The sequence below is a fragment of the Moschus berezovskii genome, chromosome 8, assembly GCF_049115385.1.
Source record: "Moschus berezovskii isolate FMDL1 chromosome 8, NW_MosBer_1.0, whole genome shotgun sequence".
Taxonomy (NCBI): domain Eukaryota; kingdom Metazoa; phylum Chordata; class Mammalia; order Artiodactyla; family Moschidae; genus Moschus; species Moschus berezovskii.
Genome location: NC_142467.1, coordinates 62912789 through 64066221, shown reverse-complemented (window position 1 = coordinate 64066221; position 1153433 = coordinate 62912789). Strand labels below are relative to the sequence as shown.

The following is a 1153433-nucleotide window of genomic DNA, read 5'->3' as shown; positions in this document are numbered from 1 at the left end:
CTAAGGATACATCAACTCCACATGTATCACATGGCTGAAAATAGGAAAGAGTGTGACTTCCACAGGAAAATGGGAATGCTGCTACCAAAATGAAAAGCTAGAGAGAATAAAGGACCTACATTCTGTAGCTGTCAAGCCCTATTGCATAGGTCTTAAATGATGTAATTGTGGTAAATCACTGAGTACGTGACTTGGCACACAGTAAGTGTTCAATACATGAAAACAGTTCAGAAAATAAACCATTTATTACCGTGAACTACATCCTCTCTTTATCATAAGTTATTACTTGTTAGGAGCATCATATCCTAAAGAAGAAAAAAATGATCTGAAATGAATCTTTTCCCCTAAATGGAAACAAAGGTCTTAGACATTCAGGTCTTCCAAGGCTGAATCCCTATAGAGGAAGGACAAGGGAACACAGAGGAAAAGTGGGGAAAAGAAAGAGGCACAGCCTCACTGCTGACGCACAGTGAAAGCTGGCTGGCTGTGAACCCTTGTGACTCTCTGAGTCGTAGGTTCTTCCTCTGTATATGAGAAACGAGGACCATCACCCACCTGCTGCTGTAGTGATAACCAAACAATATAATGACTGTGAAAAAATTAAACAGTCCAGTTAGTATGAAGAGAATAAATAGATATATTGAAATGCTGCTGCTGCTGCTGCTAAGTCGCTTCAGTCGTGTCCGACTCAGTGCGACTCCATAGACGGCAGCCCACCAGGCTCCCCCATCCCTGGGATTCTCCAGGCAAGAACACTGGAGTGGGTTGCCATTTCCTTCTCCAGTGCATGAAAGTGAAAAGTGAAAGTGAAGTCGCTCAGTCGTGCCCAACCCTCAGTGACCCCATGGACTGCAGCCTTCCAGGCTCCTCTGTCCATGGGATTTTCCAGGCAAGAGTACTGGAGTCGGGTGCCATTGCCTTCTCCGATTGAAATGCTAGGGACAATTGAATACTGACTGTCTGGGGGTCAGGCACTGTTTGAGTTCTTTAACAAATGTCATCTCATTTAATCCTTACAGTCGTTCTAGGAGGTAGATACTATTATTGTATCTTCACTTTACAAATGAGGCTCAGAGAGATTGCATAGCAAGGTCAAGGTCACATAGATTATAAGCTGACATTCAGTTTAGGTCTCTGATGACTTCTTTTTATTCAGCCTTACAGCCTGCTGTTTCATTTTAGCCTGATGAAAAACATACCTGGAGCTTACTGTGGCTCAGATCATCAGCTTCTCATAGCAAAATTCAGGCTTAGACTAAGAAAGCAGGGAAAATCACTAGGTCAGCCATGTATGACTTAAATCAGATCCCCTATGAATGTGTAATGGAGGTAACAAACAGATTCAAGGGATTAGATCTGGTAGACAGTGTGGCCAAAGAACAATGGAAGGAGGTCCATAATATTGTACAGGAGGCAGTGGACAAAACCATCCCAAAGAAAAAGAAAAGCAAGAATGCGCAGTGGTTATCTGAGGAGGACTTACAAATAGCTAAAGAAAGAAGAGAAGTGAAAAGCAAGGGAGAAAGGGAAAGGTACATCCAACTAAATGCAGATCTCCAAAGAAAGGCACGGAGAGACAAGAAGGCCTTCTTCAATGAACAGTGTGTTAAACTAGAAGAAAACAACAGAAGGAGAAAGACTAGAGATCTCTTCAGGAAAATTGGAGATATCAAGGGAACATTTTGCCCAAAGATGGAAACAGTAAAGGACGTAAACGGTAGAGGCCTAGTAGATGCTGATGAGATCAAGAAAAGATGCAAAGAATACACAGAAGATCTGTATGAAAAGATCCACATAAATCAGATTGTTATGATGGTGTGGTCAGCCACCCAGAGCCGGATATTCTGGAGAGTGAAGTCATGTGGGCCTTAAGAAGCATTGCTGTTTTAAAGCTAGTGGATGCGATGGAATTCCAGTAGAACTGTTCAGAACACTAAAGGATGATGCCATCAAGGTGTTGCATTCATTATGTCAGCAAATCTGGAAGACCCAGCAGTGGTCACAGGACTGGAAAATGTCAATCCTCATCCCAATCCCCAAGAAGGGCAGTACTAAAGAATGTTCAAGCCACCAGACAATTACACTCATCTCCCATGCTAGTAAGGTCATGCTTACAATCTTGCATTCTAAGCTTCAGCATTATGCGAACTAAGAACTTCCAGATGTCCAAGCTGGGTTTAGAAAAGGAAGAGGAACCAGAGATGAAATTACCAACATTCACTATATCACAGAGAAAGCTAGGAAATTCCAGAGAGACATCTATCTCTGTTTCATCTACTACACCAAAGCCTTTGACTGTGTGGATTTTAATAAACTGTGGAAAGTTCTTAAAGAGATGGGAATACCAGACCCATCTTACTTGTCTCCTGAGAAACCTATATGCAGGTCAACAAGCACAGTTAGAACCCTCTGTGAAACAACTGATTGGTTTAAGATTGAGAAAGGAGTATGACAGGGCTGTCTGCTGTAACACTGTTTGTTTAATCTGTATGCTGAGTGCATCATGAGAAATGCTGGGCTGGATGGGTTACAAGCTGGAATCAAGATTTGCAGGAGAAACATCAACAACCTCAGCTATGCAGATGATAACACCCTAATGGCAGAAAGTGAAGAGGAACTAAAGAGCCTCTTGATGAGGGTGAAGGAGGAGAGTGAAAGAGTCAGCTTAAAACTAAATATTAAGAAACCTAAGATCATGGCATACAGCCCCATTGCTTCATGGCAAATAGAGGGGAAAAGGTGGGAGTAGTGTCAGATTTTCTCTTCTTGGGCTCTGAAATCACTACGGATGGTGACTGCAGCCATGAAATCAGAAGACAATTCTTCTTGGCAGGAAAGCTATGACTAACCTAGACAGTGTGTTGAAAAACAGATACATTACTCTGCTGATGAAGGCATGTACGGTCAAGGCTATGGTCTTCCCAGTGGTCTTGTACAGTTGTGAGAGCTGGACTGTAAAGAAGGCAGAGTACCAAAGAATTGATGCCTTTGAACTTTGGTGCTGGAGAAGACCCTTGAGAGTCCCTTGGACAGCAAGAAGATCAAACCAATCAGTCTTAAGGAAATCAACCCCGAATACTCTTGGAAGGACTGGTGCTAAAGCTGAAGCTCCAGTGTTTTGGTCATCTGATTCAAACAACTGACTCATTGTAAAAGTCCCTGATGCTGGGAAAGATTGAGGGAAGAAGGAGAAGAGGGCATCAGAGGATGAGATGGCTGGATGGCATCACTGATGCAATGGCCCTGAACTTGGGCAAACTTTGGGAGATTGTGAGAGACAGAGAGGCCTGGCGTGTTGCAGTCCAGGGGGTCACAAAGAGTCAGACACGACTGGGCCACTGAACAGCTACAACGACCTGTGAATGTGCTGGGACAGTTGTGGGCGGCACTCAGCTCTCTGATCCTGGGTCGTCTCCAGTTTGCATGCACATGCACACGAGTCACATTAGCAAATGTTCCTTCCTCTTCCCTCTTTGCACTGGAGTCACTTTCTCCTCTACTTCATGTTCACTAGCTAGTAATTTCTCCCGGAGACTGGGACAGCTCTTGAAATCAGAATCTAAACAGACCATCTTTCCACAGCAGTCAGGATCTCAGTAGCCTCCCAGGAACAGGGATGTAGGGGAGCACCTTCCTTGCTAGTCTGTGGACCATACCCATGGGTTCAGATCTGCATGCTGCTCTTGAAGAGCTGCTCTGTGTTTACCTCCACTAAAGTGTACTGGTTGCCAGGGGACCAACTTAATAGAAACCCAGTGGCCATTAGGAGAGATTTACAATGACACAAGCCATAGAGTTTGAACTTACCATATTTATAGTATAAAGAACTATTTAGAGTTTGAGAGGGACAGGTGGGAACCTTCTATGTGCCAAACTAATGTGTATGGATTGTACAGTCGCAAATCTGGTGCTTTTCTTGATGAAACCCTATTTTATGGCCTCACACAATTTCTTTGCCTCTGTACCGCCATGCATTTCAGGCATTCAGCACAGGCAATCATTCTAATTCAATCAAACCTTTATTCAGGTACAAGACCTCATGTCTCTGACTTCCAAGGTATTCCCATGAGAGTGCTTGAACTTCTCAGCCATGTGTCCTGATTTTTGTTCTCATGCCTTTGGGCCCATTAGGGCTCATGACACTTTTGAACAGACCTCTTACCAGCTTCTCCTGAATTTCTTCAATGCTTGACGTGGGACAGATATGGGAATACTTGGGGACTGTGCAGAGAAATACCGCACAGAGAATTTAAGCAAGTTGCCAAATGTCACATAGTTGGTGAGTAGTAAAACCATGTTTTGATGCTAAAAAGTTTGGTTTTGGAGGCCGTGCTCTCAGCTACTACTCTGTCACTGCCTCTCATAGAAAGTATTCAACCAATGTCACTTCCTCTTTTTATATAGTAAACTGTCTCTATTGGCAGTAAGGCCTTGCTTTCTGTTTGGAGTCATGAAATCCCAAATCAGACCACTCCTTTGAATCTCAAAACCCTTTCTCAGAGAGTCTCAAACTTGGTTTTTTGTTATAATCACCTGGGGAGCTTCAAAGAAAGGAGTAATATCTGGGTCTCCTCCTGAAGATTCTGAGGGAATGGATCTGGGCTGTGTCCTGAGCACAAAGGTTATTGAAGGCTTCTTGGGGGATTCTAATGCTCAGTACAGCCGAGAGGCCGATCTCTACCAGCCCTGAGCAGCAGCATGTCCACCTGGCCAAGACCATCTCACTCCATGTGATCAGATTGTATTTCCAGGTGTTGGTGACACAGGCACACACACACAGTGTGTCAGTTTAGACACACAGCCAAAAGGGACATTCACCTCCATCACAATTTCCATAACTTGGCTTCATACACGGACCTCTATCTGCTGGATCCCTGTTTTTGCATGTCCTTCACCCCTGGGCCCTGGAAGGGTATGTGTGTAGGTGTAATAGCGTGGTGCTATGTCTCAGACAGCTATACTAACCCTTATAGCTGGTGAAGCTATCACTTCATACACAACTATTGTAATATGAAGGGCTCTTCTAAAAATAGAGTTTTTTATCTTCCAAAGGCTATGCTACCTTGAACTGTGGAATACACCCAGCTCCAGTGCAGCTCCAGTAAAGATAAAAACCTGCCTGCTTATCTCTGGTTTACACCTGCCGGTGCTTCGGAAAAGCCTTCCCACCTTGTAGGGCCAGGAAAATACTCAGCAATTTGAGTTTTTACGTTCCCGGGTGGTCACGGCAGAGTAGCGTGCACTGGGACTGGTGAGAGAAAGCTCGGCCATTCCCAGGAAAATGACCGGACCCTCCCCCTGGGGAGCTAGCCTCTTTTCTTCAGAAAAAGAGTCTGGAGTGCAGACTGGCTCCAGTGAGCTGTGTTTGATAGGCTGCTGAGGGAAGTGAGGTGTCCATGAAAAGCCACCTGAGCATTCAAATCACCTACGGAGCCTTCAAAAACCCTCATGCTCAGGATGCAGCCCAGATCCGTTTCCTCAGAGTCTTTGGGAGAAGATGCACCTGTGAATATGCTGGGACAGAGCTCAGGATTCATTCACCCATCCATCCACCAACACGTTCGTGCCACGAGCACCTGCCCCAGCCTCTGGTAGGCCACTGGAACTAGCAATAAACATGGCAACAACGGCCCCTGCCTTATGGAGCTCACCAGCTTATGAGGAGGATAAATGTTAAGTGATTAGTGAAAGTGAAAGTCTCTCAGTCGTGTCCGACTCTTTGTGACCCCATGGACTATACAGTCCATGGAATTCTCTATGCCAGAATACTGGAGTAGGTAGCCTTTCCCTTCTCCAGGGAATCTTCCTGACCCAGGAATCGAACTGGGGTCTCCTGCATTGCAGGTGGGTTCTTTACCAGTTGAGCCACAAGGGAAGCCCAAGAATACTGGAGTGGGTAACCTATCCCTCCTCCAGAGGATCTTCCTGACCTAGGAATCAAACTGGGGTCTCCTGCATTGCAGGTGGATTCTTTACCAACTGAGCTATGAGGGAAGCCCTGTTAAGTGATTAAGGACAAATGAATACATAACTAGAAATTGTGCTGGGAAAGAAAAAGAAGCTGTTATGAGAGATAATAATAGAGGAAATCCCCTTGAGATTGGATGATGGGGGCAGCCACCCCAAGCCTAAGGGATGAGTTAGATGTGGCTTGGGGAGAGAAGTGTTCCAGGAAATGGGGCTTTGTGGGGGACACTCACATGTTCCTCCAGGAGTTAGCAGGACTGGAGGCAGTGAGCCAGGGCAGGAAGGATGTGAGGAAAGTGGGAAAGGAAAGATCACTCAGAGCCTTGGAATTGAGGAAGGGGACATGGGATTTTATTCTGACTTCCTGTGGGAAATCTTAGGGTGGTTTAGGTGCAGGCCTGCTATGGGGAGTAGGTAGGGAGGTTACATGGCCATGGTTGGCCTTCCAGGCAGAGAAAGGGTTGGAGAAGGAGTACTGATGGACGTGAGGACATGGGAGGGAAGGTGAGAGGTGATGCGTCACAGCATCCTCACCTTTCTGATCACCTCGCCTTTCTCTTGCCTGGATCCTTGAGGAGAGGGACCAGCAGGTATGTCCCCTGCAAATCAGCACTTGCGTTTTCTGTATTTGGAGGGACAAGGCAGCCAGGGTGGAGGCTGGCCATGCCACTGTGTCCTCACTCTCATCCACACTGGATTTTGGGACCAGCGGAGTTGCAAGTCTGTTTCCCATCTGACCAGCAGGGTTCTTGCCCTTGGGAAGACACTGTACATCTCTACCTTTGGTGATAAACAAATACCTAGTGTTTTTATCCACTCTGTCTTTCTCTCATCTGACTCCTTTCTTATAGTCTCTCTGCCATATCTCATTCCAGACCCTGACCTCCTCTCACCTGCCTGGCTATAGTAGGTTTCTAACTCCCCTCCCAACTGGGTTTACAAGCACTAGTGTCTTCTGCTAACCCTGCCCATCTTGAAATCTGACTCATCCTTCCTAATCACAAGCTTCAGAACACCAACCCTCCCCTGCACCACCACCCCTGATTTTTCCTTGGCTCATCACTGCAGATAAATTAAAACTGAAGTTCTTTCATTTGCATCCAAGTCTCTTGCTCCCTGGATTATCAACCAGACAGAACTAGTCTTTATTTCGGGGCTGTGGCCTTTGGTCTCCTCTCTTCCGTCTCTGGCATCTGCTCTGCCTGACAGATTCGAGTGATCCCTTCTGTGAGATACAAGAGCGTATTCTCACGCAGTGTATCCCCCAGCCTCCATCCTGACCTCAGCCACTCACCCTGTCCTACATGCTCTGGGAGGATAGATACCTTGGTTTATTCCTCAGTGTTGCTGTCTATCTTAGTTAGGGGGTCTAGAGAGCCTAAGCACGCTTGGACACGTGCCCCTGTAATTTTCCTCCCTTTTCACCCATCCTCTGGAAATGCTCTCAACTTAGCAATGGCTCAGAGCTAAGAGGCACCTCTGTTCTTTTTATCTAGAAGCTGGCTTGCTTGCTCATCTTGCTTTGTCTCTGTCAGCATCAATCATGCCAGCCAGTGTTTTCTTTTAACAGAGGGCTCCAGAAAAGTCTTTCCCAGCCAGTGTAACAATATTGGCAACATCCCCTCCACAGTGTCAGCTCCTCAACTTGCTAAGTCCCTTCCTCAGTGATGGGAAGGTAGAAGAGAACCAGTTCCATTTTCACCTGCTCTGCTTGCAAATGGCCACAAATTGACAGTGTGACCCGGCTATCGCTTGATGCAGCCCCACTGAAGGGAGGGAAAGCTGTGTAAGTAAGTGTGTTACCTTCTCTGGGTCCCTGGAGGGTTCTCAGGCTCCCATGTCTGCAGAGTGGTATTAAGTGGACACGTCACAAGGCATCAGCTGATGGTTAGCTGATGCAGAGAGTACCCTTAATGAAGTATCAGGAAGCCTGACTGTGGCCCCTGAATGGCATAGCTTCCAGCACTGCAGCCTTGATGGCTGATTGCTCAAGGACTTATCAGGCTTCGGGGACATCGCAACTCTTAAATGTCAAAGAAACTGGGGACAGTGCCACCCTGGACTTAACCAGGAAAATGTCTAACAACAACTTGACCAGCGTGGGACAATATTCTACTAAAGTTCTATACTGTCCCCAGTGTCCTGCCTTCCTCTGCACACGCCTTTTTTCACTTCCTTTGCAGATGGAGTGGATGCTGCTGCTACTGCTGCTGCTAAGTCGCTTCAGTCGTGTCTGACTCTGTGCGACCCCATAGACAGCAGCCGACCAGGCTCTGCCGTCCCTGGGATTCTCCAGGCAAGAACACTGGAGTGGGTTGCCATTTCCTTCTCCACTGTGTGAAAGTGAAAAGTGAAAGTGAAGTCGCTCAGTCATGTCCGACTAGTAGCGACCCCATGGACTGCAGCCTACCAGGCTCCTCTGTCCATGCGATTTTCTAGGCAAGAGTACTGGAGTGGCTTGCCATTGCCTTCTCCAGATGGAGTGGATAGGAGACAATTAAAACATTCTACGTGTTTTTGTAACATTCCTGATAAAAAGTTAGGGAAAAAATGGTACCCAGCAGTGCATGATATTCCAAGAGAGAAAACGCTGCTTCTAACTTTACTGAGTTTATGGTGTATTTAGGGAAATTCTAGCTAATATTAAACCACATGCTGGGCACTTAAATGTGGCACACACTGTACCTGCCCTGTCATTTAATCCTGACTTACCCAGAACCTCTCAGTGAGTAGGCCAGTAGGAGAGCCAGTGCCTGAGAATGCAGTGGCCTGAGGGTAGAAAGTCCTCCCCCTGTGGTAGCTCCGGAACTTTTAGTCTAATGACTTCCCTCTTTGGCAAATGACTCGCCTCTCTGGGCCTCTATGCTCTATCTATAAAAAAGAGAAGTTGCTTTCTAGCTCTAACAGTCTAAAGATGTATAATTTTTAAATCAGTGTAAGTTACTACACTTATAAACAAGAAAAAGGAAAGGGACATCTTATTTCTGGGTCCCTGATCACCGCATTGTCACTCAAGTGCGAAACAGTTTATTCCAGTGCAAAGACCATCCCCTGGTTTCCACCTAAAAGTGGACCCCCAAAGAGCAGGAATGCATCCGCCTGACAGATTTAATCATGTGATTTTGAGAGTTCACACATCAGCCAGGGAAAACAGCTTTTTTTGTTGCTGTAGTTACACTAATACTTGCCATTGTGAATCAAATAGTCAAATAATTCAACCCAGCTTCCTTCTGGACAGTCATTTAGAAGCCGAGTGTGTGACCAAGCAATCTGGATGTGTGGATGAAATTGTCACACATGGTCAGGACAAATTCACTGCAGGTCTGCGGAGGTAATGGCTGTTTCCTTTTATTCTTCTCAGGCTTCAGCTCTCTAAAGATTGGTGAAAGGTGGTGGTCGATCTGGGGCATAATCACCGAGGACAAAAAGAGACAGATTATGCTTTGGACACATCTTTCCAAGGCACATTAAAATCTGGCTGAAATCTTGTAGGCAAAAGGACAGAGATTCCCAGTTATCTATAGATACCCACGTACCTGCGGGTGTGGGTACATACTTGTGACAAGAGTCAATTACCCTGCAGCTGGGGAATGTTTTCCCTATAGGAGGGATGGGCTTGCTCCAAACCAAGATGTCTCAGCCTCAGCACTAGTGATGTTTCGGAGATCACTTTTCATCCTGGGAGACTGTCTGAGCATTGAAGGACGTTTAGCATCATTACTGGCATCTCCCTAGTTGTGATGACCAAAATGTTTCCAGATATTGTCCATTTCCCCAAGCTGGGAAGCACTGCTCTAAGCCATCCACACTCCCTTAACTAGACTTCTGGAGACCAAGCTGGGAATTTATGAAAAAGTAGGGTAGGGTTGGGGAAGGAGCAGATGTCTCACCCCTCATGTGGCTGTGAAGAAGCTTAGTTTCTAAAGAATGCCCTCAACTTGGCACATAACTTTTTTTTTTAATTGTGATAAAATACACGTAACATATAATGGATCATCTTAATCATTTTTAAGGGTATAATTCAGGATTGTTAAGTCTATTTATACTGTTGTGCAACAAATTTCCAGACCTTTTTCATCTTTCCAAACTGAAACTCTATGCCCACTGGGCAACTTCCCACTTCTGTCTACACCCAGCACCTGGAAATTACCATTCTACTTTCTCTCTCTTTGAATCTGACCACTCTAGATATATCATGTAATTGGAATCAAAAAGTATTTTGTCCTTTTGCGACTGGTTGTCACTTAGCATCATGTAGTCAGGGTTCATCCATGTTGCCAGAATTTCCTTCCATTTCAAGGCTGAGTAATATCCCATCATACGTACATACACACACTATTCTTTCTTTCATCTATGGACCCCTTGCCTTGGTTGCTTTGGGCTATTGTAAGTAATGGACATGGGTGTTCAGAGAGCTCTTCAATACCTTGCTTTCAGTTCTTTGGAGGTACATACCCAGAACTGGAATTTCGGGATCAGATGGTAATTCCATTTTTACTTTTCTGAGGAACCACTGTACTGTTTTTCATAATAACGGCACCATTTTACTTTCACAACAGCATACAAGTATTCCAGTTTCTTCATATCCTAGCCAACACTACTTTCCTTTTCTGTTTTAATATAGTAGCCATCCAAATGAATGAAAGGTGATATCTCATTTGGTTTTCCTAATGATTAATGATGCTGAGCATCTTCATATGTGCTGATTGGTCTGTATAATTTTGGAAAAAATGTCTATGCATATCTTTTGCCCACTTTTTATTTGAGATATTTGGGGTTTTTGTTGTTGTTGTTGTTGTTACTGAGTTATATGAGTTTTTTTTATATGTTCTGGATATTAACCCCTTATTAATTGTATGATTTGCAGATATTTTCTCCTATTTCTCAGTTGCCTTTTAATTCTGTTAATTTTGTCGTCTGATGGACAGAAGTTGGTTCTTTTTTTAATGGTTATTTATTTTTGGCTCTGCAGGGTCTTCGTTGTTGTGTGGGCTTTCTTTAGTTGTGGTGAATGGTGATTACTCTTCGTTGCAGTCCATGGGCTTCTCACTGTGGTGGCTTCTCTTGCTGCAGAGCACCGGCTCTAGGGCATGCGGGCTCAGTATTTGCGGCTCCCAGGCTCTAGAACACAAGCTCGGTAGTTGTGGCACATGGGCTTAGTTGCTCCGCGGCATATGGGATCTCCCCAGACCAGGGATTGAACCCATTTCTCCTGCATGGGCAGATGGATTCTTTACCACTGAGCCATCAGGGAAGCCCTGCACAGAAGTTTTTAATTTTGATGTAGTCCAATTTATTTATTTTTGTTGTTCATGCCTTTGGTGTCATATCTAAGAAATCCTTGCCAAATACCATATCATGAAGCTTTCCCCCTGTATTTTTTTCTAACAGTTTTACAGTTTCAAGGCTTTGATTCATTTTGTGGGGTGACACACACTTATATGTAATACTATCATGTAGGGTAGCTCCCTGAGGCCTGAGGCAGTCAAGCCTCACTTGTCCACTTACCCATGGAATCATGGTTACCGTGATAACCTGCATTTCCTAGGATCTTTTTTCCCTAGCTGCAGCCTCCTGTAAAGTCCCTGAGACCCTTCTTGGGAGTAACAACAGGTTCCACACATGTGCTCACAGGCAAGCTCCATTAGCCACTGCAGTTAAGTTCCCTTTCAACTGGGCATCCCCAAGTCCAATGAATGCTACTGCCTTGTTCAGACCTAAATCATCTCTAAATCATCGACACTCCTGCCAGGCATGCTTCTACTTCCCATAATCCACTGCTTCCAACTTGCATGGGGACTGCCAGCACCATCCTGGAGCTGGGTGCCAGAGCTGTACAGGAGACTGGATGGATGTATGGGGGCACACCTACAGCTCAGCAGTGGTACATTGTTCTAAAGGGGCCACATGGCGTGGATTTTGTGTTTTGTTTCACTTTAGCAATCTAGCACTTTCAGCATTTGTTAGCAGTGTCCTCTCTCCCTAAAACCAGACATGAACGCATAGGGGTAAAGCTAAGCTTGAGACATCCAGGGGCAGGACAGCCACCATGCTGTGCTCGGACCCAGCTCTAGTAACAGAGCCTTGTAACACGATGAAGCTGGTAGAACTGAGCTCCTCTTTGCCTTGGGATTTGTACTTTCCCACAAGGATCCCCAGTCCCTCCTGCAAATGGACTTTTGTCTCCTTGCATTTAAATACCCCAGCTTAGCATTGCCCTAAGACCCCCACCTGCATTCTGTTAGGATAATCATGAGCTCAGAAGAGCAGCCTCCTGCCTCGCTGAGGCTTTGATGTGAGTTGGTCATGGCATTGAATAAAGCTCCACTATAGTGTGTTCCTAAGCAGGTATGTAAATCTCGTCTATGGAGAATTTCTGTGCTTTATCTAAAAGGAATATATATATTGTATACCATTCAATATTTATGAGTTAATTTGAATCCCACAATGTAATTTGAATCCCACAAAGTACAATAACTACCAGAAAACACCAATAATCCTTCCATTATGTATCACTGTTGACACACTGTTAATTTCATTTTAATTGCACAGTCTTATCACTGAAACACTGGCATCTGTGTGACAGTAATTCAGTGTTCCAACTTGAGGGGGATGGGAAACAAAGCAAAATAAACTGGCAGAGAAGCTGTGAAATAAAATGGAATTAGGAATTACAGTGTCTGGTTGCCAGCACCTGTTAGCATGCAGAAGAGTCAAGCACCAAAAGTCATAGAACTTTCCCCTGGTTGAAGAGACAAGTGATTTTGCCTTGAGCCTAAACCTCTTGTTCGAGTCATGAATGGGTTCTCTAAAGTTATATGCATAACTTGTACTTGTGTTAATAGAGAGGTGTCTAATGAGGCTTTAATGAGATGATGCAAAGAAAGCAGGCAACATAACTTGGTATTTATCTCAGTGAATACTAATTTTACAGTGTTCCTATTTCCTTTTAAATATGCACTGAGGGAACAGTGTGGTATGGAAGAAAGGAAATGTGCTTCAGAGTCCTACAATTGTGATCAAGTGACTCTGCCTAACAAAATAACCTCTCTGCGTTTACCCTGGGCACCTCATCTTCCCCATCTATAAAACGGAGACACCATTACCTTCAGAGAATTGTTGTGAAGATTAAGCGAGATAACACAGTTCCTAGCAGAGTGCCTACTCCATCATCCTCATCATGAGGCAGCAAAACCATTTAGTGTTTGTTGATTGCCAACTGTATGCTCAACACTTGGCTTTACATACTAAGTAGGTGCTTTAATTGTATCTATTTGATGGATGAGGAAACTGAAATTCTTACAGATTAAGTGACTTCCCAAAGTCCCATAACTAATAAGCATTCATTTTTTAAAAAACTGAAGCCATTATCAGTTTGATTCTTAAGCTCATGAACTTTATCACTCAGCCTAATTGACTTGTCCCTTTGTTGCCAGGACTTTCAGTGATGCTCAATGGCTTGGGATCTGAGAATCCAGACAGGAAGGCTGCCTGAGAGTAGGGATGGATGAGGCAGGATGGGACAGAGAAGAGTTAATGGTCCCAGAGAGTGCTCTGTTGAAATGGCTGTGAAATGACTCGGACAAGAGGGCGTGTGCATGTGTAGGTGGAGGGAGGCGGACATAGAGACAGATGTTAGGAAATTGACATTTAACCAGAACAGTAATGAACTGAGGAAACTGAGCAAGTCAAATGATTGGAAGGCAAGATAAAGTCCCCAACTATTCACCCAAGAGGTCTCTCCTGCAAGCGGCTGTGGATCCAATGGCTTCTATAGGCTCCATAGTGAAAAGTGGAAACACACCCTTGGGTCATGGTAAATGGATTCTAACTGTGTGATACTTGTAGAAATGAAACCACCTCAGGAGGAAGAAAACCATGGTAACCTCAGCATCACTCTCACAATATGGATACCTTTTTCCAAAAAATTTTATGAAGGATAAAAAACTTCATGGTTGAGAATCTTAACACCATAGGAAGAATAGATTTGAGAGACCAACCTCACATAAACCCTTAAACACTTTTGCATTCATCAGTACAAAATAAATCCAACTCAACCCAATTAAAAGAATATCAGCTGTATTTAATAAATTTCAAATTAACAGTAACTGATACTATACAATTAATTTATGTGTCATGGAAAAATTAATATTACCCTTCCTTGGGTCATCAAAGAATACCTGGAAATTCATTTTGCTTCATCACAGACATATTATTTTTTTCAATTTGATATTCAGTCTAACGGTTTAATTTGTCTTTGATGAGATGACTCAGACTTCTTGACTCTCACCCTCTTGGTCTCCTTGTGGTCCTAAGAACTGAGCCTTAAGCACAAGCGCATCCATCAGTATCCTCTTAGAGATCTGTACAACTCAGCTCTCTCTCCCAAACTCACGTCAGAGTATAGCTCTGAGCCCCGGTTGACCTCCTTTAGCTTTTTTTACTCTCCCAAGTCTTCATCATAAAAACCTCCTTCCTGCCTCATTCTTTTCTATTCTCAAGCCCTGATTTCACCTTTTTATGATAACAGGTAATAGAAGTGAAGTGACTCATATGCTGCCACTGAAGTTCTTACGGATGTATAAAAGCTGACGCAAGGGAAGTTCAGTACTCTAATATTTTCAGCTCAGGATATACATGTGGTTTGGGAAGGATTACAACCGAGAGCTTCAGAATCAGAACCAAAAGTATTTTCGTATTGTTCCCTGCAAAGAGTTTCTTTCCAAGTTCAGCTTTAGAGATGCCCAGTGAACTCCCCCTCAGATAAAGCTCTGAAGGTCATTTCTATCCAGTTGCCTTACGATGGAGCCTCACAATGACTTAAACATCCTCTTCATTAAAACTGTGTATGACACGGATTGACATGGTACTGTGAACACACCTAAAAGATGGAAAGAACATTTCAGGATGTCATTCAGTGACAACTGAGACAACGAGAACGGATGCTAGCCTGCAAATTAACTAAAGCTGTTTCAGTGATGACCAGTGTTGGCAAGAGAGTATTAAAATGGGCACTGGTACACACCAGTGAGATCACAAGTTGGTACGTACCATCCTCCTGGAAAGAGACTTGGCAACATGTTATAAGAGGTTTTAATATTGATTTCATATCCACAAGCAACTTTAACCTAAATTTGGATTCTTACGTTTGTCTCTTTTGGAGAGAGACGCCAATGGAAATGTCATAGCATAGGGGGAGTGTTTTTTGGTTTTCTTTTTAAACCATAAAATTGGCCCTCTGTGTCTACTTTGGGCTCTACAAGAGCTGGAATAATATGAGTTTGTCCCAAGAGGCAGTTCTCCTTTGGAGAGTTCAGTAAAATCAGGCACCTGAACCTATGAAACAAGCCCAGCCCCTGGACTGTGGTTAACTGAACAGACTGAGTTCCCTGGGGAAGTCTCTTGACAGTGATGCAGTTGACATTTCTTTGTAACACCTTGACCAACTATTCCCTGGTCATGCAAACTGTGACTGAGAACATACATATAATTTACTCTGAGAAGAAAATCAGAGGATGATGTGTTTCAGTGCTGAAATAGGAAGAAATGGAACAAGAAATGGAGCTCCAACAGAAGTAGGAGCAAAAGTGAAGGGCAGACATCAGATGCATTTTGATGTCATTAATAGTTTTGAGCATCGGATGAGTAACTTAGGGTACAGGTGTCAACAGAAGTGACTCAATAGTCCTAAGGCAGTCAAGCTGTTGAAACAAGAATGACTTTAGAAAAACAAATCATGGAGGGTTTTGGAATCATTTTTCTTGTCCCTTACTGAGGCTGGGGTTGGGTGAAACAAAAGAAGACAACAATACATGTTAGTGAAGAAGGAGGAAACTTCAAGGACATGTGAGGTGGGAGATCCTCTTGTCAGGGGATATAACCCTAGAATAGGATGCTGTTGAGGCAGGGATTCCTACTGCTGGCAATTCTCAGGGAGGAAACTGATACACCAGCTTTCCTGTCAAGTTTAGCCAGACACGGGCCTGGATTCCATAATTCCTGGGCAATCTGAACCAGGTCTTAAAAATTCATTTGTGATTATAGGAAAAGCCATTTACTTTCCTGCTTCCTTCAGACTGGGCTTCCCAGGTGGCTCAGTGATAAAGAATCTGCCTGCAATGCAGGAGACACATTAGATGCAGGTTCGATCCCTAGGTCAGGAAGATCCCCTGAAGGAGGAATTGGCAACGCACTCCAGCATTCTTGCCTGGAGAATCCCACGGACAGAGGAGCCTGGTGGGCTACATCCATAGGATCACAGTGTTGGATATGACTGAGTGACTGAGCACACACATTCTTCTTCGGGTCACCTCTAGTCTTCAGCTCCCTATTTCTGTCTCAGATTATCTGGAAGCACAAAACCTTTGCTGAATCTGGCTGCTTGCATTTCACAGAAACTTGTTAAAAGAAGGTGATCATTAGAGTCATAGCATATTGCTTAAATCTCTCACAATATTTACACTGAGTATATTTACAGAAACAATGATGAAGCCTACTTTCTTTCTCTAGATTACTTTTTTAAGTTGGAAAAAGAGATGCTTTTTTTTTTCAAAAAGCAAAGAATGTTTTTTCAATGAGTATTAAAGTATGTAGTAGTTTGATTTACTAATAAAAATGACAATTGGTATATTACTTATTCAAAGTCCAAAAGGATGGTGTGTGAAATAAACTATGAACACTATACCAAACATTATCAAGATGCAGAGAAATGCATATGCTTTAAAATCTGCAAGTTATAAAGCAATCTTAACATCATAAATGTTAAAGCAATGAAATAATGACTCTAATTTAGCTAAACCTACTGAGTGACTATTGTAAAATTCCTTAATGGTATAGCTTGAAGGAACAAGCTGACAAGAAGCTTGATATATCAAATTTAAACTACATAATTTATCAGTTAAGATGATTGTAAATGTAGGAAATATTAACTCAACTCCAGTTGGCTTTAAAAATAAGAGAAATATTACTCTTGCATAGAAACAGGTCAAGGCAGGATTTGGGGTTGGTGGACTTCGGGGTTCAACTATATCATGGTGGAGCCATGGGATTTTTGTCTGTCTGGACTGCCATGTGTAGCATGAACTATATCCTAAAGCCCAGAAATTTTTTTGTCAAGTTTATAGCTTGCTTTCTTATTTGTTAATACCACAGTTATAACACTGTCTGCATTTTCTTACTCAGACAGGTCTTTCTGCTTTGAGATGAACTTCAAGAGAATTCCAGGCCTTCGATCTTTCAGGACGTGTGTCCAAATTGTGGTTCCCACAGAAGCCAATTCAACCTGGTCCTTGGCACTTCCCATGCCTGCCAGCCCCAGCACTCTTGCCCTGGGGTGATGGTGAATCCTTGGTTGTCTTGGCTTCCAAGAGCAGACTCTCAGCCTTTGGCTAAAGGCAGGCTCTTGTATTATAAATAGAACCAATAGGGATGTGTGTGTGTGTGTGTGTGTGTGTGTGTCTGTGTGTGTGTCTGTGCGTGTGTCTGTGTGTATGGAGGGAGAGAGATGAATTTTAATGGATTTTCTCATGCAACTGTAGAGGCTAACAAGTATAAAATCTGTAGGGTAAGCTGGCACACTGGAGACTCAGGAAGGAGTTGATATTGGAGATTGGAGCCTGAAGCAGTCTAGAGGCAGACCTGGGGGGATCACTGTCTTTTCTCCTAAAGCCTTCAACTATAATTGTATCAGACCCACCCACATTATCTTAGGTAAGCTGCTTTACTCAAAGTCTACTGATTTCAATGTTCAGTTCAGTTCAGTTCAGTCACTCAGTCGTGTCCGACTCTCCGCGACCCCATGAATCACAGCACGCCAGGCCTCCCTGTCCACCACCAACCCCCGGAGTTCACTCAAACTCATGTCCACAGAGTCGGTGATGCCATCCAGCAATCTCATTCTCGGTCATCCCCTTCTCCTCCTGCCCCCAACCTTTCCCAGCATCAGAGTCTTTTCCAGTGAGTCAACTTGTCACATGAGGTGGCCAAAGTATTGGAGTTTCAGCTTTAGCATCAGTCCTTCCAATGAACACCCAGGATTGATCTCCTTTAGAATGGACTGGTTGGATCTCCTTGTGGTACAAGGGACTCTCAAGAGTCTTCTCCAACACCACAGTTCAAAAGCATCAATTCTTCGGCGATCAGCTTTCTTCACAGTCCAACTCTCACATCCATACATGACCACGGGAAAAACCATAGCCTTGACTAGACGGACCTTGGTTGGCAAAGTAATGTCTCTGCTTTTTAATATACTATCAAGGTTGGTCATAACTTTCCTTCCAAGGAGTAAGCGTCTTTTAATTTCATGGCTGCAATCAGCATCTGCAGTGATTTTGGAGCCCAAAAAATAAAGTCTGACACTGTTTCCACTGTTTTTCCATCTATTTCCCATGAAGTGATGGGACCAGATGCCATGATCTTTGTTTTCTGAATGTTGAGCTTCAAGCCAACCTTTTCACTTTCCTCTTTCACTTTCATCAAGAGGCTTTTGAGTTCCTCTTCACTTTCTGCCATAAGGGTAGTGTCATCTGCATATCTGAGATTATTGATATTTCTCCCAGCAATCTTGATTCCAGCTTGTGCCTCTTCCAGCCCAGCGTTCCTCATGATGTACTCTGCATAAAAGTTAAATAAGCAAGGTGACAATATACAGCCTTGACACACTCCTTTTCCTATTTGGAACCAGTCTGTTGTTCCATGTACAGTGTTAACCTTATCTAAAAATACCTTCAAGACATTTAGCCTAATGTTTGATCAAAGTCTAGGTATCATGGCCTAGGCAAGTTGACACATACAACTAACCATCATAGTTCTGGTGCTGAAAAGTGGTCCAGAAGAGGCAAAGTGTTGCTAGGGGCCAGGCAGATACAGAGGTAGAGCTGATCGTCCATTGACCCTGCCTGAAGCATCACGGCCACACCTGTCTATAGAGAGTAAAATTCAAGACGGTGCTCCATGCCGCCATCTGCTATGTTGTTTCAGTCCCATGAAACCAAGAACACACAGCCTTGGAAGGAGCCCGTGCAAATGAGGATCCCTGGCACAGAAAAATTTCATTAACTGCCTTTGGCTAAGAGACGGTTATTTTTTTTAAATTCCCAAAACAGACCATTACTCAATAGTGAAGAAGGATCAGGTTAGTAATCATAACATTTTCATTTAGAAAGAAGAGAAAGGACATGAGCGAAAAAGGCCCATTTTAGTAAAGCTACAATATCTTTTCTCTCTACTTTTAGAATCTACTTAAGCCTAAACTTAGCTATTGTAAGACCTTGCTGGAGGCTAAAGGAAGTGGCCAGAAACATAAGGAATAGTGTGCCCTGGCAACATTTCAGCAAAGTGTTTCCCAGCTGCATCACCAGCATGAGCAGTCTGCTAAATAAGAATAATAGCTCTTCCAGACAGAGGAACGTAGAGGACTAGGCCAAGCTGAAAGTGACTGTGGTCTGGTATAAACTCTGTGCTGTGTACTTATATCAGTTAGGATGACTTCTGGCTGCAAGTAACAACAGCAAACAGTAAAGGTAGCTTAAATCTGCAAGGATATTTCTTGTCTACAAAAAATACAAGAAGTCTGAAGATCAGTGGTTTTAGGGTTAACTCAGGGGATTAGCAGTGTCAGGGCTGTGTGCCTACACCTTGCAGTCCTCTTGGCCTTTCACGAAGAGTGACGAGATGACGACTGAAGTTTTAAGCAACATATTCCTAAATAATGTCCCAGGCAGGCAGTAGGGCAGGGGTAGCCAAGGGGACCTTGCTCATGCAGTATTCCTTCTTTTGTTATGAAAGAGAAGGCCCTCCAGTAGATGTCTCCTTATTCTTGCTGGTCACATTGGGTCACATGCCCACATCTATCAGAGACGACTGGGGACCTGATCAGCTTAACCCACTCACCCCAGGGAGGTGAAAATGCCAGTCTTCCCCGAGCCTGCTGCCGCCTATAGAATAAGGTTCTCTTTGCAAGGAAGGAGAGGCTGAGGAAAGGGTGTCTGCCACAGACCTAAAGAAAGAGAAACACCTGAAGACTGAATAAGCTGGTGCCCAGGAAATGTTGAGTATTTGTGGAATCCTTTTGGAGACCTGCATGAAGTTTCTGCTCCTCTCTGGTTGAGAGGCTGTAGCGTGAGAGAAGGCAGAGAAGAAAAGCAAGCCAGCGTCACAGGGGAGGGCTAGAGCAAAGGGATGGAGAATCAAGGAATGAACTGGAAAGGGGAGGGGAAACTGGAGACCACAGAGAGGCAGAAGGGAGCCTTGTGGGGGTTTTGTTTGTTTTTTGTTTTTTTAAGATCTTCATAGTGAAAAGGCTATGAAGATTTTGAACAGCTTCATCTGGGGAAGGGAGTGCTTGCAGAAAGACTCATCCTGTGGACAGGAGCCAGTCTAGGTCTTAGGGCATCTGAACCTTACACAATTGAACAGTCTTCTTTAAGAAAAAGAAAAGCTTATAAGTATAAAATTAGATACAAAAGTGAGTATTTATTTAGAATGAGGAAAGAGATCTAATCTACAAATTTTTAAAATATGACACATTAAAGTGACATTATTTTTATTAACTGACTGCCATACCTCTTGAATAAATTTCCTTCAGTTTATGCCTGTCTATTCAATACCTCTTCATATTGATGACAATTTTATAATATTTTTGTAGCTATCTTAGGAAGATAATTCAGTCTTCTAGCACAGTTGGTTGAAAACGATATTTTTTATTATAGTTAGAATACATAAAATATATGACTTCACACAGATGTCCTCACTGCTTGTTGCACTGCTTCAGGCTTGTGTCCTATAACCAAGGCATTCAGTTAAATTCTATTTCACACCATTTCATTCAGAAAAGGGAAGAACGTGTATGGTATAACTGTAATTGCATTCCTGACCATCGTGACAAGGCGGTGTTGAAAACCATACTCTCCACTTAGAATTTTACACATCTGATGAAGAAATTTTCCTGAATTGGCTTCTGGCTCTGTATTTGAAACCTTATTCCTCCTCCCCTGTTCGCATACTCCCAGTGCCAGGCCCCTGAAGCTCCTGTCTGTGCAAGTAGCCTCGCCTTCACTGTCATGGGTCTAGGTGAGCGGGCAGAGCAGCAGCAGTGTACCTGGATTGCATTCTCCCACCAGATGGCTAGCAGTGACTATGCAGGGAGACAACGGCGCCTTCCCTAAACATATCCCACTAGACCTAAACTAAATGTGCTCAGTAGTCACCATCTGAGCTGGATCCAAAAGAAATTGTCACAGTTACTCCAGTACCACCCAAACAAGAGGCAAGTGACAGAGGGAAATTGGAATGGGAAGATAGTAGTCTCAACCATTTGTGGTTCAAATATCTGATTTTTTAAATTTCACAGAAGCATATGACAGTGTGCAGAGGTTGCTAGACCCCTCCCAGGACCTAAATCATAAGCTTTCTTTGCTTTGGGTAAAACTACCTCTGTTTGGAGGGAACAGAGGGTATGGATGGACTGAAATAATTTCATCTTCCTTGAGTTTATTCCATGGCCCACCATGAAAGTCATGCCACCAGATTCCTGACTTAAGTGCCCCCTCAGAGACCAAAGCAAGTCCAGGCTGCAGACCTTTGTTGTCACCTCTGACTAAAACATGTTTATTCTTTACATATATGGTGAACTCGCCCTTCAGAGCTGCAGTTCCAACTGCATGACGTGTTCCCTGATCTCCACAGCAAAGCTGAATTCTCTTCCCTTCCTTTGATTTATCACTGTACTCCTTCCAGCTTCTCCTAAAGCACTTTTGAAAATTGTTCACTTAGACTTTGGGCTCCTTCGCTTTCACAAGGCATTTGAAATCTTCACTGCATCCTAGTGCTTAGCCTTGTACCCAGCATGGTATATCAAGCCCTGAAGATATGTTTTGAAAAGAAGTTTGGAGAGAGTGTACTGGTGTTAATAGAAGTAATCATATCCATCATTAATAGCATTTACAATATGGTAAGCCACTTTAGGGCTTCCCAGGAAGCTTAGTGGTAATGAGTGCCAATGCAGGAGGGGCAGGATATCTGGGTTCTGTCTCTGGGTGGGCAAGATCCCCTGGAGAAGGAAATGACAATCCACCTTGTTATTCGTGCCTGGGAAATCCCATGGACAGAGGAGCCTGGTGGCTATAGTCCACGGGGTCACGTGAGTCAGGCACGACTGAGCGACTGAGCATGCAGGGGCTCCTTTATATAGTTGTTGTCTCATTACACAGTGGCCCTAGGGAGTCTGTATAATTATCATTCCCACTTTATAGAGCTCAGAAGATTGAGTTAGTCACACAGCTTGTAAGAAGGCAGAATTTCAGCCTAGATTTGTATGGCTCACCAAGCCTATAAATAACAAATTCACCTTCTGTGTGGAGATCACAGGCTGACCCCTTGAAAATGATATAGTCCAGAACAATCAGATCTGTTCTCTTCTAGTCTTAGCTGATAGAGATGATCAGGACACTCTTGTCACCGGCTTTGGAAGTGATGGCTGCATCCACCTGCGGGAGATACTATCAAATCACTGAAACCTACTTTTCCCCTGCGTCTCCTCCATCCCCTCAGTTGTGTGAAGAGGCAGGCAGTGCAGAGAGAGGAGGGCACTTGCTCAGGTTTACAAAAGGAATTTGCTGTCTGTCTGGGTCAGCGATCTCCACTTTCTGTTCAGTGGTCTTTGATCTACACTGTGACCACTCACCTCACATCTAGTAATCAACTCTTTGTCTTAGGATATAAGACTCCTTATAAGAAATTCACAATGAGTTAGTATGATTTGGACAAGCTATCATAGCTGATTGAGAAGTTAGGTCTTTCTTAGAGGGCTACAGACGGCATTTCTTCAAAGGACCTTTATATCCCACAATTCATCTGAACACATTATACATGTCCCTAGTAGATATAACTGTATAAACATATCAACTCAGTGAACTATAAAATGGCTTCTTGCTCTTTCCTTTTTCAGGGAAAATAGTCTATTTTATCAGTTTTATGATGATGCATGCTCAACCAGTCATGTAAGATCTACCAGTGACAGAAACTAATATGAGAATTGAAAACTGAACTTGGAAGACAGAATTGGCTTCCCAGAGTACTCCAACCTAATTTACATCAGATAAATATCAAATCAGTTTTGGCCAGAATGGAATGAAAAGCACCTAACCTTCATTACTGATGTGTGATAAACCCCTCATGGAAGCCTCAAGTTGTCCGTCACTAGGAATGAAGATGTGCCTGAGCAAAGTAGAAAGTCAAGTCATTGTGGCAGGCTAGCTGCTCCTGTGCTTTTAAGGCTCATTTCCCTCCTGCCTGTTCCATGAGTGACTCCCTAAGACCTCTTTGGGCACTACTTGCTAACCTCCCCAGTGAACCTGCTGCTTCCCCAAATATTCTAGTCTTCCCTTCCTCAGACTCAGGCATGTCATCTTTTCTCTATCACTGAGTTCATGTATCACAGTTCTCTTACTCTTCTCATCTCAAGGCATTTTCCACTCCTCTGTCACATCCTAAGAGGCCAGTTGAGAGGTGTTTTACACCTCAGGAAGCAAGGTTAGAGGTCGTCACACAGTCTAAATGAAAGCCCACTGGGTAGGGAGGAGACACTTGAGTCCTTAATCTAGACCTACAATGAATTTCTTTGGTAATATTAAGCAAGTTCCCTTGCTAGTCCCTCAAAATTAGCAAGATAAATATTCTCAGAATTTCCTGAGTGGAAATGACATGTTAGCAAACAGAGATTCAGCGAAGTTTCAGAAATCCACATTCTAGCTGAAGCCCACCTGTTGCCTCTAGATCGAAGGACCCTCCAGCCTTAACTTTACACACCTCACCTTTGAGCTCTAGACTTTGCTCTTGCCAAATCCTAATGCCTCCATCCCATCTTCCCTGAAACCTGAGTCCTCCTGGCTCTTGACGGTAGGTACTAATGTCACATTGTTGTTATTCAGTCACTAAGTCATGTCCGACTCTTTGCAGCCCCTTGGACTGTAGCGTGCCAGGCTCTTCTTTCTATAGGGTTCTCCAGACAAGAATACTGGAGTGGATTGCCATTTCCTTCTCCAACTAATGTCTTAATTCTCCCTGATAGGAAAGTTGCATTCAGTGAGGGCCTTTAGTTCACTTCAATGCAGCCTACATTTGAGTCCTTAAAAATCCACAATATGACCTTGGACAGGGAGAAATATAGTCTTAAGACTAGTTTGGAAACACAGAAGGTATCAATAAGTGTTGGGTGAGCTGAACTGAACTATGTGGTGTGTCTTTTTGTACCTTCCAAGTCAGACTTTGGCTAGTCCACCAACCTGCTGCAGATGGAAAGATAAGATAGAGAACATGAACCCAACAACTCCTAGACATAACCTGAGGAGGGCAACAAGCCCCTCCCTCTGATTTATGGGATCTGTGGAAAGGGAAAGTGTTCTAACATGTAATCTGCCCCTGCTACTTTCCAGGAAGTGCCAAGTGCATTCCAGATAGAGGCTGATTGTGCTCAGCTTTCTAATAGGACAGATATCCTGTGGATTCCAGTAAAACCCCTGATTTGCAAAAGGTGTGGCTTTGACCTCTTATGTAGTAGTGGGGATCTCACAGACTCACCCACTTCTCTCCCTCCTCCAAGTACTGCTTTCATTCTTTATCCATCCATCTATTGAAGTGCATCCTGGTTGTTTCCAGCTTTGTGCCTGTGAATGAAAGCACTATAAACATTCACTTGCAGATTTTTGTGTGGACTTATATTTTGAACACAATTGAGTAAATACCTAGGAGCACAATTTCTGAGTCTTATGTTTAGTTTTGAAAGAAATTGCTGAACTATCTTCCCAAGTGATTTTACCGTTTGTATTCCCATAAATACTTAATGCATTCCTGTTGCGCCTGACTAGCATTTGGGGCTGCCAGTTTTTTGGTTTTAGCCATTCTAATAGGTGCTGAGAGTCCCTTGAAGAGCAAGGAGATCAAACCAATCCTAAAGGAAATCAACTCAAATATTCATTGGAAGTACTTAGGCTGAAGCTCCAATAGTTTGGCCACTTGATGCGAAGAGCTGACTTATTGGAAAAGACCCTGATGCTGGGAAAGATTGAGGTCAGGAGGAGAAAGGGGTGACAGAGGATGAGATGGTTGGTTAGCATCATTGACTCAATGGATGTGAATTTGGGCAACTCTGGGAGGTAATGAAGGACAGGGATGCCTGGCGTGCTACAGTCCATGGGGTCTCAAAGAGTCGGACAAGACTAAGAAGCAAACAACACAAAAGGTTTGTAATGGTACTTTTTTTTTCATTTCATTGGAATTCCCTGCGACAAGTGTTGTCCTTTCTCATGACTATTTTTTAAGTGAAGTAGAATTGATTTACAGTGTTGTGTTAGTTTCAGGTGTATAGGAAAGTAATTCAGTTTTACATATATGTGTATGTATTTTTTCAGACTTTTCTCCATTATAGGCTATTGCAAGATATTGAATATAGTTCCCTGGCTATATAGTAGGTTCTTATTGTTTATCTACTTTATGCGCGGTAGTGTGTATCTGTTAAACCCATACTCCTAATTTATCCCTCCCCCCACTTTTATTTGATAAGTTTGTTTTCTAGGTCTGTGAGTTTGTTTCTGTTTTGTAAATAAGTTCATTTATATCTTTTTTTAGAGTCCACGTGTAAGTGATATCATGTGATATTTTTTCTCTGACTTATTTTACTTAGTATGATAATCTCTAGGTCCATCTACATTGTTGTCTTTTTGTTCAGTTGCTAAGTTGTGTCTGACTCTTTGTGACCCCATGGACTGCAGCACGCCAGGCCTCCCTGTCCCTTACCATCTTCTGAAGCTCACCCAAGTTCATGTCCACTGAATTGGTGATGACATCCAAACTTCTCATCCTCTACCACCCTCTTCTTTTGTTTTCAATCTTTGCCAGCATCAGGGTCTTTTCCAATGAGTCAGTTGTTCGCACCAGGTGCCCAAAATATTGGAGCTTCAGCTTCAGCATCAGTCCTCCCAATGAGTATTCATGGTTGATTTCCCTCAGGGTGTACTGGTTTGATTTCCTTGTTGTCCAAGGGACTTTCAAAAGTCTTCTCCAGCACCACAATTGGAAAGCATCGGTTCTTTGGTATTCAGCCTTCTTTATAGTCCAGCTCTCACATCTGTACACGACGTCTGGAAATCCCACAGCTTTGCCTCTATGGACCATTGTCAGCAAAGTGATGTCTTTGCTTTGTTATATGTTGTCTAGGTTTGGCATAGCCTTCCTTCCAAGATGTAAGCATCTTCAAATTTCATGGCTGTGGTAACCATCTGCAGTGATTTTGGAGCCCAAGAAGAGAAAAATCTGTCATTGCTTCCACTTTTTCCCTTTCTATTTGCTATGAAGTGATGGGATACTTCATCCACATTGCCAAAGATTAATTGACCGTAGGGGTGTGAGTTTATTTCCGGACTCTCTACCGTGTCCCATTTATGTGTTCTGTTCTGATTTATTTGTCTGTTTTTGTGCCAATATGTGCTGTTTCAATTACTGTAGCTTTGTAATATTATTTGAAGTCTGGAGGGTTTTGCTTCCAGTTTTGTTTGTTCAGAATTGCTTTAGCAATCCTGGGTCTTTGGTGATTTCATATAAATTTTAGGATTATTTATTCTAGGTCTGTGAAAAATATCATGGGTTTCCTATGCCTATTAGCATCTTCTTGGTAAGATGTCTATTCAGATATTTTGTTTTTTTTAATTGGATTATTTGTGTTTATAATGTTGGCTTTTGAATTCTTTATATATTTTGGGTTCAAGTCCATTATCAGAAGTGTTTTGTAAATATTTTCTCTCAGTCTTTAGGCTCTCTATATGATTATTATATGATCCTAACTAAATGATATTCTAAAAAATTCCAAACCACAGAGATGGAAAACAAATCACTGTTTACCAGAGGTTGGAGGAGGGGAGATGGATGAACAGTTTATGCACAGTGGATTTTTAGGGTGGTAAAACTGTTCTGTAGGGTACTTGTGGTGGTTAATTTTATGTATCAACTTGACTAGGCTGTGGAGTACCCAGATATTTTGCCAAATATTATTCCCAGCAAGTCTGTGACTGTGTTTTGGATAGGATGAACAAATTAACTGGGTAGACTGAATAAAGCAGATGCCCTCCCTTATGTGGGTGGGGCTCTTCCGACCAGTTGAAGGTCTGAGTTAAACAAAAAGAGCAGTCTAGCCTTGAGCAAGGGGGAATTTTTTCCTGCCTAACTACCTTGAACTAAGACATAAGTCTTTTCCTGCCTTTAGTCTCAAACTGAAATATCACCTCTTGAGTCTTAAACCTGGAGGCCTTTGAACTCAGACTGGAATTATACCATCAGCTTTCCAGAGTGTCACACCTGCTGACTGAAGGTCTGGGGACTTGTCAGACTCCATAATTGTGTGAGTCAATTTCTTTTCTTAATATTTGTTTATTTATTACTTATTTGGCTGTGTTGGGTCTTAGTTGCAGTGCATGGGCTTCTCTCTAGTTGTGGCATGTGGGCTTAATTGCCCTGTGGCATATGGGATCCTAGTCCCCTGACAGGGATCAAACCTGTATCCCCTGCATTGGAAAGCAAATTCTTAACCACTGGACCACCAGGGAAGTCCCATGTGCCAACTTCTTATTTTAAATATCTATGTATGTGTAAAATAATGTTTTAACTGAGTAACACTTAATGTTAATAACATAAATAAAAATATATTTTATTGGGTCTGTTGAACCTATGTCTATATATATCATATTGGTTTGCTGAGTCATACAGTACTACAGTGATGGATACATGATATCCTGCATACAGAACTGTGTAACACAAAGACTGAATCAAGCTGTAAAGTAGTTCACAGTATAAATATAAATCATTTCGCAATAATGTACCAGTATGTGTTAATTACTTATAACAAGTGTACCACATTCATCTAAGATGTTAATAGGGAAACCGTGTGTAAGGGAGAGGTGGCATATGAAAACACTGTACTCTCTGCTCAGTTGTTTTTTTAATGTTTACTTGTTTATTTGGCTGTGCCAGGTCTTCATTGCTGCATGTGGGATATTTAGTGGCAGCATACAAATTCTTAAGATGGGGCATGTAGGATCTAGTTCTCCGACCAGGGATCAAACCTGGGCTGCCTGCATTTGGGAGCACAGAGTCTTAGCCACTGGACCTCTGGGGTAGTCCCTCTGCTCAGTGTTTTATGAATCTAAAACTGTTCTAAAATATAAAGTGTGTTAATTTAAAAAATGTCAAGTATGCAGATCTTGGTGGTGTTTGAAGAAAGTAAGACTAATGTGGAATGGATTGATGGTTGCGGCTGTGAGTTGCCAGAAGTAAACTGATAATTAATTCAGAGGGTTAGAGTGTTTAAGTAGAGATGGCCAGGTGCAGTGCAGCTGCTTCCCAGGAATTTCCAGATGAATTGGTTGGTGACGGTGGGGGTGTGGGTCGAAGTTGTGAGTTTACTCTTGTGTGTGGGTTTGGTATCTGAACCAATTTAGGGTAAAAGTTAAAGGATTAGGTAACTTAACTGTCATTGTGTAACCCCTCAGTCTGTCTGCAAGGTCGGACGTGTCAGGCAGGTACCCCATCACCAAAAAAAGAAGTAGATTAAGCACCCTGAATTCAGATGGTGATGTAAAATATTTCTTGACTTTTCCCCTGATTCACTTGCAGTATAAATAAAGCCTGCCAGCAGGCTGTCTCCAAAAGACTCCTTTCTTCCTGTGTTCTCTAGTATCCCTACCGTTGAGTCTTTCTCTCTTTTCATCCTGTCAAGCCAAGCCTGGATCCTCTCCTCGGGACACTCATCTTCGTCCAGGAGAAGACCTGCAAATGCTCCTGGTCACTTTGAGTCTGGTGGGTCTTTAGATACGGCAGTGGATGCCCCTTGGGATTTGGGATACTTTCAGCAAAGCCTCAGTCTCTCTACATTGTCTTATCACAGACACCTTCTTCACCAGAAAAGAGAAGGGGAGGGAAGGAAGATATGAGGATAAAAGGAAACTCTGTCTTGCTGCATTAGCTATTATTATTGTTGCAATTATCACTGTTATTGCTGGAGCCTAGAACTGCCTGCTGCTTGACTGCTTTTCTGTCCCTGCTCCAGACCCTCAATATTCCAACAATAATATCCCTTTCCTCCTTTGAAGTAATATGAGTGAGCCCTTGGCAGGACCCCAACTGTTCTCTAACTGCCTCCCCCTCCGCCCGCCAATGTTCTTAAAAGGAATTGGGGCTGCTTATGCTGCAGGAAGTGAGAAGGAAGCACCATCCAGGTGCAGTTGTGTCCACAGGAGGCAGAAAAGTGTAGCATTTGACACTCATCATCTCTGATGTCATCTTTTAATGAGAAATACATCAGGAAGAAGGCAGCTTTGATGGGCGAGAATGTGACTGAATGGCATATGGTCTAATTGTCAGGAGCATGCGCAGAACTGAGGCAGTCAAAGCTGCTGCATCTCTGAGGCCAACTCCCTCTGCTCCTGCCCTTTCTGTGCTATTCCCAAGCTGAAGGTTAGTCCCTTGAATGAGCTGAGATCTGGCAAGGAGACTGGGGCCAGCCTGCCCTTCCAGCATCTCTTTCAGATAAACCAAAAGGAGGAAGCACATCAAAGGAGGATGATCAATTTTGCTTTCTGCCCTGAAGGCCAATATAAACAGAAATCATCATGCTAGCCCTTAGGGAGAGAGGGCGGAATCAGGGGCTTTTTATCCAATTCGTCCGTATCAACATTTCAAATCCAGAGGATCGGATGCCTTTGTTCATAAAAGGTCAAAAGAAGAGCACGTTGACTCCAGTAAGCATTCTTAAGCCATCTCCTGGGTCAAGCCATTCCGGAAGGGTCTGCCTTGGGAGACACACCACACGATGATAAGAAATACAGAAGGGGTACAGAGTTCTTGCAGCTCAGAATTCCTTGTCTAATTGCTCAGAGGCCACTGTGCTCTGCAGAATGGGTTCTGAGTTCTGGTCCCGTTTCTGTCTCATAGCTGGCAGGTGACTCCTCTCCCTGGGGCATCAGTTTCCTCATTCCGCAGTATCAGGATGGACTGCACGAGTACAACCACCTGTGACTCTGAGTCCACTTTGAAAGAACCTGGCAAACTCTTTCTTTGAGAATAGTTGATTTACAATGTTATATTAGGTTCAGATGTCTAGCAAAGTGAATCTCTTATACATATGCATATGTCCACTCTTTTTTAGATTATTCTCTAAAAATAGGCCATTAGAGTATTGAGTATAGGGCCCTGTGCTATACAGTAGGTTCTTATTAGTTATCTATTGTACATATACCAGTGTGTATATGTCAATCCCAATCTTCCAATCCCCCCATTTACCCCCTGGTAACCATAAATTTATTTTCAATATCTGTAATTCTATTTCTCCTTTATAGATAAGTTCATTTGTACCTTTTTTGTTAGATTCCATATATAAGAGATGCCATATGATGAGATGGTTAGATAGCCTCACTGATTCAATGGACATGAGTTTGCACCAGGAGATAGTGGAGAACAGAAGAGGCTGGCATGCTGCAGTCCATGGGGTGGCAGAGAGTCAAACACAACTTAGTGACTGAATAGCAATGATATTTGTCTTTCTCTGTCTGTCTTACTTACTTCACTCACGATGATAATCTCCAGGTCCATCCATGTTGCTGCAAATGTCATTATTTCATTCTTTTCTGTGGCTGAGTAATATTCCATTGTATATACGTACCACTACTTCTTTATCCATTCATCTGTCGATGGACATTTAGGTTGCTTCCATATCCTGGCTATATAAATAGTGCTGCAGTGAACACTGGGGTGACTGTATCCTTTCAAATTGTGGTTTTCTCTGACTAAATGCCCAGGAGTGGGCTTTTTATTTTTGGCTAAATGAACACAGATTCCTGGGTCCAATGCCAGGTTTTGTATGTCAAGTTTTCTAGGGCTGTGGCCTAGATCTTTGCATATTTAATAAGTTTCCCTGGAGATGCTGAGGCAGCCAGCCGGGCACTCAGAAAAAACATGCTTGGCAGCCACTGAACTAAATGATCTTTAAGGGCCCTTTCTCAGATGATTATTTTTAAAATAATTAATTATATTTTAACAACATAAACTTGCCTTGAGAACCCCATGAACAGTATGAAAAGGCGAAATGATAGGATACTGAATGAGGAACTCCCCAGGTTGGTAGGTGCCCAGTATGCTACTGGAGATCAGTGGAGAAATAACTCTAGAAAGAATGAAGGGATGGAACCAAAGCAAAAACAATACCCAGTTGTGGATGTGACTGGTGATAGAAGCAAGGTCCGGTGCTGTAAAGAGAAATATTGCATAGGAACCTGGAATATTAGGTCCATGAATTAAGGCAAATTGGAATTGAGCAAACAGGAGATGGCAAGAGTGAACGTAGACATTCTAGGAATCAGTGAACTAAAATGGACTGGAATGGGTGAATTTAACTCAGATGACCATTATATCTGTGGGCAGGAATCCCTTAGAAGAAATGGAATAGCCATCATGGTCAACAAAAGAGTCCAAAATGCAGTACTTGGATGCAATCTCAAAAATGACAGAACGATCTCTGTTCATTTCCAAGGCAAACCATTCAATATTACAGTAATCCAAGCCTATGCCCCAACCAGTAATGCTGAAGAAGCCGAAGCTGAACGGTTCTAGAAGACCTACAAGACCATTTAGAACTAATACCCAAAAAAGATGTCCTTTTCATTCTAGGGGACTGGAATGCAAAAGTAGGAAGTCAAGAAACACCTGGAGTAACAGGCAAATTTGGCCTTGGAGTGCCAAATGAAGCAGGGCAAAGGCTAAAGGAGTTTTGCCAAGAGAACGCACTGGTCATAGCAAACACCCTCTTCCAACAACACAAGAGAAGACTCTACACATGGACATCACCAGATGGTCAACACCAAAATCAGATTGATTATAGTCTTGGCAACCAAAGATGGAGAAGCTGTATACAGTTAGCAAAAACAAGACCAGGAGCTGACTGTGGCTCAGATCATGAATTCCTTATTGCCAAATTCAGACTTAAATTGAAGAAAGTAGGGAAAACCACTAGACCATTCAGATATGACCTAAATCAAATCCCTTATGATTATACAGTGGAAGTGAGAAATAGATTTAAGGGACTAGATCTGATAGATAGAGTGCCTGATGAACTCTGGACGGAGGTTCGTGACATTGTACAGGAGACAGGGACCAAGACCATCCCCATGGAAAAGAAATGCAAAAAAACAAAATGGCTGTCTGAGGAGGCCTTACAAATAGCTGTGAAAAGAAGAGAAGTGAAAAACAAAGGAGAAAAGGAAAGATATAAGCATCTGAATGCAGAGTTCCAAAGAATAGCAAGGAGAGATAAGACAGCCTTCCTCAGTGATCAATGCAAAGAAATAGAGGAAAACAACAGAATAGGAAAAACAAGAGATCTCTTCAAGAAAATTAGAGATATCAAGGGAACATTTCATGCAAAGAAGGGCTCGATAAAGGACAGAAATGTTATGGACCTAAAAGAAACAGAAGATGTTAAGAAGCGGTGGCAAGAATACCCAGAAGAACTGTACAAAAAAGATCTTCATGACCAAGATAATCATGATGGTGTGATCACTGACCTAGAGCCAGACATCTTGGAATGTGAAGTGAAGTGGGCCTTAGAAAGCATCACTACTAACAAAGCTAGTGGAGGTAATGGAATTCCAGTTGAGCTATTTCAAATCCTGAAAGATGATGCTGTGAAAGTGCTGCACTCAATATGCCAGCAAATTTGGAAAACTCAGCAGTGGCCACATGATTGGAAAATATCAGTCTTCATTCCAATCCCAAAGAAAGGCAATGCCAAAGAATGCTCAAACTACCACACAATTGCACTCATCTCACACGCTAGTAAAGTCATGCTCAAAATTCTCCAAGCCAGACTTCAGCAACACGTGAACCGTGAAATTCCAGATGTTCAAGCAGGTTTTAGAAAAGGCAGAGGCACCAGAGATCAAATTGCCAACATCCACTGGATCATGGAAAAAGCAAGAGAGTTCCAGAAAAGCATCTATTTCTGCTTCTTTGAGTATGCCAAAGCCTTTGACTCTGTGGATCACCACAAACTGTGGAAAATTCTGAAAAAGATGGGAATACCAGCCCACCTGACCTGCCTCTTGAGAAACCTGTATGCAGGTCAGGAAGCAACAGTTAGAACTGGACATGGAACAACAGACTGGTTCCAAATAGGAAAAGGAGAACATCAAGGTTGTATATTGTCACCCTGCTTATTCAACTTATATGCAGAGCACATCATGAGGAATGCTGGGCTGGAAGAAGCACAAGCTGGAATCAAGATTGCTGGGAGAAATATCAATAACCTCAGATATGCAGATGACACCACCCTTATGGCAGAAAGTGAAGACGAACTCAAAAGCCTCTTGAGGAAAGTGAAAGAGGAGAGTGAAAAGGTTGGCTTGAAGCTCAACATTCAGAAAACAAAGATCATGGCATCTGGTCCCATCACTTTATGGGAAATAGATGGGGAAACAGTGGAAACAGTGTCAGACTTTATTTTTTGGGCTCTAAAATCACTGAAGATGCTGATTGCAGCCATGAAATTTAAAGACACTTACTCCTTAGAAGGAAAGTTATGACCAACCTAGATAGCATATTAAAAAGCAGAGACATTACTTTGCCAACCAAGGTCCGTCTAGTCAAGGCTATGGTTTTCCCACGGTCATGTATGGATGTGAGAGTTGGACTGTGAAGGAAGCTGAACCCCGAAGAATTGATGCTTTTGAACTGTGGTGTTGGAGAAGACTCTTGAGAGTCTCTTGGACTGCAAGGAGATCCAACCAGTCCATTCTAAAGGAGATCAATCTTGGGTGTTCATTTGAAGGACTGATGCTAAAGCTGAAACTCCAATACTCTGGCCACCTCATGCGACGAGTTGACTCACTGGAAAAGACTCTGATGCTGGGAGGGATTGGGGGCGGGAGGAGAAGGGGACGACAGAGAATGAGATGGCTGGATGGCATCACCAGCTCAATGGAGATGAGTTTGAGTGAACTCCAGGAGTTGGTGATGGACAGGGAGGCCTGGCGTGCTGTGATTCATGGGGTCGCAAAGAGTTGGCACGACTGAGCGACTGAACTGAACTGAACTGAACTGCACAACATAAAATATAGGCAATTTTCATAAAAATCAAAAAAGTGGAGATGATTGAATTTTTCAACGATAATCATTCTACCAGTCAGAGGTTTCTACACTGTCATTTGTTCTAATACAGAGTTTCCTGGATTTTTCGTTTTGTTGGTTTGCACAGTTATAACTACGCTGCAGCTACAAATCTGCATCTTGGTTTTCATCTAACATTCTTTTACAAACCTTTTCCCATATTTTGCCTATGTTTTATAATTAGCATTTTAAAAAGCAAATGAGAATCTCAGAGCACTGTCCTTGGCCTGCCGTCTCCTCCCTTTTCCTGGGCATTTTCAGCTACGTGAATTGAACCACTTCCTTTGTTGCAGAGTTCAGCCTCTGAGAGATGTGAGAGCAAAGAATGGGCTGTCTGCCCTCCTTCCGTGGCTAGGCAGGACCCTGACAGCCCATGTTCTACCTACAAAATGCTCTACTTTGGCATTTGTGCCGGGTGAAGACCAATTCATGAGTCAAATGCTGCTAATTGAAGCCAGCATGGACAACTCTCCATGCTCTCTGACCCCTCTCCTGAGAATCCTGTATCATTGCTGGTGATGGAACAGATTAATGGAGAAACTGATGAGTCTGACCCAGAAAATATCTCCTGATCACTCCCAGTCAGTTTTCATTTGCTATGGTTTGTTTGGCCACTTAAGGGCTGCAGTGAACTTCAGTCTTAATTGGCAAAATCTCAGGTTTGGGAAGCTCATTCGTAGACCCAATCACAAGCCCTTTCAGACTCAGTAACAAGCAGAAAACTCAGGGCTAGGCTTTGGGCAGAGAGGATGCTTACCATCTGGTGGCTCAGGGCATCACTACCCTCAGTAAGCTTCTCTTCATAGACAGCAGAAGTCAAGAAGCCTGCTACAACACATGATATTGAAGCAGGAAGCTGAGACTTTTCCTGGGGAAAGGACTATTTAGGGCCTCATAGTGGGCACGAGGCAGAACTTGTTGGCCAGAACTGGCTGCCTGTCCTTGACATCAGGCTGAAGTGCTAATACAAGGTGTCTGTGCCTGCTCCTCCTTCAGGGAGTCTCCAGAACTCAGATTGACCTTGTCACTGCTCCATGTTCCCCAGCCAACTGCTCTGCCTCAAGCCCATGCTAATCTAATGTCCTTATGGTCATCCCTTCTCTTCTCTTCCTTCCCTCCCTCTCTCCCAACCTCCCTCTCTCTCTCCCAACCTCCCTCCCTCCCATTTTCCCTTCCTTCCACAAAGTATTTTGAATGTTAAGCATATGTCAAGTACTGTACTGGAGATTCTATAGGTTCAGCCGCTGTTGGGAGTGACAGATCAGTCCACCTGTGTGGCCATTTTACCCCCAGTGTGATGAATACTGTGATCGGGCTGTGGAAACATAGGGAAGGGCACTGATCCCAGACTGTAGAGGAGAGGGCCTTCCTGGAGCAGGTAACCTCTGAATCACATCCTTGAGACTGCGTAGGAATGAGCAGGGAGAGTGCAAGGAGGACCATTCACTCCTGAGCCTGTGGGTAAGAAAGCACGTGACCCACATGAGGAACTGCACATTGTTCTGCGTCCAGGGCCCACAGGGTTCCGAGTGATGGAACATGACCTTCTATGTAAGTGGTGTGCAGTGTGCCACTGGTGGAGCCTTGTAAGCAGTAGCTTTCCACTCTAACAGGAGGGAGCTGTGGCTTTGTGCACTTGGGGAAACAGAGGGACTACCCAAGCCCTGAGAGGGAAGGAAGTCTCCTTTGGTTAAATAACACTAAAAGCTTCTGTAAAGTGCAGAGATGTCCTGAAAGAAACTATCATATTCAGCTGTTCTCACTGGCTGACCTCATCACTCTTCCTATTGTTCAGTCACTTAAGTTGTGTCCAACCCTTTGTCACCTCATGAACTGCAGTACGCCAGGCTTCCCCTTCCTTCATTCTCCCAGAGTTTGCTCACACTCACGTCCATTGAGTGTAGTGATGCCATGCAAACATCTCATGCTCTGTCACCCCTTCTTCTCCTGCCCTCAAGTCTTTCCCAGCATCAGGGTCTTTTCTAGTGAGTCAGCTCTTCGCATCAGGTGGCCAAAGTATTGGAGCTTCAGCTTTGGCATCAATCCTTCCAGTGAATATTCAGGGTTGATTTCCCTTAGGATTGACTGGTTTGATCTCCTTGTTGTCCAAGGGACTCTCATGGGTCTTCTCCAGCACCATAGTTTATGCTTTTCCCGTGCAGGCACCCAACTAGGCACTGAAGTGATAGAACCCAGGAGTGGTGGGCATTGTAGGGAAGAATCAGAACTTTCTGGAGGAGAACTTGTCCAGATGGGACACTACTGTGAAGGTCCCTGGGCCGCTCGGCAGGGAGTCAGCACAAGCAGAAGACTGACTGAGCATGGGAGCTGAGAGCACCAGCGTGGCCTTGTCCTCTTATCAACTCTGTCCTGAAAGCTGACAGCATCCTTAGCTCTGGGATCAGAGCATCTAGCTTGTTAAAATCTAGTGCTATGGGTTTTCTTCCTCATAGCATCTAGTTTATTAAAACGCAAGCATCATGAACCAGTCTTTTTCATTTATCAAGACAAATGATGAGCAAAGCCTTTTATAGGAGTAATCTTCTGCTGGGGAATTTGGACTTCAGTCTTTATAAAATTATCTCACTTGAAGCATGGGCTAATTCTGTATGATCTCAGTTCTTTCTGCCCTCCCAAAATTGGATAACTGGCCATTATAAATTAGTTTTTTTTTTTTAATCTGCATTTGTTACTAAGCATCTCATAGAGTCATTTCATAGGCATACAGTCCAGCTGGTGTCTGTTCTCATAATAACTTAGCAACAGTTAAGAGATAGGCCGTCCAGAAAAAAAAAAAAAAAAATTAGGAAGAAAGGATGAGACCTGCAGTTACTAAGTGGCTCTTTCATTTAATCTTCCCAACGATCTGGAAGGTAGATTTATTTATCCATTTATCAACTGAGGAAACTGACATTCAAAAGTGGATAATGTAGCCTGAGGAGGTGGGGTGAGCAGAAAGCTAAGATGAACCCATTGAACCTCGCCCTTGCATAATTCCTTCTTCTTAAGCGTAGGCTGAACCTATATGTATATGATCGGTCAGAACTCTCCTAATTAGTCTCTGTGGTAGGGCAGGAGGACTGTGCATTTGTAATTGAGATTGCTTAAGGTGAGAGAGGAAGTCAGAGACCAGAAGAACGAGAGAGGTTAGATGTGAATAGCACTCTCCCCTGCTGCCTGTGAAGTTGGAGAAGCCATGTGAGAAGGAACACAGGTGGCCTTTGGAGTTGATGCATTCCTGCTGACAGCTAGCAGTAGAATGGGGCTTCCCTCCTGCAACTTCAAGGAACTGAATTCTACCAACAACCCCATGAGCTTGAAAGCCCTGAGCCCCAGAAAGGAACTCAACCCAACTGATGCCGTGACTGCAACCCTGTGAAGCTCTGAGCAGGGGACCCAGCTCAGCTGTGCCTGGACCTCTGGCCTATGGAAACCAGGAAATAATAAACAGATATTATTTAAAACTGCTTCGCTTGTGTTAATTGGTGACACAGCCATAGAAAACAAATAGAGAAGGTGATGAACCGGAACTTAAAGCCAAAGCTGTCAGGCCTGAGGCCTGGCTCATCCCACTGCAGCCACACCTCCTCTGCCCTCTACTCCATAGGGGGAGAAGGTGAGAAAGGCTTATTGGGCAATTAAACTCTACAAGTATTTACAGAGAGCCTTTACTACATAGCCGTGGATTAGGCTGTGAGTTACAAGATGATGAAGACTCAGCAGCCTCCCGCAAGGGGCCCACTGTGTAGCCTGAAAGACAAATGAGGCAGATGGTGGAAATGATGTGGGAGAGCCTGTGGCAGACAAGCAGCAACGTGCTGTGTGAGCTGGGCTGGGAGAAGGCGCCACAGGAAAGGACACTTTGAGCTTGAACTTGAAGATTGTATTGGAGGCCACAGTGGACAAAATGGGAAGTGTGTATGTGAAACATGTCAAAACCTCTCTGCACACCGAGTGAAACAAAGCAGAAAGATAAGTTTATCGCAAGGGTCTCGATCCACAAGCCAGGAAACTCAAGGCTAGGGAGCCAACGAGTTCTGAATTGTTCCCTCCCTAAGGGTTTTCCTGGGGTAAATGTCAGTGCTTTTCAGCTGATTGGTAACCTGGTGGACTTCTTCCTTATTTGGAGCAGGTAGCTGAGTCAGGGGAACAAGAAGTCTGGAGATAGTGTGAATGAACTTGGCATTTGGGGAATGGCTGGCATCCTCGGCTGATCTCTGAGAAGAGCTGTAAATTCCTACAACTTATGTTAAGTAAGGTTAAGTTTCATTTTCTTTAATGTGCTTGCGTTGGCCAACTGCCTTTTGTCCCTGACACAGTGAGTCCATTTCACTTTGGTTCTACAAAGGGCAACAACATGGAAAAAAGCAGAGACAAGACATTTAAGGTTCTAATAAGTGGTCCGTGGTATCTGGACCATCAGGTGGGGACGGGGCAGGTGGGAGATGGAGCTGGAAGTGTGGATTAGACCAGAGAGAGGTCTTTCAGCTGGTGATACAGCACTCAGACTGTTTCCTCTGGGAGGTTAGAATAAGTTCTCTGTTCTGCCAGCCCTGTCTGCCTAGAGATCTCATAAAAATCATAATGCAATTTACTAGATGACATTCTAGGCTGCCTTAATATGCATTAAATATCAAGATCTACGACCTCAAATGGCTGTCATTTCTTTGGTCAACTCTTTCACTTAACTTAATCTGGGATTCATTCCACAAACATTTCTGGGCAGCAGCTCTTGCTGGACATGGTATGGGCTCCAGGGGTCCCAGGTGAGCTGCAGGAGGCCCTCCCTTCAGGGAGCTGCCCTGATCCAGCCTGGAGTGGATGTGAGAGAGGAGTGACAAAGATTAAGGAAGCATGTCCAGAAGGAGAAGGGAATCTGATTCCTGGGAAGTGAGTGAAGGAAAAGGCCAGAAAGCATCAAAGTCTTCCTTTGCCAGAACACTCTGGAATTCTCTATGCTCCGAGAACCTGTGGCTTCTGATAAGTAGCTGCTGAGCTTCAGCTGGAAAGTTTATACTGGTTACCAGAACTCGTTCAGAGCTGGTGACTATTCTCAGTCTCACTGAAAGCTCAGGACTGAATTACCATGAATGCTCTGCCTTAATTGCATAATGTCTTCTTTCTTAGTTAAAATTTGGCATGAGGACATCATCAGTCCAGTTCAGTTCAGTCGCTCAGTCATGTCCAACTCTTTGCAACCCCGTGAATCACAGCACACCAGGTTTCCCTGTCCATCACCCACTCCCGGAGTTCAATCAAACTCACGTCCATCGAGTTGGTGATGCCATGCAGCCATCTCATTCTCTGTCGTCCCCTTCTCCTCCTGCCCCCAATCACTCCCAGCATCAGAGTCTTTTCCAGTGAGTCAACTCGTCGCATGAGGTAGCCAAAGTATTGCAGTTTCAGCTTTAGCATCAGTCCTTCCAATGAACACCCAAGATTGATCTCCTTTAGAATGGACTGGTTGGATCTCCTTGCAGTCCAAGAGACTCTCAAGAGTCTTCTCCAACACCACAGTTCAAAAGCATCAATTCTTCGGTGTTTAGCTTTCTTCACCATCCAACTCTCACATCCATACATGACCACAGGAAAAACCATAGCCTTGACTAGACGGACTTTTGTTGGCAAAATAATTTATCTGCTTTTTAATGTGCTATCTATGTTGGTCATAACTTTCCTTCCAAGGAGTAAGCGTCTTTTAATTTCATGGGTACAGTCAGCATCTGCTGTGATTTTGGAGCCCCCAAAAATAAAGTCTGACACTGTTTCCACTGTTTCCCCATCTATTTGCCATGAAGTGATGGGACCAGGCCATGATCTCAGTTTTCTGAATGTTCATAGGCAACAAAATATGTTAAGTGTTTTGTGTTTTTTTCTGTTTTTCCTACAGCAGATTTCTCTTTCCTAGTCTCAAGTTCAAAGTTTTTCAGTCTATTATAAAAGGAATAAAAGAAAAATAGGGGTAGGTGGGTGTAATTGTTCCGCTGACTGTAGTGGTTGTTTCCTGCGCATCTTAGCTCATGCTGCCACAACAGAATACCATAGATCGGGCAGCTTAGATGACAGAGATCTACTTTCTCACACTTCTGGAGGCTGAGAGTCTAGATCGGGGCGCCAGTATGGTCCAGCTGTGGTGCGCGCTCTCTTCCTGGCTGGTAGACAGTCACCTTCCCACTGTGTGTGCGCATGTCAGAGGGGTGAGAGGCAGACAGAGAGACACAGAGAGACAAAGATAAAAAGGCAACTAGAGAGAGAGACGGACACAGAGGCAGAGAGAGTGCTCTGCTGTCTCTTCCTCTTCTTTGAAGGAAAGTACTCTTATTACTTCATTTAATCTTCATTATCTCCTTGTAGGCCTCGTCTCCACATACAGCCACATTGAGGGCTTAGGGCTTCAACATGTAAAGTTTGTGTGGACACAATTCAGTCCATAGCAATAGTGCTATAAATCTGTCAAAACTCATCAATCTCTATGCTTAACTAAACACAGTCTATTGCAGATGAACTACACTTCCATAAAGTTGTTTTAAAATATATACATCAAAGAATAAGCTTGAAACAACCAGAACCTGGCCTTTTAGATATAATACAGACTGTGAATGTCAAATTGGTCCTTAACTCCAAGATTGAATGACTCAGTCACTTGTTGTTCAGGAGCAGAATTGGAGCAGAGATCACACCCTTCCTCACATCCAGTCCCCCTGGGCTGACACCTGTCCCTCTGAGACCTGGCTCTGGAGATGGCCCAATGAGTCCAGGCTGGCTCCTCCTCCTTGTCAGGCAGCACTGGGCACTGGTAAGTCCTTGCACCTCACTTGGCTTGGGGGCTCTCAGAACCCAGATGAAAGAATGGCCTGTTCCTGCCTTTGAGGAGCAGGTCCATTTTCCACCTGCCCTTGAGCATAGAGCATCTCCAGAGGCCCTGGAAGAGCTGGGCAGTGGATGAAGGGTCTCAACCAGTGCTGTCCCCATCACACCAGGACCCCACCAAGGCTTATTCCTTCTAGAAGGTGTCATGCTCCAAGCATGCTCCAAGCATTTCTTGTCCCATTCTAGAGCCCCTCATGACACAGGATCTGCAGACTCAGTGTGCAGATAATTTACTGATGGACGGTAATGATTTGTATAACCCGAGGTTGCCTCTGAAGGTAACTGAAGCATTCTGGAGACAGTGTCTGAACCCAGAGTCCTACTGCTTTTTTCCTAACCCCGTCTGAAATCTAACCCATGTCCTCTCCATGTCAGGGGGATTTTTCTAAAACCCTAAATGGATCACATCACTTGGCTGATTATAGTCCTTCATTATTCATTCTTGTACCCTTCCAGATATTATATATCAAGTTTCTGCTGTTCTCAGCGTTAGGTATTCAGGAATGAATAAGACACAGTTTCTACCCTCTAGAAAATCACTGTCTCACAGAGGTAGATAGACTTGTGAAAAGATAAATGTCACAAAGGACTGTAGGTGCTTTGATAGAATTGATAATGGGATTTAGCAGAGCCCGAAGGAGGGAGATGTCATTTCTTCCTGGGAAACAAGAGGGTGTCAAGCAAGGAAAGCTTCAAAGAAAAAGTGACCCCAAGCAAGGTTTTGAAATGATAGAGTCAAGACATTCCTAAAGAGGAAGCTACATGGAGCAAAGGCATGATAGCAGTGTAGACATACTTATCCCCATTTTACTCATAAAAGTTGAGGATCAGACAGGTTAAAGGTTTTCTTATAACCATAGTGCTCATGTTGCTAGTAAGAGTTTCTACTATCTATTATTCTAGGGGCTAGCAATATGGTGGAAAACAAATTCAAATAGTTCTCAGGATGTAAGTGTTATTTAGAAAAGGGGATTATATCAGGCACAAATAATTATGTGGTCCTCTCAACTTTGTAGTTTTATCTTAAGAAAACATCATTGGTTTGTTTTGCTTATTTTATTTTCCTGATGACAAAGGACAAATATTACAACAAAACAAAAGTTTTATTGACCTGGTACTTAGCACTTGACCAAGGTTTTGATTTATATGTTCTTATGAACAAAATAAAACAAACTCTGACCCACAGGCAACTGGGAGCTGTTCTATTTGTATTCACGCTTGGTCCATGTAACACGAACTGTCATTCTGACAAAGGTCAGTCTTTTAAGCTGTTGGTTCTGCCAAGTAGACTCCTTGTCCTATCTCCTGGAGGGGGACCTCCGAATCCATAAATTAGAATCAATACTCAATCTGCTTTAATGCTAAGAAGGTTTTCACATGGATGCCTGAACATCTATTTCTGGCTGTCAGAGGGAAAAACAGTGATTAGATCCATAGATAACATCACCATTCCCCACATAACACTTGCGTATTAAGTGAAGGTGAATCAACTCAAGTCTTTTCATTCCTCTAGGCCCTCCTGGCCTGGGCCAGTGGTATCCAGGATTAATTATGTCCTGTATCATAGGACAAGAAACTTGGATGGGATGGGAGACAGGGCAGGAGCCTGGGAATGATTTTTGCTCACTGAAGCCCACCCACAGTCCCATCCTCATCCCAATCCCCAAGTAACCAACAAGACTTCTGGAAGCCTTACCTGACTGTCCCAAATTCCAAAAATATGCACAGGTAAAACATAGAGGATCAAGCGTAGATTCTCCAGGAATTTCCTAGAGTTAGATTATCCTGGAGTAGAGCTCCAGAACACTACCTACCCATAATGTATTACTCTTCATATAAATTCCCAAGAGAAAGAATGGACAGGACGAAAATAAAAACCAGGCTTCGTTCCATGTTAGCTGGGCCTTTGACCCTAAACCCCAACATAGAGGATGCCAGTAAATTAGCCTGGGCCACAAGTGACACTCTTCTGTCCCACGTTAGTTGTGCTGTCTAACCCTGAGCCTGTGTTAGACATCACTAGTTAATTATGGTAGGTTCGTCTAGTCAAGGCAATGGTTTTTCCCGTGGTCATGTATGGATGTGAGAGTTGGACTGTGAAGAAGGCTGATCGCTGAAGAATCGATGCTTTTGAACTGTGGTGTTGGAGAAGACTCTTGAGAGTCCCTTATACTGCAAGGAGATCCAACCAGTCCATTCTAAAGGAGATCAGTCCTGGATGTTCATTGGAGGAACTGATGCTAAAGCTGAAACTGCAATACTTTGGCCACCTCATGAGACGAGTTGACTCACTGGAAAAGACTCTGATGCTGGGAAAGGTTGGGGGTGGGAGGAGAAGAGGACGACAGAGAATGAGATGGCTGGATGGCATCACCGACTCTGTGGACATGAGTTTGAGTGTACTCCGGGAGTTGGTGATGGACAGGGAGGCCTGGCGTGCTGTGATTCATGGGGTCGCGGAGAGTCGGACACGACTGAGCGACTGATCTGATCTGATCTGATCTGATGGTTTTTCCCGTGTTCATGTATGGATGTGAGAGTTGGACTGTGAAGAAAGCTTATCGCCGAAGAATCGATGCTTTTGAACTGTGGTGCTGGTGAAGACTCTTGAGAGTCCCTTGGACTGCAAGGAGATCCAACCAGTCCATTCTAAAGGAGATCAATCCTAGGTGTTCATTGGAAGGACTGATGCTAAAGCTGAAATTCCAATACTTTGGCCACGTCATGCAACGAGTTGACTCACTGGAAAAGACTCTGATGCTGGGAGAGATTAGGGGCAGGAGGAGAAGGGGACGACAGAGAATGAGATGGCTGGATGGCATCACCGACTCTGTGGACATGAGTTTGAGTGAACTCCGGGAGTTGGTGATGGACAGGGAGGCCTGGCGTGCTGTGATTCATGGGGTCGCGGAGAGTTGGACACGACTGAGCGAACGAACTGAACTGAACTGAACTGATGACAGATCCCACACTTAGCCTCACATTTCTTTTCAATACAAAGTTTCAACAAATTATTCTTAATTCATTAATGTAGTGCCACGTTTAAGCCTGTTTGCCTTATTTTTTGGACCAGAAGATGAGTGAGATTTGCTTTGTACTGTCCCTGTCTTAATACTTCCTGCTAGGTTCTCCTGCTGCTCTAAGCTTGGCTGCCTACCCATTGATTTCACACCATTAAGAAAGATGTCACATACTTGGATTTGGGTCACTAAAGCTGTGCCTTGTATCTCCTCTCCTTCCTTCCTTGTTGCTTAACTCCTACCAGCCAATGATGAGAGGGCATTGTTTTCTCTTCATCTTCCTCCATTTTTGCTTTTCCCTTTATTCTGAGTTGAGTCATGACCTTCTGCTTGGGTTATTGTTTGTTTGTCCTCTCCCCACCATCTCATATTCTCAAATGGTTTTCGTGAAAATCACATCTTGGAAAGTTTAAACAAAGATTCATTTAACTTTTCTCTTTCATTGTTAATAACATGAAGAGTCTTATGTGCCAAATGAGCTGGTACCTCTGACTCCAACATCTCTTAATTTATAACTGAAAGTGCTGTCACCCACTGTCTCAAGGATATTTGAGACCTAACCATTTTTGTACAATAGGAAAACTCTCGTAAGATGCCACTACCTCATGATGTCTCTGAGGCTTTTGTTAAATAGTAGTACTCTCAGTGGAGACTAACACCTCCTTGCCTCTAGAAAACTTCCTTTTAAAACTTACTTTTTCTCTTGACCTTATTTCCTCTTGGCTTCCCAGGCTGGCCCTAAATCTCCCTTTAGTGCCCTTGCACAAGGTCAGTGGAAGATGCTGGTGAAGGGGCATCAATGGCCTTAGCTACTCATAAGCTCAAAGGCTCCTGGGAATTGAATAATAATTTCTGCTTCCTACAGAGGTTGGAATCAAATCAGTGTTTCTCTCTAACTCCATTGATTTCACTCTCAGGGAGGTATTAATCTGATTGGTCAGATTCCAATAAGTGACAAGCCTTAACAGCATAAACAAACCCTAATGGACAGACACATTCTTTTTGACTTCATCACCTCTGTAGCTGATGAAAGTGTATGTTGCATGATAATAATAAGATTCAAGACTTGGGTATGGGAGGAGTGGTATATGGGGGACAGACAGAATATTATCATGGCTTCTTTTATCTAAAAATATTTCAGTTCAACTCAGTCCTCACAAATGTTCAGGGACAAGAAGTGTTCTCACTGTCCCTTATTAGGACTTTTAAAATGACTCTTCAGAAGTCTGGTTCTCCAACTTTCCCTTCTTCCGATGCATCCTGCATTCTGAAGCCATCATGATTTTATGAAATGTGAATCTGATCATATCTCTGCTCTGGGAAAGAGAAAACATGTGGAGAGCTCTGGAACAAGGAGCAGAATATGATCTTGCTTAGAGAAGAGTGACCTTTGCATGTCTACAAGTCATAGCTTACTAGAGAATTCAGATTTCGGTAAAGGGCCACATATACCTCAGTCTCTCCAAGGAAGGCTATCATGGTGAGCAGAAAAATGAAAAGGACCTGGAAAGCAATTTTTAAAAATTTTAAAACCTAACCATTTTTGTACAATAGGAAAACTCTTGTAAGATGCCACATTTTCTGACTTGTTTAGTAAGAGTGTATGGGGTCTTCTCTCAAATAGATAATTCTGAATCTAGTTTTCAAAAGGGTTATGGGGCTGGAGGCCCGCAGGCTGGTCTGTTCCCATTTCTGTATGAAGCCCAAAGCACAGCTTGGCTGCCCTATTTCTCCTTCCAGAACTCTGGGCCTGATTAAGAAACAACTCAGATGTACCCAGGTGGGAAGGAGCCTCTGTTCCTTAGCAGTTCAGTTGGAAGCAGTCACTGCCAGCTGTCAGGACTGAGGCAGGAGAAGCCAAAGAGGGAAGCTGAGGTCAGGTGTGGGGGAGTGGGGCCAGTGTCAGACTCGGGGATGTGAAATGAGGCTGAGCAGGGCAGGGAGGATGGAGGGGTCTAGAGTCTGACGCTAGGTCAGCTCTACAGGAGATGTCTAATCTAAGCAGTGTGTGAAAATTGGATTTGGGGTCAGATTTAAGGGCAAAAAAAGCTTGTTAGAATGGTAGGGCCAGTTTTCAGGACAGATCCTTGGCCAGCTGGAAAAAAAATCACTTCTGGGTATAGAAAACCAGAGAGGCAATGAGTTTCCACTGCCTCTGTTCTCAAAAGCACCATGGACTTCCCTGGTGGCTCAGTTGATAAAGAATCCACCTGCAATGCAGGAGACCTGGGTTTGACCCCTGGGTTGGAAGGATACCCTGGAAGAGGGCATGGCAACCCACTCCAGTATTCTTGCCTGGAGAATCTTCATGGACGGAGAGACTGACAGACTACAGTCCATGGGGTCACAAAGAGTCAGACGCGACTGAGCGACTAAGCATAGCACCCAAAACTAGTGTCTGTTATAGGCTGAGGTTGGCTTTCCAGGTGGCACTGGTGGTAAAAAACAAGCCTGCCAGTGCAGGAGATGTAAGAAATATGGGTTCAATCTCTGGGTTGGAAACATCCCCAGGAGAAAGGCATGGAAACACTCCAGTATTCTTGCCTGGAGAATTCCCATGGACACGGGAGCCTGGTGGTTTATGGCCCATAGGGTCACAAAGAGTTGGACATGACTCTCTCTAAGTTAAGAATGAAGTGAAGTGAAGTGAAGTCGCTCAGTCGTGTCCGACTCTTTGCGACCCCATAGACTGTAGCCTACCAGGCTTCTCCGTCCATGGGATTCTCCAGGCAAGAATACTAAAGTGGGTTACCATTTCCTTCTCCAGGAGATCTTCCCGACCCTGGGATCAAACCCGGGTCTCCTGCAATGGAGGCAGACGCTTTAACCTCTGAGCCACTGGGGAAGCCCGTTAAGAATAAAAACCATAAAAATGGGCTTATTTTTTAAAAATCAAAAGAAGTGGCCTGAGTGTGTGCTCAGTTGTATCCAATTCTTTGCGACCCCATGGACTGTAGCCCACCAGGCTCCTTTGTCCTTGGGATTCTCCAGGCAAGAATACTGGAGTGAGTTGCCATTTCCTCCTCCAGGGGATCTTCCTGAACCAGGGATTGAACTTGTGTTTTCTGCAAGTCTCCTACATTGCAGGCAGATTCTTCACTGCTAATCCACCAGGGAAGCCCCCTTCTAAGTCAAAACAGTGGAAAAAAAGAAGATAAACCATTTGTATAAACCAGGAATGCTGGATAAACATAATGTTTATATTTGATTTTTTTTTTTTCTTTCTGTGATGTCTCTCTGCCTGGAGGAGAACTTTCATACAGCTCTCCCATTTCACGATATGTGATTCAACAGGAAAAAGTGGTGGGCAGTCTAGCCTCCCACTGAGTGCCCTGACTCATGCTCATGATTTTAATGGCTTTGATTTGCAATGCCCTGTACTTGACCTTGAACATCGGTAGAAGGGCTGCTCTGATCAGGCAGTGTTTGCAGCCTAACCTTGGAACCATCACATGATCATACAGGAAACCCCTCTGTATCTCTCTGATGCTGAGACTGGCAAAGGTACTGGCTAAAGAAATGACTGTCTTCATTGTTGCAAGCATTTCTCTTCCGTGAAATACCCATTCCTAGCCCTGTGCCATCATCGCCGACTGGGAGCACCAGGAGGGCGAAGCCTGGTACCACTCAACCCTGCTTGCCTCCTGGATCTTCTCACTGGGTCCTCCCATTCTTGCTGAGTGCAGCCTCATTCAGGCCAGCCTCCACCATCCCTGAGAGTTCCCAGCAGCCACTCACCAGCGGTTTCTTGCTGGGAGGCAGCTGGTACCCTGGGAAGAGTATTTTTGGGCAAGAGAATCACTCAGAATAGAATCCTACTGCTGATACTTGCTAGTTGTGTGGCTTTAGACCCCAGACCCTCATCACTGAACCTCCTTTGTTATAAAGAAACCTGCTTTGTTATAAAGAAGAAATGACATGCAAAAAGAATGCCCCTAAGGTAAAACTGAATTTGGAAACCATGGATGAGCATAACAGTAGCTTTGAGGGTAAAAGAATGGGGCCCTGTCCTGCACAGCCTTCTTCTGTTCTCCACCAGCACTTCCCCAGCGTTTCTCTGTGCCAAGAGCTGAGCTAAATACTGAGTGTCTCCATCACCAAGAAAAACGTGATCTTTACCCCAGCCCTGTCACCTGGAGGCAAACATCTTACAAATCAAATCACTCTGCTCCAGCACACAATAGGCCCTCAGAAATGCCTGGTCTTGTCAGTTTCATTATTCTATGCCCTGAAGACATACTATGCTCTTCTAGCTTTGTGTAAGCTCACTTTTCCCCCCAAGCATTTCACCTGCCCTGTTTTTATCTTCTGCAGCCAAGGAGAGAGCAAGAATCATTGTTCTTTTCTCTGTAATTAGTACAGTGTTCCCAGTAAGAGTTCAATAAAACCTTTGTTATTTAACTAACTAGTAAAACTCAACTTCCAGGCGGTATTTTTCAGAACGGCCTACAGAAGGAAGAGTGGCATATTGAAAATGACCTCTTACACTTTGAGCTCTGGTTTGAGACTGGAAAGGGAAAATGAAGAAAGGTCTTTGCTGTTCTTTGCCATTCTTCAGTCGGCTGGTGAGTCAGGGGGGGTCTCAGACTAATCCAAGCAAACGCATGTAATACAGGTCCCCACCAGTCTGGAGTGGACAGAGAGGCACACAAATGCAAATGCATCTTTGTTGGGGCTTGCTGTAATCTTATGTTTACTTTGCCTGTTTTACTACTTTGAGAAGCAACCAGATGAGGGTGTTTGAGGAAAAAAAGGGAAATGAGCCCACAAAATATATTTGTTACTCAGCATGGCATAATGTAGGTGATTTTAACAGCAGGCAGAAATAAGCTCCTTCAGTAAATTAATTCGATCATGGTGACAGAGCATCCTGAAGTCAGAGAGGCTGCCCCTGGCAAACCCTTAGTTCCTTGGCAGCAGGGCTGAAACCCAACTTTATGTGATTAAAACAGGGAAGCTCCTTTCCAGGAGAACAAGTGAGGAAACCCAAATAAAGAGCAACTTTTCAAAGTGTATATTCTTTTCCTCACTCTTCACGAAAACACTGATCAAATGAGCAGAATAAATTAACTGTGTTTCTAAAATAAAAAGGTTGATGTTTCTGACAGTGGAAGTTATGCCTCAGGCCCTTTTCTGTTGAAAAGCAGCTCAGCTCTTCTGTCTCACTTCACTGGCCGCCCAGCCAAGCCCCTCCTTACCATAAAAGCCCCTCCTTACCATGCAGCAAAAACCATGCCAGATTCATTACGGTTTTGATGGTCAGAAATGTGATGCTGGGGAAAATCTGGAAAACCAATTAGGAGGAACCTCAGTTTCTAGCTACATTTGCTTTTGTTATTTATAAGTCTCATCCATGTGGACATGCACATTCCACAATTTATTTCAGTTTTGTCACAAATGTTAGACAAGGATTGGGCAAATGAAATGTAAATAAGCTATGTGCCTGGTCTACCCATTTGGCCCAGGGCTGGGGGGAGATTCTGGCAGAGCCCTGCTTGTGTTCCTCAGTGATTTCTCCCCAGGGGAAGTAGGCCTCTGATATGTGGCCCTTGCTAGCCTCTCCAGCATTACTGTGCCCGCTTTGAACTGATCTTGCTCAGCTGTTTCTGAGCCTCATGCTTTGTACCAACCCTCATTTCTGCTGCAGGGTCTCTTCCCCTCTCCATCTCCTGCTCTGTGGTGCAATCGAGAAGTCCCCTCGGACCTGGCTGCAGATTTCCTCTTCTAGGAACCCTCCTACGACTGTCCAACCTTCCTGACAGCCAGCTTGGCACAATTCTCTCCTCAGGGTCTTGCCCACACCTGGCGTGGCTCTCTTTACGGGCATGTATCTTCCTTTCAGATCCCTCCCAGGGGCACAGATCCCAGTCTTACCCAGTTATGTGAGAATCTTTCTTGCAGCTTTGGTTGCAGTCGTTATTCCAAATGGAAAGACAGACCCTGAACTGATCTGAACAGTCAGGAGAACTGGGCTATCACTGATTCAGGTTCCCCACGGCTAGAAAGAAGCATGCCTAATGTCTCTTATAGCAATAAGGTAATATAATTTTAAGACTAGGGCAATGTAAAATAGCTAGAAATAATAACTGTAAGAAAAAGTTTTTATCATGATTATTCTATATACACAGTCATTGAATGTCATCTTGAACAGTGGATACGGGAAACATAATTAGCATGGTTCTTATTTGATGATTATCATTTAAAAACAAGCACAGAGTGAACTCTATTATTTTTTCTAAGTACTCAGAGACCTATGTAGGCCTTTTCCCTAAGTGTGGGTGATAAAGTAGCAGAGGCCCAGGTGTATTAATTTCCCAGGTTCCCTGAGCTAATAGCAAGAACATTCTGTCTAGTACATTTAGTAAACAGTTTGTACTCTGATTTGAATTCTGAAATTTAAAGGTTGTTGAGGGGAGAAAGTACCTGAAAACAACTTCTCACAATTTATTCAGGTCACCATGATTGAGCTTCAGGTTATTGAAAATGGTTATTTTCTTCCCTGTTTTGGAATTATAATTGTCCATGTGAACAACCATTGTTTGCTTATTTTGAAGCATTGCTTATTAAGGCAGGACAGTCAGCTGGTATGCCTTAGGAAGATTTTCACCCCACAGGTTGAAATTATAAGCCACTATGGCTGTAATAGAATTAACCAGAAAATTCAGTTCAGAAAATTCTATATTCACTGATATTCCTGGTGACTCAACATTTTGTTATATTTTGCATTAATAAGGAAGATCAATCATGCCCTGTGTGATGAAATGCTGCCTGGCATAATAGTGTGGGCAGAAACAAAGCAACTCAGCTTTGTTTTTGCTGTGCTATGAAATTAGTCTCATGGTTTAGGGAAACTGTGTAACCTCTCTGAGGCTCACAGTGCCAACCTGGAAAATTAAGGATCAAATTAGAGATAGTCTAAAATCCTGTAGTTCTTGGTTCATACCTTGTACCAAATCACCTATCAGGTATCACAGGTGAAGCCAGAGGCATCAGCCAAGAGTTATCTTCAAGAAGTTCAAGTGTGATCATCTTAATCCACTCCCACAAACTGTGAACCATTTCCCAATTTCTACTGAGCAAAGTTCTGAGAATAACACTGAAATATTTTTAATCTCTGAGGATAAAGGAAAGAAAGGAAAGGGGCTGTTTCTGCCCCCTGGATCTGTAGGTGAGAAAGTCACTTTTACCATTGTACTTTCTAATGTAGTAATTTCTGCTGAGACAGGAGTTACACAGAGTGATGGGAAATTTTAAATGGATATGAGCTCTCCAGAGTCCGTGTCAGTGAGGACTGAATGGACTCTGGGATCTGGGGCCTGGCAGCTGTGGCAGAGACTCAGTCACTGATCCCCAAGTTCATCTCCCTCTCCTGGGCACAGAGCTGGATGAAGTATCCCAGCCTCCCTTGCAGGTAGGTGTGACTTTGCCTCTGAATTCTGTCCTATGGAATATGGAAGGAAGGTACCTTTTCCAGCCTGACCCATGAAAGCTTCTCTACCTGGTCCTCTAATCTCTCTCTTCACCCATCTGTCATCTGAGTACTCATGTCCAGAGCAACTTTGAAAGAGGTCACGCATCAAAAGACGGAAACCTGTGATCTGGGTTCCTGAATGAATGTCTCCACCATAGACTGGACTTTGAAAGAGTAAGAAATAAACTTCTGCATTCACCTGCAGACAATTTGGAGTTCCTTTGTTACAGCAGCTAGCTGCATATAAAAATGCCTCAGTTCAGTTCAGTTCAGTCGCTCAGTCGTGTCTGACTCTTTGCAACCCCATGAATCACAGCACGCCAGGCCTCCCTGTCCACCACCAACCCCTGGAGTTCACTCAAACTCATGTCCATCGAGTCGGTGATGCCGCCCAGCCATCTCATTCTCTGTCGTCCCCGTCTCCTCCCACCCCCAATCCCTCCTAGCATCAGACTCTTTTCCAGTGAGTCAACTCGTCACATGAGGTGGCCAAAATATTGGAGTTTCAGCTTTAGCATCAGTCCTTCCAATGAACACCCAGGACTGATCTCCTTTAGAATGGACTGGTTGGATCTCCTTGCAGTCCAAGGGACTCTCAAGAGTCTTCTCCAACACCACAGTTCAAAAGCATCAATTCTTCGGCGATCAGCTTTCTTCACAGTCCAACTCTCACATCCATACACGACCACGGGAAAAACCATAGCCTTGACTAGACGGACCTTAGTTGGCAAAGTAATGTCTCTGCTTTTTAATATGCTATCTAGGTTGGTCATAACTTTCCTTCCAAGGAGTAAGCGTCTTTTAATTTCATGGCTGCAATCAGCATCCGCAGTGATTTTGGAGCCCCAAAAAACAAAGTCTGACACTGTTTCCACTGTTTCCCCATCTATTTCCCATGAAGTGATGGGACCAGATGCCATGATCTTTGTTTTCTGAATGTTGAGCTTCATGCCTACCTCCATACAAAAATGTTATTTGCATTACTGATTATTTCATGGCATACAGCCAGTAAAATGGCAGCTTTTAGGGCTTTACCTAATTAAGTCAATAAACCATCCACTCACTGTGTTTCTCAGGTCTTAATGAGTGAATATTGAATAAATCATCAGATGAACAATGAATAGATAAGTCATTGGGTAAATAAACAGCTCTATCAAGAGCGGGTAAGATGGCAAAAATGCCTTCTTCCTCTTGCCTTCCTATCTATGTCTGGGACAGCTTGGAGCCACCACTGATTTACTCTTGGAGAAATAAGATATAAATTGTGATGCAGCCACAGGACTCTCTGAGGCAGCTGACGAAAGACCCAGAAGGAGAGTGACTGACCCACAGCTGCTGCCCATCTCCTGGGTAGGGAGGAAGGACATAGATGGAGATTCAGAAGTGCCATTAAACCAGAAGCCAGGGCAGATGTGCCTCCTGGAACTGGGAAGGAAAGAGAGACTGTTTCCCCATTCTCCATACTGCAAGGGAAGTTGGGTGTAACTATTATTTTCAAACCATTAAAAGCTATAAGTCTCTTGTAATATGGAATGAATGTGTCAAAGATTTTGAACTAAAGTAATGAGGGAGCTGAACTAAAGTAATGGTAAAGCTGGTTCAAAGAGCATTTTGAAGAACAAGGGTTATATGGTCTACCAGAATAAATTTGATGAGTTAGACACAAAGCTGGAATATCCTACAGTCAGAAAATAACCTCTAGGGTTATCTTTCTCACCTAAGAGAAATCTGCATGTTACATGTAACTTTTTTGGGTCTAATCCCTTAATGAAAGTGAAAATGTTAGTCACTCAGTCGTGTCCAACTCTTTGAGACCCCATGGACTGCAGCCTGCCAGGCTCCTCTGTCCATGGAATTCTCCAGGCAAGAATACTGGAGTGAGTAACCATGCCCTTCTCCAGGGGATCTTCCCAACCCAGGGATCAAACCCTCATTTCCTGATTTACAGGCAGATTCTTTAGCACCTGAGCTACCAAGGAAGCCCCAAGAACACTGGAGCCGTGTTCAATTTTTAGAGATCCCATGGACTTCAGCCCACCAGGCTCCTCTGTCCTTCACTATCTCTTGGAGTCTGCTCAGATTCATGTACATTGAATAAGTGATGCTATTTAACCATCTCATCTTCTCCACCCCTCTCCTTTTCCCTTATGTCTTTCCCAGCATCAGGGTCTTTTCCAATGGGTTGGCTCTTTGCATCAGATGGCCAAAGTATTGGAGCTTTAGCATCAGTCCTTCCAATGAACATTCAGGGTTAATTTCCTTTAGAATTGACTGGCTTGATCTCCTTGTAGTCCAAGGGACTTTCAAGAGTCTTCTCCAGCGCTGTAATTTGAAAGCATCCATTCTTCAATGCTCAGTCTTCTTTATGGTCCACTTCTCACATCTGTGCATGACTACTGGAAAAACCACAGCTTTGACTATACAGACCTTTGTCAGAAAAGTGCTGTCTCTGTTGTCTAGGTTTGTCATAGCTTTTTTCCAAGGAGCAAGTGTCTTTTAGTTTCATGGCTGCAGTCACCGTCCACAGTGATTTTGGAGCCCAAGAAAAGAAAATCTGTCACTGCTTCTACTTTTTCCCCTTCTATTTGTCATGAGATGATGAGAGTGGATGCCATGATCTTAGTTTTTTGAATGTTGAGTTTCAAGCCAGCTTTTTCTCTGTCCTCTTTAACCCTCATCAAGAGACTCTTTAGTTCCTCTTCACTTTCTGCCATTAGAGTGGTACCATCTGCATATCTGACATTGTATATTTCTCCCAGAAATCTTGATTCCAGCTTAGGATTCATCAGCCTGGCATGTTGCATAATGTAATCTACATATAAGTTAAATAAGCAAGGTGACAATATATAGCCTTGTCATACTCCTTCCCTAATTTTGAACCAGTCAGTTGTCCCATGCCTGGTTCTAACTGATGCTTCTTGACCCGCATACCGGTTTCCCAAGATACATGTAAGGTGGTCTGGTTCTCCCATCTCTTTAAGAATTTTCCATAGTTTGTGTGATCCGCACAGTCAAAGGCCTTAGTGTAGTCAGTGAAGCAGAAGTAGATGTTTTTCTGAAATTCCCTTGCTTTCTCTATGATACAACAAATGTTGGCAATTTGATCTCTGGTTCCTCTGCCTTTTCTAACCTCAGTTTGTACGTCTGGAAGTTCTCAGTTCACATGCTGCTGAAGACTAGCTTGGAGGATTTTGAGCATAATCTGCTTTGTGTTGTTTAGTTGCTAAGTCATGTCTACTCTTTTGCAACCCCAAGAAATGTAGCCTGCCAGGCTCCTCTGTCCATGGGTTTTCCCAGACAAGAATATTGGAGTGAGTTGCTATTTCTTTCTTCTTCAGTGGATCTTCCTGACCATGGGATCAAACCCACATCTCTTGCATTGGCAGGCAGATTCATTACCACTGGGCTACCAGAGAAGCCCTCCTTGAGCATATAGTATTGAGCATATAGCAAATACTAAGGCCAGAGAATTAACTTCTCTCTGGTAATTTCATTAAGAAATCTCATTAAGGGTGGGCTATTCAAAAGGCTTAATTATTTGACCTTCTGTTTTGATACTAGAAACTAGGCCCAAGAAATCTCACCAGACTTCATATGCCATGTCAATCAATACCGGTGAATTCTTCTCTCTTCTAGATTCTCCAGATTTTATTAAGGTCACTGGCAGGGCAGAAAGTGCCCTTCCACACCTCCTATGAGTCTGGGATCCTATAAGTCACAAATACATCTTGGGACAGGTGTCCTTGGAGGGTATTGGAAACATGGGCACTACATGTTAAGTGTATCTTTTAATTTATTTATTATTTATTTTTGGCTGCACTGAGTCTTCATTGCTTTGTGAGGGCTTCCTGTAGTTGCAGCTTGTAGTAGCTACTCTTTGTTGCGATGCGTGGATTCTCAATGGAGTGGCTTCTCTTGTTGTGGAGCACAGTCTCTAGGCATGTTGGCTTCAGTAGTTGCAGCATGTAGTCTCAGTATTTGTGGTGCTTGGGCTTAGTTGTGCCATGGCATGGGGAATCTTTCCTAACCAGAGATTGAACCCATGTCCCATGCATTGGCAGGTGGATTCCCATCCACTGAGCTTCCAGGGAAGTTCAAGTGTACCTTTTAAAATGTGAGCTTGTCACGCTTATTTAAATGAAATCAATTTTCAACATGCAACTCCAAATATGACCTTGGTTGCAAAGCTGATTTGTCATAGTATATCTTGGTAAAAAAGAAATAAATAAAATAAAATAAGCAAATAAATAGGACTTCCCTGGTGGCTCAGCTGGTAAAAAATCTGCCTGCAAATGCTGGAAACACAAGAGTCAAGGGCTTGATTCCTGGGTCAGGAAGATCCCTTGGAAGAGGAAATGGCAACCCACTCTAGTATTCTTTCCTGGAGAATTCCACGGACAGAAAAGCCTGGCAGACTACAGTCCGTGGGGTGGCAAAAAGTTAGACACAACTGAGCAACTGACACACACACACATATCTTAGTAAAAAAAAAAAGGAGACTAAATTCTCACTGAGAATATTCAAATGATATTGTTGTGTAAAATGAAGAAACTCAGTATTAGTTTTTGAGTTCTGAGGTATCAGTGAGAATCAGATACCATTAAAAATGTCATATTTCAGTTTGCCAAAGCCTAGTCTACCAAATTAGAAATAGATTAAAAGGAAAGAAAAAATATTTTCTCATATACCTTTCAAAAACAGATTAGAAAATGATAACAATATTACAAAGTAAATAATTATAATTATATTTCTCTCATCAGTTGACTCAGTCCTGTGTAACTAAGCTTATTTCACTGGATCTCGAGTCAGCAACTGCTTTCCTGAAGTTGTCTGCTTCTGAATGAAAAGAATTCTGAACATTCTGACCAGCCCCCTAATACAACCTGACAGTTGTCTAAATAATGGCACATTTGCATTGTGGAGCTTGTACCCAGGAGTCTAGTTCGTGAAACATAAGTAGTTATAGGTAACATGGTACAGTCCTTTCCTCAAGATTCTGAGTCTCTTCTTCTTTGTTGAAGATACAGGTTCTAGCCTGTGGCCCTTCAGGAAAAATATCAGAGGAAAGTGGAAGCCACCTGTAGACAAGACAATATGTCTGTGGTCTCACCTAATGTCAAAATAGAGGAGGATTAAATTCTTTGTCAGAATATAATGTATAACTTTTTCCTGAGAAGTCAGTCAATGTTTCCTCTTTAGCAAATCATGTTATAGACAGTGAGAACACTGGAAAATCTCTAGCACCTGCCAATTCTCTCTGTAAAGTATACATTTTCTGGAACATTATTGTTAATCACATTTTACCAATATATACAAAAGTATTCTTTGGTTTGACAGATCAGTTTTCATCATTCAGCTCTTACAACTTTGCTGAATAATCTAAGAAATACGTGAAAAAAAACTAATTATTTGAAGCATCCCTATTCTTATAAGACTAAAACAAATCTTTTTGAGTTTCCAGGAGAACTTTGGTACATCATGACTATTTTTAGGTGTAAAACAAATGTGAATTTTTTTATATTAATAAGTTATAGTTAGATTTGGGGATGGCAAAATCAAGAATCATTAGAGGAAATGTTGGTGCCTGATCAAGAGAGAAATAATAGCTTGGCTACTCGTTAATCAGAGTGGAAATATAATGTTTTAAATAAACAGAAAGGAGGATGACACAGATTCATGGAACATAAGTGCCTTGAGAATCAAGGGTATAACAAAATTAGCACAAAGTGCAGAAAATTATTCTGATGAGAACTGGAATCCTTGCTAACAAGACAATAATAGAATATAAATAATCAGCTTTTACTCCCCCTTTAAGGGGGCTTCTCTGATAGCTCAGTTGGTAAAGAATCTGCCTGCAAGGCAGGAGTCCCCAGTTCAATTCCTGGGTTGGGAAGATCCATTGGAGAAGGGATAAGCTACCTACTTCAGTATTCCTGGGCTTCCCCTGTGGCTCTGATGGTAAAGAATCTGACTGCAATGTGGGAGACCTGGGTTTGATCCCTTGGTTGGGAAGATCTCCTGGAGAAGTAAAAGGCTACCCACTCCAGTATTATGGCCTGGAGAATTCCACAGACTGTATAGTCCATGGGGTCACAAAGAGTCTTTTACTCACTCCCTCACTCCCCATTTAAGAGCAGATTAAAAGTTCTAAGAATAGTTTATACTTTTAACAGTTTACAGCTGTATGTTAATATCAGATTTGACAGTAAGAATTCTCTAGTTCCTCCCACCCCATTTATTAAACTTGTGAATAAGCCCATCAACACTGAACACAGTTTTCCAAAATTTTAGCACTCTTCTTTCATTCTTGCAGAATCATTATTTGCAAGGTAAATAAGATTTCATTTCAACAAACCGTCTACAACTTCCAGTATCCAAGTTTTGTCTTTGATTATTCTTTTCCATATTCAAAAATAGCCAGATATTACTGTTGTTATTGTTCACTAAGTTGTGTCCAACTCTTTGCAACCCCATATACTGCAGCATGCCTGGCTGCCTTGTCCCTCAACATCTCCCAGAATTCACAAAAGTTCTTGTCCATTTGCTATCCAACCTTTTCATCCTCTGCCGCCCTCTTCTCCTTTTGCCTTCAATCCTTCCCAGCATCAGAGTATTTTCCAATGAGTCAGCTATTCACATCAGGTGGCCAAAGTACTGGAGCTTCAGCTTCAGCATCAGTCCTTCCAATGAGTATTCAGGGTTGATTTCCCTTAGGATTGATTGGTTTGATCGCCTTGTGGTCCAAGAGACTCTCAGGAGTCTTCTTCAGCACCACAATTTGAAAGCATCAATTCTTTGGCACTCAGCATTCTTTATGGTCCAACTGTAACTTCAATTCCTGCTTTACTGACTATGCCAAAGCTTTTAACTGTGTGGATCACAATAAACTGTGGAAAATTCTGAAAGAGATAGGAATACCAGACCACCTGACCTGCCTCTTGAGAAACCTGTATGCAGGTCAGAAAGCAACAGTTAGAACTGGACATGGAACAACAGACTGGTTCCAAATAGGAAAAGGAGTATGTCAAGGCTGTATATTGCCACACTGCTTATTTAACTCATATGCAGAGTACATCATGAGAAACGCTGGGCTGGAAGAAGCATAAGCTGGAATCAAGATTGCTGGGAGAAATATCAATAACCTCAGATATGCAGATGACACCCTATGGCAGAAAGTGAAGAGGAACTAAAAAACCTCTTGTTGAAAGCGAAAGAGGAGAGTGAAAAGTTGGTTTAAAGCTCAGCATTCAGACAATTAAGATCACGGCATCCGGTCCCATCACTTCATGGGAAATAGATCGGGAAACAGTGGCTGACTTTATTTTTCTGGGCTCCAAAATCACTGCAGATGGTGATTGCAGCCATGAAATTAAAAGATGCTTACTCCTTGAAAGGAAAGTTATGACCAACCTAGATAGCATATCAAAAAGCAGAGACATTACTTTGTCAACAAAGGTTCATCTAGTCAAGGCTATGGTTTTTCCAGTGGTCATGTATGGATGTGACAGTTGGACTATAAAGAAAACTGAGCGCTGAAGAATTGATGCTTTTGAACTGTGGTGTTGGAGAAGACTCTTGAGAGTCCCTTGGACTGCAAGGAGATCCAACCAGTCCATTCTAAAGGAGCTCAGTTCTGGGTGTTCATTGGAAGGACTGATGTTGAAGCTGAAACTGCAATAATTTGGTCACCTGATGCGAAGAGCTGACTCATTTGAGAAGACCCTGATGCTGGGAAAGATTGAGCGCAGGAGGAGAAGGGGATGACAGAGGATGAGTTGGTTGGCTGGCATCACTGACTCGATGGACATGGGTTTGGGTGGGCTCCAGGAGTTGGTGATAGACAGGGAGGCCTGGCATCCTGCGGTTCATAGGGTCGCAAAGAGTCAGACACAATTGAGCGACTGAACTGAACTGAACTGTAACTTCAATACATGACTACTGGAAAGACCATAGCTTTGACTATACAGACCTTTGTTGGCAAAGTGATGTCTCTGCTTTTTAATACACTGTCTAGGTTTTTTAAAACCTTCCTTCCAAGAAGCAAGTGTCTTCTAATTTCATGGCTGCAATCACCATCCACAGTGATTTTGGAGCCAAGAAGAGAAAATCTGTCACTGCTACCATTTTTTCCCCCTCTGTTCACCATGAAGTGATGGGACTGGGTCCCATGATCTTAGCCAGAACTGTACTTTAGGTCAAATCTAACCTTTTTTTTTTTCCACTCGAGACACATCACCTTATCTTGCAAGGAGTTGAATTTTCTTTTCATGATTCCTACTATAGTTTTAACCATTCATATTGATTAAAACTCAAGTTGCCTTGAGAACCCCATGAACAGTATGAAAAGGCAAAATGATAGGATACTGAATGAGGAACTCCCCAGGTCGGTAGGTGCCCAATATGCTACTGGAGATATGAGATGGCTGGATGGCATCACTGACTCGATGGACATGAGTTTGAGTGAACTCCAGGAGTTGGCGATAGACAGGGAGGCCTGGCGTGCTGTGATTCATGGGGTCGCAAAGAGTCGGACATGACTGAGCGACTGAACTGAACTGAACTGATACAGGGTTATCATTACCATCTTTCTAAATTCCATATATATGCGTTAGTATATTGTATTGGTGGTTTTCTTTCTGGCTTACTTCACTCTGTATAATAGGCTCCAATTTCATCCACCTCAATTAGAACTGAGTCAAATGTATTCTTTTTAATGGCTGAGTAATACTCCACTGGGTATATGTACCACAGCTTTCTTATCCATTCGTCTGCTGATGGACATCTAGGTTGCTTCCATGTCCTGGCTATTATACACAGTGCTATGATGAACATTGGGGTACACATGTCTCTTTCAATTCTGGTTTCCTCGGTGTATATGCCCAGGAGTGCGATTGCTGGGTCTTATGGCAGTTCTATTTCCAGTTTTTTAAGGCATCTCCACACTGTTCTCCATAGTGGCTGTACTAGTTTGCATTCCCACCAACATTGTAAGAGGGTTCCCTTTTCTCCACACCCTCTCCAGAATTTATTGCTTGTAGACTTTTGGATAGCAGCCATTCTCATTGGTGTGAAATGGTACCTCACTGTGATTTTGATTTGCATTTCCCTGATTATGACTGATCTTGAGCATCTTTTCATGTGTTCGTTAGCCATCTGTATGTCTTCTTTGGAGAAATGTCTGTTTAGATCTTTGGCCCATTTTTTGATTGGGTCATTTATTTTTCTGGAATTGAGCTGCAGGAGCTGCTTGTATATTTTTGAGATTAATTCTTTGTCAGCTGCTTCATTTGCTATTATTTTCTTCCATTCTGAAGGCTGCCTTTTCACCTTGTTTATAGTTTCCTTTGTTGTTCAGAAGCTTTTAATTTTAATTAGGTCCCATTTGTTTATTTTTGCTTTTATTTCCAATATTCTGGGAGGTGGGTCATGGAGGATCCTGCTGTGATTTATGTCAGAGAGTGTTTTGCCTATGTTCTCCTCTAGGAGTTTTATAGCTTCTGGTCTTACATTTAGATCTTTAATCCATTTTGAGTTTATTTTTGTGTATGGTGTTAGAAAGTGTTCTAATTTCATTCTTTCACAAGTGATTGACCAGTTTTCTGAGAACCACTTGTTAAAGAGATTTTCTTTTCTCCATTGAATATTCTTGCCTCTTTTGTCAAAGATAAGGTGTTCATAGGTGCGTGGATTTATATCTGGGCTTTCTATTTTGTTCCATTGATCTATTTTTCTGTCTTTGTGCCAGTACCATACTGTCTTGATGTCTGTGGCTTTATAGTAGAGCCTGAAGTCTAGCATGTTAATTCCTCCAGTTCCATTCTTCTTTCTCAAGATTGCTTTGGCTATTCTAGGTTTTTTGTATTTCCATACAAATTGTGAAATTACTTGTTCTAGCTTTGTGAAAAATACCATTGGTAGTTTGATAGGGATTGCATTGAATCTATAGATTGCTTTGGGTTTTATACTCTTTTTCACTATATTGATTCTTCCAATCCATGAACATGGTATATTTTTCCATCCATTAGTGTCCTCTTTGATTTCTTTCACTAGTGTTTTAAAGTTTTCTATAAATAGGTCTTTTGTTTCTTTAGGTAGATATATTCCTAAGTATTTTATTCTTTTTGTTGCAATGGTGAATGGAATTGTTTCCTTAATTTCTGTTTCTATTCTCATTATTAGTGTATAGGAATGCAAGGGATTTCTGTGTGTTGATTTTATATCTTGCAACTTTACTATATTCATTGGTCAGCTCTAGTAATTTTCTGGTGGAGTCTTTAGGGTTTTCTATGCAGAGGATCATGTCTTCTGCAAACTGTGAGAGTTTTACTTCTTCTTTTCCAATTTGGATTCCTTTTATGTCTTTTTCTGCTCTAATTGCTGTGGCCAAAACTTCCAGAACTATGTTGAATAGTAGTGGTGAGAGTGGGACCCTTGTCTTGTTCCTGACTTTAGGGGAAATGCTTTCAATTTTTCACCATTGAGGATAATGTTTTCTGTGGGTTTGTCACATATAGCTTTTATTATATTGAGGTATGTTCCTTCTATTTCTGCTTTATGGAGGGTTTTTATCATAAATGGATGTTGAATTTTGTCAAAGGCTTTCTCTGCATCTATTGAGATAATCATATGGCTTTTATCCGGCGGCGCAGATGCAAGAGATGCCTCCCTGGCGCAACCGACCACGCAAAGAGGTGCAGCCGTGAGGAGTTACCCCGTGCCAGAGGCCAGGGCCAGAGGCCGAGAGGAGCTATCCCATGTCCAATAGGCGGTGGCAGCGTGGGCGCAGAAGGGCCGAGAGGAACTACTCCACGTTCAAGGTCAGGAGGGGTGGCCTTGAGGAGATACCCCTCATCCAAGGTAAGGTGCAGCGGCTGCGCTTTCTTGGAGCAGCTGTGAAGAGATAGCCCACGCCCAAGGTAAGAGAAAACCAACTAGGATGGTAGGTATTGCGAGGGGGCATCAGAGGGCAGACACAGTGAAATCATAATCACAGGAAACTAGTCGATCTAATCACATGGATCACAGCCAAATGTGGTCCACTGGAGAAGGGAATGGCAAACCACTTCAGTATACTTGCCTTGAGAACCCCATGAACAGTATCAAAGGGCAAAATGATAGGCTACTGAATGAGGAATTCCCCAGGTTGGTAGGTGCCCAGTATGCTACTGGAGCTCAGTGGAGAAATAACTCTAGAAGGAATAAAGGGATGGAGCAAAAGCAAAACCAATACCCAGGTGTGGATGTGACCGGTGATAGAAGCAAGGTCCGGTGCTGTAAAGAGCAGTATTGCATAGGAACCTGGAATGTTAGGTCCATGAATCAAGGCAAATTGGAAGTGGTCAAACAGGAGATAACAAGAGTGAACATAGACATTCTAGGAATCAGTGAATTAAAATGGACTGGAATGGGTGAATTTAACTCAGATGACCATTATATCTACTACTGTGGGCAGGAATCCTTTAGAAGAAATGGAGTAGCCATCATGGTCAACAAGAGTCCGAAATGCAGTACTTGGATGCAGTCTTAAAAACGACAGAATGATTTCTGTTCGTTTCCAAGGCAAACCATTCAATATTACAGTAATCCAGGCCAATGCCCCAACCAGTAACGCTGAAGAAGCCAAAGTTGAACGGTTCTATTAAGACCTACAAGACCTTTTAGAACTAACACCCAAAAAAGATGTCCTTTTCATTATTGGGGACTAGAATGCAAAAGTAGGAAGTCAAGAAACACCTGGAGTAACTGGCAAATTTGACCTTGGAGGACGAAATGAAGCAGGGCAAAGGCTAAAGGAGTTTTGCCAGGAGAACGCACTGGTCATAGCAAACACCCTCTTCCAACAACACAAGAGAAAACTCTACACATGGACATCACCAGATGGTCACAACCGAAATCAGATTGATTATATTCTTTGCAACCACAGATGGAGAAACTCAATACAGTTAGCAAAAACAAGACCAGGAGCTGACTGTGGCTCAGATCATGAACTCCTTATTGCGAAGTTCAGACTTAAATTGAAGAAAGTAGGGAAAACCACTAGACCATTCAGATATGACCTAAATCAAATCCCTTATGATTATACAGTGGAAGTGAGAAATAGATTTAACGGATTAGATCTGATAGATAGAGTGCCTGATGAACTCTGGACGGAGGTTCGTGACATTGTACAGGAGACAGGGACCAAGACCATCCCCATGGAAAAGAAATGCAAAAAAGCAAAATGGCTGTCTGAGGAGGCCTTACAAATAGCTGAAAAGAAGAGAAGCGAAAAAACAAAGGAGAAAAGGAAAGATATAAGCATCTGAATGCAGAGTTCCAAAGAATAGCAAGGAGAGATAAGAAAGACTTCCTCAGTGATCAATGCAAAGAAATAGAGGAAAACAACAGAATTGGAAAAACAAGAGACCTCTTCAAGAAAATTAGAGATTCCAAGGGAACATTTCACGCAAATATGGGCTCGATAAAGCAAAAAATGTTATGGTCCTAACAGAAGCAGAAGATATTAAGAAGAGGTGGCAAGAATACACAGAACTGTACAAAAAAGATCTTCACGACCAAGATAGTCACGATAATGTGTTCACTGACCTAGAGCCAGACATCTTGGAATGTGAAGTCAAGTGGGCCTTAGAAAGCATCACTACGAACAAAGCTAGTGGAGGTGATGGAATTCCAGTTGAGCTATTTCAAGTCTTGAAAGATGATGCTGTGAAAGTGCTTCACTCAATATGCCAGCAAATTTGGAAAACTCAGCAGTGGCCACAGGATTGGAAAATATCAGTCTTCATTCCAATCCCAAAGAAAGGCAATGCCAAAGAATGCTCAAACTACCGCACAATTGCACTCATCTCACATGCTAGTAAAGTCATGCTCAAAATTCTCCAAGCCAGGCTTCAGCAATATGTGAACCGTGAACTTCCAGATGTTCAAGCAGGTTTTAGAAAAGGCAGAGGAACCAGAGATCAAATTGCAAACATCCGCTGGATCATGGAGAAAGCAAGAGAGTTCCAGAAAACCATCTATTTCTGCTTCATTGACTATGCCAAAGCCTTTGACTGTGTCGATCACAATAAACTGTGGAAAATTCTGAAAGAGATGGGAATCCCAGACCACCTGACCTGCCTCTTGAGAAACCTGTATGCAGGTCAGGAAGCAACAGTCAGAACTATACATGGAACAACAGACTGGTTCCAAATAGGAAAAGGAATACGTCAAGGCTGTATATTGTCACCTTGCTTATTTAACTTATATGCAGAGTACATCATGAGGAACGCTGGGCTGGAAGAAGCACAAGCTGGAATCAAGATTGCTTGGAGAAATATCAATAACCTCAGATAAGCAGATGACACTACCCTTATGGCAGAAAGTGAAGAGGAACTCAAAAGCCTCTTGATGAAAGTGAAAGAGGAAAGTGAAATGCTCAACATTCAGAAAACAAAGATCATGGCATCTGGTCCCATCACTTCATGGGAAATAGATGGAAAAATAGTGGAAACAGTGTCAGACTTTATGCAGATGCTGATTGCAGCCATGAAATTAAAAGACGCTTGCTCCTTGGAAGGAAAGTGATGACCAACCTTGATAGTATATTAAAAAGCAGAGACATTACTTTGCCAACCGAGGTCCGTCTAGTCAAGGCTATGGTTTTTCCTGTGATCATGTATGGATGTGAGAGTTGGACTGTGAAGAATGGTGAACCCCGAAGAACTGATGCTTTTGAACTGTGGTGTTGGAGAAGACTCTTGAGAGTCCCTTGGACTGCAAGGAGATCCAACCAGTCCATTCTAAAGGACATCAGTCCTGGGTGTTCATTGGAAGGACTAATGCTAAAGCTGAAACTGCAATACTTTGGCCACCTCATGCGACGAGTTGACTCACTGGAAAGGACTGTGATGCTAGGAGGGGTTGGGGGCTGGTGGAGAAGGGGACGACAGAGAATGAGATGGCTGGATGGCATCACCGACTCTGTGGACATGAGTTTGAGTGAACTCCGGGAGTTGGTGATGAACAGGGAGGCCTGGCGTGCTGTGATTCATGGGGTCGCGGAGAGTTGGACATGACTGAGCGACTGAACTGAACTAATGTGGTGTATTACATTGATTGATTTGCAGATATTGAAGAATCCTTGCATCCCTGGGATAAAGCCCACTTGGTCATGATGTGTGATATTTTCGCTACGTTGTTGGATTCTTATTGCTAGAATTTTGTTAAGGATTTTTGCATGTATGTTCATCAGTGATATTGGCCTATAGCTCTCTTTTTTGGTGGCATCTTTATCAGGTTTTGGTATTAAGGTGATGGTGGCCTCATAGAATGAGTTTGAAAGTTTACCTTCCTCTAATTTTATGGAAGAGTTTGAGTAGGATAGGTGTTATCTCGTCTCTAAATTTTTGGTAGAATTCAGCTGTGAAGCCATCTGGACCTGGGCTTTTGTTTGCTGGAAGATTTCTGATTACAGTTTCAATTTTCATGCTTGTGATGGGTCTGTTAAGATTTTCTTTTTCTTCCTGGTTCAGTTTTGGAAAGTTATACTTTTCTAAGAATTTGTCCATTTCTTCCAAATTGTCCATTTTATTGGCATATAATTGCTGATAGTAGTCTCTTATGATCCTTTGTATTTCTGTGTTGTCTGTGGTGATTTCTCCATTTTCATTTCTAATTTTATTGATTTGGTTTTTCTACCTTTGTTTCTTGGTGAGTCTGGCTAGTGGTTTGTCAATTTTATTTATCCTCTCAAAGAGCCATCTTTTGGCTTTGTTGATTTTTTGCTATGGTGTCTTCTGTTTCTTCTGCATTTATTTCTGCCATAATTTTGAAGATCTCTTTCCTTCTACTAACCCTGGGGTTCTTAATTTCTTATTTTTCTAGTTGCTTTAGGTGTAGAGTTAGGTTATTTAGTTGACGTTTTTCTTGTTTCTTGAGGTATGCCTGTATTGCTATGAACCTTCCCCTTAGCACTGCTTTCACAATGTCCCAGAGGTTTTGGGTTGTTGTGTTTTCATTGTCATTCGTTTCTATGTATATTTTGGTTTCTTTTTTGATTTTTTCTATGATTTGTTGGTTATTCACAGCATATTGTTCAGCCTCCATATGTTGGAATTTTTAATTGTTTTTCTCCTGTAATTGAGGTCTAATCTTAGTGCATTGTGGTCAGAAAAGATGCTTGGAATGATTTCAATTTTTTTGAATTTACCAAGGCTAGATTTATGGCCCAGGATGTGATCTATCCTGGAGAAGGTTCCATGTGCGCTTGAGAAAAAGGTGAAATTCTTTGTTTTGGGGTGAAATGTCCTATAGATATCAATTAGGTCTACCTGGACTATTGTATCATTTAAAGTTTGTGTTTCCTTGTTAGTTTTCTGTTTAGCTGATCTATCCATAGGTGTGAGTGGGGTATTAAAAAGTCTCCCACTATTATTGTGTTATTGTTAATTTCCCCTTTCATGCTTGTTAGCATTTTCCTTACATATTGGGGTGCTCCTATTTTGGGTACATATATATTTATAATTGTTATATCTTCTTCTTGGATTGATCCTTTGATCATTATGTAGTGTACTTCTTTGTCTCTTTTCACAGCCTTTGTTTTAAAGTCTATTTTATCTGATATGAGTATTGCTACCCCTGCTTTCTTTTGGTCTCTATTTGGGTGGAATATCTTTTTCCAGCCCTTCACTTTCAGTCTGTATATGTCCCTTGTTTCGAGGTGGGTCTCTTGTAGACATCATATATAGGGGTCTGGTTTTTTTATCCATTCAGCCAACCTCTGTCTTTTGGTTGGGGCATTCAACCCATTTACATTTAAGATAATTAGTGATAAGTATGATCCCATTGCCATTTTCTTTATTGTTTTGGGTTCGAGTTCATACACCCTTTCTGTGTTTTCTGTCTAGAGAAGGTCCTTTAGCATTTGTTGGAGAGCTGAATTTGTTTGGTGATGCTGAATTCTCTCAGCTTTTGCTTGTCTGTAAAGCTTTTGATTTCTCCTTCATATTTGAATGAGATCCTTGCTGGGTACAGTAATCTGGGCTGTAGGTTATTTTCTTTCATCAAATTAAGTATGTCCTGCCATTCCTCTTGGCCTGAAGAGTTTCTATTGAAAGATCAGCTGTTATCCTTATGGGAATCCCTTTGTGTGTTATTTGTTGTTTTTCCCTTGCTGCTTTTAATATTTGTTCTTTGTGTTTGATCTTTGTTAATTTAATATGTCTTGAAGTATTTCACCTTGGGTTTATCCTGTTTGGGACTCTCTGGGTTTCTTGGTCTTGGGTGATTATTTCTTCCCCATTTTAGGGAAGTTTTCAACTATTATCTCCTCAAGTATTTTCTCATGGTCTTTCTTTTTGTCTTCTTCTTCTGGAACTCCTATGATTCGAATGTTGGGGTGTTTAACATTGTCCCAGAGATCTCTGAGATTGTCCTCATTTCTTTTAATTCATTTTTCTTTTTTCCTCTCAGTTTCACTTATTTCTACCATTCTATCTTCTATCTCACTTATCCTATCTTCTGCCTCCATTATTCTACTGTTGGTTCCCTCCAGAGTGTTTTTTATCTCATTTATTGCATTATTCATTATATATTGACTCTTTTCTATTTCTTCTAGGTCCTTGTTAAACCTTTCTTGCATCTTCTCGATCCTTGTCTCCAGGCTATTTATCTGTAACCCTATTTTGTTTTCAAGATATTGGATCATTTTCACTATCATTATTCGGAATTCTTTATCAGGTAGATTCCCTATCTCTTCCTCTTTTTTTTTGGGTTGGTGGGCATATATCCTGTTCCTTTACCTGCTGGGTAATTCTCTGCCTCTTCATCTTGCTTATATTGCTGTGTTTGGGGTGGTCTTTCCGTATTCTGGCAGTTTGTGGAGTTCTCTTTATTGTGGAGTTTCCTTGCTGTGGGTGGGATTGGACAGGTGGCTTGTCAAGGTTTCCTGGCTAGGGAAGCTTGTGTTGGTGTTCTGGTGGGTGGAGCTGGATTTCTTCTCTCTGGAGAGCAATGAAGTGTCCAGTAATGAGTTATGATATGTCAGTGGGTTTGGAGTGACTTTGGGCAGCCTGTATATTGAAACTCAGGGCTATGTTCCTGCGTTGCTGGAGAATTTGTGTGTTATGTCTTGCTCTGGAACTTGTTGGTCCTTGGGTGGTGCTTGGTTTCACTGTAGGTATGGAGGCGTTTGATGAGCTCTTATCGATTAATGTTCCCTGGAGTCAGGGGTTCTCTGGTGTTCACAGGATTTGGACTTAATCCTCCTGCCTCTGGTTTTCAGTCTTATTCTTGCAGTAGCCTCAAGAATTCTCCATCTGTCACTTCCAAGGCGATTCCCTCTGTTTTAGCTTCTTCTGTTTGCTGGTCTCTTCAGTGTCTAATTTCCACCCTGACACAAGGGGGCGGTGGTGGACACTTTTTAAGGCTCACTTGTTCAGCCGTGCTGTAGGGAGGGAGGAACGCCACAAACAAATATCACTGGTGTCTGTGGGGAGTGCTTGCAGTTTTTCAGCCACACTGGGTTTTCCCCTGCTTGTGGTATGTGTGCTTTCCCTGTCTATACTGCTTAGGCTCTAGGTTACTCTGCCAGGAACTGTCTGAGGTGGGCCCTGGGTTGCATGCACTTCCCAGGTCAAAGCCGCTCAGGTTCAGGTACTCAGGTGCTTCACAAAGGCCTGCGTTTTGTGCCCTTCCCCGGTCCGAGCAGCTCAGGTGACCAGGTGTTTGGTGAGCACAGCCGCTGCAACTTATCGCCTCCCCTGTCCCTGCTGCTCGGTTTTCTGGGTGTACAACTGGCGCACCTTCTCAGGCTTATGTCGACTGTCCAGAATCCCAAGAAGTCTTGGTTAGCAACGAAGCCTGCTTACAGTTTGGTATTGGATGTCTCCCTGGGGCCGTGATTTCCCCCTTCCAGCTCTGGCAGCCCTCCCCTGCCTGTCTCGGTGGGGGATGGGCCATCCACAGTTGGCTAGCTCTAGTCAGTCCTTTGTTCTGTGAGCGGGTCTGGCAGTGTCTTAGATTAGGGCTTTTCACCTTTTTGTGGGGTAGCTATCCAACAGTCTGCTTTGCTATCTCAAGTTAGCTCCCTCAGAATGCCCTTGAGGGATTCAGGCCCGGTCCTTACTCTAAGCAATGCAGCCCGCACCTCCCTGCCCAGCCACCGCTTGCTAGTGGCAGATGTGGGTGTCTGCGCTGCTTCTCCACTGGGAGTTACCGTTGGGCATGTAATCTGTGGGTTTTAATTATTTATTTATTTTTCTTCCCAGTTATGTTGCCCTCTGAGGTTCCAGTGCTCACCACAGACTCGTCAGTGAGTGTTTCCTGGTATTTGGAAACTTCTCTCTTTTTTAAGACTGCCTTCCCAGGACGGATCCCATCACTACCTCTTTTGTCTTTCTTTTCATCTTTTATATTTTTTCCTACCTCCTTTTGAAAACAATGGGATGCTTTTCTGGGTGCCTGATGTCCTCTGCCGGCACTCAGAAGTTGTTTTGTGGAATTTACTCAGCGTTCAAATGTTCTTTTGATGAATTTGTTGGGGAGAAAGTGGTCTTCCTGTCCTATTCCTCTGCCATCTTAAGACCGCCCCTCTATTCTTTTTTTATGAGGTAGTAACTTGGATTGTTCCTTTAATTTTTCTTTTTGATCTTTTATTGTTAATGTATCAAAATGGAACAGATTTCTAAGTATTAATTTTGTATCTTGCAACATTACCAAATTCAGTGATGAGCTCTACCAGTTTTCTAATAACATCTTTAGGATTTTCTTTATATAGTATGTCATCTGCAAACAGTGACAGTTTTACTTCTTTTCAGTTTGGGTTCCTTTTATTTCTTTTTCTTCCCCGATTGCCATAGCTAGGACTTCCAAAACTGTGTCAAATAAAAAGAGCAAGAGTAGACATCCTTATCTTCCTCCTGATCTTAGAGGAAATGCTTTTAGCTTTTCTCTGGTGAGTGCAATGTTAGATGTAGGTTTGTCATGTATGGCCTTTATTATGTTGAGGTTTGTTTCCTCTATGCCCACTGTTTGGAGAGTTTTCATCATAAATGCGTGTTGTATTTTTGTCGACAGCTTTTTTTCTAGGTCTACTGAAATAATCATATGGTTATTATTCGTCAATGTGTTGATGTGGTATGTCACACTGATTGATTTGTGCATATTGAAGAATTTTTGCATCCCTGGGATAAATTTCTTTGGTCATAGTGTATAAACCTTTTAATGTATTGCTGGATTCATTTTGCTAGTATTTTGTTGAGGATTTTTGCATGTATGTTAATCAGTGAAATCAGTCTGAAATTTTCTCCTTTTTTATGGTATTTTTGCCTGGTTTTGGTGTCAAGGTGAAGTGGCCTCATAGAATGAATTTGGAAGTGTTCCTTTCTCTGTAATTTTTTGTAAGTAGTTGCAGAAGGATTGATGTTAACTCTTACCTCTAAATGTTTGATAGAATTTGTCTGTGAAGCCATTTGGTCCTGGACTTTTGTTTTGGGGAGTTTTTTTTTTATCACTTTCAATTTCAGTACTTGTGATTGGTCTGTTCATATTTTCTATTTCTTTCTAGTTTATTTTTGGGAGATTGTACCTTTTTAAGAATTTGTGCATTTTTCTGGGTTGTCCATTTTATTGGCATATAGTTTCTAGTAATCTCTTATGATTCTTTATATTTCTGTGGTGTCTGTTGTAACTTCTCCTTTTTCGTTTCTAAGTTTACTAATTTGAGCATTCACTTTTTTTTCTGATGAATCTGGCTAAAGGTTTATTAATTTTATTTATCTTTTCAAAGAACCAGATTTTAGTTTCATTGATTTTGTCTATTATTTTTTAATCTCTATTTCATTTATTTCTTCTCTAATCTTTATAACCACTTTCCTTCTACTAGCTTTGGGTTTTCTTTTTTCTTCTTTCTCTAATTTCTTTTTTTTTTTAAATTAATTAATTTTTTATTGGAGGCAAATTATTTTACAATATTATATTGGTTGGTTCTGCCATATATTGACATGAATTCGCCCCGGGTTTACATAAGTTCCCCCTCCTGAAACCCCCTCCCACCTCCCTCCTCCCTTTATCCTTCCTCTGGGTCATCCCCGCATGCCAGCCCTGAGCATCCTATAACATGCATTGACCCTGAACTAGTGATTCATTTCACATATGACAACATACGTGTTTCAGTGCCATTCTCCCAAATCATCCCACCCTCACCCTCTCCCACAGAGTCCCAAAGACTGATCTATACACCTGTGTCTCTTTTGCTGTCTCGTATACAGGGTTATCATTTGCATCTTTCTAAATTCCATATATATGCGTTAGTATGCTGTATTGGTGTTTTTCTTTCTGGCTTACTTCACTCTGTATAATAGGCTCTAGTTTCATCCACCTCATTAGAACTGATTCAACTGTATTCTTTTTAATGGCTGAATAATACTCCATTGTGTATATGTACCAAAGCTTTCTTATCCATTCATCTGCAGATGGACATCTAGGTTGCTTCCATGTCCTGGCTATTATAAACAGTGCTGCAGTGAACATTGGAGTACATGTGTCTCTTTCAATTCTGGTTTCCTCGGTGTGTATGCCCAGGAGTGCGATTGCTGGATCATATGGCAGTTCTATTTCCAGTTTTTTGAGGAATCTCCACACTGTTCTCCATAGTGGCTCGACTAGTTTGCATTCCCACCAACAGTGTAAGAGGGTTCCTTTCTCTCCACATCCTCTCCAGCATTTATTGCATGTAGACTTTTGGATAGCAGCCATTCTGACTGGTGTGAAATGGTGTCTCATTGTGGTTTTGATTTGCATCTCTCTGATTATGAGGGATGTTGAGCATTTTTTCATGTGTTTGTTAGCCATCTTTATGTCTTCTTTGGAGAAATGTCTGTTTAGTTCTTTGGCCCATTTTTTGATTGGGTCATTTATTTTTCTGGAATTGAGCTGCAGGAGCTGCTTGTATATTTTGGAGATTAATCCTTTATCCGTTGCTTCATTTGCTATTATTTTCTCCCATTCTGAAGGCTGTCTTTTCACCTTGCTTATAGTTTCCTTTGCTGTGCAGAAGCTTTTGATTTTAATTAGGTCCCAATTGTTTAATTTTGCTTTTATTTCCAATATTCTGGGAGGTGGGTCATGGAGGATCCTGCTGTGATTTATGTCAGAGAGTGTTTTGCCTACGTTCTCCTCTAGGAGTTTTATAGTTTCTGGTCTTACATTTAGCTCTCTAATCCATTTTGAGTTTATTTTTGTGTATGGTGTTAGGAAGTGTTCTAGTTTCATTCTTTTACAAGTGGCTGACCAGTTTTCCCAGCACCATTTGTTAAAGAGACTGTCTTTTCTCCATTTTATAGTCTTGCCTCCTTTGTCAAAGATGAGGTGTCCATAGGTGCGTGGATTTATCTCTGGGCTTTCTATTTTGTTCCATTGATCTATATTTCTGTCTTTATGCCAGTACCATACTGTCTTGATGACTGTGGCTTTGCAGTAGAGCCTGAAGTCCGGCAGGTTGATTCCCCCAGTTCCATTTTTCTTCCTCAAGATTGCTTTGGCTATTCGAGGTTTTTTGTATTTCCATACAAATTGTGAGATTATTTGTTCTAGTTCTGTGAAAAATATCCTTGGTAGCTTGATAGGGATTGCATTGAATGTATAAATTACTTTGGGTAGTATACTCATTTTTACAATATTTATTCTTCCAATCCATGAACATGGTATATTTCTCCATCTATTAGTGTCCTCATTGATTGCTTTCAGTAGTGTTTTATAGTTTTCTATGTACAAGTCTTTTGTTTCTTTAGGTAGATATATTCCTAAGTATTTAATTCTTTTCGTTGCAACAGTGAATGGAATAGTTTCCTTAATTTCTCTTTCTATTTTCTCATTATTAGTGTATAGGAATGCAAGGGATTTCTGTGTGTTGATTTTATATCCTGCAACGTTACTGTAATCATTGATTAGCTCTAGCAGTTTTCTGGTAGAGTCTCTAGGGTTTTCTGTGTAGAGGATCATGTCATCAGCGAACAGTGAAAGTTTTATTTCTTCTTTTCCAATTTGTATTCCTTTTATGTCTTTTTCTGCTCTGATTGCTGTAGCCAAAACTTCCAGAACTATGTTGAAGAGTAGTGGTGAGAGTGGGCACCCTTGTCTTGTTCCTGACTTTAGGGGAAATGCTTTCAGTTTTTCACCATTGAGGATAATGTTTGCTGTGGGTTTGTCATATATAGCTTTTATTATGTTGAGGTATGTCCCTTCTGTTCCCACTTTCTGGAGGGTTTTTATCATAAATGGATGTTGAATTTTGTCAAAGGCTTTCTCTGCATCTATTGAGATAATCATATGATTTTTATTTTTCAGTTTGTTAATGTGGTGTATTACGTTGATTGATTTGCGGATATTGAAGAATCCTTGCATTCCTGGGATAAAGCCCACTTGGTCATGATGTATGATCTTCTTAATATGTTGTTGGATTCTGATTGCTAAAATTTTGTTAAGGATTTTTGCATCTATGTTCATCAGTGATATTGGCCTGTAGTTTTCTTTTTTTGTGGGGTCTTTACCAGGTTTTGGGATTAGGGTGATGGTGGCCTCATAGAATGAGTTTGGAAGTTTCCCTTCCTCAGCAATTTTCTGGAAGAGTTTGAGTAGAATAGGTGTTAGCTCTTCTCTAAATTTTTGGTAGAATTCGGCTGTGAATCCGTCTGGACCTGGGCTTTTGTTTGCTGGAAGATTCCTGATTACAGCCTCTAGTTCCATGCTTGTGATGGGTCTATTCAGATTTTCTATTTCTTCCTGGTTCAGTTTTGGCAAGGTGTACTTTTCCAGGAATTTGTCCATTTCTTCCAGGTTATTCATTTTATTGCCATATAATTGCTGATAGTATTCTCTAATAATCCTTTGTATTTCTGTGTTGTCAGTTGTGATCTCTCCATTTTCATTCTAATTTTATTGATTTGGTTCTTCTCCCTTTGTTTCTTAATAAGTCTGGCTAGCGGTTTGTCAATTTTATTTACCTTCTCAAAGAACCAGCTTTTGGCTTTGTTGATTTTTGCTATGGTCTCTTTTGTTTCTTTTGCATTTATCTCTGCCCTAATTTTTACAATTTCTTTCCTTCTACTGACCCTGGGGTTCTTCATTTCTTCCTTTTCTAGTTGCTTTAGATGTAGAGTTAGGTTATTTAGTTGACTTTTTTCTTGTTTCTTGAGGTGTGCCTGTATTGCTATGAACTTCCCCCTTAGCACTGCTTTTACAGTGTCCCAGAGGTTTTGGGTTGTTGTGTTTTCATTTTCACTCATTTCTATGCATATTTTGATTTCTCCTATGATTTGTTCGTTATTCAGCAGCGTGTTGTTCAGCCTCCATATGTTGGCATTTTTAATAGTTTCTCTCTTGTAATTGAGATCTAATCTTACTGCATTGTGGTCAGAAAAGATGCATGGAATGATTTCAACTTTTTTGAATTTACCAAGGCTAGATTTATGGCCCAGGATGCCATCTATCCTGGAAAAGGTTCCATGTGCACTTGAGAAAAAGGTGAAATTCATTGTTTGGGGGTGAAATGTCCTATAGATATCTATTAGGTCTAACTGGTCTATTGTATCATTTAAAGTTTGTGTTTCCTTGTTAATTTTCTGTTTAGTTGATCTATCCATAGATGTAAGTGGGGTATTAAAATCTCCCACTATTATTGCATTATTGTTAATTTCCCCTTTCATACTTGTTAGTAATTGTCTTACATATTGCGGTGCTCCTATGTTGGGTGCATAAATATTTATAATTGTTATATCTTCATCTTGGATTGATCCTTTGATCATTATGTAGTTTCCTTCTTTGTCTCTTTTCACAGCCTTTGTTTTAAAGTCTATTTTATCTGATATGAGTATTGCTACTCCTGCTTTCTTTTGGTCTCTATTTGCATGGAATATCTATTTCCAGCCCTTCACTTTCAGTCTGTGTGTGTCCCTCGTTTTGAGGTGGGTCGCTTGCAGACAACATATATGGGGGTCTTGTTTTTGTATCCATTCAGCCAGCCTTTGTCTTTTGGTTAGGGCATTCAACCCATTTATGTTTAAGGTAATTATTGATAAGTACGATCCTGTAGCCATTTTCTTTATTGCTTTGGGTTCGAGTTTATACACCCTTTCTGTGTTTCCTGTCTAGAAAAGATTCTTTAGCATTTGTTGGAGAGCTGGTTTGGTAATGCTGAATTCTCTCAGCTTTTGCTTGTCTGTAAAGCTTTTGATTTCTCCTTCATATTTGAATGAGATCCTTGCTGGGTATAGTAGTCTGGGCTGTAAGTTATTTTCTTTCATCACTTTAAGTATGTCTTGCCATTCCCTCCTGGCTTGAAGAGTTTCTGTTGAAAGATCAGCTGTTATCCTTATGGGAATCCCCTTGTGTGTTATTTGCTGCTTTTCCCTTGCTGCTTTTAATATTTGTTCTTTGTGTTTGATCTTTGTTAATTTGATTAATATGTGTCTTGGAGTATTTCGCCTTGGGTTTATCCTGTTGGGGACTCTCTGGGTTTCTTGGACTTGGGTGATTATTTCTTTCCCCATTTTAGGGAAGTTTTCAACTATTATCTCCTCAAGTATTCTTTCATGGTCTTTCTTTTTGTCTTCTTCTTCTGGGATTCCTATGATTCGAATGTTGGAGCGTTTAACATTGTCCCAGAGGTCTCTAATATTGTTCTCATTTCTTTTAATTTGTTTTTCTTTTTTCCTCTCTGTTTCATTTATTTCTACAATTCTATCTTCTAACTCGCTTATCCTGTCTTCTGCCTCTGTTATTCTACTGTTTGTTCCTTCCAGAGTGTTTCTGATCTCATCTATTGCATTATTCATTGTATATTGACTCTTTTTTATTTCCTCTAAGTCCTTATTAAACCTTTCTTCCATCTTCTCAATCTTTTTCTCCAGGTTATTTATCTGTAACTCCATTTTGCTTTCAAGATTTTGAATCATTTTCACCATCAAAATTCGAAATTCTTTATTAGGTAGATTCCCTATATCTTCCTCTTTTGTTTGTGTTGGTGGGCATTTATCTTGTTCCTTTACTTGCTGGGTATTTCTCTGCCTCTTCATCTTGCTTATAATGCTTTGCTTGGGGTGGCCTTTCCCTCTTCTGGCCGTTTGTGGAGTTCTCTTTATTATATAGTTTCCTCGTTTTGTGTGGGGTTGGACAGGTGACTTGTCAAGGTTCCCTGGTTATGGAAGCTTGTGTCGGTGTTCTGGTGGGTGGAGCTGGATTTGTTCTCTCTGGAGTGCAATGAAGTGTCCAGTAATGAGTTATGAGATGTCAGTGGGTTTGGAGTGACTTTGGGCAGCCTGTATATTGAAGCTCAGGGCTAGTTTCCTGTGTTACTGGAGAATTTGCGTGGTATGTCTTGCTCTGGAACTTGTTGACCCTTGGGTGGTGCTTGGTTTTAGTGTAGGTACGGAGACGTATGATGAGCTCCTATCGATTAATGTTCCCTGGAGTCAGGAGTTCTCTGGTGTTCTCAGGATTCGGGCTTAAGCCTCTTGCCTCTGGTTTTCGGTCTTATTCTTGGAGTAGCCTCTAGACGTCTCTATCGGTCATTTCCAAGGTGGTTCCCTCTGTTTTAGCTTCTATTTGCTGGTCTCTTCAGTGTCTAATTTCCGCCCTGATATTAGGGGGTGGGTGGACACTTTTTAAGGCTCAGTTGTTCAGTCCTGTTCTGGGAAGGGAGGAACGCTGCAGACAAATATCTCTGGCGTCTGTGGGGAGTGCTCACAGCGACTCGGCCACACTGGGTTTGCCCCTGCTCGCAGCGCATGTGCTGTCCCAGTCTACACTGCACAGGCTCTAGGTTGCTCTGCCGGGAACTGTCCGAGGCCAGCACCGGGTTGTATGTACTTCCCAGGTCTGAGCGGCTCAAGTTCAGGTTCTCAGGTACTCGACAAAGGCGCAGACTTGGTTGGGCCTACGTTTTGTGCCTTCCCTGGTCCGAGCAGTTCAGGGGACCAGGTGTTTGGCGAGCGCTGTCTCTGTGACTTATCGCCTCCCCAGTCCCCGCCACTCAGTTTTCTGGGTGTACAACCGGCGCACCTTCTCAGGGGGATATCGACTGGCCCGAGCCCAAGAAGTCCTGATTAGCAACAAGCCTGCCTGCAGTTTGTGTCAGATGCCTTTCTGGGGCCGCGGTTGCCCGCTCCGGCTCTGGCTGTGCTCCCTGCCTGTCTCGGCGGGGGATGGGGGATGGGCCGACCGCAGCTGGCTCGCTCTGCTCAGTCCTTTATTCTGTGAGCGGGGCTGGCCGAATCTTAGGTTAGAGCTTTCCACCTTTTCGTGGGGAACCTATCCCAAGTCTGCTTTGCTCTCCCCAGTTCTCTCAAATTGTTCTCGCGGCATTCAAGCCCAGTCCTCTCTCTAAGCAGTTCAGCCGGCTCCTCCCTGCCCAGCCCCCACTTGCTAATGGCGTATGCAGGCGTCTGTGCTGCTTCTCCACTGGGAGTTACCGTTTGGCGGGTAGTCTGTGGGTTTTAAAAAAATCTTTAAAAAAAAAGAGGGTTATGTGGCCCTCTGATCTTCCAAGGCTCGCCACAGATTCACCAGTGAGAGTGTTTCCTGGTGTTTGGAAACTTCTCTCTTTTTAAAGCCTCCCTTCCCGGGACGGAGCTCCATCCTTACTTCTTTTGTCTCGCTTTTTATCTTTTATGTTTTTTCCTACCTCCTTTCGAAGACAATGGGCTGCTTTTCTGGGTGCCTGACGTCCTCTGCCAGCATTCAGAAGTTGTTTTATGGACTTCATTCCGCATTCAAATGTTCTTTTGATGAATTTGTGGAGGAGAGAGTCGTCTCGCCATCCTATTCCTCCGCCATCTTGTTCCGTCCTCCTCTAATTTCTTTAGGTATATGGTTAAGTTGTTTATCTGAGATTTTTCTTATTTCTTGAGGTAATACTGCATTGCAATAAAATTTCCTCTTAGAACTGCTTTTGCTGCATCCCATAGGTTTTGGATCATCATGCTTCCATTTTCATTTTTCAGGTATTTTTTATTTCCTTTTTGATTCCTTAAGTGATCCATTGATTATTTCATAGCATATTGTTTAGCCTCTACATGTTTGTGTTTTTCATAGTGCTTTTCTTATACTTGATTTCTATTCTTATAATGTTGTGGATGGAAAAGATGTTTGATATGGTTTCAATTTTCTTAAATTTACTGAGGCTCTCTTCATGGCCCAGCTTTGTGATCGATTCTGGAGATTGATTTTATTATGATTGCACCCCTCCTACTGTCTCACTGTGGCTTCTTTGTCTTTGGATGTAGGGTATGGATTTTTGGTAGGTTTCCAACATATATCTACTTATTGGAAATTGGTTATATATTGGAAATATGGTTATTCAGCAGTTAATTGTGATTTTGGTGTTTTTGTAAGAAGAGGCTTGGTCACATCCTTCTACTCAGCCATCTTCAGATTTTTTATTCTTTATAAAAATGCCTTTTCAGTCACAAAAACAACAGAATAATCTCTGTTCATTTCCAAGGCAAACCATTCAATATCACGGTAATCCAAGTCTATGCCCCGACCATTAAAGCTGAAGAAGCTGAAGCAGAACAGTTCTATAAAGACCTGTAAGACTTTCTAGAATGAACACACAAAAAAATGTCCTTTTCATGATAGGGGACTGGAATTCAAGAATAGGAAGTCAAGAAATAACTGGAGTAACAGTTATTACAGGCAAATTTGGCCTTGAAGTAAAACTGAAGCAGAGCAAAGGTTAATAGAGCTTTCCCAACAGAATGCACTGGTCATAGAAAACACCCTCTTCCAACAACACAAGAAAAGACTCTATACATGGACATCACCAGATGGTCACTACTGAAATCAGATTGATTATATTCTTTGTAGCTAAAAATGGAGAATCTCTATACAATCAGCAAAAACAAGACCAGGAACTGACTGTGGCTCAGATCATGAACTCCTTATTGGCAAATTCAGACTTAAATTTAAGAAAATAGGGAAAACCACTAGGCTATTCAGGTATGACCTAACTCAAATCCCTTACGATTACACAATGGAAGTGACAAATAGATTGAAGGGATTAGATCTGATAGAGTGCCTGATGAACTATGGACGAACGTTCATGACATTGTACAAGAAACAGGGATCAAGACCATCCCCAATAAAAAGGAATGCAAAAAAATCAAAATGGCTGTTTGAGGAAGCCTTACAAATAGCTGAGAAAAGAAGAGAAGCTAAAGGCAAAGGAGAAAAGGAAAGATATACCCATTTGAATGCAGAGTTCCAAAGAATATCAAGGAGAGATAAGAAAGCCTTCTTCAGTTTTCAGTGCAATGAAATAGAGGAAAACAATACAATGGGAAAGACTAGAAATCTCTTCAAGAAAATTAGAGATACTAAAGGAACAGTTCTTGCAAAGACGGGCTGAATAAAGGACAGAAATGGTATGGACCTAACAGAAACAGAAGATATTAAGAAGAGGCGGCAAGAATACACAAAAGAACTATACAAAAAAGATCTTCACAACACAGAAAATTACAATGGTATGATCACTCATCTAGAGCCAGACATCCTAGAATGCCAAGTTAAGTGGGCCTTAGGAAGCATCCCTATGAACAAAGCTAGTGGAGGTGATGGAATTCCAGTTGAGCTATCAAATCGTAAAAGATATGATGTGAAAGTTCTGCACTCAATATGCCAGAAAATTTGGAAAACTCAGCAGTGGCCACAGGACTGGAAAAGGTCAGTCTTCATTCCAATCCCAAAGAAAGGCAATGCCAAAGAATGCTCAAACTACCGCGCAATTGCACTCATCTCACACGCTAGTAAAGTCATGCTCAAAATTTTCCAAGCCAGGCTTCAGCAATATGTGAACTGTGAACTTCCAGATGTTCAAGCTGGTTTTAGAAAAGGCAGAGGAACCAGAGATCAAATTGCCAACATCCACTGGATTATTGAAAAAGCATGAGAGTTCCAGAAAAACATTTGTTTCTGCTTTATTGACTATGCCAAAGCCTTTGACTGTGGAAAATTCCGAAAGAGATGGGAATACCAGACCACCTGACCTGCCTCTTGAGAAATCTGTGTGCAGGTCAGGAAGCAACAGTTAGAATTGGATATGGAACAACAGACTGCTTTCAAATAGGGAAAGGATTACGTCAAGGCTGTTAATTGTCATCCTGCTTATGTAACTTATATGCAGAGTACATCATGCGAAATGCTGGGCTGGATGAAACACAAGCTGAAATCAAGATTGCTGGGAGAAATACCACTAACCTCAAATATGAAGATGATACTACCCTTATGACAGAAAGCAAAGAAGAGCTATAGAGACTCTTGATGAAAGTGAAAGAGGAGAATGAAAAAGTTGGCTTAAAACTCAACATTCAGAAAACTAAGATCATGACATCTGGTCCCATCACTTCATGGCAAATAGATGGGGAAACAATGGAAACAGTGACAGACTATTTTGGGGGGCTACAAAATCACTGCAGGTGGTGACTACAGCCATGAAATTAAAGACACTTGCTCCTTGGAAGAAAAGTTATGACCAACCTAGACATCATATTAAAAAGCAGAGACATTACTTTCCTGGCAAAGGTCCATCTAGTCCAGACTATGATTTTTCCAGTAGTCATGGATGGATGTGAGAATTTCACTATAAAGAAAGCTGAGCAAAGAAGAATTGATGCTTTTGAAGTGTAGTGTTGGAGAAGACTCTTGAGATCCATCCAGTCCATCCTAAAGGAAATCAATCCTGAATATTCATTGGAGAGGACTGATGCTGAAACTCCAATACTTTGGCTACCTGATGCAATGAACTGACTCATTTGACAAGACCCTGATGCTGGAAAAAATTGAAGGCTGGAGGAGAAGGAGATGACAGAGGATGAGATGGTTGGAGGGCATCACAGACTCAATGGACGTGAGTTTGAGTAAACTCCAGGAGTTGGTGATGGACAGGGAGGCATGGCATGCTGCAGTCCATGGGGTCACAAAGAGTCAGACATGTGAGCAACTGAACTGAACTGAACTGAATAGTGCCTTTTAGCTAGCATTTTCTAAAAGAAAGGATTTTTGTAAGCCCACTCATTTAAAATACTAAAAGTTCAGATTTTTTATTTTGTGGGAACTCTGGCAATATTATTTATATAAGTGTTTAAAATTTCTATGATCCAAGTAATTCATTGAATTAAACTAGACATTGTATTCTAGTTAATGCCCTTTGGGAGAAGGAGAACATTTCACTCATAATAAAAAAAAATTAAAGGCTTTGCTTAATTTCAGACACACAAACCTACAGTGAACATGCAGCTTCAGTTCTACAAACTCAGTCACAGATCAAGAAAACACATAGAAACACCGAAATTTGTTGGTCCAGACTTCAAAGGGCTATTCCTGGAAGCACATTTTTTTTTAGTTGTTTTGAACTCATAATTAGCCAAACAGACAAACAGAAAAGACTATAAAACTGCACTGTCTATTTCTCACTCAACAGAGAATAGATCCCATTATCCCAGTAGAAATGATCAGACCATAAAATGGGAGTCCCAATCACTGGAGTCACCAATGTTGAATATGAATGGGTGATGCATAAGTCAGAATGAGGACTAAAGTTGGTCAAAGACCAGAAATAAAAACACAGGTTAAAGACAGAAAGAATGTGTCAGGGAAGATGAAGTTTTATTACCCTTTGTGATTCATCCCAGTAGCCAAAATAGCATGCAAGGCTGAACACCCAATGAGGTGGACTTGCTATACTGCAGTTGAATTGCCCAGTTGGCAATTTCACTGAAGTTTCCCAAACTGATGATTATAACTTTTACAAATTTCAAAAAGTTAAAAACATGTAATTATAGAAGGAACATGTGTCAAAGATTTACTGTCTCATCAGTAAGAGAACCAGTAAGATAGTAAAGCTAGTTAAAGTTGCATTTTGAGGAACAGAAGTTGTATAGTTTACCCACAAAACATTCTTAAATAATGGTGGTTCTTACAATGTGGTAAGCTGGAAAATGATTCCTCAGAGATGTAAACTCTCTAATCCCCTGAATCTGTGAATATGTTACCTTAATGGCAAAAAGGATTTTGAAGTTGCTATTTAGGTTAAGGATCTTGAGATGAGGAGATCATCCTGTATTATCTGAATGGGCTCAGTTTAATCATATGAGTCTTTAAAAGTGGAAGAAGAAAGCAGAAGGGTGGGTCAAGATGATGCTATGTGAGATGGATCTGCTGCCAGAGGCTTTGAAGGTGGAAGAAGGGGGCCATGAGCCAAAAATCATGGCAGCCTCTACACATGGGGCATGGCCCTCAACTTCCAGCTGGCAATATCACAGGGACCTCTGCCCTACACCTGAGAGGGACTGAGTTCTTCCAACAACTGAAATGAGCAGGAAAAGCATTCTCCTCCAAAGTCTCCAGGAAGGAACACAATCTGCCCACCACTTGATTTAGTCATGCAAGACCTGTGCTGAACTCCTGACCTCCAAATGTGTAAAATAATGTTTGTGTTGTCTTAAGCCACTAAATCTGTAATAATTTGCTATGGCAACAGTATAAAACTAACACAGTAGGACAGAGATAAAATTGTTAATATCCTATAGGCCAATGAAACGATAACCTTTGAGGTTGTCTTTCTACCAGATAGATCCCTATATAGCACATTTAACTTTGTAAGAGTCTGAATTCATAACCATAAATACCAGTAAACAGCCAAGTGAGACATAGGTACATTGCTCTAGATAATTAAATAATCTTTGAGTAAATATGTTAAACAATACCCCAGTCAACATAGAAAGACGCTGCTACTGATCTTTTTGCTATATTTCCAATTTTAATTAATTTTTCCTTAACAGGTAAGACAGGAAATATAATTTCATTTTGCCAACAATAAGTTCCTTGAGGGCATCACCTTATTTGTATCAAATAATGTTGTCTTATCTCCATACTTGACACATAGCAGCTACTAGATAAATGCTTGTTAAATAGATTAAAAAAAAAAACAAACCCTGCAACCTCATCTCTAGATATTTCATCCTATGAAATCTATGATTCAGCCACACTGAATTCCTTCATTTCTTTAGACAAGGTATATTCTGTCTCAACTTGAGACTTGCATTTGCTTTTCCTTCTGTCTGGAACCCACATCCCCATTCAGCTTGGCTATTGAGGAATCATACATTAGGTCTCAAACATAACCTTCTCTCAGAAGTAGTGTCTACTCACATGTGACTCTCTGCTCTTATAGCTTCTTAATTTAATGCCATAGAACTTAATATATTATATTCACCTTATGCAGACCACCATTGATGGTCTAATGCTGGAAATTGTGATAATTTAAGCATCAACTCTAGAGTCAGATTGCCTGGATTCAAATCCTGGGTCTGCAGCTAACTAGCTCTGTTATTTTAGGTAAGTTAACTGATCTTTTTGTGATTCAGCGTTCTCATCTTTAAAATGGGGATAATAACAATATATCCACTACATACAGCTATGATAAGAATTAGAAGTTAAGGGCTTAGGAAAGAGGTTGGTATATGGCTATCACGTGGGAAGTTATTACTGTTTCGTAGGTTCCTTGAAATCAGAACCACTGTCTTGTTCACCACTGTCCTCAGTTTCTGTTGCAGAATGCCTGACATTGAGTAAGTGCTCAGTATCCTTTGTTGACTTGAGTAGAACTGTGACCCGTTGAGAACCATCCTTTTTTTTTTTCAGAGCAAAGCTGGAGATAAAGGAACAACATCTTGGTAGTGAGATAAGCTATCCAGAAAGACTTAACACTACAGCCAAGAGAGACCTTCTCTCTGAAATGTCTGAAAGTGAAGTACTGGCCCTGGTGCACTCTGAAGGAGGCTGTTGTCTTGAGCCCTCTGAGACATAGGACTTATTATATCACAGGCACAGTTAGCCTAGTCCCAAAAGGATCATGGGATCTTAGTAATGGCAGACCCTTCCATCCCCACCTCCCAAACACACACACACACACACACACAATATACACACACATATATTTGATCTTATGGTTTGATCATTTTCTCCATCCCATCCTCTCTCTTCCTGGATAAGGAAATTCTTCAGCAGCCTTGAGAATTTCTCCACTGAACTCAGGTATCAGCCTTTGAGATTCCTAACAAGGTGAATCTCCAAACTTTTGCTCTGGTCCAGGGTATCCCTTGGAGGAATATAAAGAACATGCTCTGGCTGAAAGAATGTGATACTCCTCTTTTCTTTGTTTGTTATTGGTGTTGCTAGCTGAGCCATCACACTCTTTTTGATGTACAAACTGAGAACTGTCCTCCTTTAGCCCTTCTTCCCAGTGGGATCTAGAAGCACCAGCCCAGCCAGGAACAGCACAGAGCCTCCCATGCAGTCTACAGCCTGCAATAACTTAATCAAACTCACACTCCTGCAGGCACTGGCGTTCAGCCCCCACGGAGTGAAAAGAGAACATAAATTATGGGAAAGGCACAGTCGCTTTGCAGAAATTACCACAAGCCAGCATGGAATTTGTACATGGACAGAAACTATGAAATTTAGTATGAATTTTTAAAGGCTTGGTCTTATTACACGCTGAAATGGCTATGTGGGCTGCATCTAAATGAGCTATGAAGAAAGCTCACCGATGATTGTCTTCATCTGCCTTGTTTCCATCTGTTATTGAATAAGGTTTTATAATCATTACCTTTGCAATTCTCATTTTAATGCTTTTATTTCCCCTAACACTAAGGAGCTTGAAAATACTACACAAATATAAGCATTATAACAATGATATAAAACTAAATGTCATCCCTCTGAATAATAATAATTATTATTTTGCATTTGAGAAAAGTGAGTCAGAAGAAGACTACACACAATTTGAAAGGTGATATCACATGGTAACTACAGAGACCAGACTCCTGGGTTCCAGATTTCTAGAAACATTACCCCATCTACTTCTCATTCTACAAGTGGGGTGCTATTATTCCACCATTTGCAGTGAAGGAAGCAGTCTCTTGAATGAGATGAGGCTGGTTTCAGAGAGTAGATATTTAATGAAAAGACATAGTTAGAATTTTGCATACTTGGGTGACTGAGGAAATTTAAACAGTAAATAAAGGCATTCAGAAAACTTAGCAGTATTGGCAAGGGGAATTCCAAATGCCATGCCCAGGCTGACTTTCTTCCTTTCATCTCTGCAATAATGGTTTGTTGACATTTGAAGGTTTATTTTCCCAGAAGGCGGCTTGCCTGGACCCATGGCACTGCCAGAAATCATAAGACCACATTGAAAAGACACAAAGAACTTCTCCCTTTGGCTCTAAACACCTCCTGGTTTGAGTAAATGTTAGTGTTTCAGCAACACTAGACTACAATTTCAGAGACTAGCTTGGCATCAACCCATTAAAAATACCATCTTGGGTCCATCTTAGGAGAGAATGGGAAATAGAGTTTTTTCAAACCTAATCCCCTTCTAGCACTTCCATCCTCTGCAGCTCTCTCAGGTATGTGGTTTGAAGAGGAGACTGTGATGCTGGAAAAGGGTCAGGGCCATCACTTGGTAAGCCAGGAGGAGAATCTGATTTTCCAGAAGGCTCCTTCCCTAAGCTCTAACCTGTAGCTGCACATTGTTCCCTCTTTGCCCACAGGGATGTCTTGCTGGGCACAACCCTGTCTGCTCCTCCTTTGTCCCCTTTGCTGCCTCCCTCCCAACCTTCCCCACTTGGCACTAGTGGTAAAGAACCTGCCTGCCAATGCAGGAGATGCCGGTTTGGCCTCTGGGTGGGGAAGGTCCCCTGGAGGAGGGCATGGCTCCCACTCCAATATTCTTGCCTGGAGAATCCCATGGACGGAGGAACATGGAAGGCTACAGTTCAAGGGATCGCAAAAAATTGGACGTGACTGAGCATGCACGCACTGATTGTCTATGCAGGATCTCTCACCTCACCTCTCCTCCCAACCTTCACTCCTGGAAAAGACACACCACAGCTTCTGTCTCCAGAGAATATTGGAGCAGCTTCCTGGTGTTTGAGTTACTTTCCCCTAGCTAGTATTGGTTAATGTTTTCTACCTCCCAGGTGATATATTTCTGTTTTAACAAGGGCTCCTTGAGACAGCTGAGACATGTTTTTTTAAAAAAATTATTTGCCTTTTAAAACTAAGTACATGTCTTACTTTGGTTAACAGTGAAGTTATGTAAAAGAAGAAAATCATTGCAGTTTCATACATTAGTTTTCCCCTCTGTAAATCAAGTAATTACAGTTCTAACCCAATTCCTTTTGAATAAGTAATTTTCCAATTTTTATTCTTTGATGTGATTGATTCTTCTCTGTGTATTCCTCAAAAAGTCTCAATCTAACTAAAACACTTCCCGAAGGACCCCAAATGCATATCATCTGATATCTACTTTTCTTACTATTTATCTTTGTCACATTTTCTTGGCATTTATCACTAGTCGATTAATTTATTTTTAATAATTATAAAATTGCTACTAATCAATTTTTATTTTTAAAAATTATGTAATTGCTACTGTCTGATTTTTTATTCATTTTTATTGAGATATAATTAACATACAACATTAGTTTCAGTTGTACAACATTCAATACTTGTATATGTTGTGGAATGATCACCATAATATAGCTAACATCCATCACTATATATACAGATGTTTTTCTTGTGATGAGAACTTTAAGATTTATTCTCCTAGCAACTTTCAAATATGCAATATAGTATTGGTAACTGTACTTGCCATGATATACCTTACATTCCAATGACTTGTTTCTTTTATAACTGTCTGTTCTTCACCCATTTGAGCCACCTCCAGCACCCACTTCTGACAGCCTCCAGTCTGTTCTCTATCTATGAAGGTTTTTTTTTTCTTTTTTAAATTCTGAGATTCTGTGTATAAGTGAGATCATACAGTATTTGTCTTTTTCTCTGACTTATTTCACTTGGCATAATGCCTTTAAGGTCCATTCTTGTTGTCAAAAATAGCAAAATTTCATTGTTATAATGGCTAAGTAATTTTCCATTGAATGTAAATACAGTCAACCCTCTGTTTCTGCAGGCTTTTCATCCTTGGACTGAGTAAAACACAGATTGTCAATATTTGGGAAAAAACTCCAGAGAGTTCCTAAAAGCAAAACTTGAGTTTTCTGCATGCTGATAACTATTTACATAGCATTTACATTGTGTTGTGTATTATAAATAATCTAGAGTTTATTTAAAGTATAAGGAAGATGTGCATAGGTTATATGCAAATACTATTCCATTTATGTAAAGAACTTGAACATCTAAGGATTTTAGTATTGGGCAGGTGGTCCTGGAAACAATCCCTCATGGATACTGAAGGCTGACTGTTCAACATTTTTTTATCCATTCTCCTCTCCACAGACACTTAGGTTGTTTCCTTATCTTGGCTACTGTAGATAATGCCTCAGTGAACATGGGTGTGCGTGCATCTTTTTGAATTAGTGTTTTCGTTTTCATCAGTAAGTACCAAGAAGTGGAATCACTGGATCACACGGTAGTTCTATTTTTTAATTTTTTGAGGAATCTCTATATTGTTTTCCATAGGGGTTGCACCAATTTACATGCCCCCCCTAGCAGAGCACAAGGGTTCTTTTTACGCCACATCCTCATGTTGCTTTTTGATTACAGCCATCCTTACAGATGTGAGGATGTGAAGTGATATCTCACTGTCAGTTAGATATTTTCCTGATAATTAACAATATTGAGCATTGTTTCCTGTACCTGTTGGCCATCTGTATGTCTTCTTTGGAAAAAAGTCGATTCAGTTCCTCTGCTCATTTCATAGTTGGATTGTTTGGGGGTTTTTTTGTTTTTTTTTTTTGATGCTCAGTTGTATGAGTTCCTTATATATTTTTTATATTAATGTATTATTGATGGGAGACATATTATGGCTGTGGGCATTCATTTCTGCAAAAATCCGCCAGGCAATAGTATGGTAACACAATCAAATATATGATTTGCAAATATATTTTCATATTTGGTGGGTTGCCTTATCATTTTATGGATAGTTTCCTTTTTCTTACAGAAGTTTTCTAGTTTGATGTAGTCTCACTTGGCTATTTTTGCTTTTGTTGCCTTTGCTTTTGGTTTCCAATTTTAAAAAATCATCACCAAACCCAATGTCAAGGAATTTACTGATTGTATTTTCTTCTAAGAATTTTATGGTTTCAGGTTTTTCATTCAACTTTTTTTTTCATTTTGAGTTAATTTTGTATGTGGTATAATATGGTGGTCCAATATCATTCTTCTGCAAGTGACTGTTCAGTTTTCCCAAAACCATTTCTTGAAGAAACTGTCCTTTTCCCATTGTATTTTCTTGGCTCCTTCATTGTCAATTGACCAGATGTGCATAGGTTTATTTCTAGACTCTATTTTGTGTGATAGTGTTTTTATTACTGCTGCTGCTGCTGCTGCTAAGTTGCTTCAGTCGTGTTTAGTACAGATTTGTAATACAGCTTTTAATCAGGGAGTGTGATACTTCCATTTTGTTCTTTTTACTCAAGATTGCTTTTGCTATTGGGGTCGTTTGTGGTTCCATGAAAAATTTAGAGTAACTGTTTCTAGTTCTGTGAAAAAATATCATTGGTATTTTAATACAGATTGCATGGAATCTGAAGGTCACTTTGAGTAGTATGGACATTTTAACAAAATCAATACTTCCAATCCATGAGTGCAGAATATCTTTACCTTTATTTGTGTCTGAAATTTCTTTCATCATTGTCTTATTAAACTTATTCCTAGGTATTTTATTCCTTTCGATGGAGTCATAAATGGGAATGTTTTCTTATTTTTTTCTTTCTGATAGTTCATTATTCAGTTCAGTCGTGTCCAATTCTTTGTGACCCCATGGACTACATCATGTCAGGCTTCCCTGTCCATCACCAACTCCCAGAGTTTACTCAAACTTATGTCTATCAATTCAGTGATGCCATCCAACCATCTCATACTCTGTCGTCCCCTTCTCCTCCCACCTTCAATTTTTCCCAGGTTCAGGGTCTTTTCTGAGGAGTCAGTTCTTCACATGAGGTGGCCAAAGAATTGGAATTTCAGCTTCAGCATCAGTCCTTCCAATGAATATTTAGGACTGATTTCCTTTAGGAATGACTTGTTTATATCCTTATAGTCCAAGGATCTCTCAAGAGTCTTTTCCAATACCACAGTTCAAAAGCATCAGTTCATCGGCACTCAGCTTTCTGTATAGTCCAACTTTCACATCTGACATCAAAGGTTCGTCTAATCAAAGCTATGGTTTTTCCAGTAGTCATGTATGGATGTGAGAGTTGGACTATAAAGAAAGCTGAGTGCCAAAGAATTGATGCTTTTGAACTGTGGTGTGGAGAAGACTCTTGAGAGTTCTTAGACTGCAAGGAGATCCTACCAGTCATTTCTAAAGGAAATCAGTCCTGAATATTCACTAGAAGGACTGATGCTGAAGCTGAAACTCCAGTACTTTGGCCACCTGATGCGAAGAACTGACTCATATGAAAAGACCCTGATGCTGGGAAAGATTGAAGGCGGGAGGAGAAGGGGATGACAGAGGATGAGGTGGTTGGATGGCATCACCAACTCAATGGACATGAGTTTGAGTAAACTCCGGGAATTGGTGATGGACATGGAGGCCTGGTGTGCTGCAGTTCATAGGGTTGCAAAGAGTTGGACACAAATGAGCTATATAACTGAACTGAACTGGAAAAACCATAGCTTTGACTAGACGGACCTTTGTTGGCAAAGTAATGTCTCTGCTTTTAAATATCCTGTCTATGTTGATCATAGCTTTTCTTCCTAGGAGCAAGTGTCTTTTAATTTCATGACTGCAGGTTCATCTGCAGTGATTTTGGAGCCCAGCAAAATAAAGTCTCTCACTGTTTCCACACTTTACCCATCTATTTTTCATGAAGTGATGGAACCGGAACCGGTTGCCATGATCTTAGTTTTCTGAATGTTGAGTTTTAAGCCAACTTTTTCATTCTCCTCTTTCACTTTCATCAAGAGGGTCTTTAGTTCTTCTTCGCTTTCTGCCATAAGGGTGGTGTCATCTTCATATCTGAGGTTAGTGACATTTCTTCCTGCAATTTTGATTTCAGCTTGTGCTTCTTCCAGCCCAGCGTTTCTCATGGTGTACTCTGCATATAAGCTAAATGAGCAGGGTGACAATATACAGCCTTGACATACTCCTTTCCCAATTTGAAACCAGTCTGTTGTTCCATGTCCAGTTGCTTCCTGAGCTGCATGCAGATTTCTTAAGAGGCAGGTCAGGTGGTCTGGTGTTCCCATCTCTTTAAGAATTTTCCACTGTTGGTTGTGATCCACACAATCAAAGGCTTTGGCATAGTCAATAAAGCAGAAGTAGATATTTTTCTGGAACTCTCTTGCTTTTTCGATGATCCAATGGATGTTAGCAATTTTATCTCTGGTTCCTCTGCCTTTTCTAAATCCAGCTTGAATATCTGGAAGTTCACAGTTCATATACTGTTGAAGCCTGGCTTAGAGAATTTTGAGCATTACTTTGCTAGCGTGTGAGATGGGTGCAATTGTGAAGTAGTTTGAACATTCTTTGGCATTGCCTTTCTTTGGGACTGGAATGAAAACTGACCTTTTCCAGTCCTGTGGCCACTGCTGAGTTTTCCAAATTTGCTGGCATATTCAGTGCATCATCTTTTAGAATTTGAAATAGCTCAATTGGAATTCCATTACTTCCACTAGTTCTGTTCGTGTGATCCTTCAAAGGCCCACTTGACTTTGCATTCCAGGCTGTCTGGCTCTAGGTGAGTGATCACACCGTTTTGGTTATCTGGATCATGAAGATCTTTTCTGTATAGTTCTTCTGTGTATTGTTGCCACTTTTTCTTAATATCTTCTGCTTCTGTTAGGTCCATACCATTTCTGTCCTTTATTGTGTCCATCTTTGCATGAAATGTTCCCTTGGTATCTCTAATTTTCTTGAAGAGAACTCTAGTCTTTCCCATTCTATGGTTTTCATCTATTTCTTTGCACTGATCACTGAGGAAGGCTTTCTTATCTCTCCTTGATATTCTTTGCAACTCTGCATTCAAATGGGTATATCTTTCCTTTTCTCCTTTGCCTTTAGTTTCTCTTCTTTTCTCAGCTATTTGTAAGGCCTCCTCAGACAACCATTTTGCCTTTTCCTTGAGGATAGTCTTAATCACTGCCTCTTGTACAATGTCACAAACCTCCGCCCATAGTTCTTCAGGCACTCTATCAGATCTAATCTCTTGAATCTATTTGTCATTTCCACTGTATAATCAAATCCCTTATGGATTTGATTTAGGTCATAGCTGAATGACCTGGTTGTTTTCCCTACTTTCTTCAATTTAAGTCTAAATTTTGTCATGAGGAGTTCATGATCTGAGCCACAGTCAACTCCCGGTCTTGTTTTTGCTGACTGTATAGAGCTTCTCCATCTTTGGCTGCAAAGAATATAATCAATCTGATCTCGGTATTGACCATCTGGTGATGTCCATGTGTAGAGTCTTCTCTTTTGTTGTTGAAAGAAGGTGTTTGCTATGACCAGTGGGTTCTCTTGGCGCAACTCTGTTAGCCTTTGCCCTGCTTCATTTTGTACTCCAAGGCCAAATTTGCCTGTTACTCCTGACTTCCTTCAAGATATCTCTTCAAGGTATCTCTTGACTTCCTACTCTTGTGTTCCAGTCCCCTATAATGAAAAGGACATCTTTTTTTGGTGTTAGTTCTAGAAGGTCTTGAAGGTCTTCATAGAACTGTTCAACTTCAGTTTCTTCAGTATTACTTATCAGGGCATAGACTTGGATTACTTGGATATTGAATGGTTTGCCTTGGAAATGAACAAATACCATTCTGTCATTTTTGAGATTGCATTCAAGTACTACATTTCAGACCCTTTTGTTGACTATGATGGCTACTCCATTTCTTCTAAGGGATTCTTTCCCACTGTAGTAGATATAATGGTCATCTGAGTTAAATTCACCCATTCCAGTCCATTTTAGTTCACTGATTCCTAAAATGTTGCTGTTGACTCTTGCCATCTCCTGTTAGACCAGTTCTAATTTACCTTGATTCATGGACCTAACATTCCAGGTTCCTGTGCAATATTGCTCTTTATGGCATTGGACTTTACTTCCACCACCAGTCATATCCACAACTAACAGATTTCTGTATATTGATTTTATATCCTGAAAACTTACTAAATTCATTTACTAGTTCTAAGGGTTTTTTTTTAGTCTACTCTTTTCTATTTATAATATCATGTCATTTGAAATAGTGCCAGTTTTACTTCTTATTTTCCAATGTGGATACCTTTTTTTCTTGTCTAGTTTCTCTGGGTAAGATTTCCAGTCTTATGTTGAATAAATGTGGCGAGAGTGAACATCTTTTTCTTGCTCCTGATTTTGAAAAAAAGCTTTCAACTTCTCACTGATGAGTATGTTAGCTGTGGTCTTGTTCTGTGTGGCCTTTATTATGTTGAGGTGCATTCCCTCTGTACCCACTTTATTGAGAATTTTTATCATAAATGGATGTTCACTTTTGTCACATGCTTTTTATGCATCTGTTGAAATGATTGTGTGATTTTTATCCTTCATTTTATTAATATGTTGTATCACATGAATTGTTTTGTGGATATTGAATGTTTGCATCCCTGGAATAAATCCCATTTGATCATGAAGTCTGATTCTGTCAGTATATTATTGAATTTGGTTTGTTAATACTTTGTTGAGAAATTTTGCAACTATCTACATCAGGGATACTGGGCTGTAATTTTTCTTTCATGTGGTATCATTTTCTGGCTTTGCTATCAGAGTAATGCTGACCTCATAGACTGAGTTTGGAAGTGTTTGTTTCTCTCTCATTTTTAGAAGACTATGAGAAGCATTGATATTCTTTTTTGAATATTTGGTAGAATTCACCAGTGAAATTATCTGGTCCTAGACATTTGTTTATTAGGAGGTTTTTGATTACTGATTAACTCTCCCTACTGGTAATTAGTCTGCTTAGATTTTCTACTTCTTTGTAATTCAGTCTTAGAAGATTGTATATTTATAGGATTATATCTGTTTCTTTTAGATTGTGCATTAAGACGATATTTCAGTCTAAAAGTGTCATGGAAACCAGAGGGAAAATTGCCTGGGGATTCTCAAACACTAGCTTCAAATAGGCAACAGCTAACAACAACATTCTCTGGCTTTTTTTTTTTTTTTTTGAAGTACAGTTTATTTACAGTGTTGTGTTAATTACTGCTGTACAGTAAAGTGACTAAGTTATACGTATATATACACATTCTTTTTCATGTTCTTTTCCATTATGATTTAAAAGAGGATATTGAATATAGTTCCCCAGACTATGCAGTAGGACCTTGTTGTTTACCCATTTTCTCTATACAAGTTTGCATCTGCAAATCCCAAACTGCCAATCCATCCATCTTCCACCCCCTCCCCCTTGGCAACCTCCATTCTATTCTTTATGTCCCTGACTCTGCTTCTGTTTCATAGATCACTTCGTTTGTTCTCTGGCATTTGTTATCTGTGATGGCTCCTCCCCTTACCCCAGTACTCGATTGGCTCCTCTGAATGGGGCCAGGAGGAGGCAACAGGTCTCAAATGGCAATGTATATCAAAGCCTGGTTTACTAGCAATGCCTGCTTCTCCCCAGGCAGGTAGGAAAGGTTCCCAGGGGCCTCTTAGAATCTCCCAGCTTATTATTCCAGATGATGACTGGCAGGTATAGAAAAAGTACATCCATTCCATACGTGAGTCTTGACTGCAGAGGAAGGGGCATAATTAAGAATGTTTATAACTCAGGGAAATGAAGAAGAAAAGTCAAACTATGAACCATGAACTCTCAGGACTTTTATGACACAAAGCAGCCGAAAATGAAGACTTGAAAACACAGTGGCTGTTTATGGTGAAAACAGTCTGGGAACTTAACGAACAATGAAAAATCACACGATCAAGTGAGTGTTGTTTTTCAGAGTAGTCTCTTGGCAGACTTGATACTTATTCTAAAAATGCTTCTTTGCTCAAAATGTTTGGCCAACTCCAGCTTCAAAATTACTCTCAAGCTTGTGACACATTCTTTTGATATCTCATAAAGATGCCAAGTCTCTGTCTTTTGAAGATAAATTGAAACTTTGTAAAACAGATGAAGGTCATTAAGGGTCTCATATGTTGGGTAAGTTGAATTATACCATCCCACCACTTCCCCCAATCCTCTGCAAAGTGATTGTGAGGTGATGAAGGTAAATTTCAGTTCTGTCCAACTCTTTGTGACACCCATGGACTGTATAGCCCACCAGCTTCTTTTGTCCATGGAATTCTCTAGGCAAGAATACTGGAACAGGTTGTCATTCCCTTCTCCAGGGGATCTTCCTGACCCAGGGATCAAACCCGGGTCGCCCACATTTCAGGCAGATTCTTTACTGTCTGAGTCACCAGGGCAGTCCAAATTTCTTATACAGTTTGTAAAATGACCCTAAGAACTATCTTAAAATAAGAATAGAAGAATTACTGAAAGGTCTTCTTGGAGCAACCAAAGCATCTTTGGAATAAGTGTACAGCCTTTCAGAGTGGTTACATATAAATGGGTACTACTACTAGGGTACATAGGTCTGGGGAAGATTCCTTAAAAAATATGTGCTTCTATCAGAGCCACAGTGAAATCTAGACACAATCAAAAACACACAATATTTTGCCATATTTCCACTTCTGAAAACTTGAATAAGGAAAACAAACTCCTTTAGCTTCCAGAACCTTCCAGGACACCGTCCTCTCTTTACCTCCTGCCATATACACAAGAGACAGCAAGAGATTGAGAATGAGCGTGCGATCACATGAGCATGAGCGCACAAAGCGTAGTGAATTGTGCCTGCAGCATGTGCCAGTTTCCTTTTCCTCCACGTAAAACTGCTTCTTCACTTGACAGTTCACTAAACAGAGGCTGAGAAGTCTGTCTCTTGTCTCTAAGTTCTTTAGCCCAAACATGTAAATTCTAGCAGTATTCATTTAAATCATAGGTCAATATAAACACAAAGTATAACTTGTATAACACAGACACACAGGGAATTTTATTCAATATCTTGTATTAACCTATAATGGAGAAGAATCTGAAAAAAAGGAACTTGCTTTCTTTACCTCTTTAAGTTCAACTCAGCCCAACACTGACACAGGAGGTACTCATCAAATGGTTGTCAGATACATGGGGAGAATGAATAAAAATCTGCACAGAAAGTTTATAGAATAGATACTGAATACTTTTTATGTGCCAGGCATTTTGTTAGTGCAAAGAATTCAACAGTCACCAGACAGTCAGGGTTCCTGCCTTTTAGGAGCTTCCAGTTGGGTTTATAAGTTTATGAGCCCTAGCTTCATTCCTTGCACCTGCCTGGAGAAACCCACCGAAGTCTCTTTCTTGGTGTTTGGGACCTGCAGCCAGCCTTGCACTGTACAGAGGACAGAGCAGAGTCTGGGCCATATCTCAGCCTTCCCTGGAAAGAGGACTATGGAAATGTGGGTGGCAGTGGTGGGAGAGAAGCATATGTTTCTGTCTTTTGCTTCAGAGGCTCCTACTGCCTATGACAGGTGCTCCAGGGCTACACTGCAGTTACTCACATTCCCAGGTGCTTCCTTGGTCTTGATCTAGTGCAGCAGATGCTACAACCTTCCAGAACCTTCCACCCTTCCTCACTGAGCACACATCACATGGCATCATGTAAGGCAGACCCCAGCACGCTCGCCCTTTGTTCCCTTCCCTTGGTGAAGGGCAGTGATAACTGCCTGCTTTTGAGCACATGCTGTGTCTCAGTTACTTTTCTAAACTCTCAACCCACCTGCGAGATAAACGTCACAGACAAAGGAATGGAAGGACTCAGAAGTTGCACATACTTGCTCAGGACCACATAGGATTTGAACTCAGGTCTTGCTAGATCCACGTGCCTATCTTCCCTGGTGGCTCAGACGGTAAAAGTGTCTGCCTACAATGCGGGAGACCTGGGTTCAATCCCTGGGTCGGGAAGATCCCCTGGAGAAGGAAATGGCACCCCACTCCAGTATTCTTGCCTAGAGAATCCCATGGACAGAGGAGCCTGATGGGCTACAGTCCATGGGGTTGCAAAGGGTCGGACACGACTGAGTGACTTCACTTGCCAGATCCATAGTAGGTGCTTATCCCACTACATCAGCTGTTATAGAGCAAAATGAAGGGCTCCAGTTGGAAATACTCAGGTGCATCTGCTGAAATGAACAAACATTGATTCTCTGCAGTTTTATGAAGGCTGTGGTGTTGCTCTATGGAACTGCAGTCTTTTCTCTTACAACCTAAAGAAAAAATTAGTATCTGCCCATGGAAGAGAATGTTCAGAAAGGAGCCCAGGAGGGTTTACCAGGGTACTATTAAATCTCCAGTGAGCTATGGCAAATGTTTCACTCATGAGCAGCTTTATAATCTAGCTAGGGGCTGCATGCTGTCTGCCAGGCAGATGGGATTCCAGAGATCCGGGTAAATTGGGACTTATTCCCAGAGGACATCATAAGCAGACTGTTGGGGTGCTGTTGAGACCCCACTGTGTGATGGCAAGTTTCCATAATGGCAGCTAACACATGGGGGCACCAGCTCTGTGCCAGCCTGTGAGCTGGGCTAAGTTCTCAGCTACAAAACCAGCCATGCCCAGGGGTTGATGAAGTGGCAGTCAAGCGAGTAAAGGTTGTGCAGTGTGAGAAGTGCTAAAGCAGGGGTAACTCCTTTTGGCATCTCTGCCCAGTGTAAATAACAGCTCCTCACTGTCCTCTGGAGTTCACAGCTATGGTGACCCACAAGAGACAAGGGCACAGAGAGCTGATGGCACATGGTGTTCTTCCACTCACAGCACCTGTGGGCCAGTGAGGAGACCAGGCAAGTTAGACACAGCCCTCGATCGCAAGTGGCCTGTCTTTTCGTCAACATTCCACAATTTTACGAAAGCAGGAAAATGCTTCCAGAAGGTTTGTTAATTTGCCTGGGGTCATGGAGCTGGTGTGTGACAGGTGAGGGGTTGGGACATTGGACTATTTGACTACAAAGCCTAGATCTATCTTTCTATGACACAATAGACACATAAGGATTCTGAAATGGGCCCTCTAAGTGAATTTTGCATCACCTACTGCCATCTGTAAGCATTCTCAGGAGTTTGAAGAAAGGCACTAACAGAAGGCCAGAGGCTTGCTCATGAGCCCAATCAAATCTGAATGAGCTCAGAGCCTGGAGAGAGCCAAGCTGTTGCAGGAACTCTTCCTAGGAGTCAGTTTGTATCACAGGAGTGGGGTTGGTGGTGGGGTGGGACCATAGACCTCACCCAAGCAGCCCACCACAGTTAGATACCTGCTGTGGAAGACACATAGATACACTGTCCAGTCCCTTCAGGGAAGGACTTGCCATCCAGTTGGCGGAACACAGACAGCTAGCAGATGTCCCGTACTGTCAGCCTCCAGGGCAGGGGGCCATTCACACCTGGGCCACACCCTTTGAGGCAGCCCTTCTTGAGTGGTACCAGGCCAGGCTATTTCTGCCCAACATGGAATGAGCAATCCTGGCTCCCAGGCTCCCCACCCAGGTGTTCAAAGCTTTGTGGGGCCTCCATCATAATTCGACTTCTCCCTGTGCCCAAGGCTGCTTCCTCCCTTTACTTTCATGGATTCATCCCTCACAGATATCTTGTACTCCACCATCTGTCTGAGCATCTGCTCAGGGAGACTCCAGTCTACAACCACACTGAAGCCTTTAGGGTTATGCTTGTGTGAGGGGCGGGTGGGAGACAGTGACACAGGGAAGAACACAGTCTTTGCCCATAAGATGCTCACCCATCAGGCACAAGGGACGTGTGGATAGCTCAGCTCCAAACTCCCTCTGCTGGTGAGCTCAGAGTAGAGTCCTCCTGCCTCTGTCTAAGAAGCAGCACAGCAAGGCCATCCTCAGTGCCCAGTCAGCATAGGGCTGGGGCCACACAAGAAGTCCTCTGGCCCCAGATACCAGCTTCTTCCTGGCTGATCCACCAATCACTTCTCACAGCCTTCACTTCATATCCACCGATGCCTGTCTGAGCCAGCATCTTTTCTGGACTATTCTGCCAGCTCTGCCTCTAGATCCTGCTTCTAGCCATTGTCCAGTGGCTTCTCACTGTTCTTGCTTATTTGGCTGTCCTGAGTCTTAGTTGTGGCATGTGGGATCTTCAGTTGCGGTATGGGAACTCTTCTTACAGCATATGGGATCTAGTTCTGACTAGGGATCTAATCCAGGCCCCCTGCATTGGGAGTGTGGAGTCTTAGCCAGGGACCATCAGGGAAGTCCTGGCTTCTTACTGCTTTTAGAATAAAATTTATACACTTAGATGATCCGTGATAGTCTCCGTGGTTGGGCCCTGCCTCTATTTCTGACCTCAACTAATATATTTTTAAGGGTAAGCCACATGCCAAGTACTGTGCTAGATGCTGAGGATACAGCAGCGAACAAAGCAAAGTTCTATCATTGTGGGGAGAGAGGAGAGAGGCAACAAACAATCAAACAACAGATGTGTCAGGTAGTGCCGAGTGTCATGGAAGAGAAAATGGAAAGTGTCTGGGGTGAGTGAGGGTGGCAGCAAAAAGGGGGAGGAGACAGTGTTCATAACGTATCAACGTTTTAGTAGATTCGTAATAGATTTCTCAGTGGCTCAGTGGTAAAGAAACTCCCTGCCATTGCAGGAGATGAGGGTTCAATCCCTGGGTTAGGATGATCTTCTGGAGGAGGAAATGGCAAATTCTTGCCTGGAAAATCCAATGGACAGAGGAGCCTGGTGGACTACAGTCCATGGGGGTCACAGAGAGACAGACATGACTGAGCAACCCCCACCCCCCCACCCCCAATACACAAAGGGTTTCAAGAGACGGAGCCATATGGATATCCAGTGTGTGTGGGGGGGGTTCTGTGGGGTGTGGTGGGGGGATGGAGTGGTGGGGCGGGGCATGTGCCAGCAGAGGAAGGAGCAGGTGCAAAGGCCCTGAGGTGGGTGCCTGCTTGGTGTATCTTAGGGAAGCAAGGTTACTGCTGAAGTAGAGTGAGGAGGAATGGCAGCAAAAGAGTTCAGGAACATGTAGGGTCTCATGAGTCACTACAAGAGCTTTAGATTAGACTCTGAGTGATGTGGGAGCTTTGAGAGGGTTTGAGCAGAGCAGTCCCTTATCTGACTTACAGTTTAAAAAGGGGCCTCTGGCTGCTGGGGGGTGGGGAGTAGGAGGGGGAGTGGGACACCGCATAGACATGCTGTAGGTCGGGGTGGACTAGGAGAGTGGGAGAAGAGGCGGGCAGGGTCTAAACAGACAGTGGAGTTGACTGGACTTGGCAGCAGTTGGCTGTTGGTTGGAGAGAAGGTCAAGGAAAGCTTGGGACGAGTACAGCGGAAGGATAGCTTTTCTTTCTAATGAGATGGGGAGGACAACGGGAGAGGCAGGTTTTGTATGGAAATCAGGAGTTCCCCTCCAGCATGACAAACTCAACGTTTCATCGCTTACCACTCCCCATGAATTCACTGCACTCTCACACTGGCCGTCTGTCGGTTTCTAGAAAATCAAGCTTGTTTTACCTCAAGGCCTTTGCACTTGCCACTTCCTTGTCCAGCTGCTCCCTAACACTGTGCAGTCTGTGGGGAGCGGCTGTCTGCTGGAAAGGGCTGTGACCTTTAGTCGCCTTTTTCCAGGTCTCAACACGGCTGTCACTTCTTGCCCGTGTGTTGAAAGTAGCTTCCATGCCCTCCCAATCACATAAGTGGGTTTTTTGAGGGGCGGGGTGGGGAGAAAAAGAGTTTCTCTCTGTGCATAACTTTTCTGTTCCTTTGTTTATCTGCTGTTCTGTTAATTCCAGGAGGGTTGGGACCATAGCTCTCTTGCTCCCTAGCCCTTAGCTCAGTGCCTGGCCTTGTGGTTGCTCAATAAACGTGTGTTAAATTAATTGAACAGAGAACAGGAAACATCACCCTGTCTTCCAGGGGCTCACAGCCCAAGGGAGGAGGAGATATCACTGAATATTAGTCCCAGGTAAGAAAGAATCAGTGCCGATGGGGCTAAAGAACAGGAGTGGCAAAGGAGCAGATAAGGGGTCTGGCTGGAGCGCCTGGGCAAGGCCGCCTTGAGAAGAGAGCTGGAGCAGGTGGAGAGCTGGGAGGTGCAGACAGGAGGGGGTGATGTGGATATTCAGACCCAGGGCAGGTGGGCCAGGCCCAGGGGGAGGGAGGCAGCGGCTGACAGGGTGGGCCAGGCAGACCTTTTCTCCTCTGCAGCCAGCAGGGAGCATGAGCAGTGCTCTACTAGGGCCAGGGCAGGGAGCACCAAGAATGGATCAGTATCACCTGCCACAGAGCTACTCCGAAAGTTCCTTCTCCGGGTGGCAGAGGGACATGCAGGGACCATAAATCAGAATTAATCGCAGCTGTCATGCAGTTGGTAGTTCCCTAGCACGCCCTGGTAGACACCAGAGGAAAGAAACCCCACTGAGTTCAGCCATCAGTTGCCCACCCGTTGTGTATTCTAGCCCTACACACGCCTGCTTGACCCCTGCAACTGCAACCAAACTCTGTTGACACGCCCTGTCCTCAAAAACCCTTGCCTTGAACACAGTTGGAGAATAGCCCTGCTGCCAAAGTCAAGGCCTCAAGGAGTCAGAGGAGCTAAAAAAACGGAAACACTCTGTGCTTTCATCCCCACCCACTCCTGGGGCCTTCCTGTCCCCTCCTCTCCAGTCCCCAGCCCAGAAGGGAGGCTGCGTGGGTGGGCTGGGGGGAGCAGCGTTCCCACATCACCAGCAGAGGGAGGCCGGCTGTGCTGGCTCAGAGCGGAGCAGGGCCAGTGCCAGGACACGACCGCTGTGCAGGGCACCCCAGTAGGGACAGAGCCACTCTGGCAGGTCTCCTGGCAACTGTTGGTTCTGGCTGTGATCAGCAGCAGCGTTCAGAACTAAGCTTGGTTGAGCCCATGGATTCCTCTATTCTGGGGCAGTTTTCTTGGCTTCCTGGGGCCTTAGTGGGGTTTCTCCTCCCCATGACTCTCTAGGGTCTGTGCCAGGGTTAAGCTGTCTTCCCTGAAGGACAGGCCCGCGCTACATCAACACTGTGTCTGGTACAAAGGGAACATGTCAAATGGAAGAAAAAATGCCGCCCTACCATATTTTTGGACATCCCAGTGACCGCCTCAGGCACTTCCAGGGTTACAGGGGGCATGCCTACAAGTGTGAGAAAATTGGAAGGACCTGGCTCTGGGTCATTCCTCCCCTGGGTTTTTAGCCCTCCTCTGAATCTCGCTGGAAAGCTTCTCCCTGGGTTAGCCTGCTGACTGTGCTGGGAGGGAAACCTGAATACCCACATGGCTTCTCATCCAGAGGCCTCAGCATGACAGTCACAGTCTTGTCCTCCACTGCCCCCCAGTGTCTATCTAGGCTCACTGCACCCTGACTGCAACATCTTACTGTAACTCCCTTAAACGTTAAGACACTGCATTCCTACTATATGCCTAACCCTTTCCCTAGTGCTTGCCCTGAAAAGAATAAAATCTCCCAGGAGGTGAAGGTATAACCACAAAGGGACACTGAAGCCAAATAAGGCAGAAAAGTGTGAAAGGGTTATTTACAGTGAGAGGTACGCATTTGTCTATGTCCTGTTTCTGGTTCTGAGCTCCTAAAAATCCAAGCTTCTTAATTGATGAGAGTGGTAACCTTTTGTTAGGTGAATGAGGTTGGGGATGGTTTCCTGGAGAACCAATCACAAGGGCTGAAACTTTTCAGTTTCCTTCCCCCTCCCCAGTCTTCATGCCTCTGACTTCCAGGATGAGAAGAGGAGCTGGAGGTTGAATTAATCACCAATGGTCAGTGATTTAATCAATCATGGCTAAGTAATGAAACCTCCTTCCAGGTTGGGGAACACGTGAAGATTCAGGGGGAGAGGTGACTCAGAGAGGGTGTAGAAGCTCCTCACCCTTGCACCATATGTTCCTCTCTGCATAGCTTTCATGTGGCTCTTCCTGAGTGTGTCTTTTTATTAACATAATAAACTGCAGATCTAATGCTCTAGCAAATTATTTGAACCCAAGAAGGGGGGTCCCTGGAACTTCCCATCTACAGCCGGTCAGTCAGAAGCACAGGCTACAACATGGGCTTGTGACTGACATCTGAATTTGGAGGGGCAGCAGTCCTATAGGATTGAGCCCTTAATATCTGTGATTTGATGTTCTCCATGGACAGTGTCAGAGTTGAGTTGAATTGTGGGACACCCGGCTGGTAGAGGAAAACACTCCTGTCCCCTAACACACACGTTGGAATTGGGTTCCTGAACCCTTCTAGTTGGAACTGGGAGTGAGATTTGTTAGATCATCCTCAGCTCACAGAAACATGTTTTGAGAAGAAAGGATGAGACAAGGGGGAACGAAAACCCTTGGTTCCCGGCCACGTGGTCGCCTGTGGCATGGAGCAGCAGCTATGCTGCAGTCAGTTGCTGAAGGGAGAAGTTCCCAGCGGAATTCAGAGGTGGATTCAGATCCTGGGGCATGCAATCCCTGAATGTATGCTGTTGCTGCTGCTGCTAAGTCGCTCCAGTCGTGTCCGACTCTGTGCGACCCCATAGATGGCAGCCCACCAGTCTCTCCCGTCTCTAGGATTCTCCAGGCAAGAGTACTGGAGTGGGGTGCCATTGCCTTCTCCACTGAATGTATAGGGAAATGCAAAATGATAAGCATGCTAAAGATACAGTCATTTGATTATTATTATCTGTAATAGTTAAAATAAAAGTAGAAGAAAGTGTTGGGTTGGGTTTTGATGGTAAACCAAGCTGAGTCTTGGCCACTAGCTTCTATGCTGCCTGAAGTGAAGTGAAGTGAAGTCGCTAAGTTGTGTCCAGCTCTTTGCAACCCCATGGACTGTAGCCCACTAACCTCCTCCATCCATGGGATTCTCTAGGCAAGAATACTGGAGTGGGTTGCCATTTCCTTCTCCAGGGGATCTTCCCAACCCAGGGATCAAACCCAGGTCTCCTGCATTGCAGGCAGACGCTTTACCACCTGAGCCATCAGGGAAGCCCTATGCTGCCTAGACAGGGAAAAAATTATGCAGGGGCAACACAAAGTACCTCCAAGACCTCTGGTTTCCAAGAAAATAGTCAGTGCAGGGGAGGGCAACTCTTGCCTGGAAAATCCCATGGATGGAGGAGCCTGGTAGGCTGCAAGTCCATGGGGTCGCTAGGAGTCGGACACGACTGAGTGACTTCACTTTCACTTTTCACTTTCATGCATTGGAGAAGGAAATGGGAACCCACTCCAGTGTACTTGCCTAGAGAATCCCAGGGATGTCGGAGCCTGACGGGCTGCCATCTATGGGGTCACACAGAGTCGGACATGACTGATGCGACTTAGCAGCAGCAGCAGCAGGGGAGGGCAAAACCAAGAAACTCCTGAAACCAAGGAATGTACTGTGAAGGAACAGTTTCGTTTTGTGGATCTATAGCATCTTATTCCCGAGGAACCTTTGCTGAAATAGCTTGTGACAGTAGCTAATTTAGGAGCATTATCTTTGGTTTTGAGTGTTGCTGAGTGAAAGAGCGTGTTTGGACTGATATAGAACCCATACACAACAATGATACAGAACTCACTATACAGCAATCACAGATATCTGTGCAGGAGCTGGACTCACAGGAGGTTGCTCCCAAATGGAACTCTGTAAGGTCCATTTACCCTGAGAAGGAAGGCTACCCATGTGCCCCAATGAATGCAAGTGGAAACCCCAGAGGAAGCAGCTGATAAGCTTTGCTCACAAGCCATGTGGGACTGGCTTCAAGATGACTAGGATATTCACCTGCTGAATATGCTTCTTACCCAGGTCATGGTAGGTGTAGTGGTTAAGAGGGCCCCTTTCATGTGGGCACTCCCTATAACTGTATTGTTGCAAAACCAAAAGATAGGTTGGGGAGTTTTATCTGACATTGGAAAGATGAACAGAGTCCTGGCTGAGTCTTCCTAGTACAGGGAACATTTTGAAGGCCAGAGGAGAGTAGTCTTTCCCCTTCAAATTTCAGGAATCTCAAAAGAGACGTAAGGTGAAACTAACAGATGAGCAGGGGGCTGGGTAAACTCAACAGGCTCCAAGAATAATAAGCATAAAGAGAGCCCCTCAGAGGTCCAGCCTGGCCCACCCCTTGGTTTAGGAGGAGGTACTACCCATGGAGGAGCAGAGGTGTTCACATGCAAGAAGGCCTGCATGTGCCTGATCTGTGCGAGGTGTCTTATCATCTGCTGGCTTAGCTAAGCCCCACAATGGTCTTGTGTGGAAGGCATGGAATATTGCCCCCACTTCACAGATGGGCAAACCAAGGCTCAGAGAAGTCAAGTAGAAGGTCACACGGCTGATAAGGGGCCAAGCAGGACTTAAGCCCTTCTGAGATTCCACAACTGGCTGCTCTTTGATAACAACCACACCTGACACAGCGTGTGAGTTCACAGTCTGCACAGTGCTCTCATGTATTTGATTTAATTTAATCCTCATGTCAACCTCATGAAGCTGGAGGTGTTGTTTCTATTTTATAGGTGAGAAAATAAAATCCCAAAGAAATAATATATCCATCACTCATTGTGTAATAGGTGGCTGAATTGTGATGTAAAATTTAAGCAGAGGGGTATCTGGTAACCCAGACCCCTCTATGACACCACAAAGTTCTGCTATGTATCCCTCTTGCCATTAAAATCGGGGGGCTGAGAGTTTTCCTGGAAAAGCTGTTCTGTTGTGTCCAAGCAGAAGCTGGGGTTCACCTAAGCCCTTCCCGGTCACTAAACATCTGCCTTGTCACAGGCAGTTAAGGGTGCACACCCTCCAAGGAGGTCAGGGGCCACATACAGTCTGCGTCCCTGTCAGCAGGTCTGACTGATACCATTGCTGGTTTTGTTCCTGCTCCCCTGAGCATCTCCAGGTCCTGTGATGGGGCACAGTTAGGAACGAAGTCTCTACGATCAGAGTCCCTATGAACAAAGTTCTGTGATCACTGTGAGGACCCACAGTATGTCCTGTTGAACATCACCCCCCTTTTCCCCTGAGAACCCTTTCTCCCTGGAGCTGAACATTTATGCGCATTCTCTCCATTTATAGGGCTTGCTTGTGGGGAAGAAGGGACTGATAGCAGCAGGTGAGACACACGCAGAGGTGAGGTGGCAGTGACCTCCACTCCCTGAGTGTGGCTCCCAGGATGACCGAGTGACAGAGGCAGGGCAAAGCCAGTGTTTAAGCAACTCAGGGTCAAAACAAGGGCTTTTGCTTACTGGAATTTTACATGCTAAGTACTGGTGATGCTCCACTCCATGTAAACATCTTCTCAACCCAATGAGGGCAGAATTGTCCTATTCCTGTATTACAGATGAGAAAAGGGAGGCTCAATCAGCTTAAGACTTCATAAGCAGGTCAATTTGATTCCTTCCTCTCTGTTCAAAATCACTTTGCTACAGTACCCAAGGGCTTCCCAGGTGGAGCTAGTGGTAAAAGAACCTGCCTGCCAATGCATGAGACATAAGAGATGTAGTTCTGATCCCTGGGTTGAGAAGAATCCCTGGAGGAGGGCATGGCAACCCACTCCAGTATTCTTCCCTGGAGAATCCCACAGACCGAAGAGCCTGGTGGGCTACAGTCCATAGGGTCACAAAGAGTTGGACCTGATTGAAGCAACTTGGCATGCATGCACGCACGCACAGTACTCAAAACAGTGGCTCTCAAAATCACCCAGAAGGCCCTGTCCGTAGAATTTCTTATTTAATAGGCCTGGGGTGGGCCAGAGAGTTTGCATTTTTAATAAGTTCCCTGTTGACCCAGGAACATTAAGAAGCACTGCTCTAGAGGCTGAAAGGCTAATGAAGACTCTGCTCAAAACCAACCCAAGTGCATGGGAAAGGGGAGTTGTTTCTTGCAATATGTATCATCTGGTGATGCCAGAGGGCTCCTTGAACTGTAGCAGAGGCTGACATTGGACCTGACCCTCACCCTCGAGGCAGCTCTCGTGGAGCAGGCAGGGAGGTGGGCTGTCGAGTCCTAAAGGGGAACCCCTGTGGGCTAACCCATCAGGCATGGTGGGCTTCAGGGTCTCTGTCTGGCCAGTAAGGGCTGAACCGAGGGATACCCCACCATCTATGAGCATGACCAGGGAGAGCCAAACTATACTCCTCATTTTGTCCAAACCATAGAAGTCTGAGTCCCTGGGAATTCGGTTTCACCGTCTCAGAATCCAGAAGCAAGCACACTTGCTCTGCCCGCATCTCTGAGAGCATGCAACCTCCTCCCCACCCCTGCTCCGTGCGCCACCTGCCAGGAGACAATGACAGCTGGCAGAAGGAAGAAGAGGGAGGAGGAAGAGGCAGCTGGATTGGGGGAGGTGTTGAACCTGGGAGCTCAGAAGACTTCACCCCTTTTTATCTTAAGCACTGTCTGCTGAGTTCTGGCCAAGGTCAAGTGGCAGGTGATGGCAAGAGATTTAAATTCTCAGTAAAAAAAATAGTAACGCTCCTTTCCTGTGTGACCCTGTGCTCTGCTCAGGTCGGGCTGACCCCATGCTCTTCAGGTGGACAGACAGTCCAAATGCAGATCTACTGCACAGGCAAGGAGCCATCCACCTATCAGACACGTTTCTCATGACATCACCCTTTGGCTCTCCCTTAATGGACCCATGAACAACCAAGGAAGCCAGTAATTTGTATGGGCTCTGCCTAAAAGCCTGTGTTGAAAATTCATTGCTCTGCAGCAGCCATATGGTATTCTTCTCAGATGCCTGGTATCACAGGTCAGCACAGGGATGGGGGACATCAGTGAGGCACATGGCAATATCCAACAGGAAGTTCAAAACTGTTTTCCAAAACAGTCTTAGTATATGAGTTGTGACCTTGCAGGGAGCCAGTCACTGTAGCCTGGGAAGTAGAACACAGTTCTGTTTGTTTTGTGCCGGTTTGGTGATTCATGGGGTCGCGGAGAGTCGGACACGACTGAGCGACTGAACTGAAGATTCGTGAAATTTCAAAAAAGGTAAGTACAAAGCAAACAAAAATGAAAAGCAAAATGAAAGAAGAAAACCACCAAATAAAAAATTTTGAAATTTAAAAAAATAAATGAAACTCAGCATCAAAAATTAAAAAAAAAAAAAAAACGAAAACCACCAGCTTCCCAGAACACATGCAGCATGTGATTGCCCAGATGAAGGGAAACACTTGCGAACGAGGACGAAGACACAGTTTTCTATCTTCGGGAAAACACAAGAGGGGTCAGGCCCTATGAGAAGAGATGTCACCACCCACACTGAGTTTTCCCTTTCCGGGGGCCCAGGAGGAAAGGGCTGAAGTCTCAGTTTCTTAGGCTAACAAGAGACTGTGAAGGAGCAAAAGACACTGCCAGTTCACTGCCCTGATCGGCCTCTGAGATTAACAGAACAGTTTTCAATCTTAACTGAATATCAGAATTATCTGAGAAGCATTTAAAAATCTTAATGTCAGGGCACACCCCAGACCAATTAAGTTAATGTTAAGAACCTCCCAACAGAGGCTTAAAAACACCCTGAGTGATTCCATGGGCTGGCAAGGCTGACAGTCCCTGATCTTGACTGCTCTTGTTGACTTTGAATGTCCTAGATTATTGGCAGATTTTGATAATCTGCTTAATGGTTGTCATCCTTCCTTGGTTGCTCAGTCAATAAAGAATCTACCTGCAATGCAGGAGGACCACCCGCAATTAAGGAGGCCTGGATTTGATCCCTGGGTCGGGAAGATCCCCTGGAGGAGGAACTGGCAGCCCTGTCCGGTATTCTTGCCTGGGAAATCCCATGGACAGAGGAGCCTGGGGGCTACAGCCCATGGGGTTGCAGAGAGTCAGACACCACTCAGCAACTAAACCACTAACCCTTCTCATTTTCTGTCTTTGATACTCTATATCCTTATTTACATACAGTGATTTTAAAATAAGCATGAACTGGAGGCAATTCATTAGCTTATACTTTAAAATAAAGAATAAATAAAATTGTGAAAGTATTTCCCGGGCCTCCCATATTGTAACTTAAGTCATAAATGCATTTGCAAAATAAAACTTTAGTCCTAAAAAGCTCAGCAAGCCAAATGTTTCTTCTCCCATTCTCCCATTTTCAATCAGTTCCTTGATTTTATCTCTAGCCTTAAAAAAAAGAAAAAAAGAGAGAGAGAAACATTTTTGCAACAGCTGCCATTTCTTCAAAAAAATTTTTTTGGTACATGTGATAATGTGGTAATTCTGATTTTTTTTTTTAAGAAAAAATTACACCAAACAGGTCTTAGATAATTTTTCCCACTTCATCACCATTCTCTTGTTCTATTTTTTTAAAGTTTTTTTAGAAGTGCCTCTTCCAATCAAAGGAGGGCCATTTATTTCAAGATCTATAAATAGCTGTGGGTCTTTAAGATTCTTCTAGCACACTGTATTCCTCTGCTCTCTGCAATGTTCATTTTCTTCCCAGTTTTTTCTACCTCCACAGCCTGAAAAATATTTTCCTGTGGGGAAAGTTATGACAAATACTCTAAAACAAAAGCAACCGTGTCATGTGCCCAGAGGGTACTTAATAATTAATGAATGCACGGAAGAATGGCAAAGTGTCTCTCTAGTCCAGGTGTGGATTTCAGTGCTAGGAGCTGCCTCACATTCCTTGGTAAATATATATGTCACAATTCTGGAGAAATACCTGGAAAGACTGTGCTATTAGACACTTTGCCAGTGGCTACTATGATAAACCAATAGACTGACTATCCAATCTCTGCTTTTATCTCTGCTCTGCATTTCTAATGAATCTTGAGGAGAAACTGCTTGGATTCAGAACCAAAGGAAAAGAACTGAGATTATTTGGTGACTTAGGGACTTTGTTTATTGCCACTTGAGATAATTATTTAAAAATTTTTTATCTCAGTGCATTCATCTTATTTCTACATTCATGGTTTTGTCTTGTTCCTATCTTTCACACCATGAATCCTTCAGTAGGATATACTTTATCCATGTTTCCAAGTTGTCAATCACCTCATCTTTTGTGTGTGTGTATTGAAAATTTCACAGAATATTTTCATTAATTTGTGAAGGATTGGCAAATTTTATGATAATTTTCCTTTCTATCCATCCATAAATATTGTATAACTCTATTTATTTTGGTACTCTATACTGTCAACAAAGTCTTTTATCAGAAAATTTTACACAAAAATCATATTTTAGACATTATGTATTTTTAGACTTTAAATAGCAATTTCTAAAATTATAGTTTTGAATTATTTATTGCTGGCCAATAAAAATATAATTTATTATGTATCTGATATATCTTGCAACTTTTCTAACTCTTCCTATTATTTTAATTTCCTGTACTGGTTATTATTATGCATTCGAGACATTCTTAGAAGTTCAATGGCTGTATAAAAGAGTATGCTCTTTTTAAAGTTTAATTTGTATATACAACAGTAATATTTGGGGTCAACCACCTAATCTTTAGGAGTAGCTAATGAATGAGCAAAATATTTTGTTTCAGGATTTAAATTGTGTGTCTAAAAGAAAATGAACTTGCAGGAATCACCCTCAAATCTTTAGCTAACCTAGCTTGTCTCTCCTCCTAAGTCCATGGTTTGATGGTCCATGGAAAAGACCCTAGATTTTGGAAAGTCTTGTGTTTCTGTCTCTTCTCTGCTGTTTCCAAAGGTGTATTACTTTCTCAAAGAGGAGTGAGAGTGCATTGTTTGGAAATTTAATTCTGATTTTGGATAACATGGTGAGGTTGGTTATGTATCTGATTGTATTCATTGTTGACCTGCCCCATGATGAGCATTCTTAAGGACACTAATTAGTTTGGAGAGAACACAGATAAGAACAGATGCAAGATTCATCAGCCACCTCTCAGCCAGAAGGTCCCAATATGCTGGTCTGTCACAAACCCTGTGTTTCCATATCAGAATTCCTTAATGGCATTTCTCCTCCAGTTTTCTGAGTTCCCAATTCTGAGGAAAATGGATCAAGAAGTCAGGACAAAGGGAAATAAGTATTATAAATCTCCTTTGAGAGTTAAAGCTTAACAAGTGATAGAGACTTTGCTGGTTGGAAGGAATCCACTGACATTGAGTTTAAAGCTAGAGTAGGAGAAGTTGGCACAGGGAGTTAAAAGTTGAGGAGAACATTTCTGGGAACCTAGTCATTGACAGTCTACTCTTTTCCCCTTGTAGCTCTTGCCATGCTTGTAAGTGAGTGACCCTGCACCTGTCTGCTACTACTGGTGAGTCGTTTTTGCAAATAAATATTAATCAACTTATAGTATGCTTTCTACAAATCCTATGAGTGATGTTCCAAGAAGTAATAAGTTTTGCAAACAAATGAAGTCCTTAAATTGGCAGTTTTGACATGTGATTCTTTGTTGTGTCATTAATTTTGTTGGGAGATCTTAATGCTACACTATTGGAACTGTCTTATAATGTTTGCTGGTGTTTATAAACCTGTATGGTCAGAAAGCAACAGTTAGAACTGGACACGGAACAACATATTGGTTCCAAATAGGAAAAGTACGTCAAGGTTGTATATTGTCACCCTGCTTCTTTAACTTATATGCAGAATGCATCATGAGGAACGCTGGGCTGGAAGAAGCACAAGCTGGAATCAAGATTGTCAGGAGAAATATCAATAACCTCAGATATACAGATAACACCACCCTTATGGCAGAAAGTGAAGAGGAACTAAAAAGCCTCTTGATGAAAGTGAAAGAGGAGAGTGAAAAGGTTGGCTTGAAGCTCAACATTCAGAAAACAAAGATCATGGCATCTGGTCCTATCACTTCATGGCAAATAGATGGGGAAACAGTGTCAGACTTTATTTTTTGGGGCTCCAAAATCACTGCGGATGCTGATTGCAGCCATGAAATTAAAAGACGCTTACTCCTTGGTAGGAAAGTTATGACCAACCTAGATAGCATATTAAAAAGCAGAGACATTACTTTGCCAACAAAGGTCCGTCTAGTCAAGGCTATGGTTTTTCCTGTGGTCATGTATGGATGTGAGAGTTGGACTGTGAAGACAGCTGATTGCTGAAGAATTGATGCTTTTGAACTGTGGTGCTGGAGAAGACTCTTGAGAGTCCCTTGGACTGCAAGGAGATCCACCCAGTTCATTCTAAAGGAGATCAGTCCTGGGTGTTCATTGGAAGGACTAATGCTAAAGCTGAAACTCCAATACTTTGGCCACGTCATGCAACGAGTTGACTCACTGGAAAAGACTCTGATGCTGAGAATGATTGGGGGTGGGAGGAGACGGGGACGACAGAGAATGAGATGGCTGGATGGCATCACCGACTCTGTGGACATGAGTTTGAGTGAACTCCGGGAGTTGGTGATGGACAGGGAGGCCTGGCGTGCTGTGATTCATGGGTTGCGGAGAGTCGGACACGACTGAGCGACTGAACTGGACTGAACTGAACTGATATGGAATGTGAATATTGCTATAAGCCACAGTTCTTCAGAATGACATTAAACTTGAAATTTCTTATTTTTCTTGTTTATTCTTATAAATCAAACTTTCAGATTACCATAATAATGATTAAGGAGTATAAAGAGGATTAGAAGCATTATATTTTAAGGAAAATATAATGCAGGAGACCTGGGTTCGATCCCTGGGTTGGGAAGATCCCCTAGAGAAGGAAAAGTATACTCACTCCAGTATTCTGACCTGGAGAGTTCCATGGACTCTATAGTCCATGGGGTCGCAAAGAGTAGGACATGACTGAGATACTTTCACTTATGATTTCAGAAATTCCAGAGAATTCCCTGAATTCTAATTTCTAGGTGCCTTCAACTTTATCTTCTAAATTTCTCTAAGATTCTGGTGCCCTATCTATGCCCTGACATCCTCTTTGGATTGGACTGATGTACCAGCCTTGTGATGGCTTCTCTTCAGTCCAGTCTCTATACTGAAGCCAGAGAGACCTCGTCGAAACACCAATGTGTTCATCCCCTCACATAGGATGTTATAATGGCCGCCCACATTAAAAAGGTACTTATTAGTGACCTGAGAAATGAAAGTTGAAACCGTAATTAGAGATCAGTACAATACCTCTCATCATGGCACAAAATGATAAGTCCTGGCCCCATGAGGCAGGGACAGTATTCATCTGAGCTCAACATCTTATTTATGAGTCTAGCTCAGTGCCACTCTGTAGATGGATGAATGGGTAGATAGATGAATGAAAATGAGACATGCCAGAGCTTCATGCTGTGTATTACACAGTGTCACCCTGACACTTGGCCAAACAGAAGGTCCTTTGAGTATTACCCAAGGTGGCTTTTTTTCTCCGAGGATGACAGTCAAGTTCCCTTAATTTATCCACAATGCCTTCTCCTGTCAGAGCAGAGAAATGGATTCTTCTGAGCCCAAGTTTTCCCATCTTGACCACAGGGAGGATATACAATAGGCCTAGTATTTCTTAACTTCTGAAAATTTATCAAACTGTATCACATTATATAAAAATATCCATTCAAATATAGACTAGCAATACCCTTCCTCCTGTTTTGCAGAATTACAGTGAGAAACAGAGATAGTACACATAAAAGTGCTTCATGAAGCACAAGGCATCATGCAGAACTGGTATTCAACATGATTAAGTGAATGTGCCTCCACTTTCCAGCCATAGGAATGTCCACCTGTGGAATTTACATACCACGGGGCCTGGGCTCAGCCTTGAGCCAAGCTGGAGAGATCCTCTCTCCACCTGGAAACTCCTTCTTTTCTGATTCTCTCTAACCTTTGTTGCATACCTAATAGTCCAGAACTTAACACCCTTAATCAACATCCTCATTTCCTCTGGACAAAAATGGCTTGTAGAATGAAACTCACCATGTTTTAAATTTTGGCTTTGGAGCTTAGAATTTCCTTAACCCTTGATCAGTTTCTTAACATTTCTGAACCTCAGTTTCTGCATCTGTAAAACAGGAATAATAATCTTTCCTAACAAGGATGTTGTTGAGAATTGAATAAAGCTGTAGCTCAAAATAACATTCTTACTCTTTGGTTCATAATGAGTGTAAGATGTATATTAGTTCCACTCCATTTCCCTTTGAGTGATCCCAACTAATTGAAAAGCTTATCTTCACTAGTAGGCTTCCCAGGTTGCTCAAGGGTAAAGAATCCGCCTGCCATGTAGGAGACATGGGTTCAATCCCTGGATTGGGAAGATCCCTTGTAGAAGGAAATGGCAACCCACTACAGTATTCTTGCCTGGGCAATCCCATAGACAGAGGAGCCTGGTGGGCTACCATCCATGGGGTCACAAAAGAATTGAAAACAACTTAGAGACTGAACAACAATAACAATCTTCGCTAATGAAAGAGGGCAAAAATACAGGGTTTGATAAAACAAAAGGTGGAAATATCAGGTTGGGTAAGATAGTTTTCAACCCCTTAATAAAGTAAAGGGTGAGCGATTTGGTCATACAGAAGCCCTCCAGCCTGTCTCAGGGTCACGGAACCTTTGGGATAACAGAAGGATTGGAATATACAAGAGCCGAACTTCTGAGCAAAGACCTTTGTCTGAAAGTATGTTCTGGAAGCAAGATGGGTTTCTAGATCATGAAATCATGGCCAGCTGAAACTTCCCCATCCTGAGTTTGAGTGGACCACTTTAACACATTCTGGGAGCCATGCCAGCAATAACTGAATTCCAGTTGGCCACACACAAAGCGCTTTTTCCCTAAACCTGGACTTTAAGGAATTATTATTTTGGACCTAGACTTGCAATATGATGGCCTTATCATTGGCTTGTTGTTATTCAGTCACTCAGTCTTGTTTGACTCTTTGTGACCACATAAACTGCATTTCTGTCCTTCACTGTCTCCCAGAGTTTGCTCAGACTCATGTCCATTGAGTCAGTGATGCCATCCAGCCATCTCAGCCTCTGTTGCTCCCTTGTCCTCCTTCCCTCAATCTCTCCCAGCATCTCCGTCTTTTCTAGTGAGTCAGCTCTTCACATCAGGTAGCTCAAGTAATGAGCTTCAGCTTCAGCATCAGTTCTTCCAATGAATATTCAGGGTTGATTTCCTTTCAGATTGACTTGTTTGATCTCCTTGCTGTCCAAGGGATTCTCAAGAGTCTTGTCCAGCCCCACAGTTTGAAAATATAATTTCTTTGGTGCTCAGCCTTCTTTATGGGCCAGCTCTCACATCCATAGATGACTATTAGAAAAACCATAGCTTTGACTATGTGCACCTTTGTTGACAAAGTGATGTCTCCGATTCTTAATACTCTGTCTAGGTTTGTCATAGTTTTTCTTCCAAGGAGCAAGTGTCTTTTAATTCCGTGGCTGCAGTCACCATCGAAGTGGTTTTGGAGCCCAAGAAGACAGTCTGTTACTCTTTCCATTGTTTCCCTACATATTTGCCATGAAGTGATGGGACCAGATGCCATGATCTTAATTTCTTGAATGTTCAGTTTTCAGCCAGGTTTTTTCATGCAACATTGGCTTGTAGTGAGAGTCCATTTCAGACCAGCCCTGGGTGGGCCTCCTCTGTCCACCTACATGTGAGGCACCAGGTGGGTTGGGTATGCACAGAGGACCCTCCCCAGTCTTATACTCTGTTGATCAGTAGTGTAAACCGTTGCCCCTGGCAGCCTATACCTCAGGATCAGGGAATGTTTCCTTTGGTTTTGAATTGAAATAATTCCTGCTGTATTTCAAATATGTTTTCTGAGGTTTTTGTTTGGTTTCTGTTGTTTGGTTTTTTTTAACAGAGAAGGAACAGCTTTTCACTGGTACAGCTCCCAGAACCACCCTCCCTGTTTCTGATTTCTTGCTGACCACTCACACTGAGGTTCCCGGCCTCAGTTCTGTGACCACCAGAGTGCTGGCTATCAGCACAGTGGATGTCATGTCATTCCTGAAACAATTTTATTCTGTGTTCTTGCTCTGCTACTTTCACACAAACCAAAGTTTGCACAATATATGAATTTGCTTATTTCCACTCTGACTCAATACCTAAGTTGAACCTGAAGGGACTGTAATCAGACACAGAAGGCTCTTAGATAGAACAACCTCGTGTCAGGGATTCCCTAGCATAGTACCAACTTCAGATATTAAGTTCTACTTCCAAATCAGGAGTTTTAAATTTCTATTGTGGAAACAGTCACTTCAGGACAGATTAAGAGCAGGAAAATGATTGTGAAATTGACCTGTCAGATATAGAAGTGAAGGCGAGTCCATGTGTAGTAGTCAGGGCAAAATTAATCTACATAGGAAGGAAGCATGCATTTTAGCAAGTCTTTTTTCACTGTGGGAAGCCACAACAGGATGTGCATTTTAAAATGAGTGTGGTTTTACTGCCCTCCAGTGTCTCAGTGTTAAGAACCTAACTGAACCTACTTAAAAATGCTTTCTCACCACTGGCTATAGATTTTATAGTCAGAGAAAACAAAAAAATATTAGGACTCAGTGGAAGAACCATTAGAGGTAATCCAGTGAACATCAGCAGCCTTTATATAGGTGGGAAATGAGGCGGAGAGGAAGGGCAGGCTCAACCTGACAAAATTAAAGACCAGATATCAAAGATTAATCATCTCATTCATTCACTCACTTGTAGCATGTGTTCACTTTCTCATAACACTGGAAAAAATACATTACATCTTTGTTCCCGACATTTTATCATTTTCTCTGAGGTCCCTGAGGGCAGAACATTCCTTCTTTCTGACTCCAGAGCCAGAGTCCTTAATTCAAACTTTGTCCCTCAACTCCTTTATATCCTTTAGGAGAGAAGAAAGACTGGGTCCATGTCACTCACAATTCCAAGAATTTTACAGACTTTGGCGCATGTAAGGTATTAAACTGGTGTTCTATGAAGCAATCAGCCAATTAGTGAATGGAAAGATAATCTGTTGCAATATTAATTGTGGTCTTTTTATTGTTGTTCTCATTGCTATAGGTATGCAGACATTTTGTTGAAAGAGCAAAATTTAGCAGGGATACAATCACAAAACAATTCTCTCCTAATCACTACTGCCCTTGTATACTTGGTTGGCGGACTAGTTTTTTTTCTCTCTCATACATTACTTAAATATAGGGTGGGTCTTAGGACTTTTGTGGTGAGTTTCAAATATAAAAACAACCTCTAGTCACTTAAAATTAAAAAAAAATTTTATTGTGGTAAAAGTCACATAATATAAAACATACTATTTTAACCATATTTAACTGTACAGTTCAGTGGCACCAAGTACATTCACATTGTTGTGCAATTCTCACCATCATCCATCTTCCTAATCTTTCACTTTCTGAAGCTGAAACTCTGTCCCCATTAAACACTAAGTCCCCATTCTCCCTCCCCACTCCTCCACCCCAGTCCTTAGCATCTGTCAGTGTACTTTCTGACTGTATGAACTGAATATTCTAGCTACCTCATATAAGTGGAATCAAACAGTATCTGTCTGCACCTACTGTGTATTGGAATGCATCTTTATGGTTAACTTAATATACATCCTACCCCATAGACAGAGGAGCCGGGTGGGTGCAACCTACAGCCCATGAGGTTGCAAAGAGTCGGACACGACTGAGTGACTAAGCACACACACAAAAAAACAGATTGTACCTTTTCCCCTTTGTGCTATAGAGTAAGGTCTCACTAGTTATCTGTTTCATACATAGCAGTGTGTATATGTCCATCCCAACCTCCCAAATTATCCCTCCCCTTTTTTCTCATTGGCGTCCATACCTTTGTTCTCTGTATCTGTGTCTGTTTCTGTTTTGCAAGTAGGTTCACCTGTACTATTTTTGTTCTAGATTTCACATGTATGTGTTAATATATAGTTTTCGTTTTTCTCTTCTGACTTACTTCACTCTGGATGACAGTCTCTAAGTGCATACACATCTCTGCAAATGGCAATTTCATTCTTTCTTATGACTGAGGAGCATTCCGTTCTATCTGTGTACCACGTCTTCTTTATCTACTCCTCTGTTGATGCACATCTGGGTTGCTTCCACGCCCTGGCTATTGTAAACAGTGTTGCAGTGAACACTGGAGTACATGTATCTTTTGGAATTATGGTTGTCTCTGGATATTTGCCCAGGAGTGGGATTGCTGGGTCAGACGGTAGTTCTCCTCTTAGTGCTTTTTTTAAAGGAACGTCTATACTGTTTTCCGTAATGGCTGTATTAATTTACATTTCTACCAATAATGTTAAAGGGTTCCCTTTTTTCTACAGTCTCTTCAGTGGTTATTGTTTGCAGATTTTTTGATGATGGCCATCCTGACCAGTACGAGGCGGTATCTCATTGTAGTTTTGATATACATTTCTCTAATAATTAGTGATGTTGAGCATCTTTTCATGTGTTTCTCAGCCATCTGTATGTCTTCTTTGGAGAGATGTTTATTTAGGTCTTTTGCCCATTTTTTGAATCAGTTTTTTTTTCCCCCTTCTGAGGGTTATCTTTTCGTTTTGTTAATGGTTTAATTTGCTGTTCAAAAGCTTTTAAGTTTATTTAGGTATCATTTGTTTATTTATTTATTTTTTATTTTAAGAGACACCTCAAAACAAAAAAGATCTTTCTTTCACTTTAAAACACAGTGATTTAATTTTCCAATCACTTGAATGTGGACTTCTGCACTGTGTTAGTCCTCACCTTAGACATGGGGAGAGAATAATGATGAGATGTCACTTATGCTATCCAACTGACAAAGATAAAGCAGATAGTAGTGAATTTCTGCTTCTTAAAATATCAGGCTAACATATTTCAGGCCGAACATCTCTGGGAGATAGTGAAGGAGAGAGAAGCCTGGCGTGCTGCAGTCCACGGGGTCGCAAAGAGTCAGACATGGCTGAGTGACTGAACAAAGAGTTTTCCCACATTTAAAAAGGCTAAAAAAATTATTTGAACAAAAACCTGCTGATGATATTAGAAGAGAGTTACAAAATCAAGTAAAAACTTGAGAGATTGAAGATTTCTAAGAGATAGGAAGCCCAGAGCAATGAAGCTAACATTTGCAAAGGCTCCTTCCCTGAAGCAATTAGAAATTGAGAAGCTGTAACAAAGACTGAAAATGCAGTAGTTGAGAATCTGAGCAGAGATTTTTATCTGTGTCATAGGATTAGGGAAAATTGGAATTCAGGATTTGCAGAAGAGAGTATTATCCCAGAAATTCAGCCTTTCCTCCTTTCCCCTAAGGACCTCATAATGGGTTAGGTTAACCTCCACAAAGAATAAAGCTCAATCTATACCTGCATTAAGATGATTTGCCCCAGGCTAGCTGTATGCCAGAAATAAGGGTAAATCCTCTCTGGAGAAGAGGACATTATCCACAGCCTCAAAAGGTCTCTACAGTTGTTTAAACACAAGCCTCATACTCGGTCAGAATTAACCAGACATAACAGAGTATATCACCCCATATAAAATCAGTTAGACAATACAAAAAGACTCTTGGGAGATTCAGATATTAGAGTTACCAGACAGACTTAAATAGGACCATGACTCATGTGTTCAAAGAGTTAAAAACAAACAAACATATAACAACAACAACAACAAAAACAAATGGAGTCTTACAGTAGAAAAATATAAAACAAAAAGATTAAAATAAAAATTCAAGAACAAAAATATAATAACTGAAATAAAGCTTTGATGTAGTTAAGGAGAGTTAATAAACAAGAACATAGATCAGAAGAACATACCAAGACTGAAGCACAGAGAGACAAAATAATACCAAATACAGAAAAGAACACAGGAAACATACATATACTGCAAGTCCCAGAAACTGGGATGGTAAATAGTGGACCAGAAACAATATTTGAAGAGCAAATGGCTGAGAATTTTTGAAACTGATGAAAGAAATCAAGCCAAACATTCCAGAAACTTTGCAAACCCAAATCAATATAGATTTATAGTGAATGAAATCGGAACAGAGATTAACTTTGGAGGGATAATAGTGATTGAAGAATGAGAGGTAAAATGTGGTTAACTATAAACAAAGTTTTCATTAAGCAGTCATCATAATAGTGTCTTGTGAGATTTAAATATGTACATATATAGATGCTTTCCTATATGTATATATATGTATTAAAATATTTTAATATACAAAATATTATATAATTATAATACATGCATATTAAATAAAATAACAACAATATTCAATACACGTCCATGCATGCTAAATTGCTCAGTCATGTCTGACTCTCTGGCCCCATAGACAGTAGCTCTCCAGGCTCCTCTGTCCATGGAATTCTCCTGGCAAGAATACTGGAGTGGCCATTTCCTGCTCCAGTTCAACAGTCAGGACAGAGTTAAAGTATTGCAGTTAAACTGGAGGTTAAATATTCTAAGGTCTTTATATTGTCAAAGAAGTATAAAAGAACAAGTGTATATAAGAAAATACTAAGCTATGTTTCAATATTTAGGATGATATATGAAAGAATAGTAAAAGAATGGCTAACAAGAAAATGTAGAAGAAAAATAAAATAGTAAAAAGAATTATCTGAAAGAGAAACTAAGACAAAAGAGGAAAAAAGAGTGTATAATTGATGGAATAAATACAAAACACATAGTAAATTTAAATCCAGATATGTCAGCAATCACATTAAATGTGAATGAAACTAATTATGTCAATTAAGGACAAAGATTGTCAGGCTAGGTAAAATTTTTTTCAAAAACTATTTGTCACTTACATAAGACACACTTTAAGGATAAAGAAGAATTAAAAATAAAAAGATGAAAAAAGACTATATAAAGAGTATTGCTATGGTCTGAGTGTTTAATTGGTAGGTTGAAATCCTAACTCCCTAAGGTGATGGTAAAAGGAGGAAGGAGCCTTTGGGAGGTGACCAGGTCTGGAGAGTGGAGCATTCATGAATGAGATGGTTAGTTGCTCAGTTGCTCAATCATGTCGGACTCTTTGTGACTCCATAGTCTGTCCATGGAATTCTCCAGGTAAGAATACTGGAGTGTGTCGCCATTCTCATCTCCAAGGTATCTTCCCAGCCCAGGGATTGAACCTGGGTCTCCTGCATTGCAGGTGGATTCTTTACCATCTGAGCCACCAGGGAAGCCCATAGGACAAAAAGCACTACTAAGGAAAGATTTATCATGGTGGTAAAAGTTTCAATGAATGAGATTAATGTCCTCATAAATGAGGCTCCAGAGAAATCCCTCACCCCTTCAACCATGTGAGGACACAGTGAGAAGTCAGTGACCTAGAAGAGGGCTCTTGTTCAATCCTGCTGGCATCCCAATCTCAAACTTCAACCTCCAGAACTGTGAGCAGTGAATTTCTGCTGCTTTTAAGCCATCCATTCTATGATATTTTATTATAGCAGCCTGAAGGGACTAAGGCAAATGCACAAAAGAAAGATTTGTATACTAATATCAGACAAATTAGATTTTAGGGCAAAAAGCACTACTAAAGATCAAGAGATTTATCATAGTGATAAAAGTTTCAATTAACTAGGAAGATTGTGATGGTTAATGTTATGTATCACCTTGACTAGGTACAGTACCCAAATATTCACACATTATAGATGTTTCTGTGAAAGTGTTTTTTAGATGAGATAACTGTTAAATCAGTAGATTCTGAGTGAAGCACATTACCCCTCATCATATGAGTGGGTGTCCTGTCAGTTGAGGACCTTAATAGAAGACTGACTTCAGAAAATCAGAGGATGCCAGCAGATAGCGTTTGATCTCTTCCTAGGTCTCCAACTGCCAGCCTACCCTGCAGATTTTGGAACCGCCAGCCTCTACAGTCATTTATCTATCTGTATCTATAGATAAATGGATATAATAGATAGATGAGCAAATATAGACATGCATATAAAACTGCTTATTAAGTTTGTACCTTAATTAAGACATAAGATATCCCTTTACAACCTTGTAAGACTGGCAGTTAGAATATTCCCATTCATAGGCCCCCAAACAGGACTAAATGGTTGCATAACTTGCTGAAGGACACACATCTACTCATTATTAGAATCAGATCAGAACCCATATCTTTCTGACACCAAGCACATTTTCTCTTCCCATTGGTTTGTCCCCTCTTTTCAATAATCTTAGTAATTTAGCCTGGCATGTTCCTTCGTTTTGTAGATGGAGATGATGTACTTAGTTTTCCAGCCTGATAGACTCATGGCACAGCATGTGTGGCAGGGCCAGAGCGGGGTTGTCTCTCCACACAGGCTATCCTGCCGACTCCATGCCCTTGCTCGCAGATCTCTTTGCCAAGCGCACATCTAATGCTTTCAGGGCACTATTGCTCTTCAAGTGACAGATCTTAATGCTCCTAATTGTCACCCATTATATCATCATTACTTTTTCTGTGGAATTAAAATTCTTTTCATAAAAGGGCAAAAAAGTTCATCTGCCTTATAGCATATCCCAGACTTCTCTGCTGGAATAGTTGGTTCTTTAAAATTTCCACCTCTGGCTCCAGAGTGACTTTCATTATCCTTCCCTGTGGCAGTTTGTGGGAAGGATGATACAGTCACACAGTAACCCCTGCTGTCAGTGTCTTCCTTTTAAAATGAAAATTCAGACTTCCCTGGAGATCCATTCGTTGACTCTGTGCTTCCAGTGCCGGGGGTGAGGGTTTGATCCCCAGTCGGGGAACTAAGATTCCATATGCCACTCAGGGAGGTAAAAAAAAAAATAAATGAGTAAAAATTTTAAAAATAAAATGAAAACTGCTAAACAGTGAGTCATAGAGGGCAGGGGCAATATCTTATTACCCTGCCTGACACATCACAGGTGATCATTACATGCTTATCAAATAAGTTAGTGGGCCTTCGCCATTCCTTTTTTTGAAGCACATTTGAATTCTCTGCCTTCAGATCTATGGGATGGCCATTAAGCTTAAGAAACTTATAGCACAATAGATTTTAAAAGACATATGTAGGAATTTTATGTCCCACCTTACAGGTGAAGAAATTGAGGCATGAGGCCCTGAGATGCTGAAGCCAAGAGCTACACAGCAGAACCACAACAAAGGCAAAGCCCATCAGAGGTAATCCAGTACCTTTCTGTCTCCTTCCACCTGGACAGCTCGCTGGTTCCATTTCTTTTCTTTTCTTCTGATGTTACAATTGCAGAAGTTCCTCCTCTCTTAAACCAGTGTAGAAGTTACTGTCTGCAAAGGTCAGTGAGGTATAAGCCCTCTTCATCAACATCAGAGCCGGGACCCAAGACAAGCCCTGTGAAATTCCTTCCCGTCTAAGCTTCCAAGGCAGCATCTTTGACCCATGGGCCAAAAAGAAGTGACTTGCGTCACATTCTGTGGCTGGTGTTTGCTGGCCTGTGAGTTTCTCCATCAGGTGGCGGAGGCTCCTGGAGAGGCAGTGAGCAGTCACCGGGGGACAGTTCAGACTCTGGAGCCACAGCCCAGGGGGCCTCGGCTATGTGCTCACTTCAGTAAGCACGGACTGCCAGGCACTGTGCTGCCACTGGGAGCTGTTACGGGAACAAGACAAGCATGATCCCTGCTTCATGGAACTTTCAGGGTTACATCTAGAAGAAGACAGGCATTCAATGAATGAATAAAAACCTGGCTAATATTTATGAGTGCTTATTACATGCCAGACACTGTACAGTTTCACACATTATTTGATGATGAGTCGGTAGGTGGTAGAACTAAAGATTCAAGCCACACCCATTTATGTCTGACTCTAAAGCCCAGACTGATGAAGGTAGAATATATACCAAGTAAAATGTCTAGCACTTAGTCAGCGTCATGGAAGAATGGAAGAAATCTGGACTTGAGTCAGGAGGCTCAAGTCCTGGATGTGACCCCTCTGTGACAATGGGGCGCAAAGGTGAGGCCACAGCAAGGGAGAGGAAGCTCCCAGAGGGCGGCCAGGCAGGTTCACTACCTTATCTTTAGCATCTGGCACAAAGAAGGTGCTGGAATTCAATTACACTGGCCTGATTGAAAACATCCTGGGATGCTGCCACATGGCTGACCCTTGAAAACATTCTGCTAACTAAAATAAAGCGGACAATAAGGACAGATATCATATGATTCCACCTAGATGAGGTCCTTAGAACAGTCACATTCATAAAGAAAGTATGGGGTTCTGTAAGATGTTATGGAAAGACCACAACCAACTTTTCAGCCAACCCAATAAAATAGTGATTACTGGGGAATGAAGAGAGGGGAGCATAAGGAGTTATTCTCTAATGGTTGTGAATTTCTGTTGAGGTGGTTAAAAAACTCTGGACATAGTGGTGATGGTAGCACATTGTGGATGTCCTTAATGCCAGTGAGTTATTCCCTTTAAAAATGGTTTAACCTGGTAAGTTTTATGTTTTGTATGTTTGAGCGAGCTTCAGGAGTTGGTGATGGACAGGGAAGCCTGGCGTGATGCCGTCCATGGGGTCACAAAGAGTCGGACATGACTGAGTGACTGAAATGACTGAAACTGATATTTACCACAATAAAATGTAATTTTTTTAAATTAAAAAAGTAGATATCCTTGGAAACCAAGTACTGTCGCAAGACCTTAGAAACTGAAGAGGACAGACCTGAAGAATATAAATGGAGAAATCATTTGATGATATGCTTTGACTGATTACTTATTGATACTGAATATCAGCACTAAAATAATAGTTTCCCATGTACTCTGTGTACTTTACTACCACCAGAATGAAAGCTATTGTTTATCTTTTGCACACAAGAGGAGAGCTTAAGTGCTATCCTGTCAGCTCCACATTGGGAGAGCCTGGCCTTGAACTCAGGTCCCACATGTAAACATCACAGCAGGCTCCTCCTCTCCAGGAAAGCAGCCTCCATCCAAGTAGACTTGATTGGGGTGGACTAATAGCTGTCATTTAAAAGGAAAATATGTTTATATATATTTTTTGAAATATAATTGCTTTACAATTTTATGTTAGTTTCTGCTGTACGATGAAGTAAAGTGAGTCAGCTGTGCATGCTAAGTTGCTTCAGTCATGTCTGACTCAGTGCGACCCTATGGTCTGTAGGCCACCAGGCTCCTCTGTCCATGGGATTCTCCAGGCAAGAATGCTGGAGTGGGTGTCCATGCCCTCCTCCAGGGGATCTTCCTGACCCAGGGATCGAATCACCTATATCTATACGTACATGTATCCCCTCCCCCTTGAACCTCCCTGCAACCCTCGCGTCCCAGCCATCTAGATCATCACACAGAGCACCAAGTTGAGCCTCCTGTCTTTTTATCAGGTTCTCAATCACTATCTGTTTCTTACATGGTACTGTATATATGTCAATCCCAATCTCCCGTTCGTCCTACCCTCCCCTTACCACCCTGTAACCACGTTTCTTCTTTACATCTGCATTTCTGCCCTGGAAATTTGTTCATCTGTACCATTTTTTCTAGATTCCACATGTATATTAATATGTTAACTTATGATACTTTTTTCTCTTTTTGACCTGTTTTGCTGTGTGACAGACTCTGAGTCCATCTGCATCTCTATAAATGACCCAATTTCCTTCCTTTTAGTGGTTGAGAAATATTCCACTGGATATTTAGGTTCTTTCCATATCTTGGCTATTGTAAATAGTGTTGCAGTGAACATTGGGCTACATGTGTCCCTTTGAATTATGCTTAGTAATGGGTATATGCTTAGTAATGGGATTGCTAGGTCATATGGCAGTTCTATTTTTAGTTTTTCTGGCAACTTCCATACTGTTCTCCACAGTGGCTGTAACAGTTTACGTTCATTCCCACCAGTGGTGCAAGAGAGTTCCCTTTTCTCCACACCCTCTCCAGTATTTATTGTTTGTAGATTTTTTGATGATGGCTCATTCTGACCAGTGCAAGGCAATACCTCATTATAGTTTTGATTTTCATTTCTCTAATAATTAGTGATGTTGAGCATCTTTTCATGTACCCCTTGGCCATCTGTATATCTTTTTTGGAGAAATGTCTATTTAGATCTTCTGCCCATTTGAAGATGAACTTTGATGAGATTCTAAGTTCTCCTGGACCCAAAGAGTGAAAAGGACAGGAAAGCTCTAACCAAATCCATATGATCTTCAGGCTAATCAGATCTTCAGATACAAATAGTGGTGCACACAAAATGGGAATTCTTTTGTGCTAAGGAGGAGGACTAGCTTTTCTCTGATGTTCTCCAGTGGTCTAGTCCTAAGCTGCATCTTCTCCATCCCAGGAGAATGGGTGAGTGTGTGAGGCTAGGCCCTGTCTTGGACAGCTGTCATTCCTTATAATGCTCCTGGAGCTCTGACGAGACTGAACAAGATCATCTGTTCACTGCCCCAAGACAGCACTTCTCCAGATACTGCCATGTACCCCCATGGGGAAAATTTCCCCCTGCTTGCGAACCACCACCCTAAGGAAGGACCTCTATGGGGAGAGATTAGTTCACTAATCCTTAGCCCTCCTTGCTGTGCCGGTCTCTTCTCCTGCCTCTGCCAGCCCAGTGTGCTGCTGATCCTGTAATTCAGGATTGGTTCATGCTGAATTAAAGAGGGGAACAATGCTGATCTCAGACTCGCCCCACCTATCCCTTTACCCCGTGGGATCTGCGAGACTTTTGCAGTGTGTTATTCAGGGATATAAAATGAATGAAGAAATTAAATATTACAAGTGTTTGGTGAGGGCCCTGACCCCAGATCAGCCAATAAAGGGGATCCTGTGGTCCCTGCCCTTAGATAATCTACCAGTGGTGTCCCCCTGAGAAATGTCTCAGGGAAGGGACTTGGCAGGTATCTTTTGGTGCAGCTGGCCACACACTGGAATGCCTCAGCTGCTGTAAATGGCCTTTGCAAACTCCTACACCGGGGATACTCCAGTCTGTCCTTGGGGGTAGTGTGTATGAGAGTCACCTTAAGGTGTCAAAAAGCCACCCTGCCTCCCTCCTTGAGGCCAGAACAGTGGAGCTATTAGCAGGGGGTCACAACAAAGTCACAAGTGGGAACAAGGCCATGCACAGCCCATCGTGAGCTTTCAGTAAATGCTGGTTGAGACTTTTCTTCTGGCTGTTTCAAAGGAGGTAGCATGTTCTCTACCAGGTAAGAGAGGATCTACTCCATGTTAGTCACAGTCTCATAAAATAAAGGTCAGCAATTTCTGAACAAATTCAATTTTAGAGTAACCTTTCCTCTTTACTAGTTTTGTTCATGTAAGAACATTTAGACTCTTACTTTTTAAATGAATGATAAATGTAATATTTATTATAAAAAAAGTAACTGCAAAGAAGTGCAATGGCACAGAAAATAATTCACAGTAGTCCTACTGCCAAAGAGAGTGCAGCAAACGATTTTGACATTTTTATCATACATTCTGTCAAGGTTTTTTTTCTTTGCATGATTTTTATTTTTAGAAGTAATGTGTTGTATTACAGCCCCATCAAAGAATAAGTGATACATTTCCACTGAGAAAATTGAAGAGAGAGTTTAGTAAAGTTACTGTTAATAAGAGAGTAGACAGGGTAAAAAAAGGAAAGGAAGGAACAAGGTAAGGAAACTTCAAGAGATGGTACAGCAACTTCCCCGGGACTAACAACAGGGAAGCACCATTCCCACCCCCAGCCTTTAAATGGGAGGAGGAGAATCGGCAATCACTCCAAGACAGAGAGTGAGTTGGAAGGTTGCATGGGGGAGAACCCCTTGAGAAGAAGAGAGATGATGAGGCATCAGAGGAAGGGAGTAAATACCTTGTCCTCTAGCCTTTGCGTCCCTGCCAGTGGCCCCAGACACCTGCCAGCATGGCTGCCCACTGGTGCAGTCAGCCTTCCCAAGTACAGGGCAGGGTGGGCCAGGGTCCTGGGCAGACAGCCATCCAGTCCAAACAGGAGCATGTTCCTGGGACTAATATTCGCTCCACCAAGACATGACCATTGGTTTAAGTGTGGTCAGGATCCTTCAGACATTTTTCTAGGTAGTTGCCTATATAACTTGTGTGTTCTCAGTCACTTCAGTCATGTCGGACTCTTTGCAGCCTCATGGTCTGTAGCCCGCCAGGCTCCTCTGTCCATAGGATTCTTCAGGGAAGAATACTGGAGTGGGTTGCCATGCCCTCCCATTGTGGTCTATAAGAAGCCTGTTTCCTAATATCCAGCTTCTTGTTCTCAACTTCTGGGGCCACAGAAAGACTGTGGTTCCCTTTTCTATTAAACTCAGGTGTTCCAGTGCAGTTTCCTTATACAAACTGAAATCCCATGTATTACTTGCAGGGAAAAGCTTTAAGAACCAACAAAAGCTTCCCCATTTCTCTCTTATCTTCTGCCACTGGGACTAGGAATGTTTTAGATGAGTGATGTCCAATAAAAATGTAATACAAACTGCTCTGAAATTTGTTCTAAAATGTTCTAGAAGCCACATTTTAAAAAACTAATAGATAAAATTAATTTTGATAATATGTTATTTGTCAAATATATTCAAACCATTATCCTATGCAATTGAGATTAAATATTGTTGAGATACTTTACATTTTTTATACGAAACCTTTGAAACCCAGTGTGTATTTTACATCCTAGTGTGTAACAGTGCTGATCAGGTACATCCCAAAGGCTCAATAGCCACTCTTAATAGCTTTAATAGATAGCAGCTACCATATGGGATGGGCTCTCTTGGTGGCTCGCCAAGAGATGGGTGGTAGAGAACCCATCTGCCAATGCAGGAGATGAGGGTTCCATCCCTGGGTCAGGAAGATCCCCTGGAGAAGGGAATGGCTACCTACTCCAGTATTCTTGCCTGGGGTATCCCCATAGACAGAGGAGCCTGGTGGGCCACAGTCCACGGGCTTGAAAGAGTCAGACATGACTGAGCAACTGAAAACAACAACAATCATATGGGACAGCGCAGTCCTACCTGAATCTCAGGATGACACATAGCTGAGTCTGTATCCAAAGTGTGATAAGCATATAGTGTGACTGAGAAGTAAACCTTTTTTGTTTACTTAAGGCATCAATGTTTGTATGTTGTTTGCCCCGGCGGCATCACCTGGTCTATCCAGACAGACACACATATCCTATCAATAATTCAAGTGATCAGTTTCCTATGGACAGGCATACAAGTGGTTTCCAGTTTTTCACTCCCATAAAAATGTGTTGATAAACATTCACATGTGTATTTCTTGTGCTCATATGCAGGTTTTTCTCTGGAGTAATTACTTAAGAATAAAATCATATGTACACTTTTTATTTTAACAAGTATGTCTAAAAAGTTGTCTGGATGGACCATACAAATTTTCACTTCAGTCAGTGGTATCTGAAAGTAACTGCTTTTCCGTATTCTTACCGATATTTAATATCATCAAATTTTTCATTTAAAAGTTTTTTTTTGTATTTATATTTTGATATTATACTCGACAAAATAGCTAGCCTGTTTTTTTAACATCATAGATATTTTAATCTAATTAAAGTTTTTATTAACCTTGATTTTAAATGACTGCCTAAAAACATGATATGGCTATGCCAAATTTATCCAACCATCTCCTGAGTGGTTTTGACATTTGGATTATTTATAACTCAGCTTATATACACCATAATGAATATTTTTGCATATTCAACTTTTTCCACAGTTCAATTATTTTTCCTTAGGATAAATTCTAAAAGTGTAAGTATTGGACCAAAGGCCCATAAGTTTTGTTTTTTTCAGGTCCCCTCTTAACTTTTTATAATTTTCTTAAAAAAATTATTGGAGTGTGATTACTTTACCATATTGTGTTAGTTTCTGCTTTACAACACAGTGAATCAGCGATATGTATTCATATACGCCCTCCTTCTTGAATCTCCTTCCGAACCCCACATCCCAGCTCTTCACAGCACCTTTCTGAACACCCTGTGCCGTACAGCAGCTTCCCACTAGCTACTTTACACACAGCAGTGTATAAGCGTCAACCCTACGCTCCCGATTCATCTCACTCTCCCCATCCCGTGTTCACATGTCCGTTCTCTGTGTCTGCATTTCTGTTCTTGCAGATAGGCTCATCTGCACCATTTTTCTAGATTTCATGCATATGTGTTAGTATACGATATTTGTTTTTCTCATTTCACTCGGTATGACAAACTCTCAGTCCTTCCACATCACTATAAATGACCCAATTTCATTCCTTTTAATTGTTTTAGCAGATTTTTTTCCCCAGAAGATTTGTATCAGTTATACTCCTTTGGGAAATTTCAGATTTTTATGAAAGATATACTACGTATGTATTTATATCTGCAGATGCCTGCGAGCGCAGTATTGGACTTAGTGCTCAGGAGGGTGAGCAAAGCGGAAATGACTTGTCCCAGGTCATGTGGTGCATAAGGGGCAATGCTGACCCTTGAACCCAGATTTAGACCACAAGTTTATGGTTTTGTTAAAATATAATTTTATTTATTTACTTATTTATTTTGGTTGTGCTGGGTCTTCATTGCTGCACAGGCTTTTCTCTAGTTGCAGTGAGCAGGGGCTACTCGCTACTTGCAGTACAAGGGATTCTCATTGTGGTGGCTTCCCTTGTTTGGGCTTCCCTGCTGGCTCAGATGGTAAAGAATCTGCCTGCAAAATCTGCCTGCAACGAGGGAGACCAGGTGCAAGCCTGGGTTGGGAAGATCCCCTGGAAAAAGGAATGGCTACCCACTCCGTAATTCTTATCTGGAGAATTCCATGGACAGAGGAGCCTGACGAGCTACAGTCAGTCCTTGGGATCACAAAGAGTTGGACATGACTGAGCAACTTTCAATTTTACTTCCTCTTGTTGCAAACCATGGGCTCTGGTGTGCATGAGCTTCAGTAGTTGGGGCACGTGGGCTCAGTAGTTACGGCTTCCAGGCTCAGTAGTTGTAGCCCATGATCTTAGTTGCTCCACAAGATGTGGAATCTTCCCAGACCAGGGATCAATCCCAAGTCTCTTGCATTGGCAGGTGAATTCTTAACCACTGAGTCACCAGGGAAGCCCAAGTTTAGGCTTTTTGTTTGTTTTGTTTAATGCTTCATCTGTCTCCTTTATCCTGGTGTTGAAAAATAGCCTTTCTTTGATCACTACAGCCACAACTCTTGACCCCAATTAATTAATTAAGATCTTCAAGTAGAGATGTGTAGTATTAACAGTGGCTTCTTTCTGTAGGAAAAAACCTCTCGCGTGTTTAAAAAAGGGCATGTCAGTGCCTGTTATGCTGTTTGGATACTAAAATGTTGCAGAAGTAGCTCTCTGCTGTCCGTCACTCTGCCCTTAGTAGAAATTCCGACTTGCCAAGTAAGGCTTTATGCCCAGTGTCTTCATGGGTGTGTTCGTGTCAGCTGGCCTTATATGGACAACTCTGTCTTCAGTTCCTCGTTTTGGTTTTTTGTCACCCAGGCTTAACTGAACTCTTACTTTTAAAATAACAGTGGCGAACTTCACCCTTTAGTACAGTTAACAGTGACTCGGGATAACTGTTCAAGTTGATCTTTTTTTTAGATGGTATACAGGATAGTGGTCTGTGGCTTCAGGAAGCTTATTCTATCGTCTGCTTCCATGGTCTGCTTAAAAAACTGGCTTCATGAATATAGAGACCAAGTTTACCACTTCTGATGAAGAGACCAATTAAGATTCATTCCTTATTCTGTTGTGATCATGTGGGAGAAGCCTCGTGGAATAAAATGAAACTAATTCCATGTCTTAGCATGCGTTTTCTCCCTTGTGCAGAATTTAGCAGTTTGTAGGAAACATTGATCCTTCCTCCCAAATGGTGAATCTGACAGGAACCTTTAGAACTCTTGTTCCCTTGCACTTAAACTTGAAGTTAGTATGTCGTTAAAGGCTTTTTTAGTGGCAGGCTTACACAAGTTGGTATTTAGGACTCTTAAATTTCAGATTTTCAGTTAATTGGAACTAAAGTCCATAATAGGTTAAGAGTCATGTCTATGATCTTCACTCCAAGACCAGCCAATAAAGGACAGAAGTCTTCCTGTGTTGAGTCAAGATTCATTTCAGTAGAAAATAGCCTTATCCTACTAATTTTTCAAGACCAGAATAAGCTTTTAAAGTCTCAAGAGTCTCCTTTTATGGTAATGCTAGCTGCTTTTGGTCCCCAAAGATGGAGTAGTTGAAATCTAGGAATGGACCTCTGAGGGCTGGAAATGTGACATATTTGGGAACAATTCTTAAACTGATTAACTAGCTGTAATATAGTTTTGTGAATTTATTGCACTGATGCTGTGAAACCTGGACCTTGTGGTATATCAGTCCCTAAGTTAGTGTTATTTTCTCCCCTTCAATATTGCTGTAAACAGTGGCACCATGTAGCATGTTTGACTTTTTTTTTAAATGTTTCGTATACAACCTACAAACTACCATAATTTACATGTGTTTCCTCATTGTATATAAGCTTGTCTTCCTATCCAGATTTTTTGTGTGTATGTGTGTTCTACCAATTAACTACTTTTGCAGTTTTAATCCTGTATTATTTCTTCTACTTTGTTAAAAGGGGAATAAATAAAAAAGCTGGGAAAAAAAAAAAGGGCATGTCAAGTTATCACTTCAAGATGCCAGGAGAGGGCACTGCTGGCCCATGATCTGCTTCAGAAATAAACAGACCAGCTATCCAAAGGAGACTGTTTTTGAGAAGGTTTCCCTAGGAGAGAGAGAGAGACCTTCTGCTGAAGGAATATTAAGCTGTTGTTTGGCATACAGGGCTGTTTTCCAAGGAGACTCATCAGGGTTCTTTATTCAGGTGATTTAGCCACACAAACAAACCACCTTGTTTCAAAATGAAAGGGGAGTCATGAGAAGGCATTGAACTCTTTTAAAGTGGAAACCATCACAGATATTTCTTAGTATAGTTCTCACCACTGAAGACAACAATGAAATGCACATGGGGACATTCTCAGTCACTCAGTCATGTCTGACTCTGTGCAGTCCCATGGACTATATAGCCCACCAGGTTCCTCTGTCCATGGGATTATACAGGAATACTGGAACAGGTTGCCATTTGTTTCTCCAGGGGATCTTCCTGACCTAGGGATGGAACCCTAGCAGGCAGATTCTTTACCTGCTGAGCCATCCAGGAAGTACATGCACATGGGGAAATAGGGCCAAATGCAAGTGTGTCAGAAAAGATCAGAAACCATCTGTGGACATTTTCCCATTTTCTTCCTTGGACAACTGTTGATGTTCTGTAAATGTTAGCTGAAAGCAGAAGGTTCGTGCTCTCTGAGGATACACAGAGATGTCCCTTCCCTGCTATGATCGGAGCTCCTTTCTTGCCTGGGTTGTGGCCACAATATTCTTGATTGGTTTTCTTTCCCCCATTGGCACATCCCCAGTTCCACTCTGGCCCCACAGTGCAGCCTGAACAGACTCTGTAACAAAGAGTTGGATGCCATTACTCCTCTCTTGAAAACCCCCTTGACATTCCCCACCATCTCTCAAATCAGAGTCTTTGCATATCTTACCCTACTTTCAAAATCAAGCCTCTGCCCACTTTCCCAGCCCCATTTCATGCCACGCTTCCCGTTCCCCTCCTACTACTGTGTTCCACACACACAGAATTTCTTGCCTTCTCCCCAACGTGCTTTGCTTTTTAACTCTCCTTTCATTGAAATTACATCTCTGTTGAGAAGTTCATGCTGGTCTTGGTCCAAATTCTAACCTCCATGCTTTGCACCTTCTATTCCCTCTGACCTGGGAATTCTTCACCATTGTTTTATCAGCCTATCAAATTCCTGCACATTCTTCAAAATCCAGGTAACAAGTCACCTCTTCCTGATGTCGTCTCCAAACCTCCAGAAACAGTCTCTTTTCTGTTGGTGCTCCCATGGGTCATTGTGTGGCCACCTTGTGCTGTTGCTTCTCATTTTGTTTGTCTGTTGGTACCTCTGTGCAGAGAGCTCTTATCAGAAAGGGACCGTATCTCATTCTTCATTTTATCTAAGCTTAGCTAAGCGTATGCCTGGCATGTAATAGACTCTCAATCAACTATTACTATTTTCGTTTCCATTTGGATAGATAGGCTTTTCAGAAACTTGGGTAATCTGGCAACATACCGCATGTATCATTCTAAAATTTTTTGGAGGTTCTAAGCTCTCATTATTCATAATTTTACAGTTCACAGTTGAGAATATTTGTTTACGCTTACTTTTATTTCTTTCTTCTGAATGATTTTATTTGGAAAGAGGATATCTGAGGTTAGAATTTGGACCAAGACCAGCATAAATTTGTCAACAGAGATGGAATTTCAATGAAAGGAGAGTTTCTAGTGGGTAAGAAGGGGAACTTGCTCCAAGTATTTGACAGAAGGAAACAGAAGAATTAAAGTGGAGAGGGAAGAAAGGATCCTTGAGAGCTGGTTTATCACACTGCAGGGAAGGAGAGACGGGTGATAACAAGAGTGAGAAAGGAAGGAGAGAGACGGATGAGTGTGAGCACTGATTTCTCCTCCTGCAAGTTCATTTCTGCCACCAATGGCAGGAATTAACACTGTGAAAGACAATTGCCAAGTTTCTAGCAACTCCCCGTATTCTTTCAGATGGTAATGAGTTCTGAATGATCATTACATCTTGAAATGTATAAAGTCACTAAAAGGAACATTATTCACTCAGAAATCTATGGAGCTTGTCACTTCACAATGTACAGTATTTTAATGAGTCTGGAAACTCTTCTTACTGGCCCTGTACGCACACAGAAAGTTTTAACAGCCTATATAAACACATGTCTGCACGTGCATGCACACACAGACATGGGGCTTCAAACACCCACTGTCCCACGTGGGGCATGACTCCGTATTCCTATTGATGGATAGAACTTTAGGTTGAGATGAACCATCTGTCTACCAAATGGCATTTCTAGTGCTTCAATCACATCTCCAATAATCACTTCTCCTAAACACATTAGTGGGAAATGATGTAAAAAATAATTAAGTGTAACTATCCATTCCATTAGAAATTGATGATATCTATGTTTTATAAATTAGAGACATGTAGGAGAAAATGATTATTCTCACAACTCATTGCAACAGGAAGATCTCTTCATTGTTGCATAAAATTTATCCTAGTAGGAGGAATGAATATTTGAATACTTTGTGGTTCAAAGGAGAGAAGACGCTAAATGAAAGAGCTACTTGGAAAAATGGAGTGATAAGGGCAAATAGGAAAAAAGGGTTTATGCCAGTAAAACTTGCTTCTCACCTTAGGAAAATTAAATACAGTGTAGAATTGATTAGCATGGTTTCTGTGACCCACGAAGATCAGGTAGATTTTTGGTTGTCAAAATGTAGCTTCTGGCTTAGCCAGACACAACACTACTCAAGTTTCCATTAACTCACCCATGAAAAGTCCCTCTCATCCTAAAGTAGATAGAATCTTTGTTCATCACTGTCCACATGGTTTAAAACACAACAAAGAAAAGGGCGTAATCTCTTTCAGTTGCCTGGATATCTTTTTGAGAAGACAAAATATTGCTCCTTCATTTATTTAGTGCACTATTCATACAAACGCACACATTGTTTTCAGCACCTTTTATGCTATTCATGGACATAAACTCTGAGAAAACAACTAAAGAAAATGTGTGGGGCGAGGGAGAGTGTGTATGGTGTGTACATTTTTGTATGGACAAGCATGTTTTCCTCAAGAGGTTTCTTATTTTGGCTTTTGTTTCTGTTTTCTTGATCGTAAGTGAAATAATTCAGATACACATGAAAGAGATGTTCTGGTATTAAGGCATATTCAGAGAAGTAGCTTGTCACATTCTCCACTCATTCAGAATGTAAGAATGTTCTGAATTGAGTCAAGTCCATGACTCATAGGAAGGCTAGTAGATGCCTTCTTGGGCTAAGAAAAGACACTGACGGAGTGCCCCATGGAAACAAGCAATTGGGCTGGTAGCTCTGCATATCATTTTGCCCTTTGGCTATAAAATAAAGTTGACTAGTGTTTAAAGGGACCAAATTTGGATAACACATATAGCAACATTTAGCTCTGGAAGGAAAGTTATGACACACCTACACAGCATATGAAAAAGCAGAGATATCACTTTGCTGACAAAGGTCCATCTAGTCAAAGCTATGGTTTTCCCAGGAGTCATGTACAGATGTGAGAGCTGGATCATAAAGAAGGCTGAGCACTGAAGAATTGTGGTGCTGGAGAAAACTCTTGAGAGTCCCTTGGACTGCCAGAAGATCAAGCCAGTCAGTCCAAAAGGAAATCAACCCCAATTATTCATTGGAAGGATGATGCTGAAGCTCCAATAGTTTGGCCATCTGATGGGAAGAGCTGACTTGCTGGAAAAGACACTGATTCTGGGAAAGACTGAAGGCAAAAGGAGAAGGAGGAAACTGAGGATGAGATGGTTAGATGGCATCACTGACTCAATGTATGTGAGTTCGAGCAAACTCCAGGAGACAGTGAAGGATGCGGAAGCCTGACGTGCTACAGTCCAGGTGTGGCAAATAATTGGATACAACTTAGTGGCTGAACAATAACAAAAGCTCACTATTCAAGCCCATGAAAGAAAAAAGAATACTATGGGGTTTATGAAAATAGTCTCTAGGATTGGTAAGAGGTATATTTTTCTGAAGGGCTTCTCTGGTAGCTCAGCTGGTAAAGAATCCACCTGTGATGCAGGAGACCCCAGTTCAATTCTTGGGTCAGGAAGATCCACTGGAGAAGGGATAGGCTACCCATTCCAGTATTCTTGGGCTTCCCTGGTGGTTCAGCTGGTTAAGAATCTGCCTGCAGTGTGGGAGACCTGGGTTCAATCTCTGGGTTGGAAAGATACCCTGGAGAAGGGAAAGGCTACCCACTCCAGTATTCTGGCCTGGAGAATTCCATGGACTATATAGTCCATGGAGTTGCAAAGAGTCAGACACAACTGAGTTTTTGGGCTTCTCTGGTGGCTGAGCTGGTAAAGAATCTGCCTGTAATGCAGGAGACCTAGGGTCAATCCCTGGGTCATGAAGATCCTCTGGAGAAGGGAAGGGCTATCCACTCCAGTATTCTGGCCTGGAGAATTCCATGGACTGTATAGTCCAAGGGGTCACAAAGAGTCGAACATGACTGAGCAACTTTCACTAGATATTATTCTGAAGATACAGAAGAACAGCAAATCTTTGAAGGTAAGTTACTACAGGAATCAGAAAAAAATGTTTAGAAAAAACGTATTTGGCTACCTAATAAGATGCCAGGAGATATGGCCTCTGGGAACCAGAAGCAGAAATCCTCAAGGATGGGAAAAGCTAAAATGAAAATATAGCATAAACAAAATAAGGATTTCAGGGAAGAGAGAGAAAATAAAATAGGCGAAGATTTCAAGTACACTAAAGATGCAGAATTAAATCTACACTGGAGACAATAATAATCAGAAACTGCAAAAAATTCAATTTAGTGATGGAGAGAACAAACTTTAAAATATGTTTGATAATTAGAGGAATGGAAGATGGAAGAGATAATATACAGAGAAAAAAGAAACTAGATACTCTACTTAACAATTATAAGAATTTTTGAGGAAAAACCCAGAATAATTGGTATTGAATTGATCAAGAACATAACTGAAGAAAAAATGAATCAAAAAAATTAAAAAATCAAGAGCATAATTGAAGAAATTCTGCAGAGATGTTTTTAGGGAGGTATTTTTAATAGCAAGATATTGTTGGGGTTCAGGGGTCATATCTTACTACAGTCCCACATAGAATCAATGCAAATGACTTATACCTAAATATTATATAAATCTGAAATTAAGCATTCATTGTATTTATAAATAAAATGAAAATAATTCTACAAGCATCCTTTCAGATAATCCACATATGAGCTACAAAGAAACATATATCTGGCTGGCCCCAGACTTTTCTTCTGTTTTTGTGATACTAAATAAAAAAGGATAAGATAACAAATACTTTGAGAGGAAAACAGTGAACTCCAGTAATTCATATGAGAAAGCAATAGGAAAATACTTTCAGATACACCAATGCTAAGTGGCGGCAGTGGGTAAAAAATCTGGTTGCTCAGTGGGTAAAGAATCCACCTGCAATGCAGGAGACACAGAACACACAGATTCAATCCCTGGGTCAGGAAGATCTCCTGGAAATGGCAACCCATTCCAGTATCCTTGCCTGAAAAATCCCATGGACAAGGGAGCCTGGCAGGCTACAGTCCAAAGTGTGAGCTATCACGTTTAAAAAAAAACAAACTTGAAGACAGAGCTTCAGTTGGTAAAAAAGAGTTTTATAAATCAAAAAATTAGGATGATATGCATAAAAGTACTGGAATTTCTGTTGCCATTTGAAGTTTCTGTTCTAAGGAAATAATTTTATATATACATATTTTTGTCCAAAGATATCAACCGAAGCATTATTTCTTTAAGCAAAAGTGGTAAACAAGCTAAATGTTTAATATCATTGAAATACCCAAATGATGGGTCATTATTCATTCATTAAAAGTGATATTTAGGAAGAATTTTAAGGATGTGAGAAAATATTTATGACATAAAGTTTAATGAAGAAAACGTGGTAGAAGTTTATATAGGATAACTTTTACGATCTAAAAAACACCAAAGAAAATAGATTAGATAAAAATGTAATGAATGGCAGCTGTGGATTCCCCTCAGGAGGGGGATTAGGATTGAACATTATACTCATGAGCGGTCTCTAAATTTTCTCAGAAAACCTCGAAGGTCAGGATGGGAAAGACAGAATGACAACATTTTAGAACTTGAAATGCCTTTAGTGATTGTCTACTGTTGTAATTCCTAACCATGAAACCAATTTAGAACTCCTCAAGCAGTTTTTAGTGCTTCAAATAATAACAAACTACATTTATTATACATTAGTTGGTGCCAGTCACAATTTCTTTACATAGAATCTCTCCAGGTTTAAAAAGTGTTATATATTTATTTACTCATCAGAAGGTCAAGAAACTTTATCTCAGGTCTTCTAACAGCTGGTCTAATAGCCTTTCTAATTCCCTACACTATGCATGAATTGGAATGTTCTCATAGGCTCATAAGTGAGACACCTAGTTTTGCTGGAATAGATCATAACTGTACCAGGGAGGAGGGTATGTGGAATATTTTTGCAGGAGACTTGTCATGTAAAGCATTTGGAGTCTGACAGCATTGGCTTTTACATATGACTCAACAACTTAAAAGCTGGATGCTTTTAGGTAAGTCAATTAACCTTTTAGATCTCTGTATCCTCATAGACATGTTTTAAGAATTTAATTAGAGGACACATATGGAGCACCAGGCACATTTCCTGGCATATAGACCTCGCTTGTATCTATTGATTCTCTCCACCCCTTCACAGAATCTTCTCAACATCCATTCTGATGATCCATTTGACACGCTGACCTCTTCCTCTGAAATAGGAAGCACTGTATGCCCCATTTTCAAACATAATGGAACCATTTTCCTTTGCCCTGTAACTTGCTCCCAGTGCCCTCTTTTATCCCACTTTCTAATTGAACAGTGAGTACTGCAGTTCCTCTCGGCAAGAGCTTTAAGTGGCTTCCTGCCCCTTGCAAATCTGCCTCTGATTTGACCTGTTTTCTTTGCCTCTCCCAGTGGCAGTGCTAGCCCCCATAGAGACCTCCAGGAAGGCTGGCTAAACCATGGGGAGCAGGCAGCAGGCAGCTACCTAACTGCAGGACTGGCATCTTTATTCAGACCCCAGGGCACTGGCAAAGGAGGATGGTTGAGTTTGAGTCATACCTGGCCCCAGACTATTCCTTCACCCCATCCTCTCATCTCCGTGACTGGCATAGACCACCCTGGCCTCCCTTCTGGAACATTCTTACATCCCTTTGTAGCTCTCCAGATGGTAGCCATCCATTAGCCTTCCATTTCAATCCCACTCCCCCAGGAATTGCATGCTCACTAGTCCAGCCTGCTTCATTCCCTACCTCCTGCCAACAGCTGGGGCTCTGGGTTACTCCTCCTACTCAGTTGTGTTTGAGAATGAAGACTCAAACCCAGAATGGATCTGAATGGATTTTACAGAATGGATCTGAATCTTAGCTCTTCATCTTATTAGCTGCGTGATCTTGAGAAAGTGACCAACCTTTTCTAAGGAAGAGTTTCCTCATCTGTTACATGCATTCATGCGTGTTAAGTCACTTCAGTCATGTCCTACTCTTTGCAACCCTTTGGACAATAGCCTAGCGGGCTCCTCTGCCCATGAGATTCTCCAGGCAAGAATACTGGAGTGGCTTGTCATGCCTTCTTCCAGGGGATCTTCCTGATTCAGGGATGGAATCTGTGTCTCTTACCTCTCCTGCATTAGTAGGCAGGTTCTTTGCCACTAGCGCCACCTGGCAAGCCCCTGTAACACAGGGATACTAATCATACAAGCCTCCTAGAAGTGCTATGTAGACTGCATTAAAAAACACCTAGAAAAGTGCCTTGTACATAAATAAGGATTTAATAAACATTTTTTAAGTAACATACATTTTTTTAAAGTAAGCTTCTATATAACAAGATTGATCATCTATCCATCCATTCACCCATCTATCCTATACTTGGGACCCGGAGGAAAACCAGGCCCAATCTGTGTCCTCAAGGAGCTGGCAGTCTTACCAGGGAGAAAGAAATGTGAGCACATTTATTTTGATAATTATATATCTGAAAGCTTACGACCTGGCAGCTCGGAGCCTGTTGTCTTCCTCATTGATGTGACAGCTGAGACAGAGCATCCTCATTTGGCTGCAGTGTGCTGTCTGCTCATTGCTGCTGGCTGCTCACTGAAGCCTCTTGGTCCCAGAGAAAAAGCTGGAGGGACCTGTGCTCTACTCTGATTTCAGCGCCACAGTAGCCTCTTCTTTTGCTGTATGGGAAATGGAGGAACTTTCGAACACAGCCTGCTGGAGCTTCTAGGACCTTGGCCAGGATTTTAATCCTTCCAAACCAATTACTCCAAGCTGAGGGTCAGTGGGCCAACTCTGGATTTGATTCTAGAGTCAGACAGCAAAGGTTGCCAGTCACCTGATACCCTCTCAACACCTTCCACCCAGTAGATCAGTCAAAACCATCCCCAACAAGGAATAAGTCCTATCTTTAGAAGATTTTCAGGGGAGTCATTTCACAGATGCCCCTGCCAATATGAGATTATTCAGAAAACCTCTGAATCATCATACAAAGATGTGAGAGGACACAAATATAGAAATAGTGCCCAATTAGCTCAGAGGATTACAAGAGCCTGTGATCCAGGCCTTAGTCAGGGCTGTGATTTCCACATAAGCCAGCTGGCCTTGTGTCTGATGCCTGCAGACCTAACGTCGAATGGACAACATGTGGTCTTCAGGGAGCAGGGGAGAGCGTGGGCTGCTCTGCAGAGTCCCCAGGACCCAGAATCAAAAGTTATATCCAGACTTACCTCTGTGCCTTTGCCCAGAATGTTCTTTCCAGTTGGCACCCCAGCTGGCAAGATCCCTGCTGTTCTGGAAAAACATAGCTTATGTGTCCTCTCTTCTGTAAGGTTTTCCCTAATTCACCATCCATCACCTGATGCTTCCCGTTCTTGTTCAGCAGACATTTATGACATTCTCTTTTTATTACAATGTGCATGTGTTGCTGCATTTTATGAGGAACTTCCCCAAAGCAGTGTCATGTCATCCCTATCCCAGTGCTCATCAGGGAGCTGGAATTAGATGTAGACAGACAGGAGCAGATGAGTAAATAAGAGACTCGATTTCCAACCACACTAGCCGGGAAGTCAGAGTTACCATCAGCAAAGAGCTCAGAAGAATGGAGCCTCTGATAGTCTCCAGGTGAGAGGAGCTGAAATGGGTGATTTCTGAGCCAAGATGGTAGATAGCAATTGAACCCCTTATTGACTGTTTTCCCACAATGCTTAGCAACTCTTACCTCCTGGCCACCTGGTTTTGATTTTTTTCCTAATTATTTTACTTTTCTCTACCATTAATCTCTCAGGCTTACATACACCTACTGGATCTGTAGGTGAAAATACTATAGTGTTCCACCACAGAGATCCAATAGATGTAAATAACCCTTGAAGCAAGGTTAACAGTAAAATGGAGCAAACCAACCGGTTTGGAAAATTCCTAAAAATATAACTATCAGCACCTGTGAGCTGGCCTGGGCCGGCTCCAGCCCCATTGTCAGGACCAATAACCCTGATCCCTGACAGGGCTCCGCGCACCAAGGGGAAGGCATGGCAGGAGACTCCACTCTCCCAGGCCTAGAGACTTCAATCAAAACAGAGAAAAAGCAAAGAAAGCCTGGCCATCCGGAGAGGCTGGAGACCACAAAGGCTACAGACAGGTCCATCCTTTTCTTCATTTGCTAGAGGTTGCATTGCTGGGGGTCGGAATGGTTCTGAAATGGAGATTGGTGTTTACTGGGGATCGCCGTGGGGAACAACACCCGGGAGGAAGCTGCGGGACCAGCGAAAACTTGAACTGTGATCTAGATGCAGTGAGGCTTGGACTGGTCCCCTGGGGAGCCCCCGCCCTGGGAGGGCCCTTCCCAGCTGTTTTGCTCAGAGGCACAGAGCCAGGCCTTTGTGGGCGCATCGCTCTGGTCTTGGGATGAGGGCTGTCTCAGAGCGTAAGTGTAGTGCCAGACTGGCAGGTCCCTCCTCCAGGGGCAGTGCCTGTGGAGGGACTAGGCTCTAAGCGTCCAGCAGGCAGCACTCGTGGCAGCTGGGGTGGGAAGGGAATGCCTTGGTCCCACGGGGGTCTGGTCTGCACTCCAGCCATTCCTTACACCGGAGTGGGCCCCACAGCAGTATCCACTGGGAACCTGTTAGAAACGCCCAGGTTTTGAGGTCCCACCACAGACTTCCTGAGTCAGAAATTCAGGGGATGGGGCCTAGCAGTTTGTTTTAACAAGCTCCTCAGGTGATTCTGATGCAACTTGAAATCTGAGAGTTTAACTACCTCACACCAGCAGTTCTCAAACTCTGGCCTCAGAACCCCCTCATCCTCTTAAAATTTATCCAGAGAGCTGTTGTTGACATGGGGAATATCACCGTACATTTACCACACTAGAAGCTAAAACTGGGAGATATTTTTAAAGTCTTTTGGCTTGTTAAAACAAAAATAAAAGCCTAGAATTTTATGAAGAAAAAAATGGTAGATTTTCAACACTAGAAAAATAATTAGTAAGAAAAGCAGCATTGTTCCATGTTTTTGTGAAATTTTTTGATGACCGGCTTAGTAGAAGGAAGCTGGGTTCTCATATGTACTTTTATGTTCAATCTTTCTTAACATCACATGTCATGTAGCTTCGAGAAAATTATACCATACACCTGTACACTAGAAAGAGAATGAGAAGTAAAAAAAGGCACATAACTGCATATTATAAAAATAGTTTTGACACTGTAGGCTTTAAAAGAATTTCAGGGACCCACACTTTGAGAACTACTTCCCCTCACCATCTCTCCTGCAGCAGGTCAGGCCTCTAGGTCAAATACTGCTAGGTTTTCATGTGTGGGGTAGTTTAGGATTGAGTCTTGGACCTTATGAATATCATGTTGAGGAGACTCTGGGTTACGTTACATCCTAGGAAGAGTGGTCTTCAAATTCACTTGGTTGGGCTCAACAGGCCAGCTCTGTCTCTGGGACAGCAGCATAATGCATTCCTATAGCCTGTTCACTGTGTGTGTGTGTGGATCAGGGCTTAACCAGAGAGTTAGACAGCACTGAAACAGTATTTGAGTCTCTCTCCTTTCTGGGTACCCCCCTCACTTTTCAGCAGCTGTGTTTGTCTTGTGCTCAGTTCTCTGCTTTCCACTGAAGTTTTCACCACTGCTGTGCCCCCAAACCCTAACACAGAGTGCAGATTCCTGCTGACCCTAAAGGCCAAAAATCCCTTTAAAGATCTCAGCCCCACGATGCCATTCCTTTATTCTGAATGTTATCTCCCCTCCAGAATCTGCCTGATTTTGTTCACTCACTAGTGCCTTTGGATCATTGTTGTTTGGTATTTCGTTAGGACAAGTCTTTCCCTTGTGGCTCAGCTGGTAAAGAATCTGCCTGCAGTGTGGGAGACCTGGGTTCAATCCTGGGTTGGAGAGATCCCCTGGAGAAGGGAAAGGCTACCCACTCCATTATTCTGGTCTGGAGAATTCCATGGACTGTACAGTCCATGGGGTTGCAAAGAGTCAGACCTGACAGAGCAACTTTCACTTTCAGTTGTTATTAGCAGGAAGGTAGCATCATCAGGAGCTATCCCGTTACAGAGGAAAGGGAGGGCCATGGGACAGTGGAGGGGGCATTCTCAAACCTCCTCTTTCCCATGTCTTTATTCTCCTCTGGGGTCCTACCAAGAAGGTAGAAATCTGGTTGTGTTGAATTTTCTATCAACATGAAAGACAAATCTGAAAAAGACTGCCTGTTTTGGGGTGTGATTAGTTATGAAATGTGGCTGTTTATGGTTCATTGGCCTTTTCTAGTTGTGTCCTGAGCATAAACAGTCTTCAGATTCTAAAATCCAGGAGAAGTCCCTTCTTGGTGATGTGATAAAGTCATAGCTCTTCAGTAAATATCTAATTACCATTGGAGTTAGCAACAAGTAAATGATATAAACTGTCAATACCCAAATGCTGTCTGCATTAGCTTCCTAGGGCTGCCATCACAGAGCACTATAGATGAGGTAGCTTAAACAACAGAAATGTGTTGTCTCACAGTTGTTCTTGAGCTCAAGGTCCAAAATCAGTGTTTTGGCAGAGTTGGTTCCTCCTGAGCCCTGTGAGGGAAGGATCTAATCCAGGCCTCTCCCCTTGGTATGGAGACGACCATCTTCTCTCTGTATCTCTTTACATCATCTTCCCTCTATGTGTGTCTGTGTCCAAATTTCCCCTTTTTTATGAGGACACTGGTTGTGACTAGAGTTCTCTGTAATGACCTTATTTAACTTGATCACTTCTGTCAAGACCCTTTCTCCAAATAAAGCTGCCTTCTCAGGTCCTAGGGTCTTTGGCTTTCAACACAGGAATTTTTGGGGGGACACAATTTGCCCTATAACACCCTCTGATTTCTCTTGAGTCAATAAAAGTCATAAAAATAAATATATTTAGAAGATTCTCAAGTTGGTTACGTCTCCATAGTTAATTTTCTTAACAACTGTTTTCCTGCGAAGGGCAAACTCCTTTCTCATCCTCCTTTGTAACTTTTGGGGGCGTAGTGCCAGTGTATGCCAAATGGATTAAAGAATTCACACACTCTTCAGGGATCTGACTACCTTGGCCTCTTCCTTTTGCACAGATCAGGTCAGGTCCCTGGGTATCCCAAAATGAACTAACTGACAGAGAAGTCGACTTTCAGCCTGAACCTGTCTGTTTACCCGAGTCTGCCTCTGTCGCATCCTTGGGTAATACTGTCTGAGAGCCGTTATTTGTCTTGTCAACACAGACCAGGAAAAGAACATTAAAACTGAGCTCTATCAACCTTGTCTTTCCCACGTCTCATCCTCTATATTATGTCTAGAATCCCAGGGTGTGCCTGGCACCTAACCCTCAGGGCAAAATGAAGAAAAGGCTTTCTCTCTCTAGGGTTTTAAGTGTTCAGGTCGATCCTTCTGGCTCCAGGCTGCTGTAGAAAGCTAATGTTTGTCCAGGGCTCAGAGTCAGTGAAGAGGCAGTGGGCTTTTGGTTCCCACAACCAGTGTCTGCAGAGAACTGTGTGCTGGGAGCTAGGCAAAGCACATGAGATAGGGGAGCTCTGCCCTCAAGGGTCTTAGAAAGACTCTGAGAGACTTCGGTGGGCAGTGAGGACATTCAAGCTGAGGGGAGTTGGCTGGAAATATGCTGACCTGGGTTTAGGGTCCTGCCTGGATTGGACTGTTTGTGTCTCCCCTGAGAGTTGCATCTCACAGGTCTGTCTTGAGACTGAATGAACCAAACTTTGGGGTATATTGATGTTGGTCTCTTGTATGGCTTCCAGCTTAGGTCCTTAGGGTCAGACGGGTGATGGAGGGAATCCCAGAGAGGTGGAAAACATGCACTACTCATCCTCCAGGGTAGGGGGTGATTGGGAAGGCAGGATGCTGACTGACTGGGGCAGGTCTTTCCCTGCTTCCAGGGTCCATGTGACCCAACTCTGAGGCATAGAGGGTTCCTGATTTAGGGATGGGTAAAGGGGAGATGAAAAGGACATCTTTTAGAACTAACACCCAAAAAAGATGTCCTTTTCATTATAGGGGACTGGAATGAAAAGTAGGAAGTCAAGAAACACCTGGAGTAACAGGCAAATTTGGCCTTGGAGCGCGAAATGAAGCAGGGCAAAGGCTAACAGAATTTTGCCAAGAGAACACACTGGTCATAGCAAACACCCTCTTCCAACAACACAAGAGAAGACTCTACACATGGACATCACCAGATGGTCAGCACCAAAATCAGATTGATTATATTCTTTGCAGCCAAAGATGGAGAAGCTCTATACAGTTAGCAAAAATAAGACCAGGAGCTGACTGTGGCTCAGATCATGAATTCCTTATTGCCAAATTCAGACTTAAATTGAAGAAAGTAGGGAAAACCACTAGACCATTCAGATATGACCTAAATCAAATCCCTTATGATTATACAGTAGAAGTGAGAAATGGATTTAAGGGGCTAGATCTGATATAGAGTGCCTGATGAACTATGGATGGAGGTTCGTGACATTGTACAGGAGACAGGGACCAAGACCATCGCCAAGGAAAAGAAATGCTAAAAGCTAAATGGCTGTCTGGGGGTGCCTTACAAACATCTGTGAAAAGAAGAGAGGTGAAAAGCAAAGGAGGAAAGGAAAGATATAAGCATTGGAATGCAGAGTTCCAAAGAAAAGCAAGGAGAGATAAGAAAGACTTCCTCAGCAATCAATGCAAAGAAATAGAGGAAAACAACAGAATAGGAAAAACAAGAGATCTCTTCAATAAACTTAGAGATATCAAGGGAACATTTCATGCAAAGATGGGCTCGATAAAGGACAGAAATGGTATGGACCTAACAGAAGCAGAAGATATTAAGAAGAGATGGCAAGAATACACAGAAGAACTGTACAAAAAAGAGCTTCACGACAAAGATAATCACGATGGTGTGATCACTCACCTGGAGCCAGATATCTTGGAATGTGAAGTCAAGTGGGCCTTAGAGAGCATCACTACAAACAAAGCTAGTGGAGGTGTTGGAGTTCCGGTTGAGTTATTTCAAATCCTGAAAGATGATGCTGTGAAAGTGCTGCACTCATTATGCCAACAAATTTGGAAAACTCAGCAGTGGCCACAGGACTGGAAAAGGTCAGTCTTCATCCCAATCCCAAAGAAAGGCAATGCCAAAGAATGCTCCAACTACTGCACAATTGCACTCATCTCACATGCTAGTAAAGTAACACTCAAAATTCTCCAAGCCAGGCTTCAACAATACGTGAACTGTGAACTTCCAGATGTTCAAGCAGGTTTTAGAAAAGGCAGAGGAACCAGAGATCAAATTGCCAACATATATTGGATCATCAAAAAGCAAGAGAGTTCCAGAAAAACATCTATTTCTGCTTCATTGACTATGCCAAAGCCTTTGACTGAGTGGATCACAATAAACTGTGGAACATTCTGAAAGAGATGGGAATACCAGACCACCTGACCTGCCTCTTGAGAAACCTGTATGCAGGTCAGGAAGCAACAGTTAGAACTGGACATGGAACAACAGACTGGTTCTAAATAGGAAAAGGAGTGCGTCAAGTTTTTATATTGTACCCTGCTTATTTAACTTCTATGCAGAGTACATCATGAGGAACGCTGGGCTGGAAGAAGCACAAGCTGGAATCAAGATTGCCGGGAGAAATATCAATAACCTCAGATATGCAGATGACACCACCCTTATGGCAGAAAGTGAAGAGGAACTCGAAAGCCTCTTGATGAAAGTGGAGAGTGAAAAGGTTGGCTTGAAGCTCAACATTCAGAAAACGAAGATCATGGCATCTGGTCCCATCACTTCATGGGAAATAGATGGGGAAACAGTGGAAACAGTGTTAGACTTTATTTTTTGGGGCTCCAAAATCACTGTGGATGTTAATTGCAGCCATGAAATTAAAAGACACTTACTCCTTGGAAGGAAAGTTATGACCAACCTAGATAGCATATTACAAAGCAGAGACATTACTTTTCCAACCAAGGTCTATCTAGTCAAGGCTATGGTTTTTCCAGTGGTCATGTATGGATGTGAGAGTTGGACTGTGAAGAAAGCTGATCGCCGAAGAATTGATGCTTTTGAACTGTGGTGTTGGAGAAGACTCTTGAGAGTCCCGTGGACTGCAAGGGGATACAACCAGTCCATTCTAAAGGAGATCAATCCAGGGTGTTCATTGGAAGGACTGATGCTAAAGCTGAAACTCCAATACTTTGGCCACCTCATGAGACGAGTTGACTCATTGGAAAAGACTCTGATGCTGGGAGGGATTGGGGGCGGGAGGAGAAGGGGACGACAGAGAATGAGATGGCTGGATGGTATCACCGACTCAATGGACATGAGTTTGAGTGAACTCCGGGAGTTGGTGATAGATAGGGAGGCCTGGCGTGCTGTGATTCATGGGGTCTCTAAGAGTCGGACACGACTGAGCCACTGAACTGAACTGAATTGAAAGGGGAGATGAACTTAACATGCCAAAAGGAAGTTGCTCACTTGAGTAAGAGGCTGCAGGATGAGAAACCCCAAGGCTGGAGCTTTCTGCCCTGCAGTTGAATGATTTTCCTCTGTATTAGTGGCTTCCAAGGTGGCTCAGAGAGTAAAGAATCTGCCTGCAGTGCAGGAGTGAAAGTGAAAGTGTTAGTCACTCAGTTGTGTCTGACTATTTTGTGACCCCATGGACTATAGCCCACTAGGTTCCTCTGACCATGGGATTCTGCAGGCAAGAATCCTGGAGTGGGTTGCCATTTCCTTATCCAGAGGATCTTCCTGACCCAGGGATCAAACCCACATCTCCTGCAGGAGATCCTGCATTGGTAGGAAGGTTCTTTACTACTGAACCACTTGAAGGAAGCCCTTCAGTGCAGGAAGCCTAGGTTCAATCCCTGGGTCCAGAAGAGCCCATGAAGAAGGGAATGGCAACCCACTCCAGTATTCTTGCCTGGAGAATTCTATGGATAGAGGAGCTACAGTCCATGGGGTCCTAAACAATTGGATGCAACTGAGCAACTAACACTTTCACTTTCTTTCCTCTGTGTTGAGCCTCTCTGTCATCATTCTGGAAGCTTGGGTAAAATTTCAAAGTTCCACCTGGCCCATGCCCTGTTGCAGGTAGTGAAGGGTAGGGCAGGTCCCCTCTCAGGGTGAAACAGACAAGACTGGGGCAGAGAGTTCACTGAGGCCAAGTGGTGACAGAAGCATGGATACAAGGCATAAAAGCTCCATGTGCTCAGAGATGAGCTCCTCTGAGGGGGTTCCTGAGGACATCAGCCAGCTGACAGGTGGAAGGGGCATTTCCTGATAGAAGAGCTGGTGGAATACATGTCCCTGTGATTCAAGTTACACAAGCAATCAAGTGAAATTCACCCTGATAAATCCTGGGTGACAGGTCAGCACAGATGTGAGGAGAAACCCAAAGCAGTGTGGACAGTGGCTCAGAGCCTAGGAGTTTGACCGCATAGTTAGAGGGCCTCAGAGGGTGAGTTCTCAATCAGACATGAATGAATGAAATCAAGCTCATAGACACAGAGAACAGATTGGTAGTTGCCAGAGGCAGGACTGGCAGAAATGGATGAACTTTTAAAAGTTTAAACAAATGGAATAATAAGAAAAAATATAAACCAAGACAATAAACTACCAAATAAAATGTCTTTCTACCTTACAAATATATTTGGGAAGGAAAAAAAAAAGTCAATAAATGTCTCTATACCTTCGATCTAAGTGTTAGTCATTCAGTTGTGTCTGACTCTCTTTCTGACCCCATGGACTGTAGCTTGTTACGCTCCCCTGCTCATGGGATTCCCCAGGCAAAATACTGGAGTGGGTTACCATTTCCTTCTCCAGGGGATCTTCCCAACTCAGGGATCAAACCTGGTTCTCCTGCCTTTCAGTCAGATTCTTTACCTCTGAGCCACCAGGGAAGGTATAATTCCAGGGAAGGTATTACTACCTTAAGTTAGTTAAATAATAACACTGAAATATTGCTATAATATTAAAAATTCAGTTCAATATTCAGCAATTCTTTTTTTTAAATTCTTATCAATAAACAATACAAAATGTAAGATGAAAGTAAATTGGAAAACTAAAAAGGAAATCAAGGTAGGGGCACTTGTGATTCTTCTTAAATGTTATTGGCTAGTTCATGAACAGATATAGAGTGATGAAATGAAATGGTTATAAGTTCTAGAAAATGGGCACTTCTGTGAAAAATAAACAAAAGAAAAAGTCTGTTATCAGGGAAGCTAATTAGCTATGAATAAAATGGTAAAAGAGAAAGAATTTTTATATCTTGGGCAAATAGTCAAGATTAAAATCTCCAATTTTTGTAGTCATAAAGAAATAATCCAATTATTCAACAGTCTAAAGGTATCACTTGTGATTAAACTACTAAAAAGTATGATTCCCTTACAGTTTTGAATATGTACCAAGGTGGAAAGATGGGGATACTTTAAGGTGTTTCAATAGTCTCTTCCAGCTGTGAACCATCATTAGACTCGAAAGATGTCAATTAGAATCAACTTTTCAGAATTAATCTACTTCCATGTCCTTTTTTTCAATATTTATCTTTTCTTTTTCATTGTTAGCAAAAAGGAGAGACAAATGGCCTTGGACGTAAAGTTAGTTGATTTTGTGTAAAATGCTAACCTGAATTTTAGGCATGTTCTATGTTATGCTTAGTCTCTGTCAGTGTCCAGCTCTTTGTGACCTTATGGACTGTAACCCGCCAGGCTCCTCTGTCCACAGGGATTCTACAGGCAAGAATCTGGAGTGGGTTTCCATGCCTTCTTCCAGGGGATCTTCCCAACCCAGAAATCGAACCGGGTCTCCCGCATCACGGGCAGATTCTTTACCAGCTGAGCTACCAAGGAAGCCCACATTTTAGGTATAGTTGGGGATTAAGAAAACTTTTAGTTTAAGCTTGGGTATTCCTTTAAGGTTTTACTTATTCATGCATTTTACTCCTGAACAAAGTACTCTAAATCCGTTTGTGTATTAATACCTTGTAGTAAGATGCTGTCAAATAGTGCCAGAACTGCACTGAAAAAATACATTTTCTTTTCAATAAATATGTGAGTATGTAATGATGGAAAAATGTGTTTATGACATTTTACACATTAAATTCTTGATTATTTCTACTGTTAAATGGTAAAGTCTTTCCAATTTAAATCAACAAACTGTTATCTAATAATACACTTTGGGTTTGTTTTTTTCTCTCAGAGATATTTATTTTGTATAATCCACACCATAGACACCTCACTTTCTTGCTCTTATCTGACTATGGATAGGTTAACACTATTTGAACAGGGATTAAAATGTTCTCCCTGATTTGCTCCCTAATTTTCCAATTTACAGTGTAGGTAGAATTTCACTGGGCTTCCCAGGTGTCTAGCGGTTAAGAGTCCGCCTGCCAATGAAGGAGATATGGGTTCAATCCCTGAGTCAGAAAGATCCCCTAAATTAGGAATGGCAACACACTCCAGTATTCTTGCCTGGAAAATTACATGTACAGAAGAACCTGGTGGGATGCAGTCCATGGAGTCACAAAGAGTCAGACATGACTGAGTGACTGAGCATGCATCACAAAATTTCATTATATTTTATAGTATTTTTATGTTGATAAGAGTTTGATAGTATTCCTATCAATAAAAGATACCTTTGAAAATAATGGAAAAAATTAAAATAATTATTCCTCAGGTAGCATCTGAGAAAGAAATAAAAGGGTGAGTGAGAAAATGAGAAAGCAGAAGGGAGGTAAGGTAAAGACATTCCAGTTACACCATCAGCACAAGCAAACATGGAGATGACAGAAGGTTCACAGAAATTGGGATTTCAGTGGCCACTGGCCACTTTAACCCTTTATACTCTTCCCTGTGACCAGCCGTGTCAAGGCAGCCCTCTGAGTTGGAAAGCATTTTACCAACTTTGTAGCTGAGAAACCCATGTTTGAACCCAGGAATTGTTATAACTCAACTGAGTGCACTTTCAAATGGCCCCCACCACACAGCCTGGCTGAACTGAATTCCATAATGTAAGAATCTTGCCTCACTTTTCAAATTCCCTAGCACCATGGCAACCTTCCAATTATTTTACAGGGTCGAATGAAAAGAGCAATTAGAGAATGAGAAAATTATATAGGACTTGAGCCTGAGAGAGCTTAGAAATTAGCAATTCATTATTGGAATGGAAAATGTGACAAAGGAATTTTGAGAGTGATGATAACCTAGCTGAATCAGCCAGTCGGCAGAAGATTCTGGGAATGCTGTAATAAACCATCTCCTAGTTCAACTGAACTAAAGGCTCCCACTGCTTAGAAAATTGTGCGGCATTCTTTCCCTCTCCTCACAGCCCCTGCCCGCCCCGCCATTCTGAGCAAGCAAGTGTGCATGTGATATGTTTTCAGGATTCATTCGCAGAGAATCTCCATTTGTTTCTGGTTTAATCAGTTCTCCAAGTGCCATAAACCAATTACCACCTGTGATCTGTGTGAGCCCTTCACAGTGTGTGCTATACAGGAACGTTTAACAGGATCCTAACTCTTGTCTGGTTCACAGTGCAGCCTTGACAAAAGAGCGAGGCGTAGGATGTGAGCATTGGCATCTTTACATTCTGGGAGCCCAACCTGAGGCTTGTGACCTGTCCAGAAGTGATAATTATGAAAGAAGAATAGCTGATGTTAGTTATAGAATAATAACCACTAACCTGAGTACTTACTATGAATAAGGTAGTTCTTAGCATTCTACATGTGTTATGTTAATCTTCACAAAATCTCTTTAACTTTGATTATTTTAAAATTTATTTTATTGAAGTATAGTTGATTTATAGTATTGTGATAGTTTTTGGTGCACAGCAAAGTGATTCAATTATGCATATATATAATAGCTTGCATTTGCTAATCTCAAATTCCCAACCCATCCCTCCCTCTGTGCCCCCAACCTTGGTGACCACAAGTCCGTTCTCTATGTCTGTGATTCTGTTTTATACATGAGTTCATTTGTGTCATATTTTAGACTCCATATGATGTGGTACCATATGGTATTTTTCTCTGACTTCATTTAGTATGATACTCTCTGTCTATCCACGTGGCTGCAGATGGTGTTGTTTCATTCTTTGTGTCTGAATGATAGTCCATTCTGATTGCATGTGTATATATGTATATGTGTGCGTATATATATACATACAAACATCACATCTTTCTTATCCCTTCATCTGTTAATGGACATTTAGGTTGTTTCTATGTCTTGGCTACTGTAAATAGTGCTTCAGTGAATATTGGGTTGCATGTATCTTTTTGAATTGTGGTTTTGTCTGGATACATGCCCCAGGAGTGGTATTGCTGGATCATATGGTAGCTCTATTTTTAGCTTTTAAGGAATCTCCATTCTATTTTTCATAGTGGCTGCACTGGTTTATATTTCCACCAACAGTGTCAGAAGGTTCTCTTTTCTCATGCACCTTCTCCAGCATTTGTTATCTGTAGACTTTTTAACGACAGCCACTCTGACCAGTGTGAGGTGGCACTTCATTGGCGTTTTGGATTTCATTTCTCTAATACTTAGCAACATTGAGCATCTTTTGCTCATGTGCTTTATGGCCATCTGTATATCTTCTGCCCATGGGTTTTCTGCTCATTTTTTTTTTTTGAGTTATATGAAGCATTTGTATATTTTGGAAATTAAGTCCTTGTCAGTTGCATCATTTACAAATACATTCTCCCAGTTCATAGGTTGTCTTTTTATTTTGTTTATGGTTTCCTTTGCTGTGCAAAAGCTTATGAGTTTGATTAGTTCCCATGGAATTAATGGAAGGACTGATGTTGAAGCTGAAACTCCAGTTCTCTGGCCATCTGATGCAAAGGATTGACTCATCGGAGAAGACCTTGATGCTGGGAAAGATTGAAGGCAGGAGGAGAAGGGGACAACAGAGGATGAGATGGTTGGATGGCATCACCAACTCATTGAACATGAATTTGAGCAAACTCCAGGAACTGGTAATGGACAGGGAAGCCTGGCATGCTTCAGTCCATGGGGTTACAAAGAGTCAGACACGACTGAGCGACTGAACTGAACTGAGTTCCCATTTGTTTACTTTTGGTTTTATTTCTATTGCCTTGGGAGAGTGAAAGATATAATTACTAACTCCATTTTGCAGATGGGGGAACTGAGACCACAGGAGTTTAATTATTAATAACTTGCCCATAGGCACCCAGCTAGTAAAGGGTAGAGTCAGGGTTTGAACTCAGGCAGTCCAGCTCAGGGTCCTTATTCCTAACTATAGTGAACATCATCTAGTTTCTCTTGTAGAGGATAGGTAATGGTTGACTGGTCTGATTACTTGTCCTAGCTTATGTGATTTTATTACCCACTTCTTGAAATACATTTGGAATGGTATGGAGCGCACTCAAACTTACTGTTCAACTGTTTAAACTGAATTGACCTTTTATCTGTTATCTTTGCATTGACTCTTACATGAGTCAATCCAATGACCTGGGGAAATCTGAGTGAGAATAATGCTCAATAAATCAGGATCCCTTTCCCTCTGGCTATAGTGATTTTATCTCCTTTATTTTACTTGTAGATGAGTTGTTATGCTTTGTGTTGTTGAGGTTCAACTAGGTAACACTGACTTATTATAGAAAAATTGTAAACCTCTGTTCTTGGTTGTATTATTCTCTATACTCTTCTGAAATTTAGACAGTTAAAAATTATATATGTATAACACAGGCATTTGTTTTGTTGCAGCATTAGGTTGCTGTAGACAGAGTTAGGGTATTATATACATATATATATATTTATATTGTTGTTGTTGTTATATTTAAATATTTATATTGTTGTTTTGCAGAGGCTAAGTTGGAAGTGGCAGTCCATTCCAGTATTCTTGTCTGGAAAATCCCATGGACAGAGGAGCCTGGCTACAGTCCATGGGGTCGCAAAGAGTTGGGCACAACTAAGTGATTAAACAGCAACAACAACTATGTAGTTGTTGTTATTTAGTCGTGTGTGTGTGTGTGTGTGTATGTGTGTGTATCTGAAGGATATAGATATATATATACCTGAGAAGAGAATAGGATAATGAAAGAAAGGATATAAGCACTTCAGAAAGTACCAGAGAACAGATTATGGGAGATTATTATTATTATAATAACAGATTATTACAAATTCTTATAAATTCCTTCATACACCTTTCTCATAAACAAACACATTAGAAAGAAACTAGTCCAAGAGCAAGTTGGCAGGTAGGGAGGGAAGTGGCAAGAATTTTCTTACAAATTGAGCTAAGCATCAACATGGTAACACTCTCCCTTGTGAATCTGCAAAGTAGAGATCACCCTTTCAAGTTATTGGGCATGGAGAGGCCAAAGGGCAGTGTCTCCAGCAGCCCCCGTTGTCTTGGACAAGCTCCAGAGACCTGCACAGGGGTTTTCATGGCATCTTGGCTTCTGTCTAATGGGGTAGTGCTTTCCTGTCTCTTCCCCAGGGGGATGGGATACTTTCTATCAGATTGGGAGATGTTTCCTTTCCTGTAAGCCAGAGAGCAGAAGGCTGCTGGGCCCCTGGGGACAAGGTAGTTATCCAAAGTGCAGACCCAGCATGTTCCCCTTAGAGAACCAGAGCTGCCTCCTTCTCAAGGATAGAGAGACAAAACTAAGACGCACCGTGTCCCTGGAAACAGAGATTCAGTATTGTTAGGATGTCAGCACTCCTTAAAAAAATGTCAGCACTCCTTGACTTCAGCTAAAAAACTGGTGAATTCCAAATCAAAATCCCAACAAGATATTTCATAAAAACTGCCAAACTGATTATAAAGTTTGTATGGAAGAGAATCTGTTTTTAAAAAGAACAATTGAAAAAGAATGGTGAAGGATGTACTTGACTTAACATGTATCAAAGTATATAAGAAAGACTAACTAAGATAGGAGAAATGAATGAGCAGGTCATTCAGTCGCTCAGCCGTGTCCAACTCTTTGCGACCCCATGAATCACAGCACGCCAGGCCTCCCTGTCCATCACCAACTCCCGGAGCTCACTCAAACACATGTCCATCGAGTCGGTGATGCCATCCAGCCATCTCATTCTCTGTTGTCCCTATCTCCTCCCACCCCCAATCCCTCCCAGCATCAGACTCTTTTCCAGTGAGTCAACTTGTCACATGAGGTGGCCAAAGTATTGGAGTTTCAGCTTTAGCATCAGTCCTTCCAATGAACATCCAGGATTGATCTCCTTTAGAATGGACTGATTGGATCTCCTTGCAGTCCAAGGGACTCTCAAGAGTCTTCTCCAGCACCACAGTAGGTCATTAGAATAAAACAAAATACAGAAATGGTTCTGTGTATGTACAGGGATTTGGAGTGTGAGAAAGATGGAGTTTCACATGGGTAAAAAGAGAATGAAGTATTTCCCCTGAAATTGAGAGCTGGTTATCCCAATATCATTGCTTCAGTGAAGCTAGATATGCCCCAAGTCACCACCCCTAGTGCCAGAATATAGCTGAGGTGGACTAAAGAGATCTTTACTAAAAGCAATATTTAGGTGAAAATGAAGACTATTTTGATAACCTTAGAGTAAGTTAGATCTTTTGGTAGGATGCAAGATGCCAGAAGTTAGAAACAAAACACTGTTAACAGACTGTGAAATAAATATAAACTCTGTACACAGCAACATCGTAAGGGAAGTTTAAAAAAAATTCAGCAACATTGTTTCAATTTGCTAAATATTTGAAAATTTTCATAATAAAATTTTGGGGAAAATATAAGCAGCAGATGAGAAAATGTTTGTGACATAAATTACAAGCAGGATTAATATTCACAATATATAAAAGTACCAATAGATAGCAAAACTGAAAAACTGATGAAGAATAGAGATGGGTAATTAAGAAATACCAACAGATTATAAACATAGAAAAAGTAATTCAAATTACTAGTAATCAGGGAAATGAAAATTAAATCAACAGTTAGCTACCATTTATTATGCATTAGATTGGAAATAATTAAACGTATTGATCATATCCTGTGTTGTTAAGGAAATAAGACACTCTCATCCTCTATTGTTTGGAGTGTTCATATCAAAGCCTTTGGGAGAGCATACTGGCAGTATTATTAACACTTTAAATTTGCACACTCCTTAATCCAGAAATTCTGTATCTCAATTTATGCTAAAGAAAGACATTTTTTTTTAAGATTCATGTAAAAACATTGGGAAAAGTGCCCATTATTAGAGGGATAAACTGTTGATACACATAAACTATAGTTATTAGAAAGAATATGGTAAATATATATACTATATAGCAGTTCAGTTGCTCAGTCATGTCCGACTCTTTGCGACCCCATGAATTGCAGCATGCCAGGCCTCTCTGTCCATCACCAACTCCCAGAGTTCACCTAAACTTATATGCATCAAGTTGGTGATGCCATCCAGCCATCTCATCCTCTGTCATCCCCTTCTCCTCCTGCCCCCAGTCCCTCCCAGCATCAGAGTCTTTTCCAATGAGTCAACTCTTCACATGAGGTGGCCAAAGTATTGGAGTTTCAGCTTTAGTTTCAGTCCATCCAATGAACACCCAGGACTGATCTCCTCTAGGATGGACTGGTTGGATCTCCTTGCAGTCCAAGGGACTCTCAAGAGTCTTCTCCAACACCACAGTTGAAAAACATCAATTCTTCGGCGATCAGCTTTCTTCATAGTCCAACTCTCACATCCATACATGACCACTGGAAAACCATATCCTTGACTAGACGGACCTTGGTTGGCAAAGTAATGTCTCTGCTTTTTAATATGCTGTCTGGGTTGGTCATAACTTTCCTTCCAAGGAGTAAGCGTCTTTGAATTTCATGGCTGCAATCAGCATCTGCAGTGATTTTGGAGCCCCCCAAAAACAAAGTCTGAGACTGTTTCCACTGTTTTTCCATATATTTCCCATGAATTGATGGGACCAGATGCCATGATCTTTGTTTTCTGAATGTCGAGCTTTAAGCCAACTTTTTCACTCTCCTCTTTCACTTTCATCAAGAGGCTTTTGAGTTCCTCTTCACTTTCTGCCATAAGGGTGGTGTCATCTGCATATCTGAGGTTACTGATATATATATACAAAATTTTTTCCAGTGTATTTTTTTTTGTCAGTGACAAAAGCCAGCCAGGAAACAATTCATAGAACATGATTTGCATTATATAAAGGGAAAACAGAAAGACTTGTTTTTCACAGAACCATGCCTGGAAGGATGGCCACCACAATGTCCCTTTCTTTCTCTCTCAGTTCAGTTCAGTCACTCAGTCGTGTCTGACTCTTTATGACCCCATGGACTGCAGCATGACAGGCCTCCCTGTCCATTATCAACTCCCAAAGTTTACTCAAACTTAGGTCCATTGAGTCGGTGATGCCATCCAACCATCTCATCCTCTGTCATCCCCTTCTCCTCCTGCCTGCAATCTTTCCCAGCATCAGGGTCTTTTCAGATGAGTCAGTTATTTGCATCAGATGGCCAAAGTACTGGAGTTTCAGCTTCAGCATCAGTCTTTCTAGTGAATATTCAGGACTGATTTCCTTTAGGATTGACTGGTTGGATCTCCTTGCAGTCAAGGGACTCTCAAGAGTCTTCTCCAACACCACAGTTCAAAAGCATCAATTCTTTGGAGCTCAGCTTTCTTTATAGTCCAACTCTCACATCCATACGTGACTACTGGAAAAACCATAGCTTTGACTAGATGGACCTTTGTTGGCTGTCTCAAAGCTTGCAATTCCCTCATCTCTCCCTAAACTCTTCACACAAATGAAAGCACATTTGTATGCACATACACACACACATATACATGCATGTGCACACACCACCTACAGCGTTACATCCTATGTAGGTTCTAAGCTTTTTTCCCTATTCTGTGTTCTCATAGCACTCTGAACTTCCACTTCCCTCATCTAGATCATAACTGTTGATTCAAACTCTTTTTTTTATTCTAACTTCCAGAAGAGAGGGACAGTGTGTCATATGCTGTTGTATTATATTTGGAGCTAATTATATGTTAGCCCCAAGGCCCAGCACTGTGTTTGGCACACAGCAGAAACTCATTTGTTGAGTGATAAATACCTCCTTTGTAATAGTCAGCATTGAAATATATCAGTACATTGCTAGTTAATAAATAAAATGACCTATAAATTTACATCTCCTCTATCAAATCACTGATTTAGAGGAGAATAAGAAATTTGCAAGTGACAGAGTAGGGAACTGTTCATAAGCACTGCTTCCTCCAAGGATACCTGTAGCACCATTTTCTCTAGTTTTCAATGAGAAGAGGTCAGCTGCTTGTCCTCACTTTGTATGGACATGAGCCTAGACTTCACCTGGCATCCTCTCTATTCACGTAAAATCTCAAAGGAGAAATGACAGAACAGTGGATAGGAGGTGTTTTTTTTTTTTTTTTTTTACAATTAATCAAGGGTAATACTGGCACTTCAATTTTTATTAAAGGAAAAAAAAGCAAGCTAAGATAACATGGAATTTGGGTTCCAAAAGATAAAGATGGAAGAAATGCAGTTCTCCTGTAAACACAGATAATGTTTTAGGACCAGAGAAACCCTATATCTCAGGGGTGGAATGGATCTGTGAGGTTATCCAGTCCAGTGAAATTATATTTGTTATAAGTCTTCAGTAGATACGTTATCACTACTGGTAAGTTTTCAGACAAGGATAAAGCTAAGCGTGGGTGTTTGGAGGAAGTGTGCCATGTGGTAAGAACAGATGGAATTTGTAAAGAAAACTGGGTAAGATAAACCCTCTTGTCTTTGTCTTAATCTTCAAGCCTGCCTCACGTTTGAATGTATTTCTATCCACGGGCTTTGTGAAAGCCCTGCGAGAGAAATGAGGCAAATGTATAATATCATGATCACTGCTTGAGCTGGAATTCCCTGTTCACCTGTCTGTCTCACCAATCCCTGGAAATCTGTTAATTGTCTAGTTCCGCTGTCCAGGCATTGCCAGGAAGTAGTAGGCAATCAAAAGAAGTTTATTTAATTGATAGTATTAGATGCTTTTTTAATCACATGGAAAGAATGAGGTGGTTCTTTGAAAATGATACATGGCTTTGGAAGATGGGAAAAAAGATAAAATATTTTTTATCTCTGAAATATTCTTTTGGATTTGGTATGTGATTTTTGCCCTTACTGATAATATTGGAGTCCTAAAGACTCAATAGAAAATAAGTCTTAGGCTCATGATTGGGCTTCCCTAGTGTCTCAGTGGTAAAGGATCTGCCTGCCAATGCAGGAGACACAAGAGAAGTGAGTTTGATCCATGGGTCAGAAATATACCCTGGAGAAGGAAATGGCAACCCACTCCAGGATTCTTACCTGGGGAATTCCATGGTGAGAGGAGCCTTGTGGACTCCAGTCCATGGGATCACAAACAGTCTGACACAACTGAGTGCACACAAGCACACACAGGCTCATGATTACTTCACTCTTATAGGATTATTGTCTATCAGTAGTTTCTCTTTGATTGAGGATGGGTAGACCAGAAAGCAAGAGAGAAAAAAAGTGATTCCAAGCTTTTCTGTTGTGCACAATGCATTTTTCTCAATAAACTTTCTTGAATTTTGTGGTTCTACTTGTAGTCCTATTCTCTGGGAAGTCCCTGCATCCATAGATACCCTGTGGAAAGGACAGGCCTGGACAGGGAACAGAGGCAACTAGGTTGGGCAAGAGTCCATGGTGGGTTAGGAAGGAAGGAAAAAATCTAGATATTCAAACACAGACTCCAAAGCCATGAATAGTGACCTGCCAGTGGACAAGTGGGAGATTGCCTCCTGGGATGAATGTCCTTAAAGGGGTCCTAATTCAGGTGAATGTCTATCCTTACTATCAGTAATCTCTAAGAAATTTTTGATTGATGAAAGTAAGCCACATTTTGAATAATACTTGCTGGTGTGGGTTGTCTGTGTATATGTGTATGTGTGTGTGTGCATCCTCTTGCCTCCATCTCCTGCCTTTAAGAGTTCTGCCCATAGTCTAACCAGGCTTCTGTGTATTTTCCACCAGAAAAGACACACACCCATTACCAGATGGTAGCAATTTAAAATCAAAGAATTGGTCTCTAGAAACAGCTCCCTAAGTATATTTAATATATTTAATAGTGTTTATTAATGCCCAAAGGGCTTCCCAGGTGGTGCTAGTGGTAAAAAAAAAAAAAAACCCACCTGCCAATGCAAGAGACATGGGTTCAATCCCTGGGTTGGGAAGATCCCCTGGAGGAGGGCATGGCAACCCACTCCAGTATTCTTGCCCTGAGAATCCCTTGGACAGAGAAGCCTAGAGGGCTAAAGTCCATAGGGTCGGAAAGAGTTGGACACGATTGAATCGACTTAGCACACATGCATTAATACAGAAAACTTTACGGATGTTCTGTCTAAAACAAAGTCATGTTGAATACAAGTTCCATTCTCACCTGTCTTTGGCCAAGTGGATTGTTGACTGCCTTGCAGTCTGTTTGTACTGTCAGGGACCTAGGCTGGTATGTACAGCTCTCTCCTTTACAGATGAGGAAACCGAGGCCCAAAGAGATCAAGTGACCTCCTTATGCAGGGTCACAAAGTGATGCAGGACAAGCCAGACTGGACCGCAGGTGTTGAGGAATGTCAAGCCCCGTGACACTTTTCTTTCCTCGAGCCATTTCCTTATCTTGCCAGTGCTTACTCCACCCCTGGCTGCAACAGGTCCCTCTTGGCTGGCTGGATCTACATTTAGGCATTTTCTTTCTTTTCCAGTGAAGTTTTCCCATATGGTTCATTACATAATTGGTCCTCAGCTAGAAAAGAAAATGTATGCTGGTGTCAGGAGGTAAACTCTCTAACTGTTCCACAGTTAGCTTTCTGCCCGCTACACTTTTCAGCTACAGAGCCAAGTAAATCTAGGACAAATGCTCTCATGAATCACTGATGGGGTCTGTAAAAAGGATGTTTCCAGGCCCTCAGAGACCCGGCTTAAGAAATGCAAGTAGTTTCAGAAAAAGAGAAAGGCTGCCACTTTTCAAACCACTACTTTGTCCACCCTCTGAGTCTCTGACCTGCCAGCACAATATTAGCGCAAGCAGACATGATCCCCTCAGCTTTCCCGGGCTTGTCATCTCAAATCCCCAACTGCATTTGAGAAGCAGCACTGTTTGGAGGCAGAAGACTGCAAAAGAACCAGAATAATAAGCCCAGGAGAAGCCAGAGAGTCAAGAGGGAGAGACACTTGGCAATGGCCAGAAGTCCTGGAGCTACTGGGCAAGAAGTTCAAGAGCATCAAAAAATCTCATTTCCCTGCCATGTTACTGCTCTGGGCACAGCATTTGCTGCTGCCAGCTTGTGTAGATGGAACGGGCCAAGAGGAAGGAACTAAAGACTGCACACAGCTTGTAAATCCCTGGGATGAAGGAAGCAAGGCTACAGAAAGAGAAACTAATCAGCCATGAGGGGAACACAGGAGAAGCCTTTAAGCCTGTGCTGGTCCTTCTAGGGGAGGCAGTTACTTCTAGGGTGGTGGGGGAGGGCGTCCAAAACCTTCCTGCTCTGCCACACGCTGCTTGGTACAAATAGTAACAAACACTTGGCATTTCCCCTAGTGCTATCCTGGGCACTCTTTCCAAGTATTAGGCATTCATTTAACCTTCTCCCAAAGGCTGTTATTATCCCTATTTTCCAAATGAAGAAGTCAGACTCTGCAAAGTGAAAAACCGTCCCCAGTTTGCACATTTGTAATGGAGAAAAGCCATGATTGAAACCAAAGTCTCTGTGACCCCCAGAATCCACAGTCTAAATCATTAGGCTCGTTATTTCTGACAGTGCAGTTGCTATACAAGAGCTTGCTGACCCTCTTGGTAACCATGCTGAGATGCTGCCTGGGTCATTTGGAGGGCCCAGGATTTTTGATCAGCTTCAAAGGAGTTTATAATGCTCTGGGATGCCCTGCTTCCTCCCTCTTTTTCTCTTTCTCTTCTCATCCTTTTTTCCTTTCCTTCTACATCTATTGAAGCTCTCCTCATCTCAAACAGAATAATATTGAAGCCAAAATTTGGTTCCATGTATCGAAAGGTTTTTTATTTGGGGCCAAAGGTCACACCTTTTCTTTTCCTTTTGTAATTTCCAACTCTTTGCTTATCAGAACTTACTTTCAAGGATCTAACATTTACAGTAAAGTATAAGTGATCGATGAGTCTCATAAAGGAGATGCCAATACCTCCTATAAAGAAATATCATCCAACGGCCAAGAACCACAGAAAAAATTATATTAAAATGGAGATTGTCACCAAAGGAAAGGAATCAGTCACCAGAAAAACAGAAGGTGTCATCAAGGCCAGGAGGAGGGTGTGGGGAGAAGAGGTGGCCAATAGATTGAGTGTATGAGCCTTCTCAGTTGACTTCTGTACCAACTGCTGGCGATGCTCCCCCTTCTCCCAGGGCTACCTCCCTGCAGCCCACCCACTCAGGAAGTGGCCAAGTTGTCTTTTTTCCAACCCACTCTTGCCATCCTTCTTTGGCTAACCCAGAATTCTAATGTAAGTCCTGTCTGCATGCCTCTCAAGGCAGCCCAGTTCTTCCTGTCCTGTAGCATGGCTGATTTATCCATGTCCTAGATAAGAGTTTTTAGGGACACACTCCCTCCCTCCACCTTCCTTCCCACAAGAAAGTGCATGCACATGGGGATCACACCTAGAAAAGAACATTCCCAGAGATGTATTCTCAGAATTTGCAACTTCTTACTGCTGGGTGAATGGAGAGTCTAAGGGAACTGCTGTTCCAAGCTAGGGAATTTACAAAAACAGCCAACATCACTAAGGACCAGCTCTCCTCATTCCTGTGTTTCATTAGCTCAGCATCAACTGACTTAACTAGAACAGACAAACGCTCATTAAAATATCATGTTGGATGAGATGTAATTCTCAGAATAATGTTAACATCAAACAAGCAATTGGGAGGCAGCATCACTCTGGCCCTGCAAGGGAGGGGGGTATTCTGCAAGGTAAGCACTCTTCTTGCCAATGGGGTTGGGATGCTGGGTGGAGGGAAAATGATTATGGATGAAGAGGCTGTTGCTGTGAGGGTGGAAGTTGCACATTGACAAAACCAAGCCCTATTCTCTGAGTATTTGGCTTCTCAAAACATAATTCATTTTCAAACCTAAACTCAGTAATTACATCTTCTCCAAATCGACTATTCAGCATTTCCTCTTTATACCCATCCACTTGTAAGAGAAGCTGCCAAATTAACTTTCGAGTTTGCCAGAGTCATCTTCCTCATAGAGAGGATCAGTCAGGTGTGAGGCATTGTGGGAAGTATCGCTAAGACAAAGGAATCTTAGTGGTAGCTAGTTTGGTGTAGTATGAAGAACACTGCCTAAAGTTAGGTCTCACTTTAACTACTAGCTGTCACTGTAGTGGATTGAAAGTGTGCCTCTCCCAAATTTATGTCTACCCAGAACCTCTAAATGTGACCTTACTTGGAACTAGGGTCACACTGGACTAGGGTGGGCCACAGTAATGACGCGTACCCTTATAAGAAGGGGAAAGGCACACAGACAGAGGGAAGAAGGCCATGTGAAGACTGGGACAGAGATTGGAGTGGTGAAGATATTAATACAAACCAGGGAATGCCACAGACTGCCAGAGCCACCGAAAGGAAGAAATGAGAAGGATCCAGAGTGAACGTGGCCCTACCAACACCCTGTTTGAGGACTTGCAGTGTCCGGAGCTGAGAGAGAATAAACTTCTGTTGTTTTAAGCCACACAGTTTGTGGTAATGTGTTGTGGCAGTTTTAGGAAGTGAATACAGTCACTGAAAGGCTGAGCAAACTTGACCTAGTTATTTTCTCTGAGCCTCGGTTTCTTTGTCTAGACCAGAGATTAGATCTATGACTTTGGGTAAGTTTTATAATCAGTTTTCTCATCTTAAAATGGGGGTACCATAACTTTTTTGATAAAATTACAGTTAACATGTGTTGAGCATTTACTACATCATGAGCATTAATAGACGTCTCACTAAATATTTGTCACTGCTTCCTAAATTCCTCTTTGATCTGAAAAGAAGCTGAGATACTAGCTTGAATTCTTGTCATAAAGCATGAATCACACAGAATTTAATGTCAAACTTTCCAAAATCCAGTGTAAAAGAAAAGAAAAATGACATTTTAGATAACTCATACAACCACAGAGCAATTATTTTTAAAGGTTTTATTTTTTTTTAATTTTTTAAAATTTAATTGGAGGCTAATTACTTTACAACATTGTGGTGGTTTTTGCCATACATTCACATGAATTGGCCATGGGTGTACATGTGTTCCCCATCCTGAACCCCACTCCCACCTCCCTCCCCATCCCATCCCTCAGGGTCATCCCAGTGCACCAGCCCTGAGCACCCTGTCTCATGCATTGAACCTGGACTGGTGATCTATTTTACTTGTGATACTATACATGTTTCAATGCTATTCTCTCAAATCATCCCTCACATTCTCCCACAGAGTCCAAAAGTCTGTTCTTTACATCTGTGTCTCTTTTGCTGTCTCGCATATAGGGTCATCGTTACCATCTTTCTAAATTCCATATATATGCATTAATATACTGTATTGGTGTTTTTCTTTATGACTTACTTCACTCTCTATAATTGGCTCCAGTTTCATCCACCTCATTAGAACTAATTCAAATGCATTCTTTTTAATAGCTGAGCAATATCCCATTGTGTATATGTATCACAGCTTTCTTATCCATTCATCTGCCTATGGACATATAGGTTGCTTCCATGTCCTGGCTATTGTAAACAGTGCTGCAATGAACATTGTTGTACATGTGTCTCTTTTAATTCTGGTTTCCTTGGTGTGTATACCCAGCAGTGGGATTGCTGAGTTGTATGGCAGTTCTACTTCCAGTTTTTTAAGGAATCTCCACACTGTTTTCCATAGTAGCTATACTAGTTTGCAATCCCACCAACAGTGTAAGAGGGTTTCTTTTTCTCCACACCCTCTCCAGCATTTATTGTTTGTAGACTTTTTGATAGCAGCCATTCTGACTGGCATGAGATGGTACCTCACTGTGGTTTTGATTTGCATTTCTCTGATAATGAGTGATGTTGAGCATCTTTTCATGTGTTTGTTAGCCATCTGTATGTCTTCTTTGGAGAAATGTCTGGTTTTTGATTGGGTCACTTATTTTTCTGGAATTGAGCTGCAGGAGTTGCTTGTATATTTTTGAGATTAATTCTTTGTCAGTTGCTTCATTTGCTATTATTGTCTCCCATTCTGAAGGCTGTCTTTTCACCTTGCTTATAGTTTCCTTCATTGTGCAAAAGCTTTTAAGTTTAATTAGGTCCCATTTGTTTATTTTTGCCTTTATTTCCATTATTCTGGGAGGTGGGTCATAGAGGATCCTGCTATGATTTACATCAGAGTATTTTGTCTATGTTTTCCTCTAGGAGTTTTATAGTTTCTGTCTTCCATTTAGATCTTTAATCCATTTTGAGTTTATTTTTGTGTATGATGTTAGAAAGTGTTTTAGTTTCATTCTTTTACAAGTGGTTGACCAGTTTTCCCAGCACCACTTGTAAAAGAGATCGTCTTCTCCATTGTATATTCTTGCCTTGTTTGTCAAAGACAAGGTGTCCATAGGTGCGTGGATTTATCTCTGGGCTTTCTATTTTGTTCCATTGATCTCTATTTCTGTCTTTGTGCCTGTACCATGCTGTCTTGATGACTGTGGCTTTGTAGTATAGCCTGAAGTCGGGCATGTTAATTCCTCCAGTTCCATTCTTCTTTCTCATGATTGCTTTGGCTACTCGAGGTTAATTGTAAAATTATTTGTTCTAGTTCTCTGAAAAATACCATAGGTAGCTTGTTAGGGATTGAATTGAATCTATAGATTGCTTTGTGTAGTATACTCATTTTCACTATATTGATTCTTTGAATCCATGAACATGGTATATTTCTGCATCTATTTGTGTCACCTTTGATTTCTTTCATCAGTGTTTTATAGTTTTCTGTATATAGGTCTTTTGTTTCTTTAGGTAGATTTATTCCTAAGTATTTTATTCTTTTCGTTGCAATGGTGGATGGAATTGTTTCCTTATTTTGTCTTTCTGTTTTCTCATTGTTAGTGTATAGGAATGCAAGGGATTACTGTCTTAATTTTATATCCTGCAACTTTACTATATTCATTGATTAGCTCTAGTAATATTTTGGTGGAGTCTTTAGGGTTTCTATGTAGAGAATCATGTCATCTGCAAACAGTGAGAGTTTTACTTCTTTTTCAATCTGTATTCCTGTTATTTCTTTTTCTTCTCTGACTGCTGAACCACAGGGCAATTAAAGGTTTTTTTTTTTATATATATTGGGTTACAGTTGATTTACAATGTTGTGTTAGTTTCAGGTGTACAGCACAGTGGTTCAGTTAACCTTATGCAAATCTCCACTCTTTTTCAGATTCTTTTCCCATGTAGGTTATCAAAGAGTATTGAATAGAGTTCCCTGTGCTACTCAGTAGGTCCTTGTTGATCATGATTTCTCTTTATAGTTGTGTGTATATGTTAATCCCAAACTCATTTATCCTTCCCCAAACTTTACCCTTTGGTAACCACAAGTTTGTTTTTGAAGTCTGTGAGTCTCTTTCTGTTTTGTAAATAAGTTCATTTGTATCATGTTTTTAGATCCCATGTATGTGATAACATATGATATTTCTGTGTCTGACTTAGTATGATAATCTCTAGGTCCATCCATGTTGCTGAAAATGGCATTATTTCATTCTTTTTATGAATGAGTAATATTCTATTGTATGTGTGTATACATCATCTTTATCCATTCATCTTTCCATAGACACAGGTTGCTTGCATGTCTTGGCTATTGTAAACAGTGCAGCAATGAAAACTGGGGTATATGGATCCTTTTAGGTTTATTTTCTTTGGATATGTGCCCAGGAGTGGGATTTCTGGATCATATGGTAGCTCTATTTTTAGTTTTTTTAAGGAACCTCTGTACTGTTTTCCATGGGCTTCCCTGGTGGCTCAGACGGTAAAGAATTCACCTGCCATGCAGGAGACATGGCTTTGGTCCCTGGGTTGGGAAGATCCACTGGAGAAAGGAATGGCTAACCCACTCCAGTATTCTTGCCTGGAGAATTCCATGGACAGGAGAGAGTCCATGGGGTTGCAAAGAGTTGGACACAACTGAGCGACTAACACTGTTACTACTACTTTCATACTGTTCTCCATAGTGGCTGTGCCAGCTTACAGTGTAGGAAGGTCCTCTTTTTTCCACACCCTCTCTAGCACTTACTGTTTGTAGACTTTTTGATGATGGCCATCCCTTGTGTGGGGTGATACCTCGTTGTAGTTTTGATTTGCCTTTCTCTAAAAATCAGTGATGTTGAGCAACTTTCATGTGCTTTTTGGCCATCTGTGCATCAGATGATCACAATTTTATCCTGGCAATCTTAGGGGAGATACTGGTGGGCCACACTATATACTCCATTGGACCCAGAGTTTTCCTGTAAATGTTTCCAGACTTGATTTAGCCTCATGTGTTACTAAATTTCTTCTGTGTACAGGACTCACAGTAGCAGAAATAAAGAAAGACCCAATTTCTGTCCATAAAGAACTTCTAGGCCAGTAGTAGGGTAGTGATTGGAGGGCAGTTAAATAAGGCTACCAGAAACTGAGGTGAGGAGCCATAGGATCCTGTTCTTATTCTTTGAGGGTTGAACAGATAGATAAATCAGTAACATTCTGAAACAGCACAGACCATCTTTTAACTTGCGGCCAGGGAACACATTTCTTACTAAGCAGTGGTAACATCATTTTACCGCCTGTTCCCAGCCTAGTGCCCACACAGGGCAGTTTGGAGGATAAAAGACTTCATTTTCCTGAAAAAAAAAACTACTCTAAGGATTTCTACTTCCAAGAAAATGAATGTCTAGAAATTGAAGCAAAAAATGTGTGCTGAGTCCTGGGAATATACAAGTGAGAAAAACCAACAGATCCTTGATCTAATGGAGGTTTTAGTCCAAGAGGGGAAGACAGATGTCAACTGATGATCACCAAATTGAAGGTGAAATGTTTTGTGAGAGTAGATAATAGAATTATTCTCATTAGGGAGGTCAGGCAGGTTGTCCTGAAGTGATGGCTGAGTGGAGATCTGCGTTTATCCAGGTGAATGGGGAGAAAAGAGCATCCCAGACAGAAGGGGCAGCACGTGCAAAGGCCCTGAGGTGAGCAGGGCTTGACTAATAGAAAGGATGGAGTGGAGCCTAATGCTGGTGCTCTTGGGAGGGCAAGGCAAGGCATGGTGGGAAGAGGGCACTGCTGAGTGACACACAGAAAGACCATGCAGGGCCTTGTCAGCCATGATAGCTTTCATCCTCATCCTTAGGGAAGTGTGAAGCTATTTGTGAGTTGAGAAGTGTGCAGCACAGTGTGGTTCTTGGATCAGCTACATGGATGTCACTGGGGAGCCTATTAGAAACACAGAACTCAGTCCCAATTCACACCTGCTACTGAAACAGAATCTCTTCCCCATGTGGTTGGCATGCATATTAAATTTTGAGAAACACTGGATTAGAACCTTTTCAGGTAGTTTAGGAACTGCACATATGGACCATCTACTTGAAACATTTGTGTTATTTAATATGCATGTGCACACATGCGTGTGTGTGTGTGTGTGTGTGTGTGTGTGAATTAAAAGAGGGACCATAATAAATCCCATCAAAGACACCTGTTGAATGGTAGAACATGTCCTGTTGTTCTGTGAGCACTCTGCTTGAGAGCATTTCCTCCTGTGTTAGAGTTCCTCTGTGACTTGGAACAGGGCTGAGTATGTTTACTATGTTCCTCAGTCATTGCATAGCCCAAGGAAACCTCTTTCTGTGGTGGCACATCACTCAGGCACTTTGGTGGAGCCAGTTCTTGCCCCTGGCATCCATCTCTAATTGATCAGGCTCCTGAGTTTAGACTTGGCCTGAGACTATCTCCACATAGTTTACCAGGGCATACCAATTGATCTGAATCACAAGGTTAGATCAATTTCCCACCCTGCATTTCTTTGAGCAAGGCATGAAAACAAATTTCAGCAACGATCAACATTTCTGAAGCATCATCTGTATCTGCCCAGGATCTTTTAGGCTTGCAAGTCTAATCGCTGAAAGTACATTTCCAGGAGGGGAGCAGAGTTACAGCCCCTTGGAGCTTAGCCACAAGGGACAGGGAGGGTTACACAGCAGGCCTCCCAGCCAGAAGAGCAGGAAGAGACAGTAGCTTAGGGAGCCTGCTTCTAACAAAGGCACTGACAGTTCAGGAAGGAATGGTGGAGACTTCTTCAAGAAAGCATTTGTCTTTTTGAACTATCAGAGCTGCCTCTGGGTCTGCAAAGAAGAATGACTGGAGGTTGTTCAGAAAGACAGCTTAGCAGCTAGGCTAAGCTTAGCTCCCACAAGCTTAGACAGAGATGGATAGACTGTCAAACACCACAAAAATTCATCCTGTGTCTTGTAACTAACTAAGGTTTGAACAGCTTAAGCATACAGCTTCATTTTTCCCTCAAATTATTTATAAAAGAAGAAACTAATCTTTCTCTCTCCCAAACACATGCTTAGAGGTGAATGATAAAAGTGGATATGCCACCAACTGTCCCAAATCCAATATTTGGTCAGTTGTTTCAAGAACAAGCATTTTTCTGCACACTCAGATACATGACTGTGATCAAATGAGATTGATTATATGTCTGAATGCATCAATTTTATTATTCTGGAGTTTTGTAGACTTGGCCTAGGTCAGCATTTAGTTGGTATCCACTTGGTAGCTTCAGAAAGACTGCTGGACACTCTATTTGAGTCTCCTTTGAGTCCTAGTGGTAAGAGGAACAAGCAAGAGATTCAGGACACAGCTCCAAAGGGCAACAATATTGCTGTCTTTAAGTGATATTTTATTTATCCCTATGACATCAGCAGAGGCAAATGCATGGTTGACTCATAAGCAGTTAAAACTACCAGCCAAACAGAAGGATGTGAGTAGGTAAGGAAGAAACAGAAAGACATAGGTATTAACAACAATGCAGTGGTTCGGATGGTAAAGAATCCGCCTGCAAGGCAGGAGACCCGGGTTCAATCCCTGGGTTGGAAAGACCCCCAGGAGAAGGGAATCGCAACCCACTCCATATTCTTGCCTGGAGAACTCCATGGACAGAGGACCCTGGTGGGCCATAGTCCATGGGGTCGCAAAGAGTCAGATACAACTGAGTGACTAACACTTTCACTTTTCACATAACACTGCACTACAGTGGAACATAGAGTAACAGTATCATGGCATTGTTAACCAAGGCTGCAGACTTAGAGGAAGAGGGGGAGATGTAAGCTGAATGCTAGGAGTTAGAAATGAAAAAAAAAAAAGTCGAACCATTGAGTAGGTCATTCAGTGGCTTCCTTGAGCATGTGCAGAGGTTCTAAGTTGACCCTGTACACCATACACCTAGAATAGTCTTCCCAAGGAGACAGTCAAGGATGCTTCAGATTGGCAGATCTTGAAAGAATGATCAAACAGGTAAAAGACATCTTTTCAAACACCAGTTATTTCTCTGCAGTGTTCAGGAAGGTTTAATCTGAAACACAAAATGCAAGCAACTAATTTCAGTTTTTGTATCTGAGTACTATAATTTCTATATTCCCCTGGGAGTTATTCCATTATGTTTTATTTTATTACTGTGTTCAGTTCTATGCACGGCATGAAAAGATAACTTTGAGCCACCAGATTCCATAATGCTGATTCAATATTATTTTATACTTCAGATAACTCTTCCAGGGAAAGTAATATTGAGATGTATTTCTATTTGAGAGAGCCGTGATTGTGCTCATGTACACAAAGCTGAGCCAAAGACGTGGGTCCAAGTGTGTTCATGGTTCATCCCTGGCACTAGTGTAAGACTCTTTGTACAATGAGAAAAGTGTCCATTTACTCATTTTATTTATTAAAATAGCTTCTGATCTACTCTTTCCAGCTTTACTGAGACATAATTGACATATAACATTGTCTACGTTTAAGGTACTCCAAAAGTGTGTTGATTTGCTATACTTATATGTTTCAAAATGGTTATTACAGTAGGGTTAGTTAAAACCTACATCCCCTCACATAATTGCCACTTCTTTTTTGGATTAAATGAGAGAGAAACCGGTATCTTTGGCATGTCCTGCATAACTGAAAAGGCTGGGTGCTCTCTCGCATTATTTTACTTTGTCTTAAGAAGTCATACTCTGAGAAAACCTCTCTTGGCCCTAAGCTGTAATGCCTTTGGGGAGGGATAATGCATAAAAAGTTTCCAATATGTCCAAACTTCTCTTTTTTTTTTTCTTTTGTTGCTCTATCGGTGTGTTAGCACTTCTCTGTTGGAACCTTGACTTCCGCAAATGCTTTCTTGTCTGTGGGTGATTGACTAAGCCAGTGTGTTGCAGGGTCTCCTGGACCATACCTGAAAGGAGCTAGGACTGATTCATGAACCACTGTAGGGTCCACTGCTGGGGTCAGAGGTCTGTATGCCTAACACCTGGTGTATGTATGGGTGGACGAGACTGCTCTCTGTTTCTTTAGCATATCGTGCCAGATCCCCAAGTTCTCACAATGACACTTTCATCTGAGGACGGATGACAAATGGTTGGAGATGGACATGACAGGGGATGTCTTATTCAGTCATGTGGCTAATGTAAGCTGTCAGTTCATTTAGAAAGTTGGCCAAAGCAGTTGTTGATTTCAAACAGGAGAACATCTGGATGAGGTATGTAATTTAAAAGAATTGCTTGAGAGTCATCAGTGCAGTGGTATTGATGAGGAGTGGGAGGATGTATAGAGGAGCCTTAATATTATTTAACTCATGTGCTTGAAATGGAGATCTAAAACCAGAGTGACATAGTGTATATTTTAAGCAGTAGATAAAAACAAATCCAATCTAAGAAATAATATTCTGCTCAATTATGAATAGACTACAATAGAAAAAATGCATTTAGATCTGGGCTCCTCTTGCTAACAAACATAAATGTTCATGGAAAAGGGCCTAGTTCAGTTCAGTCGCTCAGTCGTGTCTGACTCTTTGCGACCCCATGGACGGTGGCACACCAGGCTTCCCTGTTTATCACCAGTTCCCAGAGTATTCTCACACTCACGTCCATTGAGTCAGTGATGTCATCCAACCATCTCATCCTCTGTCGTCCCCTTCTCCTCCCGCCTTCAATCTTTCCCAGCATCAGGGTCTTTTCAGATGAGTCAGCTCTTTGCATCAGGTGGCCAAAGTATTGGAGTTTCAGCTTCAACATCAGTCCTTCCAATGAATATTCAGGACTGATTTCCTTTAGGATGGACTGGTTGGATATCCTTGCAGTCCAAGGGACTCTCAAGAGTCTTCTCCAACACCACAGTTCAAAAGCATCCATTCTTCGGTGCTCAGCCTTCTTTATAGTCAAACTCTCACATCCATACATGACTGCTGGAAAAACCATTAGCCTTGACTAGACAGACCTTTGTTGGCAAAGTAATGTCTGCTTTTTAATACGCTGTTGGTTTAATATGCAAGTTGGTCATAACTTTCCTTCCAAGAAGTAAGCGTCTTTTAATTTCATGGATGCAATCACCATCTACAGTGATTTTGGAGCCCAAGAAAATAAAGCCTGTCACCATTTCCAGTATTTCCCTATCTGTTCGCCAGAAAGTGATGGGACTGGATGCCATGATTTTAGTTTTATGAAAGTTGAGCTTTAAGCCAACTTTTTCACTCTCCTCTTTCACTTTCATCAAGAGGCTCTTTAGTTCTTCTTCACTATCTGCCATAAGGGTGGTGTTATCTGCATATCTGAGGTTATTGATGTTTCTCCTGGCAATCTTGATTCCAGCTTGTGCATCTTCCAACCCAGTGTTCCTCGTGATATACCCTGCATATAAGTTAAATAAGCAGGGTGACAATATACAGCCTTGACCTACTCCTTTTCCTATTTGGAACCAGTCTGTTGTTCCGTGTCCAGTACTAACTGTTGCTTCCTGACCTGCATACAGATTTCTCCAGAGACATGTCAGGTGGTCTGGTATTCCCATCTCTTTATGAATTTCCCACAGTTTATTGTGATCCACACAGTCAAAGACTTTGGCATAGTCAATAAACAGAAATAGATGTTTTTCTGGAACTCTCTTGCTTTTTGATGATCCAATATATGTTGGCAATTTGATCTCTGGTTCCTCTGCCTTTTCTAAAACCTGCTTGAACATCTGGGAGTTCACCATTCACATATTGTTGAAGCCTGGCTTGGAGAATTTTGAGCGTTACTTTACTAGCATGTGAGATGAGTGCAATTGTGCAGTAGTTGGAGCATTCTTTGGCATTGCCTTGCATTGGGATTGGAATGAAAACTGACCCCAGTCCTATGGCCACTTTTGAGTGTTCCAAATTTTCTGGCATATTGAGTGCAGCACTTTCACAGCATCATCCTTTAGGATTTGAAATAGCTCAACTGGATTTCTGTCACCTCCACTAGCTTTGTTCATAGTGATGCTTCCTAAGGCCCACTTGACTTCGCATTTGAGAATGTCTGGCTCTAGGTGAGTGATCATATCATCGTGATTATCTGGGTCATGAAGATCTTTTTTGTATAGTTTTCTGTGTATTGTGGCCACCTCTTCTTAATATCTTCCTCTTCTGTTAGGTCCATACTGTCTCTGTCCTTTATTGTGCCCATCTTTGCATGAAATGTTCCCTTGGTATCTCTCATTTTCTTGAAGAGATCTCTAGTCTTTCCCATTCTATTGTTTTCCTCTGTTTCTTTGCACTGATCACTGAGGAAGGCTTTCTTATCTCTCCTTGCTATTCTTTGGAACTCTGCATTCAAATGGGTATATCTTTCCTTTTCTCCTTTGCTTTTCACTTCTCTCCTTTTCTCAGCTATTTGTAAGGCCTCCTCAGACAGCCATTTTGCCTTCTTGCATTTCTTTTTTGGGGGATGGTCTTGATCCCTGCCTCCTGTACAGTGTCATGAACCTCCCTCCGTAGTTCATCAGGCACTCTTTCTATCAGATCTAGTTCCTTGAATCTATGTGTCACTTCCACTGTATAATCGTAAGGGATTTGCTTTAGGTCATACCTGAATGGTCTGGTGGTTTTTCCTACTTTCTTCAATTTCAGTCTGAATTTGGCAAAAAGGAGTTCATGATCTGAGCTGCAATCTCCTCCCAATCTTGTTTTTACTGACTATATAGAGCTTCTCCAACTTAGGCTGCAAGGAATATAATAAATCTGTTTTTGGTGTTGACCATCTGGTGATGTCCATGTATAGTCTTCTCTTGTGTTGTTGGAAGAGGGAGTTTGCTGTGACCAGTGAATTCTCTTAGCAAAACTCTGTTAGCCTTTGCCCTGCTTCACTCTGTACTTAAAGGCCAAATTTGCCTGTTACTCCAGGTGTTTCTTGACTTCCTACTTTTGCATTCCAGGCCCCTATAATGAAAAAGGCATCTTTTTTGGGTGTTAATTCTAGAAGGTCTTGTAGGTCTTCATAGAACCATTCAGCTTCTTCAGCGTTACTGGTCGGGGCATAGACTTGGATTACCTTGCTATTGAATGGTTTGCCTTGGAAACAAACAGAGATCATTCTGATCATTTTGCCTTACAAATGAACAGAGATGTTGTAAAGAGCAATATTGCATAGGAATCTGGATTGTTAGGTCCATGAATCAAGGCAAATAGGAAGTGGTCCAACAGGAGATGGCAAGACTGAATGTTGACGTTTTAGGAATTAGCGAACTAAAATGGACTGGAATGGGTGAATTTAATTCAAATGACCTTTATATTTACTACTGTGGACAAGAATCCCTTAGAAGAAATGGAGTAGCCATCATAGTAAACAAAAGAGTCCAAAATGCAGTACTTGAATGCAGTCTCAAAAACGACAGAATGATCTCTGTTCATTTCCAAGACAAACTATTCAATATCACGGTAATCCAAGTCTATGCCCTGGCCAGTAAAGTGCCCAGGGGGGTGAAGTATTTAGAAATTGTATAACGTGAGGGATAGCAGAGGCTGTTGAGTCTAATTTTTATCCTGGGAGGAAGCCTTCAGAAAAACTGCCTTTGAATGACTGAAAAACTACTTTAGGGAAGCAAATACCTTCTGTGCTGTTCTAGGAGAGCAGAAGCCATAAAGAAGTAAGCACAATGATAGAATTTCCGAGCTATTAGAACTTCCCCAGAGAAGGAAATGGCACCCCACTCCAGTACTCTTGCCTGGAAAATCCCATGGGTGGAGGAGCCTGGTGGGCTGCAGTCCATGGGGTTGCTACGAGTCAGACACGACTAAGCGACTTCACTTTCACTTTTCACTTTCATGCATTGGAGAAGGAAATGGCAACCCACTCCAGTGTTCTTGCCTGGAGAATCCCAGGGACGGGGGAGTCTGGTGGACTGCCATCCATAGGGTCTCACAGAGTTGGACACGTCTGAAGTGACTTAGCAGCAGAACTGCCCAGTGATTGAATCAAGGATGGCAGCAGCAGGACACAATGTGACATAGCATTTGCAGGACCCATTTGGGACAGAAAAGAAAAAAGGGAACTAGGTCAAAGGGTGAGGAACTGAGTTCTTTTTCCCAATTCAAAATCTCTTCAAAAAAAGAATCAGAACAAGGAAAGGATTTTTTTTTTAAAAATAGACTTTAAATACAGTTTTAGAGGTACCAAAGAACTGAGAAGACAATTCAGAGTTTCCATATACCCTATACCCAATGTCCCCTTTTATTGTAATAGCTTATATTAGTATGGTACATTTGTTACAATTAATGAACTGATATTGACATAATATTCTTAGCTTACTTGCTGCTGCTGCTGCTGCTGCTGCTGCTGCTGCTAAGTCGCTTCAGTCGTGTCCGACTCTGTGCGACCCCATAGACGGCAGCCCATCAGGCTCCCCCGTCCCTGGGATTCTCCAGGCAAGAACACTGAAGTGGGTTGCCATTTCCTTCTCTAATGCATGAAAGTGAAAAGTGAAAGTGAAGCCACTCAGTCGTGTCCGACTCTTAGCGACCCCATGGACTGTAGCCCACCAGGCTCCTCCATCCATGGGATTTTCCAGGCAAGAGTACTGGAGTGGGGATCCCAATCAGGACATCACATTCCACTTAGGTGTCATGGCTCCTTAGGCTCCTCTAGGCTGCAAAAGTTTCTCATGGGTTCCTTGTTTTGAATGAGGTTAACAGTTCTGAGGAGTACTAGGCAAATATTTTCTAGAATACCCCTCAAAGAGATTTGTCTGATATTTTATGGCAGATTAAATGTAGATTATTTTACTAATATTACTTTACTCTTAAATGGTTGATAGAATTTACCAAGGAGACTTTATGGACCTGGTGCTTAATTTTGTTAATTATTGATTGAATTTCTTTGACAGATATAGACCTTTTCAGATTATCTATTTCTCCATGCTGCTGCTAAGTCACTTCAGTCATGTCTGACTCTGTGCAACCCCATTGACGGCAGTCCACCAGGCTCCCCTGACCCTGGGATTCTCCAGGCAAGAATACTGCAATGGGTTGCCATTTCCTTCTCCATTGCATGAAAGTGAAAAGTGAAAGTGAAGTCGCTTAGTCGTGTCCGACTCTTAGCCACCCCATGGACTGCAGCCTACCAGGCTCTTCCATCCATGGGATTTTCCAGGCAAGAATACTGAAGTGTGTTGCCATTGCCTTCTCCGATTTCTCCATGAGTGAGTCTTAATAGTTGGTGTCTGTCAAAGAATTGGTCCATTTCATCTAGGGATTCATATTTGTGGGCATAGAGTTGTACAGAGTATTCTTTTATTATTCTTTTAATGTCCAAGAGATCTATAGTGATGACCCATCTTTCATATCTGATACAGTAATTTATATTTCTCTTTTTTTCCCCTTGTTTAGCTAAATAATCATTCTCTCCCTCATTCTTCTTGTTTTCGACTTGATTTATTACACTTTCTATGTTTTTTATTTGGAATTTTAAATAAGTTATTGATTATACATCTTTCATCTTTCATTTGCTTCCCTGGTGGCTCAAAGGTTAAAGCCTCTGCCTGCAATGCGGGAGACCCGGGTTCAATCCCTGGGTCGGGAAGATCCCCTGGAGAAGGAAATGGCAACCCACTCCAGTATTCTTGCCTGGAGAATCCCATGGACTGAGGAACCTGGTAGACTACAGTCCACAGGGTCGCACAGAGTCGGACACGACTGAGCGACTTCACTTTCACTTTATACATATAGTCATTTTAGTACTATGAATTTCCCTCTAAGTACTAATTTGCTGCATTTCACAAATTTTTATGTAACATTTTCATTAAGTTCAAAATATTTTGAAATTTCTTTGAGATACTTTCTTTGATATGTTTGTTACTTAGAAATCTGTTATTTAGTCTCCAGATATTTGGGGATTATCCCCAGCTGTCATTTTATTATTGATTTCTGGTTTAATCTCATTTTGGTCTGAAAACATACTTTGTATGGTTTTAGTTCTTTAAAAAATTTTTATACTATAGTTTATAACCCAGAATGTGGTATGTCTTGGTGAATAATTTACATGAACTTGATGAGAATATATATTCTGCTGATATTGGATAAAGTATTAAGGCCAGTTCAGTTCAGTTCAGTCACTCAGTCGTCTCCGACTCTCCGCGACCCCATGAATCACAGCACGCCAGGCCTCCCTGTCCATCACCAACTCCCAGAGTTCACTCAAACTCATGTCCACAGAGTCGGTGATGCCATCCAGCCATCTCATTCTCTGTCTTCCCCTTCTCCTCCTACCCCCAACCTTTCCAGCATCAGAGTCTTTTCCAGTGAGTCAACTCGTCACATGAGGTGGCCAAAGTATTGCAGTTTTAGCTTTAGCATCATTCCTTCCAATGAACACCCAGAATTGATCTCCTTTAGAATGGACTGGTTGGATCTCCTTGCAGTATAAGGGACTCTGAAGAGTCTTCTCCAACACCACAGTTCAAAAGCATCCATTCTTTGGCGATCAGCTTTCTTCACAGTCCAACTCTCACATCCATACATGACCACGGGAAAAACCATAGCCTTGACTAGACGGACCTTGGTTGGCAAAGTAATGTCTCTGCTTTGTAATATGCTATCTAGGTTGGTCATAACTTTCCTACCAAGGAGTAAGCATCTTTTAATTTCATGGCTGCAATCAGCATTTGCAGTGATTTTGGAGACCAAAAATTTAAAGTCTGACCCTGTTTCCACTGTTTTTCCATCTATTTCCCATGAAGTGATGGGACCAGATGTCATGATCTTCGTTTTCTGAATGTTGAGCTTCAAGCCAATCTTTTCACTCTCCTCTTTCATTTTCATCAATAGGCTTTTGAGTTCCTCTTCACTTTCTTCCATAAGGGTGGTGTCATCTGCATATCTGAGGTTATTGATATTTCTCCCAACAATCTTGATTCCAGCTTGTACTTCTTCCAGCCCAGCGTTCCTCATGATGTACTCTGCATATAAGTTAAATAAGCAAGGTGACAATATACAGCCTTGACGCACTCCTTTTCCTATTTGGAACCAGTCTGTTGTTCCATGTACAGTTCTGACTATTGCTTCTGACCTGCATACAGGTTTCTCAAGAGGCAGGTCAGGTGGTCTGGTATTCCCATCTCTTTCAGAATGTTCCACAGTTTATTGTGATCCACACAGTCAAAGGCTTTGGCATAGTCAATGAAGCAGAAATAGATCCTCTTCTGGAACTCTGTTGCTTTCTCCATGATCCAGTGGATGTTGGCAATTTGATCTCTGGTGCCCCTGCCTTTTCTAAAACCTGCTTGAACATCTGGGAGTTCACGGTTCACATATTGCTGAAGCCTGGCTTGGAGAATTTTGAGCATGACTTTACTAGCATGTGAGATGAGTGCCAGTTAAGTCCAGTCAATTGATGATACTATTTAGTTCAACTATACAACAGAATAGGAAAAACAAGAGATCTCTTCAAGAAAATTAGAGATATCAAGGGAACATTTCATGCAAAGATAGGCTCGATAAAGGACAGAAATGGTATGGACCTAACAGAAGCAGAAGATATTAAGAAGAGGTGGCAAGAATACACAGAAGAACTGTACAAAAAAGATCTTTGCGACCAAGATAATCACGATGGTGTGATCACTCACCTGGAGCCAGACATCTTGGAATATGAAGTCAAGTGGGCCTTAGAGAGCATCACTAGAACAAAGCTAGTGGAGGTGATGGAATTCCAATCGAGCTATTTCAAATCCTGAAAGATGATGCTGTGAAAGTGCTGCACTCAATATGCCAGAAAATTTGGAAAACTCAGCAGTAGACACAGGACTGGAAGAGGTCAGTCTTCATTCCAATCCCAAAGAAAGGCAATGCCAAAGAATGCTCAAACTACCGCACAATTGCACTCATCTCACATGCTAGTAAAGTCATGTTCAAAATTCTCCAAGCCAGGCTTCAGCAATATGTGAACCATGAACTTCCAGATGTTCGAGCAGGTTTTAGAAAAGGCAGGGGCACCAGAGATCAAATTGCCAACATCCGCTAGATCATGGAAAATCAAGAGAGTTCCAGAAAAACATCTATTTCTGCTTCATTGACTATGCCAAATCTTTTGACTGTGTGGATCACAATAAACTGTGGAAAATTCTGAAAGAGATGGGAATACCAGACCACCCGACCTGCCTCTTGAGAAACCTGTATGCAGGTCAGGAAGCAACAGTTAGAACTGGACATAGAACAACAGACTGGTTCCAAATAGAAAAAGGAGTGCGTCAAGGTTGTATATTGTCACCCTGCTTATTTAACTTATATGCAATGTACATCGTGAGGAACACTGGGCTGGAAGAAGCATAAGCTGGAATCAAGATTGCTGGGAGAAATATCAATAACCTCAGATATGCAGATGACACCACCCTTATGGCAGAAAGTGAAGAGGAACTGAAAAGCCTCTTGATGAAAGTGAAAGAGGAGAATGAAAAGGTTGGCTTGAAGCTCAACATTCAGAAAACGAAGATCATGGCATCTGGTCCCATCACTTCATGGGAAATAGATGGGGAAACAGTGGAAGCAGTTTCAGACTATTTTTTTGGGCTCCAAAATCACTTCAGATGGTGACTGCAGCCATGAAATTAAAAGATGCTTACTCCTTGGTAGGAAAGTTATGACCAACCTAGATAACATATTAAAAAGCAGAGATATTACTTTGCCAACCAAGGTCCATCTATTCAAGGCTATGGTTTTTCCCGTGGTCATGTATGGATGTGAGAGTTGGACTGTGAAGAAAGCTGATTGCTGAAGAATTGATGTTTTTGAACTGTGGTGCTGGAGAAGACTCTTGAGAGTCCCTTGGACTGCAAGGAGATCCAACCAGTCCATTCTAGAGGATGTTCCTGGGTGTACATTGGAAGGACTGATGCTAAAGCTGAAACTCCAATACTTTGGCCACCTCATGTGACAAGTTGACTCACTGGAAAAGACTCTGATGCTGGGAGGGATTGGGGGTGGGAGGAGACGGGGACGACAGAGAATGAGATGGCTGGATGGCATCACCAACTCGATGGACATGAGTTTGAGTGTAGTCCGGGAGTTGGTGATGGCCAGGGAGGCCTTGCGTGCTGTGATTCAAGGGGTTGCGAAGAGTCGGACATGACTGAGCTACTGAAATGACTGATAATCCTACTGTTTTTTGCTTGGTGGATCTGTCAACAACTGATAAAAGATTATTGACTTTCTGACTATTTTAGTACATATGCCTTTTTTCCCTTGCAGTTATGTCAGTTTTTGCCTCATGTATTTTGATGCTCTGTTCTCAGATGCATATGCATTAAGGATTATGTCTTTTTGAAGAATTGCTGCTGCTGCTAAGTCACTTCAGACATGTCCAACTCTGTACGACCCCATAAACGGCAGCCCACCAGGCTCCCCCACCCCTGGGATTCTCCAGGCAAGAACACTGGTGTGGGCTTCCATTTCCTTCCAATGCATGCAAGTGAAAAGTGAAAGTGAAGTCGCTCAGCCGTGTCCGACTCTTCACGGCCCCATGGACTGCAGCCTACCAGTCTCCTCCACCCATGGGATTTTCCAGGCAAGATTACTGGAGTGGTGTGCCATTGCCTTCTCCGTTTGAAGAATTGAGCCCTTTATTATTATGTAATGACCCTCTTTAGCCCTGATAATGTTTCTTGCTCTGAAATATGCCTTGTCTGAAATTAATATAGCTACTCCAGATTCTTTTAAAAATTAGTATGTTATGTCTTTATCCAATCCTTTACCTTTAACCTGTCTGTGTTTTTATGTTTGAAGTGGATACCTTATAGACTATATATGTTGGGTGCTGGATTTTTATCTGATATGACAGTTTCTGTCTTTTAACTGATATACTTAAACCATTTACACTTAAAGTGCTTGTTGGTCTTTGGATAATATTTACTGTGGTTGTAAATTTTTATTGTACTTCTTTCTTCCTTTTTCCTGCCTTTTCTGGTTTTAGTTGAACACTTTATATGCTTCCATTTTTTCTCATTTCGTATCATATCAATTATATTTCTTTTGAAAAAAATTTAGTAGTTTTCCTATAGTTTGCAGTATGCATTTACAGCTAGCCTAAATCTACTTTTAAATAAAACTATACTGCTTCCCAGATGGTGCAGAACTTTATGACAGATTAATCCTAATTCTTCCCTTCCATCCTTACAAAAATGTTGTCATTCATATGTATAATCACACAGTACATAGTTATTATTATCTTGAACAGTAATCTATGAGATCAATTTAGAATAAGGAAAACAAAAGGTTTTTTGGCATACACTTACTCCTTTTCTGATGCTTTTTCTTTTTGTAGGTCCTGTTATCTAAGCTATACCATTTTTCTTATCCTTAACTTCTTTTAACATTTCTTACAAGGTTGATTTGCTGGCAGTAAATTAATTCTGTTTTTATTTGTTTGAGAAAGCTTCATTTCCTCACTTTTGAAGGTTTATTTCACTGAATATAGAATTCTCAAGTGGTGAGTCCCCCCCCCAACACTTTAAATATTTTACTCCACACTCTTCTTAAATCATTTTTTTAAAATAAGAAGTCTATTATAATTTTTATTTTTTTTCCCCTCTAATGAGAAGTGTTTTCCCTCTGGATTCTTTCAACATTGTCTTTGGTTTTCTGAAATTTAAGTATGATATGTCTTGGTGTAGAATTTTTATATTTATTTTCCTTGATGTTCTCTCAGCTTGCTGAATCTTTGGTCTGGTATTATTGAGAGAAGTTCTCAGTCATTCTTACTTCTATATTTATTCTTCTTCATTTGTTCTTTCTACTTCTAGTATTCCAATTAAACACAGGTTATATACCTTTTGGATTTCTCTGGTGGCTCAGCAGTAAAGAATCAGCCTGCAATGCAGGAGGCCTGGGTTCGATCCCTGTTTCAGGAAGATCCCCTGGAGAAGGGCATGGCAACCCACTCCAATACTCTTGCCTGGGGAATCCCATGGACAAAGGAGCCTGGCAGGCTACAGTCCATGGAGTCAAACAGACTCAGACACAACTGTTGTGACTAAGCAGGAGCAGCATATACCTTTTTAAGTGATCTTGTAGTTCTTGGGTATTATTTTCTGACTTATTTGGATTCCCTTTTTTCTCTTTGGGTTTGTGGCCTAAAGCTGGGAAGTGCTAACATATTCTTTAGACTCGCTGATTTTTTTTCTTCTGCTTTGTCTAAAACCATTTACTAAAGACATTCTATATCTGTTATAGTGTTTTGTTTTGTTTGCCAGCATTTCCTTTTAATTCTTCCTTGAAGTTTCCACCTCTCCACTTACATTACCCATCTTTTCTTGCATGATGTCTACTTTTTCCATTAGAAGATTTAACAGAGTAATCATAAGTGTTTTAAGTTCCCAGTCTAATAATTCCAAAATCTGTTTCATATTTGAGTATCATTCTGATGCTTGCTTTATCTCTGTAGACTCTTTTTCTTGCCTTTTAGCATAACTTGTAATTTTTGTTGAAAGCTGGACATGGTATACTAGTCAATAAAAGCTGAGGGAAATTAACCTTTATTGTGAGATTTTATATTAATCTGGAGATGTATTTAATGTTTGATGTAGCTGTGGGTGCAGGGCCTTCAAATTCCTCTGTAGTGTCTTGGATCCTCCCCTCCCCCACCCTGTTGTCTTTAGGTTTTCCCAAGTACTGTTTCTTAAAGAGAGTCTGTGCCTTGCAACTGTTCCAGTTGAATTCCACTATTATAGTGGAGCACTGTTGATGGTGGTGGTAAAGAGTAGGGGAGAAAAAATGTTCTATAATGTGACAATTAGGTCTCAGTCTTTCAGCAGGCCTGTCTCTCTGAGCTAAACCCCTCACAAGTGTTTCTTAGTTTTACCTCCTATTTCTTTAGGTGAGACAGAAAGGTTACAAGGGGCTGAGATTGAGTGACTGCCCTTCTTCCTTCTTCTTTGGTGAGATAAGGTTCTGATAAATTCTTTTTCATTGGAGAGTAGGTCTTTGCTATAGAAAATGCTCAGAGTGCATTTCAAAGTGTTTACTTTTCCCCTCTTTTTGCCTGAACCAAGAGGTGATTTTTCTTTTTTTTTTTTTTTTTGGCCCTCCATCATGAAAATCTGTTGGGGACCTGAAGTTAAACCCATAAAAGTCTAACCCACCCAGGAATGCAACCCTCTGGGGTTTCTCACTCTCAAGTTACCCACATTCCACCTTCAGCAATTCATCAACAAAATTGCCATTTAAACATTTCTACCAGTTTATGACCCCAAGGGCTTCCACACTAGATAAGCAGAATCCCCTGGATTCCTAAAGAATTTTCTGACTATGATTCTCTGTATTTTGGGGTCGTGACTTGTCCTGCAACCTCAATTATCTGATAAGTTCAAGAAACGTTGATTTTCCGTTTGTTCAGCCTTTTTTGGTCATTGTTATAAGTATTGGAGCGATGAGTCCCAAGGTTTTTACATGATGTAACTGAAACCAAAAAACTTTGGGAGAATGAGGCAAGAAAATGAATTACAAGAGAGATGCAGATTTATAATTTTCATTTTTAGTCTCAAAAAGGATTTTCAGCTGTCTTCTATTTTTCCTTTCATCAAATAAGAAGTCTGTGAGCATACAGCATAAGATGTTGATGTTCAACTATAGAGATGGTGAGACAGGCATTCACCCAATTTGAGGTAACTAAAACTCAGAGAAGGCAGATTTTTCAGGTTTTCCTCTTGTGTGGAATGGAGGTGTTGCAGGAAAGGGGACCCCTTCCAGGGCCCGAAATTGGGCTCTTGTCTAACACTCGGACATGAATTGTCCGAGGAGACACGTGCTGACAAAGCAAGAGATTTTATTGGGAAAGGGCACCCGGGTGGAGAGCAGTAGGGTAAGGGAACCCAGGAGAACTGCTCTGCCACGTGGCTTGCAGTCTCAGGTTTTATGGTGATGGGATTAGTTTCCCGGTGGTCTTCGGCCAGTCATTCTAATTCAGAGTCTTTCCTGGTGGCACATGCATCGCTCAGCCAAGATGGATGCTAGCAAGAGGGATTCTGGGAAGTGGACGGACAACCGGTGTCTCCTTTTGACCTTTCCCGAACTCTTGGTGGTTTAGTAGTTCCCTGTTCCTTATCAGGATCTCCTGTCATAAAACAACTCATGCAAATGGTTACTATGGTGCCTGGCCAGGGTGGGCAATTTCAATCAGTGTGCTTCCCCTAACAGAGGGAGGTCATGAGTTGCTAATGATATCTATGTCTGGGTGCTCCAGCAGATGACTGGAAAACATACTGTTCTCATTTGTTAGCATTTTCCTTTTTTCCCCCCTTTTATTAAGACAGAAACTTATTAACTCATTGCTTAATCATCCACTATATACAGGTTGACCCTTTTTTGTCTGAACTCTGAGAGTTAATCATAGACTTCTTGAAGCTTCTATATTTGTTGTTGTTCAGTCACTCAGTCATGTCCAACTCTTTGTGACCCCATGGACTGCAGCACGCCAAACTTCTCTGTCCTTCACCATCTCCCCGAATTTGCTCAAATTCATATATATTGAGTCAGTGATGCCATCCAACCATCTCATCCTCTGTCACCCCTTCTCTTCCTGCCTTCTATCTTTCCCAGCATAAGGGTCTTTTCAAATGAGTCAGTTCTTCGCATCAGGTGGCCAAAGTATTGGAGCTTCGGCTTCAGCATCAGTCCTTCCAATGAATATTCAGAGTTGATTTCCCTTAGGATTGACTGGTTTGCTCTCCTTGCTGTCCAGGGATTCTCAAGAGTCTTCTCCAGCATCACAGTTCAAAGGTATCAATTCTTCGGCCTTCAAGCCTTTTTCATTGTCCAGTTCTCACATCTGTACATGACTACTGAAAAAAACCATAGCTTTGACTATATGGACGTTTGTAGGCAAAGTAATGTCTCATTTTAATACTCCTTTTAAGTTTTTCATTGCTTTTCTTCCAAGGAGCAAGTGCCTTAATTTCATGGCTGCAGTCACCCTCCACAGTGATTTTGGACCCCAAGAAAATAAAGTATGTTACTGTTTCCATTGTTTCCCCATCTGTTTGCCATGAAGTGATGGGACTGGATGACATGATCTTTGTTTTCTGAATGTTGAGTTTTAAGCCAGGTTATTCACACTACTGTTTCACCTTTATCCAGAGGTTCTTTAGTTTACCTTCTCTTTCAGCCATAAAGGTGGTATTATCTGCATATCTGAGGTTATTGATATTTCTCCCAGCAGACCTGATTCCAGCGTGTGATTCATCCAGTCCATCATTTTGCATGATGTGTTCTGCCTATAAGTTAAATAAGCAGAGTGACAATATACAGATTTGACATACTTCTTTCCCAATTTTGAATGAATCTGTTATTGCATTCCCACCAACAATGCAAGAGTGTTCCCTTTTCTCCATACCCTCTCCAGCATTTATTGTTTGTAGACTTTTTGATGATGGCCATTCTGAATGATGTGAGGTGATATCTCATTGTGGTTTTGATTTGCATTGCTCTAATAATGAGCAATGTTAAGCATCTCTTCATGTGTTTGTTAGCCATCTGTATGTCTTCCTTGGAGAAATGTCTATTTAGATATTTTTTCCCACTTTTTGATTTGGTTGTTTATTTTTCTGGCATTGAGTTGTATGAGCTGCTTGTTTATTTTGGAAAATAATCCTCTGTCAGTTGTTTCATTTGCTATTATTTTCTCCCATTCTGAGGGTTGTCTTTTCACCTTGCTTATATGTTCCTTTGCTGTGCAAAAGATTTTAAGTTTAATCAGGTCCCATTTGCTTATTTTGTTTTTATTTCCATTACTCTGGGAGGTGGGTCATAGAAGATCTTACTTTGATATATCCCATTGAGTGTTCTGCCTATATTTTCCTCTAAGAGTTTTATAGTTTCTGGTCTTACATATAGGTCTTTAATCCATCTTGAGTTTATCTTTGTGTAGGTGTTAGGAAGTGTTCTAATTTTATTCTTTTACATGTAACTGTCCATTTTCCCAGTACCATTTATTGAAGGGGCTGTCTTTGCCCCGTTGTATATTCTTGCCTCCTTTCTCAAAATTAACGTACCCATAGGTGCATGGGTTTATTTCTGGGCTTTCTATGATATTCCATTGGTCTATATTTCTGTTTTTGTGCCAGTACCATACTGTCTTGATGACTGTAGCTTTGTAGTATAACCTGAAGTCAGGAAGGTTGATTCCTCCAGCTCCATTCTTCTTTCTCAAGACTGCTTGGCTACTTGGGGTCTTTTGTATTTCCATATTAATTGTGATTTTTTTGTTCTAATTCTGTGAAAATGTCATTAGTAATTTGATAGCGATCACATTGAATTTGTACGTTGTGTTTGGTAGTATAATCATTCTCACAATTTGATTCTTCCTACCCAGGAACATGGAATATCTCTCCATCTGTTTATGTTGTCTTTGATTTCTTTCATTCATTCAGTTCAGTGCAGTTCAGTCGCTCAGTCGTGTCCGACTCTTTGCGACCCCATGAATTACAGCACGCCAGGCCTCCCTGTCCATCACCAACTCCCGGACTTCACTCAAACTCATGTCCATTGAGTCGGTGATGCCATCCAGCCATCTCATTCTCTGTTGTCCCCTTCTCCTCCCGCCCCCAACCATTCCCAGCATCAGAGTCTTTTCCAGTGAGTCAACTTGTCGCATGAGGTAGTCAAAGTACAGGAGTTTCAGCTTTAGCATCAGTCCTTCCAATGAATACCCAGGACTGATCTCCTTTAGAATGGACTGCTTGGATCCCCTTGCAGTCCAAGGGACTCTCAAGAGTCTTCTCCAACACCACAGTTCAAAAGCATCAATTCTTCGGCGATCAGCTTTCTTCACAGTCCAACTCTCTCATCCATACATGACCACTGGAAAAACCATAGCCTTGACTAGACAGACCTTGGTTGGCAAAGTAATGTCTCTGCTTTTTAATATGCTATCTAGGTTGGTCATAACCTACCAAGGAGTAAGCATCTTTTAATTTCGTGACTGCAATCAGCATCCGCAGTGATTTTGGAGCCCCCAAAAATCGTCTGACCCTGTTTCCACTGTTTTTCCATCTATTTCCCATGAAGTGATGGGACCAGATGCCATGATCTTAGTTTTCTGAATGTTGAGTTTCAAGCCAACTTTTTCACTCTCCTCTTTCATTTTCAACCAGAGGCTTTTTAGTTCCTCTTCAATTTCTGCCATAAGGGTGGTGTCATCTGCATATCTGAGGTTATTGATATTTCTCCAGCAATCTTGATTCCAGCTTATGCTTCTTCCAGCCCAGTGTTCCTCATGATGTACTCTGCATATAAGTTAAATAAGCAGGGTGACAATATACAACCTTGACGTACTCCTTTTCCTATCTGGAACCAGTCTGTTGTTCCATGTCCAGTTCTAATTGTTGCTTCCTGACCTGCATACAGGTTTCTCAAGAGGCAGGTCAGGTGGTCTGGGATTCCCATCTCTTTCAGAATTTTCCACAGTTTATTGTGATCCACACAGTCAGAGGCTTTGGCATAGTCAATGAAGCAGAAATAGATGTTTTTCTGGAACTCTCTTGCTTTCTTCATGATCCAGCGGATGTTGGCAGTTTGATCTCTGGTGCCTCTGACTTTTCTAAGACCAGCTTGAACATCTGGAATTTCATGGTTCATGTATTGCTGAAGCCTGGCTTGGAGAATTTTGAGCATTACTTTACCAGCATGTGAGATGAGTGCAATTGTGCAGTAGTTTGAGCATATTTTGGCATTGCCTTTCTTTGGGATTGGAATGAAGACTGACCTTTTCCAGTCCTGTGTCCACTGCTGAGTTTTCCATATTTGCTGGCATATTGAATGCAGCACTTTCACAGCATCATCTTTCAGGATTTGGAGTAGCTCAACTGGACAAAGCTAGTGGAGGTGATGGAATTCCAGTTGAGCTATTTCTTTCATTAGTGTCTTATAATTTTCTGTGTACAGTTCTTTTGTCTCCTTAAGTAAGTTTATTCCTAGATATTTAATTCTTTTTGTTGAAATGGTGAATAGGATTGATTCCCTAATTTCTCTTTCTGACTTTTCATTGTTAGTATATAGAAATGCAAGTGATTTCTGTGCATTGATTTTGTATCCTGCAACTTTGCTAAATCCATTGATTAGCTCTAGTGATTTTCTGATACTGTCTTTAGGGTTTTCTGTGTACAGTATGTCATCTGCAAACAGTGAGAGCTTTACTACTACTTCTTTTTTGATCTGGAGTCCTTTTATTTCTTTTTCTTCTCTGACTGCTGTATCTTAATACTTCCAGAACTATGTTGAATAATTGTGGTGAAAGTGGACACCCTTGTCTTATTCCTGATCTTAGGGGGAATTCTTTCAGTTTTTCACCATTGAGAATAACGTTTGCTATAGACTTATATATGGCCTTTAGTATGTTGAGGTAGGTTCCTTCTATTCCCATTTTTTGAAGAGTTTTAATCATAAATGGGTGCAGAATTTTGTCAAAGGCTTTTTCTGCATCTGTTGAGATCATATGGTTGTTATCTTTAAATTTGTTAATATGGTGTATCACATTGATTGATTTGCATACGTTGAAGAATCCTTGCATTCCTGGAATCAGTTCAGTTCAGTCTCTCAGTCATGTCTGACTCTTTGTGACCCCATGGACTGTGGCACACCAGGCCTCCCTGTTTATTACCAACTCCTGGAGTTTTCTCAGACTCATATCCATTGAGTCAGTGATGCCATCCAACCATCTCAGCCTCTGTTGTCCCCTTCTCCTCCCGCCTTCAGTCTTTCCCAGAATCAGGGTCTTATCAAATGAATCAGCTCTTCGTATCAGGTGGCCAAAGTATTAAACCCAACTTGATCATGGTGTTGAGCTTTTTGATGTGTTGCTGAATTCTGTTTGCTAAATTGTGTTGAGGCTTTTTGCTCAGTGATATTGGCCTGTAGTTTTCTTTTTTGTGTTGTCTTTTCTGGTTTTGGTATCAGGGTGATGGTGGCCTCGTAGAATGAGTTTGGAAGTGTTCCTTCCTCTGCAGTTTTTTGAGTTTTAGAAGGATAGGTATTAGCTCTTCTCTAAATGTTTGATAGAATTCCCCTGTGAAGCTGTCTGGTTCTGGGCTTTTGTTTTTTGGGAGATTTTTGATCACAGCTTCAGTTTCAGTGCTTGTAATTGGGTTGCTCATAATTTCCATTTCTTCCTGGTTCAGTCTTGGAAGATTGATCTTTTCTAAGAATCTGTCCATTTCTTCTAGGTGATCTTAGCTTTCTTAATGCTGACTTTCAAGCCAACTTTTTCACTCTCCTCTTTTACCCTCATCAAGAGACTCTCTAATTCCTCTTCACTTTCTGCTTTTAGAGTGATACCATCTGCATATCTGAAGTTGTTGATATTTCTCCTGGCAATTTTAATTCTGCCTTGTGCCCAGCACAAGCACAAATGATATATTTACTCATTTGCTCAAATCTACAATACATAAAAATAAATAGTCTCAGAGGTGTTAAATCAATACCACTACCAACAACAAGCCTCCTAAATAAAATCTAGATTTCTTTACTGTTCTTTTTGTCTTTAGAATAAATCTCAGTGAAGGTATTGGAGCAATGTGTTCAAATTTTACTTGAACAAATCCCATTTATCCTTTGAGTAATTTTGATATTTATTTGATATAGAGAAAGGATAACTTATCTTTTTATATTAAATTTTATCCTTCTTCCCATCCTGGTTAATATATTTTGATTGTTTGAACCTGTAAACATAGAATCTAAGAAAAACTATATAAAAATATATACTCAAAGATGTCCCAGTTCTTCTCTTACTCTGGCACCCTATTCCCACACATTCCCTCTAGGTTAATTAGGGAACTAATTTCATTAGTTTTTGGCTTATTTATTCTTCTAGTATTTCTTTTTGCAAAAATAGCAGACTCACATTTTCTTATTCTGATTTTTTTTTACTAAAGAGTAAAATAATATATATAATCTTATGCACATAGCTTCTTTCCACTTAAAGATATGTATTCTGAAGATCACTCCATATGAGTTCATAAATAGCCTCCTTGTTCATTTTTGCAGATGCATAGTACTTCATTATGTGAGTGTATAATAGTTTATTTAACCAAAAGCCCAAAAATGAGCATTTAATTCATTTCCAAGTATTTTGGTATAATAGATAATGCCTCATTGAATATTCTTGCTCACATGCTGTTTGTTTCTTTTTTATATTGTTGTTGTTCAGTCGCTCAGTCATGTCTGACTCTTTGAAACCCCGTGAACTGTAGCATGCCAGGCTTCACTGTCCTTGACCATTTCTCGGAGCTTGCTCAAACTCATGTCCATTGAGTTGGTGATACCGTCCAATCATCTCATCCTCTGTTATCCCCTTCTCCTCCTGCCTTCAGTCTTTACCAGCATCAGGGTCTTTTCCAATGAGTCAGTCCTTCACATCAAGTGGCTAAAGAATTGGAGATTCAGCTTCATCATCAGTCCTTCCAATGAATCATTCAGGGTTGATTTCCTTGAGGATTGACTGGTTTGATCTCCTTGCTGTTCAAGGGACTGTCAAGAGTCTTTTCCAACATCACAGTTTGAAAGCATCGGTTCTTCAGCACTCAGCCTTCCTTATGGTTCAACTCTGACATCCATACATGACTACTGGAAAAACCATAACTTTGACTGTGTGGACCTTTGTCAGCAAAGTAAAGTCTTTGCTTTTTAATATGCTGTCTATGTTTGTCATAGCTTTCCTTCCAAGTGTCTTTTAATTTCATGGCTATAGTCACCATCTGCAGTGATTTTGGAGCCCAAAAAAGTATATTATTGGGTATGAATATTTTTTACATTATTGGGTATACATCTTTAGGGTAAGTTCCTAGAAGCTGGGTTTTTCAGGTTTTGTTTTTTTTCATTTGGCATGAACAATTAGACTATATAGAAAGCAGATTTTATTATTATTTTTTGTATTCTGGAGGTATGGGGAAGAATACAAGAATATTTTGGTTATGTAAAATTAGTAAAATTGAGGCAATGAGGAGCCAAGCTCTTAAGTGTAATAATGAAAGTTTAACTTAGCTATTGTAGATCTCCATCAGGAGGCAGGTCTAAAATTGGAAGTAATGAGGAAACTAGATTTACTCTCATTCTGGACCTCAAAATAAACAGAAAGCTGGGGACCAACATGGCTGTGATACTCTCAATGCTGTGAATGCTATGTTTATGGAATAGAAATTGAATAGTATGCCCCAGGAATTATGGCATGTTACAGCCTGGGCACTTGGACTGTCAGTTCAGTTCAGTTGAGTCACTCAGTCGTGTCCAAGTCTTGGAGACCTCATGGACTACAGCACACCAGGCCTCCCTGTCCATCACCAGTTCCCAGAGTTTACTTAAACTCATGTCCATGGAGTCAGAGATGCCATCCATACTGTCTTCTTTGACTTTTATCTTGAGGCTCTTCAGTTCTTCTTTGCTTTCTGCCGTAAGGGTGGTGTCATCTGCATATCTGAGGCTATTGATATTTCTCCCAGCAATCGTGATTCCAGCTTATGTGTCATCCAGCCCAGCGTTTCTCATCACGTACTCTGCATATAAATTAAATAAGCAGGGCGACAATATACAGCCTTGACGTGCTCCTTTCCTTATTTGGAACCAGTCTGTTGTTCTGTGTCTAGTTCTAACTGCTGCTTCCTGACCTGCATAGAGATTTTTCAAGAGGCAGGTCAGGTATTCTGTATTTCCATCTCTTGAAGAATTTTCCACAGTTTGTTGCAATCCACACAGTCAAAGGCTTTGACATAGTCAATCAAACACAAATAGATGTTTTTCTGGAACTCTCTTGCTTTTTTACTGATCTAACGGATGTTGGCAATTTGATCTCTGCTTGCTCTGCCTTTTCTAAAACCAGCTTGAACATCTGGAAGTTCATGGTTCACATACTGTTGGAGCCTGGCTTGGAGAATTTTGAGCATTACTTTACTAGCATGTGAGATGAGTGCAATTGTGCAGTAGTTCAAGCATTCTTTGGCATTGCCTTTCGTTGGGATTGGAATGAAAACTGACCTTTTCTAGTCCTGTGGCCACTGCTGTTTATTTCAAATTTGCTGGCATATTGAGTGCAGCACTTTCACAGCATCATCTTTTAGGATTTGAAATACCTCAACTGGAATTCTATCACCTCCACTAGCTTTGTTCATAGTGATGCTTCCTAAGGCCCATTTGACTTCGCTTTCCAGGATGTCTGGCTCTAGGTGAGTGATCTTACCATTGTGATTATCTGGGTCATGAAGATCTTTTTTGTATAATTCTACTGTGTATTGTTGCCACCTCTTCTTAATATCTTCTGTTTCTATCAGGTCCATACCATTTCTGTCCTTTATTGTGCCAATCTTTGCATGAAATGTTCCCTTTGTATCTCTAATTTTCTTGAAAGATCTCCATTCTATTGTTTTCCTCTATTTCTTTGCACTGAAAACTGAAGAAGGCTTTCTTATCTCTCCATGCTATTCTTTGGAACTTTGCATTCAGATGCTTATATCTTTCCTTTTCTCCTTTGCCTTTCGCTTCTCTTCTTTGTAAGGCCTCCTCAGTCAACCATTTTGCCTTTTGGCATTTCTTCTTCTTGGGGATGGTCTTGATCCCTGCCTCCTGTACAATGTCAAGAACCTCCGAACATAGTTCTTCAGATACTCTGTCTATCAGATCTAATCCCTTGAATCTATTTGTCAGTTACACTGTATAATCCTAAGTGATTTGATTTAGGTCATATCTGAATGGTCTAGTGGTTTTCCCTACTTTCTTCAATTTAAGTCTGAATTTGGCAATAAGGAGTTCATGATCTGAGCCACAGTCAGCTCCCAGTCTTGTTTTTGCTGACTGTATTGAGCTTCTCCATCTTTGGCTGCAAAGAGCATAATCAGTCTGATTTCAGTGTTGACCATCTGGTGATGTCCACATGTAGAGTCTTCTCTTGTGTTGTTGGAAGAGGGTGTTTGGTATGACCAGTACGTTCTCTTGGCAAAACTATTAACCTTTGCCCTGCTTCATTCTATACTCCAAGGCCAAATTTGCCTGTTACTCCAGTATCTCTTGACTTCCTACTTTTGCATTCCAGTCCCCTATAATGAAAAGAACATCTTTTTTGGGAGTGAGTTCTAGAAGGTCTTATAGGTCTTCATAGAACCTTTCAAGTTCAGCTTCTTCAGCATTGCTGGTTGGGGCATAGACTTGGATTACTGTGATATTGAACTTTGACTGTGGGACAGAGCTATTCAAATGATTGAAGGGCCTCACCAAGGACTGGAGAAATCAGGAGCATCTGGATGACATCAACAATAGAAATCTATTTTAGAGTGATTGTATGGATTTCACTCCATTCAACCCACATTATGTGGCACACACTGTACACAAAGTTCTGAAGGATACTTGGAAAACAAGCTCTCAATGTGTTACCAACTATTTGCCACGGACTGTACTATTCACTGGGCTTCCCCAGTGGCTCAGTGGTGAAGAATTCACCTACAATGCAGGTATCACAGGAGATGCAGCTTCGATTCCTGGGTTGGGAAGATCCCAGGGAATGGCCACCCACTCTAGTATTCTTGCCTGGAGAATCCCATGGCCAGAGGAAACTAGAGGGCTACAGTTTATAGTGTTGCAAAAGTCAGACTCAACTGAAGTGATTTTGCACGCACACACGTACTATTCATTATTTAAGTTCATGTTGACAGGTTTGTAGCGAGGTTGTATCAGTATCCCTCTTTCATAGATGAGGAATCTGAAATTCTAAGTGGTCCATTATGTCAGATGAACCTATTTCAAATTTCTGTACCGCTTCTTACCAGCTTTGTGATCTTCGGTAAATCAGATAATCTGAGATTCAGTCTTTTCATCTATAAAAAGGGAAGAATAACGGGAAAATTGGCAACATAATCTAGAGAAGCCTGGTGCCATCAGCATCTGTATCACCTGGCAACTTTTTAGAAATGCCTGTTCCTGGATTCCATCTCAGATCCACAATCTCAGAGAGTGGGTTTAGCAGTCTGCCAGAAGAGCTTCAAGAAACTGCGAAGCTCTGTGTTGACCTCTGAGGGAGGAGGACATCAGTATTGGGGAAGTGATGGAGGGAAGAAGTTGATGACCTGCTGGGTGAGAATTGAAAGGGACACATCATTTCAGCTGGAAACATTCAAAACATCATTATTTTGAAATTGCTGAGCAAATTCAATGACTGCTATTGCTGTGCTAATGTGTTAATAATAATTCTGCAGTTAGAAACAAGACCAGGCTGTTAGCATTCAAGGCCACTTAAATTTTAAAGAGTCATTTTATGGAAAGTTTTAATTAGCTCTGGATTGTAACTAACATTCTCTTTAAAACTGTGGTGGGCGTTTGATTAGGTCTGGTTTCCAGTGGATGGAAATTAGAGCTGAATTTTACTCATTGCTCTGCCTTTGGGCCAAGGCAGTTCATCTTCTCTGCCTCAGTTTGAGCTCCATGTAGCCAGGCATTGTGCCCATCAGAGGATTCAGACCTGCGTGTCCCCTTGTTCTCTGTGCAAAAGGAGAAGGGTACCAAAGCCACTCAAGGGTGAAGGTTGTTCTGACCTGCCTGTTTCCTCTCTCAGTTTATATTCTTTCTCCTAAAGCCCGATTTTAAGGACAATCTTCTAGGTACAGATGCACATTCCAGTTTCATACTATGCCTTCACCTGCCTTCTAAAACCCTGCTGAGATGTGCAAGCCCAGCTCTGTTCACCCTGTTTTTGCAGCATGGCGAGGTGGGACCAACATGAACAGGGACTGGCTTGTGGACCTATGTTTGTAAACTGACTTTGACACATATGTATATTTGAGGAGTTTTTCTCTCTCATGCTCAGTTTCCTCATCAGTAAAATGGAGATAAAATACCTTTACTGTGAGGATTAGAGATGATCCAGAAGTTGACAGATTGTAAAGGAGCAATCGTTACTATCATCATCCCATCACTGCCAGTCATTCTCCCATTTAGTTGTGTTCTGCCTGTGTCCTTCTCAAGTTACTTTTTGGAGTCTTCCCTTCAAACCCTGAGGGCAAGGACATGGCTTGCTTCTTTGAAGTCCCTTTTACTGCTCCCCTACCCTAAGCTCTCCTATAGTAATCACATGTTTGCATTGATTGGAAGCCCCACAGCAAATGAGTACCCTTGTTACGGGTGGAAATGGGGTTATTGCAAGTAGCTGGGTTCATGATCAAGTGTAAACTGGCTCCTATAGTATAGCACTTAAACAGAGAGAAAAATAATCAAGTTTAAGATCTGGAACTTTAAGAACCTCGCTGACTAGCAGTACAGGAAGTTCAGCTCTGAGGGCAGATTGGTGCAGTTCTGGAACCTGCCTGTTATTTGAGGGTCTGGGAAGCTCACAGAAAGTCCAGAGACTGAGAGGGGTGGAGTGACTCTCACCCACATCTATGACTGGGCAGCAGGAAGCAGAGTCAAGCAGGGGGAGTCAGCCAGCAGGAAATAGTGTGTCTTCAGACTGTGGTCCCAAAGGGGATCTCAGGGCTTTGCCTGGCAGAATAGAAGGGGGGAAACCAGAAAGGAACTGGAGAGTGTGCAATGGCCATCCTTTAGTTTCTTCCAGGTGGTGAACCACTTCATACCTTACAACTGTCTTTCTATCTCTTTCTGGCCACATGCCTGTTTCAAATGTGGCTATGAGTTCCTTGCGACCTAGAGCTCTGATTTCTTATATTCTAAAATTTGGGTCCCTGTCCTGTGCCTCACCACAGTAGAGAAGCTAAGCCAAAATATGCAGAAAATGTCTTTGGAATTAACCAGACCCAATCTGAATTCAGGCTGTAGCATCTACCAACCTTGTTATGTTGGCAGAGTCTCCTCATGTCTTGGCCTCAGTTTCTTATCCAAAAAGCGGACAAAATAAAGCTGTCTTCCAGCTGTGAGGTTTCTTTACTAAGGCACAGTTAATGTATTGCCTGCTCAATAAATGGTAGTTATTTGGTGCTCAATCCCACTGGTGGCTTTGATTAAATCTTGGCCTAGAAGGTTCAGTGATTTGTGCAGAAGATGACAAACTAACTCCAAGTGTCTAAGGCTCTTCTTTTTTTTTTTTTTTCCAGCTAATTTAGTCCAGCCATCTTCAGCTAATTCAATCATTTCTCATTCACCAATGAATAAATTGTCCTCATCATAGACTTAACCATGCAGCTAATATAGTTTGGAGAGAGATTGATTAACAAAGCCATAACTGAAGCTCAATAAGTGAGATAAATCCAAAAGTCTGTAAGATCAACCAGAGTCCAGAGCTGACCATTGGCAATATTCAGTTACCCAATTCATTTAACCGTATTTCAGCAAATACTTATTGTGTGTTTATTTCATGCATGTCAAGCTTAGGACTATCTCCTTTGTCAAAGTTGGATATTAAGGGAATGCTATCTCAGACATGGTGGAAAAGATCTTGATGCTGGGAAAGTCTGAGGGCAGGAGGAAAGGGGACAACAAAGGATGAGGTGGTTGGATGGCATCACCAACTCAATGGACATGAGTTTGAGCAAACTTTGGGAAAGAGTGAAGGAGAGGGAAGCCTGGCATGCTAGTTCATTGAGTCACAAAGAGTCAGATGTGACTTAGTGAACAACAGCTCAGCCATAGTCAGTCTGAGGAGACTATAATTAGGAAAAATGACCACTGTGGCGGTCAGAGGTACAGCAGGAAGTTTAAGGCAAGTCAGAAAATGGAGACCAGCTGAAAAAGGGACCAGAAGGTAGGCTCAAGAGGCCATAAAGAGTCAGCCAAAAGGTCTGAGGTGAGGAACAGAGCAGAAATTGGAGACATGGGGATCTGAGAGTGATCAGGCTGAGACCAAGGTCTCTGCATTTGGTGGGTAGGTGAAGGTTGGGATTACAAGGTGAAAGAGTTGAACACAGAGACTTCTCTTATACTCTGATGGGGAAAATGTGTATTGGTGCATGCTTGAATAATTCCATGTGACTTATAGGGACCAAACAAACCACAGATATAAAATGCTACATTCTCAAGTCAAATATGAGCTTTTGGCTTTATAGTTGTAAGCCTATTTGTCCTTCCCCCTAAGAGTAGGGAACTGCACAGATAAACAAGTATGTGCCTGATTTCTTGAACTTTAATTGTGGTCTCAGCACTGAGTCCATGTCATTTAAATTTACCACACATCATGTCTTCTGAGCTGTGCCATCTCACACACTTGCTCAGCTTGCTGAGGTCAGATTCCCAGGCATTGGGAGTATGACTTTTCCAGTAGGCACAAAAGCACTGTGTAGGCTAGTAGAAGTCTTTACTCAGTGTCCACTTTATTGTCTGATTCAAATTGGGCTTATCACCCTTTTCTTAATAAAAGTGTTTGCCAGTCTTCATCCTTACCCTGGCACCTCTGTGCCCTCTGGCTGCTATGGCTGAAAACAGAGATGGAGTGAGAGACTCTATATCTTCCTGGATGCTTTTAGACAGATCCTTTATCACCTCTCTCCACCTCCATGCAAACAGCTCAGGCAAGGACTATTTGAATTTCCATTCATTTTCTTCCCTCTTTTGTAATAGGTTGATGTTCTCATGTTTCAGCCTTTGAGTGAATTTGCTCCAAATGTTAGCTAACAGAGCCTATATCACCCACCTATGATCTGTATTTCTTGGGTTCTTTGTCCTTCCTCAGAAGGATGTGTGTTGTGTAAAGAAAATAGTGTATTGCGTGATACCAAATTTCTCTCTATTTGCAGTTCTGGAAACTAAGGTTCCAGAAAACATAACAGTTTAGGGAAGTGTCAACAAATATTCCATGGGCAAATACCCAATTGAATGCAGAATCCTGGAGAAGAGCAAGGAGAGAAAAGAAAGCCTTAATTAAGTGAACAATGCAAAGAAATAGAGGAAAACAATAGAATGGGAAAGACTAGAAATCTCTTCAAGAAAATTAGAGATACCAGGGGAATATTTCATGCAAAGATGGGCAGAATAATGGACAGAAACAACAAAAATCTAACAGGAGCAGAAGAGATTAAGAAGAGGTAAGAAAAGGTGGCAAGATACACAGACTATACAAGAAAGGTCTTAATGACCCAGCTAAACATGATGGTGTAGTCACTCACCTAGAGCTATACATCCTAGAGTGTGAAGTCAAGTGGGCCTTTCATTACTGTGAACAAAGTTAGTGGAGGTAATGGAATTCCAGCTGAGCTATTTCAAATCCTAAAAGATGATGCTGTTAAAGTGCTGCACTCAGTATGCCAGCATTTTTGGACAACTCATCAGTGGCCACAGGACTGGAAAGGTCCATTTTCATTCCAATCCCAAAGAAGAGCAATGCCAAAGAATGTTCAAACTACTGTACAATTGTTCTCATTTCACATGCTGGAAAGGTGGCAAGGTACTGCCCAAAATTCTTAAAGCTAGGCTTCAACAGTACATGAACCAAGAAGTTGCAGATGTACGAGCTGGATTTAGAAAAGACAGAAGAACTAGGGATCAAATTGCCAACATCCATTGGATCATAGAAAAGCAATGGCAGTCCAAAAATACATTGATTCATTGATTATGTTGAAGCCTTTGACTCTGTGGATCATAGCAAACTATAGAAAATTCTTAAAGAGATAAGAATATCATACCAACTTACCTGTTTCCTGAGGAACCTGTAGGCAGGTCCAGAAGCAACTGTTAGAACCAACATGGAGCAATCAGTTCAGTTCAGTCGCTCAGTCGTGTCCGACTCTTTGCGACCCCATGAAACACAGCACGCCAGGCCTCCCTGTCCATCACCAACTCCCGGAGTTTACTCAGACTCATGTCCATCGAGTCAGTGATGCCATCCAGCCATCTCATTCTCTGTCGTCCCCATCTCCTCCCACACCCAATCCTTCCTAGCATCAGACTCTTTTCCAGTGAGTCAACTCGTTGCATGAGGTGGCCAAAGTATTGGAGTTTCAGCTTTAGCATCAGTCCTTCCAATGAACACCCAGGATTGATCTTTAAGATGGACTGGTTGGATCTGGGGCAATGGACTTGTTCAAAATTGGGAAAGGTGTAAGTACATCAAGGCTGTATATTGTCACTCTGCTTATTTTACTTATATGTAGAGTACAGCATGAGAAATGCCAGACTGGATGATTCACAAGCTGGAAACAAGATTGCTGGGAGAAATATCAACAACCTCAGATATGCAAATGATACCATTCTAATGGCAGAAAGAGGAACTAAAGAGCCTCTTGATGAAAGTCAAAGAGGAGAGTGGTAAAGCTGGCTTACAACTCAAATTCAAGAAATCAAGATGATGGCATCTGGTCCCATCACTTCTTGGCAAATAGATGGGGAAATGTGGAAATAGTGACAGATTTTATTTTCTTGGGCTCCAAAATCACTGTGTACAGTGACTGTAAAGATGAAATCTTGCTGTTTGTTCCTTGGAAGAAAAGCTATGACAAATCTAGACAGTGTACTGAAAAGCAGAGACATCACTTTTTTCTTTTTTTGTCTAGTGTTTTTCCCTAATTTCTTCAATATATGCCTGAATTTTGCAATAAAGAGCTCATGATCTGAGCCACAGTCAGATTTAGGTCTCGTTTTTGCTGACTGTATAGAGCTTCTCTTTCTTCAGCTGCAAAGAACGTAGTCAGTCTGATTTCTGTGTTGGCCATCTGGTGATGTCCATTTATAAAGTCATCTCTTGTGTTGTTGGAAGAGGGTGTTTACTGTGACCAGTGCATTCTCTTGACAAAATTCTGTTAGCCTTTGTCCTGCTTTGTTTTGTACTCCAAGGCCAATCTTACCTATTACACCAAGTATCTCTTGACTTCCTACTTTTGCATTCCAATCCCCTATGATGAAAAGGACATCAGTTTTTTTGGTGTTAGTTCTAGCAGGTCTTGCCAGTCTTCATAGAACTGTTCAACTTCATCTCCTTTGGCATTAATAGGTGGGGCATAGACTTGGATTACTGTGGTGTTGAATGGTTTGCCTTGGAAATGAACCAAGATAATTCTGTCATTTTTGAGATTGCCCCCAAGTATTGCATTTTGGACTCTCTTGTTAACTATGAGGGCTACTCCATTTAATCTAACAGATTCTTGCCTACAGTAATAGGTATAATGGGCATCTGAATTAAATTCTCCCATTCCCATCCATTTTAGTTCACTGATTCCTAAAATGTTGATATTCACTTTTGCCATCTCCTGCGTCACCACGTCCAATTTACCTTGATTCAAGGATCCTAACATTCCAGGTTCCTATGCAATATTGTTCTTTACAGCATCGGACTTTACTTTCACCACCAGACACATCCACAGCTGAGCATCATTTCCACTTTGGTCCAGCCTCTTCACTCTTCCTGAAGTTATCTGTCCAGCATATTGGACACCTACCGTCCTGGGGGAAATCACTGCCATCTTCATCTGGCTCTAACTATGAAAGCTACGCAGCTTAGAAGAAGCTTCTCTACAGGAACACTATGTGCTCCCATGAGATGTGTGATACCAGCCACGGTACCAGTGACACCTATCTAATATTTTGAAGTGAGAATGGACTTTCTCTTCCAAGTCATCTGTCGTGGAGAGTTTGAGGAGTAGAAAAAGAGCAGAATGCTTTCCTTGTGGTTCTAACCAGTAGGTGGGCATATGAACTCCTTTGGTGTGCACTTTAACCCCTTTGCTTTGAGTTGGAGGACCTTTCCTTGCACAGCGCACATATTGACTCTCTCATTATTTAATTTAAGTTGGCCCCATAACCCTTCTGTCTCAAAGTCTGAAAGCCACTCCTACGTTCTTGTTTCTCAGCTCATGTACTTCTAATCTAAAGTTTTTAGAATGTATTTTTAGAACAAATATACTTAGAAGTAGGTTTTTGACATTTTCAAATATTAGAATTGGAGCATATTTTTTTCTGTATCAAATGCACAATGGCAGAATGTACCCTTAATTTCAAGAAGACTCGTTGAAAACTTCCATCTTGATGCATAATTACCAGGAGTCAAAGTGGTCATGATTAGTCAGTCAAGCCTTACAATTAAAATCCTCTGTTTGATGAACTTTTGAAATAAAATGCCATTATCATCTAAAACCTCAATAATCTATGATAATGAGGCTCTCAATTAATTCTTTTGTTCTTCACAAAAAGATTAATAATGTTCATATTTTTTTAAGTATCAACATCTGCAAGAGGCAAACTATGTAAACCATATGTAACTAATCTCTTCCAAAGGGAGCAAGAAACAGATTTAGGCATATGTTTTATGGACAGCTAGTATTGCCCTACAATAATTGTTCATGCTAATTATCTTTCTTGAATTGATTACGTTTGCAATAAATTATTATCTTTATGATTATTGCTACTTTCAGGAAAATGTTCAAGAAATAAATGGTGGTTAGTATAAATGACCTTGCACTAAGCTAGTATTTCAGATAAATGCCATATTAAGTGGATAATTGCTGTGATCTGATTTTTGCCCTTCACAGCTACTTCTGGTCTAGCTGCTGCTTTAGAAATCCTGAGCACCCAGGTGGAATTCTACAAGTATTAAGAATACATTTGAACAGCTTAGATAAGTCATTAAGTTTATGTGGAATATTGTCCTGGGCATTATCATGACTTTAACTTAGGTGGCCACTATTGACTATAGTGATGACCTTTATTTGTTCCAAGGTAGTGATCCATCATGAAAGCCAAGGACAGATTATATCTTCATTTATCTATACGGCCCATGGCTAAAAATACAGTGTGTGTTTTTGTGCTCAGTCATGTCTTACTCTTTATAACCCCATGGATTGTAGCCCACCACATTCCTCTGTCTTTGGGATTTTCCAGGTAAGAATACTGGAGTGGATTGCCATGTCCTTTTCCAGGGGATCTTTCTGACCCAGGGATTGAATCCAGCTCTGCTGTATTACAGGCAGATTCTTTACCACTGAGCCATGAGGGAAGCCAAAAATGCAATAGATTGGGGCTTTCCTGATGGCTCAGATGGTAAAGAATCCACCTGCAATGCGGGAGACCTGGGTTGGGAAGATCCCCTGGAGGAGGGCATGGCAACCCACTCCAGTATTCTTGTCTGGAGAATCCCTCATGGGAAGAGGAGCCTGGTGGACTACAGTCCATGGGATCGCAGAGTCAGACAGGACTAAGCAACTAAGCACACACAGGGCAATGTTTGGTCATCTCCCTATATAAACTCTCCCAGTGTTCGTAGTCTTCATGATCAATAAGATCTTCTTTTATAGTAATCGAAATTTATTTTTCATCATGTTTCATCCTTGGTTGCAAAAATAACTAGGAGCTAGGTGCTCAACGGAGAAGGCAATGGCAAGCCACTCCAGTACTCTTGCCTAGAAAATCCCATGGACGGAGGAGCCTGGTAGGCTGCAGTCCATGGGGTCGCTACGAGTCAGACATGACCGAGTGACTTCACTTTCACTTTTCACTTTCACACATTGGAGAAGGAAATGGCAACCCACTCCAGTGTTCTTGCCTTGAGAATCCCAGGGACAGGGGAGCCTGGTGGGCTGCCATCTATGGGGTCACACAGAGTCGGACACGAGTGAAGTGACTTAGCAGCAGCAGCAGGTGCTCAAACTCTTATCAATCATTGATAGGCCATTGAGAGAGAGAGTACTTATAGACGAATATGATCCACATGAGTACATGCTCAGTCACCTCAGTCATGTCTGACTCTTTGCAGCCCCATGGACTGTAGCCCACCAGGCTTCTCTGTCAATGGGATTATTGTGGTAAGAATACTGGAGTTGATTGCCGTTTCTTCCTCCAGAGGATCTTCTGAACCCAGGGACTGAACCCTTGGCTCCTGTGACTCCTGCATTGGCATACAAATTCTTTACCACTGAGCCTCCTGGGAAGCCCCATGATCCACATAGCTAACAGCATGTATTGATTCCCCTTGCAGGCCCTTGCATGCTTTTGTTACAGAAAGAATTCATGAAGTAATCAAGTACAAACTGGGTATAGGCTAAATATCTAGATTTACTTTCAGCAAAATGAGCCAATGATCCTAATATTTCTTAGTATTACTTGGTATTATATATAGCATAATATATAATAGATATATCAGACTTTCCAGGTGGCACTGTTGATAAAGAACCTGCTTGCCAATGCAGGAGAAAGACGAGACTTGATCCCTGGGGAAGATCCCCTGGAGGAGGGCGTGGCAACGCACTCCAGTATTCTTTCCTGAAGAATCCAATGGATAGAGTGGAGCCCCATGGGCGGGGTATAGTCCTTGGGGTCATAAAGAGTCGGACATGACTTAAGCAACTTAACACACACACACATAATATATGTTAGTTGGTAATATTCTCAGTATTAATCCCTAATATACCACTAGCACAGCAGTTTCCAACAAATCAGTCAGCCATTCTTTTGCTGGTTCCTGCAGAGCACAGTTGTGAATAAGACATCCATGTCACCTGAGCGGTCTTCTGAGGGATATGAAGCACATAATAGCAAAAAAAACAAAGGTCAGTACATTACAGGGTTATTGTGTGGTTAAACTATGGGAAGTCCATGGAACTGGAGGATCATAGAGAGATGCACCTAGCCTAGCAGGAGTGACAGAAGATGTGTGGGAGAAATGACATCACAGTCAAGTTCTGAGTGGTGAACAGGATTTAAGAGAATTCAAGGTGAGCTGGGTGAGGACTGGGAAGGCACATAGAGAGTGGGTTCTGGGTTCTTGACAATGAGAGCGTGTATATAAGTTCTGAAGGCCAGTAAGAGTATGGTATGCTTTGAGAACAATACTGGATGTTAGTTCAGTGTGGCTGGACCATCAAGTGCAGATAGTAGCTGAGCCTGCAGAGCTAGAAGTTTGGCTTTAGCCCTGAAGGTAAGGAGAGCCATTACAGTGTTGGGAAGGGAGGGATGTGCTCAGACATGCATGTTAGAAAACGTGTTGTGATAGCAGCGTGAACTGCCATCGGGGGAGTTGCTGGAAATATAACCTAGGACAAAGAATGGCCCACTCCAGACACTCTTGCTTTTCCATGTTCCCTGCAAGTAAAAGCCCATTCGAGAACCAAGCTAACAGTTGAACAGCATTTTCAATTATTCTGGAGCAATGCTATAATCTACTTCCTATGAGAAGAATGCTGTTTGCCATGGCTGAAAATGCTCAGTTGGTAGTTCTCTGGGAGAAACTACTCAATTTGCAAAAATTTAAATACTCGCAGAGTGAAAACAAAAGCAGCTAATAAGAAATATGTCACTGAAATTGAACAGAATCTAGAAAAGTCCTATTTCTTGTTTTATTTTATCTTTTCAAAAGCTTGGTTCCACAGCCATTTACCCATGTTATCATTCATCCTTTGTATCATTAGCACTTGGGAAAATGCCTGAAACTGTCACCATGAGACAGGCAACATGTAGAAACTAGAAGTGCAGTTTAGGGAAATTAGAAAATAAAACTCTTAAGGAGAGAGTTGAACGTTTCATTAAACATAAAGATGATGCTAAAAAAAAAATCCGTCCTGACTTCAAGACTTGCTGGCTACTGAAATGTCATCGCCAATTAGGTCTCTTTTGCATGCTCTGTGATGCAAAACCAATTATTCTGACAGTGTCTTCAGAACACAGAGATCACTGATTCAGGCAGACAAAGCAAGGGCCAGTTTTGAACCAAACATATATTAAAGCAGGTACCCGTTTTAAAAAGAAAGGCATTGCTAATCATTCATTCATGCCAGTACAGATCGTACACAATGCAGGGGACCCAGTGGAGGCTGGCAGTTCCAGAACTGGATGTGGGCCATGCATGTAGTAAGCTTAGTTATAGTTGATTAGAAGTGTTATGTCATGGCCTTAAATGGCAGAAACAAAGTGGAAAGCAGTCAGTGTCGATAGAGAGGGTGCTTTCATTAAAAAGTGGGTGAGAAAAACGGCATGGGGCAGGTGCAGTGACTAGAAGGAAGAGGGAAAACATACTTAATACTTTCCTGAACCAGACTCTGTATTTAGTGTGTATATATCTTATCTTGGGGCTTCCCTGGTAGCTCAGATGGTAAAGAATATGCCTGCAATGCAGGAGATCTGGGTTCAATCACTGAGTCGGGAAGATCCCCTGGAGAAGGAAATGGCAACCCTCTCCAGTATTCTTGCCTGGAAAATCCCATGGACAGAAGAGCCTGGTGGGCTACAGTCCATGGGGTCGCAGAGAGTCAGACATGACTGAAGTGACTAACACAACAAAACAACAATATCCCACCTTAGAAATGGATATCACATGATAGGGACTGCCATTACTTATCTTTTAACATGAGGGAAGTAAGACTCAGAGAGAGTCAATGGTTTACTGGCCCTGGGACTTTGGTTTCTGTTAGCACTGGGGATCACCCTGCCCTTCATGGTACATCATTTTATTTCTCCTTTACTCTGAAACTGGAGGTCTCAGGGTAAAGAAGAGATACAATTTTGGTTTAAGAAGTTTGTAAATTTCATTAGGTCAAGGGACCATGAGAATTCCATGTATATTCTTCAAAGAGTAAGACAGAGGGCAAGAAGCATGGAGCTAACTCCAAGAAGCATGGAGTTATAGGGTCTCTTCTGGTATTGTACCAGTGTGGGCAGTTCAAATAATGAGACTCTCAATATGCCAAGGAAGGCTTCTTAGAAGAGGTAAAAGCATAGCTGAACTTTTGAAAGTAGGACCTGGACAAAAGAGTACAAAGGAATCTTTGGAAAGGAAGTGAGCCGAGGAAATAAAACCAATCCTGGGCCTGCTGGATGGGCAACACGGATTCCAGTTCAGATAACTGAGGAACGACTTCACTGTACCAGTGTCTGACTTGAGGTGAGGAAACCAAGAAATAACACCATGAAGGTGGTACACTAGAGATGATCTGTGCTTTGGGAGTTGAGAAGAGACATGATTTTTGGTTAAGTTTTATTTGTTTGTTTGTTTTTATGTGAACCACTTTTAAAGTTTTTATTGAATTTGTTACAATATTGTTTCTGTGTTATGTTTTGATTTTGTGGCCATGAAGCTTGTGGAATCTTAGCTCCCCAACCAGGGATCAAACCCACATCCCATTCATTGGAAGGCAAAGTCTTAACTATTGGACTGCCAGAGAAGCCCCAAGAGACAGGATTTTGAGAGGCGGTTGATGGTAGACAAGGAAAGGCTGAGATGCTTCCTTTTTTTTCACTTGCCCCTCTCCAGTTTTGGATCTGTATAACAGACATTTTCCTAATTTTGACAAATGTGGTTTTAAACCTTCCTCTTGTCCCACTTGACTTCCAAATAGACTGTATTTCTGTGCCCTTCTTACAGCCAACACTTGAGAGAAGGATGAGTTAGAAGGAAGAATGTTGTGGATATTAGAGTATACCTCTGATTCTCTGGCTGGCATTGCCTCCTTCTACATTTTAGATTTATTTACCTGGTTTATAGTTTTCCTCCCTCCCTGTTTGAACATACCAATCAATAAATGCAGGTTTGGAGAGTTCCTTTTGTCTGAACATGGCATGATCCAGTGAGGGTTAGGGCAGTGGAAGAGAGGGCCAGTTGTTAAAGACAGGGCATAGGATTTCGAGACTTTGAATACAATCTGGACACTGAACTCAATCATAGCTGAGACAGAGGAACAAGTTTGTTTTTATGAGAACTGGGATATGTCCTGCACAGATCAGAGAAGCATGGGCTAAAAGGGACAAGGGAAGAGTTGCATTTTCTAAATAATTCTCTGCTCCTTCACCTGAAGTTTGGCTCTGTGATACATGACTTGGATGTCATAGGCAGATGACCAAAAACTGTACTGAATTCTGCAGAGCTCAGTTTTGTCTATATTGGTGGTAACTCCATTGAGTTACTCTTTGAGTTCACAGGTGGAGTGACCACTTTGACCACTGAAATAATTTAGAGAAATAGAGTAAGTTCAACAGGAGCATATGTATAGCCTCAAATGTGCTTTTTAAAAGAGTTCGGGGCAGCAGACAATTTCTTTAGTCCTTCAGTTCTGGGATGGTGATGAGAATAATCTGACTTTGGTAGATTTCTATTGGGCAGATGGGAATCCATGCTTTTCTCCTCTTACTACCTTTTGATGTCTTAGATGTCTTATTAGTCAATAAAGTTCCTTTTTTTAGACATTCTTGGTGTTTCTAACAACTTTCCTCCAGTCTCGCTGTCATTCAGTCAACCATGGCCAGTTTTATCCTCCCACCCAAGTCATCTGACTCCATTTGTGACGAGAGAAGCTATCATCTGGACCAATATTCAAGAATTATCTCAGTTGATTGGTAGCCAACACATAGCAAGCATGCAAAACATCTAGAATACGCCTTAGCTGGTAGGACCAAAACAAGAAAATAAAATCTCATCTTAAACTCTTAGGTGAATTCACCCTTTCCTTATTCAAAAGTAACAAAATATTTACTTATACTGAATACATCTTACACAATAATTTCAGGGGCACAATTCTGTTCCTAAAGAGCCAATCATCTTTCCAAAGTTGATGTCTGCACTGTTGTTGTTGTTGTTTAGTTGCTCAGTCATGTCTGACTCTTTGTGACTCCATGAATTATAACCCACTAAGGCTCCTCTGTCCATTGGATTTCCTATGGACAAGAATACTGGAGTGAGCTGCCATTCCCTTCTCCAGGGGATCTTCCCAACCCAGGGATTGAACCCAAGTCTCTTGTGTCTCCTGTATTGGCAGGCAGATTCTTTACCACTGTGCCACCTGGGTATATTTACTGTATTAGGAAAAAAATCAACACTATTAGCAAAAGTGGCCATGTGAGCTTTGCTATTTTACGTGTTATCCTATTTGTCCAGTCTTATTGAACAAGTCAGTGAGGCTTAGGACAAAGCTGGAGATGTAGAGATGATTAGGAAAAAAGAGAAAAGAATGATGAAATATGTTTAAGGATTTGCTAGAAATTGCCAACTAGGATGTGGGAAAGATTAATTAATATTGTTTTGTCTAATGTAATCACTCCTTCTTACCATTTTGAACTAAGAAAGCAAATATAGTATAAGTGAATAAAGCATAATCAAATCTATTTCTTTGAAATGTACTTTACACCGGGTTAGTGCAGATTCTTGAACCATCTCTTTGTTGAAAAGAATCCACATATTCAGTAATTGCTTTGGTACAATTGGATAGCTATGAAAATGTTTTAAGTTAATTTTCTTCTTCATATTGTACATTAAAATAATTTCCAGATGAGCTAAAAGTACTTAAAATATAACAAATGTATTATAAACTGGAGATAGAGCTGGTCTTTCCAAATGTGGCTCCAAAGAATGGACCTCTAAGAAAAAGGAAGGGCTTCCCTGGTGGCCCACATGGTAAAGAATCCGCCTGCAATGCAGGAGACCCAGGTTCGATCCTGAAGAAAGGAATGGCTAGCCACTCTTGTATTTTTAGCTAGGAAATCTCATGGACAGAGGAGCCTGGCAGGCTACAGTCCATGGGCACCCAAACTAATGGAACACAGCTGGACAACTAATACTTTCACTTTCAAGAGGTAGGGAGGGAGGAGACAGAACTGACTACATAAAGTTATTAGCAACCCACTCCAGTACTCTTGCCTGGAGAATCCCATGGAAGGAGGAGCCTGGTGGGCTACAGTCCGTGGGGTTGCAAAGAGTTGGACACGACTGAGCGACTTCACTCACTCACTCACTTCAAAGTGTCTCCATACAAAAGGCACTATAAATAAAACTACAAATGAAATTATAAAAACTTGAAAATTACTTGCAACATATGACAAAATTTGAGGAAAAAAATTCTTAAATTTGAATAGCCAATAAGTGTATACAAAGTGGAGCTTCCAAGGTGACTCAGCAGTAAAGAATCTGCCTGCCAATATAGGAGATGCAGGAGATGTGGGTTCGACCCCTTGGTTGGAAAGATCCCCGGAAGAGGACATGGTAACCCACTCCAGTATTCTTGCCTGGAGAATCCCATGGATAGAGGAGCCTGGCGGACTACAGTCACAGGATTGCAAAGAGTCAGACATGGCTTAAGCAACTGAGCATGCAGGCACATATACAAAATAGTCAGCCCCAATAGTGCTATGATAACGTCAAGATACAGCAAAACAGACAAGATTTTAAAAGTAACAATGCTAAGGGAAATAGTCTCTCATAGTCATTAGTGCTAGGAAACAATCTTCCTAGGTCACCGGTTAGTTAGCACATTTCAAATTTGGGCCTATCTTTTGACCCAGAAATTTTACACTGAAGAATTTATCCTATAGAATAATTTTAAAATTATATTATTATTATGCCTACTGTACATTTACTATGTTCAAGGCCCTCTGCCAAGCAGTTTACCTACTTTATCCCATTTAAACTTCCCTACCATGTTATGAGAAGGAGCTGTTATGTCCTATTCTATATTTATTTGAGGTAAGAAAAGGTCACCTGACTAGTAGGTAAGTAGAAATAAAATATTTCTTCCTATTAAGTATCGTTTTAATTATGAAAATGACTAAAACAGCTTAAAATTCTAATACAGGGATTTATTAAATTATGTCACGGTTATTCAATGAAATTCAGCCACCTTGACTTTGAAAAAGAATGGGGTAGAATATTTTTTAAGATGCACAGATGTCTCTGAAGTGTTAAGTGTGAGAAATAGATTACCAAAGAATGTACACAAAATGATCTCAGTTTTGTTTAAAAAATGGTATTTTCCTATGTATATACAGACATCTTTATAAGTTTTGAAATGTATATGTTAGTCACTCAGTCGTGTCCAACTCTTTGTGATCTCATGGATTGTAGCCTCCCAGACTCCTCTGTCTGTGGGATTTTCCAGGCAAGAATACTGGAGTGGGTAGTCATTCCCTTCTCCAGGGGATCTTCCTGACCCAGGGATTGAACTGGGGTCTGTTGCATTGCAGGCAGATTCTTGACCATCTGAGCCACGAGGGAAGCCCTATTAAAATTTATATATCAAACTATTAATATAATTTATGTCTGGAGGATGGTATTGTGCCTGGCATTTACTTTCTTATTTTTGCTGATTGCTTCTTATTTTTTCTACATTAAACACATTTTTGCTTGTTTATTTTAAAAGTTTGCTCTCTACCCTGAAGTCTTTAAAAAACAGAGAAAAGTCAGTTAATAGTTGTTCACTTCTCTCTCAAGTGGAAAATAGAAGATCCAATGACAGTGTGCTCAGTGGACAATAAAACAAAACAGGCTGAAGAGAAATAGGTTTCAGCTGGACTCTCTAAAGATTTTCTTGACAAGTAGTGAGTAAACATTGAATTACTCAGCAGAGGTAGATGCAGAGTTACATGGCCTTATAAAGAACAAGAAGGAGACTCTCTAAATCTCAACTGCTCCGTCAGTTACCGAAGTCTCCAACCTAAAACAGAGATTCTAAACTTGGGGTTCAACAGGTCCCTGGATAGAATCAGGGATACCTATGAACTTGGATAGAAGGAAGCTGCATTTTTTTTTATTGGAAGCTAATTCTTTTGCAATATTATATTGGTTGGTTTTGCCATACATTGACATGAATCCACCCCGGGTGTACATGAGTTCCCACTCCCGAACTGTCCAGCTAAACATTAGAATTTCCTTCCATTGAAAATACAGGCAACAAACCACTGTTAGTGGCTCCTATGACTTTGTCACCAGTAGAAAGCCCATGTATTTTCATGTCATACTATAGATGTTTATATTGTTACATTTATTATTTGAAATTATCATAGATAATACTTCATATATCTGCTCCTTAGTCTTATTATTTAATGCAATTATAAATAACCATACATACTGCCATATTTTTTTTTAGTAGTATTTTGCTAACCTTGTTTCAATATCATGGTTTCCTTTTAGAATCCTGTGTATCTTAGTCTTATGTGTTTGAAGACATGCTCCTGAACAGAGGTCAGTAGACTTCACTGGAGTGCCAAGAAAGTCCATGGCACATGATAGGTTAAATGCCTCTGATGCAAAATCTATAGATCAGACAGGTCTAGGCAGTTGGAAGGTGCCTCTACTCTTCTGCGACCCTCCATGAGGCATCCTGCCTTGAGGTTCAAAGTTGGGTTACAGAGCTTCCAGTTACAGGAATGTGAGTGCGGTGGCTGGCACACAATAGGCATTTTAGGTATGTAATTTCGCTTTCCATTCCTTAACTGCCTCTTTGAGCGGCCAACAGCTATCCCTGTCCACAAGCCAGGTGAAAAATTAGAAGTTAGTATTTACTATTTTTTTAAACGCTCTTCTGTTTAACTGTATTGAATTGGGCTTTAGCCAGCTAACCTCTGTATAACCAGATATCTCCTGAGCAGACATCTGGTACAAAGGCCTATAAGAGTAGTTCTGGAGACATAAACTGTTGGCCCTTTGTTCTCCAGGAGAACATCATCTGACAGGGGAGAAATGAGGCACATGCAAACCATTGTCACAGAAGGTGTGCAACTGAAGGAGCAGCTGAGATTGATTTTGGAGTGTGGTGGTACACTTATTTCCGGAACTCTGTGCTTACCTACATTTTTCTTTATGGAAGTTTGGTTTATTTCTGTTGTTCTTATGGGAAAGGGACACCAAAAAAATATATAAATACTAACCACCCTTCCTCATCTCCTAGTTGAGTTTATTTTTCTGGCCCTTTCACTGTTACATCACTACACTTGCCCCTGAGTGGTAGGTATCCAATTGCTATTTGCTGATGGATGAAGGTAGCGTGCATCCTGATTTATGAAACACCTTCGCATCCATTGACTTAAACCAGTTCCTTAAAGTGTGATCTGAGAGACAGAGGAATTGTTAAAAGTAGACTCCTGGGCCTGATTCCAACCTTCTAACTCAGACTCTCTAAGCTTAAGCTACAGAAACCTGAATTGTAAACAGGTTTCCCTTTCTGGTCCTCTTCTTTGGTGATTTTTTTCTGCACACAAAAATTTGAGAACCACTATCTTACATGTTCCTCAAAAAAAAAAAAGATCCTATAAATTAGGTAGGGCAAGCACCGTCAGCCCATCCAGAGATTAGGAGCATGAATGAGGAGAGGAGAGGTTAAGTGGTTTTGTTGAAGTTGACACATTATAACATAGCAGCTGGTTAGGGTATTATTCAGAGAGAAGGAGCTCAGCAAATAGACAAAAGAGAATTTTATAGCCAGAACCTGTAAATCCGGGCCCAGAGAATGGAAAGTGTAAGGTGGAAAGTCTGAGGTTCAGGCGGAAAGATTGCCCAGGGGATTTCATCCAGGTGACGGGTAGTAAAGGTTTCAATGAGGACAAAATTGCTGGGTATGAGAAGGAGAAAGTATAGTCAGTTCTCATCATTTGCGCATTCCATATTTGCAGATTCACCTGCTCTCTGAGATGGATCTGTGACCCACAGTCAATGCTCAAGGTGTTTTCACTGATATTCACAGACTTGCAGAGTTGTGAAAAGTTCTGGGTGCCCAGCGTTCATGTTCCCAGCTGAGGTGGAGCAAACCAAGTGCTGTCTCAGCTTTCAGACTATAAATACGTGTCCTTTTGGTGGCCTACTTAATAGTGACATATTTTTTGCATTTCTGTGCTTTTCATTGGTGGTTTCTATGTTTAAAATAACCCCCAAGTGTAGTACTGAAATGCTATCTAGGTCCCTAAGCACAAGAAGGCTGTAACGTGCTTTAGGGTTGAATAGGTGTCAGATAAACTTCATTCAAGCAGCAGCAACAATGTGGGTGGGCATGAGTTAAATACTAAAGAATCAACAATGTTTAGTAAGTAAGGTGGTTTAAGACAGAAACAAGCTTAAAACAGGGTTATGTATGGATTGGTTGATGAGATTGTTGTGATCAGAGTCTGGTAAGAACCTAACTCTAGATTTCTCTAGGGGCCAAGGCTCAGTGTTCACTAATTCAGTGTTTCCTGTGATTTCACAGAACACATGTATCAAGAAGAAGAAGAGTCCACTGTAATTACTTAGCAGTAATACCTGGAAGTGTCTACCCTGCCCCTGTTCTGTGCTTTAGTGTCAGGGCTAGGCACCCTTACAGCAATGCAGTTGTTTACCTTGATCTACATGGCAAAGGTGGGGAAACTGAGGCTCAGAATTTTGGAATTAATCTGACATCACTTAGCAAAGAAATGCCAAATGCTAGTTTGCCATAGACATTGCGATCAGAACAAACAGGGCTTTACTTACTGTTGGAAGGGTAGGTGGGCAAGAGAGAAGGGAGATTGTAAAGGTAATCTCAAGATGTCAAGCCCAGGGGCAGGAAGGTGGTGGAAGGAAGAAGAGCAAGCTAAGATTTTAGTAGCAAAGCAAGACTTGCTGTTAGCTCCATGGGGTCGCAGAGAGTCAGATATGATTGAACGGCTTTCACTTCACTTCACTTTACTAGATCTGAAAGTCACCCACAAAGACTCATTTAAGATCATGGGAGAGAATGAGACACTCTCCCCAGTCCCTAAAAGAGAATTTGAAGAAGTGTTTATATTTTATAGAGTAGAGGGAGGAAAGGGAAGCCGAAAGAGAACAGAAATCCCATCCAGAGGGAGGGAAGGAATAGAAGGCTACAGAGTAATGGAAGCAAAAATGGGTTTTCCAGAGCAGTGAAGATGAGCTGGCCCACAGTGTGAGACACTCAGAAAGGCTGAGCAGGACGAAGACAGAAAAGGTTACTGCACTTGCCGACGGGCTGTCACTGGTAACCTTTGGAAGAATGGCTTCTGTGGTGGGGGGGATGGAAGAGAGAAGGAAGGAGTGAAGAGGTCTAGCAGTGGAGGCTGCAGATGTGGATGTCTCCTCTCCTGGGTCTCCAGAGGGCTGAGATGGGCAGCTTTCAGAGGAGACTGGAGCAGCCCTGAGAACAAGGAAATGAGTCCAGGGAAAATAGAAAGGCCAGAGAAAATGTCATTTTGAAAACCCAGAATTAACTAAGAGGGAAGGAACATACAGACTGGTCTTTGAGAAGAGAAGAAGGCATTTTATGCTCCTTGAGGCAGAGTGTGGCTTGCATCTGCTCAGACCTGGAGAGACAGAGGAATCCGGAGTTTTAAAGCCAAGATCCAAATTCATCCTAAAAGACTGAGATGAATAAACTGAAGGAAGGATGGGGACACTTACTATGCTCAGATTTTCAGTCTCAGAGAGGTGATGTTGACATCATCAATTTTGATGAAAGAATATCTAGTCATTTGAAGAAACAGCATTGTTGGAGAAATAGACTGTTATTTTAAAGCAGATAGAGTTACTTGGCTACTTCTAAAAAGTTATGACCTAGAAATCTTGCTGAATCTGCTTTTGCCATTAATAACAACTATTTAGGACCTGGCATTTTCAGGCAGGCACCTTGCTTAACTTCTTCACAAACAAAACAAAACAAAATCACTTTACTCTCTCAAGTAGGTTTAACATTTCCCGTTCTCACTTGTCTGTTTTCCTTATTCATCAAGAAACCTGGCAAGCCTTTTATCTACAGATGTTGCAGAGGCAAACTTCAGCCAGGGTTATGTGAAATTGTCACAAAACCCCAAATTAATAAGACCTGACTGCTTAACGCTGCATGCCGGCTAGACCTGAGTGCCCCTAATTGCCCTGCCCATGGGAATAGGAAAGTGAGCTCGGCGGTTTTACTGTGTCTTGGTTAAGCCTCTTCAATGATAAAATGCTTCCAGATATAGAATGTTCCCAATAGTCTGTTCCCTGAGAAATGCTGTGTAAAAGCTGATGGGTAATAGCAGCTCACTCAGCCAAGCCCAGCCATGAGAATTGAGATATTAAAGTTTGATATGCGAAGGAAGCAATTCTAACCCTGAGTCCAGCTCTTGGCTGTTACTATTGCTGCCCCACCGCTGGGCTCAGAAGGAAATTGCACCATCTCACCTGAGACCCTTGTTCTGTAGCCTCCAGCATGACCTTCCCCAGGGCTTCTGCAATAAACAGACCTGGATTCAAGTCACCTATGTCCCGAGTCAGTGGTGTAATTTTAGGAAACTTACTAAGCATTTCTGAATCTGTAAAATAGAAGCATAGGGTTGCTGTCAGAGGCAAACAGGTCATAAAACTCTCAGCACTGGGCAAGGTCTAGAACAGGCTGTAAGGTAATGCTTACTGTTATTATTCAGTACTGTTTGTTATCTTAGATGCTAAGTGACTTACTATTTCTAGCCTTTTTATTAGTCCTTTTAATCTCAGATTCCAATGATGTGTGCTCCTCATGACAAGTCAGGCAGTAAGAAAACCTTATTTAAAATTTCTCCTTCCCTTCCACCATCTCACACATCCTTCCAGAAGTATCCATGGCTAAGTTCTGTGAGCATCCCTCACACCTTTCTCTACTCACACTAACACATTCATAAACATCAGTGACTTTCCTGCTAAGTGCATATATGTGCTTGTTTTTTATTTTTATTTTTTTTGCAAAAATGAGATCATACTGTTCTCAAACTTACTCTTTCTGCCAGCACAGAAGTCTATGTTAATATTCCAAATAAACATATCCTTGGAAGAGTCACATATTACCCTAAACAGTCTATTAATAATATAATTTGTGGATAATATATGCTCCTATGATTGTCTCAACCAGCCTCCTATTGATGGAGAGTCAGACTATTTATGGTTTTGTTTCTCTAGCATAAATATTATCATTATTATTTCATCATGGGCATAGAACTGGACCTCCTGTAATATCATAGTTTAGATTGGAAAACCAAATCCGTAATTAAGTTTCGTGTTCTGCAGTATTCGTTCTCCCATTCTTCCCTATCTGCCCTCAATTCTCCTGTGTCTTGCTTTCCCCTTCCATCTCTCTCTACCTCTCTCCTCCCTTTCTCAAGCCCAGTCATCTTTCTTCTTCACATGCAATTGCTTCTCATGGCCCCGATAATCTCAGAAGCAAGGGGACAGTGAAGGTTTGTTTTATCTCTGCATTTTATTGAATCTAGCCTTAAGGGAGCCTGTAGTCATTTTTTATGACACAGCATTACTTGTAAAAGGACTTTGCAGTCTCTAAGCAAAGGTCTTATGTAAATGAATTACTAGGCTGTGTGCCTAGATGCCCAGTGGGCACCCTGATGGGTTCATTTTGTTCCATTAGTCTCCCCAGGGAAATCAGAATTATGAGATTCTCTTAAGCAAGGGAGAGCTCTTCTTTCAATCTGGAGAAGCCACGTTGGACATTTTTGACTCTTTCTGCTGCAAGCTGCGTTTTTAGATCTGTAGGCTTAGATGTACAAACTGTTCTGGAAGTTTAGTGTGTTCATTTCTCCCCATATCCACAGCCTCTGGCACATGTACAGACTGAGCTCATCTTGAAGCCGGAGACCCAAAGTCTTGGCCCATCTTGAGACAGTGGTGGTACCCACAGGTGCCACTGGACACACAGAGGCTATGCCAGTGCTGGCAGAGAGGGATGGGAGGGTTTCTGGTAAGGGACAAATTCTGGCCTCTAGGGCAGAGAAAGAGCAGCACAGGCAAGCCCTCATGCCTCTGCCTGGCAAAGAGAAAATTCCATTTAGCCTAATTTGCTATGTTCAGTGCCACCTATAGAGTTTTAGTCATTTGCAGTTTAAATATCTTGACCAGAATTTGCATTCTGTTAGAGAGCTCTCCCTCTAGATTTACACACACACACACACACACACACACACACACGCACACACACACACACGCAATTGATTCCAAGCTTCTTGGGGCCTCATGTCATTAGAAAGACCCATAAGGAGTAAGAGGAGAGGTCTGTGTCTACCTATGGGTTTCTCGCTGGGTCCTCCGTCCCCACCCTCCTGAAACTAGAGGCATGGAAATTTTCACCAGCCTTTGTTATGCTCTCTAGCTTGGTCTTGCCATGCTGAGTGACCTTGTTGCTGCCTACTATGCTGGCTGCTGTCCCTATTATTTTCTTGCCCACTCCAGGCCTACAGGAATATGCTGTGCCAGCTGGGGCTTGCAGGAGGTTGAGGACCAAGCCTAGCCTCCTCCTTTCTGCCACCCTGCCATCTCTGCTGCTTTGTTCATTTCCCCACAGGGCAGGTGCTCAGGAAATATCAAGTGAGAAGCAAGTATCAGACCCTGTATTCATAGTCGCCCTTGAGGTGTCAAGAACATTCTCTTGAGGTCACCCAGAGAGGGGAAACCAGCTGAGAGATGTGATTTGCCCTCTTCATCAATTTTCCCCAAAGCTCCTCTCCTCTCTCCCCAGTCTTTTGGCACTGTTTGGTGGCTGAAAACTGCCACCAAACTGCCACTTTCTGTTTTGGTGGCAAAAACCTTCAAACCATTTGTGTTTTCTTTTCTATTTGGTACAGATTGGGAGAATTTGGCCCCAAAAAGTGTGTCTCTTTTCATTTATGAGATGAAGGATTTAACCTCTCCAGTCATCAGCTATGAGCTTGCTCCACTATAATTGGATATTGGTTGGAGGGAGGGACTAGTGAATGACAAGGTAGAGAAGGGAAGGCATTTTTGGGTGACACTTCATGTCATCTTGTCCCAGAATTCTATAGTCAACTGTGTGACCAGTTGCTTTGTGTCAGCTTCCCGTCTGCCAGAGGAGGCAGCATTTCCGTGGTGGCAGAAATTGTACTGTTCATTATTACATCCCCTGCACTCTCCACAAGACCTGCCAAGTCGCAGGACTCAGCTAACATTTGCTGAGTGAGTGAAGGAGACATCACACCAGTGCCCAGGGTCATAACCTGCCTGCTCACAAAGGTGACCTCTGTCAACCCAGGAGGGCTGCCTGGTGCTCCTCAGGGGCCAGAATTGGTAAAAAGAAGTCAGGGAAACCTGGATGAGCAGTTGGGAGAAGAGAGCAAAGGATGTGGGGAAGGAGGTATGGCCTCTGAAAAGTAGGAGACAGAACACCTACTATCTAGCAGTCTCCTGATCTGAGATGTCAAGGGCTCCTGTCTGAATGTTAAGGACAAGATGCTTGGTCTGTCAGTGCAAGATTCCAGCTGTCATCAATGGCCATTTTCTATGCTTTAACTTGGGTTGAATCCATAAAGAAAAGGGAGAAAGAAATCTAAATCCCATCCACTTTGCTCTTTCATTTGAAAGGGCTTTGTCTGCGTCTGGACGCACGTGACTAAAATCCACAAGTGTGGAGCTCTCCCTTCATTCTTAAACCAGAATTTGTGATCCCTGATATATGTGGGAGTCTGTGTAATATAGTGTTTCAAAGGATTTGAAATCGAAATTCTGCTGCTTGTTAGCTGTGTGACCTGTTATTAAACTCTCTAAGCCTCAGTTTCTTTATCAGCAAAACAAGGGGACATGCTCCTAATAAACGTACAATAAATGTTAGCATAGGTAACAGGTAAAGAAAAAAACACCCGTCTCAGACTTAACCTCTGTTGGCCAGTTAGTCTCACAAACATTATGCAAATTTAAATTCATTCATTTGTTTATAAACTCATTCATCTGACACATCTTTTTCAGTCACTGCAGTGTAGTTGCTGAGACCACAGACTTTGAAGGTCAACTATCTGGGTTTAAATTCTTGCTCAGATATTTGCTGGCTGGGTCACCTTGAGCAAGTTACTTAACCTCTCTACTCCTCAAACTCTCATCTGAAAAGAGGGTGCACTAATGATATTTATTTCATTGGTAATTGTGAGGATTTAAATTAATGCATTAAGAAAATGGAAAGCCTCCCACAAATACTAACCATTGTCCTGATTCTGAGTAAGGTACTGTGCTAGGGGGTGGAATATGGTGGTGAATAAAAATACATCCCTGACCTAACAATGCTTACAACCCATCAGAGAGTATGGTTTACAAATAATGATACAAATATTCTTTTTTTTTTTAATTGCGGTAATTTGCGGTACTTTCAAATTCCTTTTTAAATTTTATTTTATTTTTTTTTTATTGGAGGCGAATTACTTTACAATATTATATTGGTTGGTTTTGCCATACATTGACATGAATCCGCCCCGGGTGTACATGTGTTCCCCTTCTTGAACCCCTCTCCCACCTCCCTCCTCCCCATATTCTCCCTCTGCGTCATCCCCGTGCACCAGCCCCAAGCATCCTGTATCATGCGTTGAACCTGGACTGGTGATTCGTTTCATTATTGCAGTAAGTGCTAAGAAGGCAGTGTCAAGGGAGCAGGGGCTTGATCTGGAATGGGTAAAGAAAGGCTTGAGGGAAGATCCCCCAGTGCAGTGACAGTCAAACCAGGTTGTGAGGATTAGGGCGATTTGGCCAGAATCTGAGGCAGAGGTACAAAGGCCCTGGCGTGCACAAGACCCGAGCAGGTTAGAAAAATGAGATGAGGCTGGTGTTGTGGGAAAGACAGGGGTGACAAGGCTGGAGATGTGTGCAGACTTCAGAGGCAAGGTCAGGATTTTCAGCTGGATCCAAAGAGCATAGGAAGACACCAAGGGTTTTAAGTCGGGAGGTGGAGGGAGTGGGTGGTGGTATGGCCACTTTCTCACTGCCTTGTTCTATCTTTGGATTTACAGGGTGTGGTTAGGACATGGCCCTCTGGCCACTGGTCATCCTCATGCTTTCCTCCAGCCTATCTTCATTCAATAATCCATTTCAGCAGTCTCAAAGCCAGGAACAAATGTGGGAAATCTCTAAGGGCAGGACATTCAGAGCCTCAACCATTCTGTCTTGAATTCCCCCATATGAGGACACACTCTGGAGGAAAATGATGACACATCCTTGTCCTTCTGTAATCCCACCCCCAGTGCCTCACACCATCTAAAGATGTGATATGAAGTTATCCATCTGTAAAGGGTAGATGGGGAACAGTGACCACACTGATGTCTTCACAAGTTCATCATGTCACACCCAGCTCACCTTTCACTCTGGTCTTTGTGGCTTTTGCAGGTGGGACTGGGCAGAGGGCCTGCCCATTGGTTTTTGCCCTGAAGCCCTGGCACAATCAGTGAGAGTCGTTCAACTGTGTCCCAGCTCTTTGCAACCCCAAGGACTATACGCTCCATGGAATTCTCCAGGCCAGAATACTGGAATGGATAGCCTTTCCCTTCTCCAGGGGATCTTCCCAACCCAGGGATCGAACCCAGTTCTCCCACAATGCAGGTGGATTCTTTACCAGCTGAGCTACAAGGGAAACCCAAGAATACTGAAGTGGGTAGCCTATCCCGTCTCCAGGTTATCTTTCTGACCCAGGAATTGAGCTGGGGTCTCCTACATTGCAGAGGGATTCTTTACCAACTGAGCTATTAGGGAGGCCCTGGCACAGCTTGCATCAAAATTATTTCTGATTTCAGGAAACTGTATAGTTCACAGGGATGAGATGCTGTAACATAGCTTCTGTATTTTGCATCTAGCAGCCATTTGTTCCCCGTCTTAGACCTCTTTGCAAAGCTTCAGATTCCCTAAGAAGGACTGGAGCTATTTGCATTACAATACGTTGTGTTCCTAGCCAAGGTATCTGTGCTGGGGAAAGCCTCCCTTGATCAAAAGCTACAACTACTGTTGAGTTTTGGAACAGCAAGGAACTTTACTACCCCTCAGGAGTGTTATTTCAAGAAGGAAACATTGCACTCTCAGCGTAACAAATCATAACTGTCAGGTAAGCTGCCCATCTCTGGATGCATTAGGCACAAGACCAAACTCTCTGCTATCTTTCCCGGACCGCAGCTGATTTCTCGAGCACTGATTAAATGGCAAATGTAAAGTCTGTACCGACAAATATAGGTCATCTTCCCCTTTGATGGCTGAATTGCTCGCGTGCGGGCCTGATGTCAGATCTCTGACAAGGTTTTGTTTTACATTCCAAACCAAGCAGGCTAGTAGAGTCTTCTGCCACCCACGTAGGCACTCTTAAGCTCCCGCTGCACAAACTCAGCCCTCCCCTCCTTCCACAATCCGAGGACTAGAACCAAATGAAATACCGGTACAATTCAATTCAGATTCTGTTTAGGGAATATTTTGATTTTCTGGTTGAATAATTCCAGAAAAGATACAGGTTTAGTCCCGAGTCCAACTGGCTTATTGGATTTATATGTTTAAAAACAACTTTGATTTGCTTCATAGCTCACTTTAAAATAACCTGGACTTCTTCCGATTCTGGAAATGGGTGTGACTTCGCCTCACTTTCTGCTCAGTGCTCAGTTCAAGACCCTGATGCCCCATACATGAAGTGACGTGAAGCTCAGTTCTGAAAAATAAATCTTTTAGGGTCCTTGTCTGACTGTGTTTGAGATCCAGGGAGAGCTGAAAAGGCCCAAGAAGCCCATTTTAAGCAGAGTTGGCCTACAGCCAGGTTTAATAAAAGCAGCTTCACTTTGGGGCAGTGAACTTAAAACCAGCCATGTATAGCATGAGAGAAGCTTATCAGGTAGCAACCAGACACTTAGCAACTGATGTAAACTCTTGCAGGAAATAGAGAATTGACTGTAGTGCAATTCAAGTCATAAAGGTTAAAGTTTAGGGCTAAAGGTTAGCCTACAGATTAGAACTTCCCTGGTGGTCCAGTTGTTCAGACTTCACCTTCCAATGCACAGGGTTAGAATTCAATCCCTAGTTGGGGAGCTGAGATCCCACATTCCTCACGGCGAAAACACCAAAACATAAACCAGAAAGAATATTGCAACAAATTTAACAAAACTTTAAAAATGGTACATATCCAAAACACATACACACACAAAAAAAAAACAATAAAAATGGGCTAAAGGCTGCTCTGTGACTTTGTATTGTGTGTCTCACCTTTTCTTGATCCCCTATAGTCTATAAGTTCATTATTCTTCTGTCTCCAGAACTAAGCACTGGGCCTAAGGTCTACTAGGTATTTGCCATGTGTAAGTTAAACTGAAACCAAGTCTTATTTTGTAGAAACTAGGATTAGGTTCTCTGATAGCTCAGTTGGTAAAGAATCCATCTGCAACGCAGGAGACCCCGGTTTGATTCCTGGGTCAGGAAGATCCACTGAAGAAGGGATAGGCTACCCACTCCAGTATTCTTGGGCTTCCATTATGGCTCAGCTGGTAAAGAATCCGCCTACAATGTGGGAGACCTGGGTTGGGAAGATCCCCTTGAGAGAAGGGAAAAGCTACCCACTCCAGTATTCTGGCCTGGAGAATTCCATGGACTATATAGTCTATGGGGTCGCAAAGAGTTGGACACGACTGAGTGACTTGCCATTTCACTTTCACTTTTAGGATTAGGTTTGGATGCAAGGAACAGAGATCCCCTAAAGGGTGACTTAAGATTGGGGTACTTAAGAAAGTAGCTCGGAGGTAAGCAGTCCAGGCTGACATGGTGTCCCCACAATGACCGGGAGCCCCGTTTTCCTTGTGCCATGTGTAGAGTGTAGCCCTCCTTCTCCGGGAAGGAGAAGGAAGGAAGGAAGGAAGAAGCCCACCTGCTCACTACTATTTTTAAAATTTTACTTATTCATTATGAAATATACCACACATGCAGAAAAATGTCAATAAAATATATACAACTTGATACATTATTGTAAAGCAGGCAGATATATAATCAATATCTAAGTTAAGAAATAGAACTTTACCGGCACCTCCAAAGTTCCCATTTCAGGTTTCTGCCTAATCTCTCTCCTTACTACCCCACCCCCCCCCCAAAAAAAAGAAAATAAACTACAAGCGTGACTTTTTTAGTTGTCAGTTCATTACTTCTCTTTACAGTTTTATCAATTTAGTTTATCCCAATTCACTACAGTTTTTTATTGTCTGTTTTAAAGTTTTTTATGAATGAAATCATCTAGCATATTTTGTTGTACATCTGATCCCTTTTGCTCAACATTATGTTTGTGAGATTCAGTCATATTGCTGTGTGGAGAATATGTTTGTTTTTATTGTTGTGTAACATTCTGGTGAGTAAACAGTGGTATCTCCTTGAGTTACTAATTAGCATTTCCTTGATTACTAATGTAGTTAAGTACTTTTTCATGTGGATTTTAGCTATTGGAATAACTTCTTTTATGAATCACCTGCTCAGACTTTTCTTTGTTTAAAAAGATTTGCATTATCTTTTATTTATTTGTAAGAATTCTTTGTGTATTCTGGAGATAGTTTGTTAGTTACTGTGTTACACATATCTTCTCTTATTTCAAAGCTTGCCATTGCAAAGGACAAAGTATTTTGTCTTTCATATTTATATCTATAGTCCTATTGAGATTGCATTTTATGTATGTGTAAGACTGTGATGGACAGGGAGGCCTGGCGTGCTGTGATTCATGGGGTCGCAGAGAGTCGGACACGACTGAGCAACTAAACTGAACTGAACTGAAAGTAAGGTCTAGGGTGCCACCACTGATTATCCAGTGGTTCTAGTCACCATATATTAAAAAGTCCAGGCTCATCTCGCAAGGACTGGATGAGGAGGTTTCTCCCCACTACCTACAGCACCAGGTTGGCATTTTTGGGGAGCTATGGCTTTGGCACCTGGAACACAAGGCCTCTTGCCACTGTGTTGTGTGCTCGCTGCACCCTCTGCCCCTGGGGCAGCAAGCATTCCTGCTGTTGCCACACTTCCAAGGGCAAGTTCCATGGAAGGAAGGCCGCCAGCTTCCTTGCCTTCATGTCCCCTGCCCTGGGGCCCCAGAGCCCAGGCCTCCATGTCCAGCTCGGGCAGAGCACCAGCCACCTCGCCAGGGTCCCAAGGGTGTTGCTTCATCTACCTGGGTCGCAGAATGAAGACGATGCAGAGGAGAGCCACAGCTGACTCTGACAATCATATTGCAGGAGTGAGAAAACATCCTTTGTAAGATCAAGCCCTGAGCCTTTGGAGTGGGATCACTGACTCCAAGACCCTAGTATACCAGAGAACTAACTCTAGGGAGTATCAAATAGTGAGGACTCACACAAAGGAAACTCTTGAATACAAGACTGGGCATCACCCAACCACCAATAGCACCCTGTTCAGGAGGCCTCATCTAAACAACAAACAAAACAGAAATACAAATCCAATCACCAGCAGACAGGATTACCACCTCACTCAACCTTCATCAGAGGAAAAACAAACAAACAAAAACTCAGCACAAATCTCACAAATCTTGCACAAACCACTGGATCAGCCTTAGAAGGGAAGAAACCAAAGGGAAGAAAGAATTCAACCTTGAAGCCTGGGAAAAGGAACCCTCAAACACAATAAGTTAAAAAAGTAATGAAAAGGCAGAGAAATACTACACAAATGAAGGAACAAACTAGAAACACAGACGTCCAAATAAATGAAAAGAAAATAGGCCGAAAAGGAATTTAGAATAATGATAGTAAAGATGGTCAAAAACCTTGAAAACAAAGTGGAGATAATGCAAGAATTTTAACAAAGACCTAGAAGAATTAAAGAATAAACATACAGAGACAAACAACACAATTTACTGAAATTAAAAATACTCTAGAAGGAATCAATAGCAGAATATCTGAAGCAGAAGAATAAATCAGTGAGCTGGAAGATAAAATGGTGGAAATAATGAAAAGAATTGAGGATAGTCTCAGAGACCTCTGGGACAATATCAAATGTACCAACATTCAAGTTATAGGGGACCCAGAAGGAGAAGAGAAAAAGAAAATTTTTGAAAAGATTATAGTTGAATATTTCCCCAACATGGAAATGGAAATAAGTCAATCAAGTCCAAGAGGCGTAAAGAGTCACATACAGGATAAACCCAAGGAGAAACAGGCCAAGACACATACTAATCAAACTAACAAAGACTAAGCACAAGGAAAGAATTTTAAAAGCTGCAAGGGAGAAGCAACAAGTAACATACAAGGGAAACCCCATGTGCTTAACAGCTGATCTTTCAGCAGAAACTCTGCAGGCCAGAAGGGAATGGCAGGATATATTTAAAGTACTGAAAGGGAAAAATCTATAACCAAGATTACAGATCCAACAAGGATCTCATTCAAAATTGATGGGGAAATAAAAAGCTTTTCAGATAAGCAAAAGTTTAGAGAATTCAGTACCACCAAATCAGCTTTACAACAAATGTTAAAGGGACTCATATAGTCAAGAAATACAAGAGAAGAAAAGAGGTCTACAAAATCAACCCCAAACAATTAAGAAAATGGCAATAGGAACATATATATCAATAATTACTTTTAATGTAAATGAATTAAATGTTCCAACCAAAAGACAGATTGGCTAAATGGATAAAAAAACAAGACCCATATATATGCTGTCTACAAGAAACCCACTTCAGACCTAAAGACACATATAGACTGAAAGTGAGAGGATGGAAAAATATATTCCATCAGTCCAGTTCAGTTCAGTTGCTCAGTCGTGTCCGACTCTCCGCAACCCCATGAATCACAGCACGCCAGGCCTCCCTGTCCATCATGGGAAGCAAAAGAAAGCTGGAGTAGAAATCCTCATATCAGACAAAATAGATCTTAAAAGAAAGAATATTATAAGAGATAAGGAAGGACACTACATAATGATTAAGGGATCAATCCAAGAGGAAGACATAACAATTATAAATATCGATGCACCCAACATAGGAGCACCTCCATGCATAAGACAAACACTAACAGACATAAAAGGAGAAATTGACAGTAACACAATAATAGTAGGAGACTTTAACTCCCCACTTACATCAATGGACAGATCACCAAAACAGAAAATTAAAAAAGAAACACAAATCTTAAATGATTCATTAGATGAGATGGATATCATTGATAAACTCAGGACATTCCATCCAAATGCAGAAGAATACACCTTCTTCTCAAGTGCACATGGAACGTTCTCCAACACAGACCATATCTTGGGTCACAAATCAAACCTCAGTAAAGTTAAGAAAATTGAAATTGTATCAAGCACCTTCTCTGACCATAATGCTATGAAACTAGATATCAATTACAAGAAAAAAACTGTAAGAAACACAAACACATGGAGATTAAACCACGCGTTTCTAAAAAACCAACAGAATACTGAAGAATTCTAAAGGGAAATAAAAAAAATTTCTAGAAGCAAATGACAATGAAAACATGACAATTCAAAACCTATGGGACGCAGCAAAGGCAGTTCTAAGAGGGAAGTTGATAGCAATACAATATTACCTTAAGAAATAGAAAGACATTGAATAAACAACCTAACTTTACCCCTAAAACAACTGGAAAAAGAGCAAAACACCACAAAATTAGTAGAAGGAAAGAAATCATGAAGATCTGACCAGAAGTAAATGAAAAAGAAGTGAAAGAAGCAATAGTAAAGATTAATAAGACTAAAAGCTGGTTCTTTGAGAAGATAAATGAAATTGACAAACCTTTAGCCTGACTCATCAAGAAAAAAAGAGAGAAGAATCAAAGCAACAAAAGTAGAAATGAAAAAGGAGAGGTTACAAGAGACAATGCAGAAATACAAAGGATTATAAGAGACTATTATGAACAAATATATGGCAATAAAATGGATAATATGGAAGAAATGGACAGATTCTTTAAAAAGTTCAATCTTCCAAGACTAAACCAGGAAGAAGTAGAAATTATGAACAACCCAATTACAAGCACTGAAATTGAAGCTGTGATAAAAAATCTCCCAAAAAACAAAAGCCCAGGACCAGATGGCTTCACAGGAGAATTCTTTCAAACTTTTAGAGAAGAGCTAATGCCTATCCTTCTAAAACTCTTTCAAAAAATTGCAGAGGAAGAAACACTCCAAACTCATTCTATGAGGCTACCATCACCCTGATACCAAAACCAGACAAAGAAAACACAAAGAAAACTACAGGCCAATACCACTGATGAACATAAATGCAAAAATCCTCAACAAAATTTTAGCAAACAGAATTCAGCAACACATCAAAAAGCTCACATACCATGATCAAGTTGGATTTATTCCAGGAATGCAAGAATTCTTCAATATACACAAATCAATCAATGTGATACACCATATTAAAAATTTGAAAGATAAAAAACATATGATCATATTAATAGATGCAGAAAAAGCCTTTGACAAAATTCAGCACCCATTTATGATTAAAACTCTTCAAAAATGGGCATAGAAGGAACCTGCCTCAACATACTAAAGGCCATATATGATAAACCTACAGCAAACATTATTCTCAATGGTGAAAACCTGAAAGCATTCCCCCTAAGATCAGGAACAACACAAGGGTGTCCACTTTCACCACTATTATTCAACATAGTTCTGGAAGTCCTAGCTTCAGAAATCAGAGAAGAAAAAGAAATAAAAGGAATCCAGATTGGAAAAGAAGAAGTAAAGCTCTCACTGTTTGCAGATGACATGATACTGTACACAGAAAACCCTAAAGATAATATCAGAAAATTACTAGAGCTAATCAGTGAATTTAGCAAATTGCAGGATACAAAATCAATATACAGAAATCACTTGCATTTCTACATACTAACAATGAAAAATCAGAAAGTGAAATTAAGGAATCAATCCCATTCATCACTGCAACAAAAAGAATTAAATACCTAGCAGTAAACTTACCTAAGGAGACAAAAGAACTAAGAACTATACACAGCAAATTATAAGACACTAATGAAAGAAATCAAAGACAACATAAACAGATGGAGAGATATTCCATGTTCCTGGGTAGGAAGAATCAATATTGTGAAAATGACTATACTACCAAACACAATCTACAGATTCAATGCAATCCCTATCAAATTACCAATGACATTTTTCACAGAACTAGAACAAAAAAGTTCAAAATTCATATGGAAACACAAAAGACCCCGAATAGCCAAAGCCGTCTTGAGAAAGAAGAATGGAGCTGGAGGAATCAACCTTCCTGACTTCAGGTTATACTACAAAGCTACAGTCATCAAGACAGTATGGTACTGGCACAAAAACAGAAATATAGACCAATGGAACAAGATAGAAAGCCCAGAAATAAACCCATGCACCTATGGGTACCTTAATTTTGAGAAAGGAGGCAAGAATATACAACGGGACAAAGACAGCCCCTTCAATAAATGGTGCTGGGAAAACTGGACAGCTCCATGCAAAAGAATGAAATTAGAACACTTCCTAACACCATACACAAAGATAAACTCAAAATGGATTAAAGATCTACATGTAAGACCAGAAACTATAAAACTCTTAGAGGAAAACATAGGCAGAATACTCAATGACATAAATCAAAGCAAGATCCTCTATGACCCACCTTCTAGAGTAACATAAAGAAAAACAAAAGTAAACAAATGGGACCTGGTTAAGCTTAAAAGCTTTTGCACAACAAAGGAAACTATAAGCAAGGTGAAAAGACAACCCTCAGAATGGGAGAAAATAATAGCAAATGAAACAACTGATAGAGGATTAACTTCCAAAATAAAGAAGCATCTCATATAACTCAATGCCAGAAAAACAAGCATAATCAAAAAGTGGAAAAAGACCTAAACAGACATTTCTCCAAAGAAAACATACAGATGGCTAACAAACACATGAAAATATGCTTAACATTGTTCATTATTAGAGAAATGCAAATTAAAACCACAATGAGATATCACCTCACACTGGTCAGAATGGCCATCATCAAAAAGTCTACAAACAATAAATGCTGGAGAGGATATGAAGAAAAGGGAATGCTCTTGTACTATTGGTGGGAATGTAAATTGATATAGCCACTATGGAAAACAATATGGAGATTGCTTTAAAAAATAGGAATAAATAAAACCACCATATGACCCAGCAATCCCACTCCTAGGCGTATACCCTGAGGAAACGAAAATTGTAAAAGACACATGTATCCCATTGCTCACTGCTGCACTATTTACAATAGCTGGAACATGGAAGCAACCTGAGTGTCCAACGACAGATGAATGGATAAAGAATTTGTGGTACATATACACAATGGAACATTCAGTTCAGTTCAGTTCAGTCGCTCAGTCGTGTCCGACTCTCCGCGACCACATGAATCACAGCACGCCAGGCCTCCCTGTCCATCACCAACTCCCGGAGTACACTCAAACTCATGTCCATCGAGTCGGTGATGCCATCCAGCCATCTCATTCTCTGTCGTCCCCTTTTCCTCCTGCCCCCAACCTTTCTCAGCATCAGAGTCTTTTCCAGTGAGTCAACTCGTCGCATGAGGTGGCCAAAGTATTGGAATTTCAGCTTTAGCATCAGTCCTTCCAATGAACACCCAAGATTGATCTCCTTTAGAATGGACTGGTTGGATCTCCTTGCAGTCCAAGGGACTCTCAAGAGTCTTCTCCAACACCACAGTTCAAAAGCATTGATTCTTCGGCGATCAGCTTTCTTCACAGTCCAACTCTCACATCCATACATGACCACGGGAAAAACCATAGCCTTGACTAGATGGACCTTTGTTGGCAAAGTAATGTCTCTGCTTTTTAATATGCTATCTAGGTTGGTCATAACTTTCCTTCCAAGGAGTAAGCATCTTCTAATTTCATGGCTGCAATCAGCATCTGCAGTGATTTTGGAGCCCAAAAAAATAAAGTCTGACACTGTTTCCACTGTTTTTCCATCTATTTCCCATGAACTGATGGGAACAGATGCCATGATCTTTGTTTTCTGAATGTTGAGCTTCAAGCCAACCTTTTCACTCTCCTCTTTCACTTTCATCATAAGGGTAGTGTCATCTGCATATCTGAGGTTATTGATATTTCTCCTGGCAATCTTGATTCCAGCTTGTGCTTCTTCCAGCCCAGCATTCCTCATGATGTACTCTGCATATAAGTTAAATAAGCAAGGTGACAATATACAGCCTTGACGTACTCCTTTTCCTATTTGGAACCAGTCTGTTGTTCCATGTACAGTTCTGACTGTTGCTTCCTGACCTGCATACAGGTTTCTCAAGAGGCAGGTCAGGTCGTCTGGTATTCACATCTCTTTCAGAATGTTCCACAGTTTATTGTGATCCACACAGTCAAAGGCTTTGGCATAGTCAATGAAGCAGAAATAGATGCTCTTCTGGAACTCTCTTGCTTTCTCCGTGATCCAGCGGATGTTGGCAATTTGATCTCTGGTGCCTCTGCCTTTTCTAAAACCTGCTTGAACATCTGGAAGTTCACGGTTCACATATTGCTGAAGCCTGGCTTGGAGAATTTTGAGCATGACTTTACTAGCGTGTGAGATGAGTGCAATTGTGCGGTAGTTTGAGCATTCTTTGGCATTGCCTTTCTTTGGGATTGGAATGAAGACTGACCTCTTCCAGTCCTGTGGCCACTACTGAGTTTTCCAAATCTGCTGGCATATTGAGTGCAGCACTTTTACAGCATCATCTTTCAAGACTTGAAATAGCTCAACTGGAATTCCATCACCTCCACTAGCTTTGTTCGTAGTGATGCTTTCTAAGGCCCACTTGACTTCACATTCCAAGATGTCTGGCTCTTGGTCAGTGATCACGTTATCGTGACTATCTTGGTCGTGAAGATCTTTTTTGTACAGTTCTTCTGTGTTCTTGCCACCTCTTCTTAATATCTTCTGCTTCTGTTAGGTCCATACCATTTCTGTCCTTTATCGAGCCCTTCTTTGCATGAAATGTTCCCTTGATTACTCTAATTTTCTTGAAGAGGTTTCTTGTTTTTCCTATTCTGTTGTTTTCCTCTATATCTTTGCATTAATCGCTGAGGAAGGCTTTCTTATCTCTCCTTGCTATTCTTTGGAACTCTGCATTCAGATGCTTATATCTTTCCTTTTCTCCTTTGCTTTTCGCTTCTCTTCTTTTCACAGCTATTTGGAAGGCCTCCTCAGACAGTCATTTCGCTTTTTTGCATTTCTTTTCCATGGGGATGGTCTTGGTCCCTGTCTCCTGTACAATGTCATGAACCTCCGTCCAGAGTTCATCAGGCACTCTATCAGATCTAGTCCCTTAAATCTATTTGTCACTTCCACTGTATAATCGTAAGGGATTTGATTTAGGTCATATCTGAATGGTCTAGTCCTTTTCCCTACTTTCTTCAATTTAAGTCTGACTTTGGCAATAAGGGGTTCATGATCTGAGCCACAGTCAGCTCCTGGTCTTGTTTTTGCTAACTGTATAGAGCTTCTCCATCTTTGGCTGCAAAGAATAGAATCAATCTGATTTCAGTGTTGACCATCTGGTGATGTCCACGTGTAGAGTCTTCATTACTCAGCCATAAAAGGGAACACATCTGAGTCAGTTCTGATGAGGTGGATGAACCTAGAACCTATTATACAGATTGAAATGAGTCAGAGAAAGATAAATATCATATTTTAATTCGTATTTATGGAATCTAAAGGAATGGTACTGAAGAACTTATTTACAGGGCAGCCGTGGAGAAACAGACATAGAGAATAGACTTATGGACACGGGGAGAGGAGAGGAGAGGAGAGGGTGAGATGCATCGAAGGAGTAACATGGAAACTTACATTGCCATATGTAAAATAGATAGCCAACGGGAATTTGCTGTATGGCTCAGGAAACTCATACAGGGGCTCTGTATCAACCTAGAAGGGTGGGTGGGGAGGGAGATGGAGAGAGGTTCAAAAGAGAGGGGATATGTGTATACCCATGGCTGATTCATGTTGAGGTTTGACAGTAAACAACAAAATTCTGTAAAGCAATTATCCTTCAATAAAAAAATAAATTAAAGAAGTCCATCATCTCCCTTACTGCTCTGTGATGTCACTGTTTACCTTAATCAAGTGTCTATATATGCATGGATCTCTTTTTCAGCTCTCTGTTCTACTTCATTGAGTTATTTGTCTCTCCTTGATTCAGTGTTGTTGTTGTTTAGTTGCTAAGTTATGTCTATTTTGTGACCCCATGGACTGTAGTCCACCAGGTTCTTCTGTCCATGGCATTTCCCACAAAGAATACTGGAAGGTGTTGCCATTTTCTTCTCCAGGGCATCTCCCTGACACAGGAATAGAGCCTGCATCTCCTGCATTGGCATATACATTGTAAAAATTACTGTAGTAATTTTATAGTAGTAACTTTACAGTGATCTTGACCTCAAGTAGACTCTTTCCTTTTTTATTTCCTTTGAGTCTTAGCTTTTCTTTTTTTAAATTTCTATATAAATTTCAGTCAGTTTGTCAATTTACACACACACACATATACACCTCATATACTTGTTGGGGTTTTGGTTGGAATTTTATTAAACTTATAGATGAAATTTGGAGAGAAGTGATTTCTGACAATACTGAGTTTTCAAATCCAAGAATCTCTTTTTTTAGTTAGGTCTTTAATTTCTCTGAATAATGTTACAGTTTTCTATATGAAGCTCTTACACATAGGTTACTCCTAGATATTCGATAGTTTTAACTTTATTGTATATAAATTCTTCTTAAAATTTCACCTTTTAGCTGATATATAGAAATGCAATTAATATTTATATTCTGATCTTATAACCAACAATTTTTCTAAACACAATTATTATTCTAATTATTTCTCTGTGGATTACTTTGGGTCTTTACATATATAATTATATCTATAAATTATCTTAAGTGTAAGTCTGTTGAAGTTTTCTATTTTTCTTTGGTCTATTTTATTAACTTCTGTTTGACTCTCATTATTTCTGCTTTTTGCTGTTCTTTTTGAGGTTTAAGATAGAAATTGAGATCATCAATTTGAGTCCTTTCTTTACTAATACAATCTTTTAAATTTATTCTTCTAAATATTGCTTGAGCTGCATCCCAGTATTTTTGATGTTTGTATTCTTATTATTATCCAGTTCAAATATTATCTAATTTCACATGTGATTTCTTTTTTAAACCAAAAAAGAACCAATTATGTTGTTTAGCTTCTAAATACTCAGGATTTTTTGGTTACTTTATTGTTTACTTCAAATATGTTTAGTGCACCTTTACACCCTCTTCTCCTGTAGGATTTTAAATATATGTAGGTTTACTCTTTAGCATCATCTGATAGATTCATAGGACTCTGTTAATTTCTTTTTCAGTCTTCTTTATATTTTATAATTTCAATTAATCTATCTTAAATTCACTTATTCTTTCCTCTGTCATATCCATTTGACTATTAAGTCCATCCCATGACTTTTTTAATTTCAGAAATTGCATATTTCATTTCTAGAGTTCCATTTCTTTCTTACTTATTATTTCAATTCTCTACTGTGGTGCTCCTTTATTGAAACAAGCCTTGTTTTGCTTCATTGAGAATAGTTATTATACTGGTTTAAAATTTTTTATATTGGTTTCAACATTTAGTTCTTCTTAGATATGAATGAAGTCAGTTGACTCTTTCCTCTTAAGAATATGTTTCATTTTCTTGGTTCTTTGAAAGTTGGATAATTTCAGATTATATCCTGAAAGTTGTAAATGTTAAGCTATGAGAATTTTGGAATCTGTTATTTTTACCCCATTTTTGTTGCTTCTTTTGTTTTAGTGAATAATTTTCTTGGATGGGCTTGAATTGCAAATTCTATTTTGAGGTCAGCAGCTTTGATCTTAATGCAGATTCCTTGTTTTTAGCTTAGCTGCTCTGAATCTGTTCTGTGCCTGAGTCACTCAGGGGTTATACAGAGCTAAGGGGAAGCAGAGTTTATAGATCCCTGATCTGGCCCTTTCCCTTTGAGGATCCTTCCTCTCTTTAGCAACTGTGAATGCCCAGGCTCACTCTCCTGATTCCCCAGGGTTTTGTTTGTTTCCTGCAGCCCCACCTGTCTCTGTGCATGCTGTTCAGCTCCACACTAATAGCCTTAGAGATGGGGATTTGTGTAACTCTCTGGCTCCTCCTCCAAGCTAGCATGCGCTCCTCACCAGTCAGTCTGCTAACGTTCACTTTCTGGCACCTTCAGGCAGTTGACTTTTCTATTACGTCCAGTATTAGCAGGTTTTCCTCTTCAGGAGGAAGGGAGCTGTCTTAGTCAGTGATATCAGAAGCGGAAGTCTTCTTTCAGAATTCCATCAGGACACTGAGGAGTGGAGGGATCCAGTGTTAGTGTCTCAGGCTCCAGACTGGCATATTCCTCTACTTGATATAAACTCACCAATAAATTTCCTTGTTTCTAACACTACTAAGGGCAATAGGATCAGATCACTTCTTTTTCTACAAATTGTCCAGACTCACTGGCCTTCTGAATAAGCAGCCTCAAAATAACATACCTACACTATGTGGAAAGTTTCAGTAGTAGGGTATGAGTTAAGTTTGACAATTAAATATTCTTGTTCCATGAGTAAGATACTTCCTTGACTCTTGTTACCAGTATTCTCCAGGAAGGATAATATATATGGTCTTATAGAACTCAAACACAGGAGAATTAATCTGGAAGGACTGGGAGTTGGAGGAAGACAGGAAGGACCCATTATGAAATTCAAATAGGGAAACAGAAATGTAAAAGAATATTGGTAAGTGAAAGTGAAAGTCACTCAGTCGTATTCAACTCTTTGCGACCCCATGGACTGTCCATGGCCAGAATACTGGAGTGGGTAGCCTTTCTCTTCTCCAGGGGATCTTCCCAATCCAGGGATCAAACCCAGGTCTCCTGCATTGCAGGCAGATTCTTTACCAGCTGAGCCACAATGGAGTTTTATTAATATTGACTTAGACATTTGGGAAATAAAGTCAGGAGCAAGTTCTGGGCAGACGAATGCTCAGTAGATCCATTTGGGCCATGTCTGGGGGAAAGGACAGCTAGGAGTTGAGTACCCACAATGTTCTTGACCTACCACAGCTACCACAAACCTCTTTGGCAGAATGAAGTTGAACCTCACACAGGTTTTATCACCTGCCCAGTGTTTCATGGCTAGGGAGTGACAGATTCAGTCTGAATCATTGTCTGCTTGGCCTCAGAACAGGCAGGAAATCAGGTCAGGGGAGAGAACTTTGACCCATTCTCTGAATCAGAGATTCTCAATCCTAACTGTAGTATAAGCAAGACAGATAGTGGATCTTTATCACCCATTAAAGCAAATTGAAAGGCAAATGAGCAAGACCGCCATTGTTAAAAAATTAACCATGAATCTCAGTTTATTTAAGAAAAGGAAAAAGTCATTTGCACATTGCACTGTCTTGATCATTATTTATAACAAATGACTAGAGCCACCACTTCATAACATTCCCACGCATTGCATCAGGGTGAAAGCACTTATGGGCTAGAGAACATTAACCTGGAGAAAGGTAAATGGCCCGTATTTGGATTCAGGGACTCAGCGAGAAAGAAACTGAATCCGTTTCCTCCAGGCTCTCACAGCGGAGCAGCATGAGGTAACCAACCTGAAGCTTGGTTTCTCCCATCCACTCCCAGCCCCCTCTCCACCTCCTCAGCTGCAATCAATCTGGTCTCTTAGAGCTATTGACCGGCTGCCTCAAAGTCATTGCCCAAATTCCATCTCCTCTCAAATCCATTTTCCCCACCTCAGAGAGAGCCAATTGGATTTCTCAATTATCAAATTGTACAGTCATGAGCTTATATACTTCTGAGAGGTAATACGGTGTAAGTTTCTTTGCCGTGGAAATGTCATATTGGCTCCTCTGGGGAGTGAATGGAATATTTAAAATACTCTTTCAGTCTCAATAGCCCATTAAGAGGGATGCAAAGGTGAGATGTGACTTTGCTTAGGCTGGAACAGAAATGTGTCTTCTTTGAGAAACTGTGATAGCTCCACTGCCTAATCTTTTATTATCTGTCTCACTTTCTCCTTCTCTACCTGGATTAAAAAGTATATAAACGGGCAAGTGAAACACATGCATTTGATAAACATAAACTAATTTTTGACATATATTTATATACACATTTACAGTTAATTAAATCAGCATTCCTAATGTTTTTAAATAATAAATGCAATTGCCATTTGTTGGGTGTGTACTTTGTGCCAAGCAATACTTGGGCACTGTACCATTGCTATATAATTTTATAAACTAATTTTTGGCTACAAATAGTATATAATTACATTCTCCTTATAGAAATTCAAATAATTTAAATAACATCAAATTCTAATTTGATTTCAATCCCAAGATTCTGCTGTACTACCAAAAAGTAACAGTTTTTTCAGCTTTTTGTGTCCATCCAGAATATTCTGTGCATTGACATACATATGTTCCTGTAAAATAGATGTAGTAATGTGATTTTGAGTGTATATTTGTTTCGTAAATAGAATCATCATTGCTGTGTTTCATTCTGTAGTTTGCTTTTCACACTCAAGAGTATGTCTTGGGTATTTCACTATGTTACTGAGAGAGTTCTGGCTCCCTTTCTTTTAAACTCCTATTTCATTGTGCATAACAGGGTAGCACCATATTTTACTTGGTTATTCTCTATTAAAGCAGAATTAGGTTATTTTCTTTTTCCTCTTGCTATTATACACAATGGTATATTTTTATCACTTTGGGGTCTTTGACGTTTATTAGCTTTTTTGTTAGCGATAAGAGGATGCCAGTGCTCAGCCAAGTGTAGTGTGTAGGTCACCCAGATTCCAAAACCTTAGTTCCAGTACTCAAATATAGACAGGATTATCTGCATTTTATTTTGAACATGCTAGGGGTTAAGGGGGCTTCCCAGGTGGTGCAGTGGTAAAGAATCCACCTGCCAATGCAGGAGACATGGGTTCAGTCCCTGGGTTGGGAAGATCCCCTGGAATAGGAAATGGTTACCCTCTCCAGTATTCTTGTCTGGAAAATTGTGTGGACAAAGGAGCCTGGCAGTTCATGGTATCACAAAGAGTTGGACAGGGTTGAGCAACTCAGCACATACACTGGGATGGGGAAGGTAAGAGGAAGGGAGGGGGGGAAAAAGCTAAAAATCAAAGTGATCACCATCGAGCTATCATATCTGTGATCAGTTACATATTTTTCAGACAATGAAAAGGATAGCCGAACCATAGGAAACACATAGTTAGTGTTTTCGTTTTGGCATCTTTGTGTTTTAAATTGGAAATCAGATCTCCTGGAGAGAAAAGGAAAACAAACTCCTAATTAAGAAGCAAGTACAAGGTTTGTGGAGACCCTATTTCTTTCTAGACACTCCATGTACATGTTACTACCTTTATGCCCCATTAGCTCTTGAAGGGAAGCAGAGTATGTCATCCCAAAATATGCCACTTTGTCATGCAGATTGTTTTCATCTGAAGACCGCACTCCAAAGACTCAGGAAAAACTTTTACCTCTTCCTTAACTACCTAAAAGAATTGAGACATGGGGCCTGTACCAGGAAGAGAGCTATTGCCTGGGAGAACTCTTCTAATCTGAAGAACTCTTTGCACGGCAGAGCAAACTCCTAAATTACCAAGCATCTGCTGTTAACATCCTGTGAGGTTACACTCCTACCTTGGAAGCTTTAGGCCAGTTTCCCATTCCTTAGCTCAGGATTGCATAGAAATCTCAATTGCCTGACTTGCTCTTGGGTCTCATATCTTTGGGGAGCCTGTACATAGGAAGTTAAATTTGGTTTTCTCCTTTTAATCTGTCTGTATCAATTTAATTATTAAACCAGTGAAAGAACCTGAAAGTGGAGAAGGAAACATTTTTCCAACCCTGCAGTCTGATTATGCTACTATTCTCAGGTCTCCTGACCTCAAGTAGCTGAACTTCTGTCCTGCAGACTTCGCAAGGACAAGACACAAACAATTGTGTTCGTTTATCTTTCCAAAATCAGTAGTATTGTTTAGGATGTTTTATTATAAATCTGATTTATTCTCATATGAGATAGTCAAGCATTATGGAAATGTTTCAAGAAGAAATTTTTAAAAAATCTCCTTCAATGTCTTGATCCCGATATTAATTACCATTTTGGTAAGCATCTTCCAGAATATGCATTTTCTCTCTTTTCTGAGAAATCAAATTTTCCTTAAATATGGTTCTAACACTCATGCATTTTTATAGCTAATTTTTTTTTCCCACTCAACAACATATTCTGTAAATTTTTAACAATGCTAATAGATGTGATGGCTCCTTGACCAAATCATAATCAATCATAGGGTGGTGTGGCACATTCAGCCCTTTGTTCATTTCCTTAGTTCCTCATCCATTTATCCCCCATCTTTGCCTCCTGGCTTGTTATAGGTCAGCCATCATGCTCAGCACTGGGCACACAATGGTGGGCAATACAGGTATAGTATGAGGGCCTTAGGAATTTAGATCTAGTAGGGAAAACAAAGAAGCCACTGTTTATCATGTGATAAACCCTATGGGACTTGGTTTAGAAAGTGTGATTAAGCAAGGCTTCTTAGAGGAAGTAATAACCATGCTACAAAATCACTGAGAAACAGTAAGAATTTGTACTACCAAAGGGACAGCATTTGCAAAGACTTGGAAATGAGAGATATCCTGGTCCTTCTGTAGAAACCAGGATGCTTCTTCTTTATAATGGGTTGTTGACATGGCCTAGCTGAGATCAGTGATCTCTAGGGCTGGTGGTAGTTGATAGTGGTGGTGGCACCCACCCTGATGTTTTTCATGGCTTTGGTATTCAGCTACAAATAAAGGTGTAAGTAGAAAGCCAGAGCCCTCCTCTGTCCGAGGACAGGGCTCCTCTCCCATCAAGCTAGTTTCAGTAGGGAGAGGATGAGAAACCACAGGAAAAGGGTTTTCCCCAGGCCCCCAGAGCTCTGCCCAGGCAGATCTCCAATAGGCTCCCAGCAGCCTGGGTCCTTGCAGGGTCAGAGTGAACCTTCTCAGGGAATGAAGGGTCCGATGAACATGGATCAATGTCAGAATTGCTGGCTTTAAAAGACCAAGGGAAAATTAGCAAGATTCTGACCTCAAAGATGAGGATAAATGGGCTAAAACAGACAGTCTTAAATTCAACAGTAAGTCATAATTTTGACATTTGAAGGAAATGTCATTTTTTCAAATGTGGTTTTGAATTGGTATTTTATACCCCTCTACCAAGGGAAATTCTGATAAATGTAAATAGAGCCATGGTTCTCCTTGCTTTCCAAATTATAATTCTCTGAGCTTTCTGCTTAAAGTACCCATTTTTCCTCTGCGTTGAGTAAGAGTGTTGAGTGCCTTACAGGACACTAAGCTAAGTTAGGCTCTGCCCAAGTATCAAAGGAAAAATTACCTTTGATCACTTGGACCCCAGTAGTCATGTTGGAAGCTCATTGTCCCCAGGCAGTGGGAAAGGATTTGCAAATGAATTAAATTCTGATAAGTGATACTGCAGGTAAAGCTGCACATCCCAGGGAAATGTTTATTGACTACATATTACACTGAGAAATAGAAAAGATAAATATTTGCACTTCCATTGAGACACATTTAAAATTCCCAAACTGCCGTTGTATAATCTGCTAAGCAATTTGCCCAATTGTTTTCCTTTTTTTTTTTTACCTAACAGGTGATTATAATGATATTTATTCTAGTCTTTGTAGATTTGTTATTGGTGATTATTTGTAGTTGTTATTCATCTGCTATTGATGTTTTTTTTTTTCCTTTTTGAGGGGGTAGTAGCATCTTAATGGAAATTACATATAAGGTACAATGATAAATCTCTTCTGAGTTTTAAAATCAGAATCAATTTGGTGTCTCCGTTGACAAAAATGTACAAATTCACAATCTTGAAAATTGCTTGTGAAGCAAAATTTTTAATTAGGTAGTGTAAACTCTGCTTTAAGATTTATAGAACTGGGGTTCCTGGTTCATCAAATACACTGGTTAATAAAGAGTTACCACACCTACAATCCAATTAGAATACAATAAAATGCCTGTCACTAAATTAGGTTCAAATCGGTATTTTTCTTTGATGTTCTATAGACACCCAGGATCTTAGAATGCCTTCAGGGTCACCATTCATTATTCCTTACTATATAGAAGATCTGTGGAAATAAAGTGCAGTAGCGAGCTCTCATTATCCACATCCTGAATAGCAAGGGTTCACCATTCATTTTGCTCATTTCCCGTTTTCATTTTCAGAGATTGATTCTTCAGAAGACTAAATGGGATGAAATATTTTAGGAATACTTGCCTGGCAAGTATATATATGACAGACAGGATGAAGAGGAAATGGGAGTGATAAAGACCAGTAATGAAAGAAGCAAAGAAGGTCTTGATGAACATGGGGGCGATAGAAACAAAAGGAAGGAATAAAAGTTTGCCAGGAAAGAAACGAAAGAGTAGAGTATAGGAATCAAATATGATAAAGTTTTAAGGCGGCAGGAATACGTGGGTTTAGCAGTAAGGAAACATTTGGTTTATTACTTATGGAGACTGCCGTCATCTGAGACACTCCATGCTCCTTTGGTTCATATTGGCATTCTGTATTTGTGAGAGCTTCTTGGGTAGCACTTAATTGATGGGAGAACTTTCCCTTTGTATTATAATTGCTATTTACCTTTCTCTATCCACAAACCTTGATCTATCTAACCTATCTAACCTTGATCCTTATCTATCCCCACTGTCTTCCTAAAGCACCTAGTATCATACAGGGCACATAATAGGTACTTAGTAAATGTTTGAGAAAGTAAGTATGTGGTGAAGAAATCAAAGGAAGTGAGGGACTAAGTGGGAAAAGAGCAATGGTCATTTGATATTTGTCTTAAAACTTAATATTCAAAAAGAACAAATTCTAGAGCAACATCCTTAGTTTACCAAATGGTAAACTGGGGCCAGGCAAAGAAGGCAAGCTGTCCAACCAAGGTCAAGGTCAGGTCAAGCAGTTAGAGTCAGAGGGAGGGTAAGAAACTAGGTTTGTGCTGCGCACTGTTCTGTCCTCACCTGGTGAGTTCTCCTGCCCCTTTCAGATAGAGGGGTGCCTATTTTGTTTTATTTTTTCTTTATTGAAGTATAGTTGCTTTACAATGTTGTGTTAATTTTTCCTGTACAGCACAATGATTCAGCTATACACATATGTGCATTATTTTTTATGTTCTTTTGTATTATTTTTTATCCTAGGAGTTTGGACATAGATTCCTGTGCTATGCATTCTAAATGTAATAGTTTGCATCTACCTACCCCAAACTCCCAGTCCATCCATCTCCCACCCCACCTCCCCCTTGGCAACCAGTAGTCTGTTCTCTATGTCTGTTTAAGTCTGTTTCTATTTTGTAGATTTATCTGTGCCATTATATTTTAGATTCCACATATAAGTGGTCTCTATGGTATTTGTCTTTGACTTTCTGACTATTTTCACTTAATATGATTATCTCTAGGTTCATCATGCTGCTGCAAATGGAATTATTTTGTTCTTTTTGTGGCTGAGTAGTATTCCATTGTATATATACCCATCTTCTTTATCTGTTTCTCTGTCAGTAGACATTTAGGTTGTTTCTGGCTCTTGAAAGTGAAATGAAAGTGTTAGTCACTTCGTCATCCGACTCTCCGTGACCCCATGGACTATAGGCTGCCAGACTCTTCTGCAATTCTTCAGGCAAGAATACTGGAGTAGGTTGCTATGCATTTTTCCAGGGGATCTTCTTGACCCAGGGATTAAACTCAGGTCTCCTTCATTGCAGGCCAATGCTTTACTGTCTGAGCCACCAAGGTCTTGGCTATTGTAAATAGTGCTGCAATAAACAGTGGGGTGCATAGTATCTTTACAATCCAGGAGCAGGATTGGTGGGTCATATGGCAATTCTGTTTTTAGTTTTTTGAGGAACCTCTACCCTGTTTTCCATAGTGGCTGTACCAATTTACATTGTAGGAGTGTAGGAGAGTTTTTTTTCTCCGCATCCTCTCCAGCATTTATTATTTGTAGACTTTTTGATGAGGGTGTGAGGTGATATCTCATTGTGATTTTTCTTTGCATTTCTCTAATAATTAGTGGTATTGAGCATCTTTTCAAGTGTCTAACTGGCCATCTTTGCGTCTTCTTTGGAGAAATGTCTATTTAGGTCTTCTGCCCATGTTTCTATTTGGTTATTTGCTTTTTTTTAATACCGAAGCTATTTGCATATTTTTGAAATTAAACCCTGATTGTTTGTGTTGTTTGCAAACATTTTTCTTTCATTCTGTAGGTTGTTTTTTCAGTTTTGTGTGTGTGTGTGTGTGTGTGTGTGTGTGTGATTTCCTTTGCTATGCAAAAGCTTATAAGTTTGATCAGGTCCTATTTGTTAATTTTCATTTTTCTTTCTATTGCCTTGGGAGAACGGCGTAAGAAAACATGGGTGCAATTTGTGGGTCAGAGAATATTTTGCCTATGTTCTCTTCTGGGAGTTTTATGGTGTCATGTGTTATATTTCAGGCTTTAAGAAGTTTTGAGTTTATTTTTGTGTATGGTGTGAGGGTGTGTTCCAACTTCATTGATTTATATACAACTGTCCAACTTTCCCAACACCACTTGCTGAAGAGACAAGCAGGGCCAATTTTAGCTCTCTCCAGGTGACCAAGGGCTGGGACACAAAGACGCAACTCCTTGAAAAGATATGTTGTTCAATAGACAGAGATGACCTTGATGACTCTGCCAGAGATAGCTTCAAGCCCAGTAAGACTGGCTACAAAATACAGATGTCTTCTCCAGAAAATGGAATTTTAAAAATCATTACCTGATTAATTTTTGGTGGGTAATGCTATCATGTGATCTGAAATCGTAAAAGAATGAAGAGGTATAAATAGTGAGAAGTCTCTTTCCCTTGCCTGTCCCCCACCAGGCCAGTTACCACTCATTATGTAGGTATGTATTTTTTAAAGTTTTGTATATATCTTCCAGGGTTTCTGCACAGATATATAAGCCAAATGTGACTAAATATTTTTAGCTCCTTTTTGGTACATACAATGTAGCATGTTACAGACACTCCTCTGCACCTTGCTTTTTCTTTAAAATTGAGGTTGGAGAACTGTCATACCAAAACAAAAGAACTACCTTTACTAAGCTACAGAGTAGTCTACGGAAAAGATATAACGTAATTTAATTAAATGCCCCCTATTGATATATATTTAGTTTATTTCTAATCTTTTGATGTTAGAAAAATCCTTTAATAGCTAACATTATATATACATCAAGGATTTGTGTGTTTGTAATTTTGGAACGTTGACAGTTACTCTCCTAATGGTTATACCAAATTACTTTGGAGTTGGCAGTTTGAGAATACCTGATTCTTCAGAGTGTGTTATCACACTTTAGAATGGTAACCAACCTGATGGGTGAAAAATGCCATTTCAGGGTAGTTTAATTTGCATTTCTCTTAGGTTCGATGTTGCACATCTTTCAAATGCTAGAAAACGGAGATAGAAAAATCAAAACAGTATTTCCTCCACTTACCAAGATCAATAACCAGCAGACACTTGACTCTAGAGAAGGAAACCTCTGCCATCTCTGGGAGGCGTTGGAAGCCAATCACCCTTCTGTGCCAGCACTTTGTGTGGATTTGTGATTCAGTTTCCCAAGCCCTTGAATAGTAGACACTGCATTCCCATTGTACAGAAGAGGAAAGTAGATTAACAGAGGGTAACCTTCCCAAGATTTGGTAAAGAACAGAGCAGAGGCTTGAACCCCAGTCTAGAAAACTCCAGGACCTTGGACAGCCACTCCCCTGCACTGTTCAGGATGCTCTTTTTATGGGGAGTTTGAATTAGATCATTTTTATGCAGTTCTATTCCCATTGGATTTATGCTCCTCTCTGTGGCCTAGCCATCTCCCTTCCCTGTGCCTAGTTTGGAAAACTAGATTTCTTCTCTAAGGTAATGATGGTTCATTTCTTTCCCCTATAGGATTTTGAGATGCAGCAAGTTTCCTCTCAGGCAGTCTCTCTCTGCACTTTGCCCTTTTCTGTTAGTATCTTTATAGAAGCCACTGTGTTTGTAGCAAATTATAAATATTGATCTGTTTTCTCTCTCACCTTTTATATAAACATGGGAGTTGGGGCATTGAGCTGCGTAACAATAGTAAAAAAAAAAAAGAAAAGGCAGTTGGGAAAACTTACTATTTTCTTGGTTATATATGAGGGATTGACTCAGCACAATCATGTGAGAGCAAAATAATGGAAGACTAATTCACTTCTAAGCTAACGAAAACTGGACTTTTCCAAAATTACCTGAGAAAGGCTACTTATCCCCAAGTAGAACTATTACTTTGAAAGTGGTGGAGAATTTACAGTGGCACCCAACCTCTGCAGCTGTCCATCTAGGAAGGTAAGAAATAATCAAAGTGTGCTTGCCACTCTTCTCTCCAGATCTGTTTGCAAAACTTTCCAGGTCCGTTTGATCTAATTATTGCCTGTAGGTGCCCACCTCCTGTCCCCGTAGTGACATTAAGAATCCCTTCTATAGGTACAATGAGCAGCACTTCTAGAAACCACTTCTTCCTTCTCAGTCTGGCCCTCTCAGTTTCTCCTCCTGTTCTGAAGCCTCAGTATGCCTGCTGGAGGAGGTCAATTTTATGGGAACCCAGTGCCATCCCCATGAAACTTGTACCACCCCCAACTGAGTATCACAGTCTTGGATCATAAGTGTCCTGGAAACCAAGGACACGATTAAAGTAGTTTCTAATCAAAATCTTCTATGCAATTCAAGCCACTTGAAAATGGCTGTGAAAAAGGACCTGACAGGCACTTCAGTTGAGCAACAAAGAGATCTAAAGAAATGCCAGGCCATGCATTGCCAGGTACCTCATTCAGGGCTTTCCTAAGGATCTTGTTTTCTGTTCTGGGGAATCAGGAAGAAGGGCTTGGCAGGAAGAGAGGGAAGAGGAAACAAGACACCAATACTACTGATTTTCTTCTTTCTGCTTCTGCTGTGAACAACCTCCTTTTACTTTAAATGGTGGTTCTCAACCTTGGATGCACATTGGAATTACCTGGAGGGTTTCTAAAAAGACTGCTGTCTGGATTCTATCCCCAGAGATCCCTAGACTATTTGGATAGTCTAGGTGCAGCCTAGACACTGGATTGTTTTAAAACTCTCCGGAGGTTACACCCATGTTTGTAACAGCACTATTCACAATAGCCCAAAGGTAGAAGTGCCCCCGAGTGTTCATTGGTGGATGAATGCATAAACCAAACGTAATATATCCATGTAATAGAGTATTAGCCAGCCTACATGCTACCACATGGATGAATCTTGAGGACGTTTTGTTAAGTGAATTAAGTCAGACACAAAAAGACATATGCTGTATGATTCCACTTATATGAAATATTAATATCTACTAGAGCTTCTCTGGTGGCTTAAATAGTAAAGAATCTGCTTGCAATGCAAGAGACCCAATTTCGATCCCTGGATCAGGAAGATCCCCTGGAAAAGGGAATGGCAACCCACTCCAGTATTCTTGCCTGGAGTATTCTATGGACAGAGGAGCAAGCATGGACGTTTGTCTCCCATCATGGATATAGGTGGCACTTCCATGACAGTATCCAGATTAGCTCTATGAGAACCTCCAAGGGTCTCCAGTTTCCTTCCTAAGATTATAGAGTCAGAAGTTCAGTGGTTGTTGCTTGGATATATGCATTTTTATAACCTCACTAAGGATGTGCTACAAGGATTGGAATTCACTAGATATCATAAGATCGAAACTCCTTGATTTCACTTGAAGGTCTTGGGCAGTCTGGTTCTTGCATACTTTTCCAACCTTACGTCCTATCTTCCCTGTGTCTCTAGGTACTTTTATCCTCACCGTAACACCCTGCACTTACCTGATAACCTGGTTTGGGATTTTCTTTCTTCCTGAAGTGATTTCTGCTCCTTCTTTGCCTCTTACAATCCTCCTCAACCTTTGAGATTTGGACCGACTCTTACCCCTTCCACATAGCTTTCCTGGATTCCTTTCCTATCTTCATTTTTCCGTCTTCCCTCTCCCCCTACCACTGGTTACCATAGTTTTGAGCTTTAGGGTCCTTTCCATTGTACGTGTATTTCACTCTTAGCATTTCAACATACAGTCTTATGCTTGAGTCTGATTCACTGCATAGACAAGGTCCTAGAATGATGCTTGGCTCAGAGTAAGTGTTCAGTATTTATCACATGAAATTGAATTTCACTTTCCAGACTTGATCTTACTCCTAAGCTCCAGATAAATATATCTAATGGTGCATGAGATGTCTCAAGCTTTTCAGCCAAATGCTGTCAAACCAAGGTTTTCATTTAGCTCTGCACATTTTTCCTACCCATAGTGTCCTCATTTTCAACAGTAGCATCTCCAGCAACCTGATGAGTTGCTGCACTCAAAATGTTGAACATCACCTTTTATACCTCTCTATTTCTCATCTCCTATATCCAGTTAACCATCAGGATGGGACAATTCTATCTCCAAGATAAAACGTAACCCTTCTTTTTTTAAAATTTATTTATTTTAATTGGAGGCTAAGTACTTTACAGTCTTGTACTGGCTTTTCCATACACTGACATGAATCCACCCCGGGTGTACATGTTTTCCCCATCTTGAACCCCCCTCCCACCTCCCTCCCCACCTCCCTCTCCATATCCTCCCTCTGAGCCTTTCTCTCCTGCTTTACTGTCACCACCAAAGACCAGATCTCTCTCTACAGTGAAAACTAATTGGTCTCCAACAATACCCATCACTCCCTACCTCTTCCAAGTGGTTCTCCTGGATGCAGTCAGACTGGAGTGAGTAACATTTCTGGCTGTGTCCCTCCATCATTTAAGCCCTTCTGTTAGCTGTCCGCTGCTCCTAATGGTCATAGTATTTAATAGAGTCTATGAGGCTCTTTCTGTGCCTCCTGCCACTCATCCTGTTCTAACAACATCAGTTCCATATCTGTCTCTTATTTTGATCTTATGTCTTTCCTTCATCAGAAAATGTTTTCAAAGGATTATTTCTGCATCAGATGCTATTATTGTATCCCAAACCCTATGACTATCCACCTACTACCATTCTTTCAGACTTTACTCCAAATGTCACTGTCCCAGGAACACCTGTCCTCAGTCTGAATGCAGTAGCTTCTCAGAATACCCTATTTTTTCTTCTTAGTATGTAATACAGTGTGCTTATAAAAATTTTGGGGTGCCTACTCCATTGGATTTTATCCCTGATTGTATGCCTGGATACACACCTCTACAAGTTGTTCAAAATAAACATTTATTGCACGAATCAACTCCATACAATCTGTCTGCCTCTATAGATTATACTAATATTCTGTGCTCCACTCCCAAAGGAGTGAAAATCATTATTATTATTATTATTTTTTTTTTTTTACCACAGAATTGCTTCTTTCTTGAGCTGACCAAAGCTAATCATTGAAATGCAAAATGTTGCAAGGGGGCGGGGGTAAGGCTGTATCAGAGGGAAAAAATGCATGAGTGGGTCTGTAATCACCATCATGTCCTCTAGTGGGTCCCTATCACCACTCAAGTCCTCCAGCCCATCTCCTCTGAGCTCCTGTCACAGCTGGGAGCACAGTTCTGTAGTCTTGGATCCCCTACCTGCCAGACTCCTTACTTAGAGTTGGGGGGTAGGGAGGAGGAAGATCCCGCCCCTTTCTCTCTCCCACTCTGGGCACATTATCATGAACAAAGACGAGAGAGGAAGATTATTTTCTTGTGATGATTGGTGCATTTTAAACAACGTTCCTTAGGCATTTCAACAATCACATTTATTCTACATGCAACAATAGTTTCATTATATATAGTGAAAATCCTTCTAAATGTTAATGTAACATTGGCCCAAGAACCTCACATTTGGAATAAATAAAGCAAGATATGGCCTCATATTAGTGAAAACGTATTGAACCCAGTATTCTCTTGGCTGCAACGCATTTTAGGGAGAAAATAGTTTCTCATAGTTGTAAAGAATACAGCTTTGAAGCCACAGTGATGTGGGTTCAAATCCTAGCTTACTAACCAGGTGACTTTAAGAACATTTTTTACTGTTACCGGGCCTGTTTTAAAAGGTTTTTCAAAGATCACATGAGAGAACATGGATCAACCGATGAGTGCATTTAATATTCTTTTAGTATGTGGTGTATTGTATATAGTTCTACAGCATGAATAGTGTATATAGCCAGCACTCAGTAAATGGTAATTAATAGTAGTTACTACTATTACAGATTATCTGTTTTCTAGCTCAGCAGAAAAAGTTACCATAGGTCAAGTTGAAACTTGCCTAATACCAATAATTTATCCAATAAATATTTCTTAAACCCCTCCTATGCTCAGGCACTGTGCTAGGTACTGAATAATATTTAAGTGAATAAAATGGGAATTTTAAAAAAATGAAGTATAGTTGATTCATAATGTGTTAGTTTCAGGTGTACAGCAAAGCGATACATTTACATATATATACATATCTGATTTTTCAGATTATTTTCCCTTATAGGTTATTACAAAATATTGAGTGTAGTTCCCTGTGTTATACAGTTCAGTTCAGTTCAGTTCAGTCGCTCAGTCGCGTCCGACTCTCCGCGACCCCATGAATCACAGCACGCCAGGCCTCCCTGTCCATCACCAACTCCCGGAGTACACTCAAACTCATGTCCACAGAGTCGGTGATGCCATCCAGCCATCTCATTCTCCGTCGTCCCCTTCTCCTCCCGCCCCCAACCTTTCCCAGCATCAGAGTCTTTTCCAGTGAGTCAACTCGTTGCATGAGGTGGCCAAAGTATTGCAGTTTCAGCTTTAGCATCAGTCCCTCCAATGAACATCCAGGGTTGATCTCCTTTAGAATGGACTGGTTGGATCTCCTTGCAGTCCAAGGGACTCTCAAGAGTCTTCTCCAACACCACAGTTCAAAAGCATCGATTCTTCGGCAATCAGCCTTCTTCACAGTCCAACTCTCACATCCATACATGACCACGGGAAAAACCATTGCCTTGACTAGACGGACCTTGGTTGGCAAAGTAATGTCTCTGCTTTTTAATATACTATCAAGGTGTTATTCAGTAGGTCCTTGTTATTTGTATGTTTTATATATAGTAGTGTGTATGTGTTAATCCCAAACTCCTAATTTATCCTCCCTCCACCATTTCCCCTTGGTAACCATAAATTTGTTTTCTATGTCTATGGGTCTGTTTATTTCATTTGTTCATTTGTGTCTGTTTTTCAGATTCCACATATAAGCACTATCATTTGGTATTTGTCTTGACTTACTTCACTTAGTATGATAACCTCTATGCCCATCTATGTTGCTGCAAATAGCATTGTTTCATTCTTTTTCACGGCCGAGTAATATTCTGTTGTATAAATATATCACATCTTCAAGATCAGTATGAAGGTTCCTTAAAAAACTAAAAATTGAGCTACCATATGATCCTGCAATCCCATTTCTGGGCATATATCTAAAGAAAACCATAATTCAACAGGACACTTGCACCCCAGTGTTCATTGCAGTGCTGTTTACAATAGCGAGGACACTGCAACAACCTAAATGTCCATCATCAAAAATGGGCATGGTTTTGCCCTCACAGAGCTTAAAGTTCAGTGATAGACAGTATAACATTAAGCAAACCATTTAATGTATAGTTGTAAAATGTGCTGAGCTGTACAGAGGGATGAGCTATATGACCTAAGAGAACATAAAAGGGCCACATAGATGGAGGAGTGATAGAAGCGCCAGGGGAGCAGCTACAGCTGACTGGCTAAATCTAAGGGCTCTTTCCTTTCCCCAGCACAGTACAGTATCGAAAGAGACTTGGTCAAACACCAGGTGCTTATCACAATGGATAAACAATAGATCATATTTTCTGATGCCTTGTACAAAACTAGCCTAACTGATGCTCTAATCTGATCAAAAATGATGAGTGTGGAACATTCCTAACCTACAGATCAGCAGATGAAAAAACAGAATCCTTAAATAAAATGCTAGCAGGTTAAATCTAGCAGCATTAGAAAAGGAACAAACTCCAAATGTAGACTGACACAGAGAGATCTGCTAATATCATTTATCCTGTCAGTTGGTCAGAGGAGAAAGACTGTGTGCTTTTCTCCTATAAGTAGAAAAATCCTTTCATTGTATTCAACATTCAGATTAAGGGTTTCCAGATGGCTGTGGTTGGTTTGTCTGAAACTCTAATGAAAACAAATATGATGATTAAAATCAGAAAACCTTAAAAGCTAGCAAAAGAAAAAAAAGTGTGTATATGTAGAGAGGGTATATACTGGCCAACGCTACCAGGTTAATTCAAGATGCATCAGTATTTATCAAACCAATGTAAGCCCCATTTCTGCCCAATATGAGCAGTCTGTTCGGTCCAACAGCTTTGAAGAAGCAACAGAAATAAACCCCCAAAGGCTGTGGTTGCTCACTAGCAGCATGGTTTATGCCAGTGTATAACTGACTGACAGCCTCCATTTCTGAAATTAATTACTTTTCTTCTGGAGTTAAATTTGCTGATGATGCTTCTCACGAAAATATGAGGTCTTTACATAGCAAATGCTCTAATTAAATAAGAATAAAGGCAAAAAACTTCCAGACCTAAATGAGATACATTTATTCTGTGCATGTGGTTGAATCTTTAATGATTTGAAATGCAACAGTCTCTTCCCTCCTGGGATAGTGATGATATCTTGCTCTTTCCTAAATTTGCATCTATCTCCTTTCTAATGTTTATTTATGATTGTGGCGAACAGGAGAGGTGCATTCACTTCGTTCTTTCCCTGCCACCCCCTGCCCAGTCTCCCAACCCCCAGTGCTGCAGACTGAATTGTGTCCTGAAAAAATTCATGTGTCGAAGCCCTCACCCTCCAATATGGCAATATGGCTTTTACAAGATACTTAAGGTTAAATGAGGTCATAAGGGTGGGGTCCTAATCCAATATGATTGGTAACCTTATAGGAAGAGGAAGAGCTTTCTCTTTCCCTCTCTCTCATATCCCATATCTTCCTTATTCCATCTACACACTCTTTCCTGCTTTCAATACTTGGCCCATTCTGGGAAGAGTGCTTGTTTCTTGTGTCCTTTGAACTGGCTTCTAGGAGCTCAAGGGCTTGTCTATATTTCCTTCTATTAGTGACCACAGACATTATTGTTGTCTGAGGATCAGTATCTCTTTTCTGCATTCCTCCTCCTCTCCTTTGCTCTCCCCACATGACAATGCATGGGATAGACAGTGAGCACACCATGTATCAGTTACTGGGCCAGGCACTGCAGCCCAAGATCAGCCCCTTTAATCCTCATGTCTGCTGCATCAGGAGAAACACAACAATGGGCCCCCCTTCCACACCTCCTATAAATAATAGATTATACATGTGTCTGGCCTTGAAGTCACTGCTCTTGTCACAGTTCTCTACCCATTTTGTGATGCTCTCAAGAGCCAGTGACCAGAGGAGTCACTGCTGGCCGAGAAGGGGTGGAATGCAGAGAAAAGTTGATTTTCAAATGGCCAGGCTACTATCAACATCTGCTTTCCCACCCGTCCCCGCACTCCCTCACATTGGACCTGGCTCCAGACCTGGTCCTGGTTCCCTCACATCAGACCTGGCTCTAGAAACTGGACAGAAAGCCCTTCATCTCTTGTTCTCTGCCCTTTGCTGCTTAGTTGCTTTGTCCTCTTCTCTTTCCATATGACTATTGCTTCTCCAGTCTGAAGAGGGGAATATGGGTGCCCCACAGAATCAAGGTTATGTATTCTTATTTCAGCTGTCCAGAAACTTCTGGAATGTCTTGTAGTTTCACTTAACCCTAAGAGACAGGGCCTGATTGACCCAGGTTGGGTGGGGGTGTCACCCTTGTTCCATGTTGCTGTGGCCCAGATAGGCAAGCTCACAGGGTGAGCAAGGCAATGGGCTGTGCTTAGTCACTCAGTCATGTTTGACTCTTTGTGACCCCATGGACTGTAGCCCACCAGGCTCACCACAGGAAAAGGAGAGGAAGGAGCACAGATGGGGGTGCCAGCTGGCCAGCTTTGTTGAGTTCCTGCAGGATGTCTTAGTATGTTCTGGATGCCATGATGAACACGAGTGAAATAAAGCATGATCATCCAAGGGCCTAGCTGGGGAGACCAGGCAGACCTAGAAGAGACAACTCCTGAGCAACATGCAACAGTGTTTACTCAAGAGCTAAGTTATGTGGCCCAGGTGCAGTCCTCAGGAGTTCAGAAGCTGATTAGGGTCTGTGCTGGTGAGAAGGAAACTCACATTCACCGTGACAAGTATCCATTAGATGTGGTTCCATGTTTTGCCTGATGCCAGCCTCTTAACTCTACAAGTTAAAGGCTATCTAAGAAAATTTCCTGGATGTTGGAAGGAAAGGGTATTCTACTAGACTTCATGGTATGAGCAAAGTCACGGTAGTAGGAAAGACCGTGGTTTGTGCAGGGAAGATGTAGGTGACCAGTCAGACTGAAGCAGAATATGCTTTGGAAACAGTGGGATTTGTAGAAAAGAAGCTTAATAAGGGCACAAATTAAATGGCACCACCACCATTCATTTGTTCAGTTTACTTCTTGACCCCTGCGATGGTGTGGCAGGCCTGGGAACTTAGCACTGGGGATAAAGAGATGAATGAGATGCCACTCAAACTGGGAATTCCACAGTCTCATGGATAGAGGGATGAGTGATGGAAACAACAGGGACACTCTTCACACATTTCAAAGATGGAAAAAATACCTGGGGATTCTGGTTTTTCAGTACATGAGCTGTGTTTTGCCATGGCAAATAGGGAAGGCTGAGGATTCAACCTGGATAACACCATTGCAGGTCCCCTGTGTCTGTCATCTTAAAGGGCACCAAAGGAGATTTTATAAAAGCAGCTACTAATCAAACAGCTGAAACTTTGGGGATTTTTAGGGTGAACTGGTATCCAAAACAACAGGCTAAAGACACTAATCTGCAGTACCAACTAGGCATAATTCTCCAAAAAGGCTGATGCCATACCATTGGGCAGCAACTTTGCAGTGCTGTCCATATAGAATAAATCCCATTTTTAATAAAAATGTATCTTTAAGATATACACAACGATTACCCTAGAAATAGATTGGACTGTCTATTATATTGATATATATACAATCTCAGAAATTTGTCTCTAGTGCCTGGTTTACTATACACCCACAGAATTTAGAGCTCAATAAAAATACTTTATAGCATTCAGGCAGCAGTGTTCCTATTTCTTATGTGGATACATTGGAAACGTGGTCAGAGCTGTCATTCATCCCCGGCACTTAAATGTTTTCCACAAATAGTTGCTGCCTTAAGAAAGCATCACCAGATAACATGTTTTTATTTGGTTCTTCGATTATATGTCAATAGATATATTGACAAACTATATGTCAATAGTTTTTATTGAAATAAAAACTTTCTTGTACTGAGGTGCTGTGGCTCCCTTCAGAATGTTTTCAAGGGGAGCTGGAGGGTCTCTAAGGACCCATTAAGGGGATGGGGAGGCAGAGCAGAGAGGTTATTACCTCTCAAAAGGATGGTTCTGCTGTTGCCCACTTCACCTTTATGGGGAAAGAGGGAGCATGATAGAATTTTATTAAGATGTGCTTTCATCTGTCCAGAGGGGGAGTGCCATATCACTGTGCCTCTGCGGCATGGGAGGGAAGACCTGCAGAGCACACCTGTGTCTCCTTCCCAGACACCACAGTATGAAGGTGTTCCTTTCTTCAAGCAAACTCAGTCCATGAGGGTATCTTTACCCACTGGATGTGGTTGAAAAGGAGGATGATATGTAGACTTTACCAAGTGATTCATTTATAATCTGTCTTGATAAGGAGGTTTGGCAGGACATTGAAAAATAGACTTTTGTATTCAGAAGTTACATTTGCCTGCCCAGTTGTGTTACAGTCAGCCCTCTATATCCATGGGTTCCCCTTCTACAAATTCAACCAAATGCAGATCAAAAAATATTTGGAAAAAAAACAGTCCATAAATCTCCAAAAAACAAAACTTGCATTTGCTGTATACTGGCAACTAATTAATACCATTTACATTATATTTACAACTGGAAGGACTGATGCTAAAACTCCAGTACTTTGGCCACCTCATGCAACGAGTTGACTCACTGAAAAAGACTTCGATGCTGGGAAGGATTGGGGGTAGGAGGAGAAGGGGACGACAGAGAATGAGATGGCTGGATGGCATCACCGACTCGATGGACATGAGTTTGAGTGAACTCCGGGAGTTGGTGATGGACAGGGAGGCCTGGCGTGCTGTGATTCACGGGGTCGCAAAGAGTCGGACACGACTGAGCGACTGAACTGAACTGAACATAGCATTTACATTGTATTAGGTAACTTAAGTAATCTAGAGATGATTTAAAGTATACAAGAGTATATGTACAGGTTAATATGCACATACTATACCATTTTATATAAACAACTTGAGCATCCACAGACTTTGGTATCCAAGGTAGTTCTGAAATCAATCCCAACTTGAGCATCCACAGATTTTGGTATCCAAGGTGGTTCTGAAATCAATCCCCTGAGGATACCACTGGATAACTGTACTTGGAGTGGGCTACGTATATATAATAATAATAGTATTACTACAAATAACAGTAGCACTCCCATAAAGCCCCGTTCCTTGCCTTCGCTTCCTCCATGATACTTATCATATTTATCATTTCTTTTCTATTTTATTATTTACATTTATTCATTAGAATATATTGATATATCCTATACAGGCAAGTGATGTTTCTTTTTTATTCCACTACCCCATCTTGAGTGCATGGAACTGGCTTAAAGTATGTTCTCATTAAATATTTTTTGAACAAGTGATCTTTATTAATCTTTATTTAAGATCTTTATAATGTTTAGACTATATTTTTATCTCATTTAATTAGTATGATATGATAAGTAATATAATTTATTATTCTCATATCTTTATTTCAAAGGAATAAATGAATGTATTTTTCATGAAAAGGGTTAAAGTACCACTACAGTCCAGATGATGGTCTTAAAAATACCATTTCCTGGGAAAAACAGCAAGGTTTCCTAGAGAAATGGCTGATTTCAGAACTGAGGAGGGAAGTGCACAGGACGAGGCTGGAACATCTTGCCAAACAGAAAGCAAGGGAGCTGTCAAACACTACTTGAGTCCTACCCAAAGGTCTAAGAGGGCAACTTGAATGGGCTCACAGTGGTCAAAGGTTGGGAAATTTAAGAGTGAAAAGAATAATTGCAATAGCATGAAAACTTGAAAGTAGTAAATAAAAGAATCTGTTCTGCCTCAGAGATTTAGAGAGCTGGCGGCAGCACTGCTCCTCACACTTGCAGCAGGAAAAACCTGGATAAATGCAAATGAGTGTCTTTCCTTGAGCTTCTGGAGAGCTGAGGCCACAGGGCAGATAACTAACCCAAAAGCTGGTGTCAGAGACATAAAGCACCAGACCATTAAGGAGGCTGCTGTAATAGGGCCGTACCCAGATTCAAGGATTGGGGCTCTCAGTGGAGGCTTTGCCTTACACCTTTATAGGGAGCAGAAAACAGGTTACAGGTTGAACTGTTTTGCAGTCAGGGACAGTCTCAGCTGACGTGGAAATGGGTATTTTTGTGTCCAGCCAATTTCAGGGGAACAAACATTTCTAACTTTAGCTATTCAAGCATGAGACAAAGAACAAGAAATTGGCCTTCTTGTGAAAGGGACTGACTGGGGCTGGTTTTTTCAGTGGGTTCAGGCAGAAGGGGAAAAGTCTGAGTTTGGGCCCCTCTCAGGTAAACTTCAAAGTCATCTTAAGCCAGTCATAGAGAAACAGTAAACAGCAAGTCTCAACCTGAGTCACAGGCTTCCCTGGTGGCTCAGATGGTAAAGAATGTGCCTACATAGCAGGAGACTCAGGTTCGATCCCTGGATCAGGAAGATCCCCTGGAGAAGCAAAGGGCTACCCGCTCCAGCATTCTTTCCTGGAGAATCCCATGGACAGAGGAGCCTGGTGGGCTACAGTCTATGGGGTTGCAAAGAATAGGACACAACTGATCAACTAAGAACTGCAGCTGAGTCATATGGGGAAAGCTGGTTCTTTGTGGTAAGCCATTTTCTGGAACAAAGACTAGTAGGGGGGCCTCTTACTGTCATTGATGGGAGCACAGGGTGAGGTAAAGTTCCATTTTGTCAGTGGAGAAACAGGTGGCACCAGATGTCTAACTGCAGTTACTTCCCAAGGGCAGACTGCCAGCTACAGAATTTCACAGGAGGTTCAGGCAGAACTTTAAAAAAATTCCTAAAGACCATTGGTGGGCTGTGTTGCAGAGTGTGAGTCTCAAACAGGAAGTTTGCAGACTTTTACAGGTATGCTTCTCTCAAGAGCCACACCAGACATTCAGCTCAGTCCTGGCTGGGCAAGGCAGATGGCAGCACTGCTGAACTCTACTGAGACTTGTCTCCCCTATGAAACAAATGCCTTCATCTTGCTGAGGAAGAAGAGGCTGGAGGCAGTTTTCTGCAGCTGCCAACAAAGGTCTGTCTAGTCAAAGATATGGTTTTTTCAGTAGTCATGTATGGATGTGAGAGCAGGACTACAAAGAAAGCTGAGCGCCAAAGAATTGATGCTTTTGAACTGTGGTGTTGGAGTATACTCTTGAGAGTCCCTTGGACTGCAAGGAGATCCAACTAGTCCCTCCTAAAGGAAATCAATCCTGAATGTTCATTTGAAGAACTGATACTGAAGCTGAAACTCCAATACTTTGGCCACCTGATATGAAGAACAGACTCATTGGAAAAGACCCTGATGCTGGGAAAGATTGAAGGCAGGAGGAGAAGGGGACAACAGAGGATGAGATGGTTGGATGGCATCACTGATGTGATGGACATGAGTTTGAGTAGGCTCTGGGAGTTGGTGATGGACAGGGAAGCCTGCAGTCTATGGGGTCACAAAGAGTCGGACACGACTAAGCAGCTGAATTGATGGGGAAAGGAAGAGAAAAAGCTCTAGTCCTGGGAGAAGGGCAGGCAATGTGTAAAGCCCAGCACTAGTTCTGGAGGAGGGGCAAGATCATTCGTGAGGCCACGCCCCCAGCCCCAGTTGTACAGTGATCGCCATGACTGAGCCTCAGTCCAAGGTCGGAGAATGTGTCTGTCTCTACATCTCTCACCACCACGCTAATGAGTATCAAGGAGAAATAGCAGTGGAAGGGCTCAGCAGTAAAGAATCCCCCTGCAGTGCAGGAGATGTGGGTTCAATCCCCTGGTCAGGAAGACCCGCTGGAGAAAGAAATGGCTACCCACTCTAGTATTCTTGCCAAGACAATCACATGGATAGAGGTGCCTGACAGGCTATAGTCTGTGGGGTCGCAAAGTCAGACAGGACTGAGCATGTAATGCATACATACATGTCTGCATGTGAGAAGCAAAGGAAAGAGATTTTTCTCTGGGAAGCAGGACAAAGGAAAGACCAAATATTAAGCAGGGAGAAGACTCTGAGAAATACACCCCCACACAAGGTAGGACTGCCTATGACTATAATAGGTTTTTAGTTGGTTTTTCTTTAATTAGTATTAAGTATTTCTATTTCATCACTGTTTTGCTCTCTGTTCTACTTCATCATGTATAAACAACTGACTTTCTTGTTATTAGGTGCATGCTTTTTCATTACTTCATTTTCAATCTTCCTATGCCATTTTGTTTCAGATGTTGTCCTTATAATAGCACATCTCTGCTTTTGTCGATCCTTGTTGGTATCTGTTGCCTTGATATTTTATACTGGCTTTTTTTATTCCCTCCAGAGATGTATCTTTTGAGGGTTTAGATGGGATCCTAACCTTGGTTAAATAACTTGTTTAGCATGATGATTGTAGAGCGTTTGCTTTATCTTTTATCTCTCTTTACATGGGCTCAGCCTTTATCATAGCCACCTCTCTAGAAGGTAGAAAAGTTTCTACACTTGCTGTTCAGGTTTGATGGGGATTCCAGCAGAGATGAGAAGCCCCCTTTGTTTCCAAAGCACCCCAACGCCATGTACTGCTCTGAAGGCATGCCTACTCATTGTGCATATATTTATATACAAATATGGACACGACTGGACGCCTTTCACTTTCACTTCACTCTCTGGTCTTTGGCTAGTTAACAAGCTCTAGTGAGCACAGTAAGTTCTGTCCTCTGGGTTGTTTTTGCCTCAGATAGAGGTCTGTACAGTATTCTAAGAAAGCTTGAATTGGTGGTAGCATGTCCTGCTCGATATCCTCCAGTTTCACTTTTGAGGTCTGGTCCAGGGTCTTCCCAGGTGATGCTGTGGTAAAGAATCCACCTGCCAATGCTGTAGACATAAGAGATGCAGGTTCAAGCCCTGTGTCAGGAAGATTTCCTGGAAAAGGAAACTGCAATCCACTGCTGTATTCTTACCTGGGAAATCCCATGGACAGAGGTACCTGGTGGACTACAACCCATGGGATCACAAAGAGACGGGACATGGCTGAACACACACACACACACACATCACCACCACCATCCCCATCAATGAATAGCATTAGGCTGAGATTCTCAGTAGCAGTTTTTACTAACTGTAAGCAAGGTGCAGAGATATTCCTAACTGACCTATGGCAATGATGAGATGCCCCTTCTTGCAAGAGTCAGGGTGCTGCAGTGGCAAATGAAGTGGGAGGGAGAGAGTCATAGAGTTTCCTAAGAGGTTAATCAGTTGGCTGAAAAAGTATTGTGGGCTTTCGGTCAGTAGTAATGTCTGTATCCTGCATGTGTACTCATGAGGTCAGCTGGGGAGCCTAGAACTGGTTCAGTAAAAACATCAACAAGTTTTGAAGTGGCAGCTATTTCCCTAAGACAAAGGGTTAACCTTTACAGCTTGGTCAAGGATAAAGCTATGCTAAGTGATGGGTTTTTGATGGTTCCCATGGAGCTGAGTTAAAACCCCAAGAGCTTGTTCAGATCGCTCACACACAAATGGATGAAACAGCTTTTTGTGGCTAGGTAAACCTGAAGAAAGAGGTTATTGAAGAGTCTCCTCTGGGTTATATATGGCTGGTTCTTGTTTGGGCTCTCAGAGCAAAGAACCCCTTACTAGGGACTTAGTCAATTCATAAAGAGGTTTTGCAATTTCAGAAAAATCTGGCACCCCTTGTCTGCAATATCCACCAAAACTGTTCAATTGTTGTTTGTGAGGAGTCTGAGATATATTTGAACAGCCTTCAGTCCATTACGAGAGAGTGACTTTCCCTCTTAGATAGGTCATGCCCTAACTATTGATAATAAACTGTTTAGCAAAATTTAAAGTTTTCATTTGAAACTTTATGTCTCTTTTCTGCTAAAACTGAGAACATGTGGCTTCCTTTTCACAGGCTTCTTTGTTCTCTGAATAAAGTAGATCATTTACATATTGTATTGGAAGTGAGTTGCAAGGGGGAATTTAGATCTTTTAAGTCTTGAATAAGGGCCTGGGAAATGTAGCAGCAGGGCTTCAGTGAACCCCTGGGTAATGACTGTTCAGGTGAAGGCAAAGAGAGGAATTGATGGGCCCGGTCTAGAGGCCTCCTGAAAACAGAGCAAAGATCCACTGTGGTGAAGCCAGAGGCTTCAGGAGGAATTGATGACAGGATTTTGTTGGGGTTAGGTATTATAGGGAAGCAAGGAATAATCATTTTGCTGATGGCCTGAGATATTGCCATCCACTTGGTATCTTTGTAGGACAGAAATGTTAAAGGACTAGAGTAAAGTTATGAGAAGAACTATGGATATAAGGCTTCCAAATAGTTTTGAACCTTCTTTGCTTCTGGCTTCAAGGAATATTGGGGAAGTTTACATAATGGCGTGGTTGAATCTATCTGAACTTTTAGAGATTAGATTCCAATCATTTTGCCTATGTATATGGTTTGTCAACAAAGGTCCATTTAGTCAAGTCTATGGCTTTTCTTATTTAACATATGCAGAGTACATCATGAGGAATGCTGGGCTGGAAGAAGCACAAGCTGGAATCAAGATTGCCGGGAGAAATATCAATAACCTCAGATATGCAGGGGACACCACCCTTATGGCAGAAAGTGAAGAGGAACTCAAAGGCCTCTTGATGAAAGTGAAAGAGGAGAGTGAAAAGGATGGCTTGAAGCTCAACATTCAGAAAACAAAGATCATGGCATCTGGTCCCATCACTTCATGGGAAATAGATGGAAAAACAGTGGAAACAGTGTCAGACTTTATTTTGGGGGGCTCCAAAATCACTGCAGATGCTGATTGCAGCCATGAAATTAAAAGACGCTTACCTCCTTGGAAGGAAAGTTATGACCAACCTAGATAGTATATTAAAAAGCAGAGACATTACTTTGCCAACCAAGGTCCGTCTAGTCAAGGCTATGGTTTTTCCCGTGGTCATGTATGGATGAGAGTTGGACTGTGAAGAAAGCTGATCGCCGAAGAATTGATGCTTTTGAACTGTGGTGCTGGAGAAGACTCTTGAGAGTCCCTTGGACTGCAAGGACATCCAACCAGTCCATTCTAAAGGAGATCAATCCTGAGTGTTCATTGGAAGGACTGATGCTAAAGCTGAAACTGCAATACTTTGGCCACCTCATGCGACAAGTTGACTCACTGGAAAAGACTGATGCTGGGAAAGATTGGGGTGGGAGGAGAAGGGGACGACAGAGAATGAGATGGCTGGATGGCATCACCAACTCGATGGACATGAGTTTGAGTGAACTCCGGGAGTTGGTGATGGACAGGGAGGCCTGGCGTGCTATGATTCATGGGGTCGCGGAGAGTCGGACACGACTGAGCGACTGAACTGAACTGAACTGAACTGATGGCTTTTCTAGTAGTCATGTATGGATGTGAGAGTTGGACTATAAAGAAAGCTAAGTGCTGAAGAATTGATGCTTTTGAACTGTGGTGTTGGAGAAGACTCTTGAGAGCCCTTTGGACTGCAAGGAGATCCAATCAGTCCATCCTAAAGGAGATCAGTCCTGGGTGTTCATTGGAAGGACTGATGTTGAAGCTCAAACTCCAATACTTCGGGCACCTGATGCGAAGAGCTGACTCATTTGAAAAGACCCTGATGCTGGGAAAGATTGAGAGCAGGAGGAGAAGGGGACGACAGAGGATGAGATGGTTGGATGGCATCGCCAACTCGATGGACATGAGTTTGGGTGAACTCCAGGAGTTGGCTATGAACAGGGAGGCCTGGCGTGCTGTGGTTCATGGGGTTGCAAAGAATAGGACACGACTGAGTGACTGAACTGAACTGAACGGATGGTATTTTTAGTCCATTTGGTGTCAAATGCAACATCAAGATCTTTGTGGTAATGCAGTCAATATAATGAAGGAAACAAAGTATGTTCACAGTAGGCACAGCTTAATTATGAACAGAGAAATCCTCTAGAACCTAGTGGGCATTTGATTTTATAGTCCCCTTGTTGAAGTATGTCTCTCCTTATTAAATTTGAAGAGCTGATATCACAGAGCAGGAGGTAATTTTTATCTGTTAAGAGCTTGGAGATATGGAAAATCTGTGACTTCTTTGAAATATGTCCCCCTGGTGAGACATATTACTCTGAGGAAGAGATTGAGCAAAAGTGGCAGAGTTTAGTGCAGAAAGAGTGGCACACATATCTCCTTGAACATGAGTGGCACCAGGAACTCATGAGGAAGACTTTGTATTTATAAGCAATTCACCTTGAGCATTTAAGAATATTGACTCTGTTGAGCCTCTCAATTTATCTTTAATTTTATTGCATTAATACCTGGTATGTATTAGTTGCTTTCTTCTCTTAATGATTATTCTGTTTATTTTGCTAACTTCTTAAACTGGCTGTATACTTGTATACTCATTGCTTTTCCTTTTTATGTAAAGTCTACTACATTTAAGGCCTCAGTGGATAATGTTTTCCATGTCCTGTAGGTTTTAAGACTTTGTATTTTTGTTATCTTTCTGTAATGATGTTGTTTTTTTAAATGCCATGTACTCAGTGAGTGATATAAACACATTGTAAATTTCAGTTTTCTAATAAAAAAATTTTTTAAAAGAATATGTGTCCAGTGTACAGCAAATATACTGCACAATGTTGCCACCTTTACATTCATTTTGTGTGGCCAAGTGGCCTGCAGGGGCCTTGAACTGACAGTAGCCCCTCCCTACAGAGCATGCCACCAATGATAGCCAGAGGGTCACAAGTCAAGATCAGTTCCTAATATGACTCCCCCACCTCCCAGGGCCTTCACCTTATGAACTCCATGATGAGAAGGGATCAAAGATCACTGAGGGGTCTCAGTGATCCTAAATGAGGGATTTCCCTTTTTCTTGCTTCTTTTATAAGCCAGGGCCATCTTTCCTCCATGTTCTTCTGTAAACCATGTCTACAGTCATCACTGTCAGTAGGTTATTGATTGGTTTGTGGGCCACCTCAGTGTTTGATCTGCAGACTAAGTTTACTTTGAGTCTTGTTTCATTTTTTCCTTAAGCCCTATCAAAATATTCTGCTAGGTATTATAGCTTAGCTCAAGTGCCTTTCCCATTCTGATTTCCATTTTTGAATTAGATCTCCAATTTCATGTGTAAGTCCATCATCAAAATGAGGTGGAAGGGCTGCTGTGCATTAGCATCTTCTTTAACCTACAAGTATTGTCAGGAGTTATTTTCTAGTCAGCCCTGAAAATCTCCTACAGTTTCGTCTTGTTTGTTTGCATACTTGAATTACCATTCAATCAACTTTGGAGTGGGAAATGTTTCAGGTAGGGCTTTTATGATATGAATTTCTTTTCCAGCCCCATTTTTTCTTTTTTAACCTCTCAGATTTGTTGTGGAAAAAAGGGACCTATAGGTCCCTTTCCAGATCAATCCAATCAACTTTTGCCACCCAGGATTTAGCATCTGAAGTTCCAATCAACATGTACAGAAGTTGATATAGGTTAGGTAATCCCAGGTCATATGTACCCAAAGAATTTTGAATTCTTTTGTGAATTCAAAAGTGGTAAAGAGTCTTTGGTAAAAGTGGTAAGAGTGGTAAAATGCAGGAGACACGGGTTCAATCCCTGAATCAGGAAGATCCTCTGAGGTGGAAAATAGCAACCCACTCCAGTATTCTTGTCTGGAAAATTCCATGGACAAAGAATTCTGAGCACATGTTTGGATTTAAGGAAATTTTAATTATAACTCTTATTTCAGCTCATATCCAAAGCTTAAATTCTTTAGTTGCCTATAGAGTTCTATAAGCTAATGGGAGGGATGGAGTTTTACAGGCAATTGGTATTTCGAGGTTTTAGGTAAGTGGTTGGGAAAAGGTAGGGTGTCTGGACAAGGGGAGGAGGGAGTAGATGGATGGAGAGAAAGCCGAAGGACGAGGAGGAAGAGGCAGGGCTGGATAAGGGGAGGAGGCAGAAGACAGAGGGGAGGGTTTATTAGGGGGGGCGGGGATTCTCCTTTGTTCTTGCAAGCTTGTCAAAGTTTCCTTAGCTTTGGCCAGAGAATCTTTTAGTGAAGTGATTGCTTATTCAGAATTTCATTTGGAGGCCTCTGCATGCCAATCAAAAGTGTTGTTCATTGGGATTGTGAAATCTTACTCCATTTCTTTTCTAAGGCACCTCTCAAATGAATAATTTTGTATAAATGTTCCCAAGAGATGCCACTGAAGGTCCAAACCATCCTTTATGAAGTTATGCCAGTTAGAAAGTTAGACGTAAGAATTAGGATATTAATCAGAGCACATAAAAGAAGCAGGACTTTTTGACATAGAAGATCCCAGGAGAGTTGGAGATGGTGGGCAGGAATGTAATGTTTATATTCCTGTGTCGTGGGCACCAACCTGGGAGCTATCCACCTCCTAATGCAGACCCAATAATCTGTGCTGCTGGCAGATGGAAACCCAAAAAGAATACTCTCCTTAGATCAAAGCCAGCCTTTTAGGACACAAAACAGAAGGGAAACCATATCCAGTTCTATTGGTGACCCACAGCAAAGTTTATTCACGGGATGCCAATCTGGTGAGAACTGAAAACTCAAAGGTCTGTGATGCCAGATCAAGTAACAGGCTTATATAGGCCTTTGCCTGCATTCTGCCCTTTAAGTCTCCTTTTTAGGACAAATAACACTTTTAGACACCACAGCACAAAAGAGTAACATGAAAGAAAGCAAAAAAGAGATGAAAAGGAATGGTCTGATTCTACCAACAAAGTCAATAAGTGTAAAGCAATAACAAAGCCTGTGTACCATGCAGAGAATAAATAGCCAAGGAACTCAACACAAGAGCAGAGTTCGGACTTGGTGTTGGGTCATAGACTAGACAGGCAGCAAGGCACAAGGGAGCCAGCCCTGTGGGTACCACATGTGGTTGAAGGTTAGGGTCCATGCAGTTCACAGTGCAGACGGGATTGTAGGGACAGGGTGGGGGGTGGAGTCCACCATAACTATGGAAATACAACCAAATGGAAATATGCAAATGTTATTTATTTAGAGCTTGCTATGGAGGCAGATGGAGGAGTGAGAAAGCTATTTAGTGGTAAAAAGGAGAAGACTTCTGTGCCCTGATTGGAGGTTGCTGGTGTGAGGAAGTTGTGGGCAGGCTAACTGGAAGTGGGACATCTAATGTGGTTGGTTAGAGATACATAATTTGCTTTCTCTGGTTGGTTCTAAATTGGAAACAGGGACAAAATTAGGGAAACTTGTTAATAAAGTCTTGGTCATTTGAGGACGATTTTGACAAGATTTCCCACAAACCTAACTTACAGAAAGCAATCTGCCTTCCTGGGGTACATACTGTACATCACAGATTGGCCTCCTGGGCTGGTTGTTGCAAATCAGGAGAGTTCCAGTTATGTATAGTCTGTCCATTATTGTCTGCATATTCAGTCTCCCATGTCAATCTGCTTATTCATGTATAGGTACTTATTCTCAGTTTCCTAGTAGATTTTAGAGTTTTACATGCATCCTTGATACTATCTTGCTTGACACTCAGTGGTTTTTCTCAACCAAAGGATTCATCAGTGTCCATCTTCCGTCTTTGACTCTTCTTCCTTTTCTTACAGCAATCTCTCCATTATCAGTTCTCATTTTCTCCAGAATTTCCCTTAGAAACTTTGGTTTCTGGAACTTTCACATTTTTTAGCTTACCTGTCCTCATTTTCATCTTATCCCTTTGGCTGCATTCTGAGAGAATTCTTATCTCAATCTTCCTGCTCATTAATTCTTTCCCTGTTTATTTGGCTTTTCAATCCATCTATTACTAATTTTCCAAGCTGTATCGATTATATTTGTCACTTGAAAAAGTCAATCAACAGTATGTTTTGTTTTAAAGTTTCTCTCTGAGGATAGTAATTATCTTTTTTTTTTTTTTTTAGAAAGTCCTCTTCTGAATGCTGAATTAATTCTGTGTCCTCTTCAGGTATAAATTCTTCCATGGGTTGGACCAAAGAGGCCTTTGTTGCATCTTTCAATATTGACTGATTTTTCCTGAATTTCCCCCAGTATTGGATGATTTGGGGTTGTGTTTATCTCAGTGATTGAAATTTCCTGTTAAGGTATCTGTTTTCTCTATGCTGTGGGGCCTTAGCAAGTGGTACTGTTTTGAATGCACTGTGGATGGTGAGAATGGACAAGTGTAATTGATGGCTGGGTGGAGTATTTGTCATTCTGTGCTTGAACACTTGGTTTCTCCTGGTTCTAGAAGTAATTTCTAGCCTCTTTGGTCCTGGTTCCCACTTATACACAGATACACATCATTGCTACTGCCTCGACTCCGAGGAAGACAGGAATAATGCACAAGATTTTGTCTGCCTGGAGTGCCACAACTTAACTAGCACCCAGTTAATTGTTTCTAGGAAATGGCAACCCACTCCAATGTTCTTGCCTGGAGAAACCCAGGGACGGCGGAGCCTGGTGGGCTGCCATCTATGGGGTCGCACAGAGTCGGACATGACTGAAGCGACTTAGAAGCAGCAGCAGGTCACCTTCAGGATTTTACTTAATGCATGGACTTTTTTAATGTTTGAATGCTCTTTCAATGAACCCCCACCTCATTCTGTCTTTTCTTTTTAAATTTTATTGGGGTATAGTTGATTCACAACATTGTTAGTTTCAGTAGTACAGCAAAGTGAATCTGTTATACATATGCACAATCCACTCTTTTTCAGATTCTTTTCCCATATGGGCCATCATAGTCTCGAATAGAATTCCCTGTGCCATACAGTAAGTCCTTATGAGTTATCTATTTTATATATAGGTATGTAGTGTATATATGTCCATACCAATCTGCCAGTTTATTCCTCCCCTCTCCCCCTGCTCTGTTCTGTCATGCACACATACCTAGATGTCTAAGCACAGCCATACAGTTTTATTTAATATAGTTTCTATAATTCAGTTTTGTATAGGAATCAGATGATTGCTGCATATGTTCAATTTGCAGTCTTGAAACTAGAAGCTTTTTAGTCTAGTGCTTGTTTCAAAGATCCCTGGGTAGTGGTGGGGGGTGGTCCCTGAGACCTTTTCTGGGTTCCACAAAGCCCATCCTTTTTCAACTTTATAGTTGTGTGAAGCTGGATTCCCTTCACATGCTTCAACCAAAACAATATATTGCAATAGATTAAATACTGTTGCAGCTGTGAGAATTCAGCTGTAATCAAAGTCACGCATTAAAGTGATTTGCATAAATGTGGAACACTGTTACTCTTCTCATTAATTATTTTTTGTTTTAGAATATATATTTTTCATAAAATATATTATTGATATTAACATGAACTAGGTTTCTTACGGAGAAGGCAATGGCAAGCCACTCCAGTACTCTTGCCTAGAAAATCCCAAAAACGGAGGAGCCTGGTAGGCTGCAGTCCATGGGGTCGCTACAAGTCAGACATGACTGAGCGATTTCACTTTCACTTTTCACTTTTACACGTTGGAGAAGGAAATGGCAACCCACTCCAGTGTTCTTGCCTGGAGAATCCCAGGGACGGGGGAGCCTGGTGGGCTGCCGTCTATGCGGTCACACAGAGTCAGACACGACTGAAGTGACTTAGCAGCAGTAGCAGCAGCAGCAGCAGGTTTCTTATTGTTATTTGATTAAGAAACAAAGTATTGATAGATATAATGATCCACATGAACATTATATCTTTAAAGTCCTTGTCCCATCACTTCATGGGAAATAGATGTGTCAGACTTTATTTTTATGGGCTCCAAAATCACTGCAGATGGTGATTGCAGCCTTGAAATTAAAAGACTCTTACTCTTTGGAAGGAAAGTTATGACCAACCTAGATAGCATATTAAAAAGCAGAGACATTACTTTGCCAACAAAGGTTCCTCTAGTCTAGGCTATGGTTTTTCCAGTGGTCATGTATAGATGTAAGAGTTGGACTGTGAAGAAAGCTAAGCGCTGAAGAATGGATGCTTTTGAACCATGGTGTTGGAGAAGACTCTTGAGAGTCCCTTGGACTGCAAGGAGATCCAACCAGTCCATCCTAAAAGAGATCAGTCCTGGATATTCGTTGGAAGGACTGATGCTGAAGTTGAAACTCTAATACTTTGGCCACCTCATGCGAAGAGTTGACTCATTGGAAAAGACTCTGATGCTGGGAGGGATTGGGGGCAGGAGGAGAAGGGGACGACAGAGGATGAGATGGCTAAATGGCATCACTGGCGTGATAGACATGAGTTTGGGTAAATTCCGGGAGTTGGTGATGGACAGGGAGGCCTGGCGTGCTGCGATTCATGGGGTCGCAAAGAGTCGGACACGACTGAGCGACTGAACTGAACTGAAGTGAATAATAAAGGGGTCTTGAGACCAAAGCATTTGAGAACTGCTATATTTGTCCCACTTCACATATGAGACTTCTTGCCTAGTGGGTTGTGGCAGTAGGAACCACCTGTGGAGTCTAACTGCAGAGCCCATGTACAGAACCACCACAGATCCTGTTTTTCTGTGTTGCAGCCATTTCTCTATTATCTGCAAGCATATATTTTTATTTAACTGATTGTATTACAGAGAATTTAAAACTGATCTCTTGCCAAAGTGAAAGTGAAAGTCACTCAGTAGTGTCCGACTCTTTGCCACCCCATGAACTATACTGCTGCTGCTGCTAAGTCACTTCAGTCATGTCCGACTCTGTGTGACCCCATAGATGGAAGCCCACCAGGCTCCCCCATCCCTGGGATTCTCCAGGCAAGGACACTGGGGTGGGTTGCCATTTCCTTCTCCAATGTGTGAAAGTGGAAAGTGAAAGTGAAGTCGTGTCCGACCCTTAGCGACCCCACGGACTGCAGCCTACCAGGCTCCTCCATCCATGGGATTTTCTAGGCAAGAGTAGTCTCCAGGCCAGAATACTGAAGTGGGTAGCCTTTCCCTTCTCCAAGGGATGTTCCCAACCCAGGGAGCAGGTCTCTTGCATTGCAGGCAGATTCTTTACCAAAGTAGTTCAAGTATATATGGTGTGTATGTTCACAAAGTCTGTCCCCATTGTAAAGCAAATAGAAATTGTATATTACTCTGTTATTAATGTCTTCCTGTAGGGGACTTTGGAGTTGGAACTTAATTGCACTAACATCATGTTTTCATAGATTCCATAGTTTTTCACATGCCTTTCTTCCCCAGAAGCTTTCTATCCCAAAAATCTGTTTATTTTGTTTTAATTAGATAGCAAATACATACAAAAAACTGCATCACAAGCATAAATCTAAAACAGTTACTCTGGACGTAGGTACACAAACATCAAGCAGTATCAGTTCCCTAAGTCTGTTTTCTGATTGGTAACTACCCTGTGGTAATTCACCACCTTCTACCACCCTGAAGTAAGTACTTTCCTGAAAATAGCATCTCATTTTCTTGTTTCTGTCCATAATTTTACCACATGTGGACTTATCCTTAACCAAAGTTTGACATACATGAACCAAACATAGAATCACAGTATACTAATTTTTCTTCAAATTTTTTCCACAATTAGAATATTTTTGGAGATTGACCCATATTAACATAGCCATCTAGTCAAGGCTATGGTTTTTCCAGTAGTCATGTATGGATGTGAGAGTTGGACTATAAAGAAGGCTGAGCGCCAAAAAATTGATGCTTTTGAACTGTGGTGTTGGAGAAGACTCTTGAGAGTCCCTTGGACTGCAAGAATATCCAACCCGTCCATTCTAAAGGAGATCAATCCTGGGTATTCATTGGAAGGACTGATGTTGAAGCTGAAACTCCAATACTTTGGCCACCTGATGAGAAGAGCTGACTCATTTGAAAAGACCCTGATGCTGGGAAAGATTGAGAGCAGGAGGAGAAGGGGACGACAGAGGATGAGATGGTTGGATGGCATCACCAACTCAATGGACATGGGTGTGGGTGGACTCCGGGAGTTGGTGATGGACAGGGGGACCTGGCGTACAGTGGTTCATGGGGTCACAACGAGTCGGACACGAATGAGCAACTGAACTGAACTGAACTGAATATGTGAAACTGTAAATTTTTCATTTTCCTGCTGTACAGTTTTCTGGTGCCTAAATATATCATGGTTTATTAATTTTTTATCCTACCAAAATGACATCAAGATTTTATACAAGATTTTTTTTAACTAGTAAAAAATTTTTTCTAAGACTTCTGTGGTGGTCTGGTGGTTAAGACTCTATGCTTCCACTGCAAGACACACAGGTTTGATCCTTGGTTAAGGAACTAAAATCCTGCATGCTATGCAGTGTGGCAAAAAGAAAAAAAAATTTAAAACAGTTTAAAAACTTTCTGAGATTACATTCACATGCAGTTTGTAACAAATCACATGAAGAGATCTCTATGCCCTTCTTCCAGCTTCTACCAATAGTAACATCTTACATAATGATAGTACAATATCATAGCCATAAAACTGACATTAATGCAATTCATTTACCATATTCAGATTTGTCTAGTTCTCATGAACTCACTTGTGTTTATGTGTGTGTGTGTTTAGTTCTATGAAATTTCATACACAGTCAGGATACAGAAAAGTTCCATTATAATACTCTTCTATGCTACTCTTTGATGACTACAGCCACCTCCCTTCCTTTCTCCCTCCCTCACCCCTGGTGACCAGTTTGTTCTCCATCCCCATAATTTTGTCATTTCAAATCTGCTATATAAATGGAAACTCACAGTATACAGCCTTTTGAGGTGGCTTTTTTTTTTTTTTTTCAGGCATCCTATTTCCTTGAGATCCATCCAAGTTGTTGCATGTACCAACACTTTGTTCTTTTGGAAATGGCAACCCACTCCAGTCTTCTTGCCTGCAGAATCCCAGGGATGGGGGAGCCTGGTGGGCTTCCGTCTATGGGGTCGCACAGAGTTGGACACGACTGAAGTGACTTAGCAGCGGCAGCAGCAGCACTGTCCCATGGTATGGGGGTACTGCAGTTTAACTATTCACCTGTGAAGGACACTGGGTTGTTTCTAGGATGAGTCTAGTTCATAAAAATGCTATGGACATTTGTGTGAGTGCAGTTTTATTTTTCTGCGATAAATGCCTAAGGGTGTGATTCAGTTCAGTTCAGTTCAGTTCAGTCGCTCAGTCGTGTCCGACTCTCCGCGACCCCATGAATCACAGCACGCCAGGCCTACCTGTCCATCACCACGTCCCGGAGTACACTCAAACTCATGTCCACAGAGTCGGTGATGCCATCCAGCCATCTCATTCTCTGTTGTCCCCTTCTCCTCCCGCCCCCAACCTTTCCCAGCATCAGAGTCTTTTCCAGTGAGTCAACTCGTCGCATGAGGTGGCCAAAGTATTGCAGCTTCAGCTTTAGCATCAGTCCTTCCAATGAACATCCAGGATTGATCTCCTCTAGAATGGACTGGTTGGATCTCCTTGCAGTATAAGGAACTCTCAAGAGTCTTCTCCAACACCACAGTTCAAAAGCATCGATTCTTCGGCGCTCAGCTTTCTTCACAGTCCAACTCTCACATCCATACATGACCACGGGAAAAACCATTGCCTTGACTAGACGGACCTTGGTTGGCAAAGTAATGTCTCTGCTTTTTAATATACTATCAAGGTTGGTCATAACTTTCCTTCCAAGGAGTAAGCGTCTTTTAATTTCCTGGCTGCAATCAGCATCTGCAGTGATTTTGGAGCCCAAAAAAATAAAGTCTGACACGGTTTCCACTGTTTTTCCATCTATTTCCCATGAAGTGATGGGACCAGATGCCATGATCTTTGTTTTCTGAATGTTGAGCTTCAAGCCAACCTTTTCACTCTCCTCTTTCACTTTCATCAAGAGGCTTTTGAGTTTCTTCACTTTCTGCCATAAGGGTGGTGTCATCTGCATATCTGAGGTTATTGATATTTCTCCCAGCAATCTTGATTCCAGCTTGTGCTTCTTCCAGCCCAGCGTTCCTCATGATGTACTCTGCATATAAGTTAAATAAGCAAGGTGACAATATACAACCTTGACGTACACCTTTTCCTATTTGGAACCAGTCTGTTGTTCCATGTCCATTACTAACTGTAGCTTCCTGACCTGCATACAGGTTTCTCAAGATGCAGGTCAGGTCGTCTGGGATTCCCATCTCCTTCAGAATGTTCCACAGTTTATTGTGATCCACACAGTCAAAGGCTTTGGTATAGTCAATGAAGCAGAAATAGATGTTTTTCTGGAACTCTCTTGCTTTCTCCATGATCCAGCGGATGTTGGCAATTTGATCTCTGGTGCCTCTGCCTTTTCTAAAACCTGCTTGAACATCTGGGAGTTCACGGTTTACATACTGCTGAAGCCTGGCTTGGAGAATTTTGAGCATGACTTTACTAGCGTGTGAGATGAGTGCAATTGTGTGGTAGTTTGAGCATTCTTTGGCATTGCCTTTCTTTGGGATTGGAAGGAAGACTGACCTCTTCCAGTCCTGTGGCCACTGCTGAGTTTTCCAAATCTGCTGGCATATTGAGTGCAGCACTTTCACAGCATCATCTTTCAAGACTTGAATAGCTCAACTGGAATTCCATCACCTCCACTAGCTTTGTTCGTAGTGATGCTTTCTAAGGCCCACTTGATTTCACATTCCAAGATGTCTGGCTCTAGGTCAGTGATCACGTTATCGTGACTATCTTGGTCGTGAAGATCTTTTTTGTACAGTTCTTCTGTGTATTCCTGCCACCTCTTCTTAATATCTTCTGCTTCCGTTAGGTCCATACCATTTCTGTCCTTTATCGAGCCCATCTTTGCATGAAATGTTTCCTTGGAATCTCTAATTTTCTTGAAAGGTCTTTTGTTTTTCCTGTTCTGTTGTTTTCCTCTATTTCTTTGCATTGGTCACTAAGGAAGTCTTTCTTATCTCTCCTTGCTATTCTTTGGAACTCTGCATTCAGATGCTTATAACTTTCCTTTTCTCCTTTGCTTTTCGCCTCTCTTCTTTTCACAGCTATTTGTAAGGCCTCCTCAGACAGCCATTTTGCTCTTTTGCATTTCTTTTCCATGGGGATGGTCTTGGTCCCTGTCTCCTGTACAATGTCACGAACCTCTGCCCAGAGTTCGTCAGGCACTCTATCAATCAGATCTAGTCCCTTAAATCTATTTCTCACTTCCACTGTATAATCATAAGGGATTTGATTGAGGTCATATCTGAATGGTCTAGTGGTTTTCCCTACTTTCTTCAATTTAAGTCTGAATTTGGCAATAAGGAGTTCATGATCTGAGCCACAGTCAGCTCCTGGTCTTGTTTTCGCTAACTGTATACAGCTTCTCAATCTTTGGTTGCAAAGAATATAATCAATCTGATTTCGGTGTTGACCATCTGGTGATGTCCATGTGTAGAGTCTTCTCTTGTGTTGTTGGAAGAGGGTGTTTGCTATGACCAGTGCGTTCTCTTGACAAAACTCTTTTAGCCTTTGCCCTGCTTCATTCCGTGCTCCAAGGCCAAATTTGCCTGTTACTCCAGGTGTTTCTTGACTTCCTACTTTTGCATTCCAGTCCCCTAGAATGAAAAGGACATCTTTTTTGGGTGTTAATTCTAAAAGGTCTTGTAGGTCTTCATAGAACCAGTTAACTTCGGCTTCTTCAGCATTACTGGTTGGGTCATAGGCCTGGATTACTGTAATATTGAATGGTTTGCCTTGGAAACGAACAGAAATCATTCTGTCGTTTTTAAGATTGCATCCAAGTACTGCATTTCGGACTCTTTTGTTGACCATGATGGCTACTCCATTTCTTCTAAGGGATTCCTGCCCACAGTAGTAGATATAATGGTCATCCGAGTTAAATTCACCCATTCCAGTCCATTTTAATTCACTGATTCCTAGAATGTCTATGTTCACTCTTGCCATCTCCTGTTTGACCACTTCCAATTTGCCTTGATTCATGGACCTAACATTCCAGGTTCCTATGCAATATTGCTCTTTACAGCACCGGACCTTGCTTCTATCACCGGTCACATCCACACCTGGGTATTGGTTTTGCTTTTGCTCCATCCCTTTATTCCTTCTATAGTTATTTCTCCACTGAGCTCCAGTAGCATACTGGGTACCTACCGACCTGGGGAATTCCTCATTCAGTATCCCATTATTTTGCCCTTTGTTACTGTTCATGGGGTTCTCAAGGCAAGTATACTGAAGTGGTTTGCCATTCCCTTCTCCAGTGGACCACATTTGGCTGTGGTCCATGTGATCAGATCGGCTAGTTTCCTGTGACTACGCCACGTCCAACAGGCGGTGGTTGCGCGGGCGCAGGAGGGCCGAGAGGAGCTACTCTGCGTTCAAGGTCAGGAGGGGTGGCCTTGAGGAGATACCCCTCGTCCAAGGTAAGGTACAGCGGCTGCACTTTGCTGGAGCGGCTGTGAAGAGATTTTCCATGACCAAGGTAAGAGAAACCCAAATAAGACGGTAGGTATTGTGAGGGGGCATCAGAGGGCAGACACACTGAAATCAGAAGGGTGTGATTACCTGGGTTATTTGGTAAGCACATGCTGTTTTGTAGGAAGCTGCCAAACTGTTTTCCAAGAGTGGCTGTACCATTCTACATTCCTATCTACTAATATTTTTATATGTCCTTTTTGTGACACACAAATACATCCTAGGTATGCACCCAAGGGTTTACTGGACTGTGCCATCTATTCATCTCTCCCTTTTCCCGGGACTTCCCTGGTGTCTCAGACAGTAAAGAATCCACCTGCAGTGCGGGAGACCTAGGTTCAATCCCTGGGTTGTGAAGATCCCCTGGAGAAGGGAACGGCTATCCACTCTAGTATTCTTGCCTGGAGAATTCCACGGACAGAGGAGCCTGGCAGGCTACAGTCCACTCGCAAAGAATCGGACACAGCTGGGGCAACTTTCACTTCACTCACCTTTTCCTGACCCAGGGATTGAACCCACGTCCCCCACATTGCAGGTAGAGTCTTTGTCATCCGAACCACCTGGGAAGCCCTACCTTTGCTAGATAACACCGAATCGTTTTTGAAAATGCATGCATTAATGTGTTCTTCAGTATATACAAATTCTGTTTACTCCTTGTCCTCGATGTCACTGGATAATGTCTAACATTTCAATTTCCTCTATGTGGGGGAAGCATAGAAAATCTTGTGGGATTAATTCATAGTTCCCTAAACATTTTTCATATATTTATTACCATTTACTTCTCCTTTTCAATGATATCCTGTCCTACTCCCTTATTCTTGTTTCTCTTGGGTTGCTTGTCCTATGCCTAGTGATTCTTATAGCCAGGATACTAAAATTTTGTCAGATACAAACATTACAAGCATTTCATGTTTATGGTTTGATTTTTCATGGCTTTCTGAAACCTTTTCAGGAATGAGATTGTTAATTTTCATACAGTCAAATGTATCAATATTTTCTTTCATAGTTAATGCTCTCATGCATGTTTTCCTGTATTCTAAAAGTTTTATAGGCTTATCTCCTCTATTTAATCTACATGGAATTTAGTTTAAAGCATAGTGTGAGCTGAGAATCCAAACTCAATTTTGTCCTGAAAGATACCCAGCTGTTCCCGTATACTTCCTTGCATACTGTACTCCCCTGCCAATCACTTGAGGTGAAGTGTCCATTTAAGTGTGGCTCTGCTTTAGGGTTCTCTGTTCTGTTACCAACCACTGCGCTAATTTACACAGTGCCTTTGCACGTGGTATTACTGTAGCTATATTCAAAAGGCTGATATCTGGGTGAGTAAGTCTAGCCTTCTGCCCCCTGCCTGCTTCTTGATTCCCGGGAGTGTTTGTTCATTTTCCCCTGCTTCACTCTTCTGTGTAAACATTTTGAAATGCCTTGTCAAATTTCATTGAAGTTTGGAATACTCGGAGTTAAGTTGAAGCCATAGAACAATCTAAGGAGAAACACAACTCTGTGATTACGGTTTTTCAACCTGTGTATGTGGAGTCACTTCACGCATTATATTCTCTGTGAGTGTCTCTCCATAGAGTCTTCTGGTGTACTCCAAACAAGTTTTGCATGTCTTTTATTTACTTCTGTATAGGAAGCATATATTTCGTTGCTACTATAAATGATGTATTTCTTTTTTGCATCTTTTAAGAATTTGCTGGTGTATAGAAATGCAGCTAAGTTGCTAAATCGTTATCATTTCACATTGCCCCCAGTGCTTATCCTTGTGTGAGTTTAATATTTTTGTGTGTATGGAGGCTATTTTTGGTTTGGATGCTTGCTGTCTTTTCTTAGTCTGTGCTGGCTGTTACTCCGTTGAAAGGGGGGACATGGCCCACACATGCTCCCAGGAAGGTGGGGGCAGCAGTTGGCTCCCGGTTGCTGGACTGTCAGCCACAGTGATTGGGTTGTGCTCATGCTGGACTGTCAGCCACAGTGTTTGGGTTGTGCTCACTTGTGAGGAGGTGGGTGCAGCTGCTTGAAATTTACTGAGCTGTCCTTAATGGCCTGGCATGTGTATGTATTTTCTCATGTAGGACTTAGTTCTATACTTGTCCATTAAGCCAGCTGTTAATTATGGCATACACTTTTTTTATAGCCTTACTCTTTTCCCACATGTTTGATTTGTCAGACAGGTGTTTTTTGTTTTTTAAATCTCCTTTTATTGTGGTGAATTTTTCAATTTTATCCTCTGGGCATTGATTTATTTTTTTGCTTTTTTAGGGTTTGAAGTATGTTATTAGGTATATACAAGCCTAGAATTGTAAATCCACTTTTTGTGAGTTATTTTCGTTTACTGCTGTATCCCTAGTGTCTAAAATAGTGGTTAGGACATAGTAGACTCTTAAAAAATGTTTATTGTGTGGATGAATTTATATTTTTATCTATCTATCTACCTATCTACAATCCTATGAATCTCAGTGATTTCTTTTTTGTAAAGTGTATTTGGTCTGAAAGTAATGAAGTTATAATAAAATTTTGGTTTGTATTTGCTTGATACAGCTATTTCTGTCATTTTACTTCTAATTTTTCTATATCTTGTGTTTTATCTGTATCTTATAAGCAGCAGGTGCCTGGATCTTAATTTTATCCATTCAGACAGTCTATAATTTAACTGGAGAGTTAAGTACATACATACTGACTATGATTATTCGTATGTTTGCATTCTTTTCTACTAACATTTTCTTTTTGTAAATTCCCTTGGATCATATTTTTTTCTTTTTATTTAATTCCATACTCTCTCTCCTAATGATTCTGTTAGTATATATTCTGTTGCTGTTCTTATAGTGAATACCCTGGACATTTTAAATTTGTATTTAACTTTATAAAATGTAATCCTCAAATAAAATAATAATATTAGAATGTTTTAAATCTGATCATTCCAATCTTGCTTTGTTTGCTTTTATGTTCTAGGATATTAATTTTAAATTTTGTAGCCCTACAAATTAGAGAGTAATGTTTTTGATTTGTACAATTAATATTGGTTTAAATTTACCAACATGTTTACCATTTTCTATACTTTCATACTTCCATATCAGACCTTCCTTCTGAGATAATTTTTCTTCTAAAAGTACATATTTTAGAAGTTATTTCAGCCAAAGTCTACTGATACTAAGCTATCAGTTTTTGTTTGTCTAACAATGTCTTTATTTTGTACTAGCTCTTGAAAGATAATTTTCCTGGACATCAATTCTAGATTTTCAATGATGTTTCTTTGGTGCCTTACAGATACCATTCTGTTTTCTTTTGTCTGACACTTTTGCTCTTTATAATGCAACTATCAGTCTTATTCAGTGGTTTTCAAAAAGTGGCCCCTAGACCAGCAGCATTTGTATCACCTTGGAGCTTATTAGGAATTCATTAAAAAAAACTATTCCACACCTACTGAATCCACACTTTGTGGCTGGAGTGACAGAATTGTGTTTAAAGAAAAGTTCAATGGGTGATTTTGATGTATGCTGATGGTTGAGAGCCATTGATACAATGTTATTTCTTTGAAGGGAGAAGATAATTTTTTATTTCTGCTTGCTTTTAAGATTTTGTCTTTTTCTTTCATGTTCTGTAGATTATGATGAGTATTAGAATTTCTAAAAATTTATCTTGGTTAACATTTCCTGGGCTTCCTGAATCTAAGGATTTGTGACCTCCATTAATCCCAGAAAACTGTAACAAATTACCTCTTCAAATATTTCTTTTACCCATTTTCCTCTATTGTATTTTTCAGTAACTTCATTAGACTTACATTGCATTCCCTCACTTTATAGTCCTTATTTTTAATTATTTCTCCATACTTTATCGGAGAAGGCAATGGCAAGCCACTCCAGTACTCTTGCCTAGAAAATCCCATGGACAGAGGAGCCTGGTGGGCTACAGTCCATGGGGTCGCTACTAGTCAGACAAGACTGAGCAACTTCACTTTCACTTTTCACTTTCACACGTTGGAGAAGGAAATGGCAACCCACTCCAGTGTTCTTGCCTGGAGAATCCCAGGGATGGCAGAGCCTAGTGGGCTGCCGTCCATGGGGTCGCACAGAGTCGGACACGACTGAAGTGACTTAGCAGTAGCAGCAGCCATACTTTATTTGTTATCTTTATTATATCTGAGGTTTTTTCTCCAGTTATCCCCCAAAGGTGATTTGTGTTTGCTTCTGCATGGGAAACAATAAATTTGATTTACATCTTGGGATATTGTACTAGATAAGAAATATGAATCTCATCCTCAAACCCATGTGAATTCAGATTGTGTTGGATAGTCTCATGGGAATGTTTTCTTTCTTTGTCATTCTGCTGTAAAGTGAGCCAAGGTTAATACTTTCATGTATAGCTTCCTTCCCTAATTTCTTATTTTTTTAAACAAACTAATCTACTGAGGTCATTGCATTTCAAAGGTTTTGGCTTCCCTGGTATTTCTGAGCTTAACCCTATGTTACTGAGGCTCAGTCTTTTCCTCCTATTTCCTGAATCCATGAAGTATTAAAACACAGCTGCTGCTGCTGCTGCTGCTAAGTCACTTCAGTCGTGTCCGATTCTGTGTGACCCCATAGACGGAAGCCCACCAGGCTCCCCCGTCCCTGGGATTCTCCAGGCAAGAACACTGCTAGAGATCACCAAAAGATAAGCAAAAGTCAGCTCTACTATTAGCTTAACCCTGTGGATTTTTGCTTTTTTGTTTTTCCCTTGCCAATTAAAGAGTTAATATATTGATTAATAAATGATCAAGGATGGATTGATGATGACTATCAGAGCGGTAAATGAATTTTATTCATTATTTTGGGAAATACTATACCAGGAGTGTTTTCTCTGAGCACCTTGTCAACCCTGTTGCCAAATGTGGAGGTCGCAAACATTGAATTGTTTATTCTAACCTCTCCTGTCTCTATTCATACTGCTCATTGAGCATCCTGGACCTAGTGACCATCCTGGCCCCGGCACTCAGTGGACAGTTTGAAGAATTCGCTTGCTCATAGGCTTGCGAGGTGAGATGGTAGGGGTAGGCAAGTCCACATGCCTTGGGTAGCCTGTAGTTCAGTTCAGTTCAGTCGCTCAGTCGTGTCCGACTCTCCGCGACCCCATGAATCACAGCATGCCAGGCCTCCCTGTCCATCACCAACTCCCGGAGTTCACTCAAACTCATGTCCACAGAGTCGGTGATGCCATCCAGCCATCTCATTCTCAGTCATCCCCTTCTCCTCCCGCCCCCAACCCTTCCCAGCATCATGAAATTAAAAGACACTTACTCCTTGGAAGGAAAGTTATGATCAACCTTGATAATATATTAAAAAGCAGAGACATTACTTTGCCAACCAAGGTCCGTCTAGTCAAGGCTATGGTTTTTCCCGTGGTCATGTATGGATGTGAGAGTTGGACTGTGAAGAAAGCTGATCGCCGAAGAATTGATGCTTTTGAACTGTGGTGTTGGAGAAGACTCTTGAAAGTCCCTTGTACCGCAAGGAGATCCAACCAGTCCATTCTAAGGGAGATCGATCCTGGGTGTTCATTGGAAGGACTGATGCTAAAGCTGAAACTGCAATACTTTGGCCACCTCATGTGACGAGTTGACTCACTGGAAAAGCCTGTAGTAGTTTTGTCCAAAAGAGCCCAAGCCTCACCCTGGCTTCGCCAAAGTGTCATGACCTAAGATAACCGGGAAGCCAACTTGAAGGGAGTGGACTTTTGAGGTCATACCCTGCCTTGTTCCTTCTATCTTAGCTCAGCAGGGGCAGGCCCAAACGTGTCAGGGAAGCACAAATAAGAAGACTGCAGGTCAGAAGCCATGATGTGCAGACAACAGTACATTTGTCTTAGATCTAGTAACTCAGTTCCACGGACGTGACCCAGAGTGTGGACATGCCCTCTGCTCTGAGTGTCACAGATCCTAGAGTGAAAAAAATAGCCCATCAACTAATAGAAGATGAAATAGGAGCACAATGAAGGTTTGTCAAATGGATGAGTTCACAGAGATTTCTCTGAGCCTTGGAATCTTACCAGATGTTCTAGTCCATGATGGACCCTGACTTATTATCATTTCTTTGTTCTTTCAAGATGAGTGTATATTGAGCAACATGTTCTGTACCTTGTTCTCTGTGAATTACCTAAAAATAGACTTGATATTTTCTGTTAGGGACTTGCAATGCATTCAGTTCAGAAATGGTACCTGAATTGCAGCAGCCAAAAGGCTCAGGGCTGTTTTTGTGGAGCAATAGAGAAGCGGCCCCTTCTGATGGCTAAGGGGAACCATAACAGGTAGATAGACCTGAGAGATGTCTATCTTTCAGGATGAAGCACACGCTTCAGTCAAGCACAAAGATGGGAAAAAGTGAGAATATCCCAGAAACAGGGAAAGCTACTGTTTTTTGTTGCTCATCTGAGTAGTTGTGTCTGACTCTTTGTAACCCCATGAACTATGCACTCCAGGCTTCCCTGTCCTTCACCATCTCCTGGAGTTTGCTCAAACTCATGTCCATTGAGACAGTGATGCCATCCAACCATTTTATCCTCTGTAGTCCCCTTCTCCTCTTGCACTCAATCTTTCCCAGCATCAGAGTCTTTTCCAGTGAGTCAGCTCTTTGCATTCAGTGGCCAGAATTTTGGAGCTTCACCTTCAGCATCAGTCCTTCCAATGGATATTCAGGGTTGATTTCCTTTAGGATTGACTGATTTGTTCTCCTTGCTGTCCAAGGGACTCTCAAGAGTCATCTCCAACACCACAGTTTGAAAGCATCAATTCTTTAGTGCTCAGCCTTCTTTATGGTCTAACTCTCACATCTGTACATGACTACTAGAAAAACCATGTATATGCTTAGTCACTCAGTTGTGTCCAACTCCTTGCAATCTAGTGGACTATAGCCCACCAAGTTCCTCTGTCCATGGGGATTCTCCAGGAAAGAATACTGGAGTGAGTTGCCATGCCCTCCTTCAGGGGATCTTCCCAACCCAGGGTTCAAATCCAGGTCTCCCACAATGAAGGCAGATCTTTACCAGCTGAGCCACCAGGGAAGCCCAGAAAAACCATAGCTTTGACTATAGGGACCTTTGTCAGCAAAGTGAGGTCTCTGCTTTTTAATACACTGTCTAGGTTTGTCATAGCTTTACTTCCAAGGAGCAAATATCATTTAATTTCCTGGTTGCCATCCACAGTGATCTTGGAACCCAAGAAAATAAAATATTCCAGAAATAGAGAAGCTGAAGCTGATGCTGAAGCTCCAGTAATTTGGTCACCTGATATGAAAAGCCAGTTTATTGGAAGAGACCCTGATCCTGGGAAAGATTGAGCATAGAAGGAGAAATGGGTGACAGAGGATGAGATGGTTGGATGGCATCACCAACTCAATGGACATACAAGTATAGGATATACTTGCATAGGATACAAGTAAAGCAGGTTGAAGAAAAGGATTAAAATGGAAAAAGAAATCGGGGGCCAAGGTGTTAATATACGTGAAGAGACATTGTAGGATTTGTATATTATTCAGATAGCAAACAGGTGATCAAAAATGGTCCAGGATATTTTCATCTTAACAGAAGTATTTGAACCTGTACACAGGCTAGACATTTTACATTGAGGTAGGAGGGTTTCCGGGTGTCTATATAGAGTTCCCCTCCAAATGACCAGTGCAGTTGGTTTCAGGTGAGGAGAGACTGTCTGGTGTTAGGAATGGATGACTAGCTGGCTGTCATATTAAGTAGTATCATTATATTCAGTGTGATTCTGGAATGTGACTTTGTAGCTCTCAGTTAATTTTAGGCAGTTCCTAAATCCTGGCTTGGTGCTCATCCAAAGTGCTAAGATCTTTTGTTGGTGAACTATTTGTTAAAGTATAAAATGACTCAGAAATTATTCTGCACAAAACGTCAAGCTGCAGAATAAATAACCATTCCCCTCATTAATCCCTATGGGCAGCGTCTGTTGGAGAGCCTGGCTTTTCCATAATGAAAATATGTCAGCCCTGAATATATGTTTGCACTGTTGAGACTGAACAGTGAATTGGAATGAATTCTCCACTCAGCCGCAAGTGAAATATGGCCATTTGTGGTGAACGAGGCGCCCAGTGCGGTGAAGTTGAGATCAGATTTGGATTTGGAGAAACCATGGGGAGGCCGAGATCAAGCGAGAGAGGGGAGGGCAGTGTGTGATGGAAGTGAAAAGCAATACCAAGCAAAATTCATCTTAATCTACGCCCATTTATAAGAGAAAGCTGTGCCACATAATATAGCTAGGTGTTTAAGAAATATGTGAGGCTTTGTTGTCCTGGAAGCTGTGGAAATCAGCAGGAGGTCCACAGTCAGTTTGATGTGCCGAAATGGTGTTAACCCAGGAAGCAAAGACCACAGGCTACAGTGAGTGCAGAATCATAGGGGCTCAGAGATGAGAGCACCCAGAGCATTCACTCACACGTGAGAAAGTTGATGCCCAGAAAGGCAAGGGATTAGTCTAAAGAATCACAGGGAGCCAGTGAAATTCTTGATTCACGATGACCTCTACTCAGCTTAGCCTCTTCAGTCGACACTGAGCCCAGGCTGGTCCTGTCTGTCCTCTGCTCTAGCACAGACATCTGGAAGTCTTTGAGGACAAGGTCTGATTGCCTCAGCAGACAGTGCAAGGAACATGGTAGGTGAAAAAATGTTGTAAATTGAAGTATTGCCAGACCTTTGCCCAAGGTCCAGGGTATCATTTTTGTGTGTATATGTGTGTGGTTATCTTTTATTTCACTTTTTGTTGTTGTTCAGTCGCTAAGTCCTGTCTGACTCCTTGTGATCCCATGGACTGCAACCCACCAGGCTTTCCTGTCCTTCACTATTTCCTGGAGCTTGCACAAATTCATGTCCATTGAGTTGGTGATGCCATCCAACCATCTCATCCTCTATTGTCCCCTTCTCCTCCTGGCCTCAATCTTTCCCAGCATCAGGGTATTTTCCAATGAGTCAGCTTTTTGCATCAGGTGGCCAAAGTATTGGAGCTTCAGCTTCAGCAACAGTCCTTCCAATGAATATTCAGGGTTGATTTCTTTTAGGCTTGACTGGTTTGATCTCCTTGCAGTCCAAGGGACTCTCAAGAGTCTTCTGCAGTACCACAATTCAAAAGCATCATCTCTGGTGCTTAGCCTTCTTTATGATTTATTATTTCACTTAACTTACCTATATTTTATATTTTTTAAGTCAGAGCAGTCAGCTCCACAGTATAATTTAATAGTGAAGAACACGGCTTTGGAGACATCCCATCCTCAGTTCAAGCCCTCTCTCTGCCATTTACTAGTTGAGTGGCTTCAGACAAGTTGTCTAACCTCTCTGTTAAATAGAAAGAGCAATCATGCCTACTATAAAACTGTTGTGACACAGTTCAGTTCAGTTCAGTTCAGTCGCTCAGTCGTGTCCGACTCTCCGCGACCCCATGAATCACAGCATGCCAGGACTCCCTGTCCATCACCAACTCCCGGAGTACACTCAAACTCATGTCCACAGAGTCGGTAATGCCATCCAGCCATCTCATTCTCTGTCGTCCCCTTCTCCTCCCACCCCCAACCTTTCCCAGCATCAGAGTCTTTTCCAGTGAGTCAACTCGTCACATGAGGTGGCCAAAGTATTGCAGTTTTAGCTTCAGCATCAGTCCTTCCAATGAACATCCAGGATTGATCTCCTTTAGAATGGACTGGTTGGATCTCCTTGCAGTCCAAGGGACTCTCAAGAGTCTTCTCCAACACCACAGTTCAAAAGCATTGATTCTTCGGCGATCAGCTTTCTTCACAGTCCAACTCTCACATCCATACATGACCACGGGAAAAACCATTGCCTTGACTAGACGGACCTTGGTTGGCAAAGTAATGTCTCTGCTTTTTAATATACTATCAAGGTTGGTCATAACTTTCCTTCCAAGGAGCAAGCGTCTTTTAATTTCATGGCTGCAATCAGCATCTGCAGTGATTTTGGAGCCCAAAAAAATAAAGTCTGACACTGTTTCCACTGTTTTTCCATCTATTTCCCATGAAGTAATGGGACCAGATGCCATGATCTTTGTTAGGAAAAAGTAAGCAGCCTACAGTCATCCTGGCCATCTAGTGATGGTTTTTATATTATTTCTGCCTCATCTTGACTCACTCCTGTACCACTTCTGCCATGACAAGTAAGAGGTGCAGAGGTTGAACTGCATCCATTTGAGACACAACATTCTCTGGCTGCCTGTCACAGCATTGTTGCTTTTCCTAGTTTGCAAAGACAGCTCAGGCAATGTTCTCCTCAGTCGGGAGATGAGTGGAGCCACTGAGTAGACTCAAAATTTTCATTGGTTTTTCAAGATGAGCACAGATGACCAGGAGGTAATAATGCTGCCTGGAGTCCCAGATCCGTAAGACATAAGAAGAGCATCATCTGGTCCCTATTTTAAGAACTGGCCATGATTTCCATAAGAGCTAAGTCTTAGATTTTAATGAGTTTCATTTTTTCTTTTGCCAGAATGTGATTAGTACTACCGCTTTTAAAAATTAAACTTAGATTTATATGAAAAGAGTTCAAATTTGTGAAAAATTAGTGGGGAAACAAATTCTTCTGTATAATCACATAATTTTGAAGTCCTTAGAAAAACAAAAGGATTAATAGTAAAACTAGCAACAGTAGGGCAAATAGTAAAAACATCAGGAATATCAGGAAAAGAAAATGGCAGACTTTGGAGAACATGTGTTATCAGCTTTGTTAACAACGTGTATTAACAGACCCCTTGTTAAAAAGACTTGCAAATCATTATTTGACACCAAGTCCTTCCAGTTTGTGAGTGATAGCATTCATTGGCATGGTGCATTTTTCGTCAATAGCCCTACACAAAGCTCACATGTTATAGGATTGCCCCTATATGAAAAGTTCAGAAAAGGCAAGTCTGCAGAGGCAGAAATTAGTCTGGTGATTGCCTGGGGTTCAGCATGGTAAAGAGGTAGAACTCTAGCTGGGCATGAAGTTTCTTTTTAATGTCATAAAATTAGATGTGATGTGGTTGACAACTCTATATATTTAATAAATGTCACAGTTAAACTGGGTAGATTTTATACTAAGTAAGTTATACCTCAATTAAGCTGTTAAAAAAAAATCCAGCCTAAATGAATTGATGGAAAAATTCAATCTGTGTGAAGATATTGATTAAATGTCATCCTTCCTATGAGGCCTATTTAAAAAAAATCTTTCCAGGCAGAATGAACCGGTCATTCTCTCTTTTGTTCCCATTAATCTTTGTATGCAATACTCATCCAATGAACAGTTAAATGATAATGAGGTTTTGGGCACCGAGGATTGAGAAAGAGCATAAGAGAAGGACATCTCTTGCTTCCCTCCCCTTTTCTTTTTACTGTGGTAACATATCCGTAAGTTATGATTTTAACATGTTAAGGTATGCAGCTCATTGGGACTAAGTACATTCACTTTGTTGTGTAGTTGTCACTACTGTCTGCCTCAGAACTTTTTCATCATCCCACGCTGAAACTCTGGACCCATTAAACACTAACTTCCCTTTACCCGTCCCCAGCCCCTGGCAACCTGTAGTCTCCTCTGTCTCTAGGAATTGGACTGTCCCAGGTACCTCACATAAATGGAATCACACAATATGTGTCCCTTTGTGTTTGACTTATTTCATTTAGTATAATACTTTCAAGGTCCATCTAAGCCATAGCACGTATCAGAATTTGCACATGTTCTTTACCCATTCATTCATGCACTGATGGACACTGAGATTGTTATTTCTCGGCTATTGTGAATAATGCTGCCATGAACATTGCTGTACAAGTAGCTGTTTTAATTCTTGTTTTCAGTTCCTTGGGGGTATATACCTAGGAGGGAAATAGCTGGATCACATGGTAATTGTGAGTTTAACTTTCTAAGAAGTTGCCATAGTATCTTCCAAAGTGGTTGCAGCATTTTACATTCCCACCAGCATTGAAGGAGACTTTCCATCTCTCTACATCTTTCCCAACACTTATTATTACTTTTTGATAATAGCCATCCTAAACAGTATAAAATGGTATCTCATTGTGGTTTTGAACTGCATTGCCCTCATTATTACCAGTGTTTGAGCCACTTTTCATGGGCTTAATGGTCATGTGTATCTATTCTTTGGAAAATGTCTAATCGATCCTTTTGCTCAGTTTTAAACTGGGTTCTTTTGTTCTTGACTTGTAGGCATTCTTTATAAATTCTGGGTATTATTCTCTCATCAGACATATGATTGCATATATTTTCTCTGATTCATTATCTTGATAGTGTTCTTTGGTGCATAAATCTTTAAGTTTTGATGAAGTCCAATTTATCTTTTTTCTCTCGTGGCGTGTGCTTTTCGGTGTTGTGTCTAAGAAATCATTGCCAAATTCAGTGTCATTGAGCTATCTTCCTGTGTTCTATTCTGAGAGTTTTATAGTTTTAGCTCTTACAGTTAGGCCTTTGGTCAACTTTGAGTCAGTTTTTGTACGTGGTATAAATAAAGGGTTTCGCTTAATTGTTTTGTATGTGGATGCCCAGTTTTCCCAGAATCATTTGCTGAAAATACCGTCCTGTACTCATTCAGTGATTTTGGCATCCTCATTAAAAATCACCTCCCCATATTTGCAAGGGTTTATTTCTGGGAGCCCTACTCCATTTCCATTAGTCTAAATGTCTGTCTTTATGCTTCAGTTCAGTTCAGTCGCTCAGTCGTGTCCGACTCTTTGCGACCCCATGGATCTTTATGCTAGGACCTCATAATTTTGATTACCATAGCTTTGTAATAAGATTTGAAATCAAGAAAATAGAAACCTTGCAACTTTGTTCTTTTTAAAGATTGCTTTGACTATCTAGGGTTTCTCGAGGTTTCATATAAATTTATGGATCGATTTTTCTGTTCCTTCAATAAACATCATTGGGGTAGTGATAGGAACTGTGTTGAATCTATAGATCACTGACTAGTAGTGATAACAATGTTTTGATATATGGACAGTATTTATATTTTGTAAGCGTAGTTTTCGTTGCATGCTGCTGCTGCTGCTAAGTCATTTCAGTTGTATCCTACTCTTTGTGACCCCATGGACTGTAGCCCACCAGGCTCCTCTGTCCATGGAATTCTCCAGGCAAGAATACTGGAGTGGGTTGCCATTTCCTTCTCCTTTTGTTGCATATGTGTCTTTAATTGTTTTATCTTTTTGGTGAATTGACCCTTTTATCATACATAATACTATTCTTTGTCTCTTGTAAGAGTTTTTGACTTAAAGTCAATTTTGTCTGATATTTGTATAGCCACTCTTTCTCTCTTTTAAATACTGCTTTCATGAAATACCATTTCCCATCCTTTCAATTTCAAACTATTTTTGCCCTTTATCTAAAGTGAGTCTCTTATAGACAACATACAGATGGATCGTGTGTTTTTTTTTTTTAATCCATTCTGCTAGTCTGTGCCTTTTGACTGAGGAATTTAATCCATTTACACTTAAACTATTGATAAAGACTTACTTTTGACATTTTGCTGTTTCTTTTCTGCATGTTTTATAGCTTTTTTGTCCCTTATTTCTTCCACTGTCACTTTCTTTGGGTTTAGTTCATTGTTTTGTTATTTCCTTTTTTGAATATTCTATGAATATTTTATTTGTGATTACTATGTGCCTTACATATAACATCCTGAAATTATAAAATTATTTTAAATTGATAACAACTGAAATTCACTTGCATACAAAACTCTACCCTTTTGTAGCTTCTTCCCTTCCCCTTTTCTCATTCATATTGCAAATTACATCCTTTTATATTGTGTACCCATTTACATAGATTTATAATGATTTTTATATATTTATCTTTTAAACTGCTAAAAACCAAAATTACAACAATACGTTAAAAAACTATTTGACCACGCCTTTACCTTTTACCAGAGAATTTTGTTTTTGAGTTACCATCTAGCTTCCTTTCATTTCGATTTGAAGGACTCCATTTAACTTTTCTTATAGGACAGGTTTAGTGGTAATAAATTCCTTCAGCTTTGGTTTATCTGAGAGTGTCTTAATATTTTTGAAAGATATTTTTACTCGTTGTAGAGTTCTTTGTTACTATGTTTGCTTTTTTTTTTTCTTTCATCAGTTAAAATAATTTCATTACACGTCTTCTGGCCTCCAAGGTTTCTTGCTGGGAAATTGGATGGTAATCTTACAGAGGTTAATATGTATATGATGAGTCACTGTTCTCTTACTGCTTTTGAGATTCTCTTTCCATAGTTTATAATGTGTCTTGGTGTTTCTCTTGGTGTGTGGATTTACCCTACTTCCAGTCCCTTGAGCTACTTGGATGTGTAAATTCATGTCTTTCCTCAAATTTAGGACATTTTCATCTATTATTTTTTCAAATAATCTCTCCAGTCCTTTTTCTCTTATCTTTTTGGGATTTATATAATGTATATTCTGGTCTACTTTATAGGATTTCATAAATCTCTTAAGCTCTGTTCACTTTGTTTTTTCCTACTCCTCAGACTTGATGACATCAAATGTCCTGATTAGATATTTTTCACTAATGTTTTTTTCTTATGCCTGCTCAAATCTGCTGTCAAACCTTTCCATTGAAATGTTGTATTCAGTGCTATTTTTCAGCACCAGAAATTCTATTTTTTAATAGAATTTTCATATTTAAAAAAATATTTTAATAGAATTTTTGTCTTTGTTCATATTCTTATTCTCTTATCATTCTCCTGGGTTTCATTAGTTTTTTGTTCATGTTTTCTTTTAGTATTTTGAATATTTTTGTAACAGTTGTTTTAAAGTCCATTACCTGTGCTTCTTCTGGGATAATTTCTGCTACTTTATTGTGTTCCTTTGAATGGGGTGTGTTTTCCTGGTAGTCTATGCACCTTATGTAAAATAGGGCATTTGAAAAAACATCCGCCTTTCTCAGACTCTGCGTACCAGTCCTATACGAGAGAAGTCTTTCAATAATTAACTGGTCTGATCTGAAGCTTGAAATCAGTCCAGGGAGAAAATGTAAGCTTTTCTCATGTGTCTTGGCTGAGCATGCATTTTGCCTGGGCCTGTGGACAGCCTTTTATGACTCTCCTATGTACACTGTGTGCTAAGTTGCTTCAGTCTTGTCCAACTCTGTTTGACCCCATGGACTGTAGCCTGCCAGGCTTCTCTGTTGACGGGATTCTCCAGGCAAGAATACTGGAGTTGGTTGGCACGCACTTTTCCAGGGGATCTTCCCCATCCAAGGATCGAAGTCACGTCTCTCACTCAGTTACTTTAAAAGTCTTAATTTCCCAAAGAGTCCACTTCAGCTTCTGTTCACAGCCTTAGGTGGCCTCTTGTACTCCTTTACCCATCCTCTTCTGTCCCAGGCATCTGCAGGTCTGTAGTACCCTGCAGCTTTCATGAGCAGTGCTAGCTGCCTCTCCCTACCTGAGCTTTGTGTTAGGCACAACAGAGCCCTGTCCTTTAGAAAGTCCCCAGATATTAACTGGTTAGGATATTGCAAAAAAGGTCTTCTTTGTTCCCTCTGGTCCATGGGATAGAATTACGAACTTTGCTGCCACCTCCTCCAGATTAAGACCATTTGCAGTGTGTTCAGGACAAGTAAAACACTATGGAATTTACTACCATTTTGAATGTGTGTTTTTATTGATTAGGTGTTCACTTGGTTGTTGTAGACTTTAGTCACTTAATAGAGTTCTATATAAGGTTATCTGAGCCAGTTTTGGTTTGGTTTTGATGCCTCTGTGGAGGAATGATGGCTTAGAGCTTCTTAGTCCACAGTTTCGTTTTATCTCTGGCTTTTGAAGGGAGAATTATACATTGCAGTTACAAGGCACTGGTTTGGAGATACACACAGGGTTCTAGAGAAAAGGGGAGGAGTGCTTGGTAATTGTTAGAGTAGTTAGGAAGGGTTGCTAGAGGAGTAATAGTTGATCTGAGACTCCTAGGATGTTCTGGTAAAGAAATTATTAGGAACACAAGCAGAAGCTTGAGAAGGGTGCAGGTGCTGGGGAAGAAATTAGAATTCAAAAAGTGAGGAATCCAAGGAGACCAAGAGGTACAAAGGGATCAATTACAAACGAGTGTGTTTGCCAAGCCAGGTAATTTAGATTTGGTCCTGACAGTGATGAGAAAGCTTGAAAATTAAGTAGAGCCGTGACATGATCAGATTAGCCTTTGAGAATAAATCACTCCGGCAGAAGCAGCATATAGAATGTATTGGAGCTGGTAAAGAGTAAAGCATGGTCACTGATTTAAAAATGTCTAAGATAGTTGAGAAAGACAATGATGGTATGAACCATGATGGTGGTGAGATAGAGAGGAAGAGATATTTAGAAGGAAGAACTGACAGAATTTGTTGATTTAGCACAGATTGGGAGCTGGGGAGAGAGGTGGAGATCGTGGTGCCATTCTTGAAGTCAAGGAGGGTAAGAGGAGAGATCTGAAGAGGAAGAAGCTAGTGAATTATTTTAAAATCATGCAAGACATAGTATATTGTTTTCATGATAAAAAGCAAAAATGAAACATAGATGAGGCTGATTAGACCAAATCCCAGTCTTTTCCTCAGAGGTCACCACTGTTACCAGCTTGGTGTGTGTCCTTTCAGACTCTGTGTATTTTTATATTTACTTGGAAAAAGTGTGGATAGTGTCACCTTATAGATATCTAACTTATGTATTTCATACTCTCTTATCACTTGATTTTTTCTTCATACAGCAGATGTTTTAGAAGTTCTGCTAAGTCAGTGTGTATGAATTACTTCGTTATTTTTGACTGCTGTATAATATTCCAGAGCATAAAGTTGCCTAATATGTCCACTGGTATTTAATTTTGTATCAAATTTCCTGTCCTAACAAATGATGTAATAATGGATACACATACATTCTGTGTATATCTTTGTAAATTAGTGTGATTTTTTTCCTCTAGGAGTAATTTCTGAGAAGTGGAATTATTCAGTCTTAGGATATTTACTCTTACTTATATGGCTATTTCCAAACTGCTCTCCAGTGGCTGATCTGACTGTATAGTGTTGGAGAGTGTTCCTTATACTACGACATTCTCAACAACATGTGACATGATCATGATTTTTCTCTGAGTGAAACTGGGAGATCACTGCTTTAATTTGTATTTCTCTGATCATGAGTGAGCTTAGGCATGGTTTCTTTGCCATCTGTGTGTCTTCTGTGGCTCACTTGCTTTTATCTTTCCCCATTAGTCTGTTGAATTATATTTTTCTTATGGATTTGCAGAAGTTAAAACATTTTATAACCTAATCCTTCATCTGTTTTATGTCCTCAGTATCTTCTTTAGTCTTCTGTTTATCTTTTAAATTTGTTCATGACATGCTATTAATTTTGATGGAGGAAAATCTATTCCTTTATGGCTCATGTTTGCTAGGAATTGTTTTTTTTTTAAACCTTGCTGACTCCCATTGTCAATGCATATTCACTCTATATTTCACTCTATCATTCTGATGTTGTAAGGTTTGAAATTGAGGTGTCAATGGGAAATTTGAGGTGAATGATCTAAATGCCAGGTTATTTTGTTTTTCCAAAATGGAACAGAGTCAAAAGCTGCACTTGAAACATAGATTGGGGCTTTTCCAAGTGGAGGAGTTGGTTGAAAACACTGATATAGATTAAGACTGCCGAGAGAAAGCATGCAGAGTTGAAGAGAAATGGGTTGAGAACACAGATGAAAGGAACACCTGTATGAGCAGAACTGGCTGAACAAAAGGATATACAGGAGACCTAAGACGAATAGCCAGAGAGGCAGGATGAAATTCAGGGATTGATGGATATGGGAAACCAAGAAAGGCACGTTTTGACAAGGCTGGAGTAGACCTTGGTGTCAACTGTGATATCTATCAACCCATACTGTAGCAGTTATTTGTCTTTTTCAAGGAGGCAACTTTACGGAGAAGGACCCTTGAGGTCTTATTCACTTCTCTATGCCTAGCACTGAATGTGGTGCCTGCCCATAATGGCATTCATCCATTAAACACATATTAATCTATAGATCTGTAAATCTCCTAATTAATCCATATAAGTCAGGTTGAATGAATACATTTTGAAATCTTCCCCTTTTCCTTGAATCAATTTATCAAAGTAAATCGCACAACCAACCCAGAATTTTGAGAGGTCCTGGGACCTTTTCACTCACACTATATAATTAGTATTCCTTTGGTCCTGGCCTTTTTAACAGACTGAGGTGGATTCCATGAAGGCACAACTTGAGGAGACAGGTGGGGCTCGACTATAAATCTGTTAAGAGGAATTTTAGGAGTGTCCACCAATGCCAGCTACTCTTTAATGTACCTTGTACCTACCCCAGAGGCTTCATATTGGCCACTGTTCTCCTGACATTAGTTATTTTGTGGATTTATGAAGCACCTTTCCGTGAACTGTCAATCTCTAAATTGTCTGTAAAATATGGTCCATTGGGTAAAGGATTAGAATTATTCATAAGATAGTTTCTACCTCAGTTGGTGCTGAAATTACTCACTCAGGGTATAATTAAGTCATAGATACATTGGCCTTCATGTGGATAAGGTGGAAAGGAAATAATTTCTGTTCCGATTGGGTGTTTTCTGATGTTTGACAAGCATATGGTGTGTTAATCCATGAACTGAGGAAAACTCAGAGTCCCTGTCAAGTTTTTTGGTTTTTGTTTCTTTTCTCCCAAGAGAATTGGAGAACTGACTAGGGAGGGAAGGAATAAGAACTGAAAAAGCTTGAGGTTGTAAACAGGATGATAGCAATGAAATCTGATGGATATGGACAAAGTAACAAAGTTGCAGCTTGAGAAAGAAAGCAGCAAAAAGAGGGACTGGATGCTAAGATTCTAGGCTGAGCAGGCACAGGGCTTGGGTGTGCCAGGGTCTTGGCCTCCCTCCCATGTACCGAAGCCTTAACAGAGAGCGTTGCATTTAGTTACCCCCTTGACTTGCCCAACCCTTCTGCAGAGATGATGTACGAACATGGCCTGGTGAGTGCACGTGAAAGCTAACAAAATACAAATGCTCAGACATTGCAGACAAATTAAAATTTATTGAGACAAACAAATGCACCTACTCAGGACTACAGTTAAGCATTTACTATTAACCAAAAGAGTTGTGTTCACATTCCAGATAAGTCTACATGGGAAAGCATTCAGAATTTACTAGATTTTTCTACTTCACTATTTCATCTACAATAGGGACAACAAACTTGACACTCAGAAGTTGGTGGGCTCTCGTTACATTGCTACACATGGAACAGAGACAGACAACAGTGACTTTGAGAAAAAGGTATAAAAAGACCAAAACCACCCACTGTAGAAAGGGCTCTTGGATGTTACTGTACAGTGTGGTCAAGGTTAAAAACAAAACTGTAGATGGCATCCTGGGAGAGGAGAGGGGCAGACCTGGACAGACACGTTGTCATTCACTGCTGGGTGTGGGAAGATGGGCATAAAGGAGGAAGAACTGGTTCAGTAGGAAGGTGTTCCCTTATCTTGCCTACATCATGCCTAGAATGTTGGTGGAAACAAAAAGACTCTAATATGGTAGACAACTAACCATTGTGGAAGAAAATTCTGGTGCTTAACTTAGATGCTAAGGAAATGGTATCAAATAAAAGAACCATTTATAGAATAAGCATAAAACTATTGACTAAGGAAGTTCCAAAAATGAGTCATTGAAGTTTCAACTGCATACCTGTCTCCAATAAGGGAATGATTATCACAGTACTATATTTTTTAAATCAAGATTTTGATGGATACTTTGTCACTATCTAAAGGACTCCTGCCAAAATAAAGAAAAGCAAAAATTCCTCTAAGGACGAAGTAACTAAAAAAATCACATCTTTAGTACTTACGCAAAGTATCTTTGCAAAAAACTAATGCTGTCTTACCAAAGTGAGGCATGAAAAGTGGCATTAATGTTGTTCCACTGATTTTGGGTTCCAGTCTTAGGAGGGCTTTTTATTTAATATTTTAATGAATCAAAATATCTTCTTGGAATATCTCTGAAAATGAGCATCTCATTACCTTCCTGGGAATTGACTAGTGAGCACTCTTCTCCATCATTAAGTTAATGCTAAGGATCTTTAAGTGTCATCTTAATTTGACACTTGTCATAAGATAATTAGGCAAATTAAAATCAGTGGTTCACTCTGTTCCTAGAAGTTTCTCTAAGTGAAACCAATTTGTCGATTTTAATTTGTTCTCTTGTGCATTTTTCTAAGCTCAGAGGAGACAATAACAATGGTTTTCTCCGATGGCCTAGACTGAGATTTTTTAATATGTCTCGATTCTTTTATATACGTGATTATAATTTAGCTGCAATTAAGCACCTGTTTTTATAAATTATCATCTCAGAGTTTTGTTCAAGTGAAAAAAATTGAAACAGAAGTGATGGAGTTGACATCCCAATACAGAGTTTGCCTATGGTTACCTGATACCTAGGGTCCTGGCTGTACTCATGTCTTTCAGACCGAACAAATTCAGTGTATCAAGTAAGTTCATGTCCCATCTGAGCCAACTCCAGGGATAAGGCAAGTGGACCTGGCCAAATCCCTGGCCAACAGGGATTTGAAAATACTAGTTTGAGGTGGGCTGGTAAACTAGAGTCAAATGGTCAGTTTGGAGTAGGGGTTGGTCAGCTGCCACTGTAATCATAGTTTGGCTGAATATATTTTTTGCCTGAGTTTGTGTGGTCTCCTTGTGTACTGGCTGGAGCACAGGAAGGGAAGAAAAACAAATGTGGGCCACAGAGCCTTGCTGGGTGGCTGGTGAGGAAGGTGGAAACCAGGTGGGGCAGGAGCTTAAGGCCCATACTGAACTAAATGGGGCCGCTTGGAAGACTACTCTTTGGTACTTGTATCGTAAGAAATCGTAAAGATTGTAGAGATGATGACCCTACCAAATTTGGAGATGGATTCTAATCAGGAGTTGACTTAGAGCAAATAATTGCAATGGTGAAGGGCTTTCTTCATGAGTCCCGTGACACGTGTATGGGGGAGGGAATGAGGGCAGGATTAGCTCTTAAAAAAATCCCACCCTGGCTTCCCATGTGCTGTCATAAAGTTATTTCTGGGCCTCCATCTGAGATGCTTTACAAATGTTAGGTGATCAAAGAAAATCTGTAGAGCTTTTGAGGCCTCATCATGACGTGTAGATAGATAAGGGCAAAACTGAAAGATTGAGTTCAGGATGCAAAATTTTCTTCTGCTAAGGAACAGCAAGGAGACTGTCTTCTTAGAGAGCAGGGGATATGTGTACATGCTTTACAAAAAGCCCTTGAGTAGGTAGGGGAGAGAGGGGCCTGCCATAGACAGGACTGCCACAGCCCGAAATGGGGTTGGAGCTGAAATGAGAGCAATGGCTTGTGAAGCTGCCCACGTGGGAGTCTCATGGCTTCTGCAAGGAAAGCGATTTAGGCAGACAGAGGCTTATCCAAATCAAAGAGGCTTCCAGTAACTCCGCCGCTGCAGATGGAAGCAGCCTCCTCAGCCTTTAGGCTACAAGTGCCAACTGGTAGTGCAAAAAAAAGAACTTTGATACAGATTTGCTATTCCAGAAATGACGATCCAGGTCTGGACAAGCTGACAAATGTGTAATTGTTTTTCAAATAAGTTTTTTAATAGATACCCAACCCCCTCTTTTTTTTCTGAGTGGTGTGTACAGTGTCTTCTGTATATACTTACCTATTTATGCACATACAGACAGAAGTATCCAGATACATTTTTTAATAAAGAAAATCAATTCCCCAAAGGGACTCTTGACTGAATTAAGGCTGTTATTTGTAGGAAGCCAGATCGAGTGAAGTGAAAAACTGATTTATAATAATAGACACCAGGGGTGGCAGGGGGTGGGTTGGGCAGGGGGAAAAGGTACAGTGTGGTGTGTTTTCCACAACATCTACAGGACACAAGAAAAGCACTTAGACACGGTAAGGCTGGGAACCATGCTGTAATAACCACCCGTGTGGGTGACTAGAAAGGGTCTTTGACGTTTAGAGGGTGGGGGCTCCCTGCACTGTCAGAATCCCACATACATCACATGCTTGTTGTAAAAAATCTCACAGAAGGGAAGGCAGCTCTCATTCAGCCAGCCATTCCCCTGTCTAAAAAACAAAGCACAACACCCTTCTTCCCACACGCCGTATGCAAAATCAGCATGATCCGGGAACAAGGAGTTGTCTTCCAAAACCCTAGCTTGGGTGGAGAGGGTGGCGATGGAGAAGAGGCTGTGTGCTGTGGAGTCTTAGAGACAAATGCAGGAACGGGACGTGACTTGCAATTCTGTGCAGATCTTGTGTCCTCCTCCGCATGGGGACTACCATATGTACCCGACCTCATCCTCTTTGTCGTCGTCCTCATCCTCGTCATCCTCCGTCACTGCCCGGGCACGAACCCGCGGCTTCCCCAGTCTGTCCTTGGGTCCCAGCTCCTGCTCATCCTCCAGGTCATCCAGCAGAACCACGGAGCCACCGCTGCCAAAATCCCCCGAGGTCTCCTGCTCCTCCTCTGAAAGGAGGAAGAAGAGATGGGAGGTAAATTTCTGCTTATGCTTCACGACCTCCTTAGCTGTAGGGCAAAACCATGCAGTTTACCTTCTGCACATGGGAGCATCCCCATCTACCTGGTAGGGACCACAAGCTTTAGTATGTTAAAAGCTCCAGAATTCTAAGGAGGTTTATCTTGAGAATCACTCTTGGCCTGCAGCCAGTCCCTGACTGTCAAAATCTGCTGTCCAGTTCAATGGTCATGGTGAGCTCCTGCCACTCAAAAAACTAGCTATGCATCATCTCATGTGATTCCAGGTTTACCGTGTCTCCATTGTCAACTTGCTCACTGTAGACCACAGTGACTTCTTGAGATTCTTCTGCCCAGATCCTCATATAGTCAGTACCTACGAGTCTCTAGAGGTCACTGAGGGGCAGGTGCAGAAGGCCTTACTCACCACAGTTCACAGCGCCCTGTTTCCTGGAGCCAGCTAGCTCATTGCCATATTTATCCACACACCAGCACTGCCCCGTGCTGCCATGGCACTGTGTGGCTTTGTAATAGCCCTCCTCATTACACCGAGGGATGAATGCTCCTGGGGGAACAAAAGGTACAGCTTGAATCAGAAAGTCAAAATTCTTCAGTTGTGTCTGACTCTTTGTGACCCCATGGACTATACAGTCCATGGAATTCTCTAGGCCAGAATACTGGAGTGGATAGCCTTTCCCTTCTCCAGGGGATCTTCCCAACCCAGGGACCGAACCCAGGCCTCCCGCATTGCAGGTGGATTCTTTACCAGCTGAGCCACAAGGGAAGCCCAAGAATACTGGAGTGGGTAGCCTATCCCTTCTCCAGTGAATCTCCTGACCCAGGAATCATACATACTCAGGTCTCCTGCATTACAGGCAGATTCTTTACAAACTGAGCTTGAATCAGAGAAGTGCACAGATAGAGTTAATGCCTTCTGAGACAGACTACTTCTGTAGAAAAACATCTTCTTCTGCTTTATTGATTATGCCAAAGCCTTTGACTATGTAGATCACAACGAACTATGGAAAATTCAAGAGATGGGAATACCAGACTATCGTACCTGCCTCTTGAGAAATCTGTATGCAGGTCAAGAAGCTACAGTTAGAACTAGACATGGAACAACAGACTGGTTCCAAATCAGGAAAGGAGTACATCAAGGCTGTACATTGTCACCCTGCTTATTTAACTTATATGCAGAGTACATCATGAGAAATGCCAGGCTGGATGAAGCACAAGCTGGAATCAAGATTGCTGGGAGAAATATTAATAACCTCAGAAACACAGATGACACCACCCATCTGGCAGAAAGAGGAGAGGAACTAAAGAGCCTCTTGATGAAAGTGAAAGAGGACAGTTAAAAAGCTGGCTTAAAACGCAACATTCAAAAAGCGAATACCATGGCATCGGGTCCCATCACTTCATGGCAAATAGATGGGGAAACAATGGAAACAGTGAGAGATTTTATTTTCTTGGGCTCCAAAACCACTGCAGATGGTGACGGCAGCCATGAAATTAAAAGATGCTTGCTCCTTGGAAGAAAAGCTATGACCAACCTAGACAGCATATTAAAAGGCAGAGACATTACTTTGCCAACAAAGGTCCATCTAGTCAAAGCTATGGTTTTTCCAGTAGTCATGGATGGATGTGAGTTGAACTATAAAGAAAGCTGAGCACCAAAGAATTGACGCTTTCCAACTGTGGTGTTGGAGAAGACTCTTAAGAGTCCCTTGGACTGCAAGGAGATCCAACCAGTCCATCCTAAAGGAGATCAGTCCTGAATATTCACTAGAAGGACTGATGCTGAAGCTGAAACTCCAGTATTTTGGCCACTTGATGTGAGGAACTTACTCATTGGAAAAGACCCTGATGATGGGAAAGATTGAAGGTGGGAGGAGAAGGGGACAATAGAGGATGAGACGGTTGGATGGCATCACCAACTCAATGGACATGAGTTTGAGCAAGCTCCACGAGTTGGTGATGGACAGGGAAGCCTGGTGTGCTGCAGTTCATGGAGTCCCAAAGAGTCAGACATGACTGAGTGACAACTGAACTGAAGACATACAAGAAGGTTCACACAAATCGGACGGTATTTGCTGTCAAGCCAGCGAGAAAGAATGGCATGCTTCATTATAACCTAGTCAAGGTTTCACAGGCCTAGGACTTACTCAAGGTTAGACAGGATTCCTTCTTTGATCATGAGTTCTACTTTTCCCTGTGGTTCTACTCTACTTTTATTTCAGAAGTTTTCCAAATTTTATTGAAATATAATCGATATATAATTGGTATGGTCTTCCCAGGTGGTGCTAATAGTAAAGAATCCGCCTACCAATACAGAAGACACAAGAGACATTGCTTCAACCCCTGAGTCAGGAAGATCCCCTGGAGGAGGAAATGGCAATCCATTCTAGTATTGTTGCCTGGGAAATTCCATGGACAGAGGAGCCTGGCAGGCTACAGTCCATGGGGCTGCATGGATTTGGACACAGCTGAGCAACTGAGCACACACACACATAATTGACATATAGCACTGTAGAAGATTAAGGTGTACAGCATAATGGTTTGACTTATATACTGTGAAATGATAACCATAATAAATTTTGGTTACATCCAACATCTCATATAGAAAAAAAGTTTTTTTCCTTGTGAGAACTTTCAGGATTTGCTCTCTTAACACTTTCATATCTACTATACTGCAGTGTTAACTACAGATATTGTATTGTATATCTTCAATATTTATTTATCTCTTAACTAGAAATTTGTACCTTTTGACTACCTTCATTCACTTCTCCCACTGTCGATACCCTGCCTGTGTTTACCACCAGTCTCATCTATTAATATTTCTTCATGAGTTTGTTTTAAGATTAGACATACAAGTGACCATAGCACAGAGTCAGACATGACTGAAGCAACTTAGCAGCAGTAGCAGCAGCAGACCATACAGTATTTTCTTTCTCTGACTTCTTTCACTTAGGATAATGCCTCAACATCCATCCATGTTGTCACAATTGGCAGGGTTTCCTTTCTTTTTTATGGATGAATGATATACTGTTATATGTATATATATATATATATATATATATATATACACACACACACATATACTCGCACATGCACACACACACACCCGTGCATACACTTCTTTATCCTTTCATCCATCAAAGAACACTTAGGTTGTTTTCATATCTTGGCTAATGTGAACATGAGTGTGCAGATTTCTGTTTAGTATATTCATTTCCTTTGGATATATCCCCAGAAGTGAATTTCTGGATCATATGCTGCTGCTGCTGCTCTCACTTCAGTCGTGTCCGACTCTGTGTGACCCCATAGACAGCAGCCCACCAGGCTCCCCCGTCCCTGGGATTCTCCAGGGAAGAACACTGGAGTGGGTTGCCATTTCCTTCTCCAATGCATGAAAGTGAAAAGTGAAAGTGAAGTCATTCAGTCATGTCCAACTCTTAGCAACCCATGGACTGCAGCCCACCAGGCTCCTCCGTCCATGGGGTTCTCCGGGCAAGAGTACTGGAGTGGGGTGCCATTGCCTTCTCCGCTGGATCATATAGTAGTGTGTTTTTAATTTGGGGGGGAACCTCCATACTCTTTTATTCCATTGTGGCTGCACCAATTTATAATCCCAGCAACAGGGCACAACAGTTCTCCTTTTCCCACATCCTTGCCAGCATTTGTTATTCCTGTTACTCCTTTTTCACCATAGCCATTCTCACAGGCAGAAGCTGATACCTTATTGTGGTTTTGGTTTGCATTTCCCTGATGATTAGTGATGCTGAGCACCTTTTCATGTCCCTGTGGACTATTGAAAATTATATCATCTGCAAACAAAGAAAATTTTACATATTCCTCTCCACCTTGGATGGCTTATTTCTTGCCTAATTACTGTGTCTAGGACTTCCAGTATTACATTGAATAGGAGTGGTGATACCTTTGTCTTTTTCTTGATCTTAGAGGAAAAGCTTTAAACCTTTCACCATTGAATAGGATGCTAGATGTGGCTGTCATATGTGGTCTTTATTAAATCAGGGTACATTGCTTTAATACATAATTTACTGAGGTTTTTATCATGAACAGACATTCAGTTTTGTCAAATGGATTTACTGCATCTATTGAGATGATCATGTAATATTTTTCTTTCATTCTATTAATGTGATGCATCACTTGGCTGATTTGTATGTATAGAACCATCATTACATCCCAGGGATAAATCCTACTTGATCGTGGTGAATAATCCTTTTAATGTGATGCATAATTTGGTGCACTAGTATTTTATTGAGAAATTTATTTCATGGGGTCGCAGAGAGTCGGACACAACTGAGTGACTGAACTGAACTGAACTGATATTCATCTGGGATATTGGCCTGTAGTTTCCTTGTAGTGTTTTTTCTGGCTTTAGTAGCAAGGTAACTCTGGCTTCATAAAATGAGTTTGGGAGTGTTCCGCCCCTCTGAAATTTTTGGGAAGAGTTTGAGAATGATTGGTATTCTTCTTTAAATATCTGGTAAAATTCATCAGTGAAGCTATCTGCTCTTGGTCCATTCTTTCCTGAGAGACTTCGTTATTGATTCAATCTCCTCATTAGTCTGTTCAGATTTTCTATTTCTTCCTGATTAAATAAAGTTTTTTTAATACTTGAGAGACTCATAGGATTTTTTAATCCTTTATATATTTCTAATGAGTGGCACAATTTTTAAAAAAATACCTGTTTTCCTAGAATAAATACTACTTGGTCATGATATATTGGATTTAATTTGCTGATCCTTTTATATCTGTGTTACTCAGTGATACATGTATATAATTTTGTTCAATTTCTGTATCAAAGCAACTATTTTGTAAACTGATTCAGGTACTTTTCTTTTTCTATACTCCAGATGTTTTGTATAAAATGAGAATGATCTCCATAAAGTATTCAGCTGTAGAAATAAGTTGAGTCTAGTGCCTATTTTAGGAAGTGACAGTAGTATTTTTAAATTAATTTTTTTTCTTAGTTTAGTTGAGTCTTCTTTTTCTTCATGACCCAAATGTGGTAATTCATAGTATCCTTTTCAGTCAAGTTTTCATAATTGCTCTGAGTCGGTTTATAGCAATGGTTTTCAAAATGTGGGCCCAGAAGCAGCTGCAGCATCAGTGGGAAATAGCTTAGAAAATTTTTGAGCCTTTGACAGTAGGGCCCAGAAAACTGTAATAAACTCTCCAAGTGTTTCTGATGCACAGTGAAGTTTCAGAACCAAAAATTTATAGTATGCATCTATATCTGTGGTTATAAGCCTTCCCAGGTGGCTCAGTGGTAAAAGAATCTGCCTGCCAATGTAGGAGTTGCAAGAGATGTGGGTTCAATCCCAGGGTCAGGAGGATCCCCTGGAGGAGGAAATGGCAACCCACTCCAGTATTCCTGCCTAGAGAATACCATGGATACAATCCATAGGATTGCAAAGAGTTGGACACAGTTGAGCATGCACATGTGCATATCAGAGGTTACATCCCATTTTTAAATTCATGAGAACATTTGAGACTTTCATGTTGTCAAAGGTTTGTCTATCTGTTTTTGCTTCAGTTTTAACTGTATTGTCCTTACAGCCTTTTTATTTGAAATTTTAGGGTTTTTTTTTTTTTTCCAGAAATGCATTTGAAGCCATGAATGTTCCTCTCAGTTTCATTTTAGTTGCTTCTCTCTCTCTCTCTCTCTTTTTGGCACACAGTGCTTTCATCTTCATTCAGGTCTAAATATTTTGTATATTTACTCATTTTTGACTATTAAAAAATCTAGACATGTAAGATTGGACAATCACTTTTTTGACTTCCACTTGTAGAGAATGAATATGATCTATGGTAATTTTTGAGATATTTAGTTTTAGCGTTTTTTTTTTTCTTTCTGTGACTCTATTTCTGCTTTTTCTTTTCTTTTTAATGGGAGGCAAGGAGATCCAACCAGTCCATTCTAGAGGAGATCAGTCCTGGATGTTCACTGGAGGGACTGATGCTAAAGCTGAAGCTGCAATACTTTGGCCACCTCATGCAACGAGTTGACTCACTGGAAAAGACTCTGATGCTGGGAAAGGTTGGGGGCGGGAGGAGAAGGGGACGACGGAGAATGAGATGGCTGGATGGCATCACCAACTCTGTGGACATGAGTTTGAGTGAACTCCGGGAGTTGGTGATGGACAGGGAGGCCTGGCGTGCTGTGATTCATGGGGTCGCGGAGAGTCGGACACGACTGAGCGACTGAACTGAACTGAACTGAATTACTTCACAATATTGTGCTGGTTTTTGCCATACATTCACATGAATCAGCCATGGGTGTACATGTGTTCCCCATCCTGACCCTCCCTCCCACCTCCCTCCCCATCCCATCCCTCAGGGTCATCCCAGTGCACCAGCCCTGAGTACCCTGTCTCATGCATCGAACCTGGAGTGGCAAACTATTTCACATATGATAATATACATGTTTCAAAGCTATTCTCTCAAATCATCCCACCCTCACCTTCTCCCACAGAGTCCAAAAGTCTGTTTTTTACATCTGTGTCTCTTTTGCTGTCTCGAATATAGGGTCATCGTTACCACCTTTCTAAATTCCATATATATGCATTAATATACTGTATTGGTGTTTTTCTTTCTGACTTACTTCACTCTGTATAATAGGCTCCAGTTTCATCCACCACATTAGAACTGTTCTCCGTAGTGGCTATACTAGTTTGCATTCCCACCAACAGTGTAAGAAGGTTCCTTTTTCTCCACACCCTCTTCAGCATTTATTGTTTGTAGACTTTTTGATAGCAGCCATTCTAACCGGCATGAAATGGTACTTCATTCTGGTTTTGATTTGTATTTGCATTTCTCTGATTATGAGTGATACTCAAGCATCTTTTCATGTGTTTGTTAGCCATCTATATATCTTCTTTGGAGAAATGTCTCTTTAGTTCTTTGGCCCATTTTTTGATTGGGTCGTTTATTTTTCTGGAATTGAGCTGCAGGAGTTGCTTGTATATTTTTGAGATTAAGTCTTTGTCAGTTGCTTCATTTGCTATTATTTTCTCCCATTCTGAAGGCTGTCTTTTCACCTTGCTTATAGTTTCCTTCATTGTGTGAAAGCTTTTAAGTCTAATTAGGTCCCATTTATTTACTTTTGCTTTTATTTCCATTACTCTGGGAGGTGGGTCATAGAGGATCCTGCTATGATTTACATCAGAGAGTGTTTTGCCTATGTTTTCCTCTAGGAGTTTTATAGTCTCTGGTCTTCCACTTAGATCTTTAATCCATTTTGAGTTTATTTTTGTGTATGGTCTAGTATCATTCTTTTACAAGTGGTTAACCAGTTTTCCCAGCACCACTTGTTAAAGAGAATTGTCGTCTCCATTGCATATTCTTGCCTCCTTTGTCAAAGATAAGGTGTCCAGAGGAGGGTGGATTTATCTCTGGGCTTTCTATTTTGTTCCATTCGTTGATCTATGTTTCTGTCTTTGTGCCAGTACCATACTGTCGTGATGACTGTTGCTTTGTAGTATAGCCTGAAGTTAGGTTGATTCCTCCAGTTCCATTCTTCTTTCTCAAGATTGCTTTGGCTATTTGCGGTTTTTGTATTTCCATATAAATTGTGAAATTATTTGTTCTAGTTCTCTGAAAAATACCATTGGTAGCTTGATAAGGATTGCATTGAATCTATAGATTGCTTTGCGTAGTATAGTCATTTTCACTATATTGATTCTTCTGATCCATGAACATGGTATATTTCCCCAACTATTTGTGTCATCTTTGATTTCTTTCATCAGTGTTTTATAGTTTTCTATATATCCATGACAAATGTGTGTTTGAAAAGACTATCTATTCTATGCCCGTGTACAAGAAGAATACATATATTAAAATGCTAATAAATTATATTGTTCATTTCTTCTTTTGTCTCCTTGTACTATAAGTTTTCAAGAAGAGGTATATTCAAGTCTCTGAATAGGTTAGATGTGACAGTTCCTCCTTGCAGTTCTGTTATTTTTATGTGTGTTTGTTTCCTTTTAAAAAAATTTATATTGGACTACAGTGGATTAACAATGTTGTGTTAGTTTCAGGTTTATAGTAAGGTGATTCAGTTATACATATACATATGTCTGGATTCTCTGGTGGCTCAGATGATAAACAGTCTGCCTGCAATGCAGGAGAAATGGGTTCGGTCCCCATGTCAAGAAGATCCCCTGGAGAAGGAAATGGCAACCCACTCCAGTAGTCTTGCCTGGAAAATCCCATGGATGGGGAGTCTGGCAGGCTATAGTCCAGAGGGTCGTGAAGAGTCAGACATGACTTGAGTGACTTCACTTTCATTTATTCTTTATTAAATTATTTTCCTATTTACTTTATTACAGAATATTGAACAGTGTTCCCTGTGCTATACAGCAGATCTTTGTTCACTATTTTAAATGTAGTAGTGTGCCTATGTCAACACTACAATTGTCTTTCTTTGTGTGATCTTGTCTGGTTTTTGTATTAGGGTGATGGGGGCCTCATGGATAGAGTTTGGGAGTGTTCCTTCCTTTGCAATTTTTTGAAAGAGTTTCAGAAGGATAAATGCCAGCTGTTTTCAAAATATCTGAAGAATTCACCTGTGAAGCCATTTGATCCTGGACTTTTGTTTGTTGGGCGTTTTTAAATCACAGTTTCAATTTCAGTGCTTATGATTAGTCTGTTCATATTTTCTATTTCTTCCTGGTTCAGTCTTGGAAAGTTGCATCTTTCTGAGAATTCACCTATTTCTTCTTGGTTGTCCATTTTATTGGCATATATTTGCTTGTAGCTGTCTATTATGATCTTTTGTATTTCTGTGATGTCCATTGTAACTTCTCCTTTTATATTTCTAAATTCACTGATTTGAGTCCTATCCCTTTTTTTTTTTCGTGATATGTCTGGCTAAGAGTTTATCAGTTTTATCTTTTCAAAGAATCAGCTTTTAGTTTCATTGATCTTTTCTATTGTTTTCTCTTTTCCATTTATTTCACTTCTGATCTTTATGATTTCTTTCTGTCTACTAACTTTGAGTTTTGTTTGTTCTTTCTTTAGTTGCTTCAGGTATAAGGTTAGGTGGTTTATTTGGGATTTTTCTTGTTTTCTGAGGTAAGATTGCATTGCTATAAACTTTCCTCTTAAAACTTTTTTTTTTTTTTTTGCTGTGTCTCATAGGTTTTGGATGGTCATGTTTTCATTGTGATTTGTCTCCAGGTATTTTTTTATTTCTTCTTTGATTTTTTCAGTTGTCCATTGGTTGTTTAGTAGCATATTGTTTAGCTGCCACATATTTGTGTTTTCACAGTGTTTTTCTTGTAGTTGATTTCTAATCTCACAGCATTGTGGTCAGAAAAGGTGCGTGATATGATTTCAGTTTTCTTAAATTTACCAAGGCTTGCTTTCTGGCCCAGCATGTGATTAATCCTGGAGAATGCTCCATGTGCATTTGAAAAGAACGTGTATTCTGCTGCTTTTAGATGGAATGTTCCATAAATAAAGTTCATCTGGTCTAATGTATCATACAAGGTCTGTGTTTCCTTATTGATTTTGTGTCTGGATCATCTGTTAAAGTCCCTTACTTTTACTGTGTCACTATCAATTTCTCCTTTTATGGCTATTAATATTTGCCTTATATATTGCAGTGTTCCTATGTTGGGTGCCTATATAGTTAAAATAATGTTATATTTCGTTTTAAAATTATAGGTATACCTGTTGAGATGTAGTAATAGTATAGTAAAAGAAACATTTCAGCAAGATAATATTACATTGTTCTCTTAAGAACTGAAAACCAAGTAGGCAGCTTTTAATAGTCTCTGTCTCATCATAATTGAGTCTGGCCCGTTCACATTTATTGTGATTACAGATATGCTTGTTTTTATATCGACCACTGTACTTTGTGTTTCCTAGCTTCCCTCTTTCCTTCTTTTTGGTGATCAAATTTTATTTTTTCCATGGTTTTCATACATTTAAAAACTATATATTATTTTTCCAATATTTTTGTTACCTTAAAATACACAGAAGTATATTTTCCCTAATTAATTCTAATCTGTGTTTTATTTATGCATAAATAAAAAGCTTAACATATTTTTTTCACTGACCCCAACAGTCTGAAATGTTGATTCTACCTTGCTATCAAAATATTTTTATTGTTCTTGTTTATTTAGATTTAGCAGCATGCCTTATTGAGATAAAATGTGGAAAAGAAATAATTCCTTCTGGGATTATTTGTTTTCTGCATATTAAAACCTTTAGTGATATTTTAGTAAGTCTTGGGTTAGTAAACTTACTGAATCTGTGGTTTGAGAATATCTCTGTCATCACACTTGGATGATCACTGTGATAAATTTAATATTTCCAGTTCAAAGTGATTTTCTTCTCTTAAATCAGTGATACCAGTCTGATTCTCACTCAACTGTAGGTAATATTTAGTTATGACAGTTGTTTTTTCCATTTTTCTTAGGATGTGTTTGATGATTGTGTGCTCATCTACTATGGGATAATTCTCCTCAGTGTTATCTAAGTAGTAACATTATATGTCAGTCATCTGAGGCTAGAGGTCTCTGCTTACCACTCTAGATTTCTACTGCCTAATTTTGTGATTTTTTTTTTTTTTAGAATGACTGTTTTTAAATTTACCTTTTATTTCTCAGACTAGACCTGGAAATAAGGGTGATAAGGCACACAGTAACCTCAGATCCAGCTACTACTCAAACAAACTACTCAGTTCTAGCAACTACTCAAACAAACATTGATCACTATTCCAAGATGACTAGGCTCCCAAAGATCAATTAAGATCACAGAAAGGACATTTCCCCCAGTGAAAAGTAATTCTGCTGGTGCCACAAAGAAGTAGTGCTCATATTCTAACTTAGATGTTCAGTCAGTGCACAGTACTCCTGGTCTGCAGGGAACAGGAGAAAGGGGGAAAAAGAAGATGCTTTCAATAAACAAAAAGCAGGGAAGATTTTGCCAACAAATAGAAAGCTGAGGAAATGCTGATCCTTATCCTTGAGCTGCAGTTGGAAAACAAGAGCACTTAATAGAGCAAAAGAAATGCATACCAGGTTGAGCCCCCAGGATGGTTAGAAGCAGGTGCTGTTCTATATCTATAATGTAATAAAATTATCATTTTTCCTAAGTAGGCAGTAATTATACCTGATTATAATTTGTTATTGCTTGTTTTTGCTCAGAATGTGAATGCCCCTGAATACACATTTATTAGATTTCCCCATGCAAAAAAATAATTGGTAGGCAGATAAATGCTATTTTTATGAGTGAGTCAGTATTTTTATGTGGAGAGGTGTGATAAAGTGTGTTTCAAAACTAGGTGGGATTCACAGTAGGAAAGAGGTAGGCCTTTTATTTCTATGAACTGGAGAAAATAAAAGATGAGACATATTATCCCAGACCACATTACTTTACAAATATATCATTATTAATGAAGCAGTAAGAAGATATCCATGTATCTAAAATACATTTTTAAAAACAGCACTATTAGTTCCCTTAAGCACATCACTCAAACTCAAAATAACCTCCCACGTGGAAGCATCAGATCATTAAACACAAGTCCTTGCACTGGAGGAAAGCCCCATGGAAGAGAGATCCAGAAAGATGCTTTTATGTCTTTCAACATCAGGGAAGAACCTACACTCATGTCCAGATCACAAAACTCTTAAGTTCTTGGTGAGTTGAAAAGGGTTTTATCAGAAATGGAAAGTCTGAGGCAAGCCAGTGAAATAAGTAATTTTTAAAAGTAGAAGGAAGAAATAAGATCCACTTTGAGGTGACCCAAAAAACAGATGACGAGAAATGGCCCAAATTCGCAGACCATCTCCATTTGACAATCTGCAACAACCTTGCCCATTCCCTTCAAGAAAATAAAGAGATAACTGCCTGAAATGTCAGGCTGTTTAGGGGATGCACCTGCTCCTGAATGCTTAACGAGAATAATCCTGAATTATTGTGTTGTGGCCGTCAGTTCTCTTTTTAAAAAGCAAGGGAAGCAATGCAGGCTCTTTTTGGGCAAACAAATGATGTGTTTGTGATGATCTCAGCAGTACTGATCTGAGTACCACAACTGCACTTGAGTGCTGCAGAAAGGAGGGTATGGGGCAAAAGGGAACCTTCAACAGCCAGCCACAGATGTGCATGCCAGGGAAACACACACACATACCCCACTAGCTTCCACCTCAGTGTTTGGATAAAAGGTAAGAGGAGAAATGTAGAGACAGGGTCCAGGGATCATTCTGCAAATGAAACAGAAATGTGTTGAAGTGCACTCAAGTCCTTGGACCCTGTCTGGTAAATTTAGAAGGGAATCAGCTCGTCTTCCTCCTTGAATGGACAACTTGATCTGGGGAATATACGAAATTCTATAATTTATAGACTTTATCATTTTAACTTGGAACACTTGAGAGCTGCATTTAATGGCCATACTTGAAAGAAAAAAAAAAAATCCAAGATCAGGGAGGAGTTAGCAGTAAAGACAGTGCTCAATTTCAGCTCTGGTGACCTGCCCACTGGTCCTGGGCTTACCTTTGATCTCTCTTTCAACTGATGGAGCATGGAGCATTTCTCAGCCAGCTCTCTGATCCTCAAGAGTATGTCCTGTGGCCTGTGGCATATTACAAGCTTCCTAGAAGAACCTTGTCTTGGGTAAAATGAGGCATTTCTTTCACAAAACACTGGTCCCTAATTGAATAACCATTGCTGTGCTAGATATTACATGAGACACGGATGGTTTAATTAGTTGTTTAAATAGAGTAGCAAGAAATGGTACTTACCCAACAGGCTTTTCCCCTTGCTCAACTTCTGGATCCTGTTCATTTCATTCTGGCAAGGGAGACCTAAAAAATAATTTATGAAAGTCAGTTTCCAGATGGTAAGGGATATAATCTCTAATGATTGGCCTCACTCTTGACGTGAAATGTAGACAATGACACACCTGGGAGTGGAAATACTCCATCTGCTGTTACTATACAGCAAAACAAATTCAGGCCATTAGTGTTACTAATTTAAAAAAAACATCCTATACCACTAGGTACTTAAAATAGTATTTGGGGGCTATTTGCATGTATAGGAATCTTTCTTCTCACCACCAGTTTAAGCAGATATCAAATGTCTAGTAGGGTTATTTCATTATTTACTTCCTCATATTTACCACCTCAGGTGGTATGGTGGTAAAGAATCTGTGTGCCAATATAGGACACACAAGCGACCACTCAGGTTCGCTCCCTGGGTCAAGAAGATCCTCTGGAGTAGGAAATAGACATCTACTCCAGTATTCTTGCCTAGAAAATTCCATGGACAAAGGAGCCTGGCTGGCTACAGTCCATGGGGTTGCAATGACACGACTGAGTGACCGAGCATATAAGAAAAAGTCTCCTGTCAGCCAAGATTATATGAACTGAGAACCAGGATGAAAGGTTATTAGTGGGTACATGTGCTGAATCCACAGACTGGGACAAAAACTTAATCTATCCCATGTCTTGCTGCAGGATAGAAATAGGATTACAATGGCTACTTCTGACTTCATGACTCACTACCCCAGGAAAGTCAAACACAGGTCTCTAAGGACAACTCTGAAGGTACAGAAGAGATGTAGAGAAGCAGTGAGTATAGAAGAGTAAGACCTTAATTCTGGATTCTGCCACCTCCTCAGTTCAGTTCAGTTCAGTCGCTCAGTCGTGTCCGACTCTTTGCGACCCCATGAAACACAGCACGCCAGGCCTCCCTGTCCATCACCAACTCCCAGAGTTCACTCAAACTCATGCCCATTGAGTCGGTGATGCCATCAAGCCATTTCATTCTCTGTCATCCCCTTCTCCTCCCGCCCCCAATCCTTCCCAGCATCAGAGTCTTTTCCAGTGAATCAACTCGTCACATGAGGTGGCCAGAGTATTGGAGTTTCAGCTTTAGCATCAGTCCTTCCACCCACCTCCTAGCTAAGTATTAATACTTTGGACCAGTCTCTTTATCATGCTCAGCCTCCAAGTCTTCATTTAAAAAACATTACAAACAAACTCAAGTGCAGGGCTGATACAGTGGGAGCCACATGGCTAAGGAGGGCATGTGGAAGTGTGTGGTACCCTTTTGACTTCCACTCCAAGCAAAAAGAAGGGGGATCTCAGTAATCTTAAATTTTACCATGACCTGCCATTGCAGATGCTATGGCCCTGGGAGGCTCTGCTATTTGCTTACAGTCTTCCCACAAAGACCACAACATTCTGATTCTCAGGGCACTTACATACCTCTGGTTAAGGCAGTCACCTCATTCTAGGGGCCTGGCATTACACCCCCAGGTGATCATTAGACCTGAGACGTTGCTTCACTCAGCCCCCACCTGGACTCTGGGGCTAAAACCACATGATTTTCTATGAACTCAGCCCAAAGCTATCACTACGGTTAATGATGAACCACTACAAGCATTCCTATTGAAGTAAAAATCATGGCTGTTATTAACATCGATTTGGGAGGACCAGCTGATGTGATTAGAAAAGAGAAATAAATGAGGTATAAAAATTGAAAAGAGAAAAAATTATCACTCTTTCCAGCTAATATGACTGCACACCTGAAAAATTCAAGGAAGCCAACCAGAATAAGTATCATAAATAAAATGAGAAAAATGGATTTTGTTTACACTGGCAACAATAAACACAAGGGAAGTATATCTGTGAGAACAAAACTTACAGCTCCACTGGTTAACAGACAAACAGTGTTCTAGAATAAAAGGAGTCAATATTATATAGCTCTCAACTCTAATTTTGTCTAATTCTAAAGAAATACCAGTAAGATTTTTAAACAGAATAAACTGATTATAAAATTCAAAGAGTTCAAACCTACAGGACATATAACAATAAAAACAAGAATATTCAGGAAAATTCTGATAAAAAGATTAATGGTAGGAGGCTGTGGTGGTTGTTGCTGAGTCACTAAGTCCAACTCTTTGCGATCTCATGGATGACAATGCTCCAGGCTTCCCTGTCCTTCACTATCTCCCTGAATTTGTCATCTGCTACCCCCTACTCCTTTTGCCATCAATCTTTCCCAGCATCAGGATCTTTTCCAGTGAGTCAGCTCTTTGCATCAAGTGGCCAAAGTATTAGAGCTTTAGCTTCAACATCAGTCCTTCTAATGAATATTCACTGTTGATTTCCTTTAGGATTGACTGGTTTGATCTCCTTGCTTTCCAAGGGACTCTCAAGAGCCTTCTGAAGCATCAAAATTTGAAAGCATCAATTCTTTGGTGCTCAGACTTCTTTGTTAATGGCAGAAATCAAAGAGGAACTAAATAGCTTCTTGATGAGGGTGAAAGAGGAGTGTGAAAACTGGCTTGAAACTCAACATTCATAAAACTAAGATTGTGGCATCCATTCCCATAACTTCTTGGAAAATGATGGGGAAAATGTAGAAACAGTGACAGATTTTATTTTCTTGGGCTCCAAAATCCCAGCCATGAAATTAAAAGATGTTTGCTCCTAGGGAAAAAAGCTATGACAAACCTAGACCGCATATTAAAAAGCAGAGATATCACTTTGCCGACCAAGATCTGTAAGTCAAAGTTATGTTTTTTTCACTAGTCATGTATGGATGTGAGAGTTGAACCATAAAGAAGGCCAAAAAATTGATGCTTTCGAATTGTGGTACTAGAAAAGAGTCTTGAGAGTCCCTTGAACAACAAGGAGGTCAAACTAGTCAATCCCTAAGGAAATCAACCCTGAATATTCAGTGGAAGCACTGATGCTGAAGATGAAGCTGCAATATTTGGGCCACCTGATGTGAAGGACTGACTCACTGGAAAATGTCCTGAAGCTGGGAAAGATTGAGGGCAGGAGGAGAAGGGGGCAACAGAGGATGAGGGGTTGGATGGCCTCATCAACTCGGTGGACATGAGTTTGAACAAACTCTGGGAGATGGTGAAGGAAAAGGAGACCTGGCATGCTGCAGTCCATGGCATTGCGAAGAGTTGGACACAACTTAGTGACTGAAAAACAACAGCCTTCTAAATGGTCTAATTCACATCTGTATATGACCACTAGAAAAGCTATAGCTTGGACTACACAGACCTTGGTTGGAAAAGTGATGTCTTTGCTTTTTAGTATGCTATCTAGGTTTGCCATAGCTTTTCTTCCAGGAGCAAGCATCTTTAATTTCATGACTGTAGTCATTGTCCATAGCAATTTCGGAGCCCAAGAAAATAAAATCTGTTATTGCTTCCACTTTTCCGCTTCTATTTGCCATGAAGTGATGAGAGTGGATGCTATGATCTTAGTTTTTTGAATGTTGAGTTTCAAGCCAGCTTTTTCACTGTTTTCTTTCACCCTCATCAATAGTTCCTCTACATTTTCTGCCATTAGAATGGTATCTGCATATCTAAGGTGGTTGATATTTCTCCTGGCAATCTTGATTCCAGCTTGTGATTCATCCACTCAGGCATTTCTCATGATGTATCTGGTTCATTAAGACCTTTTTGTCAAGTTCTTCTGTGTATTCTTGTCATCACTTCTTAATCTCTTCTGCTTCTGTTAGGTCCTTACCATTTCTGTCCTTTTTGATTCCCATCCTTGCATGAAATGTTCCCTTGATATCTCCAGTTTTCTTAAAGAGATCTCTACTCTTTCCGATGATACTGTTTTCCTCTATTTCTTTGCATTGTTCATTTAAGAAGACCTCTTCTGTCTCCTTGCTGTTCTTTGGAACTCTGCATTCAGTTGGGTATATCTTTCCCTTTCTCCCTTGCCTTTTGCTTCCCTGCTTTCCTTAACTATCTGTAAAGTCTCATAGACAACCACCTTGCCATCTTGCATTTCTTTTTCTTGGACATGATTTTGATCACTGCCTCCTGTACAATGGTACAAACCTCTGTCCATAGTTATTCAGGCAATCTGTCTGCCAGATAAAATCTGTTGAACCCATTCATCACCTCCACTATATAATCATAAGGGATTTGATTTAGATCATACCTGTATGGACTAGTAGTTTTCCCTACCTTCTTCAATTTAAGCCTGAATTTTTCAATAAGAAGCTGATGATCTGAGCCACAGTCAGCTCCAGGTCTTGTTTTTGCTGACTGTATAGAGCTTCTCCATCTTCAGCTGCACAGAACATAATCAATATGATTTCACTATTGACCATCTGGTAATGTCCATGTGTAGAGTTATCGCCTATGTTGTTGGGAAAGGGTGTTTGCTATGGCCAGTGCATTCTCTTGACAAAACTCTGTTAGCCTTTGCCCTGCTTAATTTTGTATTCCAAGGTCCAACTTGCCTGTTCTTCTGGCTATCTGCTGACTTCCTATTTTGGCATTGCAATCCTCAATGATGAAAAGGACATCTTCTTTTGTGTTAGTTGTAGAAGATGTTGTAGGTCTTCATAGAACTGGTCAACTTCAGCTTCTTAGGTATCAGTCGGTTGGGGCATCCAGTTCCTGCTCAGTCGTGTCCAACTCTTTGCGACCCCATGAACTGCAGCACGCCAGGCTTCCCTGTCCATCACCAACTCCCGGAGTCCACCCAAACCCATGTCCATTGTGTCGGTGATGCCATCCAACCATCTCATCCTCTGTCGTCCCCTTCTCCTCCTGCCCTCAATCTTTCCCAGCATCAGGGTCTTTTCAAATGAATCAGCTTTTCGCATGAGGTGGCCAAAGTATTGGAGTCTCGGCTTCAACATCAGTCCTTTCAATGAACACCCAGGATTGATCTCCTTTAGAATGGACTGGTTGGATCTCTTTGCAGTCCAAGGGACTCTCAAGAGTCCTCTCCAACATCACAGTTCAAAAGCATCCATTCTTCGTGGCTCAGCTTTCTTTATAGTCCAACTCTCACATCCATACATGACCACTGGAAAACACATAGCCTTGACTAGATGGACCTTTGCTGACAAAGTAATGTCTCTGCTTTTCAATATGCTATCTAGGTTGGTCGTAACTTTCCTTCCAAGGAGTAAGCATCTTTTAATTTCATGTCTGCAATCACCATATGCAGTGATTTTGGAGCCCAGAAAAATAAAGTCAGCCACTGTTTCCACTGTTTCCCCATCTATTTGCCATGAAGTGATGGGACCAGAATGCCATGATCTTAGTTTTCTGAATGTTGAGCTTTCAGCCAACTTTTTCACTCTCCTCTTTCACTTTCATCAAGAAACTCTTTAGTTCTCCCTCACTTTCTGCCATAAGCGTGGTGTCATCTGCATATCTGAGTTTACTGACATTTCTCCTGACAATCTTGATTCCTGCTTGTGCTTCCTCCAGTCCAGCATTTCTCATGATGTACTCTGCATATAAGTTACATAAGCAGGGTGACAATATACAGCCTTGATGTACTCTTTTTCCTATTTGGAATCAGTCTGTTGTTCCATGTCTGGTTCTAACTGTTGCTTCCTGACCTGCATACAGGTTTCTCAAGAGGCAAGTCAGGTGGTCCGGTATTCCCATCTCTTTCAGAATTTTCCACAGTTTATTGTGATCCACACAGTCAAAGGCTTTGGCATAGTCAATAAAGCAGAAATAGATGTTTTCCTGGAACTCTCTTGCTTTTTCAGTGATCCAGTGGATGTTGGCAATTTGATCTCTGGTTCCTCTGCCTTTTCTAATTACAGCTTGAACATCTGGAAGTTCATGGTTCACATATTGCTGAAGCCTGGCTTGGAGAATTTTGAGCATAGATTTGAATTTTTGTGATGTTGAATGGTTTGCCTTGGAATGGGATCAAGATCATTCTGCCTTTGAAGTTGCATTCAAGTACTGCATTTTGAACTCTTGTTGACTATGAAGGCTGCTCCATTTCTTCTAAGGGATTCTTGCCCACAGCAGTAGATACAATGGTCATCTTAATTAAATTTGCCCATTCCTGTCCATTTTAGTTTACTGATTCCTAAAATGTCAATGTTCAGTCTCTCCTGCTTGGCCACCTCCAATTTACCTTGATTCTTGGACCTAACATTCCAGTTTCCTATGCAATATTATTTTTTACAGCATCAGACTTTACTTTTACCACAAGACACATCCACACTCAGCATTTGTTTCTGCTTTGACCCAGCTGCTTCATTCTTTCTGGAGCTGTTAGTAATTTCCCTCCAGTCTTCCACAGTAGCATATTGGATACCTTCTGACCTGGGGGGCTCATATCTTTTTGCCTTTTCATACTGTCCACAGGGTTCCCTAGGCAAGAATACTAGAATGGATTGCCATTTCCTCCTTCAATGGACCATGTTTTGTCAAAACTCTTCACTATGACCCATCCATCTTGGGTGGCCCTACATGGCATGGCTCATGGCTTCATTGAGTGATGCAAGTCCCTTTGCCATGATAAGGCTGTGACCCATGAGGGGGAGGAGAGAACGGACCACTAAATAATAAAACATGTCAATTAATAGGGCAGAGCACCCAGAAATAGGCATATATGGAACATATAGGAGTTGTATAAATGATAGAGGAAGGATTTCAAATTAGTATGGGAAAGATGGGTTAGTTAATAAATGACAAGTGGGCAAGTAGTGAGCCATCTCCAAAGATAGGGACCCTACTTGACTACACACAAAAAAACTAAAATGATAAGAGATTTCAATAAACAAAACCCCACAAAGGGACTAAAGAAAACAAAAGGAAATTGTTTTACTATCTCACAGTGGGAAATGCCTATGTAAGCTTAACATAAGCTGCATAGGTTCTAAGAATCCGTAAAATATAGACAGAAATTTTACTATCTTAAAACTTAAAATTTCTTCTTAGGAAAAACACATGAAGACATAATTGGGGGGGAAATACACTATTTGCAATACATATGACTAGAACAATTCTAATATCTTTGTATAGAGAGAGTCCCTACTAAAAACAAACACACAAGAACCTAATCTGAAGAAAATGTATAAAAAATAAAGATATTAAGAATCTTACGCTGACCTTGGAAATTATGTAACAGGTTTCTACACCCACTTTACAGATGGAAAAACTAAGGCACAAAGGTTAAAAAATTTTCCTAAAAGGAAGACTGGAATAACACATTCCTTGATTATGTTCTTGGGTTTTCTCTACCATGCTGAAAGTGGAGATCAATTAAGAGAAATGAGCCTTTTAGCATGCCATCAGATGGAGGAATGTGTTATTCTCTAGCTGTGTTTTTCTGCCTGTTGCTCCTGTCTGTCTCCCAGTGCATGACAGATGGCCCTTCCCTGCCCAGCATGGCAGCCCTGGCCACTGGGCCCCACTTCCCTCCTGCCTTACCTCCAGGCTTCTGGAAGCAGTAGCACCACTCATTGTTAGAGAGCTTGCCATCCTTGAAGGAGTCACAGGAATTGAAGAGAGGCTTGATACAGGGCTCATACTTATCCAGGTAGATGGCGTTGATCTCTGAGTGGTCAAGCAGGAGGTCATAGTTCATATCCAACTTGTTGAACATCCAGCCCAGGGAGTCCTTGCAGATGGGCAGGATGCTGGTGTCAAACCCTGTGATGGAAAGGACATGTCTCAGCCTGCTCTCTCCTGCGCTGCTGGCTTCCCAGCTTTCTGTCCCAAAGGGAGCCCCAGGGCCCACCCCCTCCCCAGGGATATTCTCAGCAGCCCTCTACCAGAATATGTGGTGGTGGTTGGTTTCTAAATGAAACAATTTAAAATGCACTACAATGGAAGTCAGCATTTGAGGAAAATGTGTTCTAACGGGAACAAATCCCCAGTGCTAATTTATCTGTGATATAAATAGGAGTTTTCATGTCTAGAGAGAGTGTGAAGTGAAGTGAAGTGGCTCAGTCGTGTCCGACTCTTTGCGACCCCATGGACTGTAGCCTACTAGGCTCCTCCGTCCATGGGATTCTCCAGGCAAGAATACTGGAGTGGATTGCCATTTCCTTCTCCAGGGGATCTTCCTGACCTAGGGATCGAACTTGGGTCCCCCGCAATGCAGGCAGACGCTTTAACCTCTGAGCCACCAGAGAAGCCCAGAGAGAGTATAGACTCTGTCTATACAAAGATATTAGAAATTCATAAATAGGAATTTATCAAACTTGCTTAAAACAAGGGATACCTGAAAGGAAGAGTACAAACATGGTTAGTAAGAGGACTAATGGATAATGCTGCAAACTATGCTTTTCTATTGAGGAAAAATATTTGAAAAACCAAAAGAACCCATTGTAAAAAGGATGGCAGTGAAATGAAACTAGGTGGCACAATCCAGAAGCAGTGATTATATCTCAGAGGACTGTTCAATCCAAAAGTCTGAACATTAATGGGAAAACAAGGCAGATACCTGCCTCTGTTCTCCATTTTTTTCTTTTCTGCAATCCCCTCAAGAGATACATGATATGGAATCCAAATTGACTCAGACAATCCTTTCTTTCATATTTCCCAGGGGTGGGGAGGAGGGGTAGTTTTCTTATAGAATTGTTTCTACAATGGAAACTATATGTACTCAAATAATGACACTTGGCTTAACACTGGGGATATTAAGTCTACTGCAGACAAGCCCCAGAGAAGATATGCCCCATATCTAAAACTCATCTTTCTTTCAGAATCAAAACCACCAGGCCATTTCAAATTATTCCATAATCTGGATTTCTAAGACTGGTTTTATTTTCCTGAGAAAATAGTTTACTTTTGTGTTACTTAAGGCACTCTTCTAAACATTTTGTATTTGATTATCTCACTGAATCCTTCTAACAGCTTATGAAATGATGCTTTATCCTCTCTAAAGACTTTTTTTTAAAGCTCAAGGTACTTATTCAAGGTCATACAGCTGTGGGGCTGAGACTCAAGCCCAGGTGGCCCAACCTTGCGTCTACATTCTCATTCCCTCCTCTTCTAGGGCTGCCTCTGCCTTGCATGACATGGGATACTCCTACCCTGAGGACATCCAGTAGGTTTGGGTGCCAAGCTGAGGGATGAGCAATGCAAGGGGTGATACAGTAACTGTCAATGAAGCTCCTGATGGGGTTGATTGTCCCTCTGGGGTTCTTACCTATAGCCTGTCATTGGATTCTATGTGTCTCACCAGGAACCCCTGCTTAGCCAGCATGATTTAAGATAGAACAAAGCATGCCCATCCTTTAAAAAAGTGTCTTTACATAAGAGTCTTCACCATCCAGAGGTCAGTAAACTGTTGCACCTCCTCCTCTAAGCTCTCATGGAAGCCTATGCTTCCCTCCCATTTTCAGTACCTGTAAATAAGACCCTTAGCTACTTGACAACAAAGACTGTCTTGTTTCCTTCATAGACTCAGCCTGTAGAGGCACACAGGAAGTGCCCAGTGGAATTTGTTGAGAGAGGTTGTCTAGTTATTGCAAAGTTTGCTGCTGCTGCTGCTGCTAAGTCACTTCAGTCGTTTCCGACTCTGTGTGACCCCATAGACAGAAGCCCACCAGGCTCCCCCATCTCTGGGATTCTCCAGGCAAGAACACTGGAGTGGGTTGCCATTTCCTTCTCCAATGTGTGAAAGTGAAAAGTGAAAGTGAAGTCGCTTAGTCGTGTCTGACCCTTAGCGACCCCACGGACTGCAGCCTACCAGGCTCCTCCATCCATGGGATTTTCTAGGCAAGAGTACTGGAGTGGCTTGCCATTGCCTTCTCCGTTGCAAAGTTTACCTCATTCCAATATAAAAATCCTTCCATTTTTAAATTTATTCTTTTTGATATCTTAAAACACATCTTGAGAAAAATACCCCTTCTCAAGAAGAGATACTATGGAACATAATCTGGCCTCTTCTTTGACTGAAGGTCATGACCGGACAGTCTCTGTGTTGATGATGTCCTCAGGGGCAACTGAATAAAGAAAGATAATTTACTCTGACACTAAATGGCTCCACACTTTTGTACAGAATAATTTATGTAATATTCATCCATGTTAGAGGATATTACCATTTTAATACAGGGGAAAGGGAAACTTTTATTTTTTAATGTTAACCACCCTATGGCAGAAAGTGAAGAGGAACTAAAAAGCCTCTTGATGAAAGTGAAAGAGGAGAGTGAAAAAGTTGGCTTGAAGCTCAACATTCAGAAAACTAAGATCATGGCATCTGGTCCCATCACTTCATGGGAAATAGATGCGGAAACAGTGGAAACAGTGTCAGACTTTATTGTTTTGGGCTCCAAAATCACTGCAGATGCTGATTGCAGCCATGAAATTAAAAGACGCTTACCCCTTGGAAGGAAAGTTATGACCAACCTAGATAGCATATTAAAAAGCAGAGACATTACTTTGCCAACCAAGGTCTATCTAGTCAAGGCTATGGTTTTTCCCGTGGTCATGTATGGATGTGAGAGTTGGACTGTGAAGAAAGCTGATCGCCAAAGAATTGATGCTTTTGAACTGTGGCGCTGGAGAAGACTCTTGAGAGTCCCCTGGACTGCAAGGAGATTCAACCAGTCCATTCTAAAGGAGATCAGTCCTGGGTGTTCATTGGAAGGACTGATGCTAAAGCTAAAACTCCAATACTTTGGCCACCTCATGCGACGAGTTGACTCACTGGAAAAGACTGATGCTGGAAGGGATTGGGGACAAGAGGAGAAGGGGATGACAGAGAATGAGATGGCTGGATGGCATCACCGACTCGATGGAGGTGAGTTTGTGTGAACTCCGGGAGTTGGTGACGGACAGGGAGGCCTGGCGTGCTGTGATTCATGGGGTCGTAAAGAGTTGGACACGACTGAGTGACTGAACTGAACTGAATGTTCCCAGAACTCTGAGAACTTCTTCACAAATGTTTATGACCACATTTTCTCCTTGGAAAAATGAATCATGGGTAAAAAAACGTACATCTATGCTAAGTTCAGTTTTGGGGGGTTTGTTTTTTGTTTTTGAGCTATATGTTATATAATTTAGAATCAATCATTCTTTGGTTGTAATAAAATGTAAGCAATTGATCTTTAAACTTTTTGGCATCTTGAAATCGAAAACTGACTAATGTTATCTAGACCTCAAGGAAAAATCAGAAGAAACTAAATCCTGACATCATTAGAGCTGGTCATTTTGCATACATATGTTCAAAGGATGTGTGTCCATGATGTACTGGAAACATCATGCTGGTACTTATTTATTGCATTAGTGTACTAATGCACAGTCTTCACAGTCCAGTGTACAGTAGTGCATAGTCCAGTGTACCTCCAATGTATGTCCAGTGTACATACAATACGTACAATCCAGTGTACTGTATACAGTGGTGTACAGTCCAGTGTACAGTAGTGTACAAAGGCACATCTAGGGCACATCTGGTGAATAGCTGGAACACAGCTGGCCACATCTGGACACAATTGGTATACAACCCAAATACACATCTGGACTACAGCTGGAACACAGCTGGACACATCTGGACTACAGCTGGAACACAGCTGCACACATCTGGAACACAGCTGGAGCACAGCTAGACACATCTAAGAGCACATCTGGACACATCTGGACACAATTGGCACACAGACCAAATGCACATCTGGAACACAGCTGGATACATCTGGACTACAGCTGGAACACAGCTGGACATATCTGGAATACAGCTGGAGCACAGCTGGACACATCTGGAACACAGCTGGATACATCTGGACTACAGCTGGACACAATCGGCACATAGCCCAAATGCACATCTGGAACACAGCTGGACACGCCTGGTGCACAGTTCAAATGCACACCTGGACACATCTGGTGTACAGTCCAAGGGCACATCCCACTGTGCAATGTACAGTCCAGTGTATGTCCAGTGTACATCAGTGTATGTCTAGTGTATAGTGTAAAATTCAATGTACATCCAGTGTAAACCTAGTGTGCAGTCCAGTCTGTCCAGTGTATAGTGTATATTAAGTGTATAGTCCAGTGTACATCAAGTGTACAATCTATACACTCCAGTGTACATCCAATGTCTTTGTGCCTATGTTCTCCATGTTCACAAAATTCTATGATTGGTTCTTATAGTCATTCTTAAAAGAAACGCAATGAACAAGTAGTCAATAGGTTCAAAGAAGGAAGAATAAAAGGAACAAAATTTAACTGAACTGAAAATTGTATTGCTTGACACTGAATTCAGGTCAGTGATGTGCAAGGGCAAGTCACCGAACTTCTCTGTATATCAGTTTCTCATTTTCTTCAGCTGTTTTGTAAAAATGTTAGCCACCCCTCTTCACACTTAAGTTTTTAGTAATACTTTCTTGATCTCTCAGGAATGTGAGTGAGTCAAGAAGAGCCAAAGGAAACATGAGAGTCCAATGTAATGCGTTATCCTTCATTTCTTTGCTGTCATCTGATTTGTTGGTGAGATCTGAGTTGTTCTTAATTTGCTAAGTCATTTTTTCCCACTGTACTAACTAGCTATCATGTCAATCTTTCCATTCCAATGGCTGCTTTAAGGTCTAAAGCTGTGGAAAAGGAAGGACTAGTAAATCCATTTGTGAGCATGATTCCTGACCGCCACTGGTCCTTCCTCTTCATAGCTTTTTGGGTCAGAGCCCATTTCCCCATTTTAGGGATAAGTCTGGAACAGCAACTGCTGGCAGTCCAAGATTGTGTCTCCATTCAAAGATTCTGGGAAATTTTAATATTGCTTACTGACCACCAAAAAGAAGTGCTAAACTGGTTGGGCAATAGGCTAATATCAAGCCCACCCACACCTATTTGGAAGGCTCTAGAAGACAGGCATCTGCATCTGCTATCCAGGGATGGAGGGGGAACAGACTAGCCCTTCTGGTTGGTTGGCCCAAAACTCATGGACTTCCAGGGTTGCATGGTTTCCCTTTCAGAACTCCTGGGCTGACAATGTCTCTCCCTCCTGTGCCTCATGGACGAACCCAGTGTCATTCCTTAATATCCCTTCACTCCAACTGTTTCAGAACATCACACTTAAAAACCTCTTCAGGGACTCAATTTGCTTGTGGCCAAGGGCAGGCATTTTGCAGACTCACTGGCTGTCAGCAGAAGGAGTCTCCTGGGACTGGAGGCTGTGAGGAGCAGCTCTTTCATATCAATCTGCTCTTCACTGAAAGGTTGTACAGAAAGCGCAGTGGCTCAGCCACCCCTGGAAGATCCCTGGGAAAAGCTTCCCACTGTCCACAACTCCCAAGAAAGCCTTTTGACATGAATGGGAAGAATCTTACATCCCTCTTCACACTCCTACAACCACCAGGACCCTCTCTTTGGACATATAGCATATGCTTCCCAGAATTGACCTTTCTCTTAATTGGTAAAAATTCCAACCTGGTGAGCGAATTGTCCTCAAGATCAATATTCTCTAGGTGGCTGTGAACAGCAAAGAATAACCCTGAAATTATGAAGAATATTCTGATTTGGTCTGAAAACCAGATGCTGGTTAGACTTTGGGTCCCAGCAGTTACCAGTGTCACTTCTTACTCACTTAGCTCAGTCCAGGAGCTGATTTACATTAAGAAATCCTGTCCACACAAGTGTGACATCAGGGATGGGGTGAAATACTCTCTGCTTTAAATAGCGTGTGTTATTTACCTTTTCTTTTTCATGAGATAATTTTCCTAGCATATTGTAGAGAAAATTTTAATAATTATTTTTATATATATATTTAATAATATATTTTAATATATATATTTAATAATATATTTTTATATATTTAATAATATTTTAATCATTACACAATAATACATGAATAATTAACCCTTTTTTCTGAATCATTATTTTTATGTATGAGATGATTTTTACAATCTTTATCTAAGAAAAGAAAATGAATATATGAATCTGTCATGTTTTGCTGAAATGATACTCTACTATTGGATTAATGTCCTGTTCAGTGTGGATTCTATTTTCATTAAATAAACTTACCTTGAACATAAAAAAATAAATAAAATTAAAAAAATAAATAAATAAATAGCGTGTGTTTTATATTCTGACAAATCAATAAAAATCACTACATAGAAAAGGCTGTGGCAAAGCTCCATGTATCTCAAAACTGTGTTATTGTGTTAGTCCTTCTGTACCAACCAGCCGCAGTGTAGAGAAGTGCCCCCCTAGTGGCCTGTGGGTTAGAAGCAGTGAGAGGCTCCAGCAAAGTGCAAACACACAGACCTAACCCCCAGTTTGCTCTCTGGCTTATGGAGAAGTTTGGAGTATGGTCTTCAGCCACTTCGGTGATGGTGGAGTGAACATTTGTTGGGTAGTCTATCTCTGGAAAACAAAATGCAGTCTCACGAATGTCCAAAAGCCCAAGTTATCAAAGATGTTTGCTACCGTGCTGCTTATAACAGCTGAACATTAGGAGCAACTTCAAAGCTTCAATTACATGAATTATGTTATATCAATATATTGAGATTCTGTGTCACATTTACAAAGCAGACTACTACTCAACAGTATAGAAAGATAGTCATAGTGTATTGCTGAATGATAAAAGGTGGGCATAAAATAGTCTGTAAAGTGTGCATGTGATACATACACACAGAAACATATATTTTTTTCTATGTGACAAGGAAGAAAAATTGAAGAATATACCATGCCACAAGAGCTTACAGCTGTGAAAATGGTGTGGTTCTATATATTTAATTGAAGTATCAGTCAGTTCAGTCACTCAGTCGTGTCCAACTCTTTGCAACCGCATGGACTGCAGCACTCCAGGCCTCCCTGTCTATCACTAACTCCTGGAGTTTGCTTAAACTCATGTCCATTGTGTCAGCAATGCCATCCAACCATCGCATCCTCTGCTGTCCCCTTCTCCTGACTTCAATATTTCCCAGGATCAGAGTCTTATCCAGAGAGTCAGTTCTTCGCATCAGACGGCCAAAATATTGGAGTTTCAGCTTCAGCATCAGTCCTTCCAATGAATATTCAGGACTGATTTCCTTTAGGATTGACTGGTTGGATCTCCGTGCAGTCCAAGGGACTCTCAAGAGTCTTCTCCAACACCAAAGTTCAAAAGCATCAGATCTTCATGGCTCAGCTTTCTTTTTATAGTCCAACTCACACATCCATATACGACTACTGGAAAAACCATAGCTTTGACGAGATGGACCTTTGTAGGCAATGTAATGTCTCTGCTTTTTAGTATGCTGTCAGGTTCGTCATAGCTTTTCTTCCAAGGAGCAAATATCTTTGAATTTCATGGCTGCAGTCACCATCTGCAGGGTTTTGGAGCCTCCCAAAATAAACTCTCTCACTGTTTCCACTGTTTCCGTATCTATTTGCCAAGAAGTGATGGGGTCAGATGCCACGATGTTAGTTTTCTGAAGGTTGAGTTTTAAGCCTACTTTTTCACTCTCCTCTTTCACTTTCATCAAGAGGCTCTTTAGATCTTCTTCACTTTCTGCCATAAGGGTGGTGTCACCTGCGTATCTGAGGTTATTGATATTTTTCCTGGCAGTCTTTATTCCAGCTTGTGCTTCATCCAGCCCAGCATTTCACATGATGTACTCTGCATATAAGTTAAATAAGCAGGGTGACAATATACAGCCTTGAAATACTACCTTCCCAATTTGGAACCGGTCTGTTGTTCCATGTCCAGTTCTAACTGCTGCTTCTTGACCTGCATACAGATTTCTCAAGAGGCAGGTCAGGTGGTCTGGTTTTACTGTCTCATTCAGAATTTTCCAGTTTCTTGTGATCCACACAGTCAAAGGATTTGGCGTAGTCAGTAAAGTAAAAGTAGATGTTTTTCTGGGACTCTCTTGCTTTTTCAGTGATCCAATGGATGTTGGCAATTTGATCTCTGGTTTCTCTGCCTTTTCTAAATCCAGCTTGAACATCTGGAAGTTCATGGTTCACATACTGTTGAAGCCTGGCTTGGAGAATTTTGAGCATTACTTTGCTAATGCGTGAGATGAGTGCAATTGTGTGGTAGTTTGAGCATTCTCTGGCATTGCCTTTGTTTGCGATTAGAATGAAAACTGACCTTTTCCAGTCCTGTGGCCACTGCTGAGTTTCCAAATTTGCTGGCATATTGAGTGCAGCACTTTCACAGCATCAACTTTTAAGATTTTAAATAGCTTAACTGGGATTCCACCACCTCCACTAGCTTTGTTCGTAGTGATGCTTCCTAAGGCCCACTTGACTTCACATTCCAGGATATCTGGCTCTAGGTAAGTGATTACACCATCGTGGTTATCTGGGTCATGAAGATCTTTTTTGTATAGTTCTTCTGTGTATTGTTGTCACCTCTTCTTAATATCTTCTGCTTCTGGTAGGTCCCTGCCATTTCTGTCCTTTATTGTGCCCATCTTTGCATAAAATGTTTCCTTGATATCTCTAATTTTCTTGAAGAGATCTCTAGTCGTTCCCATTCTATTGTTTTCCTCTATTTCTTTGCACTGGTCACTAGGAAGGCTTTCTTATCGCTCCTTGCTATTCTCTGGAACTCTGCATTCAGATGGGTATATCTTCCCTTTTCTCCTTTGCCTTTTGCTTCTCTTCTTAGCTATATGTAAGGCCTCCTCAGACAACCATTTTGTCTTTTTGCATTTCTTTTTTGGGGGGTGGTCTTTTAATTGAAGTGTAGGTGATTTACAATATTGTGTTAGTTTCAGGTGTACAGCATACTGTTTCTGTAGATTATCCTCCATTCTAGGTTATTATAAGAAAATGGCTATAAATACTGTGTTGAATATTATTGCCTATTATTTTATACATGATAGTTTGTTATTTGTGTATCTTTTTATGTACTTAAATGTATTTCCTAAAAATCAGTATTAAATACTAGATAACTGCAACCCAGTTTAAAAAAATGGTTGTATTTTCTTGATTCTAAGGCATTTCCTTGTCCTCCAGTATTTTAATATTTTTGAAATTGCAGTGTGTTTCAAGTCACTGTGTACATTTAACTTAGTGTTTCTTTTAACAACAGCATCTCAGGGTGGTCAATCAATATCAGTAACTCAGGAAATGTGGTGTTTAAAATGAAATAAACTAGCAAGAGGAAAGAGTCTTACTGCCTTGGGCTGTTTCAGAGCTGGTGGGCTTGATGACCCTGTTTGCATCCTCATGAAGGGCTCCAAACCAGTCCTTGAGCCGGGAAGCAAGGTTTCTCAACTCCTTGTCCGTGCAGGCTGGAGAAAAAGCAGATGGAAGAAATATTAAGTCTGTGGGCTCTCTCCCTTCAACAAGCAATGCTCCAAACAGAACTCTCTCTCCAACCAGGATGTAACTCCTTACCCCATTGTGAAAATGCCCCAAAGATGTTGCCTTCACAGGTAAAGAGTGTGACAAAGTGAGAGCCGAGACTCCCAGGCAAGCAGCGCTATGCAAACCTGAACGTGGACTGCCTTCACACTCTGAAAGCAAGCTGGGGTGATCTTAGCATCACATACCAGCCTCCAAAAGCCGTCATGGGTCCTTTTGCTAACGTGATCAAACTTGCTATTGCAGTTTGCCAGAGAAGATCACATTTTCCACTGAACTCATGCCAAGAGATAAACACTTAGGGATAGCTAATGCTCTTAGGGAAAGGCAGCTTGGGATATCAAAAGACCCCAGTATGAACAACTCTCAATTTTGCATCAGCTCACATGTGGGTTTCTGAGTGTGGCATATTTTCCCTGCCTTTGGACAGACTGATTTGAATTTCCCTTATGGACAGATGGATGCCTCGTCCCTAAAAGAGTCCTTTTTTCCAGCCCGTCTTTAACTAACCAGCTCATCTTTTAAGGTAGGACCGAGAAAATTTAATGAACACTCCTTCTGAGAACAAGAAACTCCAGATGCTGGATGGGTAAGTGCAGGGTATCTGACAGTCTCAGCAAGAACTAAGACTGGAGGAGAGGAATCCCCAGTGGAGGGACAGTGGCACAGAGAAGGGAGCTGACTTTCCCTTGCTGCTTGATTTTACCCTAATTCTAGGTCCTGAGAATCCTGACAAAGGGTCCAGGCAGTGGGCCACTAGCAAGAGGCAGAACACCCAGCACTGCATTTAGCAGTTTGCATCAGGAGGGACAGAAATCAGAGACCCAAGGAGATAAAGTCTCAATAAAGAAAAAGTGAAGCCCACCACTATCACTTTTCTCAAATTCTAAAAACCAGGCAAGTCACCATTGACACAGAGCTGCGTTCTGAATGTCTCACAGTGCTGGCAAGACGCAGATGAAGGCCAGAACCTGTCAGTGCAGAGGGACCCCAGCGAACACCCAGGCTCTCCGCCGGAAGGCACACGGGCAGTGATAAATGACCTGTGGGTCTCACTCAGACTCCCATCCAGCCTTCACTCGGCTGAGGCCATCAGCCCCCAGCTGCCCTGCCAATGGGTGAATCCTCTCCAGAAGACAACAATACTAGGCAGAGCCTCTCCTCCTGTTTACCTGGCTGCATTTAGGAGAGCCCCTCTTTCCTGAGCCTGGGGTTCGGTACTTGATGGAGAATACAGCCCAACTTCCTAAACCTCAGGCAGGAAAGGACTCTCTTGCCCTCCACTTGAGGTGAGGTGGTGAGCAGACCCAGGCCAGGTCTATGCAACCTGAGTGTGCTCATGTCTAGCTGCTACCTTCCTTCCAGCCAGGAGCCACAGCTGAACTCTGGAAAGCATGGAATGTGTGACCATTGCTTATACCCAGGTCGCTAATGACCTCAAGACAATACCTGGCTTCCAACAACCAGAACATGATTGTATCTGAAAACACCAGCCAGGAAGCGGCACTTAGGACTGTCTGGAGAGGCAGCAGAGTATTTGATCTCTGGGATGTCGCTGCCTGGTGTGAATCCCAGCTCGACCACTGACCTGCTGGGTGACTCAAACCAGCCACTTAACCCCTCAGCGCCTCTGTTTCATTATACCTGTAAACTCAAGGCATCATTATGTGACTATAAAATAGACAAGGTATGTAGCATGCTGGGGAAAACACCTGGTATATAGTAATTACTCAGCATGTGCCAGCTATGATTTTATTACCTCTACTATTATTTTTATTTTAAAATTGATGATATATAGGTAAGTGTAGAGCAACTGTCACAGCATTCAGAAAACCAGTAAGACAAATACACTAGCTAAGTTGCTTCAGTCATGTTCAACTCTGCAAAACTATGGACTGTAGACTGCCAGCTCCTCTGTCTATGGGATTTCCCAGGCAAGAATAATGGAGTGGGTTGCCATTTCCTTCTCCAGGGGATCTTCCCGACCCAGTTATCGAACCTGTGTGTTTATGTCTTCTGCACTGGCAGCCAGGTTCTTTACCACTAGCACCACCTGGGAAGCCCCAAAGACAAATATAGCTAAACACAATTGGCTTTGGCCAAACAACTGGCTTCGGCATAGCTCTGTGCTAAACTGGTTTTGGCACACACAGATACCTCTGCTATCTAGTAGAGCTGCCATGGGCCACATGTGACTATTTTCATTTAAATTGATGAAAATGAAATAAAAGTTAAAATTTAGTTCTTCATTTGCACCCATCCCATTCCAAGTTAGGAGAAGGCAATGGCACCCCACTCCAGTACTCTTGCCTGGAAAATCCCATAGACAGAGGAGCTGGCAGTCTACAGTCCATAGTTTTGCAGAGTTGAACATGACTGAAGGATGGAGGAGCCTGGAAGGCCGCAGTCCATGGGGTTGCTGAGGGTCGGACACGACTGAGCGACTTCACTTTCACTTTTCACTTTCATGCATTGGAGAAGGAAATGGCAACCCACTCCAGTGTTCTTGTCTGGAGAATCCCAGGGATGGGGGAGCCTGGTAGGCTGCCGTCTATGGGGTCGCACAGAGTCGGACACGACTGAAGTGACTTCACAGCAGCAGCAGCATTCCAAGTTGCTCAATAGTCATATGTGGCTAGTGAATGACTCCATCTGGGACAACACAGATACACAGTATTTCCAGTGTGGCAGAACATTGTATAACGAGCACTGGATGAAGCTAGCCACCTTTGGGATTTCCAGCTTTCACAGGTCCATCACGATACCCTGACATGCAAGTCTGTGCCTCCAGCCCTTCCCTTCATTCCTCAGCGATGAGCTGAGGAAGGAGATCACACGCTCACTCAAGCTGGGGACCAGCATCCCGTGTTGAGTCACGTGCACAGAAAGGAGGAGGAGGAGCTTGTGCTGACAGTGGTGACGCTCGTCTCTGCCAGGTACCAGTACCAACCCTTGGGAGAAGCCTCCACTAACAACAGCCCCAGTTCAGAGCCTCTAGGGAATAGAAGGCTCTCTTTTCTAACTTTTTGGACTTTGCACAGCTCTGTTTAGAGCTGTGGTCTGTTTTTCCAAGGAGAATGGGATGTAGGCTCTATAGTCAATCTCACGTTTACAAATGGAAAATTAATAGCATCTATTTCTTCCTGATTGCCATGCACACTGTCTATTCTAAATGTTCCTTGAGCAGAGAAAATTGCCAAGTCAACTTGCAAAGGAAATGAATCCCCATCTCATGCTGCAGGATGAATTAGTCAGTCATGTTTAACTAAACCCTGACAGATGTGCAGGTAATCTATATCTTGAGAAGACTGAATTTCCCACCGGTTTCTCAAAGTATGCAAGCTTTGGGTGGCTGATCAAGTCAGGGACTGGAGTCTTGAAGGATCAAAGCTGTTGCTCAGGGAGAAGTCCTCAAGTAGGATGGCACTGGCCTGGGTAGAGAGCGATCAGAAGCCGAAATGGAGATAGAAGGCATTCAATTACTGGGCCCTATTCATGCTTGGTGTCCTCAACCAAACAGTCCTTATAAGGAGCAAGTCAGGCACAGTCTGCCTGGGGCCAGATATGTCCCAGAGGAAAAAAATAATCAAAGACGATGACACACAGAGAGCTATTTGCTCAGATTAGGTATTCTAGCCACAATGGGCTGGCAATGGGAGAAAAGTGCTTGCCTTTTAAGGTGCCTGTTATAGCCCCCGATAAAGGCAGGAGAGGAGGACTAATGCTCCAGAAATAGGGGCCCTGAAGAGTACCTCCCACACACTCTGTTCCTTCCTTTGGAAAAGACACTTCTGTGTAGAGAAAACCATAAAACCACATATATCTGCCATCTCACACTCTGGCAAAGGTGGGCCAACCCCTGTGATTTCTAGAGGGCTGTCTGGTAGTCTCTCCTGGTGAGAGAAGCAAGGTTCTCAGGCCACCAGCATCCGATCATCAGAAGGGAAGGTGCTGATGTCTTGGGAGAGGATCTGGCCAAGTCACAAAGGCCAGGACCGTGTCCCCATCCACTGCCGTATTTCCTGAATGGTGGGTGCAGCCAGCACTCTGCCCTCCACGTGCCATTCTCTTCCCTTTCACTCCCAACCCTGGCTTCAGCTCACTTTTAATTGCTTTCATTCTCCCACTCATCTCTGCCCAACATCCTCTTCTGCAATCTTTCCATATCTGTCTTCTTATTTCTACAGGTTACTCTCTTTCTTCCATGATCTCAATCTGTCCAGCATGGCTAGTGTTGGTAGCATCTCTGAGATCGACTGACCCCCAATCTCTGCCTCCTCCTAGAATCAGAGCGCAGCCCTGCCCAGCACTCAAATCCACAGGGCAGACACCCAGGACTGCCTGTCCTAACTCCCACCAAAATCCCCTGCTTCTTGCTATCTCTGCTGCCAGCCCAGGCACCACTGGGACCTCCCACCAAGTCAAGGCTCCCTGTCTTGCGCCACACTTTTCCTTTGCCATCCAGCAGCCAAAGTGATCTTTCCAAAAGGGAGATTTGATTAAGTTACTTTCCCACTTAGCTACTCCAGAGGCTCTCAATTGTTCTGCACAAGCCCACCCAGACTCCTTAATGTGATCCCGGTGGCCTCTGCCTCCAACTCTTTGCTCCTCCTGGGCCTCGAGGCTCTGTTCTGTCTTTTGTACACACTATTCCGATGGAGCACGTTTCTTCTCTTTGTCTTGCTAATGCTTATCTTCTGTCAGATCTCTGCTTTAAAGCACACCTGTAATTTCCAGCTCAGTGTCCATCTCCCCTTCTAAATCATAGCAACATAAAACACGCCCGAGGCTGGCTTGCCCCAAGGTTCAGCTCTTGGAGCCCAGCACCTAATGCAGTCGGTTCCTGGCATAAAGAATGCTCCCAATGCATACTTATTAACTGGGCATAACAGTGCTCTTGCTGCCTTCTGTAAACTTCCATCGATCCATCTGCAAGATGGTCTAATAAAGCTTAGCTCGAAGCATCACCACATGGAGTAAGATGAGACAGTATCAGTAAAACCTAGCTCACAGCTACGGGCTTACAACGGGGACTTGATAAATTTATGTTCCCCGTCCCAACTCCCAGTTGTCTGCATAATATGTTAGAATTTTATTGTTATGCTTTTCATAAAAGCCCAAGGAAATGCCTGGGATATAAAGAATGACATCTCTCCTTCACTTATTTTGTATGTGGGTCAGTACAAGTCCAGGAGATTCGGGTTGTAATAGATGCCTGCTTCTTCCAGGTGGCAAAGCTACATGAGGGGAGGGAATATCTGATTCCGCCCACCACCTCCATTCTCAGCACTTACCATAAGGATAGAGACATAATCGTTGTTCAGAATATATGTACTGAAAGAAACTGTGGGAACATGGGTTACAAACTCCCCAAGTCAAATCTCCATCAGGTGGCGGGGACAGGATTTGGATCTTAGCTTTCTCCTTGCTGGGCTGCCCCTGGGTCCTGGACCAGCTTTCTGGATTAACTGGGCTTATGGATAGCCAGTACTAACTGAGGCAATTAATATACCTGGTCCATGCTGTGCGTGGAAAAAAATAAAAACCTCAGGCCCTCACAGGTAAAGGAAGCTCTGCCAGTGGTGCAGGAAGGCAGCTAGCTGAGCAGCAGAGAATGGAGGGAGCACGATCAGGCTTTACTGTGAGAACAGTTGTCCTTTGGAAGGGCTGACTCCAGCCTGCTGCCTTCCTGTTATGCTCCCAGGAGCATCTATCATCTGCGCAGCCACTGGAGCTTCATTAGAGAAAAGGAGAGGGCTGCTACATTATTGCATATGTGCAGGCAGACAGCTCCCTCCCCCAGGAAAGCGCAGCACTCAGGCAGAGAAGGGCCCAGGTAATTTGGTGTTCTCCCAGCAGACCTGCCCTGTTTGGAAAATATGAACGGAATGCAATAAGCAAGTGTAAATAAGGCGCACGCAGCCTCCATGGATGGTATACAACCCTGGGAAGAAAATGTGATGGCTTTTTCTACCTGGGTTCTTTCCCCCATCACAAGGCCTGGAGCTTTTAAGCGGGTATGAAGCCTGTGGGCTTTGAATGCAGACCGTGTTGAAACAAAGCTGGAAGTAAGTACATCATGAAGGCTCAGCGGATGGGAGGGAGAAGGGGCACTGTGGCCAACAGCATCGGGCAGAAAGTGGTGATGAGGTCATATAGCCCTGGTAGGGTCATGAGAGAGGAAGGGGTGCTCTGGTCGATGAGTATTTACCTGTGGAGAGGTTAGTCAAGCTGAGCATTGCTTGGGGAGAGAGGAGTGCTTCTTCACTGAATGAGTGTCAGTAGCCTGGCCCTGCCCACCCCCAGCACCCATTCACTCCTTCTTCCCTGGCTCCTCCATCTTCCTTCAGACAAAGTCAAAAGCTAGTGAGGAAGTTTCAAGATATGTAATGTCCAGGGAAGAGACAGGAGCTGGGAAACTGTGCTCCTTTGAAAAATGCTCCCAGGGGTGATGACTAGTATTCCAAACTGATCTCAGCTGATTGTTGACTTTGGGGACTGAATGACATGCTACTTATACCAAGCCCTCTTAGAGGATTAGAAAAGAGGAAGGTAAGGAAACAATCTGAGGTATAAACATATATAAGAGATGATATGAAAAATAAAGGTGGGGACAGACTGTGGACATTCTGTATTTAGAGCTACAGTGTTAATACCGAAAAGATAGAGTGTCTGTCTGTGTGTTACAAATCCTAACTGAAGGCCACATTGGAGCACCCAATTGGGGACGTTTGAAAATGGCAAACCTGACACACAACAATTTCAGGATATCTGTGAATCTCTGCTAGGAAACCAATTACTGGTATGCTCTCAAAACTCAGGAAATCTTGCAACCAAAGAACCAAATGAGAAAACCTCCGCCCCTGCACAAGGACCCTCCCTTTCTGACCCTAGCCTTGCCAATGCTTAGTTCAGGGCACCGAAGAAGCTAATATGAAAACAGTCAGAATGTAATTTAAACATTGGTGCCTCTGAAGGTAATTAAAGAGTTGGGCTGGACTGGAGTTGTTTCTGGAGCAGGCCAGCAGGCCTCTCAGAAATGGAGACCCAGTGCCGGCCCTTTCAAACTAATCTCCTTCAGCCCTCTTAGGTGCTGTTTGTGCATAATTACTTAATCAGAGCAGCAGTGGATCGATGCACTCAGAGTGTTTGCAATTAGCATCTTTTCTAAAAGGCCTTCTTTAGGGCAGAATCAGATGCTGAGCTGGATCGACACAGGGATGCCTTCCTGAACTGCCTTGCCTCCTCTTTCTACCCTGACATCCTCATGCTGCTGGGAGCCTTCAGTTACACATAGTCTTCTCCTCCCCAGTAGGGACTGGGTCCCTCAAGCTGTTGAATACCCAGCAAGCAGCAAGTGCACCAGTGCCGGCAGGGGGAGTGTGCAGGGAGCACTGAAGAGGGGTGCTGCACTGCACGGGAGCACGAAAGACAGGAAGGAAGACCTACAGTTGCTCCTTGGGCCACAACTGTGGGGCGCTGATCAGCTGGAACTGAAACAGGTGAGGGGTGATTCTGCTTAGTGCGGTTTTAGGAACAATAACCAGTCATTCTCCAGTGGTCATGTATGGATGTGAGGGCTGGACTGTGAAGAAAGCTGAGCACCGAAGAATTGATGCTTTTGAACTGTGGTGCTGGAGAAGACTCTTGAGAGTCCCTTGGACTGCAAGGAGATCCAACCAGTCCATTCAAAGGAGATCGGTCCTGGGTGTTCATCGGAAGGACTGATGCTAAAGCTGAAACTCCAATACTTTGGCCACCTCATGCGTCAAGTTGACTCACTGGAAAAGACTCTGATGCTGGGAGGGATTGGGGGCGGGAGGAGAAGGGGACGACAGAGAATGAGATGGCTGGATGGCATCACCGACTCGATGGACATGAGTTTGCGTGAACTCCAGGAGTTTGTGATGGACAGGGAGGCCTGGCATGCTGTGATTCATGGGGTCGCGGAGAGTCGGACATGACTGAGCAACTGAACTGAACTTAACTGAACCAGTCATTCTGCTTTAAAAGAATCCTGGGGAGGCAGGAGAGAGTAACTCAGCTCTGGAGGATGACAGCACTGGGCTCAGATGCCATCCTAGCTGAGACTGGACAAGGGCTTTCCCAATGGTCAGTTTCCTCATGTGCAGAATGGAGGTGATGACAGGACAAGTTTGCAGCATTATGGGAGGATTAGGCTAGAAGAGACTTAAGTGTTCAGCACTTTGAAACCACTGACTCTGAGATTATTTGTGTCTGTGGATCCACCAAATGTAAAAGGATGGTACTCCAGATCATGAGCATGGTGTTTTCACATGAAACGATCCCTGAAGCCAGCTAGTAAGATAAAATTCTTCTCTGCTGTTTCTCAGAGGTTAGGCAACATCTCCAAGTGTTACAAACCCAAGTCTCCTGATTCAACATTCACTTCATCTACTCACACACCACCACCCCAGATGCCTGCACCTGGGGGCACTCTGGCCCCCATATGCAAGGGAGACCCTCTTCTCCAAGTTAAATACCACACACCTGAAACAAAGGTCAGAACCATACTCCCTACCCTGAGTACAAACAGGAGTATAGCACTGCATTAAGAGTTCAAGATTCTAATACAGATGATCAACAGGCACATGAAAAGATGCTCAGCATCACTAATTATTAGAGAAATGCAAATTAAAACTACAGTGTGGAGGGACCAGTCAGAACGGCCACCATTAAAAAGTCAACAAATAACAAATGCTGGAGAGAGTGGGCAGAAAAGGGAACCCTCCTACACTACTGGTGAGACTGTAAATTGGTGCAGCCACTCTGGAGAACAGTATGGAGGTTCTTTGTTGTTGCTGCTGTTGTTGAGTTACTGTCCTATTTTGACTCTATTTGTGACCCCACGGACTGTAGCCCACCAGGCTCCTCTATCCATGGGACTTCCCAGGCAAGAATTCTGGAGTGGGTTGCCATTTCCCTGTCCAGAGGATCTTCCCAACCCAGGAATCAAATCTATGTCTCCTGCGTTGGCAGGTGGATTTTTTTTTACAACTGAGCCACCATATGGAGGTTCCTTAAAAAACTAAAAACAGAACCATCATCTGATCTAGCAATCCCAGTTCTGGGCATATATCCAGACAAAACTATAATTTGAAAAGATACATGTACCCCTATGTACATCCGTTTTGCACAATACTACTATGAAGTAGCATTGTTTACAATAGTCAAGAAAACAACCTAAATGTCTATCAACAGATGAATGCATAAAGAAGATGTGATATACTTATACACATATATATGTATATCTATGTGTGTGTGTATACATATATATATAGAAAGAGAGAGAGAGACATTAATTTGAACAAACTCTGGGAGACAGTGTAGGACAGGGAATCCTGGTGTGCTGCAGTCCATGGGGTTTCAAAGAATCAGATACGACTTAGCGACTGAACAATATATAAATATATAATGGAATATTATTCATCCATCAAAAGAATGTAATGCCATTTGCAGCAACATGGGTAGACCTAGAGAGTATCATACTAAGTGAAGTAAGTCAGAAAGAGAAAGACAAGGAAATACGTGGGAAAATATGATACAAATCAACATATCTGCAAAACAAAAACAGATGCACAGATTATAGAACAGACTTGCGATTGCCACGGAGAGAGAGGGTACAGGTGGGAAGGATTGGGAGTTTAGCAGATGCAAGTAATTATTATATATAGGATGGATAAACAACAAGGTCCTATTGTATAACACAGAGAACTATATATATATTCAATATACTGTTACAATATACTATGACAATATAATGGAAAATAATATTAAAAAACAATATAGTAATATAATTAATATATTAAGTATAATATATATAAAAGAATATGAATATATATTTATATGACTGAGTTACTCTGCTATACAGAAGAAATTAACACAACCCCTGTAAATCAAATGTACTTCAATGAACTAAAAAAATTTTTTTTTAATTCAAACTTCTAGATCTATCAGCCCTGAGTCTAAACACCGGCTCTCAGTTTACAAGTGGTTGCTTTTCACGTATCACTGCTCTTCTCCAAGCCTCAGGTTTTTCATCTGTAAAATGGTGATATTAACAGTCTCAACCTCACGGGGTTATGGTAGGGATTTGCTGTGAAGATGAAGCTTTCAGAAACCAGCAGGCAACCGCAAGTATCCTCTCTTCTGAGGAATGTCAGGGGCTGGTTGCACTGACCCTTGAGAGCTAAGAGATAAGCTGCCAGCCATAGCAGTTTTAATGACAGAAAATAAAACTGGGTAGATAGCAAAGTGAATCAGTTATACCTCATTGTAAATCAACTATATTCCAATAAAATTTTTAAAAAGAGAAAACACAATTGGGGCTTCTTGTGGGGATTTTATTTTATTTTATAAAATTAATTTGTTTTAATTGGAGGCTAATTACTTTACAATATTGTAGTGGTTTCTGCCATACAATGACATGAATTAGCCATGGGTGTACATGTGTTCCCATCCTGAACCCCACTCCCACCTCCCTCCCCATCCCTCCCTCAGGGTCATCCCAGTGCACTAGCCCTAAGCACTCAGTCTCATGCATCAAACCTGGACTGGTGATCTGTTTCACATATGGTAATATACATGTTTCAATGCTATTCTCTCAAATCATCCCACCCTCGCCCTCTCTCACAGAGTCCAAAAGTCTGTTCTTTACATCTGTGTCTCTTTTGTTCTCTCGCATATAAGGTCATCGTTACCATCTTTCTAAATTCCACATATATGCATTAATATACTGTATTGGTGTTTTTCTTTCTGACTTACTTCACTTTGTATAATAGGCTCCAGTTTCATCCACCTCATTAGAACTGATTCAAATGCATTCTTTTTAATGGCTGAGTAATATTCCATTGTGTATATGTACCACAGCTTTCTTACCCATTCATCTGCCGATGGACATCTAGGTTGCTTCCATGTCCTGGCTATTGTAAACAGTGCTGCAATGAACATTGGGGCACACATGTCTCTTTTAATTCTGGTTTCCTCAGTGTGTATGCCCAGAAGTGGGATTGCTAGGTCATATGGCAGTTCTACTTCCAGTTTTTTAAGGAATCTCCACACTGTTCTCCATAGTGGCTGTACTAGTTTGCATTCCCACCAACAGTGTAAGAGGGTTCCCTTTTCTCCACACCCTCTCCAGCATTTATTGCTTGTAGACTTTTTGATAGCAGCCATTCTGACTGGCATGAGATGATACCTCATTGTGGTTTTGATTTGCATTTCTCTGATAATGAGTGATGTTGAGCATTTTTTCATGTGTTTGTTAGCCATCTGTATGTCTTCTTTGGAGAAATGTCTGTTTAGTTCTTTGGCCCATTTTTTTATTGGATCATTTATTTTTCGGGAATTGAGCTGCAGGAGTTGGTTGGATATTTTTGAGATTAATTCTTTGTCAGTTGCTTTGTTTGCTATTATTTTCTCCCATTCTGAGGGGATTTTAAAAGCATACACAAGGTGAATTCCCATTTCTAATTGGAGATCATCTCAAAGAATTGAGCAAGGTTGTGCCTGCTCAAATTAAATTGCATTATTACATGTAATTCCAGTTTTTACTTTTCAGTGCCTAAAACATCGATATATATGCATTTTTCTCTTATCCTTAGAGGATGCATCATTTTGTGTAAAAACAAGCATGAGCAAAGGAATTAGGGCTCCATTATTCAGGAGCTTGCTAATAAAGTCCTTCTTAAAAAGCAATCTTTGAAAGAACTTAAAATACATTAAACTGGGAGTAAGATGAGTTAAACCAATTAGTGATACAACCTACAAGAAAAGACAGATAGATTTCCCTATTAAACCCATTACTGTTCTCAGTAACTAGATTTGAGGAAACTTTACTGTTTCTCTTGATTTTAATGATAATCCTTCATCTGGAAAAAGAAATACATTTGGAACTTGCACAACATTTGTAAATGTGCATTAGTGGAGTGGCACTTATAATAATACTCTGGAGCAGGGAGGTTAGCTTGATGAAATAAACTTTTAAAACTTCTGATAAAAATCCACAGATTTTCCATACTCTAGGACAAAACAAAATGTTATATATGCAAAATATTGGTTAAAAATTGCTAACTCTGGCTTTAATTGTGTTTGTCAGGCAGTAGGTAAGCATTTCCCTACATGGGAAACCTAGAATAGATGAGCAGTAATGCAGAAAATAGCAGTTTTAAGGAAGGATTTCATTGCCAACCACATTTCCCAGGTCCTCAACTAATAAAGACTAAACTGGAAAAAATCATCTTCTCACCTAAAATAAGAAATGGCAGAGCCCTGGGAACAAGGCAGGAATGTGGAGGGTCAGTTCCTGCCTGGCTCATCCCACTGCGGAGACACAGACTCAGTGCCTGCAAATCACTTTTGTGTTTTATTAATGTCTGAGCTCAAATGGCTGGTGGCAGTCAGGGAAGGCTTCCAGGAAGAGGCAGGACTAAAGCCAAGGCTTGTGTGCAGGGTTGACTTGGAAAAGGAGAAGACATTCCAGGCAAGTCTTAGAAATAATGAGGAAACCCGCTGGAATGAAGTGACTATTTAAATTTTACAGTTGATTTATATTTAAATTAGCTCAACTCAAGCACACCAACTTGAGCATAATTTGCTCTAATTCCAAATCATAAACATACAAAAATCAAACATATAAATGTGTGTATATATAAAATCTCCTGTAGATCTGTGTAGAGACAGTCCATTATTTTACACATTATATAAATGTTTACATGCATTTCAAGGACCCTTTTCTGACCAGGTGAAACACTGACTATTCAAGGACTGATACACAAACCTATATCTGCAAGAGGTTTTAGTAACAGAAAACATATTTTTTAGGGTACATATAAGAAGAGTCTCCATTCCTAACTGGATATTTGTGTCCAGTGTAATCTGTTCAAATTCAAGGTCCAAATTCGGGCATTTTTAAACAATTTAAGGTTCTGTGTTTTTCAACCCCTAAAGACCAATAAATGCATGTATGTTTTTACCTTAAATATGATATAAACTTTGTTGTTTAACAGGATAGGAAGCAATAAAAGATTGGTAGAAGACCATGACTGCCAAGCTTGGGATGGAGAGGTGATCCTGATGGCCTCGGATGTATATGGAACCTACTACCCTCTTCTCATGACAAAGGTCCAGAAGTACCTCCAGGGGTGCTGGAGTCTAGAGTGAGAGGGTAGAGGTTGGAGCAGGAACGGAAAACTCCCAGTGGTAACTGAGGTCAGGACCAAATGGTCATGGATGTGCCTGGAGCAGATGCAGCCTGGCATCTTCACTTTCATGCTTCTGGTGGACAACCTGATAGAGGATGAGGATAAATAAAGCAAGGTCTGGAGAAGAACTGCCTTCTGGAACCACACAGGGTGTCTTAAGCTATTCCAAGTCCTGCCAGGTTCAGTGAAAAACTCACTGTTCTCTTCACCCTTGAGGTTTTACAGCTCACTCTAAATTTGTCTCCACTGTACCCTGGTAAACTTAGGGCAGAAATGAGTACAGCTACTTGACATGATAAGATGGTATCCAGCCTCAAGGGACTTTCTTTGGACTCAAAGAGGACTTCTTACTGGCAAAAAGATGAAATCAGTCAGTCAGTCAGAAAGTTCAGTCACTCAGTCATGTCTGACTCTTTGAGACCCCATGAATCACAGCATGCCAGGCCTCCCTGTCTATCACCAACTCCCGGAGTTCACTCAAACTCATGTCCATCGAGTTGGTGATGCCATCCAGCCATCTCACTCTCTGTCGTCCCCGTCTCCTCCCACCCCCAATCCCTCCCAGCATCAGAGTCTTTTCCAGTGAGTCAACTCGTCCCATGAGGTGGCCAAAGTATTGGAGTTTCAGCTTTAGCATCAGTCCTTCCAATGAACACCCAGGATTGATCTCCTTAGAATGGACTGGTTGGATCTCCTTGCAGTCCAAGGGACTCTCAAGAGTCTTCTCCAGCACCACAGTTCAAAAGCATCAATTCTTCGGTGATCAGCTTTCTTCAAAGTCCAACTCTCACATACAAAAGATGAAATAGTAGCTATTATTATTTCTGTTTCTATAAATATTTCTATATTTGGTCACAATAGACTGTTTAAAGATTTGGTACCTGAAAAGGCATAGCTAGCAACTTCCTATTTCCCCTCCTAAATATCATAATAAACAAAGTAAACAGAAAAAAAGTTATAAATTCCATTTTCAGTAAAACTAGAAAAGATATCATCCATAGCTTTAAACAATATAGCAGAAACAACCCAGATGGAAGTAAAATGTCCAGGTAGGCCAGTAAAAAATATCAAAAATATGTTTCTGATATGTGAAGGACTCCTCCTGAGGTGATAGATCCACATTTCCTACTCAACAAGAACTAAGGGACCTGAAGAAAGGATGGGGCACAGATCAAGCAGGTGCTACACAGGTAGAAAAATGAGTAAGAAAGCAGGAAAAGAGTGTAGTGGCCTAGGGGCAGCAGGTCTCAGAAAATGCTCATAGCATTGTTCTTTCTGTCAGTAAGAAGCACTCCAAAGTGTAACTTTGGTACAGCAAGAACAGTGGAGATAGCTGATGAGAGAAACCCTCTTAGGGCTCATCTATTTCAGAGAAACAGAAAAGAAACACAGAGCAGCCATCTTAGCAGGAAGCCATCTATCACTGGTAACACTGAAGTGAGTGCTTTTGGAATGTGGGGGCTATAGAAGAAACAGGTTTCACCCCCTCCATCCCTAGGACTCCCTTTTGAACACGTAAGCAATTAAACTCTTAACTTATTCTAATAATATGTTTTTAAAGATGCTGACATGTAGATATTGTTCTTGTTCAGACGCTCACTGGCATCAGACTCTTTGCTACCTCATGGACTGCAGCACACCAGGATTCCCTGTCCTTCACCGTCTCCTGGAGCCTGCTCAAACTCATGTCCATTGAGTCAATGATGCTATCCAACCATCACATCCTCTTCTCCTTCTGCCTTCTATCTTTCCAAGCATCAGGGTCTTTCCCAATGAGTCAGCTATTTGCATCATGTGGCTAAAGTATTGGAGCTTCAGCTTCAGCATCAATCTTTCCAATGAATATTCAGGATTGATTTCCTTTAGGATTGACTGGTTTGATCTCCATGCAGTCCACTCCATCTCTTCTCCAACACCAAGGTTTGAAAGCATTAAATCTTCAGCTCTCACATTCATATATGACTACTGGAAAAAAATGTAGCTTTGACTGTACTGACCTTTGTTGGCAAAGTAATGTCTCAGCTTTTTAACACACTGTCTAGGTTTGTCATAGCTTTTCTTCCGAGGAGCAAGAGTCTTTTAATTACATGGCTGCAGTCACCATCTGCCATGACTTTGGAGACCAATAAAATAGTCTTTCACTGTTTCCCCATCTATATGCCATGAAGTGATGGGACTGGATGCCATGATCTTCATTTTTTGAATGTTGAATTTTAAACCAGCTTTTTCACTCTCCTCTTTCACCTTCATCAGGAGGCTCTTTCATTCATCTGTGCTTTCTGCCATAAGGGTGGTGTCACCTGCATATCTGAGGTTATTGATATTTCTCCCAGCATCTTGATTTCAGCTTGTGCTTCTTCCAGACCAACATTTCTCATGATTTACACTTCATACAAGCTAAACAAGCAGAGTGACAATATACAGCCTTGACATACTCTTTTCCCAGTTTCGAACCAGTCCATTGTTTTCTGTCTGGTTCTAACTGTTGCTTTTTGACCTGCATACAGGTTTCTCAGGAGACAGGTAAGGTGATCTGGTATTCCCGTATCTTGAAGAATTTTCCATAGTTTGTTGTGATTCTCATAGTCAAATGTTTTAGTGTAGTTAATGAAGCAGATGTTTTCTAGAATTTTCTATGATCCAGCAGATGTTGGCAATTTGACCTCTGGTTCCTCTGCCTTTTCTAAATCCAGCTTGTACATCTGGAATTTCTTGATTCATGTACTGTTGAAGCCTAGCTTGATGGATTTTGAGCATGACCTTGCTAACATGTAAAATTAGCACAATTGTATGGAAGTTTGAACATTCTTTGGCATTGCCCTTCTTTGGGACTGGAATGAAAACTGACCTTTTCCAGTTCTATGACCAGTGCTGAGTTTCCCAAATTTGCTGGCATATTGAGTGTAGCACTTTCACAGCATCATCTTTTAGGATTTGAAATAGCTCAGCTGGAATTCCATCACCTCCACTAGCTTTGTTTGTAGTACTGTTTCCTAAGGCCCACTTGACTTCACTGTCCAGAATGTCTAGCTCTAGGTGAGTGATCACACCATTATGGTTATCCAGGTCATGAAGATCTTTTTTGTATAGTTCTTCTATGTATTCTTGCCACCTCTTCTTAATATCTTCTGCTTCTGTTAGGTCCATACTATTTCTGTCCTTTATTGTGCCATCTTTGCATAAAATGTTCCGTTGGCATCTCTAATTTTCTTGAAGCAATCTCTAGTCTTTCCCATTCTATTGCTTTCTTGTATTTCTTTGCATTGTTCACCCAAAAAGGCTTTCTTATCCCTTCTTGCTATTCTTTGGAACTTTGCATTCAAATGGGTATATATTCCGTTTTCTTCTTTGCCTTTCACTTCTCTTCTTTTCTCTGCTATTTGTAAAGCCTCCTCAGACAACCATTTTGCCTTTTTGCCTTTCTTTTTCTTGGGATGGTTTTGATCACTGCCTCCTGTACAATGTTATGAACCTCCAACCATAGTTCTTCAGGCAGTCTAATAGATTTATTCCCTTGATCTATTTGTCAACTTCCCCTGTATAATCGTAAGGGATTTGATTTAGGTCATAGCTGAATGGCCTAGTGGTTTTCCCTACTTTCTTCAATTTAAGTCTGAATTTGGCAATAAGGAGTTCATCATCTGAGCCACAGTCAGCTCCCAGTCTTGTTTATGCTGACTGTATAGAGCTTCTCCATCTTTGGCTGCAAAGAATATAATCAATCTGTTTTCAGTGTTGACCATCTGGTGATGTCCATGTATAGAGTCTTCTCTTGTATTGTTGGAAGAGGGTTATTTGCTATGACCAGTGCATTCTCTTGGCAAAACTGTTGGCCTTTGCCCTGCTTCATTTTGTACTCCAAGGCCAAACTTGCCTATTACTCCAGGTTTCTTGTGACTTCCTACTTTTGCATTCCAGTCCCCTATAATGAAAAGGACGGCTTTTGGGGGTATTAGTTCTAGAAGAACTTGTAGGTCTTCATAGAACCATTCAACTTCAGCTTCTTCAGCATTAGTGGTTGGGGTATTGACTTGCATTACTGTTGTTTTTGAGGTTGCCCCAGTATTATATTTTGGACTCTCTTGTTGACTATGAGGGCTATTCTATTTCTTCTAAGGAATTCTTGCCCACAGTAGTAGATATAAAAAGTCATCTGAATTAAATTCACCCATTCCGGTACATTTTAGTTCACGGATTCCTAGAATGTCGATGTTCACTCTTGCCATTTCCTGATTGACCACTTCCAATTTACCTTGATTCATGGACCTAACATTCCAGGTTCCTATGCAATATTGTTCTCTACAGCATTGGACTTTACTTTCACCACCAGACACATCCACAACTAGGCATTGTTTCTGCTTTAGCTTAGCCTTTTCATTCCTTCTGGAGCTATTTCTCTGCTCTTCTCCAATAGTATATCAGACACCTCCTGACCTGGAGAGTTCATCTTTCAGTGTCATATCTTTTTGCCTTTTTATACTATTCATGGAGTTCTTAAGGCAAGAATGCTGAAGTAGTTTGCCATTCCCTTCTCCAGTGGACCACGTTTTGTCAGAACTCTCCACCATATCCCATCCATCTTAGGTAGCTCTACGTGGCATGGCTCATAGTTTCATTGAGTTAGACAAGGCTGTGATCCATGTGATCAGTTTGGTTAGTTTTCTGTGATTGTGGTTTTCATTCTGTCTCCCCTCTGATGGATGAGAATGAGAGGCTTGTAGAAGCTTCCTAATGGGAGGGAGTGGCTATGAGAACTGGGTCTTGCTCTGGTGGGCAAGGCAATGCTCAGTAAATCTTTAATCCAATTTTCTGCTGATGGGTGGGGCTGTGTTCCCTTCCTGTAGTTTGGCATGAGGCCAAACTGTGGTAGAGAGAATGGCAACCTCTTCCAAAAGGACTTATGCCAGCATGTTGATATTATATATATATAGAATATGTGCTTTCCATATATATATTATTTCATAAAAATTATGGAAAAGAGCAACAAAACAAAGCTTACCACAGAACATTCAGCATAAAAATGGTAACAGTGAAAATATGTATAACACCATGAATGAAGATAAAACAATTACTTTTATGAAGAAGACAATAAAACGATATTCAAGGACTCAGACAAGAGTTGAAGAGACAACAGATGAGGCAGCCTGTGAACATTCCGGTCCCAGGAAAGAAGTAGAAAGAACAATCAGAATCATCATAAAAATGAAGCTGAATTGGAAGAAGCACAAGGGAGGACACTGAGGGAAACTCACTGAGAGAGAAGGATGCTAAAATGAAGAGAGTAAACAACATGAAAAGGAAATAAGAAATTACAAAGGATTAGAGAGCAAACTACAGTTATAGCAAGGAGGCAAGGGAAACCCTACATGCGCATAATTGGAGCCTCTGGAGACACAAAAGAAAACACTGGAAGAGGATATATGTTTAAAATGTAATTCATTAAACCATTCCTAAAATAAAAGAAGAATTGAATCTACATATTGAAAAGGCACAGCATGAGCCAGGGAAAATCAGCCCAGAATAGTCGACTCAGACATTAAAATCTACCCTAATGAAATTTGCTGTTGTTTAGTCACTAAGTCATGTCTGACTCTTTTGCAACTGCATGGACTGGCCCACCAGGCTCCTCTATCCATGGGATTTTCTGGGTAAGAATACTGGAGTAGGCCATTTCCTTCTCCATGGAGTCTTCCCAACCCAGGGACAGAACCTGTGTCTCCTGCATTGCAAGCAGAATCTTTGCCTCTGAGCCACTGGGGAAGCCCATCCTAATGAAGTTACTAGATTGTGAAAAACAAATAAATGGTGACTTAGTAGCAGAAAAGATGACTAAGAAACTTAGGAAAGGTAAAAGAAATAAGGCTACCTGCAGATTTCAGAACAGCAATATTCAAAGTCAGAATCCAGTGAAGCAATATGTATAAGACAGTCAAGAAAAGAAAACTGAACCAGGCTTTATATCCACCTGAGTTACCATCCAGGAATAAATACTACAGAAAACCAGTTTTGAACCCTTAGTGACTTGGGGGATATGGTTTGCATGGGCCCTTCAGAGGAGGTATGAGAGCATGCACTGTGGCCAACCATAGAGATGACTTGGGAAATCCATTTACTTGTGAAGGAACGAAGATGGAGATGAGCGTGAAAGGTAAGAATGCAGATGCTACATGCCCTGATAACGCAGAAATGACACAACTACAAAAAAAGAAGAAAGCACAGGAGGGAGGGAGGAAAAAGATACAGGTAGACCAAATTTCCTGATTTCCTCTTTGGGTCATAAAAGCATCAAAAGATGACAAATCAAGTATTAGAAGAGTGAATATTTTTACAGAACAAAGACAAGCTCTAAGAGAATAATTATATAAACAACCATCAAGTAATAGAAGAAGGGGAGGAAATGTGAAAAGAAGGGAAGGAACAAAGAGAAAGAATATTAATTTTCCAAACTTTTAAAGGGATGACATCCCTGAGTATCAGAAGAATTATACATGCACCTGCCCCCCCACAAACAAATAAAATAGAGCATACAGTGGAAGGAAAACAAAAAAATAACAGAGTTGATAGGACCAAACAATTTTTTATATCAATAAATCTAAATGGGTTAAAATTCATCTCATAAAAGAATAATATTTTAATTTCAAACTAGGTCACAGAGAAAAACCTAACTCCATATGGACTGCAAGAGTCATAAGAACTGCCAAGCAATTCAGAAAGGTTGCTAGATACTTTGACTCCAGAATTCCCCTTTGGGACTAGAATCTCCAATTATGAACATTCCATGCATTTGAAGTAACGTGTATAAAGCTATCTGCTACAGGATTACTTGAAATAGCAAAAGGCCGAAAATAATTCACATGTGCATGGTTAAATCCACTATATACATCTGCCTGATGGAACACTATATGGCTATTTTTGTGATATGCCAGAATCTCTGACATACATTAAGTAAAAAAGCAAGGTACAGAATAGAGTATATTACGTTTACTACTATGTCTCTGTTAAAGGAGGGAATAAGAGTCTGTATTTGTGTTTACTTCTGTATGCATCAAGAACTCCTCAGAAATATGTGGAAAACTAATTATAATGGCCTCTATTTGGGGGGGAAGATGGGGAAATGGGAGGAAGGACTCCTGTCCTCCTTTTCATGCTTTCTGGCTGTGATGTGAATGCACACCTCTTCAAAAAGTGAAGCTCTGTTTTCCCAGTCTGTCTGTCTCCCCGTTCCCCACTCACTCAGAAGGGTCCTCAGTGCTGGGCTCAAGGTGAACACCGCACAGTGCTGAATGAATGAACAAATGCAGTGCAGGGCAGTAGCCCTTAGGTGGGATAAAGCTCCAGGGATAGGACCTCGAGAGGCCCATGAGCTGTGTAACTCAGGACAGTGTATGCCCCTCCTTCCATTCTAATGCCACCTACTAATGTTTGCCTTTTTAACCCAAAGGGGAAAAATAATCCCTAAACACATATTTTTTAATCAACTTGATCTGTGTGCTGTTCACTATCCTGCCTTGTGACCTTGGGCAGGTCTAAATTCAATTTCAGCACTCCCTGAGCCAGACACGCAGGGGGATGCGAGATGATTAAGACATGGCCCTTGCCTGGTGTTCAGGCTCCCCTCTCCTTATTTGTAAAAGGACAACGTTTTCCATTCACCGAGTCAGAGGAATTTTAACGACAAAGACCTTTCTCCCAGAATGTTCTCTGCTAGAGAACCAAGGCTCAGCACAAATGTGTTCCTGTGTGGGATCCTCTCTTCCACCCACCCAGGAAGGTGCGACCATCCCTTCATGGGATGTCCCCAGAGCCCTCTACTTAGAATTCTGCTTTTCTGTGCTTTGTCACAACCTATTGTCCCTTCTGGACTCTGAGTCAACACAGCAAGGATTCTGCAACAGTCACATCTATACTTACTCCCAGTTTCCAGCAGAGTGTCTGGTCAAAGGTGGACATTTACATATTTGCAGAAGGCATAACAGAAGTAATCTGAATACTCTGAGCTAAGTGAAAGCACTATTTCCATCACCATAGAAGTATCAAGAATAAACATGGTAAAGAAATCAAATAAAAGAGTGCATTTGAGGATAAGGGGGAGAATTATAACCACCACCACAATGAATAACTTCTAGCCAAAAGATGACTAGACTTGGAGGGGGTAAGGGATGGGAGAGAGACGATACATGGGTGCCTGACTCTATGATGCTGCTAAATATAAAGACACACTATCCTAGTGATGCCTCAGGAAGCCCGGGAGGGTAATCCTATGCCCGCCTCCCCCGACACTTGGTATTTGAGAAATGCCAAGGTCTAGAAGTAGGAAATGGCAACCTGCTCCAGTATTCTTGACTGGAGAATCCCATGGACAGCGTAGCCAGGCGGGCTATAGTCCATGAGGTCACAAAGAGCTGAACATGACTTAGTGATTGGGCACATAAACACACTAAAGACAGGTTGAGGCCTTGCCCATTCTTGCCTGTACACACATGTAAAGGCCAAAGCTGGCATTTGAACCCATGATCAAATGATTCTAGTTCCTGCTGTTTACTCCACCCATGCTGATTCACTTACAGGAAGGCTGGGCTGATTCTTCCACTGCAGATATCATTTTGACTTCCCCTGCTCAAGGAAAGAAATTACCAGAAAGCCTAGTAACTCTGAGTTCAGGGTTCCATAGGCTGAAGTCTGTCTCACGGGCTTACAGATTGGCACTAACCCATTCTGTAAACACCTCAAGCTGGGGGTCCCTGGGATCTCACTGTCCTATTTCTTTGAATATTGTGATGGAAGGATGCAGGAAGGACACCACACATCTGGCTTGTTTCAGCACTGGCTTCTCATTTCTGTCTGGATAGTTACCTTTAAGTAATTTAGTTTATCTGTGTCTCCGTGAGCTTATTTGGAAACCATGGAACACTGCTTACAGAAAATTAAGCTTCGTTTTCTTTAAGCATTCAGCCAATAGTACAGGCAGGAGGTGGTGATCTGGAGGTAACTGGCTTATGCATATGTAAACACGATACATTTAGCAGATTATGTAGACTTCACACTTCAGAGCATTGACAAAAACAAAAGTACCTTCCAAGGAAGCTTTAGTGCAATAGAGCCATTCTGAAAGGAATAGAGTTATTGGTTTTTAAGAATAGCTCAACTCAGATACAAATGGAAAATAATGATTTACACTGTGGAGCAGGGGGTGGGCATAAGCAGAATTTGAACAGGTCTAATTTGAAGTGGTGTTAAGGTGTCTCTAAGGACTTTGAAAGAATTATGGCCCATAACATGCTTTGAGATTGAATTCATGGTGTGATGAGGTTGTACATTTCAAACTCAATTCCACTGTGACTCCTCACGTTTCACACAATTTCCCAGCATATGTTTTTCTCCCCGAGTCTAGAGAAAGAATTCTAGATGTACCTTTAGCTCAAAAACAATTGCCATAGTTAAAGTATGCCTTAAATCCATTATCTTTTCTATTCTCCACTAAGACCTGTTGCCTAAGTCCCTTATAGTATCTCATCAGTAATTAACTGCACTGAAAATTTAATTGTAAATATCACTCCACGAAACGCAATCTTACAAGTCAACACTGGATTTCAGAACTCTTGGACAGGGCAGGTCAGAGTGCCTGAATGTGAGGGTTTCCAACCTGCAGACCAAAGTGGAGGTGCTGCGTGTGTCCGCAGGCACTTCATCCAAGGGACCCACTAACTTGCAGGGCCCGAACGGCCCATCATTGACTGAAAGAGAGGGGGCATCAGGGCAGCTCAACTGCATTACTGTCATCAATACTAACCCCACTAGTAATAACATGTTCCAAGAGCGGCCATATATTAAATATCTATTATTGTCAAGAACCATGCTAGCACTCTGCCTTCAGTTAATCCTGGTAATAACTCATCAAAATCATTACTGTTACTCATCTTTTACTGATAGAAATAGGTTAAGGAGGTTAAGTAACTTATTTTCTGGCTGCCACTAAGTGCTTATGATATGAAAGGTGCTATCCATGCAAACAGTATCTCACTGAATCATCATCCCAAATCAACAAGGTAGGGAGTTTCATTAATATCCATTTGCAAGGTTGTGAACCAGAAGGAAGTTACATTGCATTGCAGGTCAAGCTAAAAGAGGGCAGAACCAGCAGTCGCATTCAGGTCATAGCCACAGCCATGTGTGTCCCACTGTGTGCTGCATTTGTACCACTTGAAAAGAGGTCCCCATTGCTGGAAAAGGAGAAGGAACAGAGGCATGAGCACCCTAGGCAAGTAGAAGTCACGGTGGGTCTCTGGTACCCAGTTCTTCTCCTCCCACCCTGCCTTCCACCACAGCATCCTCCCAAACACACACACACTCCACCCCCATTCCAAATGATAGACTTGTAAAGGCTCACAAGAATTCTTTGAGGAAGTTACTATTATCATTATAATTTTATAGCTGTGGAGACTGAGGCTTGGAGAAGTTACACCAGTCACTCAAAAATTCAGAGACCTATTAAGCAGCAGGGGCAGGGACTGCATCAGGGCTGTCTGATTCTGGTCCTGTACTCCCAGTCAGGCTGCAAAAGAGCTAGTCTAATCATGAGAGACATGGTATTGATGACCCAAGAGTTGGTCCTAATTAGAATTCTGTCTCAGGATAAAGAATGCACAGTGAAAATTATGACCCTTTAACAAATTTAATATGAGACTTAAGTAAAGCAAGCACAGATGGCTACAAAGATTTAGTTGTATTCTTACAAATAACTATAATGGTCTACACACACACACACAAAAAAAAAACCTAGAAACAAATGTCCAATAATAAGGATTAAATTATGGTTCACAAATATGCTAGAAAACCTACAAGCTATTAAAAAGTATGACAAAAAGGATATTATGACATACAAAATGTTTATATTAAATGAAAGGATTGATCCCACTTCTGTAACACAAAATACATACTGTGGACAGGTAGCGAATGAGAGAGACAGATGGAGACACAGGCAGAGTCAGAGATGGGAAAATATAAAATAAAAGGCTACAAATAAGTCGATTATATGGGAGGATTCTCTATTGTGTTTCCATCTTTGGCTTTTTGATGTTGTCTGTTAACAACAAATACCCATTATTTTGTGATGTTTAAAATGTTTTGTAGGCATAAGATAAAAACAGTCCACTAAGGCTCAGAAAGTTATGACCAGCCTAGATAGCATATTAAAAAGCAGAGACATTACTTTGCCAACCAAGGTCCGTCCAGTCAAGGCTATGGTTTTTCCCGTGGTCATGTATGGATGTGAGAGTTGGACTGTGAAGAAAGCTGATCGCTGAAGAATTGATGCTATTGAACTGTGGTGCTGGAGAAGACTCTTGAGAGTCCCTTGGACTGCAAGGAGATCCAACCAGTCCATTCTAAAGAAGATCAATCCTGGGTGTTCATTGGAAGGACTGATGCTAAAACTGAAACTCCAATACTTTGGCCACCTCATGCGACGAGTTGACTCACTGGAAAAGAGTCTGATGCTGGGAGGGATTGGGGGTGGGAGGAGATGGGGACGACAGAGAATGAGATGGCTGGATGGCATCACCGACTCGATGGACATGAGTTTGAATGAACTCCGGGAGTTGGTGATGAATAGGGAGGCCTAGCGTGCTGTGGTTCATGGGGTCCCTAAGAGTCGGACACGACTAAGCAACTGAACTGAACTGAACTGAAGGCTCAGAAAAGACTGTTGGAAACCAGAACGGTATTTACCAGAGTTTGGAGTGCACAGATATTTCAAGAATATTTCAAGAGTTTCATAGATAAATTCATTTGGTAAACATTCTACTTATCTTTCGTGACTTGCAGTGAAGAGTCTCATGTTAAGATGCAGGAAGAATCAGGGTTCCTGACTGCATACTATACTACAAAGCTACAGTCATCAAAGCAGTATGGTACTGGCACAAAAACAGGACTATAGATCAATGGAACAGGAAAGTCCAAAGATGAGCCCATGCACTTATGGGGAGCCAATCTATAACTAAGGCAAGGATATACTATGGAGAAAAGATAGTCTCTTCAATAAGTGGTGCTGGGAAAACTAGACAGCTATATGTGAGAGAATGAATAGTATGTAAAAGAATGAGAAGTAGAATACTTCCTAATACCACACATTAAAAAAAAAAACAAAACTTAAGATGGATTAAAGACCTAAATATAAGGCTGGAAAGTATAAAAAGAAGAAACAAAGGTAGAACACTCCTTGACGTAAATCCCAGCAAGATCTTTTATAATCCACCTCCTAAACTAATGAAAATAAAACCAAAAATAAACAAATGGGACCTAGTTAAACCTAAAAGCTTTTGCATAGCAAAGGAAGGGGCTTCCCAGGTGGCACAGTGATAAAGAATCTTCCTGCCAATGCAGGAGACGAGGAGATACAGGTTTGATCCCTGGATTGATCCTACTCTAAAATCCCATGGAGAAGGAAATGGTAACCCACTCCAGTATTCTTGCCTGGGAAATCGCAGGGACAGAGGAGTCTGGTGGACTACAGTCCACGGAGTCACAAAGAGTCAGACATGACTGAGCAACTAACACCCAACAAATGAAGCCATAAACAAAATGAAAAGACAACCCGTGGAATGGGAAAAAATATTTCCAAAAGATTAACCAATCAGAGATTAATTTCCAAAATATACAAATAGCTCATGCAGCTCAATATCCAAAAAACAACCCAATCAAAAAATGGGCAGAATATTTAAATAGACGTTTATCCAAAGAAGACATAAAGGCTGCTAAAAAGCACATGAAAAGATGTTTAGTGTCACTAATTATCATTATTGTTGTTGTTCAGTCACAAAATCATGTCTGACTGTTTACAACCCCATGGACTGTAGCCATGCCAAGCTCCCCTGCCCATGGAATTTCCTAGGCAAGAATACTGGAGTGAGTTGCCATTTCCTTCTGCAGGGGATCTACCCTACCCAGGGACTGAACCTGTGTCTCCTACATTGGCAGGCATATTCTTTACCATCAAGCCACCAGGAAAGCCTGATTATTAGAGAAATGCAAATCAAAACAATAATGAGGTGTCAGCTCACACTTGTCAAAATGGCCATCATCAAAAAATCTACAAACGATAAATGCTGGAGAGGGTGTGGAGAAAAGGGAACTGTTCTACACTGTTAGTGGGACTGTAAATTGAAATAGCAACTATGGAGAACAGTCTAGAGATTTCTTAAAAACCTAAAAATAAAGTTACCATATGATTCGGCAATCCCACTCCTGGGCATATATCCTAAGAAAATCATGGTTCAAAGGGATACATGTACCCCAATGTTCATTGCAGCACTGTTTACAGGATCCAGGACATGCAAGCAACCTAAATGTCCATTCCAGAGGAATGGATAAAGAAGCTGTGGTACATATATACAATGGAGTATTACTCAGCCATTAATAAAACTGAAATCATGCCATTTGCAGCAGCATGGATGGACCTAGAGATTGTCATACTGAGTGAAGTGAGACAGAGAAAGACAAATATCATATGATATTGCTTAAATGTGGAATCTCAGAAAAAAAAAAAAAGGGTACAAATGAACTTATCTACAAAACAGACAGAGACAGAAAGCAAACTTATGGTTCCCAGGGGGAAGTGGGGGGACGGATAAATTGGGAGATTGGGATTGATATAAACACTACTACATTTAAAATAGATAACCAACAAGGACCTACTGTATAGCATATGGAGCTCTACTCAGTACTCTCCTATGGCCTATGTGGGAAAAGAATCTAAAAAGATTGGATAAATCTACATGTATTACTGATTCACTTTGCTGTACACCTGAAACTAACAGAACATTGTAAATCAACTATACTCCAATAAAACTTTTAAAAAATTAAGAGTGTTTATTTAAATTTTGCCTGGAGGTTCTTCAATTTTTATGGCCACAGAACACTTATTTTTTTGCATATAGGACATAATTAATATCTATGGGCTCTGAGAAACACAGTCTGGAAAATGTCTGCCTACAATTGCAATTTACTCATCTCTATAATCTCTTCCATAGTTCAAATACAACCTCCCTCTCCCAGGAATTTCCTTTCTCTAATAACTGCGACACTAGTGAGCTTTTACTTCTACATGTCCCCCATACTTTCAGAATCTAAGTAAAAAAAGGATATTCTTATTTCTTTTAGACATGGGACACCTGCACCTGTACACATCATCTCAAGTCAAAATATTTTGTCATGCGAGAAATTTTTTTCTTTTTCAGTGTTGCTGCTGTTACCACCAGTATTATCACCAAGTGTATACTTTTATGTAGTTTTAAGCTACAATTTGTTTTGAGCTACATCAGCAAGCCTGTTTACCCCTCAGAGATCAGTAGGCTGAGACAATGGTGGCTGGATCCAGTAGCACAGCATGCAGTGGGGCGGGAATGATGGCTCTGATTATATGGCTTCCTTATTGTACCCAGTTTTCCTTGGCCAAATGGTCCCCAGTTGTGGTGTGGCCTAAAGACATTCCTTGCAGGCCATGGGTGTGGGTCTCAGGGCATCAGTGTTTGGGGTCTTATTGGAAATGTGGCCTCTGACATAATTTACCAGCTATGGAAGCCTACAGTATCCAGATTATAAGTGCCCAAGCTAGAGAGAGAGGTAAGAGAGACTCTTAGGTCCCTGAGCTCTACTGGAAAGGGGACTTTCTATGTCAATATGTTTGAGCTTACAGCCCATAATGAAATATGTACATAGCTAAGACTCATTAATCCAATTTTCTATCTCAAAGGATATAAAAATCCTGACAGGAAGAAATTCCCAAAAGGCCCATGATACATCATCTTTTATTTAGTTTGTTTTCCTTTTTAAGTCCTGTGCATATGAAAACCCCCAAGGACTCTGACAGAAACCATCCATTTCTCTGACAGGAGTTATTCTGGAGGCAGCAAGGGTCTCCCCAAGATAGCCTGGCAGGGGGAACAGGCAAAGGCCAAATCGTTTGGAGGCGTCTTCCCCAAGACAGATGATTCTGATCCTGGGAAATAAGTCTGGGGCTGATGCAAAAAGTCTTCGGGGGTAAAAGTCAATTCTGAAAGACTCATTGTTCCACTTCCACCAAGAGGTTGCTTAAGCAGCTGTGAAGAAGGGTTTGTAATGTGGTTATCACATTCGTCTTGGGAAAGAGACATCACTGTGCTTTATGGAGAGCAGGGCAAGTCATGTCAGTAATGCTCACGTTCACATCAGGGCCCCTATCCCTCCTGAGAGCCTCCTCTCCTAACAGAAGGCTCAAGGAGCCCAAAGACCTGCAGTAAGGACCAGTCGGAGCCCTAAGAGGTCATTATGCTTCTGATACTGTCTCCTCCCTTCCGAGTCTTAGTGGGGAAGGCTAACGGGGCCTGCTTAGCTGTGTGCACACATGTGAATGTCACAGACCACAGTCACACACCCATGAGTGGCCAGATCAATTCTGGGCCATAAGTGTGGTCCATACCTCTGGACGCAGGGGGAGGGGAGAAGAAAACATATGGTGGGACTGTTCTTTTATGCCACCAGATCAGGACAGCATTTCAGAAGACCCCAGTCACTGGAGGACATGATGCTGAACCTGACACCACAAGCTCTGAAGGGAACCCACTGGGTCAGGGTGGTGTGGACAGAAGGAGTCACAGCATCCACACCCTGGATCCAAGATCTGGAATCTGAAGGATGCTCTGGGTGAAATGGCTACAGTCCAGGCAGATCTTACTGCTGCTGAAATGGAGGGAAGCTGGGGCAGGGGAGGGTGAGGACTCAGGACACACATGACCCTCTGTCACAAGGCCACTCTGCTTTGTACAAGCAGACCACTGACTAACACCTGTGCATCTATCCCTGGCCCTCGACAGACATGAGCATCGCTAAAGGAGCTGTTGTGCTTTTCCATGACCTCCGAGACAGCATCATGTGGACACCAGCAGAACAGGGTTTCCACCTCACAGTCTGCCATGAAGAGTACATGAAGGCCCCACAAGGCTTCAAGCAGGAGCACAGCACGTGGTGGGGCTTGGTATCACTAGACGGCTCACTCTTGGGCTTGTTTACTTAGGACCCTTCACAAGTGAGGAATCAAAGAACCAATAAGCAGTCTTAAGTTCAAATTCAAATGCATGTCCAAAATAACTAGACTTAGTAATCAGTGGAAAACAGATTCATATCAAAAGGCAGACCTCCGATTATAAAACCTGGGAAAAATCAGATAGGTCAACTCAATACCCACTAGCATCTACCGACAGTTAACAGGAAGAAAGTGCCTAGTTCTCACATCATTCTGACCAAAGGGGTCTGGTATGTTTTTCTAGAATTCTGGAAGGAAACCAAACTTAGGGTTAAAAGTTAGGTCAAGGAAAGCTTGTTCAAGAACCCAATGAGGCAGCCTGGGACTTAAGACATTTGAGGTACTTTAAGAGAACAAAAGACTCAGAAGTACCAGCACAACGTGGCCCCATGTAGACAGTACTGTGAGGCTGTCTCCCAAGAATAAGGGGGCTCGGTTCTGGGTCCAAGATTTGAACCAATTGTGTGCAGTCAGGCACATCAGGAATGTAGGACAGCGGGGCCTCCTCTGGCAAGTACATCAGGCCAGAAATCATCCTATGGCAGACACGGTGTCCCTCCCCTGTTCTCCTAGTCATCATTACCGACTGGAGGAACAAAGGAGTGAGAAAAGACTGTCTTTTTCACAGTGGAACCTTGACATGGGAAAAAGCTTAATACACAGCTGCTGCTGTGACCCGTGGAGGGAGGTTCAGGCTGCCATTCTTGCTTCTTTTCTGAATCAAATTCCAAGGGATTTTAAAAATCACAAGAGAAAACTAGGATCAAATTTTTACATTATGTTATTCCCAACACTTACATGTATGTGTGTGTAAACAAATACTGTGTAAGGAGCTTCTTCACTATAATAACCTTAAAAAGAGAAAAACCATGAGAATCTTTAGACAGAACCAAGAAACAGAATATACAACTTTGTGAAAACAGAATCTATTAACTCCTTCTCTTAAGGAACACCATAATGAAATTGCTCAACCCACGGCATGACCACATTTGTAGAAAAATAAAGAAAAAAGTTAAAGCCTCACCTCCTGATACACATCAATATAAGTTTCATGTGGATTGAAAGCTTAAGGTAAAAACAATTAACAGTACCAATTTTTGCACAATCAATAAAGAAGGACTGTGCATATATCAAAGCAAAAGAAGAAATTACAAAAGTGTTAATAGAATTGACTACTAAAAAAAGGTTCATTAACAGACTTGCTATAGGCAATAGCAAGTACCCTATATGGAGTGGGTAGCCATTCCCTTCTCCAGGGTATCTTCCCGACCCAAGGATCGAACCCATGTCTCCTGTGCCTCCTGCATTGGCAGGTGAATTCTTTATCTCTGGACCACCTGGGAAGCCCTAGGGTACCATATAGGGATCGTGAATAACCCTTAGAAGGGTATAATGATAGTCTGTTAAATATATAGCCATAATGTATGGATCAGTACATCCACAGAGAGGCAAGTGATGAGACAAACCGCCACCGTCTTCCTATCAGTTAAAAACTCTTAAGAGAATACTCTTCCTTCTCTCCCCACTGGTAGCCGCTCATTTTTTCTCTATCCTTGTGAGTCTGCTGCTGCTTAGTTACATTCACTAGTATGTTGTAGTTTTTAGATTTCACATGTAAGTGATATCAAATGGTATTTGTCTTCGTCTGACTTATTTCACTTAGCATAGGATCCTCAAGACCATCCATGTTATTACAGATGGCAAAGCCATTCTTTTCATGGCTGCATAGTGTTCCACTGCACATATTTAGCCATTCATCCACTGATGGACAGCACTTAGATTGCTTCTATATCTTGGCAACTGTATTTAAATGATGCTGCTATGATCATTGGGGTGCATATATCTTTTCAAATTTGTGTTTTTGGTTTTTTGGGATTTATACCAAGGAGTGGGATTGCTAGATCATATGGCAATTTTAGTTTTAGTGTCTGGAGAAATCTCAACAATGTTTTCCACAGTGGCAGCATCAATTTATATTCCCACTATCAGTGTATGATGGTTCCCTATTACTGGAATCTTTTTTGAATGCATATTTCACCTTATTTATAATTATTCCTCTTTTTTCAAAATGTATATCTGAATCATTTTAAAAATGAAATATTAAAAACAACCAAGTGATACTTAAAAGACAAGTTGGAAAATATTCTGAAAAAAGACAGGGTCAATATTCTTAATATATAAAGAGTTCTTTCAAATCAATAAGAAAACCATTAAGAATGTAATTGAAAAATCAACAAAGGGTTATGAACAAATCCTCTAGTGAGAGAAGAAATTGAAATGACCAATAAACACACAAACACAAAAGCATTCTACTTCAATACTAATAAAAAAATGTAAATGGAAATAACAATGAAAGACTAGAGTATACTTATAAAATTGGCAAACATTAAAAATATAGATGCTACTCATACACTGCTGGGGTGGAATGTGAGTGTTAATGATCCAATCTTCTTGCAAATCATTTTGATTATGGGTAATTTTTAAACTAAATAACTGGTTCCTAGTTATAAATGCTATGGAGATGGTCCCCACCTTATAATGGTTTGACTTAATGATTTTCCAACTTTATGAGGGTATGAAAGCAGTGCATGTTCAGTAGAAACCATACTTCAGCTTTTGAGTTTTGACCTTCCCCAGGGCAAGTGATCTGCAGCCTGAGACCTTCTCATGATGCTGGGAGTGGCTGGAAAGCTCTCACCCAGTCATGTGACCACAAGGCAGTGGCTGGAGGGCATGGCTCCCACACAGCCACATGATCATGGGGGTGAACAACCCACATGCTTACAACCATTCTGCACCCTTACAACCACTGTGTTTTTCACTGTAAGTCAGTATTCAATAAATTACATGAAATGTTCAACACTTTATTATAAAACAGGCTTTGTGTTAGATGACTCTGCCCCACTGTAAGCTACTGTAAGTATTCTGAGCATGTTTAGGTAAGCTTGGCTAAGCTGTGATGTTTGATAGGTTAGGTGTATTGAATGCGTTTTCAGTGCCTGATGGGTTTATGAGGACATAACCCCATTGTAAGTCAAGGAATATCTGTACTTGCTTTTGCAGGAAGTTTATACACTATATACACTATTTAAAAGTATAGCAATGATGATCAGAGCCACTAGCACTTCAATACCTGAGAAACAAAGAATTTTAACTGTTTGCCATATTTTCTTCGTCTTGTCTAAGGGTATTTATGTGAGCATGTGTACTAATTTATGTGAGCATTTGGTGTGCTGTGTTTTTTTTTTAATATTGTTTGTGAGTGTGACCTTATACCATTGCATTATCTCTAAAAACATAACAATTTATGATTGTATAATATATCATATGGATGAATTTGTACCATAAACCACTCCCCTTCTGTTGGACCTATAGGTTTTTCACTATGTGAAAACATCATTCTGACTCCATGTTTTCTGTATCTTCAATAATTGCCATTTGTATAGGTTATTCTTATAATAGCAGAGAAACAAAGACATTGTGAGACAAACAAAAAACTGGATTCTTCACCACCCACAGACCCTCATCACAAGAATTTCCAAAGGATATGCTGTACACAGGAGGACACCAACCCCAGATAGAACTTCTAAAGTTCAGAGTGATAATGGGCAAAGAAAAAGGCAAATATCTGGGTAAAATCAAATAAATATTAAGTGTATACAACAATGATAACATCTTAGATGTTCAAAGCATATAGAATTCAAGCACATACCAACAACAGCATGTAAGTTAGAGCAGAAGTACCTTAAGGCTCTTCCCAGTACCTCCCAGGAGTGAGAAAAAGATACTAATCAACTTCAGACTCTGACAAATAAAGTACAACGTCAAAATGTCTGGATTAATCACTAAAAGAATAGAAATTGCATGACTAGCTTCAAAAATAATGGACCAAATTAGAAAACAGAATTAGAAAAAAATTAATCCAGAAGAAGACAAAGGGGAAAGAAAAAGAATCCTGGAAAAGGCAAAATAAAAAGCATAAAATATTAATGAAATGGAATTATCATAAATACATGTGTGCAGAATGATTTAGTTAAGATGAAGATTGTAACACAATGTAAAAAATAAAACCTAACTATTGGTTGTTAACAGACAACTAAAAGACAAATAAAGAATCAAAAAAGGAACCCTAGGCTCATGCTAATTCAGAAAGTTGATGTAGCTATATTATCAGAATTATTGAAATTTTTGACATCAGAGTCCTTAAATTATCAAATTTTAAAGCTTAAGGACTACGGAAAATAAAGATTCAAAATACAGTGACATAAGATTCACATCCCCAGGAAAGCAGTCTTCCTAAATATGCATGCACTTAATAATAAAAAAGGCAATCCAAGTGTACTGAACACATACATATCAAAGAAATCAGAATAAAGCATACAGAAGAAACTGTAAGAGAATGTATTTCCAACCTCAAGGTAGGGAAGGATTATTAAGGTTAAGACACAAAAATGCCTATATCAGGAAAATATTTACAAATTCTAAGTATTAAATGAACAGTTTCTCTGGATTAAAAGACACCACCAAGAAAGTTGAAAGCAGCAGCCTGCAAACTGGAAAGCGAATATTTGGAGCACAGAGCTGAAAAAAGATCAGTGTCCAGAAGAGAATAATAATACACCTCTAAAGAAGAAAAAGACACTTCACAATACAAAAAGCAACAAAAGACTTGAACAGGAACGTAATGAATAAGAAAACAAGAATGAAAGATAAATATAAGAAAAGATATTCATATACACAAAAGAAAACCACAATAAGACAACACTTCATACAAATCAGGTTGACAAATACTTTAAAAAGACCACAAATAGAACAAGAACTTTCATATAGTGATGGGACAGATGTAAAGGGAACAATCACTGGACAATTTGACATTTCTGATAATTTTGAAAGTGACCATTTTTTCAGTCAGTTCAGTTCGGTCGTTCAGTTGTGTCTGACTCTTTGTGACCCCTTGGACTGCAGCACTCCAGGCTTCCCTGCCCATCACCAACTCCCAAAGCTTGCTCAAATTCAGGCCCACTGAATCAGTGATGCCATCCAACCATCTCATCCTCTGTCATCCCCTTCTCCTCCTGCCTTCATCTTTCCCAGCATCAGGGGCTTTTCCAATGAGTCGGTTCTCCCCATCAGGTGGCCAAAGTTTTGAAGTTTCAGCTTCAGCGTCAGTCTTTCCAATAAATATTCAGGATTTATTTCCTTTAAGATTGACTGGTTGGATCTCCTTGCAGTCCAAGGAGCTCTTAGGAGTTTTCTCCAACATCACAGTTTGAAATCATCAATTCTTCGGTGCTCAGTTTTTTTTTTATATAGTCCAGTTCTCACATCCATACATGACTACTGGAAAAACCAGTAGTTTTTTTGTCAAAGCTTTGACTAGATGGACCTTTGTTGGCAAAGTAATGTCTCTGCTTTTTAATATGCTGTCTAGGTTCATCATAGAAAAGCTTGGAAGCTTTTCTTCCAAGGAGCAAATATCTTTTAATTTCATGGCTGAAGTCACCATCTGCAGTGATTTTGAAGCCCCCAAAATACAGTCTCTCACCTTTTCAATTGTTTCTCTATTTGCCATGAAGTGATGGGACCAGATGCCATGATCTTAGTTTTCTGAAGGTTGAGTTTTAAGCCTACTTTTTCACTCTCATCTTTCACTTTCATCAAGAGGCTCTTTAGTTCTTCTTTGTTTTCTGCCATAAGGGTGGTGTCATCTGCCTATCTGAGGTTATTGATATTTCTCCCGGAAATCTTGATTCTGACTTGTGTTTCATCCAGCCTGGCATTTTGCATGATGTACTCTGAATATAAGTTAAATAAGCAGGGTGACAATATACAGCCTTGACATACTCCCTTCCAAATTTGGAACCAGTCTGTTGTTCCATGTCCAGTTCTAACTGTTTCTTCTTGACCTGCATACAGATTTCTCAGGAGGCAGGTAAGGTATTCCCATCTCTTTAAGAATTTTCCAGTTTGGGAGAAGGAACAAGATGGCGGAGGAATAGGACGGCGAGACCACTCTCTCCCCCACAAATTCATCAAAAGAACATTTGAACGCGAGTAAAGTCCACAAAACAACTTCTGAATGCTGGCAGAGGACGTCAGGCACCCAGAAAAGCAGCCCATTGTCTTCGAAAGGAGGTAGGAAAAAACATAAAAGATATAAAGCAAGACAAAAGAAGTAAGGACGGAGCTCCGTCCCGGGAAGGGAGGCTTTAAAAAGAGAGAAGTTTCCAAACACCAGGAAACAGACTCACTGGTGAATCTGTGGCGAGTCTTGGAAGCTCAGAGGGCCACATAACCTTCTTTTTTTTTTTTTTAAGATTTTTTAAAACCCACAGACTACCCGCCAAACGGTAACTCCCAGCTGAGAAGCAGCGCAGACGCCTGCATACGCCATTCGCAAGCGAGGGCTGGGCAGGGAGGAGCCGGCTGAACTGCTTAGAGAGAGGACTAGGCTTGAATGCCACGAGAACAATTTGAGAGAACTGGGGAGAGCAAAGCAGACTGTGGGATAGCTTCCCCACGAAAAGGCGGAAAGCTCTAACCTATGACTCGGCCAGCCCCGCTCACAGAATAAAGGACTGAGCAGAGTGAGCCGGCTGCGGCTGGCCCATCCCCCATCCCCCGCCGAGACAGGCAGGGAGCACAGCCAGAGCCGGAGCGGGCAACCGCGGCCCCAGAAAGGCATCTGATACAAACTGCAGACAGGCTTGTTGCTAATCAGGACTTCTTGGGCTCGGGCCGGTCGATATCCCCCTGAGAAGGTGCACCGGTTGTACACCCAGAAAACTGAGTGGCGGGGACTGGGGAGGCGATAAGTCGCAGAGACCGCGCTCGCCAAACACCTGGTCCCCTGAGCTGCTCGGACCGGGGAAGGCACAAAACGCAGGCCCAACCAAGTCTGCGCCTTTGTCGAGTACCTGAGAACCTGAACTTGAGCCGCTCAGACCTGGGAAGTGCATACAACTCGGCACCAGCCTCAGACAGTTCCCGGCAGAGCAACCTAGAGCCTGTGCAGTATAGACTGGGACAGCATACGTGCTGTGAGCGGGGGCAAACCCAGTGTGGCCGAGACGTTGCGAGCACTCCCCACAGACGCCAGAGATATTCGTCTGCAGCGTTCCTCCCTTCCCAGAACAGGACTGAACAACTGAGCCTTAAAAAGTGTCCACCCACCCCCTAGTATCAGGGCGGAAATTAGACACTGAAGAGACCAGCAAACAGAAGCTAAAACAGAGAGAACCACCTTGGAAATGGCAGATAGAGACGTCTAGAGACTACTCCAAGAATAAGACCAAAAACCAGAGGTAAGAGGCTTAAGCCCGAATCCTGAGAACACCAGAGAACTCCTGACTCCAGGGAACATTAATCGATAGGAGCTCATCAAACGTCTCCATACCTACACTAAACCCAAGGGTCAACAAGTTCCAGAGCAAGACATACCACGCAAATTCTCCAGTAACACAGGAAACTAGCCCTGAGCTTCAATATACAGGCTGCCCAAAGTCACTCCAAACCCACTGACATCTCATAACTCATTACTGGACACTTCATTGCACTCCAGAGAGAACAAATCCAGCTCCACCCACCAGAACACCGACACAAGCTTCCATATCCAGGGAACCTTGACAAATACCTGTCCAACCCCACACACAGCAAGGAAACTACATAATAAAGAGAACTCCACAAACGGCCAGAAGAGGGAAAGGCCACCCCAAGCAAAGCATTATAAGCAAGATGAAGAAGCAGAGAAATACCCAGCAAGTAAAGGAACAAGGTAAATGCCCACCAACACAAACAAAAGAGGAAGATATAGGGAATCTACATGAAAAAGAATTTCGAATTTTGGTGGTGAAAATGATTCAAAATCTTGAAAGCAAAATGGAGTTACAGATAAATAACCTGGAGAAAAGGATTGAGAAGATGGAAGAAAGGTTTAATAAGGACTTAGAAGAAATAAAAAAGAGTCAATATACAATGAATAATACAATAGATGAGATCAGAAACACTCTGGAGGGAACAAACAATAACAGAGGCAGAAGACAGGATAAGCGAGCTAGAAGATAGAATTGTAGAAATAAATGAAACAGAGAGGAAAAAAGAAAAACAAATTAAAAGAAATGAGAACAATATTAGAGACCTCTGGGACAATGTTAAACGCTCCAACATTCGAATCATAGGAATCCCAGAAGAAGAAGACAAAAAGAAAGACCATGAAAGAATACTTGAGGAGATAATAGTTGAAAACTTCCCTAAAATAGGGAAAGAAATAATCACCCAAGTCCAAGAAACCCAGAGAGTCCCTAACAGGATAAACCCAAGGCGAAATACTCCAAGACACATATTAATCAAATTAACAAAGATCAAACACAAAGAACAAATATTAAAAGCAGCAAGGGAAAAGCAGCAAATAACACACAAGGGGATTCCCATAAGGATAACAGCTGATCTTTCAACAGAAACTCTTCAGGCCAGGAGGGAATGGCAAGACATACTTAAAGTGATGCAAGAAAATAACCTACAGCCCAGACTACTGTACCCAGCAAGGATCTCATTCAAATATGAAGGAGAAATCAAAAGCTTTACAGACAAGCAAAAGCTGAGAGAATTCAGCATTACCAAACCAGCTCTCCAACAAATGCTAAAGGATTTTTTCTAGACAGGAAACACAGAAAGGGTGTATAAACTTGAACCCAAAGCAATAAAGAAAATGGCTACAGGATCGTACTTATCAATAATTACCTTAAACATAAATGGGTTGAATGCCCCAACCAAAAGACAAAGGCTGGCTGAATGGATACAAAAACAAGACCCCCATATATGTTGTCTGCAAGAGACCCACCTCAAAACGAGGGACACATACAGACTGAAAGTGAAGGGCTGGAAAAAGATATTCCATGCAAATAGAGACCAAAAGAAAGCAGGAGTAGCAATACTCGTATCAGATAAAATAGACTTTAAAACAAAGGCTGTGAAAAGAGACAAAGAAGGAAACTACATAATGATCAAAGGATCAATCCAAGATGAAGATATAACAATTATAAATATTTATGCACCGAACATAGGAGCACCGCAATATGTAAGACAATTACTAACAAGTATGAAAGGGGAAATTAACAATAATGCAATAATAGTGGGAGATTTTAATACCCCACTTACATATATGGATAGATCAACTAAACAGAAAATTAACAAGGAAACACAATCTTTAAATGATACAATAGACTAGTTAGACCTAATAGATATCTATAAGACATTTCACCCCAAAACAATGAATTTCACCTTTTTCTCAAGTGCACATGGAACCTTTTCCAGGATAGATCACATCCTGGGCCATAAACCTAGCCTTGGTAAATTCAAAAAAGTTGAAATCATTCCATGCATCTTTTCTGACCACAATGTAATAAGATTAGATCTCAATTATGGGAGAAAAACTATTAAACATGCCAACATATGAAGGCTGAACAACACGCTGCTGAATAACGAACAAATCATAGAAGAAATCAAAAGAGAAATAAAAATATGCATAGAAATGAATGAAAATGAAAACACAACAACCCAAAACCTCTGGGACACTGTAAAAGCAGTGCTAAGGGGGAAGTTCATAGCAATACAGGCACACCTCAAGAAACAAGAAAAAAGTCAACTAAATAACCTAACTCTACATCTAAAGCAACTAGAAAAGGAAGAAATGAAGAACCCCAGGGTCAGTAGAAGGAAAGAAATCGTAAAAATTAGGGCAGAGATAAATGCAAAAGAAACAAAACAGACCATAGCAAAAATCAACAAAGCCAAAAGCTGGTTCTTTGAGAAGGTAAATAAAACTGACAAACCACTAGCCAGACTTATCAAGAAACAAAGGGAGAAGAACCAAATCAATAAAATTAGAAATGAAAATGGAGAGATCACAACTGACAACACAGAAATACAAAGGATTATTAGAGAATACTATCAGCAATTATATGGCAATAAAATGAATAACCTGGAAGAAATGGACAAATTCCTAGAAAAGTACAACTTTCCAAAACTGAACCAGGAAGAAATAGAAAATCTGAACAGACCCATCACAAGCAGGGAACTAGAGGCTGTAATCAGGAATCTTCCAGCAAACAAAAGCCCAGGTCCAGACGGATTCACAGCCGAATTCTACCAAAAATTTAGAGAAGAGCTAACACCTATTCTACTCAAACTCTTCCAGAAAATTGCTGAGGAAGGGAAACTTCCAAACTCATTCTATGAGGTCACCATCACCCTAATCCCAAAACCTGGTAAAGACCCCACAAAAAAAGAAAACTACAGGCCAATATCACTGATGAACACAGATGCAAAAATCCTTAACAAAATTCTAGCAATCAGAATCCAACAACATATTAAGAAGATCATACATCATGACCAAGTGGGCTTTATCCCAGGAATGCAAGGATTCTTCAATATCCGCAAATCAATCACGTAATACACCACATTAACAAACTGAAAAATAAAAATCATATGATTATCTCAATAGATGCAGAGAAAGCCTTCGACAAAATTCAACATCCATTTATGAACAAAACCCTCCAGAAAGTGGGAATAGAAGGGACATACCTCAACATAATAAAAGGTATATATGACAAACCCACAGCAAACATTATCCTCAATGGTGAAAAACTGAAAGCATTTCCCCTAAAGTCAGGAACAAGACAAGGGTGCCCACTCTCACCACTACTATTCAACATAGTTCTGGAAGTTTTGGCCACAGCAATCAGAGCAGAAAAAGACATAAAAGGAATACAAATTGGAAAAGAAGAAGTAAAACTTTCACTGTTCGCTGATGACATGATCCTCTACACAGAAAACCCTAGAGACTCTACCAGAAAACTACTAGAGCTAATCAATGATTACAGTAACGTTGCAGGATATAAAATCAACACACAGAAATCCCTTGCATTCCTATACACTAATAATGAGAAAATAGAAAGAGAAATTAAGGAAACTATTCCATTCACCGTTGCAATGAAAAGAATTAAATACTTAGGAATATATCTACCTAAGGAAACAAAAGACTTGTACATAGAAAACTATAAAACACTACTGAAAGCAATCAAAGAGGACACTAATAGATGGAGAAATATACCATGTTCATGGATTGGAAGAATAAATATTGTAAAAATGAGTATACTACCCAAAGTAATTTATACATTCAATGCAATCCCTATCAAGCTACCAACGATATTTTTCACAGAACTAGAACAAATAATCTCACAATTTGTATGGAAATACAAAAAACCTCGAATAGCCAAAGCAATCTTGAGGAAGAAAAATGGAACTGGGGGAATTAACCTGCCGGACTTCAGGCTCTACTGCAAAGCCACAGTCATCAAGACAGTATGGTACTGGCATAAAGACAGAAATATAGATCAATGGAACAAAACAGAAAGCCCAGAGATAAATCCACGCACTTGTGGACACCTCATCTTTGACAAAGGAGGCAAGAATATAAAATGGAGAAAAGACAGTCTCTTTAACAAGTGGTGCTGGGAAAACTGGTCAGTCACTTGTAAAAGAATGAAACTAGAACACTTCCTAACACTATACACCAAAATAAACTCAAAATGGATTAGAGAGCTAAATGTAAGACCAGAAACTATAAAACTCCTAGAGGAGAACGTAGGCAAAACACTCTCCGACATAAATCACAGCAGGATCCTCCATGACCCACCTCCCAGAATATTGGAAATAAAAGCAAAAATAAGCAAATGGGACCTAATGAAAATCAAAAGCTTCTGCACAGCAAAGGAAACTATAAGTAAGGTGAAAAGACAGCCTTCAGAATGGGAGAAAATAATAGCAAATGAAGCAACTGATAAAGGATTAATCTCCAAATTATACAAGCAGCTCCTGCAGCTCAATTCCAGAAAAATAAATGACCCAATCAAAAAATGGGCCAAAGAACTAAACAGACATTTCTCCAAAGAAGACATAAAGATGGCTAACAAACACATGAAAAAATGCTCAACATCCCTCATAATCAGAGAAATGCAAATCAAAACCACAATGAGATACCATTTCACACCAGTCAGAATGGCTGCTATCCAAAAGTCTACATGCAATAAATGCTGGAGAGGATGTGGAGAGAAGGGAACCCTCTTACACTGTTGGTGGGAATGCAAACTAGTCGAGCCACTATGGAGAACAGTGTGGAGATTCCTCAAAAAACTGGAAATAGAACTGCCATATGATCCAGCAATCGCACTCCTGGGCATACACACCGAGGAAACCAGAATTGAAAGAGACACATGTACTCCAATGTTCATCGCAGCACTGTTTATAATAGCCAGGACATGGAAGCAACCTAGATGTCCATCTGCAGACGAATGGATAAGAAAGCTTTGGTACATATACACAATGGAGTATTATTCAGCCATTAAAAAGAATACATTTGAATCAGTTCTAATGAGGTGGATGAAACTGGAGCCTATTATACAGAGTGAAGTAAGCCAGAAAGAAAAACACCAATACAGTATACTAACACATATATATGGAATTTAGAAAGATGCAAATGATAACCCTGTATACGAGACAGCAAAAGAGACAAAGATGTATAGAACAGTCTTTGGGACTCTAAGGGAGAGGGTGTGGGTGGGATGGTTTGGGAGAATGGCATTGAAACACGTATGTTGTCATATGTGAAACAAATCACTAGTTCAGGGTCAATGCATGTTATAGGATGCTCGGGGCTGGCATGCGGGGATGACCCAGAGGGAGGATAAAGGGAGGAGGGAGGTGGGAGGGGGGTTCAGGAGGGGGAACTTATGTGAACCTGGGGCGAATTCATATCAATGTATGGCAAAACCAACCAATATAATATTGTAAAATAATTTGCCTCCAATAAAAAAATAAATTAATTACCAAAAAAAAAAAAAGAATTTTCCACAGTTTGTTGTGATCCACACAGTCAAAGGCTTTGGCAGAGTCAAATAGATGTTTTTCAGGAACTCTCTTGCTTTTTTGATTAGCCGATGGATGTTGGCAAATTGATCTCTGGTTCCTCTGCCTTTTCTAAATCCAGCTTTTATATCTGAAATTTCTTGCTTCACGTACTACTGAAGCCTGGATTGGAGAATTTTGAGCATTACTTTGCTAACATGTGAGATGACTGCAATTGTGCAGTAATTTAAATTTTCTTTGGCATTGCCCTTCTTTGGGATTGGAATGAAAACAGACCTTTTCCAGTCCTGTGACCACTGCTGAGTTTTCCAAATTTGCTGGCATCTTGAGTGCAGCACTTTCACAGCGTCATCTTTCAAGATTTGAAATAGTTCAACTGGAATTCCATCACGTCCACTAGCTTTGTTCACAGTGATGCTTCCTAAGACCCACTTGACTTTGCATTCCAGGATGTCTGGTTCTAGGTGAGTGATCACACCATCGTGGTTATCTGGGTCATGAAGATCTTTTTTGTATAGTTCTTCTGTGTACTGTTGCCACCTCTTCTTAATATCTTCTGCTTCTGTTAGGTCCATATCATTTCTTTCCTTTATTGTACCCATCTTTGCATGAAATGTCCCCTTTGTATCTCTAATTTTCTTGAAGAGATCTCTAGTCTTTCCCATTCTATTGTTTTCCTCTATTTCTTTGCATTGATCACTGAGGAGGGCTTTTTTATCGCTCCTTGCTGTTCCTTGGAACTCTGCATTCAGATGGGTATATCTTTTCTTTTCTCCTTTGCCTTTTGCTTCTCTTCTCAGCTATTTGTAAGGCCTCCTCAGACAACCATTTTGCCTTTTGCATTTCTTTTTCTCAGGGATGGTCTTGATCACTGCCTCTTGTACAGTGTCACAAACCTGTGTCCATAGTCCTTCAGGCACTCTGTCTATCAGATCTAATCCCTTGAAGCTATTTGTCACTTCCACTGTATAATCATAAGGAATTTGATTTAGGTCATACCTGAATGGCTTAGTGGTTTTCCCTACTTTCTTCAGTTTAAGTCTGAATTTTGCAATAAGGATTTCATGATCTGAGCCTCAGTCAGCTCCTGGTCTTGTTTTTACTGACTGTATAGAGCTTCTCCCTCTTTGGCTGCAAAGAATATAATCAATCTGATTTCAGTATTGACCATCTGGTGATGTCCACATGTAGTCTTCTCTTGTGTTGTTGGAAGAGGGTGTTTGCTATGACCAGTGTGTTTTCTTGGCAAAACTCTGTTAGCCTTTGCCCTCTTCATTTTGTACTCCAAGGCCAAATTTGCCTGTTACTCCAGGTATCTCTTGACTTCCTACTTTTGCATTCCAGTCCCCTATAATGAAAATGACATCTTTTTTTTGGTGTTAGTTCTAAAAGATCTTGTAGGTCTTCACAGAACCGTTCAACTTCAGCTTCTTCAGCATTACTTGTTGGGGCATAGACTTGTATTACTGTGATATTGAATGGTTTGCCTTGGAAACAAACAGAGATCTTTCTGTCATTTTTTAGCTTGCATCCAAGTACTGTGTTTGATACTCTTTTGTTGACTATGAGGGCTGCCCCATTTCTTCTAAGGGATTCTTCCCTAGAGTATAGATTTAAGGGTCATGTAAGCATTTGCTATACCCCAACAATTTCATTCCTAGGTAAATAAACTAGGAAACGTTTGCACATGTATACCTGGAGACATCTAAGGATGTTAATATTAATATCAGCATTGTTTGTGAAAGAAAAAATGGAACATGACATGTTCATTAAACATCTAAATTACTGCTTATAACACTGAATACTACATAACAATGAGTGTGATTAAAATCCAACAACATGCAACAGCATAGATAAATCTTGAGAACAAGATATTTTTGAAGGAATATTTCTAAACTATGAAAATGTTTGGAAGCAAGCAAAACTAAACTAAATATCTTTAAAGGATACCAATATGTGTCAAACTGTAAAGAAAATTAATGTGGCAGTAAACACAGAAGTCAGGGGTTACTTTCAAGTGGGGAGGGGAAGAGATGATAGGAGGTGACTTCAAAGTAAATGGCAATGATCTATTTCTTACTGTTGCTGGTAGATACACTAGTGGTTTTGTATTGTTAATGTTTCTTTAATATGTTTCATAGATTAAAAAATAACCTATTTTATAATCAATAAAAATAATTCTAAAAATGAAAAATAGTTTAAGTATGGTAGTCAAAAATATTTATTTATTAAGGAAGGTCTGGCCTAACTTTACTCACAACAATATGGTAACCATGAGGGAACATCCCTCTGTGAATTAGAAAATACCAAGATGGAACACAGTTATACTACAAATTCTGGTTATATTCACCATTCCTTGAATTAATCTGAATTAGTTATGCTTTGCTTAGGATGAAAATGTTTTCAGTTGGTTCATATTGCTTGAGATGCATACTTGATTTTTTTATTACCCAAAATGTCTCACTGAGGAAACAGCTGATATGAATGATGAGTTTAAAGAGAAATATCTATGCTGACAGAAATGCTTGCTTAGTGTAGAAGTTTCAGCTCTAGAAGGTAATACATATATACCCCCAAACAACAACAACACACTTAGAAAAAGCTATGTGGCAGATTCTATTTTCCAAACATGGCCAAAATATGTTCTTCCTTATTATGTGATCTTGATACAACTCATACCGGGAGGTCCTTCTCCTTGCACTCAGAGCTTTGTGTTGACCTATGGGAGGTATGATGATCTGCAACTTCTAAGTCAGAGAATGTGATAGAGCTTCTCATCCTCTCTTCCTCCCACTCTCCCTCCCGTCCCCTTTCCCTTCCTCATCCCCTTTCTCTCTTCCTCCCTGCTTCCCTCTATTCCTTCCTCCCTCTCTCTCTCTGCCTACATGGTCTTGGAATCCAGCTGCCAAGTTCTGAGGGAGCCCAAGAAATGCACAAGAGAAGTTCAAGAAAGCACACATGTGGATATTCTAGCTGAAGCTGACAGCCAGCATCGATGCCAAACACACAAGAATGCTTTCAGTAGGACTCCAGTCCCAGTTACCATCTGATGACAACCACACGAGGGACGCCACACAAACCACCCAGCTGAGCCCAGTCAAGCCCTGGAACCTCAGCAGTAAAAACAATAAGAGATTTGTCGTTATTTTATGCCACCAAAATTGGAGTGGTCTGTTACATAGCAATAGATAAACTGGAACAAACTATATTATTCAGTTCAGTTCAGTTCAGTCGCTCAGTCATGACCGACTCTTTGCAACCCCATGAATCACAGCACGCCAGGCCTCCCTGTCCATCACCAACTCCCGGAGTTCACTCAAACTCATGTCCATCGAGTCAGTGATGCCATCCAGCCATCTCATTCTCTGTCGTCCCCCTCTCCTCCCACCCCCAATCCTTCCCAGCATCAGAGTCTTTTCCAGTGAGTAAAGACAATATAGAATATTAAGTGGATGCCAAAAATCCAGAACATAAAATTCAGCTTTGCCACTAACTAGATGTGTACTTCGTTAACTACTGTGAGTCTTAATTACCTTAAAATGAAAAACTGGGGATTATTATCAACTTGTATCTCTCAAAGTTTTTTAAGCAAGGGATATGATATCCACTATACTGTACACTGTACAGAAGTGACATCAGAGACTAATGATACTCATATATTGTTAGGCCAGCATTGGCTCCCATTCTCCGGACCTCTTCCATCCCTCTATGAGCCATGGATACAATTTTCCATGGCCAACTGTCTGAGGATACATCTACTGTGTCTGTAGCTCTCACATGAGGGATCAATTGGTTACAATTTTATCTCCGTATTTTCTTTCATTTCCTCCCATTCTAGAAAATTGGTCATGGTTCCTGAACAGCAAAACCTAGCAAGTAAGAAAGGCAGCATAACACAGTGCTAACAGCACAGTGTCTGGAGCCCAGCTGTCTGAGTTCAAGTCCTAACTCTGCCTCTTACTGGTTTTGTGATCTTGGACAGTTCATATGCTCTCTATGCCTCTATTTCTTTATCTAAAAAATAGAATTAATAACATTATCTATTGCATTCTCCAGGTCAGAATACTGGAGTAGGTAGCCATTCCCTTCTCCAGGGCATCTTCCTGACCCAGGGATCAAACCCAGGTCTCCTGCATTGCAGGCAAATTCTTTACCAGCTGAGCCACAATGCGGGAGACCTGGGTTTGAGCCCTGGGTCAGGAAGATACCCTGAAGAAGGGAATGGCTACCCACTCCGGTATTCTAGCCTGGAGAATTCCATGGACAGAGGACAATGGCAGGCTACAGTCCATGGGGTCGCAAAGAGCAGACATAACTGAACAACTAATACACATACATACACACACACACACACACACACACACACACACTGCATAGGTGGATGATGAGGATTAAGTTAAATAAATTGACACACGGAGTGCTTTGAACCTTGCCTGACACACAGCAAGTTCCTCACAAGCATTTAGAGTGCTTGGTCACTGAGCTGGAGGGGGTGACTTATTTTGGTCGTGCCAAGAGAAGAACTCAATAAAAGCAGAAGAGCTGGCTTCATTCCCAAACAGCCACCACCAGAGAGCAGGAGGGCTCTGGTCAGAGGATACAGGCCCCCTGTAGTGCCATCCTGAAGAGAAACCTCAGTAGCCATTGTTCCAAAGGCACTAGGGACAGACCTGGGGGAAGGATATGATCAGCTAACAGCTGCTGTACTTCTAATGTCTGCAACAGACAACACGTGCCCAGAAATAATCGACACAAAAAAAATGTGACTCACATACCAGACAGCGCCTAGAAAAATAGTCTAGAAAATGAGAATCAAAGAGTGCTCCCAGTGGGGAGCAAGCACAACGAGAAAGGCATCATTTCTTCTGCAATACAACACCCAGACACGTTCAATACTCGAATTATATTAGAGGAGAAAAAAATGCCATTCTTTGTCATCCTAAGTGATGTCCCTCCCCTGTCCCTCACTCTGTCTGCTTTCACAGAAATGAAGGAGAACACAACTGATTTGGCTCTTTTAAAAGATGGCTCCTCCTCCCCAAATATACTGAGTATCATTAGCAGGAAATACTTCTATAGCACAATGCAAGTACAGGTAGTAAAATTCACATAACCATAGCAGGCTGCATGGCATTATTGGATCTAATTAGCAAATGTCAATATACTATTCCTTGCCAACTTTAACACTTGCATCCTTGGCTGTTTCAGAAAGTCTATGAAAGATTCCATTAGACAAGTGACCTAAGGGACTGTATTTCCTATCAAGTCTCTATATTAATAAAGTGGGCTTCCCTGGTGTCTCAGTTCTAAAGAATCTGCCTTCCAATGCAGGAGACTTGGGTTCAACGCCTGAGTCAGGAAGATCCCCTGGAGAAGGAAATGATTACCCACTTTAATATTCTTGCCTGGGAAATCCCATGGACAAAGGAGCCTGGTATGCTACAGTCCCTGGGAGTCAGATATAACAGCAACTAAAGAACAACAAATATTAATAAGGGAGCTTCCCTCTGAAATTCAAGGGTCAGGAAGCTCCCTAAATGACAGGAAAGCTAACTCTGGCTTTTGAGAAGCAAGATCCAGCAGCATAGCTAGCACCACTCTGATAAGACTAGCCCAGAATGAAGGAAGGCGGCCGAGGGTGACAGGTGTAATTAAAATTATGTTCAGTTGCTGATCTGCCAGACAGATAAATTCCATAAGCACTAAATTGCATCAGTTTACTGAAAAAAGTTACAATTGACTGCTCGTTTTTGTTGAATTCAACATTGATTCAAAGCTGGGATCCTGGAACTCTTCACTGTGATTAATGAAATCTCACCAGGTCTTTGGAATAAAAACAACTCCAACCTTTGACCCAAAGAAATGCTTAAGATATTAATGCAGATGATGTGAGAAAAAATTTCCTGGTTATTGCTATCCACTCCACTATTACTCTGCAATTTGGACACCTTAGTCATGAAAGCTAACGTCCTTTTAGTATAGAAAAATTCCTAGGAAGGGGGCTACCTGCCATGTGAGAAAAAGGGGAGAGCCAAAGAGTGAGGCAGGGGAAAGAAAATGACTGATTAGCCAGTGATGTCATATGTCAATCATCTCTACTGCGCAGGTGATACAAGGCTAGAGGTAGCACAGGTGAGACAGACCTGGGAGCAGGACCTAATGACAGTAGTGGGAAAGACACCTGCACTTGCAATATTTGCCACATACTAATAACCCTGCCTACATCACCCCCTTTCAACTTACTCATTCAACATTTAATCAACAGATATTTCATGAGCATCTATTATATTCTAATGACTATTTATACAACGCATAGTTGTGTCATACAAATACAAGAACAAGCAGACCAAGAGGAAATTCCAAAACTGAATAAAACGTGCTAAAAGAATACCATGAGTCAACTGTTCCCCCATTTTACAGATAAGAAAACTGAGGTATAGAGGTTAGAACTGGCCAGCAACAGAACCAAGGTTGCAATCCACATGTGTCTGACTCCAAACCTGTGATGTTCCCACTCTGTCACGAGCAAGGGTTCCTTCTAGGTACAGTGTGGAGAAGAAACTACTGAAGGCAGATGGAAAAATGGTACCCATACTTGGGACTATATGGCCAGTGAAAACTGGGCTCAAGAAATCATCTGTAAAAAACAGCTGAGGAAGTGGCTTAAATGGTGAAACAACTGATAAACAGAAGACATGCAGAGACACATCTGCAAGAAGTGTATTTCTATATGCTGAAGTCTTCTAGACTTCATGCTGGACATCAAAAAGAGCAGGACTGGCCTGAACACAGAACCACAGAAGAAAGAACATCCTTATACAGTGTGGTAGGAAACAGGACAGGACCAGGATAAGAACTGTATCCCAAGTCCACCAAATGGAGAGAAGAAAACACTACTGGAATAGGATGGTCAATTTTATGTGTCAGCTTGGCTAGTCCATGGCACCCAGATACTTGGCCAAACATTATCCTAGATGTTTCTCTAAAAGTATTTTTAAGATGAATTAACATTTAAATCAGTATACTTTGAATAAAACATTATATTTCATAATGTGGGTGGGCCTCATCCAATCAGTTGAAAGCCTGACAAGAACAAAAACAGACTTTCTCTGAAAAAGAAGAGGAATTCTGCCAGCAAAGTGTCTTTGGACTTGAACCACAGTATCAACTCTTCCTGAGTCTCCAGCCTACCCATCTACCTTGCAGATTTTGTGCTTTCCAGCCTCCACATCTGCATGAGCCAATCCCTTAAAACCCATCTATCCATCATTCTCTCTACATATATGCACATGTATACACACACATATACACACATACAAATACACACCACACACACACACATCCTATTGATTCTGTTTCTCTGAAGAACCCAAACTAATACAACCACATTAAAACATGGAACTAGAAAATCAGCTTCAAAGCCATGAGAATCGCACCTATCTAGAACAGGATGACTCTGTCTCCCAGGTGCTATTCTGGGTAACTGGGCCAATTACCCCCACTGTATACCCCAAGATATATGGGATGCAAAAAGGAAGACCAGACCAAATGGCTCACTGGACATTTTCAGAGTGAATAGTTCATTCATTTGATACATATTTATTGAATTCCTACTATGTGCCATGCCCTGTGTTAGGTGCTAGAGAATCCGGGCTCTTCTTGATACAGAGTAGGCATTCAACAAATATCTACTGAATAAGTAAGATCTTCAACTCTAAAAAATTAAACTTACTCATTTTTATGATTGTTATATTTTATAAAGAATTCTGAACCCAGGTGACTAAATTTGGAACTCAGGTCAAGACACCAGGAGGGCAAGGATCTCATACAGGCTAGGGTGACAGTGACAAGAATTCCTAATGAAAGGAGAAGGGTTCTGGGACCTTCTTTCACAATCTGGAGATTTTCTCCTCAAACCATTTTTATTTTTTGAACTTAATTCTTACTAGTGGAAACAATGTGTGTCAGAAAGACAAAGTCTTCAGAGACAAACAGGCCCCGCTTTATACAAATAATGTAGTCACCAAAAGCTCTAAGGCCAGTTTTATGTAAATCCCATGTTTATTAAAGTGTTCTATTACTAAAAGACCTCCAAGGTGAATTCTTTTGTATAGTCAATGATCACTCCCTATGGTGGTGTCAATAGAACTTTCTGAGGCAATAGAAATGTTCTATATCATGGTATCCAATATGGTACCCACTAGGCAAGTGGTCCATCTCTCACACCCATACATGGCTACTGGAAAAACGATAGCTTTGACTAAATAGCTCTTTGTCAGCAAACTGATGTCTCTGCTTTTTAATATTCTGTCTAGGTTTGTCATAGTTTTCCTCCCAAGGAGCAAGCATCTTTTAATTTCATGACTACAGTCACCATCTGCAGTGAGTTTGAAGCCCAGGAAAACAAAATCTGTTACTGCTTCTACTTTTACCCCATCCATTTGCCATGAAGTGATGGGACTGGATGCCATGATCTTAGTTTTTCTAATGTTGAGTTTCAAGTTGGAACATAAAGAAAGCTGAATGCTAAAGAATTGATGCTTCTGAATTGTGGTGCTAGAGAAGACTCTTCAGAGTCCCTTGGACAGCATATTAAACCTAGACGACATATTAAGCCTAGACAGCACACTAAAAAGCAGAGACATTACTTTACCAACAAATGTCTGTCTAGTCAAAGCTATGGTTTTTCCAGTAGTCATGTATGGATGTGAGAGCCAGACCATAACGAAGGTTGGGTGCTGAAGAATTGATGCTCTCAAACTGTGATGCTGGAGAAGACTCTTGAGAGTTCCTTGGACAGCAAGGAGATCAAACCAGTCAATCCTAAAGGAAATCAACCCTGAACATTCATTGTAAGGACTGAGGTTGAAGGTTAAGCTCCAATACTTTGGCCACCTGATCTGAAAAGCGGACTCATTGGAAAAGACGCTGTAGCTGGGAAAGACTGAGTGTAGGAGGCTACAAAGTGAGCTGGTTGGATGGTATTATTAACTCAATGGACAAGAGTCTGAGGAAACTCCAGGAGATAGTGAAGGACAGGGAAGCCTGGTGTGCTGTAGTCCATGGAGTCACAAAGAATTGGACACCACTGATGGACTGAACAATAACAACGTGGTGGGGATAAAACTTATCACCATAAATGCCTGTCTCCTTCAGATTGTAAGAAACAAACTTTCCTGTTTTCTCCATAATGTGATGGTGGGGTTGGGGGGATTTTCTGCCTGGACGCACACACACCTCCTTTGCTTTTCTTTTGAAGTCAGAATGACTCTGACACATCAGATGGGCCAGTTGTCAAAAGAGACTTGTCCCTACATTCTGTGCTGTGAGTCTCCTCTGGGAGAGGCACGCTGCCTTCCCAGGAACGGAGGTGGAGGGCTGAGTGAGTGGCAATTACAGGGATAGGACGCATGGTTTTCGCCCATGGGAAATGGAGCAGAAAAATCATTTCAGCCAGACTCTCTCACTGGGCAAAAAGCTGTGTCCCAGAGGAAATGTAACTCATACCACTACCACTTGCTGACTCTACAGGGTGAAAAATGGGACCCAGCAGAGAATGTTTGCACAGCCAGTATGGCAGCACAGGGCTTGTGGCTTGTAGTATGTTCCCAAACATAGTCGCCAGCACATTGAGCAGCAGGAGGCCACTGAGGTTTCTCCCAGCTTTCTGGGGACAACAGATAACATATGTGTCGGTGGTGATGTCATTCCTGGAGGTGGCTTTTGTATCCCTACCACTGCTTAAGGGAGCAAGTTTGCTGGGAAAGGTCATGGGATAGGGGGGCTTCCCCAGTGGCTTAGCTGTAAAGAATCTGCCTGAAATGCAGGAGACCTGGGTTTGACCCCTCCAGTGTTTCTTGCCTGGAAAATTCCATGGAGAGAGGAGCCTGGTGGGCTACATCCCACAGGGTCACAAAGAGTCAGACATGAATGAAGTGACTGAGCATGCATGGGGTAGGGAGGACAGTAAGGTATGTGCCTCTCACCTACCCACCCACTCAAGGGCTCTCTAGAAATGAAACTGACCTCTGAGAAGTCAATGACAGAAGTGATGCTCAAGGGGACACATGCAAAATCCCCTACAGAGACTCAACCCTAGAATGAAAGGTTTATTGGTAACTAACAGCTGGTCTAAAGACAATGTGGAAAAGGTAATGGTAACCCACTCCAGTATTCCCGCCTGGAGAATTCCATAAACAGAGGAGCCTGACAGGCTATAGTCCGTGGGGTCGCACAGAGTCTGACATGACTGAGTGACTAACACTTAAAGACAATGACACAGCCAGACAGGTAATGTGTTAATCAGTAAATGAAAATGGTCAATGGAGAACCAAGAAGAAAATGAGAGTTTGAGAGGCAATTATGGGCAGTGCCCATCAAAACTTTCCCTAGAGGATGCACAGTACATAGATGGTCAGGGAAGACTAATCCTATAAGAAGCACAGATCACCAAGGTATCTTAGCTGGAATGTGGGTGGGGAAGTTGGCTACTTAAGTTCAGTTCAGTTCATTTCAGTCACTCAGTCGTGTCCAACTCTTTGCGACCGCATGAATCACAGCACGCCAGGCCTCCCTGTCCATCACCAACTCCCGGACTACACTCAAACTCATGTCCATCGAGTTGGTGATGCCATCCAGCCATCTCATTCTCTGTCGTCCCCGTCTCCTCCCGCCCCCAATCCCTCCCAGCATTAGAATCTTCTCCAGAGAGTCAACTCTTCGCATGAGATGGCCAAAGTATTGGAGTTTCAGTTTTAGCATCAGTCCTTCCAATGAACACCCAGGATTGATCTCCTCTAGAATGAACTGGTTGGATGTCCTTGCAATCCCAGGGACTCTCAAGAGTCTTCTCCAGCACCACAGTTCAAAAGCATCAATTCATCGGCAATCAGCTTTCTTCACAGTCCAACTCTCACATCCATACACAACCATGGGAAAAACCATAGCCTTGACTGGACGGACCTTGGTTGGCAAAGTAATGTCTCCGCTTTTTAATATGCTATCTAGGTTGGTCATAACTTTCCTGCCAAGGAGTAAGCGTCTTTTAATTTCATGGCTGCAATCAGCATCTGCAGTGATTTTGGAGCCCCCCAAAATAAAGTCTGACACTGCTTCCACTGTTTCCCCATCTATTTCCCATGAAGTGATGGGACCAGATGCCATGATCTTAGTTTTCTGAATGTTGAGCTTCAAGCCAACCTTTTCACTCTCCTCTTTCACTTTCATCAAGAGGCTTTTGAGTTCCTCTTCACTTTCTGCCATAAGGGTGGTGTCATCTGCATATCTGAGGTTATTGATATTTCTCCCAGCAATCTTGATTCCAGCTTTTGCTTCTTCCAGCCCAGCGTTCCTCATGATGTACTCTGCATATAAGTTAATTAAGTAGGGTGACAATATACAGCCTTGACGTACTCCTTTCCCTATTTGGAACCAGTCTGTTGTTCCATGTCCAGTTCTAACTGTTGCTTCCTGACCTGCATACAGGTTTCTCAAGAGGCAGGTCAGGTGGTCTGGTATTCCCATCTCTTTCAGAATTTTCCAAAGTTTATTGTGATCCACACAGTCAAAAGCTTTGGCATAGTCAATGAAGCAGAAATAGATGTTTTTCTGGAACTCTCTTGCTTTCTCCATGATCCAGCGGATGTTGGCAATTTGATCTCTGGTGCCTCTGCCTTTCCTAAAACCTGCTTGAACATCTTACCATCAACTAAATCTCCTTGCTCTCATTCTCTACTCACCTAAGGAGCACTACTTGTAATCTCCTCTCACAGAGCTCTCCTAGAGGAGAGGAAGTCTGACCTGTGCTGTGCATATCCAGTCCCCACCTATCTGACAATGGGATGGACCTGATAAGCTATCTTGTTTGCCATTTAAACAATGGTCTTCTATTGCTGTTCAGTCCTTCAGTCTTGCCCAGTTGCGACCACATGGACTACAGCATGCCAGGTTTCCTTGTCCTTCCCATCTTTGGGAGCCTGCTCAAACACATGTCCACTGAGATGGTGATGCCATCTAACCATCTCATCCTCTGTGGTTGCCTTCTTCTGCCTACAATCTTTCCCAGCATCAGGGTCTTTTCCAATGAGTCAGCTCTTCACATCAGGTAGCCAAACTGTAAAAGGAGGGAAAGACACAGGGTACAACCTCTGAAAGAATGAGATATCCCAAGGACACACTATTTCAAATCCTAAAAGATGATGCTGTGAAAGTGCTGCACTCAAGATGCCAGCAAATTTGGTAAACACAGCAGTGGCCAAAGGACTGAAAAAGGTCTGTTTTCATTCCAATTGCAAAGAAAGGCAATGCCAAAGAATGCTCAAACTACTGCACAGTTGCACTCATCTCACATTTTAGTAAAGTAATGCTCAAAATTCTCCACGCCAGGCTTCAACAGTACATGAACTGTGAAATTCTAGATGTTCAAGCCAGATACAGAAAGGCAGAGAAACCAGAGGTCAAATTGCCAACATCCACTGGATCATTGAAAAAGCAAGAGAGTTCCAGAAAAACATCTATTTCTGCTTTATTGACTATGCCAAATCCTTTGACTGTATGAATCACAACAAACTGTGGAAACCTCTTAAAGACATGGGAATACCAGACCACCTGACCTGCCTCCCGAGAAATCTGTATGCAGGTCAAGAAGCAATAAGAAGTTAGAAGTGGACACGGAACAAGAGACTGGTTCCAAATTGGGAAAGGAGTATGTCAAAGCTGTATATTGTCACCCCACTTATTGAACTTATATGCAGAGTACGTCATGAGAAATGCTGGAATGGATGAAGCACAGCTGGAATCAAGATTGCCAGAAGAAGTATCAATAACCTCAGATATGCATATGACACCACCCTTATGGCAGAAAGTGAAGAAGAGCAAAAGAACCTCTTGATGAAAGTGAAAGAGGAGAGTGAAAAAGTTGGCTTAAAACTCAACATTCAGAAAACTAAGATCATCGCATCTGGTCCCATCTCTACATGGCAAATAGATGAGGAAACAATGGAAACAGTGACAGACTTTTTTTGGGGGAGAGGTTCCAAAATCACTGCAGATGGTGACTGCAGCCATGAAATTAAAAGACACTTTCTCTTTGGAAGAAAAGTTATGACCAACCTAGACAGCTTATTAAAAAGCAGAGACATTACTTTGCCAACAAATGTCCATCTAGTCAAAGCTATGGTTTTTCCAGTAGGCATGTATGGATGTGAGAATTGGACTATAAAGAAAGCTGAGTGCCCAAGAATTGAAGCTTTTGATCTGTGGTGTTGGAGAAGACTCTTGAGAGTCCCTTGGACTGCAAGGAGATCCAACCAGTCCATCCTAAAGGAAATCAGTCCTGAAGATTCATTGGAAGGACTGATGCTGAAGCTGAAACTCCAATACTTTGGACACCTGATGCGAAGAACTGACTCATTTGAAAAGACCCTGATGCTGGGAAATATTGAAGGCAGGAGGAAAAGGGGATGACAGAAGATAAGATTGTTGGGTGGCATAACCGACTCAATGGACATGAGTTTGAGTAAACTCTAGGAGTTGGTGATGGACAGGGAAGCCTGGCATGCTTCAGTGCTTGGGGTCACAAAGAGTCGGACATGATTGAGGGACTGAACTGAACTGAACTGAAGGACACAAGAGAAACTGATCAGAATCAAATGGGACCAAGATGGCAGACAAGACTAGACCTTGTTCCTGAATCAGCAAGTGAAATGACACACCCAGAGCTGCCATGACAGTTTCAAGGCACTGTTAAAAGACCACGGAGTGGGCGGTGGCCCAAATCCAGGAAATCTCTGCCCTTTCCCAAAATAGTTGGAATAGTCCTCCCACTCATTAGCATATGAAATTACCCAGGCTTTAAAAGCTAACCATGCCATATTTCACAGCCACATTCGCCCTCTGTGATGGCCCACACTCTGTCTGTGGAGTGTGCTTCTCTCTGTATCTGAATAAATCCACTTCTTACCTATCACTTTGTCTCTCACTGAATTCTTTCTGCGATGAGACTTCAAGAACCTGAGCTTCATTAGGTCCTGAAACCAGGTACTGTGGGTTTTGGCTGGGTTCGAATCCCAGCCATGTCGGTTCAAGTCTAAAGCAGGGTTTTGACTGGGTTTGAGTCCCAGCCATGTGGGTTTAAGTCCCAGTCTGTGGTAAATGGTTTCAAAACTATTGGAGGTTCAACCTAAGCATCAGTTCCTCCAATGAATATTCATGGTTGATTTCCTTTAGGATTTACTGGTTTGACTCCTTGCAGTCCAAGGGACTCTCAAGAGTCTTCTATATTACTGCAGTTCAAAAGCATCAGTTCTTCGGGATTCAGCCTTCTTTATGGTCCAATGCTCACTCCATACATGACTACTGGACAAACCATAGCTTTGATTATACGGACCTTTGTCAGCAAAGTATGTCTCTGCTTTTTAGTATACTGTCTAGGTTTGTCATAGTTTTTCTTCCAAGGAACAAGCGTCTTTTAATTTCATGGCTGCAGTTGCCATTTGCAGTGATTTTGGAGCCCAAGAAAACAAAATCTGTCATGTTTCCATTGTTTCTCTATCAGTTTGAAACAATGGGACTGGATGTCATGGTCTTAGTTTTTTAAATGTTGAATTTTAATCCAGATTTTTCACTCTCCTCTTTCACTTTAACAAGAGACTCTAGTTCATCTTTGATTTCTGCCATATGGGGGGGATCATCTGCATATCTGAGGTTATTGATATTTCTCCCAGCAAGCTTGATTCCAGCTTGTGCTTCATCCAGCCTGGCATTTTGCATGACTTAATCTGCATGTAGTTAAATAAGCAGGGTGACAATATACAGCCTTGACATACTCTTTTCCCAATTTGGAACCAGTCTGTTGTTCCATGTCTAGATCTAACTGTTGCTTCTTGACCTACATACAGGTTTCAAAGGAGGCCAGTAAGGTGGTCTGGTATTACCATCTCTTTAAGAATTTTTCACAGTTTGTTGTGATCCACACAGTCAAAGGCTTCATGTAGTCAATGAAGCAGAGTACACTTTTTTCTGGAATTCTCTTGTTTTTTCTGTGATCCAATGTATGTCAGCAATTTGATCTCTGGTTCCTCTGCCTTTTCTAAATCCAGCTTGTATATCTGAAATTTCTTGGTTCACATAATACTAAGCCTAGCTTGAAGGATTTTGAGCATTTATTTTGCTAGCATGTGAAATAAGTGCAATTGTGTGGTAGTTTGAACATTCTTTGGCATTGCCCTTCTTTGGGATTGGAATGAAAACTGACCTTTTCCAATCCTGTGGCCACTGCTGCATTTTCCAAATTAGCTGGCATACTGAGTGCAGCACTTTAACAGCATCATCTTTGAGGATTTGAAATACCTCAACTGGAATTCCATCACCTCCACTAGCTTTGTTTGTGGTGATGTTTCCTAAGGCCCACTTGACTTTACACACAAAGATGTCTGAATCTAGGTAAGTGATCACACCATCATGGTTATCTAGGTCATTAAGATCTTTTCTGCACAGGTCTTCTCTATATTATTACCACCTCTTCTTAGTATCTTTTGCTTCTTTTGGGTCCATACAATTTCTGTCCTGTATTGTGCCCATCTTTGCATGAAATGTTCCCTTGGTATCTCTAATTTTCTTGAAGAGATCTCTAGTCTTTTCCATATCTATTGTTTTCCTCTATTTCTTTGCATTATTCACCTAGGAAGGCTTTCTTATCTCTCCTTGCTATTCTTTGGAACTCTGCATTCAGATGGGTATATCTTTCCTTTTCTCCTTTGCCTTTTCTTTCTCTTCTTTTCTCAGCTATTTGTAAGGCCTCCTTGGACAACCATTTTGCATTTCTTTTTCTTGGGGATGGTTTTGATCACTGCCTCCTGTACAATGATTTGAAACCTGCATCCATAGTTCTTTAGGCACTAAGTCTATCAGATCTAATCCCTTGAATCTATTTGTCACTTCCACTGTATAAGCATAAGGGATTAGATTTAGGTCATAGTTGAATGACCTAGTGGTTTCCCCTAGGTTTCCTAGTGGTTTCCCCTTAAATTGTTCAATTTAAGTCTGAATTTTGCGATGAGGAATTCATGATCTGAGCCACAGTCAACTCTCCGTCTTGTTTTTGATGACTGTATAGAGCTTCTCCATCTTTGGCTGAAAAGAAGATAATCAATCTGATTTTGGTACTCACCATCTGGTGATGTCCACGTGTAGAGTCTTCTCTTCTGTTGTTAGAAGTGGGTGCTTGCTATGACCAATGTGTTCTCTTGGCAAAACTCTATTAGCCTTTGCCCTGTTTCATTTTGTACTTCAAGGCCAAACTTGCCTATTACTCCAGGTATCTCTTGACTTCCTACTTTTGCATTCCAATCCCCTATGATGAAAAGGACATCTTTTTTTGGGTGTTAGTTCTAGGAGGTCTTGTAGGTCTTCATAGAGCCATTCAACTTCAGCTTCTTTGGCATTAGCGGTTGGGGCATAGACTTGTATTACTGTGATATTGAATGGTTTGTCTTGGAAGTGAACCGAAATCTTCCTGTCATTTTTGAGGCTGCCCCCAATACTGCATTTTGGACTCTTTTTTGACTATGATGGCTACTCCATTTCTTCTTAGGGATTATTGCCCACAGTAGTACATATAAGGGTCATCTGAATTAAATTCACCCTTTCAGTTAATTTTAGTTCACTAATTCCTAAAATGTCAATGTTTACTCTTGCATCTCCTGTTTGACCACTTCCAATTTACCTTGATTCATGGACATAACATTCCAGATTCCTATGCCATATTGTTCTTTACAGCATTGGATATTACTGTCACCACCAGACACACCCACAACTGGGCACTGTTTCTGCTCTGGCTCAGCCTCTTCATTCCTTCTGGAGCTATTTCTCTACTCTTCTCCAGTAGCATATTACACACCTGCTGACCTGGAGAGTTCATCTTTCAGTGTCATATCTTTTTGCCTTTTCATATTGTTCATTATATTTTCAAGGCAAGAATGCTGAAGTGGTTTGCCATTCCCTTCTCCAGAGGATCACAATTTGTCAGAACTCTCCACCATTACCCATCTGTTTTGGGTGGACCTACGTGGCATGGCTCAAAGTTTCATTCAGTTAGACAAGGCTGTGATCTATGTGATCAGTTTGTTTTCTGTGATTGTGATTTTCTTTCTGTCTTCCCTCAATGGATGAGGATAAAAGGTCTGTGGATGCTCCTGGGACTTTGGTTAATGTGCTCTCATACCTGAGAGACTGAGCCACTCTCAATGAGAAAATAAAATCCAGTTTCAGATCTGTGAAACCAAAGTCCAAACAGAGCCAGAATTTGGCCAGTGAGTTGAAGTAAAAGCCAACTTAGATCTTTTTCATAGCCAACCATAGGTTTCCTTAATGGTAAACGTATATGACTTTACCCATGTAATGATAAGAGCTATTATTTAGTACCTATTTTACACCAAACACTTTAAATCATCATCTTGCCTGATCCGTAAAACTGCCCTGATGAGATAAGCGTTATTTCCTTGTGTTTTATCCTAGGAAATGGCGACCCAGAGAAGATGAATCATGAGCCCAAGAACTAAGATGAGGCTCTGAGTCTACCTGGATCCAAAGCCCTTACACACCTGACTCCAGCAATGATTTTCAAGCTTAGATTGGCCGAGAGGTCAGAGATCAAATGAACAGGCAATATGGAGGCCAAGAAGAAACCACACTTTTTAGCTAGTACAAAAAAGTGCTAGAGGAAGTTTGGAATTGTTTTCTACAAGTTGAATTTGACCTGTTTGATGCTGATTTGCCTCTCAGAGAAAGCACTTAAGAAGAGGAGGGGAACATACCCTCCAAAATAAGGTGAGCTAAGAAGTTTCTGCCTGTTGATGAAAACGTGCATTTTCTAGGGTCAAATGCATACTTTGGCCACCTCATGTGAAGAGTTGACTCACTGGAAAAGACTCTGATGCTGGGAGGGATTGGGGGCAGGAGGAGAAGGGGACGACAGAGAATGAGATGGCTGGATGGCATCACTGACTCGATGGACATGGGTTTGAGTGAACTCCAGGAGTTGGTGATGGACAGAGAGGCCTGGCGTGCTGTGATTCATGGGGTCGCAAAGAGTCGGCCATGATTGAGCGACTGAACTGAAGAAGAACTTGTCTTCTGAAGGGTTTCCGTTAGTGAATTAGCACACTGTATATTAAACGCCTCTCCTTCAGACTAAAGTTCTTGAGAGTAGGAACTAAAAACCTAAAACACAGCCCAGCACACTTAAAAATACATAAGGAGCAGAATGATGGGTGAACGAGGAAGAAAGGGAATAATACTCAGCCACTAGTTGGGGGAGCAGCCAGGGGCCATCCACCTACCACATTATGATCCTACAAACAGTGATTGTTGGACAAATGACCGGTTTAAAGATCTGATCCAAGCCATGTTTCAGCACGGCTTAATGAACCATCAGTGACTACGCCTCAGCAATTCAGTGCAAGAACAAAGATGTTTAACACGGCCTCTAAATACAAAGGACACAAACAGCAGTTCACACAAGAAGAGCTATAGATCGCCAAATAAAAAAGAAAAAGGGTGCAACCTCTCTCGTGATCAAAGGAACACAAACTAAACTAAGAATCGATTTTAGGGGATCTAGCAAATAGGCCACATTTAAAAAAAATGTTTGTGTCTTTTAAAGGAATACTCAGGATTGGAAAGGATGTCAGCAAATGGCCAGTATGACAGATTGAAAGTTGAGCCAGCATTTTTGGGCAGATAAGTTGGCAGTATGGATTGAAAGATCTAAAAGTATCTGTATCTTTGAATCTGTGTTTTTACTATAACTATTTATCCTATCAAAGGTGGGTACAAAAACTTATGTATAAAGATACTTATTTAGAATAACAACAAAAGAATTGGAGCTAACAGCTTAAACCAACTGCTACTGCTGCTGCTAAGTCACTTCAGTCGTGTCCGACTCTGTGTGACCCCACAGATGGAAGCCCACCAGGCTCCCCCGTCCCTGGGATTCTCCAGGAAAGAACACTGGAGTGGGTTGCCATTTCCTTCTCCAATGTGTGAAAGTGAAAAGTGAAAGTGAAGTCGCTCAGTCATGTCTGACCCTTAGCGACCCCATGGACTGCAGCCTACCAGGCTCCTCCATCCATGGGATTTTCCAGGCAAGAGTACTGGAGTGGCTTGCCATTGCCTTCTTCGGCTTAAACCAAGGAACTGATTAAATATATCATATAACAGAATGCTATGCAGTCATCAAAACCAATTTCTCAAAAGATTGATTTGGAAAATGTTTGCAACATCTCAAAGTAAAAAAAGCAGGTTTCAAAGCAATGCCTAGAAAACCATTTGAGTTTTTTCAGCAAAAATCTACATTTACTATATTTTTCTCTGTATTTTCTCCTCTATGCTCAAGTATATACAGACTTAAAAAATAAAAATTTATAGTTTTATTTTGAAAATAGTAGGTCTCACAAATCCAATCAACAGTAACCTTTGACACTCAGGTGGGACTTCATCCTATCTCCTCACTCTTTATTCCTGACAGTAGCCCTGATTTTGAAAGAGATGAAATGACTTGTCCATACTGGCTTCACACTCATCTCACTCACATCAAGAGTATAATTCTTTTCATTACACTAGAGCTAAATTTACCCTTGTGGGTACTCAGTTCTGTCCGACTCTTGGCAATCATATGGACTGCAGCCCACTAGGCTCCTCTGTCCATGGGATTATGCTAGCAAGAACACTGGAGTAGTTTGCCGTTTCCTCCTCCAGGGGACCTTCCCGACCCAAGGATGGAACCCACATCTCCTGCACTCCTTCACTGGCAGGAGGATTCTTTACCACTTGAGCCACCTGGGGAGTCCAATAGGTACACATTTCCAAAATTCATCAGATCTCACGGTGAACTTCTCAGAGTTCACATAACCCAACTGCTTTTGAAAATGGCAAATGTAATTATGTCATGTGCTGAGATGTAAATATTCCCCAATGGGAGACCCCAGTAGCTAGCATATGTTTTAAATTCAAATTATTCCAAAAGAATTTTTTTAAGTTATAATATGTACAGTAATGAAGAGTTTTGTTTTGTAAGTGTTTCCCCAGAATCATGAAAGTACATTCTTCTTTGTAAATTATACATGGCATAATTACAACAAGACGGGCCATGCTTTGGGTCTCATTTCAAAGTGATTCCATTTTAAAGCATTCCCTTTAATAAACACAAAACAGCAGCCTCCACTATGAAACTATTTGGAATTATCGAACTATATTTTTAAAGGGTAGATACTAACTGTAGGATTAATAACCAGTTTTCAAAGCCTTACTTTATTCTATAAAAATTCTTTTTATCCTAATCATAAGATCAGGAATTAAGAGAGTTGTAAAAATGGCAGTGGCAAGAACAGTCAACAACTGGAGAGTATGCAGTCCTAGCGTGTGGGTGAACCATCAAAGAATATTTTAGAATATATCAACATATACCATCATTTCTCCAGAGAAGGAATGATTTCTCTAGCTTTTTCTACAACTGTCCATCTCCTCAAATACATGAAACGTTTCTGGATGGCCTGATACATGATAAGAGCTCGATAAATGTTTGCTGGCTAGCTGTGAAGGCCAGTGAGAAAGACCCCCTCCCCTCACCCCTACTCTTATTGCAGATTAGATATCCCTGTAGGTTAGGGAGGCTTCTTGGATTGAGAAGGGAAGAGGGTATTTCGAGACTTGGGAACAAGATACGCGAGAGTGAAAAATGAGTAAATGAGCTTCATTATACCAAAGGGGAGGGACAGATGTTCCTCCAAGCAGTGATTTTAAAAGACTGATCTGGAGGTGCGGTACAGCAGAGCAGAAAGGAAAGGAGAAGATGAAGGAGCCCCTGTGAGCAGATGCCGCAGTGCAGGAGGTGGATGAGGACCAAGGTGAGGTCAGTGGGAAAGGTGCAAGAGACATCAGATAAATAGAAAACGTGAACCAGCCAATGTGAAGATAGTACAGGCGAGAAAACCAAAGAAGCAGAGATGTGCACAATTTGTGGAGAACCCTGGCAATCCACCAAGGAGAAGGAAGGAGAGTTTTCAGAAGGAAGAAGGTGGTCACCATCCCCAGAGAAGCCATGGAGTAGGAAGACAGGAAGCCAGGATTCAGCATCAGGACTGCTGCTCTGGACCCGGGGACCAAAAGGCAGGGTTCGGAAGGGGTGAGTGGTGAAACAAGGGATGCAGTAAGTATACTGTACAGAATGAACTGAGAAGCTGCAGAGTTTTCAAGACTGGGGAGACCCTGTTGGGGACATAAGATGGAAGAACAAGCAGAGAGGGAGGGGTGAAGGAAGAAGGTATAAGGGATGAAGGAAGAATGGATGGGCACCCGAGGGCTGAGAACCAAAGAGCTCCGCTCTCACAACCTCAGGAGGAAGTCCACCTGGTAAAGGGACAGGACAGGCAGCGAGGCAGGCCTAGGCTGGCAGAAAAGGAAAGGAAGTGCCTTTCCCTCACTGCTCCTCCTGCAAATTGAATCTGTTCTTCCTTCATTCTAGGAACTGCAAGAGCCCCTCAGACACAGGAAGGTGCCTCCCCACTAGCAGCTCAGTTGACACTTCTCCCTGGGCCTTGTGGCTGAGTGCTAATCCCTCCAGCCTCAGGCCGAATGCCCTTTCCTTCCTGCCTGCCTGCCTCCCTCCCTTCCTTCTTGATGGAGGCCTCCTCCCCTGAGCACACCCAGTAGAGCTGGCTCTGCCCTCCTCTTCATTAGGCACCGGGCACCTGTCCCCTGGCGCTTCCCTTACAGGCTCACCACCCCCTAACCAGTGATGTGTTCTCTGGTCATATCACAACTGTCTTCCCTCATGTTAGATGGAAACGTTAGACTGTAAGCTCCATGAGGGCAGGGACCTGTTCTTTTAACTCACTGTTATACCCTAGACCCCAGCACAGTAGCTGGCCCTGAGCAGACGCTCAGAAAGCCCCTTCAGGTAAACAAGTGGGTGGGTTAGACTCTGTGCCTCCTACTCTTGCATTCATGGGGTGGACCGTCTCGGGCACACATGGGGTGGACCGTCTCGGGCACCAGTGGCTCCCAGGATCTGGCCCCCAGGAGGTATTCCCTAAGAGCCTGCCTGCTGATGAGCTGCCTGCCTGGCTGAAGATGGTGCTAACTTCCCCCCATACCCACACAGGGCTTCAGTTCCCTGTTGGGTATCAGGACAGCTGGAGATCCCAAGCTCTCAGACCCTGTGATGATAAGGGACCTGTGAGAAGAGTTCTTCAGGCTCAGTACCTTCTCCTCAGGGCCAGGTCCCATCATGGGTGCAGGGAGATGGAGGAGAGTGAGAGAGCTCCTGTCCTCAGGGGCCTCTGGGCTTCTGGAGGGAGACAGAAACAGGCTAAAGAATAAAGCGAGGGTATGTACAGCACAAATACAGAGGGGGGACCGCTCCCGCTTATGGAGAACTTAGCAGGTGCCAACTTCACTGGAAATGCTTCACAACGATGGTTTCATGTAACTCCTCACAAAGCCCCTAAGTGAGTCCAGAGATGGGGGTCTCCGGGTGGGCTGTAACCCCCACCAGCAGCTGTTATAACAATGGTGATGGCAGATGGCATGACTGACCATTTATTAGGGTCCAGGCCCATATGAAGCCTTTTATAGGCAGCATCTCATGGCTGTCACACTCTCATGAGCTTCGTATGAGAGTACATGAGCTCTCATCACATACATTGTACATTTGAGACACCTGAAGCTGGCTCAGAGAGGTTACAAGATTTGTCCAGGCTCAAAGCTTGGATGTAACAGAACTGGGATCAAACTAGGTGTGTGGGACTCCAGAGTGAACTATGAGGCTGCAGGTAAGGAAACATGTAGCCACTGGTAGAACCACGAGGAGATGATGGATCATTGCTAGTTGAGAAAGGGCACTGCAGACCTGGCATGCTGGGCAGAGTTGGCATAGGCGATGGGCATGGGTGATGGGCAGCTTTCTCTTTCAACTTGAGGAAAGTCAGGTGGCACAAAAGAGTTAGTGCAAGTGGCCCAGACAGGTCCAGGCGCAGGTCTGTCCAGCCTCAGTGGGAGGACGCAGCTGCAGTCAGCTGGCCACCACCAGTCCTTCCATACAGGACTTCTTTCCCTATGAGTCAGACCACAGGCGGCTCCGCAGACCCTGGGCCTGGCGTGGAGAGGACTGCGCATGTTAGCACCTGAATTCAATCCAAGCCAGATTCACGCTATTCCTGCACGTATCTGTGTCACAGCTTCTTTTTTTCTCTCCCTGTGTCCAGGGCAGGAGAGGGAGATGGTGAGGAGACCAACAGCACCACTGCATCAGGACTGGAGCCAGCTACCTGCAGGCCAGCTCCCCCAGACAGGGTGCTGTAAGCTGGAATCAGAGAAGACCTGGGGAAGACACAAGATCTTCACAGCACCCAGAAAGCCACTTCCAAGCAGAGACTCCTGTCTACAAGGCACAGTGGCAGATACTTCTCTGCAAGGTGGTTATTTTTCCAGAAGAAATGGGCAGATGGAGAGAAGAACGGCCCAACTGGAACAGGGCAAGTGTAGGTAGGAAGGGACGAATGCATAGCCACAACCAGAGAGAATGCTCTCTTGGGCCTCCGCTCTCCCAAGCCTCTGGCCACAGTCCAACATGGCTGGCCTGGCCTGTTCACCGCAGCCTAGGGGTGGTGCATCCAGCACCTACGACTGGTTGGGAGGAAAGCCCAGCCCTCAGGTCACTGTGGACCCTTGCCCTCCCTTGTCATGTGAATGAATCTCAGCCAAGCCTTGCTGGTGAAAGCAGCTCTACTGCCCATTTCCTGTTTGCCCATTTATGTTTAATCCTCTCTAACACTGAAAGAAGCTATTAATAAATATAGGAATGAGACTACCAGGCAACTTAACCCGACTTCTGACTTACGCTCTCCTGAACGCACATCATGCCTGCTTGCCTAGCCTGTTGATTCTTCTCCTAGATTAAGAAGTAAATATGAAGAATTAAAGAATGACTAGCTCTCTTCTCCCATTAGCCCCCTTAGCAGTTCTTTGGGAAGATCACGTGGGCAAGACCACACTGAAGAATCAGCCAGTCTGCACGAGCGGAGGATGAGGCAGAGTCCAACCTCCTGCTTCAATGAGTCACTGTCATGCTCAGTCACTCACTCATGTCTGACTCTTTGCAGCTCCACCGACTATAGACCACCAGGCTCCTCTGTCCATGGGATTCTCCAGGCAAGAATGCTGGAGTGGGTTGCCATGCCCTCCTCCAGGGGATCTTCCAGACCCATGGATCGAACCCGTGTCTCTTGCATCTCCTGCATTGGCAGGCGAATCCTTTACTGCTACCACAACCTGGGAAGGCCCAACGACTCACTGACTTTCCCTCTTCCCTTTATGAACTATCATGGCTGGGACATGAGTCTATCAGAAGATTGCCAGCTTTTCTGATTAAAGTAACTTTCCATTCTATTGACACTTGCCTTTTGATTATTGACTTTTGAGTGGCAAGCAGCTGAACCTGGGTTTGGTAACACTGAGACCAGGCCTAACTCAAGCTGGGACATTAGGGTGGGTCATGGGTCTGAGGCACCTCACCCACAGTGCCTGGTTGACCACCCAAGTCACTCTCTCTCTTTGGCTAAGCTCTACAAGGGTGGTAAAGGAACGCTTAGAGAGGAAAGACCAACTGCGAAGGTGGGAGCAGGGCTGCATTTTCTCTCTGCTTTGATGCCCTCTGTGTGTCATGAGAAATAGAATATTTCCTGCCATATCTGTAAACAAAGGAGATCACAGTCATTAGCAACTGCATCCACCACAGAGGTGAGCTGGGGAGCCCTGAGGGAACTCAAGAAGGAAAGAATGCCTGCCATCTAGTAGCCAGACTGCAGATAATCCCTATGATGAGCCCTGAAGCAACTCAGCATGAGAAAATACAAAGTACTGGCCCCAATAGCTGAGTGTACATCAAAGGAATGATTTTAGTGAGCTCAGACTCTAGCATCTTCCCATATATAGAAAAGCATTAAATTCCTTAATTTGAGATATCTGCTGCTGCTGCTAAGTCACCTCAGTCGTGTCCGACTCTGTGTGACCCCATAGACAGAAGCCCACCAGGCTCCCCCATCCCTGGGATTCTCCAGGCAAGAACACTGGAATGGGTTGCCATTTCCTTCTCCAATGTGTGAAAGTGAAAAGTGAAAGTGAAGTCGCTCAGTCGTGTCCGACTTGTAGCGACCCCACGGACTGCAGCCTACCAAGCTCCTCCATCCATGGGATTTTCTAGGCAAGAGTACTGGAGTGACTTGCCATTGCCCGAGATATCTGGTTTTCCTTAATTAACAATAATCTTTGATGTTCAGACTAACTGCCCTTTGTTGCAAAACTTCTATATTACCTGGATCCTCTCCTCGCCTTCTTGGAGCAGTTCTCTCAGAGTCACTTGAGATGCTGTCTCCCGAGCTTGAAGTCCTAAAAATTCTTACCAAATAAAACAGAACTCTCAACTTTTCTATTGTGAATATTTTTTAAATCCACAGTTAGATGCTGCTCTGTACTGGGAATTAACTAGGGAACAAGATGGATGTGGAGTTTGCTCCATAAAGCCCTCCACTAAGGGACAGAACCCAGAGCCAGGCAAAAAGGAGGCCACCATGAGAATGAACCTGATGGTGGGAAGAGAGAAAGCTGGGCCAACATAAGAAATCCTGTGCCCTGGCAGCAGCAAAAGGACGAGCAATACTCAGGAGCAGAGGCTGAGGAATGGTCTATCCATTTTTCTGAAGGGAAGGGACCTACCTAGACCTGCTGGGCCCCACATTTTTTGTTGTTGTTCAGGCAATCAGTCGTGTCCAACTCTTTGTGATCCCACAGACTGCAACACAGCAGGCTTCCCTATCCTTCACTATATCCCAGAGATTACTCAGACTCATGACCACTGAGTCAGTGTTGCCATCTAACTGTTAGGTAGTTAGAATAGGAAAAAGGAGTCCAAAATAGTGGTGGCTAAAGGACAAAGAGAGGAAAAAGCCTGTGAATATAGAACAAAGGAAGGTCTGAGGACCAGAGTGAGAACCTCAGATAAAAGAAACAGCCCTCCTGGCTAGCCCAATTTACATAGGGCAGGCTCAGGGAGAGGAGAAAAAAAAAAACATATAAAAAGAGGAGCCAAAATTGAGCTTATCTCTTCTCCTCTCTTCTTTTGGGTCAGCCTGCCCTCACGCCTCGAGGATATACTTTCCTTTGCTTGCCAAATAAAACTGAGCTAAAACCAAGCTGTAACACTAGTCCACAGTTTAAACTGAGCTTTAATCGAGCTGTAACAATGATCCATCCATCACTTCAAATTTTTGCTGCAGCGAGACAGAAACAAGGAAATTACACACTCCCATTACACAACCATCTCAAATCTGTCACTCCCTTCTCCTCCTGCCCTCAATCTTTCCTACCATCAGGGTCTTTTCCAGTGAATCAGCTCTTCCCATCAGGTGGCCAAAGTATCAGAGCTTCAGCTTCAGCATCAGTCCTTCCAATGAATATTCAGGGTTGATTTTCTTTAGGATTGACTGGTTGGATATCCTTGCAGTCCAAGGTACTCTCAAGAGTCTTCTCCAGCACCACAGTTTCAAAGCATCAATTCTTTGTCTCAGCCTTCTTTATGGTCCAACTCTCATATCTGTACATGACTACTATAAAAACCATAGCTTTGACTATACGGACCTTTATTTTCTATCAATTCTTTTCTGCCAAGTAGCCTGAGCAGGGGCTGATCACATAATCGCAGGTTTCTGCTTTCCATGTCCTGACCAGTGTCTTTTGCCCAACTTAGGAGTTCCAGAGAAATGGAGAGAAGAGTAGTCAACAAAGACTTCCTCCTTTCCTATCCAGGAAGCCCCTTCTGACTCTCCCCTGCCCCTCCTTCCCCCAGGCTCCTTCTCTGGGCTCCCCCAGCCTCTCTTCCACCAGGACACATATGACACAACTATCATGACTGATCTGTCTCCCTCCCTCCAACAGGGAGCTCTCTGAGGGCTGGGGGAGTGTGCCCAGCTACCAGCACAGAGCTCAGAAGAGGTACTGCAGTGAGTGAATGAATACCACCATTCCTTCTCCTCTCCCAAGCAGGTGGATGCGCTCTGCAGCTCAAAGAGCCCAGGCCACTCGGAGCAGGGAAAGAATAGGGTAGGAGTGAAGCCCTTCAGCCTCAGCAGCTTTTCCTGCTCCAGGCGTTCTGGCTGCCCTGAGCACTGCCCCAGGCTAAGTCTCCAGGGAATCTGCTTCATAAACACTTACTTAGCAAGACATTTAAAACGCTATTGATTTCTCTTCTCCAAAGCAGAGGTGAGACAGTGATAGACACGGTGAGCAGTTAGCAACAATGAGTCCCCTCCACCCCCTAAGCAGAAGTTATTTCCCTTTCAGATTACCAGCCTGGCAGCCCTGGGAGAGATGCAACACACTAATGGAGGCAGCCGCTAGAACCAGCAGGTGCTCCGGCTCCGATAGCGGCAATTAGAGGCTTAAGCTCCCCTTTCTATGAGACAATGAAAAATAAAGCTGATTTCAGACAGTATATTTGCTTGCAAGGCATCTTTCTCTCCTATTAAGGAAAAAAGACAGGAGGCCACACCTCTCTGGGATCCAGGATCAATGTCAGGCCACCATGAACAACACTTTCAAACCCATCCTAGGTGTTGAACAGGTAAATCCACAGGACCCAGTAGCAGGGACATGAAGGTGCATAAAAACAGAGCCCTTGCCTTGCCGTGGCCAACCTACATTGAACAGAGCAGCTGTGCATCACCAGACAATGCCACACCAGAATAACAGCCCCATGGCAGCAAATCTTCCTCCCTATTCCCTAGTACTGGGGTCTGCTACAGACTGAATGCTTGTGTCCCCCCAAATTCATTAAAGCCCTGACCCTAAATATGATGATGGCATTAGGAGGTGGGGCTTTCGAGAGGTCATGAAGTTTAGAAAATGTCACAAGTGTGGAGCTTCCCCAATGGGATTAGCTCCCCTATAAGCAGCAGCAAGAAGAGGAAAAGGCCACAACCCCAACTCTCTCCACCATGATGTGAACAGACACAGAGCGTGTGGCAGTCTGGAAGCCAGGAAGAAGGCCCTCACCAGTAATAGAATCCACTGTTCCCTGCGTCACAGACTCCCAGCCTCCAGAACTATGAGAAATAAATGCTGTTTAAGCCACTCTGTTGATGGTATTTTGTCACAGCAGAACTGAGCTGAGATGGGGTCCCAGACTTTGCACAATGCCTGTCTCATAGCAGGTATACCATCAACATGCTCTGAATTAATTTCTACATGAGTTAGGGTAATGGTAGCTACTGCCACAGATAATCTGCAACATCTAAGTGGTTTAATGTAAAAAGTATATAACCATTCACTGTCCCCTCCAATGAAGACAAGGGAGTTGCAAGACCATCAAAAATATACTCTTGGCCTCATTCACAGATATCTCTAAGGTGGGCTCTGCCCCTTAAACTCATAGTCTCCTGATACATAAATATGCACTGCCAATAATAAACACAGAAGGCAGCCTCAGAAACCCCAGTCAACTTACAACCGGTATTGGAGGGCCAAGGCACAGTGCAGAAGCGAGAGGTAAACCAGAGGTGCCGGCCTCAGTCACGGATGGAGTACTGTCAGAGGCTGCATTTACATATTTTAATGAGCACGTGGATGGGGTTTCGTGGAAGAAGCAACATCAGATTTGTCACAGAATAGAAAGATGCCGCTGGGAATGAGGCACTAGGGACCAGCTGAGACGTGTGCTCTCGCCTGAGGGGGGAGCCATCTCTCTGGTTGGCCTGTCATTTGAGGAACGTTATGCAGAAGCCCTCAGGAGTGGTTTGAAGGGGGAAAAAGCACTGAGTTAATTCTCTCTCTGCTTCTGACATGGAGAGGGCAAGACAGTTGAAGCAGCTATTCTAAATCCATGCGTCGGGTCACCAAACTCTAGGACTCATGAATGATCTCACTGGATCCCAAATTGCTCTGTCTCGGGGGAAATGTGCACTCCATGTCCCCAGGAACCTCCCAGGATACAGGATGCTAGTATCAGGCAGGGAAGGAGCAGGTGAGTGACAACACCCAGAAGTAGGGCCGGGAAGAGAGAACAATCACAACACACAGGATCTACATCTTTCCTTTTCTTCCCAAAGAAATATTTCCAGTGCCAAGGTTTCAACTGCCTGTGTGGTTTGGAAGTGAATAAAGAGGGGGTGGAATTGGGATGATTCAGGAGGAAGATAAGGAAGAAAGCAGGAAAGAAGAAAGGGAGTATCTACTTAGTGCCAAAACAAACGAATGCTGAGAAGCTTTGCAGCGGCTTTGGTTTGCTTCTCTCCTCTCTGGGTCTGCAGATCTTTTCAGGGCAACAGTCATTTTCCAACAAAGATTGACAGTGATATAAACCAAGGTAAGACCTTGTGGGCCAGGGCTGTTTGTGAACAAATGAGCACCATTTCTTTGGCATTTTGAGCAATTAATAACCACACATGCATGTGTGCTAAGTCACTTCAGCCATGTCAGACTCCTTGTGACCCTATGGACTGTAGCCCACCAGGCTCCTCTGTCCATGGGATTCTCCAGGCAAGGATACTGGAGTGGGTTGCCATGCCCTCCTCCAGGGGATCTTCCTGACCCAGGGATCAAACCCACATCTCCTATGTCTCCTGCATTGGCAGGCAGATTCTTTACCACTAGCACCACCTGGGAAGCCCTAATAAGCACATATAACAATGCTTATTTTTATACTTGTCATTGAAATGTAATAAATGTATGAAGTTTCACCCCTGGAAGGTGTAAGTGCTCTGAGAGCAGAAACTTATGCTGTCTACATTTGTCTGGATTCCTGCATACAGCAGGGATCAGGATGGGCTTTACAATTTTGATTTAAGGCAAGGTGCTGATGACAGAGACTAGAAAGGCTGCTGTTCAATGGACCCTCCTATTACCAGCTGTAACATAGCTGACGATGGAGATGACAACAGTGACGCTAATAATGGTGTCGACTGTGAGGTGATCTTTCCAGGCCCCTTTCCAAGCACTTTACATTGATGATTCCATTTACAACTCAAAACAACTCTATGAGGCCATAGCATGATCCATATCAACATTCTTCCAATGAAGACATGAATTCAAATGGGTTAAAGTATTTTCCCAAAAGTCATCCAAAGAGTAGAGTTCTAGACTAACACAGATCTGTCTGAATCCAGAAGCAAACTTTCTCCCTACTCTGCTTTTCTGCCTGTCATGCCATGGTTTTTACAACAGGGACATTCCACTCACACCAGGAGCCCTGGGCATAAAAAAGGACACTCAAGGCATGTTCAGACAAAGCAAACTTGAGTTTCAAGATTCAAACATGAATCTTGATCCTGGGGGACTTCAGTGCCCAGGTCCCTGGTGGCCTGATGGATGCTTGAATTTCAGATAGTACTTTTCTGCAATGTCACCCCAGCCTGCATGCTATCCTGCAGAAGACCTGAGTTGGAAGATGCAGTTCAGATCATAAATTCTCTTCCACTATCCTGATTCCCCCACAAACGCAGGGCATCCCTGCATGAGGGCCCTTCAGCCCATGAGCAGGGCCCATAGATTCAGCAAGCATGTCTTTTTTAACTATGGCCCAAAGGAAGACACAGCCCAGGCGTCAGGGCCTGAGCAGGATTTAGGCCATCCACCCACTGCTGCTAGAAGCTACTACTGAGCAAGGCACAGGGCAGGCCCTGCAAGAGAAGAACAGAGCACTCTAAGGGAACTCTGGCTCCTGCCACCCCCCCGCCAGAGGGAACCCAGGCACCCAGGACAAGGCTGCACATTCACAGTGTTCAGGTGACTGGCTGGTCACTTGAACAACAGCCTCCTTCCCATGCCAGGTTTCCTCAGGTTATGGTTGGACCAAATGCCCCCAACAAGGAACCAATTCATTGCAAAAAGGTTTGAAAAGGAATAACCCAAGCTGCTGCCTTGGGTCGGCCAAGGCTGCCTTCCAGGAGGGGTTCTCTAAAGGTTAATGTGGAGCTGTCATGCACAGCTTCCACTCAAGGCGTCTGTTGTTCCCTGTGCACTTGTCTCCCTGCTGTGGCTCTGTCCGGCAGCTGTCCAGTGCCTGCTGATCACTGGTACCAGCAGAGACTGGGCTCAGAGCCTGGAGCAAAAGGCTGATTGGCTTCCTGCTGAAGTGGGCCCGCCCCACAATCCAAAGAGGCGGGAAGGAGGGTGTTAACAGCAGGCTAGCACTTCATGAAGGCTTGGACAACTGTTATAATGCATCCTGATGAGCTCCATCTGCTGCCAATCTACACTGGGCATATGTCTCCTCGCCCCAGCACTACATTTTGGCTAGAAAATTCATCACCAAGTATGTATCTGCCTTACAGAGAGGAGAGAAGCGCTGGAGTCGGTCTTCAAGCATAGCTGGGAGCAAAGGAAGGTAGGTGGGACAAAACATTCTGCAAAGACAGATCCACAAAATGCATAAAGGATTCACCTTTCTGAAACATCCACCAACACCCAAGCTTCCAGACAGCACCAGAGCAGAAAAGTGACCCCCACACGTCTTTACGGTGCCTGCAGGCTTAGCTGAAACTGTTTCATGAGCTGCTTTTCTCATTTCTGTTCGGTGTGGTCCCTGCTCTCTTTCTCACTCAGTTCGGGATGTTTATCTCAAATCTCTGTTTTCTGGTTAAGAATAATCATTTCACAAACCACTTCATGTTAATGATCTTCGCTGGGAATCAGTTTTCTTTGGGGAACGATGAGTGTTTATCACCTCATGAGAGATGCTGAGACATAAAAGTCCGCCGAGGTAAACATGCTTGACCATCTACTGAACTCATGCACTAGCCAATGGAGCTGTCCCCATACTGTGCTACCAAGCAATCAGCAACTGGTGAATGAGCACCTACTATGTGCTTGGCCAGCACTGGATTACCCAGACAAAGTACATGTTTCAGGCAAGAAGGCTGAGAACCAAATATACTTCCTTTTCAAAAAATATTTTGTATTACAAAATATAAAAAGAATACTGTAATACTGAAGAAGGAAATCAAAGCAAGAGTGCTTATACCACCAGATTTCAAGACTTACTACAAAACTGTAGCCTTATAACTAGACAGTATGGTAATGGTAAAAAAAAAGAAGAAGAAGAAAAAGTGATCAATGGTACAGATTAGAGGGCTGAGATGTAGATCCACACAAATAGTCAACTGATTTTTGAAAAAGGAGCAAAATCAATGAATTCCATTCAATGGAGAAAGAATAGTCTTTTCAATAAACAGTACTTGAACAATTAGACGTCCAAATGCAAAAGAATGAACCTAGACAGAGACCTTACACTTTACATAAAAATTAACTCAAAATGAATGATAAGCTTAAATGTAAATTGGAAAACTATAAAACTACTAGAAGAAAACACATGAGAAAATCTATGTGACCTTGGGTTTGGTGATAGTTTTAGATACGACACCAAAAGCACAATTCATGAAAAAAACAGATTAAGTTGGATTTTTTAAAATAAAAAACTTCTGCCCTGTGAATGACACTATTAAGAGAAATAATACACATGACAGAGCCCAAGAGAAAAGATCTATAAATGCGTATGTGACAAAAGACTTGTATCCAAAATGGAATCCTCTTACAACTGAACAACAAGAAAATAAACAACCCAATTAAAACTATACAAAAGATCAGAACAGATAACTCATCAAATAAGATGGAAAATAATCATATGAAAAGATTCTCAACATGAGCTGTCATTCAGTTCAGTTGCTCAGTCGTGATTATCTTGGTCGTGAAGATCTTTTTTGTATAGTTGTCATTAGGGAAATTCATATTAAAACAACAATGGCTTACCACCACCACACCTATTATGTCGGGGGAAAATATGTCAGGGGAAAAAATAAACACCAATTGCTGGCAAGGATGTGAATCAATAGAAACTCTCACTACGGCTGCAGGAATAAAATGGTTTAGCTGCTGCACTTTGGAAGACAGTTTGGCAATTTTTTAAAAACTAAACATCTTACCACATAATCTAGCATTGGCATTCCTGGGTATTTATTCAACTGATTTGAAAACTTGTGGCAACACACACATGCAAAAAAAAAAAAAAGCTGCAGACATAAAGATGGCTAACAAATACATGAAAAAATGCTCAACATCCCTCATAATCAGAGAAATGCAAATCAAAACCACAATGAGATACCCTTTCACACCAGTCAGAAAGGCTGCTATCCAAAAGTCTACATGCAAAAATTGCTGGAGAGGGTGTGGAGAGAAGGGAACCCTCTTACACTGTTGGTGGGAATGCAAACTAGTACAGCCACTATGGAGAACAGTGTGGAGATTCCTCAAAAAACTGGAAATAGAACTGCCATATGATCCAGCAATCGCACTCCTGGGCATACACACCGAGGAAACCAGAATTGAAAGAGACACATGTACTCCAATGTTCATCGCAGCACTGTTTATAATAGCCAGGACATGGAAGCAACCTAGATGTCCATCTGCAGACGAATGGATAAGAAAGCTTTGGTACATATACACAATGGAGTATTACTCAACCATTAAAAAGAATGCATTTGAACCAGTTCTAATGAGGTGGATGAAATTGGAGCCAATGGCAACCCACTCCAGTGTTCTTGCCTGGAGAATCCCAGGGACTGGGGAGCCTGGTGGGCTTCCGTCTATGGGGTCACACGGAGTCGGACACGACTGAAGTGACTTAGCAGCAGCAGCAGCAGCATACAGAGTGAAGTAAGCCAGAAAGAAGAACACCAATTCAATATACTAATGCATATATATGGAATTTAGAAAGATGTAAATGATAACCCTGTATACGAGACAGCAAAAGAGACACAGATGTATAGAATAGTCTTTGGGACTCTGTGGGAGAGGGTGAGGGTGGGATGGTTTGGGAGAATGGCATTGAAACATGTATATTATCATATGTGAAACGTATCGCCAGTTCAGGGTCGATGCATGTTACAGGATGCTCGGGGCTGGTATGCAGGGATGGCCCAGAGGGAGGATAAGGGGAGGAGGGAGGTGGGAGGGGGGTTCGGAAGGGGGAACTCATGTACACCAGGGGCGGATTCATGTCAATGTATGGCAAAACCAACCAATATAATATTGTAAAATAATTAGCCTCCAATAAAAATAAAATAAAAAGTTTGAAGGTCACAGACCAACTCAGCAAGACAGAAGGGACTAAAAAAATAAATTAATTAAATAAAAAAATAAAAACTAAACATCTTACCACATAATCTAGCATTAGCATTCCTGGGTATTTACCCAACTGATTTGAAAACCTGTGGCAACACACACATGCAAAAAAAAAAAAAAATGCAGTCAAACATTTTTATCAGCTTCATTCATAATTGCACAAACTGGAAGCAATCAAGATGTCCTTAAATAGGTAAATGTATGAACAAATTATGAAACATCCATACAATGGAATGCTATTCAATGTTAAAAAAGAAATGAAACATCAAGCTACACCAAAACACAGGTGAATCTTAAATGAATTGCTAAGTGAAAAAAGTACAAAAAGCTATCTACTGTCCAGTTCCGCTTATAGGACATTTGAGAAAAGGCAAAACTGTAGAGCTTATAAATGGATCAGTGGTTCCCAGGGATTCTAGGTGGGAGAGGAGCGGTGGTTGAAACAGAGACGCAGAAGCAAGTTTTAAACTATTCTTTATGATACTATAGCAAAAGAGTGGCTATATGACTGTGTGAATTTGTCAAAAGAACATTATAGCACAAAGAGTGAACCTTAATGTATGCAAATTAAAATAATCATTTAGGAGGTTAGGAGCTCCCTGGATAAAGAGTAGAATGTGACAAAACAATCTAAGTGCATTACAGAGGTGCTGACCTGAGTAGCTTTGGCAACGAGCAGAGCCCTTAAGACTAAAAGCCAAAGGACTATACATAAACACTGCGCTCTTGCTGATGAAGTCATTATCCAGGAGGTAGGGATCAGTAATTTGATACTATTATCTGTATACACATACCATAATTGCAGAATTAAGTAAATGGATGGTGAATGCTGGGAGTTTCTCACTGCTGGAGTGGGAGATTATAGACAAGCAAGGGAGAAAGCTATAATGATCTGTGCGGTGATGGATTAGGGCTGGAGACATCAGTATGAACTCATGTTTAGCTTAATAGAGATGCAGATGGACACATACAGAAGAACTTACACATGTGTATGTATACAAAGACTTCCTGTCAGCTGAGAGGGCAGAGAAGTGACATTGCAGTAGTAATGCTCAGATACCCAGATCTTGGTTTCGTGTGTGTGTGTGTGTCATTGCAGTAGTAATGCTCAGATACCCAGATCTTGGTTTCGTGTGTGTGTCATTGCAGTAGTAATGCTCAGATACCCAGATCTTGGTTTCGTGTGTGTGTGTGTGTGTGTGTGTGTGTGTGTCATTGTGTGTGTGTGTGTGTGTGTGTGTGTGTGTGTGTGTCATTGCAGTAGTAATGCTCAGATACCCAGATCTTGGTTTCGTGTGTGTGTGTGTGTGTGTGACATTGCAGTAGTAATGCTCAGATACCCAGATCTTGGTTTCGTGTGTGTGTGTGTGTCAGTCGCTCAGTCATGTCTGACTCTTTGCGATCCCACGGATCATAACTGCCAGGAAGAAAGAGGAGGACCACAGAGAAAAGTCCATGTTCATTTCATCATACCAAGGCTAAACTCATAAACTCATTCCTCTGTCCACGGGATTCTCCAGGCAAGAATCCTAGAGTGGGTAGTCAGCCGTTCCCTTCTCCAGGTGATCTTCCTGACCCAGGGATCAAACCCAGGTCTCCTGCACTGTAGGCAGAGTCTCTACTGTCTGAGCCACCAGGGAAGCCAAGCTGTTCTCTAATAAAACTGTCCAGGGCAGGCTGGAGAAACAGTTGATTTTATGGCTGGGATAAGGAATCTACAAGTTGAGTCTCGAGCAGTGTGTAGTTCCAGAAAGTAAAGAAGTACTCAAAAGTAAGCAAATAAAATAAACCACAATGGGAGTATATTAAAGGGACACAGGAGCCTCCAAAAAGAGCGCCCGGTGTCCAAAGCTGGAACAACGTGAACAACAAAACCTTCGCATTGGATTAATCTAATAGTTAGTATTAGATGATAACCTCAGGTATAAAATAAATGTCTATGAACCCATAAACTCACATTTGATTGATCAAATGAATGAATCCATTAAATAAATAATGAAATCAGGAAGAAGAAACAAATTTGTGGTGCAGAAGAATTCTAAATAATTTATGTAGACACTGTCCTCAAGGAAATAGAGCATTAAGTCCCCACTTCTTAAGTGCAGATTGTGCACGGTGACCTCCACTCGAAGAGCGCATTATGAAAAGAGGGAAAAAGAGTAATATTACTGTGGAGAAACCTGACAAACACCACCACAGCCAGATCAAGGTTCACATTCACAGTGATAAGTCAAGTTGATAGTATGTACCTTTGATATGATGAGGTGAACATGGACTTATCTCTGTGGTCCTTCTCCAAAAAACCCATCTCCCCAGGCTAATCATGAGAAAAGCATCTAACAAATCCCAACGGAGGGACATTCTAGAAAATAAGTGACCTGTACATCTCAAAACTGTCAAGGTCATCAAAAACAAGAAGAAAATAAGAAACTGTCACAGCAAAGAGGAGCCTTAGCAGATATAACAACTAATGCAATGTAGTGTCCAGGGTGGATTCCTGGAACAGAAACTGGAAATTAGGTTAAAACTAAGGAAATTTGAATAAAATGCAGATTTTAATTGAAAATAATGTATCAATATTGGTTCACTAATTTTGACAAATCCAATGTAGGATGTAAGGGAAAAATGGCTGTGGGGCATCTGGGAACTCTCTGTACCATGTCTGCAATATTTCTGTAAATCTAAAAGTTTCCTAAAATTGAAAGTTTATGTGGGGACTTCCCTGGCAGTCCAGTGGCTAGGACTTTGCCTTTCAATGCAGGGGGTGTGGGTTTGATCCCTGATCAAGGAGCTAAGACCCCACATGCCTTGAGGCCAAAAAACCAAAACATAAAACAGAAGCACTATTGCAATAAATTCAATAGATTCAATAAATTCGTGAAACGAATCTGACATGGTTGGGGGCTCCCCACCTCAACACTCTGTGGATTTAAGAGGCCATTCCTTCCGGAAGTATATAAATTAGCCTGGGATAGAACCTGCACACTGAATTTACTAATTAAGAAATGAGAAACCAGATATAAAGGTGGCATAGAAATACAAGAACCTATTCTTAAGTAATCTTTTAAAACTTTGAACAGAGTTACAGATTTTACCATTTGTTATAAACTGGTTTAAATTAAATTTAAATTTAAAAAATTCAATAAAAACTTTAAAAAAATGGTCCATGTCAAAAATATCTTTAAAAAAAGTTTAGGTAAAAAACATTAACACTGAATTAATGATTTGCAGAAACAGAATTTTGTTGGATACCAGTTGCTGTAAAGAAGAGGTACATTGTGCTATAAACATGACCAAGGATTGACGAAGCAAGGAAACAGAGAGGGCCATCTGCCATAGATGCCTGAGGAGACCAGCCACAGAGCCCAGGCCTTCACAAGCCCTGATTCACACTGGTGCCTCAGCAGAACTTAAAAATGCCATACCATGGACATCTTAGTAAACAAATATCTTATGTACTCCATTCTGGAATGTTTATCCAGGTCATGCTACGTGTGTGCTAAGTCACTTCAGTCGTGACCGACTCTTTGCAACCCTATGGACTGTAGCCCACAAAGCTCTTCTGTCCATGGGATTTCCCAGGCAAGAATACTGGAGTGGGTTGCCATGCCCTTCTCCAGGGGATCTTCTGACCCAGAGATCAAACACATGTCTCTTGCATTTCCTGCATTAGGCAGGTTCTTTACAACTAGCACCACCTGGGAAGCCCACTGAGTCCCAGAAGAGAAGTGTAACATACACACAGGCAATAGAGTGAAGTACTTAAAAGCTCAGGCCTAGAAGTCGGACGCATCTGGGTTCAAATCCTGGCTCTACCATTTGCTAGATGTGTGACCTTGAGCATTTGGAATTAACAAGGTCTATTTTCTCAGCTTTAAATGGAGATAACAGTATCTCCCATCACTGAGCTTTCAGGATGACTATATGAAAACATACACACGACACACAGTGTTTAGCAATAGTGAGAAATCCCCAAACGGCAGCAATTTCTTAAAATTTACACTGGAGAGGAAGATAAGATGCCCATTATCTGTAGATGACATAGTCTTCTCTAGAAAATCCAAAATGATAAAAAGCTGTGAGAATCAAGATTTCCTGTTTGAAAGAAATAATCATTTTAACAGAAATAAAAAACAAATCTCATTCACAAAAAGCAATGACAAACATCAGCTCTCTAGTCATAGGTGTAATGAGGGATGCAGGAGCCCATCTGAAAGGAAACTGTAGACACTTCCTGAGAAACTGGGAAGAACTGTGCCACATTTCCAGATGGAGCAACTTAAGTGTAAAGCTACCACTCATCTCAAATTACTTTGTAAATCCCATCTAAATCTCATCTTCTGCAAGTTTTCAAAATGATTTTTAATATCATCTGGGAGAACAGGCAAGGACAACCATGAAAAATGTGAAAAAGAGGATAGTTTCTTGTTAGATGAAAAGATGAATTAAGATTAAAAATCATTAAGAAAACTGGCTATTTAAAAAAGGAAAAATAATACCCCTATGGTTCCATTTCTCACAGTATACCTCAGAATAAGTATTAGATTGATTAAAATAGTATTTTCTCCAACTACTGGTCACAATGCATGTATGGGTGATGAATATAAATTTCTAAAATATGAAGTATAATGACAGAGAACAGAAAATGGCACATTTTATACAGAATACGAGTGGATATTGCCTGATGGAAGCTTTAAGTACTGGATCACAATAAAAACTGTTTTCCTTGTTTGAATGCCACTGGCCTAATGCATCAGATATGAAAAATTCAACCCTTAAAAGAACAAAATGGAAACACAGGTGAAATTTTTATCTGGCCCGAGTTGGGAGATTTCTAAATGTACATCAAAGGCAGAAACTCCAACAGCAAAAAAGAAAAATGATGGACCTATCTGGATAAAAACATCAAAATCTTAGTCTATGAGAAAACACCATTAAAGGCAAGCAACAAATTTTTTTAAATGTGATTTATATCCTTTATATGTAAAAGAACTGCCTTATAAATTATTTGGAAAAGTACTGTGAAATGGAAAGAATAGCATATATGAGACAATTCATAAAAAGAATTACAAATATTTTCATATATATATATGAAATATATATCAGTTCAGTCACTCAGTCATGTCCGACTCTTTGCAGCCCCCCCGGACTGCAGCATGCCAGGCTTCCCTGTCCATCACCAATTCCCAGAGCTTGCTCAAACTCATGTCCATTGAGTTGATGATGCCATCCAACCATCTCATCCTCTGTCGTCCCCTTCTCCTCCTGCCTTCAATGCTTCCTGGCATCAGGGTCTTTTCTAATGAGTCAGTACTTTGCGAAGTACACAGAAGCTCTGGTACTCTGCTTATATATATATATATATATATATGAAAAATGCTAAACCTGCAGTGTAGTCAAAGAAGTAAAAAAAAATCAGACTTGGACAGAGCCAGATAATGGTCTCCCAGGATCCATTTCTCTGATTTTCTTTAGTAACAAAAACTCTGATCTGTAGTTTTCCACCTTAAAACTCCATATTCCCCAGCATCTAGGTAGACCATGACACTTTATTCAAACTAAACTCAGACTAAGTCAGCCATTGATATGTAAGATGAATTATATCCAGCACAGGGGTCTGCTTGAAGGAAAGTCCTGTGCCCTCCTTTGCTCCTTCCTTTTTTCTGTTGACTGGACTACAGATAGCAATGGCTGGAGCTCTAGCAAGACCAGAGCTGAACCATAAAGAGCTCTAGCTGGACCATAAAGTTGTCCCAAGGTCATCAGAGCAATAAAATGAAAAGGTACTTGATAACTGAGATGTTCCATACCAGCCCTGGACTTCCTACCACTTGACTTACTTTATATAAAAAATAACCCTCTTTTGCTTAAGCCACTGTTATTTGAGCACTGGAGTGTTGATTATGCACTGCTAAGCCAAGTCCTAACTAATAAAAGTACCTTTTAAAACACTCACAAAATAGGAAAATACTTTAAAAATTACAGTATCCAAAGTTGATAAGTGTCTTCTAAATAGGCATTTTCATACATTGTTTATGGTATATGTTTTCTGGAAGAAATTCTGCTGGTATGTGACAAAAGACTTACAGTATGCATATCATTTTACCCAGAAATTCTACTGCTAGGGCTGTATCTTATGAAAATAATTAAGATATGTACAATATTAATACCTAATGATGTTCACAAAAGCAGTATTTATAATAATGAAAAATCAGAGAAAAGCTAAGTGCTCAATAGAGGACTAGAAATTAAAGAGAATTTATAAAATCAGACACATGGCGGCAACTAAAAATCAAGTTTTAAAAGAATAATTGATGATATGAGAATATTATTAAGTAGCATTAAGCTAATAATAATGATTTAAAAGTAGTATGTGATTATACTCAGACTGGGAGACTACAGGTAATTTTAAACTTTCTACCTGGATTTTTTTATAATTCTTTTAATGTTCTGTAACAAACATGTGAAACTTCTATAGGTTTTTTAAATGCTATTTCAAAATGTACATGTGTCTACTGCCTTTTCCCACATGCCTATCTTTTCCAGTTTGACAGTTCCTTCTGCTCACCCTCGTGTACACTGTGTTCCAGTCCAACACTCCTCGCTCACTGGTATCATGAAATATCCTTTCTGCTCCCTCCTCAGAAACCTATGCAAGACATTCAGAACATCCATACCACCATACTCACAGGTCAGATGCTCCCACACCAGACCAATTCAAGCTCCTGTGGCTGGTTCTGAGAACCATATGGTCTCCTGACACACTGAGTGATGGTCCTGAGATCAACTCAGACCTCCCCTTCCCTAGACACCAAGTTACCATTGACCCTGACTTCTTGGGAGCACCTGACTTCACACAGAAGCATGATCCATATCTAAGCAAATGATCTTTAAAGGGAAGGCGCTCTGTGTCAACTAGAAAAATGTGTTTAGCTACAAATAATAGAAAGCTTGATGAACAGTGACTGAAACCCTTTGGGGTTTACCTTGTAACATCAGTTAGGAGAGAGGCAGTCATGACTTTTACTCAGGGGGATGAAGTTTCTTTCAATGCCCCTGCCCAGTCATCCTAGGTGGGAACCCTCATAGTTATAAAATGGTTGCTCCACTGCAACCTGTGATTTTCATGAAAGCCATAGCTTTCTCAGAAATCTCCAGAAAGCTTGACTTGCATTTCACTGATCAGGACTGACTCACTGGGCCACACCCCCAGCTGGAAGAGAAACTGGGAAACTAAAGATGTCATCATGCACATTCTTCCTCAAAGAAAATCAGAATTGAACCGGGATGAGACCAACAACTAACAGTGTCTGCTAGTGTTGTCAAAACTGATTTTAGGATGCAGAGGTCTTTCAGAAGGCAGTGTACTAGCAAACCACACAAACAGCAGACCAGGATACTCACGTGTGTTACCAAAAGAAAGAAGGAAAATATATATTTATCAAGCATCCTTCAGAACCAGCAGCTTTCATAATTATCTTATTAAATTCATTTCATTCTTATAATAATCTTTTGAGACAGATCTGTATTCTCTGTTTTTTTTTTTTTTTCAGATGTGGAAGCTGATACTTAGAGAAACAGTTTTCCCAAAGCCACACAACTAAGGAGTTTGGGGGCTGGATTTCAATCGCACAATTAGTTGTCTGATTCCCCAGCCAATGTGTCTGCTAGAATATAATACTGGCTTCTTGGCAAGCCCCATAATATGTATTTTGAGGGTGAATAAGGGGAGTTACAGATGTATTTGCATCAAAACTGGAAGATACACACAGTTAGAGACCCACAGGAGGTAAGATGGAGAGAACCCTTCAACGCGCAAAAGGTACGCTAGTGACCTTGACTGTGATCTCTCCTTTAACTGCTGCTTATGGACAAGGAGGCAACAAACCATGGGCACAGGACCCTGAAAGAGCCAAGTATTCAGGATGGTTATCAAAGAAAAAGACTGGGTAAAACAATTCAGACATTTTGGACCCAATCAGAAGTCTGAGAGTAAATTGAGAAGGAGGTGTGTCTCTACTATACATAAAAAGAATAACAACTCATAACAGAATGAAGGAGGAAGGCACCAAACTGAACCTGGATATTTATGTATTTAAACACTGCTGTAATTATTATAACTATGTAAGAGAAATGCTACAAATTTATATTTATACTTAGTCATATCCACTCATGCAATGGACCCTATGCTAGGGATATAAAGACAAGTAAAATAGACAAAACTCTTGCTTTCAAGGTGATGATGATCTAGTGGATAGATAATACTTAGGTTAGGTTAGTTTCCTTGTCTCAACCACATGAGGTAAAGTCTAGCTCTTCTGACCACTGGGACTACAACACAGGTCAAAATTCTAACTAAGCACTCAGAAAAGAATAGAAGTGCCTTTGGAGCCCCAGACAGATAAACCCAACTTCATAAAGAGATGGAAAACAGCCCAGCCAGAGACAACTGATACTTTGGGACAGAAGTGAGCCCTCTATATAGACACTCAAATAACAAGTTATTGATATGTTGGGTGTTGCTTTCTTGTCATCCTGCTTAGGGGAGTTGCAGCATAGAACCTGGGGACAAAATCGGCATTTAATTAATGCTAGATGAATGAACAGATGGACAGACTCTGGGTGAATGGAGCCATACTGCTCACTATCTACAGACTCAATCACTGCCCTCAGTTTTAGGAAAAAAACAAAACAAAAAAGCTGTCAGAGTATTGTCTTAAGCTTTAAAATTTTAATTTTCATTAGGGCTTAGAAGACATCAGAATCAAGGTTCATGAAGTCACAGATCACTGTTATTCTAGTTCACTACATTTTCCCCGAATAGGCTAGTTTCCGATTGGGGGCAGAGATAATCAGTATTTAATCCAGCTATCTCACATGGAAGTATGCACTCATTTTGTACCAGAAGCTCTCAACCCAAATGAGAACAAACTCTACTGTCTCCTTTGCCTAGAAGTGTTCTCTGTGTTCTCATGAGAGCCCGTTCCTGAACCAAATGAAATGTTCTATTCCAGAGAATACTGTACTTCTGTCATCAGGGCAAAAATCATTATCTTCCTGAGACAACTTGAGGCCTCAGAAAGCTAAGTTAGAGGGAGGATACAAGCAGAGAGGAGAACTGGGTGAACTCAGGCTGGATGATGCCATCTGAACCAAACCAGAAACACACATGGTGTTATATTCCAGCATGAGCTCATGCCCCAGAATGACTAATGCAAGGAAGGCCAGAGATGGGTGTCTCAGAATCACTGCTCCCATATCTCCAACCTAGGAACCTAATTCACCTACAATCCTCAACAGTTTCAAGGGCTGCAACAGCCACAAGCTCAAGGATATCAACATACTCTGAAAACCTTAGGAGCCTATACCTTTCCTCCATGAACTGGTTCTACAGTGATTGAAGGCAGCCTGATATATGCTGCACACTGGCCCCTGCATGTGCTGGGCATGGTGCTCACAGCAGGGAGCTGCAGGGAAGGCTGGGGCAGAAGATCCAGGTGGCGAGGACAGACTGGCAGGTGCAGAATCACATGCAGGAGCCTGGGAGGTGACGAGACTCTACAGTAACCATCCTTATGAGGCATTGGTGGTAGAGTGGCTAGCATAGCTGCCTTCCCCAGCAGCTGCCTCTCAATTCCCAGGGAGGAGAAGTTGGACAGGGGCTCTGGGAGACGTGTAGGTACCAGGTCCTGGAGCCTGGGGAGGGCCTGAAGGAACTGGGCCCCAGACGGGGGTCCAAGTGCAGATCAGGCCACAGGAGTAAGGGGACATGCCCCCCCCACCCCGTGCTACTGTGTGAAGCTCTGAACACCCCCTGGACTGGCCTGGCTTGGGAGAGTCACCTAAGTGCTAAGATCTGGAGGGATGTAGTCAGGGGTCCAGATCTCTTCAGCCTCAGTAACAACCTCTCAGGGTAGTCAGTTCAGTTCAGTTCAGTCACCCAGTCATGTCCGACTCTCCGCGACCCCATGAATCACGGCACGCCAGACCTCCCTGTCCATCACCAACTCCCGGAGTTCACTCAAACTCATGTCCACAGAGTCAGTGATGCCATCCAGCCATCTCATTCTCTGTCGTCCCCTTCTCCTCCCGCCCCCAACCTTTCCCAGCATCAGAGTCTTTTCCAGTGAATCAACTCGTTGCATGAGGTGGCCAAAGTATTGGAGTTTCAGCTTTAGCATCAGTCCTTCCAATGAACACCCAGGATTGATCTCCTTTAGAATGGACTGGTTGGATCTCCTTGCAGTCCAAGGGACTCAAGAGTCTTCTCCAGCACCACAGTTCAAAAGCATCAATTCTCAGGGAGGTAGTTCCACAGAATTAGAAGTCCCCATAAAAGGGGCTATCTCTTTAAACTTGGCTTCAAGTAATGTTTTGAAAGTCATTGTCTTTGGAGTGTTACTTGGCCCTGTGCATTGGTACATGATCACAATTCTAATCAAACTACCTGTCAGCACTAATCTTTTGGTCGTTGACATTCACCTTCTAAATGCAGTTGCACAGCATGAGTGCCCCTTTGCTGAGTGATTTTAGACGCTAGAGCTAAGCAGAACACAGAGGACTCACTGGGGTGTTAGCCTCACCCCACCCCCAACACATTGCATGCTAGAAGGAGCCATTCAGGAGATTCAAGCTTGGACAAAGCATAGTCAGGCCAAGGATGCCAAAATAAATGGATGAAGTTGGGGGCTGGGGGAAACAGGCCCATGCAATAGGCTTCTTGAGATTCCCAGGCAGACATGGAATAGAACAGGTCAGCTGCACTGGTTCCTTACACAGAGACTTCTTCAGGGTGAAGTCAAATATCAAGGACATACACTACATGACCCATGAGTGCATGCATCACTGGGAACTCTGAAAACAGCAATGCTTAGATCCTACAGAACCATAATCGACCTCATCATCACCTCGGCCCCAGTGTCCTGGTGCTTCCACCTCCCAGAACTGCCCCTAAGCCATGCTGAAACTGTTTCTTTCCTTAGCTCATGCTAGGTCTTCAGTGATGAGAAGCACAGGCAGAACCTCTACTGTGTAAGGAGATCTACCATCTCTTACCATAAAGTTGCTTCTTTTCAAGTTGGGGAGAGGGACCCTGGGATGAGGAGAGGAACACAAGGTTTCACCCTCATGACATCACTGTGCTTGGAAAACATCTCACAGATCTCTCATCTCTCCTGATCTCCACAGACTGAGGAGAGCTGGCTTGTTGTTTTTGTTGTGGCTACACTCCTAAGCGATCTGAATATCTATTACCACATATGCAAACAACTGCTTATTCAAGCTTTATCTGGCATCCTTATATGTTCCTCAAGTTAAATAATCAAAGCCTCCTTTATGTCTAAGTGCCGTTTGAGTTTTTAAAGAGAACCAGTATCAAAATGATGATGATAACAGCTATATTTTTAAATTCCATTTATTTATGTATTTATTTTTGGCTGCATTGGGTCTTCATTGCTGCATGCAAGCTTTCTCTAGTTGCAGTGAGTGGGGGCCATGTTCCAGTTGCAGTGTGCAGGCATCTCACTGTGGGGGCTTCTCTTGTTGCAGATCACAGGCTCTAGGGTACATGGGCTTCGGTAGTTGTGGCACATGGGCTCAGTTGTTCTGTGGAATATGGGATCTTCCCAGACCAGGAATCAAACCTATGTCTGCTGCACTGGCAGTTGGATTCCAAACCACTGGACCACCAGGGAAGTCCAAAGCTATATTTTTTGAATTTCATATCTATAGTTGAAATTGAGCTCACCGAATTCTCACTATACCTGTTAGGAAGGTACTGCCCTTCCTTTGCGCAGTCCTCTCTGCAAGGCCCAGGTGCCCACTACAGCCCTTGACTCTAGCAAGGACAAGGACTACCGAGATTTTATGAAGCAGCTGGCTTGGTAGCAGGGCAGCCACTTGCTCTCTTTCGATTATAATTTCAATTTACTTTTGTATTGTAATGCTGTCTTTTCTTCTCACAGCAATAGATAGCAGGGCAACGGAAGAACAGTCGACTTGAGGACAGATTACAAATGAATTTTTATCTTTAAGAAGCTAGGTCAGAAACTTGTGGCTATCAGAAAGCGTAATGCAGTGGTGAGGAATGAGCCCACGCCAGGGTTTTGATAAACTTCAGAGAGCGAAGTGCGCTCGCAGAAAGAAAGAAGAGAAAGTGAGCGAGGACATTGATTCTCTCACCTTGGAGAAATCCCATCAGAGAGGGCCGTGGTATCAGTGACGGACTGCATTCTCTGAGCACTGAAAGCATGGGGAAATTTAGTTTAAAATGCATGAATGTACTTTTTTTTTTACTATTTTTCTTTTTCCACAGGAAGTCTGCCTTTTCAATGGACATTCAATTTAGGTTAAGAACACAGTATAATGTGAGAAGAGCACAGGTACTAGAAAAGACTTCAAGCCCCTGTTCTTTCATTTATTAGCTGGGTGGCCCTAGGCAAGGTACCAGAAAGCTCCAAACTCCAAATTTTCTCACCAGCTTTGTTTGGTTGCTGGAAAAATTAAACACACACCAAGGGTTTAATATACATATTAAGCACCTTCTACAGATGATTTCTTACCACAGTAAATCTCTCTCTTTTTGCCATTTTATACATCAGAATCTATGGTACATCTATATAATAGACAACACTTTCAGAGGAGTGGAATGGCAACCCACTCCAGTATTCTTGCCTGGAGAATTTCATGGACAGAGGAGCCTGGCAGGCCACAGTCCATGGAATCGCACAGAGTCAGACATGACTGAGCGACTAATACTTTCACTTTATCAGAAGAATGAGACGAAGTCAACATTTGACAAATAGTTGTTGAGAATCCAGAAAAAAAGCCCTCAAATTCCATTCTAGCTGGGCAAGTCACACAATAAACAGAATAAACATATTATCTAATATATTGGACGGTGATAATTGTTTTGTAGAAAAATAAAGGAGGGGGGACTTCCCTGGTCATCCAGTGGCTAAGACTCCATGCTCCCAATTCAGGGGGCCCAGGTTCAATCCCTGGTCAGGGCACTAGATCCCACATGCCTCAACTAAGAGTTCGAATGCTGCAACTAAAGATCCTGCATGCTGCAATGAAGATCGAAGATCCTACGTGCCATGACTAAGACCCAGCACAGCCAAATAATAAATAAATGCATAAAAATAAATATTCAAAAAAGAAGAAGAAAAGTAAAGGAGGAAAGAGAGATGGAAGTGCTGAGAAGGCAGTGTTTGTGCAGAGACTGAAGGGTGGCTGGTGAAGGGAGGTGTGTAGATGTCTAGGAACAATGTCCAGGCTGAGGCAGGAGTGAAATGGCACATCTGAGGGACCCACTGGGACCTGATCAGGGACTTGATCATGCTGGGTCTTGCAGGTCACTGGAAGTATTTACTCTTTTCCTCTTAACAAGATGGGGAAGTCAGTGGCGTGTCCTGAACAGGAAATCATACAATATGACTTCCATTTTACAGAATGTTTCACTCCTAGTTCAAAAGAGAATGTAGAGGCCGGGAAATCAACTCGGAAGCTACTGAAATAAAACTTGAGGATGTTTGGGACCACTAGGGCAGCAACCATGGAGGTGGTAAGAGGTACTTATATTAGGAAATCTATTTGAAAGCAGATTCAAATGATGATTATATGTGGCATGTGGGAGAAAGAAGTTTTGGTTTTTGGTTTTACTTTAGCAGATGGAACAGATTGAACTATGGAGATGACAGTAATTAAGGTGGCAAATACAATATAGGAGGAAGGGGCAGATATAGGGGAGATAGGGAGTTTCATTCTGGACATGTTAAGTCTGATATGCTTAGGAGCATCCAAACAGAAATGCAGAGCAGTCATCACATAGTTAAGTCTGGAGTTCAAGGGAGCAGAGTTGGCAGACTGGCTGGAAAGAGAGAGGTGTGGTGGTGGGAAGGGCCTGGGGCAGAGGGGGCAGAGAGAGAGATGTGACCTTCCATGAAAACATATCTACGAAACACACAAAAAGGCAGGGCACAAAACATTGTGTAGAATATGATCCTGGTTTTTGGATGAGTACTATTTTACAGGGGCTTCCCTGGTGGTTCAGTGGTAAAGGACCTGTCTGCCAATGCAGGAGACCCGGGTTCGATCCCTGGGTCCACAAGATCCCCTGTAGAAGGAACTGGCAACCCACTCCAGTATTCTTGTCTGGGAAACCCCATGGTCAGAGGAGCCTGGTGGGCTACAATCCAAGGGACTGCAAAAGAGTCGGACATGACTCAGTGACTTAATAACAACAACAAACAGTCTTAAAGGTATATTAGATGTTTACAAAACAAACATCTTTATGTTTCCAAAAAAAAAATCAGAAACCTATGAAGAGAAAGCTAATAGAACTGGGAATATGGGCCACTTTTGCCATAATATTTGGATTTTATATAAGAATGGGTATTAATTTATAAATAAAAAGTAATGGCAGAAGAGAGCTGTCTGAGTGAACTATCAAAGACATTAATTTCTAGCACAAGCCTCTATCTCCTTCTCTGGACTCTGGCTATGACTTTGGCCACCCTGCCCCAGTCTACTCTCCTGTGTCTTTTCGCCTGCAGCCTTGCCCCTGTCAGTTGCGACTGAGAAAGCTTCAGAATAGCCAGGAGAACCTGTGGTATACTTTCCCAGAGCCGAACTCACAGAAGAAGGATCTGAGTTCAAAGCCCAAGTCGGTATTTAACTCCAGAGTCCTGACAAGTGCGTTTTTCTTCTTGGATGTAGTTGCCAATTTGATTCTCAAGCTTCTTTTTTTTTTTTTTTAAAAAAAAAAAAAAAAGGTCATGGCATTTATAATAACAAGGCTCTAAAAATTAAATGTACCTTTACATGTTTAATTTCTGGTCATAATATAGTACTGAATAATAAGTGAGTGGACTTGAATAACTATGGAAAAGGTTAACAGAAACTGCTTTTAAACTGCAAGTTTGCAAGCCTGGGGCCTTCACCCTGTTACACAATAGGCATTAAAGAAAAATGTTCTTTCCTGGATGCAAAGATAAATCTTCATTTTGCTGGGAGCCTCAGCAGCAGGATGCTTTTAGGATTTTTCCATTGAGACATCACAGCGAGGAAGAACTCTTCATCCCGTCTCTTTGGCACCACCTCCTGTTCCCGTTTAAACACATTTCCCCAACTTGACTTGTGATAAGTAATAGAATTAGACAGCCGTCTGTCAACCCAGGACTTTTTTTCCCTAGAATCCAGCCCTTGGGTTGAAATCACCATTTGAGAAGAGAAAATCATTGTAGACTACTTTTCTACTGTTCCAAATAGCTCAGCTGGAGGGAAGTTGTTATTTCCTCTTTAGCATGCTGTGCTGGAAGGATCTGTGGAACCAAACATGGCCCCATGCTGCCCCCACCCCCTAGCAAGGTCAGGCCAGGAAACGCTGACAGCCTCACAGCCTTCTCCAGAACTCCTGAGGCCAAGTGGCTGGACCCACATCCCCGTTCCAAAAGCTAACCTAGTTTGGTGACACCAAATTCTCTTAACTTTAGCGTGTCTGTTAAGCTTTCACAATCTAGAAAAATGGTACTGATGAACCTATTTCCAGGGCAGGAACAGTGATGCATAAATAGAGAATGGACTTGTGGACACAGATGAGGAAAGAGAGGGTTGGATGAATTGAGAGAGTAACACTAACATATACATGCTACCATGTGTAAAATAGACAGTTAATGGGGAGTTGCTGTACAGCACAGGGAGCTCAGCTCAGGGCTCTGTGACGACCGAGAGGGGTGAAATGAGTTGGCGGGGGGTGGAAGGGAGGTTCAAGAGGAAGGGGACATATATATACTTATAGCTGATTCACATTGTTGTATAGCAACAACTAACACAACATTTTTAAGCAATTGTACTCCAGTTATAAAACAACACAGAGAAAAATTAAAAACAAAAATAGCTAACCTGTGACAACAGAAGCAAAGAAGGAGCTGGCTTCAGAGATGGTGCTATTTTCTCAACTTCCTCCTCTAAAGGTTGGGGGTGGGGTGGGAGCGAGTCTACAGAATGCCTTCCAAACCTGGCTGCTTGTGGGAACACAGTGACATTCTTTGCCTGATGGTTCACACTTCAAGACTCAGGCAAGTGACATCAGACCCTGGAGAAATAACTAGCTCCTGCCAAATACAGCTATAGACCCTCAACCGTCTTCAGGCTGCGGACTTGGCTGGCTGTTACCTAAGGGAGTACACACGGTGGGGGGAGAGGGGAGGACAAAGGCACAGCCCACGAGTGAAGAGGCCAGACTCTGACCCCAGCCACACCGATCCACCATCTGAGCTGAGGAGAGCCCCCAGTTTCCTCATGGAGTGAATGGAAACTGAACGATGGCTTGCCGGTGCCAAAACGCTCTTCCTGCAAATGTGATCTGAGGTGGTAAAGCAGAAAAACGGAGTCATTCTAGGGGAGACTGGAAGTCCCCACCCACTCGGCTTTCCCTGGTTCCTGTGTGGAAGCCTGAGGCACCTTTGAGGAACACCAGGGTCCCCTCAACATGGTGTGAAGGAAGTTAGGGGAGATCTTCCCTGACCGAATACCTAAAACTGTGAAATGTTCATCTCAGCCAGGAGGGAGCTCAGAGCCCCTCCTCCAGAGAGAACAAGGCTGTGGAGCACAGGCCAGGGGAAAGGGCTGTCTTGGTGACGAGAGGAGGGATGGAGTCAGGGCAGGGACAGGAGCAGATGTCCCCAGGAAGGGGGCTAGTTTAAAAGAAACGTATCTTCAAGACTAAGTATAAGAGTTAAGACTATTTTAGCCTTAAAATTTCAACCACTGTAAAAAAAATTCAAAAAATGAGTGTTTCAGACATTCCTCATATTCTTCATTGAAAACTGAAGAAAAAGCAGGAACAAAACTCAGAACTACAGTTTTCACATTAGATGTGAGAGGTAACTTCCTAGCTGGGCTGGCTGTTGGGTGCCAGAAAATACTGATAGCGTGTAGGGCCCTGTGGGGCTCCTGGGCACAGGTCTTCCTGTGTCTCCTATTTCTTTGATTATAGGAAGCAGCCTTCATTCAGCCTCCATAACCTTCCCTGAGTTCCAATGGGCAGATTCAAGCAGTAAAGTTAATTAGACAGGAAGGATGCAAGACTAGGGAGAAACAGTCAAGAGCAACCTTGGGGCAAGGTCCTGTTTCCTCATCAATGGATAGACAAAATCTATTGAGCTGTCGTGCAGATACTGAAACCCCCTCCAAGTGGGAGAAGTTGATGATTAATGATGGTATGCTGCCCACAACCACGCAGACCCCAAGCCAGTTGGACCTGAAGGTTGATGATGCTGACTCCTACTTACCCAACCACCAACCCATCAAAGAATGTCCATGAGCTGATCACGCCCTTTTTGAACAATTACTATAAAATGTCTCACTATCTTCTTCAAGTTGGAACACACCGTTTTGAGGGTATTAGCCAGCTGAGACCCCCTTTGCCTGGCAAAGCAATAAAGCTATTCTTTTCTACTTCACCCAAAACTGTCTCCAAGGTTCGATTTGGCACCCATGTACAGAGAAGCTGAGTTTTCGGCATCAATATCAGAAAAGATAGGGGAAGGATCTTTCCTGAGAAACTCTTAGAGATGGTACAGAAACCCAGGCTTAATGTGTGGATTTCAATCTCATATCCCTCTTTTTAATTTTTCCCTTCCTATGGACTATCATTACTTCATACTCCTGAGGTTGGTTTGGCATCATAGAGATGAGAGATAAAGCAATTAAGTAACTTGTCCAAGGTCATAAGGCAACTGAGATGTGAGAGGAAATATTTAGAGGTAGCAAAGGATGACTCCACCTTCTACCATCCCCTCAGGAGCCACATCAAAGAAAAGATGCCAGAAAAAACAAAGAGAGAGCACAAAATTCAACAATTTGTCTTTGATTTCCTAAAAATATTCTTGAAACCAAATCTGATCAGACAAGACACTTTTGACTTGCAAGAACTGGGTTTGCTGTAATTCAAACAGCCAAAGGCTAGAAGAAGCACAGCAAGATCAGAAACAGAGTAAGTTAGATCCTGGCCTCGCAAACCTTGGGTGTTCACACCCAGTACTGGTCACAAGTACTGGGGTTGCAAGAGGTCATATTTAGGGAAGGAGAAGCACGGGCAGAGACTGCTGCATTCCCGGGAAAGTTCTGCCCACCACAGCACTTTCCTGTCTCCAAAGTCACCTCTGGGTCCTAGGCAGGAAGAGGTGATCCTGAAACCCTCAGCAGCTGGAGCTCCACAACAAACAGCACCTGTGTCCCGCTACTAATGAAGCCCATTGTGAAACCAGTCTTGCAAAGATGTCCTCTGCCTGGAAGAGAAATGGTTGCCGGGCAGATTTGAGGAGGGATGGCTTGATAGAACAAACGCATCACAGGCTTTCTTGACATCAGAAGGTCATAGAAGGACATCCTCAAGCTTTGTGTGGCCCTGAAAAGGGCCATGGAGGGGTGGTGAGAGGATGAGTGAACCAAAAAGTGCAGGACTTGGAAGAAAGAGGACTCAGTGTGACCTGAATGACCATGTGTAGCAGAGGTCACAGAGGTCTTAGAACATCTCTCCTTGGCTGCACTGAGGGTGAGCATTGCTGGACAACTAATTAAAAATAGCAAAACTCCAGAGAGGCAGATGCCAAAGAAAGAGACACAGCAGGAACCACCTCACACCAATATGGTCGCTCATAAGCCCCCATCCCAATCCTACTTTCTAGAGTTTAGATACAATCCCAAATACATAGAATTTACCTGGAAATGACTACACTAATGTTTATATTACCAGAAGAAACCAAGGTTCAAAACAGAGGGTTCAGTTCAGTTCAGTCGCTCAGTCGTGTCCGACTCTCCACGACCCCATGAATCACAGCACGCCAGGCCTCCCTGTCCATCACCAACTCCCGGAGTACACTCAAACTCATGTCCACAGAGTCGGTGATGCCATCCAGCCATCTCATTCTCTGTCGTCCCCTTCTCCTCCCGCCCCCAACCTTTCCCAGCATCAGAGTCTTTTCCAGTGAGTCAACTCATCACATGAGGTGGCCAAAGTATTGCAGTTTCAGCTTTAGCATCAGTCCCTCCAATGAACATCCAGGATTGATCTCCTTTAGAATGGACTGGTTGGATCTCCTTGCAGTATAAGGAACTCTCAAGAGTCTTCTCCAACACCACAGTTCAAAAGCATCGATTCTTCGGCGACCAAGTAGGTTGAAAATAAAGTATCATTAACAACAATAATGTCACATTTTTGATACACCTGTATTTGTGAGACGATGAAATGTCATTTCTGTAACAGGCACAGACACAAGAGTGCTCCCAACACCGTTCAGAGCCACAAAGTGTCTCATGGACAGAGTGGCCTGTGAATGCCGCTCCCACCGCATGCAGCTTCAGAGAGGGGCGGCCACCAGGTTAAGGAAGGTGGATAGATGCGCATGGCCCTCCACCCTCCACCTTGACAGCCAAGTGGCCAAATGAAAGCTGCCCTTCATTTCATCTCTGATCCCTCTTGAGCACCCATTCCCTCTTCTTTATCCCAGTTGCCACAACCTCAGTTCAGTGCTCACTGCCTGCCACAAACTATTGTGAGAGCTACGTGGAAAGAATTGTCAACTCAAAGGAAAAAGTCAGCCTTCCCTTGGCTGATTCTGCTCCAGGTAGAATATTCTTCATTTAAATGTTTCATTTCACATAATGATCCTGGAGCTCTATCAGTGCCCTCACTGCCTGTAATATGCCCTTTGTCCTCCAGGGAAACACAGATCAAATCTGTATTAAATAGTTAAGCACCGTATCCTAATAGAGGATTATACTCTCCTTCACTAAAATATTGTTGGATATGTACTAAATTAACTACAGATGTTCTGCCTTATCACCAGTAGGTAGTTCTTACTTTCCTGCATGCTTATATAAAATATTTGCTTTAAGCCACAGCATAAATTGGATCTCTGACCAAGAAGGGCAATCTCAGAGCCTCATGGTAAGAACTGTGCCCAGTTAGTACAAGTAACGGATGCCTTTCTTGCTACAGGCTTCAAAGGTGATATTTCTTAAACAATAGCTAGATGATACTAGAGACTGAGAGGGCCGTTCCCAGACTCTGATGACTTCATGAAAGCAAACTGTTGACCCAAGGGTCAGTGGAACAAAAAGTAATTATATAAGACTGCAGGAACCAATGAAGGATATATAATTTTGATCATTGGTTTTAGAATATTGCTGGTATTATTTTTTAGTTCTCTTTTCTGATAATCATTTAATAAAATTCTTATGCTTTCTTCCTGACCTATTCTCACTATTAACCTAATAGTTACTTTTACAAACATTTGGAAATGAAATACTTTCAAGTGGTAATCTTGTTATCACCAGCCTCTCAGAATTCTACTTTTAATGCCAATGCAGTTATTTGCATACATTTGATAAGACTTTGTTCCAGTTTTCACTAATAAGTGACTAAACAAATAAATAGCACACCCAAGGCCATACCTGGCGAGTCATACTTGAGAACAAATCTCATTTAATCAGATGTGACAAGCCCACCATGAAGTAACAGGGGTTGTACTTTGTTTAAAGAACCACAAAACCTTCTCACAAAAAACTACAGGCAAATCACAGAAATGACTTCCTTGCATCAATTTGCTTGTCTCAGAACAGAAGAGTAAATAAAAGCAATAAAGAATATATTTGAAATAAGAGGTTATGGAGTCTTCCTAAGAAGGGTCTTAAGACATCTCCAAACAAGTTAATCTTGTAGATTTTGCTGCTTACCACACAGGGCTTTGGGTTTTCCAACCAAAGTTCAAGGAGGCTTATATAGATTAGTTAACATTTCTTCCTGGAGCTCTATAAATGATCAGGTCAAAATGCAATGAGATCAGCTTTTTGGTAACTAAGAGTAATCTACGGAGATGATTTGTGACCCCAGTGTTTCACAGTTTACAATGTCCTTCCACATCCTGGGTTAAACTTCCCAGAAAGCCTTGTAACACACTATTCCCTTGGTTACCATGAACAAATTTACACTTGACTATCTTCATCTCTGTTCCTTGGAGAAGACAAGACAGCTTAGGAAGAGGCAAGTGGATAAACACTCACATCCTATTCATCTTCCTCCATCACAAATAGCTTCGGACTTTAGAGCACACGTGTGTGCAGCCATGCACACACTCACACACAGATGTCCAACGTTGTTCATGGTACAGCCAGCTACAGCTGAGAAAGCCCAGCTCCACAGAAGGCAAGCTTCTATCTAGGTTTCATTACAGAAGGCTTTTAAGGGACTGAGCCCAGTGGGACAACATTACTTTCTCCATCATGAAAACATTCAGATAGGCCTGACTTTCCCACCCCTTTCAGCCATGGAAAGGAACCCACAGCCCCTGGGAAGTTATTCTCCTTCCATCCATCCCTTGGCTCTGTGCCACATGCCCGGTAGAATATATTCATAGAGAAATGCTTTTGCCAGTAGTGGGGGGGCCTACTGTTCACCATCATGACATCTCTGCAGTCTATGTTTTGAAATCTGGCTTTCAGAAGTTCAAAGGATTTAGAGATTAGAGTTCAAGGTAGACCAAGGCACACCCAGGGCAGGCCTGGTCTTAATGCTGAAACCCTGCCCTTCCTACACCAGAGCCAATTTGACCTCTAGAAAGAACCTAATGCATATCTTGGTCTAACAGAATTATTTTCAAAGACTCCCAGTTCTTTTTCTATCGAATGGAAGTTGAAGGCGGTTCAATTTGGAGTTCCTAAATGAAACCGGAGTACTCTCGCCAAGCACATCCATCTCCCCAGCCTTAACTAGATTGGTTCTGTTAAAGGCCAGGTTCCTGGTGTCTGGGGCAGACCTTGGCCACATCAGGCCACCCTGGCCACCCAGTCCCCCTTCAGTATGCCCACTCACCATTCTTTTCTGCCTTGTGTTTTGGCGGCTCGGGCTCTGGGAGACATGGACATGGCCCATCACAGAGGGTGGTGAGACTTCTGCCGGTAGAACAAGCATGGAACTCCAACTTACACTGCAAAAGACAGACAGGACAAGCTGTAAGAACACTGCCAAGTAGACCCCTCCTTTGCCTCCTTGGGAAACAGCCAGTGCCCTTCTAACCATGATTAGGCTCATAGAAGCAGAGACAAAGCAAAAGGAAATTCATCTCTGTTAAAGGCCTCAATTATAGAATGTTAACTAAGAAATGGCTTTTTATGTTTTCACAAATGTATAAGATAAATGTCTAAAAACACTGCATGGGGAGGCTTACTTTTAATAAGTGGTAAGCTCAACCATAACTGTCTATGCGAGTATCAGTATGAAATTTAACATCTGTGGTCCACAAACATGGAGGGCTGAAGGCTGCTTCACCATGTCCCCTTACCCCCACTACGGAGGCTCTGCCTGTGGAGCAAGCCTAGACCACTCAGCTGCTCAGGGAGCAGGGAGAAAGAGTAACAGTCTACTTCTGGATGCTGCGTGTGAGGCCTAGCCCTTTCCCCTGGGAGCAACTGAGGAGTGATGCTTTTGCTTCAACCATCCAAAACCTAAGTTTGAACAGTCTTTCCCCCAGAGGACGCCTGTGGCTGTCTAGCCTAGGACTGAGTGGAAACATCCACCATATTCCAGGATTCAAAATTTGAAGCCCCAAACACATACATTCTCTTGGCAATCCCTTCATCTGTAGCGATGGGAGTATTTTGGCCACTCTCTGCCAGCTGTTTACTCCTAAGTCTCAACTGATTCAGAGCAGGAGGAGAGAAGGATATCACTTAATAGATGTAGAAGACCACAACAATTAACAGCATTCTATTATCTTTACATTATGATTTAAGAAAAGGAGACTCAGATGCTAAATAATCTGTGACAGATCATGACATTCACAACCCAGGATTCCAAGCGCTGTCTGACTGACTCCAGGGCCAAGTTCTTAACAGTCCCCCATCACTGTGTCTGTCACGCAAAGGGCCCGAGAGAACAGTCTGCATTGCACTCCATGTGTGGTTAATTATGCAACTGTGCTAGGGGCCTGGGTCTCAATTGTCTAAGGGTTTCCTCCCTTTTTCACCCGCAAAATTCTCTAGATCAAGGCAGTATATAATCAGTCTTTGCAAAGGCCCACGGGCCCAGAACCACGTTGGTATCTGCTGCAGGTTCAAAGGAAGGGGAGGTAGGCAGAGGGGACAGAGCACCCACTGTGCAGGTAGCGCTTATCAGGTGCCACGGGGAATCTTTTAAAGGCAAGGAAAGAGGAGATACGGTCCTTGCCCTTAGAAAACACAAATGCATACCTTTGAAAAGGCCACCAGTGTTTGCAAAGCAACACACGAGTGCAGATGAACCCTGGCCCCTTGTGAGCGGATGGGCTGTTCAGTCCCCACACCGATTACACAACCAAGGGAAGGAAAGAGGGTTTCAATCTGCACATACTGGAGTCACTCTCGTGTAACTCCTACTGTCACCCACACAGTCACCTGAGACCCTGCAGAGAAAGCACAATGGACAAGCCAACAGGGGGCCGGCTTCCTCTCAATGCAAGGCTTCCTTTTGTGTACATTGCTGGGTGTTTGGTACATGCCCAGTGCGGTGGCAGGCATGTTGGGGGCCATGTGAAAGGAAGCCATGACCCAGGCCACAATTGTCAACTGACAGTGAAGAAGCAAAACACAAGCACAGGGAAGGAGCTAAAAATGAGCGACCTTATAGAGCCAGGTAGTCGTGACTATAAGGGAAGGAGGGATATGTGTGTGTGTGTAGGGATGCGGCACTAAGGAGCCTCCAGGTAAGGGATGTGCCTACAGGTGGTCCAAATGGACAGAAGGGGCACCAGGAGGAACACTGGAAGTTGGCAGGTGGCCACCCAGGGTGAGAAGCTTCTTTGTCACTAGCACAGCCGGTGTGCATATGCCCAGGGCTAGAGGTGAAGACCAGGCTTCCCCGGTGGCTCAGCGGTAAAGAATCCACCTGCAATGCAGGAGCCATAGGAGACACAGGTTCCATCCCTGGGTCAGGAAGATCCCCCAGAGGAAGGCATGGCAACCCACTCCACTATTCTTACTTGGAGAATCTCATAAATGGAGAAGCCTGGTGGGCTACCATCCATAGGGTCACAAAGAGTCAGACACGACTGAAGCGACTTAGCACAGCACAGAACAGAGGTGAAGACCACTATGGCCAGCTCTCCTTTCTCCTCCTCCCCTGGGCGAGCTCCCCGTAACAAGCCTCAGGTTCAGGCTAGGGATTCTCATACTATTTCTTAACAGAATCCCTAAAGCTAATTTAGAGGAACAAATACATCTTTTACATGTGAATTTAAAGTCAGAAGTAGTACAGTGACTCACTCTAAAGCCTTATCATACTGTGACTGCAATCGCCTGCTTGTGCCTCTGATGGATGGTACTCCTCTTCTTAAACATTCTCTGGCCTTCCCCAAAGACAAACCTATACTTTGTTCAGTACCTTGTGTCATTAAAGCTGATGGGGATAGCATCAACTGTCCATAAAAGCTCCATGGTGACAGCAGTCCTAGCCATAGGACTGTCTTTGGCCAGTGGCTTGTGAATAAGGAATGAGGTTTCCTAGCTGGCACTTACTGTAAAGAACCCCTCCCAACGTAAGAGACACAAGAGACTCAGGTTCAATCCCTCGGTTGGGAAGATCCCCTGGAGAAGGGCATGGCAACCCATTCCAGTACTCTTGCCTGGAGAATCCCATGAACAGAGAAACCTGGAGGGTTACAGTCCATAGAGTTGCAAAGAGTTGGACACAATGAAGCGACTTAGCACACATACATAAGCCAGGTTTGAGCAACATTCAAAGAACCACTGCTTGGTTTCACCTCCTGCTATTTCCCTCTATTATGGAAATAGCATGTGCCCCATAAGGCTGCTCCTTCGGTCTGGGACCCAGACAGCAGAGGACATGGAACAGAGCTGAAGCTAATCCACAGCTCATACACAACACGAACAAGGAACCAATGCTTGCTGTCAGAAGCTACCAGTATTTGGGAATAACTCATATAATGTATCAATCATATAATTTATCAACAGGTGACTTTCCACTAGACCCTAAAGTATATAATGGCAGGGGAAAGTCTTAGTCACAGTCTTATCCCTGACTTGATATGATGAAACATATATAGCCCTGGCACATAGTAAGTGTGCAGTAAATAGCTGCTGAATGACAAAGGCAGTTCGACAGGGGGGTCTGGTTCGCTCTGTAGCTCTAAAGCTCTGTTCCAGCCACCAGGAGCCACCAATCTGCCTGCACAAGGAGTGCAGGTGCTGGAGCTCAGCATCCAAGGTGCTTGTCGTGAACCATCACCGACCCTCCATGCTTCTGGTCCTCTTTCTGAGCTCCACACTTAAGACTCTGCCTCTCAGCCTCCCTGCTCATGCTAGTCCATCACTGGAGTCGGAATCCATCTGCTTCTCAGATACCGGAACAACTGCCCTGGATATGCCTCGGCTGGCCCAGGGACTCCAGCGCACTGCGATTCTCGCACCACGGCTTCCACGGCAGGCCCCGCTGTCCTCGCCCCACAGCCACTCAGTGTCTCAGTGCGTGCAGGCAGCCGGGCTCTTCCCTGGCTCCAGGAAGGGGCCACCAGAGAAAACAATATTTATCTGAAGTGGTGAAAATGCATGCTTCAAGGACACAGATCTGTCTTTTATCTTCCAGAACGATATGTGGCATTTAAATGAAGCTCAAAAGGCTATAATTTCATTTTTTTATAAAGCTCGAAATGTGCTATTTAGAGATATGCAATGTGTGTGGTAAAAGCTACTTTAAGGAAGCGGGGGTGTTGACAGATACCATCAGGACAGGGGTTCCCTCCAGGGAGAAGGCTGAGAACGGCATCAGACAGGAGCCCACAGAAGCCTTGTGAACACTGGGAATGGTTTATTTCATAAGCTGGGTGTTGGATTTTAAGGCTTTTTTAGTAGGTATGGCAACATATAAATAATACATACATGTCCATATGTCAAGTACATTATGATAAAATATAAAACACAGTTTATAGACTTCTATTAAGGTAATGACCAACTATAACCATGTCTCTGGAGGAAGCTGGTTAGGAGGAGGATGTGAGAGCACGTGTGTGGGGATGCCCCCCAGGGATTATCTCTAGGCAGGGACATTCTGTGGCCTGTAACACAGGCACCTCACCCATGCTCCCTCCCTGCAGCTCCTCTCCAAGTCACACCCCTGCCGTTACCCACCAGTCACTTACCTTGTCCCCTCTCCCCCAGATATATAAGACAAAAGGCGATCATTGTGCCAGCTTTACCCAGGGGGGATACGAAACCCTCACAGTACAGGGCTTCCCCTTAGACTGCGCTGTGCACCATCCCTGGGACCTTCACTCCTCCACTCCCTCTCCCAGCCAAGAGACCTAGGAAAGTTCTGGTCCACAAACCACCAATCACAGGCAGAGACAAAATGTAGATGGGGGTGGACCTGGCAGAAGCATCCTGGGTCTGTGCACACAGAGATTCTGGAGACACAAGGCAGGTATATACTACCCCTTGAGTACAGACCCGCCAAAAGAATGGGAGGCAGGAGGAACAAAGGCACATTACTTGGCCAATACAGGGATTCTGCTCCTGGCTGTAAAGATGAACCTGATCCAAGAGATGCCAGGCTCCAACACACCAGGAAATGCACAGTGTTCCTGGGAAAGGGGCAGTGGGAACAGAAAGCAAGGGAATGGAAGGATCTTCCTGCAGGGATGTGGGGAGGGAGAAATAAATGTCCTCCAACAGCACAGGGATATCATTAGCTCCTGCCCCACCTCAGGACCACAGAGCAAGTCTCAGCACTGCCACACCTTCCCCCTCACAGTGTTCTCCCAAGCAGGAGTTGAAAACCGGCAAAATTATGGATGATGGATGGTGCTTTCTCAGCAGTATGGACTTGCTCAGGAAGCCTGGGCCCACGTCTTCCATATGTGCCTTGAGGGTCCAGAGGATCCAGGCAGCCAGCCATGGTCCCGCCCCATCCCACCTCAGATGGGCTGTTGTCCTGCTTCAAAACGGGATCTGCAGAGCTCCAAATTAAACAGGGTGGGCTGTGAGTCTACCGCTTAGAGTCTGCAGCCTGGAGGTGGCTTCTATTAATAAAAAAAAACTGAAAAATGACATTCTTGGAAAGTGACACCCATAATTCCTCATTTTAGGGAAAATAATTTTGGAGTTGGAGGAGAGAAGAGGAACAGACAGGTATAAATAAAGTATATGGAGTGGAGAGCAACTTAGTCAATCCAAGCTCACAAAGAGCTGAAGACAGAGGGGCTCCCTGGAGCTTGTCCATCACACGGGGAGAGAACACAGCTTAGTCAATGTAGAGAGACCACCAGAAGGTCACCAGGGCCCAGCTGGGAGAACCTTTCCAGTCCTGGCCAATCCTGGGCGCTGGTCTGAGCAGAGAGGACTCACGACTCTCCCTCTGGGGAGTAAGCTTCACACCTAGAACTGTGGGTTGAATTATGTTGGTCCCTCATGTTGGACTCCTAATCCCCAGTGTCTTACAGTGTGGCTTATTCAGAAATACATGACAGACATAATCATGTTAAAATGCAGTCATTAGAGTGGACTCTCATCCAATATGACTGGCATGCTTAGAAGAAGGGGAAAATTGGACACACACAGAGGAAAGATGCTGTGAGGAGTCACGCAGGGGAAGGGGGCTATCCACAAGAAATGAATGAGGCTGCCAGAAGCTAGAAGAAGCAAGAGACAGCTTCTCCCTGGCAGCCACAGAAGGAACCAACCTTGCTCACACCTTCATTTCAGACCTACACCTCTGGGACTGGGAGATGATAAACTTCTGTTGTGTAAGCCACCCGACTTGCAGCACTTCATTACAGCAGCTCTCACAAACTAATACAGCTTCCATCCAGGTTTTTAAAAAGAGTCCCTACAGGATGGATCACTTTGTCTTAGGTTCATAAAGTGCAGAGCTTGTGCCAAGATGGCTCAATTCTCCTAAAAAGAAAGAAAGAAAAACATGGACCAGCAGCCTCAGGATATGGGGAAGTTGGACATAAAGAACTTGGCCAATGTATCAGCTGAGACTTGGGCCTAGAAAAGAGGAAATATGAAAAATTCATGGCTTTATATTGATTTCATGATAAAGCATCTAAATAAGTAATCAGCCTTTAACTATTGAAAGAAGCAGAGTCAAAGAAGTGGGAAATAAGTTAAGGACTTTAATCACAGTAGCAGAACCCATATCTACAAACACAAATAAAAAAAAATAAATACAAACCCCAGAAGCTTTGAGACCCCTTGACTTGGTAAGACACAAATGTCTTTCTCAATCATCACAGTAAGATAGAAGACGGAAGAAGAGCCACAGATTTTCACAAATGGTCAGAAATATTCAAAATGCTGACCTACTTAAAAATAAATGTGCTAGCAGATTTCCCAACCAATCTTCCTTTCCATTTTACATAACACGCCAACACGTCGGAATGAGTGAATGTTTTCCCGCAAATGGCCAGTAAATCTCTCTCCTCTGTGATGTGTAAAGCAAAACTAATAAACTCTCTCTGGTTCACTGCTCACGCAGGCCTCCGCCGGGCACATTCTCCACCACACCACACTCTTCCTGTTGCCTCGCCCGCTTTGGGTATTATTTTTAACATTTTATTTAAATTGCTTTCTCCACTGTATTTCATCAACCTCTTGTCTATTTTTAAACCAGACTGTTGACAGTTCACAGTTGACAATTTTGTTCACAGTTGATGAATTCTGATTTGTTTTTATTTCCCCAAAATCATGTCAAGGAAGTGGGGGCGGATAATCTTCCAGCTCTGCTGGCTTTTGTAACTGGGCGCCAAGAAAGAGGCGGCTGACGGCACACGTTATCCCAGGGACGAGAAACAGCCATCCTCTCTGCCCAGGATGGGAATGTCTCTGGTCATCTGGATGGAGCAGCAAGAAATGAGTGGGAGGGGCTCTGATCTCATACGGAACTTTACCAATCACGCATGCATGTGTGTGTTCCTTCTTGCAGGCCACAAATTCCCTTCATTGCCTATGGGGAGTCAGGGTCCACTCTAGGCTCTGAGCCAATGGGACAAAGGGCCTGTTCTCATGATGTTTATGGGGCAGGTATGACAAGGGCTATGGAGAATGCATGCAGAGAGTAAGAGACAGACAGTAATGGGGAGGGGATGGTATGTTATATGCGTGACCAGGAAAGCTGGCCAGATGACACCCGGGCAGAGAACAGAATAAAGTGAGCCATACTGGGGAAAAGGGGTTCCAGGCAAAGGGAAGTGCAAAGGTCCTGAGGAGGAAGAGGCTGACAGCTCTCAAGAAACAGCCAGGAAACTGGAGAGGCGTAAACAAGGCCAAAATAGCAGGAACCAGCTCCACTGGGCTGATGGTGGGCCTCCGCGAGAGCGCCTGTGTGTGCAGGACTCAGCCTCCAGACCTCATTCTCTGTCCGTCTCTCTCACAGACACACCCACCCGCATACATGTACACTCACTATAGCACACTCTCTCATATACACTTTCCTTTTCTGAACTAAGAGTTGCAAAGAAGGCAGAACCTGAAACTTTCAAACCAAGTTGCTAAAAATATGAAAGAAAAGCTCTTCTTTACAGAAGAATGCCAGCTAAATAAATTTAGAAGGAATGCTGGAATTAGCAAATTATCATTTTGCAATCCTTCCCCGCAACCAGTGTAATAATTGAGACAGGAAGGAATCATTTGATGTTTGCTAAAAATATTGCGTGAAAGTCTCTGAGGACATAACATTCACACAGTCTCCAAGTGTCACCCCACACAATACCCAATTACAAGTGTACATTTTTCAATAAACATTTGGCAGCCATCTCCTAACAAAGGGACCAAGGGGCCAATTTAGTGCCACTAGGAGTGGGACCACCTGGCATACATCTCCTGAAGCGCCTCAAAAGGAAACAATCACAGCGCCTTTGAAGTTTCAGTGCCAACAAATGCTTAACTTGAATCTATTCATTAGAAACCAAGTCTAAAATTGAGGACATTTTATAAGACAACTGCCTAAATGCTCAAAAAAATTAAACAAACAAAAAACCCCTGAAGTGAGTAGGTCCTTGTTCTAGAAGAAATTAAACAGATGAAATGAAGGCAGTAAGCGAGACTTGGTTGGTTCTTGAATAATAATAATTATACAAAGCTATAAAAGGCATCCTGGGAAAATGTTGTGATTGTAATGTGGATTATATGTTTGGTGATGCTGAACTATTGCTCTCGTAGGTGTAATAATACCTACAAATATGCTCATATAGGAGAATGCCCGTTTATTTTCTTATGGGTGAGATGTCACAGTCTCTACATAGTACTTCCAAATGGTCTAGAGGAAAACTGGGCATGTGTGAAAAGCAAGAGAGGAAACGGGGCAAAATGTTAAGAACTGTCGGACCTTGGCAATGGGCCCACGGCATTTATTGCAAAATCCTTTAAACTCTTCCATACATTTCGTAACTACTAAACGAACAGCTAGGGGAGAGGAAATATAACTTGCTTTACCCAGCAGTGTTTGAATTCTTTGAAAAAACCACTCTTCAGTTCAGTTCAGTCGCTCAGTCGTGTCCGACTCTTTGCGACCCCATGAATCACAGCACGCCAGGCCTCCCCTGTCCATCACCAACTCGCGGAGTTCACTCCAACTCATGTCCATCGAGTCGGTGATGCCATCCAGCCATCTCATTCTCTGTCGTCCCCTTCTCTTCCCGCCCCAATCCCTCCCAGCATCAGAGTCTTTTCCAGTGAGTCAACTCTTCCCATGAAGTGGCCAAAGAATTGGAGTCTCAGCTTTAGCATCAGTCCTTCCAATAAACACCCAGGACTGATCTCCTTTAGAATGGACTGGTTGGATCTCCCTGCAGTCCAAGGGACTCTCAAGAGTCTTCTCCAGCACCACAGTTCAAAAGCATCAATTATTTGGCGATCAGCTTTCTTCACAGCCCAACTCTCACATCCATACATGACCACGGGAAAAACCATAGCCTTGACTAGACGACCTTGTTGGCAAAGTAATGTCTCTGCTTTTTAATATGCTATCTAGTTTGGTCATAACCTTCCTTCCAAGGAGTAAGCGTCTTTTAATTTCATGGCTGCAATCAGCATCCGCAGTGATTTTGGAGCCCAACAAAACAAAGTCTGACACTGTTTCTACTGTTTCCCCATCTATTTCCCATGAAGTGATGGGACCAGATGCCATGATCTTTGTCTTCTGAATGTTGAGCTTCAAGCCAACTTTTTCACTCTTCTCTTTCACTTTCATCAAGAGGTTTTTTAGTTCCTCTTCACTTTCTGCCATAAGGGTGGTGTCATCTGCATATCTGAGGTTATTGATATTTCTCCTGGCAATCTTGATTCTAGCCTGTGCTTCTTCCAGCCCAGCGTTCCTCATGATGTACTCTGCATAGAAGTTAAATAAGCAGGGTGACAATATACAGCCTTGACATACTCCTTTTCCTATTTGGAACCAGTCTGTTGTTCCATGTCCAGGTCTAACTGCTGCTTCCTGACCTGCATACAGGTTTCTCAAAAGGCAAGTCAGGTGGTCTGGTATTCCCATCTCTTTCAGAATTGTCCACAGTTTATTGTGATCCACACAGTCAAAGGCTTTGGCATAGTCAATGAAGCAGAAATAGATGTTTTTCTGGAACTCTCTTGCTCTTTCCATGATCCAGCAGATGTTGGCAATTTGATCTCTGGTGCCTCTGCATTTTCTAAAACCAGCTTAAACATCTAGAAGTTCACGGTTCATGTATTGCTGAAGCCTGGCTTGGAGAATTTTGAGCATGTCTTTACTAGCATGTGAGATGAGTGCAAATGTGTGGTAGTTTGAGCATTCTTTGGCATTGCCTTTCTTTGGGATTGGAATGAAGACTGACCTTTTCCAGTCCTGTGGCCACTGCTGAGTTTTCCAAATTTGCTGGCATATTGAGTGAAGCACTTTCACAGCATCATCTTTCAGGATTTGAAATCGCTCAACTGGAATTCCATCATCTCTACTAGCTTTGTTTGTAGTGATGATTTCTAAGGCCCACTTGACTTCACATTCCAAGATGTCTGGCTCTAGGTGAGTGATCACACCATCATGATTATATTGGTTGTGAAGATCTTTTTTGTACAGTTCTTCTGTGTATTCTTGCCACGTCTTCTTAATATCTTCTGCTTCTGTTAGGTCCACACCATTTCTGTCCTTTATTGAGTGCATCTTTGCATGAAATGTTCCCTTGATATCTCTAATTTTCTTGACGAGATCTCTTGTCTTTCCTATTCTGTTGTTTTCCTCTATTTCTTTGCATTGATTGCTGAGGAACGCTTTCTTATCTCTCCTTGCTATTCTTTGCAACTCTGCATTCAGATGCTTATATCTTTCCTTTTCTCCTTTGCTTTTCACCTCTCTTCTTTTCACAGCTATTTGTAAGGCCTCCTCAGACAGCCATTTTGCTTTCTTGCATTTCTTTTCCACGCGGATGGTCTTGGTCCCTGTCTCCTGTACAATGTCATGAACCTCCATCCATAGCTCATCAGGCACTCTATCTATCAGATCTAGACCCTTAAATCTATTTCTCACTTCCTCTGTATAATCATAAGGGATTTGATTTAGGTCATATCTGAATGGTCTAGTGGTTTCCCCTACTTTCTTCATTTAAGTCTGAATTTGGCAATAAGGAGTTCATGATCTGAGCCACAGTCAGCTCCTGGTCTTGTTTTTGCTATCTGTATACAGCTTCTCCATCTTTGGCACAAAGAATATAATCAATCTGATTTTGGTGTTGACCATCTGGTGATGTCCATGTGTAGAGTCTTCTCTTGTGTTGTTGGAAGAGGGTGTTTGCTATGACCAGTGCATTCTATTGTCACAACTCTATTAGCCTTTGCCCTGCTTCATTCCATAATCCAAGGCCAAGTTTTCCTATTACTCCAGGTGTTTCTTGACTTCCTACTTTTGCATTCCAGTCCCCTATAATGAAAAGGACATCTTTTGTGGGTGTTAGTTCTAAAAGGTCTTGTAGGTCTTCATAGAACCGTTCAACTTCGGCTTCTTCAGCGTTACTGGTTGGGGCGTAGGCTTGGATTACTGTAATACTGAATGGTTTGGAAACCAATGCCTTGGAAACGAACAGAGATCATTCTGTCATTTTTGAGATTGCATCCAAGTACTGCATTTCGGACTCCTTTGTTGACCATGATGGCTACTCAATTTCTTCTAAGGGATTCCTGCCCACAGTAGTAGATATAATGGTCCCCTGAGTTAAATTCACCCATTCCAGTCCATTTTAGTTCACTAATTCCTAGAATATCTACGTTGACTCTTGTCATCTTCTGTTTGACCACTTCCAATTTGCCTTGATTCATGGACCTAACATTCCAGGTTCCTATGCAATATTGCTCTTTACATCATTGGACCTTGCTTCTATCACCAGTCACATCCACAACTGGGTATTGTTTTGCTTTGGCTCCATCCCTTCATTCTTTCTGGAGTTATTTCTCCACTGATCTCCAGTAGCATACTGGGCACTTAGCAACTTGGGGAATTCCTCATTCAGTATCCTATCATTTTGCCTTTTCAACCCCATGAACAGTATGAAACCACTCTTCAGTTCAGTTCAGTTCAGTTCTTAGCTGCTTCCATTAACTGCTCCCTCAGTATTGCACGTTTTCTCTTCGCCTGCCCACTAGGGGGCAAGCTCTGGCAGCAGAGAGGAATCTGCACTGCCGCCTACAGGACGCGCTCGGGATTGCAAAAGTTGACCTTTAACAAGGTTAGGTGAGAGACCTGACTCAGATTTTCCTGAAGCACACACTCTCCTCTTCTCTGACCTACGCAGGCACCAGTGCAGTGCAGGTTCAACACAGGCCCTGTGAGCTGCAGCCCTCTAGGTCTTACACCTTCTTGTTGCAGAGGGGGAAACTGAGGCTGGAAGAAGTCTTGCATCTCGTGGGAGGTCATTCTCTTAGTTTCCCTACCTGCTCCTGACCTTGCTGATTTTGTCAACAATTTAGCAAAGCCTTTTGAGCAAATAAAGATTCCCGGTCTGTTTTCAGGGGCCAAGCTGAATAAAGGTCCTCTAATTTGCATAACAAAACCAGTGAAAGGTCCTGGGCAGTAAACTCCAAAGGAAAGGGGCCAAGTTTCCTGAGGGAGCCTGAGAAAAAGATGTCCCTCTCCCCAGTACCTCCTTCGAGCTGGAATTAAACCAGCAATCTAAAGATAAGCTCATGCTTTGGCCACCTGATGCAAAGAGGTGACTCACTGGAAAACTCTTGACACTGGGAAAGATGGAGGGCAGAAGGGATGACAGAAGTTGAGATACTTGGATGGCACCCCCAACTCAATGGACATGAGTTTGAGCAAACTCCAGGAGATAGTGAAGGACAAGGGAAGCCTGGTGTGCGCCAGTCCACGGGGTCACAGAGTTGGACACAACTTAGAAGCTGAACGACAACGACCCCAAAGGCAGAAGTGACAAATTACAACTCTGAGCCATCTCCTACAGCCTTTGCTTTGCTTGGGGTATAGGTGGAGGTGGCGGGCGGTGGGGGGGGGGGGGTCGGTCTCCAGGGGTTGTATCCCCCCCTCCTGACCCAAACCTGGTGAGGAGAGTCAGGTGTCACCTCACCTCACATGCCCTCAGGCTCTCTCCACCCCCCACCCCTGCCCCCAGTGGTCCAGCTTTATTCTCCCTGATGACCACACCCCTGTGGCTTCCTGGCCTCTCATCAGCAGCTTCTCACCTCTGGGTCTTTCTCCTGCTGTCCGCCCTGCATGGGATCCTCTTAGGGCTAAACACTACTTAAAAATGTCAGATTTCTGTGGGATGTTTCCTCTTTCTGGGATTTGGAGGAGACAGCGCAGATGAGGAAGGCCTTTCGGAGCCCCCAGGCTCTGCTTCCTGTCAGCCTCGTAGGGAGAAGGCAGACCCAGGGGAGGAAGGACCAGCAGGAATGCACAGAAGAGGTGGGACCACGCACAGCTTGGCCAATCAGAGCCCGGGAGCAGCAGGGACCCCAGACCAAGAGGGACCCTGGGCCTCTCCCTGCATCACCTCGTCTTCCCCAGGCCTTTGCTCATTGTCACCCTCTCACTGAAGCCTCCCCTCAGTACCCTTTTAAAACCAGAACCTGGCATTCTGGTCCCTTTACATTGTTCTATGTGGCCCTTTTAAAATATGAAATCTGTGTGTGTTGGGCGGGGGTGTGTGTTAGTCTCTCAGTTGTGTCTGACTCTTTGCGACCCCATAGACTGTAGACCCCCAGGCTCCTCTGTCCGAGGGATTCTCCCAGCCATCACCTTGTAATATACTGCTCAAATTACTTTTTTTTTTTAACATTCGGTTTTTCTTGCTAGAATGTGGGTTCCGTGAGGACAGGGATCTTTGCTTTATTCACTGTCATATCCAAAGTTCTGAGAACAGTACCTGGCACATAGCAGGTGCTCAATGAAAATAAACTGCGTACAGGGAAATAAGGGAACAGAAGTAAGGGTCTTTGCGTGGAGGTGAGCGGCAGAGCAGCACCTCCCCCACCAGCCCAGGGTCCTGACTCTGAGCAAGAGTTCAGATAGTCGACAGGACCCGTGAAGGAGGCAAAACTCATAAAATGACAGGTCAGGTTTCCAGCCAGTCCTGGGGGAAATGGGCTCCAAGTAGAAATGAAACCAATTGGTTTAATAAAAATGAAGAGGCATGCTACTTCCCACACCTAAGCATGAGAAGAGAGACTCAGACCTGCATTCCTGCTTGCTGGCTTAATGCCCCCTCCAGGCAGGCCTCCCTGGGCTCCTGCCTCTGTGCCCTGTGCCCTTTTCCTCACTGCCCTGACCACAGACACCACAGCTGCCTCCTGAAAGACATGTGCCCCTGTGTCTCAGCCCCAGCACACAGCAAACACTATCTGCCTGTTTATTTATGCCATGTACTTCACATAACACAAGGTGAGACCTGGTATTGGTTTTACAGACAAAAAACCCTGCAAGCTGGAGAAAGCAAATGATGGCCTCAAGGTCACCAGGCTGTCAATGGCAGCTTCACTCAATCCAAGTCATTCCACCTCCCCCAGGCCCCTGGTGCGTGTGTGCTTCACAGACCCCCGCAGCCAGGAGTCTGGCCAAGGCATGCTGGGCATCCCAGGAGGGCTGGATGCAGAGGGAGAGGACAGCAGGACGGGGGAGGACCCACAGTGGGGGAGATGGAGGAAAAGGGCTGCCACGACGCTGAGCTCTGTGAATCACTGGCCACTTCTCCCTAAACTATGCCAAACGAAACCCTGGCTCATCAACTATTCAAAGTCACTTAAAATTATTGCAACTAGCTAAGATAACACACAGAAGACAAGCTGGTTAGCCAACAGACCTGGACAAGATGATGTGGGCACCTTTCCTTCCCATTCCAGAAGCTGAAGGCACCCAGGCTTACCTCCCCTGGAGGAATTAGGGCATGAAGCTATTCCAGGTTAACTGGGTAACCATCGAGGAACATAAAGGGCCTCTCTCCAGCAAAACACTTTCAGAGGCTGGCAGTCCAGACTGGCCCAGCCGAGGCCTTGAACAAGAGATCAGGCCTTGGAACCTGACTCCCGTCTGGCTGAGAAGCTCCTGCAGAGCAAGAATGGATGCTGCTTATACTCACATTCCCTGGGGCCAGACAGAAGCCTCACTCCTGGAAAGTAGGGAGCGAGGGGTGCTGAAATAATGAAATAACCCTCTTCCCAGGAACTCTAGGAGGTCACGATCAACTGCTCCCACCTTACAGATGAGGAGAAACACGGGTCAGGAGGGTGAGAACACAAGGAAGAATGAAACGGGAGGGGAAGAAGAGACAGCAGGAGAGGAGGCTTGACAGAAGCGGAGGCTGGAAACAAGTGAGGAGAAATAGGAGGAAGAGGATGCGGCAATGGTGCAAGCCTGGGAAGAAGCAGAAACCTTCAGGGAGGGGCATGGGGTGGGTGGGAGCAGGGCCTCCTTCAAGCGTCTCTCGTCCAGCCTGGCCGGCCTGGCTCAGACAGCTCCAGGAGCCGGGATGGGAGGGCCAGCACCTGCTTAAAATAACATGTTCCTACTGCTAGGAATGCTCGTGGTGTGCCTGTCTCCCTAGCTGGCCTGGCTTCCTGGGAGGCCCTGCTTGTGCTAAGCCACCGCTCCCACTCAAGGTCCCCTACACATCTGGGGCAGGGTCCCCACATGGGACTCACGGGAGGGGATGGGCAAGTCGAGTCAGGGTGTCAGCTGATTTCTCTGATGACTCTCACCTCTCCTGCTGTGATGACGGAGCAGCTTCTGCTCCCGGCCCTGCCTCCCTCTCCCAGTGTAAACCTAGAAGAGACTCTGCCACTCAGAACTCCAGCTGCTTCCTGGAGATGAGAGCTGGAGCAATGTGCATAAACTGTCCAAGCCTCCCCTCCTCCTTATCACTAAACAGAAAGAATCTCCCTCCCTCAAGTGTCAGGAGAGTAGAAAGGACCACTCCAGGATCCCGGGCGCCAGCAGCACTCCTGGCACCTGGCAGGACAATAAATCTCTCCTGCCTCCAAGGGCTTCTCCACGCCTGAGTGAGTTCTGTCAAATGCAAATGTGTTTGTGATGCTCCACCCAGCTTACAGCCCTTCCTTGTTCCCTGTCATCCTTTGATGAAAATAAAGACTTGAGCACAGCAGAAAAGGCCTCTGGTGATCTACACAGCCCACCACCACCCTGCCCCGCCCCACCCTGCGACCTCCCTCTACTCTCAGCCCTTGGCTTCTCTCCCCAGCACTCCTGCTGCTGCTACTGCTGCTAAGTCACTTCAGTCGTGTCCGACTCTGTGTGACCCCAGCACTCCTACTCTGCTCCAAAGTACAGACCCCAGAGTCTACAACCCACATTCCACTGGCGCCCCTCCTTCCTGACACTTTGCTCTGTCTGCAGCCCCGCTGAAGCCTGTGGCAGCTGTCCCCAGAGGCTGCCAACACCTGGGCCGCCCCAGCCCCCGTCCTGCAAATCATGACGGTCTCTCTCATGAGCTCCACAAACTGGATGCTTGCATCCACCGGTTTAGCTCCAGTGCCTAACAGAGCATCCAAGAAGCAGTGGGTATTAAATAAACAGTGGATGGATGAACAGATGCTTGGACAGATGAATGGATGGATGGTGGTCCCACTCCCACTCCCCCCCACCACTCCCGCTGCCTGCTGAGCCCTGGGGTCATCATGTCTAGGTAAGCTTCCACCTCTCACCACACAGCTCCAGGCCGTGATGCTCCCTGGCCCCATGAACAGCACCAGGCTGTCCAGGTCCACCAGATGCACAGCTCGGTAGGAAAGGACCAGGGCTTGGTCCTCTCTCCCAGCCAGTGGGCTCTCCCTGCTTACTGGGGAGTCAGACCGAAGAGCCCCAAATGCTCCACATGCTTCCCATTTTCTCCACATGCCCGGATTAAAGTCAAGCCCTTACTTCTGAGGCCCATCACCTCTGGTCCTGATTTTTGGGGGCAGATATATTTATTTATTCATTTTTAATTGAGGATAACTACTTCACAATGTTGTGCTGGTTTCTGCCATATATCAACATGAATCAACCGTAAGTGCATACATGTTCCCTCTCTCTTGAACTATCCTCCCACCTCATCCTACCCCTTTAGGCCATTAGGAAGCACCAGGCTGAGCTCTCTGTGCCATACAGCAACTTCTCATTAGCTAGCTACTTTACACATATATTTATTTCAATGCTACTCTGTCAGTTCATCTCACCCTCTCCTTCCTGCATTGTGCCCATAAGTCTGTTCTCTGGGTCTGCATCTCTGCTCCTGCCCTGAAAATAGGTTCATCAGTATCTGGTCCTGATGTTGCTTCTCCAGTGACAACGCCGCAATCCTTCAACCTCCATTCTCCACCCTGCTCCCCAGGTCTTTCATCACTCAGATGTTCCTCTCATCCAAATATTCTCCTCCTTTGCTATCCCAACCTCCCTGCTCAGGCCCAAGCTCCTTGAACATGCCCCAACCACTCTTGCTCCAGCAGAACCCCTGATCCAGGCATATTTCCAGCCTCCACACCCAACACTCCAGGTCCCAGGCCAGCTCCTCTTACTGCTCTGTCCCCCTAATGTGTTCTTCCCACTAATAATTTAGCAGCTGGACTTCAGGGCTCTTGTTTAATACACCTGAGCATCCTTCAGAGAAGAGCTACGAACACTAAGTTTATTTATATCCTCCACAATGCCGGCAGAAATGGATTATAAAGACTTAATCATTTATATAAATCATTTATATAATGTTCACTACAGTTAGTCGTGGAACTCCAGGCATTGTGCTAAAAGCTTTACTGATACTTCCTTCTTTAATTTTCACCCTGGTGGCTACGAGAGAAGAAGTACTGTAACAGCCATCCTACATAGGCTGAGAAACACTGTTTGCTCAGGGAAAGTCAGATTTAAGTTGTGGAGCCAGAATTCAAACCCAGGGCTTCTGACACTAAAGCCTGTGTTCTCAAGAGTTGAATTATATGGTCTCATGTCTAGATGTTTACCAAGAACTATGCTGACTATGGTCCACCTGATCAGCCCACCATGGTGCCTGCAGGAACCACTCTCTTACAAAGACAGCCGTCACATACCTGGGAGGCACTGTCTGTGAATTGCACCAAGGTGGTGCGCCCTTAGGGTGGCAAACCGGAAAGGCGAAGAGGCAGTGTCCCTCCCAAGTATCTCGGTGGGGCTCTAGTCACGATCCCACCAGACCCTGGCCTCTTGGATGGCAGGAATCTTTGACTTTTCCTTCTCTGCTGCTTCTCAAGCACCTAAATTCATGCCCAATACATACTAGAAACTATTTGTTCAATGAAAGAATACATGAATGGCAGAGAAAATAAGCAGCTCCTCTGTTTCCCATAAGCCCTGTCAGATCTATCACCAAAGGAAGCAAGAGTTTTTTGGAGAAATGAGGGGAAAAAACCACAGACCTTAGAAGTGGCTATAGCAGAGAGAGCAACTCACAGCTGCCAAAAGGCTGGGAGGACCACGTCCCCAGTGAGAAGGAAAGTCAGAGCAAGAAGTGTGTATCAGATCCACAACCTCTGCAAAGCAGCCCAGTGAAGCCTATCCTGTGTGGCTGCAAACTAATTTTCTCCTGTTCTGCACTCCAGAGAAGGCAGGCTTCATAGGGACTTAATCATTTGGGGCTCAGAAAACAGTGAAACCACCATTTTGTTCTGGTTCCTTCAGCAGGAGGATGTGCCGTCTCTTGTCCCTGGGAACCTGCCTCGTGTTGACTGCATTTCTTTGTCATCACAAACAGACAGTAGAGAGAGACTCCTGAGGCTTGGTTTCTGAGGGAATGACCTCTCGTAGAGCCTCTTCATAAAAACCCCTCTCTTCATGTAGATACTGAGAATCCACAGATGAGGGAGAAGAAATACAGACAAAGAGAAGCAGCAGATTTCCAGAGTGATAACACGTCCAGGTCACATCCCCAGCAGTCCCTGACATTCTGAAGAATGAGAAAACAGATGCCAGCTAAGCATATCCACCAACTCCTTTCCCAAAGCTAACACTTGCCAAGGTCAAAAAAAGCCATTAACATCTCATCATGGCCTCACGTAAGATAACCATCACCAGCCATTCAGCCTCACTTTACATCTGCTCTTCAGCCCAATTTCTTCCTCCCTCCTCCTTTGCTTGCTTTAGAAAATAAATCCCAAATGCCTTTCTGAATAAAGCCTGCATATGTTCCTAAGAACCAACAAAATAAAGCTATAGATAAAGATGACCAAAAATGTCAAAGTGGACTTTGACCAAGTGCAACAAGATTAAGGTGATATTTTTAAAATGAAACAGTAACTTAAACTTTGAATTACTGCCTGATTTTACTGCTTAGAGATGAAAGATCCTGTAGGGCTGAACGAAAAAGCCATACAACTCAGAGAGGATTTTCTTTGCTTGGCATCACCTCTGTGAGAAATACATTGAAGTAATAAAATGCCCTTGCAAGAGTTCATTCTCTGAAACTGGAAAGGGCCAGACAAAAGTCTGCCATGTTCCCTTTCTTTTGAGTACATGTGTTTCCCCCAACAAGTCTCATCTCATTTCTTCAAAACCTGAGGATGGAGAACCAGCTGGACCAGGTGCCCCATGAAGCTGACCCTGGCCCCAGTTCAACCCTGTGAGACAAGCATGAGCTGATGCGGCCCACTGTTCATCCCATGGCCAGAAATGTCTAAGTCCCATCAGTCACGGGGACCCTCCCACCTTTTGTTTATCGTGAGGCCAAAATTATAACCCCAGTGGTCCTGAGATGGCCATGATGACACAGGAAAACTTACAAGGGTAGCTGAGGTGTAGGTATCTGATACTGAAGAGTAGGTACCTGCCTAACTCCTTGGGATGAACAGAGAGATGGATCTGAAACTAGAAAATCAGCCTCAGGGACAAAGGGAGCAGACACACCCAGCGCCTGCATAAAGCACAGGCTCATGATGAGACATCAGGACCCAACCAGGTAGGTGGGATGGTCATGTAGGTAGATCCAAGGGGTAAGCAACTGACATGGCTCCAGGCAAGGGAAAGTGTTATTGCTCGGTCGTGTCCAATTCTTTTTGACCCCATGGACTGTAGCCCACCGGGCTCCTCTGTTCATGGAATTCTCCAGGCAAGAATACTGGAGTGGGTAACCACTCCCTTCTCCAGGGGATCTTCCCAACCCAGAGATCAAATCCAAGTTTCTGGCACTGCAGGTGGAAACTTTACCATCTGAGCCACCAGGGAGGCAGGGGAGGAATAGGGACACAGCTATAAGAAGGCATGCTTGGAGGCAAAAAGCCATTGAAAGTCCTGGTGAAGACTGCAAGGGATAATGGGTTTAGATGAGGATGCATGACAATTATCCAGGAGCTGTGGGAATGGGCCACGAGAGAAGCAGGTGGTACCACTTTTGATGGTCCTTCAGCCTTAGATCCCCCACTGGCCATGTGTCCTTGAGAATGGAACGGGACCATGAAGGCCCTAGAGTCTGGGGGGCCTTAGTCTACAGAGGTCTGAGCAAAGCAGTGCAGCTTCAAAGATCTAGGAGCTCATTACACATTCAGTCCTCAGCTCCAGGCTTCACACAAGCCTTTCCTTCCCCCGATTTCAAAGTTAGAGAATTTAAACTAGTCTCCTCCCACCCTGACCAAGTTTCTCCTTGCATATTTTGATGTCAATACAGAACCTGTGTTAATCAGGCCAAAATTCATTAACGAAGGCCAACTGTGATCTCCGGGAAGCTAGCTGCTCTCCATCTAGTATAATTTGTGTTTCATACAGCTGGGCGTTTTTTCCAACACTGTAACACTGAGCTCGGGAGGAGACCTCCGCAAACCAAATGGGGCAGCTCCCATCTCAGGGCAGCCCATTGCAATGGGCTCCCTCCCATTTCAAGGAATTCTCTGCTGCCTAGTAATAAGAAGCACTCCCATGGTGACACCCTCATCATGTCATTGCCACAGATAATTAAGCTCATCAATTATCTCCCTCCCTCTCCTGCCTTAGGATGGTACCCCTTGTGAGGCTCACAGGAAGCCCATCCATCAGCCACTCAAACCCTTGGGAACCACACCCGGCTGATGCCCCGGGAAGAGCTGACTGTTTAAAGCAGAAGCACTAGAATAAACCACCCTGGGTACCCATTCTCCCTGGCTCCAGACTTCTGAGCCATGGGAAAATCAATTATGCCTCCCGTGCCTTACTCTCCTAATATGTAAAACGGGGGCAATAATTCTTAACTGTCTCGGTGGCTGCTGTAATCCATTTGTTCAACTAAAGTTTGTTGAGCACCGACTGTGTGCTTGCGTGTGTGCTAAGTCCCTTCAGTTGTGTTCAACTCTTTGTGACCCTATGGACTGTAGCCCACTGGGCTCCTCTGGAGTGGTGGCCATTTCCTCCTCCAGGAGATCTTCCTGACCCAGGGATCGAACCTGTTTCTGTTTAGTCTCCTTCATTGGCAGGTGGGTTTTTTTACCTCTAGAGCCACCTGGGAAGCCCCACTGTGTACTTCACAGTGTTCAAGGAGCCACAGATATGGCAGGGAACAAAACAGGCAGAGCTGTTGTCCTCTCAAAGCTCATATGCTAGAGAAGGAAGCCAGATACTAGGAAAAAATTAACATGAAATGAAATGATGTGTATAAAGTAGAAAGTGCTCAGCATAACACCAAGCACAGCGCATGGGCTCGTGAGTGCTGGGCAACACTGGTTACATTCAGGCACACATCTCCCCCACCACATGCCTGCCCATGGAAGCTCACCGGGCTTCCATTCCTCTGGTGTGACAGGAGTGAACGACGACACAGGAAGACTCTTACTGGGGTCAGGAATGAGGCAGCGCCAGGGAGACGAAAGGATTCGGAGGCAGGCGAGCTTGGAGTCAAATCCCAGCTCTCGTCTGCTCAGTCTATGACCCTGAGTGTCACTTAACCCTCAGTGTCTGCCTCTGGAAAGTGGGGTTGATACGGCATCTGTCTCCTTGTGCTGTGAGGGTCAGTGGGGGCTACGGTCAGGGCTCAGCCCCGTGTCTGGCACCAGGTCAGAGCTCACCCTCTCTGCCACCCTCCCCCCGCAACTCATGCTGACACAAACAGCTGTGGCTGGCATGCTGCCTCCATTCCACCTCTGAGACTGTACCCAGAGTGACTGAGTCACTTCACTTGTCATCCTTAAAAAGGCCATGAATTCCAACCCCACCCGATGGCTTTGCCCCCTTGACTTGTAACAACAGTGCTGAGCACATAGGTGTGCCTTAAAGCCACAGAGGGACCCGGGGACTGTAAGGCAGGAGCAGTGCACAGCTTGTAACTCCCTGTTCAACCCGGAGTCACAGCAGAGGAGCACCCTCCTCTCCCTGTGAGGCTGTGAGTGGCCTGGGCATCCTTCCAGGTGCTCAGATGTTGTGGGGACACAGAAAATACCTGGGGCGGGGCAGAACCAGTCGAAGTAGGAGCAGTCCAGGGGGACATTGAGAAGCCACTTCTAGAGAGGGACTTGTCACTCCAGTTGCCTACAGTAAGTCTTCTAAGAAGCATCAGTGCGAACAAACGTTCTGCTGAAGACATTGTAGGGACACAGAGCAGAAAAGTTATACTACTGGCCCCTGAACCTAAAGCAATAGAACATCTCTATTATGTTCTTCAGTCCCCTCAGAAGTTCCCCTTCAGCTGCCATGGACCCGATCTCTGCTTTAGCTCTCCACGGCAGCCCCCACTTCACTGGCTCCAATATTTCTCCTCTGACTCCTCATATTCATATCCCACTAAGGAAGCTAAGAACCCTTTGAGAGACCCACCATCTGCATGAGACAGGGGATTTAAACAAAACATATAATTGTCCACAGCACACAAATATTCTGCATTTATTATAAGTATAATCAGAACAAAGCAATAAAGCTAGTATTAAGTAAAGTAAAATTTCCTGATATCTAGAAGACAGACAAATGTGTGATTCTAACAGGGACTTTTGGCATCCAGAGCAACGAACCATGAGAGGAGGTCACCCATAGGAGGGTTCCCTAAGCAGCACCGTTGAGAACTACCTCCACCTGACCCTCAGCCCCTCCCCTAAACACATGCAGGGCAGGTGACAGAGGACAGTGCTTGTAAAGTGGACCTAAGTAGCTGTCAGAAAGGACCCGTAAGATATTAAAAAGGAAAAAATCAAGATTTAAATTTAGGGCCACAACAATCCACCACTCTCAGGCATTTGGGAGGCAAGAGCAGGAAAGTGATATTTCCCCAAGCAGAAGTTCAGCTCCAGTGAGATGATCCCACTTGGCATCTGCAGCAGGTGTAAGCCACTCCCCTCCTGATTCTCCCACCCCAGAAGGAGGGAGGTGTGATCAGAGAGAGAGAGATCCATGTTCACCAGAAGCCTGATAAACACTAAGAGTTCCTTTGCTGGTGAGCATGAAGAGCACCTTTGCTCTCTACACTGGGGAGGAAGAACCTAACCTTTCACACAGGAACAAAGAAGGATAAAGCCAGGCGCACACCTGTACAGAGGGATGGCCGCCTCCTCTAGTGATGATGACAGTAGCAGAAGCACGAGGACAATGCTGGCTGAAAGGAGAGCTTTGCACTCGTGAGCTCGTTTGAACCTCACAATCAACACCCAAGGTAAGCATGCTTGGTTCTTAAAACACCTGCCAATCTGATGAGCAGAAAATTACATCTGACCATTGTTTCATCAACACAAGCCCATCCCTTCCTGTCGCTACACGGTAGGGACATTCAGGGCTGGGGGTGAGGGCCTCACAGTCTGGCAGACCTCACCCTAATCCCAGTTCATCTGCCTTCTGTTAGGTCTGCTTCTCCCATCTGCAGATTGGAGGCAACGAGACACCGACATCAAGGGCTGCTCAATTAAAGGCAAATGAAGGACAAATGTTCACAGAAGGGCGATCACAGGGGCTCCTCACCTGGTCTTCTTCCCGTTTCCTCACCAAGAAGGCCTGCATCTTACCGTCCCACTCCCTAGGTTAACCTGTTTCCGGCCAACTGATGATACCTGAACCCCGTGAAGGACCCAAAGAACTTCTTCTTTTTTTTTTTTTTTTTTATTTCTAAAAAAGAATTTTATTAAAAAAGCACAAATGCAAAGAAATGAACAGAGGAAAATTTATGCGTCGAACCTGGACTGGTCACTTATGATAATATACATGCTACAATTCCATTCTCTCCAATCATTCCACCTTCACCCTCTCCCACAGAGTCCCAAAGACTGTTCTAAATGCCTATGTCTCTTTTGCAGTCTCTTATACAGGGTTCAGATTACCATTTTTCTAAATTCCATATATATGCGTTAATATACGGTATTGATGTTCTTCTTTCTGGCTTACTTCACTCTGTATAATTGGCTCCAATTTCATCCACCTCATTAAAACTGATTCAAATGCATTCTTTCTGATGGCTGAGAAATACTCCATTGTGTATATGTACCAAAGCTTTCTTATCCATTCATCTGCAGATGGACATCTAGGTTGCTTCCATGTCCTGGCTATTATAAACAGTGCTGCAATGAACATTGGAGTACATGTGTCTCTTTCAATTCTGGTTTCCTCGGTGTATATGCCCAGGAGTGCGATCGCTGGATCATATGGCAGTTCTATTTCCAGTTTTCTGAGGAATCTCCACACTGTTCTCCATAGTGGCTGTACTAGTTTGCATTCCCACCAACAGTGTAAGAGGGTTCCCTTCTCTCCACACCCTCTCCAGCACTTATTGCATGTAGACTTTTGGATAGCAGCCATTCTGACTGGTGTGAAATGGTATCTCATTGTGGTTTTGATTTGCATTTCTCTGATGATGAGGGATGTTGAGCATTTTTTCATGTGTTTATTAGCCATCTTTATGTCTTCTTTGGAGAAATGTCTGTTTAGTTCTTTGGCCCATTTTTTGATTGGGTCACTTAGTTTTCTGGAATTAAGCTGCAGGAGCTGCTTGTATAATTTGGAGATTAATCCTTTATCAGTTGCTTCATTTGCTATTATTTTCTCCCATTCTGAAGGCTGTCTTCTCACCTTGCTTAGAGTTTCCTTTGCTGTGCAGAAGCTTTTGATTTTAATTAGGTCCCATTTGTTTATTTTTGCTTTTATTTCCAATATTCTGGGAGGTGGGTCTTGGAGGATCCTGCTGTGATTTATGTCGGAGAGTGTTTTGCCTACGTTCTCCTCTAGGAGTTTTATAGTTTCTGGTCTTACATTTAGATCTTTAATCCATTTTGAGTTTATTTTTGTGTATGGTGTTAGGAAGTGTTCTAGTTTCATTCTTTTACAAGTGGCTGACCAGTTTTCCCAGCACCACTTGTTAAAGAGACTGTCTTTTCTCCATTTTATATTCTTGCCTCCTTTGTCGAAGATAAGGTGTCCATAGGAGCGTGGGTTTATCTCTGGGCTTTCTATTTTGTTCCATTGATCTATATTTCTGTCTTTATGCCAGTACCATACTGTCTTGATGACTGTGGCTTTGTAATAGAGCCTGAAGTCCGGCAGGTTAATTCCCCCAGTTCCATTCTTCTTCCTCAAGATTGCTTTGGCTATTCGAGGTTTTTTGTATTTCCATACAAATTGTGAGATTATTTGTTCTAGTTCTGTGAAAAATATTGTTGGTAGCTTGATAGGGATTGCATTGAATGTATAAATTACTTTGGGTAGTATACTCATTTTTACAATATTTATTCTTCCAATCCACGAACACGGTATATTTCTCCATCTATTCGTGTCCTCTTTGATTACTTTCACTAGTGTTTTATAGTTTTCTATGTACAAGTCTTTTGTTTCCTTAGGTAGATATATTCCTAAGTATTTAATTGTTTTCATTGCAACAGTGAATGGAATAGTTTCCTTAATTTCTCTTTCTATTTTCTCATTATTAGTGTATAGGAATGCAAGGGATTTCTGTGTGTTGATTTTATATCCTGCAACTTTGCTGTAATCATTGATTAGCTCTAATAGCCACAGCAATCAGAGCAGAAAAAGACATAAAAGGAATACAAATTGGAAAAGAAGAAGTAAAGCTTTCACTGTTCGCTGATGACATGATCCTCTACACAGAAAACCCTAAAGAACTTCTTCTTGAACCCCTTTTCCCTCTGATCCTTTCGGCCGTCTCTCCCCACAAGCCATACCCCATCCAACCACAAGGTTTCTCGTAAGCGACAAAAGAAGCCACCCCAAAGACTCTAACATGTCAAGGGCTCACTGGCCCCCAGTCGGCCCTCATTTAAGAGCAGAAACTGAACAAAGATGTTCGCAGCACCCTTGGCATCATTAGCTTTCTTTGACAGATGAAGAAATCAAGACTCAGAGAAATCACGTGATCTGTCAGAGGTTATCAGAAAAATACAAAGTAAAGCTGAGACTTGACTAATGTTTCCTGAGTCCTAATCAGATACTCCTATTATGTAACAAGCTATCATTTCCCCAGTTGCTGAGGAAATACTTGAAGATATTTATTGAAATGAATTAAATCAATACAATAAGGATATACCAGGAAAAGCTTCCTAATGAAGAGAGCAGTTCAAAGTCTCTTTTTCTTTCCCTTTCAGCTGGTTAACTGCAGCAGGATCCAAGGCTAGTAGGGTCACTGAGTGACCTTCCTTCTTAAGGCGACAGCCACATCCTTAGGCTGCATCTTAAAGGGCCCCCACCTCTCAGACCTCTGCTCTGCCCAAGTGGCCCTGAGTAGGTTGGATGTGTCCTGCACACATGAATTCAGACAAGTCACCTCCACTCTGAGCTTTCACATCTTACTCCAGAAAATAGGGTAAGTACCACTGACCTTTTGGGGGCTATGTACTAAGGAGAGTGAAAAAGCTGGCTTAAAACTCAATATTCAAAAAACTAAGATCATGGCACTTGGTCCCATCACTTCATGGCATATAGATGGGGAAGCAATGGAAACAGTGACAGACTTTATTTTCTTGGGCTTCAAAATCACTAAAGATGGTGACTGTAGCTTCAAAATTAAAAGACACTCGCTCCTTGGAAGAAAAACTATGACAAACTTAGATAGCATATTAAAAAGCAGAGACATCACTTTGTCAACAAAGGTCCATATAGTCAAAGCTATGGTTTCTCCAGGAGTTATGTATGGATGTGAGACCTGGACAGTAAAAAAGGCTGAGTGCTCAAGAACTGATGCTTTCTAACTGTGGTGCTGGATAAGACTCTTGAGAGTCCCTTGCACAGCAAGGAGACCAAGCCAGCCAATCATAAAGGAAATCAACCCTGAACATTCATTAAAAGGACTGATGCTGAAGCTGAAGATCCAATACTTTGGCCACCTGACGCGAAGGGCTGACTCATTAGAAAAGACCCTGATGCTGGGAAAGATTGAGGGCAGGAGGAGAGGGGATGACAGAGGTTGAGATGGGTGGATGGCATCACCGACTTGATGGACATGAGTTTGAGCAGGCTCTGGGAGATGGGAGTCGGGTATGGCTCAGTGGCTGAAAAACAGCAGCACTAGTGAGAAAGTGGCGATAAAGCTGTGGGCGTGGAGCAGCGCTCGGTAAACAGCAGCTCTTTCATCCCCACCATCATCCACTGACACTGCTAGCTGTGCCATCAAGTTCCGCCAAAAGAGCTGTCTCCTCAAGACCACCCACCCTCCAAACCCTGCGTCCTCAGGCCCCAGTATGGTGGTGAGGGCTGGATATTTCGCTTCTCTCCCATTGAACGCGTCAGGGCAGGAAACCCGGGGAGCACTGTGACTGCGACAAGCAGGAGAAGCTGGTGACAGAAGTGCAGCATCAGCTGGATCTGTCAGGGGGCCCACACAGGGTTCCTCACACCATGCAAGAGGGAGAAGACTGAGGAGTCTCCAGGCAAGTCAGGAAACAGTCAGGAAAAGAGAAAAATATGAACCAGAGGAAATGCATGCGAAGCTCTCTTTAACTGGAACCTCCCACCCAGGCTTAAGCCAACTGGCATCTGGAAGCATTTATCACCCTCCCAAGAAAAGCTCTCAGGTGGAAGTCAGGTGACTCAGGTTCTAGTCTCTACTTGGACAATAACCTGACTTCTTGGGTCTCAGCTCCCGCATCTGTAAACATTCTTGGGGGGCGGAAGTAGGGATAAGGAGGGGCTTAACTAATTGGGTTCTAAGCTTCCATCCAACTCAAGTGCACTGTGCCTTCACGAGCCAACAGAACACCCTCCCTCAAGACTGATGTGGATTCCTCTCCAGGGAGGGGCTCCATCTGCTGCTCCTAAAGCCTCCCAAGGGATGTGACTGGAGTCTCTGAGCAGTGTTAGGAATCTGAAGTCACATCCCTGCCTCCTGCATATTCCTTAGGAAAATTTAACTTCCTAACCCCACTGGTTTTATCAATGTGAGTGGGTTGTATATTTTCCATTTTCTCAGCAATCTCTCAGGGATTTGCAAGACAAAGAATATCTGTCTCTCCAACTGGATTGTTCCTACTTGTGGATAAAAATCACCTGATCAAGTTGCTCCAAAGCATTTACAAATAAAGACAAAAATAACTGTACCAGAAAGAAAACCTATCAATGTCTTAGAGAAAGTTTAGTAATCCCCTGCCTCACCTCTAGCCCATCACCCCAACCCTTCTGGATATCCTCAGCTGTTCAGGCCAGTCACTTGTTTTGGTGGAGGTGACATGTTGAGAGATACACACAGAAGTGGCAAGGTCAAAGTCACTGCCCTCAAAGAGTCTCCAAGTAGCTTAACAAACACATCTACCAGCACGTCATACCAGGCTGGCCACCTATACATGGTAGACCATGGCGAGTGACCTTGAGCACTGCGGAGTTTGACAGATGGAAAACCCCAGTGGGGAGTGTCTTCAGGGTAACCTTGCATCTTGGTACAAAACTCTGTGGATCTGGAAAGAATGAGGCACATGGGAGACGAGGAGAGAAGACAGAGATTAGGAAAGGGACTTCAAATTCAAATTGGAGTCGGAGCAACTGTTGTGAGAAGCAAGCAGCAGCTACTGCATTTGCTCAAGGTAAGGAGATGCTCGGCCCATGCGCCAGGAGAAGAGGCCAGGAGGAGCAGTCTGGCTGTGGCAAAGAGAGGCGCTGGAGAACTGGGGAGGGACAGAAACAGGGAGGGAGCACAGCCATGCGGGCACAGGGAGAGGAAGAGCGGGTCTGTTCCCAAGTGAGCCAAGGCACTGCCACCCTCCCCGGCTTCCCACCCCTCCCCATCCCATCACAGTTCCTGCCACTCCCTTTGGATCCAACTGGAAGACCACAAAACCAACAACCTCCACAGCCATCCTGCCTCAACAGCATCTTCTAATTCTCTGAATAGCTGGGGAAAGCAAGTAGCAATGCCTTTCGGCTTCCAGACTCAAAACTATAGTGATGGCTCCTATCTCATACCGGGTGCAGGAACCCTAGAGGCCAAGATGTTAATTCCTCAGGTGTGGTCACCCTTCTCATTCTCCTGCACCTGCCACAGTGTGACTGAGGGCCTCGGTGCCAGTGACCAGAGGGCAGTGGGATGCCAGCAAGGTCTCCTTCACACCCAAAGCATGGAGGGCTGTGCTGTGTCTCTCAGTGCCTCCCCAAGGACCTCGCCCAGCCAGGCCTTCCTGAGTCACCAGGAAGAGCAGGGGCTGAACTCAGGAAGCCACGCAAAATGGACAAGGCTTTACTAAGGAATTACTATCCGCGGAGCCTGGATGTCCGCTTAACCTCAATGCTTCATCAGATGTATCACCTTAGGCAAGATGAAAAGAGCCAAATCTACACTAACTTTTAATAACAAGATAAGCAAGATAAGATGGAGATCATTTTCTCAATAAGAAAGTGAGAGGAAGCTTTGAAAACCTCAAGTTTTTAAACATGCTTTCTGAAGCCCTGGGTTAGAGGGCTTTGTAACTACAAGAGAACTCCACGGTGCGAGTACAAAGGAGGAAACGGATAGATACACCCTGGAGATGAGCCAGGAATGTGACTGAGGCCACCAGCTGGAGTTTTTCCTCCCCAAATAATCCACTGGGGTAGAAGCACAGGCTCTAATGGATGGATGCTAGTCATTTTTTGCTTGCTGACTTAGTTGGGAATCCATGGAGAAATGGCATCACAAAATCAATGTGGAGATGGTCTATCCTTTAGAAAAACAGAAATGGAAGCAACCCTTTCTCTAACAAGACGTGCAACCCCCATGTGAGACGAGATGCTAGTTTGAAGGTACTGTTTCAATGAGAAAGGGTTGAGCTTGCCACAAGAACAAAACCACTTTCTGAAAAACAGCAATTTGAAGTTCATCCCTTTGTCAACAAAATCGCTGTGTAATTTCCAAACTTCTCGCAGAGAAGCAATTAGCCAGTCAAGACACAAGGGAAGAAAGAGAAGAATCCCTACTCTGTTATCCACCCGACGATGCCTCGCTCATCCTGGCCTGGAAGAGAGCATTTCATTCCCTAGCTCTGCCTCTGGCCATATTCAGGCTGCCCTGCTCTATGCCTGGCAGGCGTCTGACACACAGATACAGATGGCTTGGGAACCCTCGAACTTCCACCTCAGTGCTGCTCACAGTACAGATGGCCGAAGTATCAACAAGTGGCAGCTAAAATTGACAATTCTTCAAAGGCAGGTGCCATGTCCAACCCATCTTCAACCTCCCCACAGCATCCCAGGCTTGAGGACCAGAACTCAGCAAGCCCTTCTGCCAAGTGAAGTTAATGAAAGAGCAGAGTCAGTCCCATTCAGCTGCCATGTGGTTTCATCTTGAAAGCATGAAGCACCTCTCAAATGCTCCACAGTCCCCACACTGGGAGAGAAGAAGAGTCATAGCACAAACAGAATAGGGAGATTTTGTGAAAGGAAAACCCCTTTGTTCCCCTGGGCTTTTAAGCAAGGAGCCTCAACAAGATGAGTGAATCTCCTGAGACTCAGGCACCTGTCATCATCATGAAGCACTTTTCTTTCTTCTGGTCCCTGCTAGCTCAGTTTCAGAATCCAGCCACTTTCCATCCCTCCCTCACTTCCTTAAGTGCTTATACAGCCATGGAACTGAGCCAAGATTCAGAGGGAAAAAGGCAATGCAAGAACAATGAAAATCAGGTGGCAAGTTCCCTTTTCACCTCTCTCTGTTCAGGGCCTGAGTATGACAGGGGAGCATAAAGGTAGGGCAGGGTGAAGATGGCCAATGGATTCGAAGATAGAGCTCACCAATCTGCTTCTTTATGAGCACGGGGACTGTGCTTCTAAATTTGACAGCCTGAAAGTCATCTCCTCCATCTTCCCATGGACTCTCTCTCCTCTACTCCATCCTTTCTTTCCGCCAGCATTTACTGAGCATACTAGCTGCTAGGCACCGGAGGAGATTGCCAGGGATATAAAGCAAGAGCTCTAGCAAAACAGGGCCCAGACAGGACGAGAAGAGCCTCCCAAGGGTGACACTAAACTGAGAAGATAAAACCCTCACTGCAGCTGAAACTAAGAAACAACCCCCTTCATAAAAAAGCGTCAATACCAGGCAGCTGAATGCCCTGGGCTGTACTTGGAAAAGGCCTGTGCACATTTCCACTGAGAGACGTGCCCATCGGCAGTCTCTATGTCTGGTATCTGGGTAAAGACAAATAAAAATAACAGTTTTGTGGACAGCCACATTTAATTTAACTGCTTGCTCTTGGGCTCTCTGAGCTTCAGAGAGCCTCAGCAGTCCAAGTGTGCTCACTGCTGGGGGATCAGGAGTCAGCCCTGTTCTCCCAATGGAGAGGCAGGAGCCTTGAATTGTTCATGTTTGTCATCCCTGGGGCTGGGCACGGGGCTGGTCACAAAGCTGGGCACAATGGTACGTGTACCTGGATGGGGAATTAAAGTTCATTAACTCCTTTCTCTATAACTGAAAGCTTGCCTAAGGGGAATTTGTCTTTGGTGGTTTAGTCACTAAGTCGTGCCCGACGCTTGCAACCCCATGGACTGTAGCCTGTCAGGCTGCTCCATCCATGGGTTTTCCAGGCAAGAATACGGGAGTAGTTCGCCATTTCCTTCTACAAGGGATGGTCCTTGTTGCTGTTGTGCTGTTAAGTCGCTTCAGTCGTGTCTGACTCTGTGCGACCCCATAGACAGCGGCCCACCAAGCTCCCCTGTCCCTGGGACTTTCCAGGCAAGGATACTGGAGTGGGGTGCCAGGAGATGGTCCTTAGATACTCTTTATTCTACTTGCTCACAAAGCTTTTCCTTACATTGAGACAAAAAAGACTCCCCATACCATGTCAGCCTGTATAGACATGATAAATTCATATTTCCATTATTTTCCTGAAAAGTGCCTTGGCAGGCCACACAGAGACCTTCATGACCTGCCCTCACCACCTCCCTGGCCTCATCTCTCCCCAACCCCCGCTCACCTGCCTTCTGATAACTTAAGCTCCTACTGAGTCATGTGTCCATGCCAGGCATCATGCAAGCAGCCAGCCAAAAACAAATACGGTGACTACTCCAAGCTGTTCATAGTTTACTGGGAGAGGGAGACTAATCAAATATTTCCACAAATATAAAATAAGATGATACTTCTGGTAAATGCCAAGGATAAAAGGTATGTGGTGCTTCTGAGACATTTAATGGCCCTGGCCAGCTTCAGGGCATCAGGGAAGGCATTCCTAAGGGAGTGACCTAGAGGCTGTGCCTGTGGGGGGTGTGGAGTTTGCTCCAGGTGTGTGAAGGGTGTTGGCACAACCAGGGCTTGCTCCCGCATCCGTGCTTTGGCCCACATTGCTCTCCACGCCAGGCACCCTTCTTGGATGCAGCTCAGCTGCCACCTCCTGAGGACGCCCTCTCTGATTGCCCAGGTGAGGTCAGATGACGTCCTGTGTGCACACAGGGTGCTCTGCACATGCCTACCTTTATCAGGCCACTTAATGTGACTGGTCGATCTCCCCTCCAGATTCTAAGAGGGCAGGGAGACCACCTAATACATTTTTCCTTCTCCCCTTCAGATTCTAAGAGGGCAGGGAGACCACCTAATACATTTTTCCTTCTCCAGGACCTAGAGATGAACAAGCACCAAGTTCATTCCTGATGAATGAAGAAGAGATGGATGGATGGATGGATGGATGGATGGATGGAGTGTTGGTCACTCCCATCTTCCTCTCCTGACTCTTTCAGGCAGAGTGTTGGCACACACCAGTTTCTGATCAGTGTCAATAGCATCTTTGTATTCAGTATGAAGCTTCTGTTTCCTCCCCGGTCTCCCAGAAGGATAATCGGAAGAGGCTGCTATCTTCCTCACTAGGCAGAAGAACAGGATTCTTCCTCAGCAACGCCCCCACCACCACCCCCAACCGCCAACCTTCTGGACTAAAAGAAGCCCAAAGCTCTAGCCAGTAGCTACTCTGGCACATTTGGAGAATTCTTTACTCCATCTGATCATTCACTCTTCAGTTCACAAATATTCAGTGAGCATCCATCACACGTTAGACACTATTTTAGAAACTCAGCAGGAAACACAGCAGACACAATCCCAGCCTTCAGGGAGCATAGAACCTTGAGCAGCAATAAAAATATATTCTTAAATAAATCCAGGTAATCAGTGTGAAGAACACAGAGCAATGGACTAAAAGTAACTGAGGGTGGGGCTGGCTCTGTTGTGTGGTATCAGAGGGAAGTTTTCAACCGAGACTGGAAGGATGAAGAACTAGTTATGTGAAGGAGAAAATGGCCATGTGAATTTCTCGGAGAAGAACATTCAGCAGAGGAAAGGACATACACACCAACTCCCTGATGTGGGACCAGCTTGGAATGTTGGAGAGAGAATAGTGCGTCGAGGTGTCCAGACAGAACAGTGGAGAGAGACACACAGTAAGATGAGGCCAGATCATAGAGATCCTGGGGGAGATGGGTAAGGATTTCAGACGTCATTCTTCAAGTGACGGGAAGCAAACAGGGTGTTTCAACTGCTCCCTGAGCGACCCTGTGAGCAGTGCAGATGGAAACAGAGGGAGCAGTGAAGAGGCCAGGACAACGGTGGTCTGCACCAGTGTTGGGGGAGGAGCAGTGGTGGTGAGAGGTCATATCAGGATACAGTTTGGAGGGAAAAAAGACAAGGCTTTTTACTGACTCATCTGCTGATAGGCATTTGGATGGTTTCCATATCTTGGCCATTGTGAACTGTGCTGCCACAAACATGAGGGTGCATCTCTCCCATCAAATGCCTGTTATCATCTCCTTTGGGTACATTCCCAGAAGTGGCATTGCCAAGTGGTATGACGTGCCTATGAGAAGGGAGGATATCCTGCTGTGCATGACACTGCGGATGGACCTTGAGTACACAATGGTAAGTGACATAAGCCAGACAGAGAAAGGCAAATGTGGTATTACATCACTTATATGTGGAATCTAAAAAAAATCAAATGTGAAAAAAACAGAGTAAAATAGTAGTTACTAGGGGATGGAGATCAATCCTGGGTGTTCATTGGAAGGACTGATGCTGAAGCTTAAACTCCAATACTTTGGCCACCTCATGCGTTGAGTTGACTCACTGGAAAAGAGTCTGATGCTAGGAAGAATTGGGGGTGGGAGGAGACGGGGACGACAGAGAATGAGATGGCTGGATGGCATCACTGACTCGATGGACATGAGTTTGAGTGAACTCCGGGAGTTGGTGATGGACAGGGAGGCCTGGCGTGCTGTGATTCATGGGGTCGCAAAGAGTCGGACATGACTGAGCGACTGAACTGAACTGAGGGGATGGAAGGTGAGGGTTAGACTGATGTCATTTAAGGGTATAAATTATGAGTAGTAAAATAGCCAAAGAGATTTAATGTACAGACTACTGGACGTTTTTTTTTTTTTTTTTTTTTGCCTTTTTGTAGTGTTCATGGGGTTCTCAAGGCAAGAATGCTGAAGTGATTTGCCATTCCCTTCTCCAGTGGACCACATTTTGTCAGAACTCTCCATTATGACCCATCCGTCTTGGGCGGGCCTACATGGCATGGCTCACAGTTTCATTGAGTTAGACAAGGTTGTGGTCCATGTGATCAGTTTGGTTAGTTTTCTGTGATTGTGGTTTTCATTCATCTCCCCTCTGACGGATGATGATAAAAGGTTTGTAGAAGCTTCCTGATGGGAAGGACTGGCTGTTACATAGACAGTAATATTGTACTATATGGATATAATGTGATAAATATCATTAAGACAACAATCATATTATAATATATAAATATACTAAAATTACGCAACACAATGTCACATGTCAAGTTTGTTCAGTTACAAAAGAGAGAGACAAGGTTTGCTAATGAACTGGTTGGAGGGGATGATAGAAAATGAGGAGTCACAGATGACGTCATGCTTTGGTTTGGGGCAGAGACACTGGGTAGAGGTTAGAGTGATGGCTGAAGGGGAAAGCCCTGGAGGATGAGGACAATCAGGAGTTCAACATCCTAGGTCAGTCAAAGAATAGTTCTAGCCAATCACTCAAAGACACCTTACAAATGCACCATGTTTCTGCAATCCACTGCTGTTAACCAGGAAGGCTCAGTATTTCATATACTTCAGGTACCGATCAAAGACCAAAACCATGTTCATGAGTGTGCAAGCTCAGTCGCTTCAGTTGTGTCCAACTCTTTGTAACCCCATGGACCGCAGCCCACCAGGCTCCTCTGTCCATGGAATTTCCCAGGCAAGAATACTGTGGGTTGCCATTTTCTCTTCCAAGAGATCTTTCAGATCCAGAGATCGAACCTACGTCTCTGGCTTTGCAGGTAGACTCTTTACCACTGAACCACCAGGGAAGCCCCCATACTGTGTGGATTTGGCTAAATCCCCCTTCAGATCCACCTGTCACTTGGGGCTGTGCCATCTTGGGTAAGGAACAATCTTTTTGTGAGCTTCAGTCTTCATCTGTAAAAGTGAGGACAACACCATTTCACCCCAGGGCAGGGAGGGCAGCCTCCACAGTGAGTGGCAAACAGCAAGCAGGGAGTGTGGTCACCAGGCAGGCTTATCACCGGGTCCTAAGGGCCAGGCCTTGCCTGACAGGAAGAAGCTGGGTGGAGTCGGTTGTGGTTTTCCATCCTTCTCATTATTTATGATTCTTTCTAGGTTGATGGAAACTTTATGAAAGAAAAAAAACAACTGAGCAATTCCAAAGCAATATAGTAATACTGTTTTGAGTGACTGAAAAAGCAGGTCAAGAAAAATGACAGCTACAGGGATAAAAATGTGGATCTACAAAACATGCAATCAGGAAAACCTGTGAGCTGTGAAAACCAAGTAACCTCAGGAACCCTCCCAGGCTCCCCACAGGACCAGCTCCCAACAGTACAGAGAAGTCAGGGTTGTGGGGTGGGCACCAGTGAGGGGGAAGGGAGTCACCAAGGAGATGAGACTTGGGGAGCTGTCAGTGCCGTCAGCACCCAGGGCATGCGACAGAAGCACTTTGTGCGACACAGTGATGGGGTGGTGTGGACAGGTTCCCCCCATTCTCAGACTCCAGCTGTCTGCTATGGCCCTGAAGTGGTCCAGTCACACGCCCATTGCCTCATCCTCCACGAGTGGGCTCGCCACTCTTCCCATGTGGCTGCCCAAGACAAAAACAAACAAGAAAGCAGGTTTTCATGACAACCACTTCTGAGTGAGGGACTTGGGATGACACCACACAGAGGCAGCCAGCGCCTGGGGGCAGCTCATGGCCCATGGAGATCCAGCCTCCACCACTCCCCATTAACCCCAGCGCCTGTGCAGGGCTCTGCACGATGTCATCCCTGGCTGGGCCCAGGATGGGAAAGAAAGGGTCCCCTGAAGGGGAGGAATTAGTACAGACACAACCACAAAAGGGACATCTCAAATACTCAGGAAAGGAGGCTGCTCGTGATACTTGAAAACAAACCACCATCAACCGAGGAATGGTTAAGGAAGATGTACTGTGGTGTGTATACACAATGGAATACTACTCAGCCGTGAAAGGAACCAAACTGTGTCATTTGCAGAGACATGGATGGATCAAGAGATGTCATAGAGCGAAGTAAGTCAGAAAGAGAAAAATAAGTATGGCATATTAATGCATAATATATGGAATCTAGAAGAAATGACACAGATGAATCTATTTGCAAAGCAACAATAGAGACACAGACATAGAAAAAACATGGACACCAAAGCGGGGAATGGGGGGTGGGATGAACTGGGAGACTGGGATTGACATATATACACTACTATGTATAAAACAGATAACTAATGAGAATCTACTGTATAGTACAGGGAACTCTACTTAATGCCCTGTGGTGACCTAAATGGGAGGTGTGTGTGTTAGTCATTCAGTCGTATCCTACTCTTTGTGACCCCATGGACTGTATCCCACAAGGCTTTTCTGTCCAAGGAATTCTCCAGACCATTCCCTTCTCCAGGTGATCTTCCTGACCCAGGGATTGAACCCGGGTCTTCTGCACTACAGGCAGATTCTTCACCATCTGAGTCACGAAATCAAAATCAAAAGAGAGGGAATATATGTAAACATATAGCCAATTCATTTTGCTGTACAGCAGAAACTAACACAACATTGTAAAGCAACTATACTCCAATAAAAGTTAATTTTAAAAAAAGAAAGAAAGAAAATAAACCATCAGAACAGCACAACTATAGCTAAAAAATTGACACGCCAGCCTAAGCCATTATCTGTGTGTATTTGCCAAGGCAGGATTAATAGCCCTTCAGGCTGCAGCCACAGTACTTCTTGAGAGCTAAAGAAAAAAATTCTTTAAAAATATGTATGATTAAAATCCAATTTTCTTGCCAATTCTAACTGAATTCAGTCCGTCCGAGATGAGTCTGAATTGGGCAGTTCTGTTGTACTGGCTTTGGCAGTGTGGGAATAATGTCTGTCTGGACACGGCGAGCTGTGAGGGTGATGTTGCAGGGAAGCCTGACTCCTTCTTTAGTTGCCGAAGGATCACAGGAGATTTAATACCTGAGTCCAACCTACTTCATTATCTCAACAAGAGGTTAAACATTAGGGCCTGTCTCACAGGATGCGTGTGAGAATTCAGTAGGATCCCATCATGTCACGGGGTGACACAGGGCAGACACCCAATGTGGTATGGACACCAGCAATCATATGATCAGCAGTGCACATGGGGGGCTGGGGTGTGACGTCCAGGCCAGGAGACATGAGCTGATTCCTGGAGAGGGGTGCAGGAGCACACCCTGGCCTCTGGCCTTGTGAGTAAAGGGACTGTTTTTGCTTAATTCCTTAAAGTAGAGGGCTTTCCAGGCTGGGGCAGGCCTGAGCCCACTTATCTACTCTCCTTGCATGGCTGGCAGACTTGGCTAGGGTCACATTTCTGCCCATCCCTTCCAGCACAGGAAGTCAGGCCAGCAACCAAAGCTGCTGGTGACTTAGACTTCCAATAGGGCCCTGTATCAGAGATACATAAACCCCAACTCAGATCCCAGCAAATCCCAGCAAAGCTACTCCAGCCCCAGAAAGCACAGCCAGCTCAGTCCACCCACATCAACAATCTGTACAGAGAAGAGGGGCTCAGCAAGCGCTGGATGGTTGGATGGATAAATTAGTGGGGTGAGGATGGGGTGACATCAGGGAGAGTCAGGTAGAGGAGTGAGCCTGCAAAAAAGCATTCCCACACTTGTATAGTCAAAGCTATGGTTTTTCCAGTAGTCATGGGATGTGAGAGCTTGACCATAAAGAAAGCTGAGTGCCGAAGAATTGATGCTTTCAAACCATGGTGCTGGAGAAGACTCGTGAGAATCCCTTGGACAGCAAGGAGATCCAACCAGTCCATCCTAAAGGTAATCAACCCTGAATATTCATTGGAAGGACTGATGCTGAAGCTCCAATACTTTGGCCACCTGATGGGAAAAGCCAACTCAATGGAAAAGACCCTGATGCTGGAAACATTGAGGGCAAGAGGAGAAGGGAACGACAGATGGTTCCAACAGTTGGATCTGTTGACAGATCCAACAGATGGTTGGATGGCATCACTGACTCAATGGACATGAGTTTGAGCAAACTCTGGGAGATAGTGAAGGACAGGGAAGCCTGGTGTGCTGCAGTTCATAGGGTCAAAAAGAGTCAGACATGACTTAGCAACTGAACAACCACCTACAACGCTGGGCAGGTATTCATCCACTTCTACTGCCTCCTCACCATCCCGTAAGACCACTCTGAATGCAGGGCCACCCTCATTTCACCAAGACACTCAACCACACCTGAACCTATTCAGCCACATGCTACAACAAGTGGCAGAATGAATGGAAACAGACCTTGGTACCATTTCACACCAACACCTGAAGCATCTGCCATGGTGAATGCTTCCATGGGACCAATAGTGAGAGACTCATGCCAGCCAGAGCCAGCTACAGAGCAGGCCTTCAGCAAGGGGTGCCTTCTACCATCATCCTCGTCACTGCCTTCACAGTGCACAATATGAAGCAACCTGCCTACCTGGGAGAAAGAGGCAGAAAAGACCTCAGGAAGAACATGCAAAGTATGATATAAAAGCTGGGTCATTGGGTCAACTCCTTGAGAACTGCCAACGCTATCTTCTGATATTGCTCATCCTGGAAGAGGCTACACAGTGGGATCTTTCTGTATGATGAAGGCTACCAGTGTCAAAAAAGAGAAACATGGAAACAAATGTGGGTACTTGGTAAAACGTGCTCATCTTAAGACACACTCCACAGGTCTGATCATCTTTTTAAAAACCGTTTAAACATTTGTACTTAGGTATAATTGGCATACCATAAACTATACATAATTAAAGTGTACAACTTGATCAATAAAAATTTATGCACACTCAAGAAACCATGGTCATAATCAAGGTAATTACCATATCTATTGATATCATAGTCCAGAGTTCCTTCATGCCCCTCCAATTCCCCACCACTGCACAGGAAACCAGTGATCTGCTCTCTCTCACTATAGATTAGCATGCATTTTCTGAAGTTTTATATCAATGTCATCAAGTAGTATGCACTATTATCTATCTGGCCTTCATGCAGCATAATTATTTTAATATTCCATCATGATGTTACACGCATTAGCAGGTCATTCATTTTTATTTCTGGAGAGTATTCAATTGTATGGATATACCACATTTGTTCATTCATTCACTTGATGGACATGTGAGTTGTCTGCAGTTTTTGGTTATTATAAATAAAGTCACTAAGAACATTTATGAACAATATTCCTGTGAACATATTCTTTCCTTTCTCTTCGGTAAAGATCTGGAGTTAGAATGGCTAGATCATATGACAGTACTTTTTTAAAGAAACTTCCAAACTGCTGTTTTCCAAAGCAAGTGGACCATTTTACATTCACCAGCAGCATGTGAGCGTTCCAGTTCCTTTACATGACAGCCAACACTTTCAGTTCAGTTCAGTTCAGTCGCTCAGTCGTGTCTGACTCTCCGCGACCCCATGAATCACAGCACGCCAGGCCTCCCTGTCCATCACCAACTCCTGGAGTTCACTCAAACTCATGTCCAGAGTCGGTGATGCCATCCAGCCATCTCATTCTCTGTCATCCCCTTCTCCTCCTGCCCACAACCATGACCATTAAAAAAAAAAAAAATGACATTCTCATGCAGTGATATCTCATTGTGGTTGTAATTTGCACTTCTTCAATGATAAATGTTGATCTTTTTTATGTGCTTATTTATCACCCCCATAACCTCTTTGATGGAGTGCCTGCCCAAATATTTTGCCTACTTTTATTGGGTTGTTTCTCCATTATTTAATTTTGAGAGTTATATATATATATACATAAATGTATTCTGGACACAAGTTCTGCATTGGATACATGATTTTCAAATATGTCGTCCTTAGGCCATGGCTTCATTTTTCATTCTCTTCACAGTGACCTTCAAAGGCAGAGTTTTTCTAAAAGTATCAATTTTTTATTTTATGCATCATGCTTTCGGTTTTTTAATCTAAGAAATATTTGCCTAATCCAAGGTCACAAAGATGTTTCTATTTTTTCCTCGAAGTACATAGCTTTAGGTTTTATATTTAAGTATATGAGATATGTATTTTAATACTTTTACAAGTTTACCACTTTTGCCTTTCCTAAAACCATCCTGCAAATATAGCTTCCTTTCTTCCACCCATGTTCATTTTCAGCATTCAATATTGGAGATAATAACATTAGCAGGAGATATGTTCTCCCCTCAAAGACTACTTTTTTTATTTAAGAAAAATTGTGAATATAAGTCAAAGTGGAGAAATTAGTATAATGAATCTCCACAATGCCAACTAAAATTGTTGCTCCCCATCTGGCCCTCTAAGGATGAAGTCACTAGTCACTATAATTGCTGAACTTCAGCACACCCTAAAAGGGGTTCAGGGTGGAGATCAGGAATAAAGACCTCTAGGCTCTGGGAAAAACTGTCAGAATAAGACTTCAGATAGTTAGTTCAGAAGATTTCATGAGCCCAAAAAGCACTAAAATCATTAACAGAGACATCTACTCCTTGTGACTAGCAGTAACCTTCTTTCAAAATATGTGCTTGATCACATGTATCCCCGTTCACCAAACTCGCCCATATAACACTGACTTTCACCACCACCTCTCTGAAGCAACTCGTCAGAACTGTCTGAGACACTGTCTCCCATGCTATAGTCCTCATTTGGCCCAAAATAAAGCTTAACTCACAACTCTTATGTTGTGATGATTTTTTTAAGTTGGCTATAACATTAGTTCAACAATTTTCAAGATTTTGCCACACTTGCTTGATCTTCAGTTCAGTTCAGTCGCTCAGTCGTGTCCGACTCTCCGCAACCCCATGAATCACAGCACGCCAGGCCTCCCTGTCCATCACCAACTCCCAGAGTTCACTCAAACTCATGTCCACAGAGTCGGTGATGCCATCCAGCCATCTCATTCTCCGTCGTCCCCTTCTCCTCCTGCCCCCAACCTTTCCCAGCATCAGACTCTTTTCCAGTGAGTCAACTCATCTGATGAGGTGGCCAAAATATTGCAGTTTCAGCTTTAGCATCAGTCCTTCCAATCAACACCCAGGATCGATCTCCCTTAGAATGGACTGGTTGGATCTCCTTGCAGTCCAAGGGACTCTCAAGAGTCTTCTCCAACACCACAGTTCAAAAGCATCAATTCTTTGGCGATCAGCTTTCTTCGCAGTCCAACTCTCACATCCATACAAGACCATGGGAAAAACCATAGCCTTGACTAGACAGACCTTTGTTGGCAAAGTAATGTCTCTGCTTTTTAATATACTATCAAGGTTGGTCATAACTTTCCTTCCAAGGAGTAAGCGTCTTTTAATTTCATGGCTGCAATCACCATCTGCAGTGATTTTGGAGCCCAAAAAAATAAAGTCTGACACTGTTTCCACTGTTTTTCCATCTATTTCCCATGAAGTGATGGGACCAGATGCCATGATCTTTGTTTTCTGAATGTTGAGCTTCAAGCCAACCTTTTCACTCTCCTCTTTCACTTTCAACAAGAGGCTTTTGAGTTCCTCTTCACTTTCTGCCATAAGGGTAGTGTCATCTGCATATCTGAGATTATTGATATTTCTCCCAGCAATCTTGATTCCAGCTTGTGCTTCTTCCAGCCCAGCGTTCCTCATGATGTACTCTGCATAGAAGTTAAATAAGCAAGGTGACAATATACAGCCTTGACGCACTCCTTTTCCTATTTGGAACCAGTCGGTTGTTCCATGTCCAGTTCTGACTGTTGCTTCCTGACCTGCATCCAGGTTTCTCAAGAGGCAGGTCAGGTGGTCTGGTATTCCCATCTCTTTCAGAATGTTCCAAAGTTTATTGTGATCCACACAGTCAAAGGCTTTGGCATAGTCAATGAAGCAGAAATAGATGTTTTTCTGGAACTCTCTTGCTTTCTCCATGATCCAGCGGATGTTGGCAATTTGATCTCTGGTGCCTCTGCCTTTTCTAAAACCAGCTTGAACATCTGGCAGTTCACGGTTAACATATTGCTGAAGCCTGGCTTGGAGAATTTTGAGCATGACTTTACTAGCATGTGAGATGAGTGCAATTGTGTGGTAGTTTGAGCATTCTTTGGCATTGCCTTTCTTTGGGATTGGAATGAAGACTGACCTTTTCCAGTCTTGTAGCCACTGCTGAGTTTTCCAAATTTGCTGGCATATTGAGTGAAGCACTTTCACAGCATCATCTTTCAAGATTTGAAATAGCTCAACTGGAATTCCATCACCTCCACTAGCTTTGTTCGTAGTGATGCTTTCTAAGGCCCACTTGACTTCACATTCCAAGATGTCTGGCTCTAGGTCAGTGATCACGTTATCGTGACTATCTTGGTCATGAAGATCTTTTTTTTGTACAGTTCTTCCGTGTATTCTTGCCACCTCTTCTTAATATCTTCTGCTTCTGTTAGGTCCATACCATTTCTGTCCTTTATCGAGCCCATCTTTGCATGAAATGTTCCCTTGGAATCTCTAATTTTCTTGAAGAGATCTCTTGTCTTTCCTATTCTGCTGTTTTCGTCTATTTCTTTGCATTGATCGTTTAGGAAGGCTTTCTTATCCTTGCTATTCTTTGGAACTCTGCATTCAGATGCTTATATCTTTCCTTTTCTCCTTTGCTTTTCACTTCTCTTCTTTTCACAGCTATTTGTAAGGCCTCCTCAGATAGCCATTTTTCTTTTTTCTTTTCCATGGGGATGGTCTTGGTCCCTGTCTCCTGTACAATGTCATGAACCTCCGTCCAGAGTTCATCAGGCACTCTATCAGATCTGGTCCCTTAAATCTATTTCTCACTTCCACTGTATAATCATAAGTGATTTGATTTAGGTCATATCTGAATGGTCTAGTGGTTTTCCCTACTTTCTTCAATTTAAGCAAATCCTCTATGTTCTTTACAACGTATCTCTTTTAAAAAATGTGTTTTCCTTACTCAACTACAATTCTATCAACACATCTAATTCCCAGTCCATCATCAATTTCCCTCAAAGTCCCCTTGGGTTCATCCTAGTAGGAAGGGCTCAAGGATGCTTCACTGAGGAGATGGTGCTTAGGCAGAGCCCTGGAGTTGAAAATCGCAGGAATGTGTTTATGCCACTTTGGGCAGAGGAAGATATAGGTAAGGGAGGCTCAATCCATTCTGAATATCCCATTACATGTGCTAAAATGCACACACACAAAAGGATGAATCCTTTCTGCTCCACCTCTATTTTGCTTTGTTTGGTGCCAGGAATTTGGGTCCTGTGGTAGTATGCTACAAATAAATGCTTAATAGAACTGATGGCACCCCACTCCAGTGCTCTTGCCTGGAAAATCCCATGGACGGAGGAGCCTGGTGGGCTGCAGTCCATGGGGTCATGAACAGTCCGACACGACTGAGCGACTTCACTTTCACTTTTTACTTTCCTGCATTGAAGAAGGAAATGGCAACCCACTCCAGTGTTCTTGCCTGGAGAATCCCAGGGAAGGGGGCCTGGTGGGCTGCCATCTATGGGGTTGCACAGAATCAGACACGACTGATGCGACTTAGCAGCAGCAGAACTGAGGACAGGTGACTGATCTAGAGAGCTCCCAGCAAGAAAACTGTGGAAGAGGTGAGAAATGTAACAGATCTTGCTCAGGACCACTTTCGGGGAGTCCCACACCACTTATGCCTACTATCATCTTTTGGTTTCTCGATAAGGAGAGGAAAAAGCAAATAAAACCTTATAAGGAACTTCATCTGGTCAACCCAGCCAGGGTCCCTAGGTTCTCGTGATACCTAGTCACCACTGCAGAGCCCGCCTTTGTGGAGGTTTGCATTTCAAAGCAATCACTAGTGCCTTTGGATAAGAACTTGGGGAAATTGCTTTTTTGGACACAGGATCTTCCCTGCTGCAGAAAATCTTCCATTCTGAGCACCTTGATGGACAGAATCTAACATCACAGGAAAGTGCCACCCTTGGCCAAAGGATAGAGCACTTCTATCCTATGCATGGTATATAAAGATGCAAAAACATTCCACTTGTTTCAGAAAGGGAGAAAACCACCAAAGTACTATGGTAAAAGGGAGAGCATCATTTAAGTCATATCTCTCAATCAGTAGTTACGGCATCAGTTCACAGTAAATTCTAACCCAACTAAAGATCCCCTCTGCAGCCATGAAATTAAAAGACGCTTGCTTCTTGGAAGAAAAGTTATGACCAGCCTAGATGGCATATTAAAAAGCAGAGACATTACTTTGCCAACAAAGGTCTGTCTAGTCAAAGCTATGGTTTTTCCTGTAGTCATGTATGGGTGTGAGAGTTGGACTATAAGGAAAGCTGAGCACTGAAGAACTGACGTTTTTAAACTGTGGTGTTGCAGAAGACTCTTGAGAGTCCCATGGACTGCAAGGAGATCCAGTCAGTCCATCCTAAAGGAAATCAGTCCTGAAGATTCATTGAAAGGTCTGATGCTGAAGTTGAAACTCAATCCTTTGGCCACCTGATGTGAAGAACTGACTCATTTGAAAAGACCCTGATGCTGAGAAAGATTGAAGGCAGGAAGAGAAGGGGACGATAGAGGATGAGATGGTTGGATGGCATCACAACTCAATGGACATGAGTTTGAGTAAACTCTCGGAGTTGGTGATGGATAAGGTGTGGCGTGCTGCAGTCCATGGGGTCGCAAAGAGTTGGACACGACTGAGCTACTGAACTGAACTGAACTAAAAGATCTTCTCATTCTCAGACATAACATACAGGTCCTAGCCCAAGGCACAGAAAGTGCCTTAGGAGCATTACCCATATCTAGCACTGAAATATTCTCTTGGAAAATGTCATGAATAAGTATGACTGTACTCATGTGAGCAATAAGCCAACAGGGAATATTTTGTTTGCTTGTTTTTAAAGAAAAACAAAAGCAAAATGAACCTGAACTTAATTAAAGTTGTTTGTAATTATTTAATTAGATTTATAACACTGAACATATTCATTTTGGCCAGGGACCCTTCTCTCTTCTAAACGATTGGTTGGCAGAGATCTCATGTGCTTTGCAATTTTTCCTAATCCTTAATTTCATCTCCTGTTGAGGTGAGGATGCTCATAATCGTGTTCAGGTAATTGCTTTATCAAATGGTTTAATTTTGCATTCAACAGAACTGACAACAAGAAGGTTATTCTTCCTAATGTGTTTTTAACAAAAGCACTAACTAATTATATGGCATTCTATTCAGAGCATTTGAGAAGAAGAAATGAAAACTTATTCTTCAAATCTTGGTTAAACACATGTTTGCATATACAGCATAAAAATAAGTGGTAAAATAATTAGTTGCATTGCTCCCTTCTTCTATAACTTCATAGCTAATCTGCATGTTGAAGCAGACCATGTAAATTCTGAGGATGCATTTTCACCATGGATGGCGTCTAAACATCTGTGCTTTCTGAAAATGTCACGATAACCATTTTGCCTGAAAGTTTATCCTTAGGAGACAAAAAGACTTATTTTGGCATGTTCCAAAAAGAAATAAAAGCTTAATACAACTGAGGACAGGTGAACCGCATGATTAGAAGGAAGTATTAAAACATTAGGCCAAATGGTTTAAAAGATTTCTGAATCAAAATGGTGCTGAATCTATTTTATTTTAGATGAAATTCCTCTTCAACTAGATAACTAACTTGTCTGGTATGGACCTGTATTACATGTTCTTTTTTACCTACCATTTCTAGAAACACGTGCAGGCCAAGTCATTTCAGTCGTGTCCGACTCTGCAACCCCGTGGGCTGTAGATCACCAGGCTTCTCTGTCCATTGTATGCTCCAAGCAAGAATACTAGAGTGGGTTGCCATGCCCTCCTCCAGGGGATCTTTCCAACCCAGGGATTGAATTGTGTCTCCAGTGGCTCCTGCATCTCAGGCAGATTCTTTACCAGTGAGCCACCAGAGAAGCCCCTCCTAGAAACACAGTACACCTTAACACATTCTGATATGCTCAAGCTAGTGTCATTTAGTTGAGCCTGTAATGACACAAATATTTAATAATATTCAATATTTTAAAAGGTGATTATGCGATACATTACTTTAAAATTTTTATTCAGTCCAGTAAACACTCTTTCCCTCTTTTTTTCTGGTAAAAAGAAAAAACACGCTACACTTGATCAAAGTGAAGGGTAGAGTCAAGAGGGTCACGTGACCATAGTATTTAATTAAAGGATGGACACACAGTTCAAAAACAGCTGATTGGAATCCTTTCCTGGGATTGAAACATAGATATTGGCAAATTTCTTTGCATTTTCTAGGCTAGAAGCAAATAAATCTGGGGCTGTCAAAAATCTATATTTCTTGCCAAGGGGAGAAAGCCTCTTGGCAGAATGAAGCCAAGCAGAGACGGACAAAGATGAGAAAGAAGGAAAGACAGTGTTGTCAACACTGAATTTCCGCTTCTTTCTCTGAGGTCTGCCTACCCCCATATATTTTCTAGCCTTGAATGCCAGTAAATCTTCATTTTTTTGATGAAGCTAAGTTTGAGTTATGTTTCTGTCACTTGAAATCAAAAGCGTCCTGATGATACAGCTGGTATTTTATATTACTTTTCAGATGGCGTTTAACTCGTAGAAGGAAAGACTGTCACTCAAGAATCAGACAGACCATGGTTCAAATATCTACTCTGCTGACAAGAGCTGTTTTGACCTTGGACAAAGTTTTACAAGTTCAGTTTTCTCCTCTTTGAGACTGCTAGTGGTCTCTACCACAAAAGTTTATTGTGAGAATTAGATGGAATAATGGAGAAAATAGAATACTACAGCACTCAGTACAATATCAGAGTATCTTACATATGTTCAATAATTAAGCATTGTTGTTTTGCTATTATTGCCACTGTTGTGACTATTTAAAATATTACTAGGGTAGAGGCTTCTAGATTACTCCAGTATACACTCCATTCTTCTTTTTAATAATACCACTCTCAAATTTTAGCTGGGTATAGAGCCTCCCAGAATGAAACCCTCATTTCCCAGCCTCCCCTACAGCTTGGCATAGCCTTATAATTAAGTTATGGCCAGCAGGATGTGAGCAGAAGGGACCTTAGTGACTTACAGACCTTGCTTCCTCTCTTTCCTCCTTCTAACTGGCTGGGCACAGCAGCCACTTTGAATCCAGAAGCTCAACAGTTCCAACTGCTGAGGATGACAAAACGATAAAGTAAAGGACACTGGTCATTGATGGTCTGGAGGCAGCATGTTGGCCCCAGGCTGCTTATCTTTAGAATGCTTCCAAGAGAGAAAAGTAAAACTGTATCCTATTTAAGACTCTGTTCCATTTGGAATTTTGCTATAGCAGCCAGAACATATATCCTAATATACAATAAATATTTTATATATTATTTATTCCTGTTCCTTCCCAAAACCCCATGAAAGAGAAGAGGTAATGATAGCCAAACAAGGACAAGAACTAATAGTTGAGGGTTTTCGCACTACAAACACTAACTTCTCATTATTTAGTGAGGTTCGGCACCCCCAGACTGAAGAAAGGATGATGAAAATCAACAAGACCTCAGGGTGTGGTGGGGGTAAAAGCAAAGTTGGGGTAACTGCCATGGAGGACTTGTCCCCAAACTTCAAGCTGGTTAATGTATACAACAAACTTGCTTAGAGTCGGTTAGATGCCGCTAAGTATGTCTCCAAAGACATAACACTTCTCATGTTAGCTTTTTTCTAAGCTACATAAAATAAATATATTAATAGTGAAATCTGACCCGACTCCATCAGACCTTTGATGTCCACGTGGTCTAGAGGCACATGATCCAACCCTCTCCTCCCACAACCACCTGAGAGCAGGTAGGGATGGGGTGGGGTAGCTCTTAGTTCCCCTACAGGGCTGTAACATGGCTGCATGCAATGACCTGCCTAATTGCTGCTATACCTCTTGTTCCTGGGACCGTGACCACCGCCATGATGCTCCAGTTTCCTCCTGCACAAAACTTGCAAAGGCAAGTCTTCCACCTCATTGTCCAATCATCTTCTCTTCTGCATAGTCAGAAGTGAAGTCAGAGAAAAATATTGTATATTAACATGCATATGTGGAATCTAGAAAAATGGCATAGATGATCTTATTTGCAAAGCAGAAATAGAGACACAGATGTAGAAAACAAATGTATGGATACCAAGGAGGAGGGAGGTGGGATGAACTGAGAGATTGGGATTGACATAAATATATACACTCTCAACAGTATGTGTAAAACAGATAACTAATGAGAACCTACTGTATAGTACAAGGAACTTCACTTAATGCTCTGTGGTGACCTAAATGGGAAGGAAATGCAAAAAAAAAAAAAAAGGGATATATGTATACATCTAGCTGATTGACTTTGCTGTACAGCAGAAACTAGCAAAACATTGTAAAGCAACTAAACGCCAATAAAAATTAATTTTAAAAAAAGTGAGGCCCTCACCAAGGAGCCATTTGCAAGTGAAGACAATTCTCACCCAGTAAGTTCTATGGAGACAGGGCTATCTAAAAATATCCCTGAGAACACTGACAGCGTTGACGCAGCCAAAAAGCAGCGGAACTGCATATAAAAACCACCCATGCCTGTCGTGGACGCAGGGCCACAAAAGCCTGCGGGAGTCTAAGAAGACACACCGAGCCTGATGCTATCTTGAGAAGACTCAGATTGAGGCCTGGATTCATGCTAACCCTCAGAACAGCCTGTTCGTGGGAAATGCTGGCCAACAGAGACTCCATTTGCCAAGAACTTCAAACATGACCTTTACTTGGTAGCAATTGTTGGAAACTATTAAGACGACTCTGAAAATAATATAATCCTCAGCGACAATATGTTGAAAGAAATGCCAAGCCTGTAAGGCAAGCTCTCTTTCCCCCTCCTTCACGTGTGAACCGTCTTCCTCCACAGCGCTTCCTAACGAGGCATCTCGCTCCTGCATCCAGACAGAAAGGAGCCGTTTGCTAATTGTTTCCCAGCATTAATGAATAAATGTTGTTGGGAGGGGAGGGGCAGAGCAGAAGAATGTTTGCCTCCTTGTTTCCCTAATCCCAACAGCCAGGCTGATGGCAGGGATGACTTCTCCAGGGCATTGAAGGCCAAATGAGAGGGTTGGGACTTCACCCTAAGAACCCTGGTGGTCTTAGGGATCTATATTTTGGCCTATATTTTGCCTCCACTTGCCCTGGCTGTGCGCCAGGAGTGATCAGGGTGGGGATGGACTTGTATGGTGGTTGCAGAGCGGGATAGAATGCAATCAGAAGAGGTACTCAGGAAGTCATAGCTGGACTTGGTGACTGTCTCAGTTTCAAATAGAGAGTCATTTTAGCTTTGAGCTCAGCAGAAGGATGTCTTCACCATCCAGGTCCCGGTGGGACTTGCAGTCGCTCTTACCAATGGCCTCAGCCTAAACCAGAGGGACCCTGGTATCTTTGAGTGCCTTGCCTTTCTCTGCTGTTAAATGCACAGAAAGATGAAAACTCCTGGGGTCCTGGCTGCTAACTTGTAATTTTACCTGTAAGAGGGGAAGCATCACTGCAGCTGGCCTGTAGGTAGTTAACCCACTATTCCCAGTCCACGTGTGACACCACCACAGCAATGCTTCAGGAGGGTTCTTGTTTCATCCTGTTTCATCTCTTCAACTCCCTCTTTCCTCTGATGAAATGAGCTCTCTATATCTCCACCCCGATCTGTACTCTGGGCAACTCCTTCCAGGTTTAAGATCTCAGTGAACCATTGCTTCCCTCTAATAAGACTACTCAAACCTCCAAACTGGTTGAGGTGGGCCTATTCCGTGTCCCGCAGCACCCCAAACATCCCTTATCTGAACACCTAGTTTAATGACAGGAGACTGCTCCAGAACTTACCTTCCTTGTGAATTCTGTGAAAACAGGGCTTTGTCTTTTGTATCATCCCCAGTATTTAGCATAATGTGTGACAGTAAGAAAGAATTCACTGAACATTTACTGAATTTCTGGACTGCTTCAGTTTTCCTCACCAGGACCTCAGGGCAAATTGAACGATGAGGGTCATCCTTACTGCCTAGAAGCCACATCGAGGGGCAGGGTCTCCACCATGCTCTACCATGCCAGGCCTCCGCGTGCCTATTCCCAGTGCTTTCTGTTCCTTATCTGTTGTGGGTTATGCTTTAGAGAGTCTGAATACAGAGTCATTTATTGCCATGTAACATCTTATATCCCTTAATCTCCAGACTCTATGCCTTCTTGTAGACTTTATCTTTGATCCTGGGGGAGTCACAGAGCTCTGAGTAGCATCCCTGGTGCCAGGTCACTGAAAGAGCCCTGCTACAAACAGAGGTTCTAAATGCATCTCCCTCTGTTCTAGGAGCTCCTGATCGTTCAGGGTCCAGAGCAGAAAGAAAGTTTGTTTGATGGAACCTGAAGACAAACGCCAAGAGGACAGAGCTGACATCCAGTCTCCATCCTCCCCCTGCTCTTGACGGCGCTCCTCAGACTTCAGATCCATCTGTGAAAGGGTTAGCACTTCCCCTGGAGGACTGTGACGGTTTCTTACAGATTTCCTTGGTGGTGGTGGGACTGGGTTGTAATATATTTTTGCCAAATTTTTCGTGAATTTGATTTATGACATAAAATCACTTCCAGTTATACATGCATCCTGGTCTCATCTGTCCTTTGTTTCTTGACCCCAATGACCTCAAAAAGGTCGTAACTCCAGGGGATGGGAAGTCATTTGTTCACTAATAGTCAACTCATTCACTCTATTAACTGCCTGTCTATTGGCGGTCCTGTGACAGCTTTGTCTGGGAGACTAAAATGTGCTCTTGAACCTCAGTAGAGAAGTGGCTGTGGATATAGGGGCAATAACTAAAGCATTCCAATAAGTGAACCTGACCAGTCTGAGATATCTCCCCTGAAAGGAAGTCTAATTGCACAGCACAAGGGTTTAGAATTGGTCTTGACTTCAGAGGTCTTGAGCAATCAATGCACACCTTTTAGAAAAAGAAAATTTCAACTTTCTAGAAGGTAAGATAGAAAACTAGGAACTCATGTACACCCGGGGTGGATTCATGTCAATGTATGGCAAAACCAACCAATATAATATTGTAAAATTAAATAAATAAATAAATAAAATGGTATCTTTTATTTTAAAAAAAAGAAAAAGAAAACTAGGAAACTAATGTCAAAAACTAATGCCCACACCATCTTCCTGGGCTTCCCAGGTGGTGCTAGTGGTAAAGAACCTGCCTGCCAATGCAGAAGAGTAAGAGACTCGGGTTTGAACCCTGGATTAGGACAGTCCCCTGGAGGAGGGCATGGCAACGCACTCCAGTATTCTTGCCTGGAGAATCCCATGGACAGAGGAGTCTGGCAGGCTACAGCCCATAGAGTCATAGGGAGTCAGACACGACTGAAGTGACTTAGCACGCACGCACACCATTTTTTCATTGCAATGATGGCCCTCCCCCAGCCCCTCCCCTCTGTTTTAACTTGATTAGAATTGCTTGACCACATATAACCAGGCAGGAAGCTTGAGAATCAAACTCTGCCACTGCACTTGACTCTTTGGGCCTCAGTCTACCCTACATGGAGGATGGGGAGAAGGGCACTACAACTTCTGATGAGAAGGCTTTAGATCTCTTCTTTTGCTCCAAGAAAAGACAGCTGACCAGGTCTGGGAAGCAGGACTGAGGCAGGTGCAGGAATTCAGGGGCACTCGAGGAATAACAGGCCGGGGCTGGAGCTGGGGCAGGCTTTGGGGGTCTGCCCAACAGACTCTAGAAGCTGTTTCTCTTTTGAGGAATCATTCTTGATTCAAAAGAACCTTCCAAATTCTGATCCTGCCTCTCAAACAAGCTATTTATCACTACCTGTAAGCAAGCAACCTTCTCTAACACAAAAAGCCAACCTTCCTGCCCAAACTGCAGGGGGGCCCTGACCAGCAAACATTTGCAGAGACATTCCCTGGGCAACTGATAGCATTTCAAGCCACATCTGACAGGTTACCACTGCTCCTTGCAGCTCAAGGGTCACGGGGAGCTAAAAGCACTTGAAGCTCCTCCTGCGAATGGGAGACAGAGGCGAGCAGGCAGGGTGTTGCTGGAGTCTGATGTCAATGTGCCACTTGCCCAAACAGCCCCTGATCACTCACTGATACTTCATGGCTGGTCTCCAATCTCAGACGCCAGGATCAGACAGTTCACTCCGGAGCTGGAGGGAATAACTGAACAGCACCAACTGGAGCTTCACAAAGACAGACTCGGTGCAAGGAACCCCTCTCTGCCAGGGCCCCCAGGCTGGGTGTTTAGCTAAGCAACTTGACCCAGGGTGGGGATGGCTGATTTCTCTCAGTCAACGAGCTCTCTGGAACCCAATCACTAAAATTCGGGAAGGGCTGCACAAACTGGAATCTCGCCATTCCTTCTCAGTGGGAATCTGCAAGGGCTCCTCTCTCTTGTGCATGATACTGGGCATCCACTGTGTGTCCTGTACCTGGTGAAGGCAGATGGGCATTGTTTCTGCCTCTAGGACCACACACTCTTAAGAAAGACAAGGGCAAGAAGGTACTTACAGTAACAAGTGTCCCACAAGCTTGGCACAGCCCAGCCACCTGCTCACCTCCCCAGCTTTGACTGAAGGTCTCCTCCTGGACCATTCTCACATCCTCTGCTTCCTCCTCCCCTGTGCCTCTCCCCTTTTTGTCAGCGCCACCATCAGGGCATCCTCTCAGTTCTTCGAACTCATCATCCTGTCTTAGAGCCTTGGCTCATGCTATTTTCTCTATCTAGAACATTTTTCTGGTTCCTTCAGGGTCAGGGGAGCAGGGAACAGGGGAAGGTGGGCATACTCAGCCAGGCTGGGCTGGGCTATCTGGCCAGGATGTTCTGGCCATGATCCTGGGTGGAGAGAGCTATAATTCACACAGCATGTCTCAGATTGGGGGGTGGGGGTAAGGATTACAGACTCAGGTCAGGAGGAAGAACCAACATGCTTGTTGCCACTACATCATATGTTCCCGAGCACCTGGCACAGAGCCAGGGGCATAGGAAGGGCTCTAGTGAAACCTGCTGAAAGAACAAAGGAATGACTACCAAACAGTAATGACGGTATTGAGCTCCTAAAGCAGATTACACAGGTCTGGGTCCAAGCGAGACAAACCTTCCGGCTTCCTGCTTTGTTACATATATTCCCTTTGGTGAGAAAAATGTGAAAAACAGAGAGGATAAAAGTCTACTTTCAGTGAATAAAAAGACATGACTCCCATCAAGACGAGTCAGTAGAAAAGCCTGGCACAGCCTCATCGTAATCCAAATAAGCTTCCAAGGACAGCAGAGGGGACCCCCGGCTTGTGCCATCTCAATGGTGTAAAGTTCAGATGGTGAGGGGACCACGGAGAATGGAAGCCATTCACCACACAGTGGGGGACAGACAGAGGTGGGACCAGCATAACAACCCAAGCCCAAGGACCACACAGCAACGTGGCCACAAACGCCCAAGGAGTCACCATCTGCGACTCTTGTCAGCCCCGACTCTATTCTGCAAATGAACCTTACACAGGAAACAAGGAGATAAAAGTGGAACAGCTGCGGCTAGAGGGGATGGGAGGGTCAGAGCCTCACTCCCTGCCCCCCACCCACATCTCACAGAAAGTTCCTGAGACTCCTGCACACAACTCTTCACACATAGCATCAAGGAGGGTACTGACTTATATTTGGTGAATAAGAGAACAAATAGGTAAACCCTCATCAATTCTGCAGTTTCTTTCTCTTCCATTCATTAACCCAGTGAAAAGTCCATTCCCAAACACAGATGGACAACCTTCACCCAAGGAGACTATTTGGAATCCCAAGTACAAAATCTCCCTACTTCACCCTGGTGATCTCTGCCCCTCTGCCTCTAATCCCTTTTATTAGAGCCCAGATGAAAAGCTCCTCTTCTTTTCCTTATCACTCCGATAAGAATAAACGACCCACTTTATCCCTAGTTCATTTTTCTATGAAACCATTTTCTCTTCATTGGTTTGAGTTAAAATGACCAGTCGCCATACCAGCAACCCCCCTCCCATTAGACGGCAAGGCCTGAAGTCCCCAGAGAAAGGAACGGCAGACCCTCTAGCCCCAGGTCTGGTGTCACACTGGACACGTTCTAGATACACGATAAATGCTGCTGAAACATAAGCTGACATCACTCGCCTTCCTTTCACCTCACCGTCCCTAAGACATGGTGTCCCCCTCATGGGTCCCCCTCATATCTTGGCTACCCATCAGCTAGGCTGAATGACTCACATCTTTGAAACAATTTTCTCCCTTATCTCCTTGACTTCAGGATCACATGCCACTCTTGGAATCACCCTTCTTCCCCTTAGCCCTTGATAACTCCAGTTACATAGATCATGATGATTTTATATCATCTCTTCAGTCAAAGAGCCTTTTCCTCTGGCAGCTTATCAAAGGCAAGACTCCAAGTCCACCGAGATTCACAGGGTCCCATTTCCGCCCAGAGAGCCTTGTCAGAACAAGCAGACACAGAGTACTTCTTGATGACCAAAAAAAAAAAAAAAAAACAATGAAGAAAACTGACCTTGGATGTATAGGTGTGGCCATCGGAGCCACAGACCATGGCTGACTGTGCCGCGGGGCAGGGCTTGCACTTGACCAGGTTCGAAGGTCCGACCCAGTGCTTGTGGACCACTGTCCCCTTCTTTTGCCTGAGGATAAAAAACAGAGGGCATAAGTAACTGTCACTTCAGTTTCCAGGGGTCTTTCTCCTCCAGGTTACCTGGATAAAGCCCAATAAAAGAGGGCTGGTCAAACAGTCCAGCGCATCCCCAAGTCCCTTGGCTAGCACCCGCATTGAGTCCAGCTCACTGACAGCAGGCAGGAGACAGTTCCAAAAACCTAGGTTCACCCACCAGATGGACAGAAGAAAGCAATGTGGCCACTAAAAATGTTGTAAACACATGACTTGTCTGTTTAAATTGGAATATAATTGCTTTACAAGGCTGTGCCAGTTTCTGCAGGGAATCAGCTATAGGTCTACATATACCCCCTCCCTCTTGGACCTCCCTCCCACCTCCTCACCCCCCACCCCACCCATCCAAGCCAACATGGAGCACTGAGCTCCCTGTGCTGAAGAGACACTGACCACGCACCAGAAGGACAATGAGAACTGACTCTGTCACTTCCTCCAGCCCCCTGTGGAGGCTGGCTGATCACAGGCACCCCACACAGCACCCAGGGCCTCAGAGGCCTCCGGGGCCGATGAGCACCCTCCAAGCAGGAGGACGCACAGACGACTCAGAGAGTAGTCTAGATAGAAGCGTGTCTCCAAACACAACCAAACGGCTTTATCACAGCTGTGGAAAAGCATCTCTGGATATGTTTTAAAGCAATTTCAGTCCAGCTTTCAATTTGCCATGCAACAGCGGCTCTGAGGTGATGTCACTTTCAGCTGCTAAAATCATCAGAATTCTACTCTTTCATTCCAGCTCCGGCATCTCCCTAGCCTAACCTTTGTCATAATGATAAATGGTGCTATTAGGATGGCTTATGTCCACGGAAAGAGCCCTGTCCTCATATCATAAACCACCAAAATCAAGGCCTGCAGTTACGGCTGCCCTTCCTCTCCTAGAGAAGCTGCTCTCCCAGGAAACCACTGGGGGCCACGTCCCTGGCTGAGGGGCCAGGGCCGGGTGGTGGACAGGCAAGTCAGGTGGGTACTGTGCCCTTGACACACTTTGCTTGGGCCATCCTGTGAGGGGTTTAGTTGGGCTCCAGCGTCAGAAAATACAAGTCCAAACCTCAGCTCTGCCACTTACTGTGCCATCGCAGCAGGATATTTCACCCTGTAAGTCTCAGTTTCCTTATCTGTACGGGGCGGGGCTGGGGGCGGCAAGGAATAGTATCTCCTTCAAGCGGATAGTATGAGGATTAAAATGGCTGATGTATGTAAATGACTCAGTACAATGCCTGGGAAAAAAGTAGTAATCAAAATGTCATTATTGTTGTTGTTTAGTCACTATATTGTGTCCTACTCTTTGTGACCCTATGGGCTGTAGCCTGCCAGGCTCCTCTGTCCACGGGATTTCTCAGGCAAGAATACTGGAGTGGGTTCCCATTTCCTTCTCAAGGAGATCGTCTTGATCCAAGGATTGAACCCACATCCCTTGCATTGGCAAAGTGAATTCTTGACCACTGAGTCATCAGGGAAGCCCATTATCATTATTATTTGCCCCATTAGATGGAGGTGTAGGGAATGAAAGCACCACTGCCACAGAAATGTGACTTAAGTCTAAGGCCCTAGGTTTGGAGTTGGTGCTGAACTCCCCAGAACTCACGGGCCACAAGGAGTAAATCTTTTCTGCCAAGTGTAGAAGGGATCTTCAGCACCTCAGGAATTCAGGTTTGGCATCTGATGTGACCTACCCTCTTCCTAATGAAGGAAAGTGAGACACAAGTGGCGTCCACCAACTTGGTTCTTATCCTCCCTCAGTCCTGTCCCAGCGATTTGTGGGAGGCAGTAAGAGGAAGGAGGTCTGTTTGGGGAATTATTGGGTTGGCCCAAAAGCTTGTTCACTTATGGGGAACCCGAATGAACTTTCTGGCCAACCCAATACCTTGGCGGCTGACATCAGGAGGGTGACCACACGCCCAGTGCACAACACTTAGAGAAACTGGGGACCCCAGGCCAGACGGGGTCATAGACTGAGCCCATCTGAACAATGAACCAGGAAAGGAAGTCCTATGAGGGCACTGGGGATGCCTGGTCCAGATGACTCATTTTACTCATAGGGACAACTAAAGCCAAGCTGGGGAAAGTTTGCCCACTGGAAAGGATCGGTGGCAGGCAGTGGTGACAATCACACAGCCACAGTGTCGGGGATGGCTTTCCTTCAACCCTCCTCAGACACACCTAGATGACTCACCTGAAAATTCGCTCGGGGCACCTACACGTTCACCACTAGGGCCCCTCTCTCCAACGCCGCCCTGCTTCCTCAGCAATGACTCACCTTGCCCCTGCCTCTCTGTCTGGAATAAAAACATCTACTGTTATCTGGTCCCATCACTTCATGGGAAATAGATGGAAAAACAGTGGAAACAGTGTCAGACTTTGTTTTTTTGGGCTCCAAAATCACTGCAGATGCTGATTGCAGCCATGAAATTAAAAGACGCTTGCTCCTTGGAAGGAAAGTTATGACCAACCTTGATAGTATATTAAAAAGCAGAGACATTACTTTGCCAACCAAGGTCCGTCTAGTCAAGGCAATGGTTTTTCCCGTGGTCATGTATGGATGTGAGAGTTGGACTGTGAAGAAGGCTGACCGCCGAAGAATCGATGCTTTTGAACTGTGGTGTTGGAGAAGACTCTTGAGAGTCCCTTATACTGCAAGGAGATCCAACCAGTCCATTCTAAAGGAGATCAATCCTGGATGTTCATTGGAGGGACTGATGCTAAAGCTGAAACTGCAATACTTTGGCCACCTCATGCGACGAGTTGACTCACTGGAAAAGACTCTGATGCTGGGAAAGGTTGGGGGCGGGAGGAGAAGGGGACGACGGAGAATGAGATGGCTGGATGGCATCACCGACTCTGTGGACATGAGTTTGAGTGAACTTCGGGAGTTGGTGATGGACAGGGAGGCCTGGCGTGCTGTGATTCATGGGGTCGCGGAGAGTCGGACACGACTGAGCGACTGAACTGAACTGAACTGAACTGAACTGTCCACATTTCTAAACCACATGGATATGGGTCTCCTATTATCTTTAACCAAACATACTTTCTTCTTTCAAGATGTGTTCTGGACTACGGAAAAAGGGATGGGAGGGGATGGGACTCCATGCAGCAGACAAGCAGGCTGCCGGCACAGGCTTTAATCTCGGAGTGGGTGATTCCTTCAGAAGAACACCACACATTTATCATCATTCTCACAGCAGATTGTCTGACGCTGATAATGAATCAGCAAATACAGGCAGCAGTTCTGTGTCTGGCAGCCTCTCTCCTGGGTCAGTCCCCAGCGTGTGCACCCACAGCCAAAGTAATTCTTGTTTTGAGTTCCCAGAAAGTGGTGATAAAGTCTAAAGAGTCTGCTTTGCTGGAGCAGACTACCATGTGCAATATTGCCCCAGAGGAAGGCAGATGGCAGGAGCTTAGCCAAAGGCAGGCGAGGGAGAAGTGAACGCTGAGTCATTGGCGTTGAGGAAAAGATAGAACTACCAATTAATCACCAGCCAGTAAAGATGGGTTATCCCTGTCTCTGGACCTGAACTTCACCATTAAATACATTAAGGACAGACAAAGAGATGAGGCTTTCTAGGGCTTCCTAGTGGTCTGGTACATCAAGGATGCTCAACATAGCCTTGCTGGGTGAGTGGGTGGATGCCTGAGTGCTGACCACTGCAGTGGTTACTAGCAGTTAATCACAAAATCACAGACTATCTGAGCCTGAAAATCCCTTAAAATTAATCTAGTCTAAGGACTTTACTTTATAAATGAGGAATTGGACATACAAGTGAATAGCAGAAGTGAAGTGCCCAGTGTCACAAAGAAATACAGCCAAGTTACCTCATATACATTTGTCAGGTTAAAGTTACCCTGAAATTGACTGCATTTCCCTGGGAACATTTTAATTCCCTACTTTGGCATCTATATTTTAACCATCAGGGCTCAATGTTATCAATAAAGCCCTTCTGAAACACTGTCCCCGACTCTACACTTGTGGAGGAGGAAGCTCTCTCATACCCCATGCCAGGTGGTCATGGATCATGCCCAGGAAGAACCACCTCTGACCCTGGGATGCCCTGGGGACTAAAGGTACAAAGGCCAAAGCATGCTGAGTTTTCCCAATTCTAATGAGACAAGCATACCTGTTACATTCAGACAAACCCAAGAGTTTCTTATTCCACTAGGACTCGTGAGAAAATGGCACCCAAACCAGTACTCTCTGTCCAGAGGCCAAATTACACAAAGAAATGTACAAGTAGATGTGAGCCCAAGGAAGCATAACTTCCCTGGTTATTGTGTATATATTTCAATCCCCACAATTCAGTGCAAACCATAAAAAATAACCAACCCAGGTGAGGCAAGGGACTAAGCTTTCAGACTCTCAGATATTTCACTTCTTGAGTCAATGAAGAGTGAAATCCGATGAAGGTGTCTTGATGGCACTGCTATTCCCAATGTCACAGACATTCATCAACTGGGGCAACACAAGCAATTTAGTCTGGGAGGCAGGTCCAGGCAGCCCTCCCTTTGGCCTCAAAACCCTAACTCCACCCCAGTCTGACTGGTGCTGGGGGCAGCCATGCCTCCTACCCTATTCACGGCCCCACACAGAAAACCTCAACTGACAAGGGAAGACAATCAGCAGATCACCAGCATTGCTTCCTCTTTTTCGGTCAATTGCTTATCCTTAATCTTTTTTTTTTTTTTAAGTTTACCAAAACTCCCAGCATGTATGCATGTTTTTGAAGCAGAGTGATGATTCTTAAGGACAAAGCTGATGATGCGATTCCCATGCTTAAAGCCTCCATCTCCTCACCTCCTAGGGCCTGTCTGAACTTCTAGTTTTGGTGTTAAACTGATCGAGCCTATCTTCACTGGGCCACTATCAGTCCACTTCCCTCTCTAACCCTCTACCACACACACCCATGCATACACACACATACCCATGCATGTACATACACAAATGCACCATGTACACACACCTCATGCACACACACGCACATCCCATGCACACACATTCTTGCATGTAGACATGGACACACACACACCCATGCATGCATGCACACATGTGTACATACATGCTGACCGCCGACACCAACTATTTTTGCTCCAGCCACTCTGTGCTACTTCCCAGAGCCAACCAAAGAACTCTGTGCCATCATGTGGATTTTTCCCAGATCTGAAATACGTTCATCCCCAACCACGTTTCTCCCCTTCACTCCTGCCTGCCTCATAACGCATTCTTCAAGGCCCAGTTCAAAGTTCCCCTCCCCCAGGAAGCCACCCAGGGCCCTTCCCACAGGCAGGCAGGCTGCACCCCCAGTCCAGCATGGTCCTGTGATCATTTGTGGTTCCCGACTAGTCTGAAAGCAAGCATCTTTATTAGGCTGGATCAATGTTAAGATGCTACTATGATTCAGACAGGACCTGGGGTACACCCAAGCTAAAAGCCTTGGAGCCCATCCTGGACATTCCCCTCCCCGCCCTCACCACTTCTCCCCATCACTCAAGTCCTACTGATTCTATCCCCAGCCAGTGACATCAGCCCCTTACATGTGTCACGCTAACTCGAATCTGTATGACTTGGTAAATAAATGCTTTCTACTCATATAGCAAATGTCTGCCCCTTGTCCAAGCTTCAAATCGAGTGCTTTCCATGGAGTTTATTTTCCCCCTGGGAGCCCTACCCCAAGAAGAATTAACCATGTGTGTGCATCTGAGCATGCTTAGTAGCTTCAGTTGTGTCTGACCCTTTGCAACGCTATGGACTGTGGTCCGCCAAGCAACTCTATCCACGAGATTCTCCAGGCAAGAACACTCAAGTGGGTAGCCATGCCCTTCTCCAGGGAGTCTTCCTAACCCAGGGATCGAACCCGTGTCTCCTGCATTGCAGGCAGATTCTTCACCACTGAGCCACCGGGGAAGCCCAGCATTAATCATGTTCATATCCAACTGTGACAGTCACCACAGCACAAAGCAGTTCACTGGGTGTCTATCTTTCACAATAAATTGCACATTCCTCAAGGAGAGTGACTGAGTCTTAATCATATTTGTGATCCTGGAGCTTGGAAACATGGTTGACCCTTGGGACATGGGTGTGCTCAATGAAATACATGAATTTATTCATTTGGACCTTCAGAATTTTCTCCTTTTATTTCTGGAAATTATTAGCACTAACTGGAAGACAAAAATAGCATGTGGTTTAAGCAGCAAGAATTCAACAGACTGAGAAATTCTAATTCAGACTTGAAAAACAATTAGCAAAAATGTCTAAAGACAGCAGGGAAGTGGGTAGAGGGCTCTCTTGTATATCTGAGGGCTAAGGGACTCCCCATCTTTTGGAAGTAGGTTGCCTCCAAAGCTAGGAGAGGACCTCCAAGGCACAGGTTCCAAATTCCCAACTGATAATAATTTTCCAATTTGGGAAACAAAAATGAGAATTCTCAAGAAATCTTAAGTGTTGCTGAAATAATTTCTTCTATATTCTTTTCCATACTATATTTAAGTGTTTTTTTAAAGCAATTAGTATATAGTAAGTTTAGTAGTATTTATAAAGAAATGTAGCTTAAAGTGAAAATTCAAATACTAGAAATTGCCAGCAAACTGGTGGGTGGTGTTCAAATTCTGTGATACTTGGATCTCCTAGCAAGTTAACAGCACGGCACAGAGTCATGTGTTGACATTTGTTCTAAAACTACTTTTTGGAACATCACTCAGAGGATTTCCATAACGTATATATGCAAATACATATATTAATATTCATTTTATTTACAAGAGCAACTCACCACTGGCAGCAGAGTGGATGATGACTACATTCTCATAAGGTGACAATAACTACAAGCAAGGCAGACCAGATCATGACTGCTCTTCCTTGTCCAAGTTCCTGGTAACATTGACCTTAACCTTCAAGTCCACTTTTCAGCATTTCCCATTCGTGCCTCCCACTGGACCCTGCCACTCCTCACTCTGAGATCCAACCCTCACCACTCTTGGCAGATCCCAAACCCTGCCACTTCCCCTTGTGACAAGCAAGGGAATCTTTGATGACATGGGTTGTAACTCAGTATTTGATTTGACCATGGGCAGAATAGGGTCATAATTAGGGCCCACAGTAAAGCAGTATCAGAACAAAGACTTCCACAGTAATTTTTCCAGCAATAAATAGATATGCCAGTATAAACTTCCTGATATCAATCCCAGAGGAGGAACCTCAACATTCTGTATCAAAAATACTTGCACGATGCAGCAGGGCTGGGGGCCACTAAGACTGTGTATAGAATTGCTGACTTCTTTTTCAGTTATTGAAGAAGACAAGACCACTTCTTTTTATTCAATACACTGTGCATTCTAAACATGTTTGTATAACTTTTGATAGAACTGTTTGACTCTGCATATGAACAGCTTGTAAAAGAGGAAAGCAAATTCCAGATCACAAATAGCAGCAGCAGCATTCCAGCTGTTTTACATGACTGCTACACATCCCTCTAAATGCTGAGCACACTTCCCTGATCCTCACCCACAATGACCCCCTGGTGGTAGATGCTGTCATTAACCCATTTTATAGAAGGAAAAAAGCAGAGGTCTGCTTAAGCAGTCCCAGTCCCATCTTCTCTGACCTGTCTTTGTTCTCTCATCAAATCTCTACGGCAGACTTGTCAGATCAGAGGCCTGAAGAACCCACCCAGGAGCCAACCCTTTCCAGTAATCACAGTGTCTTGCTGGCAGCCAAGATCACTGCATCTTATTTTCATGTTAATATCAAACTGCCCATTGAAAACCAAGATTGAATTTGTTTGCAAAATCAGAACTAATTGCTTCTGAAACAGGATGGAAGATACTCAGATAGTTGATATGGTGACTATGTTGAACCAGAGACAAAATAATGAATGCTAATTAAAAGGGAAAATATGTTAACCATTGAAATAATCTGTCCTGTAAAAGGAAGCTATAATTCCTCCGTTGTTAGGGTTATTTGAGTCATTATACTAAGTCATAAAATGATACAGGAGGAGTATAATGGCTTGTGTAATTTCAAAAGCTGCTTTGTGAGACAGACAGACTCCCACGTGAGACACGCTACATCCTGGTATCTGTGGGCTCAGGAGTCTCTTTCCCAAATGAAGAAGGTCCCAGATATAAGATCCTGTCCAGAGAGAGTTCAGGTTTCCTAATAAACAGATGCCTATTAGAGAACTGTGGAAAAAATGCCCAGTCTCCGTGGAGTAACTGTTGGGCACCTTGGAGTATTGTAAGCACCACCAGGCACTCACATGGTGCAAACACAAGCTGTTTACAGAAGCTTAAAACTTTAAAGGGCAAATATATAATAATGATCATGGCAGCGAAACATTTATTGAGGCCTTATTATTCTGCTGGTACTATTATTACTACCAGCAAGAGTAATACACGTTCTGAGCTCTCACAATGTCCCAGGCCCTTTACGTGAACCGTCACATTCACACCTGCCAGCAGCGCCAAGGAGAAAAGTGATGGCAGAAATGGGAAGGAGTGTGAGGAGTGAGCCAGGGAAACTGTGAGCAGAGCAGACCTACGGATGGGAAGGACCAAGACCACCAGGTAGACCCTGGTCACCAGGGAGAAGCACCCACTAATTCACTGACTCAGGCCTGCACATCTCTCTCGGTAAGCCAGCACACTGCGTGGCTTCATTCCATCTGGCGAAGCACCCACTAATTCACTGATTCAGGCCTGCACATCACTCACGGTAAGCCAGTGCCCTGCGTGGCTTCATTTCACCTGGCTTGGCCCAAGTAAGGAGGCTGAGCGTGTGATATCTCCCAGGCCAAGGCTCAAATGCATCATAAGAGACAAGCAGGTGCCAGAGCCAACAGAAAGCCCTCAGTGCCCTGGCATACTCCCAAGTCACCACCACATCAGCTTACTAAAGCACCTTCAAACCCATAGGAAAAGTATGTATTTTTAAAGTTTTTAGAGCAGACTCAGGACCACCAAAAAGACATGTGGCTGTTTTGAATCCAATTCCAAAAGCAGGGACATCTGTGTGTGTGTGTGTGTGTGTGTGTGTGTGAATGTCAACCTCTGGCCTGCAATTCATTTCAACTTGAGCCTCCGTGACCTGCCTTTCACCTGAGCTGTGTAATGGCCCAGGCAGCTGGAAAAGCACCTAACCTTCAAAGATGACAAGATTCAATAGCCAGAGAAGAGTTTCCAAAAACATTGTATGTGCATGTAGAAAAGAGCTGAAAATGCGTTAAGAGGGCACATACCAGGGAACACACCCTCAGCCAGGTAGGACTGAGGGTGTGAGAAAGGGAACTTCAGCTTTGTTACTCCATATGTCTAGTATTTGACTCTAGACCAGGTATTGCTGGTTTAATCTGTTCAAAATCTAAACATTGAAGGCATTTTCAGAAATTTTAAAGAAATGCATGTTGTCAAGCCTACACCTCATTGCCAGCCCTGCCTCTCTCCAGTAATGTTTGAAAAAGCCAAGGTGATTGAAACAGAAGAAAGATCTTTCAGGTGCAGGAATGAGGGCTGAATAAAGGAGGTTCATCTGCATAAAAGCATTGGGGAATACTCAAAGATTCTAGTGAAGACCAACAGGTCAGATCTATTTGAACTAAGTTTCTACATTACTGTATTTTCAGGGCCTATTTAAGCAAAGCTATCGAAGCTGAAGGTATAATTATTCCAAAGGTGGTTAGGATTCTGCTGCTGCTGCTGCTAAGTCACTTCAGTCATGTCTGACTCTGTGCGACCCCATAGACGGAAGCCCACCAGGCTCCCCCGTCCCTGGGATTCTCCAGGCAAGAACACTGGAGTGGGTTGCCATTTCCTTCTCCGATGGTTAGGATCATGGAGACAGTCTATTTACTGAACATTCGTAATAAATGTACTCCGCTGCATTGTGCTTAGTCACTCAGTCGTGTCCAAATCTTTGTGACCCCATGGACTGTAGCCCACCAGGTTCCTCTATCCATGGGGATTCTTCAGGCCAGAATACTGGAGTGGGTTGCCATGACCTCCTCCAGGGGATCTTCCCAACCCAGGGATCGAACCCAGGTCTACCACATTGCAGGTGGATTCTTTACCGACCAACCTACCAGGGAAACCCAATATACCTACTATGTGCCAGTAATTGGGTAAAGAATTCAAAGATAATACTAGCATTATGTTAAATGTACTTCCTAAAACACATATTGCAGCCATGAAATTAAAAGACGCTTACTCCTTGGAAGGAAAGTTATGACCAATCTAGATAGTATATTAAAAAGCAGAGACATTACTTTGCCAACAAAGGTCCGTCTAGTCAAGGCTATGGTTTTTCCCGTGGTCATGTATGGATGTGAGAGTTGGACTGTGAGGAAAGCTGATCGTCAAAGAATTGATGCTTTTGAACTGTGGTGCTGGAGAAGACTCTTGAGAGTCCCTTGGACTGCAAGGAGACCCAAACAGTCCATTCTAAAGGAGATCAATCCAGGGTGTTCATTGGAAGGACTGATGCTAAAGCTGAAACTCCAATACTTTGGCCACCTCATGCGACGAGTTGACTCACTGGAAAAGACTCTGATGCTGGGAAGGATTGGGGGCAGGAGAAGAAGGGGACGACAGAGAGTGAGATGGCTGGATGGCATCACCGACTCGATGGACATGAGTTTGAGTGAACTCCGGGAGTTGGTGATGGACAGGGAGGCCTGTCGTGCTGTGATTCATGGGGTCGCGGAGAGTCGGACACGACTGAGCGGCTGAACTGAACTGAAAACACATATTACATGTAACAATTCTTTGCAAACATAATGATATTTAATTACTCTGAATTACTGAATTTATTTGGGATACGTGTTACCTTAACTGTTTTTATTCTTACTCACATCTTGAGATAGTAAAGAATCTCTGCCCATGGAATTCTGCAGGAAAGAATACTAGAGTGGGTTGCCATTCCCTTCTCCAGGGATTGAAACTGTATCTTCTGCTTGGCAGGCTGATTCTTTACAACTGAGCCATCAGGGAAGCCCAAAGAGTCTCACAGACTGCTGACTTGCTCCAGAAAATTTCTAATGGCAAGATATTCCCTATTTATTTCAGGACCCCCATCACCACCCTCAGGCCATTCTACATTTAAGAGTGTCAGGAGCAGTTTGTGGTCCAATGGCTAAAGGCCAAAAGGAAAGGAAGTTGCCAGATTATAAACCCAGATCTCTGGTGTCCTCCCATTTCTGCACATTACTTGAATCAAGGTTTCCTTATACTTGAAACCAAACAGATATGTGCAGGGATCCTCATCAAACCTAAACTCACAATGCCCTCAAGCGTCTCCTGACCAGATCATGAGGATTAGTGGACAGATGTGATTATGTAAATTCCACCAAGTGCTCAGAGACTCTGTCTGCAGTCACCTTCCATTAAGACAACGACAGAGCATGGCTAGTGGCACCAGGAGCTGGGAGGAAGAAAAAGTGGGGTTTTAATTCAGAGCTCAGCTTGCTGAAGAGTTCGGCCACTGGGGCCTGCATACAAAACCAGTCTGTGTGGGTGGGTGCACATGTGCTCACACACACACACACACAGAGACATTTACAGGCCACAACTAAAATTCTGCTTTGTTAATGAAAAGTGCTAAGCCAGCAGTGTAATAGCAGCTATTAGGGAAATGTAAGTGAACAGTTAAGATTCCTTTATTCCCTTAGGATAATGGATAGCAGTGCACTGTTTTAAAAATCCATTTCTCCCTAAAAGAGAGCAGAAGAGAAACTGTCACTATTACCCACAGACCTTTGGCATCCCCATTTGATTTCTTGTTTGCTGATGTCTTTGTTTGCTGGTCCCAGAAAGCAAGGTCCCTTTCTAGCCCTGAGACCTTGGAGGAAATCTTTTAGCAATGGACACACTAATTGGGAAAAAAATCAAATGTTAAGCAAGCAAGCCTAGGACTGAGAATTTCCACTGCCTCCCTCCCTGAGCATTCCTGATCCTCCCTCTCTGCAGGAGGGAACAGAAGTACTGAGGGTTTTGCTACCACTGCTTCCAGCTAAGTGTGCGTGAGCTCAGGTGTGCACGCGAGGCTGAGTGCAGGTACCTGCAATTCCGTCACTGGCTCTGTGATGTCATCTTCGAAAATACATTCCTGGGAGGTGATTCGTTATTATGGCACATGTGCACAAGGGAAGAAATAACCACATTTGTTTTCTAGTCACCAGCAACAAAGCCCATTCTGGGAGGGCTACATATGACCTACTATAGGAAGAATAAGTCAGCAAAATTAAACAGAGGAGGGTAGATGGCATTAGGGACAGTGCCTCTCTAGGTGAGGCCCAGAGCTGAAGCTGAAGCTCCAATACTTTGGCCACCTGATGCGAAGAGCTGATTCACTGGAAAAGACCCTAATGCTGGGAAAGATTGAGGACAGGAGGAGAAGGGGATAACAAGAGGACAAGATGGTTGGATGGCACCACCGACTCAATGGACATGAGTCTGAGCAAATTCTGGGAGACAGTGAAGGACAGGGAAGCCTGATGTGCTCCAGTTCACGGGGTTGCAAAAAGCCAGACATGACTGAGAGACTGAACAACAGGAGACAGGTTGGAAGCTGATAGAGACATGACTCCAAGGAGATTCAGCTGAACACCAGTATCTGCAAACTATCAACACGACACCACTCACCACCACTACTGCAGAATGCAAGCACAGTCACATCCACATCGTAACTTTCACTTGATCTGAAAGCTTTCTCCAAGCCAAGGCTGGAGCCACTGACAAACTCCTCACCTCTGCAGCAGCCCTCACTGGTAGGGGATTTTCTGGGTGGGGAGGCCAAGGATGAAGCCTACTTCTCCTGGTCTTGGGCTTTCCCAACACCTTCTTCCAGGTTCCTTTCACCTCTTCCCAAGAACCAGCTCCATTGCCACCCCTCCTGGAAGATGTCTCAAACAGCCCCTTCCCTTCCCCCAAGCGTATCTCTCCCATGGCCACTGTTCCCAGCCCATTGTTCATGCCCCACAGCCCTTTATCACTGGCCACTTTGGACTATGCTCACTGAGGTCCCCAGCTCCTCCCACATACAGAAAAGATGCTCAAGGATGTATGGGCACAGACAGTAGTAACCCTGTGTCCAAATGCTATTCCAGAGTAGAACCTGGACCAATGTATAGAGGTTACTAACAGAAAACCTCTGACTCAATACAAAGAAGACATCTCACACAGTGAGAATTGTCCAAGGACAGAGGTTGCATCTCAGAAGGTTGGGGATGGAGGCTCTCAGTACTACAAGAGTTCAAGCAGAGATCATTTGGAGGAAGGGGATTCTACAAAAGGCACACTCTGATTTCTGTAAGCATTCTTATATATGATGGATAATGAGGAGGTTGTTTCTATTTCTATAATACTGTAGTCAAGTACACTGAACATCCTTGAATATATACATGTATCTGTATTTGTTTGCATGAGATAGGGTGTCCAAAACGGAACCAAGGGGCCAATGAGGCCAAAATACTCACCGGAAATGTACCAATTTGCACCCTGCAGGAAGCATTGATCCATTATCCCAACCCTCTGTTCTGAAGATAGCTACCAAGATTTGCAGAGTAAAGTGCTTAGATTTACCACCAAAGGTCCACAGGTAATCAGCAGAGCCATTAAGAGCAGCAAGCCAATTTCACCCCATAACATGAAGTTAAAAAAAAAAAAAATGGCGCATGAAAAAATTACTGAAGTTAGAGAGCAAATAGATGAGCAGGAAATCAAGTGTCACCCCAGTATGTGCCAGTCAGTTTGCAGGTACTCTGTGAGCTCACACGGGGACGGGGGGCAGACAGCAGCAGCTGAGGACCAAGCCCACTCCCTGGCACCAGGTGGACCAAGCCTCCTGGCACCAGGCTTCTCCCCAGGACAGAGGATGGACCCTTAAGACTGCTACCTGCTGTCTTCCCAAGTTTCTTACTGGCTGAGCAGGCACCTTGGGCTGGAGTAGTTCTCCCCTAGCTTACTCTCAAGGACAGGAAAGGCCAGTCACAAGGGCCAAGGAACAGAGGCAGGCCTCAGAGAGAGGAGATTCTGGAGCCTGCAAGCCTCCTGGATGAAGCAAGACAGTGAATTTAGGCCAGTCACCAAGAACCACAATGGAGTCGTGGAAAGTTACACAGGCTTGGTCTGTGATGGCTGGCAGAGTGCATCCCCAGTAGGTGCCCTTCTCCTTTTTTCTTCCTGAAGGTAGATCCAAAGGCCATTCTGTAGTCCTCAGCAAACACAGACCTCCAGCTCTGAGACACCCAAGGGGTGGATGAGATCGATGATACCTGACCATCAACAAGGCCAAGTCTGTGGCCCCAGAGGACAGTTGACCTTCAAATATATGTAGTCACACAGCACAGAGAGAGGGCAGGCTGTATGGAAGCCGCCAGCCACCAAGTCAGGGCAGGGAGCAGAGTCAGGGTACAATGCCTCCCCCAAGAATAGGGCCGTGTCCACACCACAGTGACATACAGGTTACCTCCAGGTTCCCCAGGGGGTTTCACAGGCACTTCTTAGTATTTTCTGGGTGTCTAGGAATGTGGTAGGTGCTATGCAGAAAATAAAGGGAAAGACGATACACTCCTGCCCTCATGATATGAAGAGCCCTAACCATCACCTGCAGCATCACTGTGCAAGTTGGCTGACCCATCAGAGCTCCTAAGTAAGCCCATCAGCTTGTCCCTGCACCTCCAGCTCCTTTCATGACTTAACTGATTCATTCCTCCATGAAGAATGTTGTGAATACCTGCAGGGTGTGAAGACCTGGAGTTACACTCCAGAGGGAACTAGACATTATGAGTAAATGGGATGAGCACGATCAGGGTGGAGTGGGGGTAGGGGACATACTCTGCTGGTAGGGTACTCACTAACCATGACAACTGACACAACCCCCACATGACAAACAGTAAGGCCTTGGCAGGTGTGAACTCACATGAGCCTGGCAAGGATCGTCACCCCCGCCTGCTGGTTCGTTGAGCATCTGGAGGCTCAGATAAGAAACTAACTTTCATTGAACACTTACTATGTTCCAGCATCATTTTAAAGTCATCCTCTGATAAGAAAATGCAGATTGCATGTAGGAAAGTACCTAGGAGTCTAAGAGGCCCTTATACAAAAGATGAGCTTCGAGCAGCCTTGCCCTGGTCCCCCATCTCTGCCACATAAAGGCTGTATAGGATTGAGCAAGTCACAGTGTCAGAGCCAGAGTCTCCACTCACTCTTAAACTCCTAGGAAAATGGTAAATACCACTGGTGCGTGCTGCCCCTTCCCTGCCTTCTACCTCTGGCCCAGCCCCAAATGCAGCTGTGAGTGGCTGCTCCCTTCTTGAAATTTTAACTTTAGTTTAAGGATTCTGACCTGCTAGCCTAGACTATATGCATCTGTGTTCCTACTCCCGTAGGCTACAAGCTCCAATGAGGGAAGCGCGCACACACACACACACACACACACATTCTCTCTCTCATACACACCTATAGTCTTCCAGCTCTTCTCACATAGCACACAGTCTGGCTTTAAGAATAAGAATTCAAGAAAATTCAGTCCACATTTTCTTGTCAATTATAAAAAACTCTACCAGATCTTTAACAATGGTTCTTTTAAATCTTCTTCAATTCATAAACAATTGTTCTTTTATTCTTACGCTTTCTTAAAAGCTTTTGCAATAAACTATAATTAAAAAGTAATTTAAAAACTCAGTCCATCCTAAGCTAAAATACTATGTCCCTCTCTGGTGTAAAGCCACATAAAAGTCCTTTTCACGCCTGGCCTGAGAGCCGACCATGTCTGTGGCCTTCAAAGCTCTGTTTGCTCTGGCTCTGCCTCCCTCCCCAGGTACTTGTAGCCAAACCCCACTCTGTCACCGCCTTTCTGCAGCCCAGGCCTCGCTCCTCTTACTTTCTCTAGGACACCAAGGCCCTTCCCCTTCTCCGTGCCAAGGCCTTTGCAAAGGCTGTTCCCCTCTCTAAGACCTCTTATTCCTGCTCTGTACCTTCTCCCCAGCTGGCACTTACACCTTTAATCCCCTTCAACCAACCTAAAGTGACTCACTTATGGTACCCTGCTGTTATCCTACTTAATACATGGCACACTTTACATGATACTTCCTTTATAGCTGTCTTTTCCAGTAGACTTTAATCTCCACAAGGGTAGACTGTGTCTATTCATTACAGAATTCCAAACAGAGTCTGGCAAGTGAAAAGCACCATAAATAATTGTTAAAGAAATGATCACAGACTCCAATTTCATGGAATCTGAATTAATGACCTCTAACCCACCATCGGAATCAGTGAACTAAAGTGGACTGGAATGGGTGAATTTAACTCAGATGACCATTATATCTACTACTGTGGGCAGGAATCCCTTAGAAGAAATGGAGTAGCCATCATGGTCAACAAAAGAGTCCGAAATGCAGTACTTGGATGCAATCTTAAAAACGACAGAATGATTTCTGTTCATTTCCAAGGCAAACCATTCAGTATTACAGTAATCCAGGCCTATGCCCCAACCAATAACACAGAAGAAGCCGAAGTTGAACGGTTCTATGAAGACCTACAAGACCCAACAAGACTTTTAGAACTAACACCCAAAAAAAATGTCCTTTTCATTATAGGGGACTGAAATGCAAAAGTAGGAAGTCAAGACACACCTGGAGTAACAGGCAAATTTGGCCTTGGAGCACAGAATGAAGCAGGGCAAAGGCTAATAGAGTTTTGTCAAGAGAATGCACTGGTCATAGCAAACACCCTCTTCCAACAACACAAGAGAAGACTCTACACATGGACATCACCTGATGGTCAACACCGAAATCAGACTGATTATATTCTTTGCCGCCAAAGATGGAGAAGCTATATACAATTAACAAAAACAAGACCAGGAGCTGACTGTGGCTCAGATCATGAACTCCTTATTGCGAAATTCAGACTTAAATTGAAGAAAGTAAGGAAAACCACTAGACCATTCAGATATGACCTAAATCAAATCCCTTAAGATTATACAGTGGAAGTGAGAAATAGATTTAAGGGACCAGATCTGATAGATAGAGTGCCTGATGAACTCTGGACGGAGGTTCGTGACATTATACAGGAGACAGGGACCAAGACCATCCCCATGGAAAAGAAATGCAAAAAAGCAAAATGGCTGTCTGAGGAGGCCTTACAAATAGCTGTGAAAAGAAGAGAAGCGAAAAGCAAAGGAGAAAAGGAAAGATATAAGCATCTGAATGCAGAGTTCCAAAGAATAGCAAGGAGAGATAAGAAAGCCTTCCTCAGTGATCAATGCAAAGAAATAGAGGAAAACAACAGAATAGGAAAAAAAAGAGATCTCTTCAAGAAAATCAGAGATTCCAAGGGAACATTTCATGCAAAGATGGGCTCAAAAAAGGACAGAAATGGTATGGACCTAACAGAAGCAGAATATATTAAGAAGAGGTGGCAAGAATACACAGAAGAACTGTACAAAAAAGATCTTCACGACCAAGATAGTCACGATAACGTGATCACTGACCTAGAGCCAGACATCTTGGAATGTGAAGTCAAGTGGGCCTTAGAAAGCATCACTACGAACAAAGCTAGTGGAGCTGATGGAATTCCAGTTGAGCTATTTCAAATCTTGAAAGATGATGCTGTGAAAGTGCTGCACTCAATATGCCAGCAAATTTGGAAAACTCAGCAGTGGCCACAGGACTGGAAAAGGTCAGTCTTCATTCCAATCCCAAAGAAAGGCAATGCCAAAGAATGCTCAAACTACCACACAATTGCACTCATCTCACACGCTAGTAAAGTCATGCTCAAAATTCTCCAAGCCAGGCTTCAGCAATATGTGAACCGTGAACTTCCAGATGTTCAAGCAGGTTTTAGAAAAGGCAGAGGCACCAGAGATCAAATTGCCAACATCCGCTGGATCATGGAGAAAGCAAGAGAGTTCCAGAAAAACATCTATTTCTGTTTCATTGACTAAGCCAAAGCCTTTGACTGTGTGGATCACAAGAAACTGTGGAAAATTCTGAAAGAGATGGGCATACCAGACCACCTGACCTGCCTCTTGAGAAACCTGGATGCAGGTCAGGAAGCAACAGTCAGAACTGGACATGGAACAACTGACTGATTCCAAATAGGAAAAGGAGTATGTCAAGGTTGTATACTGTCACCCTGCTTATTTAACTTATATGCAGAGTACATCATGAGGAACGCTGGGCTGGAAGAAGCACAAGCTGGAATCAAGATTGCTGGGAGATATATCAATAAACTCAGTTATGCAGATGACACCACCCTTATGGCAGAAAGTGAAGAGGAACTCAAAAGCCTCTTGATGAAAGTGAAAGAGGAGAGTGAAAAGGTTGGCTTGAAGCTCAACATTCAGAAAACAAAGATCATGGCTTCTGGTCCCATCAATTCATGGGAAATGGAAAAACAGTGGAAACAGTGTCAGACTTTATTTTTTTGGGCTCCAAAATCACTGTGGATGCTGATTGCAGCCATGAAATTAAAAGACGCTTACTCCTTGGAAGGAAAGTTATGACCAACCTTGACAGCATATTAAAAAGCAGAGACATTACTTTGCCAACCAAGGTCCGTCTAGTCAAGGCTATGGTTTTTCCCGTGGTCATGGATGGATGTGAGAGTTGAACTGTGAAGAAAGCTGATTGCAGAAGAATTGATGCTTTTGAACTGTGGTGCTGTAGAAGACTCTTGAGAGTCCCTTGGACTGCAAGGAGATCCAACCAGTCCATTCTAAAGGAGATTAATCCTGGGTGTTCATTGGAAGGACTGATGCTAAAGCTGAAACTGCAATACTCTGGCCACCTCATGCGACGAGCTGACTCACTGGAAAAGACTCTGATGCTGGGAAAGGTTGGGGGTGGGAGGAGAAGGGGACGACAGAGAATGAGATGGCTGGATGCATAACCGACTCTATGGACATGAGTTTGAGTGAACTCTGGGAGTTGATGATGGACAGGGAGGCCTGGCGTGCTGTGATTCATGGGGTCGCAGAGAGTCGGACACGACTGAGCGACTCAACTGAACTGAACTGAACCCACCATCACCGGGTCTTCACAGGTAGCTCAGTGGTAAAGAACCTGCCTGCCAAGCAGGAGTTGTGGGTTCAATCCTTGGGTTGGGAATATCCCCTGGGGAAGAAAATGGCAACCCACTCCAGTATTATTGCTTGGGAAATCCCATGGACAGAGGAGCCTGGCAGGCTACAGTCCATGGGGTCACAAGGAGTCGAACATGACTGAGGGACTAAACAGCAGCAGCAACACACCATTACCAGTGTGCAGAAGCCCCTTTCTGAGAGACAGTCCTGCCAACAGGTGGGACTCAAGCCTGGAAACCCTTCATCACTACCACCTTCACAGATACCTCCCTGGTGCGGAAAAGAGAAGGACACTAGTTCCAGGCCAGAGGGGAGCCCTGTCACTTGGCCCTCCACTTGGGAATCCTCAGAGCCACGAGGTTTGAGCCAGAGCCTCCTGCCTCGCCCTCAAGTCAGCTAAGTGGAAGCAGGGCACCCCAGCACCCAAGCTGCAGCAAGCCCATGGACAAGACAGGCTGGAAGAGGGGCCTTTCACATCTCAGGAAGACAACCACATTCATTTCAATGTGTATCCGTGAAAAACATCACTTAAGTGTGTGCCTTGGAAAGGTACCAAGGTCCCCAAACCAATTAACTTTCATCTCTCCTGACCCTCTGTGCGTGGAAAGCCTTGCTGACTGCCCATCCCCTCTGTGAGGAACATTAAAGACAGGACATTAGCTTGAGAACATTCTATTTAAAATAAAAGTACATCTAAAGATAGCCTCAGACACCCATTTATATCACCCCGAGTCCATTTGCCCTAGAACCCTCATGGTCAGTGCCCCAGATGGGCCCTAGTCTGGTGCCTGATATCCATAAAGAATGTCTTTCATGGTTCATTGGTTGAATTAATCTGATATAGAATGTCTAAACTAGAAACCTGTGAGTTGCGATCTTGATGAGTTTCGGCAGAGCAGCAAGCAGGCCACCGTAGATTTATTAATAAGAAAGGCGAAGGAAAGAAGTTTAAAAAACTTAAAACAGAAGTGGCAGTGGGAAAACCAACCTGATCAATTCTGTAAAAGAAGACAACGCTGTGTCCTAAGGCCACATTGACCTTGCTCCCCTGGACACAGGGCACTGCTCTCTCCAGACCCTGTAAAGTAGCCAAGAACGGGCAGGCGACACACACATGCCATGAGTCTCAGGTGGCTTAAGCTTGTCTGCTGCCTCTTGTTTAAGGGTGGATGGGCTAATATGACAACTCACACCTGTGTGCCACTCAGCACATCCTGAGCCCTGATGGAAATCACGCCTCACCATGACCTCTCCAAATTAAGCACACCCACCTCAACTTCCTTTTTTCTAATCCATCTCAATTTGATGCACGAAATGTGTTACTCTATGTGACTTAGTGACTAAACCACCACCATTCATTCCTTAATATGTAAAAGCAACAAGAAGCACAGCAATAGAAGCACAGAAACTGCAGCCCAGTGATCTGGGGCAGAACCACAGAGCAGGGAGGTATGCTTAATGCTTTCTAACAAAGCTGTGACAAAGCTAGACAGCATATTAAAAAGCAGAGACATTACTTTGCTGAAAAAGTCCGCATAGTTAAAGCTATGATTTTTCTAGTAGTCATGAATGGATGTGAGAGTTGGATCATAAAGAAGGCTGAGCCCCAAAGAACTGATGCTTTCGAACTGTGGTGCTGAAGAAGACCCTTGAGAGTCCCCTGGACAGCAAGGAGATCAAACCAGTCAATCCCAAAGGAAATCAACCCTGAATATTCATTGGAAGGACTGATGCTGAAGCTGAAACTCCAATACCATGGCCACCTGATGTGAAGAACTGACTCATCTGAAAAGACCCTGATGCCTGGAAAGATTGAAGGCGGGAGGAGAAGGGGATGACAGAAGATGAGATGGTTGGATGTCATCACTGACTGGATGGACATGAGTTGGAGGAAACTCCAGGAGATGGTGAAGGACAGGGAAGCCTGGCCTGCCACCATCCAGGGGGTCGCGAAGAGTCGGACACAACTTATCGATTGCAAACAATAACAGAGACAGGAGGGGATGGGAGAGCCACGCTCCATCAGTCCCTGTGGACAGCCACTCGCATCTCCACACACACTTGGCTCACTAGCTCTCCAGCAGCCTTGCATCTGGGCACGTGTGTCTTCAGAGAATTCCACCACAGAACACTCTCCATCTCCTCCAGATAGAACCAGGCTCAAAAAAAGAGAGACAGAGAGAAGAGACAAGGCTCCTTTGCTTTGGATCCATTAGAAACTGAACTGCCCTCTCTAGCAGGAGGCCCTTCTCTAGCAGTGCATCCAGCAGGTGGGGATGGCAGGCTGGCAGAGGGTGGTGGAGAGGATTCTCGCAGGGCAGAGGATCCAGTTCCTGAGAGCTACACCCAGAAACCGCCCAGTCAGGCAGGAGACTGACTGAGAGGCCTCACCAAGTAACCCTGCCCTCACCCACCCAGTCTTCAGACATAACTCTGCTTTGACACTGTCAGTATGGTTTAAAAAAAAAAAATGAAAGGAAACCAAGGCAGGGCAAGATATGGGTCTCGGACATTTTCTTGGCAGATGTGATTTTTAGGTAATTTTAATGTATTTATGAAACTTGCCTAGTGAATCTGCCTTCCAATGTAAAGGTCTGCCTCTTACTCCTCTCCTGGCTCCAAGGGACTACAGATTCCATATGATGATTCTCATCTCCATTATGAATTGTCTTTTTTTGTGTATTTTTCCTTTTTTAAAAAATTTCTCAAGCCCATCTAATCAATACCCTTTGCTTCAGAAAGGAAAACAAAGGTGGGGAGAAGCTAACTGGCTTGCAAGAGTTGTTCAGTCTTGCTTAGTGAAGCCCTCAGAAGCAGCTCAGGGGTGGAGGCATATGGTACTTCTTTCCTTTGAAAAAAATAGCTTTCATTTAAAGTAATTAAATATCTCTGTATTTAAGTGACATGTAGTTTGAATGATTGCCTTTTGAAAAACCACAGAGAGGAAAAACGAGTCCAGAATTACTGCTTTTGACATAGAAAGAAGGAAATGGGGTTAATAGCCGAGCTCCCCACCAACCCCTCTATAAGGGGAGAGAGTCAGGAGAGAAGTTCCCAGGCGTGTGTGTGGAGGGGATCTAGGATTAGGAACAGATCGACTCCTGGGCCACAGCCCTGTGGGCAAAAGCGACCTAGCTGGGGAGAGCTCACACCCATGGCTCCGCAGCAGAGGGGGCTGTATCCCTCCATCCCGGTTCCAAATCTGCCCCTTACGGCCCTGTGCAACCAAGGGAGTTATTGACGGAAACTCAGTAATCCCACCTGTAAAACGGGATCATAATACAGACCGACAGATCCCTTTGGGAAATCCATAAGGGCACTTCTGCTCAGTGAGCTGAACACAGCAGTGAGACAGGCTGGGACCTGGGACCCTTGCTGCAATGCTTGCACCTGGACATATCTCTTCTCCAGCAATGAAATACAAAGAAACTGCAGGGACTAAAAAGAACCCTGGGCATGTGAAGTTGGGGCAAATTCTGGATACATAAGATACCAAGAGACCAAAAAAACCCAACTGCCACTTTTGAAGTGCCTGGAGCAAAAACAGGGTGTTGGCAGTAAAAGCAGGGTACTGCACATGCGCCCAGCACACAACACTATCCAAGGGGTGGGCAAACCACCTAAGCCACCCCTCTGGCCTGAGTCCTGGACACACCCCCTGGACACACCCCTACCCTCACCCAATATAAGGAACAAGGAAGGGAAACTTTTTTATTCTCACTCCCTCCTGCTACAGTAGGGGCCCCAGTAAAGCCTTGCCTGAGTTTCTTGTCTGGCGTCTAGTAAATTTCTATTGATTGCGGGAAGGCCAAGAACCCTGGTCGGTTAACAGTAGGTGGCCAGCAAGTGGCAGCTCTGGAACCAACCATTCTCTCTGTTTTCTTTAGCACCCATAGGAAGATATTTGCAAAACAACAGACCACAGCGGTGGGTTTTCTGTATAGAAAGGTGACTGATGCAGAAGTAGGCCCACACTCAAAACTCCACTGCACGTATTCCACAAATAGCCTAGAAACAGCATCAAGCCCTCATTAGCACCCTACCTAGACAACATGGCAAACAAAGATCCCTCGAGGCTAGCATAGAACACAAGGCAATCCGTGGGCCCCTTGGAGAAAGTGGAAAACATACAAAATTACAGTAAGGAACCTGGGCATGATTTCACTTTGGTAACTGGAAACAATGCCTGAACTGTGAAGCACCAGAAAGCCATCCACGTACCTAGGAATCACCCGCCTTCCATGTGGCCCTGTGTCTCCCAAACTGAGACAGACACGTGTGTGTATAATCAACCCGTTCAAAGGCCCTGTAGCAGGAGGCAGTGCTTTGCTGTAAAACAAAACTGAGATGAAATAACCGTCATCCTTTCAAATATCCTCTGAGAGTTTGGTATTTGAGGCACATCCTGTGATGTACTTCTCTCTGACCTCAGACACTTTGATTCTGTTTTTCAAGTTCACATAAAAGGCAGAGAGCTCTCAGATTGGTCCACTGCACTGCCAGCCTCGACTGGATGTGAATTCTTCACTGGTGCCGAGAATTCGTTGTTATTCCAGATAATTAGGAAGTAGAGATAAAGGGCTATTACGTTAGAGGGGCTTGGTCCACTGGGAAGACCAGCTGTCGGCTCCTTATTTAAAAACAGATTAATTCCCACTGCTCCCAGAAGGCTTCCAAGGGTACACTCAGACATCGAGCGTCCCACCCTAACATCCTTCCCCGTCTTTCACGATGCACGTGCAGAATTTGAGAATGCAGCTTGTCTGGAAGACTTAAAACAAATGCTTCAATTTTCCATTCTCCAAATGAAAATCAATGGCAACAGAGAGGCAAAATCAATGTTCAACGCTCTGTAGGGAGAGGCCCTCCCCATCTCTCGCCCACCCAGAACAATAAATCAGAATGAGCCATCCCACTGGCAGTGAATTCCTGAGAGCAGATCCCTCTGCAGGTAGTATGACTTTCTGTCCATATTTTCATCAATCACACCCTAAGAGGGTATTCTTTTTAAGAAGAGTTGAGAGAATATTTTTAAAACTTAAGTTAGAAAGAATAACACACTGCTGTACTAAAAACTCGTCTTCCCTAAACTGATTTGCTAATAGGATCTTTGGCACCTAAGACCAGAATTTGACTTAACTGTTTCCCCAAGGTCCATTTTGAATTATCAAACATTAAAGAATGCTCAGGCACCCCGATGACCTACTTCCCAAAACAAACCATGATCTTCTGTCACCAGTGGTTAGCTTATATCCACCACAATGCCATATAAACAAAAAATCATGCAATTCATATTTTTTGTCCTCTGTCACTCAGCAGAATTACTATGAGATTCATCCATGCTGTAGCATGTATCAATAGCTTATTCTTTTTTTCATCGTAGAGTATTACTCCAATGAAATGAATATACCACAGCTTGTTATCTGTTCACCTGTTGATGAATGTTTGGGCTGTTTCCAGCTTTTAGCTATTACAAGTAAAGCTGCTATGAACATTTATGAGTCAGCCTTTACATGGACATATGCTTTCATTACATATTCTAGAAACAAATCTTTTGTTGGACATATGTTTTGCAAATATTTTCTCCCCGTGCGGCTTGTCCTTTTATTAGTCTAACAGTGTCTTTTGAAGATCAAAGTTTTTACTTTTGATGAAACCCAATTTGGTGATTTTCTTTTTTTTTTTTTTCTGGCATTTATAGTTCATGGTTTCTTTGTGCTCTGTTTAAGAAATCTTTATCAATCCCAAGATTACTACTCTGGCTTCCTTCTAAAAGCTTTATCATCTCAGCTCTTATATTTAGGTCTATGATCCATTTCAAGTTATTTTTAGTATTGTACATTATATAATCACTAAGATTTATATCTATAAAGTGCTGTGTTATCATAAAACACTTATTTGTAAATATCAATTGAAGATAACCCAGTACAACTTGTTATATACAGGATAAACACCACTCGATAAGCAAGTTTTGACAAAAACAAATCAATGGACAAAAGTAGAGGAAAGAATGAAAGGCGATGTGCTGGAATATTTTAATTACTGTTTTTAGATTCTATGACCATGGCTTGTTTCCTGTTTCTTTTTATTTGTCTATACTTTTCTGTGTTTTCTGTAATGAGCCTCAATTACCGTAGTATCAAAAATAAATTAGAATGTTAAGAAAAAGTCACCTAAGAGAAGCTGTGGTGACCCCAGGTTTCCTTCACACTGCTCTTATGTGCATCAGTGGCCCCCTTAGAGCACCTAAAAGATGAACATGCTTCCAAGAATTAACCCTCTCCCCACCCTACTCAATACAGCTCAACAGCAGGAAGAGATAAAATGCAGAATTTCTAAAGAGAATCTGAGTTTAGCTGAAGTCTCTCGATGAAACCAACTACAAGCCCAATACCATTCTAATACTGGGGGAGTGTTTGCACTGAAATTGCTAGTCCAGCCACCCTGACACCAGGTGGTCACAAATGTGTGTGTCAAACCACTTCTCCACTCACTCAGTCTCCAAGGGCAAAGAAAGCTAATGAATTCCTCTTGTGGATGCACTTACAGTTCTCCCGTCTAAGACAGCCCAAGTCCACAGCCTCACAAGCAGCCCCAGGCCAATAGGCCGCCTCTCCCTGTGTGTGTGGTCCTGACTGTCTGGCAGGCGGGATTTACCCCTTGAGCTGCTGCAGAGGCCAGACTGCCTGACGGGATTGCCTACAGATGTTTCACAGAGAGAAAGAGGACTTCCCTGATTGATGAATAAATAAGAGTTGTCAACACGGCCTCCCTGGTCAGAGCGGATCCCTGAAGTATAATGTGGAAGGACAGATGTTTCATCTGGGAAGATGTCCAAGCCCCAAGAAGAGGAGTGTACTGAGCTGATAAGGGCTGAGTAATTCAGCCTCCAGAGGGGACGGGAGGCAGGCACGACTGCAGAGCACACCGCCACAGAGCCCTCCGTGGACACAGGCCACCCCCCAACCCTGAGGAGGACACGGGCATGCCCCTCAGTCAGAGGCTCCTCTTTGGGCTGCTTTTCCAGTCAATGAATGATACCCATCATCAGAAATGCAGTTTTTGTCCAACTCCTCACCTGCCGTGAATCACAGAGCGGGCAGCAGGCTTCCATGGGCAGGAAATCCAAAGACCAGAACAAGACAGTGGGCAGGGCCCCTGGAGTGAGCTACTTATCCTCAGGAGCATGCAAATGAGGGATTTTCTGGCTGGCCTTCCAGAATGAATCAGACAATAGTAATATCTATTACCATAACTGTTTTAATCATTGTAAAACTAGTTGTCCTGATGTGACACTAAACTATGTACCTCCGTCTTTCTGACCTCTCACACAAAAATACACAAAATGTTCTATGCAAGGATTAGTAAAACTTACCACCCATAAACCCTCTCTGCAAGAATTACTAAAGGATGTATCCCAGCAAATGGGAAAGAGGAAGGGGGTAAATTCTTTCTTTAAACCCATGTTAGAGTGGCGGGAACCCAGATTCAGAAAGGTCGAGTAACTTGCCGAGGTTACACAGCTAGAAAGTAGCCAACCTGGGAATGGAGCCTAGAATGGTCTCATTCTCAAATCTATGCTCTTAGCCACTGAACACTGTAGCCACCAGAAGATGCCAGAGATGAGGATAACACTTTCAACACAAGCAAAATAATGGTGGTGTTTCCAAACAGAAACACGGCATGCCCAGAAAAGCGCCGTTTACACCTAGATATGCCGAATACCAGCAAGGCTGCTGCCTCTGACTCAAACAGATTTGCACTTATAACTAAAACTCTCTTGCCTGGGACTTACAGACAGGGCTATATTCCAGGAGGAAACAGGCAATGGACTGTCCATGTTACACACACACATAAAACCAGATGGTTGATCAACACAACACTATTCCAAGGAGTATTTGGTATTTGCAGCAAAAGGGACCACATTGTTTGTCCTTCAGAGAATGAAGAAGTCTTGTGTGGCAGGAGAATCTAGGAGAGCTTTTTCAGGGTATATATGCCTTAGAATGACTTTTGAAGAACAAAAAATAATTATTTTTCACATCCCACTCTGCATGCAGTGATCTAGATTTTCCTTGGAGTAGAAATAGGGTCTCTTGTTTACCTCTGCAGCCTCAAGGCCTAACACAGGCCTGGCACATAGTAGGTACCTAATACCTTTTTGTTAAATTACAAGGAATTAGTGGATAGACAAAGTAGATCAAACAATGTGGCCAATGCATGGTACTGACGAGAAACATAAGCTTTGGAGCTCGACAGTCCTCAACAGAGCTGCCACTTAAAACAAGCAAATGACCAACTCCTCTCTCTGCCTCAGTTCTCTCACTTTCAGAATGAGGACAAAAATAAGCACCAACTTGACAAAATCATTGGAGGAATTCAAGGCTATAGGTCCTGAGCACAATGCCTGGCATATGCTAGATAGGGTTCAGGGGCGAAACCTGGCTTTAATTCCAGCGAGAACACAGGGGAAGAGCAAAGCACATCATAATACCTTGAATCCCAGTCTTACGGAGACAAAACTTGACTATTGTTAGGTGATCACAGAGGCCAGGTCCGTGGCTGCAGGTGCTGGGTTTGCAGGGCCGGAGGGGTTGAGGGCTCTACTCTGTGCTATCAGGCCACTCCCACGAGCAGCTTCACTGCTGGACTGCCTGCCAGAGCATGGGAGCTCCCCACATGTTCTTAGGAACTGAGAGAACCATGTCCTCAAAGGAACAGCCACAGGGGCATGCATTGCTCAGACTTCAAGAACTAAGAGATGGGATAGGACTCATTCTGCATGGTCCCAGGGTCAAATTGGAACTAACCAAAGGGCAAAAGCTATAACAAGGCAGATTTATCAGAAAGGCTACTCTTCTTTGCCTAAGTTTATGGTGCAGTGCAGGTAAACAGCTGAGAAAGTCTCCAAATTCAAGTGATAATACCTAAGCGTGTGTAACTTCAATGCCTCTTGCTGCACCTCTCCACTCTAGAGTCAGTACAGGGACAAGGGTGGGAATGGCACTGAAATCACCTTTCTCCCACCCCCATCCCATCCAACCCCATTCTTGAAGAAAGTCTGTTGGGTGCATGTGTGCGTGCGTGCGTGTGTGTGTGTGTTTTCTTACTTCAAGTATTTCTTCAGGACTGAAGGCAGAAGTAGCCTGAATTCAAAGGCTCATTTGTAAAAACCTAAGCTCCAGTATTTTGGCCATCTGATGCAAACAGACAATTCATTGGAAAAGTCCCTGATGCTAGGAACGATTGAGCACAGAAGAAGAGGGCATCAGAGGATGAGATGGCTGGACGGCATCACCGATGCAATGAATATGAACTTGGGTAAACCCCGGGAGACGGTGAGGGAGAGGGAGGCCTGGTGTGCCACAATCCAAGGTGTCACAGAGTCAGACATGACTGGGCGACTAAATAACAACAAAGCCCAGCAGATGCTTAGAATGGGTGGAGGGTACAGGACAAAGGCTTTAACAACCCTGAAGATGAAGGGAGAGGCTTCCCCCTGCGCTGAGGAAGGGGGAACAGGAAGACACGTTCTCAGAGGGAAATCTGACGTGGCTGTCTTGAGGAGCAGGACCCCAAACCAGGACTCTCAGCCTGGTAAAGATGCCCACAGCCCACGGAGCGCTGAAGCAGATAAACCCCCAACTCTGACTTCAAGGGACCTTCAAGGATTATCATGGGGAGGATGTCTGTGGCAACCAGAAGACTAAAGAGAAACTTCCTGGATCCTGAGGTCATCCAAGGAGGAGGAATGGCCCCCCACAATGACCAAGAAAGGGTCTTCTGTTCATCTGCTTGGATGAGGGCTCAGAGTCAGATAAAGTTGATTCAAAGGAAATTAAAAGGTTAACTTTCTTTGCAAATGTGTTTGAGAACTGAGATACATACTACAGCAAGACTGCGTGTACCACGTACCACATAAGACACAGATCAAACACCTGTCCCCTCCTCCCCGCTGTCCCCCAGCCAGAGGTCAGGTACCCCAGATCTGGTGGCTGGAGGACACCTTGGAGCCCTTGGCTTACCTGGGGAGCAGGTGCTTGCGGCTGACACACAGGGCAGTCTGGTAGTCCTGGGTCACACACACCTTGTGAGGGCTGCATTTCACCTTCAGGCAGGGGTCTTTGGATGGGTCCAGGGCTGAGGCAAGAAAAGCAAGAAAAGAAGAGTTAGGACCCCCAGGTAAATTTAATTTATATTTATACTCAAATAAACACGTGGGAAACAAACAGACCATGTGTTTGCTACTCTGCACTGTTTACTTAGGCTGGAGGGAATTAGAATAAAAACCCAAACCACAGGGAATTCTGTGTCTATGCCACGTGTTTTTCTTCAGCATCAGGATAGCGATTCTTTTGTGCTTTGGGAGTTTCAGTATCTTTATCTTGGCCAGGAATTACTTTAGAACCCTGTGTGTTCCAAGGACCAAAAACTACATAGCACTCCTTGGTTCTTTGTCTGTCACTCCTTTATGTGACTTTGCGCCCAATTTTACTTATTTCCTATAATATACAATGTCCCAGAGGAGGAGAGTTTTGCCTTCAGTTCCATCAACACTCACTGTGAGGATCCATCAGCCTATTTTAATTTTTGTGAAGAACTTTGGGATGTACAAGACAGTTATGAGTCATACAAACTTGTGATATAATTGGGTGGGGGAAAAAAATCTGACACATAAATATTTATTGTGCAGGGGAGAATGAAACAAGGGCCATGAGAGGCATACAAAATGATAACAGAGCTTGAAAGAATAAGAGAGATCAATTTCTGGGGCAAGGATTAATGAAGCATTAATATGTGAGTTGGACCTTGAGGGATGGGTGGGATGGTAAAAAGCAAAATGAGAAAAGGCAAGATAGGCAGAGCAGTCAGGCCTACTCCAGGGTGGGGAGGCACATCTGGGGAATCCTCAGATATTCCATCTGACTAGAAAGTGTGGGCTTTGGGGGTGGGAATAACACAGGTGGTGTTGATTCAGCCAAGTCACTGGAGCAGGGTCTTCAGAGCCAGCACATCATATACAGCAGCACTTTCTAGAACAGGCAGAGTAGCTGGCCCCTGGCTAGGCAATACCCCACAGGTTGAGGGGCACACACTCTTCAAAGCAAAGAGGCCACAGGGAGTTCTCTGCAAAACAGTGCCACCTCCCAGGTCCTGGGCCAAAAAGCCTATCAGGTGGTCCGTCTGTCATGGCTGCTCTCCACAGCCAGGCAAGGTCACGCTCCCATGTCCTCCCCCAACACAAGTTCCATTAAACAAATCTGCATCCCGAGTAGGGAAAGCAAAACAACTCTAAGAAATATTAATACCATGCCCTCTCAACCCTGGGGCCCCTCAGAGATCATGAACGCTCTGCCCTTAGAGGAAGTAAGGATTCCTGTCAGGCCACCCAGGCCTAGAATCTCAATCGTTTTCTTTCAGTGGCCCCAGGGAACTCCACAAGGGACCTGAACACACTACATCTGAAGGTATTTCTTCTTGGGGCTTGAATTGCTCCCTCCACTGCAGCAGCTTCAGCTTCTGCAAACAGAAACTGGGTGCATTTGCAGGCCAGTCAGGTGAGCAACGAGACCCGGGTCTTGGTCCCAGGGGAGTCACCTGGTGGAGCCTACTCCCCAGTGGGTGTGCCCGGCTACCTGGCATTTAGCAGCAGGAAATGGACTGCAAGAGAGAGAGAGATGCCACAGGGACAGGGTGCTCACTCTGAGCTCTTAAGCTAAGGGTGTCCCCTCTGGGAAGTGAATGGCAGGGCCTGTGTGTCTGGCCTCAGAGTCTTCCCAGGCTGGGCTTTCCAGAAACTTGCAGCAGGAACTTCCTGGCTCCAGGGGGAATTCTCTGGCTTCCTGGGATGTCCTCATGAGGAGCCAGGAGGTCGGTGCATTTCAGGACAGCGGCCTTCTCCCAGTGCACTGCCCTCCATCCCCCACCTAGGGCTCGTCTAGCCAGCTGTGACTTGTTCTCCAAGACACACACGGCACAGAGCTAACAGTGCATGACAATTGGATGACTGCTAAGAATGACCATGCCAGTCCTTTACTGCCCTTCTCACACTCCCAGTCACCACAAGATGCAGACAGACACTTAGGGACCTGAAGAAATATGGGGATCAGACCCCTGAAGAAATGTGGGGACGAGGCCCCTGGCAGCCCTGGCCTCAGGAACCAAGTGAAGTATTTCCCTGACAGGTGCCAAGCGTCGTAGACCCTTTGGGATTGCCACTGGAGTGGATCTCAGAGATGGAGAACACCAGGCTGGCTGAGGCAATGGATGTCAAAAGACACAGGACTATATGACAAGCCTTATCACCCAACTTAAGCTTCTTTTAGCTTTTGCAGCCAATTTCACAGACATGCGCCATCCACACTGGGGTCCAGATGACCCCAGTGAATAGTGAGATCTAAAGGAAAGTGAGTCCACTGAGCAGAGCAGAAAGGAGCACAGCCTCTAGACACAGTGATCCAAGAGAATGCTGCCTCCACTGCTTCCTAACCTCCTACACCTCAGTTTCCTCTTCTGTGAAATGGGATAACAGAGGTCCCTACTATTGCTTTAGGTTGTCATCAGGAAGAAATAAGTCCATCTTTATCAGTGCTGCCAACAAACCTGGGAACATGTTAAGTGCCTCATAGATGTCTGTTATTTTGTGTGTTTGGATTTCATTCCCAGAGTGAATAATAAGCCTTCATAATAACCAGAACGATAGCTCACACGTATCCAGTGCTTTTGACATGCAGGCAGTGAACTAAGCCCTCTAATTGGATTACTGTACTTAATTCTCACACAAACACCTATGGCGGTGTCTGCCATTCCTATGCTCATTGTACAAAGCAGATGAGAGGGACGCTCAGTATATGACACCTGGTTGGCTAACTCCAGAACCCAAACTCCTCAACATGATACGCCAGTGGCATGGAAAGCACCCGGAGTCTCCTACAAAAGGTTGATGTGGGGCTTCCCTGGTGGCTCAATGGTGAAGAATCTTCTTGCCAATGCAGAAGACACAGGTTCGATCCCTGATCCAGGAAGACCCCACATCCCAGGGAGCAACTAAGCCTGTGTGCCACAACTGCTGAGCCTGCACGCCTACAGCTCCTGCTCTGCAACAAGAGAGGCCATGCACGCCTACAGCTCCTGCTCTGCAACAAGAGAGGCCACCACAGTGAGAAGCCCACACAACTGAAGAGGAGGCCCTGCTTTCCGTAACTACAGAAAAGCCCTCACGGCAATGAAGACCCAGCATGTAAAATAATAAATATAAAATTTATATCATATAAAAAGGCTGATGTGGGGCCTTATCTCAAACCAAGTACTGAGCCCAGATGCACCTGTTGAGAGGCCTCCAGGGCAGACTGAGTCTTCAGGAATAAAAGCAAGGGGTATCCAGGGGGGCTGGTGCTGTCAAGGCTGGGTCACATGGCCTCAATATCCCCCCAAGAATAGGAGGATGCCCACCATGGGCAATTGTGCCCTCCACCTCCTCCCTCTGAAGGCAACAACCCCTCAAAGGAGTCACATGGTCAGTGGCAGTCTATTTTCTTTCTGCAACCTTGCCACCTGTTACTCTACCATTAAGCTAATACTAAGATTGAGGGCAGGAGGAGAGGGGGATGACAGAGGATGAGATGGTTGGATGGCATCACTGACTCAATGGACATGGGTTTGGGTGGACTCTGGGAGTCGGTGATGGACAGGGAGGCCTGGCGTGCTGCAGTTCATGGGGTCGCAGAGTCGGACACGACTGAGCGACTGAACTGGTAGATCACCCTACTCCAATCATTTTGTTTTCCTTTTTGTAGTTTTTTTACGATAGCTCTTTATTTCTTTTGGCCACATAGTACAACATAGTGCACACAGTCCCTAGTTCCCAGACCAGGGGCTGAAACTGCACCCCCTGCTTTGGAAGCATGGAGTCTTAACCTGTGGACTATCAGGGAAATCCCCGTTCCTCCAATTCTTGAAGCTAACATTTCTTAAAAAAAAAAAAAAATGAAAATTAAAACAAAAATCTCCAACCAGAAATATTACTAAATAAAAATCATCAGCTATTTAACTCTATACGCATACTTACTTAACAATTTGCATATAGAAATCAAGACTGCTAAAAATTAATTACCAGGTTCTGAATACTTCAAACATGTATGGGAATTATTTAGAGTAAATGAACTTCACAGAACAACAAAACAGTAACAAATCAAGCTGTCGGCGTTTATTTAATCACCAGGACGCATCTTGTTTTTGAAAAACAGCAGACTCGGGATTGAAAGGGGATAAAGATGGTGCTGGAGCGTGCCACTTCCATGTAAATGCTGCCTCTCTTATATGCTCTTTCCAGCACCCCTGAGGCTGTGGTGACTGACAGGCACCCACACCTGTACTAGGCAGGGCGGTGCGGCTCTACTTTCTAGAGGAAATAATAGGAGACCAGAATAATAAGTGGTATTTGAGAGGCCCTTTAATAAGGTGCAGGGAAACCATGCAGGGGAGGAGGTAGTGACAGAGGGCTGAGAGTGAGTGATAACCCTGGCCAGGGGCAGAAGCCTCCTTGTCAAGGTGCTAATGGTTTCTACAGACTGTGCTCCAAGTTTCTTTCTCCCCAAGCGCATGCCTGGTGATAAGCCTCAGCAATCCCCACAAGATGCCAAAGCCCTGCCCCCTCCGTTTCTATTAAATACCTGCAGGACTCATGTGGATTCAAGCAAGAGAGTATGCCCAACAGGTACCCATGGAAGGTTAATTGCATCTTTCCTGCCCTTTCACGAAAACCAATCAAGTGTCAACTGGCATAGGATATGTGTCCAGTTAATTTTTTCAATAATCTTTACAAAACATTTTTCAAAGGGAAAAATGAATTAATTGAAACAAATTTATCAAGCTGGAAAACATCAAATTCAAAAGCCAATTAATTACAGGCTTCATGTAAGGTTTTTTTTAATTAATTTTATTTTTTAAGCTCACTGCTTGGTCTCAATTAAGGTAGTGATATTTTAATTATTGTAATTGTTTCAGAACTTATTTTTCAGTATGAGTTAATTTTTAATTAGCTATGTTGATTTTAAAACTCTAAATCAAGTCTTTTTGCTGTCCTCGGGCACATCCTTACAAGCTCACTGGCAAATGGTTATAATACAAGGACGAGCAGAGCAGGGTGCCACCTCAAAGACGCTGGGATGAGAGGATGTTCCATTCTGTGGGCTAAACAATGGGTCCCTGAGAGTTAATGTGACATATGCTGCTGCTGCTAAGTTGCTTCAGTCGTGTCCGACTCTGTGCGACCCCATAGATGGCAGCCCACCAGGCTACCCCGTCCCTGGGATTCTCCAGGCAAGAACACTGGAGTGGACTGCCATTTCCTTTTCCAACACATGAAAGTGGAAAGTGAAAGTGAAGTCACTTGGTCGTGTCTGACTCTCAGTGACCCCATGGACTGCAGCCTACCAGGCTCCTCTGTCCATGGGATTTTCCAGGCAAGAGTACTGGAGTGGGGTGCCATTGCCTTCTCCGTGACATATGCTAGGGTTTATTTACTCCATTAACATTTGCAGAGCAAATTTCAGGCTGGCACTTCTAGAGTGAACAGGATGTCATTCCTGCCCTCCGAAAGCTCACAACTCAACAGAGGAGACAGGTAAATGAGAGGAAGTTTTGTACACTGTGGGAGATAAGGAAGGTACCACATCCAACCTTTCAGTGGGTTAGGTGAAACTTCCCAGACAGACTGTTATCTATGGAAAAGTGGGTTTAACCCAGGTAGTAGGATAAGGAAGAACACTCCAGGGAAAAAGAAACTCCCTTTTCAGATGTAAGAGAAATGATGGCAAGTCAGGGGAATGGCAACATTTCATCAGGCTAGAAGCAGGCTAGAGCAGGCATGGGATGAGATGGCAGTGTCATCATGGGGGGCCTTGAAACCACAATGAGGACTTTGGGGGGCCATGGCTACCAAGTTCCATAGTGATGACAAACATGGCACACCCTCCTGTGCTGAAGCTGGTAGAGAGCGGGTAGGAAGAGCAAGACTTCTATATACATTTTACATGGAAAGTGGTCTTTTGATAAGTACAGACACACTGCACACTCTCACCCTGCAAATGAGAGGCAGTGTCAGAGTGGAGGGCCCAGTGGCCAACTCTTAGTGCCCCCTTTCCTCCTCTGAGGAACCTCCATGACCCTCTTCCCTGGGGCCATGAAGCTGCACAGGATTCTGGAAGGCAACCAGGCTACCTGGTAAAACGAAGAAGTCAAGATTTCATCTAAAACCACCATGTGAACTCATGGTCCTCTCCGGTGACTTGTGGAAACTTCCTCTGACAAAAGGCCACTCAATTCGCAATGAGTTGACAAATTAATGACTGTTTGCTGTCTCCCTGTTCCTTTTAAGGTTGTTCTCTGCCCAAATCATGCTCATGCGAGGATCATTCTGAAGAGCAAAGACACTCCCAGTGATTCATTAGGAGTGACTTAATGGATGATTGACAATGAAATTATTCCAAACTGCTAAAACCTTGTCAAGCAAAGGTCCCAAACATTTATTACGGCTTGTCTGTCCCCATGGTAACCCGTGCATGCATCTTGCTTCCCCTACCTCTCCAGAGGGGCTTGTTTACTAGCTGACGACATAGCCTCACTGAATACAAAACAGAAGATTCCACCCATAGGATTTTGCTGGAACCACGGAAGCATGGCAGATTGGAAAGACTCTGTCTCTGTTCTCAGCTTTCATATCAAGGGTTTGGCCATGCTCTTTGAGATTGAACAAAGGGGCTATTGGCTGTGTGTCTAAACAGGACAGGTGAGTAATATAGAAGGCTGGATGTGTGTGCCTAAAAACTGGAGGATGGAAGTAGGCAGGGACATAGGACAGATAAGGACAAAAAGGAAGAGAATAAAAAGGTGCTTACAACCAGAAAGACTCTCCTGGGAAGAGATTTTTTCTTTCCCTTTCAAACGAAGGATTTGAAGACATTATAACTAAAAGTATCCTCTCTCTTAAAGTAGTCTGTGTGTGTTTGCAGGAGATGGTATAAACTATGAAAAGCCTTTTTAGAAGGCAATTTTTCAACCATGTATTTAATTGCTAACAACCATAAAACATAGTTAAGATAGGTGTTTATCATTCCCTCAACTTTTGATACATATGAAAATTTTAATAGTAAATGGAAAGAAGGGCAAAAAGAATTATCCAATGACCTAGAAGATGAAAGTGTTAGGCCAAAACATATCTTTATGGTCTACAATAAGGGGAAAATGTAAACAAGTTGAAAGTTCATCTGTATCCATCTGCTCAGGTTGCTACAAAATACCAGAAATTTATTTTCTCATAGTTCTGGAGGCTGACAGGCTGAGATGAGAGCCCCAATCTGGTCAGTTTCTGGTCAGAGCTCTCTTCCTGGCTTACAGACAACCACCTTTTCACTGTGTCCTCACATGGGCTTCTCTAGGTGGACTCACAGAGCAAGCAAGCTCCCTGATGCCTCCTTTGATAATGACCCCTGTCCTATTGTATCAGGGTGCCACCCTTAGGACCTCATTTCACCTTAATCACTTCCTTAAAGACTCCCTCTCCAAATACAGCCACAATGAGGATTATGGCTTTGACATAAGCTTTAGTCCACAACACCATCTACAGGGAAATGGTTATCTTAATCACAAGACATCCATTTACGAAATATCGTCCAGCTACTATAAAGGCATACGTAGGTTTATATGTATTAACATAGGTAGATGTTTATGGTATATTAAGTGAAAGAGGAAGGTAAAGATGAAAAAATGGATTTGAAATGGATAAGTAGCTTTCTGATAATACATGGCTGCTGCTGCTGCTAAGTCACTTCAGTCGTGTCCGACTCTGTGTGACCCCATAGACGGAAGCCCACCAGGCTCCCCCGTCCCTGGGATTCTCCAGGCAAGAACACTGGAGTGGGTTGCCATTTCCTTCTCCAATGTGTGAAAGTGGAAAGTGAAAAGTGAAAGTTAAGTCGCTCAGTCGTGTCCGACCCTTAGCGACCCCACGGACTGCAGCTTACCAGGCTCCTCCATCCATGGGATTTTCTAGGCAATAGTACTGGAGTGGCTTGCCATTAATACATGGCTAATGAACGGCAAAGCCAGTGTCCAAAATCAGGGCTGTCTACATCCAAAGGAGACATGCTTTCCATTTCCTATCCTGCTTCCTTTGAAAAGAAGCACCAGCCCCAGCCTCTCCCACTCACACACCAGGGCCCTCAGCTTCTCCTGAATGTCCTTTGTCTTCTGGGGCTGTCCCTGAGATAAGCTGTGAATCAATGCAGACTGCCTGTGCCTGCGGGCCACCACCACTGCAGACTGTCATTCAGCAGTCTACAAAAGGCACAGTCTCCTGCTTCCTGAAGAATCTCTACATCAGGGAGACAATGAGTCATGACCATCGCCGGAGGCAAGAGCAAGTTTCCAGCCCTGGGAGATGACAGCACTCTTGCCTCTGAGATGGAAGAGTTAAGGATGCACTGTTCCGGGCTGGAACAGCAGTGGCAGGGACGGGCTTTAACACCCTCTTCTCCCTGCCCCCCCTCCACCACCGTTCATGCGCCAAATGAGACACTGCCAGCAAACCGGTAAGTGCAACATGGCCAATTGGCACATCCTGATCATTTGACTGGAATGCATTAAGGTGTGTCCACTAGGGCAGCTGTGAAAATAGGCGTCATAAAATCACAGGCCACAAAATGTTATCAGTCAGTGTCCCTTTCTTAAAACTTTTATTCAGTGCCTTCCCCCATCCCCCAGCTGCTCTGGAATGCTGAAGGCAAGGACCCTCACTCTGCATTTTCACCAAGAAATTGATTTCCCTTCAAAAGAGGGATGGAGGAGAGGAAGAAAATGGAGAGGAGAAGAGAAGAACTGAAGGGGGGAAAAGGGAAGAAAAGAGCATTTTATTACATAAAGCATCATCCCATCAGGGGGCTGACAACCAAGACAGTGACATCAACCGACCTGCAGAATAATGTACTATTATTCTAATTCACCACTGAGGTAACCAATACAGAGATCAGTTTAATATGAATTAACTCATGAGGAAACTGACGATGTTGAGTAACCTGTCCATGGTCACACAGCTGGTAAGTCTGGATTTCAACCTAGGTGAGTCTCACAACAAAGGTGATAATTGGAGCCACCACACCACTCATGAGAAGAGCTTACAATGGGGGATAAAAGTAATGATTACAGTGCCAAGCAGCAGCATACAGAACCCCTCTGTCCATCTCCCCTGAGAATCATGTCACCCACAGGATCCCCATGAGGACCGCCTTCTGTGAAGAAAACATGGTACCAACAGAAGTCAAAGCCAAATGCTTGGATAAGTGAATAAACTTATATGATTTGTATAATGAATACAAAAGTCAAAGTTTCTTTCCAAGTCAATGCTGATGTCCAGTGAACTTAACTTTCTCTCCCTGACATAAGAAACAACATGGAACAAGTGAACCTTCTGGTTCCTTCTGTGAGTGGGTTTTGTGAAGCATGTATATGGTTCATGTCACTGGGGATGTTCAGGATACCTGGTGGTGACATGGGACAAGAAAAGGCAGCATGATCAACAGACCTGAGAATAGTCATAGCTCTCAACAAAGGGACAAGACACCATGCACAGGGAAGTCTTAACCTTCTCATCCATTAAAACGGCCAGAATTTACTAAAATGTTGTAATAGTGAAAGCTCTCAGGTTCTATTTTACTGTAATTGACAGAAATTATTCATCAGACATTTATGAACAAAGAAGACAGAATCACTTGAGACCAGTTCCATAACCTTGGAGAATAAGAGGATATAAAAAGCACCATAAAAATCAAATATTTCCAGGAAAAAAGGTATACTTAAAAAAGTTCTAAGAATTCTACAGCTCATAAAGTCTAGCTTTTGTACCTGGGCCTCACTTCAATGTAATTAAAGCTCTTATAAAACGCATAGCTTTTCTCAGAGAACTAACTCCTTTGGTGCTAATGAGCATGATTCTACATTATTCTGCAGCCATAGTAGCTGACCATAGTAGAATGGGGAAATTTTAAAACTCTACTAATTTAAAAAAAAAAAAAAACCAAAATTATTGTACCTAGAATATTGCCCAAGGGTTTGGATCAGAGAGGCATGAGTTTGAGAGGAGAGGCACAGCTGGCTGCTTCCTACCAATGCATCTTGACAGGTCACTCACCTCGCTAGGATTCAGGGGCAGACGGACAGACCTGCCTCACTGGAGTATTGTGAGGACCTGATGAGATAATGCGTGAAGGTGCTGAGCACAGTGTTTGGCATATGGTCCATGTTATCATCCTCTTACCAGATCTTCAGGTAAAGGGAATGTACACCTAGGGCAAGGACCCCAGACATTTTAGAGACTCAAGATCCTGGAGCTGTGATGCTGTTTAGCCTTTCCAGTCTCAAATGTGAGGTTCATCTCCACAGGGAGAAGCATGAAAACTTCTTTTTGAACATCAAGCTCAGGGTCCAATTGACTCAGAACCCCTTTACTGATTAACCAGATCTGCAACACTGCTGAGGCCAGTGTGTGACAACTAAGGCATCCTGTATCTCCAGTGGAGCTGTGCTCTGCTTTGTCTCATGTCAGAGACTGTAAGGTCTGGAAATGAAGAATAAAACTCTTTCCTTCCCCTAAATTATGTTCACTAAAAGCACAACCTTCATGGTCATACTTTTTTTTTTTCTTTTTTGAGAGAAAGTCTTTGGGTTTTGAACAATTCTACTGGAGAATCAAGGGGTTTGAGTGATCAGGTATCCTAAAAGCCTACATTCAAGCACCACTGATAAAAAGCTAGCAGGAAAATAAAAGAGAATAATGAAAGAGAGAGAATCTGGCAAACAGTGTTGATCCTAGCGGCCAAGGGCTTGGGGATAAATGGACAGCAAGGTTCAGCCCGGCAGGTTTGGTGGACAAAGCTGGTGCATTTGGGTCATCAGCTAGTGGGCATCCATCAGGTTGCTTTCCACCCTGACCTACAGAAGCCAGCAGGAGCAGGTGTTAACTGAAACCAGAACAATAAAGACTGCAGGGAAAACCTTCCCCAGATTGGAGACCGAGATGCTCAAATGACCTCTCAGAGCCTTGTGCCATGTTGCATTCTCAGGAGCAGAAGCTCTGTACCAAAACTGAGTTAAGCAACATGGTGTTCATTCACTGGACACTCCCGACAAGCCTAAAAATCAGTGAAAAATAGGCAGTCCCACATCATATGTATCTATCACAGCCTCGTCTCCTCTTCCTGTTTTGCACAATCTAATCTACTCCTTGCTTCTCAGACTATGGGCCAAGGAGAATGTAAATTCAGTGACTACCCCTGCAACATCTATTTTACTAGATGGTGGGTAATTTTAGATAATTTCAAACTTTTTTTTTTTAAGACAATCACTGGTCTACCATAGACTAGAATGCAAAATTCACATACGCTCATATCAAAGAGGCTTCCAAAATGTATGGGTTCACAGTGAATTGTGCCTCTTGAGGCTGAAAGTAGATATTTGCTCTTACTTGCTCTTAGGGGCATTTTGGTAGAAAAGTTTGAAAAGTGTTTAGAGGATGTACTGAGTTTAAAGAGTCCTAGAAGGAAGTAGAGAGCTCTCCAGGGTACTGATATGTATGGTGGAAAATCAATAGCAAATTGTTCATTCTTGCAAAGACCAGAAAGCAGCTCCAGTTAAAACTGGTGAATCAAAACAGTATCCTGTGCCCCTCTGGAGGAGACCCCCACTCCACGCCATCTGTCCCAGGACTGTCACTGTCCCCCTAAAGAAAGATCCCAAGGTTTTCTAGAGAACTGACCTTGCAGAACCCAAAGGTTTTTTGAGTCTTCAGTGTGCCAAGCATGGGGTGAGGTTTATAAATGAGCTATGAAGCATTTGTGACTCTCCAGGTACAACTATCAAAATTAAAGCTGTTATCACTTTCATCCCTCCCACTGTTTTCAGAAACTCTTGGCTCTGGATTTCTAAATGGGTAATCGGAGACTATTCATTTCCAAGTCCTTTCTTTCTCCAATTAGGACAGATTCATTTCTGCTTTCTTGGGATGGTTCCCAAGGTTATTAAATTCCACTCCTTAACTGTTAACATTGAGGCAATCATGACAAAGTTAGTGCTGATTGGAGCCGAGGTTTCTTGGGGCATCTAAGCTATTAGAAACCACCTCAAGCTGAAAGAGGAATGCTTGCATCCCCCACTATAGGTTTTAGTAAGTGCTGGATCATTTAAATTTTGTGTATTCTTGATGTTCCTCTGGTTTTTGTGTCCCACACTGTTCAATCATTTCGAAATACAATTTTCCACATGCATCCAAATAAGCTGCGCAATTCACAATTGCAACCTTGCTCACAACCAGCCCTGTTTCCTGCCTGTCTCTTCACCAACGCGCTGCTCAAAGGCCAATTCCCTCCCTTCCGTTATTCTAAGCTAAGGCCGATAGTGCTGAAGTAAAATATAAATCAGGTCTAAACTGCGCATGGAAGACAGATGCAATGAAAAATTATGGGCAAGTACCTCTGAGGTTTCCTAAGACAAATGTGGAATAAACACAAGGAGCAAAATCTTTCATTTTCATTCTTTAGCAATAAATACTGGGTACCCAGCAGGTAAGACAGAGTAAGGAGATAATCATCTTTAGATACTATAAGGGCTGCAAAGTTTTTTTTGTTTGTTTGTTTTTCCCCTACTAAAGGAGGAGAATTGATGTTCTTGTTTTTGTTAAAGTTGTGGATTCTAAATTTAAAAAGAAAAATTAAAGAAAGACCTTCATGTACCATCTTCCACAATCTGGCCTCAAACTTCTCTTCCAAAATTTAGTTTCTATTCTCTGCCCAATTTCTCCTCTTCCTCCAATAGGTACTCTGCTCTCAGTTACAGCTGACAACTCATATCCCTCAAAAACTTGTTATGCTTTCATGCCTCTAAAGTCCAGGCTGCAATGTCTGATACAAAGACCCATTCCCTTCTTACAGTTACTTTATGAGGCTAATTTTATCTCCGGTTGATAGATGAGAATAAATATCAGAACTTGCCTAAGGTCAGGCAACTAATCAGTGACAGAACTGGAATATGACTCTAAGTCTGTTGAACCTAGTAGAAACCTCAGGAGACTACAGACAGTATCTTTCTTCCTCACTCCTGCTTGCCCCTCACCTCCACACAGTCTGGAATATCCCAGGGATAATAACAATTGTTGAATCAGTGAATGAATGGCCCCCTAGCCCACGGACTTAATCACTCCTTTGTCTCGCTCTGTGAGGCTAGGGACCAAGTCTGGCTCATCACTTCTGAACCCCAAATCCCCTGACATGTGTCGACTCCAAGGGATATGCTCAGTTAATGCTGAATAAACTGTCTGCACCAGAAGTATCTTTGTATCTTTGGAGAAATCTTTCATTTCTAGGTCACAAAGGTTCAGAGCTGGAGGAGTCCCTGGAGCATCTGCCTCTAGACAAGCGCGTTTGTATTTAACACAGGAAAGACTTTGGCCCATCAATTCTGCAAACACTTATGAAACTCATTTCACATGCCAAGTACCACGAAAGCACTGGGCATTCAGAGATGGGCAAGACAGAAAAAGTCCTTGCTCTTAAGGAACTGACACTCTCACAGAGGAATAACAAGAAAGAAAAGGAAGGAAGGAAGGAAAGGAGGGAGGGAGGGCAGGAGGAAAGAAGGAAGGACATTAGGAGTAAAGCTAAGCCACTCATTTTAAAACAGTGAGGCAAACGAGAGCTGCTAAGTAGTCCCAATGGATTAAGTAGTCAGGGAAAGCCACCTCTACTGCCAGCCTGGCCTTGCTGTCTGCAGCAGCCCCCACCAGTGACTGTCTCCCCAGCCCATCTCCCTGATCCCCACTGCACCCTCACCACTTCCCGTGTCAGAAACCTGCTCGCTCCACTCAGCATCCATCATCACCCAGGCAGCCAATGCGGGCTGGTGACTGGAAGGTTCTCCCCTTCCACTCAGTGAGTTCAAGCTGAAAATGCATACCTGGCACTCCGTAAAGATACTGAACACAAAGAAAAGAGAAGACAAAGGATGAAATGAAAGAGATTCCCTCTGTCCTGAACGCTGCTTCCCTATGCAAATGTGTCACAGAGATTTGTTGGCACCAGATCCCACTGGCTGGGGCTGCATCAGCCATCGGGCCTTTTGTGATCCTGAAAAAGCTAATGAGAAGATGTGTTTTTCTGTAATCCAAACAGTATCCATTTCATGCCCAATCGTTTTTTAAATGGGCAACAAATCTCCCTGGTGTGTTCCTTCCTCTGACAAACAAAAACGTCATCTGCCCTTTCTGTGAGCCCTGTCCAATCAAAGGGCCACGGGTCCCAATGCCAATTCAAAGCCGCTGTCACAAAGGCAGCCCCGCTGGGCCATCTCACTCCCTCCTAACAAGTCACCCTCATTGGAAGCCAAGCCCAAATCCAGGATTTTTAACTCAGGTTGATGAAGCAGCCCAGTGATTTTTAACTCATTTCAAAATTGCAAGCTGACAGTATTTCAGACTGAATTCACCGCTGTGTCAGGCAATGACATTAATAAGATGGAGTATGACAAAGTTTCATCAGGTATAGAAGAAGCTCCCAGAACCACAGAATCAGGGATCTCAGGGATACCTTCTTCATGGGGAAGCAGAAGTGCCTTTGCACTCTGAGAGGTGGGAAGGGGCTACGGCAGGACAATCCCCAAATCTTGCTGCAGAAATGAAGCAACACGCTGGACACGTTCTGTGTGCCCCACTGGCATCTGCCTCCGTGCACTTCCTGGGTCAGGAGTACCATCTCGACCCACCCCTTCCCCCACCAAGAGCTTCCATATTCACTGCTTAGGAGATTATTCCTTATGGGAACACATTCCTTAGCAACTCCTTTCCTAGGACTTCAATAAAGAAATCAGTAGAACACAGTTTACTTGAAAGGAGTCTGATACCTAATAATTCATCTGTTGACTAAGCACAGACCTTCACTGAGTCCTACTAGGTGCCGGCTATCATTCTGGGTGCTGAACAAGAGAGAGCCTCGCCCCATGCCTATGGCACTGACCAACCCCTGAGTGCCACCAGGTACCTGCCATATCTGCGTGCACAGAATCCCCACAGCAACTCCATGAAATGGGTGGTACCATCATGCTAGAGTTACAACTAAGATAACAGAGGACCTTGTAAAGAAAGGCCACAGAATACGCTTAAGTATCTAGAGCCACATGAGACAGGGCAAGCATTCAGACAGAAGTGGATCCAGAGCCACCCTGAGAGGCTCCAGAGAGCAGGTGGGGTTGGAGTATCCCACAGGTGTGCTTTGACCAGCCCAGACAGTGCTTTTGAAATCTGACTACAATGTTAGCAGTAATGAGTCAGAGGGAAATGTACAGGAATCCAGATGCATTCCCGAGTTATTTTCTGTTGGAAGTGCTGGCCACTCCCGGGCTTGCATTCCCACGTGGCTGCCTCCTCCACTGCATCGATTCCTCTGGGCCCCCTTTACACTCATTGTCACCTCAGTCCCTTCCCCTCTCCTCTCCTGAAATAATCACCTGCCTGGTCCCAAAGACACTGCTGTCTACACTACCCATAGCTTCAGAAGAACATGTTATTTCTTTACAGAATAAACAACAGCAACGTCCTTCCTTCTCTTAACAAAGACTCCCAAAACAATTGGGAGGAAATGTTCCTGAAGGGTTAGTCTTCTTTAGTCTAAAAGCACTTCAGTATTTAGCAAAACAACATATTTTTTTTTTTTTAGCTTTAACAGACTAATTTTTCTTCCTTTGAATATTTGCATCTGTGTAATTAATTTAGCAATCCTGTGCCCAAGAGACTTCTCCCCTCCTAACAGGCTTTACTTTGCCCTTTTTTTTTTCCTTCAAGTCTTGACTATACTGAACATCGGTTGTAGGGTGGTCAGACCCCAGAGGTGACTCTAAGAAAGGGGAGCAATTGAGGGGCCTCATTCCCCGTGCCCCAGTATTTTCCTTGAGGCGGGGCTTTCACCATCAGTCTGCCCCAGAGAGGCAGAGAAGGACATCTTCTACATGGTTTCCCTCTCTGCACAGGTTTCTACTATTTGCATGGCCTGCAATTAACAACCTCTCCACATCACAGCCTGTAGAAACCCCATTCCCTGGGCACTCCTGTCTGCAATGATATGAATAAACAGAAATTTCTTTAGGTGAATGGTTGTTAACCAGGGGTTTATGGACAGGCTTCAGGGGGCCTAAAACCTGCCCCCCAACTTTGTAGACATTTTCATGATGAAGGGATCCAGAGTGGATGTTCACCTGAGTCTTTCAATTCCCTCTTCCTAGCAGCAGCCTGTTTTCCATACACAGAATCACCTCTCCCCACTGTGCATGGGCGAGGTGGGACAGTGGTTCAAATTGCCTTCTTATCACTAAAACAGACAGGAGTGACAGGTGACAACTGATCCTTCCTCCCCACCCTGGTTCATTCAATCCCAGTGACCTTCCTGGAACTCAGCAAGGTGAAGGGAGGCCCCAGGGCAGAACGGACACTGGGCATCATTAGCCTGTGGTCCCCGCCGCCCAGCCCTCTGGCGCTGCCTTAGTCCTTTCCCATTTCCAAGCCAGGGTTTTCCACCCCAGCCTCTTGCAGCCTCCGTGAGTCCTGAATATTATTCCTGCAAGTCATCTTTGAGCCAGGCGATGTTGCTACCATCCAGAGAACCCTTAAGTAGTTGAGATTCATGGTCTCTGGAGAACGTCACAGGGTCGGTAGTTAGAAACCACAGTCTCAGGGTGTGGGATGCTCCTTGTTAGTAGAAACGAACACCTGGAAAGTTAATGCACTGAACCATCCCTGCTGTGAAGGCACAGAGTGATGGGGTGAGCAGACCCTTCTCAACATCATAGCTCTCAGAAGCTACTCTTTGGAGATGAAAAACACTGTGCATATCATGGGAACGTGGGCTGTACGATTTCTACAGGACACTCCCATGAAGGTCAGCAGGGGAGGAGGTACTAGCTGTGCCTTCAAAGGGCAGGAGTCCTGGGGACACTGTGACAAGGAGGGCCCTTGGGCAGAGGACAGGCTGGGCTGTTGAGAAGACTGCTAGACAAACCCTGCCCTCCACAGCTCCACAGGGTAGCCCTGGGATGATCTGGTCCTCAGAGTATCCGTGACTGGCACATCCAGGATCTTTTTCAGTTCTCAGTTCAAACCACCAGCTTCTCAGGCATCACAGGAGAGAGGCTGCAGAGATGCTCAGATTCCCAGGCACAGTTACAGTCCCATGCCTCTCAGTCCTAAGTTCAAAATCTCAGCCTAGAGTCAGATGAACTCAGGGGCCCACTGTGATCCAGTTGGCTATTGCCTTAGATGGTGAATCAAGTCCCAGAAAGCAAGCATGGCTACCAGGAGCCCACCCACACTCCCATGGGACATTTTCCTTTTTGATGGAGATATAATATTCCTAGAGGATGAGTGATTTTCCTGTGGGAAGATACCTCAAAGGGTATCAACCTCAAGAAGCATGAGGCAAGAAAAGACATGCCTTTTAAAATGGGATCACCTCTGTTTTGAATAGTCTAAGCCAGTGGAATCTATTAGAGTTGACACGATGTCAAGTTTATGTTGTCTCACAGATCTCCAAATAGGAATAACAAGGATCAAAACCAACCCCCCAATGCTTAAGTCAAAGTCCTTCAGGGTATCCTGTGTTCCTTGGGAATTTCTCAACTCTATCCCCAGGTAAGGTCAACTTCCCCTGTCAACTTGAGCTCACACACATATCTCTTTGGGCTTCAATGGCAATGATCACTTACGCCAGAAAAGAATTACTGCTTTCAGCTACACATTCAGCTATGGTTTCAATGTCCACCAACTTTTGTCCTGCATCATCCACAAAACTGTGAGCTCCCACCTTATAGACAGTTTTCACTTCCCTCAGAGCTGCCAGTATCATACTTCCATTGATGAAAGATGACCACTGAGTTTACAATAAACACATACACATTGTTTATAATATCCTGGCACCACTGAAAATGTTTTGTCCAAATTTTTTTGGTATTCAAGAATCTCTAGGATGCTCCTACATATAAGATATGAGCAAGACGGAATACTTTAAAAACCTATCTTTTTCATCAAGTATTCAGTGTCCAATTTCCATGATGTAAGAATAAGATCCAATAGCTGTCACAGTCTGTGTAAAATCTAAGAATTGTCATTCCCTATTCTCATCTCTAGTGATATATTATACACCGAATTATCTTGGCATGAATCCAGGGCCCCAGCACAATATTTGAGCTAGCTTTATATTTCTACTTTTAAGCAGATAAGAAAGTTGTTTTCTTTTTCTTTTCTTTTCCCCTGTCTCTAGGGGGGAAAGAAACCTCTGATCAATGCACTCTTCCCATTTGTTCTAGTCTCCTGAGAAAATAGTCTGTCTTCTTAGAATGCCATTTGAAATAAGATTATGAGAGAATTTGTGCTTACATCAGGGGTTATTTACAGACATCCCACCTCATCCCCCAAACAGAGACACTGGGCAAGGTCTATGTCACAACTGGTGGGGGTGGGGTGGGGAGGATGCTACTGGCATTTAGTGGGTAGAGGTCAGGGATGGCATTAAACATTCTACAACCTACAGGGCAGACCCTCACAACAAAGAATTATCTGGCCCTGAATGCCAACAGTTCTGTGATTGAGACAATTAGACAATCAAGATGTGTTGGCAGAAGCTTTGGGTCTGAATTCATGTCTGTGTAGGGGTGAGAAGTAGTGGAACCTGGCAGGAAACGGAGGCATGAAAAACAGGGAGCAGCAAAGTGGGGGTTACCCTTAAAGAACCTTCAGAGAACATCCATGTCCCATGGTCTTTCTGAAATTAATAAATCAATTTCCAGATGATACTACTGAAGAACCGAAGTCCAGAGAGAGGAGGCTAACACAGCCAAGGTTCCTAAGCCAGTTGGCTGAAGAGCTGAAATGAGAACCTGGTCTCATACTCCCAGCCCACTCACTGTTCCACCTACTCTGCATGCTGAGCCCCAGGAAGAGAGAAAAGGAAACACAACTCTGAAACTACGGCTGGCCTTTAAATTCATTAAGACAGATGGGAAGTAAGAAGAGACCTTTCTGATACAAGAAGGAACCAGATGAAGATTGAAAGGTAATGGATTTATTCAACATAAAATATGTATTTAGCACCTACTATATGCCAGGCTTTGGTTTAGGTGCTGGAAACATACCAGTGAACGGAAGAAACAGAGTCCCTGCAGTCATGTGACAGACCTTCTGGTGATAGATGCAAGAGTGGCAGGCATGGTCACCAGGGAAAGGCAGGAAAGCTCAGGCCAAAGATAAATAAAAGTTTAAGATAAGGCTGGTATCCTAATATCCCTTCCTGGGTTCAAAGCCCTATCAAAAAGCAGACTCCCTAAATACCTTTTAAAAGGATGTTACAGGCTGATGCAACATTTTGTTTCAAGCTCTAAAGCTTTCACAGGTCACTAACTATCCCATTACTTACTAACGACCTAGTAATGCACTACTAGGTAACGCAATAGTAGCAGTAGCAATAACGGCCAGCATTTCCTGGACATGGATGTATGTTCAGAGTACTGTGCTCTGCGCTTTACATACACCATCCTTCTCATTAAATCCTCCTAGCAACCCTGAGGAGGTATCAGTACCCCAACTGTTAGGTGCAAAAACTGGGGTCATTGATGTCAAATAACTAGGCCAAGGTCACACAGCTAGAGGAACTCACATGCTGGTCTGTCTGCCTCCAAGAGTAAAGATGAGGCTGGAAGACACAGCCTATCAGCCTACACTCAGCCTGCTGGTCACTCCACACCAGTGTGGGTCTCTCAGTTTTCCTGTCCTTCCTACACGGGACAGGTTTATCCCTCCTACAAACCACACACCTGCAGTTTATCCATAAGGTCTTATGCCACGCAAACAACTATTTTCATTAATATACATCGCATTTCTGTCTATTCAATGTGGTTTCTTAGGAAATGTAAGTTGCCGGCAGACCATCTATGTCAAAGTCGTGTATTTCACACAGATAATAAAAAGACACAGTGGCATGAGGACCACCTTGTTTGAAATGTAAATGTTCGCACACTGTTAAACTCTGAAAAGCAGGGAGGTTAGATGAAGTATTCATTTGCACTTTTGAGTACCATCAGGCAAGACAGATTGCTTGCTGCCCCATAAATTTTCACCACTAGATTAAATTTTGTTAATGGGACCAAGAACATTCAAAATAACCCATTTTTCTATGTGAAAATTGGATCTAAATCATTACTCCTCTACCAAATTAAGTTGTTGTTGTTTTTTTTTAATCCTTCTCAAGAATCTCATCAAAGGGCTATCTGCCCAGGCTCACCCCTCTGCTGACTAACTCTGCCAGCTCTAGGAATCTCTCATGGATAAGTGTGTGAGAATCTCATTCTATAAACATTTAGACAACACCCACAATGTATCAGAAAATACAGGTGCATTCACACAGGTTGTGTCATTTAAGCCTCCCCAGAAGTCTGGGAAATAAGAGTTTTCTCATCTCACTGATCAGGGAAAAAAAAAAAATAAACACAAGGCTCAGAGAGTTTCAGTCACTTCCCCGGGGGCACACAGCTAGGACATGGCCAGGCCAAGGTCAAATCTATTGTTCTAAATCCAAGTGCTTGGTCTCCTTTCATAGGTGTTTCCCTTATACCAATCACTTAAGAGATGTCAGAATTTAGCTGGTGATGGAAGCTCTGTAAAGGTTGGCTGAATGAGGAAAACACACTCATGGGCTGTAAGTAACCGAGAGCTATCTATATTTATGGGCTTCTCCGCTGGCACAGATGGTAAAGAATCCGCCTGAAATACGGGAGACCTGGCTTCGATCCCTGGGTTGGGAAGATCCCCTGGAGGAGGGCATGGCAACCCACCCTAGTACTCTTGCCTGGAGAATCCCCATGGACAGAGGAGCCTGGCGGGCTACAGTCCATGGGGTTGCAAAGAGTCAGATATGCCTGAGCGACTAAGCACAGCACAGCACATCTGTATTTACATCAAGACAACTCTCACTTATTCCTGGATCAAAACAACTGTCATAAAACACTACAAATGACCAAAAAAAGGAGGGGGGAAAGAGAAGAAAGCCTACGCTGGCACACATGGGCACGCAATAGCATCTCTTGGCCTGCTGGGCTCATCAGCTAATAATCCCTACAAAGAAAAACTCACACTGTAGTGTGAACTTCCATTCTTGACTGAGAGGGCAACATGACAGGGACTGTACCCTTCTAATAATCTTATGTTACCCATGTACCTCCAATTATAAGGTTCAGTTCAGTTCAGTCGCTCAGTCGTGTCCGACTCTTTGTGACCCGATGAATCACAGGACGCCAGGCCTCCCTGTCTATCACCAACTCCTGGAGTTCATTCAAACTCATGTCCATCGAGTCAGTGATGCAATCCAGCTATCTCATTCTCTGTCGTCCCCTTCTCCTCCTGCCCCCGAGACTTAAAATTCCAGTTGGATTACCAGAGCAGCTGCTCAGGTCCACCACGAATGTCTCATATATTACATCACCAGGAACAGCCTGCCTCCCTGGCCGGTGAATGGCCTGAGCATCTGGCCTGTGAACTGTACATTTTCATACTTTACCTCCCTAGAAGAGCATTCTGGAGGAGTTCCACGACGCCTGCCCTGAAACACTCAGCACCACAGAGTGCAGCCCTGGCCTATGCACCACCACCATTTCTCAGTTTTCCAGATGGATTGAAAAATGTAATAATTCTCCACCAGTCTGTAAAAAAGGTGGTCAGAATGGGCCCTCAGACCGAAGCCACAGGAAGTGGCTGATCCTGCATGCTGATTTCTATGGAAACGTCGATACTTTGCTGTGACCTTCCATTCATTTTGCTGTCTCGGTTACGCCAGGATAATGAGGATTTGGAGAACAAGACTCACTGAATCCATTCCTCCATTAATAGATAGGGTTTGATCCATTAAGGGGAATTGTAAGAGTATTTCCAAGCTATCTTGGTTGCCACATAGAAAAACCAATTATCTAGCGGCCCCTCTCCCTGGCAGGAGGACGAGCTCTCTGTGCATCAATATTTCATGCCCTGTCATCTGTGCATTATTTAATAAAGCAATTGAGGGGATGAGTTTATTTTATTTTTCAACCTCCCCACCAGAGACCCAGGCCTACAGTACATGATGCTAGAACGCAGCTGGTAATCATAGAGATGTATCTGCGGGTGTTCTGAAGCCAAGGGGCTGTTTCTAGCCTGAACTGTAGACTCCCAGTATCTGATATACACTCCTGACTCCAGGGACATCCAACCGCCATCTGTTCTCGCTGCCTGAGGTGAACTCACTTCAGAATCCGATCAACAGTGATGCAATTGATCACCAAATGATCAGACACTTACTGAGTGCCACATTAAGGGACACAAAGCTCATCACCTGGGGTCCCTGCCCTCCTGGAACCTAGAGGCTCCCTATGGAGACAGGATGAAAACACAAGGGCAGACAAATGGTGGAGATGGCAAACCAGCTGAGCACATGACTGGCTATCATGCTGGTGTGCGCAGGGCCTAGCACGTGAATAATGTGTCTGGATACCTGCCTTCTTTCCATCCAATATTTCACTCCTTCTCTTCTAGCACCCAGGCTCCCCTTTCCACGTGGCACTCATGGGAATGTGGTCTCCACTGATGTTTGCCTTTCTCCCCAGGGTGAAGGGACCAGATCCCTCTTTTTCCTGAGGCCTGGGGTAGCAGATAAGCATGTGGTCCAAGCCCAAGCCCCAGACCTTTTTCAGAATCTTCAGAAAACCCGAGGATCACATTCACCACAGCCAAGCACTTAGACTTGATGTATGTGAATGTATACGCCAGTGTATGACCTTCAGCAGGGCCCTTAGTTCTTGTCCAGTGTTCAAGCCCAACCCCGACCCCAGCTGTACCTTGAACTCCTGTCATCCTTCTCTCAAATAACCTGTTTCTGAAATTTTCTTAAGCCAAGGGAGTTGGCTTCGATTTCTTGCACCCAAGATGCTGCCTGATCAAGAACTGTTTGTTGAGCGAGAGATGGAAGCTGTAATCCAATTGCTTCTCCATCTCATCACCAGCCCGGATTAGTCAGCCAGCAGACAGAGCATGTGCTTAGTGTACCAAAAGTATTTTTATGACATTGATATTTCAAAGACAACTCAGCACATCAAGCTGTGGACTAGAATCAGGGTAAACATCAGAACCGTGTTGGCTTTCCTGCATTTATTTTGTAGTTCAGCACGGATTTCATTTTGATTTGACTATGGGATCAGAGCTTAAGGATCTGAAAAATCTTAGTCTGGCTCTGCCCACTGAACAGCTATCTCTGCCTTTATAACATCAACAAAATCAGGGTAAAGACTGGATGTTTCTTCTTGTAAATATTTAGCTACTGTATATTTAGAACTCTTACGTGTTATGTAGTTACTATATTCTTTGTTTACCTGTTACCACTTAATCCTCGCAACAGTGCCACAAAGTGTATTATTATTTCCATTTTGTAGTAAAGGGAAGAGATACTCAGAGAAGGTAAGTAACTTGTCCAAATTTACACAGCCAGGAGAAAGCAGAGCTAAGAGCTTTGGGTGTAACCTCACCACCAAATGATGCCACTTGAAGATTAGCCCCAGGCACCTATTACAGTGTCTTTCACAGTCAAACCCAATGACCATGTCCTGGAGGCCAAAAGAAGGTTGAGCTATACCCAAGTCAGTCCCCAGTTTCTGCCTAAGGTTTTCCTTAAGAAAGAGGGATGCCTCCTCCAACTTTGATGTGAGCAGTTTTGCAACAACTCGCACCAGCAGGGAACAATCCCACATTTATTGGAAACCCCTCCTCTTCAAGTTTAAACATACTTCTCTCCTCTCCATGGGGAAGAGGCAGGCTGACCTGACTCAGTGGTATAATTGGCTTTCATATGCTTGAAGACAATTACTAGGTCTCCCTGCAGGCTTCTTTTCCTGAGGCTACAATTCCTAATTATTTTCCATACATGCCCTAATTTCCGACTCCACAATCACATTTGTCGGTCTCCTTTGAACTATGTCCTAACTGTCCTTTGCAGTTAGCAGTCCTGAGATGTGGCATCACCCTTGGTACCCAGTCTTGTCCATCGTCTTACACCTGATTCGGGTTCTGTATTAGACGGGCAGAGGCAAAAAGATTCACGCCCAAGACAGGTGATGGCCTCCACTCCACAAGGGAGTATCTGCCTTGATCAGTGATCCTGTTCCAAAGCAGGTTCATCGGCAGGCCCAAGCATCCAGGAGTTGGTATTAGGGAAGAACACCATCCAGGCTTAGCATCAGGGAAGTCCTCACCCTTCACCAGCCCCGGTGTTCTCTGATGAGTAATGGACACAGCCAGCAAGAGGAGTCCAGCACATGTCCATGGAAAGGAATAAAAGGAGAAGCGGTACCATGCACCCCACGCAGAGGGCATGGACAGAGCCACCATTGCCTTCTTACACATGCTGTGTCTCACACACCAGAGCTCCCCCATACCTCAACACACACACACACACACATACACACACACACACCTATGCAGAGGGCATGGACAGAGCCACCACTGCCTTCTTACACATGCTGTGTCTCACACACCAAAGCTCCCCCATACCTCAACACATACACACACACACACACACACACACACCTATGCAGATCTAATTCCTACTCATTTTTTAAGTGTCTATAATTCAGCTGGTCCCTGACTTTGAGGAGTTTACAAAATTACATAAAGGTGCCAAGCGTCCAAGAGAAAAAAATTGACAGACTAACATGAAATGAGAGTCATGAAGAGAGAGAAATTGTGACCTATACCAGGCATGAAGAAGGCTCACAGAAAGGGGGAAAATAGAGGTAGGGGACTTGGAGGTGGGCTCTGAGAAATGGGTAATCTGAGACATGAGGAAGTTGTGGGCAGGTAAAACAAGTGATCACAGGTGACAATAAAGCATGCGTAGATTGGTTAGGCAGAGGGAAACTGAGGCCTTTGAGCAAAGTCATGATATAACTGTACATGATTTACAATTAAATGCAACATCTTTACAAAGTGCAAATGTTGGATTGCTATAGTTCCCACATAAGTTGCTTTGGGCAGAGTACAGCTGCACCAGGGACAAAGCACAGTAGGAGATTGATAGCTGTGTGTTATGCTTTGGTCTCTCCACTATCGGGAATTGCTGAATTGTTCTATTAAGTGTTACTGTCAGTCAATATAACGCAGAGATTAAGAACTTAGCCTCCAGGTTCTAATCCCAGCTTTAGCTTTTCCTTGACCTTGGACAAGTTACTTAACTTTTCTTGACCTCAATTTCTTTATCTTTGAAGTGAAAGAATAATTATAGCTATCTTATAGAGTTGTCAAGTAATAAGTCAGACAATCCATATAAGGTGCTTCAGAGTACCAGGCATACAGAAAGCTCCTAAACCAGCCCTTTCAGCCCCACCAACCCCAGTCCACGCCCCCAACAACCATCCATTTAGATCAACATGATTTAGCTCTGTGTATGCAGATAGACGATAACGTGATCACTGACCTAGAGCCAGACATCTTGGAATGTGAAGTCAAGTGGGCCTTAGAAAGCATCACGACGAACAAAGCTAGTGGAGGTGATGGAATTCCAGTTGAGCTATTTCAAATCTTGAAAGATGATGCTGTGAAAGTGCTTCACTCAATATGCCAGCAAATTTGGAAAACTCAGCAGTGGCCACAGGACTGGAAAAGATCAGTCTTCATTCCAATCCCAAAGAAAGGCAATGCCAAAGAATGCTCAAACTACCGCACAATTGCACTCATCTCACATGCTAGTAAAGTCATGCTCAAAATTCTCCAAGCCAGGCTTCAGCAATATGTGAACCATGAACTCCCAGATGTTCAAGCAGGTTTTAGAAAAGGCAGAGGCACCAGAGATCAAAGTGCCAACATCCGCTGGATCATGGAGAAAGCAAGAGAGTTCCAGAAAAACATCTATTTCTGCTTCATTGACTATGCCAAAGCCTTTGACTGTGTGGATCACAATAAACTGTGGAAAATTCTGAAAGAGATGGGAATACCAGACCACCTGACCTGCCTGTTGAGGAACCTGTATGCAGGTCAGGAAGCAACAGTCAGAACTGTACATGGAACAACAGACTGGTTCCAAATAGGAAAAGGAGTACGTCAAGGCTGTATATTGTCACCTTGCTTATTTAATTTATATGCAGAGTACATCATGAGGAATGCTGGGCTGGAAGAAGCACAAGCTGGAATCAAGATTGCTGGGAGAAATATCAATAACCTCAGATATGAAAATGTCACCAACCTTATGGCAGAAAGTGAAGAGGAACTAAAAAGCCTCTTGATGAAAGTGAAAGAGGAGAGTGCAAAGGTTGGCTTGAAGCTCAACATTCAGAAAATCAAGATCATGGCATTTGGTTCCATCACTTCATGGGAAATAGATGGAAAAACAGTGGAAACAGTGTCAGACTTTATTTTTTGGGCTCCAAAATCACTGCAGATGCTGACTGCAGCCATGAAATTAAAAGACGCTTACTCCTTGGAAGGAAAGTTATGACCAACCTAGATAGTATATTAAAAAGCAGAGACATTACTTTGCCAACAAAGGTCCGTCTAGTCAAGGCTATGGTTTTTCCCGTGGTCATGGATGGATGTGAGAGTTGAACTGTGAAGAAAGCTGATTGCAGAAGAATTGATGCTTTTGAACTGTGGTGCTGGAGAAGACTCTTGAGAGTCCCTTGGACTGCAAGGAGATCCAACCAGTCCATTCTAGAGGAGATCAATCCTGGGTGTTCATTGGAAAGACTGATGCTAAAGCTGAAACTGCAATACTTTGGCCACCTCATGCGACGAGTTGACTCACTGGAAAAGACTCTGATGCTGGGAAAGGTTGGGGGCGGGAGGAGAAGGGGACGACAGAGAATGAGATGGCTGGATGGCATCACCGACTCTGTGGACATGTGTCCGGGAGTTGGTGACGGACACGGAGGCCTGGCGTGCTGTGATTCATGGGCTCGCAAAGAGTCGGACATGACTGAGCGACTGAACTGAACTGAATGCAGATAGACGTCAAAACAAATACATATCTGTTTATGACAAGCAATAAAAAGTGACTCCTTTGGAAAAGACACATATTTGTTTAAAACTCACAATAAAATTAAAATGTATTTGCAATAGTAGTAGAGGCTTTTCTGGTGGCTCAGATGGTAAAGAATCCACTTGCAATGTAGGAGACACAGGTTCAATCCCTGCGTCAGGAAGATCCCCTGGAGAAGGGAATGGCTACCCACGCCAGTATTCTTGCCTGGGAAATTCCATGGACAGAAGAACCTGGTAGACTACAGTCTATGGAGTTGCAAAGATTTGGACACAACTGAGCGACTAACACTTTCACAATAAAATTAAAAACGTATTTGTAATAATAGTGAAGGCAGAAGGCTTGCATAGTGTTTTTTGACAACACAGATGCTAAGTCTAATGCTATAAAAAGAGGCTTCTGGAGCTGGGTCACAACGCCCGGGGACTGCCAACACCACTAAATTTTTACCCAATCTTCCTAATGATTGAATTAATCTAAGGCAACAACCATTAAAATCAGGAATCCATCTTGCTTTAGAAGCTCCTACAATGAAAAGTGCATAGCAAATCTCACAACGTGCTTTATTTGTCTTCAAGGGAGAAAGAGCCCGTCCCTTAATCACACAAATGGTCAGCTTGTCCTCGATTCTTTTAGGCATCTGCCATCAAGGTCATCTCGAACAGGCTCAGGCTGAGGGCTCCCTTCAGGTCTCCCAAAACTCTTGGAAGAAGAAGCACTGCTCCATCCTTGGCCACAGATACAAGAACAAGCAGGTCAATGCCAGGACTTAGAACAAACCCTAGAAGCCGGGAAGATCCGTGCCTGTGTCCAGGGACATTGAGACTCTGGTATAATGAACCTGAAATGACAGGCTTCCCGTGGTTACAAAAATCCCCCTCACCACAATCCATTGCATGTGTTTCTGTGGGTATATATACACATACAGACACTTTTTTCCATCAATAATTAAAATTGATGACAAGGACTCATCACCTGTTAAATCCTCAGAAAGATTTTTTCTTCATCAGAAAAGGCAATAATCCAGAAGTATATTCTCATCAATACAGATCAGCCAGAGGAGCAGGACGGGCTGAAGACTGATAAAAGAAAAATCGTGCTTAATATAACTGCATGCTTTATGTGTGTTAGTCACTCAGTCGTGTCTGACTTTTTGTGACCCCATGGACTGAAACTCACCAGGCTCCTCTGTCCATGGAATTTTCTAGGCAAAAAAACTGCAATGGGTTGCGATTCCCTTCTCCGGGGATCAAACCCAGGTCTCCCTCATTGCAGGCAGATTCTTTACCATCTGAGCCACCAGGGAAGCCCCAATAAACTGCATATGGCTAACCAAATGCAACAACAGCTGATGCAATACCAACAAAATTCTAAGGATCCCATGTCCTCTTCTTATGACGTTCTCCTAAAGTGCATTCTTGGTGGTGGAGGGAGTGGTGGTCGGGGTGGGCATAAAGCTGGTGATAGGGTCTGACAATATAAGAGCATAACCACAAGACCCTCTGATTTCCTTTTTTGCAAGTTCTGATCATGTGCCCTTCTGCCACAAATTCTTCAGCAGCACCCAATGCCTGGAACTGAAACCGACAGAAAGGAGTAAATCACCACAGACTAGAGGAATCCATTCATTAACATAAGGCTGGACATGGTGTGGTCAGGGAAAAGAGGAGAATGGACAGCCTGTAGAGCCATGTCTGCCCCCTTGATAATGGCATGTGGGTGTGCATTAATCTTAGTATCTGCAATTCCTTCCAGAGAAAATCCACCATGTGGACTCAAGGACAACATTTTCTTTCTTTGAAATCAGGCAACCTCAGCCAGTGGGCAAAGCAGGTGTGCCAGGGGCATCCCACATTATCAAAGGCATTTTCAAAGAGATCCAGGGTAGGAGTCCAGATGCCCCTTCTCTGAGAAAAACAGCCCTCGGCAGCAGCTGGCTGAAGGAGCTTGGGGCGCCTGGCTTGGACAAGACAGAAGATAAGAGAGAACCATGATTCAATGCATGAGTGAGGGAGGCTGGAATCAAGAGGGAGTGACAGAGAGAGGAGAGCAACAGATAAGAAAACACGACACAAAAACACTTAAGGAAAGCAGGTTTAAACAGGCTGGGGAGCGGGAAATGTGGGGTTTGGGAAGGAGGGGCACAAAACGGAGAGCTTGTAAGATAACAAAGTTTAAAACTCTCTTTCACAGGAATGCACACTAAAAAATTCTTCCACCAAAATGCTGTCAGACTCAAAGATAAGAGGAAGGGGAGCCCCGAGCATTTACTTTGAAGAGTCTTTTAAAGAAATGTCTTTGGTGTCAGCAGAGAGAGGAAGGAGGAGTTGGAGGGACCAAGATCTCTGATGGAGTGTGGAGGGTGTGGTGCGGGGGCAGGGAGGGGAGTATCATTCGCCAAGCCTCCCAGAGGGGTGCTTAGAGAAAAATCCCGTGACCTCCGGTCCTAAGTGGAGCCAGTCCAGTAAAAGGTGTGGCCGTCAGGCCAGGGAAATGGAGGACCTTCAGGGAGGGGAGGGGAACATGCCTGCTCTGTGGCCACCTTCCAGATATAGCCTCCATGCCTATGGAGAAGAGAAGGAATGACAGCTTTGGAGAGATGAATCCCTGGGGCCATTTCACCCCCCCAACCCTCGGAGCAGTCATCCCATCCCGCTGCCCAGTTCACAGCCACGGCCACCTTCTCTAGAGGTCTCCCAACCATCCAGCGGCTTCGCACCAAACCACCCAGGAATGGGCTCATCTATCATTTTTGCCAACATCCGCTGGATCATAGAAAATGCAAGAGAGTTTCAGGAAAACATCTACTTTTGTTTTACTGACTAAGCCAAAGCCTTTGACTGTGCGGAAAACAACAAAGTGTGGAAAATTCTTAAAGAGATGGGAATACCAGACCACCTTTCCTGCTTCCTGAGAAATCTGTATGCAGGTCAAGAAGCAACAGTTAGAACCAGACATGGAACGATGGACTGGTTCCAAATTGGGAAAGGAGTACATCAAGGCTGTATATTGTCACCCTGCTTATTTAACTTATATGTAGAGTACATCATGTGAAATGCCAGGCTGGATGAAGCACAAACTGGAATCAAGACTGCCAGGAGAAATATCAATAACCTCAGATATACAATTAATACCACCCTCATGGCAGAAAGTGGTGAGGAACTAAAGAGCCTCTTGATGAAGATGAAAAAGGAGAGTGAAAAACCTGGCTTAAAATTCAACATTCAAAAAACTAAGATCATGGCATCTGGTCCCATCACTTCATGGCAAATAGATGGGGAAACAATGAAAACAATAACAGACTTTATAATTTTGGGCTCCAAAATCACTGCTGGTAACTGCAGCCATGAAATTAAAAGATGCTTGTTCCTTGGAAGAAAAGCTATGACCAACCTAGACAGCATATTAAAAAGCAGAGACATTTCTTTTCTGACAAAGGTCCATCTAGTCAAAGCTATGGTTTTTCCAGTAGTCATGGATGGATGTGAGAGTGAGACCATAACGAAAACTGAGCACAGAAGATGATGCTTTTGAACTGTGAAGTTGGAGAAGACTCTTGAGAGTCCTTTGGACTTCAAGGAGATCAAACCAGTCAATCCTAAAGGAAATTAGTGGAAGGAATTCATTGGAAGGACTGAGGCTGACGCTGAAGCTCCAATACTTTGGCCACCTGATGCAAAGAACTGACTCACTGGAAAAGACCCTGACGCTGGGAAAGACTGAAGGCAGTAGGAGAAGGGGATGAAAGAGGATGAGATGGTAGGATGGCATCACTGACTCAATGGACATGAGTTTGAGCAAGCTCTGGGAGCTGGTGAAGGACAGGGAAGCCTGGCCTGCTGCAGTCCATGGGTTCGCAGAGTTGGACACGACTGAGCAACTGAACTGATCCGTTTGATTATTGACCATTGATTCTCTCATTAGAACACAAGCTCCACAAGAACAGAAATCTGTCTGTTTAATCTCTCAAACCCCTATGCTTATTAACACATGGTAAACACACACTTTGTAGAACCAGAAAAAGAAATTTCTCATCAGTCACTGTACACCTTACCAGGGGCTACAGAGGGGACCATCGTGCTGATCCTGCTCTGATGTCGATTATGCACCAAGCATCCATCTGCAAGCCATCCTGAAAATTTGCCAAATGAAAAAATGCTAGGCATACCTCACAATAAAGAGTCTGAAGCTCAGGGAGGCCAAGAAACTTGACCTTGGGAGTAACTGGATAGCAAAGCAAGAATCAAATTCAGAAACCCAAGGTCCTTTTCTACCAAGTTTGGGGGACGACAGAGTCTACGCCAGGCCAGCTGGCTCACTTTGCCCTGAGAGATCACAGCTGCAGCCCCTCATCTCAGCCCTGCACCTTCAGGGTGGGAAGGGGCAGAAATAAGCAGTGTAATTTTTTCAGACCCAGCCTACCACTGGCCCACCTCTGCACTGGCCCAACACTGATAATATCTCTGCCTCCAGATTCCCAGCCCGCCCTGGACACAGGATCAAATCTGAAATCACAGCAAGTGTCAGAAGAGAAGCTTGTGGGGACTCGAGAAGTACCTAGTACTTGTTGGCTCGAGAGGGAAAGACGGTGCTCTGGGCTTCTGTGAGGACACTGGGCCCCAGCTCTGTGGCTCCAGGCTTGACCTCTCCCAAGGGCCCAACTGCTCATCCAACACCTACATGGGTCTGAAGAGCCCACCCTTCATGTCCAAAGAAAACATTCTTGATTCTGCAAAACATGTTCACCCGGTCTTCTCCATCTCAGTCAACATGAGCACCACCCACTCGGCCCTGAAGCCAGACACTTAGGAAGTCACCGCGACTCCTCGGTCCACACCATCCATCAGCCTCACTGGTCCTCCTCTTAACCATACCCTGCATGTAGCCTCTTCTCCCTGTCCTCACGGTCTCTCTGGACACCTGCAGCAGGAGAGGACCACCTCTCCTCCCGTTCGGTCCTATAGTCTCCCTTTCAGGCAGCATCCAGAGTCATCATTCAGAAATATGAATTCCACTGAAGCATGAATCCTGCTTGAAATCTGCTCCCATGACTCAGAAAGCCTCTCCCATGGCCTGTAAGATCCTATATGATGTGGACCCTGCCCACTTCTCTGCCCTCATCCCTGGCTGCCTCACCCTCGGGTCCAGCCATGATGGCTCACCTTCCTTCTGACCCTTTGCCAGGAAGTTGATTCTAGCCTTAGAGTCTTCACTATGCTTGGAATGGTCCTCCCCAGATCATTGCTTCATGGCTTCTCCTGGTTACATATATGCTATGTGTCTCCAAAGAACCCTTTTCAACCTCGCTTTGTAAAGAAGTCACCTCCATCATATCCTGACTTTTCTTGGCAGCATTTAGCTGTCTTTGCTATCTCCTTGTTTATTTCTCTCAATAAAATACATGCCCACAGGAGCAGTGATCTTTCCTGTTATGTATCCCAGAGCCTAGAAAAGTGCCTAAAACATGGCAGGAGCTTGACATAACCTTAACAAAGGGCTAAAAGTCCCTCTGCATCCCCAGGGACTGCACAGTGCCTGGCACACCACCAGGCCAGAAGAAGAGGTACCCAGAAACATGAAGACATGTTCGGTATAGTGAGTTTCTTTTCCACACCAATTAATAGGTGACTGGTTATGGAGCATTTCTAAAGCCATTCAGGTTATTCAAACTCTGGCATTTTCCTCTGATATGAAAAATAGATTTTGATTACAAAAATGGGACTGTGCAGGAAAGGCCAACTCCATCCCAAATCTGCTAAGAGCCACACTTGTAACAGGTTAAAAAAAATTAAAGGGAGTAGTTTTCTATTTATACCTAGTGAAAAAGTAAGATATCTGTCCCCTTTTCCCCATTTGATCTAAAAATAAAGGCCCTGGCTCTGAGTCCCTGGGTGAGAGTCTGATCTAAGTTCCGATGGTGTCTGAGAAAATGTTCAGCCATTTGTTCAACCCTTAGAAGGGCATAATGCCACCAGTTAGTTAACTCACACATCTAAGTCAACACACGGTGAATTACAGGCTTCCGGAGCTGGAAGAACGGCAGGGGTCCTCCTGTCCCTCCTCTGCTTTGTTGGGGTGTCTTGAAGCCCCACGAACTATTTCTGTCTTTAAGGGAGGGATACTTTCCCATGACACCTATTTTTCCAACCACTTTCACAGCCTGAAATTCCTCTCAGTAACAGTCTAAGTCCTGCAGAGCACTAATAAATGGTCTGCCCTGCTCTTTGCCCAGCAGAGATGAACTAAAGTTCATGCCCAGGTTGGGTAGCAAGAGGGGGAGGAAGCAGAGCTGCTCCAAGCCCCAGGTGAGCACTTGCTAGCAGTGACATGTGTGTCAGGGCCCTGACTTTATTGAGAAGGATGGATTCAGAGCACTGACTCTCTTTCTAATGCTTAGAGCTTTTGTGACGATTCAGCCTAAGTGAAGTCACCCCCTTCTTGGACCAGGCACTCCTTGAGGCCACGCCTCACTCTGTCCAGGCCCCTCATTTATGTGGACTCTGCCCTCTCCAGAGGCTAGACAACACAGCTTGATAGGAATCATCTCCTTTCCTCTGTAGAATAAGCCCACAAAGGGACCTCAGCATCACGATTTTACCGTGAAGAAACTGAGACTCGAAAATGTTACATCACCCACCAAAGGTCACGCCATCACCAAGTGGCTGAGCTGGGGCCACTGGAGTCCTGCAGCAGTGAGAGCCCCCACACCGCTGGCCCAGAAAACCAGGCACCCGGGACACTCCAGCACTTATCGAGCTGAGTTTAACATACTTTGCCAAGCAAGAAAGATGACGCCATTCATTTATATCACCTTTTGTAACAATAATATTTGTAAGTCTCCGGGATCAGCCTAAATATTTGACCCTCCGAGCACCAGGCTCCTTTCCTGAATTATCACATCTTATTCCTCAGTGACTCTGGCTTTCACATTGTGATCCTCATTTTGTAGGAGAGAACATCAAACTCAAAGAAATCTCCAGCTTCCTAAGCCCAAAGCCAGTGGGTTTTATTTCCCAAAGACCCTGCTTGTAAGCTTCTTGGGGATTCCAGTCACTGCTCCAGGGGCTGTTGGATCCCCTGACACTATGCCTGTGACAACCCCACGACCACCTCTGTGATGACACTAAGACCCCTCCTCCTCCAGTGCTTGGCTGGAAGAAAACCAGGAGAGCCAGCGGCTCCAGAGCATCTGGGTCAGAGCTGAGAGGAGACCTGATTTCCCCTCCTCAGCATCCTTACTTCCTACACTCTGACGAGCACAGTCTCAAAATAGATACCCCAGAGTTCAGGCCACCAGGATGATGGGAAAAATACAGAAAGTCCATGAACGAGCCATGTACTACCCTCATCCTCAAAACAGAAAACGAAAGCAGCATGATCCAGTAGATGGCTTGCTTAGGTTTGACTTGGAACAGAATGCAACCTTGTCAACACGTGAGGTCTTGACCTGGGCAATGAGGTAGGACATGGGCTAAAGTTGACCTCAGGCTCATAAGCTCAAGCATCTTCAGTCTTAGAGCACCACCCTCATGAACAACCCTATGTGTGTGATAAGTAGCTTCAGTAGTGTCCAACTCTTTGCGACCCTATGGACTTTAGCCCACCACGCTCCTCTGTCCATGGGGATTCTCCAGGCAAGAATACTGGAGAGGGTTGCCATGCCTTCCTCCAGGGGATCATCCTGACCCAGGGGTTGAATCCGTGTCTCGTGTTTCTCCTACATTGGCAGGCAGGGTCTTTACCACTAGCAGCACATGGGAAGCCCCACAAACAAGCCTAACTTGGAGCAAAAACACACAGGGGAAACACAGGTGCTCCCAGCAGAAAGGGAAAGGCACAGTAGAGGAATGAGATTTAGCTGGGCACTGAGAAGCAAAGGTGTTTTCCAGCAGGACTAAGGCATCCTAGGGAGAAGCAGCAGGATGCACGAACACGGAAAGAGAGGAAATTGAAGATATGGAGAGGACTGCTCCAGTCTGCACGCATGTGGGGCTGGTCCAGGCCCGAACGAGAACAGAACTGTAAGCCCTGTGCTAGGCAGTTTAGACTTTATTCAATAGTCAGCATAAGCCCCATTGTCAGTTTCTAGGAAGGAGAGTGATACCAAAGGAGGGGCTTTAGGGTCCTTCATGTCATCAGTCATGGGGGAATGAGGATAAACTAGAAGAACCCACTGACAGGGGTTCTGCTGACAACATGGGGCCCTCTCAAAAGCCAGCCTTACAAAGGAACTTCTGAGCTGGATGGAGAGAATGACAGAAACAGTCAGACGGCAAGATGGAAAGGAGCCCCGAAGCTAGCTTTCCAACTCCCAAAGCTTCTAACTCGCCATCAGCTTTGCATCTCTCTTTTGCTGGATTTGAATAAAGCATTAAACAGAGCTGGAAGTGTGGTCTCCATGGAGGTTAGAAACTTAGGAGCATTAGCTGACAAACAGGCTCGCTGCTGTGTAAACTCCCAGGGCAAATGCAAAGTGTGAGCTAATCTTGCCATCATCACAAGTTCTCTGAGCTGAGGATAATGTATGATAATCTAAATCTGGCCAGGCAGACGCCTGCCTGGGAAATCTGATTAGGATTTGCTTTCTGATTCCCTTCCATCCTCTGGGAGACTGCAGGACATGGCAGATCAGACCTGGTCATGGAGCTGACACGTCCCCAGCGCTCCAGTCCCTCAGGCATTCATCTGCCAAACCTCCATTACTGGCTAAAAGGGGCCTGAGGACAACAATCTGAAAATAATTCTGCAGTGGTGGGTTCACTGGAAGAAACCCACAGCTTGATCAGCACATGGTCGAAGAGTTCAGAGTCCGCCTCTTTACACAGACCATATGTAAAGCTCAACTATGCCCCTTCTTTGCTTAATGTCTTCCAGAAGATTCCATCAACTCTGAAACAAAGTTTAAAATGCTCAGTCGGGGACTTCCCTGGTGGTCCAGTGGTTAAGGCTCCAAGCTTCCACCACAAGGGGCACAGGTTCAATCCCAAGTCAAGGAACTAAGATTCCACATGCCACATGGTAGCCCCCGAAAAAAGGGAAGAAATAATATACTCTGTTGGGCATACCTCTCAGCTCCCCACCCCCTAAAACTCCACACCTCTTGATAAGTAAGCAGCCTACAGCTCCCCTCATGGTACACACACTCCCCCATACCATGGTTCTGATGGTTCCCGCCGCTTGCGCTGCCCTCTCTGCTCCTGGCTAGATTTTGTTTGTTATTCAAAACAAAACTCAGACGTCTCCTTCTTTGGGAAGTTACCTCAACAGCTCTTCACTCTCAGTTACCCAGCTGATGCTTGTCAGTGTTTACTGTACGCACAGGCAGTGCTATTACAGTCCCTGCTTTACAACAGGAAGACCAGACAGGTTAACTTGCTGGAAGTCACGGACACAGATCCTGGATTCACCCCACACTCCAGCCTGGATTTTGGAGCCCTCATCTGAATGACCAACCTGTTTACACTTAGCGACTGCACCAGTATTTCTCTGTCTTGGTCTCTTTCCCACCAGATGGCCAAGTCCCTGAGGGCAGAGACAGCCCAATCCCTCCCTCTCGCCACTGCAGGGATACTGAGACTCAGTCAAGAGTCTCAGAGTCTCTGGTCCCACAGGAGCATCAGGCTAACACCTCCACTCCAGATGCCCTCCTCCCTGGAAACACACTCCCTGGACTCTGGCCAACCACCTTCTAGGCCTGTGTCATCAATTTTCAGAGAGACTTGATGAAGAAGTATGAACAGTTTAGTAGAGAGACACTCCATTTCAGAACAACTCTTAGTGTATTCGTTAGGGACAAGGTATCAGCACTTGGTACGAAGGGCATAAGAAGCCACCAGACTCGACCCAGAACGAACAGGTAACTCTCTGTGTAAATACTCTGTGAAATACATTTCATTATGTGTAAATATACCCTTTTTCAGTGGAGAAGGAAATGGCAACCCACGTCAGTATTCTTGCCTGGGAAATCTCATGGACAGAGGAGCCTGGCAGGATAAAGTCCATGGGGTCGAAGAGTCCAACACTACTGAGCACACATGCTGACATAACCCTTTCAAACCCCCCTTAAATGAATCTTCACACAGTGTTCACTACGTGGCAGAGACTGTACATAAAAAGAGGAGTAGGACCCCATACCTGCCACAGCATGCCTGGCAAAACAGTGACCTACCTGGAGATGAAAATGAAGGACCAGCCAACTCTGGGATATGAAAGTTGGGTAAAGGTCAGGAAAAGTGACATGGAAATATCCTGACCTGAAAACCACTATTCACGCTGTTAGTATCTGGGTGCATGTTCTAACGGAGAAGGCAATGGCGAGCCACTCCAGTACTCTTGCCTAGAAAATCCCATGGATGGAGGAGCCTGGTAGGCTGCAGTCCGTGGGGTCGCTAGGGGTCGGACACGACTGAGCGACTTCACTTTCTCTTTTCACTTTCACACATTGGAGAAGGAAATGGCAACCCACTCCAGTGTTCTTGCCTGGAGAATCCCGGGGACGGGGGACCCTGGTGGGCTTCTGTCTATGGGGTCACACAGAGTCGGACACGACTGAAGTGACGCAGCAGCAGCAGCAGCATGTTCTAAAGCCAACTGTGTAACCAAAATATGGATTCCTAGATCTCACGTCCTGAAAACAGAACCTGAGTGGGAGGGCCCACAATTCCACACTTTCAAGTTCTCCAGGTGACTCCCACGCAGACTGTCGGGCATGGGTCCAAGGTTGGGGTCCTGGAGCCACTGTTCAGGGATATAGGGGCCCTGAGAACATGGAGGGGGCTGCAGGAAGTCTGAAAAGCCTCAGACTCTAACCTATTTGCAGGGCAGGGATAGAGACATGTGGATGCAATGGGGGAAGGAGAGGGGGGGACGACCTGAGAGAGCAGCACTGACATGTATACACTACCAAGTGTAAAGCACACAGCTAATGGGAAGCTGCTGAACAGCACAGGGAGCTCAGCTCAGTGCTCTGTGACAACCGAGAGGGCTGGGATAGGAGGGTGGGAAGGAGGTCCAAGAGGGAGGAGATATACATACACATATAGCTAATTCAGTTTGTCATGCAGCAGAAACTAACACAACATTGTAAAGCAGTTATCCTCCAATTAAAAAAATTAAAAAGACTGGCATTTATACCCAGCCTCTGGTTCTTGCTGGCTGTGTAGGCGGGGGTAAACCACTCTGCCTCTTAGAACCCCAGTCCTCCCCAGCAGGCTGGAAGGCACAAAGGTTCAGAGTCAGAAACCCCAGCTCCACTATTTCACTGCAGGGTGACTTGGGGCAGGTCACCCATGCCCTCTCTGGGCTGGAGCTTTCCTTACTTATAACATGGAGTGACGACTATTATCTATTTAGAGATGATCCACGTAGTGCACTCAGCACAGCGGCTGACACCTGGCCTGCAGGAACTGCTTCCCCGCCATTATCATCATCATCCTCATCATGGCACGGCCTCGTGGCCTTAGGATTTAGCCCTGTGACCACCAATGAAGGAGGGTTCCCAGGGCAGGCAGAACTTTATCAGAATCTTAAAACAGAGCATTGTCTTCTTTGATTACCATGCAAGGGAGGCATCCTCTAGCGAGCATTTGCAGACGAGTTTTCTCCCGAGGGTCCACAGGTGTGCTGAAGAAGCCAGCAGAATCAGCTCCTGAGAGCATGTGACACACACCCAGAGTCAAAGGAGGCTGCTGAAGCAGGCACCTGCCTGGCATAAGAGTTTAGACACTCTCCTCAATGCACCCCAACACCCAGCCACGTACAGCCTTTCTCTTTCCCAGCCCCACGCGAGTTACTCCTGACCCGAACGTCTGTCCCTTTCCTTGCCCCAGGATGTCCATCATCTCCTGGTATCTGCCACCCACACTCCTGTCATTAGGGGAGGAGGTAAAGAACTCCCCAGGCTGGAGCGCCATAGGTTTCCAATAAAATCAACACCCATGTGCATATACACACACCCATGAAATCAAACGAGAGGTCACTTGCCCTTCACAGCCCAGAGCAGGGAACATGAAGGCGGCCACTCATCGCCCCGCCCGAACATGAGCAGGGAAGGCCAACAGTGCTACGACGGAGGCTTCTCTAAGAGAGTGGGGAGGTAAGTGGATCGGCGCCAGCCTCTTTCCAAGCTCCTCGACTGCCCCTCCGGCCTCCCTCCCTGTCTCACCCTCAGCGCTCCTCCCAGTTTCCAGAGGATTCCAAGATCTGCCCTGCTTGGAGGCCTTGGGCTTGCGGCTTCCTCTCAGAGCCCTGTCAGGAGAGTCTCATGCCTGCACCCACCCATCCCCTGAGGCCTCATCTTCTATGGTTCCATCTCAGAGAGGCCGCCCCTGACGACACTGTCCCTTTAACTCTCTCTCACCAGAACCTGCATGGTCCCTCCAGAGAACTCCTGGTGATTCTGTCTTGTGTTTATCTTCCCGACCACTGCATCTCTAGCACCCAGCAGAGAGGACAGCACAGAGTGGATGAATGAAAGGACCAACAGGGACTCCCCTGGTGGTCCAGTGGTTAAGACTGTGCTTTTCCTTACTCCTCACTGTACGGGGCGTGAAAGGTCACGCTGACCGCGGGCGAGAAACACAGGCCAGGAGAGCGTCATTATACACAGGCCGGAAGAGCATCAGTATTGCCGGAAAACATCCACCAATCGGTGGCCCGTTGCCAGGTCAACGGACGGGCATAAAGGCATCTCGGCGTTGGCCAATTAAAAACCCACACAAGGCCAAAAAGAACCAACCCCCCATCGCCGAGTTCAACCCATACCATAAATAATAAAGATCTGCCACATTCCCAGTCGCAGGGGTATAAAAGTGCCAGGCTCCTTTGTTCCCATCGCAGACTCCCGCCCTTGCCTGCTCGCGCTTAGGAGTGCTGCCCGAGAGCGATTGCCCAATAAAGCCTTTGTGATCACTCATTCCGGTGTTTCTTACTATCTTGCCGCGGCGTTTTTCTTACAGGGCGCAGGTTCAATCCCTGGCCAGGGAACTAAGATCCTTCATGCCGTGCAATATGGCCCAAAAAGTAATAAAAAAATTTTTGTTTAAAAAAAGAAAAGATCAACAAAGGGAGGGGGTGGGGCGAAATGAAGGCAGCTGGAGGACAGAATGAAAAGGCTCAGCTGAGAAAGGGAGGGACGGGAAGAAACAGTGAGGATGAAACAGAAGACAAACTGCTTCTGACCAGGGGTGTTCCTGTTTCTTGTTCTTGCCTTGGAAGCACTACACAGATTCCATTCCATCTACTTCAAATTGACTTGCTCTGGCACTAAGGCCACCCTCTCTGAAGCCCCCTACCACCAGGCGCCGGCCCCGGCTTCCCCCCGCACCCCTGACCCAGCTATTTCTTCCACAAGGAAGAAACCTGTGGGCTGTAACTCGGGGCAGGATCCTGACATTTCCTGAGCAGCTGGTGCTGGCTTCAGCGCTGAAGGAGTCCTAGCAATTATTTTAATTTGTTGAGTTTCTCTTTTGAATTCAGGAAACAGAAGCAGACAAATTAGCTGCACTTGTATGACTTCAATACCTGACAGTTTTGTAGCAATCGCCTTTTCAACCCAGGGCCCTCTGAGGCTCCTAAGTCTTCATAAAATAAAGGAATAAGTAAAATCTTCAGAGAGGAAAGAGACGGACACAGTGGGGACCAATGTGTGATGAGGTGATGGAGACCAAGGTGCCTGGATACCCAGAGGAGGCCGTCTTACTGCGGAGACAGAAAAGATGTGTGAGCCGGGCTGGCATCTAAGGAGGCTCCTGCAGGACCAGAGAGCCATACCACGGGGGTGGGGGGAGGGGGACTGCAAGCGGTGCCTACGCTAGATAAGGCCTTTCAAGGTACAGCCCGGTAATTGAAAACAAAATGAATGTGGGATTGCTACAAGACAGGCAGTAACAAAATACGGTGCTCCATCCTGATAAGTCATGAGAAATGAAGTCTTCTTCAGAGCCCCAACTGGGGATGGCAGTGTGCGGAAGCCAATTCCCCTTGAGATCAAATTTATCTGCACTGGAGAACAAAGGTGATTATTCGTCTCCATCAAGGGTCCAACCTCGCAGCCACGACGCCTCCCTAAGTCAGGATGTGCATGTGCAGCAGCTGAATGGGTGGGTCACCCCCCCCCCTTTAACAGCACAACACCCCCGGCCCCATACCCCCTTCAGCTGCTTTCCTCTCTCTTACCTCTCACAGCCAGCCTTCTCAAAGGAGTCTGCAGAGCAGTAACACTGACGACCATATAGAGACCGGTAAGCCAGGCCAAAGGCTTCCACTGCCTACACCCCCGCCCCACCTCCCCTGGGCCCCTCCTGGTAGAAACAGCTACATAATAGCTGTGGCTCTTGCTTCAGTTATCTGCTTGGATTACCTCTGTTGTCACCAACATTGTCCTGAAAGGACTGAGTTTCACTCCATGAAAACACTTTCAAAGCCCTGGGCCAAACTGGACAAGCTAGCATCAGTAACTTTCCCCCACCCCTCAAGACAACAGGAAAGGGACAGAAGGCATGGGCTTTGGAAGGTGTGACTGTTACTGTAAACTAATGAAGGCTCATTAGCCAGGTCAGGCTTAACCAAGGACACAGCTGACAAACAAGGGGACACTGAGATCCCATCTGCGAGCCAAGTGTTCCCCACACTCCTCTCATTATCTCAGAATCCTAGGGTGTCCAGCTTGAGGAGGGATGAGGCAGTGAGCGGGGCCCTCGTCTGCATGTGGTCTAGTCCTGCTGTTTCCAGTGCCCTGGACTCCAGCCAGCCTTCCTTCTGGATCATTCCACTCCTACTGGACACAACATTGTTCTTCCCAGGGGACTGATGACCTCTAGGCACCTAACTCCACACATATGCATCCTTACCTGGCTTGGCTCTCGGCTCCCATAGGTCCCGTGACCACACCTTCTTTTCTGAGTGTGACTCTCCCTGTGGGTTCCATGACGCTCTGGCTCTGTCCATCCCAGTCAACTTCCCTCCTTTCTGGTACCTCCTCAGTCTCCTGTGAGCACTCCTCCTGCTTCTTATCCCTTCTATGTTGCCGTTCCCTGGGATTCTCTCCTAATTCTCTCTGTCACCAGTCTGCTTTCTGTAAAACATGACTCCAGTTCATCCCATCTCACACCTGGCCCCAACTTGCTCCTGGTTCCAGCCATACCTGAACACCATTTTCCAACCATACTCCACTCCCAAAACTTGAGGACCTTTCTTACATTGTCATCTTCTTCCCGAAATGCTGTTTCCACTCTATCTACCATCCTTCAGGTGAGGTGTGACAGCCCAGAAAAGAATGACCAACTGCCTCCCTCCTCAGGGCCTCTGTGGTCTTCTTCCTCCATCCTCCATGAGATCCAGGTCACGGCAGGGCAGGGCTGCGGTCTGACCCTGCCCTGTCTACTCAGGACTTACTTCAACCTCTGGCAGGGACTACAGCCCTATATGTATTTCTGAGCAAACCAAGCAGGGCTCCTTGTGGGGTCCACCTGCTTCACGGCCAGGAGAAGCAAGCCTGCCCAGGACAAGAAGGGAGCTTTGAAAGGGCTTCCTGTCTGTGTTCCCACTTTGCAACTAAGGACAGGATATTCTAGGATGTTTTTGAAACTTCTTCTCTCTTAGTTCCTGTTTTATCTTCCCACTTAGAAGCTGCAGAGGGCCAGGACCTGGCAGATGCAGAAGAAAGACTCCAATCCTCCCTAGATACGTCACCTTGAGCAAGTTATTTAACCCCTCTGAGCACTTCCACTTCTGTAAACGGGAAACATTCAGCATCCCACAAATGGGTTGAAAGAAGAAGCAAGTTAGCATGTGACTTATAAAGGGCATAGTAAGCCCTCAGTTAGTGTGACATGCCTTTACCTCCATCCCTTTGTTCTCTAATCCTCAATAAGCAAAGCACAGCACCTCATACCCACCTGTGTCCAAAAAAGGTGTGCTCTGTGATGGAAACTCTGTGACAGTGAGCTCCATGACACAGCATGTACTTGGGGGCTAGACTGAGAAGTTCAAGGTACTTGGATTTTGGACATACAAGCCTTTGTTCAAAATAAGCTAGGTTTCATCTCAGGGTTCAAAACCTTTGCATGAATCATAAATTTCCTTTTCAAGGACTGCAGAACCTGACCTGTAGTATCAGCAGGTCAATCATACCCTTTCAGTCTCCACACAGTATCAATAGCCTCTAAGCTGGATGGGCTTGGATCTGCTTTTCCATGATGTAAAATTGGCTTGTGATGAGCCACTCACACCACTGACTGTCTCACTGCTTTCAGACAAGGTCTTATAGGCAATGAGGGGTGGGGGAATTTGAGGGGATCAGACCCTAAAATCTGTAAGTCTTAAAGGTCAGACGCTTGGCTCCTAAAATTCCCAGTGTCTACCATGCAATAAACTCATCATCTGTCTTTATGGAAGGCAAAGAAGAAATGAGTGATTAAAAAGAGAGTCGTATTAAAAAATAAGTTCAAAGAGACTCCTCCCCAGGGATGCATCCTGAATGGAGGGACGGAGTAGGAAATGATATTGTAGGAGGGCAGGCCATACATGAAAGCTCATAATAAACAAGCTCCCTAAACCTGAACACCAGGGCAGCAGAGTCCAGTGAGATTTGCTGTTCGCCCAGCACAAGCAGCCACTGCCAGCTAAGAAGAAAGAGAAGCCTAGAGTTAGCCTTTGACCACCTGATGCAAAGAAGTGACCCACTGGGAAAGACCCTGGTGCTGGGAAAGACTGAAGGCAGAAGGAGAAGGGGACAACAGAGGATGAGATGGTTGGATGGCATCACCAAGTCAATGGACATGAGTTTGAGGAAACTCTGGGAGTTGGTGATGGACAGGGAAGCCTGGTGTGCTGCAGTCCATGGGGTCACAAAGAGTCGGTCATGAGTGAGTGGCTGAACTGAGAGTTAGCCTGAGTTAGAGGATTTCTCCCACTCCCAAGGTTGCCTCTCCTGGGGGTACCTATCTGTGTTGGATTATGCAGTCCCTAGCATGGGTACAGACAAGTAAGTGGCCTGGGTTAGCCACCTCTCAGGGCACTGAAGAGTTTAAGCAAGGAAGAAATGCAATCTGATTTATACTTTGAAAATATGCCTCAGTATCCATCAACAGAAGGATGAACAAATAAATTGTTTACATAGTAGATTACTGCCCAGAAGCTAAAGTGAATGAGCTAGAACAATAAGGATCAACATGGATAAATCTAAACAAAATTGTTAGATGAGAAAGCACAGTATGATAATGTAACACGAGGTTTAGAACATGCAAAAACAATGGTATGCATGCTTACTTGTGGACACACATGTAGTAAAAACATACACATACAGTACAAAACATACAATGAGAAACTCAGGTTTGTAGTTACCTCTTGGGAGAAAAGAGGGAAGTAATGGCTGGGAAGGGCATCCTGGAGTCTTTACTAACAAATCAATGATTTTTTTCTTTAAATAAATGATCTGAAACTGACACAGCTGTGTTAAAGCTGGTTGGCAGATAGAGACATACATTTTTAAAGTTGTAGTTGTAAAGAAGAAAGTGTCACTCTGACGGCTATGGGGCAAAAGGACTGGAAGGGGTAAGACAGGAAGCAGATGAACCAACCAGGAGGTAACAGTCATAGTCCAGACAAGAGATGGTGGGAGTGAAGGGGGTCAGTGGAGATAAAGTGAACAGTCACAGCATATGTCTTAGAGGTGACAGAACAGGCTTTGGGTATTGATGGGATGTTTAGGGTAGGTGGAGGTTGATGGATGGAGAGGAGGCATTTTGATGTATGATTTCTTGGTAAGAGTAAGTGGGTGGTGGTAGAAAGCAGTGGAGAAAAAACATCTGGTCAACCCAGGGACAGATTCAGAACCAACCACCCCCAACACCATTCCCTAGCAAATGAAGTGAGACACAGACATCTCCCCAGACCCATAATGGGCTGTCACCATAGACTATCATGAGAATTCTTTTATAAACCATGTCTGGCGCCTGCCTTTGATGAAATAACCCAATTAAGAAAGGGATGGGAAGGACAGAACTGAAGCCCTCAGTGGTAAAGCAGCCGGTACTTAAATCTTCCTTCAAACCTTTGGGTAAAGCCAGCAGAGAAAAATGGGAGGTCTGGATGGTGTCCATGAATACTTGATAGCTCAATATAGCTTTGGGGGTGCCAAGGACTATGAAATATGGACAGCGCTTGGCTGCCCCTGAGAAGTTACATTAGCGGTAATAACATGGTAGGCTATAGGTAGGGTGTTGATAATTTATTTCCCCTTTAAGGATATGTTAGAAAAGGCACATTTAATAGTGTGGAAATGAGAATGGGTGAGAGATGATGTTGTAATCGCGTAGATAACCCATCAGGCCCCTCCAGCTCTGAGATAGCCCTGGGTTGGCTCTCCCTTCCCATAGACACTTGTGAGCCTCCCTGGCAAGTTTCTTCCCTCCACTGCCCCCTCCAAATGCACACCCCACTCTGTTAGGCCAAGTGGGAAAGGGATTAATTGCTCATTTCATTCACAAGCTGCCTGAGGTCTTGGTTTGCATGTATCCAGTATACCAACGTGCCTGTTTCTGACTGAATATTCCTAGAAGCAGGGCTAGAGCTGGGACCAGCCACTCTGCACAGTATCACCCACAGATGGAAAAAGAGCTAGCAACTTCTTTCCCCCCCATGTTTTAGAATCAATAACCCTCTCTCATCACCAAAGGGAGAGAAGCAGCATGGAAGACTTAGTCATTCACATTCATTAATAAGGCGTTAAGTATTTATTATACAGGGCACTGTGCCTTGCTCTCAGGGGGCTCTTGGTGCAGCGGATGGACAGATAAGTGAGGAGGCAACAAAGAACTGTGTGAGAAGGACGAAAGCACAGGGAGACACAGGGTGTCTAGGGGAGCCCACGTCACAGCTGGGAAGGCTGCCCAAGTGAAGCTGAGACATGCAGGACTGGAAAGCATTACAGACGAAGGGAGTGGAACAGTCTTTCAGGCAGAGGGAACAGCATGTGCAAGGGGCCAGAAGTAAGAAAACACACAATAATTCAGTCTTGTCAGAGTGGACAGTGGTGGGTGGCAGGTGCAGCAATGAAGGTGGTGGGTGAGCAAGGGCGCTGGTCTTTGCTTTCCCCGGACTCAGCCCCAGCTGCCTCGCACTGGGCAGAGAGAGACATGTGGACACCCCACCCTCCAGGATTTCACAGAGCAGAGCCAAGTCCTCCTCCCCAGCCCCTCCTGGCTTCAGTCTTTCCTCTCACAGCCTCCCCACCCCCTTGACCCCAGTTCCCTACACTGGGCCCCACATGATTTTCCCCGAGGAAGGCAGTTCTCATGATGCTGTCACAAAGTCTCTGCTGACTACTATCCACCCAGACCAGAGGGAAACCAGGACTCAGCAGAGCGCTTCCATCCAACCCCTCCACGAACACTACTTCCTGGGCCAGCAGCTACATTCCCATTTGGGTCAGAGCCTCCCGTGAAGGATGCTGACGCTGTATACAGCAGCACAAGGGGCCCCGGTCCTGTCTGGCCAGGGTTGACAGGTTTAACCATAATGAAAACAAAATGCTAAGAGCAGACTCCCCCTAACACGATCCAGACTCCCTCTACGTCCAACACGTGAATTAGGAAGACAGAAGAGCCTGGGAGCAGTCCGTGATTAAATGCACCAAGCAGCAAAGGGGTCATCCATCACTTCTTTTGTTTTCTTCTCACTCTAACAATGTAAAATGACCCTCTTAAAAAACTGAAGTGAGTAAGCTGATCTGGCCTCGCCTTCTAATCCCCCTTCACTGAAAGCACACCCGCTGCCTGTGCACAGATTTCCAATCCCCATCCTCTGAGTTTCGAACATACATCTTTCTGACTATAATAATTGTCTGCCTACTCAATGGTGTGGCTTCTAGGGAAGGTGCTCTCCACAGGTACCACCCTGCCAACCTGCCTCGATGTAGGCAATTAGCAATTCACCTGAATTTCACAGATATTTTAAAAGGCAACTGTGCAGAGCTCTGGTTTTGTCTAACATCAATTTTTTTTAAAAAACATAACTTAACAAAGCATATAGGTGACTGTGAAATTAGCTAAGATCCAGTCCCAATATCATCATTACCCCCACAAGGCAGGAGGCGGAGAAAACGTGGGAGATGGGGCAATGAATGAAGGAGGGCCCAGGCATGGCAGCAGCCCTATTTGGCTACAGGCTACAGCATGTCAGCCTTGAGACTAGACAGCTTCCAGTGGGCATGGCATGACATGGGAGTGGCCCACTTTTCCAGATATGTGAATTTTACCTGGGTCACCACCCAAATTTTCCACTCCAAGGAAGGTAGCTCAGCCCAGCCAGGTTCACCACCCCCTATAGTTGTAAATAAGAAGAGAGTGCCACCTACAAATTGGCACTTGCCATCTATGTCTACAAGGATTAAATCATGAGCTGTTGCAGCTGCTGACCTTCAACACCCCCTGAAAGGAGTTCAGGGTGGAGATCAGAAATAAGGCACTCTGTGTTCTCCAAAAAACTGGCAGAACAGATCTTCAGATAGATAGATATTTTCAGGAGACGATTTTTTGAGCCCAATTCTTGCATCTCCTCATATCTGGGAAAGAACTAAAATCATTCACAGTGATGCCTGCTCCTTGTGATTAGCAATAACCTTCACAACACCAGCAGAAACCTTCTATGAAAAATATGTGCTTGATTGCATGTACACCCCCTTCCCCAAAACCACATATAGACTGACCTTCCTCTCTGCCTCTTTGGAGCAGTTCCTCAGACCTGAGATGCTGTCTCCTGGGCTATATTCCTCACTTTGCCTCAAATAAAACTTAGCTCACAGCTCTCACACTGTGTATTTTTTTTTCAGTTGACAAGAGTTATGAGCATATGCTGGTTGGAAGCAGCAGAGGTAACATCCCTCCAGAGAAGGCTGGTATAGGCTCCTCCAAGCTGGGGGTGCAGATATTAGCACTCTGGGTGGCAGTGAATATGCAGAATCATGTATACCCTCTGTGATACTGTGATTTATAGTAAGAAATGTGGTCTTCAACCCCATTCCTGGCACAGAGCTCCTAAACCCTACAGATTTCCTAAGGTGTCTGTTATTATACTAAAGAGATGACTTTTGGAAAACACCCTAGCCATCCAAACTAGATAGCATATTATGACCAGCCTAGACAGCATATTAAAAAGCAGAGACAATATTTTGCCAACAAAAGTCTGTCTAGTCAGAGCTATGGTTTTTCCAGTAGTCAGGTATGGATGTGAGAGTTGGACTATAAAGAAAACTGAGTGCCAAAGAATTGATGCTTTTGAACTGTGGTGTTGGAGAAGATTCTTGAGAGTCCCTTGGACTGCAAGGAGATCCAACCAGTCCATCCTAAAGGAAATTAGTCCTGAATATTCATTGGAAGGACTGATGCTGAAGCTGAAACTCCAATACTTTGGCCACCTGATGTGAAGAACTGATTCATTTGAAAAGACCCTGATGCTGGGAAAGATAGAAGGCTGGAGAAGAAGGGGATGACAGAGGATGAGATGGCTGGATGGCATCGTGGACTCAATGGACATGAGTCTGAGTAAATTCCAGGAGTTGGTGATGGACAGGGAGGCCTGGAGTGCAGAAGTCCATGGGGTCACAAAGAGTTGGACACAACTGAGTGACTGAACTGAACTGGCCATCCAGGGAATTAACTACAAGATTTCAGTCCCTGTCTCCCCTCCCCTCACCCACCTCCAACCTACTGCCCAGGCCTCCCAAGAGGGGAGAGGATGGGGGCTATTGAGTTTAATCACCCACTGTCAACATCAATGATTTAATCATTCACACCTAGGTAAGAAGCCCCTATAAAATCCCAAAAGGACAGGGATTTGGAGCATCCTCAGGTTGGTTTTAGGGCTTCCTAGGTGACACTATTGGTAAAGAACAGAGACATGGTTTTGATCCCTGGGTTGGGAAGATCCCCCAGAGGAGGGCATGGTAACCCACACCTGGCAGGCTGCAGTCCATGGGGTCACAAAGAGTTGGACATGACTGAAGTGACGTGGCACACAAACAGGTTGGTGAACACAGGGAGATGTGGAGCAAGTGGGGCTCTTGGAGAAAGAACAGACGCTCCAGCCCCTCCCCCACACCTTGCCCCATGCATCTGTTCTATCTGGCTATTCCTGAGTTATAGCCTTCTATAATAAACTGGCAATTTAGTAAACACAATGCTTCTTTGAGTTCTGTGAGTTGCTCTAGCAAAGTAATTGAACCCAAATTGTGGGCCATTGGAACCTCGAATCTATAGCTGGTTGATTAGAAGCACAGGTGACAACATAGTCCTGAGACACATCTGAAGTGGGGGCTGGAGGTTAAGATGACTAAGATGCCCCAACCTGGGAAAGCGGGAAAGGTTCCTGAAGGAAGAGAATCACTGTCAGACTATCCAAGCATCACTGAGTCAACCGAATTAACAAAGTTGACATTACTGTGTGTCTAGCTTTCACGTTTCACTTTCATGCATTGGGGAAGGAAATGGCAACCCACTCCAGTGTTCTTGCCTGGAGAATCCCAGGGACAGGGGAGCCTGGTGAGCTGCCATCTATGGGGCTGCACAGAGTCAGACATGACTGAAGCGACTTAGCAGCAGCAGCAGCAGCAATATACTAAGTGCTGTGAAGGAGACCAAGAAATAGGAGTCTCAGAAACTCCCCTTTCTTACCCATTATCTCAACAATCACCCCCTCAGTCCCTCCTACCCCTTCCCCATACTGAGTCTATCTCCCTGTAGGCATTCCCTCCCAGCCCAACCTAAGGCTGGACCGCTGAAACAATCTCCTGACTGCAGACCCCAAACTCCAGCCCTCCCTAACCAAGCCACCCTCCACAGGGCAGCCAGTGGGCACTTTTCAAAATGCAAATCTGTCATCCAACCTCCCACCTGAAAACCTTCCAGTGGGCTGCCCTGCTGCCAGTGTCGATGGCAGCACTCCTTAAGGCACCCGCATGGCCCTGTGTTGTCCTGCCCGTCAGTTCCTCTCCCTCACCTCCTGCCCATCCCCTTGCTCTCTGCATCCTGGCCTTCTTTCAAACTCTTTTGAAACAGAAGGGGAGAGGGCAGGGCACAACCTTTACAAGAATGACATGGCCATAGGACATGACAAAAACTGATTAGAATCAACTCAATCCAAGATCGGTAGTTCCCTGGCAGTCCAGTGGCTAAGACTTCACCTTCCAATGCTCGGGCACAGATTTGATCCTTGGTCAGGGAACGAAGATCCCATATGCCTCTTGGCCAAAACACCAAAACATAAAACAGAGACAATATTGTAACAAATTCAATAAAGACTTTAAAAAATAATAATAACTAGGTTCAAGCTAGCAGAAGATTTGACTTCCAGCAGACTTTGAGCCTCATTATGCACTATTGTAATATGCTAGCATGTTAAATGATACACCCACCAGGGCTGAGACAGTTTTGAGGCTAACCATAAAAGGCCAAAAAGTGGGCGGTGGCCCAATTGTTGGAAATACCCACCCCTTCCCCCAAATAATTGGAATAATTCTCCCACTCATTAGCCTATGAATATCCAGCCCATAAAAACTAACCATGCCTATTTCAAAGCTCTCACTCACCTTCTGAGACGGTCCACACTCTGTCCATGGAGTATGTTTCTCTCAAAATAAATCCACTTCTTACTATCACTTCATCTCTGAATTCTTTATCAACAAAGCAAGAACCTTAAATGCACTGAAAACACTCTTACTTTTCCCACTACCGTCATGAGATGACAGTTAAACATTCTGTTCCCTCTGGCTGCAATGTTTTTCCTCTCTGCTTTACTTAATCAGCTCTTTCAAGTTGCAGCTCCAATGCAACATCCACAGGGAAACCTTCCCAGATTATTTCTAACTGCGTCAAATCTTCCTTTCATAATCTTCTGGAGTTCCATGTACCTAACTGGCACTTATCACTGTTTAAAGGATACACAGGCTTATGTGATCATCTCATTACTGAACTCTAAACTCCAGGAGAGCAAGAGCCATGTTTGATTTTGTCATCATTGTGTGGCCAATACTCAAGAGGGTATCCCACATACACTATGAGTTTGATGTATATTCAGAGTCAAAGAATCTTGCCTTCCAAGGACCTGCAAATGCTGTCTAGTTCATAAGATGATCCATAACTAGCTTCGTGAAAACTGACATCCAGCAATGAAAATAACACAGCCACCAAGAAAAACTGGAGAACCTGGGTAATGAGCATGACTCAAGCTGCCCTGTGACCTAAACAGAATGTTTTGGGCAAGATAGCAATGAGAGGACCATCACCTTCATCCTGACGACACGGTCAGGATCTTGGGCCCTTTGAACCACTGTAGGAAGCTCACTAATTCTGCAAAGCCCCCAGAACCCACTTAGGCATGAATGTCTCCAATCACACAAATAAAACTGACTCTGGCCCCTGTTTATGCTGGAGTTTCAGGATCCATGGGCATCAACAGGAGACACTGTCCTGAGAAAGATGCCGATGGCTGCTTGATGTTGCTACACTAAAAAAAATGTCTCAACAAACACTCAGAGAAAGACCACGACACCCTGTGGGATGAGGTATGAGGATTCCTGCTTAGAAATGAAGCAGAATCACTTTGAACCCCAGCTGTGCTATGCACAACAAGCCACAGACAAGTCATGGTGCAACTTCAGGTCAGTTTTCCTGTGCGCAGTCAGGAAAAGAAGCAGACTGTCTTATTAAATAATACAGTGTATGCGTGGCACGCCCGGCACAAAGCAGATACTCAAATTTCAGTTTCCACTATAAGAGAAAAATCCTGATACTACTTCTCAACAAAAACAGGCAAGCTTAAAAATAAAATTTGGGAACACATTGTATTCCTTAAAAAATTTTTTTTTAAATATTCTTCTTTTCTGATTATCATAGCAATGCATTTTCATTGAGAGAAAATACATAGGAGATAAGGACCCATTAAGTGGATTCAAGTCTAGCACTAACTCCTAACAGCTGTTTGGCCTTAGCCAAGCTCCTTAACTTCCTGGAATTCAGTCTCTGCATCCATAAAAATGGAGACAACAGTATCCCTCAGTTTACAGCCTAGTTGTATATGAGATAACCTACGTGAAGTTCGTGATACAATGCCGGACACACAGTAAGGACTAAGGAAACATTATCTCAATCATCATCAACACTATTGAGACTCTTTTTAAGTCAGAAAGATACAAAATATGGGCAAGATTACTTGACATTTACCATCCAAAAATAAATATTTTAACATTTTAGTTTTCTTCTAATAATCACAGTAGTATTTTAACTTTACAAAATTTGGCTCATGCAACGTAAACTTTGTTGTCACTATATTCTGATGTTTTCACTTTCCTTCAGTTCAGTCGCTCAGTCATGTCCAACTCTTTGCGACCCCATGAATCACAGCACACCAGGCCTCCCTGTCCATCACCAACTCCTGGAGCTCACTCAGACTCATGTCCATCGAGTCGGTGATGCCATCCAGCCATCTCATTCTCTGTCGTCCCCTTCTCCTCCCGCCCCCAATCCTTCCCAGTATCAGAGTCTTTTCCAGTGAATCAACTTGTCACATGAGTATTCCTTATGTCCTAATTATTAAAAACATGATGTTAAAGGTTCCATACTATTTCATCATATGGTAGGATCAAAGTTAATCCATCATAACATTCAACCAAAGGACAGTCTTATAAATAATGCTGCAATAAATGTCATTTCTATATATTCCTTTGTCCTCATTCCTAATTATTCCTTTAGGACAGACTCTTAAAGGATGAAACAGTGTTTAACAAACTTTTTTTTATTATAAGTATATGATGAATTGTTTTCCAGAATTTATATGGTGCCTTAAATAGTACTTAACCCACTTTTGACAAAAAACTGTCAAAAGGAGAGAAAAGAATAAACATTGTCTTTTTTAAAAAATACACAGGATAACAATAGGAGAAAAATTGTATATTTTTATTTTATATTTCTTTGAATGTCAGTGAGTTGAATATTTTTTCCTGTTATTTGTGCATATATTTCTTCTATTAAATCTTATATTTATGTATTTGTCCATCTTGTAAAGTTTGCTGCTGCTGCTGCTGCTAAATCACTTCAGTCGTGTCTGACTCTGCGACCCCATAGACGGCAGCCCACCAGGCTCCCCCATCCTTGGGATTCTCCAGGCAAGAATACTGGAGTGGGTTGCCATATTTTTAAATTAATTTGTAAGTGCTTTTTATATACTAAGGCTATCATCTTTTTTACTTATTTGTGATATTTTTCTCAATTAGCATTGTATTTTGTTCTTGACACAGATAATATTTTAATCTTAAGGTGATCCAAAATGCTGGTTTTACTTTAAGATCTAGGGTTCTTAGGTTAGATGTAAATTCAACCATAGCTTAGTCTTTTATGTGTTCTCATTTTTTATACATAACTCTTTTGTATAAAATTCTTAACAACCTGACTAAATGTGGTTTAGTGATTTATAGGCAAGAATTACCTATCTTAAAGTGTTTTGCAAAATCTCCCAACACCTTCGGTAAAATAATCCTTTTTATGCTGCTATTGCAAGCATATGCCAAAGACCTTCCAATGACTATGAGAGTTAATTTTTGACTTGTGAATTCTAGTCCACCGTCCTGTCCATTGATTTTTACATCATTCACACTAAACTCTTAAGGCTGGGGAGGGGAATGACTCATTTTCCTCAGAGCCGGAGTCAGTGGATCCTATGACATGATGACCTGGAGGACCTGAGCTGCCACTGCCTTCTTTCAGACGGCAAGCCCCTGTCACAGAAGCAGCCTGGGCAGTAGTATGACGATCTGAGGCTGCAGAAGGGTGAGTGTCCGTCTCACACGTGTCTCTGATACCGTTACCATCACCTAGGCCTAGCACCTCACCTCCTGGATCCTCCTCGAAGCCATGGTTTATTTTGTTCTGGGCATATTATCTAGTCCAGACTGGTCACAAAAGAACCTGCTGGTCTGCCTGAATCAATGGAGAGCTGATTTGTTGAGAAAAAAGGTGACCATGTCAAAGAAAGTTCTCAGCTGGCTATGGCTGCTACCGTCAATCCTAAGTCCTTTGATCACTTGCTTTGCCAGCTTTACCCAGTTTCTCTCTCCCTCCCCCTTGAATACCTCTCCATGTGGCTCCTAGGACGTCACACTCTCCTGATTTTCCTCCCTCTCTTGAGGAGTTTCCCCTCAGTCTTTTCTGGTGCTTACTCCTCATTTTCCTCACTTCTGATGCTGGGGAACTGAGTCATCAGCCTCAGTCATCAGACCTCTTTGCTTTTCCACCTACACTCAACTCCCACAGTGATTTCATCCAACAGCATGGTTCTAAATGCCAAATATAGGCTGACAACACCCCAAACCTTCACGAGTCCAACTTAGGTCCCTTCCTGATATTCAGACCAATATATCCATCAATCCACAGCTGGACATCTAACATGTCCCAAAGTGAACTCCTGACCTCCCCAAGGCAAACCACCTCACCCCCTTGTCTTCTCCCATCACAGTCAAATCCACCAAAATACAGTCTGAATCCAGCTGCATTTTTACTGTCCTTTTTAAGACCACCCAGGTCCCAGCCACTATCACGCCAGCCTAAATAAGAACAAGTCTCTCAGTGATCTCCCCCTTCTGCTCTGTGACTCTCCTCAGGGTAGTCTGAATCTTACAGTATCGATGTGGCCCATCACCTCTCTGTTCTCCCTTCCTGCTGTTCTCCCCTCTGCTCACCCATCCCTGATACCCCTGCGATTCCTCAGACCCGCCAGGCTCACTCTCCCCTTTGGGCCTTTGTACCTGCTGCTCCCTCTCCCCAGCGCTCCTTTCACCTGACTCTGCTACTTCCTTTGGTCTCTGCTCACTGTCACCTGCTCAGTGAGGCTTCCGCAGCCCCATCTAAGATGTTAACCCCCTCAAAAAAGTATCAACTCTCCACATTATATCTCCTTTCCCTGTCTGATTTATCTTCCTTGGTACTTACACTAAGAGATTCTAGATTTTACCTATTTAGCTTGACTGTTGACTGTCTCCCTCATCAGAATCTAAGCTTAAGAAAGCAGGCATTTTTGTCTGTTTACGGCCATAGGTGTAGTAGGACAGCATCAGAACAGCGCTTGGCACATGAGAGGTACCTAATTACCCAGTGAGTGAATGGATGCATAGCTGGATGGATTTATGAATCCCTTTTTCACAAACCAGGAAGCAGAGGCTTCGAGTAGTTAGAAAGCCTTTCCAGGTTGGAACTTGAGCCCAGAACTGATTCTACAAGAAGGCTTCTGCTCATAGCATGGTGAATATGAATTGACGGGTTGAGATGGTGACACTATGAATAGAAACGAGATCTATTTAGCAAGCCCGCTCTGTTTCACAATGCAGTAGGCAAGTTCTCCACTGACAGCTTAAGAATGTAGTTTTCTTGGGGGAAAAATATTCAAAGAACAATACAGACACAAGGCAACTGTCCTCTTGAGTTGGTCCAGGAATTAAAAAAAAAAAAAAGTCAAAAATAAGACAGTGCCCCACACTGAGTGAGAGAAAAGAAAAGGATCTGACTGACAGAAAATGAGAGGAGTTAATTCATCAGAACAAAAGAGACCGAAAGCCTGGACCAAAGGAGAAGCCCGTGTAGGGGCTCCATGAATGGAATGGTGATTACCAAACAAAACAGCCCTAATAAGATTACAGCTGATAATGAATCTGCTACAAAACTCTGGAACGATGTTAGGATTTTAATAAGCATCCCCCAAAGAACGTTCAGTCAATTTCACAAATGCCCATTCTCATCACTTAATTCTAAGGGGGAAGGAAGTCCACGCTACCTAGCTGCTTCTAAATTAATAATGTGCCTCATTCTTATTATGCCTCAGAAATAAGGCCACTGTAACATTTCAAGCTGTTTGGGGGAGAGTTTTAATATTCTCGCTGCTAATATAAACAGAACCTTATTGAGTCCCAAAGATGCCACATTTGGGATGTAATCCAGGCCACGGTGCCAATTCCAATGTTAACTTTTGAAAATGCCTCATGTACACACTTCATTTGAACAATTAAGGCAATATAAGCTGTCTCCCAAAAAAATGAAAAGGAAAAGAAAAGGTAATTCAGTGTACCCCCCATGATAAAGGCTGCTTACTTTCAATTTCAACAAAGACCACAGTGAGTGCTACATTCTGTCTCTTTTTCTGCATCATTTTCATAACATGAGCTGTACCTCAGCGTAAAGAATCTGTATTATAAATATAGCCAGTTCCAGTCCATGGAGGGGAAAATAGAAAGAGGAAATCCACGTGACTTCTATATACGTTGAAACAGAATCAGAGCAAGCCACACAACTCCCAACCCAGTGAAGACCCAAATGTGGTACCTGTGCCTCAGCCCCCACCCAGAAGCTCCCCAGGGGAGTGAAGGTGAACATGCCACCATACAGGGCTGCTCAAGGCTTCCGGGCACAACATGCTGCCAAGCCTGTGAGCAGAACACAGCCTTGCATCATTGGATGCAATCATTTCCAAATAATCCTGGTACAAGTCTCATGACTCAGTCTCTAATGACAGCCCAGCCTCCTGCAGCCACAGCAAATCCCCAGGACTTCCAATACCAACACAGGAAAAATGACAAGTAATAGGATAGTGAACGGGAGAAAGTGAAATGATAAACAAAAGTAACGGGAGGAGGTACAGTTGTCTGCTTGTTCACAGTCTGGACGAAATACTTGTCATGTGAGTATACTGTTATCCCCCTTATACTGGACACAAAAGGGGAAACCAGAGGCATCACGCAATAGGACAAACCAGAGGAGCCAGACTAAAACCCAGGACAAGGCAGCTCCCCTTGACACCTGATTTTATGTACCCTGGCAGGGATGTACACAACAACAGACACACACAACTGCACGTGACGTATCAATTTCCTGGTGTTTCCAGCACCTGTAAACGCCTCCAGGAGCAGCAATGAGTAAAAATGGTATTGAACAGCATGGAGAGGCTCAATCTGAGCTACAAAATCATTTCCTCCATTTGTTAATGAGTTAGATGCTCACAGGCCGAGATGGCTCCTTCATTCCGAGGAGCTTGGATTCTGACAAGGAAAATAACAGCAAAGCATTCTTTTCCTGAAATTAAAAACCAGGTCACAGTAAACTCAAAAATAACTTTGCAAAGGCTAAGGATGGGAATAGAAGAGTTATTCTATAAATAATCACTGACATCCATATTCATTGTGAGCCTTTGAAAGTCGCCGGACAAGTAGTTTCAGAAAAGCAGCGGCTGATCTGAACACGCTACTTGAAGAGCGTCATCCATATTCACGTCCTAGAGGCACTCTAATCAACAAATCAAAGTACTCAACTAAATTAAATGCTGATTGCTTGTTGCACAAGGGTGAAAGTCAACCATCTTCGCCAAGGTTGGAGTTATTCTAAGAAATGATGATAGTCGGGTTCTTTCAAGCCATTTTATGCTTACGGAGTACATTACCCTTAATGAAACTTCATTTAGGCTAATGATTACCTTTGGTTTAACAAATAACTAACTGATAACTTCCTGTCTTTCAATACGCTGAATTTGGTAACTGACACTGTGAACACGGCTGATAAACGCTGAACACTTTTCTGGGCTCGGCCACACTGACAGTCGAAGGATGATGATTCCCGTCCTCCAGCCCCACAGAGTGACTGCGCAGCCTCACACTGGGGGGAAAGTGGTGCTTGATCTAGTACCTTCGACAATGAGGCTCGTGGGAGCATCAGTATCACTGTCCACTTGGGATGAGGCCATTTCCCAAAAGCTAAAGGCATGAGATGACTTATGCTGAAGGGCAACACAGAGCTTCCAGCATCTTATTGTTACCTCCCTGGGGAAATCCCAAGAGCTGCTTCTAATTGCTAATGTTCAGTGTATGATTTCCTTATCATTACTGTTATTTACCCTTTTTTCCTTAGGATGGCATTACCATGTTTACCTGAAGGGTAATGTGCACTTTAGCTAAATGAGAAAATCATTCTGTCTCTCTAATCCTTAGGAATTTTGCATATGATGCTGCTTAAATCAATTTAAAGTATCTCACCAAGTCATCAACAAAAATTATTTACTCTACCTGGCTTACAACTTTTTGATTTGTGGCTTGCTTTCTAACGGTGCATGTGTAAACAAGAAACTATTTCTATCAGGAGCAACGCCACTCTTACCTAACTGTCTCTCCTTCATAAATTAATCAGGCAGATGAGAAGTACATCAGAGAAAATCCCTCTTAAGTAATGCGGGTTAATGATGTGCTGCCACTTCCAAAAGGAGGGTCAAAGTAGAATTCTTCCCAAAGCTGGGATATTGTCAACATGAGGAACACCTCTGGCTAGTGGGTAAGAGTTTAGGCTCTGGATCCCAACAGATCTGGATTTCAACCATGCTATATATTTGTTTGGGTTGGTTCATTAAATCAGCTTAAGCCTTGGTTTGCTCCTCTGTAAAATGGAAATCATTACCCCTAACTCTTGCTCTATTATAAGGAAGACCAATATAATACCTACAAAGTTTTAAGCTCTGGCTTAATAAACATAGATGCTAATGTCATTTTTAACTTTATTCTTAATACTATTAGTCATGTCCTGCCAGCAGCATAACAGTTTTCAAAAGAGCAGAGGTTTTTGTAAACTTGATCAAACAAAACCTAGAGAGTTGCTTGCATCCCTCCCTCCCCCCACTGTGTGTCCAGGAGAACACACCACCCTGCCAAGGCTGGCTCAGCTCTGATGCGGAAGCAAGCCAGCAGGCTGACAAAAGGGAAACATATTGATAGGTTTTTAAGACTCATCAATAAATAGCATCACCCCCACCTCATGGTCAAGGTAGAAATCTAAGAGTCAGCCTTCATTTCACCTGCCCTTTCCAATTCCTTTTCTTCAACACATCATGCTATTCCATAGGATCTGCCTTTAAATCTCATGCCCAATTCTCTACTCCTCTCCACTCACTTTCGGCCCTAGACCCCAGGCATCATCTATCTGCTCAACTGCAAGGCTGCAACTAACCTTGCTCCTGTCCCCACTTCTCTCACATCAACGGCAGCCAGACCAAATTCAGTCTCCATCCAACGGTCAGACTCATCAGCTTAAAGCCCCTTCATGGCTGCCCATCACCTCTGAGATCAAGTCCAACTCTGAAACAGGCCTCCACTGACCCTGCCATCACACATCCCATAATAGTCACCTCTCCCTATGCACTCCAGGGGCATTGCACCACTCCTCAAACCTTTCAGCCCGCCCCCACCCCTGGGCCATGCACATGTGTCTCTTCTGCATAACAAGGACTCCCTGGCCCTTAGCTCAACAGGTTCCCTCCTTGTCTCAGGATGCAACTAAGACATTTTCTCCTAAGAAGTGAGAATCCCAATGACTCCCAAGATGATTTATGACCTGTCACAGTGCCCCATCCCTTTCTTTACAACAGTCTTCTCCACTTGGATGCCACTCTGTCTTGTTTACCTGCATCTCTCCACTAGACCGCAGGCTTTGAGAGAGCCACTGGGACCCACCTTTCATTTGCTGTCCTGCTGTCTGCACTTCAGCAGAGTATTTGGCAAACAGTAACTTAGCAGGGCTTCCCAGGTGGCACTAGTGGTAAAGAACCCTCTTGCCAATGTGGAGACCCAGGAGATGCAGGTTCGATCCCTGGGTCAAGAAGATCCCCTGGAGGAGGACATGGCAACCTACCCCAATATTTTTGCTTGGAGAACCCCATGGACAGAGGAGCCTGGTGGGCTACAGTCCATGGGGTTGCAAGAGTCAGACATGACTGAAGCAACTTCATGCACACACAGTAACTTAATAAAAAATGAACATGTCTGGTGTTGTCATGAAGTCAAGTAAGATTTAGACTTTATTCTGCACAGTTTCAGGATAAAGAGAAACTCATAAGAGCAAAAGTTAAGAGGCAGCAGGCACACCTAAGTGAAAGGAAGGCATCCTTGTCTCAAAAGAGCTGCTTGAACTCTGAGTAGTGAGGTTTGTGTCCCTTCGAGTATTCAAGTAGGGACTAGTCAACATTTCACAGGAAAAGACTGACTGGACCACACAGTGTGGCAGGTGGTTTTCATCTCTAAGACTCTGGAGATGAGAAAGTTCAGGCCTTGGCAGCGCTGGGTCCTCCCAGCAGGGCGGCAGGAAAGGAGATGCCAGGGCCATGCACGGAGGCTCAGCAGCTGTACCAGCTGCGGCTGTGACTACAAGAGTCCCAGTGTTGTAGGCAACTAGCTTTGCTCCTGTCCCCACTTCTCATCTCACATCAACCACAGCCCCACCAAATCCAGTCTCCATCCAACCATCAGTCTCAGAACCTGAAACATGACTTCCCAGCCTCAGTTTTAGAGACATGCCCCATCAAGTCCAGCTACTAGTGAAGGCAAAATTGCACTTCTCACTGCTCAGGAAACACAGACAGAGGCCCATCTCTGTGCAGGCTGGCCCAGGCTAGTCTCTTCAACAGAGGGACAGTTAAGTAAGAGGAGAAACAAACAGCTAACTAAGCTTATTACAGAATGCTTACATGTGCCTGACAAGGTGCTAAGCCTCGGCAAAAGTTAACTCTCCTCATCCTCAGAGTTAACCAGAGCCCCAGGAGAAAAACTTATCACTGCTTCCACTGGATGGAGCAATAACACGAAGATGCCAAGAGAGGTCAACAGACAAGGCCTAAGGTCAAATATTCTACAAGTGTTAAAGCTGTGATGAAGACCTGGGCAGACCAATCAGAAAATACATGCATAACCTCAGCAATATCCTGTAGCAAAGAAACTTGAAAGGCAAGGTTCACAGTGTAGCATCCTTTTCAACTGCTCGAGAAGAACCGTGGGTGGTGTCCAAAAACCCACTGAACACATTTGTTAACGTTGGCAGACTGGAATGGATTCCAAGAAGCCAACGAGAACCCCTAAGTCAGTGCACACCGAAGGGAGGGTTCAAGGAAGGGGTTCCTAGGAACGTGAACACAAAGCCCCGGAGCGGCTGAGAGCCCAGACAAGGCCCTATAGCTCACGCACCAAGGTGCACGGACCTCCCAGACGACCCATGCTGAGGGCTGAACCCCATGAGGGCTGCCAAGCCTCAGGGCCTGCCAAACACACAGAGAGGTGCATATGAGTCCCTGCCGGCTGGAAAAGCCAGACAAAGGGAAATGATTCGAGAGAGGCTCACAGAAAAATGGGAGAAGCCTGGGCAGTAACTCGGCTGATTCCTGGCCCTTCCCTTTACCACTCGGGCACAGGAGACAAATGAACTGCTCCACTGGGTCTCTGTCCCCTCACCTGTGTCACCCAACTGCTTCTTAGGACTATTATGAGACACAATTTAGCAGGCATTTTTAGGGTATGCTAATATAATCCTACAAATTGAAGTTGCTTTTAATCTGCTACAACCAGCACAATTAATACAAGCGGGAAAAATATCACATAAATATCATCATTCAGTTCAGTTCAGTTCAGTTCAGTTCAGTCGCTCAGTCGTGTCCGACTCTCCGCGACCCCATGAATCACAGCACGCCAGGCCTCCCTGTCCATCACCAACTCCCGGAGTTCACTTACACTCATGTCCATCGAGTCGGTGATGCCATCCAGCCAACTCATTCTCTGTCGTCCCCTTCTCCTCCTGCCCCCAACCCTTCCCAGCATCAGAGTCTTTTCCAGTGAGTCAACTCGTCGCATGAGGTGGCCAAAGTATTGCAGTTTCAGCTTTAGCATCAGTCCTTCCAATGAACACCCAGGATTGATCTCCCTTAGAATGGACTGGTTGGATCTCCTTGCAGTACACGCATTTATTAAGCAGTAATCATGTGCCAGCCAACACCTTATGCAGTATACTTGGGTTGTTTTATTTAATTCTCAAATGCACCATAAAGATAGGACAATTAACCCCATTTCACAAGTAAGGAAACAGAGCCAGAAATTAAGGAAGTTACCAAAGGGTTGCTGTTGCTCGGTCACTAAGTTGTGTCTGACTCATTACGATCCCATGGACTGTAGCACACCAGGCTCCTCTGTTCTTCACTATTTTCCAGAGTTTGCTCAAATTCATGTCCATTGAGCCAGTGATGCCATCCAACCATCCTCTGTTGTCCCCTTCTCCTCCTGCCTTCGATTTCCCAGCATCAGAGTCTTAACCAATGAGTCAGTTCATCACATCAGGTGGCCAAAATATTGGAGCTTCAGCTTCAGCATCAATCCTTCCAATGAATATTCAGGGTTGATTTCCTTTAGGAGTGACTGGTTTGATCTCCCCGCTGTCCAGGGGACTCTCAAGTGCCAAAGGGACACTATACCTAATAAGCCCCAGAGCCCAGAGATGAATGACCAGGTGAGGGCAGAAGGTACATGCCAAACCACAACCACACCAGCCTCTCTGGAATAAGAGTGCATGACACGCTTTCACCAAACACATATAGCTTTAACAAGTATAGTCCTTTGTCCTAAGCAACACAGATTTTCTTGGATCCGGCCTCAGGTCACCGGAATCTCCTTTTGTCCAGGTTCTCTGATATCCAGCTTGAGGTCTCTGGCTGCTTGACAAGTCCCGTTCACTTCTGTCAGGGGCCAGTGTGTCCATCCTTCTGCCTGGGTCACTGACCCCGCCCCGAAGCCCCGCAAAGGTCATGTGCCAACCCAGAGCAAGCCTACCAGCAGAGAGGCTTCCCAGTAGGACCTGTTGTAAGCTGGAACCACGACACCTGCACCAGCATTCTCCTGATTTATTATCATGGGTAAGGGATGGAGAATAAATGGTTTATGGATGCACATAGATTTCCTTCATGATCATCTCAATCAAACTTTTTTTAAACTGTCTGGGAAAAGGCACAGGCTTCAGTTTCAGCATTTCATTGAAGACTGGCCCTGGGTTTACCTTGGCTTTACCTCCAGGTTACAACAGACCACCTGGGTTCCCACCCACCGGCGTGAGACGCTAAATGAGGCACCACCAGGGTTGAATTAAGGACAGCGGGCAACAGGCGGAGGGGGAGTGGAGGAGGGGGCTACCCTGCGTTGTGACTGAGCAACAAAGGAACTTTATCTGAGCACAGGAGATGCGCTGGGCCCTGTGCGGGATGCTTCCTGGGGCTGTTTGAGGATTAAATGAAATGGAGCATGTGAGGGCTCAGCCCACGCTCCACACACGCCGATGCTGCTTGCCTGTGATTTACTATCATGATGATTCTTTTTAATGATCATCCCCCACGAATCCCAAATCCTACATGGCTTACAATCAGAGCACAGCTTATTCATTTAACTTAAAAAATGAATTCCATCCTTTAATGTCTCTAAAAAGCAGGCGAAAAGGATGGAAATACAGAGTCCCCAGGCACAGTGATTCACATCCCGACATCCCGTCTCACCCCCACTAACTCCCCTCCCAACCCCCCAGAAGAGCTGGCCTCACCAAGCATACTCCCCACCACATCCCTCCTCCTCTCCCAATTGAAATGTCCTTTTTTCTTTGGCCCTAATTATTTTGACTGGCTTAGCCTCTCTCCCAACCACAGAGAGACATTTTTTTTTTTTTTTGCCCTATTTACAAGGAAGGAGAAGAGAGAAAAATGGGGTTGGCAATTCCAGGATTCTCTTCAGTGGCTGGCAAGGCAGGGAGCTCCATGGACGTGCTCATATTAATAGTTACACAAACAACCATGTGAACTTAGGGATACTGTCTCTATTTTTACAGGGGAGGAGATGGAACCTAAGAGGGGTTAAGAAAATTGCCCAGGCCATACTCTCACAGATCGGAGAGACTGAGCTTTTCACAGCTCCATTCTGTCTCTCTAAAAGAGGCTGTGCCATCCAAACACCTTTTCTATACCTGAAATAAAACCACACAGAACTACCCGTGGAGCAGAAGGAACACGGATGTGAGAAAGCTGCCAAACTGTGCAGCCTTGTCCCACCCCTTCCTAACAGCGTGACCATCAATCAGCAAGGTCTGACCCCTTCCATGCATTTCCACATTCACGACCCTGAGATGATAACTCTTATTTCATAGCGTTGTGGTGAGAATTCAAAGAGCACACTCAGTAAGTGTCAGTTCCTCTCTTTCACCTGATGAGCCAGATAAGAAATTCCATTTGGAGTCTCCTGAATGTGGTAGCAACAATGTTTTCTCCCTTTCAATATCAAATCCCTCACCATGGTAAGAATTACTTGCAAAGAGTGTTTACTATTTCCTATTTCCTCAATATATTTTCCATTAGGTAATTCAAAGTTATTAACACTGCCACAGCCCTAAAGAACCAGGCCACGTCTGAGCCAGCACTGTATATGAACCTCATGCTGCCAACAATTACTTCTGACCCTAAGTAGCTATGGAGGTACGTTGATGTTGCTCTGATACGACTCATATAGACAGAGACACTGTAAATATCCTTCCCAAAGTTAGAAGCAGGCAGCATTACCACTGGCAGCAAATGTGAAACCATTTTCATAATAATGTGTTGAGGCAAGAGCCGCAAGAGTGGCTTGTGTGACAGATGAGAAGGTGTCAGACTGGATTGAATCAGACCAACCACGTAGTGCTCAACTGTGCTCTGCTCTGCTTCCATTCCGGCCCCCTGAGAGTTCAGGCCCCATGTCAGTCAAACCCAACATGAAACCAAACCCAACCCTGGAAACAGCCAGGAAATTATGTTATGTCAGAAGGTGGAAAATTGATTCAAACGGTCAATTAACACATGGTTACTGGGATCAAGTTTAAAAAATGATTCACATAATACACTTCAGACACAAATATAAAACCACAAGAAAAGCAGGGAAATAAAACTCTTCCAAAAACTAAATGTAATAAATCCATAATTTGTGTTCTTGGGCATTAAGACTCAAGGACTCTTAGTGCTTTCAGCATTGTACTCAGCCTTCTCCAGCCTGTGTATTTGCCAACACAACTAGACTTGATATTCATTTCTTGTTTCAAAGCCAAGAACTGAAAGAGCTTGGGACCAAATATATGATCCAGAATGGCTGATTTTCCTCCTTGCATCTCCAATTCTAAGGAATGTTAGGGTGACATTTTCACCCTGATATACATAAGACAATGAGGCAACATGATGGGAGATGTCAATTTATAACTTCAGTTTAGTGACTTTCAGTCTCCTTTCCTTTAGCACATATATACACATACTCACACATCCTGTAACAGGCAGAAGAAACTGGGCCACGTTTTGTATGAATTCATCTCAAAGAAACACTGAAAATGGAATGATCAAAAGAACAGAGAGAGCTCCCTTACTTTCTTATTACTTCTCAGGCGAGGGATGTGTAAACTATTTAACTCGGTAGGGGACTCTTAAAGCAATATCAACATCTTCATTCTTTGGAGAATTAAGAATGAGCCATGTGCACTTGTGCCTGAAATGGTTGCAAATAATCAGGTTTGTTTGAGTCATGTCATTCTGTTCCTTATAATCTCTGAGCAACTCTGTTTATTAACCCAGGGTGGTACAGGAAAGAATACAGAACACAATTCTAATACAGTTTGGGCACCAAGTCTGGGATAAGGGATCATCTGGAGAGGGAAAGACAGCCTTAACCCAGTAAGTCATCACTGCGAGTCTGAGTTTTCAGGTTCTAGATGAGCCACCCACCAGGCAAAGGTGGGCAGGAGCAGCTGGGGTAGGGGGAAAGGTTTGCCCAGGGTTCTGTGTTACAGTTTTCATCTTCTAATTGTCTGTGTCCCCTCAGTCCTGTTTTATGCCAGTTAAGGACTGAGATCTGCCAATAAGCTTGGCCTGCACGATACGGCTAGAGTTTGAGAGCTTACTTCATCCCCTTGTAGTCTGTCTGTAAGCCCATGAGCTGTGACTCCTGCCAGTGAGCCAAAGCATATGGAAACACAGTCCTCCTCACCTCAGCTGCCAGAACATCATTGCTAGATGAGCTTGGCATAGCACTCAGCCTGATGGACACATGAAGCCCACAGATGAAGCACACCCAGCATGACAGCTCTGGAAGGAACCTCCCAACCCCACTTTGGTGCTATTTCTTTAAAGACAGGACAGGAAGGCCCAGAGAGGTAGGAAACTACAAGGCTTCACTTGAGCTCCCGTTATCCTGGGTCACATTTTAGCACAATAGTTAAAAGCAAGATCTTCAATGTCAAAGACATCTGTTTCCACCTCAGTTTCCCCTTAACTGTGCAACCTTGAGCAAGTAAGTTGCTAAGCCTCTGAGGTCCCATTACCATAACTACGAAATGAGGGGACTAATGATACCTACCTCAATAGGGGTGTTGCTAAGGATCCATGATGGATCACGTGAAGCATTTAGCACGCAGTGTCTAGCATGTAATAAACACGTGATATGTTGTCACTAACCTGATGATGATGGTGTGGTTTCTTAGCATTTCTTCAAATTGTGACAGGAATCTCTCATCCACCTTGGCCTGAATCATTTGCATGCTGCCTAGTGAACAATCTCATCTTGCTCAGGTGAGGAGGACTCCATATGGTTACCTGTTTACTCCATGACTGACCTAGAAGCCCAGAGCTGGGGCAAGGAGTCTTAGCCCTTTCAGGCTGCATTTCCAAACTTTCCTGAATTTGTATTTTGTTCACTGTCAGATTTTCTTCTCCTGCCACTGAGCTTCCTTGTAGCAGACAAGGTCAGAGGCTCAGCGTCTTACACACAAAAACAGCTCCAGGCAGTGGCCAGACTAAAGACTCTGGGCTGTCTGCTGAAGGAGGCATCCATGGCCCCAGGCTCTGCCCCTGACCACCCAGACCCCAGCTGCTGCTGTCTGGGAGGCAAGCACAGAACTGGGTCTGGGGAGGTCAAATCAATGGACCCTGGTCTCAGTGCACTGCAGCAGCCTCTGAACCTCACTGAGGACCCTTGTAGGAATGCAGAAGCTAGAGACGACACAAGGGCCAAGTCTGAGGCCCACAGTCATGGGCTTCATTCTGGCTTAGGGGGGAAGAGTGGAGAGGCAAAGCAAAGTCATCAGCATTGCAGCCATCACAGTGGCACCTAACCTTTGCTGAACACTGGCTATTTGGACTGCATGGGTTAATTGTCACTGTTCCCATTTCACTCATGAGAACGCCGAGGCTTAGCAAGGATCAATGAGGAACCCAAAGTCACACAGCAAGGAACTTGTAGAAACAAGCTTCAAACCCAGGGGGTTTCAGAGATTGCCTGCATGGCTCTACTGACAAGAGTGCCCCCAGTGGCTCATACTCACAGACTCAGGAGCCAAGCAAGCTCCATGCAGGGCCACCAGTATGTTCTCTCATGTAATCTCCAGCAAACCTCTAGCCCTGGGTGCCACTTCCCATTATACAGAAGCTCAAAGTGGGTGCCAAAGCTGGTGTCTCACTCTAAACCCTGAGTCTCCAAAGCACCAAGAAAGGACTAGTTCGGGAATTGGGAAACCTGGTTCTGGTCCCCTCCGGCCACTCACTGACTGCACATCCCAGGCTAAGTCAGTAATCCGGATGGGCCCTTGGTTCCATCTGTGAAATGGGGTAGCAGTCCCTGCTTCCCAGAGTTCTAGCAAGGCTCCAGAGGAAGAGGGCAACACGTGCATTTGGAAGAGCGGATATCACTGTGGCAGCAATGACCTTCCTCCTGGCCATGATTGCTGCTGGATGCAGCAGGGTCCCAGATCAAACCCAAATACTGTCCTGGTGCCACCATTTTCATTCATTCTATTCCTAAAGCAAGAATAGCAACAGAATATGTACCCCAAAAACCCACATATTTAATGTGCATCCATTCACATCTGCATTCAATTTATATCAGTACTAGGAAATGCAGACCAAAGAAAATTGCTACCAAAAGTCTTTAAGGATTAGGAGCTCTGTCACTGCATTCACACAGATCCCAATAATCAGCATAGCGTCCAGTCCAGGATTTATTACACAAGTCCACCAGGCTCCTCTGTCCATGGAATACTCCAGGCAAGAATACTGGCGTGGGTTGCCATTTCCTTCTCCAGAGAAACTTCTAGACCCAGGGATCAAACCTTGGTCTCCCGCACTGCAGGCAGATTCTTTACCATCTGAGCCACCAAGGGAGCCCTCTATCACACAACAGGAGCTCAAATATTTCTAAATAATACTGACTAGTTAACCAATTACTATTATTTGCTAAGAACCAGGTACTGTCTTATCTCAATATAGTAAGCCCCATACATAGAAACCCTCAAGTCGCGAATTTTCAAAGGTGAGAACCTGAATTCCATCAATGTCAGGCGTGAGTGAAACTGCAGCTTGCCATCCCATCTCCTATCACGGACGATCCTTCAGGTCTGCCATCTCCCACCCTCTTTGCCTCCTCCAGTCAGTAACTCTTTTTGCCTGTTCACTCAATGCCAGCCCCTGTCCGCCAGATGCTGTACTGTGCTACTGTACTTTTCAAAGTACACTACTGTAAGATTAAAACGGCTTTATTTTTGTTTCCTTTTTTGTCTTCTAATTTATTTTTAATTGGCCAATAACTGCTTTACAATGTTGTATTGGTTTCTGCTGTACAATGTAAGGCAGCCATAAGTATATCCCCTCCCTCTTGAACCTCCCTCCAATCCCCTCCCATCCTACCCCTCCTGGCTGTCACAGAGCATGGGGTTGAACTCCCTGTGTAATACAGCAACTTCCCACCAGCTATCTCTTTTGCATATGGTAATGTATGTTTCAGTGCTACTCTCTTAATTCGTCCCACCCTCTCCTTTCCCCGTTGTGTCCACAAGTCTGTTCTCTATGTCTGCATCTTCCTGTCCTGAAAATAGGTTCATCAGTACCATTTTCCTAGATTCTGTATATATGTGTCAATATGCAATATTTGTTTTTCTCTTTCTGACTTATTTCACTCTGTATAACAAGCTCTAGGTTCATCCAACTCAGTTCAACTGACTCAAGTTCGTTCCTTTTTATGACTGAGTAATATTCCACTGTACATATATACCATAACTTCTTTATCCATTCATCTGTCAATAGATGTCTAGGTTGGTTCCACAACCTGGCTATTGTAAGTAGTGCTGCTGTGAACATTAGAGTACATGTATCTTTTTGAATTATGATTTTCTCAAAGTATATGCCCAGTGGGATTGCTGGATCATATGCTTGTTTTTTATGTATTCTTTGTGTGAAAAGTATTATAAATCAATCACAGTACAGTACTATATAGCTGATGGTATTAGTTGAGTACTTAGGTTAACTTCGTTGAACTTACGAACACACTCTGGGAACTGAACTCATTCATATGTAAGGGACTTACTGCACTCCTCCCAACCTATGAAATAGATGTTATTTTTATTCCTATTTTATCAATGAAAAAACTGAAGTTTAGAGAGGAAAAATAAGTCAGCCAAGGCCACAGAGCTGGTAAGTGGTGAAGCCAGAATTCCAGTTCCAGCCTGTTTGAGTCAAGCCCAGAGCCCTTTTACTATACTTCCACCTAGGTACAACCAGAACCATTCAGACACCAGAAAGACATGTCACTTCTTGAGGCCAAGTGGGCCCTCACAGGGCACCAGCTTCACTATTCATTCAGAAAGAAGGGATCAAATTTATCTAGTTCACCACTGTTTCCCTAAAGCACAATTCTAGCACCTTGCGATCACTCAACAACAAAATTTTCAAGGACTGAATAGTGTTTCTTGATAGCTGTGGTCCACACCCTCAAACCAATTAGGATCAATAATGAGACAAAGGCTCAACAAAGCAAACAAAACCAGTGCCTCACACACCAAGTGCCAGTTTCAGGACATATACAATTGGAGCTACCCGGGGAGTGGAAGGAGAGATTAGTGGAGCTCAAGGAAGCCTCCTGAGAAAGAATCTGCCCTTGAGCTCATTTTGCAGGAAGTTAATATCTAAATAAGAGATAATGGGAGGCGGAATTCACAGCACATTGAATCATAATTATTTTGCTGTAGAAATATTCCATTCCTATGCAAATATATGTTTTAATTAGCAAGTTCTATCCCAATTTAAAAAAAAGAAAAACCTCAATGTTTCCATTCCAAGGGAAAAAATAAATATTTGCTCTTTAATTAGGTGCACACCAAATGAATACTGTGAACTAAATATTCACAAGCACTATGACTCAGGCAAACGAAAGATAAACCCTTACCCAATGATGAATAAATACGAGCTGGGGTTGATGGGTAGCAATTTATGTAATTTCAATGGGAGAAAATGTTTTGAACACTTACGATGTGCTAAGAACCAAACTCTGCATAGGCCTTCTCAACTTGGATCTAAGAGGAAGCTGTTTTTGCTCCGACAGAAAACAGGCATATTCCTTCTAAGAAATGTCAAAACTCTGACTTCCATCTAGGCAAAGAGGTAAACTTTCTTCCAAGCAGCCTCAGCTCCTTGCAGAACTCACCTTCCACCAATGTACAGCCTTTACAGCCCTACAGAGCATGGTTCTCCAGCAAGAGGAGAACCATGCTCCACAGGGCCCCTGAGATTAGACTCCCCCACCTTTAACTAGAGAAGATGCATCAACTAAGCTCTTGGGACAAGACAGAAAGCTGGAGTGCTACCAAACCTAATGTACAAAAAAAACCAGAGTAGCTACGGTGAAAGCAACTTTCCTGGAATGTAATGTTGCTGCTGCTGCCGCTAAGTCGCTTCAGTCGTGTCCGACTCTGTGCAACCCCGAATGTAATGTTCAGTTCAGTTCAGTTCAGTTGCTCAGTCGTGTCTGACTCCCTGCGACCCCATGAATCACAGCACGCCAGGCCTCCTTGTCCATCACCAACTCCCGGAGTTCACTCAAACTCATGTCCATCGAGTCGGTGATGCCATCCAGCCATCTCATTCTCTGTCGTCCCCTTCTCCTCCCACCCCCAATCCTTCCCAGCATCAGAGTCTTTTCCAGTGAGTCAACTCTTCGCATGAGGTGTCCAAAGTATTGGAGTTTCAGCTTTAGCATCAGTCCTTCTAATGAACACCCAGGATTGATCTCCTTTAGAATGGACTGGTTGGATCTCCTTGCAGTCCAAGGGACTCTCAAGAGTCTTCTCCAGCACCACAGTTCAAAAGCAGCAATTCTTCGGCAATCAGCTTTCTTCACAGTCCAACTCTCACATCCATACATGACCACGGGAAAAACCATAGCCTTGACTAGACGGACCTTTGTTGGCAAAGTAATGTCTCTGCTTTTTAATATGCTATCTAGGTTGGTCATAACTTTCCTTCCAAGGAGTAAGTGTCTTTTAATTTCCTGGCTGCAATCAGCATCCACAGTGATTCTGGAGCCCAAAAAAACAAAGTCTGACACTGTTTCCACTGTTTTTCTGTCTATTTCCCATGAAGTGATGGGACCAGATGCCATGATAGTGAGTGGAAATTTTACACAATCTCATACCACAATAAACACAGACATGAAGGAATATAATTCAAAATGTGTATGAATTTTTAAATATGAAACCTAAAACTTCAAAGAAATGTAAGGTTTCTGGAAGACTGCTTCAGGCTACACCCAAACTTCTCAGCAATATGGATCATGTTTCTCTACATGGGGCATTTCTGGTAGAAAGTTCTATAACGCTCTGGGTTAGTAAAATTTTGTGGCTTCCAGATCTGCCTGGAAACCACAAGGTACGTCTGGGATGACTGCTTATTTCTGATCTGATGCACAAGGGCTCATTGTGAAGGGCAATCCCCAGACACTAGGCTAGCTGCAAGTGCCTGGGAATATTTATCTTCCTATTCCAGAGTTAAAGTAACTGACATCTGAAGAGATCAGAACTGGCCCAAGGTCAAAAAGTGGCAGAGCTGGGGGGTCAATCCGGGCTCAAATTCAAAATATGGTCTCTCTCTTATAGGAATAAATGACCCAGATGGCACACTGAAATGTTCAGTGAAAGATGGCTCCTCACAAAATGCTCCCTATCAGATGAGTGGAACTCACAGAAGGATTCAAGGCATGTCAGGGGAATGGGACATTAAAGCAAAGCCTAAATGACTGAAAGGAATCAGACAGGTGAGAAAAGGTGATACATTTGGCAGGTGAAGACCATCTTCTGATGGGCGGGGCCTTGCTCAGTAAGTCTTTAATCAAATTTTCTGTTGATGGGTGGAGCTGTGTTCCCTCTCTGTGGTTTGACCTGAGGCCAAACTATGGCAGAGGTAATTAAGATAATGGCCACTTCCTTCAAAAGGTCCCATGCAGGCACTGCTGCACCCAGTGCCCCGATCCTGCAACAGGCCACTGCCAACCCACACCTCCGCCAGAGACTCCTGGACACTCACAGGCAAGTCTGGGTGAGTCTCTTGTGGGGACATTGTTCCTTTCTCCTGGGTCCTGGTGCACACAAGGTTTTTTTTTTTGTGTGTGCCCTCCAAGAGTCTGTTTCCCCAGTCCTGTGTAAGTTCTGGTGGCTCTGTGGTGGGGTTAATGGTGACCTCCTCCAAGAGGGCTTATGCCATAGCTAGGTCTGCTGCACCCTGAGCCCCTGCCCCTGTGGCAGGCCACTGCTGACCCATTCCTCAACAGTGAAGTTGCTCAGTCGTGTCTGACTCTTTGCAACCCCATGGACTGTAGCCTATCAGGATTCTCCGTCCATGGAATTCTCCAGGCAAGAGTACTGGAGTGGGTTGCCATTTCCTTCTCCAGGGGATCTTCCCAACCCAGGGATCAAACCTGGTCTCCCACATTGCAGGCAGACACTTCACTGTCTGAGCCACCAGGGAAGTCCAATACCTCAACAGGAGACACTCAAACACTCAAAGGCAGGTCTGGCTCAGTCTCTGTAGATTCTCCTGGTGCACACCAGGTTTCGTCTGAGCTCTCCAAGCATCTCTGGCGGGTATGGGATTTGAGTCTAAATGTGATTTCATGCTTCCTACTGTCTTGCTAGGGCTTCCCCTTTGCCCTTGGATGTGTGGTATATTTTTTGGGTGGGATCCAGCATTCTCCTGTCGACAGTTGTTCAGCGATGATTTGTAATTTTGAGTTCTCATGGGGGAAGATGAGGGCACAACCTCCTCCTCAACCATCTGCATCCTCAGTCAGTCCCTCCCACCCGAGGCTTCCATAAGCCTCCATTCCTCATCCATCAGAGGGCAGGTGGGATGAAAGCCACAATCACAGAAAATCATTCAAAGTGATCATATGGACCACAGCTTTGTCTAATTCAATAAAACCATGAGTCATGCCATGTAGGGCCACACAAGATGGATGAATCACGGTGGTGAGTTCTGACAAAACGTGGGCCACTGGAGAAGGAAATGGCAAAATACTTCAGTATTCTTGCCTTGGGAACCCCATGGACAGTATGAAAAGGCAAAAAGATAGGAAAGAAAGATGAACTCCCCAGGTCGGTAGGTGCCCAATATGCTATCAGAGGACAGTGGAGAAACAACTCCAGAAAGAATGAAGAGATGGAGTAAAAGCAAAAACAAAACCCAGTTATGGATGTGACTGGTGATGGAAGTAAAGTCTGATGCTGTCAAGAACAATATTGCATAAGAACCTGGAATGTTAGGTCCATGAATCAAGGCCAATTGGAAGTGGTCAAACAGGAGATGGCAAGAGTAAACATCGACATTTTAGGAATCAGTGAACTAAAATGGACTGGAATGGGTGAATTTAACTCAGATGACCATTATATCTACTACTGTGGGCAAGAATCCCTTAGAAGAAATGGAGGAGTCCTCATAGTCAACAAGAGAGTCCAAAAAGCACTACTTGGATGAAATCTCAAAAATGACAGAATGATCTCTGTTTGTTTCCAAGGCAAACCATTCAATATCTCAGTAATCCAAGTCTATGCTCTGACCAGTAATGCTGAAGAAGCTGAAGTTTAACAGTTTTATGAAGACATACAAGATGTTCTAGAACTAACACACAAAAAAGATGTCCTTTTCATTATAGGTGACTGGAATGCAAAAGTAAGAAGGCAAGAGATACCTGGAGTAACAGGCAAATTTGGCCTTGGAGTACAGAATGAAGCAGGGCAAAGGCTAACAGAATTTTGCCAAGAGAACACACTGGTCATAGCAAACACCCTCTTCCAAATACACAAGAGAAGACTCTATACATGGACATCACCAGATGGCCAATACTGAAATCAGTTTGATTACATTCTTTTCAGTCAGAGATAAAGAAGCTCTATACAGTCAACAATGGAGAAGGAAAATGGCAAGCCACTCCAGTACTATTGCCTGGAAAATCCCATGGATGGAGGAGCCTGGTAGGCTGCAGTCTGTGGGGTCGCTAAGGGTCGGACACAACTGAGCGACTTCACTTTCACATTGGAGAAGGAAATGGCAACCCACTCCAGTGTTCTTGCCTGGAGAATCCCAGGGACAGGGGAGCCTGGTGGGCTTCCATCTATAGGGTCACACAGAGTCGGACACAACTGAAGTGACTTAGCAGCAGCAGCAGCATACAGTCAACAAAAACAAGACTGGGAGCTGCCTGTGGCTCAGATCATGAACTCCTTGTTGCCAAATTCAGACTTAAATTGAAGAAAGTAGGGAAAACCACTAGACCATTCAAGCGTGACCTAAATCAAATCCTTTACGATTATACAGTGGAAATGACAAATAGATTTGAGGGACTAGATCTGATAGAGTGCCTGAAGAACTATGGATGGAGGTTCATGACATTGTACAAGAGGCAGGGATCAAGACCATCGCCGAGAAAAAGAAATGCAAAAAGGCAAAATGGTTGTCTGAGAAAGTTCTACAAATAGCTAAGCAAAGAACAGAAGCAATAGGCAAAGGAATAAAGGAAAGATATACCCATTCGAATGCAGAATTCCAAAGAATAGCATGAAGAGATAAGAAAGGCTTTCTCAGTGATCAATGAAAAGAAATAGAGGAAAACAACAGAATGGGAAAAACTAGACATCTCTTCAAGAAAATTAGAGATACCAAGGGAACATTTCATGTAAAGATGGGCACAATAAAGAAAAGAAATGGTATGGACCTAACAGAAGCAGAAGATATTAAGAAGAGGTGGCAAGAATACACAGAAGAACTGTACACAAAAGATCTTCATGACCCAGATAACCACGATGGTGTGATCACTCAACTAGACCCAGAAATCCTGAAATGCCTCAGGAAGCATCACTATGAACAAAGCTAGTGGAGTTGATGGAATTCCAGTTGAGTTATTTCAAATCCTAAAAGATGATACTGTGAAAGTGCTGCACTCAAAATGCCAGCAAATTTGGAAACTTAGAGTGGCCACAGGACTGGAAGAGGTCAGTTTTCATTCCAATCCCAAAGAAAGGCAATGCCAAAGAATGTTCAAACTACCGCACAATTGCACTCATTTCACACACTCGCAAAGTAATGCTCAAAATCCTCCGAGCCAGGCTTCAGCAGTACGTGAACTGTGAACTTCCAGATGTTCAAGCTGGATTTAGAAAAGGCAGAGGAACCAGAGATCAAATTGCCAACATCTGCTGGATCATAAAAAAAGCAAAAGAGTTCCAGAAAGACATCTATTTCTGCTTTATCGACTACGCCAAAGCCTTTGACTGTGTGGATCACAACAAACTGTGGAAAATTCTTAAATAGACGGGAATACCAGACCACATTACCTGTCTCCTGCGAAATCTGTATGCAGGTAAAGCAGCAACAGTTAGAACTGGACATGGAACAACAGACTGGTTCAAAATTGGGAAAGGAGTACGTCAAGGTTGTATATTGTCACCTTGCTTATTTAAATTTTATGCAGAGTACATCATCCAAAATGCTGGACTGGATGAATCACAAGCTGGAATCAAGATTGCCAGGAGAAATATCAATAACCTCAGATATGTAGATGACACAACCTTTGTGGCAGAAAGCAAAGAAGAACTAAAGAGTCTCTTGATGAAACTGAAAGAGGAGAATGAAAAAGTTGGCTTAAAATTCAACATTCAAAAAACTAAGATCTTGGCATCTGGTCCCATCACTTCATGGCAAATAGATGGGGAAACAATGGAAACAGTGAGAGATTTTATTTTGGGGGGCCCCAAATTCACTGCAGATTGTGACTGCAGCCATAAAATTAAAAGATGTTTGCTCCTTGGAAGAAAAGTTATGACCAAACTTGCCTGGAAAATCCCATGGATGGAGGAGCCTGGTAGACTGCAGTCTGTGGGGTCGCTAAAGGTCTGACACGACTGAGCGACTTCACTTTCACACATTGGAGAAGGAAATGGCAACCAACTCCAGTGTTCTTGCCTGGAGAATCCCAGGGACGGGGAAGCCTGGTGGGCTGCCGTCTATGGGGTCACACAGAGTTGGACATGACACAGTAAACTGTGGAACATTCTGAAAGAGATGGGAATCCCAGACCACCTGACCTGCCTCTTGAGAAACCTGTATGCAGGTCAGGAAGCAATAGTCAGAACTGGACATGGAACAACAGACTGGTTCCAAATAGGAAAAGGAGTGCGTCAAGGCTGTATATTGTCACCTTGCTTATTTAACTCATATGCAGAGTACATCATGAGGAACGCTGGGCTGGAAGAAGCACAAGCTGGAATCAAGATTGCTGGGAGAAATATCAATAATCTCAGATATACAGATGATACTACCCTTATGGCAGAAAGTGAAGAGGAACTCAAAAGCCTCTTGATGAAAGTAAAAGAGGAGAGTGAAAAGGTTGGCTTGAAGCTCAACATTCAGAAAACAAAGATCATGGCATCTGGTCCCATCACTTTATGGGAAATAGATGGAAAAACAGTGGAAACAGTGTCAGACTTTGTTTTTTTGGGCTCCAAAATCACTGCAGATGCTGATTGCAGCCATGAAATTAAAAGACGCTTACTCCTTGGAAGGAAAGTTATGACCAACCTTGACAGCATATTAAAAAGCAGAGACATTACTTTGCCAACCAATGTCCGTCTAGTCAAGGCTATGGTTTTTCCCGTGGTCATGTATGGATGTGAGAGTTGGACTGTGAAGAAAGCTGATCGCCGAAGAATTGATGCTTTTGAACTGTGGTGATGGAGAAGACTCTTGAGAGTCCCTTGTACCACCAGGAGATCCAACCAGTCCATTCTAAGTGAGATCGAATTTGGGTGTTCATTGGAAGGACTGATTCTAAAGCTGAAGCTGCAATACTTTGGCCACCTCATGTGACGAGTTGACTCACTGGAAAAGACTCTGATGCTGGGAAAGGTTGGGGGCGGGAGGAGAAGGGGACGACCGAGAGTGAGATGGCTGGATGGCATCACCGACTCTGTGGACATGAGTCTGAGTGAACTCCGGGATTTGGTGATGGACAGGGAGGCCTGGTGTGCTGTGATTCATGGGGTCGCGGAGAGTCGGACACGACTGTGCGACTGAACTGAACTGAATGTAAGGAGCAGGAGATTATCCTGCATTCAAATCCTTAACTCCATCACTTACTGGCCTGTGTCTTGCAGACAACTTATTATCCTCTTTGTTCTCAAGTGGAGCTCCTAATTGACACAACCACATAAGAACCTCCAGACCATCAGGTGAGATATTTGTACGTGGCCGAGCAACAGCTATCATGGTTCATTCAGTCAGACATGCAAACATGTATCAAATATTTGCTCCAGGAAAGCCACTGTAATAGCAATACTGAATAAAGAACTGCATAATATGCCATTATTTCCATTAAGGATCATGCAACATATTAGTAAGATAAACAAGTATGAATTGAGAGCAGAGAGTAAAGGTAAGCAAAACCTCACACAATTTTGCCTATAGGGGCCCAGGTTAGGGATGGTTTATGAAACCAGCAGTGGGGAAGGCTTAAAAGAGGTGGCACTTGCCTGTCTTTCATGTTAAATAGGAAATCACAAGGAAAGGAGTGGGGGAAAGGAATAAAGGAGAAAGGAAGGCATGGGCCCTGGAGGATGCAGCTTGGTGGGGCTGCGTTGGGGACAGGGGTGTCCAAGGCCACAAGGAGTCATGTTTTAAGCAGATGCACAATGTACTCAGATGTGTGTTTTAAAAATAGGCATCAGATAGGAATTTGGGGACTTGATGGCATCAAGAGGGAGTCCATAGAATGGGATATGAGATTCTGAAGGTGTCTTGCAGAAGGGACAAAAAAGTCAAGACAAACAGTAGAAACAGTGTCAGACTTTATTTTTTGGGGCTCCAAAATCACTGTGGATGCTGATTGCAGCCATGAAATTAAAAGATACTTACTCCTTGGAAGGAAAGTTATGACCAACCTAGATAGCATATTAAAAAGCTGGGACATTACTTTGCCAACAAAGGTCCATCTAGTCAAGGCTATGGTTTTTCCCGTGGTCATGTATGGATGTGAGAGTTGGACTGTGAAGAAAGCTGAGCACCGAAGAATTGATACTTTTGAACTGTGGTGTTGGAGAAGACTCTTGAGAGTCCCTTGGACTGCAAGGAGATCCAACCAGTCAATTCTAAAGGAGATCAATCCTGGGTGTTCATTGGAAGGACTGATGCTAAAGCTGAAATTCCAATACTTTGGCCACCTCATGCAAAGAGTTGACTCACTGGAAAAGACTCTGATGCTAGGAGGGATTGGGGGCAGGAGGAGAAGGGGACGACAGAGAATGAGATGGCTGGATGGCATCACCGACTCGATGGATATGAGTTTGAGTGAACTCCGGGAGTTGGTGATGGACAGGGAGGCCTGGTGTGCTGTGATTCATGGGGTCGCAAAGAGTCAGACACGACTGAGCGACTGAACTGAACTGAACTGAGATGCTGTGAACAGAGAAAAGACAGGGGGCCTGTGGAAGCCATGCCAACTCAAGATAAACCAACAAAGAAAATAAAACTCTTGACAGTTGACAGAAGCATCTCTTTCCCATACTGGAAGCTCTTCTCAAACATAATGCATAAAAAAACATGCTTCCAATGGCTACAAAGCAGCACTTTGCTTTCCTTTAAATCACCCTCCAGAGCCAGTCATCATAGGAGCCCTTAGTGACACCCAGCACACTGAAATGAGGCTCCGCCAATCTCTGTAGGGGACACCCAACCAGGCTGCTCCAAGCAGACAGCAGAGGTTAAGGACAAGCCAGAGTTCAGAAAGAGGGTCCACTTTACCTTCATCCCCTTCCCATCCCAGCCTCAGGTTTAAGGTCCCACCTATAAAACACGGCCTCTGTGATCCCTGGTAGCTCACACACTCTCTGATTATAAAGATGGGAATTTCCCTTCCAGGCTTGGTTGTGACCCCTCCGCCTGCTCTGAAGTCATCACCCACATTCACGATGTTGGTTTAGAAATGAACAGTCAGCCTGGCAGTCAGCCACTGTTAGCGGAGGAAGTACAGAGCACACGCCTTACATCAGTAACAACAGCTCAATCACATTTGTATTGATCACCTACCATGGAAAGGCCTCAAAAATGCCTGACTCAACCCTGTGACACTCCCATGAGGTAAGGACTACAGCATTCCCCTTTTGCTCAAGAGGGGACTGCAGTTAAGAGAGAATAAGTAATTTATTCAAGATAGCCTAGCTAGGAAGTGGTGGACCTAGGACAGAAACCAGGCTGTAGGGCTCCAGCCACACTCCCATTCTCCCCGCTGCACCATCTTACCTGCACAAGCCCATGCCTGCTGTGTCTACACAGGCAGAGAACAGCAGAAGCAGGAGGGGCTTTGGCATTACCTGCCTGGGCAGTGCTCCCCCATCCTCTCCTTACCTGTGGTAGACATAGCTAATCAACCACAGAATTTTCCCCAACTGACTTAATGACTCGAGTCCCTTTCTCACTGATCAGAATTCAAGATGAATCCTGATCCTCAGTCTTCATTTTTGCCCAAGAAAACAGAACCGTGTCAGAAGGATGTGATGCATTTAAGGTAACACAGCAGGTCTGTGAAAGCTAGAACCAGCATCTTCATCTCTCATCTCCTAGTTTGGCAGGCTGAGGAAGAGACCTCCCTATGCAAAAGACAGAACCTCTCCTAATGCACTAGAGGTAAACAGGAGAAGAGATACACCTACGATGGTCACAACATCAAGGTCTAGAAGAAAAATGTCCCAAGTCTAGCCCAGACACGTGGTTCTCAGACATTGTAAGTCTCCCAACTAATGGTCTGCTACAGAACAGCACTTCTGCTTAATTCTGATGGAAATACACGATTCATATACCTGGGAAGTTTACTTTCTTTTCAAGCTAACAAATATTTGAACTGGGAAACCCAGAAAACTCATGGATTTAACAAAAGAACACTAAGGCTACTTATTTAATTCTTTCTGAAGAGACTAGCCTTTCTTCAAGCGTGGTGGGGAAGATACACAAATTAGGTGACTCAGCTACCCCTAGGGGAGGAGTGGTCTATCCCATCCCCAGACACAAGCTCACAGAATCAGATCCTCAGGAAGCCTCCAGACCCTTCTCCTCCCCCTGTGGCATTCAGGACAGGTGGTCCCAGACCTGCCAGAAGGAACTCCTCCTCATCAGACAACCCATCAGAAAAGGGGCTAGGGGAGCCCAGGCAGCATCACTGAAAGCCAGGAACAGGAAAGTGGCTGCTGAGTGCCAAGGCAGGCACAGAAAAGGAAGGAAGATCATTAACAAGGAAGGAAGCAGTACCCGGGAGAAGGAAATGGCAACCCACTCCTGTATTCTTGCCTGGAGAGTCCTGTGGACAGAGGAGCCTGGTGGGCTGCTGTCCATGGGGTCGCACAGAGTCGGACACGACTGAAGCGACTTAGCATGCATGCATGCATTGGAGAAGGACATGGCAACCCACTCCAGTATTCTTGCCTGGAGAATGCCAGGGAGGAGCCTGGTGGGGTCGCACAGCATCAGACACGATTGAAGTGATTTAGCAGCAGCAGCAGCAGCAGCAAAGCAGTACCCAGGTTGGCTCCAAAAGGACAATCAGAAATGCGGCGATCAGAAAATTCAGGGTTCTCTCCAAGGCACTCCTCTTTGCAATCTCTGGGTAGGCAGAGTCATAAGCAGGCACATCAGAAGAAACCTGTTTGATAGGAAGCTTTCTTCCCAGGAAATTTACCTGGAATCTCTCTAAATAGATGACTGCTGACAAATGTGCACCCAGGAAATGCTATCTTCAACCGATCAATCTGTCCAGTAGCCTTTTTACACAAACACCCTGTGTTCTTTGTGTGAATGGGAATAAGGATGCTAAAATTATAAAAATAACTCATCTAGAATAATTTGCAGAGTGGTAAGCAAGCAGGATTCTGACAGTGAAAGTCTCAATGGTGCTTTCATTAAATATTAACTAGTACTTGTAAGAGGGAGAGCTGGCTGGGGGCAGCAGAGATGGGAAAAAGGAAAGCTGTCCCCAAACCTGACAGGGGCTGCCCCAGGGACAGGCATGTGTCTACAGAGGTAGAATGGGCCTAATGAGCCAGGAATTGGCATTTCTGCAAATAAGTTTCCTTCTAAAAAGGGAACTCATTATTTCCAAATCGCATTTCTGAATTCATGAAGGTAAAATTACAGCAATTAAGAATCATGCCTTTTCTTTGCCAAATGAATAGAAGCTCAAAATACTGCCAAATGAAAATCCCAGGTCAAATTCCACGAGAAAAATCTACCTTCTTACCAGATACACGATATAGAGAAACACTAGTTGGGCCAGGCCCTCTACTTAGCGTCTTATATCTCATCATGATCAAAGGACTCATTCATCCATCACCCATTCATTCCGTCCACAAAAGCTTGTCGAGGACAGGGCCCTGTGTTAAGTGCTTAGGAAGCTGAGCTCTCAGTCCCAGTCTTGTCTACTGAAGATAACTTTTCCAGGAGGGAGGTGATGATTTTATAGGGATTTAATCCTGGTTCTGTTTTTTAACATCATTTCAAAGATTTTTTTTTCATGTAGACCATCTTTTTTTAAGTCTTTATTCAATTTGTTACAATACTGCTTCGTTTTAAGTTTCTGTTTTTTGGTCATGAGGGCTATGGGACCTTAGGCCCCCGAGCAGGCATTGAACCGACACCCTTGCATTGGAAAGAGAGGAGGTCTTAACCACTGGACCACCAGGGAAGTCCTTGCAGTCCAGGCTTCTAGAGTTACTTTGCCTCCAAAGAGTGAGGAGGTCCAGAAAAAGCCACTTTTTGAAAAAGAGAATCTTTACAGAGCCACAGCCTGCAAGATTCTCTTGTTCTAGAGTCTCAACCTGGGGGCAACAGAAGCAGCTCTGTGGGCCTCAGCAGCAGATTCTGAATGAGGCCCTCCTTTCCTGGGGTCACCTGCATCTCTTGGCCCTGGAGGCTGAGTCCAGGACAGAGCAGCTGGGGGCAGGGCAGGAGGAATAAGAGGGGTGCAAAGAGAGAACAGTGAAGAATGAGAGCAAACAACTTCCAAGTCATGCCCTGCACATCCCATGCTGACCATACCTCATTACCCCCAAGCACCATATTGGAAAACGCCTTTCTTTTTTCTTCCTGTGGGCACACACACTTGAGTTGCCCTGTCCGGTGGCACGTCCCTGGCGGTGCTGTGAGTCCCTCTGCGCAGCACCTGTCTGCTCCCCTATTGTATGGACCATCTTCTGCGCATCACCAGGTGCCAGGCACTGTACTTTGCATAGGTTTAGATAATTTAATCCTCAAGGAACCCTGTGAGGTTTGTCCTCTTTTTAACACCACTTTAAAGATGAACAGACCAAGCCACAGAGGATACAAGGCATCTGGCCAAGGTCACACGGGGCTGACACCTAAATCTAGTCTCCTAAGCAGAGACATTACTTTGCCAACAAAGGTCCGTCTAGTCAAGGCTATGGTTTTTCCAGTGGTCATGTATGGATGTGAGAGCTGGACTGTGAAGAAAGCTGATCACCGAAGAATTGATTCTTTTGAACTGCGGTGATGGAGAAGACTCTTGAGAGTCCCTTGTACCGCAAGGAGATCCAACCAGTCCATTCTAGGGGAGATCAATCCTGGATGTTCATTGGAAGGACTGATGCTAAAGCTGAAACTCCAATACTTTGGCCACCTCATGCGACGAGCTGACTCACTGGAAAAGACTCTGATGCTGGGAGGGGTTGGGGGCAGGAGGAGACGGGGACGACAGAGAATGAGATGGCTGGATGGCATCACCGACTCGATGGATATGAGTTTGAGTGAACTCCGGGAGTTGGTGATAGACAGGGAGGCCTGGCGTGCTGTGATTCATGGGGTCGCGGAGAGTCGGACACGACTGAGCGACTGAACTGGACTGAACCACTGTGAAGTACCCCACTTGCCTCCTGCAGTAAGCACTGGACTGCATGACAGTCTCTAGTCGGGACACTGAGGACTAGGACTGAGTCAGATTCTTCCCTGCCTCCCCAGCACCTTGCAGAGGGACCAGCACACACTGGGCACTGAGCAAAGAGTCAGCAAGTAGATGTGTGAGTGAATGAGGGAGTGAGCCAACTGGTGAATGTCGCTGGTCTCCATGCTGGATCCTTAGCTGTCAAAGACAGTTCAAGACTAGAAACATGCAACATGCAAATGAAATTCAAGTGAAAAAGCCCCCCAGTTTTGTTCAAGAGGTTTGACTTAATAGCTAGATTTTCAAAACTGACTCACTTAAATTAACATTCGCACTATGGCACTAGTGGTAAAGAACTCACCTGCCAATGCAGGTAAGAGACACAAGTTCGATTCCTAGGTTGGGAAGATCACCTGGAGGAGGGCATGGCAACCCACCCGAGTATTCTTGCCCGGAAAATCCTACGGACAAAGGAGCCTGGCAAGCTGCAGCCCATTGGGTCACACAGAGTCAGACTGAGAAGCGACTTAGCACACAAGGTAAAACAGTAGCCACAGAAACAGGGCCGGAAGGAAAATATCTGCTTAGACAACTACGTCTCATTTTAAGATGAACTGAGATACAAATCCCAAGTGTATATGTAGAAATATACCGGGAAAGTCCAAGAATACTGCAGTGGATAGCCTATCTCTTTTCCAGCAGATCTTCCCAACCCAGGAATTGAACCAGTGTCTCCTGCATTGCAGGAGGATTAGTTACCAGCTGAGCTACCAGGAAACCATATAGAAGGAGAGATATTTAATTATAAAAAGGATTCACCATAAGTTTCCTTCAAATAGCCTATTGCCATTGATTTTTTATTTTTTCCCCATAGCTTGTAGGATCTTAGCTCCCTGAACCAGGGATTGAACCCAGACACTCAGCAGTGAGGGCAGCATCCTAACAACTAGATTTCCAGGGAATTCTTGAAATTCTGTTTTAAATGTTTGATTTAAACATCTAGTAAACTACATCCACCCTAAGGAAAATGCCCACTCTGTTACACTTACTAAGAAGAGTGCATGGCTTCATCTCATAAATGTCTAAGCCAATATCAGGAACTTACAGGGACATCTGGCTGTGACAAAGCTCCAGAAGCTTTAACAATATCCCAAACCCTACCGAATGAGAATTCTTACAGGGCAGTATTATACGACACACTTAGATGTTATTGAAAGGAACTGGCCCCAACAAAGCAAATGAAAAATTCAGTCTTTTCACTCTCAGTCAATGACTCACTTGACAAGAGACCCCAATTTTAGGGGTTTAACTTCATTATTACAGCCACGAGGGTCAGACTATCAGAACCATTCATTATGATAATTGCTTAGCCTGTAATTAAATTCATTTTCTTGACATGAATATTCATATTTTTCTATAACTGTTGGTATAAAAGTAAGTGAGAATGCTGGCCTTCTCTTCTAAGGAAATTAACACTTGAAACATTTCTGTGGAGAAAAAAGGCTACCTAAAATGATGAATGAATACATCCCGTTCTGGGGAAGCACACCACAAGTTATCTTGCCCAAGGCATCTCAAGGAAAGCAGATTGTAGCTCTGCATGAGGCTTCAGACACTGAGTCTGTCTGTGTCTGATGGGTGAGCCTTGGTCAGACTGTAGTCTGAGAGGGTCCTCCTGGTCTCTGACAACTTAACAGACATATATCATTTGTTTTATTACTATACCCAACACACAAAGACAGCATGAAGTCTCGAGTTTTCTTATTTTGTTTAATGCTATAGAAATTGCTGGGTTTTATCATGCCACAGATATATGCCTTCAGGAAGGAGGGCAGAGAAGTTTCAGATCATCAAGTGATCTGGAAACATACAAGGTACCTTGGTAAATCCACAAGAATTTTGAAGTACCCCTGTTTGGGTCCCACCCCATTCTGGAGAAACCTGTTTCAGTAAGGCCACCAGTGTGGGGTGGGGGTGGCTCTGATACCAAACAGGTCATTTTAAGGACCACAGCTTAAGTGGTAACAAAGAGTAATGCCAGTAGATAGTCAGAGCAGTTAGCAGATTTGTGCACTGGCTTTTTGTTTATGCATCAATTGTCAAGGATAATTGTGGGTTTAAATAAGACCATTGATCAAAGCATTCAGTTCAGATTGATCACAGACTCACAAGAAGAATGAGGACTACACACACTGTGCAAAGGATCCCTTCACATACCTAGCAAGTAGTTAGCCAACATTTTTTGGCCTCTACTGAAAAAAAAAAAAAAAAGATGCAACTTTTTGCAACATGAAAACTACTATCGAGCACCTGCTACATTCCAGGCACCCTCCTTGAGAGTAGGTCTAGAATGTACATTCTCAAAGGGGGTACCATTGCTCCTCAAGGGGTTTCTAAGGGATGAAAAAATTCTTACTCCGTCTATATAGAAAGCACAGATATACATGGGGCTTCCCCAGTGGCTCAGGGGTAAAAAAAATCCACCTGCAATGCAGGAGACCCGGGTTCAATCCCTGGGTCGGGAAGATCCCCTGGAGGAGGAAATGGCAACCCACTCCAGTATTCTTGCCTGGAGAATCCCATGGACAGAGGAGCCTGGAAGGCTACAGTCCATGGGGTGGCAAAAAGTTTGACACAACCGATCAACTGATTTTGATGACAAGATATACATCTAGTACATCAACAGTTACAAGGGATGAGTGTGATAATATTGCATGGGGGGTCAATTATCAAAAAAAAAAAGTCTGAAAAGTCTCCCTGGGAGAGTGATAATGGGGGGGAAAAGTTGAAAAACACTCATCTAAAGTAATAAATACACAGAACTTCTTCCCCTCATGGAGCTAATACTCTATCGGTAGTGGGGCGATGATCAACAAGTAAAATGTAGTTTATTAAGGATAACTGCTGGGGAGGAAAACGAAGCAGGGAAAGTTAGCTGACCAGGAAAGGACAGAAAGGAGGGAAATGGGGTGAAACTACCATTTCTATTGATTAATTCCCCAATTTTCTCTCCTAGCTGTGGCTGCTAATATGACTTCCATGTGAGAACAATTAAATTCTGATGAAAAATTAAAAGGATAGTACCTATAACTCCAAACAGCTAGAAAAAGAAAATGTGATGGTCAAACAAAAGGTTTATACCTATCAAGGGGAGTCTCAGTACTGAAAACAACAAGGAATTCCTAATGACACCATTTTTTAACACCATCTTTGATGACATATTTTCATCAGTTCATATGAGTCCTTTACTATTTTCTCTCCACACAACTGAATACCCAGTTGACTATCTTAATTCCAATGTCTGCCCACTTGAGACTAAATGTTTTGCTAATTTGGGTCCCATTTATGAGACCCAAGATTCAATACCATTATTCTCATCTGATCACACATGTTTATGAAATAATGAAGGAAAATGCACTGGAAGTTCAGATAATTGCTGAAACACTTAAGGCTGTACAAGCAATGCGATGATCTTGCCAATAGCATGAACTCGTGGCTGTCAGGCTCTGCCAGGGCTCAGAGTGTCTGTCTGCCAGAGCACATCTGAAAAATGCCACAAAACTTGCGAACATAGAGAGGTACACAGGCATCAATTCAAAATGCACGAACACAAGGTTTATGCAAAAGTTGAATCTGGAAAAGTCGGGACCACCCTGTTGGATCATAAGAGAAGTTTCCAAGAGTCACTTCATGAAGTTTACTCCAGAAGTAGCTTTCTCCTAACTAATAGGCCACAAAGTTTCCCATTTCCCATAGCACTGGAGCATCTTTACAGATGCTAGGTAAAGTTATTCTCCAAGGGACCAGCTTATGATTTGAAAGGAAGAACAGCATAGCTCAGCACTGTTTGCAGGCTCAGTTCAGCCTCCCTGTAGCTTTGCCACATCTTTTCTATGGGGAAATTAACAAGAAAAGCTCTCGGCTTAATATATCATTGGAACTTGGCTACAAGCTAATTGGGAAAAAGAGATCATGAGGATATGCCATTACAGGTAGGTGTCTGAAATACAAATCTGGGAAACAGTAAGACACTTAGGGACAGAGGACCGCTTACGATGCAGGCAAGATGTAAGGGTCCAAGTGACTCACTGTGCATTTAGCCAGATTCTTCCTTGGAAAAAAATGACACGCTTTCAAGGAGCAGATTGCAAAATCACAGTCCATAAGGAGGAAAGAGCCAAAGAGAAATCCTTAAAGAATGGAAGTTGGGAAAGGAGGCTGGTATAAATCAAAAGGCCAGTTTATACCCAAGTCCCAAAGCACCCACCTTCTTATAGATTTCAGAGACAGGGAGAAACTTGAAAAAGCATCACAGATCACCCTGGAAGCAGCAAGCAGAGATTCAGAAACTGTCTCTGCAACGCCTAATAAAATAGTAACCTCACTAACTTGCCTTCATAATGATTTTTAAATCTCAGCCCAGTCATATTTTTTCCCTCCCCACCCCTTAAATAAAAGTGTTACTGTGTGTTTAGTTGCTCAGATGTGTCCAACTCTTTGCAGTCCTTTGGACTATAGTCCACCAGGCTGCTCTAGTCATGGGATTTTTCAGGCAAGAATACTAGAGTGGGTTGCCATTTCCTCCTCCAGGGGATCTTCCTGACCCAGGGATCAAAACTGCATCTCCTGTGTCTCCTGCATTTCAAGTGGATTCTTTACCCACTGAGCCATCAGGGAAGCCCATAAGTTGCTACTGGTGCCTGTTTAATATCAAGAGGAAAGTGCATGGAGAGATGAGCAGGCATCTCTCCAAGATAAGGCCCGTGTCCCTCTAGCAGGCCAGTCCAACCTCCTGGGAAAACGATTAACCAGCCACCCCCTCAGTTTAGCTCCTTATTTTAAGGGCCTCAATCATAGGCACTGGGAGCTTGGGCCCAGACTGATTTAACAGGCACTCGATCGTAAGTGATCGGTTTCAAGTATAAAAGAGTTGGCTTGGTTTTCTGGTTTTTTGTTTGTGCTTCTAATGTTACTTGAGGAGAGGAGATTAAGTATAATTCTCTCCCCGCAGCATGAACGCTCTCAATGCCTTCACTCTATACTGAAACATGTCCACCACACCAGCCCAAGAGACCCACAGGAAACCCAGGCAGTGCTGAGAGTGGCCATGCCCAGAAGGAACAGTACCTGAGCAGAACCAGAGGAAGGCCAGACTGCAGTGCCAGGAGTATAGGCTGTGAAACAGTGAAAACTGGTGCTGGGGTTCCCTCTCTGCCACTTTCTAGCCAGGCAATCGTGAGCAAGTTATTTAACTGCTATAAGCCTCACTCTGACTTAAAACTCAACATTCAAAAAACTAAGGTCATGGCATCCAATCCCATCACTTCATGACAAACAGCTAAGTAAACAATGGAAACAGTGAAAGAATTTATTTTCTTGGGTTCCAAAATTACTGTGGATGGTGACTATAGCCATGAAATCAAAAGACACTTGCTCACTGGAAGAAAAGCTATGACAAACCTAGACAGCATATTAAAAAGGAGAGACATCACTTTGGCAACAAAGGTCCGTATAGTCAAAGCTATGGTTTTTCCAGTAGTCATGTACAGATGTGAGAGTTGGACCATAAAGAAGGCTGAGCGCCAAAGAATTGATGCTTTCAAATTGTGGTGCTGGAGAAGACTCTTGAGAATCCCTTGGACAGCAAGGAGATCAAACCACTCAATCCTAAAGGAAATCAAGCCTGAATAGTCATTGGAAGGACCGATACTGAAGCTGAAGCTCCAATACTTTGGCCACCTGATGCAAAGGACTGACTCACTGGAAAAGACCCTGATGCTGGGAAAGGTTGAGGGCAGAAGGAGAAGGGGGCAACCAAGGATGAGATGGTCAGATGGCATCACTGACTCAATGGACATGAGCTTGGGCAAATTTGGGGAGATAGTGAAGGACAGGGAGGCCTGAGGGCGTGCTGCAGTTCATCGGGTCACAAGGAGTCAGACACAATTTAGCGACTGATCAACAACAACAAGCCTCACTCTAACTCATGATAAATTAAAGACAGTAAAAGTAATGACCTGATAGAGGGTATTATGGAAATCAAATGAGAGAACATGCATGATGCTTAGCAGAGTGGCTGGCACACTCCAGGCTCCATTCTCATTGGCTATCATCATCAACATCACTACTAAAGATCAAGAGGCATGAAAGAGCACATACACTCCAACACACTTGGGACCTTCTATACCCTTGATGCCAAAGCATGAAACAGGACACCTTAGCACACACACTTGCCGAGACGGGGTTTCCACCTGGAAAGCTTGTTAAAACACAGGTTTCTAAACCTCCTCCTCAGAGATGCTGATGCAGTACGTCTCAAGTAGAACTGAAGACTTGGCATGTCTGATGCGCTGGTCCAAGGACCATGTTTCAAGAACAACGGAGCTAAAGGAAGGAGACATAGGAGATGAGCTCAAGGACTGAGAAAGGGAAATGTGCATACAAAAGCCACCTTTGAAAAACTCAGAACCAGTTGGAGCCCGGTCCTTGACAAAACCAGGAGGGAACCCCCAGGTGAAAACCCAGAATGGGGGCAGGCAGGCAGCATGCTCCCGCTGGAGGCGCCTCAAGGTACTGCTGCAACTTGCAGTGCGGGGCTGACCCAAGACCACAGCCCAACAGGGACATCCAGACCACTGCTGGGCCCTGAAGAAGAGGGGGGTTTCCAGAAGCAAGACCACCAGTGGGCTGTACCCCATCCTGCTCCGTGACGGTCTCCTCCTTCACGTGCACACAATGCTGCAGCCTAATGTTTCTTCACAGGGAGATTGATGGGCACATTTCATGCTAATTCTTCCTGGAGTTGGGGAGCTTTTATTTTCCTCACGTCAAGAAGAAAATGATGGCAGACATTTCCAGTAGAAATGCCACTGCATTCTTTATAATGTCATTCGGCGGCTGCCAGAATTAAACTATTGACCAAATTAATCTGTTTACCACATACATTGTGGTTTGATCTTCCTGCCCTGAGGGCTGATGTGTCATCTGCAGAGGCATCTACATTTATTCTCAATAAGTGATGCTGGGCCATAAAGTGCCACAGACACAGACGGGGATTTTAATACTAAGAAAGTGACACCGATCCAGGGTCAGCCTGTATCCACCATGCTTCACCACCTCCCTCAGAGTTATGACCAACCTCTAGCATGGTGTGAGTCCAAAAGATCAGACTCTCATGTACTTCCGCAACGTACATGTCCTCCGTTCCCAATCCCTGGGCTCGCAACACGGTATCAAGGGCCCAGGACTCTCCCATCTCTGGGATTGTGAACAGACTCCTTTTCCTCCCTTCTCAGCATGTTTAACCCCTGTTTATCCTTCTAGTATAAGTATCACTACTATATGCCTCAATAGTGCCTACAATGCACTGAATTGTGTTCCCCACCCCCCAAAATAATAATCTCCAAGACATTGGTATTTGGAGATGAGGCCTTCAGGAGATAACTAGGGTTAGATAAGGTCATGAGGGTAGGGTCCCAGAGTGGGATCTGTGCCCTTATAAGAAAAGGAAAAGACACCAGAGCACTGTGTCTGCCATGTAAGGACATGGCAAGAAGCCTGTCATCTGCAAAACAGACACCAAAGCTGCTGACCTCCTGACCTTGGACTTGCAGCCTCTAGAACCATGAGAAATAAATGTTTGTTGTTTAAGCCACCCAGTCAATGTTATTTTGTTAGAGTAGCCCAAACTGACTTATACACCCCCCATAGTATTTATGCTTCTGATAATTATTTGTATCTCGATTATAAACTGTGTGAATCCAAGGACACTTACTGGCCAGAGTATCTCCAGAACACAATAAAGCTGTGCAATAGGTGCTCAGTGAATATTTGCCAGTGAATGGATAAAGCACCAAAAGAATGAATGAATAGGTAACTCTGAGCACCTCACCATCCCTTTCAGAGCCTCCCTTTGTCCATCTGAAAAGTGAGCCATTTTGACTAAGGACTTCTAACAAAATGTGTGACCAGGGGATATAGCAGGGTCTCCAGAGCAGCTGCAGTGCATCAGGTTCAAAGCATGAAGAGAATCAGAAAACCCTACCCCATGCCAACTCTGTGTTATGTGGGCTGCTCAGACTTCAGCTTTTAAGGGAGTGCAGAAGGACTTGCAAAGCCAGCAGCCCTCAAAGGAAGGACCTGCAAACCCTGAGCAACCAGGAAAGTGCTCAGGATCAACTCTAGTAGGCTCAAGGCTAGGCTAGCTGTAGAAATTCTGCTTTAGTCAGTAGTATGTACTAGGTCCTGGGTGCAATTTCATTTGACAGAAAAAAAATAGATTTTTCTGCTCCATAGAAAAAAAATAAATTGAAAGTGTTGGTTGTTTTCTAAAGCTTCAATCCCACCAGTTGGCACTGTCTCATGAAACACTGCCTAAGGATAGCAAGTTGAATTATTTGCCATATTACGACCTAAGTCAATCATTTCATAGGATCCTGAAATCTTGATGATCCTTTGACTCTGGAAGATTCAAAATAAAACAAGAATCTTTGAGAGTTTGGCATCTATTGCCCACATCAGTGACAGGTGTTGAGATTTGTAAAGGAGTCTGAGATCCTTCCATTTTTGTTTAAAGAACAAGCCAACCTATGCATCAGTGTCTACAGGGCCAGGGAACAAAGGTAATGACCTAAATCTAGGAACACTGTTGGAAGAAGGGCCTTTGGTTTCAGAACAGACCCCTGGGGTTCACAATCAGGCAAACTATCACAGGGCTTATAGAAGCAAAGCAACAACAGCCAATACTACCATAATTATAGACTATAGACAATCTAAGCAGATCTGTAACATACCAGCAAGCCTCTCAGATACTCCCATTTCCTGGATCTTTGCTGTCCCATTTCCTGGGGGCTTCCGTGATTAATAGGGGCTGTTGTGAGGCTGATACACCTATGAACAGGAACCACAAAACTCTGTCACCTGTACATTTTCCTCATCAATGTCCAACACAGAATGAGACCAAAAAGCAATGATGAGCAAACCAAGCCTGTTTTCTTTTCACCCTCCCTTCTCACTTATCAGCAGAAAGGTGCAAGCCTTTTGATTCTTGCCATTGACCTGAGATGCTCTGAAAGACTCAAACGAGCTTGGGGACTTACAAAGGGCACATGACTAGTACAAGAGGAGGGAGGGCTCTGACCAAACAGCAGAAGCCAGAAGACTGCAGTGGCCCATCCTCTGTGGAAGTGGCTCCCAGGCCAATTGAGTGAGACTCAGATTATGCACAGAATGAAGGAAGACCCCACCGCACACCACCCAACGGATAGAAATACAGATCATCTTCAGAATACTGCTTGTGCGTTACTCAAGTAGAACTGCAGTACCAAAGTGCAAAGATTTTAAAAACTCACTTCTGTGAATATTTTAAACATGTTTTGCCGAGGGGCAGAAAGCATATACAAATATAATATTTTCAGTTTAATTACTACGTAGAAGCCCTTGCCCAGATAATGGATTTACCTCCTAGCAATGTCAGAATTTTACGAACAATCTAAATATACTTCTGCAACTACTCGTCAGTCTCCATACATGGATTCATTAGGACTGGGTGATGACAGCATTCTCTTCAGCAACAAAATGAGCTCACACCCTGCAGATAAAGGCACAGGGAGCAGCCTGAGCTGCACTGCTCCAGGCCTGTTAACTCTGACTGGGGGGACATTCTTGATGAGGCTGGAGTCACTCTTGTAGAAGCCCCTGGTCCTCGCTAGACACACAAAGCAAATTGTCAACTGCTCTTGTCTGGGACACGGCAGGAAACTTGAATAAAATAAAATGAGGAACTTATTTTGGCCTCTCTTTTTAAAGCTAAGAACAGGAAGACATAGGAAAGAAAATAATCAATATCAATCTTGGAGAGAGTATGAGTCTGGACACTTGAATGCACACAAGGAAAACTCAACAAGAAGTAACTAAGCCAAGGAACATACTTCTCTTGTGTAAACAGCCACCTCAAAGGATGGCTACTCTTGAGGGTGACTGGAACCAGGGGCTGCTTCATCATTAGGTCAGGGAAGCATGGAAGTGCTCAAGCTCCACTGCAATCAGGGGCACAGATTCTAGGGGAAGATGATACTCTCATTTGAATCACAAGGTTACAGAGGAGGAAAGACACATCTCCTAGAAAAGTAAATGAGATGGTTACTGCTCTGGGCAGGCAAAACAGTAGATGTCCAGGACAGAGGCTCAGAGAGGAGAGGAGTTATACTGAGAGCAGCTTTGCACTGCTGTAGAGCGAGTGCATGTGTGCTCAGTTGTTTCAGTCGTGTCTGACTCTTCGCAACCCTATGGACTATAGCCCGCCAGGCTCCTCTGTCCATGGGATTCTCCAGGCAAGAATACTGGAGCGGGTTGCCATGCCCTCCTCCAGGGGATCTTCTGGACCCAGGGATCAAACCTGGATCTCCTGCACTGCAGGGAGATTCTTTACCACTGAGCCACCTAAGAAGCCCTCTTGCTGTAGAGTCAGCTCAGTTCAGCTCAGTCATGTCCAGCTCTTTGTGACCTCATGGACTGCAGCATGCCAGGCTCCCCTGTACATCACCAATTTCCAGAGCCTGCTCAAACTCATGTCCAGTGGTCGGTAACAAAGGCAGACTTTTGCCTCTGAAAGAAAAGCAATCCATGACTCCCCAGCACTCTACTCCAAAGAAGCAAAAGAGAAGCCCTTATAATGAAAAGGGCTCATCACAGACAGGTTTGGATACCCTGGACCCTAAGCTCTCCCCATCTCCCTTTATATGCAAAGATCCACTGACACCCCTTGAGTTACCACCTACTATTAGCTCAGGCTGCTAAGGGTGTGGAGGAAGTTTATTTCATTTTATCTTGTGAGCAGCTAGCTTCTAAAATGCTATGCAAGAGCCTGTCTCAAACAAACAGCATCCCCAAAGACACAGTTCAGTGGATAAAGACCTTCACACTCAAGGACTTGGGGACTCTAAGTGGAAAGGTTACCCCACTCATCCACAACAAAAGGAACCAGTGAGAGCAAAAGACTGCAGGACTGTAGCCTGATGACCATTAAAAACAAATACATATAAGTGATATCTATTCTGTTCTTTGGGCTTACTTGGAAATTTCAAACAAAATGAATCTTTAGTACTTTTGTAAGAATAAAAATAAAAGTTGCTTCATTTAAAAACATATTAAGTCATTGGATCAGAATAAAATGGACATATATTAGTTTATGTTCATCTATCAACTTTGAGAAGGGAATTTTAGATGGTGTACAGCTCATTCCTTCTCTATATATTTTTCTGAAAAATTCATAGGACTATGTTTTCAGAAGTTATTAAATGCTTTTGAATGCTTTCAAAATATATTAAATCTGACTCCATCACATATCTTTTTTCATCAAAATTTTTACTGAAATCATTGTAGATTCATAAACAACCATAAACAATAATCCAGAGAGACCCATACACATTTCTCCAGTCTCATCTTATGGTAACTTCTTGCAAGGCTATGATACAGAATCACAACTAGGATACTTGCATTGATACCTTCCATCCCTCTTACTTGGATGTCTCCAATTTTACTTGCACTGTATATGGTGACTTCTACATATTTTCATCACATTGTAGATTTGTGTATCCATCATCACAGTCAAAATGCACAACAACTCCATCACCACAAGGATCCCTGGCACCACCATGCTATAACCACACCCTTTTCCCTCTGACCCCTCTTGGTCATCCCTAACCACCGGCAATGACTACTTTTTCTTTCATTTCTAAAATTTTGGCATTTTGAGAATATTATCTTTAAATGGAACCATACAGCATGTCACCTATCAAGATTGACTTTTTTCACTTAGCGAAACACCTGCAGATTCATCCACACCACTGCTTATGTTAACAGCACCTTCCTACTTCAGTGCTGGGTACTAATCCACGGTGTGGATAGTAGTTTAACAATGACTTACTGAAGGACCTCTGGCCTGATTCCAGTTTTTAGCTGTTACACACAGAGCTGCTATAAACATTTACACACAGACCTTAACCTTGCAAAATGCTACATATCAATTCTATCTCAATAAAAATTAGGAGAGAATAATAGGAAAAGAAAGTGGTAGGACTCATTGGGCCATTTGGAGACTGATTTTTTTTCTGTATATGAGTTCTATAATTTTCTCTACTGTATATATATATGTATATATATACATGATATATATGTATATGTGTATATATGCATATATATTATATTTTTTTTTACTATGCTTTTAAAGTAAATGGTTATAAAATTAATTTGACTTAGACTATTTCCTATACATTCAGTCTTGGCCACTTATATAAAACATTTCATGCAAGTTTTTATATGAACACAAGTTTCCATTTCTCTGGGATAAATGCTCAAGACTGCAATTGCTGCACTGTATGCCACTTGCATTTCAGAGCAACTACACCATTTTACTTCCCACCAGCAATTGCAAGTAATTTTATTCTCCACACCCTCAACAGAATTTGATCCTGACACTATCTTTTTTCATCTTAGTCATTCTGGTAGGTATGTAGTGGTATCTCATAGATATTTTAATTTGTGTTTCCCTGATGGCTACTGATACTGAAAGCCACTTCATGTGGTCATTTGCCATCTGTGTACCCCCTCGCTCGGTGAAAGGTCTCTTCTTGACTTTTGCCCAGTTTCTAACTGACTTGCCAGTTTTTTGACTCCTGAGTTTTGAGAGTTCTTTATACATTCCAGATGCTAGTCTTTTGACAGATGTGTGAGCTAAGTATTTCCAGTGTATAGCTTATCTTTTCATCTTCCTAACAAGGTGTTTCACAGACTATGATTGTTGATATTTTTATAAAGTTCCATTTATCAAATTTTCCTTTTGTGGATCACAAAAAAAGAGAATTCTTTCTCTAGTCCTAGATCCTGAAGACTTTCCCTTATATTTTTTCTCAAAGTCTGTATGGCTTTACATTTTACATTTAACTTCATGATCAATTTTGAGTAAATTTTTACTAATATATCAGGCTTAGGATTTTTGCTCATGGATGACCATGGTTCTAGCATCATTTGTTGAAAAGGTTTTCTTTCCTCCATTGAAGTGCTTCTGCACCTTTGTCAAAGTTCAGTTGAGCATATTTGTCTGGCTATACTTCTGGGTTTTCATTTCTGTTCCACAAATCTATCCCACTGGCAATACCACACTGCCCAATTACTATAGCTATATAGACCTTAGAGTAAGCTTTGGTGGCTCAGGCAGTACAGAATCCATCTGCAATGCAGGAGACCCAAGTTTGATCCCAGGTTGGGAAGATCCCCTGGAGAAAGGAGATACCCACTCCAGTATTCTTGCCTAGAGAATCCCACAGACAGAGGAGCCTGGAGGGCTACAGTCCATGAGGTTGCAAAGAGTTGGACATGACTGAGCAACTAACATTTTCACTTTCTTTCAAGTTTTAATATAAAGTAGAGGGATCCCTATTTTATTTTTATTTGCCAAGATCATTTTACCTATTTTGGGCCTATGCCTATCCATGTAAGTTTTAGAATAAACTTATATACATCTACAAAAATCCTTTCTGGAATTTTGATAGAAATTTCTTTAAACCTGTGCGTCAACTTGGGGAGAATGGACATCTTTATTATGCTGAGTCTCCCAAACAAGATATGTCTATTTGTTCAGCTCTTCTTTCATTTCTTTCATCAATATTTTGTAATATTCAGAATACAGATCCTATGCATGATTCAAGTATATGTATAAATATTTCATTTCTTTTGAGTCAACATAAATGGTACGGTGTTTTAAATTTCAGTTTTTACATATTCATTGTTAGTATGCAAAAACATAACTGATTTTTGTGCACTTATCTTGTATCCTATGATCTTTGTGAGCTTACCTACTGGTTCTAGGAGGCTTTAAAAATTATTCCTTGGCATTTTCTACATATAACCCCATGTCATCTACAAACAGGCACAGTTTTATTTCTTCCTTTCCAATGTGTTTTCTTTTCCCCACCTTATTGCAATGGCTAGCACTTCCAGTCCCTGGAGAAGGAAATGGCAACCCACTGCAGTAGTCTTGCCTGGAGAATCCCATGGACAGAGGAGCCTGATGGGGTACAGTCCCTGGGGTCACCGGAGTCAGACATGACTTAGCAACTGACCACCACCAGCACTTCCAGTACTAGGGTGAATATCAGTGGTGACAACAGACTTCCTCGCCTCCTGCCTTAAAGCAAGGGGGCTCCCCGATCCAGGCCACTGGTCTCTCTTGGTTGGGAAGGACAGTCTTGGGTCATGAGGATGAAGAGATGTCAACTGAGTGCCTGTTGCGGGAGGCATCCTCCAGCCATCCAGGTGTCTCTAGGTAGGGGAGGGGAGGACAAAAAGGCTTCCCAAGCCAGGCCACATGTTGTGAAAGGTCCAGTTCTGCTGGTCCCCACTCCCCAACTACTCTTGTATCCCTAGGTGAGAGACGGGAGTTTCAGGCACCAGCAGGGAAGAACAACACTTCCCATGGCTATGACTGTTGGTGGAGCCAAGGTGCTGGGTTCACCAAGTATTGGTGAAGCAAATTTCATTGTATCAAGGGACAGCTGTGCCTACCTGGGCTACTTTCTGGTGGGAAGCTGTAGGTCAGGAAAGGCCATCTGACACTCTGCCACTGTGCTGTCCCTCCAACTCTGGCTCCCAAACCATCACACCTTCCTCTTACTATCTTTCAGACTTCTCCCTCCATTGCCTCTTAACGCTTTTTCCAAGATTTATTGTCACTTTTAGCAGAGAGAAGCAGGGATAAACAGGTCTATGCCATTTCATCCAGACTTGAAGCTGCACCAAATATCTTTACATCTTTTTAAGAGAGGGAGGGGAATTCCCTGGTGGTCCAGTGGTTAAGAATCTACCTTCTAATGCAGGGGACATGAATTCAACCCCTGGTTGAGGAGCTAAGAGCCCACATGCCATGAGCAACTGAGCCTCCACCACAACTAGAGAAACCCATGCACTGCAATGAAGACCCAGCAAAGCAAAAAAAAAAAAAAGAAAAAAATCACCTTAAAAAAATAAAAAACAAATAAAAGTGAGAGAGAGTGAAATCTTTCACCAAAATTCCAAATAAAACACGTAGATACTGCTCCTTCCAGAAGTGGGGCTTAACTCTTGCCCTCCCCACTTGAGGGTAGATGAGAAATAGTGACTTGCTGCCAAAAAAGAGTGTAAAGAAAGGGGGAAATAGTCTTATCAAAGAGAACACTGGAAAACACTGCTTTTACCAAGTGATGAAAATCTGGAGTTAAACTAACTGTCATGTACCAATGCCAGTGTCTTACGTTTGACAAATCAACTATGGTTATACGAGATGCTATCCACGGATGATGGAGAAGAAAATGGAACCCACTCCAGTATTCTTGCCTGGAGAATCCCATGGATAAAGAAGCCTGATGAGGCGCTATAGTCCATGGGGTCACAAAGAGTCAGACAGGACTGAGCAACTAAGCAACAACGATCCATGGGTGAAACTGGGTGATGGGAATACACAGACTCCCTGTGTATCTTTGCAGATACATTTCTGGTTTCCCTTTCTGTAAATCTAAAAGCATCCCAACGTACAAGTTCATTTTCACCAAGTTAAGTCAAATGAAAGAGAATCCAACAGCTGAATACCAAACACATTTCCAACAAAATGGCCCATCACACATTTGGACATCTTTTACTTTAAGGTCGACAAGACACTGACATGAAAGGACTTTGGCCCAACTACTGCTGACCTGAAAGTGCTTCACCAAGTCCATATTGCTCCTTCACAGAGACGGTGCTGCCACGGAAGTGACTAGAAAGAGTGAGCTATTTGCATCTGCCTCTCAGGCAGTGACCCAGAGATGAGACTTTCAGAGCTATGTCTTTGGCTAAGCGGGATCTGAGGCCACAGGAAGACCCAGGGTCACTCAGTCTTCCCTGTACGAGTTCCTCTGTGTCAAGGGAGAAAGGATATGGGGATGCTATAAAAAATATCCTGAAGGCCGCTCTTAAAACATCTAGACAAAGGAACCAGGGGCAAAGGCTCTGCCCTGCTGGATGACATGTGACCACCTTGGAGGGACTGCACCACCTACAGAGACACAGCAGATGTCTGGGGGTTTGTGTCCAGATTTCCCAATGGTCATCACTAAATTCATCAGTAATTTATTGTCTGCTAATGAGCCATAAGTAGAATCTCAATAAAATAACCACTCCTACAATCCTGAAGCCTTACTTTAGCTGTGAGTTTCAGCCTGATCCTTGATTACAACTCCTGAGAAGAGAAACATACCAGCTGAAGTAACCATTAGTTACAGTCTGTGTACAGGTGCATGTATGTGCAGGCTTCCCTGAGCTTCCTTGAGCTCCGCCTTGAGCTTCCTTGAGCTCCGCCAACCCCAGTCTTCAGCCCTCAGAGCTCAGATAAGAAGAAATACGGACTGAGGGTGTGGTTGTTTCTGACCCAGACTCTGGGGGCGTGGTTTACTTAGAGTCAGCTCACACAGAGACACACAACTTGCAGATCCTGGGAAGTTGGATCAATCCTAACCCATCCTACATACATACATAAAAACACACACAGACACACCCCATACACACACACAAACCCCATACATATACACAAACACACACACCATACACATACCACACATAGGCACACACAGAGATCTGATACATAAACACACAAACACACACACACACTATATCTATATACACACACACACCATATCTATATACACACACCCCATGTATCCACACACACACACAGAGACCCCATATGTACACAAACATATATCATACTTACACAAAGAAACACACACACCCTATACATATACACACAAACATGTCATACATACACACACCCTGTACATTCACATATAAACACACACAGACCCCATACATACACAAACACACACTACACATACACACATATATCCCAAATATATACATACACATACATACCATACCTACACATACACACTCCATACATACACACACAAACACCATACACATGCATATACTCCCCATACACACACAAACACACACACACACACATACATGCATACACTCAGTGGGAAAACATTTACCAAGCACAGAAACATGTGAGTCTGCAATCTCCTAGAGCTGGACAAGATGCCTGAATATAATTAAAAGCCAGTTTTAGCAAACTATACCGAGTCACTGGTAAATCCACAGCACCCTCACAGCCCTAAGCTGATTCCACTCTGATCTAATTACTCCGGGGTGACAAGTAATGCAAGGACAAAAGGCACGTTGCCGAAAACCACTTTAGCAGCGCTCCAGCTCACAGCCACACTGCCCTCTGTAATGACTTTACCCAATTATCTTGCAAGCAGTCTGCCTTTTATAAATCAGTGACGCTAATGAAATAAATTCTGCACCTGGAAGGGAAGGGCAAGCAACAGGCAATTGCATGGAAATCATTAATTGGCATGAGCCTTTTAGGTTAAATGAATTATCATTATTCCCTCAGTTTGGTGGCACTGTGGAGATGAGGTCAAGTGGGCAGCCTGCCATCATCTCACCTTCCTGGGCATTCACTCATTCAGGGAAACTAAGTCTTTGTGAGCCTGCCAGAGGCACAGCACTGAGGCTGCTGGGATCCTGCCCTCACAGCCCCTTTCCTACACAAACTGTCCCAGCAAAGTACACCCCGCATAAGGACCATATGTACAAAACACACTGATCTTCAGACTGCTCACACTCCTAACAAGAAGTCTAATTAGTTTGCTTAAGATCTCTCCCTGGACAGAGGCTGTGACATTTCATGAGAATGTTTAATTTTCACAAGTTTCCTAGGGAGCCCAGCTCAGCAAATATTCCCTTTTGTGTGCAAACCACAAGGTGTTAAACAAACGATTAGCCTTTATTTCTAAAGAGTAAATGGAGAAAATAAAGAATATTTGTCCTGTTCATAGAGTCAACATGCTAACAACTCCTGAAATTCAGACTGCAGAAACGAAGAATAGCCTGCCATTCCAAAAGCAGCAGTTCTCCAACTTCAGTGTATGGAGATAAGCATCACCTCAAGGCCTTATTAGTCACAGATTGTCGGGCCTCATCCCAACTCATGTTTATTTAAAAAACAATTCATCATGGAGGTTTGGCATACATATGCCAGGCCAGATAGTTCTAGGTTTAAAGTGTGATTCCATCCCGTACTAACTGTGTGATATTGGCCAAGTCATGCTCACCTCTTCAAGTCAATTTTCTCTTCCGTAAGTTAAAAGAAATTACTCTTTTATGGATTACAGAAGATTAAAACTAGCTAATACATGCAAAGTGAAGCTGCTACATGTTAAACTAATTAACTAATTATTGATCTTGTACTTATTAGTAATAATAGAAATATTAATATAAATATTACTAAAATTGCTAATACATTCTTTGCCATACTTTGCCTCCCCAAAAAGACAAAGCTTACCCTTATCAGTAGCTTCAATTGGCACCCACATACACAAACATATTCATAAGTAGTTTAGGAAACTATTCATTCCCTTAAGTCAAACATGTTTCCTAAAATTTTGTTCACAGTATGAACTTGTTTAGAAAACGCTCCTTCACACAAAAAGAAAGTTTTTACATAAAGTAAGTACCTCAAAACTATAATGTATCAAAGAAAACTCAAGATCAATCTCATTCATGAATATCAACGCAAAAAAATTAGCACACGGTATCAAGAAGCACAATAAAAGAATATTACATCATGACTAAGTGGGATTTATACAAGCAGTGCTTGCTCAATACTAGTCAGTCCATCAAACTAGCTAATCATCTTAATAAAGCTCAAGTGTAAAGTCATGTATCCATCACACAGAGAGCAAATAAGTATTAGGCAAAATTCAACAAATATTCTTAACAATGACAATCAATCAAACAGGAATAAATGTATACTTCTTTGACAAAAAATATATTTATCTCAGCTCCAAAGCTAGAATCATACTTAATGAGGTGACACTTGAACACAAGCCAATAAGAATCAGGACCAAGACAAGGGTGCTCACTATCACCATTATTTAACGTCATATGAGGGGAAATCTAGGACGGCATTAAAAAGTATAAAAATTGGGGGACAGCAGATAAAAGTAGGACTATTTAAGGACAAGTTGCATATACTCTTGAAAAGCCAAAATATAAGACCAACTAAAACCTGTCAGACAATTCAAAAACCTAGCAAGATACAGAAATCAACTTGAAGATACCTATAATATCCTTGCATACAAACTTCCACCAATTAGGACATCTACTCATCTACTCCAAGAAAAAATTCCTTTAACTTTTACTATACCACACATGGAATAAAATATCAAGGAACTGACTAAATAATAAATGTACAAACCCATAAAACTTTATAGCCCTTCTAAGCCTCTTGATGAAAGTGAAAGAGGAGAGTGAAAAAGTTGGCTTGAAGCTCAACATTCAGAAAACTAAGATCATGGCATCTGGTCCCATCACTTCATACGAAATAGATGGAGAAACAGTGGGAATAGTGTCAGACTTTATTTTGTTGGGCTCCAAAATCACTGCAGATGCTGACTGCAGCCATGAAATTAAAAGACGCTTACTCCTTGGAAGCAAAGTTATGACCAACCTAGATAGCATATTAAAAAAGCAGAGACATTACTTTGCCAACAAAGGTCCGTCTAGTCAAGGCTATGGTTTTTCCAGTGGTCATATATAGATGTGAGAGTTGGACTGTGAAGAAAGCTGATCGCCGAACTGATGCTGATGCTTTTGAACTGTGGTGTTGGAGAAGACTCTTGAGAGTCCCTTGGACTGCAAGGAGATCCAACCAGTCCATTCTAAAGGAGATCAGTCCTGGGTGTTCATTGGAAGGACTGATGTTGAAGCTGAAACTCCAATACTTTGGCCACCTCATGCAAAGAGTTGACTCACTGGAAAAGACTCTGATGCTGGGAGGGACTGTGGGCAGGAGGAGAAGGGGAGGACAGAGAATGAGATGGCTGAATGGTATCACCGACTCGATAGACATGAGTTTGAGTGAACTCTGGGAGTTGGTGATGGACAGGGAGGCCTGGCGTGCTGTGATTCATGGGGTCGCAAAGAGTCGGACACGACTGAGCGACTGAACTGAACTGAACTGAACTGAAAGGGCACAAAAGAAGACTTGCTCGAATAAGAAGATACTTTTCCTGGACAGAAAGACAAACTCACAGAAATGTTCCTTTTTCTTAAAGGTAATTTATAAACCTAAAACACTGGTTTCCATTTGGGAACTGCACAAGCTTATCTTTGCTCATGCTCGTGCTTCAGTCATGTCTGACTCTCTGCGACCCCTTGGACCATGGCCTGCCAGGCTCCTCTGTCCATGGAATGCTCCAGGTAAGAATACTGGAGCGGGTGGCCATGCCCTCTTCCAGGTGATCTTCCTGATTCAAGGATCAAACCTGTGTCTCTTATATCTCCTGCATTGGCAGGTGGGTTGTTTACCAGTAGTGCCACCTGGGAAGCCAAAGTTTATCTTTAAGCATATTTTAAAAAATAAATATGTAAGACTATCAAGAAAAAAATATACAAGGCTGAAAAAGAAGAATAATGAAGAAGGGCAGCCCTATCAGAGAGTCTAACATATTACAAAGCCATAATGTTAAAGCAGCAAGCTACCAGTCCTGCAATGTGACTGTAAAGACAAACAGATGCATCAGAATGCAAAGTCCAAAAGTCAATTCAAATACAAATTCAGCATTCAGTAAAGGTGGGCATCTCATATCAGTGGGGGAAAATATATATATTGAACTAGTGATGTAAGGACAATTGAGTAGCAGCTCGAGGAAAAACAGTGGCTTCTGTATCTTACAGTATATACTAAAATAAATGCCAAATGTGTAAAAACATGATGGGAGGGAAAAAATGGGAAAACTCCTTATTAACCTGGAAGTTGAAAAGGCCTTTTGAGTCTCACCTAAAAATCCAGACACTTACAAGAGTCAAGGTCAATAAATATGAACACATACTAATGAAGCTTTTACCTTAGCACATAACGTAAGTCAAGGCAAAAGGCAAACATCACCAGTGGGAATCTTGTATTTGCATTCGAATTAGAGGTAAGGAGCTTATCTCTCTGATATATAAACAGCTCTCAGAACCTAAGAAGTAGAAAACCAAGAACCTACTAGAAAAATGGGTAAAGGACTCAAAAAGATACACCTATTGTCAAGGCTGTTTGGAAACAGTCTCAAATACTTACCATTATTGGGGTAGAGTAATTTGATAACATTATAAGTCATCAAAATTATAAGTGCATTTATCTTCTGATCCACAAATTTCCCTCCTGAGGATTCAGCATACTGAAGATCTTGTACTCAGTGTGCAAGATGACACTGACACAGACTTATTCATTCCAGCACTGCTTTCGATAGTCAAACACTAGAAACAACTCGAAGGTCCCTCAAAGGGGGACTGATTCAATAAACAGTACATATGTGCACTGGAATACCACACAGTAGAAGGAAAAGGAAAAGAGACGACAATGGTGTCTATGTACATAACTAGAAAGATCTCCAAGATAGAGTCGTACTTGTAAAAAAGCAGGTAGTGGATACTGCCTATAACATGCTTTTTTTTTTTTTTAGAGAATATACGCGCACACACAAACTATTTAATGATATAACTATTTAAATATATCTCCAGAAGGATACACAATAACCTAATAACAGTAGTTAACAGTTGAGAAAATTAGGCACAGGGAGTTTTTTTTTTACTGTATTCCTTCCTATTTATTTTTATTTCTGAACCATCTGAATGCATCCCCTACTTAAAAATTGTATACAAAGAACAAAGAAAATAAAAATGAATGTGATCATCTTTCATAGGGCGACTTTTTAGAAACTGTTATCCAAATATGCCCCAGGAGGTACCTCATCCAAGTTAACAACTGAGCCTCTGAGGTTCCCCTTGGCTCCTTCTGGAGCCGCTGATCACTTTTTCATCACAGGTACCACCTAGGGAAGAGCATGCTGAGACTTAGGTACCATATAATCAGGAGTTATTTTATATCTCTCAAAATTACACTAAAACTCCCCCAAAGATCAAAAGTAGGCTAGGGTTTTGTTAATATATTTTAAATAGAGCACTAGAGCCTTTCTGTTTTCTTCTTCTTAGTCTCATTTTCCTAGAACCAAAGACATCATCAACAATGTGGTTTTCCCAAATCAATAGAAAAATGGTTAGTATCTAAATGTGGACTGGCACATCTGTATGTGGGTACCAACCAGAACAAACTGGTATGGAGATTCTGAGATCGTGGAGGACTTATTCATGGATAAAACTTCCTATCTCTCTGTGTTACCAAAAACCTAAACTAACCTGCATAAGAAATGATCCTGTCCAAATCTGCTATTATACTTTTATACAGGAATTCTACAGGAAAATGCCATAATTTAATGCACTGATGGTGCTGCTGATTCAATTTTATGCTTGCATAAATATCTGCTAAATCCCTTACAATGAATGAACACAGCTGGCCTCAGGTACAAGGCCTCCAGTTCTAATCACTGCAGCCACCAGAACTAATGATTCGGTAATGACTTGGAACTGATCAACTAGTGGGCCAGCTTTGCCCACCACCCGTTCCGAGGGCTTGCATTCACAGCACTGGCAAGGAGAGTCAGAATCTATGGGCAATGAACAGGGATTAAAGGATTATCTAACAAGATAAAAGCAATAAGGATGAAACTGTTTCTAATAAGGTGGCAACAGCACTCTTTGCAAACAGTGGCAGCAATCTCAGTAAATATTCGAGAGAAGGGTGTTGCAGCTTATGTGATTATTGATGAAAGATATAACTCTAATAAAAATTCAGTGGGTATAAAAAATGTCAGAGATGGTTTCATTTCATGTATAATAAAGTAAGGCACATAAAAATAACATGTTGGCTATAAAGATACTATATTGCGTTCAATACAGGTGTGCAAACACACAGAGTGAGGGCCTTGAGAGACTGCTAGTGGCACTAGAATTCACAGAAAAGGAACCCTCAAAGTTCAACGTGTACAAAATTCAGACTGAAGCTGGGACTAGGAGACCATGCTGGGAAATACACTGTCCTTCAGTTAACTGAGCCTAGAACTTTCACAGTTGGGTTTACAAAATGAAAGACATTAGGAGAAAAAACAAAGAACAGAACTGGGGAAAACAAACTTTTAAGATATTTGTAAGGAATCAGCAAAGTTTGGGCTGATTTCTAGGTGTCTTCTCAAGGCCATGGCACTAAAATGGAAAACTTGACTTCTGAGAGAAGAACTAGAAAACGGACTGAGCAGCCTTGAACTTAAAATCAGGAGAGTACCAAGTCTCAGTTTCAGAGTGTCCTGCCAAAAGATGGAGTCCCACTTGAACCTGGTCAGCAACGCTTTACTCCACCCTCACGGGAGGTGCCAACACTCAGAGGAAAGGAAGCGAGGCTGCCAGACCTGCGTTTATGACTGCCAGTGACCCCACTGGGCAAGGCTCTATGTGACTGCTGGCCCCAGCAGGCTGGTCACCGGATGCTGGCTCTGTGGTGTAAGCACCTGTCACCTTGGCCTAGTGTCCTCCAACCTGGGCACTAAAGGTCAAATCCCCTATACAGTGGGGAAGCCAGATTATCAACAAAGACTTTTGATAAATTACTGCTTAAACGCTAATGTGCTAACTTGCCAGTTTTCAGGACAAAGTTAACCTGCATCTATCATGAGAAAATAGCTCATAAATTGGGTAAAAAATTTAAAGGTTTAATAGTAAACTCTGTGTAATACAAAATAACCCTGTACGGATTTAAATTAAAAAGATATTCACTTTCTCCTTCCAACTACCACAAAGCTGAGGAGAATACTAGTGAACAAGACCACTTGTCCCAGCAGAACTACAAAATCAACATTATTGATACTATGCTGCCAGGTGAGAGCGAACATAATTAATTGTAAACATATCATGTTTCATTAGGACTCTCCTTGATGCTAGTATTAAAAAAATCAATGATCTTTTCAATTTAATAGCTAATCTGAAAAGCAATTTTAAAAAAATAATTGGTTTTAGAAATGGAAAAAACAAATGGTTCTAAGTATCCTTCTACTACTTTCTGGAGCTTTACAAGGCCATTCCCAGGACTCATATAACATTTATAAGAAATAATTATACTTCAAATGATTATTATACCAATTGTTGTTTCTAATCAATAGTTAAGGACATAAGCAGGAGATGGAATTAATTACACATTCAATATTGCTCCTTTAAAAGGAAAGCAAAACTGAGGGCAACATAAACATAAAGACTGGTGGCATGAAAAAAAAAGCTCTGTTAAAAAAAAAAAAAAGTTGCCCAGGGGCAGAGGATCCCTGCTTTGCAAAGCCACCCAGCTGGTTATAAAATCAGAATCACAATGACATCTGACATCAGCAATCTCAAAATTAAAAGACACTTGCTCCTTGGAAGGAAAGCTATGACCAATCTAGACAGCATATTAAAAAGCAGAGACATTACTTTGCCAACAAAGGTCCATCTAGTCAAAGCTATGGTTTTTCCAGCAGTCATGTATGGATATGAGATATGGACCATAAAGAAAGCTGAGCGCTGAAGAATTGCTGCTTTTGAACTGTGGTGTTGGGGAAGACTCTTGAGAGTCCCTTGGACTGCAAGGAGATCCAACCAGTCCATCCTAAAGTAAATCAACCCTGAATATTCATTGGAAGGACGGAGGCTGAAACTGAAACTCCAATATTTGGTCACCTGATGTGAAGAACTGACTCATTGGAAAAGACCCCGATGCTGGGAAATATTGAAGGCAGGAGAAAAAGGAGATGACAGGATGAGATGGTTGGATGACATCGAGTTGGTGATTCGATGGACATGAGATTGAGCAAGCTCCAGGAGTCAGTGATGGACAGGGAGGCCTGGCATGCTGCAGCCCATGGGGTTGCAAAGAGTAGGACACGACTGAGTGACTGAACTGACTGAACTGAACTGAATCTCAAAGGATCTGTGGTCAGAGAACCCAATCATGAAATCTCTGAAATGTAAAACTCTCTCACTTTTGTAAAACAAACAAACACACAAAAAAACACCTTCTAAGGAACTCCGACTCTGTGGACATGAGTTTGAGTGAACTCCGGGAGTTGGTGATGGACAGGGAGGCCTGGCGTGCTGTGATTCATGGGGTCACGGAGAGTCGGACACGACTGAGCGACTGAACTGAACTGAACTGAAGGAACTCTAAGTGCTCTGAGATACTCTTCAAGAATGGAATCCACAATCAACTAAGATTGGGAATCACCTTCTAGGACACATGTTTGGAGAATCACAGAGTGCATTAGTGTATGAAAGGGTCTGAGAAGTCTAGTGATAAAGCATCTATTTTGCTTAAATCAGTGTCATCTCAATATCATACAAACATAACTATTAATAACTAATACCTATTAACAATACAAGGAGCTTCTTGAGGTTTCCTGTGGTCTTCTCGTTATACATCAATAAGTCACTGATGAGATCTCAGCCACACACAAACTACACCCTACATCATTACAGACAACTCTAATTATCAGAGGATACAGCACAGTGGACACACTTCAGGTTTTAAAGTGAATCTGATCAATATCTGAATTTTCAATAACCATTTAATCATTGTATACTTTTGGCAACTTTTAAAATTACTTCTGAGCCCTTGTTCCATAATCTATCTAATTCAGTCACTCAGTCATGTCCGACTCTTTGCGACCCCATGAACCGCACCACGTGAGGCCTCCCTTGTCCATCACCAACTCCTGGAGTTCACTCAAACTCATGTCCATTGAGTCAGTGATGCCACCCAACCATCTCATCCTCTGTCATCCCCTTCTCCTCCTGCCCTCAATCTTTCCCAGTATCAGGGTCGTTTCAAATGAGTCAGCTCTTTGCATCAGGTGGCCAAAGTATTGGAGTTCAGCATCAACATCAGTCCTTCCAATGAACATCCAGGACTGATGTACTTTAGGATGGACTGGTTGGATCTCCTTGCAGTCCAAGGGACTCAAGAGTCTTGTCCAACACTACAGCTCAAAAGCATAAATTCTTCTGTGCTCGGCTTTCTTCACAGTCCAACTCTCACATCCATACACGACCACTGGAAAAACCATAGCCTTGACTAGACAGACCTTTGTTGACAAAGTAATGCCTCTGCTTTTTAATTTGCTATCTAGGTTGGTCTTTGGAGAAGGAAATGGCAACCCACTCCAGTGTTCTTGCCTGGAGAATCCCAGAGACAGGGGAGCCTGGTGGGCTGCCGTCTATGGGGTCACACAGAGTCGGACATGACTGAAGCGATTTAGCAGCAGCAGCGGCAGCAGGAGATAATTCTGGAGAAGGCAATGGCACCCCACTCCAGTACTTTTGCCTGGAAAATCCCATGGACGGAGGAGCCTGGTAGGCTGCAGTCCAGGAGTTGCTAGGAGTCGGACATGACTGACCAACTTCACTTTCACTTTTTCACTTTCATGCACTGGAGAAGGAAATGGCAACCCATTCAAGTATTCTTGCCTGGAGAATCCCAGGGACAGCGGAGCCTGGTGGGCTGCCCTCTATGGGGTCGCAGAGGGTCGGACACGACTGAAGCGACTTAGCAGCAGCAGCAGGTTGGTCATAACTTTCCTTCCAAGGAGTAAGCGTCTTTTAATTTCATGGCTGCAATCACCATCTGTAGTGATTTTGGAGATCAAAAAAATAAAGTCAGCCACTGTTTCACCATCTATTTGCCATGAAGTGATAGGACCGGATGCAATGATTAGTTTTCTGAATGTTGAGCTTCAAACCAACTTTTTCACTCTCCTCTTTCACTTTCATCAAGAGGCTCTTTAGTTCTTCTTCACTTTCTGACATAAAAGTGGTGTCATCGGCATATCTGAGGTTAGTGATATTTCTCCCGGCAATCTTGATTCCAGCTTGTGCTTCTTCCAGCCCAGTGTTTCTCATGATGTACTCTGCACAGAAGTTAAATAAGCAGGGTGACAATATACAGCCTTTTCCTATTTGGAACCAGTCTGTTTTTCATGTCCAGTTCTAACTGTTGCTTCCTGACCTGCATATAGGTTTCTCAAGAGGCAGGTCAGGTGGTCTGGGATTCCCATCTTTTTCAGAATTTTCAGAATTTTCCACAGTTTGTTGTGATCCACACTGTCAAAGGCTTTGGCATAGTCGATAAAGCAGAAATGATGTTTTTCTGGAACACTCTTGCTTTTTCATTGATCCAGTGGATGTTGGCAATTTGATCTCTGGTTCTTCTGTCTTTTCCAAAACCAGCTTGAACATCTGGAAGTTCACAGTTCACGTATTGCCGAAGCTTGGCTTCGAGAATTTTGAGCACTAATTTATTAGCGTGTGAGATGAGTGCAACTGTGCAGTAGTTTGAGCATTCCTTGGCATTGCCTTTCTTTGGGATTGGAATGAAGACTGACCCTTTCCAGTCCTGTGGCCACTGCTGAGTTTTCCAAATTCACTGGCATCTTGAGTGCAGCATTATCACAGCATCATCTTTTAGGATTTGAAATATCTCAACTGGAATTCCATCACCTCCACTAGCTTTGTTTATCATGATGCTTTCTAAGGCCCACTTGTCTTCACATTCCAGGATGTCTGGCTCTAGGTGAGTGATCACACCATCGTGATTATCTTGGTCGTGAAGCTCTTTTTTGTACAGTTCTTCTGTGTATTCTCGCCACCTCTTCTTAAGATCTGCTTCTGTTAGGTCCATACCATTTCTGTCCTTTACTGAGCCCATCTTTGCATGAAATGTTCCTTTGGTATCTCTAATTTTCTTGAAGAGATCTCTAGTCTTTCCCATTCTGTTGTTTTCCTCTATTTCTTTGCATTGATCACTGAGGAAGGCTTTCTTATCTCTCCTTGCTATTCTTTGGAACTCTACATTCAAATTGGTATAGCTTTCCTTTTCTCCTTTGCCTTCAGCTTCTCTTCTTTTACAGCTATTTGTAAGGCCTCCTCAGACAGCCATTTTGCTTTTTTTGCATTTCTTTTCCATGGGGATGGTCCTGATCCCTATTTCCTGGTACAGTGTCACAAACCTCCATCCATAGTTCATCAGGCACTCTGTCTATCAGATCTAAGTCCCTTAAATCTATTTCTCACTTCCACTGTATAATCATAAGGAATTTGATTTAGGTCATACCTGAATGGTATAGGGGTTTTCCCTACTATCTTCAATTTAAGTCTGAATCTGGCAATAAGGAGTTCATGATCTGAGCCACAGACAGCTCCCAGTCTCGTTTTTGCTGACTGTATAAATCTTTTCCATCTTTGGCTGCAAAGAATATAATCAATCTGATTTCAGTGTTGGCCATCCGGTTATGTCCATGTGTAGAGTCTTGTCTTGTGTTGTTGGAAGATGGTGTTTGCTATGACCAGTGTGTTCTCTTGGCAAAACTCTGTTAGCCTTTGCCCTGCGTCATTCTGTACTCCAAGGTCAAATTTGCCTGTTACTGCAGGTTTTTCTTGACTTCCTACTTTTGCATTCCTGTCTGACAGACTGTGGTCCACTTGTGCTTGGTGGTCAAAAATGGGAGCTGTAGAGTCAGTACTAGGTTCAAAACCTGGCTTTACGACTTACTTGCTATGTGACTCTGGGCCACTCTGAACCCCAGTTTCCTCATTGGAAATGAGAGATGAGAAGAGTTGTTCCAGGCTTCTAGGATCACTGAGCACACACACAAGGAGATAACTCATATAAAGGGATTAGTACAGAAGCTAGCACAGAGGCAATACTCGAAATTACTAGGATTAATTGATGTATAAGCTATTAACAATCCTCCCTTAGGTCTGAAGAAAAAGTAGAGATTAACTGTAGTTTTCACACTCCACTGTTGTTTCATCAGAGAATACTGGCCAGGGTGGCCAGAACACTTTTCTTACATTCTTAAAGAAAAAGTGACTGTTCTTTAAACAGAAGTCAAAGATCATGATGAGATCCAGAGCCAAAAACCGCCCTGTCACCATGTACTAATTCTCCACTAATGGTTTTGAAGATGAAACAGGACCTATTTTCTCATCAAACAAAAAACAGACATCTGGAAATATTACAGGAGGCAAGAGGGAGTCAATTCCCCACCAGCAATGCTGTACTTTGTAGACATTCTTGACTCCAGCGAATAACGTGTTTGAAATTTTATGTAAGAAAAACATTAACTAACATATCAAAAATGCACATCTCCTTTGATGCAGAGACTTCACTTCTAGGAACTTATCCTACAGAAATACTTGCAAAAGCATGATAACTGACAGCAATGTTCAATGAACCATTTTTAGTAATAACTAAAAACTGGAAATGACTCAATCCAAATATGGGAACATGGTTAAATAAATAGCAGTATTTCACAAGTACATCCACACTAGAATATTACACATCCACAAAAATTAATGTATTGATGGAAGAGTTGATAAGGGGAGCTCTCCAAGATGTAATCCATGACAAAAAAAATATGCAGAGAGAAATGAATACGCACATACACACACAGTTATAGTCACCTAGTCAACTTCCAGAATGGTACCCAAGAAGCTATTCACAGTAGTTATCTACAGCAAAAGGTATTACATAGCAAAAGATAAAGAAGGGGTGAAAGAACTTTACTTTGCATTTTACACACTTTGGACCTGAAGTTTTTATACCACGTGCAAGTTTGTTTCACTTTTTATAACTTGATAATTTTAATCCATCAGTTCCAAGGTCAAAATGTATCCCCCAATTATAATGAGCACTGAGCTACGATGACATAAGTTCGGAGGGAATTAAAACCAGACCTCCCTTGAAAACTTGACAAATTCCATAATTAAAGCAAGCAGTACTATTAGTACAGGAATTTTTCACTTTGTTTTTTGAAAACAAAAAAGTTGACAATTAGCTACCTCTACTTATTAAATACAGCTGATTGTGGAGACACACCTGGATTTGAACCCAGACTCCAGATGACTCTAGACCAGGGGACAAAACCGAATGCCCAAGGGCAACACTCAGGATTAATCTGGTCTGCCATCAGTTTTGGGAAAAGGCAATGGTTTTTGTATAGCCTGCAAGTTAAGAATAATTTTTACCTAGGAAACAGTTAAAAGTTAAAACTAATGTTTAATGAACATGAAAATTCTATGAAATACAAGTATCAATGCCCAAACAGTTTTCCTGAGCCGTGCCCACTCATCTGCACGTCATCTGAGACTGCCCTCACACTGCAAGGCAGAATTATGTTGCAGTGAAAGAAACCACATAGAGACTAAAATATTTACTACCCAGCCCTTTGCAGAAAAAGATCTCCTACTCTACACAACCGACGCAAGTGAGTCTGCTCTTACCAGTAAAGTAGGCAGAGCTATAGCACTAATGTCACAGGGCAGTTGTGAAGACTGAAAATAATAATGCAGGAGTGCTTTCAGCACTTACTGTGTTTTTATATGAAAGTGGAAGTGTTAGTGACTCTATCGTTTGCAACTCTTTGCGAATCCATGGTCTGTCCATGGAATTCTCAAAGCAAAAATATTGAAGTGGGTTGCCATTCCCTTCTCCATGGGATCTTCCGAACCCAGCTAATGAACCAGGGTCTCCTGCACTGCAGGCAGATTTTTTACCATCTGAGCTACCTTTTAATATTTTAACAATGAAATCAGGATTTTTGGTTCGCACTGGATAATTTTTTGTTTTCTTTCCAGTGGTGTATAAACTAATGTATCTTTCAATCCATGGTGTCTGAGATTAGACGAGAGCAGGCTGAATGTGTCTCTGTTGGTTACCTGAAACTTCTGGCTGAAGCCGTGATGACCACTACCTTCACAGAGTCTTCACACTGTCATTGTACACAGGCTGCGGTCACCTGTCTCTTGTTCTGACTGCCCTCTTCTCTCAGAGCCAGTCTCCCCAGGTCATTTGCATGGTCCATGCACAGACCTGGGTCAGTCTCCCAGCACAGCCCTCTTGGCTGCTCCTCAGCCACACATTTCCCCCTTTTGAGTCTACACAGGTTGTATGTCCCGGTACAAAGACTTGGGAAGCTCAGTCTCCCAGAGGGGCCTCAGGGAGACATACGGAGTGTGTCAGGTATAGGCTCTGGAAGTCCGCAGAAGAGGGAGACCCAAAACAACTTTAAAGGCACAGAAAAAAGAATGATGGGGTATTTACCAGTCTCCGAAGATAAGAGCAAGTGCACGCCCCATTATTTGGGCATGCATGCTGAGTCTCTCAGCTGAGTCCAACTCTGTGTCCCATGGACTGGAGCCCACCAGGCTCCTCTGTCCATGGGATTTTCCAGGCAAGAATACTGGAGTGGGTTGCTATTTCCTGCTCCCAGGGATCTTCCAGGATCTTGGACCCAGGGATCAAACCTGCATCTCCTGCGGCAGGCGGATTCTTTACTGCTGAGCCATCCAGGAAGTCCGATTATTTGGGCACTGCTGAGTAATCACACTCACCTACAGTAGCTGCTTGCTCTTTCCACACTGAGGTTAAATTTCACCATCCATCCCCATTCTACACACCATGAATGAAACTGAGGCCCTGAGAAGTCATGTGACACACCCCAGGTCCCAGCTAACGGAATGGCAACATGAGGAAGCAAAGTCCCATTGTCTTTCCCTCTCACCAGAGGTTTTCACACGTGACTGTGCATCACAGTCACCCAGGTGACTGTTTCAGGGTGACACAGATTGGTCTCACTCCCAAAGTCTCCTATTCAGCAGGTGGGAGATGAGGCTGGAGATTTTCATTCTACCAAGTTCTCCAGGGAAGGCATGCTGCTGGACTGAGGACCACGCTCAGAGAAGCACTGAATGCAATTGTGTCTGGGAAAAGCAACGCCCTCACTCCCCCATATTCTGCTCCCTGAACCAGGCCCAATCTCACCCACTCAAGGAGAAGATTTTTGTGTCTATTTGTCTCTTCGTCTTTAAGAAAAAGATGATTCTCTTCTTTGCATCATTGTCTTAGGGCTAATGGCAACACCAGGTGCCAGAGGCCACCAGTCCAATCCTGACTGGTCAGTAATTAGCTGGGTGGTTTGAAGCTTCATTTCCCATCTGCGTTCTCAGTTTTCCCTCTGTGATGTGAGAAGATCAAATGAAATGATCCTCAAGAGCCCCCCCGCCCCCTAGCAGAACAAAACTGTTGATGCTAGGATTCTGATGGAGCAGCCTCCCCGCCCTCAGTGCTCCCTGTGCACCTGCGGCTCATAGAGGGGTCCTCCCTTAAGGCATGGACTGCCAGAGGAGCTCTCATGCAAGCACAGCAGAACAGTACTCCACACTGGCTCCTGGATGCCTGCACGGTACCTGATTTCAGGTAGCACATCACTTTGTAAATCACTGAAGGAAATGATGAGGACCATCACCCCTCCTAAAAGAATTCTCAGTTTTCCTTCAGGTCATGTTAAGGCACACAGAGGCTCCCACACGCCCACTGCACTTTCCCAGGATGCCCTCTCTCTCCAATCGGCTGTCTATGTCTATCTCTTTTAAAAGCTTTGGTTGGGGATAAGGTCAATACATGATTTAACTTTTGCTGTTTGCACTGGGCACTGAATTTACCTTCCATGGACCAGGGCTCATTAGGCCAGTACCAGGCATTCCATGGCCACATGGCTGATGCTCCATGGGGCTGAGCTGGACACCAGAGTCAGTTCAGGACTGCCTGCTATTCTAGAACAAGATGCTCAGCACTGCTGACCTGTTCAGCTAGACAACTGGAAGGCATGGGGGTGGGGGTGGGGGGGGCATGGGGGGGGTGTCCTGTGCAGTATAGGATGTTTGCAGCATCCTTGGCCTCAACCCACAGATGCCAGGATGCCCACAGATCCCATCTCATAAGTCTCTTAGTCCACAGTGTAAAAACAAAAAGTGCTTCTATAGACACAGCCAAATGTCCTCTGGGGGACGTTTAAACTACAGCTCCAGACATCAAGGTATCGGGAAGAGAATCCAGGCTTTAGGGCCAGATCCACTGGGGTTCAATTTCTCCCTCAGTCACCATATCACTTACATGAATTTGGGCAAGGCCTCTTCTTTTTCTTATTCTTCATTTTAAAAGTAAGGCTCACAATAAAAATTTTAGATGACAATATATGAAACATTACAAAGTAACACGGCTTATGCCCCTCCTAGCCCACTCCTCAGAGATAAATGGTTACAAGTTGGTGTTGATCCAGACATTTTACACGCAAATGGAAGCAAACTGATCCATCAATTATGTACATACACAAATACTTTATTTTATTAAGGACAAGGGGAAGACAGAGGATGAGATGGTTGGATGGCATCACTGACTCAATGGACATGAGTTTGAGTAAACTCCGGGAGTTGGTGATGGACAGGGAGGCCTGGCGTGCTGCAGTCCATGGCATTGCAAAGAGTTGGACACGACTGAGCAACTAAACCAAACTGAACAAATACTTTGTTTCACTTAAGTAAAAAGAATATGCTTTTTTCATGGAAAAAAAGGCACACATGTTCTCTTTATAGAGTTGTCACTAATAATGATGATTAGATGCCTGGTCACTCACATCCTGGAGTGTGAAGTCAAGTGGGCCTCAGGAAGCATCACTATGAACAAAACTAGTGGAGGTGATAGAATTCCAGCTGGGCTATTTCAAATCCTAAATGATGATGCTGTGAAAGTGCTACACTCAATATGCCAGCAAATTTGGAAAACTCAGCAGTGGCCACAGGACTGGAAAAAGGCAGTTTTCATTCCAATACCAAAGAAGGGCAATGCCAAAGCATGCTCAAACTATCATACAGTTGAGCTCACTTCACATGCTAGCAAGATAATGCTCAAAATCCTTCAAGCTAGGCTTCAGCAGTATGTGAACTGAGAAATTCCAGATGCACAAGCTGAATTTAGAAAAGGCAGAGGAACCAGAGATCAAATTGCCAACAGTCACTAGATCACAGAGAAATCAAGGGAATTCCAGAAAACATCTACTTCTGTTTCACTGACTATTTTAAAACCTGGACTGTATGGATCACAACCAACTGTGGAAAATTCTTAAAGAGATGGGAATATCAGACCACCTTACCTGCCTCCTGAGAAACCTGTATGCAAGTCAAGAAGCAACAGTTAGAACCTTACATGGAACAACAGACTGGTTCCAAATTGAGAAAGGAGTACGTCAGGGCTGTATATTGTCACCCTGCTTATTTAACTTATATGCAGAGTACATCATGTGAAATGCTGTACTGGATGAAGCACAAGCTGGAATCAAGATTGCCAGGAGAAATATCAACAATCTCAGATATATAGACAATATCACTCTATTGGCAGAAAGCAAAGAGGAACTAAAGAGCCTCTTGATGAAAGTGAAAGAGGAGAGTGAAAAAGTTGGTTTAACACTCAACATTCAAAAAACTATGAGGCATCTGGTCCCATTACTTCATGACAAATAGATGGGGAAAATGTGGAAACTGACAGATTGTATTTTCTTGGGCTCCAAAATCACTGTGGACAGTGACTATAGCCATGAAATTAAAAGATGCTTCCTCCCTGGAAGAAAAGCTATGACAAACCCAGACAGGATATTAAAAAGCAGAGAAATCACTTTGCTGACAAGAAACTGTATAGTCAAAGCTATGGTGTTTCCTGTAGTCATTTACAGATGTGAGAGCTGGACCATAAAGAAGGCTGAGTGCTGAGCAATTGATGTTTTTGAACTGTGGTGTTGGAGAAATCTCTTGAGAGTACCTTGCATAGCAAGGAGATCAAACCAGTAAATCCTAAAGGAAATCAACCCTAAATATTCATTGGAAGGACTGATGCTGAAGCTCCAATAATTTGGCCACCTGATACAAAGAGCTGACTCATTGGAAAAGACCCTGATAATGGGAAAGATTGAGGACAGGAAGAGAAGGGGTTGACAGAGGATAAGATGGTTAGATGGCATCACTGACTCAATGGACATGAGTTTGAGCAAATTCTGGGATAGTGAAGGACAGGGAAGACTGGCAGGTTGCAGTCCATGAGATCGCAAAGAGTTGGACGCAATTTAGCAACTCAACAAGATCCTTGTGCACACACATCATTTAAAGAGGAACAGATGGTACTAGTATACAACAGGTGCTCAATAAATGGTAATTTTTTTAACAAGTATCAACTTAGCACGTTCTTTGTGCTCAATCCTATACCAGCTCTAGAGATACAGAAGTACACAACACACATAAGCATGCTTCTCAGTTCAGTTCAGTCACTCAGTCGTGTCCGACTCTTTGCGACCCCATGAATCACAGCTCGCCAGGCCTCCCTGTCCATCACCAACTCCCGGGTTTACTCAAACTCACCTCCATCGAGTCGGTAATGCCATCCAGCCATCTCATTCTCTGTCGTCCCCTTCTCCTCCTACCCCAATCCCTCCCAGCATCAGAGTCTTTTCCAGTGAGTCAACTCTTTGCATGAGGTAGCCAAAGTATTGCAGTTTCAGCTTTAGCATCAGTCATTCCAATGAACACCCAGGATTGATCTCCTTTAGAATGGACTGGTTGGATCTCCTTGCAGTCCAAGGGACTCTCAAGAGTCTTCTCCAGCACCACAGTTCAAAAGCATCAATTCTTCGGTGATCAGCTTTCTTCACAGTCCAACTCTCACATCCATACAAGACCACGGGAAAAACCATAGCCTTGACTAGACAGACCTTGGTTGGCAAAGTAATGTCTCTGTTGTAATATGCTATCTAGGTTGGTCATAACTTTCCTTCCAAGCAGTAAGCTTCTTTTAATTTCATGGCTGCAATCACCATCTGCAGTGATTTTGGATCCCAAAAAAATAAAGTCTGACACTGTTTCCACTGTTCCCCCATCTATTTCCCATGAAGTGATGGACCAGATGCCATGATCTTTGTTTTCTGAATGTTGAGCTTCAAGCCAACTTTTTCACTCTCCTCTTTCACTTTCATCAAGAGGTTTTTTAGTTCCTCTTCACTTTCTGCCATAAGGGTGGTGTCATCTGCATATCTGAGGTTACTGATATTTCTCCCAGCAATCTTGATTCCAGCGGGTGCTTCTTCCAGCCCAACGTTCCTCATGATGTACTCTGCATATAAGTTAAATAAGCAGGGTGACAATACACAACCTTGACATACTCCTTTTTCTATTTGAAACCAGTCCATTGTTCCATGTCCAGTTCTGACTGTTGCTTCCTGACCTGCATACAGGTTCCTCAAGAGGCAGGTCAGGTGGTCTGGGATTCCCATCTCTTTCAGAATTTTCCACAGTTTGTTGTGATCCACACAGTCAAAGGTTTTGGCATAGTCAATGAAGCAGAAATAGATGTTTTTCTGGAACTCTCTTGCTTTTTCCATGATCCAGCGGATGTTGGCAATTTGATCTCTGGTGCCTCTTCCTTTTCTAAAACCAGCTTGAACATCTGGAAGTTCACAGTTCACGTATTGCTGAAGCTTGGCTTGGAGAATTTTGAGTATGACTTTGCTAGTGTCTGAGATGAGTGCAACTGTATGGTAATTTGAACATTCTTTGGCATTGCCTTTCTTTGGGATTGGAATGAAGACTGACCTTTTCCAGTCCTGTGGCCACTGCTGAGTTTTCAAAATTGCTGGCATATTGAGTGTAGCACTTTCACAGCATCATCTTTCAGGATTTGAAATAGCTCAACTGGAATTCCATCACCTCCACTAGCTTTGTTCATCGTGATGTTTCTAAGGCCCACTTGACTTCATATTCCAAGATGTCTGGCTCTAGGTGAGTGATCACACCATCGTGATTGTCTTGGTCATGAAGATCTTTTTTGTATAGTTCTTCTGTGTATTCTTGCCACCTCTTCTTAATATCTTCTGCTTCTGTCAGGTCCATACCATTTCTGTCCTTTATTGAGCCCATCTTTGCATGAAATGTTCCCTTGGTATCTCTAATTTTCTTGAAGAGATCTCTTGTCTTTCCTATTCTGTTGTTTTCCTCTATTTCTTTGCACTGATCACTGAGGAAGGCTTTCTTATCTCTCCTTTCTATTCTTTGGAACTCTGCATTCAGACACTTATATCTTTCCTTTTCTCCTTTACTTTTCACTTCTCTTCTTTTCACAGCTATTTGTAAGGCCTCCTCAGACAGCCATTTTGCTTTTTTGCATTTCTTTTCCATGGGGATGGTCTTGGTCCCTGTCTCCTGTACAATGTCACGAACCTCCATCCATAGTTCATCAGGCACTCTATCTATCAGATCTAGTCCCTTAAATAAATTTCTCACTTCCACTGTATAATCATAAGGGATTTGATTTGGGTCATACCTGAATGGTCTAGTGGTTTTCCCTACTTTCTTCAATTTCAGTCTGAATTTGGCAATACGGAGTTCATGATCTGAGCCACAGTCAGCTCCTGGTCTTGTTTTTGCTAACTATCTAGAGCTTCTCCATCTTTGGCACAAAGAATATAATCAATCTGATTTTGGTGCTGACCATCTGGTGCTGTCCATGTGTAGAATCTTCTCTTGTGTTGTTGGAAGAGGGTGTTTGCTATGACCAGTGCATTCTCTTGGCAAAATTCTATTAGTCTTTGCCCTGCTTCATTCCGTGCTCCAAGGCCAAATTTGCCTGTTACTCCAGGTGTTTCTTGACTTCCTACTTTTGCATTCCAGTCCCCTATAATGAAAAGGACATCTTTTTTGGGTGTTAGTTCTAAAAGGTCTTGTAGGTCTTCATAGAACTGTTCAACTTCAGAGTCTTCAGATCACTTTATCAGGGAGATATACAGTAATAATTCTGAAAAATTATTAGACTACAGCCGTCTAACAATGCAAAGCATAAGTTATTAAGAAAGTGTGAGCTACTATAGTCTAAGGTCAATGAGAGGAGGTTCCTTGAGTAAGTAACATATACCATGACCTCAGGGATTAGTCAGACAAGGGGCTAGAAATGTTAAGCAGAGGGCACAGAAAGTGCAAAGGCCTTGGTGCAAACTATTTGGTAGTTATTACAATATTATGGTATTAACATTAATATTTAAAGGTTTAGGCAAACAATCAAGGGATACAATAAGCAGCATTTGCTCTATATTAGTTACAATTCTCCTACCTCCCTTCACACCATAACCACCCAGATAACTTTCCATTTTGTACTTTTAAAGAGTCAAACTCACACAGGAAAACATGGCTCCAAGAAAAAAGAAAAACATACAAAGAAGAAAACACAAACAACATTTATTAATTAACCAAGAGCTAAGAATGTTCTACAAAATGTTCCACAATTAACTGGAGAGCTGGCATTATCACTTCTGACTGACACCGACCGCCCTCCCTCTTCCAGTCTGATGGTTCACCCTAAGTAGTACTTGAAGGCAGGGATGGTCCCTCCCCTTCTCCAGAGCAGATGAGCTCAGTGTTGACCAGATGCAAACACTAGGCGTGTCCTTTCTAAACACAAAATAATCCATCTTTATCCGGGAGTTGCAGCATCTCTTCCTTGGTGTCTGAGATAGCACAAGGTTCTAAACATCTTGAGAATCATTATTTGATATGCTAACAAAACCACATTTCATCCTGAATGCACTTCAGATTTCTCCCACAACACTACTCAGTCAGATGACAGGATTTGTCAAAGCACGCCTTTGGATGTGGCAGGGGATCCAGGGATGTGGCGGTGACCTTTGAATCTGGAGGAACACTGCAGGCACTGGGCTATTCTGGAGGGCAGAGACCAGCCTCATCTATTCTTCCAGCCCCTCAGCAGCTTCTCTGTGAAGAAGACAGCTCTCCCTGTCCCATTTGATTCACTCCCCTTACTCGATCATCTGAATGTGAGGCAAAAACATTTCTTCCTCCACAAAGGACACCGATCTCTCAGCACGCATCTCACACTGATAAATCACACTGCATTTGGAAATTGACGCCTGTGTATGCAGCTCTGGCAAAATAAAACATGGCACCACGGCCATTTATTCCCTAGCCGTTCTTGCCAAAGACAATAGAATCTATTCAAATGCATGGAGCTGAAGCCTTAAACTGAATACATTACTTTCCTTACTAGGAAGACCGAGCAATCCAGCCATTTTACTTTCTCGGTCATTTATATTTGTAATGGATGAGGCTTTAACTGCATCTGATCAACCCCATTTACCAATCAGGAATCCATAAATAGCTGCACAGACATAACTTGGTAAACTAAATCCACTTCAGATGTACCAACTAGGCGAGTTGTTTGAGGAAATCCTAAAGGGGATAAATTCTATCATAAAATAACTTATCACTTCTCAACAGTCCTTTCTTACCACAGAACTACATAAATTCAAAGTCAGAAATGATATCATTGGTAAATACCCCTATCCCCATCCAAAGACTGGTTCCCTAACAGGGTGGCTGGCCAGCCTTAGGTGTGCGCACCCCAGCTATGTTGACTCGCCCCTGCCACAGGAGGCCCATCCATCCCCACACAGCCTGCGGTGTAAAAAAGCCAAACCTGAACTCAGGCAAAATTCATCACTCTGCAACTCCACCCACTACTTCCAAGGCTGTTCTGTGCAGCCAAATAGACTTCTCAATTCCTTCTCCAGCCAACAAATATCCAAATGCAGCTATTATATCAGAAGGGATTCAGCACTCCATGAACAGTGCTGGGTTACTCTAGCGACTGGCCCACATCCCTGTGTTTTATCACCCAGCCCTTACTTCCCAAACTATACATAAAGCACTTGAAACCCTTTCTGGATGAAGAAGTCTACTCCTTGCTGTGATAACAGAATGATGAATGTCCGTCCTAATCTCACAATGTAATTTTATCATCACAAACTGGGACTTTCTCTGCCAGCCTAATCACTGATACGACTGACCTCACTAAAAGTGAAAATCATCATTATTAGCAGATGCCTGCCAACACTTATATGGCTCATACCCGCAAACTGTATTTTTTCCTAAGGGAAAAATAAATGTGTTTATTTTTCAAATATTTTATCTTAGCAGTATTGCTGAGAAGTGACATGGTTGAAAATTAGGCATTCTATGAGTTTTTACTTAGTTCTTAATGAATGTTTCATAACACTTGCTTGCAAACATTCCAGAATAAAACTCCTGTGTCTATGTGCTATGGCAATGTGCCCTAACCCTTCTACCATGAGCACCCCTTCTGTAAGGACCCTGTCAAAGAACACCTGTAAATGGCACCCCTCTTCATCCTCCACAGGTAGCCATCCTGCTAGTAGTCCTGTTGATGGTAGAGAATTTCCTAACAACTAAACCTAATATGAACTTGGGAATACCTTTAAATAAAACATGAATTTTATTGAGCACATCAGCATCTGCACACATTTGAGAAACAGGAGTGTAAATACATGTGTGTGTGCAAGGGAAGTTTGTCCCATCTGCATGAGGCCCCACATCACATTATAAAGCTCCCACGTGACACCTCTGTGACCCCCTGAGTTTCTAGCAGTATGTAGGGCAGGACACTGATGTTCATAATCACCCACTGCCTGTGGGTCTGAATTCACCTACAGGCGTGGCATGCAGGAAGGTGACTATGCATTCAGGCATCATGGTTCTGAGTCAGATTCTGCATGTCTGACTAATGGGCTCTACCCACCACTTGGCTGATGAAGGAGATCCATTTGCTTCTGCTAATCGGCAGCACAGATCCTCTGAACTCCTTGTTTCTGCCAGGAAAAGCCCAGAACTCTCTGTTCCAATGCTAATCAGTAACCAGAAACAAAACAGAATATTCCCTGATGGAGACAGGGATCCACTCTTCCTGATGTCAATTTTATCCGTGTTAAAGAGCCAGACCTTCAGAACACTGTGTACTCTGTATTAGTCAGGCTTATCATCAAATTACCTTACAGAACTGCATTTTGGCACTAAGCCATTGGCAGACACTGAAAGACCTTGGACGAAGCAACTGTAAAGACTTACAGTGGTATTTACTGTCAGACATTGTCAAAAAAAGTGGTCCAGGCTCACACAACTCCCTTTTTGAGAACTCACTGGAGGAAGGCATCTCCGGTCTCCAAACCAGAAACACCTAGTATTTCTCATGAAAATCTTCCTGATTTTCATCTCTCCTGCACAGATGGGTGTGCACTCCCTTCCTTTGGATATTAGGAAGCCCCAGGGCCCACTCTAAAATTGCACGGAAACATACTCTGTGTGTGTTTTGAGTACTACCCTTGCTGCAGCTTTATTAATTCATTTACATTTTTTCCTTAACCCACACATTGTCATCTATTCATTCATTAACTGGGACTACACATTCCTGAAAGTCAACTTTTCATGCATGAGACAGAAAAAAATATCTTTTTAAAAAAAAAAAAAAAGTCAGGTAATCACTGTTTGGTTACAAATCTGAGGAGAGATGAGTGACATTTCAAGTAAGTTCCTGCAGGGAAACTGAGCATTTACAGACCTTACAGGATTGTAGCAGGAGAATTCAAGTGCATTTACTGCCACATTTTGAAGTTAGAGGGAAAGATAGGGGCTGGAGTAGAGGGTAGGGCTCATGGGTGGCATGAACCCTAGGCCACTTCAGGGCCATAATGTCACGGCCCAAAACAACCTTCCACCTAACTGGGGTCTTCTCTGGGCATTCAGAGCATCTGACATTTCCCACCATTCCCTTTCTACCAATATTTTTAGGCCAAAGATGAGCAGGAGCAGCACAGGGCCAGCGGCCATGCTCAGGACTCATCTCCGGCTGAGAGCTCCTTGGGTAAGTCTTCCACTGCCCAAGGCACCGCCCCAACCCACTCCACAGCAAGGACACACTCACTGCCTAACACCATCACCCCCAGATCAAAGGGGTTTGGCTCCGGCTCTTTGGGACTCGGTTTATGTTTCCAAATCCCTGTGGCACCACACCGTGTTTCATGAGTTGTATGAGTGCTGGAGTGCATGAGGGTGGGCAGGGGTGTCTTTCCCTCTTCTGGAGATTAAAACAATCCATCTGCAAGTGGTGCGGGAGGCTGCAGAGAAACAGCAGTAATAATCCAGCACTCAGCCAGGGGCTCGGCTCCCCTGCTCATTCTACATGGCTGCAGGCCTCCTGGTACCCACGTGTAGCCTGGCAACAAGGACTCCATCCAGCATGCATGTCCCACTCTGCCAGGCACTGCCTCTACCCTCAGGCCACCCTGCTGCTCCAAGTCAGAGGGACTCCAAGGACTTATCAGTCTCCAGAGCCAACACAGCACAGGCAAGAGACAAGGTCTGACAACGAAGCCCTCGGCTCTCCTCTAGTAGAACTTACGGACAATCCGAGCACACATTTACCCAAATCTCAGTTTGTTTTTAAATAATAGACTTATTTGCTAATGCCAATGAACTAGGAGTTCTCACCCACATACAAAGACTTCTTCATTTCAGGATCCTCTGCAGAAATCAGAAGGCCTGGTGATGCTGGCCCCCAGCCGCTGACAGCTGGGTCACGGTCCCTCTCTGGAGGTGGAGTAGGTGTTGGCTGGTCCTGAACCCCACCCTCCTCCCTATATCTGGCATCAGACCACCCCACTGTTCGTAGTCCCCGCTGTAGGGGTGTTTGAGCAACAGAAGGGTCTTGACAGATACTTGGGGACAGAGGGAAACAGCCTGGTTACACTTCCTTCCTCTCTCTTAATCAATGTATTTTTTTAAAAGCATCCCATCAAACTTCACTTCTGTAGTAACCGAAGTTTCCCTCATCTCTTCCCATCAGATGCCACCCCTCCAGTTCACCTCCCAGCATCTACTCACCCTTAGAAAGGCTCTGGGCCACTTTCTCCCATGGTCTTTTCATGACCCCCACTCCAGGAAGGACTGGCTGTCCCACCCTGAGCCACCCCCCATCTGCAGCATTCTGTTGGGGGGCCCCAAGCACGCCCCCTGGGTTATCTTATTTCACATGTCTCTCTCTCAGCTACACCGACTACAAGCGTCCCCAAGGAAAACTGCTGTCACATTCCTCCTCATGTCCCTGCACAGAACCAACTCTGCACCTACGAGGTGATCAGTAAGTGCTTAACTGAACAGTTCACTGATCTATTAGCTCCCACACAGAAAGGGAGGCGCAGGCACAGCAAAACCCCAGGAACCTCTAAACTGAGAACCCAGAACAAAACTTCAGTCCTCCTCCTTTCACCAAAGCCTCACTCCCTTCAGCCTATACATGACGGTGAGACTGGATCAGGCACTACATCTGGAGTTTTACAGATCCCTGTGTCACAGGAGTGAAAAAAAGTCACAATTTATTTTATAGATAAGGAAACTGAGGCCCAGAGAAGCGAAATGGCTGCTGAGGTACACACAGATACTCGAGGAAAGAGCTGGAGTTGAACTCAGCCTTTGAGTCTGCAAAGCCCAGGGTCTTCCCACCACATCACACAGCTTTTCATCATACATGGTTATTAGGGCAGCATGAACATCTGACAGGCCTCCAGCAACGAACTGCCCCATAATACATAAGGAAGACCTTAACAAAAGAAAAGTCTCCGTCTTAGGCAGAAGAACTATGGGGACACAGGTGATTCTAGCGATATTCCTCCAAGGAGCTATCTGCCTGTTGTGAAAATGCGCGAATCCACTCTACGGTCTCCAGTGAGGACAATTTCAACAGCATTATTGATCAATTTTGAAATTCAACTGACATTTTTTTCCCCCTATTGAGAATTTGCCCAAACCACGGCTGTTTTATTAAGACTTGACAGATACTATATAATTAATTCAGGGACTGTTGTTCTAGCAGATGGAATAACAAGAAGGTTTGGGCTTCGGTTTTTTTAATACACAAAACTAACACTGTGTTTCATGAGTTGGGGGAAAAGTAATAAACATGTCTTTTAAATGGATCTGTTCATGCTGTAAGAACCTCTTAAACACAGTAATAGAAGGTGACGGTGACCCATAATTGTAAGGGAAATTTTACTAGCCTTCATGATTCCCTGTGATTCCATCCAAAGTGTATAACAAAACCCAGAATGACTTTGCTCCTTGGTCTGAAAGCAGAGGGTGCTGGTGGCTCCTAGAGGAGCCAGAGGAAGCCGGAACTTAAACCCGCACTGTGGCCTCCTGCCCAGGTGAAGATAGAGCCACTGGGGGACCCTGGCAGGGCTGAGCTAAGAAGAAACTGAGCTTTCATGAGCACACGCCACAGGCCAACTCCCTATGTTGTGCTAAGTTGCTTCAGTCATGTCCGACTATTTGAGACCCTATAGACTGTAGCCCGTCAGGCTCACCTGTCCATGGGATTCTCCAGAAAAGAATACTGGAGTGGGTTGCCATGCCCTTCTCCAGGGGATCTTCCTGACCCAGGGATCAAACCCATGTCTCTCATGTCTTCTGCATTGGCAAGTGGGTTCTTTACCACTAGGGCCACAGCCAGATCCAACTCCCTGGCTCTCAGCAAACATGAGCTCACTCAATCTTTTTTTTTTTAATGTATTTATTTGGGACCACACTGAGTCTTTGTTGCTACACACAGGCAAGTGGGGGCTCCTCTCTACTTGCAGTGCCCGGGTTTCTCATTGAGGGGGCTTCTCTTGTTGTGAAGCATTGGCTGTAGGGTGCTCAGGCTTCAGTAGTTGTGGCATGTGGGCTCAGCAGTTGCGACTCCTGGGCTCTAGAGCACAGGCTCAGTAGTTGTGGTACACAGGCTTAGTTGCTCTATGGCATGTGGGATCTTTCTGAATCAGGTATCAAACTTGAGTCTCCTGCAATGGCAGGAGGATTCTTTATCACTGGAGCTCACTCAGTCTTCAAAAATGCCCACCAGACAGATATCAACAGACTAGAAAAGTCAGATTTCTGCAGTGGATATCTCAGTTCACAGGGAAGTCGAGATTTGAACTCAAGACTTTTAAACTCTTTTTATTTCCTCCAACCCTTGCAATGCCCACAGGACTCTATGAGAAGACAAAGTACCTTCTACTTTGGCCCCTTTTGCTTTTCATTTTGAGCCTCCCCTCCACATCCCTGATGGTTGAAGGCCCATTTAAGTCCATTGGTTTTATTGAAGTGATATTCACACCTCACCAATTAGACTGTAACCTTTGAAATAAGAGCACTGGGCTTCAAATTTTTCATTTTTCCTTCCTTCTGAGGAAAACATACACAGATTCTATTAATATGCGGCAAGAAACCATGACAGCTTGGCTAGCAGAAGGTAAAGACCTCAAGGGCCACCTGGTCTGCACCTTTTATTTCAGAGGTAGGCAAAGAGAAGTCAAGAAAGGCCATGTGATTTGCCTTAAGTTGTACATTTTAAGAGCGGCAGAGTCCTGTCCCACCTAAATCTCCCTCCAGGAAAAACCACCTCTCCAGGCCAAAGGGCTGGATGGATGAATAGGTCAATATGAGTTAGAAATGCTAAGACAGGGCTTCCCTGGTGGCTCCGTGGTAAAGAATCTGTCTGCCAATGCAGGAGACATGGGTTTGATCCCTGGTCTGGGAAGATCCCACATGCCACAGAGCAACTAAGCCCATGCACCACAATTATTGAGCTTGAGCTCTAGAGCCCAGAAACCACAGCTACTGAAGTCCATGTGCCTAGAGCCTGTGCTCTGCAACAAGAGAAGCCACTGCAGTGAGAAGCCCGCACGCCGCAACTAGAGAGTAGCCCCTGCTTGCCACAACCAGAGAAAAGCCTGCACAGCAATGAAGACCCAACACAGTCAATTATAAATAATTTTTTTAAGAAATGCTAAGAAAAAGCAGCCTGCAACAGCAAAACTAGTGAGACAACATAGAAGTCCACCAATAGGGGAATAAGTGGATAAATTAAAGTAAGATAGTAAAATCAGTTCAGTTCAGTCACTCAGTCATGTCCAACTCTTTGTGACCCCATGGACTGCAGCACACCAGGCTTGCCTGTCCATCACCAACTCCCAGAGCTTGGTCAAACTCATGTCCATCAAGTTGGTGATGCCATCCAATCATCTCATCCTCTGTTGTCCCCTTCTCCTCCTCCCTTCAATCTTTCCCAGCATCAGAGTCTTTTCCAGTGAGTCAGTTGTTCACAACAGGTGGCCAAAGTACTGGAGTTTCAGCTTCAGTCCTTCCAATGAATATTCAGGACTGATTTCCTTTAGGATTGACTGGTTGGATCTCCTTGTAGTCCAAGGGGCTCTCAAGAGTCTTCACCAACACCACTATTCAAAAGCAACAATTCTTCGGTGCTCAGCTTTCTTTAGAGTCCAACTCTCACATCCATACACGACTACTGGAAAAACCATAGCTTTAACTAGATGGACCTTTGTCAGCAAAGTAATATTTCTGCTTTTTAATATGCTATCTAGGTTGGTCATAACTTTTCTTCCAGGGAGCAAGTGTCTTTTAATTTCAAGGCTGCAGTCACCATCTGAACTGATTTTGGAGCCCCCCAAAATAAAATCTCTCACTCTTTCCACTGTTTCCCCATCTATTTGCCATGATGTGATGGGACCAGATGTCATGATCTTAGTTTTCTGAATGTTGAGTTTTAAGCCAACTTTTTCACTCCCCTCTTTCACTTTCATCAAGAGGCTCTTTAGTTCTTCACCTTTTGCCATAAGGGTGGTGTCATCTTTGTATCTGAGGTTATTGATATTTCTCCTGGCAATATTGATTCCAGCTTGTGCTTCATACAGCACAGAATTTTTTATGATGTACTCTGCATGTAAGTTAAATAAGCAAGGTAACAATATACAGCCTTGCCGTACTCTTTTCCAGATTTGGAACCAGTCTGTTGTCGACGTCCAGTTCTAACTGTTGCTTCCTGACCTGCATACAGATTTCTCAGGAGGCAGGTCAGGTTGTCTGATATTCCCATCTCTTTAAGAATTTTCCATACTTTGTTGTTTTCCACACAGTCAAAAGGTTTCAGTTCAGGTCAGTTCAGTCGCCCAGTCATGTCCGACTCTTTGCAACCCCATGAATCACAGCACGCCAGGCCTCCCTGTCCATCACCAACACCCGGAGTTCACTCAAACTCATGTCCATTGAGTCGGTGATGCCATCCAGCCATCTCATTCTCTGTCGTCCCCTTCTCCTCCCACCCCCAATCCTTCCTAGCATCAGACTCTTTTCCAGGGGGTCAACTCATCACATGAGGTGGCCAAAGTATTGTAGTTTAGTGTAGTCAATAAAGCAGAAATAGATGTTTTTCTAGAACTCTTTCTCTTGCTTTTTCGATGGTCCAATGGATGTTGGATATTTGGTCTCTGGTCCTCTGCCTTTTCTAAATCCAGTTTGAACATCTGGAAGTTCACAGTTCACGTACTGTTGCAACCTGGCTTGGAGAATTTTGAGCATTACTTTGCTAGTGTGTGAGATGACTGCAATTGTGCAGTAGTTTGAATGTTTTTTGGCATTGCCTTTCTTTGGGATTGGAATGAAAACTGATCTTTTCCAGTCCTGTGGCCACTGCTGAGTTTTCCAAATTTGCTGGCATATTCAGTGCAGCTCTTTCACAGCATCATGTTTCAGGATTTGAAATAGCTCAACTGGAATTCCATCACCTCCACTAGTTTTGTTCATAGTGATGCTTCCTAAGGCCCACTTGACTTCGGATTCCAGGAGGTCTAGTTCTAGGTGGGTGATCACACCATTGTGGTTATCTGGGTCATGAAGATCTTTTCTGCACAGTTCTTCTGTGTATTCTTGCCACCTCTTCTTAATATCTTCTGCTTCTGTTAGGTCCATACCATTTCTGTCCTTTATTGTGCCCATCTTTGCATGAAATGTTCCCTTGGAATCTCTAATTTTCTTGAAGAGATCTTTAGTCTTTCCCATTCTATTGCTTTCCTTTATTTCTTTGCAATGTTCACTTAAAAAGGCTTTCTTATCTTTCCTTGCTATTCTTTGGAACTCTGCATTCAAGTGGGTATATCTTTCCATCTCTGCTTTGCCTTTTGCTTCTTTGCTTTTCTTAGCTATTTGTAAGGCCTCCTCAGACAACCATTTTGGCTTTTTGCATTTCTTTATCTTGGGGATGGTCTTGATCATTGCCTCCTATACAGTGTCACAAACCTCTGTCCATAGTTCTTCAGGCACTCTGTCTATCAGATCTAATCCCTTGAATCTATTTGTCATTTCCACTGTATAATCATGAGGGATTTTATTTAGGTCATACCTGAATGGGCAAGTGGTTTTCCCTACTTTCTTCAATTTAAGTCTGAATTTGACAATAAGGAGTTCATGATCTGAGCCACACGTAGCTTCCGGTCTGGTTTTTGCTGACTGTATAGAGCGTCTCCATCTTTGGCTGCAAAGAATACAATCAATCTGAATTTCGTATTGACCATTTGGTGATGTCCATGTGTAGAGTCTTCTCTTGTGTTGTTGGAAGAGGGTGTTTGTTATGACCAGTGCCTTCTCTTGGCAAAACTGTTAGCCTTTGCCCTTCTTCATTCTGCACTCCAAGGCCAAACTTGCCTGTTACTCCAGTTATCTCTTGACTTCCTACTTTTGTATTCTAGTCCCGTATAATGAAAAGAACATCTTTTTTGGCGTGTTAGCTCTAGTAGGTCTTCTAGGTCTTCACAGAACCATTCAACTTCAGCTTCTTCAGCATTACTTGTTGGGGCATAGACTTGGATTGCTGTGATACTGAATGGTTTGCCTTGGAAACGAACAGAGATCATTCTGTCATTTTTGAGACTGCACCCAAGAACTGCATTTCGGACTCTTCTGTTGACTATGAGAATTATTCCATTTTTTCTAAGGGATTCCTGCCCACAGTAGTAGATATAATGGTCATCTGAGTTAAATTCACCCATTCCAGTCCATTATAGTTCACTGATTCCTAAAATGTCCATGCTCACTCTTGCCGTCTCCTGTTCGACCACTTTCAATTTACTTTGATTCATAGACCTAACATTCCAGGTTCCTATGCAATATTGTTCTTGACAGCATCAGACTTTACTTCTATCACCAGTTACTTCAAGAACTGGGCATTGTTTTTGCTAGTACATTGTTAGTTCAATGGAACATCACAATATAAAGACTAACTATATCAACAAACAAAAACCCTTAAAAACAATTTTCCGTGAAATAAACTTGTTAGAAAAGAAAACATACATCTCTGTTGTACAACAAATAACAGTGTTTACAGATATGCACATATGACATGAAAGCATAAGAATGTGGGAGAAATGCATGTAAATTAAATGGTCACCTTCAGAGAAAAGAAAATGGGAAAGAGGGACCAAGAAGGGGCCCCTGGGCGATTTCAATCTTGCATCTGATGTTTTATTTCCTTAAAACAAGCAAACCGGCAAAGGCAGCCGGAGATAAAAGATAAAAATTTCAACTTGATCTAACTTCAAAGCGGATAGGCTGAGTTACAGCAGGAATAAACCAATATTTGAATTAACAGGGCTTGGCTTCTTCTCTGGCAGAACTGACTCAGAAAATTTAAAAATCAATACTCTAAATTTTTAAAAATACTAACTATTGTATTGTCATAATCAAGAAAGTGAAGAAGAGATGGCCAGAGGTGCGAGGCTGATGTGGCTGGAGTACGAGGTGAATGTCTAGGGCAGAAAGTGGTTATTTTGAGCAAGAGTATCTATGTCTATAAAGGGGAAATAATGGTTCTTAAATTACATGTGAAGGCAAAGGTGAGACGGAGGAATCAAGCAGACCAAACGTGAGGGAACCTGGAAAAAACTATGAAGATGTTTCCCACAAACCAGACCAGCTGCCTCCGAGAATCAAGGGATCAGGTAGGATGAAAAGATCCTTAAACCCTGAAAAACTCCCACGGCCCTGTGAACACAAGTCAGAAACTCCTTTTGGAGTGAGGTTAAATTCCCCATCAAGAGGAAAGCTATGGAGATTTAAGATTTCTATTGAACCTATCAGGTAAAACTTCAGATTAATCTAGAGGGAAAAAATTCTCCTAAAGAAAAAGTTCAGAAATTAGCAACCTTGCCTCCCCCAGGCACCCTTTCAAACTCTGACAAAACACGCTGCTGTGATAGTTCGTGGGCCTCTGGTTCCAGAAGCACAACTGGAACATGGGAAGGCCTCTATCCTGTCGAGTTTTAGAATTTTCACCTGAAAACAGTGCAGGGCTTTGGTGAGGATTTGAGCTTGTCAGGATCTTGGTATAATAGATTGGAAGTCAAAGGGCAAGGTTTTTCTTCTTTTATTCTACTGAAGTGAACAGCATGAGTGAAAGGGGCCCCTGCCTTTCGAAGCTTTATTTTTATCTGGAGATCAATTTCTACAAGTTCATATTCTGCTCTGAAAATCACCAGAATCATCTGAGATTTAGTCACAGCCAGGATGCTCTGGAAGAACAATGATCAGTATTCACTCAAGAAGGAAAAACATTATCCTTTAAACCAACACCTGCACACTTTACCCAAAACATTTCCCTACTCCACATTAAAAGAACCCACTTGTCTCAAAAAATCTCCCATGATAAATCCCTTTCAGCCATTTTCCCTAAAATGGTTTGTCTCATCAAGCAGAAATTCCTTCCCAAATAAGTCAGTGGGTTCTTTCCTGAGTAGACTATGGTTACAGGATGGAACCTTGATTCATCTGCATTCCAACACTTGAGGACACCGTCAGGTAATCAGAATTTTATATTAAAGTGATGTATTGGTTATACACATCAATAACCTGCTCAATCCCCCAATACCACCACTGCAACAACCTTTTATTTGGCAAAAGCATTATAAATAAGCTCCAATTTTCTTTTTTAAAAAGGACTGGTCTAGAAGTTCTGCAACTTCTTGTTAGAAATCACTTCTCTTCTTATTCATTTCAGCCCCTCCCTCAAAGCAATACCTTTTGTTTTTGTACCACAGTATTGTGGTCCAACCTATTATTTCTTTCTTTCCCCTCCAGGCCCTTCGGATAACCTTTCCCATTAGCCACCGGACTCCACAGGAAAAGAGCATCTTTGTGACAGCACCTTCAGCGTCACACTCAAGGGGATGCCAATCAGCTAAGACTGGGGGTGCCCTGATCCATGGTCCACAGACCCTGAATGAGGCCGAGTGGCAGTAAAAACTGTCACCCCAACTAAACTAGACCTACGTGACTTGTGTTAACACTTGAGATTGACACTGTATGGATTTCTCAGTTTTCTAGACCAACTCTTTTTACTGTCATACCCCCACCAGGCCACTTGTTCCTGCTTCCCACCTTGCCCCATCAACCCCAGTACAGACACACTCTGGGCCAGTATAGGAGCTTGGACGGATGATTAATAACTTGTAATTCCAAGTGTCCCAAGAAAGACCTTCCTCAGTGTGGTCCCTAAACATCAGCACTCGTAACTGTTGAATAAATGAACGAACATGAAGAGCCTGAACATTTTCAGCCCCGATAATGAGGATGTGGGGTGCGAGGCTGCCATGACTTGCCTAGTGTAAGACAGGTTGGCTCTAATCTAGCCCAGGAGCTCCAGTTAGCATTACAACTGTGAAGGTTTCCCAAAGGGAATACAGGATGAAAGAAAGAGAACCTGAGTGGGAAGGGAGAGAAGCAACAGGGAGAGGCAGCCAAACAGGAGGAGGAAGGAATGAAAAAGATCCATTGCTGACTGAAACAACACTCATGGAACACTTACTATCTGCCAGACACATTAACTCATTTAGTTCTCTCAATGCTCTTATTGCTGCCATTTCCAGATGGGAAAGTCTGAGGATCAGAGAGGTCAAGCAACTCGCCTAGAATCACACAGCTAACAACTGGCAGAGTCAAGTTCTGAACTTGGAGGATCTGACTGAAAACCCCAGGACCCCATACTGCACTTACTGAAGTATATGCCACGGAATAGACTACTTTTGCTGGATACAAGATAGATGGGGGGTGAAAAAAATAATAGCATAATAATGGTCAAAGGCAAATTTAGCAAATGGTAAGATAAATGGGCTTCTTTGCTAAAAGACTTCTCAGAGCTTTTAAATTGCTAACAAGCTCTGCAACTCTCCAAGAGACGAACAGAGCATATGTGTGTCCCCAACGGATTGGCGCAGGGACTGTTTTCGTGGGGAAGCCATCTTGCTGGACCAGATGTCACTTTCAGAAGCATAAACCTCACGTCTGCTCCTCACCCACTGTGTGCGTGCAGGTTTGCTGGTGGCCAGTGGAGGGAATGTGCCAAAAGGCAACAGTGGCAGAGGTCACCCCGAACTCTGGAATCGCCCCAGAGCCCTCCAGGCTCGGCCAGCCTCCTGCGGAGGTCCACCCAAGGGCCTCTACTCCTGCCCGCAGAAGACAGGAGGCTATATGCCTCTGCCAGCTGCCCCCTCCCACCTTCCAGCAGGGCCTCTATCTTTGTGGACTTCACAAGGGAAATTTCTCACCTGAGTTAATAATCGTTGCCTTCAATTCTGAACTATCTGGCCCTTCTGTGAGGAGATGTGGCATTAAGTCGTTAATAATCAAAAAAGGATAGACTACTTTACCCAAATCTCAGAAAAGCCTGAAGGTGATGTCTATTATACTCCCCTGACAGAAGCATTACTGATTCTCTTAAAGATAACATGCGGAAGATGTATCCAGTCTCGCAGAAGTCCTCCAGGCGAGGCGCTTTTCTTCTATCTACCTTGGAGTTGTTATATGGTAAGTGCCTGCTCATGTGAACTGAAGTGCCTGCTCTATGAAGCCCTGTTGTTCAAAGTTCGGTAAATATCCATCAGCAGGGAGAGCAATTACAGGGAAGTTAACTCTTTCTTGAGTATTATCTGCGTCCTCACTATTCACACCAATACTTAAGATGGGAGCTACGGGGTCTCTCCGAGGTCAACCTACAGAGCTGAATGGTTAAGTCTGACCACCTGTGACCAAAGCCTAGGGATCCAAAGCAATGGAGAAGTTACCAAGAGTCCTGTGTGAGGGGCATCATTTAGAGGTGGGTCTTAGGTTCCAAATCATTGCTGTTGAGCCACCCAACTACATACAGTCTCTAAAACAATGGTTCCCAACCCTTTTGGCACCAAGGACAGGTTTCCTGGAAGACAATTTTTCCACGGACCAGAGAGGGGGATGGTTTTGGGATGATTCAAGCACATCAAGAGCAAACTTAAGGAGATGGTGAAGAACAGGGGAGCCCGGCATGCTACAGTTCATGGGGTCGCAGAGTTGGACACAACTGAGTGATTGAACGGCAACAACCACAAGCACATTACGTTTATTGTGAACTTTTTTTCTAATCTAACCTCTTATCTGACAGGAGGTACTGGACCATGGCCCGGAGACTGGGGACCCCTGCTCTAAAGTACAGCCCTCATGCTATTACTCCTCTGCTCCAAAACTTTCTATGGCTCCCCCCTGCCAAGAAAACAAAGTCTAAAATCATCAGGGACAGCAGGGAGAGCATCAGTATGAAATGTCCTTTACAACCTATCTTGAGTCCACCCATCTGGCTATACCCTACCAGAATCCGCTATGCACGCTCTTCCTCCCTCTTTTCTCTGCCTGTATTTCAAGCCCAATCCACACCCACCTCCCTCCTTCCCACAGTCTCCTTGTCATCAGGCCCTCTAAAATGCCTTCCAGCAATTCCATTCCCATGAACCAAAAGTCCTCCCAACCACAAAACTGCCTGAACCACATTGGATTCTCTTTCAGTGTAGGAGGGAAAAGACTTTTCTCTGCAACTGATGATCTCCACTGGAGTTCGGCAGTCCTCCAATTTTCCAGAAGATGAAGTGTTCGACCCCTTCCATGCGTACGGTTTATATTTTGCCAGCCCGTGTCAGCACTGATATAGTAACCTCCCATTTTTATTGAGCGGCGCCCAGTGTAATCGATGACATCTGCTGGGGCTGATACTTTAAGTGAAGGCTACTCTCAGTCCTGCCACCGCCCACCGCCCATCCCACCCCACTCCACCCCAGCTCAGGATATAAACAGCCAATAGCAGCTACACCTGAGCTACAAAGTGGGGCTTTGCAGCAAAGGTCCTCAGTTATACCCAGAAAGTCATGAGGTTTTCTGTGAGGATTTATCTCAGCAGATCCAGTTTTCAAACCTGCAGAGCTGGAAAAAGAGGGAGCAAGGGCAGGAAGATGCTGCACAGAGCAGCCAACGTTCTTTAGAGAGAAAAATCCCTGTCTGGGCTTTTTGGTTACACAGATTTAAATTGTATGTTCAAAGGAAGCTATCACTTGTATCGTATATGTGGATATATCATTTACATATATCAGGTGACAAATGTATGTAAATATGTGTATGCTGCTAAGTCACTTCAGTCGTGTCCGACTCTGTCTGACCCCATAGACGGAAGCCCACCAGACTCCCCCATCCCTGGGATTCTCCAGGCAAGAACACTGGAGTGGGTTGCTATTTCCTTCTCCAATGTGTGAAAGTGAAAAGTGAAAGTGAAGTCGCTCAGTCGTGTCCGACCCTTAGCGACCCCACGGACTGCAGCCCACCAGGCTCCTCCATCCATGGGATTTTCTAGGCAACAGTACTGGAGTGGCTTGCCATTGCCTCCTCCGAAATATGTGTATAACCTATCCCAATGTGTACTAGTAAAAATTAAAATGCCTTTTCCTTCTTTGGTAAAGTTTTAATATCTGTTCACAGGCCTTTAGGGAGAGTAAATCTGACATTTATTAACATTTGATCCTTACAGAACTGGAACCTAAGTCTTTTCCTGGGCTGGAAAGCATCAGTTCCCGGGCTCCATCACTTATGTAGCTCCATAAGCAAAATCCTAGTTGGAGTGTTTGCAGAAAGGCTCATTTACCACGTCTACACAGAGAACAGGTTCCTCTATATCTGAGTGTTCTTCCAACATGAAGGTGTAGCCTTTTAAGAAATTTTGACCATTTTTGATGGAAAACAACTAAAATACAAATACCTTCTGATGCTTTATTGTGATGATTCAGTCACTATAAAAGTTGTCAATTCTCCAAAGACTTCAAGAAGGCCAAGAGCAATGTATGGGCTACAGCACATAGATTCACAAACAGTTAGACATGACTGAGTGACGAACACACATACACAGGAGGAATGTGAAAAGATGCTCATCACTGATGATTATCAGAGAAACGCAAACCAAAAGCACAACAAGGTACTGCCTCACACCAGTCAGAATAGCCATCATCAAAAGTCTATGAACAGCAAATGCTGGAGAGGGTGTGGAGAAAAGGGAACCCTCCTACATCACTGGCAGGAATGTAAAAATGTAAATTGGTACAGCCACTATGGAGAGCATTATGGAGTTCCCTCAAAAAAATAAAAACAAAGTTGTCATACGATTCAGCAATCTCACTTCTGGGCATAAATTTGGCTGGTATACTGGGATGAACCAGAAGGATGGGATGGGGAGGGAGGTGGGATGGGGGTTCAAGATGGGGAACACATGTACACCTGGGGCAGATTCATGTCAATGTATGGCAAAACCAAGACAATAATGTAAAGTAATTAGCCTCCAATTAAAATAAATAATTTTTTTTTAAAAAGGCCAATAAAGAGGGTAAAGAAAAAAAAATAAAAATATACAAGCACCCCAATGTTCACAGCAGCACTATTTACAATAGCCAAGACATGGAAGCAACCTAAGTGTCCATAGATAGATGAATGAAGAAGATATGGTATGTATACACAGTGGAATACTACTCAGCCATAAAAAAGAAGGAAATAATACCATCTGCAGCAACATGGAAGGACCTAGAGATTATCATACTGAAAAGACATGATTATACGATACCACTTACATTTGGAATCTAAAAAATGAAACAAATGAACATATTTACAAAACAGAAACAAACTCACAGACATGGAAAACAGACATGATTACCACAGGGGAAAGGATGGAGGACAGATACATGAGGGTTATGACATGAACAGATGCAAGTCACTACATGTAAAACAGATAAACCACAAGGATTTACTGTGCAGCACAGGGGACTATATTCAAACCTTACAACAACCTATCATGGAAAAGAACCAGGAAAAATATTCATATCTAATTTAACCACGTTGCTGTATACCTGAAACTAACACAATATTTTAAGTCAAATATACTTCAATTAAAATGTTTCGTTTAATTTTTTAGGGCCTCCAAAGAAAGCCTTCCCTGGCACCTGTCCACAACACACATGTGCATGCCCACTAAATCCCCCACCTACAACTCACCCGCATCACAGCCTTTAACATATCCCACTGCAATTGCTGACTGAGCTATTTCCCCACTCCTCACTCTGAGCTCCTCCTGGAGGAGGAGCCAGAAATAAACAGACCATAAATTTTCTGCTTTACCCCCAAGACCTGGCTTTGTGCTTGTGCACACAGTGCTAGGTCAGTGAACATTTGAGAAGGAATGAATGCAAGCATATATGTATGAACGAACAAAGTGTTGCACCACTTGAGGGCACAATTCACTAAATGTCTCTGTGGACATTTTCATGCCAATTTTGCTTATAAGGCAACCAGAGTCCAGATGGAGTGACCTATTAAAGTGACAAAGGAGAGGGCAGAAAAGGGCACCTTCTATCATGTTACACATCAATGCCTTCCTTGACGCCTTTGTGTCAAGTTGACCACTGTGATCACATCAAATACTCAAGCTACAGAAATGAAGCTGATTCTCAGAAGTGTGAATCTTTGAGACCTGGTAGGTAACATGTTCCCTCTGAGTTGCAGCATTAATTGCATATACGTACTTAACACCATTTCAGCAGCAAGGTCTGTGCTAAGGGCAGCCACAAACGCAACGATAGGAACAGAGGTGCGATTCACAGCAGGCCTTCGCTGCATCTTAAATAACTCCCAGGAGGACAGAGGTGGTGATTTACAATGGCCCTCAGGAGCCTGGCTTTGTGCTTGTAGGGTGAGTGGAAAGAGCCCTCTGAGGGCTAAAACCCAAGTGGTCAGTGAACTGCCTGCGAGACAAGCTTCTACTTAGAAACCATGAAGAAGTTATTTAAACAAATGAAATATCAATGCCCTTGAAAGCCTCCTGGGATTGGCCTATTTCTACACAAGAAAGTTTCATTTTTGTGGCTCATGTGAATTGAAGAGTGTCTCTAGGCACAGTCAGTTCCATGAATGAAATCATCAGATTCAGCCCAACAATCCATCAGGTTAGTCTGATAAGCATTTTACTATTTTGTTTCTTTGTGTGTTTGTTTTCTAACAAAACCAGCCAATGATTATAGTGGTCAATTCAATAAAAACATTATTTAAATCTTAGACAACTCAGACAAATAACCAACTTGATAAAATAATTTCTATCACCCCAATCTATTTAGTCCCCCAAAGTTGGTAAAATAAGACAGCTAGCTGGCCTTTGTGGGAAGAGGAAGTTAGCAGGCAAAGAAGGAAAAATGAGATTGCATTTTTCCACGAAATATACAACAAGAAATACTGCATCCTTTACCTTGGTCAAAAGGCTTGCTGGGATTCCAGTTTCTGAAATAATCATCCTATATAAGGAAAAAAAATAGAAAACAAAAGTCAGATTTCAGGAAGTTTCTCATATAACTGCATAAAAACCTGCCTTTCCCCCCACCACCTCCCAAAACACAAAGGAAAATGCTAAGGGTTCAGAAATTTTTCTAAGGCATTCACGTGCAATCAAAAGTATCAACTGACTTTTCAAATTCTTGTCTTTCAAACTGTATGGATTACACAGTAGGAAGAGTTAATACAGTTCAGCCTAGTATGGAAACAGCACTGCTTTTCCTGGTTTGACAGATAAACCGAGACACCTTCTAAGTGCAAGATGCATTTGCTATCAATTATGCCGCAGGTGATGGCTAGCTGCTCTCACTTGGGATTAAGCCTCTGTGTTTGTAACCACTGATAATTCAACTGTCAACATTTCTCCTACATGGAGACATGTAACTTTGGTGCACAGTTCCAGTTTTCTAGCACTTCTCGAAACTAAAAACAGAGGGTCATTCAAATGTGAGAATTAACCACTGGCATATATTCACCTTAATACCATTTGTTCTCGTTGTGTAAAGATAAAAAACAAAGGCTGGCCAATCTGGCTGATTCATAACCGTGTCTTTCTTGAATGTAGCTTGCCTCAATTTATGCTCCAAGGCTAGACAGTTAGTCACGTTGAAATTGCAAGGGTCTAGGTCACTCACGGCTCCATCATCCTGTTATCCTCTTCCTCACTTCTGATAACCCCTCCCCTCCAAAGCTTCACGACCCAGTTTCTCTGTCAGCTTCACCCACCACCGCAGACCAACACGCTTCCTCTGTCACTTCAACTCAGCTGTCTGCAGCATGCAGGGACCCTGCCCATGGACAACGTCCCCACATCATTTTGACGGCATGTGCCCCCATGCAGCTAATCTCCTCCTGAGTATACTCAAATCATCTGTGGGATGTGTTTTAGGCTGGCACTCTGCATGCTGCAGTTCCAGAAAGCTGTCCAAAATGAGGCCTGGATTTCTCTTCTAGAAAAGCTCATTTACACCAAAGTACACAATTAGTTTCAACTATGGTCCATGCTCTCTCCTGTGACCATTTATCTCCCACACCATCTCTCTGCATTTTATTGGCCTCTGTGTCATTCAATTACCTGGCTTTATTAGATCCTTGTTGAGTTCACCTAAGCCCTTAAATAGATTTTAGGAAACTGGATTTAGAGTAAAATCAGAACATTGCTTCTTGGGCAGTGATTCCATTTTCTAGGGCATGAATAAACATGAACAGGTTCCTCTGGATCCTGGGGATTTGGCATTAAATCATGTTTAACTCCAAGGAATTGGTCCAATTTGCTCTGGCTTTAATTTTATGCCATAACTGGCCTTCTCAACCCAGCTGGTTAGGAAATCTCTGAGGTCTACACCATGAAATAGCACTGAGAAAGTTTAAAAGAATCCCTCTGGCACATCTCTCTCCACTTATTATTTTAAATACAATCCTCATCTTTTGAATTATGTGGTTTGAAACTTGGCAGCCAAAGTTAATGGTTCTCAGTTAAGGGATGAATGATCAGTGGGAAATTTACCACCTGATTTCTCAGGTTGAATGGCCAATCTACTCTTAGCAAGTGGACATAAGCAAGTGACTCAGACATTCTGCGGAGAAGCCAATGGCACCCCACTCCAGTACTCTTGCCTGGAAAATCCCATGGACAGAGGAGCCTGGTAGGCTGCAGTCCATGGGGTCACTAAGAGTCAGACACAACTGAACGACTTCACTTTCATTTTTCACTTTCATGCATTGGAGAAGGAAATGGCACCCCACTCCAGTGTTCTTGCCTGGAGAACCCCAGGGATGGGGTAGCCTGGTGGGCTGCCCATCTATGGGGTCGCACAGAGTCGGACACGACTGAAGCGACTTAGCAGCAGCAGCAGCAGACATTCTGCTGTTGACAAGGGCAACAAAAGAGATAACCTAAGATGAACTCATCCTCACTACTGGGGAAAAAAATAACAAAACCTCCATCCTTCCAGCTGTGGTCCATAAGTGCCCTCTGATAAGGATGGCATCACCTAATCACAGTCTGAAATCACGTGACATGCTGCTTTAATACATGGAAGTCCTTGGAAGCTTAGGCTGTGAGTCCAACAGGGAAGGACTGGAGCCAAAGATAAGTTCCTCTTCTTTAACTTCACATGTCACATTCTCTTTGATGTCCAAGTAAGGTTTGAGCCAGTCTCAGGTACTGAGTATTTCCTAACGATTTCAACATACGTTATAACTTAGATGGAATGTGAAGCATTCTGCTGGACCTTGTCACTTTTCCAAGCTAACTATAATTGCCATTTTTACATGTTTCTTGGGGAAAGACAGAGATTTCAAGATGAAACTTCTACAAGTGGCTATCTGCATGAGAATATTTAAAACTCATCACACGTAATAATACTGCCTAATTGCTGCCCAAATGTGAAAGTACACCTTGAGTCAAAGCTCATTATGCAGAACGAGTCTCTCTAACAGCCTCTTGCCCAGCAAGGCCAAATGGGGAAGGAGAATGACTCCCTGCCTCTGATTGCTTTCACCCTGCCTTAGGAAAGCAGATGGCCAAAGCAGACCCCAATGAGCCAGCAGTGCAGACAACCTTGGGTGTGACCCCTTTGGCTCCAGCTGAGAGACAGGCACCAGAGCCCACTTGGGGGTTGGTCGATGAGCACAGGGGAGGGGAGTCCCTACTGGGCATGGCCATAGCGAGGTTCAGACACAAAAGACCAGAGGTCATGGATCAGCCTTCCACTCTGTACCAGCTAGGTCTGTAGACATGACCCGTCCAAGACACTGGGGCTGTGCTGATCAATTTCTGCTAGGGGAACGTTGGTGAAAGAGCATCTAAATCCACATGGAAAAGTCGAAAAGAATGCCCTTCTAGGGCTTCACCTCATCCCGGAGCCTCACTTAGTAGTCAGTATGCCCAAGGGACAAAGGACAGCTGGATGGTCATTTCTCCAGGGACTAAGACCAGGGACACCAGCCCAGCTTTTCCTTTATCTTATTTTCTCTGAATTTTGTAAATGTAACATATATTTCATGTTATCCTTAAACAGACCCAGGACTTGCTGTGTTGTTGACAACACCCAGCACCTGTTTTCTCACAGTGACAAATCCCAACATGGGAAGCAGTGTGACAGCCCCAACATCACCCCAGTGCTGCCCTGTAACCAAATGTGTTCCTGCTGCGTGGTCCCCAGAATTTGGTCCACAGAGCATAAAAGTCTGGGGCCTCAGGAGCCCTTGCCTCTGACCCAGTAAAGATGTGGCCTGTTAAAACTCAAAGACTGTGGTGGAAGGCATGGTGGATGGACTCAATCGCTGTATCCATCTGAGTTGGCCTCTTAACTGGTAATTTTATCATCTAGTGATAAGCCCTTTAAAAATGATTTGGAAGGAGCTCAGCATCAGTTAATTTTTAAAACAGACAATCTAAACAGAAAGATGCACACCTGGATACAGTCATTTATTAAATTCATTAACTCCTAATAGTGCATCTACAGGCTGAAGAGTGAAGGGTGGTAGTGTTACCATACATGTGCATTTTATGTGCTACCCTGCACAGGATAAGTAAGTCAGACCTCTGCTGGACAGGAAAGAGAAAAGCCTCCTTCTAAATTCTCACCATATGAGGAAGACCTGATTCCATTTCATGATACCACTTCAAAAATGAAAATCACCCAAATCTTTAGGGACTGTTACAACCCAGAAGATCCTGTCAATTTGAAAAGTCTCGAATTTGAGCCCGCTGACTCATATCCAAAATCATGAAACATTGCAGGGGAGCACACTGTCATAGTAAAAATAAAAAAAAATCACAAGTTGGCATACAAATCACAGCAAGAAAGTGACAAATGACAGCATCTAGAAAAATGAAGACTGGGGTGGTGCTGACTGTGGAGGAAGAGTCATGGAATGACCATGGCCCCAACTATTTGTTAAAATCCTCCACAGCTGATCAACAGAGATAAAATCATACTCATTTTATTAGCATTTGATATCCCACAAACCTAATACTGGATCCTAAGAAATTATTGGCATCCAGTAGCTGGTACAAAGGGAGAAGGCAATGGCACCCCACTCCAGTACTCTTGCCTGGAAAATCCCATGGACGGAGGAGCCTGGTGGGCTGCAGTCCATGGGGTCGCAAAGAGTCGGACACGACTGAGCAACTTCACTTTCACTTTTTCCTTTGCATTGGAGAAGGAAATGGCAACCCACTCCAGTGTTCTTGCCTGGAGAATTTCAGGGACGGAGGAGCCTGGTGGGCTTCCGTCTGTGGGGTCGCAGAGAGTCGGACACGACTGAAGCGACTTAGCAGCAGCAGCAGCAGCAGCTGGTACAAAGAAATTCAACTCTACGTTTTCAACTACTTTAGAGATACCCTGTTTTGATAAGCATTCATGGAAAATGAAATCTCCTTAAAATATATATATATACGTAACATATATTTTATATTATCATATATGCTGCTGAGTCACTTCAGTCGTGTCCGACTCTGTGTGACCCCTTAGACGGAAGCCCACCAGGCTCCCCCGTCCCTGGGATTCTCCAGGCAAGAACACTGGAGTGGGTTGCCATTTCCTTCTCCAATGTGTGAAAGTGAAAAGTGAAAGTGAAGTCGCTCAGTCGTGTCCGACCCTTAGCGATCCCACGGACTGCAGCCTACCAGGCTCCTCTATCCATGGGATTTTCTAGGCAAGAGTACTGGAGTGGCTTGCCATTGCCTTCTCCGATATTATCATATATAATAGATATTAATTCCCAGGTGGCACAAGTAGTAAAGAGCTCTGCCTGCCAATGCAGGAGACGTAAAAGATGCTGGTTCGATCCCTGGATTAAGAAGATCCCCTGGAGGAGGAAATGGCAACCCACTCCAGTATTCCTGCCTGGAGAATCTCATGGACAGAGGAGTCTGGCACAATACAGTCCCTAGGGTCGCAGAGAGTCAGACACAACTGAAGCGACTTAGCACACTCAAGGATATAATACGTATCAGTATATGTTAATAACACCAAAGAACATTCTGCTATATAATGCATCTTCCAAGAAAATGTTTAAGCCTCCCTACCAGGAAATGATGCAAAAAATATCCTGCCATAATTTTAGTGATTAAGTCTGTTTATTATGGACGTCATAACCGACTGGAAAGTCTCTCATTTTAGCCAATTGTGATCGGGAAACTGGATTTTTCTTCCACTGTCCCACCGCCCCCAAATGGCTGATGCAATTTAGTTCAGATATTCCCCAGGGGTTTGCCTTTCCAGAGGTGCTTATGTCTGCCCCAAAGAATGTTAAAGCAACGCTGAGGAAGAGAGTGGCACAATCAAATGGAAACCACTTCTGCAATCCAACTGCTTTACTCCCACTTACGAAGATGATGATGGCATGTATGATACTTTACAGTTTTAGCTACGACGGATCAAATATACTCAGCTCTCATGGGACAGGTCATTTCTCTTTTATATATATTTTAGCTAAGTTGTTTGAACACTATAGTTTCATCTGAAGATTACATGAGATAATACAAATTACCAGCCTAGAAAATAAGTGGGTGCCTCGTTTGTCTCGACCAGGAGTGAGCCATGGAGACATATACACATGAACAGAAGAAAATGAGGCTAAGTGAGAGCAGGCAGCCTCTTTGAGGTCATCTGAAGACCCCCTGTAGATAAAAACAAAAGAGAAAAGCACTGCCCTGCAGGGTAAGGTGGACTACAGTCAGGTTTAGAGATCCTAGAGGGAGGTTAATCCCACTTTATCGAACCCCATACTTTTACAAAGACATCAATTAAGGGGCTATAAGCAAACTGCTCTCCAAAGAATTCAGTGCGAAGAAGTATCTTTTTATACTACTTGACTGGGGAGAATAAGAAGGAGGGCTGGCTGGCAGGTGGGGAAAGTGTCTCTGAAATGATCATAGAAATCACTGGAAATGTGAGACTTCCAGGTGACATTGTATTGAAAGTGCTAGTCATTCATTCATGTCCAAATCTTTGCGACCCCCGTGGACTGTAGCCCGCCAGGCTCCTTTGTCTGTGGAATTCCCCAGGCAAGAATACTGGAGTGGGTAGCCATTCCCTGCTCTAGGGGATCTTCCTGACCCAGGGATCGAGCATTGCAGGCAGATTCTTTACCATCTGAGCCACCAGGGAACCCCAAATGACATAAGTGAAACATGCCTGTAATTTTGTGTGCAGTATAAATCCAAACGCATGATGCTATTGGGAAATACAAAACATTCCACCTATTGACATAGAAGTTGGCATCTCATACAACCCCTCACCTCTAAGCTATTTCTGGTAACATCTCTGGGTAAGCACTGTGCTGTCAGTCTACTCTCCAGCAAGCCTGTCCTTCCCACCCTGGTGAAGAACTCCAATAGGAATCCTTCTGCATGAAGCATTCAACCACCCAGCCCAGCCTGGGCACTGACTCGAGGTCCCCTGCCCCGTCACTCCACAGATCCCACTCATGAGAACCCTGTACACTAGGGACTGGGAGCTGGACCAATAACACATCTTCATGGGCACAAATCACACCCACACACCTGGGCCAGGCTAATTCTAAGCAGGTCTGGATCTTACCTGCACATTCCCCTGGGGCAACACTCAACAGTATATAGTAAGTCCAGGCTCTACTGGAGTCAACTGAAGTAAGCTGATTCAGCTTTAACATCTCCGTATTCCTGTGAAATGCGCATAACTGTCCCTGATGTGCACATAAGGACAGGTGGGTGTATGTTTATAGACACTCTAAATCACTTGCTTCCTGAATAGAGTAATTCTTTGATAAATTGGTCTGACATTTGGTATAAAGTCCTGCAGGCCTCAGACAAAGTGATTTAGAAAATAACAATGTCAGTTGCTCTGCTCTTTCAATAAATAACCCACCAGTAAAACACAGATAATAACTGACAATCATACTTGTACTGTAACTAATGAGGAAAGATAAAACAGCAAATGGACTGTTTATATGCATTTGATAAATTGCGTCCCCTGGATATACCCATGAAAAATAAATGTGTGTGGTGCTGGTTCACTGAACTAAAACAAATATTTACCACTGAGATTTAGGATTGAGAGTGATATTTACATTTTATTTGGCAACTATTTTGATGCTATGTCTAATACACAGTGGAAAAGTCAAAAACCTACCTCAACTTCCTGAGTACGAAAGCATTATGAATGAGAAAAAAAATAAAAGAATCACATCAAACAATAGGAAGGAATGTAAACATTTTCGATAATTACATCAAATTTTCAAATTATAACATTAGAAAGGTCACAGGCAGACATTTTCCTTTAAGTTACCGACCATCACTCCCTTTAAAAGGTCCCCTCCCTCGTTCACTAAGTTCATGAAAAGAACGTCAGGTTCTTGGTAGAATAAGTGAAGTGTGGGAAAATCTGAGGGCCCTCTGGTGATCTGTGTCATTACTGTAGAACAGCTAGCAAAATCGTTATTAAATCCACATATACAGGCATAATTATTATCTTTGAGAATTTTAAATGACTAATTTGCTGTGACACTGGTCCAAAGGGTGAAATTCAATAAAAGTCCCGAGATGACATCAGAGGATAAGAATAAAAGACCTTCTACATTCCTGCAAAGAAATTATTTCACCTTGAAGCTCCAAAATAGCTTCAAGGGGTCTAAAACCTAAGAAGGACATGGGTTTATGGTCCTGGGATGTAAAATGAATAGCACTGTCATGGCCCCTCCAGGTGATTAAGGCATTATGACCAACACAAAGAAATCACCCTTCCTCACGACTATGTGCTTATCCCTGTCTGTCCATCCAAGCTGGGTTCTGGAGGAGTGACTGCTGATTGCAGCTTTTCTCAAAGAGAAAAACTGAGTCTGAGATCTGTTCCAGAAAAGGTGCTCTATACCTGACTTTCTCTTCTGAGAATACAACAGATCTTTGATGCTGCATTTGTATCTGACCAAGACAAGGGGTGTCTCCCCAGACTCAAAGCCACCCATTCCCTGACCTCAACAGCAAAATGATCAAAACACCTGAGCTAGCCAGGAGTGGGCTTCTGAATGTCCAAACAGGAGAGAAACAGAATTATGGATTCAAAGACAATAAAAACACTATGAACAGGACAGGCTGTGAAGCAGACATAAGCTCAGATCCTACCTCGAACACTCACCCACCAGCTGGCCTGGCACAAGTCCCTCAGCTTCTGAGTTGCAGACCCCTGATCCACAAAACAAGACCGCTGCACCTACCTTGGAGGATGGGTCACAACGATTTGCAATAATGTGGCAGTGACTGGGATGTTATCAGACACAAAGAATGACTCAATAAATTAAAATGTACACTTTTGAGTCTATCTCTAGAGGTTTACAATATTGAGATGTCTCAAAAACATTGAGAGAAACAGGCTTATAGAAATAATGATATGCTTAAAATTTCAGTTATGTGGCTCTTATGCATTTGAATCATACCAAGTAGGCCCAAATGAAAGGAGACCAATTGCCCTTGGGAACAATAATTATGAAATATTTTCAATGCATGCAATTTTATTAGTTTTATGGATGAAGAGTGGCTTAGAAAAAAATGCAATGAAATGTGAAAACATGAGTTGCAGGCACGTCTCTGTTTAAAGGTCAGGCTCCCATTCTCTAAGATTTAGTGACCCTGTCTATTAAAAAAAAAAACAAAAAAAAGATAATACTTACACCATAGAGCTGTCTGTGCAACCAGTGAACCAGTGAGAGATGTTTTGAACCACTGTTATCAATTATACATCATCTAATTCTAAGTAAATTTAAGTTTCAATTATGACTCATTATATTCTCTTAAGTGGACTAGGCCTGCTCTGAACAGGTAAAATTTCTGCATAATCATTAATTTACATGTAGAAAACAGTCAGAGAAACCCAGAGAAGGGTCACTTCATTGAAACACCAAGTAAGGCCCTTGCCATCTTGTAGCATATAAACCTCTGCTTTACAGAAAATACAAATCGTACTGCCCAAGGCCCAGGCCTGTCTGAGCAGCACGAACTCCAAACTAATCAGGTCCCACCATCTTTCTGAGAATGCCACTCCAGCCACCCCCCAAACCCCCCACCGCCAAGGCCGGCCGGCCTCAGTCAACATCCAGATGCTGCCTTTCAGAGTATAAAACACTGGGTATGAACTGTCACCCACACCGCCTCTGCCTCAGCTGGGCCCCCCAGCTTCTCCTGGGGTCACCACCACGTGCCCAGCCAGCCTCCTCTCCCTAGACGCTGCTCAGGCTGTCCTCTTTGCTGCTCCTGCAAGGATCCTCTGAAGGGACGTCAGCCCTCACCACACCCCAGTATCAAATATTCCAGCTGCTCCCCACAGCCTCCTGGCCAAGACCAAGCTCACGAGCAGCTCCCAGGACCCTGTGAGGCACAGCCCCTGCTGAGTCCTCCAGTTCCCCTGAGGCCACACCCCTGCCCACACGCTTCACTCCAGCCCCACATGAGCTACTTCTCGGAGCTGCAGCAGCCAAGCTCCAAACTTCTACACACGCTGCATCCTCTGTGCCTGAAACCCCCTTCCTCTCCCTGCTCTGAGTAACATTCACTGCTCTGTCAACTCCCGGTTTAGATTAGACGATGGTCCTCATGGGCCACCTCCCTGTTCCCAGTCCCTCCACGCCAGAGATGTGTCTGCTGTGTGGTCTACAGCCCCTGGGCAGCCCCTAGCAGAGCCCTGATGTCACCGCTCTGCAGCGGCTGAGTGCTCTCCGGCCACTCAACTACACGCCTGCCAGTCCCCAGGGCCGGGGCGGGGTGTCTTCCCCTCCACACCTAGGGCCAGCACGGTGCCTGTTCGGCACCAGGTACTCAGTGAGCACCTTCTATGAAGAAAGAATCACTCAGCCTCTGTGGCTTCTTTTATGTCAGCTGCAGATCCCCAGTTAATTCCCCTTTGATTCAGAACACAGGCTCTGTGTCCTGGAAGTTTCAGAGGATGGTAAAATGGGCAGCTCCTTTAGTGTGACTTCAACCGGGGCAGTAACAGGAACCTGGCACCAGCAGAGGTGATGGCAGAAAACCTTGGAGGGAGCAACCAAGGAGGGCTGGTGGGCCTCTGCCTGACAGCCTCGCTCCATGTCTGCTAATGCCCTTGAGTCTCCCCAAGGACCCAACGGACGTCATGACTTGGCTTGCCACAGCTGGCAGATGTCTGATGCAAGATTCAGAATCTGAGACAAGTTGAAGTTGAAATCCAATCAAAAAATCAAAGTAACAGTAACGTTTAACATTAATCATCTAAGAATAATAGCAGCTACCAGTTTCTGAGTGCGCAGCATGGGCCAGGCACTGTGCCAAGCCAACTGCATTTTAGCTCACTGCGCTCATATAGTAACTGTGTGAGGGAGGCACAGTCAGCCCCCTGATGATCTACCTGGGAAAACTGGAGCCCAGAGAGATCACATTATTATAAGTTTACACAGCTAGGAAGAACAGGAGGATTTGAGCTCAGTTTTGCCCAACTCTGAAGATTTTTTTTTCAAACTGGACAAATAAATAATAGTCACAATATTTACATTAGGGGCTTCCCTGGTGGCTCAGACAGTAAATAATCTGCCTGCAACGCAGGAGACCCTGTTTGGATCCGTGGTTAGGAAGATCCTCTGGAGAAGGAAATGGCAATCCACTCTGGTAATAATATTTACATGAGTATGTCACATTGGGAGACTCCAGCATGGCTGGGGAACAGAAGAACTAAGAATGTGCTCTAGTATTGGGGCTTAGACCTGACTCCCAGTCAAGGGAGGTCAGCCCATGAGAGGACAGAGGGATGGGTGAGAGGAGAATGAGCAGAGATAGTTGGCTGGGGTCTCCTCGCAGGTCCAGGGAGGTGCAGCGGGTGGGAGACGCTGAGGTGTTCCTGGATTAATGAGGTTCCAAACAGACAGCCAGATCCTGGTTCTCTCCACCGAGCACTGTGCAGTGGTCAGGGTCACTGAATGAGCTGCTCTGAGGGATGCCGGGGGCCGTCCTACTGCCAGCATGGCAGAGCTCCACACACTGTGTTAAACGCACTGAGTGAACAGAGGGCCAGTGAAGACTGGAGAATCTGGGAGAAAACACAGGGCTTGCCCCCTATTGGAGACAGAACACAACGGTTGCAGGAAATGTCAAGGGATTTGACACACAGCCCAAGGGCCTCCCAAGAGGCTCGCTCCACCACTGCATTGACCCTTCATGCATCTGAGCCTCAGCTTTCCCATCTATGAAGGGGGAAATGTAAACACCGGCCCCACAGGGTCTTTGTGCAACTGAACAGCAGTCCATTTGTCCTGTGCCTGGCTCTGGGAAAGCAGCCGGGATACCCAGACATCCTGACCCCTCCCTACCCCACACGGCACCCCAGGCTTCAGAACCATGGCCAGCAGCTCTGGTGACAACAGCCTCAGGAGCAAGCCCCACTGAGGAGCGCTTTGTGGGCTCTGGACCAGGCACTGCCATCACACCTGTCGGCCGTCACACTTGTCTGCCACCACAGTCTCTGAGGCTCGCTTCAAAGTGGAGCATCCAACACTGATATCAAGGCACTACACAGAAGACCTGGTGGCTTTGGCACCGGCCATCTCTCTGGGAAGCCACGGACACAGACTTCGCATGAAATTTTCATTAGCTGCACAGCAAGACCTGTCGCAGTTCCTCCCAGCCCTGCCATTCAGCCTCTTCTCTTGGAAAGAGCATCTGGGAAAGTTAGCAATAAAAGCTTCCTCACTGTGTCCCTGAGAGCATCCTAGCAGTCGCCCTGCCTGCCCTCCTCCGCATCCCGAGGCTCTGGCCCTTGGACCACATACATAGCAGATGCTCCCACCAATGCCCCAGAAACAAATCTGGTGAAGGTCTTTAGTCCACTTCAAAGCAATGATGTCACCATCAGAATCTGAGAGAGTTCCTTTGAAATCCACAGCTTCTGAAGTGATGTTCCCCCAATGGTAAGAGCAAACAAGCCTGCCAAATAGACCCACACTCCCCAGCCACAATTTCCCTCTGTGATCACTGGTAAAGCTTCCACAGAGAATGGGAGCAGTGTTCCCTGTCCCAGGCACAGCCGCTGCTAATACTGGGGCTCACCACAAGGGTAGAACAATCTTCCCACCCTGACTGAAGACCCCCCCATGGGACCCATACTCCCAAAGGCTGCTGGGTCCAATCAATCCTGAACCATGGACTAATAATCCTGGAGATGGGCTAATTTTCCTCTCACCTAATGAACATTTCTACAACTCTGTGATGGATGGAAGCCTCAGCACTGCCAAAGTCATCTGGTAGACTCAGGTGACTTAGAGAGAGAGTCCCAAAGCACTGTAGCCAGGCTCCACGCTTGAGAACTTGCTCACCTGACCACTCAGACAGGTAGATGATGTACTTACGTCATCTGAAAAGACAGCATCCAGAGATAAGATAACCATCCTTATACCAAGGTCAATGTGTTTGAGTCTTGTGATAGCTGTTCAGCCCCAAATCTTGGGATCTGTGTACTCCACAAACATCTAAACATCCTGTTGCCTTCCGGGGGGGTTTTCCATAATCTGCCTGGGGCACCCACAGAGACAAAGCAAGGCTGAAGCTGCAGGGAAGCTGGGGCCAGAGGCTCAAGGACCTTGGCGCCTGATGAGATGTCCACACCTAATCTCCAGGCACTGAGGAACCACTGAGGGCGAACTTGGAGGTGGCTCCCATCACACTAGTGCTTTCTGAAGGTGCTGGGCAGACTAAGTGTGGGACAGGTTAGAAAGAGTCAATGAAACCAAGGACACCAATGAAGAAGTTCATGCCATGTGTGCACAATTATCACTTATGGAACATTTGCTGCATGTCTGCCTTTGTGCTAAGAAACAGACACGAGTAATACTCAGCCCTTATTCTCAGAAGCCCATGGTCTGGCCAGTGTAGAGGGAGCCAGAAATGTCAGCAGATGGAGTATAACGTTACCTGGCAATGTGGTCATTATGAAAACAAAATAGCTACAGAACACAGAGGAGGAAGCCAGCACTCATTCCGGGGAACTAGGGCTGACTCTACTGAGGCAGTGGCACTTGTGCTGGGTCCAGATGGACAAGGAGCTTTCTAGGTGAGCAACATGCATGGGTGGGATGAGGAGCCAACAAGTGCAATGAGCAGGACTCTTTGCGGCAACAGCCCTCAACCTGGGCAACAAGAGAGTAAGCCTGAGTCCAGGGGCAGCCACAGAGAGTGGACAACAGGATGTCTGCTTTGCTCAGGGTCTCCAAAGCCCCCATGGCCACACCATCCAGTCTGCCACTTGCTCTGGGACCAGAAAGCCTGGAGCTGCCGTGGCTGATTATTGGCATCACTATGATCAGTCCACTCCAGCTGGAAAGCTGAGCAATGACATTATGTCTGGAGGGGCCACACACACCCATGGCATGCCACCCCAGGGATGAAAGCCAGCTCACATCCTGGCCCTTCCAACCAGCAAGTGTTTCCATGCAGCCTGTCAAGAACATATGTAAGTCATATGGGCCACAATTGGAACCAACTAGTCTGTATGCCCGACCCTCTTTCTGTCCTACAGAGACACAGGGCCAGCTTGCTCAACCTTCCTTTATTAAATAAGCATCTCTTCTTCAGAGGTAAGATCTCTGAGAACAAAGGCTCTGGGAACCAAGACCCTAGAGGTCCCCCCTCCCACTCCCAGTCAATGGTAACAATTAAAGGCCTCATTTAATGCAATTAAGGGCCTCTCACACGCTAGCAAAGTACTGCTCAAAATTCTCCAAGCCAGGCTTCAACAGTACGTGAACTGTGAACTTCCAGATGTTCAAGCTGGATTTAGAAAAGGCAGAGGAACCAGAGATCAAATTGCCAACATCTGCTGGATCATTGAAAAAGCAAGAGAGTTCCAGACAAGCATCTACTTTTGTTTCATTGACTACGCCAAAGTCTTTGACTGTGTGGATCACAACAAACTGTGGAAAATTCTTAAAGAAATGGAAAAACCAGACCACCTGACCTGCCTCCTGAGAAATCTGTAGGCAGGTCAAGAAGCAACGGTTAGAACTGGACATGGAACAACAGACTGGTTCCAAATCAAGAAAGGAGTACTACGTCAAGGCTGTATATTATCACCCTGCTTCATTTACTTGTATGCAGAGTACATCATGAGAAATCCCTGGCTAGATAAAGCACATACTGGAATCAAGATTGCCAGGAGAAATATCAATAACCTCAGATACAAAGATGACACCACCCTTATGGCAGAAAGCAAAGAGGCACTAAAGAGCCTCTTGATGAAAGTGGAAGAGGAGAGTGAAAAAGCTGGCTTAAAACTCAACATTCAGAAAACTAAGATCATGACATCCGGTCCCATCACTTCATGGCAAACAGATGGGGAAAAAATGGAAACAGTAAGAAACTTTATTTGGGGGGGCTCCAAAATCAGTGCAGATGGTGACTGCAGCCATGAAATTAAAAGACGCTTGCTCCTTGGAAGAAAAGCTATGACCAACCTAGACAGCAGACTACATAGCAGAGACATTACTTTACCAGCAAAGGTCCATCTAGTCAAAACTATGGTTTTTCCAGTAGTCATGTATGGATGTAAGAGTTGGACTATAAAGAAAGCTGAGCACCAAAGAATTGATGCTTTTGAACTGTAAGATTCTTGAGAGTCCCTTGGACTGAAAGGAGATCAAACAAGTCCATCCTAAAGGATATCAGTTCTGAATATTCATTGGAAGGACTGAGGCTGAAACTCCAATACTTTGGCCACCTGATGCAAAGAACTGACTCATCTGTAAAGACCCTGATGCTGGGAAAGATTGAAAGCGGGAGGAGAAGGGAACAACAGAGGATAAGATGGTTGGATGGCATTACCAACACAATACACATGAGTTTGAGCAAGCTCCAGGAGTTGGTGATGGACAGGGAAGCCTGGCTTGCTACAGCCCATGGGGTCATAGAGTCAGACACGACTGAGCTACTGAAATGAATTGAACTGAAGGGCCTCCTGCTCTTCCTGAGGGCTTCCTAGCCAATGCAGGAGACATGCGTTTTATCCCTGGGTTGGGAAGATCCCCTGGAAAAGGAAATGGCAACCCACTCCAGTGTTTTTGCCTGGGAAATCTCATGGACAGAAGAGCCTGGTGGGCTATAGTCCACGGGGTCATAAAGAGTTGGTCACAATTTAGCAATGGAACAACAACAAGCTCTCAATGAGCCTTTGAAAGGACCCCCTCTTGTGTAGGGCACAGCGATAGGGAGATGAGACTAATAACCAGGGTTCCCTTGTACCCATCTTTTAAAATTAAAACCCTCCAGGGCAAAATTACCAGCTATACCATTTATATGGTAACAAAATACCTATTAATAAGGACATATCTATTTCTTGTGGAAGAGTACGCAGCCAGCAGAAGCCATGTCATATGTTTTTATTTTCAGGCTTTCTTTTCATGTATTATTTGGAAGATAACATGAATGTTAATAACAATGAAGCCCCCTTCCAGTCTTAAAATTCAATGATTCTAAATATGTCAGATAATAAATCAAATACACTTGAAAGCTCTATGTAAATGAAGTGGGAGCAATTTTCACACTAGCAAAGACTGCAATGTACTGGAAAAATACAAGGAAGACCAAAACATTAAGCTGTTTTTGTCTTTGATTGTTATTTTTGCTTCCAATTTTTAAGAACCTAATATGAACACAAACAGTCCTTATGTCCCAGATCTTTAAAATCCCTTTCCTATTAAATAATTTTTGAGCATTAAAAAAAGCGTTTAGGGAATTCCCTGGTGGTCCACTGGTTAGGATTCCATGCCTTCACTGCTGAGGGCATGGGTTCAGTCCCTGTAGATCCCACAAGCTACAGGGTGTAGTAAAATAAATAAAGAAAAGAAAGAGTCCAGTTGGGGTTTTTTTCACATGATATCCAGAACTACTAAGAACCTTTTAGAAAAAATTTCCAAGATCAAATTATTTGCCAAATTATCTTCTTATGAGAGGTGGAGACTCTGAGAAAGTCCCATACAAAACATGGGAACAAAGACGCAATAAAGAGGACCAAAGATGCAGTGGCGATAATTTCATCTACTCCATAACTACACCTTCCCCATGCCTGTAGCCCACCCCCTTAGAGGCCTGGGAAGGAAGATGGACAGCCGTGGCTACCAACATGCATGAAGCCAGGACAACAGGGCTACACTGGGGTAGTGCTGGGTCCCACTCATTATAAACAATCTTCTCATTTCGCCAGTCACATGCTCACATTATCTAGATACCTCAGCCATTCTTAGAGAACGCCCACGACCCATTGTAAGAAGACAAAACTACAGAAAAGCAATAGAGAAAAATCAAAATGGTAACAATTGTTATTAATGGATGGAGGAATACAAGAGTCTTTCTGCTTTTATTTATTATTTTTCAATTAAAAATTAACATGGATTACTTTCTATATTTGCACACTGTCTGTTCATCCATTTACCCATTCATTCATTCAAAGTTCTATAGAATAGGGAAAACAAAGAAAGCATTACCCTAAAATTTTGTTAAGGTTTTTTCAAGAGTTTTGTAAAGGCTTTTTAAATTTTAACAAAATTTAAATTTTGTTAAATTACCCTAACAATCTGTCCTAACATTACAGTTAGGACAAATCTAGCCAGACAGGTAAAATCATTTTTACATGAATTCATACAGCACTAAAATCTTCAGTATACGATCCATCTACACCAACAGTTCAGACTGAGAACTGAAATCACAGCCCATGGGGAATAAGAAGGAAGAACCTCTTGTGCCATGACCTAAAACAATGGCTAGGCACCTTTCCAGGCAGCTGAATGGAGTCACAAGCCCTTCTAATTAGCCTGTCTCCAGGCTGGCACATAGGGTAAGCATTCATTTATTCCTTTTGTCCTGGCATCCTATTAAGGAATGCAAGATCTGGAATAAGCAGGAGGTGACCCTCAGCTCACTCAGTACCACACAGCCCAAGGCCCCTGGGGAAATAGTCAGGAGAAGGACCCAGACCCCACAGTAGAAATTGTACATTTACTCACAAGGTGGTGACAGCTCCTGAAAGAAACCCAAATTGTGTCTCGATTTAATAAGGCATCTGAGGCTCAGATACTTCATTTGATTTACCGGGAGGATACACAAATCACAGCTAGAATCAGAGGCACCTTGTCAGGGCTGCCTGCTGAAATTATTTGGGAACACCACCACACGGGTTATTTTGGTGTTGCCCATCAAAGCCTCGTATGTCTGTCTCACACACCTCTCTTTTCACAAAACTTAGCTCTTAACTCCGCTTGGAGCTGAAATCAATGGTTCTGCTTGTGGATGTGAAACATAAAGAAACATAAAAGCCCATGGTAGTTTCTTAACTGGTAACTTCTCTTGACATCTCCACTGCCATTGGCCAAATGATTCTGGGTAAATGTTTTGCAACCTTTATGAGCTTCAGTTTCTTCATCTATAAAATGAGGGCAATGGTGTCCACCTCACCAGGAGGCTTACTTGGAACACATATGCAAAACGCCCAGCATGCAGTATGCACCAAATATCCAAACATGTCACTGCTTTTTTTTTTTTTTAATTGACCTCAGTAAATCCTCTGCTGAAAGCTGATAACAGAATTTGAAAAACAGAATGCTAGTTTCCTCTGGATGAGTCCATTTGTGATGCTGCCATCCCGACTGCAGACATTTTTAAGAAATCAAATATGGGTAATGGCTGCTTTGGAAAAGCAGCAGCCACTGCTTGGTGCAAAAGTGTAAATAAAACGCCACTTAAGTAATCACATTACTCACAGCTTAACGCATGTGATCCAGAGCTGCAAGCAAGCATGCGTGTGATGGATTTCTCATTATCTGTTGGCTGCCACTGCAGCCCATCCAAGCGTCTGCAGGCATCCGGATTGAGAAAGTCTACATTAGCTCCTGGTGGGACCCACACTCCTACTATCAGTGGAAACAGACACAGCAGGAAGAAGGTGATGCCTTCATAAAAAGGTGATAATACAGGCAGACACGTCTGCTTGGGGAAGAGCTGCCAGGTTCTAGTCAGCAGTTAAATGTCCCTTCCTTGGTTCTCAGGGGCTCCCAAAATAGTCTGGGTGAGAGAAATAGAGGAATTCCCTAGCTGAATTCTCTTAGCCCCTGCCAGGTAGGGGTGGAGCCTCCTTGGATGCCCTGATATGACCTGATTTCAACTCGGTGCCAAGACTAAACAGCAAAGGAGACTAAACACCGAAGCCCAATGCTGGACTAAATCCATCATCTTTCTGAGGAGGGGCTCTGAAATCTCAGCATCTTCCATTTGACCAGAGCTTTCCTCAAGTATGGGCCTCCCAGGTGGTGCTAGAAGTAAAGAACCTGCCTGCCAATGCAGGAGACATAAGAGACACAGGTTCAAACCCTGGGTTGGGAAGATCCCCTGGAGGAGGGCATGGCAATCCACTCCAGTATTCTTGTCTGGAGAATCCTATGGACAGAAGAGACTGGCGGGCCACAGTCCATGGGGTCAAAAAGAGTCAGATACGACTGAAGAGACTTAGCATACACACACGCCCTCAAGAGTGCCGAGCACTAACTGGGGATATGTTAGGTCCTTGGACAATTTACACTCTGGATAAATGGAGAACTTCTAGAACAGTCACTTCAGAATCCAACTACAAGCATACTCTAAAGATGTGGGTGTCTGGGGTGCACAGGCTGGAATGTCCTCAGGGAAGGATGTAGGAGTCACTTTTTCATATGAAATCCAAGTTCACCAAGGCACCTGCTGCCTTTCCTCACACAGAATTCCCTACACACAGGCAGCTTTGATTGCGACAAGGCAACCAGAGACTCTGCCGTTCCACTACTGCCTCCCAGCAGGACATGTATGCCCTTATGGTCTTCTCCCCTACCCTCTCTTATCAAAACTTGCTCCTGGACCTTTCTTCAGAGCCGGTAAAGAGGACTGAAACACTTCCAGTCATATTCAAAAGGGGTCCAGTCTGAGGTGACAAGATCCTGCCAGAGTGTCTGCCAGTGGAAAAATGAGCAATGTTTGGGGAGAAAACCTTGGCTAGCCCTTGAATTTAAAGCATACCTATCAGGTCCAGGCACAGATGGAAGGTGAGGAGGATTAAAACCCAGTGGAAAGGAGAGATTGGACAATATTACAAAGCTGTACTAATCAAAACAGCATATTGGCACAAAAACAGACATGTGGATCAATGGAATGGAATTAGAGCCCAGAAACAAACCTATACATCTACCATCAATTAATGTTCAACAAAGGAGGCAAGAATATACAATAGAGAAAAGACCGTCTCCTCAGCAAGTGGTGCTGGCAAAGCTAGCACCATGTATATCAATGAAGTTAGAACACACCTTCATACCACATACAAAAATAAATTCAAAAGGGTTTAAACTTGTAAATATAAGACATTTTTCTACCATAAAATTCCTAGAAGAAAGAGAACATAGGCAAAACTTTCTCTGACATAAATTGTAACAATGTTTTCTTAGATCGGTCTCCCAAGGCAATAGAAATAAAAACAAAAAATAAATAGTTTGACTAAATTATTTATTTAAAAATAAATATTTACTTTAAAATAATCAAACTTATAAGCTTTTGCACAGCAAAGGAAACCATAAACAAAATGCAAAGACAACCTATAGACTGAGAGAAAATATGTGCAAATTATGTGACTGACAAAAGCTTAATTTCCAAAATATACAAACAGTTCATACAACTCAATATCAAACAACAAACAACTCAATCAAAAAATGGGCAGAAGACCTAAATAGACATTTCTCCAAAGAAGACACACAGATGGTTAAAAGGCACGTGAGAAGGTGTTCAACATCACTAGTTATGAGAGAAATGCAAATCAAAACTATAGTGAAGTACTATCTTACACTAGTCAGAATGCCCATCATTTAAAAGTCTACAAATAACAATTACTAGGGAGGATATGAAAAAAGGGAACCCTCCTACATAGTTGGTGCAGCCACTATAGAAAAAAGTATGGAGGTTCCTTAAAAAACTAAAAATAGAGTTGCTATATGGTCCAGCAATTCTACTCCTGGGCACACATCCAGAGAAAACTGTAATTCAAAAAGCTACATGGACCCCAATGCTCAGAGCAGCACTATTTATAATAGCCATGACATGTAAGCAACCTAAATATGCAATTTACCAACTGATAAATGGATAAAGATATGGTATGCACATATATATAAACACACATATATAAATGCACATATATATGTACATGTGTGTATATACATACACACAATGGAATCATACTCAGTCATAAAAAAGAAGGAAATAATACATTTGCAGCAACATGGATAGACCAAGAGATTATCATACTAAGTGAAATAAGTCAGAAAGATAAAGACATATGATATCACTTGTATAGGGAATCTTGAACTTATTTACAAAACAGAAACAGACTCACAGACATAGAAAACAAACCAAAGGGGAAAGGGGGTGGAGGAGGATAAATTAGGAGTTTGGGATTAGCAAATACAGACTATTATATATAAAACAGATAAACAAGAAGGTCCTATTGTATGGCATAGAAACTATATTCAATACCCTATAATAAATCATAATAGAAAAGAATATTAAATATATATATACATATATATGTATAACATGTCACTTTGCTATACACCAGAAACACAATATTGTAAATCAACTATACTTCAATTAAAGAAAAAAGAATGAGTGGAGAGGGGAAAAGGTAATGAAGAGTCTGTGATTGGTCTTTAAGGGTAAAGATACAGTGACCAGGAAAATGAACATGGCAGTGTGAGAATATTTTCTCTTTTGGCAGGGAGGGTATTTTTTGGCTATGTCACGTGGACCACCTGGAAATTTCCCAAGAATATTTTCTACTACAGACCCAAAATGGAGCCAGTGGGCAGGAGAGCAAAGACCCAGGTACTAAGGAGGTGCTAGGACTTCACTATTTTTAAAGGAAGATGAAGAAATCGCAGTTCAAGCCTGTGTTCAACCTGCAATGGGAAATAACATATGTCTATTGAACACCTACTGCCAGGCAAGCACTGTGCTCTGCACTTTGCAATGATTATCCTCTATAATCATCACGATGTCTTTGCAAGAATGGAGGTAGCCTCTACATTTTACAGTAGAGAGGACTATGGATGAGAGAGGTTAAGTAACTTGAGCAGGGGGTCAGCTCCAGCTCTGTCAAACCACAGAATCCTGGGCTCTTTCCACGCACCATGGCAGCCCAGTACTCCCAGATGGTAGAGTACCCACCAAGCTCCAGACCATCAGCGCCCAGAGGATGGACGCTACTGAACCCAACTCAGATGTAATCAACCTACAAAGCCTCAGAACAGCCACTGGTCAAATCAGAGTTGGTAAACAGAGTTTTTATGATTCTCTTGGAAACTTGTAATTTAATTATTTTGAAGGCAAATCTCACCTTTGACAAAGTAGAGGGAAGCTGAGCCTCTGGGCTAAGATGAGGGTGAAGCCAAAGTATGGAAAGGGTGGAGAGAAAAGCTGAAATCCCAGGAGACACCCTGGGGTTGGGAACACAAACTTATCACACCAGATATCTGGTGGTTTCTGAGCCAGAGTCACAGCTAGAGGACAGAGGATGAAACAGGATCTTTGCCCATTAGACGTACAACACTGCAACGGTTCCAGGAGTGGGCAGTTCCCATCATAAGTGAAAGCAGCTTGATAACTGCACCAGCTGGTAGTCTGATCCATGAATCACCCCAGACTACCGTGCTTCTTCTCTGGCTAACAGCCATGAGGGCCATGAACAGATCCTATGCCCTCATTTATGGGAAAGCACACACCTTAGCAGGTGGCACAGTGGTAAAGAGCCAAAAGAGATGCAGCTTCGACCCCTGGGTCAGGAAAATCCCCACAGGAAGAAATGGCACCCACTCCAGTATTCTTGCCTGGAAAGCTCCATAGATAGAGGAGCCTGGTGGGCAACAGTCCATGGGGTTGCAAAGAGTTCAGCGATGACTGAACACATAGCACAACAACACGCCTTAACAAACCTGAGGCCCAACTAACTAAAAATTAGACCCAATTTTGATTTAGGTCCCTGCCTGCCTTCCTGCTGGCCCTTGCATTCTGCTACACAACCAAGGGACCCAAATGGCAGAACTAGAGAAAATACTGAATGAACGATGAACACATTCTCAACCACATTCATGCTTATTAACAATGCCTCTCTACCACATTATTCTTAAATCCTTCACAACTAAAATCTACCTGGGAACATAAATCCTCCTCACCATTATGTGAACAAGTCTCGTAATAACAGTAGCAGTTCATTACTGAGCCATTTTAGGTTCCATTTCTCCAAGAAAATAAATAACCAGTTTAAAGAGTGTCAGAAAAATGTTCCACTGGCACTCAGCTTAAACATGATTATTTATTAGAAATTATCAAAAGCTACTCACACCTGTGGTAATTCTAAGCACACAAGGGCCTCAGTGAGTTTTAGATTTAAAGGTGGGAAAGAAATGAAAAACACAGAAGTGCTATGGATTTTCACTTTGAATAGATCTTCATTTCTTGGCCTTTGGGGCTGCTCTTGATGATGGGAGCCTCTTACACCAAATGCTCAGAGAGAGAGAACCCTGGGGAAAGATTTATAAGAGGTAAAAGAGAGGAAGATACCACATGGAGAACTGCTAGTCATGCCAGGCAGGGCTCAAACATCCAAATTAGGAAATGACAGGTTTTCTCTATGAAGGGTCAGAGAGCAAACTTTCTGACTTTGTGGGTCACAAACAGACTTTACCACACATTCCTCTCCCTGTCCCCCTCTAAAAATGTACCAATCACTCTAAACTGATGACCTCAGGAAGACCTGGCTCTGGGGCTGAGTCTGTCCACCCCTGCTCTAAACAGATTACTTAACACTCTTCACCGCCCTCTGTAGGAGATGCTGTCTGTGCTTCCACTTTAAAGACAAGTGCTGAGATATTAGGAAAACTGCTTGAGTTCACACATGTGGCTTAAGGGGCAAAGTACAAAGCCAGGCAGGATCCGAGCCTAAGCCCACTGGTTCTCAAAAGTCATACTCTTCCCATTACAACACATGGCATCAAAAACACTCTGAATACAGTAATTCTCTTTCTTGCAAAGAGTGCATTCATATCATGAACAAGAAGGGATGACAAAGGAACTGATGTTTATTGAACATCTAGTGTGTACTGGGCCCTGGCCATGGACTTTACACATGAGAGTGCACAGGGCTAGCACAGACAGTTGTAAAGGTCGCTCACTATACACGAATGCCTGGTCAATATGGTTACTAGTGAGGAGAGGAAAGGGGAAGGGGGACAACCTAGGGGTAGGGAAAAGAGTTATTATGGAATTATATGAAATCATGTGTGTGAAACTTTTGAAAATTATAGAGCACTATAGAATTTAAAGAATCTTTCATTCAATTAAAAAAGGCTTCCCTGGCAGTCCAATGGTTAAGAAACCACCTGCCAAGGTGAGACACAGGTTCAATATCTGGTCCAGGAAGATTCTGCATCCACAGAACACCTAGGCCCTTGCACCACAACTACTGAAGCTCATGCACCTGAGCCTGTGCTCCACAACAAGAGAAGCCACTGCAATGAGAAGTCTGTGCATGTCAAGAGACAGTAGCCCCTGCTTGCTGCTACTATAGACAGCCCTTGTACAGCAACAAAGACCCAGGGCAGCCAAAAACAAGATTAAAAACAAAGAAAGACTGCCAGGTCAGGAAAGGAGTAGTGGCTGAAATGCCATGTGAACTGCATGCACCAACCACACCCTGGAGCAGGACTGTGCCCACGCAGAGGGGACTCCTCCTTCCATTTTGAAGGCACTACGGTGGCTGTGGCAATCCTGCCACTGCACCTCCCAGAGGGCAGGATGTGAGAGGAAGAGCCTCACCAAACCCCAGGGGAACCTGCAGCCTGGAACAGCGAAGGGACACAGAAGAGAGTCCAAGTGCTCAGACTCGCAGACCCCAAGGGGGATGTGGGACTCCAGGGACAGGAACCACCTGTCATCGAGCATCAGTCATGAAGGAAAACCAAACTGACCCCCACCCTTGAGTCTTGTGGTCAGGAGCAAGACAGACCACCGTTTCACATACCGTGTGAATTAATGGACTTCATTACTCCCATAGGTGTTAATGATTGAAAATAGGTATTTTAAAGGAAAATCTACACAAATTCTATTCAGTTCAACAGACACTTATTGACTCGCTTAGGGATCACAATCTGAGAGTTTCTTAAAGGAGCCAGGAGCAGCTGCAGAGTTATCTCTAAGATCATGAAGTTTACATGGTGCAGGTGTCATCCTTAACAAAACCAGACTCTTAATCACAAAGCAAAATAGGTGAGACCCAGTGTGACTGCTCCTTGGGTGTTCCTGCAGGCTCCTCCGCTATGGTTCTGATCGCTGCCTCCTAGGCCACCATCACCCCTCCCCATCACTCACACGGTAATGGGACCAAGGACCTAGAAGGGCCCCACAGAGCTATCTTGGCATAAGCGGTTTGCCCAGAGTTCCCCAGCAGAAGACAGACCAGGTGCAGCCCTGAGATGGCCCACACGCACCTGCCTTACTCTCTGCCTCCTGGACTTAGTCATCCTGGTCTTAACTTGCAGGAGACAAGTTGATCCAAAGGTGGCAGGAAAACCCAACACACAGAGGTCCGCCCCTGCCTCAGCACCTGGAGATACTTCCCAGGAGGGACAGTGCCAGGAAAGAGTCCTTAAGGATCTATGGGCCTTCCTTTCTCCCACACCCTACCCAAAGTGGGAGAAAAATACACTCATTATTGTCTTCCTGAGACCTCAGCAGGCGAACACCAATTGTCAGGAATTAGTTAACCAGTGAAAGAAACGGCATTTTCTTTCCTTCATCATTTTCAATTCCAAGGACAAGATTTTTCTCAAATGCCCCTAAAAGTTCTTGCAATTGTCTTCAGACAGACAGTAGTGAAGAGAGACAGCAAATTGCTCTCCAAATTACTCAGCGCTGAACTCCCTAAACAGCCCATCTTTATGCCGCCAGTGTAGCTGTGTCTATGGACGGCTGGTTCAGGCGAGGGCAATTGTTCCCTGAGCCCTCCCCTACTGCTCGATGTTCAAAAGGCAATGTGGAAAATTACCCAGAAAACAGCTGTTTATGCTTTAGGCGGTACCTACACGGAGAGAGGCGTGATGGGCAGGTAGAAGTCACAAGCCATAAAATTGAGAAAATACTATTTTCAAGTTAAATGTGAAGGGAAGTCCCTCTGCAAGAGGTAATCAATAGTCAAGCAGAAGCACCACAGGACAAGACCCTCCAGTGAAGGAGAGAAGAAAAGTGCAAGATCACCTCTGAGTGACAAGTCACTGAGCTACAATAGCTGCAGATAGTTGAACTTCACCACTGTCCCCATTCCCCAGGCACTGAAGGGGTTTCACCCAGCAAGAGGGAGCCAGCCCCAGCCCCAAACTTCTGGGTGATTTTCTCCTTCCAAGCTCATGACCCTACAATGTAGAGACAGCATCTACATCAACCGTGGTCAATTCTGCTGCTCCAGGCACAGCCCTGTGACATTTTGAAAGAACTGGAAATGGTAGCCATGACTCCCTCCCAGCCTTACCCAAGAATCTAAGAGATGTGGGAACCCTTGGACATACGCAACCCTGACTTTGCCCCAGTCTTGATAATAAGCTGCCCACAACAGAGAGAACCCAGCACAGCATCTGAAATCCTACTCTAGGCTTCCTCTATGAAGTTCCTATCTCCCCAACCAGGGCCAGCTCCTTTGCTCATGGCTGTAAGAATTTGGTCCAGTGGCTGAAAATAAGGGTCTGTAACCAATGAATAGACGGAGGATCTGGAAGTAGTCAGAGGTTCTCATCACTGGCCCCTCCTAGGTTTCTAAGAACAGGAAGTCATTTGCTGCCAAGCTTGGACAGCAGGTTACAATTAAAAGGGAAATATGGGCTCATAATCATTTTAAACATACACAATTCCAGACCAGGTGATTGCTAAGCACTGAAGTCTACCATATTTTACTCCAAACTTCCCAGTATTCTGGACTGCAGCCGGAGAACAAGATGCAATGCCTTTGGAATGAGGAAAAATAAAATCACTTCAAAAAGCATTAAGGAGACAGTCAGCTTCACTGATTTATTTCTAAGATGGGAAACTGGGGGAGAAGGTTCCAATTTTCCATCAGTACTGAGCTATTCCTAGCAGGAGGCTTGGCTGGCAGTTTGATTGGCTTGATTCAAATTGCAAAGAGCAAGGATGCATCTTCCCCAGGAGGGCAGCACAGCAGAGAACTGAGCTCTGGAGTCCAGTAGAGCTCACTCTAACCTTGGCACCAACACAGTGATTGACTATGTGACCTGACCCTCACTCTTCCAATCAATAAAATGAGGTTATTAATGGGGTCAACTTCAAAGAATTTACAAAGTCCAAATGAGGTAATCCATGTAAAGAACTGATGAATGCTCATAAACATTAGAAGTAGTACTGCTATTTAATATATGATTCTGATTTAATATATGATTCTCATTTATGTGTAACTCTCAATTACTTTTTTTCAAAGCTGGCCCATTGTATTAGGATTTTAGGAGGAAAAATTTAAAAGAAACACTTGCTTTTCTTTGAAACATGGTATTTTCTGGCTCTATGGTCTGAAAACAGGTCCAAAGAGTCAATGACTTAGTCTTTTAAAAATAAGGGGGGTCCCATTTGTTTATTTTTGCTTTTATTTCCAATATTCTGGGAGGTGGGTCTTGAAGGATCCTGCTGTGATTTATGTCGGAGAGTGTTTTGCCTACATTCTCCTCTAGGAGTTTTATAGTTTCTGGTCTTACATTTAGCTCTCTAAACCATTTTGAGTTTATTTTGGTGTATGGTGTTAGGAAGTGTTCTAGTTTCATTCTTTTACAAGTGGCTGACCAGTTTTCCCAGCACCATTTGTTAAAGAGACTGTCTTTTCTCCATTTTATATTCTTGCCTCCTTTGTTCAGGATCGATGCATGTTACAGGATGCTCGGGGCTGGTATGTGGGGATGACCTAGAGGGAGGATAAGGGGAGGAGGGAGATGGGAGGGGGGTTCAGGAAGGGGAACTCATGTACACCCGGGGCAGATTCATGTCAATGTATGGCAAAACCAACCAATATAATATTGTAAAATAATTAGCCTCCAATAAAAAAAATAATAAAAAAGAAAAAAAATTAAAATAAATAAATAAAACTTTAAAAAATAAATAAAAATAAGGGGGAAAAAAAACCTAACGTAAGCCAGAGGCAAAGGTAAGAGGAAGTGGTTCTGTTTTAAAGCAATTCAGGATGAAAAATTCACATGTCTTTGTTGGTTGAAGCCAGAATAAACCCACAGAAAGTTCTGCATTCTGCTGAAGAAGAGCAGGCAACCACATTTTCCTGGATGCTTCTTTAAAATATGTAAGGGAAATGGGATGCAAAGACAAAAACTCATAAAGCATCTTTCTCATCAAAACACACCATAAGGAGAGTGAAAAAAAACAAGCCATAGAAGGAGAGAAGGTATTTGTATCATCTAAAGCCAACAAATGGCTTACATCCAGAATATATAAAAAGCTTGTATAAATCAATTAAAAAAAAGACAGACAATCCAATTAAAAGTAAAAGGCAAGATATGTGAACAGGCATTTTACAAAATAGGATACCCCAAGGCCAAAATACACCAAAAGGGCTACAATAGTAAACTCTGACCACACCAAGCATAAAAAAGATATAGAACGACTAGAACTGTCCTGCCTCACTGGCAGGAGTGGAGCCTTGCAGGGGTATAGCCACTTCAGAGAACCACTGGACAGCATGAGCAGAAGAAAGTTACATGGACCCTGTGACCCAGCAACCCCACCGCTAGGAATATATCCAATAGAAATGAGTACAGGCATAGGAAGAAGATGGATACAGAATGTTCATAAGCAGCAACACTCAAAATAACCTTCCCTCAAAACAACTCAAATATCCATCAATAACAAAATGGATAGGTTGCGGTCTGTTCACACAATAGAATACTGGACAGCAATGAAAACCAGTGCATTACTACTACATAATATAGTCTGGGTGAGACCACATGCCTAAGGTAGACTGAAAAAGAGCCAGATAAGAGTATAAACTATAGGTCACTTACATGGAACTCATGAAAGGGCAACTGACATTCACTGAAAGTAGCATACACAGAAAATTAGACTAATGGTAACCTCTGGGAAGAAGGGAGCAGAAAGAATCCAGGACGGAAGTACTGAGATTAAGGGAGAATGAGTGAGGCTTCTGGGGTGCTGCTCGTGTCCTGTTTCCTAATCTAGGGGTTTGTCACATGGGGACGCGCACTTGCTAATAGGTCTATTCTATTTATACACCTTATATGCATATTACATTGCAATATAAAAGTTTAAGAAATGAGTGAAACAGATATAGTCTATTCTGTTGCATTTATGTGATCCAGCTGGGTCACTGCTCAGGTGAAAATAAAGAGATGCAGTTGACTCGAACAACACCGGTTTGAGTTCTGCAGGTACATTGATAGGTGCATTTTTTTTCAATAAATATATACACTACAGCACTAGTCAAGGGTTGGCTCAATCCATGCATCACACTGTCAAGGGTTGGCTCAATCCATGCATCGGGAACTGTGAATACAGAGAAACCACATCTACAGACTATGAGATGTGGATTATTATACATGGATTTTTAACTGCACAGAGGGTTGGCGCCCAAGTCCCCACACTGTTCAATGGTCATGTGTGCTCTGAACCAGAAACAGGCACTTCCAGGGAAACATTCACATGGCAGAACGTGTTGTTCTAACACAAGGGGGACTGCTGGAAGGGGACACCTCACTGTCACTGCGAGGGAGGGGCACCATCCCAGTCTCAACCCTGACAAGTCTGAGAGGCCAGAAAGGAACACAGGAAACCTAAGATTGGCACAATAATAAAAAATGTATTAATCACTTATTAAGCAATGGTATTGTTTTATACACTTAAAATGCATTAACTCATGTAATCCTCCTAAGTCCCTATTTCACTTTTCAAATGAGCTAACTAAGCAGAGAGAAATTAAGTGGCCAATCTGAGGTCACACAGCTGGCAAGAGCCAGAGTGTGGATCCAGGCCACAAGTTCTTGCTCCAGAATCCACAGACTTAGCCACATGCTGTGCCACCTCCCTAAACTACCTAACAACCTAAGGAAGAACACGAGATCCAACCACCTGCCTCAGCAGAGGCATCCATGCCAGTGATGGGGAGAGGGACGCTGGAGGCCAGGAGGAGAAGAGCCACCACTCTGAGAGTATCTACTATGTGCCAAGCATCGGGCTAAGTACTCTCTTCATGCCCAATCTGGTTTAATGTTCACAAAAGCCTTAGGAAGTATCTAGTAGTATTATCCCTTTGGGGAGATGAAGAAAATGGACTGGGAAAATTCAACTAACTTCACATTGCCAGTGAAGGGCACAAACAGGATCTGAACCCCCACCTAAAGGTCAGTGGTCTCCCAGATCCTACAGAATAGGCCCTGATATCTTGGTGTCTCCATGGTAACTCCAGGAGGACACTCCACTGAAGTGAAATTCGGAAAGCGAAGCTCATGCCTTTGTGGCTGCTTCACAGACCCAAAGTGAAGAGAAAGTGAAAGTCACTCAGTAGTGTCTATCTCTTTGCGACTCCATGGACTATACAGTCCATGGAATTCTCCAGGCCAAAATACTGGACTGGGTAGCTGTTCCCTTCTCCAGGGGACCGTCCCAACCCAGGGATCAAACCCAGGTCTCCCGCATTGCCGGTGGATTCTTTACCACCTGAGCCATCAGGGAAGCCCAAGAATACAGGAGTGAGTAGCCTATCCCTTTTCCAGCAGATCTTCCTGACCCAGAAATTGAACCGGGGTCTCCTCCATTACAGGCAGATTCTTTACCAGCTGAGCCATCAGAGACTCTCACAGCTCAGAGACCAAGGCCAGAGCCAAATCAGCTAGAAAATATGGGGCTGGGAGATGGGTGGAATGAGGTGCAAGGATCCCTAGACAAACTCCACCCAGCATGGTGGAGAAAACATCTTCTGTCTGGCCCACAGGGTCCCCCTCTTCTTCTAAGAGAACCTCTCTGACTTCTGGTTCAGGCCTAGCTGACCACACTCGAACCACACAGAAACCACATGACTCAAGTATAGCCAATGCGAGTTCTCTCTCCTTGACACACCACAGGGATTCACTCAGGAAGGGGTACATGATCCCAGAGATTAATAAGAGTCCTCCATGGATATGAATATGGATTCAGGAAAGAGAGGATTCTTCATTAGGAAGGGTTGTCCTAGAACTGCCAGAGAACATCTTCCCAGTCACTGAGAAAAGTGTGTCTGAGAATAAAGCCAACAAACCAAAACCGCTGCAGCAGAGAGAGGAGGAGAGAGTGACAGCAAGCCCTGATGCAGCCCTGCCTGAAGTCCACAGCTGGATTTTCAAATTATGCGGACCATAACTGGGGCTGTACTTAAGCTTGTCTAAATCAGGTTCTATTGGCTTGCAACCCTAAGGGTCCTAACACAGCAGAGGTCTCTGAATAAGCTATGAAGTAGAGTATGGACATTTTTCAAAGCAAGAGGTGGCCAAACTGGATGGGGTGAAGCCAAGCCATCTGAACTACCTCCAAGGAGGATTTTAAATGGGAACCAGCCTAGGCTGAATCCCCAAAACCCTTACTTAGCTTCCAAGAAAGGAAGGCAGCATGGTGTCATGAGAAAACTAAGCTGTCCCCATTCACTGGTATAGTTTAAAAAAAAAAAGTGAAAGAGAGCCAGACCAAAATGCTGGGGCAGCTACCCTGGATGCAGATGTGATCTGAAATAGCTGAGTCACTCATCATCTTGCAGCACAAACAGTTATCAGAACTAAGCTCTTCTGCGGCAGAACTGAATGCACAGCCAGGCTTGTCTCTAACAAATGAATCTCTATGACATAATGAATTGACCGATCTTTAACAAGATTTTTCTTGAGATTTTAATTCCATACAAGACTCAGCCAGCGAGAACAATCAAAACGGTATTTTACTACCTGTAGATACACACCTTACCTTTTAAATTCGTATCTTCAGATAGGAAGGAGGTTAGCAATAAGAGGAAATTAAATCCATAAATCCACTGATTTATCACTGCACAAACACACAACAGGCGCCATGACAGTAGACTCTTTGCAGGCGGTTACTTCCCCCAGAGTCATCGCTGCACACACAGTGGAAAATCCTGATTTGGAATGAGAAATAATTCCATTTTAATCTTGTTTATCTTCTTGGTCTAGAAATCCCCTGTGGCCACTGCCCATCTGGCATGTTCCTATAAGAAAACTGTGGCCACAATTGTATAATTCAACTTGATGTTTGGTTCGTGGAATTTTTTTTCATATACACTATAGGCTGTTGGGTATTGTGGTTTGGTTTATTTTTTTTAATAAATCTAATAAACCAACACCAAGTACCATTTATTTCAGAAATATTTTGAAAGTACAAATAAGATGTAGGAAGCTTTTATGAGAATACATGAAATGCTATCTGTAGGGAGCTAACACAGCCCAACAAATTAGTCTAATCTCAAGTGGACCAGGAGGAAGGGAACTGATTCGCCAAAGCAATTTGCAATTAGTAATAATATTCTGCAGCGCTGTAGCTTGCACCATCAGAGCATCTTAGGATATGTAACATGCCTTAATTAATTCTGACAGTGCCCTTTAGCACCCCAAATTGCATGCTTTACCCTGCACTGGAATCACAGAAGACATGACTAAGAGGCAGATCTCTGGGCATTACTCTCAGAAATTCTGATTCAGGGAATCTGCCATGGGGTTTAGAAATCCCACTCTAGTTCCTCTCCCAAGTGGCCATGATTATGGAGGTTCAGGGACAGCGTTCTGAACGCCACCACAAAGAAAGTATTATCTCACCACACACGTGCATCGGAGCTCAGAGTTAGTAAGGGTTTGCCACTTGTTCTTGAGTACCACTGTCCAGTGAAATGTCCAGCGATGATGGAAATGTTCTATAGTCTTCATGGCCCATATAGGAGCCACGTGTGGGTAATGAACACTTGAAATATAAGTAGGAGGGTTGAGGAATTGAATGTTTCATTTCATTTCAATCAATTTTGACTTAAATGGCCACATGTGTCTATTGGCTTATATACTGAACTATGCAGCTCTCAATAAAAGAGCAGCATTTAAGGAAAAAATGGGAAGTTCACTATGTTAGAACATATTCCTTTCTATCTTTAGCACATTGCCAGCAAATTCTTTAACATAGGCAAAATGGCATGACCTGAGTACCTACTATTCTCAAAAACTCTATCAGGTAAGTTTTATAAAGAAGTTGAATGAAGTCACAGGGCTGGATATAACAGAGAATACAAGATTTGAACCCAATCTGTGCAATTCCTACACCTTGATGCTTCCATTACAACATGCTGCCTTCTCATATATGAGCTCAACCTAAAACACAGAGGGAAACTAACAGAACTGTCACCTCCCTCATCTTAAACTCCTAAAAGTTTTCACTATTTTTCTGCCTATCAATTGGCATTCCCATGCAGGGGTTCTATGAACAGCATCACACAGAGTAAGGAAGATTCCACGGCCAACCACACACTGCAGGATCTAGCCCTCACTGATCCTCTCCAGCTCTCCTCTCTGCTCCAGCCACACTGCTGCGTGAATGGAGCAGGCACTCTCCTACCTCAGGACCTGTGCGCTCACTGTCCACTCACCTGAAATGCTCTGTCTTCAGATATCCACATGGCTTACTTGCTCTTTCCTGAGAACACTGCTCAATTGTCCTTTAAAAGTAAGTCCTTCCTCCACCATTATTATTTTTTAATTCCTCTATCCACTCCCACAAGTCACTACTCCTGGCACTGACTCTCTCCCTTTATTTTTCTCTGTAGTATTTATCACTTGTTTATCATCTTTCTCTATTCCCATTGGGACAGAAGCTGTGATGGACAGTAATTCTGTCTTGCTTACTAATGTGTCCCACCACCTAGCCTGCAAGAGGCACTCAGTAAGTACTCTGGATAAATACATAAATTTATAACAGGAGTTTTCTTGCATGGTTACAATATAGGCATTATTTTTTCATTCTTTACACAATTCTATGTTTACCCAATATTCCACAATAAGCATCTATGTCCCTAGCAGTCATATATCGACCAGTAATTCAACGGATTATCTTCACATAATCCTACTCGGTTGTCTTTGTGTTGCCCTAATGCCATCACCTGAGCAAAGTTTTATACCTGCCCCTCCTCTCTACCTTCCTTCTCCAAGCTCCACTAATGACAGCACCGAGCTAAGACCCCCTTGAAACAGAGATGGTTATGTCTATATTTCATCATAACTGCTGAATCCAAGGAGCCTAACCGCAGAGGCCAACCAATGAATCATATTAGACATTTTTCACTTAAAAAATATAACTGCATCATTTCTGACAAATTTACAATTGCATCAGAGGCTACGAATTAGAAGGTTGCATACTTGCTGAAATAGCTACATGATTTTCCCCCAATAAAGATCAACTGTAAACAGTTTATAATGCTAGCACTAGGAAGTTGGGGGTGCACTCAACCTCACTAACCAAGCATGCTTAGATAATGCCTTATTTACTGGGGGGAGAAAAAGCATTGTTGGATGTGGTCTCTGATTAATCTCAATCAGGTATCAGCCGAGCTGCATCATATATAAAACAATAAAGGCACGTGGTGTCTCCCTTTATTCTACAAAAAGCTTTTTCCTCATGCATCACCTTATTGAGTCTGGTCAACAACTCAGTAAGATGGGTTTTATTTGTATTCCTGTTAAGCTGAGAAAACTAAAGCACAGAAAAGCACTATGACTTCTCTCATGTTCCAAGTCATGCAGGTAGACACGCATGCAGGTGGAGCTGAGTTAAAGAACATAATCTGCAGCTAAGAGAGTTACGAGCAGAGCAGCCAGGAAGGGTGTCCAGACAATAGAGATGCCGTGATGGGCAGCTATGAAGGGGGGGAATGGCTGACTGAATATGAACTAAGGAGCATCCAGGCTGTGAAACTGTGCTCCGGGTTCTGCCTGTGGACATTAGTGTTTGACAAGTGCAGTCCGGTGAATGAGTAGATGGAAAGGCTTTCCCACTGGCCTGACACTAATGCAGGCCTCGTAAGTAAATAGCACTCATCTGTGACAAGTACAGATAAATCCCAGTCTAGGGCTCGCCTCTGAAAGGGCTGCTGGAGGTGTCCTGACACTCTGCTAGGACAACTCATCATCCCGGGGAGACAGGTTAAAAGGTGCACGCAGCACCGCAGAGAATCTCAACATGAGCTCAGACGGCAGGGACCGGGGACCCGGGATCTGATGAAGCACACAGATGGAAGGGCACAGACCTGCACAGCAGGCTTCCTGGGCCCTCCAGCAAAACCGTGAGTGACACAGCTACCCCAGTAAACTGTAATACGTTTGCTCACAGAATTTTAGTTTGAGTGAACCTCAAGAAAAGACAGAAGAAACTATACACGCACACACACACATATAACTTGCATGTATTATTTGAATGATATATATTATATACGCATGTATACCAAGTGTTGGGTGCACATACACTCACACATATACATGTGTGTACTCACACACATATACATGTCAAAGCTTACCTCACCTACGGAGGTTAGTAGGTACCTTCAATTGAGGAGTAAAAGGATGACTTCTGTGCACACTTAATTTTATATGAATAAAATAATTATGAAATAGAAAAAGTATGGCGACAAGCTGTAAAGGTAGACAATGGACAAATTCTCATCAGAAAAGACCACAGGTCTCGAAATCTCATCAGGAAAGGAAACGCAAGTATACAAATGTGATTAAGAGACCATCCTTAAATGTGGTCCAGGGAAGGGCCTCGAGGCGGACAGACCCAGCCCCAATGTCAGCTGCCCCATCCACTGATTATGAAACTTTAGGCAAGTCACTGCAGTCTCAGCTCTCCAACAGGGTTAACTGTGTGAGGATTACATGAATCAGTGCACGTGAAGCACTTTTAACACAGTCATGTGTGCAGCAAGGACCTGTTGAATGTCGCCGTCTTCCCCTTTCACTGCAGTGGGCTGGCCACACCCAACCCAAAGAACAGGACGTCCTGTCGGAGACACCGAATGGGGGTCTGTGAGCATGATGTAGTTTCCATTCACTTGGGACTTGGTTGATATTTATTTCTAATTCAAGCCCACTGTGGTCAGAGAACTCTAAGATTTCAGTTCTTTGAAATCTGAGTCTATTTTGTGACACAGGATGGTCTTCCTCGGCAAATATTCCACACACAGCTGAAAAGTTTAAGATACCCCTCTGTTGGCTGGAGTATTCTACAAAAATCTGTATTAGGTCAAGATGGCTGACAGTGTTTGTCAGATCTGTATTCTGATTTAGTGGCCTGGTTGAGCCACTATGAAAGCAGTGTTACGATTTCTGGTTACAATAAGGAAGCTTATTTTTTCATGACATGCCTTTCTCCATGCTCTTACTTTCAACCGATCCATCCTTCCATATTTAAAGTGGGCCTCTTGTAAATAGCATCTAGCTGTCTATCCTTTCTATTCAGTAATCTGAATAGGCAATCTCTACCTTTTAAATTAATGTTCACTTACATTTAATAATAATGCATATGGTTGGACTCGGGTCTCACATTTTCCGCCTCCTCCATTCTGTTCCTATGAACTATTGTTGATGTTCACACAATATATTTTATATACATCATCTACATACATTATAAACCAAATATGGTGGTATACTTTGGTTTTAATAGCTATATGTCTTAAATAGGTCGAGATTTTAAATAAAACAAAAAAAAAAGAAAAATATATACACAGGGACTTCTCTGGTGGTCCAGTGGTTAAGAATCCAACTGCCAATGCAGGGGACGCATGTTCAATCCCTGGTCCGGGAAGATCTCACATGCTACAGGGCAACTAAACCCACTGGCCTAGAGACCCGTGCTCTGAAACAAGAGCAGCCACTGCAATGAGAAGCTTCTTCACCGCTACAAGGAGGAGCCCCCACTTGCAGCAACCAAAGAAAGCCCGTGCAGGAAACAAAGACCCAGCACAGCCAAAATAAATAAATTACTTTTAAAAATATACATATATACATAACAGTCCTACATATATAAATAAAATTCATTCCTGTGGATCCATATTGTCATCCAGTGTCACTTTCCTTCAGCTTGAATTACTTCCTTTAGTGTGGCCTGCAGTGCAGTCAGGCTGGTGACAAGTTTTCTGCTTTTACTTCTCTGAAAATACTGCACTTTCATTTTTGATGGGTATTTTTGTTAGATACAGATTCAAGAAGTGATAGATTCTGTTAGTGTCCTTTTACTATTTTAAATGTTATTTCTTTTTCATCTGGTCTCCATTCTTTCTAATAAAGAGCCAGTTTTTTAGTACCATTTTCACTATATATACTGTCTTTTTCCTCACTCTGGCTGCTTTCAAGATCTTTCTTTCTTTGGTTTTTAACACTTTAACTATAATGTGCCTAAAGGCAGCTTTCTTTGTATTTTTCCTGCTTTGGGTTTGCTGAGTTTGCTCTATCTTTAAGTTGATTTTTTCTCCAATTTTAGGAAATGCTAGGCCCTTATTTCTTCAAATATTTTTTCTGCCTCATTTTCTCTTCCTCTCTCTGAGATCCCAGTTATATATTAGACTATTGTCCCACGGTCCCTTGATGCTCTGTTCATTTTTTTCCAATCTTTTTTTTTTTCCTGTTTTTCGAACTGGATAACTTTTTATTGATCTAACTGCAGGTTCAGTGGCTCTTTCTTCTGCCATTTCCAATCTGCTCTTGACCCAATCTAATAAACTTTTTATTTCGGACACTACTTTTTCTGATGCTAGAGTTTTCATTTTTAAATAGCTTTCATTTCTCTGCTTAGATTTCTCAATCTGTTATTCACTAAGACTTTTTCCTTTAAGTCTTTGAACATATTTATAATGGTTGCTTTAAAGTGCTTATCTCCTAATTCTAATATCTGGATCATCTCAGAGACAGGTTTAATTGCTTTGTCTCTTACCCATAGCTTATACATTTCTGTTTCCTCTAGTAATTTTTATTACATAGTGGATATTGTAGGGTTCTCCAGTGGCACTAGTGGTAAAGAACCCTCCTGCCAACACTGGAGACACAATGAGTCATGGGTTCGATCCCTGAGTTGAGAAGATCCCCTGGAGATCATTCCCTGGATGGCGACCCACTCCAGCATTCTTGCGTGGGAAATCCCATGGACAGGGGAGCCTGGTGGGCTCTCTCCGCCACTCACATGGCAAAGAGTCGGACAAGACTGAAGCAACATAACATAGCATAGCACAGTGGATATTGTGTAGGAGACACTGCAGAGGGAGTAAATTCTTTTATCTTTGTAAAATATATATTTATGTTTTTGTTCTGGCAGGCAGTGAATTTGGCTAGACTCAAACTCCAAATTCAGTTCCCTGCAGTGGATAGCAGCTACACTTCTCAGTTTCCTCAACTTTTAAGCTGCTGCTCTTTGTTGGGAACGTTGGAGTCTCCCCCATTCACATGAGCTCAGGCATCAATGATTTGGGCAAAGTTTACAATGATGTTCATGCTCCTCCTCCTCTTCCTGCAGCTCCCTCCTTTCTGAAATATCTCCCCTCACTTTCCAGCTGTTCTGGAAGCTCTGAACTCCATCCTCCAAGTCCTCAACTCAGTAGCAACACAGCTTTCTGCTTGACCTCTGACTAGCCATGCTGCAGTGACTACCAGGGAACCACAAGCAAAAAGCTGCAGAAAAGTTTTACGAAGTGCAGTTTTTTTCTTTGAAGGGTCAATCCTCTTCTAGTTACTTTCAGCACACCTAAACTAATGGATTTGTTCCTCAAAAAGACAAGACTTCTTTAGGAGTCTGGTCTAAGACTACAATGAGGTCTCGATAAATGAAAAGGCTCATCCTTGGCCAAACAGGAAAGAAACAGACATATCCTTGGGAAATTCCCAGTTTCCCTGGGTCTCTTTATCCTAGCCTCCTCTGAATTCTTATTGCCTTGCAAACCCTACCAGGGGTGTCCAGGGTCTACACCAGAATTCACTTCCTCCCTAGCAAAGGACGATGGTTCTATTCTATTCACACAATCAGTATCTGCTTTTGGATGCTTGATCAGAGAGCAGATCCCTAAAGCTGCCCACGGCTATCACTGATCAGTTAGTAATTGCTATTACTCAAAGCAATTTGGGCTTCCCTGGTGGCTCAGACAGTAAAGAATCCACCTGCAATGTAGGAGACCTGGTTTGATCCCTGGGTTGGGAAGATCCCCTGGAGGAGGGCATGGCAACCCACTCCAGTATTCTTGACTCAGTTCAGTTCAGTCGCTCAGTCGTGACCGACTCTTTGCGACCCCATGAATCACAGCACGCCAGGCCTCCCTGTCCATCACCAACTCCCAGAGTTCACTTAAACTCATGTCCATCGAGTCGGTGATGCCATCCATCCATCTCATTCTCTGTCGTCCCCTTCTCCTCCCACCCCCAATCCTTCCCAGCATCAGAGTCTTTTCCAGTGAGTCCACTCTTCGCATGAGATTCTTGCCTAGAAAAGCAATTTACCAACTAAGAAGCATTCCTGACAATCCTACTATGTGTACCTGGGGCTACCACAAGGGGGCGTATTGGGCACGCTTCCAGGCAGTTATTCTCTGCCAACCCCAGAGCTCCTTGACAGACAGGGAAAGCCCCGCATTTACCGCCTCCCTCCTCCACCATCAGTTCCTCTGGTCTGTTCTATAACAATAAACACTGACGCATTATCTCCTCATCTCCTTTTCCTGGGTATAAAATCTGGTTCAGACCATTAGGAGCCCTATCAGCAAATACACTTATTAAATGTTTCATCATTGTTTTAAGTGTGTTCTCATTTTAGGCAAGGACTCAAGGCATAGAAGAACAAAGAATCACACGATCTACTAAACTTACACTGGCAAGACAACTCTACGCTTACACAGCCTCCTGTATATAAGTAGAGACAATGTAGACAACAAAAGAAATCTATGATTTCAAATCTATGTTTTGACAGGTCCAGGTTCACAAATTTTCCCTAAAGAATACTGTTTCCGAGTCACAGGTGAATAATGTAAGTGCTGGGAGGATGGCAAGGGCTGTGAGTAGTGACGGACATCCACAAGCAACTCCAGATGACCCGTAAGGCTGAGGATCGTGATGTTTCTAAAACAATATGCTTCCAACTGTTATAAAACTGAATTGGCTCTTGAACAGCCATCTTATAAATGATCTGAACTTACTACTGAATAATATTTCAGGATCTATAAACAGACTAACAGAAATTCAGGCTAGCCCTCCTTCACAGACTTTTTAGAATAGGAATGTAAAGGCAAAGACAAAAATCAAGTTAGATTTTAAATCGTTTTGAACAAGTAAAATGTGGGAAGGCATGCATACTGTAGAAGACTCATTTTTACAAAAGGAGTTAACCTTGGGGTTCCTTTAAATCTGCTTTAGATCCCATTGAAAGTCTTTTTAAATTATAAGTTCTCTCGCTAAAAAGCATATATCCACACACATACATTACAGATAATTTTAGGGGTTTGGAACACACTCAAAAGTGCCCATGAATGATCACAGTCATTAGAAGTTTAAGAAACTCAACAGTACATCTCCTTTCCCACCCTGTCACTCCATCTCGGTGAATAAAAATGGGGGCTGTAAGACTAGGAGAGTTACAGTCACTTTCAGCACCTTATTTTCAACGCTTTGAACAGGTACAGGGCTGGTACAAGGTAGATGCTCACTAAACACATGTGGTTGAAAATACTGAATCAGCAAACAGAAGCCTCAAATAAGGAGAACAAAAATAAATAAATGGTAAAACATTTAAAAGCCTTTACCAACTGAAAACAGGAAAGACAGTATTGCTGATATTAATAATAAAAGGTTATTGAAATATTTTCACCCACAAGAAAACAGATTTTGGTGTTCTATGGCCTGAATGCACACATAACACCAAAAGCAGGAGAGGAAGCAGGCCCTGACACACAGCAGGTTTGCCTATAAACCCTTGTTAACAGTTGTACACAAGCCCCGTTGCAGCACACTTCCTCCCAGGCTTCCCAACACTCTGGCCTCCACCACCTTCCAGGGGCTCTCAAAAAGAAGGCACATGATTCACCAAGTTCTGCAGTTTCAAGTGTGTCCAGTGAGGAGACATAAGTGAAGCTGTGCAGGGCTGAGGACAGAAACTGCAGAATAGATGGAACAGTCAGGAATAGGATCTTTGCAGTGGCAGGAAGTTGAGTGCCCCCCCAAAAAAAAAAGGCACTATGGTGGGGTCTGTGCCAATGGGAGCCAGGAGGGCTGAGCAGGGAGCAGCTCCCATCCTGATGGCGGAGTGAGCAGCAAGTCCTGGTCTGAAGAGGAGCAAAATCCACTCCCTTTTCTGGGTCAGCAATCCACTCACTGCAGGAATACCCACAGGACAGCCTCTCCCAGAGCAGAGGGGAGACAGCTGACCAACTGTGTGCCCCCCAACACTGACTTCACCTTTCTGTACCTCAGATTCCCCAGCTGCCAGTGGGAGCTATGGTTTTGTTTTCCTCGTATGGTCGATGGGGGGTGCATTGCTTTACAGGGTTGCTGTAACACAGCATCGCAAAGTGGGGGGTTTAAAAACAAGAGAAATAATAGAAATCCAAAGTCAAGGTGCTGGCAGGGCTGCACTGCCCCTGAAACCTGTGGGGAGGATCCCTCTTTGCTTCTCCTGGTGGTTGCCAACAATCCCTGGCACTCCTCAGCTCCCAGGTCCCTAATTATGATCTTTGCTATAAAACATGGCTCCTCTCCCTGAGGTTGCTCCCAGTCCCATCACCTTCATCCCAGCTCACATCAAGTTCCTCCACGGAAACCTCTACAGTCAAGGCAGCCCCAGGGACCCAGAGTCTCCCCCTGGCTAAAGGCAGGAACACAGTGAAGATAATAAGACTCGGGCCCCTCCTAGCACAGACTCCTTCCAAGACCTTGAGAAGGGCCTAGCAAATGTGCTCACATGGATACGTATTTTGCACAAAATATGCCAAAGTACGATTTTTTGACCATCAGTTAAGACCCCTGTCTCCTTCCACATCACTGTCACACCCCACCTGGTTCCAGTTACCACCAGAATCCAGCCAAGAAGAACTGGGTGGAAATACATGCAGGGAAAATTCAGTGGTATGGATTATGTAGTTTGTGGGCACTTTTACGGAAAGGCAAAATTATCACTAGCCATCACGGTATGGGAATGGTTTTTAGGAATGACGCCATTCACCCACTGTCATGGTGACACACAAGAACAGGGTCAGAAGTCACACCAATATAGGAATAGGTCCTACCAGAAGTATGTGAGTGGAGAAGAAACAAGGTCTGAAACTTACAGAGACAGAACCCAGGCCGTGGCACAGTCCTCCAGTAAGAAATCAGATGCATACAACAGCACTTGCTAAGGTCTATTCAAAATGGATAATACGACACACACGATTATAATGCTCAAGTTTAATTCCTCTTTTTCTTGGCGGGAGTCACATGACATCAAATTAATTAGAAGCCCTGTGCTTCAGGGGTACAACATGATGAACAGTGGGCCGAACAGATCTGCAGGAGAAGTCGTGTGCTTGGCACATCCAATCATCAAAAATAAAAAACAAATTTCACCAGCCATGCCAGAGGAAAGCCTGAATTATTCTTCTAATCTCTCTGTAGAAAATATTACAAAATTAATGTCATAAAAAGAGACAACCAAAGGGCATGCAGAAAAAAAAAATACATGTAGGGAAAATTTATTGTAGAGGCATGTCAGGCAGTTAACTTACAATATAAATCTGCTATTTTCTGGGCTAGGTCATCTAGGCTTTCTAGAATTTGTAAATTTGTGATGATTTATTTTCTCAGCCTAAACAACAAATCATTTTACTCCTAAATTTGTACATATATATAATTCTGTGCTATTTTTCCTAAAGAGGACCCCCCCCATATAAACTTCAGACCCCACAAAACCTGGATCTGCCCCAGGCTGGCACTATTGTGGATCTCCGCATTTTGTTTCTCTCTGGAAAATCGAGTGGTCTCGGAATGCACTGTGCACACACAGGTCCTCAGGCAGGACCACTCAGGGGTCAAGACAGAACCCCTGCTTATATCCAACTCTATCACTCGGTGGATGTTTACCCAACTGCTTTGATAAACAAGACTCTTTATTTTTGCTATAAGATGGGGATAGTATATATGGCAGTTTATATGTTCAGACCCAAGTGTGTGTGTGTATTTGCTGTTTTTCCAAAGCACTGCACTAGCAATGAGAGATAAAATCACAAGCAAACACAGACACAAACGTGTGGTCCTTATCACGAGGCACAGAGGAAGGAGGGACGCAGGCGCTTGTTAATGTCCATCTGCTTAACCCCTGCCCCTGAAATCTTTCCCTAACCACCCCAAGCATACATATACACCAGACACATCGGTACAATTTTAGTATGCATTTTTTATTTCTCCAAGAGCTTCTCAAGCTCCTGCCAGGAGGAAACATGAACAGCTCACTGGACAGCTAAGCTTCTCAGCCAGCACATGCTCAACCACACGATCCTGAGTTGATTCTACTTTGCAGTGTGTTTACTCTGCTGGGGCCTCTTTTTCCACCACCACGGAGTTTATGTTCAATTTTTATTCCTTGTGGGTGACACCCATAATGGTTGGGAAAAGATATGAAGCAAAGGAAGAATCTGGCATGTGGCGCTAAAATGCAAGGTTGACAGATGAAAATGACAGGACACAAGGAGCAAAGAGGAGCAGACCCTTCAGGACTGGTGACTAAGGGAGGCATCATAAAAGCCACTGCAGCCAGGGTGGGCCAGCCGACAATGGTCAGGAATGGGGAGCGGAGTGAGAACAGATGGACGCCTGGCACGACCCTGGGGAGCCTGATCTGAGGGGTGACTGCAGGCGGCTAAAGCCTAGAACACAGCGCCACAGGGCCTTGCATATGGCGGCCTTGCCGAGTGCTGACTCAGAGAGCACCTTCTTCTCCAGGAACACATCCTGCACTAAAAAAGGTCTGCATTTATGTGATGACAGAATGAGATCAGTGTTAAGAAGAAATGGAATGCTGTTCTATGAGCCAGGAAGATTAAAATGATAATATACGAAAAGTGCTGAGCACAGTGCCTGGTGGTTAGTAAATGCTCAACAAAGCAGCAGCTGTTAGCAGTTCTTATTACGCCCCCTGCTCAACTTTGCTACTGAGCAGGGCAATGGCCTAGAGTTCTTCATATTCCCAGCTGGACCTCTGCCAGCGCAGGGCATACAAAAGTGCTAAAAAGATAGCACTCAATTAATTCCACCAAGTGTTTTCAGACACACCAAAAAAGTCTTTGGAGCAAGTTGCCCAATTTCCATCCGTGCCAGTCATCGGCCTGCTTGATCTCAGAACAGTTCCTTGCTCTTCCTCTGCTCTGTATCCCGGGCAGACATTTCTCCACTCCTCTGACCTCTGTTGCAGCAAGGCTCTTTGTCCAACGAGAGGTACAGGTGGGATGCTGGAGGGCAGGGACAGGAGAAGTCGGGGTGTTTCCCCCATCGTCCCCTGCTCCCAGTGACATCACGATAGTCACTGTGTCTCTGCCATGACCCAACCTGCTGTGGTCCCAGCTCAGGCAGGGCGCCCTCGCCATGGTCCTGGCTGCTGACCTCTGGCTCCGCCACCTCCTCCCATGTGTCTCCTAGCCCAGGAGTAGAACAACATTCTTTCCAACCATGTTCCTGGCAGGAGGAGGGGGAAGCAAGGAACCCACAGGAAGATGGTGTGAGCCATGAGAAAGGGTGGCAGAGAGTTATCAGAATTCCTCCTCAGATAACTTGGACCATGTACCCACTCTGTGGTGGCCCACTCCTGGTGGCCCCAGACCTGTCTTGAGGATTCTGACCTCACCAGCCACTTCTCCCCCAGCTCCCTCCAACAAAACAAATCAGATAGCTCCTCCTCCAGAAGCCTTCCCCACCCTTCTCAGCCAATGCTATTACTTTTCCCAAGTGTACTTCCTCCCTTTATTCTCGACACAAGCAAAAGACACACCATACGTATTTGCTAAATACACTGATCTTCTCCTTGTGTTGACCATGTTATGGCATGATTCCCACTAACCGTAATTATCTGTTCATAAGAAGTTCAAGTGTTAGTCGCTCAGTTGTGTCCAACTCTTTGAGACTCCATGGATTGTAGCCCACCAGGCTCCTCTAACCATTGGATTCTCCAGGTAAGAATATTGGAGTGGGTTGCCATTCCCGTCTGAGTCCAAATCCTGGTTCTGCCACTTCAAATCTGTGTGTCCTCAAGACAGTTATCACAAAGGATTATCACAGAGATTGAATAAGAAAACTCAGGTAAAGCACGTGGTGTTAAAGCTGTCCCATAGTAGGGACTCGGACATTGGGCTCCCCTACCATTCACAGGTCCAGCTTTCACTAATAGGGCCAACACATTGCAGGCATTCTGCAAAGAGTTGTTATACAATGTCCTCTGTACACAGAGATGCCGTCATCGAGGAACCCTCATATGAAAATGCCTGCCTCTTTAAACAATGCCCAGAGGCACAATAACCTAATCGAATGCAGGGCCCTTGGTTCAAATTCAGGTTGTGTGCCACTTGTAGCCGTGTGCCTCAAAGCAAGTGACTGACGCTCTCTGAGTCACTTCTCTACAGGGAGATAGTACTAACTTCCCTAAAACAATTCTTATAAGGATTAAAGGAGAAAAAGTTTACCAAGTGCTTCATAGCTCCCAGCACAAGAGGGCTCTACAAATATTAGCCTCCATCCCTTCCATTTAAGTGGGTGACACTAAGTCTTTTATTTTTCAACTCATAAAAAAAGCCAACCTCGCTGCAATTATAAACACCACAGCATAATTTTTTAACGGCACCCAGGTGGAATCACGCTAGTGTCATTTTCACTTAAGAATTTTATATTGTCAACTGATTTATTAACCATAAGAAGCAATTCCCCAGGGGAGATTACAGTTGAAATAATTGTTTTGAAGAAAATAGGGTGGATCAACACACCGGAATCATTAATCATCAAAACAGCAACATACATTTGATGAGGTGGCCTCCTCCTTGGAGCTTTCTTTCTGTGATAAAAGAAGAATTTGCACAAAGTATCTACTGTAAAGCTCTGTCATGCAACAATTCATCAGCATCTCCCCCAGCCCCACCCTGCTCCGCTCCATGGCAGGGGAATCCATGCCTGGGAATGACAGAGCCAGCAGAGGAGGAGCTCCCATCATGAATCACTGCAAAGCAGCAAGAGTTTAATGGGTTTATTAACGAATTAATAATTTAGCAAACATTACTAGCTATCTTCTACTGAGTAATGTCCATGAAATACTGCAAAAGCAACCCAGGAAATGAGAGGCTATGAGGCTGAACAGAAAAAAGGGCTGCCTCCCCCAGATGCAGGTAAGACATGGTGTTAAAATCAATTTGGCACTTATTAGTCCAAGGGACTGCAAGGAGATCCAACCAGTCAGTCCTAAAGGAAATCAACTCTGAATATTCATTAAAAGGACTGATGCTGAAGCTCCAATACTCTGGCCACCTGACGTGAAGAGCTGACTCAATGGAAATGGCCCTAATGCTGGGAAAGACAGAGGGCAGGAGGAGAAGAGGACGACAGAGGACAAGATGGTTGGATGGCACCACTGACTCAATGGACGTGGGTTTGAGCAAACTCCAGGTTATAGTGAAGGTCAGAGGAGCCTGGCTCACTGCCATCCATGGGGTCTCAAAGAATCAGATGAGACTTAGTAATTGAACAACCACAGAAGATAGCAGAAGAATCACTCTGTTCCCAAACTCAGGCATTCCTTGAGAGAGGACAGCCCTAGGGACAAGCCCGCTGCTCATTCAAGAACAAATCTCCTACAGACTGGTCTAGAAATTTCTGTTGTTTTCCTTTTAAACAGCACGTTTCAAAGTGGATACTAATCTCTCAGGCCATAACATAGAGCCTCTCGTGTTGGTTTAACAAACATAAAGAATCCAAAGGGACAAATTCAAAGTCATTTCTTTTTCCCACGTGCTGCAGAACATCACGGTTTTACCGTAATCAGAGGTAAGACCCTGATTTCAGAAAATGATGGCTGACTCTTTTCTACGCACTTACTATGTATTAGACACCGCCTTAGATTATTTGGGCTTCCCTGGTGGCTCACTGGAAAAGACTCTGATGCTGGGAAAGGTTGGGGGCTTGAGGAGAAGGGGACGACAGAGAATGAGATGGCTGGATGGCATCGCCGACTCTGTGGACATGAGTTTGAGTGAACTCCGGGAATTGGTGATGGACAGGGAGGCCTGGCGTGCTGTGATTCATGGGGTCGCGGAGAGTTGGACACGACTGAGCGACTGAACTGAACTGAACTGGTGGCCCCAATGGTAAAGAATCTGACTGCATTGTGGGAGACCCAGGATCAATCCCAGGGTCGGGAAGATCCCCTAAAGAATGGAATGACTACCCATTCCAGTATTCTTGCCTGGAGAAGTCCATGGATAGAGAAGCCTGGTGGGCTACAGTCCACAGGGTCCAAAAGAGTCAGACACGACTGAGCAACTAACACTTAGATTATTTGGGGGAGGGGTTGGGAAAAGAAGATAGGCCAAACTGATGTCTATTCCTGAGCTCCATGCTGATGACTGGCTTTCGATCCTATTAAAAGCACCTGGAAAATATTAAATAATATTAACGTCTTAGATTCTTCAGAGACATTCTCATTTGATAATTTCAATAAGCCTGTAGAACAGATGAGGTTACTCCCACTTTGCTGATGCTCAGCTTTTTCATCTATAAGTACAAATCATTTGTCCAACAAACTTTTAAGTTCCAAGTATCAACTCCCTTCTTTCTCAAGCCTTATCTTTATAGACACACTACACTTTAATTGCTTTTTTTTTCCTCTTGAGAACTATCACATGTATACTAAAAACAACCAACATACAGAAATAAAAAACAACCATCACCTGCAAAGTGAACTCTGGGAAAAGTCACCATTCACATCTGAGGCCTGATGTGTCAGATTCTGTCTACACTTTTTTTTATATTACAAGAAAATAAGATAATTCTGTACCTACTCTTTTGCAACCTGCTTTTTATACTTAACAAAGCATGAACTTTTCCCCATGTCATTAAATGTTATACTGAGCGGTTACGTAGGATCCCAGGGTATGTGCGCGCCCTCATTTACCTAGCTCATCTGAATTAATTAGGTGTTACTGTCTGACAAAAGTTAGTCTTCCATTTCTACATCCAAGCTGGAAGAAGCAGGCACTCAGGTATTTGGAAGTCCAGAAACCATTTCATCACTTGGCATGTCGCTGCATTAATATGTCATTTCTTTAGGGTACTTCCTTTCCAAAGGGATCGGAGACACATCTCATTGCAAAAACTGCCTGGAAACCCCCTCAGATGTGGCTCCATATTCAAACTCAGCTCCCTTACATCACCAACAGCAAGACAGCACTAAGAGTGTTCCCACCTCCAGGCTCAGGACAGCCTTCTGTCAGAGTTGAGAGATGACAAGAAAAGGAACACTGCAGGTTCCAGACACCGGGTTTGGCCTCGGCTCTGCCCTGACCTGGCTCGTGACCTCAGAGGATCACAGATCCCTGCAGTCTCATCCCAGAAGCACTCAAATGAGAGTAGCATCCTTCAAGCAATGATTCTCTCCTCCAGGAGGTTTTGAGAATGAAGCAGAAAATTGCTGAATGCCTTGGGAAAACCAGGCCATCAACATTCAGGGCCCTTTGTCACCATACCAGTGAGAAAGGTGCAAGGTTTACTATTGTTACTTTTTTTCCTAACCCAAATTCAGAAACTAAGTTATAATGTAAACATGCCAAGAAGCACCAGCACAGGAGCCCACAGCCACCGGGAGCCTAGGGTGGTTTGGGTTGGGAAGTTGAACTCGTCAAGCAGCAGAGAGTCCCCTGGTTTGGCAGCCAGGAAGCAACACAGAGGCCCACTGGGACTTCAGTCTTGAGGATCTGAGAACAAACACTTTCTTGGCTCCAAAATCCTATCCCATGCTCTCTTTCGCCATCCCCATCTGATAAATATTCCACCAACGGAAGGTCCCGCTGTGGTAGGAGAACTTCACTGAGGAGCAAATACTCTGTGAAGGGAAATGCCCACTTACGAGACGATCTGTACAACGGGAGCCACACGCACAACAGTGACTCCTGGGCCAGGCCAGGCCTGTGTTTCCACCATCAGCTGGATTAAGCTCCAATCCTGAGGACCCTGTGTGAATGAATGTCCTCCCCTGAAGCATCCTGGATTAGAGAAAGGCTGGACCAGCAGGGGACCAGGATCCAGCTATGTGGGGTCACAAAGGGCAGGGCCTAGGTGTTAGTCGCTCAGTCGTGCCCTACTCTTTGTGACCCCACGGACTGTAGTCCATCAGGCTCCTCTGTCCATGGGATTCTCCAGGCAAGAATACGGGAATGGGTAGCCATTTCCTTCTCCAGGGAATCTTCCCTACCCAGGGATCGAACCCGGGACTCCTGTACTGCAGGCAGATTCTTTACCATCTGAGCCACTTGGGAAGCCCTAGGGGGCCTAGGAATCCTGAACCAAAATGTGTCCCTCCCATCTGTTCCCCAAAGCACCTAAACTCCCCACCATTAGAGTCTCTGCTAAGAACCCAGTGGGAATGTGTGAGTTTTACTAAGTATAAAACATTATGTTTTGTTGAAATTGAAGAGGTAATGAATCAACCAGTCCCTAATAAATAAGTTCACTCAGCACACTGCAGGACAATCCCTCCTCCAGCTGGAAGCAGGGATGAGGTGTGGCCACACCCAAGAGGCAGGCTTTGCCAGGAGGATGAGGCAGAAGAGAGAAAGGGCAGAGCCCAGCCTGGCATCTCGCTGCAGAAGGTGCTTCGCCCGCTGCAAGCACTGGTTCCAGAATAACTGGAGAGAAGGCTGGGTGTCTGGGCCACCCAACCAATGTGATAGTCACCAATGGCCCCAGCTCCAAACTCTCAAAAGGAACCTGACTCCATTCCTTCCTCTGAACTCCCAGAACAAACTGCCACCCTTCATACATACTCAGGCTCTGGGAAAGAAGGGTTCGAGTCTATCCAAGCCGTAGTCCACTCCTTGGCCAGCAGCCTACTCTGCCCTACTGGCTGCCCCCACAGGTGCCTCAGAGTTCCCTGGACTGAGGGGCTATGTTCAGGCAAGACAGGAATAGGAACAGTTCTCCTTGCTGTCTTGAGTTGTTCACTGCAGGACTCAGCGGGGGGAGATGTGGGGCTGGAGGGAGAAGACACCCACCGCCACTTGCAAATGCTTCCCATGGAAGGGAGTAGCATAGAACTGACAGAAGCTCCTCACCAGAGATGCAGAGCTGGCTGCCTGTCCTTTCAGGTGGATCCTGCCCACCCACCCCACAACTGCAGACATCCAGCCTCTCTCTCAGCGGGGACTCCTGGTCCCCGCATCTTCTCAGTTTGGTCTGGCTTCAGGCTTGGAGCCCTACCCCTCAGGCTTCCCCACCTTGGGGCTTGATTCTTTAAATCCTAAGCCTATCATCGGGAGGCCAGGAAGGGCCTCTCTGCTCCTAACAAGCAGCACCCACCTCATTCCCCTATTGGGCTTACTTCACTTAGCGAGGCACCCACTCCCATCACTGCTCACTGGTAAATAAAGGACAAAGAAACATCATTCCCTCATATAACACTGGGAAATTCCTAACTTCCCTGATTCAAAGAGCTCCAAAATCTAGCCTCACCAACATTCCCATCTTTGCACTAGAGTAACCCCAACGAGCTTCTCTGGGCTTGACTGAAAACTGACATGCGATACACCAGGAAGAAGACAGAACCTTCCATGGGACAAAGCTGTGTTCGTATCCCAGCTTGGCCCCTCACAACCTTTTTGAGCCTCGCTTTCCTCACCTGTACATTGGAGATAATCAAAGCTGCTTTGGGAATTTTAAAAAATTCATTAGGAATACCACACAAAAGGTAGAGAGAACACACCCCATTCTCTACGAAAGATAGTTAGCATTCAAATTTGTCACATGTCCATTGTTTCTCCCCAGGTGGAATCCTTGGCTATTGATTTATACCCTGGCTTTACTTAAAAGCCTTTATTATTTATTTATTTATTTTTTAGGCTTCCCCTGCAGCTCAGTTGGTAAAGAATCCACCTGCAATGCAGAAGACCCTCGTTTCAATTCCTGGATCAGGAAGATCTGCTGGAGAAGGGATAGGCTACTCACTCCAGTATTCCTGGGCTTCCTTTGTGGCTCAGCTGGATAAGAATCTGCCTGCAATGAGGGAGACTTGAGCTAGATCCCTGGGCTGGGAAGATCCCCTGGAGAAGGGAAAGGCTACCCATTCAAGTATTCTGGGCTGGAGAATTCCATGAACTGTATAGTCCCTGGGGTCACAAAGAATCAGACATGAATGAGCCACTTTCACTTTATTTAAAAAGACATACAGATCCTGTCACAGTTAATGTTTTCCCTCTTCACTCCCCTAACCCCATCTCCTCCTGAGCACAGCACCAAGCAGGCACTCCACAAACAAGGCTCCCAGGAGAACCCCAGACTGTCTCATACCTTGAAATGGCCTGAGTGAGGTCAGAAGCTCTGAAAGTCATCTGTCCATCCACATGCACTAGCCTGGTCTCAACACCCAGCAAAGATGAGTTGCCTTCAGAAACATTTGGGTCTGCTGCTGTCAGGCACCAAACCCAATCACACAAGAAATTCTGAAGCTTCTCTAAAATCAGATCCCTCCTCTGTCTGCTTACCCCTGGCAACTCCATCAGGCCCAACTCCCCTCTGCAAGAGCTCAGCAATGACCATCCACAACTCTGAGAGAAGCAAAGACTCTCAGAAGCTGGACCTGGAGCTATGCCCATGAATAGTTGAATCGTCTCAACTAAAAATCCATCTGTCTCCACTAGGAGGCCTTCCAGGATGCACCCAGACAGAATTCTATGCCAGTCCTCAGGGGCCCCGCCCAATTCAGTTTCCACAGGACAGTAATTCCCTCTTCACCCCAGAGGCCAACCCACTGAAGCTGTGAGCTGTGATTTATCTTCAACTCTACACCAAGTGAGGTTTGCTAGCCAACAAACTCTTACTGAGTGATCTTAGCCTATGATGCTGAACTGCTTTTCCCCTGCATTTTGTACATACGAAATCAGAAGTTGGGAGGGGCTTGGCAATGGCACCCCACTCTAGTACTTTTGCCTGGAAAATCCCATGGACGGAGGAGCCTGGTAGGCTGCAGTCCATAGGGTGGCTAAGAGTCGGACACGACTGAGCGACTTCATTTCACTTTTCACTTTCCTGCATTGGAGAAGGAAATGGCAACCCACTCCAGTGTTCTTGCCTGGAGAATCCAAGGGATGGGGGAGCCTGGTGGGCTGCTGTCTGTGGGGTCGCACAGAGTTGGACATGACTGAAGTGACTTAGCAGCAGCAGCAGCAGTAGCCCTTCCTGGGGTCCCTCTGCTCTACACTGGAGGGAAAGGAGTCCTCCAAACCAGGACACCTGCCACCAGAGCACACAGGGTGGCCCCCCTGCTGTTGCCTTGAAGGCTTGAGACTCTCAGAGCACACCCATGAGATCAGTTTATCTCATTTTGATTATTTGCCACCTCCTTCTAGACAGTAAACTCCTGAAGACCAGGCACCAATCTGCCTCCTCTCACTGCATCCAGAACTAGCAGTGAGGCAAGGTTGGGTTTCCATAAAAATCTGCTGCCAGAGGGCAATGGCTTGCCCTTCTTTTAGTGCCTGTCAGACTTTACAGGGTCTTTAGATCTCCGGGGGAGCTGCTTAAAATGCAGATTTTGATTCCATAAGGTTGGAGCCCTAGAGTCAGTCTGTATTTCTAACAAGCCCCCTGGGTGATGAGGAGGCGGCTGGAAAGCAGGGCATGCTCTGAGAGGTGAGACTGGAGTCGCTGGGGGCCCAGCTAGCTTGAGCTAATCCTCTTCTTTTCAAAAAAACAACCTCTGTTTTTCATGCCTAAGCACTTAGAGTTGTCCCTTCTCTCCACGATGTCATGAGAACATCCCCTGATGCTTGGTATTAAGATTCCAAAAAATCAGAGAGTGAAGCTCAGTCCTGCAAAGCCGGGAGCCCCCAGGCTTACTCCCCTCTCTGCGGACTCCCAGGCGCAGCCAGGACCCAGGGCTCACATGGCTCACCCCTAACAACCTGGCCACAGCCACAGAGGCACGAACAGCTGCCGCTGCTTTCAAATTCCTGGAGTTCAGAACTGTACATGGCGAGCCCCATTCTAAAGACTTTTTTCCCTGCAGGCTTCATCTCTAGCTCCTCTGCCCTCTGCATATTTCATTCATACTCCGGACAGAGTCTTAAATTGCAGGAAACCAGAACTCCGCAGATCAATTAGCCGAACTCACCACATGTCGTTTTTCTCATTTCACAATTAGAATAACACGGTTTCTGGGCTGAGTGTGGGCCTGCTGTGTCCCACTAGAGAGCAAACCCACCTGCCTTTGGAGAAGATCCATGAAAGGGCCAGAACCCCTGCAGCGCCTTGTCACAGAAGATGGGGGACACTCTGCATCCTTCTGAGGATTATGTTTTTTTCCACACTGATAAGGGCTTTGAATCGTCACTGAGTTGGGCAGAACAAGCAGCCCACCTGTCTTCTGAGGGCTCTGGGCACAACACACCTGCTCCTCCCTGGGCTGTGTGGCTGAGGCAGAGGGGCAGCTCTGCCAGCAGAGTTAAATACTGAACTCCTGCAGACAGTCCCACTCACCAACCTATAGCTCTTGTCTCCTCTCCAGCTTCCACAACAGCCAGATAAATTTTAAGCCTTTGTAAAAAAAAAAAAAAAGTTAAAATCAAAGCAGAAAGGGCCTCTATTACTAGTCCTACAGTGAAACTGCTAGAATCCAGTACCTCCTCCTCCCTCCCATCTCACGGCCATGAAACGAGGGCAGAGAGAACTCATGGTCTCCAACCTTTAGGGACTCCAAGGATTCATCGCTGACTTATAGCGTTACTGCTCCTGTGCGGTGCAGGATACTAGGGAGAACATGGCTTTCAGCTCATCAGGAATGAGTGAGTTTCAAAAATGAATGGAGGGTGATTTATGAAAGTCAGGTGGGATTGTTTACAAAATTAAAGTGTTTACTGGTGTGACTGAACAAATAGCAACCAGTTCAAACTGTATCCAAAGAGCAACTTCAAAACATCCCGTTTCATTCAGGAAGTGAAGGTTTGGTTCAGCAGATACCATTCTTTATCGTGTCTGGCAAACCAACCTGATGAGTCATTGGGCTGGGGAAAAGTGTGACACCCACAAAGATAAAACATTACTGCAAAGGCCACCTCCTTCCAGCAGTGTGATGCATTTATTCACCAACCATGATTCACAAATGAAACCAAGTTACAAAAGACATATTTTCTCTTCTTTTACTCCATCAAATGAAGCCAGCTTCCAAGATCTGTACAGTATAATTTCCCACCCCATCCCACCCAGCAATTTCTATTTTTCTTTCTCTTGGCAGACGCTTTATTTTTGAGTTGTACCCAGTTCTGTTTTGATAGCTCACCAGAACTGAGGGTAACAAATACTTCTAATTTGATTATTTGAAGAGTCTCATTAATTTTTCAAGCCACACAACACACACAGGCACAAACATATTCACCAGACGTTTGCAACCAGTGAAGGTTAATAGTCACTTAATGTAACTGCAGACGTTACAAGCAATCTTCCTGTCCCACTGCATTTTCAAAGACCACATAAATATGTAATCTATTCCTCTCTTTTTCTATCATAACATTCCACTGGGGCAATCCTGATGAGCTGTCCCCTTGCTGCCTCCATAGTAAAGTGATGCATGGTAGCTGATGGATAGATATGGGTTTGAGTGAGGAGGATTTCTGCAGCCATCCATAAACCTAGCTCATTTAAATTGCAAGCTGTTGACTACCTGAGAAGAAAGAAAGAGCTGTCTTTAAATTATATATTTTTTTAAATTTATCACTCTATTGTCTAGAATGCAAGCAGAATTCTTATTTCCAGGCAGCAGGAGTAAAGGACCACCTGGTCATCATGAGAGGCTCTGTCTCCTCATTTCTCTCCCCCAGGAACCGCTCTCAGTGTCTTGAGAAGAGGTAAGAGGGCTCAAGGTGGTTCCCCCTATAACTAGGCTTCTTCTGAGTGATGAGCCAGATAATTGTGTAGATGGTCAAGTGGACCTGAAGTGGGAAAAGAAACAGATTCAGGATGTCACTAAGAAAAGCTCCCCCTGACGAAAAGGGAAATTGAAGAGGAAACAAGCAATGCCCACTGGTGAATCTTCCCTCTGTCATAAGTAAGGCTCACAGGGGGAAAGCGAGGACTCAAAAAAAAGAGCATTCATGGGAAATCACAGAGCAGGCTTGTTTTGGACATTTCACCTGACTGAGATAGAATTTCTTCCTAACTCCAACACATGCCCCCCAGGGCAGAGACACCAGTGACGTGGATGTGCTGCCTGATTCGCCTGCTTCTCTGCAGGAAATAAACCTTCATTCACTTACACACTTGCTCAGTCACAAAGGAGGTCTTGTGAACACCATTTTACCTAGGGCGTGCAAGTCGCATTTCTGCCCCTAAAATTTGCCAACGGACACAGTTGTAAGCTAAGAAACATTAGTAAGTCACTTTCTCCACCTCAGCAGTTCGAGTGTGCTGAATCTCTGCCTCAGAGAAAAGACGAGGTGCACACAGATTCCAGAAGCCTGTTTGAGACATCGTGAAACTACCCAGCTGAATTTTAAGCTGCCTCTCCCTGGAGAACTGAGAACTCATGATTTCCCAGATAAACTACATGTGGAGGAAAACCTCTGCGAGCAAAAACCCAGAGACAGTTCAATGATTCAGCTCTCCTTTGGCCTTTAATTGATTTGCAAGCAACACTCTGCGCCTAGTGTTGGATGAAATACCTATTAATTTAAAGCCATTTATTACCACTTGCTTTCATCCAACACATTTTCCGATATGTTTATTGCTCATTATAAGTAATAGATTGACATCCCTTGAAGAGAAAGTCTTTTTAATACTTATAAAATGGTTTCTTGGAAGACATCAATTAGAAAACTAGCTATGACACCAGTTGAGTAATGCAGCATTACAATTTCAGCAAATGCCATAAAACAATACTTTGTGTTCAAGTGACATCAGCAAGATGGCAAAACAGAAAGTCCCAGGCTTCATTCCCCAGCAGAAAATGCAACTTAAGAACAATATATGGTCCAAAAAACCTTTATAACAACTCCATGAATCAATCAGAAAGTTGTAGTACCCTGGCAAGCTCAAAGCCCAAAACAAATGCCTTAAACGAGGTGGTAAAATTAATTTCATTGCAACCATATCAGACCCTCCCTCAACTTGGCACTACTCACCATTGGGAGGAAAATCCCTACTTGCAGCTTTTCCCTTGGAAGGGAGAGAGAACAGTGGAACATCCATCAGTGCTCTGACTTTTCAGGGGGCTACCCACGGAAGTGGTTTCTGTCTCACCCGATTCAGAGCACTGATGAGGAACAGAATACCCTTGGATGCCTGGGGGCAGCAGAGAACAAAAAAGAGTTCAGCAGCTGTGGCAACACAGCTGTAATACTGCAGAAAGAAACTGATACAGCTCTCTGCATCTAGGAGAAGGTGCCCAGCCTGTGGCTCCTTCCTGCATCAAACATTCTAGCTTTGTGGAGGGCTGCCTGGGGAACTGGTTTATGTCTCAGGTGACTCAGAGCACTGACAGACATGGCACACTTTGACTACCTGGGGGCCACAGAGAACAAACCAGAACTCAGTGGCTTTTAGCAGTGCCAAAGAATCTACAGTGCCTTTTCTCCATTTTATATTCTTGCCTCCTTTGTCAAAGATAAGGTGTCCATAGGTGCGTGGGTTTATCTCTGGGCTTTCTATTTCGTTCCATTGATCTATATTTCTGTCTTTATGCCAGTACCATATTGTCTTGATGACTGTGGCTTTGTAGTAGAGCCTGAAGTCCGGCAGGTTGATTCCCCCAGTTCCATTTTTCTTACTCAAGATTGCTTTGGCTATTCGAGGTTTTTTGTATTTCCATACAAACTGTGAGATTATTGTGGAGAGAAGGGAACCCTCTTACACTGTTGGTGGGAATGCAAACTAGTACAGCCACTATGGAGAACAGTGTGGAGATTCCTCAAAAAAATTGGAAATAGAACTGTCATATGATCCAGCAATCGTACTCCTGGGCATACACACCGAGGAAATCAGAATTGAAAGAGACACATGTACTCCAATATTCATTGCAGCACTGTTTATAATAGCCAGGACATGGAAGCAACCTAGATATCCATCTGCAGACGAATGGATAAGAAAGCTTTGGTACATATATACAATGGAGTATTACTCAGCCATTAAAAAGAATGCATTTGAATCAGTTCTAATGAGGTGGATGAAACTAGAGCCTATTATACAGAGTGAAGTAAGCCAGAAAGAAAAACACCAATACAATATACTAACGCATATATATGGAATTTAGAAGATGGAAATGATAACCCTGTATACGAGACAGCAAAAGAGACACAGATGTATAGAACAGTCTTTGGGACTCTGTGGGAGAGGGTGAAGGTGGGATGGTTTGGGAGAATGGCACTGAAACATGTATATTATCATATGTGAAATGAATCGCCAGTTCAGGGTCGATGCATGTTACAGGATGCTTGGGGCTGGTATGCGGGGATGACCCAGAGGGAGGATAAGGGGAGGAGGGAGGTGGGAGGGGGTACTCATGTACACCCGGGGCAGATTCATGTCAATGTATGACAAAACCAACCAATACAATATTGTAAAATAATTAGCCTCCAATAAAAATAAAAATTAAAAAAAAGAATCTACAGTGCCATGGACAGACACCAGAGGGATCAAGAGACAAGAAAGTCCTGAAAGAAAGGCAAACCTCTCTCACTGGAAAAACACATGTACAAGTCCAGAGATTATACATTTCCAAAAGAGATTTGAGAGGCTCCCCAAATCTCTAGCCTGGCTGACTGATGAAGTTCTTTCCCTGTATGATGCAAATCTGTAAAGGCTGAAAGAAATGACTTTCTTTTCCAAATGCACACATCCCAACACACAGCTACAAGTCACATGAAGAAACAAGGAAACATGGCCCAATCAAAGGACCAAAATAAATCTCCAGAAATCAAACCTCAAATAAAAGAGATACATGAATATGAATTACCTAAAAAAGAATTCAATATAACCATCATAAAGAACAATATATGGTCCAAAAAAACACTTTATAACAACTCCATAAATCAATCAGAAAGTTGTAGTACCCTTGGCAAGTTCAAAGACCAAAACAGATGCATTAAACGAGGTAATAAAACTCATTTCATTGCAACCATGTCAGCCATTTTTAACAAGCTCAGGAAAATGATTCATGAACAAAATGAGAATATCAACAAGAGACAGATAATTGTAAGAAAAGCCAAGTCAAAAATCTGGAGCTGAAGGACCAAATAAATGAACTGAAAAGTTCAACAATAGATTTGATCAAGCAAAAGAAAAATCCAGGAACTTAAAGAGATGTCATTTGAAATTACCCAGTTAGAGGAACAAGTAAAAAAATAAATTAGAAAGAGTAAAGAAAGGCTGAAGGAGTGATGGGATACCTAGAAGAAGATTAATAAACACACTGTAGGATTCCCAAAAGAGAAAAAGCAAAAAGCATTATTTGAAGAAATAACAGCTGCAAACTCCCAACTGGGGAAGGATATGGACTTCCAGATTCAAGAAGTCCAACAGATCCCAGAAAGATGTATTCAAAGGAATCCACAGTGAGATATTTTATAATAAAATTGTCAAAAAGTTAAAAAAAAAGCTTGAAAGTGTCAAGAAAAAAGTGACTCAAGAGGTACAAAGGAAATCCTGAAAGACTATCAGTATATTTATCAATAGAAACCTTACAGGGCAGAAGGAAGTTTGATGACATATTTTATAAGCTGAAAGAATAAAACTGCCAACCAAAAATATTGTATCAAGCAAAACTGTCCTTCAAAAAATGAAGAAGAAATAAAGACTTTCTGAGACAAAAGCTTAGAAGAGTTTATCACCACTAGACCTGTGCAACAATAGATGCTAAAGGGAGTCCTTTGAGTTGAAATGAAAGGATGCTATATAGCAAGAAGAAAGTATATCAAAGTATAAAGCTCATCAGCAAGAGTAAATATATACAGAAATATAGAACATTATAATACTGTCATGGTGGTACATAAATCATCTTTAATTCTGGTAAAGCAATTAAAAGACAAAAGAACAAAAAGGACTAAAATTAGTAGATGCACAAAATAAGATATAATTTGTAATATCAATATTACAAAATGCATGGGGGGAGAAGTAAAAGGGTAGTTTTTATATGTGATTGAAGATATTAGCTCAAAATATATTGTTACAACTATGTTTTAAGTTTCATGATAATCACAAAGAGATTATCTGAGACGGGAATCAAAGAATATCACTAACAATAAAAAAAATAACACAAAAAAAGGGATACAGCAAGGGGAAAACAGGGAAATAAGGATGAAGAAGCTACAAGAAAGAAATAAAACAATTTTTTAAGTGACAATATTAAGCCCTACCCTCTAAGTACTCACTGATCAAAAGAGTCTCTAAATGGATTTTTTTTTAATCCAACTGCATGCTTTCTAAAACAGACTCACTCAAGATTTAAGGACATACATAGACCAAAGGCAAAAGGATGGAAAAATATATTCTACACAAATAGCAACCAAACGGAGAAGGCAATGGCAAGCCACTCCAGTACTATTGCCTAGAAAATCCCATGGATGGAGGAGCCTGGTAGGCTGCAGTCCGTGGGGTCGCTAAGGGTCGGACGCGACTGAGCGACTTCACTTTCACTTTTCACTTTCACACATTGGAGAAGGAAATGGCAACCCACTCCAGTGTTCTTACCTGGAGAATCCCAGGGACGGGGGAGCCTGGTGGGCTTCTGTCTATGGGGTCACACAGAGTCGGACACAACTGAAGTGACTTAGCAGCAGCAGCAACCAAAAGAGAGTAGGGACTATCATAATTATATCACACAAAATAGACATTAAGATAAAAATTGTCACAAGAGACAAAGAAAGACATTACATGATGATAAAAAGGTCAATTCATCAGGAAGATATAACAATTATAAATATACAGTTGACTGTTGAAGAACAGGTTTGAACCACATGCGTTCACTTACACGGGGATTGTTTTTGATAAACATACAGTGGGCCCTCCTTGCTTGCATCCATGGAGTCAACCAACCCAACCATGGATTGAAATTTCCACCCATTATTGGTTCCTTCTGCAGATGTGAAACCTGTGGATATGAACAGCGAACTGTATTAATTGTGCTATGTCATTTTATATAAGGGTCTTGAGCATCCATCAATTTTGGAATATGCAGGAGTGCATGGATACCGAGGGATGACTGTATATGCATCCAACATCAGAGCAATCAAATATATGAAGCAAACACTGACAGAAGTGAAGGAAAAGGTAACAACGTGGTAACAGGAAGAGATGTCAATACGTCACTTTCAATAATGGGTAAATCATCCAGAATGAAGATCAATAAGGAAATGGAAGAACAAAGCAACACTAAAGACCAAATGAACTAACAGACACATACAGAACATTCTACCCAACAAGAACAGAATACATCTTCTTCTCAGGGGTACATGAAATATTCTCAAGGATAGATCACATGGTAGGTCATAAAACAAGTCAACAAATTTAAGAAGTTTGAAATCATATCAGGTATCTTTTTTGATCACAATGGAATTAAATTAGAAGTCAAGAGTATAAAGAAAATGGAGAAATTTTAAAATATGTGGAAATTACATGACACCAACATTGGGTCAAAGAAATCAAAAAGGAAATCAGAAAATACTTTGAGACCCAAAAAGTTCATATAAAAATGTATGGGGTATAACGAAAGTAATACTAACAGCAAAGCTTATAACAGCAAATGCCAACATTTAAAAAGAATAAAGAGCTCAAATAAACAACTGGACATTACACCACCAGGAACTAGGAAAACACTAAGCTCAAAGTTAGTTGAAGGAAGGAAATCAGTATTAGAGCATAAATAGACAAAATAGAGTAAAGGAAAACATGTTTTTAAAAATCAATGAAACTAAGAGCTGTTTTTTTGAAAAAGTAAACAACCTTGATGAGTCTTTAGCTAGAATAACAACAACAACAAAAAAAAAATTCAATCACTAAAATCAGAAATAAAGGTAGGAAACATTACCACTAATTTTAAAGAAATAAAATGGATAGTAAGAGAGTACTGTGAATAGTTATAAGCCACTTAGATGAAATAGAAAAATGCTTAGACACAGAAAACCTAGCAAGACTGAATCACATAGAAATAGAAAATCTGAAAGACCTATACTGAATAGGAAGATTGAATCAGTAATTAAAAACCTACCTCAAAAGAAAACCTCAGAACCAGATGGTTTCAAAAGAGAATCCTAAACATTTAAAAAAGAATCAACACCAATCTTTCTCAGTCTCTTCCAAAATATTGAATAGGAACACTTCCAAACTTATTTTATAAGGCCAGATGTCACACAAAGACAATACAAGAAAATAAAACCATAGGCCAATATTCCTGATGTATATTGATACAAACATCCTAAACAAAATACTAGCAACCTGAATTTAACAGCACATTAGAAGGATCATACACAGCGAGATTTATCCCTTAGATGCAAGAATGGTTCAACAAATGAAAACCAATCAATGTGACTGACAGAATGAAGTACAAAATTCACATGACCATCTCTAGGGAGATGAACCTTAATGACATTATGCACAGTGAGATAAGTCAGTTACAGAAGGACAAATGCTCCTTTATTCCATTTATCAGGTATCTAAAACAGTCAGACCTTAGAAGTGTGAATTAGTATAGTTGCCAGGGTTTGGAGGAAGGGATAAATTGGAGTTGCTGTTCAATGTTCATGGAAGATAAAAACATTCTAGAGCTCAGCTGTACAACAATGCACATACAGGTAAAACTGCACTCACACTAAAAAAAGTCACAAGGTAGATTTCGAGTTATATACTTTCAGCACAATAAACAATAATAATAATAATTCCTGTCCAAGCCTAAAGTCTCACATGAATCTGAACCCCAAACCATCTCACAAGCAGTTTTCTCCATCCTAAATTTAGCTTCCAAAGGAACAAGAGCAAAATACTATTATCACGAAGCCATACAGAAAAGTTTGATAGCATAATCCCCAAAGAAGAATGAGGGGTCAATGTCATCCAGGAAGTTAAACGTTTACCAATCCACTTGCAGACCTTCAGTTTGATATACACATATGTAAACCCACAAAAGTATGCCTAGAAACAGATGGCAAGCTAATAATAGCACTGATATTCTAAGAGGAAATGGGGGGGCGGGGAGCAACTGAAGATTAGAGATGGTCCAGATAATTTTATACTTGTAATATTAGAATCTTCTAAAAGAAAAATGGTGATGACTTGTGTAATTTTAAATAATCAAAATAAATTTTCCTGATTAAAAACACTATTTATCAATCAGTTGTGGCATTCTCTCTCAATATATGTCACTGGTACATAAGAACAGCTAAGCCCGCTCTTGCATGATATGCCTTTTCAAGTCAGGGAAATTTCACCTTTCTATCAGTGACAATACACACTCTTCCTGGGCACTGAGTTCACTGCCCTTTGTTCCTTGAGACCAGCACAACAAGTCCATCCCCTCCTTGTCAAGGGAGTCAGACCTCATGTACAGACACTACTCAGCACCTGTCTTTGCTCAAAGTAACAGTTCATATGTGGTTCCCAAGGTAACACCCAGCTCTATGGAATGCTTACCCAAATAGAACTTCAAGGCAATAACTTGTGGTTATATTATTCAACAATTATTCATCAAGTTGTACCAGATGCATCACTGCTGTCAGTGCTGGATACACAGGATGGAACAAATCAAAGACCCTGCCTTCTTGGGACTCACCTTTGTGAGTTCCTTTGGAGATGGTGTAACAATGTCACAGTTAAGGGCTCTGGAGGAAACCAGAAGGGGACAATAATTTATAGAGTGATGAGTGGTGCTAGTCTGCATGGGGCAGTAGGGTACCATCTCTCCGAGAAAGTCATGCCAGAGCCAAGGCCTGAAATAAAGAGTGAGCCAGTCATGCGGGCAATTGTGAGTAAAGCACTGCAGACAGAGGAAACAGGAAGTGCCAAGGCTCTGAGGCCTTTTATCCTGATGGTATCAATAAGTTGACTTCTAAAAGGGGTGCACCAACTCACACACACCAGCAGCCTCCGGGAGTGCCTCTTTCCCCACAGTTTAACAAGCATCTCATTTAACCATATTACTCTTGCATTCTATAGAAAATAAACACAATGACTACTGTGTTTTCTTCGAGACCTTTGGCTAGATGGACTCAGAGGAATGGATGATGGAAGGGGAGGCTGGGAAAGGAAGCCAGCTTCCATCTGTTACTTTCCAGACCACTCAATTAATGGGTGTTTTGATTCATCTTCAGATCAACCATTCACAAGAAAAGCATAAGGTACCCTCTTTTGCATGCAAAAGAGCTGAGGACTTGAGACTTTGGGAAATCAAGCCAAGGGCACTCAAACCTTAGGACATAACTGGAACTGACTTCTAATAATCCTGGCTCCAGAGCCTGGACTCTGTGACACTGGGCCTTCCAGCCAGGGGTTTAGAAGAGCCCTCTAGGTACTGCCATAGGGCACATACAAAGGTCACGGGAACCTACTCACTCAAAGCTCCCGCCTGACTGGAGCTGATTATCCTGGGTAATTTCTTGCATATGCATTTAATCTTCCTTTCACTAGATTTCTTTCAACAGTGAAGCCAGTATTTCCCAATGCACCAGGAATTTATCTACAGCTGAAGTAAGTTACTGTCAGGAAGATGTGGATATGAATAATTAAGTCCCTATTAAACATGCACACATCTTGTAATAAATCTCAAATTAGAATGTGCCAAGATCTTGTTAAACCTGCCAACACATATTCTTAAATAAGGTGGGAATATAATTTGGAGCTTATCAGGAGATCCAACCTTTTGCAAAAGATGCTCTTTGACTGCTCAGAATTTTAATCTAGACATTACCTGAATCCGTATGGTCTATCATTCCATTGTGTTTATGTCCATTGTAAAAATCAACCAAGTAATCTATCTTGGGACATCCTCAAATGGCGGGGGCGGTGCATTTTAACACATATTTCATTAAGCCTCATTGTTTAGGATGAGACATTGTCTAAAAGAGTCTCACTCTAAATATACATCACCTAAATTCTGAAAAATAATCATTTGCATTCATCACTGACTTAAATAGAATTTTGCTTAGAGCCCAAGCATTGTGCTTTCTGTTGTGGGAAGGATGGATCACAAAATCTTGAGTCAGACTGAGTTCCCAATAGTAAAATGGGAACAGGGTTCCAGATTCCATGAGCTAATCATCTAATATGCTGCCCGCCCCATAGTAAGTGCTTAGTTAACTGTCAGGTGCAATTATTATTGTTTGGTGTGCCCCAATAATGTATACTGATAACAGCCAATACATGTAACTAAGTTTTTGATAACTCAGCTGTATTATTCTGACATAAAAATAATATCAGTGTAGTTTCATAATCTTAACCTATAAGAATAAATTTTAAAATAATTATTAAATATAATATAATGAAGTCTTAAATATCCCTATGACACTGGCAAAAGCCAACACAACCACATTCATTTTGCCATCAGGACAATAAAGACACCAGTGGTTGAGAACTTGGTTCTTCCCAAAGAAAAGGGAAGGCACGCAGACGCCCAGCCTTCCACAACTCTCTGAACAGGGCCCCAGGGTTTCCTAACCCGATGGGCCAGTACATTCTTTAAATACAACCCTCAATTTTACATTCAAGCTGTGTAAGCTTGGGCAAAGCAAATAACCAATCTGTGCCTCAGAGTCCTCATGTGTCCGGTGGGGAATAATAAAAATACATAATTGCCAAAGTTGCTGTGAAGAAAATGAACTAGTATATCAGTGTACAAGTCCTGCCACCCACATGTAGTGTTGGCCAGCTTGATGAATTGCTGGAAAGGAATATCCACTTGCTTTTTCTAGAGTGAGTCTTTATAACTTGGGAAATCATCCAGATTCTCAAGCAAAAGAAACAGGAGGAAAATGTCCTAGCAAGAAAGAAGACCATGAATGTATTATTCCTGCAGAGACCCCTCAGATCCTTAAGATCACCCCTTGGAATGAGCCGTCCACTGTCCGTGCCCACCTGTGAGACCGTTTCAGGTGAAAACAGCAGCAGCGCGTCATAGCCTTCTGTGCTAACACCCAGTTGGCAACTGAATCTCTCCTTTCTGGTTAGTGGGGGACCAACTGTGGAACATGACTGGACTGACCAGAGAACATGAGCCAGGAACCTCCTTGAAGGACAACCTTGAGATTTTACAGAACCTGTGTATCCTGCCCAGCTGGATGGCCAAACATGCTGGGGTCCCTGGGTCAGGGATCTTGATCCCTCGGCCAGGCCCGCATCAGGGCCCTTGCCTCCAAGCCCTCCCCACCTCCTCAGCACTCTGGACAGGGCCGGCAACATGAAGATGGGCCTGGAGACAGTGACAGTTGGCCAAGGCCATCCAAAGGATGACTGACCTCATCCCCCCAAAATAAATCTGTTGTTTAAATGATAAAAGGAAAATTTCGAAAAAGAAAAAAATAACCCATGTGGTCTACAGGAAAGAGATCAGATACTAAGACCCAAACCCAGTTTCCAAGCAGACAGGCCACAGGGGAGTCCTGGCAGAGAAAGCACTGAAAATGGTACCAGGCACACAGTGCTGATTTCATAATACAGACCCCCTGCCTCCTCAGCACAGAAGACAGTGACAAGGACAGCAGCATGCCACGGGCCACAGTGTGATGCTATGTATCTTCACACTGTGTTTATTTACTCTTCAGAACAAAACTAAAGAGCACGTCCTATTATCATTCACTTTCCAGCTCAGATAAGTGAAGCTTAGAGCAGCTAGGAGACCCATCAGTCACACAGTGGTTCAGAGCTACACCACCAACCAACCCAAGCCTTCTGCATCACTACCTCTAAACTATCTCATCTTCATAGCCCACGTGATGTTTGAACAATAGTTCTGCTAGGTCAAAGTCTTTGGGGACTTGAAAATGATATATCAAGTCATAAATGACCCTCAACTGGCAGGCTTCACCCTCGCTAGACTCTGAAAGCTGGGATGGTTAATTCTGTGTATCAACTTGACTGGGCCATGGAGTTCACAGACCAAACATCATTCTGAGTGTGTCTGAGAGCGGCATTTCTGGGTGAAACGAACATTCCAGTCAGTAGACTGAGTAAAGCAGAGTGCCCACCCTAACATGAGCGGGCTTCACTTAATCAACTGAAGATATGAATAGAACAAAAGGCTGAGTAAGACAAAATTTCTTATGCCTAATTGAGCTGGGCCACTGGGCTTTTCTTGCCCCAGTACCTAAATGGAAAAACTGATTCTCTTCGGAGCTCAAGCCTGCCAGCTTTTGGACTGGAAATTACACCACTGGTTCGCCTGCTTCTCAGTCTCTTCAGATCCAGATCTGAACTACACCGTCAGCTCTCCTGGGTCCCCAGCTTGCTGACGGCAGGCGATGGGACTTCTCAGCCTTCAAATAAGAAGCTCCCTTATTCTTATATTTATATTTACTCCCCTGGCTCTCAAACTAGACTCGATGGGAATTAATCGATCATCAGCCTATTCAAATCAGCTGTCAGATCAGCTATTACTGCCTGCTGCTGCTGCTAAGTCACTTCAGTCGTGTCCAACTCTGTGTGACCCCATAGATGGAAGCCCACCAGGCTCCCCCGTCCCTGGGATTCTCCAGGCAAGAACACTGGAGTGGGTTGCCATTTCCTTCTCCAATGCGTGAGTGAAAAGTGAAAGTGAAGTCGCTCAGTCGCATCCGACCCTTAGCGACCCCATGGACTTCAGCCCACCAGGCTCCTCCATCCATGGGATTTTCTAGGCAAGAGTACTGGAGTGGCTTGCCATTGCCTTTTCCTATTACTGCCTATTGCATGAATTTACCTATCTCCACTCTATTCGTCCTCTTCCTCTGGAGAATCCTGGATAATACAGAAGCCAAGTATCACCTAAATCCAACTAAAGCCTTTGTTAACAGTGGAGCTTTCTTATGAGCTGTTGAGACATTAAGCATCCAATAGCCCAGTTTTTAAAACTAAACCTTAAGTAAACGTCCAACCTGAACAAATGCTGCTTTGAAAATAAAATGAGAAGTGATATGAAGAAAAGGATTTAGGGGGAGAGAGGAGGGATATAGGAGAGTGGTGTCCCTGTGCCCCTGCTCAGTACCTTTCCACATTAATACTGCTCCATTGGCTTCTCTAACACAGTGTGTCCCTTTGAGCACAAACATGACCCCACACAGCAAGCTTGAGAAGCACAGCACCCACAGGTCTCCTCAACTTACTGAGTCTACAGAAGGGTCTTGAAGAGTCTGGACAGGTCATGGCTAAGTCAGAACCTCCTTTGCAGTTCTCTCTGCCATGTACAAAACATACTGCCCTGGCCCTCCAGCTAGGCTCAGTGGGGATTCACCTTCAATGGAGCTGAAGGCAGATCAGCCACTGCTGCATGTTATATGGAAAACAGACCTGGGACCCCAGCTCTGCTCTGCCAGGCCTCCCACCAGGCCTTTGCTTCTGAAAATCAGCTCCTTCATCATGACAAGCTATCCAAAAGCACAGAAGTTAAGAGATGACCTGTGGGCCCAATTCACAATATTTATGTCCCTGCCTTCTATCTCTGCTCAGTACCTCTGACTGGTTGAATCAGAGGTTCCTAGACATTGTGGCCATGGAAAATGTTACAGCAATTCCCAATCATGGGCAACTCAGAAGATGAGGGCTACATCCCTATAATGCTCCTAACATCTCCCAGCTCCTTCCACCAACTTCAAACAAAATGCAAACTGACACCACCTCTGCATTTATATCAGGATAAAGCCAGATGAACTCACTTTTTAAATACATCATCAGTTATTCTAAAGCCACCTGTCTCTCAGATCTCAAGACATGAATCTGCTCCAAATCTATCATCAGATGCACTTTAAAAAAATCACATGGAAAGCTAGAAGCAGAAATTTTAAAATGAGTGTAAATGCAGGGCTGGTACTTGATTATGCAGCCTGTTGGAAGCTCTTGACAGGAAAATATTTATCCATGAACACTTCAACGAATACCTGGGGAGGAAGGACTCTGTAACAGGCACAGTTCATGGAGACACAGAGATGGGGGTGAGGGACTTTAAGAGTCACCACTCACTCATGGACTCTGCCAAACTCCCTCCATTTGCCAAGAAAGGGTTCTGTGAATCTGTGCAGAGACCTGTCCAGCCCAATTCATCCTGATAATTAGCGCTTTCATCTAAGGGAGTTGCATGCCAAACATAACTCAGCCATATGTAATTGTCATCATTTCATTTATTGAGCACCTGAGTCAGACATGTGACAAGTACTATGCACATTATACCCCTTAATCCATCTGACATCTCTGCAAGGTAGGTATTAGCACTGCCAGCTTATAGCTGAGAGCCAGAGAGGTTAAATGATTTGCCCAAAGCCATGAAACCAGTGAACAGTGGTAGAGATAAGATTCAAATTCCTCATCTGTCTGACGGCAAAGCTCGTTTCCTTGTAGGCATGCACTGTGACTCTCAAGGGGTTCAGAGGAGGCCTGCTCCTCACTCAGCCACACAATCACCTTCACACCACTTGTGTCTGAGGCTGGGGATTGTTGACTCCTCTGAGAACAGCTATGTGAAGGGCGGGACTGTAGCTGCAGGGATCAGACGAGTTGCCCCCCTCCCTTGAGTCAGTCTTGTCTTCTATCAAATGAGCGAGTGGGATAAGGGGACCCAAAGATGTCTTCCAGCCTCAGGGTTTCTGAACACCCACAACCGGAGGACCTGCCAAGGTGCAGCCAGGGATTCCAGCTCCCTCCCAGGGCACATGGTCCCACCGCCAGGCCTTGGCAGGCAGCCGCACAGGGATGAGCTGACTCCAGAAAAATTGCCCCAGCCACACCCCCATCAGACACACAGCCCTGGCTGCCCACATGTCCAAGTTCACCTCCCTTTGCACTGTTGTTCATATCAGAGTTTTACAAAATCAGATCACATCACTCCCCTACACTAAAGGTCACATCCCCTAACCATGGCTGATGGAAACCCTGGGCATGGCCTGAAACCCCTGGGCTCGCGCTGGCCCCTGGTCCCTCCCTGGAACCACAGGCCTCCTCCCACCTCACCAGGTGCTCCTGCCCTTGCCCATCCATGCATCATTCTCTCCCATTCCCCACATTACACTTCCCCTGTCCTCTAGGCTTGGGCTGGCAGGTCCCCTCCTGTGAGAGCCCCTCTGGCTGGGTATTCCCTGTCTCAGCAGAGACCACAATCAGTCCTTTTTCTGCTGAGACTCCCCCACTGAGGACTCTGCTTCACCTGCCACCTGCACCCCGTAGAGTGCCCATCACAAAGCCAGCCTCGGTGAAGACTCGCTGAACATCCAAAAGCACTACGCTGCTCATCCCGATCAACCCTATCTGCTGGCTGCCTCAAATGGCTGGCCAGTCTCAAGGGCCTCTCTCAGCTCCTTCAGGCTGCCTGGTGGGAGAGGGTGATGGTGCTGAGACCACTGCAGTAAAGTAAGTTCCCTGCTCTGTGGGAGTGAAGTCACACACACAGTAGTGTTTCCAGACTATAAATTGCCATGCAAATATGAGGCAGCTCTTTTAGATATACATGACTAGTGTGAAACTACATCTCTGACAAATACTTAAATTGCAGGCCAAGCAGAACATGCTAAGTACAAAAAGTGAGCCTCACAAGCAAGGGTGAGAGAGTACCAGAGGGACCAGACAAGGCTTCCCAGGGAAACAGGACCCCCTCACCAGGCCCCAAAAGAGGTAAAGACTCAGAGATATCAACAGCCAGAGCAGCTCAAGTGTGGCCCCACCATAGTAGTGATCACGGGAGGAGTCAACTGATGCCAGCACACCCAAGCCTCACCTCTGACTCACAGACTTAAGCTCTGGGCACCGATACACTTCATCACATCCCCAGGTGATTCTGATGCACATTAAAGAAAAGTAATCACCCAGTCAACATCACTTTCCTGACAAAGGTCTGTTTAGTAAAGCTATGGTTTTTCCAGTAGTCATGTAGGGATATGAGAGTTGAACCATAAAGAAAGGTTAGCAACAAAGAACTGATGCTTTTGAATTGTGGTGCTGGAAAACACTTTTGAGAGTCCCTTGGACTACAAGGAGATCAAATCAGTCAAACCAAAAGGAAATCAACCCAGAATTTTCATTGGAAGGACTGGTGCTGAAGTTGAAGCTCCAATACTTCAGCCTCCTGATGCAAAGAGCCAACTCACTGGAAAAGATCCTGATGCTGAGAAAGATTAAAGGCAAAAGGAGAAGGGAGTGGCAGAGGATGAAATGGTTAAATAGCATCACAAATAAATGGACATGAATTTGAGCAAATCTGAGTAAATTTCAGGAGATAGTGAAGGACAGGGAAGCTTGGCTTGCTGCAGTCCATGGGGTCACAGAGTCGGACGTGACTTAGCAACTGAACAACAATGAATCACCCAGCTAAACAGAAGATCACCAAGCAAAAGGGCCTGGTGGCACCCAACAGTGTTGGTAGGACAATAACTTAGAAGAACCTTGAATGAAGGGAATTAAAAGTTGGAAATATATCTTAGGGCTAATAGCGAGGGGTTTTGGAAGTCAGGTTCAAGAACTAATTCTGGATTCTAGGTGGAAAAGACTTGGAAATAAAGGAGTGACATGAAAATATTTCAGAAAGAGAAGGAAAGAGCTCAAGAGGATGGGGAAGAGAGCTGGTGAGAACAGAGAGGATGGTCAGTGGGTCACAGAAGGCTCCAGCAGACTGTGGGCCAGCACAGCCCTCCCGTGTCCCCAGGATCCCACACAGGATTTCACAGGGCAGCTACCATGGGTCCACCCCCAAGCACAAACACCAAGTCTCCTTCCGAGGCATCTTCTCTGACCTTCCTGCTAAATCCAGGCTGAGGATGCTCTGACAAAGGAAACACACAGAATCTCAAGGCGCAAGTGATAAAATCTTATTTGCAGGCCAAGAGAGTAAGAGATCCTTCAGAATTAAGTGCTCAAGCACTGGTATTTAGCAGAGATGTGTGGTGTGCCAGTACTCTAAGTTCCTGGAAACAAATAAATAGTAACTGTGATCTAGTCAAAGCCTGCTTTTCAGGAGAAAGCTGGCACATGCCTGCTGCATCTATAAATAAGCAAAGATATCCGTGAACACTAAATGTAAGTGCAATATTTTCTAAACACACATTTGTTGGAAGATGAATCTCAACAGTCTCTACTATTTAATAAAAAAAGAGAGAGAGAAATCAGGAGAGAGGAGATGTATGAGCATCACATCCAAAGCATTACCATTAACGTGAAGCATAGTGGTTAGTCTTTAATTCTGACTTGGGAGTTTAAAAGAGGACCCATTACAGCCCAGCAGAACCTCACTGCCTGGGGGCATCTCTGCCAAGGGAGCCCTCTTCTCTTGCCTCCTTCCACGTCTCTCACACTGTGAGTTATGAAAATTTGACTATCTTTACAAGAGTACACAGATTCTGTGAGATAGACTTGCCTCAAAACGAAATAGATACATAACTTGGACTCCAAACGAGGAAGTGTGTGAACATCCAAACAATTTCCTTTTATGTTAAAATAAGTAGAATAGGTGATTTTTTAAAAGCTTCCCTCATTGGAAGGCATGAACAAGGTTTCAGTCAAACAAAAGGACATCATTTCTACTTGTCTGAAAGCAGACAGGCTGTAAACACTCCAGCAAGATTTTGGGGGAGTCCTTTAACTTCCACATAAGAAAGGAGATGGTTTGAGAAAGGTCTCTCCAATTAGCTGAGCACAAAGAGAAAACAAAAATGTTTCAATTCCGGGGGCGTGGAAAGATTTTTGTCTTCAGTCAGGTCCCTGAAGACTGCTCCTTGCCCTGTCGCCCCACATTCTCTCCAAAGCAGACAATGCTTTTCTGGCCCTTCTGGTTTCAAAGATAACCTTCATGGTGAAAATCAATAGCTGTAACGCAGTCTTTGGTTCAGAATGAAGCAATAACCCTGGCCTGAAGATGAGGTCCCCTGTCGAGGTCAATGGGATGCTGACACAGACGCCTCATATTTTTCCTCACAATCATGTCAATATTTGTAATGGCTGCCCTCTTGGCACTTGGGCAAGAATCCAGCTCGATCCTGAAGAAAGACATCTGTGCTGTCCCGCCTTTCCCTAAAGAGAGAGATGGCCACACCGTTCAGAGGCCACAGCTCGTTAAGCCAAACACTGGTTATACGGGTCTGGCAGGCCAGTGCTGCCTCCGCAGGACTCTCCTCAGCGATGGGGACACCATCATTCTGCTCAAGGAAAGAAGCCACGTGTGAAAGACTGCATGTATGGGCGTCCATTCATGCGGTACGTCCCCAATAGCTACGTTTATAGAACAAAGAGACCACGGGTAAAAGTGGGAACTCGGGGAAATGGGTGATGCAGATGTTCTCAGACTGGATTGTGGTGATGAGTTGCACAGCACTAAAATTTTACTATAGCTCACTGAACTATCAGAGAAGGAAATGGCACCCCACTCCAGTACTCTTGCCTGGAAAATCCCATGGACGGAGGAGCCCGGTAGGCTGCAGTCCATGGGGTCGCGAAGAGTCGGACACGACTGAGTGACTTCACTTTCACTTTTCACTTTCATGCATTGGAGAAGGAAATGGCAACCCACTCCAGTGTTCTTGCCTGGAGAATCCCAGGGACGGGGGAGCCTGGTGGGCTGCCGTCTATGGGGTCGCACAGAGTTGGACACGACTGAAGCGACTTAGCAGCAGCAGCACTGAACTATACACTTAAAACAGGCTAATGTTATATTAATACCTCTACAAAACCATTAAAAATTGCATTCATTGAGTAAAAATATAGAGAATGAGATTCGTAAAAAACAATAGAACACAATACTATCAAATAACATCATAATTTACTTGGCACACACAAGAGCATAGTAGAAATAAGAGAAAGAAATGTACTAATTCAAAAGATACACGCACCCCTATGGTTCACAGCACTACTCACAATAGCCAAGACCTGGAAGCCACCCAAGCATCCATTGACAGCTGAAGGTATAAAGAAGATAGGATGTGTGTGTGTGTACACACGATGGAATATTATTAAGCCATAAAAAGAGTGAAATTCTGCCGTGTGCAGCACTGTTGATGGACCTAGAGAGTATTATGCTTAGAGAAATAAGTCAGACAAGTGTATATTACTTTGTCAAATATAGGAAATGCATTACCACTTGTATGTAGAATCTAAAAGTATATAACAAAAAGACAAGAGGCATAAATATAGCTAGTGGATACCAGGGGTGAGAGGAAGGAGAGAGGAATAAGACAAGGGTATGGAATTAAGCGGCACAAACTACTACACATAAAATAGGTAAGCAACAAAGACATATTATAAAGCACAGGGAAATATAACTATGATTTTAATAACTTTAAAGGGAGCATAATCTATAAAAATATTGAACCATTATGCTGTATACCTGAAATACTGTAACTCAACTATATTTCAATTAAAAAGATATACCAAAGCATTTATAGTGATTATCTTCTATGTAATTAGATATTATAGATGTATTATTCGACTTTTTCTTCTTTATACTTTCTGTATGTTCCAAACTTTGACCATGAACATGTACTACTCTCATAATTCAGACACGAATGTGTTCAACTATGCAGGCATGAAGTCATCAGCCCAGCGTACATAACTGAAAGAGTTCATAGCAATGTTGAAGAAGATGCCACTTTGGGCCCCCTCAGCTGCGTGCACTCTAACTCCCTGGCTGTTGCTGAAATGCAGGGGCTTGAAAGAGTTAAGGCTTGTCTCTTCAAGTCAACACATTCCTCTCTCTCCTCAGGGGGTCCTCAGTGTGTGTTCCCAGAAGGGGGTCAGCACAGGGAAAGCAAACATTAATTAAGTCACATATTGCACACGCATTCACCAGCTCCCTGTTAATATGCTGGAACAAATTTCAATGTGTTCAATTCAATTAAATGTGGACGAGAGTAGCTGGAATGACATTAGCAAGTAGGAGCCCTGAGGTGCCTGTCCCCAGCCCGCAACACAGCCTATTTGTACAAAGGCTTTTTCTTTCCCCATGAGAAGGGCTCTTTATTTTCTTGGAACACACAGCCTCAGTGTAACAGAGGATTTACTGGCCCCAACTAATGATTTCCTATCCTTCAGAATTAATATCACACACTGGATCCCGAGGTACTTTGCTGATACAGAATTTTCTAAAACAATAAACACTCTAGACCATGCTTCTCCATTAGAGATATTAAGATTGAGGACAAGAGTCAGTTGAGGCCATTCCTGCCATTTGCTGGTTTGAAGAAGTGTTCTCAACTGAGGCAAACAGCCTGTTTCCTTAACTTGCCCAGCAGCAAACCTCAGCTGGTCAGCATTTTCCCAAGAACGGCCCCCCACATATCACAGGGATGGGCCCTGCAGCCTGGCTTGCACCACAGAGCCCAGCATCCCCTCTCAGACCACAGCTGCTGGGGCTGTGGGCAAAATTCTGGCCCAAGTATCCTCTCTCCTGATATTAGAACCAAGATCTGCAGCTATTCTCTCCACTGGTCCTTTGAAATATGGATCTATAAATTCCAGAGCTCTGGGGCAGCCATATCCCAACAACGCACCTGAGGAAGCAGGTAAAGCCAAGTTCAGGAGACGGCAGAGAACACAGCTGTGAGAAGGTGAGTCTGGCTTTCTAAATCTCCAACAGTCAGCTAGGTCCTTGGAACGGCTCCACGAGGTCAGCTCTCAGGTTGTACAAACTACTCCTTTATTCCAGACTTTGGCTTAAACTAGTCTGAGATTTTGTGACTCACATCCAAAGGAGCCTTTGATAAAGAAGGTACAAGATACACTTCACTCAGAAAATAGGAACTACCTCCCTGGGCTCTCTGCTGGAGTCATTAACAAAGGAGAGCCAGAAAAAAGAATGCTTTCCTCCCCAGGACTGAAGGCCCAGAGAACTTCAAATTCAAGTTCCTCGGAAAGGGGCTCCCAGGTCAGATGTCCAGGCAGGAAACCCACTGGAGCCTCCAGGATGATCAATTCACTCAGTGGATCAGAATAAGACTCCCCAAGGGTAGGAACCAGGGACAGCACCTGCCTCACTCACCACTATATCTCGTGCACCCAGGACAGCATCTGCAGCATAAGAGGGGCTCAATGAGCACCCTCAGAATTCACTAATAGATGCCTAAACACTTAGTGAGCATTCAGTTTGTGCAAAAATCCATTCCAGGCACAGGGTCCAGAAGTTCCATATCCCAAGATGGAGTCATTCCAGGGATCAGGAAACAACCCCACCTGGGGGAAATGCCAACCATGTGTGCAGAGGTATAGACTGTGACTGAAGAGAGAAAGCCTTGAGTATCAAGTTAAACAAATAATCTTCAAGTTGACTCATCTCCAGGTCACATCACACCACAGCTAAAATACCTGCGAATGTAAGTCATTTCCACAGTGGTTTCTTAAATCACACTTCCTACTTTGCTTCATCACCCTACCTCCTAGGTACGCCTACTTACCCGGAAGATTTTGTAGCCTCTTCCCTTTCTGTATCATGTGCCATGAAAATCCTGAGTGTACCAAGACAGACATGGTCTCAGACTCACCAGTATCCTCCACATCTGGACTTTCTGACCACAGGCACCCAACAGCTAGTTACAGGAGAAGAAAGACCAGGTCAGCTTCAGCAGCCATCCAGCTCGAGGCAAAGAACAAATGTAAGTTCACACGAAGACCAGTGACTGGCTCTCTCCATTCTACAGCATGCTGACAACATACACAGAGAACTCAGTTGATAACTGCATGGAATCCTGAACCTCCTGAGTGAAGGCACCTCCCAGTTTCTTTCTGTCTAGCAAGAAGCATTAATAAATATCCAATTATCTTTCCAATGTGTGTTCTACAGGAGGGGTGAGTGATTTGGAAGAAAGAGTACCAGCCACTAGACAAGAATAACTTCTCACTGTGGCCTCTCCACTAATTAATCCAAGTAACTATGTGACTTTCCAAGGCATTTCATTGTCCAGAGTCTTTTTCTCCATCTGTAAAATGGGGCTAATGATACTCCTTTGCAGTGTTATTTTCAAAGATGAAGTCAGAGAATGCATGGCAGAGAGTCTAGCAGTGCCTGTCACACGGCAGGGACACAACAAGTGGTAGCTGTGACCCTAAGTAACTGATTTTATTCAGAGTGAGCTGTCACGTCAGTGTGAGCAGGGGCCAGGGTACAACCATGGACCTGCCTTTGGAATATAGTAGCAGGCACACACAGAGGCCTTCCTCCAGCAGCACACGCAACTACAGGAATGACCAGTGACTAGGGACCACAGAGATCTACCAGAACAGCAAGTGCAGTGAATGGTTTTTATATCATGGCCACCAGCATCCACCTCCCCTTCTCTGGGTTCCTCTGGAGAACCAGCTCTCTCCTACATTTAGTTCTTGGCTTTAGGTCACTCCAGTGAAGGACAGAGCATGTGATCCAAAGCTCAGCCCCTCAATGCACTGAATTTTTCTGGCCATGTGGATGGGCACATGATACAATCAGAGTCTATGAAAGGCAAGAAGTTTGCCAAAACATTTCCCATGACCTGTTAGTGTGTGAGGTTAGCACCCTGGAGCCACTGCCGCCAGCTCACAAGGACACCAAGCACCTGAGAACAGATGCAACATACAGAACAGAGCTCAGAGACGAAGGCAGAAACCCAGGCCCTGTGGACATCCGTGGACCTGCACTGAGCTAAATCTCAAGTCACAGTCACCTCCTGAACCCTTAGTTTTGTCTTAATGGGCTCTACTCCCCAATCAATTTGAAGTCATAATTGTGTCTCCTGATACTGGCAGAGTCCTGACTGATGCAGGGAGAGGATGTGGAGCTGGTTAGAGGTGGGGGCGAGCAGATTCACTGTGGACAGTGGAGAAACCAGCCTCAAGAAGCAGCTGACCTGACGCACACAAACCCCAAAGCCCTGGGATGCATGTTCCCACCTGGGTGGGATATGTGCTGTTATGGCACAGAATGGCACTGGACTTGCTCTCCATCCCACCCTTCAGGTGAGAGGCACTAATACATTTATAAGGGCCATGGTCTCTTCAGCACAGCGTGGAAGCTCCTCATAAATTCTACTTTTCTAACGGATGGAGGAGCCTGGTAGGCTGCAGTCCATGGGGTCACTAAGGGTCAGACACGACTGAGCAACTTCACTTTCACTTTTCACTTTCACACATTGGAGAAGGAAATGGCAACCCACTCCAGTGTTCTTGCCTAGAGAATCCCAGGGACGGGGGAGGCTGGTGGGCTTCCATCTATGGGGTCACACAGAGTCAGACACGACTGAAGTGACTTAGCAGCAGCAGCAGCAGCAACTGCTTCAAAGAAAAAAAAAACTTGGATAAAACACACACAGGAGAAGGTGAACTGTTAAGGGACTTAGAAACTTCAGCTGTCATCATGGGAAGAGAGCTTGATCCGAGATTGTTACAAGAAAAGGGATCTTTGAACACCTGGGATGAAGCGCCTTCCCCACGACGCAAGCACAGTGTGTTGTCATGGCAACACCAAGGCCATCTGAACTCTTGACGGCCACTTTTGGCCCTTGCCTCCCACAAGCTGGTCCTGACTGAGAAGCCATGTGGGAGAGTGGGTAGTGCCACACTCTGGAGCTTCAGCATGACCAGCAGTGGATCCCTGACTCTGCTACTTCCTGACTGCCCTAAGCCACATCGTTCACCTCTCTGAGCCCCAGGTTCCACACCTGCAAGGCAAAGCGAGTAATCCTATCCTCTCACAAGGTGGCTGAGAGCATGACATGAGGAACCACTTACAGGCTGGGGTGGGAGCAGGTCTTAACTTAGAAGACAACAGAGGCCAGAGAGGGTGAGGACTTGCCCAGGTCCTGGAGGTAAGGATTTCAGGATCTTGGACTTGCATTCAGTTTGACGTCAGAGCCCAGACCCTCCACATCCCTCCCCATGACCTCAAGGCTCTTTCTCTGATGCCCCTGACTCTAACAGCACACAAGACAACACGCGATGCTCCCCGACTGTCTCGACACATGTGCTTGATGCACGTGTTGTAGCAGCCAGCTGCAGTTGCTTGAGGGTGGACGACTTCAAACGTTACCGTTCTGCACACACTTGGAAGCAACTTGATGCTCTGGGAGGCAGGGTTTCAGAGACAAGAAGCAAGTTCTAACTCCTAATGTATGTGTTTTCTCAGGGTGCCTTGCAGGCATATTATAAATGGAGCTGTATTTTAAGGTCTGTTTGGAATAAACAAAACCTGTTTCTGGAGCCTTTACTCTTCCTAAGTGTCAAAGATGCCCCAGCAATGGAACAGGTGTATCACTGTACAAAGGAAATTAGGATACTGCCAAGGAAGACGCCTTAGGCCTGAGGGATGCACTCGTCCTTTCTCAGATTTGAAAAAACTGTGGAAAAAAAAATCAAACGCATCAACTTTCTGAATTTTGAGGCTGCCCCTACTAGCACAGAGGACATTGACATAAGCTGTAAAGTTTCACAGGACTGTCAGATTTTTTAACACAAACCATGTTGTGTCAAAGGTTGCACAAACCTTTCATTTCTTCCAAGAATTTTCTCTGAGACCTTACATGTCCGGCACTGCAGAAGCCCCTCAGATTATAACCCTAAATCTGCCAGGCACAGTCCGTGTCCTCCCCTGGAGAGCGGAGACAACTCCCAGAGCCCTGCACTCACTTCAGGCGGTTCCAACGGGTTTACAAAAACTGTGTGTTCACAGTGACGTGGGAACAGCTAATCCCAAGAGAAAATCATTTCATGTAGCAACATTTGGAAAAATTTGCTCCTTCTAATGAGTTGTCAAGGGAAGAAAACAAAAAGCTTCTGTGGCCGAATTAGTTGAGGACTGGTTTTAAAACTGGTACACCAGTTTCTTCACTGAAGGATGTCTCCCACCCTTAACCTCAGGAATGTGCTTGGTCCCTTGCCAATGGGGCACCAAGGCAGTGGGCACACAGGGCCCAGCCAAACCCACAAGGCAAGCACAAGTTTGCAAAAAGGTACATGATCAGGCAAATTCTTGTTCATAGGACATTTGGCTGAACCAACGTTCTAGGGAAAGCGCTTTGTAAAAACACTGCCATCAAGGATGGTGGCTGAAGTTGACCCACTGTGGCAAGAAAATTGCGCCACCTGATCCCCGCTCACCTGTCTAGGCCATCTCAGTACACCAGTACGCTCCTGTATTTCTCTCAGAAGAAGAACTTCTTCCAATGAAAGAAAATAACATTGAATAAAAGAATTGGAATGGCATCAAGATTGCTGGGAGAAATATCAATAACCTCAAATATGCAGATGACACCATCCTTATGGCAGAAAGTGAAGAGGAACTAAAAAGTCTCTTGATGAAAGTGAAAGAGGAGAGTGAAAAGGTTGGCTTGAAGCTCAACATTCAGAAAACAAAGATCATGGCATCTGGCCCCATCACTTCATGGGAAATAGATGGGGAAACAGTGGAAACAGTGTCAGACTTTATTTTTGGGGGCTCCAAAATCACTGCGAATCCTGATTGCAGCCATGAAATTAAAAGACGCTTACTCCTTGGAAGGAAAGTTATGACCAACCTAGAGAGTATATTAAAAAGCAAAGACATTACTTTGCCAACAAAGGTCCGTCTAGTCAAGGCTATGGTTTTTCCAGTGGTCATGTATGGATGGGAGAGTTGGACTGTGAAGAAAGCTGAGCGCCGAAGAATTGATGCTTTTGAACTGTGGTGCTGGAGAAGACTCTTGAGAGTCCCTTGGACTGCAAGGAGATCCAACCAGTCCATTCTAAAGGAGATCAATCCTGGGTGTTCACTGGAAGGACTGATGCTAAAGCTGAAACTCCAATACTTCGGCCACCTCATGCGACAAGCTGACTCACTGGAAAAGACTCTGATCTGGGAAGGATTGGGGGCGGGAGGAGACAGGGACGACAGAGAATGAGATGGTTGGATGGCATCACCGACTCGATGGACATGAGTTTGGGTGAACTCCGGGAGTTGGTGATGGACAGGGAGGCCTGGTGTGCTGTGATTCATGGGGTCACAAAGAGTTGGACACGACTGAGTGACTGAACCGAACCGATTATTCCTCAGGTTACTAAAGAATATCTGGTACTTCTTTCAGCTCATCCCATAAAATTCATCACCATGAATAAGTGACAGTATCCATAAATTCACTCAGTGGCCCAGCCAATCACTATTGCATCCACTGAAGCTGGGAATAATTGTAATCTCAAGGGGCATTTTTGTGACCTTCTTCCCACTCATTCAGGACCAGAGAGTGGGTTTCCAATGAAGAGTGTCCAGCAGAAGTAACGTACAAACAGGAGATAAAACAACAGAAACTGAAGGCCCTGCAAGGAAATGAGGATCTTCATGGATTATTTAAAATACAAAAATTCTTGCGAGAGTTTCAAACCTGAACAGCAGAGCAGGCTGAAATGGAAGATGTTTGGCCATTCACAGTCCACAGTTTGTGGCTGAGGAAGGTGTCTGAAAACCTTGCCCCCTGGCAACAGTGGAAATTTCTTTTATCAGCTCTGGTCTCCAAGTCATGTGCCCTGTTAGTTCCTCCCAGCTTTTCTCTTCCACTTCTTGTGCTGGCCTGCCCCTCTGGGGAGTGAAATATCTATACCCTCCTCTCCCAGCACAATCTCATCTCAGGAAATAAGCTTCACTGCATTCGCACCAAGATGTAATGACTCATACCAGATAAATGATTTGTCCTAGATTCAGTATTAAAGCAAAAGAACCACACTCCCAAAGCAGGTTTTTTAGACATCAGAGAACTGGTAGGTAACTTTCTTTGAGTGGAAGTGCCTTCGACCAAGTTCAAGTACATCATGAAGTTGATCCACCCCGACAGGTGTCAGAGGAAGATGCTTCAGGAGCAGCAGTCATGAGGGGAAAGGTGGCGGAGAATAGAGGCTCGCCATACCTGATCCAGGTCAAGCCTCTGTGTCCATGCCCAGATGTATCTGCAGAATCTCAGAGGTTGGGGAGGAGGAGTTGAGGGAGTAGAGCAGAAAGTAGACAGAGATCAGAAATCACAACAGATTTCCTTCCCCTCCCTGCTCAGGACCCTGTAGTCCAGGCTCACCCAGAGCAGCCAAAATGCAAAGGTCACAGTCCATCTCTACACAAGAGCCACACACAGTGGAGCTGCTCAAGTTTAACACTCCAGTCCAACAGAGGAAGAAGCAAGGACTGAAGGGAAGGGGCTTCCCTGGGTGGTCACTCAGAGGACCAACAGAAGAGCTTTACAGAAAGCACTTGGTTGCTTGCTGTAAGGTTACCACCTCAGCTGCCTCTGCTCAAACCTCTATCGTAGCCGCCCAGGAGACTCCAGGCTCTCAGCCCCACTGTGTGAAATCCCATCTCCAACAGGAAGTACACACACACAGGTCTTTAGGGCCACTGCCAACCCTCTTCTTTTAGACAACAAGCCATCAATGCCTTCTGCAATACTAAGGACTCATCCTGTGGTGGGTCCCTGGATACCAGGCTGCCAGCAAGACACTGTCCCAGTATGAGAAGACCAGAAGGCTCAGCTCTGGCTGCTATGAAGAGCACAGAGGGGCCTGCCCTGGCTCACTGATTCTCACTAGAGGTGTTCAGTTCAGGTGTTGGTCTCTGGATGCAACAGGTATACACTGGAGAATTCAACTCTAGCTCCCAGATCAGGCTTAGCAGTGTTCATTTAACCAGACTGTGGTCCACATGGATGCCCAGTGCATTCTCTGTCTCACAGCAAGTCTCACCCATAATGCTCTTGAAATTGATGTTTGCAGTACAGAAGGATATTTCACACGATAAACAGCCCTCTCTCAAAAGCGGGTAGAATTTAACTACTTCAGAAAGATTCTAGGAGGAATGAAGTTACACGTCCCTCCCTCACTCCTCCAAGTGTTCCAGGCACCTGCAGCATCAAGCCAACATGTGGACCTGGGAAAGTACATGGGTGGTCTCGGCGGGTATGATCAGATGTCCCTGTCCAAGCGTACAGTCATTAATGCCAGTCCATCCTTCACAAACGACTCTCCTCTATGACTGTTTCAGAATCAAACATAGGTCATAAAGCCAGCATGTTTATTCTACTACAAGTCAGAAGTCATCCCATATTTGCATTAATAGCCTCCTGTAAAGACAGTTGACATATCTTAGCTTTTAGTGACCTTGTGATACGTGCTGTCACTGAAATGGGCTGGATGTTCATGGCACACATCAGAGCAGTGGTGCTTGAGAGAGTGATTTTGCCCCCAGGGGACAGTGGCCGATGTCTGGACACAATTTGATTGAAACAGATGGGGGAGTGGGGAGGGGCTACTGACATTTAATGGGGAGAGGCCAGGAACGTTGCTAAACATCTTAACTGCACAGGACAGCCTCTCACAGGAATTTTCCGGCCCAAATAGTTAACAGTGTCAAGATTAAGAAACCTAGATGTAGAACAATGGGTTTTCAAACCACTCTGGGCATAAGGTTTACATGAAGGGTTTACTCTACATGCAGGTTTCCAGATCCCTCTCCAAGAGACTTTGCTTCGGGTAGCCTGGGAGGGGAATTTGCTTTAAAAAGAAAAGAAAAAAAAACACAACACAGAAAACACTCCTTTCCTCAAGTGGTTTGTTTTTGCTAATGCCTCAAAAGGATGGGCTTGCAATTCCAGGAACTGCCACCAGGGAGCAGTCCTTTCAGCTTGGGCAACAAACCACACAAAAGTTCTTAAGACTCACAAACACATTCGCTTTGTTTCATAACCACAGTTAAGGAGCAACATGGACTAAATACAGAAGCTGAATAAAATCACATAATATAGTGCAATACTTAAAAGGAATGCAAACATCAAACACTGGGGGCACCCTGCCGACAAATATTCTCCTCTGCCTGAGTTAACATCATAAACTGAATCTTTTATTAGAGTCAAGCAACTTAAGAAATGGAGGGACTTAAGACATCCAGTCCTACGGTCTCATTTTAACAGACAAGGACATCCTGGCTTCTAGAGCTTGTGACCTTGCCAGGTTGTGCCCACCCAGAGTCCCATCTGTCAGCACTTCAGGGAAGACATAGAATTCCATCCCTGATGGGCTCTTCCCATTTACGGGCTGGACATGTATGCCTTAAAAACACATGCCCAGTTGCTTGAACATCTTGCACAAAATACTCCCACAGAGGTGGGCCTTACCTGGATCCCTAGTCCAGTGTTGCCAACTTGCTTTATTCTGAGAATCACCTGGGACCTGGTAGAAATGTAGGACGTCCTTCTGGAGAATCCCTTGCAGCAGGTCCAGAGCACCCCTCTGTGCAAGCCCCAAGGCTGGAGGATGCTCCAACTCTGGCACCATTCCCAACTTTCTCACAATGTGGTCCCTCTCAGAATCACCTAGGCACCATTCCAGACTAATGGGACCCTGGGGGAGCTGGGTTCAGGACTGCCGACTTCAACAAACTCCAGGTTGATCCTTTTAAACATGAAGGTTGAGAACCCTTACATTCTCTCGGGAAACCACTTATAGGAAATGATGCCCTCCCTTGTCTGGTAGGAGAATCCTCTAGAGCAAGGGACAGGGAGCTGGGTAGACATAAATGCACAGATTGTTGCAGGCACTCCAGCAAAACCGGCGCACCTTGCCTGTTAGCATTCATCTCAGCTTCATCTCAGCCTCGCACACCTGTGTAAAAGAGACTCTCACATGAGGAAACATACCTACGCAGCTGCCCAAGACCATGGGCTAGTGAGCGGCAGAGTCAGGGTTCAAACTCACGTCTGCTGCACCCAAAGCCCCTTTCTTCATTTGACATGCGAGAGACAATTTCAGTAAGGCCTCAATTTCCCCTTTCCATGCACTGAATTCCTTTCGGTTTCCTTTCCCAGGGCACAACAGAAGAGGCCCTTAAGACTTTGAAGCCCAGGAAGGCTGGGAGCTTGCACTGTCTCACAGTCTAGTCTGCAGATATGGCTACCAGTCACATGGGAGCCTGAACCACAGCCTGAGCAGGAACCTGGTCCCCTCCTCACTCTTCTCTGCCCATCCTTCCTCCTGGATGTCTAACTCACATGGAGACAATTTGTCTCAATTCTGCATTGTTTGATCCCAACCTGCTTCCAGCTGCAACTTCCAAGTCTAAAGATAGGAGTCAGAACAGGGAGGAGAGGAGGACCAAGAAACCAGCCCATGATTAACACTGAGAGGCACCGCCTTCAGGAGGGGCGGTGGCGGGCGGGGGATGGCAGGCAATGAAGGGAGATGGTGATGATACAAATGAGACGGTGGTGATGAAAATGCTGTCTGCACAGGAAAGCACCACACAAACAGGAGTTATCATCCACGTTACACAGGTGCAAACAGGGAGACACAGCTTTTTCCAGCCAACCCTCTGAGAATCGCCTTCTGCAACTGAAGAAAGGCAAGGTCTTGGGAAAAGCTCAAGATGAGGACTCCACACAGCACCAGTGCCAGGCTCAGCACTAAGCACTATGAAGAAAACCAAACGGTTTAGGACTGTGGCCTGGACTTCGAGAAGCTGATGATCTGGGGAAAAGGGGAGGAGATTCCCCAAGCCCCCATGACACAGGTCTACAGGAGGTCAGAGTCAGAAGAGGTTGCCCAGACCCTCCAGTTCTGGCCCCGAGGCACACCTCACAGGCATCCACTCACCGCCCCTACTGTCTCATCCAGTCCAAGCCCATCGTCTGTTGACTGGACAGCACTCTACTCTCCCCACACCAATCCATCCCTCCCCCACACCGCAGAGGAAGTCATCTTTCTATAATCCGCTGCGTTTTGAAATCTAACCACACTGAAATGCCTCGATGGCTCCTTGTGACCTTCTGGGGAAGATTCAGATTGCGGTTTGGAGTCCTCTAGAAAGTTCGCCGCCTCCCCTCCCAGCCTCCCATTGTGCTCCGAGCTCTTCTGGCAGGCTGGACTCCACTGCCTCAGAGCTGAAGCCCTAGGGCTGCCCCCTGGACTCGCCTCTACACTCCCACTCAGTCTCTGCCTGGTTCATGCTCCTGTCGCAGTATGATTTCAGCTGTAACAGTCTCTGGTCCTTCTGAAGCCTTTCCCGAGCCCCTCCCATTCTAGCACAGGTAGTACTGTTCAGCCCTCTCAGACTGCAGAACAGGTGAGTATTTCATACCAGAATGTTTTCATATTATAATTACCCATGGGATATGCCTTTCCTCTTCTAAAAGGAATAGGAGTCACCCACAGATCATGTTAATGGATTCAGCAGGTCTGGAGTGGGGCCTGCAACCTTGCATGTCTAACCAGCTACCAGGTGATGCTGCTGCTGCTGCTGGGCTGTGGACCATGGGTAGTCCACGATGGACCAGGCAGGGCCATGCTCATCTTGCTCGCCATACATCCCTAGCTCCAGGCCCAAACCTAGCACAGGCTGGTACTCAATAAATTGTGACAGGATGAATAAATACGGAAGACAGAAGGGAAGGAGACACACCCTCAGGAGTCTGGGTTCAGATAATAGCTTCACTGGAGACAGAGAAGACAGTGAGGTGGACAATGTCCACAAAATTAATACTGCCCCTCACAAATCAGACCTTCCTCACAAATACATATGCATCCACTTACAAAGTTGACTTTCCACCCAAATCCAATCCCCAGAGCAAGTACAAGACCAAAACAGAACATCTGAACTTAGTGATTTTGTGCCCTTTACCAAAGCTAAACAAATTGCTACTTGCTGCAATCTCAGACAGGGGGCCACAGCGCCTGTACTTAACTGTGAATTATTAATGTGAAAGATTTGCATGTGCTTTTTATGATTATGGCTGACTTTGATGTCTTTGTGCCCTGCTTAGGGCTTCCACACACAACTATAATTTCTTTGCCCAAAAAAAAAAAAAAAAACACAATTTGCATAGACGCGGTATAGAAAATGTGTTGAAGTCGTTTCAATATAAAATGAAATTGCAACAATTATATTGCTCCTCCGTTGCCAAGGGTGATCTGAAAGGATGAAGCACTAGGACTTGTATAAATCACCATCAAGAGAAAAGTAGCAACATCTCTTTGGAAGGCAGACTCTTAATTCTGCAGACCAATGATTTCAATATCACTGAATGGGGAAAATGGAGCAAGCATTTGCAACAACTTCAATAACCGGCAGCAGATCAATACAGCTAGAAAGCTGCCCTCCTTGCCCTAAGCCTTCCAAAGAACTCAGTCCAACTTGCACGATTCCTGACAAAGATCACAATGTAGAACTCAACACACCAGTTCAGGTCGTACACAATGAAGGAGGAACTGGTGAAAAGGGAACTTTCAGGTAACTCTTCAAAGTCAAAATCAATATTTCCCTGAAGAATAGAAAAGCAAGCATGCTGCCGAGTCCTTATTTACATACATGTGGCTCTCGATATACGCCTGCCCCGTGGCGGAGAGAAGAAATCAATAGTTTCTCACAGGAAACCTGAAGTACAGAGGGACAGGAAGGATACAAAAGGGGTTTGGGGTTTGTATCTCTTTTTAATTCCAATTCTGCACATCCTCAGGGTAATATCTGTAATTGCCAAAAGACCTGCAATAGTTGAGGGCATCTATTAAAATAGTCAATATTATTGAGTGCCTAATTTCAAGTTGGCCCAGTTCTTAGTGCTGAGAATTCAGGTTTCTGGCTTGATCAAGTGAAGCGATGGAGGAGCTATTTGCTGAGACAGGGACTACAAGAGGAAGAGCAAGCTGACAACACTGCAGTGCAGGGACTATATAAGTTTCCTAGGACTGCCATAATAAATCCCCATGAACTAGGTGGCTTAAACAATAGAAACACATTGCCTCACAATTCTGGAGGCTGGAGGTCCAAGATTGAGGGGTTGGCAGGGTTGGTACCTTACGAGTGATATGAGGGACAATCTGTTCCAGGTCTCTCCAAGATTCCTATGGTTTGCTGACCATCTTTGGCATTCCTTGACCTGTAGATCCATCACCCCCGACTTTTACCTTCATCTTCACACGGCATTCTCCCTGTGTCTCTTCCCACAATCTCCCCCTGTGCACATCTATCTTGGTGTCCAAATTTGCTCTTTTTATAAGGACCTAGTCATACTGGATTAAGAGCTTAAGAGCTCATTTTACCTTGATTTTAACCTCTATAAGACCCTATTTCCACATAAGGTCCCATTCTGAGGTCCCAAGGGTGAGAAATTCAATGCATCCTTTTTGAGGGACACAATTCCCCATCTACCATGGAAGAAAGGGAAGGTGGTAAACCCAGGTCTCAGCAGGGTGAGGGTAAGCTTCCTGGGCATGAATGGGCCTTTAGACCAGGAGAAAAATTTCAATGATAGATATAGGTTAAGAGCATATGTTCATGTATCAGTTCAAACAGAAACAGATGTTAGAAGGTCAGGTCAGGTTCTCAGTGAGGGTGGTGAATGAGATTGCCCCGAGAGGCGTTGTAGTGCTTCAGAAAGTAGGGGCACCAAGCAGGAACCCATAAGTAGCACTCTTCAGAGACGGATGAGGGAGGAGGTGTTGCCAAGAAGGTGGGAGAAGACCTGAGAGGGCAACACTGCCAAGGTCCAGGGAAAAGAAGGTCTGAAGAAGAGTCACTGCTTCCATTAGGAACATCCTTGACTACATAACTAACTTCCCAAACTCGACAGCTTGATGCAATATCACCTGTTATCTCTCGGTTCCATGGGCAGGGGTCTAAGTGGGGCTTGGCTGAGCAATGCTCTTGTACCATGTGGGACCAATGGGTGTCACTGTGTGGCATTCACCTAGGGGTGAACTGGTCTGGAGAGTCCACCAATATTGCTCCCTCTCATGTCAGCACCTAGGGATGGAAGACAGACAGGGGAAATGGCTGGACTCGGTGGCGCATGTCCTGCAGAGTGCCCACCCCCGGCCTCTGCAGCGCCTGGTCTCAGGGGTGGGTTCTGTCTGGCTTGTGCCTCTCTATCCTCCTGGTCCCAATGGAAGCAGTCTTCAGCTACAAAGTGAAAATGTGGGATTTCCACAAAAAGCAGGAAAAGGTGTCATTAAAAGTAAGAAAAATAATATACACTTAAAAAACTTGTTAAGAGGATAGATCTCATGTGAAAGGGACTTACCACAATAAAAAGAAAGGATTAAATGAGATAACCAGGTAAAAACTCTTAGTACTGAGTCTGGCACACATTAATCATCCATTATATGGTCTCTATGACTTAATCAGTTCTACAAGGCTTGTTATGAAAAGCAATATACACATCCATTTCTCTCTCCCCAGAGGCACTTTGGTAGCTATTTTTATAAACCAGCATTATCTTTTGGAAGGATGGGCTGGGCATAAAGGGAGTTAGGGAATAAGCCTGTTCTAACTCAAAATAATAAAGCTTTTAAAATGGTTAAGACCACGAAAAGGGGGAAAAAAAAAACTTGAAGAAAATCTGCATATTCCCAGCTAACCAGAGGATAGTATACATTCCTTGAAAAGAAATAGCTCTCACAATGAGACCATCATTGCTATTGAGTGCATTAGAGGTAAGAGTAATTTATTCAGGCATTACTGTTATTCACAGCATCTAAGTTAAGAACCTTCCTACCAATGCAAGAGACGTGGGTTCAGTCCCTGGGTCAGGAAGATCCCCTGGTGAAGGAAATGGCAACTTGCTCCAGTATTCTTGCCTGAAAAATTCCATGGACAGAGAAGCCTGGTGGTTTCTCTGGGTCCATGGGTTCTCAAAGAGTCAGACATGACCAAGTGTACACATACACATGCACACAAGTTACTTAAATATATTGGTTTAAAAAGTTATTTAGACAATGAAGTTACATGTTAAAACACAGTTGAATCATCTTACATTGTCAAACATCAAAATTGTTTTAAACATCAAAAGTGAAAAAATATAAAAGTTGGTATCAATGTCAGCATGAAAGTACCACTACCCTGACAGCATTAAGTTTGATCCGTCTTCACGCCAATGATGTGAGTTCCTATCTGATCAATAGGCATGCTTCCCATGAGCACGATATGAAGGACACATTTCATTCTAGGTCAAGATGGCTGACTCCATCAGGACCCAGCTGAGTGCAGATGGTCACAGTTACCAACTGGGGCTGAGCAGCAGGTTCAGTGAGTGACCACATCTGTTCCAGAACACAGGCGCAAAAACATTCCCGACCCAACCAAAGACCACTGCACTTGAGGTGACCTCAGATGGAGAAGAATCTGGATAAAGACCAAAACATCAAAGAAGTAGGATGCTGGGATGGAAACAGGATGGTCAGGGAAGGTAGAACATCAAGGAGGCCTACCCTACTGCCAGCCGAGCAGCGGGCTGTAGAAAGAGCTCGGCCAGATGGCTGACACTGTAGCTGCAGCAAGGCACTCAGTTCCCAGCCTCCCCACTGATCACAGAGAAACACAATGAAGCTTCTCTCTAGGAGGTCATGATAATAGGCTGGTCGGTGGAGAGCATCCTCTACAAAGATGCTCTCATTGTCAAGGTCCAGTGGTCCTCCTCAATCCACCTGTCCACCTCCTCCCAACAGGACAGCACAAGTTGAGCCAGAATCCAGCTTGGAATTATCCATCTTCCACTTCCTGGGAAGAAGAAACTCCTTCATCATGCCCTCCAGGTCCTCGCAGTTCTGTGTCACTACCAGCCACCCTCTGTGCAAAGAGGCCTGACATTCTGAGCACAGAGCGATGACAGTTGCATGGGGTGACCACATCGGACGGCAGTAATCTCATACACATTGCTGTAGTACACGGAAATAAAGTGGTTCCCAAACATGCCAAGTGCCAGCTCCCTTTACAGCAGTACCTTTCAAGACACTTAGAGGACACATAATTTTGTCATTTCGATCAGAAAATCTCCAGAACCCTGATATCAGTAGCGCCCGTTCAAATCAACAGTGTATGATAGCCATAGGGAACAATAGTCATAACTCAGCCTCTCATCAGGCTTTGCTCTTGAAGGCAGGGCAGAGATGCTGCTGAGAAGCTTCCTTAGTTAGGGTCTCGAAGAGCTGAAGGCCAATCACCAGCAAAAGGCCGTGGGACTTTTGCAATCACCAGAGACATGAAGGGATCAGAACAATTTATTGGCTATGTGACCTGAAGTAAGTCGCTCGACTCCTCTGTGCTCTCTCTTCCTCATGAGTTGAAACCCAGCCTTGCCGGACTGTTGAGAAGGTTTGATAAAAGGCAAGAGAGATATCTATAATTAGAGCTGATATACTGCAGGTCTCAACAAATGGCAGCTACTATGATTATTACTGTACCAGTAAATATTTTAATAGACTAGATTTCTTTTTTCAAGGCAGAGAAATAAACTTCATCTAAAAAGACATCTCTGTTAATCACACATTAAATATTTAATGAGCAATATAGTCAAACACTGTAGAGGAGAAAAACTAGATGCAGGATGGTGCCTCACACCTCAAGGTAGATGGAATGTCAAGAGGGCTGAAGATGCTCAGTCTTGGTCACATGACTTGAAAGGAATGCTCTGTATTTTTCATCAAGTTGTGAATCATCTTTTTATGTACATGACAGTGGTGTCCACTAAAGGGTCAGCCCTGGAAGGACCAGACCACATCTGCCACAGAGCTGGGAGGGTGTGGAGCTCAGCACTCACGGGAGGAGCTCAACAAGGAGAGGTGGGGGTGGGGAGACACTCAAGTCAGAAAGTCCCTGGAGAAAAACAGTTGCACCACACATAGACACGGACAGACTGGAGCCAAGGAGAGCTCAGCATTGCTTGTAAATGCTAGTGACGTAACTTCTCTAGTTCAAAATGAAGACAGGAAAGGTGGAGTGGGTGGTTTTTCCTGTGAGATTGGAGGGGGTGGGCAAGGCAATGGCCTATCTCCACATTCTCTTCTCTCTTCTTACATATGCACTTTATTATATTTTCTGTATGTGCAAAAAAAAAAAAAAAAAAGTGCACAAAGTCCTCCTGAAGGCCATTTTCTGGCATTTACAGGGCACACAGCTTTGTAGTTTGGGATTTATCAAGTAGTACTGCGGTTCTGGTCAAGTCAGAGCAGACAGACTGACAGAGGACAAATATGTAGAACTTCAGCCATCTCCTGAAAGTGATACAGGACAAGAAATAGGCCCACGGACTTCTTCCCAGTAAACCAGAAGGCAACCCGATCACAGAGCCCACTGCTGGCCCCACACCCGCCACCAAACACCCCAGGGGTGGGGTTATCGCTACACTTCAGAAACAGATGTCTCTGACCAGCTAGCACCAGATAGCTCCTGATCAGAAGGAGAAGCCCCTGAAACAGACACAGGTCACTCAGGCCACCAGGGCTCTAACACAGCCAGATCCCACTAGCAGGCAGGACAGCCAACTACGAATGAAAGGTCCCCAGAACACAGCACACTCAGTGAGCACAAGTTCAAGACCTAAAACCCCCTCCTAGACGACAGGGCCAGCAGAGGCATGCAGGGGCAGCCCCTACCCAGTTCTCTGCCCCACTTTTCTCCGCAGTGGCCCGTCTTCTTCCAGGCTTTTATTCCTGCCCACCTCTCCCTCCACAGACGCCTGCTGGCCTCTCTAGCACCACAAAGCAAAGCTAAGCACCACCTCTTCCCTCCAAGCCACACTGCCAGTGGGACTTCTCAATGTGCATTCAAGGCGCCCTTGGGGTCCTCTCTGAGTCAACCACATTCCTTAAAAAATCTCAGGGAGGCTGCCTCCTGAAGCCATTTTCTCTCCACTCCCAGCATCCTCACTCCCATCCAGGTTTCAGGAGTTCTGAAATCAGACCTCCCTGACTCCAGCCACCTCCCAATGCCAACTCCAAACTCGTGCCTCCAACCCACCCACCACTGGGGGATATCTGACAGCTGCTCCCTCCCCCTTAGCCATACTGAGCACAAATCCGGACCCTGGCCGCCGCCTGTGCAGTCTCCTGCACTCTTCCATGTACACCCCTCCCTCCAGCCAGACCTTCCCAGAAGGCAGGCCATGCAGCCCTGTCCCCCTACCCCTGCCCCTTCCATACCCCACAAGGGCTGCCTGAAGCAGACCTCCCCCTGGCCCTCACCGTGGGCTCTGATTCTCCTTATCACCCCCAGCTCGGAGATCCTCAGAGGCAGGACTTAGTCCTCATCACCTCTGCACGCGTCTCTCATGGTGCCCAAGCCTCACACACTACAGGCTCTCGATCAATACTTGCTAAACATACTATCTCATCCATCAATACAGCATAATGTTTAGAACAAGGGCCCTGGCAGCAGCACAGGTATCGGTATTTGCCTGCTGATAGCTTTATTTCTTGTCTCCACCACTAGAAGGTATCCTGCCTGAGCAGAGAGCCCTGTCTGCCTGATCCCCGCAGCCCCTCAGCATCCAGGGGAGCAGCCAGTCCCCAGGAGGCACTTAGTGAATGTTTTACTAATTCTGTGATCTACTCTCAGTTCCCAGCTCTGCCAGGCATCGGCTGTGTCACCGTGGATAAGGGACTCGCTCTACACCTTCATTCCCGTCTAAGTGAACTGGGAGGACCGTGAACAATACCCTCTCCCTGAGGTGCTGTCATGAGGCGCCAGTGAAGTGATGATGCCGGCCCAGGGCTTGGGGTAGGGACGGACACTGGAAACATCCACAGTGACCTCCTGCGGACGGGCTGCCCCTGTCACAGGGTTCCTGCCACTCCTCATTCATCCCAGTTTGCTTTAAAGACCTAATCTGCTCAATAGACCTTGAAGCACTCTGGGCTGTGCTCCCAGTACCCTCCACACTCCTACCCTATCCCCCAAGTGGGGTCCTAGACGCCTCACTCAGGGAGAGTCTAGAACATGGCAGACCATGCAGATCCTTGCTGCGCTTTGGAGCTCAGCCCGTGAAACACAGCCTAGGGGCAGCGACCTCCCCCGGGAGGGAAGCAGGCTTGTAGAGCAGCTCCACTCTCCCCTCATCCTCCCATGGGAAGGAAGCTGTGTACTCACACTCAGAGAAGAGGCCCCTCTGAGCCAAAGCAGCCCAAGCTCTGGCCCTCCTCCCTCCTGCCCAACCTTGCTGCTGCAATTGGAGGAGGCCAGATGCCCCGATTCCATCTCACTCATGGTAACTCAGGCCCAATTTGGCCTTTCAAGCCCCCCACTACCAAGTCCACCTATTAACTAAGGTATACTGCCAAGTGAGGTCAATTCATAATTTAAACCTACCCTGCATAATGCATAAGATATCTGATTATAAATTATTCACTGCAAATTGCCATCTGGATGCTTAGGGAACTTGGGGGACATTTAAAAGGGAAGCGGGCATGTGCCCAGCATCACGTCAGTGAGCAGAGTCCTCACTTCAGTTGTTGCTGCTGCCGTTTTATCGACCAGGAACCTGAGCAGATGGGTCCCACCCTCCTCACCTAACGCCACCCAAGAGCTCCACATCCTGAGGATGGCTACTTGCCCGGTCCTTCTCCCTCCCCAAATCCCTGCCATGGTCCTCCTCCGTGACAGCCTCAGGTGTCTGCGTCACAGGAGCCCATCCTGTCTCCCAAGAACACAAAGGGAAGCATCACCTACTGCTGACCTGGTCATCAGCAGAGACGTCTCTCTTCCCCTTGAGTAGATACAAAGAACCAGTTTTGACTCAACCACAGTTCAATATTCAAAGCTCCCCTAAAAAGGAGATAAGAGCTTATAATGGAACCCAAAGAGGGGACCATTCATTGAGTGTGCCTTCCTACACCAGTAAGTCCTTCTCTTATACCACTATGACGAATCCATCCATTTGGGTAATCTTAACCAAATGTCTATTACTATGATCCAGGTATTATACTATCTGCTAAGGCACAGACATGAATAGAATACATCCCCTGTTGTTAGGACATTCACAGACCAAAAGCAAGATGCTCACACAAATAGAGCACGACAAAACAAATCAGATCTGAGGTCCACTTTGTTCTAGGCGCAGTCTGGGGAGATGAGAACTGTATGCAACAAATTCACGTTCAACGTCAATGGGGATGCAAAAGATTCTGTGATCAGTTCTGCTCCCCTGGGGAAAGGGTCAAAGATGGCTGTACAGAGAAGGAGATGCCTAAGATGGGTCTTGAGGGATGAACAGGAGTTTGCTAGGCAGAAAAGGAGAAAGGGCATTCTGGGAAGAAGGACTGAAGTGTGCAAAGGCTGCAGTCAGGCAGCTGCAGCACACAGAGGGAACTGCAGTTGGGTGAACAAACATGAATACTTTAAGGGTGAGACACAGCCTCAAGTTGTGCAGCATGGTGGGTACGTGTGTTCTTCCTTTAAGAGGTCAGTGTGTTTCCACTTCATCTGTGATGAATGATTCTCACAGAATCTTTGTGAAGGTGGAAGTAGATGGAATTTTTCTCATTCTTTCACAGCAGAATAACTGGTTCCCTTGCAGGCCCCTCTTCTCACCCTCTGTTAATAACCCACCCGTCACCAGAGTAAAATATTGACTCTAGGATACCACTGCATTCGAACCTTATGGATCTTCCTAGCAACCAAGAGATCACTGTCAAACTCACTCCATCCTGAGATACAGATGTGAAAGAAAGGACTCTGCCAACAAGGACTTCCGAAGCCCTATTTCTCCCCTGAAGACTATATACTGGTTACTGAAAATCCTGATGGTTTTTCTATGCAGAGAGCAAGTGACCCAATCAGAACTGCTTCATAGAGAGTTGCAGGTTGGAGGCGCTTTGGGGCTGCATGCTGTGTGGCCATGAGAGACATCACAAGGCAATGACAGACTAAGCCCAGTTACAGCCCCAATGTAAAATGTCTTGTTGCCTTCCTTCACGCCTGGCAAGTGTGCCGAGCACAAGGTGCTATGTCCAGGGCGGGTTTGGCCAAGACCACTGTCCCCTCAACAGAAAGGGACACAATGGTGATCCAGAGCATAATGCTTTGGCCCTTCATCTTTATACTGCATTTGGCTTGTTCACTTTCATGCGACAAATCCAAAAGACAAATGGACAAAAACCTGCTCTCTCCCTCAATCATCTCTCCAGACAGCCGTAACTTTCCACCAACCAGGATAAGAAACTGAATCCATCCAACAGTTCTTCATCTGTCTCCTCCGAAACTTGAGTGCTTCAGGTGGTTGGGTATTCAAGGGAAAGTCTCTGTTGGTTTTTGATAAACTGTTTATATCACAGTTTGATATTCTTTGGCTAAACACTAAGACTGTGTTCAAATAGATTAAACACTCAAAACTTTGAAGGGTTTTTCTATGCCTCCTGGATAAAATTTCAAGACTTCCACGATCAAATCAAGAATCTAGAAACCCTGAACTCCAATTTAATAGGCACTTTCAGATGGCACTGAAGGTATGAACGCATCACAAAGCCTGCAGTATGGGAGAACAGAGGACAGCTTCTTAAGGCATCATTTCTGGGATGAAGGCTAAAAATTGTCTATCACAGCCAGTTAGCCTCAAAGGAAACCTAAATAAATCAAGCCCACTGGGGAGCCAGAAGAATATAAGGCCTATATTAGGAGCAATCTTTTGAGCATCGTGTCCATATGAGGCAAGCATTCTCCCTCTAACTGGGGCATGGGTCCCTCTCAGGAATGAAACTTTAGCTGATGTTAGAGTATGTTACTGTATAGACAGTAACCTAGGGGTTGAACTGGAAATCTGTATCCAGAAGATAGTCTCAGTTGATTGAAAGAGAGCTTTCTGATTTTTAATCATCAAGACTGTAGCAACCCCCAGGAAGATAGGTAAGGCACATTCATACCATCCTCATGTTCAGCTCCATCTATGACTCAAAACCAAAATACAGGTGATCCAGAGCATACACTATCAATGACAAGAGTTGGCACACAGAAAGCACTTTGAACCCTGAATGAAATGCAGCTATTATATCAGTAGGAATAATAGCTTCCATTTCCTGAGTACCTGCAATACACCAGGACAGGTGCTCTCTAATTTAATCTCAAAGCAAACCCCACAGGGTAGTGATAACTCCCACGTTGTACAGATGAAGGTGAGGAAATGCAAATTTTGTTAGTTTCTGCCTTGCTCGCAGGCCTTTGTTAATGAAAAGTCATTTTTATTTTTACTTCTTTAGGAAACACTGCATTCCATACTAAAGAGAAAGTGCAGCTGGCATTTTTCTATCATTGCCCAACTTGGATAAAGATAAAAAGCCAAAAAGAAGTACACAGACTGATACACTTCCTGAAGTGGACTTTCTTCCCCTCTGTGATGGGCTTAAGGTGGCACTGAACTCTCCCCACATCACTTACACACCCGTGTGGCTGCCCTGTCCACTGCTGGGAGGGGGTTATGACCCACAAATCTACCTTGTCACTTAAGAGGTCCTTGTGGTGACAAATGCATTACTGACTAAGTACCCACCAGGCCCTCCCTGACCAGTTCCATCTCCTGAATGTCCAAGAAACAAAGAGAGTCAACTTCCATTTCAATCGCTCAGGGAGGATCCAAGAAAAACAGCAGTTGGCACCACTATTCCCTCAGTAAATGCATGGCTCTACAGCCGAGCTCAGCTGTCAAACACACATGCACAACTCAATCTGCAACCCGGTTGTCACAACAGCCACCTCTCACTCTGTTCTTCCTCAGGGGAAATAATGTAAAAACACACATGCAAGAATCAAGACAAAAGGCAGGAGGCAACGGCAAGTGTGCGCTCAGAACTCTGGAAGAGCACATGGTCTGAGTTTTGACCTTGCAAAAAACGTCGTGTGTCACTTCACCTTTTACAAAGCACACAGGCTTCTCCACACTTAACGCACGGTCATCAGGGCCACAGGGGTCTGGAGCACCTCCATCGTCACCAGGAAGCAGACAGGAGCCAGACTTCTCTACAGCGCCGCCAAGTCTTCACAGCACAAGAGCCCCTCCACGTCCTAGCCCGTGCTCCTGAGTCTATGGAGGGGATTCTCTTTGGAACACTGCCTCCTGTCTCAGGAAGAAGCTGACAATCTACAAACGAGCCTGTCTGCTTTCATTTCTGCAGTTGTTGTTGTTCAATCACTCAGTTGTGTCCGACTCTTTGCAACCCCACGGACTGCAACACCAGAGAAGGAAATGGAAACCCACTCCAGTGTTCTTGCCTAGAGAATCCTGTGGACAGGGGAGCCTGGTGGGCTGCCATCTGTGGGGTCGCACAGAGTCGGACACGACCGAAGCAACTTAGCCTGTATGCATGGACTGCAACACACCAGGCTTCCCTGTCCCTCACCAACTCCCGGAGCTTGCTCAAACTTATGCCCATCAAGTCAGCGATGCCATCCAACCATCTCATCCTCTATAATCCCCTTCTCCTCCTGCCCTCAATCTTTCCTAGCATCAAGGTCTTTTCCAGTGAGTCAGCTCTTCACATTAGGTGGCCAAACTATTGGAGCTTCAGGTTCAGCACCAGTCCTTCCAATGAATATTCAGGACTGATTTCCTTTAGGATTGACTTTTTGATCTCCTTGCAGTCCAAGGGACTCTCAAGAGTCTTCTTCAGCGCCACAGTTCAAAGGCATCAGTTCTTCAGGGTTCAGCCTTCTTTATGGTCCAATTCTCACATCCATACATGACTACAGGAAAAAACACAGCTTTAACTAGAGGGACCTTTGTCAGCAGTAGCTCACCTGATTTCTAAAGTTTCCCATGCTGGGAAGACAGTCTTGATAATTCCATAGGGCAGACATTTGGGGGGCTTCCGCCACCAACTGCTGCTGCTGCTGCTAAGTCGCTTCAGTCGTGTCCGACTCTGTGCGACCCCATGGACAGCAAGCCACCAGGCTCCTCTGTCCCTGGGATTCTCCAGGCAGGAATACTGGAGTGGGTTGCCATTTCCACCACCAACAGTAACTACTAATTTCCTTCCCTTCCGTCCCATTCAGGTGCACATATCTCAGAAGACTTGCTATCATTCCAAAGAGAGCTTATTTATCAGGATCCCTCGGGCTTCCTTCAAAGAGATAACTGGGATTAGCTTCCTGTGAAAAGTCTTTCTGCCCCATCCCAAGTTCAATGATGGGTCTCTTCTATCCCAGATCCTGCAGATCCTTTATTTCCCCACATTAAAGCACAATCATATGATGCTAGCTATGGACTGAATGTCTGTGATCCCCACAATTCACATGCTGAACTTTAACTCCCAAGGATGGTGTTAGGAGGTGGAGCTGCTTTAGAGGAAGTTCTAAGGGTGGGGTCATATGATGAGATTAGTGTCCTTATAAGAAGAGGAGGAGACAGCAGAGCTTCTTCACTCTTCTGAGTTCAGGGGACAGTCAGAAGGCAGCCATATGTAAGCCAGGAAGAGAGTCCTCACCAGACCCAACCATTCTGGCGCTCTTATGTCAGACTGCTAGCCTCCAGAAGAATGAGAAATAAATATCTGTTGTTTAACCCACCCAGCCTATGGTATTTTGTTACAGCAGTGCAAGCTAAGACAATTTATAATGATTAACTCTCTCTGCTCCCTATTAGCTTGGTCTCTGTAAAGCGAGTGATGAGGTCTATCTGTGCTCATCACTGCATCCCTGGCCCCTAGCACAGGATTTGGGATGTAAGGGGCACTAAGGAAATATCTGTTGGATGGATGAATGGGTGCATGCATGAGTCAGTGGGTGGGTGAGTGGATTTATGTGTATGTGCATAGATGAGAATTATGGTTTTGAAGAACATTCAATGCTGGAGGAAAAACTTATGACATACTAAGTAAAAATGCAGGAAATAAAATTATATAAACAATGTGATTTCAATTTTGTAAACATTTACACATGATTAGGGATCTGGAAGGAAATACGCTTAAAATGCTAATAGCGGTTATCTCTGGGTGGTAAGATTAGGATTGATTGTTGCCATTTTCTCCATTTCCCATGTTTCCATAAATTGCATGTATTACATTTATGATCCAAAATAAGATTACATTTTTAAAAAGGAAATTACTAAGAAAAAATTACCAAATGTCTCCACATTTTAGGAGACTTTCTCCTCTAAAATCAGAAAGACAGGGTGAGGGAAGTCCAGACTCTGGTAGACACATGTGCCCAGAGCTTGGGGCTCACACCTCTCCAGGTCTCTCAGAAGCATGAAGGAGCCTCACAAGTAGCCTTCCTCTTTTCACAGAGGGCTTCCCCATTGTGTTCTTTTGGCTTCAATCATTCAGATGAGAGTTATCCAGAGATGGAGATGGAATAAAGGCCCCCTCGGAGGACATACCAAAAACTATGAGCAAGCATCAAACCAGGAGAAAAGAATGGGGAAAGAAGCTGACCCAAATCTTGAGAACCATGAAGATCAAGACTAAAGGAATCACAAATTTGTTCACCACATAATTAAAGAGACCCTCCCAAGCTCTAAGGAACAGAGGAAGGTCTTTGCTCTGAAGGTAACTTTTTCATGAGCAGAAGTGGTTGAATTTACAGGTAATGATAGTAATTGTTTTAACAACTACAGCTACCATCTGTACAGCGTTTAACACAGAGGTCCACAAACTTCTACAGTAAAAAGCCAGGTAGAAAATATATTTGGGGACTTCCCTGGTGGTCCAGTGCTTAGAACTCTACACTTCCATTTCAGGGGGCGTAGGTTTGATCCCTGGTTGGGAAACAAAGATCCCTCTTGCCATGTGGCGTAGCCAGTAAAAAAAGAAAAAATATATATTTGGTTCTGAGGGTCATAGAGTCTCCATGACAACTGCTTACCTCTGCTATTGTCGTGTAAAGCAGCCACAGATGATAGAGAAAAGGATGGGCATTGTTGTGTTCATATGAGACTCTATACACAAAAACAAGCAGCAGACCAGATTTGACCAAGGGCTAGCGTTTGCCAACCTCTGACTTCACATGGCAGGCATTATTAAACCTCTGATTTCATTCCCACAACCCTAGGATGGGGAAACAGACTCCGAGAAAGAGGTCACTTCCCAAAATCATGGCATCAGAGAGCAGTGGGACTTGACTCAACCCCACGGCAGTGTGACTCCTAAGAGCCTGCTCTTTACCATGAGGTCATGCTGAGCACCTCCTTGTGCCCACATTATACTCAACGTGGGGACCCAGGGATGAGTGAGAGTCAGACCTTGTCTTCCAAAGTTCAAAGTTTAAGATGAGCACCTGCCCCGCAGGTACTGATCTGGCACCTGCTCCCCAATACAAGAAGGTCCCAACTGAATAAAAGAGGCATCAGGGAACACTAACACCCACAGTGAAGACACACACTGATGCACCAATTCCTTCACAAAAGGGCTTCATGCTTTCCACAAAGGATATTGCTGGGATGTGAGCTCATGTGGGGCTTTAAATACTGGTTCATACATCTGGAAGTCATGAGGGTGGAAGCCACGAGACAAAGAGCTTGAGGAATGCTCATCAGAAATTCACTGAATGGGGTCACAGTTTTTCTTCATGGTTAATACCACAGGACTTGAGGTCAGAGAGACCTGGATGGGAATTTCAGGTCTACGTGACCTTGAGCGTATGATCTAAGCCTCAGACATCTCCCCTGCAAGCTGAGTTAGGAATTCTGTCTCAGGGATGTGAGGACACCAGATGGGGGACAGGGCCTGTGTTTATCTTGTCCATCATCATATCCACAACATCAGAATCATAGGAAATAAGATCCATAAAGGGAAGTAAGAGAAATTGAAATGGAGGCTTTCTGAAATAAACTAAGTCAGCAGGAAAATAGGACTAGCATGGGAAGCAAGGCACAGCTGTCTTGCAGAGCCAGGGACCAGCCTGGAGATATACAAATACACCCTCTGAGTGAGTCCAGGAGGTGTCTTTCTGCCAGAGGGGGGTGTGGATGGCAGTTAATGTGAGCGGTGAGGGCACAACAAGGCCTCTGTTTACCCATCTCAAATGGCCTGAGGTTCCAGGAGCCTGGCTCTGCCATCAGCCCCTGTCGCTGGTTTATTTCCCTAAGCCGCCCACCTCCTGCTCCCTACTCTAGAATAAACTCTGACCTTATTAACCTTCAGCAAGCAGGTGAGTGACAACCCAGCCTGACCCTCCACAAGTCCTCCTGGAAAGCTGCCAAATTGGAAGAACTCAAGGGTTAAACATGAAGATTTGCAATCATGTTCCCTAATTCTGAACCACCATCTGCACATCCGTGGCTGCTTCATCAACTTCTCAAAGCCAGAGGCAAGGGAATGGGCAAGAAAGGTGACATTTTCTGCATCTGCAGTATGCTAGGGACCATGGGCCAAACACATAAATTCTGTGACTGTTTCTGTATGGAAACCCTGAGTGTGTTTTCATCCACAGTTTTAAGAGGGGGCTGCAGCTCAGAAAGGTTATGTTATCAGCCCAAGGTCACACAGCTTGTAGGTGGCAAACCCACATCTGTCTGAGCCCAAGGGCTCTCCAGCTCACCTTTGCCCAATAACCCTACATCCCCCTTGTCCACTGTACTCTAGCCACAGCGCTCTCCTTTCTAAGAAGCTGCTGCTCCCCTTCCCTGGAATGTTCTTCCCCTTTCTCTTCACCTGGTTAACACCTGTTCACCCTGCAGCACTCAGCTGTCACTTGCTCAGCAAAGTCTTCCTGGCCACCACCCCTGACAGAGGCCCAGATTAATCCTCCACTCTCACCTCTCTCTCCTCCACTGTGGCTGCGGGTCTTTCCTTCATAGCATTTGTAATCTAAAGGCAAATGGTGGATAATTATTTTCTTGTGGTTTGTTTCCCAGCCAGGACAGTGAATTCTGGGAAGGGAGTAACTGCGCCTGACTTCTATGCTACTAAACCCAAGCACTTCCCACAAAGCTCAGCATAGAGTAGGTAGTCAATTGAATCTGATGAATGAACAGACTACCATCTACACATACTCACTGGACAGGAGGCTGAAGTATCTTCCGTGAGTTTAGCACAAGCATTGCACATATCCATAAAATCTACCACCCATGGTAAGTTCTTGTAAAGGAAGATTACAAATTGCCCACCCTCTTTTCAGATTATAGCACAGTCCTACTCTGCAATTTCCATACTGAAACTTGTACATTTCATTTCTAGGCGCTAATGCCACTTCAGTTTATCTGTGGTTGCTACTCAAGTGACCTGAAGAATTCACACAATGCCAAAGAAAAGTGGAGTCATTTTTCATAAACCGCAGCAGTATCTTTTTGGATCCACCTCCTAGAGTAAAAATAAAAACAAACAAGTGGGACCTAATTAAACTAAAAAGCTTTTGCACAACAATGGAAACCATACACAAAACAAAACAACAAGCTACAGATTGGGAGAAAATATTTGCAAATGATGTGACTGACAAGAGATTAGTTTCCAAAATATATAAACAACCTATACAGCTCAATGAAAAAAAAAAAAAAAACACTCCATTAAAAAAAAAAAAAAAGGACAGAGACCTAAATAAACATTTCTCCAAAGAAGACAGATAGATGGTCAAAAGGTACATGAAAAGATGCTCAACATTACTAATTATTAGAGAAAGGCAAATCAAAACAACAATGAGGTACCATCTCACTCTGGTCAAAATGGTCATTACCAAAAAGCCTACAAACAATAAATGCTGCAGAGGCTGTGGAGAAATAGGAACCCTCCACACTGCTGGTGGGAATGTAAGTTGGTAAAACCACTGTGGAGAACAGTATGGAGGTTCCTTATAAAACTAAAAATAGAGCTACCAGATGATCCTGCAATCCCACTTCTAGGCATATACCCAGAGAAAATAATAATTCAAAAAGATACATGCATCCCAATGTTCACTGCAGCACTATTCACAATAGTCAAGACATGAAATGAGAAAGTGTTAGTTGCTCAGTCATGTCCGACTCTGTGCGATCCCACGGACTATAGTCTGCCAGGCTCCTCTGTCTATTGAATTCTCCAGGCAAGAATACTGGAGTTGGTTGCCATTCCCTTCTCCAGGGGATCTTCCCAACCCAGGGATTGAACCCACGTTTCCTGTGTCTCAAGCAGATTCTTTACCATCTGAGCCCCCAGGGAAGTCCCTGTCAAGACATGGAAACAACCTAAATGTCCAAAGATAGATGAGTGGATAAGAAGTTGTGGTACATATATACAATGCAATACTGCTTGACCATAAAAGGAATGAAATATTGCCATTTCACCAAGATGGATAGACCTAGAGATAATCACACTAACAGAGAAAGACAAAGATGTTACTGGTTTTATGTGGTATATAAAAGGAAAAAAGACATAAATGAACTTATTTCCAAAACAGAAAGAGACTCAGAGACATAGAAAACAAACTTATGGTTACCAACAGGGAAAGAGGGGTAGGGGAAGGATAAATTAGGAGCTTGAGATGAACAGGCACACACTGCTATACGCATGATAGATAACAAGGACAGCACCGGGAACTACACTCAATATTTTGTAATAACCTATAAGGGAAAAGAATCTGAAATATATATATTATATAACTGAATCACCACGCTTATACTTGAAACTTAGATGATATTGTAAATCAACCATACTTCAATAAAAAAAATTTAAAGAAACAAAAGTGGAGTCATTTTTATCAAGCACTTGGGTGAGGAGTGGATACACAGAAGACTGCAGACATAAAGAAATTTACACCCAAGTCCCAGATGATACCTGGCAAAGAGATAATGGGGCAAATTCACTCCCTCTCTCAACTAACACCTACAGTGATGAGTATAGAAAGGGAAGGATCTTGACCTTCCCCCACCTCCACACTCCTGGGGCCTATATTGTTGGGACCACACCCAACACTTTTACACTTAGGACCAGGCTGGATCTGGAGTTGGACAAAGCTGGGTTCAAAGCATGACTCCATCACTTACCACTGTCTGCATGGCCCTAAGTCTCCTCATCTGTAAAATGAGGCTAACGCCAGAGCCTTCTTCCAAGAAGCACTGTCAGGGCCAGTGACTTAGATGCATGCAGTCTGCCTAGTAGTGCTCTCTGCATGACAGCTGTCACCCCCTCACTTGTGGTCCCTGAAGGAACGGAGCTCCTCCCGGGGAGAAATCATGAGAGGTTCATTCAGTGTCCAAGTGCTCAGCACAGGTCATGCTTTTGATACAGACACTCATGTAAACTTATAGTCTGCCTCTGCAGAAGACCCAACTCTCAGCTGCTGCCCCTACTCAGCCTTCCCCTCTCCCCCTGGCTGCAGTGTTCGGCCTGAGGTCTCTTCTAGGAAACCCTCTTGGGGGCAATGTTGTGCTGGTGAGCAAAGAGCCTCAGCCTTTTCCTTCATTTATCAGGAGTCTCTGGCCAACCTGAATGAATCTTGGGTTCTTCTTAGCCTTCCACACAAGGCCCTGGACTCAAAGGTTCATGCCTCAAGGGGAAGTTCTGACCTCAGCCTTACTAATTAAGTCACGTTTGAGAGGAATTCTGGAGTCTGTGACATAAGTGGCTAGCCTTCCTCCCCTGCAAACAGGTTTTCCCTCTTTAAATAAAGGGCGCTGAGATAGCCCCTTAAAAGTAACACCAGTATTGGGGCAAACCTCCTTTCTGAGGGTCTTGGACAGTATAGTAAGATAAAGTCTTCCTTTAAGAAAGCTAATTGTGGAACAATCTGCCTCCTAATGTATTCATAAATCAGACATTCAACTCCTAGAATAAATTCCCCATAATTCATGTTAATCATTCCACTCTCATAACATGAATCATCTGTTTAAAGGGAACTTTTACCAAGACAGGCAAGAGCCACTGGATCTGGTTTTAAAAAATCTCTCCAGAGCGCCAAAGGTTTTCTATTATTGACAGAAAAGTTACTGCATTTTTAACAGGCACTTTAAATATTACTCATGCAATCAAAGCTGTTTTCCTAACTCAACTTAGACAGTTTTCAAACATGTATTACGGTTGACCTTATTAAATATTCTGTAGCGCCACTCACACATGATGGCACACAAAAGTACAGTCCCAAAACTTCTGGCAGCTCTGGGAAAAAGGGAATCCTCATAGACTGTCCTAGAGGCAGCAGTAAAGGCTCTGAGCATGACACAGACTCCCGAGGGATGCCACGGGAGGCAGAGACAGGGGACAGGTCCCCAGAAGAGCTCTTTGCACAGAAGTTGAGCGGGAAGATAAACAAAGATCTGGGGTTTTTTGTACGCTAATCAAGAATTTCACCAAGTTCTCTCCAAGAACACTCTGCAAGTGCTCCAAGGACAAGATAGTATTTTTCAGTCTTATTAAGGTCCAGAATGTCATGGGAGTAACCCAACAATGTGATGTTTTTAAAATGGAAAATTTGGAATAACCTCTCATCAAGAGCTATAAACTAGATAATAACTCCATAAGTTTCTGCTGTTTATTGAACACTCACTACCAAGTTTTGTGCTAAATAGCGTAGAGAATGATATCTCCCTTAATCTTCATGATAATCCTATGAGACGGGATATCATCTTGATTCTTCAGACAAGTAAAGAAAGACAGATGTTAACAGCTAGACCATGTGAACCACACCAGAGTGTAGCACAGCCAGGCTAGAAGCAGAGGTCTGTTCAACCCCAAGTCCCACGTCCTAACTCCTCACCCAACCCAGCCTGGAGGTCAAAGCTAGAGTCCCACCCCACCCCTATCCATGCTGTGTGGGACGACAATTAAGTGAAGAGTTATTGCCATTTACCACCAGTCAACTGTTTATCAAAATAGTTCAGCTCCTTTGGATGGGCATGCCATTGAGTTCGACTGAGACCTCCATGATGGAGCAGAAGTTTATTCAGAAACAGTTAGGACAGGGAACCCATCTCCAACCTCCAGTGAAGTCAGGAGAGACCCAGAGGGGAAGGAGCATGTCTCTAAGTAACGGTGAGTGGAAGGGAGAGAGATGCTCCAGCTATGTGTGACCCAACCAGCAGCAAAACAAAGCAAAGCAATATCAGACCTAGTAAATGAAAAGAACGGCAGGAGACGTAAGACTGCTTTCTCAGCTGAGCCGGGGACTGGGGGTGGGCGGGAGGCGCAGAGGACAGAGGGAAGAGAGGATGGGGAAGAAAGAAAAGGAGAGGGGTGGAGGGAGAGGGGGAGAAGGGGAGAGCATGCACAGGCTGCGACAGTGAGCCAAACAGCAGCGATCCTGTGCTTGCAGAGGTGTTTTGTTTGTTCACCTACTCAGTATATTTTAAAGTAGATGAAATAAAGTGACTTGAATTACTCTGACTTTCTATCAGTGTGGATACAAGGGAGGAAGTTTACCTGCCCTTCTTGGTTTGTCTCCCTCTACAGAATCCTGGACCAAGGTTCTTCTTTGTTCCCCAAAGCGAACCACTGACAATCACACATCAGCAAACACTGGTGAGAAACCTATGATGCAGAGGAGCAGCCTGGCCTCTCTTGGACCCCGCTTAAGCCTCCAACATCCCTGAACCATCACACCCTACACTGCGGTCAACAGTCAGCAGGAAGCAGCACTGGAACACTGTTCGGGAAAGAAAACAAAGCTGAATTTTAAAGAAATCAACTCTCTGGGCATTTCTAGAGCAGCTCCAAGGGGTCATGGCCCCTGATTAAACACACGGAGACACTTTTACATAAGAAGTTTACAGCTTAATGGGAAAAATATAAATAACTCTAACTAGAAATATGCCTAAGAACATTACATTAGGTAAAAGGTGAGCAGATGTCAGAAGTGCCAACACATGGGACCTATTATCACCATTACTATCCCATGTTAAGCGCTTCTTCCTCCCCATTTTTATCTGCCCACAGTCCTTCATGCCATCCTATATTTCTCATCCAAAGTTTCTCAGCACAAATGTTTGGCAGTCTCTTTATAGATCTTCTCCTCTCTTTCACACTGTTTGAACAAATACCTATAAAGCACCAACAACTGTCAGGAACTCTGCTGAGCTTCTGGGATGTTAAGATAAGGCCTATGACAGAGGCTTTAATTTGATAAAATTAAATATACACTTATGATACTAACTTTCACCAAAGTGGGCATAAATGGAACATATTTCAGCATAATAAAAGCCATTTACAACAATCGCACAGCCAACATAATACTCAACAGCGAAAACCTGAAAGTCTTCCCACTAAACTCAGGAACAAGACAAGGATGCCCACTCTCATCACTTCTATTCAACATAGCATTAGAAGTCCCAGTCACAATAATCAGACAAGGAAAAGAAATAAAAGAAATCCAAAATTGGAAGGGAAGAGGTAAAACTGCCATTATTCTCAGATGACTGATACTCTACATAAAGAACCCTAAAGATTCCACACAAACCTATTAGAACTAATAAATGAATTAGGAAAATAATAGTATACAAGATGTATACATAGAAACACGTTGGGTTTCTTTATACTAACAAAGAAATATTTTTTTAAAAAGAAGGTAAAACAAAACAATTTCATTTAAAATTGCATTAAAAAAAACCTTAAAAATAAACTTGATCTACACACTGAAACTATAAGACAATAATAAAGGAAATAGAAGATGACTCAAAGAAATGGAAAGATATCCTATGCTCTGAAATATAGGAATTAATATTCTTTAGAAGGCCATACTACCCAAAGCAATCTACAGATTTAATATGATCCCTACCAAAATACCCGTGACATTTTTTCACAGAACTGGAGCAAGTCAATCTTGAGAAAAAAGCTTAAACAAGCTGGAGGGATAATCCTTCCAGACTTCAGATAATATTACAAAGTTCCAGTAATCCAAACAGTGTGGTATTGGCACAAAACCAGACATACGGACCAATGAACCAGAAGAGAGAGCTCAGAAATAGACCCACACATCTACAATCAATTGATCTATGACAAAGGAGGCAAGAATATATCAAGGAGAAAAGACCACCTCTCCAACAGCGGAGTTGAGAAAGCTGGACAAAATGGCTTGAGAATACAGGTAAAACATTCTCAGACATAAATCATAGCAACATTTGCTTAGATCAGTCTTCCAAGGCAATAGAAATAAAAGCAAAAGTAAATAAATGGGACCTAACTAAACTGAAAGCTTTTGCACAGCAAGGAAAACTGTCAATAAAACAAAAAGACAACTTACAGAATTAGAGAAAATATTTGCAAGTGATGCACCCAACAAGGGATTAATATCCGAAATATATAAACAGCTCATACAACTCGCTATCCAAAAACAAAATTCAAATCCAAAAATGGACAGAAGACCTAAATAAACATTTCTCCAAAGAAGACATACAGATGATCAACAGGCACCTGAAAAGAAGTTCCACATTGCTAATTATTAGAGAAATGCAAATCAAAACTACAATGAGATACCACCTCACACCAGTCAGGATGGCCATCATCAAAAAGTCTGTAAGTAGTAAACATTGTAGAGGGTGAGAAGAAAAGGGAACCCTCCTACACTGCTGGTGGGAATGTAAACTGGTGAAGTCACTATGGAAAACAGAATAGAGGTTCCTTAAAAAGCTAAAAATAAAGCTACCATATGGTCCAGCAATCCTACTCCTGGGCATACATCTGAAAAAGATGAAAACTTTAATTCAAAAAGATACATGCACCCCAGTGTTCATAGCAGCACTGTTCACCATAGCCAAGACACGGAAAAACCCAGTGTCCCTCAAGAGATGACGTATGTTTTTGTTGTTGTTGTTTCCTCAACTATTTGTAGGGCCTCCACAGGTGTGTATGTAAAAGGGAATAATAGTCATAAAAAGGAAAAACACTGCCATTTGCAGCAACATGAATGAACCTAGAGAATATCAGAGTGACAAATATCATAGGATATCACTACCATGTAGGATGTAAAAAATTGACACAAATGAACTTATCTACAAAACAGAAACAGACTACAGACATAGAAAACAAACTTATGGTTACCAAAGGGGAAGCAGGGAGGGAAGGATAAAATAAGAGTACAGGAGTAACAGATACAAACTACTACACATAAAATAGATAAGCAACACGGCTTTACTGTATAGAACAGAGAACTATATTCAATATCTTATAATAATCTGGAATGAAAAATAATCTGAAATACACACATACATAAAAATAACTGAATCACTTCACTCTACACAAGAAACACAATATTACAGATCAACTATACTTCAGTAACAACACCAGAAAGAAAACAAGAAAACAAAAACAACCTCGAAAGATAAAGAGCCTATCGCCACCTTGAAAGTCTACAGCAGGAGGCAGAGAAGCTATTGCTTTGGAAGCAGGAAAAAGGGCTACAACTGAGCTGCAGACAAAGGGGGCAAGGGCCCACCTCCAGTTAGGAAACCGCAGGGGGGTATCAGCCCATATGCCTGTCCCCATCTGGTTTACCCTACCCAGCTCCCTCAAAGGCTGCTCTCTAGCTCATGACCCTCTCCTCACAACACTGTTTAAATTGGGATGACAGCTGACCCCAGAAGACATGCTCTATAGCTCAAAGTAATCCAACTAATCCCTCCCTCAAAGTGCAGTTAGCTAACAATGGACTTCTGAACCAGAAGATGATGCTGCGTTGGGGTAACTGTTTTAAGACACGAACATACTAATCAACCAGAAGAGAATCCCAGTTGACTGAGTAAAGTGGGAGAATAAACTAGACAAGCCAAAGAAATGGGGGCAAGGGGGTTTACAATTTAAGGCAAAACTGCACCCGTGCAAAGTGCCCCAAAGGAGGGGAGCCTGGACCCCTGGGAGTGAAGGATGGGCCCCGACACCTAGAGTGGGCATCAGGGAAACTGCCCCCAAAGAGAGGAGCCCCACCTGGGCACTCCACACCTGACCCCAGGGTGCCCACATGCCATGAGACACTCGGGCCAGACCCAGGTTTGGGACCCCTTCCTCCCAGCGCGTTCCCTGGGCTGGCCTCCTCTGGGGCTGCTGCCCCAGGTGTTCCCTCTACCCACCCCCGGCCCACAGTCTCTGACGCTTCTGCCTCACATAAGAGAGCATGCTCCCTGGGAGCGAGTGCTCTGCTCCCTTATTAATCTTGCTGTATCCTATTAAAGCGGCCTGGTGCCCGCCTGGTGTTCTTCTGCACAGAGCAGCGGGGTTCATGCGACAATCGGCAGCTGGGCGAGCTGTATTTCATTTCTTTTGTGTTGGAGGAATGACCTAGATGCTGCTGCTCTGTACCACAGACTCACTGACTCACACTTGCAGCCTTTAACCCCTTCCTACCCGTCCAGCCCCGGGCTCGGGTGGAAGCAGAGGTCTGGGCACCCACGGGACGGTGTCAGCCAAGCTGACAAAGAGGCAGAGCTGGGACAGAACAATGAGACCACTTGGGACTGTTCCAGATGACCACAGCAATGCCCTCCTCCCACCGATGGGTGGGTGTCCTGGGGAGACCACATGCAGCAGGGGAGGCGTCCCTGGGGACCCTTTTTCAAGGAAAGTGGTGCCCACGGTTTGAGTGAAGGGAGGTGAGGGACTCGCGGTTCTCTCCATCCGTCTCTTTTCTCAGCTGGCTTCCAGCCCAGGCCGTCATACTCATTTTTCATTCACTCTTTCACCCCAGTCATTCACTCTCTCTGCTGGTCATCTTCTCAGTGGCTGCTCTGCACAGACTCTGCGGTTGACCCAGAGGAAACGGCAGCACCATAAGAAACCCTCTGAAGGAGAGTGCAAATAGCAAAACTCCCACAGACACCATCCTCAGCCACTTCCCAAAGGGAAAGAGGAGCCAGGAAGACCACACAGCAGATCACCGCCCAGACTGACCTGAGGGCACTGACGAGGCAGCTCGGGTAAGTGCCTCAAAGCTCGGGCTGCGGCAACAGACTACCCCGGACGAGGCGGCTTGAACAACAGACATTTCCATCTCACAGTCCTGGAGACTACAAGCCCAAGGTCAGGGTACCCGGGTGACTGGGTTCCCCAGTGAGGACTCCCCTGGGCTTGTAGATGGGTGCGTCTCAGCATGTCCTCATACAGAAGAGAGAGAGAGAGAAGCAGCAAACTCTCTGGTGTCTCAAGCTCTGTGAAAACCTGGAGGGACGGGGTGGGGAGGAAGGTGGGTGGAGGGTTTTGGATGGAGGGGGGAACACATGTATACCTATGGCCGATTCATGCTGATGTATGGGAAAAGCCATCACAATATTGTAAAGTAATTGTCCTCCAATTAAAATAAATAAATCTAAAAATTAAAAAAAAAAAAAGGACAGCCATCCTGTCATGAGGACCCAACCCAATAGAATTATCATGGGAACTAACTGGGATCTCATGGGGCCACCACTTAGACCAAGGAACTGCCCTGAGACTTGCTGGTTCCAGCAGTGATTGGCATGGGTCAGGTGCCTCGGGCAACCAGCAGGCAGAAATTTTCTCCCAGGCCCCCCTCCACACACCCAGAACCAACAGATTCCGCGCCCCTCCCAGCCCCTCCCTCTCCCTGCCAAACCAGAGCGTGACTTGGAATTGAACTTTTTCCCTCCAGGGGTATGAAAGGAGATGGAACACACAAGAGATGTGATTAAATGCTGAGCTGGTCATCATGCCATGATCCGACAGTCACACGTGGACCCAAGTCCGGCAATTTTCCACCGCTTAATCACGTCCCTGCCGGATTTAAAATGCAATGAACATCAATGAGAACAAATGCTAATAAGGCTCTAACAGGCAACGGATGTCAAGAGGTGAGGAATGAGCCTTGCATATTTTGACTGAGAGAGGGTCAAAGAGGAAATAACCGGGATACTAAATAGAAATCTTTTATTCACGAGGAACGGCTTCCCTGAGAGGCAGCTGCTCCAATCAGTGACACTCACTCATTAAAGAATGTGCCGCTCAGTGTCCTGAGGCAACAGAAACACCCAGCTCCGTGACATGGATGTTTCCTGGCATTTAGCTAACTGCGGTAAAGTCACCAGTAAATTTACATCAGGCCTGAACCAAAGATAAGGTCCTTTTCTGACACAACGCAGTCATTAGAGTTCGAGGTGTAATGAAATTTCTCCCAGAAATAATGCGACCTTGGGTGGGGCTGTGCTTTTCTCTCCCTCTGCAGGGTCTCCGGAAAACCTCTCTGGTTGACGGACTTCAGGCCCATGGGAGAATCACAGGACATCTACCTGGCTGGGAGGGAGGGACAGTACAAGACCAGGGCTGTAATGCTCTGACTGCGGGTCATCGTACCTGGTCACAACCCAACACTGGTCACCCTGCCCTTCACTTTGCTTCCACAACCCAGCTCAACCACGGCCTGAGGATGCTCAGCTGTTTTCCAGGCTTCCTGTGCCTTCAGATGTATGTATGGTCTCTCCAGCTTCCCAGACATCCTGCAACACCCAGTCTGCGGCGGCTTTGGGTTTCCTGATTAAGAGAGACTTGCTTGGAGTGCTAATGAGGCAGAATAAAGAGTGTAGTGACTTTCCAGTCAGGCAGACCTGGATACCAGATCCAGCTGCCTCCCTTGCTGGCTATGGAACTTTGAGTGCAGTCTTGTCCTCAATCTTGCTTTACTTCCATGCCAACAGGGAGGTCTAGACTATACAGAAAGCACTGAGCACAGGGCTAGGCACGTGGTGAACACTTCATAAAGGGTAGCTCTTATCACTGGTTTCAGTAAAAACGCGTTTGTCACTCCTTACAACAGTCAAAGTAGCTGGGTAAATAAGGAAGCCTTGGTGGGGAGACAGGGGTCAGGGGTGGGGCGTTCAACAAAGCACTTTGAGTGAGTTGTTGTTCAGTCATGTCCGACTCTTTGTGACCCCGTGGACTGCAGCACACCAGGCTTCCCTGTCTGTCACTGTCTCCCTGAGTTTGCTCAAACTCATGTCCATTGAGTCGATGGTGCCATCCAACCATCTCATCATCTGCCACCCCCTTCTCCTCCTGCCCTCAATCTTTCCCAGTATCAGGGTATTTTTCAATGAGTCAAGAGGCCATTCCTTTAGGTAACAGGTTCACCATGAATTACACAAACAATCTTCTATTAAAAACACAAATGAAGGGACTTTCCAAGCGGTCCAGTGGTTAAGACTCCAAGTTTCCAATGAAGGAGAAGGTTTGATTCCTGGTCAAGGAAATAAGATCCTACATGTCACGACACACAGTGGGAAACACACACACACACACACACAAACGGGAAGCCAAGGGGAGCCTGAGAACCCCTAAATTATATACAACCTCTTTGGAGGAAGGAGAGTTCACCTAGAACCATAATTCAGACATCTCCAAATTTTAGCTTAGATTCCCACCCTTGATGACAAGATGACGGCCACGGTGACTGTGATAGCCTCGAAGTTTCCCTCAATGCTTGCTACAGGCCAAGCACCAAACTAAGCTCTTTCACCTATTTGCCAGTTAATCTTCACAAGAACTCATGGAGAAGGACTCTATCCAGTCGAGGTCAGCTCTGCCCAATAGATATATAATGTAAACACACACATACACCATGGAGTAACATAAATTTTCTAGCAGCCACATTAAAAATTAAAAAGAAATAGGTTTAATTAAATTTAGTAAATATTTTATTTAACCTAACATATCCAAAACATTATTTCAACATATCATCAGTATTTTAAAATATAAATCATCAGTTTTACCTTTTTTTTTTCTTTCATTTCAGGCTGTGAAATCTGCTGCATATTCTACACTCACAGTGCATCTCAATTCAAACAATCAGTAGACACACTTGGCTGGTGGTCACTGTGGTGGACCATGTGAGTCTAGAGAATGAGGAAACAACAGGAAGAAGCTTGGCCCGGGCCCCACATGGGCTCAAGCAGGGCATCCAGAGCCAAGCCCTTAATTTCAATGCTCTCCTGTCTCCTGCTTGCTAAATCCATTAAATTTTACATTCCGCAGCCCACCACATGTGCCAGGAAATACGGTCTTCATCCTTCATTCCAAGCACTGGATACAAATTCCTTCCTGCGTGCTAAGGGGAAAAACCCACAGAGACACCTGCGATTTCATTTTTTCACCTTTTTAAAGAAAAGATTCTGACAAGACACCATCTTTAAAACCTGCTAAAAATGACCCCAGGGTGAGAAACAGCTAAGAAAGGGAAACACACATTTTTAAGCAGCCCCCAACTGACGTCAGTTTCACAACCATCCCTAAAAAAGTCCAAGTCTGAGTCAGGAATTCTCAGAAAGGGAAGAGAGTGTGTGGAAGAGACTAGCTATGAGTGGGGAGGATCCCAGAGTGAAATACCAGGAAATGGCAATGCTCAGCGCAGAAAACTACGGAGTCAACAGAGTAGTGATACGTACTGAACCACATATTTCACTGGAGACAGAGCAGGAGCAACGAACAGCCAGTGAAGAGGCCTAAAGGTGAGCAGTCCTTTACCGGCCAGCATCTCACTTCAGAGTCTTGAGTCGTCTCCTCACAAACATGGAAATTACTCAGAAACTCTCGGCAGCTGTAATGTGTGGTATGAGGGCATCATGGTCATCACTTGCTGCCAACTGTGCTATGAGTTAAACTGTGTTCGAGAACCAAGATGGGGATGGCCTGAGTGGTCCAAGGGCTAAGACTCTGTACTCTCAATACAGGAGGAACTGGTCAGGGAACTAGATCCTGCTTGCACAACTGAAGAACTCAAAGGCAGCAAAGAGGATTAAAGACTCCAAGTACCGCAACTAAGATCTGGCACAGCCAAATAAATAAATAAATATGTAAAAAAAAAAAGTACCGAGATGACTTGAAAGGCCTCCCTGAGGTTGGCATGCTCAGCAGAGGTTCTAGTCCAGAGATGGCTGCTGGGAATACCCAAAGCTTAAAGAGAAAGAGGGTGAAAACTCCCAAGTGTGAACTGCTTTGCCTTGAGCTAAGCACAAAACTGGGTTTCCTAGGTGGCGTTAGTGGTAAAGAACCCACCTGCCAACACAGGAGACCTAGGTTTGATCCCTGGATCAGGAAGATCCCCTGGAGAAGGAAATGGCAACCCACTCCAGTATTGCTGCCTGAAGAATCCCCAAGGACAGAGAAGCCTGGCGGGTTACAGTCCATAGGCTTGCAGAGTTGGACATGACTGAATCAACTTAGCATGCACACACAAGTACAAAACTGAACTGCTGTGCCTGTCAGACAAGGGTGGGTTTCACTCTCTGCCCTGCCTCCCAGCCCCGGTCAGCCTTCCTCTAGACTGATTCAGGACAGAAATGTCTCCCCAGCATGTGAGTGAAGGGCCAAGCGTGAGGCCCACCACCGAGCTTCTCTCTGTCAGGCCACATGGGGGCGCCCAAGACCCCAACCCCTCCACAGGTGAGTGCTGAATGCCCCCAGCTGGGTGGCAGAGGACACCTCAATGATACACACTGCGTTCATTACCAGAGAGATCTTCCAACTCTGAGCTCAGGTCCCCAAACCTGGACCTCTGTCCTGTGAGGGGGCCTCCACGCCTTGCACAGGCCACAGTCATCAGCAGAAACTCAGCATCACACACACTCAGCTCTCACCGTGTGACCTTGGCTGAGTTATCTAACTTCTCCGAGTTCCCATGTCTTCTTCTTTAAAAGAGAGAATTAGTCATTCATTTAACAAATACTTACGGATTCTGGACTATCCTAGTTTCAGGGGGATATAATGGTGAAGAAAAGAAAAAAAAAAAAAATCCCTCCCCAGTGGGACTTAATCCTAGTTGGAGAAGGAGGTACCCAGTGGGCAGATCAACATGTATCAACAAATGTAACAATGGTGCCTACCTCACAGGGCCATTGTGAAGCACTCTAATGCAGAGAGCGCACACTAAATAAATGTAAGATACTGTTATTATGAACAGTAATAACAGCTACATCTAATCCTTTCAGCTACATCTGGGCCTGGCTCCAAAAACCCCATTTGGCTGAAAGCCAAAGTGGGATAAAAGCCTGACAGGCGGGGCTCCATTCTCCCCATCCTAACATCTTTCTGGATTCAGGCCACAAGGACATCCCACCACAAGGATAGAGCCCCAGACGGACAGGCTTCATTTAGCAAACTCAACAGTCCCACAAAGCCCAGGTCCACAGCAACGGTGAACCTGGGCATTTGGGGGGTCCATTTCCACTGCCTGGTGGAGGGCCAGCTTTCTGCCAGGCTCCACAGGGAGCCATGTGCCTGCCTCACACAGCAGCAGGGAGGAGAACCTCAGGGCCACTCCAAGGCGCTATGGTATATTGCGTCTCATGGGGCTGGAGGGACAGTCAGGGCAGAGGTCCTGCCAGTGGCATGAATTCAGAGCTTTATGATGGTGCCCCAGGGAGCACTCGGACCCTGCAAGATGGAAATGAGGATGCCTGCAAGGATAGCAGCAAAACTTAGCATGCCACTTACTAAGCACTGGCTAAGTGTCAATGCTGCTTTGCATTTATTGTCTTAATGTTTTCAATAACTGTATGATGACACTACTTACTTCAACCTCCATTTTGTACATAAAGAAACTGAGATTAAGTGATTTGTCCAAGGATGCACAACAAGGGAAACCAGGCAGGTGGTCCAACTCCAGAGGCCAGGTCCTGAAACAACCAGCTAAGCCTCCCCACCTGTGGTCACCTTAGGGGAAAGGGAAGGCAAAGAGGTGGAGCCAAGGCCACCAACCAATTGAAGCAGTCACATCCAATCTAGCTCCTCAGTACAAATTCCATGTGGAATTGCACTTGGGGAAAAAAGAAAGCTCCACTGCTATTAAAAAAAGAGAAAATCATTCAAATAAATGATGATCAGCATCAAACGATAGCCTATATGCCCAGCTTTATAAAATGTCATGGGACATTCCCTGGTGGTCCAGTAGTTAAAAGACTCCATGCTTTCATTGCAGAAGGCATGGGTTTGACCTCTGGTTGGGGGAACTAAGATTCCAAATGCGGTGTGGCATGGCCCCCAAAAAAAGAAAAAATAAATAAGGATTTTAAAAATGTGAAGAAACCAAACGGCCATCAACAGAGTAACTAGATTGTGATAATAAAGTCAAGTAATGGAATATTACATAGCAGTGAAAAAGAACTACTTCTGAATACAAGGTAATCTCCCAGACATGATGAGTAAAAGACAGATACAGAAGAATACATACTGGATGAACTTATTCTATGTCAAGTTCAAAAACAGACCAAATCAACCAACGGCAGTAAAGGTCACTATGATGGTTACCCTTGCTAAGGGAGCATGAGAAGAGCATGAACCTGGGAAGAGCATGAACCTTTTCGGGTGTTGCAAATGTTCTTATATCTTAATCTAGACAAGACTGTAGAGGAATATTAGAGAGAAACATTTATTTAGCTGTATACTTAAGATGTATGCACTTTTCTGCTTTATATCTCAATAAAACATAAAATGAAAATCTCAGTAAATTATTTAATCCAGAATCCTGCCTTTTGGTAAGAACAAACCCAGACTTCTTTAAGAAAGAAGGCCATTGCCTATCTTGGTTGTTAAGATAAAGATTTTTTTTTAAACCCCCAAACAAAACGTCAGCCACAGCAATCAAACACTCAGCAGCAGAATTAGCCAGGGGGAGCCTCATGCGCCAGGTTTGCACAGGTTATACTTGACCTCCAGTGACCTCCCCGCCCGCCCCGCTGGGGAGATCCAGTTTGATTCTGGAAAGACTCGTCTGCAGAGAACAAAGCCCATGCCCGCCACTTCAAAGGGGCTTGGAAGAATATTCCCTTTCACTGCACCCAGGGGCATCAGGCCCTTTCAGAAAGGCACAGCAAGAGACTCAAAAGCAATCTTAAAAGTGCTGAATGCAGTGAAAACTGTCTCTGGCCATCTCAGCAACCGAGTACATGAGGTGACATGGGCATCTGTGACAAAAGGAAGTCACCAGCCACCAGGCTCTCACACCAAGCAGACCACTCTGGGCACACTTGCCTCTAATTAGTTCCAGGGCTGGAAACAAGCTGGACTTGGCATAAGAGCCGGGGACCCCACCCAGTCATAGACCCCTGAAAGCAACCCAGGGCCCTGGGGACTTCTGGGCCCAGGAAAAGCAGCACAGACACAGTCTCTCCCCTCTCCAGGCCAGAGCCAGGCAGCCCCCCCAGCAGAGTCCCTCTCTCCCTCTTGTTCTTTCCAACTCCTGCCCCTTATTCAACTCAAAGCAGGCCTGCCAAGAATCACAGGCCAGCGTGCTGGCCTTTGCGACCGTCACTGTGAGTGGTTCTGACGTAAGAGGCTAAGGAGTAATGAGAGTCGCTGGGTTTGATCACAATCACACTCTGATTTGAATTGCGGTTCAGCAATTACAAGGTCCTCAGTCAGCAGACGCCTGTGGGATTGGGGGAGGGAGGAACTTTTCAAAGGGACATTTGACCCACCATGCATACAGGTTTCCCTTCCAAACTCCCTGGGGAAAAGCAAGTCTTTTTTTTCCCCCACATAAAACCCATTCTGGTGCTGGGGAAAGCAAACAAGCCTCAGGGAAAATAAGCCCCAGATTCCTGTTGTTTTCATGCCCTTGCTTTCCTTTCCTATCTGTTCTTGTTTTTTAGAGGCTGCTGTAACCGTATCTCCATCCCCACCCTTTCTGGTGCACCCCTCTGTACGTGCCTTGAAAAAATACTGGGTCCACGACAAAATGTTAACCCCAGGGAACACTGAAATGTGAACAAAATGTGAACCCCAGGGAACAGATTCAAGGGTGACTTGAGCCTTCCCCTGTGTGTGTACTTGTTCATAAAAGGGGTGGACTTCCCAGGTGGTGCTAGTGGTAAAGAACCCACCTGTCAATGCAGGAGACATTAAGAGACACGGGTTTGATTCCTGGGTCAGAAAGATTCCCCCGGAATAGGAAATGACAACCCACTCCAGTATTCTTGCCTGGAGAATTCATGGACAGAGGAGCCTGGTGGGCTACTGTCTGTAGGGTCGCACAGAATCAACCTGGCACACCCGCATGCACCTTCATGAAAGGGTACGTTATCAAGAACGGTATCGGGGTCTTTTTGTTCATCCCTTTGTTTCTGTTGCAATATTCTCACCAATAAGGCGCCTCACTTCCCTAACCCATGAAGAGTCCAGCTTGAACTTCTAAAGATCTGGGTTCTCTGTGCTCCACAGAAGAGTGGATGTTATCATGTGTGGCTTGCAGAATGAGGCAGGGAGGAACTGAAAGCTCTCCTCCAATTTCTGTTTTCAATTTCTTGGCCCAGTGAGGAACATCATCTGTATGAGGATCTCCACATGGCAAGTGATGCTGGTCTGGGCTCAAGCACTGAGTCAGGGAACAGTCTCATAATGGGGGCTGCACTGGACAGAGATGAGCAAGCACAGGTCTCCCAGGCTGGGGTGGGGAAACTTGACTCATCTGGGTCCCAGGGTCCTGGTGGAGGCGGCACCTGTGTGGCCCAGGCCCTCAGTCTCCCAAGCCTCTCTCAAGGGAAGGAGCCTTGAGCAACGCCCAACACCAGGTCTCTCATCTATCTCAGCAGGCTGTGCTTAAAGTTGATTTAACTTCAGGGAAATTTTTTAATGTGTGATGTCTTGCTCTTCAAGTATCAAGGAACAATTTGTTCCTGTTACTTTTTTTTTTTTTAATTTTCTACAAGGAACATGTATTACTCGTGGAATAATGAATTAAGTTTTTGGAACAAGGCAAGAGATTAGTAATTAAATAAGCTGACAGATCAATCGTGGGGGCGGGGCTCCTGCTTGTGCTTCCACATGACCACCAGCTGTAGCAGGATTCAGGATCCTCTTCTAATGGGCCCAGAAGAAACCCCTTGATGTTCCCAATACTGGACAGATTCCAAAGTCCACAAATTAACCAGATCAGTCCTGAAAGGAAGTCCTTGTCCCAAAGGGAAAGTAGCGGGAGTCTGGAAGAAATCAGGCAAGATTAAATAAATGAGAATCAGGAGACAGAGCTGGAAGATGCACAAGACAATCACCTCCTCCCTTCCATTTTCTTAGCTTTGTTTTGCATGGGAATCACTGCCTGATGGACACTCAGTCTGGGATAGACCAAGGCAGATGCTCGTGCTGTGGGGCTGGAGGAAGGAGGAGAAAACAGCTAAGGGGGAGGGGAGAACGAAGTGGCACTGGGGATACAGGACAGGCACAGCCACCCCAGCTCCATACAATGTAGACTGGCCGGCTGATGATCCAAGGCAATTCTGAAGGATGAGCTGAACAGCAGCAATTTGTCTCAGGCACGGATGGCTTCAGTTTCTGAGCTGGAAACAGGAATGAACCCAAAGGCCTTTCATGCAAATGAGGCCAGACTCCGGGGTGAGCCAGAGAGGAGACTAAGATGCTGCGAACCATGCAGACAGCCCCCTTCCTGAGCAAAGTGGCCAGATAGGCTCCAGGATCAGGTGCACGGGTCAGCGTGTCTGTAACCATGGAGTCCTCCTCCTGGGCCAGATCAGCGTCCAGTGCCCGAGGCAAAGCCTCTCCTCCACAGACCAGCCAGCCACCATGTGCTGGAGAAGCAACTCAGTTCCTCCTGGGGAGCTGGAGTGTGGGCCCTCTCCAACCGGGTGGAGAGAAGACAAAAGTGGCTGAGGGGCAGAAAGGCGGCTTCAGACACTGAAGCGCCCACAGAGGCCGCGGCTGCATCCTGAGTCAAGGGGTTTGCCTTTCGCACGACTGAGACTGTTCCCTGAGCCTCTCCCCTCCCCCATGAGCCATACAGTACACCCTGCTCTCCTGCCCTGAGCAAGCCTCTGCTCCCAGCAGCCTGAAAGAGCCCAGCACCCTTTCCCCACACAGTCTAACCTGGAAGGCTAGGGATGCTACTATGCAAGGCAGTGTCTGGTGGTCAGTGAGCACGGAGTACCTGTCAGCCCTCCCCCACCCCGAGACTTACCATGTCAGGATACTGTTTTGAAGCCGCTGGCAGGGAAACTCATTCCGCTTTTCCATCACAACAAAGACCCGCTAACCATTTAAAAAGAGCTTCATCATAATGAATCTATTTTAATCTCCCTCAAACACAAGAGAGATCAAACATACACAGATTTATCTTTATGCAAAGGGGTAAAAAAATCTTGGATAATATATGAATGTGTTTTTGTGCCATCCTGTGGCTTTAACTAACCAAAAAGGAGGGTTTCATGTTCAGAAAGACACTGCTCAAGCGACAAGGTCCCTTAAGACTTTGGCTGCTTCCCAAGGAAGCTGCCAATGCTACTGAACGGCATGCCTTGCCCACTGGAGGGTACCGGTGCTACTTAAAAATCACATAAGACAAGCCCACGATTTTAAACTCTTTACTCACTGCTTTGGCTTAATAGCTATAAATCATGCATCAAGTCAGCATCTGATTGGAATGTGTAATTTTCCTTCAATAAGTCAAGACACATCTGGTGGTACCATCACACAAGTCGGCAGCCGGGACTTGACCGTCAAAGGCTGCGGGATGAGTGGGGTTGAAAACTATTTTCTCTTCCCAAAGTCCAAATAAGCTCATCTCTCAGGTAATTCAGACCTTCATGCTGGATCAATTCACGAGCCCCAGTGGTGAGAACACTAAAACCAATTCCCCAGCACAGACTGCACCATCAGACTAAATACTGCCGCTTGAACACTTAGCGAGTAAGAATTAGAATGTCAAGGAAGAGCGTTCCAGGCATTCATCATTCCCTTCTTTTCCCTCTAAGATATTCATATAACAACTCCCCACGACCCATACCAGATAAACTCACCAGACCAACAGCTCGGCAGAACCAGCCTCGTGTGCGTGAATCACGCTCCATCTGCCGTGTAAGAGAGCAACCACCCACCAGCCGGACGAACTGAGGGCAGAGAGGTGAGACTGAGAGGGTGGGGCACGGAGGGAGGGGAAAACGCACAGAGAGGTAACATGACGCACTGGACAACAGCCAAAGTCAGGAACGGACATAACTCAACAGAAGACCCGTTAATGTAATTACTCCACTGGTGAAGCCTTCTGGGTGCGTATGCCTAATTGGGTAATGAAATGGTCTGTGTGTGTATCTAATATGTGGGTGTGAGCTTCTGGAAGAGGCTGAGGTTCAGAGAGACAGATGCCAGCGGTAGGGAGTAGGAAGCACTGCCCAGGGGTAGAAAGCAGCTTATTATAATATTGGGTTAGCCAGAATCTTCGTTCATGGTTTTCCAGACCATCTTACAGGAAAACCCAAAACGGTTATTTTGGCCAACCCGATACATCCATGTGTGCCTGTGAAGTTGCTTCTGTCGTGTCCGACTCTTTGTGACCCCAGGACTGTAGCCCGCCAGGCTCCTCTGTCCATGGGATTCTCCAAGCAAGAGTACTGGAGTAGGTTGCCATGCCCTCCTCCAGGGGATCTTCCCAATCCAAGGATCGAACCCGTGTCTCTTATGTTTCCTGCATTGGAAGGCAGGTTCTTTACCGCTAGCACCACCTGGGAAGCCCAACAGAGTCATCTTGAAATGGAAGCAAATAACATGACCAGGTCTCAGAAGTTTGATTAACTGCTAGGCCAGGACTGGTTAACATTGTGAAACAAGTAAAGAGGGTCCCTTTGTCTTTCTGTCCTTCCTCCAGTCTCCACATGGACCACCCTGGGCCTACCCCTCCAGGACAACAACTCGTGCTCCCAAAGCACGCTGAAGAGCTGGCCTTGGGGTCAGAAAGGTGCTGGGCTCAGTCACAGTACTTGCCTCTTACCGCAAGTCCCTGAGTCAGCCACGTAAGCTGCAAGCCTCCTTCCCCATCTGTTAAACGGGGCTATGAGAGCTTCTCAAGGAACTGCTGTGAAGCTCAAGTTACAGAAACATGCAGACATTTTAAAACTCTCACCACACTCCCTGGCCCATGGAGGGCTCCACCAAATGGCAGCCCCAGCAAGACAGCTGATGAATGAATGAATTCTGTCACCATCAGCAGCTGAGTTTTACCTACTCCTCTTCCCGAAGCGGGGATGGGAGGGGAGTCTGGGGGAGCTTCTGGCATCTCCCTCATCCTGCTCCTCACACCCAGAGATGCAAGCCACCTTCACAAGGAAGGCTGGCCGGCCAGCCAGTCAGGGCAACTTGACTTCTTCCCTCCGACCAGGGAGAGAACACAGGCCAGAACCCCAGAGGGCAGCCCAGGGAATTCCCTGGTGGTCCAGTGGTTAGGATTCCACATTTCTACTTCAGGGGGGGAGCAGGTTCAATCCCTGATCAAGGAACTAAGATCCTATATGCCATGCAGCCAAAAACAAAAAATTTTTTTAAAGAAGGCAACACACAGGCTCAGGGCAGATGGGAACAGCCTAAAGCCAGGTCAGCGCTGACCATGATGGAAATGACAAGATTGGGTGCACCGGACGCCTCTGAGTCTAGACCTCAGGCATCACTCTGCCCTCTCTCTGTGACAAAAGGCGCCTTCGCAGATGGGGAGACTATTAGCCACTGGCTCCTTCTCTGGAAATGCCTTCAGTCTCTCAGGCCTTGGGGTCTGGTCTAACTTCTTTCCTCCCAAGGACCACGGAAGCAGCAGCAATTTTAAACAAAGTCCCCACTAAAGCTCAGTCACCAGGTCCCTCCTCCTCACCAGAACAAGGTCACTACTCTCTCAAGGGCCACAGAAGGCACACGCCATCCTCCCCACCCCCAGATCAAGCACAGAGGCCTCTTCTCCTGCATCTCTGTGTCCTGCGCCTCAGAGAGCCAATCAGGACAGAGGCCATATTTTCCCAGGCTGCCCTCTGCGTCCCCAGTTGGCACAAGCCACGTGGGCCCTGTTCCAGGCACGAGGCCCATGGCCGAGGCTATGAGCACAGCAGGAACATATGGCCTGGCGAGCTCCATGGGGACACGGGGGGCAGAGAGGTGCCTTCTCTTCTGGACTGGGAGCATCTCAGAGGTGTCTCAGAAATGACTGCAGATGCTCACTCGAAGAGGATGGCAGAGCTGACCAATGGCGCTCTGCCTGTAACAGCAGTCTGCTCATCAGACTCAAGCCCCAGCCAGCGGCTACAGCAGGCTGACCTGGGTTTGAGTCCCGGCTCCAGCACCACCAGCTGTGTGCCCTGCGCAGCTACTCAACGTTTCCCAGCAGGGTGATAATTGGGCCTTTATTTGTTTCTTGGAGCTGCCACCACAGACTCTCTCAGAGTTGGTGGCTTCAATTTCTCTTTTTCACCTTTTTTTGGAAGCCAGAAATACCAAGCTCAAAGTGGCGACAGGGCCATGCTCCCTCCACGAGCCCTTGGGGACAACCATGCCTTCCCTCCTCCACTGGCTGGTCTGTCTTCATGTGACCTTCCCCTCTGCATCTCCATGCATCAAATCCCCTCATTCTTTCTTTTATAAGGACATCAGTCTCTGGATTTAGAACCCACACAAAATCCAGGATGATCTGAAGATCCTTAAATTAATGACATCTGGAAAGACCCTATCCCCAAATAAGGTCACGTTCACTGATACTAGAGGTTGGGACTTGGGTGTATCTTTTGGGGGAAGAAATAATTCAACCCTATAGTATCATACAGGGCTACTTGGATTAAAAGAGAGAATACCTGTAACACATGTTGCATGAGAGAGAGCACAAGGTAAAAAATAAACTTTACAAGTTTCTATTGTCACAGTCATTATCTTTATCTCCTTCTCCAGGAAGCCGTCCTGGTTTTCGCTACTGTTCAGTCACTGAGTCACGTGCAACTCTTTGCGACCCCATGGACTGCAGCACGCTCCCAGGCTCTTCTGTCCTTCCCTATCTCCCGGAGTTTGCTCAAATTCATGTCCATTGAGTTGGTGATATCATCCAACCATCTCATCCTCTGTCTCCTTCTTCTCCTCCTGCCCTCAATCTTTCCCAGCATCAGGGTCTTTTCCAATGAGTCAGCTCTTCACATCAGGTGGCCAAAGTACTGGGGCTTCAGCTTCAGCACCAGTCCTTTCAACAGCAAACCACTCCACTCTTGCTATGAGAACTCCACAAAGAGTATGAAAAGGCAACAAGCCTTTCTGATGCCTCAGACCAAAAAGAACCTGAGACAATTCAGATATCCTGTCTAGATAACAACCTCCTTTAGAGCAGGGACCATGCTTGTTGAAATCTACTTCCCAAGCAGTCCTAAAAGTGTCAGGGAACATGGTCTCAGTGGTGAGCTCATGGGCTCTCAGGTGAGACAGAACTGTATTTGAAACTCAGCCCTGCCACCCTCTCATGATAAGCCCTTGGACATGTGTATCCATGTCTGGGATCAACCACTACCATCTCAGGGAAAGGAATATTACAGCTATGCAGGAATGTGATGAGCACTTCAGATAACACATACATAACCCAGAGTGACCAGCAAACAGTATGTTCTCTGTAACTAGAGTCACAATGCACCACTGGTGCTCAGTAACCATCCAGTTCAATAAACTGCTGCTGCTGTTCAGTCGCAAAGTCATGTCCAACTCTTTGTGACCCCCTAAACTTATGATTATACAGTGGAAGTGAGAAATAGATTTAAGGGACTAGATCTGATAGATAGAGTGCCTGTCGAACTATGGATGGAGGTTCGTGACATTGTACAGGAGACAGGGAGCAAGACCATCCCCCCAAAGAAGAAATGCAAAAAAGCAAAATGGTTGTCTGAGGAGGCCTTATAAATAGCTGTGAAAAGAAGAGAAGCGAAAAGCAAAGGAGAAAAGGAAAGATATAAGCATCTGAATGCAGAGTTCCAAAGAATAGCAAGGACAGATAAGCAAATCTTCCTCTGCTATCAGTGCAAAGAAATAGAGGAAAACAACAGAATAGGAAAAACAAGAGATCTCTTCAAGAAGATTAGAGATACCAAGGGAACATTTCATGCAAAGATGGGCTCGATAAAGGACAGAAATGGTATGGACCTAACAGAAGCAGAAGATATTAAGAAGAGATGGCAAGAATACACAGAAGAACTGTACAAAAAAGAGCTTCACGACAAAGATAATCACGATGGCGTGATCACTCACCTAGAGCCAGATATCTTGGAATGTGAAGTCAAGTGGGCCTTAGAGAGCATCACTACGAACAAAGCTATTGGAGGTGATGAATTCCAGTTGAGCTATTTCAAATCCTGAAAGATGATGCTGTGAAAGTGCTTCACTCAATATGCCAGCAAATTTGGAAAACTCAGCAGTGGCCACAGGACTGGAAAAGGTCAGTCTTCATCCCAATCCCAAAGAAAGGCAATGCCAAAGAATGCTCAAACTACCGCACAGTTGCACTCATGTCACATGCTAGTAAAGTCATGCTCAAAATTCTCCAAGCCAGGCTTCAGCAATATGTGAACCGTGAACTTCCAGATGTTCAAGCAGGTTTTAGAAAAGGCAGAAACACCAGAGATCAAATTGCCAACATCTGCTGGATCATGGAGAAAGCAAGAGAGTTCCAGAAAACCATCTATTTCTGCTTCATTGACTATGCCAAAGCCTTTGACTGTGTGGATCACAATAAACTGTGGAAAATTCTGAAAGAGATGGGAATCCCAGATCACCTGACCTGCCTCTTGAGAAACCTGTATGCAGGTCAGGAAGCTACAGTTAGAACTGGACATGGAACAACAGACTGGTTCCAAATAGGAAAAGGAGTACGTCAAGGTTATATATTGTCACCCTGCTTATTTAACTTATATGCAGAGTACATCATGAGGAACGCTGGGCTGGAAGAAGCACAAGCTGGAATCAAGACTGCCGGGAGAAATATCAATAACCTCAGATGTGCAGATGACACCACCCTTATGGCAGAAAGTGAAGAGGAACTCAAAAGCCTCTTGATGAAAGTGAAAGAGGAGAGTGAAAAGGTCGGCTTGAAGCTCAACATTCAGAAAACGAAGATCATGGCATCTGGTCCCATCACTTCATGGGAAATAGATGGGGAAACAGTGGAAACAGTGTCAGACTTTATTTTGAGGGGCTCCAAAATCACTGCAGATGCTGATTGCAGCCAGGAAATTAAAAGACCCTTACTCCTTGGAAGGAAAGTTATGACCAACCTAGATAGTATATTAAAAAGCAGAGACATTACTTTGCCAACAAAGGTCCGTCTAGTCAAGGCTATGGTTTTTCCCGTGGTCATGTATGGATGTGAGAGTTGGACTGTGAAGAAAGCTGATCGCCAAAGAATTGATGCTTCTGAACTATGGTGCTGGAGAAGACTCTTGAGAGTCCCTTGGACTGCAAGGAGATCCAACCAGTCCATTCTAAAGGAGATCAGTCCTGGGTGTTCATTGGAAGGACTGATGCTAAAGCTGAAACTCCAATATTTTGGCCACCTCATGCAACGAGTTGACTCACTGGAAAAGAGTCTGATGCTGGGAAAGGTTGGGGGTGGGAGGAGTAGGGGACGACAGAGAATGAGATGGCTGGATGGCATCACCGACTCTGTGGACATGAGTTTGAGTGAACTCCGGGAGTTGGTGATGGACAGGGAGGCCTGGCGTGCTGTGATTCATGGGGTTGCAAAGAGTTGGTCACGATTGGGCGACTGAACTGAACTGAACTGAAACTGAACTGAACTGAAACTGCAGCACGCCAGGCTTCCCTGTCCTTTACCATCTCCCAGAGTTTGCTCAAACTCATGTCCATTGACTCAGTGGTGCCATCCAACCATCTCATCCTTTCCCGTCTCCTCCTGCTCTCAGTCTTCCCCAGTTCAATAAATACTCGATCACAAAATAAATGGATGCCACCAGCCACTCCTCCTCATTGTCCAAGATCACACTAAGCCAATCGACATTCTTGTGCAGACCTCACAGGCACGGCCAGCATTGAGCCCACCATCTCACCTTCTCCACAGCCCTAGGAATGAACACACACACCCCTTCCCCCACAGATGGATAAACCACTCCCTTCATCTGTCCTTCAGGCATTCACTGAACACAGGCTCTGCCAGTTATGTACCTACCATGTGCCAAGTACCTCTTGGATGCTCATGAGTAGTGATCAGAAACCTTTCTGGAAAGGGTCAGAGAGTAAAGATGTTAGGCTTTCTGGGCCAAATGGATTCTTTCACAACTACTTAACTTTGTCATGGCATGCAAGCTGCCACAGACAATGCGCACATAAATGAGCAAGGCTGGGTTCCAGAACAGTTTTATTTACAAAAAAACAGGTGTTGGGCCATAGGTTGTGACCTTGCTTTTGAGGATATACAAACAAGGAAGACTCAGCATCCACACAGAGAGAAGGAAACAAGTAGAGAATAGAATCTAGGTATCTCATTCCCACATCATGCTATTGAACTGTGTCCTACCTGGTCTATCCAGGATCGATTAAAAGCACAACTTATAAGCAGACTCACAGGAGTCCCTGGTAGTCCAGTGGTTAAGAATCTGCCTTGCAATGCAAGGGACACAACACAACTAAGAGTAGGCCCTGCTCTAGGCAACTAGAGAAAGCCCACGTGCAGCACAATGGAGGCCCAGCACAGTCAAAAATAAATTAATTAATTTTTTTGAAATAAAGCAGACTTATAGATAGAACAAACAGTGGGGCGGGGCAATATGGGAGTAAGGGAGTAAAAGTACAAACTATTGGGCATAAGATAAGCTCAAGAATGTAGTGTACAACACGGGGAATACAACCAATAATTTGCAGTAATGGGTGAATGGAAAGTAACATTTACAAACTGTATAATAATTAAAATTTTTACTTAAAAACTTTTAATTTTAAAAATAAAAACAAAATTTAAGTACATTTAAAACTGCAAATGATAACCCTGTATACGAGACAGCAAAAGAGACACAGATGTATAGAACAGTCTTTGGGACTCTATGGGAGAGGGTGAGGGTGGGATGATTTGGGAGAATGGCATTGAAACACGTATGTTGTCATATGTGAAACGAATCACTAGTTCAGGGTCAATGCATGTTATAGGATGCTCGGGGCTGGCATGCGGGGATGACCCACAGGGAGGATAAAGGGAGGAGGGAGGTGGGAGGGGGGTTCAGGAGGGGGAACTTATGTAAACCCGGGGCAAATTCATATCAATGTATGGCAAAACCAACCAATATAATATTGTAAAATAATTTGCCTCCAATAAAAAATAAATTAATTACATAAAAAAAATGTAGAAGATCAAGCTCATCAAACAGTAATAAATCATAATGCTATTGTAAGACCAAAAAAAAAAAATAAAAGTAATTGAACCATTAAAAAAAAATAAAATAAAATAAAACCAAGGGGAGAAAAATAGGAATAGTTAAACTATTTGTCAATGGCACAGAGGAAATATTTGTAATATAAAATCCAACCAACAAATCAGAAGAGTCTGTTCACACACACATTCTACAGGTATTTAGGTAGTTCCTACTGTGTGCCAGGCCTTGGCTAGACAGTAGAGATGCAACAAAAACCAAAGCAGACACAGCCCTTAGGGGGCCCACACCTTAGTGGATGAGAGCCTCATCTTCTGGGTGAAAGCCCTGAGCTATTAATAGATGCTAATGGAAGGCACACAAATTCTACAAACCCACAGAATACAAAGAAACCCACTCAACATGGACTAATATGGGCTAAATTTCAAATATTGGGCTAAGTTCTTGCTGTGTTTCTCTGATGTGATCTCTGGGGGCCAGGAACATGGAGAGAGTTGCCATTCAATTCACAAGATACTGCAAAGAAAAAGCAAGGTCACAAAATTGTATGTTTCCAAAACTCTTTTTTCCTGATATGCAGCCAAGTGCCCAGAGTTTTCAGGCCGACGCTAACCCATGCCATCTCCTGTCTGTGACTTCCACACAGTGTGACGGATTTAAGGCTCCAACCTCAAGGTCTACTCAGAGGCATGCGGGCTTCTCTGACTTTTCAGCTCTACAAGGAAGTGGAGCCAGTTTTCATGTTGGTGGGGCACTCACACACCCACCGAACATGCAGCTTTCAGCCCCTCTGCCAGGGCTGCAGATTCTGCTCTGCAAAGCCCTCTGACTGCTCAACAACCTCTTCCAAACAGTCAAAATTAATTTCAGACAAACATTTAAGAGGAAACGAAAATCTATCTGGAGGACTTGCCAACGCTCACAGCTGTGACACTGACAAGTAAAAGGCTGCAGAGCAGACAATTTGCCTCAGACCACTCACTTGTCATCATATAACATGCTTTGCACAAATTGGCATAATTTAGGGAGGTAAGAAAATAGGCCAATGACACCAAAATACCTCAGGGTCATCCCAAAGACGAGGATGTAAGAGGTACCAATGAAGCACACTGTCACACACTTCCTGGGAGATGGTTTTTTATCACAGGCTTACAAATGATAATCCAAATAAAACTTGCAGTCCCAAGTCTATCAGCCCTCTTTAAAATAGTATAGAAGCACCTCCAATTTCTCACATGCTTTAGAGTTGCACAGGATTACAAGAAAGGCCAAGAGCTTTCTAGACTTCCAAGAACACTTTGCCCAGGTCCAGTCTGCCCTCAGAAGCTCGTAGCCCTCTCCTCTGTCACCCACTCACTGCCTGCCTTTGTGGACCCAAACATTTCCATTCCTGTTTTCTAACACTACTTTGACTTGTTTTAAGTTCTCACTGCACAAGGAATCGCTGGGCCGCAACTTCATCAGGATTCAAAGGGTCACTGCCAAGGTGAAGGGAAGCAGAAGGGAGCACTGCTTTTGAAGACTTACCATGCATGGTCCCAACACTCGACCAGGAATCCCAAAGTCGGTGTCGGTGGCGAGAGACACCGGTGATGAAGACAGCATCTCCACCTCACAGACTGGGAGCCGCAGGGCTGCACGAGGCGAGGCTGGGCTCAAGGCAGCTCTCTGAGATGCCAGAACAAAGGCGAAGGAATGCATTTCACTCAAGCTTCTCAGGGCTGAAGTGTGGAAGAAAAACTGCATCATCTTGGTTGAGCACATTATGGCTTCCACACAGTTAAGCTGGGCTGTCCTAATTGCACATGAGCTCTCATTAGGGTTCAGATAGGGGGTGTAGGTTTCAGGCACGCTTAATGGCTTTTTGTGGGGGAAGCCTTAGGCTATACATGGTACCAACAAATCCTGAGATGTGAGACTGTCACACGCCCACTCAACAAGCAGGGACACCACTGCCTCTGCCTTACTCCCCCTCCAGTGTCCTGCATATCCAGACCCATGTATATGAGTCCAGGGCACCCCTACCTCCTCCTGGCTTCACTCAGGACTTTGTCTTCTTCCTTGCTCTTGAATAAATCCCCATGTCTTTGTCCCACATTCCTATTAGTTAGAGGAGACCATTCCTCCTCATCTCTGTATAAGGGACTCTGCAACATAGGGGTACTTGGGGATTTTCTATTTAATAAAAAGGGCAAAACAGAAGACAAGCTGGCAGACAGAAACCCCCTGTGGACTGAAACAAGGTCACGGAGAAGTCACCGTGAGGAAATGATGCCTGCAGGAAGCTGCACATATCTATAAGCAGATAAAGGACATTTGTTCCCATGGCTGCTAACGTGATGACCCCTGGGACCCAAACAGCCTCCCAACCTGACTCTTACATATTTTTAATGAAAAATTGCAAATTAGATTAGCTTAATTTGACCACATCTGCCTCTTTAAACAGAGAAAATTACCATTTTAATAGGAATACCAGCTATTTGTCTAAAGGAAAAAGGTCCTTGCGAGGTCTACTCTACCTCTTCTGTTTCCATTTTTAAAAAGAAAAGAGAAAAGGGGGCTCTCAGGGCAGAGGGCAGTGGGTCAGGCTTGGAAAAATACACAGTAGTTCTCCCTGTGAGCATCACAAATATCAGACAAACCCCACCTTCCAGAGATGTTTAAGCCACCAGAGGCAGTGAGGGCTTCCTGTCTGGTGTGTTCATACTGCTTATCCTGGTTTCCTTCAGCAACATTGTGCTGAGCCCCTCTGTGTGCCAGGCATGGTGCTGAGTGCTTGATCAGCAGAGATCAAGGCCCTTTCCAGAGCAGAAATGCAGGAGAGAAGTCAGAGGTCAGCTGTCAGAACAGAAACCTGGAGTTAGAAGGGAAGGAGCTGGTGTGTGGGGGGTGGTAGGGCCGAGCATCCAAGGCCAAAGGGACAGGGAGGGTGGGAGTACTGGGTGAGGGTACGGCTGAATGGGGTTGAGGGGCTGCTGAAGGGCACCTGACATGCAGACCACTTCAAGGAGGGAAGGCTTCATTCCGAGGACAGGGGTATCATCAGTGGTTTTCTTTTCAAAATAGTCACTGGCTGCACTGAGGGAAGTGGGCAACCGCAGGGAAGTTGAAGCAAAGTGAAGATACAGTGATGCTGCTGCTGAACATCATACCCAGGCACAGTCCTCCCAAGTCGCTTCTACCCACCTCTCCCTCCTCCTCTCCATGGCTAATCCCCTCTCCTCTGCCTGTCCCTGATCTCCACCCGCCAGGTGTCCCTTCCTGGGGTTTGCACCCTTGATTAGCTCTCCCTTCTCAGGCATCGCCAACTATCTCCTCCTGACACTCCTCCCACCCCTCTCTGTGATGGACAGCAGCCCTTGGCACCACCACCCACAGTGGTCCTGGCTTGGCTACCCAATGCCCTCAGCACAGCATCTAAAGTGACACGCAAGTCCTATCCTCAGGACTTCCAGGCAGCCTTCTGCTCAATGCCTGAACTGACCTCCGCATCACCAAATTCTGCCACTCTTCTCAGTTTTATGCCTCTTAATTGCCCTTCCCACTCTAGATGCCAGAACCAGCCTCCATCTTGAAACTCTCCTCCGAAAGTTTGGATGGAATAAGTCGATTCTACCCATGTTCTCCATCTACCTTTCAGATCACTCCTTCACTGGCTCTGTTTCCCCTTCCTTCTGCCCATTGCAAAATGGCCTCCAGGCTCCACCACCCTTCACATTCCCCTGTTCTCAGCCAGATCTCGTAGGACCACCCCTTCACCACTTCTTCCACTCACCATCCACAGACATCCAACTTCATCTCAACCTCAGCAACTTCAAAAACCCCAGCTCCAACGTACAAGATGCCTTTCATCAAGTTTTCCTGCTTCTGTCAAGAATACTAGTCCTATGACTAGGCAGTCAATTATTTCCATAACTTTCCTCCATAAACCGTTACTGAGCTTTAGAAAATCTCCTTCGACAGGACCCTCCACTATCAAGGTGACTCCTGGAGTCACTGCAAAGGATGCAGGCTCTGAAGACAGCCTCTACAGGATCACAGCCTGGCATCACTACTAAGGAGCTGTGGAACCTTAGGTAGACCAGCTGCCTCATTGCTCTGCCTCAGTTTCCCAGACTGTTAAGGAGGATAATATAAGTACTTATTTCATAGGATTTTTCTAGGAATCACAGATGATGACACAATTCAACTAATGAAGGCTGCAACTATTAACTCAACTGTCCTGGTCCATCCCTCCCTTCCTATTTCCTTCCACCTCCAGGCCCAAACTGAGATCATCCCAACACATGCTGACTTGTCTCTCTTTCTCCAGCCTCTAGTCACCTAAACACATGTCAAATACCATTTTCAGATTTACTTTCTGACATCCTACTTTTATCGTATCATCTCCAGTTACCGACAAGATAAAGTTCAGCCTCTTCCTCCCAGCACACGATGTTCTCCACCCTCTGGTCCCAGTAGATGGGCAGAGCCAGCCACACACCCCCAGTGCTGCCTCTACACCTTTTCTGAAAACACCCTGTGTTTAAATCCTGTCTACAACGTAGAATCTGGGCAGCAACTAGGAAGGGTAATGAGGGCATAGACTGCAGTACACTAACTGCATTAAAGACCCTAGCTCTTCTCTCCTCCCTGTCTCCACACCCTTGACCACACCATCTTGCAGCGGTTTCCCTCACACTCTGCCCCTGGGACTTGTTAGCAGACATGACACAAGCAGAGGTTTGCCACTGTACTCTAGCATTTCTGTTTCTGCTCCTGTGCCTCGGCCATGGCCAAGAGAACATGCCTGATCCAGCTGCTGGGAGACGAGACACGTGGAGCGGTGCCAGCCAAGACCATCTTAGATCAACTGACAGCTCGCAGACCCACAGCGAGCAAGACTGGCCAAGACCAGCCCGGCCCAGCCAACTCCAGACATCAATGCTCATGGATGCGATGAGGCTCTGTGGTCCTTTGACAGGCACCAGATAACTGATCCATGTATTAGCCAGCATGGAGAAAAGATCACAATGCATTACAGAGGGAAAGTGACTGACAGCCAAGCAATAACACAGGGCACAGTTCCAGCTGAGAGAGTGAGTGTGTGCCTATGTTCACAGAAAGCGACACAGCTGTAATATTTATTTATCTAACTGTCTCTCAGCCTAGTCAACTATGTCCTGGAGGAACCACATTCACTATGTTTACCGTTATAGACTTAAGTGCCTAACTCCAGGCCAGCGAAACTAGTATCCTCTGAATAAATACTATTCAATGAACAAATGAGTGAATTTCCATATATGTGCATGCATTCAAAGAGGTTTTATACCAAATGATCAAAAGTAGTTACCTCCAACTGTTAACACAACAGGTGGCATGTGCTTTAGCTTTGTTTTTTGGTTTTTAGTAAGCAGCATTCTCTATTCTTCCACAATTTACATGATGATTTCTATAATAAAGGACTGTGAGTTCAAATGAAATCCTTCAAGGTGAAGACCCTGGATTCAGGGTAGAGGCCTCCTTGGTCAGCCAAACCCCAGGTTATGCCTTCTTTCTCCCAAGTCTGTGTCTGCTGGCATCCAGTCTTACCTTTTTTTTTTCATTTTGGAAAAATTTTATTGGAGTATAATTGCTTTACAATGTTGTGTTGGTTTCTGCTATACAATAATATGAATCAGCTATAAGTATGCATTTATCCCTTCCTCTTGGGGCTTCCCCAATGGCTCAGCAAGTAAAGAATCCACTGGCAATGCAGGAGACACAGGAGATGAGGGTTCAATTCTTGGGTTGGGAAGATCTCCTGGAGGAGGAAATGGCAACGCATTCCAGTATTCTTGTCTGGGAAATCCCATGGACAGAGAGCCTGATGGGCTGCAGTCCAAAGGGTCACAAAGAATCAGACACGACTAAACGACTAAGCCCCTTCTCACCCTCCTTCTTGAGATTCCCTCCAACACCCACTACCCGCCCCGCATCTTACCCATCGAGGTCATCACAGAGCAACAAGCTGAGTTCCCTATGTTATACAGCAGTTCCCCACTAGTGATCTATTTTACTCATGGTAGTGTATATACGACAAGGCTATTCTCTCAATTCAGCCCACCCTCTCCTTCTGGTCTTACATTTTTAATTTGCCTTTTTATTGGCAAAAGTCTTTTTCCATGGGTACATAGCAAAACCCTTAAAAACAAAAGTTTTATAATTTAACCAGTTTGAATAGTACAGTCCCAGAGCAGTTAACAACTGACTTTATTTAAATTGTTACATAAGCATATTGGAGTCTCATAGCAATGCTAAGACACACAAGGTCCTAGAATTATTGACCTTATTGTACTTAAGAAGAAACCAATGCCCAGTAGATTGTCTACACTCATGAAGGACAGAATTCAAACTCTTCACAAGGCCAGAACTGGAGCTCAAATCCTGACTCACTCCCCAGAGTCGATGCGGCACCCTCATGGCCTTCACCCCCAACAAAGCTCGTGACCACAAGAACTACTCCCTTAGGAGACTGGGGATGTGTTCCATCCACCCTGGTACTCCCACATGCAGCCCACTGGCCCACATACAAAATGTGCTCAATAAATATTCCCTGCTTTGAACCAGGCAGTTGAGCACAGGGGAAGTGAGTCGGCCTGCTCTGAAGGCCGGGTCTCCCTCTCTTCCACTAGAGGAGAGAGTTCCCAAGTCAGGTAGGCTTCAAGATGGTCTCAAGAGCAGGGGGAGACTGGAGGGCTCGCTGGTCTGGGAGTCGTTCACCTGAGGCCCACAGTGGGCTTGGAGAGGTCCACCAAGCCCTGAAATTGTATGAAATCACTTTTTGAATGTGCATCTGTTTCTCAAGGAGAGGGCAGAGCGTTCATCAGATATTCAAGGGGAGTAAACCCCAACTAAGCTGAGGTCCAACCAAACACAATGACTTCTGCCCAGTGGTGAACGGTGGGGAGTGGGCAAAGCTGGGGCCAGAACCCAGGCTTCCTCACTTTCATCACAGGGCCATCTCTCTATTACAAACTGCCCACCATGTGGCATATTTATGCTGATGACACCGTCCCTGAATGCTGCATTTCTACAACTCAGAAGGATGGTCAGACAGCTTTATAGCTTTATCGGATTCTGTTTTCCGCAGACCACAATTTTTTGTAATGGTAAAATATTTCTGACGTGATGTGGATCCATTCCTTTAATTCATCAGCCATCCATACAAATGTCAAGCATGCCAAACTAATTTTCTTTAAAATGATTTATCAGCCATATGAACACAAGTCATCCTGTCTGATCTCCAAAATTAAAACCACATTTCTCTTCAGAAAAGAATGAATGTGCAGTCCTGACAAACAGGATGCATTTTCATCAGGCTGGGATTAACAGCCCTCTGTCAGGAAGCAACATGGTAAACAGGAGGGCACTCCATCCAGGCCTGCCACCTCCCCGTATCTCACTAACTCCACGTCTGGCACCCAGTGCCTGGGGACTCCTTCCCAGTGCCGATGTTTAATAATGACAATAATCACCCATCTTTGGCCAAACTGCAGGCAGCCGCTACTCTGTGTGTGCCCTGGAGAATAGGAGAAGGCAGGGCTATGGTGAGGTGAGATGGGTGATGGAGCAGAAATAACATTCCTGCAATGCAGTCTGACAGCAATACAAGTTCAGCCCTTGCAAAGCCATGGAGCTAAATTCTTGGGAGGTAAGGAAATAAGCCAAGGGGGCCAGTCTAAAGGCAGGCTGCTAGCGTGGAAGGATTCTATCCCAAGGAGTGCACTTGTACCCTGAGAAAAGTCTGGAGAGGAATGTCAACCAGAGGTCATTCACTTAGCTTCCTTCCAAAAGGATCCCACACCCCTCAAAATCATTGAAAGGCTATGATTTCATGTTAGGGGTGCCCATTCAGAGCTCTGAAAGTCTCCCCAACCCAAGTTACATTTTTTGGCAGCCTATAATATTCCTCAATATTTTGCAACTTTGTCAAGGACTACCTCAGATGAGACTTTTGGGTTCTACTATCCAGAAGGAGGCTTTCCTGGTGGCTCAGATGGTAAAGAATCTGCCTGCAATGAGGCAGACCTGGGTTTGATCCTTGGGTTGGGAAGATCCCCTGGAGGAGATCATAGCAACCCATTCCAGAATTCTTGCCTAGAGAATCCCCATGGACAGAGGAGCCTGGGGGGCTACAGTCCATAGTGTCGCAGAGTCAGACACAACTGAGCAACAAAGCACAGCACTGCACATCCAGAAAGAGAAGATTTTAAACTTGAGGATCCAAATATCAAAATGGATTTGGAGTTCCCCACTGCAATCCAGCCAGTTCTATTCCTTAAACTCCCTCAATAAAAGAGTTCCCTCACCAATGAACCTCCAATATGACCCCGCTATTTATTCATGAGAAGTAACAGAGAGAATACTTTGAATAGGCACGAAGTTACCATAAATGAATACAATCTGCACCGTGTTTTTCTATGTGTGGCACCTACGCCACTGAGGATTTTAAGGAATTTGTTATGTATATTAAACCTGCGATTTCACCAACACCACGGTGAAGGGAAAAAATAATTGACTTAAAGAAAAAAATATTTTTAAGTAAATTCAGGTATTTGGAAATGTGGCAGAAATAAGGACAGTGGTACCCACAGGCCTGGGAGACACAGGACTGAAGGTGAGTTGAGAGATCCACACCCACTGCTCCTGCAGCCACTGACGAGCACACACCACAGCTCAGCTCTGATGGGGAAAGGAAACAAACCTTCCCTGAGCAGCTACTCTGCAGACTTCACGTGTCTTTCATGCATCATCTCGTTTAATTCTCACAATGATCCTGCAAGGCAGAACTAGTCTTCTCACTTGATACTTAGAAAAGGAGCACACACACCTGGAATCCAAGTCTAGAGACAGAGCAATTCAATTAGAAGCCAGGTGCCCCCATCCCATCGACTCCATTCCCAAAGAACCAGGTGATCACCTTCCCTACCCACCACCAGGCTCCCTGTTCCACCCACGCCAGAGATGGAGGTTTATTCTCAATGGAATTCAAACATAAAAGGCTCAAAATCCTGGGAAGCCAAGCGTAGCAAGGAACTAAATGTGGCAAAAAAACTAAATAAAATGTCTTAAATAAAAGACTTCAGAGTAAACTCAGCCCCTCTCCTGCACCTTGAATACCAGCAACCAGGTTTACATATCACAATGAATTCAGACAGTGAAAACACTAATTATTCACTTAATCAAAATTATGTCACAGTCATTACTGATTTAACCAAAAATTATGGAATAACTGTAGGGAAGATTGGGAGACAGAAGGTAGCATGGAGAAGAGAAAAGGGCTGGAGCCTAAACTGCTATCACAGAAGTCTAGAAATAATGTGAAATTGATATATTTGAAAATCATGGTAAAAACTTAATTTTTGTCAATATGCAGGTAAACATCAAAAGAAACCATTAAGAGAGTAGAAAGTAATTGCCTCTTGGATGAGTATAGGAGATAGAGAAGAAAGGGGAAACTGATCTTTTTCTTTATAAGACTTATTGTACTATTTTAAAATTATGCACATGTGTTACTTAGATAAATAGTTTTAACTGAAAAAAAAAAAGAGGAAAGAAACACAGTGGGTAGTGCAGATGTCCAAAGTAACAGACTTACAATCCCAGGAGTATGAATTAAGTCATCTGACTTGAAAATGTGGCTGAACCAATGTATTGCCATACGAGAGGGCATCTCAGTGGTGAATTACTCCCTTCCACTCCACAGAATAAGAAAGTATTACATTAAGAATGTGCTCTGCAAAGAGCCTTATACTTTTAAACTTTGAGCTTTTCAAACCATGTTCACATCCATCAATATCCACTTAACCTTACAGTATTACTTTCATTTGACAGAAGGAGGAAACAGGCCCAGAGATGGTGAGCAAGCTGCCCAAGGTGACCCAGTAAAGTGAGCAACAGAGGCAGGAGCAGAACTGAGGTTTCACCTCAAGCTTTCTCAGCTCTATCTTTCAAACTAGGTCATAAGTTCCCAAGGATGGAGATCAAGCCATCTTTGCCATCTCAAGTTGCCCTCCTCTATGACAGCCCTGAAGGCTGTGAGGTTTATTCATTGTCCCCTCATTCATCACAAATGTCTCCTTATTTTCCCTGCCAACATAGAGTCAGATGGTGGATCTTGCCTGTCTGTCCACTGTGAAGTTATAATGACTGAGCACATGGACTCTGAAGTTGTTGCTTAGTGGCTGATTCATGTCCAACTCTTCTGTAATCCCATGGGCTGTGGCCCACCAGGCTCCCCTGTCCGTGGGATTTTCCAGGCAAGAATACTGGAGTGGGTTTCCATTTCCTTCTCCAGGGGATCTTCCTGACCCAGGGACTGAACCCATATCTCCTGCATTGCAGGCAGATTCTTTATCGCTGAACCACCAGGGAAGCACCTTATCAAAGTCTTACTCATCTTTTAAGACCCATCTCATTTATATTATCTTCTCTGTGAAGCCTTTCTACACTTCCCTATGCTCACTTAAATACTTTCTTCTTGAACATTCTTACAATGTATTTTCATGATTCTCTCCTTCCTTTTTTTTTTTTTTTTTGGCTGCACTGCATGGCCTGCAGGATCTCAGTTCCATGACTTGTCAAACACATGCCTCCTGCAGTGGAACCACAGAGTCTTAACCACTAGACTGCAGGGAAGTCCCTCATGACTCTTAGTTTCAGAGCTTCCCCTCATCTTTACAATCCTAATGTGTAGGGTCACATGTCTAGTGCATTATAAACCCTCAGGAAAGCTAAAAAAGTGAAATCTATGAATGAATGAGTGATTGATTCATTGCATGAATGAACTAATCTTAGCTCAGAGATGAAAAATTTTTTGAGACAAGTAGAATGTCACATATTATATATCTCTCACTAAATTCAGGACAGTGCTTTGTGCCTTTAAGTATTCAATAAATATTTATAGATTGAACACATTAATTCATCAAAACACAAAATAGTTCTTTAATCCTTTGTTTCTTTCCCTTAGTCATTCTTTTTCCTTAGTCATCCTAAGTCATCACTACTTCCTGTCCAAAAGACCAGATCTTTTTTTTTTTTAGCCAGAATCTCAGTTCCACAACCAGGGATCAAACCCACACCCTCTGCAGTGGAACCACTGGACCACCAGGGAAGTCCCATGGACCAGACCCTTTAATGTGCTCCTATCATTGCTATGTAAGACTTAGGTGGTCTAGTAAAGAAACACAACAGTTTCATCTCTACACACAGATCAAACCACCCATAATTTAGTCCTTCTCAAACTCTTGCCCAAGCCCACATCCATATTCTAAACACAGCCTTTTGAAGTCTCATCTCCCCCAGCTTACATAGGACTCTGGAGAGAGACTTCCAAGTTCAGGTACCAATTGTTGACCTCCAGCAAGTCACTCACCCTCTCTGAGAGTCAGTTCCTCCTCCAAGTGGAAATAACATTAATGCCTTACTGCTCGCAACTGTAAGGGGTCCAACTGAAAGAATCAGCATGAGTCATTTCACCTGCCTCCTACATAGTCTTCAAGACTCAGCTCAGACATCACCTCCTCTAGGAAGCATTTTTTGTTTTTGCTTTTTTCAATAATAGAAGACGTTTATCAGTTTTCACAATCAATAGCCAGATGAAAAAATAAAAGATCCTTATAAGTGTAAGCCATAATGGAAACATGATTAACCTAACAATATAAAATAATTACATACAATTTGGGGGTTAAGTACAGTGATGTGGTAAATGGAAGTACATACATGCATATGTTTTCATCTGCCCAGCCAGTCTATCTTTTGGTTTGTACATTTAATCCACTTACATTTAAGGTAAGTTAATCATTGATATGTATGATCCTATCACCATTTTCTTAATTATTTTGGGTTTATTTTGTGTAGGTCTTTTCCTTCTCTCATATTTCCTGCTTAAAGAAGTGTATTTGTTGTAAAACTGGTTTGGTGGTGCTGAATTCTCTTAACTCTTATTTGGAAAGCTTTTAATTTCTCCATCAAGTCTGAATGAGAGTCTTGCTGTATATTCTTAGGTGTAGGTTCTTCTCTTCTATCACTTTAAATACATCCTGCCATTCCCTTCTGGCTTGTAGAGTTTCCATTGAGAAATAAATCAGCTAAAAACCTTACTGGAGTTCCCTTGTATGTTATTTTCTATTTTCCCTTGTTGCTTTTAATATTTTATCTTTGTCTGTAAATTTTGTCAGTTTGATTACTAAGTGTCTCAGTACGTTCCTCCTTGGGTTTATCCTGCCTGGGACTGAGAAGCATTTTTGGATACATCCACCCTCCAGCCCACAGAGGCCAGTACCACACCTGGCACACAGTAATAGCTCCATAAATATTTAGCCAGTAAATATTTAACAAGAATTTCCAAAAGAAAGGAGAATCCTCAAGGCCTAAAAGAAGAAGGATGAACTACTGAAATGGCAGTGGGAAGGTTAATCTTCGGTAGCCCAGGGAGCCTGCCCAGGATACCCTTTCCCCACCAGCTCACAGGATGTAGGGGGCTGCCTCTTTCACTGACACTGGGACTCGTTCTGCTCCCTATGAGACTTTCAGTGAGACCTGCCTGTAGTTTCTGGGTATGTCCAAACCTCAGTGAGGCAGCCTCATTATCTGATGGGTTGCAACAAGGTGGTACCATGACAATAACCCATGCCTTTGAAATAATTGGTGCCTGGAGACCAAGTGTTCAGTTCAAGATAAAGTGTTACGAGGCAGGTCCCCATCACCCCAGGAGACAGGCCAGAGAAACCTGAACTGCCATCCATCCCCAGTTCCCCCAGGAAAAGCAGAACTCAGCATGATTGTGTCTGGCATAAAGCAATGTCTCTGGCCTTGGATCATTAACTTATATGGCTCATGAAAATACAGTAACAAATCTGAAATATTTGCTTAATTCATTTCTGTGCCCCTATCCCCTCTAGTAGCTTCTCATAGGATATGCAGAACACACCCTTCTCTCAGGAAGACAGAAACAAATCTTCAGGGAAATTATAAGAGTAAATAAAGCAGGAGTCACCAGGAGACTGCAGCTAAACAAATACTCAACAAATCTAATTGATTCTCTGGTTTGGAAATTTGGCAGATTAACAGGGTTTCATGGTGATTTTATGGATAATATTTCCATAATTTCTTACTGGTTAAGTGATCAATAAAATCTAATACTACAGCACCTGTTTATTCTTTAAAATGAACAAGCGGCATTAAAAACACCTAATGATGGCTTCCAAATGAACTAACCAGCGATAACCTGGAGACTGTGGACAGAACAGAGAGACCAGCCTGGTGGGTACACCGTGCATCAAACCATGTGGCTCTCCCAGCTACCTGACACTGCAGACAGCTGGGGAAACCTAAGACGGCCAGAGGTTTTAGCCAAATGAATGGGCGGGGAGGACCACCTGTGTACCAGTGAAACCAAGGGATACACAGCGGGAGGGAGAAGATGCATGTGCGCTGGGAGATGTGCACGTATCGTCAATATTTCAGTAAACTGCTTATTTTCCCTAAAAGTCCTATTTTTCTGAGCACAGCAGCCCACATAGAATGCTGAAAGTGATGCCAGAAAGTGTCTGAAATAAACCAGGGGTGAGGATGTCAAGGAAATACTGCATAATGTAACCATGATAACTAAGAGTTACTGAGAGTTAGGTATTGTGTGTGGAAACCAAGAGCTCTTTTAATTCCAGCAAACCTACCAGGAAGTATCCAGAGCCCAGGTTCTTCACTGCTGGGCTATACTGCCTCTTTAAACATTGTAAAAGAAAAAAACTGTGACTCTGTTGCCACCACTGACAAACGATTCTGTGCAGAAGCCCACCGCCAACAGAGAGCTCCCAACCGGCTGTGGTCTGGGGTGAAGACCAGATCATTTGCACTGGAGAGGGATGATCCCACCAACGACAGAGGAAAGCTTCGTGTAGGGGCTACAAGTCAACTTTTTCAAACTGCATTTTTCAAGTCATATGCTATTTTTTAAATTATTTTTTAATAAAGAATAAAGAGATTACAATACTTGCTAACTCTGGGAAAGTCCACCTAACTTTTCTTCTGACCCTACTATCTCTGAGGTCAATTTTCCCTGGAAAGCAACAGAATAACTTTCCAATCTGTCAAAACTGTCTGGCCTGGAGCAAATCTTACCCAGGAAACTACAGATAGGCTGGCTCATCTGCAAAGGTCTGATTTCCACACATGGACTGTAAGGTTGCCTCTCTGTTGGCAACTGTGGGTCACAAGGCCGTGGCCATGTATCCGGCAGCCTCCAGGCAGCTCAGACTATCTACTGGTCACAGGGTGGAAGAGGACAGTACTGCTCACGCAGCCCCGAAAAGAGGGAGGAAAGGAGTGGATCAAAGAGAAGGAAGACCAGCTCCAGATACATCAGGAGTGTTTCCTCTCTCAAGAGGGAGATCCTTGCACAGCTGCTTACAGACTCAACCAAGGGAGCCCCTGCTGGAGACCCCACCCCACCCATTCCCTAGTGTGCTGCCTTTGCTGGGAAGAGTCAGTGGGTGGGTGTGAGGCAAAGAGAGTAGAGGATCCGTCCCCCACCGAGGCTGCATAGCATCCTTGCACCACACCCAACACGGAACCAGAAGCCATCCCCAGTGGTTCTAGAAGACCCAGTCACCAGGGGAGGAGTGTACCAGTCCCACTCATGGAAACATTACAGCTGGAGAAAAAGCAACAGTGCTAGAGGAGTTTATATCTTTTCATTGTTCTAATAGATAAGATACAGTCTAACCCAAGGGGCAGGGGGAAAGTTGGCAAAATGATAGCTAATAAAAGAAAAATTTATCATGTGCTAGCCATGCACTGGCTCTACCTCCATCATCTTATTTAATCCTCAGAATGACCCTGCAGCAGGTGCTATTAACATTCTTGTCTGGGAAATGGAGGTGTAGAGGTTATATGACTTGCCCAAGGCCACATAAGAACGGCTTCTAACCCTCTGAGATCTTAAGGTTTGAACTTCAGGTTTGTCTGAGAAGCAAGGGGCACTATGAGGAAGCACATTTTTTAGTGTTATCTCAGAAGCATTTCTATCTCCTACCCCAGGAGCCCTGAGGAGCCCCATCTGTTCATGAAGATTTCACCTTGAGGCCAGCACAGAAAATCTCGGGAAGACAGGTTACGAGTGCCATGCTGTTGTGTCTACGAGAAAATAGACCCATTTATCTCAGTTCCCCTGAGTTGGAGGGGGTTTGCATTTGTTTCAGGAGAAGCTGTTTGGTTTCTCTTGGAAAAGCTTTTAGGAAAACATATTCCAGTTCTTGCGAGATTAATCTGCTTACAGGCATTATAACAAAACAGACCCAAACATCGCCCCCCAAAATGAAATTAAGGAAGAAAGCACTTCGCAGGTTTGAATTTAGTCAGCGTTTTTAAATGCCGCTTTTTATTGACAACCATCTGGAGTGGGGATGAGGTGTGTTTTATGCCACTTGGCCAAGGTGATGGTTGGCCCATACTATTTCATATACGACTAATTAATTTTCTATTAGTAAGTAGGGATGGAGGTACAAAGCCACACAATTCCATTAGACACCACAGTGTGAATGCTAGGCTCCCAAAAGCAGCCCGAAGGGGTAAGAACTCAGCATGTCCCCAAAAGAGATGACACGAAACCATACTGAGTAAGGCAGAACTTGGGAATCACACTGTATTTCAGCACATAGAAGAAAAAAGTATCTTATCCCAAGAGAAATTGCTAATGGAAATATGACAAATGAGAAAAACTGCATTTTAAATAACACAGATCCAGATTCAGGACATAATTTGGAACAGTACAGTGCAGGGGAAAGGCCCAATTATTTCACCTGCAGATTCTCCTCCAAAGGGGGACATACACTCAATGTGGACCAAGACCTTGTCAGAACTGTTGATCTCCAGCAATAAAGAGCTGAGACACCCTCAGAGAGGGTCTGAGACCACAGGGTCATTTTATGGCTGCTGCTACTGAACCGTGACAGAGCGGCATCATCTCAGAACTGGAGCCGCCTGCACGTGTCCCTTTCCTCTCTTTCCCCACTTCCTGTTTGCTATGTTGAATAAGAAGGCCACCACCTTCATCCTCAGTTACAGAGGAAGACGGAAAGTGACAAGACCAAGTGAGAAGACCACGTAGGAAACAAGATCATGGGGAAATCCTGGAATCCTGGCCCTCCCATCTCAGGCCCCATCGCGCCCAGGCTGCCACCTCCTCTGGTGAGCTCCCCTCCGGGTGGCACTCACCAAGATGGGAAAACCACTCCCCATTTCCACCATTCTCAGTTTCAAGCACCTCAGAGCTCGAGGCAAACACGCCATGATTTCAGCAACATCCAACAACAGTTACTATCTGCTGTGTGCCAGGCATTGTTCTAGATGCCTGGGATAAAATGGTGAACAAAACAAAGACCCTTGTCATTGCAGAATACACATTTCAGCAGAGAGAGGAGGCAAACAACAAATGTGTTAGAGAAATCATCTACTGTGTTTAAAGGGAATAAGTACTATAGAAAAATGTGGAGCCGGGTAAGTGGTGAGAAAATACAGGTGAGCAAGGGTGAGATGCAACAATAAATAACGTGGTAAAGGGAGGTCTTGCTAATAAGGTGAGAGCTGAGCCAAGATTTACAGGAAGTGATGGAAGCAGCCAAGAGGTATCTAGGAAAAGAGCTTCCGTGGAGATTGAGCAAAGGCCCTGAGATCTGGCATGTTCAGGGGACAAGGGGGTCAGTACAGCTGGAACAGAACAAGTGAGGGAGAGAGGAGGAGATCAGCTCAGAGAGGCCAGGACGCCAGGCCATGATGGGCCTGCAGGATGGTGAGCTCGGTGGCTTTTCTTCTGAGACCAATGTGGAGCGATTACAACACTCTGAGCTAAGGAGTGAAACGGCCTGCTATGTTTTAAAAGGACCAGTCTGACTCCGAAGCTGAGCGGTGCCGAGGGAGCAGAGAGGATGCAAAGGAAACCGAGGCAGGAAGGACTGTAGGAAGGTGTCTGAAGTAGCCCAGAGACAAGATGTCAGCTCAAGCCAGGACGGGAGCAACAAGAGCGGATGGGCAGCCAATCACTGGGCATAAATACCTCCACTCACTGTGGCTGTAGGGTCACAAACTCAAATGCCAGGTGGGGCCAAACCGATGAATTAAGCAAAGCACATCAGGTGGAAACAGAAGTGAGTCGACAGAGAAGGTGCACATGCCCCATTGGAAGGGACAGCCACGGTCACACTAGCCAACTCTCTCCTTAATGGACCACAGGCCCCTGAGGCCAAGTCCGAGGATTTTCCAAGAGAAACAGGAAATCCAGATACAGAGGGTTTTGGATGGCATCTTCTAATGTTTTAATGTTAACAACTGATTCAAAACACTTTTTTTTTTAAAAAATACTGTCCAAAAGAAACACATCTGAGAGGTGGGTGTAACCCATCGGTTTGTCACCTCTGGTGTACTGACAGAAGCAGTTTAAATAGTCATTGAAAAACTGGTCAAACAACAGCTAAAGAGTTACACCGCATGAACACTCTCCACACAGTTACATTTCCAGGTGCTCACAATTTTTATCTTCAAGAATACCTCCATCAGTCACTTAGAACCTGGCTGTAAACACAGCAAGCACTGACAAAAGGAACCAGAAGGCTAAGTCCTTTGAGGTAATGCTCTTAATAAATATTTGATAATTAGGAAAATAAAGACATCACAATCTTACCAAAGATGCAAGGAGCTTCTGTCACATGAGATGCTAGAACACATCATCAGAAACCTCATCTAAGACAACTTTTTTCACCAAGTGTTGGATGCAGAGCTCAGAAGTTATCCTGAACTGAAAGAAGCTAATGTCTAAATCCATCGCTGTTAGGTCAAGAATGCAAAATCAACCTGCAATGATTCTACAAGCATCCATGGGAAGGAAGAGGGAAATCCCCTCATCAATTCATATAATTACTGACAATGCACATAATGAGCTTATTTGAGTCCCATAAATCAGCTGAACTACAAGTGATCACGTCTCTGAAAGGCGAGAGAAGCCTGAGGTGTGCTTTGTAGAAGGACCAGGGGAGGGAGGCAGAAGGCAGACAGACAGATGGCAACTGTTTCTCACATGCCCTGCCCTCCCGGCACAAAGGAGGGTCTTCCCAGGGGCCAAGCAGGGACAAGTGCCACCTCTCCCCTGCCCCTATCCCATCCTTCTCACCAGGAACAAGCCAAGGAGCTGCCCTGATCCCCATTGGGACAAAGGGGGCTCCTCCTGTTGTCTCCACCTGGGAGGGGGGCCAAATTTCCCCCAACAACCCAGGGAGAAGGACCACGAAGAACAAGCTGGTTGACAAGGCCCACACTGCAGAGGCCAAGGAAAGGCATGAGTCTGGCTAATTCCTTTCCCAGTTTAGCCAAACACAGTAAAATTCCTAATTTGAGAGGACACGTCTTTACTCATAGTTAGAAAAGCAAGGAACCCACGGTTGTGCTGTGGATCAACCGTGCAGCCTCACCACAGCTCCGGGAGCACAGATCAGGTAAGCCAAGTCACCCACAGGCTTCCTGCAAGAGCCGAGCCCCAGCTCTGTGTTTCCCAATCTGGCCCCACTGAGAGAAGAAAGAAAACAGACGCTTCTGTGGCCAGGCAGGATCCTGATCCCATCATCCCTGAAATTCAGTAAACCTAGGTAAGCTGTTACCCTCCAGGCTCTTGCCCCACTCCTGGTAAGACGTCCACAGTTCCAGGAGGCAAAAGGAGGAGATGCAGTCTACCCACTGGAGGTACCCAGCAACTCTCACGGATAGGAACCCGCAGCCCCAGGCAAGGCGTCCTCATAAACACAGTCTCTTCCCAGGGCAGTCACTCTTAGAGACACAGGAGTGGCATCAGCCCTGGTGCTCCATGCCTGTGCCAGCTGCCATGGGTGCTAAAGACATCTGCAGGAAGGTATTAAATCTGGGATTGAGAAGCATGTCAAATTCCACCAGGAGAAGCCAGGCCAGCAAGAGTGGACGCCTGCCCACCCTCCTGAAGGCAGCTGATATGACTGGGAGCCACGACAGATCACTAATTTCCAGACAGCTCTACTGTGTCAGTGCCTCCTGGCTGAGCATGCAATTCATCTTGAGCATCAGGTGCCAAGGGACTGTCACCATCAGCAGAAAGCCCATTTGGATTCAAAGCCTCTGCCCTTCTACTTAGAAGGCTTCCAAGAGGACAACTCTTTCGAATCAGAGGCAGACTCAGGAAGGGCACGGAACACTCAGCAGGCACTGTGATTAGAGCAGAGCTCTCATTTTCCACTGATGTCTCCAAGGGAGGTTAAGTTAGGTGCTAAGAGCACAGACTCTGGTTTCATATCCCAGGTCTTCCATTGATATTTTCTAGCTGAGTGACTCTGGGCCAATGATTGAACTGTGCCTTAGTATTCACCTCTGTAAAATGGAAATAATTACAGTACTTGTCATGTTGGGTTGTTACAAGGATTAAATGAATTATTCAAGTAGGTGCTTTGATAGCCTAAGCATGAATGTTAGCTACCATTAGCTTTTGCTGTTATATCAATTTTACATGGAGGAAACAGAAACTCATGGGAAAAAGTAATTTTCCTGAGGCCAAAAAGTTAGTAAGTGGCAGAGCTGGGTCCTGAACTGAGGTCTCGCCCTTAACCACTGTGAAACATTAACAGCATCTTGAGATGCTGCTGAAATAGGGTTGAAATAAACTCAAGGAGCACTAACAGCTTAATTATATCAGTGAAATATGTACTGGTGTAGGGCATAATTTCATGGTCTGGGAAAAGAGATATAAGATCTGGACTTCAACTCCATGGCTGTCACTTTAAGCCAGCTCTCGTCCAAGGAGAATGGGCCTCTCAGAGCCATTGATCTTTTTTTCTCTAGGGCAAGGTGACAACACTGTGCTTTTGTGCTTTAAGCTACATTTCACAACTGAGGAAAAATTTAGGAAGAGACAGGAGCCAGAGAAAAGGCAGCAGTGACAGGCTTAACCCAGAGGGCAGGATGTTACAATAAAAATTACACCTGCCTGGGACTCAGGCCCCCCAGGGTTCTCACAGGCATTTATTCGGTGTTGCAGCTGACAAGGGGAAGCGGTGACCACATTAGGGAATGATGCAGTGGTCCCATTAGATAGTGACCCAGGGATACCTAAATCCTGTCCAGGCCCACTTAGAATATGTCAACCATGTCCGAAGTCCGCTGATGTCCAAGAAGATAAACCACGCCCCTTTGCTGGGACCAATATCACCTTATAAGCCCCACCTCTGGAAACCAATAACTCCTAAGTGTTCTTGACCTTGAAATACATCACTCCTTGCCCTCCTCCTCAACAATAAAGAATTTATATTTGACTCCAACCTACCTTTGGAAAAAAGTAAGAAAAGGAAGAGGGGAAAGGCTCTGAGCTCCCAGCTATGGCCAACATGTAAGGAAGACACTCTCTGGACCCTATTTACTTTATTTTTCAGACTGCGTGACTTTTAAGGTCACTTACGGCTCATGCATTCTCTGATTTTACATCGTGGTAAAGGACACCAGGTAAACCCACCAAGGACTGATTCCCCTGGAAAGCAGAACAAGATGTCAAGGAAAATAAACATGAATCCTGGCATGAAACAGATGGGGGGACATTCCATCTCTCCTCCACTAGCTGTGTGGCCTTGGCCATGCTTCCTAGACTCTCTGAGCCTCAGCGTCCTCAACTGTAAAATGGGAGGATAAATCCACCCTCCTCCCTGGGTGGTGAGTAGATGGATGGGTGGATAGGGCCCACCACTGTGCCTGACACACAGCTTATGTTCGAGCAAGGTCAGTCCCATCTCCTCCTCAAACCCTCCCTCAAAGATGTACTTCATAACACAGTCCACTAGACTCCTGAGCAGGAACTTCCAAGTCTGAGGGGACCCACACCACCTTCAGACCCCCAGAGTGTCATGATAAGTCTCCCCAACCCCATTCAAGAAATGCCAGACGTGGTCCAACCACCTCCCCTTTCTTCAAAAGGAGTTCCCTTTCTTCATTCAAAGTCTGGAAGGAAGCAGTATTGCTGAAACACCAAGAGTGTGAGGGTGAGTTCAAGGCCTATTTGTCCCCTTCTCAGGACACTGAGGAGAAGGGCCGAACGAAAGCATGAGCTCAGGGAAATCTAGATCCACAAACAGCGTACAGGGCAAGAGGCAGGCTGCGCTAAATACACTGGCATGAGGCTCCCAAACCGTCATGGAATTGAACTGAAGGCCAGAGGACATCAGGCGAGGTGGTCTGTCCAAGTGACTCAGAGTACAGCTGGCCTCAGATCCCAAATCTGCCTCGGCCTCACTGTGTGAGGCTCTGTTTTCCTTTCTGTAAAATGGCATAATAGTACCCACCACATAGGGTCATTGTGAGGGCTGGGCTGATGCACACAAAACCCTCAGCACACAATAAATAACTACATGGATAAGAGGCATAAAGCAGCAGCCCGAGGAAGACCAGCAGTTGTGTTAGCAGTCATGGGGCTGGTAACATTAGTTTTTTTCTGCTTTTTTATATTCCTCTGTCTCTCTGTCGGCTTAGAAGTTTGTACATGCAAGTACCCCATTCATATCCATACATCCATACATAGTATGGATGTGAGAGTTGGACTATAAAGAAAGTAGAGCACTGAAGAACTGATGCTTTTGAACTGTAGTGTTGGAGAAGACTGTTGAAGGTGTTGAGAGTCCCTTGGACTGCAAGGAGATCAAACCAGTCAATCCTAAAGGAAATCAGTCCTGGATATTCATTGGAAGGACTGATGCTGAACTCCAATACTCTGGCCACCTGATGCTAAGAGCTGACTCACTGGAAAAGACCGTGATGTTGTGAAAGATTGAAGGAAGGAGAAGAAGGGGATGACAGAGGATGAGATGGTTGGATGGCATCACCGATGCAATGCACATGAATTTGAGCAAACTCCAGGAGTTGGTAATGGACAGGGAAGCCTGGCATGCTGCAGTCCATGGGGTCGCAAAGAGTCGGACACGACTGAGCGACTGAACTGAACTGAACCCCATTCACTCAGTGGTTCAACATCTGCTAAGTTCTAAACTCACTGAGAGTTTCCTCGCCCCTGTGGAACTAATGGCTGAATGAAAACACAGTTTAGCCCAGTTCAGCACTTACCCGGCACCTCATACATTTCAGGCCAAGGGATCAGGGGAAGAGATGCCAAGCTGAATCAGATCAGAATGGTCTTACAATGGACCCTTGTGAGCTGCTTGCTATCCCCTGGAACCTTCATTGCCTGGCACCACCACATCTCAAATCATGACATCAGTACATAGCTACCTTTTCAAGTCTTCCCATTTTATACCCTGATTATCATGCCCCTGATATTCAATGTTCACAGGCACTTAATCAAGGTGCTGGGCCGGTTTATTACAACATCTTCCAGCTGATATATTTCCTCTTATCTGGGAACTCCACCATCATGCCTGTTAGGGTTTAAAAAGATCATTCCAAGGTACCATTTCGCTTGTTCCTGACGATAATTAATTTTAAGAACTTATCAAGATGTTAAGGGGTACCAGCCCTTGGGAACTGATGGCCATGAAGGTTTATCATGACAACCAGGCCTTTTTAAGATGTTATAAGAAGGCTGGCTGCAGGAGGCAGGGTGAAGCCTGCTTTTCGATAGCCGTCTCATTGGCTGCATAGATCATCGCCACCGGACTCTGTTATTAGTTTCATTATTCCAGACAAGTTCTGCTTTGTGCCCATTGGATAACTGCCTACAAAAACATCTCTGCTTTTTTTTTTTTAATGGAGCCAACAAGTATTAGAGACTGAGCCCCACACAGCCTGGGCACATTCCAGAGAGCTGGCATACACAGTGGGCGCTGCCTTTGTTGTCCATGGCCCTGAGCATCAGCTCTAGTTAGGAGGGACGTGTGTGGGTATAATCAGAGACATGCCCGGCACAAAGGAGGGTGCTCTTCTCTCCTCAGAGGCTGGAATGGAGAGGTGCGTGATTGGAGAAGGGAGGGAGAAAGGGTGCACAGGGTGGGAGAGGCAGAAACGCTGCCTGAGAAGGACACCAGACCCCAAATGATCCCACCAAGTTCAGAAGCCACATAAGGATGCTTCCTAGCTTCTTGTTTTGACTAAAACCCACAGTCAAGTCACAAATTCCCTTGTTCCTGGTACCAGTGGCAGCATGGATTCCAACAGGAAGGTCCTTCCCTGGCCCCTTCTTACAGACCAGACACAGTTCTGGGGTTACTGAGGATTCAGGGGAGAACAGCAAGGTCCCTGCCATCAAAGTCCAGCTGTGACTGAACACAAGTCCACGTGCCAGATGCACAGTGAAGCCAAGCAAACCGAAACATCAGAGTTTGGAGCAAAGAAAGCTCTATCGCAAGACTATGCAAGGAGAATGGGTGGCTCATGCCTCAGAAAAACTAAACTCCCAAAGGCTATCAACAAAGCATTTTTTAAGGCCAGGTGAGGGACCAGCATCCAGGGTCTGTGATCAGCTTGTGCACAATTCTCTGATTGATGGTGAAATAACAGGGTGGTTAATTGAACATCATCAATCTTCAGAGGCCAGTAGGCCTGAGGGCTATGTGCTCATGGCCACCAAGTAGCTCATTTCTTCCATCTGGTGAGGGTTTTAGTATCTGTAAGACAACTCGGAAAATGTGCATCAGATACTGTTATCCAGGTACTTCAGAGAGGAGTTACAGCAGAGGACATGGAGGAGGGGGCTATCCCGGGAAGGCCGCACAGGGTCCTGCTCAGTTACACAGCGGGGGACACACACCAACACACACAGCAGGGTGCTGCACAAACAGCTGAGAGGCCTATTTAACCCAGATGGCCTCACCAGGGTGTGTGAAGCTCCAAGCATCAAAGGAAAGCAGTGTGAACCGCAATGGGTCAAACCAACACAATGTGATCATGACCATCCCCAGAATACCCAAGTCTCACTTCATCCCATCAGTCTAGCCTCTCCAGGAAAAAAATCTATTTAGACCCAAAAACAGAAATAAGTGTTGAGTGGGAGCTTCCACTGCTCTCTCCAGTCCTCACGTTCATAAGAAAGAGGAGGTTTGCACGACTAATGCAGCCATCAAGGAGAAAGACGAACTCCGGACAAGAGGCACTCAAGGATTCTGTGACACTAAGATCCCCACCCAGGCACAGGAAGAGGACAGACCCTTCACCAGTTCCCCACATCAGAGGAAGCCTGGGAACATCCATGGAGTCTCCACCTTGGCCTGGGGCCCAAGGCAGGAAATGTGTGCTGCCTTTTCAAAGGCCTCAAGCAAGAGGCTTGTGAGGGAGACAAGCGCACGGGACCTAAATTTCAAAAGAAACTAGAAAACAAGAGACTCTAAGCACACTTTGATTAGATCTCTGCATTCCAGCATAGAAAGTTGACCAAAATCTAACATTAAGTGGAAAACATGGTACTTTTGAACACAATGTGTTTAGTCATATCTTATTCTTATTAAATTCTTAAGAGTTCACTGTTTGGGGTGCTGTATCAAGATACTTACAGGCATCATCATCTCATTTAAACCTTTATGGGACAGGTACCTACTATTATTTCATTTTGTAACTGAGAACATGAGTTCAGAATTCTTCTCCCACAGTTTGCTGAATACAGAACTGTACTGCTTCCCATGGATGAGTGCAAGCACTCAGTCTATCCCGAGGTTTTTCTCCCAGGAACACTCTTCATTCTAAACATTAAATCTCAAAAAAATTAAAATATACACACAAACACTGATTCTCTTTTGTTTGTAGAAAAATACCCACTCACACCAGCAAGAAAACATACACATATACACCATAACCTATGATTTGATCAACTTCCTTTACTTCAAAAGTGACTTTGCTACTGCATATTTTTAATAAGTTGATAATTAATGGGTGAGTGGTGATATGGTTGGAATTCATATTCACACATTTGGGTAGCTCCAGCTGATCTTGGCCTGCCTCCCTGAAGGTTCTTCTTTGCCATACCTACTCACTTGTAGCTCCTAGACTGAGCTTCATCCAACCCAGGCATAAATCATAGCCCTCCATCCAAGACCTGAGCTATATTCTTGGCATCTCTGAAACCACAACCTTTGGAAGGAGCTGTGCCACACCCAGATTTCACAGTCCTATATGAAAATATGCTGCCTCGAGACAAACTTCAGTCCCAAATACTCGAATACTTTACCCCTCACAGTCCTGAAATAGCAAAAATATCATACGGAACCTCTACCTGTTCCCATAAACAACCACTTCATCAATCACCTGGGTCCAACAGGCGCATGGATGACAAAAGGCTATATTTACTCATCTCTGCATCCATTCAGTTTTTACAGAGATCATGCTTTCTCCACCCACTTGTTATCCACAAATCCTGCCTCCAATTCTTGTGAAAGCTCAATGTAAGCACTCTGCAAATCAAAGAGCTTCTTTCCAACAAAAGGTTCCAGAAAAGATCATCTCTAGACAAACTATGAGAAATGATTCCAAATGGAAAGATAACACAGAAAATGCTTTGTCCAACTCATAACAGTATGAACAAATTTAATATAGAAAAGTTGCTTCTAGGGAGTTAAGCAGATTTGACCTCCTTCCTACCCCTGCTCTGTCCTTCACCACAGTACTTGAAATCTCAGGCCCTTCCCTGCCCAGCAAACCCCCTGGTCAGGTGAGAGGGGCAAGTAGGCCAGTGTTCCTGGATGGTAAAAGACAGTGACCAAACATGCCTGCCCTTTGTCACTAACCACCTTTCTCAACCCCCCCTTCCTTCTGCTGAGCCATCTGCAGGAAAATGTCAACATGTGCTGCAGGGAGAAAATGCATTTGCTAATTTATGTGCCGGGTAAATTCACTTATTCAGTAGAATAATAAAAATGTGACTGCTCAACACCCTTCCCTTCAAGGGTAAAGACATCTTTATTAATGATTTTAAAACCTGAAGAAATGGGAATGCTTGCTCTGTTTACATTTCCCTATATTAAATGGAAGACATTCTCTTGCTGGTGGCGAAACATCAAAAATACCCTTCTGGTCATGATTTATTGCTAGAGAAATTTTATTAAATTGGGATGTGACTATGTGTCTAGCTATCAATTACATCACTAGAAAAAGAAAACAACAGAGATTTACATTTTCAGTAATTCCTGCAATAAGCACTCTGTGTTCCTGGGAGATGTTAGAAAATATCCTCCAAGATCTCATGTTTTAACCCCTAAGGTCCAGTGCTTCAAATGCTGTACATTCTGGTGCTAAAAGGAATCACAGATGTTCCCAAGGATTCCCCTACCCCAACCACCTTACTAACTGGAGGATATTACATCTTGTGCCTCATATGCTACAAGTTTGCTGGTCAAAGAGTGGTCAACCAAAGACCACCTTAATTCTGAATTTTGTCTAAATCCACAAATGAGCATTCAAATAGGATTAGAGAAGCATTTAGATTTAGGAGCTAGCATAGTTATAAATAAATCAGAAGAGACTATACAAGCTGATGCTTTTAAGTCTTATTTTGAGGATATGAGGGATTTGGGGGGTTAAATTTCAACTATATAACAGGAAAAAAATGGCATTTCAGGATAAATACATACATAGGTATTTATGAATATTTCCTGAATTAGGGAAAAAGACAAGATAGATAAACGAGTCCCAAATGTTTTGATATTCCAATCATAAAAGGAAGTCCTTTCCTATTACAAGTTCACAGATACTTTTCAGTTGAATCAACGTTACTGTAACCCGTTGGGCTGACTTTCGAGATATAATTTGTGAGAGAAAAAGAATATATCCAACCTGTGTTTTTGTGCAGCTGTTGAAGGCTACTAGCTCAGGGGAAAACTGTGGCCTTTACAGGCCTAGGGTTGAATGACTTACACCACAGGTAGTAGGAAGGGTCTGCAAGGATGGGATCGAGGTGACAGCTAAGTCTTGCCTTCTCCCTCCACTATAAAGGATAGTGTAAATCACCTGGATTCCCCTCATGGGGTAGACAATCAGTTCTGAGTCCAGACAAGCCATTCAATACATCCTAGAAGTTCTACCCCAAAAGTCAAGCCACAAAGCCACAAATGGGAAATCTTTAACTAGTTAACTACCCAGATGAATCAAAATTTAAATTTCTTTTAATTTCATTAATTAGGAAAATTCATTTTCTTAGCCTAGAGTCTGGCAGCAAGTCCACCTTACTTCTGGTGTGGGAGTGGAAACTTACTAAACCATAGCCACTTATTTCCCTGCTAATTCAACTGAATGAAAATTCATTGGCTAGCTGACCTAAACTACAATAAATGTTAAATAAAATACTTTGGGCAGAAGGAAAACTACAGCAGATGTAAATATGGATCTACACAAAGATATAAAGAGCTCTGGAAGCAGAAACTACATGGGTTGTCAGAATCAACATTGTCATATATATTAACTGCTTTCTTTGGAATAATTATCTTGTTGAACATGTGTTTTAATCTTTTAACTCCCACCTATACAGTATGGCTTTCTTTGACATTGCCTTGGGTTAAGTAGAAGAGCAAAAGTAATAACAATATAATCTTGCTCAAAGATAATGATATCAAGACTTGAGAAAATATATTACTTTCCCTAAAGAGCTATAAAACTGGGGGAAATAAAATAAAACATATAGTGACTGCTGCTGCTGCTGCTAAGATGCTTCAGTCGTGTCCATCTCTTCGCGACCCCATGGACTGCAGCCTACCAGGCTCCTCCGTCCATGGGATTTTGCAGGCAAGAGTACTGGAGTGGGGTGCATTGCCTTCTCCATATATAGTGACAGCAGGAACCTATAACACACTGAAAGAATTCAGAAAGCTATCAATAATAACATGCATGAAAAACTGCCAAATGCTTTTTGAAAGTGATTGTACCATTTCATACTCTTGTCAGCAATGCCTAAGAGTTCCAGGTGTCACACATGCTCACTGGCACTAGGTACTGTCAGTCTTTTCAATGTTACCAAGTATAATGGATGTGAAACAGTATATTATTATGGTTTTAATCTGCATTTCCCTGATGACTACTGGTTACATACAGAGGAACAGGGGGAAAGCAAAACAAACAAACAAAATTTCTCGATGGAAACAAAGCAAAGGAGCAGCATCTTTGAAAGTACTGAATATCTTTGTCAATGAATACCTTTGCATGTGCTCATTGGCCATCTGTACATGTCCTTTTGTGAAGTTTTTATTCAAACCTCTTGCCCATTTCCTAGGTTTTTAATGGTGATAAGACCCCACCCATTTTTTCCTTCTGACAAGTGTTTTTTGTATCCCATCTAAAATATCTTTGCCTCCTCAAGGTAAGGAACACTTTCTCCTATGTTCCTTCTAGAAGCTTTACAGCTTTACATTTTGCTTTAATGTTTAAGTGTGTAACACGTTTAAAGGTTATTTTCATGTGGTACGTGATATGCTCATTTTTTTTTATATAGCTATCTGGCTATTCCAGCATTGTTTGTTGACAAGTCTGCCCCTTTCCAGGGAGTTACGTTGGCACTTTTGTTTTTTAATAAACAACTGACCATACATGTAGAGACCTGCTTCTGGACTTTCTACTCTGTTCCACTGATCTATGACTCAGCAATTCCACTCCTAAGTAACTACCCCACAAAATTAAGTGATATGTCTGCAACAGCTTTGTACATGAATGTTCATGGCAACTTTATTCATAATAGTTCTAAGCTAGAAATAACCCAAACGTCCACCAACAGGTGAATAGATAAATTATGCTATATCCATGCAATAGAATAGCAGTTAGCAATAAAAAATAATGTATCACTGATAATGCTGATAACAATAACATGAAGAAATCTTTACAATATTATGCTAAGAGAAAGAAGCCAGACACAAAAGACTAACCATCATATTATTTCATTTATATGGCAAGTTTAGCTACAGTGAAAGAAAGTAGATCAGGTCTCCTGGGGCTAGAGGACAGATTACAAAGGGGCCAGAGGAAACGTACAGTAATGGAACTATTTAAATCTCGATTGTAGTAGTATTTACATGGAGCGTACATTCGTTAAAACTGAACACTCAAAATGGGTGTATTGTATTGCAGGCAAATTTTTCCTCAATAAAACTGATTTCTGAAAAGCAGCCTTCACTGTTATCAGTATGGGTTTTCTATTCTTCAAGTTTACCCAAGAGTCTGTCTATATTCATAAGTATGAAAGATCACATTTATAGATATAAAGATGCTGGACTACCCCTCATTTCTATCGACTATTTCTAGAATGCTTTCACAAGGCTAATATTTTAAAGTAACACTCAAAATTGGACTAGCACAATGAATGGCCTTACCTAGTGGAGACACATTTATTACTAATGTACTTATTGATTTGCCATGGTTGTTTATTTTCCAGAGTTCCATAAAGCCATTGGTATGATACTAGAGACACAGCAGAAATATTCAACACAAATACACTTCACTGCATAACATCTTCTGCTCACATGTGTATCTTCCTGTCTATGCTACCATGCAAACATCCTTCCAAACCTGTCCTGCAAAACAGAATGACCTGGAAGTTTGCTACCTAATTCACCTCCAAAAAAAAAGAAGAAGAAGAAATATGTCTGCATTTTCTGAAGGAAACCAAACAGCAACCATAATGATATTGATGAATCACCACTCAGCTCTGCAGAGCACTGTGACTTGTCCAGGCCATCATATTCACACCCCACTTCCTGAAAGCTGATGAGACATCTTTTACCCCCAGTGTAGCTAGTGTCTATTGAAGGTATTCAACCTGGGAAGTAGTTACCCCAAGCAGCACCCTGCATTTTACTAGGAAGCACAGCAAACAACAAAATAATATGGTGTATCTTTTCTGACACATCAATTTTATATGGAAATTTAGAATGGAGAAAATGTTTTTAGGGTAAACGTCATGCCATATTACTGAATAGAAAGCAATATTCACATAATTGGTTAAGATTTTTTAAAAGACACTTTCAAGACATTTCTTACCTGCAATAGCAGCTTCGGATTTAATTCAAAAATCCTCAAATCCATTTAAGGTATATGTTCCCTTTTCTATATTGTCCACATTAAAAGAAAAAAAAAAAAAGAAAGAAAAGGCTACCAGAAGAACCAAAGGATGAATAAAACCATTAAACTCACAGAGATCAGAAAACCCAGCTCTTGGCATGTCCCTGATCCCCCACCAAGTCATTCTACTCCAGTGCCTATACAGTAAGGTGCCAGACCCAACAGCCAGGACACCAACCCTGGCTCGGCCACAAATCTACATTAGCACCTTGGAAGAGCTACCAGGAAAAGAGCTATCTCTTTTTCTACATCCATAAAAGAGAGATGCAATTAGTACATAGTTTATAAAGTACTATCCAGCTCAATGCCTGGCCAATAGTGAGTGATCAATCAATGTTAGCTGCCTTATCATCACTGTTGTCTTACTATGCTTTTTAAGTCCTATATACCACAGCAAAAACTTTGTGTGTATCAACTGGATTCCATTCAGTAATAGATTACTGACTGCTGCTGCTGCTGCTGCTGCTAAGTCGCTTCAGTCGTGTCTGACTCTGTGTGACCCCACAGACGGCACCCCACCAGGCTCCGCCATCCCTGGGATTCTCCAGGCAAGAACACTAGAGTGGGTTGCCATTTCCTTCTCCAATGCATAAAAGTGAAAAGTGAAAGTGAAGTCGCTCAGTCATGTCCGACTCTTAGCAACCCCATGGACTGCAGCCTACCAGGCTCCTCTGTCCATGGGATTTTCCAGGCAAGAATACTGAAGTGGGTTGCCATTGCCTTCTCCGGAGATTACTGGCTATTCATTCTCAAATGCAGAGGGAATTCTGGACACCCAGTCAGGAAGCACAGTCTTTCAGGAACTCTTACTCAAACATAGTATACTTCCTGGATAGCAGCTGACACCATCAAAAGAAATAAGGGCTCTTTATGGTTGAGCTTCAAAAGGTGACCTGAAGCAAGCTTTGGTGCTCAGCTTTGCAGTGGAGATGAGCTTAAGAATTAACTCACTCCTTCTGAACAAACATAAGTCCAGTTTATAGCTCAGAATGCCCACTTGCACATTCATATGCAATAGGAATATCTATGATCAAAAGCCAGCCATTCACACAAAGAGGCCTCTTCATGCTGAATGGGGCTTCCCAGGACACCAGAGCACCCAGCAAAAGCCTGCCTTATAAGTAGAGAATGAGAGCCAAGGCAATGACAAGCTTTCAAAGGATATTTTTAACAAGGGCAGCCTGATGAGTTATTCTCCTATATTTCAAGGATATTTCCAAAGAACGTGGAGAGTCTCCCCAAGCAAAACACTGGAAAATCCTCATTACATGTAATCCAAGTTTCCTCAAACCTTATCAACATATGGGCTTTTCCCCAGTGTCTTCCCCAACAAGACATAAGATCTCCGACTTCCAGAAGTCCCACCCAGTTATTCCCAGGAATCTCTGGGAGTAAAATACACAAGCTTACACACAATCCTTCCCCTCATGGCTCCCTTCTATTGCAATGTTCTGCCCCAGCAGCACCTCGAGAATGCTGATATCTCTATGAAGGATACAATCTCCAAGGGCTTCCCAGGCCACCAACCCAGAGGTGTACTACACTACAGCTGTGTGTGGAGGAGAGAGCCAGCTTCTCAGAGGAGCTTTCCCAGCCCACCCACCCCCACTACATCAATTCTCTCATTACATATAGTATACATTACATTATGCTTTGAATATATGTAAATAGACTATATATATATATATAACATAACGGAGAAGGCAATGGCAAGCCACTCCAGTACTCTTGCCTAGAAAATCCCATGGATGGAGGAGCCTGGTAGGCTGCAGTCCATGGGGTTGCTAAGGGTCGGACATGACTGAGCAACTTCAATTTCACTTTTCACTTTCACACATTGGAGAAGGAAATGGCAACCCACTCCAGGTTTCTTGCCTGGAGAATCCCAGGGACGGGGGAGCCTGGTGGGCTTCCGTCTATGGGGTCACACAGAGTCGGACACGACTGAAGTGACTTAGCAGCAGCAGCAGCATATAACATAAAGGAAAAAATTACACGTATGAAAAACATATAATCCCATTATATTTTTCCTCTGTAGCATTATTATAATAATTATTTATTTATAATAATTATTTTCAGCCACTAAATTGTGTCCAACTCTTTGCAATCCCATGGACTGCAGCATGCCAGGCTTCCCTGTCATTCACCATCTCCCAGAGTTTGCTCAAACTCATGTCCATTGAGTCAGTGATGCCATCCAACCATCTCATTCTCTGTTGGCCCATTCTCCTCCTGTCTTCAACCTTTCCCAGCATCAGGGTCTTTTCCAATGAGCTGGCACTTCGCATCACATGGCCAAAGTATTGGAGCTTCAGCTTCAGGATCAGTCCTTCCAATGAATATTCAGGGTTGATATCCTTTAGGATTGACTGGTTTGCTCTCCTTGCTGTCCAAGGGACTCCCAAGAGTCTTCACCAGCACCACAGTTCAAAAGCATCAATTCTTCAGTGCTCAGCCTTCTTTATGGTCCAATTCTCACATCTGCACAAGACTACTGGAAAAATCATAGCTTTGACTATACAGACCTTTGTCGGCAAAGTGATGTCTCTCCTTTTTAATATGCTGTCTAGATAATATGCTGTCATAACTTTTCTTCCAAGGAGCAAGAAGTCTTTTAACTTCATGAACTTATTTGGACAATTCTTTTGTAGCTGTCTCCTCTGCCAGAATCTAAGCCCCATGAAAGCAGGAATGTGTTCAACTTGTTTTATGCTATATCCTGGATAGCAGCTGACATCCTCAAAAGAAATAAGGATTCTTTCTGGTTGAGGTTCAAAAGGTGACCTGAAGCAAGCTTTGGTGCTCAACTTTGCAGTAGAAATCGGCTTAAGAACTAACTCATTCCTTCTGAACAAACATGAGACCAGTTTATAACTCAGAATGCCCACTTACATATTCATACGCAACAGGAATATCTATTATCAAAAGCCATCCATTCACATAAAGAGGCCTCTTCATACTGTGTCCAGTACCCTTGCACATGGTAGACACTCAGTAAGTTAATATGGCTTAGTCAATTCAACCATCCTAAGTAGTAGATTAAAAAAAAAAAATGAAGCCAGAGAAGATAAGTCTTTTTAACTTTATCAGAGTCGTAGTTCAAACCCTGGACTCTTTAATCCTTAGCCCACACTGACACCTAAGTTGCTCTAACATTTAGTGATCAATCCACCCATGATCCAAAGGAGAAAATAAAATCTAAACTACAGACACCAAAGGCTTGTATTCAAGTCCTAGATTTGCCACTTAAACCTTACAAGGTTGTGATAGGAATTATATGATGTATATACAGTGATTGGCATAGGATCAGGCATATATAATCTCTCTATTAATCTCAGCTATTTTAGCACAACTTATGAAGTCTGTTCTTCAATTTCCACATGTTATCTTGATCAGGCCAGAACAGCCAAGTCCTCAGGAAGATAGGAAAGCCCTTCCTAATGAGCAGTCACTGTCCTCTGCCCCCAAGCAGTCAGCAAACAGGGATGGAGGAAGATGATAAACACAGGCCCACCAATCTTACCACATAAATATGTGTGTTCAACAGTGGGCACACAGAGCCACGTAGCAAATAATCTGTCTTAAAATGATGGCATTGCCAGCTAACTGATTTCTGCCAGCCATGTATTTATGAGGAATTTAAATTCTGATTTAAATGTGCTCATAGCATTATTATTGAATATACCAAAGGCTTGATTTCCACATGGACAAACAAGACCATCCATCACTCCAGTTCATACTCAGCCAATGCCCAGACAGCCTCGGATGTGTGCAGGAAATCAGTGTCCTGGAAGCTTTTACACCACTAGCATATTAAAATGATGTTTCAATCAATTCTATAATCACCTGTTTTTCCCCATGATGTTTCAGGCCCTGTGCTAGGCCCTGGGGAGTCAGCAATGATAAGACACAGCCTCTGCTCCAGAAAGCTCACAGTCCTGTGAACTACATCTACATAGTATTTTACTATCTACTAAATGATTGCACTTAAACCTTTATCTATCTTTCCTGGTATTTTTATTATTGTTGTTATGGTTCCTTTGGTCTGAGAACAATTTGATGTCAAATTTGTTTCCAGTTAAAATCAGGCAGAGGAGCTTAATTACCCTGGTTTTCAGCTAAAGAATTCTAAGTAGGGAGGAACAAACCGACAGATGCCTCTAGAAATATACAGTGGGCAGACTGTTGAGTGGCTGTCCAAAAGCCACAGCAAGCCCCCTTTTCCTGTGCTACCTTTCACAACAGAGGCTATATAGTCAGAGACTTGCCAGCCTCCCTTCCACTGAGGGATCACCTAGTTCCAGCCATTGCAATATTTATTGGAATCTTTTCCAGAGCTTCTAGGAACGCTTTTGGTCTGATTACAAGGACAGTCAGTCCCAGCTAGGTTGGCCCTAATCCTTGTTACTGTCTTCACAACACAGAAATGTGATGCTTGGAGCTGTAGCAGACAACTTGCAAACAGGAAGCAATTAGCAAGTCTCAAGGGAAAGACTCAGAGTCAGAGTCATTCTTGTTGCTATTGTTGAGCTGCTGAGACAATGACAGCAGCTCTATGCCTTCACTCTTTGTACGAAGTAAGAAAAACCAAGTCCTGGTTGTTTAAACCACTGCAGCAGAGACTTTCTGTTACCTGTAGCCACACAGTCCTGGAATACATAGTTCAGGCCATGACTAAGCACATGCCTTTAAACTAGACACACTTGGGTTTATGTACCCAATCAGTCACTTACAAGCCACATGAGTCTGGACAAGTTATTTCATTCCTCAGAGTTGAGTTTCCACCTTCTATAAGTGAAAATACTATCACTGCTGGCAAGAATGTAAAAGGGTTCTGTCACTATGGAAAACAGTATGGCGGTTCCTCAAAAAATTAGACATAAAATAACCAGGGGATCCTATAGTTCCACTTCTGGGTAGGTTTTTTTTTTTTTTTTTTAATGAAAGCAGGAAATCAAAAAGATATTTGTACACTGTGCTCCTAGCAGCATTATACACAATAGCCTTGTGCAATCCAAGAGTCCATCAAGAGATAAATGAATCAACAAAATATGGTATACATACAAGGGAGTATTATTCAGCCTTAAAAAAGGAAGGAAATTCTGACACATTCTACAACATAAATGAACCATATAAAGAATATAAATGTTCTTTATGCTAAGTGAATAAGCCAGTCACAAAAAAGACAAATACCATATGATTTTATTCACTGAGGAGCTTGATCAAATTCATTAGACACAAAGTAGAATGGTGGTTATCAGGAGCTACAGAGGTGGAGATTGGTGTCTCCATTTTGCAAGATGAAAAAAGTTTTGGGGATGAATGTGGAAGACGGGTCCTCTTAATGTGATTATTGTCAAGGAGACTAAACTGTACACTTAAAAGGGCTACGGCGGTAATTTTATCTTATACTTATTTTATCACATTTTTTAATTAATAAATTACAAAAAATAACTTTAGAAAATAAAATGCAAAAAACCATCCTAATGAATTCACAGCTTGTCAGAACCACACCACTGGCAGACCACCACCCTGGGGAAAGTCCAGCAGTGCTTGTCCCTTGTGGATTTGTCCCAAATCAAAGGCTTTAAAAGGTATTTCACTCCAGCAGCAAGTAAACACAACTATTTACCTCTCTAGGAAGTCAGACAGGAATTGTATGGTTTCCTGCCCTGAGGAAGTCAAAAAGGTATCCACAAATAGCCACCCTGCAAGGGAGAATATAACACCTGCCCCGCAGAGAGGCAGAAACAATGCAGGGTCTTCACAGGTCGGAGCCACTGCTCACAGCTTTGGAGTCTGAGAAAAGTTCCGAAGAAGAGATGGCACGGGAGCTAGATGTGAAGATAAAGAACATTTATTGCTGAAACAGAAGTGGTTTTAAAGATGTTTCCAGCTAGCAGTAACGGCAATGTGAGCAGAGGTGACAGAGCATTTGTCTGGTTAGAGGGAATCATGCATTAGGATGAACAGGAAAGGTAAGAGCCAGACGAAGCCCTGAGCACCAGGAAGGCAGCCATTATCTTTATTTCAGTAGAGGAGGACCGAGATAAAGAAATGTTCTTGGATCCACAGCACCTAAGACTATTCTAAGCACAGCACAAGTCCTCAAAAACTGTCAACTCATTCAATGGACTGCAGCCTCTGGAGGGATGCTCCAAATGACTAGAACTGGTCATCAGAATGGGCAGACCCCACTCAGCTGACAAAATCCCTCCTTCAGTGGTTCCCAGGCTACTTCCAAAAAGAGTGAGGAGCCACCACGATCACCTCCAAAGACCTCAGTTACTGCAGGACACCACAGGCCAGTCTAGCTTCCCAAAGGCCTTTAGCATGCATGCTCCCAGATAGGGTCAATGCTGCCAGACAGAGCAGGACTTCCCTTCTAAAGGGACACTTGCCCACTTCCAGCTCAATTCCAAACCCGGGCATCTGGCTCCTGGAGACCACTGGCCCTTGTCCTTCTCTATTGGAAGGCAAGTAAACTAGCACAAATAATTAAGACAGAAAAGAAAAAAAAATGGATAAGGAGCGTCAACGCAAAAAAAATTTCAATTGAGTCCAATTTTAAGAAATTATTTCAAAGTTCTAATCGCTATAAGTAATGAAACAATTCATGACAGAAATTGCAATTACCAAAGAAATGATCTGTTCTGCAACGGCAATTTTAGTGACATTTATAACACACAGGAAATCATGAGGCTTAATTATTTGAATTTACTGGGGCTACAGATGCCGTGTTGAAATCTAATTAAATAGATCCACCGAAACTGGCCAGCTGAAGAAATGGCTAAGTTGCTGAACCGTGCGCTGGTTTTAAAAGCAGTTCGTGAACAGCCTCCAAATAGGCAGTGAGTAATGATCTATCTTTCTTCCTCAACTGTCATTTCAAAAAAATTAAAAAAAGAGAGACATTTCTCTATCAATCTTCAGTACTTCACAATAGAATTTACTTCAACTTCTATACCATATCCCCCATTCTAATGATCTTCGATAGATTGCCAGAATAAATGGAAACAACTCCACTCCTTACCTTTCAGGTCTTACATCCAAACTATCTCAGGCCTCAAGGAAGAAAGTGCAAATCATTAAGTGGCAGAAAAAAAGATTTCCTTCTTCAATTTCTTAAGGACATTAACAGTCAAATATTAATAGCCTCAAAAAGTTCTATAATTCCTGAGGTCTCGATGAAATGCTTGTTTAAATACTAAGTAATCCATGAGGACAATATTCTGATTAAAAAACTAGTAAACGCTTAGAGGTAAAAACATGTAGAAAACACATAAAGGTACAAAAATGAAAATTAAAATTTGCCAACAATCCCACCAACCACCATATTTAACCGCAATTAACATTTTGGCCTCTTTCCTTCCAGTGTATTTTCCAAGCACACACATTTTTACCACAGTGCAAACATGCTATATGTATAGTCTTATATCCCACTGTATCATCAAACAGTATTTCAAGCACATTTAATATAATTTTTAAAACAATCTCCTACTTCCGCATTTATAGTTTGCTCCCAAGTTTCAAGCTTTCATCAGTAAACTGATTCACATCCACTTACATAAAATTATATCAGCAGCTCTGATTCATTCCTTAGGAGGGATTCTCAGAAACAAACTCCTGGGACAATGTTCATTAACATTTTAAGACTCCTAATAGGAATAGCCAAATTGCTTTAACTAAAAGTTATACCAATCTACATTTCTTCCAGCAGTTTAATGAACACCCAAAATTGAGAACTATCTTTTTTTTCCTTTCCAACATTATTAAACTTTCATTGAATGCCTTGCCAATTCTCTCTGTATGCTTCTCTGTTTTATCAGCTCAGTTCAGTTCAGTCGCTCAGTCGTATCTGACTCTTTGTGACCCCATGAATCACAGCACGCCAGGCCTTTCCATCACCAACTCCCGGAGTTCACTCAAACTCATGTCCATCGAGTCGGTGATGCCATCCAGCCATCTCATTCTCTGTCGTCCCCGTCTCCTCCCACCCCCAATCCCTCCCAGCATCAGACTCTTTTCCAGTCTTGATATATTACTTTGTCCTATTTTCAACTAATACTACAAGTAACATTGGAACCATAAAGGTTCTTTGAAAACATGATTCTCTTAGTGAATACTCTTTGACCATCACATAAAATGTATTTCTGTAAGTAAGGGGAGGGGTCTTAAAAGGTTGAATATTCTTTTCATTTTTATTAGCTATTTGTATGTCCTATTCTGTTAACAGCCTGCCTTACAGCCTTTGCCAATTTTCCTACTATGGTTTTAGTATCATCTTTATTTATTTATACATTAACAAAAGTAATCATTTGTTGAGTATGTTTTTCCAAAGTTTGTTTTTCTTCTTTTTTTACTGGCATTTTGTTTTCTTTGGGAAGTTTTGACTTCTAGAAATGTTAATTTTATGTAAAGCAATCATTTTCCTCCTTTGAAATTTTCTTTCCATTGACTCTCCTAATATCAGCATCAAGTACAACTTTTCTTTGTTTCTATTTTTTGTGGTGGTTAATTTTTTTCCATTTAACTCTTTAATCCAACCAAAACTTATTTGGGTATATTGTGTGAGGAAAGGCTATAATCATATTTTTCCCAGGAATTAATTTAGAATTCATTAAACAATTCCCCCTTCCCCTTAATGCATTATACCCTCTCTCACATAGTTTCTAAACTATTCTGTTCCATTCAACAGTATGTCCCTGTGCTAGTAACCACATGGTCTTAATTAGTAAAGTCTGAGTACATTTTATATCTGGAAATGCAAATCTCCTCTGATTATGCATCATTTTCAAAATTTTCTTGGCAATTCCAGACAGCTGATTCTTTAAGAGTTTGAGAATAATTTGACACAATTCCCAAAAAAGAAGACAGAAAATTCCCAGCTAAGATGTTGATTGGACTGGGGTGAAATGATACATTATTTCCGAAGAACTGACATCTTCATCACACTGGGACAAAGTGGCAGCCCTCATCCCCATCTATTCAAGTCTTCTGTTTTGTCAGTCAACACGTTTTTGTGATTTTCTTCACACGGATTCTCGAACATTTCTTGTTATTCTATGAGTCTTATTTATTTTTACTCATAAGTAAACTACACCAAGCCAGGATGGTGTGAAATAATGTGCTTCAATTTCAGCACCACATCGTGAAGGATACGCTTGTCTCTCCACACTCTGACAGAGAGGATCATCATTTCACGAATGAATGAAAGAACAAATAGCAAATGGATGACAAATGGGTTCAAAAGCCCTGATGTGGAAGAACTGAGTTGGCTAGACTATACAGCAGGCTCATGACGGGTCTATCATGATCAGTACTCACATCATATTTTCAAACAAAAAAAGACAGAGATCATCTTAAAATATTTATAGAAATATCTCTGGCAGCTCTGTCTATCATGGTACACTCTCCCCAAGATTTCTGATATTCCACTCTACCACAAGGGGTGGGCACAAGCAAGTCAACGTCTTTCTTGGAGACTTTAGTTTTGAACAGAAGGATACTGAAACTGAGTCAGGATGGTGTCAGCTCTGATGAATACTTTTTAAAAAAATGGTTTGAAACAAAAGCAGATCATTTTAATGATACCATCCACATGCCATCCAACTCACCCACTTGAAGTGTATGACTTTATGGTTTTAATATACAGAATTATGCAACCATCACCTCAAAAAGAAGCCCTGTAGCCATTTTTACCTTTTTTAAATTGTAAAATACTTACATATTTACCACGTAAACTATTTTTAACTGTCTAGTTCAAAAGTGTTACATACTTTCACATTGTTCTGCAACCAATCTCTAGAACGATTTTCTCCTTGCAAAGCTCTATACCCATCCAACAATGATACCCTATTTCTCCCTTATTCCCAGCCCCTGGCAACCACTATTCTACCTTCTGTCTCAATGAGTAAGGGAGGGAGAAGCAAGGAGAGATATAGGGACAAAAGGCAGAGACCAACAGTTGGAAGGCTCCTGCACTGGTCATAACAGGAGATGACAGTGGCCTGCCCTATAGCAGTGGTGGGGAGACAGAGAATCCAGATGGAGTCAGGTATATTTTGGGTTAATAAAATATATTTAAGGGTAGGATGACAGGGCTTGCTGATGGATGTGATATGGGACTAAAAGAGAGGAATACTCCAGATAATACCTTCAGTACCTGAGAGAGGGAAATCAGCACGGGACAGATTTAAGAGGGAAGGGAAATATGGAGCCAAGTAGCCCCTGGGAGCTACACCTAAACAAGCCCAAGAAGAAGGACAAGTGCCTCATCTCAGTGAACTTGAGTCTGCTCTGGCAGACTCAGTGTCACAGGCAACTTCCCTAAAACGTGTTGGCCAGTTTACCACCACTGTTCACTTTAATAAGAAGACTTCATTAATAAGATTTCCTTTAGAGGAACACACTCACATGAACATGCATACAGAGAAGCCATGAAGCTCAACCTGATGATGTATCTGGATTCTCACCAAAAGATTAAAAAGAAAGAAAAGTCCTCTCTTAGTTAAAAGGAATTAAAGGGCAGGCTGCCACCTTGCAGAGGGAGCAGTAAGGCATACACCAGACGATCACACTCAGTCATAGGAAAGAGCATGATTCCTAAGGCTTCCCAAGTCAAGGTTGGCTATCAAAGCCATCACAAGAGTGAGTAAGGCATACGATAGTCTGGTATTTAGTCAATGCCCAACACATGACTTAAGAAGGTCCAATGTAAGAGTTAAGAGTGTGCACTTGGGAATCTGACACTGGCTCTACCGCCAAATAGCTTTGTGGTCACAGGAAAATCCAGGCATTTATCTGAGTTTCAATTTCCTTGTTTATAAAATCAAAATATTCAAGCCTACCTTAAAGGATTGGTGGGCAATTTCACATGAGACAGACAGGAGGAGGGAGAGCGTGAGGAAGTGTGTACACGTGCGTGTATGTGCACCACAGGAAGCTATGACAGACCCAGACAGTGTATTAAAAAGCAGAGATATCACTTTGCTAACAAACGTCCATGTCGTCAAAGCTATGGTTTTTTTCAGTAGTCATTACAGATATGAGAGTTGGACCATAAAGAAGGCTGAGTGCCGAAGAACTGATGCTTTCAAACTGTGGTGCTGGAGAAGACTCTTGAGAGTCCTTTGAACTGCAAGGAGATCAAGCCAGTTAATTCTAAAGGAAATCAACCTTGAATATTTGTCAGAAGGACTGATGCTGAAGCTGAAACTCCAATACTTTGTCCACCTGAGACAAAGAGCTGACTCACTGGAAAAGACCCTGATGCTGGGAAAGATTGAGGGCAGGAGGAGAAAGGGGCGACAGAGGATGAGATGATTGGATGGCATCATCAACTCCATGGACATGAGTTTGAGCAAACTCTGGGAGATAGTGAAGGACAGGGAAGCCTGGCATACAGTCCATGGAGTCACAAAAAGTTGGACATGATTGAGCAACTAAACAACAACAGTGAGTATACTGGGTGGTTTCAGGACTAGACAAGGAGTCAAAGGATCCAGTTTTTCCTCTAGTTTGTACTAACTCGTTAAGTGACAACAGACAAGTTACTCTCCTCTCCTGCCTTGGGCTTCCTCACTCATTAAAGTCTCCGCTGACCTGATAAACAGCCTTAAAAAACTAGCAACAGAGAAGACTATTAACCAACCCATAACCATTTCAATACCAAAAGGCTGAGAACTCCTCCTTTTGGGGTTCCTCCTGAGATATGGTGTAAGGGCCTAAAGAAGAGTCCATTGAAATTCAGATCAAGAAGCAACAGAGTCCCCAGATGCCCTCTGTCACTCTGCAGAGCTAGGCACTGCACTTTCTCTACCAAGGCAAGACACAGGAGGTTATCAAAGGACAGGGGATATCAGAGGGTCTCTTCATTGAGGGACCCCCACATAGTTGTTGTTGTTTTTTAGTTGCTAAGTCATGTCCAACTCTTTGTGACCCCATAGACTGTAGCCCGCCAGGCTCTTCTGTTCATGGGATTTCCCAGGCAAGAATACTAGAGTAGGTTACCATTTACTTCTCCAGGGGATCTTCCTGACCCAGGGACCGAATCCACATCTCTTGTATCTCCTGAATTGGCAGGCAGACTCTTTACCACTGAGCCACCCACCTGGGAAGCCTGAAGGCTAGGGTAAATCACATAAAATAGAGGGTTAAGCAAACAAAGGAGGATGCTGAGATAATCGCACACATATACACGCCCTACCCTCTCCTCTCCACTGGCCATCAGTAATACTGATGGTCTGACCTTCACATTCCAGGGAGGAGGTGGTAAGAGTCTTCTCTGGAGAGTCTAAGCAGCCCAAGAGGAAAGAGCAGGAGACAGTAGCACTGCTTCTCTGGTTGCACTGCTTTATAATATTATATACATTGCATATACACAACATGACATTTCAATTCTAGACATGCGTGCTCACAAGTCTATGCATCACCACCACCCTCTTGGTACTAAGGAAAACAGCACGGAAACTCCTCAAAAAATAGAAACAGAACTCCGTATGACCAAGCTATTCCAATTTCGGGTATTTATCTAAAGAACACAAAGACACTGTTAGTGTCAGTCGTTTAGCCATGTTTGACTCTTCAAGACCCTATGGACCATAGCCTGCCAGGCTCCTCTGCCCATGGGATTCTCCAGGCAAGAAAACTGGAGGGGGTAGCCATTCCCTTCTCCAGCCATTCCCTTCTCCAGTTCTTCCCGACCCAGGGATTGAACCTGGGTCTCCTGCATTGCAGACAGAGTCCTTATCATCAAAAATACGTGCATCCCTATGATCATCATGGCATTACTAAGAGTAATCAAGATATGGACACAACCTAAGTGCCCACTGATGGAAGAGGGAATAAAGAAGATGTGGTCTATATAAGAACAATGGAATACTACTCAGCCAACACTGATTCTTAATCAGACATCCCAACCAGAACACCCTACAGGGAGACTCAGCGTCAGCAAGACCCCCCACACACAAAAGCCTCCAAACAGCTTCAAAGTCCCTCATCCAAGAAAACCAATAACTAAATATTATCTGACACTGGAATAAAGCAATCATTGTGAGACAGGTCAAAACAGAGGAGAAATTAAAGCAAGAAACTTAAAAGGAAAAAAAAAGCCTCTACAGGAAGGGAAAAAAGCAAAAATAATTACGATTAACATCCTCAGAGGGATAAAAAAGATATTGTAACTATAAAATATGAATATCACAGTACAATAAAAGACCATCTGGAAAAAAGTTTTTAAATGTCTTGGGAAGTTAAATTTATGCACATGTGTATCTTCAAACTAATAAGGATGATAAGCTGGGGAGGCAACAGTAGAAATGGGATGGATGGTGGGTAAGGACAGAAATGAAACTCTCCGTTTAGACCTTTTTGAACAATGTGAATGTTGCTATCCATTTCTAAATACCGTGTGACACCTCATAACATGTTATTTAGCCACACCATGGCTACATAGATTTTTCAGGGCCACTTGGTAATGTTATTTCCAGGGCAAAATGCATCCACAGCTGCCTAATGATTCACTTATAAACAAGTGAAATTTATAGACCTAAGTTGGAACTGCCAACATGAAATAAGAAGTAAGGAAGGGAGGAGGATGGGAGGATGAATATTGGTCAGTTTGGGTTGCCACAGCAATAAATAAATACAACAGCCTGGGTGGCTTATAAGAACAGAAATTAATTTTCTAACAGCTCTAGAGGCCAAAGATCTGAGATCAGGGTGCCAGCATGGGTGAGCTTGGGTGAGAGTCCCTTTCTTACTTGCAAATGGCCGTCTTCTCCCTGTGTATGCATGTGGCAGAGAGAAAGAAATCTCTCTTCCTCTTCTTTTAAGATCATCAATGCTATCAATGGTAAGACATATCATCCTTTAACTGTGATTACTTCTAAAACCCCTGTCTCCAAATACAGTCACATTGGGAGTCAGGGTTTCAACATCTGAATGTTGGGGAAACACAATTCAATCCATGCAGACAGAAGAGCATTTATATGACCCAAGAATGTAACTCTGGGACAGAGTATGTACACCTAGCTTTGGAAGGCTGTTTATTGAAGGGCAAAACCAATATACAACAGAAACAGACTCCCAGATATTGAAATCAAACTTATGGTTACCAAAGGGGAAATGTGGGGGAAAGTAATTAATTTAGGAGGCTGGGATTAACACATGCATACCACTATATATAAAACAGATAATTAATAAGGATCTACTATATAGCACAGGAAACAGTGTCAGACTTTATTTTTTGGGCTCCAAAATCACTGCAGATGCTGATTGCAGCCATGAAATTAAAAGACGCTTACTCCTTGGAAGGAAAGTTATAACCAACCCTGATAGTATATTAAAAAGCAGAGACATTACTTTGCCAACAAAGGTCCGTCTAGTCAAGGCTATGGTTTTTCCCATGGTCATGTATGGATGTGAGAGTTGGGCTGTGAAGAAAGCTGATCACCAAAGAATTGATGCCTTTGAACTGTGGTGCTGGAGAAGACTCTTGAGAGTCCCTTGGACTGCAAGGAGATCCAACCAGTCCATTCTAAAGGAGATCAATCCTGGGTGTTCATTGGAAGGACTGATGCTAAAGCTAAAACTGCAATACTTTGGCCACCTCATGCGACGAGTTGACTCACTGGAAAAGACTCTGATGCTGGGAAAGGTTGGGGGCAGGAGGAGAAGGGGACGACAGAGAATGAGATGGCTGGATGGCATCACCGACTCGATGGACATGAGTTTGAGTGAACTCCAGGAGTTGGTGATGGACAGGGAGGCCTGGCGTGCTGTGATTCATGGGGTCGCAAAGAGTCGGACACGACTGAGTGACTGAACTGAACTGAACTGATAAAGCACAGGAGGGAGAAGGCAATGGCCAGCCACTCCAGTACTCTTGCCTAGAAAATCCCATGGATGGAGGAGCCTGGTAGGCTGCAGTCCGTGGGGTCGCCAAGGGTCGGACACGACTGAGTGACTTCACTTTCACTTTTCACTTTCACACATTGGAGAAGGAAATGGCAACCCACTCCAGTGTTCTTGCCTGGAGAATCCCAGGAACGGGGGAGCCTGGTGGGCTTCCATCTATGGGGTCACACAGAGTCGGACACGACTGAAGTGACTTAGCAGCAGCAGCATATAGCACAGGAAACTCAATTTAATTTTCTGTAATAACCTATATGGGAAAAGAATCTAAAAAAAGGAAATACACACAGAACCAATTCACTTTGCTATACACCTGAAACTAACAAAACATTGTAAATCCACTATTCCCCAATAACATCAGAAAAAAAAAGAGCAAAACCAAGATCAACAGGAATGCACAGGAAAGGGGGACGCTCACACGCAGAATCTTCCGACTGTGTCAGGGGTTAGCCCCTACCTCTTGCTGTTCATCGCCATCCTCACACGCCCTCCCCAACCCTCCAAGCACCATTACCAATGGCCCCATCTACATACTTCCTGATGAGCAGTCATCTTACAGAACTCAGAATTGAATTTTGAATCTAAACCTCATTATGGTGAAGGGCTGACAGAAATGGAAATGGTATAGGGCTTTGGTTCCCCAGAAGTCACATTTTATTTCTTATAATACCTAAATTTGATTCAAGCTTTATTCTTATAATCTGCCAGTTTTATTTTTTCCCAAAAGCCTATTGCCCCTAAAGCAAATTCCAGAAAAAAATAAGCCTGTCTAATATGAAAAAGAAAGATAAATGTCTTATGAAAATGATGTCTATTGACCCAGATCCTGCTGAGTGAGCAAGCGAATCCTTAGGTGCAAACAAGGCACTTATGCCTGCTATTTAAGCCTCGGGAGGCTTCATTTATTACATGCCTGTCGGACGGCACTAATAGTTCTTTAATAACCTGAAGAGCAAGGGAGTGTTCTAACATGACAACTGATCCTCGTTCACCTGGCAAAGAGTGGTTGAGCATTCGCCACCACTATTCCTATGATTATGGATAGACATAACCAAAACAAAATCAAATGCTCAACATTAGAGCATGAAGAAGAAACCATCCAAGTCCACTGGAAGACTGATGAGGTTTCTCCTCCCATTTTGTCAGGCAACAGGATCAGCCTCAGAAGCATTTTCCCTGGGGATATCCAAAAGCTGCAACCCAGAAAAAATGGGGGCACAGGGCAGGGGACTGCCTCAGCTTTCTTCCCTTTCTTGCCTAGCTCTGACAAAACCAAGCCAAGAGGAGGACCTCCTTTCTGCAGCCTTTGTTTTCTCACTTGCAAGACAAAAGGATTGAAACAAGGTTCCTTCAGTTCCCCAAGTCCATGATTCAAACGTTTACCAAATCACAATACTTAGGAAGATAAATGCAATCAGAAGTCTTAGCCACTTGGCAGGCCTAAACCACTGCTCACCAAAGGCTAGCAAGTGAAGGCGTATTTGCAGGGCTCCCTGTGCACAGGAAGGAAATGTGAAGGTGGCTAATGGTGCAGCTTTGCAATCACCTCAGGGGCTCTGACCTTCCCAGTTACACAGGGTTGTTCAGCTGTGTCTTATGCCTCATGGATGGCAATGTCCATCCACTATGCCCGGGCCATTGATTCCTGGACAATTCATTAGCAGAAGAGCACAAGGCCACCCTAGTGACAGAAGGGAAATCCATCAGCAAGAGGTCTCAACGAGAGGAAATCTTTCTAAGTATTAAGACACTGGCTCTCGAGAGGACACTCAGTCCAGGTCTCTGGGGATGAGCAGTTACCTAGTCACAAGCCAGCAGGGTGGAGCTGCCAGCAGAACTGGAAAGCATGCTCCCGGCAGGAATGAGGGGCCCCCAGAATTGCTCCTAAAGGCCACAGGGTGTTCAATCACGTCGCAATTTCCAGAGTATCACCAACAGCCTCGTTCCACTTCTAAAGAAGCAGAAGAACAAAGTTTTGTCGGCAATGGGCCTGCAGTGTTCACTAATTGGTGATGGTCCAAAGAATGCAGCCCAGTTCTCCTGGGCTTCCAGCTATTTCCCAGGCATTAGCTACTCCAACCTCCTCACAAGTGGCTTTCAGGTCATTCAACCAGTTACCTCTTCAACAACCTTGCTAGCCCTGCAGGGTATTCCAGGACAATCGTATTTTCAGGCCAAAAAAAAAAAAATACACACATAGACTCAGGCCAAGGAGACCCTGACTGGAGAAGATGCCCAGCCCACAACAAACAAGGGAACACAGACAATAACTCGGGGGAGGTCAGAGAGCTGAATTCAAATCCCTAATTCACCACCATTGGTCGTGGGATCTTGAGAAAGCTGCTTAACTTCCTTCAGGAGAATTTCTCCACCAGAAAAATGATATTACCTAACTCATAGGATTGCACCAAGAGGTAAACAAGAAAACACAGGGTTCAACACTCCAGTATATTCTTCTGCACACAGTAAGTACTCAGCAAATGTCAGACATGGGTGTGTACCCAAACTCATGCAACCTGAGGACCACCCTACACACACTTCACTGCCCAGCGAGACGATTCCAACATTGAGACTTTAGATAAAAGCTGATCCATCAGGTGTACTCAAGGAAGAAAAACTAAACAGGCACTTGCCAACAAGAAGAAAAGAACAGAACTAATTATAGTCGGTCCTCTGTGTCTTGTGCCCAACAGAAAATGAGTTTGTTGCTAGGTTCCTTCTCTGGCCACAATTCATGATGCAATTACGTTACTGGCATTGTTTTCTATGTTCCATTTTAAACAGACTCCTTATCCAGGTGTCCATTATATGACCTACACAATGAGAAAGGAGGTCAGTGGCCCCCACCTCAGACTTGTACATGCAATGGTTAAGTTCCCTGAACTTGACACCTGCCCAAATTGTTGGGGTCCCTGAAGGAGAAGGGTTTTCTGGACTCTGTGCCTCCATCTGTACCACAACCACCATTCCCATGGGGTAGAAAAGAAGATGGTCTTTGAAAAAACTTGGGCCTACCAAGTTGGCTGGGCAGCTAATCTCAGGCTCATTATTTAAACTCTGAGCCTATAAATCATGACTAATGCCCACTTGCAAGGCTGTGGCAGGTTTCAAGAGTGAGGTTCATGAAGTCCCCAGGAGGGTGCCTCAGTCATACTAGACCTTCATTTAATAATAATGATTAATGATAACACATTTCCTCCTATATCTCCTGCTAGTCCTTCTTGGTGTTCTTTGTAGACTCACCTTTTCTTGCCTTCCCCTTAGACACTGGCATCCCTAGCAAAGTTTTGACTTCCTCTTCAACACACTCTCTCCCTGGATGGTCACATTCATGGGGATGGCACCAAAGATCAGCCACCGTCTAATGACTCCCAAGCTGCTATCTCCAGGCGAGTCTCCTCTTCTGGTCCCCAGACCCTTACTTCCAGCTCCATGCTTGACTTATTTGGCTGCCCCTGGGCCCCTAAACTACATATCTAAAATACAGCTTCAGTATACCCAGTAAGCCTGTTCTTACTCAGTTACCCTCAGCAGCCTCCTCACAGATTCATATGGTCCTACAGTCTGTTCCTTTTGCTGGTTTTGCCATTAATACTCTCTCTTCTAATTCCATTACCATGGCTGGCTACAGTCCATTATCACTAATCCTGCTTCCAACTGTGTTCCCCACCCCAGCATTCTCTCCATGGCCTCTTGAATTATCTCCCCAACTTGAAACCTCACCCTACCATTCTGATGTATTACGTCCTGCAGTGGATCCCACAACCTACAAGTAAGATGAAGGTATCATTTATTATCGACCTGGACACTTCTAAGAATGAAAGGGGGCACTGTTACGTTCCTGCCACTGGCCTCTAGCTGTGGGTAAGAGCTGCATTTAGTGCAGTGGAGATATCCAAGGTTCAGATGAATATGTAAGATCCAGTCAATGATCTCCCCTCTCAGTTCTGAGACCAGATCACACAAGAGTGCCAAGCCATGGCAGAGGTGACAGAATGCGAGCAAGTCACTAAGCCTGGCTGCCAAGGAGATCAAACCCAGACCTCCCAACAAGCTTGTAAGATACAACCAGAACTCCGGTTCTTCTCCCTGAGGCTCCCTCTATTCCTCTATTGCATCTACAGATGCAAGTAACACATCATTACACATCAGAGTTGAACTAAGTAGAAACCACAGGGATACTGAAGCGGGTGGGCAGGCAGGGCTGCAGCCTGGCCCTGGGACAGGGTTGGGTCCCAAAGATTGGAAAACCACTCAATCTCTTCTCAACTCTGTCCTCTTCTGTTGCTAACCATAGTCCTCCCCCTTCACAGCCTCTGAAGCAGGTACCAGATGTCCACCTCCCAGCTCTCAAACTCACATGACACAAACCCAGCAACCCAAGTTCCTCTCCCAGTTCCTAATCCAAATTCCCAGGAAAGAGGCTCTGTTTGAAGCAGCCTGGGTCAAGGGCCCATCTTTGGGTTCATCAGCTATATGTATCAGGTAGGATGCTATATACAGTGGCTGCTGAGGGGCCCACTACTATAAGTGGTGGGAATGAGAGGACTCATGGTGAGTTAGGTCAACAGTCCATAGAAAATGCACTGCCTGTCTCCACTCTGGACAGCTTGCTTTTTTCCCTCTCCTCTCTGTATTCCCTTCCTCCTAAGTAGGCTATTTTTGCTCTGCTAGAGTTGTCTTCATGAATTTTTTGTCCATCCTTCAGAACCAAGATCGAATCTCACCTCACTGGTGAAGCCTTGTAGGACTGATTCTACCCAGTTACCAAACTCTCTTCACATTGCTTAAGGAAACTGCATTTTATTTTTAACCATACTTATTCCTCGATCCTGTGTAGTCTGTTCAAATTCAGTACAACCATATTTAAAGGGCCCCTCCTGTGCACTGGCCACGAGGTCCTGCAGGAGGACCTCAGGAAGCTTATAAGAGCACAGGAAGTAACTTACGAGGTCTCTAAAGAATCTCATACATGTTGGGGTGAGTAAAGGTAAGTGGGCATCAAAGGTGAACGCAAATATTATTTCCCGTAAAAGGATAAATAAAGGGTGATTTTTTTTTTCTTGTTGTAGAAGAAGTTTTCCATTTTCAGAATGACTTAATCCAACAATCCTCTAACTGCACCTTAGAACCTTAAATTCAAAAGTTGATTTTTGCACATGGCATCCAGAAGAACAATCCATGGAGGGTTTCAAACATGGTAGAAAGTCATTTCTCACAGCTTTTGGACTCAGCACACTCTTACTTCAAGCTAACAGACGTATTATGCTCTGAAAAGGATGATGTTTGGATATGTGGAACTAAATTCAGTTTTATAAATTCCAAGAGGGTGAACACAAGGAGGCCACAATACAAACCAGCACCTCGGCCTGGTTCTGGCTCTGCCATGACCACTTCCCTAGTCAAAACCCCAAATTTCCTCCTCTATAAAACAAGGAGGTTGAAATAAAAACCCTCAGAGATCCCTTCCAACACTAAAATTCTATGTTCTACATTAAATCATGTACATGCAGACTCCACAATACCCCTTTGGACTTAAATATCACACCAAAAAAGCAGTACCAGGCATTTATTAGCAGTAAAAATTCAAATGATGCAAGAAAAAGGCTATGTTTTCTCTTTGGGGAAAATGGAAGTACCCAAAGACTTTTTTCCTGCTGTACCTTGTATAAATTTGTCAACAGCAGAGTAACGGCAATTAAACCAAACCCAGTGATACAACTTATCGATGCAGCTGCAAAAACAACACAGCATTTGGATCTCAAGAGACTGGCTGGGCCAGGAAGAAACAGATCATAGGTGATACCAGTGATGACAAGCAGAAACCATCATGGGAGGGCCCCAGGGGGGAAGGCAGTCTTCACTTTGATCTTTGTAGGAGGCCACAGGTGAGAGATTCCAAAATAAGTCCAAGCTGGATCCTGAGGAATTCCCACAGGAGGAAGGTATGTGAGATGCACAGTAAGAGAAAACTAAAAACGTGCCAACACCAGGGAAGAGACTAAAGATAGCACAGATCAGCATAGCTTAGAGAATGAAAAAAAAAAATATTACTTTTATTTTTGTTTCACTAGGGTGAAAAAAAGTCACATAAAATTTAGCATTTTAGCTGTCTTTAATGGCAACCCACTCCAGTATTCTTGCCTGGAAAATTCAATGGATGGAGGAGCCTGGCAGGCTACAGTCCATGGGGGTCGCAAAGAGTCGGACACGACTGAGCAACTTCACTTCACTTCTAAGCCTATAGTAGAGATGGTATATACATTTCCATTTTGGTGCAACAGATCTCCAAAACTTTCTCATCTTACAAGACTGAAACTCTGTGCCCATTAAACAACAGCTCCCCATTTCTCCCTCCCCTCTCAGTTACTGGCAACCACCATTCAGCTTTCTGCCTGTATGAGTCTGACTACTCTAGATACCTGATATAAGTGGGATCATCTATTAAGTTTCTTTTGTGAGTGGATTATTTCACATAGCACCATGTCCTCAAGGTTCACCCCTGTCACAGCACATGTCAGTATCTCCTTCCTTTTAAGTCTGTATACTATTTCCCTGTGTATACACTACATTCTGTTTATCCATTCATCTATCAGTGGACACTTGGGGAGCTCTCACCTCTCAGTCATTATGAATAATCCCTGATTACATCCTGGCTGTATGAGTGTGGCAATGGTTCTTTTAAGTAGATTTTCATAAATTGAAAAGCTTGTTTTTTGTTTGTTTTGGGAAGGTTTTTTATGGCCACACTGTAGAGCTTGTGGAATCTTAGTCCCTCAACCAGCGATTGAACCCAGGCCCTCGGCGGTGAAAATGCAAGTCCTAACCACTGAACTGCCAGGGAATTCCCTTGAAATGTCTGTTTTGACACAAAAAGTCAGCCAAATTTTTTTTTTTTACCGTTTCCTAACATAAACTATCACACCTTCCTGCCTAAGGTGGTGAAGAAGGGGGAAGGAGCTGATAAAGATCTTCAGCAGCAAAGAGAAGAATGGCACAGTGCTTCCTAAAATGTACCATCACAGCACAGCATCAGGGGCAGTAGGTTTGCCCTAAACCCGGGGTCCCCTATTTGGTGCTTCTGTTTATTCGTCTGTTTGTATACAATGAGAATGAAACAAACTTCCTGCAGTATCAGTAAACAAAGGTTGTTGCAGCCATCCAGCCATCAAATTACCACTGCCCTGACAGCAGCTCTGGATGGTGCCCCCTGAGGAGACTCAGGATGAGAAAACACAGGATACTGGTCCCGGATAGCTGCAGTGCATATCAAAGGATGACTTCAGTGAGCCCAGACTCCCGTGTCTTCCCATACATAGTCCTAGTTTAGTCACCCAGTCATGTCCGACTCTTTGCGACCCCACGGACTACAGCACGCCAGGCTTTCCTGTCCATCACCAACTCCCGGAGCTTGCTCAAAGTCATGTCCAGGTGGTCAAAGTATTGGAGTTTCATCTTCAGCATCAGTCCTTCCAATGAATATTCAGGACTGATTTCCTTTATGATTGACTGGTTTGATCTCCTTGCAGTCCAAGGGATTCGCAAGAGTCTACTTCAACACCACAGCTCCCATACATAGAAAAGCACTAAATTCCTTAACTTGAGATATTTAGTTTTCCTTAATTAACAGCACTCTTTTGATGTTCTGATTATCTGAACTTTGTTGTAAAACCTTCTATATATCCTGACTCCCCACGTTATGGAGAGGTCTCTCAGAATTATCTGAGTTGCTGTGACCAGGCTTAAGTCCTCAGTTTTGTCTGCCAGATAAGATATAACTCTCAACTTTTAGGCTGTGTACTTTTTCAGTCAACAGAGACTCCTTTAAACAGCAAAAAAAGTCCTTAAATAAAGTACACAATGAAAAAATCTATTAATAATTTAGAGGAGTTTAAAATTAATTGTTGTATTATAGCAATGGTGTCCTCTGATATATACAAATAATATAAGCAAAGCATGATGGGCATAAGGAGTCACAGGCTTGAAACCACCCACAGAAGATATATACCACCATACGACAGCCACCACCCCAGCCAGGTACTTGAGGTCCAGGGGTGAGAAACACCTCCCCACACCACCCTTATCCACCCACTCAGGCAGCTGTCACCCATAATTGTAAGAGAAATGGCAAGGGTTCCATCTACGCCTGCAAAAAATTCCTAAATAAACAATCCACCTCTGTTAAGCCAGCCAGAAACATGAATAACTCAGGTACACAACACAACCTTTCAAAAGCCAGGAGCCTAATGTCTGGTTTTTTCCTTATATTCATCTTCAGTCTCTCACAGCAAGTAGGATTTAAGCACTAGCACTGAAAAAAACAATACAAGCTCACTGGCATTGCAGTCAGAACCACCCCTGACCTCATGTTCACGCTATGGAGAGGCACTCACTCTGAGAGCAAGGAACCATTCAAACCCATTTGATTAGAAAGCTGGCAGTTTCTTCAGATCTCCTGGGATGAGGAAAACTGGGACGGATGAATTCCACTGTGAAGTGCAGCCTGCAATCCCTAAACCCCCGCAGAGACCACCTGAGCCCCTCCAGCAAACCTGGGCCAGTGGAGCTGGGAGTCTGCAGACCCCCTTTCATCAGATACAGCCACCATACAGAACTCCCAAAATAGCCAAGCTAATATGCAAGTGAAAAAAATCAGACATGTTTTTCAATTTTCCTAGTGAGATATCCTTGAACTTGAAGTTTGCAAACAGCAGTACACTGAAGGACCCATTTTTCCTATCAGTCAATGTGAATCACTAATTTAGAATTAATTCAATGACAGATTTCAGATTCCAAAACAATCGGGTTCTCTGTTATTCTGACATCAGCAGATTTAGCAGACACTTTGTACAAACACATCCGGTATTTGGCAGCTGCTCCGCTTTCTCCCCCTCCCAGTGTTACCCCTTCAGCTCCAGGTAGAGCCTGTCTTCAGGAAGGTCTGATGTGCAGCAGGAATTTGACCTGAGAGTTGCCTTCCCCCAGAGCTGTTAGCTGTGTGCCAAGGGAGGTGAGACTGGCCCTTCTTACCCAGGTGCTGATTTCTCCCCCACAACCTCCCATCCATCTCCCTCCCTCGGGCTCTGCTTCGAGGCATTGGAGCAGCTGAAAAGCCAGGAAGGAGAAGGCTGGTTTGGGCCCCCAGGGTGTCTGGATGATCAGTTGCCCCGATGTTCCCTCCAGCTGCTGCTGCTGCTGCTAAGTCACTTCAGTCATGTCCGACTCTGTGTGACCCCATAGATGGAAGCCCACCAGGCTCCCCCGTCCCTGGGATTCTCCAGGCAAGAACACTGGAGTGGGTTGCCATTTCCTTCTCCAATGTGTGAAAGTGAAAAGTGAAAGTGAAGTCGCTCAGTCGGGTCCAACCCTTAGCGACCCCATGGACTGCAGCCTACCAGGCTGCTCCATCCATGGGATTTTCTAGGCAAGAGTACTGGAGTGGCTTGCCATTGCCTTCTCCGTCCCTCCAGCTAGCAGGCCACAATTTACAAACTGGAAGATGATTTCTCTTCAACTGACCCAAGGGCCAGACACTTCTTCCCAGTGAGACAAAAAGAGAACCATGTCCTCCAGCAGACTACAGGCCTCCAGGGCCACTGTGTCAGAGGCGATGCCACCTGACCCTGATTTTCACCCCAGAACATTCTCAGCCTCTCTTCTCTCTAGGGCCCTGATTCCAAAATCCAGTTGATTCCCTTGGAAAATAGTTTTAACATTAGTCCTGCCACAACTTTTAAAAAAAATCTTCAGCAGCCCAACTATTTGTGTTTTCATGACCAGTAAAGAAAGGCAACATCGTGAGAAGAGACAGATTCTGTTGACTGGAGCTGTGGGGTTTTAGAGACTCTTGCCTCCCTAAACTTTAGTTTTATCTGTAAAATACAGATAAAATAATAATGCCCATATCAGAAAATTAATGTAGCATCCATAAATGCTCTCTAGAAGAGTGTGTCTGACACAAATATGACAGACATCTGGGAGGAAAAAACAGGTTAATATCTTCTTTTCCCAACCCAAAACTGCCCAGAGAGTCTGGGCAATATGCACAGGAGCATGAGATCTTGGTATGGAAAAAGAGCAAAAAGATGGGGAGCCTTCTAAAAGTTCTTCAGCTTTCATAGTTTTCATTCACATTTCAATTGAGAAAAAACGTCAGAGAACTTCTGGGTCCCCACTTGTTCTGAAGAATTAATCACATCTGATAAGAAGCTTATCACCAATGACTATGTGGAACTGGATAACCATCCCATGCAGAGATGGCTGTGATTCTTGTTCCCCTCACCCAGTTTCAGCCCTGTGATATGCCTGTACCAGTGAGCACAGTCCTGCTCTGTTCCTCACTGGACATTCCCAGGCACGTGAGCAGGTGCCCAGGAAGAATGTGGGGTGCACCGCTGTTCAATCAGGGCTGACTTTACAGGGAGTACCTGTGCATTCACACAGAGCCCATGCTTTGAGCCCAATCTCAAGTTCTGTTTTCACAATATTTACCTTTTCTCCTGAACCCACTCTCCTAACAACAGCACCACTCTCTTCCCCATTACCTAGGCTGGAATCATAGACCCTTCTCTACCCACAAGCCCTGCCACCCCACCAGCACCACATGCCACCACAGTGAAAGCTGCCAGGCACGGTCAGTTCTGTTCCAACCTTGTGTCCACATCTTCCTCTCCATCGCCATTATGGTTGCTCAACTGCTCTCTCTGACCTGGATTATTAAAATACCCTCCCAACTCCTCTCCCCTCCTCCAAGCTCCTCACTCACTCAACCACCCTGCCCACCCAGGCCAGACGAACCTCACCCAGGCAAGAGGAGTCACAGCAATCTCCCACTCACTGCCCGTCCCAGGGCCTCACCCTCTCCCGGCGCAGGAGCTCTGTGGTTGCGCAGCCACTGACCACCCCAGCCCTGGCCCAGACGAGGAATGGACCCACCCTGCCCAGGACTCTTCAACATTTTAGGAAGCCACAGGCTAAGGGGAAGGTCCCCTGTCCTTCCTGGATGTTTGTCCTACAAGAGAATAGCACCCTCTTTCTGATTTACGTACCATCCGTACTATACTATATACACCCTGAGATCAGAATCCATGCTTGAACCACTTCATCTCTGCTTTCTGCAAAGCACTCCAGCACAATGCAGAAATTTTCAGAAGTGACTTCTCACAATACACATTTTCAGCGTTGCCCTAAGCTCATGTTTCAGCCTTAGCAGGGGTGAACTCAATGCTATCACAGTACTTTTTATACCATATTTAATTTTGCAGGACATCTGTCATTTTCTTTTCTCCTTCCTTTTGCTTTTGACAATAAACACAGAGGAATTACATTAAGCATAAACAGACTCTTAATATGTACCTCAAAGTAATATAAAACATCTTCACTAATCCAGCTAATGTGCTTTCCCTCCAACACCCACTGAAATCTAGTTCTCATTTGAATATTTAACAAGCATCATCTTGGAAAAACCTCTTTCCCTTGATCTGTGTAGGAACAAAAAAAAAATGGATTTAGCCCATTCAGGCTGTGTTTGGTCCTGTGCACACACTTTATGCCTCTATTCGAAATCTTAATCCCACTGCAGAACATTAATTCTGGTTTGTATGAAATCCTGCCAGCAGAATCCATTGATTTGCCTCATCCATTTATATGAGTTTCTTTCAGTAAGTCCCATAACTTTTTAGCAAAGTAAATATGCATGCATGTTTTCTAATTCTACAGATTAGGATAATTTCAGACACTATAATGACTGCATAGTTTAGATCACTAGCTAATAGAGAACCTTGTACATGTGGTTTGTACAGTAAACCAAGACCTAATGATCTATAGCTTCAGTACATAATCTCACCACTATTGGGTATGTTTTTCGTATCACGACAGTGGTATTCTGATTAGACAAGCTAATGCCAAGAAAGTTTATTTTTGTATCAGTTCTGCAATTTTATTGTTACACAGAGTAAAAAGAGAAAAAAGAATTTTAAATAGAGTGTTTTGCCAAGTTATTATGAAGCTGTCATTTTGAAAGGGTAGGGCTTATGGAACCCATGTGATTTAGCTATCCTTTCTTCCATTTGAGTTGGCTACAGCCTACTGCCACGTGAGAACATAATAAAACTGGATCTGAGTCAAAGTTTAAACATAATAGTTTTGGAAGAACTCCCCCTTCTTACTTTGGGTGTATCTAGGAGACATCATCGGAGAAGGCAATGACAAGCCACTCCAGTACTCTTGCCTAGAAAATCCCATGGATGGAGGAGCCTGGTAGGCTGCAGTCCGTGGGGTCGCTAAGGGTCGGACACGACTGAGCGACTTCACTTTCACTTTCCACTTTCACACATTGGAGAAGGAAATGGCAACCCACTCCAGTGTTCTTGCCTGGAGAATCCCAGGGACAGGGGAGCCTGGTGGGCTTCCGTCTATGGGGTCACACAGAGTCAGACACGACTGAAGTGACTTAGCAGCAGCAGCAGCAGGAGACATCATAATAATCGAGATTGTAATGTACATGGGTAACATGCTCCATGTGATAATCATACAATAATTTTTAGTGGGAAAAAATTCCAAGGACATAGTTTTGAAGAATTCTGACAGTGCTATGTGCATTGTTATGACTAGCATTTCATATGCAAACATGAAGCTTCACTTTTGTCTTATGTGGCATCCTTAGTACACGGACAATTACTTATCCTATGTCTCTTTTTTCTCCTGCACTATTGGCTGTGTGAGGGGCCAGCTACCAAACATAAACCCATAATTGAGCATCAGCTCTGATCCTGGTGTCGACATCAAGGCAGCACAGCTATGGAGGTGATACACTTTCTTCTTGAAAGCAGTTCCTGTTTCCTGGGAATCTTCTAGGGCATCAGTAGCCTACAAATCCAGGACACCTTCAAGCCTATGGATCTGACTTTTAGGAAAATAAAAGTTGGTGGTTATTTAATTTTTTAAATCCCTTTACACCATACAGTGTTCTTCACCTTCATTCAAACATAGACAAATATTAGACAGCTTGTGTTTTCCTCAAATACTGCAACTAGCTGGTTTGTTTAGCATAGGAAGACATGCTCCTGAAATAAAACTCAAAACCAGAAAATGACTATGGAACTCACTGTCAATACAAACAGCACTAGTAGCACATCCCAAACCCCCTGATTCCACTAAAAAGAAGTGCTGGGAATTCAGAATGAGAAGCCGCTTCACATACACCTCTCATTAAAAATAATTGTCAATTCCCTGTGTTCTCTCTGTGATCCTCTGGGGTAACTTCAAGAAAGGAAAAATGAAAACATGAGCTGTATATACCAGAAACAGTCCAGAAGTGAGAAACTCTCCCAGTATCTAGGACCAAGAGAACTTAAAACCAAAAAAAAAAAAAAAGAAAAGAAAATCAATGTACAAACAGGAAAAAAAAAAGCGCTGGTTTAGCGCAAACCAATGCAATAATTATCCTCAATTCCCCACTTCTTTCAGCATGGCAAAACCCAGCCATGGGAATCTACAGCTTTAAGGAGCCAAAGGTTTGATTCCATCCGAGGCTGGGTTCTTGCTCAAGAATAGTTTTCTTGTAAGCCTTTCAGGACCATGGACAGTTCAGAGTAGAGCTGCTGAGGCCTAAGTATTTCCACACAGATATCTACATCACAACAGTGATGCAATTAGGGAGTGGACTGAAAAGAGATAATACTGTCACTGTGTGCTTTATCTTGCCCTGTTTTGCTGGAGGAGAACACAGCAGAAGGGAGCAAAAAAATAAATGAAAAATCAAGGTCTTAGAATTCTAACATGACCCCGGGGTTTCACTTCTCTAAGCTAAATTCAGCTGTCTGTACATTGATTAAAACCAACATATACCATGTTCCCTATTGGTAAATAACTATGGTTCATAAATATGTCACAAACAATAGAAGACAGATATATTTGGGATCAGGGGGGTAAAATGTAGGAGAAACAAAATCTGAATCCATCCACTGTATTCAAGAATAGAGTAGGATAAAATAGGATCATGTTTGTCCCTTTTAGAGTGGTCCAACAAGAGACAAGAACACCAATATGTGGAGTCACCAGGTGGATTCAACTACAAGGACCCTCCAAAATACCTAGGAGAGTGGAAATACACTCAGAGGATCATTAAGCTGCTTCTTAGTTGTAGTTCAAAAACGATCACATGAAGGGGCATTTAAAATCTCTTTCACATGACCGGTACACTCTGAAGCAAATGTCACATCCTTATAAATCCACAGAAAAACCTCAAAAGCCTGTGATACAGGAGAAGTACACAAAGAGATTTAACTTGTTGGGATAATGATGTGAGTCCCCTAGAAAAATTTAAAATGATTTCTCCCAGCAATGTCTGAGAAGGGTTCACAGTGATTAGGACTCTCATTCAAGAGTGGATATTGATTCCTCCATGGAAGAATTAATAAACATGAAAGTTACATGATTTGCATGATGAGAATGTTGTTTCCCCTTAATTTTGTTTTGGCAAAGTACAATGAAGGCCCTTGAACAATTAATCACCATGGCTGAATTACAGCAATAAATGACAGCTTTTCTACAGTCCCAGGCCAAGAATGCTGTCAAGTCATATATATGCAAAGAGTCTGGTTTTTTGCCTTTAGATACCAGCTTTTTGAAAAGCTGTCACATATAATTTGGAGCATTTGAAGATAAGGTATAAATCTATTTCTTTTTTTTAACCCAGGGAAAATAATATACTAGAAAATAATCTCTTTTTTTCCAAATTAAATGTATCAACAAAGCAGACCTCCATTGTCTTAAAGAGCTTCTCCAGATTCATATTCAGTTCTTAAACCTTTATATGATGAATTCATTCAGCTAGAAATTGTGGAGAAATGAAACCAAGGTTTGAGGCATTAACAACAGATTTTGTATCTTACACCAGAGAACGCACCCATTTTTCATCATGACAACACTGCTTCCCTATCATCATCCAGAATATATATTTCCTCAAAGGACTTGAATCGATTGACAGATACTACCTTATTACAAGGGCAATACAGAAGTTATTTTCTCCATCTGAAGAGGGATGTGAAATGAGAATAGGTTAAGGGACCTGTCCGGAGTCCACAGTAACTCATCAAGAAGGAAGGATCCTTCCTTACAGATGGGTTTGTTTCCAAGGCAGCCCTATAGACATCAGGCTGCCTGTATCAAACTAAGGTAACTGTTCTCAAAATACTGAGCATGTCTCCTAGGAGACAGGGCCCATTGGCCTAAAAGGGTATATGAGAGAAAGAGCTGCTTTGTGGATCCTAAATGAAGACAATGCTACAGTGGTCAAAGTCACAACCCTGAGATGGCCTGGGACAGCAGAAACCACTCTCCTTGAGTGTGTGGGCTGACATGGTCCACAGTAACAGGTTGCTCCTCGACTCTAGTACTTGCAGCCCCAGAAATCAGAGATACTTAGCGGATTCGCTCTTAATATGAGATTATTCGTTCCTGGCAGCCACCAACTTTCTTATGGCTTAGAATTCAGAAACTAGTTCATTTCCCCAGTTTAATTGAAACATCACAGTGGTCACATGAGGGGCCACAGGATGGGCCTGAGAACCCTGTGGCTGTCTAGAGTCCTTATCTGCACTGCTCCCTGATACTCGGTTGATTCTCCAAATCTTCAGACACTGGTGATTCTGCTTAATCCAGTATTCATAGTTCTAGCTTTAACTGGAGTGAAAACTATGATATTATAGTACCTCAAAAGTAACATTACCAATATCTCATGCAATTTATGTAGCTACTTACACAACTTTTAATATTCGCTAATAGGATTTTTTCTTCCCTTTCCATACATGGAGAGGAACTGTGCCCCTCAGAATTCCCTCTGATTCTCCAACCATATGAACTGCTAAAGAATCTCAATAACCCCTCACCCCCAATGAGATCGTCATACCCAACCACTCAAAGGTGTTCTGACCCACCAGCTTAAGACTTTTGATATATTTATTCAATTAACACTTATTGAACAGAAATGTCCTGGCATAATTATCACTACTGGAAATGCATACAAAAAGACACTATTTATGCCATCAAGGAGAAAATAATGAATGATGGGGAAAGAACCCATTACCAGTAAAATGATGCTCCAAAGGAACTACAACAGAAGTCTGTCATGGATGTGACGGTGGACTCAAACAATAATTGGCCACCTAAAGTCAATGGGAAACCTATACAAATTTTATGTCATCAATGAGACTATAATAAGTATACCAAACATTCTACTTCCACATAAGATAGCTTGACATCTATAAAAGAAATTCACTGGTGACACACTACCAACTACTTCGCACTGCTAGTGGGTATGTTAACCTTTGTTTCAAGAGACTGCGTAACAAATCTGAAATAAGTCTGCAAGCGGTTGAGTTACTAGTGTCTTCTACTACTCATCCACTTAATGGTCTAGGACTTTTCAGTTTAGCTTGATATCCAAGAAAGATAAAACTGAAATTTAAGAGCAACTCATCCAATGGGGGAAATCACTAGGTAAGATGAGGCTTCACTGTCAATGAGGAGTTTCACATATGGCTGGTTCTGAGCAGAAATCCACTCACAAGCAGATACCTGCAGAGGTTCATATGAATTTTTCAGAGGAAGATCAAAGAGAAAATAGACATGAATGAGTTGGAGAAGAATGATATGAAGTGGAAGCAATGCTGGCATGGATTGGAATTTAAATAAAGTCTATCCATTCAGGATGAACTTGAGCAGAATACAAGGTCGCGAGGCTGAAGGAGGCAACTGGGACATAGGGTGAAATAGGGGAACAGCATGGGTGGTTCCCAAATAGGCCAACCCAATGCCATTCACAGAGATTGTTTTTTAAAAAAATACTAGGAATCAAGCAGCTAATCAAATCTCATACCCTGGATTGACTATAGCTTGTAGACAAGACCAACACACTCGGCCACACAAGCAGGACAACCCATGTGAAGGATGTCCCAGGGGTTACACAGCATGACAGCCCGATATCAAGAAAATGAACCAATAAGGGTGTGTTGATGTTTAATTCTGTATTTTAACTGAGTTCATTTTTTAGTACCTACTATGTGCTAAATAGTCTGAAAGGCACTGGGGATGAAAGATGGCACAGTACTCGGGGTCCACACTCACAGAATTTTCATATCACTGGTCTTTCAACAAAAATAGGCTGGCTTTTCTAATTACCTCAGAGAAACAAAAAAGAGGAATTTGTGCCTGAACAAGGCACAAATCTGTGCCTTTGAACCAAATCAACTTTGGTTCAAAACAAAGTGGGAACAGTGTGTGGGGGAGAAACCAAAAGACACAAAATGAGAAAATCCCCAGAAATGACTCACTTCTGTTCAGTGGTTACTGAAAATAAACCAGTGGCGGTCAGTTGATTGCCAGGGAATATGCACAGGTACTTAACTGTTGGGGCGTCTTCTGAAGAAAGACTGTTTCTTTGAGGACTAAGCACCGTCATTTCAGTGGTTCTTCACTCCAGATGAGGCTGAACTCCCCTTGACAGGTCAGAGCAGCACATTTCAAAGGGAAGACAGCATGAGTAAGCTGAACCTGGCAAAGGATCCACGTGAACAGACACACTTTTCTGTAAGATTCAAGACACAGGCACTGAAGCAGCAAAATGTTCCTGAAAAAGCTACAAGAAAGTGTCATCATTTCCGAAAATAGCTCCAAGATCAGGTTATCTTGACCACCCTGGGAGAGTCTCAGAAAGAAACCAAGAGTTAACTCTATTTTCTAAATTTCAGACAGCAAATATTGACTACTTCTACAATAAGAAATACTATTTTAAGGAAAAAAAAAACAGAAAGGTGCTAAATATTGCCTGAAACATCATTAGGCCCTAGATGGTTTAACTCTGCAAAATAAGCCATTCTTCCCGAAAAAGTTAGTGAGTCTTGGCCTTCAGTCAAGTTTTTATAGTTAGAACTCCCGTGCTATGAAATTTAGAAAACATTTCTGTTATTCAATTATCTTATTTTCCTCCACCTAAATTTCTCCTGGGGTAAGAGTTTCATTTCTTGTGTGTGTGTGTGTTTAGCTTTTACCAGTAAGACAGGAAATCATTTAATTTTCTTGAGTGTATCTTATTGCCCCTTTGAGAAAACATATGTGATCTGTGGGTAAAAGAGAAACGCTTGGCCATCACACAAAAGCATACCTATTAGCCTCTAGGCAATGTAAAATACTTGTTTCTAATACTTAGAAACATTTATGCCAAAAGAATATTAGAGGAAGCTGATTTGGATGGTTTTACTATCTCTCAGCCCATAAGGGTAGACCACCAACTTAGTTGTGACTATTTGAAATGCTGTTTGTGAACAGAGAAACAGAATGCACACGAGTGCAGAGTATGTGCTCTGAAATTCTGGCCACAACGTGCCACTCCTCACTGAAGCCACTCACACAACTAAGTGTGGGTAAGCAGCTCTAAGAACACGCAGCCCAGGTGTCAAGTGAGCACACTGGCAACAGCATGATGGATAGGAAGGGTAAACAAGACGAGTGGGTGTGGATGTATGTGTCATGTGGACCCCTAGAAACAAGATTCATCACTGAATTCAAGGGCAAGAGAAGCTCCCCGAGGTCTGCGACAAGAACATTTATCAAATCATTGCCAGAAGCGAGAAGACAGTTCCTGGGACCAGGCTCAGCCAACTCTGGAATTGACCTTCTTCCCCAGACGAAAAGGGCACCTTCCACTCCAAGCCTGGAGGGAGTTTTCCCATCATTGAAGAACTGGTTCCAAGAGCAAGATATCCTTGCCCTCTACACAGGATAAAAGCTAATTCAAGGCTATAGTGAGATAAATCATCTTTCCTCGTGGCCAGAGTTCAGGAGAGAGATTTCAGCAAGGGGTTCCTTTTTGAAAAGCTGACCAGGACTGCCTGGAAACTTAAAATGCTGCTGTTCCCTCTTTCTGGACTTGTTCATCCCAGCCTGAGCTTTAGGAGGTGCATGTGGTCTCCAGTTTGTTCAGAGATGTTTACCCTCTCTCAACCTTTTATCATCATCATCATCAATAAGGCACCTGCTTCCTTCAGGAGCTGATGGAAGAGGGAGACATACACAAAAAAATAACCACCTTGGGTGACTGAAAATTATAAGCACTTGAGTTGTTCAGAGGTACACAAAAGATCTACATTAACTAAAGCAATGGGGAGAGGCTTCCTGGAGAGGCAAGCTTGAACTAGAAATTCAAGGTGCATCTGGGGTGTTAAGATGATAGAAAGGTGTGTTGGGGAGAGGCTTGGCCTGCACAAATACATGAGGCCAGAAAGTACAAGTGGTATCTAGAGATTGCAAGTAATAAACAGGTCTGCCATGAGGGCAAATCTATGTAGAAGAATGAGAAGGATGGGCAGTAAACAGGACAAAACTGTAAAAGCCTTAAAGGCCAGGTTAAGAGGGTGGATTTAATTAATCAACAGCAGGCTGTTTTTGAAAACACCCAAGCAGGTACATTTAAATGCCACATTGAAGATTAACATGGAGCCCCCCATACTGTGATCTGGGGAGGGGAAAGCCTGTGTTGGAGAATCAGGAAAGACTCTGGAGGTCCAGGATGGCTGGCTCTTGCATCTATAGGGCTGAAGAGGTTATGACCATGATTCTTCTGACCCTCCCTGCCCTGAAACGCAGCAGGATCCTTTGGGGCCTTCCCAGGACTGACCCCCCACCAATTCCTGCACCTGCCTTTTGACTGTAGAAAATCTTTAGCCAAAGAATGAATTTAATCAGGGATGTGAGAAAATACAGAAGCAAAGGAAAACAGTCAATCAAGACCAAATAATAATAGCTTAGTCATCAAACAGTCAAGGACCCTTAGTTCCTCCTCAAGGGTTATAGATAATGTTGAAAGTCATATACTTTGAGCTGTTTTATAAATACTGAAACCCCCACCAGGTGGTAGAAGTTAACTGCATGATGACCAGACTGTGGCCAGGACACAAGCTGCCACAATTCCAAAAACTGGCCTCAATGAAATGGGAACAAATGAATTCTGGAATTGAAGATTAACTGTACTTAAAATAATCAAGACATTGCTGATCAGACCACTGCATGATTAATTTCAAGATGACTGTCAGCATCGTCCATGGTATTCTGCATGTAGCCTCCTCCCCCTTGAGATTCCCCTTTAAAAGCTCTTGCCCACTGATCAGCAGTGGAGAGTTGGCCTTTGGAGTCTGCCCTCCCCTCCTGGTTGCTGGCCTCCAGAATAAAGTGAACTTGCCCTTCTACCAGCACCTGCCTCTTAAATATTGGCTTTGAAGTGGCAAGCAGCCAGACCTAAGTTTCATTAACAGTCCCATCTGCTTAACCATCTTCCTGGCAAGGGAGCAAGCCCCTAGGATATGAAGTTCCAGAAAGAATCTTCTAGGTCAAGAAATAAGGCAAGGACCAGTCAGTATAGAGCATTCAAAGGACAAAGAAGAGCCTAGAACCCTCCCCATGTGCCCCAACCCCACAGGAGATAAAGCCAGTTTGTCCAGTCAGCCAGTAGACCAAGGCCAGCCTCTAGGCAGATCCTGCACACACAGGGAAGACCACGGTAACTGTCCCCAGTAGACAAGCAGGTAACACAGGATCACAAAGTCTCTCCAGGCAACTTCACACTGTGGGATTCTGCTACACTTGAAGAGTAGAGAAGGTGGTATCTAATTTCAAGCAAACCCCAACTTTTTATCCTGTCTACAAGGCCCTACGTGATCTATAGAACCCTGCCTACTTATTCTATCACACTGCTGCTCACTGAACATACTCCAGACATTCCACTTCCTGTTCTTCAAACAGGCCATGTTCATTCTCACCTCTGGGCCTCCACATGGGGGCTTCTCAGGTGGCACTAGTGGTAAAGAACCTGCCTGCCAATGCAAGAGACTTAAGCGATACGGGTTCGATCCCTGGGTCAGGAAGATCCCCTGGAGTAGGAAATGGCAACACACTCCAGTTTTCTTGCCTCAAGAATCCCATGGATAGAGGAGCCTGGCAAGCACAGTCCATAGGATATCACAGAGTCAGACATGACTGAAGCAATTTAGCATGTACGCTTCACCTAGAATACCTTTCCCCAGACTTAACCTGCCTCCACCTGACTTTCATTTCTCAGTAAGACCTTGCCAACCACTCTCATTTAAGTTTTGGGTTCACTGAAGTATGCCACACCAGCACACCCATCTCATAACCCTGTGACGACTTCTATCAGAGATTCTAATTATCTAAATGTGTGGAGGGATGTCTGTGTTCCTATTAGAATTTAAAACCTAGACAAGCAGGGACTTTTTCACTCTTGTCCAATTCTGTCTCCCCAGTGTCTATAAGAGTACCTGACACATATTCTGTTCAGTTCAGTCGCTCAGTCATGTCCGACTCTTTGCAACCCCATGAATCACAGCACGCCAGGCCTCCCTGTCCATCACCAACTTCCAGAGTTCACTCAAACTCATGTCCATCGAGTCGGTGATGCCATCCAGCCATCTCATTCTCTGTCGTCCCCTTCTCCTCCTGCCCCCAATCCTTCCCAGCATCAGAGTCTTTTCCAGTGAGTCAACTCGTCACATGAGGTGGCCAAAGTATTAGTGCTCAATAAATATCTGTCAAGTAAGTGAAATAATCAATCCATGTCTTAGGAGATCCATGACACTTCCCCCTCTGAGTAGAAAATCTAGCTAAGAGAATGTGGTGCTCAGGCATATCCTAAACAGACTAGAGCTCTAGAGTTTCTAGTTTCCTTTAAACCATCTGCATCCAAAACATTGGCAGCTGGGTATTATATGTGTTCACATCAAATGGGGGCAAGCAATGGGGAACGTGCTGAACACACAGTCAGTGGAAAAAAAGAAACGTCCAGAAATGTCTTCATTAACAAAGCAGCTTTAGGGGCAGCCCCTTGAAATGCTGTCATTGTCAGTAATAAAACTCCCCTAACTGTGGAGTTAAGGGTGGGGGAAGGGGGTATTAAGGCTGGCATTTCACCACAACTGAAAGGAGAGAATCCAGAAGGCTTAGGCCCTAAGTCCCAGAAGGGTCCCAGGCCCGCACCTTGTTCTGCTTGCTCCCTTGTCTGGGTTCCAATTCTTTATGAATAGAAGAGCTACCTTTTAAGAAAATTTCATCCTAACCTACAAATACCAAAATGCAGCCAAGTCTCACTTACTGGGACTAATGATGTGGAGAGGCAACAAATGAAACCTTCGGATAATTCAAAAATACCTTCCAGCAAACCTCTCTATGATAGAATAATAAAAACTGCTGCCATTTCTGTAGCATGGGATCACTAATGAAGCACTTTCACATTTTACCACCTCTTATGATTTTCACACTCCTTGCAAGGCCATCATCAGCATTCTAAAGATGAAGAAACTGAGGCTCAACAAGACAGGAGGCTTTCCTGTGACCCTGACAGGAGGGAGAACTGGGGCAGGACCGTGCGCCTGCAGAGGGATGAACTCCCGACCCAGCCCACAAGTCTCCCTAAGGCAGGCATGTGAGCACCTGGGGTCGTCCCACAGGGCCCAGTGCTCAGTCCCCTGGGCCAGCACTGGGAGGCTCGCACCCAGGCTGCCCTAAATCGCTCAGTCATGTCCAACTGTTTGCCACCCCATGGACTGCAGCACACAAGGCTTCCCTGTCCATCATCAACACCCAGAACTCGCTCAAACTCAAGTCCACTGAGTCAGTGATGCCATCCACCATATCATCCTCTGTTGTCCTCTTCTCCTCCTGCCCTCCATCTTTCCCAGCATCAGGGTGTTTTCCATTGAATCGGCGCTTTGCATCAGGTGGCCAAAGTACTGGAGCTTCAGCTTCAGCATCAGTCCTTCCAATGAATATTCAGCACTGATTTCCTTTAACATTCACTGGATTGATCTCCTTGCTGTCCAGGGGACTCTCAAGGGTCTTCTTCAACACCACAGTTTGAAAGTATAAGTGCTTTGGCACTCAGCCTTCTCATTTTCTCCTATTTTCCACTGCTGGAATCTGCTGTTTCATGGCTTCCTCCAACTATTTCTAGCACGTTCATTTCCCCCCAACAACCAGAATCAGGAAAGGCCAGAGGCACAGCCATCATTGCTGTGCCTGCAGCTCCCCCAGCAGCAGCCTGTGACTAGACACACAAGGCCTTAGCTCACACTCTCAGGTGACAAGGACCTCCTCAGGTGAGGGCGATTCCTGTGAGCCACAGTCCTGGGAAGTGGAGGATGCGCTGGCCAGCGGGCAGCTTTGTAGCCTGATTGTCTGGCTTGGAACCCCAGCTGGGTCACCTCCCAGCTGCATGACCCAGGGCAAGTGATTTAGCTGGTGCCTCAGTTTCATCTGAAAAGTGAGATTTATGACAGCACTGATGTCAGAGGCTTACAGTGAGTATAAAGGGAGAAAACACCTGCAAAGCACTTAGCACAGTGTCCAGCACTGTCAAGGAGGGGCTTAAGAAATGTTAGCTATTGCTATTAATTGCTGTCATTACAGATACAATGCTCTTGAAAGGTTAAAAGAATCTGCAAAGCATTAGTGCTGGGAAGAAACATGGACTCATGTTAGAATGTGGAGTGCTTAGCGCCACTGCAGAGAGCCGGACAAAGCAGCTTGGGAGCCAAATACAAAACCAAAACTCATCGGAAGAGAGAGAAAAGGCTTTCCTGAGGACATCAAGCTCACTGCAGTTTCAAGGTCTTTGCACTTGCTTGGCAAGAGCTATGCCCCCCTCCTCCCATGATTGGCTCCATGTCCCCTTCTCAGAGGGGCTTCCCCAACCACCCATCTGAAGGGCCCTTCCCCTACCCGCCATCACATCACAGCATCGCCCTGTCTTCACAGTGTCTGTCACTCTCTGAAATGATCCCACGTGTCCACTTGCTTAGTGGCTAACTCCTCCACCAGGGTTATTAGCTGTATGAACCCAGGACATGTTTATTCACTATTGCTTTGCTAGGGCCTGTAACAGTGCCTAACACAGAGCAGATGAACCAAAAAATTGGCTGAACCAATAAGTGGACACTGAACTGAGCCGTGAAGGATGAGTGGGAACTTCCCAGGTTGAGAAACGATGTGCCAGGCAGGGAATGATAAAAACAAACGTGCATCTGACTTGAAGTGCTACCCACAGCAGAAGTCCCAGAGGACTCCATAATGTCAAATTAGATGATCTCCTGTGTCATGGGCCACACAGTGCGATAACTCTCTTTAAGCTCTGAACCTCCACTTTGTCTCTCTAGAGCCTAGCACTCATACAGTTCATCCAGGCAACTCAGACCCCCGCTCCATCCATCACAGCAGGGGGCAAGGGCTCTCCAGCACCCAGGGGACATCTGCCATGTGAGAAGGAAGAACCTGGGTCTTCATCCACCTCCTTGAAGAAAGGAGCATGTCCATGCCTGTGACAACCTCATGTCAGAAGCCTCCTCCAGCAAACCACCAACCTCTCCAGGGACCCATGGTCCACTACAAGATTGTGTCCCAAGCCACACAGCCTACATGGATAAAATTCACTTATAACGAAGGACTGACATCAAAACATTTCAGGTATTTGAAAATTAAGAATTATATTAGGAGAGAACTATATTTTATCTAATAACACATAACTATAAATTATATTGGACTTCCCAGGTGGCGCTAGTAGTAAAGAATCCACCTGCCAATGCAGGAGATGCAGGAGACGTGAGTTCAAGTCCTGGGTCAGGAAGATCCCCTGGAGGGAGGACATGACAACCCACTCCAGTAATTTTGCCTGAAAAATCCCATGGACAGAGGAGCCTGGTAGGGGTCACAAAGAGTAAGACACAGTTGAGCAAATGAGTATAGTCCAGCACATAAAATTATATTACCTATAATTAAATATTAATAGCAATACCTAATATTTATTAAGCTTCTGCACATTGGAGGAGAATTTTGAATTTACAATATAGAAATATATGAAATCATTCATTCAGTAACCACACCAGGCGCTGAGATTTAGACGAGGTCACAAACCATTTCTTCCCAGTGTGCCCAGTCTGCATGTGACACAAAGAAGGAGTGATCCATCCTGCTTGAGTAGGTAAAAAAATGTAATTAAAGAACAGATCAAATAGTAACAATGATATAAAAAACTAACATTTATTAAGCAATTCCTACCTCCCATACACAGTCCTAACATAGTCTTCACTCATTTAATCCTCGCAACATACATAAGACATTGAATAATCATTACTTGCCTTTTATATATGAGGAAATTGAGACAGAAGCAAGGTCACTTGCCCAAGGTCACAGAGCTAGTCAAAGGCCACAGAAGTGACCTGGCCTTGACCTGACCAAAGCAAAAGAAGTCACCAAGCAGTATGGCAGTCTTTCTTAACCTGGGCACTTCAGACACATGGAAAGAGTTAACTCTTTGTTTTGTGGCTGTCCTGTGTGTTGTAGGAAATTTAGCAGCAGCTCTGGCCTCCTCGTGCCAGTAGCAACTCCTCCCTGCCAACTCCTGCTCTGACAATCAAAAATGCCATCAGACATTCCCAAATGCCCCCTGGAGGGAAAAACCAACTCCAGGGCTTGGTTGGTTTGAAAACCACTGGACTAAAGGAAGAGCACACCCACAGCACCCCGGCAATGGCATGACAGGTCTGGGGAACTATATGTGACTAGCGTGATGTGCCTGGGAGCGGGGACAATTCAAGGAATGGCAAAGAGTGAGGTTAAAGGGGTGAGCAAGAACCAAATCACAGAAAGGTATCACAACCCACATTAAGAATCTGGACTTTACCCGGAGGACAGTAGAAAGTCACTGAGGCATTTTAAGCAGGAATGTGACAAGATTACATGTGGGTTTCAGAAATATGGAACTGGAAACCAGCTGGCTTAAAGATGGTGTAATAAGAAGGACGAATGAGGTGGGGCTGGGGGAAAGTGATACTAATTTAAGGGACTCACGGGAAGCTGGGAAAGAAAAATTGATTTGAGAGCATTAGAGATATAACAGCCAAGTTTGGGGATCAGTGATCCAGGGGTAACAGCAGCGCATAGACCAGGGTGACCAAATAGGGGGCAATGACACTCTCTGTGACAAGAAGCAGGAGGAAGATGAGCTCAGTTCTGCACATACTGAGTTTGGACTGCCACAGGAGCGAGGCCACACAAGTGGCAATGTCCCTAAACAACTGGACGAGCAGTGTTGTGGACCTCTGACCTGGGCTGGAGATATCTATTTAAAGGGTGGAGAAGTTATGTGTTTGTAAAAATGTCCCTAGTGAATGGAAAGATCCAGGAGAGATTAATAAAGTAAGAAGATGCCTGAGGACAGAATCCTGGGTAATCATTAATATTTAAAGGTTGACAGGAAGAACTGGACACAGACAAAAAAACAGAGTCAGAGATATCAGGGATGCCACGTCAGAAAACTATGAGAGAACAGTGCTGCAGAAGCCAAGGAAAGAGATGGCAGGTATCAGGTGATGCTAGGATCCAGGGTCATGACTGAATGGGAAGAAGCAACTGTTATGTACCACGGCCATCCATTCTAGTTATAGTTATGATATATATATATATTTCCATTCTACTTAGAATCATTTTATATATATATATATATATATATATATATATATATCCTTTCATGAGCAAAATATAAGTTACCAGTATAAAGAACACATTTCTCCAAATGTAGATACTTGAACAGAATACCAAATCAAACATTCATTTCGTTCACTTGTGATCTCACTCACATTAGAAAACAATTCCAGTGTCAAAAGGCTGCCAAAATCATGACAGCTGAAAACAAATTCAAATCATGACAGCTGAACACTGGAGGCCAAACAGAGCTGTGAATATAAAATCCAAATTCCATCCAAACTCCCTGGCTAACACCATTAAGACCAATGTACAAGCATATACTCCTGACAAATTGTAAACTGATCTTTTCATAAGAGCCCAAACTTGATTATTGTTTATCTAGAAAAGTTCTGTTTAGCTGTCAAGAGGGTTTTACTATCAGACACATGGGTTTGTTTGCAGAATAAGAGGTCTTCTCTCAGGCAACATTTCAAATAGTTACATACTCAACACACTTTTTTTTTTTTTACCCAACACTTATTTGTAATCTGTACATGCCTGGTTATTTGTCCATCATTCAAACTGAATCTATTTGACTGAGCAATTATGATGCAACGCCACAGTACTCAAGAAGTGGGTAGAAATCGATTCTGAGGTGGGAGATACACAAGCACACCACAGGACAGAAAAATAGACAACAATGGAGTCACGGTCTTCCAAAATTTTTCTGAAAGAACATCTATTCCAGAATTCCAGGCTCAGAGTCATTGTGCAATACAAAATTCATTCCCAGCACAAAGCCTTGGAACTGCGTAACCTCAATTTATAGAGATCTTACAGCATGTTAGCCTCTCCCCAAAACATCTTCTGTTCTGTTCCACTGCATTTTTAGGTCTATAGATAAATGTGATAAAATGGGACATAAGCTTAAAGGGCTTTATTGCCGGTTTAAATATTCACAATGCCACAATCTGCCGCAGACAGATCTGAGTCATGTGGTTAAATGTGCAAACAATTACTCAATTTAATTTCATCTTGCAGAAGTTGAAAAACAAGCTGTAATCACGGTGGATGCTGTTCATTTTCTTCCAAAAGCCACCATCTTTTATTTTCCTGATTGGATTTTATTCTGGGACACAGGAGGAGTGGGCTTCCACACTAAGCATGCCAATTCACAAGGCATTAGGAAGCCAGGCCTATATCAGAGAACAGCTGAATCGCTTCTAGATGGGCTTGTTCCTCTCCTTAAAGAGACAAGGTTGAAGCTGAGCCATCACCCAAATCCTCATCCTGAACTGTGGCACCCCCCCACCCCCATTGCACTAAGTCCTGGAAACTCAGAGTTAGGATCCCTGGTCTTTAGGTGAGGAACGAGCCCCAGAGTGTTTTTTAGCACAGGCTCCAGGATTACACTACCTGTGCTCTGCCAAGACCCCTAGACAGGCTACTCCACCCTTCTTTGCCTCACTTTTCTCATCTGTAAACCGAAGATAATAATAGAACCTACATCAGACAGCTCATGTGAGGAACAGATAAGAGTGTGCATATTAAATATTGAGCACAAGACCTGGCATATATATATATATATATATATATATATACTAAATTCCCATTATCATCATTATCATCATCTAATAACCTCACAGAGAAAAATCTGGGTATTCATGATCTGACTCTCTAACTAAATTACTCCAAAATTTAGTGTCTTAAGGCCACAAGCATTTACTGTCTCAGTTTCTGTGAGCCAAGAATCTCAGCACAGTTAGCTCAGTGCCTCTGCCTTAAGGATCCTCACAGGCTGCGGTCAACTTAAGGGCTAGGGTCTCATCTGAAGGCTCAACCGACAGATGACCTGCTTCAAAGTTCACACAGGTGGTTGTGGGCAGGATCCTGTTCCTCCCAGGACACTGGGCCGAGGGCCGCAGTCAGTTGGCGATCGGAAGCCTCCCTCAGCTCCTGGCCACGTGGCCTGGACCACTCACTGTGCAGCTCTCATTACAGCAGCCAGCTTCCATCAGAACAAGCAAACAGCAAAAGAGGGCACACGAGATAGAAGCTTCATTCTCTATGTCACCCCACTTGACCAGTGGCACCCCATACTCTTGCCATGCTCCATGTGTCAGAAATGACTCACTACAAGGTTCATTTGAGGGGAAGAGCTCACACAAGGACATGAACACCAGGAGGCGGGGATCACTGAGGGCCATCTTAGAGCTCTGCCAACTATAATGTGAAAAGCCAAATTCTTCACAATAAGCTTCCAACTCTTTCTTTCCATCTTTCAACAAATGTTTGAGCACCTACTTTGTACCAAGCTCTGCACAAAGGCCCTGAGATTATATTGAACAGAGATATGCCTTTTCCCTCAGGAAGTTGATACTCTAGCAGGAGACATTAAAGAAATAAGACAGATTACTACTGAATTAAAATCATGGCAAGCACCATGAAGAGAAAAATACATCATGTAAAACTGCATGAAGAATGGAATCTACTCCAATTCATGTAAGGCTTCCCAGAGGAAGAGAGCCAGTCTGAGACCCAAAAGGATGAGGAGTAGTTAACCAGGTAAAGGGCCAGGCCAGGAAAGAGGTCCAGACACAGGGAAGGGAATAGGAGGGCTGTAGGTGGATCAGCAGACCCTGCACACGGCAGGCTCACTAAATGGAGGGGTGGAGGCAGGACAGGGGCCAAACAGCACTCAAGTTTCTAACTGGCCCCTATTCTCAACTAGATTAAATTTGCAAAATACAATTCAGAGAGACTGACCCTCTATGATTAGGGTTATATCCACAAAATACTGCAGAAACAATTAATAAAACCCACTTTGTCCTCAATTTTGCAGACTTTTAAACCTCCGATGTCTTGTTTGGGTTTTTTGGGGCATGGGGGAGAGATGGGAGGGGTTTAAGCTGCTCTGCACGGCTGATGGGACCTTAGCTCTGCCACCAGGGATTGAACCCAGGCCAAGCAGTGAAAGGGCCAAGTCCCTAACCACTGGACCACTAGGGAATTCAAACCTCCAATGTCTTGAAAGCTTAGGGTTATTTTCATAATTCAACTATGAAGACAGGCTTTCATAAAGAACACACTACCCCAACCAAAATCATCTCTCATTCTGATGAATTACTACTAACCTAAGGCACTCACTGAGAACCATGAAGACTCCCTCTCATTCCATTTCATTAAATTCAATCAATTTTTCCATAAATAATGCTGCTAAATGACTCCTGGAGTTAAAGAGAACACGGGAATGCTGATCCATGGCCGAGGTAGACTGAAACACTCAAAATAAAGCTGCTTTTCTGTTGATTCCCAAGGTTAGAGAACAGACCCAGAAACAGATGCAGCCCAGTGGGAGTTTAAATAAAGAACTTTCCTTCAGGGCACTCAAATTCTGCTCAGTGCCCTCTCCTGCTTACCAGCAAACTGCAGGTTCAAGTGTCCAACAGCCACAAAAGGCCATGTTTCAGTGCATCTGAAATCTGAGATATGAGTACAGGTAAAGAAATCTGTAGATCCTCACTATATGCACATTAACCTGGGCTGAGATCCTTATGATAAATGGCCTGCGTTGTAATTCTATTTGACAAAGGACCATCTTTTCTATGGAGGCTGTGAAAACTTCTAGTACACTGTCAGTAGTCAATCCACACATAATTACACAATTAAGGTGACACATTTATTATGCTTAAAAACAGTGTCCACTGGAAGCTAGCTCTGGGAAGAGCATCCCTCCAGCCCCACTCCCCTCGCACCTAACACCAGGATGGAGTCTCTAAGGTACAACTCATAGTCAGAACAAAGCAGACCAAATCAAAGTTGTATGCTTTCCTGGGGCAAGAAGGTGTCATGGGAGAAAACTGAGGAAGGAGGGCTGCCCATAAAAATAAAAAACCTCCCACAGGCTGTCTAGTCACCCGCAACACGACAGCTTCAACCATAATAACATGGGGAAAGAGAGTCAAGGATGATGGACCAGGAGAAAACTACTTAATGAGAGAGTTCAGAAAGCTTTTAAAGCAGCTTTGGGAACCAGCAGGAGACTAGAGGGCCCTAAATTTAGAGTTTGTTGGCTGGCAAAACAAGCCTCTGGCTAGAAGTTGAAAGAACTGGATTCCAGCCTCAACTAATTAACTTTTTGGCCTTTAGCAAGCATCTTCAATCAAGCAATTAGCAAGTAATTATTGAGTAGCAACTATATGGTCAGTGCTGATCAGGCTTAGGGGTTGACACAAAGGGAGTTAAGTCTCCTCTGCTGCCCTCAAGGAACTTCACTTTTTAACTCAAGATGAAAAACAAGCAAGCAATAAAACCTCAGCTTTCCAGAACCTGCCCAATTGACTCTTGGTTACTTGGTCTTCCATGAGTTCAGAGTTAAAGCTTTAAGTATAAAAGCTTTTAATAGTTAAGTGCTTTTAAGATGAAAATCTTTCATAAACTTATTATCTCAGCATTTCCAAAGTGTTTAAACACACACACAAACACAGGTTCTGCTGTATATTAATTATTGCCTAAAAAAGTTGGGTGGTCCCATGGTCAGTAAGTTTTAGAAACAATGGACTGAAAATTAAATAGGATTCCTTAATACTGGACTTCTCAGAGCCTCTTTAAAATTGATGTGTACTGTGAGCATCTACAAGAAGACATGATATATTTCTCCAGAGAATTATTTTTCTCATGGGATTAAGGCTGTATACCATGAGTCTGGGTAAACTCCAGAAGTTGGTGATGGACAGGGAGGCCTGGCGTGCTATAGTCCAGGGGGTCACAAAGAGTCGGACACGACTGAGGGACTGAACTGAACTGAACCATGTACTTTGGAAAGACTATGCTGTACATGCCCCTTTCTTCTTAAGTAAATGATGACTCAGAAGTGTCTTATCATAGACCTGAGTCATTGTAATGAGATGCTGATGAGGACCAAGTGCTGCACATAAAATGCCTTCCCACCACTGGCCACCGTTGGACAACAAGCTGTGTCACGATGGCAGCACTGGGCCGCCCTAATCATGCTGCATGGCGGGCTGTGCTGCTGGGGGCGGGGAGGAGGGGTTTTCTGGGTAGCACAGCCTTCAGAGTGGAACCCAGAGGCAGACTAGGAAAACCCATCAGGACCTAGAATATTCCAACCTCCATATGAAACTCCATCGCAAGGTATCACCTGCCCACGTTGCCTTTAGGAAGATTCCAGACCACACTGCCCTTTTCCTGCTCCACTCAGAGCACAGATGGCCCGCAAGATGTGCTTGGCACTCACCCAGGCACTGCCTTATGACACTTCCTGTGTTTCCTTTAACGACTACTGTTCTCAGGGACTGTTTCTTGGTGGAAGGATTTGTAAGCACATCCTCAACTAAACAACGCACTCCACAAAGACAGAGACTCTGTATTCCCCTGCAGCACTGAGAACACAGGCTTTCGAGTTTTGGGTGACTGACCAGGAAAAATTTAAATTAAAACACAGGGTGCTGTTATGAAAAGAAGTCAGCCAGTCCAGCACTGCTCCTCCTGAGATGAGAGCTGTGCTGTTGGTCTTATCCTTGGGGACTGTGGGGGAGGCGAGCCCTTCTGTTGGGATGGGGGTTATCAGGAAGAAGGCCAAACCAGAGCAGAGGTGGTGGAGGTCACAGACACATCAACAAAAGGCTTCTCGAGTGCTGGCTGCTGGGCATGGTGTTCCCAAGACCCCAGCAGGGCCTGATGGGGTCAGCTGTCTCCAAATCCAGTCTGGGGGCTCGTGCTACCCCAGAGCCATGCCTTCTGCAGTGCCCAGAGATACCGTGGTATAGGCTCACCACAGGCAGAAAGGAATTCACTAACAATGAACAGCAATAGATCCTGGCCTCCCTCCTTTCTCTACCCACAGGGAGGGTCCCCCTGGTGGTGCTGCCCAGAGGTCTGGGGAGACTTGCCGAGCCCCAGGGGGAGGTGATACCTCATGACAGTTAGGAGCATGGGTATCTGGGGACAGGACACCCAGGTCTGAATCACAGCTCTCTTGTGATTTACCACTGTCTTTAGGGCTTCCCCAGTGGCTCAGTGGTAAAGAATTCGCCTGCAATGCAAGAGGCCCAGGAGACTCAGGTTCGATCCCTGGGTTGGGAAGATTCCCCTGGAGGAGGGCATGGCAACCCACTCCAGTATTCTTGCCTGGATAATCCCATGTCCAGAGGATTCTGGTGGGCTACTCCATAGGGTTACAAAGAGTCAGGCACGACTAAGCAACTACTATATATATTTTTTATACTGGGCAATTCAGTTAGTGTTTTGAGCTTGTCTCCTCATATGTAAACTGGGGAGAAAACAGTTTCTTTTTCATAAAGTTGTGAGAATATATGACAATCTCACAGAGTGCTCAGCCAACGCTGAGTGCATAGTAAATGTTCATTGAACAGTGGCCGTTCTAACTAATCACCACATCCCCTAACTGTGGTCTTCACAGCGTAAGACCTAGCTCTGCTCAACCTTCCACCCCAAGATGAGGTCCCCACAGCCACAGTGGGTGATGCAGGCCTGGTCTAGTTAAATGACATATCCTCAAGAAACAAAAATTATTTTTTGCATAATTAGATTGGCAAACTTTACTGCCCTCCCCATCAGATGATAATACTTCCCAGAGTCAAATTACTTATGTGCTTCCTTCCTTTGCCATTTAGTAGCTATGAAGACTTAGGCAGCTGCCTCATCTTTAAAAAAAAAAAAAACTACGGATGATGATAGCATATACCTTCTTCTGTTGCTGCAAAGGTTGAAAGTGTTGAAGTGTTAGTTGATCAGTTGTGTATGACTCTTTGCAACCCTATGGACTGTAGCCTGCCAGGCTCCTCTGTCTATGGGATTCTCTAGGCAAGAATATTGCAGTGGATTGTCATGACCTTCTCCAGGGGATCTTCTCAACCCAGGGATCAAACCCAGGTATCCTACATTGCAGGCAGATTCTTTACTGTTGCTGCAAAGGTTAAATGGAAATATGTATCAAATGGTCACCACATAGGAAGTATGCAATAAACAGTAGTTGCTATTATTATTTGTGTGGGTATATTCTCTAGAATCAAGAGAAAGACTCACCACCATGTCTTTTGCTGCCATAGCATGGCTAACCAAATGGTTGGATACTGCAAGGCTTTGGTGGCTGTTCTGAGTTCACATGAAAACTCAGAAGCAGACCCATTACCACTAAGCCTAACGATGGCTCCTGGGACCAGCAGTCAGAAGACCAGACCCAGGGCAAATGCAGCCAGGCAGGAGGGCAGAGTCACAGCAGAAGGAAAAGTAGCACCTCCTTCTCAGAGCAGGTGGGGCCTCAGCCATCTCTCCACCTCTCAGTGGGGAAATGAGAGGCTGAGAACTAAGTGACCACGGAGCTCTGCTGCCTGGCAATCAGCATCAGGTAATCATATGTCCGCGAGCCATGAGGGCAAGGGAAATAATGGAGCACAGTGATTCAGCCCCAGGAGGTTGAGCAGGAGAGGGGAAGCAGGCAGCTACAAGGTGAACAGAGAGAGGGTGATAAAACGTTCAAGCTGCAGTCCTGGCAGCAGGCATTTTCTCCACCAAGGAATGCATCTGGAGAGAAGCTGGCCTGGGAATTCATGTGAGGGTACACCATCAAGCAGGGCTGGGCCACCAGCAGAACATGTGCGTGCTCACAGGGGACCTGAGGAATGGGGAGACTTCAGGAATGGTTTGGTCTGAGGCTGCAATTCTCCAGGGGAAGAGTTCCTCGTCAGACAAGAGATGTCCCTGTCACTAGTTCCCTCTAACACCCCCCTCCCCTTGTCCAGGTAGAAGGGTGATCTGCCAGGAAAAAAGGTGAGTAAACCTTGGGACATAGGTAATACAATGCAGAAAAAGAAATACAAGTATCTGAAGTGTATGAAAAAATGCCAACACAAATTAACACTTCACTGAGATTTCAAGTTTCACCTATCAAGCAAGACCAAAGCACAAAAGCCATAACCCAGTCTGGGAGGAAACAGGCACTCACAAACATTGCTGGTGAGGGTGTTAACTGGGGCAACCCATGGGAAAGGAGGGTTTTCCTGGTGTCAAAGAACCCACCTGCAATGCAGGAGCCACAAGAGACAAGTTCAATCCCTGCGCCAGGAAGATCCTCTTGAGAAGAGCATAGCAACCCACTCCAGTATTCTTGCCTGGGAAACCCCATGGACAGAGGAGACTGGCGGGCTGCAGTTCACAGGGGTGCAAAGAGTCAGACACGACTAAGTGATTTAGCACATACACATGCATACATGGGAGGGGAGCATAATTTGGCAAAACCTATTAACATTATTAATGCATATACCCTCTGACCAAGCAAATCTGCTTCTGAAATTTAACCTACAGATACAGCTGCACATGAGTGAGATGGGGTTAAATCATTCACTGCAGCATTGTTTTTAACAGCAACATACAGGAATGAATCCAAATTCCACCAACAGGAAACTAACTAAAGTACATATATCCAGACAATGGAATACTATGCAACTTAAAAAAAAATAATTAAAACCCAAGAGGAAAATGAGCAAAATTTATAAACAGTCCACAAGACATGTAAAATATATTAAAAGATGCTCTACTTGATTTTGTTATAAGAGGAATGGAAAGGTTCTACGCATGATACAGGATGCTCGGGGCTGGTGCACGGGGATGACCCAGAGGGAGGATAAGGGAAGGAGGGAGGTGGGAGGGGGGTTCAGGAAGGGAAACTCACATACACCCGGAGCGGATTCATGTCAATGTTTGGCAAAACCAACCAATATAATATTGTAAAATAATTAGCCTCCAATAAAAAATTAAAAAATAAATAAAACTATTGTGATACATTTCTTGGCTATCATATTTGCAAAACTTCAAAAGCTTTATCACATATACTGTCTGCAAGGCTGTCGGGAAAACAGCTCTGTCATCTATCCATGATAGGAATACAAAATGATTCAACCCCATGGAAGGGGAGTTAGCAACACCCAACAAAACTTCATATACTTCTACTCTGAACTAGCAATCCCACTTTCAGGAATTTACTCCCAAAATGGAACTCCACCAACACAAAACAACAGATTCACACAGTTATTCACCTGCCTTCACGAATTTGCCAGAAAACACTGAAACAACCTAAATGTACTTTCACAGAAGACTGGCTGAATACTACTATAAATCCACACAGTGGAAAAAACTCTGAAACAATATTGAAGAATGAGAAAAATCTTGACGAACTGCTGTGAACTCTTTCCAGGGTATGCTGTCAAGCGAAAAGAACAAGGTACAAAAGTACATATCTGTATACCCACACACACCCAAAAAAAAAGAAGGAAAGAAGGAAATAAAAACATACACATATGTGCGATTACAGAAAGAAATACAGAAATAAAAACCATAAGCTAATGAAAATGTTTACCTCTAGTAGGTGGGTGCAACAGAGAGGAATGCACAGCTGCAAGGAGTAAAATTTCTAAATAATCCTTTTAATATAGTTTTGATTTTGAAATGTAATATTTAATACAAAATTTTAATGACAAAAAAAACCTCCAATGTTGGGTACAAATAATAATAAACCTAAATGGTTATTAAAATGGTAACAGAATCACTTAGAAATTTTGAACATACTACTCTGACTACAAACCCTTAGCAGGGCATGGTTTAAGGACAAAAGAACTGTAAACAAATCTAGAACCTTACTTAGCAGGTTTGTTGTGAGTAGTAGCATTGGTGCTGTAATTCCTAGACTCTTTGTGTACAAAGGAGAATAAAATAAATGAGTAATTGTATTGTTATTATTAGGAAGCAGGGTTCTCACTTAAGGAAAAAACAGATTAATAGCATGTAGAAATATAGTGTTCAATTTACACTGAAAGTATTGGTAAGGAAGTAATTTACCCAATCCATACCTACACACACTTACAGAGGCTAAAAACAATGACAAGTTCCAGCATTGAAGAGCACCCCTAGCACCCAGATCTTGGTTTCTAAACACCAGTCCTCATTAGAAGGAACCAGGACTCTGAATAAATGTCTGATTCCAGGATTGTGGAGGGAGATACATAAGGTAATTTCAGGACATCTTCAGTTCAGTTCAGTTCAGTCGCTCAGTCGTGTCCGACTCTCCGCGACCCCATGAATCACAGCACACCAGGCCTCCCTGTCCATCACCAACTCCCAGAGTTCACTCAAACTCATGTCCACAGAGTCAGTGATGCCATCCAGCCATCCCATTCCCGGTTGTCCCCTTCTCCTCCCGTCCCCAACCTTTCCCAGCATCAGAGTCTTTTCCAGTGAGTCAACTCGTCGCATGAGGTGGCCAAAGTATTGCAGTTTCCAGAAAGCAGGAGAGTGCCCAAAAGGACATAAAAGGAAGCTTGAATTGGTTCCCACAGTCAAATCTGGGACAATTTGAGCATCAGGAGGAATAATGATGACAACCCACTGAATGGTAACACATTCAGTTTTTTTTTAAAAACCCATGTGTCCCTTGTGTTACTAAAAAGTAACACTTCTTTGCTAAAAAATATAGAAAGAGTATAATTGGAAAACCATCAGTTTGCAATCCCCAATGTAGTAACCGATATAGGCAAGGACCATCAGTGGATGCTAAAACCATTAGGGAAAAGATTTTTAGGAACACAGCATTCACATGGTCTCAGAATTCCACCCCACAGATTGTTATTAAATACAAAGGATTTGTATTTATTATTAAATACAAAGGATATAAGGTACCTGTATAGCGAGGGAACTGGCAGGTATCATCTAGACCAAATGATCAAATTAAGCATCCCCAACAGTAAGAAAAATTGGAATTGGACATTTTATGTGATACAGTGCTAAGTGTCAAAAATCATCTATATGGTCTTCTAGCCCAAATGTCTAATCTGAATCTAACTGTGAAGATGTAAACAGATAAACAGATTGTAAAACGTTCAATAGAATAATGGGTCCTAACTCCCAATATTTCAATGTCTTCAATGACTCCCAAAAAGGTGGAGGCACTCCTCTTTCCTAGACAGAATGTGACACAACAACCAAATTCAATATTCAATTCTAACCAGTTCCTGGAATGAGAAAAAGCTGTAAAGGTGTCTTTAGAAAGTAGGAGAAGGCTTAACGTAGACCAGGAACATTATTGTATTAAAGGTAAGTTTTACATTAGACAGGCAAGATATGTAACAGTGTATAAAGAATTCTTCCTTGGCTTAAAACGTGGAGTAAAGGGGGGAATATACAGCTTTATTTGCCTGTGAGAGGGTAACAGACAGGAAGGATGGAGGGTCCCCAAGTGGCCTGAGGAAATAAGCTGCAAGTGGCAGAAGTTTTGTTTTGTTTTGTTTTTTCCCTTCTCTACACAAAATTTAAAAAGGCTTCTTTTAATTCTGTGTTGACAATACCAGGTTCCCCCCTTTACTCCACTTTTTAAGCCAAGGAAGAATTCTTTATACACTGTTACATATCTTGCCTGTTTAATGCAAAACTTACCTTTAATACAGTAATGTTACCTGGTCTACATTAAGCCTAACCAATGCATTTTTCTTATGAAAATGTTTCTAAGCTATGTTAATGAAACTATGTATTTGCTTTGGAACTTGCCTTTCTTCAAAATGGTTCCACCTATGGCTAACTTTTATTCTTTTCTCAAACCTTGGGCTGCTAAAGGCTCAGCAAACCAGTATTCCTGTCAATTGTTTCATGGCCAGGGTGCCATCCTATCTCAAAAGTGCATATTTTGGGAGAGGGGCCTGGTGACACCCCCTCAGCCTTGAGGTGTCTGTCTCATCTGATTAGGAGCTTGCCAACAGACACAAAAAACCTTGCTAAAAGCTAGCAGGGGGGCACTCTTTCTGTCCCCGTCTGATGTCTATGTCAGAAGCTTTCCCTATCTCTATCATACTTTAATAAAACTGTGCTACACAAAAAAATTCCAAGTATTCAAGCCTCGTCTCTGAGCCAGGACTGAAATCCTCTCCTCCAGAGGTCACGAGTCCTGATGTAGCACACGGCTCACAGCAGCAGCCTTTCACTTGTTTGCACACATGTAATTCCTAGAAGGACATACACGAAACTAGAAACAGTGGTTATCTGTGGCATGTAGCAAGAGGAACAGGGAGCAGAACAGGAGAGATGAGAGATGGAGGTGGGAGCCAAGTATACCCACCATGGATACTTTTTTACATATTTGGAGCCATGAGCAGGTATTATCTACTCTAAAAGAACTAAACATGGCTTTTTGGGGGGAAAAAAATCAAAAAGACCTACAAAATGGAAGGTCAGTGAGAGAACTTAGTGACCTTTGGCTCCAGGTCTTTCTGGTTTTGGAAAACACGGTCATCTCAGATTGAGTGGGCGTAGAGCAGGTGTGCAGTGCAACAAACCACGTCCAAAGTGTTAGATGTTGCCTGAAAATTCAGTAATTCCTAAAAATTTATCCTAATAATTATTAAGATGAACAAAGAGTTAATCACCAAAAAATGTTCATCACAACATTGTCATAATAGGGAAAAACAAAAAAAGTCCAAATGGAAAAAAAAAAATTCTACCCACAGAAGTACTAGGAAGATGTCAAAGCATATGTTATGACATAAAAAGACATTCACGTAGCATTTTAAAGTGAAAAGAGCACAACATTTCATCATTTCATTTAAAGTCATATACATGTAGGTATAATAAATGCACAAACCATATAGCTATATTAGGGTGATGGGATTATGGGTACTTCTTTTTTCTGTTTATTTCCTCAAAAGAGATTTTCATAACTCTAATTTTTTAAAAAGTGAATTTATTTTTGTAAGTAGGCCTGGAAAAGTCTTGTGCAGAATGCTTTTGCAGAGGTACAATCCAGACACCTTCCCCACCAATTTCAAGGATAGGAAAAGACATGCAGATCACTGAGAGTTTGGGGACTACCAACTCACGTCTCTAGTGCCTGTAACATTTTTCAGTATAACCTGCGGAAAGGGGAAAGGGCGGGGGACCACTTCACTGGCTAGGATATCAAAGCAAACCTGTCAGCCTGCCGACAACGCCTCAGAACAGCCTTGCACAAGAACAGGGCAACGTCCACTGGACCATGACAGCGCTTCCTGCTAACTCCCCGGGGGGATGGATCACACTTGAGGGACAAACGTAGCCTCATTTCCACCGCGGCCCCTTGCTAAGCTCCACATGTCAGCTCAGACAGCACCTGAAGCTAAGGACCCCTGTAATAAGCTGACAGAAGCAGCTCCTGCACATCAGCATATCCTTGTGACTGGAAAGATGGACGTTTCGCTTCATGTAATGAAGCTGAAAAAGCCCCAGTTTCCACCGACTTGCTGGCTGCCGAGCCAGTTAATAGAATGAGGTTTATTTCCACCAGCGGCACAGCATGCTTGAGAATGGAAGTTTGGGGTACAACCTGGATTTGAAGATCCCCCTTCTTTTCTTTAGCTCTACTGCTTGGTGTCTTACTCCTGAGACTCGGGCTCCTCAGGGATCTCTAGGAAGATAGCTACGAAGATGAAACGAGCTGTGTGCAAAGTACATGGTAGAGAAGTTTAGTTTATGTGTGAGTATGCATGGGTTTCCCTGGTGGCTCAGATGGTACAGAATGTGCCTGCCATGCAGGAGACTTGGGTTCAGTCCCCGAGTTGGGAAAAACCCCTGGAGAAGGGAATGGCCACTCTGTCCAGAATTCTTGCCTGGAGAATTCCATGGACACAGGAGTCCATGAGTTCACAAAGAGCTGGACACAATTGAGCAACTAACGCTTTCATGCACATGCACAGAAAGAGAATGGATAAACAGAAAGCAAAATGTTGACCAGGCTAAATTAGAAAAGCACCTGGCAGATACTTAGTCTCAGTAAATATTAGTTGCTACTATTGCAAGAGCAGAGATTAGTGAGCTAGAGTCATCTCCCAACAGACCAGGAAGCAAACATGAGAGCTTGAGATACAATCACCTGTGGCTGTACTCAACGTCTCTAGGACACAATACTGGCACTGGAATCTCAAAAAGGGAAAAAGTCACTGGATTAGAAAAAAAAAAATCACACCCAAGTCCCACATATATCAGGGACATAAGATCTAAAATAACTACTGGTTTTACTTTAAATGGAACATAAACTAATAACCCAATAAAATGCTTGTTTTAAGAAATTAAACTCTCTCCCATGTCCCTAGTTAATGTGAACAAGGAAAACAATCACATCCAGTCAAGCTTCCCATGTTGAACAATACAAGCTAGGCTGCACGTCTAGAGGGTGCTTAAACACCCTTAATAATTTAAATAAGTAAGTGAATATATTAGTAGGACTTCCTGTTTACCCATGAATTACTATTTTGCCAAGCAGAAGGTTAGGTCCCTTAAATCAGGCCCCTAGAAACAGTTGTTATAGAGAACAGCTTAAAAACTGGGGGCACCTCCAAGGGGGAAGGATTCATTTTCCCAACAGGAATTCTTCTCAAGCTTGCTCATCTGTCCTGTGACTAACTGAACAGGAAAAAGAGAATTCAAGAGGACTGGCCAAACAGAAAACAGAATTGGGGAAGCATGTGCCCCCATTATTAGCAGAACAAGCAGATGAGAGCTTAGAGAACAAAAGTACATCAAAGGCAGCTCAGCCGGAGCTCCCGTGTGTGCATCCCTGCATGGGGACCACCCACCAGCTGAGACGACCTCATCAGCATGAGGCTGTGGGCTCAACAGCTGGGAGAGGACACTCGGGATGTTATTAACATCACTGACCAAACAGGTGTCTTCCCCTCCTTCCAGGTACATGGTAGGATTACCCTTAATTTCCTTACTGATGTGGAGTCTGGCCACATGACTTGCATTATTCAAAAGAATGCCTCATTTAAGAAGCGGCACTGAGCACTGGAGCAAATCCTGGGAGGTGGTGGAGGACAGAGGAGCCTGACATGCTACAGTCCATGGGGTCACAAAGAGTTGGACATGACTTAGCCACTGAACAACAACACAACTGAGCTGCTAACACCGCGTCCTGCAGCACGCACTTCCTCCTGCCATGGTGACTCTGAACCCACGGAGCTGGAGTCTTCATTAGCCTGCTGCCCTATGGACAACACAGATCAGAGAAAGCCCTACCAACCCATAAGAGATGTGTGGCAAGAGGGAGAAATAAATCCTTGTTTTAAGCCACAAACATGATTTCTGGATTTATCTGTTACCACAGCATAAAATCTGTTGTGCTCAGTCATTTAGTCGTGTCCGACTCTGCAACCCCATGAACTGTAACCCGCCAAGCTCCTCTGCCAATAGGACTTCCCAGCCAAGAATACCAGAGTGGGTTGCCATTTCCTTCTCTAACCTAGCCTATCCTGACTGATATAAGGCAAAGGAAGGAAGAGACTGATCTGGAGTCAAGCCACCCTGTCAAGGAATTATGTAGTAGGTAGGCCCCTGTCTGCCCCCCGCCAACCCCAGAGAACCCACCTTGATGCCAACCCTGGGAGGAAAGGGATGAGACAATTCATCATACATTCACCACCACACCAGCTCCTCAAGCCACAAAGTCTAGACCACACAGGCGAAGCTAAAGAAAAAATTCCAAATCTGTCATGAGATGCAAGTTTTAAACTCAAACGGCCTTAGATTCAAAGCTAAAAATGATGGAGAACCATGGAATGTACCCAAGATGTTATTAAGAAAAAGAGACGATTGAAAATAAACAAAATTGTCTCCTGTTTATTTCCCAAACTGAAGCTCCTCAATAAGCTGGTTGCCCATACATGTTTGGTAAACAGGGACATGTGTTTATGACTGGTCTCTGAAAGCTGCAGCTGTTCACATTCCCTTTAAACACACACAGTACTGAAATAATCCAAAAAAGACAATCAATATTGCCCCAAGACGATGAGCTCTAATTGGCCCTACCAGCCATGGTATACTAATCCTATTATGGGGCCTTTCTGTTTCTTTTAGAGATAGAGTTATTTTTCTCTGCACACAAAAAAAGGTACACCCTACAGGGAGAGAGAAACAATTAGGATATCAGGAAGTAACGTGTCTGAGAGAAGAGGCTTAGAGCCCAACCATCGCGACTGAGAAGGGTGTACGCTGAACAGTGGACATGAGGTGTTCCAGGGAGGAGACCCATTAATATGTAAAGGTTTTCCGACTCCCCACTCCACCTTCTCAGCCAGGAGAGATGAAAGTCAAACTACATGACAAGCTGTCAGGAGAAGAGGAAGAGAAAGAAGAGGAAAGGTTCACGGTGCTGTCATGGACAAGACTCCTGAGTAACACAGAGAACAAAGCTTTGGAGAATATAGTTTCAGGTTATGAACTGGGTCTTCTCTAACACACTTGGTGGCACAGTGATAATCTACCTGCAAAGCAGGAGACCCAAGAGATAAAGGTTCAATCCCTGGGTTGGGAAGACCCCCTGGAGTAAGAACTGGCAAATGGCTCCAATATTCTTACCTGGTAGAGCCCATGGACAGAGGAGTCTGGTTGGCTACACAGTCCATGGGATTGCAGAGAGTCAGACACAACTGAGCATGCACATTTCTGCTAACAAACACACTTTGGAAGAAGAAAAACTGAAATTCTCTCTGAAATCCTTTGGCTGCTCGACTATACATCTGTGAATGGGACTTGAAACAAAGCCTTGACTGTGTGGAGCCCTGGGACTTATTTGGGTGACAGATAACTGCTGCAGAAATTCTGGACCCACAACATCCTTCCCCTTGCCCTCTATCTGGTCCTCCCCAAAAGGCATGGCACAATTCAGAACAGGCATCCTTCTCCCCACAAGTCTCCCTGACCTCTCGTGTGGGGTCGGTTGGATGATCCTCACTGGGGTTCCCATAACATCCTGTGTGTCCCTGTGTTCACTTACATCGTCTGTGTTATGACTATTTTTCTGTTTATCCAAGTGGAGCATTGGCTCCTTAGGGCCAAGATTTAGTACTGAATTTCCACATCCATGAGCCTGGCACCATGCCTAGCACACAGGTATTCAATAATTAAGATGATCTAGCCTCCCTCGAGCTCAAAAATTTACTTGACCAAAATAATGAGAGGAAAGTGATTCTTACCTGCTCCCCTATCTATATAACACAAGCTGAGTTTCTTGCCTGTGTACCAGCACCTCTGGCTCAGCGACTCTGCAGGTCAGTTCTATGTTCTATGAAAACACCTCCCATAAATATTAACTCTGTGGAGTGGGGAGGAGAGCGGGCAGAGTGTAGGATTTTAAAACCGTGACCAAAGAAAAGGATCCCCAAAATGACTGCAGATTAGTTTGTGTGTCAAGGTCCCACGTTAGACAACTACTATCAGAGAGGCCAAGTCTGCTACAGGTCTGATCAAAGCCACAATGGAAGGGGTGCTCCAGAGCTGTGGAAAGGGGAGCAGAGATGCACAACATGGGTTTTCTTCTCTTTGCTCCATGCCCCCGAAAGTACACCTGAGAACTCAGTGAGCTGAGTCTCTTAAACATTTATTTCTTAATTGGAGGAAAACTGTTTTACAATGTTTCCGCCATACAACAACATGAATAAGTCATAATTACACATATGTCGCCTACCTCTTGAGCCTCCCTCCCCTCTCCCATCCCACCGCTCTAGGTCATCACGGAGGGTCAGGCTGGGCGCCCTATGTTACACAGCAGTTTCCCCTAGCTATTTATACAGGATAGTGTATATACGTCAATGCTGCTTTCTCAGTTCATCCTACCCTCTCCTTCCCCTGCTGTGCCCACGAGTTCTCTATGTGTGCCTTCATTCCTTCCCTGCAAACAGGTTCATGAGTGCTATTTTTCTAGATTTCGTATATATGTGTTAATATATGATACTTGTATCTCTCTTTCTGACTTACATCACTCTATAACAGGCTCTAGGTTTATCCACCTCACTACAACTGATTCAAATTAGTCCCTCTTTATGGCTGAGTAATATTCTATTGTGCATATGTATCACATCTTCTTTATCCATTCATCTGTCGATGGACATTCAGGTAAATAAAATTCAAAATGTATCAAAGACTTACACGTAAGGCCAGAAACTATAAAGCTCTTAAAGGAAAACATAGGCAGTATACTCTCTGACATAAATTGCAGCAAATCTTTCTCTTTGATCTACCTCCTAGAGTAATGGAAATAAAAACAAACAAACAAAAAAAAAATGGGACCTATCTAATTAAACTTAAAAGCTTTTCGTACAGCAAAGGAAACTATACACAAGATGAAATGACAACCTCAGAATGGGAGAAAATAATTGCAAACGAAACAACTGACAAAGGATTCATCTCTAAAATATGTAAGCAGCTCATACAGCTTGATATCAAAAAAACAAACAACCCAATCAAAAAATAGGTGGTAGACCTAAACAGACATTTCTCCAAAGACGACATACAGGTGGCCAACAAACTCATGCAAAGATGTTCAACCTTGCTCATTATTCAGTTCAGTTCAGTCGCTCAGTTGTGTCTGACTCTTTGTGACCCCATGAACCATAGCACGCCAGGCCTCCCTGTCCATCACCAACTCCCAGAGTTTACCCAAACTCATGTCCATTGAGTCAGTGATGCCACCCAACCATCTCATTCTCTGTCATCCCCTTCTTCTCCTGCCCTCAATCTTTCCCAGCATCAGGGTCTTTTCAAATGAGTCAGCTCTTCACATCAGGTGGCCAAAGTATTGAAGTTTCAGCTTCAACATCAGTCCTTCCAATGAACACCCAGGACTGATCGCCTTTAGGGTGGACTGGTATGTCCTTGAAGTCCAAGGGACTCTCAAGAGTCTTCTCCAACATCACAGTTCAAAAGCATCAATTCTTCTACACTGAACTTTCTTTATAGTCTAACTCTCACATCCATACATGACTACTGGAAAAACCATAGGCTTGACTAGACGACCTTTGCTGACAAAGTAATGTCTCTGCTTAGAGAAATGCAAATCAAAACCACCATGAGGTTTCACCTCATAAAAATCAGAATGGCCATCATCAAAAAATCTACAAACAATAAATGCTGGAGAAGATGTAGAGAAAAGGGACCCCCTCCTGCACAATTGGTGGGAATGTAAATTGATACAGCCACTAATGGTGAATAATATGGAAATTTCTTAAAAAAAAAAAAAAACTAGGAATAAAACTACCATATTACCCAGCATTCCCACTACTGGGCATATAACCTGAGAAAACCACAATTCAAAAAGACAAATGAACTCCAATGTTCACTGCAGCACTATTTACAATAGCTAGGACATCAGTGAGACTTCTGATGTTAACTCAAGGCCAGAAAGGAGAATAATACATTTTCAGCTTAGCATAACACATGAGTTATGTAGGTGAGAAGTTAATCTTTGAAGTAAGAAAGGGTCTTTGAGACCAGACCAAAGAAAAGATCTTTCTCCACACTCTATGCCTAAGACACCCAACCTTACCCAAGAGTAAGACCAGACAGGGCAGAGACAGCAACGCACGGGGGATGCAAAGGCCAGTAATTGATGGACCTTGAGAAGGGATGCAGAATAAAGGAGAAAAGAAGGGCACTTTTTAATGGGGAAAGGGAACATGGTGGAAAGGTCCAGTGTGACAGGGCACATGGTACACCTTCATCCTGACCTAAGGCTTCACCTCCGTGAAAAGAAGCCATGGAAACATGCAAACAGTCAAAACACAGTACTCAGACATATTATTCCCCTCCTCCCCACCACCACTTAGACTCAGAGCAGACTGGCAGACTACTCGAAGCAGCAGCAAAGGCTTGATCAGGTGGCCTCTGGGAAGCTGAATGGGCTTGATCACTTTCTTACGGGCTTTGCCCCCTTTCCCATCCTAAAGTGCTGCCATTACACAGGGACACAGAAAAGGCCTCTCCATACATCCTCAAACATGTAATGAGCACGTGGAAGCCTCAGAGAGACCAGACTTCAAGAGCCAAGGTCCTAGAATACAAAAGCTCACAATCCAGGTTCACCTCTGACAGACAAAACAAGAACCCGGTGTGGGGAATACGCACTCTGGTGTGGAGCTATGCCGTGCGGGCTGTCATGGCTGCAGAACGCAGAGGAGCAGGTCATTAAAACCTGCTGTGCAGCATTTAGGGAAGAAGTTAGTTGTGAACAATCATCATCTCGCTGGAAACAACGGCTACTACCCAAGACGTGCGGTGAAACGAGATTCAGGGGAGAGCCACCAGTCCGCCCATCTGGAGCCCGTCAGCTCTTTGGAGGAACAGAAATATTTTCATGGTGCATTTTTCTGCTCCTTGGGGAAATGAAATCAAACAGTCTCTCTGATTCACAGTGCAGGCAATTTACCGTGACTCACAGGTAAATACACAACATCTCACACAAAAACTCCCTGTGGCCATTTATCTTGACAAAAAAAATAATAAAAGTCATACAATTTTTATTATACCTGATTGGCTGTGATAATGCATCAGATTTCCTCAACATATAAAATAATAATGTATGTGTCTGATTCATCCTCTCTTCTCTTGGCTCCAACAAAGTACCTGGAATCTGAGGAGCTCATGACCTAGAATGTGCGCTCCACTGGGACAGAGAATGTTGTCTGTGTCCCAGGGTCTGGGACAGTCCCTGTCACACTGATTTCTTAAATGAGTGACAGAAAGAACAACTCCCCATATGCCCTTCACCCTAGACTCTTCCACCTAGACTACATCTCACATTAAAAAGTCATCATCACAGGGCTTTCCTGGTGGCTCAGTGGTAGAGAGTCTGCCTGCCAATGCAGGAAATGCAAGTTCGATCCCTGGCCTGGGGATCCCTTGTGCTGTGGAGTAGTTGAGCCCATGTGTCACAGCTTTTAAGCCTGTGCTCTGGACCCCAGGAGGCACGGCTGCTGAGCCTGGTGCCATAGAGCCTGTGCTCTGCAACAAGAGAAGCCCCCACACCACAACTAGAGAGTGGACCCCTCTCGCTGCAACTGGAGGGGCGCCTGTGTTGCAGTGAAGACCCAGCACAACCAAAGGTGAATAAATAAATAAAATTTTAAAATAAATAAAATCATCATCATAAAAGGAACAACCATCTTTCTAAGGCCAACATTTTTAACCTTGGCACTGTTGACATTATAGGGGTGGGGATGACATGCAGGGAGACCTGTTCTTGGTAGGATGTTAGCAACAGCCTTGGCCTCTACTCGCTGGAGGCCAGTAACACCATCCCCTGGCACCCACCCCACACCCTGTTGTGGGAATCAAAAATGTCTCCAGACACTGCCCAATATCCCCTGGGGACAAACACTTCTCAAGTTGGGAATCACCACTCTATCACTGCTCCAGACCTGCAGACACCTCCCAGGGACCTGACAGATGCAGAGAACTTGTGTTTCCCGTCCCCAGCATGATGCTGAGACAGGAGCCAGGGGAAACCCTTCTCCCTGCCTCCTCTGAGGCGTGCGCACCAGAAGGCCTGCGGTGGAGGAAATACTGGGTGATGAAAGTTGGGCAGATGTCTTGAACACAAATGCAGCCTGAGACGCGGGCCCCGGCCTTGTCTGTATTCGACAGGAGAAACCATTTTACCACTGTGCTGGGGATGGACTCAGTTTTTAATGATCTCTCACCCTCCTCCAGCACAATGGCATGAAAGCATCTACATGTTCTATCAGGAGCAGGGGATCCATCAGGAGCAGTTTCACCTCAAATCCAGCTTGCAGCATCTGCTCCTGCTCCTTGTTATGAACAAGGCTGGGATTTGTTCAGATCTCCACAACCAGTTCAAAGGGCTCTTCGGAGAGTGGGCTCTGCCGTGCATTCACAGGGTCATGTACCAAGGTGAGAAGGGGCCGCAGCTCCCGTCCCCCCAACCTGGGTCAGCTGCTGACCTCTCACACCAGGTTCCCTGACAAACTCAGGAGGGACCAGAGAAACCCTCCTCCCTCTTGGGACTCTTGCAGGCATCATCTTACCTGTGTTGACTCAGGACTTGCACATGTCTTGGCAAGATAAGCTTCTATCATATTCTCTTTCCTTACCAAAAAATCACTAATAGCCAAAGCTGGCAAGGGTGTAATATGCATATGTATATGTATTATGCACACCTTCCATAACACTGGGGGTTGAGTCACTACACACAGTAACATACATCAGTGACCTTGAAAATGCATGTCATTACACCATGTATTTCTACTTCTGGGAATACATGATAAGGAAATCTAACTGTTGAAAGGCTCATATGCCCAAACATTCATTATATAATTATTTAGATTAAGGAAAACTGGAAACAGCTAAGTGTTTACTGTCAGATATTTTAGTTTGGTATATTGCAGTATAGATAGTCAGTGGATTTATACCATTTAAATGTCATTTACAAAGAAAAGCATCATGCTATACTAAAATGATCATGCTAACAAAACATTCATACTGTGTCATTACATGAAAAAAAAAAAGAGAGAGAAAACCAAGTCATATTCACAGCATGATATTAACCACGAACACAAAAACTTTGACAGTAAGACTTTGGGAAGTTAACAGCAATGGCATATGGAAAGGAAGTAAATTATTTCTCTTCTTCTGTTCAGCTTCAGGAGAGATTTCTCTTCTCTTCAGCTAAGTCCTCTTTCCAAATTAGCTCTCAATGAGGAAAAGAACAATTTAAAGTCAAAAGAACAAAACTCAAAACTAGAGCATAAATATACCCCCTTCATATTCCCTTTAACCTAGTTTCCCCTCAGTGTTACAGAAGAACATTGTGTGAGTTTAAGGTACATGAAGTGATGATTTGATTCAGGCACATATTGTGAAATGATTACCGATTACAATAGATCACCTCACAAAATAACCACTTTGATGCTGTTGCTTTGCTAAGAACATTCAAGGTCTACTCTCCTAACAACTTTCAAGTATACAATGTAGTGTTTTTAACTAGAGTCACCATGATACACGTTAGATTTCCAGAATGTACTTGCCATATACCTAGAAATTTGTATCCTTTGACCAACATCTCCTGATTTCCTCAACCCCTGGCAAACACCACTTTACTCTCTGTTTCTTTGAGTCTGGCTTTTTTAGACTCCACATAAATGATACCATATAGTAATTTTCTTTCTCTGACTTATATCACTTAGCATAATACCTTTGAGGTTCATCTATAGTCTCACAAACTGCAGAATTTCCTTCTTATTCATGGTTGAATAATATTCCATTGTGTATATATCGCAGTTTCTTTATTCACTCATGTGTCTAGGGGCACTAGGGTTGTTTCCATGTCTTGGCTATTGCAAATAATCCTGCAGCGAACAGAGCAGTGCAGACAACTCTTCAAGACAGCAACTTCATTTTTTTCAGATATATACTCAGAAATGAGGTTGCTAGATCATGTGGTAATTCAACTTTTAATTTTTTGAAGAACCTTCATACTTCATGTTCTTCATAGTGGCTGCACTAATTTTCAATTCCAACAACACTGCACAAGGGCTCCTGTTTCTCCACATCCTCGCCAACATTTGTTATCACTCATGGTTGTGTTGGCGGCCATTCTAATGGGTAAAGCTTCCCCAGTGGCTCAGCAGTAAAGAATCTGCCTGTAATTCAGGAGATGTGAAAGATGCAGGTTGGATCCCTGAGTGGGGAAGATCCCCTGGAGAAAGAAATGGCAACCCATACTAGTGTTCTTGCCTAGGAAATCCCATGGACAGAGGAGCCTGGCGGGCTACAGTCCATGGGGTCGTAAACAGACAAGACTGAGTGCACGCGTGCATGTACACACACACATTCCAACAGGTGTCAGGTGACAGCACATTGTGGTTTTGATTTACCAGATCAGTCCCCAGATAGTGAGACTGAGCATCTTTTCATTTACCTCTTGGCCATTTGTATATCTTCTTTAGAAAAATGGCTGTTCAGGTCCTTTTCGTTTTTATTTGGATTTATTTTTTGGCTATTGAGTTATATGAGTTCCTTATATATTTTGGATATTAATCCCTTATCAGATCGAAGTTCTGTAAGTATTTTCTCCCATTCTGTAGGTTGCCTTTTCATTTTATTGTTTCTTTTGTTATTGAAGCATTTTAGTTGGATGTAGTCCCATTTGTTGATTTTTGCTTTTTTTGCTTACACTTTTGGTGTCATATCCCAAAATCACTGCCAAGACCAACGTTAAGGAGCTTTTCCCCCTGTAGTTTCTTTCAGGGGTTTTACAGTTTCAGACCCTATGTTTAAGTCCTCAATCTATTTCTAGTTAATTTTTGTGAGTGGTGTAACATAGGTGTCCAACTTCATTTTTTTGCATGTGAATATTCAGTTTTCCCAACATCATTGATTGAAGAGACTATTTTTCCAATTGAGTCACCCTAGTTTATTTTTATCCTTAGCACTTAATAACCAACTATTGTACCTCAATCTGCATACTGTTTTTCTCCCTCAACTAGAACAGAGGTGCCATAAGGGCAGGCAAGTATTTGATACATAATTGATACTCAGTACATTTTGGTTGAATTGGATTATGAGTTAGAGACAAAAATGTTGCTCCCAGTTAACTTCTATACACTAATGGAGGCAGAGTAACTGGCAGAACTGTTTTGGAAAACTATGTAGTCACATCTCTGAACACTGAACATTCACCTATCTTATGAGCAACAGATTCCACAATTAGGTATTCAGTTCAGTTCAGTTCAGTCGCTCAGTCGTGTCCAGCTCTTTGCGATCCCATGAATCACAGCACACCAGGCCTCCCTGTCCATCACCAACTCCCGGAGTTCACTCAAACTCATGTCCATAGAGTTGGTGATGCCATCCAGCCATCTCATTCTCTATCGTCCCCTTCTCCTCCCACCCCCAATCCCTGCCAGCATCAGAGTCTTTTACAGTGAGTCAACTCGTCGCATGAGGTGGCCAAAGTATTGGAGTTTCAGCTTTAGCATCAGTCCTTCCAATGAACACCCAGGACTGATCTCCTCTAGAATGGACTGGTTGGATCTCCTTGCAGTCCAAGGGACTCTCAATAGTCTTCTCCAGCACCACAGTTCAAAAGCATCACAAACTTAGTACTGAGCAAAAGAAGCCAGACACACAAAAAATACCTTCTTATGATGCCATTGATAAAAGTATAAAAGCAGTCGAAACTAGCCTTCGAATGGTAACTCAGCGGAGTTCTTCCCAGGAATGGGGACAGTGAGTATGGGAGTCACAAGACGGACTTTTCAGAAGCTGGCAACATCCCTGACTGGGCTGCTGGGCGTACGGTGTGTGAAAGTGCATCAGGTATGACTGGAACCCTCCCTCTCTCTGCACATCTTCCACTCCAATGAAACACACTCCCCACCCACGCCAGGCTGTTAAGGATCAGGACTCTTCTGCAATTCTCTCTCCACTTGCTACTGGCCTTGACCTGGAGCCCTGACAATGTTCAACTCTCTGGACTTCAGCCTCCATACACACCCAGTCCAGTATCACCTAAACACTCCACCTCAACTGTACAGGCCACACCCTTCTGCTGTCAAGTGTCTGGGTCCTAAACTCAGGTAAAATATCAGGAGCCACCATCTATGTCAGTAAGAGCTGAAATAAGTTCAAGGGGCTTGACCACCAGACAGATTCAGAGATAGTCTTATGTGACTTTCTCCCAGGTCCAAGGTCTCTGGAAGTCCAGCTTGCCCAGATTTCTCTTGTCCCTTTGCAGACCAGGCCTTTCCCTTTGCAGAGGAATCCTTAATAGGCTTCTCTGGCCACCAAGCACCTCTGTTTCTTCTCTCGATCTCAGACAAGAAGGACGTGGACGCCAGAGAACAGAGAGGATATTTTGCTCCCCGCTACATCTAATTGCCCAGCATTGTGCTTAGTACACAGAAGTCTGGACAGTGAGTGTCTGTGGTATGAATACCTGAATGAACAAACTAACTACTGAATCTGGTACCAGGTTCTGGTTACTAGAAAGGTAAGGATCTAGGTTCAGGATGACCTAGAAAAAAACAAAAGATAATACTTTTTTAAAGCACATGTAAAGGCTTTCTGAGGAAGGAGGAATTTTTAAACCAACTTCATCTTATTTAAAAAAAAATTTATCTAACGCCAGGAAAGACAGCATGATTTTATCTTTACCATGGACAGCATTTTCACTTTCACTCCTTTCACCTCATTCAAGACGGCTGGTCAAAGGTTACAGACCAGGTACAGAGTCACAGCAAGGCTAGCAAGCTCAGGTGGGAAGTGATGCCTTTGTGGGATGAAAGTACTGGACACCAACCAACCAACCAAGCCCACCAAAGCCACAGAGGAATTCAACATGTCCAGCGAGTACAGAAATACCTGGAAACTACCCAATTATCCCCTAACAATGGGACAACTGAAACACTCCAAATAGCCACTCAAGTCTGTTCAATACACTGAACTATTTTCTTCCTCTTGGCAATAGCTTTGTCAATTTTCAGTGCCATTAATTAGAGGAAATTCAGCCAACACAGAGTAAAGCAAAGTTTCAGAGTTTGCTCAGTGTGCCCCAAGGAATTACTGCTATGTCTTGTTGATCCTTATAAATTTTCCAAACTTTGACTAATCTTTGCTCTTATTGTTCTCTGACCTTTCCAAAATGATCTGACCAATCAAGCATGAAGATTTACTACACCAAGAAAAGAGTTGCAGGTGGTACCACTGTCCGGGCCATAGCCCTCAGACCTTCTCTGTGTTCCCAACTGACAATACAATCTATCCTCTATAGCCATGGATGCAGAACCCTTGGATGGGGTGGGGGGAACATTTTACATAAGGAACTAGAGCATCCTTGGGGTTAGGTATCCACAGGGGTTTTGGAACCAACCCTATGCTGATATCCAAGGACAACAATATCTGCATCTCTGTGCCTAGAGTAAACATTGTTTATTATATCCACCATCTTCAATAACCACTTCTTCATAAACCATTGCCAATGTCAGAATCAATGGAGTAAATGTCCTCCTGTTTATCTGTGCACAAAACATCATCAGTCCTGCTAGAGAAGATGCAAAGTCAGACCAGAGTTGGCTGTGATTAGGCCCCTTTGGAGACAGGAAATTTGCTGAGATCATCAGCTCAGACTTTGTCATGGGAAAGGTCCCACATCAGTTCCACTGAGTTCACGTGCATAAGCAGCCCTGATGCCCTAGGAGTGGTGACAAGCCAAATGTCACCCCACTCTAGGAACACCTCATGACAAGGTTTCTGCTGAGACCCACGCACATACATACACCAGAAAGCAAGCCCTTTCTTTCTACTGATGTCAACGATAGCTTTCTTGGCCCCAAGGGAAAATACAGCACTCATAATAATTCACTCTGCATCTTCAAAAACACATTTTGTCTAAAATTGTATTATTCATTAGTGCTAGTGGTATTGGCTACTGGGGATAAATAATAATTCTCCATGGTTTTCCTGAAAATATAGTCTGAGAACTACCTGCATCAGAATCACCTGTATTGCTTATTTTAAATGCAGGTTCCTGGGTGCCACTCTTGACCTATTCAGGACTGCTCTGGCTGAGATCTGCATTTTAAACAAGCTGGTGATTTTTTTTTCAAGATTATAAAGACTCAAGTCTGAGAACCACTGCTCTCACACCTTTCTCTGGGCATCTTTCTTTCTGCCTTGGCCATGAACATCAGCAACTTGGCCTGGCCCTTCTTAGAACTCAGAGTGATTCCACTTACATGGTGGAACAGTAAGGGTAGAGCTACAATAGGAAAGTGGAGCCTTTCACTCTCTGCCTGTTTTCTCCACGCTTTATCTCTGCAAAGATTGCCTGGAACACCCGAAGTAAGTTCTGCTTCCCTGCTTCAATTATAGGTGCCGATGGACTTTGCATAAATTCCTGCTCACCCACCACATAATTATGCTGGGGAATGTTGACAGTGTCTTCTGCAGTGTGACATGTCACAGATCACACAGGAAGAGTTTGCAAAGTATTTCAACAAAATGTATAACATGTCTTTCCTTCCTTCCTTCCCCATTGCACCAAAGAAAACTTGGCCCTAAATGATCAAGGGAGAGGGTCTCCTGAGGGACATATTTGCACAAAATCCTAAGAACAGCAACCCAATCGAGTTAATTTGGACATCAGTGCTATCCTTCCAGGAGTATCCCCATTAATTCGCATCACTAGTCTGTGAACACACCTTACTTCTGGCCCCAAGATAAATCAATGTCCTCACATCTGTCACAAGGACACTGGAAGGACCCAGACCCAGGGGCAATGACGCCTTATACTGTTCAGCACTCCAACTGCAGGTATGTCTGAACACTGACACTTGTGGGTGGAAATCTTGGTTTCCATCTTTAGCTTCCAAGTTTGGTGCCCAGTTGGTTCTCAGAAAAGGGAGGGAGGGATGGGCAGGAAGTCAAGGAACAGTCCATATAATACCAGGCTTTTCTTTAAATAGAAACTTCACAAATCTCTCTATCCAAGAAATTCTATCTCACCCTGATTTCTAAAGAGCAGCGAGAATTAGAGGAGTTCTAAAGCCCAGCACTCTTGACCACAGAGGGAAGGAGAAACTCTGGGGCCCCGGGCCTTGGGCCCCAGACCCCAGAGGAGGAGGAAGAATTTTTTTAAAGGGAGAGGCAGGGCAAGGGCTATTTATACAACAGAGGTGACTATGCCAGGACCTACAATCAGAAAAAAATTAACTTTTAAAAAACCATATAGAACTGAAGACAGCCTCCCAGCCAGCAAGGTATGGAGTAAAGACAGGCTCAAGGAAAATGGAACTAATTTCCCCAACATTTCTCTAAGACATGAGACAGAAAGCAACATCTACAGCTGTGTGCCAGCAACTCACTTATGCTCCCAGGACATAAGTTAAAAGTGACCCCCGGAAATAATATCAGAATCACAGGTAATTATATCAGGCACTGAAAGATCACAAGGATCTACTTTGTGCCAGAAGCTCACTCCATGCTCCCAAAACCCCACAGGAGATGCAATCACTAGTTTTGCAGATGAGGACAATGATACTGCAGCCAAGACCCAAGCTCATCCACGACAAGACTGGAAGGTGAGCCCAGGCTCAGAGGAGCCTCTTCACCATGAAGAGCTTTCCACAGGTTCAGGGACCCCACCCAGATTGTGTTTGTTGGGAGTGGGGGTTGAGCTTCTCGGTCAAGCTCCCCTGCCTCTCCTCAGCATGCCCATCGGTTTGCACCCATCATCATGGTCAATTACTAACAGAATGAGAGACACAAGTCCAAGGCCAGCATGGCTTACTGGGGCCAGCCCTCTACAAGGAACATCTGCTTCCTCATTGTGGAAGTGTGCAAAATCCTGGTACAGAAAAGTTCGTGCCTTCATTCACTCAAATTCATTCAAACATTCACTAAGCAGATTTCTGCACTGGGCTCAATGGTAGAGGTCTGGGGACAAAGAGCTCTGTAAATCAAGATATCCTAAAAGGGGTTAAAAAGTTGTAAGGTCCTGCTTTGAGATGGGGGTTAGACTGAAAGAAAAAAAAAAAAAGTTTCTCAGTGTGTATGTAACCTAAAATCTTCACCTACCAAAATATACGCACCAGTAATTCTACAGGCTTTCCTTTCTCAGAGATTCATCAAGAGGTGTGCTTAAGTAATAGTTCAAATCAATGAAATGCGACCAGACCACCTACTGCATGCAAGGCGTGATAAAACTCAGGCTCTTATCTCAGGAAGAATGAAACTACAGAAGAAGCTAAAACATAAATACACACAACCATAAATTGAGGAATAATGCATATATAAGTATAACAGGTGTTGTTAATACTAATAAAATTAATAGTTTCCACTTAGTATTAAGCCGGACACTTTGTAACAGCTTCACTAGTATTAGCCAATTTATCCTCCCCATGCCAGGCAGGTGGGGCTGATCAACACAGTGGACCCAGTGATGTCTGCCCACAAGGCATCCATTTCCCCTTAAGAAACTATCCTTCAACCCGGTATCAACCATGTAACCCGATGGAGTCCCCACCACCCACGTCCCAGGTCCCACCCCAGGGATGGGCATGTACCCAAGCCTGGCCAGTTAACACATATGCCACCGATGTGGCCACAGGGATCAACTGGGGTACGACATATATAAACCTGACAAGTCTCAGTTCTGGGACTTTTGTGGCAATACTGAGACATAAAAACCACAGTATCTTAGAAATGTGTAGTTGCCATGAGTCACTGCACGGAACTAATCAACCTGAGAATACAACCAACACGTGGGAAATGGAGCCCAAGGGTGGGTGGGCGGTTGGGGATGCAGTAAGAAAATGACAAGCATACACACCCAAGTCTGGTGGTGCAGCCCGAGCCCATGGAGCCAGCCTTATCTAGATCTATGATTTACCAGCAGAATTTTCAGTTACACAGTAAATTTTCTTTTCCATTTAAGTCAGTGTGGACCAGGTTTCAGTCACTTGCAGTTTGGAGCCCACACCAACACACTGTGACCATCGCACATTTACCAAATGAGAAGCCAGGGATTCAGAGAGCACAAACAGCCTGAGACTGAATTTACTAAGGTTGGGGTGGGGAGACCACCATGGTTGCACTGAGACCAGAAATCTGAGAGTCAGCCTGCCAACTGCCCAGATCCTATTTTTCACCTTCATCCACCAGTGCCAAGGTAGAGACACATGAGTCACTCTGCTATGGTCCCTTTTCTGCACTGAGTTTATTTCCTGTTTACCTTCACACTGAGGGGGTGATCCTCTGGAGTCCTAGCTTTATCCATGGCTCCATTAAACTCTTCCTCCTCAACACTGCTTTCTTTCTGAGTAGCACAAAAATGGTACATCCTACAATTGACGGCATCTTATACTGCGGAAAACATGAACAAAAAAATACCTGTAACCTTGGGCAAATTATTTGGTCTCTTATAGAAAATTTCTTCCCTTTTAATTATCTTACCTGGGGAGATGAGACCATCTATGAGTTTGAGTCTGAGGAATTTCCTAAGGAACATAAACAGTCACCTCCCCAGAGGAAAGGTAAAATGAGTCATCTTGAAGGTGTTCAAGTTTAGATATTGAGCGTGTTTAATTTGAAATATACTACAGTGAGTAAATGAGTAAGAAATGACATTTTAAAATATTTAATTTCTAACATTACTGTGTCTCCCCGAGCATGATAAAACAGTTGAGCTAATGTTTATGTCCCACTCTTCCAGGGGAAGGGTATGGGTCTGATGATCCATTTGAAACCAGTCCTTGCTTTTGAAAACAATCTCATCAGCATACAGGAGAGTACTCATCCACCTAGCAATCCAGTTCCACTGGAACACAGTTGGGGCAGGGCTGGGAGTACCAGGAGACACAGGGGAACTCAGACTGGGAAGGTCGACTGGGACACAAGCTGCACCATCCTTACCAGGCAAAAACTAGGTTCTCTCTACAAGGGCAAACTGAAAAGGCAGAAAATACAAGAGTGGCCATAGGCTTATCAATTTCTACACTGTCCCTTTATAATGATTCCTGTGAAATAATTACTTCTATCAGTGGTCATCTAGTATAGGGGATTTAAGATAGTGGGTTCATTAAGGAAAGTAAGGATCACAAACTCATTTAATTCTCCTTGAACCTGTTTAATCAAAATGATTTTCTGCTACTCTCGATTACAAGCCAAGTTTCTGTGGTGACAGGTTAATGACTGCTCCACTAAGCCACACCACCTCTCTTGTCACCAACCCCACAGACTGAGGCAGCCCCTATTCTATCAATAAGCCTCCCTTGCCCTTGAAACTCATTATAGCTGAGACGTTGAGATCAAATGAGCAGATCAGATGCTCAGTGCCACCCCAGTTCTGCTACAGAGACCACCAAATCCCACAGAGTGCGCACGAAAAGGTAAAAGCACGCGGGCTGGTCCTTGTGGTCTCATTAGAATTACAAACTCAGGTCACTCTGGAGTAAGATAAATGCCAGCCAAGGCAACACTTCTGAGTCTTCGGGCCTGCTAAAGGCAATTATCCCAGAGTTAAATGTCAGGGCTAGTTTCATGAGTGCAAAAGAAAGAAAATGTCATGTTTGGTGTAAGCAACAATATTATTTTAATCAAATCAGAAGCTCATTATTAGCAGAAGAGAAGCCCCGATATGACCTCTACCATAAGCTGTGTCCACCTGGCTTCCCACTCCACTTGGTCTCAACCTAAGGCTCCTCACTGATTTCCCTTAGGCAGAAAGCAGCAAAGACTTTCAGTGTAATACCAGTGGCAACTCACAGCCCAAATCCACTCCTCTCTCGATGGGCTGCAGTGTAAGAGTCTAGAGTCAGACCACCTGGGTCCGGTCTAGCTCCTTCACAGTCCAGCTCTGTGGGCAAGAGACTTCACCTCCCAGTAAATAAGAATAATAGTGCTTCTCTCCTAGGATGGTTATGAATATTGCATGAGATAATATATGTAAACTACCTTAAACAAAGGCTAGCAAACTAAGTGCAGGATAAATGTTAGGTATCACCTATTTCTGCAATGTTTTAATTGCAATTTGCGTATATTACCTTTACAAGAAAGAAAAAAAACTTTTAAAAAAAGAAAACAGGGATTTCCCTGGTGGTCCAGTGGCTAACACTCTAAGCTCCCAATGCAGGGGGCTGGGGTTCAATCCCTGGTCAGGGAACTAGATCCTATATGCCACAATGAAGATCAAAGATCCTGCATGCCACAACCGGTAAGACCTGGTACAGCCAAATAAATAAACAAATATTTTGTACAAAGAAAACAAGGAAGAAATACTGACTGTGAAAGTTAAAGGATTTCATCCAGCAGACAAGCAGTTACCTGAGAGAAGAGTTCACATGTATATATCTTACTCATTCTTCTAGCCACTGCCTAGCACATGTTAGACAGTCAAATATTTGTTAGAATGACTGGACAGATTACAAATGAGTGTAGGAATGAACAGAGGAAAATCTTCTTACAGTAACTGTATGGAAAGTCAAATCCGATTCAGAAAAAAATCAGGAAAATGGCTGGGGCATCCTCACCCCTCAACCTGAAGCCACAGAGGAGCTAAAAGCACGCCAGCTGGGAAATAACCATACAACTTAACATAAACGTCTGCGTTCTTCATCTTCTCCTTCTTCACACTGTATTTGTGCACAAGTCCAGGTCTCCATCTGGCCAAAACATCCCAATTGCTAGTCTTTATCAAAGAAGAATGACCAAACCAGCAGGCTCCCACTACATTTGGAAGCAAACATCTGTATGTTGTTATATTTCTCCTGACTCCATTGCTCCAGGCAACAAACCATAGAGCAGCTGTGCAAGTTTTACTTCTGGAAAGAAGGAGTTAGTATTATTTGTGTGTCTAGAGCAACACAACACAACAGGACCACTTCAAAGTATTAAGCAGAAGCTGTCTGGTTATCTCTGACAACATCACAGAACACTCAACAGGCAGGAGAACACAGCCTGCCACCCATTTCCACTTCGAATTTGGCCAATAACTTCCACCAAGGGGTATCACCAACTCTCTAAAAGGGGCTCTTAGTTTTCAATTTCAAAAGTTCAAAAACCACTTCTTAATTCTCTTCCCTCGAATGTAAAAAAGAAAACAAACAAACAAAGTCAAGGGAAAGGGCAAAAAGTTTTCTTTCACAAAGTAAAAGGCAAAAAGTGACTTTCTGGCAAACTGACAAGTATCATAACAATAGTCTCAGGGCCTGGTCTTTCAAAGTTATCGGTGGTTTCCGCAAAACTGAAACAGCAGGAGAGAAGCTGAGCGTTGTCAATCTCCAGCGAGGCCAGTGAAATGGTGATGGCTCGGTGAAAATCACCAGGCTGGCTGATCCCTGGCACCCTTAGCTGAGGCTTTGTCAACTGTCCATTGAATTGCTTCTATAGGAAGCAACCTTTTAGTCCCTGGTCCCAGCGGATGGAGGTTTTGTTGTTATTCCAAGTAAAACAATCAACTAAAGACTCTCAGACTCGGCATAAAAGAGAATCTAGTTTGAGATTCGTAACACTTTGAAGAGGTTAATGGCATTAAATTATGTCTGACCCATGGCTAGCATCAGAAGACTCCATGGAGCATATATTAATGCCACAGTTGATGACTGAAGATATTTGGAATTCTGAAACATTTTGGATGTTTTGAATGGTACATTGAATTATCATTTTTAAAGGATATATACTGCTAAAAAATACTAGTTGAACACCTGAAATTGCTCCAGAAACAAAAAAAGCAATGCCTTTGAACACAGCTTTTCTCTTTTTGTTAAGCTTAGGATATTTTCAGCAGGAAATATTCCTAATCATCCTAGGAATTACCTAGAATGTTCTTTTAAAATATGGATTTTCAGCACTCATCCCAGAACTATAGAATCAGAATCTCTGAGGAGGAAGGGGTGAGTCTGGGTGCTACAATTTAACAAGCCCCCCAGGTGAGAAAATCATGATCAGTTAGGCTTGTAAAAACACTTATCCAAGAATTAAAAATGTCACCATTTGCAAGAAAGATGAGAAATGAAGAAAAGCCCAATCTTTCGAAATTTAAATTTGAATGGAAAACAAGAATAGTGCCATATGCATGATACCCCAAGACTAGAAAACCTTGAAAAGACACAAAAGCAGAGGAAACCTGTCCACACTGAAGACCAACAAGCACAGTCACTTTCCATCCAACCCAGCTGCTACGTGAACCAGAGTGGGTGTGCAGAAGGGGCTGTGTCCTCCAGCTCTAGCCGAGTCAAGCATCTGCCCCTTTCCTCAACTCTATCTAAAACGTAATGAAGAAGGTAAGAAAAAAGCAGGATAACTTCTACCCTGTGAGAGTCTGGGAATGGAGGCTTCCATGGGGCATCTTTCAGGCAGCTTGGCCATCTTTTTCAGCCACAGGCAAAGGTAGTCTGTACAGGGCTCTTTGGGGCGGAACAGAAAGGGGATGGAAGATGGTTAACAGAATAGATCAGGAATAGGAGATCTCATGGTGCCAGGTGGTATTGGTCGGCGGGAGGGAAGCAATAAGGTCTCATATCGCTTGTTCACCGAAAGTTTTTGAAGGCCTCTTTCAAGGAAGAGACCACCATCAACTAAAGGGAAAGGGAAGAGGAACAGAGAGTAAAGAGACAAGTAAGTCCCCACTCAAGGCCTTAGCACCTCTGGAATGGGCCCTGGAGAGGTGCTCTTCAGAAAGTACTAGAAGACATCTGGATTAACTGGATTTCTCAGGCCCTCCCTCTGCAACAGCTGGGCATGCCGGGCATGGGGTAAGAGGAATCCAGGGTAGGGGGTGACACCCACATGTCTCCCACTCGTCCTGTGTCAAGACCAGGGGCTCCGTGGTATGGGTCCCTCCCCAGGGTCAGAATTCCTAGTGTTAAATATCATCCAAGTTTTCCCTAATCCCCTAGACGCACACAGTCCCAGCCACCTGGGACAGCCTCTGAGAGAGCTGGCAGCACCTCCCACAGCACAGAGGGGATGCCATCTGCTGGAAAGACTGCGTCAGGAGCCTCTGGGCCGGCATCCTCCCGGGCGTACCTGGGGAGCAGCCACCAGCCTGGGGCAGAAACAGGCAGCAGATTGCCTCTGGGTGCCCAGGAATAACTTTCTCGCCTCCCACAGCTCCCTCAGAGGAGCCATCCTCTGCCATTCATGCTCCCCTTCAGGGTGTCAGACCAACTCACCAGTGCCTGCTCCCTTTTCCTTCTAAGGATGCCCAGGGTCCAAACCCCCATGCTCCCTCCCAACAGGAGCATGTATCAAAGCTGCAGCCAGGGTTCTCTGAATGTCCTGGACACATGGCTCCCTACTCAACAAGCTGGGCTCACCCCAAACCTAAACCTCTGCAGCAGGCATTCTGGACAACGTCGCCCTCCACCCTGCCCCCTGCTAGAGATGGTCTAAGTCACTGCTGCCCAGGGAGGTTCTCCAGGGGGCTTGATAAAGTCAACCAGCAGCATTAGGAGAACTCGAAAGCTTAAGGAGCCTCCTTCTCCGCACCTGCTCACTGTTAATACCATGTTTAGTGCAGTCACTTTCCCCCAGTCGTACCAATTACACACACCTAGACGACAGGTAACAGGGGTGAAGAGTATCAAGCCTTCGAAGTTGTCTTTAAAGTTCCTCTCAGGCAAGATGAAGCCCATGAACCCCGACCCCACAAGCTGCCCACGAAGTCTGCACCAGCGCCTTTCCCACCCGCTAAGGAGGCGCACCGCCCCCCCCCCGCCCCGCCCCAGCCAACCACCACCCACCTCTGGCTCTGAGGCTCTCCCGCCCCCCGCAGGGCCCCCGAGTACTCACGTCTCGAAAGCGGTTCCAGTACTTGTCCCGCTCGTACTGAGAGACTGTGCTCAGCCACTGGTCATTGTCCAGGAAATTGCCGTCGTTGGGGCCCGCGCCTCCGGCGAGCGCGTCCAGGTGCCGGCTCTCGACCTGGAGGAAGCACCACGCCGCGGCGGCCGCCGCGAGCACCGCGATCGCTGGCATCTGCGGGGCAGGGGCACGCGGGGGCGGTGAGGGGAGGCCCGGGCCGCGCGCCCCCGCCGTCGGGGCAGGCGGAGACTGCCGCGCGGGGCCAGGGTCAGCCCTGGGTACACCTGCGGCAGATCTACAGACCCAGGGGTCTCTCACGAATGGGGGGGGGGGGGGGGCTGGGTCGGTTTCAAATGAAGAGGCTGCGTCACAAATTAGGGGCCGCTATCAAACTATAGAGGACCCCTGTCGTCCGGGCGCCCCACGCACCGCCGCTCTCGGATAGGGGCTTCAGGACCCCTCCCCGAAGACGGAGAGCCCTGGATCCGCAAGCCTGACTCCCAGACACTGCGCCCAGAGCTCGGGGTAGGGAGCGGGTAAACAGGGCTGCGAGCAGCAGTCCAGGCTCCCACTGAATGGGGGATATACCTGCGGACGGGGTAGGGGGGTGTCTCCCCTCGGCCCCCCGCCGCCGCCTCGGGGACAGAGGGGCGCGCGGAGACAGCCCCGGGCAGGCCCTGACCCCGCCAGCCCCCAACCCCGGTGACCGCGGGGAGGTGTCCCAACTACGCCAAGTTGGGGCGCGGGGTTCTGCGGGGAGCGTACCTTGGGGCCCGGCGCGGGTCCCCGCGTCCGAGTTGCTCGAGCTCTTGCGGCGCGGTCGCCGAGAAGGCTAATCGGCTGGCTAGCTCCCCAGCGCTCCCGCCACCCGCCGCCGCGCGTCCTGCCGCTTTGTGAGCCCGCAGCGCTCTGGCTCCGCTCGCTCGCTTGCTCGCAGGCTCGCTCGGGCGCGGCGTCCGCGGGCGGAGGAGCCCGAGCGCTCGAGCCGAGGCCTCTGGCGACCCCTGGCGGCCGCGCGACGCTGTGCGGCCCGCCGACCGCCCCGCCGCTCCTGGCCCGGCAGCCGGGGATCCTGGTTATCCACATCTCTACGCAAGGCTGAAATACGCTTTCAGGCCCAGGCTGGCGAGAGACAGCTAGGGAACTGAGGATCAAGGCCAAGAGGAGGGCCAACGTTGAGGCATTCTCAAAAGCAAGGTCGTTGGACCACTTAAGTCAGAATCATCTTAATGGGGGGGAGGGAGGACTTCTTAAAAACCGGGACTCCTGGCTCACGCCCCAGACTCACTGAATCCTCATGCCTTAGGAGAGCATCCTGAGGTGAGTGAATTTCTGCACTGCCCACCCCAGGTCATGCACCCACCCACGTCTCTGCACATCCATGGCCTGTACCATGACAACTACCATCAATCCCTTAAGACAGTCCTTCTGGCCCCCATTTCTATCATTCGTCACCTATTTCTGCCTTGTGTCACCACACTGACCCGGTGGGCATCCCTTGGTGTTCTTACACAGCAAGGTCCATATCTGTTTCTGTCCCCACCCCCTTGGGAACTGGCCCCAGCACCAGCCTCTTAGGTTTTCCTAGAAGGGAAGGAGCAGGAGAGGGAGAACTAGGCCAGGCTCAGCGATAGGACACAGAGGCAGGAGATGCAGACCCCATTGGCATTCCAGATCCTCAGGCAAGTCTGATCAAAAGGGCAGGACATACTGACCTGCTGCCTCTCTCTTGTACAACCACAGCCCATTCTGCAGATGGCTGAATGCTTTTAGAACAGGTCTGACATAGTCTCCCATCTTCCCTCAACACACACTTACATCTCTTCATGTTTGCTTTCCTGATAAAGACCAAACTCACGGCTGGGGCTCCAAACCCTGCACATTTGGCCCTGTGTACCTCTCTGGCTGCCTCTCACACCACCTCACCTCTTCCCTGACTTCCTGGCTTTGGTACGGGTCTCAGTGGATGCGGGCTCCCTCTAGCACTGGGTGGTAACTTCTACTTGGGCTGCTGTCCAAGGGACTAGCGCTGGGTGATGACTTCTACTTGGACTGCTAACCACACCTGCCCCCAACACCAGCCTCATTGATTTCAGCCCTCAGCTTATTCACCCTGACCGCTTCAGACACGCTTGCTGAACTGAAGGCCAGGACGCTGCATGAGTCCAGGATGCTGGTGACTCTCCCCTGAGAACACAGTGCGTCTCAGCTGCAAGATCACTTGAAATCACTCACTCCAAGTCTGTCTCCACGTGCCTGGAGCGAGCTCCATGAGGGCAGACGCCCAGGTTGGCTTGTTCACCAGTGCCCACGGTGCCCAGAAGCAAGCTCTCGACACTGAGCCCCAACATATGTGAGGTGGTCAGTTACTGATTGTGCTGCAAGTAATTTGGTTGCATGTAGTTCAATGTGTAGAAGTTGGATTATGATTTTTTTCCTAAAAAAAGTAGCAGATGCTTATCCCAGCATTACTCTGACTGATTTACATTCCTAGAAGTTTTCCTGAAAGGGAGGAAAGGAGTGGAGTCACAACTATTATACCGGGGACTGCGGCTGTCACAGAAATATTTTAGGCATTTTCATTTTATGTCCTGGTGGTATCAGAGCAGGAGAGAAATTTACATATGATGGAGAGTACATTTCTTACTTTCTCATGGAAACCCAAGTAAGTTCAGTTCCAATTCATTTTTCCACCCACCCTACTCTGCCTTTCATCTTTCCTGACTGACATGACTTGTCACATCAGCAATCTCCTCCAAGTGGACAGCCCTCAGTCCTCCCGTACTTGACTCTGAGGTCCCTTTAGGGTCCCATGGGACTCGCCCTCTGGCTGGATGTACCCACATGCATACACCATCGGTTCTCTGGGCTCAGGCCAAAGCTGTCTGCCCTTTTTGGGTGTTCCCATCCTGTCCTGTGCTGAGATGCTCCTGTTGCATTTCCAGTTCAGAACTGTCTGATAACTTCCAGCTGTATATCCAGCTTTATAATCGACAAGTCCTCTGGATGCCCCAGGGGTAAGTCAAACTACGATGTCGAATCAGAAGTTTAGATTTTCCTCCACAAACTTGTGCTGAGTCCTCCCCATAATAGTAAATGTCTCCCCACCCACATGGCTGCTAAAGCCAGAAACCCATGAGGCACCTTCACTCCCTCCATCTCCCTGGTCCCTCACTGCCATCTGTCAGCAAGCCGATCCCCTCCACTTTCGGACTCCCCTCCCATTCATCCCTATCCTTCCACCTCCATGAGACCACCAGGTCCTCTTGACCACCCTCCTGAAAGACTATAATGACATCTTGGCTAGCTTCCTTGATTCTTTCCTTTCCCTTCCAACCCACTATTCACTAAGAGGTCATTGCCATCTTTTTAAACAGATTATTACTCCTTCTTATAAAACTGCTCAATGGCCCACCATGACACTGCAATGAAAATCTAAACTCCTTCCTGTGATCAATAAAGCCCGGCACCATCTGGCCCCTTTCCCTATGCTGTGAGTCCCTGAATTCTAGCCACACTCCTGCTCACGGTTTTGCATGCACATGAAGCATGTTCTCACCTCTGGTCCTTTGCACTGGCCATACCCTCTGCCTGAACGGTCCTCTCCCTGCTCTTCAAAGGTCAGCTCCTTCTTGGGAGCCTGCTCAGATGTACCACCTCATCTCAGTCTTCTCTGACAACCCATCTAAAACAGGCCGTCCCCATCCAGCCAAATCAATTCTCTCCATCCTTGCATTTGGTTGTTCCCTTAAAAGTATTTTGTCCCTTGATTCTCTGTCTTGCAATTCAAATAGTAATTCCAGGAAAACAAAAACAATGTCTTTTTCATGCCTGTATCTCCAGGCTTAACTCATAGTCTGATGGGCATTCAATAAATATTTACCCAATAATTGGATGAATGAGTGAAGCAAATTCCATAACCCTTAATTTACCCTAAAGTTTGAAACCTAACTGTCTGGAGACATTTCCTCTGGTCACCCTTAAACCCCTTGCTCTGCAGATTCAATCTCTGCTTTTCTGGCCGGCCCTGTCCCTGGTTTAATCAGAGGGCATCTGCTCTTGGCCAGGCTCCAGTTTCACAACTGGAATTGTTCCTGTAACCACCCACCGGGGTGGGAAGGGCAGTCAGAGCAGCCGAGGCAGGTGTGGGGGTGCTGAAGCTGGCCTGAGATGAGAAAGGACGTAACCTTGGAGCCAGGGCAAGGAGCTAGAAGCTGGAGACCTGCCATCAGCCCAGCAGGCTTGGCGAGGAGGGATGTCAGATTTATTCGGCCGCGGGAAGCACCCGGGACCAAAATCAATACTGAGCCTTGGGGCTGTATTTCTGCTTGTCATTGGCTTACACACAACTATAATAACTCCTTGTTTTAACATAGTTCTTATTTCCAAAGAGCACCACATGTTTTATTTTCAGTTTAATGGATCCTCAAACATGTGCTATTGGTAGTCTGAAGCAGACATAACTATCACCATTTTATGCTGGGAACAGGGGCACAGAGAAAGGTTAGATGAATTGCTGAAGGTCGCAGAGAGAGAAAGATGGATCTAATAGTGGAAAGTTCTAGGTGTAGTGCCCCCCCACTTCATGATACCTCCATCTGGTAAAAGAAGAACCTATAACACTTACACTGTCATCAACCCAGATTTATTTTTAGCTGCACACTCATATACCTACCTGTTACATGGCATCTCCATTTGGCAACTGTCTCACTGTCCAAATGAACTTATTGTGTCCAAAACTGAATGCTTGAGCCGTTTCCCCCAGCCAAACCTGCCCCGCTTCCCACGTCCCCAATGGGCAAGCAAGCACCACTATGCTAGTGGTGGCCACCAAATGCTAGTGTCATTCTGACGCCCTTCACAGCCACCACTTTTAATGAATCAGTCACAAAATAAAAACGAGGAGAAATGGTTCAAAAAAAAAAAAAAATGAATCCGTCAACTGTCAGGTTTACCATTGCAGTTATTTCCAGTTCCCCCCACCCTCCTCCATTGCTATACTTCCCCGTCAGCTTTCACCCCCACCCCACAGGGCCCCTTACAAAGGCCTCGCCCTCTCAGTCAGCCCTGTATAGTTCATTCTCCATATAGATCCCAGAGTGATCCCATCTCAGCATAAATGTGGTCACTTCTCTCTCCTCACCGACCTTCCTGAGCTCTCAGGGTGACAATCAGGCACCCCACTATGATGACCTATGCACCCGCTAAGCCTGGGGGCTGCCACCCTCCTTGGCCCCACATGTCTCTCCCCCTCCCCTCTGATCACCTGCATCCTAGCCCCTCGACCTCAGGGCCTTCCTGTGGGGGCTCACTACAGCCTGGATGCTCTCCTTCTTCCCTGCCTTCTCCTCACCCTCCACATGCACCCTTCAGGTCACAGCTTCCCTCCAAGTGCTCAGGAAAGCCGCCCCTGACCCCAACAAACCCATGGCACTCATCCCAGCTGTGTAATGCCCAGCTCCCACCAGGCACTCAAGGCACGGGACAGGGTCCAGCTGTACATGTCTTGTCTTATTTGCTGATGAACCTGTAGTGCTTAAAAAAGCCTCTGGTACATGGTGGGTACACAATAAATATTGAACAAATCAATGGCTGCTCACAGCTCAATGCATTTAGTTCCTTAGAGGCAAAGGAGCTCCCAGGTTTACATTGACATCTTAACCCCCAACACTCCATGGATGGAAGGTGGTAACGGTGGAGGAAGACTTGACCTCTCCACTCACAGGTTTGAGGATGAAGCTGGAACCCATCCTGGTCCCATGAAGTGAACAATGAAATAGATGTACTTCCTGGCATCCCTGTAAACAGCTCACCCAGCAGGGCCTGTAGCTTTCACAAACACGTCGATTTCACCTATTGATTATAAGTATTCAGCAGAACCAGGCTCACTCCATCTCCCCACATGCCCCATTGCCATCCTCACCCCCAACATGTACCTTCTTGCTTTCTTCTCCTCCCCCCATGCAGAGCCATGGCGTGTGGGCAGCCTAGCTTGGGAGGAATTGATTTTAAGCAAATGAATACCTCACAAATAAATGAAAATAACTGGCAGAAAAGCCTAAAGGCCAAGTAATTACCCAGGGACAGAGTAGAGGGGGTCAAAGAATCACCAGGTTGACAATACCAGTGACATTTGCTGATGTGTACAGGGCACTTGTTATGTAACAGATCAGATACCACAGTCCTGTGTGTCATATAATGTCATCCTCACCGCTACCCCCTGGGAAGCTGGCACTGAGATAAGCCCCATTTCACAGCTGGAGACACTGAGTCCCAGCACTGTGCTATCACTCATTCTGGATCCCTCAGTGAGTAAATGGAAGAGCCAGAACTCAAACTGGCCACTGATGGCAAAGGCCTCCCATAGCCCTCAACCCCACAGCTGACGTCTCCTTCACTGCCCCATTTCCCTCACCTCCCACAATAAATTTCACACTAGTGGAAGGGCATCTTTTGATGCAAATGGGCTGTTACCAATTCATTTATACACAATGTATGTTGTCATCGTGAAGTTTAGTGTTTGTTCCCATGGAATGTATGGTCTAGTCAGTAAGATTTAAATGGAAAATCATACTAATTAATTAAGATTGTGATCGTATATTCTGCAAAAGGCACTAGCAACTGTGACTCATTGAATATAGTAGCAAAATCTTAATATGACTCAGGGTCACAGAGTAAAAGAGTATTTGGCTGCCAAGGGCCACATGTTTGGTCCTCCCCCAGGAACACTGGGATGCTTTCTACCTCTAATAGTGATGGCTGCTTACAAGACTCCTGGCTAAATGAGACAAGGTGGTGTCTTGACCCACCTCTGTGGTCCTCCAGGTAGAGTCTAATGAGGTGACCAGGGATCATGGGAGAGAGACTCCTGGGGACCAGTGTATCTGAAAGACACTGGGGGTGGGAAGCCAACTGGGTTGCTCTGGGGAAGGCAACCTCAGAGTCTTCATTTACCCATTCAGCAATCAGCTATGAAGCAGGCCCTTTGTGCCAGGCTAGATGATGCTGGGAAGACAACAGGGAGGTGGGACTGATACAGCCCAGCCCTCATGGAGCTCTCTCTAGCAGAGAAGGCCTCAATACTTCTGGGCAGTACTGGAGACAAGTGTGCTTGGCCCAGCTGGAAAGCATTTATCTTTGTTTGATTCCTCTGTGCTCCTGCAGGTGCCCCAAAGTTAAGACATCCTTCTGCCTGGAATGTTCTCCCAATTCTTAGTTTGTAAGACTATCAGCTGTCAGCTGCATCCCATTTCAGAGAATTAACACAGCACTCATCTCAGACCCAAGAAGACAATGTCATGCTTATCTCATAGGGGTATCAAGGGGATTAAATGCATTTATATTTGTGATGTGCTTAGAAAGTTCCTTCCACATAATAAATGCCATGTAAATGCTTGTTTGTTAGAATTTCCTCACCCCACCCTGTGAACCAAATGCCTCCGTCCTCCCACTTTGTGTTTAAGGACTCTGAGGTCAGGAGAGGTTAAATGACTTGCTCAAGGTGATGAGGGATCTGAACCCAGGCATTCTGGCTCCCAAGTCTACGCCCACACCTTACTGTGGGGCTGCCTCACTCTTTCCACGTACATGATGCTCTGTGATGGAAGGTATGAAGATACCTGCCCTCTGTTGACTGAATAACAAGCCCTCAGAGACTAGAAGACAATTGTCTTCGCCTCTCCCAGAAAAGCCATCCAAGTTCCTTTTCTTTTTCCTGTTCTAGTTTGTGTGTTCCTTTCAAGAGGAGCATTGCATCCCTGTGTTAACATGAGCCTCCACACTATACTGCAAAGATTCAGAACTGGCTGGCTGCGGCCTCCTTCCTCTCAGGGTCAGTGCCACATCTCTGCCTTTGGAAGGGCTTCCATTTAGGCTGATGTGGGTTCACACGTTTGGGAGGTGGAGGCCAGAGAATGCCTGGTCCACAGAGAGCTTAGCTGTGCCTCCAGAGAGCAAGGTTCCCGAAAGAGGACCCAACAAGGATCCCAAGACTGGCAGCAAAACGGGGTTCTCCATTTCCAATTCAGATGGAAACCAGAGAGCAAAGCTGGAGCTGGAGCAGGCACACAGCCAGGTGGGGCTTGGAAACACAACAGAGTGAACCCGACTGGTTCGCCCAGTCCCAAGAGAAGCCTGAGCAGTAACAGTCGTATTGAGTGCAGCATGATCTAACACGAAAGGATTTCCAAAACCACCCAGCAAACTAACTTGAACCATAAAACCAAGACTCCTGTATATTTCCTATCACAATTTCTGAAATGGAATACAGATGGGTCACCAGGTCCTATACACTAAATTGAACCATTTTATGCCCCCAAGAATAAACAAATCTAAGAAGGCATCATTTAAAGGCAAGATGTCTCAGAGGCCTGGACAGCTAGATAAGAAGACTCAAATTATCGCTGTGCTAGGGCCAAGAGTACAGAAGCTCTGGGGACCTTGGCTCAAACATCAGCTCAGCCTCTTACCAGCTATAGACTCTCAGACTAGTCAATTAACCCCTCTAGACCCATTTGCTTGCCTGTAAAACGGGGATAATAATGTTGTGCCTTCTTTACAGGGCTGTGGGGAGGATTAAGAGGTATGTAAAACTCTCAGTGCCCAGTGTCTGCTCATGAGAAGCACTATAAATGTGGTACAGCGGTGTCATTGCCATTCCTATAAGATGTTTTACAACTCACCCAGCAATGTCTTATTAAAGTTTCACATATGAGGCTCACATAAGCAGGTCAGTCACCCCTTTAAAAACTGAGAAACTTAGAGAAGAAATTTTAATCACTTACACACTTCTCTCCACTAGATATTTGTTAAAGTCAAAGTGTTAGCAAGAATTTGCCTGGCTACATACATATTCGTATATAATTCACAGATGCCGACAACTATGAAAGACATCCTGAGGCAATTTGCAAGTTAAATTTGTATCATTTCATTCAAGGCATGAAGTGAAAAGGGAGCTATCAAGTCAGAGAGAACTGCAGAGAAGACAGCGGGGGTCCCCAGAAGTTCTCCCAAGATCTGCAGTGGGAGAACACTAAATTCAAGAATTTAGCATCTGCCCAACAAAGGAATATTATGCACATCATTAAAATGATGGCTATAAAATCCATGAAGCAATAGGGAGAAACATAGAGTGGAAAAAGTCAAGTTACAGAATTGGATGTACAGAATGATTTCGGCAGGAAGGAGGGAAGAGTGAAAGAAATACACCAGGGACTGGCGGTGACTGTGTTAGGAGCAACCTGTGCGTAATGTTCTTTTTCTTCTTCCAAAGATGTCTCATTATGGAAGTAAAACAGAAACACTATAACCTTTGTGAAGAACATATACTCTGGAGTGAGAGAGACTGGGATTTGGAGCTCAACTTTAAAACCTGTGCAGTTCCCATAACTTTTTCACTCTTTTGGAGCTTCAGTTTCCTTATGCGTAGAATGGAGGTAATGACAGCACACATGCATCATGATTTTGAGAAGATAATACTACATATATACCATGCTTGCACCACATCCAACATATTCTAAGTTCTCAATTACTATTAAATGAGTAAGCATAAGAAGTGGAGGCTCTCTCCTCCTTATCAATGGGGACTGGCCAATAGTGGCTGCTGTTCTGTCAATTCTTCTACATCCTCACTTCTGATGAAGATGGTAGAGGGAATTGGGTTGGAAGCCCAATTCATGTGCTATTTTCCTGTCTGTCCCCAGGACTCTATTTCTCCTCTACAGTGAGGGGAGGGGACCCAGCACCTCTGCTCCAGCACTCTACTCTGAGGAGGTGTGAGGTGCCCTTGACTTTAACAATTGAAACTTCCATATACTTTGAATCAGTTAAAAGAGTCAAACAGATCGATGAGGGAAAGAACATCCATCAGTGGGAAAACAGGCAAAGGCCTTGAGCAGGCAATTCACCAAAATACAAATGTCAAACTATATACCAGTCAACTGCCTCATAACCAAAAAAAGTACATTAGAATAATGTCACCTATCAAATTTGCACACTTTTAAAGTTCATTATTCTCTAGTTGGCAGATATGAGGAAAAATCACCCTCCTACACTGTGGGCTCATTAACTGGCCCAGTTCTCCTGGAGGCCAAGTTCATGATGTTTATATTAAGAACCATAAAATGTTTGTGACCTTTGACTTCACAACTTGACCCATAACAATTTAACCTAATAAGATAGTTAAGGATGTTTACAATGATTTATCAACAATGCTACTCTTTCAGCATTATTTATAATAGTGAATACTTGGAAACAATCTTAACATCTAGAAATAGGACTAGTTAAATAACTACAATAAAGAATCTGCCTGCAATGCAGGAGACATGGGGTAGCATGTTCAATCCCTGGGCTGGGAAGATCCCCTGGAGGAAGAAATGGCAACCCACTCCAGCATTCTTGCCTGGAGAATTCCATGGACAGAGGAACCTGGCAGTCTACAGTCCATGGGGTTGCATAAGAGTTGGACATGACTAAGTGACTGAGCACGCACGGATGCCCGAACTGGGTAAAGGATATAATGGCAACAATCCATTCTGTCTCAAATTAATTCAAAATGAAAAAGTTAAAAAATAAACATCCAAAAACAAAATGTACTTCACATTTTATAAGCCAAGAAAAAGGAAAAGAAAGTGTAGGCCCAGGCAATGAAAATTCTTCTTAGTGTTACCTAAGCCCAAGCAAAACAAATAACTCAGGTAGAAAAATTAAAAATTATGTTTGCTCCCTGAACCAAACAGAAACTGTACTTAGAATCTCTGCATGCTGTGTTCTTCCATTAGCATGGATAATTGGAAATTGACTGTCTTTAGAAATGATGCCCAGTTTCTCTCTCTGGGTGCAGCACAAGATAAATTCCCAGGGCAGTGGCCTATGTTATTGAATCCAGCAGTAATTAAGTTAATGTCTCCTATCTTGTGTGTCGAGGTATAATTCAGATGGTACAAATCCTTTATTGAACTCAAATTCAATAGTCATGTACAATTCCCCCATTTGTGCTATGTACAAAGGTTGTAGGAAAATTACAAAAGGTGAAACATTATCATTATATTCCTAGGAAGGTTGGGTACTGTCATTGACACAAGTCATTCATGGGGCACCCTTTCAGTTGCACAGAGGAGAATGTTCTGTTGAGTAAACATCAGCCCATCATCAATGGAGCAAAGGCCCGCGGCTCTTGCCTGCCCAGTATTTTTTACTCTTCATTCTGCTAAATATACTCTGATTCTACTTTAAGAAACCACCCCCTTCATTCTCATCGCCCATATGATTCAGGAGGGCAGGTGTCACACCCTAGTTCCAGACATGGGTGCAGGACCCCAGCTGGTCCATGAGGCTCCTTTCCAGGGCTTTTGTTGGAACTGTTAGGAAGGATAGGGGCTCCTCCTTTATAGGATGGTACTAAGGTGATTGGAGGTAAGCCCAGAATCAGGGGTGCCCATCTTACTGGCATCTTGGAAGAAACACTGAATGAGGACAATGCAGGGGATGGAGAGCTAAGAGAAATGGTGACCGACCATTTGTCAACGTGTTTCTTGTCTCTCTATCTTCCTCTCTTTCTTCAACCCCGTTTTAGTTGGGTTTCTAATACTTACTAACAGAGCAAATAATTTAAAAAAGGTTTTCTGGCCAAAAAAATATATATACCATTTATTTGAAATCTCAGCACCCAGATCTATCTCTGATATTCCACTCTGTTACACCATTGTAAATAATTGTCTTCCTGGTTCTTTTAATTATCCTCTCTCACTTATTTGGTCTTCCCTTTCACCTCACACCTCAACAACACTCATGAAGCTCACCTTTCCCAGAGAAATGATGAGAGCAATCAAGCGTCCTGCCTGCTCCCTTCCCCAAGTGTCACACAAGTGAAACATATGTAACTCACACTCTGAATTTTCTCTAAGCTCTAAAAGAAACAGTATAAAAAAAAAAAAAAAAGAGCAGGGACAGAGAGAGAGAGATGGTGAAAAGAGTAAGACTGCATAATCACTCTGAGGTTAAACTTGGAAGTTTATTCTAACAGAAGCAGCAACCAGAAGTTGCCATGGCCAGTGATTTCATGATAGCCACTTACCAGTTCAGGAGTCTTGGACAAGACACCTGAAGGCAAAGGCTCCAGACACCTAAAGTTTAGGCCATGAAAGAAAGTGTTACATTAGATGGAAAGCCACCAACATGGCTTTCATTGAGTCAGCACATCCTCCACAAAGAAAAATGACAGAGGAAACCAATCCTCAACTAGACAAACTATCACTTCCTAATGTTCTTATGCAACTTTAACATTCTACCCACCTCCCCATAATAGCCAAATTCCTACAGAGCAGAGACCGTCTGCCTGTAAGCAGAGAACAGCTACACTGGTAGCAAACACTTTCTGCATACCTACTACACACCAGGCACTATACCAGACACCCCTCTAACTGTATCTCCAAACCTCGCAGCATCCCTTTAAGGTAGACTGCTTTAGTCTCCTTTGTTAAACAAGAAAATTAAAGTTCAAAGAGGTTAAGTAATTTGACCGAGATCCCACAGTGAGGAAAGGTCTGCACTGTCTACCCACCAACCCCTCCTTTTCCTCTGTGTCTTGCTCCATATCCACGTTCCATCTAACATATGAAAAGACATGAGCAGGAGCACATGTGTCAAGCTGGTGTCTCTGAAAGGAAACTGGGAGAGCTGGGTCCACCAAACAGAGAAAGGACCAAACAACCACCTCCGCACTTATCCCTCAGCAGTTAACACTAACAATGATGAGTGAAAAGTGCATATTTCCCATGTGTACCAAGGGCAAATCACCACACTGTGATGAAGGAAAGAAATCTGGAACTATCCACTGGGGAAGTGGCTAAGCCAAGTGGCACAGACCACTAGGAAGAGGAAGAGGATGATAGAAGGTGGGTTCAGAAGGAGGGACAAATTCACAGCAATATGGATGGGCCTAGGGATTATCATACTAAGTGAAATTAGAGAAAGACAAACACCGTATGATACCACATATGGAGAATCTAAAATGTGATACAAATGAACTTATCTGCAGAACAGAAACAGACTCACAGACATAGAGGACAGACATGTAGTTGCCAGAGGGGAGGGGACACAGGAGGGTTGCACTGGAAGCTCCGGATTAGCAGATGCAAACTATTATACAAAGAATGGATAAACCACAAGGTCCTAATATATAGCATAGGGAACCATAATCAATACGCTGTGATAAACCATAATGGAAAGGAATATGGAAAAGAATATATAATATATATATTTATATATAAATAAATAGGATATACAAATAACATATATTTTGTATATATATATATTTATAAAACCCACTCCAGTCTTCTTGCCTGGAGAATCCAATGGACAGAGGAACCTGGTAGGCTACACTCCACAGGGGTGCAAAGAGTTGACACAACTGAAACGACTTGGCATGCACACACACACAATACACGTATAGCTGAATCACTTTACTGTACAGCAGAAATTAACACAACATTGTAAATCAACTGTACTTCAATAAAATCATTTTTTGAAAAAGGAGGAACAAGATTCTGAAGGACTCTGTGGACCATTGTAAGGCCTTTGAATTTTATGAAACCAACTTTAGAGGATTATGAGCAAGGAGTGATGCGATTTGATTAGGTGGGCCTAAAAGGGGAGCTCAGTGGTAAAGAATCCACCTGCAATGCAGGGGTCACAGGAGATACAGATCTGATCTCTGGGACAGGAAGATTCCTTGGAGGAGGGCCCGGTAACCCACTCCAGTATTCTTGCCTGGAGAATCCCATAGAATGAGGATCCTGGCAGGCTATACTCCCTAGGGTCCCAAAGAGTCAGACATGACTGAAGCGACCTAGCACAGCACACAAAAGGGGCACAGTGTAAGACTGAACTTCAAACTCAAAACACCTAAAGTCTGTCAAGTCTCTTAAGGACACCTCAACTACCTACAGATGGGCAAACTGGTCCCAAAAGTGCCTGACCTAAGGTCAAGTAGCAACACGTGTGAAAGGGCCGGTTCCTTTAATGATCTGTGCGACTCTGGGCAAAGGAAAGGAATGAGCCAAGGAAAAGGAATTGCTATGTTTGAAATAGAATTTGGGAACTTAAGACCTCTCAGGTACAAGGTCACTGGGGGTGTTCGAATCTGTGTAAAATGTTCTTATGTGTAAAACGGGAATAATGGTTACATCACAGAGTTTCTTTTAGGATGAGACACGTACACTTATCTAGGTGTGGTAATAGATTACTGACTACCCTGCAATGTGGTAACCCAATTTAGAAAGCTTAGCTGGTTGCCAGCTGTCTATAGGATAGAAGCTAAATGACAGTCATCCAGGTCTCATCTTAAATATCACCACTTACGTAACCCAACCCTCACTCGCCTATTCCCTCAAAAGTTGTACCAACCCATAGGCCTCTCTACCACATGCCCCTGCTTCATTTTCTTGATATCACAAATCCCTGAATCTCTTATTGAAAACCTGCACATGGCTATATCACAAGTAGCTGAAACCATACCTGTTAGACAGTGTTGTCCTCTATAGGAGGACATCATAGTTGATGACTGAATTGGCTTGAAATTAAAGACCTTGGAGGATGAAATGATTGTCAAAGGACATTGTGAAACCCCCTTTTCTACCTGGAATGGCCTGGAGACAGTCCTGCCAGTGGACAGAGAGCTGGAGCAGGACAACTCTTCAGGCCCATTCTACTTTTTAGAGTCTTTTTACTTTCCCCCTGTCTCTTTGCCACTGGAAAATCTGTCATTTGTAAGAAGAGACAATGAACCAGCAGCATCTTTCACTTCCTTGTGAAGCCTTAAACCCATGCAAAATTGTACAATCTGGTCACGCAGTTGAAACTCAACTCTTGGAAAAGAAGGAGCGAGAGAGCTTTTTATACTCAAGAGCTAAGACTAAAATACGTAAAGAAAAATAACAACGCTGGCAGTGAGTATTGGCAGCTTCCCTGACAGCAAAATTCAATTTTAAAATAAATCAGGCAATTCTTCAAACTAGAGCTAGACTTCAGGAAATTAGGGTTTGTGTTCAAGTGGGCACATTACAATTCCGTAAAAATTGTCTTAGCTCTTTCTCTGCTGTGGACTTGGGAAGATAATGATGTACTTAATGTTTCTGATTATGTTGCTGGACGAATCGAGGGCCATGGAATAATTGGAGAAGCAGAGACGGAGAGGTTATTTGGAAAGAAATAAACCAGAGGCCATCTTCCAAGACTTGTGCCTTCAGCTCACAGGCTGGGCCAGACCTTCACATCATGCCCCCACCTCACTCATACTTCTACTTTGACTCCTTTAAGTCAAATTCAACCAAAAGGGACGGAAGATCTTACGTCCATTCTTAACAGGGATTGTTCTGTTTTCAAATAGATGGTGTCAAAGGGGGAAAAAGCCCTGCTGCTGCTGCTAAGTCTCTTCAGTCATGTCCGACTCTTAGCGACCCCATGGACTACAGCCCGTCAGGCTCCTCCGTCCATGGGATTTTCCAGGCAATAGTACTGGAGTGGGTTGCTGTTGCCTTCCCCAGGAAAAACCCCTGCTCTGTGACAAACATCCCAATGGTTCAAAGCAGCAGGAAAGCTCTTTCTCTGAGAGCAAAGGGTCACTGTGCCTTCCAAACCGAGATTATTCCAAGTCAAAAGAAGAAAAAGATATTTAACAAGAGAATTTACTATTTATCTCCTAGCAAGGAGAGTCCATTAGTTTAGGTCCAGAAATGACTTGCCTTAAAAATACCCAACATAAAGAAAATCAGATCCTATAGACTGGATATAAGGCCAAAGTCAACTTTCTTTCATTTCACACAAAAGGAAAGAGGCTTCAAGATACTGAAAGTCATGCTCAAGGGGACTCTGCAGAGCCAAGAAAAGATCTCAGGTCTCTTCACTCCAGAGTAGGGTGACCAACCACCCTGGTTTGCCCAAAACTGTACTCATTTTAACATTGCAGGGCCTTCCTCTGACTTCCAGTTTCTTGTCTGGCATGTAAAGAGTATGGAATCTTCACTCCTGTCCTAACAACTAAAAGGCTGAACAAGCTGAAAAATCAACAACTCTTTTTAGATCCATCAGAGAAGTAAGGTCATAGGTCAAACCACTGCCTCCCAAATTGGAGGAACAAATAAATTCAGGAAATGATAGTTTACTGGAATAGAAACACACAAGCAAAAACCTCTGCAGGAGTCAGTACTGGCTTAGGATAACCTGAACGATAAGTAATGAATTACTGAAGGTTCATCGAGAACAAGTCTGAGAGTTAAAATCTCTGGCAGGGCCCAGGCAAAGGAAGATCCTCATACTTATGGGTTTTGCCTCCAGGTAAGCTCACGGTGATGACAGAAGAGAAATGCCTTCATGCTTCAAGCAGACATAGAGGGAAATAGCCATTTTGAAATACACCAGAGCATTCTGTTCTTTCTCACAAGGCCTACCCACAAGAAAAACTATTTTACCAGAGCCTAACCTACTGGGGTGTATCAGAGCTCAGATAATCTGGGCGAAGGAAACACTTGACTCTAACCTGCCTTTCCCATGGAAGAAGGAAAATACACAGCTGAGTCCCCTCTAACCATCCTGTCCCACATGAAGGGGGAACAATTCTAAGAAACACTGTGATGTTCACAGTTCAAGGACACAGATTCACTGAGACAGGAACCTAATCATAGGACCACAAAACACTCCTCTTCCCTACACTTCACCACCGTATCAATAAAGGCCTATTTATCACAGGTCCTTTCACCCAATACATCACGTCTGGCTATCAGGAAAGAAAACTGCAAGGGATACTAAAATGCAAATAATACACAGTTCAAAGGGACTGAACAAGCATTAGAACCAAAGTCAGATATGGCTTTGGAATATTGAAATTATCAGGCCAAGAATTTTTCTTTCTTTTGGCGCATGCAGCATGTGGGATCTTAGTTCCTCAACCAGGGATCAAACCTATGCCCCCTGCAATAGAAGCATGGAGTCTTAACCATTGTACCACCAGGGAAGTTCCAAGAATTTTTTTAGACTATGATGCAAATGCTAAGGCCTTTACTGGAAAAAGTAAACAACATGCAGAAACAGATGGATAATATAAAGAGAAAAGTGGAAACTCTAAGATAGCATCAAAAAGAAATATTAGAGTTCAAAAACACTGTAACAAAAATAAAGAATTCCTCTCATGGGCTACTAGTAGATAAAGCTTAGGGAAGACTCTTTGAGTTTGAGAATATGTCAATAGCAATGTCCCAAACTGAAAAAGCCAGAAGAAAGACTGAAAAAAATTTAAAAGGGAAGAGAATATCCAAGAACTGTAGGACAACTACAAAAGGACAAATGCATGTAATGCATAATATCAAAAGGAAAAGAATCAGAGAAAGGAACAAAAGCCATATGTGAGGCAATATTTATTGGTTATTGTTGTTCAGTCACTAAGTCATTTCCGACTCTTTGTGACCTCATGGACTGCACTGTCTCCTGGAGTTTGTTCAAATTCATGTCCATGAAGTCAGTGATGCTATCTAACCATTTCATCCTCTGCTGCCCCCTTCCCCTTTCACCTTCAATCTTTCCCAGCATCAGGGTCTTTTCTAATGAGTCAGTTCTTCGCATCAGGCTGCCCAAGTATTGGAGCTTCAGTTTCACCATCAGTCCTTCCAATGAATGTTCAGGGTTGATTTCTTTCAGGACTGACTCGTTTGATATCCTCGCTATCCACAGGACTCTCAAGAGTCTTCTCCAACACCCCAATTGGAAAGCATCAATTCTTCAACTCTCAGGCTTCTTTATGATCCACCTTTCACATTGCCTCAAATTAATGTCAGATGCCAAACCATAAATCCAGGAAACTCAGAGACAACCAAGCAAAATAAGTGCAAAAAAAGAAAAATACTACACCTAAGTATATCATATTCAAACTAAAAAAAAAAAAAGTCAAAGATAAAGGAAAAAGTCTCGAAAGAATAAAGAGGAAATATCATCTTACCTACAGTAGAACAAAGATGAAAATTAAATCTGACTTCTCAAAAACCATTCATACAAGAAGAAAATGGAGTGAAATATTTAATCTTGAGAGTAAAAAACCACCAACCTAGAATTCTGTATCCTACAAAATTATCATTCAAAAGTAAAGGAAAAAGACTTTCTTAGACAACAAAAATTAAGAGAATTTATTCTGCTAGACCTGCCTTGCTGCTGCTGCTGCTGTGGCTAAGTCACTTCAGTCGTGTCCGACTCTGTGTGACCCCATAGACAGCAGCCCACCAGGATCCCCCATCCCTGGGATTCTCCAGGCAAGAACACTGGAGTGGGTTGCCGTTTCCTTCTCCAATGCCTTGCAGAAAATATTAAAAACAAATTCTTGAAAGAGAAGAAAAATGGAAGGCCAAAACCTTTTATCTACATAAATCAATAAAGAGTACCAGAGAAAGAATATATAAAAATAAAACTTTAATTTTTCTTATTTTTTATTGATTTAACAGAGAGAAGCTAGGATGAATTCTGTTTGTGCCTTACTCAGAAACAGAGGCAAGGTGTCTCTGTAAAGACTACAAAGGTTAATGCGGAAATACAACTTCATTTATAAAAGTTATAGTTGAGGAGACATCTTCTGAAATGGGTCTCCTATATAAACCAAGACATGAAAGTGAAGTTGCTCAGTCATGTCCGACTCTTTGCAACCCCATGGACTGTAGCCCACCAGGCTCCTCCGTCCCTGGGATTCTCCAGGCAAGAATACTGGAGTGGGTTGCCATTTCATACCTATTAACAATTCCAAAAATCAAATATTTGAAAGTGGATTTCTTAAATCACAGGTTAAAATGAATTACTTTGGTACTTCTGTCCTTAGGCTGTAAGCCAGCCTCTGAGAAGACAGCACCTAAAACAATTCCTTTCCCCACCAGCACAGGGATTTATGGATTATTCTGGCACACACATCTCTGAACTATGAGAGGAAAAGGTAAACTTGCCTTCTAAAATACAAACTTTAACACTTAGAGAAATCACATTTTATCTATTAAGAAACTTACTCCACTCACCTGAGGGGCCCACAGATCCTTAAGAGCTATGAAACTTGTATCAGTACTTGTGTAAGAAGGTGGAGAAAGGGAGCTAGAAGAAGAGAAGAACCAGCACAAGCACTCCTTGCTGTGAAAAGACTGGTACTAAGGACTTAGGGTCACTTCTCCTCTCCCAAGTGTGTTCCACACAGTGCTTTCCCTTGAAGCCAATGCTCCTTACTGGACCATAGATTCCTCTAGGGAATCCTAGGGAAATGCGCCCTGCCAACACCTTGATTTCTGACCTCTGGCCTGCAGAATTGTGAGAGAATATGCTCCTGTTGTTGTATGGTACCAAGTGTGTGGCAATTCGTTGTAGCAGCCACAGGGACCTAATATATCCCCTATAGTCTGATCTCAACCAGCAGACAGAGGATCCATTTAAATCATAAATCAGAGCTGATCATTCTTGTGTTCCTGAAGGAAGTTCCTAAGGTACCTCCCCATGTCTTTCATGATCAGCTGGATCCTTGGAGGCTCTGCTCCCCACTTCTCGCACCTCATGACTTCTCTGATTTCCTCCCCTCTGCTCTCCCTCCTGCCCCTCCACTCCAGCCACACGGTCCTCTTCAATCTACCTTGAACCCACCAGGGACACTTCCACAACAGGGCCCTCTGCAGAGATCTCCACAGTACTTCCTTCACCTCCTTCTAGACTTTCATTCAATTTCACTTTCTCACTAAGGCCTACTCTGACCATTGTTTTTAAGATTGCAAGCCCCAGCTCCCAAATACCCTTACCCTGCTCTGCTATTTCTTTTTCTATAACACTTGTAACCTTCTCATATACAATTTCTGTATTTATCATGTTTACTATTTAGTATCTGTCTTCTCCAAAAGACTATAAGCTCCCAGGTGGCAGCAATTTTTATGTTTTTGTTCACTGATATAATTGCCTGAGATAGTGCTTGGCCACAGTAGCTTCTGAAGAAAGATGAAAAAAAGAAAGAAAAGGAAAGGAAAAAAGAGAGGAAGGAAGGGAGGGAGGGAGGAAGAGAAAAAAAGAAAAGGAAGGAAGAGAAAAAAGGAAAGAAAGAGGGAAAGAGGGAAGGAAGAAAGAAAGACAATACAGAGACACAGATGGATAGAACAGTGTTTTGGACTCTGTGGGAGAGGGCGAGGGTGGGATGATTTGGGAGAATGGCATTGAAACATGTATATTATCATACATGAAATGAATCACCAGTCCAGGTTTGATGCATGATACAGGATGCTCGGGGCTGGTGCACTGGGATGAACCAGAGGGATGGGATGGGGAGGGAGGTGGGAGGGGGTTCAAGATGGGGAACACATGTATACCCGGGGCTGATTCATGCCACTGTATGGCAAAAACAATACAATAATGTAAAGTAATTAGCCTCCAATTAAAATTTTTTAAAAAAGAATAAAAAATAAAAAAAAATCCTGAACTCCCCCCCCAAAAAAAAGAAAAACAATATTATAATATAGCTGATATTCAAACCCAAGGCTGTATGGTTCTAAGGTCTTTACTATTTTTAATCCATGCCACCTCCTTAGACCTGCCTTTGTATATCCTTGTATGTTCAACTCTCCTACAAGGAATCCCTCTTCAAGTTCCATTATAAACGCACATGGAGTGAGCCCAAGGCAGACTTAGTAGGCCAAGTGAGCTTAGTGAGCTCCAACAGGAGCTACAGAGCAGAGTGAGATGTGGGCTGTGTGCACAAGCAGAGAGGGGTGCGCAGGGAAGGGCAGAGGTGAGACATATTTGAAATAAGTCAGAAAATAAACCCAGAAGTAATTTAAGAAATGCCACAAGGCAATAAATCAGGTACTTCCAAAATGGAAAAGGGAGTCCGAACACCCACCACTTCTTAAATCACCTTTATATCAATCATACCAAGAAGGTAACTCAACTCTTACATTCAATTAATACCTTAAATTTAGCTTTTCTTCCTTTTATTGTATAAAATGGGCCTTCTTAAAGTGTTCATGGTCAAATCCTCCAAACTAGATCATCTTCCCATACAGTAGACCAGAGGTCAGCACATGTTTTTTTTGGAAAGGTCCAAGTAGTCAATAGGCTTTGTGGACCATACATTCTCCTTGGTAACAATTCAACTCCACTATTGGAGTACAAAAGCAGCCACAGACAATGTATAAAGGAATGGGTGTGGCTGTTTCTGATAAAGCTTTATTTACAAAGGTAGCCAGCAGACCTTAGTTTGCCAACCCCTGCATTAGACCACCCAAAACAAGTCATGTCTGTCTTTCACAGGTCAGTCCTGCAGATACTGTAAGATAAATTCAACAACTTCTCTATTGTCTGAGTCAAGAAAGTCCAACTTCTTCCTTTCTCACTGATATGGTCTCCAGTTCCTCTACTGGAATCCTCCTCTAACACCCCCCGTCATCTGTCTGTGAAGTTCCCATCGAGGGTCCTGAGCAGAAGGCCCCATTATGACCAGGCCATACTAGAGAGGGCTCCTCAGCGCCTTCACTCCAGCCATCATGACTCTAACAACACTGCCACAGGGCACTTGCTACAATGCATCCCCCATCCTATTGTTGACTCAGAAGGCCCTCACCATAAACTAAAACCCCGAATTATATCCACACAGGCCAAGTCCCTACCCATGTCACGTTTGTGCCCTTGATATTTTAGGCCTGATCTTTGCCCCGCTTAGATTTGCCTCATGAGATTTCAGGCTCTGGCTCCATCCAGTCAAGATCTGACTCCTACATCTGTCACTCGGTATATTAGTCACCCTCCCATCTCTGTCATCTACAAATTGATGAGTAGACCTTCTCTGTCCTCACCCAAGTCCTTGATGAGAAGTCTCGGGAGGATGTGGCCTCTCGCCCCCATAGTCTCTAGCACTTCTACTCTCGCATGAAGCCCCTTCTGTGGTTCAGAATGACATCCAGAGTCATGATTTCCCTGGCTGCCTTCTCTCTCCTTCAGATCCTTCATCACAGGAACTATAAGCCTTGGACAGACCAGGATAGAATTGTGTGGAACTTGTCCCCACATCAGTGGCCCTTGGTGGTGGGGAGAGAAGAAAGAGGAGGAAGGGCCGCTGCTGGGAGACAGCAGTCAAACTCCAGCACATTTAAAATCCAAAGATGTGCCTGTGCCTACTTTTTAGGGAAACAACACGACTGCAGTAATTTTACATGATTATCTCTGATGCGATATTGGATGGAGAAAGTCAGCTATCAGTGTTTTTTCATGAAACTGGAAACTTTTTTCCAGTTTCTTAGGCTGGCTGAGTTTCGGGGAGATGAGGTAAATGGGTTTTTTTCCTTCATTGTGAAGTATTTTTAGGTGAAAAGCTAATTGTTTTTCATTAGGTGCTATTTTTACTTATAGCACTTCTGACACCAACTGTGGGGGTTCTTCCTTCACACCCACCAATTCTCCAGACACCAACGGGGTGCCCTCCAATTCACCTCAATCCCGACACTAACCACCTGGGGTTGGCATCATACCTAAGCCACAGGTTAACAGGCTTAGTCCCACAGGACTGCCCCCACTTCAAGTGCCAGGTGCAAGTTCCCAGACCAGCGTGCTCCTGACCAGAAAGCTATAAACTGAGGGCTCCCACCACCCTCTCCTCATGCTCAATAATTCACCAGAACAACTCACAGAACTCAGGAAAGCGGTTTACTTACTGTTAGTGGGTTTATTATAAAGGATTCAATCCAGGAACAGCCAAATGGAAGACGTACATAGGACAAGGATGGGGAAAGGGGCACAGAGCTTCCATGCCCTCTCCAGACATACCACCTCCCAGTACCTCAGTGCATTCACCAACCCAGAAGCTCTCTGAACATCATGTTCAGCAGTTTTTATGAAAGTTTATTAAGGAGGCATGTGTGTATGCTCAGTCGTTTAGTCGTGTCCGACTCTTTGTGACTCCATGGACTACAGCCCACCAGGCTCCTCTGTCCAAGGAATTCTCCAGGCAAGAATATTGGAGTGGGTGGCCAGTCTCTTCTCCAGGGGATCTTCCTGACTGAGGGATCAAACCCGCATCTCCTTCATTTCCTGTATTGGCAGGCAGATCTTTACCACTGAGCCACCTGGGAAGCCCCTTATTAAGGAGGCATAATTGAGCAAATCATTGGCCATTAGTTACTGAACTCAACCTCCAGCCACTTTTCCTGGTCAGGTGGTGACCTGAAAGTTCTAATCCTCTAATGGCTAGTTCCTCTGGCTAACAGGGCCATCCTGAAGCCCATCAACAATCACCTTACTAGCATAAATTCAGGTGTGGTTGGAAGGGGCTCACTTCCTATTATTCAGGAAATGCCAAGAGTTTGAAGAGCCCTGTGCTGGAACCAGGCACAAATACGATTTGTTGTTCAGTCACTAAGTCTTGTTCAACTCTATGTGACCCCAAGGACTGCAGCACGTGAAGCTTCCCTACCCTTCCTATCTCCTGGAGTTTGCTCAAATTCATGTCCATTAAGTTGGTGATGCCATCCAACCATCTCATCCTCTGTTGCCCCCTTCTCCTCCTGCCCTCAATGTTTCCCAGCACATGCTCAAAGTTCAGTTATATATTTTATTATATGACTGGTACAAATCACTGACTTCTATTTTTAAAAGTTTAAACATCACATCTACTTGGGTCCCAAGAGAAAAGCAACTCAGAAGAAATGTTGGTCTCTCCCTTGTCGGTATCAATCTAGAATTATCCAGGGTTTCATGCTGCAACAAGGAATCAGACTTTAAAAACCAGAGAGAGCAGAAAGAGCCAGAAATACAAAGTTCTTTATTGTGGCCCTAAGGAGTAAGGCTGGAAGTTCATCAGACCTCAGTCGAGACTGATGGTGGCTTTTTCTTCCACTTGAATAGACAGTCAGACTTGGAGCATGTACGTGTGAGTGTGTGTGCTTCTAGCCAGTTACCCAAATAGAATTTGGTATTCATGAGTTTTATATTCGTCTGTTTAAGGATGCTCAGACATAAATGGATCTTTAATTACATGGGTCTAAATATAACCCCATCTCCTTGCACACGAACCTCACCTTTCACCACATACATTCATTCGCTCCTACTAACATTAGCTCTTTCGGAGCTTTCAGAGAAAAGCCTAGGGTGAGTCAGGGAAGGAGTTCCTTATGTGCAAAGGGAAGACCCCCTCCCCAACAAGGAAGCCCTCCCTCTTTTCTGTGAGTCTTTCCCTTTCTAGGGAAAGTGGGTGTGAGGAGCCTGCAGCTGTGTAATTGCAGCCTGACCTGCCCATCAGCTGTTTATGAACATCAGTGCTTTTCAGGCTGAACAGCTTTGCCTTAATGGGAGGTTGTTACTAAGTGCAAAAAGGCTCCACTCCACTGCCCTGTACAGAAAGAGTTGAGGCCCAGGCTGAAAGTCAGCGTTTCTGAGCCAAGTAGGACCATCCTGGTCCCTGTCCCTGGGACAATGTCTCAGCCTATGGCTTCCCAAAACCGGCATGGTGCGCTGAAGCTTCTTTATTTCCTCCAGCACTGACATCGCAAGTTACTCTGGGAGCAAGTTACTCTGGTTCCCTGTCCAAATGCAGAGTTGATTCTGGGCTGGTGGGAAGGAAGCAAAAGCAGAGGAATGGTGGGATGGGAGTTGTGTTTTAGGTGGAAGAACTGGGCTGTGTGGACCCCATTAGCCCTGCCTCACTGAGCCTGTTCCTGGAGACACACCACGTTTTCCTCCTCCCTCCTTCATGCCCAGAGAGCACAGCCACGCCCAGCTCCCAACCACACACTTCTACCTGCTCTGAACCCTTACTTGGCTACCCTGGGTTCCTTTTCTTCCTTTTCTTCTCTGGATGAGCTCAGATGACCCAAGGGAGTGAGACGAGGCCAGATTCTAAATTATTTCCTTGAGCTCCAAACCTGAGACGTGTTCACTCCCTACAACCATGAGCTCTAATAGCTTGCCTGCCATTACAACCACCCCACATTGCAGCTGAGGCAATTTGCTTTTCAAAAGTAATAGAGAGTAAATTGCAGAGGAAATATTTTATGCAAATTAACCAAGCTTAACATTTTGATAAAGGCCTCTTTTTTTCAAATGAACCAAAGAATCCAATACTCCATTGCAAGTTTAACACAAAAGAAAATTTTAAAAGCCTGAGTTTTAAAGTAGGTGACAGCAAGAGACATTAACCACCTGTAAGATGGAATATAGAAGGCAAAGTGCATAAATCTATTAGTTCAAAACAATATTCATGTGAGCTTATGGATTAAGGTGTTTCAATAATTTAAACAATTCTCTCCCTTCTTTTGAGTGGACTCATCACTAAGCCAAAACATATTTGTAGTGGGATCAATGCTACATTTGCAAATGAGCTTGAAACGTGCTGTCAAACAGAGCAGGAAGCGAGCTAAGATTCCTCCATTGTGAACTGTGGGCCAGGCCCTGTGCTAGGTGCTTGGCATGTGTTATCGCTTTGCATCAGGAGTGCTCTGAATTCCCCCCAAGAAAATGACAAGGGGACCAGGAAAAACCACAAGCCCATTATCCTTGGTAAAGACTTTGTTTGGAAAGAAAACGGCTGAGAAGAGTATCATGAACATCTTTCTCACCTGCTCCCAGGACATCTACATAAGCTAGTCCTTCAAAATTGAAAAAGGTGGGTTGAAAACAAAATGTTTTAGAAGCCTACTAATACTGCCACTCATCCCAAATCCAGGCTTCCCAGGAGCCTCAAGCCCATGTCCTCACAATTGCCAGCTAAACACAGTTTAGAGGAAGAGGCAGGCTTCAGCATAGGCAAATCACTTACCAAAATGTGATTCCCCACAGAACTTCCGAAATCTGAGGCCTTAGAATTATTACAGAGGCAGCCAGCATCTACATGCACACCAGACTTTGTCTGTAGACAGAATACATGCTTCTTGGGTGTGCTGTTTCTCAGATGTGTGTCAGCGCTGGGGTGATTAATACAATGCAGATTCATATTTAAAAGTAACAGAATAGTGTAGGTTTTGGCCATTCTCCATCCACAGACCTAAAAGTATAATCACTCAATTGTGGGGGTCCACAATGTTTTTACCTTAAAAAGAGTCCATAAACACAATCAACTTGGAAAGCAGTGACCTCAACAGGGCTGGAACAGCTGTCACCAAACTCACATGCATTACTATGTAGGGAGAAAAAAAAAAATCACAGGCCCACACTATAGCCTCAGTGACTCTTACTTAGTAAGAAATCTCAGGAAGTTTGATTACCCATTTTTTTCCAGAGACAAAAGTTACAAATCAGTAATGTGGAAAAATATAAAGAACATTCACAACACTCAATTGATTCAACTATAGAACTTTTAAAGTCCCTGTGAGTCAAAAATTCTCTCTAAAAGTTAAAATCAGAAGCTTGGAAAATAAACATAAGCAAAAGGTTTAATAACCTTAATACATAAAGGCTTGGCTTTGTGTATACATCACACACACACATAGACATACGTCTTAAATGTATAAGACAGCAGAGAGCCCCCAAGTTATAAAGGACATGAATAAAATGCATAGAAGTACAAATGACCAATAAACACTTTATAAAATTCAAACTCAGCAGAAGTCAAACATGTACAAAATTAAATAATTATATATAATTTCTCACCTATCCAACTGGTCAGAGATGCTTAAAAATTGTAATACCTAATAATGTCAAGAACCTAATGAGAAAGACATTTACATACTTTTAGTTTGAATATATACTGGTACGGTATTCTAGAAAGAAATTTGGCCATACGTAACAAGACCTTCTTTGAGAAATAGCTTCATCAAAGTATAATCAACATACAACAAACAATACATATTTGAAGTGTATTATTGATAAAATCTGTCATACCTATGAAATCATCGTTACAGTCAGGATGCAGACATATGCATCATCCACCAAAAGTTCCTTGTGTCCCTTGGTAAACACTCCTTAGCCATTCTTCCCACCCCATCATTGCCAGTCAACCATTAAAATGCTTTCTCTTTGTGCTAGATTAGTTTTTACCTTTTAGAATTTTATGTAAATAGAATCATAGAGAATGTGCTCTTATTTGGTTGGCTTCTTCGACTCAGCATAGTAATTTTAAAAATTCATCCACGAGAAAAGGGAACCCTCCTACACTGTTGCTGAGAATGTAAACTGGTGCAGCCACTGTGGAGAATAGCATGGAGGTTCCTTAATAAACTAAAAATCGAGTCGTTATACAATCCTGAAATCCCATTCTTGGGCACACACATAACCAGAAAAGATGAAAACCCTAATTCAAAAAGATACATGAACCCCAGTGTTCACGGCAGCACTGTTTACAATAGCTAAGATGTGGAGGCAATCTAAATGCCCATCGACAGATGAATAGATGAGGAACATGTGGTATTTGTATACAATGGAATATTACTCAGCCACAAAAAGAATGAAATAATGCCTTTTGCATCAACATGAATGGACCTAGATATTATCAAACTAAGTGAAATAAGTCAGAGAAAGATAAATATCATATGATATCACTTATATGAGGCATCTAAAAAAATGATATACATGAAAGAGACTCACAGACATAGAGAATGAACTTATGGTTACCAAAAGGGATAGGAAGAGAGAGATAAATTGGGAATTCGGGATTAATGGATACATATTCCATTCCGTGCCGTTCAGTTGCTCAGTCGTGTCCGACTCTTTGTGACCCCGTGGACTGTAGCCTACCAGGCTTCTCCGTCCATGCGATTCTCCAGGCAAGAATACTGGAGTGGGTTACCATTTCCTTCTCCAATGGATACATATTACTATATATAAAATAGATAAACAACAAGGACCTACTGTATAGTACAGGAAACTGTATTCAATATCTTGCAATAACCTGTAATGCAAAAGAAGCTGAAAAAGAATACATACATATATAAATCTATACATTTATATACAAATATAAATGTGTATATATACACATACACACATATAACTGAATCACTTTGCTGTACACCTAAAACATTGTAAATCAACTATACATTAATTTTTATTTTTATTTTTTTTTAGATTTATCCATGTTGTTTCAGATAGAAATAGTTTATTTCTTTTGCTAAATAGTATTCCATTGCATGGATATTTCACAATTTGTTTATCTATTTTTCAGTTGAAGGGATTAGGGATATTTCCAAGATTGGGCTATTATAAATAAAGTTGCTATTGATGTTCCTGTACAGGTCTTTGTATGGACATATATTTCTTTTTATCTTGAGTAAAAATGTAGGAGTGGAATGACTGAGTCATATGGTGGGTGCCTATTTCACTTTTCAAGGAACTGACAACCTCTTTTCTGAAGAGGTTGTACAATTTCACATTCTCATAAGCAATGTATGAGAGTTCCCATTCCTCTATCACCAACAGTTGGTATTGTTAGTGAAAGCAGGGATCAAGAGCTTTAAAACAGTAACAATTCTGTAGTCTGATCTAGTAATTTCACAAGACCCCCCCAGGTATATGTCCAGCCCCTGATTTGTTGGAAGTTGCCCACAGAAGGCAATGGCAACCCACTCCAGTACTCTTGCCTGGAGAATTCCAAGGACAGCGGAGCCTGGTGGGCTGCCGTCGATGGGGTCGCACAGAGCCGGACAAGACTGAAGCGACTTAGCAGCAGCAGCAGCCCACAGTGTAAATAGAATCAGTGGATTTCAGAGCTGACTGGACACCGCCAACAAGTAAGCCTTTTGGAGCTCAAATTTCATATGATTGTCTGGGAAATGAATGGACCCTTCTCAATAGAGAACTTCCAGACATGCCTATCCATAGGATCATATTCCAGGGGAACATATACACACACTTGAGAAAGAATGTGAGGGGATGAAGCCACAAGAGATCAATCTGCAGTGGCAAGCCAGAAAAACTGGGAGCCTCCCTAGCAACAAGCTTTTCCTGCCAGAACACAGCTGTGAAGTGCAGATTCCCACTTATAGAGAAAGCTTTTCCCAAAGGACTCACTGATACTAAGAAAAAGGAAGAAAGTTATCAGTTAAGTCCCCAAACACTTGAATTGAATTTCCCTGAATTCAACATTCAGAGAGCCACTTTTACTATCCAAAAATCCCCTACCCTCTGCAGCCCACGGATAGAGTCGAGGGCACATTTATCTTAGGGCTCAGAGGTTAAAGCATCTGCCTCCAATGCGGGAGACCCGGGTTCAATCCCTGGGTCGGGAAGATCCCCTGGAGAAGGAAACGGTAACCCACTCCAGTATTCTTGCCTGGAGAATCCCATGGACGGAGAAGCCTGGTAGGCTACAGTCCACGGGGTTGCAAAGAGTCAGACACGACTAAGCGACAGAACGGAACTCTTACTCCACCAACTTACGAAAGTCCTCAGTCCTTGGAGATCCTCCACCTCTAACAAGTCCCCAAGGAGTGTCCCTTACAGGCTCACGGTGATAGGCCCACCTATCACCTAGCAGCCACTGTGCAGGACCTCCACAGCCCCCTCTGCCTTATCAGTGTCCTCACCATGAGCTACAGCAGAAGAGAGCCTCAGCCCTCTTGCTCCTGACAGCACCCATCAGAGCGCACTGACCCATGACAATACTCATGTCATAATGCTCTCTCCAGACACCCCCAGCGCCTACAGAGCCACCCGCTTTCCACAACCACACGGGAGAATGCCCCCTCCCTGAGTCTGCGCTACTCTGTCCTGTGGGCACCGGAGCATCCTCCGGCACTGTCGTGACTCATGGGGTCCTTTGTGCAAATAGTAACTCCCGCTTCCAGCCCTAAGCCCTCCCGTCATCAATTTTAAGACCTGGGTGAAGACCAGGCCACAGAGCCTCCTTTCCACCACCCTGTCCTCTCCTTACTCTGCTCCAGGTGCTCTGGCCACCAGAAGTCAGCTCCTTCCTTTTAGGCAAAATCCAAAAAGTCACACAAATTGTAACTCCTGCAAATAAAGAACTAAGCAGGTTCAAGACTTGTGTTTCCTGCTAGATAACTGCCACTCATATGACCCAACTCTCCTCAGGTTCAGTATGGGTAAACTGAGCCCTTCCTGCAAACATAGCCTCCTCCCTACCACTATCCCCTGTCTGTGTCTGTTAGCAAAATTCTCATTCTCCCCAGAGCTAACCAGACCCTCAGAGATCTCTTGCTCCCTTCTCTCAACTCCACTCCTGGTCACCAAGTCCTAACCAGTCTTTCCTGCTTGCTTCTCTCTTCCTCTGGCCCCAGTTCTACAAACCTCATACCTGAACAATGAGACAGCCCCTCACTGGCTTCCAGCCTTCCCTTCTCTCTGTCTCTCTCCCTCCGGTCCATAGCTGGCCCAGAGCTCAGTGAGAGCAAAGGCGCCAAATCACCTCTCTGGTCACAGCCCATTCCACATGCCCACCATGATGCTGGGCTAGACAGTCACCCATAAGCAAAGTCATGTCATATTACCCTGTGAGCATCAGTAACAGCGGCCATCTACTATGCGCCTGAGCCAGACCCTTTGAATACTTTATTTTACCAATCTTCACACAACTCTGTAAGGTAGAAGCTATTGCTCCATCTTACAGATAGGAAAAATGAGATCATATATTTAAATTATTTTTCCTCCAAACCTATTATTTTTCCTCTAAACCTATTGAGGTCTCAAAATTCTGTGAGAATCTAACCAAAGCTATGGACTTCTCATCCAGAAAAATATATGTGCTTAAAAATTATAAGAAATATATGTGTATTATATGTAATATATTTATTATGGTGCATATTATGCTTACAATACAAAGTCCTGCATCCTATTACATGGGATGAGCAAATAGAGTGAAGGAACCCGTATGTGCCCTATTGGTGTACCGCCAGGTGAAGAATCCCAGCTTAGTGTCTTTCACTCTCCCTAGAAGCAGGCATCCAGAATTTTAAGTTAATGGTCTTGAATGGTTGGGGTTATTTTTATTTTTCATCTTTATCTTCTAGCACATTCTATCCCCTTAGAATGGGACTAAGGCATCCAGCTCATGACTCGAAGGAAAGACAAGAAGGTGGGTAAGTCATTACACCCCAATTCCCCTAGAAAAGCATATTCCCATTTTGCTAAATGTGTGTGAGGCGTTTCCCCTGGGCAGCCAGTGTGGCTTTGGAAGAAATGAACAGAGCAGAGGCTGTCAATGCAGGGAAAGTAACTCGCAAGGTTAAGAAACCAACCACTTTCCTTCAAGATCAGAATTTAATCTGACTGGTGTCAGAAATACTTCCTGGTGGCACCAAGATTTAAACTCATGACACCAAAAGAACAGTGAATGTCCAGCTTTATAATCGCTAAAATGCCCTCACCAGCCCCAGGTTAATAGGCTGCCATTCAGAACACAGGTTTAGCCAGAAACAAACCACAGCCACGACAAAAGAAAACCTCTTCCTCTCCTTCTCACTCTCTCCTCCATCCATTCAAAATTTATTAGACATCCACTGGATGCTTGTGGATTCAGAAATGTCCCTGCTTTCAATGAGCTCACCGCCTCCAGGGAGAGACAGATGATTAAATGGAGAATTATAGTGTTGTCCGAGTGTGGATAAATGGACATTATAAGGGACAGGTTAAATTAATCAGGAAACGACCATACAATAGAGCCCTATATACCCATTAAAAAGAATGATGCAGCCCTATATTTATTGACAGGCAAAAATCTCTTCAGTGTATTAAATGGAGGGGGGGAAAGCAGATTGCAAAACAGTAGCTACGGTATTTTGCTCTCTGTAAAATTATATTTTATATACACACCAATGTTGAAAGGATGTTCACCAAATTATCAACCAGTTAGCTCTGAGTGGTATGTTTTCAAGTGATTTTTACTTTACCCTTCATGCTTTTCCATTTTGTTTATACAATTCAATATTTTCAAAAGGAAACCTCTTTCTATAATAAAAATGAGAGGCACTCACAGCAGAAAACTCAATGTGCGAGGTTCAGTAACAGAGACACTCTCACACAGACACACATGCAGCGAGCACACCCCACTCACTCGGAGTGAAAGGGCATGTGAAAGGCCAATGCTGCATCTGGAGTTTGCTTCCATTTGGGGGTCAGCTAGCTGTATGGACCAGAATTCTCAAAGCTAAAGATCTTGGAAAATAAGAAAGGATACCAAATGGCCTGTAGTGTTCACTACCAACAATGATAACAACTTCCCCATTCTGCAAAAGTGAGCTTTCCTTGGCTAACCGAAGCAGTTTGCTCTCGATTCTGCCAGAATACCAACCCCACCCCCACCATTCTGGCCAGCCCCTATGTACTCCAGCCCTCTGGACCAGTAAACCCACTGAGCCCTAATCCTCTCCCTCACACCTGCCTTCCCCACTCTCACACCCAAACAAGGCTGAGGGGGGTGGTTAGGATCATTGATTCACTTAATAAACACTTACTGAGCCTCCCCTGTGTGCTTGGCTTCCGTCAGGAACTAAGGTGTAGAAATGAACAAAACAGGTACTGTCCCCATCTTCGTGGACCTGGTGGGGGAGGGGACTGAAACAAAAGTCCTCTGGAGTTAAACTCCCTGTGTTTAAGTCCTGGCATCCCGCTGACCAATTCGGTTATGTGGGGATATGGCTTAACCTTTCCGGCCTTCAGTTCCCTGTCTGTTCTTCCTTTCCTTTCCTTGCATGAGTGCTCAGTCATGTCTGACTCTTTGTGACCCCCATGGACTGTAGCCCACCAGGTTCCTCTGTCCATTGGATTTTCCGGGCAAGAATGCTGGACCGGATTGCCATTTCCTTCCTGGGGGGATCTTCCCAACCCAGAGTTCAAACCCGCATCTTCTGCATTGGCAGGCAGATTCTTTACCACTGGCCTCACCTGGGAAGCCCCACTGTTAAAGGAGCTGTTAAAGGAGCATAATAACCCTCATTGAGTAGCTATGGGGACTAAATGAGATGATGCATGTGACATGCTTGGCATAGAGCCTGACACGGAGCAGCCCCAGATGAAGGTTAATTACTATTGTCACAAGCACTTACATGTGTAGTGAGTTGTGTAAATGAAGAGTGCTTAGAAAGCAGAGCCTGGGAGCTCCCAGCAGGGTCATTGCCTACCTTTCCAGTAACAGTGGCCCAATAAGATAAAGGGAAAATATCGTCAGACTTGCCACCATCACTCTCTTTCATTAAAATCATGGTCATCAAGGATCCACAGCATTGCTGCAATCTCCTGACTACATGGGCAATACTGAAAGGAAGGACAAGGCAGAACGTTAATATCTCTCCTAGAAAAATATATGGTAGGAGCCCCACCATGTTGACCTTTTCCACACAGAATATTTTGATTAACTGGTCATCCCATTCCTCCCCTGCAGGTCTAGAAGGCTATAAACAGAGAGGGGGTGACTGGTCAGCCAGTCACATTTTTACTTCACTGAAAAGGTTAAGAGACTGCACAGTAAAGTATGGTGTCTGGAGGAGGAGAGGAACCATAGCGGCAGTCGTGAGAGGGGAATGGGGACAGTGGAGCTGCCCCACCTTGAACCCCTGGTCCTGAGCCAGGCTCGGCCCTTCTGCTGGCCTATTCATTCCAAGCACCAACATCTGCCCCGAATTCTTCAAGGTAATTAGCACCACATGTTATCAACAGGAAGCTGGTACCCACGGGCACTTGAGATAATTGTTTCAGCACTGGCACGTCTCTGCCTACCGTGAAAGGTCACAGCAGCGATATGTTCCCACCACCCCCATCCCTCTCGTCAAAGGAAAAAAGCTGTCCCTATGACTGCAGTTCTATCAGTTCTTTGGTGCCGGGCTCAGGGCATCCATACAAAGGCTTCTCAGAGGGACATGTGCTCCAGGAGTTTGTAGTGATTACTTCCTGTGACATCGCAAGTGTGGCCATCCCCTCATACAAGCAGTAGTTGAGGAACACAGCCAGGTTTGGTGTGTCTGGGACCTGATGTGCTCAGAAGAAGAAAATACAATTGCATTAGCTGACTGTGACCAAAACTGTTTAGGACCCCCGCCAAAGTCTGAGGAAGCATCTTCCAGAGAGCCAGTAGAAGTGGAAACCTCAGCGTCCTGGAAGTCCTGCTCCAGGAAGGTGAGTGAGCCGCAGTTTCCTTCCTCCAGATCTGTGTCCCCTCTCCTGTTCTCTTTTCCCTGACCTCACCCTCTTAACACATCTTCCTCTGGGTCTCACCTTAGCCAGCGCTGACCCCTGACCCCTCATAGCCCTCGGTCTCTTCAGCCTCGTCTGTCCCACCCCCATCCCTCCTCTCTCCCACCAAAGGAGAACCGAGAAGAAGCAGGGGTACCAGCTGTCATGTTCACCCCCTCTACCTCCAGTGTCCCAAACATCACTCAGCAAATATTTACAGAGTACATTTTGATCACACAGAGGGCATTGCTATTTGCTAACTGATGCTGTCCTGCTTTCCACTCCACGTAACATGAAATTCAGGAGACTTAGTCCCCAGGGAGACATAATCAACAAATTCTTTATTCTAGAGCAAACAGGAGCAAGAAGAATCTTAATTGTGAAGCGAGTCAGCCGCTGGAGGCCCCAGCAAGAATTTCTCAGCAGGCAACCATGTCCTTCCATCTGCAGGGAGAGCTGACGGCCCCTACAGGTCAAGGCTTCAGACAGGGTAGCAAGAAATGCAGGACTGCCTCCAGGCAGCCAGCGTGTGCTTGTTACTCTGTGTGCCCAGTCCACGGAAACCTCCTGCACCCGGCCCAGGAACGGGAGCTCGCCTTCTGCAGACACTGCCCTCCCACTTGGCCCTCCCAGTCCCACCCAGGTGATAGCTGCACCAAGTCACGGGGAAGAGAAATTTTAGTGGCTCCCCTGTCTTCTCCATCAGACCCCCACAAGTCCTCCCCTGCAGAGCACTGGCCACACTGGTTTCTCCCCACCTCTAGGAAGTGCCACCCCCTGGCTCAGGGCCTCTGGCTTGGTTAATGCCCCTGCATCCTTCATTTCTCCTTCAGTCACATAGAGGGGCAAATCCCCGGGTGGTACCACACTCCTCTCCTGCACGCACTTTCTCCTGGTGTCATTTTACATCCAGCATGGGCTTACTTGGTTAATGCTGGTTTCCCCCACTAGACTGTCAACATCATGAGCACAGAGTTGAGCCTAGGTCTGCTTTTACTAACCACTTTGTCCCCTGTACCTGGCACTCCGGTGGCTGACCTAGGTGTGCATTACCCAAACCGAGTCTTAAAGAAGATCCCATTTGCTCAGTTAACAATCAGTGTGCTCAGTGTGCTCACACTGATGCTCAAACAGATGCCCAGTTTGAGCATTAGTCATCTCATGACATGTAACAACATTCTCATATAACGACATCAGCATCTAATACTACCACGTGTAAAACGGTTAGCATGGAGAAGGCAATGGCAAGCCACTCCAGTACTCTTGCCTAGAAAATCCCATGGATAGAGGAGCCTGGTAGGCTGCAGTCCGTGGGGTCGCTAAGGGTCGGACACGACTGAGCGACTTCACTTTCACTTTTCACTTTCACACATTGGAGAAGGAAATGGCAACCCACTCCAGTGTTCTTGCCTGGAGAATCCCAGAGACGGGGTGGCCTGGTGGGCTTCTGTCTATGGGGTCACACAGAGTCGGACACGACTGAAGTGACTTAGCAGCAGCAGCAGCAACAGGAAGCTGCTGTACAGCACAGGGAGCTCAGCTCCGTGCTCGGTGATGACCTAGACGGGTTGGATGGGACTGTGGGTGGGAAGGAGGCTCAAGAAGGAGGGGATCTGTGTACACATACAGCTGATTCATGTTGTTGTACAGCAGAAACTAACACAACATTGTAAAGCAATTATATTCCAATTGAAAAAAAAAAAAAATTTCAAGGAGTGTTGTAAGAAAGAAAAGTATTCATTCAACTTTAATGCAGTGTTCCAATTTACCTGAATATGGAATCCTTTTCTCATTCCTTTCAATATCCTAGGAAGAATAGTGTACCTTAGAACACTAGTTTGGGAAACATTATTCTGGGTAAGGTTTCTGTTTTTAAATATCCTATTTAAACAGATTAGTGAACCCATAATTTTTCAAGAATGCTCTGGGCAGACGCGGGAGACGCCCGGCTCCGGCGGTGCAGACGCGGGAGACACCCGGCTCCGGCGGCGCAGACGCGGGAGACGCCCGGCTCCAGGGCAACCGACCACGTGCAGAATCGTGGCTGAGATGAGCTACCCCGCGCCCAGGGTTAGGGCGGTGGCCGAGAGGAGCTATACCACGTTCAGGAGGCGGTGGCTGCTTGGGCACCGGAGGGCCGAGAGGAGCTGATCTACATTCAAAGCAGGAGGCGTGGCCTTGGGATGATACCCCCTCGTCCAAGGTAAGGTACAGCGGCTGCGCCTTGCTGGAGCAGCTGGGAAGAGATACTCCACGACCAAGTGGGATATAAGAATCCAGTGTTCTGGGGAGGAAGGAACAAGATGGCGGAGGGATAAGATGGCAAGACCACTTTCTCCCCCACAAATTCATCAAAAGAACATTTGAACGTGGAGTAAAGTCCACAAAACAACTTCTGAATACTGGCAGAGGACATCAGGCTCCCAGAAAAGCAGCCCATTGTCTTCTAAAGGAGAGAGAAGAAATCCAGCTCCACCCACCAGAATACCGACACATGCTTCCCTAACCAGGGAACCCGGACAAGTCACCCATCCAACCCCACACACAGCGAAGAAACTACGTAATAAAGAGAACTCCACAAACTGCAAGAAGAGGGGTCGCTACCCCAAGCAAAGCAATATAAGCAAGATGAAGAGGCAGAGAAATACCCAGCAAGTAAAGGAACAAGATAATTGCCCACCAACACAAACAAAAGAAGAAGATATAGGGAATTTACCTGATAAAGAATTTCAAATTTTGATGGTGATAATGATTCAAAATCTTGAAAGCAAAATGGAGTTACAGATAAATAACCTGGAGAAAAGGATTGAGAAGATGGAAGAAAGATTTAATAAGGACTTAGAAGAAATAAAAAAGAGTCAATATACAATGAATAATGCAATAGATGAGATCAGAAACACTCTGGAGGGAACAAACAGTAGAATAACAGAGGCAGAAGACAGGATAAGCGAACTAGAAGATAGAATTGTAGAAATAAATGAAACAGAGAGGAAGAAAGAAAAACGAATTAAAAGAAATGAGGTCAATATTAGAGACCTCTGGGACAATGTTAAACGCTCCAACATTCGAATCATAGGAGTCCCAGAAGAAGAAGACAAAAAGAAAGACCATGAGAGAATACTTGAGGAGATAATAGTTGAAAACTTCCCTAAAATGGGGAAAGAAATAATCACCCAAGTCCAAGAAACCCAGAGAGTCCCCAACAGGATAAACCCAAGGTGAAATACTCCAAGACACATATTAATCAAATTAACAAAGATCAAACACAAAGAACAAATATTAAAAGCAGCAAGGGAAAAGCAGCAAATAACACATAAGGGGATTCCCATAAGGATAACAGCTGATCTTTCAACAGAAACACTTCAGGCCAGAAGGGAGTGGCAAGACATACTTAAAGTGATGAAAGAAAATACCCTACAGCCCAGATTACTATACCCAGCAAGGATCTCATTCAAATATGAAGGAGAAATCAAAAGCTTTACAGACAAGCAAAAGCTGAGGGAATTCAGCATCACCAAACCAGCGCTCCAACAAATGCTAATGGATCTTCTATAGACAGGATACACAGAAAGAGTGTATAAACTTGAACCCAAAGCAATAAAGAAAATTGCTACAGGATCGTACTTATCAATAATTACCTTAAACGTAAATGGGTTGAAATTTTCAAAAAGGCTAGGAAACAATTCTCATAGCCATCAATAGTTCAGTGTTGAGTTCATGAATAGTTTTTAAAGTTTGGGACAAAATGTGGTATTTGCTATTTGAAGTACTATTTGTAATTGGCATATTACGATGTAACATTGGTCTTCATTTCCATCTTAAAACGCCTAAAAATGCCTAACAGGTTTGTAGATTTGTGAATTTTAGTTGAAATGTATTTTACGATGTTACTAAACCTGCAGAAATATTGAAATATTTCAGAGAACTTATTCACTGTACATTTAATTTATTTTATTTATAAAAGTTATGAACTGTAGAAAGTTTTACTTGTTGGGTCAAATGCTTGTTGCTTCAAATGCTTGTTGCATTTGAAGTGCTAGTTACAAGAAAATCAAATACCTTCAATGTATAAATGCTATTAAGTTTTTAAAGGACTCTGGAGTATAAGTAAGTTTGTTTAAAGAAATTTAGTCTGTTCAACTTGAAAAAAATAAATAAAATTGGAAAAAATAAAAAATTAATTGCAACTGCCCAAAAAAAAAAAAAAAAAGAATGCTCTGAACCATAACAGTGGGGTGAGAAGGATCTGCTGTTCCCAGGCTCTGACTCCTGTCCGCCCCACCCCTGCCCTTCCTTCCCATGGTCCAGGCCATGCCAGTTTCGTGCCAAAACCACACTGAGAGATATGGACAGAAAGTTCCAGGCTCACGTCCCTTGGGTTTAAGTCAGGATGAAGAACAGGCTGGAACCTGCACAGGCCCGAAAAGGACTATCCTTTTCACATTCACATTCCCTTCGTATCACAGGTTGTCCACACAAAGAACAGCAATTGGGCATTTATACTCTTCAGATCGTGTTACTGATGTTTTCCTTTTTGTCTCACAAAAAACCTCAGTACCCAGTAGGTAATTCTGATGTAATTTTCCTTATTTGAAAGAACAGAGGCATGGAGGCCAGTGGGGTATGATCTGCTCAAGGTCACTCAGCCCCAGAAGTGGCAGAGCATCAACAGAAGGACAACTCCTGTGCCTCTCTTCCCTCTACATGATGAGGTCACCGCTTCTAACTAAAACTCTTCCCAGAACACACTGTTTCTGGCCCAACAAGTCTGCAAGCAGAGAGAACACAGGCAGGCAACCCCAGTTCATCATGAGCCCAACACATCAATGGCAGAGGCTGCAAACAGATCCTTCTGAGCTGAATCTAGTGGTTTTTATTCAGTTTAAAGAGTGGTATTACTTCTTATCTGCCTGCATTCTAAAACCCACTGGAGACCTGGCCACCTGGGGACTGCATTCCTGTGGCCACCATCAGTGGCCCAGGGGTCTCTGCCCTTCCGGACAGGCATGACCCCTCCAGCCTACTCCAGACCCCCCAGCCCATGTCACTCATTTATTTACCTTCTGGGCCCTATGGGCACTGGAGTTTGACCCCTTGCTTTGTATGTGATGGCCTTGTTCACAAGACCACCAAACTCAGAGGTGGGGGCAGAATGGAGGGGCACAGGGATAGCTAAAGAAAGAGGGGGAAAGCACCAAGAAGGACATTTTCTGAAGCCTGGAAGAACTAAAAAGCAAGTTTCTGCAACAAAGAGAAAATACGGACATAAATTCCCTTTAACCAGCAGTCAAACATTTTAATATTTATGCCTAGACTTTCCCAGGCAATTTTAATTCACATGTGCGCTTTTCCTATAGAAAATAAAAAGGAAGACAGAGGGTACAGAATGTGAAAAATACTCAAAATGCCATCATTTAAATGCAATTGAATCCTTTTCAAAACACGGTGTCCAGTGAAGCCGTTGCCTTGAGAGGTGTTTTGTCAGCTCCCTGCACCACTCAAAACCCAATGAGAGCTATAAAAAGCACCTGCCACCTCAGTGAACTCCAAATTCATTCGCTCTGGGCTTGGATTCTAACATGGCCCCTTTGCAGCAGGAGCAGAGCTGGGAGCGACAGCTGAGGAACTTCTCAGGCCTGTGACAGGTGACCATGTCACGTTACATTTCAAAGCCACACACTGTGTGCAAAAGAGGCAATTCCTTCCAGGGTGGCCACATCCCATCCCCGACTCTATCAGGGAAGGCTGGCCCTGGGAGGAGAATACTGATGCAGAAATTGCCAACCACACTTTTTCCAAGTCCTTCAGAGTTCAGTAGTTCAAGCTGGCTCTTTCTGACTGGACATTGTATGTGTATGGGAATTAATTTCTCCTCAAAGTGAACTCTCGAGTCAGCCCACCTTCCAGGTTCAGGTTCATCGTTGTCTCCACCAGGGAGCCCTCCACCAAGTCACCAACCTTCCCCACTCTTACTGTCCTCCCAACTGCTGGGGTCCTTAGTCTTCTTAATACTTGATCCACTTCCTTGAATTATTACTTACCTTTTCTACATGGAGATCTTTGTGAGCAGCAGTTAAACAGGCTGGTCCCTCAGGACAGAAGAGGGCCTCCTACTTCTCTTTATAAAAACCCATGGTAGGTGCAGGAATGGCCACCTCATGCAGAAGACACTCTGGACGTGAGACTCAAGGGCTCCAAGGGTGGCAAAGAAAGAGCAGAAGCACAGGCTCGGAGGACTACGTGGCTGGGAGGATAGGCATCTCAGTGGCCAATGGCTGGGGATTTCCCAAACCCTTGGCACTGCCTAAAACCTGGCACCCTGGCACTTCCCAGGGGAGAGACAGGACCCAGGAATAACCAAGGCTTAGCCTCTACCAGCCTGGTAGAATGGGAACTCAGATTTACAGCAATGAAACATGTCACACATCTGAGCCTGTGAGCTGGGATTCCCCTTGGCCTCAAATCCAACTGAACGAATGACAGAGAAATAAAGTGTAGATTGTCATCCTCAATGCGGTGGAGGGAGGGATTGAGAATGTGTGGGAGGAAGATGCAGCATAGGCTCTAGGAGCAAAGAATAAGGTATGAGTGTGTCCCAAGCCTGGGGGCTGTGGAATAGGTTAGTTTACAAAACCACAGTGCCCATTTGGATATAATTTCTCTACTTGTCTCAGAACCTATTGTCAGTCCCCAGAACAAACCACTAAAGGCCACTTAAAGTCCCCAAGGAAGCAAGGCACCTTCTGAACAGAGAGTTCTGGTTCCAGGAAAGACACCAGGGTGCAAAACGATGGCGTGTCATTATGCAAGTGGCTGTAGCCCACAAAACATGCAGGACAGGAACCAAACCCCCTTTACCAGCAAGAAGTATGCTGAGCACATGGTTTAATCAAGAATGAATGAATATCCACAGATAATAAATGCTGGAGAGGGTGAAGCGGGTGTATACTTTTGGTAGGAATGTAAACTAATACAACCATTCTGCAAAACCATATGGAGGTTTATTTAAAAAGTAAAAATAGCTCTACCATATGATCTAGCAATTTCACCCCTGAAAATATATACAGAAAACCAAAAATACTAGTTGGAAAAGGTGCATGTACCCCAATGTTCACAGCAGCACTATTTACAGTTGCCAAGATATGAAAGCAACCTGTGTCCATCAACAGATGAATGTGTCCATCGACAGATGAAGAAGACATGGTCTATATATACAATGGAATACTACTCAGCCATAAAAAGAGATAAATTTTGCCATTTGCGTCCACTTCACTTATGCTAAGTGAAATAAGTCAGAGAACGACAAATACCATACAATATTCCTTCTCTGTGAAATCTAAAAATAAAGCAAATAAATAAATATAACAAAACAGAAATAGACTCACAGATATAAAGAACAAAGTAGTGGTTACCAGTGGGGAGAAGGGCAGGAGGGAGTAGAGGATTAAGAAGTACAAACTATTATGTATAAAATAAACTACAAGTATACATTGTAAAGCACAGAGGCTTCCCTGGTGGCTCAGATGGTAAAGTATATATTGTATAACACAGGAATATAGCCAATATTTTGTAATAACTATAAATGGAATATAACCTTTAAAAATTATGAATCATTCTATTGTATATATGAAACATACAATATTGTAAATGAATTATACCTCAATAAATACACATAATTTCCCCATAACGTGTAAATAAACAGGAAAATTCACAAAGAAAGAACAACAACTTTTTAAAAATGAATAATTGAGTCAATCCACCAGTGAGGCCCCACCTGAACTTCTCATCCACTCAAGAAATATTCATTCTACACCCGTTGCCAAATGCCACACATCCTGCAAATGCCCTGGCACAAGACCTACAACAAGAGCCAGGTAGACGTGGACAGACACAGTCCCTGTCTTCATGAGGCTTGCCCTCTATATCGGGGAAAAGACCACCCAAAACTGACCAATGAACCATTTCAGCTAGGGATCAATACAGATAAAGAGAAGGAAAGCAAGAGAGAATTTTTAAATGTTGGAAGAAAAGTTATCTAGATGGTCACCTGCAGGAAGGGTGACATTTGGGCAGAGACTTTGTGACAATCTGAGATGAGCATTCCAAGCAGGGGAGGACCAGGCAGAAAAGGCCTAAAGCAGGAGCAAGTCCACCAGAGAGCGGGAAGGCCAGCGTGGCTGATGTAGAGGTAGGGCCATGGGAGGAGGGACCACACCACGCCACCACTCGTCATCCACTCGTGCTCAGGGAGCACAACCACCTGTGCCCGAGCCAGCCCCAGAGGGAAATGTGAGTGGCAGGCCTGCTGCGGCTGCTCCTACCCCAGACCTTAGCCTCCAGCACCAGTTCAGTTCAGTTCAGTCGCTCAGTCGTGTCCGACTCTTTGCGAACCCATGAATCACAGCACGCCAGGCCTCCCTCTCCGTCACCAACTCCCAGAGTTCACTCAAACTCATGTCCATCAAGTCGGTGATGCCATCCAGCCATCTCATTCTCTGTCGTCCCCTTCTCCTCCCACCCCCGATCCTTCCCAGCATCAGAGTCTTTTCCAGTGAGTCAACTCATCGCATGAGGTGACCAAAGTATTGGAGTTTCAGTTTTAGCATCAGTCCTTCCAATGAACACTCAGGATTGATCTCCTTTAGAATGGACTGGTTGGATCATGCAGTCCAAGGAACTCTCAAGAGTCATAAGACCCCACAAACCCTGCTCAGAGAGAAGACCCATGGAATGGCAAAACTTCAACAAGATAAAATGGGTACTTTCCAACCCCAAACTTTCTGAACATCACCTTTGGGCCCAACATTTATGTTTGGCACTAGCACGAAGGAAATTTTGTCTCACAGGTGAGTATCCTCTGTTCTATTCCTGCATCTGGGGAGCAGGAAGTCCAAACTGTGCCTCAGTTTGAAGAAGATTCCAGAGCCCCACTCTTCCCTGTTTGAATCACTGAAGGGATGCTGAGTCTCCAGATGGAAACATCAAGGGTGGACAGACAGTCCTTGATCAGCGCTTGTGACTGGGCCTGCAGGGACAGTCTGCACCTATGCTAGAGACAAGAGACCTGCCCTAGAAGGAGCAAGTCAGAGGGAAGTCCAGGACTGAGGCCAAGGCTCATCAAGGCACCCCTGGGGTTCTCCTCCATCTCCCAGGCTCTCACTCCTTCTGCAGGCTGCTGACCACCTGTCACGTGGAGCATTACTGCAGCCTCACTTCCCACGTCACACTGCCCAGACTGCAGGCTCAGTCGTGACCTCGCTGCTTTCTGTGTACAAACTTAAAAGGCTGCCACCACTCTAGCAACAGAGCCCAAGTCCCTCTCACAGTCCCATCCCTCCCACCATCCACTCCAACACTCAGTCCAGCTGCACCAGAGTTTTTCACAAACCTGGGACTGTGCTCACAGCAAGAGACAGGTTTTTCAGGATACCCAGTGTACACACCTACACGGGCTTGTGAGACACAGGTTTTAAGAAATGCTGATCCTTAACATATATAACCCTCAATGTTTTTGACTCCAGATTATTCTATTTGCTTTTTTTTTTAACTTGGTTGTTAATTTTATTTCACTTTTTTAAAGTTTAAAAATATATATAATATTATGGTTCACATCTGATCTGAGTATTCCAGTCCTCTTTTTCTCAAAAGATATTGAATTCTCTTCCTATAAGTGATTTTTAGGACCATAAAGTTTACAATTACTTAGCATAATATGTAAATGAGTTAATCTCATCCTGGATAATATCTGTACATTGCTTTATTTTTTTTAATTTATTTTATTGGAGGCAAATTAACTTACATTAATATATTGGTTGGTTTTGCCATACATTGACACGAATCCGCCCCGGGTGTACATGTGTTCCCTTTCTTGAACCCCACTCCCAACTCCCTCTTCCCCATATCCTCCCTCCAGTTCATCCCCGTGCACCAGCCCCAAGCATCCTGTATCATGCATCGAACCTGGACTGGTGATTCATTTCACATATGATAATATACATGCTACAATGCCGTTCTCCCAAATCATCCCACCTTCACCCTCTCCCACAGAGTCCCAAAGACTGTTCCATATACCTATGTCTCTTTTGCAGTCTCATATACAGGGTTAAGGTTACCATCTTTCTAAATTTCATATATATGCGTTAGTATACTGTATTGACGGAGAAGGCAATGGCAAGCCACTCCAGTACTATTGCCTAGAAAATACCATGGATGGAGGAGCCTGGTAGGCTGTAGTCCATGGGGTCGCTAAGGGTCGGACACGACTGAGCGACTTCACTTTCACTTTTCACTTTCACACATTGGAGAAGGAAATGGCAACCCACTCCAGTGTTCTTGCCTGGAGAATCCCAGGGACGGGGGAGCCTGGTGGGCTTCTGTCTATGGGGTCACACAGAGTCAGACACGACTGAAGTGACTTAGCAGCAGCAGCAGCATACTGTATTGATGTTTTTCTTTCTGGCTTACTTCACTCTGTATAATAGGCTCCAATTTCATCCACCTTATTAAAACTGATTCAAATGCATTCTTTATAATGGCTGAGTAATACTCCATTGTGTATATGTACCAAAGCTTTCTTATCCATTCATCTGCAGATGGACATCTAGGTTGCTTCCATGTCCTGGCTATTATAAACAGTGCTGCAATGAACATTGGAGTACATATGTCTCTTTCAATTCAGGTTTCCTCAATGTGTATGCCCAGGAGTGCGATTGCTGGATCATATGGCAGTTCTATTTCCAGTTTTTTGAGGAATCTCCACACTGTTCTCCATAGTGGCTGTACTAGTTTGCATTCCCACCAACAGTGTAAGAGGGTTCCCTTTTCTCCACACCCTCTCCAGCATTTTTTGCGTGTAGACTTTTGGATAGCAGCCATTCTGACTGGTGTGAAATGGTATCTCATTGTGGTTTTGATTTGTATTTTTCTGATTATGAGGGATGTTGAGCATTTTTTCATGTGTTTGTTAGCCATCTTTATGTCTTCTTTGGAGAAATGTCTGTTTAGCTCTTTGGCCCATTTTTTTATTGGGTCACTTATTTTTCTGGAATTAAGCTGCAGGAGCTGCTTGTATATTTTGGAGATTAATCCTTTATCCGTTGCTTCATTTGCTATTATTTTCTCCCATTCGGAAGGCTGTCTTTTCACCTTGTTTATAGTTTCCTTTGCTGTGCAGAAGCTTTTGATTTTAATTAGGTCCCATTTGTTTATTTTTGCTTTTATTTCCAATATTCTGAGAGGTGGGTCTTGAAGGATCCTGCTGTGATTTATGTCGGAGAGTGTTTTGCCTACATTCTCCTCTAGGAGTTTTATAGAATCTAGTCTTACATTTAGCTCTCTAATCCATTTTGAGTTTATTTTTGTGTATGGTGTTAGGAAGTGTTCTAGTTTCATTCTTTTACAAGTGGCTGACCAGTTTTCCCAGCACCACTTGTTAAAGAGACTGTCTTTTCTCCATTTTATGTTCTTGCCTCCTTTGTCAAAGATAAGGTGTCCATAGGTGCGTGGATTTATCTCTGGGCTTTCTATTTTGTTCCATTGATCTATATTTCTGTCTTTATGCCAGTACCATACTGTCTTGATGACTGTGGCTTTGCAGTAGAGCCTGAAGTCCGGCAGGTTAATTCCTCCAGTTCCATTCTTCTTCTTCAAGATTGCTTTGGCTATTCGAGGTTTTTTGTATTTCCATACAAATTGTGAGATTATTTGTTCTAGTTCTGTGAAAAATATCGTTGGTAGCTTGATAGGATTGCATTGAATGTATAAATTACTTTGGGTAGTATACTCATTTTTACAATATTTATTCTTCCAATCCACAAACACGGTATATTTCTCCATCTATTAGTGTCCTCTTTGATTACTTTCACTAGTGTTTTATAGTTTTCTATGTACAAGTCTTTTGTTTCCTTAGGTAGATATATTCCTAAGTATTTAATTCTTTTCGTTGCAACAGTGAATGGAATAGTTTCCTTAATTTCTCTTTCTATTTTCTCATTATTAGTGTATAAAAACCGCAAGGGATTTCTGTGTGTTGATTTTATATCCTGCAACTTTACTGTATTCATTGATTAGCTCTAGTAGTTTTCTGGTAGAGTCTCTAGGGTTTTCTGTGTAGAGGATCATGTCATCAGCAAATAGTGAAAGTTTTACTTCTTCTTTTCCAACTTGTATTCCTTTTATGTCTTTTTCTGCTCTGATTGCTGTAGCCAAAACTTCCAGAACTATGTTGAATAGTAGTGGTGAGAGTGGGCACCCTTGTCTTGTTCCTGACTTTAGGGGAAATGCTTTCAGTTTTTCACCATTGAGGATAATGTTTGCTGTGGGTTTGTCATATATAGCTTTTATTATGTTGAGGTATGTCCCTTCTATTCCCACTTTCTGGAGGGTTTTTATCATAAATGGATGTTGAATTTTGTCAAAGGCTTTCTCTGCATCTATTGAGATAATCATATGATTTTTATGTTTCAGTTTGTTAATGTGGTGTATTACGTTGATTGATTTGCGGATATTGAAGAATCCTTGCATTCCTGGGATAAAGCCCACTTGGTCATGATGTATACTCATCTTAATGTGTTGTTGGATTCTGATTGCTAGAATTTTGTTAAGGATTTTTGCATCTATGTTCATCAGTGATATTGGCCTATAGTTTTCTTTTTTTGTGGGGTCTTTACCAGGTTTTGGGATTAAAGTGATGGTGGTCTCATAGAATGAGTTTGGAAGTTTCCCTTCCTCAGCAATTTTCTGGAAGAGTTTGAGTAGAATAGGTGTTAGCTCTTCTCTAAATTTTTGGTAGAATTCAGCTGTGAAGCCGTCTGGACCTGGGCTTTTGTTTGCTGGAAGATTTCCGATTACTTCCTCTAGTTCCGTGCTTGTGATGGGTTTGTTCAGATTTTCTGTTTCTTCCTGGTTCAGTTTTGGCAAGGTGTACTTTTCTAGGAATTTGTCCATTTCTTCCAAGTTATTCATTTTATTGCCATATAATTGCTGATAGTATTCTGTAATAATCCTTTGTATTTCTGTGTTGTCAGTTGTGATCTCTCCATTTTCATTTCTAATTTTATTGATTTGGTTCTTCTCCCTTTGTTTCTTGAGGAGTCTGGCTAGTGGTTTGTCAATTTTATTTACCTTCTCAAAGAACCAGCTCTTGGCTTTGTTGATTTTTGCTATGGTCTCTTTCGTTTCTTTTGCATTTATCTCTGCCCTAATTTTTACGATTTCTTTCCTTCTACTAACCTTGAGGTTCTTAATTTCTTCCTTTCTAGTTTCTTTAGATGTAGAGTTAGGTTATTTAGTTGACTTTTTTCTTGTTTCTTGAGGTGTGCCTGTATTGCTATGAACTTCCCCCTTAGCACTGCTTTTACAGTGTCCCAGAGGTTTTGGGTTGTTGTGTTTTCATTTTCACTCATTTCTATGCATATTTTGATTTCTCTTTTGATTTCTTCTATGATTTGTTCATTATTCAGCAGCGTGTTGTTCAGCCTCCATATGTTGGCATTTTTAATAGTTTCTCTCTTGTAATTGAGATCTAATCTTACTGCATTGTGGTCAGAAAAGACGCTTGGAATGATTTCAATTTTTTTGAATTTACCAAGGCTAGATTTATGGCCCAGGATGTGATCTATCCTGGAAAAGGTTCCGTGTGCGCTTGAGAAAAAGGTGAAATTCATTGTTTTGGGGTGAAATGTCCTATAGAGATCTATTAGGTCTAACTGGTCTATTGTATCATTTAAAGTTTGTGTTTCCTTGCTAATTTTCTGTTTAGTTGATCTATCCGTAGATGTAAGTGGGGTATTAAAGTCTCCCACTATTATTGTGTTATTGTTAATTTCCCCTTTCATACTTGTTAGTAATTGTCTTACATATTGCAGTGCTCCTATGTTGGGTGCATAAATATTTATAATTGTTATATCTTCTTCTTGGATTGATCCTTTGATCATTATGTAGTTTCCTTCTTTGTCTCTTTTCACAGCCTTTGTTTTAAAATCTATTTTATCTGATATGAGTATTGCTACTCCTGCTTTCTTTTGGTCTCTATTTGTGTGGAATATCTTTTCCCAGCCCTTCACTTTCAGTCTGTATGTGTCCCTTGTTTTGAGGTGGGTCTCTTGCAGACAACATATATGGGGGTCTTGTTTCTGTCCATTCAGCCAGCCTTTGTCTTTTGGTTGGGGCATTCAACCCATTTACATTTAAGGTGATTATTGATAAGTATGAAGAAAGTAGGGAAAACCACTAGACCATTCAGATATGACCTCAATCAAATCCCTTATGATTATACAGTGGAAGTGAGAAATAGATTTAAGGGACTAGATCTGATTGATAGAGTGCCTGATGAACTCTGGACGGAGGTTCGTGACATTGTACAGGAGACAGGGACCAAGACCATCCCCATGGAAAAGAAATGCAGAAGAGCGAAATGGCTGTCTGAGGAGGCCTTACAAATAGCTGTGAAAAGAAGAGAGGAGAAAAGCAAAGGAGAAAAGGAAAGATATAAGCATCTGAATGCAGAGTTCCAAAGAATAGCAAGGAGAGAGAAGAAAGACTTCCTCAGTGATCAATGCAAAGAAATAGAGGAAAACAACAGAATAGGAAAAACAAGAGACCTCTTCAAGAAAATTAGAGATTCCAAGGGAACATTTCATGCAAAGATGGGCTCGATAAAGGACAGAAATGGTATGGACCTAACAGAAGCAGAAGATATTAAGAAGAGGTGGCAGGAATACACAGAAGAACTGTACAAAAAAGATCTTCACGACCAAGATAGTCACGATAACGTGATCACTGACCTAGAGCCAGACATGTGAAGTCAAGTGGGCCTTAGAAAGCATCACTACTAACAAAGCTAGTGGAGGTGATGGAATTCCAGTTGAGCTATTTCAAATCTTGAAAGATGATGATGTGAAAGTGCTGCACTCAATATGCCAGCAGATTTGGAAAACTCAGCGCTGGCCACAGGACTGGAAGAGGTCAGTCTTCATTCCAATCCCAAAGAAAGGCAATGCCAAAGAATGCTCAAACTACCGCACAATTGCACTCATCTCACACGCTAGTAAAGTCATGCTCAAAATTCTCCAAGCCAGGCTTAAGCAGTATGTAAACCGTGAACTCCCAGATGTTCAAGCAGGTTTTAGAAAAGGCAGAGGCACCAGAGATCAAATTGCCAACATCCGCTGGATCATGGAGAAAGCAAAAGAGTTCCAGAAAAACATCTATTTCTGCTTCATTGACTATGCCAAAGCCTTTGACTGTGTCGATCACAATAAACTGTGGAACATTCTGAAAGAGATGGGAATCCCAGACCACCTGACCTGCCTCTTGAGAAACTTGTATGCAGGTCAGGAAGCAACTGTTAGAACTGGACATGGAACAACAGACTGGTTCCAAATAGGAAAAGGTGTACGTCAAGGCTGTATATTGTCACCTTGCTTATTCAACTTATATGCAGAGTACATCATGAGGAACGCTGGGCTGGAAGAACCACAAGCTGGAATCAAGATTGCTGGGAGAAATATCAATAACCTCAGATATGCAGATGACACTACCCTTATGGCAGAAAGTGAAGAGGAACTCAAAAGCCTCTTGATGAAAGTGAAAGAGGAGAGTGCAAAGGTTGGCTTGAAGCTTAACATTCAGAAAACAAAGATCCTGGCATCTGGTCCCATCACTTCATGGGAAATAGATGGAAAAACAGTGGAAACAGTGTCAGACTTTATTTTTTGGGGCTCCAAAATCACTGCAGATGCTGATTGCAGCCATGAAATTAAAAGACGCTTGCTCCTTGGAAGGAAAGTTATGACCAACCTTGATAGTATATTAAAAAGCAGAGACATTACTTTGCCAACCAAGGTCCATCTAGTCAAGGCAATGGTTTTTCCCGTGGTTATGTATGGATGTGAGAGTTGGACTGTGAAGAAAGCTGATCGCCGAAGAATCGATGCTTTTGAGCTGTGGTGTTGGAGAAGACTCTTGAGAGTCCCTTATACTGCAAGGAGATCCAACCAGTCCATTCTAAAGGAGATCAATCCTGGATGTTCATTGGAGGGACTGATGCTAAAGCTGAAACTGCAATACTTTGGCCACCTCATGCGACGAGTTGACTCACTGGAAAAGACTCTGATGCTGGGAAAGGTTGGGGGCATAAGGAGAAGGGGACGACGGAGAATGAGATGGCTGGATGGCATCACCGACTCTGTGGACATGAGTTTGAGTGTACTCCGGGAGTTGGTGATGGACAGGGAGGCCTGGCGTGCTGTAATTCATGGGGTCGCAGAGAGTCGGACACGACTGAGCGACTGAACTGAACTGAACTGAATGATCCTGTTGCCATTTTCTTTATTGTTTTGGGTTCGAGTTTATATACCCTTTCTGTGTTTCCTGTCTAGAAAAGATCCTTTAGTATTTGTTGGAGAGCTGGTTTGATGATGCTGAATTCTCTCAGCTTTTGCTTGTTTGCAAAGCTTTTGATTTCTCCTTCATATTTGAATGAGATCCTTGCTGGGTATAGTAATCTGGGCTGTAGGTTACTTTCTTTCATCACTTTAAGTATGTCTTGCCATTCCCTCCTGGCCTGAAGAGTTTCTGCTGAAAGATCAGCTGTTATCCTTATGAGGATCCCCTTGTGTGTTATTTGTTGTTTTTCCCTTGCTGCTTTTAATATTTGTTCTTTGTGTTTGATCTTTGTTAATTTGATTAATATGTGCCTTGGAGTATTTCACCTTGGGTTTATCCTGTTAGGGACTCTCTGTGTTTCTTGGACTTGGGTAATTATTTCCTTCCCCATTTTAGGGAAATTTTCAACTATTATCTCCTCAAGTATTCTCTCATGGTCTTTCTTTTTGTCTTCTTCTTCTGGGACTCCTATGATTCGAATGTTGGGGCATTTAATATTGTCCCATATGTCTCTAATATTGTCCTCATTTCTTTTAATTCTTTTTTCTTTTTCCATCTTTGTTTCATTTATTTCTATCTTCTAGCTCGCTTATCCTGTCTTCTGCCTCTGTTATTCTACTGTTTGTTCCCTCCAGAGTGTTTCTGATCTCATCTATTGCATTATTCATTGTATATTGACTCTTTTTTATTTCTTCTAAGTCCTTATTAAATCTTTCTTCCATCTTCTCAATCCTTTTCTCCAGTTTATTTATCTGTAACTCCATTTTGCTTTCCAGATTTTGAATCATTTTCACAATTAAAATTCGAAATTCTTTATTGGGTAGGTTCCCTATATCTTCCTCTTTTGTTTGTGTTGGTAGGCATTTATCCTGTTCCTTTACTTGCTGGGTATTTCTCTGCCTCTTCATCTTGCTTATATTGCTGTGTTCGGGGGGGCCTTTCTGTCTTCTGGCAGTTTGTGGAGTTCTCTTTATTATGTAGTTACCTCATTGTGTGTGGGGTTGGATGGGTGACTTGTCAAGATTCCCTGGTTAGGGAAGCTTGTGTCGATGTTCTGGTGGGTGGAGCTGGATTTCTTCTCTCTGGAGTGCAATGAAGTGTCCAGTAATGAGTTTGAGATGTCAGTGGGTTTGTAGTGGCTTTGGGCAGCCTGTATATTGAAGCTCAGTGCTATTCTCCTGTGTTGCTGGATAGTTTGCATAGTATGTCTTTCACTGAAACTTGTTGACCCTTGGGTGGTGCCTGGTTTCAGTGTATGTATGGAGGCATTTGATGAGCACCTATCAATTAATGTTCCCTGGAACAGGAGATCTCTGGTGTTCTCAGGATTTGGACTTAAGCCTCTGCCTCTGTTTTTCAGTCTTATTCTTGCAGTTGGCTCAAGGCTTCTCCCTCTGTTACTTCCAAGGCAGTTCCTTCTGTTGAAAAAGCTCTTCTGTTTTCTGGTCTCCTCAGTGTCTAATTCCTGTCCTGACACCAGGATGCAGTGGTGGACACTTTTTTTTTTTTTCCCCAGCTCACCTGTTCAGTCCTGCTGTGGGGAGGGAGGAACGCAGCTAACAAATATCCCTGGTGTCTGTGGGGAGTGCTCGCAGTATCTCGGCTACGCTGGGAATGCTCCCGCTCGAGGAGTGTGTGCTTTCCCTGTTTATGCTGCTCAGGCTCTAGGTTGCTCTTCTGGGAGCTGTTCAAGGCTGGCGCTGGGTTGCATGCATTTCCCAGGTCTGAGCGGCTCAGATTCAGATCCTTGGGTACTCCACAAAGGCACAGACTTGGCTGGGCCTGCGTTTTGTGCCTTCCCCAGTCCGAGCAGCTCAGGTGACCAGGTGTTTGGCGAGCGCAGTCGCTGCAACTTATTGCCTTCCCAGTCCCTGCAGCTCGGTTTTCTGGGAGTACAACCGGCAGTTTCTCAGGCGGATAATGACTGGCCGGAACCCAAGAAGTCCTGGCCAGCAAGGAAGCCTGCCTGCAGCTTGGCACGGGAAGCCTCTCTGGGGCCGCAGCTGCCCCCGCCCAGCGCTGGCCGCCCTCCCCACCAGCGTCAGCGGGGGCTGGGAGATGGGCTGCCCGCTGCCGGCTTGCTCTGTTCAGAGCCCTGTTCTACAGGCGAGGCTGGCAGAGTCCTGGATTGGGGCTTTTCACAGGCTTTTCCTAGCCTTTTCACCTTTTAGCTGCAGCTTCTGCTTTGCTATTTTAAGTTCGCGCCCTCAGTTTGCCCTAGGGCGTTCAAGCCTGGTTCTCCCTCTAAGCACCGCCACCTGCTCCTGCCTGCCCAGCCCCCGCCTGCTAGTGGGGGGCGCGGGAGTCTGCGCCGCTTCTCCGCTGAGAGTTTCCTCTGGGCACTTAGTCTGTGAGTTTTAATTATTTATGTCTTTTGTCTCCCAGTTATGCGGCCTTCTGAGGTTCCACTCGCCAGTGTTTCCAGGTGTTTGGAAACTTCTTTTTTTTTTTTTTTAAGCCTCCCTTCCCAGGACGGAGCTCCGTCCCTCCCTCTTTTGTCTCTCTTTTTATCTTTTATACTATTTCCTACCTCCTTTCGACGACTATGGGCTGCTTTTCTGAGTGCCTGATGTCCTCTGCCAGAATTCAGAAGTTGTTTTGTGGGATTTACTCAGCGTTCAAATGTTCTTTTGCTGATTTTGTGGGGGAGAAAGTGGTCGCCCCGTCCTATTCCTCCGCCATCTTCCCGTGCTCCTCTATTTGCTTTTAAAGCTGGTCATGACATACTAAATTGATTTCAAGACCCACTAACAAGTCATGAACCACAGTTTGTAAAACAATATACAAGAAGGATCCTGAAGTCTATCTGAGTCATCTTTCCCTCTTGTCCCTCTGATATTTTAATACAAGCAGTTCTTTCTGGTGAAATTTCCTTTCTCTTCCCCATTCCCCCTTCTGCTTGCTAATGCTGTTGTTTTCAATCTTGGCTGCACATTAGAGTCACATGCCTTAAAAATGCCCAGCCCCCAGTGCCCCTGATCTGATGTAACTGGTCACTATGGGGTCCTGACTTCCCAGTGATTCTCAGGCACAGCCAGGGTTTAAAAAGTCCTGGACTCACTCCTAGGTCAGTCTTCAAGTTCATCTGATACATCCCCTCTAGGAATCAGGAAACAGCCTGTCTCTCCCCACTCCCACTCTTTCTCTTTCTCAGTAAACACACACACACACACACACACACTCACACACACTCCCTGGCCCAGTCTCTGTAGCACCCACCACATGTTACTGTGCTTGGGGTTCCGTCTGTCTCCCTTTACGTGAGAGGCTTGAGGGCACAGACTGTGTCACGTCCCATCCCTGTAAACCCATGGTGCTCAGCACACAAAAGCTGGTCAGGAAATATCTGTTACCTGAACCTGTGAGGAAGGTCCAATCACGACCTCAGTTTACAGATAAGGAAACTCATCCAAAAGCTTACATAAATGAGCCAGTGTTGTACAGCCAGAAGTGGCAGAGGTGGAATGAGAACTCGGATTACCCAGTTCCAAGGTCAGAGCCTGCTGACCAGCACAGTAGCTTCCCATCATAGCCTGAGAGACAGGAGTTACAGTAAGTCCACAGACCCAACTCACACAGCTACTGCCAGTCCATATGGATGAAGATCCAAAGAAAGCCATTAGGTCCCATAGTAGGGCTACCCCCCTGCCCCGGGTCTTTTCTGGCCCTGGGTTCACACAGCATCCTCCGGGACTTGGCCTCCAGTCCTCTTCTATTTCTACCCTGCCCTCTCACCAAGGATGCCCCAACCCAGACCCCATGCTGGTGATGTTAGTTGAACACTTGCAAATGGACATTCTCAGACCATAACTCATCCCAAACTCATGTTCTCCCTGCTATCACCCGGCCTCACCTCCTCCTATCTCTTTTAATGTTTCCAATTAACCAAGTGCAAAATATCCCAGCCCCAGCATGGCTGCCTGCCTGCCTCCTCCTAGGCCCCCACACCATATCATCCTGGTAGTCACCTGGTCTCTCTTATCTCTTCCCACACCCTACTTCTCAACCTCACCATTCTACTGGCCCACAGCCAACCTGCCCCCAGTTCATCCCCACTTTCCCCGTGACTGCAGGAGTGGTCTCCATACATCTTTCTGTTTCCAGGTTCTCCCCACCTATTGGCCCCTCACAAATAGGATGCCTGACAAATCCTCCTGAGCCCAGTTCTGGCCAGATCTCTTCCCTATTCAAAATCCCCAGTGAGCCCACACTAGCCTACACTGGTAGATAAAACTCCAGTGGCAAATCCACTGCTGTGACCTGATAGAACAGAGCCTTTCCAGCCACATCTCAGCACAGCTCTGCCATGGGTGCCTGTGCCACAACTAACAGGTCTGCCAGGTATTTCGCTTCTCAGATATGCCTCCCATTCACACCCATCCAGGCACCAATACCACCCAATTGCAGGAAGGGCTCAAGGAGAAATAATATCTCAGGAGGACTAGCCCAGTAAACCAGATGATTTAGACATTGACTCCCTACTCTCCATGTTAGGACCATGAAATTGGGCCATAGCTCAGGTCCATTCATAAGCTAAAAGCAGGGCCATGGGATCATGAAACCTTGGCCATGTCAACTGTGAAAAAAGAAGGTAGTGGTATTAATAGTAACGGTTTCTAGCAGAGTCATGAGAAGGCGACTATGGATAGGGTAGCATGAAATTACGAGAGTAGGAGGGATGCAGCCTGGAGATCCACCAGGTCATGGGGTCTCTGAGAGCAAAAGGGGAAGGGAATATTGATCCCTGGTATGCCCTCAAGTCACTTACACTTTCATAAAGGGAGGAGGTTCTGCCAGGATGTCTGTCTGTTCTCAACTAGGTAAGACTCAGAGGTCTTGAGGGAAACATTATTCAGAAACATCCTCCACTCAGCAGAGCTTTCTTTCCTCCCAGAGCTTGAGGAGGTTGGGACCATGCCTCCTCCAACCCACAGCACACAGGGAATCGATCCCTAGGTGTCCCATCCCAGGGGGCCCCCAAGTCAACCCCTTTCTCTCCCACTCCCTGTCCCTGACTCAGGCCTGATTCTACCTTGCCTGGGTTCAACTGATTGGGGTCCCTACTTTGGCATTCCAAATGCCTAATTGGGAATAATTATAACTCTTAATTATACTTCAGTCATTACATACCAGCACTGCAGCTGCTTTTAAGTTTTATTTTTCATTAAAGCAATGTTTTCAAGAGCCTGTTTAAAACGAAGGAAAAAAACTACTGAATAATCATTTATAATTTAAAAGTAAATAAGAACAAATTATGTTCATGTTTGTGAAACAAAATGTTCTATCTAATCCAGTTAGTTATTAACCTAAAAGTCTCCTTGAGTCACCTGGAGGTTCAGACTCAGGCACTAGACTCAGAGACTCTGAATCTGATTCCAGTATTAGTTTCCAGTAACCATAGACCCAAAGATATCTTGCGTTCATAGATCCAAAAACTATGTTTTTTCCAAGAAAGAATGGCAAGGAAAAGGGCAGTCAGCTCAGAAGGATGACACTGACAGACAAAAAAGCAGGTGACACAAAAATAATGCCATGCACTGATAGAGCATGTCCCATCTTGAAGCACATACTCAGATGTATGGGTGTATAACTCCAAGCCTCATTTTCTCAGTGGTTCTTAAACTTTTAAAGATTAAAGCTGTGAAAACTTGTCTCCAGAAAAAGGCACTATAAAGAAAGCTGAGCGCTGAAGAACTGATGCTTTTGAACTGAGGTGTTGGAGAAGACTCTTGAGAGTCCCTTGGACTGCAGGGAGATCCAACCAGTTCATCCTAAAAGAAATCAGTCCTGAATATTCATTGGAAGGACTGATGCTGAAGCTGAAACTCTAATACTTTGGCCACCTGATGCAAAGAACTGACTCATTTGAAAAGACCCTGATGCTGGGAAAGTTTGAAGGCTGGAGGAGAAGGGGACGACAGAGGATGAGATGGTTGGATGGCATCATTGACTCAATGGACATGAGTTTGAGTAAGCTCCAGGAGTTGGTGATAGACAGGGAAGCCAGGCGTGCTGCAGTCCATGGGGTCTCAAAGAGTCAGACACAACTGAGCTGAACTGAACTGAACCAAAAATACACAAGATTTTGCATATAATCTTAACAGGCTCATAAGATTAATAAGGCTATCTGTAAATTCCTTAGGATTTATGATTTGCAAACTTCCCAATGTTCATTTATTTGTTTCTATAATTTGCATCCTCTAGCATGGAGGCCCTTGCAAATTATATGCACTACAAAAGTTTTAGGCAAAATTATTTACAAGTCATTCCATAAACATTGACTAAGTGCCTACTATGTTTCAGTCACTGGGCTCCTTGTCACAGTGAAGCTGTGATGTTAAATCAAATAGGGTCCCTTAAGGAACTCATATTTCAGTGGGTGAGGCAAAGGGAGGATGCTTGCTATAGTGAGAAGGAAGTGGGAGGAAGCTCTGGAAGAATGCTGGTCCCTATGATGCTGTCAATCTTGGCCGTGCTCCATAGGAAAGCATTGTGGGTGGGAGGGCAGGGAAGTGCCTCAGCACAGATGTGCCGTGATGACATTAATGCCAAGACCTGAGTCCCATGCTCGGAATGCTGATCCTGTTCAGACAAGCCCTTGAACCTGACCCAGTGACCAGAGAGTATGACCAGATCATCCACATACTGAGTATTTTCTAAGGACCCAGAAGACCAGAAGAGACCCTATGGGTCACAGAAGAGCCCCCATGGGTCACAGAAGAGCATTTGGAAACTACCACAAGAGGGTTTGGGGGGAAAAAAAAGAAAACATGGTCAAAATATACCATTGACCCTTGAGCAATGTGGGGTTAGGAGTTAAAATCCTCCATACAATGCAAAATCCAAGTTAAGCTTTTAGTCCACCCTCTATATTCATCAGAGAAGGCAATGGCAACCCACTCCAGTACTCTTGCCTGGAAAATCCCATGGGTGGAGGAGCCTGGTAGGCTGCAGTCCATGGGGTCACTAAGAGTCGGACACGACTGAGTGACTTCACTTTCACTTTCATGCATTGGAGAAGAAAATGGCAACCCACTCCAGTGTTCTTGCCTGGAGAATCCCAGGGACAGGGGAGTCTGGTGGACTGCCATCTATGGGGTCACACAGAGTCAGACATGACTGAAGAGACTTAGCAGCAGCAGCAGCTGTATTCATAGTGCCCCTGTATATGGGGTATCTCTGCATCTGGGGTCCTGCATCTGCAGACTCGATTGACAATGGATCCCATAGTACCTTAGTATTTACTATGAAAAAATTCTACATGGTAAGAGGACCTGCGCAGTTCAAACTCTTGTTGTTCAAGGGCCAGTTATGTGAGAAGCAATTAGCCCTGACCAGGACAGAAGAAGGGCTTCCCAAGTGGCTCAAGTGGTAAAGAATCCACCTGCCAATGCACAGGCCACAGGAGACGTGGGTTTGATCCCTGGGTTGGGAAAGTTCCCTGGAGGAATAAATGTCAACCCATTTCAGTATTCTTGCCTGGGAAATCCCATGGACAGAGAAGCCTGGTGGGTTCCATGGGGTTGCAAAGAATCGGGCATGACTGAACACACACACAGGACAGAAGAAGGAACTTTTCCCAGTGGAGGAGTTATCTAGACTGGGTGCCCAAGGATGTAAAGAGCTCCCATCAGTGTGGTTGCTGGAACCCTACAGACACACTGGAAGGGAAGGAAGCTGATGAGAAGCACAGTGCCAACCTCATTTTTTTAACCTCTTCTATCTGTTAATACCAATGGAGGGTTCCCCAGGTGGCTCAATGGTAAAGAATCCGCCTGCCAGGCAGGAGCCATAGGGTCAATCCCCTGGGTCAGGAAGATTCCCTGGAGAAGAAAATGGAAGTGGCAATCCACTCCAGTATTCTTGTCTGAGAAATCCTATGGACAGAGGAGCCTGGTGGGCTACAGTCCATAGGGTCACAAAGAGTTGGACACGACTGAGCAAATAAGCAACATCAAATCTACCAAGAGCCCTTTTTGTCCACATCTGTGTCTTTTCATGTTATACACTGCTATCTCTAGACTGCCCTCACACCCCAAAGCTGGACTTTCCTAACTGTTGGACAAATACTTCAATCTCTTACTGGCTGACCTTGCTCCCTAAAAAATAATGCAGTTTTACAAGGTTTACTTCATGAGTGTGTAGTTCCTTATGTTTACAAATACTTCAATATTAGATTATGAAAGAAAAAAAAACAAAAGCCTATAATAAGAGGGGGGAAAATCATATAAACTTTGTACAGTTTAGAAAAAGAGGAGAATTATTTTGTGAGCCCAAAGCAGTACATCTTTAGTCCCCACAGTACTCCCTGGACTTAAGCCAGTCAACTAAATATTCAATTTGGAAAAGAACAAAAACATAAACATATAAAATTTCCATTAAATACAACCCACTGACCACAAGCATTTATCTCTTCTTCCTCTGAAAACACCACTAAAATAATAGCAAAGTAAATTTTGAGTATAACTACCAAGGGAAAAGAGAATGAGAAAGGAGGTACCAGAGAATAAACATTTTCCACAGATTTGGGGAAGACAGCAAGTAGATGCAGGGTTGGTAATCTACATAGCTAGGCCAAAAAAGCAACCACCAATGCATCCACAAAATAGAAACACCCATGATATACAAACTAATCCCTTCTTCCCTCACCCCAAAACAGACCTTGGAAAGGCTCAGAATTTAAGGTTCTAGGTGCTATCAAAGGCAGTAAGTAGGTGGGTAGCATGAGACACAAAGTTGAAAATAAGAGGACTCATGAAAAGTCAGAATACAGAATTATTGTGCCTTCACAACACCAAATAGCCAGGTGACTAAGTCCCCCCACCCAATTGCCAAAGGTTTACTCTCTGGAGAAATCCATCCAGACAGGCTTTGGACTCAAGAACAGCTGGCATGTTAGAGATAAACGTAGCTTAAGTCTGCAGTTCCCATTCCTCCACTCTGTTCTCAGAAGGCTGGAAGCAAAGCATTCCACTCACAGGCTGGAGACTAGAGGATTCATTTCCAGAAAAAAACATGTCCAGATTCCTACATTTGCCTGGTATCACTCGAGTGAAGTGCACTAACAGACATGCATCACATGCATGCACACACACACACACACACATATGCACACACACACATAGCAACCAGCTTTTTCAGGACCCTGTTGTACAATAATACCCAACCAAAGATCATTTAACATTTGAGGAATTTTTCTGATACGAAAAGTAGATCAAAACAAACAGAGAAAAGTAAAGAACAGATAAAGCTAATCAAGAGAAACAAATGTCAAAATTTTAATAAAAAATAGATACTACATCCCCCCCCCCCAAAAAAAAAAAGAAATCAGATTCTCTTTGTTAAGAGAACAGAGTTGAAAAAAAAAAATCTAAAAGTAAAAATAAGATAGCTCAAATAAAAATCAATAAAAAGCTTGTAAAACAAAGGATTTACCCCAAAACTAGAGTTTTCACCTAGCTTCCTCCCTCTTTTCTTGAAAGAAAGACCAAAGAAAGGGAGAGAATTGAACATGGGATGGAAAAGATAATGGATTAATGAGCCTTTCAAATAAGTTTTTAACCTGAGATTTCATAACCAGCTAAGCTATCATTCATGTGAGAATAAACAGGTTCATTTTCAGAGTTGAAAGAACTCAAAACTTAAACAAGGAATCTGAAGCAGGAAAGCTGTTACTATTTCTGGGTGACACTGTGCCACAGGCCTAGAGAATAATCAGTCCAGAAGAAGCAAGATGATCGAAGCTTCTGGGAAGGAGGACTCCCAGAAGAAAACCAACATCACAGAATTGATAAGCTTTCTATGTGTGTACTTAGAAAAAAACTGTGATAGAAGTGTAGAGGTTGCTAATGAAAGAGAAATGAAGGTTATGTAAAAAGAAAATTCTGCAAGTAAAAAGTTGGAGGGGGGAGACATTAACTCTAGGAAAACAAAACAAAATAAAAATTCCTCCAAAAAGAAAACAGCTGTGGTACTGTACTTAGCTTGTCCATAAACGAATCAGAGTCATGTAACCATTGATTTCAAATTCAAATAAAACGTACTACATAATCATACTGGAAGAATGGGAAGGCAGCAGGGTGGTGAGAAGCGGACGGTAGGCAGAGGACTGTGTGTGAGCGTTCTAAACCCACCCAGACTCTAAAAGGAATGCAATAGTGTCTAAGGTGGGTAAATTAAGAAATGGAAAAATATACAAGCTACAAGGACATATTGCACAACACAGGGAATATAGCCAGTATTTTATAATAACCATAAATGGAGTACAACCTTTAAAAATTGTGAATCACTGTGGTGTACACCTGTAACATAATATTGTATCTTAACTCTATCTCAATAAATAAATAAACAGAAAGAAATGGCAGTGTTAGCATATTATCTATAAACACAGAGTTAAGTTCCCCCCAAAATATTAAAGATGTGGAAAGCAGCTGACTCTGGGGGACATAACTAAAAAGGGACGAGGGAGGGACATCTGACCGCTACTTTTCACTGTAAGTGTTTAATGACTGTGCATATATTACCTTGGGGCTTCCCAAATGGCTCAGCAGTAAAGAATCTGCCTTCAATGCAGGAGACATGAGTTTGATCCCTTGGTGGGTAAGAGCCCATGTAGAAGGACATGGCAACTCACTCCAGTATTTTTGCCTGAAAAACCCCATGGACAGAGCAGCCTGTTGGGCTACAGCCCATGGGGTTAGTCATACATGAATTAAGTGACTGAGCATGGCACAGTACATATTACCTTGATAAAAGTAAATTTTTTTATTTTTATTTTTATTGGAGGCTAATTATTTTACAATATTATATTGGTTGGTTTTGCCATACATTGACATGAATCCGCCCCGGGTGTACATGAGTTTCCCTTCCTGAACCCCCCTCCCACCTCCCTCCTCCCCTTATCCTCCCTCTGGGTCATCCCCGCATACCAGCCCCTAGCATCCTGTAACATGCATTGACCCTGAACTGGCGATTCGTTTCACATATGATAATATACATGTTTATTTTTTTTTTGGTAATTAATTTATTTTTTATTGGAGGCAAATTATTTTCCAATATTATATTGGTTGGTTTTGCCATACATTGACATGAATCTGCCCCGGGTGTACGTGAGTTTCCCTTCCTGAACCCCCCTCCCACCTCCCTCCTCCCCTTATCCTCCCTCTGGGTCATCCCCGCATACCAGCCCCGAGCATCCTGTAACATGCATTGACCCTGAACTGGCGATTCGTTTCACATATGATAATATACATGTTTAAATGCCATTCTCCCAAACCATCCCACTCTCACCCTCTCCCACAGAGTCCCAAAGACTGTTCTATACATCTGTGTCTCTTTTGCTGTCTCGTATACAGGGTTATCATTTTCATCTTTCTAAATTCTTACATATAAAGCATGACCATGTCATTTAATAATATGTTTAAATGGTAAGAAGCTTCAAGGATTTTGTTGTAGTTTCAGTTCTCTGTGAACAAACACACTCTTATAACACATGTCTACTGTTCAATGGCCACCTAGTCACTTTTGACTTGCACCTATACGTTCAGACACATGTTACATACAAAAGCAGGGGTATGACCGCTAACATTTTCCTACTATTCAGTAGCTAATGGTTCCCCAGGCCTCTGCAGTCCAGGCTTGGACTAATAGTTTCATGATTGGTCTAACCTGTCTGGCCCACATGCTAATGACCTCATTCATTGTTCTCTATGATAACAATGGTTGAGCCATGATTTTCAACAGCTGGAGCCCTGAGCAGCCTGCCAGGCCCGGCCAACACTCCTGCTGTTAAGGAAACCACCTGCCCCTCAGCAGAGGCCAGGAAGCTGCTAAGGCCAACTTGCTACCCTGGCTCAACATTGAGTACCGAGTCCTCCCACAATACATCCTCAGTAGGAACATGATAAAAATGTCTTTTTGCAAGGTAATAATCTCATAATTGTGACAATTAATAATGTGTGAACGTCACATCATCCCAAGAAGTCAGCAGCAGTTAGGTTCCTACAATCTGTGATGCCTCCTGGGGTCTGGGTCCTGAATAGTCGCTGCATCTGAACCCTCCTTCCCAGAGGTGCCAGGGGCTCTCCTTCTGCCCCGATGTGGAAGCCAGCCTGTGTGATATAAAGCCTGCTATTGAGTAGACTATCAAATGGGCCAGGCTTGACTTGGACAGCCTCAGTTCAAATCCAATCACATCCTAATCAGGCTTAATTGAGATTAATAACCTCTCACAACTGGCTCCTAGCTAGTTCATCAACAGATATCCTGCTAAGGAAACAGCTCCGCCAGCCTCCAATCTGGCCACAAACAATTTATGCCCTTCTCTTTCCACACGCTGGCTCCCAGCCCATCAGACCACCCAACCCTGCAGGAATGGAAGAAAACACCAAGGGCACTGTCAGGACTTAGAGAAGATGGGAGACACCAAAGCAGAACTACTACTGAGTCAGAAACCTCACAACCCTGGCATGAACCTCTTTGCCCCACTCTGATGGCCCCTATAGGGTAGACTCAGTGAAGTTCTAGAAGCAGTGTGCACATCATTGTTTCTGGATGGACCAGACCTAGACCTTCTGCACTGTGGCTTATGCTTTCCAGCTCTGCCCACCTTGGCTGCCACACTAGACTAAAAGTTTACATCCGTCATTCATTTTCTCAAAAGGTGTTTGTTAAGTACCTACTATGTTACGGGCACTGCATTGTAAACTATAATTTACTGGAGAATAAGACTGACAAGGTATTTGCCCTTGGGAGTTTAAGTCTAGGTGGACAAAGTCAGTAATTTCAACATGCAGACGTGGCCCAACAAATTTTAATAAGGGCTGTGAATTGGAAGTGATGGGTGGACAGTAGAGTGAAGAGAGGGTACCTGATTTAGATTAAGGGTCAGACAAGACCTCCGTAGGGCCAACTGAAGGATGAGCAAGAATTACCTGGATGTGGAGAAAAAGAGAATCCCCATCAGAGGCACAGTCTGCATCGTGTCCCTAAGGTGGGACAAAGACAAGTGATTAGTACAGCTGACACAGAGACACCAAAGCAAAAAGAGGCCACGGCAGTCCACAGAGGCTGAATCATGACCAACAGGGTAGGCCCAATGGGAAGTTACTTAGGCAGGACAGCCCTCTCTGTGGTTTATGGTCAAGAATCTGCCTGCCATGTTGGGAGACCTGGGTTCTATCCGTGGGTCTGGAACATCCCCTGGAGAAGGGAATGAAAATCCACTCCAATATTCTTGCCTGGAGGATTTCATGGACAGAGGAACCTGGCGGGCTACAGTCCATGGCATTGCAAAGAGTTGGACACAACTAAGCTACTAACACTTTCACTTTCATTCTTCACTGGGCATAAACTTTATAGCAGTTTCCCATTCAGAAAACATTTTCCCAGAATAAGTAAGTATTTATTAAGATGATAAGACTGACTCTCCCACACCATGGGTGAAATCAGTGTCACATGGTCAGTGGAAGAGACTGCCCTAAAGAAATTCTAGGTGCTTCACTGCCTGGGCGCATGGAGGCCACAGGGGAGGAACACAGGCTCCTGACCTCAAGAGGCTGGAAAGAAAAGCCAGGTCAGCCTATGGTTCCCCAAACAAGAAAGGCCCCTTCAGACCCCTGCTCTAATGGGGTTCTCTTAACTTAGGCCTTCAGAAAGAAATAAAACAAGCTGAAAGGAACTGAACTTCACTTAGGAATGAGAATTCTGAAAATGTACCAAGTGATACTTTTTACATGGACACATACACTCCAAGCTCAGTCTAGAAGGCATTCTCTGCTAAGGGGTGGTCCTGAGAGTCAGAATTGTAACAATTAGGAGGGGAGGGATAGGTCTCTGCTTCTTCAGATAGAAAAACAAAAAAATCCCCTGCTAGCTTACCTCAGCCCCATTAACTCACACTCTGCACATGGGCTAATCAAAGAAGCACTTCATAGAGAATCATAATTGAACACTTCAAAAAACTTCAACACTGAAGATATTTTTTGATGGGACCTAGAAGGTAACAGCTTTAGTCCCAAGAGTTTGCATTGGCACCAAGAGCCTGTACCAAGCCTTTAAGTTGACCCAACCCTTGGGAATAGCTTTCTTTAAAAATTGGAAATGGGCCCCTACCTCATCCATTGTGGCATGAATACCGTGTCTATTACCCAAACTGCTGGCTACAAAAGGAGAGAACATGAGATGACGGTCACAGTGAAAACTGCGATTACCCATGGCTCCAGCTCACCTTTGTGCTTCCCCATTGCCACGGCTTTTCAATCAAGTGTTTTTTCCAAAACTACTGAAACTTGAGCACTGGGCTGCGTTCCTGTGTGTTGTTGCCAGAGTTCTCTTTCCTAAGCATCCTAGGAAAGCCAGAGCCTCAAATTCTTGTCCTGTCTCACTCCTCTTGTCTGCAGACATTGAGTAGGTTATCCCGAGCCTTGCCAAAGTCTCCTTTGAAAAATCGAGTCTTGGGAAGCTCTCTGCAGAGCAAAGGGTTAGAGCAGGTAAAGAAGTATAAACAAGGTGCCTTTGGCTGAAAGGGAAGCAAGCACTTTCCCAGGGAAGATCACAGAGTTCCCAAAAACCTAAAACTACAAATAGCAGCATACAAAGCAGTCCATGATACAAACTCAAACTGTCCCCTCCTCTCACTTCCCACTGACTTTGCCTTAACTTGGGGACTTGCCACTCGTTTTCCAGACTGTTGTAGCAGCCTCCCTGCCTCCAGCCTGGCCTCTCTAGTCCAGCTCCCCCATTAGGACGACACTTCTATCAGAGTGACTTTTCCCAAATTCAGCTGTGACTCTGTCACTCCCACACTGAACACTCGTCAACAACCATCCACTGCCTATTAGAAAAAGTCCAACCAAGCTCCCTGGAGTAATGTAGATGGCCTTTCATGATCCATGATCTCCTGTGATCTGCACTGTCTCATACAGTAAGACCCTTCATACAAACCTTTAAGTTGCAAACTCTCAAAGATGAGAACATACGTTCCATCAACATCGGGCGTGGGTGAAACTGCAGCTTGCCCTCTGTCTCTCATTGCTGATGGTCCTTCGGCTCCACCACTCTCCACTTCCTCTCCCCCCTCCAGTCAGTAACCCTTCTTACCTGTTCACTGGATGCCAGCGGCTGAATGCCAGCTGTTATACTACTGTACTTTTCAAGGCACAGTACTGTAAAGTTTTTAATCTTTTATTTATGGTGTTTGTTTCCTTTTTATGTATTATTTGCATGAATAGTATTATAAACCTATCACGGTACAGTACTATATAGATAATTGTGGTAGCCAATTGGGTACCTAGGCCAACTCTGATGGACTTATGAACATGCTCTTGAACAGAGCTCCCTGGTATGTAGGGGACTTGCCATATTCCCCTCACTCTTCTCTTTCCCCAAGATGCACATCCTTCCACTCAATAGAAATGCATCACCAGTGACTACTACTGTGTTGTGCCTACATGAGGTTTGCATGCCCGGGCCTTTACATAAGGCCTTCTCCCTGCCCCAGGTGCTTTCTCCCTCTGCCTTATCTGTCACAAACACTAGCCAAAATGTTCCCTCCCTCTAAAACTGTCTCTGTTCTTCTCTGATAACAGGTCTGCTCCTCCATTGTCTAGTATGACCTGTAACACCACCTGGCAAGTGATGATTTACAGATTTGTCTACCCCACCAGATTAAGTTCCCCAGAACATAGATTTAAAAAGCTTATCCTTCTCCAGTCCCTTATCCAGCATCTAGAGTAAAAGGATCTTTACATTGTCCTTGTCAATAGAATCATTTTCATTTTACAGTTGAAAAAACTGAGGCCCAAAGAGGTGAGTCACAATGCTCACGGGCAGTAGACTTGGATCTAAAAATCAGTTTATCCAAATCTTAATCCAGAGGATTTTCCACCAGGGCTCCCTTCCCACACGGGCCGGGCCTGCCTATCTCTGCAGAAAGTGACATCTTCAATCTTAAATCCAATTTGTCAGAGTCATTTGATACAGAGGTCTCTTAGGTCTGATGTCAAGTGCTGCCATGATACCTTGTTGCCTTTTTCTCCCATTTCCAGGGAGCTCACTAGACTCCCCAGCAGCAGGTTAGCATCAGACACCATAGCTCACTCAAGCCCCTGGAAGTCCATGGAAGGCCTCATGCAAAGCATTTTTGTCAAGGAGTAGAAAAGTGGCCTGGTTGAAAGGCCCTGGACAGATGATCAAGGCCAACACATAGCAGAGAGGCTGAGGGCACCTATATCCTCCACATTGTCTTAACCTCCCAGAGTCGTAAGTACAGAGAAGGCCATTGGGAGGGAGCCTTTAATTACCTGCAGGTGTCCCAATTATGCAGTATTGCCTCCCCAATTAGCAGTCCCTTCCATTGGAAATCATTAGGCTTAATTCCATTTCCCAGGAAACATCTTAATCAAGCAAGCTCTGTCCCCAGCTCCTGAGGCAGCCAGACTCCTGCTGACGTCAGCCTGGCCCTGTCTGGCCTAGATGATGATGCTAAATTGGGTTCTGGGTCAATTTCCCAATTAAATACATTCCCTGGGATTACACTGTTTTCTAATGTTTAGCCAGACCAAGAGACTATGATTCTTGAATTACTTACTAAAGGTAAGAACATGTTCAAAGAAGGCCCTTCCCTAAAGAAGGTGATAAACTTGTAAACATACTCCCAAAAAGCATCCATTAGAAAAAATAAATCCTGGTCAAGCCCAAGATGGCAAAGGAGTAGAAAGTAGAGTTTACCTCCCTCCATAGACACACTGAAACTATCTACAGGTGGCACGACTCACCCAGATCAGCTCCTGAATGCAGACAGAAGACCTCAGGGGACCGAAAAGACAAGAAAACCTCCACATAACTGGGTAGGAAAAAAAGACCAAAAAGAAGGAATCAGACCGAGGCCTGTGCCCCAGGGAGCTGTGAAGGAGGAAAGGTTCCCGAACCTTGGGAAGGCTCCTCACCAGCGGAGAGGTTAGACTAGATGGAGGGAGAATTTTGGAAACTTCCAAGGGGAGAGCAGCAACCAGTCTGTGGAGGACAAAATGGAGAGGAACCTGCACAGAGGCTTGGCACCGCCACCAGGGGCTCCACAACCTGAGACACTCCTGTCGGTGAGCGTGGGGGTCGGGGGCTGAAGTTCAGACTCTGAAGTTCAGTCCCAGGGACAGAACCAAGGTTAGGTGTGGAAACAGCCTGAAAAGGTTAGGCCTTCGCAACTCAGGATAGACTAGGAAGAAGCCTTGGCCCGCCAGAAAGACAAGGCACCGTTGTTGGGAGGTGCATAAGGAGAGGGGCAGGACCACCATAGGAATTTCTTTCCCTGTGAGTGCTCCCAGGCTATAAGACTCTCCCCGCAGGAGCTCCAGCTGCAGTGTGAGTCACTGGCTACCTCTTGCAGACTCATAGGCAGATGCCAGGTCCCACCACTGTTGACCTAGAAGTGCACAGACGGCTCCAGCCACTAGCAATTCCACCAGCGTGCCCTGGGACCCACCCCACTGGCTCAGAAGGGTGCAGATAGCTCCCCACGCTAGGAACTCCACCAGCAGTTCCCAGGACCTGCCTACACTGTCCAAGGATGGTGCAGATAGCTCCCACAACTAGGAAACTGCCAGTAGGTGCCAGGACCCACCTAGCTATCTTAGGAGGGCATGGATTACTCCCCGACTAGGCACTCCATCAGCAGATACCAGAACCTGCACCACTGTCCTGGGAGGGCACAGAAAACTCTGCTACTAGGAAATCCTCCAGTGGGTGCCAGGACCCACCTCAGTGATCCAGGATGTTGCAGACAGATCCTGCACTAGGAAACCACCCAGAGGAGGAGCTGAAGTTGTTAGGGGAAGCACACTGACTGAAACCGCTCACCCTGGCCAGGTACCATAGTTACCATTAGCATGAGCTGTTTTACGACAGGAGGTCCTGGTAAGGAACATGGAACTATTAAGCCACCACCAACCAGAAGAGTTCGGAAAATGTCAAAAGGTGACACCACGTCTCTGACCACCTTCCAGAATCTCTCTTGCTGGCATCCATCTTGGCTGAGCAATGCATGCATCAACAGGAAGGACTCTGAGTCAGAATGACTGGCCAAAGACCACCCAGAAACTAATCCCATCACTAAACCCAAGACTGTGAGCCACATGGCACAGCAGTCCTAGGTTCCCTTACCCTACTGCTCTCCACCCAGGCACTCTTCCCAATAAAACCTCTTGGTTTGTCAGCAGATGTGTCTCCTAATCTATGACAAAGGAGGCAAGGATATACAATGGAGAAAAAAACAGTCTGGTCAATAGGTGGTGCTGAAAAAACTGGACAACTACATGTTAAAAAAAAAAAAAGAAATTAGAACACTCCTCAACACCATATACAAAAATAAACTCAAAATGGATTAAAGAACATTTAAGGTTGGACACTATAAAACTCTTTGAGAAAAACGTAGGCAGAACATTTTCTAACATAAATTGCAGCAAGATCTTTTTAATCCACCTCCTAGAATAAAGAAAATAAAAACAAAAATAAATAAATGGTATCTAATTAAACTTAAAAGCTTTTGCACAACAGAGGAAACCATAAACAAAACAAAAAGACAACTTTCAGAATGGGAGAAAATATTTGCAATCAAACAACCAACAAAAGATTAATCACCTAGATACACAAATAGTTCATGCAGCTCAATATTGGAAAAAAATGAATAAACCAATCAAAAAATGGGCAGAAAATCTCAATAGACATTTCTCCAAAGAAGACACACAACAGCCAAAAAGCATATGAAAAGATGCTCAACATCACTAATTATTAGAGAAATGTAAATCAAAACCACAATAAGATTCTCACATGAATCAGAATGGCCATCATCAAAAAATCTATAAACAATGAATGCTGGAGAAGGTGTGGAGAAAAGGAAACCCTCCTACACTATTGGTGAGAATGTAAATGGTACAGCCACTACTGGAGAACAGTATTCAGTTCAGTTCAGTTCAGTTCAGTCGCTCAGTCGTGTCCGACTCTTAGCGACCCCATGAACCACAGCACGCCAGGCCTCCCTGTCCATCACCAACTCCCAGAGTTCACTCAAACTCATGTCCATCAAGTCGGTGATGCCATCCAGCCACCTCATTCTCTGTTGTCCCCGTCTCCTCCTACCCCCTGTCGCTCCCAGCATTCAGAGTCTTTTCCAGTGAGTCAACTCATCGCATGAGGTGGCCAAAGTATTGCAGTTTCAGCTTTAGCATAAGTCCTTCCAATGAACACCCAGGATTGATCTCCTCTAGAATGTATAGAGGTTCCTTAAAAAACTAAAAATAGAGTTATGATATGATCCAGCAGTCCCACTCCTGGGCACACACCCAGAGAAAATCATAATTTGCAAAGATACATGCACCCCAGTGTTCATTATAACACTGTTTACAAATCCAAGGACACGGAAGCAACCTAAATGTCCATCAACAGATGAATGGATAAAGAATACGTGGTACCTATATACAATGGAATACTACTCAGCCACAAAAAATGAACAAAATAATGCCATTTGCAGCAACATGGATGGACCTAGAGATTGTCATACTGAGTGAGGTCAGACAGAAAGGCAAATATCATATGATATCACTTACACTTGGAATCTAAAATTAAAAAGTACAAATAAACTTATTTACAAAATAAATTCATTTACAAAATGAACTTATTTACAAAAAGTAGAGTCACAGATGGAGAAAACAAACTCATGGGTTCCAGGGGATAAGGGGTGGAGAAGATGTATTGGCAACTTGCAATTGACATATACACACTGCTGCTGCTGCTAAGTCACTTCAGTCGTGTCCGACTCTGTGTGACCCCATAGACGGAAGCCCACCAGGCTCCCCCATCCCTGGGATTCTCCAGGCAAGAACACTGGAGTGGGCTGCCATTTCCTTCTCCAATGTGTGAAAGTGAAAAGTGAAAGTGAAGTCGCTCAGTCGTGTCCAACCCTTAGCGACCCCACAGAGTGCAGCCTACCAGTACCATATATTAAATAGATAGCTAATAAGAATTTGCTATATAGCACAGGGAACTCTATTCAATACTCTTTAATAGCCTATATAGGAAAAGAATCTTTAAAAAAAAGTGGATGTCTGTATGTGTCTAACTGATTCACTTAGCGTACAACTGAAACTAACACAATTTTGTAAATCAGCTATACTCCAATTTTTTTAAAATTTAAATAAAAAATAAATAAATCTCAAACACCATAGGTTGAGAGCTACAGAGCACAGCATGTGTACATGATTTAAGACAGGAAAATTAAAGGCGCCTTCATTATCAAGGCCAGAGGAGCCCCGTGTCTCTCCCCTTTCTTTTCCTTCACTATTCCCCCAAATTATTAAATTCAAGGAGATCTTTCCAGGTGCAGATGCCCACAGAACTTTTCAAGTTCACAGTATCTAAGTCAAAAACATTTTAATCAAAAGGTGAGGGAGAGGGACTAAAGAAAGAAGAGGATTTGGAGTTGTCCCCTGCTTGGATGACTGTTAACAGAATTGCAGCCTAATCCATGTCAGCCCTGAAGACAACTGCCAACCACCAGATTTACAATTTACAGATGCTCCTTCTTGGTTGTGTCCAACTTGCTTCTTTCAAATTCAGAGAACTCCACTCTCATGCTGACAAAGGGTTCATCACCAACCAAGGGGCTCACTTCCCCTGGCTATACCAGCGTGAAATCCTTTAGACTGCAGTGTTGCTAAAGTACCTCTCCTCCCTACCCCCAGCATGGCATCCTTCTGGCACTTCACTGCTTTATTTCTTCCTTCCTCTTGCTTCATTCCCAGCAGACTTAAACCTCCTGGAAAGGAGAAAGGGAGGGAGAAAAAGTGCATGATGAACTTGGTTCAATCACAGTTTAGAGTCCCTGGAAACTTATCCACGAAAACTCTGCAAATGCATCTTAATTTTCACTTTGAAATAGACTATAAGTTCAAATCAAATTCTGTTTCCTTTAACTTTTTTTTATATCCATGTTAATCACATTCCTATGAAATTGAAGAGAGAGAAGTGCCCCTCTCCTTGATGCTAAATTTAATATGGAGATGATTAGAAGTACATTTGCCATTGTTGCCTGGAGAGCTTCATGCATTAGCCCTTCAAAAATTAGATCAACACCTAACCATTCCTGCCTCTCCCCAAGTCCTCACCGCAGTGCCAGCCTCTCTCTAAACGTGTGTGTGTAAAATTTGTCTGAAGCCAATTGTTTTCTATTGACTTTTACCATCTATCCCCCCTGTTCCCCAAAGACAACACTGTTTAGATCTGATAAAGCATCTGGCCTGTTAGATGAGCCAGTCTTTCTTCCCTACAGAAATAGATTGAAAATGTCTCTGCTGTGATACTAGACTAGAGACAGTTCCCAGGTGTGAGCCACAACCTATCACTGGGTTCAGTTGTAAAGCCTTCTGGTTGGAGAAAATGGGACTCTTCAAATTTTCCTTAACAAGTCTCAAGTCAGCCCTGTGAATTCAGATAACAGGTGCCCAGTGCCTTGTGACCCAGTCCGTCTAGCCTACTTGAGGGAGTAAGCCAGGTCAAAGTCTTGTGATGATAGTACCAGTGGTCATGATATTAGTAATACAGCGTTACTAATAACAGATAATTGTTGAGTCCTAACTATGTTCTAGAAAAATATTAAAAGGGCTCTCCCTGTAATATCTCACTTATGTGGTAGGTATTACTATTACCTACAATACAGAAGAGAAAGCTGAAGTTTAAAAAGGTCAAGTAATTTTTTCAAGAACAGGCAGCTATGAAATGACTGTGCTCAAAAATCAAACCTGGCTTGTTCTAGTGGCAAATTGTTTGAAACCCCAGAATGAACAAGAGAGGAAATTAACACTGAGCTGGGGTTAACAGCCACTATCTTAGACACTAAACCTCGATTCCTGCACAGTTTATGTGACTGCAAATTTTTTTTTTATTGGAGGCTAATTATTTTACAATATTATATTGGTTGGTTTTGCCATACATTGACATGAATCCACCCCGGGTGTACATGAGTTCCCCCTCCTGAACCCTCCTCCCACCTCCCTCCTCCCTTTATCCTCCCTCTGGGTCATCCCCACACACCAGCCCCGAGCATCCTGTAACATGCATCAACCCTGAACTGGTGATTCGTTTCACATATGACAACATACATGTTTCAATGCCATTCTCCCAAATCATCCCACCCTCACCCTCTCCCACAGACCCAAAGACTGTTCTATATATCTGTGTCTCTTTTGCTGTCTCATATACAGGGTTATAATTTGCATCTTTCTAAATTCCATATATATGCATTAGTATACTGTATTGGTGTTTTTCTTTATGGCTTACTTCACTCTGTATAATAGGCTCCAGTTTCATCCACCTCATTAGAACTGATTCAAATGCATTCTTTTTAATGGCTGATGCTAAAGCTGAAACTGCAATACTTTGGCCACCTCATGCGACAAGTTGACTCACTGGAAAAGACTCTGATGCTGGGAAAGGTTGAGGGTGGGAGGAAAAGGGGACGACAGAGAATGAGATGGCTGGATGGCATCACCGACTCTGCGGACATGAGTTTGAGTGAACTCCGGGAGTTGGTGATGGACAGGGAGGCCTGGCGTGCTGTGATTCGTGGGGTTGCAGAGAGTCGGACACGACTGAGCAACTGAACTGAACTGAACTGAATACTCCATTGTGTACATGTACCAAAGCTTTCTTATCCATTCATCTGCAGATGGACATCTAGGTTGCTTCCATGTCCTGGCTATTATAAACAGTGCTGCAATGAACATTGGAGTGCATGTGTCTCTTTCAATTCTGGGTTTCCTCGGTGTGTATGCCCAGGAGTGCGATTGCTGGATCATATGGCTGTTCTATTTCCAGTTTTTTGAGGAATCTCCACACTGTTCTCCATAGTGGCGGTACTAGTTTGCATTCCCACCAACAGTGTTAAGAGGGTTCCTTTCTCTCCACATCCTCTCCAGCATTTATTGCATGTAGACTTTTGGATAGCAGCCATTCTGACTGGTGTGAAATGGTATCTCATTGTGGTTTTGATTTGCATTTCTCTGATTATGAGGGATGTTGAGCATTTTTTCATGTGTTTGTTAGCCATCTTTATGTCTTCTTTGGAGAAATGTCTGTTTAGTTCTTTGGCCCATTTTTTGATTGGGTCATTTTTCTGGAATTGAGCTGCAGGAGTTGCTTGTATATTTTGGAGATTAATCCTTTATCCGTTGCTTCATTTGCTATTATTTTCTCCCATTCTGAAGGCTGTCTTTTCACCTTGTTTATAGTTTCCTTTGCTGTGCAGAAGCTTTTGATTTTCATTAGGTCCCATTTGTTTATTTTTGCTTTTATTTCCAATATTCTGGGAGGTGGGTCATGGAGGATCCTGCTGTGATTTATGTCGGAGAGAGTTTTGCCTACGTTCTCCTCTAGGAGTTTTATAGTTTCTGGTCTTACATTTAGCTCTCTAATCCATTTTGAGTTCATTTTGGTTTATGGTGTTAGGAAGTGTTCTAGTTTCATTCTTTTACAAGTGGCTGACCAGTTTTCCCAGCACCACTTGTTAAAGAGACTGTCTTTTCTCCACTTTATATTCTTGCCTCCTTTGTCAAAGATAAGGTGTCCATAGGTGCAAAAATAAAAATCATATGATTATCTCAATAGATGCAGAGAAAGCCTTCGACAAAATTCAACATCCATTTATGATAAAAACCCTCCAGAAAGTGGGAATAGAAGGGACATACCTCAACATAATAAAGCTATATATGACAAACCCACGGCAAACATTATCCTCAATGGTGAAAAACTGAAAGCATTTCCCCTAAAGTCAGGAACAAGACAAGGACACCCACTCTCACCACTACTATTCAACATAGTTCTGGAAGTTTTGGCTACAGCAATCAGAGCAGAAAAAGACATAAAAGGAATACAAATTGGAAAAGAAGAAGTAAAACTTTCACTGTTCGCTGATGACATGATCCTCTACACAGAAAACCCTAAAGACTCTACTAGAAAACTACTAGAGCTAATCAATGAGTACAGTAAAGTTGCAGGATATAAAATCAACACACAGAAATCCCTTGCGTTCCTATACACTAATAATGAGAAAATAGAAAGAGAAATTAAGGAAACTATTCCATTCACTGTTGCAACAAAAGGAATTAAATACTTAGGAATATATCTACCTAAGGAAACAAAAGACTTGTACATAGAAAACTATAAAACACTAGTGAAAGTAATCAAAGAGGACACTAATAGATGGAGAAATATACCGTGTTCGTGGATTGGAAGAATAAATATTGTAAAAATGAATATACTACCCAAAGTAATTTATACATTCAATGCAATCCCTATCAAGCTACCAACGATATTTTTCACAGAACTAGAACAAATAATCTCACAATTTGTATGGAAATACAAAAAACCTCGAATAGCCATAGCAATCTTGAGGAAGAAGAATGGAACTGGGGGAATTAACCTGCTGGACTTCAGGCTCTACTACAAAACCACAGTCATCAAGACATATGGTACTGGCATAAAGACAGAAATATAGATCAGTGGAACAAAATAGAAAGCCCAGAGATAAATCCACGTGACTGCAAATTAACTCAGTATATTAGATCTCATCTGGAATGAGGTTCTGACTTCAGGTGAATCACTTTCTCTCTGAGTCTTAGTTTTCTCACGTATGCATCAAGAATACTAGACTGAGTGATCTCATGGGAAACTTCCAGCTCTTAGTCTGGGATTCTAGGTAGATGTGCTATCAGTTCAGTTTAGTCAGTTCAGTCGCTCAGTCGTGTCCGACTCTCCGCGACCCCATGAATCACAGCACGCCAGGCCTCCCTGTCCATCACCAACTCCCGGAGTACACTCAAACTCATGTCCACAGAGTCGGTGATGCCATCCAGCCATCTCATTCTCCGTCGTCCCCTTCTCCTCCCGTGCTATAGATAGTGCTATTGACAGACGTTTAAAGCTGGAAGCAATCTAATTTAGGTATGCCAAATGCACAGCATACAAACTACCTCTTCCCCAAGCTGTGGCCATGGCAGACTTCACTAATGGATCACAATCCTCCATCTTGCTAAGCCCAGATGTAGTTTCAGGATCCTTTTCAACTCTATACTGATGAAGCAACTGATCAAGACAATAACATATTGGATAAATCTATTTGGTTTCCAAATTTACAAATGAGGAAACCGAGACCCAGAAAAGTATGAGGTTCAATAAACATATTTGGGCCAATTACATGCCAGGTCTTGTGTTAGATGTCTTCAGTTCAGTAAAAGATGTAGGCTGTTAAATAAATAATTATGATACTTTGTAATGAGTCTTATTTGGCCATATGGGAAGCCACCTAACCTAGATTAAAAGATTCATGGAAGGCTTTCTATGAGAAGTAGAACTTAAGACTTGAAGGGAAATAGGAATTTGTCAGATGAAGAAGGGCTAAGAAGGCCACTCTAAAAAGAGGTAGGAATCCAACAGTGCAAGAGAGTTCAGATTACTCAAGAAGTTATAAATTGCTAAGGATGGCTGAAGCTTTGGGGCATAAAATCCAATAAGTTTAGAGAATGTTAAGCAGAGAGGAGGCTACTAAGAGCCAGCCCATGAAGGGCCACACACACCATGGTACTAAGGCCATCCTCTGAAGACACAACTGTACTCCTCACACTGAGAGGTAGGGTCTTTGTCCATTCTCCTTGAAACCTGGCAGGCTTGTAACTACTTCAGCTAATATAGCACTATGGAAAATGATGCCATATTATTTGTGAGGCTAAGCCATGAAATACCATACAGTTTCTACCATCTTCACTGGAACCCTGATTCTTAGAGCCATGAATCACCAACTACTCTAAGACCACCATACCGGAGGGTCCATATGTGGGTGCTCCAGCTGACAATCCCAGCTGAGCCCAACTTTTGGTCTTCTCCACCAAAGTGCCATATATGTGGAGCCATATAAGTGGAGCCATCTTGGGCTTTAGGCTAGCCCATTACCAGCTAGATATGACCAAATGATCTCTGTTGATGCCCCATGGAACAGAATTGCCCAGTTGAGCCCTGTCTGAATTCCTGACTCAAAGTTTATGAAATATAAATAATGGCTGTTTTCTTTAGCTACTAAGATTTGGAGTAATATTTTTATGCAGGAATAAATATCCAGAACAGCAGAGGAGCACTGAAGGTTTTTAGGAAGGAGCATGCCATGATTTAATGTGTTATGGAAGAGGCTATGTTGGGCGGGGGGAGTGGGGAGTGGGCAGAATGGAACAGAACAATCCTCTGGGCTACTGCTGTTGTGTAGGTAAGTGATGACCAAGAGAAGGGCAGTGAGGTGAAGAGAAATGCTGAGCTAATTTGAGCTACGTGTAGAAGGTAAAGTTAACAGAACGCAGTGACTGATGGGAAAGAGGAGAATCAAGAAAGATTCCCAGTGCTCTGGCTCTGGTGGATGGTGGCACCACTGCTGTGATGGAGAAGTTTGGAAGAGAAGCAGGTGTGGGCATCATGGGGAGAGGAATGAGTCTATTGCCGAGGTGTGAGGTGAGACAATGCAGGATGGGGTGGGTGGCAGCTGGAGAACTCAGGAGATCCACCCGGACCGGAAACCCAGGTTTGAGAGTCATACAGTGAGGGATGGTGATGAAAGCCCTAAGATAGATGGAAGGACCAGGAATCTCACCGAAAGGAATGAGAAGAGAAAAACCGGGCCCAGAATCACAGAGATTAGGAGAGCTGAGACTGAGTAGAACCAGCACGGTCTAGCCAGCTAACGCTGCCCCTCCTGGCTGAGCCCCAGAGTTTCTTACCACCTCCCTTCTCCCGTTTCCTGTCCCCGAGGAACTCTGTGGCTTTGAACATGACAAACACTGAGGCAGAGAAAATGTGGGACTAGGCTCTCTTCCCCTGGTGCTCGTCAGAAATGCATATGCCACCCCATACCAACTTCTTTAATTTTTTAAATGCTCTGCTGTATCCTCCTCTCTTCATTCCCTCCAGCCTGATTGTTTTCTTTTAAATGCTCCTCATTTCTTTCCCATTTCATTTTCTTTCATCTGCAACCTGCTATTAAGGTTGTTTTCCCCACAGCTATTTTGAAACCAAAGCAGCTTAATCTATTCTCCTAATTAGCTTGTGATACATACACAGAGCCCAACATCCCCTGCACAGCAGCATCTCCCACACAATGAGGCTTTCCTCCTGCCTGTTCCATGGTTCCTCTGACCAGATCTTCCTCTCCATGGTCAGGAGATCATGAGCCTGGACCACTGGTCTGCCCCATGACTACTGCAGTAGTCATCTTTAGAGTTCTTCCATGGAGTGAGGCATTGTCTCCAAAAAGCCAATTAGAATGTACCATGAAAATTAAGGAGTACTAATGGTATGTCAGATAGCTTTCTTTGAGAGTTAACTTCTGATGGAATAAGGGAACTCAGTCAAAGGGGAACTCAATTAAGACACTGGATAGAAGAACCCAACTCAAGTCCAGATATAGGAAAATGTAAAATTGAACCTGGAGAGGGGACAGCTGGCTCTGGGGTGAACGGTGGCAGGGGGAAGTTAAGGTGAGCAGCTCAGAAGAAAGACATAGTGCGCCCTGAAGTGGATGCCAACGCCATGTGGAGGCGATGCAACAGCCTCACAGAATCTCATGTGCTTTGACCCCTCCCAACTTCTCTGGTGGCGCTTCACGGTGTGCTGAAAACCAAGGGGTCTTGCAGCACTGCCCATGACATAATGCAGAGGTGTCACAACATTGCTCGTGATATAACCAAAAATTTCTAAACACACACACAGTATGTTTCCCACACAAAACAGGCTGCTGATAGAGCTAATGAGCCTAAGCTGGCCAGACTCACCTTGGAATTTACATGAGTGGCTGGGTACAGCCCCAGCACAAGCGAAAAGAGGAAGAATCTAAAACAGGGATTGAAAAAGCATGCCTTTCTTCACAATTCCCCACTCTGTTGAACTTGTTGGCAATTGACTTAACAGCCTACAAAAACTCATTTTAGCCTATGACAATCCTGAGAGTTTTCCTCATCTCAAAGAGGCTTATAGGCAACCCTTTGAAAGCTGGACAAAGTCATAGCTTTCTCAATAATTCCAGGGTTCCCCCTCCAGCCTCAGCCAAGACTCTAAGGATCACCACATGAGTAGGGGTTATCATAGGATAATATACATAGAGAGACTTGCACTGGGTCTAAGGTTTGTTAGAACCCCATGTGGGGTTCTCTAACTTCAAATGCCACAGCTCGTTCCACAGTGCTTCACGGTGTGCTGAAAACCAAGGGGTCTTGCAGCACTGCCCATCACATAATGCAGAGGTGTCACAACATTGCCCATGACACTAGAAACTTCTCAAAACCCGGGTTCCTTAATTCCAAGAACAGTCTCTGTGGTCTGAGCCCCCTCCCTAACTGCCCATAAAAAGAACCACCAGCCCTCAAAAGGAAGAATCGTGCTATTATCTGAGCTGCAGTGTTTATAAACCCTCTGAAAAACCCACAATCCCTTGAGATTTGCATTTCTTTTTCTGAGGCTCACACCCTCCCCTCTAGCCCCCTAATTCTCTGCAGGAGAATTACAGAAACTCACCATCACACTTCAGTACACATCTCCTGCTCTTTCCCTAAGGGGACTTGGGCTATTCCAAACTCTCTCTCCAGTATATATCAGGCTCTTTCCAATAAAGCTTATGGAGCCTGGACTCCCAAAATAATTACAGAAAACACATTTCCTAGACAAGAATATATTTATTCTAAGAAGCATTACCTTCTTAATCTGCCTTGCCCTTTGCACTCCTGATGACTTCCCTAATAGAGTTTTGACAGTATTATATATTAAATCATAACTGACACAGTTAGAGCAGTGTCTGGGCCTACACTGTCCTTCTGCCCTCATCCTATCAAAGCTCCTGGGTAAACACACACCTGCAGCTTCTGGAACATCCCAAACCTCATTTCCAAAAGCAGAAAAGTACAGAAACTGGAGGGATGTGTTCTTGCCCTCAAAGGTAACATTTTTGTTGCAGGTGGCTGATCTGGAGAATACACAATGTGACCGAGAACATAGGTTTTAGACGCCATCAGACTGGAATTAAAATTTACCAGCTTAGCCACTTACCAGCCCCATGGCCCTAGGCAAGTTATGAATTTTTTCAGCACCTGTTATTTTAATCTGTAAAATGGAGATGACAATAGTACCTGTCTCAGAGGGCTATGAGAGAGAACATTATAAAGCTCCCAGCACTGAGCAAGGCACTGGGGAAGCACTCGATAAATGACATTTATTAATTATACATTATGCTAGGGATGCCTTTTATAAACTTTGAGCTTTGTAGTTTGGTGCAAGGGTTATCTTGGGATGAGAGAACCAGGTGTCTTCCTAAACAGTACTGGGTAGCATCTATAATTTAGCTGTGATGTCAGGAGCCATCTTCACTGCCTGGTAATAGGTTTTGGTGTTACCAACATTTAGGCACCCCTACATCTTCAGATTCAGTGGTAAAGAAACCACCTGCCAATGCAGGAGACGTAAGAGACACAGGTTCGATACTTGGGTCAGGAAGTTCCCCTGGAGGAAGGCATGGCAACCCACACCAGTATTCTTGCTTGGAGAATCACATGGACAGAGCAGCCTGGGGGGCTACGTCCAGGGGGTTGCAAAGAGTTAGACGTGAATGAAGCAACTTGGCATAGCACACACCTTCAGATTGCCTAAAGCTATCAGTGGCCTTCACACAGACCCCACTTGCTACAGGAAACCTCATTCTCTCTTCTTTTGTGGTGCTTGCACCATCATACCATTTTCACCCTGTATTTTAGTTGTCTCTTTCCCCCAACTGACTCTGAGCTCCTTGAGTTAAGAAGTCTATCTTACACATTTCTATAATCTCAGCAACTAACTGAGTGCCTAGCACAGATCCACAGTCCTAATAAAATGAACAAACTTTTTCTGTCCTCCCACTACAGGCCAGATACAGTAGGGATGTATGTACATCAGTGTTCTATGGCCCTCGGGAGCATAGCAACAAATGTGTATGCTATCAAGAGTGATTCTGAAGGTTCCCGGTTTGTTGTTTTGCTGAAGCACAAATTCAAATTACTTGCCTGAAGACTGGTATGCAAGAAAAACACATTTCTCTAGCGATTGGGTCCCATGACTACCCAGAATACAAGTTCTACCCAATTTGTTTATCTCTCCTTTTTCTCAGTGGCATTTTGCAGAGGGATTCAGAAATTTCAGGATCCACAATGATCTCTCCTGAAAGTCAAGAATCTATTGTAGATGCAGTATCTCCCTTCATCAGGCTCATATTCTACTGGGGAGACATAGACTATAAAAAAATATAAGTGCTCTAATAAGATGGAAATATGGAACAGAAATAAGAAGGATATTTAACATCTGAAAATTGATTAATATAACATACCATATCAATTGGGCTTCCCAGGTGGCGCTAGTGGTAAAGAACCTACCTATCAATGAAGGAGACACAAGAGACACAGGTTTGATCCCTCAGTTAGGAAGATCCCCTGGAGGAGGGCATAGCAACTGACTCCAGCATTCTTGCCTGGAGAAATCCATGGACCGAGGAGCCTGCCAGTTTATGGTCCATAGAGTCACAAAGAGTCAGACAGGACTAAAGCGACTTAGCATGCACACAGACCATATCAATAGAATTCTTTAAAATTTACAATCTCAGTGGACAAAGAAAAAGCATCCAATATGCTTTCATGATAAAAATCTCAACCAACTAGGAACAGAAGGGCATTTCTTCAGCATGATAAAGCATATCTACAAAAAACCCTACAGTTAACATACTAATGATACCAAAACTAAATGCTTTCCCCCTAAGATAAGGAACAACAGAAGTATGTACACTCTGCTACTTTTATTTATCATTTTACCAAATGTTCTGGCCAGGGCAATTAGACAAGAAAATAAAATAAATAAAAGTCATACATATGGGAAAGGAAGAAGTAAAACTATCTCTATTCACAGATGATACAATCTTGTATGTACAAAATCCTAAGAAATCTACTAAAAAATTATTGGAACTAACAAATGAGTACAGCAAGTTTTCAGAATGTAAGACTAAAAATGTATTTCTATTGACTGGGCTTCCTAGGTAGCTCAGCTGGTAAAGAATCTACCTGCAATGTACGAGACCCCAGTTTAATTCTTGGGTCAGGAAGATCCCCTGGAGAAGGGAGAGACTACCCACTCCAGTATTCTTGGGCTTTCTTGGTGGCTCAGATGCTAAAGAATCAGCCTGCAATGCAGGAAACCTAGAGTCAATTCCTGGGTTGGGCAGATCCCCTGGAGGAGGGCATGGCAACCCACTCCAGTATTCTTGCCTGGTGAATCCCCATGGACAGAGGAGCCTGGTGGGCTACAGTCCTGGGAGTCACAAAGAGTCAGACATGACTGAGCAACTAAACACAGCACAGCACCACACAGCAATAAACCAACTGAAAATGAAATTAAGAACACAACTCAATTTACAACAGCATCATAAAGAGTAAAACAGAAAAAGTTTAACAAAACACTACATATCTACAGTAATCAAGACCCTGTAGGGGAGGAACAAGATGGCAGAGGAATAGGACGGCGAGACCACTCTCTCCTCCACAAATTCATCAAAAGAACATTTGAACGCAGAGTAAAGTCCACAAAACAACTTCTGAATGCTGGCAGAGGATGTCAGGCACCCAGAAAAGCAGCCCATTGTCTTCGAAAGGAGGTAGGAAAAAACATAAAAGATAAAAAGCGAGACAAAAGAAGTAAGGACGGAGCTCCGTCCCGGGAAGGGAGGCTTTAAAAAGAGAGAAGTTTCCAAACACCAGGAAACAATCTCACTGGCGAATCTGTGGCGAGCCTCGGAAGATCAGAGGGCCACATAACCCTCTTTTTTTTAAGATTTTTTTAAAACCCACAGACTACCCGCCAAACGGTAACTCCCAGCGGAGAAGCAGCGCAGACGCCTGCATACGCCATTAGCAAGCGGGGGCTGGGCAGGGAGGAGCCGGCTGAACTGCTTAGAGAGAGGACTGGGCTTGAATGCCGCGAGAACAATCTGAGAGAACTGAGGAGAGCAAAGCAGACTGTGGGATAGCTTCCCCACGAAAAGGTGGAAAGCTCTAACCCAAGACTCGGCCAGCCCCGCTCACAGAATAAAGGACTGAGCAGAGCGAGCCGGCTACGGTTGGCCCATCCCCCATCCCCCGCCGAGACAGGCAGGGAGCGCAGCCAGAGCCGGAGCGGGCAACCGCGGCCCCAGAAAGGCATCTGATACAAACTGCAGACAGGCTTGTTGCTAATCAGGACTTCTTGGGCTCGGGCCAGTCAATATCCCCCTGAGAAGGTGCGCCGGTTGTATACCCAGAAAACTGAGTGGCGGGGACTGGGGAGGCGATAAGTCGCAGAGACCGCGCTCGCCAAACACCTGGTCCCCTGAGCTGCTCGGACTGAGGAAGGCACAAAACGCAGGCCCAACCAAGTCTGCGCCTTTGTGGAATACCTGAGAACCTGAACTTGAGCCGCTCAGACCTGGGAAGTGCATACAACCCGGCGCCGGCCTCGGACAGTTCCCGGCAGAGCAACCTAGAGCCTGTGCAGTGTAGACTGGGACAGCACATGTGCTGTGAGCGGGGGCAAACCCAGTGTGGCCGAGACGCTGAGAGCACTCCCCACAGACGCGAGATATTCGTCTGCAGCGTTCCTCCCTTCCCAGAACAGGACTGAACAACTGAGCCTTAAAAAGTGTCCACCCACCCCCTAGTATCAGGGTGGAAATTAGACACTGAAGAGACCAGCAAACAGAAGCTAAAACGGAGGGATCCACCTTGGAAATGACCGATAGAGACGTCTAGAGGCTACTCCAAGAATAAGACCAAAAACCAGAGGCAAGAGGCTTAAGCCCGAATCCTGAGAACACTAGAGAACTCCTGACTCCAGGGAACATTAATCGATAGGAGCTCATCATACGTCTCCATACCTACACTAAAACCAAGCACCACCCAAGGGTCAACAAGTTCCAGAGCAAGACATACCATGCAAATTCTCCAGTAACACAGGAAACTAGCCCTGAGCTTCAATATACAGGCTGCCCAAAGTCACTCCAAACCCACTGACATCTCATAACTCATTACTGGACACTTCATTGCACTCCAGAGAGAACAAATCCAGCTCCACCCACCAGAACACCGACACAAGCTTCCGTAACCAGGGAACCTTGACAAGTCACCTGTCCAACCCCACACACAACGAGGAAACTACATAATAAAGAGAACTCCACAAACGGCCAGAAGAGGGAAAGGCCACCCCAAGCAAAGCATTATAAGCAAGATGAAGAGGCAGAGAAATACCCAGCAAGTAAAGGAACAAGATAAATGCCCATCAACACAAACAAAAGAGGAAGATATAGGGAATCTACCTGATAAAGAATTTCGAATTTTGATGGTGAAAATGATTCAAAATCTTGAAAGCAAAATGGAGTTACAAATAAATAACCTGGAGAAAAAGATTGAGAAGATGGAAGAAAGGTTTAATAAGGACTTAGAGGAAATAAAAAAGAGTCAATATACAATGAATAATGCAATAGATGAGATCAGAAACACTCTGGAAGGAACAAACAGTAGAATAACAGAGGCAGAAGACAGGATAAGCGAGTTAGAAGATAGAATTGTAGAAATAAATGAAACAGAGAGGAAAAAAGAAAAACAAATTAAAAGAAATGAGAACAATATTAGAGACCTCTGGGACAATGTTAAATGCTCCAACATTCGAATCATAGGAATCCCAGAAGAAGAAGACAAAAAGAAAGACCATGAAAGAATACTTGAGGAGATAATAGTTGAAAACTTCCCTAAAATAGGGAAAGAAATAATCACCCAAGTCCAAGAAACCCAGAGAGTCCCCAACAGGATAAACCCAAGGCGAAATACTCCAAGACACATATTAATCAAATTAACAAAGATCAAACACAAAGAACAAATATTAAAAGCAGCAAGGGAAAAACAGCAAATAACACACAAGGGGATTCCCATAAGGATAACAGCCGATCTTTCAACAGAAACTCTTCAGGCCAGGAGGGAATGGCAAGACATACTTAAAGTGATGAAAGAAAATAACCTACAGCCGAGCCTACTGTACCCAGCAAGGATCTCATTCAAATATGAAGGAGAAATCAAAAGCTTTACAGACAAGCAAAAGCTGAGAGAATTCAGCATTACCAAACCAGCTCTCCAACAAATGCTAAAGGATCTTTTCTAGACAGGAAACACAGAAAGGGTGTATAAACTCGAACCCAAAGCAATAAAGAAAATGGCTATGGGATCGTACTTATCAATAATTACCTTAAACGTAAATGGGTTGAATGCCCCAACCAAAAGACAGAGGCTGACTGAATGGATACAAAAACAAGATCCCCATATATGTTGTCTGCAAGAGACCCACCTCAAAACGAGGGACACACACAGACTGAAAGTGAAGGGCTGGAAAAAGATATTCCATGCAAATAGAGACCAAAAGAAAGCAGGAGTAGCAATACTCATATCAGATAAAATAGACTTTAAAACAAAGGCTGTGAAAAGAGACAAAGAAGGAAACTATATAATGATCAAAGGATCAATCCAAGAAGAAGATATAACAATTATAAATATTTATGCACCCAACATAGGAGCACCGCAATATGTAAGACAATTACTAACAAGTATGAAAGGGGAAATTAACAATAATGCAATAATAGTGGGAGATTTTAATACCCCACTTACATCTATGGATAGATCAACTAAACAGAAAATTAACAAGGAAACACAAACTTTAAATGATACAATAGACCAGTTAGACCTAATAGATATCTATAGGACATTTCACCCCAAAACAATGAATTTCACCTTTTTCTCAAGCGCACACAGAACATTTTCCAGGATAGATCACATCCTGGGCCATAAATCTAGACTTGGTAAATTCAAAAAAGTTGAAATCATTCCATGCATTTTTTCTGACCACAATGCAGTAAGATTAGATCTCAATTACAAGAGAAAAACTATTAAACATGCCAACATATGGAGGCTAAACAACACGCTGCTGAATAATGAACAAATCATAGAAGAAATCAAAAGAGAAATCAAAATATGCATAGAAATGAATGAAAATGAAAACACAACAACCCAAAACCTCTGGGACACTGTAAAAGCAGTGCTAAGGGGGAAGTTCATAGCAATACAGGCACACCTCAAGAAACAAGAAAAAAGTCAACTAAATAACCTAACTCTACATCTAAAGCAACTAGAAAAGGAAGAAATTAAGAACCCCAGGGTCAGTAGAAGGAAAGAAATTGTAAAAATTAGGGTAGAGATAAATGCAAAAGAAACAAAAGAGACCATAGCAAAAATCAACAAAGCCAAAAGCTGGTTCTTTCAGAAGGTAAATAAAATTGACAAACCGCTAGCCAGACTCATCAAGAAACAAAGGGAGAAGAACCAAATCAATAAAATTAGAAATGAAAATGGAGAGATCACAACCGACAACACAGAAATACAAAGGATTATTAGAGAATACTATCAGCAATTATATGGCAATAAAATGAATAACCTGGAAGAAATGGACAAATTCCTAGAAAAGTACAACTTTCCAAAACTGAACCAGGAAGAAATAGAAAATCTGAACAGACCCATCACAAGCACGGAACTAGACGCTGTAATCCGGAATCTTCCAGCAAACAAAAGCCCAGGTCCAGACGGCTTCACAGCCAAATTCTACCAAAAATTTAGAGAAGAGCTAACACCTATTCTACTCAAACTCTTCCAGAAAATTGATGAGGAAGGGAAACTTCCAAACTCATTCTATGAGACCACCATCACCCTAATCCCAAAATCTGGTAAAGATCCCACAAAAAAAGAAAACTACAGGCCAATATCACTGATGAACATAGATGCAAAAATCCTTAACAAAATTCTAGCAATCAGAATCCAACAACATATTAAGAAGATCATACATCATGACCAAGTGGGCTTTATCCCAGGAATGCAAGGATTCTTCAATATCCACAAATCAATCAACGTAATACACCACATTAACAAACTGAAAAATAAAAATCATATGATTATCTCAATAAATGCAGAGAAAGCCTTTGACAAAATTCAACATCCATTTATGATAAAAACCCTCCAGAAAGTGGGAACAGAAGGGACATACCTCAACATAATAAAAGCTATATATGACAAACCCACAGCAAACATTATCCTCAATGGTGAAAAACTGAAAGCATTTCCCCTAAAGTCAGGAACAAGACAAGGGTGCCCACTCTCACCACTACTCTTCAACATAGTTCTGGAAGTTTTGGCTACAGCAATCAGAGCAGAAAAAGACATAAAAGGAATACAAATTGGAAAAGAAGAAGTAAAACTTTCACTGTTCGCTGATGACATGATCCTCTACACAGAAAACCCTAGAGACTCTACCAGAAAACTACTAGAGCTAATCAATGATTACAGTAATGTTGCAGGATATAAAATCAACACACAGAAATCCCTTGCATTCCTATACACTAATAATGAGAAAATAGAAAGAGAAATTAAGGAAACTATTCCATTCACTGTTGCAACGAAAAGAATTAAATACTTAGGAATATATCTACCTAAGGAAACAAAAGACTTGTACATAGAAAACTATAAAACACTACTGAAAGCAATCAAAGAGGACACTAATAGATGGAGAAATATACCATGCTCATGGATTGGAAGTATAAATATTGTAAAAATGAGTATACTACCCAAAGTAATTTATACATTCAATGCAATCCCTATCAAGCTACCAACGATATTTTTCACAGAACAAGAACAAATAATCTCACAATTTGTATGGAAATACAAAAAACCTCGAATAGCCAAAGCAATCTTGAGGAAGAAAAATGGAACTGGGGGAATTAACCTGCCGGACTTCAGGCTCTACTACAAAGCCACAGTCATCAAGACAGTATGGTACTGGCATAAAGACAGAAATATAGATCAATGGAACAAAATAGAAATCCCAGAGATAAATCCACGCACCTATGGACACCTCATCTTTGACAAAGGAGGCAAGAATATAAAATGGAGAAAAGACAGTCTCTTTAACAAGTGGTGCTGGGAAAACTGGTCAGCCACTTGTAAAAGAATGAAACTAGAACACTTCCTAACACCATACACAAAAATAAACTCAAAATGGATTAGAGAGCTAAATGTAAGACCAGAAACTATAAAACTCCTAGAGGAGAACGTAGGCAAAACACTCTCCGACATAAATCACAGCAGGATCCTCCATGACCCACCTCCCAGAATATTGGAAATAAAAGCAAAAATAAACAAATGGGACCTAATGAAAATCAAAAGCTTCTGCACAGCAAAGGAAACTATAAACAAGGTGAAAAGACAGCCTTCAGAATGGGAGAAAATAATAGCAAATGAAGCAACTGATAAAGGATTAATCTCCAAAATATACAAGCAGCTCCTGCAGCTCAATTCCAGAAAAATAAATGACCCAATCAAAAAATGGGCCAAAGAACTAAACAGACATTTCTCCAAAGAAGACATACAGATGGCTAACAAACACATGAAAAAATGCTCAACATCCCTCATAATCAGAGAGATGCAAATCAAAACCACAATGAGATACCATTTCACACCAGTCAGAATGGCTGCTATCCAAAAGTCTACATGCAATAAATGCTGGAGAGGATGTGGAGAGAAAGGAACCCTCTTAACACTGTTGGTGGGAATGCAAACTAGTACAGCCACTATGGAGAACAGTGTGGAGATTCCTCAAAAAACTGGAAATAGAACTGCCATATGATCCAGCAATCGCACTCCTGGGCATACACACCAAGGAAACCAGAATTGAAAGAGACACATGTACTCCAATGTTCATCGCAGCACTGTTTATAATAGCCAGGACATGGAAGCAACCTAGATGTCCATCTGCAGACGAATGGATAAGAAAGCTTTGGTACATATATACAATGGAGTATTATTCAGCCATTAAAAAGAATACATTTGAATCAGTTCTAATGAGGTGGATGAAACTGGAGCCTATTATACAGAGTGAAGTAAGCCAGAAAGAAAAACACCAATACAGCATACTAACGCATATATATGGAATTTAGAAAGATGCAAATGATAACCCTGTATACGAGACAGCAAAAGAGACACAGACGTATAGATCAGTCTTTGGGACTCTGTGGGAGACGGTGAGGGTGGGATGATTTGGGAGAATGTCATTGAAACACGTATGTTGTCATATGTGAAATGAATCACTAGTTCAGGGTCAATGCATGTTATAGGATGCTCGGGGCTGGCATGCGGGGATGACCCAGAGGTAAGATAAAGGGAGGAGGGAGGTGGGAGGGGGGTTCAGGAGGGGGAACTTATGTAAACCCGGGGCGAATTCATTTCAATGTATGGCAAAACCAACCAATATAATATTGTAAAATAATTTGCCTCCAGTAAAAAATAAAATAATTACAAAAAAAAAAAAGACCCTATAGTACTGGCATGAAGATAGACATATGCACCAAGGGATTAGAACTGAGGGTTCAAAAATAAATTCACACTTCATGGTCAATTGATTTTTAACAAGGGTCTAAGATCATTTGAAAAAGCAAGAGAGTTCCAGAAAAACATCTATATCTGCTTTATTGACTATGCCAAAGTCTTTGACTGTGTGGATCACAATAAACTGTGGAAAATTCTGAAAGAGATGGGAATCCCAGACCACCTGACCTGCCCCTTGAGAAACCTGTATGCAGGTCAGGAAGCAACAGTTAGAACTGGACATGGAACAACAGACTGGTTCCAAATAGGAAAAGGAGTACATCAAAGCTGTATATTGTCACCCTGCTTATTTAATTATATGCAGAGTACATCATGAGAATCGCTGGACTTGAGGAAGCACAAGCTGGAATCAAGATTGCTGAGAGAAATATCAATAGCCTCAGATATGCAGATGACATCCCCCTTATGGCAGAAAGTGAGGAAGAACTTAAAAGCCTCTTGATGAAAGTAAAAAAGGAGAGTGAAAAAGTTGGCTTAAAGCTCAACATTCAGAAAACTAAGATCATGGCATCCAGTCCCATCACTTCATGGCAAATAGATGGGGAAACAGTGGAAACAGTGGCTGACTTTATTTTTCTGGGCTCCAAAATCACTGCAGATGGTGACTGCAGCCATGAAATTAAAAGATGCTTGCTCCTTGGAAGGAAAGTTATGACCAACCTAGACAGCATATTAAAAAGCAGAGACATTACTTTGCCAACAAAGGTCTGTCTAGTTAAGGCTATAGTTTTTCTAGTGGTCATGTATGGATATGAGAGTTGGACTATAAAGAAAGGACTAAAAAAAAAAAAGGACATAATTTAAAGGACTGTCTCCAACCTGGATGCAAGGACTTTTTTCAGAAGAAACTACACTACACCAGGATGAGAAGATGATGACATCAGAAGTAGACAGCTTGCCCAAGATGCTGGACCTGATTCGTATGATCATTTATAATGTTTTCTTGACTTCTTAGCCCTCTGCATATAAATCAAATGCTTTTCTACCATAGGCCTGATCCTATGCTAGTTTTAGAAATTAATCCAATTGTCGGGTTTGTAGACATGTAAAAGCTCATTCAGCTTATACAGAAACTCTGTTAGACTTGTGCCATCCTAATGTCCTTAAACCATGGCAACAGTCTGCTTCTAAATTGGAAAATTAAAAACAATAGCTGGAAATCAGAGTCAGGGCTATGGGAAATCCAAGATGGCTGCTTGGCTTTTCCCAGCTCCCTGACAAACCTCATTTTTTATTTGATGGTTTAAAGCCTCCCTGGCTACAGGGCCTCCATAATGATAAATCACGGAATATTAAGTTTTGTAAATTGTTAAATTAAGTTTCTAGTTTTGTTAATGTCTATTGTTTACTAAGACTCACTGCTGAGACAGTTCCTTATTACATGATACTGCTAAAAGATTTAATTAAGTTATTAAAAAGGACACTCTAGGTTAGTTTCTAAGGCTTATATCAGTAACCAGTCTTCAGATAAAGGTCAGATGGTCCATACTGTACAACCAGGAGATTAACACCAGACTATAATCATTTAACGAATGAAGTCAGGTGACTTGGGGTATACCAGGCTTTATCTAATGGAAGTTCTTGACTTATAATTCTTATTTTACTAATAACTGGTAGCTATGGCTATATTATTTTCTATGTCATTTGTTTCACTGAGCCTGTGATATAATGCTGAACTGACAATTCCATATGAGATCAATAATTGTAATAATGTGACTCTGGGTATGGGAAAAAGTAACAAGAGGAAATATTTTCCTGGACCAGGAGGCTAGTAAGACAGTGGTCCAGAGACTTTTGCTACTTGCAAGGCCTGGTCCAATTTTAGCACACTGAGTGACCCATCACTTCCCTAGACCTGGGAATGAGCCTTCCCAGCACCGCGGGACACAATGGCCATGAAACGGTGTCACATGGTCAGATATGTGGCTATGAAGGAACCCTGCTGACTGGAAGTTGGTCCTTGCCAGCTGCCTCTACAAAGATTACATCATGACCATTGCAAGCTGCTGACCTTCAACACCCCCTGAAAGAAGTTCAGGGTGAAAATCAGGAATGAGGCACTCTGTGCTCTGGAAAAAAAAAAACAAAACTGGCAGAACAGGCCTTCAGATAGTTAGATCTTTTCAGAAAAAGGTTTTATGAGTTCCAATTCTTGCATCTTCTCATACCTAGAAAAACACTGACGTCATTAATGGTGAAATCTGCTTTGGCTATTAAAAAAAAATTTTTTTTTTTTACAATTAAAAGTCAAAATAGAGTAGCTATGGTTCAGACATCCTGGGAAATAACTATTTCCCAGATATCCTGAAAAATGATATTATGGGTGTGATTTCAGATTAGACGCTGTGACCTAAGGTAGAACTTAATGCTCCTGTAATGCATTTTTGCTTCTGTACTTTGCTTGCTGCTCGTAAAACCAAAGTTACTCCATTTTAAGATAAGGTTGTTTTTAAGTAAAGATTCCTAAAATTGTTTTTAAAAAAATTAAAAAAATTTTTTAAATTAAAGAATCACTTCAAAATATTTCTTATGTTCCCTTTCACTTTGAGAAGAGTGTTTTACCCACCAGGGAAACAAGGATATGGTCATTCAATGTACACTTTATCACAGTTGCCAAATCATTATGGATACCTATAGCACCTACAATGTTCTTTGAGTGGCTGGATTTCTTTAGTCATTAATGTTTTAGATGCTAAGGAAGCCATGAAAATGTGAGACTCCAAAAATTTAATGAAATCTGAGGTTGACACTTCCACAATCCATGGACTAGGTAGGGATGTGAGAAAATTACACTTATATTTACAAGTTGTGAATAATCGACATGGGTCTTAGGTTGGTTTTGGTTAAAAGAGGACAGAAACTTTCCTAATCTTTAGAATAATGTCTAATAAACTCATGTATTCATTTTATTTTCTTTGTCATTTAAATTATAAATGCTCTGGATGCATTTATTGCTTTGTGCATATTTGTTTACAGTATCAGCAGCTTTATGAAACTCTGTATTATGTTGCAATCAGAAAATGAAAGTAGACTCATTGGAAAATGTCAAAAAGAAAATATAGAGCCTGTTTAACCCGGGGAGGCTTTGATTGTGAAATGTGATGGAAAATAAGATATTAAACATACCTTATGTTAATCAGTTAAAAAAAAAATAAAGAAAGCTGATTGCCGGAGAATTGATGCTTTTGAACTGTGGTGTTGGAGAAGACTCTTGAGAGTCCCTTGGACTGCAAGGACATCCAACCTGTCCATCCTAAAGGAGATCAGTCCTGGCTGTTCACTAGAGGGACTGATGTTGAAGCTGAAACTCCAATATTTTGACCATCTGATGCAAAGAGCTGACTCATTTGAAAAGACCCTGATGCTGGGAAAGATTGAGAGCAAGAGGAGAAGAGAATGACAGAGGATGAGATGGTTGGATGGCATCACCGACTCAATGGACATGGGTTTGGGTGGACTCCAGGAGTTGCTGATGGACAGGGAGGCCTGGCATGCTGCGGTTCATGGGGTTGCAAAGAGTCAGATATGACTGAGCAACTGAACTGAACTGAAGATCATTCAATGGGGCAAAGAACAATATTGTCAGCAAATTGTGCTGGGACAACTGGGTAAGTCAATGTGTAAGAATGAAGTTGTAGTCTTAATTCACATCATATAAAAAATTAACTTAAAAGGGATCAAAGACCTAAATGTAAGAGTCAACACTATAAAACTCTTAGAGGAAAACATAGCAGCAAATCTTCATGACCTTGGATTAGGCAATGGATTCTTAGACATGACAACAAAAACACAAGGAATAAAAGTAGAAATAGATAAATTGGATTTAATCAAAATTAAAAACTTTTTTGCTTCAAAGGACACTATCAAGAAAGTGAAAGACCATAGAATAGTACAAAATATTTCCAAACCATATCTGACAATAGACTCATATCTAAAATATAAAAAAACATACACAATAATAAAAAATGATACAAATGGTAAATGATGCAAATGATTTCAAATGGTAAAAATATCTCAACAGACATTTCTCCAAGAAAGACATACAAATGGCCATAAGCACATTTAAAAGATGCTCAAAATCTTTAGTATCAGAGAAATAGAAATTGAAACCACAATGGGATATTACTTCAAAGCCAAAAGAATGAATATAATAAAAAAAAAAAGTCAGAAAAAGAAAACAAGTGTTGGTGAGGATGTGGAGAAATTGGAATTTTTACACATTGCTAAGAAAGTCCTCTTTACATTGCTAAGGAATGTAAAATGGCACAGCCACTTTGGCAAACAATCTAGAAATTCCTCAAAAAGTTATACATGGAGTTATTTAGCAATTCTAATCCTAAGTATACATCTAAGAGAGATGAAAATGTTTATGTCCATACAAAAACTTATACATGAATGTTTATAGCAGCATTATTTATACTAGCCAAAAGGTGGAAACAACTCAAAATGCCATTCATTGATAAAGAAATAAGCAAAATGTGGTGTATCTATACAACAGAATATTATTCAACCATAAAAGAGAATGAAATATGGATATAAACTACAACAGGGATTAGCTTAGAAGATATTAGGCTAAGTGAAAGAAGTTACAAAAGACCGTGTATTGTACTGGTTTATATGAAATGTCAGAAGAGGCAAAAAAATAGAGATAGAAGGTAGATAAGTGGGTGCTTAATGTTAGACTGTTTCTTAGTTGAGGCTGCTATACCAAAGTACCATGGACTAGGTGGCTTACAAACAGACATTTATTTCTCACAGTTCTAGAGGATGGAAGTCTGAGATCAGAGTGGCAGCACTGTTGAGATCTAAAGACCCAGTATTGTTGAGGTCTAGGTTAAAGCGTCTGCCTCCAATGCGGGAGACCTGGGTTCGATCCCTGGGTCGGGAAGATCCCCTGGAGAAGGAGATGGTAACCCACTCCAGTATTCTTGCCTGGAGAATCCCATGGACAGATAAGCCTGGTAGGCTACAGTCCATGGGGTCACAAAGAGTCGGACACGACTGAGCGACTGAACAGAACGAAAAGGTTACAGATTGCTGATTTCTTGTTTTCTCCTCGTATGGCTAAAAAAGAGTGAGTTAGCTCTCGGTCTCTTATCAAAACGGCACGAATCCTATTTATGAGGCTCTCCATCCTCATGACCTACTCACCTCCCAAAGACCCCACCTCTAAATATCATCACACTGAGAATTAGATTTCAGTATAGGAGAAGGAAATGGCAACCCACTCCAGTGTTCTTGCCTGGAGAATCCCAGGGACGGGGGAACCTGGTAGGAGGCCGTCTATGGGGTCACACAGAGTCAGACACGACTGAAGTGACTTAGCAGCAGCAGCATGAGAGTTTTAGGGGGAAACAAACTTTCAGACTGTAACTGTTGAGATGATAGGTTAAGAGATGGCAGCTAAAGGATATGGACTTTCCTTCTGAGATGATTAAAAGACCTAAAATTGATTCAGTGATAGCTTCACAATTTTGTGGATATACTAATAAACCATTGAATTCTACACTTTAGTGATTTAAATAGTATGTGAACTATATCTCAATAAAGATGATAAAAAACAAAGATACAAAGTGGGTAGAATAAAAATATATAACATGTTTAACCAGAGTTCCAAAAGTAGGAGAGAAGAAAAAATGGGTCAGGTGCAAAATTTAGAGAGGATTCTCAAGAACATATAGGAAATACCAATCCACGGATTCAAGAAGTCAAACAAATCCTAAGAAGGATAATTTTTTTCTAATCACCTGATGTGGTATAGTGAAACCACAGAAGACTACAAATGAAGGAGAGGAAAAAAAAAACAACATAAAAGTACTCAGAGGAAAATGATAAAGAGGAATGAGTTATCTCGACAGCTGACTTATCAACAGCAGCAATAAAAGCCTAAAGACAGAGAAATTGCATGTACAATGTACTGAAAGAAAATTACTACCAATCTAGATAAAGACAAATGATCACTGAGAGATTTCAACTTTAATAGAATAAGGTGACAGGGAGGTTTCTCAGGAATATCTGGTATAATTTTTGTGTGCGATGGAAGAAGAGCTTTAGCACTGAGCCACAAGACCTGAATTTAAATGCTAGCCCTGTTACTATTAGGGAAAATAAAAATTGGACAGTTTGCAGAGCCTCAAGGCAAGTCAGTTTCCTCATCTGTATCACAGGAATGTCTGCTTACCTCACAGAGCTGATACAAAGCTTAAATAGAATAGAATAGCTTGAATAGAATTAGATATCCAAAAAATCGTTGAAATCTTTAAAGAATGAAGCAACATGATGTATACTGATATGAAACTACCTCCAAGACATTTTGTTAACTGAAAAGAAGTAAGATATTTTATAGTGTGTATAGCAGGCTATTACTGGTGTATAAAGAAGGAGAGACTATAGTAGGTACATACATTTATATGCATAGACTATTTCTAGACAGAAACACAAAGAACTGATAACAATACTTGCCTCTGGATAGGAAAAGTACATATCTGGGAGACAGAAAGGGAAGACCTACCTAATAATTTTTATGACACCTTTAATAATAGAACCATAAAAAGGACTGGTAAAGTATACTGTAATATATATTTGTATAATTTTTGTTGTATAATTTGTGTAGTTTTAAAGTCAAGGTTTTTAAAAACATGACACAAAATCCAGATATCATAAAATCATAGACTGAGAAATTCAAATATCCAAAAGTTAAAGGATCCTGCATGGTGATAATAAAAATATCACGTATTTCATGTGTCTTACCTATTCAAAAATTAAAAGTAAAATAATTAATATTTAAATGTATTTGAATCTCTCATGCTACATTATTCCCATAACATCCCTGTCCCTCTCTGTACTTTACCATTCATCCTAGGAGCCCTTTCTCTGGGTAGCAAAGCATCCTAGCCTTTGCATCCCAACAGAGGGCCTCCCCAACTCTTGGCTCCTTGGGAATAGTTTCTGCCTCCCATCAGATTCTCCTTTACTCCTGGGTGATGCTATTGATGTTTAGATTTTTATACTCCTAGCTCTGTGACATTCTACAAACCACATGGGCTAATGGAAGCAAAATAGTGGCAGCCAATTTGCATGTCATTTGATGCTCTATTCCTCTAAGAACAAAACGTGCACCAGCTTCCCACCCATGACTCCTATAAATAAATGCCCACATTTCTTCTTCTCAGGCAGACTGACAAAAACCCCTAGCCTACCACTCACTACCCTCCTATAGGGAATGGTACTGTGCTGTGCTAAATCACTTCAGTCGTGTCAGACTCTTTGAGACCCCATGTATTGTAGCCCTCTAGGCTCCTTTGTCTATGGAATTTTCCAAGCAAGAATATTGGAGTGGATTGCCATGCCCTCCTCCAGGGAATCTTCCTGACCAGAGATCAAACTCACATCTCTTACATCTCCTGCATTGGCAGGTGGGTTCTTTACCACTAGTGCCACCTGGGAAGCCCTATAGAGAATGCACATCCCAAGTTCCAGCCCCACAACCTCTGATCAAAATCGTCTCTGAATTTTTTTTCCATTTTCCATCTCATCTCCCTCCCTGCTTAAAGCTAGAAACAATTTTCTGCCACAAATTTTGGTTGTCAGGCTCCTAGGCATAAAATATTCTCTTTCCTAGAACGAGAGGACATAGTAGTCCTTTTTGAACCATGCAGCTTCTGTCGTGGTTCAGTCACTGAGTCGTGTCCAACTCTATGTGACCCCGTGGACTGCAGCATGTCAGGTTTCCTTGTCTTTCACTATCTCCCAGAGTTTGCTCAAACTCATGCCCATTGAGTCAATGATACCATCCAACCATCTCATCCACTGTTTTCCCCTTCTCCTGTTGCCCTCAATCTTTCCCAGCATCAGAATCTTTTCCAATAAGTCAGCTCTTTGTATCAGGTGACCAAAGTATTGGCGCTTCAGCTTCAGCATCAATACTTCCAATGAATATTCAGGGTTGATTTCCTTTAGGACTGACTTGATCTCCTTGCTGTCCAAGGTGCTCTACAAGAGTCTTCTCCAACACCACAATCTGAAAGCATCAATTCTTCAGCACTCAGCCTTCTTCATGGGCCAGCTCTCACATCCATACATGACTACTGGAAAAACCATAGCTTTAACTATATGGATTTTTGTTGGCAAAATGATGTCTCTGCTTTTTAATACACTGGTTAGGTTTGTCATCACTTTTCTTCCAAGTAGCAAGTGTCTTTTAATTTCATGGCTGCAGTCACCGTCAACAGTGATTTTGGAGCCCAAGAAAATAAAATTTGCCATTGTTTCTACTATTTCCCTGTCTATTTTCCATGAAGTGATGGAATTGGATGCCATAATCTTAGTTTTTTTGAATGCTGAGTTTTAAGCCAGCTTTTTCACTCTCCTCTTTTAGCTTCATCAAGAGGATCTTTAGTTCCCCTTTGCTTTCTGCCATCAAAGCTGTATCATCTGCATATCTGAGGTTATTGATATTTCTTCCAGCAATCTTGATTCCAGCTTGAGCTTCATCCAGCCTGTCATTTTAAATGATGTATTCTGCATATAAGTTAAATAATCAGGGTGACAACATACCACCTTGATGTACTCCTTTCCCAATTTTGAACCAGTCCACTGTTCCAGGCCCGGTTCTGACTGTTGCTTCTTGACCCACATACAGGTTTCTCAGGAGGCAGCTAGGTGGTCTGGTATTCTCATCACTTTAAGAATATTCCACAGTTTGTTGTGATCCACACAGTCAAAGGCTTTAGCATAATCAGTGAAGCAGAGGTAGATGTTTTTTCAGAATTCTCTTTTTCTATGATCCAATGCATGTTGGCAATTTGATCTCTAGTTCCTCTGCCTTTTCTAAATCCAGTTTGTATATCTGAAAGTTCTCGGTTTGAAGTCTAGCTTGAAGAATTTTGAGCATTACTTTCCTAGCATGTGAAATGAGCACAATTGTGCCACAGTTTATCATTCTTTGGCATTGCCCTTCTTTGATATTGGAATGAATACTGACATTTTCCAGTCCTGTGGCCACTACTGAGTTCTCCAAATTTACTGGCATATTGAGTGGGGCACTTTCACAGTATCATCTTTTAGGATTTGAAATAGCTCAACTGGAATTTAATCACCTCCACCAGCTTTGTTCCTAGTAATGCTTCCTAAGGCCCACTTGAGCTTCTAAATGAATATATAAACTTTTTCTATAAGTTCAATCATGACCTAAGATGATACTATTAAATGCATTCTAAGCATCATATTGCATTAACATTTTCAAATTTAGATATAGTTGATTTATAATGTGTTGTTAGTTTTGGGAATATAGTAAAGAGATTCATTATATATATAAAAATACATGTATATACATTTGTATATACATTTCAGATTCTTTTCTATTATAGGTTATTACAAGATATTAAATATATTAATAGTTCCCCATGCTATACAGAGGGTGCTTGTTTTTTAATATATTAGTATTTTATATATAGTAGTGTGAATTTATTAATTCCAAACTCCTAATTTATCCTTCCCCAAAAGGCATTTTGATTAAAAAGAATGACGAATCTTTTACATCGCACATGTAAGTGACATCACATAGTGTTTGTCTCTGTCTGACTTACTAGGCATAATATTCTCTAGGCTCATCTACATTATTGAAAATGGAAAATTTTCAACATTTGCTATTTGCAGGAATCTAAAAAATAAAACCAATGTATATAGCAAAAAAGATCCCTGACTTAAAACTACATTGCAAAACACAGTAATCTAAACAGTATGGTACTGGCAGTAAAACACACACAGGGATCAATGAAACAAGTTAGGAAGCCCATAAATAAACTCAAGCATTTACAATCAATCAACCTATAACAAAAGAGGCAAAAGTATACAATAAAGAAAAGGCAGTATCTTCAGTAAGTGGGGCTGGGAAAACTGGAGAGCTACATGTAAAAAAAAAAAAAAGAAATTAGAACATTCCTTAACACCATATACAAAAATAAACTGAAAATGAATTAAAGTCCTAAATGTAAGAGTGGATATTCTAAAACTCTTTGAGGAAAACATAAGCAGAACATCCTTTGACATAAATCACGGCAGTAGTTTTTTTGGATTTGTCTCCTAGGGTAATGGAAACAAAAGCAAAAAGAAACAAATGGGACCTAATTAAACTTAAAAGCTGTTGCAGAGAAAAGGAAACTATAAACAAAACAAAAAGGCAACCTACAGAATGAGAGAAAATATTTGCAACCAATGCAGCCAACAAGGGATTCATTTCCAAAATAAAGAAACAGCTCATACAGCTCAGTATCAAAGAAAAAAAAACCTAATCAAAAGTTGGACAGAAGATCTAAATAGACATTTCTCCAAAGAAGACATACAGATGGCAAACAGACACATGGAAAATGCTCAATATCGCTAATAATTATAGAAATGCAGATCAAAACCACAATGAGGTACCATCTCACATTGGTCAGAATGGTCATCATTAAAAGGTCTACAAATAATAAATATTGGAGAGGGTGTGGAGAAAAGGGAACCCCTTCCACAGGGTTGGTGGAAATGCCAATCCATGTGGCCACTGTAGAGAACAGTATGGAGGTTCCTTAAGCAATTAAAAATAGAGTTACTATATGATTCAGCAATCCCACCCCTGGGAATATATCCATAAAAGGCAAAAACTCTAATGTGAAAAGACATGTACCGCAGTGTTCATAGCAGCATGATTTACAATAGCCAAGACATGGAAGCAGCCTTGGTGACCATTAATGAATGGCTAAAGAAGATGTGATACGTATATACAAAGGACTATTACTTAGTTTCAGGTATTTTTACAGATTATACTTCTTTAAAAGTTATTACAAGATAATGGTTGTAATTTCCTCTGCTGTACCACATATCCTTGCTGCTTCTGTATTTTATACATGGTAGTTTGTACCTCTTAATCCAATACCCTTGTCTTGCCTCTTCCCTACTTCCCTCTCCTCACTGGTAACTACTAGGTTGTTTTCCATATCTTTGACTTTATATCTATTTCTTTTGAAATACAGTTGATATATAGTGTTTTAGGTATACAGCAAAGTGATTCAGTTATATACACATACACACTCACGTGTATATATATATTCTTTTTCAGAAAAATTTCCATCATAGGCTATTACAAAATGTAGTTCCCTGTGCTATATAGTAGCCTCATTGTTTATTATATATGTATTAATGGGGTCACGGAGAGTCGGACACGACTGAGCGACTGAACTGAACTGAACTGAATGTGCATCCATGAATCTCAGATTACCATTTTATCTCTCCCCCACCTTTCCTTTTATAACCATGTTTGTTTTCTATGCCTGTGAGTCTACTTCTGTTCTATAAATAAATTTGTATGTTTTAAAAATATTCCATATCTATGTAATACCCTGTGGTATTTGTCTTTCCTTGTCTGACTTATTGAACTTAGTATGATAATTTCTAGGTTCATCCAGGTTACTGCAAATGGCATTATTTCATTCTCTTTTCAGTTAGTTCAGTCACTCAGTCGTGTCTGACTCTTTGCGACCCCATGAACCGCAGCGCACCAGGCCTCCCTGTCCATCACCAACTCCCAGAGTCCACCCAAACCCACGTCCATTGAGTCGGTGATGCCATCCAACCATCTCACCCTCTGTCATCCCCTTCTCCTCCTGCCCTCAATCTTTCCCAGCATCAGAGTCTTTTCAAATGAGTCAGCTCTTCGCATTAGGTAGCCAAAGTATTGGAGTTTCAGCTTCAACATCAGTCCTCCCAACGAACATCCAGGACTGATCTCCTTTAGGATGGACTGGTTGGATGTCCTTGCAGTCCAAGGGACTCTCAAGAGTCTTCTCCAACACCACAGTTCAAAAGCATCAATTCTCCGGCACTCAGCTTTCTTTATAGTCCAACTCTCACATCCATACATGACCACGGGAAAAACCATAGCCTTGACTAGATGGACCTTTGTTGACAAACAAATGTCTCTGCTTCTTAATATGCTGTCTAGGTTGGTCATAACTTTCCTTACAAGGAGTAAGTGTCTTTTAATTTCATGGCTGCAATCACCATCTGCAGTGATATTAGAGCCCAGAAGAACCTCTTTGAGAGGTTAAGGGCAGTCCCTTCCTTGTCCCCCTCCTCCCATACCCACACCTCTCTGAGACTTGCACTGAGGGCGTACAGCACAAAGAACACACTCAGCCACTGGAAGGTGATGAACAGCCAGTTCTTTCAGCAGATAACAGCACTTCATAGCCTGTTTTCAAAACATTTGAACTCTATAATGCATGCTCACTCTGCTACAAGGAATTACTGAAAATTGATCCGCTCTTCAATACCAAGAAGGAGTATTATTGTTCTTGGTCTGGTTGTTTACATGTCGACTGGGCTTCACGGCACATGAGGAGAGATTGCACAATTGAGCGCAGTATTAAGGGACCTGGAGAGTGAGATGGCTGAGAACTGCTCAGAGCCTGGCAAGGACTTCTCTGCAGAGTAATCACAGACGCCCACACCGAGGAGTCACAGCTAGAAATCAAGGTCAGCTGGAGTGTTCCAAGTTGGGGATCATTTAATTCAGCCCACTCCAGTGGCTCTGTTTAGTCTCAGTATAATTTCTCAGTATTCCAGAGTGTCAGAGATAGAAAGGGCTTAAATTTTCAATGTTCTCATTTACAAGCAAACAACAATAAAACCATGAGGGTAACTTCTAAGCTCACAGAATTAGTGAGATAATCAAGGCTGGAATCCAAAGCTCTGACCCCAATCCAGTGCCTACTCTTATAGTTACATTATGGTCACTCAGCCTCTACCACTCACTGTCTATGTGTCCATTAGGAAGTAAGTTTCCTTTCTGGGCCCCAGTTTTCTCATCTGTTGAATGGAGACATAATTAGCCCTCTCTCTTTGGGTTCATGTGAGAATAAAATGAGATCATTCATGTGAAATGCATAGTACAATAAATGTCTGAGGCTCATAGTAAATACTCAACAAATGAGAATTCTCATGATCACTAATATTATTAGTAATATTGCCACCTTACCTATGAAGAAACTAAATACTGGAGCTTCAAGAAGATTTGACAAAAGAAAAAGATTTTAAAATAATTGTTTTGAACTCTAAACCCTAACTTGTTATGGACCCTTGAGATGATTACTCTCAGGAACATGTTTCTTGAGACAAACATGCTGTGAAACCAGCAAGATTGTACCTCTCATACCCCCATGCCCCCAAAGGCTGTGCTGAGAACTCCAACACCCAGGAAGAAAACTAAACTCAAATTGCCCTTCACTTTCAGTTTCCTCATCCTCAACACCCAGGTTGGCAATGAAGCCATCAGCAGACTGAAATTCTGTATTTGACGTGCCTCTGCCTATAACTTTTATTGCTCAAAATCCCAATTTTTGTTAATCCTCTAATCTGCTTAATGAAGCACAACAAATGTTTAAGGATTAATGAACACATTAATAAGAAAAAAAAGAGATGAATTTATCAAGGATGCCTGGAAGATAAAAGAATGAAAGCCAATAGAGAAAAATATTAAAGGGTGTGATTAACTGTACATGAGAAAGATACAATTACCATGGCTGTTTTCCCAAAAAACTCATCACATGCATCAGATTAAATCGCTCCTTTTTCCTGAAAATAAACTAGAGACTTGACTCCTCTGTAATGGAATTCAACCCTTGGTTCTTATGAATCAGGACCAGATTGTAACGTTCTTGCCCAAAAAGTAGTGGAATTATTTCCAGCCAATTCAGAAGCTGTTCACTTTTGGTTATTTAGATCACTAACAGAATTAAAATAGAGAGAAGAGCCAACTTTCATACAAATCAAGGGAGAGTGAAGAGAAAAGAGGGGGAGAAAACCTGCAGGCAGGAAGCGGTTAGACCAGCTCACAGCCTTTGCAGACTCTAAGACTCACCCCAAGAACCAGACCCAACTCCAACTCATATTGCACTTGTCACTCATTCCTTAAGACCTCATATTCCTCTCTCAGAAAAAGTCATTTTAAGATAAGCAAGAGACACAGAGACTAAGAGAGAAGGATAGTGCCTGTCCCTTGCCAGGGATTTTGTACATGATTAGTATAGACTATTCTGTTCAAGCTTCATACCAGCCCTGTGCAGTAAGTGAGCAGACATCCCTGGAGTACAGATGAGGAAGATAAATCCCCAAGAAGTTCTGTGACTTGCCTAAGTTTGGGGGTTTTTTCCCCAATAGGGTGAGGATTCAAATTCAAGTTTGTAGTTCTGTACTAAAGCTCTTCACACTCATATACACAAATTATATTGGAAATACCCCCCCAGAAAATTCCCTGTCACCTGAATTCAGTAAGAGAAATCAGCAGATCAAGGGAATGGCAGGCACAGAGGAAGGAAACTAAGTTTTGTGAGCACTAACCACAAGCCAAGCACTCTGCTGGCCTGCTCCGAGCTCCACACCCTCAAAACAGAGGCTCTGCAAGGGAGATGCTATTGTGTGCAGAGATAGTCCCATTTTACAGATGAGGACACTGGGTCATGGCCAAGCAAAATGACTGGCATGGGCTTAAGCTTCCTCATCTATGAAACTGTAGGATTGAACTTGACAGTCCCTGAGGTCTTTTCCATTTCTAAGGTCTGTGATTCTGGGACAAGTAAAGAGGCCACCTTCCCCACATAGTGGAAGGAACACCTAGATCTCTTCTTCGATGATCACCGGCTCCCTCCTTGGTGTGCAGGAGCCAACTCCCATCGTCGGAAGCCCTCCTAGGCTGGAGGGCATGTGGCTGGGGGGGGTCCTCTGAGAAATGGGAAGCCCCCAGGGAAATTTCTTTTGTCACTTTCCAGGTGAAAGATTCCCATGATTCTCAGCATGCAGCCCAGACCCACTAGCCCACAGATTCCCATGGAAATGAGGCTTCCAGCCAGGCAGACCCATATGCTGAGTGGGAGGCCCACAGACACAAACCAGAACAAACTTCCTGAGATCCCCACAGAGAAGCCTGCTTTCTGCAAGCCTCCCCACCGCCCACCTGCCTTGGCCCTCCACTCCTCACAGCAAGAGCCACAGCCCCAGAGACCAAGCCAACACACGGAGGGGATTTATGGATGCATCTGGCTCAACCAAGGCTAACTTCCATTTTCTGATGTTAATAAGAGCAGCAGCCACCAAACAACCATAATCCCATACCTCATGCCACCCACAGCCCCAGCACTCTGCACAGCCCACCCCAGTCAGAACTTTCGATGACTTTGTGTTGTGGGCACTGCTGTTTCACAGGTGAGAAAACCAAGGATCAGAGGTTAACTGGCTAAAGTCACACCACTAGGAAGTAAAGGACTTGGGAGTACAATCTGGGTCTTTCTGACATGACAGCTGCTTTCTTAGCAGCTTCCCCCAGGGCTGGCACCAGACCCGATGCTCACCAAGCACCTGTTGGAAAGCAGGCGTGTCCATATGACAGAAAGACAGGAGACCTGTAAGGAAGAGTTCCTTGCTCTGGGAAGAAACATGGGCCTGTGAACAGGCTGCAAACAAAGCAGTGCTCAAAACACAAGGGAGACCCTGCACATAACCCTGGGGAAACGAGCCATGCCCTCGCTAAAGGCTAGAGGTGAACAGGGACAGAGGGTGGGTAGGACCTGGCGTTCAGGCTTAGGGGAGTTTCTTCTTTCATTCACTGTACAGTCAAAATTCACATGTTTCAAAAAAATACAAGAGAATCATCTCTAGAGAAGGTCTTTAGAGGGAAAAGAATGGGATAAACCCAACGAAAAGAAAGGGGAGAGATCACCCCTCATTCACTAAACAATTGTGAGTACCTACTGTGAACTGTACATGGAACAACAGACTGGTTCCAAATAGGAAAAGGAGTACGTCAAGGCTGTATATTGTCACCTTGCTTATTTAACTTATATGCAGAGTACATCATGAGGAACGCTGGGCTGGAAGAAGCACAAGCTGGAATCAGAATTGCTGGGAGAAATATCAATAACCTCAGATATGCAGATGACACCACCCTTATGGCAGAAAGTGAAGAGGAACTCAAAAGCCTCTTGATGAAAGTGAAAGAGGAGAGTGAAAAGGTCGGCTTGAAGCTCAACATTCAGAAAACAAAGATCATGGCATCTGATCCCATCACTTCATGGGAAATAGATGGAAAAACAGTGGAAACAGTGTCAGACTTTATTTTTGGGGGCTCCAAAATCACTGCAGATGCTGATTGCAGCCAGGAAATTAAAAGATGCTTACTCCTTGGAAGGAAAGTTATGACCAACCTAGACAGTATATTAAAAAGCAGAGACATTACTTTGCCAACCAAGGTCCATCTAGTCAAGGCTATGGTTTTTCCCGTGGTCATGTATGGATGTGAGAGTTGAACTGTGAAGAAAGCTGATCGCTGAAGAATTGATGTTTTTGAACTGTGGTGTTGGAGAAGACTCTTGAGAGTCCCTTTTACTGCAAGGAGATCCAACCAGTTCATTCTAAAGGAGATCAATCCTGGGTGTTCACTGGAAGGACTGATGCTAAAGCTGAAACTGCAATACTTTGGTCACCTCATGCGATGAGTTGACTCACTGGAAAAGAGTCTGATGCTGGGAAAGGTTGGGGGTGGGAGGAGAAGGGGACGACAGAGAGTGAGATGGCTGGATGGCATCACCGACTCGATGGACATGAGTTTGAGTGTACTCCGGGAGTTGGTGATGGACAGGGAGGCCTGGCGTGCTGTGATTCATGGGGTCGCAGAGAGTCGGACACGACTGAGTGACTGAACTGAACTGAACTGAACTATGCATGCCCCAGCCTCAATGCAGGACTCTCCTCACAGAGTGCAAGGGGAGAAACCCTGAGCAGAGTAACTTCAAAAGATATGGAATTAACAACTGTGGGCGCCAAGCAGGCAAAGTGAATTATGTGAGTATTTAATAGAGCAATCTGATTTAGCTTGACAGGGTTGTGGCGGGCCTAACTGAAGACCTTTAAGTAGAAGCATGAAAGATGAATAGGAGCCCATCAAACCAAGGGAGGGTGGAGGTGGGACAAGCATTACAGGAAAAGGGACCAGCCACGCAAAGCCCTGAAGTCTGGGGCACTGAAGGAAGGCCAGTGCTGAAGACCGTGATGAGGTGAGCCAGCAGGGATGGGCCTGGAGAGTCCCACAGGGCCCAGTCACACCGAGTTCTGAAGGCCACGCTCAGAGTGTTTCGTCACTTTGCAAGCACCAATGGGAAGTTACTAAGCTGGCAAGAGGTGAGTGGAGTTTCTTATGTTGGAAAAGCTATGCTGGCTATTGTACAATGGATGGATGTGGGTTTGGGGGAGCTAGAAGCAGGAAAATTAGTTATGAGGTTAATGCTTCCACCTAGGTGACAGTGAAAGGGCAGCAGATTGCGGTGGTGACACCTGCAGTGAGTCAGGTGACATTTTTGGCAGGGACTGGGATGGGGGCAACAAGTAAGACTGGAGAGAGCTGGAGCCCCATACCCTCCCACCTGGACCTCACAGCAGCTCCAGGCACAATGAAATGGGGGTCTCAGCCTCTCCAACACCACTCCCTCTCATTTGGGGAAAGCCAAGCATAGTCTGGGAACCAGCTCCCCCAGCTTTTGCTCTCATGTCAACCCTCCCCACTGACAGCTAAGTGGAAGGCCCCAACTAGGGATCCCTGGGGCAGGAGGAGGAGTGGCACTCCTGAGAGGAAAATAGATAAAAAACAGATGAGGGGATGAGCAGTCACCAATGTACCTCACAAAAGAAAGAAACTTGAGATTTCAAGAAGCAGGGAAACCCAGTCCAACTCCTAATAAGTGCTTTCTAACTGAAGGAAAATCCTAGTATTATTACAAAAGTATATCCAATCATTTCTAAATGCCATCCTTTATCTCATCTCAGATTTCCCTCTGCTGAGTCGCTTCAGTCGTGTCTGACTCTGTGCGACCCCATAGACAGCAGCCCACCAGGCTCTTCCATCCCTGGGATTCTCCAGGCAAGAACACTGGAGTGGGTTGCCATTTCCTTCTCCAATGTGTGAAAGTGAAGTCGCTCAGTCGTGTCTGACTCTTAGCGACCCCATGGACTGCAGCCTACCAGGCTCCTCCATCCGTGGGATTTTCCAGGCAAGAGTACTCGAGTGGGGTGCCATTGCCTTCTCTGTCAGATTTCCTAGGGAGGATCAACAGACTTGTCTGCTTCTCCAGAAAGAGAAGCAGAGATAATGATGCCATCCAGGGAGGCACCAAGCCAGCAGAGCCAACAGCAAGGAGCCAGAGCTCCCCACTTTCAGACCAGCTAGAGCCCTACACAAGCCGCTCCCCACTAGCAGTTCACAGGGCACCTCCCTTGTCAATCTCCCCACACACCCAGCCCAGGGCTGGTGGTTCCATCATCACCCGACTAATGAGAATAATAGCTACAATCTACGGTGCATCTACTGAGAGCCAGACCCACACTTCAGACTGTGTCATCACAATAACACAGACAATGGATCTGAGAGTCAGGAAGGTTCAGCGACTTGTAATTGACTTAGTTCAGTTCAGTTCAGTCGCTCAGTCGTGTCCGACTCTCTGCGACCCCATGAATCACAGCACGCCAGGCCTCCCTGTCCAGCACCAACTCCCGGAGTTCACTCAAACTCATGTCCATCGAGTCGGTGATGCCATCCAGCCATCTCATTCTCTGTCGTCCCCGTCTCCTCCCACCCCCAATCCCTCCCAGCATCAGAGTCTTTTCCAGTGATTCAACTCGTCGCATGAGGTGGCCAAAGTATTGCAGTTTCAGCTTTAGCATCAGTCCTTCCAACGAACACCCAGGATTGATCTCCTTTAGAATGGACTGGTTGGATCTCCTTGCAGTCCAAGGGACTCTCAAGAGTCTTCTCCAGCACCACAGTTCAAAAGCATCAATTCTTCGGCGATCAGCTTTCTTCACAGTCCAGCTCTCACATCCATACATGACCACGGGAAAAAGCCTTGACTAGATGGACCTTGGTTGGCAAAGTAATGTCTCTGCTTTTTAATATGCTATCTAGGTTTGTCATAACTTTCCTTCCAAGGAGTAAGCATCTTTTAATTTCCTGGCTGCAATCAGCATCTGCAGTGATTTTGGAGCCCATAAAAATAAAGTCTGACACTAGGACTCAAACCCCAGGGCTGAGTTCTGAGTTGCCTCTAGCCGCTTTGCTAAACCTTCCACTGGGCTCTCCTTAGACCACCACTCAAGATACTTTGGGTCAGTCACTTGAGGCCAGGGCAACGGAGGAAGGGCTGGCAGGGTCCTCTTCTGTAATGAGGACGAGAATGATGGCCCTCACTCTGTCCTCTGACAAACAGCATATCCCCTGTTGCCTGCTGGGCTGAAACAAGAAGAGACACCTCCAGAGCTGAAAGCCAAGGGCCTGGGCACCAGGTAGTCGGAGGCCATTGGACTGCAGCTCCCAGAAAGAACGTCCCTGGAACCCCAAATCCAGGGCTGAGGCTGCTGGCTCTGCCTGCCCCGTCTCCACTTGTCTCCAGGACAGACGGTACTTCCCCCAGGGTTTTAGGTTGGGAGGTCTAACCTGACAGAGAGGCAGCAGAGTGCAGGGCCCTGGAGTCAGTCCAGTGGGATTCTAATCTTTGGAACCTGGAGAAAACCACTTCCCCTGTCTGTGGTCATAGTTTCCCCATCTGCAAAATGGGAATGACAGTAATAGTCCTCCCTGGGTGGGGGTTATTACAAGTGCTGGATGGGACAATGTGGTAAAACCTGGCACACAGCAGGCTGTTAGCTGTCATCCCACCTTCTAAGTCCAGAAAGCTCTTATCCATCCCTCAAGAATGGCCCATCAGGTTACTGCTGCCAAGAAGCTTTTCTGGGAGTGGATGTGCACACATCCCCATGCAGGAGAGCAGGGTGGAGTACCAGCCTTCCACCTAACCAGCACAACCAGAAGTTCACTGGAGCCTCGCTGGAGCCCTCTGCAATCACCCTATGCAACTGACGTGGAAACAGAGACACAGAAAGGCAAAGTGATTTATCCAAAGCAGTAGTCATGTATGGATGTAAGAGTTGGACCATAAAGAAGGCTGAGTGTCAAAGAATTGATACTTTTGAACTGTGGTGCTGGAGAAGACTCTTCAGAGTCCCTTGGACTGCAAGGAGATCAAACCAGTCAATCGTAAAGGAAATCAACCCTGAATATTCATTGGAAGGACTGATGCCAAAGCTGAAACTCAAATACTTGAACCACCTGATGTGAAGAGCCAACTCATTAGAAAAGATCCTGATGCTAGGGAAGATTGAAGGCAAAAAGAGAAGGGGATGACAGAAAACAAGATGGTTGGATGGCATCACTGACTCGATGGACATGAATTTGAACAAATTCCAGGAGATGGTGAAGGACAGGGGAACCTGGCATGCTGCACCCCATGGGGTCACAAAGAGTTGAACACAACTGAGCGACTGAACAGCAACAACAGCACAGCCAGGAATCAGTGCTCCAGGAGGAAGTGAACCCTGATCCAGTGCATGCTCCATCATTTCACACCCTCCTTTGTTCTTCCTGTGTAAAGCATGCCAATGAGTATCTTGCCACTCATTTATGGAGACCAGTTTCATCCAGACACTGTGCTGTGCTCTGCCGTCAAAGATGAACATGCTGATATGAACAGATGATTGCAATTTCTGGCACTGGTGTCTGTAACAAGGTCCTTTAGAGACACAGAGGAAGTGGCAATCAACTCTGCTGGGGAGACGAAGATAGAAAGCAAAAGCTGCTGTGAGGAGGGACATCACAGACAGGAAGACAAGTGAGGCTGGGGAAGACAATCCAGATCCAGGCTTAGAGAGCTACTGGGAGGGCCTGAGCCCAGAACAGCCCCCTGTGTCTCTGTTTCCCTGAGTCTGTGTGCTGCCTTGGCCCACTCTCCTAGAATCTCCCCTGGTTAATCCCCAGCAGCTGTTCCTGACATCACCTAACGCTTTCCTAACCAGTAGGTGAAATATCCCACAGAGTAACCTGCTGCAGGCATGCTCACCGTGTTCCAGCCGTGCTCAGCTCCTGACACCTGCCAAAGAAAGCCACCAACATTCAGGCAGCCTCAGTCTCAGGTTCTCTCGAAATGCTTGCCCTGCACCTTCCTCTAGTGCTGCTTCTGGGCCAGGAGATGGGGACCATGTGGGACCTGCGGCCTGTGCTGGCATGACCAGGCTGTCACCACACTCACTCCTGAGGGGCCTTCTTCAGCTCTCAGCTCCAGGGCCCTCCCCAGGCCTCACTGAGCCAGCTCATCCAGCTGCTTTATTATTAGCAACAGCAACTACTACTCATTTTTAATGCTTACTACATTCCAGGCCAAGAAAAAAAAAAATTTTAATTAAAATGAATATTCTGCCCAGGATCTGCAATTCATGGTAACACATGCTACCCAAGAAAGAGAGCTGAGTCTGTCTCCTTCAGAACCTTCCTTGACAGCAAAGTTCAACTCCTTATAGACTCATCATATTTTCCTCTGGAGTGATAAGAGAACCTGAACGGTTCTACTCCAGAAAGCATAGATATTTCAGGATTATTTCAGGGACCAAATGTCTCTGTGATAACAAGATCCATTCTTCCCCTCCAAATGCGGGCTTGTGAGAATGATTAAAACAATAGACAGGCCTGCTATTTTCCAGAAATCTATAAAGACTGCATCAATATACCCCAAAGTCTCCCCAGAGATAAAAGAGTAAGATTAAATAATTTGAAGATAATTTCTTCCATGAAAAGAATAATGTTGCCATCAAAATGAAAACCCTTGTAATAAAACCAAATTATGCTGAGACCTCAGGAGTACTCTGCTGCTCTCCTGCCATTTCCAGACAGCACTTCTGCAAACGCAGTGCTGGAACTGTCAGCACGGCTTACAGGGGAGGCGAAGGCTGGAGGATTGCAGGTGCCCACACGGCCCAGTTCTGCGGGATAACACGGGGACCTGGTTGTATATTAAGTGCCCAAGTGAGTGAGCATACAACAGAAGAAAGAAGGCTGGCCAACATCAAGGAGTCAGAACCAAGCTGGGTCAGGCCTCAAGGAAATCAGAGCAACCAGCCACTGCTTTGTGCAGTTGGGTCGAGTTCAGCAGGTTCAAGTTTCCCACTTGGTTGGGGGCCTGGGCATCGAGTGGGCCCAGGGGCAAATCTGTGTTTGATTGGAACCCTGCGGGCTGACAGTAGAGGAAGGCAGCAGATGGAACTTATAAGGGTGCCTGTAGAATCAAATTCTGCTGGAACCAGGGATCTGAGCAAACCATGCACAAGGCTCCTCCAAAGGCTAGAGTGGGAGAAACTGGGCAGAGAATGTCTTCAAGCACGCACATAAGGATTCCGTTTCTGTCTCAGCACAGCACACCAAAAAGGCTGAAGATATCTTTCCTTCTAATTAAGGGTGTGTGCGAGACAGTCTGAATTAAAGCACAGAGACACATACTAGTCACTTTAAATGCAATGAGAGGGGACTCCTCCTCCTCCAAAGAATCTATTGACAGCCACAGTCCCGGCCTTCAGGGAAACCTTTACATTCATATTAAGGCAATACAGGCAGAGAAAACAATAGGCGTGTTCAGTGTGGGTCTTCAACTGAAAGTCTCAAACACAGACTGCCTCGCCCCCAGGATTTGGTTTGTGATGGGGTGCTTCCTTACTGGGCAGAGAGTAGCACCAGGGGTTTACTTATTTCATGGCATTTAATGATTCACCGGAGCCTCAAAGGGGAGGCCAGTTGGTCTTCACAACTAGCCAAACAGGGGGAAGAGAGGAAAGATGAAGGGAATAGCCTGAGGCTTCAGTAAGGCTGGGTGTCAACAGGAGCCGGCCCCAAGGAAAGGCTGTCTCCTCCTGGGGCCCCCACCTACTCTTCCCTTCCTAAATGCACCTCTCTAGGGTGGCAGAAGTCCACATGTACCTGTCCTCATCTCTCTCCTCAACATGACTGCTGGGTCACCCTGGTGTGCCCAGAGACCCGAGCAGGACCCCGCATACAGTGGGTTCTTGGGACTGGATAAATGATGGTGAAGTCTCCAGGTCTAAGGCCTGAAGTCTGTGCAGTTAACTGAAAGAGGCACTTCTACCTGCTCCGTTTTCAGTCCTCCCTGTCCTACAATGTTTCCTCCTGCCCCTCTCAAATTCTGCTCCCCCAGGAGTACCTGATGCCATCATATACTTAGCTCTTGGGCCATTTTCTCTGCCCGGGGACTCCCACTTCAAGCTATTTCCCTGGGATGAAAGATGTTGTCCTATTTGAAGTACATCAAGCTTAACAGAGAAGGGAAAGAGGGAGGCTGGAGGCAGAGAAGAAGGAAGGAAGAGAGGTGGAGAGGAGGAGACCAAAAAGTATTTAACTTCGTTCAAGCAAAAGAAACTGAAAAGAAAGAGGAAAAGCAGAGGAGTCTATACGCCCTGAAACCCAGAGGACCACGCACCACCAAAAGAATCCAGGGAAAGTACTAGTTAAGACCTTGATGCCAGACAGACCTGGATTCGAATCCTAACTCTGCCATTTCCGAGCTATGCAATTTGGGACAAGTTACTTGACAACCCCAAGTCATTTCATCACCAGTAGAAGGGGGATGCTAACACCAGGCTCTAAGGACTGTTGTGACGAATAAATGAGCTGATGTAGATAAACCATTTAGGGGAGTGGCTGGCACACAAAAGAAATTCAAGAGCCAGTGGCTGTTAAACTGTATTTGTATTTCTAAACCAAAGAGGGGCCTCTGCTGTGCAAGGAAGGTACTTCCTTAAGTTATAGGATTGAACTGACTTTTAAAATCTTTGAGATTCTCTTTATATACAAAGGGAGAAGCTTCCAGGATCTCTCAAAGATAAGAGAATAAGGCTGGAAAACAGTTTTTAGGGGGAAAAAATGCTCCGGGGACAGCACACACAACTCGACGTTAGGTCTCCATGTAAAAATATTTATGGTAGCTTTCAATAATTCTCCCACTGTGAGAAATATTGTAAGTTTCACACTATTCAGGGGGTAAAAGAGTCATGTCTTATTTCACTTTTTTATACAGCCAATTTCCTGCACTTTTGACAACTGTAGCATGTCTCTAACACATGATTCTCTGCCCCTGCCCCCATACACAGAACATCAAAACAACATATTAGGGTTGCCCCAGGCAAAGGAAGAAAAGGACAAGTGCGCGAGACTGAGATAACAAACCTGGTTCATCTCTGGTGCCACTCTCACTGATCAGCAAGAGGCTGCCTGGTGCCTTGTCTTGCAGGAGTCAGTAAGACAGTGTCATAATTGATCAGTGATGTGTGCCTTGGACCCAAAACAGGGTACCTAGGACTCTAGTGATGTGTTTTTCACATCACAAATTCTGTGATAATTCTCCAGCTACTTAGGAGATGAATTATGACCACATTCTGCTCAATAGTTGCTAAAGCAAGGAGGGGTCCCCCAAGGAGGGGCCCCCAGGAAGAGGATGGTCCAAGGCTTAGTGCTTGGTGAAAACGCACCACCTTCCAGGACAAAGTAGAAGAATCAAACTTAGACAGTTGGGACGTGATGAGAGACATCTGTGAGGATTAATTTTATGCTAACTTGCAGACTAAGGGATGCCCAGATGGCTGGTAAAACATTATTTCTGCATGACTTTGTGAATGTATCTCTGGAAGAGAATAGCATTTGCATTAGCAGACGTGATAAAGATCAACCTCACCAAAGTGGTTGGGTGTCCCCTGATCCTGGGTGTCACTGAGGGCCTGGATAGAACAAAAAGGTCAGGGAAGGGGGAACTGACTCTCTTCTTGAGCTGAGACATCCACCTTCTCTTGCCCTTGGACTTTGGTGCTCCTGGTTCCTGGACTTTGGGACTGAGATTGGGACCTACACCACTGCCGACTGAGTTCTCAGGCCTGCAGACTGGAGCTGAATTATACCAGCAGCTTTTCTTCTTCTCCAGCTTGTGGACGGCAAATTGTGGGACTTCTCAGCCTCCATATCAGCAGGAGCCAATTTCTATGATAAATTTCTATATGTATTTGTGTGTGTGGTTCAGTCAGTTCAGTCCCTCAGTCGTGTCTGACTCTGCAACCACATAAACTGCAGAACACCAGGTTTCCCTGTCCATCGGCAACTCCTGGAGCTTGCTCAAACTCATGTCCATCAAGTCGGTGATGCCATCCAACCATCTCATCCTCTGTTGTCCCCTTCTCCTCCTGCCTTCAATCTTTCCCAACATCAGGGTCTTTTCCAATGAGTCAGCTCTTTGCATCAGTATGAAGTACAGGAGCTTCAACTTCAGCATAAGCCCTTCCAAAGAATATTCAGGACTGATTTTTCTTTAGGATTGACTGGTTTGATCTCCTTGCAATCTAAGGGACTCTAAAAGAGTCTTCGCCAGCACCACAGTTCAAAAACATCAATTTTTCAGTACTCAGCTTTCTTTATGGTCTAACTTTCATCCATACCTGACTACTGAAAAAACCATAGCTTTGACTAGATGGACCTTTGTTGGCAAAGTAATGTCTCTGCTTTTTAATATGTTGTCTATGTTTGTCATAGTTTTTCTTCCAAGGAGCAAGCGTCTTTTAACTTGTGTCTTTTATTTAATATATATATTAAACAAATTAAATGTCTTTTAATTTAAAATATATATGGTGGTGCTAGTGGTAAAAACCCACCTGCCAACGCAGGAAACATGAGATGTGATTTCGATCCCTGGATCAAGAAGATTCCCTGGAGGAGGACATAGCAACCCACTCCAGTGTTCTTGCCTGGAGAATCCCATGGACAGAGGAGCCTGGCAGGGTACAGTCCATGGGGTCACAAAGAGTTGGACATGACTGAAGTGACTTAGCATGCACGCATGCATATAGGTTTTATTTGGATCTGTTTCTCTGGAAAATTCTGACTAATAGAACATTTTAACAAATAGCCGTTTGATCATATTTGTCCACAGAAACGAAGAACTGTTAGCTGATGAATTTGCCAAATCTTTGCCAGACTTGTAGAAAAATTAAAACCAAATGGGACTAAGAAAAGCGAAGATAGACTCCTGTCAGCCTCCTCCAAAACTGATGAGGACTTTGGTTTAGTTTCCACATATTTGAGTCTTTTCTTTAGATATCCCATTGTTATTAATTTACAACTTAATTCCATAGGGTCAGAGAATGTAGTCTGCATCGCTTCAGTACTTATAAATTAACTGAGACTTGTTTTACGGCCTGGATGTGGCTGGCCTTGGTGTACAGATGTTCTGTGGTAAATGGCAAAAATGGCTCAGCGAAAGGTGGAGTCTATTTTTCCATTCTCTGAGTCAGAATTGGCCATGGGACATTAGCAAATGTGAGAGAGGGCTTTGCGACTTGGGGCCTGACCTCTTTCTGTGCCTGAACCTCTAAGATTACCATGCAAACAAGCCTGAGGTAGCCCAACCCCAATAACCTGCCAACCACCACATATTTGAGTTCAGCCATCCTAGATCCTCAAGTCACTAGCTGACTTGCAGCTGACCACAGGCAAATGAAAAATCCCAGCAGAGACCAGCTAGACTACATCAGACCAAAACTGCCCGACCAATCTACAGAATAGTGAGAAATTGTACATAGCCATTATTCTAAGCCACTTAGTTTTTAAGTGCCTGATATGCAGCAAAAACTGGCATGCATGTGTATATATGCATATTATACAATAGGCACTACATACATACATATATGTATACATACGTACAAGCACACATGCCCCAATTATCCTCCCACTCTCCTTTTTTCTACTTAATAAAGGTTCTGGTATAGATTGTGGCTGTTAGATGTGTGTTTAGGCTTCAGATTATATGCTATCAATGTAGAATTGTTGCTGAACTAGAAGAAGAATTATATCACTTAGGGATGCAGTGACTGATGAAACTTTTGCAGAGGGTAGTTGCATTAGGTTAGAAAGGAGCAAGTTACTTTTGCTCTGGTAATTTAGATATGTGGGAAAAAGGGTATGTACAAATATGCAGTAGCAGATAGAACAAATGTGGCAGATTGTGAGGCCCGAGAGCTCACTAAGCCTTCCTGTCCCCTCCCACAGGGCAGGGGCTGGAAAGCAAAAAATTTTACATCTCCCACACAGGAAACTACATTCACTATCCTGTGAATAGTGATAAACCATAATGGGAAAAGAACATTAAAAAGAATGTATATATGTGTATAACTGAACCACTTTGCTGCATAGCAGAAATTAACACAACATAGTAAATCAACTATACTTCAATAAAAATTACAAAAAATATACTGTTTCCCAGACTCATCTTATACCTAGGGTTTCTAGATATGATTTATGTTCTGCTGATAAGATGCTCTGAAGCCAAACAGGGATTGGAATGTTAGGGTATGGGGAAAGAGGTGGGCACCCACACTCCTGGTGTGGATGTGGCTAAGGTGGTGGGCAGGTGGGCAGGACCTGTGATAGCCATCTCTGATTCTTCAGGGCCCCACCTGTGACGGAAACAGCCCTGCTCTGGCAGTCAAGCTGTGCAGCACAGTTTTGAAAGCCAAGCATCCTTCAATCTGTTTCCTTAACTCTCCCAACAATTTCACAAGCCATTAAATATCCTATTGTATGTCCCTTCTCTACAACTGAACATGGGCCAGAGAAGGACCAATTCTGCACTGCCATGAGAATCCAGCACACACGCTTAGACGCCATTCTGGGTAAGAGAAAAGGGACTAGGCAAATGTGAGAGGCTGAGAACCACCTAAAGATGTTGTTAAAATTTCTGAGTAAGACTAAATTTACCAGATTGGACTAAAAATTGAAGTTTTGAGGTTTTTTTGTTTTGTTTTGTTTTTTGTTTTTCCCTCGCACTAGCAAGCAAGTGGGTGACTTGTAAGGAAAATCAGAGCTCTGTTAGAGAAACCAAGACTGCATTTTCTCTTTTCATATGACTGTCTTTCCATTTATACTCATCCTATATGTATTATCTCATTTAGTCCTTCCAATAACCCTCAAGTTGAAGACTATTATTACTCCCAGTTTAAAGATGAAGTAACAAACTCAGAGAGATGGTGCCCAAGGTCACACAGCCTGTAAGCAGCAGGGCCAGGAATGTAACCTAGACAGTGTGCCCCTGGAGCCACACTCTTCACTGCTCTGCTGTTCTGGCCTCAGTTTCCCCTCCCTGTTGGTTTGGCGTCCGCTCAGGCTCCCAGTCCCCTTTGCTTCCCTCCCCTTGCAAAATGTGCTTAGGCATTCAGGCTTAGACAGGAACAACTGTTGAGCTGCTAACTTTGACAGGCAGAGGCGTTATCACCTTAACAGCATCAAGATCCTCTGAGTTTGAAGGATGAAACTTCAGAGTAAAGTAAGCAGAGTGAGATGCATGGAGCCTTCCTGGGTTCTGGAAAGCCACCCCACAGTCACCTAGTCTCTCTCCAGGTTCTTATACTGTCTCCCAGTTTACCTCCCCTCATCCCCCCATGCTCCAGGTACCTTCTCCTAATCTCCTCCATAGGGAGAAAAAATCTACCAAAGGCAGCCCAGTTGCACCTGTTGACACCCACCCACCCCAGCCAGGGTGGATCCAAGAGGCAGTGACTTGGGGCCTCAGCAGTGGGTCTGAGAGCCAGCATGGGTGGCGCACATGTCGAGGATAATGTCCCCGATCCTCCATCAGCCTCCAGGAAGCAGCTTCATGGGGAAGCCTAGGGGAAACAAAAGTCAAACTGCATCTCCATCAGCCCTGACTTCAATTTGTTGAAATCCATAACCCTCCCCACATTTTCAAGGGAATGTGTTTAGGTATGGGAGCATCCGACAGGAAACTAAAATATTGATGAAGATGAGCCTATAATTTTTTGATAAATAACATTCCTTCTAGTACTAGATTTTATACAATACAAACAAGTTGTCAATGTGTGAGCAAAAATTTGCATCCAAGAGAAAGGATTAACAATGAAGAAATCCTGTTCTTGACATTCATTTTTTCCTGTAACCTGGAGAAAACTGCCTTCCCTGAACAGTAGCATGGTCTGGCATCTTTAAGTCGTTGAGAAGGGAACGCCTTACTTCAGTTTAACAAACATTTCTGAGCACCTTTTCGATGCCCTGTACTGGCTGCTGCAGACACATACAGATCTGGTCCCTGCTTTCAAACCAATTAATTTTTCAGAAACAAATCTGTGAATAAGTGAGCACAAAACAGCAGAAAATCATAGCAAAGAACATGGTCTTCAGCTTCAGATAGATGTGAAGTCACAATCCTGTGCAGATTTTCACTAGTTATGGAGACCCTGTGCCAGTGGTTTAAACTCTTTCAGCTTAAACTGAAAAGCGTGGATAATGATGCCTGTCTCTAGGGGTTGTCATGAAGGTCATATGCGAAAAAAAAGCTCTGTGCCACTTCCACTCCTGTAGGACACACTGGTGCATAACCCCACTCCCTGGAGGCATTCATACCCCCAGCCTCCTAGAGTGTCCTGTGTTAATGGCTCACAGCCAAACTCCTCCCCAGAAATTGCTGTCTGCCCAGGGGAGCTGCCAAGGTTATACCACCTGCAGGGGTGGGAGGTGAGAGTACGCATATAAAATGACCTTTTTCAATGTGTTATAATTCACATTCCATAAAAACTTGCCCTTTTAAAGTACAAATTAGTGGGGTTTCATATATTCACAAAATTGTATAGCCATCATCACTAATTCCAGAACTTTCCATTTCCTCAAAAATACCCCAGATATCTCATGCCCATTAGCAGCCATTCCCTTTCTCCTATCCCCCAACTCTCACAACCATTGATCTAGTTTCTGTCACTATAGAACTGCCTATCTTGAACATTTCATATAAATGAAACTATATAACATATGGCCTTCACTTAGCAAATGTTTTCAGGGTTCACACATGTCATAACATGTCTCAGACCTTCATTCCTTTTGGTATTGATCCATTCATCAGCTAATGGAGATTTAGGTTTCCATTTTTTGGCTATTAGGAGTAAAGCTGCTATGAACGTTTTTGTACAAGTTTTTGTGTAGACATGTTTTCAGTTCTCTATATACCAGGGAGTAAAATTGCTAGGTCATGTGTTAACTTGATGTTTAACATTTTGAGGAACTACCAGACTATTTTGAAATGAGGCTACACCATTTTACATTCCCACCAGCAATGTATGAGGATTCCAATTGCTCTGCTAGTGAGTGTGAAGTGGTATCTCACTGTTTTTTATCTGCATTGATGGCTAATGATGCCTAGCATCCTTTCATGTGCTTATTGGTCATTAGTTTATGTTTTTGAAGAACTGTCTATTCAAATCTTTTGCTCATCTTTAAATTTGGTTCTTTTACTTTTCATTGTTTAGTTGTTCAGTTCAGTCAATCAATCATGTCCGACTCTTTGCGACCCCGTGGACTGTAGAATGACAGGCTTCCCTATCCATTACCAACTCCCAGAGCTTGCTCAAAATCATGTCCATCGGATCAGTGATGTCATCCAACCATCTCGTTTTCTGTCATCCCCTTCTCCTTTTGCCTTCAACCTTTCCCAGCAGAGTCTTTTCCAATGAGTCAGTTCTTCACATCAGGTGGCCAAAGTATTGGAGCTTCAACTTCAGGATCAGTCATTCCAATAAATATTCAAGATTGATTTCCTTTAGGTTTGACTGGTTTGATCTCCTTACTGTCCAAGGGACTCTCAAGAGTCTTCTCCAAAACCGCAGTTCAAAAGCATCAGTTCTTTGGCACTCAGCTTTCTTTTTGGTCCAACTCTCACATTTATACATGACTAATGGAAAAACCATAGCTTTGACTAGATGGAACTTTGTTGGCAAAGTAATGTCTCTGCTTTAATATGTTGTCTAGGTTGGTCATAACTTTTCTTCCAAGGAGCAAGCGTCTTTTAATTTCATGGCTGCAGTCACCATCTGCTGTTATTTTGGAGCCCAAGAAAATAAAGTCTGTCACTGTTTCCATTGTTTCCCCATCTATTTGCCATAAAGTGATGGGACCGGATGCCATGATCTTAGTTTTCTGAATGTTGAGTTTTAAGCCGGTGTTTTCACTCTCCTCTTTAACTTTCATCAAGAGACTCTTTAGTTCCTCTTTGCTTTCTGCCATAAGGGTGGTATCATCTGCATATCTGAGGTTATTGATATTTCTCCTGGCAATCCTGATTCCAACTTGTGCTTCATCCAGCCTAGCATTTCTCATGATGTACTCTGCAAATAAGTTAAAGAAGGGAGTGACAATATATAGCTTTTACGTACTCCTTTCCCAATCTGGAACCAGTCTGTTGTTCCATGTCCAGTTCTAACTATTGCTTCTTGACCTTCATACAGGTTTCTCAGGAGGCAGGTCAGATGGTCTGGTATTCCCATCTCTTGAAGAATTTTCCACAGTTTGTGTGTTGTGATCCACACAAAGGCTTTAGCATGGTCAATGAAGTAAATGTTTTTCTGGAATTCTCTTGTTTTTCCTATGATCCAACAGATGATGACAATTTGACCTCTGGTTCCTCTGCCTTTTCTGAATCTAGCTTGAACACCTGGAAGTTCTCGGTTCACATACTGTTGAAGCCTAGCTTGAAGTAATTTGCTCATTACTTTGCTATATGAGATGAGTGCAATTTTGTGGTAGTTTGAACATTCCTTGGTATTGCCTTTCTTTGGGATTGGAATGAAAACTGACCTTTTCCAGTCCTGTGGACACTGCTGAGTTTTCCAAATTTGCTGGCATATTGAGTGTAACACTTTCACAGTATCATCTTTTAGGATTTGAAATAGCTCAATTGGAATTCCATCACCTCCACTAGTTTTGTTCATAGTGATGCTTCCTAAGGCCCACTTGACTTTGCACTGATGCCTGGCTCAAGGTGAGTGTCACACCATCATGGTTATCTGGGTCATGAAGATCTTTTTTGTATAGTTCTTCTGTGTACCACCTCTTAATTGTGGCCACCTCTTAATATCTTCTGCTTCCATTAAGTCCATACCATTTCTGTCCTTTATTTAGCCCACCTTTGCATGAAATGTTCCCTTGGTATCTCTAATTTTCTTGAAGAGATCTCTAGTCTTTTCCATTCTATTGTTTTCCTGTATTTCTTTGCACTGATCACCGAGGAAGGCGTTCTTATCTCTCCTCACTATTCTTTGGAACTCTGCATTCAGATGGATATATCTTTCCTTTTCTCCTTTCTTTTCACTTCTCTTCTTTCTCAGCTATTTGTAAGGCTTCCTTAGACAACCATTTTGCCTTTTTTCATTTCTTTTTCTTGGGGATGGTCTTGATCACCACCTCCTGTACAGTTTTACAAACCTCTGTCCATATTTCTTCAGGTACTCTGTCTATCAGATCTAATCCCTTGAATTTATTTCTCCCTTCCACTGTATGATCATAAGTAAGTAAGTGTTAGTCGTTCAGTCATGTCCGACTCTCTGCAATCCCATGGGCTGTAGCCAACCAGGCTTCTCTGTCCATGGAATTCTCTAGGCAAGAATACTGGAGTGGGTTGCCATTCCCTTCTCCAGGGGATCTTCCCGACCCAGGTATTAAACCCAGGTCTCCCACATTGCAGGCAGATTCTTTACTGTCTGAGCTACAGCGAGGAACCGTATAATCATAAGGGATTTGATTTAGGTCATACCTGAATGGTCTAGTGGTTTTTGCCTACTTTCTTCAATTTAAATCTGAATTTTTTTGCAGTAAAGAGTTCATAATCTGAGCCACAGTAAGCTCCTGGTCTTGTTTTTGCTGACTGTATAGAGCTTCTCCACCTTTGACTGCAAAGAATATAATCCATCTGATTTTGGTATTGATCATCTGGTGATGTCCATGTGTAGAGTCATCTCTTGCGTTGTCGGAAGAGGGTGTTTGCTATGACCAGTACGTTCTCTTGGCAAAACTCTGTTAGCCTTTTCCCTGCTTCATTCTGTACTCCAAGGCCAAACTTGCCTATTACTTCAGGTATCTCTTGACTTCCTACTTTTGCAATCCAATCCCCTATAATGAAAAGGACATCCATTTTTGGTGTTAGTTCTAGAAGGTCTTGTAGTTCTTCATAGAACCATTCAACTTCAACTTCTTCAGCATTAGCAATTGGGGCATAGACTTGGATTACTCTGGTATTGAATGGTTTGCCTTGGAAACAAAGAGATCATTCTGTCATTTGTGAGATTTCACCCAAGTACTGCATTTCAGACTCTTGTTTTTGAGTTGTAAGGATTCTTTTGTTGAGTTGTAAGAATTCTTTATATATTCTGGATGTTAGATCCTTAGCATATATTTGATTTGGAAATATTTTCTCCCATTCTTTGGGTTCTCTCTTCACTTTCTTGATAGTATCATTTGAAGGACAAAAGTTTTAAATTTTGATGAAGCCAAGTTGGCCCTTTTCTTTTTGATCAATGATTGATTTTTGCAAAGATTCAAAAAGTAGTCCCCTTGTGTCAACACCAGGCAGTACTGAAAGATCCTCCCAGCTCCAGAGATCCCCAGCTGAATGGCTGAGGCCTCTGTTGCAATCACATTATGGTTCAATTTATCCCTCTCCTCCTCCTGCTTCCATCTCTCCTTCAAGGGGGTTACAGCTAACAGGACAAGTGACACTCTGAATGAATATCTCAGCATACAGGAGTATATTTGGGGGAAAACCCAAGTTTAGGCACTTCCAGTGTTTTCCCACTGACCTCAAGAAAGAGAATTACCTCCTCCCCATAGTTTCAAGTCCTCCTGTGACACAGCTCCTACCCACCTCTCCAGACTCATCCTTCCCTAACATTCTCATCATGTGTTATGATCCAGCCATATTGAAGTACTTGTGTTGAAGCTATGAAATATTGAAACACATATTGAAAACTTATGTTTTCTCAAAAAGGTTATCTCTGTAGCCTCTGGGTCCTTACACTTGCTATAACTTCTTCCTCTCTCCCTCACACTAACCTTGCTATCATCTATCATCCATTCAAAGTAGAACCTTAGCTGACCACCACTTCCTCCAGGACACTGCCCCTGACCCTCCTGTGTGCATCCATAGGCCCCTTTATTCACCCCATCCTTATGTGCACCGCACAGACTCTAATCCCTTCTTTATTGCTTTGTCTGCATGACCAGACATGAACCCCACATGGGCATAGACCCTCTCATTTACCCCCATATCTGTAGAGCTGGTGTAAATCCTGACACCCAAGAAGAGCTCGATTAATGTGCACTGAATGAATAAACACATATTGAATACATAGAACGTGCAAAAGCAGCCCAGAAGATGCAGTGACTAGCTAGGGACAGTCTCAGGAAGGGAAGCTCCTGTACAGGGTACAGAGTGCACCGGAGCCCCATGCGCCCCCCTCCCCAGGCCAGCAGGGGGAGGGCTCCACTGAAGCCCCTCGAGAGTCAGGAGTGCCCCTGGGCATCCCTGTACTATGCACTCAGACCACAGCAGAGCCCAGTTCCCTTGCTCACCCCACTGTCTCTGCCTGGGCCTCCTGAGTCCCCACGGTGCCCCTCCAGTCCCTGCCCAGTCTGCATTCACAGGATCCTGGTGCCTAACATTTTCCCAGGTTCACACATAAAAAAATGCTGCTAGAAATCAGACCACTCTGGGACATGTATAAAATCTCCTAGCTGCCTGGAGAGGGTTTTATGGGTTGCCTTATCAGGGCGCTGCAGAAGTTATAAGCACTAGGACAGACCATTCCTTAGTTAATCATTCAAACACGAGGCTGGGGTACATTAAAATGATGGATCTGTGCCTGAAAAATAATTTGGAATGTCCTCTGTACCCTCAGCTTTTCCCCTCCGGATACCATCCTCCCAGATCCAGGGTGCAGCTTGAAGGAGAAGATGAGGCCCAGGACCAAAGGAAGGCCCTCAAGGGGACTATTAGCTCCCAAGAGTATAGGCTCCCTTAGGACTGGGGTGCAATGCCTGTACCAACCTGTCTCTCCATGTCCTCCTCCTCAGAGGGCCTGGGCCTGGGCCTGGTTTTATTACCAGGGTCCCCCGGCTAGTGTTTGGTGGGCATGGGTTTAAACCCACACTCTCCAACTTAGAGCCTTAGCTCTTACCACTGTACCACCCTGTCAAGTTCTACTTTGCAACTAGATCATCCAGTTCTTTTACGGCCCTCTCCACGCTGCCATACAACCCCCTCACTAGGTTCAGGGCGAGGCCAAGCCCCTCACAAGCTCAGATAGAACCCCCTCCCATGCCACTGCCAGGGTGAAGCAGAAGCCTCACTTGGTGAGAAGAGACATAGGACAGCCCCTTGGCACATTATTTCCTTGACCTCCTTCAGTTTAGCACGGCTCAGACGCCACTCAATGGTCTACCATTAAATGTGAAGATAGCTTGCGGTGGGTGGGGGTGTGGGCAGGATGACAAGGGAGTTGTGGAAGTGCCTCCAAAAAGCCAACACCAAATCTCACCCATCTCCACCTCCCAGTATGTGGCCCAGCAAGATTTATGGCACTGCACACAGGGGTCATTCTTGAGATAAAGGTCGTAGATCTTGCAGATGACAGGCCTCCTCAATCAGAGCTTCAGGAAAGCATCCTTGACTGATAAACGAGCTGTCCCTAAAGCCTCGGTGACAGGCTCTTAAAGGTCTCCATTGTTCAGAATGTCTACTTCATTCTGCAAGAGGCATATTCGCCCTCAGTGCCAACGCAGCAAGGCAGCCAGCTATATGAGGCAGGAGAGGGAGCCTTCCCCACCCAGCCCTGCCCCAGAGCCCCTGCTCTGCACCCCCTCAGTGGATGCTGAACACACATGGAGCATCACTGCCCTTCACTGACAAGGGTCCTGCACATGCTGAGTGTCCAGCCAAGATAACTGCGGGACAATGGACCAAAAGGACATAGGCTTTGGATCGAAGGAGACTGACCATTGGAGCAGGAGCCACATGGCACTTGGTTAATAGGAGCTTTGACTGTGGCCAACACTGCCAATTATCTACCCAATGTCCATTCTACCCTTCTTTCTCCCAGGCAGAACCCTGAGTTTGACTGGAACAGCAATGTGCCCAGTTAAAAGCATTCACCTCCCCTAACTCTCCTGCAGCTGCAGGTGCTGTGAAGAACACTATCAGGAGTTTCTGGAAAAACTTTACTTTCCTTTTATGAGTATTGTACCTTCTACCTCCCCTTCTCTTTTTTTTAATGCCTTTTGCAGATATGAAACAGAGAAGGCAATGGCAACCCACTCCAGTACTCTTGCCTGGAAAATCCCATGGGCAGAGGAGCCTGATAGGCTGCAGCCCATGGGGTCGCAAAGAGTCGGACACGACTAAGTGACTTCACTTTCACTTTTCACTTTCATACATTGGAGAAGGAAATGGCAACCCACTCCACTGTTCTTGTCTGGAGAATCCTTGGGACGTGGGAGCCTGGTGGGCTGCCATCTATGGGGTCGCACAGAGTCGGACACGACAGAAGCGACAGCAGCAGCAGTAGCAATGAAAAGAGCTATGGAGCCCCTATCTTACAACACGCTAAGGATGGAAGAGCAGAAAGGCAGAAGGACCTGGCATCCCAATGACAACATGGAACTGCTTATCCCGCCCTGGAACGCCTATCTCTGGACTTGTGGTTATCTGGGGGGGGGAACCCACTCTTTGGTTAAAGCCACTATTGTCATTTTGTTGTTACACTGAGCCAAACGCAGTCTTGGGTGATAAAGTCCAAGCTTTAATTGATTGGGGATTTGGAAGAGTTGCTTCACCTGTTTCTAGCCTCATTTCCCCTATCTGTATAAAGAGAAAAATGAGAGTAATAATTGCTACCACTAATAAATCACCCACTATGTGCAGGCACCAAGCAGTGTTTAAAATTCCCTACCCACTGCACTGAGAAAGTGACCATTGTATATAATGGGCAGAGACACGTTGCCCAAAATAATACCTGCTGTGGCCACTTCATTGGGCCTTTTTTGAGAATCAAATAAGACCACATTTGAAATTCCTTAGGAATAAAGGGTTACACAGGTGCCTACTGAATCCCATTTTCTGTGCAGTCAGTGGGATCAAATCCAGGGAGATGCTCTGCTCCTGGAGCAGGAAGTAAACTCATGAGACAAGCCCCCATCACCACCCAGAGGAAAGGAGAAAACAAAAGGAGTTGAAACAACAGTTGTGCCAAACAGAAGCCACATGACTGCCGGGTGAAAGCAGGCCCCATCTGCTTGTTTCCCTTGGGGACCGCCTTCAGAAGTTCAACTCTGGGTGCATCCCCAGCCAACAAGACTCAGGGTAGAGAGCTTCATCCTCTCTTGTGTCTACCTCCCCTCCATCATACCTGGTGCAGTGACCACACGCAGTCAGGATGCTCTCTGTGCTGTCACTGCAGAAATTGGGTTTCTCATTGCAGAGGCTGCTCTGCCAGGCCCAATCTCCCCAGAACCTTGAGTGTGGTACTACCATCTATATCTTACAGTTGAGGGCATGCTGCTAAGAGGCAAAGAGACTGGCTCTTAACCACAAGACCACCTGACCAAGACGACATTTGAACTCATGTCTCCAGACTCAGAAGCTTCTGATATGAAGCTCCAGACTGACGTGTCTCCTGTCACTTTAAGAAATGACGCTGGCTCTGTCTGGCTTGCCTATGTGTTTCTATACAAACGGCATCTCCTCTGGCAGTGTGCATGCATCTCACTCACTGTGGTTCTGTCTCCGTTTCCACCTGTGTGTCTCCGTCTCTCTCTTGGTCTCTCTCTCTCTTCCTTTGTGTGACTCTTACACCCTTTCCCTAGGTCTCTATGAGCTTGTCTCTCTCTGGGTGAGCAGGTTTCTCTGCCTGCCCCCCGACTAGCACACCACACTGTACCTGCTGTTTACCAACTGTGTCCCTTACACAACTCCAACCTCCAGTCCTCAGGGACCTCCTGCTTTGTTGGCAGTTGTATCTCAAGTAGCCAACACAATGTGCTGAATGTATTTCTGTTGAATGAATAAATGTTTGTAAACATTCTGTGAAAGGAGAATGAAAGATCCCCCACACTGGGAAAGATGGGGTGGGGGTGTTCTCAGAGGCAGCTGGGAACTGGGAATGGGAAGGGAAAGAAAACAGAGAAGGAAAGAGGTCTAAAGCCAACATTTCCAGTCCTTATAAAACTTACAGTTAGAAGACTCAACAAACAGTCTTGATGCATGTGTTTGGCAGGGTCCAGTGGCCTAAGAGCCTAAATACACATTCAGCAGTGTCTTCCAAAACTACTTCCATGGAAGATATGGGTTCAGATCCTAGCTCCCCACTGTAGCTTGGCCTCTCTGAGTTTCATCTCCTCCCCAGTCAAGTTGGAGCAAGAACAAGACCCTGCAAGTAGAGTAAATGCTCCTAAGGACATAAGAGCCCTCTGATAATAGATATGGAACTGAGTCCCAGAGAGGGGGAAGGGGTTTCCTGCAGGCCACACAGCCACCTGCAGGGAACATCCCCTTGCAGGGCTTCCTCCCATCTGCAGCTAGTGAAGGACACAGACAGCTGAGAGAGCAACTGGAACAAGCCTTGAAGCTGGAGTGACCACAGGGCAGGAATCTCAGAAAGACCAGGCCTGCCATGACAGGACCACCTACCTCTCCTCTCTCCTAACCCAGAGAGGGCGGTGGCCCTCAAGCCTGCAGTCACTGCCTTTTCTCAGCCCCAGAGCCTCCTCAGGTACAGGTGGGCAGGCACGGCCCTGTAGCCTCTCTGGAACCCTGGGGTACCTGGCTCTGCCACAGGAGCTCAGGCCAGTCTACAGCTCTAAGCCCCAGGCTCCTCTTCTGCAAACACAGGGGCTGGACTGGATGATGTCCAGAGTCTCAGCCAGGTGCCCCCCCTCCATAGGCCTTGATATAGAACTTTCTGGGGAAAGTTGCCTGGGCAGAAGGGAGTGGTCAGTAGGGGACGCAGGCCACTCAGTGAAAATCTCAGAAGGCAGACAGAAACAACAGATTTTGTATTAAAATAAACTAGCTAGGTAGGGTCGAAAGACCCTATTTGTAAATTGTAGAAGAATAAGTTGGTAGAAAAGCCACCAAATATGACTTCACTCTGGAACTTCTGGATAAGAAGAAACCAGGTCAAAGGGTCAACGGGAGGGAAAAGTGTGTGTGCTCCAACTAGCGCTCATTTGCTCATCTGTCCCTCCCCAGGATCCTCTTCAGCAGAGGTGACAAGGCCCTGAGAGGTGGTTCCACGACAGGCTGGCACACGGCTCTGCCTCCCTGATGGCCCTGGAGGACCGGATGTTGGCAACTTCCTCACTCTAGGAGGCTCACATAAGGTACAGCCCACTGGGATCAAGGGTGCCACCGCACCACAAGCAGCCTAGCAGGAGGACAGGGTCTGCATCACTTCTCAAGGTTCTGTCTGACTGCAGGCCACTTAACTAGCCCCTGCGATCCTGTGACTTGAGCATCACTCCTCTCTATGAGGTGCTGTGGGCATTAAAGTCCAGGACCTGCTGCTACGCAAACGTACAATAAATGCTCACCACTATGATGATGGAAACAAGCACATCCTAAGCCCTCTTCTCAGCCTGATTCTCAAACTCAGTTGTGGACCAAAATAGCTTCCATCTGGGTCTGCGCCCCTACTCACTTATAACACACCCTCAGACAACTAGATTCACCTCTCTAGGCTTCTGTCCAAGGATGGATACAGTCAACAGTGGTCAGTGCCATTGTCACTAGAGTAACAAACGTGATTATTCGCCATTAATGTGACACTGGGACACTGTTGGTCCAAATGACTGAAAACTCGGGCTGCAGTATTTTTCTTGCGCCGAGTTTGTATTTCCCCAGGGACCCCTGGGGCCTCCCTCTCCTTGGTGCTCCTCAGCACACCCTCCTCCCCTCCTCACAGCTGGAGCGAGAAGACTAAGGACACAGCTCGGGAGAGTGACCAATATCCTGCAGAACTGCTACCTCAGGCGGTTGTCTAGCCCCTCTGCATCTCACATCTTTATCTGTAAAACGAAGATAATAATAGCAACTCAGAAGACCATGATGAGGATTAAATCTATGGATAAAAGCAAAGTACTTAGAAAAGTGCTGCTGCTGCTGCTAAGTCGCTTCAGCCGTGTCCGGCTCTGTGTGACCCCATAGATGGCAGCCCACCAGGCTCCCCCGTCCCTGGGATCCTCCAGGCAAGAACACTGGAGTGGGTTGCCATTTCCTTCTCCAATGCATGAAAGTGAAAAGTGAAAGTGAAGTCACTCAGTCGTGCTGGCACATAGCAAATACTCAGTAAATGTTAGCTATGACTATTATTTCATGTGTGTTGATATTTTATAAGTCAATATATTTAATAAACAGCTGTGTATAGTTGATAAAGTATATTTGCATTTGTAATGATTCAAACATAACAAAATATCTATACAATCTCTAGTTCTTGTAACAAACTTAAAAAAAAAAATCAGTGTTTATTTATAGCCAAATCTCTGCTTCCTCCTCTGGTGCCTGACACCATTTCACTCACCTCTCAGTGATCACCAGGCGTTGTCCACATGACCGTGAATACCCACTGAGGGGACTGGCCTCTCCAGGCCTCACTGAAGCGCGTCATGGATCTGGCACTGTGCAGACAATAGGCACCAAAGGAACCCAGACTCTGTCTAGTACATCTTGAAGAAAAAATAATTTTTAACTGAAAGCACGCAGGAGTGGGTCTGTCCTTTTCATGTCTGAGACAGGGTAGAGAGGCTGGGTGACAGAAACGAAATACCGAGAAAGGTTCTCACAGTTCAGCTTTTATTAAAATTAAAGGAACATAAATTACAGGAAACTAGAACACGAGTCCTGTTAAAAGAATACATGTGAGGAATTGTCTTCCTCAGCTAGCGCTGTAACCGATGGAGCAGTTGACAAGTGTTCTTTCACAAGCTCTGTGGTTCCTACCATCCAAGCAGAGAACACACGATCAAGGACCTGACTCATGCAGTGTGGTGTACAGGGCGTCAGGGATCAAGTCTGCCTGCCAATGGACAGTCACACGGACACAGCACCCACACAGACATACAGATTCAGTGCCTTGAATTTGCTTTCAAAGAAAGTATTTTACACATTATATACGAATTAAGCAAGAAGTCCAACAAAGGTTCTTATTGCCACTGAAAGGGGGGTAAAATAATTTGAAATCTCATAGCCAAAGGTGAGAACGCAGCACCAGGGCACTTTGTTGCTCCAAATGCTCCGGTCCCAGGCTGAATTGGCCAATGCCGAATCTGTAAGTCACGAGCCCCATGACAAGGGCTGCATAGGGGCTCTGAGGTTGTGATTATCCACTACGGAAGAGGCCTCTGACACTCCCAAATGTCAGAGGTGCTGTGAGCTCTCCTGCTTGGTCAACAGATAACACAGCACGGCTGAACATGAGGGGCTTAGGGCTCTAAATAGTGCAAAAACTTAAAAAAAAAAAATACATTCTAACCTCCTCGCTTCTCTAGGCAAACAGAAAAACTCCAGCTAATTGGATTATGAGTTTGCTCAGCTTCCCAACTAGATCCATCAAGGTACGAACAGGGAGCGCAGAGGCAAGTCAAATGGCACCTGTCCCAAAAACAATAAAGATTCTTTAAATGAGACTAGTTGGCAGATAAATACACAAAATAGAGCCTGGAGTGTAGACACAGCTCAATCGACAAGTAAGTTGTAAGTACAGTATGAACATCTGCAAAGCACATGGTGATCACATTCTTAGCAGGGACCATGACCACTCTTTTCAAGTTCCTTGACAAGATGCTTTCTCAAGAGACATACATCATCCAGCAGCAAAAGGCTTAGGCCTGAAGCTCTAAAGAACAAAGAGATAGGAAAGAATGAAGACTAGTCAGCTGGACCTAGAACCTCCTTGGAGTATATGCTGAAGGGCAGGCCTTTCCCTGGGCTTCTCCATGCCAGACTCCAGGCCAGACTGTGAGAGATGCCAGGAGATGGGCCAACCAGACTCACCCTGCCTCATTCCTGCTGAAAGCCTGTCTCCAGAAAAAGCAGACAGGCATCATAGATGGGTAAGTGCTGCGTCAGTCTTAATGTTAGACCCTAAACAACTGAAGAAACACCAGTGATTTGTGTGTTTTTTTAGCAATCTCCCTTGCATGTTGTGTAAGAAAGAAGCCTCCAAGTCAGCCTGGAGCTACTGAAAAATCAGTTTGGGTAAGGAGAGAAACAAAGGGAAAATACCTACAGGCATGAATGATGTTCGAGTGAATGACACAATAGAACATAACATTTCATTATCATGGATAATAAAAAGCAATTCAAATATTGTGAAAAATTATTTTATAAAAATATCTACATTAAAATTTTAGCCTGAAAGCTATAGCTTCAGTTTTATAAAAAGGCAATCTTTGAAAGCATCTGGCTCAGGAAGATACAAACATTACACAACAGATATCAAAGTAAGACAGCTCAGAAAGCATCTTAGGGGATATTGCAACTGGTTTGTCACAAAAAGAATTAAGTATTCTTATTGCATAGCAGAAAATGAGGTCACTTTCATTTGCATAATACTGCAACTTTTTAGATGGAGAGATGCCATTGGGTACTTAAGAGAAATAACTTTGGAATTCAGAGTCTGACTTCTCTGTTGTCCAAATCAGTATCCAAGCAGAGTCTAAGCTGCTTCTAACCTTGGGCTGCAATTCCATTTCATCACTGTGATCGGACTTCAGATACACCACTGGCAAAGCGGCATTCACAAGCAGTTGTGGCCATCAGAATAGGGGTATGGGGGGCTCACCTACCACATGACCAGCACAGACTTGAAAATAAGTCTGTTGTGCCCACTGTAGGGAAAAAATCATATGGTGGTAAAGGGAGAGCTAGTTTTGGATGGCATCTGAGGGCAGATACAGCACATTGGCTTTTTGGTGATGACGTACCAGTGTTCTAGTCCCCGTGAGAAAGGATGCATGGAGGTGAAATGAACACAGCCTCAGAACACTGCCAACAGGGGCAGCACTTCCTGGGCAGGGAGACGTAAGAAGGGGCCAACAGCAAAAATCCAAAAGCAGAAAACACACTGGCTAGCTCTCTTGGAGGGGACCCTCTCTGGGAAGATGACCATGAACAGTGGCCTCCCCTATACAAGCATGATAAGCATGAAAGTTCAGCTTCTAAGTGTTGGGGGGTACTTCACGTTTCATCTGAAATCAGGAGCTGTGTGACGGCACGCATCAGACCCCAACCCCCAACCTTATCACCAACACACACACACAGACACACCCTGAAACAAAGTCCCAAACCTTGGAACAGAAAGCACATTCCTTCAGCTTCCGATCCAGAGTCAAGCAGAGCTCTGAAACCACGGCCACCTCCGTGCCAGGTAAGGGCGGAACACCCAGCTAACAGCATGTCTTGATCTCTTTGGATCTTTGGAAATGTTCTTCTAGGTTCATCAAAGCTGCATATTTCAGCCTCTTCCCAAGGCTGCTAAAGACCCTGGGTGTCTTGGTGTTCTCCAAACATCTCACTGATATAATATCTGCTCAACGTCAGAAGCAGATGTTTCCCCCTCAAGAGAGTTGAGTGGTTCGTGCACAATAAATATACAGTAAATACACAGAATGGCCAACTCGCTGGGGAGAGTCCTGGGTTTCTAACTTGGGGAGAAGTGGAAAGAATGCCAGCCTCCTGCAAAATCTGCTTGGAAGCGGCCCAGTTGTATCAGAAGTCCAACGTCAGGGTTTATAAAGCTCCTTGGCTCCCTAAGGGTAGACCCTGACAACAGGGAGGGTAAATCCCAGTCCCCAAGTTGTGAGGTTGCTCCAGACATAAGATCTCCCCTCCTTATGCTGGAAATTCCAATTTAAGCAACTTGCTAGTTCAGGAACAGTACAGCTTTCAGGTTCTTTTTTTTTTTAACGCAAGTGAGTCTGTGCACCCTCAAATACCCCTCTCCAGATGCCTAAAGTTCTGTCATTAATCATTTTTACCTGTGAATTAGCAAAACTTTCATCAAGCTCCTCTCAAAATGCAAGTATTCCTGAGAGACATCACACATCCAGGGCCTACCACCATGTCCTCCCTCACGGAAGCAAGAAGTGGGATTTCTGAGGGTTGGAGAGATGGTAGAGGCCTGGAATGGGGGGAGTACAAGGAAAGGAGGACAAGGGTGTCAGACAGGCTCATCACAGACTGCTGAGGGCCAGGGCCAGCCAGTACACCCCTTCAAAGTCATCCATGTCCATGTGATTCACACATGACTCCATCCAGTGCAAGGAAAAACCTATCTTTGGGTTTGGAGGTAGGGTGACCTTTTACTTCACCACCAAACCAGAACACTTATGAGAGTAAAATGGGATGCTCTGAATAATTAAACCTGGATAATAAGTATAAACAGAGGCTGTCCTATCCCGGGAAAACCCAGAAGTAGGGTCTTCTCTGAGACCACTATAGGCAAGGACCAAAGCCCTAACACTTAGTTTTGTTGCTTTTGTTTCCCATGTATTTTTTTCTCCAGTGTGTTTTTCAGTGCTTCACTGAACAGCTAGTTTTCTCAGCTGAAGAGACACAAAATCTCCCAAACTTGGAATCCATTACATCAAAGACCAGGGGCCCGGAGACCAGGCAGTTCTGACGAGAACTCCTGGGAGAAGAGGTGAAGGGAGAACACCCAGCCGAGGGGCTGGGGAACCCATGGTCCTGGTTCTAGCACTAGGAGGACACGGGGCAGCTTCAGGAAAGCCCCACTCTTCCTTAGACAGGGCCAGTGGTCTAGGCTGGTACATGGGCCTGGTCATTTCTGGACATTCCCAGTGTGTCCAACTGCACTTCCAGTAGACAGCAGCTTTAGCAGTCCCAAGGTCCCCATGGGCCAATCCAGAAGAGAGGTTTCTGTGACTTGTTTTTTAGCATAGCAGAAGGATCAGTAGTACAGAAATGGAGACCGTCATCATCCCCCAACTTAGTGAAGCAAAACGTTCTGCGCACGCATGTACACACACACACACCCCTACACACACACACACACAAGTTCCAGCTTCTCTAATACCCCTATAGAAACAGACACACACACACACACAATGCTCAAAGGTGCAGCCAGAACTATCAGGAACCCACTGCTCAGGGCAGGGGACAAAACACCTCATGGGAGCCAGGGGTCAATCACTGTCTTCCCACCCAGACAATACTGCCAAGTTGGAGAAGGGCAGTTCCCGCCCTACTGCAGACCCCAGCAGCGAGTGGCATCCAACCAGTGTGGTCCTGCTGCGCTGAGTCACAGGCAGCACCCCTGCCTTCCTCCACCTCCTGGCAGTGGGAGTTGGGGTCACAAGGGCTTGTGAATCACAGCAACACCTAAAATGAAAGGGGGAGAAAGTTACCATAATATTAATAGTTTCTGCAAACTTATTCAGAGTCTCAAGGAGTTCATGAACGACATCCCAAGCCACAGTCAAGGGAAATGGGCACGACTTATACTGAAACACTGAAGGGCATGTGGACTCAGGTTGTCAGCAGCCGGCTGCTTCCTGCTGTAACAGCTAAGTCCCCACAAGATGCTTAAACATAAAGCACAGTCCCTCAACGCCACAGATGAGAGGTCTCACCTCGCATCATCACACCAATTCATCTCATACTGTAATGACTCCTCTTTCCAGCACTCAGCACCCTCACTGGAAACCTCACAGCTCTAAGTTTGTATCACTTTAAGAGAAGTGATGAGTGAGTCATGTCCCCTTTTAGCAGACATGGAAATGAACTGGAAAGAACAATGGACTGACTTCATGGCAGTAAGAACAGTAAATTCCCATCCTAGCTCTGCCACCACTCAAGCTGCATTGTGGCTTCAGATAAGTCCATGTATCTGTTTAGGCTCCATTCCCACATATTTAAGGTCATCTAACTGAATGTAATGAAGAAGGCAATGGCAAACCACTCCAGTACTCTTGCCTAGAAAATCCCATGGACGGAGGAGCCTGGTAGGCTGCAGTCCGTGGGGTCGCTAAGGGTCGGACACGACTGAGCGACTTCACTTTCCCTTTTCACTTTCACACATTGGAGAAGGAAATGGCAACCCACTCCAGTGTTCTTGCCTGGAGAATCCCAGGGACGGGGGAGCCTGATGGGCTGCCGTCTATGGGGTCACACAGAGTCGGACACGACTGAAGTGACTTAGCAGCAGCAACTGAACGTAAAAGTGAAAGTCGCTCAGTTGTGTCTGACTCTTTGCAACCCCATGGAATTCTCCAGGCCAGAATACAGGAGTGGGTAGCCTTTCCCTTCTCCAGGGGATTTTCCCAAGCCAGGGATCAAACCCAGGTCTCCCTCATTGCTGACAGATTCTTTACCAGCTGAGCCACAAGGGAAGCCCAAGAATACTGGAGTGGGTAGCCTAATCCTTCTCCAGTGGATCTTCCCAATCCAGGAATTGAACTGGGGTCTCCTGCATTGAAGGCAGATTCTTTACCATCTAAGCTATCAAAGGAAGCCCATCTAACTGAAAGATCCCTCCAGTGCTAAATTCTACGCTTGGATAAACATTCCAAATAGGTCTGTATGTGTTACTGTTTTAGCCAAGTTGAACCATACTCAACAGCTAACTTAGGAGCCTAAAATCTTACATGTAATGAGCTGCAGCTGTGCAGAAGATATTTGCAGGCTGACTCACCCAACACCCCTTCTACTTGCTATCCTCTGCTACTGAGAGTAGCAAGTTTCAAGCTCAGGTTCCCAGACTTCCTTGCAGCTGGAGGTGCTGCAATCCTGGCCCATGCAGTTGTTAAATACAAGTCTGCCAGTGTTGCAGCTTTGGCTTTTTCCCTTGACCTGCCCGGAAGAAGCTCACGTAAGGTGCAAGGGGCAGCAGGAGCTATTCATAAAGCTGGCAGAACAGAAAAGACAGGAGGAACCTGATTCTTCAATAACAGTCAGAACCCCCAGGCTAGCCAGGGACTCCTTTCTGCCTGGGACAAATATATACATACAAATAAGATACTTCCTTATTTAAGCAAGTATCTGACAGGTTTTCTGCAGCTGAACCAAATTCTAACTTACAGGGAAGGTGTAACTAGAAGCCTTACTTTAACATATTCCCATGACTAGAGTATCAAATCTGGTTGAAAATGAGATTGAGGGAACATTGATAAAAGAAAGCCCAGGACACCCAAATGGTGAGATTCTGTTGAGATATGCATTTCATGTCAATATCTGGATAAAGGTTCAGACAGAAAAGATCAGAGGTGGCAGAATCCAAGTCCTCAGACTCAGATGTGCTGTCTGCCCTTCAGAACATCCTGCCTGCACCTGAGGCTCCTCCTTCTCAAGGTAGCATTTCTTTAAAAAGCAGGCTCCTATATTGCTTTTTATATGAGCTTTCTGATTATAAAATAAAATATTCCCATTATGGAAATTTCAGATGACACAGAAGAACACCAAGAAAAAAAAATTAATCCCTACACACAAAGAGAATCACCATTCTCTTTTTTGGAATATATCCTGACTTCTAATGATAGTCATAATCAGCCACTGAGTGGTTTCTACCTGCCAGACAGGCATTGAGCTAGGCGCTTTCCACATATTCTCACGTTTCATTCTCACAACAGCCCCAAGTGGCTTGATATGACTTTATTTTCATTTCACAAATGAGAAAACAGGGGTTCAATCAGACTGACTGGCTTGCCCAGAGGCCCAGGGCTAGTGGCAAAGCTGGGACTTGAATTCAGATGTGACTCCAATCTCCATTTCTGTAAACAGGAGCTACTCCAGCCCCGTAACCCAGGACTGCTCAACCGAGCTCACAGGGTACATACATTTTGCATCATCCTTTTTTTAACCTAACAGCCTGTCACAAACATAGTCTCATATTAAAAACACGTCCACTGTATAAATATTGCACAGCTTATTTAGCTATGTCCCTCACGTCGGACAATAAGTAGTTCTCAGTTTTTTGCTATGATAAATAATGCTCTAATAAATAACTTTGTCCATAAATCTTTGCATGTCAGGCCACTTCCTTGAATTCTAAGATAACACAGTCAACTCAGTCAATGGGTTTGAACATAAACTGCACATTTGCTCGTCTCCCTCCCACCTACTTCTAGAGTAAGCAAACAGTAAAGAAATGGACATGAAATACTCAACACATACTCCAAACTCTAACCACGCACACCTGCACTTTCCCCTCTCATTAAGACTCACATGGAGCCAAGAGGGCATCATTCACTGGCCTCCCTGCCTCATATAGGAAAATGCCCTGCACTTTTCACTTCAGCTTCGGAGAGAAAATGATAGTACTGGTTTTAATAGGTAACAGTGAGAACAGAATCACTCTAGGACCAAAATGCCCTAAAATCTTTTCTATTTAGTTGATAAAAATCCTCAATGAGGAAAAAAAAAAGGTAAAATAAGTTCATTAATTGAAGCCTTGGGCAAACAGAACGCAATACAAAGCCCTTTGAGCCTACACGGCATAGTCTTCCTTTGCACTAAAATCCAAACAAAATGGAATAATGACCTTTCTAATGAAAAATAGAATAAGAATACCATTGGAGTCATAGTGAATGATAATGGTCATAAAATACTTAGGAGAATGACTGGCATATTGTATGTGCTCAATAAATAAATGTTAGCTCTGACTCTTCCAGTTTCTGGAGAACCAGATACAAGGGGCTGAGCTACACAGACATATTTGCTTGCCTTCCTAGAGACCCTTGACCTCAGCCCCACCAACTCTGATTCTGTGCCCTACACCTCACCAAAACTGCCACACACACCCCCTAAGGAATAAGCTTCCATAGGCACTTTTCTGGCAGCCCAGTGGTTAACACTCCATGCTTCCTGTGCAGGGGGCATGGGTTCAATCCTTGGTCAGGGAACTGATTTCACACGCCAAAACAAAAAAAAGCTTCTACAGCAGCTTCATTCCTCCTTCCTCCCTCAAGCCTCTTGCTTCACCCACCAACCCTGAGTTATGGTAGCAGAAAAGGCATGGGCTTAGGACTGGGTTTAAATTCTGACTCAGACACTTTTTTTAGTCACATGATCTTGGACGGGTTATTTAAACATTCCAAACCTCAGTTTCATCATCTATAAAATGGAAGGATACAGTCTCATTCAACCAGAGGGTTGTTGAAAAGAGTATCTTGTAGGTAAACATTTATAAATAAAGCTATTTACTGGGGCATTATTTATCATAGCAAAAGAAGACTCTGGGAACTACTTAATGTCTGACACGAGGGGAAATAGCTAAGCTGTGAAATAATTACCATATCTAACACACTGCTTTGTGGTGCAGGGAGTGGGTACCCGGCAAAAATCAGCTATCTCTGTGGCTGTGACCCAGCCTTCAAGTCTAAGTAGGCTTTGTCTCCTCCAGGAAGCATTCCCTAACTCTGCCACTTCTCGCATGTCATGTCCTAAAACCTGTGTAGCACATTTCTTTTAGCACTTACATGTACATTATCTTGTATTTCCTGGTTTTGGAGGCTCGTCAGGAAGGGCAATGAAATTCTAAAACCTCTTATGACAACTCAGATCAGTTGGAAGGGATTCCCTGAAACACTGTTAAGAAGAGTTCAGAGGCTACCTTCAACTTCACTGGGGAAATGAGTGCTAATTACGGGTATCGGTCATGGGCACAGCATGAAGGAGTGGTGACATGTGACAAGCATCTGCCTTCCCTGGAGGAGGCACTCGGCCCCAGGTTAAGCAAACTGACCTGGGCCCCACCTGCCCCACCCCATCCCGGGCCCTAGTGTTGCAGTGCGGGTGGGGTGGCGCACACTGACCTGCATAGCTCCGCCCTGTGCTCATGTTGGTTGGCAGCAGCGTCCACTTGTCAGTGACAGGATTGTAGTACTCCACTGAAGCCAAGTTACAGGATCCATCATCCCCTCCAACCACATACAGAAGCCCATTCACTGCACAGACCCCTGGGAATCACAGAGAGGCCAGAGGAGGCATGAGAGCAGGAGCACAAGAGAACTGGCGAGAGACAGTCTAGATTGCCTGGGAGCGCACTTCCTTCCCTTTGTGGCAGCACAATAGATATCTGGCTCCTCAGGTTTAAGTCTCTCAATGAATGAATGCCCAACAGTCACTGGGCTCTGAGGAGCCCCCTTCCTAACAAGGTCATGTCTCTGACCAGGCAGCTTTCACGACGATACAGGCCCACAGATGTTCCCTGCTCTTGACCCTATAAATAGGCACAGAGCACCATTAGGTACAGGCCCCGTTCTACTGCACAGGCACACAGGCCTCCCACGCTCCGTCTGAGCTAAGAAAGAAGACAGCTCAGGGGATCTCACCCACACTACTTCTACTCTGCTTGGTTCCCTGATAAGCCCTGTTTCATCAACACTGTGGGGCACTAATGGTTGTGCTTGTGATCCCTTCACACAACTGGTGTCTAAATCCACACACAGTTTTCAGGGACAAGGCTTTCCACCCACCCTGATCTCAGAGGCAGCTGGTTTGGGGGCAAGGTCTCATGTAACAAGGACTTAAGAGTAGGAAAATGTAAGTACTGCTCATCAAGACTTTAAAAGGTCACAGTCTAATATTCTCTGTCTTTTTTCAAAATAAGATTCAGGGATTATGTGCTCAGATGCTCAATTGTGTCCAACTCTTTATGACCCCATGGACTTTAGCCCAGCAGGCTCCTCTGTCCATGGGGATTCTCCAGGCAAGAATACTGGAGTGGGTTGCCATGCCCTCCTTCAGGGAACCTTCCAACCCAGGGATTGAACCCACGTCTCCTGCACTGCCAGCTGAATTATTTACCACTTTTGCTACCTGGGAAGCCCTAATTCAGGGATTGTGCTGTGTGCTTAGTTGCGCAGTCATGTCTGATTCTTTGCAATCCCATGGACTGTAGCCCACCAGGCTCCTCTGACCATGGGGATTCTCCAGGCAAGAATCCTGGAGTGGGATACCATGCCCTCCTTCAGGTGATCTTCCCAACCCAGGGACTGAACCCAGGTTTCCTGCATTGCAAGTGGATTCTTTACCATCTGAGCCACCAGGAAAGCTCAAGAATACTGGGGTGGGTAGCCTACCTTCTACAGGGGATCTTCCAGATCCAGGAATCAAACTGGGGTCTCCTGCATTGTAGGTGGATTCTTTACCACCTGATCTACCAGGGAAGCCCAATTCAGGGTTGGGTGATGCTCAGAAAGTAGTAATTACCAGTGTTGGTGAACATTCTCTCAAATACTGGTGAGCATAAAAGGCACCACTTTCCTGGGTGATGTCAAAAACACATATACTCCCTCTGAATCCAAGATTTCACTTCTGACCTTTTATTCTAAGAAATAATTTTAAATATGTGCATTAATTAGCTCTAAAGGCTATTTATAAGAACAAAAGCATTACTTACAGAAAAGATGGAAATGACCTAAATGTCCAATAGCAGCCTGGCTCTTTAAATTATGTTACAGCCATTTAAAATAATATTATGTAAATAGGCTTAGTGTTATAATAAGATATTCATAAAAGATTATAAAGTGGATCTAAAAAGGCAGGTTTTAATAAAGCAGTATTACAGCAAGATTCAATTTTTGTTATAAAAAATAGAAATATCTATATGTGAATGTGTGCATACACATGCATTTACATCTAAACCTAATTCTTGCATTAGCTGCCTTGAAGGTTCTGTAATTCCTCATTCATGTGGCTCAAGGCCAAATACCAGGTTATATCACAGCAGGCTTAGACAATGAGCAAATTAATAAACTCCCCTCTATTTACACTTTCAACAAGTCAGCTGCAAATGGGTTTAGCAAGCAGGTAATTTGAGTATAAAGGAAATAAGTATACCTGAAAGTCACCTGCTTGTATTTCCAGCCAGGGAAGTTGGGCTAAGCCAACACTTGGATAGAGTGAGAAGGCATAAAGCAAGATATACCAACATAAGACACCACCCATAGGGCAAAGGTGTAAAAGGAAATGGTTTAATAGAGGTATCAGTCTCCAGGAACAAAACTCTAAACACTCTAAGGAAAACCATTCCCACAGGAAGGAAAAGGGGAGGGGAAGGGAAGGGAAGGAGAGACGGGAAATACAAACAAGAGAATAAGCAAAGTGGTCCTTTTGGAGAATGGATCACAAATCCTTTCATGGATACCACTGAAAGGAGGAAATCAGTTTCTAGGGGGAAGTGAGAGGTTCTAATAGCCAGACATTGGCAAAGAAAAGATAGAAACAAATGTCATTGTGTGGCCCTGTCCACACAGCCCTAGGCTTAGCTACCCAACAAAGCCATTGGGCCTGGGCACACTGCTCCTCTGGATCTGAGTCCATCCATGTGCAGCGAAAGTCATCATGCTTCACCGGGAGGGAAGGAACCTTCTGCCTCTAAGAGGGTATCCTCTGGTTAGCTTTGGGGGTTCCATGCTCTCCCTGCCCAGCAAATGGACACTCCCTGCTCAGGATACAAGCTCAGCCCCAGGCCATGTGAGCTCTCCATTCTGCCTCTTTTAGGGCCAGTGTTTGCAAGGAGAAAACACCCACAACCTCCCCACAAGGAAAAGGAGAAGGAGCCATCATATTACCTGCATTGCGTCGGCACATGTTCATGTCTGCCACCTGCTTCCAGGTGTTTGTTCCAGGATCATAAACCTCGACACTCTTCCTCACCAACGGCCCATCATGCCCACCTGTTGCGTACAGCTGCCCACTGAGGACCCCAACCCCTGAAAGGCAGAGCACAAAGTCCAGCCTCAGGTTGGCTGCCGCGACCAGAAACCAGGAGGCCTGGCACCCATCCTGGACAGCCATCACCAGCAGGGTGACATGGGGAGTGCTATTTTGTCTCTCTGGAACTCAGGGTCCTCGTCTGTAAAACAAATATAATGACACCCTGCCTGCCTCATAAAATCGCCAACCAGAAAACCTCCAAATACAAGGCAAATATGACCTATTTCTATTTAAAGAATTGATGCTTTTGAACTGTGGTGTTGGAGAAGACTCTTGAGAGTCCCTTGGACTGCAAGGAGATCCAACTAGTCCATTTTAAAGGAGATCAATCCTGGGTGATCATTGGAAGGACTGATGCTAAAGCTGAAACTGCAATACTTTGGCCACCTCGTGCAACGAGTTGACTCACTGGAAAAACTCTGATGCTGGGAGGGATTGGGGGCAGGAAGAGAAGGGGACGACAGAGGATGAGATGGCTGGATGGCATCACCTACTCGATGCACATGAGTTTGAGTGAACTCCAGGAGTTGGTTATGGACAGGGAAGCCTGGCATGCTGCGATTCATGGGGTCACAAAGAGTCAGACACAACTGAGCAACTGAACTGAACTGAAAAATATACATAATACATGTATGTGTGTGTGTGTGTGTGTAGTAAAGAGACTTAAAATGGAAACTACACAGCAGGTGTGCTGAGATCATGACTGTTGAGACCTCCCTGCTTATCTGGAATCAGAAGCTATCCTTTCTGCCCCTGGACTCTCCTCCTAAGTGGCAGAGGGGCCCTGAATCACTCTTGGTGGTGATAAGCCTCAGCTAAGGGCCAGGACTGCATCGTTTACAGGTTTCAGCATAACCTTTTGACATTCTCTAATACAAGTCAAGAGGATGTCATCCTTTAATACAAGAGGATGAGGTGGTTGGATGGCATCACCAATGCAATGGACATGAACTTGGGCAAACTCCAGGAAAGGATGAGGAACAGAGAGGCCTGGCATGCTGCAGTCCATGGGGTCACAAAGAGTCGGACAAGACTGAGCAACAACAATACAAGTCAAGGAAATAAAATCCAGAAAGCAGGTGGGTGGCACAGTGCCCTGGAAAGGGCAGCTGACGTGGTGGCCAGGATACCTGGGTTCTGGACCTGTGTCTCTAACCTGCCCACCAGGTGGTGCTGCCCTTTCGAGGCCTTGGTTCTCGCACGTGTACAGTGAGGGAGCTAGACTAGATGGGTAGTTCCAGTGAACCACAGACTACTCCACTCTGAGGACAGGCTGCAGCTCAATTAGCTGGGGAATTTTTGAAAACATAGATTTCCACAGCCTCACTCCCAGAGACATTGGCCAGGAATCAGAAAAAGTACCTCAAGTGATTGGGACATGCAGCCAGGTTTCAGATCCAAGGTCTCAGTTTTCAGAATATAAATTTCACGTGGACAAGAACCACGCTTGCCTTAACATGTCGGTTGCCCTGTGCCTGACGGCACATAGTAGGTTCTCAACAAATACTGCTTGAATGACAAGACACATAAAATCCCACCAGTAATTATGCGGGTGTGCAAATGGTTCCTCGCAGTTGCCCTAAACTAACAGCAGATGGTGGTGTTGCATCAACAGTGGCTATCTGATGGATTCATGTTAATAAATACAATTCAGTGTGCTCCCAAGCTGCCTCACCTTCCCCTCCTCCATGTGCAGAGGAACGAGCACACGCTGGAACCTAGAGATGGCCTCTTTCCGCACAGCCATCTGCCGGAACTGCCCACCCCTGCTGAGGAGGCACTCAGGGACACCACGCCCTTCTGCGGCCTCCTCCCCTTAAGTTCACACAGAGGTGAACACAGGGTGAGCCACTGGGGCCCCCACGCCAGGGTCTCTGGGTCTTTAGCCACCAAAGAACATCTACTCATACAAGTACATGGGTGCCGAATTCCAGAGGGGAGGCTTCCCTGAATCTTAGGGAAGTGAAGCACTAAAGAAATGTTGCCCCGGGAGCCTGAGGCCAGGGCACTGAGGAGAGAATCCACCTCGGGGAAAGAGACCGTCCCCTGAACTGAGGCCACTGTGCCTCCTTTGTCACCATCCAGGGCCTCTGGCCCAGGTGAGAGGCAAGAGCAGCCCGAGGGACATCCACTCAGCAGTGGCCCCTGGGCAGCCTGACACAGAGCAGTAAGGCCTCCAAAGGCAGCTCTGTCCACAGAAGGAGGCTGAACTTTCTGAGCTGGCTCTGTGCGTGGCTTTGCTCAGGGCCGCCCCTCCACAGCTTCTGCTCGAGGTGCTCCCAGGAACAGCCACACACCTCAGGGTGCTGCTCTGCTCCTGAGGAGCTGCCCCTGCTCCCTGGGCTGTGACCACTAGCTCTCACACCTTAGTCACACATAGGATTTCCAGTAAGGACAAAGAAGACTCTAGCAATACTATCAACTGAAATTGCTAAAAGAGCCCTGTGAAGGAAGGAAAACCAGGAGACTTATGAATTGAACTGGACCCTCCGGAATACCTACTGCAACCCACTCATTTCACATCTGAAGAAGCGGAGGCCAAGACCACAAAGCACGCTCGAGTGGACCCAGAACCAAGATCCAGACCTCCTGCCCTCCATGGATGTGCTACGTGTTCAGGAAGGGCCAATCTGTCAGGATCAGCAGAGACAAGTTCCCTAAAAATTGCCTTCCAAACACAAATGCTTCTTAAATGGAATCATACAGCTTTTTTTTTTTTTCTAACTAGTGAGTGAGTATACAGTGATTCTTGAAAAATATTAAAACAGCCTAAAAAATAAAATAAAACAGCCTAATTTTCACGGAATGCTGAGGAAGTGGTCATGTGTTTGGTAGGATAAAATGAGATCACAACTCAATCTTCAAAAATACGAAAAAGATAAAGTAATAACATTGTGGGGAAAAGCTCTCAGTTGTGGCTTCCCTTCCCAGAAGTCACATGGCCTACCCGGCAGCCAGGGTGGTCATCAGTCACCACTGCCACAGGAACCGGGGAGAGAGAACCGGTGGCCAGCCCCCAGCGCCTCCATCTGCCCTCCCAGACCCTCTCCCCTGGGCCCCCAGGTGATGGGGCAGACAAAGCAGGGAAGAAGAGGCTGCTGCTCCACTTCCTGGAAAATCCACAAGCTCCTGGTCTTCCCCCAGGAGGTCAAAGCGGGCCACACATGGGGACTTATTCTCCTCCCACGTCAGGAAGGGGGCTGACGTGAAGAAAAGTTGGGGAAGAGACACCAGTTTATCTCCAAATATGACCCCCTAAGACAAAGAAAGGCAAACTTTAGCTTTTCCAGGGAAGAATGGGACTTCATAAGGACGAGCATCAGATAATCTGAGGTCAGAAAAAGCTAAGTTTGAAGGGAGACAGAACTGAGTAGGAATCCTGACTCTGCCGGTGACTGATGAAAATGACGAATGACAGGACCTTGGGCTAGTTAACCCCTGGTTGACTCACTTTCTAAATCTGCTGAGTGGCGTTAGGTTGTGTGAGCTATATTGTGAACCCCGGCAGGGCTGTGATGAGGATTAAATACAAATGAGACACAGAAAGTGCTTGTTAGGACAGCACCTGGTGCACAGCAAGTTTCACTTTCAACAGATGTGGACACCTGCAAACAAACGGAAGAGATGACGATGAAGGAAATATTGGTTCTCTACAAAGGGATCCCCCTGAGAAAGGTTAACTCTCTACAAAGGTGCGAGTGGGATTATATACACTGAAAGCAGACAGGAGGGAGGGAATATAAGGTAGAACGTTAAGCTTTTGGCCTCCAGACCCACCGGTGAGAACAAACACAGCCTGTCCCCTGAACCCCAACTCCCTACCCCCACCCCATACCTGCGCCGCTGCGGCGAGTGCTCATGTCCGCCACATACGTCCACTCATTGGTCGCTGGGTTGTACTGCTCCACGGTGCTCAGGCACTGGCGAGAAGCCCCATCATAGCCCCCGACGGCATACAGCTTCCCTGGAACAGACAAAGTGGCCAGGGGTGTCGGGGGGGTGCTTCAGACCCTGGCGTGGAACTGAAGCGTAGCTGAAATTCCGCCTGTAACCCACTGGCACACCCTCATCTCCATCAGGGTTCAGGGCTCCTTCCCCAGGAAGACCAACCGACTTTCTTCCCAACCTGAGCAAGCACCCTTCATGATTCTGCCTCCTACTTCCTCTTAAGCCCTGTGCTCCTCCTCAAAGTGGAACGGAAGCTTTACCTCAAAAAGCACCCCAAACACCCAGTGCAAAGTTATGGCCTGGCATCACCAGGGCTCAATATATTCTCACTGGTGAACTACATTAGATCTTCTCCAGAACAAGGCACCGGGAAGATGGAAAATTTAAGGGCCCTTGCTGCAGCCAGGCTGGCAGACTTTCTGGCTAAAGGTTCACAACAGCAGACAGAACAAATATGGAAAGATATTCTCCAACAGGAACCCAAATGTTGTCTTCACCATGCTTTGTACTCTGTCCACAACCCTGCCTAGGCAAAGCGTGTGAATGGAGTGCTCTGTGTACGCTCTGGGCTGGAGTGGCTGGAATTGATCTGCAGATCCCCTGACAATTTCTGAGCCATGAACAAGAAACCCAAAGTACCATCATCTATTTCTTTTTCTTGGAATAGGCAAAGGTTTATTTAACCAAAAACAAAAAGTGCAATCCTAAAGAAAAATATTTATCTATTGGATTACATTCAAGTTAAACTTAAAAAAAAAAATTGAAGGATAACTGCTTTACAATGTTGTGTTACTTTCCGCTGACCATCACCTATTTTGGCCTAAGGATGGTGGTGAGGTTGGGCAAGAGGGCAGGAAACTGGTATTTGAGCTCTCTCAGATAGATTCGAACATTTGGGTTTAACATGTAGTCTTAGAATGCAGTGGGTGTGGGTGTGGGTGTGGGTGTGTGTGGGTGTGGGTGTGTGTGTTGGGTGTGTGTGTGTGTGTGTGTGTGTGTGTGTGTTGGGTGTGTGTTGGGTGTGTGTGTTGTGCGTGGGGGTCCTAATAAATCTGAGGTCTCAGTTCTATGGAGGACCCTGGAGTGATAATAAGGATCTACACTATAATAAGTGTATAATAAGGATGCATACTAGCTGCAGGCTAAATAAATACCACCAGATGCAAATCTACTTAAAAGGTTACCTAATCAAAAGATTCTTTTTGGTCAATATATACTTTCTTAATGGAGAGACACCAAGAATACAACCAGTATGTGAAAAATCTGCAATTATTTTAAGTCAGAAAGAGTTTCTCAGGCTAAGAACCATGTTTTACCATCGAGACTTTACCGCATCAAATGTAAAATTATTTCTTCTAATGAGCCTGGTTTTGTTTTCTGCCTCAGAGCCCTCTCAACCAGCCCTTTTGCTTTCCAGCCAGAGAGCAAAACCCTGACTCAGACAGGCTCCCCCAGGACCCAGGCTACTCTCAGGCTGTGTGCTGGCTCAGAGGTAACCACCTGCATGGCCAGCTATCCATCACAAGGGAGGAGACAGGCCAGGGATGTGGAGGAGACAAGACGCTCCTGAGGGCAACCCCAGTCTCTAAAATACACCATCTCTGCTCTGTTGGGAGCTTCTGCCTCATCTCTCAGCCTCACTGTCCCTTTTCCTACACAGAGATTCTTTAGGACAGCTGGTAGCTAAAGATCCTGGTTTTCCTGTGTTTGTCCCCAGTTGTCAGTCAGGCTGTGACACCGTGGTAAGGAGATTTGAGGAGAGGGAGACGGCAGCCGGAACAGCTTCAAATTCAGGATGGACAAGATAAATAAACCCCCAGTCTGTCCTCCGTGTTGACAGGGTGTGCTACCACACAGCACTTCTGCCATGCAGAACATGCTTACAGAAGCCTCTGTCAAGGGGAGTATTTCTGATGAGTGCCATGAAGGCATCTCCTCTAACTCCCATCAACCATCTCAACCCTGTGTTAGCTGAAAAAATACCCACTCAAGGTTTCTCCTTTCAGGGATATGCTATTTTTAACCCCTCCTCTATTGTTTGATATTCCTGACTAAGGAGCAAGGGGGGAAATGGGAAGGTGGCTAGACAAAGCACTTACGCTTAGCAGACAAATCAATTTCTGTTTCACCAGGAGGATGAGATTGCAAGAAACAATTTATCTTGGTAGGAGGACAAAATCCTTGCACTCACTAAGGTGACTCATTCTATGTGTTAGAACAATATACTTTTAAATTAAAATTTAAACTACGTAATACTGGTACAGACCAAGAAATGCAGCAAGAGAAAATTACATTCCCATTGATGTCTAACTCCCTGCCTGACACTCTCCCCGAAGCACGTGTGTGAGCTGTGTGTACACGTGAGAGAGAGAAAATGCCTGTGTACCTGTGTGAATGCACAGATGCTCAGCTAAATTCCCACTTCGGGACAGGCTAATTAGTCAGTGTTGTCCTGTGAAATATAACAGTTTACTCCAAATAATACTCTATGCTTTCACATGTTGAAATCACACATATTTCTAAAACTCCTCTCAATTATTAATAACATTTGCTAATGGTCTGAGTTAGAATTTGGAGACCTGGGTTCAAGGAGCGGCTGTGCTGTTTACCAGGCACACTGATTATACTCCTCTGGGACTCAGTTTCCCCTTCTGGAGAATGGAGAAAATATAAGTCCTGCCCTTCTCCTTCAAAGAGTTTTAGGAATAAAACGAGAAACTGGATATGAAGGCACTTGGAGCTCCAGTGCACTGCCTAACCAGGCCCCAGACGTCACCACTCTTCCGACCTCACCGCACACATCCTTCCTGACTGAGCAGGACCCAGCACCAACCTTCCCTTCAGCGACTAATCAGAACTGGGGAAAGGCACCCACCTCACTCAGGGCTCTGCTGACAATGCTCAACATAAAACATGAACACAAAATTGATTAAACAACTGACTCCCCCACACACACACACTATACTCCTGGGTTATATCTTGACTCTGGACTCCCCAACGTGTAATATAGACAAGTAGCCAAAACGACAGCCCAGCATTTTCCCTCTAGGCTCCTCCTAATACCCCCTGTCCAGCTCACCTACTTTCTAGCCTTGGGCCAGTAGCTACACCTCTCTGAGTCTCAACTCCCCTCATCCGCTAATCAGGATACTAGTACCCAATTCGGCAGTAAGGGGAGGAACAGAGCCAGGACACTGCAAGAAGGCCCGGGCGCCAGGGCAGGAACAGAAGCCGGCCATTGTCGCTCCTTACCTTCCACGACGCCCACGCCCACACTGCTACGGCGCGTGTTCATCGGGGCCACGAAGAACCACTCATTGGTCTTGTAGCTGTAGGCTTCTACCGACGCCAGGCCTGGGAGACAAGCGACTCGTGAGGTTTCTATGGCGCCAGGCCTCACCCTGCTGGGCTGAGAGTGAGGATGGGGGAAGAGTGCAGACCTGGGGGTCGAAAACCCGGGGGAGTATGACTCAGCACTACCTCTGCCTCACCATGCACCCCACGGCACCTCCATAAACACACTTGCAGTGTGTCTGCCTGAGGGGACCACTAAGACCTGACCTAGATAGTGGGCTGTGAGAGGACTTAAGGTCTAAAGTAAATCATAAAACCACAGAATGGACTAAATACCTGAGACTGCCTCACTGAACACCTATTTCAACCCTCTTTCCCCTTGTCTTCCTCAATTTTAGAGGCTAGAAAGACGAAAACTTGTCTTCCCGGACTTCCTTAGAGCTGGGGGTGACCAAGTCAATGCAATCTAAGCAGGATTTCTGAAATAGCCTTTGCTTTTCTGATAAGAGCCCCCCTTCTCAGCCCTGCTCCCTTCCCCCCACCCCACTACTTCTTGCTACCTGGAATACAAATGTATTGGCAAGAGCTACAACAGCCACCTTGTGACCATGAGGACAAGTCTAAGAGACTCTGCAAGATCTTGGCCCAAGATCCTTGAACAACTAAACCAAGTCAGCAACGTCCAACCTCCGACTTTGTTTCACGAGTAAAACAAAAGCTCTCATTTGTTTAAGCTATGGTTTAGTCAGGTTTCCTACTAGCAGTCAAAAGCAATGCCTAAAAGAAACAATGCCCCACTATACTTTGTTCTCTTTATTCCCAGTCCCCCCTCACTAGAACCAGCCTCTGGTGGGGCTATATAACTTGGAATTACATGAAAGAGGCAAAGAGAAGGTTGAAAAAGGTTACCAACTAGTGAAGACAGAAATGAAATTTCAGAGGGATAAAGCATGTTGTTTTTCATGTCACTGGGGACGTGCTGTGATTCATGGGGTCACGGAGAGTCAGACACGACTAAGCGACTGAACTGAACTGAACTGGGGACCAAAAGAGTTAAGTGTCTACAGAGACAAGATAATTTCTCCAAGTCCATGTCCACTAGTATTAATAGTTTCTGATTCTGACTTTGGAGCAAGATGAACACCAGGAGCAAGGAGATGCTTCTGCAGTGTCACAGCCTTGCACAGCTTTGGTGGGGCAGCAGAAAGGGCAATGGACAAAGGCTGTGTGACTCAAGCCAGTCTCTTCCCACAACTGAACTTCAGCTCTCCCATCTGTTCCGCAGAGTGTTCAGATCACAGTCCTGAGACACCCTCCAGTTGAGCTTGCTCTATGTTTTATCTGTGGAGTAAATGAGTTCCCAGACAGTAGAAAGGAAAAAAGGGCCTCTTCTGAGGGTGGGGTACTTCCTGGAACCTAGAAATGACAACACATGGACAGTATTGTGTGTGTAGGAAGGTGTGACTCTGACTCACAAGCTGGGAGAGGAGGAAGGATGGGTATGTTCTTGGGACAGTAGCTACAGAGAGACCAAAGGTTGGCCCAAGAGCTGGCTGAGCAAACCAGGGTTGTGGGTTCAGTTATTCAGTTGTGTCTGACTCTTTGTGACCCCTTGGACTGTAACCTGCCAGGCTTCTCTGTCCATGTATTTCTGCAGGCAAGAATACTGGAGTAGGTTGCCATTTCCTACAACAGGGGATTTTTTCCCAACTCAGGGTCCGAACCTTCGTCTCTTATGTCTCCTGCATTGGCAGGAGGATTCTTTACTGCTGTGCCACCTGGGGAGCTTCAAACCAGAGTACCATGGAGTGCATGTCTCAGACTGGACAGTGACTGAGTCCGGGACCTACCAGTACTGCCATCAAAGCCCCCCACGGCATAGAGCAGGTCATTGAGCACAGCTGCACCCAGCGTGCTCCGGCGCTCCTGCATGCTGGCGATGGATGTCCACTGGTCCTTCACCCCATCATACACGTCTACTGTCCGCACACGCAGTGAGCCATTGAACCCGCCCACAGCATACACATGGCCAGCCATGAACACCACACCTGAGGCACAGGAAACCAAGGCATCAAGGTCATCTCAAACGGCTGATGACTCACATTTTGATAATTGACAATGTGGGAATGAGGTAGGCATATAAATACCGGTAGTTTAACAGAGAAGGTGATCTCCAACTTGTGATATTTGGAAGTCACTATGGGATTCATTGGATTTCTTCTCAGATTTGCATTGCTAATTTTGTGTCAAGCAAATATTTGCATTAGACTGAAGTCCCTAAGCACATAAGAACTGACCCCAGAAGGTACAGCTAGAAAGTGTGCAGGTAGGGAAGGGAAAGGAAGGGAGTGTGGAATGCACAATGTTTTCAGAAACAGGGAGCAGAATTTCAGCACCCTGCAGAGACCTGCAGTGTGGGAGTGGGGGCTAGGGGACAGCCGGCACACTGGGAGACCACGCAGCTCACCTGCTCTGCATCTCCTGGAGGGAAGCTCAGCGATCTGGTCCCAGCGATCCTCCTCAAAGTCATAGCACTCCACACTGCGGATGGCCTTGGGTGCCTGGCCACCAACCACGATCATGACCTCCAGAGAGACAAGTGGACATTAGCTGGCTGCCCCAACATCTAGACTCATGGGTCACCAATCCCTGCTACATACATGCTCACTGCTCAGGGTCCGTGGACAATCTGAAATGCCAGTTTACAGAGCTACATACATGAAGATGCTGCCCCTGATCACCAACAAGTATGAATATTCAAGAAAAATCTAGTGAACATCTTCCCACAGAAACACAATCATTAAGTCTATGCTTTCCAAGTGCCCCTACTCACAGTTGTACTGGGGGCATGTGCAGCCACCTGGGGCATCTTCTACAATCTGCATGTCCTTAAGGATTGGGGGCAAGGAGACTAAATTTTATATTGAAACAAAATATTTATATACATATCTCAACATTTGAATGTATTTTGGAATAGAGTATAGAATTTGGATGCATTTTTAAGATAAAATTAATTCAAAAATATTTTTGAATGCATAGACTGTAGGGGGGTACTTATTCATTGGAGTATAGGAAAAAAATTCAAAAACAGTTTTGCGGTGGTTACCACAAAAATGTATGTAACTGACGATGTTCTGAAAAATAATGTTACTAGTACTATTTCTACAAGTAAGGTAGTGGCTACCACTTCCAGTCATCATGTGAAGTATGTTGTCATTCCTCTGTCACCACAACTCAGTGAGGTAGATATCACCATCCACATTGATAGGTCAGGAAAGTAAAGCTCAGAGAACGTAGGGAAACTACCCAAGGTCACACAGCTAAGAGCACCAGAAGAGAGACTGAAGGCCAACTGCATCTGACACAGGTGAAGGCAGCCCCTCCCTGCTGCTCACTGCCCCACTCTAAAGACAGGGTCTATGCCAGGACAGCTCACTACACAGTGGTTTTCAAACTGCAGGTTACATTTCTTTGGTGGGTCATGAAATCAATTTTTAAAAGTTTCAATCAGCATACTTTTAATAGAACAGCACAGAAAATACCATAAGGATGTTATCTCATGAAATACTTGTTCTGGTTATACATACATGTATGTGTCTCCTGGAAAGCAATTTAGGCATATGTCTTAGTGTAGGATGTAGTATTAAAAAAAAAAAAAGTCACTGTTATGGCTGTAGCAACAGAACGTTATCACTCCATTGTGGTATCCCCATCGCTATGACAATTGTCATGAGCTATTAATAAATAAAAATTAAAGCACCAGAGTTAACAAAATTTTACATATTTCAATAAGCTTATACAAATTCATGGCTGTCCCACAATGACATTACTCTCACTCACTCATTCCAATACCCTTTCTTAAGTGGAGAGAAAGAGATGAAGTCACAGACAGACAATCAATGTAAGTCACAGGATCTTCTCATTACCTGAGGCTTGTCTTATTTACCCCAGTGGATCTCAAACTTCAGTGTGCATCAGAATCCCCTTGAGGGCTTGTTAAGACACAAACTGCTGGGCCTCACCCGCAGAGTTTCTGGTTTAGTAGGTCTGAAGTGGGCCTGAGAATACACATTTCTAACAAGTTGATGTTGATGATGCAATTCCAAGAGTCATACTTTGATAATCACTGTTTTATTCCCACAAATATAGGGATTTCCTGATGATGTGCCATTAACCATTTTTGCCATTATACTTATCATAGTGTTCTTTACTCCTCCTCAAAGTGATTCTGGGGAGAAGAGTGATCATCAAAATCTGTGTCAGCACACAGGAGCACACCCCTCAGCTGAACATTATCCACCATAGAGGGAGACAGATATAGGGCTGACCACCATTGCTCAAGATCAATTATTTATGCCCTAGGATTCTAGAACCAGCTCACCCACTGCCCATGTGGGTGGTCAATGGTCATCAGAGTTAGTCTGCAGCTCTTCTGTGACCAAATGTGAGTGACCAGTGTTCAAAAACTCAGAATTCAGTTCTGACTTCTGGACAATCCCCAAGGAACCCAGGACACATAGTCCAGGTTCAGGGATGCTGTTACCTCCAGAAATAAATGTTCTGCATTTGACTTTCCTTGCTCAGGGGGTCCGCTGCTCTGTGTCAGGAGCAGTCCTTTTCAGAGAGATGCAGAATTCTAATTATTTCCTTTCGGTAATTCTTGGCTGAGATCCACGAACAGTTCAAAAGGGGACGTTAATGAACACAGCCTCCTGGCAAACTTCAGACAATGCCCAACTTCTTTCTCCAGGGCTGAATGACCTAAGTTCATAAACATACCTAGAATTTGTACTGCCTTTCTGGTTTTGAGTTGGTAAAGTTAAAATGAAGTCAAACCATTTCAAGGATTTTCTGTGATATCTGATTTTGGGACTAAGTAGGAATAAAACTAGTTTTTAGCTTTCTTTCTGCAATGATCTCAAGTACCCAAAATCCTCACACAAGTTGTTTCCTCTTCTTATAATACTCTTCCCCAACCTGATCCCCCTCCTCTAACACCTGCTTATCTTCCAGGTCTCAATTTACACATCACTTCCTCCAAGAGAACCTCTTGACCTCCAAAGCTGAATCACAGGTCCTTCCCCAAGATCACATGCGCCTAGGGTTCTCCCACTTAAAAGTGCCCAATTTTATGCTCTGTCTGGCAACTTTGTCTTCCCTTCTAGAGAGTGAGCCCTGCCAGCACAACAACAACAAAAAAATATCTGCCTCAATTACTAAAATAATCCTTGGGCCTTAGGGTACCAGGTAAAAGTAATGACTCAGATATTTATTTAGAATAAATGAATAGTAAAGACCACATGCAAAGAGTTAAATGAAAAAAGCACAGTTTAAAAAAATATTAGCCAGAATATCTCTTTCTTGGATTAAGGCATGTTGGACACCAGATTACAATTCTAGGGACAGAATTTGAAGAAAACAAACAGAAAAAGAGGGAGCTTTTCCCATCTTTTGATTCAACCACCAGAAGACAGAAGCTATGAATTCTTTGCAGAAGCTATCAAGGCTTTTTCCATAAACAAAAAAAGGCAAAGCTTCAGGTGACTTAACCATGTCCCAGCAACTATCTTCCACCAAAGTAGGGAGATATCAGTACATTCATATTGGAGAAAATCCAGCACTCATCTCTGAGAATTTCCATAGTAACACAGAAACAATATTAAAGAAATGCAAAAATTTGATGTACACAGACAAAAATGATACAGAAGACGGTTTTCAAAATAAACTTGCCTCTGAGCCCATAAAACCACTGGTGAGAGGCTATACAATGACCTGGGAAGAGTAATCATGAGGCTTTGCAAATCATTAGTTTCTGAAAATGTGGAGGCACCTCAAGGCAGAGGGAGGAATAGGTGTGCTTTCTGCTTCTCTCATAAGCATAAGAAACCCAATTTCTATGGCAGGTCTTGCAGAAAGCCATCATACATGGAGCACTATGCTCATCGCCATGTAATTGTGCAGTGTAAACAAGAACAAATTTCCTATCTTGACTACTAATGGATAGTTGTTTCCATAGATACCTGAACCTAGCAACCAATTAGATAAAAACGAGTACTCCCCAGAGTTTACATGTATTACATCTCGGAAACTGCAAACTTCCCACTACTTAAAGAAACCACAGTTTGTCAGGGCAAGAAGAGACTTGATCCGTTCTTTCTTGCAAGCCCACATTTGACATTTCCAGCAAAACTCAGGCCCAAAGAGTTCAATAGGCATATTTCTTTCTTTCCCCAACATCCTAAGTCTCACTTTACTAAAGATGTGTAATGTCTTTAATACAAATTAGTGAATCAAATCAGATTGCTTAATGATCACAATTTTTAACATTTATCCTTCAAGGTAACTAACTCTGAGTTAAGAACTATCAGCTGTCATATGGGAATCACAAAATAACTAAAGAACTAGTTTCAGGCTAACAATCATGCTGCTGCTGCTGCTAAGTCACTTCAGTCGTGTCTGACTCTGTGTGACCCCATAGACAGAAGCCCACCAGGCTCCCCCGTCCCCGGGATTCTCCAGGTAAGAACACTGGAGTGGGTTGCCATTTCCTTCTCCAATGTGTGAAAGTGAAAAGTGAAAGTGAAGTCACTCAGTCGTGTCCGACCCTTAGCGACCCCATGGACTGCAGCCTACCAGGCTCCTCCGTCCATGGGATTTTCTAGGCAAGAGTACTGGAGTGGGTTGCCACTGCCTTCTCCGAACAATCATGCTAGACCAAACTTAATCACATGCAAGATCAGCATTGTACTTGGGAGTCCGACAGGGCACCCAGGGTCCTGACCCAAGTCTCAGTCATCACGGTATAGAAGGTTGCAGATCTCCTGGTGGGGAGGGAGTTCTGGTGACACAACGTTGGTGAGCCAGACTGGACAGGGCACAGCTACTGGGTGACTCCCTAGGAAAACACCCTCATTTTAGAAAGCAAAGTGGTCATTTGCTTCAGGGATGTTAAACTATGGAAAGACTATATGATTTCTTAGGAAGGAAACTGCACTCCCAGCATAACAACATGGCTTTTAAAAACAAAAACACGTCATACTATTTCTTTCACTTGGATGAGTCTGACTCTACCAGTGTGACCAGTGGGGCCAAGCCTGTTGCCCCTCCTTAAGATCTAACAACTGCTCTATACAAGAGCCATTAGGGAGCAAAGACTGGCCAGAAAAGGGGCAGTAAGTGAACAGCGCAGAACTTCCCAGCAGGACCCAGACCCTAACTCACAGACTCAGGTGAGTGGAATGAACTAGGCTCTGCACACTGTGTTCATCAGGCAAAGGTAGAGTGTGTGTCCAAACTCTCTTCCACGACCGGTGAGCTGGGCAGAAGGCAGGCCCAGCCAGTCGGTCCCTCGGGCCAGGGCAGGAAGCGAGTCTCTCTTACCCTGGTGCGTGGGGCCGCAGGGCTAACACCAAAAATTCATCCGAAGGAGCATGTCGAGGTTGAGGCAGAAGACTTGTCCCAGCAGGTTCCTGAGCAACAGGTGCTCCAGGCAAGGACTTCAGCCAGGATGCAGAAATGAGGGGTGGAGAAACAGCAACACAAGAGCAATATCCAGGAGAGGAGAGCACGAGTGGGAAGTAGACTTTGGGGTCAGACACATCTGTGCTCAAACACCAGCCCCGTCACTAACTCACTATGTGAACATGGGCAGCCACTTACCCTTGCCAAGCTCACTTCCACTACCTAAAATACCAGGATGACAAGATACTTCCGCCATGGGTGTCAGGAGGCTTACATGATATAAGTCATTTAGCACATAGCTTGGTAAAGAGCACACACTAAATGTTAGCTTCTATTATTAGATCAATGCCAGCATCATTACTACCATTTAAAACAGTTGCTAAAAAACAGATTCTCAACAAACAGTAGAAAAGGATACTTATGATCTGTGAATGGGAGAGTGAGCACCAATATCTCCAGGGATAATGATGGGGCTTTTTCAAGCCCCCAGAGTGTTTTCCAAGGTGCAGCCTGGGTCTATTGAAAGGATCAAGATGAGGGAAGAGCAGTGTCCACTCACCAGCCTGGCCCAGGAGAGAAGTCATCCAACCCACCCTGCCAACAAGCTTTGGTTCCAACACTATCTTCTGAAAGTAGGACAGCCCAACCTAGGAGGAAGCCACCCACTATCAGCCCAAATGAGCTTTTGGTGTCATCTAAAAGTTTAATAGAGATGTCAACTGAACTAAGATGACAGTGAAAAGTGCCAGATTCAGTACATCTCTAAAGGGTTTATTTCCATCTTCCTGAAATCTCATTTCTCTGCTACCATCTGCAGCACACGGTAACGTAGGAGTGTTGTGAGTGTCTGGGAGACAGCCCCTAGTTGTCCATGGCAACCCAGCCGTGGGGAAAGTGCTGGGCGGTGAATGTGTGGGAGCTCAGACGAGGCTATTAGCTGTTCCGGCTCGAATGTGTCAGTATGATCAGTGTATAAGGCACAAGAAAAAAATCCCTTATTAGCCTCTGCAGCTATCTCAAGGCAGAGTCTTGCTTCTTCCAGGGAGAGGATTTGGCTGGCGAACAGTTCACTGCTGAGAATTGCTGAGAACAGTACAAATCTCTCTCCACCGCTTAGTTTCTCAAAGTCAGCTTTGTCAGAAAGCCAACTTGGACTGAACTCATGAAAGCCCAAACCTGCTGGCCCCTGGAATTCCGCTGGCCACTCCTCCAGGGAGCCCCATTGTCTCCTAACTTCTCTTCTTCCTCATTTGGCCACTTCAATATTTCTACCTCGCTCTCTCAGAAGGACTTCTTAAAAGTCCTCAGAAGGTAAGAACTGGGTTTCTTTCTACCCAGTATTCAGCTGAAATGCTTTTGTAAAGTGTGGAGGCATGGTCTGGAATCACTCTGTTAAATCTCAGCTCAGCCTAGCTATGCTTATAGACACATCACAAATTCTTTGGTACTCCTCCACTCAAGACATGGAACCTAATCACCACCCCTCCTTTGAGCGTGGGCTAGATTTGCTGACTTGCTCCCAGCAAATATACTGTAGCAGAGGTGACGGAATATCACTTCGAAAGAAGGTTATTGAAAGACTACAACTCCCATCACGGGCGGGCTTTCCCATTCTTTTACTGTAGCAATTACTCACTCTGAGGGAAGTCAGCTGCCATGTGTTGAGAACACCCAAGTAGCTTATGGAGAAGGGCCTGGGTTGGGGAACTGATGCCTATTAGCAACCACGAGAGTGAGCTTAGAATCAGATCCTCCCTAAACGAGCCTGGAGGGGACTGCAGTGCAAACCAGCAGCTTGAATACAGCCTAACAAGAGGTCCTGCACCAGGACGATACAGCTAAGCTCCTCCAGGATCCCTGCTCACAGAAACTGTGAGATAAACAGCTGCTGTGTTAAGCCACCAAGGTTAGGGTAACGTATAATGCAGAAAGTGATAATAATACATAGCGAGAAGGTAACATAACATGAGATTCAGTTTCCTCATGCATAAAAGGAGGATGATGACAGGTTTGACAATCCTATGAGGTAATAAATGTAAATCACTCAGCCCAGTGCCTGGCACATGCTCAGCAATTAGACCTGCTACAGATATCCATGTGGGGTTAGTACCATGTCATGGTCAAAAGCAAAGACTCTTGAGTTGACCAGACTCATAAAGAACTCTTAGAAGTCAATAAATAGAAAATAATTTTTTAAATGTGAAAATATTTGAACACAGATTTCACCAAAGAAGACATACAAATGACAAATAAGCACGTGAAAAGACGTTTGACGTCATTAACCAGAGAAATGTACACTAAAGCCACAGTGAGATGCAACCACATACCTACTAGAATGGCCAATTTTTATTTTTTAAAAAATAGATAATACAAATATGGTAAGACAATGGAGTAACAAAGACTCACATACATTGCTGCTGGAAAGCACAATGGCACCATCATCTAAACAAATAGTTTAACAATTTCTTAAAAAGTTAAACATATAATTGTCACTCAGCCCAACAATCCTATTCCCAAGAGAATGTATTTACCCAAGAGAAATTAAAACATATGTCCACACAAAGATCTCTAAGTGACTGTTCAAAGCAGCTTTATCTGTAAAAGCTAAAAGACTGGACACCAAACATCCATCAACTGATAAATGGATAAACAAAGTATAATACATTCATACAATGGACTATTCCTTGGAAATAAAAAGGAATGAACTCCTGATACAAGAAACAACATGGATGAATCCCAAAAGCACGATGCTAAAAGATATAAGGCAAGATCAAAAAGCTGCATATGGCATAATTATATTTATATGACATTCTAGAAAAGAGAAGACTGTAAGGACAGAAATCAGATCAGCAGCTATCAGGAGGTGGGGGTGGGAGAAGGGGTTTGACTACAAAGCAACACAAGAGAATTTTTTGGAGTGATTAAAATATTCCATATTTTGATGAAGATGATGGTTATATGACTGTGTATAGTTGTCAAAATTCATCAAACTGCTTCCCTAGAAGAAAGCAAATCTTACTGTGAATAAATTATTATACCTCAATAAACCTAAAAGAAAATAATCTAGGATGTTGATGAGGGAAGCTAACACACTGTAGGGGCAGAAGGTATATGGGGAATCTCTACCTTACCCTCAATTTGGCTATGAATCTAAAAGTGCACTAAAAATATAAAGTCTCGACTTAAAGAAATAAATGTATTAGAAATGCATCCCTTAATAAGATGAATGAGATATTATAGTGCTGTAATGAAAGAATATTTTGCTGAGAAAGAAAAAGAAAAAAAGAAAGGAAAAATGAAGGGAAGGAGAGAAGAAAGGGTAAATGGAAGAGGGGAGAGAAGGAAAAAGAAAAAAAAATAAAAGGAGGAGAAAGAAAAGAATCTTTTCATCTGCCACCAAAACCTGAAAACCTGTTCCTAGAGGCAATTTGGAATGGAACAGACCTCGTTAAAACCCCAGTTCTATACTTTCTAGCTGTGTAACTGGGCAAGTTACTTAGCGTCTCTGAGCAAATTCTATAGAGTAGGGACATGACTACACTGACCTATTATTGTTACAATTTAATGAGCACAGTCTGTAATCTTCCGGAGAAGGCAATGGCAAGCCACTCCAGTACTCTTGCCTGGAAAATCCCATAGATGGAGGAGCCTGGTGGGCTGCAGTCCATGGGGTCGCTAAGGGTCGGACATGACTGAGCGACTTTGCTTTCACTTTTTACTTTCCACTTTCACACATCGGAGAAGGAAATGGCAACCCACTCCAGTGTTCTTGCCTGGAGAATCCCAGGGACAGGGGAGCCTGGTGGGCTTCCGTCTATGGGGTCACACAGAGTCGGACACGACTGAAGTGACTCAGCAGCAGCAGCAGCAGCAGTCTGTAATCTTCACAGTCACAGCTCCCCTCAGCACACCCCATTCCTCAACCCTGCAGCAGGGATCCTGTTAATGTAAGTCTCCACGCGGTAGTAACAGGAGTAAGAGTTTGAGAAGCAGGGTGGACAATACAATCTTACCTCATTCAAGGATTAAAGTTGGGGGAACGATGAGGCAAAGAGTAGCCATGCCTTTTTTTTTTTTTTTAATCCCTTCAACAGATTCAAAGGAAATCATGGTTCCAGTTGCCTATAGAAGGCTATGTGCCCAGAAATCTAAACATGTCATTGGAAAACAAATGGTTCTCAAGGAGTAGAGGCAACATGGGGACATCTTTGGCTTCCTGAAACAAGGGGTGGCCTCTGCTCAACTACAGACAAAGTATCTGGGAAGGGGGACAAGGTGTGTTGCTGAGGCCGGGAGTCGGGCTGTTTAGTTCAGGCCCAGACACAAACTTGGCTTTGATTTTCAAAACTGTTTTTTTGTGGGTGTATGTGGTAACACCCAGATGGGGAGCCTAGAAAAAGGAGAGGTCACTGGTTATGGTTACCACACAAAGAAAATGGGCCAGTGATGTACCACTTTCTTAGCTCCAGAATACACTCACCGGGAAAACACATCTTTACCCTGATATCAGAAAGGATGAGAAACTCAGCTTCCAAAGAGAAAAGTCACAGACAAGCAACAAGGCCAGCTGAAAACCCAGGGTGTAAGAAACAGCCTGCACACAAAACAACACAACAGTGTACCTTAGAATCAGTATTCTCCAGAAACAAAGCTGGTGGAAATTCAGACCATAATTGAAGGTGACATTCAAGTCCATGGGAAAGAGGAAAACTATTGAATAAAATAACTTTGAGGCAACTGGCTCATGACTTACCATACAAACAAAACTGAATTCCTATTCTCACTCCTTGCACAAAAACCAATTCTAAGTGAATCAAGCAAAAGATAGATCAATTTGACTACCTATTATTTTTTCGGGATTTCAAAATGTTATAAACAAATTTAGAGACAAACGGAAAACTAAGAAAAAAATATTAAAATACATACAAAGACCTAAACTCTTTTAAAAGCACATCTAAAAACCATTAATAAAAAAAAAACATACAATCCAACAAAAAACATGGGAAAAGGACATGAACAGAAAAGTTCCATGCCCAACCCAAAACAAATGCCAAAAATCCCATGAAACCAAGATTAACCTTATTCACAACTAAAGAAAAGCAAACCAAAACAAGATGCCCTCTTTAAAAGGATATCTGACATATAAATGTTTAGATATCTAAAGTTGGAAATTATTGAAAGGTCCATCAGTTACATAAATAACAGTACATAAATATAATTAAATGCTGTACCCCATTACTATTTAAATGCTGGTTTTACCCATACTGATAACACTGAAAGTAGTCTGTGACACTTGGTTGAGTAGACAAAAAAGATTTCAATCTGTGTAGCAAGAGTCCATTTATCTAAAAGTGTGTTTTGATTTATTTGTGAATAAGTGCGCAGAGATACGTAAAGAAGAAAAATTCACCAAAGTGATTGTCCCTGGGTGAAGGGGTTTCAGGTGGTTTTTACTTTATTTCCAAATTGCAGTATCCTTTTAATAACCTACAATGAGCACATATTTCTATAATAAAGTTATTTTCACTTTGAAAAATATGAAGACATTTCAATGCAATATTCCAACAAAACACATTAACATGCAGTAAGGCAAATGGTCCATCAGACAGCAGTCCATGCCCTGTAGTTGCCCTTCTAGCCAGCACTGGCAACAGGTGGCAAACAGGTAGGTAAAACTCTCAGGTTTACAAAGGTGGAGCAGGTACAAGATAGTATGGGTTCAAGAATAGGTTTGGAGGGGGAGAAAAACTCAATTCAAAATCGGGTTCTACCACATTAGCTGTGTTGACTTCAGGCAAGTTCCTTAATATCTCTGGCCTTCAGCTTCCTCCTTGCTGAACTAGGGTAATTACTTCTACCTTCTATGTGATACTTCCGTTCACTGCCTGGTGCACAGTAAGTACTCAATAATGTCAGCTGCTTCTATTATTATCTGGGACATTCACATTGCAACCACTATGTTCTCCATGATCGGGTGTCACCCAGCAGAATGGAGAGAAGGAGCAGCAAACCTTGGAAAACCCAAACACTGGGTCTCGGACAACATGCTTCCCTGTGAAACCCTTCCTGGAAGCAGCAGGTGAGGAGTGAGGCAAACCACAAAGGGGAAGAAGAGGGCAAGGCGAGGGTCGACATAACCCCCGAGTTCACTGCTTGTAATGGATGCGCCAACATGACTCACCCCTTTCCTCCACCCTTCCTCCTGGGTTGGCTGGGACCTCCCCCATAGATTTCATATGTTAGGATCCTGGAAGGATGATGCAAATGCCAAGCCAGAAATATACAGCCTTTACAGACTATATATTGTAGCATCCTTTCCATTCTGGAGGTGAGGGACCTGAGGACTGGGGAGAGAAGGGGACTCACAGGGAACCAGAGCAGCCAGCACCCAGCATAGACTCTCCATCATGGTGTCCCCTCCTATGCTCACCCGTCCCTCCCCCTGGTTCCCTCACATGCTTTCATTTCCCCCATTCCTTTCCCCTGCCTTATTACCTGTCGGGCTCCTTAAGGGCCCTTCTCTCCTCTGGCAGCCCTAATTGTCCTTATTGGCTCTGTGGTGAGGGGAGAAACCAGATTAGGGCTATTCTGACTCAAAGAATGGCCTAGAGAGAGGATTGTTGTGGCCACCACTAAGTCAAAACTTGCACAGTCATTCCTCTGCTTCCAAATGAAACAGAGCCCAAACCCTGGTGTGAAACAAGAAAGACAGAAGAAGAAAAGAGTCCTGAGTTCTTCTCAAACCTCCCTGGTGACACTGAAAGTTACCTTGACACTCTTAGGAAAGGAAGACCCTGGAAGAGAGAGGTACCAGCAGATTCAAGAAGAACCAGCAGACTCCATCTCCTAGGTGGTAAATACAACTGAGATGCAGGGCCGCCGTGGGTGAGGAGAGACTTGGAGGCAGGTGTGCAAGGTCATTTTCCAAGGTCACAGTCTCAACTCTTGGTAGTAGGCTGGGACTTACCTTGGGCAGGCTGACTGGAGTCCTGGGCTTGGTCCTTGGGTTTTTAATCAAGAGCCTCTGATCCAGAGGGAGCAGATGGTATTTCATGGCCTCGATGAGGAAGTCCTTACAGGTGTTGTTATTCTTTATCAAAGCTTCTTCTTCAACTGTCTAAAGGTAATAACCCACAGGTGATCCCGGGGCAGAGTTCAGCCCCATTTCCTAAGCCATCTCCCTGGGCTGAGTCATTTCTGTGCTCCCACACTCATCCATTCCCACACTGCATTGTCTCAAACCCCAAGACCAAGGTCCAGTTACAGCCTGGTGCCCAACTCCTGTATCTCAAGAGTGCAACGGAGAAAGTGATGAAGCTCTGGCATCAAATCCCAGCTCTCCCACTTACCTCCTCTGATCCTCAGTTTCCTCATCTGTAAGATGCAAGGCAGGCATTTTAAAGTACCCCACAACATCACACGTTGTATTTTCTTGTAAACGTAAATAATATAAAGACAATTTATTGTCCCTACGGCTTCTTTCCACATGCCCCCTGATTGGAATGTATTAGGTTGGTGCAAAAGTAATTGCAGTTTTGCTCTGCTGAACTTTGCTGTTTGATATCGGAATACATTCTTAGATAAATGTGGTTATGTTATACATCATTTTAATGTGCATTTCTCACTTTATATTTTCTTTGCTAATTACTAATTACTTGCTATTTATATTTATTTTAGACTATAGAAATGATGTTAGCCAAAAACCAAATTTGAGTGATCTGAGTTCAAAATGGGTCGTAAAGCAGTGGAGACAACTCACAACGTCAACAATGCATTTGGCCTAGGAACTGCTAATGAACGTACAGTGCAGTGATGGTTCACGAAGTTTTACAAAGGAGACAAGAGTCTTAAAGATGAGGAGCGCAGTGGCCAGCCATTGGAAGTTGACAACGACCAACTGGGAACCATCATCGAAGCTGATCCTCTTACATCTACATAAGAAGTTGCCGAAGATCTCAATGCTGACCATTCTATGGTCGTTCAGCAAATTGGAAAAGTGACAAAGCTCGATAAGTGGGTGCCTCATGAGCTGATCAAAACTTTAAAAAAAAATCATTGCTTTGAAGTGTCTTTTCTTATTCTATACAATAACAATGAACTTGCAATGATCTTCTCAATTGGATTGTGATGTGTGATGAAAAGTGGCTTTTATATAACAACTGGCAACAACCAGCTCAGTGGTTAGACCACAAAGAAACTCCAAAGTACTTCCCAAAACCAAACTTGCACCAAAAACAGGTCATGGTCACTGTTTGGTGGTCTGCTGCCAGTCCGATCCACTACAGCTTTCTGAATCCTGGTGAAACCAATACATCTGACAAGTATGCTCAGCAAATCAATGAGATGCACCCAAAAATGCAATGCCTGCAGCCAGCACTGGTCAACAGAAAGGGCCCAATTCTTCCCCATGACAACACTCAACAGTGACCACACATCACACAACCAACACTTCCAAAGTTGAACAAACTGGGCTATGAAGTTTTGCCTCACCCGCCACATTCACCAACTGACTACCACTTCTTCAAGAATCTCAACAACTTTTTGCAGGGAAAACACTTCCACCACCAGGAGGAGGCAGAAAACGCTCTCCAAGAGTTCTTTGAATCCTGAAGCATGGATTTTTATGCCACAGGAATAAACAACCTTATTTCTCATTGGCAAAAATGTGTTGATGGTAATGGTTCTTATTTTGATTAATAAAGATGTTTTGTCCAGTCGCAGGACTTTTAGCCCTCTGCTCCTGGGAACCTCAGGCAGTCACCGCTATGGGCACATGCCTAGGTGCTGTTCCTGCCCCGCGCTCCCTCCCTCTGCCTTTTATTTCTCAGCTGCCAAGATCTTGGAAGGCTGAATATTCCCCAGCTACTTCAGTTGTTCCTTCTGTGAAGTTCAGAAGCCCCACCATTCTGGTTACCATCCTGTAGGTACTTTCTGATTTGTCAGTCTTCCCCTTCATATGACTTCTAGACTGAACTCTTGGCAATATATGTGAGTGATGATCCAGTACAATTTTTGCAAGAATGAATCAGGATTTTCATGACCAAGTGTTAGAGAAGAGAGCCTTTTTCTTCTCAGTTTCTACCTTTTGTGGCCTGAAGTTGGCTTCTACTTTTTCCAGAATATAAACAGGCATTAACAAACACAAAACTACTTCTCAGAGCAGCTTCATAAAAATTTATTTTTTTAAATTAAATAAGCATCTGGTGGACTGAAATGTTTTATACCTGGTATTTTAAAGATATTTTTACTACTGCCAAGAGAAATCAATTCCTTCATGATCTCTCCCTTGTGGATGTTGTCATATGCCACTGGGTTGTGCAGAGCACAGGCTCTAGGGGGAGGCAGATTTGGATTTGCACCTCGCCTCTTCCACTTACTGCTTGTGACCTTGGACTTCACTTATTAGGAAAACCAGCTTTGAAGCTCAGCAAGGAAGGGAAATCCATTGAGAACAGTCTGTAAAGAGATCAAGCCCTAAGCCTTTGGAGTGGGAGCACTGACTCCAAGATGCTACCAGAGAACTAACCCTAAGTAGTATCAAATAGTGAGAACTCACACAAAGGAAACCAACTGAACACAGCCCCAGCATCACCCAACCACCAGGAGTACCCTGTGCAGGACGCCTCATCTAAACAACAAACAAATCAAAAATACAAGCCCAATCATCAGCAGACAGGATTACCACCTCACTCAACCTTGCCCATCAGAGGAAAAATAAACAAACAAACAAACAAAAACTCGGACAAATCTCACCCTATATGAAGTTTACACAAACCATTGGACCAAGCTAGGAAGGCAGAAACCAAAAGGAACAAAGAATTCAACCTTGAAGCCTGGGAAAAGGAGACCTCAAACACAATAAGTTAAAAAAAATGAAAAGGCAGAGAAATACTACACAAAAGAAGGAACAAATTAGAAACACAGAAGTCCAAATAAATGAAGAGGAAATAGGCAAACTAGAAAAAGAATTCAGAATAATGATAGTAAAGATGATCAAAAACCTTGAAAACAAAATGGAAAAAATGCAAGAATCAATTAACAAAGACCTAGAAGAATTAAAGAATAAACATACCAAGACAGATAACACAATTACTGAAATTAAAAATACTCTAGAAGGAATCAATAGCAGAATATCTGAAGCAGAAGAACAAATCAGTGAGCTGAAAATAAAATGGTGGAAATAACTTCTGAAGAGCAGAAGAAAGTAAAAAGAATGAAAAGAACTGGGAATAGTCTCAGAGACCTCTGGGAAACATCAAACACACCAACATTCAAATTATAGGGGTCCCAGAAGAAAAGAAAAAGAAAAGGTATGAGAAAATTTTTGAAGAGATTATAGTTGAAAATTTCCCCAACATGGAAAAGGAAATAGTCAATCAAGTCCAAGAGGCACAGAGTCCCATACAGGATAAACCCAAGGAGAAACACGCCAAGACACATACTAATCAAACTAACAAAGACTAAACACAAAGATAGAATATTAAAAGCAGCAAGGCAAAAGCAACAAATAACATACACGGGAAATCCCACATGCTTAACAGAAACCCTATACACTTTCAGCAGAAACTCTGCATTTCCCAAAGGGAATGGCTGCTGCTGCTGCTGCTGCTAAGTCACTTCAGTCGTGTCCGACTCTGTGTGACCCCATAGGCAGAAGCCCACCAGGCTCCCCATTCCCTGGGATTCTCCAGGCAAGAACACTGGAGTGGGTTGCCATTTCCTTCTCCAATGTGTGAAAGTGAAAAGTGAAAGTGAAATCGCTCAGTCATGTCTGACCCTTAGCGACCCCAGGGACTGCAGCCTACCAGGCTCCTCCATCCATGGGAATTTCTAGGCAAGAGTACTGGAGTGGCTTGCCATTGCCTTCTCCGAATCCATTTTCATTTAAAGAAATTATTGATATACATGTTCCTATTGCCATTTTCTTAATTGTTTGGGGTTGATTTTGTAGATCTTTTTTCTTCTCTTGTATTTCTTGATTATATAAGTTCCTTTAACATTTGTTGTAAAGCTGGTTTGGTGGTACTGAATTCTCTTAATGTTTGCTTGTCTGAAAAGCTTTTGATTTCTCCATCAATTTTGAATGAGATCCTTGCTGGGTACAGTAATCTTAGTTGTAGATTTTTCCCTTTCAGTACTTTAAATATATCCTGCCATTAAAGGAACTTATATAATCAAGAAATACAAGAGAAGAAAAAAGATCTACAAAATCAACCCCAAACAATTAAGAAAATGGCAATAGGAACACGTATATCAATAATTACTTTAAATGAAGATGGATTAAATGTTCCAACCAAAAGACACAGACTGGCTGAATGGATTCAAAAACAAGACCCATATATATGCTGTCTACCAGAAACCCACTTCAGATCTAAAGACACATATAGACTGAAAGTGAGAGGATGGAAAAATATAGTCCATGCAAATGGGAAGCAAAAGAAAGCTGGAGCAGTAATCCTCATATCAGACAAAATAGACCTTAAAATAAAAAAGATTACAAGAGATAAAGAAGGATACTACAGAATGATCAAGGGATCAATCCAAGAGGAAGACATAACTGTAAATATCTATGCACCCAACATAGGAGCACCTCAATACATAAGACAATCTCTAACAGACATTAAAGGAGAAATTGACAGTAACACAATAATAGTAGGAGACTAACACCCCACTCACACCAATGGACAGATCATCAAAACAGAAAACTAATAAGGAAACACAGTCTTAAATGATACATTAGATGAGATGATCTCATTGATAACCTCAGGACATTCCATCCAAATGCAGAAGAATACACCTTCTCAAGTGCACATGGAACATTCTCCAGGATAGACCACATCTTGGGTCCCAAATCAAACCTCAGTAAATTTAAGAAAATTGAAATTGTATCAGGCATCTTCTCTGACCACAATGCTCTAAGACTATAAATCAATTACAAGAAAAAAACTGTTAGAAACACAAAAACATGGAGATTAAACAACACATTTCTAAATAATCAACAGGTTACTGAAGAAATAAAAAGGGAAATAAAAAAACTTCTAGAAACAAATGACAATGAAAACATGACAACTCAAAACCTATGGGATGCAGCAAAAGCAGTTCTAAGAGGGAAATTTATAGCAATACAATCCTACTTCAAGAAACAAGAAAAACATCAAATAGACAACCTAACTTTACACCTAAAACAACTGGAAAAACAAGAACAAAAAAAACCCCAAATCAGTAGAAGGAAAGAAATTATAAAGATCTGAGCAGAAATAAATTTTAAAAAGTTGAAAGATACAATAGTAAAGACTAATAAAACTAAAAGCTGGTTCTTTGTGAAGATAAACAAAATTGACAAACCTTTAGCCAGACTCATCAAGAACAAAAGAGAGAAGAATCAAATCAACAAAGTTAGAAATGAAAAAGGAGAGGTTATAACAGACAATGCAAAAATACAAAGGATTATAAGAGATTATTATGAACAACTATATGGCAATAAAATGGATAATCTGGAATAAATGGACAGATTCGTAGAAAAGTTCAATCTTCCAAGACTGAACCAGGAAGAAATAGAAATTATGAACAACCCAATTATAAGCACTGAAATTGAAGCTGTGATCAAAAATCCAAAAAAAAAAACAAAAGCCCAAGACCAAATGGCTTCACAGGAGAATTCTGTCAAATATTTAGAGAAGAGCTAATGCCTATCCTTCTAAAACTCTTTCAAAAAATTGCAGAGGAAGGAACACTTCCAAACTCATTCTATGAGGCTACCATCACCCTGATAACAAAACCAGACAAAGAAAGACACAAAAAAAGAAAACTACAGGCCAATATCACTGATGAACATAGATGCAAAACTCCTCAACAAAATTTTAGCAAAGAGAATTCAGCAACACATCAAAAAGCTCACACAGCATGATCAAGTTGGGTTTATTCCAGGAATGCAAGGATTCTTCAATATATGCAAATCAATGCGCTACACCATATTAACAAACTGAAAGATAAAAACCGTTTGATAATCTCAATAGATGCAGAAAAAGCCCTTGACAAAATTCTGCACCCATTTATGATTAAAACTCTTTAAAAAATGGGCACCAAAGAAACCTACCTAAAAATAGTAAAGGCCATATATGATAAGCCTATAGCAAAATTATTCTCAATGCTGAAAAACTGAAAGCTAAGTGAAAACTGATCCTAAGATCAGGAACACAAGGGTGTCCACTTTCACCACTGTTATTCAACATAGTTCTGGAAGTCCTAGCTACAGCAATCAGAGAAGAAAAAGAAATAAAAGGAATCCAAATTGGAAAAGAAGTAAAACTCTCACTGTTTACAGATGACATGATACTATACACAGAAAACCCTAAAGATACTATCAGAAAATTACTAGAGCTAATCAGTGAATTTAGCAAAGTTTTGGGATACAAAATCAATACACAGAAATCACTTGCATTTCTATATACCAACAATGAAAAATCAGAAAGAGAAATTAAGGAATCAATCCATTCACCATTGCAACAAAAAAGAATTAAATATCTAGGAATAAACTTACCTAAGGAGACAAAAGAACTTTACTTAGAAAATTATGACACTAATGAAAGAAATCAAAGATGACACAAACAGATGGAGAGATAGTCCATGCTCTTGGGTAGGAAGAATCAATATTGTAAAAATGATTATACTACCAAATGCAATCTACAGATTCAATGCAATCCCTATCAAATTACCAATGGCATTTTTCATAGAACTAGAAGAAAATAATTCACAATTCATATGGAAACACAAAAGACCCCAAATAGCCAAAGCAGTCTTGGAAAAGGATGGAGCTGGGAGAATCAATCTTCCTGACTTCAGATTATACTACAAAGCTATAGTCATCAAGACAGTATGGTACTGGCACAAAAACAGAAATATAGACCAATGGAACAAGATAGAGAGCCCAGAAATAAACTCATGCACCAATGGGTACCTTATTTTTGACAAAGGAGGCAAGAATGTACAATAGGGCAAAGACAGCCTCTTCAATAAATGGTGATGGGAAAACTGGACAGCTACATGTAAAAGAATGAAATTAGAACACTTCCTAACACCATACACAAAGATAAACTCAAAATGGATTAAGACCAAAATGTAAGACCAGAAACTATAAAACTCTTGGAGGAAAACACAGAACACTCAATGACATAAATCAAAGCAAGATCCCCTATGACCCACCTCCTAGAGTAATGGAAATAAAAACAAAAGTAAACAAGTGGGACCTGATTAAACTTAGAAGCTTTTGCACAGCAAAGGAAACTATAAGCAAGGTGAAAAGACAACCTTCAGAATGGGAGAAAATAATAGCAAATGAAACAACTGACAAAGGATTAATTTCCAAAATATACAAGCAATTCATACAACTCAACACCAGAAAAACAACCAACCCAATCAAAAAGTGGGAAAAAGACATAAATAGATATTTCTCCAAAGAAGACACACAGATGGCTAACAAACACATGAAAAGAGGCTCAACATTGCTCATTAATAGAGAAATGCAAATCAAAACTACAATGAGATATCACCTCACACCAGTCAGAATGGCCATCATCAAAAAAATCTACAAACAATAAATGCTGGAGAGTGTGTGGAGAAAAGGGAACACTCCTGCACTGTTAGTGGGAATGTAAATTGATACAGCCACTATGGAATACGGTATGGAGATTCCTTATAAAAACTAGGAATAAAACCACCATATGACCCAGTAATCCTACTCCTAGGCATATACCCTGAGGAAACCAAAATTGAAAATTGTATCCTATTGTTCATTGCAGCACTATTTACAATAGCTAGAACATGGAAGCAACCTAGATGTCCATTGACAGATGAATGAATAAAAAAGCTGTGGTATATATACACAATGGAATATTACTAAGCCTTAAAAAGAAACACATTTGAGTCAGTTCTGATGAAGTGGATGAACCTAGAACCTATTATACAGAGTGAAGTGAGTCAGAAAGAGAAAGACAAATATCATATTCTAACGCATATATACAGAATCTAGAAAATGGGACTGAAGAATTTATTTACAGGGCAGCAATGGAGAAATAGACATAGAGAATAGACCTATGGACATGGGGAGAGGGGAGGAGAGGGTGAGATGTATGGAAAGAGTAATATGGAAACTTACATTGCTATATGTAAAATGGGAATTTGCTGTATGGCTCAGGAAACTCAAACAGGGGCTCTGTATCAATCTAGAGGGGTGGGAATGGGCGGGAAATGGGAGGGAGGTTCAAAAGAGAGGGGATATATGTATACCTATGGCTGATTCATGTTGAGGTTTGACAGAAAACAATAAAATTCTGTAAAGCAATTATCCTTCAATAAAACAATAAATTAAAAAGAAAAAAAAGAGATGTGTTTAAGTCTGGTTACAGTGATTTAAAATTCACAGTCCTAAACTACAATTCCATTTGTATCAATCTAAACTTTATAATATTTAAGGCAAATAGTCAGGCATTTGAGAGAAGGAGAGGGAGGGAAACAGGAAGACAGTGGGACCCAACAGCCAGCTCTTGTAGGCACTGGGTGTAATAAGATGATGTTCATGAAGAATTCATATCCCTTTTCTTACTGTACAAGCCTCAGGAAGAAGCAGCCAGTGAGGTACTCTATAACATGTCAGAGCAGAAAGAATGTCTTGCACTAAAGTCCCACCAACTGACCTCCACTTGGACCCCGTCTAAGCTGGGGTTGTGACTTCTTCATGCCTTTTTCTAAAGCCAAGGACTTAAGCCTAAATATTTCATGTGCAAAGCTAAGCATGAACCATGTTGATACCCCAACTCTCAAATCTCTGCCCTTGGGTGCAGGTCAGATTGCTACACGGCATGTCTGTAAGGGATTCTCGAGGGCTACTTCATGTTTTCTTTGCTGGGGTATTTGGGAGTTATCGGCAAAGGTCAATTCCATTCAGCAGCTAACAGTGATTGAATGTCTCCTGGTTCAGCAGCTCAGTGCTGAACCTCAGGAGAGAAAATGATGAACAAAACAAGGGTTCTGACCATGAGCCCTCAGGTCTAGTCAGAGAATGAGAAGCGCCTTTCCATCTCAACTCTCTCGCCCTGGAGTGGTCATGCACAGGCCTGGCTGAGCCTCTCCTGGGTCCTCACCTGTAACTAGGAACGGGAATGTGGCCAAGGCCATCATCTGCAGAGCAGTATCAGAAATGCCAGGAAAAGGCGGGCCAATGACAACACCTCTGTTACCTCTGGATGCCTCCTTCCCCCACAGACAATCCCCAGGAATACTCCATTCTCTGGGAAGGTTTTTTCTGTCCCACTGAGGGGCTAAGGCAAATTGGGACAAATCATAAACATTTAGGGTCAGTTAAAAAAAATTTTAAGGGTGGGAGAGGATCTCTTTAAAAGCTTGGGAAGAAGGAAAAATGCATGAGTAGCTACTTCTCCCAAAGCACTCATTCAGAGAGTACTCATGTGTGCAGAGTTTCAATCTGGGATGATGAAACAGTTTTAGAAATGGGTATGGTGATGGCTGTAGAGCACAATGAATGCAATTAATGCCACTATACTGTACACTTCAAATGGGTAAAAGGATGAAGTTTACATTATACATATTTTATGACAAGAACAAATTTTTAAATAAGATATACCATGTTATACACTTGGCACAATATTTTTAAATATTTAATGAAAACCTAATAAATGTCAGCGATTAAAAAAAAAACCAATCAACAACAACAAAAAAACACCTCCCCTAGGAATCAATATTGGTTCAGGTCTGCCCAGAGCTTTCCTTTCTCTCCTCCTCCATCAGTCATCCTCAGTGGTTAGAACTGTTTGAAGTTTCAAGGTCAAATGAGTGTTAATGAAATATCTCCTTCCGAAGGTGTTCTGAAAAAAAAAACCTTAAAAAAAAAGTCCCACACTGCAGATTTCATGCCCATTGTCTCTGCCTTCCTTCTTCTCCAGACCTAAAGCTGACCTCACCCTGATAACCCAGGAACTATTCCCTAAAGTCTTCATTAAGTTTCCCTTGCAGGCACCCGATGGAGGAAGTGAGTATCCAACCAGTCCATTCTACAGGAGATCAATCCTGGGTGTTCATTGGAAGGACTGATGCTAAAGCTGAAACTCCAATACTTCAGCCACCTCATGCGACGAGTTGACTCACTGGAAAAGATTCTGATGCTGGGAGGGATTGGGGGCAGGAGGAGAAGGGGACGACAGTGAATGAGATGGCTGGATGGCATCACCGACTCGATGGACATGAGTTTGAGTGAACTCCGGGAGTTGGTGATGGACAGGGAGGCCTGGCGTGCTGTGATTCATGGGGTCGCAAAGAGTCGGACACAACTGAGCAACTGAACTGAGCTGAACTGCACTGAAGGCCCCTTTAGCTTTCCCCAGAACCCAAGTCCACGGGCTGCCCCTGGTCCCTGTGCAGGTGGGACTGCTGGAGGCCAAGCATCCACCTCTACAGGTGGCTGGGCCCACTCTGTGGGAGGCTTGGTTCCGACACTGGGAGCTGGGGTGGGTTTGGTTCCTCTGCTGAGGGGGCGTCTCCTACAGGAAGCATGTGTGGCCACCAGGTGGCAGTGGTACCATCCACAGTGTAAAACGCAGGGCACGTCTGAAGGTTACTGAGTATACACTCTGGCCCCTGGGCTTCCCTGGTGGCCAAGAAGGTAAAGAATCTGCCTGCAATACAAGAGACCCGGGTTCAATCCCTGTGTTGGGAAGACCCCTGGAGAAGGAAATAGCAACCCACTCCAATATTCGTGCCTAGAGTATTCCACAGAGGAACCTGGCGGGCTACAGTCCACGGGATTGCAAAGAGTCGGACATGACTGAGCGATTAGCTCAACACCCTGAGAAGAGGGCTGAGGTTCAGACATACAGAGAACAATCCACTGACCTCTGACTGAGGACTTTACAAGTGCTGGTAAGGACACTGTCTCCCTCTAGTGCCAACAGCAGCAGTGGTGTGACGAGAGCAGTAATATCACTAATGCTGGGTTGTAGGCTTTACATGATTTATCTCATTTGATCTTCAAATGATCCTATAAGGGCAGGGGCTCTTTTCACCAGATGAGAGGGCAGAGGCTTAGAAAGGTTGAGGATTTACCCAGTGTCTTATGGTCAAGAAGTGACGGAGCTCTGCTGCTGGATACTGAACCTCCTCTCAGCCTTGCTTCACACCTGCCATTCCTCCCAGAGACTTCCTGAGAATGGCTGAGCTGGCCTTCTGCCTTGGCACTTGTTGTTTATCTATTAAGTTTTATCTTCTGCCTGCTTGGAAAATATCTAACGTCATTTATGCTACAAAGTCAGTTGTGTAATGCACAAACAGAACAGAGAGTATTAAAGGTGGCGCCTGCTTAGGGAATGTGGGGTGCTCTGGAGCCAGACAGACATGGATTTGAATCCTGACCCTGCCACCTACCTATTAGCTGGAGACTCCGCATAAATGCCAACCTCCATAAGCCTCAAAGCCCACATTTGTAAAAAGAGGGTTATAACCTCTGCTCACAGAGTTGTTATGGGATTAAATGAAAAAATATGTGGCACCATGTTTTAGAGGAAGCAGTGTGTTCTCAGTCATGTCTGACTCTTTGTGACCCCACGAAATGGGCCCACCAGGCTCCTCTGTCCATGGGGATTCTCCAGGAAAGAATACTGAAGTGGGTAGCCATGCCCTCCCCCTGGGAATCTGCCTAACCCAGGGATCGAACCCACATCTCTTGTGTCTCCTACATTGGCAGGCAGATTCTTTACCACTGAGCCACCTGGGAAGCCCATATGTACAGTATGTATTCCAGGCAGCTGTGAAGAACTGGTTTTTATGTCCTGAATTAGGCCCCAAGTTGCCTAACATAAAGCAAAAAAGGAACATAGAAACATGCACACAGAAATGACCCTCCTAGCTGAAGTCTTGTACAACAAAAGCAGCTAACTTCTGTTGAACACGTGTTATCCCTGGGCTTCATGCTAAACACCTGAACTACATACTTAGAACTCCTTTGGTCCTCCTAACAACCCTACCAGGCTATAGTACAATTTCCCTTCTAGAGAAAAACTGAGACTCAAAGCTAAGAAGTGGGAGAGGAGGAACTAAACCTAAGTGTCTCATTCTCAAATCCATGCTCTTAAACCTTACACTACCACATCCTCACACTGAGGATCAGTGGGTTGTGCCCCCACTCCACACCAAAGACCCATCAAACTCCTCACCATTCCATACAACTGGGGTTCCCCACTGCTACTGCTGGAGGCCTGGGTGACCAGGGAAGTGCTTGATTCTTCACACAGCACTCACCTGGACGAGGTAATCCCTCGGCAAGAGAGGGAGACGGACATGTTCCATCAGCTTTGCCATGTGCTCTAAACGGGTCTCTTTCTCATAATTGATCCATGAAATCACAGCTTCAAACACCTGCAAGGAAAACCAAAAGAGGGAACTTTAGCAAAGAGATAATAATTTTAAAATAGCTTTCAAACAATTTCAACCTTAAAAAAGAAAGAAAAGTTACAAGTCATCCACAAAAACATTTAACCTAAGGTCTAATATTGAAAATATTAATAAAAACAGAATATTTTACTACCTGATGTCATGTCAGAGAGTGCTCTCTCTGCCTCCCTCATACACACACACACACAAATGTACACTAAGAAAAACCTGCTGCCCCAAACATAGAATCATCCAGGTTCACTGCAAAATAAAAATCAATTCCAACAGTTACCCCAGGGTAGAAATGAAGAGCAATAACTCTGAATCAAATTTTACAGACTTCCCAAGAGGACCAGAAGCCCTGGGGGCAATGTTTTCATCACACAAACCACTCTCTTCATCTATTTCCCATGTTTGTTTAATGCAGAACAAAAACTATAAAGATGTCCCCCACAAAAGTTGGTAATAATGGTGAATTTGAAACTGAATGACAGAGAATGGCAAAAATTTCTCCTTGGGTTGAACCTTTCCTTTAAGGAGAGATTTCATTTCTATACAAATCAAAACAAGTCTTTGAACCAAAAAGGGAAATGTTCGTCTTACTCAAGGTTAAGTTCAGATTCAAACCCTGTACCACCATACACACAGACTCACATAAACATCAGCATTGGTAAGACAGCGGGGAAACCACCACTGTTTATGGAAGCTTAATTAACATGGCTTTTTCAGAGGGGAAGGAAGAATTTGGCAATAGCAATCAAAAATTCAAATGTGCATATCTTTGACCTAGAAATATAACTTCCAGAGCTCTAGTCAACAAAAATATTTACACAAGTGGTGCAAGAATATGTGTTCCAAGATGTTTGCTGCAGGATTTTTGTAAGAGGATAAAGAAACTATCTGAAGTCCACTAGTGGAGAAATTATTAAACTAGTTTTGACACGGGATATTTTCAACTGTTAAAAACAATAATAACAACAACTAAGACAAAACAGTTTCTTGTGCCAGAAAGCAAGAAAGTGCTCAAAAATCAAGGGGACACAACAGACAGACCAGAGCGAGCTAGATAGGGCATTTTCATTGCCAACATTTGGGACAATTTAAACATCTAACAGGATAATGAAGAAATAATTCAGCGCTGACTGGGAAGGGGCCAAAGAAAACTTTTGGTGATAATGGATAGGTTCTATATCTTGACAGAGAGGGAGCTATATAGGCAAGTGCATTTGTCAAAACTAATCAAACCTTACATTTAATATCTATACATTTCACTGTGTGTAAATCATACCTCATTTAAAATATATTTAGTTAAAAGAAAAAGATAGCAATGAATCAAAAACCAAAGAATAAAAAGAATCCATGAGTCCATAAGGACTTTAAGAAGTATGGGTGAAAAGTTGTTGGGAACAAGATATTCACAGTTCTCCAAGTGTCATCTGACAGAATACTTATTAATTACATAGGGAGAGTGGGGGAGATTCAAATTGGTTGATCTAAAGTTAACACTGCTAGTAAACAGGCCAAATTTATATTACACTCCTGAATGTGACTTAATGAGAGGGAAACAGCATTCCCTATGCAGTAGTCTTTCTAAAATGTTAAACCTAAATCTCATAGCAAAGAAATAGACAACTCCAACAACAATGTGTGGGACACTCTTCAACATAAGTGTCCTGGACTCTTCAAAACTGTTAGCGCTGGGGACTTCCCTGGCCATCCAGGGCACACAGGTTCAATCCTTCGTGCGGGAAGACTTCACATGCTGAGGGGCAACTAAGCCTGTGCTGTGTAGCACCACTACAGAGCCAACGTGCCCAGAGCCTGTGGTCCACAGTAGAAGCCACCACAATGAGTAGCCCATGAACCACAACTAGAGAAAGCCCAAGTGCAGCAACAAAGACCTAGCATAGTCAAAAATAAATAAACCAAATTTTTAATTGCCATTTTAAAAAGCTGTTAGCATTATGAAAGATACTCAAAAAGGCATGGAAACAGAAGATCCCCTGGAGAAGGAAACAGCAACCCACTCCAGTATTCTTGCCAGGGAAATCCCATGGACAGAGGAGCCTGACGAACTACAGTCCGTGGGGTCTCAAAGAGTCAGTCACGACAGCATGCACGCTTAATCTTCTTCACAGACATAGAACTAAATGAAAGGCATGATCCTTATTTGGTCATGGATTAGAAAGAAACAACCATGAAAGACTTTTTTTGAGACTGTTAGGAAATGTGAATGCTGACGGTATATTAGAAAATATTATTGTGTCAGTGTTACATTTGTTTGGTATGATAGTGGTTTTATGGCTCAGAAAGAGAATTTTCTTGTTCTTAGGAAGGGCAAGCTAAAATACTTCAGGGCAACGTGTCATGATGCCTACAATTTACTGTCAAAAATAAAAGTTAAATATTCAGCAAAATAAAAGATTATAGAGAGGAAGAGAGAAAGCAAATGAAACACAATGTTAACAAATGGTGAATCCAGGTAAAGAGTATATGAATGTTCATTCTTTTCCAAATTTACCATAGGTTTGAAATTTTTCAAAATAAAATTTGGAAGGGAGAAGAAAAGAAATCCTAAGGGAAAAGGTAAATACTACAGAAAAATTTACAATTTCAAAATTCACAAGTTGAAATGAAAGCTATATCTCCCAGTGTGGGTAAAAAACCTCCAATTTTTCTTATTCTAACTGTGTATTTGTGTGTATTGATATGTTACTAATGCTTTGGCCCTATTTCCTAAACATGTACTTAAGTCAGGCTGAGAATACTCAGATTGGATGAGATATCAGAAAGGAATCCATCAGAAGGAAGAGAGCTGAATGGAATGGAACAAGGGAAGGAGCAGTATACATGTGCAGTTTGCTCCCATTTCTATATAAAATAACCTACATGTGTACAAACATAGACACACACGTCATGGAAATCCTCCTTGTATAGTTCATTTCTAAAAATTATTAACTCTCACGGAGCTATGTGTCTCAACCTTATTGCATTATTTTGTAACTAATTGTGTGTTTCTTCAATTAGCCCTTAAGATTCATGAGAACAGGGACCTTGTCTTACTTGTTGGCACATAATACAAATTCAAATGTATTTAAAGAATGAATGGACAAAAGAGTTCAGAAAGAGCTTGTAAGCAGGCTGGAGCAGGCAGCAGGATTAGGGAAGCAGAGCCAGGTCCTAGAACCAAAGGATGCTGGAGATGCCTGGCTTTGCTGGGTTAGGTGATGGATAGTCACAGTTCTGTTCTGCTCTGTACCTTGGTTGCCCACACTGCTTCCTCTTCCCTTTACTGGGCTGTGATTCCTGCAGGGTGAGAAGGGTATCAGCTCTGTCTCTGCACTTCTGCCACCAAGCACAGTGCCAGGCACAGAGCGCATGGCTGGATGAGAACGCTTTCCTAAAGAATGAACAGCAGGGCCTTGAGCAGGTGGGATGTGCTGAGAATGAACAGCAGGGCCTTGAGCAGGTGGGATTTGCTGATCACACCCTTCCCTGTCAATCAGCATAGTCTTTGTTATAGAAGCTGCAATGCAGGCTGAGTCTAATGAAGTCGATATTTAACCTTATCTTTATTTTTGGCTTGACTTGTCTAACTGGTTCCGCTCAGTTGCACTGTTTACCTACTCAGCTGTGAAAGCCACAGCACTTGGCAGCAACGGTGACCTTCTCCACAGCTAGAGGAGGTCACATATTTGTTTCATTTAGATGTCATGCTTGGAAAATAAGCAAATGAACTTCCAACTAGCCTATGGGCCTACAATCATTCCCAACAGCCCCTGCTGTCAAAGGAGTAGCCAAGGCAAAGGGGCAACAAGTAGAAGCAGCAGCAGCTCGTGCCCTGCACCACACTCTCCAAAGATACCATAACCACGGACTCTCTTGACAGCCAGTGAGTAGACACTCCAGCCCCGTACTGAGTGACTCACCCGAGTCCAGAGCCAAGCAGCAGAGCTGGGTCCACATACTCCCATCTCTAATGCTCAGACTCTTTCCCGTTATTCTCAGTAGCTACCCAGTTAGCAAACTTCAGCCCACAGGCCACATGCACCTGTTTTTGTAAATAAAATTTTCTTGGAACACAGCCACACTCACTCATTACAAATCATCTACAGCTGCTTTCACACTTTAATAGCAGAGCTGAATTGAGACACTGTGGCCCACAAACCCTAAAATATTTATTCTCTGGCCCTTTAAAGGAAAACTGCATAAACCCCTGGTCTGTTAGATCTAAGCAGCAATCCTGTGGCTTCAATCATGGGACAGGGTAATGTCTACTCAGATGAAAATATTTTTTTTTTGTGGACCCCATGATGAAATAACCAGTTGCCCCCAAGGCACACTTAGTGTTTCTCTTTTAGACAAAGAAAGTGAAAGTAACTCAGTCATGTCTGACTCTTTGCAACCCCAGGGACTGTACCGTCCATGGAATTCTCCAAGCCAGAATACTGGAATGGGTAGCCTTTCCCTTTTCTAGGGGATCTTCCCTATCCAGGGATCGAACCCAGGTCTCCTGCATTGCAGGCAGATTCTTTACCAGATGAAGCACAAGGGAAGCCCATAGCATCATTTCCTCACTGCTTCATGTTTCAGAACCAATTTTTTGAGTGCCACAAGGTTGCTACATGGAAAGGAGATGGAGAAAATCGGATTTCATAGTCCTCAGCTCACACCTCCAATGTAAGCACAAGCCTTGGTCAGAAAACATTAGACTAACCCGATCCTTCCACTCTACCCCATAAGTTATAGAGGGAGCCAAGCCAGACGTACCTGCATACTGAGCAAAGAGGGTAGCCCTGGGGCACTCTGCCCTGCTTGATTCATGCTGATGTACAGCAGAAACCAACACAATGTTGCAAAGCAATTATCCTCCAATTAAAAATAAATAAATTAAAAGAAAAATAACATGTTCTGAGAATGAAGCAGGGGACTCAGATTAAAATAGGGCAGGGCAGTGACTTGGCAAGGGGAAAGGTTCAGTTAAGGGTGATTCTCAGCCAACACGGGATGGGGAAAGAAGCTAGCTTTGAGAACATCAGGGGAAAACCTAGATTCCTACATGGACCAGATTTGCTACTCAAGTTGAGAAGGACTAATTTCAGCAATAACAGCAGGCACAGTGCTGAGCATTTTACATGTATGACCTCATTTAGTCCACCCTAGACTCTGTGATGGAGAAGGCAATGGCAAGCCACTCCAGTACTCTTGCCTGGAGAATCCCATGGATGGAGGAGCCTGGTAGGCTGCAATCCGTGGAGTCGCTAAGGGTTGGACACGACTGAGCGACTTCACTTTCACTTTTCACTTTCACACATTGGAGAAGGAAATGGCAACCCACTCCAGTGTTCTTGCCTGGAGAATCCCAGGGATGGGGGAGCCTGGTGGGCTTCCGTCTATGGGGTCACACAGAGTTGGACACGACTGAAGTGACTTAGCAGCAGCAGCAGCAGCAGACTCTGTGAAGGAGGTACCACTGCTCACATTTTATAGATGAGAAAACAGCCTTAGAGAGGCTGGCAACCTGTGCAAGTCCATTCTGCCAGGAAACAGTGGATCTGAGACATGGACTCATCTCTAATGCCAAAAATTCAGGTTTAACATTATGCAATATAGCATCTCAGAGGCACAATTATTTGAAAAACCTGGGCATACTGTTGAGCTGGGAAACTATGTTTCTAAATCCAAAATCCTAACTGCACCCTCCCTGTCATCCTAGAACATCCCCTGGTACATTTTTCTTTCCTAGGGATTGAGCCAATAGCATTTGCCAAATGCACTGCCATGATTTTAAATCAAGAAGACAGCACTTCCAATGTGATACACACACACACATACACACACAGAATATGAATCAGCCACAAAAAAGAGTGAAATCTGCGACAACATGGATGGATCTAGAGGATATTATGCTTAGTGAAATGTCAGAGAATGACAAATACCATATCATCTCACTTATATATGGAATCTAAAAAACAAAAAAACAAATGAACAAACAAGACAAAATGAAAACAGACTCACAGACAGAGAATAAGCAGATGGTTGCCAGACAGGAGGAGAGTGGAAGGATGGGTAAAACAGGTGAAGGATATTAACAGGTACAAACTTCCAGCTATAAAATAAGTCATGGGCATGCAATATATAGCATAAACAATACAGTCAATAATATTGTAATAAGTGCATGGGGTCAGACGAGTACTAGACATAACGTGATTATTTCATAATGTATTTCAGTGTCAAATCGCTATGATGTACACTTAAAACTAACAAAACACTGTATGTCAACTATATTTTAATAAAAACGTTTTAAATTTAAATAAGGTTACATTTTTAAAAAAGACAAGACAGCACATCCAGACACAAGAGTGATTCTGTCATACTTCTGTGCTCTTTCTCAAATCAAAACTTAACAAGAGGTGTATTAACTATATTCCCATTCCTTGCCACACACAGCATGGGGCACAGCTGGGAGCAGTGATGGATTGGAGCTGGTCCCAATTCAGTGTTAATGACATTACCTTGGTGGAAATATTTACACCATGGAAATTAGCAAAGGGATCAGCAAACAAATCAAAGCTCTTGGAATTTTTTATTGGAGAGCCAACTGCTAAACATTTACCAGCATATCACTGGTCTGAAGGCTCCCCAGATTCTAGGAAAACCTCATCTAGTTGCCCTCATCTCTCAGATAGTATCATCATCTTAAGGTTTTAAATGACACTGAAAAAGCTCTTTCTTGTAGTTGTTTCATTTCAGACCCACAAGAGTCCTGTGAAACAGCTAGAGACACTCACAAAAAGAGAAATTGAGGTAAGACAGTGAGAAAGTGGTCTACCCACTCATGATGTCAGGGCAGCAATCAGAGCTACTGCTTTCAGTCTGCACTTTCACAGCACCCTGTGCTCACGATCTGTAGCCACATATTTATTTGCATATGTGTTTGACAATATCTGTCTCCCTTCATGTAATTGTTAACTTCCATGAGGCTAGGAATCTTGTCTTTATCTGTTCATCAATGTCTCTCCTGTGGCTAACATAGTATCTATCACACAGAAAGCACTCAAGAAATATTTCTTGAGAGAACGGATGGATAAATCAAAGCAGGAATGACTAGGCACATGGTTCTTTCTCTTCCTCCAACAGCACACTGCCAGAAATCTGACTTCATATAAACAAAAACAATGACAAAACTATAACAATAACAGCATCGTGCCTGGAAATTGTTCTTCAGGTTTCTACTACTGTCTACAGCCAGCAAAAAGACTTCCACTATGATTCATTATACAAAGGATAAGGGAAAGGACTGAAGCACAATGGTTTGACTCAAAAAGCTGACAGACTACTTCAGTTGTACTAATCCTACAAATGACGGGAACATGACCCAAGGAGGGACAACAACTTCTAGCCAACATGGCATACTGAGCTGGCTCAGAAGGAATATTCCCCTATAGCTCTAAACACATGAAAAAATGGTATAAAACCAAAAAATAGATTTGAGCCATACTCAGAAGCAAGAGGTAAATGCTGAGTGCTTTAAATAACAAAGGATTTAAGTCTGGGAGCTGAATGAAAGCTGAGACCAAAATGGCTCACAGGCTTGTAGAATTCCGATATAGGCTTTAATGGTTCAGGACAAGTATCCTATCAGGTTGAATGTGTAGGCCACAGGCTCCTTGAGGACAGTGTAGCCTCAGCTATAAAACTGGGAATAGATGAACTCCAACCATCTGTTATGGGAAAGTGGAAGGAAGTTCACCATCTCCTATGGCCTGGGGAGTGAAAACTTCATCTTCAAGAAACCAGAACCCAAGACTCATGTCATATACAGATGCAGGGGTTGAATTAATACTACCCAGGTGGTACAAGGGGTACTCAAGACAAAAATATAAAAACTATTTCCAAACCAGTAAACTTGTTCTAGAAGGGGCACCTCCACAGCCCAGGATAACCCAGACTCCCATGGATAGAACACCCTCTGAAGATGGTCTCACCATCAAAAAATACAGATCACTAATGAAATGAAAAGGAAAATCGACAGATGCAATAATCAAAAATTATTTGGGGCAACCAAAGAAAGCTGGCTTCCTTTACGTGTTCCTCAAAATACTAGAAGCCAGAGACATTCTATAGTAAAGAGGTTCTAGGACCCAGACGAGCCTGGGGAGCACATCATGCTGCTGCTGCTAAGTCACTTCAGTTGTGTCCGACTCTGTGCGACCCCATAGACAGCAGCCCACCAGGCTCCCCCGTCCCCGGGATTCTCCAAGCAAGAATACTGGAGTGGGTTGCCCTTTCCTTCTCCAATGCATGAAAGTGAAAAGTGAAAGTGAAGTCGCTCAGTTGTGTCCAACCCTCAGCGATCCCATGGACAGTAGCCTTCCAGGCTCCTCCATCCATGGGATTTTCCAGGCAAGAGTACTGGAGTGGGGTGCCATTGCCTTCTCCAGGAGCACATCATATACAACTACAAATCCCTTTTAGAGATTCATGATCCTCATTAACATACAGACGCTCAGACAAGTCCTGCAGTTTCTTAACCTGGCTTCTTCGTTTAGCCACTGTCTCCCAAATGCATCCCACTTGAACACTTTTTTTTTTTTTTTACCTAAAACCATCTCATATCATTATGGTTTTATAGCATGAAGTTGGGTAAATACTGGCCTAAAGAAGAAAGCCCTCACTTCCTAACCTCCACAACCCCTACTCCCTTCCCAGACTTATCTTCCAGTTCCCCCACCAAAAATCCTTGATTCACATTACACAAAGTATTCTCTCCCCAGTAAGTTATTTCAAACTTCCATGACTATATTCCTACAATTCCTTCAACCTGAATGGATTTCCAAAATCCCAACTTTTCATTCTCCAAGTTTTAGTTCAGATAGATATTCCCTTTTCCTATGAGGCCTTTCCTACCCCCAAAATCTGTGATAAAATACTCTAGGGTGCTTTCCTTGAACTTTGATTACAGCCAGATACTTTTCTCAGCCACATTATCAGTCTGTCTGCCCACCAGACTGCAAGCTCTTTCCTCTTTTTTTTTTTGGCCATGCCTCGCAGCTTACAGGAACCCACCAGGGACTGAACCCGGGTCACAGCAGTGAAAGCCCAGAATGCTAACCACTAGGCAACCAGGGAACTCCCCCAAAGTTCTTAAATGGTAATAACTAAGGGTCTCCCCATCAGAGTGGATGTTCCTTAATAAAAAGCAGGGCAGCAGACACAGTCAGCTTCAAATCATAGAACCATCTACTGTAAATAAGCCTCAGTTTCCTCCTCTGCAAAATGGCCTTGCAAGTTGCTGTAAGAATTAGAATGATGTGCAAAACAGTACCCTGGGCAAAAGAAGTCAGGCACAAAAGCATGCAAGATTCCATTTATACAAAGCTTAAAAGCTGACAAAACTGATCTATAAGAAGTCAAATAGTAGTTTGGCTTCTTGAAGTGGGAGGCAGTGATTGGAAGGAAGACCTGGAGTTCTGTTTCTTGATCCGGATGCGGGCTTTGCAAAAGTTGAGCCGTGCACTTTGCATTTGCTCACGTCTCTGAGCTTACTGTAACAAAAACACCTTTTTTTTTTTTAACAGTGTGTGAAATAATCACAGTGAGCAGTCAAGGTGGGTTTTTGGTCGTAGTGTGGTAGTATTTCAGTCACAGGTGCTTAGTAAACTGTGCTCTCAGAGGAGAACAGTAAAAAAGAGTATCACTGACGCAGGGGTCCAGGCCAGATCATTGTTTGCAGGCTGAGAATTTGGCAGGTCTAATGCTGACCTCAGAGTGTGGTAGGGCTGCCAAGAGCCCAGCCTAAGCATAGGATGTACTTGCTTGGTCCCTGGATGGTGTCTTGGCAGCAAGCACTCAAGCCCAGCCTACTGGCCAGGGAGCTCCTGCCTGTACCCCAGACCCATCCCTGGTGCTGGTGGGAGAGGCCAGGAATTCAGACAGGAGGGCCCACAACACTAAAGATCCCAGGAGACAAGGTCCAATTCTTTCCAGAAAATACAATATCAGAATTTGGCCCCCGATGATAGTTTTAGGAGATAATAGTACATAAAATGTGATCATGCAGAAAGAAACAAATCTGTACTTCTCTTTCTAACACATACTTGACACGAATCTAATTTTTTTAAGAGATCCAACCAATTTCTTACTGACCTATACCTGAAAATTGGGTCATTTCTCTGTTAGTTCTCACTCTGAAAAGCCTCAACAGAATTTCATAAGGAGTGGAAATCTTGAGAAACAGAAACATATTTACTAGCTGAAAAAGCAAAGATTCAGAAAAGTCTAGTACCCAGAAATTCAGTGGTCAAACTGCAGTAGAATTTAGTCATATTCCTTCTCGCAGTATGTGTGTGTCCCAGAAGCTTGCTTACCCTGCCCCTGGGTCAACAAGGCTGCATGTGGTGAGAGCTGAACTTTGTGTCTCAAAGGGGATGCAAGAAACAGGCTATCTGCTCACAGGATTAGCTCTACCCCTGAGACACCTCCCATAGAAAAGACTCAGGTGACTAGGAGGGGCTTGCTTCTCTGCGTCATTCCTCTACCTGAGCAAGGATGGGGGGAGGGGTGTGATCACAAAGAACTAGTGATTCTGTGATCCCTACCACATCCATGTGTCCTCCCTCAAATAATAGGAATTTTAAAACAAAAACTACAAGGAAGAAAAACAGGAGAGAAAATGGCAAAGATCCATGCCCCTGTCTGACCTCTAGTTCCCACATTTGTCCTTATTCTCTGGAAAAATATTAAAATTGTCCCCATAATCTCAGCTGGCTCAGGGAAGGGTCCAGCTGCAGTCTGCCTTGTCACTTGTTCAGGAAATGTCTGCTGAGCACCTCCCAGCACATCCCGGGGCCCTGCGTCAGGACTGTGTGTGACACACGGATGGCTAAGGTACCCTCATAGCCCTCAAGGAGCTTGAGCATAGCAGAAGAGATGAGGCATGGGCAAAAGAAAGTGCTCATGAGGAGAAACAGCATCTGAGTTCTGGGAGAGGCCCAGATGGTGCTGGAGGTGATGGACCAAAAGACAGCTACCAGCCTGGCTCCTGCTAGGCACAGGTCATGCCAACCACCCAGACCAACACAGGGCCCAGGAACAGCTTGCCTGTGAGAAAGGCCCCAATCATGGGCACACGTATCATCTCATTTCATCCCTAGATCAATTCCATAAGATAGATACTATACTATCACCAACCCCCCTTTCACAGATGAGAAAACTGAGATTTAGAAGGGCTCTTTTATTCATTCATTCAACAAACATGTTTTGTGTCTACCAAGGACCTGATGGGCTTCCCTGGTGGCTCAGACAGTAAAGAATCTACCAGCAATGTGGGAGACCTGGGTTCAATCCCTGGGTTGGGAAGATCCCCTGGAGAAGGGCATGGCAACCCACTCCAGTATTCTTGCCGGGAGAATCCCCATGGACAGAGGAGCCTGGCAGGCTACAGTTTGTGGGGTTGGAAAGAGTCAGACACGAATGAATGACTAAGCACACAAGGACCTGATACCACTCTAGCAGTAACCATAAGATAGTCAAAATTCCTGATTATCATGGTGTATGCATTCTGGTAGGAGATAAGTAACTTGTTCAAGATCGCTCAGCTGGTTAAAGTAGTGGAGCCAGGATCGAATTCAGTTATTTTGGCTGCAGAACCTACACTTCCAAACTTCCAGCAAACAAGCTGTCCTAGGCCCAGCCACAGACACTGAAAATGATCATTAGTAGTAAAATACCACATTTCCTCTATTTCAAGATGCAAAGTTGTAAGACACATCTGAAACCTGGCTGCATTTTATAATATATGTTGAAAGAAACTTGCAGGCCGCAAGTAGAGAAGTAAGCCATAATATAACTGATACTGCTGTTCAAGTGTGAATTTTGCTGAATACAGGTTATTTGATTGCCAATGCAACGGAATATTCTGCAAATGCTAACATCAAATGCAGCTGGATTTTAACTTAAATGACAATCCCTGATACTGCTTTGAATGCACTCAAAAAATTTTGCTATAACACAATATTGCAAGAAAAAGCCATTGTGCATGCAAGCAATTATGCCTATCATACAATGTGATTAAAAGGAGTAGAAATCACCAAATCGCCTGGAACAGATTACAGAATCTTCAAAGCCTAAAGGGCTAACATTCAAATGACAAACACCTAATTGTCAAAGCTTCCAGCTATTAAACTTCCAGAAATAAGCAATCACTTAAGGGGGAAAAAAATTAGGGGTTTTTCCAAAGAGAAAATATAGGCAAAACCCACTATTCATTAATAAGCCTCAAAATTACATGGCCAACCTTAAACATACCATAAGTAATATATTTTCTGAAAAGCATCATATAACTCTGAAGTTACACATAATTTCTGAGACCCAAATACGATATACAACATCAATAATGTGAAAAATACATACACTCCAAACTGATTCTACAGAAAGGGCAACTCATATGTAAGCATATGAATAAATGAAAGCCACTACAGGCCAGTTTTAAGTGTATATATCTATTGCCATGCTTCTGTTTCTCAAAAGATGCAGTTAACACCATGGTTTATTTTACCATTACCAATAGCAAAATCGATACCACTGCCATTTATCAATAGTACTTCCAAATAGGGAACTATGATCATTACAATGATAGTTGCCATTTATTGAGCACCTACCAAAACTGTATTTTCATTTTTTTAATCCATTATCTCTAATTCTCAAGACAATTCTATAAGGGAGGCACTCTTAGTATTTCAGTTTTACATGTAAATAAATTACGGCTCAAAGAAACTAGTGACTTCTCAAGGTCATACAACTAGTAAGCATCAAGCTGAGCGTGGAACCAGTTCTGCCCACATCCAAAACCCAAGTGGTTTCCAGGGCACTATAATGCTTCCCCCTACCAACAACCATCTCCACATCTGTCCTGGCACAGCACGCATAGATAAGCCCTCACTTGAAGAAAACTTACTATGACCTCAGAGCAGGATGGGCCACCATGAATTTAAGATAGGAGGGTCTCCCTCTCAATCCAACACCCCTAAATTGATTCAAATCCTGCTGCTTTATATGTCTGCTCCCATTTTCTCAAACTACATTTGACATATGCTCGAGCAGGCCCTAAACTGGCCAACAAACCAACATTCATATACCAGTTAACTGGTTCATTCCTTCAAATTGTGCCAAGTTGGTAGCACAGTCCAGAGAAGACAGTACAGAGGCTTGGCAAGAAGTGAGGAAGGCCTCTCCATTTCTGAGGCTGGGGCAGGAAGAAGCCTGCAGAGGTGCTGTCCACATTAGCCAGTGGAAGCAGAGACGTCCCTAAGCCTACAGAAGAGCCCAGCTTGTGGCAAGCACTTTCTGGGGATCCATCTGAAGTCCAGGACCACCCATAGTTCCAACCAACCACTGCTTTTCTTCTTGACCACACTTTTGCAGGATGACAGGCAGGGCCTTGTGAATTTCACCCCATTCTCTGGACAGATACCTTTGGATGCAGTCTCATACCCAACATAAAATCCTTATCAAGGGCTTTTCTTTGAATATTCCCTCAGGAAAGGGCCTAAAACTTGGACACTAAGGGTGGACTAGGACAATTCAAGAAACGTTTACTGAGCATCTCTGAGGACTGAGATGAGTAAGCGGGGTCCGTGTGTGTGTGTACGCGCGTGTGTGTGTGTTCATTCGCTTCAGGAGTATCCAACTCTTCATGATGCTATGCACTGTGTGTGTGTGTGTGTGTGTGTGTGTTCAGTCACTTCAGTAGTGTCCAACTCTTTGTGATGCTATGGACTGTAGCCAACCAGGCTCCTCTGTCCATGGGATTTTCCTGGCAAGAATACTGGAGTGGGTTGTCATTCCCTCCTCCAGGGGATCTTCCAGAACCAGGGATCAGACCCATGTCTCCTGCACTGCAGGCAGATTCTTTACCACTGAGCCACTGAAATCCCAAATAAGGTGTGGTCCCTACCATCTGGGAACTCACAGGGAGTGGAGGAGGTAAGACTGGCTGAGAACTAATTACAGTAAAAAGTAGAACAAGGTAAGCATTTTCCTTGAACACAGAGGAGAAAATAATTCCAGATGCCCAGTCAACAGTCAATTCGGCTAACATTGACTAGGCACCCACAAGGTAATAGGTACTATAATAGGCATTTTACATACCTTACTTCTTTCAACCCCCACAACCACCCTGTGGAAACATGCTCTATTACTTCCTACATTTTACAAATGAGGAAAGAGGTGGAGAAGCAAAGTCTCTTGCCCAACATCACATCACTGATTTGTAAATACAAGAGATAAGATTTGGATCCCAGTGGCCAACACTGAAGTTTGTGTTATTTCCAGGATAGTAGACTACATCTACTGGAGTAAAGAAATTCTTCCTGGTAGAAAAAGAATCTGAACTGTTTGGGAATTCAACTAGATGAAGAGCGAAGTAGAGAATATTCCTAGCATAATGGTTTCCCAGGTGGCAAAATGGTAAAGGATTCACCTGCCAATGTAGAAGACACAGGAGATGCAGGTTCGATCCCTGAGTTGGGAAGATCCCCTGGCAGAGGAAATGGCAGGGGATTTCAGTGGCCTGAAAAATTCCATGGACAGAGGAGCCAGACGGGCTATAGTCCATGGGGTCGAGAAGAATGGGCACGACTAAGAGGCAATCGCTGTTGAATGGACAGGGTCAGAGATAAGGAAGGCTGGGAGGCAGGACAGATCAGCAGTCACAGGTCAGCTAAGCAGGGGCAGAAGTCACGCTTCCAGCACAAATGAAGAGGTGTGTGGTCAGTGAGTTAGAGGGCCGGGTGTCAGGAGACCTTGGTTCTACTCCTGGCTTGGCTACCGAAAAACTGTGATTTCCAGCAGTTCCTAACCCCTCTGTGGGGCTCGGTTTCCTCATCAGTAAAAATTCCAGTTCCCTATTGGAATTAGATGTTCCCCAAAGGTTGGCTCTGGCTTAAATACTGGATATTCACAAAAGGCCGTGTAGGACAGTGGTTAAGATCAAACGACATGCAGACCAACTGAGTGACATTGAACAAGATAGTTACCACCTCTGAGTCTGTTTCCTTATCTATAAAGTGAGGACAATAGTGATGCCTGCCTCACAGGGCTGGGGTGAAGGCTGAACGAACTGAAGAACATCAAGCACTTACCATAGGGCTTGGCAAACTGTAAAGGCTTAAGAAATGGAAGCAGCTTTGTCGCCATCATCATCACCATTACGCCTTCTTTAAAGGGTCCATAAAGCATATATAGTGATCATGGGCCAGAAAGTCCTTTTTAAGGGGCAAAAAATATATAAACCTTTTCTTTTAAAATTTGGAAAAGAGAAAAGGTCTCACTGAATCACAAGTCCTTCCCACAGCCACCTCATGAGAGAGGTTTCTGTTTCAAAGAGCGCCATGCCATACCTTCTCTTCTGAAGAAACGGTCAGCTTGTCACTGGATATCAAGCTGCACACCTGGTCCAGACTTAGGCTAAGAAATTCTTCCCCCAGCATCACCTCTGGAAAGTGCTGCTCTGTTCCAAAAAAAAAAAAAGCGTAAGTTCAGAAAACAAAGTTACAACACGCTCCTGCCCATCCATGAACCAAGGCCATGACAATCTGTGGGATTCAGAGCAGAGTCCGGGGAGAGCTCTGGGGGAGGCGGGAGGGAGAGGAAAGGTAGACATCCTGGCTGGAGGGAAACCAGCCTTTTAATTCAGCAGCAAAGGCATCCCCCTGTGTAACCCTCTGTCCTGAACATCATCACAGAGGAAAATTGGGCACAGAGTTGTGAGCTTATATTTTTCCATGCTTCATGAGATTAATAATGGCGCTGCAGAGAAGCCTTGCAGGGGCCTGCCTATTTAATTGGGCTCATTTCCCCTCAAGGCACAGGCTGGCAGAGCTGCAGACGGTGCCCCCTGCCACTCAGCCAAACAAAAGTGGGTTAGAACTGCTGCATGGCCAAAGTCTCTGGGGGTTGTGGTAGGAAGTCGGCATTAGAAGCTTGGCGGAAGGGTTCATCCCTTCCTGCCCAAGTCAAGTCTGTTATCTCTGGTTCACAAGAAGGCTCAACTAAGCTTCTGTCTGGGTGTGGCTGCCAAGACCACTGCTGGGAACGGTCCACAGCGGCCGGACCTTCCAAGGCTGTAATATAGAGGGGAGTTTGGGACAATGAGAACAAGATAATCTCACAGCCCCAAGGGCCACATGAGGGAAATGCCGAGGATAATTCTGACCCTGACATTCTCCCAGGCCACCGTCCTACTATTATAGAAGCAGTGAGATGCCAGGGAAAGAGCAAGTACTTCTGAAAGAAGGACTCTAGATTAAAGTCCCAGCTGCGTCATTTATGAGCTGTGTCCCGTGGCACCATTATCCTCATGTGTACAATGGAGATAAAAACCACGTTTCCCTCCCTCCCATGCTCTGATGAGAAAGGAACTGGGAACACGTTTTGCAAGCTGTGTCGAGGTGAACCAGCCCACGGGCTGACGACGCCGGGTGCAAGAGGCTCTGGAGGCCACAGGGTCCTTTGTCATTTGCCCCAGGCCTTGCTCCTTCCTCAGTGCTCACAACCCTGCACCATCACCCCAGGAGCACCTGTGCTCTTTGCCCTCCAGGCCTTTCCCCTTCTTCTGTGGTGTCCCTGCTCTAGCCTGAGAGCTTCTTGGATAATTCCAGAAGCCCCACCCACACCCCCACCAACTTGGTCTGGCTGGCCCCTGGAGTGAGATTTCGAGCGCCTCCATGCCTGGGAGGCCATGCTGAAACATCAACTCTGCCACAGTTGCACAAGGAAAATGAAAATCGGAGCATGCTAATCACACTCATCAACTTCTTAAAAACCAAACAAAGAACTTCAGGTTTAAGTCATTTCTTATAAAAATCATTTTGAGCTTTATATGTTGAAAGAATTTCAGATCCAAACAATTCCCATATACCCTTCATCCAAAGTCCCTAAATGTCAATATTTTACTTTCAAAGTCTGAGTTATAAATAATCTTTTCCATCTCTCACTGGGCAAAAAAGGCTCCCCACTTGCTCTCCACTAGCTTAATAATTTAACTAAAGCCACAGTTAAAGCTTGCCCATCCTGAGGCTCAGGGATGTTCGTACATAATAATACAAAGTTAAAAGTCAGATCCATTACAGATGGAAGCAATTGTCACAACATAAGAAGTTGGTCTTGCTTCTCTACACATCAATAGAAAAAAAATCTTTTGTTAAAGCGTGGATTTTAAGTATGAGATTCAACTAACTTTCAGAATATTTAAGACTATAGTTATTTTTTTAAGTATCCATTCTTAAAGATTTTTAAATAAAAGTGAATGGATGATGGGAATTTATTCTTAGCCTGAAGGCTTGGAAGGTAACAGGATTCTCCTTATACACTCTTCTGGCCCAATAAGTCTTTGGACCAGTTGCCAGATGCATTGGCAACATGCAAGAAACAGCAGAGAGAAAAACTGACTAAGTGTAGGGCAGAGAGTTCCGGGGGACCAGCCATGGCTGAGCTCAGCAGGGGAGGCAGGCCAGCCAACGCCAACATCTCTGTGTCCCAGAGCCATACCTAGTCTTCCCACCTTTATCTTTGGTTGATAGGAAAAATAAAAAACTAACATTCAGAAGAGGGAAAAGAATAAGAGGAGGCAAGGAAGTAAAATTCTGAGCTTTAAGAAATCCTTCCTCAGAGCTCAGAAAGCCAAGAGACGAGCTTGGGTTTTGAAAAGGAAGAAAATGGAAGCGCAAAGATGCGTATCCTAGATGACTTGGTGGACAAACAAGAAGTACTCAAAATAAAGCAAGGCAAAAAGTAGTCAGCACTCCGTACTTCCCCATCTCTCACAGCCTGGGGCATCGCACCATGTGAGTCTGGGTCCCATCTCTCTGAAGTTGGCTGCTGCTTTGCCCATCTTGAAGTTCCCACTGAAATCCCTTCAGAAATCCTCCCAGGAAGCAGCGTCTGGTGGGGAGGAGACAAGGGAGGTGTTGGGCAGGAGCGTCTCTCACTCAGGACTGGCACACCCAGAGACCAAGGAGACGTGCAAGGCATGAGCAGGACACAAAGAAGGGCCCAGAAAGAAACCCCTTCCCTTCTCCCTTCAGCCTGGGACACAGGGCTGAGCCCCAGAGGAGACCTTTTATGTTAGCAACACTCGAGACACAACAGGATACAAAAAATAGGAACAGGCTCCTCTGGTTAACTCAGTTTCCTGGGAAACAGGAGTTATCCAGAAGACTCTGTACTCATCAGCGCTCTTCTCAGGATCTTCTGGAAAGAACCCACTCTGCTCCCGCAAGATACATCTTGAGAATCAGCTTCTGCCTTTAACACTTGTTTGGAAATTTTTTAGATTTCTTTTGCTTTGCTTTTAATGTATTAAGGGAGAATGTAATGATTAATTGTGCCTAACAGTCAGAAGACCTGGGTTTACCTAGCTCCACTTCTTATAGTCCCTTCTTTTCAGGCTCTGACTTCATTAATCATAAAATGGGAACATAAAGCCTGACTTCTATCTCCAGGTTGTTCAAAAATGATAACATATATTAGCCTACCTTGAGATCCATAAGAAACTCTTTAGAAATGAAGGAGAAATATCACATGCACAGGTACCTTCATTATGAAGCCCAATGCGGGCAGCACTGCTCTCCAACGGAGAAGCATTTCCACAGCATCAGTCATCCTTTGAGACTGCATAACCTGCCAGTGAGGCCATGGACTCAAAGGTCTCAGAATCCCACTTTAATTCCACTGAGCTCCACAAACTTTCTAGTGATATAAGTACTGAATTTCTTAAGGCTGGAGTTTTCTCATCCATTAAATGGAGCTAATAATAGCACTTAACTCATAAAGGTGTGATGGGCATTAGATAAATATATGTACAATAATTCACATTTCCTGAGACCACTGCAAGTGCTCAATAACTGTTCACACATTATGTGCCAAAAGCAGTGTTTCTTCAAAAAGGAAGAAAGTAGAGCTGATGTTTACAAGGAGACAACTGGCTTATAAAAGGGTAACACAAGACACCAGTAACAGGCAAATCTGGAGCAACAGGAAAATTTGGCCTTGCAGTATGGAATGAAGCAGGGCAAAGGCTAATAGAGTTCTGCCAAGAGAACACACTGGTCATAGCAAACACCCACTTCCAACAACACAAGAGAAGACTCTACACATGGATATCACCAGATGGTCAACACCGAAATCAGGTTGATTATATTCTTTGCAGCCAAAGATGGAGAAGCTCTATACAGTCAGCAAAAACAAGACCGGGAGCTGACTGTGGCTCAGATCATGAACTTGTTATTGCCAAATTCAGACTTAAATTGAAGAAAGTAGGGAAAACCACTAGACCATTCAGGTATGACCTAAATCAAACCCCTTTTGATTATACAGTGGAAGTGAGAAATAGATTTAAGGGACTAGATCTGATAGATAGAGTGCCTGATGAACTATGGATGGAGATTTGTGACATTGTATGGGAGACAGGGATCAAGACCATCCCCATGGGAAAGAAATGCGAAAAGCAAAATGGCTGTCTGAGGAGGCCTTACAAATAGCTGTGAAAAGAAGAGAAGCGAAAAGCAAAGGAGAAAAGGAAAGATATAAGCATCTGAATGCAGAGTTTCAAAGAAGAGCAAGGAGAGATAAGAAAGCCTTCCTCAGAGATCAATGCAAAGAAATAGAGGAAAACAACAGAATGGGAAAGACTAGAGATCTCCTCAAAAGAATTAGAGATACCAAGGGAACATTTTATGCAAAGATGGGCTCGATAAAGGACAGAAATGGTATGGACCTAACAGAAGCAGAAGATATTAAGAAGAGGTGGCAAGAATACACAGAAGAACTGTACAAAAAAGATCTTCATGACCCAGATAATCACAATGGTGTGATCACTCACCTAGGGTCAGACATCCTGGAATGTGAAGTCAAGTGGGCCTTTGGAAGCATCACTACGAACAAAGCTAGTGGAGGTGATGGAACTCCAGTTGAGCTATTTCAAATCCTGAAAGATGATGCTGTGAAAGTGCTGCACTCAATATGCCAGCAAATTTGGAAAACTCAGCAGTGGGCACAGGACTGGAAAACGTCAGTTTTTATTCCAATCCCAAAAAAGGCAATGCCAAAGAATGCTCAAATTACCACACAATTGCACTCATCTCACACATAAAGTCATGCTCAAAATTCTCCAAGCCAGGCTTCAGCAATATGTGAACCATGAACTTCCAGATGTTCAAGCTGGTTTTAGAACAGGCAGAGGAACCAGAGATCAAATTGCCAATATCCGATGGATCATCGAAAAAAGCAAGAGAGTTCCAGAAAAACATTTATTTCTGCTTTATTGACTATGCCAAAGCCTTTGACTGTGTGGATCACAATAAACTGTGGAACATTCTGAAAGAGATGGGAATCCCAGACCACCTGACCTGCCTCTTGAGAAACCTGTATGCAGGTCAGGAAGCAACAGTTAGAACTGGACATGGAACAACAGACTGGCTCCAAATAGGAAAAGGAGTACGTCAAGGTTGTATATTGTCACCCTGCTTATTTAACTTATATGCAGAGTACATCATGGGAGACTCTGGGCTGGAAGAAGCACAAGCTGGGATCAAGAAGGCCAGGAGAAATATCAATAACCTCAGATATGCAGATGACACTACCCTTACCGCAGAAAGTGAAGAGGAACTAAAAAGCCTCTTGATGAAAGTGAAAGAGGAGAGTGAAAAGGTTGGTTTGAAGCTCAACATTCAGAAAACGAAGATCATGGCATCTGGTCCCATCACTTCATGGGAAATAGATGGGGAAACAGTGGAAACAGTGTCAGACTTTATTTTTTGGGCTCTAAAATCACTGCAGATGCTGATTGCAGCCAGGAAATTAAAAGACGCTTACTCCTTGGAAGGAAAGTTATGACCAACCTTGATAGTATATTAAAAAGTAGAGACATCAAGGTCCGCCTAGTCAAGGCTATGGTTTTTCCGGTGGTCATGTATGGTTGTGAGAGTTGGACTGTGAAGAAAGCTGATCGCTGAAGAATTGATGCTTTTGAACTGTGGTGCTGGAGAAGACTCTTGAGAGTGCCTTGGACTGCAAGGAGATCCAACCAGTCCATTCTAAAGGAGATCATTCCTGGGTGTTCATTGGAAGGACTGATGCTAAAGCTGAAACTCCAATACTTTGGCCACCTCATGCGACAAGTTGACTCACTAGAAAAGAGTCTGATGCTAGGAGGGATTGGGGGCGGGAGGAGACGGGGACAACAGAGAATGAGATGGCTGGATGGCATCACCGACTCGATGGACATGAGTTTGAGTGAACTCCGGGAGTTGGTGATGGACAGGGAGGCCTGGTGTGCTGTGATTCATGGGTTCTCAAAGAGTCGGACATGATTGAGTGACTGAACTGAACTGAACTAGGAGTTCCAATTAACCAGGCTTTACTAGAAGTAGCAAACACTGTCTAAGATGTAAGTTTTGGAGACACTGCTTTGGGAAAGATCCCCAGTGTTCTCCCTACTTGCTGAAAGTAATAATAATTTTTTTTTCTCAGAAAAAATAAAAGTCCAAGTTTTGATAAATGAAATATAACGGAACTGTTCCTGCCTATTTAGATGAGAAATTATGGAGAAGGCAAGGGGCACCAGACAATTGTAAATCCTTTCCCCACCAAGAGACACAAATATATCTTCCCAGTATTGAAAGGATAAGGAAACTGGGTGGCACATTCCCAGGAAACGGGAATAGCTGGGTCTTTACAAAGAAAAGACAAAGTTAAGGGCCTGGACAAAGTTAAGGGATTTTCCTAAAAATGGCTAACATACTAGGTATTTTACATATATTATGTCACTTATATCTTCCAAAAGCCCAGCTGAAGCGAATATCAATATCTCCACTTTACAGATGAAGAAATGGAGACCCAGAAAGCCTAAGTCATGATCTTAGTATCACATGGCAGTAAGTGGTAGAGCCTGGTTTTGAAGCTAATGCTATCTATATAGCCCTCCAGCTTTTTTTTAATTAGTGTTGGCATGATGTTGTTTTCTCCATCTTTACTTTTCACTGACTATGAATCTTAATAATTAAAGTGGGTTTCTTGTACACACACACACACAAAGAAATTAATGTTATCTATATATAATAACAAATATTCTGATAAGAATCTTAGTTTCCAAAATAATAAAAGCCTGTCCTGAGCAGGTCGTTTTGATAAAATTGATATAGACATCAGAACTTGAGAATCCCTTAGAGACACTGCAGAGAGAGAAAGAAAATATGAATCTAAATATATTTTCTTTTAAAAAATCAATCTTAGAGTAGTAGTATTTCGAACATTTTGGCATCAGACCTGGGTTCAAATTTCAGACCCTTGGATAGAAATCTTTCCCTAACCCACCTATCAGGCTAGATGACGTGGTATTCTTCTGTGTTCCCAAAGTCACCAAAATAAGAAATTAAAATCACAGTGCTCATCAACCCATATTAGCACCTGAGGTCTTTCTCTCATACTGGGACTATGATCCCCATGAGGGGAGGCTGCTGTGTCTTATTTGAGTCTGTCTTGCTTGAGCGTGAATCCTCAGTGTCTGCAGATATCGAGCTCTGAAAATATCATGCTTCCCTTCCCATGCTTCTTCAAGACTTTCTAGGCCTCAGGCAACCTCTCAAGCAAGTCCCAAGTCCATTCCTCCCTCTTTATGGTGTGAAATAAACCTAAAGCTTTGATCAGGTTTATCTAAACCACAAGCCCAGATCAAATGAAAGTGATAACTCATCTATGACTTCTTTGACCTGCAGAGATGAGATGAACCCAGTTATTCTGGGACCAGCAACCCAGCAAACAGGTATGAGTGAGTGTCTCTGAATGGAACCACTTATCAGGCCCCAGGACTTGCTAACGAAAGGTGGACACACAAACAGAATCAAAACATTTTAGTAGGGTTTTAAAAAAACAGAGCTACTTTAAATCTCTCTCCCCTTCCCTCTATTAACTCTATTTTTGGAGAGCAGAGGTAAGCTTTCCTGATCAGTACTTGGCTTTCAGGGCCCATAGTTTCCTTGCTCCAGGGAGAAAGCTCAGCTGCCACAGAGAATAACACAGATCTACCTGACTACGTCCCACAAGGGTCACGACCACCAGCCCTCGGACTCTAAATTTCACTGCCTCCATTCTCCCTGGGATGGTGGGATAAGAGCTCTCTTGCCATGCTGACTTAATTCCAGAAGTGTATGTACTATACCTCCCCTTGCTATCATATACACAGAGTAAAGGGCTGTATCAAAACTGCCCAGTTATCGAACTAGAACGAATAATCTCACAATTTGTATGGAAATACAAAAAACCTCGAATAGCCAAAGCAATTTTGAGGAGGAAGAATGGAACTGGGGGAATTAACCTGCCGGACTTCAGGCTCTATTACAAAGCCACAGTCATCAAGACAGTATGGTACTGGCATAAAGACAGAAATATAGATCAATGGAACAAAATAGAAAGCCCAGAGATAAACCCACGCTCCTATGGACACCTTATCTTCGACAAAGGAGGCAAGAATATAAAATGGAGAAAAGACAGTCTCTTTAACAAGTGGTGCTGGGAAAACTGGTCAGCCACTTGCAAAAGAATGAAACTAGAACACTTCCTAACACCATATACCAAAATAAACTCAAAATGGATTAAAGATCTAAATGTAAGACCAGAAACTATAAAACTCCTAGAGGAGAACGTAGGCAAAACACTCTCCGACATAAATCACAGCAGGATCCTCCAAGACCCACCTCCCAGTATATTGGAAATAAAAGCAAAAATAAACAAATGGGACCTAATTAAAATCAAAAGCTTCTGCACAGCAAAGGAAACTATAAGCAAGGTGAAAAGACAGCCTTCAGAATGGGAGAAAATAATAGCAAATGAAGCAACTGATAAAGGATTAATCTCCAAATTATACAAGCAGCTCCTGCAGCTTAATTCCAGAAAACTAAGTGACCCAATCAAAAAATGGGCCAAAGAACTAAACAGACATTTCTCCAAAGAAGACATAAAGATGGCTAACAAACACATGAAAAAATGCTCAACATCCCTCATCATCAGAGAAATGCAAATCAAAACCACAATGAGATACCATTTCACACCAGTCAGAATGGCTGCTATCCAAAAGTCTACATGCAATAAATGCTGGAGAGGGTGTGGAGAGAAGGGAACCCTCTTACACTGTTGGTGGGAATGCAAACTAGTACAGCCACTATGGAGAACAGTGTGGAGATTCCTCAGAAAACTGGAAATAGAACTGCCATATGATCCAGCGATCGCACTCCTGGGCATACACACCGAGGAAACCAGAATTGAAAGAGACACATGTACTCCAATGTTCATTGCAGCACTGTTTATAATAGCCAGGACATGGAAGCAACCTAGATGTCCATCTGCAGATGAATGGATAAGAAAGCTTTGGTACATATACACAATGGAGTATTTCTCAGCCATCAAAAAGAATGCATTTGAATCAGTTTTAATGAGGTGGATGAAATTGGAGCCTATTATACAGAGTGAAGTAAGCCAGAAAGAAGAACATCAATACTGTATATTAACGCATATATATGGAATTTAGAAAAATGGTAACCTGAACCCTGTATAAGAGACTGCAAAAGAGACATAGGCATTTAGAACAGTCTTTGGAACTCTGTGGGAGAGGGTGAAGGTGGAATGATTGGGGAGAATGGAATTGTAGCATGTATATTATCATAAGTGACCAGTCCAGGTTCGACATATAAATTTTCCTCTGTTCAAAAAAAAAAAAAAGAGTACTGGAGTGGCTTGCCATTGTATAATCTTATTCAAAAACACTATCCTCCATTACAGTTGTGTATGTGTGTGTATGTTTGTAGATGCATAGATAAAAGTCTGTAAAAAAAAAAAAAAACTGCCCAGTTATCAATGTTGTTGATTCAACATCAGAGTTCCCTGTTCTCCAGAGAATGGAAGGAACAGGGAAGTCTCCTAAAATTCCCAGAAGGAGAACAGCTAACAATAAAAACTACCTGCATCCACACTAATGCTTCATATGCCACCTTCAGGGTAGAAGCAGGAAATCAAGGGGAGGCAGAAGTGAGGCAGCGGCCATGGGCAGAGAGGCTGAACTGGCCTGGGGAGTTGTGAAAATAAACAGTGGGCTCAGAGCACAGGCCCTGGAGTCAGGCAGCCTCTTCGTGAATCTTGGCATTGCCACTCACAAACTATGTGATCTGGAGCAAGTTACCAAACTTCTCCAAGGTTTCCGTTTCTTCATCTATAAGTTAGGAAAGTAATAACTACCTCTTACAGTTTTGAAGTGTGTAGCACCTTGCCTGGTACCTTGTAAGTATTAAGAAATGGCAGAAACTTCCATCATGACCATCACCATCATTATTATCTTATGATGCCAAGCTGGAGGCAGCAATTTCACCAGATAACCCTCACTAAGTCAGAGGGTTGTGTTTTTTCAAGTGCTTTGTCAAAGTTTTTTGCTGTCCTTAGTTTAATTGCTTCATTCCATGGTCTTAAGTGACTCAATCAATCAAAAAAAGGCCATTTCTCTCCACAAACATGTGAAATTCAATGGTTTTTCCATCCCATGGCTGGGTGGTTTCAGCTCAGCTTTGGCAGGCTGATGTAAACACATTGTTCAAAGAATTTTAATTGCCATTTCATTAATAGGGTCCCATTAATATCCCTCCCAACTAGCTCTGCTGATGGCCCAGGCATGGTCATCCAATTACCAAACAACAAAATCCCCATAAACCTGGGCCCATGCCTCTAAAGTTAAAGATTAAGCAGTCCCTGGAAACAATAACAGTGAGATATAAGAAACAGGCTATGCAAAATATGAGGGTCCTTTTCCCAATTACCTGGTACTCAGCAGAACTATAACATCAGCAGCTGGGAGCAACGGTCTTCCCCAGCCCAGCTTTTAACTGGGGGACTCACCCTTCCCCAGCCTAGCATAACTTATATCACAGCAAAAATTAGGGGGCATAACCCTAAGGGGGAAACTGGACCCAGAAGAAGCAGAAGAGACTGCCACAGGAAGAAGAGACAGGCCCATTGCAAACAGGAAATCATCCAGGCAGTTAGGTGGAAAGAGCTGTTGCTCCAGCCCCCAGAGTCATGCTGTGTCCTCCTTCGCCAGGGGGCTGAAGACTTATCAGAACGCAGTTGTCAACCGTAAAAACAGTTACTCTTTTTAGACAGCAGTTTGGCAGTGTCTTTTAATACATACTCCCTACGAGCTACTCTGTGCTATATACTAAGATGGCACCCTACAAGCACAATTTCACGGTTACTTACATACCAGCGAGTATACTCTAAAACATTACCTACGAGAATTCCTGTTGAAGCATTTGATGTAAAAGAGAAAAAACTGGTAACATTAATGTTCACTAAGAGAGTACTGGTTAACTAAATTATAGTTCATTATAGTTCATCCCTATGATGCAGCAGACAAAAAGAGTAAGAATAGCCATACACAAGAGTCTGGAAAGAACTTCAAGATACTGCACTAAGTTAAAAAAAAAAAGTATAACGAGTACAAAAGTCTTCTATTTCTGTAAAAAAAAGTGTAATATATACGTATCTTGTAAGGATATCCAAGAGAGCCCTCTGCCCCTTTAAGAGGACTGAGAGATCAACTGTATTTCATACCTTTGGTCCTGTTTGAAATTTTTATCATGGATACAAGTTGCTTTTATTGAATACATTCTCTAAAGTTTTAAAAATAGTGGTATAGAAATATGCCTGCTAACATGGAAAGATGTTCAAAATATACTGCTAAGATTTTTTTGGCTGGAAGATATATATGTGGAATGAGAGACAGGGGAAGCTGTACACTAGGGTACTGCCCGTGACGCCCTCTGGGTAGGATAATGGGGTCTTTTTCTGCAATAATCACAGGTGGTCATGTATTAAGATAGCAACAATAATAAGAACAGAAAGTTCATCTTAGAGAAGGAGCACAAACAGAATTCAGAGGCAGTTTGGGGTTGTGGACAGGCGAAGGCAGAGGTCAGCTGGCCAGAGATAGGGAAGGAGTGGAAGGCAGACATACCCAGCTGTGCATATGCATACAGAGGAGCCACCATCAGAAGCTCCAGAAATGGTCCTTCTCCCGCAAAGTGCATGCAGTCTTCAGCAGGGGTCGTGGTGTTGACCTGAGGAGTCCCATCTCTCCACCAGGTCCCGTGGGGCTCTGAGGCTCTCTTGCCACAGATGGCATGAACGGCAGGGAGGATCCCGGGCACAGCCCTATGGCGGCACCTACTTCTGCAGGAGGCACTTCTACCTGTCCCTCCCACACCGACCCCAATCCCCTAAACCATACTGAAAACAAAGCAGGAGGAGCAACCTCCCATCAGAGAGGAAAGAAAACAGGCCTAGGGTCACTCAGCTCCAAAGTGTTGGCTGGTGTGATCCCTGGTTCTGATCTGGAGGGTCTCCTTGTAGTCTGTGGGCTCAGACACCTCCTGACTCGAGGCACGGAGCCATGGAAGCCTACAACCACACGAGGCCAACACTGCCCCTTGTGTGTGTGATTCTGGTCAGTACCCACACGCCCACACTTAAATGGGCAAGACAGCAGCTCTGCTTCAGGAGGTAGCAATGGCAGAGCCGCCAGGCTCCATCTAAGTTCGGGGGGTACAAGACCAAAGACACAAAGCAGGCCCACAGCAGCGGCTGAGTGTGATGGAGTAAGCACAGTAACCATTTTTTACTTCTCTATATACCACATAGGGTGAAGTCTTAACTTCACACTGCTTCTTCTAATGTCTCTTCATCATAGTCTTACAACCTCTGTATTACCACACCACCTTAAAAATATGATTTTTATCTTCCCAGTTGCACACAGCCGAGGGCTACAAAGAAAGCTATCCCGGAGCTGGTCCCAGGTCCCCCAGAAGGCCTGCACAACAGGGAGGAGGCTCTCAGGCTGCAGTCACACTGACCGACCAGAGGAGGAGGAGGGCTCACACAGGCCGTGAGGGGCAGCCTCCCAACAGGGAAGAAAAGACATCCACGCCTCACTTTCCCACCCCAAGATGACTAAACACCCCGCATCTAGCAGAGACAGCTGGCCATCTGTCTGCAAAGTCTGGTTGTTGAAATCTGGTAACTGCGTGGCACAGACTTTGAGGTTCACACTTCGGATGGAAAATGCCAGCTCTCGCCACCAACACTCCACAGCTTCTGATTCACAGGGCCACCCTATGTCCAAGCTGGGCCTGGAGGCCACAGAATGGAGTAGTTATAAACACAGCTCTGGAGCAGACACTGTCTGGGTTTGAATCCTGTCTCTGTCTCTTCTAACTAGCCCCAACAAATGACTTCACCCCTCTGCGCTTTACTTCCCTCAGCTACTGTGTGCTTTAAATGAACACAAAATGCTTGGTCTAGGATGTGACCCAAAGTGAGAGCTCAGGAAACACTAGCTCCATGACACTGCACACACACACACACGTAGAGCGCACGCCCACAGTGCTGCGGAACCACATCACCGTGCCCACACCAGGATCAGGGAGCAGCAAAACCACAAGGTGCTCCAAACTGCATCCTCCCTACTCTCCCACAGGCGAGTCTCACCATCAGACAGGGAGAAGGGCAAGGGAGAAAACAGAGATTCTGAAAGTGGAGGAAAGCCAGGCCACAAGGCCTAGGAGCCTTCGTTAAACGTGGGAGTTCAATACACAGCCCAAACCTCTGATGACCTCATGAGCCAACTACAAAAGGGTATGATACGTGCTGTGTATGGATGCAAGCATGCACTCTCTATAGAGAGGACTGGGGAGGGGAGACAGAAACTTCCTGGCATCTAAGCATTCTCCCTTCACCTCCGTACCAGCAGATGTCCACACGCTGATCTGGGCCTTAGTTAAGCCTTCAGCTTCTGCTGAAGCAAAGTCTGTGTGCACACCCCTCAAGAAACTGGCTAGACTAGAGAAGGCTGGACTAGTGACCACTCCCTGAGAACAGAAAGGAGGTAGGGTATCATGTCAGGTAATACAGGCACAGGAGGGACAGCAGAGAAACAGGAGAGTCAAGGATTAGGGTCAGAAAGAGTCAGAGGAATTCAGAAGTAGGCAGACTGGGGAGTGTCCCTCACAAAAATCATCATCATTGCCATCCTAACGTCTGGTCCCATTTGTGTCCTCAGAAACAGACCCCATGAAGTGAGAGTCTGTATAGGCTCCTGGGGTCTTGATCAGAGCAAAAAGAGGATGCTGAAAACCAGAAGAAATGCATGTTGACTTGTGGATCAAGGGGCTAACACAGTGCAGGGAGCTGGCATGTGAGCAGCTAGCAGGCCCTCAGTTAACTCCCAGACACTGGCTTCCTGGACAGGAGACAGAAGAGACAGCAGCCATGCCAGCATTTGGGCAGGGGAAGAATGAGAGGTTTTTAAAAGGTTCCCTTTTACTGCAAGGGAAGGAGGTGGCCATGACTAGATCTATCAATTCATATGACCAGACCTGTTTCCTAGGTCACTCACGACCTTCATCCTCAAATCACTGCTGCTGCTGCGTCACTTCAGTCGTGTCCGACTCAGTGTGACCCCATAGACAGAAGCCCACCAGGGTCCCCCATCCCTGGGATTCTCCAGGCAAGAACACTGAAGTGGGTTGCCATTTCCTTCTCCAATGTGTGAAAGTGAAAAGTGAAAGTGAAGTCGCTCAGTTGTGTCCAACCCTTAGTGACCCCACGGACTGCAGCCTACCAGGCTCCTCCATCCATGGGATTTTCTAGGCAAGAGTACTGGAGTGGCTTGCCATTGCCTTCTCACTACTCCCTATAAAAATCACAGGATGATAAGCTCTAGTGAGAAGAATGTCTCCAAGAAAAATAAAATGGACTCAACAGATTATCTGATGTACTGAGAAGACTGTTCAGTGTATCTATCTTGTAAGAGTTAAGTGATCATAATACTGTGTAAAAAAAAGCATCTATTCACTGCCTTACTGATTAAAACAAAAGTTTTCTGATAAAAAACCAATTATAACTTAGCTCAGCTATAGAAATGATATTAGAAGAATAAAGAGAGAGGAACAGTAAATGTATATGAGGGGACATCTATGAAAGTGCAGTTATTCTGTGAGAAGTCAACAGACAACATCTAAAACTAATAAACCCCAAACCAGTCGTATAACATTTTATTTACAAAAAGAGAGGTAAATATCAGATGAAGCAACTTTTGGCTGAATCAGCACCTATATTTTAATTCTTTCAGAAAGGCAATTGAGTGACTCTAGAGAGCAAGGGTTGGTGTGGAAAAAGAGCAGGAGACTCTTATCATTATGAGACTTGCAATTGTATTTGACTTTTCAAATGGTGTTCACAGAACACTATGATCAAAATAGAGATTTTCCTAAACAAAGATTATTTCAAGACCTAGCTCAAATTATTCTTGCCCCACGAAGTCTTCTCAGATCTCTTTCCTCTTCTCTCATGAAAATTACTGTCTGAACTTTTCATCCGGCAATTAGTCATATTCCACTTGGCACTGAGCTGAACTCCTCTATCGTTAATTATCTTTTCTTATCTCCTTGACTAAATCGTAACTGCTTCTCAGTAGAACACATTAGCCTCATAATCTTTGAGGAGTCCACCACAGACCAGGTTATTAAATCCGCAGGCTTGGAAAGGTACAGCTACATTGTTCCCCATTACCTGCGTAAGCATTGGCCTGCTGCAGCAGGTCGGTGCAGGTATGCACGTCTGCAAAGGCGCGGATACCCAGGCAATTGGTGGGATGCAACTGAGATTGCAGGAAGTCACAGCAGTTCTGACGAACATCCATGAGCTGTAGCAAGCTGGCGGCTGGGAGCAGCACCTGGAAGAGAAGGTGACATTCTGAGTCACAGGATCCCACCACCAAGGTCTCATCTCCCCAAAGCGGTGCTCTAATCAGGCCACGGCCAGGCTCAAGGCCTTTGCATGGCTCTCCACTGCCTGCCCAAGTAAGTCCAAACTTCCCAGCCTGGCCTTTGAGGCAACCCCAGCCTTAGTTTCCGCTATTCTCCACTTCATGGACCCTTTGTTGCTATTTGGTTGCCAAGTCGTGTCCAACTCTTCACGACCCCATGGACTTCAGCACACCAGGCTTCCCTGTCCCTCACCATCACCTGGAATTTGCCCAAGCACATATCCATTGAACTGGTGATGCCATCCAACCATCTCATCCTTTGTTGCCCCCTTCTTCTCCTGCCCCTAATCTTTCCCAGCATCAGCGTCTTTTCCAATGAGTTAATTCTTCACATCACGTGGCCAAAGTATTGGAGTTTCAGCTTCAGCATCAGTCCTTCCAATGAATATTCAGGACTGATTTCCCTTAGGATGGACTGGTTGGAACTCCTTGCAGTCCAAGGGACTCTCAAGAGTCTTCTCCAACACCACAGTTCAAAGGCATCAATTCTTGGGTGCTCGGCTTTCTTTATAGTCCAACTCTCACATCCATATGTGACCACTGGAAAAAACCACAGCTTTGACTAGATAGACCTTTGTTGGCAAAGTAATATCTCTGCTTTTTAATATGCTGTCTAGGTTGGTCATAACTTTCCTTCCAAGGAGCAAGCGTCTTTTTATTTCATGGCTGCAGTCACCATCTGCAGTCATTTTGGAGCCCCCCAAAATAAAGTCTCTCACTGCTTCCCCATCTATTTGCCATGAAGTGATGAATGTTGAGCTTTAAGCCAACTTTTTCACTCTCCTCTTTCACTTTCATCAAGAGGCTCTTTAGTTCTTCTCTTTCTGCCACAAGGGTGGTGTCATCTGCATATCTGAGGTTATTTATATTTCTCCCGGCAGTCTTGATTCCAGCTTGTGCCTCATCCAGCCCAGCATTTTTCATGATGTACTCTGGGTATAAGTTAAACAAGCAGGGTGACAGTATACAGCCTTGATGTACTCCTTTACCAATTTGGAACCACTCTGCTGTTTCATGTCCAGTTCTAACTGTTGCTTCCTGACCTGCATACAGATTTCTCAAGAGGCAGGTCAGGTGGTCTGGGATTCCCATCTCTTGAAGAATTTTCCACAGTTTGTTGTGATCCACACAGTCAAAGGCTTTGACATATTCAATAAAGCAGAAGTAGATGTTTTTCTGGAACTCTCTTGCTTTTTTGATGATCCAACGGATGTTGGCAATTTGATCTCTCGTTCCTCTGCCTTTTCTAAATCCAGCTTGAACATCTGGAAGTTCACGGTTAAGCTAAGGCCCTTATAAGAAGAAAAATAAATAGCAGAGTTCTCTTTCTACCATGCAAGGACACAAGGAGAAGGTAGCCTTCTGCAAACTGGTAAGCTAGTCCTCACCAGAAACTCAATCATTTGGAACCCAAATCTAGCACTTACAACACTGTGAGAAAATTAGTTTCTGTTGTGTAAGCCACCTGCTGCTGCTGCTGCTGCTGCTAAGTCGCTTCAGTCGTGTCCGACTCTGTGCGACCCCATAGACGGCAGCCGACCAGTACTCTGTGGTATTTTGTTATGACAGCCCAAGCTAAGACAGACTGATTTCCTACATGGGTATATATTAGAATCCCCTGGAGAATGTTTAAAATACTGATGCTTGGGCCTTACCCCCAAAGATCCAACTCAATAGTAATGGAGTGTAGCCTGGACAGTGAGATACTGCTCAAGTTCCCTAGGTGCTTGTAATGTATAGTCAAGTTGAGAACACTGGCCTATAGCCTTTAGTTAATATTTTTACTCAGAAAGATATTTATTGAATAGCTAACACACTCATTCACCATTTAATTACTGAGCACCTATGTGCCAGCCTATAAGATTCAGCAAGAGAAGTCAGACCCCTGATCTTGCTCGAGCATCTACTGGAATGAGGGCATCATCCCCAAATCCACTGGGACTCAAACAAACACACTCTACTCTCCCATCCAACAGATAAATAGTAAAGAACATCTTGGGGTAGGTTCTCAGCAAAAGGAGAGCTAAGGTTCCTTTTAAAAGGTCATGAGACAGATGAGTATTTATACTGTACCCTGGGAGACAGAAACAAGTTCCTGCTCAAGTGTGTATGCATGTGTTTTTCCTAAAAGCCAGGGAAGACTAGCTTGAATAGGCCAGATGGGTGCTCAGACCGTCAACCCTGGTCAAGTTCCTTTGGACTTTGCCACAGCTCCCGCAGCCTGCCATCAGATCTAAAAACCAGGGTAGTCAGCAAAATCCTCCTCAACCCAGCTTTGCTACCCTTCCTCTCCCCCACCCTGTGGGAAATACAGTCTGAGAGTGACTTAAGGAAAAAAAAAAAAAAAAAACATCAGTTGTGAATAGTTTGGCTTCAGACTGCATTGCTTGGGGTCCCCAGCATCCATTTCACCCAAAAACAACCCCCATGTTCTGAGTCCTTGCTCTCAGCTGCTCCCCTGGCTCTCAGGGAGAGTGTCTGGGCCAGCCAGACCCCAGCTGTTTGCATCCACCAGGGCTTGCCCAGGAAGACATACAAGGCTGCAGATGCATTTGATTTCTTGACTCAGAGCACTATAAAAGTCTTTTTCTTTGTATGGCAAAACCAATACAATAATGTAAATTAAAAAAAAAAAAGCAAATAAAAGTACTTAAATATTTTAAAATTTGCAACTTGAAAAAAAAAATAAAGATTGTGCTTTTGATAGTGCTAAAAAAAAAAGTCTTTTTCTTTTATTTTTTTGAGTGATTTAAATTTTCGAAACTGATTGTCCCCCAAAACAGCCCTGAACCTCATCTCTAGTTCTCCTCACCTCCATGGGCTAAGGCTAAAAATTCTTCCCCACTGCCCCATTCTTGGGCCTTGTCTCATCACTAGAGTAACCAGACATCCAGGTTTGCCCAGGATCAAAAGACTTCCCAGGACACAGGACTTTCAGTGCAAAAGTTGGGGTAGTTGGCCCCCTTCCTCATTCCTGCCCACACAGAGACACCACCAAGAGCCTCTGCTATCAGTGGTCCTGCTCCAGAGCTAAGTGCCTGCTCTCAAAGGGAATTCTGCCTGCAGAATTAGGCTTCTCCCTCATGATAGCTGAGTTCTAGAAAACATCTCTTTCCTTCCTCTCACCTCTCTCTTTCCTCTCCCCTCTCTCTTCTCCCAGCAAGACAACTGTATATTACCATCACATTCTTGGTATTTTCTGAACCACTGAGTCATTCCAGAGAAGGAAAAAGATAAGATCACCCGCTGGAGAGTTTGAGACAGTAAGTGAACACAGTCAGGCTCCAAATCTGACCACCTAAGCTCCATTCCCACAAAGCAGCTATAAACTGGGAAACTCAATTAACCTGTGAGCTTGCTCAGCCTAGCCAAACAGATTCCAGGGCCAGATTAGTCTCGGCCTGCTAGTAAAGTGGAGAACCATTAACCATTCTTGCTGAATACATACCAGGAAAGGAAAGCTGTGTTCCAAACTCCCCAAATGACCTCTATAACACGTGCCCTAAACCAGCACCAGCTACAAACCCTAAAGCCAGCCCATAAGTTGACCGACCATCTTGGTTTGCTGAGACCTTGCCAGTTCTAGCACTCAAAAGTCCTGTGTCCCAGGAGAGCCCTCAATTCTGGACAAACTGGGACAGTTGTTCACCCCAGTAACAAGGAACTTGTATTCAGTTACACTGAGAAGCCCTGGTGGGGAGGAGTAATCCAATCCTGTCCAGCACACACCCTACTCGGGTGTAGGAGCCCCCAGGGGTCAGATGTGATTAGAGGATGCAATGTACAGCAGCCCTTCAGCACCACAGAGAAGGAATTTCTGAGAGTCCAATCCCCACCCCCAGACTGCATCCCAGCCAAGCCAAAGTGCTATCGTGCCAGGGACACCCCCTCCCCTGCCCTCTTCGTTACCACAAAGGCAGATGCACCATTTGGTGCTAACATTTTCAACCTCATGACAACTACCCAAAGAAATGAAATGATAAATACTTCCTGAACACACTCCTTAGATTATACTTTCAGTTTTTAAAACCTCCCTGGATACAGCTATCCACACAGCTTTCAACTTCCTCACTGTTCACAAAACCCACATGGCAGACAAAAACTTTCAGAGCTTCCCCCATCCTGCTTGGGTCCACTCCTGCCCTAAAGTGTTCCCAAGCTGACATCACAAAATGAGCGGGACTGGTGGTTTCTCTAATTGCCCCTTCCCTCTCTTTGATTTTATGCTGCCATCTTCCCACTGCTTGCTTCACACAGGAAGGTGTGAAGAAGAGCCAAGGGAGTCAGAATGCTGTATCACTGCTCAATTGCTGAGTCTCAGGGATAAATAGGGGCCTGGTCCAGTGGGGCTCTGGGGGCTGCACACAAGGAGAGGCAACACAGATCCTCAGAGGCTATGAAAGTGTGAAAAACATCCAGGAGGTGGTCTTCACTTCCCTCTCCTACAGCCAAGGTTGGAAAATGATTTACTCTTTTCTTATTCCCTGGTGGCTCAGAGGTTAAAGCGTCTGCCTCCAATGCGGTAGAACCGGGTTCGATCCCTGGGTTGGGAAGATCCCTGGAGAAGGAAATGGTAACCCACTCCAGTATTCTTGCCTGGAGAATCCCATGGACGGAGAAGCCTGGTAGGCTACAGTCCACAGGGTCACAAAGAGTCGGACACGACTGAGCGACTTCCCCCCTTTCCCCCCCACTATCTTGCCTGCAGCTCGACTCCCTTAAGTGGTAGCAGTAACAAGATTAGGAACAAGAGGCCAAGCGCAGGTCCTCATCTTGGAAGCAAGACTGTCCTGGTGGAACTGCTAGGGCTGTGTGGCTTGGCCCCTGGAAGGAGGCTGAGACCTGAGAAGGAGCAGTTGGCTGGAACCACTGCAGGAAGGGAAGATGACCTTGGGTTAAAAGCTTTCAGCTTGCCTCTCGCCGTCTCAGCATTTTGGTTCTGGGAAAACAGGCCCTGGAATGACCCTCAGCAAAGAATTTACAGGTTCCCCTCCAGCTTGCAAACGGCTTCCCCTCCATTTTTCATGCGCAGGCCCTGTTGTTTTTTTTCTCTCCCTCGGATAACATGAAAACCCAGCAGAGGATATCCCGTCACAGAATTTGTTTCCTTTAACAAAAACAAAAGGAAATGCCCTGCCTCAGAAAGCACCTACTCCTGGAATTTCAGAAAAGCAGGGCCATGCACGGAGGGAGGGTACCAGTCAAAGGACCAGGTGACTAGGCTGTCCAGGGCCTCTGCCCGCCCACACACAGCAAGTTCTGCCTCTGCCAGCACCAGGCATGAGTCCTGGCACAGAAACAGTGCTAAACAAAAATTTACTGAGAGAAAGAAGAAGGGGGTAGGGGGGGGTGTACAGGAGAGTTAGCAGAACTACACTGTGATTAAATGTGTCACTTAGAATATTTAGAATAAAAATTTTATGGAAGTATGATGTCACTTAGAATTTTGACTTCTCCACTCACCAGCCACGTGACTAAAGGCAAATTACTTAACCTCTCTCTGCCTCTGACTCCTCAACAGTAAAATGAAGTTAGTAATAGCACCACCTTAAAGGCTTGTCGTTGAACTCAAATGAAATAATACATTTAAAGCAAGTAACACAGTGTTTGGTGCATAGGGAGTCCTTAGTTACACTGATTTTTATTATTCATTAATACAAGCTGAAGTCAAGATTCTGATCATCCACTTCACAAGAAATTCGAGTTGACCACATCAACAGGGCACAGCAAGTTAGAGAGAGCTGGATTCAAACCCCAACTCCACCACTAACTACCTGTGTGACCGTGGGTAATGCCCCCTTAACCCCTTGCAGCATCAGTTCCTTCAACTCTTACAGAAGAATCATAGAAGGACCTTCCAGTGGTGGTTACAATAGCTAAACAAAATAATGCATCTGAAGTGATCAACACGTGCTTTGCTTACAGTGAGTATCAACAAGAATCAGTTACGAATTGTTGCCTCCACTGTAGAAGGGCAGCTCAGTCTCTCCAATGTATGTGTGGCTGGAAAGAGAAGCGGGGCATTATCTCCCAGCCATTTAACCAAGCCCCAAGTCTCTAACCCTTGTTTTCCCAGGAACCTCTGCGTACACGTCCTCAGTGCAGTGAATCCTCACACATACTATCTTCATAGACAGCTTGTGAGCAACTCTCAGCAGATAGATACGTCACAGCAGGAAGAAGCGGCCACACTCTGATCTAAAACTTTCTCTTAACCAGTTTTGGTTTTCCCCCAAGGTCCCTGACCAAACCATAACATTAAGGAAAAAAAGGAAAATAGTTCACATATATGATTGATTCCAAAGTGCAGAGTTTTATTCCACATTGTGCTCCCCAGGGAAGTCCCTGCACATGCAGCCTCTCCTCACTCCCAGATAATCCTGAACGCAGCAGGCCCCTCCAGGGGTCACAGGCCAGTGGGGTCACAGACAGGCGGAAAAGGAGGCAGGCCTGACCTCCGGGACTTTCCTCCAACACCCAGCACACACCATGCATCGTCAGTGAGGTCTGCCCTTACCCACCCTCATCAAGGTGGTGATGAACATTCTCTGCTTCCTGGGTGCCTCCTCTCTGGCCCCTACCACAAAGGAGGGCACCCATTTGCGGGCCGCCTCTCTCCACCTTCAGACACGTACTCCTTGGTGAAAACGTATCTGTGTTCACAGTGCTCTCTGTGCCCGCCCTGTCTGCTGGCACATCCTCTAAGTGCTTTACCTGTAGTAATTCATTTAATGCTCACGCCAACCCTATGAGGTTAAGCACTATTATTATGCCCATGAGACAGACAAGAACACTGAGGCACAGAGAGGTTAAGTACCTTGCTTGGGGTCACACAGCTAGAAAACGGTGGAGCCAGGATTTAAAGGCACACAGTCTGTCTAACTCATGACCACCCAACAGAATGGGCACTATTATGATTCCTGTTTTACAAATGAGAAAACTGATCCTTGAGGCAGAATGTTAGTGGGGGTGCCAGAGAAGCTCTAGTTTTCCTCACTATGAGTACAGGTAAGATTTATTACCTTGAAAGGATACAAAGCAAAATCAGCAAAGGGAAAAGGTACATGGGGCAAATTTTGAGGAATAGCCACAAGCTTCCAGGAGTCCTCTACAAATGGAGTCACAGATAATGCACTTAATCCCTCCAGCAATGAACTGTGACAACACGTGCAAAACAGTACCAACTAGGAAAGCTAGCCTGACTCTTAGACGGCAAGACGTGTGTCAGGTGTCAGTTACACAGGCACCTTCTGCCTAGCATGGACTGAAATTCCAAACTCTCAGAAGGAAAGCAGGTGATCAGCATAAACCATATTGCTTGTACAAACAGTTTAAGCAGTGCAAGCTACTACCGTTATCACTAGATGAGTGGGAACTCTCTCAAAATCCAAGTTGCCAGACTCTGGATGAAGACTGACCTTGTAAGCAAGCCTTTCTGAAGACAGCAAGCAGGCTAGATATGTTAACTCTTTTCTGCACATTCCTCTGTCACTTTCATGTTTATAGTATCTCTAATGCAAGATTTAAAAAAAAAAAATATTTACCCCTTGCACATTTTTTAGGTTGACATCTAGCATTTTTCATTAAAGTTGCAAAGGATATAATTTCCTGCATTTTGTAAATCTCAATATTTATTGATGTCTCAAAAGCACCTAAATGAATTTAAAAGACATGATTTCATATAACTATCACCCATTTTAAATTTTTTTCCACATATACCCTATACATATTTTACACTAAATTACTTTGCATTTGCTGTTACTGTCCAAAAGTTATTCAGCTGCTTAAATTCTGAGGCTTGACCTAGTATGTAACCATGGCATTGCCCACTCCACTCTGGATGGGAAAGACCAGAAATAATGGAGTGGCTATGGATTTTACTGTACATAAAAGAAATTTCAGTTTTAAAAGGGCGAGGAAGGATTAGACTAGATCACTGAAGAAACTATACCACCCAAAAGTCTGTGTAGGAACCAGAGACAAAAACAGGCGATACCCTGGGCAGGATCCACAGGCCCAAATGCAGGGTGCCTCAGACCCTCGGTTTGCCTGTACCCTAACACCCCTACCGGAGTACTGCTTACCACACAAAACTAACTTCTACCCATCCTTCAGTCCTCAACTCAGATCTTATCTCCTGAAAGAGCCCTTCCCAGATTCCCCACTTCATTCAAATTGTTCCTCTCCTTCAAAGGACTTACCACAATTTATACACAAATATTACTGTGTGCCTATTAGATGAGTGTCTGTCTTCACCCTAGAACACAAATTCCATGAAGGGAGACAATGGAATCACCTCTGCTCACAGGTACAAACACAGTGCCCAACAAAGTGTCTGGCATATGAGAGGCCCTCAAACATTCTGGCCAGATGGAATGAATACACTATTACCAATGTGGCCTCCCAAACACCTCAACCCTAAAAAGAGCATGGTGTTCTGAATAAGAGAAATATGTCGTGGTACTTTGCATATCTCTCATCATCTCATATAGTTATTTATGTCTCTCACAATAAATAAGGTAGAATTTTGCTTTAAAAAAACAAAAAAAGGAAGAAAAACCTTTCATACCCCATACAATTTCCATTACTTTAACAGCAAGATCCTTAATGATAAGAAATAGCACATCTTGTGTCTACATTTGGCCTGGTGGTTCATAGGCTTCCAGAGTGGGCCACACCCTCAACCATCCCACCTTTGGAGCCATGACACTGATGTCTCACACACCACAGTAAGGACACACACCTTTGGGTGAAGCAGTGTCTTTGCTGATTCCTCTTTTCTAGGCTCCAGATGGCTGAGAAAGAGACCAGGGCGGCAAAAGGAGGCAGAGGCACAGACAATCCACCTCACAGCCACACACCCTGCTGACACTCAAGGCTGGTGCTTGGCACCTCCATGGGCTCAGAGGCATTTCACTGACTGACATAGACATGGGAAAAACATTGAACAGCCTCACAAGCCAATACTCAAAATCCCTGAGATAAGATGATGACTGGGGAGAAGAGGGGTCACCCAGGCTCCAAGAGTTTGAACCAGCATGAGTTAAAGACTATTCTGCTCTGGGGCTCAAGCTCATTCCGGGGGATTATGGCCTAGTGGTTAGAAACATAGGTCCCATGGTCAGGCAGGCAAGATATGAGGGTCGTTTGCCCTGGCCACGTATCTCAGGACAAGTCACCCACTCTCTCTGAAGCTTCAGTTTCCTCTCCAGTTACCAAATAAATTGCTGTGAGGGTTAAATGAAATGATGATGTAAATGGGGGGTGGGGGGGGGCTGAGTATATGATACACTGAGCTATTAGCTAGAGCTGAGTTTACCTGGACGTTCTCTTCAGTCACCTCAATCTCAGCCGTATAGATATAGTCAATCAGCTTACTCAGGGTCTGCCCATCCACATCCTTGATTTCTATCTTCTTGGCTTTACTCTCAGACATGTCACCTACAGTTCAAAACAAAAACAAAATGGACATGAACTTGGTGCCTAGGATGTGCTTAACTTTCACATGGTCTCCTACCCTGTCTTGGCAAAATAAAAGCTCTATCTGTGCTCCTGGCGCCAGCAAAAGGAACACTTAGCCACAGAGTAGGACACACTAGCGGACATCAAGGTCACATCAACTTCGGGTCTGTGATCATCCACAAGCCCAATCTCAAGGATTCTCTAACTCTATCCACTGCCCCTTTTCATTTTGAAGGCAAATCTATACACAAGAAAGCATTCAACCAAGTTCCTGCAAACTTGTACACAGGTGGCCAGAGAAAGTGAACAAGATATGAACCTGTCCTCAAGGAGCACTTGGTCTAGTAGGGAAGATATATTAAACTATATGAGATGATGAGAGATATGCAAAGTACCAGTAGAACAACTTTTTTTAAAACCAATTATTGAGTGCTAACTATGGCCAAGCACTGGGCTTAGCACTTTAAACTATTGCCTCTTTTAATCAATTACTTAAAAGCATTATTCTTAACATCCCCATACTATAGATGAAGAAACTGAGGCACAGGAGCAAAGGTAATTCATTTTGCCTACAGTCACACATGTGGGAAGGGGCCAGGCGAGACTTGAAAGCCAGCAGTCTGACTCTAGAGTCCACACTAGTAATTACTGCACTATGCTAAATCCAAAGAATGCAGAAGATAGAGCAACACACCCTGTTTGTGGAATCCTGGAAGGCCTCCGAATAGGAGGTCACATTTGAGTTGGCTATTCCACAAGCAGCAAAGGTGAGGGAAGATGAGCCGGATGCAGGAACCATCATTGCAATGACAGAAAAGTGCCAAAAGGAATAAACGTGGGGAACAGTGAGAGGGTAGCATGGCTGGTATGTGGAGTGACAGTGAGAGGAAGGAGGCTGGAGAGACAGCTAGGAGCCAGGATTCACAGAGCCCAGTAAACCGTGCGAATGAGTTGGGACTTTATCCTAAGAGTAGCACCACTGAATGGTTTTAAAAGAGGGAATGACATCAACAGATGGGTGTCTTTGAATGAAATTTTGGACACATTGGTGGAGGCTGGACCAGTGGCAGGGAGAACAGATGGGAGGCCCTGATAACCATCCAAGAAAGAAAGAACACAGGCCTGTGAACTAGAGCAGCAGAGGCATCACGAGTGCACAGTCCTGAGGCCCCTGACCGCAGCCTGCTCTCTCTATACAGTGCACACAGCTCTGTCTAGAGCCAGGCTCATTCAACAAAGGTTGCTGGTTTCAGGAGGAAAAGACAGGCAAGATGTGTCCTTGTAGACTGAAATGCAGGGCGACGTGACTGCAAGAAGTGGGGCTTCAGAAGTCCTTACATGAGTGTGAAAACAGAGCCTGGGCGGTTGTTTTCTGTCTGTGGAATCTGTGCACTGGAGCCAAGAAAATACAGTACAGTACAGCCTGTGGGCTGCAGACGCCTACCTCCAAGCTGCATGGACTATGCGTGATTCCTCCACCAATCCACAGTTCCCATCCTGACACAGTTCTAGATATGAATGACGCCAGAGAGGGAGGAAAGATGGGGGCGCAGAGACCTATTCCAAACCCTGCTGGCTCCCACTGATCAGGCAGCTCAGTGATCCGCAGTCTATTCTCTTCTCTCTGACTGCTGGCAGAAGCCAGGAAAATGGTCTCAGCATTGAGACAGGACAAAGAGGCAAAGAGGAAACAGGAAAAGATGGTGAGCTTCTCCTCTACCCATAAAACAAGCTTTCACAATCTCTCTCTTGAATATACTCCATGACAAACAAGAACACACATAAGGAAATCAAAAGTTAAATTCCTCTCTCCAAACAGCTATGAAGATGTTCACTAGCAAAGGTCCAGTTGATAATTATACTGCAAAAGATCATCAAAGATAGCCAATTCTCAGTTTAAGAACTTGGACCTTAGAAAAAAGGCTGGAAAAGAAAAAAAAAAAAGCAACCTGACTACAAGAACCAAGAGACTCAGAAGTCTTTAGTGAGTGTGAAATCAGAGAGATCTGGCCTGATTGTTTGCTCTCTATGGAAGTATAGCTTGGGAGTCAGGTTAGGGTTTTGTATCTTGGGGGTAAACAAGTGAAATCTCCTGAAATTGTATGAAAATATTTGTACATATGGGCAAAAGTTTGATTTTCTGATGAGATGAACAATCATTTTCATCAGTCTTGAATACCCAGAAAATGTTAAGACATAGTTTTCTAGATGATGGGATTTTTTTTTCCCTTGCTTCTTTATATGAATCAAAAATTTCTGCACTAAGTACTTAAAATTCCAACAAGCAAGGAAAAATTGGAGAAAAAAAAAATTTAGGGCCTCAAAGACCATGTCTTTTCTGATAAATTTCCTTTATAGGAAATTGGAGACTTATATCAATATAAATCATAAGGACTTGTAAAATCCAATTTAACATCTCTGTGAACCAGTAGAAATTACTGCATCAAACAAAGATGTCAGCTTAAACAAACCCTGAACATGGTAGTAATAATAGTTGCCACTACATACCAGGCCCTCAGGGTTTACACACATTATTTCATTTAGTCCTTGTAACAACCCCAGGAGGTACGAGATACTGCTTCCAATTTACAAATTATAGAACTGGCATATCAAGAGGCATTTGCACACAGCTAGTAAGAGGGCAGGGCTGGGATTTCAACCTTTGGCCTAACTCTAAACCTCATGTCATTTTAAATAAATCCCTCTATAATTTAAACCTGACCCAAACTAATGACCTTGACAAAAGTATTCCTAAAGTGAAGAGGAAAAGTGTTAGTTGCTCAGTCCTGTCCAAATTTTTGTGACCCCATGGACTGTAGCCTGCCAGGCTCTTCTGTCCATGGGATTCTCCAGGCAAGAATACTGGAGTGGGTAGCTATTCTTTTCTCCAAGGGATCTTCCTAACCCAGTGATTGAACCAAGGTCTCCTGAATTGCAGGCAGATTCTTCACTGTCTGAGCCACGAGGGAAGCCCATTTGACATATAACAAGCACTTAAATACTTGTTGGAGCAGAGAAAGAAAGAAAAATGAGAGGCTTTCTCTTGACATCTCATAAGTCCATAGACTACAGTTAATTCTGAAGAAGGAGAAATCATCAAAGGTTTCTTCATTCTTGCTCTTTCAGTCACCTCTGCTACTTTGACAAAATATTTCTAGAGGACAGAACATAAGCCCTGTAAGTCCCTCTATCTTCAAGATTAACCCAAGAGCCCTCTTCTGCTGATTTTTCCCAAGAGGCCCAGCCCAGCCACCTCAGACTCTGAACTTTCAGAAAAGAAGAAATGCAGATGGCCAACAGGTACATGAAAAGATGTTCAACATGACTAATCATCTGTGACATGCAAATCAAAACCACAATGATATATTACCTCACAATTGTCAGAACAGTTATCATCGAAAAGAACACAAATAATAAAAGCTGGTGAGGATGTGGAGAAAAGGGAACCCTCCCACCACCATTTGTGGGAATGTAAACTGGTATAGCCACTGTGGAAAACAGTATGGAAGTTTCTCAAAAAACTAAAAATAGAACTACCATATGACCTAGGAATTCCACACCTGGCTGTATATCCCATCCCCCCAAAAAAACCAAAAACAATAATTTAAAAAGATACAAGCATACCAATGTTCACAGAAACATCATTTATAATTGCCAAGATATGGAAGCAACCAAAGCGTCAATCAACAGATAAGTAGATAAAAAAAATGTGGTCTATATATATGATGGAATACTACTTAGTCATTAAAAAGAATGAAATTTTGCTATTTGCAGCAACATGGATGGACTTGGAGAGTATTATGCTAAAGTGAAAAAAGGCAGACAGAGAAAGACAAATTCTGTATCATATCACATATGTGAAATCTAAAAAATACAACAAATTAGTGAATATAACAAAAAAGAATCAGACTCACAGATATAAAGAACAAATTAATGGTTACTAGCAGAGAAGGAAGAGGGGAGGGGATGAAGAGGTACAAACTCTCAGGTATAAAATATGCTACAGGGCTTCCCTGGCAGTCCAGTGGCTGAGAGTCTGCCTTTCAGTGAAGGTAACACCAGCTCGATTCCTGGTCCAGGAGAATCCCACATTCCGCAGAGCAAAACTACTATGTGCTGCAACTACTGAGCCTGTGCGCTAGAGCCCACGTGCCACAGACACTGAAGCCTGTGTGCCTAGAGTCTGGCTCCGCAACAGGAGAAGCCACACAATGAGAAGCCTACATATAACTAGAGAGCAGGCCCCACTCTCTCCAACTAGAGAAAGCCCCCAGGCAGCAATGAAGACCCAGCACAGCCAAAAATAATAAATAAATATTTTTAAAATAAATTATTCTTTTTTTTGATAGGGATATATTTATTTAATTTATTTCAATTGGAGGCTAATTACTTTACAATATTGTATTGGTTTTGCCATACATTGACATGAATCTGCCCCGGGTGTACATGTGTTCCCCATCTTGAACCCCCCTCCCACCTCCCTCCCCATCCCATCCCTCTGGTTCATCCCAGTGCACCAGCCCCGAGCATCCTGTATCATGCATTGAACCTGGACTGGCGATTCGTTTCACATATGATAATATACATGTTTCAATGCCATTCTCCCAAATCATCCCACCCTCGCCCACTCCCATAGAGTCCAAAAGACTATTCTTTACATCTGTGTCTCTTTTACTGTCTCGCATACAGGGTTATCGTTACCATCTTTCTAATTTCCACATATATGCGTTAGTATACTGTATTGGTGTTTTACTTTCTGGCTTACTTCACTCTGTATAATAGGCTCCAGTTTCATCCACCTCATTAGAACTGATTCAAATGTATTCTTTTTAATTGCTGAGTAATACTCCATTGTGTATATGTACCACAGCTTTCTTATCCATTCGTCTGCAGATGGACATCTAGGTTGCTTCCATGTCCTGGCTAAAATAAGCTACAAGGATATATTGTACAACACAGGGAATATAGTCAATATTTTATAACAACCATAAATGGAGTATAAGCTTTAAAAATTGTGAATTTTATAGTACACCTGTAACTTAACGTAATGTTGTAACAGCAACTATACTTGAATTTATAAAAGAAAAAGAAAGAAAACATCAGTTGTACATTTTTCATCCTCTGTTCACATCATATCCTGTTCTTCCAGAGAGATCATGATCTAGCTAGCAAGGGCAGATATTCATTTGTTCATTCACTCAATAAGCAAGTACCAAACAGTCCCTATGGGCCAGGCCCAAGGACACAATGGTGAACAAGTCATGTTCCCAGCCCTCCTTGAGCTCAAACTAGTAGAAAGATGAGTAAACCAGCAATTTCAAAGTGTGTTAAATGCTAGAGAAGGAGACTCAATTTAAAAGGTTCTTAAGCAGGGATTCCTCTACCCTGAACTGTATGCAAAATAATGAGCATACAGGAGCACATATTTACTTTTTTGTGGAAAGAATCCATTGTTTTCATCAGACTGATGAACCTGACCTATTCTGGGGCCATAAGAATTTGAGTCTGGCAGAAGCACAGCATATAAAAGGAGGAAGGGGGAGAGATGGCTGACAATACAAGCAGGCTCTGGACAACTTGAGGGCCTTGTGCACCATGCAGAGAAGTTTAGACTTCATTCTAAGGGCAATGGGGAGCCCTTGACAGACTTTAAGCAAGTAAGGAATACAGTAGACTTTTATTTAGTAAATATGACTGTAGCTACAGCGTAGAAAATGGGTTGGGATTGATGGAACGAAATGGGTGCAGGCTGACAAATCAGAAGGCTGCTACAGTAACTGGGTGAAAGATGATGGCAGCTAGGCTAAGGGACCACGTCTTAAACTCCTTCAAATCTTCAGACGCTGCCTTCAGACCAGCACCCAGAAGTCTCCGAGAAGCAGAGAGCCCAGGAGAGCACGGCACAGTCTCAACCTAGCAAGCACGTCACACGCACCAAAAGTGAAGGTGTTAGTTGTTCTGACTCTTTGTGACCCCATGGACTGCAGCCCGCCAAGCTCTTCTGTCCATGGGATTTTCCAGGCAAGAATCCTGGAGTGGGTGGCCATTTCCTTCTCCAGGGGATCTTTCCAAACCAGGAATCAAACCTGAGTCTCCTGCACTGCAGGCAGATTCTTTACTGTCAAAGCCACCAGAGAAGCTCACATGTACAACAGAGCTCTTTTTAGGTGGAAGTCTGCCCAAAGCGGGAAGAGGTGCATCTTGGGGAGCCATGGGGGAAAATCTTTCACCACCACATAAGACAGGAGGGCTAGAAAATCACTGGCTCATATCCTAGATTGCTGATAGAAACCCAACCCCATTATTCAGCCAAAGGAGCCTCAAGAGCAAGAAAGGAATGGCAGAATGGCTGTGAGGTCTTTCCAAAGAGCCAGACACAGACCACCAGCCACCCCTCAAAGCTGTACAGCTAAGGGAAGAAAAAGTGTGTTCAGGAGTCCTTGTGTTACAGAACTCTTCACTCCTCAATTGAATCCTTACTGTTGAAATTTAGTTTCATGATCTGGGTAAAAAGAAAACAGAAGATCCTTACCCTCTGCACAATGATCCTGCCTGGGTGTTAGGATGGCTATTATACTCTCTCACCCCTAACCTTCATCTGTCTAAGTCCTAATATCTAGGCTGCCAACTCATTTGGCTAGAGTTGAGACCTGTGCCACATGTTAGCATCACATGAGGAAAAGAAATAACCTGCTACCTTGCTGAATCCCAGCCAAACCTCCCGCAGGTAAGGTTTGCATGTGAGCCATCTATGCCGGATAACTGCAAAAGGTTGACCTCTGTCTCCTGTGAAATAAGGACATTCCTGGCCCTGCCTTTATGCCAAAGCTGTGTGACATTCAAAGGAGATAATGAGAGTGTGAGAACTGCAGCAGCAGGATTCAGCAGAGCTGCAGTGCTAGAGATCACCCCAGTACCCAGCCTCCCTGGAATCTCAGCCTTCCTCTACCTGGAGAGGTCTTTCTCCTCAATTGGAGTACCAAATCAGGAAGGAAATGCCTATGTAGCCAGAGATGTTTCATGCCAACCCTCACCACCACAAGGGCAGCAGGTATCAGAGCCACCCCACACATCCACATGAGCTGTGTAAACTATCATGTGCTCTACACATAATAAGAGTTAGCTTTATTAAGTACCTATTCGGTGTTGGGTGCTCTTCCCTAGTGGCTCAGATAGCAAAGAGTCTGCTTGCAAGGTGGGAGACCCGGGTTCGATCCCTGGGTCGGGAAGATCCCCTGGAGAAGGCAATGGCAACCCACTCCAGTATCCTTGCCTGGAGAATCCCATGGATGGAGGAACCTGGCGGGCTACAGTCCATCGGGTCACAAGGAGTCAGACATGACTGAGCGACTAACACTTTCACACTTTCATTCTGTATTGGGTGTCTTATCTCCCTTACCTGTATCTGTTCCCTGCTTATTGTTGTTTTATTGTTATTATTCCAGTCTCACAAATAAGAAAACAGGATCATAGAGGTTAAGTAACTGCTTACAAACCTATCAGTTACTGGAGTCAGGTCATGATGGCTGCAAAGCCCTTTCTAAGACACCACACCATCCCCTAATGAAGGTGGCATTACCACTCTATGTTTAATCCTTACCAAAGAGGCCTTTGCATCAACAAATCCAAAACTCCTCTATGAACACTCATAAAAAATTTCCGTCCAGTGGTTCTCTCCAGTGAAGATCTGAAATTTCAAGACTGAGCTACACCAAGTGCAGACAAGTCTACCCCAGACCATCTTGGTCAAGTCAGTTGCACCTTAATGGATGCTGGTAGGTGTCTGAACAGTAGTCTCTTTTCCAGGGCGCTACACAACTGTGTTGAACTACATCAACACAGGCTTGAACAACATCCAAATCAATTCTTGAAAAAAACTCACCATTTCTATATCAAGAGCAACATATTTTTAGACATGACTACCGCACCCATCACCCTCAAATCTAGGACACTTAAGCCACAAAAGGACATCTGACTTTGATGTGGTATGTTAGGGACAGGAAGAAGAAATCCTATGACACTGTAAGCTTCTGCCCTGAGGTAACCAACTCTAAAAGACACATGGAAGACCAGGCCATTTCTCCTCAATCCCACACAGACTCTGATCTTCCTTTTTTTCCACCTCCCTGAACTATTCTACCCAACTTCTAACTCCTTAGGGGCAAAATCCTCAGAGGCTAGACCTATCTACTCTGACTACTCCCTCAAGGCCCTCTTAATACAAAGAAAAGATTCTACTCCCTAGTGTTCCCTCCCTCCCTGCTCCATTGCTTTGGATTAAGTCATGCTAAACAAAAGAGTCCGAAATGCAGTACTTGGATGCAATCTTAAAAATGACAGAATGATTTCTGTTCGTTTCCAAGGCAAACCATTCAATATTACAGTAATCCAGGCCTATGACCCAACCAGTAATGCTGAAGAAGCCGAAGTTAATCGGTTCTATGAAGACCTACAAGACCTTTTAGAACTAACACCCAAAAAAGATGTCCTTTTCATTCTAGGGGACTGGAATGCAAAAGTAGGAAGTCAAGAAACACCTGGAGTAACAGGCAAATTTGGCCTTGGAGCACGGAATGAAGCAGGGCAAAGGCTAATAGAGTTTTGTCAAGAGAACGCACTGGTCATAGCAAACACCCTCTTCCAACAACACAAGAGAAGACTCTACACATGGACATCACCAGATGGTCAACACCGAAATCAGATTGATTATATTCTTTGCAACCAAAGATGGAGAAGCTGTATACAGTTAGCGAAAACAAGACCAGGAGCTGACTGTGGCTCAGATCATGAACTCCTTATTGCGAAATTCAGACTTAAATTGAAGAAAGTAGGGAAAACCACTAGACCATTCAGATATGACCTCAATCAAATCCCTTATGATTATACAGTGGAAGTGAGAAATAGATTTAAGGGACTAGATCTGATTGATAGAGTGCCTGATGAACTCTGGATGGAGGTTCGTGACATTGTACAGGAGACAGGGACCAAGACCATCCCCATGGAAAAGAAATGCAAAAGAGTGAAATGGCTGTCTGAGGAGGCCTTACAAATAGCTGTGAAAAGAAGAGAGGCGAAAAGCAAAGAAGAAAAGGAAAGATATAAGCATCTGAATGCAGAGTTCCAAAGAAGAGCAAGGAGAGATAAGAAAGACTTCCTCAGTGATCAATGCAAAGAAATAGAGGAAAACAACAGAACAGGAAAAACAAGAGACCTCTTTAAGAAAATTAGAGATTCCAAGGGAACATTTCGTGCAAAGATAGGCTCGATAAAGGACAGAAATGGTATGGACCTAACAGAAGCAGAAGATATTAGGAAGAGGTGGCAGGAATACACAGAAGAACTGTACAAAAAAGATCTTCACGACCAAGATAGTCACGATAACATGATCACTGACCTAGAGCCAGACATCTTGGAATGTGAAGTCGAGTGGGCCATAGAAAGCATCACTACAAACAAAGCTAGTGGAGGTGATGGAATTCCAGTTGAGCTATTTCAAGTCTTGAAAGATGATGCTGTGAAAGTGCTGCACTCAATATGCCAGCAGATTTGGAAAACTCAGCAGTGGCCACAGGACTGGAAGAGGTCAGTCTTCATTCCAATCCCAAAGAAAGGCAATGCCAAAGAATGCTCAAACTACCACACAATTGCACTCATCTCACACACTAGTAAAGTCATGCTCAAAATTCTCCAAGCCAGGCTTCAGCAATATGTGAACCGTGAACTCCCAGATGTTCAAGCAGGTTTTAGAAAAGGCAGAGGCACCAGAGATCAAATTGCTAACATCCGCTGGATCATGGAGAAAGCAAGAGAGTTTCAGAAAAACATCTATTTCTGCTTCATTGACTATGCCAAAGCCTTTGACTGTGTGGATCACAATAAACTGTGGAACATTCTGAAAGAGATGGGAATACCAGACCACCTGACCTGCCTCTTGAGAAACCTGTATGCAGGTCAGGAAGCAACAGTTAGAACTGGACATGGAACAACAGACTGGTTCCAAATAGGAAAAGGTGTACGTCAAGGTTGTATACTGTCACCTTGCTTATTTAACTTATATGCAGAGTACATCATGAGGAACGCTGGGCTGGAAGAAGCACAAGCTGGAATCAAGATTGCTGGGAGAAATATCAATAACCTCAGATATGCAGATGACACTACCCTTATGGCAGAAAGTGAAGAGGAACTCAAAAGCCTCTTGATGAAAGTGAAAGAGGAGAATGAAAAGGTTGGCTTGAAGCTCAACATTCAGAAAACAAAGATCATGGCATCTGGTCCCATCACTTCATGGGAAATAGATGGAAAAACAGTGGAAACCGTGTCAGACTTTATTTTTTTGGGCTCCAAAATCACTGCAGATGCTGATTGCAGCCATGAAATTAAAAGACGCTTGCTCCTTGGAAGGAAAGTTATGACCAACCTTGATAGTATATTAAAAAGCAGAGACATTACTTTGCCAACCAAGGTCCATCTAGTCAAGGCAATGGTTTTTCCCGTGGTCATGTATGGATGTGAGAGTTGGACTGTGAAGAAGGCTGATTGCCGAAGAATTGATGCTTTTGAACTGTGGTGTTGGAGAAGACTCTTGAGAGTCCCTTATACTGCAAGGAGATCCAACCAGTCCATTCTAAGGGAGATCAATCCTGGATGTTCATTGGAGGGACTGATGCTAAAGCTGAAACTGCAATACTTTGGCCACCTCATGCGACGAGTTGACTCACTGGAAAAGACTCTGATGCTGGGAAAGGTTGGGGGCGGGAGGAGAAGGGGACGACGGAGAATGAGATGGCTGGATGGCATCACCGACTCTGTGGACCTGAGTTTGAGTGTACTCCGGGAGTTGGTGATGGACAGGGAGGCCTGGCGTGCTGTGATTCATGGGGTCGCGGAGAGTCGGACACGACTGAGCGACTGAACTGAACTGAACTGAAACTGCACAATATGCAAAGATCTTCAAAGACATCAGTACATCATTCAGACATTCAGAACACAGACATGGTCTGGTGGAGTCAGGCATGAAGACAGCCCGAAACAGTGGTTCTATGTGATGAGTACATGCCTAGAGATGAGTAAGACAGCCTGGCCCTGACTGTTCTGCTTGTGGCTGGTTGGTGTCCACTCCTTCCAAGTCCCTTGCCTCTTACCTCCAGCACATTCCTTACTCTCCTCCTTATTTCTAGTCACCATATATTCATAGACACCAGTTGAATATCAACCTGCATCTAAAAGCAACTTTTCTTTAAAAAAAAAAAAAGCCAATCTAATCAGCCTCAGCATGTAATATCAATACACTAGAATCAGAAGAATGGGACAGCTCACTCCCAGGGCTTCTTGTGGGATGGAGCTCAAATGTCTTTTCCTGAGCCCACATATTCTTTAGAACTCGGTTCTTTTAATACCATAAAATGGGACTGCTTTTAAAATTCTGGATGATATGTAGGGATCTGTATGGAGTACCAATACAATAGGTACACAGAACCCATAGTAAAGGGCATGTTAAAACAGGGGGAAAAAAGTGACTGGGCTATTTTGGGGAAATTATCTTCCCCTGGAATGGAGGTGCTAAACGGGGAGAAAGGGGTTGAGGGGAATCTTAAGTATTCCATACTCACAGGGAAAAGGACAGGGTCAGCCCTGCTGGCCTCTCCAATCACACTATTCTAAAGGAGTAGACTGCAATTCAGGTGACTGCCCATCCCAGATCTTGTCACAGGCTGTTTGCCTTTAGACACTCTCCTGTGGACACTCAGACCTCAGTTTCATATTTATTCCAAGTTATGGAAAGGACACTGTTAAGGAGTGGGGCTGATATTTGGAACCATCGACAGACATTTGGGCAATGTGAACTCAACAGACAAACAAAAACACGTTAAGCCTGAGTAAAAGATCTTAATCACACCATTCAAGTCAGAAGAAAGCCACATATATTTTCTTTTCTTTAGTGCCAATAGAAACAGACTTAACAAGAGTCACCTGGACCTTTTCATTATTAATTTTATGCATTTTGAAGCTGAACCTGATAATGAGAACAAAATTTTGCAGTTACCTTTTTCTTGTACCTGTTTACCAATATTTAAGCAAAATCAAAGGGCCTCAAAAAATACACAAATCTGATACAATGCTGATGGAAGCATATGCTGGTACAACTGTTCCAAGTGTTGTGGAGCTGAGACACATGTCTCACAAGGATTCAAAATGTGTACACACTTTAATCAAGTATTACTTATTCTAATTTTTTTCTGTAATGAACATATATGAATAGTGTTTGGATGAACATATGGATAGGTGGATGGGTGGGTGGATGGATGGACAGACAGACAATGGATGGAAGGAAAGAAGGATAGGAGGATGGATATTAACCAGATTCAGTGGAAGCCATGGGCTGGGCCACACATTAGACAGCTTTCTTCTCTTGATTCTCTTCTCCTTTCAATTACTAGAATCCAAGATCTGATACAGAAGCATATTTTCTCTCCCTTTTTAAAATCACTTTGCTTTTGCTTAGCCACTTCCATGAACTCAGAGGCAAGTTCATTAGCAAAAAAAAAAAAATGGAGCCAAAAGTATAATTCATTGCAATTGCAAGTGGACTCCTCTTAGACTTTTTAAATCACAAACATGGAGAAAAATGACTGGCAGAGCTATTTACTGAAGTTGCAACTAAATTTGTAGATAAGATAAATTATTTTAAAAGAAAGAAAGATGGATGAAGGACAAGGAAATAAAGAAATAAAAACCTTACTACTAGAGTTTGAGACTACTTCAAAGAGATGTGGCTCAAAATTTCCAGATAATGAAAGTAGCTGGTTTTCCAGGCTGCATTATGGAATTCCTAGTACAAGGATCAAAGTGAGGTAAGCATGGCTTGGTGCACTTAGCAGAAGCAATGCTCCAGGTTGAGATCAGTCCTTTACATGATGAGCCAAGAGAGGACACACATATGAGGAACTCTCAAATAACAAGCTCTAAGTCCCCACCCACCACCCACCCATCAAGAACCATTCCTGCCCAGCAGAGGCTGTGTATTATATTAGGAAAAGGACAAGAGCCTATTCAGGAAAAATATGCCTATACTCACCCATCCTTAGCAATCCCACATTCATTCGTTTAACCTTCAGTTGTTCACTGTCTCCTAAACACCAGGCCCTGGAGTGAGCACTGAGGATTCGACAGTGATAAGACATGGTCCCTGAGCACCCAAGAACTCACAATCAAGGGTGGGAGACATTTTGTTCATTTAAAAAATATTTTATTGCTAGTGCGTACCAGGTACTCAGGATATGGAAACAAACAAAACTAATAAAACTCCAATCTTTATGGAACTGATATTCCAATAAGGAGACACAGATAAAAAAATACTTAAACAACTAATCAATATGATTTTCAGATAGTGATAAGAGTTATGAAAAAAGACAGAGAAGAGTTATGGAGTAGAAGGAGACCTAGTATGGAACTATGGCTCAGGTGGTCAGAGAGGAGGTGGCACCTGAAGTATAAACTGCAGGGTGATAAGCGGTGAGTACATGAGACTCCAGAGCGTGGGCGCCCCAGACACCAGCAAACAGACAAGAGTGCAGAATGACAGTGACCACACTCAGAGGAAGCACAGGGTACAGGTGAGCATGTGGGAGGGACACCAGACCTCATCCAGGGGCCACACTCGGGCCAGCGGGCCTTCAGTCAGCCATGACAGACACAGCACTGCCTGCGCCTGGCTCAGGGGAGGGGCTGCGAGGTACTGCAGACAGGAAGCTCAGCCCATGGGTTTAAGGGAATTCGAGCTCAGAAGTAACACACATGCAACAGATGGACAAGGTCGTTTGGCATGTCCAGGAAACAGGGACTCCCTGGAAACCTGGCAAAGGTGCGGAGACAGAATGCGGATGGTGAATACACTTCTGTCTTACTCTTTCCACCCCAAGCCCCGCCATCATGTCTCCCAACATTCTCCCAGTTGGGACTGCAGTCCCACACGTGTGGGTTTATTGTCTGCCCCTCATACCTGTGAACATCGCACAGAAGTAGGGGCTGCAGGCTGCCAGGACCACACGGTGGGCTTCTATCTCGACATCTTCTGCCACAATCATCACGTCACACAATAGCTGTTTGCTGTAAGACACCAGTGAGGGGAAAGCATGGGTCACAGCACAAACACCCAGCCCCAGCCATACAAGGGTATTTTTTCTCCCACCCACATTCCATACTATCACTGTCCATGGCTGTCAAACGGATCTGCCATATCTTGAGTCAAGCAGCAGGATGGACTTATCACCTTTTGCAAGTCCCTGATAAGCCTGACATTCATGCTTTCCTGAGGCACTCAACTCTGTAGAGATCCAACTACGATGTAGCTTCAAATTCAGGGCTCCTCCATCTGTCTTCACACTTCTGCTCCCCAACTCTACCAGCTCTGACTGAGACAGGGGGACAGCTCAATGAGCAGTGGGAAAAGTTTCAGGCTGTTAGTTGAGTGACTGAATGAACACCAAGGAGCATAAGCATGCCACTGAGGTGTGCCACCAGGGAGAATAGGTATTAACTCTCCCCCAAGTGATCCGCTCACTGCCTATGAAACACTGGTAAGAGGCCAGCCATGTCTGGAAGACTCAAGTATATTTCTCTTCCCACCCAGGTTTAACACTATCATCAAAGAAACTCCATGTATATACACAGTGCTCCCTAAAGCCCCTGTACAAACTCCAGTCACTGCAATTATTAAGAAAACTGTAACCACATTTTTACTTGTTTTTCACCCCAAACAAGGTGACAAACCTTTGAAAAGGACTTATTTATTGTTATATCCTAGACACCTGGCTGAATGCATAGCACACAGTAGGCTGAAATTTTTACTAATAAATGAAGGAAGGAATGATATTTTAAATCGGATCAGTCTGCAGTCAGAGAGGGAACGAATATTTGACTACTTTGAAGACTGAAAGGATATTACAAGCCCTACCATTTCAAGAATTTTTCCTCTACCAGCCTTTCAAATTCTTATCATGGCTATTATCATTACAATAGCTAACATTTTTTTAATTACGTGTGCCAGGCATTGTTCCAAGCACTTTTTAAAATATATATTATTTCATTTAATCCTCTCTACAACCCTAAGATGTAGAGCTATTATTATGTCCCATGTTTCAAAAAAAGGAAACTGAGACCCAGAGACATAAGTAACTTTCCCAAGGTTACACAGAAAGGGAGCAGTAGAGACAGGATTTGAATATAAGGAGGTGAACCCAAGGACCCATGTTCTTATTAACTTCTATAGTATCCTGGTCACCACTACTCCCTCCTTCAGCTTGATGCACTAGAAGTGGGAGGGAAGATAGGGAGATTAAACACATTTCAACAGTGATCCACTGAGTAGTTACTTGCACACTATACTGAATTGCGGATCACAACAAACTTAAATTCTTAAAGAGATGGGAATACCAGACCACCTGACCTGCCTCATGCCTCATGAGAAATTTGTATGCCGGTCAGGAAGCAACAGTTAGAACTGGACATGGAACAACAGACTGGTTCCAAATAGGAAAAGGAGTACGTCAAGGCTGTATGCTGTCACCCTGCTTATTTAACTAATATGCAGAGTACATCGTGGGAAATGCTGGGCTGAATGAAGCACACGCTGGAATCAAGATTGCTGGGAGAAATATCAATAACCTCAGATATGAAAATGACACCACCCTTGTGGCAGAAAGAGAAGAACTAAAGCACCTCTTGATGAAAGTGAAAGAGAGTGAAAAAGTTGGCTTAAAGCTCAACATTCAGAAAACGAAGATCATGGCATCTGGTCCCATCACTTCATGGAAAATAGATGGGGAAACAGTGGAAACAGTGAGAGACTTTGTTTGGGCTCCAAAATCACTGCGGATGCTGATTGCAGCCATGAAATTAAAATATGCTTGCTCCTTGGAAGAAAAGTTATGACCAACCTATACAGCATATTAAAAAGCAGAGACATTACTTTGTCACAAAGGTCTGTCTAGTCAAAGCTATGGTTTTTCCAGTAGTTATGTATGGATGTGAGAGTTGGACCATAAAGAAATCTGAGTGCCGAAGAATTGATGCTTTTGAACTGTGGTGTTCGAGAAGACTCTTGAGAGTCCCTTGGACTGCAAGGAGATCCAACCAGTCCATCCTAAAGAAAATCAGCCCTGAATATTCATTGGAAGGACTGATGCTAAAGCTGAAACTCCAGTACTTTGGCCACCTGATACGAAGAACTGACTCATTTGAAAAGACCCTGATGCTCGGAAAGATTGAAGGCGGGAGGAGATGGTTGGATGGCATCACCGACTCAATGGACATGAGTTTGAGTAAACTCTGGGAGTTGGTAATGGACAGGGAGGCCTGGGGTGCTGCAGTCCATGGGGTCGCAAAGAGTTGGACACAACTGAGTGACTCAACTAAACTGATACTGAATTGAGAAGTCTGAGGTCATGGCTGGGTTCCACATGAGAGTGATGAGAAAATATAATGAGTCTTCCATGGTAAGCAGATGGAAGAGAAGCTACATATTTGCACTCCCTGGTAGAGCATATTAAGCCAACTACTCAAATATTAGTCCAGGTTCACTTTTCAGAGAAATAGAGTCATAAAGCCTGAGAAGGCTAGAATTGCAAATGCCCTTAGAGATCACCCTATGATGCTCAGAGAGGTGACCCAGAACCACAAAAGCCTTAGTTTTCAATCCAGTTCTGACTCCAGGTACAGTACCATTTCTGCCTCATGACTGGTTGATACTTAGAATGGGAAAAGACAGAAGCTAGGTTAGCTCCAAAAGGGAAAGGGGATCAGGAAAGATTCAGCACATGGAATAAGGAACTAGTGAGGGGACTTCTGGGAAGGGTCAGACTTCTGGGCACCAAGAGGCAAAACCTGAGGGTGGGACCTCATCCTGCAGTGAACAGCACACCCTAAACACAGACTTAATCAGAATAAACCAGCTCAACTGGGAACAGAACTGGCTCTGCCTCAGCGGGCTATAAGAACATGAACAAACTGACCCCACCAATTTTCTCATCTTTCTTAGCTGCCTTGGGACATATACCATGGAGGCCAAATGAGATTGTAGGTACTACTTGAGAATAGTCTTGTTTAAATTTGGATAAAAGATATTTTTAAAATATATTCCCAACATGGATAGATTCATCTTGGACATTTTCACTTCTGTTAAAGATTTGGGAGAGAAAATAGAGTTATCAGGGCTATTTAAAAAGACAAGTAATTTTTTTGGTAACTAGTATTAATATTTTAATAAGGAAAGTATTGACACAGATGAATCACAGATGCTGAACAAACTTTCAATGTCAGGTACTGGGAAAGCAAACAAAGTGGGATATTTTACCCAAACCCAGAAAGGCTGATAATTCTTGAACAAATGAAGAAGAGACAAGAAGAAATAAGGAATAAAGATGGAGAATCCAGTCAGCAAATAAATGAGAGCAGTTCTGAGAAGCAGGAGGTACATCTCAAGGCCAGAGAAACTCTAACCTGGGAAAGTAACCAATAAAAACTTGCCAAACACTCAAAGTAAGCTTTCCCACCACCTGTCTTCACGCTGGAGACATCTTTGTCTCCACTACACAGAGAAAAGGGAAGGTGCAGCTCCAGAGGCACTGCATGGCTCATAAGCACTTCTGAGGCCAGTCACCAGAAATCCTGTGAGATTCTTTTTTCTGAGCGATCACATACTACTCCAAAGGACAATCTGGAGGAGAGAAAGTTGAATTATACACAATGTGTCTAAAAGAAATACAGTAGAGATGTTAGGAAGGAGCTCAGACCCTGGAATCAAACTGACCAGGATTCATGACCCCTGAGAATCACAGAACTGACATGTGCTGTAAACAAGATAAGGAATAGTGTTAATAATAAACATTCAATAAATATTAATTGATTTCTTGTCTCCCTTTTTTCCACAAAATACTTCATTTATGATTAGAGTAAGTTTTGGACATGGTAAATGTGAGCTGCCTTTTGGACATGTAAGTGGGGTTGTCAAGTAGGCAAGTGGATACTGCTGCTGCTGCTGAGTCACTTCAGTCGTGTCCGACTCTGTGTGACCCCATAGACGGAAGCCCACCAGGCTCCCCCGTCCCTGGGATTCTCCAGGCAAGAACACTGGAGTGGGTTGCCATTTCCTTCTCTAATGTGTGAAAGTGAAAAGTGAAAGTGAAGTCGCTCAGTCATGTCCGACCCTTAGCGACCCCACGGACTGCAGCCTACCAGGCTCCTCCATCCATGGGATTTTCTAGGCAATAGTACTAGAGTGGCTTGCCATTGCCTTCTCCGAAGTGGATACTAGGGTCTGGAATTTACAGGCAGGAAATGGTTAAGAAGTTGGGGGAAGAAGAAGAACCAACGAAAGAGATGAGAAAATAGCCAGTGAGACAGGGGGAAAACCAAAAGGGTGTGGTGCCCAAAAAGCCCAGTGAAAAGATGGTTGCAAAAAAGGAATGATCAATTGTATCAAATACCACTAATAAGTAAGATAATATTAATGTGGTAAGCCAACACAATTAGGCAAGGAAATGAAAGGCATACAAATTGGAAAGAGAGAAATAAACTATCTCTATTCACAAATGATATGATCTTGTACATACAAAATCCCAAGGAATCTACTAAAAAATTAGAAGAATAAATAAAGGAGTATAAGAAGGTTGCAGAATATAAGGTCAGTATACAAAAGCAATTGTATTTCTATACACTTGCAGTGAACAATCCAAAAAAGATATTTTAAATATTCCATTTACAATAGCATCAAAAAGAATTAAATATTTTAGGAATAAATTAGACAAAAAGAGCGCAAAGCCTATACCTTAAAACTATAAAACACAAACGAAGGAAATTAAAGAAAACCTAAATAAATGGAAAGACCTCCAGTGTTCATGAATTAGAAGATTAATACTGTTGACGTGATAATTCTCCTCCAAAATGTTCTACAGATTCAACACAATTTCTATCAAACTCTCAGCTGCTTCTTTGCAGAAAGGGACAAGCTGAACCTAAAATTAACAAGTGCAAGGGATCTAGAATGGCCAAAACAATCCTGAAAAAGAAAGGAATTGAAAAACTCAGGTATCCCAATTTCAAAACTTATGTGCATACATGCTCAGTCACTCAGTTGTATCCGACTCTTTGCAACCCCCTGGACTGTAGCCTGTCATGTTCTTCTGTCCATGAGATTATCCTGGCAACAATACTGGAATGGGTTGCCATTTCCTCCTCCAGTGGATCTTCCCAATCCAGGGATCAAACCTGCATCTCCCGCAGTTCCTGCATTGGCAGGTGGATTCTTTTACCACTGAACCACCTGGGACACTTACTACAAAGCTAAAAACAGCATAGTAAGAGCACAAAGATAGACATACAGATCAACAGACTAGAACTGACAGTCTAAAAGTAAACACTCACATTCATAGTCAGCTAATTTCTGAAAGGATGCTAAGGCCATTCAACTGGGAAAGAATAGTCTTTTCAACAAATGGTACCAGGATTAAATGGATGTGCTTTGTTTGCTAAGTCGCTTCAGCTGTGTCCAACTCTTGGCAACCCTATGGACTGAGCCCACCAGGCTCCTCCGGGCAAGAATACTGAAATGGACTGTCATTTCCTTTTCCAGGAGATCTTCCCGACCCAGGGATCAAACCCACATCTCCTGTATTGGCAGGTGAGTTCTTTACCAATAAATCCACCTGGGAAGCACAATTAGCTGGATATCCAAATGCAAAAGAATGAAGTTGGATCTCTGCTGCTGCTGCTAAGTCACTTCAGTCGTGTCCGACTCTGTGTGACCCCATAGACGGCAGCCCACCAGACTCCCCCGTCCCTGGGATTCTCCAGGCAAGAACACTGGAGTGGGTTGCCATTTCCTTCTCCAATGCATGAAAGTGAAAAGTGAAAGTGAAGTCGCTCAGTCATGTCTGACTCGTAGCGACCCCATGGACTGCAGCCTACCAGGCTCCTCTGTCCATGGGATTTTCTAGGCAAGAGTACTGGAGTGGCTTGCCATTGCCTTCTCCGAGTTGGATCTCTACCTCACATCATATGCAAAAATCAACTCACAATGGATCAAAGACCTAAATGTAAGAGCTGGATCTAGAAAACTCTTAGAAGAAACATTAGGGTAAATCTTAATGACTTTGGATTAGGCAATGATTTGCTAGATAGGACACCAAAAGCACAAACAAACAAACAAAAAATACATTAGACATCAAAGTTCACAACTTTTGTGCTTCAGGACATCAGCAAAGTGAAAAGGAAACATACAAAATGAAAGAAAAACTGTAAATCATATGTCTGATAAATGTCTTATATCTAGAATATATTAAAAACTTGAAACCTTATAACTCAATAATAAGTAGACATATAACCCAATATAAAATAGGCAAAGTATCTTAATAGAACTCTCCAAATAAGATATAGAAATGGCCAATGATGACATAAAAAGATGGTCAGCATCGTTAGTTATCAGAGAAATGCAAATCAAAACCACAATGAGATAACTCCTTACACACACTGCTGCTGCTGCTGCTAAGTCACTTCAGTCGTGTCCGACTCTGTGTGACCCCATAGACGGCAGCCCATCAGGCTCCCCCGTCCCTGGGATTCTCCAGGCAAGAACACTGGAGTGGGTTGCCATTTCCTTCTCCAATGTGTGAAAGTGAAAAGGGAAAGTGAAGTCGCTCAGTCATGTCTGACTCATAGCGACCCCATGGACTGCAGCCTACCAGGCTCCTCCGTCCATGGGATTTTCTAGGCAAGAGTACTGGAGTGGCTTGCCATTGCCTTCTCCATACACACACTAGGATAGTTATAATCAAAACACAGGATATAATAAGTGTTGATGAGGATATGGGGAAACTGGAACCTCCATACATTGCTGATAGAAATGTAAAGTGCTGCAGAAAACAGTCTGATAGTTCCTCAGAAGGTTAAACATAGGTTTTATGTGACCCAGGAATCCCACCCCCAAGAGAAATAAAACACACATCAACACAAAAACTTGTTTCTGAAAGTTCCCAGCAGCAGTATTCATAACAGCCAAATGGTCTCAAATTTGCATATCCATACAATGAAATATTATTCAGCAATACAAATGAATGAAACACTGCGACGTGCTATAGCATGAAAGAACCTTGAAAACATTACGCGAAGTGAAACAGCTGGTCGCTAAAGACACATTGTATGATTCCAGAATAGGCAAATCTATAAAGACAGAAAGCTGATTAGTAGATTAGTGATTGTCTAGTACTGAGGGGGCGGGGTGAGTCGACAGGAATAATGGTGGAATTACTGCTAAAGTATACAGGATTTGGGAGAAGTGATAGAAATATTCAAAAATTGACTGTTGGTTGCCCAATTCTGCTAATACAATAAATACCATTAAAGTGTATACTTTAAATGGGTGAACTGTATGTTATATGACTTATATTGTGATGAAGCTGTTGTCAAAATTTAAAACACAGCATATATATCTGCAAAAAATGAAAAGTCTAAATCAATAAGATATATGTACTCCAATGTTCACAACAGTACTATTTGTAATAGTCAAGACATGGAAGCAACCCAAATGCCCAGATGATCGACTTAAGATCACACACTGGAATATTACCCAGTGATAAAAAAGCATGAAAAATCGCCATATGCAGCAACATGGATGGACCTAGAAAATATTATGCTTAGTGAAATAAGTCAGACAGAGACAGACAAATATTATACGATATTACATGTGAAATCTAAAACATAATACAAATGAATGTATGTACAAAACAGAAACAGACGCACAGACACAGAAAACAAATTTATGGTTACCAAAGACGAGGGGAAAGGGGCAAATTAGGAATACAGGATTAAAAGATATAAATTACTATACATAAAAGAAATAAGCAACAAAGATTTACTGTACAGCACAGGAAATTATACTCAATATCCTGTAACCTACAAATGAAATATAATCTGCAAAAAAAAACCTGTATACTATATACTTGAAACTATTAATAATACAATATTATAAATCAAGTAAACTTCAATTTTAAAAAGTTATACTAAAAGCAAGAAGTAAAAAACAATGTAAAGGCTAAAAACAAAGATACACTTCAAAAGAAAAACAGAAAGCAGTATGCTAAGGTGACTGTGTGGATCACAATAAACTGTGGAACATTCTGAAAGAGATGGGAATACCAGACGATCTGACCTGCCTCTTGAGAAACCTGTATGCAGGTCAGGAAGCAACAGTTAGAACTGGACATGGAACAACAGACTGGTTCCAAATAGGAAAAGGAGTAAGTCAATGCTGTATATTGTCACCCTGCTTATTTAACTTATATGCAGAGTACATCATGAGGAACGCTGGGCTGGAAGAAGCACAAGCTGGAATCAAGATTGCCGGGAGAAATATCAATAACCTCAGATACGCAGATGACACCACCCTTATGGCAGAAAGTGAAGAGGAACTAAAAAGCCTCTTGATGAATGTGAAAGAAGAGAGTGAAAAAGTTGGCTTGAAGCTCAACATTCAGAAAATTAAGATCACGGCATCCAGTCCCATCACTTCATGGCAAATAGATGGGGAAACAGTGGAAACAGTGTCAGACTTTATTTTTTTGGGCTCCAAAATCACCACAGATGCTGATTGCAGCCATGTAAAAGATGCTTACTCCTTGGAAGGAAAGTTATGACAAACCTAGATAGCATATTAAAAAGCAGAGACATTACTTTGCCAACCAAGGTCCGTCCAGTCAAGGCTATGGTGTTTCCAGTGGTCATGTATGGATGTGAGAGTTGGACTGTGAAGAAAGCTGATCACCAAAGAATTGATGCTTTTGAACTATGGTGCTGGAGAAGACTCTTGAGAGTCCCTTGTACCACAAGGAGATCCAACCAATCCAGTCTAAAGGAGATCAGTCCTGGTTGTTCATTGGAAGGACTGATGCTAAAGCTGAAACTCCAATACTTTGGCCACCTCATGCGACGAGTTGACTCACTGGAAAAGACTCTGATGCTGGGAGGGATTGGGGGTAGGAGGAGAAGGGGACAACAGAGAATGAGATGGCTGGATGGCATCACTGACTCGATGGACATGAGTTTGAGTGAACTCCGGGAGTTAGTGATGGACAGGGAGGCCTGTCGTGCTGTGATTCATGGGGTCGCGGAGAGTTGGACATGACTGAGTGACTGAACTGAACTGAACTGAAGGTAGCTCATTATTATATTTATTTTTTTACTATAGTAAAAAAAAACCACACTGGATAATAATCTGAAAAAAAAAAAGATGAAGCAGAGAACTGTTTGCAGTGGATAGACAAGAAATTAAAACTGTAAAGATGAGATAGAAGATTGTCTCTCCTTCTCAGGCCTGATCAGGAGGTGTTAATCCAACAAGGACCACGTGCCCACTTGGTGGCTGGCCAGTAACTCAGAAGACAAACAGCCATCAGGGTTCTGCTGCCCAGAAGCAGCTGTTGGTCTGACGAAAGCAGAGTGATGAAGCACAAAGAGAGGAGGAAGGCTGCTTGGTTACCATGCCAGCAGCTCATTTTCAACCGTGGAAGTATAAAGAATAGGAAACAGGTGAACTGTGTGAGTCATAAATTGCAAAGAATGTGTGTGCCTGAACAAAAAAAGCTTAAAATTGAAGGAGGGGAATGTGAAAATAATGCAGGAAATAATCCCAGGTCCCTGGAATATCACGTAAAATTTCATTAGCCTGACCCCTGGATGTCCAGGTGCTTTACCCTGGCCTTCCTCCAAACAAAGTATGGCTCTCCCCAGTTCCGACTAAAATTGCCCAAATCAATAAAGTGTCTATTCAGGCCCTCTTTCTCTCTCTGCATCACCCATTCCACTCTAGTTTTTTCAGTCAGTCATTTAAATACCTTAAAACTTGATATAATCTTTGAACACCACTAGAAATGCAGGTGAGATTGAGGGGCAAGGCTTTGATTGTCCCACCTACTGCCATACTCGGGAAGCATATCATCATAATAAGCTAACACAGAATGTTCACTTTGTTGCAGGAACTCATAAAACATCTAAGGAATAGCTATTATTATGTTACTTTCTGTTTCAGTTAGCAATTCTACTTCTAGGAATTAATTCTATAGAAATAATTGTAAATGTGCACAAGTACTTAACAACAGTGACAGCACTAACTAAGCACTTAACTTATTCTAACAAGCCAGCAAGACTGGAACTATTATTAGCCTCATCTTATGTCTGACAAAAGTGAGGTTGGGGATATTAATTAACTTGTTCAGGGTCACGCAGCTAATCAGCACCGGAGCCAAAGTTTAAAACCAGGCTGTCTGGCTCCAGAGTCTATGCTTGTGACCAGTGCGTTATCCTGCCCTACACAAAAGCACTATGAATATTATTTACGCAAGGAATTGGAAAACCTAGACATCCAACAACAGGGAACTGCTTCTAAAAAAATAAAAATAGAGTATTATTCAACCACTTTAAATGAAGTTGTAGAACAGTTAGTAACATTAAAAAAATTGTTCAACAAAATGTTAAGAATAAAAATCTGGTTGAACACACACACTACATAACAGATAATCAATAAGGACCTATTGTATAGCACAGGGACCTCTACCCAATATTCTGTGATAACCTATAACAGAAAAAATCCTAAAAAGAATTAATATATGTATAACTAAATCACTTTGCTGTACATTTGAAACTAACACAATTGTAAATCAACTATACCCCAATAAAATTAAAATATTTTTAAAATTAAAAATCACCCATAGGAAAAAAAATCCAGTTGAGACATGTATGTTAAAGAAAAAAATATCTTCTCCTAAATGTTAATAATGGTTTCCACTGTGACTTTTCCCTCACCTGTATTTTCTAAATATTCTACAATATATTCTTTTTACAAAAAAAAAAAAAATTAAAAGAAAAATGTTAAATTTAAAGAAAAACTAAAGGGAAATCCATGCCCAAACCTGAACTAAAATTTCCCAACAAAAACATAAACAAACTGTGGTCCATTTGAAAAAACAAAAAATGAGGAAGAACAAGATTGTGATGGTTAGTGTTTTTTGTCCCAGCTCAACCAGGATAAGGGATGCCCAGAAAGTTGATGAAATATTATTGGTGGGTGTGTCTGCAAAGGTCTTTCCAGAAGAGATTAGCCTTTGAACTGGTAGACTGAGAAAAGAAGATCCCTTTCACCAATGTAGGTGGGCAACATCCAATCTACGGAGGGCTTGCATAGAACTAAAAGGTGGAGGAATGGTGAATTCTTTCTCTCCTTGAGATGGACTATACATCATCTTCTGCCCTCAGACATCAGAGGTCTTGGTTCTTAGGGCTTTGGACCACAAGACATACTCCACTGGCTCTTGTTTCTCAGGATTTCAGATTTGGACTGAATTATACCACTGGGTTTCCTGGTTCTCCAGCATGTAGACAGTAGACTGTGGGAATTCTCAGCCTCCATAATCAAGTGAGCCAATTCCAATAATAAATCTCCTCTTATGTATATCTTGTTTTTCAGAGAAGCAGAACCAACAACATATATATAAATAAATAATAAAAATAGATGTTATTGGTTTTGTTTCTCTGAAAAACCCTGACAAATACAAAGATTATTCACTTAAATATCAGCAAATGACCAGTGTTTTCCAAAATAAGTTTCACAAAACACTTGGTCTGTACATAACAACCAAAGAGGGTTCAAAACCATGAGGGAAACCCTCAGTTAGACAAGTTTATTGTATGATTTCTCAGAGGTTTTAATCTACCTAAATATATTATGAATCTTGGAGGGGAGTATAGCAGTTTTATATAGCATTTTTAAAACTCATTTTGGTTCAGATCTATTTTCCCACAGAGCATCTTGAGAAAATGTTTCTCAGAAGAGACTGGCAAATGGTAATTTACACAAAAGAGAAGCACCAGGACTGTTGGAATATGTTAAATCCAAGTCAATGCTTTTAAGAAAAAATGCAAAGTGTGGTAACTTGCAAAAAAAAGGCAGGGGGGAGGACATAGCAGGATTTTCAGTTATTTTAGCAAAAGGAAAAAATACTAATAATATAAAGTGAGAGTTGGGGGGAATTCTGTGGACATATCTATTTCCTGAGCTCTGCTTTTAATTAGTTACTGGAGTGGGCTAAACCAGGCAAAATAAGGTCTGGTGAGAGACCAAGTCTTCTTTCAAACCCAATTCTGTTGACATATAACATTGTGTAAGTTCCAAGTGTATGATTTGATATATACTGTGAAATAATTATCACACATAGTTACAACTTTTATTCTTCTGGTGAGAACTTTTAAGATCTACTCTTTTAGCAACTTTCAAGTGTACAATACAGTATTGATAACTATAGTTACCACATTATACATAAGATCCCCAGAACTTACTCTTCTTATAATTGGAAGTTTGTACCCTTTGGCCAACAGCTCCCCATTTCCCACAGCCTCCACTCCCTGATAACCACTAATCTACTCTCTGAGAGTTCAGCTTTTTTAGACTTCACATATAAATGAAATCATACATTGGTTTTCTCTGACTTATTTCACTAAATACAATGCCCTCAAGGTTTATCCACATTGGTGCAAATGACAGGACTTCTTTCTTTTTTACAGTTGAATAACATTCCTTTGTGTAAATATACCACATCTTATTTATCCATTCAATCACTGACCAAAACTTAATGTTGTGTGCATGTCTTTGCTAGTGTGAATACTGCTGCAATTAACCTGGAGGTGCAGATATCTCTTCAAGAAAGTGATTTCATTTTCTTCAGATACATGCCCAGAATGTAACTGCTAGATTGTATAGCAAATCAATTTTTAATTTTTTGAGGAACTTCCATATCGTTTTCAATAGTGGCTGTACTAACTTGCATTCCTACCAATAGTGCACAAAGCTTCCCTTTTCTCCACAGCCTCAGCAGCACTTGTTATCTCTTAGGGTTTTTTGCTTGTTTGTTTGATAATAGCCACTCTAACAGGTGTGAGGTGATACCTCATTGTGGTTCTGATTTGAGTCTCCCTGATGATGAATAATGGGGAAGGAAATGGCAACCCACTCCAGTATTCTTGCCTGGAGAATCCCGGGGACGGGGGAGCCTGGTGGGTTGCCGTCTGTGGGGTCGCACAGAGTCGGACATGACTGAAAAGACTTAGCAGCAGCAGCAGCAGCAGATGATGAATAATGTTAAGCCCCTTCCCATGTACCTGTTGGCCATTTGGGTATCTTCTTTGGAAAAAATGTTTATTCAGGTCCTTTGCCCATTTTTAACCATTTTTTTCTGAGTTCTATGTTTTATATATTTTGGATATTAACCCTTCCTCAAATTTATGGTGTGCCAGTATTTTCTTCCTTTCATAGGTTGCCTTTTCATTTTGTTGATCTTTTCCTTTGCTGTGCAGAAGTTTTTAGTTTAATGAAGTCCTATTTGTTTATTTTTACCCCTGTTTTCTTCCAGGAGTTTTATGGTTTCAGGTCTTAACATTTAAGTTTTAAATCCATTTTGAGTTAATTTTTGTGAGTGGTATAAGATAGGCATCCAATTTCATTCTTTTGCAGGTGAACATCTAGTTATCCTAATACCATCTGATGAAAGACTATCCATTCCCCATTAAATATTCTTGGCTCCCTGCCAAATATGAGCTGACCATATCCATGTGGGTTTATTTCTGGGCTCTCAATTCTGTTCCACTGGTCTATATGTGTATACCATACTGTTCTGATTACCACAGCTTTGTCACATACACTTGACCCTTGAACAATGTGAGGATTAGGAGTGTCAAACGCCACACACATGCAGTGGAAAACCCACATCTAACTTTATGTCAGCTCTCCGTATCCACAATTTCATATCCGAGATATGGAATCACTGATAGTGCAGTACTACAGCAGTTAGTGTAAAAAAAAAATTCAGATAAGTGGACCCTCACAGTTCAAACCCATGTTGTTCAGGGACCAACTATAGTTTGAAATCAGAGAGTGTGATGTTTCCAACTACGTTCTCCTTTTACAAGATTGCTTTGGTTATTCATGGTTTTTTGTGATTCCATTCAAATTTTAAGAATGTTTTCTCTATTTTTGAGAAAAAATGCCATGGGAACTTTGATAGGGATTGCAGTAAATCTACAGATAGCTTTGGGGAGTGTGAACATTTTAACACTATTCTTTTGATGCAAGAACACAGGATATCTTTCATTTGTGTCTTCTTCAATCTCTCTCATCAAGTTTTCAGTGTACAGATCTTTCACTTTCTTGGTTAAATTTATTATTAAATGTTTTATTGTTTTGACACTATTTAAAATGAGACTGTTATCTTTATTTCTTTTTCAGATAGCTCACTATCAGTGCATAGAAATGTAACTGATTTTTGTATGTTGATTTTGTATCCTGCAAATTTACCAAATTTGTCTTTAAGTTCTAACAGTTTTTTTTTTTTTTTGGTGGAGTCTTGTAGGTTTTTTTCTATACAGAACCATGTTATCTGCAAACAGACAATTTTATTTCTTCCTTCTTTCTCTTGCCTAATTACTCTGGCTAGAATTTCCAGTACTATGATCAACAAGAGTGGTGAAAGTGGGCACCCTTGTCTTGTTCCTGACCTCAAAGGAAAAGCTTTCAAACTTTCACCATTCGGTATGATGTTAGCTATGGGTTTGTCTCATAGGGCTTTTAACATGTTATGGTATAATCCTTCTATACCCAATTTGTTGGGATGTTGAATTTTGTTAAACACTTTTCCTGTTCTATTAAAAAGATGTTATGGCTTTTATCCTTCATTCTATGAAGATGGTGTATCATCTTTATTGATTTACCTTGAATCACCCTTGCATCCCAGGGATAAATCTCAGTTGATCATAGTATTTGATCCTTTCATCAGATCATATTTTACCAGATCAACATATACTGTTTGCTAGTATTTTGTTTCAGAGAAGGCAATGGCAACCCACTCCAGTGCTCTTGCCTGGAAAATCCGATGGGCAGAGGAGCCTGGTAGGCTGCAGTCCATGGGGTCGCAAAGAGTCGGACACGACTGAGCGACTTCACTTTCACTTTTCACATTCATGCATTGGAGAAGGAAATGGCAACCCACTCCAGTGTTCTTGCCTGGAGAATCCCAGGGACGGGGGAGCCTGGTGGGCTGCCGTCTATGGGGTCGCACAGAGTCGGACACGACTGAAGTGACTTAGCAGCAGCAGCAGTATTTTGTTTAAAAATTTTACGTTAATACTGGTCAGGAATATTGGCCTATAGTTTTCTTTTCTTGTAGTGTCCTTATCTCGCTTTGATATCAGGGTAATGCTGGCCTTGTTAAAATGAGCTTGGGAGTGTTTCATCCTCCTCAAGTTTTCGGAAGAATTTGAGAAGGATTGGTGTTAATTCTTCTTTGAAATTTGGCAAAATTCACCAGTGAAATGATCCAGTCACGGGCTTTTCTTTGTTGAGAGATTTTTGCTTACTGATTCAATCTCCTTAATTATTATTGGTTTGTTCAGATTCTCTACTTCTTGATTCAGTCTTGGTAGTTTATATGTTTCAAGGAATTTATCCATTTATTCTAGGTTATCCAATTTGTTGGCATATAATTGTTCATAGTGGCCTCTTACAATCATTTGTATTTCTGTGATAACAGTTGTAATGTCTCCTTTTTCACTTATAATTTTGAGTCCTCTCTCTTTTGTCTTAGTTTAGCTAAAGATTTGCCAATTTTGTTTATTCTTTAAAAAAAACTCTTAGCTTCATTTTTTTCCTATTGTTGTTCTAATCTCTATTTCATTTGATCTCTGCTCTAATCTTTATTAATTCATTCCTTCTGCTAATTTTGAGACTAGACTAAACTTCTTTTCTAATTCCTCCATGTGTAAAGTTAGGTTGTTTATTTGGAGACCTGAAGCCTTAAATCAGACAAAGGCCACAAGCCATACTCAAGGGAACAAAATGGGGATCTTCAATAGTGTCTAGGGAACACAATACAAATTCTTTAGTGACAAAGAAACATTAGGCATGAATGTTAGCACTATCCGCCGCCTAAAACAACTATGGATAGAGCTTCTAGGAAATCTGGCAGGAAGCCTAATATTAATAAAAATGGAGCAATAGAGTGTAAGACAAATCTAATTTAACTTGGTTTTTAATGCCAAAGCCTAGACCCTGCAGAAAAGAAAAACAAGTAAATGAATATAGAATTGTTTTTACCAGTAGTTCAAACCCCTATGCAACAATCACATCTTCAACTATATGTGCTTTGCTCATGCCATTTTCTCTGCCTGGAAGACGTCTCCCTAACTTTACCACTTTTTGTTTTTCTAACTCTTACTTGTCCTTTAGAATTTAGCTCAAGCATCTTTCCCCTTAGGATGTGTTCTCCAAAGTTGCAGTTTTATATGCTTTCTTTCATGACACCCTTTAAGAAACTAATAATTACTGCACACCTACCATCTGGCAGGCATCTGATACATTTTTCCTCCATAGCACTTATTTGCACTGTAGGAAAACCATTTTCATTGACCTATTATCATTTTTTACCTTGCACCCTCTCCCACACATCTCAGAGCCTAGCCAGTGTGTCTGGGGATATTTAGTGAATAACTCAAAGCTCCTGTGAAGTACTAGGTGCGAGAAATTAAAATGATTCAGAAATTGTTCCTGCCCTCAGGAAGCTCATGAACTACAAAGAAAAGAGGAGATAAACAGTTATAACATACAATAGGATGAAATATGTGATAAATAATGGCACTGGTACAACAAACACATGAAAAGATGCTCAGTATCACACTATTAGAGAAAGGCATCACCTCACCCTGATCAGAATGGCCATCATCAAAAAATCTGCAAATAACAAATACTGAAGAGGGTGTAGAGAAAAGGGAATCCTCCTACACTGTCAGTAGGAATGTAAATTGGCGAAGCCACTATGGAGAACAGCATAAAAATTCCTTAAAAAATAAAAATAGATTTACCATATGATCCAGCAATCCCATTCCTGGGCATATATCCAGGAAAGACAAAAACTCTAATTCAAAAAGATACATGTACTCCATATCTTGGCTATTGTAAATAGCCAAGTAACCTAAATGTCCATTGATAGATGAATGGATAAAGAAAATATGGTATATACATTTTTCATGCTGTGAATATATATATTAATTAATATGTACAGAAATTTGTTAATTTTCCTTTTCCTTCCCTTTTTAACTGTATTTTGTTTCTTCATATGTTAACATCCATAAAATGTATGTATGTACATTTTTCAAGAGTTAACATCATAGAAAATTAGATGGCATCTAGCAGCTAATAGCATATTATGGCTTAATGACAGTGTTTCTCTTTTTCTTTTAAGTGGAAAAGCACTGATAATGATGCATTTTACAAATGATAAATGTCTTTAAGACTTTTTCAAGGTAATAAATAGGAGCTGGTGGTAGTAAAAAAAAAAAAAAAGAAGATGTGTGTGTGGTGTGGGTGTGGGTGTGGGTGTGTGTGTGTGTGTGTATGTGTAAGCTTCCCCGATGGCTCAGCTGATAAAGAATCTGCCTGCAATGCAGGAGACCTGGGTTCAATACCTGGGTTGGGAAGATCCCCTGGATAAGGGAACAGTTTCCCACTCCAGTATTCTGGCCTGGAGAATTCCATGGACTGTATAGTCTATGAGATCGCAAAGTTGAACACAACTGAGCAACTTTCACTTTCACATATATCACCATTATATATGTATGTGTGTGTGTGTGTGTGTATATATAAAACATTATATATATAACAGAATACTACTCAGCCATTAAAAAAAAATGCCATTTGCAGCAACAAAGATGGACCTAGAGATTGTCATACTAAGTGAAGAAAGTCAGAGAGAGCAAGATAAATATCACATGACATCACTTAGATGTGGAATCTAACATTACGATTCAAACGAAGTTATCTACAAAAGAGACATAGACTCACAGACACAGAAAACAAACTTATGGTCACCAAAGGGGAAAGGGTAGGGGAGAGACAAATTAGGAGTTTAGAATTAACAGATACACACTACTATATCTAAAATAGATAAGCAACAAGGATTTACTTTATAGCACACGGAACCATGGGGCTTCCCTTGTGGCTCAGCTGGTAAAGAACCTGCCCGCAATGTGGGAGACCTGGGTTGGATCCCTGGTTTGGAAAGATCCCCTGGAGAAGGAAAAGGCTACCCACTCCAGTATTCTGGCCTGCAGAATTCCCTGATAACTCAGTTGGTAAAAAAAATCCACCTGCATCGATTCCTGGGTCAGGAAGATCTGCTAGAGAAGGAATAGGCTATCCACCCCAGTATTCTTGGGCTTCCCTTGTGGATAAGCCAGTAAAGAATCTGCCTGCAATGAGGAAGACCTGGGTTTGATCCCTGGGTTGGGAAGATCCCCTGAAGAAGGGAAAGGCTAACCACTCCAGTATTCTGGCCTGGAGAATTCCATGGACTGTATAGTCCTTGGGGTCCCAAAGAGTCGGACACAACTGAGTGACTTTCACTTTCATAGGGAACTCTATATTCAATATCTTATAATAACCTATAATGGAAAAGAATCTGAAAAGTATATATAACTGAATCACTTTGCTATACATCTGAAAATATCACAACATTGTAAATCAATTGTATTTCAATAAAAAAGAAAAATAATGGCACGGGCAAAGGAAGCTCTGATAAAGAAGAGGTTGTATGCACAGCCTTCATACAAAAAAAACTCATTCAGTGTCCTGAACCTGTCTTGCAACAAAGCTTAGCAAACATGCACCTTGGCCTTACAAATAGTCTGCATACCCCTCACTGTTTAGCTCAGTGAAAATGAGTGCTTTTGCACTTCATTTCTTTCTTTATAGAGTTAAATTGCATTTTAGAAGCTAGGTATTCTCCCTGTCGTGTGGCTGCCTTGACAAAGACAAAGTTGAGACCAAAGAAAGAGAGAGAGGCCAAAGGAAAATGCACGGCATCTGCAATCTTTAATCTGCAATTGTGTGTAGGTGTTGCAGTCACTCTATTATTGGCCTTCAAGCAGCTGGTTCAGTTGGAAATCAAGTTTATGAACAGAACTGCTGCAACCATAAAGGATTTTTCCCCAGTGATTAAGCACTAAAATGATAGGTGTTAAATAAAAACAAAGAAAAGAGAGAGCTTTGGGGGAGTCACTCTGTCTCTATCAGAATTCGAAAGGGAAAGCCAACTGACTGAGAGTGGGTGGGGAAGAGTCAGACTTCACTCGGCAGTGGTGTTCTGACTTCTGTTCTCAAACCCTGATGACGCTCACCCAGCAAGTTCCCTCCAAAAGGGCACAGGCAAAATAGGAAAAGTACCTCCGCAGTTCATTCATAACCTTGAACGCCTTCCCCATGTGGGCAGGGTTGACAGTGATGGTCCTCTGGTGCTTTTCATCTTCCCCAGTCTGTATCGGGGGCTGGGAGCTCGGTTTGATGCTGTGAACGGGAAGGGAGTGGGAGAGGAGAGAGAGGATCACGTGTTGGCAAACTCATTGATCCAACTGTCACAAACCCATCCATTTGCCCCCCGACCAGGGGTATCTCTTCACCACAGGCCCAGAAGGGAAGGAAATCACTGGGTCAGGAATTTCTTCAGGAGCTTCCAGTGCAAAATGTACCCCTCAGACCCTGGTTCAGCTTCTTCCATCAAGCACTGGTATGACTTTGTGGGAGGTCCTTATTTTCCATCTCTCCATCCCTGAAAGGGTATGGGGTGAGGGGAGACTAAACACTATACCACTCACTAAACAGGGATGTAGGCTCATTCAACAAACATTTAGTGGAGCTTACTACATGCCAAGCACTGTGTTTAAATTCAAGAGAAACACAATAGGTAAGTCACAGATCGTGCTTTCACAAAGCTTAGAGTTCAGTGACAGAGAAAGCCAAGTCAACATTTAAACATATCAGAGTATTATGTTCTGATTGGAATTACAGAAGCACAAAGGGATTCCCAAGTGGTGCTAGTGGTAAAGAACCTGCCTGCCAATGCAGGAGACATAAGAGAGGCAGGTTCGATTCCTGGGTAGGAAGATCCCCTGGAGGAAGAAATGGCAACCCACTCCAGTATTCTTGTCTGGAGAATCCCATGGACAGAGGAGCCTGGTAGGCTATCGTCCATAAGGTCGCAGAGTCAGACACAACTGAGGCAACTTAGCGTGCACGCCCACACAGAAGCACAAAGGATAGGCAACTATCTCAGTGATGGCAGATTGAGGAAAAACTTACCAGAAACTGAGGAAGAATAGAAATCTTAAGGAATAGCAGAAATTAACCAGGTAACAAGGAAGATGGGGAAACAGAGGAAACACATGAACAAAGACTTAGAGAAAAGGAGCCCAGTGGGATCAGAGCACTAGAAGTTCAGTAAAACTAAAAGTAGTCTTAGAAGTGCCACATAAAAACAAAGCTCAGGAGTTTGGATTTCATTCTAAAACAATGAGAAGCCCTCAGAGTTTTAAGCAAAGAAGCAGAGCAGGAAGCAAGTGAATACATGTGAGCTTTAGGAAGATCACATTGGCCACAGCATGGAGAATAGTGGCATAAGAGTGAAAGCTTTGGAGAAACCAAAGGACAAGGGATTGTAACTGTTATAAAATGACTATATGTGGGTTAGATGAGCAAGTGGTGACTAGCAAGCAGCTGCTGCTGCTGCTGCTGCTAAGTCACTTCAGTCGTGTCCGACTCTGTGTGACCCCATAGACGGAAGCCCACCAGGCTCCCCCGTCCCTGGGATTCTCCAGGCAAGAACACCGGAGCGGGCTGCCATTTCCTTCTCCAATGTGTGAAAGTGAAAAGTGAAAGTGAAGTCGATCAGTCGTGTCCAACCCTTAGCGACCCCACGGACTGCAGCCTACCAGGCTCCTCCATCCATGGGATTTTCTAGGCAAGAGTACTGGAGTGGCTTGCCATTGCCTTCTCCGGGTGACTAGCAAGAGGCACCTATAATCTCAAAGCCTACACCAAAGACAAAACACTCAAATTCCTGTGGGATGCCAGCGAGATGCTCAATCACCTCCAAGCAACATGTCTCAACTTGATGGTGGGGTGGGAAAGAAGAATCCAAAAAATGAGCAAGAAAAGGACTTTCTCCCCAAACTGATAAAACTATTTAGCTCCAAGCCAAGTCTGGGGCCTTGGAGTTATGTCTGTTTGGACCAGGTTAAGCTTTGCCTTCTCACAGAAAACCAGAACCTTCTCCACTGGTGTAGATTTGGGGATCCACAGTTCACACCAACTCTAAGACACTGACAGTAACTTCCTTTGCCTTTCTCTAATGAGCCTCTGTTACCACCGAGCCTTGCAAACTGGCTCAAGAAAGGGGTTGCTATGGTTAAGATCAAGTTTCAGAGTCCTGAGAGTCTCTCTAGATCTCACACTGGAACTGGTAATGTTGGAACATTCCAATGTAACCAGCATGCCAGACCCACAGCTTGTCTAACCAGGACACTCACCTCTACTGGCTTCTTTCCCACTTTTAGTTCAGCAGGAAAATGTAAGCCACAGACATCTGAACTGTGGAACTGTCTACATTCTGGGTGCAAAGAAGTTAGCTAAGCACAGGATGATAAATATCAAGGCAGAATCATGTGTTTAAAAACATTAAGAAAATCTCAAAACAGAGAAAGTTATAAAGGAGAGGGAGGACCTAGTAAAAATTTTAAACTTCCTATTAAAAATCCCACAAGTATAATTTCTTTTATAACTTAAGTGTCCTTCCCTACTCCAGGCTGGATAGATGTAAATTTCTATTTTATACAAAAGTTTAATGATTTTGCTTTTGATATTTAAGCCCTTATTTTATCTAATGTTGATTTTTATGTCACCATATGAAATATGGATCTAATTTTTTCCTGTAAGTTCCACTTATTGAATACTTTTTATTTTTCCCCACTCACCTTGTTATGCCACCTTTAGACATGTATCACAGAATGATAAATGTAAAATGTCCTAATGAACATTCTTGTCATCTTCCTCATTTTAAATTTAAAAAAGATGTTTGTGATGTTTCCTCATTGTATATTAATTTTAGGATTTTTGTAGATGGTCTTTATCAAATTAAGAAACTCACATTTTAATTTTAATCATAAATTATATTAATTTTATCAAATCTTTTTGTGAATCTAATGAGATGATCATATGGATGTTTCCCTTTAATCTGTTAATGTGGTACATGATATATTTTCTAATACTAAACTATATTTGCATTCCTGGAGTAAATTTAGAAACTGTAAAACACTGCACAAATATTCATTATAAATATTGTCTTCAAATTGCAGAGACTTAAAAACCAAGAAGAGAAAATATCTGGTATTGATCAGAGAACAACTAAAGGTTTCTGACAGAGAACTTATGAGGTTCCGTTCCGTTCCGTTCGTTCCGTCGCTCAGTCGTGTCCGACTCTATGCGACCCCGTGGACTGTAGCCTACCAGGCTTCTCCGTCCATGGGATTCTCCAGGCAAGAATACTGGAGTGGGTTACCGTTTCCTTCTCCAGGGGATCTTCCCGACCCAGGGATCGAACCCGGGTCTCCCGCATTGGAGGCAGACGCTTTAACCTCTGAGCCACCAGGGAAGAGCTCATAAAGGCCCAGTGGACAGACATTATTAGTTCTATTTTACATATATGGGACAGATGTAGATCAAAGAGAGACATTCTGGAAGTGCTGACAACAATCTTCTGTGACTAGTAACTGGGAAGCTTGCTCTCCTTGTTGTGTTAGTCTTTGAATTTTCCAGTCTTCCAGGATGGCCCAGTAGGTTAAGTTTTGCATCCTCTATGAAGTCCTTTGACTACTTCATTCCTAAGTGATCTCTGCCTCCCCTAAACTGTTGTAGTTTCTGGCCTGTAACTCAACTGCACATAGAATACGAACCCGTGTTTGATGACCTTTTCATAGCACATATTTGAACACCCAGCCCCCTCACGCTTGACTCCATATTCCTGGTAAGCAAGGAAGATGTGTCCAAGGACTCTCAACAGTTTAGCCTGCCCAGCAGAAGGCCATGCCCACAGCAGGTCTTCAGGACATATTTACCATCAATGAAATCTGATCTGAAAACCCTCCACTTTGTCCCTATGGGTGGTAGACAGTAGAACATAGAGGGGATGGTCTGCCCCAAACACTGCCCCCAACCCTAACAATCTTAAAAATGAAAGTAAAGTTGGTCTTCAAAATTAAACTATAAATTAATACACATAAAATCTTATGAGTTATAAACAAAAATACATAAACTGTAACCATTAGACCCTCTTTCATGGCATGCTACCTCCTACAGCCTTTTCTCCCACCCTCCCCTCTCCTCTAAAGTCCAGATCCATATATCCAGTATCTGAACTGTAACCCACTCCAGTATTCTTGCCTGGAGAATCCCATGGACGGAGAAGCCTGGTAGGCTACAGTCCACGGGGTCGCAAAGAGTTGGACACGACTGAGCAACTGAACGGAACTGACTCCCCAACTTAGATTTTTCATAGTAACTTTTACTCAATTGATGCTCCCCACACTCTCTGAAGCCTACTCACCTTTCTGTACTCTCTCAAAGTCACACCCAAATACCCATTCACCCATGCAAGGCAGAAACTGGGATTTCATCTCTGATGTTCTTCCCTCCCTCTCTCACTTCACATACTACCGCAAGTCCCATCAGTCCTAGGTCCATTAATCTCTCTCTACCCCATTCCCTTCTCACAGTCACTGCTACCACAGCTTCAGTCCAGGCCATCATGATCTCTTACCTGGGTTACTACAGTAACTTCCTCCTCAGAGACTTCAGAATGATCTTTACAGAATGTCACTGTGTGCATGGCACATCCTATGTGAAACCTCTCACTGGTTCCTCAGTGCATACAGAAGAAGTCTCAGAGACCCAGCCTGGTGCTTCCTCATCTCATTGCTGTCCTGAAGACTTTTTGTTACTCAAGTACTAAAATACTCACAATTGCCTAAATATACCAAGCTCTTTTGCCCTATCCCCACCCATCATCCCCTATGTCTAGCTCATTTTCACCAACCCTCAGACCTCTTGCTGACGGTCTCCCACTTTGCAGGCAGATTCTTTACTGTCTGAGCTACCAAGGAAGACCATTAGTAAAATAATTAGGAAGAGATGAGTCTCTACTATGTCTTTAATATAATTTATTATTAAATCACATAATTTTTTAAATAAGGGCTGCATTTAATGACTGACTCACAAAATTCTTAAAAATTTAACAAGCAGCTCTAGCAAGTGGGTGAGTGCTGGTTCTTGCATACCACTGCCCACCCTAGATTTTGAGCTCCATGAGAACCAGGATGGTGTCTTATTTCCCTCTATATTATTAGCCTATGCCACACGGCAGGTACTCAATAAATGAGTAACTGAAATGGATAAGTAAATGAGGTATACCTACCAACTATCCCATCTTTTCTCACATCCTCTAAAATAATTACAGCTTTATCCCTCTCAACTTCCCCCTCTGTCCTTCCCCAAAGGAGGTGGTGGGGGAGGGGAGGGGTTTCTTAGCCAAACTAGTTTCCTGTATTGGTGATACAGAATCAGGAGGCTCTTGACAGGAAGCGGGGGGGGGGGGGGGGGGGGGCAGTTGTGGGGGGTGCAGGGGTAGAACACTCCTCTAGAGAAGAAGGAAGAGAGCAAGAAGAGTTACTGCCTGTTGCGTTAGTTCTTAGGCTCTTTCCATCACAAAAAAAATCCAGGCAATTAACAGAAAGGACAATAGCATGCATGTCGGCAAAGCAGGAGACATAGAAACCTCAGAGCATCTAATAGTCCAGATGTGTTTGGGGGAATCTGCCAAATGAGGAACTCTGGAGCATCCAGGATGTCAGAGAATGGAGAGGAGAGGAAAGGGGAGTCTAAGAAACACTGCTGAGAGTTAAGAACTGCATCCCTGCTGAAAGTCTTCAAGAGATGCAAATAAAGTTCAGGCAGCATGGGCCACACAGATAGAGCCCAGGCACATGATGGTCAAGCTATAAATGAGACAGAATAAAGAGAGGCAAAGTTACCTACAGGGGTCAACACAACTCTGTGAGTCGGAGGAAGGCTATGCCAAATGCATTAAAATCCCTCAATAAAGAAAATATCCTTAAAAAAAAAAGAGTAAGAAGATTTCCTTTAAAAAGGGAAATAAAAAAACAAGAATCAGGCTGAGAAAGCTCTTGGTCCAGCTCACCCCACACTATGGAAGAAACGATTTAATCATCAGATAATCATTAGGTTCAGCCTCATGTCAGATCCCTGCTGTGGAACTTGAAGCCTAGAAAACACTCAAATGACCTTACTCAGTCCCCAGCTCACAAATGCAGCCTCTTGATCAAGTTGGCTTCCCCTGTGGCTCTCATTTAGGAAGCAAGAAAGTGTGGTAGCAGGCCCTCAGGAACATTGTACCAGTAATACTTTTCATCACAAATTAATAAAATGACACTCTGACTGTTGTACCCCAGTTTCTCATGATGAGTTCATCAGCATGACTCCACTTCTTCAGGTCTGGGCAGCAAAGGACAAGAGAAGATTTTGGAACCTACCGGGCTCTGGGTAAACTAGCTCTGGGAGAACTAGCATATTATATTTCTCAATCCTAAAGTTCAAGGCCAAAACAACCCAGTTGAGATTTCTGCATCTGGATGAATGAACAACCTGGCACTTGAAGATACCCAAGTAACGGGATTCAGGGTGTGACAGTGCCGCCCTCTCCTCAAGGAACACCCACACACACAGACTGCTATAGAGCTCCATATTCTCCTACTTTTTCACTTGGCCCACCTCAGTTCAAGCATCAGTTGATTCCCTGCAACAGGCCACACGGACCCATCGGTAAGCTATGGTTCCTGGGGAATAACAGTTAACGTTTACTGAAAGCCTACTTTACCTCTACCATCCCATTTTATCTTCAGAACAACCCTATAAAGTATAACCTTCTCAGACACTGAGATAAAACTTGCCCAGAAATCCTAAGTGGAGAACTGACACTCAGACCCATGTCTAATTCATTCCAGGGCCTATGCTCTTCATAGCAATGTCCACTGTCTTGGGATAATGTCCACAGTCCAACAGGCCAAGGGAGACTCAATCCTTATGATCCACTCTCTGAGGTTCTTCATGGTGTGGCCAAACCAAGCCAATGAAAAAACTGAATCCCCTAGGACCTGTGCCATGGCACTATTTCACTCCACTGATTGTGGGGAACTACAGTATGTACTGGAGTTAGTATTATTAATTGGACAGAAGTCAGAATTTTCATACAAGCCCATCATGATGCATCAAAGCTGGTCAGCAGCTGCTGCCATTCTTGTAATGTGCTCTTTCATATACCAGTTCAAGAACAGGTATGTTACTAATCACATTCCTAACAGTCCAATTCACAAATAGCTTCCTTCCAAACCAAGAAGGCAATCACTTCAGCAGGCTGCGTAAAAATGCAAAATATAAGAAAAACATGAGTTCAGACAGAATGAGACAAGGTAGAGAAAGACTGAAAAACACAGCCCTCATTATGTGGTCTTTTGGAAGCCAAACTTCTATTAGGTTTGAATAGGAGAGCTGAACTCTTCCATGTGTGTGGTTTTGATAGAGGTTACAATAGACTTTCACAAGTTAAAAAGAAAAGTCCATGAAAGCAGGGCTGAGAGTCTGAAAATCCTTTTAAATTTTAAAAAGTTACAGATTTGTAACTTGACCACCACTGAACCTGATAAGAGAAAAAAATTTAAGAACAAAACGTGTTCAAGTTATTTTTTACACAGTGCATTAATGCTCTTTTCAGTCTAACCTAGTTTCAAGGTTTATCCAAAAATTGAAAAAAAAATTAGGTCAGTTCTATGATGGCAAATTTCATCAAATAAAACACTTGCTTTAGAAAACTTAGCCAAAATGTTCTTGTATGGATGTGTCTTAACAATATAAAACCTAGCAAGCAGCAAAAACCTAAAAGCTCAAATCTGGGTATGGGGAAATCAAGAGGTTTCTTCCAACTAACTTTGTTTTCTTACAGTTGAAAACCTTGCTTCACCAAAAATTATTTCCAAAATGGAAAGTTTGGTTTCAATTATCATGGTTGAAATGCACATATGCTTCAGGCAGCAGTGATGCCCAAAAACTTCTACAGAAGTTTCCACCCATGCCTTCTATGGGTGGGAGAGGGCTGAGAAGAAGAGAAAGCCTGGGGCGCTGAACACTTACTCTTCCCTGGGTCTTGCCAGTGATACACTGGGCGTTGTAAAACTCAGCGTTTGGAGAGATTTAGCTGCCTACATCATGTTTTTGTTTTTTTTAAAAGAAAAAATAAGGTCTGTTCCTGATCAAGGACAGGAAAATAAGCTCTCAGGGTTCTAGGAGCAGGCTGTCCTCCATAAGCATGAGCCATTCTCTCTCTTAGGACTGCTCTCATAAATTCAAGGCACAGTGTTGGACACACAATGCCCCTTGCAATAAGAGGCATCCTGATGCCTCTGATAGAGAAAACCATCTCATTTTTAAGGAAAATGGATAGCCAACATCCCCCTTTTGTGATGCTTCTTCTAAAAGTTGTGGTTCTCTGCAATTCTTGTGAATATCCCAGAGACTATGCCTGGAAAATTTTTTAACTGTGGTAAAACACATGTAACTTGAAATTTACCCTTTTAAGAATATAGTTCAGAGGCTTTAAGTACATATATGTTCTTGTGCAACCATCTATTTCCAGAACTTTTTCATGTCCCTAAATTAAAACTCCATGCCCATCAAGCATTTCTCCCTCTCCCCAGACTCTGGAAACCACCAGTCTATTTTTGTCTCTATGAATTTGACAATTCTAGACACCTCATGTAAGTTGGGAATTTACTGTAATCCATCCACAAGGCTGATTTCTAGAACTTAAATAAAATCCCAGTAGCCAAGCTACTGTCATTTTCAATGTGCTCTACACACACACACACACAATTTGTCACTGTAGTGATGTCATGGTTCCAGACCACTAAGGCATCTGAAGCCTCGGGGTGTCTATAAAAAGGAGGACTAAGGTAAGGCTTCCTAGGTGGCACAGTGGTAATGAACCTGCCTACCAATGCAGGAGATGCAAGAGACTCGAGTTCAATTCCCAGGTCAAGAAGATGCCCTGGAATAGGAAATGGCAAATCCACTGCAGTAGTCTTGCTTGGAAAATTCCAGGTGTCTTGTGGGCTACAAATCCATAGGAATCACAGAGTCTGCCAGGACTGAGCACACACATGTGCACACGCACACACACACACACACACACTCACATGTTGATGAACCCTACAAGAGGAAGTGCCAAGCCCTGTGTGGTATCTTACTGTGAGGAGACAGTTTAGGTGGATGCAAGATGATGACCTGATAGCCTCTTAATTTTCTCATGGGAATGGTCCCACAAAATCTGCTTTGGATTATAAATATAGGAAGGCCTTAAAATAAGCCTTGGCTGGTATCCAAGAACAAATCATGGAGTACAACAGGGCAACAGATGAACACTAACAGCAACTACCATTTACTGAGAACTTACTCTCTGCCAGAAAATCTTACTAGGTGCTTTATCTATATTGCCTCCTTTGATCTTCACAACAACTCTGTGAGATATGGATACTGTCCCTCTACATCAAAAAGAAAAATTAATTCTGAAAAAATGTGACACACTCAAGGTCATACAGTTTATGAAATAGATTCACTGCAAGCTCTATGTTACCCCAAAGCCCATGTTTTTAATTAATAGCCTTTTAAGGTAGAAGTTATTTTCAAACCCTCATGGCAAAGAAAGAAAACTGTTCATTACAAATCTCTTGGCTGAAAATTCTTAATGCTTAAAAACAGCCCCAATTAAGCTTCAGCAGGTTAAATGTGGAAGAACAAGACTTAGGATCCCTCCAGTCTCTAGAGGTCTGACATGTGATCCTAGGCCAGTCACCCAGTTTCTCTGGCCCCGAGTTTCCCAGGGAACTTGTGAAAGAAGCCTACTTCCCCCTTTTCTCCCCTGCCTCAAAGCATTCCATGGGGTCAATTACCCATGCTGAGATAATAAGGCTGATAGCCAAGGATGAACCGATTGGCCAGAGGTTTCAATCGCCTCTTGGAGAGGCAATTTTTAGTTATTGGAGCTTCTCACAAAAGTCATCAGCTAATCAGCAAATAATTATCTAATACCTACTATGTGTCCAGCCACACAGTAGATAATGTGGAGTATTCAGAGGTACAGGCAACATTCTTGTCCTTGAGGACCTATCCCCCACTGTGGGAACTTACAAGATATATGAAACAAAAGCATGAAAACATCTTGTGGGTGGGCCTATTATTCAGTACCCAACTATGAGATTCAAACTAGAAGTAATCAAATTAGGAAGAATATCTGCCAGAACCAGAAGAGCTTAAGTTTCCAAGACAAAGTGGAATTTTAAAACAGCCTTGATAGATGAATAACTTCTGGAAAAGTGAAAGCAAAAGGCATTCCAGGCAAAAGAAACTCTGGAAGCTAAGGATCTGAGACTGGATGTAGCAGTGCACAGGATGAGTGATCACAAGAGAGACCCATAGATCTCACTCTATGAGAGAGCAGTAGGAATGGAGACTGGAGCCAGATTTCAGAAGGCTTGAATGCCTGGCAGGGTAAGCTGGTCTTAGAGTGGGAACAAAGGGTAGTGAGTTCGGTGACCTGGTGAACACTGGAAGCTGCAAGGTTTGGATTTCTCTGCTTTTGATAGAAGGAAAGCAAAAGAACACGTGTTAAAACTAGGGGTTGCAATGTCAAAGACCTCAGCCATCCCAGTTGAAAGGCACCAGAGTGCTGAAGAACAAGAGAGCTCCTAGGAGGCCAGGGCTCATTACATTTTGGAACACAAAACTGAGAACATAGTAAGTACCCCACAATGCTTGGGAAGCAGTGCTTTGATCTACTGTTGCTAGTCTCAAATGGACCTTTCAGTCCTAATATATAAGCAAACAGGCTTGATCTAGAATCTCTAAACCTCCATTCATATCACCCCTGCCCTCTGTTAGCTGCTGCTGCTGCTAAGTAACTTCAGTCATGCCCGACTCTGTGCAACCCCATAGATGGCAGCCCACCAGGCTCCCTCATCCCTGGGATTCTCCAGGCAAGAACACTGGAGTGGGGTGCCATCACCTTCTCCGCTCTGTTAGCTACTAGACCAATAAGTGAAGGTAAGGACACTGCACACTTCTGCCCTAAGGAAGCAGGCTTTCAAATGCTCTGTCACCCAGGGGGCTACACAGAATCCAACACTAAGCTCCTGTTGCAAAGGACACTCAAGGAGAGACACTCAAACAGCAGTACATTCAGTCTAAAAAGTCCCAGTTCTCTTCCTAGGAGTTACGTCAAGAAACACAGCCCCTGGGGGCCTCTTCAGACAAGAGGACACTATACAATCCTGCCAGTCCTAATGGGGTTTAGAGAGGTTTAATGACATCATTGTGCCCCCATGAGATGTAAGACTGGGGACAATCCATGCAAAAGAAATTGTTTATTGAGGTACACTCTAGGCATTGTTAACTTAGTTGAACCTGTTACCCTTTAACCAGCTGGTTACCATCTGAATCAAACTGGCGACTCAGAGCAGCAGCCCTCCTCCCTCAGGGGTCCATTGGCTCTTAGTCTTCTCACCTCAAGGAAAAGGCAAGCCTCCTTCTATACCAGCCGCAGACTCACAGAATGAAGTTGAGACGTTTTGGCACACAGAAGTGACCCACCCCTGCACCACACTCAGCACCTTCACAATTAAAGAATCAGAGCCTCAGATAACAGCCTTAAAATGTATTAAAATGCATGGGACTGCCAGGAAAAAAATCTCTCGCTAGTTAGATCCAGCTCAACAGAAGTACTGAAATTCCCTTCTGGTAATTTCTATTTCATAAAGAAACCCCTGATGAAAGGAGCAAGAGTTTCTCTAAGAATATAACTTCCAGTATCATTAGGAAACTTTTCAATGCAAATGGAAAGTTCACCTGAATGGATTTCTCTCCTTCTTACTTGAACTTGTGTGTGCATACAGGTACACAAACACACACACAGTTTTAGAAGACATCAGCTTGGCATGCTTGTTGACAACTTGAGCAAGTACTCTATGCCAGGCCAGCCCTGCTATGACATCAAAAAACACCCACCAAAGAAAAAACACCCCGGGGAAAGTAGCCAGGAAAGGGAAACGCCTCCTCGAAACAGCCTGATACAGCCCATGCTGAAACTCTTCCCAAACACCAGTCAGGAAGTCACTTCTCTCAGGGTGCTCCACTGCCCTGCAAACCCAGACCTGTCTCTGCAGAAGCCAGATCTCTGGGGAAAGGGGTTTCCCTGGTCTGACTCTGCCGCCGGCTGGGATCCATCAGTGACCAGGGCTTCCAACCCTGTCTAACCAACGCCAATACAAAAGCTGGTGGTTGCAGTGTGAGTGCATGTACACACACACACACACACACACACTTATACACACATACATACCTTTCCCCGTCCATTGTGTGAGGCCCAGCCGGGGTGGCAGCCGCTGAACTGTGCCTGTACCGGAGGATCCTAGCTCTGTTCTGCTCGGTTCTCCCAGCCAACCAGCGGGAGATCTGATCAGCAGCAGTGATTCAGCATGGCTGCAAATGAAGCCACCTCCCTCTCGATCCTCCTTCCTCTGACTTACTCTCGGCAGCTTCTACCGCAGAATCAGCAGCAGCAGAAAACGTCTTACCCAGAGCTCCCTGCAGCCCTTTCAGCTGCTAAAAGCAGCAACCCACTTGCTCCCCCTCCCCCGCAGGCTTGCTGCTCCTCCGTCTCCTAGGAACAGCGCAGCAACAGCAACCCAAGTGCAAGGCCACCTTTCCAGCCGCTTCCACATCTGCCCAGGCATCCCCAGGCGACCAGCCAACCCCAGTACCTCCTGCCTCCTCTGCCTAGACTGAAAAGACGTGGGCAGTTCCTCACTAGCCCGAGAAATACTGGTCCCCACCTCCTCCCCTGCCCCCATAGGCTGTGAGGCTGTCAGCCTGGCCAGATAGCTGGAATGAGGAGGCCCCTCTGTGGCTTCCAGTGGACTTTATCCACCTGGGGAAATTGACGTGTAGGTCACAGCTCATTTTCCAATTCCTCCTCCCAAAATCTACAGCAGCTCTGAGAGTCTGATAGATGAAGAGGAGTTAGGGTAAAAGAGCCTGATGGAACTGAGAAGAATGCAGAAAGAAGTAAGAAAAAGGGAAATGAAACAAATACTATTTTACTGCAAGAGGCTAAACTACAGTAAAGCCATCACAATGGGACCACACACATTTATTTCCCCAGGCCATAATGAAAGACCACAAGTTCCATAGCACAACCCTAAAACACCTTCCTAAAGTCTCTCATGTTAAAATCTGACTTAAGCTGTAGCTCCAGACAGTCAAGTCTCCAACTAAATCCCCCATCTCCAGTCAAAGACCTCTCACACCCTGGAATCTCCAATTGCCTTTCAAGCCTCAATTCTGACCCACCTATGCGAAAACGTAGCGTAGGGGGCGTGCTGCTGGTCTGTACCTCATAGCCACAGTCAAGGGGCATAATTGGGGCAATCAGCCACTGGTGTTTGCCTGTTCAGTCCCTTTCAGTTGTATCTGACTCTGCAACCCTATGGGCTGTAGCCCACCAGGCTCCTCTGTCCACACGATTATCCAAGCAAGAATACTGGAGTGGGTTGCCATTTCCTCCTCCAGGGGATCTTCCCAACCCAGGAATCAAACCCACATCTCCTGCAACTCCTGCACTGGCAGGCGGATTCTTTACCACTGAGCCAACCTGGGAAGCTTAGCCACAAAAATAAGAAACTTCCTTGATGCCTCAGAAAGACCACACATGAGCATCTCTATTCCTGGAATCCTGTGTGTCATGTCTCTGCTTTTCAGGACCCATATTACCACTAGCTGGTTGAGTGACTTTCAGTTAGTCCTTTTCCCTACTCTTGACCTCAGCCCCTCATCCATAATGTAGGGTCAGACTCTCGAGTCCCTTTCAGCTCTAAAATCACATGACTCTAAAAATGTCTTAAATGTTCCATTTTTCTTCTCATTCAGTTCAGTTCAGTTCAGTCGCTCAGTCGTGTCCAACTCTCCGCGACCCCATGAATCACAGCACGCCAGGCCTCCCTGTCCATCACCAACTCCCGGAGTTCACTCAAACTCATGTCCATTGAGTCGGTGATGCCATCCAGCCCTCTCATTCTCTGTCATCCCCTTCTCCTCCTTCTTCTCATTAGCCTGTAAGATTGTTTAAGAAGAAATTTTTACTGTACTCTAAAGTTTGGAGGGGAATTTAAGGAAGATAATATGAAGTATGTGAAAGTATGAGGGAATGCAGTAAACCTATTATAGTTGTAATGTTAAATTTCTTCACTGCCAGAAAGCCTTGAGACCATAATGAGGGAAGCCAGACACCGAGGTAACAGAAACTAGGAACAACTTAAACTTTACACAGCCTCCTGAACTCAAACTGGCTAGCATGTTACTCTCAAAGATTACTCCCCACCTCTGACATCACGAAGTCCTCTTAAATGAGGCCATTAGGGCACTACCCAACTCATTCTTAAGTGAGAAGGGGCTCAGGCGATTTTATTTACACCCTACAGCCCTGTATCACTACTTCTTCCTTTCACAACAATACCCCTCCTATCTTTCTCCCTCTGCCCCTTCCTCTTCTAATCAGCCTTGTGGCTCTGCTCCAGATATTTCCTCTTGAGGTGAATCACAGGGACCAGAAGTTGAACATCACAAATAAGGAAACTGAATCCCAGAATCCATGCCAGAGTGCAGACATCCACCAGGAAGACGAGTGGATGATTCATAAAAGGGATACGAGACTAAGATGAGTCTCTCACAACTTCATACCCCTAGTCACAACCTCACTATATAGGAAAGTGGGGAAGTGTCACATAAAACAAACCAGAGAGAAATTTTTTGAAGATCAGAAAAGTAAATACTAAAGGACCAAGCATATTTCAGGTTTCAATATATTACAACTATTGAGAGCCAGTATAAATTTTTTACACAATTTCCTTTGCAACCTACTTTTGCAGTGCTAACCAATGTCACTACAAGGTATGTGTTGAAACCATACTGCTATCACCTGCACTTTATCCTCCACTCTATCCATGAGAGAGAAGCTGAACAGAGACTTCTCAGAGAAGGGCATCAAGAAAAGAAAGGCAAAACCAGGGTCAGAGCTGAACCAAGAATCAAAAGTCTCTAGACTCCTGGCACAAAGTTGCCATCAGAATCTCCTCTACTATCAGTGCTTTACTTTACACTTTCTACTTTATTGTCCAAGCGTTCTCTGGGCCACAGGCTGAAACTGCTTGCCCAAGGCTAACTGTCCTAACTGGATTTCAGATTGAGAGTCACTATTGGATTCTTGCAATAGAGGAAAGTCAAAGGAACCAAAGTAGTGCTTTCCTGGAGGAAGAGGTTCCATGTTTGGAATTTCCAGCAGTAGGGTCTCACCTCCTTGTTGGGCCTCCTCCCCATACCCGCAGCTTCTCCACAGCTTACCAAGAGTCCCCACCTCTCCATTCCAGAACCATTTACCCAACCATGTACACCAACTTTGTTCAGAATCCTCCAGCTCTGTGTGGCTGAGGAAAAAAAAAATCATGTGAGAAGAAACTTTTAAAGTAGGTTTGGTCTAGAGAGTTCTCTTTTCCACACTCCATCTGTCCACTGGAAGTCTGCACAGCACAGCTTAACTGGAGGCAGTAAGCATGGCCCATCAGTCTTCCTTTAAGTGTCTTTTTCTTCTTTTCTTGCTTTTATCCTGCTTCTTCAGAGTCTCACTCTTGCCTGGAAAATCCCATGGACAGAGGAGCCTAGTAGGCTACAGTCCATGGGGTGGCAAAGAGTCAGGCATGACTGAGTGACTTCATTTTCACTTTCAAAACCCCAGTTCCTCACAACTGCAGGCACCAGAATACATACAGTGGTCCCACACCCAGCTGTGCATCAAAGCCATCTGGCTGAAAGTACAGGCATCAGGGGATCAAAAGACATAAGGAAACTTTCTAGGCTTATGGTAGTGCTCCATATCTTGACTGTGACGACAGTATACAATTGCATACAACTACTACATTTTATCAAACTAGACACTGAAGGAGGTGAATTTTGTCAATTATACCTCAATAAACCTGGGAAAAAGAAAATACCACAGTACCAGGCTCCCCCACACACCTATAGAACTGGGACCAAAGGAGCAGGAATTTCAGCGAACTTCATTAGTTCAGTTCAGTCGCTGTCGTGTCCAATTTTTTGCAACCCCATGAATCGCAGCACGTCAGGCCTCCCTGTCCATCACCAACTCCCAGAGTTTACCCAAACTCATGTCCATCGAGTCAGTGATGCCATCCAGCCATCTCACCCTCTATCATCCCCTTCGCCTCCTGCCCCCAATCCTCCCAGCATCAGGGTCTTTTCCAATGAGTCAACTCTTCACATTAGGTGGCCAGCGAACTTCTTAGGTGACACTAATGAATAGCTAAATGGAAAGACCACAAAGAAAAGAACTCAGGCCATTAGAATCAGTCAGACCAGGATCTGAATATACTTCAATTCAGTTCAGTTGCTCAGTCGTGTCCAACTCTTTGTGACCCCATGAATCACAGCACGACAGGCCTCCCTGTCCATCACCAACTCCCGGAGTTCACTCAAACTCATGTCCATAGAGTCGGTGATGCCACCCAGCCATCTCATTCTCTGTCGTCCCCTTCTCCTCCCGCCCCCAACCTTTCCCAGCATCAGAGTCTTTTCCAGTGAGTCAACTCGTCGCATGAGGTGGCCAAAGTATTGCAGTTTCAGCTTTAGCATCAGTCCTTCCAATGAACACCCAGGAATGATCTCCTTTAGAATGGACTGGTTGGATCTCCTTGCAGTCCAAGGGACTCTCAAGAGTCTTCTCCAGCACCACAGTTCAGAAGCATCAATTCTTTGGCAATCAGCTTTCTTCACAGTCCAACTCTCACATCCATACATGACCACTGGAAAAACCATAGCCTTGACTACACGGACCTTGGAACTATAACCCTTAGCAAAGTACAAGTCTTAATTTCCTCATCTGCAAAAAGAAGATAATAATGGACAATAATAGTACCTACCCTCCAGGGTTGTTAGGTTTCAAGACTATCAAGCACTTAGCAGAGAGCCTGGCCTGTAATAAACACTGAGTAACCATTAGCAGCTACAATTTGCATTGCCTATGCCAATGCTACCAAACTATAGCTCTGTGAGTCCTTAGTTTTGAGGTCAAGAAGTCAGACAGGATACCTGTGCCAGGAAGCATAGCCCTGGGCCTTTCCTGGAGTCATTCAGTGGTCACTATTACCAACAGGTCACCAAGGACCAGGCAACACCAAAGTTAAATTAAGGCCCACCCACACCTGTATCACCAAAACTTCCCCTCAGATTCCTGACTACTTTGAGTAGACTCTTCCTGTAGCTTCTCAGCATGCCCCCAGCACAGTAAGCCAGGCAGAAGGAACTCAAGGTCCAAAAAAGTCAAAAGGTAAAGAGAACAGCATCTTATCCAGAGATGTCTGGCTTCCCTCAGGACTCCTCCTGTGAGGGAGAAGAACCCATGCCCTGAACATACTCAAGAGTATAATCACCTGTCGCATTTATGTTGCACTTTAAAGCTTACAAAGTTCTTCATGTCCCTCATCTCCTTGGACTTAAGATAAAACGCCCATCCCTTGACCATTTACTCTGGGCCAGACTCTGTATTCTTGCCTGGAGAATCCCAGAACAGAGGAGCCTAGTGGGCTGCTGTCTATGGGGTCGCACAGGGTCAGACACGACTGAAGTGACTTAGTAGCAGCAGCAGACTCTGTACTCAAGACTTTACATGTACCCCTCTTATTTAATCCTCCCAATAACCCTGTGTAAAGCAACTATTATCCCTGTTTTAAATGTGAGGTACACAGAAATGCAACAGATTTTTGTATGTTAACTTTGTATCCTGCCAACTTTACTTATTAGCTCTGATAGTTTTTTGATTGAACCTTTAGAATTTTCCATTAATATATATGATATCACTTGCAAATAATGGTAGTTTTACTTCTTCCTTTCTAATTTGGATGCTTTTTACTTCTTTTTCTTGCCTAACTGCTTTGGCTAGGACTTCCAATACTATGTCGAATAAAGTTGCGAGACTGGGCATCTTTGTCCTGTCTGTGATCTCACCTTTGAGTGTGTTAGCTGTGGACTTGGCACATATGGCTTTTATTGTGCCGAGTTACAATCTCTCTACACTCACTCTGTTCAGAATTATTAACATAAACGGATGATGAATTTTGTCAAATGATTTTCCCGTTTCTATTGAGATGATCATATGATTTTTACCCTTCATTTTGTTGATTTGGTGTTCCACAATGATTGATTTGCAGATAAACCTGGAATAAATCCTGCTTGATTATGCCAATGATCCTTTAAATGCATTGCCGCATTCAGCAATAATATTGTTGTTAATATTTTGTTGAGAACTTTTGCATCTATGTTCATTGGGGATACTGGTCTATAATTTCTTTCTGGTGGCATCCTTATCTTGTTTTGATAACAGGTTAATGCTGACTCCATAAAATGAGTTTAGTAGAGTTCTCTCCTCTGTTAAAATTCAGTGAAGTTAGAAGATATAAAAATCAATACAAAAAGTCTACTGTGTTTCTATATGCTAAAAATGAAGTATCAGAAAGAGAAATACAGAAAAATACATTTATAACTGCATCCAAAAAAAATCCCCATTACCTATGAATAAATATAATAAAGGAGATGAAAGACCTATATATTGAAAACTACATTAAT

General features: G+C 43.4%; 2 protein-coding genes across 5 annotated transcripts; both read right to left on the bottom strand.

Moving 5' to 3' along the window:
- Positions 1-293149: 293149 nt before the first annotated feature.
- Positions 293150-886470, bottom strand: SPOCK1 (SPARC (osteonectin), cwcv and kazal like domains proteoglycan 1). 4 transcript variants are annotated; one of them, XM_055428906.2, is made up of 13 exons: positions 886311-886470; positions 885534-885719; positions 649667-649712; positions 509214-509328; positions 479961-480087; positions 424961-425075; positions 415264-415323; positions 326466-326582; positions 323620-323718; positions 316843-317064; positions 309404-309466; positions 297055-297192; positions 293150-296618 (listed from the first exon to the last, which is right to left on the bottom strand). In XM_055428906.2, the coding sequence occupies exons 2-13, from the start codon at positions 885717-885719 to the stop codon at positions 296428-296430; spliced, it is 1479 nt and encodes a 492-aa protein (XP_055284881.2). In that variant the 5' UTR covers positions 886311-886470; the 3' UTR covers positions 293150-296427. The 4 variants fall into 4 exon arrangements, with proteins under 4 accessions (XP_055284881.2, XP_055284882.2, XP_055284883.2 ...); XM_055428907.2 differs by lacking the exon at positions 415264-415323; XM_055428908.2 differs by lacking the exon at positions 323620-323718 and having other exon boundaries at positions 886311-886469.
- A 128759-nt stretch (positions 886471-1015229) lies between these two features.
- Positions 1015230-1147364, bottom strand: KLHL3 (kelch like family member 3). The gene is made up of 15 exons (XM_055430784.2): positions 1147084-1147364; positions 1134960-1135079; positions 1115652-1115758; positions 1101510-1101631; positions 1091935-1092097; positions 1076670-1076779; positions 1061137-1061253; positions 1048799-1048948; positions 1036838-1036955; positions 1036221-1036418; positions 1034329-1034430; positions 1030964-1031092; positions 1026984-1027124; positions 1024221-1024364; positions 1015230-1019790 (listed from the first exon to the last, which is right to left on the bottom strand). Exons 1-15 carry the CDS (start codon positions 1147095-1147097, stop codon positions 1019762-1019764), a joined length of 1764 nt encoding a protein of 587 aa, XP_055286759.1. The 5' UTR covers positions 1147098-1147364; the 3' UTR covers positions 1015230-1019761.
- Between the last annotated feature and the right edge of the window lie 6069 nt (positions 1147365-1153433).

What these genes read in the sequence shown, in the direction of transcription:
- SPOCK1 (XM_055428906.2), bottom strand. Translation starts at nt 885,719, where the DNA reads ATGCCAGCGATCGCGGTGCTCGCGGCGGCCGCCGCGGCGTGGTGCTTC. An exon ending in ACTGGAACCGCTTTCGAGAC is followed by an intron (nt 649,713 to 885,533) that starts GTGAGTACTCGG and finishes TTCCTTATATAG; the next exon opens with GATGATTATTTCAGAAACTG. An exon ending in ACAGGGCGCTGTGAACTGTG is followed by an intron (nt 296,619 to 297,054) that starts GTGAGTAAGGCC and finishes TCCTCCTTTCAG; the next exon opens with AGGAGGAGCAGGAGACCTCG.
- KLHL3 (XM_055430784.2), bottom strand. An exon ending in GTTATGAATGAACTGCGGAG is followed by an intron (nt 1,115,759 to 1,134,959) that starts GTACTTTTCCTA and finishes GGTGTCTTACAG; the next exon opens with CAAACAGCTATTGTGTGACG. An exon ending in GGGCTTTGATGGCAGTACTG is followed by an intron (nt 1,034,431 to 1,036,220) that starts GTAGGTCCCGGA and finishes CTTGTCTCCCAG; the next exon opens with GCCTGGCGTCGGTAGAAGCC.